At 45.3% G+C, this 1,087,066-nt stretch overlaps 44 protein-coding genes and 2 long non-coding RNA genes across 91 annotated transcripts; 22 read left to right on the top strand and 24 right to left on the bottom strand.

The window, feature by feature from the left end:
- Positions 1 to 415: 415 nt before the first annotated feature.
- LOC133497587 (gastrula zinc finger protein XlCGF57.1-like) lies at positions 416 to 3,038 on the bottom strand. The gene is made up of 2 exons (XM_061813616.1): positions 2,613 to 3,038; positions 416 to 2,056 (listed from the first exon to the last, which is right to left on the bottom strand). Exons 1-2 carry the CDS (start codon positions 2,731 to 2,733, stop codon positions 732 to 734), a joined length of 1,446 nt encoding a protein of 481 aa, XP_061669600.1. The 5' UTR covers positions 2,734 to 3,038; the 3' UTR covers positions 416 to 731.
- Positions 3,039 to 5,431: 2,393 nt separating this feature from the next.
- LOC133497570 (gastrula zinc finger protein XlCGF57.1-like) lies at positions 5,432 to 12,102 on the bottom strand. Of its 2 annotated transcripts, none has more exons than XM_061813580.1 (3): positions 11,702 to 12,102; positions 10,768 to 11,049; positions 5,432 to 6,860 (listed from the first exon to the last, which is right to left on the bottom strand). In XM_061813580.1, exons 1-3 carry the CDS (start codon positions 11,877 to 11,879, stop codon positions 5,728 to 5,730), a joined length of 1,593 nt encoding a protein of 530 aa, XP_061669564.1. In that variant the 5' UTR covers positions 11,880 to 12,102; the 3' UTR covers positions 5,432 to 5,727. The 2 variants fall into 2 exon arrangements, with proteins under 2 accessions (XP_061669564.1, XP_061669565.1); XM_061813581.1 differs by lacking the exon at positions 5,432 to 6,860 and adding an exon at positions 8,876 to 9,096.
- Positions 12,103 to 14,585: 2,483 nt separating this feature from the next.
- On the bottom strand, positions 14,586 to 17,388 carry LOC133497605 (zinc finger protein OZF-like). Its single transcript, XM_061813646.1, has 3 exons — positions 17,065 to 17,388; positions 15,833 to 16,114; positions 14,586 to 15,532 (listed from the first exon to the last, which is right to left on the bottom strand). Exons 1-3 carry the CDS (start codon positions 17,138 to 17,140, stop codon positions 14,592 to 14,594), a joined length of 1,299 nt encoding a protein of 432 aa, XP_061669630.1. The 5' UTR covers positions 17,141 to 17,388; the 3' UTR covers positions 14,586 to 14,591.
- Positions 17,389 to 18,572: 1,184 nt separating this feature from the next.
- Positions 18,573 to 31,611, top strand: LOC133497598 (tryptophan 5-hydroxylase 1-like). Its single transcript, XM_061813638.1, has 14 exons — positions 18,573 to 18,781; positions 20,941 to 21,095; positions 22,187 to 22,500; positions 24,074 to 24,196; positions 24,255 to 24,474; positions 26,146 to 26,243; positions 26,332 to 26,399; positions 26,470 to 26,666; positions 27,453 to 27,515; positions 27,616 to 27,688; positions 28,377 to 28,503; positions 28,575 to 28,670; positions 29,347 to 29,480; positions 30,731 to 31,611. Exons 4-14 carry the CDS (start codon positions 24,074 to 24,076, stop codon positions 30,903 to 30,905), a joined length of 1,374 nt encoding a protein of 457 aa, XP_061669622.1. The 5' UTR covers positions 18,573 to 18,781; positions 20,941 to 21,095; positions 22,187 to 22,500; the 3' UTR covers positions 30,906 to 31,611.
- A 1,619-nt stretch (positions 31,612 to 33,230) lies between these two features.
- Positions 33,231 to 58,225, top strand: LOC133497659 (CD81 antigen-like). Its single transcript, XM_061813730.1, has 8 exons — positions 33,231 to 33,400; positions 40,832 to 40,946; positions 53,376 to 53,473; positions 53,563 to 53,637; positions 55,126 to 55,248; positions 55,332 to 55,430; positions 55,706 to 55,789; positions 55,878 to 58,225. Exons 1-8 carry the CDS (start codon positions 33,335 to 33,337, stop codon positions 55,938 to 55,940), a joined length of 723 nt encoding a protein of 240 aa, XP_061669714.1. The 5' UTR covers positions 33,231 to 33,334; the 3' UTR covers positions 55,941 to 58,225.
- Positions 58,226 to 63,705: 5,480 nt separating this feature from the next.
- LOC133497660 (plakophilin-3-like) lies at positions 63,706 to 94,509 on the top strand. The gene is made up of 13 exons (XM_061813731.1): positions 63,706 to 64,041; positions 73,100 to 73,176; positions 75,099 to 75,670; positions 77,499 to 77,622; positions 77,704 to 77,908; positions 79,610 to 79,769; positions 79,863 to 79,971; positions 80,053 to 80,217; positions 81,619 to 81,804; positions 82,898 to 83,051; positions 84,104 to 84,299; positions 85,159 to 85,246; positions 90,946 to 94,509. The coding sequence occupies exons 1-13, from the start codon at positions 63,831 to 63,833 to the stop codon at positions 90,985 to 90,987; spliced, it is 2,289 nt and encodes a 762-aa protein (XP_061669715.1). The 5' UTR covers positions 63,706 to 63,830; the 3' UTR covers positions 90,988 to 94,509.
- Positions 94,510 to 94,614: 105 nt separating this feature from the next.
- mtfmt (mitochondrial methionyl-tRNA formyltransferase) lies at positions 94,615 to 100,915 on the bottom strand. Of its 4 annotated transcripts, none has more exons than XM_061813664.1 (10): positions 100,847 to 100,915; positions 100,526 to 100,764; positions 99,581 to 99,778; positions 98,302 to 98,424; positions 97,420 to 97,522; positions 97,219 to 97,297; positions 97,044 to 97,135; positions 95,749 to 95,827; positions 95,598 to 95,674; positions 94,615 to 95,523 (listed from the first exon to the last, which is right to left on the bottom strand). In XM_061813664.1, exons 2-10 carry the CDS (start codon positions 100,735 to 100,737, stop codon positions 95,311 to 95,313), a joined length of 1,176 nt encoding a protein of 391 aa, XP_061669648.1. In that variant the 5' UTR covers positions 100,738 to 100,764; positions 100,847 to 100,915; the 3' UTR covers positions 94,615 to 95,310. The 4 variants fall into 4 exon arrangements, with proteins under 4 accessions (XP_061669648.1, XP_061669649.1, XP_061669647.1 ...); XM_061813665.1 differs by having other exon boundaries at positions 94,615 to 95,195; positions 95,280 to 95,523; positions 100,526 to 100,891; XM_061813663.1 differs by having other exon boundaries at positions 100,526 to 100,891.
- Positions 100,916 to 101,133: 218 nt separating this feature from the next.
- si:cabz01068815.1 (solute carrier family 51 subunit beta) lies at positions 101,134 to 105,029 on the bottom strand. Its single transcript, XM_061813686.1, has 6 exons — positions 104,973 to 105,029; positions 104,097 to 104,141; positions 103,242 to 103,613; positions 102,460 to 102,579; positions 102,220 to 102,310; positions 101,134 to 101,830 (listed from the first exon to the last, which is right to left on the bottom strand). Exons 1-6 carry the CDS (start codon positions 104,983 to 104,985, stop codon positions 101,485 to 101,487), a joined length of 987 nt encoding a protein of 328 aa, XP_061669670.1. The 5' UTR covers positions 104,986 to 105,029; the 3' UTR covers positions 101,134 to 101,484.
- A 1,388-nt stretch (positions 105,030 to 106,417) lies between these two features.
- On the bottom strand, positions 106,418 to 110,433 carry c3h16orf87 (chromosome 3 C16orf87 homolog). 2 transcript variants are annotated; one of them, XM_061813728.1, is made up of 4 exons: positions 110,111 to 110,433; positions 108,737 to 108,836; positions 106,724 to 106,918; positions 106,418 to 106,651 (listed from the first exon to the last, which is right to left on the bottom strand). In XM_061813728.1, exons 1-4 carry the CDS (start codon positions 110,174 to 110,176, stop codon positions 106,533 to 106,535), a joined length of 480 nt encoding a protein of 159 aa, XP_061669712.1. In that variant the 5' UTR covers positions 110,177 to 110,433; the 3' UTR covers positions 106,418 to 106,532. The 2 variants fall into 2 exon arrangements, with proteins under 2 accessions (XP_061669712.1, XP_061669713.1); XM_061813729.1 differs by lacking the exon at positions 110,111 to 110,433 and adding an exon at positions 109,841 to 109,968.
- A 347-nt stretch (positions 110,434 to 110,780) lies between these two features.
- Positions 110,781 to 130,930, bottom strand: vps35 (VPS35 retromer complex component). Its single transcript, XM_061813526.1, has 17 exons — positions 130,778 to 130,930; positions 128,022 to 128,120; positions 127,781 to 127,877; positions 126,811 to 126,934; positions 125,648 to 125,830; positions 124,435 to 124,654; positions 122,604 to 122,687; positions 122,406 to 122,515; positions 121,474 to 121,570; positions 120,872 to 121,020; positions 119,789 to 119,996; positions 119,212 to 119,367; positions 119,023 to 119,145; positions 117,742 to 117,921; positions 117,219 to 117,458; positions 115,555 to 115,698; positions 110,781 to 113,749 (listed from the first exon to the last, which is right to left on the bottom strand). Exons 1-17 carry the CDS (start codon positions 130,841 to 130,843, stop codon positions 113,570 to 113,572), a joined length of 2,460 nt encoding a protein of 819 aa, XP_061669510.1. The 5' UTR covers positions 130,844 to 130,930; the 3' UTR covers positions 110,781 to 113,569.
- A 2,395-nt stretch (positions 130,931 to 133,325) lies between these two features.
- Positions 133,326 to 151,387, top strand: celf1 (cugbp, Elav-like family member 1). Of its 2 annotated transcripts, none has more exons than XM_061813595.1 (13): positions 133,326 to 133,532; positions 138,561 to 138,748; positions 139,333 to 139,415; positions 139,789 to 139,837; positions 139,953 to 140,087; positions 141,720 to 141,799; positions 142,920 to 143,081; positions 143,152 to 143,221; positions 144,168 to 144,287; positions 147,769 to 147,882; positions 148,106 to 148,294; positions 148,425 to 148,613; positions 150,436 to 151,387. In XM_061813595.1, the coding sequence occupies exons 2-13, from the start codon at positions 138,571 to 138,573 to the stop codon at positions 150,561 to 150,563; spliced, it is 1,497 nt and encodes a 498-aa protein (XP_061669579.1). In that variant the 5' UTR covers positions 133,326 to 133,532; positions 138,561 to 138,570; the 3' UTR covers positions 150,564 to 151,387. The 2 variants fall into 2 exon arrangements, with proteins under 2 accessions (XP_061669579.1, XP_061669580.1); XM_061813596.1 differs by having other exon boundaries at positions 133,330 to 133,532; positions 148,470 to 148,613.
- Positions 151,388 to 159,754: 8,367 nt separating this feature from the next.
- Positions 159,755 to 168,953, top strand: LOC133497648 (chymotrypsin A-like). Its single transcript, XM_061813701.1, has 8 exons — positions 159,755 to 159,778; positions 165,817 to 165,925; positions 166,020 to 166,123; positions 166,226 to 166,305; positions 167,739 to 167,817; positions 167,898 to 168,078; positions 168,173 to 168,306; positions 168,762 to 168,953. Exons 1-8 carry the CDS (start codon positions 159,770 to 159,772, stop codon positions 168,921 to 168,923), a joined length of 858 nt encoding a protein of 285 aa, XP_061669685.1. The 5' UTR covers positions 159,755 to 159,769; the 3' UTR covers positions 168,924 to 168,953.
- A 755-nt stretch (positions 168,954 to 169,708) lies between these two features.
- agrp (agouti related neuropeptide) lies at positions 169,709 to 172,141 on the bottom strand. The gene is made up of 3 exons (XM_061813732.1): positions 171,906 to 172,141; positions 171,038 to 171,138; positions 169,709 to 170,161 (listed from the first exon to the last, which is right to left on the bottom strand). Exons 1-3 carry the CDS (start codon positions 172,012 to 172,014, stop codon positions 169,985 to 169,987), a joined length of 387 nt encoding a protein of 128 aa, XP_061669716.1. The 5' UTR covers positions 172,015 to 172,141; the 3' UTR covers positions 169,709 to 169,984.
- A 2,929-nt stretch (positions 172,142 to 175,070) lies between these two features.
- Positions 175,071 to 179,428, top strand: LOC133497652 (uncharacterized). Its single transcript, XM_061813709.1, has 3 exons — positions 175,071 to 175,703; positions 176,037 to 176,288; positions 178,955 to 179,428. Exons 1-3 carry the CDS (start codon positions 175,589 to 175,591, stop codon positions 179,392 to 179,394), a joined length of 807 nt encoding a protein of 268 aa, XP_061669693.1. The 5' UTR covers positions 175,071 to 175,588; the 3' UTR covers positions 179,395 to 179,428.
- Positions 179,429 to 179,966: 538 nt separating this feature from the next.
- On the bottom strand, positions 179,967 to 182,032 carry LOC133497630 (gastrula zinc finger protein XlCGF17.1-like). Its single transcript, XM_061813676.1, has 2 exons — positions 181,595 to 182,032; positions 179,967 to 180,901 (listed from the first exon to the last, which is right to left on the bottom strand). Exons 1-2 carry the CDS (start codon positions 181,713 to 181,715, stop codon positions 179,970 to 179,972), a joined length of 1,053 nt encoding a protein of 350 aa, XP_061669660.1. The 5' UTR covers positions 181,716 to 182,032; the 3' UTR covers positions 179,967 to 179,969.
- Positions 182,033 to 182,799: 767 nt separating this feature from the next.
- LOC133497483 (gastrula zinc finger protein XlCGF17.1-like) lies at positions 182,800 to 187,476 on the bottom strand. The gene is made up of 4 exons (XM_061813378.1): positions 187,436 to 187,476; positions 187,023 to 187,074; positions 186,624 to 186,705; positions 182,800 to 185,156 (listed from the first exon to the last, which is right to left on the bottom strand). The coding sequence occupies exons 1-4, from the start codon at positions 187,474 to 187,476 to the stop codon at positions 184,195 to 184,197; spliced, it is 1,137 nt and encodes a 378-aa protein (XP_061669362.1). The 3' UTR covers positions 182,800 to 184,194.
- A 76-nt stretch (positions 187,477 to 187,552) lies between these two features.
- LOC133497641 (zinc finger protein 287-like) lies at positions 187,553 to 202,942 on the top strand. 4 transcript variants are annotated; one of them, XM_061813690.1, is made up of 4 exons: positions 187,553 to 187,920; positions 188,714 to 188,941; positions 197,753 to 198,122; positions 198,890 to 200,282. In XM_061813690.1, the coding sequence occupies exons 3-4, from the start codon at positions 198,032 to 198,034 to the stop codon at positions 199,744 to 199,746; spliced, it is 948 nt and encodes a 315-aa protein (XP_061669674.1). In that variant the 5' UTR covers positions 187,553 to 187,920; positions 188,714 to 188,941; positions 197,753 to 198,031; the 3' UTR covers positions 199,747 to 200,282. The 4 variants fall into 4 exon arrangements, 3 of the variants coding, with proteins under 3 accessions (XP_061669674.1, XP_061669676.1, XP_061669675.1); XR_009794074.1 differs by lacking the exon at positions 198,890 to 200,282 and adding an exon at positions 202,883 to 202,942 and having other exon boundaries at positions 187,576 to 187,920; XM_061813692.1 differs by lacking the exons at positions 197,753 to 198,122; positions 198,890 to 200,282 and adding an exon at positions 190,791 to 190,813 and having other exon boundaries at positions 187,577 to 187,920.
- On the bottom strand, positions 190,995 to 197,678 carry LOC133497550 (zinc finger protein OZF-like). 2 transcript variants are annotated; one of them, XM_061813536.1, is made up of 3 exons: positions 197,006 to 197,675; positions 195,686 to 195,988; positions 190,995 to 192,776 (listed from the first exon to the last, which is right to left on the bottom strand). In XM_061813536.1, the coding sequence occupies exons 1-3, from the start codon at positions 197,121 to 197,123 to the stop codon at positions 191,038 to 191,040; spliced, it is 2,160 nt and encodes a 719-aa protein (XP_061669520.1). In that variant the 5' UTR covers positions 197,124 to 197,675; the 3' UTR covers positions 190,995 to 191,037. The 2 variants fall into 2 exon arrangements, with proteins under 2 accessions (XP_061669520.1, XP_061669522.1); XM_061813538.1 differs by lacking the exon at positions 190,995 to 192,776 and having other exon boundaries at positions 192,818 to 195,988; positions 197,006 to 197,678.
- On the bottom strand, positions 200,333 to 204,161 carry LOC133497599 (zinc finger protein OZF-like). Its single transcript, XM_061813639.1, has 2 exons — positions 203,709 to 204,161; positions 200,333 to 202,765 (listed from the first exon to the last, which is right to left on the bottom strand). The coding sequence occupies exons 1-2, from the start codon at positions 203,830 to 203,832 to the stop codon at positions 201,519 to 201,521; spliced, it is 1,371 nt and encodes a 456-aa protein (XP_061669623.1). The 5' UTR covers positions 203,833 to 204,161; the 3' UTR covers positions 200,333 to 201,518.
- A 256-nt stretch (positions 204,162 to 204,417) lies between these two features.
- Positions 204,418 to 206,474, top strand: LOC133497640 (gastrula zinc finger protein XlCGF7.1-like). The gene is made up of 2 exons (XM_061813688.1): positions 204,418 to 204,653; positions 205,452 to 206,474. The coding sequence occupies exons 1-2, from the start codon at positions 204,563 to 204,565 to the stop codon at positions 206,339 to 206,341; spliced, it is 981 nt and encodes a 326-aa protein (XP_061669672.1). The 5' UTR covers positions 204,418 to 204,562; the 3' UTR covers positions 206,342 to 206,474.
- A 1,895-nt stretch (positions 206,475 to 208,369) lies between these two features.
- On the top strand, positions 208,370 to 211,734 carry LOC133497594 (zinc finger protein OZF-like). 2 transcript variants are annotated; one of them, XM_061813632.1, is made up of 3 exons: positions 208,370 to 208,750; positions 210,150 to 210,419; positions 211,336 to 211,430. In XM_061813632.1, exons 1-3 carry the CDS (start codon positions 208,630 to 208,632, stop codon positions 211,344 to 211,346), a joined length of 402 nt encoding a protein of 133 aa, XP_061669616.1. In that variant the 5' UTR covers positions 208,370 to 208,629; the 3' UTR covers positions 211,347 to 211,430. The 2 variants fall into 2 exon arrangements, with proteins under 2 accessions (XP_061669616.1, XP_061669615.1); XM_061813631.1 differs by having other exon boundaries at positions 210,150 to 211,734.
- A 1,174-nt stretch (positions 211,735 to 212,908) lies between these two features.
- LOC133497633 (gastrula zinc finger protein XlCGF52.1-like) lies at positions 212,909 to 217,189 on the top strand. Its single transcript, XM_061813679.1, has 2 exons — positions 212,909 to 213,261; positions 214,767 to 217,189. Exon 2 carries the CDS (start codon positions 214,814 to 214,816, stop codon positions 215,840 to 215,842), a length of 1,029 nt encoding a protein of 342 aa, XP_061669663.1. The 5' UTR covers positions 212,909 to 213,261; positions 214,767 to 214,813; the 3' UTR covers positions 215,843 to 217,189.
- A 4,427-nt stretch (positions 217,190 to 221,616) lies between these two features.
- LOC133497533 (mucin-17-like) lies at positions 221,617 to 241,260 on the top strand. Of its 2 annotated transcripts, XM_061813483.1 has the most exons (5): positions 221,617 to 221,971; positions 232,824 to 232,981; positions 236,002 to 236,044; positions 236,172 to 238,507; positions 238,593 to 241,260. In XM_061813483.1, exons 1-5 carry the CDS (start codon positions 221,731 to 221,733, stop codon positions 240,600 to 240,602), a joined length of 4,788 nt encoding a protein of 1,595 aa, XP_061669467.1. In that variant the 5' UTR covers positions 221,617 to 221,730; the 3' UTR covers positions 240,603 to 241,260. The 2 variants fall into 2 exon arrangements, with proteins under 2 accessions (XP_061669467.1, XP_061669468.1); XM_061813484.1 differs by lacking the exons at positions 221,617 to 221,971; positions 232,824 to 232,981 and adding an exon at positions 233,555 to 233,836.
- A 2,057-nt stretch (positions 241,261 to 243,317) lies between these two features.
- LOC133497617 (oocyte zinc finger protein XlCOF20-like) lies at positions 243,318 to 246,574 on the bottom strand. Its single transcript, XM_061813660.1, has 2 exons — positions 246,152 to 246,574; positions 243,318 to 244,549 (listed from the first exon to the last, which is right to left on the bottom strand). Exons 1-2 carry the CDS (start codon positions 246,249 to 246,251, stop codon positions 243,441 to 243,443), a joined length of 1,209 nt encoding a protein of 402 aa, XP_061669644.1. The 5' UTR covers positions 246,252 to 246,574; the 3' UTR covers positions 243,318 to 243,440.
- Positions 246,575 to 247,955: 1,381 nt separating this feature from the next.
- Positions 247,956 to 252,177, bottom strand: LOC133497582 (zinc finger protein OZF-like). Of its 3 annotated transcripts, none has more exons than XM_061813610.1 (3): positions 251,785 to 252,175; positions 249,064 to 249,878; positions 247,956 to 248,069 (listed from the first exon to the last, which is right to left on the bottom strand). In XM_061813610.1, the coding sequence occupies exons 1-3, from the start codon at positions 251,900 to 251,902 to the stop codon at positions 248,046 to 248,048; spliced, it is 957 nt and encodes a 318-aa protein (XP_061669594.1). In that variant the 5' UTR covers positions 251,903 to 252,175; the 3' UTR covers positions 247,956 to 248,045. The 3 variants fall into 3 exon arrangements, with proteins under 3 accessions (XP_061669594.1, XP_061669593.1, XP_061669592.1); XM_061813609.1 differs by having other exon boundaries at positions 247,965 to 248,072; positions 251,785 to 252,176; XM_061813608.1 differs by lacking the exon at positions 247,956 to 248,069 and having other exon boundaries at positions 248,215 to 249,878; positions 251,785 to 252,177.
- Positions 252,178 to 253,558: 1,381 nt separating this feature from the next.
- LOC133497552 (gastrula zinc finger protein XlCGF26.1-like) lies at positions 253,559 to 259,813 on the bottom strand. Its single transcript, XM_061813541.1, has 3 exons — positions 259,517 to 259,813; positions 257,298 to 257,600; positions 253,559 to 255,263 (listed from the first exon to the last, which is right to left on the bottom strand). Exons 1-3 carry the CDS (start codon positions 259,701 to 259,703, stop codon positions 253,795 to 253,797), a joined length of 1,959 nt encoding a protein of 652 aa, XP_061669525.1. The 5' UTR covers positions 259,704 to 259,813; the 3' UTR covers positions 253,559 to 253,794.
- Positions 259,814 to 259,960: 147 nt separating this feature from the next.
- LOC133497574 (zinc finger protein OZF-like) lies at positions 259,961 to 264,690 on the top strand. Of its 2 annotated transcripts, XM_061813593.1 has the most exons (3): positions 259,961 to 261,075; positions 262,813 to 263,331; positions 264,437 to 264,690. In XM_061813593.1, exons 1-3 carry the CDS (start codon positions 260,931 to 260,933, stop codon positions 264,493 to 264,495), a joined length of 723 nt encoding a protein of 240 aa, XP_061669577.1. In that variant the 5' UTR covers positions 259,961 to 260,930; the 3' UTR covers positions 264,496 to 264,690. The 2 variants fall into 2 exon arrangements, with proteins under 2 accessions (XP_061669577.1, XP_061669576.1); XM_061813592.1 differs by lacking the exon at positions 264,437 to 264,690 and having other exon boundaries at positions 262,813 to 264,424.
- A 2,837-nt stretch (positions 264,691 to 267,527) lies between these two features.
- Positions 267,528 to 270,977, bottom strand: LOC133497609 (oocyte zinc finger protein XlCOF6.1-like). Its single transcript, XM_061813652.1, has 2 exons — positions 270,269 to 270,977; positions 267,528 to 268,711 (listed from the first exon to the last, which is right to left on the bottom strand). The coding sequence occupies exons 1-2, from the start codon at positions 270,363 to 270,365 to the stop codon at positions 267,555 to 267,557; spliced, it is 1,254 nt and encodes a 417-aa protein (XP_061669636.1). The 5' UTR covers positions 270,366 to 270,977; the 3' UTR covers positions 267,528 to 267,554.
- A 2,915-nt stretch (positions 270,978 to 273,892) lies between these two features.
- On the top strand, positions 273,893 to 297,299 carry tdrd12 (tudor domain containing 12). 5 transcript variants are annotated; one of them, XM_061813508.1, is made up of 35 exons: positions 273,893 to 274,271; positions 274,796 to 274,960; positions 275,057 to 275,169; positions 275,969 to 276,085; positions 276,154 to 276,209; positions 276,275 to 276,360; positions 277,847 to 278,048; positions 278,124 to 278,176; positions 278,263 to 278,336; positions 278,397 to 278,462; positions 278,533 to 278,581; positions 278,662 to 278,735; positions 280,347 to 280,409; positions 280,590 to 280,653; positions 280,769 to 280,876; positions 282,374 to 282,556; positions 282,633 to 282,774; positions 284,416 to 284,543; positions 285,418 to 285,609; positions 285,679 to 285,808; positions 287,140 to 287,256; positions 287,653 to 287,792; positions 287,874 to 288,091; positions 288,923 to 289,001; positions 289,470 to 289,651; positions 290,720 to 290,927; positions 291,160 to 291,252; positions 291,322 to 291,458; positions 292,645 to 292,821; positions 292,900 to 292,961; positions 293,064 to 293,130; positions 294,218 to 294,331; positions 295,518 to 295,671; positions 295,745 to 295,805; positions 295,914 to 297,299. In XM_061813508.1, exons 1-35 carry the CDS (start codon positions 274,248 to 274,250, stop codon positions 295,994 to 295,996), a joined length of 3,981 nt encoding a protein of 1,326 aa, XP_061669492.1. In that variant the 5' UTR covers positions 273,893 to 274,247; the 3' UTR covers positions 295,997 to 297,299. The 5 variants fall into 5 exon arrangements, with proteins under 5 accessions (XP_061669492.1, XP_061669491.1, XP_061669490.1 ...); XM_061813507.1 differs by having other exon boundaries at positions 275,033 to 275,169; positions 285,418 to 285,600; XM_061813506.1 differs by having other exon boundaries at positions 275,033 to 275,169; positions 292,903 to 292,961; positions 295,914 to 297,298.
- Positions 297,300 to 297,899: 600 nt separating this feature from the next.
- On the bottom strand, positions 297,900 to 305,354 carry LOC133497545 (uncharacterized). Its single transcript, XM_061813527.1, has 14 exons — positions 305,214 to 305,354; positions 305,017 to 305,139; positions 304,154 to 304,273; positions 304,021 to 304,083; positions 303,821 to 303,940; positions 302,989 to 303,102; positions 302,689 to 302,858; positions 301,681 to 302,353; positions 300,238 to 300,380; positions 299,682 to 299,742; positions 299,030 to 299,244; positions 298,711 to 298,897; positions 298,526 to 298,621; positions 297,900 to 298,327 (listed from the first exon to the last, which is right to left on the bottom strand). Exons 1-14 carry the CDS (start codon positions 305,331 to 305,333, stop codon positions 298,166 to 298,168), a joined length of 2,367 nt encoding a protein of 788 aa, XP_061669511.1. The 5' UTR covers positions 305,334 to 305,354; the 3' UTR covers positions 297,900 to 298,165.
- A 129-nt stretch (positions 305,355 to 305,483) lies between these two features.
- On the bottom strand, positions 305,484 to 332,229 carry spg11 (SPG11 vesicle trafficking associated, spatacsin). 3 transcript variants are annotated; one of them, XM_061813480.1, is made up of 40 exons: positions 331,849 to 332,212; positions 330,459 to 330,634; positions 328,009 to 328,236; positions 327,408 to 327,609; positions 326,697 to 326,834; positions 326,173 to 326,555; positions 324,655 to 324,800; positions 324,482 to 324,578; positions 322,492 to 322,647; positions 322,248 to 322,417; positions 321,773 to 321,949; positions 321,628 to 321,699; positions 321,149 to 321,276; positions 320,902 to 321,086; positions 320,505 to 320,700; positions 318,941 to 319,138; positions 318,234 to 318,340; positions 317,041 to 317,186; positions 315,663 to 315,827; positions 314,971 to 315,037; positions 314,728 to 314,890; positions 314,438 to 314,646; positions 314,266 to 314,374; positions 314,037 to 314,196; positions 313,740 to 313,961; positions 313,452 to 313,658; positions 312,758 to 312,865; positions 312,305 to 312,470; positions 312,009 to 312,223; positions 311,015 to 311,756; positions 309,504 to 309,652; positions 309,117 to 309,318; positions 308,903 to 309,037; positions 308,702 to 308,835; positions 308,364 to 308,483; positions 308,074 to 308,242; positions 307,210 to 307,289; positions 306,967 to 307,122; positions 306,748 to 306,899; positions 305,484 to 306,030 (listed from the first exon to the last, which is right to left on the bottom strand). In XM_061813480.1, the coding sequence occupies exons 1-40, from the start codon at positions 332,052 to 332,054 to the stop codon at positions 305,853 to 305,855; spliced, it is 7,119 nt and encodes a 2,372-aa protein (XP_061669464.1). In that variant the 5' UTR covers positions 332,055 to 332,212; the 3' UTR covers positions 305,484 to 305,852. The 3 variants fall into 3 exon arrangements, with proteins under 3 accessions (XP_061669464.1, XP_061669465.1, XP_061669466.1); XM_061813481.1 differs by having other exon boundaries at positions 307,210 to 307,286; XM_061813482.1 differs by lacking the exons at positions 305,484 to 306,030; positions 306,748 to 306,899; positions 306,967 to 307,122; ... (3 more) ...; positions 308,702 to 308,835; positions 308,903 to 309,037 and having other exon boundaries at positions 309,181 to 309,318; positions 309,452 to 309,652; positions 331,849 to 332,229.
- Positions 332,230 to 332,605: 376 nt separating this feature from the next.
- Positions 332,606 to 336,811, top strand: ciao2a (cytosolic iron-sulfur assembly component 2A). 2 transcript variants are annotated; one of them, XM_061813727.1, is made up of 5 exons: positions 332,714 to 333,023; positions 333,704 to 333,868; positions 333,959 to 334,008; positions 335,035 to 335,080; positions 336,291 to 336,811. In XM_061813727.1, exons 1-5 carry the CDS (start codon positions 332,996 to 332,998, stop codon positions 336,389 to 336,391), a joined length of 390 nt encoding a protein of 129 aa, XP_061669711.1. In that variant the 5' UTR covers positions 332,714 to 332,995; the 3' UTR covers positions 336,392 to 336,811. The 2 variants fall into 2 exon arrangements, with proteins under 2 accessions (XP_061669709.1, XP_061669711.1); XM_061813725.1 differs by having other exon boundaries at positions 332,606 to 333,023; positions 333,704 to 334,008.
- Positions 336,812 to 337,992: 1,181 nt separating this feature from the next.
- Positions 337,993 to 341,717, top strand: LOC133497568 (gastrula zinc finger protein XlCGF57.1-like). 2 transcript variants are annotated; one of them, XM_061813575.1, is made up of 2 exons: positions 337,993 to 338,921; positions 340,023 to 341,717. In XM_061813575.1, the coding sequence occupies exons 1-2, from the start codon at positions 338,813 to 338,815 to the stop codon at positions 341,540 to 341,542; spliced, it is 1,629 nt and encodes a 542-aa protein (XP_061669559.1). In that variant the 5' UTR covers positions 337,993 to 338,812; the 3' UTR covers positions 341,543 to 341,717. The 2 variants fall into 2 exon arrangements, with proteins under 2 accessions (XP_061669559.1, XP_061669562.1); XM_061813578.1 differs by having other exon boundaries at positions 338,005 to 338,921; positions 340,047 to 341,708.
- A 1,463-nt stretch (positions 341,718 to 343,180) lies between these two features.
- On the bottom strand, positions 343,181 to 347,263 carry LOC133497639 (oocyte zinc finger protein XlCOF19-like). Its single transcript, XM_061813687.1, has 2 exons — positions 347,129 to 347,263; positions 343,181 to 346,042 (listed from the first exon to the last, which is right to left on the bottom strand). The coding sequence occupies exons 1-2, from the start codon at positions 347,250 to 347,252 to the stop codon at positions 345,180 to 345,182; spliced, it is 987 nt and encodes a 328-aa protein (XP_061669671.1). The 5' UTR covers positions 347,253 to 347,263; the 3' UTR covers positions 343,181 to 345,179.
- Positions 347,264 to 347,296: 33 nt separating this feature from the next.
- Positions 347,297 to 351,319, top strand: LOC133497564 (gastrula zinc finger protein XlCGF57.1-like). 3 transcript variants are annotated; one of them, XM_061813565.1, is made up of 3 exons: positions 347,297 to 347,555; positions 349,464 to 349,622; positions 349,714 to 351,319. In XM_061813565.1, the coding sequence occupies exons 1-3, from the start codon at positions 347,297 to 347,299 to the stop codon at positions 350,967 to 350,969; spliced, it is 1,674 nt and encodes a 557-aa protein (XP_061669549.1). In that variant the 3' UTR covers positions 350,970 to 351,319. The 3 variants fall into 3 exon arrangements, with proteins under 3 accessions (XP_061669549.1, XP_061669552.1, XP_061669550.1); XM_061813568.1 differs by lacking the exon at positions 347,297 to 347,555 and adding an exon at positions 348,347 to 348,756 and having other exon boundaries at positions 349,467 to 349,622; XM_061813566.1 differs by lacking the exon at positions 347,297 to 347,555 and adding an exon at positions 348,347 to 348,756.
- A 2,218-nt stretch (positions 351,320 to 353,537) lies between these two features.
- LOC133497585 (gastrula zinc finger protein XlCGF57.1-like) lies at positions 353,538 to 363,957 on the top strand. 2 transcript variants are annotated; one of them, XM_061813613.1, is made up of 4 exons: positions 353,538 to 354,144; positions 359,611 to 359,748; positions 359,845 to 360,072; positions 362,961 to 363,957. In XM_061813613.1, the coding sequence occupies exons 1-4, from the start codon at positions 354,027 to 354,029 to the stop codon at positions 363,734 to 363,736; spliced, it is 1,260 nt and encodes a 419-aa protein (XP_061669597.1). In that variant the 5' UTR covers positions 353,538 to 354,026; the 3' UTR covers positions 363,737 to 363,957. The 2 variants fall into 2 exon arrangements, with proteins under 2 accessions (XP_061669597.1, XP_061669596.1); XM_061813612.1 differs by lacking the exon at positions 362,961 to 363,957 and having other exon boundaries at positions 353,545 to 354,144; positions 359,845 to 361,951.
- A 2,011-nt stretch (positions 363,958 to 365,968) lies between these two features.
- LOC133497618 (oocyte zinc finger protein XlCOF6.1-like) lies at positions 365,969 to 369,031 on the top strand. Its single transcript, XM_061813661.1, has 2 exons — positions 365,969 to 366,388; positions 367,783 to 369,031. Exons 1-2 carry the CDS (start codon positions 366,268 to 366,270, stop codon positions 368,853 to 368,855), a joined length of 1,194 nt encoding a protein of 397 aa, XP_061669645.1. The 5' UTR covers positions 365,969 to 366,267; the 3' UTR covers positions 368,856 to 369,031.
- A 4,149-nt stretch (positions 369,032 to 373,180) lies between these two features.
- LOC133497540 (AP-2 complex subunit alpha-2-like) lies at positions 373,181 to 396,701 on the top strand. 2 transcript variants are annotated; one of them, XM_061813512.1, is made up of 23 exons: positions 373,181 to 373,586; positions 374,821 to 374,889; positions 375,211 to 375,353; positions 377,273 to 377,466; positions 378,340 to 378,469; positions 379,739 to 379,840; positions 379,924 to 380,032; positions 380,935 to 381,085; positions 381,234 to 381,402; positions 381,955 to 382,092; positions 384,472 to 384,654; positions 384,734 to 384,831; positions 386,760 to 386,991; positions 388,845 to 389,015; positions 389,104 to 389,190; positions 391,472 to 391,644; positions 391,895 to 391,977; positions 392,436 to 392,527; positions 393,573 to 393,694; positions 394,367 to 394,483; positions 394,572 to 394,641; positions 394,729 to 394,863; positions 394,938 to 396,701. In XM_061813512.1, exons 1-23 carry the CDS (start codon positions 373,520 to 373,522, stop codon positions 395,013 to 395,015), a joined length of 2,913 nt encoding a protein of 970 aa, XP_061669496.1. In that variant the 5' UTR covers positions 373,181 to 373,519; the 3' UTR covers positions 395,016 to 396,701. The 2 variants fall into 2 exon arrangements, with proteins under 2 accessions (XP_061669496.1, XP_061669495.1); XM_061813511.1 differs by lacking the exon at positions 389,104 to 389,190 and having other exon boundaries at positions 373,183 to 373,586.
- A 138-nt stretch (positions 396,702 to 396,839) lies between these two features.
- On the bottom strand, positions 396,840 to 402,654 carry LOC133497654 (protein C19orf12 homolog). Of its 6 annotated transcripts, none has more exons than XM_061813711.1 (4): positions 402,514 to 402,654; positions 401,875 to 401,941; positions 399,978 to 400,193; positions 396,840 to 397,963 (listed from the first exon to the last, which is right to left on the bottom strand). In XM_061813711.1, exons 1-4 carry the CDS (start codon positions 402,652 to 402,654, stop codon positions 397,698 to 397,700), a joined length of 690 nt encoding a protein of 229 aa, XP_061669695.1. In that variant the 3' UTR covers positions 396,840 to 397,697. The 6 variants fall into 6 exon arrangements, with proteins under 6 accessions (XP_061669695.1, XP_061669698.1, XP_061669697.1 ...); XM_061813714.1 differs by lacking the exon at positions 402,514 to 402,654 and adding an exon at positions 400,621 to 400,769 and having other exon boundaries at positions 401,875 to 402,485; XM_061813713.1 differs by lacking the exon at positions 402,514 to 402,654 and adding an exon at positions 402,057 to 402,074.
- On the top strand, positions 402,584 to 405,221 carry si:ch211-260e23.9 (uncharacterized protein LOC555795 homolog). Its single transcript, XM_061813724.1, has 4 exons — positions 402,584 to 402,722; positions 404,006 to 404,147; positions 404,221 to 404,380; positions 404,903 to 405,221. The coding sequence occupies exons 2-4, from the start codon at positions 404,018 to 404,020 to the stop codon at positions 405,129 to 405,131; spliced, it is 519 nt and encodes a 172-aa protein (XP_061669708.1). The 5' UTR covers positions 402,584 to 402,722; positions 404,006 to 404,017; the 3' UTR covers positions 405,132 to 405,221.
- A 1,344-nt stretch (positions 405,222 to 406,565) lies between these two features.
- Positions 406,566 to 809,351, bottom strand: znf536 (zinc finger protein 536). Of its 11 annotated transcripts, none has more exons than XM_061813494.1 (12): positions 809,142 to 809,351; positions 769,540 to 769,925; positions 749,473 to 749,541; positions 733,545 to 733,614; positions 632,706 to 632,788; positions 625,962 to 626,049; positions 612,555 to 612,609; positions 565,255 to 565,337; positions 529,974 to 532,276; positions 472,792 to 472,962; positions 458,774 to 460,405; positions 406,566 to 410,759 (listed from the first exon to the last, which is right to left on the bottom strand). In XM_061813494.1, exons 6-12 carry the CDS (start codon positions 626,027 to 626,029, stop codon positions 410,635 to 410,637), a joined length of 4,437 nt encoding a protein of 1,478 aa, XP_061669478.1. In that variant the 5' UTR covers positions 626,030 to 626,049; positions 632,706 to 632,788; positions 733,545 to 733,614; positions 749,473 to 749,541; positions 769,540 to 769,925; positions 809,142 to 809,351; the 3' UTR covers positions 406,566 to 410,634. The 11 variants fall into 11 exon arrangements, with proteins under 11 accessions (XP_061669478.1, XP_061669479.1, XP_061669477.1 ...); XM_061813495.1 differs by lacking the exon at positions 769,540 to 769,925 and adding an exon at positions 759,127 to 759,217; XM_061813493.1 differs by lacking the exon at positions 769,540 to 769,925.
- A 1,988-nt stretch (positions 809,352 to 811,339) lies between these two features.
- Positions 811,340 to 821,127, bottom strand: ccne1 (cyclin E1). Of its 2 annotated transcripts, none has more exons than XM_061813627.1 (12): positions 820,491 to 820,677; positions 820,241 to 820,291; positions 819,945 to 820,038; positions 819,727 to 819,792; positions 817,070 to 817,251; positions 816,737 to 816,872; positions 815,542 to 815,688; positions 815,374 to 815,469; positions 815,171 to 815,305; positions 813,213 to 813,324; positions 812,981 to 813,138; positions 811,340 to 812,086 (listed from the first exon to the last, which is right to left on the bottom strand). In XM_061813627.1, the coding sequence occupies exons 1-12, from the start codon at positions 820,541 to 820,543 to the stop codon at positions 811,898 to 811,900; spliced, it is 1,419 nt and encodes a 472-aa protein (XP_061669611.1). In that variant the 5' UTR covers positions 820,544 to 820,677; the 3' UTR covers positions 811,340 to 811,897. The 2 variants fall into 2 exon arrangements, with proteins under 2 accessions (XP_061669611.1, XP_061669612.1); XM_061813628.1 differs by lacking the exon at positions 820,491 to 820,677 and adding an exon at positions 820,706 to 821,127 and having other exon boundaries at positions 811,344 to 812,086.
- zgc:162297 (uncharacterized protein LOC555865 homolog) lies at positions 819,980 to 826,171 on the top strand. 3 transcript variants are annotated; one of them, XM_061813706.1, is made up of 6 exons: positions 819,980 to 820,106; positions 822,220 to 822,302; positions 822,748 to 822,928; positions 823,470 to 823,620; positions 825,310 to 825,437; positions 825,506 to 826,171. In XM_061813706.1, the coding sequence occupies exons 2-6, from the start codon at positions 822,237 to 822,239 to the stop codon at positions 825,706 to 825,708; spliced, it is 729 nt and encodes a 242-aa protein (XP_061669690.1). In that variant the 5' UTR covers positions 819,980 to 820,106; positions 822,220 to 822,236; the 3' UTR covers positions 825,709 to 826,171. The 3 variants fall into 3 exon arrangements, with proteins under 3 accessions (XP_061669690.1, XP_061669689.1, XP_061669692.1); XM_061813705.1 differs by lacking the exon at positions 819,980 to 820,106 and adding an exon at positions 821,193 to 822,111; XM_061813708.1 differs by lacking the exon at positions 819,980 to 820,106 and adding an exon at positions 821,274 to 822,111 and having other exon boundaries at positions 822,748 to 822,840.
- A 71,865-nt stretch (positions 826,172 to 898,036) lies between these two features.
- LOC133497664 (uncharacterized) lies at positions 898,037 to 931,634 on the bottom strand. Its single transcript, XR_009794079.1, has 2 exons — positions 931,206 to 931,634; positions 898,037 to 898,302 (listed from the first exon to the last, which is right to left on the bottom strand). It is a non-coding gene; the product is annotated as an uncharacterized LOC133497664 (long non-coding RNA).
- Positions 931,635 to 934,434: 2,800 nt separating this feature from the next.
- Positions 934,435 to 977,674, bottom strand: tshz3b (teashirt zinc finger homeobox 3b). The gene is made up of 2 exons (XM_061813510.1): positions 977,498 to 977,674; positions 934,435 to 938,234 (listed from the first exon to the last, which is right to left on the bottom strand). Exons 1-2 carry the CDS (start codon positions 977,535 to 977,537, stop codon positions 934,714 to 934,716), a joined length of 3,561 nt encoding a protein of 1,186 aa, XP_061669494.1. The 5' UTR covers positions 977,538 to 977,674; the 3' UTR covers positions 934,435 to 934,713.
- An 82,173-nt stretch (positions 977,675 to 1,059,847) lies between these two features.
- On the top strand, positions 1,059,848 to 1,066,336 carry LOC133497667 (uncharacterized). The gene is made up of 3 exons (XR_009794082.1): positions 1,059,848 to 1,060,025; positions 1,065,620 to 1,065,706; positions 1,065,797 to 1,066,336. It is a non-coding gene; the product is annotated as an uncharacterized LOC133497667 (long non-coding RNA).
- The last annotated feature ends 20,730 nt before the right edge of the window (positions 1,066,337 to 1,087,066 follow it).

The following is a 1,087,066-nucleotide window of genomic DNA, read 5'->3' as shown; positions in this document are numbered from 1 at the left end:
TGATATTTTATGTTGAAACCTGAGTTTCAAATATTTACAACATTGTTAATCTTTATCCTATTTTGAAAAGGGTTATATGATTGAAAAGTTTGATTACCACTGAAACTGGAACCATAATAATCATGAACTGGTAAACTTATAGCCATTGATGGTGTAGTGGAACACACACGCCCGACTTGGGTGCGGGCAGCGTGGGATCGATATCCGCTCATTGATCGAGTCGATATCTGCCCTGCGATTGGCTGGCAACCAGTTCAGGGTGTACCCCGCCTCCGACCCGTTGACTGCTGGGATAAGCTCCAGCACTCACCCGCGACCCTTGTGAGGATAGGCGGTTAAGAAAATGGTCGGGTGGAAGAAAACGGCTGGTAAGCTTATAATAATTACAACAAAGGCAAGGTTGACAAAGCAATGGTCTGGATGGCAGTCACGTGACATGGTTTAATTAGGCACACAAATATGCACGCATAGATTAAAGAGAATAAACACTCCATAATTTGTTAAAATGGATTGTCAGGAATGAATACAGCACAGCAAAGAGGTCGACAATGACCACGCCAGCCTCCGCTGCTCTTCTCACCGGCACACTCGCGAATCTTCACATCGACCCTTTTAGGACACACACTCCACCTCAGCAGTGTGCGTCGCTGCGTGTGCTGTCAAAAAGCGTCGTCGAGTGAACGTTTGGCCGCAAACTGAGCACGCGTAGGATTTTTCCCCGCTGTGTATTCTTACGTGACTTTTAAATTTGCCTTTCTAGTGAATGTCTGATCGCAAACTGAGCAGGCAAAAGGTTTTTCCCCAGTGTGTGTTCTTGCGTGTCTTCTTAACTTTCCCTTATCAATGAAACCTTTGTCACAAACTGAGCAGACAAATTCTTTTTCTACCGCGTGTATTCTTGTATGCTTTTTTAAATTGCCCTTCAGAACAAATCTTTTTCCACAAAATGAGCAGACGAAAGGTTTTTCTCCGGTGTGTGTTCTTGTGTGAGTTGTCAAAGACCATCTTTGAATGAATTTTTTACCACAAACTAAGCAGCCAAAAGGTTTATCGCCAGTATGTAATTTTGTGTGATTTTTCAAACGTGTCTTGCAGGCGAAACTTTTATCACAAACTGAGCAGACAAAAGGTTGTTCTCCTGTGTGTCTCCTCATATGCCCTTTTAAACGTGCCTTTACAGAGAACCTTCCACCACAAACTGAGCAGACGAAAGGTTTTTCTCCCGTGTGTTTCCTCATGTGCTCATTTAAACGTGCGTTTACAGAGAACCTTCCACCGCAAACAGAGCAGACGAAACGTTTTTCTCCTGTGTGTTTCCTCATGTGCTCTTTTAAACGTGCCTTGACAGAGAACATTTCACCGCAAACTGAGCAGACACAAGGTTTTTCTCCAGTGTGTGTTGTTGTGTGCATTTTTAAATGTGCCTTTCGAGAGAATTTTTTCCCACAAACTAAGCAGTCAAAAGGTTTTTCTCCAGCGTGTGTTACTGTATGTCTCTTTAAATTTCCCTTTGTGGAGAATATTTTACCACAAACTGAACAGACGTTTTTTTTTTTCTTAGCATGTGTTTTTGCATTTGACTTTTGACTGAATGTTTGACCACGAATTAAGCAAGGAAAAGGTTTTTCTCCAGTGTGTGTTCTCGTATGCGCCTTCAATGCAGAATTGTTGGAAAAAGTTTTGCCACAGTGACAACATTGAACACGTTTGCTGTCCGTGTGGCTTGTTGTTACACTTGTCGGGTGTTTCTCGTCACCATTAGCCCGATCGTTAACATCATCACCGTCGTCGTAATCGGGGTCAGAAGAGTGCGATGTTATGTCGTCGCTATCTGAAAGAGGAGCGAAGAGGCCGTCTGCTTGGGATCCTCCCCAGCGGTCTCCGTCGCATTCGCCGTCATCTTCTTCATTCTTCACGATGACCCCAGTTAAATGAACCTTGAGGATTTCATGCTCCTGCTCTTCTTCTTTAAAATGTGGTGTCTCTGGCTCCTCCTTTTTGATGAAGGGGGGCTCTGGCTCCTGCTGCTCAGGGCGAAGATCTCCTTCCCTGTCGCCTGCAAGAGACAGACACACAAAAAGTAGTTTTTGGGCGTACCAATAGAGGGAGCCCGAGTCTCATCGATGGTAAACGGCGTTGTTCAGTACAGTACCACACTTTTTGAGAATACATCCATTTTCTTAGCCGCGTATCCTCACAAGGGTCGCGGGGAGCGCTGGAGCCTATCCCAGCTGTCAACGGGCAGGAGGCGGGGAACACCCTGAACTGGTTGCCAGCCGATCGCAGGGCACACAGAGACAAACAATCACACCTATGGGCAATTTAGAGTGTCCAATTCATGTTGCATGTTTTGGGGAAGTGGGAAGAAACCGGAGTGCCCGGAGAAAACCCGCCCAGGCACGGGGAGAACATGCAAACTCCACACTGGCGGGTCCCATAGTAAAATAAGTAAAATACTGTAATATCTCGGACCGTTAATAGAGGGCGCCTGGTGATAGTTACTAGTTCAAATATATGTCAGTGATTAATGATCAACAAGGGGAAAAAAATGGAATTATTGTCAAGAAATGAAAGCAGTGCGTAAATAAAAGTGAGAGTAAAAGTGAGCAGACCTGTTCTGTGTAACACAACCGGAGGCCTCGGAACAGCGTCCAGGACTTGAGGTTGTTGCTCGTCCTCCGCTTTGGTTCCGCAAAGTTCCTCCTCGTACCTTGCTAAGCTTCTTGCGCACATTCTCTCGCGATAATCTCATCACTTTACACTCACAGCCGATGTGGTCTCCTTGTTAGCTCGCAAGCTAGGCTAGCGCCAGAAGATTCAAAGTGCGACTAAACGAGTTTGTCCTGACGCAACATTGAAGAAAACAATCTTGTAGTAAAGTAAAGTACTGCAGAAATACACATAAGTATTGCATTGCCGCTACGGTACGTTCTGGTACTAGTTCAGAAAGAGCAAATTAGTGAAGTGAACCGGCCACAGAACACAACAGCCCCAGCCGGAGGAGTACGGCAAGCCCTGTTGGACAAAAGAGGGCTTGCTGCGTTTAATTTCGCTTTTTAAGTGTGCATCGTTAGATCAACAAATAAACGCAAGGTGGTCGACATACCTTTCAAACTGCATTTATTGAAGACGCAACTGACAGCACATCTACGGAAATAAATTAGTGCCACCAGGATTTGCATTTTGTTGTCACTTTTCAATGTTAACAACTGAACCAGTTACGCTTTCTGAGTGTGTGACGTCACGTGACTAAGAAAGCTTATCTGCGATTGGCTGGCTGTTCGGTTCTGACCCGAAGTCACCCTGCCTGGTGGCACGGATGGTGAATTTCAGACAGTGAATTGTAGCAACTATTGAAAATGTGATCACTTTACATTACGAATTCAAATCCTGTTTTCTGTGGCATTTCAAATTCAAATCCCGGTGTTACTAATTTACTTCCATACACATCAGGCACAGACCGACTGCTAAGCTAACTGGCATGCACACTTCATAGGACTCAGAACAGGTCACAAAGGCCGCAGTATTGTGACAACCCCCACCGAGTGGCTTCATCGGAATTTTCCGTTTTCACAAACACATATGAACGCAAACTGTGTCGAAACCAAAGTTCAAACGAAAATGTCAGGTTTGAACCCAACCGCTGGACTAAATATGCAAATGAAGGTTTAATTGACCCCTCCGTCCAGGGCACTTAACCACGCCTCCTGAAGTGACGTCACGCCACGTGCGGCTGACGTAAGACAAACAGTAAAAATGGCAAATACAATACAATACAATCCATGCTTCTGATTTCATTCAAATCAACGATATATTATAGATTCTAAATACAATATATTCTGAACTGAGAGAGACGCCATGCTTCTGATTTCATTCAATCGTTCACACGTAGCGGTGTTATGCTAGCGGAGAACGTCTCATTCATTTATACGAGACGTGTATTAAAAATCAAATTTAGGGCATATCTTCGCGCAAACACCGTCTGGTTAAGATTCTGGCCGCGAGCCAGGAAGAAATCAATACGTTTGTGCAGTCCGATCATCGCTCAACAAAGAATAAGTGTGTCAATCGTTCACACGGAGCAATGTTATGCTAGGGAAGAACTTTGAATTCATTTATACGAGACATGTATTGAAAATCAAATATAGGGCATACCTTGGTGCAAACATATGTGTTCCGGTTGATATTAGATGGATTTAGTTGATGATGCGGTCTTTGATCCATCGAAGGCATTTTTCGTACTGGGTCTTGGGTTTTGGAAAGGGTACGAATGGAACTCCACCAAGTAGCCTTTCAGGATACCTGACGTCACTATTACAAAGTCCACCTCTTTACCATATTTTTTTGTTAAAGAACCCAAATACGCGATAAAACGCTAACTAAACCTATACTGGACCATGCAATGTTGTCTGAGAAAATGGCGGGAGCAAAAAGGGGCTTTGGTTTATGCAGATCTCCGGCCTCTGATTGGTCAGTGACGCGGATTGCGCAATATCGACGGAGGGGTCAATTGGCTGACTGGCTGCAGCTCCAACACCAGTTCTGAGTCAGCCTTAGCGTTGTGCCCCTTTTATTTCTTTCTCAGGTCAAAAGGTTCCAAATTCAAATGGTGAAACGTATGACAATACCAACGCAAAGACGAATACTAAATTAAACATTTCTTCAAAGCTGCAGCATTGTCCTCATAAACCTGTTATAGATCAGCAGGGCATCTGATTTATAGCATATTTATGGTGTTGAGGAGTATCTGCTTTGAACTCAGCAAAGGGGGCCCATCACCCCTCCAGGTGTCGCTGGGTCACACTCCGGGTTGCAAAGAGAATGACTTGGGCACGGATGATGGAAACAAATGTGTGATAAAATAATCATTCTAACAGAAAACTATGATTCGCAGCTCTCATTTCAATTTTGGGTTGTGCAAACAAAGATAAATGGCAACACACCCATGCAGTACTCGGCCACTCAATTAGGAATTTCATGATGACTGACCAATGACGATAATATTACCAGTAATGCATTGGCCTCACAGTTCTGAGGACCCGGGTTTGATCCCGATCCCAGTCCCACCTGTGTGGAGTTTGGATCTTCTCCCCGTGCTTGCGTGGGTGTTCTCCGGGTACTCCGGTTTCCTCCCACATCCCAAAAACATGCGACATTAATTTGACATTCTAAAATTGCCCCGAGGTGTGATTATGAGTGCAACTGTTTGTCCCGATGTGCCCTGCGATTGCCTGGCAACCAGTTCAAGGTGTGCCCCGCATCCTGCCTGTTGACAGCTGGGACAGGCTCTGGCACTCCCCGCGAACCTCGTGAGGATAAGTGGCAAACGAATACGGATGGATGGATGATCATTATGCCAAGTTTTGAGGTGTGATATTTTATGTTGAAACTGAGTTTCAAATTTTCACAACATTCGTAGTCTTTACCCTGTTTTGTTTATTTTAGTTTGCATTATTGAAAAGCTTGACAACCATAGAAACTGGAAACATATAATTATGATAAACTGGTGAACTTATAATAATTATACAAAGGTTTACAAATCAATGGTCTAGATGGCAGTCACATGACATGGTTTAATCCAGCACACAAATATGCATCAAAGAGGCCTTTTTAGGTCATGTCAAGACCGAGACAATCTTTTGTTCGAATTTTCGGACACTGGCTGAATTGTTTGTAAATTTGCTGCTCTTCTGACCGGCACACTTGTGAATCTTCACATCGACCTGTTTAGGCCACACACTGCACGTCAGCAGTGTGCGTCGCTGCGTGTGCTGTCAAACAGCGTCGTCGAGTGAACGTTTGACCGCAAACTGAGCATGCAAAAGGTTTTTCCCCGGTGTGTATCCTTATGTGACTTTTTAAATTAGTCTTTCTGGTGAATGTTTGACCACAAACTGAGCAGGCAAAAGGTTTTTCTCCAGTGTGTGTTCTTGCGTGTCTTTTTAAGCTTCCCTTATCAGTGAATCTTTTGTCACAAACTGAGCAGACAAAATGTTTTTCTACCGCGTGTGTTCTTGTGTGACTTGTTAAATCGCCCTTCTGAATAAATCTTTTGCCACAAAATGAGCAGACGAAAGGTTTTTCTCCAGTGTGTGTTCTTGTATGTGCTGTTAAAGACCATCTTTGAATGAATTTTTTACCACAAACTAAGCAGGCAAAAGGTTTGTCGCCGGTATGTAGTTTTGTGTGATTTTTCAAATGTGCCTTTCTGGAGAAACTTTTATCACAAACTGAGCAGGCGAAAGGTTTTTCTCCTGTGTGTGTCCTTGTGTGCTCTTTTAAATGTGACTTTATAGAGAATCTTTCACCGCAAAATGGGCAGGCATAAGGTTTTTCTCCCGTGTGTGTAACTGTATGTCTCGTTAAATGTGACTGTGTAGAGAATCTTTTACCACAAACTGAGCAGACACAAGGTTTTTCTCCAGTATGTGTTCTTGTGTGTATTTTTAAATGTGCCTTTCTAGAGAACCTTTTGCCGCAAACTGAGCAAGCAAAAGGTCTTTCTCCAGTGTGGGTTCTCGTGTGTTCTTTCAACATTGCCTTTTTGTCAAATGATTTATCACAATCGGAGCAGTGGAAGCATTTGTTGTCACCTTTGGTGTGTTCATCGTCATCATCATCATCGTCGTCGTCACCTTCCTCATAATCAGAAGAGTGGGATGTTGCAATGTCACTATCTGAGAGCGGAGCCGAGAGGCCGTCTGCTCGGGATGCCTCCCAGCGGTCTCCTTCGTCGTCTCCATCCTTCAAAGTGACGCCAGCCAATGGAAACTCGCTGATGTCATCCTGCCGCTCTTCGTCTTTCACGTGTGGCGTCTGCAGTTCTTGCTTCTCAAGATGGGGATCTTCTTCACTGACATCTGCAGGACACAAGAAAGTCAAACTTCAAGACTGGTTTTTGGTCAAGTTTACTAAGGGTGGAACAAAAAAAAAATTATCTGAGTTGGAAAGTCCTTTTTGATTTAACAGATGCCAGTGCTTTGGTACACGGTTTATAAATAGACTGTTTTCGAGCATGTGACTACATCCGGGGCACCTGGCCATGTCGGATGGGTTCACTCGACTGATGCGCCGTTCACTCTGTGGTTTTGCATACAGATCGGGGTGACACAAATGTTGGTACGACTGTTAAAACCGACGCATGACGGCTTAAAAGACTTCGGAAAGGTATCGGGGCTCATAAGATGTTGTTTCAAGAAACCGTCACGACGAGAAGTGTGCTTTGATAGACAATATCCACCCGCGTGCCTCGGAGAAACACAAATGGAGCAAGAATTTCCAACCGCGGGCGTCGGTGACCTATCCAGACATCGTCAACTATCTCCTCTTCTCGACAAGCGCCCGACGACTAAAGAATTACAAAGGTCTGGAGGCCGACCACCAATTCACCGCACCTCTTTCTCCCCTTCCACGGCTACATTTCTAACTCCACTGAAGAAACAGCTAGCGGATGCGGTAACCCGCTTTTGCAAACTCATTATAACGTATGCCCTTGGCCCCAAAGAATACTTCTCCTTCACAGAACTTAGTTATTTGCTCAGTAGGCGTGAAATTCTAAAAGGTATCCAAGACTTACAAAGAACAAAATGCTCCGAGCAAACGCTGACATTGCCGATAGATCGGCTGCGCTAATACGAGACAGCCTCAGTTGTCGCCGTTTGGTTGCTAACTGCTCCGTTTTATCGGACTGGTTCTTGATCACAGCTTGCAGTCGAAAGAAAGAAGCTTTCGTTTGAGCAACCAATAACATAGCAGTGCGCCCCCATTCATACGCCTTTCTGATATGATTCCTGCTTGGTTACGGTTTGTTTACACGAATTCACCTAACCAAGATGGCGACCGCGTTATCAACCTGAAGGTGTGTGACGTCAGTCGAAAACAGTCCAGTAAGTTTCTTTCGGCTTGACCCGTTAGGGGTCACCAGAGAGTAACATCTCAGATGAACACACATCAGTTTTTATGCCGGATCCCCTTCCTGACCCTAACCGACCCCTGGTTTACGGAACCAATGCTCTAACCACTGAGCTATGGGGCCACAATCGAAAATATCTCAATATAGCTTGAACGGGGCCATGGCCCAAATCTTACAAGACTTATTCCGGTTCCGTCGGAGAGCGCCGTGCTGAGAGTTTGTGTGAAAAATGTCAGGACTTTGCTGGTCTCCTTGCGCCTGCGCATCTTTCCCAACCACATCCCTAAAACGTGCGCGCTACGACTCTAAGATTGCCCGCAGTTCCCGTGACGTAGAAAACAAGAGAGCGTAAGACGTGAACAAACCTGCTGTGCGCTTGCAAAGTTCCTCCTCGAGCTCTTCTTCTTTTACACGCCCTGCACACATTTTCACGCGATAATCGACGTGCTTCACACACATTTGATCTCCGTTTAGCGACGCGTTGCTCATAAAGGCGTCCCTTTGCTAGCAAGCTAAGCTATCGGGAGAAATTTCCAGAGCACCGAAACTGGTTTAAGCGCATACGGAGAGAAAGTCACAATGGACGTCCCGTGTCAACGTTCCTGCACATTCTGTATTGAAACGAGCGCAAATATCACAGCTGAATCGCAACGTAGCCCAAAACTTTCATTTCCGGTTCCCTGAAACTAACTTCTGGTTCAGCGACACCAAACATGGCGCACGACTGACATCTAGCGGTCAAAATTCAGACGTCACCGCATTCCGCTTCTTGATTACCGATTATGATAACATCACGAAATTAGAATTGGAAGCGACGGCCAGGGAAATCTTAACCATCACGGCGATTCACAGAGACATCCGACAATGTGTTATTTAGGAATGCAAAACAGGGAAATTCTACTGGAGGGCCAAATACAAACGCAGACAAAAATGACATTAATATATATATATATTGAACTCATAACTGTTTTAGTCGATATGTATGAAAAAAAAAATCGATAGAGAAGCATTTATGCATGAAAGATGGTTTTGCTCATCGTGGGTTTTTTCATGGAGAGGAGGGCTGTTAACCCCAAATTTAAAAAAATGTGACATTTCGACATCAGTTATGGGACAGGGACGCCCCCTCACGACACGTTCGGGCCTGCCAGGTCGGACGGCCATCGGAGACAGATCAGAAGTCTCTAAAAATGACACATATGGAAATACGGTATGATAAACATGAAGTCAGACAAAGCCTAAACGTTGGACTTTGTCATCTTTGCTAGCTTTTGGAGACATTTTGTGTCAAACAGAAGACACTGAGCGAGATTTCAAGTTTTGAGTGGTGCTTTGTCCCTGGGCCGGACAGAATTGCTTTGACCTATTCTGATAAATCCTGAACAGAAACAGATGGTGAACCGATAAACCTAAAATAATTGCAGACAGCACAGGGCTCAGGTTTACAGATGGCGGTCAGGTGACATGTGGGTTACAACAAGAAGTTGACAATGAACATACAGTGCACGCCATGATTTATTACAACAAATAGTCACAGATAAATATAGCACAGCAAAGAGGTATTAGAAAGCCGTGCCAAAACCGAGGTTGACTAAATTGTTCATAAACCAAGGGTTAGCTGCATAGGGATGAGCGAGCCAGAGTCGACCCAAGACAGTCTCAGTTTCTTCAGAAGCTTCCCACCAGTACACTTGGGACACGTGACGCTTAACATAAAATCCTCAAACGAACACGCCGGCCTCACCAGTGTGTCGGCTTATGTTTGGTCAAAGCGCCTTTCTGAGTGAATCTTTTCCCGCAAACAGAGCAGGAAAACGGTTTCTCACCTGTGTGCGTTCTCGTGTGCGTCATCAACGAGCTTCTTTGTGTGAAAGTTTGACCGCAAACCGAGCAGGCAAAAGGTTTTTCTCCCGTGTGCGTCTTCATGTGTCTCGTTAAATGCGACTTTGAAGATAATCTTTGATCGCAAACGGAGCATGCAAAAGGTTTTTCTCCCGTGTGTATTCTTGTGTGACTTTTTAAATGTGCCTTTCTAGTGAACGTTTGACTACAAACCGAGCAGGCGAAAGGTTTATCTCCAGTGTGTGTCCTTGTGTGTCTTTTCAAGCTTCCCTTATCTGTGAATCTTTTATCACAAACTAAACAAGGAAAAGGTTTTTCACCAGTGTGTGTTCTCGTGTGTATTGTTAAATATTTCTTTGAAGAGAATCTTTTGCCACAAACTGCGCAGACAAAATGATTTTCTAGCGTGTGTATTCTTGTATGACTTGTTAAATCTCCCTTCTGAATAAATCTTTTGCCGCACACTGAGCATGCAAAAGGGTATTCTTCAGCATGTTTTCTTGTGTGTGGGGGCAAAGACCACCTTTGACTGAATCTTTTACCGCACACTAAGCAAGCGAATGGTTTTTCCCCCGTGTGCGTTTTTGTGTGATTTTTTAAATGTGCCTTCCTCGAGAATGTTTTACTGCAAACTGAGCAGACAAAAGGTCTTTCTCCGGTGTGCGTTCTTGTGTGCTCTGTTAAATGTGACTTTGAAGGAAAACTCCTATCACAAATTGAGCAGCCAAAAGGTTTTTCTCTAGTGTGTATTTTTGTGTGGCTTCTTAAATGTGACTTGGTGGGGAATCTTTTACTGCAAACTGAGCAAACGAAAGGTTTTTCTTCTGTGTGCGATCGAATATGGATTGTGAAATCTCTAATTTGAGTGAATCTTTGGTGACAAATTGAGCAGGCAAAAGGTTTTTCTCCAGTATGTGTCCTGGTGTGTTCTTTCAACACGGAGTTGCTGTCAAACGTTTTGTCACAATCAGAACACCGGAAGCATTTGTCGTCGGCGTGACGTGTCGTTTCACCTTTGAACTGTTCTTGACCACGGCCGTCACGGTCACCCTCGGAAGAGCGCGACGCCGCGACGTCGCTGCCCGAGAGCCGAGGCGAGAGGCCGTCTGCTCGGGATGCTCCACAGCCGCCTCCTTCGTCGTCTTCATCCTTCAAAGTGACGCCGGCCGACGGAAACTCGCCGACGTCGCCGTCCTGCTCCTCGTCTTTCACACGTGGCGTGTCTGGCTCCTCCTCCTCCTTCTTGATGGGCGGGGCCTCCCACTCCTCAGGATGGAAATCTTCTTCTCTGACGTCTTGCAGGACACATGAAGACAAACGTGTTATGAAAAAGAGCCGCTTCTATGAATACATACTTGAAAAGTTGGAAAGGTTAAGGGAGCATCATCTATCCATCCATCCATTTCCGAGCCGCTTACCCTCACGAGGGTTACAAGAGTGCTGGACCCTATCCCAGATTTCATCGAGGCGGAGGTGGGGTATACCCTGAACTATCCACCCATCCATTTTCTTTTGCCACTTATCCTCACAAGGATTGCGGGGAGTCAACGGGCAGGAGGCGGGGTACACCTTGAACTGGTTGCGAGCCAATCGCAGGGCACCATCACACCTACGGGCAATTTTAGAGTGTCCAATTAATGTTGCATGTTTTGGGATGTGGGAGGAAACCAGAGTGCCCGGAGAAAAGCCACAACAGCACGGGGAGATCATGCAAACTCCACGCAGGCGGGGTCGGGGTTTGAACCCCAGTCCTCAGAACTGTGAGGCCAACGATCTAACCAGTTGCTCCACGTGCCTCCGTCTCCATTATCCGATCCTTACAAACTAGGATTTGTTTTTATTAACGTAAAAGCTCCTCTGACCAGTGAGACTATTTGGACAAAAGGCCATTGTGACATTCGGAGTGACGTTGCAGTGTCAAGTATTTGGCAAAAAAAGTGAAGAAACCTGCTACGTGTTGAGGCTGCTTGCAACGCGCGTCTGGTGGTTGACGTTGCGGCTCCTTCTCCTCTTTTACTCCACAAAGTTGCTCCCCGTCCTCTTCTTCTTCTTTTACACGTCTTCCGCACATTTCCTCACAACGATCGCCGCGCTGTACACTCACAGCCGATCTGCACAAAGGCATCTCTCTGCCAGCGGCTAACAAGCTAAGCTAAAATCAGATGTCTTGTCCAAAGATTTGGGTGCACTGTGACCATTTTCCAAGCGCACGAAGATTCCACTAATGACGTTTGCGTGAAAAAAAACTAACGACGGACGGCCTGCACTGGTATGAATAAAAATGCAAACGCGACGTAGTCCGATTGTTTTTTGTTTCCTGTTCCTTTCAACTGACTTCCGCTCTTTGAATTCCGCTTCCGGGGCACGACCGCCTCCTTGCGGTCATCACGGAACACAGGACATATTAATCGATAATCGCACAGTGATGGAAACTCATGAAATTAGTCTGACGGACGGATGAACTCGAGACATCAGAAACGACTTAAAGAAGAAAATAAACAACATGCCTGAAATCAAATTTGCATCCATCCAATCCATTTTCTTTGCCGCTTATCCTCACGAGGGTCACGGGGAGTGCTGGAGCCTTTCCCAGCTGTCAACGGGGAGGAGGCCCGGTACGCCCTGAACTGGTCGCCAGCCAATCGGAGGGAACATAGAAACAAACAGTCACACTCACAATCCCACCTTGGAGCAATTTAGAGTGGCAACACGGAGAAAACCCACACAGGCACGGGGAGAACATGCAAACTCCACGCGGGCGGATCCGGGATCGAACCAGGGACCTCAGAACTGTGAGGCCAACGCTTTCCAGCTGAACCACTGTGCCGCGACTTTACTTTAAGGTTACTTGTAATTTTTCCTAAATTGAATCTCCAATCCCCAATCCCCAAAAGTGGTACATTCCTGTTCCTTTAGCAGTTCTGCGATGAATTTGGACTCTGATTCTACCATTGACGTCACACCGAGATATAAGGGGCGTGTCCATTTTGACCTTAAGAAAAGGGGAGGTTCCAAAGATAATTTGTGACTGTATTACCAACTGCTATGAAATTGATTGTTTGGGCAAAAAATATATAAAATCAACTTGTTCATGAAATATTCACCATGCACAGTGTACAGTTTTTGCAAATTGTTTTTTATGAATTTCCCCTTTTTGATTTATTGCGACTGATATTTTTCAATTTACTGGCAGATTGGTTACCAATATTTATTTCATAATTTCAGTACTTGTGAGACGTGATTCTGACTGGTACCCCCCCAACCCCCATTTTTATTTCAAACTCAAATCCATTACAAGGGTTATTGTACCTTCTGCCTGCATCTAAGGGAAGACTATTTCATTGCTCTGTTTGTCAGTGCACAATTCATTGCTGGAATAGATGAACAAAGATGTATTTGTGAATAATATTCCCGTTGGTTTCCTGATTTAAAAAAAAAACAAGAAAAATAACTACAAATATGACATTGGCCAACTGGTTGGCTCGTCCACCTCCAGAGGTCGTGGGTTCAAATCTCGGCTCCAGCCTCCCTGTGTCAATTTTGCATGTTTTTGTGGTGGCTGTGCGTTTTTTTCCCCCTTTCACAGCTCAGACACGTACAAATTTGAAGATTTGAAATTCCAAATATGAGTGTTAATGTGAGTGCCTTTGGTTGTTTGTCTCCATGTTCCTTGTGATTGGCTGGTGACCGGTTGATGGTATGAAGGTGAAAAGTGAAAACTAAAAACACAATTGACCCCTCCGTAGAAATTGCGCAATCTGCGTCACTGACCAATCAGAGGCCAGAGATCTGCATAATCTCAGACTCAGATTTCAGACAACGCTGGATGGTCCAGTATAGCTTCTGTTGGCGTTTTATCGCGTATTTAAAACGGACTGTGTTACCACGAAGGTATGCCCTATATTTGATTTTCAATACATACTCATATAAATGAATGAGCAGTTCTTCGCTTGCATAACATAGCTACGTGTGAATGATTGTCACACTTGATCTGTGTTGAGCGATATTTTGCGATGATCTGACTGCACAAACGTGTCCCATTGTTCGCGGCTACCGAGCAAAGCTAAACCGGACTAGCGAGTCCTAAAAGCCTTCGACGTACACCGAGACTCCAAGACTGAAGGAAGGATGTTTGAGGACACTAAAGTAGTGATTGTCGTACTCGGTCGGGACTTGCGTAGGTTCGGCACTAATTCAAGAATAATTATTGAGGGGAGCGCGTGACGTTACGCAAAGAAAACGAGAGAAACAACTCGCAAATCAAGCCTCGCCTTCTTTTCCTTCATACGGCGGTTCACAAACGGCTATACAGATTCTGCACACAAGTGTGATAGGTAACACGAAAATAGGAAACTGTCAATGACGAATTCGTCTTTGGGTTATAATATATTATATTATGTGGCTTCTCGGTCTTCCTCTGACTCCGGAAAGATCTCGCGCTAGTATCAATGGTTTCTCCGTCGATATGCATGTAAATACCATTGAAATACCCCTCGCTGAAATACTTGAAGCGCTGCTGTCTGCTCTTCAACGATATTTCACTATTCCCTAAGAATGCTAATGAGAAATCAGATGGTAAATCGGACAATTTCGCTCTCGACTTTTCTTCCTGCGACGCCATTTTGTCTAATGTTTGTCTGAGGTTAGCAACAGTGGGGTGACGTCACTTCAGGAGGCGTGGTTAAGTGCCCTGTACGGAGGGGTCAATTGTGTCTTGTAAAAATCACCTGTAAAATAATTTCTTACGTCTTACATTTTCCTTTCGTGAGGCTCGTGCTGAAGAAGACGCCAAGGATTACCAACACAGCTGGGATTTCTTGACTTTCTTTGATTTAATTCATTGATGGCTGCCCTTCACACCCGCACACTTGTGTCTCTTCACCTCACGCTTTTCATGGAATCGTTTCTCGCACACGATGCAGCTGAACGGTTTCTCCCCGGTGTGTGTTCTGGTGTGTATTGTCAAAGAGCATCTTCGAGTGAAGCCTTTCCCACAAACTGAGCAGCAAAAAGGTTTTTCTCCGGTGTGTGTGCTTGTGTGTGCTACCAATTTAGAACGTTCACTGAAACTTAAGTTGCACACCGAGCAGGCAAAAGTTTTCTCCCCCGTGTGGGTTTTTGTGTGTGTAGTCAAAGTGCGTCTTTGAGTGAACCTTTTACCGCATTCTGAGCATGCAAAAGGTTTCTCTCCAGTGTGTGTTCTTTTGTGCGATATTAATTGTCCTTTTGCAGAGAATCTATTACTGCAAACTGAGCAAGTAAATGGTTTTTCACCAGTGTGTGTTCGCGTGTGCGTCTGTAAATGTCCCTTTTGAGTGAATCGCTTTCCACAAACTGAGCAGGCAAAAGGTTTCTCTCCTGTGTGCGTTCTCGAGTGCACTTTTAGATGTTTCTTTACAGAAAAGGTTTTACCGCAATCGGAGCAAACAAAAGGTTTTTCCCCAGTGTGTGTCCTTCCGTGTGCTTTTAAGGATGACTTGTGAAAATAAGTCTTGTCACGCTGAGAACGTTCCAGATGTTCGTTGTCAGCGTCACATGCCATTTTGTGTCCGTTATCGTCATGAGAGGCGTGCGGTGTTATGTTGCCGCAGTCTGACAGTGGAGCTAAGAGGCTTTGTCCTCCACTTTGGTCTTCGTCACCTTCTTCTTCATCATCATCTTCACACTTCACAATGACGGTCAAGGGAAACATGTTGCTATCGAGCTGCTCCTCTTCCTCTTCGACGTGGAGGGAGTTCGGCTCCCGCCGCACGGGGCGACGATCTTTTTCACAGACGTCTGCAGGACGCAAGACGACAAACAGTCAAGACTCCCGTTGTAAATTTGATGACGTGTGCCATTGCTTATGAATATTTCTGGGAACGTCTATCGGGAAGATGGATAATCATGAAGTCTGAGAACCACATTTATGTTTACTTCAAAGACACGTGAGCAGTTCAGAGAGTGGAAGCACAAATCGGCAACTTTTAGGATGCTGAACAACTGCTGTTTTCCTTGTACATGAAAAAAAACAAACAAACGAAGACTAATCAATCGTTCCTGTGATACATTTGTCGTCAACGTGACGTGTCATTTCACCTTTGAACTGTTCTTGACCACGGCCGTCACGGTCACCCTCGGAAGAGCGCGACGCCGCGACGTCGCTGCCCGAGAGCCGAGGCGAGAGGCCGTCTGCTCGGGATGCTCCACAGCCGCCTCCTTCGTCGTCTTCATCCTTCAAAGTGACGCCGGCCGACGGAAACTCGCCGACGTCGCCGTCCTGCTCCTCGTCTTTCACACGTGGCGTGTCTGGCTCCTCCTCCTCCTTTTTGATGGGCGGGGCCTCCCACTTCTCAGGATGAAAATCTTCTTCTCTGACGTCTTGCAGGACACACGAAGACAAACGTGTTATGAAAAAGAGCCGCTTCGATGAATACATACTTGAAAAGTTGGAAAAGTTAAGGGAGCATCGTCTATCCATCCATCCATTTTCTGAGTCGCTTATTCTCACGAGGGTTGCGAGAAGTGCTGGAGCCCATCCCAGCTGTCATCGGGCAGGAGGCGGGTTACACCCTGAACCAGTCGCCAGCCAATCGCAGGGCACAGAGAGACAGACAAAATCCGCACTCACAATCACACCCAGGGGCGATTTAGAGTCTCCAGTGAATGGATGTTTTTGGCATGTGGGCCCGGGCCACACAGGCGGGGTCTGGGTTTGAACCCTGGTCCACAGAAGCGTGAGGCCAATGTTTGACAGCTGCGCCACTGTGCCACTACTAAACATTTGCATTTAATATTTAAGAACTGTTTGTTGGTGAACAATAAGTATTGCTGATTGATATGATTTTTTGTTTTTTGTTTTTTTTACGATTATGAGGAATGCATTTTGTTGTTTTGTTCTGTATGTGCGTGCTTTTTCTTTCACCATTTTCAAGCGCATAGTTAATGTTCAAACTGTACATAATATTACAGTGGCTTAAAATATTACAGGTCCACTTTTATTTTTATCAACACTCCTGCCGACTGCATTTTTATGTTGGCCATTTTGGTGGTACTTGGAGGGCTACGTTGTCGTTGTTTTGGGTGGTCCTCGGTGGTCTGTGTACTTTGGTCTGTGCCCTTTAGGGTATGCATTAATTACGATTATACACAGAAAATGAAGACAAATTCATCTTCTAGCTGGTGATGGAACTTACTGACGCACGCTTGCAAAAGACTGCATGTTTATTTGTCAAGTTTGTTTTCTCATTTTTTTTTTTATTTGTTTTCTTATTTGAGGTCTCACAGGGACACGCGCGAACGTCGCGAGTGAACCACACGAGCGTTCTGACCTTGTGGCTTCTTGTCGTCGCGCGGCCGGCAAACTTCCTCCTCGTACTCTTCTTCTTTCACAGGCCGCGCGCGCATTTCCCCACGATAATCACAACATTCTGTCGTCTGTCACGCTTGGCCCCCTGCTGAGCGAAGACACGGACGTCTCTTTGTTAGCAAGCTACGCTACGCTAAGCTAGCTGGAGAACGAAAGCCGAGACGAGTTTATCGATTTATGTCAGGACGTTTTGCTGCAGTAAAGTAGCGCGATGGACGCTTCGGTCCCAATTTCCCCCAAAAAATTCCTTCCTCTGTGAAGCCAAGACTCGAACGTTCCACTGAAGCGGAAGTTGTGCGACGCCAAATTGTGTCACTTCCCGTGGCTATGGAACGTTCGCGCTTCCGCCATATTGGATGTGTCATGTGTGCGTTTGAACTAACAAAGTAAATGCACGTTGCCTCATCATGCCACACTAAGTGTATTTATGTCTTTGATTTAACCTAAATCTAATCTGACCTTTAACCTAGATCAGATTCTGTTTTGCAATACCGATCTGTCAGCCGAGTGCTTCAAGCTCATTTCAGCCGTTCACATTCTTGTTTTTGCATATCCACGTGGTGTAGCCTACTACATTACATGACATAGAACTCCATGCGAACATGTCTTTGTTGTACTGTACTGTATGTCTACACTTATAGGAAGTGCTCCATAATGACAGCTGCCAACCCAGAAAACTCGGGTGAATTTCAGCAGTGGAGGGTCAGTCACACCACCACGGCCATTCACCGGAGGAATACATTTTCATCTCAGTAGAGATCCATGTATGAATAGAATATACAAACATACCCACAAGGATCTTGTCCCAGATCTCGGACGCGCAAAGATTAGCAGGGGTGGATAAAGTATGAATCTTTGGACGCATGGTTTTGTGCTGTAGTAACTCAAAGTAAGCAAGAATACAACTCAAAGTGGCAGTTTGCAACGAGGAGGGGTAAAAGCTCCAAATGGCCGTAGAATTCCTTTGAAGTAGACCTTCGGGTTGTTTTGAAGTAGAGGAGGGGAGTCTGTCTAGGTTACTTTCTAAGCTCAGACTTTAATTCTCATCAGCTACTGCGATGCATTTGCTAAAATAGAACACAATATCAAGTGGCGGAAGCAAACATTGGCGGTCAGTAAGGTTGCACTCGTGTGACGTCGTGGCGTTCAATTTCTTCGGGAAGCCGACAAAGCTCGAACAATCCTATTTGTGCTCCAAACGCAACACGCGACCACCGTTGATCAATTGACCCCTCCGTAGAAATTGCGTCATCCGTGTCGCTGACCAATCAGAGGCCACAGATCGGCATAAACCACGCCCCTTTTTGGGACCCGCAGTTCCCTCAGACAACGTTGTATGGTCCAGTATAGCTTTTGTTAGCGTTTTATCGCGTAGTTGGGTTCTTTAACAATAGATATGGTTAAGAGGTGAAGTCACGGACTTTATAATAGTGACGAAAGGTATCCTGAAAGGCTAGTTGGTGGAGTTCAATTCGTACCCTTTCCAAAACCGAAGACCCAGTACGAAAAATGCCTTCGATGGATCAAACTTTGTGGAAGACTGCATCATCAACTGAATCCATCTAAAATCAACCGGAACAGAAGACCGACTACGAAAAATGTCTTTGATGGATCAAACTTTGAGGAAGACCGCATGATCAACTGAATCCATCAACCGGAACAGATATGTTTGCACGAAGGTAAGAGCCCTATATTTGATTTTAAATACATACGTATCGTATAAATGAATGAGCAGTTCTTCGCTTGCATAACATAGCTACGTGTGAATGATTGTCACACTTGATCTGTGTTGAGCGATATTTTGCGATGATCTGACTGCACAAACGTGTCTCTGTTGGCGGCTACCGAGCAAAGCTAAACCGGACTAGCGAGTCCTAAAAGCCTTCGACGTGCACCGAGACACCAAGACTGAAGGAAGGATGTTTGAGGACACTAAAGTAGTGATTGTCGTACTCGGTCGGGACTTTCGTAGGTTCGGCACTAATTCAAGAATAATTATTGAGGGGAGCGCGTAACGTTACGCAAAGAAAACGAGAGAAACAACTCGTAAATCAAGCCTCGCCGCCTTCTATTCCTTCATACGGTGGTTCACAAACGGCTATACAGATACAGATTCTGCACACAAGTGTGATAGGTAACACGAAAATAGGAAACTGTCAATGACGAATTCGTCTTTGGGTTATAATATATTATATTATGTGGCTTCTCGGTCTTCCTCTGACTCCGGAAAGATCTCGCGCTAATATCAATGGTTTCTCCGTCGATATGCATGTAAATACCATTGAAATGCCCCTCGCTGAAATACTTGAAGCCCTGCTGTCTGCTTTTCAACGATATTTCACTGTTAGCTAAGAATGCGAGTGAGAAATCAGCCGGTAAATCGGACAGTTTCGCTCTATTCTTTTCTTGCTGCGCCGCCCTTTTTGCTAATTGTTTGTCTGACGTCAGCGCACGTGGCGTGACGTCACTTCAGGAGGCCTGGTTAAGTGCCCTGTCCATATCAATTCATGTCAATTGAGCGGACGCCACGTGATCGTGTGCTGACGTCACATTTTGTCAGGTGCACCCGAATGACGTCATTGGTGCATCCTCGGACCATCACAAGATGTGAACACTAGAGGGAGCCAAGCACAAAAGCTGATTTTCGTCCCACCTCTGAGTTATAATTCGATAGCAAACAGCCAATGCAATCTACCCTGTGTAACTTTTCATTGGTTGCGTTTTAAGCACTTGGGGCAAAAATTTGGAAGGAGGGAAATCAAATTTGCATATAAAATAATAATTTTTTTAAAAAGTCTTCTGTGCACAAAACTTCCACAGGTGGTGTGAAACTAGTGTCACACCTTTTGAGTGATTTTAAAGAAGCGAACGTAAGTAACGCTCGGCAGCCGCCGTGGCTGTTTGCCCTCATTTGAAGATCCCAGCTGGCGTTCAAAACCCGAAATTCTTTTCGAAATATGTGGCCGTTACTCTTAATCCAATTATGCAACAGCAAATTATATTGGACATATCGCTGGCCTCATATGTCCCAAAAAAAAAAAGCGGGGTGTATTTCAAGTTTTCACGAGGGGGTGACAGGAAAAACAAAAACCGGCCAAACGACAGCTCGTATCTCAAATAAAGAACAGATTTCCTTTGGTCTGGACCGATGCACGGGGGGGGGCACTCATCGTCGGCGCGGCGGGCACGCCGTCCGCCAGGTTTCCTGGCACAACGCAAACGCAATCAAGCCAGCGGGCGGGCCTCAATTAGCGTGCGCGTAATCACATGAGCGTGAAGCAGACTTGTCCGCGTTCGGCCTGATTGATGCTTCCTGTCGCTCGGCTAACTGTCGGCGTCATGGCGGCGAGGCCGACATTCGCGCCCATGACCTTTGTTTTCGCCGCCACCTACAGCCCGCCAACATCTCCGAAACTGTTTGGGTGCAGTTTTACTTCTCTCACACACCTTGAAGTTGCTATGATGATGATGATGACGATGATGATGATGATGATGATGATGAAAGCACACCTCGAGTTGGTCTCTGGAAATGGGAGACTTTTAGGATTGTTGGGGACAAACTAATTACAGTGACAAAGTGAACTATGTTTGTGATTGTAATTCAATAAATTAGCCAGAGAACATCCATCCATCCATCCATTTTTTTAGCTGCTTATCCTCACAAGGGTGGCGGGGAGTGCCGGAGCCTATCCCAACTGTCAGCGGGCAGGAGGCGGGATACACCATGAACTGGTCGCCAGCCAATCGCAGGGCACATCGAGACAAACAACCGCACTCATGACCACACCTAGGGGCAATTTAGAGTGTCAAATTCATGTTGCGTGTTTTTGAAATGTAGGAGAAAACCGGAGCGCCCATCAGGAGAAACCCACGCAGGCACGGGGAGAACACGCAAAGTACAGTGAGGGAGGGCCGGGATTGAACCTAGGTCCTCAGAACTGTGAGGCCAACGCTTTCCATCCACCCTGAACCGATGTCAGCATTCATACTACGGTAAGTCGGCACCTTCAAAGAAGTACTTTACGTTACTTCAATGCACAGAAAAGCAACACGTACAAATGTAGCGCACGATAACAACGCTCAGGCTTACATTTTCTCTTCTGTGTTGGATCAAAAACTATTTTGAAGTCCAGCTCAATTATCTTCATCTCGTGCTTTCGTAAAAAAAAAAAAAAACCAAAAAAAAAAAAAAACACAAGTACACTTATTAAATACACCTTTAAAGACATTGTAAACATAAAAAAAAAAAATGGTTTCAAGTATGAAATATCTCCAAAACACGGCGTGTGCCTTTAAGAGGCGGGGCCTGGCAAGTGACGTCGGCAAGTCCACACTTTCCCTCAGGCGAAGGGCATTACTGTAAGTGGACTGTTGGCACTTATCGCACAAATGCAATTGTGCAATTAGAACAAATCATCGTGTGCATGCCGGAGGAAGCCAAACAGTCCGAAAATTGTTTCCAAAACAAAACTTTGGACCCACGAGACGCTTTTCAGGTACCGCTTGACGAAGAAGGTACCCGAAGTCCAGCTTTTTTCCAAATTGCACAGCCTCGTAAACTACTTGATGGGTAATCAAGAACTGAAGCGCTCTTGCTGCCAAAAAAGTGAGGCCGCACATATTGTTGGATGGTTGGAAAGATGAATAAATGGCTGATTATATGGGAATATGGATGGATGGATGGATGGATGAATGGATGGATGTGAAAAGGGCTTTTGGGCTCCCGGAGTTAGTTTTTTTCCTTTCTTCGCCCTGTATGACTCGGCCCAAGATTAAAAAAAAAATCGAAACATCTTTGTGGATTTTGTTCTACATCACAGGTGTCAAACTCAAGGCCCGGGGGCGGGATCCTGTCTGGTACATGATTTCATGTGGCCCCCAAAGCCAAATCTAGAGTGTCAATTTCCATGGTTCTTGTAAAATCTGTACCAAAATTTCAAAATGTCATAAATCAGAAATGATCAATTTGAGATATTACAAGCAAATGTGAAAAGTTGAAAAACACATTCCCCTTGATTTGTGATTCCAAAACTAGTTCAATTGGTGATGTAAATATGATGTGACTGAATTTTTTTGTCCCACAGTCCTAATGGCCCTCTGAGGGAAACCGGAACAACAACGTGGCCCGCGATAAAAACGAGTTTGACACCCCTGTTCGAGATGAATCTGCAAGATGGATGGATGACTGCAGCTCGTGAAGTCATAATGATGGCGCGCACGCACCCACGCGCGCGCACGCGCTTCCGTCGGGCTCAAGAGTCGAGCGGCGTTCGTCAGAAGTGTCGCTCGTCATTCTCAAGCCGATCGGCCAGACGCGAGGGAGTCGAGCCGGCGGATTTCCAGAACCGAACTCCAAACGACTGAGATCAAGAACCAGCTCAAGAGTAGCAACAAAACAGTAAGTAGCACATAGGACACTTTTGGGGGGCTTGTTTGAGAAAAGGAGCCATCCATTTTCTTTGCCGCTTATCCTCACGAGGCTCGCAGGAAATGCCGCAGCCTATCCCAGCTGTCAACGGGCAGGAGGCGGGGTGCACCCTGAACTGGTCGCCGGCCAATCCCAGGGCACATGGAGACAAACGGTCGCTCTCGCAATGAAAAGGAGCCACTGAAATACAAATATTGTTTTTGTCTGCTCATTCGTGGACGGTACACAAATAAACATTTTAATAGAAGTGCGAAAAATAATTTTTACTCCAGCCACAATTTCCACGGTTGAGTCTCCGAGCCCAAGAACAGCCTCGCTGTGTCCCAGTGGAAAGAAAAGTCCAAATGGATGGAGATCTCCAGACATATGGACGACCGGTTCGAGCGTCTGCCTCACAGTTGTGAGGTCTGAGGTTCAAATCCCAGTTCGCATGTTCTCCCCATGCCTGCGTGGCTTTTCCTCCCACTTCCCAAAAAACACGCATTGAATGGAGACTCGAAATTGCCCTTTCGGTGTGATTGTGAGTGCAAATGGTTGTCTGTTTCTGTGTGCCCTGCGATTGGCTGGCGACCAGTCGAGGGCGTGTCCCGCCTCTCGCCCGAGGATGGCTGGAAGGGGCTCCGGCACGCCCACGGCCCGCATGAGGAGAAGATGAACATGAACGTATTTAATTCATGTAAATTCACACTGCTTAAAACAGTTAAGTTAGTTCGGACCGACTTGTTTGCATTTCACATTTAATCTCTATGTTGAAAAATGATCACGCACTTGTAAAAGCATCATCATCATCATCATCGTCATCAAACATGAATGAATATCGATTCTGCTTATTCATCTAGAAAGTTCTATTAGTTGGCTCCGTTCATGTTGCACTTTGAATTTTCTTTTTTTTTCCACTTTGTGAGTGATGTTCACAACCTGACTACAAGATATGCCAATCGGTATGTCAACTGGAGAGCAAAATATGTATTTGGATACTGTTTATATGAGCGATTGATTGAGTCTTTCGGTTTATCCCGGTAGGGGTCGCCAGATTGTGTCATCTCAGATGAAACGCTCATATTTGTTTGGCACAGTTTTGACGCCGGATGCCCTTCCTGACGCGACCAATATTCAAAATTCATCCGAAATTGAAGCCAGTCAGCTTCGCGCACATACACTCACTTGTGATTTTCATTTGTTGAACTTATTGATATGTTTGTGAATCCGTTTCATCTGGGATTTTTGCCTGTACATTTTGTCCGGGTTTCGTGATCTCCCCTTTAAGATCTCTCACTGACTGCAACACATGCGATTGTATTGTTTTTGTTTAAAGGAAATATATATATATATATATATATGTATATACACAAACACTTTCATGTGTTTCAAATTTTGCAGATAGAATTTGACGGAATCGACAACTTTTGTCTTGAAAATTCAGTGTTTGGACACACACGCACATGCCAAGCCAGAAAATAATGACCAACTAGACAATTTATCTGAATGGGTTTGTGTATAATTTGAACAATACGCGTGTATTTGTTGACGTTCATCCCCGCAGATGGACACCACCCGAAACATCACCAACAGGCCAGCAGAGGGCGCCAGACAGGCCGGAGCCACCATCCTCTTCTCCCTCAAGAACGAAGTGGGCGGTCTGGTCAAGGCTCTCAGGACTTTCCAGGTAAGGCCACCATGCCAAACGTCGCAAATAAACTTGAGCCTCAAGCGTGCGCCCGCAGGAAAAACACGTCAACCTGGTTCACATCGAGTCCCGCAAGTCCAGGCGCAGGAATTCCGACTTTGAGATCTTCGTGGACTGCGACAGCGATCACCATCAGCTCAGAGAGTTGACGCAGCTTCTGGCCCAGCACGCCAACGTGGTCGAGATAACATCGCAGAGCCACTCCGGGAGCGACGCAGCCGCCGCCGCCGCCGCCACCGCCGTGCAGGCAGCTGACGGTAGGCTTCGTTATCTCCATTATTAAGGAATCTGTACTTGAATTCAAGTACCGAGTTGAACCTCTGTTATCGCATGCCTCAGTTTTTCAGCGAGTCGGTTTTCAAAAGGTCTGATTTTGTCCCATTTTTGATACATCAGCTCAGTTTTCATACAGTACAACAAAAAGTTTGACGGAGTCATTCTTTTGTCGGAATTGATCCTCATTCGTCCAAAGTGTTTTGGAAGTAAACGCTTCAACTGACAGCAAAGTGTATTCCACACTGCTGAACAACTCAAGGCGATAACAAGCCTCCCGGTCTGCTCGACAACACATGAGCACCCTTAGTGTAACGCACAAATAAGAGCTTCGAAATTAAAACAAGGTGTATAAGAATCATTTTAATACACTTCCTTTAGCCATGCGGTAGCATATTTAGCAGTCGCAGCGAAAAAACAACGTTTTGGTTTTGGCCAACTGGGTTTTAGTCACATTTTTTTGGTAAGGATTCATCGCGAAAACTGAGGTTCTACTGGATTTCTTTTTCTGACGTCCTCGTTCCCAAATACAGGGAGTCCTCGGGTTAAGAGGCTCTCGACCGAAGACGTTTCAACTTTACAACGGCCGTCCCCCGTCCGCCACTTTGTCCGGCTAATGCTTGTCCGTGTTTGTTCGCCGGGAGTATCTTTGCATTTTTCTCCCTCCTTTTTCGACATTATGGCCCAACGAAGAAAGCTATGTCTCTTTAGCGATGCTTCTGCAGCCAAAAGAAATCCATTACCACAGAAAACGAAGCTCAAGATCATTAAAAGACTGGAGGAAGGAGAGACACCAGCAACCGCCAAGGCTTCAGTCGGTCGACCGTGGTGACAATTATTAAAGACAAAGCCCGTATTTCAGTGTAGATGAAGGGTTCCGTTCCTTTGTTGGGTACAAAGATCACAAAACGAGATTCTTTGATACTTGTCGACATGGAGAGGATCGAGGACCAGGTTCCTTGGCGATAGCTAAGGACAGCCTCCCCTTCTTCTTCTCCATCCACCTCTCAACAGTGTTGCTAAGTACGTCATCTTGTTTACTTCACTGTATTTGCTTTTCATACAAAGTATTTTGACACAAATTCTGACTTTAATGGTGGAATCCGACATAAGTCGAAATTCGAGTCAAGACGCTACTGTAGGAACTGATCTCAGTCGTAGACCGAGGACTCGTGTACATTGAGGACATTTATTGAGAAAGACAAAAACTACTGACGTTTTTGCTACAATTGTAGTTAGTTTTTAGTGGGCCTTGTAAAAGTCAAAAGTACCAGTAGTACATTACTTATCGTTTGTTGAAAACCCGTTTGGTTTGTGTTTTATGTTTTTTCCATTTTAGTTTTGCTTATTTCATTCTTTCTTGTTTACTCTCTTAAGCATGAGACAACCTGAAAACTCGTTTTCAAAACAACGTATTCCTGGACGGACCCAACGTTGCTGCTCAGTCAGCATGAAAGACGATTTAGGGTCGGCAAAAGCCAAAGTTTCCCTTTAGGAAAATGGAAAATGGAAATTTTGAAACGTTCCCCCGAGGCTGGGATGCGTTTTGAAATTTTTGAAAAACATTACAGACGACATAAGATAAGCGCACCTGGCTTACATGTTGTAAACATGAGACTTTTTTTTTTTTTTTTTAAATGCCACGCTTGTTCCAGAAGAGTGGGGCGTTCCCTGGTTCCCCAAGAAGATTTCGGATCTGGACCTATGCAACCAAGTTCTGATGTACGGCTCCGACCTGGACGCCGACCATCCGGTTTGTCCCCGGCAAAAAAAAAACAATGGAGTTGTAAAAACAGAAAATGAATCGATATGAATAAAAATCCTTCTCTCTGAATTTTTAGGGCTTTAAAGACAACGTTTACCGCAAGAGAAGAAATTACTTCATCGATTTGGCCCGGAGCTACAAACAGTAAGTCGGACCCTGATTGATATGCAATCTCCACCGGGGTTCCTAATAATTTGGAGCAACTGAACGGCAGCGGTGACCCGATCCCCCGCGCGGACTACACGCCCGAGGAGGTCCAGACCTGGGCTCGGGTCTTCCGGGAGCTCAACAAACTTTACCCCAGCCACGCCTGCAAGGAGTTCCTCACAAACCTGCCCCTGCTGGCCAAACATTGCCACTACAAGGAGGACAACATCCCCCAGCTAGAAGACGTCTCGCGCTTCCTCAAAGGTCCCGAAGCCGAACCGGCCCGAAATTCAGCCGCGGTCGCAAAAACCGAAAGACGATTTGCAGCCTATGACACAGTTTTGTAAACATCAACGAAGCCAACACACTTTTTTGTAGAGCTAAAAATAATTTTGGAGTCTTAAGCGAAACTAACTTTTTTTTTTAAACGTGCACATTTCCGCGAACATCAACAACCATTTAGTCTCCCCCAAAAATCCAACATACATATTTTGCGTGGAAAAAAAAAATCAAAGCCATTGTAAGACTTTCAAGCGAATGCAATGGAGGCGTTTGTGTAGAAATCAAAGACAAGTTTTTCATAAAGCGAGCTAACGTTTCAGCAGTTCTTGAGGTAAACGGCAAAAATACAAACATCAAAGATAATCTCGTTTTTCACAAAGATTTCCCGGGAACATTAAACGCGGTTTTAGACGTCTGCTTTTTTGGGACGATCAAGAACAATTGACAAAAGTTTTTTTTTTTTTTTTTTTTGTAGACATAAGTGATCATTTATGCTACGGGCAACGCTAACTGGCGTGTTTTTGTCAACATCAAAGAAATTTTGAGGAAGCGCACATAAATGAATGACGCTTCAGCCTCCTATGCATTTAAGGCATATCCACATCCATTTTCCAAGCCGCTTATCCTCACAAGGGTCGCGAAAATTACGCCCCGAACTGGTCGCCAGTAAGACGTGTCGGAACAAAACGCGTCAGTCACATCAGCGTGGGCAGCGTGTTTTTTGTTGTTGTCAACTTCAAGACACACGTGTTGATTTTGTCTTGGTAGAGCGCTCGGGCTTCAGCATCCGTCCGGTGTCGGGTTACTTGTCCCCACGAGACTTCCTGGCAGGTTGGTTCTTCCCCGTGACGTTTTTTTTTTTTCTCAAATGCGCGTCTTCTGCCTTACTTTATTTAGTATTTTTTTGACTTTGCAACAAAATTGTTGGCAGGTTTGGCCTTCCGAGTGTTCCACTGCACTCAATACGTCCGACATAGCTCGGACCCGTTCTACACGCCGGAACCGTGAGTCCTCACACTCAAAATATTGTCAGTGGCTTTGATGAGAACAAAAAGGGAAGTCCTTGTTCATGAAATCTTCTTTAAACCTTTGCAAAAATTCTAATAAACTAAATTAGTTTTGTTGAGGGAGCACAGTGGACGAGGTTGCGGGTGCAAATCCCCGCCCCGCCCGTGTGGAGTTTGCTTGTTCTCCCCGTGCCCGGGTGGCTTTTCAGAAATATGAATGCTAGAGTGAATGTGAGTGTGTTTCCTTCAATGTGCTCAGTCGAGGGTGTCCCTCGCTTCTCCCCTAAAGACAGCCCGGATAGGCTGCAGCACTCGACCCACGTGAGGATAAGCGGCTTAGATAATGTATGCATGTATGGGTTTGTAAATAATCGGTTATCGTACATGTTCACAAACACTTGAATGGTCCATCCATGGATCCATCCCTTTTCTGAGCAGCTTATCCTCACAGGGGTCGTGCGAGTGCTGGAGCCTGGGCCTGTAAAACACAACTTTATTCTACTTAAATTACCCCCCCCCCCAAAAAAAAAAAAACTATTCCAAAAACTCAACGTTTTCTTTTTTTCCCTCTGTTGTTGTCGGATTATTTTTAGCAAAACATCTGTGAAAGACTAAATTGTCTATGAAGTGCAAAAGATGGTTTTTTTTTATTTTTTTTTCTGCCGGGGGGGGGGGGGGCTTTCAGGGACACGTGCCACGAACTGCTGGGCCACGTCCCCCTGCTGGCCGAGCCCGGTTTCGCGCAGTTCTCGCAGGAGATCGGCCTGGCGTCGCTCGGAGCCGACGACGACGCCGTGCGCAAACTGGCCACGGTAAACCCACGCGCTCCACGGCGCACGCACGCGCGTCTCTCCAACATTTGAACGCGGCGTTTGCGTTTCAGTGCTACTTCTTCACGGTGGAGTTCGGACTTTGTAAGCAGGACGGAAAACTTCGGGCTTACGGGGCAGGACTGCTCTCCTCCGTGGGCGAGCTCAAGGTACGAACGACACCTTATCGATGATGATGATGATGATAATGATGTCCCATTTTTTCCATCACGTCATCCTTTCTGTTTACGAGTCAAATCTAATGTTTTTATTCTTTAAAATCACAAGTTTAAAAAAGATTACATTTTGAAAATTAGATTATTTTTACTTCACTCCATTTTATTTTTAATTGAAATAGTATCGCTTAAATCCTTTTATGTTAATTTTTTAAAAATAATTTTCCATTTTCCAATAGTTTGTTTGCTTTGTTTTTAGTAGTATTTTTTCATCGTAAATAAGAAACTGTTCTTCAATGCCTTAGCAATGTTTTGTGTTCCTTTTTTTTTTTAAAGTATTTTTTTTATTTCATTGTACTTCTCTGTCTTCAGTTTCGTGGACGTGTACCTAATGTTTTGTCCGCCGAGCGCGTATCACTCAATCGAGACTGGCCTTGTACGTGATGACCAAAAAAAAAAACAATTTTTGTCAAATAAACTGTGGCAAACGCAAAGTTTTTTTGAAAATGTGGCTGCAGTCGATGTTCCATGTGCACTACAGCTGCCCGCTATTGGCAAGAAGCAAAAGTGCACGTATGGAGCCTTTTTTTTTTTGGTGTTTTTTATTTGACTTCCGTTTTTTTTTTTGTTGTTGTTTTTTTTTTGGGGGGGGGGGTTTCCGGCGGTCCAGCACGCATTGTCCGGCGAGGCGAAGACCTTGCCGTTCGAGCCTCGGGTGGCGTGCGACGAGGTTTGCGTCATCACGGCCTTCCAAAATGTTTACTTTGTGGCCGACACATTCGACGGCGCCAAGAACAAAATGAGGTCAGTGGGAAACTAGCAGCTACTTCTCATATCATACCCCCACTCCCCCCCCCCCGTCATATTTTGGTGAGGGGAAGTAGGATGCTTTATTTTGAATTGTTTTTTCCAAGATTCACAAGGTATTTTTCTTCATTATATTTTGAACTATTTCAAGATCATGTAGTTTTGATTTTGCAAAATTGCTTCTTTTTCATGGAAAATATCAGTTTTTAAAAATGGCACGTTACATACATTTGGGGCAGGGTTTGCATCTATTTTATTTGTGCAAGTCCAACTCAATCAATGCGTTTGCAGCCAAAGTAACGTGAGTACATTCAGTGGCTGAAATTCATTCACATCAGTCCAACTCAAATTACTATAATTAGTCTCAAATAAATAATTTTAGCACTTAATTCCACGCTTTTGAATAGTAGCTGTCCAAAGATGATTTTTACGGAATTATTATTATTTTTTTTTAGAATCTTATCACGCGACAGACATGCTGTCAAGTGTCGGTTCATTAGCAAAATTTTCTTCAAAAGAACAAATATTTTTAGTGGAAGTAATGAACTGAATTCACTGTTGGAGACAATCATTTTTCAAAGTAAAACATTTGACACTGGAAAAACGTAATACAACAGAATTCATACAAATTGGTCATTCCGTCTGTGCAACCCAGCAACAAATGCCTCCCTGACCGGTACCGGTCCGCAGACCAGGGGTTGGGGATCACTGGTCTAGGCCATTAGCTAAATGTGGCATAGCTAGTTATCCCATAATGCCTTTCCAAATACGCTGAAGGTCCTCGTGGTCTTTTAGGATAGGTAATATGTAAAAAAAAAAAAAACAATAATAATCAGTACTACCCAGGGAAAGAAATTACAGTTGCGGTTATTTCCCCAGCTGCGCCGCTACAACTTGTCGAAAGTCGCCAAATTCAGAGCGCGGGAGAGAACTGAACATCTCCAATGGGCGGTCCTAATTCAAATTTCAAATCAAACAAATTTGTTTTGAGTTCATAAACGCAAAACTATGACTTTAGTTAAACAGAGAGGACGTGCACTCGCAAATAGATTTGTTTTAGAAATTTGAATTTTTTTAATTTTTGATTTTTTTTTAATCGTGTAAAGTCACGCCACTTTTTTTTTTGTTGTTGTTGTGGGAAAAATAGCAATTTATTCTTGTAAGTTTTTCTCAAAGAAATACTCCGGCCAGAGTGGAGGATTTTTTTTTTCCCGCCAACGCCTCGTGGACTTTGTTTGCCGGCGCAGGGACTTCGCCAAAGGCGTGCGGCGGCCGTTCTCGCTGCGCTACAACGCGTACACGCAGAGCGTGGACGTGCTGAAGGACAGCGGCAGCATCCGAACGTTGGTGGAAGATCTTCGCCACGAGCTCCACATCGTGGAGGACGCCCTCAACAGGCTCAGCGCCGCCGCCGCCGTGTGATGTGTGGCCGCGCTATGCTAATGCTAGGCTAGCGGATGTACGAAACCTGGGAAAAAAAATATAACTTTACTGCTCTAATGGTTATGATGTTTGAAAAATGGTTAAAAACCTTACAGTAAGATTACAACTTTCTGAATTTTTTCTCTTCAAAATACTTTTTTTTTTTTGCACCAGACTTTGTGGCTTGGAAAATATTCTTTCTAAATCAAGAAATTGCAAAACTTTGGATCGTGAGAGTGCGACTTTTAAAAATTCACATTGATTCCAATAATTTTTCTTGGAAAAAAAAAGTAAACATTGTATTCTTGTAAGTTTTTTTTTTTGGGGGGGGGAAACCTTTTTCAAAACAGTAAACCTTGAACTGGAAAGGTTATGACACTGTACTAGTAAAAATTCAAATAAAAAATGAAAAAAATTAAATCCCCCCCTAAAAAAATACAACTTGATACAGGATACTACAATTATGACACCCCCCCTAAAAAAAAAAATTTAAGAGAATACAACAGTTTTATGGGTGTTTTCCTGAAAAAAATAAATGTAATTTCTCTTCCCTGAAATCTGACCTTGATTGCCTGATGCTATGCTAACAGGCTAAGCTAACACTGTGCTCAATGTGATGATGCGTTTTGTCATTTATTGTCCAAACGTAACTGTTGTCACACATATAACATAAAACAAATACGAAATAAACGTTTAATGATGCAAATGCAATTATTTTAGTTGCTGTGCGAAAAGTGGCCATTGAGTTTTTGCTCGTTTAAAGACGAAGAGTTGATTTGTGTCTGACTGAATCCTCACATTGACGTTTACCCTACAAAAAAATGAAAGAAATGTACTTGCAGAAGATTGAGGACTTTTCTCTTTTTTTTAAAAAAAAGCTGCCTTTCTTGTAAGATGAAGGCAGCTTTCCTAAAAAAAATCATTTCAACATGATGGATTTTTTTAAATTTAAATAGCCTTAATCTCAAAAGTTTTATTTTCTTTAAAAAAAATCAAATGATATTCTTGAAAGTGTTTTATTTTCTTAAAAAGAATCTAATTTATTCTTGAAAGATTTTAGTTTTTTTTCCCTCCAAGAATATGTCTGCAATCTTTTAAGACATTTTATTCTTGGAAGATCACGTCTTTTTATGCTAATGTTACTGTTTTATAATGTTCAAAACCCAAGTTTATCATCATCCATCCATTTTCGTTTGCCGCTTATCCTCGCAAGGGTCGCGGGTGAGTGCTGGAGCCTATCCAAGCTGTCAACGGGCAGGAGGCAGGGGTACACCCTGAATTGGTCGTCAGCCAATCGCAGGGCACATCGAAACAAACAGCCGCACTCAAAAGCACACCTTGGGGCAATTTAGAGTGTTCAATTAATGTTGCATGTTTTTGGGATGCGGGAGGAAACCCAGAGAAAACCCACACAGGCACGGGGAGAACATGGAAACTCCATTCAGGCGGGTTCGGGATTGAACCCTGGCCCTCAGAATTGTGAGGCAGATGCTCTAACCAGTTGTCCAACATGTCAACAGCACAAGTAGACCAATATAACTATAAGTAATCAAGTATTAATATTCAAGTAGTGAAACGGCAAAGTAAACATTTAGATGATACATGGGCCAAAGTAATGTTTTGCTGTAACATGTAGTGTATTTGAGCTGAACTACTAGTAATAGTGTTTGAGTGTTTTTTTTTTTATTATTTAAAATTGACAAATGTATTTCGCCGTCTTGCTGCATCTTTGCCTAATATTTTGAAGGTCATCGGCGGCCGTTGCTTTGAATGTTGCTTCGCGTTTGCGTAACAAAGGATAAAGCGGGCAAAAAATGCTTTAATATTGCTCAAAAGAGCAGCGAAGACAAATGAGACGAAACTGCCAGCGCCCCAGTGCATGCTGGGATTTGTAGTATCGGCTGTGTGCGCCAGTTTCATCAAGCTGGGAGTTTGGAAACATGAAAAATACTCATTTAATAAACACCACAGCTCAACCCAAGAACATTTATAACATCAGAAGTGGCATAAAAAAAACGAACCCTTGTACACAAAGAAGTAAAAATGTCGATATTTTTGAGTAGACCTTGACGGGTTGGTAGTGCATTCTGGGAATTGTAGTATCAATGCGTCGCGCTCTTTTTGACCGATCCGGGCCCCGAACACATCCACAAGGTCCGGGCGGCCTCGTGAGTGGCACGGAAAACGCACGAACGTGTTTTGACTCCGGCAAAACGTCGACACTTGCGCCTAAAATGTACCGGAAGCTCACTCGGAGGGGCGTGTCTGGAAAAAAAGAGGGCTTGGATTGGCGGGAGGGTCGTTCGGCGGAAGGGGCGGAGCTCGTCCGCTTCCACTCACTTGGGTGTTGTCTGCGTCCACTTGGAGTTTGGAGCCGTTATCTTCGCAGTCGTCGTCGTACGCGTAGCAAATCTCTTCCGTTAGTCAGCATGGGCGTCGAAGGCTGCACCAAATTTATCAAGTACCTGCTCTTCTTCTTGAACTTCTTCTTCTGGGTCAGCCACCATTTTACTGTCTTTGTTGTCGTTGCTGCTTTTTAAGGGCTTCATTGTGCGTTACGTGCGTGCGGTCGACAAACACGCGAAGGCGCCGGCAAGCGCGTGGACGTCAAACGCGGACACGGAAAGCGATACGAGCCCTTTAAAGAAGGAAAAAAAAAACAAATGATGAAATCTGGACTGTGATCTGCAATTCTTCATTGATTGATTGATTAGGAGCGCGTGAAATCACGCGTGGGCTTGACGCCGACGAGGTCTGTGAGCTCTTCGAATTTGGTCTCAAGCAGCATTTTGCGTGGAACATGGCGACCATTCGGAATCATTCGCGCCCGCGTGCGTGGAGATGGGGGGGGGGGGGGTGTGTGGGAGCGTGAGTGTTTTTGTGTGTCTCGAGGGGATTGTGTGCTTTGCTGCGTGTAAGGGAAGGAGGGAGGGAAGGTGTGTGTTTTGGTTTGTGTGAAACTTAAGTGTTGACCATCGGTTTCCACGAGACTGGCCAAGTGTGTGTGTGTGGTGCGCTGTAACAGTTCTCGGGATCGGACCATCTTCGTCCCACCAAAATGCGACAAAATTAATTTGGAGATGTCGTCATAAAGGTCTGGACACGCCCACGACCACCATGTTTGCCGTCGGAGTCTCAAGTCATTTTTTTTGCAGTCTTCCAGCGCCATTTTGCACATGGGCGACGATTCACGGGGCCATTTATTGATTGATTGATCAATTTGCGTGGCGTTGTTGTTGACTCCTCCTTGCAGTGACGGGTTTGTGTGGGAGTTGTGTTGTCATGGGAGCCCACGCGCACACGCCGAGAAAGGCTGTTGTAAAACTCCCCAGTTTGGTCGTCACTGGGATATTTTTTTTTTTTGTGGCTTTCCCACTGAGTCACCGCTCTGATTCCTTCTTTCCACGCAGTGTACTTTGTGTGTATGTTGGGGGTGCGTATCCTAGCATCCTTGCGCTGCCGTCATCAGCCTACCGCAAGAAGCAACACATCAATAACATCAATGACAATATTATTAATGATAACACGAGTCCCAAGGCCGCTTAAGGACTCTTTTCTTTTGTCGGCCAGTTCGTATGCGCGTTGGAAACCAAACCGCACAGGGTCGCCTTGGCCTTAACCTCTGCGGCCGCGAGCGTTTTTTTTATGCCGACCGCGAGTGCGGCGATCCTCCTCCGGGGTCGACAGGCCGACCTACAAAAAAACCATCACGAACTTGGAAAAGGCCTGCACCCGTGACGGGGCAAACAAAACCCGCCTTGTGTCTTTTGGGCAACTGGCAAAAATTCCCCCAGTTGAGCACTTTTGGAATATAAATTACAATTTCATAATACTTCGCTTTGCAATTCTGGCTTTATTCATGTTTTTTTTTCTGGGGGAAAGAATGCATCAATGATCGATTGGATTTTCGCTATTTGTCGTCCTATTCTCGCCCTGCCAGCGCTGGAACCACAAAATAAGTTATTTGAATTTTTTTTGAATCATTTATTTATAAGTAATCGATACATTAACAACAATTTTTTTTTTACATCACAAAGTTACCATTTACAAATATTTAATAGGATAAACATAAAAGGAGTATCTTGGAAATAACAAATTTAATGAAAATGAAACACACGACAACCTGCATCTGACATCTTTATTAGTGATCAATCATAATCGCTGTTTGAAAAGTCATTGCCTCACAACTGCGCTGCGTTGTCTCACAATAAAGATCGCAAGCGTCAGCGGGTTCCAACGTTTCCTGCTAAATGAAAAAGAATAAGCCCGTCGACCGGCATACGGATGGCCGTCACGTGTTCATACGCGTCCGTCTAACAACTAGAAAGAACCTTTGTTTACAAGCGACAGACGGCGCCGCGGCCTTTTACCCGTAATGGCCGCGCGTCCCGTCGCCGCTTCCGGCGAGAAGGCTGCTTTTAGCTACTTATCTCCTGGTCGCTCCTCACTGTTGTTGCTCCATTTTGAGCATCGCCGAGGCAACACATTCCTGGAGAGCAACTCGCCGCGTTTGCATTTGGAAGCAATTTCCCCGCCATTACGGGCAAACTTGGGACGCGGCAAATCTGGAACAGATGACTTCCGTCGTAAAAGCTTCAAGGGTTCAAGTTCCGTTGGAGACGAGTTCGCTTTTCGCTCTTTGTGCGCTTCATTTAAAAATCAACTCACAATTCTTTCTTACAAGTTTTTATTGTAAAATAATAAGCCGACAAAGGTGCATCACCTCATTTTTAGCATATCGCTGTTCCTTACAGACTGTTCGTTGATTCCAAAACAGTTGCCCCTATTTTAACTGTAAGTCGGCCATGTTGTTTGTTATTTTTGACTAATAATTCATCACCCAGCCCAGAGTTTATTTCAAGATTTACCTCTGACTTTGATGCCGTTTTTGCTTTTATGACATTAAACTAGCTGCGGTCAAAGGTGCTTTTAACAGCAAAATATTTGTATTTCCAGATCTATAACTAAGAATAACACCAAGAACGTTGACTCGGCGCACATCAGCAACTTTTTGCCATTTATTTTGAGCCGCGCCAAGCTAGGTCGGATCCTCTTCCTTGATGAACATATACGTCCGTGGCAGTAAACGCTTGTATTCTAAATGACCGATAAGAATGTCCGTGGCAGGGAATGAGTTAATAGCAATTATAATGACTGTTGAACTTTCAAAACAAAAAAAAATGTCCAAGAAATAGCAAAAACACAGCATGTCATCCTGCGATGGCCGCCCAGCTGACATTTCACGTGATGCCATGCTTGATCTGAAAAATGGATCAATTTTAAACGGCTAATTTGAGTTTATTTGACGGGATGGTTTTTTTTTTTTAAACAATATTTTTAGCATCTTCCATAGTTCATGGTAAGTTTTCCAACTCGTTGTTATGCATAAGAAGGCAGAGGAATTAAAAAAAAAAAAAACTTCAAAGCCAAAACCAGAAAAATAATCTGATATTTTAGTTCAATGCCCGAGCGCCAAGCTCTGTCTTTTACTTGGGACAGACCAGCCACTAGTTTTAAGGTTTTACACTGGGGTCCAAAACCATAAAAACTCCTTCCACACCTGAAGTGTAAATGTTAATAAAAAAAAAAAAGTGCTACTTTGTAATTGTATATTATATATACATTTTTTTTAAACGCCTCTAGTGGCCAGGTGTTGAGAATTAGCGCTGGTGCTAACATGCGTTAGCCATGCATCTGGTTAGTCCAATGAGAGTCAGACCTGGCCCCCGGACATTTAAGTTTAGCACCTGTCGTGCAGCTTCTGAGTCGTCCCGGTCATTGTAAGTCGAAATGAATGAATCAGACAAGTGGACTCATGATTTGTTGGATTTTCTTTATTGTTGTTTTCTGAAAACTAATCAGCCAATTATGCTGTTCAAATAAAAACATGCAAAATGTGCTGATGGAGAAGGGCCCGTGATAGTACTGAATACTTCCAATACGTTCTATACAATATCACATGTATGAACTCTTGGACAACTGCGATGTAGCGTTGGTAGGGCTGCGGTGATCAAATATTTTAGTGTTCGTGCATCCTACCAAAATTTCTACCGAATAATCGGGTGTTTGGATGAATTATATTTTTGCCTAGTTAAAGAGCAGCTATGAACTTAATACATTTTATGACAGACTTGGCCACTCGAGCATTTTCGTTTTTTTAAAAACGAATCCCTTCACAGACTATACTCAAAATGTCTCCACTTGCAGATACGATGCTAGTGCATAAGCTACTTGTCTCACACACAAACACACATTTAAACGAGTGAGCAAAACTAACCCTTGATAAGGAAACACCTTATCATAACAAAATCATGCTATACAGTTGTACACATAAGTTAACTTGTTGCATTGTACAAATTAGCCACAATCTCAATAGTATTCATAACTTAATTTGTCGTGTATAATGCGCCCCGTGTATAATATGCACCTCCGAAGTTGACTTTAAAATTCTTGAAACCCCTTCTTCCTATGTATAGTGCCGTTTTACAAAATTTGTACCCATATATTCAAAACATGAAGTATTTTCTGTATTTTGTTAGATTTTTCATTTCATTTTTTTTTAATTATTGATTCCCCCACTTCGGGAATTTAGTCTTATTTTGCGCCCCTCGAAAGAATCGAAGATTTTGTGGCGGCTTCAGTCGACAATTCCAAAGATTGGGATTGTCTTGCGTTAACGGAGAAGACGATACATGGATCATACATGTTTCAAAAGCACTCGAAAAATGCCTAAAGAGCAAAGTGTTATTTTACGAGGCTGATGGTCGTTTAACTTGCTGACGCCCCCCCCCCACCCCACGCCCTCTCGCCCCCCTCACACCCTTCCTACTTCATAACAAGTGAGCCCACTTTAGAGCTTTTAGCGTTATTAGCTTCTACCAAAGCTCCTAAATCACCGCCAGACGGACACTGAGAGGGAGGTGCCACGCGTAGTAGGGGAGGGGGGGGGCCTCCCCATGAGTTGGGGGGAGTCTTATGGGAACACAAGGGGCCTCGCCCCATCCCCCCCTCCCCCGCTCTTCCGCCAACATGCCCCGCATTCTGTCCCCCCCCCCCCCCAACTCTCCTGAAATAGACCCCAACTTGGTCACGTTTCAACACGACACTCTGCGGTCGGCCAATGGGACGTGTCGATTCCGATTGGTCGAGCTCACGCCCCGAATGGTGTTTTCCCGTCTTACGGCGCGCTTTGACTGCGAGGTTAGCCTCCCCCCCCCCCCGCCGCTCTGCGGAATGCGCGGGCAACAGATGGCGGACCGATCAACACGTATTCCACAAGCTTCCTCATCTTTGCAGCGCTTTGGCGTACAAATTGCAAAATAAAAGTTCTGGAATAAAAAGATGAAGAGTAGCATAGACGAGGCCTTTTATTAGTCCCGCTGTGGGGGAAATCCCAACTTTTTCTGCTGTAAAGTAGGAGCACGCAAGAACAATAAAACAAGAAGAATTCAAATTAAATGTGAAATGAAACTCAGCAAAATAGTCTGAAATGTTGTATGAGGTTTAGTAAAGTACAATATATCCATGTATCAAGAAATAATCTGTATACAAATGGAATATGAACAGAAGCAATAATATTTTTGCTTTATTGTATGTAGCATGAAAGAGCCACATGTATCCATCAATAGTTAATTCCGCTTCCATGTAGAAAAATGTGTCTAAAATACATTTTTTGGTGTATGCTGCATTTATGAAATCATTTTTATTTATAAAAGAAAGGTCAATTTAAAAAGAGCTGTTTTTTTTTTTTTTCCTCTCCTAATTTCATCAAGAAATGATTTGGCCCGTCTGGCTGTTGAGAAAACAAAAACGCGGCGCTTGCGCACAAAAGTTTGCCCACCGCATCTTTAGCTTGAGGCCTCTTTTTCTGGAAAATGTTGCTCAGCCTCCAAAGTGTATATAAATATACTCTCTAAATAAATCCCAAAAGTTTACGAGGCTGCAAGCATGTTTACATGCGGAGCTTCTTGCAGAGCCCGGCGACGCCCATCTGCCGAGTTGAGTTGGCCGCCACGGTCGCCAGGCAGCGACCGTCGTCCGCTCGGGAACGACGGCGGCTCGCCGAGACGGTGCGTCGCCACGGCGACGGCAGGCGCAGACTTGTCGAGCGGGACGTCGGCGCTCCCGCGCATCACGACTTGTTTGTGTGCATGATGAATAAATTGACTCGGTCTGACTCGGCTGCGGGGTCCAGAGGGCCACAGTCTTGCACGACGGTGGCGCTTTCGCTTTTTTGTCATTTGAATTTGTTGCATCCACTTGCATCTCAAATCCTCTTTCCCCGTTGAAATGCACGGAGATAACCTTAATCCGTTCAAGCCGCCCCAAAATTCAGAACGAGATGAAAGCATACAGTAATAACTCAATAGAAGGCGAAAAATTCAAGAGTTTGTGCATCATGATTTCTTGCCATCATTCAATGGTCATGGCGCTTCTCCATCTGCTGTGTGCATTTTGGCCACGGGAGGATGGGGGGTGGGGGCAATCTCCTCGTGCATGTCTATGAAACTCGTGGGTTTGAGGGTGGAGCTCTGAGGTCGACTGACTCGGGTCAAATAGTGGAGCGCAGAGTCCAAAGCAAACATGGCGAAGCAGCATTTAGCTGTTAAGCTGCACACAAATGGAAGAAGTTGCCAACAGAGGTGAGGTCAGCCCCAAGTGGGAATTTTTTGAAATCCAGGTTGAAAACTCTTCATTTTTGTCATGCTTTTTAGAATATATCCACTTTTTGATCATATTACTTGCACTGTATGCAAGTTTAATTTTTTTTTTTTTATATTTTGTCTTTTTTTGTTGTTTTTATCCCGTTTTAAAAGTGTTATCTATTTGTTTTCAAATGCCTTTAGTCACATTGAGTTACCTCGTGTATGAAACGCGCTATACAAATAAATTTGCTTGGCTTTGGAGCATGAAGACCACAACGCTACAGAATTTTTTCTCTTGTTTTCCGGAGACGATAAACAATTTACGCCTGTATTATCATTTAACCCTCCACCATTTGCAGGGAATACGGACCGGTAAAAAAAACACGCATAATTGATGGCCACTACTGCTAAGAGCTAGAGGAAGACCAAAGAGAAGGTTGATGGATGTTGTGAGGGAAGACATGACATGTGTGGGTGTTCCAGAGGAAGAAGCACGAGATGGGCTTAGATGGAAATAAATGACACGCTGCGGCGACCCCTAATCGGGACAAGCCGAAAAGAAAAGAAGAATTAATGGCCTCTACAATTGCATTCAATCTAAAAAGTAAAAGAATTGAAAGAATAGGGGGAAGTCCGCTTTGCAGACGTCCGCTTACGGTATTATCAATGCTAAGTCTGTGAACCCCTCTATAGCATTTCACATTATGTATTAGCATTAAGCTAGCCGACGTTCCGAGGACACAAAGTGATATGGTTTGTTTAAATACCTTGTGTGGTTCCTGGTTTATATTTCCAGTAAACGTCTGAATGGCAATAAACAACAGTTGCCTATATTTTATTCCCGCTTTGTTGTCAAGTTTGGCCCAGAAGCTCACTTGTTTGTTGAGCGATGGCTCGTAACTTGAGAAACTTTGGTTCCAATACTTAGACAGTGTCACTTTTGTACCGCTGTGGTTCACATGGTCCGGTCCCCGGAGACCTTTTTCTGTCCGGGTGCATTTCCAATAAACAGAAGAATACTTAAAACTAAAAATAAGCAGTGGGAGTATTTCGAAGGCGGGACAAGCACTGCATCACAAAGGCTGTGCAGCTGAACAGAAAATGTTTATTAATTAAAAAAAAAAATGGAGAACTTGTAAATCGGAGCACTCGTAAGTCAATAAAAAATAAAAATACCGTTCAAGTGTTCCAGTAAGGATGATGATGATGATGATGATGATGATGAGGACAATGGCTGACAACTTTCCCGTTTTATTTTTATTTATTTTTTTGCATTTTCAGCTGGTGGGATGCGTGATTCTGGGCGTGGCCCTGTGGCTCCGACACGAGCCTCAGACCAGCAGCCTGCTGGAGATCAACTTTGAAGGACAGCAGGCGCCCAGCACCTTCTACATCAGTACGTGCTTCCTCTTTCTTGCGTTCAGCCGCCGCTGCCGAGATTTCCGCTAGTCGGCGACGGCCGTCGGACGTTCCCGACGCGCAACGTTCGTGCGGACCAATTCTGATTCGCTCATGGAGATACGAGGTTAAAAAAAAAAAAAAAAAGTCAAAACAATTGTAATTACTTTTTTTTCCCCATTTCATTTAAAATAAATGTAGTTATTATAATCAATAAACATATTACTTGATTAACCCTCTCTGGACCAAATACAATTTTGCAGAGAGAAAAATCCGATACTTTCAGAAAATGATACTCTGGACTTAAACCTGTTGCAAATTTGCAACCCCTGCCCAGAAAGGGTTTTAATAATAAATTCATGTGATTGTTTATTTTGTTTTTATTTAGGGTAAATTAAATATATATTTGGCCAAAACTAATTTAGGATTCACCCTTTTTTTAATAAACAGCCATTATAATGTAAAAAAAATATGTTAAATCCAAATCGACTCGCAAAGTTATGGTCTAGGTAGTTTCCTTTCATATTTTTAAAAACTTTACAGAAACTTAGATTACTCAATAAAAATATTGTCATCAAATTCAGGGAAAAAATGGCTAGATACCTGTTACTAATATTGTATTTTAATTTAATAATTCCATGATAATTTTTCCTGAATGTATTTTTAATAATGAGCATAATCTACATTTTTATATAGCTTTTATGTTTTTATTTTCATATTTACATTGAATCACATAAATTACTGAATGAGGTAAAATGAACATTCCATGATCATTTTTCCTGAATTTATTATTAATAATAAATATAATCTACATATTTATATAGCTTTTATGTTTTTATTTTAATATTTATATTGAATCACACAAATTACTGAATGAGGTAAAATGAACATTCCATGATCATTTTTCCTGAATTTATTGAGAATAATCTACATTTTTATATAGCTTTTTTTTATTTTCATATTTATATTGAATCACATACATTACTGAATGAGGTCAAATGAACATTCCATGATCATTTTTCCTGAATTTATTGAGAATAATCTACATTTTTATATAGCTTTTATGTTTTTATTTTCATATTTACATTGAATCACATAAATTACTGAATGAGGTCAAATGAACATTCCATGATCATTTTTCCTGAATTTATTATTGAGTAGAATCTACATTTTTGTATAGCTGTTATGTTTTTATTTTAATATTTATATTGAATCACATAAATTATTGAATGAGGTCAAATGAACATTCCATGATCATTTTTCCTGAATTTATTGAGAACAATCTACATTTTTATATAGCTTTTATGTTTTTATTTTATTTACATTGAATCACACAAATTACTGAATGAGGTCAAATGAACATTCCATGATCATTTTTTCTGAATTTATTGAGTATAATCTACATTTTTATATAGCTTTTATTTTTTTATTTTAACATTTACATTGAATCACATAAATTACTGAATGAGGTAAATTGAACAACAAATAACGTGCATTTTAATTCATAAAATATTGGGAAAAAAACAAATGAATGCAAGCAATATTTTACTTTTATTTAATAGTTGTAGCTCAGTTTTTAGTTTCCTGCCTTGTCTACACGCCGTGTCGTAAAGCAAAAGAAGTTCGAAGCGACGCCGTACACGACGTTGTGGGCTTCAAGTAGCTTTTAGCTGCCGTTGAGTACACGTAAATTGACATTAACTATTAATGGCCGCGATAAGTGGACGGCATCTCTCGCGGTCTTGTTGATGGAGACCAATGTGGCGTCCATTATCGACAAATTCATATGAAAGGTGAGCATTTACCACGTTGAAAGATGGGACGTCATAAATCATGCACAAACTGTACATTTGTCTCCCGCGATATCGTATTAAACATCCTGCGTGGAATTGCTGATCATGCCGATAACGCAAATGGGGCCCGACCGACTAATCGGGCGGAGGATTTCGTTGCCCGACGTGAGGCTTTTTCAAACTGGCAAAAATCCATATCTATTTTGGGTTCAGATTATTTATTTTTTCCCGTTATATACTTAAGGAAAAATGGATTGTAAAACAGTCGATTGCTGAATTGCTGCCTGTATTTCAAATGTTTATTGTCCCCATTAAAGGAGCAAAAATAATTGTATTCAGTTTATCAGTAGTATATATTATACATATATGTGCGTTCATCTGAGATGACACGCTGTGGCGACCCCGAAAGGGACAAGCCGAAAGATACTTACTTTATATATTATACATGCATATATTTTTTTTGCAATTAATCTGCATCAGGTAATTAATTGCTAATCAAGCTGTTAACGCTCATCCCCAAAACACTTGATGAGCATGACACTTTGATTTTGACAGAATGCCTTTTTGTGTTCGTGCCGATTGGACCAAGACGCTCTGTAACTTCCATGAACAACCCAGGCTAAAAAAAAACGGCATACGAAGCTTATCTCTCAGTTAAGATGGATCACTTGGGCATACTTCCTTGGCACCAATGACCGTTAAAAAGAGAGGGAGGAATTGAGTGAGCACAGTTGCACATTTACAAATACTCCAGTCAAAGGCTGATTTGTCCAAAATGCATCCAAAAAATGACCGATGTTTCGAGGATCGGACGTTCTGGTGCCGTTTTCAGTTTGTAAACCGGCACTCGAACCCGGCCAGCGTTGTCAAAAGTGCTCGGGAATTCGGAGGTCACCGTCCCGAGAAGCCGCGTCAGCGCCAGCTGGACAAACAAAAAAGCGTTTTGCGGTTTCTCGGCGGTCTTTGGTCCTTGCCTCTCGTATTTATTATTTTTTTGCAGAGTTTTTGGTCTTCCGTACTTTCGGTTGTGCGCATGTGTCCGATTAGGCGCTATTTGTCTGGGCAGAAGAGAGTAGGGAAAAAAAACTTGAACATGAATATTTGAGCAGATTTGGCGTCCAAATTGTGACATTTTCGGATTAGCAGTCTTGAGTTTGTTTTAATTTCGTGAAACTCGAGGTGGTCTCCACCATTTTGTGCAATTAGGTGTGAACATGTGAATGGACTGTTCCAATGAGGCTCCAGCCTAACGGACCAATCAAGTGTGAGCCTCCATATGATTGGATAACAGCGTTGGTACCACACATATCACCAGAAATGGACATTGACCCCAAAACAAAAACCTGTATTCCAATACAAGGACCTCTACCACAGATTCAGGAGTTTTATCCAAGTACTAGGACCTGTACTTCAGACGTAGGAACTGTTTTTTCCCCCGAGAACTATAGCCTTTACCTCAGACCTTGGACCTTTATTCCTGAACTACTCTTTTATCCTAGAACAAAGACTTTCAGTCGATTACTTGGAACTTTATCCTAGACCTAGTACTTTTACACCAGCACTGATATTCACCCCAGACTTATGACGCCTTTAGTACTGGAACATCTTTATCCTAGAATGGGGACATTCACCCCCAAACTTAAACCAGGACTGGGACCTTTACCCCCAGGGACTCTATCCTTGAACCAAGACTTTTTTTTCGGAGGGGAGTTGTGCATTTGTGGTGAGAGTTGGGGTTCTGGGGTAATTCATCAGGACAATAAAGATCTTGTAGCGGTAATAAAATTGCGCCCACTAAAAAAGACGCGTCTGGACATGCTCACAACCTCTCAGCAGGCGCTAGTAATATTTTTTCACAGAGGATGGAGAATATGTGCAACATGGTCCGAACGACGGCTCGTCTTCGTTCGCCTCTGAAAAAACTCCCAAGTCAAGGCACGACTGTATTTACAGTATATACACAATCATAAACCTTTTGGATGACAGTCATCCCTGGAGAATTTTTTTTGCCTTTGCGTCAGAGCTTGGTCAGAACTAGGCGTAGCGACGCCCTCTTTTCCAGCCCTGACCCCTCCCAAGCTGTTGTGCAAAAAAATGTTTTGACGACGCTTTGTCACGGCCTCGTGAGCTCTGACGACGCAGCTCGTCTTGTGACGGGCGTGAGTTGTCGCATTAGCGTGGACGGCTCGACGGTAAATGAGCAAAGGCGGAAAGAAACTTTTTTTTTTTTTTTTGAGGGGGTTGGGGCGTCGTTATGTGATGGACGCTCCTCTGTGATGTCGTCCAGCCGAGCCGAGGAGAGGAGAGAAGGCCTTGTTGGTGTCGGAAAAAATTCCTCAGTGGCCCCACCCCCCCTCCTCCTCCTCCTGTGTGAAAGTTTTCCCTCCCTCTTTCGTTCCACTCTGGCCCCTTTTTTTCTGTTCCCCATCTGCTGGTGGTTAGCATGCGAGTCACGCTGTCTCGCGTCTGTCTTTTTTTTTCCTCCCCCATTTCCACTTCCCTTCCCTCCCCCAAACCTTCACCCAAACCCCCCCCCCCCTCCTCCTCCTCATGCTCCTCCCCGAGCCTGCCGCCTGGAAATTAGCACCACGGAAGCTCTTCAAATCTGCACCCCCTGAGCGCGCGATCCAGGTGATGGACGGCTCCTAACTCCCTGGTGAACACTTGATGAGTCACGAGGTCCTCTTGGGTGGGTTTGTCCCATTTCCCGCGCACAGCTGCCACTTTGAGGGTTCTCACTAACCACTCGGTGGAAATTGCTCATGGGATCGGCGCGTTTCTGTGCCACAATTGTCAAGGATGCAAAAGGCCAGATTTGGGGGGAGGAAAAAAACCCAACATTGCGTATAATTTGAGACAGTCTGCAGGGTTTTGAAAGTATGAAGGCCCTGATCTTAAGAGGGTTGCGCAACTCAAATTTGTGTAATGTTGTTGTGCGACGCGTACGTTGTTCAATGCGCCCACAGCCGCCATTTCCGGCAGCTGAGTGAGAACGCAAAGTGCGTTTAGGGACACGGCGTAAATGCGAGTGAATCTGTTCTTCTTTGGTTCTTTTTCACTACAGTTGGTAATTATCAAAATCCATCTATCCATCTATTATCTACCGCTTCTCCCGGTCAGGTCGCGGGGGAAGTAGCTTCAGCAGGGATGCCCAGACTTCCCTTTCCCCAGCCACTTCTTCCAGCTCTTCCGGGGGGGATCCCGAGGCGTTCCCGAGCCACCCGAGAGACCGAGTCTCTCCGGCGTGTCCTGGGTCGTCCTCGGGGTCTCCTTCCGGTGGGACATGCCCGGAACACCTCACCAGGAAGGCGTGCGGGAGGCATCTGAATCGGATGCCCCAGCCACCTTATCTGGTTCCTCTCAATGAGGAGGAGTTCAAGTATCTTGTGGTCTTGTTCACGAGTGAGGGAAGAATGGAGCGGGAGATCGACCAACGGATCGGTGCAGCGTCTGCAGTGATGCGGACGTTGTATCGGTCTGTTGTGGTAAAGAGGGAACTAAGTCGAAAGGCGAAGCTCTCAATTTACCAGTCGATCTATGATCCTACTCTTACCTATGGGCATGAGCTGTGGGTCATGACCGAAAAAACAAGACCCCAGATACAAGCGGCCGGAATGAGTTTCCTCCGCAGGGTGTCCGGACTCTCTCCCTTAGAGAACAGGTGAGAAGCTTGGTCGTCCGGGAGGGGCTCAGTGTCGAGCCGCTGTTCCTCCACTTGGGGAAGGATCTCATCCCCGACCTGTAGATTGCACGCCACCTTTTTTTCCAACTGAGGACCATAGCCTCGGATTTTCAGGTGCTGAGTCTCATCCCAGCCGCTTCACTAATGTGAGAGCTGGAGATCACGGCTTGATGAAGCCAACAGAACCGCGTCATCTGCAAAGAGCAGAGATGCGATGCTGAGGTCACCAAACCGGACACCCACTACGCCTCGGCTGCGCCTGGAAATTCTGTCCATAAAAGTTATGAACAAAATCAGTGACAAAGGGCAGCCTTGGCGGAGTCCAACTCTCACCGGAAACGAGTCCCGACTTATTGCCGGCAATGCAGACCAAACTCTGACAGCGGTCGTACAGGGACCGAACAGCTCGTATCACAGGGTTGGGTACCCCATCCTCCCGAAGAACCCCCCACAGGACCTCCCGCCTTCTCCAAGTCCACAAAACACATGTAGACTGGTTGGGCGAACTGCCATGCACCCTCGAGGTTCCTGCCGAGGGTGTAGAGCTCGTCCACTGTTCTACGGCGAGGACGAAAACCACATTGCTCCTCTCGAATCTGAGATTCGACATCCCCATGAAGAATAGCTTATCCATGTCCTTTCATCGTCATTCCTGCCATACTGGTGCATGTTTTTTTTTTTGTTGTTTTTTTTTTTTTGCACATTATTGAGAGAAATACTGTTTTTGTTTCAATTCATCATTTTAAATAAGGCCATTCAAGAAACGTGTTTCTCGTGTTTTTGAGATTGTCGGGTGAAAGCTTCATCTGGCGACGAGCGTGAATTGAATGGGTGGCGACAATGGGGAATTGAAATTCCCGGATTTGGACGGGCGTAGCCTGTCAGCAGCATATCGAGGAAACCCAAAAAAAGACATATGACCTAGTTAATTTTTTTTTAACATGAACTTAGTTCAAAATTTTGAATACTGAACTAGTTAATTTTTGGAACAGTGAACTACACCTTCAAATAGTTTGCGTAGAAAATGAACTTCCCCAACTCTCCCTGTCACCTCATCTGCTGTCGCAAGATTGTCAGGAATTGTATATTATTCGCTAAAATGCGGTCATTCACTTTGTTTTCCGTCTATCGAACAAGTTTACCGTCAAGGCTTTTAGGCGCTGTGGCAAAACGATTGCTGGGTTCCGACCCGGCCGCTCCCGAGTGCCGGGACGTGTCTCCGGGGAACGTGGTGGGAGGACGTTAGCCTGCCATTTGAACGCGTCGCGGCTAGCCACCCCCGCCGCTCTGGCGCGAGCCACGGTGCCAATTAGCAAAACCAAAACAAAATCAGTCCAAAAAAAAAAGTGGAACCAGAGCAGAAGCGGCAAAAGCACTCACTCATTTCCTTAATTAGTTGGGCTAAAAGTGGAACTACCGACTTATTAGTACTGAAGGAAAAGTAGAAATGAGTTTTTAGTGTATTGGATGCTATCTGTTTTCAAATGCAATGAGTAAAAGCAAAACGTCCTCCGAAAAATACTCAAGTACAGACACTCCAAAAAAAAAAAACATTCTGCTTGAACACGCTAATTAAGTGGCAGAGAGGGGAATCGTCCCTGGAATCTTCCGTCATCTTTTTTCCGCTAACGTCAACTCAAGACTTTCTGCTGAGTATTTCTTAAGAATGTGGAAACGGAGTGGCAAAAAAAAAAAACATCCAGGAATGATGACCAAAGCTAAAATGTGAACTTTTCAACATCTATTTTCAAAATATAGCGAGTGACATCCGAGGAAACGGGAAGTAGCAGATGCGAGGAGGCCTTCCATTGTCCCGTAACAATAGCTGGCTAATTGTGGCTAGCTCGACACATCTGGAGTTCCGATTAAGTGGGGACTCGGCTGAGGGGATGAACGTCACAATACATTGTAGACCTCGCGTTAGCACCCCCAACACATAGCAGCTAATTTTATTTTTGTCTATGACTCATTTTATAGCGCCATTATTAGCAGAACTAGCTACACTGTGCCGCACTCAAGACTTTTCCTGTGATGAAAATATTCCACCGGTTTGACTTCAAAACGGGTTAGCCTAACGCTAACCCATAAAAAGCAAAAGTTGTTGCGACGGTGAAGATGAGACCTAATATTTGTTTTGTTCTTGGATTTTTTTGTGGGGCGTGGGGTGGATTCCGACTGTCGTAGGCCAACATAGACCAAACTGCCACCATTTTGGGAGTTGCCGCTTAGCTGTTCATCAAGGAAGAGCTAGCTGAGCTAGATAGGCTACGTTCCAGACTGTTTGGAGGTCGGAAATGTTCCACAGTTTTGATCTCAAATCGTTTTGTGAATATTTTTGTTGATGAAAATCCAGTCAACATGTTTCATATCATTCTTCAGCTCAGTAGAAAACGGCAAAATTAGCTACTAGATGCTAGTATCGCATTCAAAAAGGTTCACCTCAGAAATATTCCACTTGATCGGTCGAAGTTTTTCGATTTCGTAGACTGTCCTCGTCTACGACTAGACTGGTGACACATTTCCAACAGCCACCATCTTTGGCGCCAGCGGGCTAAACAGACCTAGCGCAATTAGTTGTGCCGGATAACAAAGTGTGTGTCGCTAGCGAAGGACAATGGACAAATGGGCTGAAGTCGACTTGATTTTATCCTGGCGATCTGGTTTGCCAAGCGAGTTCTGGCCTCGGCTGAGCGGTTCTCGCGATACGCAAGGCGCTCGCGCCGTCGCCTCCCGTAGTCGCCCATTTGATAACGAACGGCCTCTTTCCGTAGCGAGGTAGGCGGGCAGCTGCGCGCGTAATGGCGGGGGAGCACCGGCCGGCAGATTAAATCAAGACGGACAGGAAAGGACGCTTAAGGAAAATGGAATTATGGCATCCAGGGAGGGCTGGATGTGAAAGATGGCAGCGGGGCTTTCGGCCAAGGGATCGATTTCCGAATGAGCATTAGCGCGAGTGGCTCTGCGGGCAGAGTGGGGATGCTGGCCCGCAATTCAATTAGGCCTGACAAGCACGACTAACGATGAGGAAGAGGAGGAGGAGGATGATGGCCCGGCCTCCGCCTCTGGCTGCAGTGACATCATCGCTTGTCTCCGGATGAAAGAGAACATGGCCGCCTTGTTGTCATCCACCGTGGACTCTCAATAAATTAGCCGGCCCGCCGTGGGCTCGAGATGGCCGCTTTGGACCAAAATGGCCGACTTCCTGATCGAGTTTAAGCGCGGATCCTCTTTGGATGGACGTGCACCAGAGAGCTTGTTTCTAAATGTTCTATTTGGTTTGGCAAAACTGTTTCCTTTTCGCGGCGAGGCGTCGCTCCAAATTGAACAGCGCGCTTCACCCGCGTTAGTTGGCCGACACTGCTCAGGAGCGTGGTCGTCTCCCAAGCTGAAGGTTGTTGGTCCGAGCCCCGCTTGCTTCCTGAGGCTGCATTTTGCCCTCCATAGTTCATCAAAGTGCAGAATAATCACTACAATTTCCCCAAAACGGCTTCTTCACTCGTGAATTTTTAAGCGGGGGACCTTGAGACCTTTTTAACTCAGCAATTCAAATTTGCTTCAAACCAAAATGGCTGACTTCCTGTTGAGTTCTGGCCGTAGGTCCTCTAGCCTTTTCTCCAGCCCATTTGGTGTCGCTCATCGCGTCGGGGCCTCAGTATTCAAAACTCTCTCCGGGAAGCGTTAGTGAGTGAGGTTTGGATGGGGTTACATGATTTTTAGATCTGGGGCATGTTGAGGTGCTCCATTGATTGTAGAAATAATCGGTTATTATTATGGACTGTATTTCCTTCCTTGATTAGATGCTTCTTGCCTGATTTTTTTTTATTTTTTGCCGTTGGCTTCTTCCACCAATAATAAACGGCAGCGTTCCAACATCCTGCGTGGGACATTCACCTTCATTCCAGAACATCTCGTCTTCCCGGGTCGGGTTTGGTCTACTGTCAGAAAATTGGTAGCACTTGCGATGCTAACAGTGACTTGCCGAGGCTTCAGAGCGCGTGCCGAGTGATGAATGAGCGTTCTCGTGCACCTACGTCATAAAATCACGTGACTTTTGCTTACGTCGCCATGTTGCCCGTCAAGCTAAGTATCGCTCAATGCTAAGTCGCTCAAAGACGCCACGTAAATATGTCTTGTAGCACGACGCCCAGAGTCTTGTCCGATACTCTCAGACATTTAGAAGGTGAAAATAAATGAACGTACCTGCAAAAAATAGATGAACTCGGCATAGAGGACCCGTATTTAATGCCGAAGTTTTTGCCGATAAGAAATTGGACTGTTAATTCGCTTCCGCTTGTCTTGGACAACAGGATATACGTATGGATCTGGTGAGTAAGTCGTCGAGATTTACACGGAAATTTTGAAAGCTTATAAAGCTCTGGACGCATACAAATACTTTGTTGCTGGATCTGTTCTCAATCAGGAATTAATAAATAAATAGTGACTGTTTTGACGGCTCGTGAACGCGGAGGCGTATTCGGCTACACGTTAACCTTTGCCAGAATCTATCGATCTTTTCAGATTTCTATTCAATACAAATATCAATATTTCAAAAAATGACCCCTGGTTTTACACAAACTCTCATTCATTAACTATGATTGGAAAAAAAGGAAGAGGACTGAGTTGTCTCCACGGAACGTACACGGAAGCGATTGCGGCCACACTTAACCTCCGTAAACCTCTGTGGCTTTTTTTTTTTTTTTACACACATTTCAAATGATCCAATTTGGGATTATAAATACTTTTTGGTAATTTCTGAGATTGAGAATAATTCCTACCTGAAATGAAGCAATCGCTCCACAGGCACGTGTGTATTTTGGTCGGGCACCGTCCATCACGTTTAATTGCCGAAATCCATCGATATTTTCGGCTCTTTTCAGCTGGCATTATATCGAATGATCTCTTTGGAAATCCGTCTCGTCTTTTGTGACAACCAACAGCGCAACAGGTCTCGGTATTTTAAATACTCTCCTCCGGTTCAACGTCTCTCACAATGTCGAGCAGCTCTTTTTGACGGGCAATATGGCGCCGCGAAAACGGTGACGTCACGTGCACGGAGCTCTTTTGAGAAATGATTCCTTTGGGGGAGGCCCTGCAAACGATGACGCCTGAAGCTTTGTTTCCCGGCTGCGCTGCGTGACTCGTCCGGGAAGTGGTTCAGAATTCGGTGCGACCTCTGATGACAATCTAAACCCTTTGGGCTCCGATATTAAAATGGGACTTTCGTGGAAATTCGCAGTCATTTGAGAGTCCGGGTAGTGTCGGGATAGTTTGGAACGTTGAGAGACGAGATACAAATCGATAAAATCTCCCTTGCATGCATCGTCGGTGCCATTTTCCGAGCTCCACGAGCGCTTTCGCTGTCCTCTGCCTGCATAATGACCCCCGGGCGCGATTACAACGAAAGCAAATGCAGTTTGGGCAGATAGATGCGAATTCGTGCCAATGGTGCGGCGGCGGTGAAGCGGGCACACGCAAATTCGCCTCCTTCGCCCAAACACTCGAAGCCGGGATGAGGTGGACTTGTCCAGAAAGTAATGTTGACGACATCTCGGGCAGAAAAAGCCCCGCCCCGTCCCGAGTTTATCGCGATGATGAAGCACCTTTTTTTTTTTTTTTTTATCGTGCATAAATTATTTGTTTACCAAATTTTTTGTAATACACAGTCATTCCCAAGAGTCAAAAAAGATGTCAGCTGTAATTACACACATGGCCAGAAGGAGGTGTCGTGTGCACATGAGGCTTCAAGAAATGAAGCCTTGCTTGAACCAATCCAACCATCCAAGCCGCTTATCCTCACAGGGGTTGTGAGAGCGCAGGAGCCTATCCCCGTTAACTTGGGGCAATAGGCGGACCCCTTCCTGAACTGGACGCCAGTCAATCGCCCCATCACTGAGCCGGAATCGACCCCACGCTGCTCACACCCAAAATGAGGCCTCATCTCTCCATCACTATGGACAAAAATAGCAAAAGCTAGGAAATGAATTTATCGTGGCCTGGGATTTTTTTTCTCTAATGCTGCACTTTTCACTTGTATTGTGTTCAATGAGAGAGGAAGAAAGGAGGGAAAAAGAGAGAGAAAATGACTTCCTGTGAGCATAACCGAGCCATGACTCACGGCTGCTAACTAAATTAGCGCTAAGCCCTCTGGCGGCCCGAAGCAATCGTTACATCTTTCACTTTGAAGTTACTTTGTGTGCAAAGCATTTTTATTCGGATGGCTTGCATTTATGCACACATTGTATATGTAATACTCATTACAAGAATACTTTTTTTCACATTCATTTTTATTCTTGAATTTTTCAGCTTTTTAGTTTTCATTTTGTTGGCTGATTTGATATTCTACATTTGTTGTAACTTCTTTTCATTGTTTTTAACCCATTTATAGGCAGGGTGGCATTTTTTTTTGTTTGTTTTTTTTTTTTTTGCCTTATTGAGATAAAAGTCTCCTAACGGGCCACAATCAAGGAAATAACACTTCTTTTTCGTTTATAGTTCAGTTATATGATAACTTTACTAATTCATAATCTCGTCCCAAAAATGGGACGCTGCCCGTGGGACAAAAAACAGAATCAGATTAAAACAATTAAATATTTTGATAGACTGAAGGATAACATGCGTGAAAATCATGATGTCCCAAAAATGGGACGCTGACCATGGATGGGTTAATATTCTTAAATTAATTTATTAAATTTTTTTCGTTCATTTCAGTTTGGCATTTTTACATGTATTTTAAATGAAATGATTTACAATTTCAATCTATTTTTAGTCTGCATTTTCAGAAGTTCAAATGTCTGTTCTTACAGTATTTTTTTGTCCATTTCAATTTGTATGATCAGGATTTTTTCTTTTTTTTTTTCCCCATCTTCCATCCATGTTTTTCTTTATTTTATTTAATTTTTTTTGCCATTGGCGCCCAGTCTCCGAATTTCTCACGCAAACGTGTGTTCGCTAGGCGTGCACATCCTGATCGCGGTGGGCGCGGTGATCATGGTGGTGGGCTTCCTGGGATGCTACGGCGCCATCCAGGAGTCGCAATGCCTGCTGGGAACGGTCAGTCGCTCGCCTCCGCGGACGTCGCCGCTCAACCCGATCGGGCCGCACGCGTTCACGTGCGGGCTTCTTCTGCTCTTTCCCTTCAGTTCTTCGCCTGCCTCGTCATCCTGTTTGCCTGCGAAGTGGCCGCCGGAATCTGGGGCTTCATGCACAAGGACACCGTAAGACGAACCCGAACAATTACACCTTTTCAGTGACTTGGTAGAGGAACAAATGAAAGATGGATGGGAGGAAAGAAATTATCAACAGGGATGGGGGGGAGGAAAGAATGACAAGGGGAGGAATGAGAGGAAGAGGAAAGAAGAAAGGAAGGATGCAAGGGAAACGTGACGGAAGGAAGGTAATAAGGATATGGGAAGAATGAGACGGGCTAATGAATGAATGAAAGGAAGGAAGGATGGAGGGGAAAAAGGAAGCCTTGAGATGGATTAAGGAAGGCTGTAAGGAAAGAAGGGAAGGAAAGGAGGCGGGACAAATGAATGGAAGAACGTAAAGGCTCAGTCACACCATGACGTTCTAGTCAACGTTCTCTGAACATTTCAATTGTTCTATTTTTCAACGTTCTCAAAAGCGGATGACACATCTGGCGTGTGATTAACGCGTGTCTAACGCACGAGAAGCGCGTAACAGCGACCAAATAAGATACCCCTAAAAACCATTAGCGTGTGCTAACGTGTCACTGTGGCGCGACGAGCGATTTGTCAACGTTAGACGAGCGTATTGACCGTGTGACTAAACGGGTGAATAACGACAGAATAGCGTTTTGCCGGCGTGTCACGAAAACGTTGGAAATTTCATACTCACTTCAGTCGTTCTCGTGAACAGTCAGCGTCGTGCCGCCTAGACGAAAAAAAGGTGGCGTGCGGACTTCGGCGACTAGCGCTGCAAGCAAGAATGCAAACGGACGTTCGGGAAACGCACGAATGACGCGTAATGGACGCCAAAGGACGTTCGTTTGACTTTAGTTACACGCCGTGTGCGCTACGGGATTGTTCAGCGGTCGTCGCCAGGTCGCCAGTGAGTCGTTCACTGCAAAGCAACCGATTAAGTAACAACCAAGTAACGCTACAGTAACGACTGACCAACGATAGCCAAACGCGTGCGACGCTCGGCGAACGTTACTAAAACGTTCCACGGACGTTCTTGAACGTTCTCCAGTGTTTGAAATGAAACGTTGATGAACGCTGGTCTCGGTGAGAACTTTTGTGCATGTTCAAAAGTTTTTTTTCCGGACCGGCGTTCTCCGCCGATTCCCAGCGATCGTTGACGTTGACTAGCGTTCAAACAACGCTGTTCTGGGGCTATCCCGGCGACCGCGGACGACTACCGACGTTTCCTCAAACGCTGACCAGAACGTCGTGGTGTGACGGGGCCATAAGGAAGGTTGAAGGAATGACGGCGAAAGGAAGACTTTCCTGTGGATGAAGGCAAGGAAAACTACTTGGCGGTTCTCCAGTAGCTCAAGTCAGTCCCTCGCCGGGGCCTGCGAACCTGCTCCGGGAAGCGGACTTTGCGAGCCACCCGACACGAGAAACTCGCATTCCACTTTGGGAATTTGTTCGGAAGTGTGCTCGTTTGTCCGTTTTTGCCGTCGCGTTCCTTGTTGCCGTTTTTCCCGGGGGTTTGTAACGCGGGCGACTGCGCTCCAGGTTACCAAGGAGATGATCAACTATTACGACTCCATCTACGACAAAGCCATGACGCAGAGCCTCAACGTCGACACGGAGAAGAAGAAGGCGGCGGCCTCCGTGCTCAAAGTCTTCCACGAGACGGTACGCCGGCCCGCTTCTCGACCGCTGAGAATTTGAGGACTTAAGGCCGGGACAATGTTGACTTGTTTTGTTGGTTTGCATAGCTGAGCTGCTGCGGCAAGGGTCAAGGCACGTCCATCCTAACGCAAATCACGGACGCGGTGGGCATCACCGAACTTTGTCCCAGCTCCGGAACTTCCTATGTAAGTCCGCAAACTTTTCCATCATTATAGTTGTTGGTCGCCGCACGAATTGTGGACATGTCAACTTTTTCCCAGGTCGTAGTTTGGACACCTCTGTCATATAGAGTATTTTTTAAAAGTATTATTTTTGATTTGTTGTATTTTATCCATTTTATTTATTGTACTTTTTTTCATGGAACTTTCTAATCAATTTTTTTTTGTTTAATTAGATTCATGACAGATCTTATATTTTACAAAATTTTATGTTTTGTTAATTTTTTTTTTTTTTTTTCCAGAACTGCCACACCCGCATCAGTGAGCTGTTCTCCGACAAGATCTACCTGATCGGCATCATCGCCCTGGCGGTCGCCGTCATCATGGTGAGCCGGGAGCGCGGTCGCCGTTAACGACAAGGTCCCGAAGGTTTTATCTTGACGCCCTCGCCGTGTTTTTGTGTGCTTGGCGCAGATCTTCGAGATGATCTTCAGCATGGTTCTGTGCTGCGGCATCCGCAACAGTCCCGTCTACTAGGAGCTCCCGGCGTCTTTCCTCTGAGCAAGAAGCGTATTTAGCTTGCTGGATTCCCGCACGCCGGCGTTTCGGCGCCGCCAGTCTTTTATTCCCCATGCTGGAGATCCCCCCCGCCCCCCTCCCACAAACCCCCGTCCCACATGTAGATACACAACGGTATAGCCTCCTTTTTAAAAACCTGTGCGCCCTCCTCTGGCATTTTGGGTACATTTTTTTTTTTTTTCAATTATTTTCATTTGATTATCATTTTGGTAAATGTTTAAAGTTGTTTACTCTTCCGCAACATTTACACTCTTTCTGGCACATTTTGCTCCCTCTGCACCCCAATAATGTACTTCCACCAAACATGCTGGAGAATATTAAATGATACACCCCCACCCCTAAAAAAAAAAAAAAAAAAACTGCATTCTGCCCAAAAAAAAATTCCCAAACATTTAACATTTATCTGTTTAACTCGTTAACTTTCAGTTTTAGAACTTATTCGCTGATTTTTCCCAAGCCACAAAAATCATTTTCTGTGGCGATATGAGCACTGAATCTAGGAAAAAGAGGAGAATGTCGTCTTTCACCAGAAAAAAAAATATTTTTTGTTCCTTCCTGAGAAACTGTAGAACACGTGTTGAGGAAAGAATGTTTTTCAAGAGAAATATGATGCTAATTTTTTTGTTTGTCTATTTTTAGGGCGTCTCAAACTATGCAGCCACAAAAGCAAGACCAAGAAAGGATTTTGAATGGCAAAATAATCAATTATTTACTGATATACAACTAAAAAATATGACGTGAGCGCCGCTGACGCGCCACATTGTTTCCCATGATCGCGACGGCCACTTTTGACGACCTTCCTGACACATACCGTACTAAATCGTCGAGAGATCTAGTGTGCCTAAACTTTTCTGACGTCCTACCTGTTGACATTTTTCCCCCTCATAATCGATGTGACAGCTGAGATTCATCATTCTCCATCTGAAAAGCGATTCTGAACTCAATCCAAAGTGACGAAACAGCACCATCTAGCGGCAGGTGTATCTCATCTACACTTACATGGAAGGTTGAATTTTGCAGGTTTAAAAACTTGTTACTGGTAAAAACTGACAAACTTCCCCTACAGTCAATAAGTTAAATTCATCTTTTACGATCTGAAATTGTGTCTACCCCCCTCCTCCTCCCCCACCGCCCCAAAAATCACGTCCGTTATCTGCAAATTATTATTTTGCATGTATAATTTTTTTTTTCGCCACAAAGGTCTCCAAAGGGCACATTTGAGGAGGGCACACTGGTTGTTAATATGTACCCCCCCCCCACCCCACCTCCCCAAACTGTTTGATGTATAAACTGTGTGTAAATATATATATATAGATATATTAACAGTGCTTTTTGAGCGCATGGATATATCCTTCACTGCCAGACGATGGCGCTCTTACGTCACGGTCCTTGCTTGCAGTCCCACGTTTTTTTTGGGGGGGGGGGAACCGGAACCGGAACCAAAAGTCTGGATGCTGTCCGCCGCTCGTTCGCATGCTGACGTCCGTTCAAAAGACAAAAAAAAAAAATCAAAAACGGTATGCTGAAAAATTGGTCCAAGTCTCAGGCACGGGTGTCCAAATACATTTTTCACTTTTAAAATGACTAATTCTCATGTTACCTGCATTTATGAAGGATTCCCAAAATAATTGATTTTTTTTTTTAAACTTCCCAAAACGTGACTGAGCTTCAGCAACGTGGTCAAACAGAAATGGCAAAATGTTTGGTTAAAAACATTAACATTTAACTTTGTCAATAATTATAAAAAACTTTCATAATGAAGTCTCGAAATATTTTCCTTTTTTTTTTTTTTATTGACCTGTGCCGTTTTTAAAATTAAATAGTAAAGACCATGAGCGGGGAAAAAATCGTAATGTTCTGAGAATTTTGTGCTTGGACGATAACACACGTAGCCTGGCTTCCCTAATATTAGTATTTTGTGCAAAAGTGGCAAAATGTTTGTTCGTGACGCGTTACGCGCCTTTAAGAGGATTACATAAACGAGTTCAAATGTTGATTTTTACATTTTATGCAACACAGAAGTAGTAAGATGTTTGTTTGCGACATTTTTCAAAGCAGTAGAATATTACAAAGGAGAAAAAAAGTCATAATCATACCAGATTTTTGTTTTGTCAATAACATTTTTTGTACGTGTTGAAAGGAAAACAAGTCATCATTTTGAGAAGATTTTTGATTTAATAGTAACACAAATCATGATCATGTTTAATGAACAAAAGTCATTAAAAAATAATCTGTTCATAACATTTCAAACAAATCATTTTCATATCAAGAAACGTGAAGTGCTGATTTTTTTTTTTTTTGCATACCTGGTGTGTATCTTAAAGAAAAGTGGCAAAATGATTTTTAAAGAAAATTAAAAAACCATGTTACGAAAATGAAATGATTAGCCAGGAATCCAAAACATGTCATGTGCCGATTATTTCTAGCCCATAATGTATTTATTTTTTTTTTTATATGATAGACCAGGGATGTCAAATTGTACATGCGGTTTTCTTCAAAGGGCTGTTATGGCTGTGAAACGCTAAAAATATTTAACCACCTCATCATATTTACGCATTAAATTTCTGAACTAGTTTTGGAATCAAATCAAGGGGAATGTTTTTTTCAAAAATGCTTGTAATATCTCAATATGATAGGACAATTTGGAATTTTGGTACAGATTTGAACGGAAAAAATCATGGAAGTTGATACACATGCTTTGCCTCTGCGGGCCACATAAAATCACGCGGCGGGCCGGAGCTGGCCCCCGGGCCTTGAGTTTGACACCAGTGTTATATGGATGGAGGGGGGAAAGTTGTAGGATTATTTATTTCTTTTAACAATTTTTTTTTAAATGCGTGTTTAAAAATCTGTACAACAAAAGTCAATTATTACACTGAGGAAAAAAAAAGTTGAGTTTTAAAAATGTTCAATGCCGCAGGAATAATATTTTTTTTTATTGTTGAATTTTAAGCGCTTAGGCCACTAATCGTGTTTACCAAAAGTCTCCAAATGTTTATGCACGTGATTCAGGATTAATGAAGGATCGAAGAAAGATCAAAAGTTCCGCTAACAAAAGGGGAATGTGCGTTTTTTTTTAAAAATCTATAAATATTAACTGCTACGCTCCATTTGCATGCATAATAACCGCAGTTTGGACGCCCCTGCCCGGTCTCGTCGTTCCCGTTCTACTTGCGTCGTGAACATTTTGGCGCTCGTTTGTCGTCGTCGTCGCAAAGTGTTAGCTTTGCGCTCGACGCCATCGTCGCTTACGCGTCGTCCCATTCGCGGAGATCAACCTTAACGAGCCATCGACCAATCAGACGTCGCGTCCTCTTCGGTGTTTTCTTCTCGTCGTATTTACACTCAAAAGTACTAATTAGCAGGTGCCTCGTTTGTCTGGTACGTCCCCGAGGGGGCGGAGCTGCGGGGCGGGGCCGTGCCTTGCGCGGGACGTTGCTGCACTCTGATTGGGTGCCGGCGGCCCGAAGGCCCCTCCCACAGCCACCCGCTCCGGGTGACTTGTTTGCCCGAATATAAAAGGGATTAAATGTATTTTACAAAAACACTTGCGTTTGGGTGGTTATTTTATGAAACCTTCATTTTCGATGACATGTTTGGTGTAAAATGGTCGCCACATACTTCCTGTCATCGTCAGACAGGTGATGAAAAATTGAAAATCTAGTAAATAACATTGTTTTATAATGTGTGAGTTGTGTCTTTATGTGGAAACGTATCTATACTGACATTCCTGTAATCGTGGTATTCACTGGTCCCTCCCCAAAGCTGAATGGGTCAATCGTTCTAAAGGAGTTCACCAAGGCTCAATCTCAAGGCCCATACTAATCTTGCTCACTATCACTCGTAGTCTGGCTAGAGACAATTTTCATTTTTATCCAGATGATTGTATACATTATTATGCGAGTCCCTTCATTCGAGAAGCTCTTTACAACTTGGATATAATGTGGGTTGAAAATTATTTGCACATGTATTATTTTTTAATTAGGTTGAACACAACTCTGTGTGTCATGGGAAGTGAGTTTTGAAAGTCCAGTCCAGTACAGGACCAAGGCTAGCCGATCCTTGACACAAATCATTGCTCTATTCATCTACGGTACAAGGCTGTTGAAGGAATGCTGCCATCTTAGGTTAGCTCTCTACTCAAAGATCACTGAGCAGTTTCAGACGACAAGAGGTGATCCAAGTCCTAAGTGCTGAATCGGGGGAGGTGGGGATGCTTTCTCGTGGCGCTTCCACTTTCCTGGAATAGCCTTCAAACACAGGTGAAAGAATTTATCGCTGTCATGAGCAAGACTTGGCCACTGCCAAGAGGGGCGTGGCCACGCCACTTGCTCCGGGCAGACATTGGGACTGTAGACAGGCATTTAAGTTGGAGTTTTTGTCACTGGCATTTGCCAGTTCGTTGCCTTGTGTTAGTGAGTTGCATTCACTGCCTGTGGGACTCTGCTCCGCGTGTAAGTTAGAGTAACCCTAGTCACAGCGATTCTGTGCCCTTTTGTTTGATCCTGTCCTGGTGAGTTGTTAGTTTGCCCCAAAGTCATCGCACCTTGCTGCATGTCATTTGGATCCCGCCTAGCCTAGCGTTTCTGTTCCTTTGCCTTTTTGGACTGCTACACCGTGTATAACCCAGTTTCCAGAATAAACCACATTGAACATTATACCTCCGCCTCGGAGTCCTGCATTTGGGTCCGCCCCCGTAACCGGAGGTTGGTGACAATCTCCTTGCCTCTTAAAGCTCTCGTTAGCTATTTTTTAATACAGATTTTCTTGGAAAGTGTTGCACATGTTTTAGTTACCTTATTTCAAATATGTTCTTAAAGTCCACGTAAAGTGAAAATCGTCGTAAAATGATCTCCACCGCAGTCATCTCAGACTGAAAGCGTGAATGATTAAATGCAAGAATTAATTTCTGTTTGTCTCTTCTATAAAATGACATTTGTGTGATCCCATATTTGCAGTGTAAAAATCATCTTTTGACAAAAGAAGATAATTTAGAGCGTCCTTGGACGCTTAAAAGAGACATTATCAATAACATCTATTTTTAATGGTTGAGATGCGAGTTTTAGGAACAATTTGTTTACGCAGGTTCCTGATGACGTCTTTACGTCGTAGTTACAATAAATGCCACCGGGGGGCGTCCTAATCGAACAAATGGACTTCAAATGTGGGCGGTGCCAACGCGCACGCACGTGCGTGTGTGTTTATACCCGGTCTATATTTTCCGAAATTTGGTTTGTGAAAATGTCCTTTTTTAATTCAATTATTCATTTCAAAATGGGGTCATTGTTTTCGACACAGAACAATCAAAATGCCAAATGTTTTATTTGAGTGAAACTCAGTTTGTTGATTTGCGAATTAAAAATGTTTGTAAAATGAAGAAGTAGACAGCTGCAATTATTTTTCCACATTTAAACCCGAGTAAATAATTAGTATATTTATTTTACAGCACATAAAAATACTTTTGCATGTACAATTGTTTGTAAATAATTGTAAACATATTTTCAAACCTTTTTTTTTACATGTACAGTTTTTAAAAGTAATTAATTTTGAATAGAATAAATAAGTACCATTTTATATAGCTGAATTTATGGTTTGTTAAATGCCTGAATAATTTTAAATACAAAAATGTTAAATCATTTAAATTTTTTTAATTTTCTTAAATAGGCTCATTTTATTTCCAAACATTTTGCATTTCATTTTTTTTTAATAAATGAGGAATCGAGTTACATGAATTATACGAAGAAAAACACAACTGTAAATTCATTTTTTTCATATTACTGTAAACGTCAAATGTGGTCTAACGCTTCCCCACTGTCGAGGTCAGACGGGGCTCATAAATGAAAATCGTAAATCATCGGAAGCGGACGAGGGTGTGATGGATGCGCCGCAATGGGAAAATGTGCAGGCGGCAGGTGCTGCTGAAAGCACGCGCAATGAAATCCAGGTGGGATTTGGGAGTCCACGTGGAGGGCCAGAACGCCAGGAACGCTTTGAAGTCCTTCGCGCCGCAAAACGAAAACATGCAGCAAAGACGGTTCAACGCAATGCAAAAAGAACAAAAAAATTATTTTTTTTTTTTTTCACTCCGGTGGACATTGTGCCGCTCCTTCTTGCGTGTGCGCCTCGGCCACCTGGGGGCAGTATAATGTGGAAATGGAGACGGTCAGAGCGCTTCACTAAACTGCAGTAATAATATTATTCTTTAGCCTTCTTTTCAGAGGATAAAGAATATGTTACTGTGAGCCAAGGTTGGTGCTAACCCACTTTGAATGGATTATACTTCATTATAGTTAATACAGCACGCCTTTTATTTTTACATACCACTTGCTGCCTTGATTTTTATTAACGATTTCTTACGTAATCTATATGTTTTGGTTTTACTCAAGAAAGCATTTTGTGGAATTCTATTTCCTTTTAGTTGAGTAATTTTACTGTAAAGTAAAAGTAGCCTTACTTGAGTCTAAGCTTTGGCTACTTGCACTCTGTGTGACGACAGTGTCTGTCTACATGTGTGGCTTTACCATTTGTGTTCAAACATTTATTTATAACACAGCCACGGGGATGCTATTTGATAGCCTGTCAAAGGCATTTCCCATTGTGTGTTAGCATTGAGCTTAAGATAACTGAAGGTTTGACTGACTTTCCACTTTTTTTGTCTCCTTGGTGTGCTCGCATCTGCCTCAAAATCCGCGGAATGCTTCGGAATTTCCAGATAATCCCGTCGGCCGGTCGGCATCCCGGCATGAGGGATGATTCGCGGAAGCGGGCGAGGAGGTGGAGCCAAAGAAAAAAAATAAACACAACACACTTAACACAAAAAAGATTTTAAAGTGGGTGTGGACATGACTGTGTGTGTGTGTGTGTGTGTGCGCGCGCCACATTCCGAGCTACACGTTTGCCAAGGTCACGACCTTTTTACTGTTACTACGAACAGGCGTAATGGGAAACTAATGAGGGAGTACAGCACACTACACTACAGTCATGGTATACTGTTTCAAAGTAATCACCACTGTAATACAGTACACTAGAGTACGTGACACCACAGAAAAGTACACTAAATTACAAAAAAAAATGTATACAACGCAACACGGTTCTACACAACTCAAAAATAAACGCACTGCTGTGCAGTACACAAGCGGATACGACACTCCACAAAAGTAAACAACACTACACTATTGTACACTACATCCATCCACTTATCCTCACAAGGGTCGCTCGAGTGTAGCCAATCACAGCTAAGTTTGGGCAGGAGGCGGGGCACACGCTCATCTGCAAACATTGTACAGTCCACAAAATTACAAATTACTACACAAAAGTACGCTGATGAAATTACATGCCAGGACACAGAAGTATCCACATATCCACATAAAATGATTTTTATATTACAGTACATGGCATTAAACACAAAAGTGCATGACAATCCATGACAACACGGTGCAAGTACACCGAAGTACACGACACTACACAAAAGTACACTCCACTGTATAAAAGGACAGGACAGTGCACACTATATTCCAGTGCACGACAATACACCAAATGACACAAAGTACCCAAGTATAGAAGAATACGTCCTCAAATGTATTTGTCTGAATTTGTGGTAGCGCGTTGTCCCAGATCCTGCTTGTATTCGTGGACTTCGTTTGCGATCTCCATTGCAGTCAGTCAGCAGGTTCGACGACTGCCCCCAGGGGCTCCGGCCCCAGCCCCGCCCCCCTCCCGGCTCCTCTTAGCGGACAGAGGACCGACGGACTCCTCCCTTCCTCGCTCAGTCCGCGAGTGAGAGCCGCCGCAGGCGATTCGTCTTCTCCCTCCCGCCCGGAACTCGTCGCTCTCCCGTCGGGTGGCAAGATGAGCGTGGCCGTGGCCGACGGCTGCTTCCTGTCCGCCCTGCAGCCCAACTCGTCCCGCACCGCCTACGTGGTGCCCTCGGACGTCCGGTGCTCGGACGCCGGGGCCAAGGCGCGCAGGGTCCAGGAGCAGGTTCGTCTCCGCTTGGCCGAGAAGAAGTCGCCGTCGCTGGGGAGGCTGAACGACGTGGACGCGTCGCTCGGACCGGCAGGTGACTGCTGATTTTTATTATTTTTATTTTATTTTATTTTTTAACTTCCTTTGTGCACATTTCAACTTCACGTTGACCTTGCCTTGCACGTTTAATCCGGGTCAGGAAAACTTTTACAAAATAAGGCTATCGTAAAATGGTGGAACAGTGGTGCAGCTGTGGTACACTGGCCTCACAGTTCCCAGGACTGGGGTTCAAATCCCGGCTACCCCTGTGTGCAGTTTGTATATTCTCCCTGGTCTCCGGTTTCCTCCCTCGTCCCAAAAACATGCATTCATTGGAGACTTACATTGCTCCTAGTTGTGATTGCGAGTGCGCAGTTCATGTCTAAGTGTCCTGCGATTGGCTGGCAACCAGTTCAGGGCGTACCCCGCCTCCTGCCCGACGATAGCTGGGATTGGCTCGAGCGCTCCCGCGGCCCTAGTGAGGATAAGCGGCTCAGAAAATGCACAGAGGCACGGAAATCGTAAAACAACCGCACCAGGGAGGCGTCCGCGAGGCCCCCAGGCACCCAAACTGGCTCTTCTCAATGCGGAGGAGCAGCGGCTCGACACTGAGCCCCTCCCTGATGACCGAGCTTCTCACCTGATCTTGACACCCTGCGGCGGAAACTCATTCCGGCCGCTTGTATCCGGGATTTTGAGCGTAGCAACGTAGAGCGACTGGTTCTTGAGCACCACGGGCCGATACTAAATCCGCAGCACTGCAGACGCTGCGCCGATCCGCCTGTCGATCTCCGGTTCCATTCTTCCCTCACTCGTGAACAAGACCGGGGCCCGAGATACTTGAACTCCTCCATTTGGGGGCAGGATCTCATTCCCGACCAGGCCTTATCGATGGAGGCGTGGAATGCGGTCCGCTGGGATCCTCCTGATAAAGTTCACTTAAACGTTATTGTATATATAACGAGCCACTTAATAACTTTCAAGTTATGTCTATGTTCCATACTCGTTACAATAACTTGCAACTTTAGCCCGACAGGTATTTATGGAAAATTTTTGAATTACATTATAAAATGCAATCAAACAGTAAAAAGAAAAAAATCTTAATCTTAATGCATAATAAAGTAAATAATTACACACCATAAATAGCCTTACTATGAAAGTGTAGCCTTGCGCTTGTGCTATTTAACATGGCAATGATTTTTTAAAATTGGATCATTTTTTGTTGCATAAACTTTCGCATTGTTTGTTAGATTTAAATTACTTTTAAAAAAGAATGGAATATAACTTGAAAAGAGAACCAACGATCGATACATCAATCAGATAATTGACTGTGATGAGCAAAGCGATGCTACATTATCCCTGCTTGTGCTGAATTCATAAATTGACATTTTGTCGTTATAAAAAGAGTTTGTTTCATTTGAATGGCCGCAAACATAAAAATAAAGAAAAATTAAGCGAATTAGCCTTTAGCTTATGTTACATAAGGTGCTCATTTATGCGCTGCGACGTGATCGAATGCAAATCATGCATTTTTAAATACAGTAGCCTTAAATATCGGAATTTTGTACTCAGACTCGTGAAAATTTGCTCTGACTGCTTGCTTTGCTTTTTTTTTTTTTTGCGCTTGAGTGTTGTGGTTTGTGTGTTATGTGATTTTTGTGCGGTAGATAAGAGGTTCTTGTCCAAGGACTGAGCTTAAATCAACAACACTGGCGCGCTGATAAGGAATAAATTGGCGTAGTAGTTGACTGGAAAAGTTAGCTTCACATGCTGCTAATTGACATGTTCCCAGTCAAGTCGACATTTTTATTTCACGCAGTGTTGGAATTCACAAAACACAAAATACGTCATATCAGTGCGCCACGGTGGCGCAGCTGGAAAAGCGTTTGATCTCACGGTTGTGAGGTTCCCGGGGTTCAATCCCGGCCCTCCCTGCGTGGAATTTGCTGTGTTCTCCCCGTGCCTGCGTGGGTTTTCTCCGGGTGGGTGCTCCGGTTTCCTCCTACATCCCAATAAACATGCAACATTCACTGGACACTCTAAATTGCCCATAGGTGTGATTGTGAGTGCGGCTGTTGGTCTCTATGTGCTCTGCGTTGGCTGGCAACCAGCTGAGAGTGTACCCGAACCTCCTGCCCGTTGACATCTGGGATAGGCTCCAGCACTCCCTGCGACCCTTGTGAGGATAAGCAGCTCGGAAAATGTTTAAATGGACATAATATCACCCAAACATTTATTTTCTTTATGTACAATACAGAAAAGTTGTTTGCTCTGAAAATATAGACAAATATTTAGCAAACTTAATAATAATAATTAATAAAATAAATATCATAATAAATAATAAACCCCAGATAATGCAAGTCGGTGATTTTGCTGTGTTGAAAATGTGTCTTGTTTTTTACTCATGTCGAAACAATTATGTGACATTACAACATTTTATTGTGCAAATAAATCACAACAAAAACACTTGAAATTGCTCAAATAGGAGGTACTAAAGTCTACACACCCCTATTCTGACAGATACAATAAGAATTGATTTTTATTTTTAAACTCATGCAATGCAACAGGAAAAAAATGTTTTTCAAGAGGGGTAGTTAAAAATAAACAACTGCGATAGGGTGTTAGCACAAGAGTACACACCCTCTTTTAACTGCCGCGGCCTGGCCTAATGATGACGCGGGAGATCATTTCAAATTGTAGTTGACACGTTATGCATCATTTTCATCGTAAGTGTGTCTTATTGACACACGTGTGGCCTGCGTTCGTTTACAATTTGAGAATTTACTGCATTTTTGGAGCGCATTTCCTGATGCCGCAACTGAGAGTCAGACTTGAGTCTGTCCTTTTTTCTTTTGTCACGGCTGCCTCTGGACTCAATTTGCTCACTTTGTGAGGCTGCGTTGGCCCCATTTCCTGTTTTCGTGGTGACTATTATGTGACTGACTTTTTTTTTTTTTTTTTTTTTTTAATTTCGTAAAGGAAACAAAGTTGTGACAGTGGTCTTCCATGAGAGAAGGTCAGTAGCGTTGAGATGATTTCCACTTGTGGGAAAAGGACCGGACGCAGACGTCCTCTGGTGTCGTTTTGCGTGCGATAAGCACGCTCAGGAGATTGTTAGCGCAGAAACATGTCTGCTCGTTAGCACATCTGCTTGTTATCACGCTGCACGTTTGTTCTATTTAGTTGAAATTTGCTGTCTAATACGAAGCTTATTCTGTGTATCACGTTTGCTCACATTTCTTTTAAAAATGAGTGAAGTGTTGCAGAGAAGATGCTCCACCCTTCAGCAAAGACCTCATTTTTCAAAAATCTCATCAACGTGAAAAAACTCATATCATTGCGCAATGTCGATATGTCGTACCACAGCTGTTCCATATCCATCCATTCATTTTCTGAGCCGCTTATCCTCACGGGGGTCGCGGAGGGTCCTGGAGCCAATCCCAGCTGTCAATGGGAAGGAGGCGGGGGCACGCCATGAACTGGTTGCTCGCCGATCGCAGGGCACACGGAGACAGACAACTGCCGCACTCACAATCACACTTATGGGCAATTTAAAGTGTCCAATTGATGCACAGTTTTGGGGTGTGGGAGCAAAACGGAGTGCACGGAAAAACAGCACCCATGCACGGGAAGAAGCAAACTCCACACACGTAGGCCCGGGATTTGATCCCTAGTCCTCACAACTGTGAGCCGGATGGTCTAACCATCCGGCCACTCTCCCACCAATATTCAAACATGTATTCTAATAAAAATGCCACCCTGCAGGTGACGGAAAATAAAAACAAAAAAAAAAAAACAATGAAAGCATTTGAACTCATTCACTGCTCGCTAAGTGTTGAAGAGCATTTTGATTTGTGTTTTGTAACAATGTAAAGACGTTATTGTGTATTAATCCCCAATAGAAAATGTCTTGCTTTCACCCAAAATACCAATTTATGACAAACAAGGAGCAAAAGCAGGTTTTCGCCGCAGAATGTTAGAGGCTTGCATCTCTTTTTTTCCACAATCGCAATGAAACACTTTCTCCTAGCTACTAGTGGCACATACTCTGTTTCCTCCGTCCATATACATACTCTGTTTGAGTGTCAGATTGATAAACGTGTCCAATTTACAACGTGTTGGCATTTCTCTCCCTCATAATCCACGTTGTGATTTGAGATTCACGTCCCAATTTTTGTCTTCTACTGAAAAACTGCTGATGTCAGATCCCAAAAGACACCCGTTGAAAAATTTGACGAATATATTCGTCGGTGGCACTCAACGCTTGGATTCCAGCTGACAAGTTTAAACCTCCACGCCGCTGAATGACAATTTCCGTTTTAAAAAAAAAAAAAAAAAGAAAATGCATAAAATTAATCGCAATCAAATTCCACAGAATGTGAATGGCCACTGATCAAAAACACTTTTGCTAACCCCTGCTTTAGAGGCTAAACCATGTTGCAATTGTCCTCAAAACTTTGTAAAAGGACCATTTGGAGGGGCTGTTTAAGGGGAAAAACAAACAATTTTGATGTGATTTTAAATCTTTATTAGGCTACAGATGGGGAAATTGTTTCAAACTGTTGTTATACCAAAAATCAACGTTGTTACGTTACATTTGACGAGTATTGTTGGTTTTCATGCAACGTGGGTGTAAAGGTGAAGCAAGATGGGGGGGAAGGGGGTCCCGTTGCCACTCACTCCGTGTCACGCTTATCAGTCGCTCTATTTGCGAACGTTGCCCTCAGCCGGCCTGTCAGCTGAGTCGTGACATGAACGTCCAACGTTTCATCCCGGCAGCGCTTGGCGGCTCTCCGGACGAAATGTCGACCCCGTTCGAGGCTGCGATGTCGTCAGGTTGATCGGAGGGCTCTTTGCTAAGGCAAAGGCAGCGGGCCCTGCCCAGTCAAATTGTTGACCGAGTGCCAAAAAATACTCACTTGACTTCGTATCAGCTAGCGTGAGAGATTTCATCTTTGTTTTGCTTTTTTATTGGCTTTTCCCCACAAAGGAAGGGCGCATACATTAGTGCTGGGACTCGCCCTCGAAACCTCAAATCACTTTTCGACCGTGACGAATGACGCTCACCGACTGCTTTTCGCTTCCAAATTATGATTTTTTTTTTTGCCAAAATCTTTCTTTTCTAAGACTTTCTCTGTGCCTAAATGCAGGCTGGCTGCAACATCTGCTTCTACTAAGCCAGCCAGTTAGCTTAGATGCTAGTTAGCGGTAGCTGCTAGCTCTCATCGGTCGTCTGGCACGATGTTTTGAATGAATCTCGCATCAATTTGTCAAGTTGGCATGCCGTGCTCACCTTTTGCCACGAATCCTTTGCGCAGCTCGTCGTTCCGCGGAGATTATCGTCTTAGGGCCGACGGTTCGTCGTCTTCTAATTGGCTACAGAGGCTACTGTAGTGTACTAGCGGGCATACGCAGTGGAGTAAAAATGGCAGTTGACGCAAACAAAGGAAGATGGTGCATGGCATTAGAATGAAATACGGACTTACATTAATTTTCTTTATTCAAGCAAACTCAAGAATGAATCAGAATTGGCACTCACTGGTCAGCTGGTTAGAGCGTCGGTCTCACAATTCTGAGGACCGAGGTTTGAATCCCAGCCCCGCCCGTAGGTGTGATTGCGGGTGCCAATTGTTGGTTGTATTTATTAGACCTGCGATTGGCTAGCAACCAGTCGGGTTTCATCCCAAAAAAAGACGTTGAGCATTTACAACAACCATATTGATATCTTTGCTAGCTTAATGCAAACACAATTCCATAGACAAATAGCATCCGTGTAGTTTATGGTGTTCTAATTTTATAAGCAACGGATATTCGGGCACATGCGACAAAGCACAAGTTAATGTCGCAAAAGTCACAAACGTAGGTCTTTAGCTTTAGCGAAGAACCAATGCGGCTTACCGAGGAGCTGCGGGCGTCTCTATGTGTCCAATTGTCGGCGTTACACTGCCACCAGGTGGCCATGGGGCGCACACCAGAAGGAGCAGCACAATGTCGATTGCACTGAAGCAAAAATTGGCACAGGACTAATTTGTTAGATTGCCCGTAATTGTGTCTTTACTGCATGTTTTTCGAAAGAAGAAAATGATAGTTTGGCGCCTCGTCTGGGATTGGCTCCAGCACGCCCGCGAGCGTCCTGTGGGGATGTTCTACGAAGCATGGCGAGAACTGAAAGGAGCTTTGATGACGTTCACTTATCGCTAACCAATTTCCCCTCTCCCGTAAAAATGAGATATTACACAATAAACATTTATCCATAGACTTTGCGGTGCTAAATTCAGGTGGGAGGCGGGCCCTCACCCCGGAAACAAAGCATTCGCGTTCAGGTGAGCGTGTTTCTTCTTCTTCGCTGATCCCGGCGGACGTTTGCAAGGAAGACGAGCAATGGGAGTTTTGAGAAAGTCCACAATACGCTGCCGGGCGTGGGAGGACGCGCTGAAGATAGACACATGCAACTTTCAAAAAAAAAAGATCATTAGCGGTTTGCGGCCGGAGTGTGCCATAAATCAAGAAGAGCAGACGAGGCGCCTGATTACAAAGTGAGAATCCCAAGTGAGATCTTCGCGGGCTATCAGTATTGTGGTCCTCCCTCCCACTCATTGGCGGCGCTGGCAAAAAAAAAAAAAAAAAAAAACCCGCAAAGGCCACTTGGCTACGCGCACGGAGATCACAAAGTCCTTCCAGTCCGTTGAAGCTGAACAGGAAACATGTCGGCGTTCCCCCGAGGTCGGAGGTCGTCCGCCCCATTAACATTTTTCACTCAAGCTGCGTCTGGATTGCTGTTTACTTTTTCCGACCTGCTGGAAAACGGCCCGATGCTCCTTATCGGCTCTCGGGAGTACTCCTCCTTCCAGAAGCCTGCGGGATTTTTTGGAAGCGCAACGTACACTTTGGACGTATTGGAACGAACCTCGCGACCTGTCAGTCAATCGGTCAAAAAAGGGAATCTTTCTTTTCGTTGTGTGAGTGGAAGACTTTGTGGAAGTTCCTTTTTTTTTTTTGGTTCCCTTTTCACAAAGAAAGCTCTGTGAGAACAACAAACTCTGTCAGTGACTTTCAAAGTCCAACAAGATGCGCCGCAACATCTCAGAAAATGCCTTCCAAGATTTGTCACTTTCTGTGGATATTGCAAATCTTTCGGCTGTTGTCCAAATTTCAACTTTTTACTGAGGGGTCGCGTCAGGAAGGGCATCCGGCGGAAAAACTGTGCCAAACAAATATGAGCGTTCATCTGTGACAAGCCGAAAGAAAAAACGTACTTCCTTTTACTTCTTGTACTGTATGTGTCCTAACTTTTCCAACTAGAAATTTGAAATGACCACTTCCTGGTACTTTTATCGCCACTCCACATTTTCTTCTCTTTCACTTTTTGGGGCTCACCAAATACTTTGAACCCAAAATTTCCGCTGTTGCAGTTTTGCCGATACTTTTGTTGAAATTCCACATCAACACATTTTTTTTGCGTGTCCCAATACATTTGTCCGAAGTCGCCATTTTCATCCATTATCTACCACTTTTCCGGGTCGGGTCGCAGGGAAAGTAGCTTCAGCAGGATACCCAGACTTCCCTTTCCCCAGCCACTTCTTCCAGCTCTACCGGAGGGATCCCGGGGCGTTCCCGAGCCAGCCGAGAGACACAGTCTCTCCAGCGTGTCCTGGGTCGTCCTCGGGGTCTCTTTCCGGCGGGACGTGCCCGGAACACCTCTCCGGGGAGGCATCCGAATCAGATTCCCCAGCCGCCTCGTCTGGCTCCTCTCAATGCGGAGGAGCAGCGGCTCGACACTGAGCCCCTCCCTGATGACCGAGCTTCTCACCCGTTCTCTAAGGGAGAGCCCGGACACCCTGCGGAGGAAACTCATTTCGGCCGCTTGGATCCGGGATCTTGTTCTTTCGGTCACGACCCACAGCCCCTGCCCATAGGTGAGGGTAGGAACCTAGATCGACTGGCAAATTGAGAGCTTCACCTTTCAAATTCAAAATAATTGTATTTTACTAGAAATATTTGGATGTAATGTAGCCAGTGGTGGTGCAGCGCCCTTACGCCCTCTTTTGACCGAACGACTTCAGATTTGTTGCGGTCGACGCGAAGGTAACCACTGATCAGCTAATCGATAACATTGATTGTTTTTTTGTTTTTTTTTCAATCATCTCGCCATGCGTGCTTTCGCTCTCTCGTTCGTCACAATGGTTATTTTGCTCTGGAACTTCGTCCATCCTAGCTGATAGTGTCATGGGGGGTTTGGGGGGAGGGGGGAGGGGTTACGTGAATGAGCCAAATTGTGATGTCAGGGGTGCAAAAGTCCAGTCGCCAACTTGCAAGACACCTGAGTAAATGTGCCCATAAATGAAAAGGTACACACCAAACTGCGGTCTGGCGTGCCGCGGCATGCGACCTTAGTGGGGGCACTGCCGCGGTTGTCTCCCCCCCCCCTCCCCCCTTTGAGGTCGCTACGTCTTAGAGCGATCGACAGATGCGTCGTATTGATTCCGTTGCGTTGTTGAGTCGGTCGGTGCTTTCATTGCAGCCAGAGCATTCCTGCGTTGACATGTGACCCAGCGAGGCTTCAGTTTTGGCCCGCGGCCCGGAGACCCTCCCTTAAACCCCCCTGCTTGCCCCCCCCTACCAGCTCTCCCACCTCCTCCGCCTTCCTTCCGTCCCGCTCGAATGGAGCACGAGAACTGCAAACCTTCCTTTCTGTCGAACTCGCTCACGAGATCTCAGACGGCAGTCTGCTAGGCGACCACCAAAACATTTGGAAGTCCGTCGTGAGTAAAACCTCAAAAAGAGTCTTGAGAAGGCTTGACTGGAAAGGCAGAGGAGGTTTTGAAACCAGAATTTAAACGTCTCGGGAAACTATAGTTGGAAAGAAGCTATTTGAAGCTCATTTTGGCCTTTGCCTGGGTTCTTTCGTCATGACTTTTGGGGGGAATTCAGGTCATCGGCATGAAATTTGTTTGCCACGAGTTGAACTCCAAAAATGCCTGAAGAAGTCCCGTACGAAACGACACCAGAAGTCTGCCATTTTGCTCCGACGTGGCCTTTTTGTAGGTTTCCTGAAAAAAAGCTGTCCAATTGACCACCATGTCGTTCATGTTTGTGTACTTGTGCGTTTCCAGTATGCGAGTACAGCCTCCCCGCCGCGAGAGCCTTCAGCTCCAGATCGATGATCCACACGCCGAGCCGCATCATGGCGGTGAGTACTCGCCGGCGTGCATTATGTCACATTATTATTCCGACCTGACGTCATTGTGACATAACAATAACAGTCCAAATAGTTGAAGCAGCTGCACACGCCCTGCGCGTTGCAGAGAGAGCAAAGAAGACCACTCCTGTGAAAGCCGTCACGGATCCACGTGATTCTTTTTCGGGCCGCTGTTGGGAGCCTCGGAAAAACGTTGGAAGTGTGATTAAAGCGAGAACAATGAAATCGGGGAGGGGGGGGACCTAAACAGGACGTCGACGCGTTGCTTTTCGTTGGCCGGAGCAACAATGCAAAGGCCAGATGTCAGCTTCCTGCCGCTTCACGCCGCTTCCTGTCAAGAAAGGAACAGGGTCAAGGTGGAAAAGCACCTTGTGGGGCTCTTTGGGACCATTCGCAGCCCACCTTCCTTTTTCAAGGCAAAATGGAGCCGAAATGTTTTCGTTTTGAAATGAAAAAAGAAACTTTGCCGTGAGAAAGCAAATGTTTGCGCATAAACAGAGTTATTTCTTCGGACATGTCCAAAAGACTGACTTTATTCCTAAACATGCAAAGATCTTCTGTCCGTTCACGCGTTCAACGTCGCCGACAGCTTCCCTCCAGATTTGCAGAAACGGACGATCGTTGGAGGATACGGATGCGGTCCGCGTCCGTTTTGAAGTCGCCAGCTGTTTTTACCAGCTCATTCTGAATTTGACAAGGGTACCCGCCAACATCCAATCCTGAATCCACGGATCGTAGTGTCCCATTCCAGATTTATCGTCAATATGTCTCCAAGCGGCTTTGAAAGGGAATGAAAGGAGGCGCTTTGATTGGACAGGTTTGAAGTTGGCGACGCCCACACCGGTGGTGACGTCCCGTTTTTTTAAATGCGCCAGAGCTTCATGAGTCCGTGAAATGGCTCAAATCCGTCTTCTCGCAAAGTTATGCCAAGTGGAGGGGCAAATTTGTGAAAATACATTTCCATCCACCTGTGATTGGTTCAGGGTTAATCGCACCTCTCGGCCGATGCTAGTGGACATGTTCGTGACCCTCGTTTGGATAAGCGGTTCGGAAAATGGATGGATGGATGGATTCAGATCGGTCTCTAATTTCGGGACTAGCGCTACTCCAGCCCTGCACTTGAATTTCGGGCCTGCCCTCAGTGCACTGAAAAATGGGCGGCTCCTTTCATTCCCTTTAAAAATTGCACCGTAGTCTGGCATGGTGACATTTCTACAGTAAACATGGAACACAACAGCAGCGATCCGTACGTCACTGAATTATTCAACATTTGCGGCTACGCTTATGATATACAGGAGGAGCTGGTGAAAAATGTAAATATCATATCAATCTTCATATCTATAAGTCGCCTCCTATTATCGGGGAGCAAGCTCACGGCTCCACCGCTCGGCGGAGCTCGCTCGTTAGACTGCGCCATTCCAACCAAAACAACCATCCAAATATTCAACATTATTTACAACCGCGGGTTCAAATCTGTACGGAAGTGTTCCTCCGTCTTCCCGGTCAACCGACACTGCCATTGCTTCATCTGATGAGGATAAATCCGAGAAATCAGCGCTTTGCATAAATAGTGTCCCATGTAATCGAGCGTTTGTTGCGGCACGGTACACGTCACATCCGCGCACGCAAGTCATGTGGCTCGTTAAAATGGCGGCACACCTGAAAATTTGGAATTGTCAAAAAAATCTTCCCAAAAGACTATTAAATGAGAGAGGATTTAACATCACATTATCCAGACAGAATACATTCTACATGACCTATTGGATACATTGTTACTCCAAACCACCGGAATTTTCCTTTAAGATGCGGCACCGCAGTTTTTACGCCGTAGCGCAGCCGCGCCATCCACCAAAATCCAGCCCAATTCCTTGTCCCGTCACATCCGCACATAATGCAAGACGGCGTTTGTCCAGGTACCCACGATGCCCTCCGGCGGCTTCTCGTCTCGCTCGGCGGTGGAGACCTTCTCCAAGGTGCGAGCCAGCGTGGCGCAGAGCAGCTTCCAGACTCACAGCAGCCGCAGCCGCCGCAGCAAGTCCTTGTGCCAGGCCGAGATGCCCGATTGCGAGGCGCCGCCTGCAGACATCGCGATGGCGCCGCTGCCTCCTGGCACCCTGAGGCGCACCCTCAGCGGCACCCTGGCCCAGCAGGGACCGCGTGGCGGCTACTGGGCCGAGGAGGAGATGCCCGTCCACTTCACCTACAAAGGCCCCTCGCACCGCACCATCAGCCGCATCACCAACCGACAGCAGCACGGCGCCACCTACGCCCAGGACGGCTGGGGGGCGAGAGGCGACGGCTGGGGGGTTCACCAGGCGCCGCAGTGGCACGTCCACCGGGGGAGCCACACTTTGGGGTACCGGAACCCCGCCCAGCACGCTGCGAGCATTCAGCGGGCCGCGTCCGTGCGTAGCGTCCGCAGCGTCGGGAAAGGATTGGACGTCTTGGACGGAGCGTCCATTCACAGCAACGACCAACTGGGAGGGTGAGGTCCAGTGGTGTCGCTAGGCCTGTTTCTTAAATAGGGCTCCAGCCCCCGAAATATTTATACGTATTAATCCTAAAGTTTGATTGTCTTAGCCCCCTAAAACTGATGTTTGGCTTCTTTCAAAAATGCCCTCCACATTCATAGCCCGTCAACAAAAACTTTTTGTGAGGGCTAAACTACCCCAAAACACCAAAATCTAGCGACGCCCCTGGTGAGGTCCCACATTTTGCACCAAATATTACATACATCGTTCCGCTTATATTATTCTCTTACAGTGTTTGCATCATGACATCATCACTTTACTTGCATAATTGACTGTTTTATAATTACTATTTTCACAGAACTTTTTCGCTAAACATATCACATTCCACTCATAAATTGGGTTTTTCCTCAGCTCTTCACAACTTCGGGTGATTTTTCATGAAATTCAAATTTTTTTTTCTCACAAGATTGTTTTTTTTTTTTTCTCATAACTTTCTTCTTAAAACTTCAAACTCGTCATAGCTTTTAGCTTTTCATTTTTTACCGTAACTTTGTTTTTACCTACTCTTAACATAATGGCTTTAGTTTCATAACTTTGCATTTTTTTTTAATCATAACTTTATTCTGACACCTTCAAGTCCCTTTGAAGTGAAACAAAGTCTTTCAGATGTGATGCGAAAACCTGCTGGGTTTGAATTATTTTAAAAGATCCCTATAAAAATAGAGTTGTCCCTCTACTTATGAAATTATTTATTAATAAATTGATTGCTATGGAAATCGTTTTGTAACATGATTTTATTCATATGGTAAAAGCGTTTTTTACACGTAAATGCGCGAATCCTTGCCATAAAAATGAAAAACATTAAAAGTACGTAATCCAAACATCCATTTTCTTAGCTGCTTATCCTCACAAGGGTCACGGGGAGTGCTGGAGCCTATCCCAGCTGTCAACAAGCAGGAGGCGAGGTCCACCCTGAATTGGTTTGCCAGCCAATCGCTGGGCACATCGAGACAAACAATCGCACTCAACAATCACACCTACGGGCAATTTTAGTGTCCAATTAATGTTGCATGTTTTTGCGATGTGGGAGGAAACCGGAGTGCCCACCTGGAGAAAACCCACGCATGCACGGGGAGAACACGTAAAGTCCACACAGGCGGGTCCGGGATTCAACCCTGGTCCTCAGAACTGTGAGCCCAACGCTTTACAGCTGTTCCACCGTGCCACCTCACAGTACATAATATAACGAATAATATAAAATTATGTTAATTTACCTTTGGTGTTGGGCAACAGTAACAGCCTCTCCATCTTACGCTTGTACATTTTTATGCGAGAGCTGTGATCACATAGTTACCCTCCGATGGCTGCGATATTTTGCGGTGGGTCTTTTTTCCCCTGTTGTGACAACGGGGCGCTCTAAAGCGGCCACACCAGAGTTGACCCTCAGTCCGCTTGTTGTCAAGTCAGACACACCCGCTCGCTTGTATTTCCCCCCACCTGGCGCTTCTGCTTTCCTGACCGCGACGTAAGTGCACACTCGCGGCTGACAACGAGGCACTCTAGAGCAGGCACACCAGTGCGGCGCACGGCCTGTCCACATGCTAGCTACCAAGTCAGATTTTTTTTTTTTTTTTTTTTTTTTGGGGGGGGTTCGCCTTCTTTTCTCCTTCAGCCTTTTCTCACTGTGGCATGCAACAAATCTGAACTTAGTTTCTGGAGTTTTGCACTTTTTTTGTGTTATTCAGCATTTTGACATAACTTTTTTTCTCATAATAACGTTCTTATCTTTTAAGAAGTCCCGTTTACGTAACGTGTGCCCCTTTTGGATCCGTGTTCTTGTAGAATACAAGGACTGGACATGCACACCGCCGTCAGATATTTGTCCGAACCCGACGCAGCTTTACAGATTCTGGGCGCCGCCTACATTCAACACCAGTGTTACCATAGCAGCGATTCCAAAAAGCAGGTACGGTCCTCCCTTAGCTCCTGACCTGTCCTCGTTTTGCGTCGCAAACTCGTTGAGCGGAGTTCGTCGTGACCCCGGCAGGTCCGCGTCCTCCAAGGCATCCCGGCCCTGGTTCAGCTTTTCTCCAGCGACAACCTGGAGGTGCAGCGCTTCGCCACGGGCGCCACGCGCAACCTCATCTACGAGAGCGCCGACAACAAGGTGGCGCTCATCGACGCCGGCGGGGTGGCGCGCCTCGTCGCCGTCCTGGGGGAACCGGACGAGGAGCTCCGGAAGAACATCACAGGTGGGTGGCGTCGGGGAGGATGTCGCGGATTCTTTTCTGGGAGGTTTACTTGTGAAAAAAGTCTCCTTTGATCTCATGTCGCTGGTGTTGACGTGTTTTAGTACCTTTCGTGGCGATGTACAATTTTCAGATGACTTTATTGGTATTGAATATTTCCAATTCATATCTCGGGATTTTTATCCAGTTGAGTCAACTGCACGGTGGACTCGAGGGCTGAAACGATTGGTCAAATTCTTCCGAATCACTAAAGCGTTGGTTCCAAACCAGTGTGCTATGGAACATAATTATCAAATTTCACTTAATTGGTCAAAATATTATTTATTTACAATCAATCGATTATGTCCCGTGATTGGCTGGCAACCAGTTCAGGGTGTACCCAGCCTCCTCCCTGTCGACAGCTGGGATAGGTTCCAGCACTCCCCATGACCCTTGTGAGAATAAGCGGCTAAGAAAATGGATGGATGGATAATGAAGTAGGTTTGTCCATCTATCCATTTTCGGAGCTGCTTATGCTCATGAGTGTGACGGGAGTGCTGGAGCCTATCCCGGCTGTCAACGGGCAGGAAGCGGGCTCCACCCTGAACAGGTTGCCAGCCAATCGCAGGGCACGTAGAGAGACAGCCAACAGTGGTACTTACAATCACACCTGGGGCCAATTTAGGCTGTCCAATTAATGTTGCATCGTTTTGGGTTGTGGGAGGAAACCGGAGTGCCCACCCGGAGAAAAGCCACACAGGCACGGGGAGAACATGCGAACGCCGCACAGACGATCATCGACTTGTTTATCCACTTTTTGTTAGGTCGTGTGCCGTGAGATTTATTAATTTTAAGATATGTGCCTTGACTCAATTAAGGTTGGGAATCACCGCATCAAAATACGGAGATTTTTACGTAATTGACTATGTAGTGGCAGTGCGGTGGATCAGCTGGTAAAGCGTTGGTCTCACAATTAAGAGGACGCGAGTTCGATCCCGGCCCCGCTTGTGTGGTGTTTGCATGTTCTTCCCGTGCCTGGGTGGGTTTTCTTTGGGCACTCCAGTTTCCTCCCACATTCCACAAACATGCAACATTATTTGGATCCTCTAAATTGCCCCAAGGTGTGGTTGTGAGTGCGGCTGTTTGTCTCGATGTGCCCTGCGATTGGCTGGCAACCAGTTCAGGTTGTTACCCCGCCTCCTGCCCGTTGACAGCTGGGATAGGTTCCAGTACTCTCTGCGACCCTTGTGAGGATAAGTAGCAAAAGAAAATGGATGGATGGATGGATGGATGGACTATATAGTTGTCTGGAGGGCTGAAATGATTAATTTAATACTCCGTATAGAAATATTTATATAGTTTACTATGGCATTCTCTCTAGGGCTGAAAGAGTTAATTAAATATGATTATTATGATTATACTGTAGTGAAAATGTAAGCCCCTGCTACGAATATCCAAAAATGCACCAACAATGGACCCCCCCAAGAGAGATTTGTAATTGTGCACAGATGAAACAGGATGGTGGCGAAGCACTTAAAAATGGGGGAGGGGGGGGGGATCATAAAGCATCAACACCATGCATGTAGAAGGTACACACTAAATGGAGCCACGTTACGAAAATATCTATTCAGGAATATGATAACATGGACGTGCATGAAAACAGCGGCGAACCTGGACAGTAGCGCCGGATGGTCACGCGACGCTAACGCCGCCTCTCGTCCGCAGGCGTGCTGTGGAATCTGTCGTCCAGAGACAACCTGAAGGAGAAGCTGTGCAGGGAAGCTCTGGCCGAGCTGAGCAGCAAAGTGTTGATTCCTCTTTGCGCCAGCATCCCCCTCAGCCCCTCCGAGAAGGACATTTTCAACAACGCCACCGGATGCCTCAGGTGCGCACCCTGCACATTCGCTCGTCACGTCAGCACCGCCGGGGGGTGCTTGCCGTGGTTCCCGTCAACACGTCCCGCGTGGTCGGTGTGCAGGAACCTGAGTTCGGTGAACCAGAGGACGAGAGAGAGGATGCGGGAAACTTCGGGTCTGGTGGACTCGCTGGTGTCTTACATCCAGCAGGACGTCGGCGCTGATGACAAGGTGGCAGAAAACGAAAACCCCTCTGCTGTCCGTCGACCACGTCGCCTTCCTTTTATTCCTGATCTTCTTCTTCTTCCTCAGGGTTTGGAGAACTCCGTGTGCGTGCTGAGGAATCTGTCCTACCAGCTGTACTCGGAGCTGCCGCACTCGGTGCGAGTTCGCCTGGAGGGTCCCGGCAGAGGCTCCGCCCCCAGAGAGACCGAGCCCATCGGGTGCTTCCCCATGTACAGCAGGAAGAACGCCGAGGCGAGTCCTAGCGCACGAGACCGGCCCTCCGTCTGGGTCTGAGGTTTCGCCGCCTCCCGTCTGGTTTTAGATTCCAAAATTAGCGTCGATAGGGCTCAGGTCGTTTGGGTGCGCCGGCCCCGATTACTCGACTACTAAGAACGACAACAATAATACATCACCTGCCTTTGACATTAACCCTCACTCCAAAAAGTTTCCGTTTTCCGGCGAACTTCACGTTTTAAGTCACGTTTCGTCCATTTTGAACCCGTGAGCAAGATTTGAACGTAGCCTCCCGAAACGTGCCCGTTACGCCACACGCTTCCGCTTTTAAGGACCGATCTCGTCCCGCCTCTTCCAGTCCGTTGATCCCCGAGTGTGATCATTAAAGCGTATTCATCCACATCGAGTTGAAAATGGATCTATTGCCTAATGCACCGGTGTCAAACTCAAGGCCCGGGGGTCGGATCCGGCCCGCCAAGTGAAATCTCGAGTTTCCGTTTCTTCCGATTCTTGTAAAAATCCGTACCGAAATTTCAAATTGTCATATAATCATAAATGATCAAGTTGAGATATTACGAGCAATTTTTGTGTTCCCAAACATGGATAGTTGAAAAACACGTTACCCCTGATTTCTGATTCGGATTCTGGTTCATAAATTATGTAAACATGATGAGACGATGAAACATTTTTATTGTTTCACAGTCGAAACGGCCCTGTGAGGAAAACCCGAACTACAACGTGGCCCGCGAGCAAAATGAGTTTTACACCCCTGGGCTAATGCAGAGCTAGCGTAGCTATTAATGCTGGCTTACAGGAGTGCTAGCTCATTCTTTAGTTGATTAGGTATTTAAATAAGGTGTTGCCATTTGTTTGCAACAGGTTATCAAATATAATAGTGGCGAATGCACTGCACAGGCATCATCGTTCTATTTAGCGCCCGCCTAGCGTGACGTTGCGTTCGATGTGGCCCTGCAAAGAAAACGCTCAGAACACTGTCGGAAGATCTCGTTGAGGGCTCACGCTCGACGCTAGAGACACTTGCGGTCTGTTCTCTACGGGAGAGCCGCTTGGCGTCGTGGACTGCCCCGCCTCGGAAACCGGAGACCTGGGCTCAGGTCCGCGGGGAGCGTCGGGTTCCAGGAGAACAAGTGAAGCCGGGACGGGTCCAATTACTCGCGTCAATGGAGTGCGTGGACAAACATCTGAGATAAACGTAAAGACAAACGATTCGAGTCTTCACCGAAGCTAACGTACAGCTTTGGAAAACGGGAGCAATTCGCAACACCTGAAAAACCCACAGGAGATTCAAACCCAGAGCCGCTGAACTACAAGACAGACGTGCTAACCACTAACGTAGCGTCCAACAATTTGTAGCAGCATAACGCTCAGATTGCAACGTGGATGTTTTTGTGCGTGCAGCATCAGTGCAACCAGAGTCTGAACATCCTGTCGGAGGCGTCGCGAGCGCCGCACGGCACCGAGTGGCTGTGGCACCCCCGGGTGGTGGCGCTGTACAAGCGGGTCCTGCACGACGGCGACTCCACTCCCGCCGGCAGGGAGGCGGCCGTCGGGGCGCTGCAGAACCTCACCGCCGGGGACGGCAGGGTAGGGCCCCCCCCCCCCCCCCCCAGGCAAAACGCCAGGCTCGCCGGTCACCACCTGCTGTGGTGCCAACTTGCCACCTTTTTGTGGCGCACGCACGCGACATTCAAACCCTCGACTACGACTTCCCTGGCGCTCGTTCGTGTCTCTAGGGGCTACACGCATGCACAACAAAGGTCTGTTTTTTGATGCGAGGAATCATATTTTCAAAGTATTGTTCCTCATATTCATATCTATTTTTGGAGCATGGTGTGTACATACCTACACAATATTGTGTTTTTTGGCAATGTGACCACTGAACTTAGCATAAGAAAGAGTAGAAAAATAAGTGTTTTGAAACTTTTTACATTCTCTAATACTCAGGAGTAGCTCAAAACTTTTTTTTTCCCCTGGGTTGAAAAGAAACATTTTGACGTGATGCTCATATTTTTAGCTGTTGCACCACCTCAAACTGAAACCAAAACAAGATGGAGAAAGGCCTTTTATGCAACTAAGTTGTGGTGAGTTGAGCGTCAGCCGCTTATTTTTTTTTTACACGTCACTCATCACGTGAACCGCGTCATCTTTTCTCACCATGGCGATGCACACTTCCTGCCACAACACGTAATATTCTGTTGCTATCGTAATTATACGCACATCAGGCGCCCGACCTCCGACGTGCCGGCATCGCTCTGGCTCGTAATCGTCGTGACGGGCCGAGATTCGGCACCTAATCTTCATCTGCAACTCAAAAGCTGTCCTGACCCGGGAACCCCGAGCCGTGCGACGCCGCCATCTTCGGCGATCTGGTGGTCTTTTACAGTCGTTATAATTCCACTGCCAAATTATACGAGACTCTCTTCGGCACTTTTTCCATTGAAAAACGTACTTGAAGAGCCTGTTGGTCGCTGGCATTAAACGCTTGGATTCCGATTGATGAATAGAAGCGTCAATGGCAGTCAATTTAGACAACAGCACGGTTTCAGTCCAGGTCTGCGGTATCCGCTTGGGTTTTGCCACCCGGAAATATCCCCCGCCTGTTGTTGCCAAACACTACCAAATGTTCATTAGCTAGCCGTCGGCTAGCCGTTAACGCGGCGTGTGTCACCCGTTCCAGTGGTCGTCGGTGCTGAGCGCGGTGATCCTGGAGCAGGAGAGGATGTTGCCCACCCTGCTGGACCTGCTGGACACCGACAACGAGGCCGAGCTGCGGGCGCTCACCGCCCTGCTGAGGAACCTGGCCAGACATGCGCCCAACAAGGACCTCATTGGTCAGTCGCTCGCTTCAAGTTAGCGCTCCTTACCTTCTTCTTGACCATTCTCAATATTTCCCTTCCATATTAAATAATTGTACTTGGAGACCTCGGGAAAGTTAGAAAAGTTGAACTCCTGACACTAGTTCCAGATGTCAGCATGAAATTGGGTTTACGTGTGGACCAGCAGAAAGCTCCTAAGAAGCTATGTCTGGATTCCAACTGGAGGACAGCCATTTTGGTTTCAAGATGACATTTTACTACCGGACACGCCCCGTACAAACTTGAAACATACTTTTACCCGTTGGCACGGGATCGGGTGAAGGCGTCTATCGTAACAGGACATGGAGAAAGGTTGCAGGGAACTCGGGACAGAATTCTTTTTTTCTCGTGTTTACTGAACATATACACCAAAAAAAAAAAAAAAAAAAAATTGACGAGAACTTGTGACAAATAGAAAAACAAAACAAAAAAACAGACATACATTTTTAAAATCAAGAAATCTCCAATGTTTACATTTAAAAAGAGTAAACGGTAAAAACTAACATGCTAACAGGTTTGAATTATCCTTTAACCGAGTCCCCTCGGAAAGTTTCACCAAACGATGACAGGAAGCACCAAAAAGTCTCACGGAATCAATCGGGATGGCAGCCATTTTGGTCGATAGCAGCCATTTTAGGCTCCATTTGGTCATCCGCGTCAACTTGACAATTTAGCGCAGACATCAGTTGTTCTGATCGACCTGAAATTGGGTGGACGCGTCTGTTGTAGCGGACACATCAAAAGGTCTCCAGGACGCCGCAAGAAACTCAACCACAAACTGTACATTTTAGTTTGAAGTAGCCATTTAGCTGTGTCCTACCTAGCATGCAGGATGTTAGCCCAGCCACTGTTAGCATGTTCGTATTTCATCCATTGGCTTTTGACCTACTCCCCGTGTTAAAATAGTTTGAAGGTTTCGAGGCTAGCGGCAAGCAGAATCAAGCGAAAATGATAAAAACTAAAATGGAACCCAGCTGTCCCGCTTGTTGAAAATGGAAGCACCGGCGTTCTGCTGTTTGCCCGCGTAGCCAAGAACATGGTGAACGTCCTGGTGTCCAAGCTGCCGGCCGACGGCCACCAGAAGACGCCGTCCAGTGAGGTGGTGGTCAACATCTGCGCCGCCCTCAATCACCTGGTCACCTGCAGCTCCCTGGCAGCCCGCGACATCTCCTACTTCAACGGCCTGCCCAAGCTGGTGGGCATCAAGACGGCCCGCGACAACAGGTGGGCGCCGCCGCCGTTCGGCGCCCGAGGGCAGTCGGCCAAAAGCCGTCGTGTACGAACACGGTGACAAAAACGCATTTCGACAAATCTTACCAAGCAGATTTCGTTTCTTTCTTGTCAACAAACGCAGCGTCATCTGATTCAGCTTCAAATTATAACTTCCGTCAAGCAAAAGTTCTCTTGCAGTACTCGAAGTAGAAACATTTGTCGGAATGAGAAGGAGAAACAAAACGTACTCCACTGATTACAAATTTGTTTGAAAGAATACAAAGAGTCGAAAACCAAGTCACCTTTCATGTAAAGATTCATATTTTAAATGTAATCATATTTAGTTTTGACTCGAAATAAGCAAAATATTCTTAGTCACGTTTGGATTTTTTCAGACATTTAAAATTTTGGTTCCCAATTGAAGTTTAGAGTGAAGCAAGAGAATCAAATGTTCAACCGTAATGTGAAATGCCATAGACGGGCTAGTGGAAATTAGGTTGATTATTATCCTAGTAATTGCAAACCTTCAAATGACTTCTGCTTTCAAAAGTGACTTCAGATATTTGTGTTTAAATACATACTACGTTTGAAGATAATTGCTAAAATCGTGAAATGACTGAGAACTACGTCACACTGATGTGCAGCGATCGTGTGTTTTTCACCGTTTCAGTTTTCCCGGTCGATTTTTCATTCTTTTCTTCTTCTTTTTTTTTTTCTATAGCGGGGTAACACCGTACTGTAATTGTTGCTCACGAATGTTTATTGCCGGGCTTCTCGCTCATGCGACTTTGGAATTTCCTCCTCGTTATCCTCACAGCTTCTCACGCTTTGTCACCGTCTGTGTGTGTTTGTGTGTGTGTGTGTGTGGTAGCTCCGGAGGTCTTAAAGCTTCCAGGGCGGCGTCCACCGTCCTCTGCAACATGTTCCAGTACAGCAAGCTGCACAAAGACTACAAACTGGTGAGCGTTACACTTGGAAATGACGCCTCGGAGCCCGCAGTAGGGCTTCGAGCAAATGTCGGGATTTTCTGAACAGGGTCGGGGTTTTTCCAACTCGAGGTTTTGGGTTTCATACGCCGAATAAGGCTTGAAATTGGAGCTGCATATCTCAATTGTTTTCTATTTGTTTTAAATAAAAAAAAGGTGAAAATACTACCGTATTTTCCGCACTATAAGGCGCACCTAAGAGCCTTTAATTTTCTCAAAAGCTGACAGTGCGCCTTATAATCAGGTGCGCCTTATACATGGATCAAGATTGAGCCTTTAGTGCAGCTCCATCTAATGGATGCATAATGTAACCCCAACCTCTACTGTAGTGTCTATTCTATGCGCCTTATGATGCGGTGCGGCTTATAGTGCGGAAATTACGGTTCTTTAGCTTCCAAGGTAGGGTTTCAAGACCGAGTTAAGGGGTTTAGGGTGAGCGTTTCAAGCCTGGGTCAGGACACAAAGCAAATATTAGGGTTTGAACAAGGTTTCGGCTTTGAAGTCGGGTTTCCGGGCCGGGTTGGGGTTTCAAACAATTCAAAACCGAGGTCAGGGTTTGAAATTCTGGGTTACAGTTTGGAATTAGGTTTTTCCTGCCGGGCTGAGGACGTCGCAGTCGGGTTTTTGGGACGGTCGGGCTCTGCTGAACAACCTCTCTCTCTCTTTTTATTTTTTTAATCTATTTTACTCGGACTGAACATTCGTTGAGTCATTTTATGAATAAATTGTCTTTTATTCCTCTTCTTTTGATTAAAATAACGCGGCCTCGCCTTCAAAACGTTTTTAAACAAGCGCCACACTGCAAACGCTCCAAGAATATTAGAATAGAAAAGCAGAAAATAAGAATATTTGTCTTATTCCGAGTCAAAAATAATCAATAACATTTCAAATCAAGAGTCTCTGCTAGGATAAAGGGCAAAGTTCATAAAACATCGGTGAGGCCGGCCATGATGGACAGATTAGAGATGGTGGCGCTGAAGAGATAACAGGAAGCAGAACTGGAGGTGGCAGAAATGACGATGTTGAGGTTCTCGCTCGGAGTGAGCGGGTCGGATAGGACTAGAAAGGATCTCATTCGAGGGACAGCCAAAGTTGGATGTTTTGGAGATTTGGAGGTTCGAGAGAGCAGACTGTTCGGAGGCGAGAGAGGCTGAGGATGGAGCTGCCAAGCTAAAGAGAAAGAGCAAGAGGAAGACCAAAGAAAAGGTTGATGGATGTTGTGAGGGAGGACATGAGGACAGTGTTAGAGAGGAAGATGCTTAGATTGAAAAAGATGGCACGCTGTGGTGATCCCTAACGGGACAAACCGAAGGGAAAAGAAGATTTCAAATCAACATTTCATTGTTTGAAGACAATCTTCACTTGTTTCAAGCTAATTTCGCCTGAAATAGGTAGAAGAAAAAAAAACCATTTTTTCTGACTACAATGGCAAATTTCTCGACTTGTTCCAAATGCAATTTTGTCGTGTGGAAAAAAAGAATAAACATTTTCTTTGAACATTATTAGTAAAGCCAGGTAGCCGAGCCCGAGGTTCAAAGCAAAGGGAATTTTCTTTTTTCTCGTTGCTCCTTTCTTTTTATTTTTCGTCTTTGCTTCAAATGTTTTCAACAGATTTTCTCTTCTTTTTTTTTGTAATGCTTTTAACCTTGTAAAACCTAATCGAGCTCTTTTGTGAGTGAAGTGCGCGACATAAATCATTTAGTTTTGCTTTAAGTGTAATCACATTAGTTTTGACTCATTTTTTTTTTTTTTTTTTTGCTGACAGCTCACAGAGGAATTTCGATGCTGGGACACGAGAGCAGAATGGGAGGAGGGGGGGCGGCGGGGTCAGGGTCGGTGGGTGGGGGTTGTCTTCTTGGGCACTATCCGTGATTTAGTGGAAATGCTCCAGAATGGAGCTTTGTGTGAGAACCAGAGCGCCGCGGACATCTGGTTGCCGTGGGGATAAAACCCTCCCGGCAACAAAACCGGCCTTTTAGGGTACAGTAAATCCAGCCTTGTGTGTGGCTTTTACCGTTTGGTCCGATATTGTTCTCCTCCAGGTCCAAGAATGTGCTCCTCCGATGAGGCGGGGGGGGGGAAAAAAAAAGCTTTGTTCCGATAAAAAGACAAGACGGGCCTTTTTTTCAACAATTTTTGTTTTTTTTTGGGGGGGGGGGTGGATCCAAACTAGGCGGCACTGCGGAGCAGCTGGTGAAGCGTTGGCCTCACAGTTCTGAAATCCCGGGTTTGATCCCAGACCCGCCTATCTGGACTTTACACGATCTCCCCGCGCTTGCGTGGGTTTTCTCGGGATGGGCCTTCCGGTTTCATCCCGCATCCCAAAAAAACATGCAACATTAATTGGACACTCTAAATTGCCCCAAGGTGTGATTGTGAATGCGACTGTTTGTCTCCATGTCCCCCGCGAGTGGCTGGCGACCAGTCCAGGGTGTACCCCTCCTCCTGCCCGTTGACGGCCGGGATAGGCTCCAGCGCTCCCGACTACCCTCGTGAGGATGGGCGGGAAAGAAAATGGATTTTTGGATTATGTACTTTGAATGTTTTTCATTTTTATGGTGGGGGTTTTGGAAAGGATTAGGGCATTTACATGTAAAAAAAAAAAAAAAAGCGGTTGTAATATACAAAAAAAAATCATGTTACAAAACGATTTCCATAATTAATTTATTAATAATTAATTTCGTAAGTCATAGAGATCTATTGAAATGGACGGATGGATCCAAACTAGATGGTTTTCAAATTGAAGTTGGACCAGGTTTGGGGTGAGCAAACAAGGGGTAGGGTTTCAAGTCAGGAGTAAGGTTTCGGGTTTGAGATTCAACTTTCAAGACAGGGTTACAATTCCAAATTTTGGGGTTTTAAAGTTCAGCTTTCAAGCCAAAGGTTGAGGTTTTGGACAAGGTGCAGATTTTCGAAAGTCAAGGATTCGAGCCTGCGGGACAACAACCCGACACGCTGCGGATCGCGTGTTGCCCGTACAGTAGCTGAACTGTTGCGGAGGCTTTTCAACTTCGGACGGATGTTGTTCTCCTCTCAACTCAAGCGTCCGATCCAAGAATCCTTCCAAAGTGTTTTTTTGTGTCGAGTCGGCACAAAAAGAGGCGGTGCGGTGCCGTCTCAATAAAAATGAGCGACGACTTGCCTGAATGCCGCCCTTCTCCGCACGACACAAAGGGAAAAAGGAACGGAAAGTCCAAAGCAGCTCGCGAGTGCACGCAGCAAAGAAGAGCGGGCCGTCCCCGGCTTGATTGAGTCCAGGCACGCACGGCTGACCCCCTGCCCCTGCCCCCGCCCGCGGCCCACCCCGCCGCTCGCCCACCCCCCTGCAAGGCGGGATCAGGACTGGGCCTCAAGACAAAGAGCAAAACTTTGTCAACAAGGATGGAAAGGATCTGAAGAAGCGAGGAAAAAATTACCGTAACTAAGCGCTTTCGAATGGAGCCCCCTCCCCGCCCAAAAAAATAATTCAAGATTATTTTTTTTCAAATGGGTGCACGGCGAATATTCGCAGAGAAAAATCGCACAAAAAGTCTGGAGACTGACAGCGTACGAACAAGGAGTAGACTTGAAAATGTGGTTCGCGTCCACGTGTGGTTTGTTCACGTGCATGCGTGCCTGCATGAGCGCCCCCCCCACCCCCCCCCACCCCCGTCAGCTCTCCTCCTATTGGTCGACCCCCCTCGGCCGTCGTCCTCCTCCGGGCTTTGTTTTATACATTTTATTTACTTTTTTTTTTTTTTTAATCGTTGTTGACGCAGGAACTGGTTTTTGCTTCTGTCAGGAAATTCCGGGCCGACCTTTTGCTATTTTCAGACGCACGAGCCGCTGCACAAACTTTGTCCAATTTTTCTGTATTGTTGCCGCGTTTATATTATGAAACGTGTATTTGGCTATCTTTAAAAAGAAACATGTCGTCGTTGAGTTTCTCTGCCCCAAAAAATCAGAAGGCTCACTTTGGCGCACGCAAAACCCGAGACCAGGTGAGGCTTTCCGGTTCTGGTTTCAGGCCTCTGTCTGCGTTTTCGCCGAGGTGTGCGGTTTCGAAGACTTCCAAATGATATTTCAGGCCCTTCCGTCTTCTTTCATTTAAACGCCAATCGAGGTTTCAAGGGAAAGGACAATTTCAAAGAAGGGTTTGATGTCTCGGTTCGGTTTCCAAATCCGGTGAAGGTTTGAACATTTAGGGTCAGTCGGGGCTTTCAGTCAAAGGATTTCAAAGCAGGCTTTCAAGCCAGTGGAGGGGCTTTCAACTCTGAATGAAGGTTTTAAATTCAAGTTTCCTGCTAGGTTCAGGAGTTCAAATGTGAATTTCAAGGAAATATTAGGGTCTTGAGACTATGTTTCAAAGTACTGTCAGGGTTTTAAGTTTTTAAACAAAAATGACGCTTTTTATGAGGGTTTCAAGCTACGTTTGGGATTTCAGGCAACAGTTATAAAGAACGGTTTAAGGTTTTTAGGTTTTTTTCGAGAAGGTTTCAAAATGGCCTTTCATTGTAAAAGCGTAACGTTGCTCTTGAGTCAAAGAGGTGGAATGAAAATCGCTGATGACGTCTTTAGGATGACGTCAGCGTTTCTAATCGAGTGTCTAAGTCACAGTTCCCTCTTGCTCCTCTTCCTCCTCCTCCTCCTCCTCACTAGAATGATGAACACTTATCAACTGCAACGTCAGGAATCTGACATCTGACTGTTTGGATCCATGACCTCCCTTGAAGAATTATGGAAAACCCCCCCAGTTTTCTTTTCCCCTCATTATTTCCACCCATTTTCTCCGCACTTAACATGGCCAACAGTGACTATTAATTTTATTTATAAAACAACAAGAATTACATTGTGTATTCGAAGCAACGTAGCCTCCACTAGCTGGATGCTAACACACAATAAGAAACGCCATAGACAGGCTGGTGAAGCTAGCATCGACATTGGCATCGTCTCAAAGCTTTTACCAACTTATATTTGAACGCAAACGACGAAGCAACACTTACTTATAGACAGATATGACAATACTCAAAGGCGTATATGCTTTACCCTCTACAAAGAACGACTAATATTAGTGCAGCTTATATCTATAATTTTGTATCATCCTGTACTTTTGGCCAAAGTGTGTCAACCAGAAGGAGCAGAATAATGTCCATTGACTTGAAGCAATAACAACTAAATTCATTGCAATCTGTTTTATGAAGTTATTACCATGTTTTTATGAATTATTCTAGCTAGCTATTCAGCAAGCTCTTTTTAAATCTATTTATCTTATTATATAACCCGTTAAACAAATACAATCACACGTCGCATGTTTCATCAAACCACCTAGCTAAATGCTAACACATAATGGGAAATTCCATAGTTGGGCAAACAAAAATGGTATTGCGAATATAGTTGAAGTCATAAGAAGTAGTTGTAGTAGTAGTAGTAGTAGTAGTAGAAGTCATCAGTACATCGATTTACGCATTTATTTATTTATTGGGAGGGGGGGCGGGGGGGATTCCCGCTTTGGTGATTTGGTAGCGGGTAATGAGTCAATGACTCAACTCATTTATTTATAATAACTCATTCCCAGCAACCAGATGACTAAAAAAAGAATACTCACACCGACACACACGCACACACAAAAAGCGAACTGTTAGTGCTCTCTCTTGATCCCCAATAAAAATGTTTTTTTTTTTGGTCTCTTTCAGAAAGGATTTGCCCGTCGAGACTTTGCTGACGCCACCATCTGAAAAAGTCGACTACCGTAAACGGAAAGTCAGCTGACCAGCTAACCAGCTAACCGTCCTAACACGGCCGAAACGACAGGAACAGGAAGCGACCGCCCGAGGAGCCGATCAATCTAGTTCCTGGTTTCCATTACGACACTCTCACTATTCACTATACCGTTTTTATTTTTATTTTTTTTTTTTTTGCGACAACTTCTCACGTGACAAAACATCATTCATGCCAGAACACCAGATGGCGATGTTGTACTCGCCTTGTTGGCGGTTTGTGGCCCCCTCGAGGCGCTCGCCAACCTTCTTCGACGTCAATTTCGCTACACGGCGAGCTAGTCTGTCCTTTCCTCACAGGCAAAATCGTGAAACTCGGCCAACACGTTCGGTCAATGTGCCGATTTACGGGGGTCACCATTGTCAGACGTGGCCGCTCGAGAAATACATCTGGACATTGAACAAACGATGCGGGGAGTTGTCGCAAAAGATGAAGTGGAGAACGTCCAACAAAATATTTCATGTCGCCCACTCAACTAGCGACGCACACTCAGTAAACGCCGCAGATGTACTGCATTTACTCAAGATGAAACTGGAACACGTTTAATACGTTTGGGGGTTTCAGGTTTCTTAACTCGTGTTTTGTTAGTCAATGAAAGTCGCTCTTCACAAGAAGGCCAAACTGCAACGCAGATGGCGGCCGTGTTGTGATTTAAAGGGCCACTGACGTGCCTGTAAACATTCTAAAATAGATATTGTAATGAAAAATGGATATAACATTATTCACTTCAACCTCTGTACGAAAAAATAAATATGAGCAGAGAGTGGGTCATTCATACGCAAAGTTGTGGAAGTCTCACTCGACATCCCAGTGGCAGCCATATTGCCTGCTATGTCATCAGCAGACGTCACACTGGGACATTCGCCATTGAAAACACGAAGTGGCAACTGCTATGGGAGAGGAACGACGGGAGATTTTTGGATTTTTTTCTACGCCCCTACTGACACGGAAGCTCTTTTCGAAGAAGAGAACATCTCACGATCGAGTGACGTGACCGGGGCAGTATTACCCTATCGTTCCAACCCATATTTAGATGATATGCGGATCACTTCTAACTAACAGCAGACTCCCAGACAGTATGTATGACAGTACCACCCCCGGCACCGAAGCCGTGACCGGCGGATGCGGCGCCGACGCGCACATCGACACATTTAGCACCCCTGATTTACATTTGCGGATCTTTTGTTACGTTCTGAGAGAAGGATTATGTCCCCATGCACCAACTATGTTTTTTTTTTTTTTTTTAGTAGCTGTATACACACCTACCTGTCATTTGGAACCCACAAAGCTCTCATCCTTTGCAATCCATTTTTCACGGGTCTTTTGGAAACATATGAAGAGTAAATCCATCCTCCCGAGTATTCGAACAATATCCGGCAATACAACGAGCCGCCATTTTGGCTAACACGAAGGAACCAAGAGCAACATTCCAGTAAAACTAGTATAAACACACAAGAACGCCCGAGTGGGTGTCTGCTGATAACGTCACTTCCTGCTTCTTCTCAAAAACAAATCCCTCGAGATGATTTTTATGATGGGAGTTACAAAAAGCCATACATGTCAAAATGATGTTTTGTGGGGAAAAAAAACAGATGGCTGCCTTTTTTTTAATTAAAAACATACTAAAAATCATGCTTTTCATGTCAGTGGCCCTTTAAGGTTTCTGCCATTTTCACTAATGTTTGCGTTGATTACATTTGGTGACTTACGGCCCACCATGTGGTCGCCATTTTACCTGACAGAAAAATAGAGCAACCGTTTTTTTCAATATTATTTTGCATTTTACGGCCCCCTGGGGGCAGCCACCATCACAGTAATGTACATTTTTGTTAAAGAACGTGAAGAAATTTGGCAAGATGGAGATGAAGAAAGTTTTTACAAAAGGTGACCTCCGACAAGTTGTTGATTTTGATATGAATTTGGTGATTTATGATCCACATAAAGGAAATCACCATCGTGTAAATGGCTGTGAGGAAAGTGGTGACGAAGATGATTTCTGGAAGAGGTTTTGATCATTTGGGCGATTGAGGGCCCCCTGGGTGGGTAGTTTGCCGTCCTAACGAACAGAAAAATATAGTCATATTTTTCTTCAATAAACAAAACTGACATTTTTTTACCAGCCGGCAAGATGACATTTAATGTCAATTTGGTGATGTCACCAACGGCGCTAACGTAAACGCCTCACAGGGCAGTCAACGTGCTGAGGATGAGCGACATTTTTACTCAGCATCGAACTGGAACTTGCTTTAATATAATGTTTAAATGGCCCTGTCGTGGTCGTCACCATGGAAACTAACGCAAGCGTGTCATTATCCAATGAGGACTGCTGGGAACTTGGAAATATGGATTACCATTTTGTGAACTCGTCTTTGTGAGACTGATTATAAGTCTATAAAAAAAAAATCACTAACTTTATACTTAATTTGTGTTGAATAATCTTAGCATAATTACTAGTATGTTTACTTTTTTGTGTGATTTCTGGCACGTTCAAACTTTCGGTCATGAAATTTTTTCCAATACTCAGGATTTCCTGAAAGCACTACTCGAGTACTTTGAAGTAGCAAACGGTGAAACACGAAAGCGGCGGCGCGTGACAATGGCGGGACGCCATTTTTCACATTTCTCTGTGACGTGACTGACCTGCTAAAAAAAATTCTATAGAAATCTATGGAATTTGTACAGAACAACTTGTTCTGTTGAACTTGGGCTGTGATATTCTGTAGAATTTCTACAGAACAGAATTTTTTTTCTATAGAAATTCTAAAGGACTTGGGTCCTAAAGTTCTATATTTCTTTGGAAATTCTTTAGAAAATTTTTAGCAGCGTTGTGTGTTGTCAAATCTTGTAAGCCGCAAAAGAACTTTGAGGTGTTTTGAATCGTTTTGAGGAAGTTTGTTTTGGATGAAAGCCTTTGTGGATAATAATAATAAAAAAAAAAAAACATAAACACAAACAACAACAACAAAAGTCTTTCTTGACGACAACGCGGATGCTGACCTGTGGGCGCCACAGATGTCTTTAAGACACGATTGCAACCGAGAAAATATTTTTGAAAAGGTGTCAATCTAAATACATATATATTTTTTTTCAAAACGCAATGATGTGTAGAAATGTGTGATTACAACTTGCTAAGTCTACCAAAGTGAAAAAGACAAAACACAAAAACTGAGAAATGAACAAGCTCGACAGTCACCATACAGAGGATGACACTGATGGTGTAGTGGTACACACTCCTGCCTTTCATGCGGCAAGCATGGGTTCAATTCCCGCTCAGTGATGTTGATATCTGCCTGACGCTAGCTGGGATAGGCTGCAGCTTTCTTGTGAGGATAAGCAGCTTAATTAATGACATGAAATGGCTCTGCGGTGGTGCAAATATCCAAAATAGTCTTCAAAACAGACATGAGATCGCAAGTGGGGGAGAATTCAAAGTCAAATTACAAAAAAAACCCTCCCCTTTTCCCACAAAATGTGTGAAAAAGTATGACAGTCAAGAAATTTTTGTTTTCTTTAAAGGTATGATTACCCATAAAACACTTAAAAAAATAAACATGTGAAAATAAAGTGTGAAAAAGGTTCAAATAAATGGTGGATAGATTTATTTTCATAGGTGAAACAAAAGCCAATCAGTCAACAATTATTCATATTAAAAACTATGAAAGTAAATATGTGCCACCAGGATTTGAATTAAAAATGCCACTGAAAATTCACATTGTTATTTCACAGTGATCACAATTTCAACAGCTGAATTTCAGTTTAACTTTTCAATGTTAACAAATTTGCCACATAAAGCATGAAAAAATTAAAAAGCTATATTTTCAGTCTCTTGAGATTCAGCTGGCTACAATTCAGGCCAGAAGCCAACACCCGGCCAATCCACTTACGCTTTCTTGAGTCATGTGACGTCGCGTACTAAGAAGGTTGAATTATTTTATATGGCGAATTTATTAACATTAAAAAGTTAAACTGAAATACAGCTGTTGAAAATGTGATCACTTTGAAATAATGTGAATTTTTCAGCCTAAAAATTTCAGTGGCATTTTTGGCACATATTTACTTCCACTAAAAAACCCAAATGTGTTCCAAATTGAGTAGAAATGTGACGTGATTGGCGGACATGCACATCTGGCGGCGCCGACGTTGTACCCTTGATGACATCCTGATGCTGGGGGACCATTAAAACGTTACGTGATGCGTTGCCACGGCGACGCACGTCATCAGAAAAGTCGTCCGTCGACTACATCGTTACCTGCGACTTTTAAATACAGTCCAAAATATTGTCAACGTTCCCCGTTCGTCAGGAAGCACCGGGCGTCTTTTTGTGGGCGGACCCGCCGAGCGCCTGGCGAGTCGACGCCGTCCGTCCGTCCCTCCGGCGGGCTGACAAAAGCGGCGGCGTGCGGCCTCGTCTCGCGATGCAAGTAGCCGTTGTAAAAGTCGGCCGCCGTCAGACGCTTCCTCAGGACCACCGCCTTGAACCCCACCCACCCGTCCTGAAAATCCCAAAAGGAGAAGTTCAGCGCATCCGATCATTCAAACGGAGCAAACACGAACGAGCGCCGGCCACCTTGCAGCGGACGGCCAGCGTGTCGGATTCCTTGCGGAAGGTCACCGAGCCCGGCGGCGGCCCCTCCCCCCGCTCGTCTGAAAAGCACAAAAGAAACGGCGATGTCGTGGCGCGCGGACGGGAAGACCACCCACGCAAAGAGACAACTCGCCTGCCGCCGAGATGTGGCACCTCCCCGCAAAGTCCAGCAGTTTGATGCTGGCCCCCATCCACGTGCTCCTCAGGGGAATCTGCGGACACCGCAAAACCTTCTTTCAAAGGCACATTTTAACAATGGAAGGCGGGACGCTTGCGGGAGGGGGCCCGATTGCAAAATAACATATCAAGGGCCATCATAAAAAAAGTAGATTGAGTGGAAAAATAAAAACGTGCCAAACAAAATTCAATTGGAAAATAAGGTGTGATGATTATGGAAAATAAGATTTAAAAAAAAAAAGTGTCATGATTTACAAAAAAAAAAAAATAATAATTCAAAAAAGTGGAGTCTACAAAACTCATTCAAAAAGTGAAAGATTATTTTTCATTGCATCTGTGATAATAAATATATTAATTATTTCAAAGTGGACAAATTAAGTTTTTTTTAAAGAATGTATCATGACACAAACATTGAAATGATACAGGGAATTTTTGGAAAAAAGTGTGATGGTTAAAAAAAGTAAAAAATGTGAACTACAAAATCATTTTTAAAACAGGTGAAAAAATAATTGACAACTATGGGAACAAATTAAAACATAGCCATAAAAAATAAAGGTGGTGATTACAAAAATAAAAAAGGTATCATGACAAAAAGTATAATAAATTGTAGAAAACGTGATTTAAAAAAAAAAAAAATCCAACTTTGAAAGAGATTCAAAAACTCGTTTGAACAAAAAAAAAAAAAAAAAAAAAAAAGTGGTAACATGACCAAAAACATTTTTAAAAAGTGTGACTATGACAAAAGGGTGAGTGAATGGTTAGTTGTGCCCTACAATTGGTCGGCGACCAGTTCAGGGCGTGCTGCCACCTCTCACCCGGCTGGGATGGGCGACAACACGCCCGCCACCCGCATGAACAAGTGGGACAGAAAATGGATGGACGACGACTATGGACAAACCCTAAAAAGATTGGTTTTTTTGTGATAATTATGCTAATTTTTTTAAAACAGTGTTGATTACAGAAAACCAGAAATTGCTAATTACAAAAGATTTTTTTTCAAAAGGTCGTTATGATGATGAAAACCAGTGACTAAGAATTTTTATAAGGTGTGATGACACTGGAAAAAAAATTTGGTGTCAATATCACAGCTTTTCAAAAAGTATAAACCATCAATCAAAAGTTCAATTCAACTTTTTTTAAAATGGTAATTTAAAAACATGAGAAACTTTTTCAGGATTACGTGACAATGAACTTGGGCCGCAAAGGCGAGACGACGACGCCGACGGCCACAAGGTGGCGGCGTCCGCTCACCCGCGACCCGATGGCCCGGTAAAGGCGCTCGATCTGCTCGCACGTCTGCTCGTCCCACAGCAGCCGGCTGGCGGAGGCGCGCATCTTCGGGGCTGTCGGAACAACGGGAAACGTCGGTCCTTCGCCGCGCGACCGGACAGGAAGTAGTTGACCCCGAAAGGGAAGCCGCTCATACCCAAAGTGGCGCCGGCCCGGCTCTGTTCCCGCTTCTCCGCCATCTTCTGAGGCAACGTGCGTAAGGTGTCCAGGAGCTGCTTTGGCAGGAAAGGTGCTGCTTTGAACCACGGGGGGCAATCATGACAAAGCGAGAACCCAAGAAAAAAAAAAAAAAAAAAAAGAGAGCGAGAGGCCCGACAGTACGTTCCGCAAGACCTACCAGCCGAGCCCCTTTGGCGGCGAGGACGTCGGCCAGCTCGTCGGCCGTGCTGCTCTCGGGGACGCGGTGGAGAGTCTGGTTCAGGATGGGACCCGCGTCGAACCTGAAGGCGAGTCGCGCGCTCAGCACCACCAAACGGACCCCACGAGGTACAAATTGTCAGACCAGGATTTGACTTTTAAAAGTTACTAAACATGTATGCAGTCCATCCACTCGTACGTGCGCATAATTATGGGCGGAGTGCAGCTGCAAAACGCTCATAAAAATCAAGAGCTGTGAGCGTGTCGGTGCGCGTGCGTGCTACGCCGCAGTGGTCGGAGAAGGTAAATACACGCGGGATACACAACTATCGACAATTTCTCTCGCGTTTTAACGGCGCTATCAGACACGACATTGGCGCATCGTCGCCCGGGAGGGGTCGGTCACAAATCACCTCTGGAATGGAAACGACGTTCATCGGTTCCCCAAAAAGTACATTTGTCACGCTTTTGACAAGAAGTATCTTGGTTTATTACAAACATGCCGTAGTGACATAATTAAACAGAATTTAAAGCGTTATACAGTTTGTGCGTCATGATAATTCAGTGGGCCTTCTGCCAAAAGTGGCCACCAGGGGGCAATATAGTGTAATACAGAGTCTTCCCCCGCTAAGATTTGATGAGTAAACTTAAAAAGATTGTCACAACTAAGATTCAGGAATACTTGCCAAGTTTTTATGAGAATAAACAATATATGCCGATGATTTTTGTTGTTTTTTTTTCCAGTCCGGATGTTTTGCTATGACTTAACCATATCTAGAGAGTGCGTTACCATAAACAACAGCCGGTACTGGCAGAAAAAGACTTTGACGTCTGTCCCCGGTGAAATGTTCTTCCCGTTTACCTGTGAGGTCGTATCTGCATGATGGTCACGCCCGTCACGGCGTCTCCGTTGAGGATGGTGTGGAAGATGGGGGCGGGGCCACGCCAGCGAGGGAGAAGGCTTGGATGGACGTTCAGGACGCCACTGACGCACAAAAAAAAAAAACGACGTGATGACAAGACAGCATTTTGATGGGGGCGTGTTGCGCCTCGACATTGTTTTTTTTGTTTTTTTTTTTAAACATAAAACACAAATACAGGTTCTCGACCACAAGCCGTTCCAGAAAACGGTTCGAGAAGTGATTTGTTTGAAAACCAAATCGATGTTTACCATTACAATGAATGGAAAAAGAAATAATGCGTTCCGAGCCTAAAAAAATTGGGCTTTTTAAAGCATTTTTTTTTAGCTTTTTCTGATAATAAACTGCATAGTAGACATACAATATATAGTTTGAATACTTTATATTGTAAAATAATTTAAGAAATATATTTAGTTTTTGCTTAAAATGTATGCTTTAGTAGGCTAGGCTGGGAAGGCATTGCCGTATCTGTAGCAACTCAGCCCCCAGTCTTGTAAACTTTTTTTATTAACAAAAGTGCAGAATAAATTTGAACAAGCAAGTTGCCTTTTTTGGAGCCATGATTGGGGGTTAATACGGTAGTCCTCGATAAGAACAAAAACAAAAGTCACTACTGGCACACATCTGTGTACAGAGGGTGAATTATACAGAATAACAAAAGTGCGCTGGTTGCACCGCGCACGTTACGTCATTTCCGGGTTTTTTTCGGGGGGCGGGGGGGTCGAATTGACAATAACAAAGCACGTTGTGGGTGAGTCAGCTGCTTGCGCCACACAAATTATGTTATTTCTGGGTTTTTTCGGGGGCGTGGGAATTCACAACAAAGCTGTCGTGGGTCAACTGGTCTGGCCGCGCACAATATGTTATTTCCGGGTTTTCTCAGGGGAGTTTGAGTAGCGATTTTCGTTCAAAAATAGAAGCAAAAATTTTGAAATTTTTGTTCGAAAACCGATTTTTTTTTTTTTAAAAACGAGGACGTCCAAGAACCGAGGCTTTACTGTATAATGAAACACTGTGCGTTTAAACCTGAAATCAGACCATGTAACGACCCAACTCTACTACTACTTGATGCTAACATATCATCCAAAACGCCATAGACTGCTTCACAGAAATTAGCATTGCTTTCACAGTGAAGTCGATTCCTTGACCTGAGGTTCACCAGTCACACGACCACAAAGTACACAAAATAAACATCCGTCCGCCGCACGCCACCCCACTCACCGTGGAAACTGCTCGATGAGTTTTTGCTGGAGCAAACGGCCGAAAGACACGACCACACCCACATCAAAGCGTCCGCCCACGTCTGCCGGCGGCCATCGGTGCAGCCGGAGGCCTTCGCGCCGGGCGAAGTCGGCCACGGGAAGGTCGTCGCCGAGGGTCACCACCTCCAGCGACGACACTGTGCCGTCCGCGCCGGTCCTACCGCAAACGGCAGTCGGTTGTATTTCACTTTTGGGTACAATACATTTGCACGTGATCTTCAAGAACTTTTATGTGGAACAATTAGTCAGTCTAAACTCTTTTGATAATTGACACTTTTAACGTAAAATTCCTCAATATCAATTTTCTGAGCTGCTTATCCTCATGAGAGTCATGGCAGTGCTGGAGCCTATCCCAGCTGTCAATAATATACATACAATATATTGTATGTATATTATGTTCTTCAAATTTGTTTCTAATTCAAATAAAATCCATTAAAATAAGATCATTTGTAAACATTTACTTTTACCATGGTAATCAATTCTCCATATTTCTGTCATTTAAATGTAAAAATAGCAACTTAGTCATAATTTATGTTTGTGCATTTTCAGCAATTCAATAGAATGTCCAGTTTTTGAGAAAGGACCAAAAATGAAATGTTCGATACTGTGAACGATTAAAAAAATATCTATCTGGGTGACTGAAATATGTGTCAGCTGGAGTGGCAGGTGGCATTCATCGAGAACCTCTTTTTAAAATAAATTCAACAAATGTGATCCTTGACTTGGGATTTTGGAACTGGTTTGACATCCCTTTCTTGTGCATTGGAAACAACAACTGACCTTCTCATGAAACTCAATAAACAGAATTATAGCCTACGATTGTTTTCTTGTTTCAAAACTTATAACTTTAGGTATGTAAACTTCAGCACAACTATATATATGCTCGAAAAACGGTGGTCTTAACCTGTCCCCCGCGAGGACCCTGAGGGACTCCACAGCGAATAGATCCGAGCCGAAGAACAGGAGCCTCCACGGGGGTCCCGACGAGCACGGGCGCCTTTGTGCCCCCTGCGGCTCCCACCTCCGCGCAGCAGCCGCCCAAGCACCGCCGCTGGGCCGGAGGAGGCCGAGGACAGTCAGCGTGGCTCCAGCCGCCCCGCTGCCACCGCTCGGCATCCTCACATCGGCCCTCAAACTGGAATCCTAGCCAGGTTGTCAAAAAAAAAAAAGAAAATGACAACAACCGTGGAGAAAGTTCGACGTTAAGGCAGCAATTAGACGACACCTGAGGGGAACACGGAGGGCGCCATGTTTACAAACACACTTCCGACTTTTGTCTTCTTCGTTGGACGAGTTTAAGTGACTTTTGCGCCCCCTATCGCGAGTTAGTCGCACAGACTCCTCCGACAACCCTCCTCACTGCCTCCATTGACACGGATCCATTAAAATATCTATAACTTTATTGTCCACTTTTACAAAACGAACATTGTTTTTAGGTATTTTATTTTAATTACACCTCTGCACATCCAGTGAGTAGTTTTTTGAAAAAAAATAAATTGTTCTGTGGCGAGATCATCATCGATATCATCATCATCATCATCATCATCACAAGGTTCAAAGGCTTTCAAGCGGGGATGTCAAGCTCGTTTTTTGTTATGGGCCACATCGCAGATTTGATTTCCCTCGGCGGCTGTTTTGAATTTTATATTATATATCATAAAATCATATCCACAAGAAATTTATGATTAACTAGTTGGAAAATCAAAAACGTATATTTAAAAATAACATGTCATTAAGTCCTACATTTCTTTTCCAAACAGGATCGTAACGGAATTTCGTTTCGCTTTCGCAGACCAAAGAAAATGATTTGGCGGGCCGAATCTTGTCCCCGGGCCACCAGTTTGACACCCGTGCTTACAAGTGTCAAGTAGACATCGCCGCCAGTTGTGTTGTGTCTCGTCCATCCTTCATCTCCTCCTCTTCCTCCCCGTCTTCGTCCTCCCGCTGGACTCGCGCCTTCTCCCCCTCGCTCGGCTGGGGCAGCTCGACCTCGGCCTCGACCTCGGCGCGGTCCGGGTCGTCGTTGTACAAGCACGAAGTGTTTCCGTCCTTCCACGTCACCACGATGCTCCCCGCTTTCATGTCGCCGTTGCAGGGCGTCGCCGGCGGCGGCGCGCGAGCGCAGTCGTCGTCGCCTGCCGCCCACGTCCGGTCTTCGCCTTTCTGGGCCGCCGCCGCCGCCTTGTACTTGGCGATCTTCCTCCTGTTCCTGCACAGGCACGGCGGTCAAGTCAGCTCATGAGTCGAGTTGCGACAATGAATTGGATTAAACTCAACTCGTCATTGACGATCAAATTAATCAACTATTTTGATCATCAATTATTCATTTAGACACCATATTTAACTTCAAATTGTCCAAATCCTCTGATTTCAGCCTCTTAAAAGTGACGAGTGTCCGCTTTCTGGAGTCCTCCATTAAAAGCAGACTGATTATCTTTGTTTTTCAAAGATATCCGGATCAGGTCACAAAAACTACCAGTTTAATCTATGCCTTAAAATAAAACAATTCATCAATGAAATAACCTGTCAAATAATTGATTCAAAAATGTTCAACGGCGACAGGCTCGTCCGTTGGCATTAGCATTAGCATTAGCACACCTGCTAGCCATGGCGCCCATTCCCAGCAAGAGGAAGCCCACCAGAAGGCAGACGAAGGCCAAACCCAACAGGGCAAACTTCCACACAGTTGCTGCAACAACAAATTCACAAAATAAAAAATATTAAGGGGACGTCTTAACACTCAATGTAAATATGATGGTGTACGGAAAACATACTTGTTTATAGCAGGAGCAGACTAACAACGACAACAAAGTTCAGCAAGGCAAGTACGGTTCTTACGGTCTTCGGTGCGATAAAACCATCGCAGGTATTCTTTCTGTTGGTCCGTCACGGCCGCTTTCTTCTCGTCGCCGCCTTCCGCCGATGGCCGCTTGTCGTCCGGCGACGCTCGACGCAGCCCTTAAACGAGATCAAAGGCTCAATTGCATTCGTTTAATCAGCCATCCATCTTGTTTCTTCTTCCGTCCATCCATCGTCCATTCATGAGGTCATGCACGCAGACATCGTTACATCATTGGTTCATAAATCCTCCCTCAATCTATACAACTATTCACTGGTGTCAAACCCGAAGCCCGGGGGACACATTTGGCCCGCCATTCATCACTTTACGAGGCCTGTGAAAGCAAATTGTGTGTCAATGTCCATGATTCTTGTTCACTTCCGTGTGAACATTTCCACAATGTCATGTTCTATAAATGTTGAGCTCTTGCAACGGTTTGTTTTGCCCCCTTTGTTACTTCATACATTTTTAATATAATTGACTTCTGGTTTGATATTGACAGTCATCAATTTGTCGACCTTATGTAATAATATGATGAGCTAATGAAACATTGATATGGTTCATCATCCATCCATCCATCCTCCATTTATCACCATTCCATCCATTTATCATCCATCCATTTATCACCATCCATCCATCCATCCATCCATCCATCCATCATCCATCCATCTTCCATTTATCACCATTCCACCCATTCATCCATCCTTCCATTTATCTTCCATTTATCACCATCCATCCATCCATCCATCCATCCATCCATCCATCCACTCATTCGTCTTACTGAAGTTGTCGGGTTTGCAGAGGTTTCCTTCTCCTCCTTCTTCTCCTCCATCGTGCGCGTCAGGTCTGGAGGGCGCAAGTCGCCACCAGTCCACAGGGGGCGCCATTGGCGAACTCCTGGCGATCAGCGTGTCCCTGTCGCACCCCCACTGGAGCTCGGCCCGTGGGTGACACGGCAGCGTGGCGCTGGGCCAGCCCACCGCCAGGCACATGGACGTCAGCTCGGAGGCCAACAGACCACGCCCTTTCCACGCCCACTGCTGGGCCCTGGAGAACGGGCGGCAAGCGCGCAAAACCGGGCTGCCCCTCGGATACCGACGCTCCTCCAAACACTTGTCACTGGAAGGATGGCGCACCAGGAAAGCTCCGCCTCCTGATGACATCGCAGTCACGTTAAGGGCATGTCATAATAACGTAATAAAGATATTGGACCGTATTCTCCGCGGTAGGGGCGGAGCCTGTCCCAGCTAACTTCGGACGAAAGGTGGACTACACCCTCAACTGGTCGCCAGTCAGTCACAGGGCAACATCTACATGCCCATCTGCGTAGCGAATTTGGCAGATTTGAGTTGACGGCAGAACGCGCCCCGCCGGAAAAGACACGTAGGAGAATATGGCCGACGTGCTGACATCGCGCGACAGCATTGTCACACGGTCATGACGTCGTAACGACCTCGTTGTCATCTCACTGGCACGGTGGAGGATGCCGTGATGTCACAGTCATGTTTGAAGTGACATCGTGACATCATGCTCACATCAAGCCGGCGTTCACGATGACGTCGTTGTTTGACGTAACGCGTTGCAAATATTCCGACGACATCGTGAGCTGTTTGAATGCATTTTATTTGATTCGTACCTGAGAGGAAGACGAAGAGAAGCACGCAGCATCCACCAAACATGCCTGAAAGGCAAAAGACGGACATTCATGCATTCGTTTCTGGTACAAATACTGATGTTAGTTAGTGTCCTCGTTTGCGTCACGAGTCGGACGTTCTGACCCAAACGAGCGATGACAACGTCAAACAAACCACGAGCACCCGAAATCGAGCATTTTCTGTGACTGCCAATCTCTTTTCAGGTATTTGAGGCCGGCCAGCCACTCCCGGGAAGGTCGACCGCTGTCCTGTGTTTTCTCCGCGTGAGGTTGATGGCTCTCGCTGTGGTTCTCTGGAATCCTAAAGCTTTAGAAACGGCTTTTGTAACCCTTTGCAGACCGACTGATGTCGATGTCTTCATTTCTCATCTGTTCTGGTTGGTAGCTAGCATAATCCAAAGTCTTTGTGTGAATTCTTGTTCAAACGGAGGTTACTTGAGCAAATTTCCTCGAAAAAAATAACATTTTTTTTTCTTTCATTATTTTAGGATTTCACACACGGTATGGGGAATTTTAGATCTGGAAAAATTGGGCTTTGACGGCATATTGGCAGCACTTTTTCCTTTTGTTTGAAGCCATAAATGTTTTTTTATGTCATTTAATCAGAAAATATCAGTTTCAGTTTGTTCAAATTGAAATAAATATACAAGTAAACGGTATTTACTTTCAGTTTAATATATTGAACAGCAAATGAATGAATGCACGCGGTACATTTGTACCTGCCAGGTCTTCGCTCCAAAAACATTAGTCAGACGCAATCAATATGTCCATTTTTTTTCTTCCGTCGGGCTACAATGGACGTACTATTGGTGGATTTCTAGAAATATTTTTTCAAGTGGCAAAAAAGTGCATACTCACCGAAATGTTGCATCTGCTCTTGTGTGGAGTTGAAAGCAACTGAAAGTTTCTTTTCGGTCGGACTTCACACCGACAAAGTTCAAAGTGTGTGGTTACTGTGTACACGGGCGCTGTGCGCACGCGTTGACACTTAATTTTTTTCCTTTTCCGTCCCTTTGGACTCGCGGCGGCCTCGGCTGCAAGCATTTTTCTTTTTACAGCGGAGGTCAACGACATGACGGTGACGAGGAGGACGCCAAACGCGACTCGAGGCCTGACGTGGATTGGTGACGGGGTGGGGAGGAGGAAGAGAAGATCTGCGTCCGTTCATCCAGGTCCTGGTACTCTGCAAGGCCGCAATCACCCACCTGTCGGACTGTTAAAAACCACATGGAGACCTCTCTCAGTCTTAGAACTGGAGAAGACTTCGGGATTAAAGGTGAAGACAGCAACAGTCCACTTGGCTTGAATCAACCAAGGGGGAGGAGCTAGAAGGAAACTCAGAAATAAGACAAGCATTTCGACATCAAATATTCTTCTTTTTATTTATTCAACTTCAAGAACCTTGTAAGGACTTCCACGTGTGCTTGAACTGCATTTCCACCCAAAGTTCCAGGAACATTTTACTTTCTGGGTTCTTTTCAGTCCCGGAAGTGAAGACCAATGAGGTGCACCCGCCCCAAAGGTTCCAGAACCTCTTCAAAGAACAACCGCTTAATCAGGTCTTATTTTGGAACTCAGAAATTAAACGTAGACAATATTTCCCACAGTACACACAATGGGCCGCAAAAGTTCCTTAGTTACTGCAATGGCACTTGCAACAAGGGGGAGGAGCTGGAAGTCAATGACCAATCGTGAAGAAGACCTGCATTTCGAACAAAAACACTCGGAAATTCTTCTGGGAAATCCGCTTAAGAGAACCTTCCATGTAACATACTGCATTCTCGAGATATTACGGTCGTCTCCCCTGGCGCTGTACCGACGGCCGTTGTCCGAGTCTTACTCGAAAGACACAACCGCCACCCTGAGAGTCTTAGCGATTTTTGGCCATGTCAAAACGATCTTATTTCGAAACATTGTGGCACAACATCTTCGCGATTTTTCAGTTTTCCAGGCCAGACTCATGGAAAAACCACTCAACCCTTGCAAGAGTGACGAATGATCTATTACTGGCAACGGATTGCGACAACTCATCCATACAAATATTATTTGATCTCTTTTGATACCGTGGACCACCCCCCGCCCCCCCAAAAAAAACACACACACAACTTGTAGGCACTCATTAGTAACTGCACTTCCACGTCAGCTGCATTTGCACCTAAAGTTCCAGGAACCTGAGCGCTTGGTGCTCGCGGTTCCTGGAGGCGGAAAGTCCCAACGCGAAATGCTCGTCCGGCATCTTGCTCGTTCCTGGCCCTGCGGAGAGTACTAGCCTCCGTCCTGCCTGAAGTAAAGTTGACACGCAGAAAGTTGTCGTAGTTTATTTCAAAGTACGTCCGAGATCTCTTCACCTCCTCGAGCCAAAGTCCTTGTAAAAAGTCCTCCTGTAACGGCGCCCTCTTGTGTCCCCCTTGCGCACGGCTACAAGATGAGCGTTTGAGCCAGGATCTTGCGGTTGATCTCAGCCAAGGCCACGGAGAACACGAAGGCCCGCTCGTCCGACAGGCCCGCGTACACGTCCACTTCCTTCTCTTGTTTCTCTAAACGCAAAAACACACGTCGGAAATACACAAACAAAGATGTCGTACATGTACACACACTTACACACACACCTTTGTCATCGTCGTGTTTCTTGATTCCAACGGTCTTGGGTCTCCCCCGCCCCCTCCGGATGGGATCCGACTGGCCGTTGGTCCTCGGGTGCTGCCTCCTCCCGTCCCCGCCGTCGCCCCCCCCGTGCGTCAGGCCGCAGTCCAGTCGCTCGCGCCGGATGCGCTCCGTGCGCCGACGCTTGCATTCCAACTTGTCTGCAAACACACACGCGCACAACACAACCTTCGACTTCGGGTCACTTGTCCTTCCCGGAACTTCAAAAAAAAAAAAAAAAAAAAAGGGCCGACTCCCTCCAAAAAGGGTCTTCAATAGTTCCTGTGGTCAAAACCTCAGAAAACTATAATTACTTGCTACTTGTAGTTCTTGGAACTAGAAGAATCCAATCCGATATTATGTCACTGCCGCCAAAAGGTTCCTGAACCTCCTCCTCAAACTACTACTCAGCCAACAAGGACTTCTTTCACCCAGAGCTAAAACTTTGGACTTCCTGCAGTACAAACACCTCGAAGAATTCCTTGAAAAATTCCTAGATCCAGAGCAAATCTTCTGCAGGGGCTTTTCCACCACCCAAACCGGGAACTTTTGACTTCCTGCTTTGTGTTTTTACCGCACTCGTCAGTTCCCAGTGGCTCATGCAAATGAGGCTGACGTTGCTCTTTACTGACATCTAGTGGCTGCCATTTCAAGCTTTCAATATAGTTTCGTATCCATTCATCCATCGATTTTGTTAGCCGCTTATCCTAGCGAGGGTCGCGGAGAGTGCTGGAGCCTATCCCAGCTGTCAACGGGCAGGAGGTGGGCGGGGTACACCCTGAACTGGTCGCCAGCCAATCGCAGGGCACATCGAGACAAACAGCCGCACTCACAATCAAACCTAGGGGCAATTTAGAGTATCCAATTAATCTCGCATGTTTTTGGGATGTGGGAGGAAAGCGGAGTGCCCACCTGGAGGAAACCCACACAGGCACGGGGCCGGGATCGAACCCGGGTCCTCAGAACTGTGAGGCCAACGCTTTACCAGTGGCTCCACCGTGCCGTCTCGTTTCATATCCTGATTTGAATTCCTGTCCACGATTCGTTCCAGTGTTGAGGCCAATTATCCTCACAAGGGTCGCAGGAGGACTGGAGCCTATCCCGGCTATCTCCAGGCAGGAGGCGGGGCATGCCCTGAACTGGTCGCCAGCCAATCGCACGGCACATAGAACAACACAACCTCACCCTCACACTCACACCTAATATCAATTTAGAGTCTGCAATTAATTAACGCGTGTTTTTTGGGATGTGGGAGGAAACCAGAGTTCCTGGAGGAAAGCCACGCAAACGCCACACATGTGGGGCCGGGATTGAACCTGGGTCCTCAGAACGGTGAGGCCAACGCTTTACCAGCTGACGCACCGTGCCGCCTAGTTTCATATCTTGATCTAAATTTCAAATATACCGAACACCTTTAGGCACGGTTGACGACCGGTTAGAGCGTCTGCATCCCAGTTCTGAGGTCCAGGGTTCAAATCCCGCCTGTGTGGAGTTTACGCGGCTTTTCTCCAGGTACTCTAGTTTCCTCCCGCATCCCAAAAACTTACAATATTAATTTGGATACTCTAAATTGCCCCTCGGTGTGGTCGTGAGTGCGTGTGCCCTGCGATTGGCTGGCGACCAGTTCAGGGCGTGCCCCGCCTCCTGCCCGAAGATAGCCCGGGATAGGCTCCAGCACTCTTGTGACCCTTGTGAGGATAATTGGCCTCAACACTGGAACGAATCGTGGACAGGAATTCCTGAAGTCCGAACGCAAAATGTTCCTAGTTTCCGTGTAAAGTTCCTCGTGGCAGCGTACGATCCCGCAGGGAACATTCGAGAAAAGGGGGCAAGCGAGAGAACCGTTTCCACTGAAAGGATCTGGAACTTTAAGCCGGTTGTCTACGCGTCCGACCGTTTTATAAGATGCACTTCGACTCGAATCTTTCATTCGTCGTACAGAATGGCTGCCGTTTCCGTTAGCAACAGGGCCGACTCACCCGCCGAGTTTGCGGACGAGCACTCATTCAGTTTGGCGTTGAGGAGCTTCCTGCTGATGAAGACGTAGCCGCACGGGCACGACTTGCACGCCACGGGAATCTGAAACCGACAGGAAGCACAAGTCCATCACTTCCTGGCACGGCGCACAACGCGTGCATGGAACCGCAAGCGCCGGCGACGCAGCCAGCGTCGAGTCCGACTTTGGAAATAAACTTCTTTTCTTGCGCTGACGTGAAGAAAATCATAAAGAATATTCCCTTTAATAACATTTATTGTACTAATAACTTGTTTATGCTTGTATTTATCCTAGAAATATAAAATATCATGTGAATTACTCCGACTTTGGAAATAAATTTATTTTTTTGCGCTGACGTCAAAGAAAATCATAAAGAATATTTCCTTTAATAACATTTATAGTACCAAAAACATGTTTATGGTTGTATTTATCCTAGAAAGATCACATATCATGTTAATTACTGTACTCAATTTCTTTAAAATTAATATTTTGATTCTCGTGTCGCAAAATAAGGTCATAAAAAAAACTACAAACAGGCCTTACAATGATATGCATACATTAATGATTTACATTAATAAACACAAAGTTAAATGATCTTATCTTTGTCCATTATTTTTTTATTGTATATTTATAAATGAACAAACGGGAATTATTAGTAAAAAAAAATTTAAAACAAGGTAAACAAACAAGAAGCAAATCAAACAACAAAGACAGTGAAAATCAAAACCATAAAAAGTGTAAACAGCATTGAACCCAAATAACTGATAACGAACTCAGTTTTTCATACACGCTTGAAATGGAATCTGACTTATCTGTTCCTCCCCCTTCAGTCTCCATTGTACTTTCAATATTGCAAAATTATTTCATTTTCTTCTCGTACGACTGCCATAATACATTTAGTACAACGACACGTTTTAAACCATAACACATATAGCTAGTGAGTGCGTATATAAATATAATTTCGGGTGGTAAATGTACACGTAACTGTGGAATTTCGGAACATTCTGAAGATATTTGTGTGATTACCCAAAGCCACATTTCGACGACGGAAATAAATAATTTAAAATATCAAAGCTCCATAATTCACCCAGATTAATGGCCACCAAGTGGGTAAAAATGTGACCATTATAAAGGTCTCTACAGACGACGGGGTGGTTGAATTACTCGCAGTGAAAAATGGATTTTCAGTGTTGGTTTTTTTTAGGTGGAATTTGGTGGGGCTCAAGCAAAAAAAAAAAAAAAAAAAAAAAAAAGACGTGTGCATGATACAAGCTCCAACGTATTTCCGCTTCAAACGAGCTAACGCCAAGAATATCAAATTATTACGCACAGGGGAAATTCAAACATTTTTGCTCACCTGTTGGTCGCATTCGGGACAAGATTTCGTAGCCATTTTGACTTTCTTTGTTTTATTTGTCGACATAGTCTGACTGCAACAAGGACAAAAAAAAAAAAAAAAAAAAACAGCTCGCCTCGTTTCGTCAACTCGTCTTCACATGGATGAATACATTATCCCCCCCCGACTCCCCCAAAAAAGGCAGATAAAATACACTAGGCGCGTGTGTTATTAAACACACGCGACGACCGGACCGGCGGCACAAAAGCTATAATTAAAAACAAAAAAAAAAGTAATAATTCAACCACCCCAAGTTGTGCGCATGCGCACACGGAAACCTTGAGCTGCTCTTGTGGCGTTCAGGGACCGTGGGGAAATGAAGGATTTAAAGCTTCTGCATATTTAGGTGAAAGGTTACGCTGATTTGTTATTTTAATCATATCATTGGATTAATTGCTCCAGCGTCGTGCTTAAACGTGTAATAATCATACAAATAAAGCACTTTCTTCATGTTAGGTTGGCCTCCCAGTATACTATCCAACAAAATGACGTCAATGCTTAAATCATGGTTGCAGAGAATCATTTATGCATATTCAAATACACACTTCAAATTCGCAAACAATGGCGATATCTTTACATTTTAAACCATTGTGATACGTGTAATAACAGCCTCTTAACTGTTTTATATTCACTTTGAAAAGTTGTCCGCAGCCTTCATTTCTGAAAAAGACGACAATAAAAGTGAGTTTACACTTTCCTAAAAAGCAAATCGCAGCTTCGGCGCAAACATTTTGCGGGGTTGTCAAGCGTTGCATCGACGTTGTCCTGTTAGCGGTGATGTTGACTTTTTTAAATTTGCACCACGAGGGCCAGACGCACGGCGACCTATGACCTCCTGCTCCTTGTTGCATTACGCTGCAAGCCACCCCTTCTTCCTCCTCGCTTGCCAAGGTGGAGTAGAAATGTAAAAAAAAAAAAAAAAACCCAAATGCATCATGTTTTCCGTACAGACTGGTTAACACATCAGGCTCCCAGTTAAGCGGTTGCAGGTTCGAACCCAGCTTGGCCTGGTTGGGGTTTGCGTGTTCTCCCCGTCCCAGCGTGGCTTTCTCCCCAAATGCCCAGAAGGTTGATTGAAGACCGAAATTATCTTCAGGTTGTTTGGGTATTTGAGCCCCCCCTCCCCACGATGGGGTGAAGACACCCCCGCATCTCTGTTGGGCCGGGCACCAGCACGCCCGCGACCCACGTGCGGAAAAGCAGTACGAACAATGTTTTCGTTCTTTATTGTTCCTAACTTTTGTAAAAGTAGGTCAGGATTTGGCTGGTGACAATTAATAACTGATGAAAATGACTGGCGTTGACCTCAAGCCACAAGTTAAAAAAAAATGAACACTTTGGTCTTCAAAAAGGGTGGAGATGGCTGAACGTTTAAATTCTTTTCATACAAAACTGCCAATTTTGCACTGAGACGTGAGACACTCAATAGATTAACTTCAATAGTTGACTTTATCACTATACTTTTAAAAAAAATGTGTTTGCAAAACTAACAGAAAGCGAGTGGATTTAGGAATGTATCATTTATTTTCTGTTAGCGACAAGCATCATTTTCATTCAGTCCCGACGACTGGCAAGCGCGCGTGCCGCCTCCAACCAAAAACAAAAGACGAGCAGGCAATATCTTCTCGCACACAAAGCGCGTGGATGTCGTTTTTTTTTTTTTTTTTCCGAGGACCCTGAAGGCAGCCCACGGCGGCGGGGTTGTCACGTGATCAGGGGAGGCGTGGCTTACGGGACGCGTGGACATGAGTCGAGCTCGAGACAAACGGGACAAAGTCGATTCCTATGAAAACACCTTGGACCTTTTATTCATATCCTTGAGATCCATGTGCTAGTGCACCGGTTGTCCTCACTAGTAGACTGAGTGCGTCTTATAAGCAACACTTTTTCCCACGCCTAGTCCACACTTGGCATACTAGTACGCAATTAAACTAATGTGTGGCACTAACACGACGAGGCTCAACGAGTAGGGATGTGTCGTGCACTAGTAGCAACGAGATGTTTACTAGCAAAATGTACTTGTGTGACTACTGAGAATAAAGTGCACACTCATAGGTAGGGCTTAAACTATCAAATAGTCAAATGTCCTTTGAAAAGTACTCGTAGGCATATGTCATGCACTAGTAGGCCTCTTGTCAAGGATGTCAAACTATATACTCAAATAGCTTTCCATACAGCTCTTTGAGCATTGATTCCATATCCAGGATACCTAGTTCAGGTTCCATGTACTAGTACACCATTTGTTGTCAATAATAAGACAACATTGGCACACTCGTAGGACTGGATCTTAACCATAAAGCAACATGTATGATGACATCTGCAGGCTACTAGTGAAGTGATACCTGCTAGCTACAAGCATTATTATAGCACATGTCCTATTAGTAGCACCAAGTTGTCGACACACCTCTGACTTACTAGTAAAATGTCCTAATAGTATGCCAAAGTTGTGCTAAATGCACAAATGTTGTCATGAACTACTAGTGTCCATTTTGGGGGCATGAGCCTGGAGTGTACAAGTGGATGACACAAAACATTTAAATAGTAACTAATGTGACAAAAGTGACACTTGCAGTGGAAACATTTTTGCTAGTAAGCATCATTGTACTCATAAATCCGTCGTTTTACTAGTGCTAAATTTTCTTACTACTGTAAAAGTGTAATAGTACATCTTTTCGCACTAGTATAACTACGTTACTAGTGAGGCAATACCGTGCACTAGCTGACATCTGCGTGCTGCTACTAGTGATGTCCTAGATGTTAACTAGTAGAATCTGTATGCAGCTAATGGTGATAACAGCACGCAGTTGTCAACTAGTCTCACTACTAGGATGCAAAAGTCGTTCTAAACCACAAGTGGGGATTTTGGGGCCACTTGCCAACCGAGCGGTGTAACAACTGGAGGACGGTAAATTCCTCAAAAGGGTTAATTGCGTCCAAGTTAGACATCTGCACACCATTAGTTGTCCTCGAGAAATCTTGGTTAGCTAGAATCTTATTATGCAACTAGGTGCACTAGTAACACATAGCTCTCAAGTGGTTTGTCTCACCTACTAGTATTTTAAAGTTTTGCGAACCTACTCGTGCTGTTCTAAACTAGAAATAGAATTTTAAACATCGGGAGGCCACTATTGCATGACAAATGCCTACTTGTCGTAAAACTAGTGTAGGAAAGTAGTTTACTTGTAAAGTTTTTGCACTAGTAGCCCAAAAGTTGCACAAATAGTGGAAAAAGTTTGTACTAGTAAGACACTGTTTCTTCGAGTGCGGCGAATTGGCTTGCTCGTGAGGACAACGAGCGAACTAGTAAATGAATATCGAGGATCCGGAATAAAAGCTCAAAGGGCTTTGCAACGCTGGCCCGAGCCGTCACGGACGAAGCTGAACTGAACTGGAGGGAATCGCCGTCACCGCTGGCGGACTTCAGAGGACGAGCCCCTCGTAGACGGGCCCCCGGGCCTCGGGCGCGTCCCTTTGCAGCCGCAGGTGCTCCAGCGTGTTGTGGAAGTGTTTGTTGATCTGCTCGCTCTCCTCGCTGGCCTCCAGGTTGGGCAGGTCCTCCCGGATCTTCCCCATCAGCTGGTTCAGAACCGGCACGGTCACCTGGACGTCACAACGGCAACGAATGACAAAAAAAAAAAAAAGACAAAACAAAAAATCTCAGATGGAATTGGAACGGAGCCTCGGAGAGCAAGTAGCAGGTACCACGTGTCAACGGCAAGTAGTTAATACCGTGTATCAAGAGCGAGTAGTGAGTACAGTGTATAAACTGAAAGTAGAAGTTAGCATGTATCCATCAAAGTAGAAGGGCAGAAGGTACTACGTGGTAATAGTAAGTGCATTGCGTCAATAAGTAGTAAGTAATGTGTCAAAATTGTCGAGACAATTCATTTTTTTTTTCTTGACTGTCTGCCATGAGAGACTCAACTTTCCCGTTTTAAGTCAATTCCAATTGCCAACATTATTTCCATTTGCTAAATGCCAATAAAGAGCGATTTAAAGTAGACAATCCAGTTATTGCCCCCCAAAAATGATATTACTTTTGAGCACAATTGTATGGCGCCAGGTGGCTATCGTTAAACAAGAACTCAAACTACGTTAAAACAAACGTAAAACTGAAACCAAAACGAACATTGTGGGGCATGAATTGATTATTGTGGGCACGTAAGCAAAAGTGTGCACAATTGAAATGTTCGCTCACTTTTTATTATTTCTGTTTGCTAAATGCCAGAAAATAAGCAAAGTTTTTAATTTTTTTTAAGAGCGATTTAAAATAGACAATCCAGTTATTGCCCCCCCCAAAGCTGGTAATATTTTTGAGCACGACTGTATGGCAGCAGGTGGCTATCATTAAACGAGAACTCAAACAAGGCAAAAACTGAAAGTGGAGCCAAAACTAACATTGTGGGGCATAAATTGATTATTGTGGGGACGTAGGCAAAAGTGTGCACAGTTGAAATGTTGGCTCACTTTTTATTATTTTTGCTAAATGCCAGAAAAGTAAGGGAAGGTTTTTTTTAGAGCGATTTAAAATAGACAATCCAGTTATTGCTCTGCCAAAGCTGCTAATATATTTGAGCGTGACTGTATGGCGCCAGGCGGCACGGTGGACTCAGCTGGTTAAGCGTTGGCCTCACCGTTCTGAGGACCTGGGTTCGATCCCGGCCCCGCCTGTGTGGAGTTTGCATGTGCCAGCGTGGGTTTCCTCCGGGCACTCCGCTTTCCTCCCACATCCCAAAAACATGCAACATGAATTGGACACTCTAAACTGCCCCTAGGTGTGATTGTGAGTGCTGCTGTTTGTCTCGATGTGCGCTGCGCTTGGCTGGCGACCAGTTCAGGGTGTACTCCGCCTCCTGCCTGTTGACAGCTGGGATAGGCTCCAGCACTCCCCGCGACCCTCGTGAGGATAGATAAGCGAAGAAAATGGCCAGGCGGCTATCATTAAACGACAGCTCAAACTACATAAAAACAATTGTAAAAACTGAAGAGCCAAAAGTAATAATGTGGGCCACATAAGCATGAGCGCGCTCACTTTTGCAAAAATCTCATTTCACTTTCTGATTTCCACTCGCTTCCGTTGTCTTTGCTCTCGATTCTGATTTCTGCTCTCACTTTTATTTTCTCCTTGCTGTCATTTCTTCACTAAGCTACGCTCGCTTCCAGTTTTCCCAGGGATGACGTCACCCATTAAGACCCGACTAGACGACCACTATCTACCCGGGTTCAACTATTTCATCGATAGCCACCTGATGCCATAAAACCGTAACACGTGTCAAATCAAAGTGTCAAGAGCAAGCAGCAGGTCCCGTGTGCCGACAAAATGGACGCTCGTTTTAAGAGTGCAGAAAGGGGGGAAATAAAAAAAAAAAAAGCAATGATTTTGGCTTTGTCCGCGATAGTCTTACGGCATCGTTTTCCCTCTCGTAGAAGCAGACGTATCTGTTGAGGATCTCGATGAAGAGCTGCACTTGCAACGACGGGTCCATACACTGGTTGGCGATCTTCAGCGCTTTCTTCAGACACTCCATCACGCGCTTGCCGTCACGGATCTGACACGGCATCAAATAGGACGGCGTCAAATAAATGGCTACCGGGTGACTCGAAGCACGAAGCGAGAGCGAGCAAGGCAAGGCTGGCAAACCTCGAAAAAGAAAAAAAGTACTACTTTCCGAAGAAGCAGTATATAATGTTTCGGACTTTTTTCATTTTTAAAATACAAATATCCCAAGGGATTTTGTCCAAAGTTGAGCAACTAATGTATCTGCGACAGAAGGGGGGGGGGGGGGGGGGTCAAGAGAAAAGGAGTAAAGGGGAAGGAAGGAGGGAATGGAAGGGACAAAAGAAACAGAGGAAGGGAAGATGTGAAGACGGGAAAATAAAATACAGTAATTTCTGGCCTATGAGCTGGAACTTTTTTCCACACGCCTTATGCGGTCATGCGGCCGCAAGGGGGCACTCGAGCGGAAAGTGTAAGAGCGAGACCGATGGAGTATATGTGCTGAGGAATTGACTCTTACCAGTATGTTGTTTTGTTTTTTTTTTAACCGGCCCTGTTTGCGCTCTGCTAGCGTGTTGCTGCCGTGTCTCTGTGATTTTTACCGGTATGTTTTTTTTTTTTTTTTTTTTTTTTTTTAAACTGGCCCTGTTGGCGCCGTGCTAGCGTTATCGTCACACTATCGTGTTGCTGCTGTGTCTCATTGATTTAGCTATGCTTTTTTTTTTTTTTTTTTTTTTTAACCGGCCGTTAGTGCTGTGCTACCGTGTTGCAACTGTGTAGCTGCCGGAGCTGTGTTTTTTTTTTTCCGTTTGTTTTTCAAATCGGAATCTTTTTTTACTACTAGCCATGTTCGTCCTACCGTGTTGTTGCTATGTTAAGCTAAGTTAAGGTATTAAAAGTTTGAAAACTCTGTTTGCCGTCTTTCTTTGTAAATATCTCATGTTTCAATGTGTGTTTCAATGTGCTCACTTGCGCCTTTTACACAGGTGTGACTTATGTATGTACCAAATGGTATTTCCTTTACAAAGGTGCTGGGTGAGGCTTATAACCAGGCGCGCTCTGTAGGTCGGAAATTACAATAGGGGGCAAGTAAACTAACATGGAAGAATGGATACCAAGGAAATGAAGCAATGAGGCAAAGAAGGAAAGAATGATGGAAAATGTAAAAAAGAAGGGAAGAAAGAAAGGAACACATTAAGGAAGAAAGGAAAGATGGAAGAAATGGGAGCAGAAGGCATGAAGGAAATAGGAGAGCAAGGAAGGTTAGAGGGGGGAAGGGAAAGGAAAAAAGAAGAGAAATAAGTGAGAGAGGAAGGAAGGAATAGGGGAGGACAAGAGGAAGGAAAGAATCAAGGAAGAAGGGGAAGAAGAAGGTAAGGAGAAGGTGACAGAACTAAAAGAAGGGAGAAAGGACAAGGGGAAGGAAGGGAAACCAAAGAAAGGAAGGAATGACAGACACAAGCGAGGATGGGAATAAAGAAAGAAAGAGCAAAAGTATAAAAAGGAGGCATAAAAGTTGGCAGAAGGACGGAGGGGAAAAAGCACAAGCGGCCACAGCCGGCACCCGCTTACCTCCTGCTGGTTCTTGTCGGTACTGCGGCCCGACCAGAAGAGGTGGGCGCAGATGCTGACGGCGCGACACTGGTCGGGTTTCTTGAGCAGCTTGGAGGCGGCCAAGGCGCACTGAGTCCTCAGCGGCTCGTGGTTCTCCTCGCCGAAGCACCTGGTGCGCTCGAACGTGCCGATGATCAGCGTGATGGCCGCCAGCTGCGCTTTCGAGTCGCCGATCTCATCCTCGTATAGCGAGAAAGCCTGGGGGTAAGGAACTTGCTGGGTTTGATAAGAAAGTAGTATGGACCATGTGTCAATATCAAGTAGTATGAAGGTTACGAGCTCGCCAAAAACACCATTTATCAATTGCAAGTCGAAGGTGGCTACTGTGTGTTAATGGCAAATGTAAGTCACGTGGCACTACCGAGTAAGCAGCCGCTATGTGCAATGGGGAGTACGAAGAACCACGTGTCAACAGATAGTCGTAAGTACGATGCGTCATCACTGTGGAGTCAACTTCGGGTGTCAATAGCGGCCAGATTACCTGCGACATGAACTCGTAGGCGACGGTCTCGTGGTTCTCGAAGCCGATCTCGCCGGCCGCCAGCGCCCCCTGCAGGAAGAGGCGCAGAGGCAGCTCGGCCAACTCGGCCTTGATGAGCGCGCTGATGGTCTGGTGGGCGAATGAGAAGATCTTCTGACACTTCTTCTCCCATTTGTCATCCTGAAAGAGGCGCAGACAGGAAGTAGAAATAAATACAAATGTGGAAGCTGTAGCGGTACTCCAGTTTCAAGCCGGCATTTGTGTTGGCATTCCACAAGTTCACACACTTCAAGTTATGTCTCTTTCACTCATATGAACAGCCAAGAAGTAGAAGATATTGTAGAAAAATTTAAGGTAGCAGCAGCAGTAGAACGTCGGGAATCGGCCTCACCGGTAACATCGTGTTGTCCTACTAGTACAGTGAATACTCTGTTCTCGGACATCTCCGTTCTCGAACGAAAATTTGGAGATTTTTTGTTCCCTTTTTCGAACGAAAATCAGTACTCGAACTCCTGCGACAAAACCCGGAAGTAACAGAGTACGCGTGGCCCGACCAGCTGACCCACGACGCGCTTTGTTATCGTGCACAATGCAGCCTCTGTACACAGACGTGGGAAATATTGATTTGATTTTCGAACAAACCGGATCTCGAACCGCCTTCTGGAATGGATTGTGGTCGAGAACAGAGGTTGTACTGTATTTCAAAGATGTCCTCACTTACTAGTGCTACACATGGACATTTTGATGTCAGGAGGCTACTAGTACATAACATGCCTACTACTTGAGCCTGGTCATGTAACTAGTGGAGCATAGTACTTGTCAAGGTTTTGCACTAGTAGAGGTAAATTTTCCAAAAGTAAGACAGTTGTTGTAGTGCGCTGAATTAACTTACTAGTGAGGACAAGTGAATGAATATCACGAATATCATTAGCTTTCCAACACTTGCCCAAAGTGTCACGGACGATGCTGAACTTGAAGCAATCATCATTTTTGAAGTTGAAGGCAAACAAAGTAGAAGTAGTCGAGGTCTAAGTATTTGAAGTAGAAGTAGAGGCATAAGTACTTGAAGTAGAAAAAAAAGGGAAGGCAGTGTAGAAGATGTGTAGATGTTGAAAAAGAAATTTTAAAGTAGTAAGTGCCTGCCAATATTAATCTTCAACCAGGTCATTTAATTCTCAGGGCATTGAATCGCTCACAAGTGAATTCAATGCCCTGAGGACAGAAGTAAACGTCACGAGGAGTACGTGAATCCGTGTACGGGAAGTAACAGACGGCGCTTACGAGCGATGCGTTGTCCTTGTATCTGAAGGCCAGCTGGTAGGCAGCAAAGACCAGCGGAGGCAGCGTGTATCGGATCCTTTGGTTTCCCCCCGCGCCGAAGTGTTTGCGGGCCGTGTTCAGGATCTGCACACAAAGCCGACATCCGGACGTCAGCCATGAGAAAAGCGAGAAGGTCGCGGGCGGACCCACCAGGTACTGCTGGTCGGGGTCGTCCGAGCGCAGCAGGTGAATGAAGCGGCCCACGAGGCTCTGCTCCTCGGCGAAGTCCTCGGGGTCCGGGTCGTCCGCCGGCTGGTCGGGCTGGTCCTGGATCAGCGTGGACACCAGGTTCAAGATGGCGTCCACCTGCCGGCCCGCAAGGGAAAGAGAGGAGCTCCGCTTAAAAAGGCAGGCGCGCAGTATCAGAACACTTCCTGTTGCGCCAAACAAGAACTAATATTTTCATTTCTCTTGCCACAAATTTTTTTCAATTTTAAACAAGCAAAAAAACAATATGAATTGAACCTTCATTGGCATAAAAACGAAAAAAAAAAAAAAGACCATTGAAAACTATTTTTTCCTCCTTTGCTTTGCTTTATTTCTGATACCAAACACACCCAACAATATTTATTTTTAATTGAGTTGTGAACGCTGGTTTAATGGTGGAAACTGTCATGAAATTGTTCACCTTGTTGCCTTGCTCTATGAATGGAAACGAATCGATGAAGCGCAGAGTCAACAAGTGGTTTCAGCAGAATTTGGAAAAAGTAAGTCGAGCTGGTCTCACCTGCTCCTGCGCCACAATGGTGGTGTTGTAGTCCAGCGTGTTGCTGAGCACGTAGCAGCTCATGCTCTTGCGGGACTCGTAGTCGAAGTACTCGAAGAGCGGCGGGAAGTGCTTGAGCTGCAGCACCGTCAGGACGTTGTTGTACGTGTCCACCGGGATCTTCAGCAAACGCGTCAGCTCCTTGGACACGGCGCTGCTGGTCGCGATGCTACGGGGGGACACCCAAGGGACACTTGAGAAAATTCATATTTTGAATTGGATGGAAATCAGCCAAGTGGCATACGTACGATTTGGAATTAAGAAGGCAAAACAAGCACAATCGTTATTTCATTAGCCGAATAGCTAAATTGCCAGTCATTTTGGAACATAATTTCTCTCTCTCTCTCTCTTTTTTTTTTTTTTTTTTAACCGAGGTGTCTGGAAATTAAAGTCTGCAAAAAAGTAGGAAATCTGAAACTTTAAAAGTGCTCAAAATGTGTGTGTGTGTGTGTTGTGGGTTTAAAACATCTATCCCAGCTAATTATGGGCAGGATCGGGAAACACCATCAACTGGTTGACAGCCAATCACAATGCGCATATAAACAACCAACCATTCGCACTCGAATTCATACGTGTGGGCAATTTTAAAGCCTTCAATTAATCAACCGTGCATGTTTGCCGGGACAAGAGGACCATGGAAACTACACGGGCGGTTTCAGTTTGAAACAACACCAATGATTAAAGCACACTTTATGCACAAAAATAGATGCATGCATAAAAATTTCATGTTGTAAAATTCCCATTGTTGTGTCAAAGTGATCACATTTTCAATAGGTGTATTTCAGTTTTAACAAATTCGCCATGTAAAAAAATTAAACCTTTAAAATCCAAGTGCAATATTTTCAGTCTCCTGAGATTCAACTGGCAACATTTCGCTGTTTGAAATTCACCGTCTAAATTCAGTGTTAAGAAGCCAGGGTTACTTCAGGTCAGAACCAACACCCAGCCAATCAAGGTACGCTTTCTTAGTCACGTGACTAAGAAAACACTACTGGACTGGCTGGGTTTTAACAAAATCCCAATAGCAGCGAGCGAGTTGCGTACTGTTCCAGGTTGAGCTTGTTGAAGATCTCCACGGTGCTCTCTAGCACTTTGTCCACGTAGTCCACGCGGTCAGGGTAGCACTTCATGGCCAGATTGATGAGAGACACTTGCAGGGAGACCACGTCCTCGGATGGCATGTCCTGGCGCGACTGGAGGAAAAACAACAGCAAAACGTGAGCATGTTTGACCACTAAGAATGCTCAATTCATAAGCAAGTCCAGTTTGGACACATCAATTTAGTTTAACACCAATTTTAATGCCACTTCGCCTGCAGTGTCGTGTTGAAGGAATCGGTCCCGGTCACACAACTACTTTTTTTAATTTTGTGTTTACTTGTGTTGTCTCCGACTAAATTTGTTTGATGGGAAGCATTTAAGTGTGGCAAACATGCAAAAAAAATAAGCAATCAGGAAGGGGGCAAACACTTTCACACGTCAGATAAATCTAACTTTTTTTTATGTAGGTTTTTTTTTTTTTTTTTTTCCCAAAAGGGTGGAAGTACAATACATATGAAGTGGATTTGAATATCTCAAAATAGCGCCAGAGATACACGGTCCGAAAATTTCACCGCACTACATTTGACAATGAAAACTAAAAGCGACCTGGATAACAGTGGCCACTTGCTGCGAGAAGATGTCAAAAAGTTTGATTTCGGCTGGAATCCCGGGTCCATCTTCTCGATGAGCAAACAGCGCCAGTCTGAAAGGAAATACGGGTTACGTTAAGAGCAAGAAGAATTCCCGTTTTAACAGCCAACACTTTATTGTCTGTCTTGTGCTGCAGATCTCTGCGTTTAAATCGCTGCTGCGGCTGTGGTGTTCCATATTTGGGGTGGTGCCCTAAAATACAAGTTTCATTCATTACGTGACCGCGCTAATAACACAACAAATTTGCCATTCAGCGCGCCATTAAATCATTCCGGCCTGCCGCAAAAAACTGCCAAAAAATATTTTAAATGAGAAAAGTAGCACTGTAATATCGTACTATATATACATAGATTACAATAAATAGAATGTGAACTATGGCCGCTTGGCGCAACTATAATAAAAACTTTCAGGTGGCTACACATGAAGACGGCCGAAACAGTCTTCAGTGTTCGTGTTGAAATATCAGTTGCTAAAGGGTTACAACACCGCCAAAGATGCTATTCATGACCTTGCTTACACACTTTCCCAATTATGTGGTGGTATAAGGTAGCGCATTGGAAAATTGCGCTATGTGGTTGTTTTAAATATTGGTTTAATTCATTTTTTTCCCAGTTTGATATTAGACTTCACCTTCTCTTTTGAAGAATTGTTTACTCCTTCCGTCGCCGAAACATGTGCTTGTTGGAAAGTGAGTTGCGTCACCGCCACCACACTACGCTTGTATCTAAAGTTTGCACTCGCAGGTGAAAGCTAAAAAACTAAATCATCTAAAAGATGCCTCCTATCTCCAATAAATGGCAACTCGCGTCACTTGTATTTCAAGGCAGCACCGGATGTGGTACCTACATCACATTTTCCTGGTCTGGAAGATTTCCCTGCGTTTGTACCTGTCAATGAGGGCGATGATGATGTTCTTGACGTTGACGTGCTGGTGAAGCTCAGCGCAGGAGCGCAGGAACGGGTTGAGGGTCTGCAGGTGGAACTCATCTGGGAAAACCTGCCGTGAGCAGAGAAGATGAGCGTAAAGGCTCGAAGGCCGGATTGGGCTCGGGTGACAAGGCGGCGTGGCGGCTCCCTGCATCGACCTGGATGATGCACTCCATCAGGTACTCCTGCGCCAGAGAGTCTCTGCAGTTCACCACCTGCTCCAGCACGCCGGGAAGAACAACCTGTAGAAAGGACAAAAAGTCCAAATCAAGTAGCCAATATACCACCTTGATACTCAAAACTTACTCTCTGAGCCATTCATGAAAACTTGTGTGCTCGTCACAGCTTTTAGACTGCAAAAATATTATATCCACATTTCTTGATCTACTTTTAATTATTCTGTTTACTCTTCTAATATTTGTGTATTTTTCCTGAAATTTTGTATTTGATGTTATTTCTATATCCTAGATTTGTGTCTTGTCTAATATTTCCCCATTTTTTTCTATTTGTGTATTAATTTGCATTATTTAATGCAGTTTTTTGGTCTTAAATCTAGATATCTTTTTGTCTTAACATATTTAGAGTCAAATTTTTATTATTTTCCTTATAAATTTTTCAACACACATGTATGCTTCCATTCTATTATAGTGTCAAATATTTTAGCATTTCATCCAAACTTTTGTCTTTATTCCTAATTACAGTACTGCATTTTTAGATTTGCAGCTTTTAATTAAACTGTGAATCAATTTTATTCTACTCTTTCTTGAAAATATCTATTACTAGACATGATCCTGTGAACTTAAATTTTGAAAACTTTGCTACATCTTTTTAGGAAGCCATGTCAACTTCAATGGTCCAGGGACGAATGCAAACACTTCAAGAAAATGTAACATTTGTTGCTTTCGGAGATTTTTCTTGCCTACTTTGTTTCTCATTTTTTGAGTAACCCTATATTTTATTCACATTTCATATAAGTCAGCAAATGCAATTTTTCATTTCATATTTTTTGGGTGTGTTTAAACATGATCTTGTTAAATGTTAAATAAATAAAATTGTTAAATATTTTACAAACAGCCATCAAAAAAGGAAAAGTACAGTATTATACAAAAATCAAATTCCCTTTTTTTGGGCTTGTAAACAATGCGCAAAATGAGTTCTGTCTCCCTCCCCCAAATGTTTTGTAGGGTTTTTTTGGGACCCAAAATGACCTTTACAGTACAAAGTTATTGTCAATAAATATATTATTTAAAAAAAAAAAAAAAAAAAAAGCTTGAAAATCTTTGAAATGTTTCCATTTGATCCAAACTTACCACACGCGCATATTTGGTTATGACTGACTGGCTGACGTTAGATATTGTCTCGTGAGCCGCAAGGAATTAGTGTGCTTCTTAGTATCGAATCTGTTGCCAAAGGAAGATGGCTTTACGCAAAAAAAAAAAAGAAAGTTTCAACGGCTTGTGTTGTGTATTCCTCAGAATTAACGGTGCAACCATCACACAACGTTATCTCTAGGCACAACCGACAATAGTTACAACCGTCATGACATGGCCGCCACGTCAATGCCCAACATTCAACATGGCCTCCAAGTAGGCGCGGGAGGATCTAATATTTTGGATTCCTGAGACCTGGGAATATGTCAGTCCCGATCTCTGCCTCCATTGCGCAACAACAGCGATAAATACTGAAACTAACATTTAAGTGACAAAATGGAAACTATTTTTGGACTATTAAACTATAACTATACTTTCTATTCTATTCAGTTTTTTAATCTATCCATTTTATCGAGGGTCCACTGTACTTTTACTTTGTTCTTTTTTGGGCAAATATTTTGTTTCTTTTACTGTTGGTATTTTTTTTTTTTTTTGGATTGTATTATTCACCACCATTAGAATTTTTCTCTAAAATGTTTGCATTTCATCTATTTTTGTCTTTTTAAATTTTCATCTATTCAGTACTTTGGAAAAATGCAAAGTTCCCCTGAAAAGCCACCTGCTTGTACTTGTCCACGTTGACGCCCTCCAGCTGGCTGAGACGGACCAGGTTGGTGCCGACCAGGATGCGCAGCTCCTGGCGCTCTTTCTCGCGCTTCTCCCGGTCCCGGCTGTGGCCCTGGTGCTGCATGCGCACCCACAGCTTGTTCATCTCGGCAAAGTTGAGCAGCACAAAGTCGATGGAGTCGTTGATGTCGCCCGTCATCTCCTCGGACCCTCTGGTGGAGCGCAAAAACGTGTTAATAGCGACTACCGTACTGTGGAAAGCCTACCACCGAACACAATCCTCCTCTACAGATTTAGGGAAAAAAAAAAAAAGGGGGTTGTTCCAGGGTTCAAAAGTCACATTATAAAGTCTTTATCTGTCCCGGCAACGTTGGAAGTAACCAGGGTAGCTGCAAGTTTGAGGAAGTCAAATGTAACACTTTTGAGACCAAATTTAAGAGTTCTCTTAAACTAAATATAACATTTGAATGTAAAGAATTTTTTTTTGTGCAACATTTCCTGCTCCCTTTTGAGTGCGCCTTAACCACTAGATGGAAGTATAATAAAACAGTCATGGAAAAGGACCAGTTTCCTCAGTTTTTGTTCATCTTTAATGCCACACAAAACTAAAGGTACATTTGGTAGGATAAATAATGGTAAAAAAATAGCTGAATAGCTTAACTTAAGAGCTACCTTGCTAGTTTCCATAATTTTCTGGATAATAACCAAAACTACTACGACTATAATTAAGCTTCATAATGTCCAATATGAGGGAATTAGACATTTTTTGTTGTGTTCTTCAGGCAATATACACGTGGTGGCACAAGGCATTAAAATGATGGAAAATTGAACAATTGATCTTTTTTTCCTTCTCTATATTTTCGCTTTCCCTGTGCATGCATACAAATAAAACCCTTGGATTTGATGACACACACACACACACACACACACACACACACACACACACACACACAAAAAAGACCATTGTAACTACGCAGAGTATTACTAAACTCAATCCTAGTTTCCTTATAGCCCATCTATGACATTTTGCATTATGTTTTAGCATTGAGCTAGCGGACTTATCAATATCCGATTTGCCAGAACACAACATTTCATAACGGTCTTTGTTTTATACAGTATTTAGTTTAGCAGCAAACTTCAACTAGTAAGTCAAGGTAGCACTGAATAAGAACATTTGGTGTCCGGTTGGGGAGGAAGAGACTTACTCTGTGTGCTCGCCGTCGTCGGGCAGAATGTTCCGGGTGCACTGGAGCAGGTAGTTCCTGAGGAAAAGGCCCCTGAGCGGGTGCTGGACGCCGCGGCACATCTCCACCAAGTCCTTCAGGATGTCCTTGCGAGACTGCGGGAAGGAGCGCACGTACACCACGCCCACCGTGATCAGCAGGTAGCTACAGACAAACACACACACACACACACACACGTGCACAAAACACATGGCTTAGCTCACCGTCCTCATCTTTCACTTGCTAAAACATTTTTAAAAGCCGGATAAAAAGTTTGTATTACGAGACACAAACTAGTCATTTTTTCCCCACATTGTATTTTCCAGATTATATCCAAGTGTTTTGGCTAACCTTTGGTATTTTTGTCCCTTATTTTTTTGTCATTTTCCCATTTTCTTCTGAACCATTATTTTAGTTTCATCTGTTATCTTTTGTCTGTATGATTTTTGTATTTTACCAAGTATTAGATATTATTTTCTCATATTTCCTTTTATTGCCAAATATTCTGCATTATTTGGGGATGATGTAAGTTTTATGCATTTTCTCTACCATCTTGTGGTTTTGCAATATTTATTAACTAAGAGTCTGTTTATTATTTAGCTTTTAGCATTCCCTTTTTTTTTTTTATCTAATACTTTTGTTTTCTTTGTCTAAGACTTTCTATTACTCATTCATCCATTTTCCCTACTGTGTCCACACATGCGGGTCGCAGGAGTGCTGGAGCCTATCCCAGCAACCGTCAGGCAAGAGGGACTCTACACCCTGGACTGGACGCTAGCCAATCACAGGGCACATAGAAGCCATCGTTCGCACTGACATTCACACCTATGGGCAATTTAAAGTCTTCAAATCAACCCACCATGCATGTTTTGGGAACGTGGGAGGAAACCAGACTGCCCGGAGAAATTCAAATATTCATGTTAACATGTAAGTGGTACTTTTTTTTTTTTTTTTTTTTCATTATTTTGCTCAAGTTTTGAGCATTTTGACTTTGGCTCAGTAGTGTAGCTAATATTTTGACTTCTACAGTTCCCAAGAACAAATCTTGGACTCATTTGATTCATCCATATTGTGATAATGCTGCGATTTCCTTTCCTTGCTTGTGTGCTCAAGTCTGATTCGGGTTCACGCACGGCACTACTCACAGCCTGGGAATGATGTTGCCCGCGTACTGGACCAGCTCATACAGGTCGGCCACCTTGCGTCCTTTGGCAAACTCGTCCGTGAGGTACACCTCCAGGTAGTGGAGCTCGTCAGAGATGGCCATGTCTTGGCACGCCAATTGTTAGGGACCGTCAACTGACTGCGTGGATTGCCATAAGGCTTGGCAGGTTGCTATGGCGACCAGGCCACTCTTCGCCTGATTGTGCACCACCATTGACCACCTACAACTACCTTCAGTGCATTGCATTTTTGTCATATTCACAAATGCAGAACTCACCAAGTTGTGGGATTTTGAGTGCATGCTATTTTTTTTTTTTTTTTTTAAATAAACACTTTCTAGCCTGAAATTAATTAAAATCCATTCTGTAATTTCTTGTGCGCGTGCATTTTGTCCCAAAAAATTAATCAAATGTCCTCACAGACCATATTAATTAAAAAAAATAATAAATCCATTCATCCATTACGTTCTGATATTTTCAGATGGGGAGAGGGCATAATTCATGATGTCCACATGAATTTTGGTGAAAACTGTTCGCAGTTTTGTGACATTAAGGATATGTTAAGCTTTTCCTGTTTTGTTAGCGGCCTGTATATGCAGAAGAAAACAAATAAGGACAAATATGAGATATTTTGTGCAGGTATCTTCATATAGGGTGGGAGCATAATCAGAGATGACCACAGAAATCGGAATGACAAAATAAACAATGTTGAGGGAGGATGTTTTACATCGAAATTGGACTGTAATGACGCAACAAAAATACATCAGCGCATAAATGCGACTTAGTGGATTTCATCTTTTGCAAGGGGTTGTCCAGAACCAAACTCCCACGATAAACGAGAGATTATTGTCTGTGACATGAGGAGACAGACTGGAAACCAATCTGTTGTTTGTGGACATGTGCCCTGACCGCCTTGCCCGACGTGAATTCGGCTAACAACTGACGAGGATACAAAGCTCGTAGTAGCTTTTCGGAGACAGCATGGAGGTCCGCAACTCTCCCAACATGTTGGAGGCGTGTTTCAGTGCATCCATCAGCTTGTTCTTGTCCTGCGACACACACACAGACCCAGAAACGACAAGGTGACGCGGAAACTAACACAACATACCCGCTCGTCAATGTGCACGGAAGAAAAGCAAGTCCGATCTCATGAGCTCATGCCACAAAAGGACGACGAGCTGAGATGTTCCTACCAAGCATCGCTTCATCTGGAAGGACTGGACCTTAACGGCCTGCACTGCTTCATCCAGAAGCTTTTCCTGCTCGTCCTGCGGCGACTGCTGTGTGGTCGGCTGCAAAGAATTAAAAAAAAAACAAAACATTACTTTACTATATACTTCTAATAAACTGAATTTGTATATATTCTGTGGTGTAACTGGTCGCTATTTTGCAGCGGCATCAAACTCATTTTTGCTGAGGCCCATTGTATGTCTGATTTCCCTCGGCATGCAGTCACAACACTCTGAAACCATGTAAATACGTAGATGCAGACCTCATACTATTACACACACATTGCATAGTACACTACAAATTGATGGAAAACTATTGTGAATTTAGAAGCCAGTAAAACATTGCTTTTTTTTTTTTTTAAACTATTCGTCAATATATTATAAAAGGGGGATTGGTAACAAATATTGCTTGCAAAATCGATGTTATTTCAAAATGAAGAAAATTTCCACTTTTGGCATTTTAGCAAGGAACATGAAGTTAACATTAGTTTTGTGGGTTATATTAAATGATGAGGCATTCCAGATGTGGCCACCAGGGGTTGAGTTTGACAAGTGCTATATTGGATTTTTTTTTTTTGTATATATGCACAATGAGTGCAACTAGTGATTGTGAACCACGAAAGGCTTGTTGAAAAAAAAAAAAATTCAGTTGAAATGCTTCTGAGAGAAGAGGATACAGCCACATAATGCCACAAAGTCATTTTGCACATTCATGTCAATATATGTCATTTTAACTTGATATTAATGGCATTACAAATGCCTCCCCCAAGGCACTAAAGACCTCCTTAGTGCCGCAATGGATGCTGGGAGGATCTAAATACTGTTTAAAGTGCATTTTTTGTCAATTATTTCACGTCATTCTTTTAGTCGTTTTATTATTTGCTAGTTGTGCTATTCTGTATGGTGTGATAATTTTTAGTTTGGTAGAGTGTGTACAACATCGGCAGTAATGACACAGGCAGTGTGTGGAGCAACCTGTGAAATGCAATTGCCTTGTGAGGGCCATCATATGGTAGCTTACATAAATTTTAAAACACGTGCTGGCATGCATGCTCACAGTACAACCAATGGACCTAAGTGTATTTCGTTGGACAAGTCACACAACAGGTAAGTTTCTTTCGGCTTGTCCCTTTCGGGGTCGCCACAGCGTGTCATCTCAGATGAACGCACATATGTTTGGCACAATTTTTACACCGGATGCCCTTCCTGACGCAACCCTTCTCAGGGAGTGGAGGCCCCAGTGGGATACGAACCCACAACCCCTGGTTTATCAAACCAGTGCTCTAACCACTGAGCAACAGGGCCTCCGGACAAGTCACACAACAACGTTTGCAAATTTTGGAACTCAGTGTGCACATTAAGTGCACCACATTGTAAGACGCCATGTCTAATGTAGCACCATGTTCATTTAGAATAGAAATTAAGACCACTATGATCATGAACATTAAAAAAAAAAAAAAAAAAAATGGAGAGCAAAATCCACAAATATGCAGTGCAGCAAACAGTGAACCGCGAATGGGCAAGGGCACGATCTATTCATTACAGCGCAAATGCCTCCAAGATGTCACTACAGATCACATATTGTTTCTATTGGTGACAGATGATGATTTGGGTGGCTGTCATCAAGTCGGATGACGAGGGTGTCAATGTGGGCAGAAAGGATTACGTAGGGTTACGTCCAAACACTCTGGCCGATCTTCACCAAAATATACGAGTACATTATCATTTAGTCCCACATACACCTCGGCCTGGTTTTTACGATTTTATGTACCAAAAGTAAAGCTCGTTCTTGTGCCACATGATAGAATGAGCACTTACAACCTAACTTACCATGCAAAACCCATAAAAGTCATTCAAAGTTTCAAAATTAAACGAGATGAAAGGGGACGTGTAAAAAGGTGACTCACTTTTACAGGTTTCAAAGAGTCATAACTGCTCAAATTGAACACGGGGAGATGATAAGTACACAGCTGGAAGCATCTTTGAAGGCTTGGTTTCATAATACATGCACCGGCCTGGTGTAAATCAATTTTTGCACCCATTGACATGCGAGGGAGATGTGCAAACCACTTATCACCATGCTGCCAATTTACAAAGTGAACTCAGGTATTGGATTTAATGCCACTACACAAGCTAAAAGTGGATCTCAAATTGTTGTTGTTCGATAGTGTGCCATTTTGATGAACCATGCTGTTATATTTAACAGGTGTTTCCTTGGCTCACTTCCTCCAATCGATGTCGCGCGAAATAGTAATAGTAATATTAATAGAACCAAAATGAATAAGATTGTAAATGTTGTTTGGGCAAACATGGATGTTTGGTGGAAAGCAACTCACAACATTTGACAGAAGCTAAGCTAACAACATCCATCCGGCGTCAAAGTCGACCCCCAAAAGTGGCCCAAATAGCAACAAATTACATTCCGCGCCGCGCATTGCGCGATAATGGATCACGATTGACGCTTTACGGTTCACATTTTGCATTTCAAATGTGTTTGCCTTTAGCTGCTAGTCGCTATTAACCTAGCTTAGCCTAGCCTAGCCTGAATATCTGCACGACGGAAGCGTTTAGGCCACAGCGACGCTGAGGGGAAAACCAAAAAAAGAAAAGAAAACGCATGCCCATCTCTTTGGGTCGAACACGAGCACATACGCGACACAAATACCGAACTGGGAGGCAGGAAAGGGCGAGTGTTGCATTTATCGGGTACGGCGACTTACCATGATCGCAAGATGAGTGTCAGAGCAAGCTGCCCGCCTGTCATGTGACTGTCGAGATACGTTCATGGACTCGACAGAAGCATCCAAGAGTTAAATTGAGGCGTTTACGGACCTACGGCGCCACGGTGTGACGGGAAGGGCGGGCCGTTGTGATCAGAGACCTCCATCCATCCTTTTTCAAAAAAATTATAGATTACACAGCATTTTGGATTGCACCTTTGCTGGCTGATAGTAAGCAGAAATGAAACTTCATCCAAATATAGCTGTCTCAACATAAACACAGCATCTCAAAAATGATCCCACTTGAGGCTGAGGACGTGACAGTACCAGGACTCAAAGCACTGCTTGTTGAACTTTCACCATGGAGAGCTACAATCAGACAGGCAGAGGAGGTATTAAATCGAGAAAAATTACTATTTCAGATGGAACACAGCTAAATTTCGTAGATCGTGCCCACGGTTTCACAATGGAAGAAGCGGCAATAACGTGAGAAATGTATCTCAGCCATGCCTAGAACATATAAAATAATAACAATATCATACACATCAAGGACACAGTGGGGTAGCTGTAACTTGTTGGCCTCACAGTTCTGAGGTCCAGGATTCGATCCCAGCCCCGCCTGTGCGGAGTTTGCATGCTCTCTCCGTGCCTGCGTGGGTTTTCCATGTGCACTTCGATTTCCTCCCACATCTCAAAAACATGCAACCTTAGTTGGACACTCTAAAATTGCCCATAGGTGTGATTGTGAGTGTGGCTGTTTGTCTCGATGTGCCCTGCAATTGACTGGCGACCAGTTCAGGGTGTACCGCGCCTCCTGCCCGTTGACAGCTGAGATAGGCTCCAACACTCCCGTGACCCTTGTGAGGATAGGCGGCAATGAAAATGGAAGGATCGATCGATAATACACATCCTTATTCCTACACAAACGCACTAAAGACTATAAGGACGATCTTGGACGTCAAGAGGCATCGTTGCTGTCCAAATGACTTGTGTCAACCGTTGAGACCTTCAAGTTCCTCATAGGAGAGCTGAAACAGGAGACAAACATCAACTCCAAACTTAAAAGAGCCCAGTACGAGATGTACTTCCTTTGGGTCCAGAGGAAGCACGACCAGCCATGAGACACTTCGACACAGCGGTCATCAAATATGTACTGTGTACCTCCAACACAGTCTGATTTGGGGCTGCCACAAAAAAGGACGGATTCCGACTCCAATAGACAAAAGAATTGCCAGTACCACCCCACCCACCCTTGAGGAATTGGACTTTACTCAAACTAAGACAAGAGCAGGCATAATCCGCTCAGACCCTTCACATCCTGGTCACCAGCTCTTCCGACTCCTTCCCTCTGGTAGGCGCCACCGAGCAACGCAAACCAAAACTAGCAGACATTCCAACAGCTTATTCACTCTTGCAATTAAATTCCTGAACAGATAACGTAGAATTCAACTGCAATATTCTACCTTTAGTTTATTGTCACATTCTGCACACATTTCACATTTCATATTGTCAATTATTATATAATCACTGCAGTCGTCTCACCACGCTGAACGATCTGCACATCTGTTGTCGACCAATACCTGCCCCTCGTACCTGAGTGGCAGCCGCACCATTTGCACAATCGACTGAGGAGTATCTGCAACATTTGCACAATCGACATCGTCACAGATTACTGCACGACGAGTCGCTTTAAACTACATACATTCCGTCGTGGTGCCCTTTGCGCAATGGTCTCTGCACTGGACTATTGCTCTATTAGACACTCCAACTACTCTAAATTCTAGAAGATAATCAATAAAAATAAAAAAATAAAGCGTTCCATCATCGGCAGATTATTAGCAACCTTTCTTGCTCTGTGACTGTTACCACAATGTCTCAATTTACTGTCTGTCTGTTATGGTACTCTACATCTGCGTTGTACATCCGGCTCCAGCTGCTGGGGACAAGTTGTATGTTTTTGACATTCTTGGCGCATAAAGATAATTCTGAAATAATCATTTTGGCTATATCTCAGATAATAATGGAAAGAAATAAATCACAATAAAAAATACATTTATCTGTATAATATAAATACATGTCTGATATGATCATTTTAGCCATATCTCAGATAATAATGGAAAGAAAAAAAATCACAATAAAAAATACATATATCTGTATAATGTAAACACAGTGTAAATCGAAAATGAAACCTCTTCATTCTTGGATAAAAATATTTGTTTTGAAACTAGTTTAATTTTTCTTATTAATCTTAAATTACGAGCTAGTTTGGTTATAATTTTAACGGCATTTTACTTTTGAAAAATGCTGTCTGTAGTAGAAAAACGATGTCAAAACATCTGTCCAGCATGGCGCTTCTCAGTGGACCGCACCACCTGCCACTTAAGAGCAGGGAATATTCCACTCACGCCCGCGTATAAAAAAAAGCTCAAAATTCTAACGATTAAGAAACTTAAGTACATGTTTAAAATAACACACCTTTTAGAAACAATAATAAAAAGAAATTATAGCTACTAAAAGAGCCTGAAGTTTTCGCCGAGCAATTCCCCCCCCCATTGCAGTGGTATTGGGCCGAGCTGGGGCGATGACTGCCATTTTCACTCAGTTGACGGCTAGCAGCCGCAAATCCTCGAGCTGCTTTAACTTCACGATTTGAAAGTGTACAGCACAACACAACAACACATTTGCTGGCCAACGTTGAACACGGCACCCTGGTCTGAGCCAAAAGCAGTCAAATAAAGTGTGGCGTAAAAGACGGGTAAGTTGCTCATTTCAAGTTGAGAAAAGGCTTGTTGGGAGCTAGCTTAGCCTAGCCTAGCCGAGGTGAGCCCGCGGTGGGTGCGCGTGCGCGCGCACCTCTCAGCTGACTGTCAAACTTGCTCGTGCTTGGCCAAAGCTAAAGCTAAAGCTAACGCGACGGCAAGGCGACTGCGATGTACAGTAGCGCGTTTACGTCAAGTGGTTGCTGTGAACACATTTGCTCACTGTTATGAAGTTATGATTTGGTCACTATTTATATCCGAACGAAGGCCGCACGTGATGTCGCCTACTAACGCGGATGTGGTCACTCTTTTCAAAAGTGGAAACTTTATGGCACCCTGGCAGGATAACAGTGGGACATGCAGTTGAGGTTAGGACGCCTCCAAATAGTTTCTGATATCTCCTTCGGGATTAATGACGTATATGTCCCTAAACACAAGTTTCTGGTTCATTGTTGTGGAGTGAAATTGCCCTTTCATGCTGTCATGCTTATCATGAGTGTGTTGTGGGTGTGCTGGAGAGGTACACCCTGAACTGGTCGCCAGCCAATCACATCGCATGTGAAGCTCAAGTACTTCGGATAAACAATGCAGTTTTTTCCCGGTAAGCTTGGAAACCCACACAAGAAGGCAAGAACCTCGGAATTGTGAGACAGACGTGCGAACCACTCAATCACTTTGCTGCCTTATATGAATATTCTATACATTTGTGTTAATCCATTAATAATAATATGAAGGTTGTAAGGGGATGAAGTCACACATTATCATAACCATTAGGTAGTCATGTCGCTACGTTTCAGCTCCAAATTTGTGGACGTGGACGGCCTTTTGCAGGCAGTTTAACGAAGCTTTAGACCATCTAAATTTTTAGACTGTAATGTCACAAAGCTGTCAAGATCTTTTATCACCAAAGTTGCTTGGAAGTGAGACGTCTTGGCTTTCCGGCTTGAGTTGCTGTCCTTGCGACCTGGAAAAAAAAAATGGATGGATGGAATTCCCGTTTCTGAAAACGTTAAAAGTAGATGCACCTTTGACTCATTGTGTCTGTGTAAAGATCCCAGTTGACGTCCCACAACTTCGGACGTCTTTCATTTTGTTTACACACAAACCAACGGGGACTAACAGGCACCCAAATTCACAGCCTCCCCCACATCCATCTCGCTCCCCTTTGGCCGGAACTTGATTGTTGGTCGGCGGTGCAGCTAGTCTGGGGATTACTGGCTGCCTGCGTGGCTGCATTGAGTCCCCCTTTTCATTCCCGCTGCCCACTGGGCCTTATCGCCATCGATCTGACATGCTGTTTATCTGACGCTGCAGCCAGATCTGCTGGCCTAGGAGAAACGCTCACAAAGGCCACGGGTCATCAGCATTTTGATTGTGGCCATCACGCCCTCTGGCCCCCTGTCATCCCGCTAGCATCCCCGCTTCCTCCATCGGCCTTTCTGCAGTCTCCGGTGTCGTCCTCTGCCCGTGTTTCCCCGGCCTCATGTTCTGACCGTGGTCTTCATGTCTGGATCCAGTTGCTGTTTACCTCACAGCAAGCGGCGCGTTCCTTAACTTCTCTCGGGGCTCCTCCTTGTTTGTGTGTAGTGTGGCCGTCTGAGAGCCAGCATGGCGTCTTTTAAATTGGATTTCCTCCCGGAGATGATGGTGGATCATTGCTCTTTGAATTCTAGTCCTGTGTGAGTCGCCTTTCTCACTATTTTTTACACTTTTACTGCTGTAAGTGAGGTGCTTTGGTTGTTTTGTTGGCTATGGTGTTAAAACCAGAAGTTGTTGAAGACATTTCGCTTCACAACCAAGAAAAGAGAGGAAGACTTCTGATTTTAATCATGTAGCTAAACAAAGACCAAACCAGATCATGATCATCCACGAAAGTAGAATGGAGGCAAATGGACTCTTCTTGATTGTTAAAGAGGGTTCACCTTTCATTCCAAATAATTGTTCAGGTTTGGGTAAAAGAGTCCACGTGCCTTTATTCTAATTTATTGGACTACCTTGATCTGGTTTGGTCTTCGGTTTGTCACGTCGTTGCATTCAGTAGTCCTATGCGGAAGTTGAATGGAGGCAACTAGACTCTTCTTGGATGTTGATGACCTTTAATTCAAAAGGCTTCTTTAGTGTAGTACCAGATGTTCTGACTGGAAATGAACTGAAAATAAAATCCACAGCAAGAATTGACCTAACAAGATTTCTAGAAATCAGTTTAGATTCCCATCTAAAACTGATGATGCTTTTTGCATTAAATGAGAAATGTTTTGAGCAGTCAAGAAGAGTCCTGTTGTCTCTGTTAAATAACTAGCTCAATGATTTGCTATATATTTCATTCTCATTTAATTGCAACGAAGAACTTTTGGTCCAAGTTTTGTTTCACTAGCCTATTAAACAACGCCATGAAGTGAGAGTGACAGCAAATAAGCACACTTGAAAAAAAATGGTTGCAGTGGGGGACATTTTGAAAAACTGTTATCCTTGTTTTCATGTCCACTTTTCTAATAGTATTGGCTGCTGTTGTTGTGTCCATAGAAAAGGAATTAGTTAAGTTAGTTTCAATGAAAATTATTAGGTTTCACATTCAGAGCATGTCTTGATCAAATCATCCTTCATCAGGCTGAAAAGAAGATCACATGCTAACTGCTAACATGCTACACTGAAGCTGGAACACCCATTTACTTTTCATTATGATGTTTTGGGATCAAAAGTTAAATCTTGCTCATTTGCTGATTTGATACTCTAAATAAAAAAAAAGTCACCGTTACAACTGTTGCGCTGTCATTGAATAAGATGGCGCCAGATGACCAGATAAAAAGTCGTTCAGTACATGGTTACATGATCTTTGCAAACTGTTCCTCAAAGGTCCCAGCGCCATGAGTGATGTATTAAATGTAAGAATGAGCTGACTAAGCAGTTTAGTTGTTAGGAATGATTCTTTTTTTAACACTTTTACCTTCACGGCTGCGCTGAAGCATTACAGTGAGCAATTTTTAACCAAACAGTGCTACTAAAATGCATCCGACCTAATTGTTTTCACTTGATTACGTCCACAACGTTGACTTTAAATCTGCAGGCGACATAATTGGTCTTGAACTGTTCAGTGACTGTGAAAACCTTTTAAAAGCACTCTTCAAAAAATGTTTTATTATTATTATTATATAATTTTGTCTTTTTTGGTTTTAAAAAAAGAAATGTATTTTTTTCAATTTTCAATGCAATACTAAAGGGCATCAATGATCTGCAAATTTTGGATCTTCACAGTTCAGCCCACAAATAGCAGGAGTCAACTATAATGTGTAGTTCTTGATCTCTGCTTCCCAGGCTATACTGAGGCAAGGCACATATTTTACAGGAGAAAATCTCACAGCACACTCCCAAACAAAAATGTCACCCAAAAAAAAAATAATCATCATCACTTAATAGTGAAAATAAAAGATCTCTTCTCAATGAACTTTCAAGTTTAATTACTTAGTGTGAAATCTGGGCCTGGGTATTTGGGTACTTGTTGAACGCTGTTTTATAAATGGCAACAAATTCGTTATTTTTCCTCCCATCTAGTGGAAGATCATTTAAATTGTTCCTCATTTAATTGCCACTGTACAGTTGAACACTGTGCAAAACCACATTTATCTGAAGTCAAATCAGACTAAACCTCACGATTTAATTTGATCAAATGCCACAATAATGATAGAGGGAATTTCTTAGAGAGTTTTATATTATTTTCATGGAGGTCAAAAGTCTCCTTAGTATCGAGTAGCATTTCCTTTGGACTGCATTATCTGGGTCAACTGCGTCAAACACTGTGGATCACCTTCAACAAGCTTCTGACAGAACTCTGCTGGAATCCTGGCCCATTCCTCCTGACAGAACTGCCTGAAAATGAGTCAGGTTTGTCGGTTGCCTCGCTCGCGCACCCCTTTTCAGATCTGCCTTCAAATCTTCCATGGAATTCAGGTCAGGGCTTTTTGATGGCCATGGCAAGATATTGACTTCGTTATCCTCAAGCCACTTTTGAACCATTTTGGCACTATCCTTTGGGTCATTGTCCATTTCGAAGACCCATTTGCGCCCAATTTTTAGCTTCCTGGCTGGTGTCTTGAGTTGTTGCCTTAATATCTCTTTGTAATGTTCTTTCTTTGGCTCCACTTTAATTTCATCCGACCACAGGGAATGTCTCTGTAAGTTAAGATCTTTGTCCTGGTGTCTTTTTGCAAACTGTACCTTGGCTTTTTTATGTTTCTTTAAGAGCAACGGCTTCATTCTCAGTGAGTGGCCTTTCTGCCCATGTCGGTACAGGACTCGTTTCACTGTTGATAACGACACTTTCTTCCCAGCTTCATCCAGCATCTTCACAAGGTGTTTAGCTTTTGTTCTGGGGTTGATTTGCACACTTCAAAACACGTTCACCTCTGGGACACAGAGCCTGTCTCCTTCCTGAGCGGTATGCTGACTGAACATTCCCATGATGTTTATACTTGTGTATAGTTGTTTGAAAAGATGAACGTGGCTGCTTTAAGCATCTGGAAATTGCACCCAAGGATGAGCCAGACTTGTGGAGCTCCAAAATTCTTTCCCTGATTTCCTGGCCGATTTCTTTTGATTTTCCCAAGGCTTCAAACAATGAAATTGTGCGACCTTAAATACATCCCCAGGTGTGCTGTCAGGTAACTTATGAGGAGCTTCTAAAGCCATGACCTCATCATCTGGGCTTCCCCATGTTCTTTAAGAACATAGTACTTTTTGTGGATGTAAACTTTTCACCTTGAAGAAAATAATGTAAAATTCTGTAAGAAATTCTCTCTCATTATTGTGGCATTTCACGAAATTAAACAATTTTGGTGATCCTGACTGAACTGAAAGAGGAGAGGATTAGTCTGATTTGACTTCGGACGAACAAAAAATGAAACGTGTGTTTGCACACTGTATGTATACTTCTGGCGTCAACTGTACATGGTTGGCATAAAAAAGTAGATGAACAAAGGTATACATACTGTATATAAAACTATTTCTGACAGTCTTGTGTCTCTTTGCAGTGGCAAAAAGATGAACGGGTCCCTGGACCACCCCGACCAACCAGATGTGGATGCCATCAAGATGTTTGTGGGCCAGATCCCACGTTCCTGGTCAGAAGAGCAGCTGCGTGAGCTCTTCGAGCCGTACGGCGCTGTCTATGAAATCAACGTCCTCAGGGACCGCAGCCAGAACCCCCCACAGAGCAAAGGTCAGCCTGGCAAAGAGTGCCAACATTTTCACTCAAGGTCGACTTTCCTGGTGCACAAAAGATTTACACAGAAGTCTGGCCAAGAGAGGCTTCGGAATCTGATACCTTCCTACAAAGTGATCCGTTCTTGGCCAACACTGATAATTGGGGAAACAAGGACTGAAACCCCAAACACCAAAATAAATGATGATACCAATTATTTGTACAATTGGAATTATGGCAATGATTTTGTACTAACCTCTCTATGAAGCTTTGTTTTCATATCAGTTGGATTACAAGTATGTTTCTTGGAAATACAACATATACACAACTCATATATTGTAATGTCGGTGAGTGTAAATCCAATGCTTGATTTCCTAGTATCAATATTATTGATTGATTACCCTTTAAAATGATTCAAATTCATAGATTTTCGCTCGGAAGCTGAACTCGCGTAACACAGACTGATCCATATGGATTTTTCTGAGTGTAAATCAAAACATCGATATAATATAATATTAATTATGGCACTCGTTTATACCCATGGTGTAATTGAGTTGCCGTTTGTTGGAAGAAATGTGTGTGTGTGTGTTGTCTCACGACAGGATGCTGTTTCATCACGTACTACACTCGCAAGTCGGCCTTGGAGGCACAGAACGCTCTTCACAACATGAAGATTCTGCCAGGGGTGAGTGGCGCTCACCTTCTGGAGCCCACCGGTTCCCGTGCCAACAAGAATCCAGCCGCCCTTTTAATGCAGCTCACTCATCTCGACTTTCGCTGTTCGTACGCTGAACCCTTACAACGACTACTGTTCATTCGGTGCAAAATTTAAATTAAAAGGAAAACGTTGATGACTGACTTTAAAGAGAAGCTGAGTGGCAAAACTAAGCTTCACCCAGTATTTAGCAAGAAACTTGAAATATACACACTTAAATTGCTTCAGTGGCCCCCATAAAGTGCTCTGGTGGGCCACATCTGCCTCCCACGCCTTGAGTTTGACAACGGCGCTCTTGAGCGTGTTCACATAAGCACTGACATTGAATTTTTCCCTCCTCCAGATGCACCACCCCATTCAGATGAAGCCGGCTGACAGTGAGAAGAACAACGGTGAGGATTTTGGGGGAGGGGGGGAAATCATGATCTCATTTCAAACTCCGTTCGCCGCTATTTGTTCGTGACTGTCGTAAGTCTCAAATGAGCGTTCATGTTCTGTCCCATGCAGCGGTGGAGGACAGAAAGCTGTTCATCGGCATGATCTCCAAGAAGTGCAATGAGAACGACATGCGCTTGATGTTCTCCCCCTACGGGCAGATCGAGGAGTGTCGGATACTTCGAGGCCCCGATGGACTGAGCCGAGGTGACGACAATGTTCTCGCGCTCCGCGGATAAAACGTGCGACAGACATCACACATCATGGAACGTGGTTGCAACGCATGATGTCGCCACAGTGTTGTTGTAAGGCAGTGGGGACATACTGTCAAGGGGAGAAAAAAAAGGCTCACAATAATGAGATACAATTTCATAAAAAACTAGTATACAGGTAGACAGATTCTTCAAGGCAACCTCTTGCGCAAAGAAGCGGCTGTCAATGTGTCCAGTACTAGAACTCCTAATCAGAATCCGCTTTTATGTAACGACACACAAGGAATTTCTTCTGGCAGTCGGTGCTGCCCTGGTACGACATCATATTGAGTACGGGGAAGAAGAACAAAGAATAGTAAACATTCAATTAAAGGCAAACTCTTCCCTTTAAGAGTCACAGTTGTCCAAAGATAGTCTTCATGGCGTGGTGGAGCCTATCCTGGCTGTCTTCGGGCAGGGGCCAGGTTACAACCTGAAGTGGTTGGCATCTAATCGCAGGGCGGACAGAAACAAACAACTATTCGTGCTCACAATCACACTTAAGGGAAATTTAGAGTCTCCAGTTATTGCATGTTTTTGGGATGTGGGAGGAAACCCGAGTGCCCGGAGAAAAGCCACAGAGGCTTGGGGAGAACAAGCAAACTCCACATAGGAGGCCCCGGGATTTGAACCCCGGTCCTCAGAACTGTGAGGCAGACACTCTAACCAGTCGTTCACCGTGCCACCACGGTGAGATGTTTTTCATTAATCCTCCATGTATGAAAGGAGACAGTATCATATTACGCTTTGTTGTTGTCATATACTGTCATTTCATTGGAAATATTTGATGTTTTCAGTTGAATGGTGTTATTACTTTAATGAGCAAAAATGTTTTACAAATAAACGGAGGACAAAGGTTTTTTCAGGGGGAGGCGTTGCTATCGTTCAACTGCATGTTAGTATTATTTATTATATTATATATAGATTCTGTGTGTAGAATTTTAGACAACAACAAAATGAGCTGATGCTAAATAACTAGCATTAGCACGCGCCCATTTTCGGTCTGAAAACGCAAACTGCCATTCAGCTCACTCACATAATATGTACGTTTATTACACATGTAACCGTGTAATTACAATTACACGTAATTACAAAAAACACATACAGACACTAATCTGTTGTTTTTTGTAATATTTTTTATTGACACAATACCGCGTCTATCTGCAAAAAATGAAGTTTTGCTTCTACCTTTTTCTGAAGTCGGCTTAACCGAGTTATATAACCCCACCCCACCACCACCACCAGTCCTAATGTGCTTTTAATAGTCTTAAAGCCTGCAAAAATAAAATTTTGTTTTCAGAATCACATGACCCTAGTAAGGATAAGCGACGCGGAAGATGAATGAATGAATGTTTTAAGAATGGTTGCTAACCAAACTCTCATCACTTTCGGGAGTCGTGTTGTTTGTTGTCGTTCAACCGGAACGCTGTAACATTGGACCTCCTAAACGCCAATCAAATATTTTGTTCTTCTCACCAGTTTATAAGGCACAAAGTCAACCGCTACTAATACCCGAACTCTGGTGTTTACGTCTGTCCCGGTGTAAGTCCAATTCTGTTGTAGACACATGCGCGTTTATGTCTTTCAGGTTGTGCGTTTGTGACATTCACAGCCCGACAGATGGCCCAGGCTGCCATCAAGTCCATGCACCAGTCCCAGACCATGGAGGTGAACTGCCAACACACACATGCACACACACACTGTAGTACCTGGACTTACAAGTGTCCTGACTTATCAGTTTTTCCAAGTCTTTGCTTGGTTAAATTCCTTCTTTGTACTGCAAGCTAAATTTGGAGTTCAGATAGCGTTTGAGTGAAGTGAAAAAAAAAGAACTATTAAGGTACTGTGATGTTCTCCCATTTGGGAAAAGAGAGCCAGATTGTCAGATTCCAATGCCCAAACAAACCGAGAGTGAAACGCACAAATACAAAATGAAAACACTGGCAAGGAGCTGCTGCACCACAGTCCTACAACCCAGCTGCAGCTCTTGATGACGGATGTACAGAAATTCCACTTTGTACAAGGAAATTATTCCCTCATTCTGTTTATTTACAAGGCCGTGCCGTGCTGTTTTTCCTCAGTCACTTCCACTTTCGAAGATTTTCGTCAAATACAATTTTCAACATGGAATTTTCATTTTCAACCACCTGGAATCAACTCAGGTTATCAGAGAGAGAAATGCCAACAGATTGTGAGCCCGACATATTTAGGCACCATAGTGTCAGAGTTTGTACATGTGGTAGTTGAAAAAAAAAAAAAGAAAAGTAGGTGTAAGTGTGTGTCGTGATTGTGAGAAAAGATGACGGCGTTCATGGAGTGAATTGTGAGGTTAGTATATATATGTAAAAAAACAAACAAAAAAAACCCACTGATGTTCACCTGCGAGGGGTCGGCATCAAACACATTTCGTAGTTGCATATATGGGGATCACTTAGTTAGCAATTAAAAGCCTTTTTTCGTTTTATTAGTGTTTCAAAAGCAAAAAATATTAGTGTCACAATGTCATTGTTCTTGAAATTTATTTTCACAAAAAGCTACATTTCTCCATTTTTTTTTTTTTTTTTTAGTTTGAAACCAGTGTTTTGGGTGAAACCACCCCGTGTCCACCTGCTTATTGCTAATGAACCAAAACAAATTGCAATCTTTTTCCCGTGATCCAATTTCCGATTTGCTGTACAAGTAAATTGATTTTAGGCTCAGCCGCAGAACGAATTCAAGTGCAAAGTCAAGATCCTGCCTTATTTCACTCTGGATCTGTGAGACAGCCCGTCCTTGTGTTGCGTTTTAGGGCTGCTCGTCGCCCATCGTGGTGAAGTTTGCCGACACCCAAAAGGACAAGGAGCAGAAGCGCATGGCACTGCAGCTGCAGCAGCAGATGCAGCAGCTCAGCGCTGCGTCCATGTGGGGAAACCTGACCGGACTGGGAAGTCTGGGGCCGCAGTACCTTGCGGTAAGTGAGAGGTCTCATCGGAGACTTTGCGAGTCGACCGACTGTCGCTGACCCCGTTTGCCGTGTGCAGATTTACTTACAGCTGCTGCAACAGTCAGCCTCGACGGGGAACGCGCTCAGCAACCTGCACCCCGCTTCAGGTACGCGCACACCAGCCTGCAAGTGAGTTTGTGTGAAAGGCTTCAGCTTTTACGTAAATTTCAGTTGTGCTTTTCCATCGCTGATCCGCCAAAATTGTGGGAACGCTTCGTGGAATGAGCTACACAAGCGCCGTCAGAGATCTGATAGTATCTCTGATGATGGAAACTGCAATTGGCTACCCCTAATCTCTATCAGAACAGCAACATGGCACAATGGCAGCTGTAGCGGACTGTGTGAAAGAGGCCGCGTTTCACTCTTAAAATGGAGAAAGTGGCATGAACGTTTGCCGATGCTCTTGAGGGGGGAAAAAAAAAAAAGTTACAATAATGTAAATGAATGTGTATGTGAAATACAGGTGTGTACTGTACTTCACATTAATAGTAAAATAAGGAATTCTCATCCAAAAAATACCATTTATAATTCATATAATTCTACATAACTAACTGCCATCTTTTCATAAAATTTAAATTGTTTTTAATGTATGTGTGAAATTTATTTTCACGGTTGTTTTGTTTTATTTTATTAATAAAGTCAGTCATTTTTCTTGCGTGACTTATAGTTTAAATGTGATTAATTAATAATGTTAAATAAAATAATTGAAGTTTTAAAGGTGTGTTTGATAAAGTTTGTTTTATTTATAGCAAATGAATAAACCAATTTAATGAAATGAATGAATAAAATTGACTTTGCAATTAATTAATTCAATTAATATGTCATTTAATCAATTATACGTAAAAACGACAATTTCATACAACAGGTATCACAGGACACATGAGAGCTTCAAAACACGCTCATTTTTTCCCACATATTTTATTGAAAGTCATGCAGTTTAAGTCTGATAATAATAATAGTGTAAAGGGTGTGATTGATGATGTGTGTGTGTGTGTGTGTGTGTGTGTGTGTGTTGTGTGTGTGTGTGTTTGTTTGTTTGTTTGTTTGTTTTAGGTCTTAATGCCATGCAGAACCTGGCTGCCTTGGCAGCCGCGACCGCCAGCCAGGCCTCAGCCACCGGCTCCAGTGCCATGACTACATCAAGTAGTCCACTAAGTGCACTAACCAGCTCAGGTACAATTTTGGATGCGTGACTCTTTGAAGTATACATGTGCGTCAGACGAAAAGGGGGCGGGTTGCAGATTTCAATACACTTTAGTAGATAGATTCGATGGACAACCGAAGCTCCCGGAAGACTGGACGACGACAGCCAAGGTGATCAGAGAGACAGGCAGGAGAGTACTTGGTGTGTCATCTGGTAGGAAAGGGGAGAAGGAGACTTGGTGGTGGAACCCCAAAATAGAGGGAGTCATACAAGGAAAGAGATTAGCGAAGAAGAAGTGGGATACTGAGAGGACTGAGGAGAGGCGAAAGGAGTACATCGAGATGCGACGTAGGGCAAAGGTAGAGGTGGCGAAGGCTAAAGAAGAGGCACACGAAGACATGTACACCAGGTTGGACACGAAAGAAGGAGAAAAGGATCTCTACAGGTTGGCCAGACAGAGGGATAGAGATGGGAAGGATGTGCAGCAGGTAAGGGTGATTAAGGATAGAGATGGAAATGTGTTGACTGGTGCCGGTAGTGTACTAAATAGATGGAAAGAATACTTTGAGAAGTTGATGAATGAAGAAAATGAGAGAGAAGGAAGAGTTGAAGAGGCAAGAGTGAAGGACCAGGAAGTGGAAATGATTACTAAGGGGGAAGTCAGAAAGGCACTACAAAGGATGAAAAATGGAAAGGCAGTTGGTCCTGATGACATACCGGTAGAGGTATGGAAGCAATTTGGAGAGATGGCTGTGGACTTTTTGACCAACTTATTCAACAGAATACTAGCGGGCGAAAAGATGCCTGAAGAATGGAGGAAAAGTGTTCTAGTTCCCATTTTTAAGAACAAAGGGGATGTTCAGAGCTGTGGGAACTATAGAGGAATAAAGTTGATGAGCCACACAATGAAGTTATGGGAAAGAGTAGTGGAGGCTAGACTCAGGACAGAAGTAAGTATCTGCGAGCAACAGTATGGTTTCATGCCTAGAAAGAGTACCACAGATGCATTATTTGCCTTGAGGATGCTCGTGGAAAAGTACAGAGAAGGTCAGAAGGAGCTACATTGTGTCTTTGTGGATCTAGAGAAAGCCTATGACAGAGTACCAAGAGAGGAACTGTGGTACTGCATGCGTAAGTCTGGTGTGGCAGAGAAGTATGTTAAAATAGTACAGGACATGTATGATGGCAGCAGAACAATGGTGAGGTGTGCCTTAGGTGTGACAGAGGAATTTAAGGTGGAGGTGGGACTGCATCAGGGATCAGCTCTGAGCCCCTTCCTGTTTGCAGTGGTAATGGATAGGCTGACAGATGAGGTTAGACTGGAATCCCCTTGGACCATGATGTTCACAGATGATATTGTCATATGCAGTGAAAGCAGGGAGCATGCAGAGGAACAATTGGAAAGATGGAGACATGCACTGGAAAGGAGAGGAATGAAGATTAGCCGAAGTAAAACAGAATATATGTGCGTGAATGAGAAAAGTGGAGGGGGAAGAGTGAGGCTACAGGGAGAAGAGATAGCGAGGGTGGACGACTTCAAATACTTGGGGTCAACAATACAGAGCAATGGAGAGTGTGGTCAGGAAGTGAAGAAACGGGTCCAAGCAGGTTGGAACAGCTGGCGAAAGGTGTCTGGTGTGTTATGTGACAGAAGAGTCTCTGCTAGGATGAAGGGCAAAGTTTACAAAACAGTGGTGAGGCCGGCCATGATGTACGGATTAGAGACGGTGGCACTGAAGAAACAACAGGAAGCTGAACTGGAGGTGGCAGAAATGAAGATGTTGAGGTTCTCGCTCGGAGTGACCAGGTTGGATAGGATTAGAAATGAGCTCATTAGAGGGACAGCCAAAGCTGGATGTTTTGGAGACAAGATTCGAGAGAGCAGACTTCGATGGTTTGGACATGTTCAGAGGCGAGAGAGTGAGTATATTGGTAGAAGGATGCTGAGGATGGCGCTCCCAGGCAAAAGAGCGAGAGGAAGACCAAAGAGAAGGTTTATGGATGTGGTGAGGGAAGACATGAGGGCAGTTGGGGTTCGAGAGGAAGATGCAGGAGACAGGCTAAGATGGCAAAAGATGACACGCTGTGGCGACCCCTAACGGGACAAGCCGAAAGGAAAAGAAGAAGAAGATTTGAATGGCGGCTCACATCACTAATAGCTGCAGAGAAGCTCCTGAAGCCTAAACTAACAGGTTAGTGCGAGGTTGCAGGGGAGTAAGGTTGCGGGGGGGGGGGGGGTGCTAGCCGGTACATGAGTAATACCTTGTTAATTACACACCTCATGTCTCATATGGGATGTTCTTCCTCGGATGTTGTGGTTTCTTAAAAAAAATGCACCCCCCCCTTCATCTAGATTTATAAACCTGTGACAAAGAGAAAGCAGATTGCGAGTGTCTTGTCTTCCAAATGTGCAGGTGCAGCCAGTGAATAGCTAACAGAATTGAAAATATATTATATACACCAACTACTTATTTGTACTCATTTCCTCTTTTTGTGGCCAGACGTTTCGTCTTTTGACAATCCTGCCAGAAGATGCAACACAGGGTCCACTGGCGTCTGTTAGTCATAAGAGTTCTGTTGAAGCTTGGACTTCACAAATGAGATGGGCAAGACCCCCTTCCGTGGTTACACGTTGAAAAAGTCACTTGACGAATATATGAGTCCGTGGCAGTAAACGCTTAGATTCCAGTTGATGAAATTCAATGTCCACGGCAGTGAGTTAAGAATCAGGCACTCAAATGGTTGATATTCACAAGGGGGTGGGGGGTTTATTTCCAATAAAGGATTCAATATTTTCATTTAGTCTTTCTTTTCATCATTTTCATCTAAGGATTTATCTCAAGTAGGCTTGACTATTGTAACGGTCTTCTGACTGGGCTCCCCAAAAAGCGCTCATTCAGAATGCTGCAGCTCGGGTTCTGACCACAACAAAGAAGTCAGAATATAGAACTCCCAATTCTCAAGTCCTTGCAATGGCTTCGAGTCATCTTTAGAATACATTTTAAAGTTCTGCTTCTGGTCTACAAATCACTAAATGGTTTAACGCCCTGAATACATGAAAAATACTTACGGAATACAAACTCGTTAGATGTCTGAGATCGCCTGACTCAGGTCAAATAGTGGAGCGCTGAGTCCAAGGCAAACACGGTGAAGCAGAATTTAACAAATGGACTCAATTGCCAACAGAGGTGATGCCAGCCCAAGTGGGAACCTTTTTAAATCCAGATTAAAAATGCTTCTTTGTTCTCATGTGTTTTAGAGTACTTCCGCTTTTAATATTTCTTGCACTGTACACTATTTTTAATTGTACTTTTATTTTTAATTATATATATATATATATTTTTTTTTTTTTTTTGTCAGTTTTATATTTTTCCCCCTGTTTTAAAATGGTTTTATTTCTTTGTATTCAAATGCTTTTGATCACGTAAACTTAGTGAAGTTACCTTGCGCGTGAAATGCGCTATACAAATAAATTTGTTTTCCTTTGCTAAAATATTCTTTTTGCTTCAGGTTCCTCCCCCACCTCCAGCAGCACGTCGTCCGTCAACCCCATCGCGTCTCTGGGAACGCTGCAGTCTCTGGCCGCTGGCACCGGAGCCGGCCTCAACATGGGCTCGCTCGCAGGTACTGCATCCCATCATGCATCTGGATGATCTACACAATATCAATTAATAATGTACGGAGACTGGTTAAGGTAGTGTGGATAAAGGGGAAAACAGATTTTTGGGCAATGTTTTTTGTATAGTCACTCTATGTTGGGGATTTTGTGTTATCGCGTGCGGGTCTGGAAATGTCCGGGGGTTCACTTTATGATTGACGAGTTTACCTGGCCCTTTGTGTGGAGCAGGAATGGCGGCTCTGAACGGCGGCCTGGGCTCCGGAGGACTGTCCAACGGCTCTGGCAGCACCATGGAAGCGCTGAGTCAGGCGTACTCTGGAATGCAGCAGTACGCCACCGCCGCCGCGCTGCCGGGCCTCTACAACCAGAGCCTGCTCTCACAACAGAGCGTTTCGGCTGCGGGGAGCCAAAAGGAAGGTGAGCGCTGCGCTTGTGAAAGTAGGCCACGCTTTGATGTTCCTTTTCGATGACAAACCTCGCAGACATGACTTTTGCAGAAAAAAAATATTGAAATTGTTTCTCATGTCATATCTGGTGGTCCCCACAGCCCATTTTTTAGTGTTGGACGCATCAAAAGCTGTTTCCTCTGCAGGTCCAGAAGGCGCCAACTTGTTCATATACCACCTCCCCCAAGAGTTTGGCGACCAAGACCTGCTCCAGATGTTCATGCCCTTTGGCAATGTCATCTCGGCCAAGGTCTTCATTGACAAGCAGACCAACCTCAGCAAGTGTTTTGGTCAGTTCGCATCGGCGTACGTGCAAACATTCAACATGAAAATATAATACATTGGACATTTCATGTGGCGACATGGTGGAGCAGCTGCTAAAAGCGTTGGCCTCACAGTTCTGAGGTCCCGCGTTCAATCCCCGACCCGCCTCTGTGGAGTTTGCATGTTCTCCCTGTGCCTGCGTTGCCCCAAGGTGTGATTCTGAGTGCAACTCTTGTTTGTCTCCATGTGCCCTGCGATTGGCTGGCCACCAGTTCAGGGATTACCCCGCCTCCTGCCCGTTGACAGCTGGGATAGGCTCCAGCACTCCCTGCGACCCTCGTGAGGATAAGCAGAGAAGAAAATGGATGGATGGATGGATGGATGGACATTTCATGTCATGTAAATGTATCATTACAGGTGTAGCTTCATTAGATGTTGGGTGATTATTATGTAACAACAACATATTACAACATATACAGTATGATGTACATATGCTACATTATTAATGTATACATTACATTCCAATTATTATGCAAATGTTTTTTCTCAGATTTTCCCAAATAGTCGATGGCAGTCAACATTATTTTCAAATCTTCGACTGTTAAGCGCATAAGTCAATTTTTTTTCAGTAAAACCTTATTTTTTTTAATTCAAATGCGCTTTTCCAATTGTGCACAACACTTGTTAAATATGCTGCATTAGGTCATCCTTAATGAAATCAAAAGCATTTGAAAATCATTTTCAACTTATTTTCCATTTATAACACTACAAAGACTGTATTTAAAGTTATTGTTTTGTTTTATTTGTTTTTGCAAATATTCTTTCATTTTAATCTGATGCTTGCCTCCCCCATTTCCCTTCACTTTTGCAATGTTTAGAACATTGCATAAATGATTAGGTTAATTGGAAACAGGTGAGTGTCACGATTGGGCTCAGTTGTTCACAAGCGAGGGTGGGGCGATCTTCGGCGCTTTGTCAACAAATGCGTGAGCAAGTAGTCCAACAGTTAGAGCGTTTCTGAAGGTAAAAGGAATTTGAGGATTTTATCATCTGCACCCGATAATATCATCAAAAGATTCCGGGACTTTGGAGAAATCGAACCCAAGACCTTCAATCCCTCAGCCGGCACTGTGTTAAATAATATTGTGTAAAGGATACATCTCAGAAAACAGTTTGCGGCTACATTTACAAATGCAAGTTTAAAAGACTACCATGCAAATCGAAAGCCATCTATCGACAGTGGCCAGAAACACCGCTGGCCGGTTTCTCTGGGCGCGAGCTCATCTCAAGTCAAAGTGGGAAAAGTCTGACGAGTCCGCATTTCTAATACTTTTTTGCAATGATGGACCATCTGGATTGTTGTCATTCTCTTTTTTTCAAGCAATGTACAGCTTCAAGTCTGGTTGTTAAGTGAGTGGCGACCCCTGTTTCCGCACACTGGTCATTTCTCAAATTTGGGCTCGCGAGTCGAAAGAAAAAAAACTGGTTCTATCGATGGCTCGTATCCTGTAACGCTCGTAAGTCGGGTCATTCGTATCTTGAGATATTTGCAAAAACAAAACACAAAAGTTGATCAGTTTGAATGTTAGATATCATGTCTTTGTAGTGTAATCAATCAAGCGTACTGTAGGTTGAAAAGATTCAAATGGATTCAAAAGATTCAAATCATTCCATTCTGCTGTCCATCCATTTTCCGGGCCACTTATCCTCTCACGGGTCGTTGATTCATATTTTATCCAAAGTCCTAACTTCATTGGCATTTGGGGTAAAAGGTAAACAAGTATTGATCCAAGTTTCAGCATGGTTCACAATCCCCATCAGTAACCATCCATCCACGTGTGCCCTCAGGCTTCGTGAGTTACGACAACCCGGTGTCGTCGCAGGCCGCCATCCAGTCCATGAACGGGTTCCAGATCGGCATGAAGCGGCTCAAGGTGCAGCTAAAGCGCTCCAAGAACGACAGCAAGCCGTACTGAACGCGCGGCGGCGGCGGTGCCGACGCCCGCCTCCCGCTCGCTCGCTTAGCGTAGGAGCTGCGCCGGTAAGTGGGGTCGTAAAACTGCGGGTGGGGGGCGCCGCACGCCGGCCCCGTGCTCCCGGACGGACTGGATTCTTCCCGTGTACTCTATTGTGGTTCATGCACTTTGTTTTACCTCTAGCGAGAGCGACAAACTGCTGTGTTTTCTTTTTTTGTTTGCTGTGCTGACTTTGATACCTTGATTGTTACCACGTGTTGCACTTTGACAGCTTGGTGCCCAATTTGTTTTTGTTTTGTTTTTTTTCCCCGGGTAAACGTGCCACATTTTCCTTCACTTTTCTCCACTGGGACAAACATTGAAGTCCGGCCAACATTTTGTTCTCCGTGGCTGTCTTGGGAATCCTTTCCTATCCACCGTACCGTGATTTCGGCCATTTTGTAGTGTTGTTGACAAACGTTATCCCATATTTGCTCCCGGCGATGCATTTTTGAAAAGTAGTGACCTACCGGCGGTCACGAGAAAAGCAATACGCCGATATGGGGAAAAAGATTTCGTGTTTGATTTCAAGACGGGAAAAGTTGACGAGTCGTCGGTACGAAAATGTCTTTAACTCATTCACTGCCAGCTGTTTTCGAAGCATACTTTTATGAGCATATAGCCAGCTATTTGGGCGCTTTCTGAAAGCGTAAAATCTTTATTCACTATTAAAGCGAGTCCGTTTGTAGTTTTTCCATTCTTTAGGAATAAGTAGTAGAACACGTGCCGGTTTCACTCCAAAACACAGGTTTCTCGTCAAAACGTAGAGAAAATCCGCATGATGTTTGTGACACCTCAAACTATTAAACATAAGAGCGAGAAGGGGTTTTGATATCAAAGTAATCATTTATTTACAGTATAAAACTAAGAAACATGCCACGACTGTTTCTGATTCAGTCCAAGTTCAGAGTTTCTATGTAGTGTTCACAATTTTCACTCTCTGGACTTCTATCTTTTCTCACGTTGGCTGCACGCACTTTTTAAGATGTACCGTGACACATAAGCTGTATATATAATGCACACACTGTGAGGTGCCTAAACTTGTCCAGGTTTCTCGCCCTCAAAATCAACGCGGAATGACGAGGTTCATCTTTATCGTCGACTCAAAAACCGCGCCGTTTCTCAAACCCAAAGTCCAAACTGCTGGCATCCGCTCGACGTTGCAGTTATGCAGCAGTCTGAATTTGACAAACAAGCTGGGCGAGACCCTCCTTCACACCTACCCATTGGAAAAACGTAGATGAGATAAACAAATGTTGGAATTCCACTTGACAAATGTTAAACTCCGCAGTAGTGAATGAGTTAAGTGCAGCAGTACTAACGGCAGTATTTGTGAGCTGCCCACGGGCAACTCTCCAATCTTACTCGCTAACTCCCACGTCACCCACTAGTCCAGGCCTCGCCTTTTCAAGGCTCGCACGCTCAAAGTCACAGATGCTACAGTGCGGAACGTGAAGATTGCGACCCCAAGTGGGCAAAAATAATACCTGCACCTCATGTGCACATTTGTCAATGCATTAGATGTTGGGGTTCCCTCCTCCCTGATCAGGACTGCGTCACGTTGGTGTGGTATTGTTGCGTGTTGCGAGTCGTGAATCTTTGCTTTTCGAATCATTTATCATTCCCGACTCCCGGATAATCACCAAGTGGTTTCGTGTGTGGACGTTTTAGTGAAATGTATAGTCCGCTATATAAAAATCGCTTTTATCGATTTATTAGGGGGTGGGAAATGAGTGAATGATTCCCAGCAGAGCGCGACAAACCTTAATGGGGTATATACACACCACTGTTTTTGTAACCGATCATTAGGTGATGACCACCAAATAAACACCCATAAGATGTAGTACCAAGACTGACCTGCGAGAGGCAATGTGTTGCCACAGAGCGTCTAAACAACTGAAAAAGGCAAAGAAGAAAAAAAACAACATTTATAATTGGAGGGCCCTCGTTTTCCCGCCATATCGAGTATGAAAATGACTTTTGACACACGCCACACCGCAGGATCATTACATAGGATTATCTGAAGAGGCCATTGCTGAGTCGGCCTTTACTAATTAATCGGAACAGAGGAATCGGGATAAAAATCGCCCCACGTGTCAATCCCGCTTAAACGATTGTTGGCCTGACCGTTTTCCCAAGCACGCCACATCACAGGATAATCAATCTGTAGCACACTTTAGAGATTTTGCTGAGGAATCAGGTTCGAAATTGTCCCAAATATCGCCGGGTGTGTGGACTGTTTGACAATTGTCGGACCCCGCCGTTTTCCGTGCAGATCGGGGAGTGGAAATGACGCTGAAAAGGCGCCACTGCACAGGATAATCGCTCAGGATCATCTAAAGGGCAACCAGTTATCGGGCCGATGCTGATTAGAATCACAAGGGGGAGGAAAATTATCACATTCAGCCCGATATTCCTTGCGTACGTGGACCGCACTCGATCGAGGATGTGCCAATATAAATATTAAACGGGCTTAACGTTTATGATTTCGGCCAAATTGTCGCCGTGTATGTACTTGGCTTTACCCAACGGTAGAATCGACTCATAATTAATTAGTTACCACTTTATCTTTTATTGATCGTCCTTCATAGTCTCTCACAGGAGGTGTCGCACTGAAAAATGTACAGTATATTCTTGATATATTCATATTTCTAGTCATACATAAGCGTCAAAAAGGAACAATGCAAAAGTGTTCGGAGACAATTTCACAGCCGCAAAGGTCTGCGGCGGAATCTCTCTTCTCTGATTGGAGCGTGGATGTCACGTGACCTGCCGGTGTGCTTCTTTGGAGTTGCGTGTTGTTGCTTTTTGTAAACGTGAGGCAGCGACGTGTATATTGAAGGCTCTGCCTCTTCTATTTTTATATTTCAAAAGAGCAAAAAGGGTTTGTACTTCTCCTGTGTGCTGGGGAACTATTTATTGCCTGAATGATTTATTATCTGCTGTATTTTTCCAAGCGCTCGTGTTGTCCCAACAAGTCGAATGGATCTCCTGGTGCGCTCGCATCCCCCGTCACCTGCGTCACGGTGTGTCCGGCGCCGCCGCGACGTAACACGTTTCAAAGTACTCATAACTCAGTACGCCAAGTTGGTTCATCTCATCGCATAAATGTCTTAATTCGCACACGGGATCACAAGAGGGTTAGGTCAACGCTGAAAAATGTGGTGGGGGGGGTTCAGAATAAGGTCGTATACGATAACAATTGAGAATAATAAAGTAATTTTTATGCTCTTACCTGTTGCTTGTATATTTTAAAAATCCTTATTTTTTTCCTCAAGACAACATTTTTTATAATATAACCCAAAAAAATTACATCTTTGTTCTTACCATATTGCAGTATTTTTTGGGTGGGAAAAATACAACTTTCTCTCAAAAATGCTACTTCATTCTTCTACCATGTTTTTTTTTTTTTAGTCATACTCTATTTTTATTCAGAAGAAAAAATCTCCCTTCAGTCTCATGTTCGTTTTCTCATAATGTTTATTTTTCTTAAAAAATGTGTGTGTTTCTTTCGACTTGTCGCTTTCGGGGTCGCCACAAATGTGAACTTATGGTAATATTGACACGTTCATGATTTTTTTTTCTCGGAAAAATGTGATATATATATATATATATATACACCTCTAAGAGGTATGGTCTCTCTCCAAAAAATGTAACTTTATACTCAGAAATTGCAACTATTGCTATTTTTCTGGAAAAGAATGACCTACCTTCCCTGGAAAAAAAAAATCTAGGAAACTTTGACAACTTTTTTTCTCCTGGAAAATTCTTTTAAATTTTCATTCAAAAATATATATTCAGTAAGTGGAAATTTTGGCTTTTATTTGAAAATGCACTTTTTTTCTTGGACAAATACAATTTTTTCTGAAAACATTTTTCCTTTTAAAAAAAGACTTCAGTCTCGAAAATTTACAAAATTGTTTGTCTTGAAATGTGCAACTTTCGATGGTTGGTTGAATCCCCAACTTTTTTTTTTTTGCCATAAAAAAAAAAAAGAACTAAAAACAACTTTTTCAGGTAATACAAGTTTTTGCCTTGGAAAGATTACAGCTTAATACTCATACGATTATGGCAATATTTTTGCAAGATCAATACTTTATGCTTGGAGCAAAGCAAATTTATTTGTGTAGCGCATTTCTTACACAAAGCAACTCAGTGTAAAGACTTTAGAATTGGAGTTCTACACTCTGACCGCTTTGTTCTGGTCACGACCCGGGCTCCAGCATTCTTAATGAGCTGCAGCCGTTTCATGCTCTTTTTGGAGAGCCCAGTCAGAAGACCATTACAATAGTCAAGTATACTTGAGATAAAAGCATGGATGAGCTTCTCCTGGTCTGCTTGACACATGCAAGCCTTCAGTCTGGGAATGTTCTTCAGATGGTAAAAGGACGTTTCAGGTCGGAATCTATCAGAACACCAAGGTTTCGGACTTGGACTTTGCCTTTTAAAGATAGTGAGTCCAGGTTTTCGGGAACAGCAATGCCAAAAACGATTATCTCAATTTTGTTGAAGGAAACGTTCGGCTCAACCAGTTATCTGCTTTAGTCAGTGGCACAAAACTGCAATTGAACTTTAAACACTGCTCCACAGAACTGCGATGTCGTTCTGGAAAATTTGACCCAATTGTAGCATATACAGGCTGAACAGGAGAGGTTCCAGAATGTACCCTTGAGGGACTCCACATGTCATTGCAATTTGTTGAGATTGAGCTCTTCCAATGGTTACAAAGTAGCTCCTGTCCTCCAGGTCGGACCTGAACCATTTCAGGACTGTTCCATTGGAGTACAATTTTTCTCCACCCCCGATTCAGTACGAATGAACAGGGGGGTTTTGTCGGGGGGGGGGGGGGAGTGGCAGCACCCCCACCCACCGTTGCACAGGGCAGCATTCGGTCCAGAACCGTCTCAAGCAAAATAAAGATGTAACAAGCGCATCCGTACACGAGCAACTGGACGCCATTCAGCTCTTCAACTCTCCACTCTCATTCGCTGACTCCCACGTCATTCAGCAGCCCAAGTCCCGCCTTTTAAAGCCGCATACACACTTTTTTGGGGGGGCTCTTAACCATACCACGTATTTTTTTGTTTTTGTGTTGTGTTTCTGCCTGCCTCGCTAGCGTGTGACGTCGCCGTCCACCGTCGTCCACTCGGTCCTTATCCCGACCCCACGCGCCCCCACCAGGAGGTTTACTTGTAGTTGTTCGCCTTCCTTCATCCCGAGGACCGCTGCCCTTCTTCCCTCAAATGTATTTCATTTTTTTTTTATAGTCTAGCGTGTTCTCAAGAAGCATTTTTGATTTCTCGCCTCTCGCCGGGGCCGTTGTGAGTTGTTGTGCTTTTTTTGTATCTTGACACAGTGTTGTGTTTGAGTACTAGCGTGTGTGCCGGAAATTAGAAGGCGCGCGGAGACCCGAGACGTGGGGGGGGGGGGGGGGGTTGCACTTAATTGTGGCCACTGTAATGATACAGTGTGTGCATAAAATGCTAATTTACTTTTTTTTTGTTTGATAAGCCTTCGTCAAATGAAAATGAATAGTCATATTTTGACATGAATTGATTGAATAGAAAGGAGTGTTAGTTGTAATTGTTTATTCGGATGGATGCAGCTGGGAATTTTCAAATTCGCCTCTTAAAAATGCTCCTTTTTTCCACTGGAAAAATTACAACATTCTTTTTGTAATATTGTAGGCTTTTTTCCCCCCCAGTAGAAAACCAACAACTTACATCTTGTCATATTTCTGCTTTTTCATAAAACAATCCAGCTTTTTTTTTTCCAAAGAGAAGACTTTAGTTCTCTGAAAACTGCGACTTCATCCTTGAAAATGTACCTTTTTGTGAAAAATATTGCTTTATTTTTATAAAAAATGGTTCTATTGATGGTCTATTCATTTCGTCTCATGAACTGAGTTTTAGGAGAGAAAAAAAAAACGTCGCCCTTTTAATCGCACCACTTTATTCTTGTAATGTTCTGACTTTTTCTTTATTTCAAAAAAAACACGGCCTTACTTCTGAAAAAATACATTCTTCTCGTAATACTGCGACTTTTTTTTTACTTTCAATTTGTTATGCTGAAATACAAATGATGGCGCATGTTATGACTATTTTGTGGCCGCAAATGTTTGTTTTATGTGCATGTTATCGTTACATTGTGGCCACAATTGAACCCCCCCCCCCCCCCAAAAAAAAAAAGAACAAGAAAAACAACTTTTTGGGTGGGGGGGTTCAAAGGAGTGCTGATCCTTTTTTTTGTGAGGCGTTTGCAATTGAACGCTCGGCGTCGTGACCGGGCTGACGTTGACGGGGGCTGGGGGGGGGTTCGCCCTCTATTTGAGGTTGCATGTTTTTTCATCTGTACTGAGATTCGTGACAAAAACTGTCAACTGCTTTGTATTCACTTCTGGAAAATGACAAATAAACTGGTGCCAAATGTTTTGATCAAGCGCAATGTTGTGCTCTGGAATATTTAAGGGTCTTTTTTTTGGGGGGGGGTGATGTCAATTACTTCTGGAAACCAATACTGTGTTCCATCCATCCATTTTCTTTGCCGCTTAGCCTCACTGGCAACGGGCAGGAGGGTCTCAATCAGGAATAAATCCCGCATAGTGGCGAGTTGACGGCTCGTGAACGCAGAAGCGTGTTCGACCACACGTTAACCTTTGCCGGAATCCATTGATCTTTTCAGCTAGTATTCAATACAAATACCAATATTTAAATAAATGACCCCTGGTTTTACGCATTCATTAACTATCCATCCATCCATTTTATTCACCGCTTATCCTCACGATGGTCGCGGGAGTCCTGCAGCCTATCCCAGTTGTCAACGGGCAGGAGGCGGGGTCCACCCTTGAACTGAATTCCAGCCAATCGCAGGGCAGATGGAGACAAACAACCGCACTCACAATCACACCTGGGGGGAATTTAGAGTGTCCAATTAATGCATGTTTTTGTGATGTGGGAGGAAATTGGAGTGCCCAGAGAAAAGCCACACAGGCACGGGAAGAACATGTAAACTCCACACAGGCAGGGCCGGGATTGAACCCAGGACCTCAAAATTGTGAGGCCAATGCTCTCCATCTGTTCCACCGTGTCACCCTAGATTTTAACCTCAAAATTGTGTCATGGATTTCCTCACCAAGTTATCAACACTGGGAAATTCATTTGAATGAATTTGCACATTCAATTCACTCAACTCACATATTTCTTCCAAATTCTATGACTTTTTTTTCAGCAAAGTATTATTTTTATGTCATCAGATGTTTTTTTTTTAAATGTTATTTGACATGAAAACCATCTTGATCTTATGTGCTACTTCGACAGCAGTTTAAATTTGTATTATTGATGACTATTTAGCTACATCCCAAATATTTAACTGAGCAGCTATATTTAGATTTGACATTTATATATACACCTTATATTAAAGATTAGATTTAACATTTAGATTCGGAGCTATATTTAAGAATTAGTAATATATGTTAAATATTTAGATGTATTATTGAGATATACCCTATATTTAGCATTTACATTTATTCGTCCATCCATTTTCGGAGCAGCTTATCCTCACAAGACAAACAGCCGCACTCACAATCACACCGAGGAGCAATTTAGAGTGTCCAATTAATGTTGCGTGTTTTTGGGATGCAAGAGGAAAGCGGACTGCCCACCCGAAGAAAACCCACCCAGGTACGGGGGGAACATGCAAATTCCACACAGGGAGGGCCGGGATTGAACCCGGGTCTTCAGAACTGTGAGGCCAACGGTGTAACCAGTTGCCGCCCATTTACAAGTTTATGTTTAGCAATTAGGTGTAATATTTAATATTTGAATGTAGTAATTCTTTAAGTTAACAAATATTGTCCCAAAGGGTGACTCTCAAAAATGGACTTTTTTAAACATTGGTTGAAACATATTTTCGGAGTTATCCACTTTACAAACGGCACCGCGTAGCATACAAGTAACAAGCCTTCCATTTAAAACGGTACAAAAATTCTATTCGTGTTTCAGAACGAAATGCAACTTTGAAATCAATAGAAACGTACACAAATTAAAATACATCAAACTAGTGGATAGTATTTAAATTTCAGTTTTGCGTCTCCTCAGGTTGCGTGCAGTTACATCGTGGTTCCGACAGGTGTCCACAACTGTGTCACCTGGCAGCGTCGACGAAGAAAAAACAGGAAGTAAAACTTCTCGGGCGTAGGTGCAGAGTTAGCATATCTTTTTTCATAGCTCTTATTTTCGCCTTTTTAATCAAAATTCACGCAGCGTTTCAGTCCAGTATCACTGTCGGATTATTTCCACGTGAACATGCCTCGTCTACATCTTGCTTAGCTTGCGAGGAGCAGACAAAAACAGGCGGAAGTTAGCTTCGCATGCTAGCCGGAGCGTCTAGTGTTTGTTGTCGCGCTAAAATGTGTAAAGTGAAAATGCCGAGAGAGTTAGTGAACGAGCGACTGAGTGCGACCGTGGATGACATTTTTGTGGTTCTAGAGAGAGCCATAACTTGAGTGTGAGGGCGAACCTTCCAGGACAAAAGAGGAGAATCGGCGACAACGTCAACGACTGAAACGCTCTCATGGACTCGCACACTGCAGGTTGCTTCTTGTTTTGTCACCTTCGCGAACGACTCGGTCAAAAGAATGAATGTTTTTAGTAAACGCACCGAACCAAATCGGTTTATGAAATTATTTTTTACTTTTGCTTTGACGCCGTGACTCGAGACTCGCCTGAGGGTCTCCCTCTCTCTCGCTCTCTCTCTCACTCACTCTCTCGCTCTCTCTGTGTGAATAGTGTGCACTATTGATTTTTGTTTTTGTGTGTGTGAAAAATGCGCATTATACAAGAGTAATTACAGTCCTAAAAATGTCAGGAAACATCTTCTAGAACAGCTGAATTTATTTGGGGTTCATCAGAGGAATGACTTTGAATGTGAAATGATTTGTTCATTTAAGATGCCTGGTAACCTTAACAATCAATTTTTTTGTTGTTAATGTCACGCGTTTTTTGTTTTCTCCCGTCCTCCAGATGTCAGGGAAGATGATCAACAGCAGCAGAAGTGGCGCGCCGGAGAGTCGCGGGGGTGTGGACCGCTGCCCTCTCACCTCATTAAGGAGGAAGAAGAGGAAGTAGACGTCGGTGAAGAAGGATTCCGTGTTATTCTAAAGAGTGAAGATGAAGAAGGTGAGCATCAAGAGGAGAGAGCCTCGGTCATTCTCTTGTCTCCTCTGCCGTGGTCAGCAGGGACGTGTCACGTCATGATACGCACAAAGAATCGGCTCATGGCACCAAAAACACTTCCTGTTCCAAATCTCCTCAATGCGATAAAATGTTTGATGCCAAATCTAGCGTGGAAAGGGACTCCGGGTGTTACCAGAGTGGTAAAACGTTCAGCTGCTCTGTGTGCGCCAGCAGCTTCCATCTGATGAAGCATCTCATCTGTCACATGATTGGCCACCCTGGGGGAGAAACCCTTTGTCTGGCCGTTCTGCGGGGCTGGGTTCGATCACGTGAGCAGCTTGATACGACACAGGCGTACCCGCACAAGGGAGAAATCTTACATGTTTTCCGTGTATGGGAAGAGATTCTCGCAGGAAGCACATTTAATCACGCACGCCAGGACAGGATCAAAGGAGAGAAAAGTTCTTCGTGCTCTGTCTGCAGCACCAATTTTAGTGATCAATCCGCTCTTGTTCAACACAGATGAACTCACAGCGGGGAGAAACCCTTTGCTTGCTCAATTTGTTGCAGCAAATTCACCCGCAGAGGACATCATTTCATTCATATGAGGACGCACACTGGACAGAAACCATTAGGTTGCCCCATATGTGGGGAAACACTAACCCGCAAGTTTACCTTTGACCACGCATATGAGGACGCACACTGGAGAGAAACCTTTTTCTTGCTCCATATGCGGTATAATGTTCAACTTCAGCTCGGCTCTGGCCCAGCACACGAGGACTCACACTGGAGACAAACCTTTTCCATGCTCTTTATGCTGCGAGAGATTCTCCCAGAAAGGTCACTTGAACATCCACACTAGTGGACGCATACTGGAGAAAAGCTCTTCGGTTGCAGCCCCTGCCACAAGAGGTTCAGGCACAAATACCAGTTGAATAAACACAAGTGTGCCACAAACAACAACAGTAGCAGCCAGTGGAAATATCCCAGAAATGACATTTTGCTGACATTTATTCTTGGTCATTTGTTGTAGATTTAGAGTACGTGTTCTCTATGACGGCGGTTATGTTCTAACCCGACACTAATAAGTCAAAATCTTTGTTAAAGATTATAGAAACTATACAAAGTTTCAGAAATCCCCCCCACCCCCACCCCCACAAAATAATTTAGGTCTTCATGCAAAACAATATAAGCATATTTAAACAGAATAAACAAAACATGTTGTACAAATAGGATAAAAGATGCACCAAATTGTGCAAATATGCATAAATAAAACAAATTACATTTAATTATACTAGGTGGCATGTAATTTAAACAAGCCCAGTTCTAATGACGTTCAGACATTGTGTCAAAAAAAAATACAATTAATTGCAAATCATGTTCAATCTATATTTCACTGAACACACCCCAAAAGCAAAATATTTAATGTTCTAACCGATAGCAGATAATCATTCACTTAAAATGTTATGATTGCAAAACGTTCCGAAAAAGCTGGGACAGTGTCGTGTTGACCACTTTGCTACATCAACTTTTCTTTTAAGAGCATTCAATAAATGTTTGGGGACTGAGGACACTAATTGTTGAAGCTCCGTAGGTGGAATTCTTTCCCATTCTTGCTCGATGTACAGCTTCGGCTGCTCAACGGTCCGGGGTCTCCGTTGTGGTTTTTTTTTTTTTTTTTTTTTTACGCTTCATAATGCGTCACACATTTTCAATGGGCAACAGGTGCGGACTGCGGTCTATTACCTGCACTCTTTTACTATGATGTCATGCTTGTGTAACACGTGCAGAATGTGGTTTGTCTTTCTGATATAAGCGGGGGCATCTATGCAAAACACATTTCTTGATGCCACCACGTTTCTCCAAAACCTGTACAGTGTGTACCTTTCATACATGACATGTAGTGCGTCCGTAATTTCCCAAAATAATTTTAAATGTGGACTCGTCAGACCGCAGAACACTTTTCCACTTGTCATCAGTCCATCTTAAATGAGCTCAGAGAATCCGGCAAAGTTTCTGGGTGTTGTTTTGCTTTACGGATGTTGCGCTGAACAAAATTGACTGACATCGGTTTGTAAACGTTGTTGTGTGACTGCTCCAATAAAGTACAACCCATCACGTGCACATCACATTGTCAGCGTGCTTGAAAGCTACCATATGGTGGCGCTCATGAGACAGTGAAGAACAATTTTTAAGACTTATCAGTGCATCTTGTGGTGGATCAGCTGATAAAGCGTTGGCCTCACAGTTCTGAGGACCCGGGTTCAATCCCGGACCCGCCTGTGTGGAGTTTGCACATTCTCCCCTTGCCTGCGTGGGTTTTCTCCGGGTGGGCACTCCGCTTCCCTCCCGCATCCCAAAAACATGCAACATTAATTGGACACTTAAAATTGCCCATAGGTGTGATTGTGAGTGCAGCTGTTTGTCTCTACGTGCCCTGCGACTGGCTGGCGACCAGTTCAGGGTGTAACCCGGCCTCCTGCCCGTTGACAGCTGGGATAGGCTCCAGCACTCTCTGCGACCCTTGTGAGGATAAGCGATGAAGAAAATGGATGGATGGAAGTGCACCTTATGGTTGTGAAAATATGGCACATATCATACAGAGGCATTTTAATTTTAATACAGCCTCCATTATTTGTGATTTTCAGGATTCGTTGAGTGAGAAAGAATGTAACGTAACCCCCGCAAACACTGAATATATATTCATATATATATATATATATATATATATATATGTATATGAGGGAAGAGAGAGAGAGAGCTATTGTAACAGTCCTGGAAACATGAACATTTTTCCACACTGTACAATAAATTCCGTTTCCTCTACTATTTCAGATCTAGAAATTTATGAAATTAAAATTCCATATTTGGCCACACTCGCGTAGCAACCTCGGTGTGTAGGGTGCGTCTTAAAATTAATGCAGTTGGTGTTTCAGGTGCTGGGAAAAAAGACAGACATGTTAAACATGACCTTTCAACACATGGACACTTTTTTTTTTCTGCACGGCGTCCTTGAACGCAGCAAACATCTCACCATACAGTACATTTCTATCTTACTGTACGTTTGTTTAGGCGGCGCGGTGTTGCAACTGGTTGCAGTGTTGGCCTAGCATTTCTGGGGACCCGGGTTCAAAACCTGGCCCCGCCCGTGTGGAGTTTGCATGTTCTCCCAGTGCCTGCGTGGCTTTTCTCCAAGCACTGCGGTTTCACCCCCGCATCCCAAAAACATACGAAGAGTTTGTTTTCAAAATGAGACATATCCGTTTTTTTTTTCATTTTGAGAAAAGGGCTTGGTATTGAAGTGAAAACAATAAACTCAATTTATGTTTCTAACTATTGGGGGATGGAAAGAGATGCTAAAAAGTAACTAAACACCATACTACAAAAAAATATTGCCTTTAATATTCACCGAGTTTTTTTGATGACAAATTTCATTTTTTCTCCAAAATGAGACATATCCAAACATTCTATTCTTGGCAAAGTGAGACATATCCAAATTTCGACTTCAACCTTCAGGAGCAGCTGCATTTTTTTTTTTTTTTTAAATCAGTTGCTTTTGATAGGCAATCATGAAAACTATTTGCCTTTCAACATTTCAAGCATTTTAAAATAATATTTAAGACCATGACCACCACATTTAGAGAGTTAGATATCAGAATTAAGGGTCAGTCACCAGTCACAATTTTCACAATTAGCTCACTAATGTCAGATGTTGAAAAAGGAGAAGGAGAAAAAATGGGAATTTCTTTTAAAAAGGTGTTTTTCAGTTATTGAGAAACTGTTTGTTTGTTCAGTACGAGGTCTTGGAAAGGCTGAGTTTACATCATTGTAATTTTGTGTATCGGTATGCGATTCTGCAATCCGACATCTGCAGCCATTGTGTCACTCAGATGATTAATTTTGTTTATAAGTTGATGTGAGATCATTAAGAAAGTAAACTGCTTCAAAGCAGTCTACCAAGGTCAATACGGGTTGCGAGGGATACCAGCAGAAAAAAAAATAGGTCGTCGATCTCATACACACGTCTCCGAAATGAAATCGGTTTCAAACTCACACATTCACCGTTTGAAATCTGACTCGTTGAGTCTGCTTTCTTTTGATTTTATTTATAAGCTGTCGCTGTCGGGGGAAAGAACACTGCAGGATAGGATATAAGTCTGTAGTAATAATAACAGTATTCATAATGCTCATAGACAGAAATTGAGTCTACTCCAAGGGTGTTGATTTCCTTTTAATGTCAACTTTTCTCAAGTCATAGCCGATAACTTTCCTTATAAAAAATGGCAAAAAAAAAAAAAAAGATTGCATAGAATTATAAAAATGTATTCCTTCATTAATAATCGTTGGTGAAATATTTTGAACAACAAAATTACTATTCAAGCATTACACAATCATAGACAAAACAGTATGTTTATGACATTCAGATACAATGGTACTTGGATGAGAACTGAAGTATTAAATTGCAATAATTTCATAAAGAATTCAAATTAAATAGGAAAAGCACCCTCACAATGGGACAGCCTGCAAGTAAACCAGCACAATCACTGATTCATTTATTCGATATTATTAAACATTGATAAACAAAATACAAGACTTAGTTCAGCTTGAAAGCAAGAAACACTGTAAAGATAAAATCGACAAATAAAAAAACATGGTAAAATGTATCACGTGGCAAAACAATGAAAAGGTTTGCTACTGACTGTACTGGATATTTTTCAGTGTAAACAAAAACAATCTACAAAGATCAAAAGTCTTTATTTTCTTTCAATTCACGAGTAGAAAAGAAACATTACTGATTCACACATCAGTGGATTCTATTAAAAATAGAATTCATGTAAAAGAAAATCCAAATGTGATAAAAAAGGCAACGATAGGTCAACTTCACAAAGAGAAAAAATGGGGTCTACTATCATAGCAAGCGCTTCTTCTTTTCTGACCCCGTTTCCGCTGGGTTTCTTTTCCTTCCCAGCTTCAGTCTCTCCGGTGTCTCGTACATAAAATCAAACTCGGCATTAGCATCTCTCTCAAACGTGGGCGCAGCCATTTTGGATGATGATGTGGAAGATGCCGGAACTTCCCTCGAGACGAATTCTGATTGGATGCTGCTTGCTTCAGCAGCGCACGCTGATTGAACGAAATTATCTCGCATTTTGCTCTAAATAAGATCTCGATATGTCGCATTTTGAAATAAAACGCGATCTTCCTTGGCTGATATAGAACCATATGTGGCACTTTCAACAAAAATCAGAGTATCCCGATAGCTACCGTTCGGAGCTGGATAATTTGGGCGTGAGTTTCGTAAATCTGAAAAAAAATGCCTATGTCGCGTTTTGAAAACAAACTCTTCAAACGTTAATTAATTGGAGACTCCAAATTGTCCCTAAAAGTGTGATTGTGTCTGCGACTGTTGATCGTCTCAATGTGCAGTGCGATTGGCTGAAAACCAGTTCAGGGTGTACCCCAGCTTCTGCCCGATGATAGCTAAGATAGGCTCCAGCAACCCCCCACCCCCACCCCCACCCGTGTGAGGACAAGCGGCTCAAAAAATGGATGGATTGTGCTTCATTTACCTTAAAAACATCAATAAACCCGCCAGTCAATGATACCATTGACAAAAACCTGCAATAACTCCATTAATAAACCCATTCAAAAATAATAAACCATTAATAAATGTAATGCATCAATCAATAAAATATTAATAAATCCATGAAGAAATAATCAACCATTTGTAATATTCCCCAAAAAACATCAATGACATGAATAATTACATAAAAGCACCAAACCATCAATAAGCCTTTTTTTTTTTTAAATGAAACTACTAAACCATCAATAATCCATCAAAAAATGCATAAATGACGCAATAAATGAATCATTCAACCCACCGATAAACGAATGTGGCATACGATATACGTTCTTTTTTCGTTGGGACTCGGGCGCTTGCTCTTTGCTCAGCTGCAGATTTCCCACAAGTCCATTTGGCCAAACTCTCACGTCCACTGATGGCGGGCCACGCCCCCCCCCTGCCACTCTCATCCAATCAGGCGCGGGCGTGTGCCTATAAAAACTCGGGATTTGTCCGGAGAAGGCATGTTATCGCCATGGCCTTCCTGTGGATCCTCTCGTGCCTCGCCTTTGTCGGTGCCGCTTATGGTGAGTTAGCATTCGCATGCTAGCATTCAGCTAGCTAAAATGACTGATTGATGACATATCTTTTTGGCGATGTCTTATGAACGATTTTGATCAGGTTGCGGCTCTCCCGCCATCCCTCCCGTGATCACGGGATACTCCCGTATCGTCAACGGTGAGGAGGCGGTTCCCCACTCTTGGCCCTGGCAGGTGTCGCTGCAGGTACGCGTACCCACTCCGACGCGGGAATTTTCACTCCGTCCGTCCGTCCGAGAGCCACGCAGGAAGTGATGCGACTGCGACATCCTATGATTTGTGTGTCAGGACTACACTGGTTTCCACTTCTGCGGCGGTTCCCTGATCAACGAGAACTGGGTGGTCACGGCAGCCCACTGCAACGTCAGGTACTGACGCCGTGATGACTTCCGGAGGAGTTTCTTGATGTCATTTGTTTCATGAGTGGATCATCCATCCATCCATCCATTTTCTTCTGCTTACTTGGAGTCGGGTCGCAGCCAGCAAAGCCTGGAAGTGCAAACTTCCCTCTAGGTAGCCACTTCGTCTCCAACTCTCCCAGGAGTTATCTTGAGCCATTCCCAGACAAACTGGGAGACAGAGTCCCTTCAGCGTGTCCCAGATTACCCTGTCCTCCCGGTGGGACGTGTCCAGAAAAACCCTAACCAGACGCCCGACCCACCTCGTCCGGCTCCTCTCAACCTGGAGGAGCAGCAGCTCGATTCCCACAGGTTCAAAAAGACCCGATAGGAATCTTTCTTCAGCTTGATTGCGTCCCTCAACCACCCACGGATTCGGGGGATTGCCACCGACCTCTTCACGGTCATAGACAGCTCCCGTCGCCCACAAGTTGGTCGGTGCAACAACGGAGGCCCAGACTCAACATCCCATCATTTTTCTCACTTCGACAAAGTTCCACCGGCGGTAGACTTGAACCTCCTCCTAACAGGGCACTTCACCTGAAAACTCATAAATTTGGGTCTTCAGGCATCTTCCCCGATCATCCGTGCCAACATACTACTAGGTGGTGATCGGTTGACACTTCAGCACATCTCTTCACCCGAGTATCCAAGACGTGCAACCACAAGTCTGATGACACGACCACAAAGCTGATCATTGAGCTGTGGTCGAGCCGACCGCCTTGTGTCTGAGCACGGTGTTTTTTAAAGAACGATCCGTGACCAGCACTGAAGTTCCATTCAACCGCCCCCTTCCAAGTTACCCTCATTGCACGCATGAGTGTTGAGGTCCCCAGGGAGTCCCCAGCACCTTCCGAGGACTCCAAAAGGGTGGGTACATCAGCACAAACAGTCAGGACCTGTCCGGGGGTGTCTACTTGCGTGAACCCCAACGTACTGGCACTGAACCCAAAGTCGGAAAAGAAGTACAGTGGTGCCTCAAAATATGAGTGAGAGTAGAGAAATAATTAGTAAATATTCTTCAGAAAAAGAGGCTTCAAGCTGTACTTTGTCCCCAACACTCGGAATTTACTTGAAAACTAGCCATGAACCAACAACAGACCCACGAACTGGACACACGGCTTTTGCGCTCTGGGCACGTCGTCAGGGAAAAAACTAAACTCATATCTCAAGGTAGCACTTGGCAGTCATACCTGCTGGAGTATCGCCGAGAACCAAATGACATCATGATGTCACATCAACGAACATCTTGATGTCATTTGCGATCCTGATCCTCATCCAAATGTCCTGCAGCAGGTGTGGCTGTACCTCACCCAGCCAACCAGATGAACGCATTGATGTAGACTTGTTATTGATCACTGATTACGCTGATTAACAATTGGCGTGGGTCTTTGCGGTTGTAGGACTTCCCACCGCGTGGTTCTGGGTGAGCACGACCGCTCATCCACTGAAGAGGACGTCCAGGTCATGAGGGTGGCCAAGGTGAGACTGCCGCGCCGTTAGCGTCGTTAGCATTGGGACGGCTGGTTGTCTTGACGCTGTAATTCCGTCCCGTCCGGCAGGTGTTCAAGCACCCTCGCTACAACGGCTTCACCATCAACAACGACATCCTGCTCATCAAGCTGGCCACCCCCGCCCAGATGAACATGCGCGTGTCGCCCGTCTGCTTGGCCCAAACCGGCGATAACTTCCCCGGAGGCATGAAATGCGTCACCACCGGATGGGGGCTGACCCGCCACAACGGTCAGGAGAGGCCCGCTAATCACCCGCGAAGTGCCCGACCGGCCAGCGGGCCAATAACGCGTGACCCTGACCCGACCCCGTTGTTGTGTTTCAGCCCCCGACACGCCGGCCCTCCTCCAGCAGGCCTCCCTGCCGCTGCTGTCCAATGAGCAGTGCCGTAGATACTGGGGCAACAAGATCAGCAACCTGATGATCTGCGCCGGAGCCTCTGGAGCATCATCCTGCATGGTAGGCGGAACCCCGGATTGAGCCTTCTCCATCTCTAGATTCCCAAACATAGACACGACCGTCCGGCATGGTGGGCAGAACTTCACTTTCGAGTTTCTACGACCAAGTGTTTACAGTCAAATGTCAACTACTACCAAGTGTCTACTCTCAAGTGTGCAGTACCAATTCCTTCGCGACAAGTGTCTAGTACTACCAAGTGTTTCCCGCCAATGCTGTACTACCGAGGGTCTACTTCCAAATGTCCTGTTCCAAGTGTCCAGTGGAAAGTCTCTCCTGTCCACTGCGACCAAGCACTACCCAGTACCACTGCCAAGTCTTAACTAAACAAAGTCCACTACTTAATGTGTACTACCATCAAGTATCTTCTTAGCCTTCACTGATATGGAGTCTACTCTAACAAGTCTTGTATGACTACCGAACTATTCGTTGATCAGTACGCTCTTGTCTTTTTGCAGGGCGATTCCGGCGGTCCCCTGGTCTGCCAGAAGGCGGGCGCCTGGACCCTGGTGGGCATCGTGTCCTGGGGCAGCGGAAATTGCACGCCCAGCATGCCCGGCGTCTACGCTCGTGTCACCGAGCTCCGCGCCTGGTTGGACCAGACCATCGCCTCCAACTGAACGCATCGTGTTCAATAAAACCTTGAAAAACCACAAACCGACTCTCTGAGAATCCTTCACATCATCTTATTTGTGATGTTCTAACAAATAATTTCTGACTCAACATGTTTTATTCACAACCCTGATTTATTATTTTAATGACATCATCTGGATCATATACGACTCTCATACTTTTCATGGTCTTTCCACAACATTCACTCAAAATTTCTTATTTATGATGTCCTAATCTGGTTTCATATCCATCCATCCATTTTCTTAGCCGCTTATCCTCACAAGGGTCCCAGGTCTTGTTTTATATGCTAAATCTTATTTACTTCGATCGTGGTGTTGTATTAGCTATGACAGCTAAGGGACCAAGTCTAATTCATTCTGATTTAGCATCCATTCATTTTTTTTGCAGCTTATCCTCACAAGGGTCGCGGAGCATGCTGGAGCCTATCCCAATTGTCAAAGGGCAGGAGGCAGGGTACACCCTGAACATGTTTCCAGCCAATCACAGGGCACATAGAGACAAACAGCTTCACCCACAATCACACCTATGGGCAATTTAGAGTGTCCAATTAATTGCGTGTTTTTGGGATGTGGGAAGAAACCGGAGTGCCCACCCGGACAAAACTCACCCAAGCACGGGGAGAACATGCAAACTCCACACAGGCGGGTCCGGGATTGAACCCGGGACCTCTGAACTGTGAGGCCAACACTTTCCAGCTGACCAACCGTGCTGCCTCTTATTTACCATGTCTTAAAGTCTCCCTTTTCCTAGTTTCCAGTTTTCAAGTGTGTTTTTCCCCCTAAGAGAAAAAATATATATTTTTACTCAGGGCTGACATTACCTCAGCATGTTAGCATTAGCCGGGGCGACTCATTGTGTATCCTCTCAGCACTGCCCCCTGGTGTCTGGGAGGTTAACATAAAACAAACGAGTAAAGTTGATACTTGAGACAAAAGAGATTACTCCATTTATTTGAAGCACGTCAAGTCCAACATAGATGCAAGAAGAACGTGGAGAAGATGGCAGTGGGCCGATGGCGTGTCAGCTGTTTTGACGTATCAGGGGCACGTCAGGTGCGCTCAGGCGGGCAGGCGTGCCCGACGCGTCGGCAGTAGCAGATGGCGTTGAAGAAGCGGCAGTAGCAGGTGTCGCAGGCGTCGCAGCAGGGCAGCGGGAAGCCCAAACACGACTGCTGGTGACGGATGCAGCGGCGAGGCGAGCGCATGGCGCGGCCGCCGTCGCCGTCGAGGTGCGAGGTCGACCCGGCGACGCCGCCGTCCAAATCCTGGATCCAAACAAAGCAGTGGAAAACACTACGACGACGGATGGAACACTACCGACTGAGGTTTGAATATATTTGTTGACTCATCGATAGAACGACTTTCCACTGCGCGACGGTGCTTGGATCTCGAGGTCGCGTTTTGGAAACGGATACCTCGGCATAATCGACTGGCGTTGGGTCCAAAGAGCACAGGAGAGGCGGTGCGTCCAGCGTGGGGCGATATTAGAATAAAAATGACATGACTGAGCAATGGGGGGGGGAGAAATTTTTTTTTTTTTTTTTTTTTTGCGAAAGGTCATACTTTCTCCAAGAAAAGAAGCAACTCAATAATTGGGCCTCTTTGATCCGAATCGAAGATTAATGAGGTCGTTTCCGCTTAACACGTCCTGCAGACTGAACATGGCCTCCCAGCCAGGTGGCCCATTGGCCAATGGAATAATACCAAACGTGGTTTGGGGCCTGCTCCGAACTTGGAGCAAAAAAAGTTGAGTTTGGCACACCGACATTGGCATTGTGAGTCCATTGGGAGTGAACTGGTGAAGCCAGCTCAGGTGAGAGGCCAAATGTCTTCCAAGTCAAAACAGAACGTTGAGAACCAAATGACCATGACGAATGTTCGAGCACAGTCACGGCTGTCTCCAAGAAAATGCCTTTTGCCCAACATTCTCATGTGAAGTCTTATTTTGTCAAGAAAAAAACATTTTTAAAATGAATGTCTTGTTCGATTAAAGCAAATGTTCCCGTTGCCACTCATAAAAAAAATATTCTTTTACAATCAGAAAATCATATTTTTCCAATATCAATTTTTTTTTACCCTATCTGACATGAAGCCACGCCCACCTGGTCATATGACTCCGCCTCCATAAGAAAGTCCACCGCATCCACCGGCAGGAGGGCGGGGTCACGCACAGCTTCGGGGGCGCGGCTTCTCTCTGCAGGACAAGCCGGAAATGCCATCCGTTCATTACCTGAGCCGCTCATCCTCACAAGCGCCACGGGACTGCTGGAGCCTATCCCAGCCGCGCAAGAGGCGCGGTACACTCTGAACCTGAACTGGTTGCCAGCCAATTGCAGTACAAATGCAAACAAACCCCGGTCCTCAGAACCGTGAGGCAGATGCTCTGACCCGTTTCCTCACCGTGCCGCCATAAATTGAAATCAAAATTTAAAAAAATCAATGGAATCTTGCTGGTTGGCACTTTATACGGTAATACAACATACATACGTCGATCATTTGCACATCATTTGATCAATGATGTAAAGTGGCTGGAGGAAAAAAATAACCAAATTCAAATTGAGCAATTTTTTTTAACGCCACCTTGGTTTTGTTCGGGTAAATGTTTCCCCTGCCGAGAGCTTAAAGAATAATATTCAAAAATGTTTTTAGCCTCTTCACAAAACATGTTGACAGGTTCAACTTTTTTCGGATCCATAATGGCAAAAACATTTTGGCATTAAAATATTAATCGATCAGTTTTTTTCTTAGGAACCATTATGATGGATAACAATGAGAAATCATTCATAATAATTATTATTATACAGCATTATTCATATTATAATTGCATTATCAGCAAGACAAGGGATTTGTTTTCAAAACAACATTCAAGGGGCGGTTTTTTACCGTTATTGATCAAATTACAGGAGAAGAAAAAGACACACAGTACAAGCCGAGATGGAGACTGGCCTAAATGCGACAGGTAGGATTGGGTCTGGTCTCGGTCCAGCCGGAGGTCGCGCGGGTCGTGTCGGACCAGCGCCGACGACAAGGCCAGCAGGCTGAAGAACCAGCAGCGGGCTGCCGCGCCGCGATTGGACATCCTCGCAAGACGCACCAAAAATATATTAATACGATCATAGCAAGAAGAAGAATGCAGTACACGGAAAGTACGACACAAAGACTTTCGACTCGAGGGATAATAAAAAGGGGCAAAGGTTTTCCCAAAAGTTTCCAGGGGAAAAAAAACAATATTTCCAGAATAAAAAAAGTTAGCAAGACAAAATCTTTTTTTTTTTTTTCCAAAAAAGGTCATTGACATATCGCTTTAGCAATTGAAACCAAAGAATGTTATTAAAAAAAAATCTTTAGTCGTTAAAAGATCTTTTAAGACAAGATTAAAGGTCTTTTTTCAAAACACGAGAAGAAGAATTTGGCGCCCATTTGAGGTCAAAGAGCGCAAACTCACCTGAGCTGCGAACGACCTCTTCACCTTTGCCCTCTTCCTCCCAGCTGAGCTGCGAGCGAACTCTTCACCTCCGCTCTCTGCTCGCGTCCGGCGGCCTTTTCAACCTCGCCTCGGGTGTCACGTGACGGCCCGTCGTCGCCGCCGCCGTCCGTTGGCTCACCGGCTACATCGTCATCTTCGTCCTCATCATATCCTCGCTCATGGTTCCTTCCCTTGGCGCCGGTTGCCATGGTCGCCAGGTGACGCAATCCAATCAAACGCTCCATTAGGCGCTGTCCATCATCTAATCACAGCCAATAACGCCAAAATGATCAACAGCAATCTTTTCCCAAATGATTTTCGAATGACAACAATAAACATGTTGTCTGGCAAATTATTGCTCAACAAAGTACGCAGTCTGTGTGTCCAGTGTACTGGTTTACATCAAGTGTACGAGGTTTAAGGCGTGGCGGAGGCGTACCAGATACAGTAAGGCCAAGTGATATAGATTTTTAAATATTTAGTTATTTGGGAGGCAGGTACCAATGGACCATTCCAATGGCGATCTTAAGCTCCGCCCCCTTAGCCATGTCCCACAAGCTTTCAAAATGGCGATTGAAGAGAACACGTGTGAAGTCGATTCTCTATCGCGTATTCCAGATAATATTGCGGTATTTTTTTTTTTTTGCAAAATGCGTCAGACTTGTCCAAGAGAGTTCTACAGAAAGATCTCAACTATTTCACGGAAGGATATGTACACGGAATTAAGATTTTGGATGGATGGACGGACGGCAAGACAATTCAGAGAATGCAAATATAGTAATTGAGAAAAGCCACATTGAGAACGTGCAAAGTCCAGACAGGAAGGCCACAGCCCAGATTTGAAGTCCAGGACTCCGGACTGGGAGGCGCATGCGGCAAAACAGTCAGTTCCCGTTTCAAGAGGTTTTTATATCCGAAAGCCGTACGTAGCCTGTCAAACCAAACGGCGTCTCGTGGTGTTTCGGTGTTACTTCAACAAAAGTATCTCGTCGCCATGGCAGCGAAGCTTTATTGACAAAAAGCCTTTGCTGTTTTTTTTCCTAATTGCGAGAACATTAACTGCGCGTTGCATTGCTTAGCTGCATCCGCTCGTGACATCAGCGCTGCGCTTAACGCTAATTCAACCACGCCGAAGTCAATCTGCGCAGAACGTGTCATCGAGTACAACAACAACAACAACAACAGATATTGTCTTCTTTTTCCTGCCTGACTTCTTTTTTGGGCAAGTACTGCTCCGTCAAAGGAGTTGGCAACCTTAACCACTCAAAGAGCCACTTGGATTTTGGAGCGTCCTCCACTGAAATAGCACAGCAGTCATCCATCCACCTTCCAGCGCTTATCTGAGGTCAGTTCTCATGGGTCAGCAGCTTCAGCAGGGACGGCCGGACTTCCCCTGCCCCAGCCACTTCATCCGTCTCTTCCGGGGGGGGGGCGGGGGAGAGATCCCGAGGCGTTCCCAGGCCACCGGAGAGACGTGGTGTCTCCAGCGTGTCCTGGGTCATCCCCAGGGTCTCCTTCGGGTGGGACGTGCTCGGAATACCTCACCAGGGAGGCGTCCGGATCAGGTGCCCCAGCCACTTCATCTGGCTGCTCTCAATGCGGAGTCATGAAACTGTACATATTGTACGAGTATGTTTGAAAAACTACAAGCTGTTGCATTTGCAGCTTTTTGTATCCTACTAAAAATGTTTGCAGGATTCAGATAAATTAGGTCAACTTTTTTTTTATTAAACGTTTAAATGCAATTAGGAATGCAAGTAAAATATGCAATTTCATTTATTTAGCAACCAATTGGTTTTCTTTTTTTGTAAGATGACCAGTTTTTGAGCAGCAGTGAGTTTAAAACAGGACAGAACTTTGAAAGTCTTCCAAAAATCAAATAGTTTCCTTCCTTCCTTCCTTCCTTGCTTCCCTCCCTCCGATAGTATTTTCAAGCAAAGCTTCACTTGTCAGACATTAAAAAAAAAGTAAGGCTTAATGCCCCATTTGTCAGTCGTCAATGAAAATATCTTTTTTTAAATTGTTCTCATATGTGCATTTAGTCACACAGACAGTTTTACAATTTTCTTTTCAAGTAGTAAAATCACTTTTAGATTAGAGTCAAGTTTTATCACCCCCCCCCAAAAAAAAAAAAACCACACACACACAATACAAACATCCAAAGTACATTTTATTGATTGTTTATTTGGTTGCCTTCAACCAAAGCGGATCTGGGACCCTCATCAAGACAAAAACATCGCTACTAAGTGTGTCTCATTGGTGCTTGGATCCTGAAGCAGGGATTCCCACTTGTGTTCTGGATTGCTACCAAAAAATACCTGAATATATGTTATCAGATTAATATTACATTCACTTCGAGCGAGAAACTGTCCCTCTTCGAGCCAAACATTTCATTCATTGACACTTGTGGGGATCACTGACACGCCTGACTTTGGTGTTGGCAGTGCGGGATCGATTCCCACTCGGTGATGGTATTGATACTTCCCCTGTGACTGACTGGCTACCACCTCAGGGTGCGCCCTGCCACTTGCCCGTGGACAGTTGGGTTGGCTCCAGCACTCTTGCGACCCTTGTGAGGATAAGCAGCTAAGAATGAACGGAAGAATGTACTCTCAAAAACGTCTACTGTGCAGCGGGGGTCTCATTGGTGCAAGAGGCTTCACTTTGCCCACCAGTTAGCGAGCAAAAGCGACGCGAGAGCTTCCGTGTTCCGCTGTCACGTGACAAAAACAAACCGCCCCAATCCACCGCCGTGGAGGGGGTGTTTCAAACCTTTCGGGGCCCACGAGTGGAAGGAAGCAACCGAAAACGACTGAAGGACACGCAAGCGGCCCCGATTCCTATTTGTTTGTCAATGTCTTTATTTGTTAGTGAAAACCCAACGTCCGAGATGATTTCGCAGAAGATGGTGCGACTCTGACAACAACTTCCGCTTCAGATCTACTTCCGGAAATGCGGGAACAAAGCGGGCGCGCATTTCTCTCTTTCTTCACGAATTTGAGCAGAGAAACGTCGACACAGCACGTGGAAAAAGGAAAAGGAAAGCAGCAGCGGGCAAATCTTGACGTCCGGACGTTCAAGCTTCTTGGGCGAGCGGAAGTTTAGCTTAACTTAGCTTAGTTTAGCTTGCTAGGCGCCAACAAAGCAAGCAACACGTCGCGCGGCAGACTCGCGAGTGGGCGTGAAAATGTGTGAAAAAAGCGTGAAGGACGAAGAGTGCGCGGAGGAAATTTGGCGGGCGAAAGCGAACGACCGTCAACGACTTTGCAGGCTGCAACCTGGAAATTCGCTCCGCGGAGAAGGTTTGCTCACCTTTGCACTAAGTCACGTATATGTGCAACTGTTAACTGGATTTTTCTAATTGGGATAAAAGCAGCTGACACACAGCAAAGAGACCTCAAGCAATCCATTTGATTGACTTTCCCCATTTATCTGTAGCACTTTGACATGTGAAGTGCATCACAAATAAAATATATGTGCATGCAGCCAAATTCCTCGTTTGAACATCCTCGGCCGCTAAAGATGATTCAGATGAAAGATATCATAAACGTTGCCAAATGCGTCCCAGTACGCGTCGTCAAAGTCACAAGATGAGACTTGGCAAAACTTGCCATGTGTTTTTCCGTCCTCTGCAGGTCTTCATCCTGAGCAGCAGGTGCCAAATCCTCCCCCCATCAAAGAAGAAGCGGCGTCAGAGCTGCCCGACGTTCAGGAACACGAGGAGGAAATCTGCAAGTTTCCACTGCCTGGTGTCACGGTGAAGAGCGAAGAAGCCAATGGAGACCACCGGGGCGGACCCCAAGCGGAAGGCCTCTTGGCGCCGCTCTCGGAGAGCGACGACATAACGTCGCACTCGTCCGACAACGATGCCGACGAACATTCCACAGGTGATCTGACGTGCCGCACTGACAGAAAATGTGTTCAATGTGCACACTGTGGCCAATCTCAGATTTATTTCTGGAATATTTGTATTCTCCAACACAATCCGTTCCAGAAGGCCGGTTGAAGGCAGGCTCGGCCTTGTCGACGAGGCCTAACCCTGCTGCATGGAAACCTTCCGATGCGCACATCGACACATTTAGCAAGCCTGATTTATGAATTGACCCCTCCGTGGATATTGCGCAATCCCCGTCACTGACCAATCGGAGGCCAGAGATCTGCATAAACCAAAGCCGTTTTTGCTCCCGCCATTTTCTCAGACAACATTGCATGGTCCAGTATAGGTTTAGTTAGCATTTTATCGCGTATTTGGGTTATTTAACAAAAAATATGGTTAAGAGGTGTAGTCACGGACTTTGTAATAGTGATGACAGGTATCCCGAAAGGCTCCTTGGTGGAGTTCCATTCGTACCCTTTCCAAAACCCAAGACCCAGTACGAAAAATGCCTTCGATGGATCAAAGACCGCATCATCAACTAAATCCATCTAATATCAACCGGAACACATATGTTTGCACCAAGGTATGCCCTATATTTGATTTTCAATACATGTCTCGTATAAATGAATTCAAAGTTCTTCCCTAGCATAACACTGCTGCGTGTGAACGATTGACACACTTATTCTTGGTTGAGCGATGATCGGACTGCACAAACGTGTCGCTTTCTTGCTGGCTCGCGGCCGAAGCTTAACCAGACTGTGTTTGCGCGAAGATATGCCCTAAATTTGATTTTTAATACACGTCTCGTATAAATGAATGAGACGTTCTCCGCTAGCATAACATTGCTACGTGTGAATGATTGAATGAAATCAGAAGCATGGCGTCTCTCTCAGTTCAGAATGTATTGTATTGTATTTGCCATTTTCACAAATTGTTTGTCGTACGTCAGCGCACGTGGCGTGACGTCACTCCAGGAGGCGTGGTTAAGTGCCCTGTACGAAGGGGTCAATTACGCCCGCCCCAACTATTGTTTTTTTTTTTTTTTTTTAGTAGCTGTATACACACTTACCTATCATTTGGAAGCCACGAAGGTCTGTCCTTTGCACCCGTGCAATCCATTTTTCACGACGTACCGGGTCTCTTGCAAACTTATGAAGGGTAAATCCTTCCTCCCGAGCGATCAAGCAATGTCCAGCAATGCAACGAGCCGGCATTTCGGCTAACACGAAGGAACAACGAGCTAGCTACCTTCCCGCAGGTAAAACTAATAGAAACAAACGAGTCCACTTGAGGGCGGTCCCGCCACGTACGTCACTTCCTGCTTCTTCTCGGAAACAAATCCCTCGAGAGGATTTTCATGGCGGGAGTTACAAAAAGCTGTATACGTCAAAATCATGGAAAAAAACAGATCGGTCCATTCCAACTGCAGTTTTTTCCATTAATAACATACAAAAAAATCATGCATTTCACGACAGTGGCACTTTAAATTTGTCAAATTTATTGCTCACCGACTGTCTCGACACGACACATCGAAGACAAATCCTTTCTGAAGAAGGAACCGATTTGCTCGTCTGGGAGGTGAAAGCGCCGGAAACCCATTTGGACGGAACTGCAGGCAGACCCCCCCACAGGCAGATGATGTAAAGTCGGCGTGTGAGGAATTGACAAGCTTCCACTGTCAGCTTGAAGGGATTCGGTGCCACGGAGGCTGGCAAAACTGGGAAATCATCAGAATCGTCCTCATGATCAAAAATGTATTCACATAAGTCCGTTTTCAGTCTTTTGACTACAGAAAGATGATGGGCTGTTTTTTTCATAGGACTCCAAATGTTGTTGTCGTTTTGATTTTCGTGTCTTGCGGGCGTTTGCCAATTTGGCAGACCCGTCTGCCCCGGGCCGGGTGCGTCGGCGCATCGAGGACGCGCCCGTGGAGACGCGCTTGGCAGACTGACATTCCGGTGTCAAAGTCGAGGTAATCTCGTGCGAGGGGACCAAATCTGGTTTTGGCGCAAAATGGGTGAATCTGAATCAATGTAGGAATCAATTAATTGGATTCATTTTTGTCATCATACGCAGTGGCTACGGTGGAGGGGGAGGTTGAAATAAACGAACGTGTAAGTCGCCACCGCGCTAATGTTCAGCGCTCCCCGTCACGCACGGTTCGCCGAGTTCTCTGCAACGCGGAGATGTCGCCGTGCAGTACAACTGCGAGAACCCATCCCGAAAGCCTTGCAATGGCTCGCTAATCCGCACAGAATTGACGAGGCAATCCGTTTGATTTACTTTACCGATTGATCTGGAGCACTTTAATACGTAAAGTGCATTACAAATCAAATGTTATTACCATGCAACACTCTTAAATGGAAGGCGAGAACCAGTTTCAGTTGGGATGACGTGTCCTGTGAACGCGCCCAGAGCAGACGTCCCCTTTTTAATTGCAGCAGTATACACGGGTACGTGATTGACCAAAACCGAGTCTGCTGACTTTGTGCATATCACGAAACTGGAGCCCTGAGCCACTGCAGACAGGAGACGTATTAACGTGTCCCACGCACAATGCGGGCGGCGACATCCCAAAAAACGAGCAGGTGATGAACGGGTGAAAAGACGAGTAGCTAATCATAAGTAGCGCACTGATCACGTTAGCGGATGTTTTGTGACCGTGCGATGTGTCAGCTCCTTCCGCAGTGTCCCGAGCTCCGGGGGCCAGGCAGAACGAAGATGACGCGGGGGTCGCCGCGAGTGGCGAAGTGACAGCGGACGGCAGCGGGAATCGACCCCGCCGGCGGCCGGCTGGCCGGAGACCGGTTAGACGGCGGGCGGGCCGGAGGCGGGAAAACGCTCCGTTCCTGGATATCCAGCGAGATGGCTTCGAGATGCTGGAGCAGGAGCTCTGCACGCTCAACAAGCACCTCCGGAGCCTCCAGAGCTTCCAGAGCGGCGTTCTCCCGCTGCTTACGTCCATCGACGGCACGCTCCAACAGATCGCCAACGCCGCGGAGCAGCTGGCCCCGCGCCCGAGCCCGGTCCGGCCCAGGCGGTCTCTGCAAAGGAGACGGGGGCAGGTGGTGGAGAGTGGAAAAGCGGGCGGGGGGAGTAGCGGAACTAATTGCTGATGATTCAACAACCACGTGTTAACTCACCATTCTCGAGACGGGTACGCTGCTGAACTCCCCACGTCACGCCCAAAGGATCAATATTTACATGAACTCTAATAATGGATTCTGCTTGTGAATTATTGCACAATACCCCAAACCTGGAACGTCAAACTCATTTTTGTCACTGCCACATCGTAGTCAGTACTTCCCTCAAAGGGCTGCTGTGACTGTGAACCCATACAAATGGATAATTGCGTCATATAATTACATGCAGTATACACATTGATGAATAACTTACTTTGAACACTTTAAGCATATAGAAACATGAAAAACATATTTAGTTTCAAAGCGGGATTGGTCACATGATACTTGCAACATCTCACTGTTATTACACCAGAATACAAAATTTAATTTGCTTTGGCGGGCCACACAAAACGATTGAGGGGGCTGGCTCTGGCCCCGGCACCACCTGTTTAAAACCTAAAGCAAATTTTAAAAATTCCTCCAAGTTGTTCACTCCAAATATCTCCCTGTGATTCAGAAGTAGGCAACGAGTCACCGATTCCCAACATCGCGTCAGGTTCTCCAGTTGACTATTGACAGCTGCTCGTCCCACGTCCACACTTGTGTTTCTTCAGCTGATCCTTGCGGAAGAATTTTTTACCGCACGCGCCGCAACCGAAAGGTTTGTCTCCGGCATGCGCGAGTGTGTGCGTTGTCAAATTTGTCTTTCTGTTAAACATTTTCCCACAAACCAAGCAACTAAAAGGTTTCTCGCCGGTGTGCGTTCTCGTGTGTCTCGTGACGTTTTTCTTCACGGTGAATCTTTTGCCGCAAATTGAGCAAGCAAATGGTTTCTCGTCCGTGTGCGTTCTCGCGTGTGTTCTTAAATTTACGTTCTGAGTAAATCGCCTACCACAAACTGAACAGGCAAAAGGTTTCTCTCCATCATGCGTTTTTGTGTGCCTTATAAGATTTGCTTTTATCGAAAATCTTTGGCTGCAAACGGAGCAGGTAAACGGTTTATCTCCCGTGTGGATTCTCGTGTGATTTGTCAAATGTATTTTTCGAGAAAATCCTTGGCTGCAAACTGAGCAAACGTAAGGTTTCTCCCCGGTATGCGTTCTTGTATGCACTTTCAATAGTGACTTTTTGCAAAATGTTTTGTCACAGTGAGAACACCGGATGATGAACGTCTTGTTAGTGTGCCACGTGTCGTCATTCGAGTGTCGTTCATCATCACCTTCGTCAGAAGAGTGTGACATCATGTCGCCGCTATCTGAGAGCGGAGCTAAGCGTTGGTTCGATTGGCGTCGTGCGCGGTGGTCTTGATCGTCGTCTTCCCGCTTTAAAATGACACCGGTCAATGGAAACTTGGCGATTGCGTCCTCCTGCTCTTCGTCTTTAACGAAAAGGGGCTCCAGCACTTCCTGTTTAATGCCGGGGGGCCCTGGCGTCTCCTCTTCCTCTTTCAAGTCGGGAGACTCGAGCTCCTGCTCGTGAGGATGAAGATCTTCGCAGGCGTCTGAGGGACACAAGAAGAAAATGCTTTGCTCGGTCAATCTGAAGCTGTGACTTTGATTATGTGTAATATTGTATGTCCACAGTTTTGGCAATGCTTCGATATCATATTTGAATTAAGGGGAACAGCAGTCCAATCAGAGCAGAGCTTTATTTCGATATCAAACTTGAATGACTGAGAAATCCCGGCGGCTCTCTTTAGCCTATCAAACCCAAATTATCTCGCAAACTCAATAAAAGTACAGCAATGGCGATAAACAAAACACAATGTGTGGGACTCTCAATAATCACATTTCTACATCGGCTCCCCTCGGGTGCAGAGTCCCTCAAGGCTCCGCCCTTGGGCCAGTACTATTTTCATTGTATATGCGCCCTCTTCGTCAGGTGTTCAGCCTGAAGACTATTTTACTTTTATTGTACTTTCATTATTTGCTTAAATGTGACCTTATACATTTAATCAACAGATATCGTGTTGTCCATTTGCTAATCAGACGAGGGCGTGTTGTGGAGCGCGGTGGCTGTCCTTGATCTTTGTACGCAGAAAACCGGCTGGTGGCATCCTCCTCTCCCAGGCGTTGCCGTGGAGACGAACGACACCAGATTAAGGAGCGGAAAGTTACCATCCCGGCTCAGGACCAGACTGCGGGGGGCAGCCACTTCTGCTCCGTCTACACACGTGGATGGGAAACGAACAAACCTGCTCGTCGGACCACAGTTTGAGGCCTTAAAACAGCGTCCAGCAGGTGCCGTCGTCGCTCGTTGTCCACTTTCCTTCCACAAAGTTCCTCCTTGCACTTTGCCGTCGTCCTTGCGCACATTTCCGCGCGATGACCTCCGGATTTGATGTTAGCTTGGCTGACAAAGTCAAAATGCGACTCGTCCCTGTTAGCGCGCTAACGAACGAAGCTAAACGTCAACGAGCACCGAGACGAGTTCAACACATTCGAACTCGTTCGGTTTTTTTTGTCCTGTTGAGTGGAGATGGACCCTCTGCGTCGATTCCACATCCAAGCACAAATCCGGAAAGGATGATTTAGTGAAGATCGTTTGCTCGCTAAACAAAACAGCGCGCACACGCTGCAACGCGAGTCGTACGGCAACAGCACTTGGACAATTTTCAGAATTGGCACGCTTGTCGTCATTTGTGATTTTTTTTTTTTTTATTACGGTTTGCTCATATTTCTTACGAAATTACCCCACCGAGTGCTTGAATTGTTCCATTCATCACATTTTCGTGCAACATCAATGGTTTTTTTTTTCATTTGTAAAGCAGAAAAAGTGAAAATAAGTGTTTATTTTATATTCCCTGGGGTTATTCCCATTTTATTTGGCCAGTGATGGTAGATCTATTTCATTAGTAAATCCACAGGTCATAAACTTTTGGAATAGTTTTTACAGTGGTATTTTAATAATGCATCATGGGAAATAAGATGGTAGCTAAACAACACAGCGCGAGTCCTACGGCAACAGCGCTTGGACAATTTTTATCATTGGCACACTTGTCATCATTCGTGTATTATTTGATTTTATTAGGGTTTGCTCATATTTCTTACGAAATTAGCCCCACCAAGTGCTTGAATTCTTCCATTCATCATATTTTCTTGCAACATCAATGTTTTTATCATTTTTAGAGCAGAAAAAATGAAAACAAGTGTTTATTTTATATTCCCTGGGTTTATTTCCATGTTATTTGGCCAGTGATGGTAGATCTATTTCATTAGTAAATCCACATGTCATAAACGTTTTGAATATTTATTATAGTGCTATTTTAATAATGCATCATGAAAAATAAGATGGTGATGGGCCAATGGTCATTATCTGAAAGTTTCATTGGATTATTTGTAGAATTAAAAAAAAGTTAAGGGGATTTTATTATGTAAAAAATTACATTTGTGTCATAGATCTCCTGTTGTTTCTAATGGAAAACAAGAGACGTTACTCAATTCCAAATTTATAAGCTTTATAAGTTAATTCGTAGCCTATCACACTGATTTTGGTGTCAGTGGAAAGTTTATTTCAAGCATTTGCATATCAAAATGATTTGAAAATTTTGCTAATGTACCTACTAATAATTTGTATGTTACGTTACCGTATTCGGGTCGCCTAAAGCTGAGACGTGAAATGAAATCGTCACAATTTAAAGTCAACAGGATGCGATTTAATGCCGTGATGAGGAGATTAATAAAGACATCACGACGACATCTTTAGTCGTCAGCGTCCCACATAAAAACTTTTTGCTGTCATGGCAACAACATTTGAGGGCCACAGTGCACAACAAAGATTTGCGATTTAAAAAAAAAAAACAACAACCCCATATTTCCTGAAAGTGAAGCAAAAAAAAAAAAAAAACACATTTACAAGTCGTTCAGTGCAATATGGAGTAAAATAAAAGTTGATTTGAAGACAGAAAGTGGACGAAGAAGTGGCAAGGTTCAAATAACTCCCAAATTCAAAGCCATCACAGTGACTTAAAGCTAACGTGTATGAGATGGACAATTCTTTATCAAAATTTTCCAGTAACTGAGCATTCTCTTTTTTTTTTTTTTTTTAATGCGAGTTCTCCAGCCCCTCCCACTTACCTTTAATGGATCCTTCATTCATCGTGTTCTATTATTGTTATTCTATGTATGTATAGTGTACGTATGCTACTTTGCTTTTATTTTTCATTCTTCTTGTCTGCTGTCCGCAGCCAGGTGAACATTGCAAATATTTTTACCTTTTAAAGACCCAATAAATAAATAACGAACATGTGACTTCGTGGACAGCTCTTGTTGACGTTTTAAATACAGCCAGTATTTGCTATCTGTAAATAGTTTTCATGACCGAATAAAAAGAAAAAAATTGCGAGCTTACATTGCAAATGTTTAATCGGACACTCTAAATTGCCCATAGGTGTGATTGTGAGTGCGGCTGTTTGTCCGGCAACCAGTCCAGGATGTACCCTGCCTCCTGCCCGTTGATAGTTGGGGGAGGCCCCAGCTCTCCCCGCGACCCTCGTGAGGATAAGCGGCTAAGAAAATGGATGGATGGATTGCAAATGTTTATTTGCGCATGTACAGACAAATTAAACAAAAGAAGACTGAAAACCAGGTTGAGTCATTTCCTTGTCTTGCACTTCCTGTGCCTGGCAAGGTTTTGGTCCCACCCACGTCAACCGCGCCCACTTTCCATTTTTCTTCATTCCAAAACATGATCGTCAACTTTCGCGTATGAATTACGTCAACTATATCCTATAGAGCGATTTGGGGAAAGGACAAAGGAGTCAATGATTCCCAAGGCATCCTCTGCTTCTTGAGTTTATTCCGCATATTTACCGGCGCTCTTCCCGCCGGCGCACTTGTGCCGTTCAAGGTGGTGCTTCTGGAAAAAGCTTTTATCGCAGCATCCGCAGCTGTAGGGTTTCTCTCCGGCGTGCGTTCTCGTGTGCGTCTTTAAATTTGGCTTTTGAGTAAAGATCTTCCCGCAAATTGAGCAGGCAAAAGGTTTCTCCCCCGTGTGTATTCTGGTGTGTATTGTTAGATTTTTCTTCATTGTGAATCTTTTCCCGCAAACAGAGCAGGGAAAGGGTTTCTCACCGGTGTGCGTTCTCGTGTGTCTTGTTAAGTCGACTTTCTGGGTGAATCTTCTCCCACATGTGGAGCAGGCAAAGGGTTTATCTCCAGTGTGTGTCTTGGCGTGTCGTGTTAAATGCGTATTTGTTGAGAATCTTTTGCCGCAAACTGAGCAGGTGTAAGGCTTTTCTCCCGTGTGCGTTCTCGTGTGCAATTTTAAGTATTTGGTGGAAGAGAATCTTTTACCGCAAACTAAGCAGGCAAAAGGTTTTTCACCCGTGTGTGTCCTCGCGTGTCTTGTCAAGTCTCCCTTCTGAATGAACCTTTTCCCACAAACTGAGCAGCAAAAAGTTTTGTCTCCAGTGTGTGTCCTTGTGTGCGCGTCCAACAGCAACTTGTTGTCAAACGTTTTGCCACAGTGAGGACATTTGACACATCTGTTGTCGGTGGGAAATGTCTCATCACCTTTGGAGTGTTGTTGTTGTTCATCATCATCGCGCTCGCCACCATTGGAAGAGTGTGACGTCACGTCGTCGCTATCGGAGAGCGGAGCCGAGAGGTCGTGCGCTTGGGCTCCGTCTTCTTCTTCACTTTTCAAAGTGACGCCAGTCAGTGGAAACTTGCTAATGTCATCTTCCTGCTCTTCGTCTTTGATGAGCGGCGTCTCTGGCTCCCGCTTCTCGGGACGAAGATCTTCTTCACTGACGTCTGCGGGACGCAAGGAGACAAAGTCAAGACTCATCTTGTGACTTTGAAGTTTTGCGCCATATTGCCGATCAAACCGAGCCGCTCTCCACGGAGCTGATTTCTCACAATGCCCGAGACCTGTTGTGCCGTCGGTTGTCACAACAGACGAGACAGATTTTCAAAGAGGCCATTCTATGGAATAGCAGCTGAAAAGAGGAGAAAATATCGATGGATTTCGGCAATTAAACGTGACGGAGGGTGCCCAACTAAAATACACACACACACACCTGTGTCGCATTCGCTTCATTTCAAGTAGGTAGGAATTATTCTCCTCAATCTCAAATTAGAAGAAAGTATTTATAATGCCAAGTTGGCTCATTTGAGAATAATGCATGTTCAAAAAAAAAAAAAAAAAAAACTGTCCCAAAGGTTTACGCAGGTTAAGTGTGGCCGCAATCGCTTCTGTGTACATTCCGTGGAGATGACTCCATTCTCTTTTTTCCCCCAATCATAGTTAATGAATGCAAGTTTGTGTAAAACCAGGGGTCATTTATTTAAATATTGGTATTTGTATTGAATACTAGCGGAAAAGATCGATGGATTCCGGCAAAGGTTAACGTGTGGCCGAACACGCTTCCGCGTTCACGAGCCGTCAAAACCGTCACTATGTGGGATTTATTCTTGATTGAGAAGAGATCCAGCAACAAAGTATTCGTATGCGTCCAGACTCAAACTCTAACCTTCTAAATGTTTAACGGTATCGAACAAAATTCTGGGCGTCGTGCTAAAAGACATATTTTCACTTCGTCTCCAAATGACTTAGCACTGAGCAATGCTTAGCTTGACCGGGAGTATGGCGACGTAAACAAAAGTCACGTGATTCTATGACGTAAGTGCACGAGCTCTATACATGTTTTGGCAATGTTTATGATATCCATTATTGATCCCCAGACTTGTCAACATTGGTGTCAAACGGAAATATTTGGTTTATCACCCACAATGATAACCGATCATAAAATGATTTTGATCAGCATCGGGTTCCACGGAGATTGCAATGGCATACAATGTTATTTTTTGTTTATGACTTGAGAAATTAACCATTCGCCATTCTGACAGTTTTATTGGAAGATCAACATTTATTTAATTGTTCTCTTGTCGCCTGTGATTGCGTTTTCTCACCGCTTTGCACCTCCAAAATATGAATCCTGCAGGACTTCTTCACTTTCACTTTGCAAAACCACTTTAAAACGCTTGATCTTTTTATGTTTTTAATGAACTACCGTGCTGCTTTTTTAAAATTAGAAAAACCGAGAAAATGGTGGCGTCTCTCAGTGGCAATGCGCAAGGCAGCAAGATGAACTGACCGTGGAAACAAAGTTATTCGGGTAAATGTATGCCAGTGGTTTGCATTAGAAAATCGAAATGAACTGAAACAAAATTGTTTCATACAAAAACACGCCAGTTTTCAAATAAGTGAGGTGAACCAACCCGTTCTGTTCAGTTGTTGGCGTTGTCGCTTCTTCTCATCTTTCGTCGCACAAAGCTCCTCATCGGATTCTTCTTCTTTCACCTTTTGTGCAGACATTTGGACAGGAAGCTCCCTCCCACTTTTTAATCTGACAATAATCGTCTTTTCTTTGTTGGTGGCTAGCGAGCCAACAAGCTAACGGCCAGCAACACGAGACGGTCGAAACACGAAATTGACATTGATTGTCTTTTGTTCCACCGAGGTGGAGATGAACCAACTGGGTCGATGATTCATTGGGTTCAAGTTTTAATTCAGAAAGATTAATTTCGTGAAACTCTCGTGGTCGCGTCCACCGAAATAACAAAAACAAAGAAGGAGTAGTACGGCAAGTCACTTGGACAAAAGCCGTGTTTGCTTACCTTGATTTTTGTTTCGTTTCCTTCCTTTGTGTTCAGTCTGCTCACTACTGCTCTTTACAGCTAGTTAGTCTGTAATTATTACTGCAATGCTGTGCAGTCTAAATACCATCCATCCACCAAATTTCTTCACCGCTTATCCTCACGAGGGTCACGGGGAATACTGGAGCCTATCCCAGCTGTCAACGGGCAGGAGGCAGCGTGCACCCTGAACTTGTTGCCAGCCAATCGCAGGGCACATAGAGACAAACATTCGCACTCACAATCACGCCTAGGGGCAATTTAGATTGTCCAATTAATGTTGAATGTTTTTGGAATGTGCCCGGAGAAAACCCACGCAGACACGGTGAGAACATGCAAACTCAACACAGGCGGGTCTGAGATTGAACCCGAGACCAGCTGAGCCACTGCGCCACCCGGAGACAAATTCCTTCTCTGTTTTTGACAGACTCTGCATAAAAACATGTGATTTGGATTTATTGCGGCGATCATTAATACGCTCCATACCAGGAGGTGGCGAAAAAGGTACAAAACAGTAGCTGCCGAGAAGAAAAAGAAGACGCAGACGAAGAAGAAAAAAACACAAAGAAGAGAACGCAGACGAAGAAGAGGACGTAGACGAAGACGAATAATATTAATAATAATAATAATAAGAAGAAGAAGACGCTTTCTGCTAGCGGCGCATCGCCAAGCGGGATCCGTGCGAAAATGTGCAAAGTAGAAGCGATCCGAGCGCTGCTGAACGCGCGGCTGAGTGCGGCCGTCGAAGAAATCTGCCTTGTGCTGCGAAGAACCGTCGCAGAGTACGAGGAGGAACTTTGTCTCGCGAAAAAGGAGAACGAGAGACAACGTCAGCAATTGGACGCCGTTTGCAGGCTGCGGGGAGAACCGCGAACAGCAGGTCGCGACACTTCATAATCTCAAATATTGACAAATTAACTTCTATATGTATTCGATGTCTTGGGGTCATTTTAGTTCATGGAATTCTAGGGCGTCGAAGTAAAAAATCCCGACACTATGTGACGTCACATGTTGCCATAATGAAAAAAATTGTACACTCAAGCTTACAAACTTATCCATCCAGCCATTTCCTGAGCCGCTTATCCTCACAGGGGTCGCGGGAGTGCTGGAGCCTATCCCACCTGTCATCAGCCGTCTTTTGTTTCCCTTGATTTTGTTTCGTTTCCTTCCTTTGTGTTCAGTCTGCTCACTACTGCTTTTTACAGCTCCCTCGTATGTAATTATTACTGCAATGGTGTAAAATCTGAATACCATCCATCCACCCATTTTCTTCACCGCTTATCCTCACGAGGGTCACGGGGAGTGCTGGAGCCTATCGCAGCTGTCAACGGGCAGGAGGCAGGGTACACCCTGGACTCGTTGCCAGCCAATCGCAGGGCACATGGATACAAATGCAGTCACACTCTCAATCACACCTAGGGGCAATTTAGAGTGGCCAATTAATATAGCTTTGGTAGTGCCCGGAGAACAACCCACTCAGGCACACAGGCAGGGCTGGAATTTGAACCCCAGTCATCAAAACTGTGAGGTCGACACTCTACCGGTGCTGAAACACTTCAATCTCTTCTTCTGGGATCAGTGATCATTGTCGAAAACATGCAGAAACAATAAAACAACCAAAAAGTCACAACGTGAGACTCGACTAAGCAAATTTTACCATCTTGTGTCCGCAGGCAAAAGTCGAGATCTTCACGTTGAGCAAGGCGAGGAAGGACCGCAGCCTGCGCACGTTAAACAAGAAGAGCGGGAGGATGAAATCAGCACGTTGCAGTTGGCTGGTGCGATTCTGAAGCGCGAAGACGATGACGGGGACCGCCGCCGAGGATTCCAATCGGAGGGCCGATCGGCTCCGCCGTCGGACACCGACGCCGCGACGTCACGCTCCGCCCACAATGACGACGGTGAGCGCCCACCGAGGGATTTGTCCAATCGGACCGACAAAAAACGAGTGAAATGTTCCCGGTGTGACAAAACATTTGACCGCAAGTCATTGTTGATAAGACACACACGAACGCACACGGGAGAAAAACCCTTCGCTTGCTCGCTTTGCGGCAAAAGGTTCTCCATGACGGGTAATTTAACGATGCACACAAAAACGCACACGGGGGAAAAACCTTTCGCCTGCTCCGTTTGCGGGAAAGGATTCATCCGAAGGCGCTCTTTGACCACGCACGCGCGAACGCACACCGGCGAGAAACCGTTCCGCTGCGGTGCGTGCAATAAAAGCTTCAACGATCAGAGTTGGGTTAAAAGGCACAAGTGCGCCGGTGGCAAGAGCAGCGGGCAATGAAAACTGGACTGAAAAATCACCACGCTGGAATCTGGTTTAAGAACGCTTTGGGTTTGCGGATAGCCTCGGCCCACACTTGCAAACGGACCGTCTGGGCTCTTTCATACGTGACGGAAACAACATTGGCTCTCTGTGCGTTGTCCTTTGCAAGTTGTTCTTATTATTGTCTGTTTTATTTCCTTAACGTCAACGGTGTTGTATTCTATTTATGTTCAACCTTTATGTACTACAGAAATTAATTATAGTTGTGTTTGTCTAAAAAAAAAAAATTTGACTGACTTGTTAAATCACATCAGGATCTTTTGATTGCTTTGCTGATAATTTGACAACTGCGATAAATAAAATGGCAATAAGTCGGCGGCAGCAACTTTAATTCCATTCGACGGCAAAACGGAAGCTCGCTCGCTCGCTCGCTCGCCCCAAACGGAGAAGTGCAGCTCGCCAGGAGTTCGTTCCAGAAACGCCGTCACGGCCTCGCAGAATAATGGACCTTTCCGATGGCGATCTTAAGCTCCGCCCCCTTAGCCATGACCCACAAGCTTCCAAAATGGCGATTGAACAGAACATGTTTGAAGTCGATTCTCTACTGCGTATTCCAGATAATATTGGGGTATGTTTTTATGTTTTTTTCCCCCAAGCGCAACTCAGGACCATTTTCTTCGCAACATTACATTTTCCAAGCGCACGCTACTGGCAACAAGTATTGCATGGCGAGAGGGGCGTGTCAAGCCAGGGATTAAGACAATGCGGCTATCTGATTGGCTATTACTGCGAGTTACTGACACGTCGGAAAGGTCCATTCTTTGTCGGTGAATACAGAACGCAGCAAAGCATCAAACGCGGTACGTCCGTACGGAACTGAACCGTCGTGAAATCCTCATGTGGTCTGTCCGATGTTGGCGTGCGAAAACGTCTGCGTGGAGGACAGCAGAGCTCATGGTGGTTTTCTTTTCAATATCTGTATTGATTGGATGTTTAATCCAAATAACAAGGCACTTACCTTCGCCTTTCATATTTGGCGTTCCCGTTATTACCAACATTGAAATATCAAAAGTCTTTATAAAAACGGCATTTTTTTTTTTTAAACTTATAGCTCCAACCAATCAGTTACATTAACTCTGCTTGAATAAACTGCACTTAAATATTTGAAATGAGAGCACACAAATCTTAAATCGATGGAATAATTTGACACCCTCGATGACACGTCAAATAAATACATAATGGGAAAAAAAAAAAAAAAAAAACCAGCGCATCGTAGCTCGAGTGAATCGGCGTCTTCGATGAGGCCGACGACCGCGGTGCCACCTGTGAACTTCAGGGAGTTTGACGGCCGGATGCCACGAGGTGCAGTCGTTCGTGTAGAGCGAGAAGAGCAGGGGGGAGAGGACGCGACCTTGGGGTGCCCCGGTGCTGATTGAGGTGGCGTCCCCCAGCCTCACCTGCTGTGTCCCGCCCGTCAGGAAGTTGAGACGCCGAGCTGGAGGAGTTCGGGGATGATGGTGTTGAACGCAGAGCTGAAGTCCTCCAACAGGATCCTCGCGCAGGTAAACTCGCTGTCGAGACGCAAGGCATCATCCGCAGACCTGTCACCTTGATATTATTTCATCATCATTCACATTTAGTCGAAGAATGCAGTCAGATCAAAGACAAAATGTTGCTGGTGATGACACTGATAGCAATTTATTGATTCATGCTTAGTGTAAAATCTCAATCTGACGGTCCAACGGGTGTGGAAATATTACAAAGAGCACTCGCGACTCTCACGATCCGATCCAGTGTTGTGTAACATCCATATTTTTTCATATACGCCACGGGTACGGTGGATTCCAAAATGGAATATTTCCGTCTCAGCATCCCGATGACACGCTGGACGTGTTTCCGCACGTTGGCAATGTGCCCATTTTTTTCCACTTCCAACGGGTCGAGCTCGAGCTGGGTTTTTTTGCCTTTCCCGGACGCCCGACTACCAAGCGTGGCGCCGGGGAGCGCCAACGCGTCCTTGATGTCGAAGGTCCCGTCCGCAAGGAAGACGTCTCCGGGGAGGAGGAAATTAAGAAGCCCGCTATGCTCCGTTACATATTTGTCCGGTGTTCTCCCACCCCAGCCCTTACTCACGAAAGAGATGAACCCTTGCGGGGTGATGCTGATCAAATATTTCACCGTATTGTTAGATTTGGAATTGGAGTAGGTCTGGACTCTGGCTTTCAGGTCGTCGGGTATTTCAAGGAACACCTCGAAACAATCGATGATTGAAATACACTTGGAGTAGTTGGCCAGCTTAAAACACGTCGGCATCGATAAATGAACCTGATCCTTGTCGGGCCAGAAAACGAGCGCGGGAACTAACTTGCAGTCCAGCACGTTTATGACTTCCAGGAAAATTTTGGAGAGAATCGACGCGTGCAGCCCGTAGATGAAGCTCAGAACGACGTAGCTCAAGTTAAACCGCAGCCTCAATAGCGTCATCATGAATTGTTGAGACTTGGATAAACTTCGGTCTTTGAGGAACGGTTCCGTTACTTTGAAGACCTCCATGAAGACCGCGTACGAAGAGATTCCCGTACATTGTCGGACATTTTCGTCGCTACCTTTCAAAGACTCGATGTCAAATAAGTACTCGCGTTGAGCGGCTTTCAGTTCAATGTTCTCGGACTGGAGTTGATGACATTCTGTGATCAAAGAGTCAAGAGACCGCGAGGTAATAACCGTCTGCGTTCCCGTTTCCTCCTCGGCGGGAAAAGTGACGACAACGGCCCGCAGATTTCCACGCCAAGCGGCCGCACCTGGCCTCGATCTCCCCCTGGCGCGCTTCCTCCTCTGCAGAGTTGATGGAGCTTTTCCTTTCTTCGAACTTTTGGAACCGGTCTGTGTTCCCGTTTCTTCCTCGGCGGGAAAACCGAATGGATTCTTCTCGGAGGCAACGCCGGCACGCACGTTTCGGAGCGGGGCGGCCGCACCTGGCCTCGATCTCCCCCTCGCGCGCTTCTCCTTCGCATTCTTCCTCCTCTGGAGAGTTGATGGAGCTTTTCTTTTCTTCGAACTTTTGGAACCGGTCTGTGTTCCCGTTTCTTCCTCGGCGGGAAAGCCGAATGGATTCTTCTCGGAGGCAACGCCGGCACGCACGTTTCGAAGCGGAGCGGCCGCGCCTGGCCTCGATCTCCCCCACGCGTGTTTCTCCTTCGTATTCTTCCTCTTCTGGGAAGTTGGTGGAGCTTTTCTTTTCTTAGAACTTTTCAAAGCAGTCCGTGTTCCCGTTTCTTCCTCAGCGGGAAAACTGAACGGAGTCTTCTCGGAGGCAACGCCGGCGCGCACATCTCGAGGCAAAGCGGCTGAATCTTGCCTCGATCTCTCACCTGCACGCCTCTTCTTCGTGTTCTTCCTCCCCTGGAGAGTCGGCGTAGCTTTTCTTTTCTTGGAACTTTTTCTGCGTTCGTCACTCGTCGAGCCTGCCGAATGAAAATGAGCCCCCGTCAGTTTGAAAACAACAGAATTGCTCGTCAAATCCGATCAAAATATTCAAATGAGGCGGCACGGCGGGTCAGCTGGTAAAACGTAGGCCTCAACAGTTCTGAGGTCCCCGGTTCAGTCCACCTGTGTGGAGTTTGCACGTTCTGCCCTGTGCCTGTGTGGCTTTTCTCTGGGTGGGCACTCCGGTTTCCTCCCACATCCCCAAAACATGCAACATGGACACTCTTGTGATCACGGGTGCGACCGTTCTCTGCCTCAGATTGGCCGGCGACCAGTTCGGGGTGTACTTCGCCTCCTGCCCGAAGATAGCTGGGATAGGCTCCGGCGCTCCCCGCGACCCTCGTGAGGATAAGCGGCTAAGAAAATGGATGTATATTCAAACGATCCATACACCAAAAAGTATTTATAATTCCAAGTTGGCTCATTTGAGAACAATGCATATTTAAAAAAAATAATAAACTGTCTGTCTTAGAGAAGTTTACGGAGGCGATGACTCATTTTTTTTGGACAAACGGGATATGATTATATTTCAAAAACAGTAACATAAACCTATGAATACTTCTTGGAATTTTTTTACAGATTTAATAAAACCGGAGCTTCGAGCACTCCAGCTAGATTTGTTTTGTCAGTATTAAAAAAAATAAATAAATAAATCTATATCGGCAATAACTTAGTCCAAAATCATAGCTAGATCTAATACCCTGTCTTGTGCAAGTTATGGATTATAAGATCGAGTATTGCAAGTAGCAACTACTTACCTCTGCCATCACACGATGAGACTTATTTTGTTCAGTTCTACACGACACGACGTCTCTGACCCATCCGGCAACAAAGTATTTGTACGCGTCCAGACTTTTCTACCCTTTCAAACTCTTCCGTGTGAATCTCGACGACTTACTCACCAGATCCGCGTGTCGATCCAGTTGTCCAAGACAAGCGGAAGCGGGTTAACAGTCCAATTTCTTATCGGCGAAAACATCGACTTCGGGAATAAATATCCTCTATGCTAGGTTTCTCTCATTTCCAGGTACTTTTGTTTATTATCACCTTCTAAATGTTTAACAGTATCGGACAAAACTCCGGGCGCTGTGCTACGAGACTTATTTTCGTTTCGTCTCCGACCGACTTAGCATTGATCGGTGCTTTGCTCGATCGGCAATGTGGGCAGTCACGTGACTTCGGTGCACGAGCTCCATCGGGTCACGTAGATACAATAGCGTATCATTCAATGTAATCAAGAGAAACTGGAATTGGCTGAATGATTCCTCTCCTCATAGGTTAGATACAGGCCCAATTAAAATCTGTTCGGAATCAGGTACTTAGTGATGGACCCATTTTTTCAATACAAATACCAATATTTAAATAAATGACCCCTGGTTTTACACAAACTCGCATTCATTCACTATGATGCAGACAGATTATTTTTATTTTTTTTGTTTTTAAATGAGCATTGTTCTCAAATAACTCGACTTGGCGTTATCAATACCTCTTGATAATTTGAGATTGAGAAGAATCTTTCCTACCTGAAATGAAGCGATCGTTACACGGTCGTGTGTATTTTGGTCGGGGGCCATCCGCCACGTTCAATTGCCAAAATCCGTCGATCTTTTCAGCTGGTATTCTATAGAACGTCATCTTTGAAAAACCGTCTCGTCTACTGTGACAACCAACAGAACAAACAGGTCTCGGGCAATTGTGAAAAATCTGCTCCGGTTCAGCGACTCCCGCACCGTAAACAAACGGTGACGTCTCGTGCACGACGTCTACGCAATCGATTGGAGCGTTTGGAGTGAGTCAATGATGACCAAAACAGCCCTGAGTTTCTTCACAGTTTATTTAGCGGAGCACTGCTCGCTCGTCTCACCCGCACACTTGTGTCTTTTCACCTGACACTTCTCGTTGAATCTCTTTCCGCACACATCGCAACTGAACGGTTTCTCACCGGTGTGTGTTCTCGTGTGTCTTGTCAAATGTTTCTTTTGAGTGAATCTCTGGCCACAAATTATGCAGGCAAAAGGCTTTTCGCCGGTATGCGTTCGCGTGTGCAATATTAAACGTTCCTTACGGGAGAATCTCTGGCCGCAAACTGAACAGTCGAACGGCTTCTCACCGCTGTGTGCTTTTGTGTGTCTTGTTAAATGTTTCTTTGCGGAAAATCTTTGGCCGCAATCCGAGCAGGCAAAAGGTTTCTCGCCGGTGTGCGTTCTCGTGTGCGTGGTTAAACTTGACTTGAAACCAAATCGTTTACCGCAAACTAAGCAGACAAAAGGTTTTTCTCCGGTGTGTTTCCTAGTGTGGATTATTAAATCTGATCTCTGGGTGAATGTTTTATTGCAAGCTACACAGGCAAAAGGTTTTTCCCCAGCGTGTGCCCTCGTGTGTTTTGTTACATTTTTCTTTTTGGTGAATCTTTTACCACAAACTAAGCAAGAAAAGGGTTTCTCTCCTGTGTGCGTTCTCGTGTGGGCTGTTAAATTTGCCTTGCAAGAGAATCTTTTGCCACAAACTGAGCAGTCAAAAGGTTTTTCTCCGGTATGCGTTCTTGTGTGTATCATCAAATCGACATTCTGAGTGAATCTTTTACCACAAACTGCGCAGGGAAAAGATTTTTCTCCACTGTGTGTTACTGTGTGTTTCGTCAAAGTTGCCTTTCTTGAGAATCTCTTGCCACAAACTGAGCAGGTAAACGGCTTTTCCCCCGTGTGCGTTCTCGTGTGCGTCGTTAAATTGCTCTTTTTGGAGAAACTTTTGCCACAAACTAAGCAAGCAAAAGGTTTCTCTCCCGTGTGTGTTCTTGTGTGTTTTTTTAACGACGACTTGTTGTGAAAGGTTTTGTCGCAGTGAGAACAATGGATGCGTTTCTTGTCGGTGGGGCACGTCAAATCACCTTTCGAATGTTGCTGTTCATCATCACCGTAGTCCGAAGAGTGTGATGTTAGGTTGTCACTATCTGAAAGTGGAGCCAAGAGTCCGTGCGCCGGTGATCCTCCACAGTGGTCTTCATCGCATTCATCAGTTTCTTCGCTCTTGACAATGACAGTCAACGGAAACTCGATGAGGTCTTCCTCCTCTTCCTCTTTGATGTGAGGAGACTTGAGTTCTTCTTCATTTTCGATAGGAGGAAGATCTGGCTCCTCCTCTTTGACGTGGGACCACTCCGGTTCCCGCCACTCGGGATGAAAATCTTCCGCTGAACACAAGAAGACACAAAATCACGGTTTGCCAAAAGTCGAGCTTTGCTCTGTCCAGTCTTGTGCTGCGATTTTGCCGCTGTGTAATATTCTTTGTTCGTGTTTTGGGCGATCTTCAACATACCGTATCCTTCACTGATCCCCAGAAAGGGAACTCAAGTGCTACAACATTTTACATTATAAACCTTCAAGATAATCATAGTGTTATATACGGTAGTCTACTTGTCTTCTTATACCTCTTAAGGAGGACTTTGGAAATGCATGAATTACTTGTATGCTTTTGAAATACTTGGCGACTGAAGATGATTCTGATTTCATGTGGGGGAAGCGGCGGAGAGCCGCACAATGTATACAAGTAAAGAAATACTAATGCAGGTGATGTTGTGGCTGCCTCGCCCTCTGCTCCTTTATTAGATTCAAGATGCTTATTTGTGGCACTGAGCAATGACATTGTTTGCTAGCCTTCCTTAACTTATACAAAAGAAAAAGGGGGGGGGGAGAAAATTTTTAAATAATAAAAGATGACCACTGAACAAAAGAGTGGGCTAGGCAAAGTCAATACCGACAATTTAAAAATAGGACGTGTATTAATCATAACAGTTTTATGTGCAATGATGTGGACATTTGACGATTCAAGCGTTGCAGGTTGCAGGGACATTGCATAATGAAAAGAAAGATATTGCTCATCCTAATTCAGAGATTGTGACGCCATTTTTTTTTCCCAGGAGGCTGACGGCGTGTGGGTCGAAGTTACATTATTACGACTTTTTTTCAGGGCTGTAACAGATCGATAGCGTTTCCTTTCATTGTAAATTAGAAAATGTGCACTTCATATTTTGTAAGAGCAGGGTTATTTGGGAGGTCGGTCTCGAAACAAGTGTAAACTCGCAAGGCAAGTCATTGCACCATTAAGATATTTGTGCAAATGCGTGTTAGCGGTTAGAACAAAAAACATGATATTGATATACGGGGATATTGCTGATAAAGGAAACTATTGAGTAAAGAAGTGAACAAACCTCGTAACACATCTCGAGGATGCAAATGGGAAATGGCATCCACAAACAGACGGTCGTTCGTTTCTGTCCGATAAATGTGCCCGTCGTACTCATCGTCTTTCATACTTTGTGCACACATTTTTGACACGGCGATGACAACACTTTACGCTCACACACGATCTCGGTTTGGCAGCGCGTCGCGAGTAAAAGCGTCTCTTTGATGCTAGGCTGCTAGCAAGCTAAGCGGCGCCAAACTAAATTCGCTTCGACGCGCACTGAGACGAGATTCGCCGGACGCGAAGCTTTAATGACTGATCTTTTTGTCCAGTCGAATACAGAAAGACGGAGTGTGGAGAGGCATTCGTCCGGATTAAAGAAGAAAATAATGAATGTCTCTTTAGAGGATGCGTGGGTCTTCTTCGTTCTTCTTTTTCTTCGTTGTTCTTCGTCGTCTTCTTCGTTCTTGTTCTTATTCGAGCTTCCGCTTCTTCTTCGTTGTTCTTTTTCGTTCTTGTTCTTATTCGATCTTCTTCGTTCTTGTTATTCGATCTTCTTCCTCGTTTGTTCTTATTCGAGCTTTTCCTTCGTCGTCTTCTTCGTTCTTGTTATTCGATCTTCGTCCACGTTCTTCTTCGTTGTTGTTCTTATTCGCTCTTCTTCCTCGTTCTTCTTCTTCGTCTTTGTTCTTATTAGATCTTCTTCCTCGTTCTTCTTCGTTTTCTTTTTCGTTGTTCTTATTCGATCTTCTTCCTCGTTCTTCTTTCACAGGTAATAAAAACGTCACAGTTTGCGGGCGGTATGCTGTTTGCAACCACGACCGCTAGACGACAGCATTGCCTCGGTCACGGCGTTCCACGACCGGATGATGTGTCGAAGGCAACAGGAAATAAAAAGCAGAACGTCCATCACAACTGCACTTCCATCCAACAATCCAAGTTGGAGTTTATTGTCCTGGTCAACTTGTGTTGAAGCTTCTCGAGTGAGTTTATCTTAATTTAACTCGCTAGCCTCTCACAAAAGAGACCGCAAGGAACGAAGCGTGTAAAAATGTGGCCAAAATGTATGAAAGAAGAAGAAGAGGACCCGGAGGAACTTTGTCAGATGAAAGAGGAGCCCCGAGACGTGTCACACGGAGCAGGTTTGTTCACTTCTTATTCTTGTTTATAACGACTTTCCAGTGCTATAATGACATATTTAGTTATTCTATGTGTTTTAAATACTGCGATTGGGTGGCGACCAGTTGAGGGTGTCCGAAGATAAGGGCTCAGGTACACCCGCGACCCTCCTGAGGACAAGCAGACGGATGCATTGAACGAATGAGTGCCAATAATGTCCACGAGATGGCGCCGCAGTTTTAATCGAGTGGTCATACAAACGCATGCTTGCACAGAGGCAGCAAGCGAGTCCTCCTTGCTTGCAATCCATTGACCAGCAAATATATATTCAGTCATAACTCCCACAGTTGTACTACCCACACTGTGATGAGTGAGTTCAAAAAAAAAAAAGAAGAAAAAATGTTTGTCGCTTGATATGTCACATGCAAAATACTGCCTGATAGTATGTTTTCTTTATCATTTGATCCATTATGCTATACTTAACTATACTCACAAAAAATTAGATCATATCAATGTTTCAAATGATGTGTTGTACTTTTATATAGTCCATCCATACATCCATTTTCTTAGCTGCTTATCCTCACGAGGGTCGCGGGAGTGCTGGAGCCTCTCCCAGCAGTCAACGGGCAGGAGGCGGGGTTCACCCTGAACTGGATGCCAGCCAATCGCAGTCTTTATATATATATATATATATATATATATATATATATATATATAGATAATGTACCTTGCTTTGCCTGTACAGAGTTTGATTTTGCACAACCATGTTTGTTTGAAAACTTGCGTCCAGTAGACGTTAGTGAGGGAGGTCTTCCTGAGCAGCAGGAGCCACAGTGGCACAACATTAAAGAGGAGGGGGAGGAGCCAGACCTTCCTCGCATTAAAGAAGAAGAGCAGGAGTTTCCATTAACTGATGTTGTTATGAAAGGTGAAGATGATAACGATGAAGAAGAAGAAGGTGATGGCGACTCCAGTGGTGGATCACAAGCAGACGGCCTCTTTGCTCCGCTATCACACGACGATGACATAACGTCACGCTCCTCTGACGACGATGAACAAGACTTTAAAGGTGACGGAACATGTCCCCCTGAGAAAGAATATTCTCATGGTGGCAAAACTTTTTACGGCAAATCGTTGTTGAAAGGAGATGAGAGAAGAAGACTCGCTCGCGAAAAAGCGTTTGCTTGTTCAGTTTGCGGTAAAACATTCAACAGAAAGACGACTTTAACGACGCACGCAAGAACACACACGGGAGAAAAACCTTTCGCCTGCTCAGTTTGTGGGAAAACATTTTCTGACAAGACAAATTTCACGACGCACGCGAGACTGCACACCGGGGAGAAACCTTTCGCCTGCTCGCTTTGCGGCCAAAGATTCGCTTCAAAGGCCAATTTAACAGGACACACTAAAACACACACTGGTGAAAAACTTTTTGCCTGTCTAGTTTGTGGCCAAAGATTCTCTTTAAAAAAGAATTTAACAAGACACACAAGAACGCACACGGGAGAGAGACCTTTTGCCTGCTCAGTTTGCGGCAAAGGATTCTCAAGAAATACACATTTAACAAGACATACAAGGACACATGCTGGAAAAACAGGTTTGCCTGCTCAGTTTGTGATCAAAAATACTCAAGAAGGGGAATTTTAAGAAACCACAAGACACACTGCTTGTAGTGTGTGTGATGAAATTTTTTTTTTTTTTTGTAAGGGTGCGTTTAAGAGACACGAATGTGCAGTTGGGATGAGCAGCAGTCAGTGATGTGGTGTAATAAACAAAGGCTGCGTTTGGACTCACAACTCACTTCCTTTTTCTGAATCACTCCAGACAAGTCGGGATTTTATTTCGTGGATTTAACTTGGAGACATTCCGAACGTGAAAGTGCTGAGAGACGGAAAGTTGCTGATCATAATTTAAAAACGAGGAACAATGAACGACAAAAAGCCGCAAAACTTGCAAACAAAATGCAAATCACAGGTGAGTGAGATCAAATTAAAAATAGAGACGTTGGAAAAGGATTGATATTTATCATAGATAAATAAATAGATGAGGAAAGATGAACAAATGTTTGAGAATGAAAGATTTAAGTAAATACATGTAATCTTATTCTCAAATGTGTAACACATAAATACTGTTTACATATTTTAATCATTCTGGTACTCAGATACACATACATTAAAATTCCTGGGATGGGGGGCGGGGTTGTATGTGTGTGTGTGGGGGGGGGGGCTCCTACATTGCGGTTTTTCACATTTCGGCGGGTTCTGGTTCGCATTTAACCGCAAAAAAAAAAAAAAATAAAAAAAAGAGCAATTGGTGCATACTCAAGATGTTTGGCGTTAAGGTCAAATGATGAATATGAGACAAAAGTTCACAATTCCAGCTTTTATGTAATGGTATTTACCTCCAGATGTGCTAAACAACTCGAGGACCTTGTGTTTGAAGCCACCCGCTTTATAAGTGAGCAAAAGTATTGGACCAGATGATTAAATGAACATTCAATGAATTGAATCAGAATCATCATAACAGTGAATTTATTGGGATAACCCTTCCTTGCAATAATTGCATTAAGCCTGGCCTGAGACATCCGTAGGTACTTTACAAATCGTAAATATCAAGTAAAAGGTTTTAAAAACCAACATATACATGCATATTTTATGAACTGCATTTTGATGGAAGATGATGGTTAATATTTATTCAGAAAGCAGAACTTACGATTGCCAGAGGAGGCAGACGATACCTGACAAAAAGACAAGTGTATCATAATACAAAAATATATCTTAAAGAAAACATACATGCAAGATTTTCATGGCTTTTGCATTCGTGGGGCGTCTAACGGTCATAAAATCTGGAGTTTGTTTTCATTTACGCCCAAAGCTAACTGGGATAAGCTCCAGCGCTTCTAGATCGACGGTTTTCGATGACTTTATCGACATTTGTTTGGACGTTATTGAGCCGATAAAAAGATCATATCGATCATGTATAAGAAAAAAATGACAAAAAAAACTGTATATACAGCCGATGAAACCAAATGGTGTACTCTATGTTTAAAACAAAAGGAAAGATGTGGTTCTATCAAAGAGAAAAACACAACCAATACATCTTTTCACAATTTCAAGAATTCCAAAATAAATGAAAAAGATCTTCAGTGGATTTTTCAAAAAACAGCAATGTGTATCTCTTTCGAATCATTGTAGTGAAACTTTCCGTGGGTAGAATCCACGGATTATTTTAAAAGATACCTTTAGTTTTTTATTAGGTCAATATTTTGCAGGAAATACTCGTCGTCGCTTCATTCGGTCAACAAGAAAAAGTCAAGTCAAATTCACTTCAAGCTGAACTTTCCTTTCTCTTGTCCGGAAGGAAGCACTTTTTCGCCTCTCCTTGAACGGATGACATACCGCAACACTGCAACAGAATCGTTACTCTCCAACGTGTGTTTTCGTGTGCCTTGTTAAACGTGAGCTCTGAGTGAATCTTTTCCCGCAAACTGTGCAAGCAAAAGGTTTCTCTCCGGTGTGCGTTCGTGTGTGTTTTGTTAAATGTGAATTGGAAGGGAATCTTTTATCGCAAACTAAGCAGGCAAAGGGTTTTTCTCCAGTGTGCGTTCTTGTATGTATTGTCAAATCTCCGTTCTGAGTGAATTGTTTACCACAAACTAAGCAAATAAAAGGTTTCTCTCCGTCATGTATTCTTGTGTGCCTTGTTAAATTTGTCTTCATGGAGAATCTTTGACCGCAAACTGAGCAAGTAAAAGGCTTCTCTCCGGTGTGTGTTCGTTTGTGCATCGTTAAATGTCCTTGCTCTATGAATCGTCTCGCGCAAACTGAGCAGGAAAAAGGTTTTTCTCCTGTGTGTGTTCTTGTGTGCATTGTTAACATTCTTTTTAAAGAGAAACTTTTACTACAAAGTAAGCAGGCAAAAGGTTTTTCTCCGGTGTGTGTTTTCATATGTCTGGTTAAAGTGTTATTCAAAGAGAATCTTTTAGCACAAACTGTGCATGCGAAAGGTTTTTCTCCCGTGTGTGTTCTTGTGTGCATTGTCAAATCTCTTTTTAAAGAGAATTTTTTACCACACAGAGAGCAGGCAAAAGGTTTTTCTCCAGTGTGCGTTATTGTGTGTATGTTCAAATTTTCCTTGCGTGAGAATGTTTTACCGCAGACCGAGCAGACGAAAGGTTTCTCCCCGGTGTGTGTTTTCGCGTGCTGTGTTAAATTCGTCTTTAAAGAGAATCTTTTGCCGCAAACTAAGCAGGTGAAAGGTTTTTCTCCGGTATGTGATCTCGTATGTGCTTTCAGCGATGACTTGTTATAAAAAGTTTTGTCACAGTGAGAACACCTGACACATTTGTCATCAGCGTCGCATGTCCGATCACCTGTAGAGTATTCATCATCATAGTCATCGTCGTCATCCTCATCATCATAGTCTGAAGAGTGCAGTGTTATGCCGTCGCTATCCGACAGCGGAGCTAAGAGACGCTCTGACTGGGATCCTTCACATAGGCCGCCATCACTGTCTTTGTCGTCTTCCTCACGCTTGACACTGATGCCACTTGATGGAAACTCCGTAATTTCATCCTCTCGCTCTTCATCTTTAATGTGATGCAACTTGAGCGCGTCTTCTTCTTTGATGCCGACGGACTCTGGCTCAGTACGAGCTTCACCAGTGTCTGCAAAAGACGGGGTGGGGGGGAGACAAATATGGTTTGGTCAAGGTAGTCTGTGACTTTGATGTTGTGTATTGTGGCATTTTTTTTTCTTTCTTTCTGTGCGTGCACTTCTTAAAGGTGTGCTGCGAGGCCAGAAGGACTACAAGACGAGTTTCCTCCACAGGGTGTCCGGGCTCTCCCTTTGGGATAGGGTGAGAAGCTCAGTCATCTGGGAGGGGCTCAGGGTGAGGGTTAACCCTAACCCCGCCCACCTCCTGCCCGTAGACACCTGGGATAGGCTCCAGCACTCCTGCGACCCTCATGAGGATAAGCGGCAATGAAAAAGGATGGATGGTCGCAAGAGTGCTGGAGCCTATCCCAGCTGTCAACGGGCAGGAGGTGGGCGGGGTACACCCTGAACTGGTCGCCAGCCAATCGCAGGGCACATTGAGGCAAACAGCTGCACTCAGAATGACATCTTGGGGCAATTTAGAGTGTCCAATTAATGTTGCATGTTTTTTGGGATGTGGGAGGAAACCGGAGTGCCCGGAGGAAACCCACGCAGGCATGGGGGAGAACATGCAAACTCCACTCAGGCGGGTCCGGGATTGAACCTGGGACCTCAGAACTGTGAGGCCAACGCTCTACCAACTGATCCACACCGTAAAGCCCTGGATGGAATTCATATTTTAATTTTTATTCACCACAATCTAATTTTTTTATATCTACGGGAATGCGTTGGCAAAGACTGCATTTGGATCTTGAATGTGGGCATTTGTCGGCCTTACAAATTAGGAAGTAAAGGCTCGATTTTATTCATAAAAACATTGCAGCATTAAACCTGTTTGTAGAAGTTACTTGAGTAAATATGCGCGTGATTATTCTTGTTAGAGGCAGGAGATGAAAACGGGAATGTTTCCCAAAAATGAAAGTATTTACTAAAGAAGCAAAAGTCAGAACAAACCTGCTCTGTGTTGAGGCTTCCTGCAAACAGCCTCCCATAGTTGACGTTGTTGTTGCTCGCGCTTCTCTTTTGCCCCGCAAACGTCCTCCTCGCACTCTTCAGCTTTCGTGCTTTTACTACACATTTTCCCCCCTCGCGCTTATCAAAGCACTTTCCACTCGATCTCTGCTTCGCGATATGTTGCTAAAAAACACAACAAACACGTGTCTCTTTGTTAGCAGCGACGAAGCTAAAACGAAGCTAGCGCGAGAAACGTCCGCACGCAACCAGGCAACTTTTTCCGGTGATAGGAATCTGTAGCAAAATATGTTTTACTCGGGTAAACCGGTGATGGCATCAATGCTTCAGTGGTGCTCAGCAGTGAGTAGGTATAGTAAAAATTACATTAACAAACTGGTGTGGTAAATGAAGAAAAAAAAACAAAACAGTACGGCAACTCCACTTGAACAAAAGACAGTTGTCTCGTCATCCAGCGTGCGCGTGCAAAAAGTATATTTGTCAGGACAAAAAGATATTCAAAAACAAATTCATTTGTGTTTGTTTGCGTTGGGTAAATGTTTTTTGTTATTATAACTCTGGCAAATCACGCGTAATTAAAACTTTGCAGCGAGGTATGCTGTGTGCGGTTTCCACCGCAAGATGGCAGCATTCCCTCCGTCGCGGAGTTCCATGACCGGATGTTGTGCTGACGGGAACAGGAAATAAAAACATTCTGGCCTCAGCCAAGACTCAGGACAACCTGGGTTGGATTTGACTCTCTTGGTCAACTTGTGTTGAAGCTTCTCGAGTGAGTTTATCTTAGTTTAACTCGCTAGCCTCTCACAAAGAGCCCGCAAGGAACGAAGCGTGTAAAAATGTGGGCAAAATGTATGAAAGAAGAAGAAGAGGACCCGGAGGAACTTTGTCGGATGAAAGAGGAGCCCCGAAACGTGTCACACGGAGCAGGTTTGTTCACTTATTCTCACTCGTTTGTTAACCATTTCCCAGTATTATTATGTAATATTTTGTTATTATAATCATTTTAATTGGGTGGCGACCAGTTGAGGGTGGAGAGTGCAGAAAATTGACTTTTTCGTACCGTGTCATGTCCACCGTGCCTCTGGTAATATATTTAACTGATAGTTACAAAGCCCTCTTATGTATTTTCGTTTTAATTCGTGGATTTTATTTTAAAATTTGACACAATAACGGACGGCACAGTGGTTCAGCTGGAAAGCGTAGGCCCCACAGTTCTGAGGACCCGGGTTTGATCCCAGCCCCGCCTGTGTGGAGTTTGCATCTTCTCCCCGTCCCTGCGTGGCTTTTCTCCGGGTTGGCACTGCGCTTTCCTTCCACATCCCCAAAAACATGCAACATTAATTGGACACTTTAAATTGCCCCTAGGCGTGATTGTGAGGGCGGCTGTTTGTCTCCATGTGCCCTGCGATTGGCTGGCAACCAGTTCAGGGTATACCCCGCCTCCTGCCCGTTGACAGCTGGGATAGACTCCAGCACTTTCTGCGACCCATGTGAGGATAAGCAGCAAAGAAAATAGATAGATGGATGGACATAATAATGTACTTGATGTGTGATACTGTATTTAGGGACTGTCTTACATTGTTCAATACTGTTTTCATTATCAGAAAAAAAATGTAGCTTCTTCCTTCTCTTTCTCTCTCTCTCTAATCTTCTATAACTAAAACGCCTTTTCCTGTACAGAGTTTGTCTTTGCACAACCATATTTCTTTGAAAACTTGCGTCCAGGAGACGTTAGTGAGGGAGGTCTTCCTGAGCAGCAGAAGCCACAGTGGCGCCACATTAAAGAGGAGGAGGAGGATCCAGACCCTCCTCGCATTAAAGAAGAAGAGCAGGAGTTTCCGTTGACTGGTGTTGTTCTGAAAAGTGAAGATGATAACGAAGAAGAAGGTGACGGGGACGCCAGTGGTAGATCACAAGCAGACGACCTCTTCGCTCCGGTATCAGACGACGATGACATAACGTCACACTCCTCTGACGGCGATGAACAAGACTTTAAAGGTGATGGAACATGTCACCCCGACAACGAATATTCTCACGGTGGAAAAACTTTTTACGTCAAATCGTTGTTGAACGGAGATGAGAGAACACTCCCCTGCGAAAAAACGTTTGCTTGTTCAGTTTGCGGTAAGACGTTCAACAGAAAGACAACTTTAACAACGCACGCAAGAACGCACACGGGAGAAAAACCTTTCGCCTGCTCAGTTTGTGGGAAAACATTTTCTGACAAGACAAATTTAACGACGCACACGAGAACGCACACCGGGGAGAAACGTTTTGCCTGCTCGGTTTGCGGTCAAAGGTTCTCCTCAAAGACTAATTTAACGGTACACACGAGAACACACACTGGAGAAAAACCTTTTGCCTGTTTAGTTTGCGCTCAACGATTCACTCAGAAGGGAGATTTGAAAATACACCACAGGACGCATACAGGAGAAAAACCTTTTGCCTGCTCCGTGTGTTCAAAAAGCTTTTCTAAAAAGACAAATTTAACGACGCACACCATGATACACACTGGGGAGAAACCGTTCAGCTGCACCGTGTGTAATAAAAGTTTCCATATCAAGTATGAGCTGAAGAGACACAAGTGTGGTGGTGACAAAAGAAGCTCTCAATGAAGTTGCACAATAAAAAGTAGAAACCCAATCTGTGCAGATTGATTATTGATTTATTGATTTCGAGATGTGGCAGAATCTTGGCTAACAAATGACCTGTTTTACGAATAATTCGGTCTATACACTTTTCCAAAAATGATCTTTTGGTCTATTTTTACTTTGCTTTTGCACAAACATGGAAGGATGAATTGTGCATAAACTGTTCGTGTTTCTCATCTGAAGGAGATTCATCCATGATCTGTGATATTTTGATAATCATAAATGTAATTTGAATAGAACTTTTGTGTGGATTCATCTTCCCGAAGCAGGCCCTCCGCGGAGTTTTGCGAAGACTAAAATAACATTTAGTCTTAAAATAGTCATCCAGAGAGCTCCACGGGACTGGCAACAAAGAGCAAGGCCAGCAGTGAGAAGTGAAGCTTCATCTTTGGTTCCAAAATAAAGCACAGAGTACGAACGAGAATTGTGTTCGTCATAAGTCGTACGATACAGCACGTACCAACATCATGACAGTGTCGGCTATTATTTGGCGCAGGCTAGCATCGGGCACACCAGGTGATTGTTGTGTTTTGTTTTTGTTTTTTTTTTGCAGTCTTCGATACGGGACTATGACAAAGTACTTGCCGCTTCTGAAGTCCAGATTCTTTTGTTTGTGTGTGAGATCATCAAAAAATGGAAACATCAGACACAAATAAGTCAAAGTAAACCTTCATTTTTTTACGAAACCCCCCCCCAACAATTCAAATATACCCGACTGACCTTGTGTAAAAAAAAAAAGTAAATGCCAAGCTTGATGATATTCAGACAAGTTTAATCAATAACTGGCGTAAATAATAGAATGTTTAAGAAAATCAAGTCCACAGAATGATCTCAAACTTTTTTCTTTCGGCTTGTCCCGTTAGGGGTTGCCACAGCGTGTCATCTTTTTCCATCCAAACCCATCTCGTGCATCCTCCTCTGTCCTCATGTCCTCCCGCACAACATCCGTCAACCTTTTCTTTGGTCTTCCTCTCGCTCGCTCTCTTCCCTGGTAGTTCCATCCTTACCATCCTGCTACCAATTTCCTCACTCTCTCGCCTCTGAAAACACGAGAAAAGATCAATGGATTTTGGCAATGAAACGTGATGGATCCTGCCCAACCAAATACACACGACTGTGTAACGATCACATCATTTCAGGTAGCAATTATTCTTCTCAATCTCAAATTATGAAGAAGTATTGATAATGCCAAGTTGACTCATTTCAGAATGATGCATATTTAAAAAAAAAAAACTGTCACAGAGAGGTTAACGGAGGTAAGGGTGTGGCAGCAATACGCTTCCGTGTATGGAGGCTAATCCCCCCCCCACCAATGATAGTTAATGAATGCAAGTTTGTGTAAAACCGGGGGCCATTTATTTAAATTTTGGTATTTGTATTGAGAAAACTATGTGGGATTTATTCTTGATTGAGAACAGATCCCGCAACAACGTATTTGTATGTGTCCAGACAAACAAAACATTTGAATGAGGAGATGAAAGTTGAGGGTTTTTTTTGTTTGTTTTTTTTTTTTTGTTTTTTGAAGGCGTATGTATCGTCACGTCTAGCGTAAAAGTAGCGCAGCATTTCATAAAATTGGCATCATAGTCAAACATGGTGGTGGCAGTGTGATGGTCTCGGTTTCAAAAAGTGAGTCAAACCAATGGAGGAAAAAAAAAACTGGAACTCGTTTCCTTTGTCCACTAGAGGTCGTCGAGTCAAGAAAAGTAAAAAAAAAAAACGTTTACAACGCATGCACGATGATGCGTCCACGTAAGCCTCGTAATCTAAACAGTCGTGTATATCATGTCTTCGTCTATTTATTGTGAAACGGACTATATTAATGCTTTCAGATTATAATCTCGTTATCGGGGTTTTATGATTTGCGCTTTTTCCTGAATTCCCCCAAATTAAATTGTAATTAATCCAGTGTGCATCTGTAAGATTGCATTCGTTTAATATTAGCGGGTTCATGTAGTTTGTCCGAGTAGTATTGCCGTACGACTTCCAATGCAACCATACTTCCGCATACATTTTCATTTATTTTTTTACTATTATGAAGCCCAACACGCACAGGAGTATCGAAACTGTACGCCTTTGCTACTTTACTGGACAAAAACACCACGAGGCAAAAATTCGTGTCCGGATAAACTATTCCGTGAACGTTGAATCTCCTCGAGCGAGTTGAGCTGATCTTAGTTTCGCTTGCTAGCTGCTAACCAAGTCGATGCTCACCAGAGATCAAATCTGACTGTAAAGATTGTCGTGTGAAAATGTGCGCCAAAATAGTGAAGGAAGAAGAGTACGAGGAGGAAATTTGGCGGACCAAAGAGAAGGAAAGAAAAGGACGGGACGCTGTTTCCAAGCAGCCTGGAGACGTCTTACACACAGCAGGTTTGTAGACCTGCAGAGGACGTGGGAGTTCACAAATTTTCATAAATGTGAAAATCATTTCTGAAAAATATTCCCATTTGTTGGTTATTTTTTTTCATGGCTGACACTTTTTAAAAAAATTTCTTCCACATTTCCCTGCTAAAAATGTTAAAATTAAAACAATAAAATGAAAAAAATCGATCGAACATTCCTAAATAATTTCTAAAGAACTATAGAACTTTAGGATCCAAGTCTCTGTAGAAATTCTATAGAAAATTACAGCAAAAGTTCTACAGAACAAGTTGTTCCATACAGATTTCTATATATATATATATATTTTTTTAGCAGGGTTAATATATTTTTTTCTACATTTGTAGCATAGTTAACAAATATAATTGGCTATGAGTCTGTGCTCGTAACTCTGATTACTTTTATATCAAATCAGTTTCGATTGAAATTAGAATGGCAGCACGGTGGAGCAGCTGGAAAGCTTTGGCCTCACAGTTCTGAGGTCCCGGGTTCAATCCCGGACCCGCCTGTGTGGAGTTTGCATGTTCGGACTCTCCGGATTCCTCCCACATCCCAAAAACCTGCAACATTAATTGGACACTTTAACTTGCCCCTTGGTGTGATTGTGAGTGTGTCCGTTTGTCTCCATGTGCCCTCCGATTGGCTGGCAACCAGTTCAGGGTGTACCCCAGCACTCCCCGTGACCCTCGTGAGAATAAGCGGCAAAGAAAATCGATGCATCTATCCATCCATTTTCTGAGCCGCTTACCCTGACAAAATGGGCTGCAATAAGTGTACAGGAAACGGGTTCGGGTCCTATTTGGGTTTGAAAGGAGCACCACTGAAAGGCTGAATTTTTCATAAAGAAGGATGTGGCGAGTTTCACCACAATATCCACAACTTTGTCAGCAAATATTCCATTACTGTTATCGGGATTGTTATTACAATTATCAAATAAAATAATAGAATGCAAACAGCTACCCCGAGAACGCGCAATCTCGTCAGATCTCGGAAGCTAAGCAGGTTTGGCCCTGGTTAGTACTTGGATGGGAGACCGCTTGGGGATAACAGGTGCTGTAAGCTTCTCCCCCGGGGCTAAAATGCAGAGGGGTTGCGTCAGGAAGGACATAAAAAGGAAGGACGTAAAAATATGCCCCCCCCCCAAAAAAAAAAAAAAAAAATATGCGTTCATCTGAGATGACATGCTGTGGCGACCCCTAACGGGACAAGCCGATAGGAAAAGAAGAAGAAAAGAATGCATGATAACATTTTCTCTCAGGGCATGAATAAAGGATATCGCAAACATTGTCAATAGAAGTTTAACAATCATAAACAGCCGCAAAATTACAAGATGAGACTTGACTGATCTTGACTTTAGCAAAGCACGTCTTTGACCCGCTGTGTCCTGCAGACGCCGGTCGAGAAGATCTTCGTCCTGCGCACTTCAAAGTTGAAGAGGAGCCTTGGCCTTCTCGCATTAAACGCGAAGAGCAAGAGGACGACATCAGCAAGCTTCCATCGACTGGTGTCATTGTGAAAAGTGAGGAAGGTGATGGAGACCGTCGTGGAGGCGACCAGTCGGACAGCCTCTCAGCTCCACGTTCGGATCGGGATAGCGTAATGTCGCACTCATCTGACAATGACAATAATGATGAGGAGGAGGAGGAGGAAGACTCTAAAGGTGAAGTGGCACATCCCGTTGACAAAAAATGCTTCCAATGTTCTCACTGCGGGAAACGTTTTTCCAACAAGTTCTCATTGAATAGACACACAAAAACTCACACTGGAGAGAAACCTTATGCCTGCTCAGTTTGTGGCAAAAGATTCTCATTAAAAGCAGGTTTAACCACGCACACGAGAAGCAGACACAATGGAGAAAAAACGTTTGCCTGCTTGGTTTGCGGTAAAAGATTCTTTTTAAAGACGGGCTTGACAAGGCACACAAGAACACACACGGGAGAAAAACCTTTCGCTTGCGTAGTTTGCGGTAAAAGATTCTCCCTAAAGGCAAATTTGACAACACACACGAGAAGCAGACACGATGGAGAAAAATCTTTTCCCTGCTTAGTTTGCGGTAAAAGATTCTTTTTAAAGACGGGTTTGACCACGCACACGAGAACACACACCGGGGAGAAACCTTTTATCTGTTCAATTTGTGGTAAAAGATTCCGTCAGAATGGAGATTTAAACACGCATACCAGAACACATACAGGAGAAAAACCTTTTGCCTGCTCAGTGTGTGGTGAAAGATTCTCTTTAAAGGCTAATTTAACGACGCACACAAGAAGACACAATGGAGAAAAACCTTTTGCCTGCTCTGCGTGCGGTAAAAAATTTACTGACAAGGGAGAGTTGATAATACACACGAGAGCCCACACTGGAGTAAAACATTTTGGGTGCTCAGTGTGCGGTAAAAGATTCTCTAAAAATGCAAGTTTAACAATGCACACGAGAACACACACTGGCGACAGACCTTGCACCTGCACAGTGTGCGGCTGGAGTTTCAGCGCGCGTTCAAATTTGACGCAACACATGAAAACACACGCGGGGGAGAAACCCTATTCCTGCGCAGTTTGCGGCAGAGGATTCTCTCGTAGGTCGACTTTGACAACGCACGCGAGGAGACACCCTGAGGAAAGACAAACGTGCATCGCTGAGAAGAGCGGCGCACAGTGAAGTCGCAGGAGAGAAGGAAGACATCGGAGCTGCGTTGCCCATCGCTGACTCGTTCTGGACTCCTAATCCTGATACAGCAGAACCTCGATTTCCGCCTGCCAATAATACTGCGGCGCTTGGGAGAATCACTTTCGCACTTCCAAAACTAACTTCAAACTGGTTCTTTGTGCCCCATTATTTACTTTACTTTTCTGACATATTTGATAATTTGCTCTTAATTAGCCCTCAGAATGCCTCCCAAGAAAATGTCAACTTCGAGCAATATTTTTATCACAATGCCTAATGGTATTAATGTTGATAAAAAGGAAGTCGTGGGTTAACATGAGCGGTGTTCTTTTTATCTGTTTTTTTTTTTATCACCATTCGCGCCGTCCCAATCGCTCAAATCACCAAAACTGTGGCAGATTTTACGTCGGCCATTTCATGCATTGGAAAACTTTTCTTTTTTTAATCTGTTCTGTGGGGAGTTAAATTACACAATGGCGTCGTCAGTGGTTCAAACTATTTAGTTTTCACACGTTTAGCCTCAGGTTCACTTCTGGTTCTGTTTGTGTGATTGTTGATGAAAGTTGCTCTTCAGTTATCGTTGTTTGTGATTGTTCACTTGCAAGTTTAAGAAATATTGTTGTTTAAATTACATTTGAGCGACAAATTTACTGTTTGTTGTCCCGGACTCTTGATAGTTGTGATCATTTTGATCAAAATGCATCACCTACAATGCAAAAAAAAAAAAAAAAAACTGTAAAAAATAATATTTATAGGAAATCATCATTAAAAAGAATCTCTGTTATTGATCGATTCATTTGAAAATGAGTGTAAAAGAGTTCATTGCTTTGACATTATGCCCTCCGAAACCGACAGCAACAAACGAGGACCCGGGTTCAATCCCGGACCCACCTGTGTGGAGTTTGCGTGTTCTCCCCGTGCCTGCGTGGCTTTTCTTCGGGCACTCCGGTTTCCTCCCACATCCCAATAACAGTAATTGTACCCTTTAAATTGCCACTAGGTGTGATTGAGAGTGCGACTTTTGTCTGTCTCCACGTGCCGTGCGATTGGCTGGCGACCAATTCGGGGTGTACCCCCGCCTGCTGCCCAATGACAGCGATCCTTGTGAGGATAAGCGGAAAAGAAAATTAATGGATGGCTAAACCTAGATTAGGATTGGTAACTGTCATCACCCCGCGACCCTCGTGAGCGTAAACGGCAGAGAAAATGGATGGATGGATGGATTGATCAATGCAACTGTCGACATTTATAGATTGGAGTTATTAAACGTCACGATGAAAGTCCAATTTTAGCAAGCAGGTCAAAAAAATGCTATTTGGGTGGTGTGTAATATATGAAACCGTACAAAATTCAAAGGTTAAGACTAAGTCAGGCTTGCGTGGGTTCTCAGGTGTCTGATACGTGTGGCTCAATAAGGTTTGACCCGATTGGCTTTCCGTAGGACATCTGCAGCAAGTTTTTTTTTTTACTCCGCGTAGGTGGGTTTTCTCGAGCCACACACGCCTCACTAAATAAACCAAAATAAAATTCGTGCGGGAGGGTCCCGAAGCCTCGACTTAGTACGCCCATTAGTCCATTACGCAAGTTATCCAACATTCATGAAGTCTCCGTTTCCAGATCAACTCGTGCTAGTTGAAGCCTCTCGAATTAGCACAGCTCAGCTTGCTAGCGGCAGACGACGCGACGCGTTTGTCAGCAAGTCGTCGCTCAGCGGAGATCAAGTGCGAGTTTTCACAAGTCTCGTGGCTCTCCTGTGAAGGGTTAGGAGGGATTTTCTGGAACCAAAGAGGAAAACGAGCGACGAAGTCCGTTCCTGGATCCAGTTTTCAACAAGCAGGCAGGTTTGTTCACTTAATGAACTCACTTGTTTCGTAAATAACTCCTTAATAGTCACGTGTGTCTTTCTGATGGAATCCACGTGACTGGATGGGGTAATTCGCAAAGTTTAAATGTCAAGTGTCATCCCTATAAACATTCTAAAATAGATATTGAAATGGAAAATACATATAAGATTATTCACTTCAATGTCTAAACGAAAAAATAAATATGAGCAAAGTTGCGGAAATCTCATTCGACGTCCAAGTGGTCGCCATTATTGGCTGCATTTACTGCCCGTGACGTCACCCCGGACTGTAGGACATGCCCCTTCTGACACAGAAGCTCTTTTCAAAGAAAATATCTCACAACCGAGTGAAGTGTCAGGGGCAATATTACTCGATTGTTTCGAGCCATATTTAGATGACATGCAGATCACGGCCAAACCACCTCCCCGCTCTATCCACCTCCACGCAGCGGTGATAAACGCCCACTTCCGCTGCGGACATGACCCACCACAGCGACGAGCCACCACAGCCGACAAGGCCGGCGGCAGGCTCAGCCTTGTCAACAAGGCCGCAGCCTAATTTGCTCGGATTTTGGCTAACGCGAAGGAAGAACGAGCTACCTTCCCGGAGGTAAAACTAATAGAAACAAACGAGTCTACGTGAGGGCGGTCCCGCCACGTACGTCACTTCCTGCTTCTTCCCGAAGACAAATCCCTCGAGAGGATTTTCATGTTTTCATTTTCATGTTTTGTGGTGAAAAAACCGCATGGGTCCACGTCGGCTGGCGTTTTTTCATTATACTAAAAATCATGCATTTCATGACAACGGCACTTTAAGCAGCATGAGTGATTACGAGGAGAACAAAATTGCTATTTGCTAGTTGCTAATTGCTAGTTGTGATCATGAAGGCATGTAGGCATGAAAGCTTTGGGCGGATTGAAATTTCCAGAAGATAAAATATAGAGCTCGTGCACCTACGTCATCAATTCACGTCACTGGCTGGAAGTGTCGGTCAAACAAACCATTGTTCGATGCTAAGTCGGTTAGAGACGACGCAAAAATCCGTCCAGAGTTTTGTCCGATACAGTTGAACATTTAGAAGGTCATAACAAACAAAGGGAGGTGGAAAAATGAGAGACTCCGGTTTCTTCCCACATCCCAAAAACATGCAACATTAATTGGAGACTCTAAATTGCCCCAAGGTGTGATTGTGAGTGCGGCTGTTTGTCTCCATATGCCCTGCGATTGACTGGCAACCAGTACAGAGTGTTACCCCGCCTCCTGTCCGTCGACATCTGGGATAGGCTCCAGCACTCCCCGAAACTCTTGTAAGGATAAGCGGCTAATAAAATGGATGGATTTTGTTTTTCTTTTAGTTGCTCTCCCACCTAACGCTTCTCTGCTTGTCGTAAACATTGCCAAAACACAAAACAAAAACAATACCTACATGAAAGTCCCAACATGGTACTGAGAAAAGCTTAATCAAACCAGGTTTTTGTCCTCTTGTGCCCTGCAAACATCAGCGACCATCTTCACACCCCCGAGCAGCGGAAACCGGAGCGCCCGACTAATGGAAAAAGAAGAGGAGCCCCTGCGCCCACTCATTAAAGAGGAAGAACAAGCATGCGACATCACCAAGGTTCAATTGACTTGCTTCATTGTGAAAAGTGAACAAGCTGATGGAGACCCCCGTGGAGGAGTCCAATCAGACGGTCTCTCGGCTCCACTCGCGGAAAGTGACAACTTCGTGGCCCACTCTCGGGACACCGATGATGAGGGCGATATGACATGTCACACGGACACCAAATGCGTGAAATGTTCCGAGTGTGGCAAAACCTTTTACAACAAGTCGTTGTTAAAAATACACACAAGAATACACACTGGAGAAAAACCTTTTCCTTGCTTAGTTTGTGGTAAAAGGTTCTCACGAAAGGAAAATTTGAACATCCACACAAGAACACACACGGGAGAAAAACCTTTTGTCTGTTCGGACTGTGGTAAGACATTTTCTGTGAAGACAAGTTTAACAACGCACGCAAGAACGCACACTGGCGAGAAACCTTTTTCCTGCACTGTTTGTGGGAAAAGATTCGCTCAAAGATGCACTTTGACGGCGCACGCAAGGACACACACTGGGGAAAAACCTTACGCCTGTTCAGTTTGTGATAAAAGATTCTCCAAAAATACAAATTTAACAGCACACAGTAGAACGCACAGCGGTGGGAAACCTTTTGCTTGCTCAGTTTGCGGGAAAAGCTTCTCTTTAAAGACCAACTTAATCATGCACACAAGAACACACACTGGAGAAAAACCTTTTGCCTGTTCAGTTTGTGATAAAAGATTCTCGAGAGAGGGAGGTTTAAGGATACACAAAAGAACACATGCTGGAGAGAAACCTTATGTGTGCTCAGTTTGTGGGAAAAGATTCTCTCGAAAAGGGGCTGTAAGAATACACAAAAGAACACACACTGGTGAGAAACCGTATGTCTGCTCACTGTGCGGCTTCAGTTTTATCAATCCTTCAGGACTAGCTAAACACACAAAAGTACATTCCGGAAACCGTATTCCTGTTCGGCTTGTAGGAAAACATTCTCTGTGAAGCCAAATAAATGTGCACAAGCACACACTGAAAAATTGACCTTTCCGATGGCGACCTCAAGCTCCGCCCCCTTAGCTACGTCCCACAAGCTTTCAAAATGGCGATTGAACATAACATGTTTGAAGTGGATTCTCTATCGCGTATTCCAGATAATATTGGGGTATGTTTTTTTGCCAAATGCGTCAGACTTGTCCAAGAGAGTTCTACAGAAAGGTTCTCAACTATTTCACCCAAGGATATGTACACGGAATTAAGATTATGGACGGAGCGGGACACAATCTCAGAGTTACAGCGAAACGTTGACGATCGGTGCAAAAAAAGTTGGACGCCTCACAAACTTCATATTGAAATCCAACAGGATCAAATAGTGGAAGCGTACTGCGATTGTAAAGCAGGGTGTGTACTTTTTACTTGGAAAGATCAGGAGTAATATCATTGTAGTCTTTACAAGTGAGTGGGTGGATTCATTTGACTTGGCTCGTAATGGAACCCAGTCCTCGGTCTTAAAAGTCCGATGTGATCCTAATAGGCAAATAGACATTTGTCTTGCATGACACGGCGCATTTACGTATCCCTAACCCGACTCTTCGGCATAAAATGTGACACACTTCATTCAGCAGGTCAGTGATATGCTAACAAAGTGAAAGTTGTTCTCCTGCAATGTGTAAAGCACTGATAATAATTCAATCAAACTCCGAGAAGGTACTTCTCCCTCACTTACAGTACTTTCGAACATACGGCTTTGTGTTTGTTGATATTGTCCACATTTAGTTGTACGTCCGGTCTTCCGCAAGCTTGAATCCATCGTAGACTCTTGGTCAACTGGGTTTTAGGCTCTGGAAAATGAATCAACCGGGCCCCTTGAAACCTAGCAGCATCTCCGTCATCAGCATTGCACATTCCCCAAGCGCACCTGAGGACCATTTTCTTCACAACATGAACTTTTCCAAGCGCACACTATTGACAACCAGTATTGCTTGTGGGACAATACGGCGAGAGGGGCGTGTCAAGACAATGCGGCTATCTGATTGGCTATTATCGTACGAGTGATTGACAGGTCGGAAAGGTCCATTATGGCAAAATGTGGTTTTGTAAAGGGAAAATATTACAACAGAACAGTACATTTGAGAAGTGTTATCAAGCCAAAACATTACATATACACAAACCCACCCTGAACCTTATCAATCACCGAGCAGTGGACTTAGAGAGATGTTTTTGTGACATTTTTTCTTTATCTCAATATAAAATATTTGACTTGGCTCAATAAAGGTTGGTCAACACTGATGTAGACAGTGACTGTATTTTTCCTTTTCACTTCCAGGGTCATAATTCACAAAGACGTTTTGCCCTTACAGCTGCGAGGGTCTCAAACAAGCCTACTCAAATGTGTTCACACACTACTGAAAGTGCGGCTGAGAATGTTTCAATCGCGCGTATCAGCGCATTTTGGTCACGCCTGTGCAGTGTGTGCAAGTGTTAGGAAAGTCTCATTTTTGAGGAATCTTTTTATTAATCACCACAGTGCTTTAGGTTAATACAAATGTAAATCAATCTCAAATGCGTGAGGTTTAGGCTTTGTTAGGAGAATATAAGTATGTACACAATTACGCAACAACTATGACAAACAAACAACACAAACATTTCCAGTAGAAATGGATAGAAACTACCATAGTACATGAAAAAAATTACCTATATACTTCTATAAATTTCTCGATTTGGAGTTGATTATTTTTTTGTGCAGCAGACAACACAGCCTCCAAGATATTGTTCCAAAAAAGTGTATTGTTTTCCTTCACTCTATATCTCCTGATTAAGAAGTGCCCATAATTTCTCAATTGGGTTCAGGTCAGATGATGAAGACGCCCATGTCATCACTTTTTCATTTTTCAGGGCTTCACCGGCTCGCCATGCACAGGGATACTTAGTTGCATGTAAAATTGCCCCGTGTAGTCATCGTCTTTCTGAAAGATGCAGACTTCTTCTTTGGACCACTGCCTGAAGAAAGCTTCTTCTAAAAACTGGCGGAATTTTTCGGGAGTTCATTTTGAACCCCGCTTCTTAAAAAAAATACCAGCCTATCGCAATATCCCACCTCCGCTTTGTTGGCATTTGGGCCGAAGTAAAGATTTGTACCCGTCCGCGATCCAGCCAACAGGTCCATCCATTTGGTCCGACAAGACTCGGCAAAACCTCTTCAGATCTTTCTTGCGCGCCGGTCCAGATGCTTCATCTTCTGTGTTTTGTGATCTTTTTTTTTTTTTTTTTTTACATCTTTTCACACCTCAGCCTTGTCTCTGAACAGCAGTCCTATGGGGGCACAAGACTGTCTAATGAGTTGAATCACATTATGACTTGATCCCACCAGTCAAATTTTAAAAATGTGAAAAAAAATTCCGTCTTATTATGGGATGAGTATAAACTACTGCAGTAATCGTTTGAAGAAATATTGGAACCCTGTGGTGATTGAGTAAATTGGCCATTTCAATCTTGGACAGATATAATTCATGTTTTCTTTGTCACGCTGAAGTTTGTTTGTGAGAAAATTTCCAGATTATTGTACTTGAAAATATTACGTTTTCGCTGTTGTAGTAGGAACGCCGTTTTTTGTTTTTTTTTTTGGGTGATATGCAATCTAGTTGCTTAGCATTATACATTTTTCCATAGTAGATCTGTCAGATTCATTGCATATTCCTATGTGAGTTGTTTGATTTGTAACTCTAACACGCTTTATGATTTTTGTTCTTGTTTTTTCTTGTACGAAGAGTACAAAACGATTTTGCCTGTAATTACAGCTTTCCCTGATTCCCAAAGTATGGATGGGAATATAGTTTTGGAATCATACATATTTAGAATATTTTCCCAATCCTTCCTTACAAATAAATCAATCTCTGGATCGTTCAGCAGAGAGGTATTAAAGCGCCAGGTTGGAGAACCTATTGTGTTTGATTCAAGTTTGAGGCAGAGAATTATCCAATTATTATTGGATATATTTTGGAAGTGTTGTTTTGCACAACTGAACTATTTGGGAGAAAGAAGCAAATTCTATCGAAGGAAGAGCAAAGAAAATGTATTTATATAGTGCAGAAGCCCAGCGAAGGATGTAGTTCTTGCGGCTTCTGAGGACGCAAGGCCTGTCACAAGAGCTGAGACAGTTCTACACAGCGGTCATCCAATCAATACTGTGTACCTCCATCACAGTCTGGTTTGGGGCTACCACAAAAAAGGACAACCTGACTGTAAAGGACAATCAAAACCGCTGAACGGATTGTAGGAACCACCCAACCCACCCTTGAAGACTTGCATGCCACTTGAACTGGGACCAGGGCGGGCAGAATCCTTTCGGACCCTCTACATCCCGGCCACCGGCTCTTCCAGCACCTTCTGTCGGGTACGCGCTACCAATCAATACAAATCAAAACTAGCAGGCATTCAAGCTAGTTTCTGCCTTGTGCCGTTGTTGGGACACACCCTCACATCTTGCTGGTCCATAGACTATCGCACAATTTGTCACTTCAAACTGCTCCCTTTGGACAACTGTCATTGCACTGGCAATACAACGATGAACCGGGAACGGGTAAGGGCACTTTGTCCAAGCTTAACATAAAATGGGACTTTGACGCACATTTACAGTAACTGCTCCAAATGCTAGAAGACAAGCGTGACTCTTATAAGGAATAGTTCCTTTTAATTGAATGTCTATTGTACTTCGTTCTTGTTACTTTGTTTGTTCTTCTCAGTACTCGACATAAATGTCGTACCAGGACGGCACCGACTGCTGGACACAAACTCCTTGTGTGTTGTTACCTACTTGGCCATGAAATCTGATTCTGATGTGATTAAAGACATTTAGAAACAAAGAAATAAAACATTTAAAACAGAGGGGGGGGGGGAAGTACAATTAAAACAACATAAAGTGTAAGAAATATCATTTAAAGATGGAAATACTTGTAAAAGCATGAAAGAATAGTTATTAACATGGATTTGATAAACGTTGCATGCACATTGCACACACTCGGGTCCGGTATTCAATTTGGGACCTCAGAACTGTGAGGCCACCGCTTTCCAGCTGAGGCACCGTGCCGCCTTCTTCCAATCAGGTCAAATAATTTAAAACCTGCTCCTAAATTTCCAGTCTTACTACCTTTTCACCTGCTCTCTTGGATGCACAATATATCAACCTTTCTCCTAATCATCATCTCAACCAACTCCAGAGCTTTTCCTGTCATAGTCCCAACATTCAACAACTTGTGGCGACCCCTAACGGCACAAGCCGAAAGGAAAAGAAGAAGAAGAAGAAGTCCCAACATTCAAAGTCCCTACACTGAGTTGTAGGCTCTGTGCATTCCTCTTCTTCTTCTGCCGACGAATCTTCTTTCCTCCTCTTCTTTGTCTTCGATCCACAGTAGCTGAATTTCCACCGACACCCTGCAGGTTAGCGGTGCCGGGGGCGAGTGTTGTTAACCGGGGCCAAAACCGATCTGGTATGGGATTCTTTAGATGAATGCTCATATCCGTTTGGGACAGTTTTACGCCAAATGCCCTTCCTGACGCAACCCTCTACATTTCTCCGGGCTTGGGACCGGCCTACAGATTGCACTGGCTTGTGCACCCATAGGGCACCCAAAAACAGCATTAAATAGCTGGAGCATATCACTTCAATTCTAAAGTTGACTACCAGGAAGTCTTGAATTCTGAAAAGAAATACAAATGGACTATAAACGCAGAGCTTTTCCTGCCATAGTCCCAACATTCAAAGTCGCTACACTCAGTTGTAGGCTCTGTACATTCCTCTTCTTCTTCTGCCGTCGAATCTGCTTTCCTCCTCTTCTTTGTCTTCGATCCACAGTAGCTGAATTTCCACCGATGCCCTGCAGGTTAGCTGTGCCGGGGGCGGGCGTTGTTAACCCGGGCCGTGACTGATTCGGTCTTGTGCCCCCAAAGGGCTGCATTCTTGAGTGAATGGTAAATAATCCAGTTATTTCGAATCAAGGTAAAGTGGATGAATCCTTAAAATCCGAAAGTCACACTTTTTTTTCCACATCTGACCATTTTGTCAGTTAATTCAGCAATTATAATCGACTTTAAAGGAAATTCATCCACATTAACAATTGAATGTATAGTATGGAGCGATCGTCCAAAAACGTTTGCTCATTGTTGATCTTTCACTCGCGTCTTTAAGCAAAGAAATCTACATCAACACAAAATGTTGGTGTTTTGTCTTCCTTTCATAAAGATTTCAAGTTGAAAGACGTTATATTTTTGTGTTGTTATTTTTCTTTTGTTTTATTATTTTTGTTTCTTTTGAGGCCGACCATTTAAGGGACAGTAAGATAGTCAGCAGTCAGCCGGTCTTGCCGTCGCTGCGGTTTTGCACACTAAATATTTTCGGATCCGTGACTTCAAAGCGTGACTCGACTTTTTGTGACTGACTAACTCCAAGTGATCATCTGAAAGCTCCGAAATAAAATCGTAATATGATTTATTCCGTCAGAAAAGTGCTTCACTCAGCGTGCCGTGTGCTGCTGCCCTCCTCAGAGAAACCCCACATACAGGTACACTAAAATAAAATACAATAAAATGCAGTGCTTTTTGTTCGCTCAAACCTGCAACGTTTTATTTTACTTCGGGAAAATCTCGTTAAATTTAAAAGGCGTGGACGACAACGATACAGTTGGAGCTGGTGGTGAAGAAGCGCCACCTGCTGGGCAACAACAAATTGCCGGGTCGGCCCCGACTGTGACGTCAGTCGTTACGTTCGCGCTCGTGGTGGTGGTGACGTGTGTGGCGGCCATGTTGAGGAGGACGGCCATCTCGGCACATTTCGACGAAGCTTCCCGTTGTGAGCGGACGCGTGTTTTGTAACTCGAGCGAAAGGATTGCGGACCACCATGTCGACGGACGATTTCCAAACGAAGTACGCATCCTTTATGGACGGACTGGTTAAGAATACGATCGCGGAGACGACCAAACTTTTCGAAACGTTGGTGGAAGAACTAAAGGCAGATTTGGCGAAGGTAAAGACTGAAAACGAGGCCCTGAAAACAACATGCAGGAAAATGGCGGATGCTATCACCGTTGCGAGCCGCGAGCGGCGCCGCGCGGAGACGCGGGACGGAGCCGTTCAGTGCGGTGAGTTTGGTTGCGTTTCTTTCTCTCGCAAATCTTCTTAAATTCTATATCTCTCGGAATTATGTGAGGTTTAACGGGTGGTGAATGCTCTCCTTCCGAGAAATGGCGGCGTGACGTTATATCCGTTGTGAATAACACAGAATACTCGCTTCCGGTTTGGCGAAGTATGACGGCAAAAACCATTCATTCTTGAGTAAAATAGGCCCTTATGAGGTTTATGAAACATAATTGTATTTTTCTGCTCCAAAAGCTACATACAACACCATGGAGATTGTTGTGTTCTTTTGTGCACAGTCGTTACATCATCCGGACTCAAGTAAAGTAGAAACAGAATCGTTGTAAACAGAAATTCGCAAACTTGAAATCTACTCTTATTTAAAAGAAAAAAGTAGATTTTACACAGAACCCAACCTCAAAAGATTTCTGCTTTGTTTAAGCAACAAATGTTGTTACTAACACAATACATATAGGTTAAATGTTTACTATCTTATGGATGGCCAACAATGCTCTGCAAAAGTATTTGACTCTTCTTGAATTCAGATTCAACTTTTATGTTAATCCATCCATTAACTACCACTTTTCCGAGTCGGGTCGCGGGCGAAGTAGCTTGAGCAGGGATACCCAGATTTCCCTATCCCCAGCCATTTCTTCCAGTTCCTCTGGAAGGACCCCGAGGCGTTCCCAAGCCAGCCGAGAGACATAGTCTCTCCAGAATGTCCTGGGTCATCCCTGGGGTCTCTTTCCGGTGGGACATGCCCGGAACACCTCACCAGGGAGGGATCCAGATGAGATGACCCAGCCGCCTCTTCTGGCTCCTCTCAATGCGGAGGAGCAGCGGCTCGACACTGAGCCCCTCGCGGATGACCGAGCTTCTGACCCTATCTCGAAGGGAGAGCCCGAACACCCTCCAGAGGAAACTCGCTTCGGGCACCTGTATCCGGGATCTTGTTGTTTCGGTCAAGACCCACAGCTCGTGCCCATAGGTGAGGGTAGAGATGTAGATTGATGGACCGATACAAAGTCCGCATCACTGCAGACTCTACCCCAATCCGTCTGTCGATCTCCCGCTCCATTCTTCTCTCACTCGCGAACAAGACCCCAAGATACTTGAACTCCTCCACTTGAGTTCTTGTTCTTTGTTCTGAATGTTGTACCAAGGCAGCACCAACTGCCGGAGAAAAATTCCTTGTGTGTTTTTACACACTTGGCCATCAAAGTGGATTCTAATTGAGGGAAGATCGCACCCCCCAACCCAGAGAGGGGGTTCCATCCTTTTCTGACTGAACAACCACATAATCTTCAATGAGCAGAGATGCAAATATGAGGCCACCATACGGGACACCCCATACACGTCGGGTGCACCTATAAGTTTTGTCCATAAAAGTTATGTACAGAATCTGTGACAAAGGGCAGCCTTGGTAGAGTCCAACTCTCACTGGAAACTTCTTCTTTTCCATTCGGATTGACACAATGTAGCTCCTTCTGGCCTTCTCTGTACTTTTCCTCAAGGCAAATAATGCATCTGTGGAACTCTTTCTAGGCAAGAAACCATACAGTTGCTTGCAGATACTTCCTTCTGTCCTGAGTCTAGCCTCCACTACTCTTTCCCATCACTTCATTGTGTGGCTCATCAATTTTATTCCTCTATAATTCCCACAGCTCTGCAAATCGTATTTGTTCTTAAAATCGGAACTACCACACCTTTCCTCCATTCTTCAGGCATCTTCTGGCCCACTAGTATTCTGTTGAATAAGTTGGTCAAAAACTCCACAGCCATCTCTCCAAATTGCTTCCATACCTCCGTAAGTATCTCATCAGGACCAACTGCCTTTCCATTTATCATCATCATCTTTAGAGCCTTTCTAACTTCCTCCTGACTAATCATTGCCACTTCCTTGCGCTTCACACTTGCCACTTCTCTCAGTATTCTTTCCATCTATTTAGCACATTACTGGCACCAGTCAACACATTTCCATCTCTAACCTTAATCACCCTTACCTGCTGCACATCCTTCCCATCTCTATCCCTCTTGTCTGGCCAACCTGTAGATATCCTTTTCTCCTTCTTTCGTGTTCAACCTGGCGTACGTGTCATCATATGCCTTTTGTTTAGTCTTCCCCACCTCTACCTTTGGCCTACGTCACATCTCAATGTATTCCTTTCGCCTCTCCTAAGTCCTCTCGGTGTCCCACTTCTTCTTCGCTAGCCTCTTTCCTTGTATGACTTCCTGTATTTTGGGGTTCCACCATCGAGTCTCCTTCTTCTCTTTCCTACCAGAAGACACACCAAGTTCTCTCCTGTCTGTCTCTCTGATCACCTTTGCTGTACTAGTCCAGTCTTCCAGGAGCTCCTCCTGTCCATCGAGAGCCTGTCTCACCTCTTTCCGAAAGGCCGCACAACATTGTCCCTTTCTCAGCTTCCACCACATGGTTCTCTGCTCTACCTTTGTCTTCTTAGTCTTCCTTCCCACCACCAGAGTCATCCTACACACCACCATCCTATGCTGTCGAGCATTCCTCTTGTTCTTCTTGCGACGAATCAGCTTTCCTCTTCTTTGTCTTTGACCCACAGTAGCTAAATTTCCAATGGTTAACGGTTCCTTTTGACAGGGGACTCTACCAGCCGTTCTCAGCAGACCCTCAAAATATTTTTGGGCTTGGCACGTTAGATCGGCATCTTCCCCCACCATCGGAGCCACCTCACTACCACGTGGCGATCATTTGACACCTTCGTCCCTCTCTTCACCCGAGTTTCCGAGATATGTGGTCACAAGTCCGATGACATGACCACAGAGTTGGTCATCGAATTGGGACCTTGGGTGTCCTGGTGCCAAGTGCAGAACATGGCGTTTGTTATGGACAATCCATGATGAGCATAGAAGTCCAGTCAAAAACACCACTCAGGTTCTGATCAAGGTGGGGGGCGTTCTTCCCAATCACGCCCCACCGGGTCTCACTGTCATTACCCACGTGGGCAGTGAAGTCCCCCAGCAGAATGAGCCTACAATTTCATCCACCGGGGTGAACCCCAACCTACTTGCGCTGAACCAGTGGGCAATAAGTGCACCCACACCTGCTCGGTGCCTCTCATTGAGAACACCTCTCAAGAGGACTGGTACCAAAAGACCAAGTAGTGCAGAGAGGCCAGTTCGACTACATCTTGTCGTAACTTCTCGACCTCGCACACCAATTCGGGCTCCTTCCCTTCCAGAGAGGTGATATTCCATGAGCTGGTTTGTATAGCCAGGGATCTTTCAAGGAGTGGACAGCCTCTAAATATTACCTCAAGAACAACAGCCAAGATAACAAAGGAACTCGGCACATATCTGAAGAACTGCAGGCCTCCTTTGGCTCAGTTAAGATCAGTGTTTATGACTAAACCATGAAGAAGAGACTGGGCAAAAATGGAATCTATGCCAGAGTTCCAAGGCAAAAACCGCTGCTGGCCAAAAATAACATATTCTTGTCTTGCATCTGAATTATTTCCTCCACTTTTCTGAGAATGTTATATGAACTGATGACACAAAAAGTGAACCTTTTGGAAGATGTGTTTCTTGTTACATTTGGTATAAATGTAGCACAGCATTTTAAAAACAGTAGCACCTTACAAGCAGTCAAACATGATGATGTTAGTGTGATTATCTGGGGGTGCTTTTCACCTTCCGGACCTGGACGGGTTGCTGTTATTGATGGACTTATGAATTCTGGTCTAGAAAATCTTGTAGGAGAATGTTTGGCCATCTGGTTGTGATGTTGAGCTGAAAAAGTTGGGTTTTGCAGGAAGATATTGATCCAAAACACACCAGCAAGTCAACTTCTGAATGGCTTAAAGACACAACAAAATGAGTTTTTGTTGTGGCATGGTCAAATTCCAGACTTGAATCTGATTGAAGTGTTATGGCCTGACCTTATCAAGGCAATTCATCCTCAAACCTTCCAGTGTTGTTGAATTAAAACAATTCAGGAAGGAAGAGTGGGCCGAAATCTCCACAGAGATGTGAAATACTCATAGCCACTTCTAGAAAATGTGTGATTTCAGTTGTTGCTCTTGAGGGTGGCCCAACCAGCCATTACTATGACATTTTCACACAGTGCCAGATAGGTTGGAATTGGCGGAGTCCAACTCTCACTGGAAACTTCTTCTTTTCCTTTCGGCTTGTCCCGTTCAGGGTCGCCACAGCCTGTCATCTTTTTCCATCTAGGCCTATCTGGTACATCTTCCTCTCTAACACACCATTTTCCTCCTGTCTTCCCTCACAACGTCCATCAACCTTCTCTTTGGTCTTCCTTTCGGTCTTTTGCCTGGCAGCTCCATCCTTAGCACCCTTGTACCAATATATTCACTCTCTCACCTCTGGACATGTCCAAACATTCGAAGTCTGCTCTCTCGAACCTTGTCTCCAAAACACCCAACTTTTGCTGTCCCTCTAATGAGCTCATTTCTAATCCTATGTTCGGTGCTTTTCCAGTTGCGAGATTTGTGTCACAGCATAGGCCACTCCTTTTATGGGTTATATTTTTTAATTGTTGAAATATAAAATTCAATCGGCAGTTGTTTACATTCCCTTTGTGGGAATTTTATTTTTTCCATTTTTGCTATCTCATAAAAGTAAACCCCCTTTTCATTCTTATTTTTATGTAATGTGATATTTTTGGGTGGTTTCCAAAGCAAAAGTTTGGTGTGAGAGGAGTTCGGTGGAGAACGACTTCCGAACTCTGGTCCACCATCTGGCGTCTCGACACTGTGTTTCATGGGGCACTGCTAACCTTGACTGGGAATCTTGTGAGTTGGTGGGGAGAATACTTTGAAGACTTCAATTCCACCGGCTCGCCTTCCCATAAAGAACCGGAATCTGGGTTCTCTGAGGCGGGTTCTCCTATCTCTTTCATTGAGGTCACTGAGGTGGATAAAAAGCTCTTCGATGCCAAGTTCCTCAGGGGTGGATGAGGTTTCTCCGGGAGTTCCTACAGGATCTTGATGTTGTGCGGCTGTACTGGTTGACAGACCTCTGCAACACCGCATGGACATTAAGGACAGTGCCTCTGTATGGGTAGACTGACGTGGTCGTTACCCCTTTTTAAGAAGTGGGGGGGATCAGCAGGTGTATCTCGACGATCACACTCCTCAGCCTTCCTGTTAAGGTCTATTCATAGGTGCTGGAGAGGACGGTCCGTCGGAAAGTCGAGTCTCAGATTCAGGTGTGGTTTTCATCTTGGCTGTGGAACAATGGACCAGTTCTATACACTCGGCAGGGTCCTCTGGGATGTATGAGAGTTGACCCAACAAGTCTACATCTATTTTGTGGACTTGGAGACGGTGTTTAACTGTGTACCTCAAGGAGTTCTGATTGGGGGTCCGTCTAGTGTATGGTGTACCAAACCTCCTGAAACAGGCTGTTTGGCAGCTGTCCGGCCGGCACCAGAGTTAGATCCGCATTCCTGGCATTAAGTCTGACTCATTTCCGGTGAAGGTTGGACTCAGCAAAGGCTGCCTTTTGTCACGATTCTGTTATTTCTAGGCAAAGCCGAGGTATAGAGTGTATCCGATTTAGTGGCTTCACTATTGCATCTCTGCTTTTTGCAGATGTGGTTCTGTTAGCTTAAACAAGTCATGATGTCCAATTGTCAATGGAATGCCTCACAGTCAAGTGTGAAGCATCTGGGATGAGAATCACCACCTCCAAATCTGAGACCATGGTCCTTGGTCAGAAAAGGGGACCATGCGCTGGCCAAGTCGGGGATGAGATCCTACCCTAAATGGAGGAGTTCAAGTATCATGGGGTCTTCTTCACGAGTGAGAGAAGAATGGAACAGCAGATCGACAAGCTGATGCAGACTTTGTATCAGTTCATTGTGGTAAAGAAAGAGCTCAGGTGGAGGGCAAAGCTCTCAATTTACCGATCACTCTATTTTCCTACCGACAAGTATGGTCACGAGCTGTAGGTCATCACCCAAAGAACAAGATCCCGATTATAAGCGGCAGAAATTAGTTTCCGCCGGAGGGTGTCCGTGCTCTTCCGGGGAGAGAAGGTGAGAAGATCCATCATCTGGGAGGGGCTTAGAGAAGAGCCACTGCTCCTGCACATGAAGAGGAGCCAGATAAGGTGGCTCTTCATCTGATTCTAATACCTCCCGGACGCCTCCCTGGTGAGGTGTTCTGGGCATGACGCACCGGGAGGCAGCCCGGGATGACTCAGGAAACGCTGGCGGGACTACGTCTCTAGGCTGATCGGTGCAATGTCTTCAGCGATGCAGACTTTTTATCGGTTCTTTGAGGTAAATAAAGAGCTAAGCCGAAGGGAAAAGTTTTCTATCTACTGGTCACTCTATGTTCCTACCCTCAACCATAGTCACGAGCTGTGGGTCGTGACCCAAAGAACAAGAGCATGGTTATAAGCGGTAGAAATTAGTTTCCTCTGGATGGTGTATGGTCTCTCCCGGGGAGAGAAACTGAGGAGCTCGGTCACCAGCGAGGGGCTTAGATTAGAGCTACTGGTCATCTGATTCAGATGCCTCCTGGACCCATCCCCGTTGTGTTGTTCCCGGCACATCCCACCAGAAGGAGGGCCTGGGATGACCCAGGATACACTGGAGAGACTATATCTCTCGGCGGGCCTTGGCATGTGTCGATCGCTGTGGAAAAGCTGGATGAAGTCGTTGGGGAGAGGGAAGTCTGGGTGTCCCTGTTAACCCGACTGCCCCCTAGATCTGACCTCGGATAAGCAGTAGAGGATGGATGAATGAATAATACTGCAGCGCTATTTGCTTGGATAACACTTCTTTTCCTTTTGGCTTTTCACGTGAGGGGTCATCTTTTTCCATCTAAGCCTATCTTGTCCATCTTCCTCTCCAACACCCACTGTCCTCATGTCTTCCCTGACAACATCCATTAATTTTTTTTCTTTGGTCTTCCTCTCAGTCTTTTGCCTGGCAGCTCCATCCTCAGCACCCTTCTACCAATGTACTCACTCTCTCGCCTCTGGACATTTCCAAACCATTGAAGTCTGCCTTTTCTAACCTTGTCTCCAAAACATCCAACTTTGGCTGTCCCTCTAATGAGCTCATATCTAATCCTATCCAACCTGCTCACTCCTAGCAAGAACCTCAACATCTTCATTTCTGCTACCTCCAGTTCTGCTTCCTGTTGTCTCTTCAGTGCCACCGTCTCTAATCCATACATCATGGCCGGTCTCACCACTGGTTTATAAACTTTGTCCTTCATCCGAGCAGAGACTCTTCTGTCAGATAACACAACAGACACCTTCCGCCAGCTGTTCCAACCTGCTTGGACCTGTTTATTCACTTCCTTACCACGCTCACCATTGCTCTGGATTGTTGACCCCAAGTATTTGAAGTCGTCCACCCTCGCTATCTCTTCTCCCTGGAGCCTCATTCATCCCCCTCCACCCTTCTCATTCACGCACATATTGTCTGTTTTACTTCGGCTAATCTTCATTCCTCTCCTTTGCAGTGCATGCCTCCATGTTTCTAATTGTTCCTCCACCTGCTCCCTGCTTTCACTGCATATCACAATATCATTTGCGAACATCATAGTCCAAGGGGATTCCATTCTAACCTCATCTGTCAGGCTATCCATTATCACTGCAAACAGGAAGGGGCTCAGAGCTGATCCGCGATGCAGTCCCACCTCCACCTTAAATTCTTCTGTCACACCTACGGCGCACCTCACAACTGTTCTGCAGCTCTCATACATGTCCTGTACTATTCTAACATATTTCTCCGTCACACCAGACCTTCGGATGCAGTACCAGAGTTCCTCTCTTGATACTCTGTCATAGGCTTTCTCTAGATCCACAAAGACACTATGTAGCTCCTTCTGGGTTTCGCTGTACTTTTCCACTCACATCCTCAGAGCAAATAATGCATCTGTGGTACTTTTTTCTATGCATGAAACCATACTGTTGCTCACAGGTACTTACTTCTGTCCTGAGTCTAGCCTCTACTACTCTTTCCCATAACTTCATTGTGTGGCTCATCAACTTATTCTTCTATAATTCCGACAGCTCTGCACGTCACCTTTGTTCCTAAAAATGGGAACTAATTATTTGCTTGTTTAAAAAATCTGCAGATGCACCTGTGTGAGGTTGTTAGCTGCATAAAGACACCTGTCCACCACATACAATCAGTAAGACTCAAACTTGTAACATGGCCAAGACCAAAGAGCTGTCCAAAGACACCAGAGACAGAATTGTACAACTCCACATGACTGGAAAGGGCCAGGGAGAAATTGTCAAGCTGCTTGGTGAAAAAAGGTCCACTGTTGTAGTAATCACTAGAAAATGGAAGAATTTAAACTTTTTCTTCTTCATTTCCTTTTGGATTGTCCCGGTAGGGGTAGGATGTGAGCTTGAGTTGAAAGACAAATGTTGGAAGGAACTCGACAAAGTAGTCCTGAGCATCCCAGAGAGAGAAAGAGAGAGTTGTGATTGGTGCAGATTTCAATGGACATGTTGGCGAAGGGAACAGCAGTGATTAAGAAGTGATGGGTAAGTACGGTATTCAGCAAAGGAACTTTAAGGGTCAGATGGTGGTAGCCTTTGCAAAAATGTATGGAATTGGCAGTGGTGAACACTCATTTCCAGAAGAGACAGGAACATGGAGTGACCTATAAGAGCAGAGGTAGGAGCACGCAGGGGGATTATATTTAGTGCAGACGATGTAATTTGAAGGAGGTTACTGATTGTAAGGTAGTGGTGGGAGAGAGTGGAGCTCGACAGCATAGGTTAGTGGTGTGAAGGATGACTCTAGTAGCGTGTCGGAAGATTAAGAAGACAAAAGTAGACCACAGAATCAGGTGGTGGAAGTTAAGGAAGGAAGACTGTTGCGTGGCCTTCCGGAAAGAGGTGAGACAGGCTCTAGGTGGACAGAAGGAACTCCTGGAAGACTGGAATACTACCGCCAAGGTAATCAGAGAGGCAGGCAGGTAAGTACTTCGAGTGCCTTCTGGTAGGAAAGGGGAGGAGATTTGGTGGTGGAACCCCAAAATATAGGAAATCATCCAAGGAAAGAGATTAGTGAAGAAGAAATGGGACATGGAGAGGCGGAAGGAATACATTGAGATGCGACGTAGGGCAAAGGTAGAGGTGGCAAAGGCTAAACAAGAGGCATATGACCACATGTACACCAGGTTGGATACGAAAGAGGGAGAAAAGCATCTCTACAGGTTGGCCAGACAGGATGGGGATGGGAAGGATGTGCAGCAAGGTGATTAATCATACCGATGGAAATATGTTGACTGGTGCCAGTAGTGTGCTAAGTAGATGGAAAGACTACTTTTAGAAGTTCATGAATGAAGAAAATGGGAGAGAAGGTAAAGTTGAAGAGGCCAGGAAGTGTGAATGACCAGGATGTGGCAATGATTAGTAAGGGGGAAGTTAGAAAGGTGCTGAACACAATGAAAAATGGAAAGACAGTTGGTCCTGATGACATACCACTGGAGGTATGGAAGCAATTTGGAGAGGTGACTGTGGAGTTTTTGACCAACTTATTCAATAGAATACTAGCAGGAGAGAAGATGTCAGAAGAATGGCAGAAAGGTGTGGTAGTCCCCATTTTTAAGATCAAAGGTGATGTTCAGAGATGTGGAAACTATAGAGAAATAAAAATGATGAGCCTCACAATTTAAGTTATGGGGAAAAGTAGTGGAGGCTAGACTCAGGACAGAACTCAGTATCTGCGAGCAACAGTATGGTTTCATGCCTAGAAAGAGTACGACAGATACCTCGTGGTGTCTCAATGAACCTTAGAAAGGTGAGGAATCAGCCCAGGACTACACGACAGGACTTGGTCAATGACCTGAAAAAAGCTGGGACCACCGTTTCCAAGGTGAGTGCTGGTAATACACTAAGACGTCATGGTTTGAAATCATGCATGGCACAGAAGGTTCCCCTGCTTAAACCAGCACATGTCAAGGCCCGTCTTGAGTTTGGCATTGACCATTTGGATCATACAGAGGAGTCATGAGAGAACGTTTTGTGGTCAGATGAGAACAAAATTGAACTTTCTGGTCATAATTCCACTAACTGTGTTTGGAGGAAGACGAATGATGAGTTCCATCCCAAGAACACTATCTCTACTGTGAAGCATGTGTGTGGTAGCATCAAGCTTTGGGGGTGTTTTCTGCACATGGGACAGGACGACTGCACTGTATTAAGTAGAGGATGACCGCGGCCTTGTATTGTGAGATTTTGCGGAACAACCCCTTTCCCTCAGTTAGAGCTTTGAAGATGGTCGTGGCTGGGTCTTTCAACATGGCAATGACCCGAAGTACACAGCCAGGAAAACCAAGCAGTGGCTCCGTAAGAAGCATATCAAGGTTCTGGGGTGGCCTAGCCTCTCTCCAGACCTAAACCCAATAGAAAATCTTTGGAGGGAGCTGAAACTCCATGTTTCTCGGCGACAGAGCATAAACCTGTCTGATCTACCTAACCCTAACCCCCTGCAGTGTGTACAAACCTGGTGAACAACTACAGGAAACGTTTGACCTCTAATTGCAAACAAATGCTACTGTACCAAATATTAACATTGGGTTTTTCAGGTGTTCAAATACTTATTTGAGGCGGTTTCACACAAATACAGTAAATTGTTAAAATAAACATTCATTGTGATTTCTGGATTTTTCTTTTTAGATTGTCTCTCACAGTGGACACTCACCTACGATGAAAATGTCAGACCCCTCCATGATTTCTAAGTGGGAGAACTTCCAATGTAGCAGGGTGTTCAAATACTTTTCTTCACTGTACTTGTTGGTCTCAGTGATGGAACTGCATTTTGCATAACACTGTATGTGAGAAAATTCAATTCAAAATTTGACCTTGTGAAAACGTTTGCAGACCTTCTTTCTGGCCATCTTTTGGTGATAGAGCAACCAGTTGAACAAGAGAAACAATATAATGAAGATGATATGGTGTACATCCTGCTAAATGACTACGACGCCGACGCTGCGAAAGAAGGACATTCAAACCTGTCAGTTACACTTCCAAATAACGAGGTGCGTATGTCTACTGGTTGCAAAAAGTCTACAACTTGTTGAAATGTTGTTGGTTCTATCTCTACACCACACAAACCATCAGTGAACCCTTGTACAATAGGTAAGGTAAGGCAAGTTAATTTGTTGAGCAAACTTTGTACGTAAGGCATAGTAGTTGACACTTGTATGAAACTGCAAGAAGGCAAATAAAATCATTTAGTAATTGAATTAAAATTGATCAGTGCAGATAAAATATTCTATGATGTGCACGAATAATAAGGAAATAGAACTGTTTCCAGTCTAGATTGGAACCTTGTCAGGGTTGAGGCCTCTTATAATGTCTTTTGGATGACGGTTTAAATTTTAGGAACATAAAACTGAAACACAGTCTCACTGTATTTGGCCTTGATTCTGGGCACCACGAGAAATGTGCTTCCTGAGGATCTCAGATCACAAGGAGGTTCATACGGCTTTTAACATGTCAGAGAAGGACTTTGGTGCTAGGCCGTTGAGACACCTGTACACAAGCAGAACTGTTGAAAGGTCTGTTATCCATCCAATGTATCAAATATGCTAGACTTTTCTTTTTGGTGTCATAGAACTATCCTTGGTTGTGAATTATACCCAAATATAAGAAATTTTGTTCCTGAAAAAACTGTGGGGCCTGATTGAGGAAATCGGCTGTGAAAGCAAATCACAGTTATATGATTACAGTGGCATTCAGCAATGATTTCTGCATATTTGTCCCACTTGCGATCGTTTGCCTCTTTTATCTGGTGCTCCCAGCAGACAGGCAGTTGGAACAGCTCCACATGCTTGGTTGACTCCAGTGGCAAGACTGTCTGGGCGGAGTGAAGCGGTTGCGATGTTAGCTAGGTACTTAACTGTCTTCCAATGTCAGCTTGAAGCTGTCTGTCCTGATTGATGATAAACAGCCGTTTGAAAAGTTGGGCTACTGTTGAGCCTTTCCTCCACCTCTGGGCCTGATCTCGTTCAGATAGACTACCTACGTAAGGGTCTGGTCATGGCGAACAGGGATCACACTCTCATCCCTTTAAGTCTTCAGGTAGAACCTCAGGCCCCAGCCATGCAGATTCCTCAACATGGCGCCTCTGGCGCAGATTTGCAAAAGACACTGTCACACCTCACACCCACCCACCAGTACCACTGACCACGATCACAGGTCTGATTCCCTCTACTTTATTGACCACCACAAAAACAACGTGAGACATATCTTCAAACAACAAAAGCTCAAGGCAGCGGTGGGGTCAGACCTTGTCTCACCATCCTGCCAGTCTTCACAGTAATCTTCAATAGATCTCTGGAACTATGTGAAGTACCACCATCTTTCAAATTCTCCACTGTCATCCAAATTCCCAAGAAATATGCAATCCTGAATGAATACAGGCAAGTCTCCCTGACATCTGTGGTCATGAAGTCCTTTGAAGCCTTGTGCAGGACCACCTTAAGAGCGTGACTGGTCCCCTTTGGTTTACAATGTACTGCACTTCATCCTACAACACCTCGACAGCGTAGGGGCCTACCCAAGGATCCTGTGCATAGACTTGAGCTGTACGTTCAACACCTCAACCCCAAACCCTTCTCGCCTAAGCTTCTCCAGCGCAGTGTCTTGACTGCGTTGCCTCCCACAACAAACTACAGCAACCCTACGAGGACAGACCTTCTCTGCATGACAGAAATCACAAATACAGTTCTTATGAGGGCTCCGCGAGCCATATGTAACCACCAAAAGAGCCAGGTATGGCTCATGAGCCATAGGTTCCTGACCCCTGCTCTAGAGTGTTCAACACCACGTTGTGTTGACCACACCAAAGCTCCAGTCTCGCCACTTCCTGTCGATACGCAGACTTGTCGCTGTCTTTGATGAGGCCAATGACCGCAGTGCCATCAGCGAACTTCAGGAGTTTGACAGCCGGATGCCATGAGGTGCAGTCGTACGTGTGGAGTGAGAAGAGCAGAGGGGAGAGGACACAACCTTGAGGTGCCCCGGTGCTGATAGTGCACATGGATGAGGTGGTGTCCCCCAACTTCACCTGCTGTGTCCTGCCCACCAGGAAGTTGTAGATCCACCGGGAGATGGCAGGCGAGACTCTAAGCTGGAGAAGTTTGGAGGAGAGGAGTTTGGGGGTGATTGCGTTGAACGTAGAGCTCCTGTCTTCAAACAGGATACTCGCGTAGGGCTCTGTGCCGTCGAGGTGTACTTGGATTAAGTGGAGTTTCATGTTGACTGCATCATACGCAGACCTGTTTTCTGGGTGGGCAATTTGCAGGGGGTCCAGCAGGGGACCTGTGACGCTCTTGAGGTGGTCCAGCACAAGGTAAACAACATGACCACAGATGTCAGGATGACAGGCCGATAGTCATTCATACCCAAGACTGTAAATTTTCGGTGGATCGGGATGAAGGTGGAGCGTTTGAAGGAGGATTGTACTGTCAAGAATTCAAGAGATCTTTTGAAGATCTTTGTGAAGACTGGAGGAATTCAGTCCTTACAAATTTTGACACAGGATGGGGAACCAGAGTCTGGGGCTGCAGCTTTACGCTTTTGTTGTTTGAGGATGCGTCTCATGTCTTGTTTGTGGATGGTCAACACAGAAGGCAGAGGTATTGAAGTGGTTGATGGGTGTGGGGTGTCAAACTGTAAAAATGTTTCAGGTCATCGCGTAGACTACTAATGTTCTCAACCATGTGGCAATGTCGTTTCTTATTGGTTCGCGATTGTAATGCATGCCAGACTGATTAGGAGTCATTGGTGCTAATCTGTTTTCCAGCTTTGTTGTATAGTTTCTCTTTGCAATGTTCAATTCTTTACTCAGCTGGTTTCTAGTGCGATTGTATTGTACCCCACTACGGTATGTGACCTCTTAAACTTGGCAGAGTTGCTTGAGTTTGGCAGTGAACCGTTGCCTGTTATTTCATGTGGGAAGTCACGTTGTTGGTACACATCTCGTCACAGAAACTGATTTGTCAAGTTTGTTATAAAAATGTATTTTTTTTTTTTTTGTCTGACTATTTTAAAGGATTCTGTACCGATCAGCTGTGACACAGTGTATGCAGATGGAGGTGAGAGACTTACGCTGACTAAAAATCTTGACATGAATTTTGAAATTACACTTGGAAAAAATGCTTACAACCTCGAGATGTTGCCCGTCTTGAGTCCCTTCGATTACTCACCCTCACTTTTTTCTAGGTCCACCACCAACCTCTGCTCGTGAAAATGGAACAGAAAAACCCACAAACCATCAATGTTCAATTGCAGAGCTCAGAAAAAGCCATTACACGCCAGTGACCACAGTTTACCCCACTTTGGAAGAGAATAACAATTTACACGAGACACCAAATCTGTCGATAGAGCCAACAAATGTTCTTAGCTCACTTACTGCAGCAAGTGATAAGACGCAAAGAGCATTTGCGCCACCATCTTTAGGTGAAACACGAGGTCATGGACAAGTAGAGGAACAGACCGTCAAGCAAACACCGCTGAACATACAACTCGAAGAAAGGATAAAATCTGGCTTGATGGAACACGAGACCAAGTTTGCAACAGAAGAACAAATAAGCAAAAACAGGAAACAAAGAAAACAGCCTTCAGAAAAGGTGAAACACCTACAAAAGACCCCGAAGGAGAAACTCTTGTTACCTTCAGCTGTTGCTGATGTTGCATTAAATGAAGAAGTTAAAAATCCACCTCCGAGTTCATTACCCCAAGCACTGTCAAATCCACCGGAGGTATGTAGTAGTTCTGTCATGCTCCAAGATGCATTGCTACTCGTTGAAGCAATGGATCAGTCAAAGACTCAATCCTTACCACAAGAAAAGCTCACATCCCAAGGCCCGTGTACTCCCTCTGTTACCTTACCTTCTGCGGTGGAGTCTCCATTACCTCCCCCAGCATTGGTATCACAGTTACCACCAACTCCCAAGATATGTGACAAGAGCACGAAAGAGGAGTCAACAAACCAGGCGCCTTCTGTCACCTATACAACCAACTCCAGCAGTTCTCACGCACACATTCCTGTTCCTATAGTGCACCAAAAAAAAACAGATGTTAGTTCTTCTAGCAATACATCGACGTCATTGACTCCTACAGCAGGCAAATCGCTTGAGCAGTGCGCTCCCCATCCTCAAAGTGTATTGGCTGATCCATTAGGGACAACGATTGCCCCAGACCTTCTCCCTAAGAAAATATTTATTTCCGACTCACCGTCGACTCATCCACAAGAGACAGTTGTCCCGCTGTCCCAAAACCAGATCTCAGCTGTTATATCAACAGTTGCTGCTAAAAGCAAAGATGTTACGAGTGACACAGCAATCAACTCAACAGACCAAAGAGCACACCCAACACCGTCCAAAAAAATTAAAATAATCATTCACAGAGCCACGGGTATTTTGGGAAGCCAGCCACAAATGTCCGAGACACTAGTTGAACCTATCAACCAGAATTCAGTGGTACCAGCTGTCACCAGGTCATCGCAACACCCAAACACACGTGCTGAAGTGGCTTCTGATGGAAAGGAGACCCCATTGTCAATTGAGCAGATAACCTCTGTGTCATCATCGCAGCACTGTACCAGGGGTGGTCAAGTGATTTCCCAGGAAAAGGTATCACCATTGAAGCCAGTTGAACAGATAACACCTTTGTCATCGTCGCAGCACCAAAACTCGAGTGCGCAAGGGATTTCCCAGGAGAAGGTAAAACTGTTGCCACCAATTCAACAGACAACTCCTTTGTCAGGGTCACAGCAACCAAACACGGGTGCGGAATTGACTTCCGAGGAAAAGAAAGCACCTTTGCCAAATGATCAGATACCTCCATTGGAATATCTGTCGCAGCAAACGAGCAATTGTGAAAGTTTAGGAGTAACTCCCAGAGAACAAACACCAGCATTGTCAACTGAGAGTATACCGGGAAACCGTTTTCCACTAGTGCCAGTAATCAGACTGAAAAGGCTGCCGTATCCGCCATTGTCCACTGGATCATTTTTGGTTTCACAACTGTCCTCTCATGAAAGGGAATCAGAAGTTGCCCCACCAGACAGCACCTCATCTTTGACCAATCGCCAGGTATCAAAGCCAACAGTCGGGCCAACAGAAGTGACTCCATTAACTGGCAAGTGTTCCGATTTAAAAGAAACTTTAGTTGGTGGAACTACAAATGCCTCCTCAAAATCAGAAAAGGTAGTGCCATGCTCCACTTTGAAAGCGGCACCAACCACTGGTTTGTCACCCGTAACACCTTCCAGTGTGTGTGAACCAATCTTGCAACAATGGAAATGGAAAGCAACAATGGAATTTGAAAAGGCGGCGTTGTCAGATGTATCTGACCAAGAATGTGAATCTTTCACTCCGGATGAGGAAATAATTGATGGCGCAGAGCAGGGTTTAGTTTCCCCGAAAGGCTATTCGGCTCCCACTGTTCAACTAACCCCCATCACAAAGGACTTATCGGCACCTCGTTTACACATGACAAAAACTCAGTTCATTGCGCAGTTGGCAATGTCACCTGTGATTCAAGAATCCCAAAAGGTAACGTAGAAGTTACTGCCTTTTAATCTGATTGATTGGTTGCGTTTTCCTTACGATAAAAAAATGCTGTCTTCTTGTTTTGCAGGTACTAACAAATAAGTCTCCAAATGCCCAGAGTTCGTGTGAAGACAGCAGTAATGACGGCAAAAGAAAGCTGCAGAAAAAAAGTGTTATTGCTCGTCTTGGAATTCACATGAAAAAGCACTCTCGCACGAAAAGAACAAAATCAAAAGCACAGCCGCCTACAGACACAGAATGCACCCCTGAAAGTCCCCAAAAAATGAGGTTAGAGAATGTTAGGACTGCTGAACAAGATTCTACCCTTGAGTCTACTCCTGTTTCCACAAGTATCGCCAGTTCCTTGAGTCCTGAAGGGCAACTAACGGTAGTAAATCTCAAAAATCAACTGAGTACAGAGATCAGTCACCCTGAAAGGAAGAGAACATCTGGGCCGGTTTCTGTTGGTTCCCGAACCCCAGTTGTAAGTTTGTGTAGGCTATCTCTAAAAGATACAAGGGGCAGGTCCTCAATTATGGCCCCACTGCCACACACCGAGATAAACGTCGTGCGTGGAATCTCCGCAAAGTATACGTTGGAATCAGGCAGCCTAAAAAGCCGAGATACTATTGAACGGATTCCAATAAACTTAGAAAAACCCTCTACATCTGTAGATTGTGCAAACAAACCATTTGGATCTCCAGTCTCTCCAAAGTCAAGCTCAGCTAAAACCTGTATTACACTTCCTGCTGTGATTGCAGGAAAGCTGCGCAAGAGTAGAGATGAGGATAGCCCAAACAATGTGAAAGTTGTTCCGGTCTATTTAAGGTTCAATACAACGGAAAATACCAACACCCCCCTGATGGCTAAATCCCCACCTGAGAGTCGTAAAAGGAGTCTCTCTCCCAAGGAAAATGCAAGTGTTAAAAAGAGCCATCCAGACCAGCCTGCACATAAAAAGACTTCTGTCTCTCCTTCTCCGACAAGGACGAAATTAACAAGCCCCCAAAAGTCCCCGTTACCTCTTGTCAGTCAAAAGGATACCAGTTCAATTAAAAATGGTAATTCTCAGTCACTCAGGAATTGCGACTTCTCTCAAGAAGAGAGAACCTCAAAGCGAGAGTCCAGTTTGTCATTAGGGAAAACTGCATTCCCAAGCGCTCTGGTCCCAAAATCGCCTAAAAAGGATGCCAGTTCAAGTAAAACTGAAGAAGGGTCTCTTAAGAAATCTCAAGCCAACCAAATGTGTACTGTTCGAGAAGTGAACATGAAGGGGGAGAGTGCAAAGAAGTTATCGACAGCAGCAACATCTAACGCTGAACCAAAAAATAAACAACCCAAATTGAAGAAAGCAAAGGCGGTAAGTAAGAGTCATTGCGGCAACGAAACTGGAGAAAAATGCACTTCTCCCCGGAGAGTGCGAGTCAGGGCGGCGTCGCAAGGCGAGGGGGCGGCTGCTGTCGGCTCGCCGCAGCCTCGATGCATCAATGGTAAACGGCTGCTCAAGAACCAGTGCAAGGACTGCGGTCGTGTTCTTAGCAGTAGTTGTGCTCTCGAAAGCCACGTCAGTCTCCATACCGGTCACAGGCCGTACAGTTGCACGCTCTGCAGGAAGAGCTTCCCTGACGCCAAAGGTCTCAACAGGCACGGCAGAGTCCATCGCAATGGGAGGAGCCATATCTGCCAGAAGTGTGGGAAGGGATTTGTCTATGGTTTCGGCCTCACCAAACATCTCCAGATGGTGCATGGAAAAATCAAGCCCTTTGTCTGCCAGATCTGCACCAAGGCGTTCTTTACAAAGCGCGACGTGGAGACCCACATACGCAGCCATACAGGGGAGAGACCGTTCCACTGCCACTTGTGTGAAAAAAAGTTTTTCAGGAGTGTCGAACTCAATACACACCTCAGGTGGCATCGTGGGGAGAAAAGACACTGGTGCCCGTATTGCGGGAAAGGATTTTTTGACCAAAACAACCTAAAAAGACACAAGTACATTCATACAGGGGAGAAACCACATTCTTGCCCACATTGCCCTAAACACTTTACACAGTCGGGACACCTGAAAAAACACGTTAAAAATGTGCATAAAGTCCAATAAGAGGCAGCTTGCAATTTTTTTTAACGTTTCTCTCAGTTCGGAGGTTTCATATGATGGGTTTTCTATGAATGTCATTTGTTATTTTTTTAAGTAAGGAATATGTACATAGTTATTGAAACTGTAAAATAAATAATGTGAAATGAGATTTTTCTTCACGTGTTGTAGATTAATGTCTGAAACGTCTCAGCACTGTATGCGGTTGCACGAAAATCAGTAAATTGCACTGAGCGTGCCGAACTAGACAACGTATTCACAAATCAAATCAATAAATCTTTGCCCTTGGGAAGAGAGTTTGTGGTTGACAGTGCTTTTAAAGTTGGTGCTTGCTTTTAGATATTCCGTTATCCGACAGTGGGGGAAAGTCCTAGACGGGCAAAACGACAATATCCGGGTTAAGACTTAAATCGGATCCGACAAACCAGTCGCAAGTCAGATTGCTCGTAAATGTGAGCGCGTACGCAATGGCCGACACGAGGGTTATACGTCTAGGATGCATGATATCAATCTGTTAGATTTTTATGTACTGTACCTCATTTTCACGACAAAACAAAAAGCGCACTTAAACGTCTTGAACGTTTCTCCAAAAAGGAGGGGATGACGTTCAAACTCTGTAACTGACTATGAGCCGAGAAAAAGCGGATGTGTGAGAGGACGGACTGTGTGCTGATGTTTAAAAAAAAAAAAAAAGGCTGGACGGCTCATCGGCCACCAAAACTGAAGTCGCCATCCGCCATCTTGAAACTCCCAAAACAATCAAGCCGAATTTGTGTGTTAATCGCCAGTTTCGAGAAAACATTCCACAGGTAAGTTAGAAAGATTTTCTTTGACACTTGTTAAAGTTCATTTTTTTATTTTCTGATGAACTTCATTCACTTGAACAAAGTTTTGTTCACGGTTGTTGTTGTTCACTGTTTGCCGACAGTTTTTCGCAAGAAAGCGATGTCAAATATTTTCCCAAACTTCATCAGTGGAGAAGCAAGAAAACACATTTTCTATTAAATTGATGATGAATTTCATAGTACAGAACGCTGCAAATTGAATTGGATTTTGAAATGTGAGGAAACAAGTTGAAATTTTCTGTCTGAAGTACGACGTAGAGACAACAAATGAACACACACAAAATGAGCACAACAAATCTTGCATGGCAGAACAGAAAAACCGGGTTTTGAGACACCACATGCAATACGCTGCGTCGTAATGTATTTTTGAACTAAACCGCAAAATCAGGGTGTTGGGGAAGAAACGGATTGCCACAAAGAGAGGAAATGGCAGGATGGACTGTGGCTGTTTCCCTCGACACAACTGTGCATTTGGCAACAGAGACTCTTCACGCTTTGCTTTCGTGACACCGGTATGTATGACACTTTACCAAAAATGATTCGGAATGAACTTCATATCCATCAGACACTAAGTGATTACTTGCTTCTTTCCTTGTGACGATACACAGCCAGGAACCGAGACGCCCAGGATCCACAACTGCGCAAGACACTTTTGGCTCGGACTACTGCGCTCGGGGGGGTGCTACGCTCGTATTGCGTTTACTTAGTTCACTGGTACGGAGGTTGAAACGCAGACGACAAATTTAATCAACAGCCGTATGTTCAAGACGATGAATATTGTTTATATTTGGAATGCAATGACACAATTATTTGAATAATATCTTCCTCTTTTTCTTTCGGCTTGTCCCGTTAGGGGTCCCCGCAGCGTGTCATCTTTTTCCATCGAGGCATATCTCGTGCATCCTCCTCTGTCCGCATGTCTTCCCTCGCGACATCCATCAACCTTCTCCTTGGTCTTCCTCTTGCTGTCTCTTCCTTGGCAGCTCCGTCCTTGTCACCCTTCTACCAATCAACTCACTCTCTCGCCTCTGGACATGTCCAAACCAACAAAGTCTGCTCTCTCGAACCTCCAAATCCCCAAAACGTCCAACTTTGGCTGTCCCTTTAATGAGATCCTATCCAACCTGCTCACACCGAGCCAGAACCTCAACATCTTCATTTCTGCTACCTCCAGTTCTGCTTCCTGTCCACCGTCTCTAAACCGTCCATCATGGCCGGCCTCATCACTGTTTTATACACTTTGCCCTTCATCCTAGCGGAGACGCTTCTGTCACATAGAACACCAGACACCTTCCGCCAACTGTTCCATCCCGCTTGTACCCGTATTGTATTATTTGAATAATATCTATCCATCCATTTTCTTCACCACTTATCCTCATGAGAGTCGTGGGGAATGCTGGAGCCTATCTCTGCTGTGCCCATTATTGTAATTTATCAGGGTGGCAGGGTGGAGGAGCTGTAGAGGGTTGGCCTCCCAGTTCTGTGGATCTGGGTTTTAAGCCGGCCCCACCTGTGTGGAGTTTGCATCTTCTCCCCCTGCCTATGTGGCTTTTCTCTGGGCACGCCAGTTTCCTCCCACATCCCAAAAACATGCAACATTAATTTGACACTTTAAATTGCCCCTAGGTGTGATTGTGAGTGCGGCTGTTTGTCTCTATGTGCCCTGCGATTGGCTAGCAACCAGTTCAGGGTGTACCCCGCCCACCTCCTACCCGTTGACAGCTGGGATAGGCCGCAGCACTCCCCGCGACTCTCGTGAGGATGAGTGGCAAAGAAAACGGATGATGTCATTTATCAAAAGATCAACATTAATATAGAATTCCCGTGTTGCGTGTATGTAAATTTCACTCGCATCACTCGACTGCTGTGATACAATACACAACACCAAGGTTCTCGCATCACAATGATTTTATTGAATTTTTTTTAAGGTCTTGCATCATCCTCGGTGAATTCACCATCATCGTGTGTTCAAGGCGCACATTGACTTTTTCACCTGACCTCAAGGATTCTGTTTCTTTCCAGTCTTTCGAGATTTACTTCTATTTTCACCAGCACACTTGTGTCTCTTAACATGGTCCTTACGAGAGAATATCTTCTCACACACGCTGCAACTGAATGGTTTTTCTCCGGTGTGCGTTCTCGTGTGTGTTCTTAAGCTTCCGCTTACAGAGAATCTTTGACCGCAAAGTAAACAAGCAAAAGGTTTCTCTCCAGTGTGCGTTCTCGTGTGTGTGCTTAAATGTCCTTTGAGACTAAATCTTTTCCCACAAACTGAGCAGACAAAAGGTTTCTCCCCAGTGTGTGTTTGCGTGTGTCTTTTTAAATCTCCCTTCTGAGTGAATCTTTTATCGCACGCAGAGCAGGGAAAAGGTTTTTCCCCGGTGTGTTTTCTCGTGTGAATTATTAAGCTATGGTTCACGGAGAATTTTTGACCGCAGACAAAGCAGGCAAAAGGTTTCTCCCCAGTGTGTGTTCTTTTGTGCGTGGTTAAATGTGTCTTGACAGAGAATCTTTGCCCACAAATTGTGCATATGAAAGGTTTCTCACCTGTGTGCGTTCTGGTGTGCATTATTAAGCTTTCCTTGACAGAGAATTTTTTGCCGCAAACTGAGCAGGTGAAAGGTTTTTCCCCGGTGTGTGTTCTTGTGTGCACTTTCAAATTCCACTTTGAACTAAAGCTTTTAGAACACCGCGAGCATTTTAGATTTTTGTTGCCTGTGTGACGTGCGATATCTCCTTTGGAGCGTTCTCGGTCATCGTCGTGATCATCATCATCACCATCATGAGATTGCGATGTTGTGTCGTCGCCGTCCGACAGTGGCGCAAAGAGGCCGTCTGCTCGCGGTCCTCCGCTGTGTTCGTCATCATCTTCTGCTGTCACGCGTCTATTTGAGCTGCTGCTAGGTGGCTTCGTCCCTTTGTTCTCCTCATTCTGACGACCTTTGTCTTCATCTTTTTCACTTTTCAAATGGTCAAAGGTCAATGGGAACTGGGTGAGATCCTCCTCCTCTTTGGCTTTTATGTGAAAGGACACCGGCTCCTCTTCCTCTTTGATTTGAGGAGTCGCTGGTTCTCGTTGCTCAGGGTGCAAATGTTTTTCACGGATGTCTGCAGGACACAAGAAGCCAAACACAAACAGTTTGAGAAAGTCTCGTCTCATGTTGTGACTTCAACGTTGTGTATTTGTAACGACGACAACAAAAAATAACGGACCTGGAGGGAGGGGGGGGGGTGTTACATGAAGTGCTATGCTAACCGCAGGAAAGTTGCTAGCGTAACAGCATTTTTAGACATCTGTGATTTATAAGAGCACTCGTCTCGTTATTGATCCCGATTGGGTGGACTTACTATCTCCCTATCACCAATCTGAGTACCGAGGAATTGTGTTCTAACATCAGAAGGAGGAAACCGCACATTCTCGATGAAAAATATATATTTTTTTTCATGCAGATTACTGCTTTTCAGGTGGCTCAATGGAGCAGCTGGTAAAGCGTTGGCCTCACAGTTCTGAGGTCCTGGGTTCGATCCACCCGTGTAGAGTTTGCATGCTCTGCCTGTGCCTGCGTGGGTCCTCCCACATCCCAAAAACATCCGACATTAATTGGACACTCAAAATTGCCCATAGGTGTGATTGTGAGTCCGACTGTTTGTCTCCATGTGCCCTGCGATTGGCTGGCGACCAGTTCAGGGTGTACCCCGCCTCCTGCCCTTAAGACAGCTGGGATAGGCTCCAGCACTCCCTGTGAGGATAAGCGGCAAAGAAAACGGTTGCATGGATGGGATTACTGCGTTTCGTGATTGGGGCCGGTTTAAATACAGCAATTTTAAGAAATTGTCGGGGTGTTCAAAGCCAACTGCGAGTAATAAACCCAAATTTCCTTGATTTTTATTTATGGTAACGCAGATTAAAAAAAAAAAAGGTGAAGATGGTGTTATCATGTTTTTCGACCCCGATGTGTCACCGTCAAGATTATCCAATGATATGATGGTACCAGATCTGGCGAGTACGGGAGGTGGGTTTCTGTTGTGCGGGCACTCGGTGTGAGGCCCAGCATTGTCATGACATTTTCATATTAGATGAAATATTTTTTCTCATCCAACTTTCATCTTCACATCTTTATGTCAGCGGTTGGTTCGCTTAAGGCCGTTTTACTCCACCAACATCCCAAACTTTTCGATCTGAATGCGCCAACATTGCACGAATGCTCTTTTGGATTCAGGCCGAAAGTGATGAACTCGCGTCTCGTTTCCAGTCACTCTCGGCACTCATTCTGCAATAAAATCTTGCGTACAGCAAATTAAACTCTGGTGAAAGTACTAAATTAGAAGTACAGATACAAATAAGACGCTGTTAAAAGTAGAAGAACTGATCCGAAGGCTGTTCTTATTTCTTTGCCAACGATATAATATGACCACCAAATAGTGGCAAATGACAGAAGATGAAAGGTTAGAAGCTCGCAGGTTGGCGCAGGACAACACATCACAAATTCTTGCAGTCGACAAAGTCACGAAAATGAGTGGCGACGACGTTTCACGAAATCTTTGCTGTATGTCATCTTGCGTCATTTCGAGCTGCGCTGTCCGTTTTTGAACCCACGACTGACTTGCTTGACTTTTGCCACAGTAACTCGGGAATCGCGTCAAATTTGGACATGTGTTGTCAACTCCAATCCCACGTTTGTAAACTGCTTCTAAAAGAACTGAACAAACCTGCTGCGTCCAACGCGAAGTGACGCGGTCGCTCGTTCTCCTCTTTGGCGCGACAAACGTCTTCCTCGTACTCTTCTGCCTTCACACTTTTTGCGCACATTTTCACACGATCGGGGGAAGGGGGGGGGGGGGCAACACTTTCCTCACACGTGCGGAGATCCGAGGCGTGTTTGCTAGTAGCTAGCAAGCAAAGACAAGCTCGTCCAAATTCGCTTGAGGATCTCCGAGATGCACCGAGCCCAGTTCACGATGTATTGAAGCTCTTTCACTTCAGTCGTGTTGGACTTGCTGTCGAGGCTCAAGAAAGTTCGGCACGAATCCGGGGAGAATACTTTCATGAAGCCAGGCGGGTAGTTACGTGGAAAAAAAAAAAAACAGGCGGAAGTAGACATCCGAGCGAAGTCGTACGGCAATTCCACTTGGACAAAATAAGCGAATTCCGTTTCCACGGGTCCCCAAGGGTCATATCCTAGTGGGCGGGGCCAGTACATCCGGGGACCTCATCGCTAAAAAAACCGACTATTCCCGATTGTTTTGCTAATATTTAGAATTCAATTCATTAAATATTAATATTTATTTGTTGTTATTTTGTTGCAAAGTTGAATCTTCAAATGTGAAACGTCTTGAAAAAGTGGTCCACTATTATGAACGAACGTTTTCAAATACACGTGGAACTTCCAGATCACAGTGGATCTACATGCTGCATGTACTTTTCATAAACCAACTTGCTGTGATCATTTCAAAAATTGTTATTTTGCGCATCCACCTGGGAAGGTTCGACAAACTCAAGCGACTCGTGCAGCATCTGAGAAGCACATCTAGACGCGTCACTCGATCCAACAAAGATGGAACTTTTCAGTTGCAGTTGACCGCCCCTGACAAATACTGTACATAAAATAAAAACACGCACATGTTGTGACATTGCATGTGGGGGGGGGGGGGGACACGAAAGCCTTCCACCAAACCGGCCTCTTTTGAACTGAAGCGGTTGACAGATATTTTCGCAATTCTGTATTCAGTCTCAAAAGTATATCTCCAGCTGACATGGAACTGTATTCCTCTTCATACTGTAAAGGCGGTACAACATTTTGCATGACCTCGGCTTACTTTGCGCTTGAAATTTGACGTCAAATTCTGAATAACAATTTCAGAACGGATATTGTAGTGGTCGTCAGCGCGACCTCCAGTGGACAAAACCAGAAATAACTTGCTTTCAACGAAACGTTAAACTTTAAGAGAAATATCATTAAAAAATAGCAACAACAAAAAAAAAATAGCTGGTATTTCGTTCACGGTGCAAGCCATGAGATACTGCAATTGAAAAGTTTTCGTTTTATTTATTGATTGATTTTTTTACTTGATGCCACAGATTTGCTATAATAATGTGCTCACAAAATGCTTATTTATGGTCACGGCCATTCACAAATATAAAAGAGTGCAAGGGGCCAATTTGAAACCAAAACCTTGGATCACAGTTTTGATTAGTACATGAGATGAGATGAATGATTCCCAAATACTGTGGAAAGTCTCCACACCCACGTTACATAAATGAATACAAAGCAGCGAGCGGCTTTGTTTCGTGCATTAAAATAGCTAGCATGCAAGCTAACAACAATAACCTCATCATCAGGACTGCAATTTGTGGAAATGTTTCCAACTCTTAATTTGAAAGTCGGGCGTCTCCTTACCGGTGGCCCGTTCACAATAGTCGAACCCTCCATCAAGTTCCTTCTGCCTGGCCCCAGACTTCCTTCTCCCCAGCCACTTGGTCCAGTTTTTCTGGGGGGGGGGGGGGGGGGGGGGAGGGGAATCCGAGGTGTTCCCCGGGCCAGTTGGCGGCGGGGTCCTGGGTTGTCCCCAGCGTCTCCTCCCGGTGGGATGTGCCCGGAACACCTCAAGCAGAATGAAGGAGGGTTTGCTGCTTTTTTTAAAAATAAAAAATAAAATAAAATGTAATAGCATCATTTACATTTAAATCAACAGTCACACACATGCACAATCAACAATGTATGTAATTTTTAATCTAGCGATAATACAAGTTTACTCCACACGATAGACTGTATTATAATTTTCATCCAGTGTGGATGAGAAAATGCAAAATAAATTGGAACGTGAGCTGCCAATTCTTGTCTTCACAAGTCTTGAAAGATGGACATTGCACACTAGCCAAAGACTGACATTCATGCGACATGTTGAGTGTATGTAAACATGTGGAATCACTCAAATATTGTTGCCTTCCATGGATACAGAACACAGCACCGTGGTTCTTCTGGGCATTGATGGATTTATTGATTTAACGTCAGCCTCCTTTTTACCAGGATCAGAATAGCAACAGCAACACGGCAAGTCATTTTTTTCCCAATCTACTTAAAGCTTCATTAAATGCCGCCATTCTCCACAACACACTTGTGCCTCTTAACATGATGCTTACTAGAAAATCTTCTGTCGCACACACTGCAACTGAATGGTTTCTCCCCCGTGTGCGTTCTTGCGTGTCGAGTTAAATTTGCCTTCATAGAAAATTTTTGACCACAAACTTGGCAGGCAAAAGGTTTCTCCCCAGTGTGCGTTCTGGTGTGCGTTGTTAAATTTGTTTTCGCACTGAATCGTTGGCCGCAAATTGAGCATGCAAAAGCCTTCTCTCTGGAGTGGATCACTGTGTGTGTTACTAAATCTCCTTTCAAAGTGAAACTTTGACCACAAACTGAGCAGGAAAAAGGGTTTTCTCTCGTGTGTATTTGTGTGTGTGTGACTAAAGTTGTCTTTGCAGTGAATCTTTCATTACAAACTAAGCAAGCAAAAGGTTTCTCTCCGGTGTGTGTCCTTGTGTGTCTCATCAAATCTGTCTTTAAAATGAATCGTTTCTCACAAACTGAACAGACAAAAGGTTTCTCTCCGGTGTGCCTTCTTACATGGGTTGTTAAATTTTTCTTCAAAGTGAATCTTTTCTCACAAATTGAGCACGCAAAAGGCTTCTCTCCAGTGTGTGTTTTTGCGTGCGATGTCAAGTTTTTCTTCAAGGCAAATCTTTTCTCGCAAATTGCGCAGGCGAAAGGTTTCTCCCCGGTGTGTGTTCTTGCGTGTTTTCTCAAGTTTCCCGTTTGAGAAAATCTTTGGTCACAAATTGAGCAGGCATATGGTTTCTCCCCGGTGTGAGTCCTTGTGTGCGTTTTCAAGTCCCTCTTCAACGTGAATCGTTTCCCGCAAACTGCGCAGGGAAAAGGTTTCTCTCCGGTATGGATTCGCATGTGTAATCTCAAACCGCCCTTTGAAGTAAAACTTTTTCCACAAAGAGAACATTCCCGTCGTGCGTTGTCCGTGTGACTCGACCTTTCACTTTTAGCATGACCATCATCATCATGATCATGAGAGTGCGACGTCATGTCGTCGCTATCTGATAGCGGCGCTAAGACGCTGTCCGATCTTGAGCTGCTAGTTGGATTCTCCGCCCCTCTGCTCTCTTCACTTTGACCTTTGTCTTCATCTTCTTCTGTCTTACATGGAACAAAGGTCACTGGAAACTGGACGAGGTTCCGCCCCTCTTCCTCGGTCTCTTGGTCCTCCTCTTTGATGTGGACGGTCTCTGGCTCCTGTCCATCTTCGTCTTTAAGGTGCGGGGGATCTGGCTGCACTTCCACGACAAAGTAGGGGGGCTCCTCTTCATCTTCGTCCTTTATGTGCACTGATTCTGGTTGCTGTCGCTCAGGATGAAGATCTTCACGCACGTCTGCGGGGCACAAGAAGACAAACACACATTTGGTTTGGTCAAGTCAAGTCTCCTTCTGGCATGTTGAGGATTACAGTATTTTTTTTTTATGTAGATATATGTTGACTGGGTGGATCTGCTGGTGAAGCGTTGGCCTCAGTTCTGAGGACCTGGGTTCGATCCTGGCCCCGTGCCTGTGTGGGTTTTCTCCAGGCACTGCGCTTTCCTCCCACATCCCAAAAACATACAACATGAATTGGACACTCTAAATTGCCCCTCGGTGTGATTGTGAGTGCGGCTGTTTGTCCTGCGGTTGGCTGGCGACCAGTTCAGGGTGCACCCCGCCTCCTGCCCGTTGACAGCTGGGATAGGCTCCAGCACTCCCCGCGACCCTCGTGAGGATAAGCGGCAAAAAAAAATTGATGGATGCATATTCAATCAAATCTTCCTGTTACCCCATCTATTGCAGTTTTTGTTTTGTTTTTCATGTTTTAAGTGGGAAATATAGATAAAAATCCATCCATTTTCTTCTCACGAGGGTCGCGGGTGTGCTGGCGATCCGAGCTGACATCAGAAGAGAGGCGGGCGCACCACAAACGTGTCGCCAGCCAATCGCGGGGCGCAATCAACCTGTCACACCATTGGACAATTTCAAGTCTTCCATTGACCTTAGCGTGCATGATTTTGGAATGTGGGAGGGAACCCGAGTACCCCGACGAAAAGACAACATGCAAAACTAACACAGCAAGGCCAGAGCCCAGATTTGAACTGGCAACCTCTGAACTGTGAGGTGGATGTGCTAACCAGTTGACCACAAATGATTATAACATCATAAAAGGGAATCCACTTGCATTAGAAAGAAAGCCGAAGGCCGCCAAAGAGCAGATGAAAGACAAAAAAAATATCTAAGAAATTCTCTCTCTCTCTCATGATTCTGATATTTAACAAAATTAAATAATGTGGATGATCGCGAGTGAGTTGAACCAGGAGAGGTTTAATCTGATTTGTCTTCAGACAGCGCGACAAAATTTGAAAAGTGTGTTTTTAGACAGGGTATGAAAACTTCTGGCTTCAGGTGTCGCGGTCAAATTATGAAAATGATATCATTTACATTGTCTGAATGCAGCATCAGACCACCTGAAATGTATTTGTCAATGTTACACAATAAATATAAAAATGATTGCAAAATTGGGAAATGATCAATGTGATCACTAAGCTTTGAATTACAAATGTGAAATGACTTGGTAGCTAAGTTTTCATTAACTGCAAAATAAAGTTAAAAAAAAAAAAGAGTAATTTTTTGAAATGATTGCTATTTCTACAAAGCCTGCATTTTATTCATATATGTCAGCGCGTCCTTTGAACTGTTTCTAATTGTTTTATGCGATGTCCTCCAGACCAAGTGTGCAACAACTATATCAATACAGTAAATAAATGTCATGAGGTATGCAATGTTTTTCATATTTGGCTATTTCAATATTTACTGAATTATTTCAACATTTACATTCTTCAATGATTAGCTTCACATATTGACACAATGTTTCAAATAGTCATGTGTTTATTTCAACATTTATTGAATATTTTCAGCATTTCTGTATAAATTTCAACAAGAATGCTGATTTGACTTCAATATTTATGTGCTTCAATATTATTATAATTATTGGGTTTTTTTGCAGTTCCGATCATATCATTGATCATCTTGATCACGTCTAGTTCTCGAAGGCTCTCATCTGGCCTTTTACAGGGGAAAATACAATCCAATCAAATAAAATTAGCCTAAAATAACAATGAGGAAAAATCGGCCAAAAGGGTTTTGGGACGCCACCGGGCGGTCTGCCGACTTCCTTCACGTCTGAGAGACGCGATCACGACCACCTCTGCAACCTTGTTAGTGAATAACCAAGCGAAAGTTCAAAAGTCACCAAACCTGCTGTGGGGGGCGTGACAAAGGCAGCGTCCCCTCGTGGAGCTCGTCGCGCCTTCTCGTCTTTTGTTCCACAAATTTCCTCCGCGTCCTCTTCTTCTTTCACGCGTTTCGCGCACATTTTCACGCCCACGCAAGCTCGGCGATGTGACTCTTCGCTAGCAAGCAAAACAAAAGCGATCCGGACGCGCTCTGAGGAAATCTGAAGAGTTCGGTCGTGATGTTTCGGTGCAAAAAAAAAAAAAAGAAGAGAGACGTGGACGCCCTTCGTCCGCACTTGGGTCCACTCTCATCCGCGCACCGACCACAGCGTCATCAAGCACGCCAAAATCCAGCAGGTTAGGAGCAGATGTCTTAATTTCCTGGTCCCTTCAACACAACATCCGGTCTTGGAAAGCCACGCCCGAGGCGACACTGCCATCTGGCGACAGTAAGCGCACACACACGCTACAAACACGCAACTTTTATTTTAGTACCTTTGTTTGTTTCTTAGTGGATTTGCATATTAGCTGAATATTTAGATAGAGCTTTTCACATTTTGCGTGCACTGCATCTTGATTTATTCATCCATACATCCATCCGTTTTTGCCGCTTATCCTCACGAAGGTCACGGGGAGCGCTTGCGCCTTTCCCAGCTGTCATCGGGCAGGAGGCGGGGTACACCCTGGAGTGGTTGCCAGCTCTTCGCAGGGCACATCGAGACAGACAAGTCGCACTTACAATCACACCTAGGGGCAATTTTCATCCATCCATTTTCTTAGCCGCTTATGCTCACGAGGGTCGCAGGAGTGCTGGAGCCTTTCACAGCTGCACATCGAGACAGACAACAGTCGCACTCACAATCACACCCAGGGGCAATTTCGAGTGTCCAGTAAATGTCGCATGTTTTTGGGATGCTGGAGGAAAGCGGAGGGCCCACCTGGAGAAAAGCCACGCAGGCACGCGGAGAACATGCAAAGTCCACACAGGCGGGGCCAGGATTGAACCCGGGACCTTGGAACTGTGAGTCCAACGCTTTACCAGCCGCCCACCTGAGAGGCACGGGGAGAATATGCAACTTTTTGGATTTATACTAAACGTAATTTTTAATATTGATATTTTGATACACTGTACATTTAAGTTTCTAAATATATATTTAACATTTAGATTCATTTAAAATTTTAGTATTTTTGTTTTTTATTTAGATATATACTTACATTTCACACTTAACACATATTTAGAAATATATTTAACATTTAAATATATATTTATTTAGTTTGGGGATTTAATATACTGAATGAACTATACATTTGCCAAATGTTGTGGTGAACATGCAGAAAAATGACTTTTCAATATTCCCAACATACTGAAGCTCCGTGTCAAGCTGCTGCTCCTCTGCAACGAGAGGACGCGGGTGAGGTGGTTCGGGGATTTGGGCAGGACGCCTACCCGGCGAGGTGTCGGTCACGTCCCGCCGGAGGAAGACCCCAGAGAGGACAGGCCAGAGATCTCTCGGCAGGCTCGGGAACACCTCGGGAGAGCTGGATCGAGTGAGCGGGGAGAGCAAAGTCCAGGCGTCACTGCTAACGCCAGATCCGATCTCGGATGAGCGGAAGAAAATAAATGGGAGCTACATCATCATCATGGATTTGAGGATATCGTTCACGTCCATATTCAGTTTCAGATGCGCTTTGTCGGGGTGTCCAAAGCTTCACTGGCACACGTTTCCAAAAAGAGGCCAAAGCACGTTTGCTTGAAGTTGTTTATTTGCTATTACAGTTGAAGAAAAAACATTCCACAAAAAAAAAAAAAATGCAGTTTTTCAGTTGGAGAGAAAGAACCAAAACAACACCCGACAATTATTCTGCAGCTTCAATGAACGCTGGCTGCTCTTCTTACCAGAACACTTGTGTGCCTTGAGACGACTTGATTTGGAAACTTTCACCGCACGCACACGCAACAACTGAATGGTTTCTCACCAGTGTGTCCCATGACATCTGCAGTTATTAGCAAACAGTCTACCACAAAAGATTTCTACGCACTGTGTGATCCTGTGTGTCTTTTCAATTTCCACTTTGTGAGGAATCTTTTACCACAAACTAAGCAGGCAAATGGTTTTTCTCCAGTGTGTGTTCTTGTGTGCATTTTTAATTTCCACTTTGTGAGGAATCTTTTACCACAAACTAAGCAGGCAAAAGGTTTTTCTCCAGTGTGTGTTCTTGTGTGTATTGTTAAATTGACCTTCCAAGGGAAATGTTTGCCGCAAACTAAACAGACAAAAGGTTTCTCCCCGGTGTGTACCCTTGTGTGCGTTGTTAAACTTTTCTTTGCAGAGAAACTTTTACCACAAACTGAGCAGGCAAAAGGTTTTTCTCCGGTGTGTATCCTTGTGTGCTCTTTTAAACTTTTTTTTACAGAGAAACCTTTACCACAAACTAAGCAGGCAAAAGGTTTTTCTCCGGTGTGTATCCTTGTGTGCTCTGTTAAACTTTTCTTTTCACAGAAACTTTTACCACAAACTGAGCAGGCAAAATGTTTTTCTCCGGTGTGAATCCTTGTGTGCTCTGTTAAACTTTTCTTTTCACAGAATCTTTCACCACAAACTGAGCAGGAAAAGGGTTTTTCTCCGGCGTGTGTTCTTATGTGCTTTGTTAATGTTTTCTTTGTCGAGAATTTTTCACCACAATCTGAGCAGGAAAAAGGTTTTTCTCCAGTGTGTGTTCTTGTGTGCACTGTTAAATCTCTCTTCCAAGTGAAATGTTTGCCGCAAATTGAACAGGCAAAACGTTTCTCCCCGGTGTGTATCCTTGTGTGTTTTGTTAAATTTGTCTTTATAGAGAAGCTTTTACCGCAAACTTGGCAGGAAAAAGGTTTTTCTCCGGTGTGTGTTCTTGCGTGTACTTTTAAAGCTCCCTTCCAAGTGAAATGTTTGTCGCAAACTAAACAGGCAAACGGTTTCTCCCCGGTGTGTATCCTAGTGTGCTGTATTAAATTTGCCTTGAGAGAGAACTTTTTCCCACAAACTGAGCAGGCGAAAGGTTTCCCTTTAGCGTGCGTTCTCGTGTGCCTTATTAAATCGTCCTTGACAGAAAATGCTTTTCTGCAAACTGTGCATGTGAAATGTTTTTCTCTCGTGCGTTTTGTCAAATTTGTCTCGTCAATGTCTATTTTACCAGAAACTGAGCGAGAACAACTTTTCTTCCCACCAAGTTGTCTTGTTTGTACTTTCAATGCCGTCGTGTTGTCATTGTGATGCGTCATAACATCGTTAACATTTTTACCATTAATTTCGTCATCATTATTAGAAGCTTGTGGCCTGATGTCATCGTGATCTGAGGACTGGTCTCCTTGCGGTCCTCCCCCGTGCTCTCCGTGACCTTCTGCTTCTGTCACCATGGCAGCAGCCAATGGAAACTTGCTGATTTTACTCTCCTGCTCTTCGTCTTTCATGTGCGGTGTCGCTCGCTCCCGATCCTCAACGGCAAGATTATCTTCAGTGACATCTGCAGGGCACAAGAAGACAAACAAAATAGTTTGCTAAAGTCAAGTTAGGTTCTTTCAAGACTCGTGTGGCGTGTCTTTCGCAATGTCTGATATAATCTAAGATAAGCGTGACCAACACGTTGATGGCGATCGACAGGACGATCTGCACACCCATCATGGTAGATCCTGAGTCATTTTCAAAATAAATTGCAATAATGGTTTATTTAAAAAAAAAAAAAAAGTCACATTTTGATTTATTCTCGTCCTTGTTTTGGATCGCAAAAGGGTCGTACTATGAATCATTATATTATCTTCTAATTCCGTTCAGGTCATTTTGACAAGCACAAAAACGGTTATGCTGCCAACGTGTCTGCAAACTTCACACGTGACGAGTTGTTGTTAAAATGCTGAACTCAGTGGGGGGGGGGGGGGGGGGGTGACGCATCAGTTCCCACAGCAGCATGAAGAGAGCTAGCCGCGAGCATCAGAGGGCTAAAGATGCCAACACAGGAAAGAAATCTAAGACCACGTCGCCTCCAACGAGCTTAGGAACACATGGAAAGGCATCAAGTGGTTCACAAACGACAACACCAGGGCTGAAAAAAATGACCAAAAGCCACTTCCCCTTCCAGATGCCCTCAAGCAGTTCTTTGCCCACTTGGAGGACCCCAGCAACAAGACCTCCAGCACCAGACTCACACCGCCACCTGGTGACATGCGATGAAGAACCCGCAAAGCTGCCTATCCTGACAGATTCCCAGGGCGAGCACTGAAAGACTGTGCCCAGCAGCTGGCAAAGGTGCTAACAGATCATTTTTAAGACCTGGCTCCAACTAGCGTCCGTCTGGTTCAACCGTCCGAAAATCTGCCTTCATCCTTGCACCCAAGAGCGCCAAAGTGACGGGTATGAAATAACCATCGGCCAGCAGCCCCTCACGTTGAGAGTCTGGAAGTCAAGATCATGGTACTGATCAAAAACTACATCGACGCCTCTTTGGGACCTCACCAGTCCACGTCCAGAAAGAACTCTGATGCCGTCTCATTGCCCAAAAGCTCTTCTCTTCTTGTATTTCACCTCTGCTTTCATCACTACCCTACCGCAAAACCTGAACATCTACGGCCGGCGTCCATCACTGGGGAACCGCGTCCTGAACTACCTGAGAAGCAGAGCACAAACGGTCAGGCTCCACAACACAGTCTCCTCCTCCGTCACCCTCAGCACTAGTACCCCAGGGCAGCATCCTGAGCCCCCTCCAGTTCACACCACTGAGCTCCGACCGCTCAGCGCGTTCCCGAGCTGCCGTACGGCAAAGATTGCAGATTACACTCCAAAAAGAACGAGTCTGAATACAGAGAGGAGCTAGAACATCTGGTGGGCTGGTACAAATATAACAATATTTTCATCAATGTAAAGATGACCATCGGAGGAGCAACCGTGGAAGTGGTTCAGTCTCCAGCTACCGGTGCCGAGGAGTCCACCTTTCTGAGGACCTCCCCCCGAGATGAAAATCTCTTTGCTCAAGGAAGCGCACAGACGTCCCTACTGCCACCGGAAACTATGATGCGCTGAACTGGGTTGCGGTGTCTTGAGGAGCTCCAGATCTGTAGCGATTCTATTAAAAAAAAAAAAAAAAAAAGCCAAAGCGGAATCTCGGTCGTCCTATTTTGCCGTGGTGGCTCAAAACTACGCGGGTGGATCCTTTCAGGATGTTTATAAAGCTACTAAACGGAGATGAAAATGAACCACAATATCAAATTCATTTGATCAAAATTTTGGAAATTTCACCGCTGCAAAAAATTACATATATTAGCATGCAATGAGGACAGGATTCCTTTGAATTTGAGAATATTTCACCACAAACTAAGCAGGAAAAAGCTTTTTTCTCATGTAGCTATTTTGAAATCTCCTTTCCAAGAGAATCTTTTCTCACCAACTGAGCAGACAAAAATTTTTTCTACCCGCTCGCGTGTCTTCGCCGAAACAGGTTTTGTCCCAACATTTCCCGCATTTGTTATTTTGATGTGACAGCGCAACACCGCCAACGCGTCCTCACCGACAGACGGCGGCGCCGCGAGGCCGCCCGCTTGAGATGGTCCACGGGCGCCTCCGTCACCTTCTTCACTCTTCACGGGAATGTCGGTGACGTCGTCCTGCTCCTCTTTTTTGATTTGTGGGGTCTGTGGCTGCTCTTTGTCCTTTATTGGCAGGCGCTTGGCCTCCTGCTCTTCTTTTTTCATTCGTGGGGTCTCGGGCTGCTCTTTGTCTTTTATCAGTGGGGGTTTGGCCTCCTCTTCCTCTTTGACGGGTGGCGTCGCCGCCCCCTGATGCACGAGGCCGACACCTTCTTCACCGGCTTCTGCAGGGCAACGAGAAGACAAACGGACCGTTTAGTAAAGTCAACTTTTGTTCAGTCAAGTGTCGTGTTGTGACTTGTAATCGACGGTTTTTAGCAATGCCATTGCCACGGACTTAAATTTACATCTGCAAACACCCCATCGTTTAATGCCACGGACGTAAAATTGTGTATTATCCGTTTTTTTTCTTTAAATTTACATTTGTGATGAAGGGCTTGGTGCAACTCCTCGGGAAGTATCGAGGCTTTGGGAATGGTTTCAGTGTGATAAATCGACATTAAATGGCAGGAACTTTAACCGCACGTCGAGCAAGCCCACCTTCCGTACCCGATATCCTGCGATACCTCATCTGACGAGGTGGTATGAGAAAGGAGTGCGGTGGTGAGAATTTGGAGAAATACCAGCAGCTGACGCTACAACAGAGTTTTTTTTTTTTTTTTTTACAACAACAACAACAAAAAAAAGATGATTAAGTCGCATTATCATCTCTTCCAGAAAAGAAACCGAAGACGTCACGTGAGCGACCGCAGGGAACGCGGGCGCGCCACGACCACGTGCGTCGGGACAATTCCGCGGACTTCAAAGATCAGAGAGCTTGAGCCGGTTTGTCCATCGGGATCGTCTTGAGAGAAGCAGACCGTCATCCCGTGAGCTCACAGAACGTCGCGAAAGGGGTAAAAACTCGCTAACCTCAAAGTTAACGACATTGTCCAAATTGTCATAATGTGCATGAAAAGGAACAACTACGATAATTCTGCATGTTTACGAATCCCGTATCCTGTGGTGTGTGCAATATATTTCGCAAGACGGGTGAAAAAAAATAAAAAAATTCTCTACTTCACACTGCAGCAATGTTTCTTTTGATGCTATGTTTTTTTTTAATATCATTTTTTTTTGTCATTTTGTCAGAAAGTGCAACTGCATCAAGCGGGGTCGTTGATCTCTGGAGATTGCTTTCACATATAGCATACCAAAAAAAAAAGACTTAAAAAGGGTCAATGTGAACGCACAAAGTTCGTGTATGAGTACCTTCAAAATTCCGTCAAAACAGTGAAAAATGGCTAGCATACGACTCTCCCAATTTCAGAAAGATTAAATGAGTTATGATGATAAAAGACAAGGTTAACCAACGAGTCGATTGCGATCGACATGCACATCACTGGCGGCGCGGTGGATCAGGGTTCGATCCCGGCCCCGCCGTTGTGGGGTTTGCATGTTCTTCCCGTGCCTGCGTGGGGTTTTCTCCGGGCACTCCGATTTCCTACCACATCCCAAAAGACACGCAACATTAATTGGAGACTCTAAATTGCCCCGTCGGTGTGAATGTGAGTGCGACGGGTCGTATGTCTCCATGTGCCCTGTGATTGGCTGGCAAACAGTTCAGGGTGTACCCTGCCTCCTGCCCGGTGACAACTGGGACCCTCGTGAGGATAAGCGGCTAAGAAAATGGATGGACGTACATCTGCATGCCCGTCGTGGGAGCTCGTGAGTAACTTTCAAAATAAAACCAAGCCTTACTTTAAAGAAAAGACGAAAAAAGTGTGATTTCATCTGGGGTTACTGTTCATTTGTACTAATTGACTAACGGGTCATTGTACACATTTATTTTAATTATTACAACATTTTGCACAAGTGGAGGAGTTCAAGTATCTTGGGGTCTTGTTCAAATATAAATTGCAAAAACAAATTTTACTCGCGGTGTTTTTCGGATGAGGATAACAAGAGGCCGGTGGCCAACAAAATGGCGATCATGCCCATGATGCAACGCGGCGGGGACCCCCTTTCCAAGCATTTTCCCGCCAAACAGAAGCGTTGGTTCAGCTACTTTTCATTTCTATTGTAGCCTGACCCAAATAATTTTTTGATGAGACCAAAATACGCTAATTGTGAAAGAATCGACTGCGAGAAGTGCACAAACCTGCACGGTCGAGCACAAGGCGAGGATGGCCCGAGAAGACGCTCAGGAGACGCCGGTTCTCCTCCCTGGCCCGAGCGAGTTCCTCGTCGTACTCCGCGACGGTTCTCTCCAACACCACAAAGATTTCCTCCACGGCCGCATTCAGCCGCTCGGTCACCAAAGTTCGCAACATTCGGATTTGAGACATTGCTGTAATCTCAACCCTGGTGCAAACACAATACAAACGTTTGGAAGCGGCGCGTCCACGAAATGGAAGTGGGGTGGCGGAGGCGGAAGTGATGACATAAATACGCGCCGCTCCAACATAATCATTGTAGTAATAATAATAATAGGATAAAGTTATGGGAAAGAGGAGCGAGGGCTGTTCCCAGGACGCAAGCGTGTAATTCGAGAAACGGCAGATGCATTATTTGATGGATGTTTATGGAAAGTAGATTGAAAGGCAGAAGCACTGAGGGTTAGCGTTGACGGCAAAAAGATCATTAGCGCCATCTACTGTTCGGGAGTGTGCCTCTGCCATACAATGATATGCAACGCCACAGTTCCAAATAAGGAACAAAAAGTATTTTGGCTGAATGTTTTTTTTGGGGGGGAGGGGGGGGGTCGTAGATACGTTTTACAACACACAAAATATCATTCCATCACTGCTTGAGAATCCTTAAAAAGAAAAAAAAAATAATCGTCATCATTACCATTTTCTTAGCCGCTTATCCTCACAAAGTCGCGGGAGTGCTGGAGCCCATCCCAACAGGTAGGAGGCAGGGTGCGCCCTGAACAGGTTGCCAGCCAATCACACCTAGGAGCAATTTAGGGTGTTGCATGTTTTTAGGATGCGGGAGGAAACCGGAGTGCCCGGAGAAAATCCACGCAGGCACGGGGAGAACACGCAAACTCCAAACTGCCGGGTCTGGGATTGACCCGAGACCTCAGAACTGTGAGCCCAACGCTTTCTATCGGATCTACCGTGCCGCCCAATTCCTAATACCAAGTAATTTAATTTATATCGACGTTAAACACGTTCAAAATAATCTCTGAATAAAGCGGAAAGTTCGTGTGTTACAACACAGAACAGTCAGGGCGCGCAGAGAATCCTGGGAAAGAGCCATGGTGTGTCCAAGTGGAGTTGCCGTAGAAATCCTACTTGTGCATTTTTTTTAATTTTTTTTTTTTACATGTGGCCGTACGCGTTCGAGTAAACAATAGTTCCACAGTTAGAACTGAACACACCGAAGCCTCGACACGGTTGGGTCATCACGACTTGACGGGGCAAAAAAAAAAAATCTCCTTGCTTGGATTAACGCGTTTCGATGCACGTCCAAACCTCGCGAGCTAACCTAGCTTAGCCTCGCTAGCCGCCGTCAAAGAAGAGACGAATTTGCGGGGAAGATCGTCGATCACGAGCGACCGAGTGCGGATGGAAACAAAAGGTTCTGATTATCGGGCGGGGATGTGTGCGAGGGAGACGGCACAATACGCGGAGGAACTTTCCGGATCGAAAGGGAAGGAGCCAATGATGGACGCTGCTCTCCAACAGTCTGCGTTTGTGTTCCGCGGAGCAGGTTTGTTCACTTGCCATCTACTCACCATTTTTTTTTTTCCAGAGGTGGTGCCTCGCTGCATACACAAGCATCTAAATACATTACAATAGTCCCAAAAGTGATTTCACAATCTGCTGGAGTTCAATTCAAAAAGTGAAACTCTGAGAAATTCGCTACACCCCCCCCCACCCCCGAGAGAAATTAATTTCACTATTATTTTTATTTACATTGATGCATGATTTTGATCATTGTATCTCACATCAAACAAAAACATAAAATTTACCATCTCCAGAAACTACAACGTTTGTCTTACAGAAAAATTCTAGTAGTTATGGAAATAATGTTTTTCATGTAGAAAATGGGAGGTTATTTGATATCTGAAAATTATTTCATGTATTCCATTATTCTATTGAATGTGTCAGTGCTGAAATGCTAATTGTCTCCCATATTCAAATTAATTGAGTTGTAGGTAAGTGTTTACTTGCAGTAGCGGCTGCTAAACAAGGCCCGCTTGAAAACAGATCACACGAAATAATAAAATGAAAATTATGTCTATATTATGTTTATGTATTGTTATTTTCGCTAGATAATATACTGTTAATAACGACTAAAAATGATTCGTTTTTCTGGCGGCTGTCGCGATCGAGACGCAATTTCCGGTTTACTTCCGGTCGTTCCACTCCGGTGAAACTTGTGACATGCGCATTGGGTCCGAGTCTCATATCAAGTTTCATGTTTTCACATGTCGCCATTCGTGGTCCTCCCCTTTTGCATGTATGTACAGTAGATTTTTTTCCCCCGCTGTAGTAAATTAATATTCCGTGCTTTGCTGCGCTTGCGCCATCTAGTGGTGATGATGAGTACTGCATCTTAAGCAGAACAATTCACAGAAATTATTTTCTTCCATGAGGTGGTATAAAATCGTGATTGTTCTGCAAAGTTACTCACAGGTCGGGTTGGTAGAGCGAGTCGACGAGTGACCGATGGGTCGGCGGTTCGAATTCCAGCCAAGACTGTCCGCTATTGAAGTGTCCTTGGGCAAGACACTCGGTCGCCAATGTAAATAAGAAAACGGGACCGAATTACCTCACCTGGTTAAACAAAGGAATTTATTGATTCTAATCCAGACCAATATGAGATAAAACATTGTCAAAATACAGAGATATGAGATTGTAGCCAATACATCTCATATAATGTCAATATTTATAAGTCCAAGTTGAAAACTATTCTTTTTTTCCCTCCCTCGTGCTCATAATCGAACATTTTCCGTTTTCAAATCACGTTTTCTGCACTGTACATTTTGAGTCGTTCAATATCTTTGTTTTGAAATTTCTTTCAGCTTTTCTCTTTTTTTAATGTAATTTCTTCATTGCATTTTAATCATATATCATTGAGTTACTTTGTTTGAAATGTGTTGTGAATAAATTTTCCTTGCCTTGTTTTATGAGACTTTTGGCTTGTTTCTATTTTTTAAAAGTAGTTTATTCTCTCTTACGATGTCACTATATCTATATTTTAGAGAACAATGTTTGTTTTTACTCAATACATGTTATTTTTTTTGCTGGGCCGGAACATGGGGTTGACATTTCAGTCCATCTCAAGTCGGGAAAATTGACTTCATACTTTGAGTAACAAGCTCGGTCTCAGAACCAAATAAGTTCGTCAGTGGAGTTACCAACGAAAAACAAACCCAAATTCACAGCGTTGAGTTTTGTCTTTAACAAACCAAGCGTGTGTTTGTGTTCTTCTGTCCTGCAGACATTTGTGAGGAGCTTCATTCTGAGCGGGAGGAACCCGAGTGCGCCCACATTAAAGAGGAAGAGGACGAAGAGCACCCGTACATTATCGTGGAAGTCCAACCCGAGCCGAGTCAGATTAAAGAGGAAGAGGAAGAAGAACTCGACTACAGTCAGGAGGAAGACGATCCAGAGATGTTCCACATTAAAGAAGAGGATGGGCTCATCATGTTGCCGTTGACCTTTGTGCCTTTCAAGGGTGAAGTTGAGGGCAAGGGTGATCGTAGGGGGAGCAGGGGGGCGGAGCCTCCAAGCAGCAGCTCCAGTCAAGACGTGACCACAGAAGGCGACGAAGACAACGGCGCAGGATCTCAAGAAGACGGCCTCTTAGCGCCGCTTTCAGATAGTGACGACATAACATCGCACTCCCACGACGACGACGACGACGATGACGATTATGAGGATGATAATGACAATGATGATGATGAAGATGATTATGAGGACGACGACGATGATGATGATGATTATCAACACTCAAAAGGTGACATGACATTTCTCACTAACAAAAAACACTGGCAATGTTCTCAATGCGACAAAACGTTAAGTTCCAAGAGGGTTTTGAAAGAACACATGAGAATACACACTGGAGAGAAACCCTTTGCCTGCTCAGTTTGTGGGCAACGATTCTCTTTTCGGGAAAACTTGAGAATTCACACAAGAACGCACACAAAGGAGAAACCTTTTGTCTGCTCAGTTTGCGGCAAAAGATTTACTCAAAAGACAAATTTAACAAAGCACACAAGAACCCACACAGAGGAGAAACCTTTTGCCTGCTTGGTTTGCGGTAAAAGATTTACTCAAAAGACAAATTTATCAACACACTCAAGAGCGCACACTGGAGAAAAACCTTTTGCCTGCTCAGTTTGTGATCAGAGATTCTCTGTCAGGGGAAACTTAAGAAGACACACGAGAACACATACTGGAGAGAAACCTTTCGTCTGTTCGGTTTGCGGCCAAAGATTCTCAACAAAGCCGAATTTAACCAGACACACAAGAACGCACACTGAAGAAAAACCTTTTGCCTGCTCATTTTGCGACGAACGATTCAATTTACAGAAAAAATTAATTACACACACCAGATTGCACAGCGGACAAAAAACCTTCGCCTGCTCAGTTTGTGGTAAAAGATTCTCTGTGAGGGGAAATTTAAGAAGACACGCCAGAACGCACACCGGCGAGAAACCTTTTGCGTGTTCAGTTTGTGGTCAAAAAATTTCTTCCAAGGCAAATTTAACCACGCACACAAGAAAACACACCGGGGAGAAGCCATTCAGTTGCAATGTGTGCGCCAAAAGATTCTTCAGCAAGGCTTACGTCAAGAGACACAAGTGTGCCGGGGAGAACAGCAGCGATCAATAAAGCTACGAATGGACTGAACAAACGGAGAAGTGTGTTTGTGATGCTGAATCGAGTGCAACATTCATGTAAAGATGTTCAATCAATAAATTCATCAGTGACAGAAGAACCGTGGTGTGGTGTACTCCATCCACCGCAGTGAGAGTGACTGCATTCGTTCGGGAGTATCTAAAACCGATTTATTGGTAATTGTGCTCATCTCCAACACCCCCCCCCACCATCACCAACAGCAGAGAAAGAAAACTTACGCAGGCCCCGGCCCGGATTCAACCCCGGATCTGAACTGTGAGGCTGAGTGTCAACAAGTCGTTCACCGTGCAGTCGGTCCGAAGACGTCTGGAGGGTACTTCAGGACGGAGAGCGGGCACGCGCGCATAGACTCCAGGTGGCGCTCAAGCGTTTGCCCCTTTTTTCCCCTGGTGCCACATTTTCTGTACAATATTGTTTTTTTTCATCCATAAATATTTGAATGAAAAAGTAAACAACAACAAAAATGTTTGGAAATGCTTTTGAGGTTAATCTGGGGCACCACAAAAGGCGGCGCTTGTGTGATCACTACAATAAAATATAATATCAGGATTTTGATGGGAATTGCATTAATCTCAACACCCCTGCATTTACTAAAAGACTTGCAACCAGACATGCAACTACACAATCTCAGTTGTTCATTATTTTACTTCCCCAATCTTCGTTTTTTTTTTTTTTTTTTTCCTTGTTCAGAGCTCTTATTAGGCCACCACTCAGTTTTTCCCAGGACCAGGTGACTGACTGGCCCAGTCCTCAACCCCCAAACTGGAGGACCAGTTTGGTTTGTTCTGTTTTCTTTCCCTTACACAAACTTCGAGCCCCTGATATTCCCCAGCGGCCCCGCATGCAGTACTAACCAGGCCCGAGCATGCTTAGGTACCAAAATCAGTTTTTTTTCAAAGTATTATGGCTGTTCGCGGTCTTCCTTGATCTAAAATATGGTATTTCTTTTTTTTTTCATTTCACGTTCTAAATGAAAAAGGTTTCAGATGATCTTGCTTTTGGATACCACAAAACCCTGGCATTTGACATGGGGTGTTTAGACTTTTTCTATCTACTCTCACTTCTCATCTCCTTAATGTTAATAATTGTATTGTGCTGATTTTGAAATAACGTGACACATAATCCATACTTTAAGTTTTTCGCGGTGACCTGCTCATAACGCAAATCATTCACATCTCAAATTGACTTTTTCTGTTGAAATGAATGGAAAAGCCATTCATCTGTTCCAGCCCCCTTTTAAAATTAATAAGATAAATACATGGGTGGCACAGTGGTGCAATTGGTTAGAGCGTTGGCCTCACAGTCCTGAGAACCGGGGATTCAAATCCTGGCCCCGCCTGTGTGCGGTTTGCATGTTCACCCCGTGCCTGCGTGGGACGCTGAGGAGGAATTTACCTGCAAATATTTCCGTAGCAATAGCTAAGCACAGCCTCCCTTCGTTCTTCGTCATCCACCTCTTGCAGTAATGGTGAGTACAACATCTTATATCTTTTATTTTAATGTATTTGAGTTTTTTATACAAAGCATTTTGACGTAAATTTTGACTTTAAGGGTAAAATCCACCTTACGCGGAAATTCTGGTTACGTCGCCGGCGTAGGAACGGATCTTGTTCGTAGATGGAGGACTTCCTGTATAGAGCTCGCGCACGTGACGTCGCCATTTTCACAGCGCCATATTGCCGGTCAAACAGAGCTGCTCGACATTGTGGGAGACAATGAACTGGGGGAGAATATTTACTTTACCCGTGACCTGTTGTCCTGTTTGTTGCCATTGATTTATTTAAATATTTGAATAGTAGCAGAAAAGATCGATGGATTCCGGCAAAAGTTAACACGTGACCGAACGCGCTTCCGTGTTAACGAGCCGTCAACCCGTCACTATGTGGGATTTATTCCTGATTGAGAATCGATCCAGCAACAAAGTACTCATATGCGTCCAGACTTTTAGATGCTTTCAAATTTTTGCGTGTAAATCTCGACGACTTACTCACCAGATCCACGTGTGGATCCAGTTGTCCAAGACAGGCGGAAGCAAATTAAGAGTCCAATTTCTTATCGGCGAAAACATAGACTTCGGCATTAAATAAGTGTCCAGTATGCCGAGTTTATCTAATTTTTCCATGTACTGTCGTTTCTTTTCACCTTCCAAATGCCTGACGGTATCGGACAAGACTCTGGACGTGGTGCTACAAGACATATTTTCTTGTCGTCTCCAACCGATTTAGCATTGAGCGATGCTTAGCTTGACCGGCAATATGGCGACGTGAGCAAAAGTCACGTGATTTTATGACGTAGCTGCACGAGCTCTATACCAAAGGAGGTTGAACTACAGTATACATTTTGAGAAAACGTACTTTTTAAGCCTGGCAAAATGATTTGATAGATTTTTTTAAAAATTCTTTTGTGTAAATTTGAAATAAGCCTGAGGCCAAAAGTCTTTTTTTTTTAAATACATATATATCCAGCTGGTACAATTCATTCGGCCATCAGCATGGTTGATGCCAACTCCGGCGTGTTCTTTTTAGTCATCTTGAATAGCGTCATACGTGACTATGAGTCTTTTTGATTATTAAAGAATGAAAACGTAACCCAAAACAATATCCTATCAACTTAGGGCTGGGCGATAACACACGAAAGATGCTTACTGTATCTCAAAATAACTTTTGCTTGAAATTACCAATGGGACCAAAACAAGCAAGAACGCAAGCAAAAATAAAAAAATAATCGGTGAAGCTGAAGCTATGGGAGCCCGTCAGGATCTCAAATTGGAAGGCATACTGCTACACGGACGTCAGTGTCGTAAAGCGAGTTTTGGAGGAGGTTGGCGCGAGTCGCATCGTACAACTTCTAGGATCAATCAAGTTTTTTGTGAGCACACACGTGGTCTCTGCGTGCTATCGAAGATAATAGTAAAGATGAAGCTTCCCTTCTCGTTCCTGACCGCTGGTCCTGTGTCACCCATGTTAAATGTCTCTTTCTGGGTTTTATGGGAAAAAGCGTGTTACAAATTTGATTTATTATTATTATTACCATCATTAAACTAGTGCAGACATGGAGAGGTGATGTTTTTCACAGTGGAGGAGAAAAAAAAATCACAACTGATCCTGACATGTCTGTGCTAAAACCTTTTGGGGAGCAAAAATAAGTGTCAAAACTGGTGCATTTTTTTTTTTCTTCACAAACATGTAATCTACAGAGCGATTTCTTGACAAATTAGGTCATTTGTAAACCAAGTGTTCGGCGTGTAGTGATTGGGGAGTAGAAAATGAGTCAAAGAAGAGCAACACAGCCTCGATTTCTTCGGTTTATTGTACAGCTTCACTGAGCGTTGCCCCTCTGAGCGGCGCACTTGTGTCTCTTCAGCTCGTACTTGACGTGGAATCTTTTATGACACCCGGCGCAGCGGAACGGTTTCTCACCGGTGTGTCTTCTCGTGTGCGCCGTCAACGAGCGTCGTTGAGTGAACCCTTTCCCGCAAAAGGAGCAGGCGAAAGGTATCTCCCCGGTGTGTGTTCTTGTGTGTGTCGTCAGTTGTCCCTGCGCCGCAAACTTTTGACCGCAAACCGAGCAGGCGAAAGGTTTTTCCCCCGAGTGTGTTCTTGTATGTCGCGTCAAATCTCCCTTCTGAGTGAATCTTTTCCCGCAAATTGAGCAGGCAAAAGGTTTATCTCCGGTGTGTGTTCTCGTGTGTATTCTTAAATCCACATTTTGAGTGAATCTTTTGCCACAAACTGAGCAGGCGAAAGGCCTTTCCCCCGTGTGTGTTCTCGTGTGCCGCGTTAAATTTGTCTTGACCGAGAACCTTTTCCCGCAAACCGAGCAAACAAACGGTTTATCTCCGGTGTGTGTTCTCGTGTGTTTTGTCAAATGTGTCTTTGTAGAGAACCTTTGACCGCAAACCGAACACACAAAAGGCTTTTCTCCAGTGTGTGTTCTTGTGTGTGTTTTTAAATCTACATTCTGAATAAATCGCTTCCCGCAAACTGAGCAGACGAAGGGTTTTTCCCCGGTGTGCGTCACCGTGTGCCTCGTTAAAGTTGCCTTTCGAGAGAATCTCTTGCCGCAAACTGAGCAGACAAAAGGTTTTTCTCGAGCGTGTGTTCTTTCATGCGCGTTCAACAGTGACTTCTTGTCAAATGTTTTGTCACAGTGAGCACACCGGACACATTTGTCGTCGGTGTGGCCTCTCAAATCACTTCGAGAGCGTTCGTCATCGTCCTCATGAGAAGAGTGCGACGTTCTGCTGTCGCTGTCTGAGAGTGGAGCCGAAAGGCCGTCCGATTGGGACCCTCCGCAGCGGTCGCCATCACGCGATGGAAACTTGGTGATGTCGTCCTCCGGCGCTTCTTCTTTAATGTAAGGCGACTTGGGCTCCCCTTCCTCACTCATACGATGAACCGTTGACTCTTCTTCCTCTCCTTTAAAGCAGGATGACTGCAGCTCATCCTCAGGATGAAGATTCTCTTCGCTAACATCTGCAGCACACAAGAAGACAAAAGTGGTTTACTCAAATAAGCTTTGCATTGGGACTCTGGTGTTGATTATTAGTGTTTATTTGTGTTTTGGCAATGTTTAATGTATTTTTAATTTTGTATTTTATTGACTTATTCACTCATTTTTGTCGCGGGCCACATTGTGGTTCTGGTTTTTCCCTCAGAGGCCCGTTATGACTGTGAAACCATAAAAATGTTTAATCGCCTCATCACGTGGCTGGGTTGCACGTGACGGCACGCTTGTTCATCCGCGTACTTGACCGCCATTGTTGCAGACTAGCAGTCAGCTGTCCATCGTCGTCAACGCCAGATTTTTGTTGCGTCTACGGATGTGGAAATCGCGGAAACAGAGACATCGGGAAGCGATTTTTCCGTGTTCCAAAGATTAGACTGCATGAGGGAGAAGATTTAATGGAGTTATCGAAAAACGGCAACAAAAGTGGCTTGCAAATATACGACGTGCAGATCTGAACGAAGCTCGAGAACACGAGGCAAATGATTCTGATCATTTTGTAAGCGTGTGTATTTCTAGTGTCCGGATATTCTACTTCAGGGAAGTCCTTCAGATCCTTTGAAAGTACTTCGTCGTGGAGAGTATATGGATCATAATCTTCACAGAGTTTAATCTTCTGTACGTATTCTAGCTTTGGCGACATCATCGAGTGAATTAAAGTAGGCAGAAAACATCCGCCGCTCACACGCGCGGGTCTGTGGACGTTGCCATGGTGATCTCGTCCGCAACTTGTCTGTAGAAATGGCGGCGATTCGATTGAGGGTGCATTTTTAAAACGTGATTGCAACCCAAGGATTTACACACAAAATGGATTAACTGAATTTGGAATCAGAAACCAGGGGTGGTAGGTTTGGTAACACAAAAATGCTTACAATATCTTAACATTACCATTTATGGTCATTTGAAATTTCGGTACATCTTTTCACAAGAATCATGAAAGTTGACACATTTGATTTGCCTTCGCGGGCCAGGTAAAATCATGCGGCGGGGCGGATCTGGTCCCCCCGGGCCTTGAGTTTGACACCTGTGCGCTGGAAGGGAAAGTCACTGGTTACAGCAGCAGAAAATGATATACAACGTTATGAAAAGTATCAACAAAATAAACAACTTGAGAGGATTTTCCAAATTTACAAAGCGCATCACGTTGAAAAGAAAGTGCTACAAGAGTCCAGGTCAAGTCGACACAGAAGGTGTAAAACAATAATTAAACTTATCACACAAGTGTAGTTTTCATATTGCTTTTTTTGTTTTGCATCTTTTTCTTATCTAGTAGAGGTTTATTTTTCGGGATTAAAACGTATTTAAAATGGTGTTGTTTTGCAGCGGCTGGAACAAATGAATGGGTCTTGATTTTAACACCATTTTGTTGCTCTTGAATTCAACTCGTCCTTAAAGGTACAATTAAGATAATTTGTGTAAATGTACTTCGGTGATTTTGACCGAAACCACGAAATGATCACAGGAATGTTGTCAAATGAATGAAACTAGTATGGAAATAAGTGAGACTTGTCGAAAAGTGAACAAACCTCCTCTTTTGAACACAACTCGAGGCTGCTCCAAACCAGCGTCCAGCATTTGGCGTTGACGATGAATATCATTTTCTTTCTTCCTTTTTGAAAACATCGTCGCGAGATGAGCACGACACTTTACACTCACACTTGATCTCCCTCCTCGGGTACACTTTCTTTGTTAGCCGCTAGCAAGCTAAACTAAACTAGCTTGGGAGGGTTTTAAGTGCACTGGGACGGGTTTATCCGGGCATGAGGGGGGATCAAATGTTTTTTTTTTTTAGCATATTAAAGCAGCGATGGGAGGAGTGCGTGGAGGCGAGAGTGTCCCTTCGATGCTCATTCGGGAAGATTAATCCGTTAAACTCGCGTGGGCGCGTCACGCGAAAACCGCTGCTGATGTCATCCCCCCCGTGTGCAGTTGACAGACTACCCCAGAGAAACGACCATGTAGAAACGCCTCTTTTGAGCTCAGTGCCTGTATCGATGCCACACTCGGGAGGTAAAACGTCTTCAGCGCATTCGGTGTGTGGACGGCAAGAAAACCAAAAGAGCAACGATGCCGTACATTATGCTACACACTATGCTGTCGCACAGTTATGACAACGGAACTGGAAACGGAAAAAAACTTTCATTTTTTTAAATTTCAAATTTCATGTATTGATAGCAGACGCTTTGATGTTGGCAAAAAGTACAGTTAATGAAAATCAGTTGGGAATTGAGCAAATTGCAGCGTAATAGCAATGATCGAACATTGCCTTTAATGGAATTACCGACCTTTCCAACATGGCCGCTACACAGGCACGTTAGTTAGTTATCTCTTAATATCCATGGACGCAAAACCGAGATTGAGAATGACGACACTGGCGCCCCGGCCCCTCACTCAGAAGGGACATCCCAACAATCCAATATTGTATTGTTTTTAGTTTTTGTAAATATTTTCAGCAATTGTCTTCAAACATATTAAATTTATTTAACAATAATTTTAAACAAAAGGATATGAAGTGCACTTTAATTGACCCCTCCGTACAGGGCACTCAACCGCGCCTCCTGAAGTGCGCTGACGTAAGACAAACAATTCGTAAAATATGGCAAATACAATACAATACATTCTGAACTGAGACAGACTCCATGCTTCTGATTTCATTCAAATCAACGATATATTATAGATTCTAAATACAATAAATTCTTAACTGAGAGAGACGCCATGCTTCTGATTTCATTCAATCGTTCACACGGGGCAATGTTATGCTAGCGGAGAACGTCTCATTCATTTGTCAGATTTATACGTATTAAAAATCAAATTTAGGGCATATCTTCGTGCAAACACAGTCTGGTTAAGCTTCGGTCGCGAGCCAGCACGAAATCAATATGTTTGTGCAGTTCGATCATCGCTAAATATCGCTCAACAAAGAATAAGTGTGTCAATCGTTCACACGTAGCGGTGTTATGCTAGCGGAGAACGTCTCATTCATTTATACGAGACGTGTATTAAAAATTAAATTTAGGGCATATCTTCGTGCAAACAGAGCCTGGTTAAGCTTCGGCCGCGAGCCAGCAAGAAATCAATACGTTTGTGCAGTCCGATCATTGCTAAATATCGCTCAACAAAGAATAAGTATGGCAATCGTTCACACGTAGCAGTGTTATGCTAGCGAAGAACTTCGAATTCATTTATACGAGACATGTATTGAAAATCAAATATAGGGCATACCTTCGTGCAAACATATGTGTTCCGGTTGATATTAGATGGATTTAGTTGATGATGCGGTCTTCCACAAAGTTTGATCCATCGAAGGCATTTTTCGTACTGGGTCTTCGGTTTTGGAAAGGGTACGAATGGAACTCCACCAAGTAGCCTTTCAGGATACCTGTCGTCACTATTACAAAGTCCACCTCTTTACCATATTTTTTGTTAAATAACCCAAATACGCGATAAAATGCTAACTAAACCTATACTGGACCATGCAATGTTGTCTGAGAAAATGGCGGGAGCAAAAACGGGCTTTGGTTTATGCAGATCTCTGGCCTCTGATTGGTCAGTGACGCGGATTGCGCAATATCCACGGAGGGCTCAATTCTTTCTGGATGACTACTGGTTACGTATTACCTTGATTTCTTGCCCAGGGACACAACCATGACATGTGCTCAGGCGGGGCGGGGGGGGGGGGGTGGGTGGCTCTCTGGTTTTTAGTACCTTACACCGCCCACACACACATGCAAATCTCGTAAAGCCTTCATGTCCCAATTAAGACCGTCACCAATTGTCGCCAAAATTCAATTGGACATTGCAACGCATTGCAGCTAAATCCTCTGAAAATATTCCAACTATTGGCCCAATATTTTGGATTTTATTGATGCTGTGCGTGTCACTTTTACTCAAATGATTGTCTATGGGGAGGGAAACGTTTTGGTTCGTAAAATCGTAAACACCGGGGCAATTTTTATGATAGTTTGAGAGGTGTAAGTGGGCCTAAATTGAGATTTCCACATAGATTTTGGTGACAACTGGTTGCAATTTTTAAGAGATCCATGTGGATACTTACACTATATGTATTGTAATGCTGTGTCCAGGCCGAGTGCTCAGTTGGGGAGAGAGATTGGCTGCATCAAACCATTTTTAAGGCAAAGAGGGTTGATGTGTTTTAGTACTGCTGAGTTTTACATGCTTCTGGGTTGTTTGAAAATGACAGACTGATTTTTTTTTTTTATTTTTATTTTTTAATCTTTCAAAATTGAGGGGGTGCCGGGCTTGGATCGGCTAGAATCGCCTCTGCCCATAAAACACATACTGTCCAAACTTTGTGATCATTTCACTTAACAAAAGAAGGTCATGGAATGCAATACTGCAAACACACTAACCTACACATTTCTTCTATTGCCAACGTTAGGTGTCAATGACCATCTCGTAAATGTAAAGCCAAGACATGTGGTCAAAGACAAACAGCCGCTGGTTTATTTTCTATTGACAACCACTAACGACCGGAGTATAAATCCATCCGTTATCTGAACAGGTTATCCTCACAAGGGTCACGGGAGTGCTGGAGCCTATCACAGCGGTCTTCGAGCAGGAGGCGGGGCACACCCTTAACTGGTGGCCAACCGATCCCAGATATCTCCCGAGAGCTGGTTAAAACATACTGATGCTTGTAAAATTCTCAATATTCACCACAAGCAAAATCGTAAAAGAAATCAAGTCTTCTGTGTGCAATTTTGTCAGGTAAAAATGTGAAAACAGATACACTTAGTGTGTAATTGACAAATTCATTTTCACTCTTGACATACTTTCAGCGTGTTTTCACTTCTTTTAGTTTAATAACTGAGTTAAATCCGACCAAAGAGAAGGTTGATGGATGTTGTGAGGGAGGACATGAGGGCAGTTGGTGTTAAGAGAGGAACATGCAGGAGATAAACCTACATGGAAAAAGATGACGCGTTGTGGCGACCCGAACGGTACAAAACCAAAGGAAAAGAAGAAGAATTGAGTAGAATCAGTAATACAGAACTACTTTCAACATAATCTCTGATTTTATTTTTGATTTTTTTACGCATGTATGTGACCGCGCCGGCGACTGCGTTTCCAAACAAAGTCACGTGAACATTCAGCGTAGCCCCAGACAGCGCCCCTAGTGGTCAAATGAACATTTACACTTCAGCAACTACGGAGGCAGGTGTGCCTTTTCGCTCCATCGGAACTGCTTCGGTCCTTCGGCATTCTCCTATATTTCGACCAGAAAAAAAGAGCTAACTATAGTTACCTAGCTAGCCACGTACAAGCAGTAAAATTTCCACCGCGTCCAGTTGGCTTATTTTAAGTTTCTCTTTTCTAACGGGGCTAACGGCTAATGCTAGCATTTTAACGAGCGGCCATTTTGCCAAGTTGTGCGTCGTCGTTTGCCCTCAGGATAACTTCGCATTTGTGTCGTCGTTAAATAACGCTTCGCTTTAGTCCCCGCGCAATTTTAAGATCAAGCGAGCGTCTGCGAGGCGAAAGACGATGTCCAAATTGCTGAACTTTAAGGTAAGCTTGAAATTCGTGAACTGGAGCCAAATCAACTTTGCTAGACTTCCACGCATCATCGATGCAATTAGGAATAAGTGAGTGATCGTAATTTGCATTTATATTGTTTAATTGCTCGTAACCTGCTATTGAATGAACGATTCACACCATTCAGCTCATTTTGGTTAAAGTAGTATTTTTTTGTTTTTTTTAATTGGCAAGTGTAATAATTTCCCTTGGAGCTCGGGTGTCCAAACCTTTTCCTCTGGGGTCTGCATACCAGAAGAAAAAGAAAGAAAAGTCTTCAGGAGTTACTTTGACATTCATTTTAATTTACAGAAGGCACTAAAACTGATTAATCTCTGCAGGAAAAAAATGAGTAATGTATGCACACACATATGTTATTGAGTTATTTTTTAATCTATTCAATATTGAGTGGGCGTGGAAGCAGAATATGTCTCCTCTATGTATGCCGCGGGCCGCTTTAATTGTAGAAGGATTAAGTTTGTAAAATAATTAAACATCCCCCGTTTCCAACGTTGCAGGTGATGGACCCGTCATGTATGTGGGCACGGCTGGATGGTCCCGTCGGGACGGAGACGCTTGACAAGCAGCACTACGACGAGCTTTTCAAACGCATGAATGTTTTCTACGACGACGTCTCCGGCGACGCGTGCACGGCGATGCCCGCCTCACTAGTCGTGGGACAGGTTAGCTTCGCTTGTCCGGCGCTATCACGTGGATGTGTGTGTTTTCTGAGGACCCGTGCGTGCCGGCCTCAGGTGTGTGCGGTGTACTGGTCCCAGATGAAGACGTGGTGCCGTGCCTGGCTGGAGTCCATCATCTCAGACTCGGATGCGTCCTATGCTTGCTGTTACCTGGTGGACCACGGAGAACCGCTGGTTGTCCTCTTCAACAAGTAAGCGCGTCCTGCACGGAATGTGCACGTGTTCTCTGCTTGCCACGTGCGTCAACGCTTTTTGTTTCTCACTCGTCGGTCACAACCGATTCCTTGGATTGAACAACATGCATATTTTAAGACGCATTTTTTTTTTTTGTGTTTGTACAATCATACAAACTAATGTTAAATGGGACGGCACTGTGGATCAGCTGGTAAAAGGGTTGGCTTCACAGTTCTGAGGACCCGGGTTCGATCCCGGCCCCGCCTGTGTGGAGTTTGCAAGTTCTCCCCGTGCCTGCGTGGGTTCTCTCCGGGTTTCCTCCCACATTGCAAAAACATGCAACATAAATTGCCACTGGGTGTGATTGTGGGTGTGGCTGTTTGTCTTGATGTGCCAACCGCTTCAGGGTGTACCTGCCTGTCGACAGCTGGGATAGGCTCCAGCACTCCCAGCGACCCTTGTGAGAATAAGCGGCTAAGAAAATGGATGGATGTTAAATGGCTCAATACTGGATTGGGTTTTAGCAAGTGTACCTCACAGTTCTCGGCTGCGTGGCTGAAATCCCAGCTTCGGGCTTCCTGTATCGAGTACTTTACTTTTTTATAGGTGTGCTAACATGTTAGCTTCATTGAACACGGCAGTCAAAAATCACCCATACCTACAAGTGGGAACGTCGAATAAGACACCCACAAAATTGATCATCGGACTGTGACTGTGCCAAGTGCATATGTGCCACATGAAATTATTAAAGACAACGTTGAGGGTCCGAAAGTGCTAGCCGATGTGTCTAACGTTATGTTGTCGTCTCCTTTTGAGAATCCAATGTGTCGAGCAGGAGTTCCTCCAGCTGCCATTCATGATGCGGAGGTTCCACCTGGCGAGGGTCAAGCCGCTGACGCTGCAAGTGTCTGTTTCCGAGAAGGCCAAGCTCGCGTAAGAGCCCTCGACGTCACTAACTCAACGTTCCCGCCGGCCTGTGACGGGCGTGTTTTTGTCTGCAGGCCGTCCAGCCACTGGGACAGCTCGGCCACGTCTTACTTGTACCACCTTTTCAAAAGTGAGCCACGTGACACGTGAGTGCTTGTCGGTGTTTGTCACTCACACGTTCTTCTCGTGTCAAAGCGTCGAGTCAGGTGGAGGCCGTGGTCCTGCAGGATGAGTCCCAGTCCGCCGCCATCGAGCTCTACATAAGTGTCAACGGTGTCAAGGTCACTTAACATTAATGGAAACATTCATTGCCTTCCAGTAGAGGGCTCCACGTCAAATCAAACTCCTTTAAAGCAGACATTTTATACTTCTATGCTCCCCATCCCTTAAAAAGGAAGAGTTCTCAGTCCCAAATGGGCTTGTTTTAGGGGTGGGGTGGGCAGAGAGATTCCATTGCGTTGTATTCCATGCAGCGTTTCATCACCTAGACTAGGGTTGGGCATCAAGAATCGATTAGAACCGGGACTCACGTTCTGGTTCTCCCGGAATCGTTCAAATAAAAAAATGTTGGTTTACAATTTCGATGCGTCAGTCTGCCCACTCCAAAGAAGAATTGGCGAAAAACAACAAAGAAGAACGTGCATGAATTGCGCGCTGGTGGCGGCGGTGAAAAGAAAATATGTCTTCATTTTGTTCAAATTAATGACCAGTGATTATATTGTGGTGAAGAGATTTTCACGATGTCGCGAGTGTCTTGACGCGCTCCGAGCGTCAGCCTGAGTTGAACAATAAAATACGTCGATGCCAACACTGAGACTAACAAAGTAAGCTGCACTTTTGCACTGATGTTTTTTCTGTTTATTTTACTCTTCAAACCAATGTAAACACCGAAGACAGAAAAAAAGCTAAACATTGAGCTAAAATTGCTCCGTTGGAGCTTTAAATCAAAAACTGGAATTGGAATCGGTCAAATTGAAACGATGCCCAATCCTAACCAAGATACAAACACAGTTGTCAATTATTGTAGCTAGCGGCACGGTGGGGCAGCTGGTAAAGTGTTGGCCTCACAGTTCTGAGGTCCCGGGTTCAGTCCTGGCCCCGCCTGTGTGGAGTTTGCATGTTCTCCCCCGTGCCTGGGTGGGTTTCCTCCAGGCACTCCGGTTTCCTCCCACATTCCACAAACATGCAACATTGATTGGACACTCTAAAATTGCCCCTCGGTGTGATTGTGAGTGCTGCTGTTATCTGTCTTCATGTGCCACGTGATGGGCTGGCGACCAGTTCAGGGTGTTATTGACAGCTGGGATAGGCTCCAGCTCTCCCCGCGACCCTCGTGAGATAAGCGGTGAAGATAATAGATTGATGGAATTATTGTAGCTAGGGCTGTGGTGCACAAGATGGCCAACCACAAGTGAGTAATTGACACCCGTTGGCCCCCCAAAAGCCAAATGATTACTAACAGTTCCTTGGCACCCAGGAACTACAGAGTAACATAATTGTTTTGTTGCACAGAAACAGTGAATGTTTATTTTTTTTCTTTTTTTTTTTTTTTTTTTTTTTTTTATTATCTGATTTAGGACCATTTGGCATTCCAGAATCAGAAAATCACATCTTTTCTCTTGTTCAGGGTCAAGTTGTCATGCCAAGTTAGTTTATTAATCAGATGTTACAAACTTTACTTTCTGTAACTTGTAAGGCGAATATTACTTAGTCATTGTTCAAAACGTTCAATTAGTATGTAATGATTGTACAACTTATTCTTTTCAGATTTGTGTGAATGATGAGCTGGTGGCCAAGAGGTTTGCAATTTACAGCCAAGACGTGTCCGACAGCAGCAAGCTGGAGCAGCTCAATATTCAGCATTTTAGGTTTCCGCGCCGCGGCCTCAAAGCACCTCCCTGGAAGCCGCCAGCACGGACCGCGTCCGCTCCGGTGTCACGAACACAAGTGGAAACTTCGTCCACTCCAGGTAAAAACATGTTTCTCTTTTTTTTCTGGAGTGATCTATGGAATGATGGGCATTCATCCGTCATGTGACCCTCAGTGATTCAGCATGCGGGACTGCGACCATGCGATCGAATGCCAGCGACCTCTCAGGTCAGTCTTTTTAAGTGCGTTCGTCCCACTGAGGCATGATTTTCCACAGAGGTCGTGCTTTATTCTTGGTCACTATTTTTGGTCAGAGCCCTGAGTGTGAGGGAGGCATCAGTTCAAAGGTCACAGACGGACACGTGTTAACGGGAAACCACTCACAGAGGTGAAAGTGCATCACAAAAAAGAAAAACAAAAAACATGTGACATCATGGTATTGTTTCAGTGACTTATTAGAGGATTCCGATGCCTCCCTGGCCACCGCGTTCAATTCCCACCTCGCTTTGTTCAGGTGAGTTGTGAAATGACGCTGCCATCTGATTGGCTGACAGCAGTTGACCCTGTGGCTGATGTCCCCACAGGTTCATGAGGTTCCTCAATCCCGAATGCACCGTTGAGGCCGAGACAAGTGTGAGTTCCGTCTGATGCGTTTTGAAAAGTCACGCGACGAGAGAGAGACCAACCGTTGTGGTCGTATGTGAACGTTACAGGCGAGTCGACCCGAGGAGCTGACCCAATGTTCGCCTCCACATTCTTCCAGCTCGTCCAGCACAGGACAGGAAGTGTAAGCTCCCAGTTTGATACCAGCAGTTATAAAACATCTAAAAGATCAGTGCAAGAGCTCTCGATTGGAGGTTCTCCAATCTTGGGTCTGCGGAACCCTGAGGGATTAGTTGTTTGTGGGTCCACGAGATAATTGGCAGGAAAACTATTATGTCGTGTAATTTTTAAAGAACTCCATAGATACTGTGCATTAATGGACAGGCACAATACAAAACTGAACCAGTTTTCCTCCTTCTTATAGTTTTTGGGCTTTTAAAACATTATGTAACTTTCTGTCACTCCCCCTGGACTGGAATTCTGCATTACAACATCCACTGCTTCGATTGCGTGCTTGAAATTCAACGGGTAAATAAAAGAGGTGGAAAGAAACTGTCAGTAATTCAATATCCAGACTACATTAATGTTCTGTAACTGCTGAGGTGCTGTAGTAGCTTTTGTTAAAGTAGAGACTCACACATTTGCAGGCTTAAAGCAACCGGACTTTAAATAGCTGTTGCGTGTCCCTCGTGCTATTTAAATACATTAAGTACAGATCTATTGTTTTGCAACTATTTATATTTATTGTACATGTGGATAAAGCAAATTTATTTGTATAGTGCATTTCATGCACGAGGTAACTCAATGTGCTTTCCATGATTAAAGGCATTTGAAAACAAAGAGATAAAACATTTAAAACGGGATAAAAACAATAAAAATGACAAAATACTAAATAAAAAAGACAGTTAAAACCGCATACAGTGCAAGTAATATGATCAAAAAGTGGATGTGTTCTAAAAAGCATGAGAAAAAAAGAAGAGTTTTCAACCTGGATTTAAAAACATTCACACTTGGGGCTGACCACACCTCAGTGGGCAACTTATTGCATTTTTTTTGCAGCATAATAGCTAAATGCTGCTTCAACATGTTTGCTTTGGACTGTGCGCTCCTCTATTTGACCTGAGTCAGTCTCAGAACTCTACTGGGTTTGGATTCCGGAAGCATTTCTTTCAGGTATTCAGGAGCTAAATCATTTAGTGATTAATAGACCAGAAGCAGAACTTTAAAATCTATTCTAAAGCTGACTGGAAGCCAGTACAAGGACTTTAGGATTGGAGTTATATGATCTGAAGAAAAGATAAGATAAGAAAAAGTGACCAACTTAATTGTATGTGGGGAGTACATACACAGCGCACCGGCTGTTCGGATAAGTGAGCCTCTTTTCAAATATCATTGCACTCCTACGTCCTGTTTCGGCAGGAACCCGCTTCTTCCTTAACCACCGATTTTTTTATTTATTTATTTTTTTTTTTAATGGTTACATGCATTTGGTTAGATTTAATACAATATATGAGATATGCTGCGTCCAACGCCTTTGCAAGCGCGTCATTCAGGGCGTCCAATAACATCCAGTTGCTCAATGTGTACGTGTGGGGGGAGCAGGTGTTGACGAATAGGTAGTCAGATTTAATTGAAGTTAGGGCCATAAGGGTTGTGTCGTGGTCCGTGTACAAAATTCCCCCCTGTAAGGGTTCCCTGGACCTTCAAAGTTTGACAACGCTCTCTAAGATGCAAATGGAACAATGCAGCCTGTGAAACCTGAGACTCAAGTTGATTGTTAAATGTTGCATTTCAGCGGGCCGGCTCCCGAACAATCGGATGCGATGAAGCTGGAAGACGACAAGTGGGCTCGCACAAGGTGTTTGTACGCAGCGGAATCGACCATGCATATTGAAATCTTAAGCGTAAAAAGCCTCATTTGAAATAGTTGTCTGACTGTCACAGCGCCACGTTGCTCTGTGACATTAGAAGCAAGTCGCATCACAGATGCCAGATTTGATTTAACCTAAATCAGTTCTTTTTTCATTGCCACTCGTAGACTTTTGGAGTGGCTGAATCCAAAGTCTCTGAAATTTCATTCAGATGATGATGAATGTGATCCGGTAGGTTTGCTTTTTTTTACTGGGTCCTGATAGCTGGCTCAAGTCCATGTGACTTGACCTTGTTGAGTGGAAGGATCATCAGGATACAAAGTTGAGGATGTGATTTTGTGGACAGGTCCTTCCCATAAATCCGAAGATATGTGACATTCTGGTTCACTCGAGCCTCCCGACGGAGCCATTTTCAAGCCTGGATGACGCCCCCATCACTGACAACTTCCGCAGGGTACGCAATGATTAATTCACGCTCTCTCCGCCATAACGAGATCAAAATTCATGACGGCGTCTCACATTGTGAAACGCCGGAATATTAGCAGAGATGATGGATAAATTTGATTTTGTCACAAAGGAGGCGGAGGGTAGGACCCAGATGCGGGGAGCAGAGTGCGGATTTTAGGATGGTTTATTGCCAGGCCGAGGTCATACACGGGAAGGTGGTCCAACAGGGCGACGGTACAAAAATTACAAAGCAAAAAGCTTGCTCCAAAAACATAAAACTGTCAAAAATCAGACATGGCAAATTATGAAAACATCACTTGAATTGATATGGCTCAGTAACGCTACGACATGGGATGAGGCAGTTACGTTGCCTGATGCTCGTGAACACACGTGCGTATACGCACAATCGTGTGGCGTGAAAAACGAGGCTTAAATACACAACGTGATCAAGGTGTAACCAGTTGCAGCGGCGTGCACGAGGAAGGGGCACACGGCCACGGCTGTCAAACACCCGACTGAACTCCGTGCTTACGCGAATGCGCGCGTGACGTGATGTTCAAACGTTAGGGTTGGTGGAAATTTTTAGGGTCGGTGAAAAAAATCAAACCGCAAGCTTTTTTTTTTTTTTTTTTAATTTTTTTAAATACGCCTAGCGCGAGATGAATATTGGGAGCAACCGAGAGACTGAAATGTTGTGTGACGGAGATTTTCTGAGCCTCTTCAACTCTGATACTGAAGACAACGACTTTAGTGATTTCAGTGAACAGGACAAGGATTAAAAAAAACAAAAAAAACCCCAACTTTTTTGCGACGTTTTACTGCCATGTTACAAACACTGTTTGGAAACAAGACATGTAAATAAATATTTACAAAGTCTGTGTGAATATCTAATTTCACAACGTACATATGGTAGAAATCCGTAGTGTATGGTCAGAGGCAGCTCGTGGGTGGGGAAAAACCAAATGCTACAGAAAGTGGGTGCAGCTTATTATCTGTTGCTTATTGTCTGGTAAATATGGTATAAAGTGTTTTTTTTCTGAAATGCTGTGAGGTGCAACAAAATGGGCTCAAAACCCCCGTCTTGGTGCTTGGTGGTTACATCTTGACTGAGAGAAAACTACAAACATTTTGTGTATTTCATTTTATTTATTCATTTTTTTACTATTTGCGGCAAGGGTTGTTCCCTATCAGCTGTGAAGAATTATTTCTTACCGAATATCAGTGATTTTTATTTATTTATTTTTAATTTTTTTTAGAGCGGTACTAGTGTCACAAGTGATGGAGCCTCGTCCTTGTAGTACTGTACATGAAAGAATAACCACTTAAGCACACCAGCGTTGTATTTAACTTTTTAGTAAAATACATCCATCTTCTGTACCACTAGTTTTGTTCCTGTTTGCATATAAATAAATCTCAGTTGAATCATGAAGTTCTGTTTCAACCGAATTCTATGACCCGAATACATGTTCGGCGTGTACACTTTTTGTTTCTCCATTTTGTCTAGATGTTGCAGAGGAAGCAGTTCTGCCCGTCTCCTGTGGACCTTGTGGCCTGGCCCGCCGTGGCTCGAGGAAACAACACCGTTGTCATTTCGCCCACCGCTGACCAGCCTCACGGCTACTTGGCCCCCTTCCTCAGTCATATGCTGCTCAGCACCATCTTCACCATCTCCTCATCCAGAGTGGGAGTGAGCGCACTATTGCCAACGTCACACATTGCATCACAAAGAACGACTGAAGCGAGCGTTGTGTGTGCACTCGCAGCCGTTAGCAGTGGTGCTGTGTCCCGGCTGGGAGAAGGTCCACCTGCTGTGCGACCTTCTTAAGGAGGGCCAGGTTTCCCGGAGCCTCAACCCGGCCGGTGTGCTGAATGGCGGTGCCAAAGACGTCAATATTCCTAAAGACTGTAAGTTCCTAGAATGTGACTTTAGTAAACTGCAGCGGTTCTCAAAGTGGGGCCATACTGTAACTTGTGGCTCTGCAAAATAATTCTTCATAAATTGATGTCATCTTAAAAAGCGCAAACCTCCATATGCGTCCCGAAGCGCTCAAAAAAACGTGCACGCAAATCAGCCGCCTTTATGCAAAATTTGCTGTTTTTAACTGAAAATAGCACAGTTAGGTGACTACAGATTTGTATCTGATTTTTTTTTTTTCATAATTATTTTTCCTTGGGGATTGGTGGTCATAGACAGTTTCACCACCATTCACACACAAATGGAATTGTGAATATTATAAGTGCATTGGCCTAATTTTCCGCCTGTACGCTGGGGACCTCCTTTAGATATGCCACAGAAGTTAATAAGACCAGAAAAAACACGGTTCTGCTAAGACATATCGGTACTTTTACTCTATTACATTGATCTAATTCTTGCTTGCTACCTATTACCAATTATTGCTTATTTATGAACTATTTTGTGCGTCACACACACACAGAGCATCATGAGAATTTTAGTTTGTATTTTTTTTTAATATGCATGCTGTGGTTAAAAAAAAGTACTTGAGTAAATATTTTACTGTACTTTTTACTTATACTACCATAATTTCCTGACTATAAGCCACAACTTTTGTCAAACGCTTTCAACCGCGCGGCTTATGCAACGATGCGGTACATTTATGCATTTTTTTCTAACAGTCACCGGGGGCGCTCAAGCGGAAAAGGTAAGAGTGAGACAGGTGGAATATATGTGTCGAGGAAGACGCAAGTTTAATGTAACGTCGCCCTTTGTGCATGAGTAAAATGCAAGAAGAAATGCATACGACACAGCTTTCAAGGTAAAAGCAATCGAGCTGGCCGAGAAAGAAGGAAACAGAGCTGCTGCACGTAAACCTGGCATAAATGAATCGATGGTGAGACGCTCGAAACGGCAGCGGGAAGAACTGGCGCAATGGAAACAGACAAAAAAAACTTTCAGATGTAATAAAAGCAGGTGGCCTGAACTTCTTTGTAAATATCTCATCTTTCAATGTGGCCTAATGCGGCTTATAGACAGGTGCGGCTCATGTACTTTTTTCCTTTAAGAATGTACTAGGTGAGGCTTATAATCAGGTGCGGCTTATAGTCCAGAAAAGATGGTATGTAATTTTTTTTTTTTTTTTTTAACTTGAGTTCAATTATCGTCAAGTAACAGTACTCTTACTTGAGTACACTGTTCGGGTATTCTGCTCACGTCTGGAGTGGACGTCCTCTATTACTACTCTCGCCTTTACGCAACATTTTTACCGTTAGGATGTTTATGTGATCGAGCCTCATCCCCACAAGCACCCGCTCATCATCGCCATTTTGTAGGCCGATTGCGTTGTTGGCTTTGACTTCAATAGTATACTTGCACAAATGACCTTAATACCAGCTTTTGAAAGGATACTACAGCAAAAATCTAAAAATAAAAGCAGTGGAATGAAAACTGAAAAACAATTTTCAATACTTTTGTATGTATTTTTATGAAGTGAAAATATTGGGATCCGATCTGCCCTGTCGTCCACGCCTACCGTGTTGTGGACTCCGTGCAGTGTGACTAAATGACTAAACTGACCTTTTGTTTTGCAGGCCTGCTGTTGGTGACGACTCCCTTCAGTCTTGTGCGTCTGCTGTCACGTCACTGCTTCCTGTTCCTGCGTTTACGCCACCTTGTGCTCGATGAAGCCGACCAGCTCTTTGCGTTGGCTCCAGACCAGGTGATGTCTTTGTCACGTGAGTTCTTACCTGAAGATGGGAAATTATGAGCATTTCCATCATTATCATCACTCAGGAAGATATGCAGCGTAATCAAGAGGCAGAGAAGGTCTGAAATTAATAACCATCCAAAGTGCTTGTTCCTACTCATTGTTGTCGCGGGCCACATTTTACTTACGGTTCCCCTCGGAGGGCCATTATGACTGTGAAACCATAAAAATCTTTAACCGCCTCATCATATTTACACATGAAATTTTATGAACTCGTTTTGGAATCAGAAATCGAGAGTGATACGTTTTTCAGCTGTTGTTGTTTGGTAACACAAAAATGCTTATAATATCTCAACGTTATCATTTGTGATATGACCATTTGACATTTTGGTGCAGATTTGAACAAAAATCATGAATTTTGATCCACATGATTTGCCTTCGCGGGCCACATAAAGTCACGCGGCGGGCCAGATGTGGCCCACGGGCCTTGAGTTTGGCACCTGTGGAGTAGCGGGCCTCTGAGTATTGCTAAATTGTGCTCCTGCGTGTATATGAAAGTAGCAATTGTTTGAGGCTTTCTAAATACTGTAACAACTGTTAATTTCTGTTAGCCCGTCTATGGGACTTTGCATTATATGTAATTACTTTCATTTAGACTAAAAAATATGGTCTTTGCCTCTCACTTGGAGAATAGTGCAAACAAAGGCGGCCTAGGCAATACTGTAATGTGTTTTCATAAGTTTAAATGTAAGTTTAAAACTTCAAAATGCATGCAGCATCTATGGTCCGTACTGTACTAAAGTTTAATCAGGAATTGAAAGTAATGCTGTTTGGAATTTAACCAAGGTTATTGTTCCACCGCATCATCGCTTCGTCCCCTTGTCAGATGGAGACCATCTTGCAGCATTTTCAGAAGGTCATCTCCCGCCAGGAAATGTCGTCGTGCCCGCAGCAGCTGGTCGCTTCGGCCAAGCGGTGGACGGCTCAAATGGAGGCTCTGATTGCCAATCACATGCCCGACGCTTGCACGGTCATCGCAGCTCCCGAAGAAGCGGCCCTCTATGGAAACGTGCAGCAGGTCGCCGCTGGGGAAACTTCTCCTGGTCTTTCGGAACGACGAGGACCATGTCTCGATGTCTTATCGCAGGTTGTCCTCATGACCTTGGAGAGCAGCAAGATCGCCACGCTGTTGAGCGTGATGGACTTCTGCCCTGATGTGGGCCAGAAGACCGTCATCATCTGCAACACCGCTGCAGAGGTTGAAGATGTCCACAAGGGGAGTTGCAGCCATGAATCCGTCTCGCGAATTGCTTTTATCGATAATTGGAGTTTGTCGGAAGCATTTTATTTTTCAAATTGCCCGTGATCCCTCCCGGTGTTGGTGTTAGCCTCTCGACCAAAACGTGGTGGCGCAACTGATTAGAGTGTTGGCTTTACAGTTTTGAGGACCGGAGTTTAAATCCCGACTCTGCCAATGTGGAATTTGCATGTTCTCCCTGTGCCTGCGTGGATTTTCTCCGGTTTCTGTATTGATTGGAGATTCTAAATTGCCCCTAGGTGCCATTGGGAGTTCGACTGTTACAGTATCTATCTCCGTGTTCCCTCTGATTGGCTGGCAACCAGTTGAAGGTGTACACCCCCCGCCCCACTGGGATAGGCGTGACCCTTGTGAGGATAAGCGGCTAAGAAAATGGATTGATGGATGAATTCAGAAAAAAAAATCTTTCAGATTGCATTGTACCTACTGAACGTTTATTGTAAAACGTTATGTACACACACATTTTAAAATACATTTTAGTTGTTTTTGCAAGACTGACAATCTGCAACGATTGAATCAAGGCTACTGGGTTGTTCTTTTTTTGTTGATGACGTTCCAGCTGTAGTATAAAATCCTTCTGTCTAGTCCTTCAAAACTAATCCCAACTAACCAACTCAAACCCCCGAGAATCTGCACGGACGATTACATGACACCGAAACCGCAATGAGAAAGTTCTCACTGTTATCATACTGTCCAAACCTGATATCAAGTATGACAAAAAAAACGATCCTAGAGGAAGGCAAACGTGGATTCAATGTTGGTAAACATTGTCAAAGGCATTGTGCTCATATATACAATAGAAAAGCAGTAAATTATTCACATTGGAAACTTTAAACGTTTATTTGTTTCTGGTTTTATCGCACATATACTCTATACTAATAATTCCCAGCCTTTATTTAGCCAAAGCACATATATTGGAAAAATCTCACTAACATTAACAAACAAAAAAGTCACAAAAAGTGGATACACTTGTTCATTACAGCAAACTCTTTCTGACATCAAATAGAGCATTTATTTGTTCTGCATCTTTATAGGCCACTGCCAGAGATGGATCCACAAAGATATGTTATTTGTTGAAAATAATATTTTGATCAATTAAGGTTTCCCGCAGCACACCGGGAGAGTTCTCACGGCACACTGGTTGGAAATAACTGCATTGTACGAAAAATTATTTCAAAGCTCGCTTGCGATCAAAAGCAGCAGCACAAATCTCAGAGGAGAAACATCTTTTTGTATATATAATTGAAATCAGATTTTTACCAAACGAGTGTTTTCTTGTCTCCCACCAGGCTGTGAGCAGTAAATCGGGTTTCTGTATGAAGACTCACGAGGGTTTAACGCACACCGTTGACTTTGTGCTGCAGCAGTGGGCCAAATGCATCAGACCCGGCACGAACGTCATTCTGGGTGAAACATTTGCATCGCCCCACTCTCACGTTACTCCTCAGGATCTGGATCAGAATAATTGTCAACCCCTTGGAAAATTGGCTTGGATATAAGGGAAGCAATATGTCTCAACAAAACAATCGTTAGAAATTATACACGCGCGGATATTCAGTCTGCATTTCAGAAGTCAGCTTCAAATTATCCACAAAAGTGCCTGGAAATAAATCGCAGGAGTTAATGGGAAAAAAAAAAAAAATCTATTTTAAAGGTGTGCCCTGCGATTGGCCATTTTTAGCCTCAACCGTGTAGAATCAACTTCCACCGTCTGGTAGTAATTAACATATTACTACGAAAATCAACAAAGATGCTCACATGAAACCGTATGAAAAATGTTTGCTTTATTTTTGTGTCTTTTAGTCATCACCAATGAGTGCCTGAGCTGTTTAGGGCTGACAGACGCTACCTGTGTGGTCCATTTTGCCTTCCCAAGTTCACCCAAAACGTTTGGAAGCCGACTCTTCTGCATGAGTAGCCACTTCCGAAATCTCTCAGAGCCTGTAAGACCAGGACCTGGTCTTGTACATCTGGAATGGATGTGACACTAACACGATCTCTTTTTTTTAACATTTTTGTCCCAGAGCTCAACGGCGAGAGTTTCTCAAGTCTGCAAGTCCTTGCTGCTGGTCTCTGAGAGAAACGCGCGGCACGTCGTCGGCCTGGTCCGCTACCTGAAACGAAGCCGTGCTCCGCTACCCGCGGAGCTGCTGGCTTTCGCAGAAGCGGCCCGCGAGGTCCAAGAGGAGGACAAGACTGACCGGCCCTTCTGTCACTACCTGAAAAGTTTTGGAGTGTGCAGGTGTGTAGCCAGCAGACAACATATGAAGATAATACAGATTTTTTTTTTTTTTGAGACAAACATTTGATTTACAAACCATCAAGCAAAGAGGAAACCCTCGATATGATCCAGTCTTAACTGGAAAGGGAGAAAATTAACCATAAATACATCATATAAAAACGTGTATAGACTCACTCTCTCTCTCTCTCTCTCTCTCTCTCTCTCTCTCTCTCTCGTTCTCTCTCTCTCTCTGTCTCTCTCTCTCTCTCTCTCCCTCTCAGATCCAGAGGTGTTTCTTTTTTGTCAGGTTAGACCATATAAAAACTTGTAAAGGACTAGTTTTACCCCTCCGACACGATTTAAGTCCTGTAAACAATCCTTACTAGTATAGTCTCTCTCTCTCTCTCTCTCTCTCCTCTCTCTCTCTCTCTCTCAGATCCGGAAGTGTTTCTTCTTTGTCAGGTTAGACTATATAAAAACTTGTATAGACTAGTTTTACCCCACTGACACGATTTAAGTCATGTAAACAATCCTTAGTAGTATAGTCTCTCTCTCTCTCTCTCTCTCTCTCTCTCTCTCCTCTCTCTCTCTCTCTCTCTCTCTCTCTCTCTCACCCAAAACGGAAGGTCAGGTTTGTGAGATCACGTGTTACCCCATGAGATTGGAAGCAGAGCATCATCTTTGTGTGTCAGTTTTCATGAATAATCTTTGTGACAGATTTGAGAAAAATATTTGAAAATTTCTCATGCGCCAGGCTTTAATCCACCTGTAGGGTTCACGTTCAAATTTCTTCCGCAAGTCGGATATTCCTTTCCTATTTTGAGCGGGGGGTGTGTGTGTTTTGCTGTGCAGGTTCAGCAGGTGTCCGGACCGTCACAGGCTCGTTTCTCAGCTGGATCAATCCAATCTTCCTGCTTCTGGATTCATAGAGGTCAAGTTGCCACAATGATATTTACCAGAGACTGGGACTGCAGTCACTGTGGCCAAATTTTGATGACTTGACTTGATGAGACTGTAAAGGGGATGGAAAGTAAAAATTGTTTTAGGCAAGAATATTTTATATGTGCCCCCACTAGTCTAATCGCAGTATGCCAATTTAGACTTAAACAGATTTTCACCTATTCCAAAATGGGGCCATGTTGGGCAGCCTTTTCCTTTGCCGTCAACTGACACACAATATAGACTCTCCAAAACGTCAACAACGACCCTGGCTAAACACAGCTCCTCTCTGACACATATTTCAATGTAATCCCTCGACACAATTCCACCTACACTATTATCCGGGGCATTGGCACCATCTTGTTAGTATCCCGGTGTAGCCGAAAGTACAAGAATGCACCATAAATGCTGCTGACTTAGGACTGATGTAGCTGGTGCAATAATCCTGACCTTTGTGCAGGTGTTGCCTCTCTACGTCAAGACGGCCTCAGTCTTCTGTGGTCGGATAGTCCGGGAGGAGGATGGCGTGTTTGACCGCATGATGGCTGACATGACGTCTTACTATGCCGACTGCCAGCCGCTCTCTGAGGAGCTACGAGAAGGAGGCTTGTATGCTGTGCAGGAAGACCAAGACTTCCACAGGTGTTGTACTCTTCACAGTACAGGGAACCCACATTTATTGAGTGTGTGTGTGTGTGTGTGTGTGACTCCGCCAAGGCTGCCCTTTGTCACGGATTTTATTCATAACTGCAGATGATGTGGTTCTGTTGGCTTCATCAAGCCGTGATCTCCAGGTCTCACTGGAGCGATTCGCAGCCGAGTGCGAAGCGGCTGGGAAGAGAATCAGCACCTCCGAATCAGAGACTATGGTCCTCAGTCGGAAAAGGGTGGCGTGCCCTCTCCGGGTCGGGGATGAGATCCTTCCCCAAGTGGAGGAGTTCACGAGTGAGGGATCGGTGCAGCGTCTGCAGCGATGCGGACTTTGTATCGGTCTGTTGTGGTTAAGAGGGAGCTCAGTCGAAATGCGAAGCTTTCAATTTATCAGTCGATCTATGTTCCGACCCACACTAATGAGCATGAGCTGTGGATTGTGACCGAAAGAACAAGATCCCTGATACAAGCGGGCGAAATGAGTTTCCTCCACAGGGTGTCCGGGCTCTCCCTTAGAGAACGGGTGAGAATCTCGGTCATCCGGGAGGGGGTCAGTGTCGACCTGCTGCTCGTCCGAATTGAGAGGAGCCAAATGAGGTGGCTGGGGCATCTGATTGGGATGCGTCCCGGACGCCTTCCTGGTGAGGTGTTTCGGGCACGTCCCACCGGAAAGAGACTCCGAGGACGACCCGGGACACGCTGGAGAGACTATGTCTCTCGGCTGGCTCGGGATCCCCCCGGGAGAGCTGGAAGAAGTGGCTGGGGAAAGGGAAGTCTGGGTATCCCTGCTGAAGCTACTTCCCCCGAGACCCGACCCGGAAAAGTGGTAGATAATGGATAGATGGATATACTGCCTGTCTTCCAGTCCAGTGTGGGAAGATAAGTAATGCCATAAACAAAATGACACATATTAGCTTCAATTCAATGGACATTGTGCTGCTCGCTTTGGTGTGTGCAGGTTGGCCGCGCAGGGGCGGTAATCAGCAATCTCGTGGCCGTTTACAATTTTGGACTTGTCCTCGTTATTCTAAAGCATAGCCCCTCCTCCTCCCCCTGCAGGGTGAAGGTCATAACTGTCCCCGATGCCAAAGACCGCCCATTTTTCGGCGTCCTTGTTCGCTTCATTGATGTCGGAAAAGAGAAAGAAGTCAACTCCTGCCAGATCCTGCGGCTGCCGGACGAGTTCCGCACTGTGCCCGGCCAGGCTGTAGAGATGATTGTGTGCCAGGTGAAGCCCGGCGACGCCGAGGCCGACTGGCATCCAAAGGTGGGCCGATGCCGTCGTGGTTTTTTTTGCTCCCGACTCCTCCCGTTGTGATCCATCTCGCTGTTTGCTGACACTGTTCGGGGGGGGGGACAATTTGTTCAAGAATAAGCCAACATTTATGAGCAGATGATCATCCGCTCAAAAAAAAAAAAAAATCAGTTGTCAGCATGCTAGTTGGACGCAAAATGTGACAGAACTGAAAAGGGTTTGACACGCGTATGTGAACCTTTAGGTGACCCGAGCCGTCAGCCAGAAGATTGTCGGTGTCAGGCACAGAGCCAGAGCCGCCCACAGTCTGGGAAACGCGGTCTTCCTGGATATTATGGTATGTTGTGACTGACTAGACGGAACTGTGACACATTTTAAAATCTTTTGATCGATGCGCTTCTCGGAGGTTCGGGAGACTCGGGTGCCCGGCATGAAGACGGTAATCAGCGAGTACAACGTACCGGCGCTCATTCTGAACACGGGCATGGCCGAGCGAAACCCGGGCCACCTGGACCAGCTGAAGGCGCTCAGTCTCACTCGCGGGTAAGGAATGTCAGGATACATCAGCCTCCTGGACTACTCTGGGACATCACATTTTTTTGTCATTATAATGCATGCATCCATTTACTATAGCGCTTATCCTCATTAGCGTCGTGGGTGCGTTGGATACAACCTGAACAATTCACCTGCCAATAACTGCACATATAGATGAACAACCATCCACCTCCACGCCTATGAACAATTTTCTCTTCGTTAAATAGAGGGGCGGCACGGTGGATCAGCTGGGACGCGCTGGCCTCACAGTCCTGAGGACCCGGGTTCAATCCCAGCCCTCCCTCTGTGGAGTTTGCATGTTCTCTTTGTGCCTGCGTGGGTTTTCTCCGGGCACTCCAGTTTCCTCCCACATCACAAAAACATCTCACATCAATTGGGCACTCTAAATTGCCCCTAGGTGTGATTGTGTGTGCGGCTGTTTGTCTCCAGCACTCCCGCAACCCCTGTGGGGATAAGCGGCTAAGAAAATGGATGGATAAATCTAAGAGGCAGGTTTATGGAATGTCGCTGGAAGCCAAAGTACAGTGATGCCTCGGTTCTCGACCACAATTCGCTCCAGAAAACGCTTCGAGAAGTGATTCGTTCGAAAACCGAATCGACGTTTCCCATTACAATGAATGTAAAAAGAAATAACGCGTTGCAAGCTTTAAAAAATTGGCTTTTAGAAGCATTTTTTAGCTTTTCCTGATAATAAATTGCATAGTAGAAATGCGTGTATAGTTTAATACCTTATATAATAAAATCATTTAAGAAATATATTTAGTGTTTGCTTAGAATTTGTGCTTTTGTACTAGAATAGTCTAGACTGCTGGGAGTGCATTGTCGTATCTGTCGCGACTCGGCCCCAGCCTTGTAAACTTTTTTTTTTTTTATCAACAAAAGTGCAGAATAACTAAATAAGCAACTTGCCTTGTTAGGAGTACCGATTTTCGTTCGAAAACAGAACCAAAAAAAAAAAAAAAATCTCTTCATTCGAAAACAGATTTGTTTTAAAACAAGGGTTGTTTGAGAACCGAGGCTTTACTGTATGCAGAGAAAATCCACTTGAGAACATGCAAACTTCACACAGGAATCCCACTCGAGCTCAGGGAGTGCCTTGCTCAAGCGGCACCACGATAGCCATTAAGCAGACTAGCGACAACCGGTTCTGACTTTATATTTGTGTCCCCTGCAGGAATCGAACCAGCGACCCTCCGGTGGAGCCAGAGTCCTTACAGATTAGCAATTTATCCACCATCCGAAACAAAGCAGTGGAAGGAGTCAAGGAGCTTGAAGTACCAGAACATCAAGCACTTCCTCTTCGTCAGGAAGCAGACGAAAAGACAAACATCCAAAGTTCTTCCCATATCAGGTTGCGTCAACACCGCGGGAAATATATGACCACGAGTTTATTGTTCAAAAAGAAAGTAACAGACTTTTTTTGACTTAGCAGCGGAACTGAAATCAACCAGACAACGAACCAGCCTCCGCATCTAAACATCTTCGAAGATGGTAAAAAGTCACACGTTGTTGACTTAGCGGATGTCACGGCAAGCTAGGCTAGCCCTCAGGTAGCAGAAATAGCGGCTTGACGTTCATTTGCGGTGTGTTCAGGTGATCCCGCCGGTGATGACCGAAACGACGAGGTGCTCGTCGCGTGCCGCGCAGACGTGACAAAGAAGTATGCTAGTAATTATGACAAAGATAAATGGACGCCGGTACGGTGGTTCTCAAACTGCGGTCACGGCACAACTGGCGGGTGTAACTCGGCGGGGCTTCGGAAAACAATTTGCAATTAATTGTCATTTTTAAAAAAAAAAAAAAGGTGTACCTACAAGTAGTCAGACAAAAATATCTCATCCTCTATTTTTGTTTACGTTACAAGCTGATGATAAAATCCATTTTACTTCTGAAGTACAAATACTTAAGTACGAACAGTAATTACTACGGATGCGCCGAAAATGTGTACTTTTCATTTTATTGTCGGCAAAACAAAGTTGACTTCTCTGGATAAAGATTGGAGGGGCCGCCAACAACATGGTGGCGTGTTCTGGGGGGGTCTCAGTTTCGCTCTTAATATGTTATGACAGTCCATCAAAATATGGCTTAACAAGGGCTACGTGCTAATAAAACAATAACGATATGTATCGCGAAAATTGCTCTTTGTTGATGAACATTTGATAACCGGCCAGTCGATTTGGGCAGATTGCGTTTGTACATCTTTTATTAGTAAGGTTAGCATACCTGTCAACCTCGGCAGATTGCTCCGCTTATTCATGATTGCAATTCCCCTTATTTAAGCGATAATAAACCTCACAAACAGAACGCGGCGTATATTTGCTCAAAGCAAGACGTAGAGTAAAAACAAAGATAATTTGTGTAAACAAGTTATTTTATATACCAAATAACACAAACAATTCTTTCAGATCTTACCAAAAAAAACGTACTTTTTTTTTTTCCTGTACAAAAGTTGTTATACGGCGTACACGATTTGAAATGATCAAAAAATGCATAAAATATGGGAAAAACATGTAAGTTGACAGGTATGGGTTAGTACCGAGTTTTGCCGTGTAGTTTTACAAAAAAGTGGCATTGGAAGTTCTTTGTGTTTAAATTTTCTCATTTTTGCGTTACGGTTTGGCCCAATCATCACTAGTAATTACACTTATGAAACCATTTTGGATTTAGCGGATAAGTTTGACAACCGCTGTGTAAGAATTTTTACTTGTTAATGTGTAATAACCTTGTCAAACGCCGCTGTTGGTCAGTCTGCACCCTCAGGTCCGCTGGTACCAGACGTCCACGTCGTTGAGCGTCACGCTGAAGCTGAGGGACCCGCAGGGTCAGCGCTGCGACTTCCACCCCGACCGGGCGGTCTACAGGTCTGTCGGGACGGCCCCGCGCGTCGATAGCGGGCCTCGCTCGGCCGTCGGGGGCGACGTCGGTGGCCACTGGAGCCTTTTGGCCAGAGCTCTGTACACTGGAGGCAGTGGCTACATGTTTAGCACGGCTCACTTTGTCTGAAAAAGAGGGTTGGGGGGGTGGGGGGCTTACGCTATCATCGTGCTTGTGTTTTCAAATCAATTTACACTTGACTCCTCAAAACCTGTTTGTCTTTTGTGCTACAGCGGCACATTTGCTAACAAGTGCGCCACTTTGGTTTTTCCAGTCCTGAACTTTGCTTGGTTAATGTGTGTATGTACTCTATATGTGTGTGCAGCGTTAGCCTCGCAGTTCTGAGGTTTCCTCCCACATCTCAAAAACATGCAACATGAATTGGGCGCTCTAAATTGCCCCAAGGTGCGATTGTGAGTGTGATTGGTTGTTTGTCTCTTTGTGCCCTGCGATTGGCTGGCGACCAGTTCAGGGTGTACCTCGCCTCCTGCCCGTTGACAGCTGGGATAGGCTCCGGCACTCCCCGCGACCCTCGTGAGGATAAGCGGCAAAGAAAATGGATGGATGTGTGTGTGTGTGCCCTTGGCCCTGCGCGGTTCACTGTTCGTAGCACCGCATATTCTGGGATTTTGGTCTCCCAAGTTTTTTTTTGTTTTGTTTTTTATTTTTAATTTACCATATTTGCACGTCAAATGTACTTTAGCTGATTCAAATGTGGGCTAAATATTAAAAAAAATGAGGACCTGTTGAAAACTTTGCTGTTATTCTGTTGTATGGATGTCTACAGGGAGATACCGTTTCATTGCACCTTCTGCCATGTAGTGCAAGTCGCAACACATCACTGGCATAGTTGGGGAAAAAAATGATTTTTTTGTTATATTTTAAATTGACCACATCCTTGCAACAGGCTGTCGAGGTGCCATCCATTTTGTGAATGTTTGTCATTTTTAGTTTGTCTTGATTGTCAACATTTTTTCCCTCAAACTTGTAATAAAACCTTGATTGACTCGATTAACATCACGATTATGACTGTATTTTTCATTCATGACTGCTTGTTCCCTGTGCTAATATGTAGAACTTGAATCATGAAAATGATGTCGATGTTCAAAGTGAAAACGGGACTGCTTAACAGCGAGCGGCGTACGCGCTAATCGTTGACTTCTGTGTGTTCAGCGGAAGCGTGGACGGCCGCCGCTACAGAGCAGATCTGGATCTCTACGCGGGCGTGTTGGCCGAGCGCTGCCGCTGGGAGCTCAAGTGCGGCGAGCCCGTCCTGGCGCTGGTCAAACGGGAGTGCGGCTACTGGCCCGCGCTTCTCAGGAGCAAGGTGCGGATCGGTTTCAACCCCCGGCGTTCCCGTCAAAGCCACGCGTTGAGCCCGTTGTGTTTTGTCCCCGCAGAACAAATTTGTGAGTTACGACGTGGACCACCTGGAGGAGGAAGACGACGTTTCGACTCATAGTAAGAACATCACAAGCGCTTTTTAGCGGGCCTGGGCGATGGATGAAGTACTTCTTGGATGTGTCCCGGGCGACCTCGGCAGACGTGACACTGCTCTGTTTTTTTTAGGTGTCGCGTTTCTGGGCGACACGGGAGAAGAATTCCATTTTGTCGACACAGACAGCAGCACCGACAGCGACTCCGCGTGCTGAGTTTTATGCTGCAAGGAGACCTCCACCAAACCTTTTGGTGACCGCGCTCGTGTCACAACAAGACGTTTTCATTCCAGACGTCCTCCAAAAGGCACCAAAGCCGGAAGAAACAAAATATGGACCGGGACGCAACATGGGCGCCATGTTTTAACCCGGCACTCCTTTTTGTTGTAGTCCAGCAACAGTGGACGGTTTTCAAGCACGAATGTCCTTTTTAAGGTCATGCCACAGCATTTCAATCGGATTCAAGTCCAGACTTTAACTCTGCCACTCCATAATTCCCCGGCCGCCCCCACCGAGCCACTCAGAAGTTGGCTTGCTTTTGCGTTTTGGATCAAGTTCGCTTCAACAGTGGACCGAACATTCTCCTTCAGCATTTTCTGGTAATGAACAGAATTCACTGTTTCATCAGTCGCACTAAGTCGTCCAGGCCCTGAAAGCGAAAAGCGGCCCCAGACCATCAAACTACCACCACCGTGCTTGAATGTTGGTAAGATGCTGCGAGACACACGCACACACACACACACACACTTTTCAAAAATGTTCGACTTTCATCTGGTCAGTCCATAGAATATTCCTGAAAAAGTCTTGGGAAAAATGTTCCCTTGCCCTCTAAGTCTTTTTTTTTTGGTGTTGTTGGTTGGCCACTCCCGGGAAAAATTCAGGATTTAACAAGACGGTGAGCTTATTTTTTTTTTTCCACACTAGGCCTAGAAGATTACAATATTTTTTTGTTCCTGAATATTTCAAAGCTGCACCGGTATTGGTTATCTTTGTCCAATATTTACAATTTGTTTGGTCATCGTAAGATTGAAGTGGATGAACTGCACTATGAAAAAAAGAATTTGAGAAGGGAGCAAAGACTTTTTTTTTTTTTTTTTTTCCACAGGACTGCACATTGACTAAAACAATCCGCGAGTTGAGTGTGTGTGCGTCAGTTCTGGCTGGAGTAGCCAGTTTATGGATGTATGTGTTTCTTGTTCTTTTTGTTAGTGTTTGTTCAATAAAGTGATTGAAAGTGCACCGGCAGCTGTGTAAAATTGAAATTGTTTTCTTGGAAGATAATTTGTGCTATTTCCTTCCATATTGAATCATGGGCCGAGCATATTAATTTAACCGTGTAGACGTATCCAAAATATTATTCGTCCATATTGCATGCAAATTCAGTTGAGTTTATTTGTAGTGAAAACAATGTGCTTCAGTTTTTGATATATTCAAAACTAGCAAGTTTGATCACGTAATCCATCTTTGCATTCATTGTAATTGCTTGGATAAAACTTCACATTAAACGTTTTTGCTGCAATAAATTTGCGCCGTTAGCTGGTGTACTTTGCAATCTCGAATGTGCTTTTGCGGTATGCTTTCCTTTTTTAAATATGTCTCGATGCCAAGTTTCAGACGTTGCCTTTTGCGCACGATTCCCTCGTGGCTTGGCGCCTGCGAAAAAATGATCACTGCGAACATTCGAGCCCAAGATTTTCCTTTTTTTTGTAGAATCGAATTATATGTACCCGAGTATAGCTAGCTTCTTGACGTGATTAGCGGCGTTTTCTTTGTTTTGAACACAACTGTTGGAGTAGCAGCTATAAAGTTCAACATGTATGTCATGGCGGGTGGCACTGCGGTTCAGCTGGAAAGTGTTGGCCTCGCAGTTCTGAGGTACCGGGTTCAATCCCAGTGGGATGGTCTGCGTGCTCCCGGTGCTGAAAAGTCTCCTTGTGATTAATGCGCAGGCGTTACTTAGACCAGACAACGGGGAGAATATTTGCCACGTGTATTTTAAACAGCCGGGACATCAAATGTTTCTCCTTAATTAAGCTATTTTGCCAAAAGCCTCCCACACAAACAAACACTGTGAACAAATGCTTTCATATTCATGCATTTATTGCTACATAATCAGAATTTGGAAAACGTCATTATTGGTGCACGTCATCTGCGCTGCGCACGTCGACAAGTTGATGACATCGTGAGTCCTTTCTACCGTTTGACGTTTAAAAACCAACACTATTATCCATTTAAATAAATAGTAATAGTAATGTAACATACACTTAAATGTAGTCCAAAAAGTAACAGCAAGAAGAAGCGAAACCCGCAACCTTTTGGTGGCCATCTCGACTGAAGCGTGCGAACGGATACGCCGGCCGGCCGGCCAGCCGCTCGCTCGCTCGCTCATCCTGTGGCTTGTTTGGCAGTCTTGTTGCCTTTGGCCGGGGAGAAGTTCTTGCCGGCTTTTCCCAGCGCCACGTGACGGACGGACGAGCCGAACTGGAGCGTGCTGAGCGTTTCCGACGCGTCCTCGGCGTCCGGACTCACGTTGATGAACACGCAGCACTGGAGGGGCGGCAATCGCAAAGGCCGGCATCAGAACGTGGAAAACTGAGGAACGGCGGCACGGACTCCGATCGCAAGGAGTCCCAACGCTCGGGCTGAGTGACTCGGCAAAATGTTATCAACGACGCCGTTTGTGACGAGAAGGAAGTCAGGACCCCGCCGCGGGATCAAACGTGGACATTTGGCGTCGAGGCTGACCTTGGCGTCGCCGCTGAGGCTCGGCTGCAGAAGGTGAGTCAGCTTGCAGTTCCTGAAGGGCACGTGGAGGGCGTTGCACTTGAGCGCCGCAAACACCTAAAACAAAGACGGGAAGCGTTGAGCCGGCGCGAGACAGACGTCGTCGGAGGCGTGACCCGTGACCTCGTCGGGCCCGCCGCGCCGACCTGTCCCAGCGCTGTCAGCGACTTGTTGATGGCGGCGGCCTCCACCAGGCGCGGGCCCTCCGCCTCCGTGCGGGAGATGCGCTCGGAGCCGGCCAGGTCGGCCAAGGTCAGCGTGCCCCGCCTGCTCTCTCCCGACAGCGAGTCGCGGCCGCACACCTCCAGCGCCACCAGCAGGTGAGAGCGAGAACTGAACGCAAAAACACAAACAAGCCTTCCAAGACGTGCTTCACCAGTTTTATTTACTAGGTATCGATGAGTACTCCAATTTAGCTACTTGTACTAGGTCCTAAAAAAATATATATTTAAGCGTCAACGCCACCTGTGTATATTCATCTTGGTGGCGGCCATCTTCCTGTTCTTCTCGCCCGTCTCCACGACGCCGACGATGTCGTCCTCGGTCCGGACCTCCACGTGGGTCAGGCCCGGCACGGACACGGACTTACCCTGCACGCGGAGGTCCAGGGCGGACGACGCGCCGGGACTTTTCGCCAGCAGGTCGTTGAGCGTGTCGTTGTAAATCTCCAACATCGAAACCTAAAAAGGAAAACAATTCCGACTTTCAAGGACGACAAACTCCAAATTTGCAGTTTGATGCTCGAGAATTACCGTAACATCGGAGTGAAGTTCCGTTAGCCTGTCGATGATGTTTTGCATTTGATGTTAGCGTTATGCTAGCTGACTTTTGTTAGCTCCAATAATATTGACTGGTTGAACATTTTGATGTTTAAAATGTCAACGTTTAATGCGCTCTCTCCCGTGATCCTCGTGAGGATAAGCGGCTCACAAAAATGAATGAATGGAACGATATTTAAAACTCGTAGAAGGGTAACAACTAGCACAGCCACGATCGGCATCCATCTATCTATCTATGTATGATGATGATGTATAATTTAACAGTTTTTCTTTTATATTTTTAATTTTTCATATGTTAGAAATAATTAAATTACAAGAGTGTTTCGGTGTGTTGGTACCTTGAGAACGTAGGACACGTTTTCTTTGAGTGAACAGACACGGAGGAGTTCCCGTATGGACCTGCAGGGGGCAGCACAAACCACAGTAACGGCGTGAATAAACGGAAACTCGTCCGTCAGTCACAGTCGCTACACCTGATTGACAGACTCCACAAAAAAAAAAAAAAAAAAATTGTAAAAATCTAAATCCAAACAAAATACATTGTCATGGGCCACACACTAGTTTGGGTTTCCCTTCAAGGACTATTGATAACTGTGAAACCAAACACTTGATGTATAATGGCCTCATTTTACTATTACACGCAGAATACATACAAGTCACCCAAAAATGCTTGCAATTTCTCACCGTTATCAAAAGTGAAAAGAATTTGCAGTTTGTGTCAGATTTTTAGCAAAAAAACATGACACACACATGATTTGCTTTTGGGGGGGTGGGAGTCTAAAATAATAGGGTGGCCCACACCAGGCCCCCGGGCCTCGAGTTTGACACCTGTTCTGCCCAGACCAAGCCCACGGGACAAGTGCGGGCGCCGTCTGACGTGAAGCAAACGCGCACCTGATGTTGACTCCGGGCTGCTCTTTGGTGCCCATCATGGTGAAAGTCTTTCCCGAGCCCGTCTGCCCGTACGCCAGGATGCAAACGTTGTAGCCGTCCGCGCACGAAGTGATGAGCGGTGCGCTTCCCGCGAAAACCTCTTCCTGCGAGAGAACAATTACAGGTTGTCACAGTCATTGTCGTCTGTAACAGGTGGTTTGGATAGAGGGAGGAGGGCGAGAGCCACTGCTGCTCTTTCCATTCGTCTATGAAACAAATTGTAAGTAAATGTACGAAAAACAAGCGCATCCTTAGCACACACGCCTGCTGACAGCTTCAACTGACGCTGTGACTGAATACCACAGAAGAAGAAGAAGCTAAAGTCAGGAAACTCTGGCCCAATAGTACATCCGCATGTTCCACGATCGGGACCAGCTTTTAAAGGCATACACACAAACTCAGCCACCTTTTATGATGGCGTACAATGTGCGGACGGCGACCCCAAGAGGACAGAAATCAGACCTGCACCTCACATGCATACCCTGTTTGTCGGTGAGGGTTTTTCTCCAGGTCCTCCGTTTTCCTCCCACATTACAAACACATGCACAGGAAGTGTATTGAAGACTAAATTGTCTGTTGGTTTGAATGTGAGTGCAAATGGTTGTCGATACACGCGCTACGATTGGCTGGTGAGCAGATCAGGGTGTGCCCCGGCTCTCGCCTGAAATCAGATCAGACAGGCGCCAGCGAACCCGCGATACTAGTGAGGATAAGCAGTACGAGAAATTGATGTGTGGACAATAAGATACTTGGTCATTTTCATGGTGGTCTGGAATGTAGAACAATAATAATGACTGTAGTTCCACGACAGTTTTCCAAAAGTTCCGGGCACTTCAGGCCTAATTCACTAAAACGCCAACGAGCGGGCGCGAAATTGTGTGTCCACTCAAGTTGTCTCCAGTGTACTAGTGGTGGAGAAAAAAGGTTTTGCATTTTAAGTATGATAGTTGTGGTAGTTATCACAAGGGAACATTTGGGAGAGCACTGCAGGCACGAAATGAACATTGAAGTGATGGAATTGGAAGTGTAATTAGAAAGAAAGACGTGACTGGGTTGTGCAACAACAACAAAATCCTTTGCTGTGATCATTTGGGGAAGTGAGCAAGAGCATGCAAGGCATGTTTTCTTGTTCAGCTACACATCCTCCGAGGCATTGCGTCTCAAACTAGGGACAGGAAACCCAAAGAAAGTGCTCTGTGAGAGGCCATCAGCAGTTTATACAGTGCCCTCAACTGGAAATGTAGAGATGATGCAGGGCTATGTCATAGGTTCTATTTTTGTGACCTGCTAGTGGTTGACCCTTGGATGATAATTCAGATGCTTCAAAATTGCATTGCTGAACAGACCTCAATGCCGCCGTCATTTTCGTTTCCTGCATTTCAACAATGTGTACACGGGTGGTACCTGTGTGCTGGTGGGCGCGTAGACCCTGTCGAAGAAGAACCTCTTCCTGGTGTTCTTGTGTATTAGCGTGACTTCCTGCTGGTCGTACTGCTCCAGACACGGGGAGGATCCTCTTCCGGTGACGTTCCGGCACCTGCAGAAGACTCTGATGTTCCCCTGCAGTTCTAGCAGCTTGTTGTACAAAGTGCGTCTCTCCAGCGCCTCCTTCTGGTAGAGCGAGCGCAGCGTGTGAGCCTCGTCGCCCGCCCGTTGCTGAGCCTCGGCCGTCTTCTTCAGGACGGCCGCCGTCTGGCTCAGGACGTTCCTCAAGTCGCGCAGCGTCAGGAGGACCCAAGACCTCAGCTGTTTGGCAAACACTTTGAGTTCTCGGGCCAGTACGCCGGCCTGGCGCAGGCGATCCGGATTTACGGCGGACTCGGAAGCCGCGGCGCTCCCGGCGCGCGCCGCCGCCGGCATCTGCCGACTCTGCAGAGAGCGGATCTTCTCCCGGGCCTCCTGCCGGTCGGCCTCCAGCTCGGCCGTCTTGCGGTTGAGGTTCTGCACGATGTCGCCCAGATGGCGGGCGTCCCAGACCAGGAGTTCGTTCCTGTGGAGATGGTCGTCCGCCTCTTTCTGTTTGGACTCAAGCTGCTGCCTCAAATCCTCGATCACACGGTCGCGCTCCAGGAGAGCTCTGGAGGGGCAAAACAAGAATCAGGATCTTCTTCCTCATCATCCTGACTGGTGGACTTTTGGGTATCTGAGCTTTACTTGAGGTATTATTTTTATGACTCTTTTATCCCCCAGATTAGAAAACAAACAAACAGGCCAGCTACCTTTTTCACATCCGCACAGATAAACACCATTTTATACCTAAATAAAATAAAAATGGGAACATCAACAGTGACACGAATAATTCAGCAAGATTTTCCTCTTCTGCGGCCATTTGTAAGAAAACGGCTTAAGGTTGTTGGCTAACGGTACTAGCATAGCATGTCATAGCTAGCACGAGCAGACTTTGTGGCTCACCTGAATGAAGTGAGGTCACCACTAGCACTAGCACTAGCATTAGCATTAGCATGGAGTAGCGTCTCCCCGAACATCGTCAGGTAGGAGGAGATGACCTCCTCGGTGTCGTAGTTGCAAAGTCGGAGCGCTGCAGTGATTTCCATCCGGTCCAGAAGGCCTGGCAGGACGGACTGGGATCACAAAACCACAATCACGATCACTGCTTTGGGAAGTGGAATTTTAAAACAGATCATGAAATAAAGAACGTTTAGGGAAAAAAAATGAACACAAGTATTTCAGATTTCGGTTGTTTCTCCTTGCCGTGACTCTCTGGACTCTGCTCTGCACAAAGTCCACGTTCATCTCCCATTGGAGGGGCAGCAGCAGCCAAACGCCCGATTGAGGATCCCAGAACCGGCACACGTTCAGCTTCTCCTGGGAAACATCGCACGCACGCAGTCAGAACAAGGGAGACGAGCACGGACCCTCAAAGGCCTCTGTGGCTCCCCGTGACCCCTGGAGCTATATTTTCCTTGAGGTCCCCCGAGAGGAACCAAAGTATGGCTCACGCAAACACTTTCGACGAAAACACGCGTTGGGTTCCCCTCGGCCGGTCCCGGGCCCCCTCTGGAGCTTCAGAACATACGGTGAAGACTCGAACGACAACCGAGAGGACAGATTTTGAACGACGTTGCTTGGAAAACTAAACAATGAAGGGTTAACAACGGAATCGGTGCGTTTAGAACGTGGCGACGGAGGAGGAGGAACGTCGAGAGAAGCCGGCTCCGCTTCTTCTGGCGTTGACGTCTGCTTTTTTTCTTGCAACTCCGCAGCTAACGAACGGCGAGTCCGATTTGCGCTTTAACAGTGTTGACGCCGTAGTCAACCAAGCGAAGATGAATTTCATTTGTGAGAAAAGTTGCCTCTCTCCAACTTTTCTCTTGTTTTGCACCTGACTTCCACTTCTTCTTTCCATTCTCTTCATATTTTACATTCTGTGTTCCGTTATTTATATTCCCTTGTTTTTTTGGTCTTAAGCCCTCGTTTGTTCTTTATGCTAGCCAAAGTTATGTGACCCAATGGTTCTACAGAACTTGATTCCGTTGGTGCCGGATTCAAACATGTGACCTCGGCGCGCCCCGGCGGAGGTCACCTCAAACATGTACGTCATCACGTTCCCCTTGCCCGGGATGAAGACGCTGCCCGTGCGGTCGTCCTCGGCCGCCGCCGCCACCGCCGGCACGCTGGCGACCGCGGCGGGCCGGGCGGAGACCTGAGGGGGAGGACGTTCAAAGAGCAGACGGGACGGACGATTGGTCAGAAGGCAGGAAGCGAGGTGGCGATGAGACGCACCTCCTGGTTGGGGCTGAGGAAGCGTCCCAGGTGGAGCCATTCCTCGGGAAAAGGTTGCAGCTTCTGCTCGGGGAGGGAGAGATTACGCGTGAGCACGCCGACGGTGCGCTGCCGCGTTCCGTTTTGTCGCTACCTGCGCCTCGTCCACGTAGACCCTGTTGCCGTGGTGTTCAAAGCAGCTGTACAAAGTTCCGTTGTTGTGAAGAAAACTCTCAAAGTTCACAGATACTTCCTCCCCCTCTCCGGTCGCTTCCTGTTTGGAACACACGATGGCGATGCCGTGACACTCTGCATCTTACCTTTGAGCATGTAGCACCCGAAGTTGGAGCATTAAAACAAGTAACCTTGTAGCATGTACAGCAGGGGTGGCCGGACTTTTTTTACCCCAAGATCTACTTTTCAAGTCTGCGTCTGTGCTTTCATCCTGGATCGTGCGTGCTAAGGTGGAATTTGAAAATGATACACCATCTGATCCTGCACTTTCTACTTTGGCTTCGGACCAGACCTTTCCCACTCGGACAAGAGAAAATCTCGTCCAGTTTAAACGCTTTTTCTTCGATGATTCACATACTCAGACAGTCATTGGATCTTAAAACAACAGCATTCTCCATTAATATCAAAAGTAAACATAAGCTGCATGTCTAGCTCGTCTTTGCTCTACGTTGCCCAGACTGTGTTGCTAACTAAAGTTAGCGGTGGTGGACGCTGTCATTAGGGCTGCGTAAGTAATTATGAGTGTATGTCTTTAAGAGTGTGGGGGGGGGGAAGGGGGGTGGTAAGGTAAACTAGTAAAAAGAGCGGTCCTTGTTAGAGAAAGTTCCGTGTGCTGCCTAAAAGAAACCAGCGGCCCGAGTTTGTAATCTCCTAGCAACATGCCACAAGGATACCATTTAATGCTGCGTTCACACCAGATGCGTTTTTGGGCCATAGGGTTATGCGGCGCCACTAAGCGGATGTGTGTTTCGTGGCCGGAAAGTCCAAATCAAACCGGCTCACGGTCACGGTCGGACTGATGACACTTGACGCTGCCCGGTCTTCCACATCGTCCTCGGTTTCTTCGGCGAGAGACCGGTCGCTGGTGACAGACGAGACGTCCGCAGCGTGATGTCCGTCATCCGCCTGTGAACAAAAGCGGACAGCAAATCTCACCACCATCTTGATGACATCACTTCCAGTACTCAAACATCTTCTACCTGCAAAGTTTCTCCACTCGGGACTGGAAGGACGGGGGTCCGGGTCAGACCGGTCTGCACGTCGTCCGCCGGGCCCAGACGGGTTCCCTCGTTGGCGGCGGCGGACGCTCCGCTTCCCATCACCGCACGCAAGAAATGCACACAGACTTTGACAGGAAGTTGATGAGAGGTGAGAAGAAGAAGAAGAAACCCAACACGTCGGACACCCGAGATGATGATGAGGTTCTCGCACGCTTCAACGCGCCCGAAGAAGAAAACGACACCCGACCGTGGAGTGACTCAACGCTTTCTGCCTTGTGGAAATTTATTTAAGAGACAAATAAAATCTGTTGAGCAATATTACACGTATTGTGTGATGTCATAGGCTATGACATCATAGACAGACAGTCTTGATCAGTGTGTTGAATGCCATCATAATGTATAATGCCATTAATGTACAATCCCGTACTCTGATATCGTTATCAGGGACTATGATGTCAGTGTCATGGACCGCTACAAAATTGGAGTAAGGAAGAAAAAAAATGTTATTGAAAAGAATTGGGGGGGAAAAAAAGGTGAATCCGCAGGTAACAAAATGTAAATATGTATACGAGTTCATAGTACGAGATCCGAGTGTCCGTTCGTGTAACGTTTGGGGCGTCAGTGGGCGCCAATGGCGTCGTTGAGGTAGCTGGAGGCGGCGGCGTCCTGCAGCAGCGCCTGCGTGACGTCGTCCAGCTGTCGCTGGTACGCCAGGCGGTAGCGCAGGTAAATGTCGTCGCAATACGTCAGCAGGCGGCGCACGTTTGCGCTCGCGCCGCAGGGGGCGCCGTCCAGCCTGAAATGCAAAAGTCAAGTCAGAAACGGTGAACCTCCTTCGAGTCCAGTGGGGGGGGTCGGGGCGGGGGCCAGGGATCCCAGTTTGAAAAACACTCTTTTAATCGCAATTTCACCTCATTTTGGATCCCCCCCCCCCATTTTTATTGTTTGGCTGGAACCAACGGACATTTTTCCGTGGAAAAACCTTATTGAGGCGATTTTCCTGCTCATTCAAGACATTTTTGTAAATTTAAAAAAAAAAAAAAAAAAAAGTCTTTTAATGGTCATAAAATATTGGCGGCGGCACGGTGGGCTCAGCTGGTAAAGTGTTGGCCTCACAGTTCTGCGGACCCGGGTTCGATCCTGGCCCCGCCTGTGTGGAGTTTACATGTTCTGCGTGGATTTTCTCCGGGCACTCCGGTTTCCTCCCACATCCCAAAAACATGCAACATTCATTGGACACGCTAAATTGTCCCAAGGTGTGATTTTGAGTGCGGTTGTTTGTCTCTATGTGGTCTGCGATTGGCTGGCGACCAGTTCAGGGTGTACCCCGCCTCCTGCCCCTTGACAGCTGGGATAGGCTCCAGCACTCCCCTTGTGAGGATAAGTGGCAAAGAAAATGGATGGATGAATAAAATATTGCAATATTTTCGCAATTTGCCGTTCTCTGTCCACTGTGCAGGACCTACAAAAATTTGTTCTGGCGGACTTCGCGTTTGTGCCAACATTGACTTACTTCTTAAAAATGTCCTCAAAGAGGCTCGAGGTCAGTGGGCGGAGTCTCCTCAGCTCATCCAGGTAGGCAAAGTCGGCGTTGAGGACCGTCTTCTGGTAGACCAGCTCCGCCCAGTCCGGACTATAGCCGTACGCCTCCGACAGCACCAACACCTTTAACGTGTGATGTCATCACGTCATGTGACGTCACGTGACAGACATCATGACGGCGGGCACCCACCTGGTAGCACCTGGGCAGCGCCGCGGCGGCGTCCATCATATCGGCGGGCTGCAGGTTGACCAAGCGGAGGGCGGAGCCATGATTGAGGAAGTGCAGCTGAAGCGTGACCAGCTTGGCCAATCGCACGCAGCGACTCGCCTGATGCACGCACGAGTCCTGTCACACACACACAAACATGCGGGCACAGAGTAAACGTGGCCGTCCGGCAGACAGGAAGTTGCCGATGGCGGCAGGGGTGATGACCTTGGTGAAGCTCTCTGCGGCATCCTTGAGCAGGGACAAAACTTTGAGCAGAGAACTTTTGAGCTCCGGCGACGACACTGCTGACGACATCAAGCACGCAAGTCAGCAAACAGGAAGTACATCCCATCTCGCACAGTCCGCATTTGCGCATTTTCTACTTCAGGACTCGGACGACTTCCTGTGATTGACGGAAACCATCAACTCGGCTCTTCACTACCAAATCCTGACGGAGAATGTTTGGCCATCCTTTGGCGATCTCAAGCCGAAGCGCACTCGGCTTCTGCGGCAGGACGACGATCTTGTGAATGGTTTGGAAAATACAAAATGACGGTTTTAGAGCGGCCTAGTCAAAAGTCCGGACTTCCATCCGCACCATGAAAATTTCAAACTGCTCTTTATGATTACTTGGGTTATCCTTGTCTGATGATCCGAAAGTGCAGAAACGATGCCAGAAAATAAGAATATGAGAAGGGGGTAAATACCCTTTTACGGCACTGAATAGTTATGCCTTGAAATACGAGTACACCCCAGTGATTTTTTTCATATACGAGCCGTCATTGGTCCAACTTCTTTTTTGCTTTGACTTGCGAGCGCAAACTTGAGTCAGGAGCGGCGGCAGTAAGCTCAACTCAAGTCAACTCACTTGACAATAAGCAGCAGTTTTAGTAAGTGGCGTCAATCGCAGCTTGTATGTTATTATTATTCTACTAGTTGCAACATGGTTGCCATCTTGGAAAATTTAGCTATGGGCGGCCAGCATCTTTCAAGATGGAGGAAAATCAGTTGAGCTTTTTTTTTTTTTTTGGTGTGGAACAGCCGGCAACAGCGGAGGGAGGCGGGCTACCGCGGGCGTCGACATCTCACCCCAGGCCTGCGACTGGATGATCTTGAGCTGCGTCCTGGCCGCCATCTCGTGGTTCTCGCCGATCTCGCGCCTCATGCTGAAGCACAGCGCCACCATGTTGTGCTTCTCGCTGTCCGCCGGCAGGCATCGCTTGATGTAGTCCAGCAGCGCCGTCTTCAGCCCGGAACTCTGCGCGGGGGGGACATCGGGCGTCAGCCTCGGATGCATGCGAGTGTGTGTGTCTGCGAGTGAGGATGTGTATAAGGGATATACATGCATGAGTGTGTATTAACGCGGTTATTTTGAGCACCTGTCCCCTGTCCATGTCCGTCTTCTTCCTCAGCAGCATCTCAAAGCGATGGTTCTGATGCAACAGGTCGAATACGTACGTCATCTCGTTGTATCTGCCAATTCCCGTCAGCATGCGCACCTGAACGCACCATTGTTTGCTTCAGTTTCTATGGCAACAGCGGACAAGTCCAACATTCGCTGTTTTTCACAGCAGTGGAAGCATCAGACTTCAGTGGTGAGTTCAACATCGACAGCGGCAGTTGGAAATGACAGCTTTCGTGGTGTGTGGAACCACACACAGCACGTGCGCAGGTTTTAAGACACTTAAACAGGACAGGAAGTGAGGTCAGCGCTCACCAAGAGGCCGTAGTGCTCGCCGGGCGCCAAGTAGGCGTGGCTTAAGTGCCTGGCGGCCTGCAGGACTCTGACGATTCCTTCCATGTTACACGTCACGCTGAAGCAGTCGTGGGCCGCGATCAGCAACTCCACAACTACGCGACACGACAACGTGAGTGACCGACACACGAGTCCACGCAATCGCTGCAGTGTGTGTCGTACTGCAGCCGAGGTCCCGCAGCGGCACGCTTTTCAGCTTTTCCAGGACTTTGAGTCCGACCAGGTTCGGATCCTCGCACAGAGTAATCAGCTGGACCAGCGAGTCCCGAGCCTCCGCCGGGCGGAACGCTTGCCTCTCTGAGCACACACATACAGACACAAGACCGCGGAACCGCATGAGCGTCGCAGGGACGTCCATTCCGTTGCGGCCGCGTACCGGTTTGGCGGGCGTGCTGCTCCTGCTTGGCGCGCACCAACGCGGCCGCCACCATCTCGGCCACGGCGTCGGCGGAGAAACTCTGAGCTCGGATGAACATTTGAGCGTTCCGGAAGCCTTCGGGATGATCGCGCAGGAGAAGCTTCTCCAGAACGCGGCCGGGATCCTCGTTGCTCAGCTCGCTGAAGGAACACTGCAGCTCCTGTCCGCATTCGCGCACAAAAATATATCACCACACACACACACACACACAATGAAAAAGACACACATACAGACACAAAAAAATACTTTAAGACAAACATACACACAAAACTGTGTCAAGACTGAAGAGTTACCCATGAGAAAATTTGATTGATTGATTGATTAATAGATGATGCTGACGTCCACCTTGGAGAGCTGGTAGAGGCTGAGGACTTGTTTGCAGTCGTTGTTGCCATGGCGACACTGCTCGGCCATCTTCTGCAAGTGGACGGCGACGTCGTCTTCGGGGAGAGGAGGAAGCAGCACGAAGGACGACAAGCTGCTCACAGACGGCGCTGGCGAGACAAAAACACATTCTGATGACAATGCTAACGTGCTAGCATGGCGATCGAGGCGGATGTGGATAATGGCAAAAGAATTGCAGTTAGCAAGTGAGCCTGGTGCACCTTCACATCTCAAACTCCCCGCGGCCTCCTTATTGGACAATCAACATTTCAACTACTACCCTAATTTCCGGCCTACAAGTTGCCGACTTTTTTCACACTGCGGTGATGCGGTGCTAGCGTTAGCGCGACGCTAGCATTAGCACACCTGGTTAGGAGCCTACCGTGGCTCCTAACCAGGTGCGCTATGAAGGCCGGGAATTACTGTACGTTTGATGGTCATCAACCCATGAAAACTAATGAAAGCATCTTTCAGGTAGTTCAGCTAATGAAAAGTAGTTGCAGATGGTCAACAACTCAGGAAAACGAGTTGGAGGCGATTAAAAAAAATTAAATTAGTCGCAGACATTTGGAAACTGATGAAAACAAGTTATACGTGTTACCAAGTCTTGAATCTAGTTGTATGCAGTTGGAAACTTACGGATAACGTACAAAAACTTGTCGCAGGCAGTCGCCAATTTGTCCAAAGTAGTAAGTTGTGAAAACTAGTTGCATATGGACATTGACTAATAAGAACTAGTTGCAGTTGACATCTAATTACGCACGATTAAGCAAATTAAAACTAGTTGCCGGCGGTCTGCAACTAATAAAAAGTAGTGACAGGCGGTCCACTAATGAAAACTAGTTGGGGATGGTCAGCAATTTGCACAACTGGTGACAGGTGGTAAACAACTAGTTGAAAACTAGTTCGCTTGGAAATGTATACAAAGTAATTATGCGTGTTCAAATCGCTTGAGCTGGTCAACTACTCACGAAAAAAAAACTAGTTGCATATGGTCAATAACTATTGAAAACGAGTTGCAAGTGGCAAAAAATGGATAAAAACTAGTTGCAGATGGTCAGCAACTCAGAATTATTGCCGGTAGTCAAATCATGAAAACTAGTTGCAGGTGGTCAACAACCAATGAAAACTAATTGCAGATGGACATTGACTAATAAGAACTAGTTGCAGTTGACATCTAATTACGCACAATTAAGCAAATTAAAACAAGTTGCGGGCGGTCTGCAACTAATAAAAAGCAGTGACAGGTGGTCAACTAATGAAAACTAGTTGGGGATTGTCAGCAACTCAAGAGAATTATTGCCGGTAGTGAAATCATGAAAACTAGTTGCAGGTGGTCGACAACCAATGAAAACTAGTTGCTGGTGGGAAGGAAGGGATGGAAACTAACAAAAAATTAAATATGACATCTATTTGCAGATGGTAGCCCGATCATGAACACCAGATACAGGTACTGAGAGTATTTTCCTTACAGGCGTGAAGGAGTCTCCTGGGCGGGACTTCGGGATCATCCGGCGTCAGAGGCGTCTGCAGCGTCTGGGGTCCGAGTTCTCCGGACGCCAAGGCTCTGCAGCGCAGAAGCAGCCAGAGGTCAGGATGGTAGAGCGAGAAGTATCGGCAGGCGCGGCTGACTTCGTGGACGCTTCCCGCGTCCAACGCCTCATCCAGCAGTAGCGCCAGTGTCTTCTTCTCCGCCGGCTGCAAGAGCGGATCCACGTCCACGTGTTCCTCGGCCGGACCGGGAAGTCCTTCCGGGCTGAGGAGCGTGTCCGTACGTAGCTCCGGAATGTCACAGAAGGAAAAGTCCTTCATGAAAAGGTCGTACGCGTTGACATCTGGCGGAAGGAGGTTGAAGACGCTATCCGTGCGGATGGCGGCCACTAGGGTGTGCTGTCGTACGCGGCCCACCCAGAGCCTCTTCTCGAGGTCCTGGATCCGCTCCACCGGAACCGGCCGGCGCAGCGACAGCCAGCGGGCGGCCGCGGCGAGCAGCAGGCAGCCTTCCCGCACCGCCAGCAGCTCCGACTGAAAGTCCGAAGCTGTCGACGACTCGGACAGCGCGCGGTCCGCCTGGGACAGGAAAAAGCGGGAAGCCGAATCGGGGTCCACGCGCTCGACCTCGAGCTGGCGGTGGCACTTCCTCCAAAAGCACACGCGACTCTCCGGCCGGGACCACTGACGCTTGGAACGCTGAAGCGCCAGCTCCTGGGCCAGCTTCACGGGCACACAACCGAGGAAGCACGTTTTACAATCAAAACATTGCACACATACACACAGGAAGTAGAAACATTTGCCAGAAAATATGGCGAGATAGGAAATGGAACATGGGTCACACAAGAAGGAGAAACATGTTAAGAAAAGAAGAAGAAATATGAAAGAAAACAAAAATATGACCAGACAGGAAATAGAAAATAATAGGAATAGGAAATAACGAGCAGACAGGAAGTGTACGGACGATGTTGCCACCTGACACATGAGCAGCCGTTGTACAGGAAGTTGCGCCACCGTGGCGACGCTTTGTGCTCGTGCGTAGAATCCTCTCGCCTGCAAAGCGTCGACGGTGGCCTGCAACTCCTCCTGCTGGATGGAGGCCGAATTACATTGCAGCAACCTGGGAGACACGGCCACTCCCGAACCCTGCAGGAGGTCACTCAGCCGACTCAGCTTCCGGAAGTCCGGACCTGGACGCGCGCACACGGTGAAGCCAAAACCTGCTCCCGAGCCTCTTGTGTCGTGTTATGATGTTATGTGTGTCCTCTCACCGTTGTCCTTGTTCATCATGTCCACGTCAGCCAAGACCTGCAGGAGGCGCCGCAGCTCAAAGTGTGAGCGCGCACAGTGACACAGGTGCAAGAGTAAAAACCACGCCTCACTACACAGCCACTGGAGCAGCAGACCGCCGGGGGGCGCTTCGCCGCTGATGCTCAGCTGAACAACGGAGAAAGAGGGAGGAGAAAAAGGAGATGATGAAGACGAGGAGCCACGGAGAGGAGGAATGATGAAGATTAATAGAGAGCGATGGAGATGAAGTGTGAAGAGTGAAAAAGAAAAGATCATGATGAGGAGTGGTGATCAAGTGTGATGAAGAGTCATGAAGATGAGGGGTGACCAGGAGTGATGATGAAGATGGAGAACAATAACGATGAAGATGAGGCAAGCTGCAGCGCTGAGGTGTGTTTTGTGTCTGTGTGTGTGTGTGTGTGTTGTTTACTGACGCTGGTGATGTTCGTATGGAAGTTTTGGAGTTTGACTTTGGCCTTGGTGAAGTTTTTGTGGTCGCAGCACAGCAGGAACATGCTGAGCACGTCCAGCAGGGGGCAGTCCTACCAGCGAGACAACAACAAAAAGCATCAGCAGGAGTTAGCGCCCAAGACGTGGCGCAGAAACAACAAAAATAAAAAAATTCCCCCAAAAACACGACAGAAGCAGCGCAAATGGTGCTTGACACTCAACCTGGAAGAGAAAATTCCTTAAAGAACAATCCATCCAACCATTTTCTTTGCCCCTTATCCTCACTAGGGTCGTGGGGAGTGCTGGATCCTATCCCAGCTGTCAAAGGGGCACACCCTTAACTGGTTGCCAGCCAATCGCAGGGCACATTGAGACAAATAGCCACACTCACAATCACACCTTTGGGCAATTTAGTGTCCAATTAATGGTGCATGTTTTTGGAACGAGGGAGGAAACCGGAGTGCCCGGAGAACGTGCAAACTCCACACAGGTGGGGCCGGGATCGAACCCGGGTCCTCAGAACTGTGAGGCCAACGCTTTTACCAGCTGAACCGCCGTGCTGCCTTAAAGAACAATATAAATTAAAAAAAAAAAGAACATTTGGTAATATTTTTAAACTGCCTTTTCATACACACACACATACGCGCGTAAAAAAAAAAAAACAGCAGTGGTGTTTACTCTCATGAAGAGTCGGAACCCCCGCAGGAGGGTTTGGGCCCCCGGCAGGCCCCGGCCCAGGAGGCTCCTCCAGATGATTGACAGGTGGTGCAGGCCCCACTGATGGGGCTCAGCGGGTGCCGACAGGCGGGCGGTGAGTTCCCGGGCGCTGACGTTGTCGATGACGGTGAGAAGCCACACGCAGAGGCACGGCACGAGCGCAGCTTCCTGTCGATCGACACGCCCGCGCTAAGTGATCTGGCGCATGCTAGCGGTTTTAGCTTTGACGGTGGGCGGAGATCAGGTCACCTGCACACAGGCAGCAAGCACGGCCAATGAGGGGCTGCGATGCGTCAACGCCTCCTGCAGCAGGTAACTGCTAGGCTCCGCCTCCTCCTGACTCCGCAGCAACAACTGGAAGAGGCCCCGGGGGGACGCCGGCGCCCCCGAGGAGTAGAACGGCAGCTCGCCGAACGCCACGTGAAGGTGGTCCTGGAGGGTGGGGCTAAACTGAGACACCAGAGAGCCAACCTGTACAGGAAGTAGAAACAGGGTAAGCCAGGAAGTGGAATGGCACAGGAAGTAGAAACGCGGTGGTCACGCCACCTGCTGTGCCGTGAAGTGATGAAGCTGCACGAACAGCAGGAAATTGAGGAAGTGTCCGTCGCGCGCACAGTGGGCGGGATAAACGCCGCTGAGCGGAAGTCCGTGAAGACGACAAAACTCCACCGGCAACGACCAGTCCTGAGCCGCCTCCCACGAACATCTGACCACACAAAAGAAACACCACCGCGATGATGACGACGTGACAAACGACAATGACGAAGATGCTCACCTGTTGACATCTTTGACTTCCAGGCTGTCAATCACAGCAGCTTCCAGGTAGCCAATCAGCTCCTCAGCTGCTCCCGGCTCCGCCTCCACCAGCTCGACCCCTTTGGACACTTGACGACACGGCGTGCGTTTTTACCAGCTACTTTGCGAGCGAGCGTGATCGGCGCGTTTACCCAGTGTGTGCAAAGTGTGTGTGTGTCCACAGTGCGCTCGCTTGACTTTCCAGTGCGTCCAGACGGCCTTGATGACCTTGACGTCCACTCGGATTTGGTGGCTGCTGAGGCCGAGAAGCTCACAGAAGCAAACTGCGGCCGACACCGCCGACGGCGAGTTGAAACTCTGCACGGCCAAAACGTGCACCCGCCGCCGGGCCTGCTGCAGACTAATACGCACGCAACACAAACGCACAAGCTCGAAACCTGATCTCGGCAGCGGCTTTGAGCGCGCGCGGTTCGCGCCTCACGTGTGGCCGACGCGGCGGCAGCCGATCAGCTGCTGGAGCACGAAGGTGGCAAAGGCGACGGCCGGACGGCCGTGTCGCAGGTAGTACAGGAAGTCCAGCCGCTCCACCAGCGCGAAGGCGTCCACCAGGTGCGGGCTGGAGAAGTGAGGTAGCTCCGTCGTTTCTACGGCAACACGGAACACGCAAATTCAGCCGGCCGTCCCCCGATCGGGGGAGGGGGTGGCGGTGTGCCAGTCGACCTACCGGAGGAGTTCAGAGAGTTGGCCGCCTGCCAGCCGAACAGTCGGCAAGGGTCCAGAGGATGCAGTCCCTGCAGCCACCACATGGAGGCAACATTTTTGAATGATTATCACTCCAATATACAAAGGGAAATTCTGAAAGAAATATATGAAATTGGGGCTGCACAGACATTGCCCAATGTAAATGTGTTTCAACTGCAAGCACAAACTACTGGCACATCATTTTGAAATCAATTCTCTCTGTCGTGGATTTCCATTAATATTCCACGAGATAAAAAAAGGACTTCACTCGATTGGCCAAAGTGACAATTTGTGGCCAAAAAAAAAGGAATACAGAAAAAATGGGAATTAGAATTAGGTTTGATGTCTTTCCCAGGAACACGAGCTTCTTCCCAGAAGATCATCCCTTGCACTGAACTCACAGTAAAGCCAACATTTTAATCCATCGATCAATTTTCTTTGCTGCTCATCCTCACGAGGGTCGCGGGGAATGCTGGGAGTTTTTGCACTCTTCGTTTCCTTCACCAGAAACAGCAATTTGGGATGTCCTGTTCCTCTAGACAACCTGCTCCCTGCATTTGCTTTCTCAAGAGTCCGGGAATTCTACCTTTGTTATTTTTTGTGAATTCAAATTTTGAGCACATGACCCCGATTTTGTGGCCACATTTTTGTCTTGTCTTTGTTCTCCTGGCCCACCTGCAGGAGGTGGTACACGGACACATCTGCGAAGGGGCCGGGCCCTCGCGGTCCTGCCGGGAACAGCGCCGCCTTCAGTTTGGGGTACGCCGTCAGCGCCATCTTCATCAGCTGAGGGTCCACTGAGCACTCCGCCAGGGAACGGTTCTCACCCTGGACCACCGCCTGCCAAACAGCGAGCAGACCACAGCTCTGTCAAAGGGGTACAAGGTCAGGGTGTATGAGGAATAAAGTAGAACCTCGGTTCTCGACCGCAATCTGTTCCGGAAGGCGGTTCGAGAAGTGATTTGTTGGAAAATCGAGTTGATATTTCCCATTACAATGAATGGAAAAATAAACAATGCGTTCCAAGCCTAAAAAAATTAGGCTTTTTGTTTAAAATATTTTTTAGATTTTAGAAATACATGCAAAGTTGAAATACTTCATATAATAAAATAATTTAAGAAATGTATTAATTTCTTTTGCTTAAAATCTATGCTTTAGTAGTAGAGTAGGATAGGCTGGGAGTACATTGCCGTATCTTTAGAGACTCGAGCCCCAGCCTTGTAAACTTTTTTTATTCACAAAAGTGCTGAATAATTTTAAAGCAGCAATAATGAGGGGGGGGAAGCAAAAATTATTACTTTTTTATTTTTTTTATTTTTTTTACAAAAAGTAACATACAAAAATATTAACTCGTAACTCGAGTTAACAAAATCTTTGAAACAATCCCCAGCTAACTGTTGTTCGTTTTTGAAACTTTTCAACTTCCTCCAAAATCTGTGGCCTCTGCTTGCTCCTTTAGCAACATGACTCGCGTCCTTGCGTTTCAGAATGGTGCTGATCGTCAATTTCGCCGTGCCATACTCCTTCGATAGCTCAGAAAGACGCACACCAGACTCGTATTTGGCTATCAATTCTTTCTTAAAGTTGACAGTTTTACGCACAACCTTCCTTTTTTCAGCACCGGCACCTTTACTACTTCCACTTGTCTTCTTTGGAGCCATGATTGGGGGTTAATAGTTCTAAATAGGAAGAAGAAACAGTCACTACCGGGATACGTCTGAGTACAGAGGCTGCGTTATTGAGAATAACAAAGCGCATCGTGGGTGGGTCAGCTGGTTGCGCCGCATGCGTTATGTTATTTCTGTTTTTTTTTTTTTTTTGCAGTGCGTTCGAATTCACAATAACAAAGAGCGTCGTGGGTCAGTTGGTCGGGCCACGTGCGAAATGTTATTTACGGGTTTGTTCGTAGCGTTCGAGTACCGGATTTTTGTTTGAAATCAGAATTAAAAAAAAAAAAATATATATCTTACAATTTTGGTTCAAAAACGGCGACGAAAGTCATTGCAAAACCTGCGCGTCATAAACTGTCGGGTGTCGTGGGCAGAAAACTGACCCGGTCGATGCCCCCCGGGGCAAACATGATGGTGGCGAGGGCGAGCAGGCTGTGACCCTCCAGAAGAAGAGAACTGAGCGACGGCGGGCTCCCCGGTAGGACGACTTGAGCGCAAGTCAGACTGGCCTGGTAGACCAACGCCGGCTCTGAAGGATACACAGGAAGTAGAAGAAGAGAATAACTGTCATTAGATGCTCATGTGGGGAAAGAGGCGGGTCTTGGGTTTATCATCATACCGTCCACAGCTTTCACAAAAATCTGGTCGACAATAAACGGCCAACAGATTGATCGTTCCACTGACAATGACTGACAAGAAAACGATGGGGGCAAAAAAAAAAAAAAAAGGCATAAAATTCTTTTTTTGGCGAGAGTTGACCTGTCAGGAGTATTTCAGGGAGACGATCTCCATCAACAAAAATTCGACGATCATGAAATTTGCCGCCCTTAACAAACCACTCGTGGGCAGCGTCCCATTTTTGGGACATCATGATTTTCACGCATTATATCCTTCAGTATGTGAAAACATTTACGTGTTTCAATCCGAAGCCATAACTTGGCATCAGGAGAGGCTAACTCATCGGTCAAAGTTAGCACAGAGGTATTTGCCTTTCCTTCCTGACCCAACATGGCTGCCTCGAGTACACGTGGAGCGTTTTACAAGAGAAGAAAGGGAGAAAGGTCAGTATGCAACCAAGTTTGTCTTCAAAATGCTAATACATCAGTATTATTAATGCGTAAGTGTCGTTCTAGAATAAGAATAAATTAAACATATCTTTAGTATGTACCACTTCACAGAACTGATACCGTCTCTGCCCGCGAGAGATTACATCTTTTTTGCCCTTTGTTTTATGCGTTTAACGAAAAAGAAGGATTATTTCCTTGCTTGAGGCCTGTTAGGAGACATTTATCTCAATAAGGCAAAAAAATTGCCACCCTGTAAATATTTGTATAATTGTTTAATGTAAATATTTACTTTGCCAGTCGCTTTATAGTGGGTGCCCCGAAATATTCTGCCTGCTTCTCACAAAAATTAAGTTAAGGCCACCGCAAAAAAAAAAAAAGTTAACCGGAAGCCCTTCTACGTGTATTTAACAACACAAATACTGTATCCCCGCGCAACAAGGTATATGTTGAGTGATATACAATACATCTATGTTTTTTTATGTACTGTATTTAGCTACGCGACGTCCTACCTGTCAGGTTAGTGGTGATCTCTTGCATATTCACGATCATCTCCGACCAAGGCTGCAAGTGAGTCGGGCCGCCGCTGGACAGCGCGGGACAGTTCCTGGGAGTCAACCTGCCCATAGACAACGCGTAAGACTTTGCTCCACAAGATAAATGAAGTGCAGTAGCTACCATGATATTGATAGGGGGGGCTGCAACCAGATGGAGCCACAGACCGGGGGCGAGTCACTTTAACGTGTTTTAAGACCAACTCTGCAGAAATAAAAACAATGAAAAATGTACTTCGCCGTTGTGCCATTTTAATGACTTTTGTTCTTGTAGAGTGAGCGGCGCTTTAAAAAAAGTGCAGGAGAATACTGGAAGTGGAAAATCTCCTTGCATGTTGAGTCCCCCCTCCCCAATTAATATGATATAACTTCAAAGTTCGGCCATCGGTGTAATGTGAAAGGGGCCCATCATGGCCGTTGGGCAGTCGGTGAGATTTACGGATCAGGTGTGTTCCGTACCGTCGCCTGGCTGTCGTCTGTAAGTAACCGAATCAAAACAAGCAATACGATGTTTCACCTTGATGGGGATCTGGACTTACTAGAGCCTCCGCAGATCCAAATTCTGACAAAGAACGGCCACATTTTGGGTTGCTCCCATTTTTTTAACTCGTATCGATGTTTTTTTTCCAGCATGAACTGGAACGTTTAAGCTCTGGCGAGCGCACCTGTAGTGCTCCAGGTAGGTGTAAAGGAGATACTGCAGCTGGCGCTCCAGACACCAACCGATGACCCGCGAATGGAAGTCCAGGGCGAGGTGCCGAGGGACGGGCGGCGGCGTTGACGTCATCAGACCGCCGCCCTGAGCTAGGCGCCACAAAAGTTGATCCAAGTCGGACAGCTCGTCGGGGATGAACACGGCCCGCCTGGGGGGTGGGGTAAATGGCGGCGTGAAAGCAGGAAAACAAGTTGGTCTAAAAGAGGTACAAACCAGTATGAAAGTGATAAAAAAAAAAAAAAAAAGTCAGTGTAAAAGGGGTACAAGTAAGCGTGAAAAGGGAACACGTTAGAGTGGAAGGGGTATACTTATGTATGTCAGTGTGAAAGGCTTACAAGTTAGCAGGAAAGGGCGACAGGTCATTTGAGAATGTTAAGTCAGTGTGAGGGAGGTGCATGTGTAAAAAAAGGTACACGTCAGTCAGCGTAAAATGAGTACAGTACACGTTTACGTGAAAGGGCTAAAACAAAGTGCAAACTGGTTATGTCGAAATGTAAAAGGAGTACATATCAGAGTGAAAGAGGTATACAGTGAGTACTCCGGTTCTCGAACAAATCAGTTTTCGAACGAAAATTGAGATTTTTTTCGCTTCCACGAGAATCGGTACACGAGCGCCCCCGAAAAACCAAAGAAATGACAAAACGCGTGCGGCCAGACCAGCTGACCCACGACGCCTTTGTTATTGTGTATAACGCAGCCTTTGTACGGTAGCTACATTTACCGATTCTTTTATCTTCCTTAACCCCCAAAGAAGTGACACTAGATAAATTCTTTGCAAAAAGAAAAGAAATTCCAGGGGGCGATTCACGCCCGTCGAAGAGATTTGAAAGTTGATAGTTTTGCATTGCTTTTTACTTGTGAACTTTAATAATGCTCTGTTCCATTAGCATTTCTGTTTTGTTTCAAAGATTTCGTTAACTCGAGTTCCAGTTAATGTTTACTTTTTGTAAAACTAAAAAACAAATTTTCTCTGGCCGCCCCCTCATTTTTGCTTGTTTAAAGTTATTCAGCACTTTTGTTATCACAAAAAGTTTACAAGGCAGGGGGCCGAGTTGCTACAAATACAGCAATGCACACCCAGCCTAGCCTACTCTACCACTAAAGCATACACTTCAGGCAACAAATAAATATATTTCCCAAATTATTTTACTATACAAAGTATTTAAACTATAGATGTATTTGTACTATGCAGTTTATGATCAGGAAAAGCTAAAAAAAAAAAGCTTTAAAATCCCAAATCTTTGGGCTTGGAACGGATTATTTCTTTTTCCATTGATTATAATGGGAAATATCGATTCGGTTTTCCAACAAATCACTTCTCGAACCGCTTTCTGGAACGGATTGTGGGTGAGAACCGAGGTTGTACTGTATGTCAATCTGAAAGGGGTACAAAACAGCGGGAAAGTGGTAGTAGCAAAAAAACAAAAGGACTATTCGGCATGTCGGCGTGCAGAAACCACGTAGGAAGTTTTGAACGTTTTTGGCCACATGATGGCGGCGAAAACGCGTCTCACCTGGCGAGCGTGTCCAGGATTTCCTCCCTGAGGAAGCGGCTGCTCAGCGTGCTGCTGTTGACCACTTCCGCCGTCAGCTTCGGCCACCGGGCGGCGCCGGAGGCCTCGCCGCTCTCCGTCCAGGACACCAGGGCGGCGCGGTTGTGGAACGAAGTCATGTGACACCACAGCACCGCACCGTCACACCAGCCCAACTCTAAACGTCACATCACGTTTCAATCCAGACAAAATTGTTGGTACCCCTCAGGTGACGAAAGATAAAAACCACAATGGTGACTTCAATTCAATCTTTTTAAGGGGCATAACCAATTTTTTTTAAATAATTCTGTTGAACCAAAATTCAAAACCACGTTTGATTTTCAGTCATTTACGCCACCATCAATGTTGGCTGTGCTACCGTAATGCTGCTGTCTGGACAACAAGATGGCCGCCCTGCTGCTCCGCTCCCAATTCATCACCCAATCCAGCCTCACTTCCTGCCACAGCCCCGCCTCTTCCTGCTCACTCGTGTTCCGTCCCAGCAATTCGTCCAGGACGTCGGCGCCCCCCGCTGCTTCCTCGTGCAGGACTAGCTGTAGCGGCCTGGACGACGGACAGCTGATGTCGCATCATCCTGGGGACCGCTCAACGGCGGGTATTGTCACCTGCGTCCCGAAGCGGCGTCTGCTTGACGGCGATGCGGTAGAGACGCCAAATTTATCGCCTCCTTGATGAACGCCACGCTGCTCAACTCCTCCTCAGAAAAGTAACGCCGTCTGCGCAGCTCGTCTCCCTGACGAAAGCCCGGAGTAGTCAAAAAGTAAATAAACGGGTAAATAACACCACTGATGAACATGTGACATCATAAACCGCACAGTGTAAAAGGGTCGAGGTCAGCTGAAAAGGGAAAGAAATACACGTCGTTGGTGTGAAAGGGGTTGATGACGGTGTAAATGGGTTCCGTGCCAGTGTGAAACAGTACACGTCTGCCTGAAAACAGTAAAACTCAGTGTGAGAGGGGCCTACGTCAGAGCGATCGGGTACAAGTCATGATAAAAGGCGTGCAAGTCGGTCTGAAACGGGGACGGTATGTCAGCGTGAAAGGGGGTACACGTCAGCACTAGACAGGAAGCAGGCGACTGACCACAAAGTCCCTGAGGTCCCTGTCGTGCGTGTAGATGCAGATGCGATGCAGTTCCTTCTTCACGTTGAAACCCTGTCAACAAAAAAAACACAAAAAAAAACCCGACACGAGTGTTGTTGGACGAGGACCTAAAACAGACGCCCACCATGTTGGTGAGGAGCGTGACGGCCGTCGGCAGGTCTCGTCCCTGCAGACACGAGTAGACCAGGCGGAGACCCGTCGCCCTCAGGGCCGGGAGACGGCCCTCGGGGAGGCCTCGCCGTCTGAACACCGCCTGGGCTCTGGGGATCTGATTGGTCAGGACCGACAGGCGGACCACTTCCTGTAAAAATGTGATAAGTCAGTTTGAAAGGGGGGAAAGTACAGCGGAAAAGTGTGATATGTCAGTGTGAAGGTGCAAATTCAACAATTGAAGCAACGTGATTACATATATATATATATATATATATATATATATATATCCCCCCCCCCCCCCCCCCCAAGATCTACTTTTCAAGCAGCCAGCCTCTCGCAATCGACCAGCGGGCCGGTGGGGGCCGGGCGGGAGTTTGAGGATGCACGCGAGCATCGCCGCGACTGCCGTAAATAGGGGGCCGAAACACGCGCAAAAGAGGCGTCACCTCTGTGCAAAGCCCGTCCCACTCGTCCTTCTCGTCCTCCTCCGCAGATGCTTGCTCTTTGTCGTCTTTGGCGCCCTGTGCAGGCCACGGGTATTTCCTCATGAAGGTCCTAAGCTCCGTCAGGTACTCGTTCAGGATGTCCACGCATCTGCGCACGTCGTCATCCTCATCTGCGCAAAACAAACACACACAATACTCAACGCTAATGTAGCATTGAGCTATTAGCGCACGCCTGCCGTCTTACAGCTCATGTGCGTTAGCATGTAGCGTATCTGCGCGTTGACGAAGCTCAGCGTCACGTTGAGCAGCTGCTCCGAGAACTGGCGGCTCTGCGCGTCGTTGCTCGATTCCCGGATGGCGGCGCACAGCAGATCCAAGGCGGGACATACCGTCTTTATGCCTGTGCGGGGGAAAACGTGCAAAAATTGTACGTAGGACTGAAGAATACTGGAGACCTTTTCATCATGAGTGTACAGTATAGAACTCGTGCACCTATGACATAAAATCCCGTGACTTTTGTTTACCTCGCCATATTGCCGGTCACGCTAAGCCTTGCTCAATGCTAAGTCAGTTGGAGATGAAGCGAAAATATGTCTTATAGCATGACAGCCAGAGTCTTGTCCGATACTGTCAGACACTTAGAAGGTGAAAACAAAAATTAGATAAACTCGGCACAGAGGACCCCTATTTAATGCCGAAGTCGATGTTTTCGCCGATAAGAAATTGGACTGTTAATTCGCTTCCGCTGGTCTTGGACAACTGGATGCACACATGGATCTGGAGAGTAAGTTGTCGAGATTTACACGGAAAAGTTTGAAAGTGTATAAAAGTCTGGACGCATACGAATACTTCGTTGCTGGATCTGTTCCCTTCAGGAATAAATCCAGCATGGTGACAGGTTGACGGCTCGTGAACGCGGAAGCGTGTTCGGCCACATGTTAACCTTGGCCGGAATCCATCAATGTTTTCCCCTAGTATTCAATACAAATACCAATATTTAAATAAATGACCCCTGGTTTTACACAAACTCTCATTCATTAACTATGATTGAAAAAAAAAAAAAAAAAAAAAAAAGAGGACGGAGTCATCTCCACGGAACGTACACGGAAGCGATTGCGGCCACACGTTAACCTACGTAAACCTCTGCAACAGTTTTTTCAATACGCAATGATCTCAAATGAGCCAATTTGGCATTATAAATACTTCTATGTAATTCCTATATGATGTGTGTTGTGGCAACACGTTAAACTTTGGTAAACCTCTCCATGACAGACTTTTTTTTTTTTTTTTTTTTTTTTTTACAAATGTGTATTGTTCTCAAATGAGTCCAATGCGTATTTAAATAAAGAAAATAAACCGCTGGGATAGGCTTCAGCCCCCGTACACGGAAGCGTGTTGTGGCCACACGTTAACCTACGTAAACATCACTTTGCCCGACTGTTAGTTTTCTTTTTTTAAATACGCATTGAACTCGTTTGAGAACAATGCATATTTAAAAAAAAAAATTAAAAAGTCTGTTGGGGAGAGATTTACCGAAGTTTAACGTGTGGCCACAACATGCTTCCGTGTACGTTGGAGACGACTCCCTGTCTGTTTTTTTTTTTCTTCAATGTATTGTTCTCAAATGAGCCAACTTGGCATTATAAATACTTCTTGGGAATTTGAGATTGACAGGAATAATTCCTGCTTGAAATGAAGCGATCATTACACAGGCGTGTGTGTATTTTCGTTGGGCACCTTCCATCACGTTTAATTTCCGAAATCCATCGATATTTTTTGGTCTTTTCAGCTGGTATTCCGTAGAATGAACTCTTTGAATATCTGTCTCGTCTGTTGTGAACACCAACAGCACAACAGGTGTCGGGTATTGTGAATATTCTCCGCTGGTTCAAAGTCTCCCACAATGTCGAGCAACTCTGTTTGACCGGCAATATGGCGCCGTGAAAATGGTTACGTCACGTGCACGAGCTCTGTAGGTACAATAAGTGCTAGGGTATTTCTGGGTGGCGGGAAAGTGATTGATTAACACTGATCTCAACTGTCTGAAATCATGAAAAAAATGTATTGTCTCATGTAGCGCTGTCAGATATAGCCCAATATGCTAAAAGTTTTTTTTTTTTTTCCCCTATTTTCTACCCAAACAAAAAAAATAATCAAGCAACAAATAAGTGGAATGGACGTCGTAAATTAGCATATTAGTCAAAAAGCTGTAAAGAAAAACATTTGGATCCTACGTTCTGTGAAGCTGGTGTTGCTGGGCGCCTTCAGAAGATCTTCTTTGCTCTTCAGGTAGAAGTCCACCGTGTCCAGCTGCCGGTTCTTAACTCCTGCCTGCACGGCGACAGCGACGCACAAAAAAAATGGACGACGCTGGCGCCGCCACGCCGACGCGGGCGCCGCCTCCTACCTTCAGCGAGTGGATGGGGATGGAGCAGCGCCCCCAATTGTTGAGGTGACAAAGCGCGTCCACGGTGGCCGCGCTGCCAAACATCATCAAGCTGCTCAGGAGGTCCTGCTGCGACACCGAGAACAGAACCTGGAACATCCCCGTCTCTGCGCAGAACATCGGAGAGGCGGCAAGCAGAAATTACAAATATTTTTCTTAAACATAATTGAAGCCCTTTTTTGCATTTATTGCATAGTCTTAATAAGCGGCTCACGTTCCATTAACTAGTACAGTTTTTCCTCACTAGTAAGACACCAAGATCGACTTTTCAAGCAGCCAGCCTCTCACGAGCTACCAACGACAGGGAGTGGGGATGGGGGGGGGGGATGATGATGATGATGCCGATGATGATGCTTCCAAACCGTTTTAAGGTTAATGTTATGTTGCCTCCTATATTTAAAATACAGAATTAGCTTTTTGTGTACTGTATCGTCTGTGCTTTCATCCTGGATCAGGCTGTGCCAAAGTGGAATTTTATAATGACACACCATCTCATCCTGCGCATTCTACTATGGCTTCGGACCAGACCTTTCCCACTCGGAAAAGAGAAAATCTCGTCCAGTTTAACAACTTTTTCTTCGATTATTCACATATTCCGACAGTCATTACATCTTAAAAACAACAGCATTTCTTTTTTAACTCTCTTCGTCTAGGTCGTTTTTGCTCTACGTTGCCCGGACAGTGTTGATAACTCAAGCAGCGGCGGTGGACACTGTCAGTATAAAACAGTACTGTACTGTAACATTTGTAATTATGAGTGTACGTCTTTAAGAGAGGAGGTGGGGGTGGGGGGATGTAAGGTAAACTAGGAAAAAGAGAGTGTGGCGGAGCAGCGGTCGTCAGAGAAAGTTCTGTGTGCTGCCTAAAAGAAACCAGCGGCTTCTTCTTTTCATTTTTTTACAGTACGTATGTGAATTGTGCCATTGGATGTAACAACCAGTCATCCCTCACTCATTGAATCACATTGCAAAATGCCACAAACTGAATAGCTGGAAGATATACTTTCATTCCATATACTTGAATTGGATTTATTTATTTTTTTGCACGCAACGCAGAATATCCGCAAAGAGATTGCATCAGCGGTGCACAATTGCGCACGCGTGCAGTTTAGAGGGAACAATGGCTAAGGTCTTTTTTTTTTTTTTGGCACGCCGTCCCGCGATCACCCAAGACTGCTTCGACCAGTCGATCGCGATTGACGGATTGAGCACCCCTGTGCTAAACTGTGCCCTCGTTGACATGTGTTTGCTATAGTGAAGCGCTACAGACATTAACTAGAAGAATACTACAGTAGTCCTACATTAGTGCAGTTTTGCCTTCCTACAGCAGTGACATGTAATTCTACTAGTTGGCCAAATTTGCCCCCGTTTAATGATTTTCTTGTCATTAGTCAGACAATCAGCACACTAGTAGAACGATGAGGCCACACTAGTAGAAGGATGGAGAATAAATGCTCAACGGGACTTCCCACAAACTCACTCTTGAGAAGCACAGCGTGATGTTTCTGCCCACACAATTCCACCACTGCCGCCGCCCTTTCTGCCCCCGCCCGGTGGTAGCTCACGTTGCCGGACCCCAAGTCCCACAGGACGGCGGTGGTCTGCGTGTTTGCGAGTGGCGCCAACACCAACATGGCGGAGAAGTCGCAGACGGACAGCAGGGACGGGACGGACGACTCCGGGACGGCCAAGGCGACGGCGGCTCCCCCGGGAGGGATTCGGGGGCGAGACAGGGGTGCGGCCGGGAGGGACTCGTGGCCCGGGAGCGACGAGGACCAGGAAGTGGTGACCGGTCGGAGCGCCGACCACGAGGAGGACTTCTGGGCCGCGTTAAACATGGACGTCAGGCGAGACCCCCAAGACCTGCAAAAGAGGGACAAACTATGCGTCCATTTTTCCGTCGCGTTTGCCCTCGTGGCGGTCACGATTGCGAGGCGGGACAACTAACCACGAGGGCACCGTACTGCCCTACCGAGCTAAAGAAAATAAATCTGAGCAGTTCACCGGTCGGCATTGAAGTCGCGTCCCAACGCGGCCAAGCTGCAGTTGGCGCTCGTCAAGTTGTCCTCGTCCGTCGGTCGCTGGGGTCTCAGGGGCGGGCGGGCGGGCGTGGCCTGACACAGCAGGTGCTCTGGGTTCTTCCTGGAAGAATTTTAACGACAATGACGGTGAGGATTATTACTGATGAATTAGTCATTCATTACTCATGATCGGCTAAACTACATAGAACAGATCTACAATCATTGATACTGTAAATCATGAACAATACATAAAAAGTACACAAATCAAGAAAAAATGCTGTGAAAAAGGTATAATCAATTCAAAAATATAGGCTATAAGAATGAAGACATAAATCCCATGAAAAGAAAAAAAAATATATATATATAATTTTGATTTTAAATACTGTAAATCATAAATAATGAGAATAATATAAAGCTATAACAAAATTACCTATTTTGAAAAGATACAATGAATATTAAAAAAATATATGACTATAAATATTCAAATATTAATTCATCAACTATGATGAAAAAAATTACGACAAAATTGAAAACATTGTATCTGTTAAAACTAGTTAATGACTTAATAATTTAAAACATGTACAGTGTATGTGACATAATATTAAATAATGGTAAAAACATTTTTTTAAATCATAAAAAAGATGAGAAAAAAGAAGAACAATATCATGATAATGATGATGTTAATAAACAATACCTGAAGTAGTGGTCAAGGTCAATGGCGGCGACGGCATTGTCGCGCGCCACGACGACGGCCGTGCTCACGTCGGCCGACACCTCCAGGAGGCGCAAGCGCGACCACGACGCGCCGGCCTCCCTCTCCTCTGCCGGGCCACCGCAAAGGTAGGCGGGAACGTCCACGAAGGCCAGCAGGACGCCGTCCGTGACGTCGTAGATGGCTGAACACCCAGTTAAGTAGATTCAACACCAATCTGCTCATTTTGTCGCTTTTTCGACGAACAGTCATTGAGGGGCTCAGATAAAATCGCTGACTTCTTTTGTAAATCAGCTCCTCTGTTTGCATCCAATTCATCGTACGAGACACCCTTGCTATTAATCTTGTTCACGAACAATTTTCATCTAGTATACACATTCGGCAAAACAGGTTACAGCACAAGGGACCGTGACGTAGCACTCGCAAACGTCTACGATCTCTTTTTTTTGTCTAAACACTAGATGTCACCGCAGATGCACCGAAGGGGAAAATATCCGATTTTTTTCGCTTTGTTTATGTATCCAAAACAGGGGTTAACTGTACAGTCATCGCCCTGGCAACGATGCCTACCCAATGAGGATACAGACGAGTCCGCTCTCGCTGAGGCTGAAGGCGAAGTGTTGTCGCACGCAGCAGTGCACGGCGGCTGCGGCGCCGCCGTCCGCCGGGCTCAGATCGCAGCAGCTCAGCGTCCGTGCGGCTTCCTGCCCGGGTGACCACTCGAGCCGCAGCAGCCGCTCGCCGTCCAGCAACACTTGGCACTGACCCGACGCGAATGACAGCACCCGCGCCGCCCGCGGGGCGCACACACCTACGGACGAGATCGTCACATGTGAAGTGCTAAGACGGCTGCACCTCCACCTCGCAGCATTGGCAAAATTTCAGACGAGAGTTGCAACAATTAATCCACCTTGAAGTTGCCCAAATCCTGCAAATTTCACCCTCTCAACATTAATCACAAATTTATCTTATTGTCCATTAAAGGGGAATAATTGTTTTTTGTGTGTTCAATCAAAATAAGACATTTTCCATCCATCCATTTTTTCAGCCGCTTATCCTCACGAGGGTCGCAGGGAGTGGCTGGAGCCTCTCCCAGCTGTCAACGGGCAGGAGGCGGGGCACACCCTGAACTGGTTGCCAGCCAATCGCAGGGCACATGGAGACAAAATTCGAATTAATGTTGCATGTTTTGGGCATGTGGGAGGAAACCGGAGTGCCCACCCGGAAAAAACCCATGCAGGGACGGTGAGAACATCCAAACTCCACACAGGCGGGGCCGGCATTGAACCCGTGTCCTCAGAACTGTGAGGCCAACGCTTTACCAGCTGAGACACCGTGCCCCCCAAGACATTTTCAAACATCTGATTTCACATTGGAAAACAACGATATACATTTTTACCTATTTTCTGACATGTTAGGCACCAAACCTGTGACCGAATTATCATAAATTCATGATTTTTGTCAATTGACCCCTCCGTAGAAATTGCGTGATCCACGTCGCTGACCAATCAGAGGCCAGAGATCTGCATAAACCACGCCCCTTGTTGTCGTCCGCCATAACCTCAGACAAAGTCACATGGTTCAGTAGAGCTTTTGTTGGCGTTTTATCGCGTATTTGGGTTCTTTAACAAGAGATATGGTTAAGAGGTGTAGTCACGGACTTTGTAATAGTGACGACAGGTATCCTAAAAGGCTAGTTGGTGGAGTTCCATTCGTACCCTTTCCAAAACCGAAGACCCAGTACGAAAAATGCCTTCGATGGATAAAACTTTGAGGAAGACCGCATGATCAACTGAATCCATCAACCGGAACAGATATGTTTGCACGAAGGTATGCCCTATATTTGATTTTCAATACAAACGTATCGTATAAATGAATTCAAAGTTCTTCGCTTGCATAACATAGCTACGTGTGAATGATTGTCACACTTGATCTGTGTTGAGCGATATTTTGCGATGATCGGACTGCACAAACGTGTCTCTGTTCGGCGGCTACCGAGCAAAGCTAAACCGGACTAGCGAGTCCTTAAAGCCTTCGACGTGCACCGAGACACCAAGACTGAAGGAAGGATGTTTGAGGACACTAAAGTAGTGATTGTCGTACTCGGTCGGGACTTGCGTAGGTTCGGCACTAATTCAAGAATAATTATTGAGGGGAGCGCGTGATGTTACGCAAAGAAAACGAGAGAAACAACTCGTAAATCAAGCCTTCCTTCTTCTTTTCCTTCATACGGCGGTTCACAAACGGCTATACAGATTCTGCACACAAGTGTGATAGGTAACACGAAAATAGGAAACTGTCAATGACGAATTCGTCTTTGGGTTATAATATATTATATTATGTGGCTTCTCGGTCTTCCTCTGACTCCGGAAAGATCTCGCGCTAGTATCAATGGTTTCTCCGTCGATATGCATGTAAATACCATTGAAATACCCCTCGCTGAAATACTTGAAGCGCTGCTGTCTGCTCTTCAACGATATTTCACTATTCCCTAAGAATGCTAATGAGAAATCAGATGGTAAATCGGACAATTTCGCTCTAGTCTTTTCTTCCTGCGCCGCCATTTTTGCTAATTGTTTGTCTGAGGTTACACACGTGGGGTGACGTAACTTCAGGAGGTCTGGTTAAGTGCCCTGTACGGAGGGGTCAATTGAAATAATTTTTCCAGAAAGAGAGGGAAACTTTTGATTGCTACTTTGCAGATTTTCAACCATCGCTTCTGGAACATAACCAATGATGAACGAGGGACTACTGTACTTGTTTTTTTTTTTCACTTTTCAATGCAAAAGAAAAGATAGGCTCCAAGAAAAAAAAAAGAATCTGCGATAAGATGACTTTGTGATACCCAAACACGAATATGTGGGGGTTCAGTGTACACCGCTGAAACTGTAATGACCTCATAAATATGTAGTGACCATAGATACACATCAAAATAATCACTTATCAACAATTCAAGAGACGGACGGCCTTCGGGAGCGTAACTTGTCGATAATTGATGTGGTGGACCGGACTGGACCGGCACGGAGTACTCACCCTCATCCTGCAGGAGGCGCTGCACAGGGCACTCGCCAGCTGGGCGAACTGAGAGCGACGTTCCACTCCGGGCGTCCACCTCCAACATCATCAGCTGGCAATTGGAACCCACAGCCAGCAGGCGCTTGGTTCCGCCTCCTCCAGCCCGAGCGATCACAGACTCCTCCCAGGTAAAGCTACGAGAAGAAATAGCCATCTATCCATTTTCTGAGCCGCTTATCCTCACAAGGGTCGCGGGCGAGCCGGCGCTTATCCCAGCTATCTTCAGGGAGGAGGCGGGGTCCACCCTGAAGTGGTTGTCAGCCAATCACAGAGCACATGGAGAGGGCATTACCAATCACACTTTTAGGGCCAATTTAGAGTCTCCGTGTCCATGAATGCATGTTTTTGGGATGCGGGAGGAAAGCGGTGTGCCCGGAGAAAAGCCACGCAGGCACGGGGAGAACGTGCAAACTCCACACAGCCAGGGCCAGGATTCGAACCCCGGTCCTCGGAACTGTGAGGCAGACGCTCTAAATCAGTCACGTGCCTCCCAGGAAGAGACAACGCACTTCTGATAATTGATGTCAAATATCCTGTCGGTTACAAGAGTACCACTATTTTATGATTTTTAAAGAACGTATGTAAAAATAAATGAAATAAAAACAAATAAGTGCACATGTGGAAGAATAGTGACGCGACTGGTTATGAGTGTTGGCCTCACAGGTCTGTGGACTGGGGTTCAAATCCCGGCCCCGCTTATGTGGAGCTTGCATGTTCTCCATGTGCCTGGGTGGCTTTTCTCCGGGTGCTTCGCTTTCCTCCCCCAAAACATGCATGGTAGGTTAATGGAAGGCTCTTAAATTCCCCGTAGTTGTGTGTGTGTGAGACTGAATGGTTGTTTGCGTCCATGTGCCCTGCGGTCGGCTGGCAACCTGTTCAGGGTGTACCCCATTCCCTGCCCAAAGATAGCTGGGATTGGCTCCACCGCTCCCAGTTGGGAACCTCACATCAGACGGCCCATAATGGATAGGTTTCCAATTCCGCCATCTTGTGTGTCGTAGAGGTCAAAGAACACAGGTGATAGTTTTTTTTCTATCGTTAATTTATCCGATTGGTCTCAGGGTGGTGGTGACACACAAGATGGCGGAATTGGACACCTTGGCATACCTGACCTGAAGGGATCCAAACAAAAATTTAGTAGCAGTTGTTTAAAGAATTAGAATTACACCAACATCTAGTCTAATTTCCGTTAGCCTGTGTCAACCATTTCAGATTGCATGTTAACATTTCGCAAGCGGATTTGGCTCTCTGTTGCGAGCCAGAGTGAGCAAAGGGTTAACCCTAACTTTTGCAGGAATACCTTTGTGCAAGTTTCAGTGCGTTTGAATAATAATTGAAGCGCACTCACTCCTGGTAGAGTCCGTCCAGCAGAACCGGAGCAGCCTCCTCCTCGGCCGGGTCCCACAACACCAGCGTCCCGTCGAGCTCCAGGCAGCCGAGCCAAGTGCCGCCGGGGGCCAGTTGAGCCTTGACCACGTCGGCGACCTCGCGCCAGTGCCGCTTGCCCGGCAGAAGAACCACCTCTAGGGCGGACGCCAAGGAGGTCTCTGCCATCTGGTCCCCAGGAGGAGGTTTCCTTCTACTTGGTGGACAACACCCCGAAACTCACGAGAAACCGTCGAGTGGTGCCGCAAACGGGAGACATGCTCACGTCTGCTTTGTGGTAAACAACCGCTCGGGACGACCGGTCACGTGATACGTCCAGACGTCAGATGACTGCGTCTGACCAATGACAGGTCAAGCAAGGGAGACCCACTCAATCAAAAGACGATGTCGGTTTTATCTTTTATTTATATTGTACGATTATGCGAAAGGCACTCCATTATTTGCAGCGTGCCTCGATTAAGTGGTTTCATATAAAAATTGGTAAAATACTATAAGCGTCCAAAGACCTCGTGTCTGTACGAATACAGTTTCGTAAAATGGCTTTTCGTCACAATATATGTATGCATATTTTGATCGTATCCATAAAAAATATCAATACTGCGAGTTGTGGGTTAGTCACGTTAGTAAACAAAATAAGACCATTCTCAGTATTTTCTTGGTGATAATTTGGTATAAAATCCTAATAAAAGGCTTTTATTTAGTGGGATTAAAATTCGTGGCAACTAACACACACGAAAAAAATTCTTAAAAAAGAACAACAATGTGAGAGCCACTAAGAGGAAGCGTGTGGAAACATTTGAACCGTCTGAAATGTCGACAACAGACTTTTTGTTCCGCTTCCACCCGGCACGACCGATCGGTCATTGATTGCTTTTGCCGAAAAGAAAATGTCTGCCTGCGTCGCTCTCTGTAGCTGATCTGAGAACAGTTAATTTAGGTAAAAAAAGAGAACTGCTTCCGTGCTTGAGCAAAGTCACTTTTTTGTCACTGTTTTGTTTTTGGGTGTATGTTTGTTTCTACCCGTTATCTGGGACCCCCACACGCGGTTTTTGTCAACCGCCACCTCGGGCCACACTTTTGACGCCAGGAATGTTCCGAGGAGCACAAGAATGGAAGAGAAAGCCTTAGAAGTTTACGGTGGGTGATTCGGGAAAAGTGCTCGTTTGAACAACAGCCGCCGGGGTGACAAATGACATGAATAAATATAAAGTCGTTATCAGTTTAAGTTTGCTGTGATAGGATCTCGTTTTTTTTGTGTGTGTGCTCTGCTGCGTTTAATTAAGTTGAATGACGAGAACGGGTGTTAAAGTGGACGTTTGTTAGTCAATGTTTGTGTGTGACGATTATAATCCCGAAGTAATCAAATTAACCTGCCGAATTATTTAACCAAAGGTAATCCAATCAAAGTAGTGCTTTCTGAGTTACTTAAACGTGCACATTTCTTGACATCGAAATACACTATTACCTTGACTTACAAGTTACCCAATTATTTATTTGAGTTACGACCAGTTTTGTCGCGATTGTTTTGTGTTCTAAGATAAAATTTGAGTTACAAGCAAGCTTCAGGTGTGCCTTTTCTTGAATGGCACAGCATAATATTAATTACACCGTGAAAAACCGTTTATTTCTTTCTACTGTGTTTTATTTTTTTATACACTACAGTACTAGTTTCCTTCATTAAAAAAAAAAAGATCTGATATGTAACCAAGTAATGCGTTTACTCTCGGAACACGTTTAATATGTTCATGGTCCCGCCGCCGTATGAGCAGCACGAGGACGATCGTGAACGTGACCCGATCGTGTTTTTCCCGCGACAGATGTGATCCGATCCATCCGAGACCCGGAGAAGCCCAACACCCTGGAGGAGCTGGACGTGGTGACGGAGAAGTGCGTAGAGGTCCAGGAGCTGGGCCACGACGAGTACCTCATCATCATCAAGTTCTCGCCGACCGTCCCGCACTGCTCCCTGGCCACCCTCATCGGTCGCCTGCTCGCTCGCTTGGTTCTGGCCACCGTCCGCTTCCGCCTCATCCTGACTATTTTTTGTGTGTTTCTTGTGCTTGTTCGTGCAGGTTTGTGTTTACAAGTCAAGCTGCAAAGATGTCTGCCCTTCAAACACAAAGTGAGTGCGACTGCATGAGGAAACAACAAGTCGATAAACGCGATGTTGACAATGTTGGAATCACTCCCACTTATTAGCGGCATCACATATCGGTGGGTTGCCATTATTTTTAAACCGTGTTCTGTTATTTGCTGAAAAACTCAAGCTAGTTGCTGCTTTTGTTCCCCTGCCAAAGAATTCAATGGGCAGACGTTGTAAGTTGTTACTTTAGTGCCATCTTATGGCCTCTTGGTGCCAATATGCTGAAAAGTTGAGCCGCTGCCTTTCGACAAAAGTAGTGCTTTGCCACCGTCTTGTGGCATCGACAGGCAATTAACCTTTTCTGTGTGTGGGGATGGGGGGGGGGGTCAGTTACCCGCAGATTAGACTATCAGACAAAATTTTGTTCTCCAAACAAAATATACCAAAGCGCCGACACGGTCTGTGCTCATTCGCATCAAGACAAGAAGCCCTGACACGCCTCTCAAAATGGAGGACGCATTCCTCGCTGAGGGGACGTGAGCGAGGAAAAAAAAAAAAGTCTATATGCAGCAATCTTCTACTCTATTTTTTTAAATCATAGTTAAAACACCATACTATATTTTGCAAAAATTATAGTGTGATGCAAAAAAAATACTCAAACATATGCTAACTTATACAGTGAACGATATGAAATGAAATAGTTTTTTATCGGTTGAAAACATCACATCACAGATGGACATAAAGTGCAAAAAGTTTTGGAAAATGCACTCCTCTTAAAACAAGTATCCTGTTATTATAAATAATGTATTTGCTCCGTGTGAAAGAAATTTCCAAGCATAGGTTACGATTGTTAATCCATTATGCGCATCATGACTGAGTGATCAGTGCCCTTATCACTACAAAATTGATTTCAAGTGAGCCCCACGCATCCACTTCATTAAAAAAAAAAAAAAAAAAACTTACACAGCGACCAAGCGAGTGATGAGTGGAGTGATTCTAAAAACAATCGCTACCGTGTCCATTTATTCGTCCGTCCGTCTCACGGCAAAATGTATTTCTCGTCAGTTGGAGATTTACATCAGCGAGGGAACTCACTCCACCGAAGAGGACAGTAAGTCGCTTTACGTCTTTTAATTACACGTCTTGCGTGTTGTTTGCGTATGACTCTAACTTGCCAACCCTGACTCAAACCCTGTTGTCAATTCATTTTCAATGACATTCATTCAAAACAAAGTGTATTCTATTTATTCAATGAATGTTGTTTTAATATACAAAATAAATTATGCTTATACATGAACACATATTGATATAACTTACTTGAAATAAACGTTTACATTATATTGATAGCAAAATGTTTTACAAAAATAACAGTGTAAACTGTATCATGTGGATTTATTTGGACGAACTACATGTTACTAGTTAGGATAAGCTGTGCACTACTACTTGACATCTGCGTGCTACCACACAATTTCGCGTCACAAAACGTAGAGTTTGGGAGTATCGAATCACATGTAACATTTGCAATTTAATCACAAAATGTATAATTGTATTATTATTATTATTACAATATTTAGAGTATATGTAATAATACATTACATGACTGGGAGAAATGTTGAATTAAATTACAGTTGCGTTAGGAAATTTCCATTGATTTAAAATTGTTACGTCGAAATAGTCCCAAAACCTCTGACTTGTTTCATTTCACTTCCGCCTTCTAATTCCGACGCTTGTGATTGGCTCTCTTGGGTCATGTGCCATTCTGCCATTGTTTCAAACTGGACACTTCTCTCAAAATGACCTCACAGCGCCACCTTGTGGTACAACCTATTAATTCGTCAGAGATTTTTAAATGATTCACAGCACTTTCTAACACGCACATCCATCCATTTTCGTAGCTGCTTATCCTCACAAGGGTCGCAGGGAGTGCTGAAGCCTATCCCAGCTATCAACGGGGAGAAAGCGGGGTACGCCCTGAACTGGTTGCCAGCCAATCGCAGGGCACGTCGAGACAAACAGCCGCACTCACAATCACACCTTGGGGCAATTAATGTTGCATGTTTTGGGCATGTGGGAGGAAACCGGAGCGCTTGGAGAAAACCCACGCAGGCACGTAAAAACATGCAAACTATCTTAAACTCTTCTGGAAAGACTTCCCACAAGGTTCAGAAAGTCATGAAGGAAGTGTGCAAGGATGGGCAAAAATTCCCATAATCTTGCTCCTTCCAGATACAAAGAGTCGTCATATTTGTTTGACTAGCGTGAGTGTGTGTGTGTGTGTGTGTGTGTGCGCCTTTGTGACGTTTTTGCGCGTTCCTTTTCAGTCAACAAGCAGATCAACGACAAGGAACGCGTGGCCGCCGCCATGGAGAATCCCAACCTCCGAGAAATCGTGGAGCAGTGCGTCGTCGAACCTGACGACTGACGCGAGGCCCCGTGCGGGTGCGTTGAAGTGTGTGGAGGCGATTGTGTGTTTGCGCTCTCCGGGTATGAATGCGGTTGTGTGTGGAGAATTGTGGAATTGAGTGTGCGCTAGTGTGAGGCTGTGTATGTATAGATTTCAGATGTGTGTCTAGATGTGTGAATTAGTTTATGAAGATGTGTTTTCTGGTATGTGTGTGTGTTTACCGCACTGAACCATGCGCAGCAGCCATCTTGGCCCAGGTTCCCATAATTCCTTGCTGTCACAGGCGTCGGATTGCTATTCTGTTGTCCTTCATGGACATAAAAGTTTAATTTACTTTTTCATGGTGACGCACGCGCGCAGTCACGCGCCGATGCAAATGTGCTGTTTGTGTGTTGACTTGGTGTCAAGAAAGTTGAATTAAAAGTACTGTCAAAAGCGTCTCACTAATATTTGTGATGACTTCAAGTACAGTTTGCAATTTTAAAATGGACTTTGTCCGTCATGGCGGCATCGTGGATCAGCTGGTAAAGCGTCGTCCTCACGGTTCTGAGGACCCGGGTTCGATCCCGCCTGCGTGGAGTTTGCATGTTCTCCCCGTGACTGCGTGGGCAGTTTGGTTTCCTCCCACATCCCCGAAAAACATGCAACATTAATTGGACAATCTAAAATGCCCCTAAGTGTGATTGTGAGTGCGACTGTTTGTCTCCATGTGCCCTGCGATTGGCTGGCGAGCAGTTCAGGGTGTACCCCGCCTCCTGCCCGTTGACTCCCGTGACCCTCGTGAGGATAAGCAGCTAAGAAAATTGATGGATGGACTTTTTGTCATTTCATTTAAAAGTGTCTGTATGACCTGTCAGTGGATTATTCTGAAGAAAAAAAAAAAAAAAAGGTCTTTGGTGACAATGATAGCCAGCCCGAGACTGTACAGACAAGAGACGTGATGGAATAGTTTGTCATTTGCTGCCGCGCACCGTTCCACCCACGCAACGTCGCACACAGGGCGTATTATTGCACAGACGTACACCGGCATCACTGTAATCAAATCCATGTGTCGATTAGCGTGCGTGCAATCGCGTGAAGGCAAGCAGACCTTGACGATCTTCAGTTTGCCTACGTTAACTGCCGCCGTCCCTCATAGTTGAAATGACATTTTTCATTTACAGTGAATGATTTGGCATTATCGTCATCAAGGGTAGCATAACGCTCACGTCCACGTTTAGCTTTGGATATCCTTTGGCAACCTGAGAGATATTTCATGTTTCTCCAACAAGGTGTGTGAATGCCAAGAGACCAACAACCACACTCATAATATTTGTAAACATCGGAGCGAGGTGACATAAATCATATAATTAACACACACACGCAAAGTTTGTTCCCCTCTCACTTACTTCAAATGAGAATACCCAAATCTGTATAATTTATGCACTTGAACAAATTTCTGGTCTAAAGAAATGAAAAGACGATCTCAGTTTGGTACACATAATGCCACCAATCACTACAAATTATTAGCAAAATTTCAAGAATACAAGTACTCCCTAGAATGCATACCTGGACCTCTTCAAAAATGATTTTTTTGTGTTTGAAAAAGTATACGTAATAATTCTGGAAACAATGCTTCCAAGTGGAACAGGCAAGACCCACACAATAAATTCACAAAACTCCACTTGCAAAATAGCAAAATGTGGAAATGGAAACTGTTGGGTAACGTGTTGCTTGTAAACCACGTGACGCCAATTTAACCAATGACTGTACAGCTGTACAGTTTTGTTTTGTTTTGCGTTAAAGTTCATTTCTCTCCCCCTTTGTTTTCGGGTCAACGTTATTTATAAACAGAATATACAATCAAAGCTGTTTTTTTTTCTAGAATTAGAGCGCAATAATGACGTCAACAAAAGTACATTTTACATCGTAACAAGCCACAAAGAACCAAAAGAAGAAAAGACGGGGAATTTATAGAACTATATTTATGTAAAACTAGATCACATATATAGTTGAGTTTACAATACTACAGATAAATAGGGACGAGAAATACATTTTAAAACGTTAACTGGACCCTGGTTTCTTGAGCAGGAATGTGAAATCACAATTCTTAAATTTTCGATTTACGCCGTAGAGTCGCACAAAGACTTCCTGGACACAACCGACGTTTGTCCAAGTGGAGTTGCCGTACTACACGCTGCTAACCTAAACACACGGGCTTCATAAAATTCTTCCCAAATGAGTGCGATGTGAAGCATCGGAAGGCAACGGCCATCACTCCGTTGCTGGACTAAAACATCAAAAATCCAATTTATATTTCGTTATCTCGATGCACGGCGAACTTTCTCGCGCACAGCTAGCTTAACTTAGCTAGCTAGCCGCTAAGAAAGAGACGCGTTCGTGAGCAACGCGATTCCTTCACCACGTGGGAGTACAACACGTTTGCAGTATCGTGCGAAAATGGGTACAAGAGAGACAGCGGAGTGCAAGGAGGAACTTTCTGGAACAAAGGAGGAGACGGAGACACAACTTGTACAAGTGGACGCGGTGTTCAAACCGCCTGGAGCAGGTTTGTTCACGTTTCTCACTTCTTCCTCTCACTTGCTTAATACTTTCTTTCGACTTTATAGAGATGAGAATAAGTCAATTATATGCAAACGCACAAGTATTTATTGGGGGGGACGGCTGGTTGACCGCAGTGCTTCCTAAAAAAAAAAAAAAAAAACGCAGAAGTACCTCAAAGCTCTATCCTCGGGCCTCTCCTCTTCTCTCTTCATCCACATGGGTCCGCCCTACAAAATGTATCTTTATATTAATGCGCGTGCCTAAATTTACATGCTGCTGAAACGAGAGAATGCCAAACGTCTCATTCTACAGATGAGCATATTTTCCCTAAGAATGAATGACATGAAGGCGTTTTCTACAGGGAATTGGGGAACAAATCTGTTGGCATGGATACAAGTCCCGGTGAGGACGTGCTGAAGGAAGCAAAAATTTTTTGTAATTTATTGTCGCCCATCCTAAAGTGCTCTCGAACACAATAAATGGCTTGGTAGACTTCGCTGTGCTTGCGGCAGTTTTATACAATAATAATCGTGTGCGGGCGGCTCAGCTGGTAAAGCGTTGGCCTCACAGTTCTGAGGACCCGGGTTCCAATCCCGGTCTCGCCTGTGTGGCGTTTGTTCTCCCCGTGCCTGCTTGGCTTTTCTCTGGGTGGGCACTCCGTTTTCTTCCCACATTCTAAAAACGTGCAACATTAATTGGAGACACTAAATTGCCCCAAGGTGTGATTGTGAGTGCAGCTTTTGTCTCGAATGTGCCCTGCGATTGGCTGGCAACCAGTTCAGGGTGTACCCCGCCTCCTGCCCGTTGACAGCTGGGATATGCTCCGGCACTCCCCGCGACCCTCGTGAGGATAAGCAGCAAACAAATTGGATGGATGGATAATAATATGCCGTCGTGTATGATCTGAGAAGGGCCAAAAGCAATTTCTTCTGTTTTAATAATTATATTTTTACTGTAGACTACTATTTCTTTTGAAGCATCTACCTTTTTTTTAAAAAAAATTACGAGTAATTTGAGTTACAAGCTTGGCCGCAGAATAAATAAACTCACAAGTCAAGGTACAAGCAATAATACACAAACATGACACATGACTTTATCCAAGCAGATGTGTTTTTGTGTTCTGGTGCAGACGTCAGTCAAGATCGTCGTCCTAAGCAGCCGGAGTCAGCGTCTCCTCTCATTAAAAAGGAGGAGGAGAAGGAAGAGGACGAAGGGTTCTTTTGTGTTAAAGTGGAAGATGAGGATGAGGAGCACCTCATTAAAGAGGAAGAGCTACCCCAGCCACCTGACATTAAAGAAGAAAAGGAAGATGCGCTTATCAATTTGCCATTGATGGGTGTCCCATTCGATGGTGAGAATGATGAAGGTCAAGGTCAGGAGACCAAAGGGGCGGAGCCTCCAAGCAGCACCAACAGTCAACACAACAGGTCAAGTTGTCATGCGTTGTCAAGGCAACACGTGACGACAGAAGGCGATCAAGGATCACAAGCAGGAAGCCTCTTAGCGGCGCTGTCGGATAGTGACGACATAACGTCACGCTCTCACGACGATGAGAGTGATGAACCCTCTCGAGGTGATCTCGCATGCCACGCCGACAACAAACGCTGGGAATGTTCTCAGTGTGGCAAAACTTTTAGTTCAAAGGGAAATTTGAAAGGACACGCGAGGACGCACACAGGAGAGAAACCTTTTTCCTGCTCTATTTGCGGCAAAAGCTTTTCGAAAAAGGCACACTTGAAGCCGCACGCAAGGACGCACACTGGGGAGAAACCGTACGTCTGCCCCGTTTGCGATAAAGGCTTCTCCGTAAAGATAAGTTTAATGAGACACGCGAGAACGCACGTGGGCGAGAAAACATTTGCGTGCTCAATTTGTGGGAAAAGATTCTTTGAAAAGGCACACATGGAACAACATGCGAGAATACACACTGGGGAGAAGCCTTTTGCCTGCTTAGTTTGTGGGAAAAGGTACATTGGGAAGGGAAGTTTAAGAAAACATGCAATCACGCACGTTGGAGAAAAACCTTTTGCCTGCTCAGTTTGCGGTAAAAAATTCATTGAGAAGCGAAGCTTAAAAAACCACGCAAGAACCCACACTGGCGAGAAACCGTTTACCTGCTCAGTTTGCGATAAAAGCTTCTCTATAAAGGAAAGTTTAAGAAGGCACACGAGAAAACATACAGGGGAGAAACCTTTTCCCTGTTCAGTTTGCGGCAAAAGATTCTCTTTAAGAGGGAACCTGCGAACACACTTAAGAACGCACACCGGAGAGAAACCTTTTAGCTGTCCAATATGTTGTAAAAGATTCTCTTTACGGGGAAATTTACAAACGCACTTGGGAACGCACAAGAAACCGTTTGCGTGCTCAGTTTGTGGGCAAACGTTCGCTTTCAAGACAGATCTGATAACGCATGCAAGAGCACACGCAGGAGAGAAACCTTTTCCCTGTTTGCTTTGTGGGAAAAGATTCTCTATGAAGTCAAATTTAGCAAGGCATTCAAGGACACACACTGGGAAGAAACCATTCAGCTGTAACGTCTGTGCGAAAAGATTTTCCAGCATGAATTATGTTAAGAAACACAAGTGTTCTAGCGAGAAGAGCGGCGATCAATTAATTGTTAATTAGATGAAGGAAAAGCCTGAATAAAATCAAATACTTGACACTTGTCGTGTTTATTTGCGTTGTATCTTGTAATTCTTGTCTTGATTTGTTTGTGGGACGTGAATTGAAGACTCTAAGTTGCCTAAAACCTTGAACGTGAGTGCGACTAACACTTGTTTGTTTCCACATGCCCTGCGATTAGCCGGCGACCAATTCAGGGCGTGCCCCGCCTCTCGCCAGAATATAGCCGTGAAGCCCTACAGGAAATGGATGGACGATCAACTCTGGAGAAACGAAGGCCTTAAGCGCTTGAGCGCTTTAAATTTTGTCTCATGATGTCGTTTCTAATTGACCCCTCCGTGGATATTGCGCAATCCGGATCACTGACCAATCAGAGGCCAGAGATCTGCATAAACCAAAGCCCGTTTTTGCTCCCGCCATTTTCTCAGACAACATTGCATGGTCCAGTATAGGTTTAGTTAGCATTTTATCGCGTATTTGGGTTATTTAACAAAAAAATATAGTTAAGAGGTGTAGTCACGGACTTTGTAATAGTGACGACAGGTATCCTGAAAGGCTAGTTGGTGGAGTTCCATTCGTACCCTTTCCAAAACCGAAGACCCAGTACGAAAAATGCCTTCGATGGATCAAAGACCGCATCATCAACTAAATCCATCTAATATCAACCGGAACACATATGTTTGCACCAAGGTATGCCCTATATTTGATTTTCAATACATGTCTCGTATAAATGAATGAGACGTTCTCCGCTAGCATAACATTGCTACGTGTGAACGATTGAATGAAATCAGAAGCATGGCGTCTCTCTCAGTTCAGAATGTATTGTATTGTATTTGCCATTTTTACTGTTTGTCTTACGTCAGCCGCACGTGGCGTGACGTCACTTCAGGAGGCGTGGTTAAGTGCCCTGGACGCAGGGGTCAATTGGGAATGTTGATCTGCAGACGACTGAGGGAGGATGAATCCTTCGCCATCAGGCCACCGCCACTGGGACCTGCGCCAACTTCCGCAAACGGTGACTGGACCCCGAGAGACCCTCAACGTTCTCCCTCAGATGAGATCTCCGTTTCAACACTTGATGTAAATTTGGCAAAATCTGTTCATGTTTAGGCGGCACAGTGGATCAGCTGGAAAGTGTTGGCTTCACAGTTTTGAGGTCCAGGGTTCAATCCCGGGACCTGCTTGTGTGGAGTTTACATGTTCTCCCCGTGCCTGCGTGGGTTTCCTCCGGGTGGGCACTCCGGTTTCCTCCCCACATCCCCAAACACATCATCAATTGGACACTCTAAATTGCCCCTAGGTGTGATTCTGAGTACGGCTGTTGTCTGTCTCCATGTGCCCTGCGATTCGCAGCTGCGATATGCTCCAGCACTCCCCGCGACCCTTGTGAGGATAAGCGGCTAGGAAAATGGATGGATGTTCAACTGCAGACATGCCTGCACACCTGGTCGACATCACCAGTGCAATACACAGAATTCCTAATTACAACAATCGCAGTACAGTATGCTTGACAGTGGCGGTCCTAGCCGAATGGTGCCCTTTGCAAGAACCCCCCGGCCCCCCGTAATCGCCCCACCCAAACACACGCCAATTAAAACACTCCAGAGTGTATATTATCTTTTTATTTGACATATAGTGATGTTAAACAAATGAGGATTACAGCAACAGTGAAGAATATTTAGAATCGGGGCAACATACAGGAAAAAAAACCCCCACAAATATCCAACAAATTTGATATTGCCCAAATCAAATAACACTTCCAAGAACGTCACCGGAACAATTTCATACCCGGCATGATGACAGTTACACGTCTAGATTGTTTCCCAGGTGCAAATGAATATTTACGATCACCGATTTCAAGATGACGGCCACCTTCCCCCTTTCAGGGTTGAAATGACGCGATGAAACGACGTCAACGCGAAAGAATGAACGGATGAATCTCCCCTCGGAGCCGCGGCTGCTTTGTTTGGCCGATCAATCAACGGCAAACAGGAAGTGAACAACGAGAAAGACTCCACAGCACAAGTCCAAATCACGTGAGCAAATATTTGTGTTTTTGTTCATGTACTGCAGTTGTTGTCTATTGTTCTCCTTCAGCTGCGCAAACTTCATTTTTTTTGTAGCATCACGATAGCATTTTGGTTCCGTTATCATTACTGCTAATCAAGCCCATTTCTTGTCGATACTCGTCGATTTGAAATCATATAAATGGGTTTGTTTGCAGTAATTGACCCCTCCGTAGAAATTGCGTGGGCCCCGTCGCTGACCAATCAGAGGCCAGAGATGTGCCTAAACCACGCCCCTTGTTGTCGTCCGCCATAACCTCAGACAAAGTCACGTGGTTCAGTAGAGCTTTTGTTGGCGTTTTATTTATTGTATTTGGGTTCTTTAACAAGAGATATGGTTAAGAGGTGTAGTCACGGACGTTGTAATAGTGACGACAGGTATCCCGAAAGGCTAGTTGGTTGAGTTGAATTCGTAGCCTTTCCAAAACCGAAGACCCAGTACGAAAAATGCCTTCGATGGATAAAACTTTGAGGAAGACCGCATGATCAACTGAATCCATCAACCGGAACAGATATGTTTGCACGAAGGTAAGAGCCCTATATTTGATTTTAAATACATACGTATCGTATAAATGAATGAGCAGTTCTTCGCTTGCATAACATAGCTACGTGTGAATGATTGTCACACTTGATCTGTGTTGAGCGATATTTTGCGATGATCTGACTGCACAAACGTGTCCCATTGTTCGCGGCTACCGAGCAAAGCTAAACCGGACTAGCGAGTCCTAAAAGCCTTCGACGTACACCGAGATTCCAAGACTGAAGGAAGGATGTTTGAGGACACTAAACTAGTGATTGTCGTACTCGGTCGGGACTTGCGTAGGTTCGGCACTAATTCAAGAATAATTATTGAGGGGAGCGCGTGACGTTACGCAAAGAAAACGAGAGAAACAACTCGCAAATCAAGCCTCGCCTTCTTTTCCTTCATACGGCGGTTCACAAACGGCTATACAGATTCTGCACACAAGTGTGATAGGTAACACGAAAATAGGAAACTGTCAATGACGAATTCGTCTTTGGGTTATAATATATTATATTATGTGGCTTCTCGGTCTTCCTCTGACTCCGGAAAGATCTCGCGCTAGTATCAATGGTTTCTCCGTCGATATGCATGTAAATACCATTGAAATACCCCTCGCTGAAATACTTGAAGCGCTGCTGTCTGCTCTTCAACGATATTTCACTATTCGCTAAGAATGCTAATGAGAAATCAGATGGTAAATCGGACAATTTCGCTCTAGTCTTTTCTTCCTGCGCTGCCATTTTTGCTAATTGTTTGTCTGAGGTTACACACGTGGGGTGACGTAACTTCAGGAGGCCTGGTTAAGTGCCCTGTACGGAGGGGTCAATTCTTCAATGTATTCAACTTTAGACAGAAGATAATGCGCAGCATACCCGGTATGCAATCGACAGCTGTGATGAATCCTCAAAATATGTCAAGAGACCAAAAAGTTTCACGCAGTTTTTGCGCCCCTGACAAGATTTTAGCGTGGCCAAGTTTTTTTTTTTCTGCAGTTTCATTGATTGTGGCACACTTGCCTCTCTTAAGCTCACGCTTGACATGAACTCTTTGATCAAACGCCGCAACGCAGCTGTTTCTCTAGAGCATGCGTACTTGCGTGCGCTGCTAAATTTGTTTTTCTGTTGAATGTTTTCCCGCAAACTGAACAAGCAAAGGGTTTCTCGCCGGTGTGCGTTCGCGTGTGCCGCGTTAAATTTGTCTTTTGAGTGAAGCTCAGACCGCAAACGGAGCAGGCAAAAGGTTTTTCCCCGGTGTGCGTTCTGGTGTGCGTTGTTAAAATTGTAGTTCTGGAGAATCGCTGGCCGCAAACTGAGCAAGCAAAAGGTTTCACCCCAGTGTGCGTCCGCGTGTGTATTTTCAAATCTTCCTTCGTAGAGAATCGTTTACCGCAAACCAAGCAGCCAAAAGGTTTCTCGCCGTTGTGTCTCCTTTTGTGCCTCGTCAAGTTTGTCTTTATGGAGAATCCTTTGCCGCAAACGGAGCAGACAAAAGGTTTTTCTCCGGTGTGCGTCCGTATGTGTCTTTTCAAATTTGACTTGTTGTAAAACGTTTTGTCACACTGAGAACATTTCACGCGCTTGCTGTCGGTGTGACAGGCCGTGTCAGCTTTCGAGAGTTCATCGTCGTCGTCGTCATCGTCCTCTTCAGTGTCAAGCGTTTGTGACATTCCGTCATCGCTATCTGATAATGGCGCTAAGAGGCCGTCGTCTCCGCGTTGGTCTCCGTCAGCGTCTTCTCCTTCGTCATCTTCACTCTTCACGATGACAGTCAGTGGAAAGTTGCTGATATCCACTTCCTGCTCTTCCTCCTTCACGTCAGGGGCCTCGGACTCCTCGACCTCATTGGTGGAAGTGGGATCCGGCTCCTCCACTTTAATGTGACCCGGTTCTAAGGAAGGAAGATCTTCCCTGACGTCTGCTGGACACAAGAAGGCAAAAACACGACCTTTGCTCAGCCAAGTCTCATCTTGCGACTTTGCTGTTGTTTATTATTGTTGCATATTTTTCCATATATTGCTTTTTTTTTTATTATTATTGACCGGCACAGTGGATCAACTGATAAAAGCGTTGGCCTCACAGGTCTGAGGTCCGGGGTTCAAGTTTGCATGTTCTCCCCGTACCTACGTGGGTTTTCTCCGGGCACTCCGGTTTCCTCCCACATCCCAAAAATATGCGACATTAATTGGACACTCTCAAATTGCCCCTAGATGTGATTGTGAGTGCGATTGGTTGTTTTGTCTCGATGTGCCCTGCGATTAGCCAGCAACCAGTTCAGGGTGTGCCCCCCCCCCTGTCTGTTGACAGCTAGGATAGGCTCCGGCACTCCTCGCGACCCTCGTGAGGATAAGCGGCACAGAAAATGGATGGAATTTGTGGAGGGAGGGGTTGAGAAGAGGACTGGTTTGGGATTAAACGTGGCGGCCTTACGTCATACGTTACGTTAAATTGCGTCATCGACGAGCGGTTGTCCTACTTCTGTCGAGCGTCAAACTTTTTGTCATGGGCCACATTGTAGTTACGGCCGTTATGACTGCAAAGCCATGAAAATCTTTCATATTTATACACAAAATTTATGAACTAGTTTTGTAATCAGAAATCGAGCGTGATGGGTTTTCCAACTATTGTTCATGTTTAGTCTCACAAAAACGCTTGCAATAGCTCACCTTTATCATTTCAGATATGACAATTTGAAATTGTGCTACAGATTATCACAAAAATCATGGAAGTTGATATCCATGTTTTTGCCTTCGCGGGCCACATAAAATCATGCAGTGGGCCGGATCTGGCCTCCGGGCCTTAGGTTTGATCAAATGAGACGCGGCCTATATCGATTTAAAAAAAAAAAAAAAAAAAAAACGCTGGCGGGGAGTTTTAAGAGTTCAGATCTTTCTGATTCAAACGTTTTCAATTGCGACCCCGCCAGCAGATCCTCCCGAGCATGAAACTAAGAAAACTCAACACAGGAAGAATCTTTTGTAATACATGAAAGTAATTCCCTAACCTCGGATGTGTGTGCCATCTGGAGGCTCCTCGAAAACGGCGGCCAGGAATCCACTTTGTGGCTCCTTCTCCTCTTTTGGCCCCCAAAGTTCGTCCTCGTACTCCGCTGTGGGATTTGCGCACATTTTTGTTTTCACGCGACAATCACAAGCCGCGACGCTCACAAGCGATGTTGTCCGTTTTGTTAGCAAGCTTAGCTAAGCTAGCTGCAAATGATTCACGCATCGGGACGAGTTTCTCCGGACACGGAGATCTGATTACGGCGCTTGAGTCCAGTTTTGAGTCGAGACTTGAGGGTGTTGAGGTGCGGAGTCCAAAGCGGAGCGCGAGGCGTGACCCCAGCTTGTTTTCACGCTTCTGGGGAGCTTACAGACAAGGAAACACTTCCGGGTCGCCAGCAGCGAAAGAGGAAGTGCTCACTGAGAAAGGTTGGTTGATATTATTGTTCACATTTGCTTTAGGAATGTAAAATATACTAGTTCAATTGCCATTGGATAAAATACAAATACAGAAAATTAATCAGTTACATTAAAAATAATGAGATATAAAACACATCATTCCGTGGAGTTAATATTGCCTGACTTCATTTCCAAAAATGCAAAACTGTGTTTTTTGGATGAGGGGACCGACATTTATGAATACACCCAATGGTATAGTGAGATTAATAATTTAGGAATTTTTTTTTGCACGCATGTGCATAGTTGATGAAGCCAAACAATAGATGGGCAGAGTATAAAATAAATCACAAATATTTTTAGGGGATCCTTCACAAAAACAACAAATCGAATCAATTTCTTTTATGAACCGATGTATAAATATTTTAAATTGAATTATTTCAAAACGATCCTTCTTTCACTTGACTGTTAGAACAATCAATAAAAAATTTTATCCAGTCGAGATTATCAACAAGATTATTCCACTAATAAGATACATGTGGATTTTTGAAATTATGTGTGTAAATTGTAAAGTGTCACAGTTAGCAACGTAGCTATTTTTTGTTTAGATCTGTAGAGGTGGCCGCTCCATAAAAATTGTCAATTCATTCCATTTTAGCAAGAATACCGAGGTGTAAAGTATACGTACATTGTAAATAGACGTATCATGAGCAGAGACAAAAAACGGTTCGTAGGAGATTCGTTTCGGTCGGCATTTTGCCCAATCTCTTAATCACAAATAACGAAACGAGACGGCCCAGTATTTTGTCTCAGTGGAGCCACCGTACGACTCATGTGCTCGCTCCACGTGACCAAGCGCGCTCACCGCAGTCGTTTCCCTGAATTTAGCTTTCACGTTCTAAACTCGACGCGGGACCCCCCACCGCAAGATTATCCGACTAAAACTTCACATTTTTTTGTGTCATCCGTGTCGGGAACAAAATCTCGTCGCGGCGGTGAATGTTTGAAGCTTCTCGCGCGAGTTTCGCTTCGCGTAGCCGGCTAGCCGCTAACAAACAGACGCGCGTGTCACCTGGCGATGATCCTTTGAAAATGGCTGATCAAAGTTGGAAAGAAGAAGAGTACGAGGAGGAACTTTGCGGGACGAAAGTGGAGACAAATCCACAAAGTCAAGCGCTGCTGGACGCTGTTTGCGAGCTACGAGCTCGACGTGATGTTGCCTTCCACGGCGCAGGTTGCTCACTCCTTGCTTTTCTTCTTGCTTAGTTCCCGTTTCGGCTCATAAACAGTGTGACGTACAAGGAACATAGATCACTTTTGGCTGGTTCACATACGAGTTTCGGTCGTTGCGAGACCAAGCACGTAACTCAAATCCCAAACACGTGAAGTGAAAAGTGTATTTGTTGAGCGACAAGGAATCGGTCCTCAGTTAACGTGCAGTATTGTGCTTGTGCCACTGTGAGGCGCTCGTTCGTCTGTTCTGGGACGCATGTCTGAGTCGTCTTTGTTCCTTTTTTCTGCCTCTTCATCTTCAATGCTTTAGTTCATGATGTTGTAGCCGGCCGGATACAAGCGGGCGAAATGAGTTTCCTCCGCAGGGTGTCCGGGCTCTCCCTTTGAGAACGGGTGAGAAGCTCGGTCATCAGGGAGGGGCTCAATGTCGAGCCGCTGCTCCTCTGCATTGAGAGGAGCAGCATGAGGTGGCTGCTGGGGCATCTGATCGGGACGCCTCCCCGGGGAGGTGTTCCGGGCACGTCCCACCGGAAAGAGACCCCGAGGACGACCCAGGACACGCCGGAGAGACTACGTCTCTCGGTTGGCTTGGGAACTCCTCGGGATCCCTCCTGCAGATCAATCGAAATGATCATTGGCAAAAATGTGTATGAACAACAAATACACAACACCAAAGTCAGCGTTTGTCTTCTCGTCTTGTTGGTGAAGAAGGTCTTGGCCGTGACCAGCAGGGGCGAAGCGCCGGGGTGGAGCAGCAGAAGAGCGAGCCTCCTCACGTGAAAGAGGAAGAGGCCGACGTCACTCAGTTCCCGGTGACGGCGGCCGTCGTCAAGAGCGAAGACGCGGCGGCCGTTTCTTCATCCCAAAGTGAGGAGCGGCGTCAAAATCGCAACGTGAGACTCAGCCGGGCAAAACCCGACACGAGCGAAATGCGCGTTTGTCTTCTTGTGGCCTGCAGACGTCGGTGAAGGTCTTCATCCTGAGCATCGGGATCCGGAGGCTGCAGGCTTCAAAGAAGAGGCCCAAGAGGATGATATCGCAAAGTTTCCATCGACTGGTGTCGAAGGATCCCAATCCAACGGCCTCCTCGCTCCGCTGTCAGATAGTGACGACGTAACGTCCCACTCTCCTGAAGACGACGATGATGACAAACACGCTGACGGTCTTTCGACACGTCACACTTGCAACAAACTTGTAAAATGTTCTCAATGTGACAAAAGTTTTTACAAGTCGTCGCTGAAAAGACACAAAAGAACCCACACTGGAGAAAAACCTTTTGCTTGCTCAGTTTGCGGGAAAAGATTCTCTATAAAAACAAATTTAACAAGGCACACAAAAACCCACACTGGAGAAAAACCCTTTTCCTGCTCAGTTTGTGGCAAACGATTCTCTTTGAAAACTAATTTGACAACGCACACAAGGACACACACTGGGGAGAAACCTTTTGCTTGCTTGATTTGCGGTAAAAGATTCTCCATAAAGACAAATTTAACAATGCACCTGAGAACTCATGCTGGAGAGAAGCCATTTGCATGTTCATTGTGCACTAAAAGATTCACTCAAAAGGAGCATTTAATAGTGCACACTAGAACACACACTGGGGAGAAACCATTCGTCTGCTCAATTTGCAGCCTAAGTTTCAGTGAAGGTTCAACATTAGTTCAACACATGCGGACGCACACTGGGGAGAAACCCTATTCCTGCTCAGTCTGCGGTAAAAGATTCTCTACTAAAACCAATTTAACAACGCACACGAGGATACACAGTGGTCAGGATTATTTTTCCTGCAAGGTTTGTGGTAAACGATTCATCCAGGAGGGAAATTTCATTGCACATACAAAGTCACACACTGGGGAGGGACACAGTTCCTGCCTAGTTTGTGGTAAAAGATTCTCTAAAAGTACAAGTTTGACGAGACACGCAAGAACACACACCGGTGAGAAACCTTTTGAGTGTTCCGCGTGTGGCAAAACATTCTCTAGAAAAGCGCATTTAAGAACACACACGAGAACACACACTGGGGAGAAACCCTTTCCCTGCTCATTTTGCGGGAAAAGATTCTCCCTAAAGACAAATTTAACCATTCACACAAGGAGGCACACTGGTGAGAAACCTTTCAGTTGTAGTGGGTGTGATAAAAGATTCGCTCATAAGTGTCAGGTCACGAAACACAAGTGCGCTGGCGGCCGGGGCAACAATCAAAGAATAAATTGAAGAAGCTGACGCTATGCTCACAAATAATTGCCACATTATGTACGATATCGATTTCACTAAAACTCTCAATTTCACAAAGTGACGTCTGTTTGCAATCTTTGCCTCAATTTCGACTCCTTAATCGCTATTTTGAAATGTTATGCACTGTAGTGGTCTGGACTTGAGTCATCAGTCAGATAAAATATGAGAACATGTTTTATACGTGTACGCATGCAAGCATTAAGATAACGGACTTTTGTTATACAAGAAATGTTTTGGATGATTATTATGGCGATTAAATATACAACCATGAGCTTTCTTTTTATTACTGTACGTGTCAGTAGCCGTAAACCTCAAGTGGAAGGGCCAAACTGCTTGAAGCAAGCACACTTTGCATCTAATTGGAGAACGCTGAAAGTGGGATAGTAAGAACAGGCACTAATGAATACTTAAAAAACATCGCGATAAATTTGAACGTTATCAAGTAATTATTGTCAAAATGGTCTCTACATTGGCGGCACGGTGGATCAGATGGAAAAGCGTTGGCCTCACAGTTCAGAGGTGCCTGGTTCAATCCCGGACCAGCCTGTGTGGGGTTTGCATGTTCTCCCTGTGCTTGGGTGGGTTTTCTCCGGGTGGGTACTCTGGTTTCTTCCCACAACCCAAGGTGTGATTGTTGGGTGTGGCTGTTTGTCTCAATGTGCCCTGCGATTGGCTGGCAACCAGTTCAGGGTGTACCCGCCCACCTCCTGCCCCTACATAGCCGGGATAGGCTCCAGCACTCCCGCGACCCTCGTGAGGATAAGCGGCAAAGAAAATGAATGGATGGTCTCTGCATTGTGACAATCTCCAGTGTTATGTTAGTGCAGGACGTTAAGTGACTGTTGCAATAAAATGTTCATTTCTGATATTGAAAACCACTTTTACAAATCAGGGTTGGTAAGCTGAACCTGAAAAAAAGGGCGATGCGCTAACCCTGTGACATCGCGAGCAAAATGGCTGGCGGGTTCTTTTCGTGGTTGTCCCCCCCAAAAAAATAAGAATAAAAAAGGGAGATGAAAAAAGAAACTATCAGTCAATTGACCCCTCCGTGGATATTGCGCAATCCGCGTCACTGACCAATCGGAGGCCAGAGATCTGCATAAACCAAAGCCCGTTTTTGCTCCCGCCATTTTCTCAGACAACATTCCATGGTCCAGTATAGGTTTAGTTAGCGTTTTATGGTGTATTTGGGTTCTTTAACAAGAGATATGGTTAAGAGGTGTAGTCACGGACTTTGTAATAGTGACGACAGGTATCCCGAAAGGCTAGTTGGTGGAGTTCCATTCGTACCCTTTCCAAAACCCAAGACCCAGTACGAAAAATGCCTTCGATGGATCAAAGACCGCATCATCAACTAAATCCATCTAATATCAACCGGAACACATATGTTTGCACCAAGGTATGCCCTATATTTGATTTTCAATACATGTCTTGTATAAATGAATTCAAAGTTCTTCGGTAGCATAACATTGCTACTTGTGAACGATTGACACACTTATTCTTTGTTGAGCGATATTTAGCGATGATCGGACTGCACAAACGTATCGATTTCTTGCTGGCTCGCGGCCGAAGCTTAACCAGACTGTGTTTGCACGAAGATATCCCCTAAATTTGATTTTTAATACGCATCTCGTATAAATGAATGAGACGTTCTCCGCTAGCATAACATTGCAACGTGTGAACGATTGAATGAAATCAGAAGCATGGATTGTATTGTATTGTATTTGCCATTTTTACGGTTTGTCTTACGTCAGCGCACGTGGCGTGACGTCACTTCAGGAGGCGTGGTTAAGTGCCCTGTAGGAGGGGTCAATTAAACTGAATGTGCCGATCATACATTCATACCTGAAGATGTGTACAAATGTGCTTTTAACTGTACTTTTCAGCACATTCTGGTCGTGATTAATTTAACTTTACAGAAAATATAAAATCACATAAAGTGTATCTTTAAATTAAAAATAATTTGGGTGAGGCGGCACGGTGTCGCAGCTGTAAAGCGTTGGCCTCACAGTTCTGAGGTCCCGGGTTCGATCCCGGCCCCGCCTGCGTGGAGTTGGCATGTTGTACCTGTCCCTGCGTGGGTTTCCTCGGGGTGGGCACTCCGCTTTCCTCCCACATCCCAAAAACATGCGAAATGAATCTGACACTCTAAATTGCCCATAGGTGTGATTGTGAGTGCGATTGGTCGTTTGTCTCCATGTGCACTGCGATTGGCTGGCAACCAGTTCAGGGTGTACCCCGCCTCCTGCCCGTTGACGGCTGGGATAGGCTCCAGTACTCCATGCGACCCTTGTGAGGATAAGCGGTTAAGAAAATGGATGCATGGATGGATGGATAAATTGCCCCGAGGTGTGATGATTGTGAGTGTGGCTGTTTGTCTCAACCTTGTCATCAGAAAATGAATGAATGGATGGATGAATGGATGGATGAATGGATGGATGGATGGATGGATGACTTTGGAAGGAGGAAGGGATGAGTGATGCCTCCTAAATGAAATATGACCGTTAGGCGGCAGTGTTATCCCAGGAGTAATTTTTAAGACTTTGATTTAAATGTCACTGAAACACAGTGCTACCCACTGCGTGATCAAATATAAATATGTAACAGATATTGCTATACATATTGAAGTCGTTATTTCATGAAGAAGTGAAATACATGCGGGCGTCTTTGAAATGCCGGCCGCAGTCTGGATTGGGGAAGAAACGTAGTTTGTCCGAGTGGATTTGCCGTACTTCGCTCTGCGCAAGGATTTTCATGTAGCTTCACTTGCTGCATAAATAATTGTGAATAATTTAGTACTGAACGAGTTGACGGCTGGATATAGTTCACCCAGTAATTCTTCACTGCAGAAAACGTCATTTAATCAAATATTCGTTTCCGGTTAGACTCGTCACGTTGCACGTTGAAGCGTCTCCAGCTAGCTTAGCTTAGCTTATGCTCTTGCTAGCCGCCGCTACCTAACAAAGAGACGCTTTTGTTGACCGTAGCAAGAAGTCGCCGCGCAGAGATTAACTTTGAGTGTTTCCATTGTGAAAAATGTGCGCAAATATTGCCAAAGAAGAATACGGGGAGAACGTTTGCGGCGCACAAGAGAAGGAGCGACCACGTCGACTGCTGGACGCTGTTTACAGGCCTCGAGGGCTCCACGGAGCAGGTTGGAACACATTTCTCCCCTTCACTTGTCTGATAATTTGTTCCCAAAGAGTGACATTCAGCCAAATATGCGCAAGGCAGAAGTCATAATTCGCCTGACTGGTCGATGACGTCACATTCCCAAAAAACGTGGTAGAAAGCAACAAAAAGAACAAATACGGCATACGAATATTACAGCCGGTCTGTTTATGTGTTGCACATATCTGCCATTCAGTTTTGACCCATCCAAAAGAAAAACATTCGCGATATCTGTGACGTAGCAACATCCTTGCATTTATCAATTTTAGATGTGTGAGGTCATTTCTCCGAGGGCCAGTGACGTCACTTCTCCGTTCATATTTATGAGCTCTTTCATGACAGAACTCATTTGCAGATCTGTGACGAAATTGCAAATATGTCCAGCTTTCTGTATCTATATTATTCTACATTTGCATTTGAAATCAGGTTTTAAGGAAGCAAAATGCCAATGTCTGTAAGTGTGAATATGACTCGGCCTCCAAGTGTCGAGATCTTAAACTGGAGTTCCCGATCTTCGCAGTTCCGCTGGAGGTACCCGTCGCTGTAATTCACGTTTTCCAGCCGCACAGCAGATAAACGTATCTGTAACAATGCACACAAAATGGATGTTTCCAATTCCGCCATCTTGTGTGTCAGAGAGGTCATGGAACACATGTGATAGCTGAAGTGTGAATTTAATGTATTCGATTGGTCTGAGGGTGGCGGTGACACACAAGATGGCGTAATCGGAAACCCGTCCGCACTCGGACGGCAGCAGTGACGTCGTTCGTTTCAGGCGGAAAGACGTTGCCGATATCTTTAAATAACAGTTTTGACCCGGCAAAACAGAGTTAAACATATTTCGGTATTGTGTGTAGGTTTTTTCTCTCTCTCGTATTTGGCCTCAATACTTTGTTTCAACCCGCGAGGATGACGACACGACTTAGAAATGAAATTTCGATTAGCGGATGAACAATTTCCCTTCTGAGAAGTGATATGAAGAAATTATTGACGAAATGATTCAGGGAAGCAAGATTTTCCCCATCCGTTACCTTCAATACTTTTTCCACCTCTCTCATTGGTGAAACCTATATTTTATATTCTATATTATATTTTTTTAACTTATATTTTATGATTTTCCAAGTTGTGATTTGACTATTTTTCACTCGATAATCTTGGGTGGTTACTTTTGACTTCTTGCTGCAATCCTTCCTCCAGTCAGATGTGATTTCCTGAATATTAAGATCAAAATTTCAGCCGTGAAATGCGGTTGAACGCGACAGAACTGTGGTGCAGTGTGTTGGGTTTAGCAAATATTTTGGATTATTCATCTATCCAATTTATTTTAGGCCCGGAACGCATTATTTCTTTTTCCATTCATTGTAATGGGGAAACATCGATTCGGTTTTCAAACAACTCACTTCTTGAACCGTTTTCTGGAACTGGATTGCGGTCGAGAACCGAGGCATCACTCGACTTGCTCCCGTCGTACACTTTTCCAAATAAAAAAAAGGCAGCGTGCGCTTGTCACGGGATCTTTTGACGCTTCCATATGAGTTTTCTCGTACAATTCACACATTTAACAAAATAAAATTCAATATGCCATCCATCCATTTTTTTTTTAGCTGCTTATCCTTACAAGGGTCACGGGGAATACTGTAGCCTATCCCAGCTGTCAACGGGCAGGAGGGAGGGTACACCCTGAACCCGTCGCCAGCCAATCGCCGGGCACATGGAGACAAACAGCCGCAGTCATAATCACACCTACGGGCAATTTTGTATGTTTTTTGGAGTGCCCACCCCCAAAAAAAACCTGCAGGGATGGTGAGAACATGCAAACTCCACATTGAACCCGGGACCTCAGAACTGTGAGGCCGACACTTTCCAGCTGCGCCACCATGCCACCTTTCGTATTATTATTATTTTGTAAGAATACTTACTGTAACTATACACGTAATTTCATACAAGTCATGGATGGATGAAAAAGCAAAGCGTAGGGAGTCTCAGTCGTGGACGGCCGCTTGCAACAACCTCACAAATGTCCACGATCTCCCCTTTTATTTCCTACCGGTTCCCTCATTGTTTTATTCTCGTAAATGTTTTCCCGCGGCCCACCAAATGAGTCGATTCCCGGAGTGTGACCTTTTCTTGCCGATCTTTGCACCGCACATCACCGGAATCGGTCCTCAGCGACACGTGAGAGTCGGTTCTCCACTTTGAGAAAGTGCCTCTCGGACCAAAAGCCCAGAGAATGAAAGGCCGCAGAGTCTCGGTTCAGCTTCCGTTCGCGGGATGCGTCGCGAGCCGGGCGAGTGCAAGCAAGGACGCCGTTGGCAGCCCGTCACGTCCAGGAAAAATGCCCAGGATGCCCATTCGACTCGTCCACCATCCACGCGATACGCAATAGTGCATCAACGCGTGCGCTGGGGACCTGCTTTGGAGTCGCAAGAGAGTCCAAGAAGACCCAGAAAAAAATAAACGGTACTTTCACTGCTCGCTACTTTTTTTCTTTAGCGATTATTGCTTATCAACTATTTAGTGCACGAAAATATGACTTTGACATCCGCACGTCGGTGCTGTTTATGGCAACCAGTTTAAGCGCTAGTGCCGTTTAACTGTAGTTCACCATTCAATCGACAGAATAAGGTCACATGACCTCACATAATATCTCCTATTGGGCTTCCCGGGCATAGGTATTAACCCTGGATAAACCGGGCCGGATGATCGTCCTCGTGCCGACGTGGCAGCCATGTTGGGAAGGTCATCGTTAACGTGAAGGCAACGGCGTGCTACTCGTGTTTACGTTTAGACGAGTACTTAGTACCAAGTAGCGGTATATTTGTCGTGCACTACCTACCCAAATGTGGATATTTCAGCCCACTTGTAACTTGAGAAAAGAATTTGTAGTAAAAAATAAAAAATACATTTTTTTTTTTTTTTTTTTTATTTTTCGGGCGGCATGGTGGATCAGGTGGTAAAGTGTTGGCCTCACAGTTCTGAGGTTTTGTGTTCAATCCCAGACCCGCCTGTGTGGAGTTCGCATGATCTCCCCGTGTCTGCGTGGGTTTTCTCTGGGTGGGCTCTCCGGTTTCCTCCCACGTTCCAAAAACATGCAACAGTAATTGGTGACTCTAAATTGCCCCAAGGTGTGATTGTTGGGTGGTGGCTGTTTGTCTCGATGTGCCCTGTGATTCGCTGACAACCAGTTGAGGGTGTACCCCGCCCACCTCCTGCCCCAAGATAGCTGGGATAGGCTACAGCACTCCCACGACCCCCGTGAGGATAAGCTGCAAAGAAAATAGATGGATGAATGGATATTTGATTGATCTTCAAATCTGGTTAGTATTTCCTCAGTACTTGAGTAATTATTTCACTCGGTACTTTTTCCTCTTGCTTTTAAGTCTTTGGAGGATTTGACATGATGGAAATTTCTCAAAAATGATGAGATGACAAAAAGTTGGACCGATTTTTTTTTTTTTTAAGGAGGCGACATTGGCGGAGAACCGAAAATTCACAGTGGCGCGCGTCTGCCTCTGCCGTGATCATTTTACAGAAGAATTCTCTTTTTTTTAAACTGGAATATTAGAAGACTTTGCGACGATTAGGGCAGAGCCAAAAGTCTCCCGTCTGGCTGTCATGAGACGGCGTTCTGTCCCTGCCGATGAGCGCGACTCGTCTTGTGTGCTCATTTCACGATTCTCGTTGACGGAATATTAGAAGACTTTGCGACGATTAGGGCAGAGCCAAAAGTCTCCCGTCTGGCTGTCATGAGACGGCGTTCTGTCCCTGCCGATGAGCGCGACTCGTCTTGTGTGCTCATTTCACGATTCTCGTTGACGGTGATGATTTCACGTCTCGCTCGCTTTTTCAAAGTGTGCGTTGCCGCCGTTTTCAGACTGCGTGTCGCGTATAATCTGCCGCGGTAGGGATGGATTGCCGGCAAAATTTCGGGAAACGTGCTCGCAGGTTTTCCCTCGCTCAAGTCTCAAATTGTGACTTTTAAAAAATACTACAAAGTCAATGTCAAGATTTGATTCTGAATGCATTGTACCTGTTTGACGATCAATGCTGAAAATGTGCCGCGAATGAAGCCATCATCTGTTTTTCAGATTTTTTAAAATTTTTTATTTTTTGCTGCCGCCATGTGGACTAACACGCAAAATTCCCGGCATCCATTTTTTTTTTTCCATGTGCCGTTTATGAATCGCACTTCCCCAAACAGCGAGGTTGCTTTATACGCGTCGTAAACTGCGACCCGGATTCCTCAACGCACTTCCCGGCCTAAGGGCAATTTGTCCCATCACGGGGACCCGGCATTCGGTAGAATATACTTTAAGCAAATACTTTTTTGCATATTAAACATGCAGATATGTAGGCGTAAGAAAGATGTCAGTAATGTCCATTTATTTATTTTTTTTTTTAGGTTTCAGCGGACGCTCCCACAGAATTTGAGCATGGAGACGACGACTCGACTTGACATTTTGAAAAGGTTCTTCGAGGTTTTATTTGATTATTATTATTATTCAAATTTGGCAGTTTTGTTAACAACACTTCCCCTTCGTGGTATATACAGGACACATTTATTTTTCCCTTACATGAACTTGAATGGTTGGAACAGTGGATCAGCTGTAAAGCTTTGGCCTCACAGTTCTGAGGTCCCGGGTTCAATTCCAGACCCGCCTGTGTGGAATTTGCATGTTCTCCACGTCCCTGCGTGGGTTTCTTCCGGGCACTCCGGTTTCCTCCCACATCCCAAAAACTCGCAAAATTAATTGGACACTCTAAAATTGCCCCGTCGGTGTGATTGTGAATGCGGCTGTTTGTCTCCATGTGCCCTGCGATTGGCTGGCGACCAGTTCAGGGTGGACCCCGCCTCCTGCCCGTTGACAGCTGGGATAGGCTCCCTAAGTGAGGATAAGCAGCTAAAAAAATGGATGGATGGCATATTTTGTTAAATGTGTGAATTGTACAATAAAACTCACATGGAAGCGTCAAAAGATCCCGTGACAAGCGCACTCTGCCTTTTTTTTATTTGGAAAAGTGTACGACGGGAGCAAGTAGAGCGATGCCTCGGTTCTCGACCGCAATCCCGTTCCAGAAAACGGTTCAAGAAGTGAGTTGTTTGAAAACCGAATCGATGTTTCCCCATTACAATGAATGGAAAAAGAAATAATGCGTTCCGGGCCCAAAAAAAAATTGGATGGATGGATAATACAAAATATTTGCTGAGCCCACTCCCTGCGACCCTTGTGAGGATAAGCGACTTAAAACATGGATGGAGGAACTTGACTGTCCTGCACTAAAGTGGGAGAATACAGCAGTTTTTTTGGTTCACCGTGCAATAACAATGAAGATTTTAACTATAAATGGAGCACATGTGAAAAGATTCTGTTTTCTTCTCCAGATGACTATTTTGTTATAACTTTACCAAAACGTGCGTTTTTCTTGTTGTCCTCTACGTACGTCACAGAAGAAGATCATCACCCTGAGCGTCGGGAGCCCCCGGACGCCCCACACGTGAAAGAGGAAGAGCAGGAAGCCGAAATCACGGCGTTTACATTCACCGGCGTCGCTACGAAGAGTGAAGATGATGGCGAGCGAGGTCGAGGTCGGCTTCATCCCCCGTCAAAGTCAAACACGAGCGTCGACTGAGCAAAGCTTGACGTTACCAAACGGTGTGCGTGTGTCCTCTTGTGTCCCGCAGACGCCCGTGAAGACGATCTTCGCCTTGAGCAGCAGGAGCCGCCGCGTGCTCACGTGAAAGAAGACGAGCTGGAGGATGTTCCGACTCAGTTTCCCTTGACGGTCATCGTGAAGAGTGAAGATAGTGATGAAGACCACTACGGAGGATTCCATTCAGAAAGCCTCTCAGTCGGTGACCACAGCGTGGGACGCTATCCTGACACTGACTTTGGTGACGAACACTCCAAAGGTGATGTGCCTTGTCACACTGACAGCAAACACTTGAAATGTTCTCAGTGTGACGGAACGTTTTACAACACGTCGACGCTGAAAAGACACACAAGAACCCACACGGGAGAAAAACCCTTTGCCTGCTCAGTTTGTGACAAAAGGTTCACGCAAAAAGGACATTTAATAGCACACACGCGAACGCACACTGGAGAGAAACCGTTTGCCTGCTCAGTATGTGGTAAAGGGTTTTCTAGAAAAGGAGATTTAAGTATACACACAAGAACACACACGGGTGAGAAACCCTTTGCCTGCTCAGTTTGTGGTACAAGATTCAGACAGAAGGGAGATTTAATTGCACACTCAAGAACCCACACAGGGGAGAAACCCTTTGCCTGCTCATTTTGCGGCACAAGATTTACCCAGAAAGGACATTTAATAGCACACACAAAAACGCACACTGGAGAGAAAACATTTGCTTGTTCATTTTGTGGTTCAAGATTTACACAGAAGGGAGATTTAAGAATACACATAAGAACACACACTGGGGAAAAACCTTTTGCTTGCTCAGTTTGCAGCCTAAGCTTTAGTGTCCGTTCAACATTAATTCAACACATGAGGACGCACACTGGTGAGAAACCCTTTTCCTGCTCAGTTTGTAGTAAAAGTTTCTCTAAAAAGACCAACTTAACCGCACATACTAGAACACATGCCGGAGAGAAACCGTTTGGCTGCACACTTTGCGGGAAAGGTTTCACTCAGAAAGGACATTTAATGGCCCACACAAGAACACACACCGGGGAAAAAACGTTTGCTTGCTCAGTTTGTGACAAAAGATACACTCAGAAGGAACATTTAACAACACACATACGAACGCACACTGGCGAGAAACCGTTCAGTTGCAGTGTGTGTGACAAAAGATTCCATGTTAAACGTCAGGTTAAGAGACACAAGTGCGCTGGTGTCAGAGCTGTGGTCAATAATGCTACAGAATAAACTCAAGAAATTGAAGTTGTGTTGGGTATTGTTCCCAAAAACCTCACCAAGACTTTTGGGCAGTGGGCTACGTATGTAATTGACTCATCAAATGAACTTCGGGAGCATTGTTTTGATGGTTGTCAAACTGTGTATACAATTCACAGTAAGAAGAACTACTTTTCTTGATTCTATTTTCTTTATCTCTTTTTATTCAAGACCAATGGTGATCACACGTGTATGGATTTCAAAATCCTCACAAATCCTCTATAACGTATATCATCATACTTGTACAGTACATATCAAATATAAACAACCTGAAGATGTTTTTTTGAATGAACTCGGGGAAAGTTGCATTTGAAATTGAAGCCGCTGTTTGAACTCCAAACTTCACGACTTTGTCAATGTAAATTGCTGAAAGGATGAACTGATATCTGTGTGGATGTACAGCAGCACGTTGAATTTTAAGATTCAAATTCCTCCCTATTGTTAGCGCGCGTTGCTGTCAGACAGACGAGGCCCAGCCCGCGCGACAAAAGCGAAGCGAGATTCCCGAGCAGTCAGTTGCTTGCGTGATGCCGTGGGCAGTAACGCTGTTGAGCTTGTTTTCAAAAAGCAGAAAAAAAAAAACCCCAAAATTGCGAGAACTGTCCGTCCGTTGGAAGACGGGAAGGCCTCCGTGTGTCTTTTTGCAAAACATTTCCACATGCTTCAATATTTAGAGGCCAGTAAATTAGCCGTCAGCTTTGTGCGAGGAGTGAGATACGTCAGAACGACGAGAATGTCGTGTTCTTTGACAGAAGAAAGTGCAAATATCTCAAACAACCTTTTGAAAATGCGTTTCTGGGCTCGACCGAGGTTACCAATCGAGCTCTGTCGCGCGTTTGTACTCGCGCCTTGTAAATAAAGTTGTCTTTGTTCGACGAGCTTGTGTCAGTGGAGTCTTCCTTCAACGTCGACACCTGATCATTTTCTGTCCCGGGAAGGAAAAGCTTCTGATCCACCACAAGCCAGAATGTTGCTCGTGCTCACTGGTGGAAATACAAAGACCGAGAAGTCACGTGATGTGCTCGAAGTTGAGAAGCTGCGTCTCCAAATTTGTACTGAAGCATTTGTTGAGCATCCACGCAGCACTGTGCTTAATGTCGATGTCTACTCCACCGTCGTGCGTTTTCTTCGAAAGCTCCAAGGCACACGGAACAACCACAAAGTAGCAAGTAAACGTCTGTTTCAATCACACCAACGAATGTTGTGTGCGTGGGTGTACCGGACGTGGATGTGTCATAGCGACCAATGAAAAGGAAATGTTTGTACACAACTGCAGGAAGTGAGTTTTCAACCATGTTTGGACTGACTTCTTTGACACTGCGGACCAGCAGATTCTTTTTGTCTTCTCTGGGGAACTGGATGGCCATTCTGGGTCGTGCTTTTAAGTGCTTTAGTGCCAAATGTCTGCTTGAGTCCCTGCAATGCTCGTTTGGAGTGCCCCAAGGTTCCATTCTTGGGCTCTCCTCGTTTCCCTTTAACTATTTCCCCTTGGGTCCATCCCCTGAAGGAACGGCATCAACTTTGCTTTCATGATGATGTCAGCCCAATATTAACGGGTGAGAGTACGTGAGAAGTGCTCCCGCACGTGACGTCACCATTTTCACGGCGCCGTATTGCCGGTCAAACAGAGCTGCTCGACATTGCGGGGGGGCATTGAACCGGAGGAGAATATTTAGAATGCCTGAGACCTGTTGTGCTGTTGGTTGTCACAACAGACGAGACAGATATTCAAGGAGATCATTCTAAAGCATACCAGGTGAAAAGATCGATGGATTTCGGCAATTAAACGGGGTGGATGGTTCCCAACCAAATACATCCTCAACATGCCAGAAGGAGACTTGACTTGACCAAAAAGCAAACATGTGTTTGTCTTCTTGTGCCCCGCAGACGTGCGTGAAGATCTTCATCCTGAGCGACGGCAACCAGAATCAGTGCACATAAAGGAGAAAGATGAGGATGAGCACCCCTACATTGTCGTGGAAGTGCAACCAGATCTCCCGCACCTTAAAGACGAAGATGAACAGGAAACAAAGACCGTCCACATCAAAGAGGAGGACCAGGAGTTTCTCTCCATTAAGGAGGAAGAGGGGCATCACCTCATCAAGTTTCCAGTGACCTTTGTTCCTCGTAAGAGTAAAGAAGATGAAGACAAAGGTCAAAGTGACGAGAGCAGAAGGGCGGAGCATCCAACTAGCAGCCCAAGATCGGACAGCGTCTTAGCACCGCTATCAGATAGCGACGACATGACGTCGCACTCTCATGATCGTGATGATGATGATTATGTTAAAAGGGAAATGTCGAGTCACACGGACAACGCACGACGGGAATGTTCTCTTTGTGGAAAAACTTTTACTTCAAAGGGCGGTTTGAGATTACACATGAGAATCCATACCGGAGAGAAACCTTTTCCCTGCGAAGTTTGCGGGAAACGATTCACGGCGAAGAGAGACTTGAAAACACACACGAGGACTCACACCGGGGAGAAACCATTTGCCTGCTCAGTTTGTGAGCAAAGGTTTTCTTTGAAGGCAAATTTAACCAGGCACACAAGAACGCACACGGGGGAGAAACCATTCGGTTGCAGCGTGTGTGACAGAAGATTTTCGAGTATGCATCATGTGAAGAGACACAAGTGTCTTGTGGAGAATAGCAGTTTTAGATAGATTGGGGAAAAAATTCATCTGCTGCCTTGCTGTTGTGTACATCTGATCCTGAAAGAAGGAGGCGGAGTTTAACATAAAGAAAGAGAATGCAAAGAAATAAACTGGTTTTGCAAAGTGTCATTATTGTAAAATCATAAAAAGAGTCACAACAAATGCACTTCCGAAGTGACATCTTTGAATCGATAGACATGAGTATCTTTAAATTGAGGTGAGTTGATCATCTCTTGAACTGGACTTGTGACAAATTATAATAAAATTATCAATATCGCAAAGTGGAGTAAGAAATATGTACACTTCCAAATATTTGCACTTGAATTGTAGATCTCGGTTATATTGAACCCCATCCGCACAAATGATAAAACTCAAGTGACCTCATTTGTCCAAAGCGAAATAATGTTGCAGAATTTTGAAATGACTTTCGTGGATATGAAGAATGACGTTACAGATATTGCTAAAGTTCTTTCTGACTTGGTGACATTAATTAAAGATAAACACATATCCTGTCTCGCTATGCCATGCTCACTAGTAGTCTGATTTCAGCCTTCCTGACTGAAAAGTCTCAGAATTTTGCAACACTGTAGTCACAAATCACATTAAAAATAGTAATATTGGTTAAAAAAAAATGGCTAACATTTGCTGAAACAAGTGTGTGTGTGTGAAAGAAGTGGACATTTTTTTTTTAATCGTGATTTGTGACTATAGTGTTGGAAAATTCCGAGACTTTTCAGTCAGGGAGGTTGAAATCAGGCTATTAGTGAGCAATACTTAGAAGGGCGAGGGAAATACATATCAAATAGCTTTTTAAAAAAAAAGGCTTTATGGAATAATGAAATGTTTTTCAGGACAGCTTTTGTGGCAGAAACGGGCACGAATTTTTGAGCGAGAAAGTTCCTCCTCGTACTCTTCTTTTTTCACACGTTTTGCACACATATTCATCTCGTAATCACAATATTTTACACTCACATTTTGATCACTGCTTAGGTAGCTGTTGCTAACAAACGCATCTGTGTGCAAAGCGAGCTGGAGAAGCTCCACTGAAGCGAGTTTATCCAGACGCGAAAATTGAACGAGTGATGTTTAGTCCAATACAAAGTAGTGGTAGGGCGTGTGTGCCGAGACTTCAATACAATGAGCATTATTTCGGGAAGAAATAATAATTAAAAAAAAACCTTACACGAAAGTAGAGCAGTAAAGCTTGTACGGCAAGTCTACTTGGACAAACTGCAGCGGCGTTGCGCGTTGCGCATGCCTGGAAAGGTCGAGGCATCATCTCTGTAGCTGCCATAAGTGTCAGTAAAATACTCACGATAATTATTTCGTTAATAATTATTTGAATTAAAGAGTGGATTGAAGTAAAGAACAAGTTATGGCATTGAGAGAAAATATTCCGTTTTATTAGCCCATGTTTATGTAGCGGAACCTTGTTCATCAATGTTGTTGGTGTCCGGACGCTTATTTTGGGGACACTTCCTGTCCAAACTATTTCAGTGACAAAGATTCGACGACGATTTACTGAGAAACAGAGAAGCAAGAAGAATAACTCCATTTGGTCAGAAGGTCAGTGAGGTGTGATTATTGCTTGTGTTTTTTTTTCATTTATTTGTGTAGCATGAATTTTTTTTAAAAAGAGTGAAATACAGCAACTTGTCCGGTGTGACTGAACTTTAGTTATAATCCCCCTAAATATTCGACGTTCAGTGCACAATCTGCATGATCGTATCGGTCGGTCTTGGACCACATCAGATAGTCTACATAACCTCCCAGAATTTTTCGCGAGGGTTCGAACATCGTAAATGAAGTAAACTATCAAAAAAAAGAAAAAAAAAAAAAAAACACCCGTCATTACCATTCCGCGAGTACAAACAACTGCTTCGTACGTATAAAATCATTTTTTTCGTGTGGACAAAATACTACTTTGTGCTCACCAAATATCCCCACATGGCTTGTCTGGGGCTGCTAAAGAGAACGAAACAAATAAAAAAATGAAGACGGTGTCTACAGTCTTGTTGCCCAAGTTCAGGTTTTGGTAAAAATTTGTTCGTCCTTCCCTCCCGACGACAGCTGGGATTGGCTCCAGCACTGCCGCGACCCTCGTGACCTTAAGCGGCTCAGAAAATGGATGAGTGCATGGGTAAAATAGTTTTTGGTGGTTATTTATTTGCTACAAATCACGTCATCCCGACTGGATAATCCGAACGGAGTTTGTCCAAGTGGTGTTGCCGTATAAATTCGGCTGCATTGTCGGGCTTGTGGTTTGTTGTATAAACACACGCGCTTCACTTCGTAAAACATCCCGAATTTATATTTAAAAAAATGACGACTCCACGCAGGGTGCCCATCAAAACTTTACTGGACACAAATCTTCGGATAAACTGGTCTCGATGCGCGTTGAAGTTCTCCAGCTAACTCAGCCTCGCTTAGTTTAGCTTGCTAACCGCTAACCCAGAGACGCATGTTTTGACGCATCGCCGGAACCGGAAGTGAGGATCAAGTTGGAGTGAGCAACGTTTTGCAGTATTTATCCAGAGAAAATGCGTGTGAAGGAAGAAGCGCACGAGGATCATCTTTGTGGAACAAAAGAAGAAAACGATCGCCAGCGCCATCGAGTGGAAGCCGTTTGCAAGCGGCCTCACGTTGTGTTGGGCAGAGCAGGTCGGGGCACTTCTCACGTACTCTCACCCGTTAATTTGTTCATGCGTGTGACCTTTCACGTTACACGTCACAAAATTTTCACCCATGTGGTAATGATGGTGTAGTGGGACACACGCCTCCCTTTGGTGCGGGCAGCGTGGGATCGATTCCCGCTCAGCGATTGTGCAGATATCTACCCTGGGACTGACTGGCGACCAGTTCAGGGTGGAGGCCTCCTTTCCCCCGAAGCTAGCTGGGATAGGCTCCAGCTTTCCTGCAACCCTTTTGAGGATAAGCGGCTTGACGTGACGTGGAAATGTTGGCGTCCTCACGATCTCCGTTCACAAAAGGTCTTCGTTCGATTGTTTCTGTTACATCCAAAATCTCGTTTCTTTTTTCGGGTTAGGATCATTTGAATTCAATTTGATTGTTAAGATGGAACGTGATATTATTTTGAAAAAAACAGTGCAAATTCTTTTTTACTATTTGTTTCTTATTAGTTTTAATTACTGTAACATTTGACATTCTTCCAACATAATAGCACACACGCGAACGCACACTGGAGAGAAACCGTTTGCCTTTACATCCAATGCTCACGAGAGCGCTTCGCAGCAGAGGGCGAAGCGGTCGGGATGAGTATCAGCACCTCGAAATCTGAGACCAGTCGGAAAAGGGTGCCGTGCCCTCTCCGGGTCGGGGATGAGATCCTGCCCCAACTGGAGGAGTTCCAGTATCTTGGGGTCTTGTTCACGAGTGAGGGAAGAATGGAGCGGGAGATCTACAGACGGATCGGCGCACCGTCTGCGGTGATGCGGACTTTGTATCGGTCCGTTGTGGTTAAGAGGGAGCTCAGTCGAAATGCGAAGCTCTCAATTTACCAGTCGATCTACGCTCCTACCCTCACCTATGGGCACGAGCTGTGGGTCGTGACCGAAAGAACAGATCCTGGATACGAGCGGCCGAAATGAGTTTCCTCCGCAGGGTGTCCGGGCTTTCCCTTAGAGAACGGGTGAGAATCTCGGTCATCCGGGAGGGGGTCAGTGTCGACCTGCTGCTCCTCCGCATTGAGAGGAGCCAGACGAGGTGGCCGGGGCATCTGATCTGGATGCCTCCTGGACACCTCCCTGGTGACGTGTTCCGGGCATGTCCCACCGGAAAGAGAGCACGGCGACGACCCAGGACACGCTGGAGAGACTACGTCTCTCGGGTGGGTTGGGAACGCCTCGGCATCCCCCCGGAAGAGCTGGTAGAAGTGGCTGGGGAAAGGGAAGTCTGGGTATCCCTGATGAAGCTACTTCCCCCGCGACCCGACCCAGAAAAGCGGTAGAAAATGGATAGATGGATGTGACATTCCTTTCAGGGTATCAGTAAAGGATCGTTTGTTACCTTAAAGATTACCTTCTTGTGTCTTGCAGACATCAGTGAAGATCTTCGTCCCGAGCAGCAGGAGTCGGTCTCTCCGAACACTAGAAAGGGAAGCGAGCCAGAGCCCCCCCACGTCAAAGGGGAGGAGCTCGAGATCAAAGAAGAAGAGCAGGAGGATGACATCAGCAAGTTTCCGCTGACTGTCGTCGTGAAGAGTGAAGATGGCGACCACGGCGGAGGATCGCAAGCGCACGGCCTCATAGCTCCACTATCAGATAGCGACGCCGTCACGTCACAGTCTTCTGACGATGATGGTGAAAACCCACAAAGTGACGCGACGCGTCGTACTGATAACGAGCACGTGACGTCTTCTCGGCGTGACAAAACCTTTGTTGACAAGTCATCCTTGAAAAGAGACACAAAAACACACGCTAGAGAAAAACGTTTTGGCTGCTCAGTTTGCGGCAAAGGATTCTTTCGAAAGGCACATTTAATAGAACACACAAAAACGCACACCGGGGAAAAACCTTTTACGTGCTCGATTTGCGGTAAAAGATTCTCCCTCAAGGCACGGTTAACGTTGCACACAAGGACGCACACTGGCGAGAAACCTTTTGTCTGCGCCGCTTGCGGGAAAAGGTTTTCTCAAAAGCCAAATTTAACGTCGCACGCCAGAACGCACACTGGAGAAAAACCCTTTGCCTGCTCGGTCTGCGGTAAAAGATACTCCGAAAAGAAAACTTTAACAACGCACACGAGAACACACACGGGGCAAGAACCTTTTGTCTGCTCAATGTGTGGAAAAAGATTCACGCAGAAGATACTTTTAATAGCGCACACAAGAACACACTCGGGAGAAAAACCTTTTCCGTGCTCAGTTTGCGCCAAAAGATTCTCCATGCAGGGACATTTAATGGTACACGCGAGAACGCACACCGGAGAAAAACCTTTTCCCTGCTCTCTTTGCGGGAAAAGATTCACTCAGAATGAACACTTGATAAAACACACGAGAACGCACACTGGTGAGAAGCCGTTCAGCTGCGACGCGTGTGACAAAAGATTCTCGCAGAAGGGGCAGGTGAAGCGCCACAAGTGTGCTCATGAGAAGAGCGCCGCTCAATGAGGCGCTTGCGTGCTCGCTAATCCACGTGGGGGGGGGGGGGGGCAAGATGAAGCATCGCACAGAAAAAAAACAAGACCGAAAGTGAGGGTGATGCTGCATATTCATTTGTTTACCTGTATGTATTTAAAAAAAACCCCAAAAAAACTAGTGTTGCATTTATGAAATCAGTGGAATGCTACAAAGAGAGGTTTTTATTCTTAATTCTGAGAAAGATTTGTTCAAAGCTTACTTTTGAATTAAAAAGTCTCTTTATTAATGGGCCTCCTCATATTCGTGAAGATCACGCTAAACTTAAAGGTCAACTCTCATGAAATGCATAATTTTTACTATGTTATTAATGAAAAAACGGCAGCCAGTATGGACCCACGCGTTTTTTCACCACAAAACATGATTTTGACGTATGCAGCTTTTTGTAACTCCCGCCCTGAAAATCCACTCGAGGGATTTGTTTTCGAGAAGAAGCAGGAAGTGATGTACATGGCAGGACCGCCCTCAGGTGGATTTGTTTGTTTCTATTAGTTTTACCTCCAGGAAGCGAGCTCATTGTTCCTTCGTGTTAGCCAAAATGCCGGCTCGTTGCATTGCTGGACATTGCTCGAACACTCGGGAGGATGGATTCGCTCTTCATACTTGTCCAAAAGGCCCGGTTCGTCGTGAAAAATGGATTGCACGGGTGCAAAGGACGAGAGCTTCGTGGGTTCCAAATGACAGGTAGGTGTGTATACAGCTACTAAAAAAAAAAAATCATAGTTGGGGGGGGGGGGGCGTAATCCGCAAATCAGGGGTGCTAAATGTGTCGATGTCACCCAGGCCGAAGCCGTGATCCGCGGAAACGGCCACAGTGGCTCATCTCCGCCGCGGAGGTGGATTGGCCGTGGTCCGCATATCATCTAAATATGGCTAGAGATATATATAATATTGCCCCGGTCGCTTCACTCGGTTGTGGGATGTTCTCTTCTTCGAAAAGAGCTTCTGTGTCAGAAGGGGTGTGTTCGTGTTTTCAATGGAAAATGACATCACGGACAGAAGATGCTGCCAATATGGCGACCACTTGGATGTCGTCGATTGACACTTTGGCAACTTTGCGCATGGATGACGCGCTCTCCGCTCATATTTATTTTTTAGTATAGACATTGAAGTGAATAATGTTCTATGTATTTTTCATTACAATTTCTATTTTAGAATGTTTATAGGGATGACACTTGACGTTTAAACACTGGGCAACAATTTGAAACAAAATTCTGTTGAGTTTTATTTCTTTGATTTTTTCATGCAGAGTAAATTTTCAATGTTGATTCCAGAATTGCAGTCAAGTCTTTTTTTCCAGGTTTTCCCTCCAGATCAGCACAATACCAGCGACGAGCCGTCGTCAGACTTGCCGAGTGATTACGACTGGACTCGTCTCCAGCGGACTGTCAACTTGTTTACGCGGTCACATTTCGGCCCGTGAGTTGAGAGTTGTGTCCGCCTCCCAGTAACTCACCAATATTTACGAAAACAAAGCTAGCATAGTAGCAATGCAGAGGATTTGTGCTGGCTTTTCTCCTAACCTTGTAACTTTGCGCATACCATTGCTAAATTCAATTTCATTTTATATTGGGTTTTTTTTTTTTCATTTTCAAAGCTTGTAACTCTTCCGTCTTACCATTTTCTTCCCATCCATCCATTATCTTTGCCGCTTATTCTCATGAAGGTCTTGAAGTGCTGGAATCAATCCCAGCTATGTAGGGGCAGGAGGTGGGCGGGGTACACCCTGAACTGGTCGCCACTCAATCGCAGGGCACATGGAGACACACAGCCGCACTCACAATCACACCTTGGGGCAATTTAGAGTATCCAATGAATGTTGCATGTTTTTGGGATGTGGGAGGAAAGCGGAGTGCCGAGAGAAAACCCACGCAGGCACAGGGAGAACATGCAAACTCCACACAGGCGGGTCCGGGATTGAATCCGGGACCTGAGAACTGTGAGGCCAACGCTTTAGAAGCTGTGACGCCCCATTTTATTTCCATATTTCTTTTGTTGCCCCTTTGTTCAAAAACTTGACGACGAATATCAGCTTTGCACAACGCAGCTGTCCGACCTAGCTGGAGAAAAATGGTGTTCGCAGCGTTATCCACCCGCAACCGACTAAAATTGGCGTCCGCTTTTGTTTTTCGACGTGTGACGCGTGCAGTCACCTGGCAACCTCAATGGAAAAAAATGCCCATTTCGCTTTAAAATGTCAAATTCATATTTTGCAAAATGACATCCAACTGGGCGGGACGATGGATCAGCTGGTCAAGCGTTGGCCTCGCATTTCTGTTCAATCCCGGCCCCGCCTGTGTGGAGTTTGGATGTTCTCCCCATGTCTGCGTGGGTTTTCTCTCGGCACTGCGGTTTCCTCCCACATCCCAAAAACACGCAACACTCTAATTGCTCAAAAGTGTGATTACAAGTGCGACTGTTGTGTGTCTCCATGTGCCCTGCGATTGGCCAGCAACCAGTTCAGGGTGTGCCCCGCCTCCTGCCCGTCGACAGCTGGGATAGGCTCCAGCACTCCCGTGACCCTTGTGAGGATAAGCGGCAAAGAAAGTGGATGGACGGACAATTGCCCTCTGTCAGACTACTGCAATCAAATCTCATTTTTTTTTTTTTACCATCTTTGGGCTGTATCTTGTCAACTCAAATACGACTTGTTGCCACGGCGAAGACAATGCAAGTGGATGGCGGCAACTGCGTTATAAGAAGAAAATGGGGGTAACAAAACTATGTGGGTGGTAACCGGTACTCGGGACAGGAGAGGAGATTCGTGCTCGCAAGCAACCAACAAATTGTTACCTAGCCTAAATTAGCGTTAGCGGTCGTGGTTGTCATGGTCGTGATATTAATGATGGTTTTAATTTAGTGCTCTGGCCTCTTGGACGCTAAATTTCACTGGATGCGGTCCATGAACTCCAGTCAGTTTGACACCCATTCAAAACCATAAAAAAGAAGGATGAATCAATAATCAATAGAATAGATCAGATTCAACAGTGCTGGCATTGTTAGGTTGATTTGTACCGAAGGGCTTGACTTGACACATGGGTTTCAACCCCCCTAACGTTATCTTGGACTGCATTTCTATTTTGAAATGAAAGCCAGGTCATAAATTGAGCTGCATGACAATCTGAAAATGTGCATTGATCTGGGTAATAGTGGCATGCTGTTTATCATTATCATACTCAAAGTATAAATCAATTTCAGTCACAAGAACCCCCCCCAAAAGATTATTATATATTTAATGACAAATATGGCCGTCTCAAATGCCAGGTGGAAGAGACCAGCTATCTATCCATTTCCCGTACTGCTTGTTCACACGCGGGTGTCGGGCGTGCTGGAGCCCATCCCAGCGGGACACGCCCCTAACCGGGCGCCAGTCAATCGCTGCAATAGGGTAAAAAGGGCATTCTGGGCATTTCCAATCTAAATAATCTGACATGCACAATAAAATGCCCACCAACATCGAAGATTGCAAAAAATAGATTCAATTCAAATACAAGAAAAAAAATGAATTTGGACTTTTATGTTCCAGCAAGTTACATAATTTTGTGAAAAAAATGCTCTTTTTATTTTTTTAATGAAGACTTGGTGTTCTTTATTAGGCAGTAAGAAATCTGAGTTCTCTTCCCACTTGAACTCTGATGCCCCACAAACATGCACCAGATTCCGGGTCAGACCGGATACTTTTGCAGGATTGGGATTGTATCGTCTAATTCGCAAATTCCATATTTGTCTTAATTGGTCCTCTAATTCTGACTATTTTGCACATGTCACCTGACCTTTTGTATGTGCACATTTTTGTACTCTATAACGGTGCTCTTAAACTCAATTCACCTCGGGGGCCGCTGTGAACACATTCTAGCGGTGGGTGGGTCGCAGCCTCGGCACATATGCACACAATTTAAATGAGAAATAAAAAAGAAACAATGTCTTTTTAGTTTATTTTATCCTTTTTTTTAAGCACAAAATAAGATAAGCAAGGAAGCTGGTGTAAACCGTAAAAGTGCCATTTATATAAAACTTCAGGGCCGCAATATCATTTAATTTTCATAGTAAGGTGGGTGCCGCAAAATGTCATCTTGGGGGCCGCAATTGGCCCGCGGCCTGTGAGTTTGAGACCCCTGCTCGATAATATAGTTTGTTTTTATATTGATGGTATTATTATTTTGTAGCACAACAGGCCCCTGAGTACCATAAATGCAATCCTCTGTATGTGTTATGCTTATTTAAGAATATTTCAATGTTGGGGGGTAAGTATTTTTTTTTTTTTTTTAAAGGGGGTGCACAGTACACAGTACTTGGTTTAAATCCGGATACGAGAAAGGACGTTACAAGAGTCGTCGGACTGTGTAGGCGCCATCTTGGGTGCCAAAAACTGTTGCATAAACTTGGCTCGAGGCAATTTGGCTTAAACGCAGCGGAACGCGGCCCGAGCGAGGGGGCGCGTATCTCGGTACGGATCGCGGCCCGGTGCGCTTCCTGTCTATCCGGCTGCTCGCGGGGGACGCTCAAGCCGCCCGCTGTCGCTCGCTGGCCGGCCAAAGTACAGCGCGGAAAGCCGGCGTCTCCTGCCCGGCGGGTGGGAGCGAGTGCGCGGACCAGGGGGCCAGAACGTGCGGCCTGAGCGGGCCGCCGACGACGGCATGCCGGCGGTGTCGAAAGGGGACGGAATGCGCGGCCTGGCCGTGTTCATCTCCGACATCAGGAACTGTAAGTTGAGCAAGCCAAAGTTAGCCGCCGCCATAAGACTTGACGACTTGTGGAGTCGCTTCTGGACGCCACCGAGTGATTTCCGTCGCTTCCCGGCGTGTGAACGCTCCGAAGCGGCCGGTTTGAAGCGCAAATTCCCGACTTTTTGACAGCTAGCCGGTCAGCTAACTAGCCGCTACTTGCTAGCTGCTAACGTCACGGCGAAGGGCGTGACCGCCGCACACTTTTCACACAAATGTCACACTTCGAAGTCCAGGGAAGTCATTCAAAACAAACGAAAAAAAAAAAAAAAAGGGGGTTACATAGCAACTTCTTCTTCGATTGGGACTCACTTGTCACTAGTTAATCGATTCAACCGATACTTGCTAACTTCAAGATGATCGCTTCGAGTCGAACCCGGTTGAAGTACTAAATGTACGAACAACTGTCATAAAATAAACAGTTACAACTGTAAAATCATCAATCAATCAATATTAAATCATCGCTTATTATATTATCATCGTATATTATTATTATTATTATATAATATAAATCAAATATTTTCTCAACAGATAATGTGAAAACGAGTGCTTCCTCCTGGGAAAGGATTTCTGTTGTCAACGATTAATCGGCAACTAATTCATTTGAAATGATTGAGAAATAAGTCATTTCAGAAATAGTTGCAGCCCTTTTTTTGCGTTATCATAGTGCATAATAAATTCACATTTTAAAAATGATCAAAAAAGAAAGATCCCGACTAACTGGAAATATTGGATGATCATATCCAGGTCGACAGATGTGTGTGTTCATTCATGCCAAGTTAATTTTTTCGATGTGGTTCAAACGGAATTTGATCTTTGATGTTGTAATTTCCATCCATCCATTTTCTTAGCCGCTTATCCTCACAAGGGTCGTAGGGAGTGCTGGAGCCTATCCCACCTGTCAAAGGGCAGGAGGCGGGGTACACCCTGGACTGGTCACCAGCCAATCGCAGGGCACAACGAGACAAACAGTCACACTCACGATCACACCTAGGGGCAATTTAATGTGTCAAATTAATGTTGCATGTTTTTGGGACGTGGGAGGAAACCAGAGTGCCTGGAGAAAACCCACGCAGGCACAGGGAGAACATGCAAACCCCACACTGGCGGAGCTGGGATTGAACCCGGGACCTCAGAACTGTGAATCCAATGCTTTCCAGGTGCCCCACCGTGCCGACATATTGAAATTTCTCATTTTGTATTATTTATTTCAGGTAAAAGTAAAGAGGCGGAGATAAAGAGGATCAACAAGGAACTGGCCAACATCCGATCAAAATTTAAAGGTGAGTGGACATGATAAGTGTCAAAGTCCAAAGTCCACCACAGTGGACCCCCGTGAAGAGCGACGTTGGTAAGTTTTCAAACCCACTCAGATCAATTCAAAATCTGCGATTTAGACCTTATTTAAAAAAAAACAAAAACAAAAAAAACCTCATTTCTCAAAACGAGAGGCAGTGTGAACTTGGTTCAAGCTGTTTGACAGTTGAAGTTTATGGAAAACTGACACTTAAAGAAAATTAAAAAGCATTTTTTTTTTGGTCATACTTACATCAGGAACACAAACAATATATGACGGCGGTGTTGTTTTTAACGTGCGCGCACAGGCGACAAGGCTCTCGATGGCTACAGCAAGAAAAAGTACGTGTGCAAGCTGCTCTTCATCTTCCTTCTTGGCCACGATATCGACTTTGGACACATGGAGGCCGTCAACCTGCTCAGCTCCAACAAGTACACCGAGAAACAAATTGTAAGCCCGCGTCCACTTAAGACCTACCCGGTCGAAATAGTCCACATTTCACCCAGACGTTGATTTGCTGTTTTTTTTTTTTTTTTTTTTTTTTTTAATTTCCAATAATATCGATCCGTTTTGGAGCCGTTGTTTGATAACTAATGGACTTTGGGACAACCGTTTTCATCGTCCCCACGTCCAGATCAAATTTACTGCATAGCCGCTTTGGAAAAAACAAATAAAGTGGCAGGATGAGCTCATATTTTACATTTTATCATTGTTGTCAGAGGGAATCCCCTCCAAAATGGCAACCTTTCACACATCGACGCTAGTCGTCTATAGCATTTTAGATTGCATATTAGCATTAAGCTAGCTGACGTTTCTTAGGCGGTTGTGTAGTTGTTCCAAATACTTAATGTGTGTGCTCGGATTTTGGGAAAAAAAAAAAAAAATCGCAATTCAGTTGACTTTGATCAAAGTGGCAGTCAACTGTTAGAAAGTGTGCCACACACGTCAAGACACGTCAACTTTACAGCTTTTTCAATTGAGCCCATACGTAAAAAAATGTTTTTGTGTTCTTACTACTTTTGTGGTGCGTGTTGTACTGGAGATGAGTAACACAACACAAGCACATCTGTCGTTGTATTCGCTCACTGTCTGATCTCAACGAAACCAAATTTAATCAGGGCAAAATGAGACAAACGGTGGAAAAATATGAAAGTGAGGCGCAAACGCTTTCACCGTCAAACTCAGCTTGAAAGATTTCATTTAAAATGTCCTGGCGGTGACTTTACAAGCGCGTATGCGCCCGCACCCCACCGCACTCGCAAATCTGCACAGTCGAGCGCGAAAAATCACGCGTGTAAAATTTGTTACGGGTAGACAGACGTCGCTTATTTTGTGTCGTCTTGACCAATGTTCCCTCTAAGCTGCCCCACGGCGCACTTGTCGCGCACTCTCGGTGCACATGAAAACCGATCCAGCGCAGTGAACCACAGTCTGACATCTTTTTTTTTTTTTTTTTTTTTTTTTAGTAGCACAGGGTCTCTGCTGCTCAGCCTACTTGTACTTCCAAGTTTACCTGACACCGTCCCCCTCCGCTCTTAAGGGGGTACACTCAAAATCACAAACAACACACACCCGCAACTTCATATCTGCGGGCATGACTGACCACGCCCGTACAGTTTTCAAATGTGAGTGACTGTTGCCTTGTTCAATGAGCTCGTTTTCGCGAGTGAATGACGGTTTTCCCACGCGGCGAAGTTCTTCCGGGACGTGCGATAAGATTTGGTTTCGGCCTTGAGGTTATGCAATCAGACGGGTTTGGAGAGCAACAAATGTGAACTTTGCGGGTTCCGGTGAAGCAGATGATTTAGAAAACGACAAGATAATCGTAGCCGCTTTGAATGATGCAGAAATTCCGTTCTTGTGAATCGCGATGCAACAATACATCAGTTTTTCAATTATGTAATTCCACAACAATTTTCATAATCATCCATCCATTCATTTTCTTAGCCACTTATCCTCATGAGGGTCGCGGGGAGTGCTGGAGCCTATCCCAGCTGCCAATGGGCAGGAGGCGGTGTACACCCCGAACTGATCACCAGCCAATCGCAGGGCACATCGAGACAAACAGTCACACTCACGATCTCACCTAGGGGCAATTTAGAGTGTCCAATTCATGTCGCATGTTTTTGGGATGTAGAAGGAAACTGGAGTGATTACCCAGAGGAAACCCACGCAGGCACGGGGAGAAATTTGGACCTCAGAACTGTGAAGCCAACGCTTTATAGCTGCTCCACCGTGCCGCCTTTGATAATCAATTCAACTTCAAATTGTCCAAACCCTCCGAATTTCCTCCTCTCAACGATAAATGTTGTCCAATTTCTGCAGCGCGTTGAAGGTGTCTTCCCCCCCCCCCCCCGCGTTGCCTTCAGGGTTACCTGTTCATCTCGGTGCTGGTCAACTCCAACAGCGACCTGATCCGCCTCATCAACAACGCCATCAAGAACGACCTGAGCAGCCGCAACCCCACCTTCATGAACCTGGCGCTCCACTGCATCGCCAACGTGGGCAGCCGCGAGATGGCCGAGGCCTTCGCCACCGACATCCCCCGCATCCTGGTGGCCGGGTGCGTGCCTTCGCCGCGCTCGCGTCGCTCCTTCTCAGACACAAACAAACGTTGGCAGCAGGTTATTTCGCACACTTTGAAAAAGAATGTTCCAAAAAATCAATTGGTTGCAGTACTTGGAACACGAATTGTCCCAGTTAATGAAATTTAATTTGCTTCACTCTGGAAAATGATGGAAGGAATTTGGATGAATATGTATTTGGATTTCCTTTTTATCAAATAGGTCACGATTATTTATGTTGAAGCATTTTTTTTTTTTTTAGATTTTTCAATTTTTGAGAACTAAAATTATACGTCTTTTTATGACACTATTATCAGATATTTTTCCAGAGTAAAATGTGAAAAAATTCTGAGAATGACTGAATATTTTTTTTTTTTAAATAATGGAGTTGTTAAAATACGTCTTTCTCCCTCTATTAAGATGATAATTGATAAAATAGCATAACCTCACCTTGGCAAAATACGGCTTTATTCTTTTACGCTCCGTTTACAACTACTTTTTACCCCTTTTACTTTTTATCGCTGCTATTGCACAATTTTTAATTTTTATTATTAATATATATATTTTTTTACAAAGAACAGAATGCAGCCCCTATTTTGAGCAAATAAAGGGGCCTTTTCCAGAAAGGCAGGCTTGCAAGAGTAAATTTGCATTTTTGTTTGTTGAATTATGAAATTTTCTGAAAATTTTGAGTTCAACGTTGCTTTTACAACTTGATAAACAAAGTTTGTCCTCGCAAAATGGTGACTCCCGACAAAGTGTGACTTTGCTCTTGTCGAGACCACAAATGTTTTTCTTGAAAAGTTGTAATGGCATTGTCGTAACATTCCAGCCCAACGCGTGTGACCATAACAAGTTGCCGTTGTGTTTAGGGACACCATGGACAGCGTCAAGCAGAGCGCGGCGCTTTGCCTGCTGCGCCTGAACAAGACGTCGCCCGACCTGGTGTCCATGGGCGAGTGGACGTCCAGGGTGGTCCACCTGCTCAACGACCAGCACCTGGTAACGCAGCCACGTCCACCTGACGGGGGCGAACTTTTGAATCTTGAAGGCTGGGGGGGATTGCTTCTTCCTATTTCCCAAATACGTTTTTATATCGAGATTATAGCTCAAAATGCAACTTGAAATGGATCCCATGTACGTTAGCGTTTAGACGGATAAAGGGCGATACATTTGGTATATCTGATACCGATACCAGTTCCAATACTCGATATATAGAACAGTGGGAGAAAAGGGATAGCCCGATGATTGAAAGTATAAATTGAGATGTCATTTAATATCCTTTTTTTTAAAAAATTATTTTAAACTCGCGATGTCACGCAGCCCCTTTAAATACACCCTCGATAAATATTTCCCATGCACGTTCACCTTCTTACTAAATACAAAAAAAATTGCGTCCGCTTCTGTTTTTCGAGGTGTGGCGCGTGCACTCACCTGGCAACCTGAATTAAAAATGCCCATTTCGCTTTAAAATGTCAAATTCACATTTTGCAAAATGACATCCAAGTGGGCGGCACGGCGGTGGTTCAGCTGTTAAAGCGTTGGCCTCACAGTTCTGAGGACCCGGGTTCGATCCCGGCCCCGCCTGTGTGGAGTTTTCAGGTTCTCCCCGTACCTGCGTGGGTTTTCTCCAGTCACTCCGGTTTTCTTCCACATTCCAAAAAGATGCAACATTAATTGGACACTCTAAATTGCCCATAGGTGTGATTGTGAGTGTGGCTGTTTGCCTCTATGTGCCCTGCGAATGGCTGGCGACCAGTTCAGGGTGTACCCCGCCTCCTGCCCGTCGACAGCACTCCCCGCGACCCTCGTGAGGATAAGCGGCAAAGAAGATGAACGGTACTTAACTGAGGCTTCAGCCTCTGAGGTAAGTATAATACTTGTTGTATACTATGTGTGACAAATGTCCTTATTTGGTCCTGCGAATCGATTCCGGTTTCGGGGAGGCTGCGAGTGGTGGTACCAGGCAGTATAGTGAGAGCATCATTTGTTAATATGAAAATATGTAAATATATTTGGAAAAACGAAACAAACACAATTGGCTCAGGTGCGCTCCCTAGACTATTTTGAAAATTCAGCCCATAAAAAAATTTGGTCAGCAATGCAAATGAATCATCATCGTCTTCACGAGTGGACCCACAAAAACGGCTCATCAAACTGCACGTGCAGAGACATGAAAAAAAAGTCCGGCGTTTTGGTTCAAAGCGGTCATTTTCGGCTCCTTTTGGGCATTTGCGGGTGTTCTGCAAAGACCGACTTGTGTGTTTTCAGGGCGTCGTGACAGCGGCCACCAGCCTCATCAGCAGATTGGCCCAAAAAAGTCCGGACGAGTTCAAAACGTCCGTGTCGCTGGCGGTGGCCCGACTCAGCAGGGTGGGTGTCGCCCGGCAGCTGGCTGAAGGAAAATCTGCTTTTATGTCAAACAAGTATTCCGAAAACCTTTTCTTTTTGGACAGATTGTGACGTCGGCGTCAATCGACCTCCAGGACTACACGTACTACTTTGTGGCGGCGCCGTGGCTCTCCGTTAAACTGCTGAGGCTGCTGCAGTGCTACCCTCCGCCTGGTCCGTATTCTTTCGCTCAGAACATCTCGTGTGCGCGCTCGAGTCCGACCTACACAGATGCGATGTGATCGTTAACGTCGATTGCGTTGTCTGTACTAACATTTAGAATTTCAGGCCACTGGCCTGCAGGTTATTTTAATTTGGTTAATTTTAATTTCTAAACATGTAAAAAGGGATGCATTGCAGCAAATCTGTCTGTCTGTCTGTCTGTCTGTCTGTCTGTCTGTCTGTCTGTCTGTCTGTCTGTCTGTCTCTCTCAGTAGTCAAATTAAAAAAGTGGAACTTGCATTTTACAGATGTAGAAAACCCAAAGGAAAATACTTTTAAGAAATCACACTCATACCTAAACTTGACATTATCAATCGTTTTGATTATTTATTTCATATTCTGATTCTCCAATGGTTTTTGTCAGACTTTACACCGATTTGATTGACCTGTTCGGATCGGCTGATAATTGGCATTTTTTGCTGATCGGTTTTGATGCCATAATTCACTGATCCAATCAATGGCGTCATTGATCAGCTCTGAAAAATACATTTACTCCGCGTCTTGGATTGTATATCGGAATCCAAAAGCAAGAGAGGACTTCGTGTAAGGCTTGGTCGGGTTATGTTCACGTACTTTTAATACGATACGATTCACAAGTAGGCGACAAAATGTTACGTAGACTAGCGAGCTAGTGCTAGCGCTCAAGGTTGTGTGTAAACATGCTGCCGTTGTATTCACCTACAACCATAATGAAACTCCCCCATTTTGTTTTCCAAGTGGGAAATGAATTTACATACAAATTCAATTCTCAAACTATTTTTTCACCTTTTACACACATTAGTTTACAAGTTTTGTTTCACAAGTCCAATTGTCTTTGGTATAGCGGAAATAATTGAGTCCGTCGCCTCCCACAGAGGACGCGGCGCTGCGAAGTCGCTTGACGGAATGTCTGGAGACCATCTTGAACAAAGCCCAGGAGCCTCCCAAGTCCAAGAAGGTTCAGCACTCCAACGCCAAGAACGCCGTTCTCTTTGAAGCCATTTCGCTCATCATCCACCACGACAGGTCCAAGTCTCACCGGCAAAAAACTCAGTAGACAGTTTCTTGGTGTACCGGGTTGTTTTCGAATCAAAAGACCCGCGGCGTCATGCTGTAACGTCCCCTTCCGATGTCGATATTCAAAACGTGTCCGGCGTGGTTGTCGGTCCCGCAGTGAGCCCACCTTGCTGGTGCGAGCGTGCAACCAGCTCGGTCAGTTCCTGCAGCACCGGGAGACCAACCTGCGCTACTTGGCCTTGGAGAGCATGTGCACCCTGGCCAGCTCCGAGTTCTCCCACGAGGCCGTCAAGACGCACATCGACACCGTCATTAACGCCCTCAAGGTGAGCGCGCCCAACCACCCGCCGCTGCTCCGCTTGCAACAATTACGCAAACAAAATTGAAAAAGTGCATCCCTGTTTTTATGTATTTATTTTTCATATTATGAGTTGCAATGATAATAAAATGTTGTCATTTACAGACACTTGGGAAGGGATGAAAAAAGGTTTTTAATTAATTTTTACTAGCGCGTGTGATAGAATGATAATAAAATATTGTAATTTACAGACACTTGGGAAGGGATAAAAAAAGGTTTTTAATAACTTTTTACTAGCATGTGTACAGACAATATACTGAGCAAAGAATCACATTTTTGCTGTTAAATGTACTAACGTGCAAAGATCATACACTACAGCTCTTGAATTAAATTGTTACTAAGCTGGAAATAACATTTTCTATTTCATTTAATATAGCACATTACTAAAAAAAATCTGCATTTTGTAGTTGTTGTATCTTTTTCCAAATGGCGCCTTCCAAAAATCCTGCTCTACACGCGTACATCTTTGTCGGTTGTAGTCCAGTGTTGGATGACGGGTTGCCGCGTGTTTTTGTGGCAGACGGAGCGAGACGTGAGCGTTCGCCAGCGCGCCGTGGACCTTCTCTACGCCATGTGTGACCGCAGCAACGCCAAGCAGATCGTGGCAGAGATGCTGAGCTACCTGGAGAACGCCGACTACTCCATCCGAGAGGAGATCGTATGTCATGCTTGCTTGTTAATATTGCGCTCCGCTCTGCCGTCTTTCTCACTGGGTGACCGTTGCGGGGAGAAAAAGTACCTTCAATCAATCTTTGAGAGCGTAACTTGTGCAGTGTTATCTTTTCAAAGTGCTCTCGAGAGCTCGTGCACCTCCGTCATAAAATCACGTGACTTTTGTTTACATATTGCATTCGTCAATGCTAAGTTGGGTGGAGACGACACGAAAATAAGACTTATAGCACGACCCCCAGAGTCATTTTGGGAGGTTGTAAACAGTTCTTAAAGTTTGTCTACATACCAGCATCGCGTTCATTGTATCTGCACTTTCTATGGCGTTTTCCAAGTATTTCGAGGATCTGTCGGCTGATCTGAAACCCTACTACAGGCAGAAAATCAGTTTATGTGAGGATCTGGACCCGTATAGTCTATCGAAGGCTGATTTTGCGACTGAAAAATGTTGGCCGAGAGTGGAATACCCCGACATTGTGAACAACTTGGTGCTTACAACCAACAGCCTTACAAACCAACAGATGAAGGCCTACAAGTCCTTGGAGGCTTACAAATACTTTGTAAGCGGGTGGATTCAGAGTGTCCTCTGCCAAGCGTTCTCTGAAGAAAAGGTTTTAATCGTTGCCCGAGTAAGTAACTTGTAATCACTCGGGACAGAGTGTGTAACTCGCTGTTGTTGTTGTTGTTTCTGCTTAGCCATTATGGCCTTTACAGGTCCGACAAATTGGACCAATTAGGGAAAAAGATCTGTGACAAAAAAAATATTACACCATCTTTTAAATTTATTTGAAGGAGCATTAAGTAATGTGACAATAATTAAAATGTACAAGGTGTAAATTACTAAGTACTAACAAATTATAACGTGAATGTCTGAATGTAGCCCTAATAGTAATACTATCCCTAATACAACAGTAGCGGCTTTGTATTTGTTCACATTTGCCTTACTCAAATGTCAGCATATAGAAAGCCGCTACTGTTGTATTCGGGCTAGCGTGAATGATTCCCTGGTAGGTGCTACGTGCATACTCGTGTTGTTTTTAATATATGTATACGGTATATTTCCTTCTTAAAAATAATTTGACGTTTACAGACAGCAAACGCACAACGCACATCCATACGTTTGTATCCTAAACTTCAGATGAAAAGCCTGTCACTGGCGGCCGATTTCGATCGGCGGCCGAATTGGATGTACATGTACATGTAGACCTATCAAACACTGTTAGTCTTGTCATATAAAACACAGCAAACAACACATACATGTAAAAATAGCGGTAGGAGGATATGGTCAAAGTGCAATACTAGGCTTAAACTTACCTCTTATGAAGTGATCGCTGCACACACGACTTGAAACTGTGGGACGAGTGAGATCTGCACGCGAGATATCACTGAGCCACTTCGCTTGCCGTTTGCTCGACATTTCTACTGTTTGGGTTCCTTGGTGCGTACTTATTTTCGGAAATCGGAAAAACCGTCTGTTCCCTTCTTTGCTGAACTTGTTATAGCAGCCAATAACACAACACGTGTGCACCATCGTCTCAGAAGTCAAAAAGCGTCTTATGTAATCTAATGTAATCAGCGAAATAAGACCTCCCAATATGGCGGCCAGAAAAAAATCAAAACATCAGCTGCGAGTCACCTATACAAATATATGTATAATATTTAAATAAATGACCCCTGGTTTTACAGAAACTGCTTTCATTATGTATGATTGGGAAAAAAAAAAAAGAGGACCGAATCGTCTCCACGGAACGTACACTGAAGCGATTGCGGCCACACATTAACCTTCAGTGTTAACAGTTTTGTTTTGTTTTTAATACGCATTGTTCTTAAATGAGCCAACTTGGCGTTTTAAATACTTCTTGTTAATTTGAGATCGAGAAGAATAATTCCTACCTGAAATGAAGCGATCGCTAAACAGGCGTGTGTGTATTTTGGTTGGGCACCATCCGTCATGTTTAATTGCCGAAATCCATCGATATTTTCTAGTCTTTTCAGCTGATATTCCATAGCATGATCTCTTTGAATATTTGACAATCAAAAGCACAACAGGTCTCGGGATTGTAAAGATTCTCCTTCGGTTCAATGTCCCCCCACACTGTCGAGCAGCTCTGTTTGACCGGCAATATGGCGCCGTTAAGATGGTGACGTCAAGTGCATGAGCTCTATATCCACCATCTGGCCGGAGGTTTCAAACCCAGATCCACGATTATGCCAATGCAGTGGTTCTTGTCGGGAAAAGGCGACCACTGGAGGTCAACTTTCTTGGTGTCTTGTTTTTAGGTCATAGGTAACATATTTTAACAGGCGTTTGTAGACTTTGAGAAATAAAATTTTCTTCGTGAGTTTCCTCTCCTCATCTCCCCTCCAGGTGCTGAAGGTGGCCATCCTGGCCGAGAAGTACGCGGTGGACTACACCTGGTACGTGGACACCATCCTCAACCTCATCCGCATCGCCGGGGACCACGTGAGCGAGGAGGTGTGGTATCGCGTCATCCAGATCGTCATCAACAGAGACGACGTGCAGGGCTACGCCGCCAAGACCGTCTTTGAGGTGAGCGCCGACGGGACGGCTCGCGCGTCTTCAGACGTGGTCCCGGACTTCCATCTCACAGTCGGCGAATCCCTCGTAGGCTCTGCAGGCGCCCGCCTGCCACGAGAACCTGGTCAAAGTGGGAGGCTACATCCTGGGGGAGTTTGGCAACCTGATTGCTGGAGATCCGCGTTCCAGGTACAAACCATTTTCTCAAACTGTTATTTGAATGTAGTTCTTTCAGAACTGCAAAATGGATCTTCTTACCTCAGTTGCCGTTACGTGCGCTCCGTTACCCGTAAATATACTGGCCCCTGTTCCGTACTAACATTCTGAATTGGCAACTAGCTTGTTGTAGTTAAGTTTAATTGGTTTCACAATTATGACAATATAGCCCCTATAAATGGTTCCTAGTAGAGCCCGTCCAATATGGACTTTTCAGGGAAGACATTATGGAGTAAGGAGGCCGAAATATGAGGTGACAATGAGAACATTTTACTTACTTACTTTAATGAGAACATTAATATACCGTAATTCCCGGTCTACAGAGGGCGCCTGGTTACAAGCCTCACTGAGTACACTTGGTACATACATAATCCCCCACCTGTGTAAAAGCCGCGAGCGCCCACATTGAAACATGAGATATTTACAAAGAAAGATGGTACACAGAAAGAGTTTTCAGTTTTAATACCTTAGCTTACCTTAACCTAGCAACAACGCGGTAGGACGAACAGAGTTGGTAAAGAAATTTAAAAAAAAAAAAAATACTGGGGAAAAAAAAACAACCACGGCAGCTATTCAGTAGCAACATGGTAGCACAGCACTAACAGGGCCAGTTAAAAGAAACATACTGAAATCACTGAGACGCGGCGAGAACACATCAGCAGCAACATGCTAGCACAACGCTGGCGCGGTGCTAACAGGACCGGGTAAAAAAAACCATACCGGTCAAAATCTCTTAGACGCGTCAGTAACACAGCAGCAGCAACATGCTAGCACAACGCTAGCGCAGAGCTAATGCTGGCGCAGCACTAACAGGGCCAGTTAAAAGAAATATACTGAAATCACTGAGACGCGGCGAGAACACATCAGCAGCAACATGCTAGCACAACGCTGGCGCAGCGCTAACAGGACCGGGTAAAAAAAAAAAAAACAAAACCACACCGGTCAAAATCTCTTAGACGCGTTAGTAACACAGCAGCAGCAACATGCTAGCACAACGCTAGCGCAGAGCTAATGCTAGCGCAGCACTAACAGGGCCGGTTAGAACAAAAAATACCGGTAAAAGTCACTTCCTCAGCGCATATATTCCACCGGTCTCACTCTTACCTTTTTCGCCAGTGCCCCCTATGAGGCCGTTAGGAAAAAATGCACAAATTAGCCGCATAAGCCGCAGGGTTGAAAGAGTGTGAAAAAAGTCGGAAATTATGGTACACAAGGTATATGATGTGCATTGTACCCAAATTATGATTTCAGACAAATAAGCAACAACAAAAAAACTATGAAAATCAAAATAAAGATTCAATTATTAACACCGTTAACATAGCTGTAGTCTTACATTAGATGATAGTTGACATGATTATTAACAGTTGCATAAATGCTTCACTTAGAAAAGATAACTTACCCAACTCTAAAATGCTGTAGAATGTTTTCATATTAGATCGTATTGGTCACGGGAGTTGCCTATATTTCTGTTTTGTGTCACAAAGCTAATTTACACAAGTTTAAAACGTACAACAATCGTGCACAAGAGGATAGTGGACATGCCATTGTTAACACTTTCATCCCTAAAATGCAACTGACATGATGTTAAAAGGCTGTCATATATGCGGTAAAAATAATATGGAAAAAAAAAAAAACAACAACAAAATGCTCTCCTTGACTGAAGTGTCACATTTACCATGGATTACAAAAAACTTCTCTCAGGTGCGTGTATGTGAGTGGTGGAGAAGGGTGTGTGCGGCACAGACGCACAATCGGCGCACAGCCAAAGAGTTAATACGTCAATGTCGATTTATCACCGAAATGACGTCATCGGCCTCGTCCCCGGACACAAGAAGTTTACAAAGCCCCGAGGGCGTAAGTCGTCCTTTCTGCTAACTCTTCCGTGTCGTGTTGTCCTTCAGCCCGCTGGTCCAGTTCAACCTGCTGCACTCCAAGTTCCACCTGTGCTCGGTGCCTACGCGGGCGCTGCTGCTGTCCGCCTACATCAAGTTCATCAACCTGTTCCCGGAGGTGAAGGGCACCATCCAGGAGGTTCTGCGCTCGGACAGCCAGCTCCGTAACGCCGACGTGGAGCTGCAGCAGAGGGCCGTGGAGTACCTGAGGCTCAGCTGCATCGCCACCACGGACATTCTGGTGCGTGACCCGGGGAAGTCGGCACGCCTCACGTCTTCCCCTGCCGCTCCTCCACTCCTCCAAATGCAATAGTGCAACAAAACGTGATCAAAAGATGGACAAAAAAAGAACGATATGAAATAGACAATATCCTCAATTGCATGATAAAGCAGTGTTCCCAACCTTAAAGGAGCAAAGGCAAAGATTTCACATGAGAAAAATCTGGCGGGTGGAAATGTAACAAAAAGTAGATACGGTGAGCCCCCGTTTTAAACACTTAATCGTACTGAAGCACAGTTTTCCTTAGCGCAGGTCGTCACTTTCTCGCTGTCGTGCAACTGGTTAACGTCACACCAAAAAAGTAAAGATAATACAGTAAAGCCTCCGTTTTCGAACGCAAATTTTGAGATTTTTTTTTTTTTTTTTTGCTTCTGTTTTTGAACGAAAATTGGTACTCGAACGCCCCCGACAAAACCCGGAAATTACATAATGCGCGTGGCCAGACCAACTGACCTACGACACGCTTTGTTGTGAATTCCCACGCCGCCGAAAAACACGTAAATAACGTAATGCGTGCGGTGCAAGCAGCTGACCCACCCACGGCGCGTTTTGTTATTGTCAATTCGAATGCCCCCCGGAAAAAAAACCCAGAAATGAATTGTGCACTTTTGTTATTCTGTATAACGTAGCCTCATTGTCTCGGTAGTGACTGTTGTTTTTCTTCTGATGGAGGACTACCGTATTAACCCCCGATCATGGCTCCAAAGAAGGCAAGTTGTTTGTTGAAAGTTATTCTGCACTTTTGTTGATTTTAAAAAAAAAAAAAAAAAAAAAAAAAAAGTTTACAAGGCTGTGGCCCAAGTCGCTACAGGTACGGCAATGCGCTCCCAGCCTAGCCTATTCTAGTACTAAAGCATACAATTTAAGCAAAAAATAAATATATCCCTTAAATTATTTTTGTTATATAAAGTATTTAAACTATACATATATTTCAACTATGGAGTTTATTATCAGGAAAAGCTAAAAAAAATAATGCTTTAAAAAGCCCACTTTTTTTAGGCTTGGAACGCATTATTTCTTTTTTCATTCATTGTAATGGGAAACATCGATTCGGTTTTCGAACAAATCACTTCTCGAACGGTTTTCTAGAATGGATTGTTGTCGAGAACCGAGGCATCACTGTACTTGCTCCCATCGTACACTTCTTCTTCTTCAAAAAAAGGGCAGAGTGCGCTTGTCACAGGATCTTTTGACACTGCTGTCAACGGGCAGGAAGCAGGGTACACCCTGAACTGGTCGCCAGCCAATCGGAAGGCACATCGAGACACACAGCCGCACTCACAATCACACCGACTGGGCAATTTAGAGTGTCCAATTAATGTTGTAGCCACCTGGAGAAAAGCCACACAGGCACGGGTAGAACATGCAAACTCCACACAGGGAAGGCCGGGATTGAACCCGGGTCCTCAGAACTGTGGGGCCAACCCCTTCCAGCTGCTCCACCGTGCCGCCACAATTCAATATTGTTCATTTAAACAGCAAAATGTTCCACTGAAATTCTGCTCGCTATAAATGCTAACAAATTGTTCGAAACGCCATAAACTGGTGAACAAAAAGTAGCACAGAGGTTACATAATTACAAATCTTCAGACAACCGCTGCTTTTAACACAAGCGGTGTTGCACTACACACAAATGAATCATACAACTGTACTCATATCTGTGCTGTGGGGCATTTGCCTGTGTACTGATAAAGGCCATACAAAATATGGCTTTAAAATCTGATTTAGTCTGATTTTAGTCTAATCTGATGGAGGTTTGGAGTTAAGCGAAAAACTTTTAAAAAGCTGTTTATTAACCCCCCCCCACCCTCCAGGCCACCGTCTTGGAAGAAATGCCTCCTTTTCCCGAGAGGGAGTCTTCCATCCTGGCTAAGTTGAAGAAGAAGAAGGGACCCGGCAACCTGCCCGGCATCGACGACACGCGGCGCAACGTGAACGGCGCTCCGGAACCCAACGGCGGCGAGAAGAGCGACGCCGCTGCCACGGTAACGCCGCACTGGACGCGCTGGCCGCGCTTGTGTCGGCACGCTGACTTTCACTTCTTCTTTTCCTGCTTTTTCCTCCCTCCATCAGTCCTCTCCTTCACTGATGATGGCGCCTCTCGCCAACAGGCCCCGTCCCGCCCACTCTGTTCCCATCCGTCTCTCTGCTGGCGCGATGGTACATCCCGACTGTAGTTTTTCTCACTGGCACGAATTCAAATGCAGCTGCATGACCAAATGAGAAACATAAACATAAGAATGACGTGTGCCTAATGTTGTGGCCTGTGATTGCATATAATCTCAGGCTTAATAATGTTTATAGTGTTGTGAGTTGCTGAAATATTGAACTATTCATTTCTTTGTAGCATATCTTCACATTAGTGCTGTTGTGAATTTGACGTAACGGCAGCTTCCTCTTCCAGTATTTCCACTTCCTGTGGCTAACATGACAATAGAGCTTGTGCACCTACGACATAAACTCACGTGACTTTTGTTTACGTCGCCATGTTGCCGGTCAAGCTAAGCATTTCTCAATGCTAAGTCGGTTGGAGACGACACGGAACTATATCTTGTAGCACGACGCCCAGAGTCTTGTCCGATACCGTCAGACGTTTAGAAGGTGAAAATAAACGACGGTACGTAGAAAAATGAGATAAACTCGGCATAGAGGACGCGTGTTTAATGCCGAAGTCGATGTTTTCGCCGATAAAAAATTGGACTGTTAATTCGCTTCCGCTTGTCTTGGACAACTGGATCTACACACGGATCTGGTGAGTAAATCATCGAGATTTACACGAAAAAGTTTGAAAGCGTAGAAAAGTCTGGACGCATACGAATACTTCGTTGCTGGATCTGTTCCCTTCAGGAATAAATCCAACATGGTGACAGGTTGACGGCTCGTGAACGCGGAAGCGTGTTCGGCCACATGTTAACCTTGGCCGGAATCCATCAATGTTTTCACCTAGTATTCAATACAAATATCAATATTTCAAAAAATGACCCCTGGTTTTACACAAACTCACATTCATTAACAATGATTGGACGGAAAAAAAAAAAAAAAAAAAAAAAGAGGACGGCGACTCCGCCATGGAGCTTACATGGAAGCAATTGCGGTCACACTTAACCTCCGTAAACCTCTTATTTTTTTTAATACGCATTCTTCTCAAATGAGCCAACTTGGCATTATAAATACTTTTTGGTAATTTGAGATTGAGAAGAATAATTCCTACCTGAAATGAAGCGATCGCTACACAGGCGTGTGTATTTGGCCGGGCACCATCCATCATGTTTAATTGCCGAAATCCATCGATATTTTCTGGCCTTTTCAGCTGGTATTCCGTGGAATGATCTTTTTGAATATCTGTCTTGTCTGTTGTGACAAACAACGGCACAGCAGGTGTCGGGTATTGTAAATATTCTCCTCCGGTTCAATGTCGAGCAGCTCTGTTTGACAGGCAATATGGCGGCGTGAAAATGGTGACGTCACGTGCACGAGCTCTACGGCATTGATTGAATTTCTTTTTAACACGTGAACTTTTTGTGTTGAAAAAAAAAAAAAAGAATGTTATCGTTAAGTCAAAAGTAACACATCCACTATTTCAGCTTCCTTTTGCAAGTGCCACATAGAATACGTGAACTCTTTATGTTTAAAAAAAAAAAAAAATGTTGGTTTTGTTCCTGCCTCCTGAAGCCAGTCACAATGCTGCGAGTTGAATTTCATCTTTGCAAAGCGCGCATCGAACTTTCTCTCTTTCTACTTCATTTCATTAGTTTTTCTTAACATGTAAGAATCAGTCCGTGCTCGATAGATTAAAAAAAAGTTTCTGAATGTACACACAAACTGACAAAAAGTCAGCAAAAACGGCATTATGGGATGTCTCAAGATAATCGATCCTGTGGTGTGGGGTGAACCGTCTTTCCTCCCAGAAATATTCAGAAACGTCGATTTACAATATTCACGACGGCCTTATATGTTGCTGTACTTGCATTAAAAAATATTTTCACGCAACAATTTATGAATTTGCCGCACGCCGAAAATCAAACACTACCCAAGAAACGACAAATAATTTCTCTCCGGAGAGAGGGAATTTTTCATTTTGGGCGCTATTTCGGCGGCAACGTTGACTCCCTCCAGCCACTTCGCTATTTAGTCCACAATTTTGTGAATAGCGAGCGGTTATCAACACAACCATTGTGATTTGTTTGTGGTGGCTCACTGACACTCCCAAAAAATGTTTGATATATATATTTGAAAAAAAAAAAACCTTACCTTGCTTGCACCCAAGCTAATGGTGCTTTTTTTCATCATTGTTAATCATTTTCTAGTTTATCAACTGAGGTTTGCACGACACGACGTAAACTCTGCATGAATGTTGTTTGTGAGAAACCCCCCCCCCAAAAAAAAAAAAAAATAGTCCGTTTTCTTTTGCGATTGATTTTGTCTCACACATCCCACCCAGAACTCGGCGCCTCCCCTCAACGACCTGCTCAACCTGAACTCGCCCGCCGCCGCCGCCGCCACCGCCGCCAACTCCGGTCTGCTGGTGGACGTCTTCTCGGACGCCACGCCGGAGCCCGCCTCTGCCTTCGCCTCCCCGCCTGCGCCCGACGTCTCTGACGAGAGTTTCAGCAGGTTTGTCCCACCAAAAACCAAAACAAGTTCTTTGACTGTTGTTTTAGCCACGCCCCCAAAATCCAGTAAAGCTGAGAACTCCACAATTTGGTCGTACATATTTTGTAGTCTTGACATGTTTTCAGCGTTTATCTTAAAACTCGAATCACGTGTCGTGTCGTCGAAATGTACTTTGTATTGACAATTTCTGGAGGTTACCAAAGCGCCGTCACGTGTTGTAGTTTACGTATTTTGACTTGTGTTTATGCAGGTTTGTGTGTAAGAACAACGGTGTCCTCTACGAGAATCAACTTTTGCAGATTGGCCTGAAGTCCGAGTACCGGCAGAACCTGGGTGAGAAGCTTTCGTTCCTCTGAGATCCTGACCAATGGACTCTTGTGCAATATGCAAACGGAAGTGTGTACTGGTGCTAGTAGTTGTGTTTGCAGTAGTCGTGAATGCAAAGTTCCTTTTACTCCCTGGTAAGACAATTTGGCGCACTAGTAGATCAACTTAGATTGTGTTACTAGTACATTTCTTTCCACTGTCCTCTGCCAGTTACTAGTGAGCCAAAATTGTGTGCTCATAGTTTTGCTTCATTAGCAACGTGTAATTATTCTTCTCGTTCTACAATAGTGCAACCCTGCCAAGGTGGAAGGTGGTATTGTAAGAAAATATTACTAGTTAGACATAGTTATGGTACTGGTGTGCTGGATTGTCCATGTCCGAGTAAGGACGAAGAGCGTACTAGTACACGGAATGAATGGTGCTTTTGTTTTTTTTTTTTTTTTGTTTTCAATGCGGTCCTTCAGGTCGCATGTACGTGTTCTTTGGCAACAAGACGTCCAGCCAGTTTGTCGGCTTCTCCTCGTCTGTGGCCAGTGACGACACACTCAAAGCTCATATCCTATCGCAAGTTTCTTTTTTCTTTTTTTTTTTTTTCATTATTTTTGAATTAATGTGATTTTCCCAAATGAAGGCCTTTGTAGCACATAAAAATGACGTTATCCTCAAAAGATGGAAAAAGAATGTTTACATTTTGTTAAGTGAGTTAAGAATATTGTTTCCTACGATATTGAGCATTTATGGCTTACTTGGTATTTGTGGTTATTAGTGAAGGCTGAAATATGTTTAAAATAGCCTGCCACACAGATCTGTTACATCTGGTACATTATCTACATTTTTTTTAAATGAATAAACCAGAATTAAAAAAAAAAATTGTTAGAGGATAGATATTCTCCTATTTTAGTTGGTTTGGAAAAATTATTTTATGAATAATGGGTGAAAAAAAATTGTAATCTAATTAATTCATTTGAGTAAAATGTTCGGCGTATGAAATTTCAATTTTAATTTAATCCGACCGGCATCCTGATTGCAATTTAAATGCACACATGAAAAATGCCTTTAAAAGCTGATACGGACGTCCACGCCGTCACTTACTGCACGACTGAGCCGACTTTCTGTCTGATACCAGCTGAGGCGTGGCTGTTTTCTTTTTTTTTAATTTTTACTTATATTTTGACGTGCGAGTCAAAATTTGAGATTAAGAGCTGTTGATGTCGTCAGAAAATGCATCTCAGTTCAAACTAAATGTAAAAACAATAGCTGTTATGTATTTAAATCACTTTGTGTCTGCTAGCTTTTAGTTGTTGTTGTTGTTGTAGTTGGACTGCTGAGTAGCATTAATAGTTGCGATATTATAATATTATAACCCTTTGAGAGTAAAATTTTGAGCACAGGTATATATTATCAACGCTTTCCCCCCCAAAAAAAACAAATAAATGTGAGTCAGTTATGAACTGTGATATGCATCCGTCTGTCTTATACTGCCCCCTGGTGGTTGAGGCACGTACACCACGTGAAGCACAGTAGGTCTGTACTTCATTGTACTCCATGTACGGTGTCGTCCATTGTGGAGGAGGGTTCTTTCTTTAATTGCAAGTCCACATGTGAACGTCCACGCCAAAGCGGTGGATCCCGTGATCGAGGGCGGCGCTCAGGTTCAGCAAGTCCTCAACATCGAATGCGTGTCGGAGTTCAGCGACACGCCTCTGCTCAACATCCAGTTCAGGTTGGCACGTTTTTTTCCACCGCACATGCCGAAATGATCAGTTCTGTCCAAATTTCATATGACAACCCTATTCCTGAGTGGATTAAATTCATCCCCCCCCCGAATAATATTCCACACACAATTACAGCGATATGTTAATTCTATATAAGCATTGCCAGTCACACTTTGCCATGCTCTCAATGCCTCGCACATTATTACCATTTTACCCATAAATTTGCAATTTCTCCTCATTGCTCATTTTAATTATTAAAGGGGGAAAAAGGCGTAAAACTGACTTTGTTTTCTAAAAATATAACTCGAAATAACATTTTTAAACAAAGGATTGCATTTTTTTTCATCACCAATGTTTTGCATTTTCCAAATATATTTTGGGGATTTTTTTTCCCCTCGTAAAATAATGGGTATCAGAAATTTTCGAGTCTTTATTTATGTATTTTTTTAAATTTATTTTTATTTCTTTCATCTCTGTGATTAAACTTTCACATTTTTTTATATCATAATGTATTCTTCAAAAAGTTAAATTCTTAAATTCAGACTTGGCTAGAAAAAGAAAATGCTTATAAATGTATGATACGGCAGGGCTACGAAAAGATGAAGCACAACAGAGCGGACGTTCACGGTACACGAGATGGACAGATGAATGTTTTTATGTGCGTGTGTACGCCCGCGCAGGTACGGCGGCGCACCGCAGACCCTCTCCATCAAGCTCCCCGTGATGCTCAACAAGTTCTTCCAACCGACGCCGATGACGTCGCAAGACTTCTTCCAGCGCTGGAAGCAGCTCGGCCTGTGAGCCCCGACGCCGAGAACCCCCCCCCCCCCCCCCCAAAAGAGCCAAATCGTCCGGAACACGTTTGCTTACTTTTCTCTCTCCCAGTCCTCAGCAGGAAGTCCAGAAGATCTTCAAGTCCAAACACCCGATGGACACTGAAGTGACCAAGGCCAAGGTCGGCTTTCAACAGATATCCCGAAAATATATGATCGACGTTGACAAATTCTTTTTTCTCGTTTTCGTCATTTTTCTTGTTGATTAGATTTCAGGCTTTGGCGTGGCCCTGCTGGAGGGCGTGGATCCCAACGACGCAAACTTTGTCGGCGCCGGCGTGATTCACACCAAAACCTCTCAGGTGGGATGTCTTCTCAGGCTGGAGCCCAACACGCAAGCGCAGGTAACCCACACACAAACACACGCGTTATCGTATTGCATAACAACGTACGTGTACGTGTCTCTCTGTCTCATCAGATGTACCGTTTGACTCTGCGGACCAGCCGTGACAGCGTGTCTCAAAGACTTTGCGATCTGCTCTCAGATCAATTCTAGAATCCTTCTTTATACAGTGTCAAGTTTTTTTTCTAAATGATTTTTGGCACATCCAGTGAGCACCACTGTAAAGTATTCAAACCCCTCCACATTTTCTACATTTTGCTGTACTACAGACTTATCCTCCATAAGTATTCACACCCCTTGCCGATTTCCACTGACCGTCCTTGAGATGCTTCTACGAGTCCATCAGTTGGTTGAACGTCCTTTGGATTGGCACGCGGCTGTCTTCCGTTTTTAAGTTCTCACAGTTGGCAGAGCAGAAACCAAGCGATGAAGTCTAAGGAACTGTCTGCAGACCTCTGAGACGGGATTGTGCCAAGGCAGGAATTTCAGCAGGCTGAAGAGCACCGTGGTCTCCGTTATTCGGAAATGGAAGAAGTTTGGAACCGCCTTCCCATATCTGGCCGTCCGACCGAGCCGAGTAACCGGGGAAGAAAGGCCTCGGACAGAGAGGTGAATAAGAACCCTACGGTCACTTGGGCGCAGATCCAGTATTTCCTTGCGTGGATAGCAGAACCATCCAGAAGGGCAGCCGTTGCTAACGCAAACCACCAATCAGGACTTTATAGAAGGAAGAAGAAGGAAGTCGGCTAAATAGAAGGCACCTTAAGGATCCTCAGACCTGCAGGAACAAAATTCTGTGGTCTGATCAGACCGAAATAGAGCAAAGGCTAATAGCATCAGGAGAGGAAGAGGCACTGAGCATCGTTTTTATACTGGAGGAACTGGACGACTCATCCGCATAACTGCCAAATCGAGAGAAATTCTTCAAGAGAACAGAGTCCTGTGGAACTCAGACCAGCGCCTTGATCCACCTTCCACACAGCTTAGATGACAACGGCTTCAGGAGGAGGACAGATCTTGGTCTTAAATCCAGTCGGCAAACCTCTGGAAGGACCTAAAAATGGCTGTCCGCCGACGCTGCCCGTCTAACCTGACGGACCTTGAGAGGGTCTGCAGAGAAGAATGGGAGAAAATACCCCAAAACGGGTGCGCCAAGTTCGGAGAGACACCCGAGAAGATGGGAGGGAGGCTGTGATTGCTGCCAAAGGTGCGTCAACAAAATATTCAGCTAAGGGTGTGAACACTTATGGAACTCTGATGATGTTCAAAAGACAAATGAGTAATTATTACAAATTGCTCACATTTTCAAAACATTTTTACGACCGTCTGAAATGCTCTAAAAACAAACGAGACGCCTATCTCCTTTGCAATAACTGGAGAAGGAAAATGTGGAAAAAGTGAAGGGGTGTGTACACTTTCGAGTGGCAGTTGTAGCTTCACTGCCATTGACTTGCCATCACTGGGCTGAGCACACGATTAAAGAGATTTTTCTTTTTGTTTTGAATAAGGATCTTGACACCTTGTCCCCATTTTGCACGCGAGTTTGATGTTACCATGGTGACGGTGCTTTAACATCGTCTGCTTTGTAGCCACGTTGTTGTTGTTTGCGGCCTTTTTAAGCGACACCCTTCGTACTGGAGCTTCCCGACGGTGCCTTTCCCGTGAAACACAAGCACACTGCCTCACTCCTTCTACCTGAATGCATTTCACATGCTAGACACTCGAGTTTTCTATTTTCTAACACTCCTCACTGCCTTAAGAGTGCTTTTGTCTCAAAATAAAGCGTTCTCCTCTTAAAGGGCCACGTGTCCTTTTTACGAGGGGTTAAACGATAGCAAATGTCATTTTTGAAGTTTCACGTCATTTATCTACAGTATTGTTACCAGACGAAAACAAAAAAATTCAATCACCTGAAAAGTTTCACATTTGTAAGTTCGGTATGATGTTATAACGTGATAAGGTTCACATGGTAACTTGATAAATTGCATGTTGAAATGTGATTAATTTCACGTTTTAACATGCTAAATTCAGTATCACGCTATAACATGAGTGGATGTAGTAAAGTTCATGTTCAAATGTGAAACATTTCTTATGTTTATGTAATGTTTCGCATCATTAGATTATTTTTTTTTTTTTAAACCCTGACACTTTAATGAATGATACAATGTGATGAGCATGACTTCCATATTGGAAAACAAAAACTGAATTTGTTTTGGTGCAGTACTATGAAGGTACAGATTTTTTTTTTTTTTTTCTTTTCAAAATCTTGTAAATTAGCTACTAGCTCCGTAACAATGCTGCTCTTGTATAATACTTTAAAAAAAGATGAAAAAAGAAGAAATTGTACGTTTAAAGGTCTCCGGCAATGACCCGACCTGAACTGGAAGCGATTCGCTTTTTGTTTAGCTAAATGCCAAAGTCCAACTTTTGTTTATTTGTGATGACTAATCATGTTAAAAAGAAAACTGATTACGTTAAAACAAGATATTTATCTTGTTTTTTTTCCTGGTGTGGCAAGATTACCTTGCATACATTGTGGTTTCGGTGATTTATCCGTTCCTGAAAGTTCCTAAAACCAAATTGCGCAAAAAAAAAAGCCAAAGCAATAGTTCCCATCGGAAACAATGTGAAGCCAATGAATCCATCCCAGACACCCACGTGTTACCTTAAAACACATTCATAGATAATAGCTATAGTAATCCAAATGTTTTCTTAAATTGACATACTGTACACATAAACAAGCAGAGATTATTCAAAAGTGAAAAGATCCATCAAAACTCGAGGCCGCTTTCCACAAAATCGTTGCAATTTGCTCCGAGTTGCGGTCGGGAAGGGTCAGTCTCTGTAGCGCACCTCGGCTCGGAGCTCCTTGGTGACGTAGTTGAGCAGGGCGGCGACCACCTGCTGCTGCAACGTGGCGTTGCCCATCACCAAGGCCACCAGCTGGGCCGCGTCCGTCCAGTCCAGACCCCGCAGGACCGCGCTCACGTCCTCGTACAGTTTGCGCTGCTGCGCCGGCGGGAGCTCGGCCAGGATCTGAGGGAGGGGACGGAACTGACCGCTGGACAGCCAACCGGCCAGCATGCTGCCCATGACGCCCCCTGCAGGACAGAAAGGGGAACATCCAGACGAGTCACTTGAGAGCCACACCCGTAACTTTCCTTATGTTTTTTTTTTTTTCTTGCATCCTTACACTCATCCTTCACTAAAATCTACCCTCCTGCCTTCCTTCTTTTCGGACCTCCCTCCTGACTTCCTTAACCTCTGACCCACCGGCGCCCCCTGGCCAATGAGCAGCTTCTCTTTGGATCACGAAGTCATTGGCAGACACTTGCCGTCAAGGCGGTTATTTGTCTGTTCGGACTGTCCAGCTGCCGCAAATAACCCCCCCCCCCCCCCCCCCCCCCGCAGGCTGAAAATAGTCCGGACAAGAGTACAGCCCGTTCCAGTTCCAGGCACATCTCGCTTTCACCGGCCTCATTTAGCACAGTTAGCTTTCCGACCGGCTCGTGTTGTGTTGTCAATAGAAAAATCTACCTTAAATGTGCTGCTTCTTTTCCTTTCGGCTTGTCCCGTTAGGGGTCGCCACAGCGTGTAAGCCTATCTCGTCCATCTTCCTCTCTTAACACCCACTGTCTTCGTCTCCTCCCTCAGAACATCCACCAACTTTCTCTTTGGTCTTCCTCCCGTTCTCTCTTCCCTGGTAGCTCCATCCTTACCATTCTGCTACCAAATTCCTCACTCTCTCGCCTCCGGACATGTCCAAACCATCAAAGTCTGCTCTCGATCGAACCTTGTCTCCAAAACCTCCAACTCTGGCTGTCCCTCTAATGAGCTCGTTTCTAACCCTATCCAACCTGCTCACACCGAGCCAGAACCTCAACATCTTCATTTCTGCCGCCTCCAGTTCTGCTTCCTGTCGTTTCTTCAGTGCCACCGTCTCTAATCCGAACAGGGCAGAGACTCTTCTGTCACATAGAACACCAGACACCTTCCGCCAGCTGTTCCAACCTGCTTAGACCTGTTTCTCCACTTCCTTACCACACTCACCCTTGCTCTGGATTGTTGACCTGAAGTACTTGAAGTCGTCCACCCTTGCTATCTCTTCTCCTTGGAGCTTCACTCTTCCTCCTCCACATATATTCTGTTTTACTGAGGCTAATGTTCATTCTTCTCCTTTCCAGTGCGTAACCTCCATCTTTCTAACTGGTCCTCCGCCTGTTCCCTGCTTTCACTGCATATCCCAATATCATCTGCGAACACCAAAGTCCGAGGGGATTCCAGTCTAACCTCAACTGCCAGCCTATCCATTACTACCGCAAACAGGAAGGGGCTCAGCGCGGATCCCTGATGCAGTCCCACCTGCACCTTAAATTCTTCTGACACACCTACGGCACATCTCACCGCCGTTCTGCCGCCCTCATACATGTCCCGTACTATTCTAAACATATTTCTCCGCCACGCCAGACCTCCGCATGCAGTACCAGAGTTCCTCTCTTGGTACTCTGTCACAGACTTTCTCTCGGTCTACAAAGACACAATGTAGCTCCTCCTGACCTTCTTTTTACTTTTCCACGAGCATTCTCGAGGCAAATAATGCATCTGTGGTACTCTTTCTCGGCATGAAAGCATACCGTTGCTCGCAGATACTTCCTTCTGTCCCGAGTCTAGCCCCCACTACCCTTTCCCATAACTTCATTGTGTGGCTCATCATCTTTATGCCGCTATAGTTCCCACAGCTCTGAACCTTTGTTCTTAAAAATGGGGACTAGCACACTTTTCCTCCATTCTTCCGGCATCTTCTCTCCCGCTAGTATTCTATTGAATAAGTTGGTCAAAAACTCGCACAGCCACCCCTCTAAATTGCTTCCATACCTCCACCGCTATGTCATCGGGACCAACTGTCTTTCCATTTGTCATTCTGTTCAGTGCCTTTCTAACTTCCCCCTTACTAATCATTGCCACTTCCTGGAACTCCAAATGTGCTAAGTCATCATAAGTACTTACTTCACGTCACTTCAAGCGCATCTTGAGCCTGTGCTAAGATTCAAAACCTCCTCCAGCCATGCTTGACATCCTTTGCGATTATTGGACAGAACGCGTTGGGGTTCTTACCGACAGCGACGCCGGCCGGGCCGCCCAACAGGCCTCCGACGAAGGCGCTGCCGCCCGCCATCATGGCGCCCTTGGCCGAGCTTTTGACCGCCACCCTGATGTGCTCGTGGGCCGAGATGTCGCGGCACAGACGCATGATGTCGTCCACCCTGGGCGCCATCTTGCTAACGTGGAATGGACTTTGGGAAACGCGTCTGTTGTTAGGGTTGCGCGATACTGGGGGAAGACAAAAAAAAAAAAATGGTCCTTCAAGTTCGGGGTAATACCCATGCATCCATCCATTTTCTTTGCCGCTTATCCTCACGAGGGAGTGCTGGAGCATATCCCAGCTGTCAACGGGGTACATCCTGAACTGGTCGCCAACCAATCGCAGGGCACATAGAGACAAACGGCCGCACTCAGAATCACACCTCAGGGCAATTTAGAGTGTCCAACAAATGTTGCGTGTTTTGGGGATGTGGGAGGAAACCGGAGTGCCCGGAGAAAACCCAAGCAGGTACGAGGAGAACATGCAAACTCGACGCAGGCGGGGCTGGGGATTGAACCTGAGTCCTCAAAACTGTGAGGCCACCGCTTTACCGCCCAAGTTGAAATAATTTCTCAAAATATCCATTCATTCGTTTTCCAAGCTGCTTCTCCTCACAAGGGTCACGGTCGTGCAGAAGTCTCTCTCGGGTCGAAAGGCGGACTACGCCCTGAACTGGTCGCCGGTCAGTTGCAGGGCACAGATCGACACCGTCACTGAGCGGGAATCGATCCCACGCTGCCTGCGCCAAAGTCAGTGACTCCTTCCTTTAAAAAAAATCATTTCTTTTTCATTTTATCGGCCTAATTATACTGCAGTGTGTACTGTGTAGCCATTAGCACATTCTTAACGCGACTTCCCCCCCCCATGTTACTTTTGTGCATTCTATATTCCGGTGCATTTGTTGACGCAATACGTTGTGTCCGGCTTCAGTTTGTCACAGCCGTGGCCTCCAAAGTATTCGTTAATACCACAGCATTGGTGCTACATTTTGTTAGCTTGTCTATGGCATTTTTTTTTTTAATTAAGCTCCTTGTTTTCTGTGGACAAAAGATCTTGCCCTCAAAGCCAGTTTGACACAGCAACATGAAATTTGGTAGGAATAGAAAGAAAAATGAAAAAGCCATGCTCAGAAGACAAATTGTCTGCCTTTTTGTTTACAAATATTTCAACATTTGCAGAGGTCCAAACGTCCTTCAGACACGCTAGTTTGACTCTTGACAGACGAGAACCAAGAAATGAACAACGATCACGCAATTCTATATGGTTTATGCAAGCTAAAATAAAGCTTCAATTAATTAAATTGAATATGTAAGCATATTTCCCGTGTTCCCTCGACAAATTTCCTTTAGTTCCGTGTCAAACCCAAGGCCCAGGGGCCAGATCCGTCCCGACGCTTCATTTTATGCGGCCGGTGAAAGAAAATCATGTGCATGAGCATCCACGATTTTTGCGAAAATTTGTAACAAAATTTCAAAATCTCATAGGAAACAAATGTTGAGATATGGCCCTTTTTTTTTTTGTTTGTTTACCAAACCTCTTTTAACTGTCACTTGAACGATAGTTGTTGAAATAATTATTATCCTTGACTTCTTATTTAGAAAACAATCAACTGTGTGTGTAATTGTAGTAATATGACGGAGTAATTAAAAATGTTATGGTTTCATCGTTATAACATCCCTCTGAGCGGAAAAGGCAACCACGTAGTAACGAAGGACATTGGTTTCGTTTTTGTTTTGTCACTTTCTGCGAACTAAATCATTTTCAGACTAGCTTCCTTGACTAATGTAAGGAAGGAGCGTGTTTTCCCCGATTCCCGATTTAATTTTGACTTACAATGTGTTAAAACAGTCGTTAAGGCACTTTTCTTACCGGTACTCGCGTTGTCAGAATTCCAAAGTTTGTCCGCGTCGTTGGACTCCTGTGAACGACTTCCGGACTACGGTCGAAGAGCCGACAGTTGAGATAAGAACGTAACGTCCCACCCAAAACGAAAGTAAAATTGTTTAATTTAAGGAAAATACACTAACTATAACAACCATTTGACCACTGACCATTTATGACACATTTTCACCAAAAACGGTTCTAAAGACTAGAATGAGTGTGCCATCGTCACGTTTTTTTGAGGACACGCGACCTAATTTTATTTTCGGCGATTGATGACGTAAAAGATCTCGGCCAGAACGATTTGTCGGTTTCCAAAAAAAATAATAATCTAATAAGACTACTATGAATAATCAACATTAATGTCCATTTTTCAATCAAAACAGTAAAAAAGACAAAAAGTGAAACTTTCTGCACGAGCACGCGAGACGTTGGGGCCAAAAAACAAAGACGAGATACGCGTGGCGGCCATGTTGGGAAGGTCGACGTGCCTACTAAAGGAAATGAATGAATGAAATTCATGCCGTAATTTGCTAATTACTACTTCTAACAAAATATGAATGACCACTTTGAGTATACATTTGATCAAAACAAGTTCCAAATATTTTGAAAACGTTGAGAAAATACTCTGCCTGTGGGACGCCAGAGGTTCCGGTGACGCATATTGGTGACGCCTCTTTTGGGCGGCTCTTGATGACGTAGACGTGACAAGGAGAACGGACCGTCTGGGTAAACAACAAGCTCGCGATCAAAACAAATCCGCAACATCAAATCAGCGCGACGACCCTAAAGAACAAAAAGAATAAGAAGAACAAGATATTTTTGCAGTATCTCAGGTGAGTTGAAAACACGCGCGTCGTCTTGGAGGAGAAATGCAACAACTTTCTTTTTTAAAATCTCCCTGGAACCTTCTTTGTCTTTGTCCATGGCCGTGACGTCACATCAGCGTTAGTTGCCCGAACAAAGTGAAGCCGAGGGCTCAAAAAATGTCACATAAAATATGTGCAAGTCTTGACTAAATCTTTGGTCCTAAAGTTCCAAGATTTATGCAAGTTCCAGTCAAAAGTCATACATCTGCTCAGACACGCAATGTCGTTCTTGAACGTTATGACTTTTTTTGAAAAAATGTAATTTCGAAAAAAAACCCCGAATCTCAAGACAGTCTCTCTTTGCTTCAAAAGCTTTAACCAAAGTATTTAAGTCATTTTTTGTCCAGTAGTTTGCTAAATGCCTTTACTATATGTGATGACGTCACGAAATGCTGTGCTTTTGCCTTAGAAAGTTGTTTTTTTTTCGTCATTTGAAGGCAAAGTTATGCGATCATGTCTCCTTAAAAAAAACACATTTAAGTCACTGAGACGTCATCCGTAAAAAAAGCCAAACTCCTGGCAAGTGTAATGTGCGCAGATGGCCACAAGAGGGAGACAGCAGCCAGCTTCAGAATCAGAATGAAAATCCATCTTTATTTTGCCAAATCCTCTACATAAAAAAACACGCGAGGAATTTGTCTGCGGTCGTTGGAGTTGAGTTTTTTTTAGGATAATTTCTCAACTGATTTTCATGAGTTTACTTTGCCAATGCTAACTTGTGCCACTTGTGCTATGAATCAAACCTAAAATCCATAAATAAGAAAAAAACTCTACAGTTTTGCGATTTTAAAAAAGCACGGTTGAATTTTATCATCATTTAGAGTAATAATGTGGCAATGTAGAAAATGAATGAAAACCAAAATTTATATTGAGTGATATGTTGACTGATTATTTTTTAAATATGTTCGGTTGCAACTTGGGGACATTTAAAGAGACCGCAAGGCCCCAAAACAAGTTTCTTGCTATAGGAAAAAATAAAACCCAAAACATTTTACAGGTATTTTGTGTTCTTCCGAGGCGGACGACCTCAATCTGTTATGTTTTTATTTGCATTTGATTTATTTTCGGGAAATACTGTGATAAGGGGACGGAAAAGACAAACGTAGTTCTTTTGACTTTGCCCTTCAATTGTGATCAAAACGTAGCGGACCGCGAAATAAATCATGGAGTCGATTTCATGTTCATTCATAATCAACTCGCAAGTCAATTTTTTGGGGGGTATTTGTAACGTTTGCGTTGCGGTTGCACAGGTTGCCGCGACGATGTTCGGTAAACTCATTTCTCAGCTGTTCGGCGGCGGCGGCGCCGAGGACGAATGCGAGGAGGGCGGAGACGCCGCGGAGCGAGCGCTGGAGTGGGAAGACGGCGGCTGGGTCGTCGTCAGTCTGCCAGGTGAGCGTCGCCACGCGGCCCGATAGAATATGAGCGAGGGAGGCACTCGGGGGTCTTGTGTGGGATGCGGCAGGCGCCGGGCCCCTCCTGACCCAAGAGGGGGCGGACCCCCCGGAGGATCCTCTGACCCCGCGTCCCGACGCCGCCGTCTACCGGGCGAGACGCCGGATGAGCGGAGGAGCCGACGAGGAGGATGAAGGTTCTGATGAAGATGAGCAAAACGCTTCTTCCAGGTGACTGGCAGGGGAGGGACAATAATGCTTGCTCGTCTTGAAAAAGCAGACTTCCAACAAATTATGAAAAAAAAAAAAATTCTTGTGGGGAAAACAGTCAAAATGTGGCTTTTCTTTGGAAAAAAAATGAAGCTAAAATTTTGTCATTGAAATATTTAAAAAATTCAAAATGTGATGTATTTTTTTTCTTGAAAAGACGAATAATCTCTTAATTAATTTCTTTCTTGAAAAAAGGTTGAAAAAATTAGTTTTCATCACCAAAAAAATAGTCATATTTTTATCTCTAGAGGAGGAGGATGCGCAAGTGTTATCGATCAAATCGGGTAAAAATAAAATGTATGAATAAGATGATCTACAAAGGGATGCTGGCGTCCGTGGCCCCGCTAACTTGTGCGGACCCGGCCGGGTCTTGAAATGGTACCGAGCAAGTCTGAAGTCGAACCAATGGGGGGGAAAGACCCCAAAGGTGTACGTTCAAAAGGTCACGGGGTCAATTCCTGTTGTTTCGGTGCGTCCTTGCAGGCCTGTCACGTCGTCGTCTCCTCGGGCGGCGCCGCGGCGTCGCCTGTCGTGGCGGCTGGCGGCGTGGGGGGTCCTGCTGCCCGCCGACGGCCTCCCGACGCCGACGGCCGAGCGCAAGAAGCTGAGCCGCGGCGCCCTGCTCAGGCAAAACCTGACGGCGAAGACTCGGCGCTCGCCGCCGGCCGAACGCCGCGTCAAGCAGCCCAACCGACGGCAGTACAACTACTGAACGGGGGCCGCACGTGACGAGGACGCCGACGAGGACCGGGACCGGGGGGGTCCGCAACTTGTTTTGGACACTTTGTCAAATGTAGAGAAAGTTTCCCGTGACTTTTGGCTCTTCCTCACACGTTTGATGTGTAAATACACACTTTTTTTTATTTATAAAATGTACAAAAAAAAAGGCAAATAAATCTCATTTCTTAACTGAAATGTTATTTTTTTTGGGTGCTATGTTGAAGGAAATCTTGTCTCATCCAGTTATTTATCTGCTATAGGCACTGGCACAAAATTTCATTTAAATTATTGTCATATGGAGCCCTTGCTACGTAGAACTGCGTGTCATCTGCGTTAAAAGAAGTTCTGGTAAATTTGACCCAATACAGACTGAACAGGAGCAGTCCAAGAAGTCACCCGCAAAAACTTGAAAGCTATTTTAAATTCCTAAAAAGAGAAAATTGAATCACGAAACATAACTTGATATTTCAACTTAAGCGTGGATGTATATTATTTTTGTATGAAAATTATTTGCAGCGTTAGAGCTCATTGTAGTATATGAATATTTTTAAATCACCATTTTTAAAAATCAAGAGCAACATATTTTCACTTGGATGAATTGAGATTTTTGTGTGCAAGCAAATAATAAAAAAAAAGTTACAAAATATAATTTTCAAAAATCTTTTTTATCAAGTTAGTGTGGATGAATTAACACTAGTACACTTTTTGTTAAACTAAATTAATTTTAAAGCTTTAGAGGGCAGATTTTTTTTGCAATAGTTATGAAATCAAGAAACCTGAAACATTTTGAATTTTCAAAGGTCATGATTTTTTTTTTAAATTGACAATTTATTTCATTAAAAGTTTTTTTTTCAAATCAAGAGCACAATATTATTTCCAATTTGATCTTGAATGACTTTTTTTTTTCCCCATTCAATTTTCAATGTAATAAAAAAATAAAAACAAATGAAAGAAATCTTTCATTTGCATTTAATTTACCCAAGTAGAACTTTATTCCTAAATTCTACAAAATAATTTATTTTATTTTTTTTTTTATCAGGCCACGAAAAAGAAGAACGTACCAGACACCACCGGTCGCTTTTGGACCATTGTGTTTTTTTGTTTTTGTTTGTTTTTTTTTTTAGTTGGAATACATTTTATTTTTCTTATAAGTACAGTTCAGTAGTTACAAAACGAAGCATCTGCCATGAGGATACAGCCCAACAAACACAAGACATCGGGAGAGGACGCGGAATGCTCCTTCGGCGACCGCTCGCCGCCGATCCCTTCGCGCGCTGTCGGAGAGCCTCTCGCCGACGGCGTCGCCGACCAACGGAAATCCAAAGAAAAAGTCAAAGCCACATCGAGTATAGATCCAACTCAAGTCTTGGATGGGAGGAAGAAAACGGCTGGGGTAAGGCGGGGGGGGGGGGGGGGGGAGGGGATTATTATCATTTGTATTATTATTATTATTATTATTATTATATTGGGGGACTGTACACGAGCGCGTTAGAGTCGTTCTTTTCACATAAAAACGAGAAAAAAAAAGACGTAGAAACATTTCACGAAGTCGAGGGGACGCACAAACACACAACCTTCACTTCGGTTAGTTAGCTAGTGTCGCGTTTGGAATCATCATCATCATCATCATCATCATCATCATTATCATCATCAGAATACTATCACAGTGCAAAATACTTCCAAGGAACCAAAACAGTTAAAGAGTCAAATGAAAGGCGGAAAGGCAAAAAAAAAAAAAAAAAAAAAAAAAAAAGCAGAAAATCTCGCTCGCCATGCGGAAGATTTCCAATGTGGCTGAAACGCGTTTTGCGGCGCAGGAGACGATTGTCATCTTTCTTCTTCTTCTTCTTGTTATTTTGACTTTTATTGTGTTTTCTTCATATTCTTCGTCGACGCGCGCCGCTCGCAAAAGGACGTGACGGACGCGATCGCACCAGGCGGTCAAATTTCCCGACGAACCTGAAATGCCCCTTAACCTTGAAACGTTGTCCTCAGTTTGACCTTTTGTTTGGTTCAGAGTGTCAAATTGTTGAATGTTTTTGTTGTTTAAAAACAAAAATTCACAACAGGTGTTTAGTTGACCCTCCCTGCGAACCCTCCCCCAAAAAAGAAAAAAATCCCAATTTTTTTTTCCCTCTTTCAAAGGGCAAATGTCACAATGTCGATTTTATTTTGTGAAAATACTAAAACTTGCCTTTAAAAAAATGTACAAAATCCCTTGAAATAAATATTAGTCAATGACTACATTTGAGAAACCAAAAAAAAAAATTCTCAAAATTATCCATCAGCCTGTAAAATATGCCTTTTTTTCACTACAACAATGTAATTAATTGTTTTTAATGGCAAAGATATACATATTTAAAATTTTATTTTGGGGAAGAAAAGCTTGGAACATTTTTTTGAGAAAAAAAAGATTTTTTTTCTTGTCTTGATTAAGTAAAAAATAATGTTTATAATAATAAATAAAAAATCACTTTTCCCTGTCTTTGAATTTTAATTTTAAAAAATAATTGGAAAGAAACTTGGGTGTTCGGTTTGGCAGTTAAGAAAATTGATGTTTAGCCGCTTATCCTCACAAGGGTCATGGGTGTGCTGGAGTCGGGGGACACCCTGAACTGGTCGCAGGGCACATGGAGACCGACAGCAGTCGCACTCCCAATCACACTTTTGGGGGCAATTTCGAGTGTCCGATGAATGTTGCACGTTTTTCTCTCTGCGTTGTGCAAATTTTGTCTTTATTTTTTTCCGTTTTGTTCCCGCCCTCCCCATCCCTACAAAACCACAAAACATTCAAGAGTTGGACATTCAAAAGCTTCCAGAAGATCAAATGAAGTGTACCCGAAAAGGTTCGAGAGCATTTTAGGTTGCCCCCCAACCCCGGAGCGGAGTCGATCGTGATCCGCACGTTTTTTTTTGTTCGTTTGTTTGCTTTTTGCGGATGTGTGTTCAAAAAAAGCGCGATGAGAGCAAAGCGTCGTACGTCCTGTCGTCTAGCGCAGCAGCTACGCGGCTCATTCCAAGCTAAGGCTATACACAACACGTCGGTCGGCTTTTTCCAGTTTTCTTTGACCCCCCCTCCCTCCCCACGTCGTAAGTAAATACATCCTCGCCCGCCTCGTCTTCGTCACCATCATCATCATCATCATCATCATCATCATCATCAGTAGTATTCAGCAACAGTGCGCGACGACGACGACGGCTGGCAGTATTTATTTTACAAAACCCCTCGTTTTGTCCTTGTTTTTTTTTTTTTGTTCTTTTAATTCTTCCTAAGAAGAACGTCGGCATGATAAACGCCGCCTTTATTTTTTCCTTTTCTTTTACGACACTCCTTGGGAACGTCTTACTAAAATCTCTTTATGTACACTGAGAAAAGACCCCCCCCCCCAAAAAAAAAAAAGAGGGTAGTGGTGGGGGGGTCGGGGCGTTATCCCCCCCTCCCCCCGCCTCCCCCGCGTGGGCCGAGGGCTTCAGTACATGTTGGGGCAGTTGAAGTGCTCCTTGTTGACAATCATCAATAACGTCAGCAGCTGGTTCTTTCCCAAAGTTGAAAAAAAAAAGTGACTGATTATTCGCGAGCGTCAAAACAAACACAAATCCTGCAATCACTTTGACGCTTTGCGCCGCGCTGCCACAAGAGGGCGCCAGAGAATTTTTTTTTTCTGTTCAGTGGGCCAAATATTGACTAACGATTCTTCCACGTGCGGTTTTTTGGAGTGCTTGGCGGGATTTTCTCCGGGCGGGGTCGGCAAACAAGCCGACGCTCGCTTCGACTTCGACTGGCGTAAACGTTCAAATTTCATCTTGAGGAAACACAAACGTGTTGTCGTAAGATGACCGAACAATACGTGTTGTTCCCTTGTTAAAAACAAAAACAAAAATTTATTCAGATAATACACCTAGCACATTTTTCTACTTCCCAAAAAGTCCAATTTTGATTGTTTTTGATGTACTTGCTAAAATACAACTTAGTTTTATCATTTAATTTTTAAGCTTTATCTATTCCTGCAAGATTGCGACTTTTTATCTTGAGAAAATATTTTGGGTGAAAATATCTTTATTTATGAACTTTAGCATCTTGGGAAAAATCCAACTTTATTCTGATAATTTATTGTATTTTGAGAAAATGGGCTAGATTGTTTTATTCCAATGACATTTCGGGCTTCATATCGTCGCTGAGGGGCAGAAAGGCCAAGTATGATAAATTTAATTTTTTTTCCTCACAAAAATCGACACTATCGGTGTGTCCCCACGTCATCTGTTATTTTTAGGTAAAATTAAAACTTGCGAAAATTGATTGAGAACAAAATCTTTGCACACTCAAAATGTACAGAATTTTTTAAAAACCTTATTTTTTGTTTGTAGTGTTATGCAATGTTAATATTTCTTGCCTGTATGGAAAGTCTGGAATTATTAATTTTTTTCTTTTAGAAAATAATGAGTAAAAATAGTGAGGTGAGCTACATTTGAGTAGGCTTGTTTTATGTAACGCTTCAATACTTCACTGCAGAAGGAAGCGCACGGCTCGCGATGCTCAGGAAGCGTCGGCCCACATTTTTTTCCATTAGTCAGCTGATTTTCGTGTTTATTGCATCGCTCATCGCTTGAAGACTTTTGCAAAAGAGTTTGTGAAGATGACGTAAAACGGGTGTTTGCTTTTAAGACGTCAACAGACATCAAACACATGATGGTAAATTAGCAATATTTTGAGCATATGAACATTAGCGCTGATGATTTTGGGGCCTTGACGGTATATTAGCAATGAAAAATTTCAACGGCGCGGCGTTTGGGAACACACGCAAGACGGGGATTTGCTTGATTTCCGGCAAGTTGCGAGAAAAGTTGGAGAAGTTCTGGTTTCCGATAACAAAACACATAAGAACTGAAAAGATCTTCAGGGTTTTGCGGGTCTACATTTTCCTAAAAAACAAAAAACTTTTTCTGTGAACTTGAAACAAACAAACAAAAAAAGTCTTTTTTTTTTTTTTTTGCATTCGAGTCAAACAAAATCACGTTCCAAAATAATAATCAGTCACTTTTCGATTAGCAGTTTTAAAGGGAAAGAACCGACGTCACCCGGATTAATAATCCTCCTCTGGTTGTTGTTTTTTTTTTGTATTTGTTTTTTTTTTGTTTTGTTTTTCGTTTAACGACGCCTGTAAACATCGCTACGTCGTTAACAGTTAGCCGTCTGGCTAACATTGCTAATCTACAGAAGAATACATTCCGGGTACGATATATTTATACGTATAGAAAGTCTTGGTGGTGGAATACGGGAGAGACACTCGAGAAAAAAAAGGAAACAAAAATGTTGTTGTCTGTCCGTCCGGCCGGGGGAACGCCTGAAAGATGACAGGAAGTGCTTGTCGTCACACAGGTAGTTTCAAAACAAAGGTTTTTTTTTTTTTTGTGTTCTAGGTCCGCCTTCCAGAGAATCACTTGATGCTCACGTGTGTCTTTTTCAATAAAGTTTTTCTTCTTCATCATCCGGGCCGTTAGTCTCGCTCGCTCCGGTCGAGGTCGGCCAGCTCGTCGAGGTCGCTGTTGAGGTGGTCCTGGTCCAGGGTGAGGGCGGGGTCGAGGGTCATCGACCGGTCCTCCTCAGACATCCACGCGGGCACTAAGGACCCAACAGAACACAGCGAGGTCAGCAAACATGGCCGCCAATCACGGGAGTCATAAAGGGTTCTAGCCGGGGTTGAGATTTCAAACAAGACTTTGGCTTCCAAATCAGGGTTAGGGTTTTAAAGATCAGGTTTCAGTTGTGGTTTAGGGTTTCAAAGCAGCTTTCGGGCTTTGGCTTTGGGGTGAAGCTTGAAACTGGGCTATGGAAACGCAGCTGAAATTTACTCCGAAGGTTTCAACCCGAAGTCGGGTTTTGACCTAAGCTAACATTGAAGGCCGGGCTTAAGGTTCCGGGGCCAGATTTATGGTTTCACGGCGGGTTTAAAGGGAGCGGTAAGGTTTAAAACTTGGGTTGTGGTTTTTCATAGTCGGGCTTCAAGTCAGGGTTAGGGTTTCAAGTCCGCGTCAGACTCTAGCATATGTAAATAAAGGAAGAAAACACAATCAAAGAAATAATAGAAGAAAGAAAGAAAAGACTTCAGGTCATCATTTTCTAAAAATAGCCAATCGTCCCAAGAAACTGTGGCCTTTAGCATTGTCCGCCAAAGGCCAACCAAAGCACGCGAGCGCGACAACGTTGGTACTGCTCGGTTGCGTTGAAAGCAATTCTGATAAGGACGAGGTGTCACGAGCGCGGAAAATAGGGTAGGACCAAAATGCAGGACTCCGAGGCGTGGACATGGTTTTTGAGGGTGGTTTAATTCCATGCAGAGGTCATACACAGGTAGGCAGTCCACAAGGGCAAAAGCACAAAAACAAGAAATGAGGACAGATAAATACAAGGCCGAAAAAAAGATTTGACTACGGTGGCAGGTTGCGGAACGTGAAGCTCGTAAAGTCACGCAACCAACTGGCAACGAGTGAGAGCACACCCGCAGATTCGGCACCAGTGAGGTGCAGGGCACAAAGACACAAACAACCAATCACGCTCACAATCTCACCTAGGAGCAATTTAGAGTCTTCAGTCAACCTACCGTGCACATTTTTGGAATGTGGGAGGAAACCGGAGTGCCCGGAGAAAAGCCATCGATGTAAAATTTGGAAAATCCCATCCTCAAGTCATCAGATAGAAAATAAATACATTTTTGTGAGGATTACGAAGGGCGCGCCGACGAGCGATTGAAGCCGCAGCGACATCGCACGTGCTTTTACATCCTCACAAAGCGAAAATAAAGACCCGAAAAAGTTTCCCCGGCACGGAAACTCGCGCTAACGAGCTCCAGATTAGCTTCCATATTTGATTTGCACTCTTCATGAAGTGAGCCACCTGGAAGGTTATTTCGCCGCCTCCCCCGAACGACTGCCCTCGGCCGACTTTACACGTTTATCGCAACTTTCCTCACAGTTTTTTTGGCCCACAAATACACAAGAACTAATAAACGCACAATCACGCCGATGGGGGAATTTAGGGTGTCCAATGAGGGGATACGGGAGGAAACCGGAGTGGCCACATAGGCACGGGGGAGAACATGCGAAATCCACAAATGCGGGTTTAGGATTGAACCCGGGACCTCAGAACTGTGAGGCCAATACCCCGTCTCTCGCAAAAACACAAGTTCTGACCAGTGTTCCACCGCAAAGGCGTGTTGTGTATCCACGATGACGTATTCCAGAGGCCTGGGCCCCGTTGGACTCGCCGCCACCAACAGCGCAGAAGTACTGACGGAAGGGGCCGTGGACCCCCTTCCCGTCCTGAAGGAAGGGCCATGTGTCCTGGGTGCCAGGATGGGAGGGCTCAGCTCCCCCTACCGAACCCGAAAACAAAACAAAACTCCTTCTGCTCGAGACTGGCTTCGGGTGCTGAATTGTCCAAAAAATAAAATAAATCAAGAGCACAAGTTCATCTTTGACGGACTGCTGAACAAAAATCCCCATAAAATGGCCGCCACAATCCAAAATGGCCGATTTCCCCGTTCGTTTTACCGAGACTTTTTGGTAGTTCTGCCCGTGATTGGACTTCTGAACTAAAACCCTAAAACTAACCAACGTACTGACACATATGTCCTTCGAGTTTGTTGGTAGCTGAACTAAATGTCAAAGAGGACTTTTGCCTGTGACGGATGACCCAAAATGGTCGCTCGGAAGCAAAAATGGCCGACTTCCCGTCGTGTCTTCTGCGACGTCGCACTAAAGTTCGCGTTGCAAAGCGTCGGAATCCTTCAAACTTGCCTTTATAACCAACATTCAGAAGCATAAACCCGCAAATGTAATTCAGGGAAAAAAAAAAAAAAAAAACAATCGTGCTAAGTCTCAGTAAAAGTTTTGTCTTGCGTAAGAGCAATTTCGGGAGGTACCAAAGCGGGGAATGGCGGCATCAGTGGCGGGCGCAGTCTACTTCCTGGGGTCACACTGAAGGCAAAGACTTATTTTGTTCCTGTCAAAGGTTCAAGCCGCAACCACTTGATGGAACAATCATAAATATGTAAATATGAGTCGAGGAAGTGAGCGCACCGTGCATCGCCGCCCACCCCTGAAAAAAAAAAAACAACAACCGTATTTTTAGATGGTTTTAATGAATACAGGATGTTTATAGACGGGCCCGCCGCTCTCTGTGATTCGCACAAAAGAGGAGAAAAATCCACATTCTCCCTCCTCAGCCCTCAAAGCGCTCGGAGGAGGAAGAACAAGCGGCGGGAAAAAAAGAATTCGTGGCGGCGGCAGGATTGTTGTGCGCCTTCGCCTCCTCTGCTTTTTTTTTTTTTTTTTTTCATTTTTCCCCCCCGCCTCGCGTCCTATTAGACGAACACGCCCTGCAGTGGTGGAGGGCGCACATCAAAAGTCAATTTGTGTGCTCGTCGTGTTTATTAAAGTGGCAGAAAATAACCTAAAAAGATAAATCCAAACTTGTATTTTTTTTTTTTTTTTTTAGACAGGGTGCACGGCAGGAACAAAATGGGAAAGATTCCTTGTCGGAATTTAGGAGCGACGTTATCGCGTGTGTACATTTCTGATGGCAGCGGGCGCAAATAACTTTGTCGGAGTTGGACAAACTCTTTCGGGTAAGTTGGCCTTTGAACGACTTTTGGAAATGATCAAAATGTAAAAAAAAACTAAACTAAAATAAAATAAAATAAAGGGACGCCTTCCCGCATCTTTGGCGCAAGACATTTTTGACAGCCGACCGCATTTCACGACGCTCGGTGAATTTTACCAGCGGTCCAAATTTGGTTCTGGCGGAGAACAAACAGAATAACAACCTTTGGCAAAAATCTCCAGGAAAAATTTGTCAATATCATCATTCAATTCTTATTATTTTTTGCGTGACAAAATCTGACATTTGAATTACATCTATTGAATTTAAAAAGCGCATACACATACATGTACGTTCGCTGCGTTCGTCTTTTTGAGACGTCTACGGAGAACACGAACGCTCGGCGACAAGTTGTCGAATTGTGCACGCTGAAGCACGGATGGGGATGATTCAGACCGGCCAGAAGTTGACAAAATATAATCACAAGGAGACTTTTTCAGACCGCCACGTTGTGAGGCCCAACGTTCTACAGCTGCGCCATCATGTTGCCGTCACTCCAATCAGTTTCCTAAAACGTTTCGTCCACCAAATTGTTCACTTCTTTTTCATAAAACAATTGAAGCGCTTTCTCATGTGATTATTGAGCCATCCTGGATGTTCACGTTCACCGAAGCACAGCACGCGTTGGTGTTGTTGCGTATTTTGAAGTAGTCAAGGCGGTGAGATAAAAAAAACAAACAAACCCCAAAACAGCGCGCTAAGCTAGCAAGCACGTGCGCGTGTGTTGGGTCGTCCCCCGAACGCCCCCTGCTGCCCGCCCACCGCCACTGCCCGCTAGACTTGCTCCGAATTTGCCAGTTCCGCGGCAAGACGAGCGACTTTCCGGCTCTTTCCGCCGGCGGCTTCCCGAGACTTTTGTTTCGCCGACGTCGTTGCGACAGACGCCCCCCCCCACGAATTTTGCGCCCTCGAGTTCAAGCGGAATCTTCCAAACATTCCACGGGCGCCGCCGAGGCAAATTATTGGAATTTGAGGAGTTTGTGAGTGTGGGAAAGCCCTCCAAAAAATGTATTTGGCCCCGAGGATAATAACAATGAAGAAAGGGAGCAACGTCAAGCCTTTAATGAGAGTCCGCTGCTTTTTTTTTGTAAAATAAAATAAGCGAGCGAGTGAAGTGCACGTTTGTTCTCGTCGGTGGTGCGCGGCGCCTCTCAAACTATTTCTGAGGCTGAAAGATTGGCGCGCAGATAAAAGCTCCGCTGAGCAATTTAAGCCCAAACACTGCCGATGCTACAATCTGTCTTGTGTGCCTGATAGCGCTTTCCTCCGCTCGCCTCTCCAAATTACTTTCTTTCATATCTAATTATATTTGCTAATGATCTTATAAGAGAATAATGGAATGTGCTTGATCTATTACCTTTTTTTTTTTTTTTTCCTGCAGTGCATAAATACAATGCGGCTGGAAATGACTGCCGCAGACGGGAAGAAATGTTTTTTTTTTTTCTTCTTCTTCTCTCTTTCTTCTTCCTCCTTAATGTTTTTGATGAGAAGGGAAAATGGAGCTGGGAGCGGCGAGGTCGTTAATGGCGACGGGCGGCGAGGTCATCGCTCGCGCGCCGGCCAGATGCCGCCGCCGGGAGGCGCTCCAACGAGCCGCTCGGATAAAATACGCTTCAGCTGGCCAAAAACGGCAGGTTTCTTTTACACATCTATCCATCCACATAGCTGCTTATCCTCACAAGGGCCGCCGGAGCCTCGCCTTGACATATGAGTTGAAATCATTTCGTGACACGCTTGTAAGTCAAAATGCCGCAAGCGTCTTTCCCCTTTGAAATGAAAAGAAATATCATTAATCTTTTCCAGCTTGCCATAAAACACTGCTAATAGGAACAACGGCGCTCCAACACTACTGCACTTTATGAAAACATACAGTAATAACACATTTGAAAAGAAGGTATTAATACTTGAATTGGATTCGTTGTGCTGCTGTTGCTTATTAAACTGCAGTCACAAACGAACAGTCGCCACTCGTCTCGCTGACTCAATACGAAGTTATCGTATTATTATTATTAATTGCAGAGGATCACAAATATGTCCATTGATTGTATCTTCTCCTTCTTTTCCTTTCGGCTTGTCCCGTCAGGGGCCGTCACAGCTTGTCATTTGTCACATTTGTTTGGCACAGTTTTTTTCTATTTATTGTATCTACATTTTGTTATTTTTTTCCCAAACCTAACTTGCATCTTTAAGTGATCAGCTTTCATTTTTTTTAAATTTTGCTTTGAAAGCACGTTTACCATTTAAAAATCAATCCAGTTTTTCAACCCCCGTTTTTTTGCAGTGACACAAAAAGGTTGAAGGTTTGCATCCCAAATGAGTCTTCTTAAGCCTTCCCCCCCCCCCCAAAAAAAAAAAAACGTCATCCGGGATGCGTCACGGCCATGACCGACACGCCGGCGTCGGAGCGCTCACGGACGGAAACGGCGTTCGATCTGCTTTTGATCTCCTAATCGTTGGTGTAAAAATGCTAATTAGTGCCCTCGCAATCCTCCCACAGAGACGGAAGGGGAAGGTGCGGGGGGGGGGGGGGAGACCACATGGTAGTCACACGTACGCGCCGGACTGCTTACGAGTTCTCGTCGGGGGCAAATGTGGGCAAACTCGCATTCGAACCGGCGCAAAATTTGGGAGTCTTCGGTCAAGCTGTCATTTTGGAAAAGCCCGTACATTGCTGCTCATCCATACCACAACTGTATACTATATTGTATATAGGAATTGAAATTCTTGTTCAAATCAGCCAGATTAATCAAATTGTTTAGCGCACTGGTGTCAAACTCAAGGCCCCGGGGCCAGATCTGGCCCACTGTGTGATTTTATGTGGCCCGCGGAGGCAAATCACATGTATCAGCTTCCATGATTTTTTTTTTGTTTTGTTCAAATCTGTAACAAAATTTCAAGTTGTCAGATCATAAATAATAACATTGAGATCCATCCATCCATTTTCTTTGCCGCTAATCCTCACGAGGGTCGAGGGGAGTGCTGGAGCCTATCCCAGCTCTCAATGGGCAGGAGGCGGGATACACCCTAAACTGGTTGCCAGCCAATCGGCAAACAGTCACACTCGCAATCACACCTACGGGCAATTTAGAGTGATAACATTGAGAAATCGCAGACATTTTTGTGTAAACAAACAACAATAGTTGGGAAAAAAAAACATTACTCTTGATTTCTAGTTCCAAAACTAGTTTAGAAATTTCACGTGCAAATATGATGATGCGGTTAAAGATTTTTTTTTTTTTTTTTTTTTTAATGGTTTCACAGCCATAACGGCCCCTTGAGGGAAACCGTAAGTACAAATGTTGCTTGCCACAAAAATGAGTTTGACACCCCTGGACTAGAGTATGAGGCACAATGTACAGATCCTTACACAGAGCAGTTTATTCATTTTTTTAAAAATAATTTCCTTTTAACCCTTTAGTCTTTTATAGCACCGCAGGTTTGAGAAAAATGCCATTCCAGGTATGTTATATGTCAAGTATGTATAACATATCTGACAATAAAGTTACTTCAGCTTGAAAAAAAAAAAAAAAAACGCCTGGATTTGAACCCCAACAACTGCGAGGCAGGCATGCTAACCGCTAGCCAACCACACCGTCAATATGCAAGACACGTCGCATACACACACCCAAAAATAAAACAAGTATAATGCAAAGAGAAGGAAGACGTTTTGATGGCGTTTTTGCCGCCGCACTTGCCGTCCTCGTCGTCGTGATTCTTCGGCGCTGACATAATCCCGATTGATTCGTTCAGCAGATAAAAAGTGGTCCACTTTTGCCCTTTTACTGGCGGCGTGGGGGCGCGTAACATAATACGGCCTTTTATTCGTCAACAATGTCACATAATGGCGCAGGAATGCGCAGGCGGAAAGGCCACGGCTTGAAATGGCGGCGACGGCGCTCCGGTGGAAAAGAGAAGAAGCGCCTCATTAAGGAGAACGCCGATGCCGTCGCCGCCGCACGCTAACAAGGCCAAAAACTTATTTTCTTTAACGACAACCTCGCTTTCACCCCTCTAATGAACCCCCACCCCCCACCCTCTCAAAGCAGGAAGTCAAGCGTTTGTGTCTGGCGGGACAGGAAGTGGCCCATCGGCGTGTTCCCGTACGATTTGCGGACGTTTACATCTTACGGTCAAAAACAACATCCGTCGCATTGTCAAAGGACACCGGGCCAGTTCAAAGGTGGCAAATGCAGTTTCACATTTATTTTGGGAGGAAAAAAAGAGGAAAAAAAATCACCTTAGTGTTCCAAAAAGAATAAAATTTCACAACTACATTTACTCCAGGCATCCACCATAGACGAAATTGTTTAGAGTTTTATGAAAATGTGTGCAAGTGACAGCAGCAAAGGGGCTTCAAGTTTTTTGACGTCAATGAAAAATGATTTATTGGCTGACTTGAAGATGAAATTGTTTTACCCTTTTGATATCCTCCAGATTTGTACAACAGTACATGTTATTCAATGATGACCAAAAAAAAAAAATCGTTTATGTATTTGAAAGTGTGATGAAGACGCCAAATGCTTTTGATGTTTGTGAGCTGTGAGTTACATTTTCAAGTTCTTCAAAAAAAAAATGAAGTTTTCTGATGACAGCAAAATTGTCTTTTGGTCTTTGGAGTTGACAAAAATGGACGCGTACACGCTAAACGTGAAGCTTTACATAAGACTCAAAATTGCCTTTGTTGTTCGCCAAAGCATGTACGCTCATTTTTAAAAACGGATTCCGTGACATGTTTTTGATTTTAAACCGTTAAAAATTTGCTGAATTGTCTGCTTATGCTTGTAGTAAATACATTTTTTAAGGTCTAAATTGACATTCGGTGAAGGTTACACGTTTGAGACAAGGCTCAACTCAATGAACAAACACCAGGGGGCGCCCTCTCCTCACCAAGGCGCTCGGAATTGTCACCAGCTACGTGCATCAAATGTACTGGACCGGAAATTGTGAACATTTTACGACAGCGGATGGAAATATGTAAATCAGTAGGCGGAGCTCAGCAGCAACTAGCCCAACACTTTTTAGGCCGCGACGCATCTCATACGGGGCACAGCCCGTTGGCCCGCTGAACTCCAGAACAGAAAGTGCGAGTGAAAACTTTCGAGTGGGTGTGAACAACAACAAAAGAGATCCCAGCAGATCACAGCAAGGCAACGTTGCGCACACACAAAGCGAGCTCGTGCCGGTGGCTCCTTGGCGTCCGGCAGCGAGTTCGACCTCCGACGAGGTCTCGCCACAACTTGAGCGCGCTAATCAACCGCACGCACGCGTGCACGCCCGCCGGCGCTTGCCGCTCACTTTGCACCTTTTCTCACTCTTGAATGCATCTGAGAGGAAAGTTCCGGTCTCCTCTGCACACTCCAAACTCGAAAAGTCTCCGACATGACCGGAGGAAATCCTTCATTAGGATCATGACACAGAATTGGAGCTAAACGGTTTGTTGAAGAAGGGAAAAATCACGTTTTAATCGTACTCATCGGTACAATGGACCTTTCCGACCTGTCAAGCACTCGTACGATAACAGCCAATCAGATAGCCGCGTTGTCCCACTAGCAATGCTGGTGGCGGTCAGTAGCGTGCGCCTGGAAAAGTTCGTCTTCCAAAGAAAACAGTCCTGAGATGCGCTTGGGGAACGTGCAGTTCTGATGAAAGATATCCTGCTAGGTTGATTCATTTTCCAAAGCCTAAAACACAGTCGACGAAGTGTCTACGATGGATTAAGGCTCGCGGAAGAGCGCACGTACAACTAAATGTGGATAATATCAACAACCACAAGGGTGTATATTGGAAGGTAAGTGAGGGAGAAGTTCGATTGAATTATGATCAGTGCAGGAGAACAACTTTCACTTTGTTAGCGTATCACGGACACGCGTAATGAAGTGTGTCATGTTTTAATGCCCAAGAGTCGGGTTCGCGAGACGTAAATGCGCGCGTCATGCAAGAGAAATGTCTATTTGCCTATTTGGATCACATCGGACTTTTACAGGGATGAAAGTGGACTTTCCTGAAAATTCCTGAAATCACAAATGCGAGCACCGAAGGTGTGAAGTCCTGCTCGAGGGGCCTGAAAATTTTTTGAAAAAATGGACGGCTGTGGTGCATTCAAGAACTAGTTGACACAAAACGCTCGACGTTCAATGATTAATCTGCCTTTTGTGCGCACACGTGCACCCTTTGTGGCTTCCGCTCTCGCCGAAATTTCGGAATCTCGCGAGGTCGTGAGAATGGGAGGCGAGGGGCGCTACTGCCGCTCGTGTTAGCGCCTCAACATGGCTACGCCCGAACTCAAACGCGTGTTCGCTCAAATGTCGTCACCTAATATTCGGACTCATTTTAGGCAATTTTTCCTCAATTTTCCGGAGGAATTTTCATGAGAATTTGGAATTCCGGGAAAATGCGGAGGACTTTCATCACTGCGTTTAAGACAGAGCACTCGGTACGATTACGAGCCAAGTCCAAAGAATACACCAACTCACTTCTAAAGACTTTGCAAGTCAAAAAATACTCACCCTGCTTTACACGCGCAGTACGATTCCACTATTTTATCCTGTTGAAGTTTATGAGGCGTCAAACTTTTTTGCATCGATCGCCAACGTTTCGCTGTAACTCTGACGCTGCGTCCTGCTCCGTCCAAAATCTTAATTCCGTGTACATATCCTAGCGTGAAATAGTTGAGACCTCCCTGTGGAACTCTCTTGGACAAGTCGGACGCATTTGGCAAAAATTCATACCGCAATATCATCCGGAATACGCGTTAGAGAATCGACTTCGGTCGCCATTTTGGAAGCTTGTGGGACATGGTGAAGGGGGCGGAGCTTAAGGTCCATCGTACCAGGTGTTACGGTACGGAAAAGTAAAAGCACGTACGACAAGCTCTGACTTTACATTGGATTTGATGTGGGGAAAAAAAAAAAAAAAAAAAATGCAAACTTGAGGTTTGCTAAAGACAAAAGTGTCCCGAATGTTCTTTAAAGACTTCAAATGATATTTGATTTTTCCAAAATGGAGGACATTAGACGTGTTGACCACCTTCCATGCTGAAGGAAATTGAACGTCACAAAGATTTGACGAAGAAATTGCTTTGATGCTGATGAAAAATTGCCTCATGCCAACCAAAACAAACTTCTTTCAAAGTTTAAATTTTGTTTTTAGATGATCAATTTAATGAATTGTCATTTGCATTACATTTGAATTGTTTCAGAAAAATAAACAGGTTACAAATGTGCATAAATGAAGTTAGTCGAAGGCGACAGAATTGTCTTTGAGGGTTACAAAAACTCGGCTTATCAAACATTTATTCCGTCCGCAAAAACACGTTAGCTTCGGGATCTCATTTTGATATAAAAGATCTGCGCTCGGAAGTACGAGAGCGGAACGCAAGCGAGGTCACGCGAGCGCCGAACTCAACAAACTTGCCGCCAATCCACCAGTTTGTTCTCCTTTTTACTAAATGAGAATTGATAAAGAGATCAAAAATGTAAAGCGGTACCAAAAAATGGAAATGGAAAAATTGGATCTATTCCCAGTCCCCAGTTTGGAGTGTCAAAAAAACAAAACTTTTTTTTTTCCACTTTTTCGGTCAGAAGCCGGAGTTTTAGTCGGAACCGACCCGCGTTCTCCTGCTGATTACTGAAGAACAGAAAGAGCAACTTTCTCTTTCTTCGGGTCGGTTTGGTTCTTCTAGCGCCACAGGAGACAAGTTCCGGAAATTGCTGGAAAACGGCTGCCAAGGCGGGAACTCGGCTTCAAAGAAAATGGCTGGCAGTGCGCGAGCTAAAAAAAAAAAAAAAAAAAAAAAAAAAGCACCCGCGGCACGACGGCAGCCTTTGCGCCTTCCGTCAGAATTCCGAGGACGCAAAACGGGAACCTGACGCGGCTTCGTCGAAACGTGATCGCGATGGGGCGCTCGCTCAGTCGGATCCCGTCAAGGGTCCTGAGCCCGGCCCGAAGTCGCCGTCTCGGTTCCGAAACCGGACCTCGCCGTCCTGCCGCCCGAAACGTCGCCAGGGGAAGCTCCCGAAAATGTCGGCTTCTTCCTGCTCGCTCTTCATTTAAAAGAAAACAAGAAAATTCCCGACTCAGCAGACTCGCTGGTGAACTCTGCAGCTTCACTTTCACCTGCTTTTGTTTTGTTTTTTCCCTCCTCCTTTCTTTGTGTTTTCTTTCCGCTTCCAGGACATTCTTCTCACGCTTTTTGTTGTTCCGGGCGCACTCGGCGGGCGTTTTTTGGCTTTCATTCAGACAAATCCCGCTTGTGCAAAAATGCCGGCGAGCTCCAGACCTCCGCCGCGGGAGTCGGGAACTCGCCGGCGTGGGGACGACACCCGCTTTGCACTTTGTCAGCGCCGATCAAACGCTTCGTCAATAAAGTTGAATTACAATTCCAGGTGGCTCGTTTTACCGTCGGCTATTGCTGCTCGAGTATTCGGCGGAAGCTTGAAAATGGAAACTTTCCAAGACAAAAATGCCGTGACGGTTAATTCAAGACTAAATTATCGCTGACGTTTACCAAAAATATACACGCTAAACGTGTAAATCATGTGAAGCTTTACTGAAGACTCCAAACTGCCTTGGTTGCATGTACGCTCATTTTTAAAAATGGATTCCATGACATGTTTTTGATTTTAAACCATTAAAAAAAACGCTAAATTGTCTGCTTATGAAGTTCTTCTTCTTCAAAAAAAAGAAGTTTTCTGTTGACAGCAAAATTGTCTTTTGGTCTTTTTGGAGTTGACAAAAATGGACGCGTACACGCTAAACGTGTAAATAATGTGAAGCCTTACTGGAGACTCAAAATTGCCTTTGTTGGGTGCCAAAGCATGTATGCTCATTTTTAAAAATGGATTCCATGACGTTTTTGATTTTAAACCATTAAAAAAATGCTAAATTGTCTGCTTAACCCTAACCTATTTTTAAAGGTCAACTCAATCAAACAAACAGCAGGGGGCGCCCCTCTCCTCACCAAGGCGCTCGACTTGTCACCAGCTACGTCCATCAAATGTACTGGACCGGAAATTGTGAACGTTTTACGATAGCGGATGTAAATATGTAAATCAGTAGGCGGAGCTAAGCAGCAACTAGCACAACGCTTTTTAGGCCGCGAATGCAAGACTAAATTGTCGCTGACGTTTACAAAAAAATACACAAACGGTGCCAAGAAACTATGTTGAAGTGGACTGAGGAGCATCTTGTGATAATGCATGAAGTCATGCAATATGTATCTTCAACATTACTGGCAGATTTTGGCCTGGTTCCCGATCACCCGCTGCGTTTTTTAACGTTTTCAAAATCATTTCACGAATAACGTCGCCTCGTTCGTTCCTCACAAAATGTATTTAAGCGTCCAAAGCTTTCTGGACCGGATCCAGATGACTCATTTGAAAGAAAAGTAGTGCAAATGGAACCTTCCAAATCCAATTCCAGACACTTAACGATGTTTCGTTGATAGAATACATTAGAAAAAACATTTTTTTATCATTGGCGAGTGGGAATGAGACAAAGTTGGAGTGCATCTCTTGAGTTTGTCCGACTGAGAATAATCAAAACAATAGGAAAAAAATATCAAAACTAAACTAAATGAAGGCGGCACGTTGGATCAGCTGGTACAGCGTTGGCCTCACAGTTCTGAGGTCCCGGGTTCAAACCCGGACCCGCCTGTGTGGCTTTTCTCCAGGCACTCCGGTTTCCTCCCACATCCCAAAAACATGCAACATTAATTGGACACTCTAAATTGCCCCAAGGTGTGATTGTGAGTGCGTCCGTTTGTCTCCATGTGCGCTGCGATTGGCCGGCAACCAGTTCAGGGCGTACCCCGCCTCCTGCCCTTTGACGGCCGGCGCCCTCCGCGACTCTTGCGAGGATAAGCGGCAAAGAAAATGAATGGATGGATGGATACTAAATGATGGAACGCGTCGTTTTCTCGGTGAGGTCGTAATTCCACATTTTCAGTGGAAACTGCAACTCGCTTTCTTTCTTGATACCTGCGACCAATCGCAATTAAAAAAAGGATCTTTGCGACCCAGAACAGTTTACCGCCGCCCCCGCTCTCGATTAAAAACCTCGAGCACCTTGCCCGCGCCCTGCCAAAACGAGAAGAACGGGGTGGATGAGGGTCCGGTGGGGGGTGTCGGCCCGGAGGGGCCGAGCCGGCCGAGCTACACGACGAGGCGGGAAAGCGTTAAAAGGCGCTGGGAGGTGCTGGCACGCCATTTCAAAAGAAAGGCAGGAAGCGGGCGGCCATGCCAAGGCTGGCGTCGCTTTTAAGACAAGAAGAAGAAGGACCCAACACCACAACCCCCCCGCCGACTGCCTCCTTCATCACGAGCTCCTCCCTACTCGCAACAAGCAAAGACGATGGCGGCGATGCGATTATGTAAATGGGAACAGGATTTCCCGCCGTCGGCGCTCTGACCCGTTCGCCTGGCAAATCTTCCGTTTAAGCGCGATCCCCCCACCCGGGTGGGCGGGGCCCGGGGGGAGCGCGCCCCTTCTTACTCAACAGGATAATTAGGATCGCGCAAACCTTTCCAAGATCACACAAGACCCCCCACCCCCAAGTGGTGCGCAGCCCGAACGCTTTTTATTGGCTTTTTCCGATCCTCGCTGCGATAAATGACAACCACGGCGGGCCAATCGCGAAAACTTTTATCGTTCTGATCAAGCTTTGGTCCCAAAGTGGAAGACGAGAGGCCCGTCCTGAAGTGCGCTTTCCCTCGTTTATCAGTCCAACAGCGGGCCAGCCGACATACCGCAAAGATTGACGGAGGCCTCGCAAAGTAAGTCGGGCCTTATTTGGCCGCGGTGCCGGCGCACCTGCGAAAAACCGAGAGACTTGCCAGATGTCTGGAATCGGACCACCGATGCGCTGAACTTTTTTTTTTTTTTTTCCTTCTTCCTAATCTCTTCTTCCTGAAAACCGAGACCACGCTGAACAGGATCCAACTCGGGAAAGTGACGACGTGGATGAAATCAAAATCCTCGCAGTTGGCCAAAGGCCCAAATCAGAAGACGACCACAATCGGCTCGTTGCGCCAAACCGCTTTTGCGGGTACGACGGCGCTGAATTTGGATCACCGCGTACAGATTGCGGCAAAACAACGTTCTCGGTATTGTTTGTGTTGCTTTTGGAATCAAAGGAAACATCTTTTGTGAAGCTCATAGTGGACTGATTACGTGCGCGACGACGAATCCGCACAACGGGACCGCAAAGCCGAAGAAAGGAAGCCGTCGTGTTTTCGGAACCCAATTCTGTAAATAGTCCACACAAGAAACCGTCCAAATTTGATGGTTTCTGGGCGACACGGTGGATCAGCTGGAAAGCGTTGGCTTCACAGTTTTGAGGTCCCGGGATCGATCCCTGCCCTCCCTGTGTGGAGTCCCCTTTCCTGGGTAGGTTTTCTCCGGGTGGGCACTCCGGTTTCCTCCCACATCCCAAAAACGTGCAACGTTAATCGGACGCTCTAAATTGCCCGTAGGTGTGAACACGAGAGCGATCGGTTGTTTGTCTGTACGTGCTCTGCGGTTGGATTTTTTTGGGTGGAACCAACGGCCGTTTTTCTGTGGGAAAACCACATTGAGGCGATTTTCCTGCTCATTCAAGACATTTCGTCCGTTAAAAAAAAAAAGTGCTCAATGCAGTTTTAATGGGCATAAAATATTGGCGGCGGCACGGTGGCTCAGCTGGTAAAGCGTTGGAATCACGGTTCTGCGGACCCAGGTTCGATCCTGGCCCCACCTGTGTGGCGTTTACATCTTCTCCCAGTGCCCGCGTGGCTTTTCTCCGGGTGGGCACTCCGGCTTCCTCCCACATCCCAAAAACACGCAACATTAATTGGACGGTCTAAATTGCCCGTAGGTGTAAACACGAGTGTGATCGGTTGTTTGTTTCTACGTGCCCTGCGATTGGCTGGCGACCAGTTCAGCGTGTACCCCGCCTCCTGCCCGTTGACAGCTGACAGATAGGCTCCAGCACTCCCCGCGACCCTCGTGAGGATAAGCGGCTAAGAAAATGGATGTACGGATGCCATTGAACTTGAAAACAGTCGACGACAAAATGTCAAAAATGGAGTTAGCCCACTCGACTGAAATGAATTTTGGATCTTAAATGGACTCCTGTCATTTTTTTTAGGTTAATCGCAACACATTTCCCCCCTCCCAAAATTTTATGTTTTAAAATAAATTAAATGTGAAGATGAATTAAATTGAATTAGAAGCGAATGAGTACACAAGTTTATTATTTTATCTGAAGCTGTCATTCAATTTTTATGCCTTTAATAAAACTAAGCAGTATTCATGTTGTACCCAAATGAAAGAATCCCAGACAAAATATTATAATAGTAAATTTAGAAGCCAATAATGCAATTATTCCGTCTGGTGGATTAAAAAAGTTGACAAAGGATACAAAGTCTAATGTTGTAAGTGAAGAAGGAAAAACAACATGTACAATTTATGTAATTCAATTTGGGGAGATTATTGAAAGAATATTTTGGATTGGAAAGCAGAAACTTCCCGCCCTCGGGACGGGAATCGCGCAAGCCGAGGAACGACTTTGCCAAACGACCCGGAAGAACTCGCGCCGCCTGGCTCGCACTTGCGTTTCCCACAATGCACTTTGCCTCGCGCCTTTTTGATCCCGGCGCAAGCCAAACAAAGTCCGGCGCGGGGGGGTGGGGCCCCGCCTCCCTCCTCCTTCTTCTTCGTCTTGGCCTCCGGGCTGGATTTTCTTCCAACTATTTGTTTACACGCGCGTGTCAAACATCGGCGGGCGGTCACGGCGACGTTTTGGACGCGAGCGAGCGCCGGACGGACGTAAACACGAGACGGAAGGGGAAAGGGAAAGGTGTTGAGTGGAAGTAGCGAGCGGAGACAGACGTGAACTCGCGGAATTCTGAAGGCGCAAAAACAACAACAACAAAAAAAAAACAAACAAAAAGTGGGTGCACAAAGGTTGCGACGTTTAGAAAGTTCAAGAAAGATTGCTCAAGGACATGCTTGGTTTTGATCAAAATTTGACGCTAGAAGTCGAGAAATTGCTTCTCACGCGTTGTTGCCGACTTTCCACTCGCATTTCCGTCCGCGTGGAGCCGCGAAATGTCGGCCAGCGAGGCGACGCGGTCGTTGGCGCGAGAGTACGAAAAGACACTAGTTGCGGAAAAAGCCGAGCGAACGGCCCGGCTTGCCGGCGGCAACTGCAGCGCCGACGAACAAGGGCAGCGGCCCGACGTGAGGCTCCAATGGCCGAACAGCAACTGTGCACTCTCGACAACTGTATTCGCTATCAAACGAATCCATATTTTTGGGATATGGGAGGAAACCGGAGTGGCCACCCTGAGGAAACCCACGCAGGCACGGGGAGAACATGCAAACTCCACACAAGCGGGTCCGGGATTGAACCCCGGGACCTCAAACCTGTGAGGTCGACGCGTTCCAGCTGCGCCACCGTGCCGTCTGCAGTATTTCACCATAAACAAAAATATTAAGCAGAAGAGTGACTTTGATGTTCATACTTTTTTGTTTTGGTGACGTGCACAAAAGGGTCAAAATTGAGAAATGCGTCTTGCCGACTTTTTTCCGTGTTATTCACCACTCACTTCAGGAAGTGCCTTGCCTTTTCTCAGGAGTCCGACACATGACAGTCATATTTATATAGTACATATCCTGTACATACTGTACATAGAATGAAAACTTGCCCAACTTCCAGCACGTTGACTTTTCTGTCCCTCATAATCGTATTTCCCACCTCATCGTGATCTTCTCCCCAAAAACTGTGCTGACATCAAATCCAAAGCGAGGCAAGGGATCTCTTCATCGTTATCGCGGTTTACAAACGTGAATTTCACAGACGAGCGGGGCGAGGGCCTCTTCCGTACTTGACCGAAACGCTCGGACTTCGCTTGACGAGTTCAAAAGCTGACGGCGGCGAACGAACGGGGTTAGCGAGTTTTTTTGACGCGACCCTCGAAGATGATACCAAAAAAAAAAAAATCGTGAATAAAGCGGAAAAAGAAGGAAAGGGGCTTAAGTGCGAGATCGATCGCGACATCAGATTAAGAGAAGAAACACAACAATCCTCTCGTTGGACTTTTTGAAGCGCTAAGTAAGAGCAACCTCTTCCTGAACTCCCATTTTAGCCGCCGCGATCCATAACGTTTTCCTTTTGTTCCCGTCTTACTTTTATTTGCGTTTTTTTTTTTTTTCCTTTCCTTCCCAAGGCCGTCCAAGTTCAGTCATGAGAACGGCGCGCGGTAAACGACGGGAAAAGCGTACCTGGATTAGCGGCCATTGACAAAATAACCTTGGTGATGGACGCCGGATCGTCCGGGCTTCAAAAGCTTCTCCGAAGAGATTAGCCCGACTTGTTATCGGCGTCGGGGAAAATGTGTTTAAAGTCCCATTGATTTATTGAGAGATTCCCCAATAGTGGCGGCGCTGCCGTGTCATGTGAACGCGCGCTTCAAATAAATTACACCGCCTGACGCCGCTTTAAGAGAAGAAAAAAAAAAAAAAAAAAAAACAAGAGAAGAAGAAGAATACGCTTCATTCAACAATCCAACAAGGCTGCTTTGTTATTCCTCGGGGAGAAAAAGAGGCCGAGAGACATGATAACTCAATGAGAGAGAGAGAGGACAGATATCATTAACGACATTACCTTCAAAATGGAATTAGTTGCACATCTCTCATACCCACTCATCTATTTTCTCATCCGCTCATCCTCACGAGGGTCGCGGGAGCGCCGGAGCCCGTCCCAGCCGTCATCGGGCAGCAGGCAAGGCGCGCCCGGAACCGGTTGCCGGCCGATCGCAAGACAGACAAGAGACGCGGAGGCTCCAGTGAATGTTGCATGTTTTGGGGATGTGGGAGGAAAACGGAGGGCCCACCCGGAGAAAAGCCACACAGGCACGGGGGAGAACATGCAAACTCCACGCAGGCGGGGCCCGGGATTTGAACACCGGTGCTGGGGACCGCGAGGCCAACGCTCTACAGCTGTCCCTCCCACCGTGCCGCCCATCTCTCATACGCCCTGAAATTTGTAGACGACAGATGACGTGAGGAATATTTGCCGCAAATACAAGACGACGGAGGATCTACGGGTGTGAATCCCGAACACTTAGCCGAGGGAAATGAGCCAATTGCGCGTCACGGCTCTGCAAATTATGCACTTATGTTTATTATGCTCCTCTACGGATGCCGGCGATGTATCGTGACAACAAGATCATCCAGCTGCTCTTCCGCCAGTTGCAAGAATGGAAGTTAACTCACTTTTGTCAATAACCTCGGAGGAGACGATCATCATTACAGGTTATGTCATTTTTGGGGACATTTTTGTCCCATTTAGATTCATCCATCCGTCCACGAAGGTCGCGGGAGTTTCTGGAGCCTATCCCTGCTGTCAACGGGCAGGAGGCGGGGCACGCCCTGAACTGGTTTCCAGCCAATCACAGGGCACATGGGCACAAACAGGGAGTAAACCCGGAGAAAACCCACACAGGCACGGGGAGAACATACAAACTCCACACGGGCGGGTCCGGGATTGAACCTCGGACCTCGGAACTGTGAGGCCAATGCTTTTCCAGCTGATCCATCGTGCCGCCAATGTAGAGACCATTTTGACAATATTTACTTGATTTGATAACTTTATTTGATAATTTTTATCGCAATGTTTTCTAAGTACTCCTTTGTGCCTGTTCTTCCGATCCCACTTTCATAATTCTCCAATTAGAGGCGAAGTGTGCTTGCTTCAAGCCGTTTGGCCCTCCCACTTGACGTCTTCTGCAACCGACACATACGGTAATAAAAAGAAAGTTCATCGTTGTATAATGTAATGTTCATTTAATAATTGTGTAATTTTAGTGCCACGGGCGGGGCCGCGGAACGTCACGACAGGCTGGCGCCTCCAGATGGCGCTCGGCCGTCACTCGCGGGAGGCGGGGGGGTGTTAATTCCAGACAATAAAAACCTTCGTTTGTGCAGAAATCATTTGTGACGTCTCTCGCGCCGTAATGAAGCGTGCGCCATCTCGCCGCCTCCTAATTGGACCGGTCGGACGAGTCCATTACGCGGTTAACAGACAGCGACCGATCCTTTCTGGTCAGTTGAGGCTCACTTAGCCGCGGCCTGCCGCTGGACAAATTGTCCCGGCCACATCCTCCTCTTCCTCCTCCTCATCATCATCCTCATCCTCATCACTCTTCCTCTTCCACCTGGCCACTCGAATTCCTTCCGGCTTTCTTCCGACTTTGACAAAAATCTGATGAACAATCGGCCAGCGATCGTGGCGTCAAAATCATTTTCTGGGGCCGGGGCCAAACGCCAGTAAAAATCATAATCTTATCGCACGCACATGACGTGAAAATTGCTCCAAGATACACGTTTTATATAACAAGCAGCTGTTTAAGATGAAACGCAAATGAATTGGACTTAAAGGTTTAACCCTTTCATGGGCATGGTGGCAATTTTTTTGACGTATATGATATGATATTATCGTATATGATAACTTGAGGCAGCCACGTTGGGTCAGGAAGGAAAGGGGAAATAACTCCGAGCTTACTTTGACCGATGAGTTATCCTCTCCTGATACCAAATTATGGCTTCACATTACAACACGTAAATATTTTGATATACTGAAGGATATAATGCGAGAGAATGATGATGTCCCAAAAATGGGACGCTGCCAACTGGAAGCGTGCGCAATTTGCACCTACTGCTATTTCGCACTTTCGATACTCGGAACACCAACCACAACTTTCTTTCGGTTTGTCCCGTCAGGGAGATGAGATGAACGCTCGTATTTGTTTGGCACAGTTTCTCACGCCGGATGCCCTTCCTGACGCGACCCCTCTTTGGGGAGTGGAGGCCCCCAACGAGAAACGAACTCACGACCCCTGGTTTAGCAAACCGATGCGCTAACCACTGAGCTACGGGGCCCCCATTGGGGATAGACACCAGGAAAACACCCCAAAAACAACAAAGTGATGTTTTGACATACGAGCGCTACAACTTGCAGTTTTTTTTCGAGTTTGACTGATTTGTTGTGGTTTACTGTCAAACTAAACATCAAACAAAGAGAATTGCATTGCATCACATTACATCGCTTTGGCTTTGGAAAATCAGCTGAAACTCAATTCATTTTTTTTTTCCCCCAGCTAAGATCGTTAGAGCCGCACGGCAGCCGACGGTTTCCAACGTCGACCCGCCGGTTTGCTCGCACATCCCGAAAAGATTCCACGCGAGGTCGACTGAAGACTTGAAGAAATTGCCCTTAGCAGTGAATACGAGTGCGAATGTTTGTTTGTTTCCATTACATATAATTGCCCCGAGGTGTGATTGTGAGCGTGACTCTTTGTCTGCATGTGCCCTGCGATTGGCTGGCAACCGGTTTGGGGCGCGTACCCTGCCTCCGGCCCGAAGATAGCTGCGATTGACTCCAGCACTCCCACGACCCGGGTGAGGATAAGCAGCTAAGAAAATATATGGATTTTCAGATTCGGTTTCAACTTGAAAAAAAAAAAAAAAAAAACCATGACCTATGACCTGAAGTAACCCCGCCTTCTTAACACTGAATTTCGACGGTGAATTTCAGACGGCGAACTGTAGCCAGTTAAATCTCAGGAGACGGAAAATATTGCGTATTAATTTTTTTTCTATAACATTGAAAAGTTTAACTGAAATACAGCTCTTGAAAATGTGATCACGTTGAAATCATGCGAATTTTCCAACATCACATTTTCAGTGGCATATTTCATTCAAATCCCGGCGGCACGCGTTTACCTCCACACTTTTTGCTCCTCGTACTTGCCACTACTTTCCCCTCAATCGAATCCCATCCCTGCAAATATGTTACTTTACACATCAATGAAGTGTTTTTGTTCGCATGCACCAAAAAAATTCAACCGGCATGTATCTTGACAACACGCACACGCACATATGTGAGAGATTAGCAGCAATGCCGCATCACACTGTGTCGTGTACTCGGAGCAACACTGATTAGCGCAAGAAACATTCCACCTTTTCAACCCGGCTTGGCGCACTCGCGTGTGTGTGCGTCTACGTGCATGTGTGTGTGTGTGTGTGTGCACGTGTGCGCGCGTGTGCGTGCGCGCCTTCGGAAGTGATGGTTTGACATGTGACAAGCCGGCGTTGCTGACAGCATTCACGCCAAAAGGGAGGGGAGGGTGTGTGTGTGTGTGTGTGTGCACGTGCTTTAATGCAACACACACTCACACACACACACACACACACACACACACAATTTCCAATCACATATTCATCGCCCCCATTTGATTCCCCCTCTTGTCCCCCCCCATCCCACCCCGCCATCCTCCAGCACAGTGTGTCAATAATGCTACCAGCTGTTCCACCATCGCACTGTGTGTGTGTGTGCGTGTGTGTGAGAGGCAGAGAAGAAGAAGAAGAAAAAGAAGGAGAGGAGGAGGTGGGCGGGGCCTCGCTCACACAACTCTCGCCATCCAGGATACACGGCGGACATCCACGCGAAAAGGTAATCGCGGAGTCTGAGCCGCAAAAGGACGCGCAGGCGTTTTCATTCCGAAAGGTTTCGCGCAATATAAGAGGGACGAGGCCTCGTCACGCGCTGCGAAAAGAGAAAAATGAAAATATGTCGTCGTGTGGCGACCTGCGACACGCGAGCAAAAATAAATACGACTGAATTGATGTCAAACATGAGACACACACGCACGGATAAAATTGAACAAATGCAATGGGAAGCTTAAAGCAAACGCACAACCATTTATGAAATTATTTTGAAGAAGAATATTGATAAAGTGCTTGCACTGCAGTACATTTATTAATGCCCTCCTGGAAACAATCAAGGCTTTCATTTCATAATTTGTACACATTTTGTTTTTCCCGTACGACCGTTCTTGTCAAAGAGTGACATTTTTTTCCTGATATTAGTAGAAAAATGACGACCCAAAAAATTATTTTAGCACTGTCGAATACAAGTTATTTGTTTTTTTACATCAGCATATAAAAGTGAAATATTTTTAAATTTGGAACTCGAAATAAGGATGATCGCTTCTTTTGTGGTAGAATCATCAAATAAAATATCATATACAATATAAATATAAATATATATAAATATACAATGCAAATGTCTTCAAAGACAGGATTAATTGTTAATACATTCAAATATTGCATTGTAATGAGGCTGAGTGATCATAATCAAAAATCATTTTAAATTGTAGACAGATGTATTCGTTATTGTTGCACTTGAGAGGAATTTGTAATTACATGACTCATTTTTACTTTTGAAATCATGATTTCTATAATCATAACAGTCATCAACCGTTTTCCATTTCGACTTTTACTTTAACAACTGAAAGCGATTGTACGATATCAACACCTGTCAAGCTGCTAAATATTAAATACAAACTCGACGTAAAACGGTTTCAAGTGAACGTTGTGGAACCGTTCAAAAAAAACAAACAAAAGCAAAAAATGTTTGGTGTCCGGCGACAGCCTCGGCTGTCAATCATATCTGGTGTGACACCCCCCCCACCCCCAACTTTACATCTTTGACGGAAGCGTTTGTGATTTTCATCTTTCCTGACAAACTTGTCGTAAGCGCTAAAGTGCTGACTGGAGGTTAATGGGAGGCCATTTTTTGTGCCAGTAAACATTTAACATGAATGACTTAATTCTTCTTTTGCTTCCTGCTCCAGATTATATTCGCTGATTACAAGAGAATAATACCAAAAAAAAAAAAAAAAAAAAGTGCCACATTTTAGCAGCTTTGCGGAGCACATGTTTGGGATTTATGCACGAGAAACGTTTCCAGTTATTTCTTACGTGTGAAAATCGTTTCCAGCAGGGCTTGTTTCTCTTTATTTTTTTTTTTAAATTTACATTTTTTTTAAACTCTCTCTTTCTGCTCGTACTTTTTTTCAGAGATCACAGGCCGCGCGTTCACGTCCATATTGAATAATAACGACGACGAGTGCACATGTGCGGCAAAGTCTTGGACCACCCTGAGAGTTGTTGTTGTAGAAATGTCACGACCGCACGCAATTACTTCAGAATCTCCAGAAAAATAAACGGCAAAGATCTCAACCCCCACCAACAGTTTACATCAACTTTTATAGACGTTAAACACAATTATGACATTATGGAAGTCGAAATTATGTCCCAAAGTGTCATCAATCCTCGTCGTGATGGTTTTTCGTCTCGGATCGGATTTCCCGGGGCTCCAAAATGCGCGTTTGAACCCGACTGTTTGGATTTTAAAGTCCCGCATTTTGAAGGTCAGACCGTGGACGGGATGCAGAGCACACCGGGACGGTTATAAATCGGAGTTGATCACGAAAACCTGGATTCTGGACTATGCCTGGCCCTCTGTAGAACTCCATTCATCCATTTTCTTTGCCGCTTATCCTCACAAGGGTCACAGGGAGTGCTGGAGCCCATCCAGGCAGGAGGCGGGGCGCACCCTGAACTGGTCGCCAGGCAACCGCAGGGCACATAGAGACAAACTAGAGTTGCATTCACGATCACACCTCGGGACAATTTAGTGTCCAATTAATGTTGCACGTTTTTGGAATGTGGGAGGAAAGTGCCCACCCGGAGAAAAACCCACGCAGGCACGGCGAGAACGTGCGCACTCCACACAGGCGGGGCCGGGATTGAACTCGGGCCCTCAGAACTGCTGCTGAGCCACCGTGCCGAGAACTTTCGTGACAATCGAGGTCCCCGTACAGGACAGTCCAACTCAAAAACTGCATACAATGAAAAAAATAAAAATAAAAAAATCATCAAGCAATTGTTGCGGTACGATAATCGACCTGATGCAAAAAGCCGGTTGCAAAAATTCAGATGGGGGGTGGGGTGGACGACAACCAAACTGCTAACATGCAACCATGACGACGTGAAGCGAAATGACATCGACGTGACGAATGAAACCTTCAAATAGGAAAGTGAGGCGGCACTCGCGCTGATGTAACGTCCCGCCAATAGCGAGCTGCTACGCGGCACGCTAACGCTCCGCGCTAACGAGCCGCGCGCGCCTCCGCCGGGAATCCGCGTCAGCGTGTCAGTCGCGATTAAGCGAGGTCAATTTAAGGAAGTCGAGTACTTTTTACTCCTTCATTCCTGACACGATCATCGCCGTCATCGCCGTCGCCGTCCTTGCCGCCGACAGCCTCTGTCGCTGGCGTTGACGGGGGACGAAGAGGACGGATGAAATATTTCATCCTCCGGCGTACGAAGGTTTTCCGCCGGGGCCCGGCCGATGCCGTGATTGGGGCTGACGGACGGACGGGGGCCGGCGGTTTTGAAGTGGCTTTGAAAAGCAGATTAGGCGGCGGAAGTCCAAGACGAGACGGACGGGACCGACAAAAGCAGTCAGGACTGGCGGTGGAGTTTGTTTGAAGTTGACGCGTCGCGCCCCCCCTCCCCTCGCCCCCTTCTTTTCATGCCACGCAACAAAGCCCCCCCCGCCTCCATTAGCGCCTCAGCCGCTGCCTCAGCCGCTGCCTCCTGCACTTTCCACCCCTTCCTTCCCGCTTCACCAGCGTTTTTCTCCAACTTGCCTTCAGTCTTCCCAGAGCCAACGTCACTTCTACTTCCTGTTTCCCGCTTTCATCCCCCGCAGACCTCCCCCCGGCGTCGTCGCCGTCATCGGCAGACATTTTAGGCATCCGCCGACTCGCAATCAGCGTGCGACATTGACGAACGAACCGGACGCTTCCCGAACGGTAACGGCGACGGGATGGATGCAAGAAGTTCTTTTCCTCCACCCAGTGCCGCCTTTTTGTAATCTTATCACACCTCGCTCGGCATTGAATGTCACTGGCCTAACACAGTGGCGTTTTGAGATACGAGTGACTTGTGTTTTTTTTAGATTTGACTTGAGAGTACACATAAGGATATATTATACATAAAGAAGATCTCATATTTTCCGTAAGTGGCAGTAATAGAAAAAGCATATATGCCCGTGATCATTTTTACATGGTTTGTCTGCATGTGATGCTGCACCATTTGTGTTCAAATCCACTGCCCAAAAGTGGCTCACCGTGAGCCCGTTTGCCATCTTGTGTTAGCATGAAGCTAACGGCCGTTATGCTCTTCTTTGAAACACAAAACACGTCATCGGCTGTTCGTTTAGTTTGACGGTAAACCTCAGCCGGGGAGTGGCAAGAAGCAGCTCGACGATTCTTTTGTGAAGAACATTTGTTGCGCGACGGGAGGTGGTTGCTAAAAGCGCTCGTATCGGGTCAAAACGAGAAAAACAAAGCCCAAAATTTGGAACGAAATTGACATTGGGTCACTCGTATGAGGGATGAAAGTCATTTGAATACATTTGAATATTACCCAGTTTATTCTGGAAAAGACCTTTGTTCTATTATGATTAATTATTCTAAAAAAACGACAGTATTTTCTCTCCAAAAATATGTAAATAAATTGACCCTTGCAATAATTTGAGCTGTCTGTGCCGCCGGTGGGTGTCGGTCCCCACGTCGGACCCCCAAATCCTCTTCGACGAGGCCGACCGAGGAGGTTTCCTCAAAAAGAAGAGCGCGGGTCTTCCGACAGATGGCTTTTCCTGGAGAACCCGATCGCCACGCGAGCGTCTCGCGCATAAACACTCTGCGCTCGAGTGGGCCTCGGAATTCACGGGTATCGCTTTACGCGGCGCATTAACGGGGGGAGCCCCAGCTGGTGGCGGCGTGCTCTTAAGAGCCCCGTGATCGAGTTACGCCGCCTCTTTTACCGCAAACTTATTAAATGCGGGAAACCACATTATTTTTTTTTATTTTTTTTTTTCCCGGAGTGTACGTGTAATTATTGTCACACACCTGTGACTCCCCGCCATCCATGGCAGCCATGATGAGGAGGGATGATGGGTGAGTGGGGGGCGGGGGGGTATGATGATGATGATGATGGGTGGTGTTGGGGGTTGGGTGGGGGGCTGGATGTCTTCAGGAGCAGCGGGGGTCCTCGTTTCAGGAACGAGGGAGGAAAACAAGTGCGCTCGTTAATCAGACGCTTTCTGTCACCGCCGACTTCGTCATTCACGCCCACCCGATGACATCATACGTGAGGCCATCACCGGGCATGAAGAACAGAAACGACAAACGTCAAAAGTCCGTTGTAAAAAACACACAACAAAAAAAATAACACTCAGAGAACTGAGGAATATATATTACTTAATTGTGGAAAATTACCAGGAAAATTGGACTGATGTCTTCTCACCAGAAAAGAAAAAAAAACATTTTTCTAGGCAAGAATTGGTATTTTCCACCGCGAAAGTAAGAAATAAAAATGAGCCAAGCAATTACGTGACCGGGCTAATGAGCGACGGAATTACTGCGATTCTTACTTGAAGCTTAATTCGTTCCCGAGTCACGCAGAAATAAAAATCTCAACAATTTGGGATATTTTTTTCCCCCCCATAAACAATGCACAAAGCGAGGGAAATGCTCTTTTGATATCAAATGATTTTTGCCTTGATTTAAGATACGTAACCTTGCTTGGATTTGAATGTTTGCGCAGTACTTCCTGGTGCATGTGATAGACCAAAGATTTTGGCAGCTCACGCATACAAAAGCGTCGACGAGAAGCCATCTTGGGAGTGTGTCATCGTGTCATCGTTGTTTACCTTGGACAAAAGTTGTCGCCCCGTGCCTCCATATTAGTTTGCCAAGTAAGACGATATTATCTGCGCGAGCTCGCTATCAGGACAGATCGCCGTGCCCCAAGAACTCTGAGTCAGCGTACGCCTCCGAGGCGAGGCTGTCGTTTGGCATGTGCGACATTTAGCGGTTCTTCGGCGCCGCTCAGGGACACGGGAAAGGGTCGCGAGAAGCCGTGAATCAAACGTGCGGCTCGTCCGCTGGGCCCCTACGCGGATAAAACGCCGCGTCTAGTCCTCGCCGATGGATTTATAGCCACCCAAACAGGAAGTCAATTCTTCCTCTGAACCCCTGACCGCAATGGCCGAGCCGGGCGGTCTTTTGGTCGCAGGTCCGCAAGTGAGGTCTGTCGATCGACATCCAAAAACACATTTAACTGATTCTGGGCCTTGTACTTTTGATGTTAAGGACGACACAGCTGAATCTAACCTAGAACTCGAGAATTTAAAATCTTCATGAGCACTTTGACACCAGAAACCCCCCCAAGGACCAAGCAGTTTAAAGTAGTGGGAGTCGGAGATTGGATGCCCACTTCTGACACCAAACCGTCATCCAACTCCGAGAGAGGAAGTCCGGCGTCTGCATGCCTTGCCTCGTTATGAATCGCTTTCCCGAACCAATGAAGACCACATCAAAAGAATTCAGGAAGATCTCCATTTAGAACCGCAGAGCAATTTTACCCAAAACCTGGATTGATCCAGAAGTCTAATGTAATCTGGTTTACACCGGAGTTGTGGCTATGACTCCCACTTTTGGCACCAAATTGGAATTCTGTGGGGGGACCCTGAGAAATTTGAGAAAAGAAACCCCAACAACATCAGGTACGGTTAGGACCGGGATGGGAAGCTAGTTGGGAATATTTATACGCCCAAAGTGCAAGCTGGTTCGACACCAAACTGCAGTTGTGTTGCGCGTACAGTGGGATAAAAGCGTAAAGTAATTTGAGACGACGATTGAAAGAGGTCCACAAAGGAAGTGAACTCTTGTGATGACCGAACCTCAGAACTGTGTGAACCGCTAAACACAAAGTCCATGGTCCTATGCACTGGAATTGTGGATTTGAAGCCTACTTCGAATACCAAAGATTCCCCGACACCGACTCTTCTAAGCAACACTTAACCCGACGCAAATTCCACTTCTGACATCCGAAAACACGTTGAACTGATTCAGGGCCTTGTACTTTTGATGTTAAGCACAACACAGCTGAACCTGAGACCTCGAACTTGAGAATTTAAGACTTCCATGAGCACTTTGAAACCAGAAACCCCCCCAAGGACCAAGCACTTGGGGGGGGGAGTTGGAACCCACATTGGAAGCCCACTTCTGACACCAAACCGTCACACAACTCCAAGAGAGGAAGTCTGTCGTCTGCATGCCTTGCCTCGTTATGAATCGCTATTCAGGAAAATCTCCATTTAGGGAGTCGCTCGAACCGCAGAGCAATTTTACCCGAAACCCGGATTGATCCAGAAGTCTAATGTAATCCGGTTTACATTGGAGTTGTGGCTATGTCTCCCACTTCTGGCACCAAATTAGAATTCTGCTGGTAGAGATTGGAAGGGGTCCACACAGGTAGTGAACTCTTGTAATGACCGAACCTCAGAACTGTATGAACCGCTAAACACAAAGTCCATGGTCTTCTGTACTGGAATTGTGGATTTGAAGCCCACTTCGGACACCAAAGATTCTCCGACACCGACTCTTGTAAGGTTGTTGTTGGAATCCCACTTCTGACTCCAAATGAGGCTCTTCACACCCGCATCGGCACTTCTGAAATGCGGTCGATTCCCGGTCAATGCGATAAAAACTGATCACATCATTTTTGGGGCGGGGGCCTCTTCTCCCCTTTGTCATCAAAATATTGATAAAGTAACACATTTTTATCTTGCAATTGTAAATTATAAATCCCAACATGTACTGAGGTTTCCAAAGTGTCCTTGAACGTGGCACTTTGCTTATGTAAAATGTCCAACAGGACTCAATGCAATCTCCCCTCAGGTATTAAAAAAAAAAAAAAAAAAAAAAAAGGCAGCGACGCGAGCGCTCGAGCGAGCGCGCCGCCTTATTATGTCTGTGATGTTTTAATAGAAAGCAGATGGCTTCAGACGCGTTGCCGCACGCCGCCGGTGATCTTTAATATTTTAGAGTGGTCTTTGCTGTAAATATGGCAGCAGCTGTTTCCCCGCACGCTGTAAATTTACAGCATTTCTGTTTTCTTTTTTTTATTTCTCTTTGACTCCGCATGAGCGGCAGCGATTGGATTTGGTGTAAATTACAAAAAGGAATATGGGAAAGTGACGGGGGGGGGGCAGGAGGTGCCGGGACGTGTGACTTCCCGCCACTCGCCCGACCGCCGACTCTTCCCTTGTTTTGGCGCGGCGTCGCGTGGAGGTGATATTCAAAATGTAAAGTGATATTAAAGTAACGAGCTGACGGAGGCGCGGGAGATAAATGCAATTATTCGCGCGCGCGCGCCGAGGCCGCAGGTTGCCTTTTAATGTCAGCTGTCTGCCGGATGAAGGTGATTGGCATCAGTTTGTGTTTTGGCATTTAAAAAGCGCCGCGCTCAAATATATTTGAAATGCAAATACAGATGCCGGACGCGGCGAGAGCAAATTATTTATTCAGCTGTTTGTTTCATTAGGGCGCAAAGGCCCTCTTGAAAGCGCTTCCTTTCTTTGTTATTATTCTTCGGCCAAACGAATCAACATTTTGACGGATTGCCCAAACTCCCCGAATTGTCCGCATTGCGCGGGTGTGTTCGTTGGCACCGTCGCGCGCTGCAAAAAGGTTTGGAAAATTCAGCCCCAAAAGACAAACGTCGCCGAGGGAAATGAAATTTGGTGGGCGCAACTACGGAGAGGAGACCCACAAAAAAAAAGTCTCAAAAATGAACAGGAAGTCTGCCATTTGGGTTGGAAGCTGACATTTTCGGTTCCTCTGGGTCCTTCAAATCTTTTGAAAGTTCAGCCTTTGAAGACACTTTAACTTAGCAACATAACATTTGGAGGTCACGTTTACCATGAGCGGACCCACAAAAATGTCTCGCTGTACCATGTCCGGAAAGAGTCCATTTGTTGGTGTCAAGCAAACGTTTTTAGGGGTTCGTCAGACAAACTAGCCGCGGGGATTTTGTCCAATTGAATTTAAAGCACGCTAAATTGTAAAGAACTCCAGATTTCGTTATTGACTGTGAGCTAAGACGACGTGAAACCGCAGACTTCAGTCCTGACTCAGCTCCAGCGTGAATTCAGCCTCGGAAGCCATTTGAACTTAGCGAGATGACATTTGCTAGAAATGTTCATCATGAGGCGTCTCGAGCGACCACGCCTTAAAAGGCACGAAAGTCTGCCACGTTGTGTCAATTTGGGGGGTTCAAGGGTTTCAAGAGGTTTTTTTTTTTTTTCGAATTCAGCTCCTGAAGGTGGTTTACGTCAGGACCACGATATTTGGGTGCCGTGTCTATCGTGTTTTTGTCCATCACGAAAAAGACCAAAAAATCATTGGCATTGACGTTTGAGGCAGACACGTTAGCGGCAATTGGTCCGTTTCCGGCGGCTGTCAAAGTCCACCAGATTTTGGAGCGGTGGAGTGGTACACGCGCCTGACTTTGGTGCGGGCGGCGCGGGATCGATTCCTGCTCGTCGATATGCAGCCCTCGGCTGACTGCCGACCACTTCTTTCACTTAACGTTAGCCGGGATAGGCTCCGGCACTCCCTCGTGAGGATAAGCGGCTTGGAAAACGGAAAATTGCCGCCCGGAGTCTTGGAGGCAGCTCCGTACAAGCAATAACGCGGAGGCCCTTGAAAAAGTGAACACTCGCACTCAATCTCGCGTCTGGGGCACCTCCCAAATTCTGCGTGTGCCGCGGGCACGGGGGTCCGCTCGAAGCTTTAATTTATTCATCTGTGTCATTTTTATTCGGTGAAATATGACCAAAAAAAAAAAAAAAATACGACAACCAAAAACTCCACTTTGTGCCCTTATTGTCCGTCTCGGGTTCTTTACGTGCGCCGCCTTTCATGTTGAGTCAACAACGTTCAAATCTGGCCCGTCCACTCTCAGCTGAGCACATAAAGAACATGAATTTCCATATTCGCGTGTTATGATTCTTATTAGGCTCAGTGCCGGGCAAACACTCTCTTTAAACAAACAAGCCGGCGCGAATGCGTGTTTATCCCGCGTAAATATTAGCCCGGATCGAGTAAGAGATGCCGTAAGCGGAGACGACGTACAGTCGTAGAAAAGCCGGCGATCACCATCACCTCGCACTTTTCACGGCTTCCATTTTTTCCACACTTCCATAATCTGCTTGTTTCAAGCCTCGCCGGCTCGTGTTCCATTTCCGCCCCCCCCCCCCCCTCAACAAGACAACACGGATAGAAAATATGATTTTCTCTCGCTCGCGGTCCCCCCCCCGCTCGCTCCATCTCTCTTACGCTACAGTTATTTAAAAGTCAATAGCCATTCATCTTCTTTAGAAGGCACTCTTTCTCATATTGATATTCGGATATGATCCACCCCCCCCCCCCAAAAAAAAAAAAAAAAAAAACCGCCAAGTCCGATACTGCAACCTTGGCATTCCAACCCAATAAGACTATTTTGGTATTTTTGCTGCAAGAGGATCTATAGCGTCAAATACTTCATTTTAAAGTGCGCTCAGGTTACAAATAACTGCTTCAGTCCATCCATCCATTTTCTGAGCTGCTTATCCTCACAAGGGTCACAGGAGTGCAGGAACTCATCCCAGCTGTCGCCAGGCAGGAGGAGGCAGGGTACACCCTGAACTGGTCGCCAGTTGCACTCAAAATCTCACCTCGGGGCAATTTACCGAAGTGCCCACCCGGAGAAAACCCACGCAGGCACAGGGGGAACATGCAAACTCCACACGGGCGGGGCCGGGATCGAACCCTGGTCGTCAGAGCTGTGAGGCTTTCCAGTTGCACCACCGTGCCGCCTCCACTCATCTATCAATTCAGTCGGCTATCTTGGGACAAGTTATTTCTATTTACAGTGTTTCCAATGAATAAAATGAAAAATGTAAAAAAAAAAAAAAAAAAGCATGCGGATTAAAATAGGAGCAATAAAAACGTGACGCATTCCGATACCGATGAAAATGGTTAAATTATGGATAGTTTGATGAGTATGGATGTTCAAACGTGAACAAAAAACACCACACCCCCACATCTCACCCAAAAAACAAAAATAAAAGAACAATGAAAGCGCCTCCGACCTCCTTAGGGAAGGTAAACAATCCTCAAAGTTCAAATTCTTGCTGTGGCACCTTTGCGAACTTTGTTGTGTTGCAGATAACGACATAAACAACACAAAACAACCAAAAAAGAGAGAAACGTGTTAATTTAGCAGCCTGCGAGCGAGTCGTCTCGCTGCCGCCGAGTCTTCGGGTGAGCTGGTGGCACTTTGCAACACACCTTCTGTCTAATAAACACGACTTTCTATTCCCTGGGTGCCCAACCTGACGCGCCCTCGCCGAAAACGGCCTCCCGCGGCCACGACCTGCGCCGGGACGCTAACGAAGACGTCGACTCACCGTAACGTCATTACGTCCAATTGCTGAGCTGAACGAAGCGCACATCAGTGGCAAAACAATCAGGCGCTTGAAAACCGCCGTAATTAAAGCCGCCGACGGCGGCGGCGGAGAATTTTGTTCTCCCAAAAATGAAGCGACACTTTGAAAGCAACAGACTGAAGTGCTGCCCGAGTACTTTTGCCCACAAAAGCTAACGGTACATTTTGTAAGCAGAAAAGAATCACTGAGCTCGTGTGAGCGGACTCACATCCTCCAAACTGTGAGGCGCATCTGCTAACCACTCAACCACCGTGCTGCCTATTTCTTTCTTTTTTTTTTTTTTTTTTTTTTTTTACCAACGTTACGATTTAATCACGACGTGGCTCTGCGGTACGCTACAAAACGAGATCTTGGACAAACACGAGGAAGGCCGGGAGAGGGCGGGAGGGGGGTGGGGGGCCGGCGTTCGGGGGAGGTGAGGAGGAAGGGAAGGGAGGAGGGCGGCGGGGGGGGGGGCGCTGAGAAATAAAAGCGTCTCCCATCTGATGAGCAGCTTGTCCATAATACTCCTCGCGCATCTGCTGCCAAGTCTGCTGCCTGATACAGAAACAGCATGCACACGTTTCTGGACAACATTTGTGTTCACACGCACACATGCTCAAAAGTGACGTTACATTACAGAGCTGGAAGTGAATAAAGACAGAGAGGGAAAGAGAGAGAGAGAGAGAGAGAGAGAGAGAGAGAGAGAGAGAGGGGAAAAAAGAAGGATGCGGCCAACAACAAGAGGACAGATGATACGGCCATCTTGAGGTCGTTTGTCATGTGTCGGTCCGTGTTGACCTTGCAACAAACGCCGCCCCGTGCGCTGATATCATCTTTTATGATGAAGAAGGAGGTGGAGGTGGGTGAGGATGAAGAAGAGAGTGTTGTTCTTCCCGTTTATTTCTTTTTTTTTTCCCTACCACAACGTCTTCCATTTGTGCGCCGCCGCTTTAAGACTCCCAGTCACGGAATTGCAACGATGAGTCCGCGTGTCGTGCTGATCGGGTGACGGGACGACAGGAGAGGCGTGGCCAAAAACGGAAAGATGGAGGGATGAAAGACGGAGGAGCGGGTCAGGCCAAAAAACTGCGACGGAAGATGGGAGGATGGGAATTCTTGGGGAGAGGAGAGTCCCGACAGATGGAGAATAGAATTGATCGAGGGTGGGGATTGATGGAGGGATGGAAAAGACGGGTTGGAGAAGTGATGAAGGGAGGGAGTAATTAGTGTGAGAGATGGGGTGATTTAGGGTGGGAGTGAAGGAGAGATGGAAGGCAAGGGTGGGGAGGAGTGCCGACGGAGAGAGGTGGAGTGGCCGAAAGAGGGACAGATGCGGATGAAGTGATGAAAAATGAAGTGATGCGTGATAGATGGGAATGAGAGAGGGAGATGGTGGCTGGATGGATGGATGAAGGAAGTGTGAGTGGAGGAGTGATCAGGGAATTGAAGTTGAACAGACGCATTGGGGGAAACGAGAGATGAGAGGCAAGAACGGAGTGATGGATGGCAAAGTGATAGAGGGTGAAAACGGAGTGATGGCCGACGGAGTGACAGGCGACTGAGTGACGGGTTATGCCGGGACGGAAGATGGAGGGATGTGACGGATGATGAAGAGATCGAGGATGGAGGGACAAAGTGGAGGGAGGAGATTTATCGGTACAGGACGGAACGTTGGGGTTGATAAAAGTGATAGAAGGTGGGCACAAATAGTGAAGGATGGGAGAAAATGGAGTGATGAAAGATGACAAGTGATGGAAGATAAGATTGATGGGGTGAGAAATCGTTACATATGGTAGAAAATGGAGTGATGAACGGCTGATGAAGTGAGAAAAGATGGAGAGACGTCGGGAGGGCGACAGAAGATGGAAAGATAAACTGACGGAGTGATGATCATAAAGTGGTAAAATACCGTAATGACGGCGTAATACACGGCGGAATGACAGAAGACGGATAAAGAAGATGGAGTGATGGTGATAAAGTGGCAGAAGATGGAGAGATGCAGTGATGGATGGTACAAAATGGAGTGAAGATGGTGACGGTCGTCTTTACTGTCACGTTACAAAAAACGTGTCCGAGCCGTTGTTTAGCATCTTTGTGCAGTTAGCTCGTTTGTTAGCATTAGCAGCCCCCCCCAAAAAAAAAAAAAAAACATCAGTTGGCATAAAAAAAAAGTGTTTAATGGGGAACGCTTCTTTTTTTGGGAATGAGCGGGGATGAGGTTTCACATTAAAGGAGATTTATCTTAAAGTACGCGTCTAATCCCCCGTTTTTAATCCCGGAATCCCGGCACCCTCCCTCCTCTCGCCGTCAACAGTCGGAACGTCGCCCCCGTCGCTCCCTCCCTCAACGCACGGCGCACCGCCGTTCCAGCCGAGGCCTCGCGAGGGACGTGCGATATTTCCGATTTTACCGGCATTCCCGACTCGGTTTTGGGACGGAGCCACGATGCCGCCGTCGCGAGAGGAGCGCGACACTCCGGCGCAAGGGGGAAACTTCGTCTGACTTCGTGACGTTCTAATCCCGCGAGGACCGGCAACCTCGCAAGAAAAGCAGGTTCGACGACGGGAATGGCGGCGCCGGAGCCGGAGCCAGAATCGCTCCGCAAGCTGCTCGGGCGAGGAAGCATATGGCCGCACGACCACCGTGGCCCACTTCATGAATATTTCATTCCCAGCGAAAAAGGCGCACATTCATTCCAGAATGTCTTTCCGAGACGCCGCGATGACAACGCTCCGGAATCAAAGGGCCCGTCAGCGGGGGGGGGGGGGGGGGGGGGGGGGGGTGTGTTCCGGTTGGGGACAAAGAGGTGCAGTGTTGCGTGGGACGCTTACTGTACCTCTCATAATTCCCATGAAAGCATATCTCTCTTAAAACGGCCGATTCATGTTACTGCGAACACGCCGCGGAGGTCCTTCCCATCCGGGAAATTCTAATCCCGCCCGTAATGACCGGCAATCTGCCGGCCTTTTGTGCGCTTTCTAACGACGGCCACATTAATTTTTTTTCGCTAATGATGTAAAGCGTCACAAAGCGAGCTTTTGTGCGCCGGGGTCGGCTGTTGCCCGCCGAAAACGAGGTTATATGTGATTATTAATCTGATTAAAGTGGATTGCCGGAGAGCTGCCTGCTGTTTAACGAGGCTTCGGCCTTCCAAAAAAAAAATAAAAATTCAATCAAAAGCGGCCATTGTTTTAGCGAAATCCACGATGTCCTTTCGAAAGATGAGTTTCCTCCCCCCTCGCATCCTTCCTGCAGGGTAACCTGGCTAATCCTGATTAAAAAAAATGACCCACAATCCACCGATGATCCATTTTTATATTGCTTTTAAATTTCAAGTCAACCTGCGCGAGTGAAGCGTCCGCCGCAGGCCGGTTAGCAATCGGCGTTCATTTGAGCGCACGTCGGAGTCGCCGCTGTTACTCGTCGGTCCCCTAGGTGGCGGTAGCTTGCTTTCAAAACCTCGCCGGTTGTCAAAATGCAAACAACACAGAAATACCCTCGACTTTTACCGCTTGTGACAGGAAGTCAAAGCTAATGAACTTCCAGTAAAGACGTTTGAGTTGTTGCTGTTCCACTTGGGCCCTGTAGTTGGCCATAACGCCCCCCCCCAAACAGTTTCAAACAGTTGCCAAAACGCGAACAACAAAGCCGCAAGATCTTGATGCGCGGACCGATCTAAAAAAAAAAAAAAAAAAAATGGCCCATACACATCGAGCGGTATGTCGATTGGTTGTAGCCAGTTGGCCGCCATCTTGGTACTCCCAAAACGTGTGGAGGACTCGGTTGACAGCATGGGTCACCAACGCAGTGCCCGCGGGCGAACAACTGACCATATAAGGTATGTTCTAAAAATACCACAGGCCACAAATTGTTACGATTATTTGTGCTTCAAGTTCTGAATCTGACTTGAATTAAAAATTTGAAAATACCTGTAATGTCATTTACTGCAATAAATCAAAACAAAAGTATTTGATGTACGTGCAATTAACTGGTCACGTAACCCTTCGTACGATCGGTGCTCGCGAAGTAGCCCTCAGTTGCTGAGCCCTGGTTTACAGGTTGGATTATGGCAGGGGTTTTTGGCATGTAGAATTAAAACCGGTCGCGTGAGCTTGACATTTTTTCAGTTATGGTAACATGACGGATTTTTAATTGGACTTGGTAAGCCCAAAAAAGGCGAAGTGCAAAGGAAAGACATAGAACACCGTGACTAGCAAGAAACCTTGCATATTAGCTCGGGCCGGATTTTCGTGACATGTTAACTTTTCCCAAAATACGCCATGAAGCACGATCACAACAAAGCAAAAAAACTAAGCATTTTTTGTCATAAAAACATGAAATTTGAAGTCAATCAGTTCGATATATTTTTGGAAATAAGGACTCGCAATGGGAAAATACGCATTGTTCATTTGTTATCTCTGCGACAGAAAATTTGCACTTGTTTCCTCGCATTTAAAAATCAAATTCAATTTGCAGAATTCTGTATTATGACATTCATCAAAAAAATTTCACAGAAAATGTGTTTTCTTGCTTAGCCACTGATGAAGTTTGGGAAAATATTGAAATGGCTTTTTCGCGAAAAACCGTCGGCCAATAAAGGTGAAGCAGAGACTGACAACCGTAAACGAAAACTTTGTTCAAGTGAATTCAGCTCATCAGAAACTAAAAAAAAAAAAAAACAACTTTACAAACAAATTTTAACAGTGTCAAACTAAATCTTTCTAATTTACGTGTGGAATTATTTTCTCACAGCCACAAAAAGGTCGGCACGTTTGTTTTGGGAGTATCAAGATGGCGGATGGCGACTTCCGTTTCGGTGGCCAATGAGCCATCCAAGTATTTTTTTTTTTTTTTTTTAGATCAGCGGCTGCACGCGTATGATGTCGAATCAGGGGCGCTTCAACACACGCATGGTCTGCTCACGCCTTCTTTGTCTCGAAAGCGATTGTCACTCGCCAGGATGTCGTCAACGTCGACTCGATGACATCACTGAGCGGACTTCGATGGGGGCCCGGTCATTGCGCGACTGATCGGGAGCTGCCACTCGCCGAAGCTTGAAATAGCTTTTAGAAAAAAATAACGGGATTGGAATGGGTTGTAAATTGGCTATCTTAAAACAAATGAAACCGTCGTTAAAAAGACGCACTTGTTCGGATTCTGTCGTTGGGATTTTGCGGCACACTGGCGTTTACATTTTTTGTCAGTGCTAATGTTATTATTAACGTGTTTGTGTGCATGCTTGCTATTCCTGTTTTATTCCCTGCTGGTTTGCACAATTCCGCTGCAATCCCAAACCTTCCGCGCTGCTCTGCAACTTTTGTTTATTTGACTTATTTATTTGCGCCTCGGCGGCGTCGGATGTCGGAATCAAACGCGCCGATTGAGCAAGTGGTCGTGATAACGCTCGGCGAAGTCGACTTATTTGTCCTTAATTGCCACGGAACGCTTCAAAGCGTGTATACCGGTGTATGTTTTTCCTGTTTGCATCAACGCCGTCGCACGCCGCCATTGATGTGGAATAACACGGGAAATAAAAGTTGACATAGTTTCTTGGTTTTCACACCCCCACCCAACCACCTCCTGTTCCCTCTGCCGTGCGCTGTGTAGTTTTTTTTTCCCATATATCGGTGCTTTTTTTTTTTTTTTTTTTTCCCTTGAAGTGGCGTCGTCGGCGTCTCATTACGCGTAAGTGTCGTTATTACGCCCGACGCTCGGCGGCTGCCTCGCGAGCGTCGCTCTCCGCGCGTCGAGCCGGCTTCGCGAGTACGACTCCTCCGGGGGCGCCTTCCTCCTCACATCTCGCGGGGGTGGGGGGCGGGCGGGGCGCCGCCTGGGGACGGGGGGAAGGCGGCATCCTTAAGAGGACGGCGTCAAAGTGAACAAAGTCTCCGGGAGCCGGCGAAGAAACGAAACAAACAGCAAACTAACGAGACGGCAAGCAGAAGATCATGTCAGATATATCGGGTTGGAAGGCCAATTTAGGAGCCGTTTCTTCGTGTTTGCCAGCATCCCACGCCGTACGCGTACGCATAAAAGAAGTGCACGTACGCAATCTAATCTGGAGCTCCCCGCGAAGCTCCCACGCTATCTCTTCCCGTCCCCCCACCTTGCGGAATGATGAATAGAATAATTGTCGCGGAACTTCGCCGTCCTCGCCGGCGTAACCGGAGCCGGGCTTTCCGAGGTAACGCCGTGTGGCCGTTGTCACCGCGGAGCTTTTTCAAAACCGGCCCCGAGATGAAAGCCGGCAACGGGCAAATAATCGGCGAGGGGAATCTCCGCTGCGACTGCGCCGTTTTATCCTGATGTCAAGCGCGGCAGGGGATCGCATCGCGGCTTCCAGACGGCTTAATCTCTCCGCCGTCCTCCCTCCCTTTCCCCCCCAAACCCGCCCGGCGAAGAGCAGACAAGAGACGCCGAGTGCGGGAAGTTCCCACCGGGGGACGGAGGGTCTACCGTACCGACCGGGGGCTCCGGATACGCACCTCTCGCCCCTTCGCGCGGACGCCGGTCAAACTCCGGTGAAAGTCGTAATCGGGTTAAGCTGTTTACGAGACCCTTCGCCAACCCGCAATTGAATTTTCAGCCGGTAAACGGTTTAAGGGGGCGGTCTGCTCCGGCGGCGGACGCAACTTTGACATTCTCGCTGGCGTGACGGGTCGCCGCGTTCATCTCGGTCAGCGAGGCTCAAGACTCCTGACTGGTATAAACATGTCTGGACTTTCTGCAGTTCTTTCTCTCTCCGGTCCTAAAAGACGGAACAATTACAGTTTTGACCCTTAAAGTATATTTTAGGTATCAAGCCAAGACCAAGAATCGCCTTTAACTTCAACTACTTGTCACCTGGAGCACGTTTCTCCGACGCCAAGCCTTGAGACAACAATTCCACCTCAGCAGTCCGTCGAGAGGTGCCAACCGCATTTTTTTCAACTCGGAGCTAAGACTACAGATGCCTTTTAACACCAATTACCCTTCATCTTGGAGCTCAGAGATACGCATTAGCCTTTAAACTCCAACCGCGGAGACACCAACTACCCTTTCACGTCGAGTTTAGACATTAAATGAAAAAAAAAAAAAAAAAAAGAGCGAGTAGATGAGAATCACCATTCAACTGTGAGCCAAGAGACAACTTCAAATACTTTGAACTTTTAACAACCCTCTCACTCGACGCTTGGGCATGACAATTACCCTTTCACTTTTACAGACCTTTAACTCTAAGCTAAGAGACGCCAACTGTGATTTAACTCCGAGCTAGGAAACGCCGACGGGCCTCGGACTAAGTTCAGATTCCAGATGCTCGAGAGACGACGTACGTAACGATGCTAACCTCCAACTCGAACAAACCTTTTTTAGCGCCGAGCTAAAAAACTTTGAGCGAAGACACAAAATGTCAAGTACTATCAGTCTTTTACAAATATTTTATTCCGATTTCAGAGCGCGAGACCTTTCAAGCCAGTCACAAGCTAAGTAATCCACGTTACACCTTATTTCATTTGAATTCAAACATCTTTTAGTCTGAGCTAAGGGATGCTAATCACCCACAATATTAAGAAACCAAATACCGACCCTCGGGACAGCAGATACCCTTAAACGACACATCAACTAGCCTGAGCTTTACTTCAACTTCAGAAGCTGAATACTGAGCTAGCAAACAACTACTTCTTGTGTATAAATAAAATGGCTCTTAATCAACGCGCTAAAATGCACCAAGTACCATTTGACTTCAAGTTAAGACACCAGCGACAATTAGCAATCAGATACCACACTGCACTCCAAACGAAGACGCAAGCTAACCATCAAGTGTCCGACAAACTACGTCAACATAGCAAATACCAAGCTACTACTCTTTCAACATCAATTACACGTTTAACACGGAGTTAGTATTAGCCAATCCTTTAACTTCCATTAAAGACACCAAATACGGACCTAAGAGACCTCAACTACCGCTCTAACTTCAACGATCCGCCGAATCAGAGGCAAGCGACGCCCGTGAGCTTTTACCTTGAAACTCGGAAACATCAACGGCCCGTTTCCCTTTGACTTAAGATGCTGACTACCGCGCTCGTACCCTTTGACATCAACTACCCCTTTCAACTCTGAGCTAAGAGACGCCCATTAGCCTTTAACGCGAGGCTGAGAAAACATCAACGACCCTTTCACTCCGACTTAAGACGCCGCGCGCCGAGCCAGTCGTCGGCAACTACCCTTTAAGTCAAACGCCAAAGCTGAGCGACGGCTGGCTGCTCTTTGTGAGCGTGTCATCGCAAGACAAGCGAGGAGTGACTGAAGCTCGGCGCCAACGAAGCTGACAAAGGGAACAAAGGTTCTCGTAACAAAGGCACTCGAGTGTATAATCATACGCACACTCTACGTGCACTACAAGTAGAGTCTTCGCTCAAACACGGAGAAGAGTGACGCGAGGAAGTAGAGCGCTAACCCGTCTTTAACGCAAACGACCGTGACGGGTCCACCTGGATCTTCGCTACTTCTACAGGATCCTCTAGATCAGTGGACTGAGGACCAAGTACTCCATTAAAAACAAGACGAGCACTTACTCTACGAAACCATTATACATCCCACTACTCTAGGTCATCTTCCAAACTCTCAGAATAGCCCAAATAATTGACAAGAGTGCACAATTTCACAGCTAATCTTCCTGATCGTTACCATTTTTTGTATCGTTAGCTTGTTTTATATGATCAACTTTTCATAAGGCGGCACGGTGGAGCAGCTGGTAAAGCGTCGGCCTCCGAGTTCAATACTGGACCCGCCTGTGTGGAGTTTGCATGTTCTCCTCGAGCCTGCGTGGGTTTTCACACATCCCAAAAGCATGCAACACTCTAAATTGCCCCTAGGTGTGATTGTGAGCGTGGCTGTTTGGCTCTATGTGCCCCTGCGATTGACTGGCAACCAGTTCAGGGTGGACTTTGCCTCCTGCCCGTTGACAGCTGGGATAGGCTCCAGCACTCCCGTGAGCCTTGTGAGGATAGGTGGCGAAGAAAATGGACGGATGACCACCAAATGGTGAAGGGATACGCTCGCTTGACTGGTGAGCTACGCGGGTTCAGTTCCCACTCAGTGACGGCGTCCTCACATGGCGCCCTGTGACTGACTGGCGACCAGTTCAGGGTGTAGTGTGCGTTCTGCCCGAAGTAGGCTGGGACAGGCGCCGGCACTCCCATGACCCTTGTGAGGATAAGAGGCTTGGAAAATAGATGGAGGATGACAAAACAATAAAACTGAATATTCACTCCAAAATGGCTGACCGCTTCACGATTCACACACACAAGTTCTATTTTGTTTTTTTTTGTCCTGAAATGACGAACGCTCATGCAGAATCGTAGCTGTTGCAAACGTTTGATTTTTCCCAGGAGTTTGTTCTCGGAAATAGCCGAGAACTGGAAAATGGGCGCTGTGAGCTAAAATGGCGGACTATCCGCGCACTTCCCTGCACAAGTCGGACGGCGATTTCCGCCATCTCGATCTATAGCGTCGACGTAAACTTTCGGATGTACTTTAATGTGTCGAAAACAATAAGCAGCGCGCAGGTGAGATCTCTGTCAAGCTCATTAGTAAACACGGCGGCGTCTCCAAGCTCCGCCCCTTTCAACCTGTCAGAGTGTGTGAGAGACGGCAAGCACATTCATGGTAATTAACCACCTGATGAGGATGATATTATTGGCAATTACCAGGTTTTGCTTTATCACAAGTTTGAAATGTGTGCACGCGCGTTGGTGTGAATAAAAGAGCGCAGGTGTGTAAAGACAACAGCGGTGATAAAAAAAAAAAAAACAAGTGTGGTGAGAGATTGGAGTCAAGCTGCGAGCGCGCAAGTTGACTGATCGCGCGTGCCGAGATTGATTGCTTCAGTCTGAGAGTTTTTCCCGACGTTGGAGGTTTTTTTTTTTTTTTTTTTTCCCCTTGCCGAGCGCTCCTCGCCGCTGCGGCGTTTTAATTGAGCCGTGAGGTGAAAAGCGAATATTTTTAACGCTTTGTAACCGATTGGTGGTCGGGCAAGAACCCCGACCGGAGGTGCGAATGGCGTCGCATCAAAATTGGAGCCAATTGAACCGAATTTTAACTGGAACAAATCATATCATACCCACCGCGTCATAAATGTAGACTAAACTGACTTGTATGGTATCAAATTCTTGATCACGTTGAATTTCCTAGCCGCTTATCCTTACAAGGCTTGCAGGAGCGCCAGAGGGCAACCCAGCTAGCACCGGGCGAAAGGCGGACGACGAGTCTCCGGGTAGCAATTTTCCGTTTTCCAAGCCGCTTATCCTCACAAGGGAGTGACCGGAGCCTATCCCAGCTAACATTAAGTGAAAGAAGCGGTTGGCAGTCGGTCGCAGGGGACGTATCGACACCGTCACTGAGCGGGAATCGATCCCGCGCCGTCCATACCAAAGTGTGCGCCGTACACCATCAGTAACCGTGGGAACAAACTTGTTTTCAATCATAATTTGAGTGACGTGCATGGTATCAAAATTGTATTTTACAAAAATCACAGAGTGAATCGTATCCCATCGCATCGTAATCATCGTAAATTATATCCAAACCATGACTTTCCAGAATTGCATCAGCAAATTGTGTCGTCATGAAATTGGACTTTGTATCGGTCCGTTGCGGCAAAGACGGCGCTAAGTGCAAAGGCGAAGCTCTCAATTTACCGGTCGATCTACGTTCCTATCCGCACTTATGGGCATGAGCTGTGGGGTCGTGACCGAAAGAACAAGATCCCGGATCCGAGCGGCCGAAATGAGTTTCCTCCGCAGGGCGTCCGGGCTCTCCCTTAGAGAACGGGTTCGAAGTTCCGTCATCAGGGAGGGGCTCGGAGTCGACCAGCCGCTCCTCCGCATTGAGAGGAGCCAGACGAGGTGGCTGGGGCATCTGATTCGGACGCCTCCCCGGTGAGGTGTTCCGGGCACGTCCCACCGGAAAGAGACCCCGAGGACGACCCAGGACACGCTGGAGAGACTCGGTCTCTCGGGTGGCTCGGGAACGCCTCGGGATCCCTCCGGAAGAGCTGGAAGAAGTGGCTGGGGAAAGGGAAGTCTGCCTATCCCTGCTGAAGCTACTTCCCCCGCGACCCCACTCGGAAAAGCGGTAGATAATGGACGGAAAATTGGAGTGAATAGTAGAAATTCAGGTGAATTGTATCAAAACACGATATTTACAGTAGTTCAAGTGAAGCGCATTGTGAGCAAATCAAATCTCATCGCACGAGAATTGGCGTAAATCTTATCGTATCCAAATTGAATTTGAGGTGAACAATATATATGATCACATTTGGAGTCTATTTTCGTGATAAAACCAAAATCAAAACCAAATCACATCAATCGTACCGCACTGTAACTGAAATGAAGCCAATCGGAATCGGGTCATAATCGTACGAAATGTGTCGCTTTGCAGATGGAATCCGATGCAATCGTTTTCTTGCCTCTTAATTGATGTGATATCGCATCAAACATACGAGATTGGTGGAATCCGGATGCAAAAGTTTCTGCGGGAAATTTGACTTCCTCTCTGGTAACGGCCGTCGAAGGCGTGGCACGTCGTCGATTGTTCTTTTTAAATCACGCGGCTCGGCGTGCGCGAACGCTATCGACCGCCATCGATCGCACGTCGCGCGCTGTGCAACAGCCTGGCGCGCCCGAGACTTCTGGGGGCTCGCTGTTAATCACTTTTATTGATAAATGGAATTCCTGGGCCACTTAGGCAGGCGCGCTGTAGTTTAGCGCAGCAGCGCCACGAAGGGGCGGGTAAACGCCGCCACTTTCAAGTACGTAGAACGTGACGCCGACAATGAGGGCCTAAGACCTGATGAATGATTGACGGACTATTTGCATGATGTCCTGCAATCAAATAGCGTCATTTTCGGCCTATTCCGCAAGGGGAGACTCAAGCGTCAAAGGTAAGAGTGAGACCGGTGGAATATATGTGCCGAGGAAGTGACTTTTACCGGTGTTTGTTTTTTAACCGGTCTTAACTATGTTAGCGCTGTGCTAGCGTGTTGCTGCTGTGTTACTCCCGCGTCACCATGATTTTTACCAGTATGTTTGTTTTGTTTGTTTTTTTACCGCCCCTGGTAGCACTGTGCTAGTATTAGCGCTGTGCTAGCAGGTTGCTGCTGTGTTACTGCCACTTCTCAGTGATTTTTACCAGTATGTTTTTTTTTTTTTTTAACTGGCCCTGTTAGTGCTGTGCTAGCGTTAGCACTGTGCTAGCATGTTGCTGGTGTGTTACTGCTGAATCACAGTGATTTTTACTGGTATGTTTTTATTAACCGTTCCTGTTAGCATTGTGCTAGCATGTCGCTGCTGTGTTAGATTCTTACCGATCTGTTTTTTTAAAACCTGCCCTGTTAGCGCTGTGCCTCCCGACAACAGCCGGGATAGGCTCCAAGCACTCCCCGCCACCCTCGTGAGGATAAGCAGCAAAGAAAATGGACGGATGGATAACGCATAACACTTTCACACGTGGCTGAATGCGGGGTGTGCCGACTTTCCTTCATTTCCTTTCACACGGACCTGGCGAGCCGCTAAGTTTTGGGTGCCGACGCAAACATCGCCCGTTCTGTGCCGGTACCGTTTAAAATAGCTGACGGACAGAAAATTGCTTCCAACGTGAGAGAGAAGCGTTTTTAGGTCATTTCCCAGATGTCCGCCCCACCTCCGCCGCATTTACATCAGGTCTCGTTAGGACGAACAACTCCAAATTCGGAGTGCGGCAGCTTAAGGTCAGAAGGCAGAAGAAAAGATGCCGCAAAGGCATTTATTACACGGGCTTATCGACAAAAGGTCAAACATTCCTAATTCCGCCTACGCGCTCGTCGTGGCGCACAGAGGAAAAGCTTGATGAGCTGGAATATAAAACATGTTCAGTGTACAGAACCCGCAGGAATGTGTACATGTTTGCATTATAAGAGCGAGATCCTTGACGACAGACCATCTGTTGTCACTCAAAAAGGTCACGGGATGCTAATTAGCGTGTCATTAATATTCGCCGTAAAGCCGGAGGACTGCCGGCCCGTTCGTGGAGTGAAACAATCTTTTGCGCCATCACATTTGAACAAGTTGAACAAGACAAGTTCATAGTTCTTTTCACCTCCAAGACATTCTTAGCCAGCTCTTCCTTCAAAATAACCCCGACTCCATTTCTCTTCCCAAACCCTGCCCCTAAACTTCGAGCCTTACTACCTTTCCACCAGTATTTCAAACCTTTCTCCTAATCATCATGTCAACCAACTCCTGAGCTTTTCCTGTCATAGTCCCAACATTCAAAGTCCCTACACTCAGTTGTAGGCTCTGTGCGTTCCTCTTTTTCTTCTGACGACGGATCCGCTTTCCTCCTCTTCTTTGTCTCGTCATAGAAGAAGATACGAAATGAGACGTACGATTACTATCGTGCAGTCGCGTCGTCGATGCATTTTTGGATCGAGACTGTATATTTCCCACACGAAATCCACGCGGTGATATTCACTCTTCTTCCATCTGTTGCTGCAATCAAGACAAAATCCCACACGTCCCACTCGGAGCGCGCGAGTTTGCAACTCATGAAATTGCTTTCTGAATACCTGTTTTGTTTTTTAAAGGCTTTTTCGTGGCCAATCCACCAATTGATCATCAAACTTTGATGACACGTGGCGTCCACATTAAAGCGGAGGCAAAAAAAAAAAACCCCACCAAAAAAAAGCGTGTAAGACACCTGCTTGCGACCGCATTACCGCAGCGACAAAAAAAGCGGCCGGCGTTGAGCCGAGAAGATTCAACGGCGTTCAAACGTGACAAAACATGACAGTTTGTGTGGCACCGTGATGTTTTTACGCCCCGCGTTTAAAGCGGCAACTCCAGTTTGCGATGTTTTTCCTCGCTCCCGGCGAGACTTTAAGACGGCGGCCCTAAAGCGCACGAGAGCCCAGTAAAAAGTGTAAAAAAAAAAAAAGAGAGAGACAAAGAGAAAAACGATTTCCTCGCCGGGTCTCGGCTGTAACCCGAGCGCAATCATGAAAGCTGGCAGTTCATTTTTCACAGGGTCATACATCGACCAGTCTTATAAAGTAATGGGCTTCTTCTGGGAGGCGGCTTTATGAACACTAAGATAGTTAGGAGACACGCGGAAGGAGCGCCGGGTCCCGCTCGGATTTGGGCCGGGTTATTCCCTCCTGGCGGCGGCGTGCGAGGGCGGCGGCGGCGCTCCCGGTAATATCCACGCCTAATAAAGATTAATCTGTTGCCGGTCGCCCCGCTGATTACTCCTCAACTTGCTTGAAATAAGACTGAAATCACTTCAGAGACGTTCCCGGGACCTTCTGCGGCGCCTGGAAACTGAATTTACCTTCTGGACACGAGTCTTTAGGACTTTTTTTTTTTTTTTTTCGGATTGAAACATATTTCAAGTCAGAATCTTTGGTTTGCACACTTTGAACATCAGCAAAAACAAAAGAAGAAGGTGTCCCGAGACCAGAATCCGAAAACTCGCCAAAACGGGATACAAAGCGAACCATCTGCCAAAGCGACTCCGGCCGAAACTGATAAAGGGTCAATGGGAGCCTCCTGACATCGGAATATCCCAAACCCTTTTGGAGTTTTCATCTACACAAGCTATTAATACAACAGTAATTAGTAGTTGCGTTAAAAAAACCCACCAGGGGTGAATCACAAATGTCTTCAAATGACAACACTGAACTTCCGATCTGTCTTTAGTCGAACTATTTGTGCTTTTCGGGATCTGGTTTTGCACGACATGCTTCAATTCTTTTTTTTTTTTTTTTTGTCTTCAGGATCTGGTTTTACACTACACGCTTCAATTCATATTTTTTTTTCGTCTCCGTCCCGGCACAAGTTCGACATCCGCCCGGCCAGTGAAAAGAGGCAAAACGACGGGTGACATCGGATATCCTGAGATCGGAATCAGAGGACCCGTCCAAATGGGACGCGTATCGGATATCTGCCGATGTAACTGCACCGTAAACAGATTGGCGCTGCGCTCTCAACGCGGGCCTGACGTCACCGGAATACACCACCGATCAATCATTTCCAGACATCGACACAAACCCAACACAATGGCGCGCACACATGAGAGGACGCTTGTAAATCCAAAACTACAACAAAAGCACAGACGATCTCATCTCATCTCGTGGCTGCGCGTCTTAAGACAACGACATTTTTGCTCCCAGGTGGCAAAATTTGAATATGCGTCACGGCAGCGTGGAGAGAAAATGAACACGCGTGGGATCGGATATCCAAAGATGGGAATCAGACCATTTTCCAAATGCGATATGAAGTCGCTACGCGCAGCGGAAATGGACGGATCGGATGGACCCCGTTAATGAGATCCTGATGTCGTCAGAACACGCAGATTGCTGATCTGTACGTCTATTCATATTTCACCAATATACACAATTAAAAAAAAAAAACAGTTTTTAAACCTTAGCGAGTGTCTGGTCTTCGCTGCGGGCGAACGCGATGACTTTCAGATGCGGGTCTTCGGGACGAGTCTTTGACTGGATTTACGATGCATACTTTAGGTGACGGAATTTTTTGGGGGCTCCCAATCGGAACAATTCGGAAGTGTGTACAGACAAAAAGCACGCGTGAAATCGGATATCTTAAAATAAACATAAGAACGTGCAGCGGAAAGGGACAGATTGGATCGACCCCGCCGGTGCCAGTCCTCAAAATCAATATCAGGCCTCTTACGCAAAAACGCTGATCAGAAAGATCAGATCGAACCGGGAATGCGGTTTTGGACTCACCGGGCGCGTCGGGCCTCTTCACGTTGAAGGCCGACAGGTTGTCGCTTCCGTAGGCTCGGAGCACGGACATCATGTTCATCTGCTGCTCGGGCTTCAGGAGTCCCGGTGGGGCTTCGGGTTGGGCCAGGAGGTTGAGGCCTTGCTGCCAAGGCTTCTCCAGGGACAAGACTTGCTTCTGATTTTGCTGGAAAAGGGGCGACGTCATGGCTGAGGATGAGGCGACCAACGCGTCTTGCAGCTGCTTGTGGTGGTTCTGGACGTGCTCCGGGCCCGGACTTCCTTCTTCGTCTCGGTCCATGTCGTCATCTCGCTCCTCATCCTCTTCGGTGGCCCCCCTCTCCTCCTGCTCCTCGTCGGAGTGATTTTGCCCTCGCTTGGGCGTGGCTGACGGGGTGTCTCCGGTGACGCGGGCCTCCGATTTGACAACCTCGTCATCGGAGACCACCTGCTCCTCGTCGGGTTCTTCGCAGGAGCTCCTCTCACCAACTTGGTCATCCCCAGCCAAAGACGCTCCCCTGAAGGCCTTGCCTGGAAGTTCCAGTCCCTGATCGGCGGCGGCCATGCAGCCTTGGAGACCCTGGGCCGGCCCTCGGGGGGATCCGTCGTACAAGCCACCGAAGCGCCTGTAGAAGTCGCTTTGGAACGGGTTGTAGGGCTGGTCCATGTGGCTGTTCCAGCCCACCTGGCTCCTCTCTCCGTCCCCGTCTTTGTCCGAGAGCAAACTTTTGATGTTAGGAGATTGATGAGTGTTGAGAGGAGCCTCTTCATGTACTTCCTTGCCCATTTCGGCCCTCTGCACCTGGGCCTGACCCAGATGGTTGGCCTGGAGGTGAAGGGCCATGAGCTCCAGCGACGCAGTGGAGAAAGAGCAGAAGAGGCAGCCGTGCCACGCCACGTTGTCATGGATGGTGACAGAGGAGCCGGGGAGAGAGCCGGATCCGGACTCCGGCCGGACAGACACCGACAGATCCAGCGGCTCAAACTGGGAGCCGGGTTTTCCGGGTGTCGGATTCTGCGTGGCCTCGAGTTTCTCATCTTTGTCCTGGTCTGCCAGGGCCGCTCTCTTGGCTCTGGGCTCTCCGTTATCGTGGTAGGACTGGGGTGCTTGGATCTGGACTGGATTCTGGTTGTCCTTCGTGTCTTTCTTCATGGAGCTGAGGACAAAGTTGTCCATGAAAGCCTGCAGGGAGCCTTGGAAGTGAACGCCATTTCCCATCATGCTTTGGTATGCCCGGCTCAGATCAGAGAAGCTCGCGGGACCATCTGCGGAAATCGAGGATGCGGGGCCGTCGCCGGCCTTCATATTCTCGGTCATGGCATCGAAATGGCGATCCCCGCGGTCATTTGCTGCCACGACGCCAGCCGACGCCCACTGATGTGGCAGCAAGGGCCCCGCCCTGAAGTCCAAGTTGGGGGGGATGCTCTTAAAGACGTTGCGCAGAACATCGGGGCGGGCAAAGACGCCGCCGCCCATCGCCTTCCCGTGGTCGTCCTTGTGGTCCGACGAGGGGGCGTGCGGAGGGGCGCCCGAGCCGTTCTGGCGCTCACGGTGGTGGCGCTCCAGGTGGTACTTGAGACTGGCGGACTGGGTGCCGGCGTAGTCGCAATGAGGGCAGCGGTAGGGCTTCTCTCCTGAGGGAAAGAGCGCAAGAGCGAATCATTAACCTGATTATTAGCGGCTGGATATCCAAAAGCTATTTGCCGGAGCAGGAACGCCGACCCGAGGGTCATGTCACCTCCCCGGAGGAGGAAAAGGAGGTCAGAGCGGCAAATGAAACACATTTCATTAACGCTGATAACAAAAGAGGATGTTTCAACAACCTTTTCTCAATCACGTAACCCCTTGGGAATATTTTTTCAGACAGAAAATTCATCAGAACATATCTTCATTTATATTTTGGAGGCTGTTTTTCTCCCGTCTGAACTGAACCTTTCACGCTGAAACCAAACGGCATCGAAATTGTCACTTGGGAAACAACAACATTGAAACAGGAAACGGTATAAACGCGGGACAGCGTCAAGGGCTTTCAACGCAAAAGGGGCGCGGCCAGTGACTGGGCCTTGGGACTTTTTTTCATCAAAAATATGACGTGGTTCTGGTGAGATTACGTATTTTTCCTGTCCAACACAAACAAATTATAGCAGTACTTTTCTTAGTATCTTGGTCTTTTCCTTTCGGCTTGTCCCGTTAGGGGTCGCCCCGGCGTGTCATCTTAGATGAACGCAGATTTGTTTGGCACAGTTTTACGCCGGATGCCCTTCCTGACGCAACCCCTCCGCATTTAGCCGGGGAGAGAAGCTTACGGCACCTGGTATTGCCAAACGGTCTCCCATCCAAGTACTAGCCGGGCCCAAAGCCGCTTCGCTTCCGGGAGCTCAGGGTAGCAATCGTTCTTCGTTTTTACATAAGTCCAGCAGATGGCGCTGGTTGGGTAGTACTCGGGAAAATGTTACCACATATCGTACCAACAGAAAACGGATGGGTGAATAGTTTAGCCTTTCACGTTGTACTTTTTGCTCCTATCGTGTTCGGCATCTCTGAGTAACGCACAGCACACTGCTGTATTTCGGCTCCTTGCGAAGCGCAAACGAACCGACGGAGAAGAAAACAACATCGAGAGACGGAGGCGAAGAACGAAACAGGACGCAAGTCCACGTCGTGAAATCTGCGACCGAAAGCGTCAAAGTCCGGACCGTCGTTGCCGTTTCCCCGTCACGCGGTCATCGCTGCTTTCAACTTTTCATTTTTCCATAATCCTATAACAATAAACAGTCTTATTTTGGTCACAATAATCACGATGTTTCATTTCAAGCCCTCCCCACCCCCCCCCCCTTTTTTTTTTTTTTTTAAAGCATACTGTAGCCCCGTTTGAGGAAGGCTGCTCGAAAAAACAAAAGCGCGGCGGAAGAGCTGATGAAGGCGAGTTTAATACGAGTGTCGACAAGAGCGAGAGTCATAAAGATAAACATCTAACCACCCACTGCCTTGTCAGCGCCGCTCCATTTCATGTGTCTTACTGCTTGCTGTCGGGGGAGGGAGGATGGGGGCCGGGGGCGGGGGTGGAGGCGTCTGAATTTGGGTCGATGCGGCCTTGCCGAGCCAGCCATCGCTCACGCCGGCGTCGTAAAAAATAACAAGTGGCCATATGGCCGCACCGCCGACCGCCATATTTCTATTGAAATCCGACTGGAAAGTTTGCCCCCGCGGGCGCCGATCGGAGCCGGGTGTCCCCGAAAGATGGCCGACGCTACGTTTCAAGCAATTCTGGCAAAGTCATGTCGGCGGGACCTGACATCAGATTTTGATCAATCATTTGACGATTCCGCGATTTTCACCGATTTAAGCAAAATGTGGCGAGAGCAGGACTCGCCAGAAACTCTCAAGGACCTTCGATGTTGGTCAATTTGTGTTGAAGTCGCCATTTGGGACAAATTTTGAGGGGAACCGATTGGAAAGTAAAAAAAAAAAAATCACTAATTTGAATGATTAACAACAAGATTTTCGCCGAGCTTCATTTTGTTTTGGGCCTTTTGTTGAGGTCAGATGAGCGCGACCCGAATGTTCAGATTGCACTCGTATCGGATTCTTACCCAATTTACATCCACGCACGAAAGAGGCACTGTAAAAATGTCAAAATCGGACTTTTATTATTCGCATTGAGGAGAAGAATCAGATGCGTCGCATTGAGCAAAACAATCGGAATTGTGTCAACATAGACAACATTCGGTCGGCGTCTCTGTTGTGTGTGAAATTGTCTCTCGTCGGCCATTGTTTTTGTTTTTTTTCACAGCAGCCTAATTCAAGGGCGAGTCACCGACGACGTCGTGGTCCACTTGCCTGTCTTTGGTTGCAGGCAGCGCGGGTTCAGTTCCCACTCAGGGACGTACGTACACGGAAGCGTGTTGCGGCCACACGTTAAACTTCGGTCAACCTCTCCGTGACAGACCTTTTTTTTAAAATATGCATTGTTCTCAAATGAGTCCAAATATACATATATACAATATATACAAAATAAAGCGTCGGTCAAAGTGATGTTTACGTAGGTTAACGCGTGACCGCAACACGCTTCCATGTATGGAGGAGGAACTTTACAAGTTTGTGTAAAAGCGGGGGTCATTTATTGAAATATTGGTATTTGTATTGAAAAATGGGAGTGGCTCCATCGCTACGTGGGATTGATCCTTGATTGAGAACAGATCCAGCAACGAAGTATTTGTATGCGTCCAGACATTTCTACGCTTTCAAACCCTTCCGTGTAAATCTCGACGACTTACTCGCCGGATCCGCGTCTAGATCCAGTCGGCCAAGACAAGCGGAAGCGGGTGAACGTTCCACTTACCGGCGAAAACATCGACTTCGCCATTAAATATGGGTCCTCTATGCCGAGTGTCTCTCATTTTTCCACGTACCTTCGTAACGATATCGGACAAAACTCCGGGCGTCGTGCTATCAGACGTATTTTCGCGTCGTCGCCAACCGACTTAGCGTTGAGCAATGCTTTGTTTGACCGGCACTTCCGACCTGTGACGTGAAGCGATCACGTAGGTGCACGAGCTCCGTACAGAGTGAACCCCTAAATACATATTTGTGGCTTGGCATTTGGAAACACACTTTTGGGGATATATTTTTTTTTAACCTATCTTCAGACTTAGACCGGCAATATTGTCAGTCACAGGACTTCGTTGGCGTCGGTGTGTCCTGCAGATGACCGGAGACCAGTCCAGGGTATACTTTCATCGGCTCCGGCACTCTCACCTTGTGAGGATAAGCGGCTTGAAAAGCGAATGGCTGGATTTGAGGGGCTCGTAGCGCTCCTCTAGAAGGGAGCGGATCACGATTGCTAAAATTGAAGATTTTTCTTCGAGCCAACCAATGCGAGCGAGCCATCACTCGAGTCGGCGTCATGAAAGTAACACGTGACCGGACGGCGCGCACGACGGGACTCACCGCCACATTTCCGAGCTGCGCGGGCCCAGTTCTCTCGGACCTTCGCCGACGTTTGCGGATCAAAGCCGGCAAACGAGGGGCGAATCTATTGTGACGGCGTATATTTATTTATGCCCCGCATGCATATTCATGCGGCGCGCTCTCGTTGTTAATGCTGGAAGACGACGGCGCCGCTTGCCAGAAGTGGATGTTCCACCGCGGCGATACACATCCTGCAAGCAATTATAAGAGGCTTGGAGTCACCGCCAGATTTAGCTTCATTAAACAATGAACGCAGAGGGGAAAAAATGCAAAGCCTCCCCTCCTTCTTTTTTAAAGAAAAAAGTTCCAAAAAGTGGGATTTGCGCGCGCGCGCGCGCGGGGAGGATTGATGGGGGAATAAAAAGCCAGTGAAGTGCATATTTCTAAACATACAATCATATAATGTTTAGAGTCGACACATGGAAACGCTTGAGAAAGGCAAAAAAAAAAAAACCCCAAAAAACGAGGCATTGTTACGCCAGGCTGCTTTGAATGATTTAAGTCGGGCTGTGTAGTAAATCATGGATATAATTAGCAAATGGCATACTGCTCAAGTCGTTTATCATTATTTAGAGGGCACCATTCCAGAAAAAGACTCCGCAATCTGCAGACCCACTGCCGAGCCGCCGCATAAAAGGCCCACAAACAGCGACTCGATACAATATTGATACGGGCCGGCGGAGAATAGGAACTCGCACAAAGGGAAATGGAGCGCGCCTCCGACTGCAGATAGCGACACGCCGATTTGATCCATTTTCTTTTTACGCCGTCAAAGCCCGGCCCCGGCCCCGGCCCCGGCCCCGGCCCCGGCCCCGGCCCAGTGTATTTAAAGTCGAGAGAGAGAGAGAGAGATGAGCTTTTAACCCAATAAGTGCCGCCGCTGGTGCAGGCTCGCCGCTGATTGAATAAGGAAACGTCCCCCCATGCAAATTACCATCCGCGATTCCTCTAACTGGACAAAATGATATTCCGCCGGCCAAATTAGACGCAAATTAGACTGATGTGATTTTTTTGCACACCCACCCCCCACCCCGCCACCCTCCACTGCGCCCCCCCCCCCCCGCCCCCCTTCTCCTCTTAAAAGCTCGTTAATGCGCGCGGGGGCAAATCAAGACGAATGCGAGCGTATCTGCGTCTAAATATGCCAAATGGAGAGGAAAACATTCGTTATGTTTACGGGAGCCGCCGCGCGTCCTCCAGCTGTCTGTTAAGATGAACGCTTTCACCCGCCGCTCGGCCATTTTTTATTTTTATTTTTTTTTATTATTATTATTTCCGAGCCCATTTGACGCTCTTGAATGGATATCGGGCCAATTTGCCAGGGGAGATGAATGAAAACAACCGGATCTCCATCCGGCAAAAAAAATATTGAAAGATATTGTTGTTAACCTTCCAATTTGTCCGCAAGATGGAGCAACTTTTGCTCGATTCCACCCAAAGCACGCCAGCAACATTTTCTGCAGGGTTCTCGACTCTGAATTCATATGAAAAATATGGATTTATTTAAAAAAAAAAACCCACTTAATTCTTGCCAGATGACAATCTTTTTCAACTTGGTGAGGTTCTGCACCTTCTCTAAATGTGCCTTGAGAAATATTCCGCCGTTATCTGTAAAACTAAAAATGGATTGAACTCCTCCCAATGTTGATTTTTGATATTTCTCCACCAAATTGTGCTGCAAAAAATATGACAAATTTCGTTGCTTTCCGACCCGACTGATGCTGTAAACGACTTCATTGCGTGATCGTTACTGTGACGAGGAAAAAAAAAAAAGAAAGGTGATTGTTCCTGTCCTTTTTTTTGCAGAGGACAAACAATATCGCCAAATTGTCTGTCTACGTGTGTCGCGGCACTGTGTTGTTCACAGAGCCAGAAGATGACCGCGCACGGCGCTTCTCCAGCACGCCATTTATCACGCGGGTAATTAAAGGAGCTCTTCGGGGTTAAGTCTACGTTTCCGCCATTTCTTGGAGGAGCACGCGTAGCCGCGAGGACATCTGTGCCGTCATACGTCGGGGGGGGGTCTGCCGTGACATCTGGGGACTCCACTGTATCCTGCCTTGCAACATTACACACAATTTACAGCTAAAGGTCATTATGTAGCCGTTAATCCACTTTTAATTGATATCAGCGCAAACAGCACATAGCCCCCCCCCCCCCCCACCCCCACCGCTCGACGCTTCGCCAGCCAGCAGGAAATTGATGCTCGGGGAGTTAAAAATAGGACGGGAGAACTTTTTGTTGCACGTTCGGAGATGAAAGGCGACAGCGAGGTTTTGTTTGCCCTGGAAAACATCGCCGATCTTGGCGAACGCATCCCCTCGCCTTGATCACCCGCGTTCAGCGCGCGCCTTTTTATTTAGGATCCGCTTTTTGTTGCTGACACGCAAACCAACAAGCGAGGCAAAACCTGCGTTTGGCCCAACTGCGGTGCACGCAGCACTATTTGACATCTTTTTCTAAGGTGATGGAACTCGTACGTGACGAGGGAAAAAAAATTGTTCCGAACTAAGGGTAGTACTTAAACCAGAAAATGATCAAAAGCTAGGATCTCGGTAAGGAATTGCTCAGTCCGATGTGATCTCGGCTGCCGCGGTGGTTATTCATGCCCGTCAACTGCAATCCAACCATTCAGTGCCACCGACGTGAATACTCGTCATGTGCCCTTTTTCCAGGGTTTTCCAATATCCAGTTTGGAAACCACGGAAAGTTCAAACAGATCCCTGTAGATGGCAGTGTTGCATTGCTTTGGCTTTGAGACGAGCACAGCTTTTGAGTAGAAGATAAAGATTAGGCAGTACATCTCATTTTGTCACCTCGACGATGAGGGAGAGAATGGCCAACATGCTGGAAGTTTGGAAAGTTTAGAGTATGTGTATGTGTATGGAAAAACACAGTACAGTAAACCCTCGTTTATCACGTGGTTAGATTCCAGACAACCCTCACAATAACTGCACTCTACTGTATCTACCTATCTATTATCCAAGCGTCACGAGAAAGCTGGAAGCTATCCCAGCTCGCTTCGGGCGAAACTACACCCTGAACTGGTCACCAGCCAGTCGCAGGGCAGTTATCGACACCATCACTGAGTGGGAATCGATCCGACGGTCCTAGCACTAAGGCAGGCGTGCGAACCACTACACCATCAGTGACTCGTCGTAACCGATCATTTAGTATATTATTGTAGACAATTTCATACGTCCACTTCAATACCAACAGGTCTTACTTTCCAGAGGTGTGGGTATTTTATTTGCCCACTTGAGGTCATCACCCACGCTCAATTCACAGGAAGTTGCCTTTGTGCTCCGCTTGAGTGACATGAACAGCGGCCCACGGGGACGCGGTGTGAATGCCAGGGGTAACCTAATACCGAGTTTAGCGTTGGCACAGTTTCTCACACTGATGATCTCGCCAATGTAGTCAGCTAAAAGCATTACGGCATCCCTGAAATCACTGTGGTGATGTTTTTCACTGTCGTACGGAAGATGGCGAAAATCAAGCTGAGTGTTGCTCTTGACTCGCATTTCTTCCCGTTGTTATTGTGATATATTGCGTTACCACCTTTTCGTTGGTTTGTGTGAATTTAATTCCCAAGTTCTGACCGTCGCTTGCGTTTTAAACGTAAATTTTTCAGCGCAGCCATTTGGTGACTCTCCAAATGTGTGAGTCGAGACGACTCGGTAAGGTTTCATTTTTCCGCCAAGAATAAGTTTGTGTGAGTCAATGTTGACACCGTAGAATCAATCATAGAACTGCAGGCAATAGAGCGAACGATATCGAGGTGTGCAGGTGAGAAACTGCTCTTCACTGGCCGAGAAGAAAATCGCGATGCGCTGAGTCTGCAATCGGTGAACGCGGTATAGCAAAGGGAAAGCGTGTGTATGGCACTTATGAGGATAAGATGAAGCGCTTGAGGGAGCGGGTGAGAAATGGCACGTAAGAAAATTCAACTAAGAAAGCCTCGTTCAAGGCGCGTTTAATACTATGGTAAATAAATGACTCAAAAGCCAACCCTGAGTTTTGTTTTTTGTTATTTTATAATTTGAGGTGTCAAAAAAAAGAGTTCGACTTGACATATTTCTCTTGACGAAAAACTCGGTTACTCGGCCCTTTGGTCAAAAACGCGGGTTTCGGGTAGAACCAACCCATCCTATCTTGCTGATGACTACAGAACCAAATTTTCCTCTAGTCTACTCTTTCCTTCGGTGGGTTTTGCTGCGGTCTTGAAACTAAGCTCAGCCAAAAGAAGTCAATAAATCACGGACAACGTGGATTACAAGGAAATCAATACAAAGCACGGAGCTGAGGACTCAAATCGAAATTGATTTGATTTAATCGTTAATTGTTGATGCTTTACGCCGCACGTCCCCCCCCGCTTCCATCCCCGGTGCGCCGTGAGCCCGCGTGAAACGAAAGGCTAAGCTAAGCTAGCGGCGCAAAGTCGGAGAAGGCGGAGGGAGCGCCGGCAAGGTTAAAGTGAGGTTAAGTGACACGCTCTCACGCCGCCGCCCTGCCTCCAGAAAAGTATTGTCACAGCAGAGGACTTTTCTTTTTTTTTTTTTTTTTTTAATTTTTAATTATTATTCCTTCCCCGCCCCCTACACACAGCTGCTTACTGCTAAATAGCGCCTTGTCCAGAAGGGGACAATCTGGCCCTCTAATTGCTGTCACTGAAGCCGGGATTCATTATGTGACTTTCCCATTAAAATGTGAGCATTAATTTGTATAATGAAATATCACCCACCGCAGTGTGTTCATTAGCTCGCCGCTGTTAGCTACCTCCAAAAAACTCCGCTCCATTCCGCTAATGGATATTTGCCCACTCCCCGTTCGAGATGAAACGACGGGCCGTAACGTTAGCTGCTTGAGCGCTAAATTTGAGCTCACTTCATTTCTTTCAAGCGGCTGTTAGCGCCTCGTTAATCTCTTGCTCAAAGGCCTGGGAAAAAAAAAGAGAGAGAGAGAGAGAGAGAGAGAGAGAGAGAGCGAGCGGGTCTGGATCCGGAACGGCTCCTGGACTGGATCGCCATCGCTGCAATGATTTAAGGCCCCCCGACTCACATGTGCAGAAAAGCTGTGCTGCCCCCCCCCCCCCCCCCATAGAAAAATAAAGAAAAAGGAAAAAGAAAACATCCGACGACGGGCTTTCGTCGCCTTGTCGTACATTAAACTTTAATGGGGGACAAAAATGGGGATGACGTGTAAAACATAAATTGAGATCTGACGGAAGTTAAACGCGGGGCGAGGAAGTTCACAGAATCCAAATGAAGACACGTCTGATGGACTCAATGAGAATATTGGGAGGGTTCAGGTGAGGACTAGAAGGTTAAGGCTAGGACTAAGGTTGGATCAGGGTCAGGATTATTGCGAGGGAGTTCGGGTCATTAACGTGCAAACATTTAGCAGGACTTGTTATGCGGACTGCTTATTGGGTTAGGTTTAGTGGTTAGGGTTAGGATTCGGGGTAGAGGGGAGAGAGAAAAGGATGAGGATTCTGTCTGGATTTAGTACTCAGACAGTTCGGGTCAGAAACATACACGAGCAGTTCTTAACACTCTCAATTTTGGAGTTTTTCTTTTACAGACTGATCAGTCAAAGTCAAATTTAGTTAGGGTTGTGATTAGGGTTAGGGGGAGAGGATTATGGTTAAGGTTAGGGACTTAAGGTCATTAAAATACACAAACAATAACTGATTTTTGTCAGGACTTTGCGTGTTGTTTTTTTTTTTTGACTGGTTCAGTTTCGGGTCAGGTGGCTTGGTTGGGTTTTGTGGCTCATAAACAAAACAAGCGCTGCTCAGTTCTTCAGGACTTGATGCTTAGGTTAAAGGTAATGATCGGCGACTAACAAAATAACATCTTAACGTCACCCGATTTGTCACGAGTCAATTTATTGCAAGGAGGTTTGGTTGTTCGGGTAATCACCACGCGCAAACAAAACAAAGTAGACCAGCAAATACTGAAAAGTGGCACCGATTTCTGCTTTACTCTTTGAGTCTCATAGTGCGGGTTTATGCTTTTCTCATGTTGTAGACTACACCGCGTGCAATTGTTTCTGCTCTGTACACTTAAAGCGGGAGTGCTTTAGGCCTCTTTTTGTAAGAATCGTTTGCAAACTGCCCATTCACACTGCCACCAAAGATCCGCTCGCATTTATCTAAAGAACAAATTTGGCCAAGATTTTGAAAAACTGGCAAGTTTTTTTTTTTTTTTTAAACATTCCCTGTTGTCATAAGGGCAGCACGGTGGATCAGCTGTAAATCCTTGGCCTCACAGTTTTGAGGTCCGGGGATCGATCCCGGCCCAGCCTGCGTGGAGTTTCCATGTTCTCCCTGTGCCTGCGTGGCTTTTCTCTGGGCACTCCGGTTTTCAACCCCCGCCCAAAGAAAACAACGCAACATGAATTGAACGCTCTAAATTGCCCCCAGGTGTGCGACTGTTGTCTGCTTCCATGTGCCCTGTGATTGGCTGGCAACCGGTTCAGGGTGTACCCCGCCTCCTGCCCGTTGACAGCCGGGATAAGCTCCAGCACTCCCACGGGCTTTGTGAGGATAAGCGGCTAAGAAAATGGATGGATGTCGCCACGAGTGTAAAACACTGTTAAAAGTAAAATGCAGAGGAAAAAATGCCGTCCCCTTTTCTCTTCCCCGTCCTGAACCCATTGTCGCTTCTTAATCCTCGAGGGCCGAAACGCGGGAGAGTCCGAGTGGAAATCCTTCACAGCTGAGAAACATCAATGCCGCATTCTTTGCTTGCTCTCGGTCGTCATTTTTTGTGGCGAGTTAAAGAAGAGACCACCCGGGTGGCGTAACCCCTTGCGGTGGCCTCATATTGTAATAACAGACGAGCGCTAACGTCGCACAGTTAGCATGTGTGTATTTGATGAGGTCCCTCGGATTGTGTTCGCTTTGGGTTTCCAACATACGGCCGGGGACGATTTGAAAAAAAAAAACGCTTCCCACCTGCAAATAGCAATAACACGCTGGACTTGCGCATCGTTGCCATGCTAATGTTGTGCAGATATTGAAATCAAGAAAATGTGGTCACAGCGATTCATTGATTTTTACAGTTCAAGTCCCAGCGAGGTGAAAGTAAAAATAAACAAATACATTTGACACACCACAGATTAGTATTGTGAACAAGTGTCAAATATGACAAAGTATACCACAATGGAGGCTTCAATTTGGTGAAAAATCAAGTCATTTTCTCTGCTCTCGAATGCCGCGGGCGTGTCTGCTGAATGCACTGAAAACGTGCCTTGCTCAACTATCAGTCAAATACCTGGAAAATTGGATGCTCTATTTTTCCAACATCTCTCTCAAGCCCACATATCAGAAATACATTTGCAAAATACATCAAATCAAAGCGTCAGGTGGCTGGAATGTGTGCCACCATGTCGTGGTGGGGCTTTTCTGCACCACAACAACGAGGCGCTCGCTACAAGCGGCAGTACTAGAGCAAAGGCACTGTCTAAACGCTGGCGAGAAAGTTGGATTTGTAAAAAAATGTTCCTCCTACTCGTTCTGCAGTCAACGGGTGAATTTTTTCCACTTTTTTTTTTACACTCGCTCTTCCGGCTTTCTCATGGTGATACGCATCTACTCATGGCCAACAACCAGGCACTCTAAAGTGGCCACATGATGCATTTTCGGGGTATAGCCAGCCAGCTCACTGCAGGTCGTAATTGCACCGGATAAACTGCTGGTACAAATGAAGGCCCTCACGTTCTTCGACAGTGTGCGAGGTCCAGATCATTCAAGACTCCAAACTGCATCATGTGACCCTCTTTTAGTCACACCCCCAAGCCTAACAATCTGAAAGGGCAAGAGCTTCACAAGTGAGTACTTCATGGTTCTCAGACTTTGTACAATGTATTTAGAAACAAATCTCAGAATTCACTGCGCAGGATTTTCGAGAACGTTCAAATCGGATTTCAGGAAAAGACGGTTCAAAATCAACCCACATCGGCCCTTTCGCCGTCGCATAAATGCGAACCACCATCCCAGTTTGGGGACAACCGTACAACCGAGCGTCCTCCGATGAGCTACTTGTGGCTTTAACCTGGATCGTCGCCGGTACGTTTGTCGCCCGGCGGAAAGGATTCAACATCACCGGGAACGGCGCCGCGGTCGAGCGCTGAGGGGGGTCGTCTCGCTCGAGCGGGCTGTGAAGTGAAACGGACGAGGCCCGTCGTCGCACGAAGGAGGACCGAGGACAGGCCGCCTTTGTTGTGCCACCAAAGTTATTGAGGGACAGCCAGCGTGAAGGGGAGCGATGTCACCGCGGGACACTGAGGCCTTGTTGGACGGCAAAGACGAGAATAACGACAACTTCGCTGACACACACACACACACACACACACACAGGCGACGACGAGCTAATGAGGTCGCGGTGGACTAACGAGGACTAACGAGAGTGCGCGCAGACATCGCATCGCACGTTTGGGGAACGTGCGATGGCGGAAGCTGAGACCATCTGCGCGCTCGACGCGCCACCCGTCGCACTTCCTGTCGCTCGGAAACGGAGGACGTCGATCGAACGGGGAAACGGGGAAAGCTCCAATGTCCAACTCAAAGAGTCGGGAAAAACGGGACGCGGACGGGGAGCGATTTAGGGAAGAGTACCGCGCGGTATGAGAGACGTGAAGAAGTACAAGAATCATTATTCTATTTAGAGACAACACGAAACAGAGCTGGAAAAATAATCAATCACTTGAATTATAATGTTAATAGTCCATTATTACCACATATAAGTGTGTAAAGTATTTATTTTGTATTTCTAGATAACGGGAATTTGAGCGACACAGGCAAGGACAGTTTAGATGAAAAAAAAAAAAAGAGAATCAAGGGAACTCTGATTATGTTATAAGATTTAAGGCCAGCTAACTCGCTAACCGTCAACAAGTTGAAAGTCGCTAATGTGCGAATATACAACGACTTGACTCAAGGAAATTCGGTGGAGTAATTTAGGACTAAAATGTCCAGACTCTTTATCAGTAATTCCCAACGTTTCCCGATCTGTTCAGCTTCATTGACGGCGGTCCTACTGACCTGTGTGTATACGCAGGTGGACCTTGAGGTGATGCGAAGTGCGGAAGGACTTCCCGCAGTAGGGGCAGTCTTTGGAGGCCGAGCCCAGCGAGCGCTCGCGATGCTGCGACACCGACGGCGGCGCGCCGACCGCCGCCTTGGCCGCCGCTGAAGCCGCCTCCTCCCCGGCATCTGGAGACAAAACGGAGGGTGTCACCGGGAACGTATTGCGCTAACATTCGGAACGTCGTCGTCGTCATCGCGCGATCATCGTCCTCACATCTGGGGGGGGGGGGATAGAAAAAGCTCGTTTGCTGCTGCGAGACTTCAGTGCTGAAACGGCAACATTCACATCACATTTAGCGTCAAATCCCATCGAATACATAGAGACGAGTTACCATATTTCCAGAATATTTCACATTCTACATCCATCCAATGAAGCGTATTCACATTTACGTTGCCTATCCACCTCTAATATACCAATATGACATTGTACCAATTGATTCACATCCAATAAAAGTAAATCCCAAATCGAATCAAGTTGAAACAGCAGATGAGGACATATAATCTACTATATGTCCATGTAATGTACAACATTTGTTGAATATTCAAGGCACCTGTAAAATAGGAACCATTTTTCCCATAGTTGGGAAAATGCCTATCCATTTCGAATCAGTGACAGAATCAGATTCAGAATCAGAATCACAAGGAATTTTTCTCCAGCAGTCGGCGCTGCCCTGCTAAGACATTCAGAACAAAAGAGCATTTCATTATACTTATAGATTCAAATGGAATCATAAAAGTTCGTCCCAGATGAAAACTTAGCGCAAACATGTCAGACCCGCAACATCAGTGATGCTAAGCTACTTGAGAAAATGCAGACAGAAGGTTCGTTTTGCGTCAAGACGGCTAATGGAAAGTTTTCGCTTTCTCCGTTTTTCACCGGAGAGGTAGGAACAATGGCGGCAAACAGAAATAGATTCGCCTGTGTCAGCACGGCAGGATTTTTCTCTCTCGCGCCGCCAGCTGATTGTGACAGCTCGCTGTCACAGATATGACGGGGTGATAACGCATTTGACCGTGCGCGCCTCCCGCCCACCGCCGGGGAAAAAAAACGATGACGCCGGCGCTTTAGTGCGACGCCGCGTCTGTTATCAACGCGATCACCTCCGACGACGCCGCCGTTGACAGCGGCATAATGCGAGGTGAGGGCGAGCGCCGTTACGCCGGCCGCCTCTGATGTGCTGACAGTCGGCGGTGCGCGCCACAAAAAAAAAAAAAAGAGGGTGGGGGGTGGGGGGGGGAGACAAGGCGCGTCGTTCAATTAAAAATACCCACAATGGGCTTGATGGATGGGACGCCGAGCGCGGGTTGAGCATCAAAAGTGTCGTCGACGCGTCACGTGACATGAAAACGTCGTTTGTACCGCTGAGACTAATTGATGGCAATTAATGGCATTTTAATGCGCCGCGAATAATGAACACAAGATGACATTTCACCTGTTGTGGGGGGGGGGGGGGGGGGAGAGAAACAAAAAAACAAACACCACACCTGGTCTGATGGAAAATACTTGAAACAAAGACAAATCCTACTGTCAAGTGGTCACCCAAAGAAAGAAGCAGCAGGTGGTCTCGTCCCCCCATGAAAATTTAACGCACGTCCACCTTTCGCAGTTGTTCTTGCGCAGACTGGACCTCTTTTGCATTTCAATGAAATCAGATCGCAATGTCGCATTTTCACGATTAAAGCTGCAAATACACACGTCGCCACTCGTAGGCAAAGTCACTTGACCGAGGCAGACCGGTTGAGAGAAGGAGCTCCACGACTTCGACGATGATTTTCCACGTCTGGACCCGTGGACTTTGGATCTGTCAGTCGAAAAAAAGATGTTCCGTGAGTTCAGTTGCTCGGATGATAGGCGGAACGCTGGCCCTAGTTTACATTACCATGAAAAGCTCATCCATGCTTTTATCTCAAGTAGACTTGACTATTGTAAGGGTCTTCTGACTGGACTCCCCCAAAAAAAGAGTATTAAACAGCTGCAGCTCGTTCAGAATGCCGCAGCTCGCGTTCTGACCAAAACAAAGCGGTCAGAGCACAGAACTCCAATCCTAAAGTCCTCGCACTGGCTTCCACTCAGCTTTAGAATAGATTTTTAAAGTTCTGCCACTGGTCTATAAATCACGAAATGGTTTAGGTCCTGAATGCATGAAAGAAACGCTCACGGAATGAAAAGCCCGAAGAGTTCTGAGATCGACTGACTCAGGTCAAAAAATGGAGCGCAGAGTCCGAAGCAAACATGGTGAAGGAGCATTTGGCTCTTATGCTAAGTCGCCAACTGAGGTGACGTTAGCCCCAAGTGTCCCCAAGTTATGAATCCAGGTTGAAAACTCTTCTTTTTTGTCATGCTTTTTAGAACATATCCACTTTTTGATCATATTACAGTATGCGGTTTTGTCTTTTTTTGAATATATTTTTTGTCATTTTTATTGTTTTTATGCCGTGTTAAATATTTTATCACTTTGTTTTGAAATGCCTTTAATCAATTTGAGTTACCTGGTGTATGAAATGCGCTATACAAATAAATTTGTTTCGCTTTGAAGACTCAGCTTTGGGAGAATACCGGGGCAAGCCTTGGACCGATCGCCAACCGACCCTAATGCGGTTCGCTAAGTCCACCTGTGGTTCGTTGGTTTTACTGAAAGAAATTGATGACATCACAACACTAATATTAATACATGAAGCTACGGAGAAGACCGAGAAGGCAAAAAGGAAGAACAAGAACGTGAAGTGCTAAAGCGGCGGTCGGCGGAAGGTTAAAAATGACCGTGACAATGATGCTAATTGATGTTAGCCCGTCTGTGACGTTACGCGATATGTTAGCATTAAGCTAGCAAACTCAATGTATGGTTTGGGTCAACATTTTTTGTTTTAATTTTTGAGAGTAAACACTACAAATCTATATTCTCTGTACTCAAAATGTTCCAACAATAGCAGCTCTCGCATAAAAAAAAAAAAAAAAAAAAACGCTGCAGCAAAGTGTAGCACTTATCTTGAAAAAAGAAAAAAAAAATCACTTTTATTCTCCATTTATATATACATTTTTTTTTTATAAATGTTGTTTTTTCCTCTAACTATTGAATAGCAATGAAGCATTAAAGTCCCATCCCAATTTGCCTGTGAAGATTCTGCATTGAATACAAACATTTGCGATGATTCGATAAAAGATGGCCGCCACTAGCGCCGCACAAAAAGAAGACTTTTGTGCGCCCTGTCGCACGCTCGCTCGCAGGTCGAAAGAATGGAAAGAGTCAAGTCAGCAGGTCACAGACAATAAGACGGGACGCCATTCAGCCAAAACGTTTCGAGGCGGCCACAAATGCGAGCGTTTGCGAAGAGGAGGGGGTTCTCTTTTTAAATCATGGAAAAGCGTGCGCGCGCTTTCTCTAAAATGAGCTTTGAACTCTCCAGAGAAAAAGTCGTGATCTTATAAATAAAAAAAAAAAGATTTTAAAAGTCCTCCTGGGAAATTGCCGCACGAGAGAACCTCCTCCTGTGCCTTTCACGCAGAACCAAGCGTGTGGGTGTCAGGTGCAAAACGTCTCGGCTTCTTTTCGGCATTGTAGTATCATATTATTATTATTATTATATCACTATACTGACAATTTGACGGAACAGGACACGAAAACAATAGATAAGACAGGAAAAGACGACAAGACGAGGCATGCGTTGACAACGTGTCCGGATGAGACAGGACGGCGCGGGAAGGGACGGGAAGAAAAAAAACCAACAAGAAGACGGCAAACAGAGGACAGGACAAGGAAGGACAGGACAAGCCTGGACAAGATGAGAAGAAAACGACGAGAAACAAAATCAGGAAAAGGCACGACCGGACGTGACAAGAATTGGCAAGACCAGGTAGGACACAGGACAAGGCGTCGAGGCGGGAAAAGACAGGACAATCACGGACGGGACGAGACAAGACGAGAAAAGAAAAGGGAAGCCGAGGACAGGACAGATGGACAGAAATAGACTCATCCAAATTGAGGCGCGCCATTTCTTTGAAACGGTCGAAAACATTCCATTTCGTGCTCATGAAAACATTGCGACAATACTATACATTGATAAATGACATATTTCACAAGCTAGTATATATCCATCCATCCATTTTCTTTGACGCTTATCCTCACGGCGGTCACTGGGAGTGCTGGAGCCTATCCCAGCTGTCAACAGGCAGGGGACGGGCTACACCCTGAACTGGTCGCCAGACAGTCGCAGGGCACATCGAGACAAACAGCCGCACTCACAATCACACCGACGGGGCAATTTGAGAGTGTCCAACGAAGGTTGCACGTTTTTGCGATGTGGGAGGAAACCGGAGCGCCCACCTGGAGAAAAGCCACACAGGCACCGGGAGAACATGAAAACTCCCCACGGGCTGAGTGGAAGAGCCTTTAACTCAATGTTAAAAGTCAATAAATATGTGAAGGAATTAATTTTTCCATTTAAAAAAGCTTGTAGACGGCGAAATAAAAATATAAATACGCAACGATTTTCCCCTCAAGGAGGAGAACGCGGGGTCGGACCCACGCCCGTCGCCAGCATATTTCCAGCGGTCGCCGCCACACATCTCCACTTCCTCTTTTGGCACGCCGGCGCTCGGCGTTGTAGCAGACACTCGCCCACCTGCCCGGCGCAGATGGAGGCCAAATTAAAAAATCCAAAACATGCCACCAGCCAGGCTGCGCACCCGCGAGCGTCAGCGCCGCCTCTGCGGGAAGATGACGACGTACAATTCGACTTTGACGTACGACATGAACTCGTTCCGTGAAATCAAAATAACTCAAAAGTAGTGCTTAGCCCCATGCTGTGGGATATATAGAATCATCTTGTTGTGACGCCATATTTTATCATCCATCCTTCCATTTTCGTTGCCGCTTATCCTCACGAGGGTCGCGTGGAGTGCTGGAGCCTATCCCAGCTGTCAACGGGCAGGAGGCGGTGCACACCCTGAACTGGTTGCCACCCAATCGCAGGGCACATCGAGACAGACAACAGCCGCACTCACAATCACACCTTGGGGCAATTTGGAGTGTCCAATTAAATGAAAATTAAAATTGTTTTTGGGATGTGGGAGGAAAGCGGAGTGCCCGGAGAAAAGCCACGCAGGCACCGGGGGGGAGAGCATGCAAACATGTGGTGCCGGGATCGAACCCGGGTCCACAGAACTGTGAGGCCAAACGCTTTACCAGCTGATCCGCCGTGCCGCCCATCTTTTATCAAATAATTGCAAATATTTTTATTCATGAAAGAACAATTTCTTCTCGGCATTTACCCATCACGGTGAACAAACACACGCTTGCAGACCAGTTCAGGGTATCGCTGCCTTGCTCAAGGACGCCGCAGCTGTGACCCTGGGGATGGTCCATCCATCCATTTTCTGAGCTGCTTATCCTCATGAGGTTTGTGGAAGTGCCGGAGCCGATCCCAGCTGCCGTCGGCACACCCTGAACTGGTCGCCAGCCAATCGCAGGGCACATGGAGACAAACAACCAATCACACTCACAATCACGCCGACGGGACAATTTAGTGTCCAATTAATGTTGCGTGTTTTGAGGATGTTGGAGGAAAGCGGAGTGCCGTGAGAAAACGGGGAGAACTCGCAAAGCCCAAGCTGGGATTCGAACCTCTGTCCTCGGAACTGTGAGGCCGACGCTCTCCAGCTACTCCACCGCGCCGCCCCGACTTTTACATAAGATGTCCAATTTAATGGTAAACCCCAATAAACGTGCGCGTTGGCCCAGAGGTAGACGCGCGTTTGCATCTTTAATCAGCGGACTGATCCATCTCTTTTAACGTGGCCGCTCCAATTACCGTAAAAGTCACGTCGCTGCACATAACCGCAAATATTGACACTTTATTGCACAACACATTTATGACATTTTGAAGGTCACCTCGTATATTAGGCCTCATCGCTCACATCCAGTCGGTCGGCCGGACCCGGGAATCTTCCGCCGCTATCGATCCGCCCGCTGTTTTTTTTTCCCCGCGTCTATGCAAAGCGTCCGGCCCCCGTCGGAGGCGTTAACGCGCGCCCGCTAAAGGTCGACCGACGTCTGGCTGGGCGCACGTCGCTTTAATCGCGCGCTGCTCAGATAAGACGCGTTTGGACGCCAATTCGAAATGTTGACTGACGGTCTGATTAGCGGCGCGGAAAAGGCGCCAAAGACCGACGAGCGCCAGATCGTATTTGGATGACGGATTTCAAATAACAGTCGACCTGAAACTCCCGTTTTGCTTGCGCGCCAAACTGACCTTTGTTAATATTTTCCAAATGCAAAAATGAAAGGAAAAAAAAAAACGCAAATAGCTTTTGATCGCGTTAGGGGGGAAAGTGATCGGCTTCTGCTGACTTGAGCTACAAACGATGACAAAAATGACTCGTCGAGAGACTTTTCTACTTTCCCGAAAATCCAAATAAATCTAATATTAATTAATTAATCTTCTTTTATTTTTATTTTTCACATTCTGACAGAGTGGCCACTTGGGGGTGGGGGGGTGGGGGGTTGTAATCGAGGACCAGATCTACCCGAGGTTCGAGACTTCTTCAGGACAGTCCAGTCGGTCCTTCAAAGGAGTCAGACTGTGGATTTTGATTCCGAGCTTCATTTACGTCAGGGACCTAAAAAAAATACATCTGCTCACATGAAATATTCATGTTTAATGTCGAAAAACGGCTCGGCGGATCAGCTGGTAAAGCGTTGGCCTCACAGTTCTGATGACCCCGGGTTCAATCCCGGCCGCGTCTGTGTGGAGTGCGCATGTTCTCCCCGTGCCTGCGTGGTTTTTCTCCGGGTGGGCACTCCGCTTTCCTCCCACATCCCAAAAACATTCATTGGACACTAAATTGTCCCTAGGTGTGATTGTGAGTGCGATTGGTTGTTTGGCTCGATGTGCCCCGCGATTGGCCGGCGACCTGTTCAGGCCCGTTGACAGCTGGGATAGGTTACAGCACTCCCGCAACCCTTGTGAGGATAGGCGGCGAAGAAAATGGATGAATGGATTACCACCAAATGACTGGTGGGCCACGTGGGTTCGGTTCCCGCTCAGTGACGGCGTCAATATGTGTCCTGTGACTGACCGGCGACCAGTTCAGGGTGTCGCCCGCCTCCTGCCCGTCGACAGCCGGGATAGGCTCCGGCACCCACGTGAGGATAAGCGGGAAAGAAAATGGATGGATGGATGGATGGATGTTGAAACAACTTGCCAGGACAACGATTTAAATTTACACTAATTAACGTAAAAAAAAAATATCCAGCATTTTATCAAGTTTGTATTAAATTAGAAAATACTTTAACTCCTCCGAATTTTGTGTATTTCAATCACCATGGACGTTTATCTTTATCAACTGGAATCCAACCGTTTACTTCCCCTGAGGAATATATTCATCAAAAAACATTTTATTTGTTTTTGTTTTTACTGCACAGATGTGGAAGATGATCTCACCCGGCTGGTCTATGAATTCAGGTTAGCTAAAAGCTAATTCTGTATTTTAAAAATGGTTTGGGAGTATCGCCCCCCCACCCCATCCCGTCGTCGGTAGCTCGCGAGAGAGAAGCTGGCTGCTTGAAAAGTAGATCTTGGGGTAAAAAAAAAAAAAAAAAAAGTCTGGACACGCCTGATGTATAGTGTCGACAAAATATGTGCTGTGGCAAAAGTATCATCATCATCATCATCCCCTCCTCCCCCAACCATCGTCGGTAGCTCGCGAGAGAGGCCGGCTGCTTGAAAAGTAGATCTTGGGGTAAAAAAAGCGATTAAAAAAAAAAAACAGGGCACGGCTTTTTTTTTTTTTTAATCGCTGAAGTATCACCGAAGCAAAAAAAAAAAAAAAAAGAGCGTCAAAGTCACGTTTCCTTTTCACAAAATGTAAATTTTCTCTGCTTTTTGGTGAGAAACCGGTGTTTGTGGTTTGACTGATGATTATTAAAGAATGGAACAAACGTGGGGGGAGGCGGTTCATAAAAAAATTCCTCTTTTAAGTTTGCGGCTTTAGTTATTATTATTATTTTTATTTAAATCTGTAAAAGAGAAGAAGAGAGGTCTGCTCCAAAAGCAGCTGGGAGTGACCGAGTTAATAAGGCGGGCATATTCAAAAGCGTGACATTTTATAAACAATACCAATAAGGCTCCACAAGTCTCGCATCACATTAATAAGACAGATGTGCAACTTGATTCCGAAATATGCGATACAAAATTATCCCGACCCGAATTGACGTGAGCTGTTGCGACGGTTGATACATTAAGCATACATTTTTTTCTTTTTTTTTTCAATCTTTACCTGCATGGTGTGAAAACACGCTCGTGGAGAATTGGAATGCGTGATTGACATATTTTGAGTACATATTTCATATTGTCGCTTGAAAGTCTGCACGTTCATGCAAATTTGATGGCGGGGTGTCTGACATCTGTTCTCTCAATCGGGCCTAATTCCTAAGCATGTACCCTCGCACCCGCACGCAAAAAAAAAAAAAATATATATATATATATATATATATATCCCAAATACATAAACGGATCTTCAAATGTGACAATCAAAGCGCTTTTATTTCATCAATGTTAAAAATCGCATGAATTTATCATCTGCGATGGCGCCGAAGCTGCGACTGTGCGTGTGTGTGTGTGTGTGTGTGTAAGGCAAAAAAAAAAAAAAGAAAAGAGGAGAGAAAAAGGCATGTTTAATTCAAGTGTATCTGATCTGAGAGCAGCTCCTCTCCCCTCTGCCTTTACTGGTGTCACGGCGGCGTAATGGAACATGCCAGAACAAAGGCTCCCGGATCAGATTGGAGCAGAGTTGAACGGGCCATCTGGGACGCAGGCTGAGTATCAGTCACTCCGCCGGCTGTCGGCTGCACTCCGCGCACACGTCCCCTTCCTTGCGTGTGTGTGTGTGTGTGCGTGCGCCCCCTCCCCCACAATCCCACCCCCACCACAGGGACGCTGGGTCATCCTCCATGACTGACTGACAAATATATAAATTGATAAAGATCTGCCACTGTGCGAGTGTAGCAGCCACACCCAACTCTCATTAATGGGGGTGGGGGGGAGGGGGGGGCGACGACAGCATCGACAACAGCGGCGAAAAGAAAATTAATGAATAAATTAATTCAAAACGAGATGCTCGATACAGTAACGCCAACTTCGTGGCCCAATTTGACCAAGAAATATGAATCGTTACAGGGTATTTTGAATAGGTTCGAGGATACAATTTAATACAACACGTTTTTTTTTGTTTGTTTTGTTTTTGGGGGGGGGGGGGGCGACGACGGCGACGACAGCATCATCAGGTTCGAGGATACAATTGAACACAACACATTTTTGAATTTATTGATTTACACGTGACAGTAACGGACCAAATTGGGACACTTTTCGGAATCTGTCTCATATCTCATGCGAATATATTTAGTGTTGTGTTTCAAAATGTATTTAAACAATGGCAATAGTTCTTCAAATGAACATCACCAAGAATTTTCAGATGATTTTAAATGGGAATAATTCATTCAAAACGAGATGCTCGAAACAGTAATCTTGGCCCAATTTGACCAAGAAATATGAATCGTTACAGCGTATTTTGTATAGGTTCGAGGATACAATTGAACACAACACATTTATGGATTTATTGATTTACACTTGACAGTAACGGATGAAATTGGGACATTTTCCGAAATCTGTTTCATATCTCATGCGAATATATGTATGTAATATATGTGTTATGTTTCAAAATGTATTTTAATAATGGCAATAGTTCTTCAAATGAACATCACCAAGAATTTTCAGATGATTTTAAATGGGAATAATTCATTCAAAACGAGATGCTCGATACAGTAACTCCGACGTCCTGGCCCAATTTGAACAAGAAATATGAATCATGACAGCGTATTTTGTATAGGTTCTTGGATACAATTAAATACAACACATTTATGAATTTATTGATTTACACTTGACAGTAACGGACGAAATTGGGACATTTTCCGGAATCTGTTTCATATGCCGTGTGAATATATTTAGCGTTGTGTTTCAAAATGTATTTAATAAGGGCAATAGTTCTTCAAATGAACATCACCAAGACTTTTGAAATGATTTTCAATAGGAATAATTCATTCAAAACGAGATGCTCGATACAGTAATCTTGGCCCAATTTGACCAAGAAATATGAATCGTTACAGCGTATTTTGTATAGGTTCAAGGATACAATTTAATACAACACATTTATGAATTTATTGATTTACATTTGACAATAACGGATGAAATTGGGACATTTTCCGGAATCTGTTTCATATCTCATGCGAATATATGTATATAATATATGTGTTATGTTTCAAAATGTATTTAAATAATGGCAATAGTTCTTCAAATGAACATAACCAAGATTTTTCAAATGATTTTAAATAGGATTTAGAATCAAATCATGGCTATTTTGAGAAAGTGTTTAATATGTAAAAAAAAGTCATTCTCATGTTCCAAAATATTTTTCATATCACATTCTAGATTGCAATTAAAAAATTACGGTTAATTACGGCGCTATACACGATGTATTTGAAACATTCCAGAGTGCATGGAAATTATGCAATTATCACGTTCCAGAATGTTTTTCCAACGTATTAAAATTGGCCATCATCTACAAATTATTCATATACATTTTCCACGTATAGAAATCACCAGCACACTATTACAATTTTTTTTTTTTTTTTTTTACAGTGTAGCTAATATACGACAATTTATTTAATGCTTTGTTCAAAACTGACTCGCTTTTCAAGATAGTTTAAAAATCACTTAAAAATGAAATTCTTTTCAAATTTGACAGCTCCGGCAGAAGAGTGTGAAGTCGATTGCGCCAATTTTAAAGGGAACGAGAGAAGCCGCTTCGATTGGACGCTCGGCTTGCGACGACGCCCACACGCTAATCAGCCAGATCGGCTCGCAGTTCCACCGGGACTTTTGAAAATCATAAAACGTGTACACAAAAATACATACATTGATGGTTTTTCGTGTTTTTGAGCCTTTTGTCAGTCGTTACTAATGACAACTTTGATTTGACAAATTCCAAAAATGAAATTCTTTTCAAATTTGACAGCTCCGGCAGAAGAGTGTGAAGTCGATTGCGCCAATTTTAAAGGGAACGAGAGAAGCCGCTTCGATTGGACGCTCGGCTTGCGACGACGCCCACACGCTAATCATCCAGATCGGCTCGCAGTTCCACCGGGACTTGTGAAAATCATAAAACGTGTACACAAAAATACATACATTGATGGTTTTTCATGTTTTTGAGCTTCTTTTTCATTTTTGAAAATTTTGACTCCCAATGAGATGCCACTCGTGGATGAAGTTCGGCAGCCACCACAAAAGCAGACAACGATCGCGTTGATGTCGTAACGGCGTCATTCCATTCCCCCATCCCGCCCTTTTGACGGCCACCGGATCGCTTTCAGGAAATCAAAATGTCGTAAAAAAAAAAAAAAAAAAATTAAAAACACGACTAAAACGTCTGCGCGCCTCTCGCCGGTCGGTCCATTATTGTAATGCGTCACGTGACCGGCCCGAAAATTAGGAGGGGCCCGTACGGGGGTGGCTAAAATGTGATGACATCATTCGAGAGGCATTTAAAAAGGCTTTTAAAAATGTGCCCGGCGGGACTCGGAGCAACACAACACCCATCCAGCCTCGCACGTGCACACGCGCTTCTTTTTTGGATCTGGAGCGCTGCCATCTTTGTGAGCGCGCGGTCGGCGCAAGTTAATCAATTTGAGGTTTAGTTACACTGCTGACGCTCGCATTCCGCCCGATCTCCGCGCGCGGAATTTATTAAGCAAACAACAATCATCATTAAACGCCGCCGCGTCAGTTGCACGGCGACTACCCGGCGAGGAAGTCTTCTACGCGGCGCGCCCGCTCCGAAACGCATTTTTAAATATGAAATACTCTTGAATTTGGCCACTGCATGCAAAGTTCCATCCGTCCATTTTCTTTTGCCGCTTATCCTCATGAGGGTCGCGAGGAATTGAACCCACGTAGCCCCCCAGTCAGGCGAGCGTACCATTTCACCATTCGGTGGTCATCCGTCCATCCATTTTCTTCGCCGCCCATCCTCACAAGGGTCGCGGGGAGTGCCGGAGCCTATCCCAGGTGTCAACGGGGCAGGAGCCGGGTTACACCCTGAACTGGTCGCCGCCCAATCGCAGGGCACATTGAGGCAAACAACCAATCGCACTCACAATCACACCTTGGGACAATTTAGAGTGTCCAATGAATGTTGCATGTTTTTGGGATGTGGGAGGAAACCGGAGTGGCGAGAGAAAAGCCACGCAGGCACGGGGAGAACATGCAAACTCCGCACAGGCGGGGCCGGGATCGGACCGGGGGTCAGTCACAGGGCGCATTTGGTGGTAATCCGTCCAATCAATTTTCTTCGCCGCCCATCCTCACAAAGTTGGCGGAGAGTGCTGGAGCCTATCGCAGCTGTCAATGGACAGGAGGCTCGGTACACTCTGAACTGGTCGCCGGCCAATCGCAGGGCACATCGAGACAAACAGCCGCACTCACAATCACACCTATGGGCAATTTAGAGTGTCAAATTAATGTTGTATTTTTTTGGGATGTGGGCGGAAAGCGGAGTGCCCACCCGGAGAAAAACCCACGCAGCAAATTCCACACAGGCGGGGCCGGGATCGAACCCGGGGACCTCAGAACTGTGAGGCCAACGTTTAACCAGCTGCTCCACCGTGCCGCCTTGGATGCAACGTCGCAAAAAGTCAGAAAAGCGTGCATGTGGAAAAAGACGACAATTATTCCAATTCAAGAACTTTTCCAGATATGCAAAGATGCAAATAAAATACATACAACTCAAAAGGGTAATGGAAAAAAAAAAAAGAGTATTTTCCGACGCTTTGCTGTATTTCCTGAAGCGCGGCAAGGTTCAGTTTGTGAACAGAGAAAAATGAAAAGTCGTCAAGTAGTTCCCGGTCAAAAAATGGTCGGTCGAAAACCGACGGCTCTTGTTTCGGCTCCCGATGTGAAGATTTCCTCTCGCGGAGTCGGGTGCAGGCCGGACAGCCACACCAAAATCTCTGAACAACTCCAAAATACTTGCGCACAAGGGTACAAAATAATAAATCAAAACTACATTTCATCCTCAGTTTTTGTGGAGAATCTGTAATCGGATCGAAAGCAGGTTGAGTGCACCCTCGTGGTGTCTTATTTAGTCAAACTGTACACTGCTGTAAAACGTATCACAGTACATGACATTCTTTTATTTTGAATGTCTGACTTCGAACAGGATGTGAAGCCGATACAGCTCCTGAACGTACCCGAGTGTTGCCGAGCGGACCGGGAGGCTTGTTATCGCCTTCAGCGGTCGATAAAAGTTCGCATCATGGCTGTCAGTTGAAACCTTTTTTACACAACGTACGAAATGCTTCGGGCGAGTCCTTCGGGTGGCTGTCGGCAAAATACAGCAACATTTAGACAAAAGAAAATATGGATTTTGTCGTGACGATGTTGTAGAATGTCCCATTTTGCATGGAAATACACATTTGTGTGTACTTGAGATTTGTTCCGAACCGCGTTTCAGCCCGATTTGAGAACGTTGTTGAGTGACGAAGGTCAACGCACGTACTCTACTTACATTTTTGACTGCGATTAAATATGACATGCTCTACAATCGTGATTTCCAACCTTTATAGAGCCAAGGCACATATTTTATAATTGTAAAAAATCCCACGGCACACCAACAAAAGTAAATGTCACCAAAAATGGATCGATTCATTACTGTATGTACTTCCTGCCATCTAATAGAAGAGGACTCACTGGCAATAAAGAGATGAATAAAAGATACATTATTTCTTGGAATCAATGTTTTTTTTTTTGTTTTTTTGTTTTTTTTTAGCAATTACATAAAATTGGATAACTTAGCTCGGCACACTAATGTACCCCCGCTAATGTACACTGTTTGGGAATCACTGCTGTAGAATACACAACATATTCCAGATTAAATTATATTCTACATTTTGATCGCAATATTTCAAGGTAGGACGTTCTTCACCCGATAAAATGATCATGTTGTGGAACAAGGACATGCACGGGAATACGTCGTCGTCAATACGGAATCGTCAACGTGACGCCGTCAATTCGTGTCAAAAGTTCTACAGGAAGTCAGAGTCAAGCTGCAGATGTTTATGATGGTTTTCTTTTTTTTTTTTTTTTTTTTTAAAATCTATATTTTGCCGCTGCGGGGGTCCGGCGGGGGATGTGACAAATCTCGGCGGAATGGCAAGAAGCAGAAGGCAGACGAGAAGAAAGGAAGAGCGAAGTGGAGGAGGAGGAGGAGGAGGAGGGGTGTGGGGTGCGATGGGGGTGGGGGGGGGGGCAAAAGCGCTTCCAAATTTCACACGGCGCCGCCGATTCGCCGCCGCTTCCCGTTTGACCCGGCGAGCCGCAGGACGACAGCCAAGACGAGAACAACAAAAAGAGAAAAAGAAGTGAGCAAATAAACGGAAAGAACGGCGCGTTGTTGTTTTGCGCGAGATGAAAACAGAACGCTCGCGCGGCGGTAAACAGGGGCACCAGATGTTCTTTGATGTTAATAATGGCATTTATTATTAATATTAATTAGACCGCACTCAGCAATACATTTGGGCCATTTCCAAGTCAATTAAGCAAAATGGCATTCGGGAGATGTTGAGACGACATTTTAAGGCAGGTGTTCACCCACCTCCCCCCCCCCCCCCCACACACACACACACACACCACACACACACACACACACACAACCCCATCCCTTAATAAAACATTTTTGCAGCTTGTGAAAAACGACCCATTTTTCGGCACTTTTGATTTATTCTGCCTTTGTTTGCTCTCTTCCCGTTCGGCGCGCTCGCAATCTCCAACAGCGCAGCACCCGCCGCCGTTGCTGCATTTTCATAAACTGTACATTGATTCCACCCGAAAAGTGCGTCGTGACGTTCCAGCAGATACACAGGTCCAAATTCCACTTCGGACACGGTACAGTACATTGGGAAAGTCTACACACCCCCGTTTCAAATGCCACGTTTACGCCAAATAAACTTCTTTCGCCGTTAACCTCGACGACTCAGTGGAATAAAAACAAACCCGTCGGTTTGCAAAAGTGTGCACACCCTCCACCCTCTGTTAAATGGGGATGTAGCTGTGTTCACAATTATGTCCACAACTTCAAGTGCCTCAGCTCAAAAGTTCAGCTGTTCTAATAGGCTCTTCCTGACATTTTCATTCGGCTTTGTGCTCACACTGACTACTACTTGACTAAGGTCCTGGCTCCAGTTGGTTCATCTTGGTCTCATTTTTTTAATACATCACAAAAATTTGGTATTTGGACATTTTATATCGACTGTCGTGTAGTGTACAATGCTATGATGAAGTCCCGGCAAAAAGACACATCCCACGTCAACTCACTTCACAACAATCAGCAGTTTGACGCTCACGGGCAACTATTTTTTTCTTCATTTTTAAAAATTGACATGCATCTGATTTATCATCTGCAACCAAACGACTGCTCCAGCTTACGGAGTCAGCCGGAAATTCTTCTTTGCGTTTTGTGAGGTCGCCGGCGTAACTGAAAAGGTGGAACATTTGCGTGAACTCAACAAAACAAAAAGCGCTCTTCAAGACCACTTCGCGACCATAAATCATAACAACCATGCCCCGTATTATTTACTTATTTATTGGGCTTTCCGGTGTTTTTCCTCCTTGGTGGCGCGCACGAGTACATTAACAACCCGCGTGTTCATTTGTCAGCGATTTGGACACTGCGGGCCGTGCGGCGCGGCGGGAAATTAATGAAGGAGCCTTCGCCTGACGACAAACGCGCACCTGTGCCGCCAAGATGCTAATCACAAACATTTATATTTATTAGCCGCCGCCGCAAATGCGCGCCTGGACCTGCGCAACACGAAGAATATGAAAACACGCAGAGAGATTTAAATGGGCTGATGAAAGAAACTCTGTGAAGTGATTTGAAGGTTGACTTATTTTTACGCTTGTAAGACGAGAAGAGGCACGCGTGAGGCACGAATAACTTCCACTTTCTTGATGAGGATTCGGTTGTTTGCGCCTTGACGGGTAAACTCATCCGGATTGAAGTCGATTTACGGCATTTTCACCAATCTTAATAAAGTACCGAACTCACTAAAAGAAAAAAGGACTCTCTCTTCTTCCACAAAAAAAAAAAAAAGTTTGCTTTTTGAAAAAATAGTAATTAGCTGCAGAATGTGATTTTCTCAGAAAATGAGTTTTTTTTTTTGCGGCAAGAACCGTGACTTTCCTGCTGATGTTTTTGCCTTGATTTGCACCTCAAACTGGAGAATGGAATTGCGACGTTTACATAAAAAAAAAAAAAACATTTTATCCACACACATACAACTAAGAGAGCGACGCTGACTCCTCGTACGGCTCGCGAGGAACGTCGGCGGCGTTCGCTATTCACGCCGTGGTCGTGAGACACACTTTCGATGCGTAGCGAACGCGTGCAACACAGACGCTGCTCCGGTGCCAGGTGTCGAAACTTGTCCGACTTCCAGCGGGTTGGATTTTCTCTGCCTGAGGAGTTTTAATAAGAAAGAAAGAAAGAAAGAAAGAAAAGAAAGAAAGAAGAAAGAAAGAAAGAGAGAAAGAAAAGAGTCGCGCTTGTGCGGGTTGCTCCCACATTCTCCCACAAAACCAAATGCTAATTTATTAAGTAGAAGGAAAGCACTTCTAAATTATACAGTGAAACAAAGACAAATCTGAGGAGGAAAATTATAATAATGTAGCATAATTCCCGGCCTACAGAGCGCACCTGGTTACAAGCCTCACCGAGTACATGTAAAAGCTGCAAGTGCCCACATTGAAACCCACATTCAAACACGAGATATTTACAAAGAAAAACTGTACACAGAAAGATTAACGCCAACGCCGCACTAACACTAGTGCTAACGCTAGCGCCGCACTAAAGCTAACGCTAACAGGGCCAGTTAAAATAAAACTAACCGGTAAATATCCCTGATAAACACCAGTAACACCACAGCGGTAACGCTAGCGCAGCGCTCACAGGGCTGGTAAAAGTCACTTCCTCGGCACATACATTCCACCGGTCTCACTTTTCCGCTCAAGTCCCCCCTTGAGGGCCGTTATAAAAAAAAAAAAAAAATCACAAATTAGCTGCATCGGGTTGAAAACGTGTGGAAACAAGTCGCAGCTTGTTGGCCGGAAATTATAATCTTATCTTCCTTCTCTACATCATTTATAATAACATTATTATAAATAGCAAATACAAAACAAATATCAAAAAGGAAATCGAGAAAAGTAATTATTTTGTCTTTGGCAACATTTTAAAAAGTGATGCACAATCTCAATCAATCAATGCTCGGCTTAAAAACTCCAAAACGAAATGAAAAAAAAAAAAAAATGGAAAAATGTCAAAGTTTGCCCACGTAAAAAAAAAAAAAAAACGCAAATGAATTTTTACTCATTTATCATCATCATCTCACGACAAGTCAGAGATTTCATTTCACCTTTCCCCTCGTCTTCCTTTTTGCTTTTCTATCCCCCCGCACTCCGTCGTCCACCCCAAACAGAAGGCGGACCGACGACGGCGAGGCAGAAGAGGAGCGCTGCCGTAAGTTTCTCCCTGGCACCGACCCACCTTTGTTAGCCCCCCCCCCCCCCCCACCCCGATTTCCGCGCCTTTGCCGAAATGCGGTTTCAGCCTCGAAAACGTCACCCCCGGTCTCTCGACGGGGCCGCAGATGATTTTGCTGCGATGCGAAAGTTAGTGAGACGTCAGCTTCTCCCTGGCGCGTGCGCCCGCAAATGCTTCGACGGGGACAAAAGTGCGGCCAAAACCAATCGCTAATGTCTTTGTCTACACGCGCGCTCTATTCAGCGCGTGTCTGTGTTTTTATTCCACGCGCCGCCGTCTCAGGAAGTTGGAATCCTCACCATTTGCGAAGGAGGACGAGGTGCCTCCTTGTTTCCTTTTCATGGAAGCAGGGAAGGAAAGGGTAAGGCAAGGGGGGAGGACGGGGGGTGGACCCCCAAGCGACCGCAACCGTAAATTGGAAAAGCATCAAAAAAGGTAGAAAAGTGGAAAAGACAAAAAAGGGGTAGAAATATCACACGACACATACAATATTGTACTTCATTAAAATGGACGGTAATTACATCATTAAACAGAACGTAAACAATTGATTCATTCAATTAATTAAAAGGACATCGCAGTGCTACTTTTGGCGCGCACACCCTCGGACACAAGGGGGCGGTGTCACGCCAACATACGGAAAGAGATCCTCCTCCCTCATTAGCACTAAATCCTTTGCAGAGGATAAAGAATATATGCCTTTAGGTACTGTTATACCTTCTGTCTACATGTGTTGCTTCACCTTTTATGATCAAATATCCGTTCCTCAAGGAGCAACAACTTTGACAAATATTAGATTTTATCCGTTAGCCTCTCTATGGGATTTCCAATTATGCGTTAGCATGAAGCTAGTCAAGGCTCTGTGCCATGTAAAAATATATTTAGCTCGACAGAAAAGTTCGCCCGAGAGTCGGAATCGACAGCTTGGAAGGAAACGCGGGAGCAGAAAAATAAAATGAACGCCATTGGAACTGAAAACGGACAAAGGAAGGAAAAAGGCAAAAAAGAAAAAAAAAAAAAAAGAAAAAGTGGAGTGGATGGAAAAAGGGCAAAAGCGTTCAATCCCAGCCTGCCTGCGTGGAGTTTGCGTGCGGCTTTTCTCCGGGTGGGCCCTCCGCTTTCCTCCCACATCACGCAACATTAATTGGACACTCTAAATTGACACTAGGTGTGACTGTGAGTGCGATTGGTTGTTTGCCTCGATGTGCCCTGCGATTGGCCAGCGACAAGTTCAGGGTGTACCCCGCCTCCTGCGCGTTGACAGGTGGGATGGACTCCAGCACTCCCGCACTCTCGTGGGGATAAGCGGCTCAGAAAATAGATGGTGGGAAAAAAGGAAAAGAAATGAAAGAGAAAAAAACGCGACTGGAAACAGAAAAGGATGGAAAGCGGCAAAAGAAACTAAGGGAAATAAAACAGCAACTGCAGAGGGGGGAATGGAATGAACCCGCCGTTGACTTTGTCGGTAAAAAGAGAAGGATGAAAGAAAAGGGATGGAACGAGAGAAAAGAAGCAAAGAAAGGGCAAAAAGGGGAAAAAGGAGATCTTGGAGGGTTACAGGAAAAGACAAAAGAAAATTGAATAAATACAAAAGAATAGCAGAGAAAAAAGAAAAAGAAAGGAAGGGCGGGGAAACACGAGGAAAAGAAAAGGAAGAGCTGGAATTCACAAGAAGGCAAAACAAAGGGAGGGAAAGAAATGGAAGCAAACGAGATATAACAGCAGCATTTTGCAACATTTTGTCATTTTTCACATCGGTGAAGGGATCAAATACGACAACAATGTCGTCGCTTGGCACGCGATGACATCATGGCCAGGCCGCCGCCAGGACGCACTGATTGTCTATTCACTGCGGCGCCGCGTTCAAAATCAACGGCACGCACAATGGGCCAATCAGCGAGCGGCGCCGCCACCTCGTCCCACGGTAACGCCCCCGTTACTAACGCCCGCTAACGACGCCGCTCCTCTATGAACTGGTCCACTGCCTCGGAAAATGAAAATCAAAAAGATTCATCACGCAAAACACAAACATACCAAACGAATACCTCGGTATAGCGCGCGTGTTGATGAGACAACAAAAGGTGCGTTTGCGTTTGAACCCGGCAGGACAAAGCGAGACCCCCGCCGAGGCCGCAGGATCGGACCCCCGACAAAACGGAACGTCGAACCGGCGGCGGTGCTTTATGAGCGACCGGCAAAACATTTGATTCATCCGTCCCGAAACGTGCTTGTGAATAAAAAGCAAAAACAAAACACAGTAAACATGTTGCGTATGAATTATGATGCGGATGGCGAGGAAAGAGTTAAACCCCGCGGGCCCCGTCTTCAGCCTCTGGCCATTGTGCGACACGCGCACACACACACACACACAGTGCCCATTAAAGTGCACGCTCAGTCCCACTCGCATAATTTTAATTTGTTATGAAGGTCATTGACAGCAAGTAATAATCACCATTGGGGATCTAACAATTTGCCATTTCTGAACATGGAGGCGCTGATGACTCAACTATTAATAGACTGCCCCCTTCCTTACCCGCTGCCCACCCGCCGCACACGCAAATGCACGCCGTGTCCTCTTAAATAATTAGAAACCATTAACCTTATTTTATTTTATTTTTTTTTTCCATCTCTCTCATACGCGCGCTCGCCGTCTTAAATAAGCTTGACGCGCCGGTTTCACGTGCAGTTACACTGCACGACCCGCAGGGGGTGCGGGCGAGCATGATTATTAGTTGGCGAGTGAACTTTTTTTTTTTACGGTTAAACAAATGAAGACTTGAAATACAAAAGCAGACAGCTACATTTTTTTTAATTTTTTTTCATAAATGTAGAACCACCCGCCACCCCCCTCCCCCTCCCCCGTCGCCCCCGACCCAACCCCAAATCACACGTTAACGCTAGTTAACGCGCCGAGTAGTCAAACGGACGGCCCGAGGGCCAGAACGGACCCGTTGTGACGGTCTGAACGATCCCGGTGCTGTGATTAATGCGCATATATTTATGTGAACCCCTCCGGCCAGTCTGAAACGTCCCCCGTCCACGCTTCAGCGCGTCCCATTCGACAACTTGCCGTCGAGTGTTCACGTTCGCTGTGGACGTTTCGGAAAGACGGACACAGCGAACGTACATATTTGTGTACATCTTTTTTTTTTTATCAATTTTTGTTTCAAGGTTAGGATATAACGTATGCTGGCTCCCTCTATGTTAGAAGAAGGGGAACTATGAGACCGGGTGATGTCCCGGTAAGCGTAGGCTACGTACCCAGAGTTCCTCTTTTAGTAACGCATCTGCATGCATCAAAAGGAGATTTTTCAGCACGGGGGATCGTTCAGATCGTCACACCGTCGAGGGATTCCGACCGACGTGGTAGAAACGCCGCAAACTCACTGCACCGCTCTGCCATTGGTTGAGTGGGTGTCACCTGGTTTGAGGGCGCCATGTTTTGACCTTTCCCCGAGGAGGGACGCCGCTAACCGCAGCGGCTTTGCTCGGTTTTTGCCATTTCCAAAGCAGTTCTAATTATTTTTCATCCCGTCAGGTCAAGCAGGATGTTGGCATGGATGACTTCTATCATTCTTGAAAGCGAATTTTCACACACACGGTTTGTTCCGCGACGCGAGGCAGTTCCGCTGCTGCGGTTCCTGAGAGAACCAGAAAACTCTTGTAGGGGTCTCACCTCTCCTGAGTTTTATGGGTTGGGTCCCTTATCCGTGTTATCTATGACGTTGTTCTATGTATATTTTACCTGCGTCACGCCATGCTAGCCTCTCGCCCAGCTTCTGTCTACATGTGTTGCTATACCTTTTATGATCAAATATACGTTGCTAAAAGAGTAACAACATTGACAAATATTAGATTTTATGCCATAGCCCCTCGACGGTGTTTCCCGTTATGCGGTAGCATGAAGCTAGTCAAGGCTCTGTGCCACGTAAAAATATTTTTAGCTCGACAGAAAAGTTCCCCTGAGAGTTGGAATAAACGGAGAATCTGAGAGAACCGGAAAACTCATGTAGATTATTGGTTGACACTACGGCCAGTAGGGGTCTCACCTCTCCGTGGTGTTATGGGTTGGGTCCCTTATCTGTGTTATCTATGATGTTGTTCTATGTATATTTACCTGCGTTAGTCCATGCTAGCCTCTCACGGTATTACATGTCCTCGGACTCCAATAAACGTTCATTGCTACAGAAATCTGTGTGATTTCTGACGCTCACACTAGAAGCCAGTAGAATTTACAACCTATGTATTTTTTTTTTGGAAACATAAGACTCATTGTTTCTTGATGCTAGCTAGTAGCTAGTCACTGTCAAGTAGTGGTTGTTTTGGCTCGTTTTAGTTTGTAAAAATGCACTCATGCAAAAAAATGTACGTACGTCTGTGGTAGCTGCGATATCCAAACGACACAATTTGGACTTATCGTTGAAGGTTTTCGCGAATGCCGCAGCCACTTTTTATTTTCAATGACACCCAAAATATGTTTCGCACCGATCTCATGTATCCTATCTTAACGAAGCAAACATATGTTTTATATAAAACCGAGAAGACAATGTTCATTTCGCTTACGCACGCACACACAGCCGCATCTTAAATAACGTCGATGGCGTCCTTTCATGTGTAATTAAAGGACACAACCAGCGGACCGTCGCGTGTTTTTGTGCGCGCAAATGTAAACGAGTTTACAATTTCTGCGACAACAATGGCGAGCTTTCGCGGCCAAAGAAACTCATTTAGCGTCACCCCGAGCAAACAAATAAGTTTCGGGGCTTAAGCTCTTATTTTTATCCCACATTTGTTCCTCTTTTTTTTTTTTAAAGTGATCGTCAGCGTTTGTCGGACGCCTTTATCTGCGGCAGGCTCAACAACTCAAGACTAATTACAAATTAATCTGCGCGCGGATATCTGCGGCGAGAAAAGGCACAAGACACGCGCACAAAAAGCCAAAAGAGACGTCGGGGCCGTAAATTGCCCGCCGCGACGCCCGATCGCGCCGATGGATAATTGATGGTCGGCCCGATAGCGTCACCGGCGCTCGGCTTTTAAAAGCCGCTCATTCCTGGTCGCTCCTCAGGGGGGCGCCATCTACCGTCACACCCGGGCAAGGTCGACTGCATCCTAAGCTGTGTTGTTAGTAAACACCAAAGACAATTTTCCGTTTTAACACAATTTTTGGTAACGTTTATATAAAGTTGTATAAGTTTTTCATTTGAACGACGTATTTTGAAAGACAAATTTTCGTTTTCATAGAACCGAAACCACGTTTTACACAAACATGGATGGCGGTTTTGAGTTTTCAGCGGGTCTCATGCAGGTTCACAGTACACGTCAAAGACAACTTTGAATTTCCACGAACGTATCGTTTGCTTTTCGTTCCATTTTTTTGCGACCGCCAGAGACAATTTTCGAGTGACGTTTTTAGGAAACATCTGTGACCGTTTTGCTGTTTTTCCCAAAGGCTTTTTCACCCGCGTGTTCGTTTAATTTCGGCCAGTGAGAATGTTGGTTATCCAAATTCAGGCTGGAGACGACGAACAGTTTCTTCGAAGCTTTTACTTACAGAATATTGCGGGCACAAATGAGTGACAGACAATAGCTGTAGCAGATCACGAGCGCAAAGATACAGACGACTTACGGCATTCCCACACTATCAGCAGGGTCCGCATCACAAACGTATGAAAGGAAAATAAAGAGCATCACAAACTACCTTCGTCAGAATGACTAAACCAGTTCTGTGCCCTGCCCTGGTCTAAGGTTAACTGATGACTTGCCATGTGTGAGCAAAAGATACGCATCAATAAAGATACACATCAACTCAAAGACAAAGTTCCAATCGTGTTCATTTGCAAACAAAACCACCATAATCGACAATCTGGAACTTTCAAGGGATTTGATACGCTTGACAATCCAAATATTCCTTTTTTACTCCAAAACAAAGACAAGTTTGACTTTTCAGTGAAATTCTCGAGTTAGCACAAGCTAATTCTGAAGTTTCAAGGAAGGTGATATTGATATTGCATCGATATCAAAGACAATTTTGACCATTTCACATTGTTGCCGCTCGATCGAGGCTAAAACGAGCGTATTGGATTTTCTCGTCCCCGCCGGCAATCCCGCGGGTCTCCGGCGAGGCGTTCGGGGTCCGCCGCAGTTACTTGACCTGTAAAGTTAATGGCTCCACCTTCTCAATTGATACTTTAACCCGGTTTGTCTCTTTGCCGTGCGTGCGCGTGTTCTCAGACCACCGCTTAGCTTCCTGCTGGGAAAATCAGCTTTGATTTGCTGCCCGCTAGCCGAGCGATGTCGCTATCCATTACTCACTGTGTCTGTACAGAGTGTGTGTGTGTGTGTGTGTGTGTGTGTGTGTGCGGCCCCCCCCCCCCACACACACACACACACTCACATCCCTCCCACCCTCCCACGCACCCCACTCCACCTCTGGGCACCTTGACGGAGGTTTAACTGCCGGTGGCACGCGGCGGCGGAGGAAATGGATCATTAAACGCCACTAACTGGGGCCAGTCCCCCCCCCCCCCCCCCAACCCCCCACCGCCTCCTTCCTCGGAACCCCCCTCCGGTGGCGCGGATGTGTTTCCAATCAGATAGACTTCACTTACATGAGCGATGGCGAGCCAGCCGGGGGAGCAGCCCACAGCGGACATTAGCGGCGCCGCGCCGCTAATCGCGCCGGCTAACAAGGAGCCCGGGACGGATTCTTTTAGCTTTTACTGCGGAATCTTCTAGCGACGCGCACCTGTTCCAGCCCGGATGGGGCGGCGCTCACGTCATCACATACAAGAAGTGAATTCAAAGAGACAATCCTTCGGAATACAGCGACGCCTCGGTTCTCGACCACAATCCCTTCCGGAAAACGGTTCGAGAAGTGATTTGTTCGAAAACCGAATCGATGTTTCCCATTACAATGAATGGAAAAAGAAATAATGCGTTCCAAGCCTACAAAAAATGAGCTAAACATAATCACAAAACAACCCGGTCGTGCAAAATGCTCAATACTACTCAACTTTACAGATGTGCGTTCTTTGTGTTTTTCTCTCCGTGATTTCAAATCAGAAACATTTCATATCTTTAACCGATAAAAATACGCTCGTTGGATTGTGTGTGCGTGTAGTCATTTGAATCCCTAGCGAATCAGAACCAAGTCTTGCAAATGCGGCCTCTGGACAAAGCGATGCTGGTTTTGTGCGTAGTCATGAAAGAGGCAAGGTCATGTTGCGTACGAGTGGGTGTGTGTGCGGAAACGTTGTTCGAGTGTGTGTGCATGCGTATGGATTTTGTCTCTATTCTTAAACTACAGTTATCCCTCGGTTCTCGACCACAATCCGTTCCGGAAAACGGTACGAGAAGTGATTTGTTCGAAAACCGAATCAATGTTTCCCATTACAATGAATGGAAAAAGAAATAATGCGTTCCAAGCCTACAAACAAAATGGGCTTTTAAAAGCATTTATTTTTAGCTTTTCCTGATAATCAACTGCATAGTAGAAATACGTGTATAGTTTAAATACTTTATATAATAAAATAATTTGAGAAATATATTTATTTTTTGCTTAAAATGTATGCTTTAGTACTAGAGTATGCTAGACTGGGAGTGCATTGCCGTATCTGTAGCTTGTAAGCGTTCGAGTACCGATTTTTGTTTGGAAAAACAGAAGCAAAAAAAAAAAAAAAAATCTCAAAATTTTCATTTGAAAACCAATTTGTTTGAAAACGGGGACGTTCGAGAACCGAGGCTTTACTGTATATATTTAAAAATATTTGAATCGAAGCTAACAGACACGTTAAGGAAAGTATGTACGTGATTAGTTAACATCTTTTCACAATCTTCAGCTTTCCCAAAAATCCATTTACATTTTTGATTGTAAAGTATGCTTTTGTTTCAACACACAAAACACCTTTTCTAAAAAAAAAACCCAAAAAAACACCAAAGGCAATTTTTAGTGGTGAACAAATTGATTTTGTTTCTACTCAAAATAAGAGCCAATTTTTGTCTTTTCAATGATCATGACAACGTTAGTAAAGATCAATGACAATATTGAGATTTGAGCAAAAGCAATGCAAATTTGAAGGAAACATCAAGGGCAGTTTTCGATCTACTTTTTTGAAGTAAACGGTAAACAGGATTTCCTCTGTTTCCACATTCCTGCGCGCGCCGCACACAATTTCAGGCAATTTTGATGACAATTTTCAGATTTTCGATGCGTACATTTGTAGTAACCACCCAAGCCGACGTTTCATTTCCAAGGAACGAGAAAGTGTACATTTTTTCCATTTGAGTTGTCTATGAAAACCTTGAGTCAAATTCATCCTGTTTTTGGAAGTATTAATAGCGATTTACTTTTCTTTGAATCTATTGCAGGCCTCACATTATTAAAACAAGCAAACATCTAAAAAGACTCGTTTTCCCGCATTGGTTTTTTATTTCAAAACAAAGTTGTCGATTTTGCATTTTCATCAGATTTTAAAAATCACCTAAGATGATCCTCATTAAACATGACTTTTCTTTAACATATGAAAAGCAGACTTCTTAACAGACAAAGATGCGAAAATGACATATTTCAATCTCAAATGTATGCAGACAAAAACGATCGCAGAGACTTTGCGGGCCGCGTGACTTTTTCCGTTCGGCCGGAAAAGGGCAGACGTTTGCTACAAAAGCAAATAATTCAAATGTTAGCCCGCAAAGAATCTTCGATTTGTCCTTTAGCCGCCTTGCGGAAGAACACACACGCGCGCACGGCGCGCACGTGCTCGGTCTCGTTTGCGTAAAGATCAAAGACTTTGATGAAGATTTGTAACTTTTCAGAAATAGTAAAGTCGTCATCGAAATAGGACAATTTAAGGCCTGTCGTGACATTTTTTTTTTTTAAATGAAATAATCCCAGTTAGTTGAGCTTTATTCAAATGAACGCACGCTCAAAAGTGTCGAAGGAACCTCGAACCCAAGGGTGGGCAACCTATGGCTGGCGAGCCATAGCTGGCTCTTTGGGTGGTTGCATACGGCTCGCGAAGACCTCATAACCACATACTGTACATGTGATTTCTGTCGTGCAGAGAAGGTTTGTCCCAGTGGGGTTGCCGTAGTTTTTGCGAGCTAGTCGATGTCCCCAGGCGCAGAAGGGTCGAACGCCGATCGGGTCGGAACAACTCATTATGGAAAACGCTTTTGACCAAGGTCACTCAAGGAAAAGAATATGAGGAGTACCGAAGCTTTCAACAAGAACGGACAGCCTTTGTTCTGCTGTGTGTCGAAATTCGCCAAAGCGATCGTACTCGACGTTGCCGATCAACATTTTGTCGACTTCGCATCTGGACAAGACAATCAAAGGAATAAAGGACACGCCTTTGTCGGCAAGGACTGTTCAGTAAGGGTCTCACCTCTCCCAGGTGTTATGGGTTGGGTCCCTTGTCCATCTATCTCTCTTGATCTACGATGTTGTTCTATGTATATTTACCTGCGTCACTTCGTGATAGCCTCTCACTGTGTTACTGTTTACCATCGTACCGTCCTGATGGCAAATCAATCTGAATTATGATCACGATGAACGGATGGACGTCTCAACGCCTGCATGAAGCTTCATCTAACGACGTATGAATCATACTACAAAGCCATCAGCAAAACCAGAAGTCGCATTCGCGGCAAGAAGTACTTTTGTCATCGTTGGTTAGCAATAGCGTAAAAATGTTATTTAAAATCATTCAGAGACTTTATTGTACTCTAAAAGTGTTGAACTGACATAATACAGCTGGATTTAGTTTTGAAAATACTGCACGGCTCTTTTGAAATGCCATTTTCAAATATATATTTGGCCTTTATGGTTCTCTCAGTCGAAAAGGTTCCCGACCCCTGCTCGAACTTTCCCCCCCCCCCTTCAAGATCAACAAACATTTGGAGTCTTCAACTGTTGCCTTCAACGTTCCGGAACCTTCATTTGCATTTTCTTCACCCCCAAATCGAGTTGAGAGTCCGAACAGAGCCCGATTTTCGGACACATGAAAACATTTTCCGCTTCGCTACGTTTTGGACGTCTCTGAAAGTCTTGAAATTTGCCGTTTTGTCAACAAAAGTTCGTTCGACAAGTCTGTGCGACTTGATTCTGATTCTTAAATGGCTCCAACGTGACTTTTCCCTCGGCTTGACAAAAAAAGTCATCGACAAACCTTTCCATTGTCCATTTTTCTTCAACGGACCGAACGGAGATGATTTTTTTTCTTTTTGTTGTTTATTCCCCCCCGGCAGAATAAATGAAGTTTTTTTTGTTTTTGTGTCTTATTAGCGACGGTTCTGCCCACTTGTTGGCCATCCTTCTATCATCTCTGCCTTCTCCTCACTGACGCTTTTGTTCTTTTCCCAGAAAAAGATAAATGAAGGAGGAACGTTTGTTGCACCTGTACGCCCCCCCCCCCGGTCCCCCCCCCCCCCGCCGATAACGGATTTTCATTAACGTGAGAACGTGGGTCCTGAAAGAAAACATAATTGCTTGGCTGTTGTTGTCCTCTCCGCCGCCGCCCTAATTTCCTCCTCGCCTTACTCTTGACTGTTAAGTGATCATTATTTCAACACCGGGGGAGGGGGTGGGGTGGGCTGGGGGTGGGGGGGGGTCCAAGGGTAAAGTATTGACAAAGTGCGGTCACGTTTGTGTACGTGTGTGTTGAAACACTCAAAATAAAAGCAAGGAGACAGCAGGGAGGAGGATGGAGAGGAGGCTAATGGAGAGACAGCGAGGACGCGAGGCGATATGATCAACGGGGAAAAGATGGTCACGACCGCTAATAATTTGACCCCCCCCCCCCCCACAACCCCAAAATGATGGACACGAGTGTGTCAAAGACACATAATGTGGCCCACTTGCCATTTACACAGCATTGCACCTGAAAGGCGGGCCCGGCATAATAGACACTTTCAAATGTCAGCACGCAGAGTAAGTAAGAGAGACGGCTTGACCGGCAGAATCTTAATTAGACTTCCCGGACCGCCGTCTGGCACCTGCACGTGCGCGCTCGCCGCTGCACGGCGGCCTGATAGGAACACGCACAAATGAGCTCATTTGAATGCGCTCGCAAATGTACACCGGGACGTTTTGTGACATGTTGCCGGCGGTGAAAGTCTTTAACTGAACACTTGACGGCTTTTCCCGCAATTACACGCACACACAAAGCACTGTGAGGATAACGTGGCCGATGCCCGCTCCCGTCCAAAAGTGTGACGCAGGCCATTTTCTTTTTGTTTCTCAGATGCGGACTGGAAATATTTGGACTTTGGCTCTTTTCGCTACGTTTCAAGGAGATGGCTACACCGGCATTTGTTCATTTACACGAATTCTGTTCGCAGTCCTCTTGGTCGACGTCAAGGCAAGGTTCACATGTCACGCCACATGGAAGATGGCCCCGAAATTCAATTTTGCTCAAACTTTCATTTTTGTTTTTCATATAATATGTCAGGCCCACCCAATAGGGGAATCGGGACAAACTTCTTCCTTCCCTTTCGGCTTGTCCCGGTCGGGGTCGCCACAGCGTCTCATCTTTTTTTCCATCTTAGCCTGCAACAACTCAAACCGTACAAGATCATCGTCACACCGGAAAGTATTTTCAATTCCTCCAGACGGACAACAACAACAACTAAAAAGTGAAAAGTGAATGAGAAAAATCCCCGACGCATTTTCCCCGCCTTCTTTCTTCTTTTCCTTTCGGCTTGTCCCGTACGGGGTCCCCACAGCGTGTCACCTTTTTCCGTCTAAGCCCCATCTCGTGCATCTTCCTCTCGAACACCCACACTCTCCATGTCCTCCCTCACAACATCCATCAACCTTCTCTTTGGTCTTCCCCTCTCTCGCTCGCTCTCTTCCCTGGTAGCTCCATCCTTACCAATTTCCTCACTCTCTCACCTCTGGCACAGAACCTAAGCACAGAAGTCTGCTCTCTCTCTCTCTCTCTCTCTCTCTCTCTCTCACGTTGTCTCCAAAACATCCTCCAACTTTGGCTCTCCCTCTCATGAGCTCATTTCTAATCCTATCCAAGGTGCTCACTCCGAGCGAGAACCTCAACATCTTCATTTGTGCCGCCTCCAGTTCTGCTTCCTGTCCACCGTCTCTAATCCGCCCATCATGGCCGGCCTCACCACCGTTTTATAAGTTGTATCCCTTCATCCTCACGGGGGAGACTCTTCTGTCACATAGAACACCAGACACCTTTCGCTCGGACCCGTTTCTTCATTTCCTTACCACACTCACCATTGCTCTGGATTGTTGACCCCAAGTATTTGAAGTCATCCACCCTCGCCATCTCTTCTTCCTGTAGCCTCATTCTTCCCCCTCCGCCCCTCTCATTCACGCACATCTATTCTGTTTTACTTCAATCGGGACAATAACGGCGCTAAAAACCTGTAGTCTGATTTAGGCAGAACACAATTTCGTAAACCGTCACTGAATGATTTCCAATGAGTTCATTACTGACTTCACTAAAGCTACTTTACAACGACAGCTTTGATTCTCAAAAACAACAAATGTACACATTTCAGGTGTGCTATGAACAAATCAGCGGTGTTTCGCACCCACTTGTGAATCCTTACGAAAAAAAAAACCAAAACCTGAATCAGAATTTTCCCATTCAAATAAAAAATGCCAAAGAATAAAATACCGCAAAGGTCCTCACACACGTCAGCGTTTTGTGTAAGCACACATTGCTTCCGTGCAAGCGCAGATTGCAAGATCGCCATAATTTTTTTTTTTTTTTTACATCCCAAAACAAACAAAACGTGCGTTTAGCTTCGCTCCGCACGGAAAACATGGAAGCGACACAACGGAAGCTGAAAAGGAGCCGCCGCTGGGCAAAGTTGATGTAAAACAGCGTGAAACTGGAGCAGACCGGTCGCCGGCAGGCGAGCCCGTCGGGCAGCAGCTCGGTCCGGTCCGTGAGGATTTTTAGCACTTATGAGTCCAAAACTGACCCGGGATTCTATGTGGGATCTTGGTTAAGGTAAGCCATTAGAAAACCTTTCCTGTACGGAGAGAAGGCAGCTTAAACACGCCGGTCAAAACGTGCCGGCGTACTTTCTTATCCGCACAATTTTTAAATGACATTTTTGGATTTGTCCGACTATTAAATAAGAAGAGCACGAGAAGTAACAATTTGCGACTGTCACTCCTCACCGTCGATGCGATTAGCGATCGCGCTTTTAAGGGCCGAGTTTGACCACAATATTTGAAAAAAACGACAAAGCAACTTTGATTTTGTCGTATTTTTGTGTGTCGTTTTCATCTTTTATGTCTTGCGCGGGGGCAGAACCGAGAGACTTGGCCGACTTCGATTGGAACCCGTTTTGAGACTCCATCGTTGGTGTTTTTGTCAACACGAAAAATTTTGATGGGATTTTTGAAGCAACGCAAACTATCAAAGACACCTCGGAGTGCTCAGCGAACGCTGGCAGGAGATTGAACTGAAGCCGCCGCACGTGGAACAATTTCCCCGACTCTTTAAATGAACCCAACGAAACAATTTGCTTTGAGGGCCCTTTTACGCCATTGTGCTACCGCAGCTGCACTCTTTATATCCGTCTTCATATCCTGCGCTCGCACACACATTGTCAGGCATTCCAACATCAGTGCAATTAGACCCCCGCAGCCTCCTCATTCAACCTTCATTTCGCGGCTCCAGCTGACCAGCGTCCGGGCGCATCTCGCCGTCGTCGCCGGAACGTTCTGGAGCGCCGCGTATGGGATTTACCTATCTATCTCGCAGCAGACCTGGCTGTTGAGACGCAGCCAGCGCCACATGATTGTGTTAATTAATCTGCCATTGTGCGCGAGGGGAACAGCTGCACGGGCTCTCGCCGCGGCGCTGTCAAAGCAAAACAATGCCGCGTTAAGCTTCCCGCCGCCGCATCTTCCGTTACAAAGGAGCCGGCACAACGGGGCTAAATTCATAAGTCCACAGATCAATTTTTTACCAACACTAATGTCTGACCTTTAAAGTGAAACGGGGCTTTGCCACCCCCCCCCCCCCCCACCTTTTTCTTTTTAAACGGTGTGACATGCTTCATTTAGGATTGAAATATGGTCAGATATGCGATACCTCGGACTGAGTCCAAATCCCCTCCCGGGATCCTGGAAGACAAACGCGGTCATGTGATGCGATGGCGGCGCGGAGGAAGAACATTAGCGCGCAGACCAATCGGAGGCGTCACTCGCTCACGTTTGAAAGAAAACAATAAGCAGGAAAGCAGAAATTCATGCGTCATTGTGGATCTCAACAACCTGACGCTGGATCTCGTTATGTTCACCGCAGGATGAATAAGACATGAGCGCAAAAAAAGAAAACTTAGAATAAGACTAAGATAAGATATGACATGTTTCCGTGTGTCAAACTTTGAAAAGCTTAGATCGGGCGCGATAACTTACATTTAGCGTGTAATTGATATGAAACGAGACAATAAGATGAAGTCGGTGCCGTTAATCGATGTGTGATAAGATTAGATAAGATTACAGTACGATACATTAGATATAAAATAAAATACGATTCTCTCATTGGGTCTCATTATGAGCTGAGACAATATGGAAAAAAAAAAAATACAAGATATGTTGCGATACATGAACTCAACGACTGTGGACGTCTATATCCGTCAGTGGGATCCGACCGTTTACAGGGAGCAAAGCATACATGGAAAAGGGTCTTTCCGGCCCAGCTTGTCATCAAAATTATGGATTGTAACCCGCAGTAATGGCGGCGTGGCATCGCTCTGCATTGGAGTTCAGCACAGATTTTGAGTAGAAGGGAAAGATTAGGCAGTGACTAATTTTGTCATGTTGAATTTATGAAGGAGAAAAGTTGACATCAATTCATGGTGTGAATACCTATCAACTTTTCGGCGCGCCAACTTGTATAAACTACCATAGAAAAAAATCTTTATAGAGAGCAAAAAATCCTTATGACATACCCAAGAAAATCATATGTCAAAATAACCGAGGGGAAAAAAACCCCCGCAAAGTTTTTCAATGATTTTTATTGTAGATCTCCATAATGATAATATCTGAAGTTAATGTCTAATTATCAAAGTCTATTTAGTGGCATTACTGTCTTCAGAATTGTATTAATTTTAATAATTAATTCACAAGTTTGTACAAGACAAGAGGATATGACAATGTGCATTTTGGTCAATATCTTTTTTGAAGAAAAGAAAATCTTATTTCCTAAACATTTGACTTCCTTCTGACCGATCTGTGACACGACGGCAGGTCTCGGCGATGTGGCAGCGGGTGGCTCCGCCCCCCCACTCCAAAGCCCCCCCCCCCCCCCCCCCCGCACCTCCCTGGCGAAAGGCACGGCCTTGGTGCTCGCTTGGCATTTGCCGAGAGATGGTGATGCACCCCGAGAAAGAATTAAAAAAAAAAAAGAAAAGAAAAGAAAAGACGGGAGGCGGGAGGGAACGGGGGTGGGCTAAATCATCAAAATGCCTGGCGCTCGCCGAGGCCTTCTGTCTGCCGGAGACACTCCAAGAGCCTGCTGAGTGCGCGGGAAGACGGGGACTTTGGTCAAAAGTAGGGTGGGCGGCGGAGCGCGAGATGCGCTTGTACGGCGGGACGCGGGGGTCGCGACGTTTTCAAAAGACCAACTGACGTTGGAATGCTCAAGATCATGTACGAGATGAGATATGTTTGGCTGGAGTGCCGTAAATTCGCTAAAGAGAGAGACTACAGTAAATTATCGTGAGATTCGTTACCATACGATGCAGCGCCATAGGTTGGGTAACGACGCAACAACATAACGTTCGATGAAACGAGATACAGCGCGATTAAAGTTTTTGGAGATGGAGTGGAAAATATATTTACAACAAAAGACGTGTCCTCGTCTCTAAACCATCGACGTACAGGAAGAAGCAGAAGAATTAAAAGCTCTTCCACTAGATGGCAGCAGGTGCAATTCAGCTTTTTTTTTAACCCACCGACTAACAAAGCCCAAACTTCCCTTTGACTCGGGAAATCTGTGAGTACGTTAACAAGAGTCCATCAATATTTTAGTATATTTCATTTTTCAGACAGTTTTGTTCAGTTGTTTGGTGTTGGATTTTTCTCATGTAAAATGTGGACCTTGGATTAAAAAGTTGAAAAACTCCAAAAAGATACGCCGAGACGTGTTCAAGTATAATACGGACGTTGCTGTGTTTTTTTTTTTTTTTTTTTTTTTTTAAAAGACGAGCAGAAGCGACCGACGAAAGGCGAGGAGAAGTTGCAATCGGCAGCCGGCGTTCCCGAGCACCGACACTGAATAATAGTGTTGAATTCCAAATGTGGGCAAATGTTCTTTGTGGCACCCGCCCCAAACTTGAGTGACTCCAGAAGAAGGTTTGCAGATGGCGGCGGCGAGGGTGAGGCGACGCCGTCTCCGTCTTCACCTGCCCGGCACGCCAAGTCTGGCCGGCGCGTTTTCCCGCAACGCCGAGCAAGGAGCGCAAAGGACAGAGTTTGACGCCGGACGTGCGTGACAGGTAAGATTGATGCCGTTTACATCGTTCGAGAGGGCGGATCAAATTAAAAGAAGGTCCGGTTGGCTTGTATTTACGTCTGCCTCGCAGTTGGTTCTGGAGTTGGAATCGCTCTTTTTATTTTGTCTCTTCCTCAGACACTCGAGCTTCTTCCCCAAACTCCCAAAAATACGCGGTCTGGGTTCGTTGAAAACTTGGAATCGCCCCGCGACTGACGAGCAATCAGTCCACGGTGTACCCCGTGTGTTCCATACATACACACACACACACACACAGAAAAATGGAGAAATGGATCAACTTTATATTCCTCTGGCCGATTGAGCCTCGTACAAAAATAATGATCATGGAAATAGATCCCATTGACAATGTGCCACGCTCCCGACTGTGAGCAGCTTGCGGCCTCGTGAACGTAATCCAGAAACGTCCTCCAAAAACTTCCCTGATGCAAAACTTTCCTTCATCCTCTCTTTGCCCTTCTCTCCAAGCAAGGAAGAAGAAAGAGCCAACAACCCCCCCCCCCCCCCGACTCCCCAACCCCTCCAAAAAACAACAACCAACAAATCCTGCATTGTCGAGACACAGCAAAACAGGTGGGATTGAGGATCAGGACTTGAGGATTGGATTGACCAAGACATCCTCATCCTCATCCCTGTGTCCAATAGGGAATACCTTCTGTTTGGGGCCCTGCACCGGCCCGATTACACTTCACCTGGCAGCTGTGCCAGGGGAGGTGGCATTTGGACGCCGGCGAAGCTCACGTCTTAAGACCGAGGACGGCGGGCACGAGGAGCACCGCCGGGGACGAGCGCGAGACTCTCCGGGATAAACCTCAGGAGGAAAGGAGATCGCTGGATGGAAGCCCAGAGTTTGACAAAGGCTTTCGCTTATCAGCGAAGAACCTTCATCCGAACGGCCAGCAAGGACACCAGAGCTCATGTTCACGTCTCAATAACTGGCTGGACGTTAGACGGGTTAGAGGAGCTTGAAGTTCACGGAAAAGGCGTCAGAGTCAGCCTCACGAGTGGAAGGCCGGTGAAGGATGTCCATGTAAGTGCAGGAATTTCAAGACCGGGAATTCCGGGAATGACTGCGAGTTCGCTAACATAAACATCGTGCACGCCATCCCTGACCCGTCACCCTTATACGGTACTTGTCGGCCGGAACAAAAACATTCGTCTACGACATTGACAGTCAATCTATCCATCCCTCCATTTTCCAAGCCGCTTATCCTCACAAGAGTTGCAGAAGTGCTGGACCCTATCGCACCCTGCCCACTGACCAACCCCTAACCATAGGCTACATTCAATCTAGCATATCCTAACCGTAAAGCACTAACGCAGTCCTGAACCCCAATATCCTGACCCGTAACCCTTATTTGGTACTTGTCGGCCGGAACAAAAACATTCGTCTTCAACATTTACAATCAATGTATCCATCCCTCCATTTTCCAAGTTGCTTATCCTCACCAGGGTGGCGGAAGTGCTGGACCCTATCCCACCCTGCCCACTTACCAACCCTTAACCGGAGTCTCCTAACCTTAACCGTAGGCTACATTCAAGCTCCCATGTCCTAACCCTAACCACTAACGCAACCCTGAACCCCAATATCCTAACCCTAACCCACACTACCCCAAAAATGACCCACAGAAACCCTTCGTATGAATTGTAAAACCCCCGCTACGCAAGCCTCACGTAGTTTGTTCTGCCTGCATCAGAACCCACCATTTTAAAATGGGCCGTAAATGGGCCTTTTGGCAGGCCGATGCAAGAATCTCACGTGGTCTTGACTGGAAATTAAAAAAAAAAAAAAAAAAAAAACAAAGAAAGAAAAAGTTTATCAAGATGTTTTGTGTCGGCAACGCTACTGGAGACATTCCGGAAGCATTATTTATATAAGGCAAGGTTGCCATAACACATATATTAACACATCTTTCTGTTGCCTTTGCTGACAGCAAACACCTTGGCTAATTTCCTCACGAAACATCCGCCGCCCTCGTCAGCCAATCGGGCGCACCGCACGCTCCCTCGACGCAAAATGAAAGTGAAAGATTTAAAAAAAAAAAAAAAAAAAAAAAAAAAAAACCACCACAAACACACACAAAAGGTGTAAAGCGTCCAAATCGCAATTGCACCGCGTCTTGCAAAACAAACACTTAGCTTTGTCACCGCGTCAACTGAGACAACGAGATTGGCGCCGCGCTGTCTGGACCGGCTCCATCTACGCGTGAGCGGCTTAAGAGCAGATCTGGAGGCGGGAACGCGCAGACTCAGCCCCGCGGATTGAAGATAGTCCGGCAAAAGCACATTCTGCACGCGCCACCTTGCCAGCCGCTTTAAGCCGGCGCTCGTCTGCGCGCGTTGGACTCGTCGCTGGTGTTTAAGTCGCGATAAGCTGGCCGCCGCGCCGCTCGCAACGCCGGCTTTAACATTTGTATTTAATACATCTATCTGGGGAAAACAATGACACATCCTCCGTCCGGCGTCTGCAAATGAATTCAGCTCGGGAGCTAATTAATCCAGAAAGGTTTCATGTCTTAATCCCCAAAGTCAAGGGGGTCATTGTCCTCACAAATGAGGTCAGTGTCACTCCCGGTGGAAATAAAGAGTACAACACGGCGGGATAGCGGGAGGGAGCTCAGATGCGAGATGATCTGCACCAGCGCAGGGAATATCAAGTCCATATTTGACAGGGAAGGATCAGAATTCCAGGAGGACACGTGCAGACATTAAATAAATTCAGCCCCTGTCGCTCGGCGATGGTGTCAGCGAGGGGGGAATTATGTGACCCCACACGTGGACATTATCAATCGGGTGGCTGAAATCCTCCAAATTTCACTGTCGATACGGTGAGTCAGACGCGGGACTTCCAGAACCTTGGCCTTCGTTCGGTAGGGTCACGACCCATCGAGATGGAGGAGGACCCAAATGCAGGACTCCGGAGACGCAGAGGCATTTTGGGAAAAGTGTTTTTTTCGTTCCAAGGTCGGGGATCAGGTAGTCAGTCAAGTGCAGCAGCGGTAGTCAGGACGTCGGGAGTAGAGAGCAGGTCCGCGGGCAGGCAGGAGTCGGTACACGGAAGACCGATCAAAGAAGGCAGGAGTGTCAAAGGACTCGGGCCTACTGGGTCAGTCGGAGAACAGGCGGAGGTCGGTACAGACGGGTTTACGATCAGAGATACGGGAGTCCAGGCATTGGGTATGAGTTTGCGACGATCTGGCGAAGACCAGCCGTCCCCTGGGTCCTATATATACACCGGAGTCAATCGGTCAGCATGAGGGAATCCGCACAGCCCGGGCTGGACCGGCAGAACCATGACCGGTGGTGTGTCTGATCGCTCAGTCGCCAAGTCAACCAACAAACCAACCAACCAACCAATACTCCTAAACACATCTTAAATCTACCCTAGCCAGTTGAACCTAACCAGAACCTTAACCCAACCTAGCTGCAATCTCTTCATCGCCTAATCATACACCAACCTTGTACCACCTTTCACACGTCCACTCAGAAACAAGCAACACCCCTAAAAATCAATCCCTCAAAGCCTTAAACTAAACCCCTAATAAACCTGAAGACCACGCAACCCCTTTCAACCTTCAATTGCTTTGACCCTATGTCGAGATCTTAATACCAACCCAGAACTGCCAAATTTGCCCCTTCCTACTAACTCCTCATCTGAATCTCCTAACTCGAACCCTACACCAACCCTCTTCCTGATCTAATTCTACCCCTAACCTGAACCTGAACGCCTCAGAACCCACCACCAAATGGCCACACAAACACGTTAGGAAAAGCGGGAGGGAAGCTCTGATACGAGCTGATCTGTATTAGCTCAGGGGATATCAAGCCCATATTAGACAAGGGAAAATCTGAATTCCAGGAGGACTTGGAAGAAACCCGGAACAAAACAAGCGGCAGAACGTTCAGCATGTCGCTTGGCAACAGAGTCGGCCCGAGAGGGTGGAGGGCGGGAGCTGGATTTGACAGTATCCAGCACGTGCCCCTTTCAAACCGGGCGGGTAAAAAAAAGGTCCATGGCGTTTGTCAATAGGGAGAGCCGGGCCCTGATGATGCGGTCCGCCGTCTGGTGGAATGACCGACCAAGCCACCTGACGCACACACGTCCGTGCGGCGGCCAAGAGTTTGGCCGGTGGGGAACCAATCGACACCCACTCGGACCGCTCTCGAGAAAGCTTTCCAGGGATCCTTCAAGTCATCCAATCAAGAGGCTAGCCAATCAGAACCCGGCTAACCTGGTAGGTCAGCCAATACCGGGCCAAGATGACACAATCAACAGCTTGCCGCAATCTGCTGCAGTCGCCGAACGGTCGCATGCTGGATGACGCCAGAACCTCACGGATCATCTGTCATTCAAGAAGACGGTCCTCGAACCCTCTTAGCGGCGCACAATTTTACAAAAAAACGGATCCCCACTGAGCGTAACGAGGTGGACCAAGAATATTGTTGAACTACAATCAGTGAAACTTCAGTTTTAAAGGAATCACGTCTCCATATTACATATGATCCAGAGCACAACTGCCGTGTCACGATAAAATGTTACACGCCATCCAATTTCTTTCATTGGTCAGGTAATAATTGATGAAAACAAAAGAAATCGTCCAGCCATTTTCCAAGCTGCTTGTCCTCAGAAGGGGCGCGGGAGTGCTGGAGCTTACCACTTACAGCTAACTTCGGGTCAAAGGCGGACAACACCATGAACTGGTCACCAATCAGTTGCGGGGCACATATCGAAACCATTTTTTTTTGCATTGTTTCTGATTGGTTCATGGGTTTTAAAAGAATATTATTAACGACACATTTTCGGAAAGCCAGTTTAACGGAGCGGGAGATACTGCGGATGGATTTCGTGGCACACGGTCCGTGCTGGTTCTCGTTCACACGGACCTGCCGTTAGGTAAGGGAGGTTAATTAGTGCATGTTAGGTCGATTCTGAAAATTTAGCATTTTGACGCATTTGCCATGCTGCGCGTGGCCCACGAGGAGCTAGCATCAGACAGCAGACTGAAACATGATGGCAGCCGTCTTGTTTGCGCACTCGAACGCTCCGGAGGAAGCTTTTCCACGACTAGCCCCCCCGAGAGGGAACGAGACAACTCGGCTTTGTGCTCTATCTGTTAGCGCCCATGCTACACCTGCTCGTCTAATCCTGGCAGGCCCGGCGCGTCCACCGCCGCCTTATGGCTGGCGGAGCCGCACTCAGTCGCGGGTTTGTCGGCATTACGGCGACACCGGCGCGCAAAGCTCAGGAACAAGTGCGTGAGGGGCGGCGGGGTGGTGGTGGTGGGGGGCACCGCCCCCCCACTCCCCATCCCTCCTCTTCCTCGTTTTCCATTCGGGCAAACGTCAGCAGCGATACGAGGAAGCGCAACGGATTGCGGCGTCGACGGCAAGCGACGCAAGTCCCACAAATCAGCAACCTGCAACGGCGGCTATTAAAAGCGAGGCAGCGGCGGCTGCGGTTTGGGGGGGGGGGCGACGCTAACTTTAATGGCCCTACTGGGTTTTTAATGAGCGCTGCGCCCCAAACAAAACGAGCTAATTAGTGATAGCATCCATATATCACACCCTACACCGTAGATAAGATCTCCACAGCGTTACGCCGCTATATTGCAGTACATCGTTCGCGGCCTTGCACTCGGTTCTGATAGAAGCAACATAGCAAAATGGAAGCAGAATACTGTAAGTATTATTTGTTGTTCCCACGAGCAGAGAGAATATAGTATACGGCTGCGAGTGTTGTTGCGTGCTCGGTTTGTACGGTATGTGTCGTTGCTCTCTATGTGTTAAAGTAGCAGTTATGAGAAGTCTCAAAATTACAGTTACATTTTTTTCAAATTTCAATGGATTTTCACATAACAGGATGCTAGCATTCAGCTAGTGCTCTTTCGTGAGAAAAAAAAAATATGAATTTCTCTATGAATCTCTTCTTTAACAATAAACTTCTAATGGGAGTGACAAAGACAAGCACGAGTTGCCACCATTGTCGTTAGCCTATTAGCTTGATGCCTCACGCGTTGTTTTATTTACTGTCAATTTAAAAAAAAATACATTTCTTTGCTAAAATGTGTTTTTTCTTTTCAAATTGTCTGTGTAGAATTTCTCTGTTATCCAGATCACGGTGATCCACAAAGCTAGAATCGAGAAAACGATATTTTTTGTTGTTGTGTTTTTCTCGTTTTCCAAAAACAGACTCGGGCAATTATGATATTAAGGTGACAATTTGAAGAACTGTGCAAGTCTTCGCTTCCTCAATGTGATGTTTTGACAGTGGAAAAAACGTGAGAACATGTTTTTAAAGCGTGTGGGATGTGTAAAACAATACAAATGATATGATCGATGCGATATCAAAGAAAGCAGGCGGGACGGGCTCATATAAAAATACAATTAAAAATAATTTATTTCATCAAAATGAATTTAAAAAAGTGTCTGTTTTTTGTGGCAAACAAGTTCAGAATTTCAAAATTATTATTATTTTTTTTGATGAAAATAAAGTCAGTTAAAAGAATGAAGTAAAATTTTTTTCCAAGAAAATAAAAAGTCGGAGGATTCTTTGATTTTATTGGTGCACGGCTCCCCGCAAATTAATATTACCCTTTTATGTTAAATGAGACAAAGTAATTTTGCTGACCCCCGCCAAGGCCGTGGCTCGTGAACCGACGGTTTCCGTGGCGGTACCGCACCCTGCACACGTCCTCGATGAGAACATTTTCCCGGGCCGTGCCCCCGCCCGTGAGCTCGGCGATTATGCCGCCGCTGGTTTAAGAGCGGGATAACGATGCAGCCGGCGAACGCGAGCGAGGCTCCAGGCAATAACCCGGCATTTGCGCCAGAGCCGTTACCTGTTGTTTGTCACGCCGCCCCATCGCTATGACCGCGCCGCCGCCGCCGTCGCCCCCTGCCAGCCCCCACTTTATTCCTTGCGCTAAGCCTATTATAAAATCAATAAACAATTGAGCTCCCCCCCCCTCCCCTTCCCCCCCTCCTCACAGTCCTTTGAAATCTTTTTCTCCTCTGTAGATCCTCCGAGGCGACGGGGAAGCATGAAGCCGGTGAAACGGACGGCTTGAGGGTGCGGGAAATGTCAAGTGAAGTGACTTTTGAAGCAAGTTCAGATCCCGTGAGTCACCATAGCAACACGCTGGATTAAAAACCCGCTCGGAAATGCCCGGTAGCCCCGCCCACTGATCGATTGATCGAGTTATCCCGCCAATCAACGTCAGAAGAAAAGTTTAGCCGTCAGATTGTCCGCCCGGGTCGATGGGTGACCTGCTTAAGAGCGATTGAAGCACTTTGTCCCGTTGGAACAATTACATTTACACTTTGGCAAATCTTTACGCTCGTGACCCTGCACGCCATCAGCAGCGCCGGACTGGCAAAGCCTTTCGGACCGCCGCTCGAAGCCGACCATTTTCTGCTTTTTTTTTTTTTCCCAGCAAAGATGATCTGTCTGAACGGCACGGAGGGCCGTGGGCCACCTGATTTCTGACTTCCGAGGCCGGGTGATGCCCGTGCGCCAGCGTGTTCCGCAAATCCAGGACAGCGCTCCCGTCCGTCCTCTTGCTGCCGTACGACCAGTCATTTATTGGTCACGCCAGATGCCGGTGCTGTCATTGCCCAATTTTTAGTCCGGTCGCACATTTTCTGGCTTCTTAGCTGGCGTCGGAGGCATAACAGAGGCAGTACGTGGGGGGCATTCCGTACTGCTGGGGTCGGGGTGCCAAGTGGGGCCAGGGTGTAACGTTCAACACCCGACAATCACGTCTCAGCCCCTGCTGTGTCGAAAGGGCTCAGCAACCTTTTTGAGGCCGAGGCCTACTTCGTGAGCACCGATCGGACGAAGGGCCGCGTGACTTGTTTGCGGCAAGCTTCAGACTCAGTTCATGACACGTACGTCAAATATTTTCGTTTTGATTTATTGCAGTAAATGACATTACAGGTATTTTAAATTTTTAATTCAGTCAGATTCAGAATTTCAAGCACAAATAGTCACAATTTATGGCCTACGGCATTTTTGGCTGCGTGTTCCTGGAATTTCTGGATTGGGGATTTTACGTCAAAGTGGCCCAAAATGTTCTTCTGTACTTTTCTTCAAGGGCGAAAGCCGATTTTGTTTGCGACGCTTTTGACAAGCTTCCCGTTCGGAAACACATGCATGTGTTTTCATCTCTCAAGTTGATGGAGGGATTTTTAATTGTCACATTGTTGAAATGTAATAACCTTCCAGTTGATAAAAATCTGCAAAGAGCGAGCGTGACAGCCGATGTTGAGATGAGGCATCAAACGACGTGACATTAGCAGACTTTTAATTCCCTCTGTCAGGTCAAACTCATATTTCAACAGCGGGGATGACAACGTAAACCTTTTTATTCGCAGGCGAGTTGCAAATGAGAATGTCTGTCGCAGAGCCGAGTACCCGCAACTACTTTTCCCCACGCGCGTCTTCTCCTCATTTCCTCCCTTTGTCTGCCCAAGGACTTCCCTTGGAGAGCCGTCACCGTCGTCGGCATCATCGGGCATCAAACTCGTCGGCTTCATCCTCGGATCGACAAACAAACTTTGTGACAACGTGTCATTCCGTATTTAGTCCAATCGCTGGATAGTTTGGTCATGGAATCATCAGGAAAAATATTTTACCATTTAAAAAAAAAAAACAACAAAATTGTGTACCGCTATACAAAAGCTTTAACGATGATTTCAATATTGATTGTGTTGTGATCATTAGTTTTTACAGAATCTCGTGCTGCTGAATTCCAAGTAATTATGCGATCACCATGATTGGTCATGATGTAGCGCTTCAGCTAGTGGAGAAGTGAACTAGTGCAGAAGTTCGAGAGAGAAGTTATGAACCGGGAAATAAATGAGTTTAGATCAGAGTCAACACTAATTTGATTCTTGATTCTCCGGTCAAGAATCATCCAAAACTAGTCAACAACAAAATCCAGAAGTGAGTCAAGAACCGAATGAAGAACAAAGTCGAGAAAAATGTGGAGGGTCAAGAGTCAGTCGTGGTTTTTCCACTGATTCGAGGCTGTTTCTTGACTTTCGACTGAACTCAAAAACAGTCCAGAGTCAATTGAAAATTGAGTCAAAAACCAGTCAAGCAGACAAGCCAATAAATTAGTCCAGAACCGACTGAAGAACAAAGTCGAGACTAATGTGGAGGGTCAAGAGTCAGTCGTGGTTTTTCCACTGATTCGAGGCTGTTTCTTGACTTTCGACTGAACTCAAAAACAGTCCAGAGTCAATTAAAAATTGAGTCAAAAACCAGTCAAGCAGACAAGCCAATAAATTAGTCCAGAACCGACTGAAGAACAAAGTCGAGACTAATGTGGAGCGTCAAGAGTCAGTCGTGGTTTTTCCACTGATTCGAGGCTGTTTCTTGACTTTCGACTGAACTGAAAAACAGCCCAGAGTCAATCGAAAACTGAATCACAAACCAGCCTAGCAACCAAGTTAATAAATTAGCCCAGAAATGAGTCAAGACCTGGATTTAGAAAAGTCAAGAATAATGTCCAGAAACAGTCAAGAATAAGTTAAAATCAGTTCCTGGTTTTTCCCCAATTTTTTTTCTCAACTTTAAGACAGACTCAAAATGTGGGAATGTGTGTACGTGTTCGTGTATGCGGGGTGGGGGCGCACGTTTACTGTCACTTGACCGAAGACCAACTCGCAACTTCAGAAATGGTTCAGAAACAGCCAGGAAAAGGTTTTCTGACAAGTCAAGGAGTTTGCAAGACCAGAACCACTTCAGCAGTATCAATGAATTTGAAGCGTTATGACATACGAGACCAACTTTACCGTAGGACTGTAGCGGACGGCTCGGATGTACCTAATCTTTGGACCCGCTTGCCGCCGTTGTCGAGCAATCGCGAGCCAGGCAGCCCCTGCGAGAGGAGGGCGGCGATGCGGTCTGAGGTTCTGGGGTCTGCACATTAGCGCTGTTGATGAGATATACGAGTTTGCCATTTGCCCGCGTCTCACACGGCAGCCGTCACCATATGGCTGCCGGGAGATTCCCCCCCCCCCCTTCGCCGCCGCCGACAGCTGGATGCCTGCTAACTGGGGACGGGGGTAGCGGTGGGGGGGGGGGGGGGGGGCGGGGGGGGGGAGTCGCGCTTGGCAGCTGCACGGCTTTGATGCCGGTCGCCCTTTTCGCTCTCTCTCTCTCTCTCTCTCTCTCTCTCACACACTCACATTTCAATGCACACACACACACATGCACTCTCGACTAACTCGCTTCAGGTCGGACGGGAAGCAAAAAAGGCCAGCGAGCGAGCGAGCGTGTGAAAAGTTTTCGTTTAAGTGCGTTAAGCTGATGGGGGAAAAAAAAATGAGGCGGAGCGTCCTAATTGGCACGAAGACGACAATTTTCCCGTCAGCGCGCGCTCACGATGTTCTAGTACGCACTAGCGCAGAATCTGGACTGGATCGCGCTGCGTCCCGGACATAACACGTACAGAGGTAAAAATGTGCCACCAGGATTTGGATTTGAAATGTAAAGTGATCACATTTTCAATAATGTAACTTTTCAACGTGAACAATTCGCTGTCTGAAATTCAACCGGCTACACTTCGTTGTCTGAAATTCACCGTCTGCACCCCCAGGCAGGGTTACTTCAGGTCAGAACCAAACAGCCGGCCAATCCAGTTACTCTTTCTTCGTACGTGACGTCACGTGACTGAGAAAGCGCAACTGCGATTGGCTGGCTGTTCGGTTCTGACCTGAAGTAACCCTGCCTGGTGGCGCCGAAAGCAAAGCAAAGCAAAGCAAAGCAAATTTATTTGCGTAGCGCATTTCATACACGAGGTAACTCAATGTGCTTTACATGATTAAAGGTATTTGAAAATAAATAGATAAAACATTTAAAACGGCATAAAAACAATAAAAATGACAAACAAAACATTAAAAAAAACAAAAGAAAATTAAAACCGCATACAGTGCAATTAGTAGGATCAAAAAGTGGATATATTCTAAAAAGCATTAGCGTAGTAGCTAAATGCTACTTCACCATGTTTGCTTCGGACTCTGCGCTCCACTATTTGACCCGAGTCACTCGATCTGAGACCTCTTCTGGGTTTGGATTCCGTAAGCATCTCTTAATTGTATTCAGGACCTAAATCATTTCAGTGATTTATAGACCAGTAGCAGAACTTTCAAATCTATTCCAAGGCTGACTTGGAAGCCAGTGCGAGGACTTTAGGATTGGAGTTCTGTGCTCTGACCGCTTTGTTTTGTTTTGTTGCAGCATTCTGAAGAGCTGCAGCTGTTTAATACTCTTTTTTGGGGGAGTCCAGTCAGAAGACCCTTACGATAGTCAAGTCAGAAGGTGAATGTTAGACAGCAAATTGTCGCCGGTTGAATTGTTCACATTGAAAAGTTACACTGAAATGCAACTATTGAAAATGTGATCACTTTACATTTCAAATTCAAATCCTGGTGGCCCATTTTCTTCTTTATTTATTACTTATTATTTATTATTATTTATTTATTTATTTACTTCCATAAATGTGGGATTTTTATTATTTAACAAATATATAATGTGCACACAAATCGGTCACTTGTGGCCAGGAAATAAGTAAAATGTGCCCACGGAATATTAATTTGTTTCTGCAAAATAACAAAATTGTGGCTGATAAATACTGTAAAAAAAAAAAAAAGAAACAAAAATTTCAAATTGGGCCCAATTAGCCATTTTCCCTCCACGGTGTCATGTGACTTGTTAGCGTTGGATGGTTTCAGGTGTGAACGGGGAGGGAGGTGTGTTAAATTTGAGGGAGCCTTAAAGTTCGAGACGGCGAAGAAAATAACAATTGCCGCGCGTCATAAAGGTGAGCGAGGCGATAAGGTTGCAAACACGCCCGGCGTGAGCCGCAGTACGACAGCGCGACAATGCCCGGACCAAAGGCCCCCGCGCCGGCGTCAGGTTACTCGTGCCCGGAGGAAGCCGTTTCGAAAGAACCTCAGCAAATGTTAAAAATACAAATTCGCTGAAGTCATCGCGGAACAGCGGTGGAGAGGATTCCGGCGGCAACGTGGAAATTTCCACGCCCCGGGGGGAGGAAAATCATGATGGCCGCACACAAAAATCTTCACTTTTGTTGCCGGCAATTGAAACAAACGCACACAATGACATGTGTGCGACTCATCTTTAGACAATTGACTTTTTTATTGTTTTTTTTTTTGTGGAATAATCCAACAAAAATCACCCCCACACTTCATTGTACTGTTATTTTTCATTTATATTTTGTATCGCGATCCTGAAACTGCACATGTTGATACTGAGTATAGTACAAATATGGTATTGAGAATTTTGAGTCAGCAATTGCGATTAGCACAAAGTGCAGAAAGCCGCTTTGAAAATGGCTGCCACTGTCTTACATTTTCATTTTTCTTTTTTTTTTTTAATGGGACAGTAAACTGTACACTGTTGCATAAACTGACGACATCACGGGTGTCAAACGTGTGGGCCGGGGTGCACATCTGGCCCGGCACAAATCGTCTTCACTTTTAAAAATCTGCAATCTGCAAACATTTTTGTTCCTCCCAAATGAAGTGAATTGACAAATTTTACTGCCTTCTCATTTCAAATAGTTCTCCATCTTTTTGTGTATACGACTCGAACGTTTGCCGAACCCACCGCCGATGTGGCCCCGGGACGACATCGTAGCAAGTACCGTTGCTTCTGAACGGATCGAATAAAATACAAAAAAGCGCGAGGGTGCACACCCGTGTGCGAGATCGCACGAATCACTTTGAGAGTACCAAGTAATAAAAAAAGGAACCCGCCGAGCGGGTTCAACCCCCGCCTGGCAACCTCTCCGGCCTCCCCACCGGCTCTTTCCGAGCTCCCCCCACCCCGTCGCCGCCTGCTGTCGGACGGCGGGAGGGGATGGAGGGAACGGGGGCGAGGAAGAGGAGCGTTTGGCTGGAGCGCAGGGGCGAGCAGCTGGGCACGGCTAACGGGGAATGATAATGACCTCGGAAATGTGGCGCTCGCTCCACAACAATAGCGCGCTCAGCCGCCTGGAAAATTGTGTTCATCAGCGAGGCTCTGCTCACTTACTAATTGACATTGCCAAATATTTTAAGAACAATTGGAATGTGGCAGGAGGGGGGGGGGCGGGGGGGGCGAAGAAAGCTCCGAGATCTTAATCCCTGGACTTAATCCCTCCCTCTCTCTCTCTCTCTCTCTCTCCCCCCCCCCCTGTCGTCTTTGTGATGAGGAGATAGCGGCGAGCGAGCACATTTCTCATGTCACATTTGTCATGTCAGCGCCCTGATGTTGACACAAAAGACTTTTATGTGACCTGTCAAAGGCTCAAGAGGAGGAGGAGGAGGAGGGCGAGGGCGACGAAGAGCGAGAGCGAGAGAGCGATTCCTCAGTGGCGGTGTCACATGTCAGCTCCTCCATTTTTAATGAGGGAAAGGTCAATGCGTGCTCCCACCGCTTCGCCGTCCTCACGCCCAAGTTCCCTCGTTCGTACAAACCGAGCCCCAACGCAGAATTGACCCCAAAGAAGTCACAACGCGCCGAAACATTTCGGCGACAGCCGCCCGCTTTTTTTTTTTGCCTGAGTTTGCGGTCGCGTGTCAGCACCGATCTGAGCCCAAAAATGAATCTTCGCTCTCATTGGCTCACTCCTGCGTCGCTCAAAGTCGCTGATGCTATAGTGTAGAACGGGGGTTGGGCAACCTATGGCTGGCGAGCCATACCTGGCTCTTTTGGTGGTTGCACATGGCCGGCGACAGCCCTCGTAACGACATACAGTACATGTGGTTTCTGTCGCGCAGAGGTTTGCCCTAGCGGGGTTGCCGTAGTTAGGCGTGGGAGGCGACGCAAATGACGTAAAAACAGTTTGGCCTAGTGGGCTGCCGTAGTTTTTGCGTGGTCGTCGATGTCCAGAAGGGCCGAACGCGGATCAGGTCCGAACAACTAATTGTGGAAACGTTTGTGACGGAGGTCCTTCAAAGAAAAAATTTTGAGTACCATCGAAGTTTTCACAGATGGGCAGGACGCCAAAGCGTTCGTACTCGACCTTGCCGATCAACATTTTGCCAAAGACAAGATCATCAAACGGATAAAAGACGCGCCTTTGTCGGCAAGAACTGTTCACCATCGTACCGGCATGATGGAAAACCAAATTGAATTACCGTCACGATGAACGGACGGAAGCCTCAACGCCTGCGTGAAATTTCATCCGACGACGTATGAATCAGACTATGAAGCCGTCAACAAAACCACAAGTTGCATTCGTGGTAAGAAGTACTTTCGTCATCATTGGTTAGCAACTGCGTAACAATGTTCTTTAAAATCATTCAGAGACTTTATTGTACTCTAAAGGTGTTGGTTCGACATAAATGCTCAAATACACTTGTACTTCCTTTTTTAAATATTGCATGGGTCTTTTGAAATGACGTTTTCAAATATTTGGCATTTGTGGCTCTCTCAGTCGAAAATATTCCCAACTCCCGGTCTAGAACGTGAGGATGGCAACCCCTACGTGGACAAAAATAATACCTTGCACCCCACGTGCATATTTTGTACTGGTATCATGCAAAATCTGTTTGATGCAATTACCCAGACAATCAATGGGATAATCTGTCGATTAATTGACGATAAAAAACATGGGCAAATCTCTAGCCCCCGCCCTGAAAAGCACGCGTACGTATGGGAAAGGTCAAAAGTGTGGGGAGGGTAAAAAAAACAAAACAAAACAAAATAAATCTGTGGTCACGTCTTTGTTTTGGTCGCTCAAGGGGGAGTACGAAGGACGACTGCGTTCCAAACATTCCCCAGTGAGCCGAGATATTTCCAAAACAAAAAAATGATCATAAATCATTGCTCATCTATTCGTGTCATCGTGACACCCATTTTTTATTAGTTTGTTTGTTCAGGGCTAAAAAATGGAATTGTTTTGTTGTCAGTACAGCTACAATTGTGTGCCGTATGAAAAGACACTTTTTGCCTTGGATATGAAATCCCACAAAAATTTTCCTGCTGAAGGCCGATTAGGATTTCTAAAATTATTTCCATTTAGTAAAAGCCAGAATAGGGAGCTAAATTTAAAAAATAGATTTATTTATCATGGAAACTACCGTCACGCACCGCAGGGGTGCCAATATTTTTGTTTCTCATCTTGTATTTCACGTTAACATTTTGTCATCACAATTTCTGTCTTTTTCTTTTAAAAAAAATCTTATGTTGTTTTTCATTCCTGAGCCTCTTCTAATCATTCGTCGGCCTTCTCGAAACGAGCCCGTTTCCCGCTTCCTCCTCATTTCAATTCAGACGGCCTGTTTTCTCAGGTGCACGTCGCACATTGCTATGCAAAAAAAGCGAGAGAGGAAAAAAAAAGCGGAAAATGGGGGAAATTCACTTTCGCGCGCCGCACAGGAAAAAGTTGAGCTCATGACAACATGTGAAGGATGCGGATGAAATATGTTGATGAGGTTTGTTTTTGACGGACGTGGACTTTTTCTTGGGACTCAAAACGTGGCCGTTCTCTTTGCACTTTCCTCAAAGATGAGAATATTTCCTTTTAAGTGCGCATTATTGCCGATCTGCGAGCGCCCATGTGGCCTCGACGCTTTCCAACACTCGCGCGACTGCGATGCTAATTTATGTGTCCTCGTTTGTGTGTGGGTGGTTTTCTTTTTTTCCCCCCTCCCAACTTGTCCCTCGCCAAGTGGCTCCGCTTCCCGTGGAAACGTCGGCGTCGTCTTCGCCGAGTCACTTTCGCCCCGCGACGTCGTCGACGAGAGCGACATTAATATGCGAAGCGGCCACCTAGCCTGCTGCTACCCCAAGATAAATATTATGTTTTCATTATAAAAAAAACATAAAACAGATGGAAGGCGTGTGAACGTGTGTTTTTCCCAAATCAACTGGACTCGGGAGAACAAGAAGATTGATTTTTGATGAGTAGATCGATTTTCCGTTGAGCTTCATAGGAAATATATATATATATATATATATATATACGTACGCTGCTAGAAACCCATACAGCATATGACGTGAAAATGAACTGCAAAGTGCAACACATGTGAGCTTGATGACATTTTTGGCGAACGTTAGCAATTTTTAGTTTTTCCACGACCAGGATTTCGGAGGCCGATCACTCATCAGTGAGTTTTAAAAAATGATAATTCTTCACCGATGTCGTGAGCGAGGTCGGACCGCCGCCAGGAGGGGCGTGGCCTGGCTACTGCTCCGGGCGGGGTCACCTCTGACACGTAATCACCGGCCGCAGCTGTTTTCCACGTGGACTCGAATTAGACCGTGAATTTAAGTTTGGAGTTTTGTCACTGGCGTTGCCAGTTTGTTGCCTCGTGTCAGCGTGCTGCGTTCACTGCCAGTTGGATTCTCCACCACTGAGAGCACGTGTAGGGTTGAGCTATCCTCCTCACAGCGATTCTGTGCCATTTGGTTAATCCCGTCCTGTTAAGCTTGTTAGTTTGCCCCCATAGTCATCGGACCTTGCTGAATGTTTTTTTGGATCCTACCTAGCATACAAAATTGTGCCTCTGCCTTGTTTTGGACTGGTTTTTGGTATCGAGCCGCTTCTGAAATAAAACCACGTCTCACATCATGTCCTCGTCTTGGAGTCCTGCATTTGAGTCCTGCATTTGGGCCCCGCACCGTTGAGTCGTGATGATCCGATTACAAGACGGAGCAATGAATCCATTTCAAATGACCTGTTCTTTTACTGTATAGACTTGTGGACTTCATCGCTTAAAAATATATTTACCATAAATAATCTTTCAATTCTTTGCTCGTCGGGATGCGGTGTTTTCGAAATACACGATTTTATTGCTGATTTAGTGCAATTGAGAAAGGGCAAATTCATCTTGTAGTCTGAGCCGCGCATTACGTCTTGTCTCTCCCATGCAGCTGACATTTTTTTTTCTTTAATAACTTTATTAGCAGTCAGATAACAGTTCTACTGAAAAAAAAATGTAAGAATACTAAAAATGAACTTTCTTTTGTATTGAAATGTACTGCGCACGATGGCGACGTTGAGTAAATGTCTTTTGCAGAGCAGAGAAATCGGCGAATCATGACAAAGCCGATCGGCATAAAATGATCACGATCGGCTGATAGCGATCTCCCCGATTAAATCGAAGCATTTTACCAGCACCCCGAAATTTAGTTGCAGCGTTCAACAAATATTTTCACATTTCCAACATTTTACCCTCAACAATATCCAACCTACACACAATCGGGTGAAAATGACAAAACTTGAGCGTAAATAGCCAGAATTTGAGCATCCGTTGAAGAAAAACAAAACGCTAGTTGTCCTGTCACATGATTTCTTAAAGAGACAGTAACCTTTGCACACTTTGGAAATGAATATACATACAAATCCTTTAATTGATCTAATCTTGATTTCGCTTTCATATCTTTGCGTACGGCATCTTTATTTGACCCTTTCTCACGTCATCATATTTGAGCTCGGATCACCTTATCGATCCCCATCCATCGTATCGTCAAATGAGGCGTCCATTTTACCTTGTGTGTTAAATATAAAAAGAAGGAATCCGGAAGCGAGTGTGTGCGCGTTGTTCCGTAGGAAGCCACGTTTTGGCGTCCCGAGTCCCAGCCCCGTCGTCCCGTTCCGACCCATCCCGGCTCGACCAGCCAGCGGGGGACGCTAACGCCATCATTAGGACATAAAACGGGCCGATATAAATGTTTCATTAGGACGAGGCCGGCCGGCGCGGGCTGGCGGGAACGTTTGGCCTCCATCGAGCGCACGCTGTCGGAATTTTACGGGATCTAAAAAGGACTGGCCTCGTTCCCGGCACGGGCAACGTTTACAAAGTGCACACGAGAGAGCGAGAAATGAAACCAAATCAAGAAGAAATGAGTCTTTCTTACAAATAAATACAGTGAAAAAAGACAAGTTGGCCTCTTATCCGCCGGGCGTCAATCAGAGCGACGTTTCATTACAACTTTATTATCAGCCGGCGGAAATACAAGCAGCGTCCTGACCTCCAACACGCACGCACACACATTAACCCTTCCGTAGACAAAAGAGACCCGACAAAAACTTGCACACAAGGCGACAGTTCCAATACAATCCGATGTTTGGTCAAGTGTCGTCACATTTTGCCACAATTGGCACATAAGTGCAAGGGCATATACAGTAAATCTTCGGTTCTCGAACATCCCGGTTTTCCAACGAAAATTTTGAGATTTTTTTTTTTTTGCTTCTGTTTTCAAACGAAAATCGGTATTCGGACGCCCCCGACAAAACCTGGAAATAACATATTGTGAATTCCCACGCCCCCGAAAAAAAAACAGGAACTAACATAATGCGCGCGGCGAAAGCAGTTGACTCACCCACGGTGCGTTTTGTTATTGTCAATTTGAACGCCCCCCCCCTCCGAAAAAAACCCAGAAATGACATAATGCGCGCGACGCAGCCTCTCTAAACGGATGTGTTCCGATAGTGACTTGTTTTTCTTCGTATTACCCCCCAATCATGACTCCAAATAAGGCAAATTGCTTGTTGAAATTATTCTGCGCTTTTGTTAAAAAAAGGTTTACAAGGCTTGTGGCCGAGTCGCTACAGATACGGCTATGCGCTCCCCAGCCTAGCCTACTCTACTACGAAAGCATACATTTGAAGTCAAAACTACATATATTTCTTAAATTATTTTATTATATAAAATATTTAAACTATAAAAGTATTTCTACTATGCAGTTTATGATCAGGAAAAGCTAAAAAAAAATACTTTAAAAAGCCCATTTTTTTTTTGGGGGGCTTGGAACGCATTATTTCTTTTTCCATTCATTGTAATGGGAAACATCAATTTGGTTTTCGAACAAATCACTTCTCGAGCCATTTTCTGGAACGGATTGTGGTCAAGAACCGACGTATCATTGTAGATCAAGAACAGTTTGGAATTTTGAGGGACAAAGTGCACACGCATGCGCACACACAGACACACACAACACTCACACACGAACAACGTTTCTCCGCACACACACTCACTTGTACACAACATGACCTTGCCTCTTTCATGACAACGCACAAAAACAACGCCGCTTTGTCCAGAGGCCGCATTTGCATGACTTGGTTCTGATTTGCTAGGGATTCAAATGACTACACACACACACACACACACACAATCCAATGAGCGTATTTTTATCAGTTATAGATATGAAATGTTTCTGAGTTGAAATCACGGGGAGGAAAAACACAAAGAAGGCACATCTATAAAGTTGAGTAATATTGAGCATTTTGCACGACCGGGTTGCTTTGTTCATCCGATTATGTTTGCGTGACGTGTTTTCCTTTCGGGCGCTCAGAACCGCTAAAGTGTGCGCACGCAGACCCGTCATGCATAGTCATGACGTACTCGCGATCCACTCCACTGGCCTGTTAATGACGTATTAATTACACAGCGACACTCTCCGCGCGCGCGTAACGCCGAATATTCCGCCGCTTTCACAACCTCGGGCGCTGAGTCACATTTCAATTTGCGAGCGCTCGCCTTGTTTGTTTGAGCCCGGCTAAAGACCGCGGGATGAGCGGCTAATCCTTGCCGCCATATTCGCGGCATTGGCGCCGCCGCTTTTACAGACGAAGGCGACGCGTGTCCGTGGGGGGAGGGGGGCTGGGGTTGATTCTACGAGAGGTGGGAGGGGCTTGGGGGGGGGGGGGGGCGCTTGTTAAGGAGACGCGACGCGGCGCGACACGCCGAGCGAGTGTTTTACAAGGTGTGTAACGTGCCCCGGCTCGGTCACCTAGCTAGTGACGGCTGAAAATGATCGACAAGCACACGGGCCAGTTTTTGCACGAGTTTGCCATCGTCTTGTGAACATTTTTCAAAGAGCGAAACTTCCAAAGACTTTTATTGATTGGAAAAATGTCTTCCGGCCGGTCGGTCAACCGTCTTTTTTAAATGTCTTGACCTTCGTTCACACTTGACGTGTTATTGCTGATTACTGTAATTCAACTTTTCAACCATTAGTGGCGAGTTTGAGGGGGATCGAGCGCACGCACCGAGACACTCACACGGATACATACACGCTCACAGGAGGAGCAACACCCCCCCCCCCCCACGCACACACACACACAGACACACACACACACATTTTCTTACCCCCCGTCTTGATGCTTAAAAAACAGGAAATAATGTTTCCGGTCAGAGATGGAATGATGTTAAAATGGCACCGGAGTGCACCTCAAAAGCGGAACTCTGACATCCAAACATCAGTTTAGCGTGATCTTCAGATATGGATTTTCGTTTGTGCATTGAAACATTTTGTCAGGTCTCATAAGAGTCAAGTTGGGGTGGTTGGCAAGATCCCAGCAGCCTCGAATGCAGCGTTAGCTAACGCAAAACGCTTGTCAGACTTAGTCATTGCGCTTGTTACCTCGTTACAGAGTTTTCGCAACATTGGCGTGATTTCTCTAAACAAAAATTAGCCGTGCAAAAGCATCATTAGCTCATGTTAGCACAACTAGCGCTAAAAAGAACACTTGACATAAATCAATGGGATATTTTGCTGTTTGTGTTTGCTAGCTCATTAGCAACAGCTAGCTTGTTTGTAAAATTCACTCTTTTCACAGACAAAATTAGTGAGCACATCGTTGGCTCGTGTTATCGGAAGTATCGCTGACTCGATCATTTGAATATTGTTTTTTTTTTTTTTTACATTTGTGAGCTCATCAGTCGCAAGAATATTAGCAGCAATTCCCTAAGTTATCACAGAATTACAAAACAATAATAATACAATTAAATCCCAAAATAAAACACATTTGTAACATTAGGAGAATCACTTTTTAGCGCACGCTAGCAAAACTCAAATTTACAATGACAAATCAGTTTATGTTAGCTCATTTGCAGCTAAAAAATTAGCCACTTTTTGCCCGTGACGTCATCGTTGAAGACAAATTCTTTGATCCAGTGATGCCAACGTATGAACACTTGTGTGTTTTAATCCAACATTCAAAGATTGCACCGAGGGGGCAGACTTAAGCTCCCTTTGTGCTGAGTGTTTGTTTATTTATATATTTTTTAGCGACGGACGCTAACGCAACGCAAGACGAAGAGTCAAAGCCGGCGCATTAAAATTCAGCAGCTAATTACGTCGGCGACACCCCCAGCCTGTTGAGAAAGTGTTGTGTTTAATAGTCTCTATAAAGAAAATAGCTTTTTATCTCGTGCTCATTTTCATTAATTCCTAATTGGGGTGGGGGGGGGGGCAAGGGTGTGTGTGTGTTATTATTTCTTAGATTAAAATAAACATCGCCCATCCCGTGTACAAACCCATCACACTACACGCGTGTGATAAGGACTTCATGCCTCTGTGAATAAATAAACAATTTCATCTCCACTGGTGGAATTAAGTTGCTTACAGCCTTAAGCTAAGACGGCTCTCATTTATATTTATATTTATATTTATATTTCTCTCCAAAGACTTAAAAGCACACCCCGGCTTTGGCAAATTAACTTCTTTTTTTGACCTGCTTTATATGTATATCTTTAATTAGTGTCTTGTTTAGCTTAAACTGACTGATTATCGCGCAGTCGTGACCTAATTACCGCGCTCGCGTTTCCTCGGCTGCCCCGAGGAGCTCGCCAAAGTTACCTTTAAAAAGTCGCGTAATCGCCCGCGACGAGCCGCGCGTAATCCCGATAAACGTGCGCTTAGACGGACGCCGATACGCGTTAAGCGTTTCAGCTATGGGAAGAATGTGCGGCTTTGACGGCGCTTTTACTGTTTTTCAACGCCGCTGAAGACAAAATGTGCTCGCGCTGACGCAAGTACGCAACCGACGCGAGACTTTCAATCAAGGAAAAACTCTTTGGCTGCTATTCCTGTATCCAACGCTAACAGTAACAGTCACAGTAAAGTCACCAAAGTGGTAACGCTAAACATCAGCGTGATGGCAACCCTATCGCCAACGGTAACGCTAAAGCTAACGCAGCACAACGCTTCGGTTTAGTGGCAAGTTTGTAGCCTTGCTCCAACCCACTGGTTCCCAAAGTCAACCCGGGACCGGACCCCCAGTGAGTCGTTCGAAAAGCTCCCGGACCCCCCAACCTCAACTTTGCCATTCTGGTACAAAGAAATACTCCATTTTAGCGGCTCACGTGCTCTTGCTTTTTATTTTCGCACAATAAATCAAAACGTGGTTGCGCACTGGAAAGGGGCAATTCTCACGTCACGATTAGCTTCCAGACGATTTCGTTTTTTCGTCTTCACATCTAATAAAGTTGAAAACCCCGCCTCACACTTGTACGTAGTAACGAAAGGACAGAAGAAAAAACATTTTTTTTTTCTTCTTTTGTTCAGAAAAATATTTTCTTATTACTCTGTCTCAGACATCGTGTCGCGGACTCCCTGGAAAGACGTTTTTCACCCCCACTTTGGGAACCACTGCTCTAACCGAAGATTTTAAGAGTCAGCGTTTGTGTTTCAGCGGTAGAGTTTTTCCCGTGCCACTGTTTGATTCCTGGACAATACAAATTTATAACGAACAAACCGTGGCTTGGTAGCTACCTTTCGACCTTTCGGTTCTGGCTTTACAATTTGGCAATGAAAATGGTCCCCGTTCGTACAGACTTCCTAAAACCAGTGCCAATGGTCTCGTGTTCACCAGGACACTCGTTTGCGATGTCGTTTGTACAAAAAAAAAAAAAAAGCACGACACTAATTGGTAACCCCAAAATCCCCATCAGTGACAAATCTGTGAGTTTAGAAAGACACTTATGAAAGTCACTTGACTTCCATTGTTGTTCTGTGAAGCACTTGTAAAACAATACGAGCTTTATCTTTAGAATAAAATGCTATTTACGTGGTTCATTCACAGCAAGGAATCTTCTACGGTCACTGGGAAATTCAAACTGTTTGGAGATACCTCTCAGTCTAGTTCACTGGCTAGACACTCAGATCCCGAGACTCTAGAGCTACATTCGGTTCCAGAAGAACAAGAGCCAAATCGCGCATGTTGAGAAAAAGTTCAGCATCTTACCCGAGGAAGGTGAGGAGGGATGCGGGCTGTCATCCTGGACGCTTCCCGTCTGCGAGTGTCCACCTCCGGCTCCGCTCTCCTCGGTCACGTTGGAGGACCCGGGGGTGGTAGAGCGGCTGATGGACTGGGACTCGGGGTCACTGGCAGACCCGCGGCGTTCGTCCACGCCTTGCTGCTGGAGCGCTTCTTCCACGCCGCGCCGGTCCTTGCCATGGATGCGGGAGTGGACAACCATCTGGTGGTAGGTTCTGAAAACCCGGCTGCAGTCGGGGCACTCTGAAGGCTTGTCCTTCAGGTTTGAGAGGCCAAAGTCCATGCCGGGGTTCCCCAAGACAGACAAATTGCCGGGAGTATCGGCACCGGTGTGGTGGGATAGTAAGTCAAAGCCTCTGGAGTCGTCCTTCATGGACATCATGGCGACGCTGGCGGCCTTGGAGCCCTGCAAAGCCTCGGAGAGCTGCTTCTTGGGGCCATCTGCGGAAGCCAGGAGGGCAAAGTCTTGTTTCTCTTTGGAGAAAGAAGCCACGGCACCGGCACCGGCACCGGCCCCGGCCCCGGCCATGTCATCTTCCTGCCCCGGGGTGGCGTGGTGCTGCTGCTGCTGCTGCTGCTGCTCCTTGGGCATGAAGGCCCGGTCCATGGCAATGCCACGAGCCATGATCTGCCACGCTTGGTAGCTGTTGAGGGAATCCATCTCAGCCACCTTGGCGGCGGCCTGCAGACGCTCCATGCAGCTGGACTTGAGCGGCGGGACGAGGTTGAGGCAACCCAAGAGGGAGCGCTTCTCGTTCTCGCCCAGCCCGTGGCTGAGTCCCGCCGCCATGGGGCCCAGGAGCTTCCCGAGCATTTCCTTCTCCTTCATGGCGATCCCGGCCTTCGCCAACATTTGGTGCTGCTCGCTCAGACCCTGCTTGTCCGGGGAAAGGAAGCCTCCCTGAAGGCAGGAGATGTAGCGGGAGTACAAGTTGGCATGGGCCTCCTGAGCCAGGCTGCTCATGCTGTTGACGGAGGCCATGTCCTGTTCGGTGGGCTGCGGCGGCTTGCTCTTGATGGCCAGCTTGTTGAGGTGGACCTTCATGTGGTTCTTGAGGAACCAGGGTTCCTTGAAGCGGCGGCCGCATATTTGGCAGCAGTGCTCAAACGAGTCCTTGTGCTTGCGCATGTGGCCCTTGAGAAACCAGGCCTGGCTGAACACCTGGCCGCACACGTCGCAGCGGAATTCCGTGGCCATCTGCATGCCGCCCCCGGCGCCGGAGCCCTGACCCTGCGTGTTCTCCGCAGTTATGTGGGCCTTCTCCACGTGGCTGATAAGTTCCTCCTCGTGGGCAGCGGCGAACTCACACAGCGTACATTTGTAGGGCTTGTGGAGGATCCGGATGTGGCGGTCCAGCTCTTCGCGCTTCTTGAACTTGCCCTTGCAGAAGGTGCAGCGGAAGCCCGCGGCCGGGTTGACGGACTGCTCGTCCTGGGCGCCGGTCGGCTTGGGCGAGGATGACGGCTGGGAAGCCGTTTCAGGGGCGGCGAGGCCCGGGGGCGGCGGCAGGCCGCAGGCCGAACCGAGCTGCTGCTGGAAGGCGTTGGTGCCGCTGTTGAGGCCGACGTGGGGCTCGCGCGGGGCCGCCTGCGGGAGGCCGCCGCTGCCTCGCATCTGCTTGTCCCGCAAGATGGCTCGTTCCTCCAGCTCGTGGAGCAGACGGTTCTCCTCACGGACTCGGCCCCGGCCTTTCCCCAGGTTGCCCAGCTTGTGGGTGCGCAGGTGGATCTTCAGGTTGCCCTTCTGAGCTGCCCGGTGGTCGCAGTAGGGACACTTGAAGGGCTTCTCGCCCGTGTGGGTGCGCATGTGCAGCGACAGGATGCTGTTAAAGCGGAAGCGCTTCCCGCACAACGGGCACGGGTACTTCCTGTTCTTGCGAGCGTCGTCTTCGATGTCGTTCATCTGGGACATGATTCCCAGGTTCTGGCCGTTGAGGAACTGCTGCAGGTCGACGCGTCCGTTCAGGCCGCTCAGCGCGCCGGCGTCGATGTCGCGGTTGAGCTGGTTGGCCAGCAGCGCCATCTGGCTGCTGATGGGCTGGCTGGCCAGGGCGGCGTGGTGGCTCTTTTCGTCCAGGGGGGCGGCCGCTTTCTCCTCCGGGATCTGCTGCGGGCGGTGCAGGTCCGGGAAGGCGTGGCCCAGCTGGGCCGTGAGCTGGTGGAGCTTCTGGCTGATCGGGTAGCGTCCGTTCAGCACCGCGTTGCTCAGGTGGGCTTCGGCGTCGGCCACCGCCGATGACATACCAAGGCACAAACTAGAGTCGTCCATCCTGGAACGGGAACAACAAAGGGGACAAGAAATCACTTAGAATGCTGCTTTCAAACAAGATCAAGAAAAGCATAATTCGTCCAATTATAACTGCAGGCATACTTCTCCTGCCCTCTGGCATCCGTTTTGGCTCCAATTTAAACGACCACACACGTTTTTTTTCATCTTAAGGGTGAAATTAGGAGCTTAAATCGTAGCGTTGATTTCCTATTGAACTGCGCACCTACTGAAGTATTCAACTGCGTCGGTGGAACACGTTGAGGGATTGCAGAAATGCTGCGTTTCCCACAAAGAAGGGAAAAAAAAAAAAAAAAAAAAAACACGGCAACATTTCGGACCTAATAATCAGTCTTGTCGACACCGAGCTAGCGGCGCTTAATTAGGCTACTTGTGCCCATCCTATCGGAATTGCGCCAATTACGCGCCCTAATGGAACGCGGCGACGCCATTGTGAGACCACAATTAGGACGCCGGCAGTAAATAGCGCTTTAAACAGACGACGACGACGACGACGACGACAACACTGGGACTCGCTATATCTATTTTTATTTCTTTCTGTGCAACACGGGAGAGAGAATTCAAGGAAACGGGAAATTCGTCCTCTCGACAAACTCTGCGGGAATCCTGAAAACGCTGAATTGAAATATCATCTGAAACATTGTCATAGAGTAAGAAATGTCAGACTTGTACAATCTTGGAAAATGGGTGGAGAAATATGCTGGAGCATAGAGCAAATGTGTAAGATATTAACATTTATTTGGCAACGCTGTAATGGAAAATGCGGAATACAGGAAAAAAAGCCTTGAATGAATTGAGCCGTTCGAATGGAAGAAGTTGCGACGTCTGCAATGATGAGGGAACGTTTTGGTGGGAAATGCGCCGTCGTGGTTGGGAAAAGTGGGAATTTTTGGAATATCAAAGAATACGAACTGAACTGAAATACATACGAAATACTCCAAGTTAAAAGTGTTTTAAAATGGCTCAAGCAATGTGGAAAGCGGAGGTAAAGATGTCAAACACCTCTTCCATCCATCCGTCTATTTTCTTAGCCGCTTATCCTCATGAGGGTTGCAGGAGTGCTGGAGCATATCCCAGCTGTCGACCGGCAAGAGGCGGGGTACGCGCTGAACTGGTTGTCAGCCAATCGCAGGGCACTTAGAGACAAACAGCCGCCCTCACTGTCACACCTACGGGCAATTTAACGTGTCCAATTAATGATTTGGGACGTGGGATGAAACCGGAGTTACCCGGAGAAAACCCATGCAGGCACGGAGGAGGACGTAGGCGGCGCTGGGATTGAACCCGGGACCTCAGAACGGTGAGGCCAACGCATTACCAGCTGCCCAAACACCTCTTTATTTTTACATTTTATTTTGAAAAATTCCCAAATTTTGCAAAAGCGTTCACCAGTCGGGTAACGATCCTGCATGAGTTGAACCGTTTATCATTGGGATGGGTTGACAAACGTACAAAGATGAGGCCAATATCTAAAATAAAACGTGTGAATTTATGACAAATACTTCCCAAAAGTGCCTCGCGAGCGGCCGGCGACCAGTCGAGGGCGTAGGTCGCCTCCCGGCCCAGAGCCATCTGGGATTGGCTGCGACAGAATCCCGAAGGAAAAGGGGCCACTCCCAAAAAGGAGCCCAACGGCTCGGAGTCGGGATGGTGGCAAGTGCTAGAAGAGGTTGTGGAAAATGGAAGCGCGAGTTCAATTCCCCAAATCTCTTCTTGCATTTCACTGGGAATTTTGTTGTTGGAAAATGAGGAATGGGAGGAACGCGGAAAATAGTTCAAGATGTTCTGAATGAGCTTCATTTGGATCAGTTCAATGAAGTAGATGTCATAGTAGGACCCCCCCAAAAAAAGGGAGGGGGGGGAGGGAGAAATTTGGAATTTTGTTGGCCCAATGTAGCTGAAAACCTTAAATGCAGATCCGTCTGCTGTCCAGATGGAGAGGTAGAAACGCGTCACGTCAGCGAGCACACGCGCTCCCCACCGGCTGCCGGCGGGGTCAAAGCCGCCCCGACAATAAGCGCACTTTTTGCTTTGCTCGACAAAATATTGTATCATGTCTCATTAAGCTGATTAGCGTCGCTGCCTGGTAACAGCGCCGCCATCATCAAGAAATAAAATAAAAGGCGGAGGCGGCCGCATTGTGTCGGCGAGGCAGCTCCGAGCGGCTCGGACACGACGGCAGAATGTCGCCGTTGTTCTTCGCGGGACGCTTTGTTGCGCCGCGGCGCTCGCCACCCTCCTCGCGCCGTCACCTCAAGCGCTTTTCGCCGTCTCGAATCGTCGCGGCGGTATTTGGGGAAAACGTGGTTGAAAAATCAGCAACAATACCACTACTACACGTTCAAGTAAGAACTAGCGGAAACGTTTCACAGAGTCGGTGCCAATTGCTCACTCACAACATAGAAAGTATGCATGCAAAACGTATTTTTCTTCTTCTTTTTAATTCCGGAAAGTGTTAATCCGAATGCAACGCTCATAAATACACTTTGAAAGATTCCTTTCGACTACGCTGAGCATTTCTCGTGAGTTCCCGCTTCCTAAAAATTAGGCCTCCCGACCACAGATAATCATTTAAACGTGTGAAAAATGTTTTTGTTGTTGATTACGTTCGCTCCTCCTCATCCCGGCTGTCACCTAAAAAATTTCAAACTATTTCACAATTCACTCGAGTTGCATTTGCAGGCTACGGCGAGGCCAAACGGAGTGTCACTCAATTATTTCCGCGCGTATTCGATGATTGATGAGGGCAAGGTGATAATCTTACTGAAATGGTTTTTTGTTTATTTTGGAAATACATTTTTTTTCTGGGGTGGGGGTGAAGCATTTGTAATATTTTATTTTCTATGGCATGAAACCGAAAGCTGCGTCAGATGGGGCCAACACACATTTCTTCCATTTGTGCTTTATCAGATTTGGAGTTCAAACAAAACTTTATTTGATAATAAAAGAGCAGCCATCTTGAATTATGACTATTTTTATATTTGGGGTTGGTGGGGGGCAGAGGGGCATCATGGGAAAATACAATTCGGATGAATCCATTCAAATAAGAAAATGGGCTAAAATATTTGATGGCGTAAAAAGTGTTTCTTCTTTTGGAAAATGTCTTCACGACTGCGTGACTACTCAACATTTGTCTGCTATTAAAAAAAAAAAAAAAAAAGACAAAGACAAAAATTATTGTCGCCCCCCCCCCCCCCGACCGCCCCACCTCCGCAATCCTCGCCGGCTGCTGACAGCTCCGTTTAAAAGTGCGGCAGAAACAATTTGACATCCGACATCACCCCCGTGCCTATTTACTCCGAGAATATTATGACTTCCATAATTCCTCTTATTAGAGAGCATGCGGTATATAAACTTTTTAAAAGTCAACTTTGTGTGCGCGCGTGACAGGCAGCCTCCATCATGCGAGAAATGATTTGAATGAAACGCGCGCAAAAAAAAAAAAAAAGAAAAAAAAAAAACCGCGTCGTCGCCTTCCGGAATCCAAATCTGTGATTTGGAGTCGCCCTGATGAGCTGTTGCTCATTTGAGGAGATAGCGGCCGTGCCCTTTTCTCCAATTTGATGCCCGCCTTTATCTCCGACGTACAACAAAGGCAACATAGACAATGGAATCACGTGGAAATGAACTGACGAATCCACTTTGCGTGCACGCGCGCCCATCTGCGTGTGTGTGTGTGTGTGTGTGTGTGTGTGTCTCAACCGACGTATCCGTGCTGACGAGCGTATGCAAATGAGCGGCATTCATATGCGCCTCTTGCTCCCGACTCATTTTATATTTTTCCTCCTGATTAAAAAGGACATTTCTTATGTGACATCCCCCCCCCCACACACACACACGTGTGCAGACCCCTGCCGACCCCCCCCCCCACCCACCCATCTCCTCCTTTGCTCATATCACACACACACACACACACACACACACACACACACACACACACACACACACACACACACACACACACACAACAATTCAATCTGCGAATGCCCTCTAAAAGACACAGCGCATGTTTAGCAACTCAAATCCTGCAAGAGGGCCTGACAAGAGGACACGGGAACGCGTTTCGTCCCGTCGCGCGACGCTCGTCACTCCCCGGCGCTCATTAAAATCAACAACAATGCAAAAATGCACGCACGCACACACACACTCGTGTTCAGGTGAAGAACAGGTGGCGGGACACGCACGCACGCACACACACACACACACACACGCACAGCATGCACTTTGTATGTGCGCCCGCGTGCGCGCCTCCCACAGTTCAATTCAGTCTTATCAATATTAGCAGGCATCACAAATGCATGAGGGATTTATATGTGCTTCGCTCTAATTGTAACCATATCAATTATTGAAGCAAAGGCAATAGTGGGGATAGCTATTAGAAAGGCTCATTATAAATTCATACGGAAATAAACAGTTTCGGAATATAAAGCCTCTCCGTCGCCGTCAAACTTTGGAGCGGGGGGGGGGTGGGGTGGGGTGGGGTCGATGGGAAAGCTATTAGCGGCGTCTATTTTTTGAAATTTTCGTGTCGCGCGTCGACGTGCGGCCATCGACCGATCGCAAAGCGATAGATCGTTACGGGCTAATGCACGTTCGGCCGCAGCTGCTGCTGCTGGGAAACCAATCAATTTTCATTCGCGTCACGCATATCGCGCCGCGCCGGATGTATGCATCTATGTACCGTTCGGTGGCGTCCTGAAACCAAAATGGACGTCGTTAGCGGACTAACGCCGACGTTTTCCAGTTTCGCTTGTCAACGTCACGCTCGGTCGGGTGTCCAAAAACGTCGTCTCGATCATTTGGGTCCTTCAAAGATGAAAATGTGCCAGGGATTGTTTTCATTTTAGAGACGTCCACAATTCGGTGGACGGGTTGAGCCGAAACATCTCAAGAGAAATGAAGTCAACTTGGCGCTTTCGGGCAGTTTTTTTGGGTGTGGGCTTCTGGTCTCAGAGGCCGTTTCATGTCGCAAAAGGTGAAATCAGGGAGTCACGTCGAACACGAGCAGAACCGGCAGAGAGTCCGAAGACGCCAGGGCCCGGGTATTTTGCTTCAAAGCCGGCATTTGTGGTCCTTCAAAGACCGAAACCCCCCCCCCCCCCCCATTCCCGTCGAGCACTTGTCAACAGGTACTTCCACTCTCAGCTCATCCTCAGTCACAAACCCGCCACGGGGAGTACAGACAAACCTGTGTGTGTGTGTGTGTAGAGTGTGGGCGGGGGGGGGGGGGGCGACCACGGGAGGAAGATCAATGCGGGACAAACGGATTCCCACAGTTCATTGTTCCTCGCCGGCCAAATCCTCTTCCCGAGACGGCCGCCAGCTCAAAGCTTCCCCTCCTGATAAGCATCGCTGCCGCGTGTGCGCGCGGGTCAGCCATAAGCGGCGGCTTCTCCGGCGACCGCAAATCGATGCAAACGACAGACGGGCGGATTTCGTCTCGGAATTTGAAGTCAGCCGGGACGGGCTCCGGAACTCCCGCGTCCCCTTGTGCGCATAAGCGGCTCGGAAAAATTCATCTGTTGTCATACTCGAGCGCCTCCGACTACCCGAGACAAATTTTTGGACAGACTTGGCAAATAAAGATGATTCGGATTTGGATTTTCTAGCAGAATTCTGACCATCGTGCTTGCACTTTATCCATCCATCCATTTTCTTCACTGCTTATCCTCACGAGGGTCGAGGGGAGTGCCGGAGCCTATCCCCAGCTGTCAACGGGCATGAGGCGGGCTACACCCTGAACTGGTCGCCGGCCAATCGCAGGGCACATGGAGACAAACAGCTGCACTCCCAATCACACCTACGGGCAATTTCGAGTGTGCGATGAATGCTGCGTGTTTTTGGGATGCGGGAGGAAAGCGGAGCGCCCACCCGGAGGAAACCCACGCAGGCACGGGGAGAACATGCAAAGTCCGCACAGGCGGAGCCGGGATCGAACCCGGGATCGAACCTCAGAACTGCGAGGCCAACGCTTTACCAGCTGAGTCACCGTGGAGCCCTTAGTACATACCATTTTTTTCCATTTCTATTTCGGAAAAAGAAGTTCCAAAGATGTAAAATTAAAAAAATGTACACCAGCAGGATGTCATGGCCATTCTAGATTCACGAGATTTTGCAAAATGTACACTCCATATTGCAATTCTTCTTCACACATTTTGGGTATTATTAGACCGTCAGTTCTATTTGATAACAACATGACCACAAGAAAGTGTCCAGATTGTCACCACACGCATCATATCATCCGCATTTTTGCACAATTTGTGTCGAAATAAAACAAATGAATCCTATTTGATCACAAAACCAAGTCTCTGTAATTCTCAATTTCATAGTAAGCAAAGCAAATAGATGAGCAAAGAGTTTTGACGTGGCTGACAAATTTCCATAAATTGTCAAAATAAACCTTTTCACTAAACATTTTTTTTCAATATTATTATTTTATTTTTTTAAATGGAGCAACACTTGAGTTTTGGATACTAAACACACAGCATATCATACACCCTTCTCAATTCATAGTGCCACAGTATTTAAATGATTTTTTTTTCCAAATTTGACACGAAATAAACATAATTCAACATATTTTACAGCAAAATTATTACTAAGGCAGCACACAAAGTAATTGATTTCCAAAAATTACTTTTGGTGTGCGTACAAGTTCAAAATATTCAACTAGCAGACTAACATGTACTTCTACGAGAAAGAAAATGTGAAAGAAAGGGATTATGATATGCAACTATTGCCAGAATTTGGGTAAAATTCATTCCAGATTTTTTCGGAGATCATCTGGCAGCCATCAAAAGGGAAGAAGAACCAGAACACAATTCAACGATATTATATAGGAACTACTAATGGTGTGTGGTTGATAATGTCAAGATGTCATTTTTTTTTTTTTTTTTTATGTTGCAGCATCCCAAGTTGAGGCGATTTCAATTTTTTAGCTGTCATTTTTTTCCTCCTTCTTTCCAGGAAGCCGCACATGGAAATCATTTTAACTGGGAAATTGAAAGCAAATGTCGGCGAATGAGAAACATACGTTTTCGCTTTCTTCACGGCCACTTTACATGTTTTCTTAGTCCCCCCCCCCCCCCCCCCGCTTATTCCAACTCACAATGTCGAAGCCAAAATACTCAACGCTGCCTCATTTCTTTTTTTAAAAACTGAAGTATGATTCATGCGGAGCATTTTATGCAAAAATCTTCAAAGTCACGAGTGTCTTGCAGGCTTGTAAACGTCTTCGAGGTCAGGAATACTGAAAGTGTCTTTGACCAATCTTGAACTTCCATCCGTCCGCTTTCTTAGCCGCTCATCCTCACGAGGGTCGCGGGGAGTCAGAGGTGTGGCTTTCGACACTGAAACCAATCACCCTGTTTGCTCCGGCCGCTAGGTCGCCCCAAAAGATGGCTGATATTGGGCCATATCGACGATAAAGCGTCCTTCCATCCGTCCGCTTTCTTAGCCGCTCATCCTCACGAGGGTCGCGGGGAGTCAGAGGTGTGAATTTCGACACTGAAACCAATCACCCTGTTTGCTCCGGCCGCTAGGTCGCCCCAAAAGATGGCTGATATTGGGCCATATCGACGATAAAGCGTCCTTCCATCCGTCCGCTTTCTTAGCCGCTCATCCTCACGAGGGTCGCGGGGAGTCAGAGGTGTGAATTTCGACACTGAAACCAATCACCCTGTTTGCTCCGGCCGCTAGGTCGCCCCAAAAGATGGCTGATATTGGGCCATATCGACGATAAAGCGTCCTTCCGTCCGCTTTCTTAGCCGCTTATCCTCACGCGGGTCGCGGGGAGTCAGAGGTGTGGCTTTCGACACTGAAACCAATCACCCTGTTTGCTCCGGCCGCTAGGTCGCCCCAAAAGATGGCTGATATTGGGCCATATCGACGATAAAGCGTCCTTCCGTCCGCTTTCTTAGCCGCTTATCCTCACGAGGGTCGCGGGGAGTGCTGGAGCCCATTCCCGCGTCCCCTTGTGTGCATGAGCGGCTCGCAAAAATTGATCTGTTGTCATACTCGAGCGCCTCCGACTACCCGAGACAAATTTTTGGACAGACATGGCAAATAAAAATGATTCTGATTTGGATTTTCTCGCAGAATTCTGACCATCATGTTTGCACTTTATCCATCCATCCATCCATCCATCCATTTTCTTCACTGCTTATCCTCACGAGGGTCGCGGGGAGTGCTGGAGCCCATTCAAGCTGTCAACGGGCAGGAGGCGGGGTGCACCCTGAACTGGTCGCCAGACAGTCGCAGGGCACATGGAGACAAACAGCCGCATTCGCAATCACACCTTGGGGCAATTTAGAGTGTCCAATGAATGCTGTGTGGTTCCGGGATGCGGGAGGGAACCGGGGTGCCCACCCGGAGAAAACCCGCACAGGCACGGGGTGAACACGCAAACTCCACGAAGGCGGATCTGGGATTGAACCCGGGACCTAAGAAGTGCGAGGTCAACGCGTTCCAGCTGTTCCACCCATCTTGAACTTATGAATCACAATCATAAATCATCCGTCTCTCTGATGTCTGACATTGCGCAGGGCCTAAATCCTCCAAAACCAGCAAAATGGCCGTCTTGTATTGCTTATCTTTAAAAGCCAACGTCATACATTTGCCACGTTGTTCTTTGTCGGTCTTCCGCGTCTTTGAGGTCGGCCATCTCGTATCTTTTGAAATGATGGGACCTTGACGTCAGCCATCTTGAATGTTTAAATTGTTTGAAAAAAGTCACAAGTGTGATCTCCATCTCATGTCGCATCTTACATATTGTCACTCCAAATCCGTAAAAGCGTACGTGACGTCGGGAATCGCGCATCTTTCGATGATATTTGGAGTTGATGTCATACGTACGAGGCCCAAAAGTAACAATCGGGGCGCGTTAAAAGGAAAAAAACGGAGTCTTTTGTGCGGCCGTTTTCTCTGCGTGTGTCCGGGTTTGTGCGAGAACTCTTCTTCCTGTCAAATCATTCAGAAAACAAGGACACAACAAACACGGCAGCCATTAAGGAGACAATGGCCGCAGTGTGTCCGCGCCGGCTTACGTCAGGGTCGCATGCGAAGGCCGACCGAGTTAACACGCACGGATAAACGTCACCGCAATCGCGGGGGCTGCGTTTTATGGAAATATCACAAATCGTCGCGTCTCCGCTCGCGCCGGCACCGACGCCAAAGATAATGAGGACAAAAAAAAAAAAAAAATGACAAAAAGTACCCGCTTAACGAAGGACATTAACTGACGAATGAACTCATTCGCTGACCGACAAACTCACCGCCGAACTGAAAGCCAAACGATCCCGTGAAAGACCGCAAAAACTAATGAAATAATTGACGGATAAATAAACTGGTGAACTGAGAAACTCACGGTGGGAATTACAAAGTGAAACTAATCAAGTAACCAACGCACTCACGGACAGACAAACTAACCGTCAAATAAACAAACAACAACTCGTGTGAACGAAGAAGCTGACAATGATATTATGGTCAAGCTAAAACAAACGATGAGAAGCAAACCGGCAAACAGAAAACAACCTGACCAGAAAATTGGCTGACAAACTAACCTAACCATCAAACGAAAACACAGAAAAAGTAACAACCGTCGAACTGGCAAACTCGTGGCGGAAATGACAAAGACACAAACTACATAACTGGCAAACGAACCAACGACCAAAAGCAAAGAAAACTCAAGCGTTGAACCAAGACGCCGAAAAACTAAAGAACGGTCCCCAACGCTCGCTAAGTTACAGAGGAGCTAACCAAAACAGGGAATAACTGAGGAACAAAACGGACAAATTCACAGAAAAATAAAAGCCAAAGGCCCAAAAAAACAAAACAAAAGGCATGACTGAACTGACAGGTCACGCTGTTTGCCTCCAGTCCTGTAGGTGGCGCCCGTGCCAGCGGTCATTTTGTCTACCCACCTTTCTGAAATAATCGCGCTCAGGCCGAGCGTCCTTTTGCAGTTGTTGTGACAGGTGCCGCCACGCCAAGGTTCAATTTGCTGCGAGGAGACTTTTAATTGCGGCACAACTAATTAGCGGCACGGCGGCGACGGGCGACGCGTCCGTCAACGTGGCCGCCGCGACGGCGGCGCCTCTCCTTCCTCGCTGGGAGTTTGGGACTTCCTCTCCCGGCGCTTTTATCCGCTAAAACAAACGGCGGCGGCTAATTAGTGGCTCTGCTTACAGGAAGCCAGTCAGGTAATTATTTTGGGGTAATTGAATGATTCTTCAATGTCTAAGCGTCTTCCTCCTCCTCCTCCTCTTCTTCTTCTTCTTCTTCCTTTTTGAGTAGATAAGACACAGGTAGCGAGAGGCTCCATATGCTCTTCAACCACAAAGCAAACTCCATTCTTCAATAGTCAAAAGTCCGTCTTTAATGGCGGCGTCTTCAATCTTCGCGTCTTTGATAAGGCCCACCTCAACTTCCTGCGCACCCTCTGAAGAGTGAACACAGAAGTGGCACACTTCCTCTTTAAGAACGCGTCTCAAAAAAACCTGCTGTGGCTTCTTCCTCGTCCGCTGGTGGCTAACTAACAAACCGAAAACCGTTAGAAAGTCATACTGGTCTAGACTTAACTGACAAAACATGCTAACCTACTAACGGGCAAGCAGGCAGACAGAATGGCGAACTAGTAAACTGACAAACCGTCAGACTCACTAATGACCTGACGGAAAACTACACGAAGAACTAAGAGACGAGCTAATGGATGTTCTAACGGTCGACTGCACAAACGAAGTCGCTAACTGAGAAACTAAGAGTCGAAATCACTGCAGAGCCAAGTGACGGAGTCATGAGCTAGCAAGATGATGATTATCGTCAAACAAACCCGTCATATTTACCAACAAACAAACAAAAGGACTGACAAAGGCCAAATAAAAACAACAAAAAAGCAAAATGCAACCAACCGGCCAATGATTAAGGTCAAAAAATCCTCCCAAAAAATAAGTTGAGTCTTGCCCTCCGTTGCACTAGGTGGCGGTATACCAGGTGTGCTTTTTTTGTACTCGCCCCCACATCCAATTTTTTTTCTGTGTACTCTCCGTGGAATTGCCGTAGGAAACTGGAGAAGCGCCACATCCCCGTCGCTCTTCTTATCCGAAACGCTCCTCTGAGTCGTCTTTGCGGCCTTTCATCCGATAAAAACGTGGCGAGATCATTATCCGCTCGGGCGCAGGAAGTGCGTCGGAGGGGCGTGGTCCCGGCAAAAGACACAAGAGAGCCCCTCGTCCCGACCGCCGCCGATCAGAGCGGACGGCTGGCGGCCGCGCTTAAGATCACACGTCTTGCGCGGAAGCGTTTCCGCGGGGGACGTCGGGAAGAAACGCGCCAGAGCGACGGCGTTTGCCGCTCTGCCAACGTTGGCGCCGTGAAAACGCCAAACGAGAAACGAGGTGAAGCGTTTGCCGGAATCCGACGGCCAAAACGTCTGTTCGCTGTTCAAATCCTGGCGGGGGACGTACGCATTCATTTGTTCGTTCCACTTCCCCTCGGGTGGGTCGCCGGGTGCGAGAGGCAAGTACACCCTCAACTGGTCGCCAGCCAATCACAGGGCACAAAGAAACACAATTCACGCTCATCTACGGGCAATTTAGAGTCCTCAGTTGTCAGTCAGTCCTACGCAGCATGTTTTAGGGATGTGGAAGGGAAGCGGAGTGCCCAGAGAAAACCCCCGCAAGCGAGGGGAGAACACGGGCTAGGGCCGGGATTTCAATCCCAGTCCTCAGAACTGCGGAGCAGACGTGCTCAGCGGTCGCCCACCGTTCCACCCCACTGCTATTCCTCAAGAAAGCAGATTTTAACCCCTAGCAGCGAGCTTTGTGGGACTTGTGGGGATTCTGTTAGCTTAGCCTGTCTCTAGCGTCTCTACTTCACGGCGACACGGCCACAAAAACATGCAGTTTTCACCCCCTTCATGCTGGCAGACGGAGCAGTTTTCTTGGGTGACTCACTAACTGACTAACACGCTGACAAACTAACAGATGACCGAACCGTCAAACTGGGGGGAAAAAAAACAATGGACAAAATGACACGAGCTAACCAATAAAATACCAAACAAAGCAAATTACTGAAAAAGGCACCTTTAGCTGTCACTTTGATGTTTTTCCTCGACCGATTACTAACTGATTTATAATCCAACCAATGGGTTTGATGTCACATTTTTTTTGCTGAATTACCCACACACCACTGCGCACCGCCATTTAACCTCTCTAGCGAACGCGTCGCAGTGTGGAAGCCTCCGCAATGCTCTCGGTTTGCTGTTTTTGTGTTTCACGGGCGTCTCGGGACTCAAGTACACAAGAGAGGACTTGCTAACCATCAGAGAGCCTTCTTCTGACTTTACGACAACTCTCGCCAATTCGCTGAAGCTTTTTCCAGAGTTGCTACGCGGCGCGCTCTTCAAAGCCACGCGACCCGCTACGCAAGTCCGGCCGCGTAAGCGGGGACAACGTCCGGCGCTTCCGACGAAAGACTTTGGACGTTCTGCGGCTCTTGTGCCTCACGGAGACTTGGCTTTGTGGACGATTGCCCGACGTTGCTATCCCGCTACCCGGTCTCGACCTCCATCGTGTCGCCGAGCTAAGCTAACAAGCTTAATCGCTCCTCTTTTCAGAATGCCAACATTACAGTAAAGATCCTTTTTTTTTTTTTTTTAAGTCACTTGAAAGATTCGAGATTTGTTGATTATTTTGTCTTTTTGCCATTGTAATACATTTAAAAAAAAAAATAAACATTTTCCTTTTCTGTTTTACTTCTTGAAAAAAAATTGAATAAATCCCTCTATTAAAAAATATACATATTCCACTGCCTTTCGTTTTCCGTGTTAGCATACATGTAAGTGCCCATATATATATATATATATTTATATTTTTTATAGTTAAGTTGCTGTAGCTAACGAAAATTGCTGCAGTGCGTGCTGAGCTCTGTAACGTCCGCGCGCCATTCCTCGTTGATATAAAAGCATATTCCAGTGCTGTTCGTTTTCCGTGTTAGCATACTCCTTCATAATTTCTGTCACATCGAGTAAAAGATCAAGGGCACAATAAATACTGCGCCTTTGTGACGCAGTCCAAGTCCCGTGACGCGTGTATGCCACGTAGGCTTAGTAGTCAGTCTGGGCTTGATGTGCTGCCGGTCGCGTCTTCAATAAATGCAGTTAGAAACATAACGTCGTCCACCTTGCGTACGTACGAGTAACGGAGCTCGGGGATGGAAAATGGCCGCCGTTCGAGGCATCCCGGCGGGTGACGTCACGTGAAAACAACTCATGACCGATAACCAACCACCAAGGCAAATGAACTGCATCGACAGCAAATATTTCCAACGTCTTCCTGCAGCAAGACCGGCCGGACAAAACGCCGCGTCCTATTTTTGCTAACCAACCCACGCCGAGCGAGAACCGAAAGACGCCGCCATGCTTGGCGGAGGTCAGCGCCGAGCTCATAAACTTGTTCCGAGTTTTTATCTGTAAGCGGCAAACAAGAAGCCGGTTGTGCGCGGCGTCTGGACATTCCTGCGCGGCCGACGCTTTTCATATCTGGCATTTTGTTTCCCGCCCTGCGTGACCTTCGTTATCATCTCACACTTATCTCCCCGCGCCAAGGTTGCGTGCACATTCGATTGCGAAAGTCTCCACCCCCCCGAGCGCATCGACGGCGGCCTTCTGGGAAGACGCCCGCTCGGACTTTTTGACAACCCTACAGCAGGCCGAGAGCCAGGCGACACAAACTCTCACGCACAAATGACTAGCTGGGTGCTAAGCGCTAGTTGACCGCCAGTCACTTGAAGCTGGCCATGTAAACGCTTACAACACACGCACAAACGGGTGGTGGAGCTGAGTGGGGGGAATTTTCAGGTGAACTCCAAACGCTTCGAGGACTACAACTATCCAAAGGGCACAACTTTCCAGACATTAGACACAACGTCTCACGTCACCCTGCCAGTTGCAAGTTACTCTTCTGCGTAGACGGGTGGCGGCACAAGTAACCTTTGAAGCTCTCTAAAACGCTGTTTACAAAAAACATGACCAGTGCGACGTGTCCGACTACTCAATAGAGTTTTTGCTCTCTCGCAAATTTGTGCTGCCGGGCACGAAGCGATCCCACCGCCTAAACGGGTCGACCGAGTGGGACGACGCTTGTGGATCGTGACACCGAAATGCTGACGACAGTATCGCTGGAAAGGGGAACGTTCGCAACATCGGAGACAGCCGAGCTGCCGTTTGAAAGTGATTCCCCGACATAAACGGGTAGCAGACCTTCGAAAGATCTGAAATGTTTGTGAGGTTATGATGACCACTACGCCATTTTTCTCCTGTTTTGAAATGTGGCGACGCCACTTGCAACTGATTCCCCCCGATTAAATCCGCGCCGTTGGTATTGTGGCGGTCTCGTTTCTTGCGGCACGCCGCTGGTTATTTTTTCCAGGCCGATGGGGGGGGGGCGGCTTCTGGAGGGGCACTCGTTCTTGCGCACCTGCGCCAATCCGCAGTCAACCGGGTTTCAAGACCCCGCCGGAGCGACGAGCAGACGCCGGATGATTTGAGCTTTGCGAACGTGTCGTCACCCGGACCGGTTCCGCCTTGTCTCAACCCAAGACCGCCCTCGGTCCTCGTGTAAAGCTTCCTCGACCCGGCCCAGCGAGAAATTAAACGAGGCGTCCGAACGTCTCCCGTTGGCTTTCGGGTCCACGCCTGCCGCTTAAATGGGTCGCGGCACGAAGGCTCTTTCTCGGACCCTGACAGATCCGACGACTACTTTTTTCCGAAGTTTTGTACGGCGGGTCGAGCGCCCCCCCCCCCCCCCCCCGACCCGACGCCTTCGGTGTGCAGTTGCAAACGCGCACGCCCTCATCACCGTCTTTTCTTCAGCCCCCTCCTGCATCTGATTAAGTTAACAATGTGCCGTTATTTGCATGCTGATTTCGCAGGCCCCCCCCCCCCCCCCCCTCCCGGGGCCCCTCCTCAAACAAGCCGGGTAGGATCGGAGTAACGTGATCGCACAGCAGCCAGCCGACACAATGCGCCTCAAAGAGCAGGTGCCCGCCCTCCACCTCCCTCGTCATTCCTCCTCTTCTCGTCTTCACCCCTTTTTCTTCCTCCTCCTCCTCTTCCTCGGCCTGTTTATGAGCCGGTATTATAATCAAATCTTCAGCGAGGGAGGCCTGTCTTTTTTTATTAATTATAGGCCGCGCCTGATGCCGACGCGTCGGGAAGGCATCTTCAAAATAGGTCGACTGCTACACTTTGCTATTCTTATCGCATTTAAATGTCAACACGGTGCAAAGCTCTACAAATTAGTTCAGGCAGGCTTCAACCCCCATTTAACATTTAAGGCGCCGCTTTCAAAGCGCTCGCTCGCGCGCACACAAACACATATATAAGCCATATAAATACAAAATAGAGAGATAGCGCCGCGTCTTTCAAACTTCTCATTTCCACGCAGACGCCGAGCTGCCAACCTTTCCGCCCGACAACAAAAAGAAACAGAAACAATGCATTAGGCGGCATGAATAATACATCGGCAACAAAACATCCCCGCTTTTCGCCGGCTCCGCTTAAATCCGCCGTCCGACTCCGCGGATGCCAAGTGGCTGAGGAGCTTCTTTTTTTTTTTTTTTTTTTTTTCATTTTTCAACCCCTTTTTTGGAAATTTCAGGCCACCGGTTGCAACGACTCCACCGCTTAAACGGGTAGTGGAGTTGTGTGGCTCCTTTTCAGATTCACAAATGCATACATTGATTTGATTTTTTTCTTGAAGCTTTGCGCCGCCAGCCAGTTGCGAGTAATAAACTGCTTAAACGGGTAGCGGAGTGGGAGGTTAGTCGATTGTTTTAAGGGCCTCGTCTTGTCAATTTATGACCGCTACCAGTTCTACAACTCCACCTGCTTGTTGTGCTTCTCACCGGCTGCTGCGACTGGACGGGTAGCGGAGGTGTGAGGCTGTCGGGTGATGAAATTTTCCTGACCGCCAGCTTGTTAATATTTTTCGCTCCTGAAATTTTGCAGCGCCTGTTGCAACGACTCAGCCGCTTAAATGGGTAGCGGAGTGGGAGGTTGGTCGATTGTTTTAAGGGCCTCGTCTTGTCAATTTATGACCGCTACCAGTTCTACAACTCCACCTGCTTGTTGTGTTTCTCACCGGCCGCTGCGACTGGACGGGTAGCGGAGGTGTGAGGCTGTCGGGTGATGAAATTTTCCTGACCGCCAGCTTGTTAATATTTTTCGCTCCTGAAATTTTGCAGCGCCTGTTGCAACGACTCAGCCGCTTAAATGGGTAGCGGAGTGGGAGGTTGGTCGATTGTTTTAGGGGCTTAGTCTTGTCAATTTATGACCGCTACCAGTTCTACAACTCCACCTGCTTGTTGTGTTTCTCACCGGCCGCTGCGACTGGACGGGTAGCGGAGGTGTGAGGCTGTCGGCGGGGCGGGTGTTGAAATTTTCCTGACCGCCAGCTTGTCAATATATTTCGCTATCAAGTGTTTACAAGTATTTCTTGCATAAATGAGTCACTCGTGTCAGAAGAATCTTTTCAGCTGCGAAACGGAGAATTTATGCAGGGAGGTGACGCAGTGCCGCTCGAGCGACGCCCCCGGTGGGCTAGCGGACAAAAGGAAGCCCGGCGACGCTCTCGTCCGACTCGGACGCCTTCGGGAATAGCGACGGAGACGAACGCAAACAAGTCGACGGACGAGTCAACGGTATTATCCCGCGTTGCATTCTCTCCGCTTGAATGGCAAAAATCGGGAAAACGTGAAGACCGCACAAAGGCCGAGTTGGGAAAAGAAACTTTTCTCACGGAAATAGGACAATTATTGTATGTTATGTTATTATCTTAGAAATGAAAAAAAAAAAACCTGTTTATTTTATGAAAAGATACACTCGTGTACCGTCCATTATCCTTTTTCATGAAAACACATTTGCTGACTAAAAATATATTAATATTTTAAAAATATAACATCAACATATCAAAAATTCTTACATTTTTATATTGTTCCAAAAAATGTCTAAATCGAAACACATTTATACAACACGGTAGACAAATAGTAAATAAAGCCAAATAAATATTTCAACATTTCAAGAAACATGAATACTCTAAAATAATAAAAACATTATTTTAATTCTAATCTAAAATAATGAATAATGAAGTCACTGATGGTGTAGTGGTACACAGGGTTTTGGTGCAGGCAGCGTGGGATCGATTCCGGCTCAGTGATGGGTGTCGATATCTGCCCTGCCACTGACTGGCGACCGCTTCAGGGTGTATTTCGCCTCTGGCCTCAACCTATCTGGGACGGGCTCCGGCTCTCCCGTGACCCTCGTGAGGATAAACGGCTTGGATGATGGATGGACGAATAATTATCCTAAACATATATTTGAAACAACATCGCCGTTCTCGAACAAATCATTTTTCAAATGAAACTTTTGAGATTTTTTTCCTTCTGATTTGAAACGAAAATCCGGTACTGAAACCCGGAAATAACATTTTTCCCCTCATTATTGCTCGTTTAAAGTTATTCTGCACTTTTGTTAATAAGAAGAAAAATTTACAAGGCTGCGGGCTGAGTCACGACAGGTACGGCAATGCACTACGTCTAGCCTACTCTACTACTAGAGCATATATTTTAAGCAAATAAATGTATTTCTTAAATTATTTCATTGTATAAAGTATTTAAACTTTACATGCATTTCTACGATACAGTTTATTATCAGGAAAAGCTAAAAAAAATGCTTTTAAAAGCCCATTTTTTTGGAGGCTTGGAACGTATTATTTCTTTTTCCATTCATTGTAATGGGAAATATCGATTCGGATTTTGAACAAATCACTTCTCGAATCGTTTTCCGGAACGGATTGTGGTCGAGAACCAAGGCAGTTTGGACTTTGGAGGGACAAAGTGCACACGCAACACGACCTTGACTCTTTTATGACTACGCACAAAAAAAGCGCCGCTTTGTCCAGAGGCCGCATTTGCAAGACTTGGTTCTGATTTGCGAGGGGTTCAAATGACTGCACACACAATCCAACGGGCGTATTTTTATCGGTTATAGATATGAAATGTTTCTGACTTGAAATCCCGGTGAGAAAAACGCAAAGAACGCACATCTATAAAGTTGAGTAATATTGAGCATTTTGAATGACTGGATTGTTTTGTTCATTCGATTATGTTTGCATGATGTGTTTTCCTTTTGGGGATACATTTTAAGCAAAAAATAAATGTATATCTAAAATTATTTAATTATATAAAGTCTTTAAACGTTACATGTATTTCTACTATGCAGTTTATTATCAGGAAAAGCTGACAAAAATGCTTTAAAAAGCCTATCGTTTTGGCTTGGAATGCATTGTTTCTTTTTCCATTCATTGTAATGGGAAATAGCGATTTGGATTTTGAACAAATCACTTCTTGAACCGCCTTCTGGAACGGATTGTGGTTGAGCGCCGAGGTTGTACCGTACATGAAACTTAAAAAGTCATCAGTTTTGCCTGAAGAAAAATGAATTATTCCAAAGATTCTCATTTTTCTTGCCTCGTACTTTTTTGCCAGTCGGATAGCGGGGATTCCCATCACCCCCCCCCCCCCCACACACACACACTTTAAAAATGGAGAATGCCACCGGGCACACTTGCAACCGTCCCGGCAAGTGAGCCGGCTAACTAGCTTTAGCGACGAGGCCCCTCGCCTCATCTCCGACCTCCGGGCACGACCGTGCTCAACGCGGCGTGACGTGTTACACTTCCTTTAGCGCACGCGGCGCGTTACGCCCGCGGGCCTCCGCTCGCCGTCGAGGGAGTGTGATGAATACGGGGGACGAAAGACAGCCTCCCGTGGAAGACGACGAGGACTGCTTAGTCAGGTCATCGCGGGTCGAATTGGTTAGCGGAGGCGGCGAAAAGCTTCCAGACTGCAGCAAATGCAGCGACGATGCATTCGTGAAAACCGGGACCTTCTGACAACGGCTCGAAAGCAGAATTCCGACCCCCTTCGTGAGGGACGATCAATTGAGCTGACGGCAAACGTTGAGCAAAGGAAAAACCTTATTCCTTACAAACCAGCCGTTTTGATATTTAATCGCAATAAAAATTATTTAAGTGTCATTCATGACATTTGTGCGAAAGAGAATGAAGTCTGTTTTGGAAATGTGCAAGCACTTTACAGCAGGGATCTTGAAAAAGGACGAGAACTGTCCGCGTTGCCAGACATTTGCACGTTGCCTCGCTCGCAGAAACCTGCACTTGCTGGCCCTTAAAGTGCCTCGTTGTAGGCCGTGAGGACCCGCAGGCAGAATCGTTGGAAAAAAAAAAAAAACAAAAAACACTTTTTAATTCTTTTTCCTCCCTTTCTGTTTAGGTTCGACTTGACAAGATGCGTCTGGACCGGGACACTGGGTTGACGGGGCTGCATTAGAGTGCCTCGTTGTCAGCTGGGAGTGGCTAACGTGAGTAATTGTTTTGAATCATGCAAATTTGTCACGGTAGTGAACAACTCAGTTCTCTGTAGTGTGTCAAATTTACTGACTTTTTTGTGTTTTTTCATGTTTACGTTGCAGGGACTTGAAAAAAAAACCTAATTGGGTAAACGGATACACGTTCAAAGCGCTAAAACAAATCAAATCGAAGTTTACCTAAACTTCTCTGAATTCCGCACTTTAGCGGCGAGACGCTTTGAAGACGAGCGAAAGTCGTCTCGCCAAAAGGAAAACAAAAGACGGCGCAAAGGCTCATTAGAGGCGACTGAGACGATTTGGGCAAAACAAAGCCGCCTTCAGCGCCGCGTCACGGAGACGCCGCCGCCGCCGCCGCCGAGACGGGACGAACCGAGAAGAGCGAAGCCACAAACGACTTCCTCCCACTTGCGTCAACATTTTGACGGGTTTGTTGGAAACGCGCAAGAGAGGCAACACAAAATCACAAAATGTATTATTTCATTTCAATAAAAAAAAGAGAAGAACCCAAACATACATTGAAGCTTAGCATTATGTTGTTATATTCTATGTTAACGCCTGTCCAGGTTGTTACTAGTTGCAACAACAAAGAAACGGGAATTGGGAACGTTTCACGTGACTTTCATAAGGTGTGGCAAAAATATGCACGAAAACGCGACAATAGTGCCGACGCATTAGTGCGACATCGCAAATTCAAGCGGGCCCGCGAGTCACTTCTCCGAAAAGAAACAGAAGTCACATTCATAAGTTTGTCCATCTTGTTTTTTTGTTTTTGCTTTTTTAAACTGTAATTCTAATGTTCCTTGTGAGCGACCCAGAAAGGAATTGATGAACAATCAGAAAAATAATTTACTGAACAATTATTGGATTGGGATTGTCTTCAAATACTTGGGGTCAACAATCCAGAGCAATGGAGAGGTGTGGTAAGGGAGCGAAGAAACGGGTCCAAGCGGGGTGGAACAGCTGGCGGAAGGTGTCTGGTGTTTTATGTGACAGAGGAGTCTCCGCCAGGATGACGGGCAAAGTTTATAAAACGGTGGTGAGGGGCGGCCATGATGGACGGATTAGAGACGGGGGACAGGAAGCAGAACTGGAGGCGGCACAAATGAAGATGTTGAGGTTCTCTTCTTGGATAGGATTTAGAAATGAGCTCATTAGAGGGAGAGACAGACAAAGTTGGATGCTTTGGAGACAAGGTTCGATCGAGAGAGCAGACTTCCGTGGTTTGGACGAGAGAGGGAGGAAATTGGTAGGAGGCTGACGAGGATGGAGCTGCCAAGGAAGAGAGACGGTCTTAGATGGAAGAAGATGGATGACACGGTGTGGCGAGCCCCGACGGGACAAGCCGAAAGGAAAAGAAGAAAATTCTCTTTGTCAGTTATTGCTCAATAGAACTCCAAACTAACTTATCTTTTGGGTTATCTTAGGCTAGCTGAGAAGGCCTTAACATCCAAGTGACCAGTTTGAGACATTTCGGTCAGTTTGCGTAAAGTCTTTTGTTCACATCTTCAGTCGATCCCTGGGAACCAGTTTTTAAGTAGATGTCGGGAGCCGTTTCGGGGGGTGTTTGATCTTTGCAAAACACAAAATTACGTTCCAAACCTACCAAAAGAAGGAATAGACGTCACCAGAAAGAAAAAGGTTTGGCCCGAGCTTTTTCAGTTTTTTTTTTTTTTCCCCCAAGTAATCAGCATAAGAAAATTGGTTTTCAGCCACCCCCCCCCCCAAGAAAGGAAAAAAAAAAAAAAAAAACTGACCAAAAAGCTGAGAAAACATTCAAAAATATTTCATATTTTTTACGTTTGTGAGACCTCGGTGAAAAACAAGACCGACGGAGGAGGTTTTGACGGGCAAAACCGCGATCGATTTAGCGCACGGGTGTCAAAAGTCAAGGCCCGGGGGCCGGATCTGGCCCGCCATGTGATTTTACGTGGCCCGCGAAGGCGACTCGTTTGTGTCAACTTCCATGATTCTTGTGAAAATTTCTATGAGAATTTTGAAATTGTCATGCATCATAAATGAGTATTTTTGTGTTCCCACACATGAACAGTACTTGAAAAACACATTAGCCTCGATTTCTGATTCCAAAATTAGTTCGTAAATACGATGAGGCGGTTGCAGAGTCCTAACGTGCCTCTGAGGGGAAACCGTCACGACAACGTGGCCCGCGACAAAAATGAGTTCGACACCCCCTGATTTAGCGCGACGCAAGGAAGAAACGCGTCGTGAGCGACGCCCACTCGCCGCACGGCTCATCTTGGACGTCGGTGGCTCTTCGGCGTATTCTCGCCACGAAGTGCGCCCGCTTTTCTCACAAACGCGACACGCACTGCTACCTACAGTACATTCTATTTATACCATATTCACACAAAAGAAAATCGATGCAACTGGCAGTAAACGATTAGATGAACATTGACATCTACGTTAGAGAATAACTTTCAAATATGTAAAAAAATATGGGCGTGTGTGCGCTATTGTACTTTTTTTCGTGGCTAATCCCACCCAGCAATAAGAGTCCAATCAGGACTCATTCAAGGAAGGCCCCGAAGCGGGTCTGGACCTTCTGACGCAACCATGTGCGGCGCCGGCGCCAATAAGAAGCTTAGCGCTCGTGTACCTGCCGCTACACACGACGCACGTACTCGTGCGCTTGGCTTGCAGCACCGCACGCTTAAAACAAAAGAAAAATGATCAAAAAACGTGGAATTAACCACCTTTGTATTTCTCTCCTAATTACTGCGAAGTCCACGTGGCTAAAAATATTCGCGAAGTCACAAACGGACCCTGAAATCACTCACAATCGCACAGCAGATGACCAGAATGTGAACCCGGCACTACTCAGAAAGTGGGCCAAGGCATATGTCCTTCTGCATATTTTGGGATTCATTTTTATGATAGCACAAAAATGTCATGGAAAAAGAAAAAGAAAGAAAGAAAAAGGAGAAATTCTGAGGCACAGCGAGAGGGAAGAAACAGTTGTGGGGGGGGGGGGGGTGAAAAAAAAACCCAAAATGTATCTTGACGTGAAGGAATGCATGTGATGAATCCAAGTGACGACTTCTAGAAATTATAATAATCATTGTCAGGATGATGATTAAGCCCCCCCCCCCCACCACCCCAAATGCAAGTTTGGCACGCTCCGAAGAGGTGGACCGTGGCCCCCGTGAGGCGGGTCGTCCATACGCTGCCTTGCACAACAGAAATAATGCACAGAAATATGATCGTTGCATGCGAGCTCACGTGCATGGGAGGTTTTGCTTTGACATACAACTTCAACTTCTTTCTGTGACCACGCTCGCGACTCAAAACTCTTCAAATCATCGTTCCCCATTGAAATGAATGGAGACGCTATTAATCGGTGACAACCCCACCCGGATAAAAGTGTTTCAATGAGAAGACTAACACTTCAATATTGTATATTTATACTAAAAAATGCAGAAATGACCAATACAATCAGAGTGTTTTTGTCAGACTTTCTGCTTCATTTCAATGGACAGTGTGCTGCTCCACGGCCACGTTGGACTGTATCATAAAAGAGGCCTCATTCCTGAGTAAGCTGCGCTCATATTAAATCGTTCTTCGCAGACAATAAAGAACAACTTGTATGTTGCATCACTTCAACCGTTTGCGCAAAAACTTCCATTCCTTAAAGTGGAATAACGCCATCAAATAGCTGCTGTTTGTTAGCCAATCTACGGAATTTATGTGTTAGCATTAAGCTAGCGGAGGCCAAATCATTGGTTTGACCACACAGCTGCTTGTTTTGTTTCATTTGACAGGAAACTTCAGCTGGGAATGGTGAGAAAAAGCTCGAGAAAGCTTTTTTTTTTTTTTTTTTTTCCAAAATACTGAACTTATTGCAAATTCCCGGGAAAGCGCCGGCATCTCATATTTTTCTTGGAAACTCAAAAAATGGCGAGAAACGTGTAAATTGGGTCACGGGCGTGTCAAGGTAGCACCGGACAAAGTACGGGCCAGATCAGTCATGTGATTATTGCTTTAACGCGCAAGAATCCAGAGAGTCGTCGAAAGCCGCGCCCTTGCGAAAACCTGGACTACGCTGACGCTTGAAGCGGTCGGACTTGCGAGTGAGAGTTGGTCCTGATTCCCGTTTGTCACCGTTCAAGAGAAAGAGATGACGGCGATAAAGCGCACTGTTCTTGAGCCCGCCTGAGACAATGGCGCAAAATAAAGAACTGAGTCCAAACATGAGAAGTGCGGCTGGATTTGCCCAGCGCGGAACTCATAATTGTCTTTGGGCTCGACGGCGACTAAAAATACGCAGACAATGGCGGCGAGATGAGCCTTGGCAGCGCATGTTTTGTCCTTCAATACTCTTTTTTGTTGTTGTTGTTTTTATCCCGCCTTTGCCGCTCGCGTTCCCACCCCGCTCCGAATAAACGGATATGTGAATTAAACGCCATTGTTTTAAGCAGATCGCCGGCTAAATTTAGGCTCTTGTTCTCCTCCAGCGCGCCGGAATTTTGTTCATTATGTTTGCACTTGGGCTTTATCCTCCATCTTATTCATGCCGGCGTGCGCGTGTGCGTCTGTTGCCTTAAGACACACACTCACACACACACACAGTTCAGCCATGCGTTTTTTTTTTGCAATTAGAAAAGACACAAAAATAATTATTCCGCCGCGCAGTCAAGACGACGTATCCCGGAGTCGATGGTGCACGGATCACGTGTTTAATAAAAAAGGTTAATCAGTTGTTAATCAGAGGATTAATAACTTGCTATTTTCTTTAACAAAAGCATTCATAAATATTTCATGCTTTTTCTTTTTTGTTGTTGAGTTTTGTTTTTTTTTTTTATGCGGGGGCGGGATGAGCGCCCTGGTGTTGCAGGGCACGCTGAGCAATATCCCGACATTAATGTGCGTTAATCACGCTTTGCCGAATATACCCCAATAAATTCAGTCATGTTTATTAATACAAAGCTGGGAGAAAACAATACTCTTTACATTATTCACCCCACTTATTAATAAAGCTCTCGTGAGCAGGACCAGGACAGGGTGGGGGGTGGGGGGGGGGGGGGTTGTGTCCACCCGAGTCCAGGCCGGGAGCAAAAGTTCATTAAGGACTGTAAGTACCCTCCACAATTTATTTTTTTTTTTAATATTTCCAAATTGCCCGGCCAGTTTGTTAATCACGGCAAAACAAATATTGCTTTTGGTGCGCTCCATTTGTTTGAAGCAACACACGCACACAAGTTCCCAAAATACTCCTTCCCGGCTCCCGTGTAATTAAAGAGCGCCTTTAGTGAAAACACGCGGCCCGACTCCAATTAGTTGTGTGGATGTCGCCGGCAAAAAAGGCGCAGCGTGGCGTCGGGTGCTGGGCGCGCCCGGGGGTCTCCCGGAATGGAAGTGGAAGTGCGCGGCGCGAGTGGATGAGTGAACGCTTGATTGGAGGCTTCCGAGGAGCGAGGGAGTCTGCGCCCTGAAACACTTTCGGGGTTTCTTCCTCTGCGAGTTTGTAACTCAAAGAACCCAAAAGGTTTGTTCCGACTGCATTCGAACTAAACGCTCATAACTCATGATACCTGAACCCCAAATTTTAAAGAAATGATCACCCAACATGACCTTAACCCAAGCCATAATCAACTTTAGCCGAACTGCAACCCCAATCCAAGCCTAATCTTGCCCTAAAACCTAAACAAACACAAAAGCTGACACAGGACAACCATCAAACACCAACCCTCACCGAGTCCTAAACCTGATCCAAGATAAACCCACACCTTGAACAACCCTAAACTAACCCAAATGGAACTCTAACGTGGATCCTTTGCTAATCCGAGCCCAACACGAACCTCAATCAACAACAAGGAAAACTCCAAACCGGATCCCAACACAACCATTTTCCCCCCGTCCTACCTGATCATCTGATGGACTTTCTGATCTTGTGACTGCGATTGGGAATTGTGGGTGATCTGAAGTTGCCAATTGGTTTAGTCTATTTCTGTTTCTGGTTAAAGACCTTCAAGGAATACTGGCTTGGCCTCGATTTGAGACGTTGGACGGCGCTGTGATTGATTCTCTGATCTTGCGTTCTCCGCTCGGTGCTGTGGTTGGTTAGGATTTGGCTGTCTGTGAATGGGAATTAATTTCACGCCTCGTGTTTGGGTTTCTGGTTGCTATTTCTCTCTTCTGTGGCTAATGGTTCTGGTCGGGTTTTTGAATGTAATCTTCTGTTTAGCATTCGTACATGTAGATGGAACCCGGTGTTACGTCTCTTGTTGAGACCGTTTGGAGCTCTTGTGAGTCCCGGTTGACTTGTTGAGTTTTATCGGGATACGTCTCGGGGTGCTGGTTTTGACCCAAACCGAGACTGCGTAGGGATCTGCTTCTCTTGTTGAATCTCAGATATGGATTTTCCTCTGGGAACGTCTCCCCCCCCCCCCCCCCCCACTCTCTACAACTAAGTCTTTGTTGGGATTTTTTGTTCAGTTTCTGGTCAATTATTAGTTCTTTGTTTGGATCTTTGGTTTACAATAGAAGAGCGTCCTGTCCGTCCAGTCGCACTTGAAGTGGCACACGTGTCCCACCGCACAATGTGCTCTTTTTCAGACACACTGTTGTAATCCAAACACATCAATGTATACAAACACGCAAAGGAAACCAGAACCAGCGACGGTCCCGATGACCCCAAACGATCGCATGCGAATTCAGCCTGTCCGTCACCGGCGTGCCGGGGGCTGCTCCAGGCACAGACCAACGCCCGGATTGCAAATATTTAAAAGATGACATTTCCTGCGTTTGTGCTGGACATCAGGAGGTGAAGATACAGTGTTCTCCTTTGGAGCCCACCTCCCCCTCCCCCTCCCCCTGCCTTTGTCTTAAGCTTCCAAATTGTGTTTTTATTGAAGGCCAATATGGATCCCGCCGCAAAATGTCATCCGTCAAGCTGTCGATGAATCCGTCTTTTCATTTAATGATCCGCCGGCCGGCCTGATGCGCCTTCCACGCCGCGCCGTACACCTTTAACGGGAATCAATGGCGTGCAAATAACACTCGAGGCGTGCTCGTTTGCGGACGCCATTTGTCCAAACGCTCCCGCCGCACGTGCGAATATTTGATGCGCGAACCCGCCGCCGCGAGAGGCTGAGCGGAGGCGACAGGAGGAAGCGGCGAGGGCCGGGAATGATGAAGGCGGCGGGACAATTAAGCAAAGAGGGGCGAGGAGGCGGCGGGAGGCTTTAAAAAAAGGGAGGCGGGGGCCCGAGAGGCGAGGGACGGACGTCCGCCGCCGCCGCCGCCTCACTTAAAAACTGATTTCGCGATATGATTGAGGGGGAGGGAGGGTGACAGCTCTAAAACACATAACTTTTTACGAAGCGAAAATCAAATATTAAAAATGACAGGCCTTATAAGTGCGGAGAGCGAGCGCGGGTCACGCAGGGAGGGGCGGCGGCGGCGCCCTGTCAGCTACTATCTGTCAGGGCCAATTAGAAACAATCAGGGCCCAGTGAAAGGGAAGGTGATTGTTATTAAGCGCCGGGGCCCGGCGAGCGCCGGCCCAGATGTGGCCGTGCATATCAAAGAACAGGAAGCCGCCGCTTTCATTCAGGAAGCTGGCGGTGGCGAGCGCGGGCCGACGCCACAAAGGAAAGCCGAAGAGGGAAATGGGCTGCGTCGGTCGGGCGGGGGGGGGGGGGTCCCTTGTGCAAACGTTTGGAGAACGGCGGAAGATCACGTCGATGAGGGCGAGAAACAAATCTGCCAGAATTCAAACGAAACAACAAAACGACACAATCAAAGCTGTGAGCAGCGATGAATGACAATCGAACTTTGAGCTGTGAGCACGTTCCGCGGCGCCGACTTTCGGCGCCAATCAATCGTCACCAATCTGTGTCGTGCAAAATGGCTGACATCTTGTTCGCTTTTGGCCGTGGGCCGTGGAGCTGTTTCGTGTTGACTTTAACGATTTAAAAAATGGGCAAAACCACTTTAAAATGATGTTTTGTCGTTCATCTGTCTAGTAGGCTACCCACGATGTGTAAAAAAATTCATGTTGCTGGGTGAAACTGGTTTTCAGGGCCGAGTTCTTGTGGATGATCCCTGGAAACGGTCACTGAAAGGGTTGCTCAAAGCAAAATGGCCGAGCTTCTGTGTCTTTTCGGGACATTTTCTTGTGGGTCTCCCGATGATGGTTACGTCTACCGAATTTCGAGCTGCCGCGTGAAAGGAATTGCAGTGACAGGATTTTCCAGCAGTGCCGCCTCGGATCCCGCACGTGGTCCAAATTTGGCTGCAAATGGAGCAGATTTGCAAGCGTCTGCTTTTGGATAAAACGGCTGCAGAAAGCCTCATTTCACGGTCGGTTAGGTCTGGACGTCTACTGGATACGCCGGTGTTCCGCGGCGGACCCGGTGCCGGTGTGCCGGTCTCACGTTTCTTACTGCGCGAGTTTTCCATCCTTGCCGCTGATTGCGGTGTGCGCATCCTGACCGGCGTGCGGATCGCCTACGCGCAGATGCGATATTAATAGCCGAAAGATCAAGTGACATCATCAATTATTCAGGTGGTGTGTTTGGACGCCTGGCCCGCGTTTGTCCTGTTGAGTTACCGACCTCGGCTACTGAGATGTCGAGTTAAACGCATCGAGGTACGGTGTTAACTCTGGCACAAAAGCCGAACCCGACTTTCTGAAGTCTTAAAACCCGAGTTTGAAACGCTCGCTGAAAACCTTACTTCAATAGCATCACCCTAACTAGGGACCTTAACCCCAGTTTCAAACCGAAATTCAAGGCTAAAGACTTCATTTGGAAGGTAAAACTCTGACCTGGACTTCCACGCCTAACCTGAAAACCCAAACCTAGAAAACACACCCCGAGCTTGAAAACCTTTGTTTAAAACCCTAATCCTAGTTGAAAAATCTCAACATTTCCTTCCAAACCAAAGTCTGAAACGCTACACCTGTTTTTAAACCCTACTTCAAAACATAAACCCAGTCTTTGAAACTCTAACTCTGAGTTGAAACCCTGACCCAGGTTGAACCCCACACTTTGAAACCCTAACCCTTTCTGTTGCAGTTTCAAATACTACCCACGGATTAAAACCCAAAACCCACTTGAAGGGCCTCATCTTGGCTTCAGACCGTAATTTGAAATCCCATTTTGAAACCAGCGCAGGCGCTAATTTGTGTCATCAGGGGTCCGGCAGTCGACCGCGGTGGAAGTGAGCAACACGGCGGTCCGGCGTCGGTGATGGCGGCGGCCTCGCGGAAGGGAAGCGGCGCTACTCGACGGCGTCGACACTTGAGTGACGGCGAGCGGCGGGGGGCCGCCCGCTCAAAGTCGCTTTCGCCCGCGCCATTAAAACTACAAGTCGACATTGACGCTTCCTTTTCTGTCTGACTTTTATCCGCAGTCGTCTTGTGAACTTGAAAGACTTGGCGTCAAACGCTTCCGTTTAAGAGGAGAGGAAAAAAAAAAAAAACCAAAAACCTGACGCTTGTTAAGAGATTTTCTTTTTCATATAGTGCGCGCGGCTCTCGGGGGTGGGCTTTGATTCCTCGCCGGCTTTGTAGCAAGCGCGGGAAGACGGCGAAAAGCTGAGCCTCCGACGGGCGGGAAGGAGCGCGCGGCGCACACCTTCGCCGCCGTGACCGAGGTTCACGCGTGCAAAGCAGAACCTCGCAGACGTTACAGCGCTCGGTCCAGTCCGCAATGGATTGTGGATCGCTTTGTTGCCAAGTTTGCCAGCAACAAAAGTGAATCCACCTCCAAGTGAAACCGTCCAAACTGGGCACTTCATTAGCTGGTGAGTACTTCAAAACCCTCCCTCCGGCTGAGACCGCTGACTTGAATGCTAACCTTTAACCCCTATTTCAAACCATAAACATGGCTTGAAGCCTTAATCCTTGTCTAAAAGCGAATTTTGGTCAACCTAATCCTTGTCTGGAAGTTCAAATCCAAATTTGAAACCGTAACCCTGCATTGGTTTAAAATCCAAATCTTTATTCTTGAATCCTGAACCCCAAACACTAGTTTGAAACCCGAGGTGAAATCCGAAACCCCTTTTAAAACCATAATCCGGTCTAAAACCCTGTCAAGGCTGAACTTGTAACCCACAAATGTAACCCGAAACGTACTCTTTACAACGTTACTTTTAAACCTTTACCTTTGTTTTTAAACCTCAATCCTTGCTCGAAACCCTCATCTGGAACAGCAACTATGCAGTGAAAAAACTTGAAACCCGAACCCCTGGCTTGGAACACCATTTTTAAACATTAATTATCGGTTGAAACCGCAATGCTAGCTTGAAAATATGAAAACTTAAGCACAGCTTGGAACCCTGATACGAAACAGAGCTGGACAGAAAGCAAAACTGTCACCACTAACCCGAGTTCGAAAACCTGATTTGAATTGAAAGCGTGTCATTTTCCTGCCCCTCCAATTTAACGCCTCAACCGCTGGCAACAAAAGTGAGTCGACCCCATGTTGAAAACGTCCACAATTGGTACAACTTTGAATATGAAAACGCAATCGCAACAGCCTTGCGACCGCCTGGCGAGCAGTCCGCGGTGTGCCCCGGGCTCTCGCCCGAATACGCGGGAGCTGGCCCGGGCTCCGGCAAGCCCGTGACCCGCGTGAGGATGAGCGCAACGGATGAAAGTGGATTTGAAATGCGTTCAGATCTCTCAGCCGCCGTCTTAACAAATGAGCCATCACGAAAACGAGATTTTTTTGCACGGGAGAACCGGAAATTCCCACCCGTTCCCGTTCCCGTTCCGGTCCCCATTTTGTCCTTAACGCAGGCAAAAGTTTCCACCGGCTTGGATCATGTGACCTCCCGCGGCGGCGACAAGGTGAGACGGACGGACCGTAAAACCCTCCCCGACCCGCCCGACGCCTATTTTACGATTATTTTATTTTTTTATTTTTTTTCTCCATCTCTCCTCTGCACTATGAATAAATTGCCGCTGTCCGGACATGAAAATGTCAAATACCTAAAATACACCTAGGCTAAATAGCATATTAATTTTTAATGCCTGCTCATCCTATGCTGCTATTCTCATATCAGGCCTGTCTGCCAACAGCTGTTGCGCCCGCCCGCCGCCGCCCGAGCGGAATTTATCATCCATCTCTTTGGACGGTGGGGGGGGGAGGGGGGGGGGGGTCGGCGGGACACATTGTTCCCTGCGTGGGCAACAAGGGAGCCCACCTGACAATTTCCATGCGGCCCGCACTGCAAAAACTGGGATCAAAAAATATGTCACGTCACGCGGAATAGATGAGTTCATTTCAGCTCTGCTTGGCTTCGAACCCGAATTCCGATCCCGGAACTTCCGTACGAGAGCAGGGGATTTAAAACCCGATTTCAAACCGCAACCTCGGACTTGTTGGAAAGCCTCATTTGAGACCGCAACCCTTGTAGGAAAACCCTGATTTGGAAGAAACCCAAACTCTTGTTTGAAACCGAAACCACAAGATTTGGACACCCTCATTTCAAATCTTAACCTTTGCTAATTTATCAAAAATAATTTGAAAGGCGAACTCTTTGCGAGACAACAGCAACCCCTGTATGAATGGCCTAACCCGGGGCTCGAAACCCAAATTCACACTTCAGAACCCTCCACCTAATTTGAGTCCCTTTTCGAGAACCGGTACCGCATGCTCGAAACCCGAATTTGCAATGCACCCGCGCCGGAAAGTGAGCGACTCGCACACGACGGAGGGATTTGAGCCGTTTCACCTGCTTTCCGTGTGCCTTGCCCCCCCACCCCCACCCCCACCCCCTGCTTTTTTCCAATACGAACGTGATTCAATTACACTAATGCCGAACATAAATTGTTCGACAACGCCGCACCGCCGCTCCGGCCCGGCCCGGCCCCCCGCCCGGTGGTGACATTGGCGCACGGAGGCGGCGCGGCGGAATGCCACCCGAGTGTGTTTTTAGGCGACATGTGGCGGATGATTATGGTAGATTATCACAATCCAGATTGTTACAAGTTGTGCGCGCGCTTAAAGACACAACGCCTTTGGGGATAAGTCGAACTGGCGAGTGAGCGATGAACAGTTGGCGCGCCCGCGATGTTCTTTATCGTCACACAGCGACGACGATATACTGTAGTTTTGTAACGGGCTGAAAGGAAAATCCATCATCTCTCATCTTCATCTGTGACTTTACTCAACGACATCCTCAGGCAGGAAGACCCCCGCCGTCACCCCAAAAACGTTTTTTTTTTTTTTTTTTTTTTTAAATGAGCAGAAATTGAAATGAAACGCCGAGCATGATGGGAAAATTTAGATACAAATTTGAAAAAAAAAAAAAAAAAGCAAAAAAGAAAAAGAGACAATAATGGGAAAATTTAGATACAAATTTGGAAAAAGTAAAAAAGAAAAACAGACAGTAAAATTAAATCAATAAAATTAAAAAAACATATTCCACTTTAAAAAAAAATAACTGAAAAGGTTTCATGTATGAATAAATGCATAATATTCAATTGAAAACACATTCAGATCACTTTTTAAAAAATTAATAGAGCCAAAAGTTTAGTATTATAAATTGCTATGAATATGACATACATTAAACTAAAAATTAAATTTTAAAAAATGAAATACTAGTGGAAGCACGGAGGAGAAACTGGTTGGAGCGTTTTGCGGACCGGGGATCAAATCCCGGACCGACCTGAGTGGAGTTTGCACGTTCTGCCCGTGCTTGTGTGGTTTTTCTCCGCTTTCCACCCACGTCCCCAAAACACGCAACATTGATTGGACACTCTAAATTGCCCCTAGGTGAGATTGTGAGTGCGGCTGTTTGTCTCGTTGTGCCTTGCGATTGGCTGGCGACCAGTTCAGGGTGAACCCCGCCTCCTGCCTGTTGTCAGCTGGGATAGGCTCCAGCGCTCCCCGCGTCCAGCATGAGGATAAGCGGCACAGATAATGGATGGATGAAATACTAGTAGAGCTTGAAAAGAGTCAGCGTCACATATGCCAAATATAATTAAAAACAAGGTTTAATTCCAAATCAAATCAAACAAAAAATAAATACAATTCTAATTGATTTTAACATCCATCCATCCATCCATCCATTTACTTAGTTGCTTATCCTCACGAGGGTCGCGGGGAGTGCCGGAGCCTATCCCGGCTGTCAATGGGCAGGAGGCGGGGTACACCCTCAACTGGTCCACCGGCCAAACGCAGGGCACAACGAGACAAACAGCCGCACTCACAATCTCACCTAGGGGCAATTTAGAGTCTCCAATCAATGTTGCGTGTTTTGGGGATGTGGGACGAAACCGGAGTGCCCACCCGGAGAAAAGCCATGCAGGAACGGGGAGAACACGCATGCTCCACACAGGCGGGGCCGGGATAATGCTAATGCATCGTTAGATTGAAAAAAAAAAAAAAAAAAAAATGAAAACATCTGCATTTGGACACTTCAAGTGTCAAATATTTTTTTTGAAACAAGCGACCACACGAATGACTTGAAAATTCATTTGAAAACATGTTTCCCGTACTTTTCTTAGAGCAGCACCACTACGGCGACGTCCGCACGGCAGCTCTGCTTACCTTAGCACGCCAACAGCATACTGGAGTGAACCTCGGTGTTGGATCGAGCCGCCGGTGGCTGGCACTGCTGGCGGGAACGCCACCTAGAGGGAGAGGAAAGGACTACGTCAGCAGAAGAAGAAGGAGCTAACCAACTGTGTGCTGGGAACAAAGAACATTTTTTGTACCATAAAAAAATACAGTTGAAAGTCAGTTTTCTGTGATTTCCTTTCATCTAATATTTCATCCTCGTTTTCAAACATCTGATCAGCGATTGTACAAAAAAAAAAAACAAACACATCATGGCACTCATTTCTCGGAATCGATGGACGTTCATCCAAATTATTTGCAAAGTATTGCAAAAAGTCTCCACAAGCCGACAAAGCGGATTCCACAAAGCGAGGTTTTCACAATTTTAGGCAAATCTGCTCGGCAACAACTGCGTGAAAATTTCCAAGCAAAAGTCTGATCTTCAAAGTAAAACTTGCAAACAAATCTTTAATCAGCCACCAGTTGTGCGAATTCTCCCACTCAAATATGGAATAATATTTTCTGATCTTTAAAGCATTTATTATCAAATTATGGTGGGAAATAAGTATTTGGTTCTGTCCAAACAAGTAAGATTTTGGCTCTCGCAGACCTGGATGTTCTTCTTTAAGATGCTCCTCCGTCCGCTACTTGCTAGCTGAATTCATGGCACCTGTTTGAACTCCGTATCAGTATTGTACTCTGAATCTGAATCTGAATCAGCTTTATTGGCCATGTGTGTAAAAAAAAAAAAAAATTCTCACAGTCGGTGCTGCCCTGCTACGACATTCAGAACAAAGAACAACAAAGCAAGAAGAACAAAGAACAAAGAGACATTTCTGTTTATCGGAAGACGTAAAACCTTCTTCGTTTAGAACAGGTGAGAGATAAGAGTGTGTCAACGTCCCACATCGTCTACAGCTTGTACAGAATCCCTTTAGCCTGCTGGCGGTTCCCGTTATAGTGCAACGACAATCGTGCAAAGGGAGCAGTTTCCGGTGACCAATCGTGCGATGGTCTACAAAACATAATAGTAATATTAATGCTGATTGGACCAGCAGGAAGTGAGTGAGTGTCCTAACATTGCACAAAAAATAGAAAGAAAGAAAATGGTAGAATTTAATGACTTAATTGCCAGAGGGTAAAAAAAAAAAAACAGTTCGAATGCTCGCTAGTTTTAACTTTCACTGATCTGTCGCCTTTTCCGGACGGAAGGAGCTGGAAGAGCTTGGGCCGGGATGTGGAGGATCCAAAAGAACCCTGCTAGCTCTGGACCTGGTTCGCGTTGCGTAAAAATCCTCGAGAGTGGTGGCAACAATCCCTTTAGCAATACTACCAGCGTGCTAGTATTATACTAGCATGCTTTTGTTTTCAAACAGGATGTTCCCCTAACCAGATCAAGTGTGGCCGAGCAGACTGTGAGGCTCGTGATTTCCTTCATTGGTTGATAAAAGCTTTTATTTTGGCGTACGCCCTTTCCTACACTTTTTTACACCGAAAGTTTTGAGCGGCGGCCATTTGACAAAAGAAGGCGCGAAATAAAACTCGGAAAAATGCTCCCGTTCCCCCCTCGCTGTCCAGTAAGAGTCTTTAGCAAAGACAGACGTGATATTAAATCTTCTATATTTCATTCAACATGGCTTTTGGAAATAACGTGACAATTATTCCGTATAAAATGTATTTTTGTTCACGTTTTAGGTTGTCTGGAACACTTTCACTGGATTCAGTTTATTTCCTGTGGGAAATATTCCTTTGGATTTTGTCAAATTCGGCATTCGTCAGATTTTCTGGAACCGATTAACCACTGGACTCCAAAACATCCCTTGGACTCTCGAACGGTTTCAAGATTCCCTCGTGACCCTCCCAAGACCAGCAGTAGCAAATTTTCTGCAGCCAATCCGATCTTCTAATCTTTCAAGCGTCCTCTTCAACGCTGTCACCGCAGTCCGATCAGGAAATAAATGACGCGTCTCGAGATTTTCATCGTTGTGCGCTTTAGGAAAAGTCATCAAATACGCATTTTTATTGCTGTCAAATTTGAGCGGCAACAGTCCAGATGAAATCAGATCCCGCGCCCGGAGGCACGTCCTGGAAATCCATCCCGCTCCGGATGACAAAAGTGAGACCGCCACGCTGAAGCCAAATACTGCACACCGCTCGGGGATCTTTCATTTTCACGCAATCGATAGCCGCTTCTATTTATCGGCGCGCTCGTGCCGGCCGCCACCTCTGGCGAGCCGCGCTTCATCCCCGAGCTTGTTATCCGCGAGGCCCCCGTCCTCCGTTGGTCGGGGGCCTCGCGGATGATGGGGCACATCCCGGACTGCCGACAACATCGCCGGCACGACACTCAAAAAGCGGTGGCATCTCAGTTTGGTACAGACAAAAACGACTAAAGAGAGTTACGGCAGAGGAAGTCTGGAAATTTGTGTCTCAGTGGCCATTTGACAATTTCAGGCAAATTTGTAACAAAGTTGCTGTCACTTGACAACAGGAAATTCACTTTGCTTGGCAAGTCATTCGCGGGGAGACCCACAAAAAAAAAAAAGGCTCCAAAAGACACAAACGGCCTTCCATTTTGGTTTCAGGAAGCCACTTTTGGATATTTTTCTCAGCTGTCTGGCATTTTGAAAATTCAGTCCTAGCCAGTACGCTGAACTTTGGTGGGAATCTCCATCACGAGCAGACCCACGAAAAACTCTCGAGAAAACATGCCCGAAAAGTGACACTTTGGTTCTTGGAGACCATTTTTAGAATCATTTTGTCCATTTGCGGCCGTTTTTCCCAAATACAGCACAAACTCCGCATCCGGTTTCCACCAGACCCGAACGTCCCTCACGAGACGGGCGAGCGAGGCTACGATAAAAGTTTTCGGAACGTCCACAACATCTACTGTTTTATTTTTTGAAAATCCAGCCCGGTAACCCAGTAGCCCAGTTTGATTTAGCACCATGACAAATGTCTATCACGAGGAGAACCCTTAACCCCCCCCCCCCCCCCCCAAGAAAAAGTCTCAAGCAGACAGGAAGTCTTCGAAGCCACCGTTTTAGCCCCAACATGGCCGTGACCAGGTAGATGCGAACGGATTGACTCAGCACGATACATATCCACACACGTATTTTCGACACGACCGCACCGGCACCAACGGTTGAGTCGTCGTCAAAAGCAAAACGCCGGCGAACGGAAGCGGGGTCTCGTAAAGTCGCTAAATGCGCTGGAAATAAGCGAAACACGCGAGCGTAGGAGGCGTTCAGGGCTTCAAAATGACTGTCTGTCTAATCATCTGCACAACAATATTTGCTGTGAGGCGTTCGAAATAGATTAGCGCCGGTCCATCTGTGTCATCATTGATTTATAAGGCATTAAAGCTGCTCGGGGAGGAGATCGGGCTACGTTTTTTTTTTTTTTGTTTTGTTTTTAAAGGGGCTCCTCGTCGCTGTCGGGGGGGGGGGCGAGCCGAGTCCCCTCCCCTTTAACGTGGAAAGGAAGTGGAAATGGGACGGGAAAAAGGGAATCCAAAAATGTTCGGCATCTCTTTTTGTTTGGCGATACAAAAGAGGCTGGTGGGGGGGTGGGGGGGGGGAGTACAGGAGGAAACACACACACACAGGAAGCGAGGGAAAAAAAAACAAGGGCCATGATTAACATATGAATGCTATATGCAAATGGTGGGGAGAGAGCAGATGTTGGTGCATTTAATTGACCTATATGTGAATTGGATCCAAACCTTTCAGTGTGCTTTCTGGGGCCCGCCGAGTGCAGTTTGGACGCTTTGGCGTTCGAGTGGCACTCCGAGCGCCAGCACGCCGCCGCCGCAACCGCCATTTAAACGCCATGCCGCCAGTATAAAATAGATAAATAAACAAAACCCAGAGCAAAAAGTCTCCGCGCAAACTATTTCTGAAATTTCGAGAAAGGAGTTAAAACAAGAAAAGAAAGGAAAAGTCAAAATATGAATAATATTGGACCAAAAAAAAAAAAAAAAGACAAATGATCAAATAGGAATGAAAGGTCAGAAATTATAAAGTCAATTAAATTGCATAATGGGCCAAAATAGTTGGACTGAAAATTGGGGAAAAAAATGGGATAATGGTCACAACAAAGGTAAAATTATTTTTTTTTTTTAAAAAAGGGCCAAATTTGTGAAACAGTTTAAAAATGAAAAACAGACAAACTATTAGTAAATAAATGGGAAACAAAAACTGTGATGGGAAAATCAATCATATTTATAAAAAAAAAAAGATTCCAATATTGATTTTACATTACTTAACAAGTAGAAAAAAAATTCTAGTGGGAATAAAGTGAAAAAATATATAAAAATACTGAAAAAAAATGAGTGAAAGATCGGTAATGGGTGAAAATGATCATCAATAAGCAAGAAAGGAGTAAACAGTCAGAAAATGGGTTGGGGGTTACAACCAACAAATTTTGAAAAAAAAAAATTGCAAAATGAGTGAAAACTTGACAAAAATTGGTGGAAAAATTGTACAAAAATTAAATGATGAAATAAACACACAAACAATTACAATAAAATATATCCGAAAACACCCTTTTGAAAAGCTCCACAATATTTGTTGCTATGTTCGGAAATAAAAATAAACGCTAAACGACGTGATGATCTGTCGTGGTCGGACCGGACAGGAAGCGAGCGTGTGGAAGTGACACCATGGCACGGGTCGGCAATTTCAAACATTTTCACATCTCTCGGTCCTCCTCGCCTTCAACCCTCCGCAACGCACACACGGCCACACGCGCTGGGCAATGTCATTAAATCGTATTAAATTGCCTTTTGTCCGGGGGGCAAGGACCACCCGATATATGATAATACGCGAAGGCCTCGGCGTAGCGGCCGCCGAGCCGAGCCCGTCGCCTCGCCGCCGTCGCGTCGTGCGTGTCAAAGAAGGCGGCGCACGCAGCCAGCCAGCCGCGTGTGCCTCCCTAACAAGTGTGACACACACTAATAGAAACATAGCTCATAAATTACAAGCCGGCTGCAGGGCTGACGTTCGCTGCGCGCCGCAAACGCCGCCAAATTCTGTCAAAGAAACGCCTCAAAAAAGAAGACAAAAAATGGACACATATGCGTGACAAATGATCGAAGAATTATTAAAAAAAAAAAAAAAAGTGGACATTTGGCTGAATATAAAAAGGCTATTTGTAACGATTGATTGAAATTGGCCAGAAAGTCAAAAAAAAATGAAAAAATGGACATCAACATTTAGAAAAAAACAAGTTAAAAATCTCATAAATCAGAAAAAAATGAGCAAAAATTGACAAAAATGGCTTTTTTTTTCAAGATACATTTTCAAAAAACCTGACAAAATCTGTGAAAAATAATGAAAAATTGTGTTTTTATTTATTTTATTTTTATTCAACTTTTAAAAGCGTCATAAAATCAGCATGTATATGTGAATATATCTCCCCCAAAAATGGAAAAGCAGAGTGAAAATGATGGAAACTCTGAGAATAAAATGGGTGAAATTGATCCAAGAGTTGAATTGCTCCAAAAACGAGTGGCGACGGTGTCGAAAGGCGTCTTGAGCGGCGGGCGCATGCGTGGTCCGCAGCACTAATAGAATCGTAGCTCATAAATTACAAGCCTGACATTTTGTGTACGGGACAATTTTCATACGGACGGCGGGGGCGAGCCGCATCAGGCATTAGCATAAAAATTAACACTTAAATGTGGGCTTATTGTCAAGCGCAGCCTGCCGCACAACAATCAATTCCTCTTCGAAATCTGATTAGATGCCATGACGCTTATTATCCCGCTCATGTCCGCCTGCCCCCCTCACACACACACGCACGGCCGCCATTACACGGTCGACGCCGTTTTGTTTACCAGCACGTCAAGAAGGACAGCTCGCTCGCCTTGATTTGCATTGTCAAAAGTGAAATGGCTTAAAAAGCGCGTCCGTGGCATCGCTCACACGCTAATGATGGCCTCTGTTGCCATGGTGACAATCAACCCCCCCCCCCCCCTTACGCAACATCGGGACCGGGCCGCATCCCCATCAAGGACGCGTCAAGTGACCCGAACCCAAAGAGGAGCCGAAGTTGGGGACCAAAAAGGACGGGGGTACTTTCCAGAACCCCCCACAATACTTGAAAAGCCACCATAAAGAGAAACTATAAAAAAAAAAAAAACAACAACAAAAACAACTTTCAAAATGATTATCAATACAATCCGCTATTAATACGGGCACGCGCACACATAGAGGTGTACAAGCCCAAGAAAATGCCACCCATCACTAAAAAAACCAAAACAAAACAAAATGTTGCAAAAAGCTGTCCTACATATTCAAAGGATGTATTTATTTCTATAACGCAATAAACACGGTCAATAAAACTATTATCAGAGGAGGGAAAGAGAAGTTCCAACAGGTATGAAAAAAGTCCACACACCCCTTTTCAAACGGCAGCTTTTTGCCATGAAGAAAAATGAGACCAAAATACCGTAATTCCCGGCGCACCCGATTACAACCCTCACCGAGCACATTTGGAAAGGAAATTTTGGTGCATTTGGCACATACGCCGCAGCTGTGGAAAAGCCGACAGTGCCAACATTGAAACCCGCATTAAAACACGAGATATTTACAAAAACGGTACACAGAAAGAGTTTAACGCTGGCGCTATCACCCCACTAATGCTAGCGCCAATGCTAGCACCACATTAGTGCTATCCGGTTAGCCGAATAAAATGAAACCTACTGGTAAATACCACTGAGACAGGCCAGTAACGCAGCAGCAACACGCTAGCACAGCGCTAACTCTAGCGCAGCGCTAACAGGACCGGTAAAAGTCACTTCCTCGGCACATATATTCCACCGGTCTCACTCTTGAGTTTTCCGCTCGAGTGCTCCCTTGAGGCCGTTTGGAAAAAAATGGACAAATTAGCCGCATCACCGCATAAACCGCAGGGTTGAAACCGTGTGAAAAAAGTCGAGGCTTGTAGGCCGGAAATTACGGTAAGTCATTTAGAAACTCTTTTCCACTTTTAGGTAAACCTATAGCCTGTACCACTCAACTGGAAAAATAAAAGTAAACAAGTGAGATAACAACATTGCAAAAGTGCGCACACCCACTTATAAATGTGTTCAGAATGAAGTAATGGCATTCAAACTCGCGTTAAATGAATGGCCGCCATTTAAAGTGCTTCCGAATAAATTACGTTGGGGGCATATGAACAATAATTCTCCGTGTGTTCCCATTGGCGGCCGCGGTTTGCGCCCTTCCCGAACGGAAAGAAGACGATGATGTCACCCGGAATACATTCGCCTTTTTGGGTTCAACACTCGCGTTTGAGGTGCTCTTAAGCAATGCGCACGGCTCTTAAATCTCTTTTGTGCGCGTAAAGTGAATTTCTCCTCTGGGAGCGACAGTTGAATAAATCCAAAGTCGGCAAATGAGCCTCAAATGTGAGCGTTTCCATCTTTTCCTCGCTTTTATTTATCTTCTGAAGATCTCTTAAAGGCGTCCTCAAGTGGGCCGCCGCCGGCGCGTAAACACCAAAGTTGATCTCCCGGGACCGCCGCCGCCAAGTATTTGTCAATAAATGCTGGGTGGCTCGCTTGCGATATTAAAATACAATACCGTTCCATCTCGTGCGATATGACATGATATGATGCAACGTAAAACGGGCGATTCGGTCGAATACTTTGTGGGATTACGTCAAGTGCGGCGCGGTGGATCAGATGGTAAAGCGTTGGCCTCACAGTTCTGTGGACTCTGTGTTCGATCCCGGTCCCGCCTGTGTGTGTGTGCCTGCGTGGCTTTTCTCCGGGTGGGCCCTCCGCTTTCCTCCCACGTCCCAAAAACATGCAACAATTGCCCCTAGGTGTGATTGTGAGTGCGGCTGTTTGTCTCCATGTGCACTGCGATTGCCTGGCGACCAGTTCAGGGTGTACCTCGCCTCCTGCCTGACAACAGCTGGGATTGGCTCGAGCACTCCCGCCACCCTTGTGAGGATAAGCACAGAAGACAATGGATGGATACTCGAAATTGCCCCTGGGTGTGATTGTGAGTGCGCCCGTTTGTCTTGATGTGCCTTGCGATTGGCTCAAGCACTCATGGCACCCTTGTGAGGACAAGCAGGGAAGAAATGGATGGATACTCTAAATTGCCCCTAGGTGTGATTGTGAGTGCGGCTGTTTGTCTCCATGTGCACTGCGATTGCCTGGCGACCAGTTCAGGGTGTACCTCGCCTCCTGCCTGACAACAGCTGGGATTGGCTCGAGCACTCCCGCCACCCTTGTGAGGATAAGCACAGAAGACAATGGATGGATACTCGAAATTGCCCCTGGGTGTGAATGTGAGTGCGCCCGTTTGTCTTGATGTGCCTTGCGATTGGCTCAAGCACTCATGGCACCCTTGTGAGGACAAGCAGGGAAGAAATGGATGGATACTCTAAATTGCCCCTGGGTGTGATTGTGAGTGCGGCTGTCTGTCTCGATGTGCCCTGCGATTGGCTGGCGACCAATTCCAGGGCTGCCCGTCGACAGCTGGGATAGGCTCCGGCACTCCCCGCGGGCCTTGTGAGGATAAGCAGCAAAGAAAATGGATGGATGTTCTTTTTAAAAATGTATTTTTTTTCCAAAATGTTATTCTAACTTCACTTTCACATGATCCCAACTTTATTCCCTGTCCTACCAATGAGCCTCCATCCATCCATTTTCTTCACCGCTTATCCTCATGAGGGTGGCGGGGAGCGCCGGAGCTTATCCCAGCAGTGATAGGCTCCGGCACTCCCCGCGCCCCTTGTGAGGATAAGCGGCAAAGAAAACGGACGGATGAATGAGTGGACTTCAAAAATAAAAGCTGAGCTGAGGAAAAACGCTGAGAAGGAAGTGAAAGTTGATCAGATTAGCGCTAAAAAAAAGGGTGAACAATAAATGCGAGCACGCTATGAAATGCAAAAAAAAAAAAAACGGCCACAAAACAAGAGAAAGAACAAACAAAAAATTATTTCGGCCAGGGGTTGCAAATTTGCTCCAGGTTTAATATAATTAAAAATTTTAAATCCAGAGTGTTATTTTCTGAAAGTTTGAGATTTTTCTCTCTGCAAAATTTTATTTGGGCCAGAGAGGGTTAAAATGTTATGTTAAAATAATAAAAAAAAAAAAAAGCAAGAATGGAAAATAATATGAGTGAGATTTCTGAGCACTTTAAAACATGAAATTGAATGAAAAATTGTGAAAAATGACAAAAAGAGGGAGACTTCTCTGAAAATGAGTGAAAATTTCTCAGCTAAGGAGTAAAAAAAAAATCGTGGAATTGAAAATTGTTGCCAGACGAGCACAGAAAAGGATAACGCAAGATATGATCTGATGGCAGAAGTATTTGGCTTTGATTGATCAGCCGAGGCCACGTTTTGTTCTCTCTCCTCGCGTAAACACGCGCAAGCGTCCGCGCCGAACTATTTGTCAATAACGCTCGCTCGCTCGCTCGCTCGCTGGGTGGCTGTGCCGACAGCCGCCGCTTGTTTACGCAAAACGGCGCTTTATGGCCTCCAGATGTTCCGGCGATGTATACAAACGGCACCGAAAGACGTTCCGGAAGCTCAACTTGCTCAACTTCCGCTGCAACGAGTTCATCGAGCGGCGGAACAAAATTCAACTCGGAAGTCGAAGATCGCCCGTGCGGAGTTGCCGTCGGATCTTCCGGCGGCGGAAGCGCACCTCAAACGGAGCGGGCAACAAAAGCGTTGTCTCGATGTCGTAAGTGGATCGCTAAAACTATTTCAAGCCCGTGACCCCCCCCCCCCCCGCCTCCTCCTTTCTTATGTTAACACAGCGAAAGCGGCGCTGAGGCCACCCAGCAGCGACTTAACTCAAATAATCCGCACGCACACGAAGGCCGAAGCCCGAGCGGGGTCACCGCCGTGCCTTTAAAGCGTTTTACTTTCAGGCGAGACTTTGAAGAATAATAAACGCGCCGCTTAACGGGGGCCCTTTTCTCTCGCCGTGAAGCGGGAGCGGCGGCGGGAATTATCGGTGGAAAGCAAACACGGGCGTCTTTGTTGACCCGTCTCTCTCTCTCGCCCCCCGACTGCGCTCAGGCCGCATGGCGACGTTTCGGGGTGTTTGCAACAAAAGTGAGCGCACCCCGATGTGAAAACGTCCACAAACACATCGGGAATTTGGATTATGCATCATATTGTACCGCGTCATCGTGTCTTCTCTTACATTGCATCAACCATGTCTTGGTGTGTCACATGCTGCAAAACCTTCACACTTTGTTATTGCATCATATCATATATTATCCATCCATCCATCTTCTTTGCCACTTATCCTCACGAGGGTCGCGCGGAGTGCTGGAGCCTATCCCAGCTGTCACCGGGCAGGAGGGGCGGTACATCGGTTCGCACATGGAGACACACTCACGCACTCACAATCACGCCGAGGGGCAATTCCCATCCATCCATTTCCTTCGCCGCTTATCCTCGCAAGGGTCGCGGGGAGTGCCGGAGCCTATCCCAGCTGTCAACGGGCAGGAGGCAGGGTACACTCCGAACTGGTCGCCAGCCAAACGCAGGGCGCATCAAGACAAACAGCCGCATTCTCAATCACACCTAAGGGCAATTTCCATCCATCCATTCATCCATCCATTTCCTTCGCCGCTTATCCTCACGACGGTCGCGCGGAGTGCTGGAGCCTATCCCAGCTGTCACCGGGCAGGAGGCGGGGTACACTCCGAACTGGTCGCCAGCCAAACGCAGGGCGCATCAAGACAAACAGCCGCATTCTCAATCACACCTAAGGGCAATTTCCATCCATCCATTCATCCATCCATTTTCTTCGCCGCTTATCCTCCCAAGGGTCGCAGGGAGTGTTGGAGCCCATCCCAGCTGTTAACGGGCAGGAGGCGGGGTACACTCCGAACTGGTCGCCAGCCAAACGCAGGGCGCATCAAGACAAACACCCGCATTCACAATCACACCGAGGGGCAATTTCCATCCATCTTCTTTGCCACTTATCCTCACGAGGGTCGCGGGGAGTGCTGGAGCCTATCCCAGCTTTCACCGGGCAGGAGGGGGGGTACACCGGTTCGCAGATGGAGACAAACAGCCGCACTCACAATCACACCGAGGGGCAATTCCCATCCATCCATTTCCTTCGCCGCTTATCCTCACGAGGGTCGCGGGGAGTGCCGGAGCCTATCCCAGCTTTCAACAGGCAGGAGGCGGGGTACACTCTGAACTGGTCGCCAGCCAATCTCAGGACACATCGAGACAGACCTCGGGGAAATTTAGAGTGTCCAATTAATGTTGCATGTTTTTGGGGATGTGGGAGGAAACCGGAATACCGGGAGGAAAGCCACACAGGCCCAAGGAAAGCATGCAAACTCCACACAGGGGGGTCCGGTATTGAACCCGGGACCTCAGAACTGTGAGGCCAACGCTTTACCAACTGACCCACCGTGCCGCCTTGGGGCAATTTAGTGTGTCCAATTAATGTTGCATGTTTTTGGGATGTGGGAGGAAACCGGAGTGACCACCCGGAGGAAACCCACGCAGGCACGGGAAGAACATGCAAATTCCACACATGTGGGGCCGGGATCGAACCCGGGACCTCTGAACCGTGAGGCCAATGCTTTACCAGGTGATAATATATTACTATAATATTAAATTTGCGCACCTTGATGGGCTGGATGGTGATCTGAGCCGCGTCATATCGCATCTTACAAGGTCACGTCATATCACAGCTTGTGCCGTCGCATTTTGATGATATTTTCTCGTATATTTTAAAGGTCAAGTGTCATGCCTAGAAGCGTTCGAAAATAGATATTGTCACGAAAAATACAGATGACATTATTCACTTCGATGTCCACGCGAAAAAATAAATAGGAGCGGAGAGCGTGTCAAAGTCGCGGAGGCCTCACTGGACATATCGTTTTGAGCCGTATTTAGATGATATGCGGATCACTGCCAACTAACAGACTCCAAGACAGTATGGATGAGCCGGCCCGGCCGAAGCCGTGTCCCTCGTGTCACGGCGCTGACGGTCCCCGAGGCGCCACGCGCCTGCCGCAATCCTGCACACGTACGGTCTTGCCTCTGCCAGATCGTTGCTTCACGCCTCCTTCCCGCACTCTCGTAATCCCGTTGCCGATCTCCCGTGTACCGACTCCTGCCTCCCCCGCCTGACGTTCTCGTCACTGCCGCTTCCGTTGACCACCTGATCCCAGACACTGGACCGAATAAAACCTTTTCCCGAAGTGCCTCTGCGTCTCCCGAGTCGCGCATTTGGGTCCAACCCCGTGTTCTGGTCGTGACACGGATTCGGCGGCGGCTCGTCCGAAGCCGCGCTCGGCGCCGACGGGTACATCTACTTATTTATTACCCCTGACTTACGTGCGCGGATCTTTTGTTACATTCTGAGAGGATTAGAATATTTTCTTCTTTTTTTTTTTTTTTGTAGCTGTATACCCCCACGACCTTTGCACCCGCGCAATCCATTTTTCACAACGAACCGGGTCATTTGGAAAAGTATGAAGAGCAAATCCATCCTCCCGAGTGATCGAACAATATCCAGCAATACAACGAGACACAATTTGGGCTAACACGAAGGAATAACGAGCTAACTTCCAGCAGGTAAAAGTAGCAAAACAGATGAGACCACTTGAGGGCGCTACTTCCTGCTTCTTCTGGAAAACAAATCCCTCGTGAGGAATTTCATGGCGGGAGTGACAAAAAGCCACATACGTCGAAATCATGTTGTGTGTTGAAAAAAACGGATGGGTCCATTCCGGCAGCCATTTTTTTCCATTCATAACAACTAATGAAAAATCATGCATTTCATGACAGTGGCACTTTAGCGTCATACAAGATCTTGCCTCATCTACGTCTCTTCCTGTCCTCACCGAACCGCATCGCACCGTGGAATTTTGTCGCGGATCGGATCGCCGGAAACGTCATCGAGTCGACTGTTCCCGTGTCTTCTCATACCTTTCCTTATCATATTTCCTTACAGTACGTCTATTAATCTCAAATGTGGTTTCTCTGGCATGTTTAAGTGCCGTCGGGCCGCTTTGTTTGCTCTCCAAACAGCACATGCGAGGTGGACGCCTTGTTTTTTTTTTTTTTTTTTTTTGTCTCGTTTTTTTTTTCCAAACATCTTTAAATCCCTCGGAATGACTGATTGTGGCAGCGGCGGCGAAGAAAAAGGGGGTCATATTTTATTCTGGTTTATTTTCACGGGCCTTGGTAATTAACGCAGCATGTCCTGTATCTGGCCTGGGGCCTGGAGTTAAACAAGTTTATTGTGAAATGTTTGCGTTCTCAGCGGCGGCGGCGGCGGCGAGGCCGAGGAGCCCACACACGGAATATTATTTCATACTTTAGGGCGGGAGGGGGAAGCGGGGCCGGGGAGGACTTTGGAGCGCTTATTGTTTTTGATTACAATGAGAGTCTTTTTAAAATAGATCGGCGAGGACGTCTGAAGGTGTTTACACAAGCCCCCGATGTTCCAGATTAGCGTTTTGTTTTTTTTTTTTTTGTTGGGTGGGAGCCGGTTTGCAATATGGAGTCGCTAAACGGGCCCCTTTTGAAGGCTAACGCGTACAGCTGCTACTTGGATACTGTTGCATTATGGGACTTTTTTTTTTGTGTGGGGGGGGGGAGGAGTTTGATTCTCTGCGCTTTCATCTAATTTGAGGAGGATGTGACGTGCGCACCGCTACTTGTGAGCACGTTTGCGTCGATAGCGCATGAGAAATGTCGGAAGCAGTGTAACGTTTGTAGCTACAATGTACAAGATGTGAAATTTTTAGCACGGGAAGGGAAGGTGAAACATATCAAGATACGATACGACGAGAAAGGCTACATTACAATAAGGTACCGAGCGATAACATACCGTATGATGTGATTGGACAAAATGAGGTGAGTTAATAAGGTTCACCACGGACGGCATGGCAAGATGAGATACTGTACGATACGGTACACTAACGAAGGGTACGATCTGATATTTTGTGTTACCGTGATCGAATCCGATAAGATGGGGAAAGGTAAGGCAAGATGTGATACTGGAGGATAAGCTGCAACATGATTCGATGGAAATTGATGGGAATGTACAGTAGCTATCGCAAAATAGTATGACGAGAAAAGCAAAGGTATGGAAAGATAAGAAAGATCAAATAACGTCATACGGCGCAAAAAACGATACGGTGCGATATCGTACCGTATGATAACGCAAGCCACGATAAGGCAAGATAATACAAAAGGTAAAGTACCACAAAGTACAGTATGTTGTACTATGTCACATCACGATATGGGAGCATTTGTCACCGTAAGAAAAGACGCGGTACGGTCGTATTTCTACGGTACGTTACCGTATCATGCTACGATATGGTGTGATACATCATATTCTATTGTATCATATCGTGATACACGATAATACAGCATGCTGAAATATGACAGCACAGCAAGATTAGATCAAATGGAATAAAGTATACTATAGTGAGATGAAATACGGTACACCGTAATTCCCGGCCTACAGAGCGCGTCTGGTTATAAGCCTCACCAAGTACATTCGTGAAGGAAATACCGTTTGGTACATAAATACGCCACTGCTGCGTAAAAGCCGCAAGTGCCCACATTGAAACAAAAAAAGACGGTACACGGAGAGTTTAACGGGAACGCGAATGCTAGTGCTAACACTAACGCAAGCACAGCGCTAGCTCTAATGCTAATGCCGCGCTAACGGGGCCAGTTAAAAAAAAAAAACATACCGGTAAAAATCACTGAGACACGGCAGTAACAACAAAAACGCCTTTCAAAATGATTCTCCATACAATATGTACACATACGCTATAAAATCAGGCCGCGCGCACACAAGCCCAACAAAATGGCAGTTATCACAAAAATAACAAGACAAAACAAAACAAAATTGTGCAAAAAGCTGTCCTATACATTTAAAGGATGTATAACGCAATAAACACGGTCAATAAAACTATTATCAGAGGAGGGGAAGAGAAGTTGCAACGGGTATTACAAAAAAAAAATCCACACACCCCTTTTCAAACGGCAGCTTTTTGTCAGCAAGAAAAATGAGACCGAGATACCGGATTTCCCGGCCTACAGAGCGCATCTGGTAACCGAGTACATTTGGAGAGGAAATTTTGGTACATTTGGCACATACGTACGCCGCAGCTGTGGAAAAGCCGACAGTGCCCACATTGAAACACGAGATATTTACAAAGAAAGACGGTACGCAGAGTTTAACGCTAACGCTAATGCTAGCGCTAACAGGGCCGGTTAAAATCAAACTTACCAGTAAATATCACTGAGACAAGCCAGTAAACACAGCAGCAACACGCTAGCACAGCGCTAACAAGGCCGGTAAAAGTCACTTCCTCGGCACATATATTCCACCGGACTCACTCTCTCACCTTTTACGCTCGAGTGCCCCCTTGCGGCCGTTAGAAAAAAAAATGCACAAATTAGCCGCATCACCGCATAAACCGCAGAAAAAAGTCACAACTTATAGGCCGGAAATTACGGTTATATGAATGATAAGATAGAATAGTACGATAAGATATGGTGCAGTGTGGCAAAATATGATTTGGTATATATCATGTTACACATTTTGCATCGATAATTTATGGTTGGTTGCAATACAATAAACATACTTCTGTGTTTGTGACATACCTGCGAAATAGATGATACATCAAGTCTTAAAATAATAACAGGAAACAATAGGACAATATTACTAGATACAGTAAGATAATATGGCGCCATATTATACACGTTTCATAAATTGATAGTATTGGTCATTCGCCACGTGGGTACAATATTTTTTTTTTTTTTCAAATTATCTACCATTTGCTGTATTTGACAATGCAACGTTAATGGCCCCAAAAACTTTTTGTGGCTTCCTGACAGGTTTTGGCTAGACGCTAGCATATGACCTGCATACATTTAGCAATATAAAATGTATACAATGTAATAATAATAATAATAATAATATATAATTTTATTTTTTTGACAGCGCACACACACGCGCGCACTCAACAAGTAGCGAGCGGTCAAGTTGCATCGATCCACTTGACTCAAAGGGCCCAAATCTCGACTGTACCATTTGAACCTTTTCAATATTTAATCACCAACGCACACCCATTTTTTTTCTTTTTTTTTACTACAGATGGCACTTATTCACGTGCGGTGTGCGCGTGACACATAAACGGCGTGAGGCGGCCGTCTTGCGCCCAGACGGCAGCCCGCTTCGACCTTGAGCGACCATATTCATTACATCATTAAGTTACCTCTTCATTAACTTTTCATTGTTTATGAAGAAGAAGAGGGGGAGGCAGGGGTGGGAGAGCGTCGCTCGTCTTTCTGGTGTGTTAGCGTGCTACAGCGCTAAAGGTATTTGTCATCCGTTGGTTTCAAATTTTTATTCCTCAGTTGTTTTGATTCATATGTCGAGTTTTATACAGACCGCTGTTTATGGTCTTAACTACATACAAAGAAGAAATCACAAAATTAACAATACAGCAAGTAAACTGAGGCAGACGCAGAGCTAACGCGGGCAAAAACAAAGTTTAGCGACAGAAACAGCTTAAAACATAGCTAGCTACCGACGGAAGCCACGCTGCTAAATTTAAACAAAGCAAACATGCTGAGTAAAGGCCACCAGAGGACACTTTAAAGGGACATAAGACCCATAAAGCTAACATGCTAACAGATGCTACACTGCGAAGAGTCAGAACATGACGACCACAAGGTTATGGACACACAGTTAACATGAGCAGGAACCTTGCAAAATGACACAAAAAAGATGGTAAAACACTAGCAGCTTAGACATAGCTAACACAGTCTTAGAAACTCCTGAGTGATAGAAAACAGAGGCTAGAAAAAGATACAATGTGCTCACAAATGTCTCAGCACTGCTAACTGACAGGTAACATAACAAAAGATAGCTAGCTACCGACGGAAGCCACGCTGCTAAAGTTAAACAAAGCAAACATGCTAACTAAAGGCCACCAGAGGATACCACAATTTAAAGGGACATAAGACCCATAAAGCTAACATGCTAACAGATGCTACACTGCCAAGAGTCATGACATGCTGAACCACAGCTATGACGACCACAAGATTATGGGAGGACAAACAAACAGTTAACACGAGCAGGATCCTTGCGAAGTGACACAATAAAAATGGTAAAACACTAGCGGCTTAGACATAGCTAACACAATCTTAGAAACTGCTAAGTGATAGAAAACAGAGGCTAGAAAAACATACAACGTGCTCACAAATGCCTCAGCACTGCTAACTGACAGGTAACACAGCAAAAGATAGCTAACGAAGGAGTCCGCGTTGCTAGCAAGCATAAAACAGAGCCTACAACACTGCTACCAGGAAATAGACACTATCGCTATGCTAACTTCCCACTGGATGCAAACAGAAGCTAAAATCTAGGGCTTAGGGTTTAGGGCTACCTACATGGCTAACCAAAATGCTAAGAGCCACATAACAGAGGCTAAAAACCCAAATTAAAATATGCTTCCACAATGCTATTAAACATAACAGCGGTGAAAATTGACATCATGCTAACAAACTGCAAAGGGACAGATAGGCAAAAAGCTAACTGGGAAGGAAAACAGAATAACAAACAGCTAATAGGCTAACAAAGGACCCGTAGACTTTCAAAACAAAGATAGCAGAAGCTAAAATGCAGCTCATACACCAAAAGAGGCCTAACCACAACGTTTCCACAAATGAAAACGAGGCTAACATGCTGCAAAAATAAAATAGCAAATGCAGAGCAAGTTTGATCACATCTCCATTTTTTTTTTTTTTTTTTTTTTTGGGGGGGGGGGGGGGGTTATTTTTATGATGTTTGCGCAGCACTGAGGCTGAGCGGCGAAAGATCACGGAGCAATTAGTGAGCCTGACGCGTTAAGGCGGGGGAACGGGTAGAAAAAAAAAAAAAAGTCTCGAGAGGCCTTAATAAAACAACTTTAAACATGCTGAGCAGGACATTTATGCAAATGTGAAAAAAGGAGGGGGAAAAAATGCAATGTGTAATCAAATTGGGGCAAGGCAGATAAAGCATCTTTTTCCTCCTCCGTGGGTGTTCTTTTCTCTTATTTCGCAAGCGAGAGGGCCGCGAAGAACGCAGGAATTTGCATTTTTTCTGCTTTGCTGCGTCTTGTTTTGTGGACACAAACACACGCGCGCGAGTCGTAAGTGGGCATGACAAACGCCGTTTGTTACATTTCTTTCATTTACGACTTTGTTGGTGAATAAATAAATGAGTGTTTTTCTCCGACATCATGAGTTCGTGGATACTTTAGTTATGTTATTCATGAAAATATTCCAAGTGAACGAGTCAGTCAAACGCGCTCGAGGACTGAGCGGCAAGGGAACGAGGCTAAAGCAAAGCTAATGTGCTAATCGTGGCTACGACACAGCTAACATGGTGGACTCCATCGATGGAGCTCGTGCACGTGACGTCACCATTTTCGCACCGCCATATTGGTGGTCAAAAGAGCTGCTGGACGGTGTGGGGGGGGGGACATCGAACCGCAGCAGGATATTCACAATGCCCCAAACTTGTTGTGCCGTTGTTGTCGACGGATTTCGGCAATTAAACGTGACGGACGGTGCCCGACAAAATCACACCTAGGGGCAATTTAGAGCGGAGAACAATGCATTTTTTTTTTTTTTTTAAACTGAGAGTTTTACCCAAGTTTAATGTGTGGCCGCAACACGCTTCCGTGTATGGAGGACCCAACTTGCTGTCTTTTTTTCCCCCTAATCATAGCTAATGAATGCGAGTTTGTGTAAAACCAGAAGTCGAATGTAGTTGAAATATGGGTATTTGTATTGAAAAAAATCTGAGCGGCTCCATCGCGACGTGGGATTTATTCTTGATTGAGAACAGATCCAGCAATGAAGTATTTGTATCCCTCCAGACTTTTCTACGCTTTCAATCTCGACGACTTAACTCACCAGATCCGTGTGTAGATCCAGTTGTCCAAGACAAGCGCAAGCGGGTTAACGGTTATGGGCGAAAACATCGACTTCGGCAATAAATATGGGTCCTCTATGCCGAGTTGATCTCATTTTTCCACGTACCTTCGTTTATTACCACCTTCAAAATTTTTAACGGCGTCGGACAAAACTCTGGGCGTCGTGCTAGAAGACGTATTCTCGCGTCGTCTCCGACCGACTTAGCTTTGCTACGTGACTTCGGTGACGTAGGTGCACGACCCCTATCCGCTTTCAAGCCGCTTATCCTCACAAAACAACTCAAAACCGAACAGAGCCTGGGGAACTTCAAATGGATAGATAATTGAGGAGAAATGGCAACTAGCATCCTGACAGTGTGTATCACACTGCTTTACACAAGTGAGATTAGCACACAGCTAACGAGGACGTCCACGTAGCGGTATAAAAATGTCGACCCCAACCTGTTCGAATGCCGGCGTTGCTCCGTAGAAATGAGACCGAGGTGAATGATTTCAAACCGTTGACCTATTTTTGAAAGCGGAAGTAAAAAAAAAATAAACAAATAAGGTGGCCACATAAGTGTGCACACCCTCTTATTTCAGTTGAAACTGTTGAACTTCAACTGTTCCAGGAGGCTTTTCACAGCCGTGTGGAGATTTTCTATTCAGCGGCCGCAACACTGCTCACACGAGAAACTGCAAATGCTAAAACACAGCTAACGTGCTAACAGTAGCTTGCACACGCCACTTCCTTTGGACCCGAGCCATCAAAATGGAATTTTTTTTTTTAATCGAGCTTTTGTTTTGCGAGCAGGCGACGCTCACTTCCTGTTCCCCTTAACTCCGTTTTCACGCGTACATTTTGCAAAGGGAGGAACGATGTCAAGCGTGACGACGCGGGCACAGCTGCACGGCCGTCGTCTCGGCAGACGTTTGACAAAAGAGGTGGGCGGAGACCGGGGGACGCCGCGTCACGTGAGCTCCATCGGCGAGGCCGCTTGCTTTATGGAGCCTGGCGCGGGTCAGACCCGTTCTGTCGCCTTCAAATATGGCCGCCACCTGCTCGCCTTGCACACGCGCCCGCACACAGAATGTTTTTGTGGTTCATTGCAACAAAAAGAGAAAAATGTTCACTTCCCACGAAGAGGGGATCATTTCTTACGTGCGTGCTGACGCTGTACTTTGGTCAATTGATTCATTTTTTTTTTTTTTCAATCATTTTTTATTTTTTCAATACATTTTTTCATTCGGCTTTTAATTATACTCTAATTTGGATTTTATTTTATAGTCCCTTTTAATTAATTCAGCTTCTTTATTTTCATTGAAATGTTATCTTTCAGTAATGCAAATTGTTTCATGTTACTTTGTAATGGATTTTCATTGTAATTACACTTGTCATTCATTTAATCATATATACGCATACACATATCCGTCATCTATTCATTTTCTGAGCCGCTGATCCTCACAAAGGTCGCAGGGAGTGCTGGAGCCCATCCCAGCTGTCATCGGGCAGGAGGCTGGGGACACCCTGAACTGGTCGCCAGCCAATCGCGGAGCACGTAAGAACAAACACCCGATCGCACCTATGGGCAATTTAGAGGCTCCAGTGAATGCATTTTTTTTGGGGGGATGTGAGAGAAAACCAGAGAAAACCCAAACAAGCGTGCGGAGAACATGCAAACTCCAGACAGGTGGGGCCGGGATTTGAACCTCGGTCCTCAGAACTGTGAGGCCAATTATAATATAGATTATGACAAATTATTACGGCTGTCTGTATCGAATCTTTGTAAAATCGATTGAATATTGGTTCCACTATTCATTTTTATTTGTATTTTTATTATTTTCTTTATGCCTGACATGCATTTAATTCTCATAAATGAGGGATTTAATTTGTTGCTTGGACTGCGTATGTTGACACCGAGTATTTGTCATAAACTTGGTGTACCAAATTTGAAAAAGCAAAATGTAATCAGCATCGGTGCGTTAGCGATTACCATTTTAGGTATTAAAAAAAAAAAGGCAAACCATAATTCAGCTCACTCATAAGTCAGGTTATACAGGTTGTACATTGCAAATGTAAAATTGTCTTCAAAATAACTTACAGATGCTCCTCTGTCATTTTTTGCCAAAGTTTATCAGTGGCCCAACATTGTTATAAATTTCACATCCATCTATATTTCAAGTAGACTTAGCTGAATTATTTATATAGTATTGTAATCTATGTTTTACTTCATTTTATTCAATTTTTTGTTTTGTTTTTTAATCTACAACGTGTTGTATTCATATTATAATTTTATTATTTTCATTTGGATTTATTTTGAATTGTAATTTTGGATTATTTTACCTTGGATTTATATTTGATTTCATTTTCATTCCATTTTATTTTTGCACGTCGTCTACCAGCAGAATTAAAAAAGAAAAAAAAAAAAAGCCATGTGCGTCGATGCCACACTGCCTTCACATTCCACACGTCTGCACCAAACACGCACACGCCCCCCCCCCCCCCCCGGGTATTATTAATACCTTTGAACATCAAATTTCTCGTGGCTATGAAGGCTGAATTTTCTGGAAAAATACATCCAGTATGCGTGTGGTGGTCAAGTGGAGTTTGTGTGTTGCCTTTTTTTTTTTTTCTTTCTCCTCGCTAATTCCAAGTGAGCGCAAACCCAATCCATTTTTTTCTTTCAGATATAATCAACAGATGTAACTTTTCTTTCTTTCCTCTTTTATGACAATTGGGATTATTCAAATGACCCGCGGCTTTCACTTTTGCAACTCTTTTCTTTTCATGCTTGTATGCGTCCCACTTCAGGGCGAATTGAGCCAGTCCGAGCAGGCTAATAATTTCTTTTGTGTCATTTATAATTGCATAAATGAATAGAGCACATCTTTCAGATGAAGGCTCGTTAAAAATCAAGATTTGGATCCATTTTTGACATAAAGGAGGCCGTCTTTTACGCCATTTTGGAATCTTCCCGCGTTCATCGGCGCAACACTGGGCCAACTCCAGTGAACAAAGATGCCCATCGAAATGTCGTTTCATGAAATATTGGCAAATATGTTATTCGTTTGGACTTAGGCAACTATTAAATTCAATGTTTTATTTTCTCATTCAATTTTTTTTGTTTCTTTCAGACAACCGAGAAGATCGGGATCACCGCGACAAGATGATCCAAGTCCAAAATTGTGATACTTGGCAACATTTGAGGAAAACAAGTCATTTCTGTAAAAAAAAAAAAAAAAAAAAAGTATCCATAAGAAGTAATATATTTAAAAAAAAAAAAAATCAGAGAAAAGATTTTATTTCAGCCACTGCAAAATGACCACCGAGATCGCTTTTAGCCCACTCGAGTTCTCAGTGGTGAACTAAAAATTCGCCCGTACAGTTTTTCGAGATCCACCGTATCATCATCATCATCATCATCATCATCATCCTCCTCATCATTATTGTTATTATCATTCTTCTTCTTCCGATAGTAATGTTTTAATTAGCAATGCAATAAGCATTTGGCACAATCCCTCAGGCGGCGCTTCCTTCCAGCTCCACAAAATCTGCTTTTTCTCCCCCAAAACAATGCGAATGTCATGCTTTCCATCCGCCGCGCGACAGCATGTGCGCGCGCGAGCGAGCGTTCCCCGATGGAGATAAGTCGGAGTGGTTAGGAGGGAACAGATGTCAGCTGGTGTCGGCTGCCAGGAAGACTGAACAAAGCCAATCAACGTCGGCTTCCTGTCCAAACGCGGCGGCGGCGGCGGAGGGAGACCTGAGTCCAAACGCAATTTAACACACGCACGCGCACATATGCGCGCCCGCCACCATCACCAGCCGTGCGGAATCCAAAGATCGCCCGGCGACAAAATGGCGTCCGGAACGCGACGCCGTCAACCGCATTTTTCGTCCGTTGACAAAGATCAGCGAAAAGCTACGGCGGACAGCGATGACTCCCGACGCGTCCATTTCACCACGGTAAAACTTGTCCAAATGCTCAAATATGAAAAAAATGTCATGTTTTTCCCTTTCTATGTCTTTGAGGTTTCCCATAAAAATGTCCGCAAGACGAAAAATTATATATATATATTTTTTTTACAAAATTTTCCAGTAGATTCATTGATTGAATACTTTGATCGATTTGCTTGCCGTTCACGTTCACAAAATTTTCCACTCGGGTTTGTTGGACCGTAAATTTGCTTTGAGCTTGAAAAAAATGTGTGTCGTCATTGATGCTTACAGAAATGTGTTTTTATGTTTTCGGATGGCTGACGTTTAGCAAATGTACACGAAATTAAAGCTTCTACGATGACGTTTCCCAAGATGAAGTGTTATTTATTTTATTTTTTTTTTTTTTACATTCAAGACTAAATAAGATATGCTGTTCACAAAACAAAAGTTTGATATTTGTCTTAACGGTAAGAAAATGTGCGGTTGGTTCATTGGAGATTCACAATTGTCTTTGATGTCTATAAAATATTTTGAATGCTCGGTTTAGAAAGACTAAATTGTCCTTGGTAATTACATAATTTGTGGCAGGTTACATGAAAACTTGAAGCAACGTTAAATTTTTGTTTTTGATAGTTTTACGCTGCTTTGTTGTCGGCCCAAATTGGTGTGGATGCTTACTAAAAAATGTGTAAATCATTGATGTTTACATCCATTCATTTTCTTAGCCGCTTATCCTCACGAGGGTCGCGGAGAATGCCGGTGCTTACCCCAGCTGTCAACAGGCAGGAGGCTGGGTACGCCCTGAACGGGTCGCCAGCCATTCACAGGGCACACGGAGACAAACATCCGCGTGTCCAATTAATGTTGCATGTTTTTGGGATGTGGGAGGAAAGCGGAGTGCCCACCCGGAGAAAAGCCACGCAGGCACGGGGAGAACGTGCAAACTCCACACGGGCGGGGGCGGGATCGAACCCGGGTCCTCAGAACTGTGAGGCCGACGCCGCCTGACTAAAATATGACTAAATTGTTTCTGTCTTGGTTTGCAAAATGTGTGGTCGGTTTCTTGAAAACTAAATTGTCTTTGATGTTCAAAATATGTTTGCTTCTTTCATTAACTGACGTGTAGAAGAGCTCCTTTGTTGCCAAAGACCTCATCTTTGATTTTGAATAAAGTTACGCGCGGCTTGTGAAGGACGAGATTTGCCTGCGATGTGTCGGAAAAATGTCCATCGGGTTTGTTGTCTTTGACCAAAAACGACATTGCGTTGTCCGTTCATCGGGCAATCTCGCTTTTCAAAAAACAAGTACCTTAAGTTCAATGCTGACCCTGAATTCTCTTTGATTTTGAAGAAGAAAAAAAACCCACAATCGTGACGTGAACTACTGTAATTCCCAGCATACAGAGCGCACCTCACCCAGTACATTTGTAAAGGAAATACCGTTTGGTACATACATATGCCGCAGCCGTGGAAAAGCCGCAAGTGCCCACACTGAAACACGAGATATTTACAAAGAAAGACTGTACACGGAGAGTTTAACGCTAGCGCCGCTGCGCTAACGCTATGCTCGTGCCGCCGCGCTAACAGGGCTGGTTAAAAAAAAAAAAAAAACACACAGTGGTAAAAATCACTGAGATACAGCAGTAACAGGGCCGGACTGGTAAAAGTTACTTCCTTGGCACATATATTCCACCGGTCTCACTCTTACCTCTTCCGCTCGCCCTTGCGACCGTTAGGTAAAAATGCACAAATGAGCCGCATCGCCGCATAAGCCTCACGGTTGAAAGCGTGTGAAAAAAGTCGCGGTTTATAGGCCGGAAATGACGGTAATCGACATTGCGCAGGACATCAAACTCCGCGAGAATTCAACCCTGCGCATCTTTCGGTCGTGCGCCCGACTGGGATGACAGTTAAAGAATATCAAATGAGACTCTTTGTCTGTGTCTGTTTTTTTTTTTTTTTTTTTTTGTCCGTTAGGAGGTTTGTGGCTCAAATCCGGCCTCGCCTCGCCTCGCCTCGCCATCCATCAGCGGGCGAAGACGTTTGAGTGCCAAGTAATGACGCGCGACGCCTCGCAGGCGTGTCGACGCCTCGCTAAATAAGATCCATTTAGCCCGGCTGTCGGGGCGACGCCCCCCGACAACGACTTGAACCGTTGGAAATGACGCAAATAGAAATAGTGCACGAAAAAGGCTTCATCAAAGCTTTATGTACTCGACTGAGAAAGCTTGAAGTACCGCTCGTACTCGCGTATACGCGAATATTTAGTGTTAACGTTTAGTCGCGCTTCCATCCGCACATCCGTGCAACAACAAAGCTATCGCGTGTGTAGCGGCGTCACGTATGCAAAAAACAAAAAAAACGAATAAAGCAAGAAAGGAATCAAACAAAAGGGCGAGTTGGGGGCGACGCCGGGCGAGGGGGGCGCGAGGGGGGGGCGAGCTAACAGAGAGACCTTTGATTTCTGCAAATAGACGACGGCGACAACAACAACGCCGTCCTTGTGGGAGGTAATAAACTTTTTTCCACGCCATCACGCCGCACGGAAGATCTCCACACGCCACGGAGAGACCATTTTGTGTGTGTGTGTTACTTCCTGTTGGTTTGTTTACACCGCCATTGTCCCACCACTTTCACAGCAGCCTAGCTATCTAATGATGCATTTAGCGCTAGCATTAAGCGGTGCAGTGAGGGGAGGGAGGGAGGGAGGTGGGGTGAGGTGGGGGGGGGGAGGGGGCCGGGGTTTGTGAGAGGGTCCCATTGACAACCGGTCACAATGGTGGAGGGGGAGACAAAAAAAAAAGTGTGCGTCATCTTCTGGAGAGCGGAGGGACACCCACCCATGAGAAGAAAAGATGGGGGACAATGCTTGCACGCGATACATAAACAATCATTAAAAATGTGAAAATGACGACAAAGAGGCATGGGAGTCGCGCAAACCGGCGCGATGTCGCAGATCATATTTATCCTATTTTGCAGGCAAGCTTCAATTTTAAATATTCCCGATTTCGGCGTAGTACCTCGTCGCGCCACAACATGTGGGGCAGCACTGAGCTTACCGGATGCAAATGAAGCGGAACGAACGGCAAGAGGGAAAAGGTGAGGAAGATAATACAATACGCGTGTCAGCGTTAAGCTAGCGGACTTTCCACTGGATGAAATGAAAGTTAGTTAGTTGAACATTTCGGTGGTATTTGGGTATTTTTTTCTAATTGCATTTAAAATTGGCACCCCCCCCCCCCCCCGCAGGACATTTTTCGCTGGGCGTGGGGCCACTCATTTATTATGACTGGAGAATTCATGAATATGCGGATTGCTCGCGTCTCCCCCTCGCTCGCACTGCGGTCCCGTGGCCACTCCCACCGCACTTTGGTCGTATCACGGCGCTTGTCCTGCATTCTTCCTCTCCTGTCCTTGTCCTGTCCTTCCCTCAAAGGGTGTCGCACGACTGCGCCGTACAACGTTCATATCTAGCGTGTCATTGTTTTAGATTTACATTCCTCATCTTGTTTACAGTTAGAGTTAAGGCTTCCGTTGCCTTCTTTACTCTGGAAACTTTGTTCTGTTCGACTTATCAACTCTGATTCTCAATGAATATCGATTACAACACGAAGAAACCAGAGGAGCGGCTTAAAAACTGTGACACAGGAAAACTGTTCCAGCATGAATGAGTTTACATAATTTAGTGCAGTTGTCACGAACCTCCGGTACGGGGGCGGGGGGCGGAACCAAATGAAGGACTCCGACACGAGGGCATGACGTTAGGCGTACTTTTATCCAAAGGTGAGGTCATACCCGGTGCAAGTAGTCCGAGAAGTCAGAGGCGCAACAACGCTCCAAAAGACATGCAGCAAGGTCTGATGAACTTGGAAACATGAACTAAGACGGGACTAAACTATGGTGGCACAGAATAGCTGTGACGAGGAACGCTCACACTACACTTTCTCTCGGTGGTGGAGAAAGCAACTCACTAACTCAAGGCAACGAACTGGCAAATGCCAGTGACAAAAACCCCAACTGAAATGCCCGTCTAATGACAGTTTTTACGCAGCTTGAAATGATGAGCAGAGCCCTCTACGTGGCCGCGTCGCGTCACTTCGGCACGGAGATCAGCACAGCTTTTGAGTAGAAGATGAAGATGAGCGGGCGATTTCTACTTGTTCCGTCCATTACGAGCCAGGGAAATTCCAACGTGTCGGAAGTCGGACAAGATTCGGAACTTGACACTCAAACAGGGAACGTGCGTATGGATGGGCTGAAGATAGTAAAAGTAAAATTTAAATTTTGTGACGTGATCGTGACAAAAGATGACGCAGGATAGCGAAATGTAAGAAAGCCACACTCGGGTCACGTGGCGCGTTAGCGTAGCCTAAGGAGTATTATTTTTAGTTTTGTCTATAAATGAATTCTTATTAGCCTCCCTTGCATTGCGAAGGTTAAAAAAAAACCACCTTTATCAATTTCAATTCGAAATGATACATTTCAACCTGAAACAGTTGTAAATAGTGGATAGAAATACATATTGCAGTTCCGTCCAGAGAAGGAAAAAAATCTTAATGATGCTTTTTAGCCACCAGCGCCAACGGCCTCTCTCTCTCTCTCTCTCTCTCTCTCTCTCTCTCTCTCTCTCTCCTCTCTCTCTCTCTTTCCGTGCGGTTCGCTACGCCTGTCGGGCGGCTATTAGCGGCGCACTTGAACCGCCGACAACAAAGAGCGGGAGAAAGATGGCCGCCTTAATTGTGCGTCTTTAGTCACGCAAACGTTGAGCCTCGTCGCCGCCGTGGTCGCCGGGGTCGCCCTCCGCGGCTCACAAGGTCAATTTATGATGTCCCCCCCCCACCCCACCCCCCCGGCCTCCTTTTAACACTCACGTAATGAGGACATTTTACACTTTAAATTAATATAGAATAACTGTGTATCATGTACAGCCTGAAATCTTTTACATTTTATTCCTTTAAAAAGTATAGCGGCATAAGTGAACTAGTACATCGAAATGATCATCTTTTCTCTTTTCTTCATTAACCAAAAAACTGTATAATACGCGTATTTAAAAGCGGAATAGTATGTTTCGGTTTGTTAATTATACAATAATTACATTTTGTGCAATTAGTTAATATTTTAAATTTTCATATTTTTTTCAGATTTTGTTATAGATTATTTTTTTTCAATTGCACTGGGTTGTTAAACAGTTGAGAATAGTAAAACTATTTTTAAAATGTATTTTGTATTTTCTTTTCATTTTTTCAATGTATTTTGTGTTTTTTTCATTTTTTTTCAGATTTTGTTATAAATTATTTTTTTCAATTGCACTGGGTTGTTAAACAATTGAGAATTGTAAAACTATATTAAAAGAGTCAAATTTTTTGTTTGTCTTTGTTGAACTTGTTTTTGTTGTAAATGTGTCATGTGTTGTAAATGTTTCATTTTTTCTGATTTTGTTATAAATTATTTCTTGAATTATTTATTTTTAAATTGCTGTGGGTTGTTAGACAATTGAGAAAAGTAAAACTATTTTTAAAATGTATTTTGTATTTTTTTCACTTCAAAAAAATTTTTTTTCAATTGCAATGGGTTGTTAAACAATTGAGAATAGTAAAACCATTTTAAAAGAGTCTAATCTTTGTTTATATTTTGGAACTTGTTTTTGTTGTAAATGTTTCATTTTTTTTCAGATTTTGGTATAATTTATTGATTGAATTATTTTTTTCCATTGCACTGGGTTGTTAAACAATTGAGAATAGTAAAACTATTTTAAAAGAGTCAAATTTTTCGTTTATATTTGTTGAACTTGTTTTTGTTGCAAATGTTTCATTTTCTTCAGATTTTGGTATAGTTTGGTATTTATTGATTGAATTATTTTTTAAATTGCACTGGGTTGTTAAACAACTGAGAATAGTAAAACTATTTTAAAAGAGTCAAATTTTTTGTTTATATTTGTTGAATTTGTGTTTTTATAAATGTTTCTTTTTTCAGATTTTGTTATAATTTATTGATTGAATTTTTTTTTTTCCATTGCACTGGGTTGTTAAACAATTGAGAAAAGTAAAACTATTTTTTTTTAAGTTTGTTTCACTTGTTTTTGCTGTAAACGTGTTTTACACAAAACTCTTTCCGACGATGTCCGAAGAACGCGACGGGAACTTATTTTTTGTCAGCGGAATCCCGACTGAAGTCGCTCGCAGGCTGAACGGGGGGAAAAAAGAAGAAAAAAAAAAAAGAGAACAAGATTTGTGCTCGAATGCATGAAATCCCAAAGAAATATTATTGCAAAGAGCAACTGAGACTGCGTAAAGTTGATGCACAAAGAAAAAGGCGCCGGGCATTGATCGCTGGGGCCCTAAAGCTATTATCATGATCTAATTAGCTTGAACATACGTCTGTGTCACGGCCCGGTACAAGGCCGACTCGTCCCCGATTCCACGCTGTCACTGCCTCGGCCGAGGCTAAATATAGCACGCACGCAGTTTGAGTTTAAAGTATTATTATTATACCTGCAGGAAGTGAGGGCGAAGGTGGACAAAAGTAATTGCGGCCCAAAAGTGGGTCTGGAAAAAAAAGTATCGGGACACGTGCGAGTCGGGGAAAGTCAATCAAACGGGGGATTTTGGACAAAAGTATTGGGACACCGACGAGCGGTGAAACGGGAAACGCCGCGGCGCAAAAGTACGAGGAAAAGGCGGAAAAAAAAAAAAAAAAAGGAAACGTGGAAAGAAAGACGGAAGAAAAATCTAAAGTATTGGGAACCTCCAGGAAGCGTTACAAAAGCTTCCTGCACAAAAGTACGAGGGCGCGTGAAAAGTGGCTGTGGACGGAAAGAAAGAAAGAAAGAAGAAGAAAGAAAAAGAAAGAAAGAAAGAGGAAATCTTAAAGTATTAGGAACGTCCAGGAAGCGTTACAAAAGCTTCCTGCACAAAAGTATTGGGACAGCAACGAGCGGTCAAACGGGAAACACGACGGCGCAAAAGTACGAGGAAAAGGCCAAAAGTGGCTGTGGAAAGAAGAAGAAAGAAAGAAAGAAAGAAAGAACGAAAGAAAGAAGAGGAAATCTTAAAGTATTGGGAGCGTCCAGGAAGCGTTACAAAAGCTTCCTGCACAAAAGTATTGGGACAGCAACGAGCGGTCAAACGGGAAACACGACGGCGCAAAAGTACGAGGAAAAGGCCAAAAGTGGCTGTGGAAAGAAAGAAAGAAAGAAAGAAAGAAAGAAGAAAGAAAGAAAGAAAGAAAAGAAAGAAAGAAAGAAGAGGAAATCTTAAAGTATTGGGAGCGTCCAGGAAGCGTTACAAAGCTTCCTGCACAAAAGTATTGGGACACCACCGAGCACGAGGACGCGTGAAAAATGGCTGTGGACAAAAAGGAAATGTGGAAAGAAAGAAAGAAAGAAGAAACGAAAGAAAGAAAGGGAACGTCCAGGAAGTGTGATAAGGCTTTCTGCACAAAAGTATTGGGACAGCTGAAAAACGCGAGAAACGTGAGCGTTTTGACGCCTCGATGCATATATTACACGTGGCGGCAATTCAAATGCATGAACTCATCCAAGCTGCCGCCGATTCCTTTCGGCATCCTGATCCGAGCGCGTCTCAAGATTTTCCCCTCCGGCGAGCGTCGTCCATTAGCACCGACGCTATATTTAAAACACCTCATTGATTACGGGCGTCTTATCCGGGCTGCCCGCTCGACCGCGTATTATTTCCCAGCATGATTAGCGACGGCGTGCGAGTTGGGGTGGGGGGGGGGGGGGGCGCACGCACACACACACACACAAATTCACCTGCACCATTTGCTGATTTCCTTTTACAGTTGTGATGGCAAATATGATGTCTATTCGCAAGTGTCGAGGGCCGGTGGAAGAAAGCACCCCCCCCCCCCGACCCCTCCCTTCCCCATCCCGCCCTCGTTTGATTGATATGTGAAATCCGTCTCCCTCGGCGGTCGCCGCGAGTACGTGTGAAAGGTGCTCATTGTGGAGTGGAGACCACTTTGTCAGGAAACAATCGAGGAAAGCCTTAAAAAAAAAGCCTCTCATTGTGCCGGAACTTTAATTTTGCGTGTGAGGTCATTTTAATCCTAATGAATTTTCATAGCGGCGGCCGCGACGAGTTCAATGGCCGGCCCCCGAATAGGACGCGGAAGAATGGGAAGCCACCCACGGGCCCCGGCGACGAGGCCGCACTTAACAGCGGGGCCGGGGAGCGCCGTCCCCTTTTGTCCGGCTTAAATGCGCCCCCACAAAGGACGTCGCCCCCGATTGGCGCTTTTTAAACTCGCCGCCGCTCGGGATAAACATCATCGAAACCTCATTGCGTCGACTTTGAGATTTTCAGCTCTCTCGGGCGGACATCAAATGCACTTTGACCTTCGCGGGTGAACCGAACTCGCTGACCGGCGGCACTTTTGACAGGGTCGCGGCTGAGACGTCATCATGCGCGAATGGTGGATTTATGTGCTTAAAAAAAAAAAAAAAAAAAAAATGAGTACTTTCTTCTGTCAGCAGAAAATGAAAATTCTTTTTCGGTCCTTTCAGCAAAAAAAAAAAAAAAAAAAAAAAAAGCAAACTCAGACTCATTTTCAAAGGCGTCGTCGCGCTTTCTTTTTAGCGTTTGCTTTGGTGTAAAACAACAAAAACAAGAGCGAGAAAGTACCTGCGACGGCGAACTGAGCCTTCGCCATCTAGCGTGACGTCTTCTCTGCTCATATCGCACGACGCCGTTGGAGCGTGAGGTCACGTGACCTGTCCGACTCGCGACATTTGTCTCGCTCGCTCATAATCGAGATGACGGGTCGGCGCTCTGAAATCGGAAGCAAGGCCGCCATCTGCAGGGCTCGGCCGGTCACGACGCCGCTTTGCAAAGCCGAATGTGACGCACAAGCTGCGCACTTTGTAATTTTCGCGCATGCTCGGACGACGTTCTCGCAAGCAAAATTCACAGCCGACGTCGGGTGGCCCGACTTTTTCCATCACGTCTTTGGTGACGTGTCCGACGTTTCTCCGTTGCGACCTGCCGATGACACGCGAGTTTGGATCCGGAACGCGTGGCGCCACTTCCCTCGAAGGAATCCACTTCTTGTCGTATTTTCATTTTTTCCTCCCTTTCAGATTATGCATTTTGTTTATTATTCTAAAATAATGACGTAGCAACCCTGTCCCTTTTTTTTCCATGAATTTTCTTAACTATTTCAATTTTATTCTCATAACTTGGGATGGGCGCTACACAAAACGGACAACAGTTCAAAAAATAAACTTGACTTAAAAATATAAAGTTGATGCGGCTGACTTAATTGTTTAAAGGTGTGTTGACACAAGAATATTGGGTAAAGTCAATTTTTATGATCTGCATGCAACAACTTTGGAACTAGCGGCTTAGCTAGCATGGCACCGCTATTTATTTTCCCAAATAGCGCCGCTGATGAGCTGTTTTTGCCGGCGATTCTGCATCGCGACTTGACAAAGTTTCCAGCTTGTCAGTTTGACTTTGCTTGTGGCTCATTAGCATTGTGGCTAAATGCGACGCGCGTCTGGTTTTGGACCGCGGCGGGGTGCTAGCGTCCATAATGCTTATTTATGTAGCACGTAGCCGAGAGCGGCAGGGGGTCCTGGCCGCCGTCCTCCACGAGAGCGTCTTCTTTTTCGTGCCTGATGATTTTTTTCTCCCCCCCCCCCCCCCTCCCTCTGTGCTTCCGATGAAAATAAACTTGTTTGTGATCATGTCCCGAAAATAACGACGTAGGAGACGGCGCGTAGCACTTTTTGGTTAGCCGCCGTTTCTGGTGGCGGGCCAAACAAGAAAGAAAAACGATTTATTTTTTTTTTTTAAAAAAGAGTTTTCTTCACCTGCTTCCCGTTTTCTGGAAGTGTCAGCAGCTTTAATTCTGATCTTTTCAGATCTGTGATTCTTCTCTTCCCGTTGACAGGAAGATTTCAAACCGAAAGAAAGTTATTTTCCCACTTGATTTATGTTTATGAATTGATATTTTTTAAAGTGATTTTAGGCACTTTTGCGCCATTTTATTTTTTAGAATGTGTAATAATATGAATAAGTGTGGTAACTTTTCAATATTTAATTTACTGACTAAGAGAAAAGAAAGAAAGAAAAATGAGAAACATTTAATAAAAATCATTTGAATTTAAAAAACTTAAATCACATTTTTTTAAAATAGCAATCATAATGGAGAAGAATGGCAATTTTGTTTGGGCAGAAAAAAATGTTATTTTCGAAATGAAATTAGTACATTATGTTCTTTTTTTTTAAAAAAAAAAAAAAGCCTTTTTTTTTTTCCAAATATTATTTCAACTTCTCTTTCACATTATCCCAACTTTCTTCCCTGACGTGCCAATGAGCCTGTGTGGAAATTCATAATTACAATGACTTTTAAGAAAGTTATCTTTATTTTTTTTTCTAACATCCTAACTGAATTCATCGTATGACAACGAGGAATGAATGAGCATCGGCAAAAGTGAATTTATGAATTGCTTGTTATTTTTCATCCATCCATTTTCTTTGGGAGTGCCGGAGCCTATCCCAGCTGTCGACAGGCAGGAGGCGGGGTACACCCTGAACCGGTCGCCAGCCAATCACAGGGCACATGGAGACAAACAGCCGCACTCACAATCACACCTACGGGCAATTTGGAGTGTTCAATTAATGTTGCGTGGTTTTCTTTTGGCGGGGGTTGAAAACCGGAGTGCCCAGAGAAAAGCCACGCAGGCACGGGGAGAAGATGCAAACTCCGCACAGGCGGTTCAGGGATCGAACCCGGGACCTCAGAACTGTGAGGCCAACCCTTTACCAGCTGTTCCGCCGTGCCGCCTGTTTTTTTTTTTTTTTCAATAAAATGAAATTAACTGGTGGTGCAGCTGTAGAGAGAACTAGGTTCAAATCCCGGCTCCGCCCGTGTGGCGCTTGCACGTTCTCCCCGCGCCGGCACGGCTTTTCTTCGCTTTCCTCCCAAGTCCCAAAAACGCGCGTTGATTGGGGGCTCTAAATTGCCCATAGGTGTGATCGGTTGTTGGTGTTTCTGTGCCCTGCGATCGGCTGGCGACCAGTTCAGGTTGGACTCCACCTCCTGCCCGATGACAGCCGGGATTAGCTCCAGCACTGCCGGGACCCCTATGAGGATAAGCGGCTCACATGACGGATGGGCGGTTGAAAATGAACTTGAATGGTGCCTTGAAATACGGCAATTTGTTGGGTGACGAAACAAAAAAATAAAATAAATTCCTGATACTGGTTAAAAGTTCTGCTCGCCGTCGAGTGAGCGGCGCCAAGCCACAGTCAAAACTCCCAAAAATTGAAGGCGGGGCTCAATGGCATCTGGAGGCACCGCCGTATATTTCAAATGAATTAAATCATATTCTGGAATTTGTTTCTGCGGTACTTTTGGAATCCGCTCAATATAACGAATCTCGTTCAAAATGGGATTTTTCACGTTTTTCTTCCGTTATTCCCATTTTATTTCCACGACTGCGTGGCGACGTTCCCTTTCGCCGACAGGAAATTCATTTGGTGTTCAAAACAAAAACACCGTTTTGCATTTTTTTTTTTTTTATATATGAAGTAAACGTGAGAATATGATTTCTGCGTCGCGATCCGGTTGGTGCGTCGGCCGCCATTACACCGTGTACCTAATGAAGTGTCCGCCGCATATATTTTAATTAAGGCGACTTCCTGCTCGTTAGCCAAGCATTTGGACTTTTTTATTTGCGCCACTTAGCCGCACTTACGTGACAACTAATTACCGCGCGTGAAATATGGCTTACTTATCTGCAGATTTTTTTTTTGGTGCTTAAAAAATAAATAAATAAATAAAAAAATAGCGACGCTATTAAAGAGTTTTTTTTTTTTTTTTTTATATTTCTTCCTCAAAGTGAAGCCCGTTGTCGCCGAGTATGTAGGTCACATGGCAGCGCGGTGCGACTATTGGACGCGGGCTTAGCTCGCTGTTTGTCGACTATTAAACAATTGTGCCGACTCAGCGCTTCTTTTTCACACAGCTGTGCCACTGAATGGGGGGGGGGGAGAATTCACCTCTCACACACACACACACACACATAGGAAAACACACACTCCATTTCACACGTCTTTGTACAGCAACCTGTTAGCATAAAACATCCATGTTTCCCGTAAAAAGACGGCCGCCGCGACCCGGAGGTAAACTCCCTGACCCGATGAGTCTTTACTCCCCTTTTGCGCTGACTATTGAAGAGCGACTTTTTCCCTTGGGGTTTTTTTTCCTTTGCTAGCTTCTTTGTAGCTATCGGGGTGAAAAAGTTACTGAACTGTTGTTGTGCGTGAAAAACAGAAGATTTTACGGGTCAAGATTTGGAAAAATGCCGATTTTCGCCTTCACAAATATATTGAAACCGGACATAAATGTGCATATTTTGAACATTTTTGTCTATATCTGTTAGACAGAACACGGCAAATGAAACGTGTCACGTTTCCTGCAATCTTGCGCGATGCCGTGTTGCTGCGTAAAACTGCGGCCAGACATCCTACTTCAACGGGTTGTGCGTGAAAAACAGAAGATTTTACGGGTCAAGATTTGGAAAATGCCGATTTTAGCCTTCACAAATATATTAAAACTGGACATAAACGTGCATATTTTGACCATTTTTGTCTAAATCTGTGACAGACAGAACACAGCAAATGAAACGCGTGATGTTTTTGGCAATCTGACTGCGCGATGCCGTGTCTCTGCGTAAAACTGTGGCCAAACACGACATCCTACTTCAACGGGTTTTGCGTGAAAAACAAAAGATTTTACGGGTCAAGATTTGGAAAAATGCCGATTTTAGCCTTCACAAATATTTTAAAACTGGACATTAACGTGCATATTTTGAGCATTTTTGTCTATATTTGTTGAAGAGAGAATATGGCAAATGAAAGGCGTCACGTTTCCTGCAATCTGACTGCGCGATGCCGTGTCTCTGTGTAAAACCGCGGCCAGACACGACATCCTACTTCAACGGGTTGTGCGTGAAAAACAAATGATTTTACGGGTCAGGATTTGGAAAAATGCCGATTTTCGCCTTCACAAAAATAACGAAACCGGACATAAACGTGCATATTTTGAGCATTTTTGTCTATATCTGTTACAAACAGAAGACGGCAAATGAAACGTGCCATGTTTCCTGCAATCTGCGCGATGCCGAGTTGCTGCGTAAAACTGTGGCCAGACACGACATCCTCCTTCAACGGGTTGTGCGTGAAAGGCGGTGGCCAATAAAGCCCCCGTGCACCCCCACCCCACCCCCACCCCATGCTAGTCCTTGCCAAGCGTGCCAGGGGGGCGCACCTGCTCGGATGGCGAGGGTGGCAAAGGACTGCCGCCTTAAAAATAGAAAAAGGATGACGGGGGGGTGGGGACACGTGCGTTTACGTATTGAAGCGTTACCACTCAACCGCGCACCCCCAGCAACGAAGCCCCTTCAACACACGCCCCAAGTAGCAAATGAACCCAGATGGTGATTGATTTTTCAAGTGTTGACATCCCTGCTTGAGAAACATCCCTTGTATGCACACGCACACGCTTTCTTTGTGTCGAACAAGTCAGGCGGGCAAAAATCATACCTTCATCGCCGCCGCCGCCGCCATCATCATCGTCATCATCCTCCATGCGAATGCAAACAGCCGCCATTGATTGACTGAATCGTAAATACACAAACACCTGACTGACACTGATTAAAAGGGACTTTTGTTATTTTCAAGAAAATCACTTTTTCTCCTCGTCGTCGGCGGCGTTAAAATTGTCGGTGTGACCTGACAGCGGGACGAGGAAAATGATCTGCGGGAAATACATAGGTAAATAAAATCGGCTCGCTCTCTGGCCGCGTCGAGCGCCTCCAATTAAATTTGTCAACAAACCGCAGCGCCGGGGGAAGACGACGAGTCCAAGGCAGAAGATGCGAGCGACGATTTGCCGCGCGCTAACCCGTCACCTTGAGCTTCAGGAGCTTCGCTGCGACGCTTTAGGAACAAACGCGTCGCGCAAACACGTCAGGCAGCCGAGAAGATTCAAAAGCCACGCGGAATTCACATCTTTAGGATTATTGATTTAGGGTACATTTCAAAAGCTAAAACCGAAATCGATTATCTCCGTTTTGTTGTTATTTAGTTGAAGGAAAGTTTGGCTCATCCAGTTTTTTAGAACTCTTTGTCATCTGGAGACACTGCTACATCTACAGTAACTGTGTGTCATGTGCAGAGCTACGATAGTCAAAACGAAAATTCTGGAAAATCGAATCCAAGGGTAGCATAAACGGGCTGAACAGGAGGGGTCCGAGGATTGACCCTTGAGGGACCCCATTTGGGATTACCATTTGTTGCTTTGTCAATAACACTAAAAAAGCACTTTAACTATCCGTCAAAACGTTGTGTATAACAGTTTCTATATAGAAAATATTTTGTGGCTCACTCAGGGCCCCGTTAACTCGATTTTTGTCTGAACTACATGATACGCATATGCAAATAATTGGTACATAAATTGCAAGGGGGTGGGTGGAGGTGGCATTCTAAAAACACCCCTGCCAGGACAAAATGTTTTGTCTCCCAAAAACAGACGGCGTGAAGCAAATCAAGAAAATAAATGGCGCTCTCGCGGCGACAAAACAGACAGAAGAGTTGCGTAAAGCTCAATGAGCCGCCGATGAATGAAGAGTGTGACGAATGAAGACAAAGGACAAGATGGCCTTGTTCTTCTTCTTCATCTCCATCCGTCTCCTGGAGGGCACGTTTAAGTGTTAAGGCATTTGGCCATTACGTGGCATTAACCTCATTACCAAACACTCCACGAGCCACCGGCACATCCAATTGATTTACAGCTGCCATTTTGTCGCGCCGCTCTCGATCAATTCTTAAACTCTTCCCCTTTACGGCTGCCGCTTTTTTTTTTTCCTTTCCTCTCCTCCGCTCCCGCTCGTCCTTAACGGCTTTTTAATTCCGAGCCGGCCGCCGTCGCCGCGCCGAAGCGGGAAAGTCCGGAGAGTCCCGGAAAGGGATCGCACGCGAAGGGATGCTAAACGATTCCGGGTTCAGGGTTTCGAAGCCGATCTTCCGATTTCAAGTTGAAAAGTAGGATTTCGGGACAGGCGGAGCGATTACGAGAAGGGTCCGGGTGAGAGTCTGAACGAGGTGGTGGTTTCAAAACTAGCGTACTCGGTGAAAGTGTGAATGTTTCAAGGCGGGGTCGGGTATTCAAGCGAAAATTTGAGTTTCAAAGTCGGGTTTCAAGAACTGATTAGGTTAGCCTTTCAAATCGGGTTTACGGTTTCAAGTTAAAGCTTCAAAATGCAGCACGGCGATGGCTTCAAAGTCAGGTTTCTAAGACCGGGAAAAGGATTTCAAATTGAGGGTTAGGGTTTCAAATTAAAGCTTCAAAATACAGCACGGCGATGGCTTCAAAGTCGGGTTTCTAAGACCGGGATAAGGATTTCAAATTCAGGTTTACGGTTTCAAGTTAAAGCCCCAAACTACGGTACGGTGATGGTTTTAAAGTCAGGTTTCTAAGACCGGGAAAATGATTTCAAATTGAGGGTTAGGGTTTCAAATTAAAGCTTCAAAATACAGCACGGCGATGGCTTCAAAGTCGGGTTTCTAAGACCGGGATAAGGATTTCAAATTCAGGTTTACGGTTTCAAGTTAAAGCCCCAAACTACGGTACGGTGATGGTTTTAAAGTCAGGTTTCTAAGACCGGGAAAATGATTTCAAATTGAGGGTTAGGGTTTCAAATTAAAGCTTCAAAATACAGCACGGCGATGGCTTCAAAGTCGGGTTTCTAAGACCGGGAAAAGGATTTCAAATTCAGGTTTAGGGTTTCAAATCGGGTTTACGGTTTCATGTTAAAGCTTCAAAATGCAGCACGGCGATTGCTTCAAAGTCGTGTTTCTAAGACCGGGAAAAGGATTTCAAATTGAGGGTTAGGGTTTCAAATTAAAGCTTCAAAATACAGTACGGCGATGGCTTCAAAGTCGTGTTTCTAAGACCGGGATAAGGATTTCAAATTCAGGGTTAGGGTTTCAAATCAGGTTTACGGTTTCAAGTTAAAGCTTCAAAATGCAGCACGGCGATGGCTTCAAAGTCGTGTTTCTAAGACCGGGAAAAGGATTTCAAATTGAGGGTTAGGGTTTCAAATTAAAGCTTCAAAATACAGCACGGCGATGGCTTCAAAGTCGGGTTTCTAAGACCGGGAAAAGGATTTCAAATTCAGGGTTAGGGTTTCAAATCGGGTTTACGGTTTCATGTTAAAGCTTCAAAATGCAGCACGGCGATGGCTTCAAAGTCGTGTTTCTAAGACCGGGAAAAGGATTTCAAATTGAGGGTTAGGGTTTCAAATTAAAGCTTCAAAATACAGTACGGCGATGGCTTCAAAGTCGTGTTTCTAAGACCGGGATAAGGATTTCAAATTCAGGGTTAGGGTTTCAAATCAGGTTTACGGTTTCAAGTTAAAGCTTCAAAATGCAGCACGGCGATGGCTTCAAAGTCGGGTTTCTAAGACCGGGAAAAGGATTTCAAATTGAGGGTTAGGGTTTCAAATTAAAGCTTCAAAATACAGCACGGCGATGGCTTCAAAGTCGGGTTTCTAAGACCGGGATAAGGATTTCAAATTCAGGTTTACGGTTTCAAGTTAAAGCCCCAAACTACGGTACGGTGATGGTTTTAAAGTCAGGTTTCTAAGACCGGGAAAATGATTTCAAATTGAGGGTTAGGGTTTCAAATTAAAGCTTCAAAATACAGCACGGCGATGGCTTCAAAGTCGGGTTTCTAAGACCGGGAAAAGGATTTCAAATTCAGGGTTAGGGTTTCAAATCGGGTTTACGGTTTCATGTTAAAGCTTCAAAATGCAGCACGGCGATTGCTTCAAAGTCGTGTTTCTAAGACCGGGAAAAGGATTTCAAATTGAGGGTTAGGGTTTCAAATTAAAGCTTCAAAATACAGTACGGCGATGGCTTCAAAGTCGTGTTTCTAAGACCGGGATAAGGATTTCAAATTCAGGGTTAGGGTTTCAAATCAGGTTTACGGTTTCAAGTTAAAGCTTCAAAATGCAGCACGGCGATGGCTTCAAAGTCGTGTTTCTAAGACCGGGAAAAGGATTTCAAATTGAGGGTTAGGGTTTCAAATTAAAGCTTCAAAATACAGCACGGCGATGGCTTCAAAGTCGGGTTTCTAAGACCGGGATAAGGATTTCAAATTCAGGTTTACGGTTTCAAGTTAAAGCCCCAAACTACGGTACGGTGATGGTTTTAAAGTCAGGTTTCTAAGACCGGGAAAATGATTTCAAATTGAGGGTTAGGGTTTCAAATTAAAGCTTCAAAATACAGCACGGCGATGGCTTCAAAGTCGGGTTTCTAAGACCGGGAAAAGGATTTCAAATTCAGGGTTAGGGTTTCAAATCGGGTTTACGGTTTCATGTTAAAGCTTCAAAATGCAGCACGGCGATTGCTTCAAAGTCGTGTTTCTAAGACCGGGAAAAGGATTTCAAATTGAGGGTTAGGGTTTCAAATTAAAGCTTCAAAATACAGTACGGCGATGGCTTCAAAGTCGTGTTTCTAAGACCGGGATAAGGATTTCAAATTCAGGGTTAGGGTTTCAAATCAGGTTTACGGTTTCAAGTTAAAGCTTCAAAATGCAGCACGGCGATGGCTTCAAAGTCGTGTTTCTAAGACCGGGAAAAGGATTTCAAATTGAGGGTTAGGGTTTCAAATTAAAGCTTCAAAATACAGCACGGCGATGGCTTCAAAGTCGGGTTTCTAAGACCGGGAAAAGGATTTCAAATTCAGGGTTAGGGTTTCAAATCGGGTTTACGGTTTCATGTTAAAGCTTCAAAATGCAGCACGGCGATGGCTTCAAAGTCGTGTTTCTAAGACCGGGAAAAGGATTTCAAATTGAGGGTTAGGGTTTCAAATTAAAGCTTCAAAATACAGTACGGCGATGGCTTCAAAGTCGTGTTTCTAAGACCGGGATAAGGATTTCAAATTCAGGGTTAGGGTTTCAAATCAGGTTTACGGTTTCAAGTTAAAGCTTCAAAATGCAGCACGGCGATGGCTTCAAAGTCGGGTTTCTAAGACCGGGAAAAGGATTTCAATTGAGGGTTAGGGTTTCAAATTAAAGCTTCAAAATACAGCACGGCGATGGCTTCAAAGTCGGGTTTCTAAGACCGGGATAAGGATTTCAAATTCAGGTTTACGGTTTCAAGTTAAAGCCCCAAACTACGGTACGGTGATGGTTTTAAAGTCAGGTTTCTAAGACCGGGAAAATGATTTCAAATTGAGGTTTAGGGTTTCAAATTAAAGCTTCAAAATGCAGCACGGCGATGGCTTCAAAGTCGTGTTTCTAAGACCGGGATAAGGATTTCAAATTCAGGGTTAGGTTTCAAATCAGGTTTACGGTTTCAAGTTAAAGCTTCAAAATGCAGCACGGCGATGGCTTCAAAGTCGTGTTTCTAAGACCGGGAAAAGGATTTCAATTGAGGGTTAGGGTTTCAAATTAAAGCTTCAAAATACAGTACGGCGATGGCTTCAAAGTCGTGTTTCTAAGACCGGGATAAGGATTTCAAATTCAGGGTTAGGTTTCAAATCGGGTTTACGGTTTCATGTTAAAGCTTCAAAATGCAGCACGGCGATGGCTTCAAAGTCGTGTTTCTAAGACCGGGAAAAGGATTTCAAATTGAGGTTAGGGTTTCAAATTAAAGCTTCAAAATACAGTACGGCGATGGCTTCAAAGTCGTGTTTCTAAGACCGGGAAAAGGATTTCAAATTCAGGGTTAGGGTTTCAAATCAGGTTTACGGTTTCAAGTTAAAGCTTCAAAATGCAGCACGGCGATGGCTTCAAAGTCGGGTTTCTAAGACCGGGAAAAGGATTTCAAATTGAGGGTTAGGGTTTCAAATTAAAGCTTCAAAATACAGCACGGCGATGGCTTCAAAGTCGGGTTTCTAAGACCGGGATAAGGATTTCAAATTCAGGTTTACGGTTTCAAGTTAAAGCCCCAAACTACGGTACGGTGATGGTTTTAAAGTCAGGTTTCTAAGACCGGGAAAATGATTTCAAATTGAGGGTTAGGTTTCAAATAAAGCTTCAAAATACAGCACGGCGATGGCTTCAAAGTCGGGTTTCTAAGACCGGGAAAAGGATTTCAAATTCAGGGTTAGGGTTTCAAATCGGGTTTACGGTTTCATGTTAAAGCTTCAAAATGCAGCACGGCGATGGCTTCAAAGTCGTGTTTCTAAGACCGGGAAAAGGATTTCAAATTGAGGGTTAGGGTTTCAAATTAAAGCTTCAAAATACAGTACGGCGATGGCTTCAAAGTCGGGTTTCTAAGACCGGGAAAAGGATTTCAAATTCAGGGTTAGGGTTTCAAATCAGGTTTACGTTTCATCAAGTTAAAGCTTCAAAATGCAGCACGGCGATGGCTTCAAAGTCGTGGTTTCTAAGACCGGGAAAAGGATTTCAAATTGAGGTTAGGTTTCAAATTAAAGCTTCAAAATACAGCACGGCGATGGCTTCAAAGTCGTGTTTCTAAGACCGGGAAAAGGATTTCAAATTGAGGGTTAGGGTTTCAAATTAAAGCTTCAAAATACAGTACGGCGATGGCTTCAAAGTCGGGTTTCTAAGACCGGGAAAAGGATTTCAAATTCAGGGTTAGGTTTCAAATCAGGTTTACGGTTTCAAGTTAAAGCTTCAAAATGCAGCACGGCGATGGCTTCAAAGTCGTGTTTCTAAGACCGGGAAAAGGATTTCAAATTGAGGGTTAGGGTTTCAAATTAAAGCTTCAAAATACAGCACGGCGATGGCTTCAAAGTCGGTTTCTAAGACCGGGAAAAGGATTTCAAATTCAGGGTTAGGGTTTCAAATCGGGTTTACGGTTTCATGTTAAAGCTTCAAAATGCAGCACGGCGATGGCTTCAAAGTCGTGTTTCTAAGACCGGGAAAAGGATTTCAAATTGAGGGTTAGGGTTTCAAATTAAAGCTTCAAAATACAGTACGGCGATGGCTTCAAAGTCGTGTTTCTAAGACCGGGATAAGGATTTCAAATTCAGGGTTAGGGTTTCAAATCAGGTTTACGGTTTCAAGTTAAAGCTTCAAAATGCAGCACGGCGATGGCTTCAAAGTCGTGTTTCTAAGACCGGGAAAAGGATTTCAAATTGAGGGTTAGGGTTTCAAATTAAAGCTTCAAAATACAGCACGGCGATGGCTTCAAAGTCGGGTTTCTAAGACCGGGAAAAGGATTTCAAATTCAGGGTTAGGGTTTCAAATCGGGTTTACGGTTTCATGTTAAAGCTTCAAAATGCAGCACGGCGATGGCTTCAAAGTCGTGTTTCTAAGACCGGGAAAAGGATTTCAAATTGAGGGTTAGGGTTTCAAATTAAAGCTTCAAAATACAGTACGGCGATGGCTTCAAAGTCGTGTTTCTAAGACCGGGATAAGGATTTCAAATTCAGGTTAGGGTTTCAAATCAGGTTTACGGTTTCAAGTTAAAGCTTCAAAATGCAGCACGGCGATGGCTTCAAAGTCGGGTTTCTAAGACCGGGAAAAGATTTCAAATTGAGGGTTAGGGTTTCAAATTAAAGCTTCAAAATACAGCACGGCGATGGCTTCAAAGTCGGGTTTCTAAGACCGGGATAAGGATTTCAAATTCAGGTTTACGGTTTCAAGTTAAAGCCCCAAACTACGGTACGGTGATGGTTTTAAAGTCAGGTTTCTAAGACCGGGAAAATGATTTCAAATTGAGGGTTAGGGTTTCAAATTAAAGCTTCAAAATACAGTACGGCGATGGCTTCAAAGTCGTGTTTCTAAGACCGGGATAAGGATTTCAAATTCAGGGTTAGGGTTTCAAATCAGGTTTACGGTTTCAAGTTAAAGCTTCAAAATGCAGCACGGCGATGGCTTCAAAGTCGTGTTTCTAAGACCGGGAAAAGGATTTCAAATTGAGGGTTAGGGTTTCAAATTAAAGCTTCAAAATACAGTACGGCGATGGCTTCAAAGTCGGGTTTCTAAGACCGGGATAAGGATTTCAAATTCAGGGTTAGGGTTTCAAATCAGGTTTACGGTTTCAAGTTAAAGCTTCAAAATGCAGCACGGCGATGGCTTCAAAGTCGTGTTTCTAAGACCAGGAAAAGGATTTCAAATTGAGGGTTAGGGTTTCAAATTAAAGCTTCAAAATACAGCACGGCGATGGCTTCAAAGTCGGGTTTCTAAGACCGGGAAAAGGATTTCAAATTCAGGGTTAGGGTTTCAAATCAGGTTTACAGTTTCAAGTTAAAGCCCCAAACTACGGTACGGTGATGGTTTTAAAGTCAGGTTTCTAAGACCGGGAAAAGGATTTCAAATTGAGGGTTAGGGTTTCAAAATTGGGATCCGAAGTGGGGTTAGCATTTCATGCCATGGGTACGGTTCCAAAGTAGGGTTCCAAATCGAGATCATAGTGTCAGTCTGCAGTTAATTAAGGTTTCAAGTAGGGCTTCTATCCAAGATTAGGGTTCCAAATTTGGGTGACGAGAACAGTTGGGGTTTCAAAGTTTCTTTTATTTTTAAGACTGGTTGAGGCCTTCAAAGTAAGGTTTCGAGTCAAGATCACACATTGGGGAAGCGTCGCGACAGGAAAGAATGGGGGAAAACTCCCGCTCCGATTGGCCGTCGTCTGACGCTCAATAGGAACGCTTTCAGCACCCCACCCCAGCCGCCCGTCTTCCATCGATCCGATCGCCCGTGTGGACTCGCGTTATCGTCATCGTCGTCATCGTCACTGAGGGATCGGGTGACACCCATCCCCCACCCCACCCCTCTTTCCTCGGCACTTTTCACACGTCAATAAAATACGAAGACTTTATGATTCACGTCCTCCGCGGCGAGCTCGCACCAACTCGACGAGACGCCCGCGAGGTCTGCGCAGTCTGACCCCGAAGGGAAAAAAAAATATTGGAAGCTTGCTACAGTTGGCTTTCAAAGACGGGCAGCGTGTCAAAAAGGGGACACTCGCAAAGTCAGGATTTGGGTTTGGAGACTGGGATTAGGTCAGGTGGGGATGGGTTAGGGTTAGGCCTTCAAAACTGGGTTTTGGTTTCAAACTAGGGTTAGGACTTCCTCGTAAACTTTCAAGTCACAGTTAGGGTTTCAAGACTTTGTTGGGATTTCAAACAAGGGGTAGGGGTTGAAGTCAGGGTTGGGGGTTTGGAGTGGGCTTTCAAGTCAGGAACAGGTTTTCGAGACTGGGTTTGAATCGGATGCAGGTTTCCAGTTAAGGATCAAGATTAGGGTTTCAAAACCGGGTTTTGGTTTCAAACTAGGATCAGGACTTCCTAGTAAACTTTCAAGTCACGGTTAGGGTTTCAAGACAGGGTTCGTGTTACAAGACTTTGTTGGGTTGAAGTTAGGGTTGGGGATTTAAAGTGGGCTTTCAAGTCAGGAATAGCTTTTCAAGGCTGGGTTTGGATCACGTGCGAGTTTCCAGTTAGGGATCAAGAATGGGGCAGGCTGGCTTTCAAGTCAGGATTTGGTTTCAAGACTAATTTAGCTTTTCAAGAAAGTTTGTAACTTTGGTTTCAAATCCTAAATTCTTAACGAGGGGCAACAGCTGAGATGTTTTAAGAGTGGGTCGTAGTTTTAAAGGGTCTCGGACTGGATTTTCAAGACAGCTTTAAGGTTACAAAGTTGCTCTTCAAAGGGAAACAAGGAAACGGGGTTCTAAAAATCAACACGCTATTTCGTGTCCGTAACGCAAACACGGACGCAGAAGGAAGTCCAGCAGAGGCGGCGGCGGTGGCGGCGGCGCTCCGCACGTCAACGCGAGCTGCTCATCCGCAGCCCGGTGAGAAGTTGCCGCGACGACGGCACACGCGCTTTGTGGGTTTTTTTTCCCTCTCTCGGCCGCGTCTGGAACGCCCAGCGAAGGCCCCGCGTTGCGTAAGCGTCTGGACGGCGTCGGCTAATGAGATTAAGCGGGACTTACGCGCCGATACGTTCGCGTTCCGCAGCGCCGAACCTCCAAAGCCGAACGCCGTGAAAAGCGGAACACGTCCCGGTCATTTCATTTCCTTTATTTAATAACAACTGTACTTAATTTCTCTTGGACTTTGTTTCGTGGGCGGCACGGTGGATAAGCTGGTTCTGAGGACCCGGGTTCAAGCTCGGAGCCCCGCCTGTGTGGAGTTTCCACGTTCTCCCCGTGCCTGCGTGGCTTTTCTCCGGGTTCTCCGGTTTCCTCCCACATCCCCAAAACACGCAACATTCATTGGACACTCGAAATTGCCCCTGGGTGTGATCGGGAGTGCGGCCGTTTGTCCCGATGTGCCCTGCGATTGGCTGGAAACCAGATCAGGGTGTGCCCCGCCTCCTGCCCGTTGACAGCTGGGATAGGCTCCGGCACTCCCCGCGACCCTCTTGAGGATAAGCGGCTAAGAAAATCGATAGATGGATGGACTTTGTTTCATTTTTTTCGCAGTTTTGGAGGATTTTATTTGATTTTAGCAGTATATTATACTATATTTTTGCAATTTTACTGACTTTTAAAGTACTTTTACTTTATTGTAGTTTTATTTGATTTTGTAGTAATCTTTATTTTTACATATTTTAGCTATAGTTTGACTCCCCGCAACCCTCGTGGCAATAAGCGGCTAAGAAAATGGATGGCTGGATGGATGGACTTTGTTTCATTTTTTTCAGTTTTACTTTGCTTTTGGGGGATTTTATTTAATTTTAGTAGTAGTTTTATTATAATTTTTGTAATTTGAATTTATTTTAAAGTACTTTTACTTTATTCTGTTTTCATTTTATTTTGTAGTAGTTTTATTTCATTTCTGTAGTAATTTTTTTTATACATATTTTAGCTATCGTTTGACTTTATTTTTGTTGTTTGGCTTTATTTTTTTAGTACTGTACTATTTTGTTTTATTCTAGTCATTGTAATTTTATTTGATTTTAGTCGTAGTTTTATTATATTTTTGTAATTTGAATTTATTTTAAAGTACTTTTACTTTATTCTGGTTTCATTTTATTTTGTAGTAGTTTTATTTCATTTCTGTAGTAATTTTATTTATACATATTTTAGCTATAGTTTGACTTTATTTTAGTCGTCATAATTTTCCCTTTCTTTTGGTTGACATGACTTTGATCTTTCGGTGGTAATTTTGATACAATTTGAACATTTTTTTCAGTTGCGTTAACACGACTTTGTTTCTGCATTTGTCTCCCAGTCAGCGATGCTAAAATATAACTGAAATTATTGCCTGATTTTGCTTTTTCTTTGGCTTTGTGTGCATGGGTGTGAGAGACGGAATCCTCATCAGCTCAACACACACACCTGCCAGTTCATCACCTGAGCCGACCTCTTCACTTCCCCGGAGGGGGGGTTTGGATGAGGGGGGTGGGGGTGGGGGGTCGAGGGGGTGTTTGTGGTCACATGACCCGACTTACCCTGGTTAAGCCGGCCGGGGTCAGCGTCGACTCCTCCAGTACTCGCCGCGGGATCCTACGGCAGAGGGAAAAGCACACACGATGAGAAACTTTCACCAAGAGCCGACAGATTCAAAAAAAAAAAAAAAGTTTCCTCCTAAAGATTTCCTCTTCCGCGACCTCTCAACTCTCCGCCCTCGGCTTCCTCCTTCCGAGCAAATGTGTCACATGACCAAACAACAGGGTAGACCGCACACGTCGGACACTTCATTAGGTACACGGGGCTCACGGAGCTGCGCGGAAATTTCCGTTTGGAGCAACGACGGCGCAAAATATTTGCTGATTTCACAATTTGGGGGGGGGGGCATCAAAAGGTAAAAAGAATATTGACAAAATGCATTTTGTTAGTTACAAAAAGACAAAATCACTCTTTTTTTTAAAAAATACTAGAATATTTCAAAACTGGATTTCTTGTACAAGTGTAAAAAAAAAAACAAACAAAAAAAAAAAAAACAGATGCAGTGCCTCGTTTAATAAGACTCGGAATAAAAAAAAAAAACCGTCCTGAAACTCGCGGAAGCGTCTTCCGGAAGCTTCGTCAACGACGACAGCACGCACACGCACAAACAAAAATAATGTTTTGTTTACTTTGCACAGACAAAAGTATTTGGACACCACTCCAGCTTACTTTTAGTGAACAAAAACACGCAAACACCTCTTTTCAAAAGAACACGAGCGAGGCACGGCGGCGTCGCGCGTGACGATCCGCGCGTGACTCGTGCGTCACTCCTCCGCGTCTTTGATTAGCCCCTCCCCTTTTCCGCCTCGTTCTCCTCACACACACACACACACACACACATGCTGCGATAAGTCAAAAGAAAATTGATGCCCGTGTTGTTGTCGGACCACCTGTTCATCCTGGATACAAGACTTGCGCCCCACCAAGGGTTAACAGTCTTTGTGGGAGGGAGCCAGGATTTCGTGTGTGTGTGTGTGTGTGTGCGAGCGGCGTCTGAAGCGTACCCCAGGGGTGGCAGACTGGCACAGGCCGGAGGGGGAAGAGGAGGTGGCGGGCACAACCTGCTGCTTGACCCCCCCCCCCACCCCCCCACCCCTGGCCCCTCACACACACGGTCCTGTCCATCCTATCTCATGGGGAACACACGGAGGGGCAACTAGGGCGGGGGTCACCAACGCGGCGCCCGCGGGCGCACGGTGGCCCGCCAGGACAATTTAAGGCCCCCCGCGTCGGCATGCTCTAAAGAATACCACAGCTTTAAATTTCCAATCTGACTTGCTTATGTTATTCAAATTGTTAAAATCATGTCACATCATACAAAAAAACTTAAAAGGAAAATATTTTAGGTATGTATAATGAAGCATGACTGAAGTTTGCTGCAAACAAGTCACGTAGCCCTGAGCACAATCAGTTCTCACGAAGAAAAAGATTGATGACCCCTGACCTAGCGGGGTCAAGAAAGTTCACCATCAGAATGACAACATTTAGATGCAATATTCAAATAAATCTTTAAAAGTAGAGCAAATCAACGAGATAGCAACAAATGGACTCTGCTGTACAAAAGAATAAGTCACCAAAGATCATTTGTTTACAAAAACGTGATCAGTCACCGGCTTTGTCGTGTGCTCCTTTTGACACCGTTCAGGACGCTCGGCGTTCCAATACTTTTACTGGGCCAAAGTATTTTCTTCCTGCCAATCTTTTGTCTATAAAGTCTTCCATTACTTTTTGGCGGACAAAGCCTAACCCGCACGTTCGCCGGCTTGCTTTTCCAGGACCGAGGAACTCGGACGCCCCTGCGGTCGGCCTTTTCTTTACAAATGGAAAAAGTCTGCAGTACTTTTGTGCAAGTCCGAGTAAAGTAAGAGGAGAATACTTGCGGTACGACCACAATCTTTTGTCTCCAAAAGAGTCACGGACAGCGGTACTTGCGCACGGCGAGTCTCTCCTACTTGGACCGCGTCCACCGACTTCACGCTAACTTCCTAATCTGAGGCCTGGGGGGGGGGTTGCATCGGGCAGGGCACATCCCCGGCGGGTGGGGTGTCGTGGGCCAGGTGACCTTTGTGTGTCATTGCGTCGCCTCACACCTCGCCCGGCGCGAACGGGAAGGAGCTTAGCGCCTTACACCTGCCACCAAGGGGGGAGCTTGGCTCGAGGGCCGCTCCGTTCGACTCGAGGCGGAAAACACTTTTCGAACAGGTTAAGTGAATTCAAACGCACCCGGCGCGCTGAAAACGGGGGTGTGCTGGATTTTGTTGCGATGCCAGAAAGTGTTCCATAGAGATGAAAGTGGACTTTTGTGAAAATTCCAGAAAAAAGGGGGTAATTTTTGAAAAAAAAAATGGATGGCTGTGGTGCATTCTGGTGATATCTGTGAACAAAATTCAGACAAAAATTGAAATTAAATTAAAAAAAAAAAAAATTGGATAGAAGTTCCCCAAGGGCCAAGCACAGATTTTTTTTCCTTTGCGCTTTCGTACATGCTCCGTACGGTTAAATTGCATTTCCTGTTTCCGGGTGAATACCGGTTTGTTTTTTTGAAGCAGCCTTGTTTGGTTAACAACGTTTACGAAATAAACACGTAAATTAATGTCAAGTCTCGAGAGAATGCGAGGGGAGGGGCCTCAACACGGCTACGCCAGTGAAAGCAAAACCACAAACTCAAACGCATCTTCGTCCAATGCTGTCAACTGATATCCGGATTCATTTTAGGCAATTTTTCCTCGATTTTCCGCAGCAATTTTCATGAAAATTAAAAAATCCGGAAGGACTTTCATCACCGGTCCCCACCCGGGTCAGTTGTCTCTCAAGAACCGCAACTGTAATATTGTTTTGAAACCCTTTTGAAATATGCAAAATATATATGTCCGGCGCATCATACGATATCACGAGAGTCGCAATATCGACAACACACTTTTGAGTTTTCTATTATGACGAAGTCAACAACACCCGGAGGCGGGTTTGCGCGTCACACGGCGACCGCTGGAAAAAGAGCCTTCGGGGCCGCTCACTGAGGTTTGATAAATCAAGCCCACCTTGTTAATATCCAGACCGATCGATACCGGAGCGAGATCTCGAAACACGGCGCATTCCACTTGAAGCGGGGTGGGGTGGGGTAGAAAGGAAAGCTTTTGACACCGGGCCCGCTAAACGAGGTTAGATAAATCAAGCGCACCTGGCTGGCTGAAAAGGGGGTGCGCCTGATTGAGTCTCGGTGGCGGGAAGTGTCTCACCCAGGGCTAGTTGTCAGTGAAGGATCTTCTGTCACGTCCCGTCGCCGCCGCGCTGCAGGCCGACGCGTCGCCGCCATTGTGACGGATGTTTGAGCGTCTCCCGTGCGGCGGCGGGGGGGGGGGGGGGGGGGCGGGCGGCGCACCGGTGACACTCGTCATATTTCAAACGGGACGTCTGAGCGAGAAATGAAGATTGATGCGCCAAAGCCGACGCCCATCCGATACATATATTATCATTTGGGCACGTGCGCGCATGTGCGCACGTGGGCGCCGCGCACGTTATTAGAGGCATGTGATCTCATTGCATTTGATGTGCAAATAAACAGGGAACCGGTCCATCTCCTGGCGCGGCAGACAGACGTGATGGACGAGCGCATTAGCGGCGGGGACAACATTAGATTTGCTCAAAATTATTGATCTTTTGTTTGCCAGCCAAGTCGGCCATAAATAACGGGCGCACGGGAGATGTGACTCATTATCGCCGTGCCAAAAGCCCGACAGACCTCCGTCAAAACACCCCCACCCCCCGCCTCGCTGCCTCCTTTCATCGCCGTCGCTACGAAGCAATTTAGCGAACGCCAGACGCTGTCCCGCCGCTCTTACAAGCGGAAAATTGTCACGCGGGCAAGTCCGAATATCGACGATACCGATATCGCTCGATACGGCAGTGACGACGTCCAGAGACGGAAACCTCGAGGCGAGGTTGGATAAATGAAGCGCACCTGGCACGAAGCGTGTGCACGGGATTGAATCTGGAGGAAGTTCCCATCAAAATATCTGCGACGCTCGATGATACCAGCGCGATTGAGATCCGTTCCTACGGTACCGACTTAAGTCCACTTTCGACTTAAGTCAGATTGCACTATTAAAGTCAGAATTTACATCAAAATACTTTGGATAAACAACAAATACATGGAAATAAACAAGATTATGTACTTAGCATGACTGCTGAGAGGTGGATGGGGAAGAAGAAGAAGAAGAAGAAGAAGAAGAAGGGGAGGCTGCGCTTAGCTATCGCCAAGGAACCCGGTCCTCAGTCCTCAGTCCTCGGTCCTCGGTCCTCAGTTCTCAGTCCTCAGTCCTCTCCATCTCCACAAGTATCAAAGAACCTTGTTTTGCGATTATTGGATCCAAGATATGAACGGAACCCTTCACGTGCGCTAAAATACGGGCGTCGTCTTTAATATTTGTCACCACGGTCGACCGACTGAAGCCTCGCTGGTGTTGGTGTTTCTCCTTCCTCCCATCTTTTTTATGATCTTGAGCTTCGTTGCCACGGTAATGGATTTTATTTGGGCTGCAGAAGCATCGCTAAAAGACACAAATTTTGTTTTTGGGGGGCATAATGTCGAAAAAAGGAGGGTGAAAAATGCAAAGATACAAAGACGGACGAGCATTAGCCAGACAAAATGGCGGACGGGCGACGGGCGTTTGGTCGAGACCGTCAGAAGTCGAGGACTCCCTGGATACATACGCTATCGGAAAAGGTAATATGCAATCACGATATTGATACTTTGTGTCATTTTTTGAAACCATTTTCACAATCTGAAAACTTGACATACAATTTGACAGTATATGTTAGAGATGGCAAAAGATGACACGCTGTGGCGACCCCTAACGGGACAAGCCGAAAGGAAAAGAAGAAGATGTTAGCGTGACGCAATATGGACAACTCTGACGTTACGCCTGACACTTTTTGAAAACTGTTTTAAGAAGATGACAATTTGATGTTAATTCGTGCTAAAAATGTGGCTAATATCCATATGGATCTGGATCGGTGTAATGAGATGCGTTTCTCAAAAAGGAGACAATCGATTTCATCCTTATTTCATCCTCTGTATTATTTTGGTCATCTTCCAAACCTATAAAAAAAAACAAAAACATTTCAAACATGAATCTGGTCACTTATCTGATGGATTATCGATACGGTACCACGCATCACCATATTGATCCTTTTTCCCCCCCTCTTGCGTTTTTTAGCCATTTTGAAAACTCGACACAAGTTAACGTCCCAAAAAATAGCAATCATATGGGGTGCGCTTGATCGGGGTCGGGGGCAAAAAAGAGCGACAGCGTTCCGTCAACACAACACCCCCCCCCCTCCTCCCTCCATCCCTCCGCTTCCTTTCATCTCCGTCACTACAAACCAATTTAATCTGTTTTTAATCCTTTCCTCTCCTCCTCGCTGTCACTATCTGATTTCTTTAAAATTTTAATCCCGCCTTGATAACCCTCTTTCATTACACACCGACGCTCGCATGCCAACATGTCCGAGCTCACGTTTAGTTTTTATTCCGCTTTACCTTTTTGGCGTGCGTGTGTGTGTGCGTGTGTGTGTGTGTGGACGGGGGGGGGGGGGGGGGATCCTTTTATCACACAATGGGTAATTTATATCCATTACCAGCGTTTTCAATCCTTTTCAGCGTGCCTGTCACTGCCTTTGGCACGCGCGTGATTAATGTGATCTAATAATAGTGCGCCATTATATTTCCTTTAGTAAAACATGTGGCAACATCCTATTCGCTGAAGTCAAATTCATTGGGCCCTTAAAATACTTCATCTGCCTTTCGTACACAAGATGGCTGTCAACCCCCCCCCCCCCCCCCCCTCCAACGCACACGTCGATGACGTAGCTTAGCTTGGCTAACGAAGGCGCGCTCGCCTGGCGAGGTGTCGCGCGGCGTTTTTGACATTTTAATTACATTTTGCTCGCCGGCCTTGAGATAGGAGTGACCCGACGTTTTCCACTTGAGATAAGAGTGCTGCGTGGCGGCAGTGAACTGGACCAGCGTCACAATAATTGGAAGGTGGTGCACAATTTATCCCCAAAAGTTTCAAGCGCTTTATTGCCACACCCACTTTCACGTCGTGCAACTTTCTTGATTTAAAAAAATAAAATAAAAACTTTACAAAAATAGTTTTGTTCTGTGTGGGGGTGGAGGACAGAACGGATCGATACCGCTTCCGTTCATTTCAATGAGAAAAGATGATTTGAAATTATATGATGCTGACAGCTCACACAAAGGACTTTGGCATCTTGATATTGTATCATGTATTGCAATATCAATCATTTGTTTACAGGAGACACTTTTTAAAACTGTTTTCACATGCTGAAAATATACAGTACTTTGAAGGATCACTTTTTCAAAAATGGTGGCCAAATATTGATGATATCAGACGGATCGACCGCTCAGATGATAGCGGGTCAGAATTTTAGCATGTAAGCTAATAAAGCGTTCAGAAAAGGTGATTCTTTACCCCAATAGCTTATGTAATAAGGATGCTCATTTACATAAATCAAGTGCACTTCCCCGTTTTTTTAATCTTTACAAATCAAAATTATCTGGATGGTTCTGGCTTTGCATTGTTTTCAAGATGATTGTTTACGATTAAAAGGGATGGGAAACTTTAATAGTCGCCAAAGTTTGCTGAGAATAACACCGCAGTACTTCTTTATGTATCGGGAAAAATACAAAATCAATATCATGAAGTTGATATGGGTCCCACCCAACATATTGTGAGCGATGAACCGTGTTAGCGATAGCAGATGTTTTTTGTTTTGCTGAAAACATTTGCACAATGCTTCGATATTGTCACGACGGTGGCAAGTAGATCCGAAGTAAAACGCCGGCACCGAACACCGGCGTCAAATGTTGCGGGCATTTAAGCAATCGCGCGCATACGTAATGAGGTCCTCATTAGCATATTTGAAGAGCAAAACAATGGCGTTAGCACTCCTGCTTAAATACGTACTGTCACTATCTGAATTATTTGAAACTTCATCCCATCCATCCATCCATTTATCAATTTTCTACCGCTTTTCCGGGTCTGGTCACGGGAGAAGCAGCTTGTAAGGTATGTAAGGTTACCCAGACTTCCCTTTTCCCAGCCACTTCTTCCAGCTCGCCCGGAGGGATCCTGAGGCGTTCCCAGGCCAGCCGAGAGACCGAGTCTCTCCAGCGTGTCCGGGGTCATCCCCGGGACCGCTCGGGAGCCAGGGAGGTGTCCGGGAGGCATCCGAATCAGTTGCCCCAGCAGCCGCCTCCTCTGGCTCCTCTCAATGCGGAGGAGCAGCAGCTCCACACTGAGCCCCCTCCCGGATGACCGAGCTTTTCACCCGTTCTCTAAGGGAGAGCGGAGGAAACTCATTTCAGATGGGCAATGGCCAAAGGTGGGAAAACCTAATCCCATATTGATAATTTGACGATATATATATGCAGGTGAGGGTATTATTATAACATTATGTATATTATATTATGATTATTTGTGGTTTTTGTTTAACAAAAAATGATTTGGTCTGGTATTTTTCTTCATTGGTTATTTCTATTATTATATTATAAATATTATATATTTTTGGTGTTTTTTGTTGAATGAAAACTGATTTTGTCTGACATTTTTCTTCATAGGTTATTATTATATAATATATATTATATATATATTTTTGGTGTTTTTTTGTTTTACGAAAACTGATTTTGTCTGGTATTTTTCTTCATTGGTTATTATTATATTATAAATCTTATATATTTTTTGTGGTTTTGTTTAACGAAAACCGCCTTTGTCTGGTATTTTTCTTCATTAGTTATTATTATTAAATATGATATTATAAGTATTATATTTTTTCTGTTTTTTGTTTAACGAAAACTGATTTTGTCTGGTATTTTTCTTTATTGTTATTATTATATATTATATTATTATAAATGTTTTGTGGTCTCTGTTTAACGAAAACCAATTTTGTCTGGTATTTTTCTTCATTGGTTATTATTATTATTATTATCATATATTTTTTGGTGGTTTTTGTTTAACAAAAACGGATTTTGTCTGGTGCTGGTATTTTTCTTCATTGGTTATTATTATTACAATTATATTATAAATATTATGATTTTTTGTGTGTTTTTTGTTTAACAAAAACCGATTTTGTCTGGTATTTTTATTCATTGGTCATTATTATTATTCTACTTCATTGGCTGCGACAACTTGAGTTTATTACTTGATATCACGACACTGTTGGGTCGGTATGTGGGAAAACAATCCGGCACTCCGACGATAATGCATCTTGAGTGATAACGCCGTTATACATCGTGATTTTTTTGCATCAAACCAGTTTTTTGCAAAACCCGCCCCCACCCCCACCACACCTTGTAAACATTATTCGGTGGGAATTTCTACACCCACCCCCCCCCCCCCCCCGTTAACAGGCAATATTATCTCCATAAAGCTCTGCACGACCGATACTGCATCTTAGCGAGACCGCCGTACAATATGCGGCATTTGCTAATTTTTGTAAGATATTGGACCAGAATGGGACACCTGACTAAATAATAATGTTCTCAATATGGACTGTACACGAATATGTACGTGTAGTCGCGTCCTCATTTGCATATTTAAAGAGCACCGAACCCATTAAAATAATCGCGTAGAGCAGTTTGCGTAAGTCGCCGTAAGTGCAACGTCGATATCTCGTCCTTTTCCCCCCTCGCCGGGAAATCCTCCGGCACGCAGCGCGGCGTTTCCCGTCGCGTGCTGCCGGCGGGATTCCGGAGACGGCGACGTCGCTCGTCTGGCTGGCGCGTCACTTTTTAAACACACATATCAGAGAGGCGGCGGCGGCGGCGGCATTGAAGCGGCGTTCCGTGTCAAAAGGTACAAAACGAAAAGATCACAGGCGAGCGGGATGAATCCTTAAAGGACGTCGCCTCCGATGGGCTGGCGGCGTTTTCAAAGCCTCCGCGGCTGCGTGCCGGCGTTCCTAATCTGGCGGCCTGTCAGTTACTCGTGTTCCCTGGGAAAAAAAAAAGGAAACGTTTTTTTTTTTTTTTCTTCCTTTCCAAAACACGACCAGCGAACGAGTGGAGGAATCAAAGCGGGAATATTAAGCGGCCTGATAAGGAACGCGGAGGCTTTTGTGAGGACGACTCCACGCGCACTCTGACCTCCACGCGTGAGCCGCGATAGCGACGGCGCACCTGCCCCGCGGGCCGAATTATTACGGCGGGGGTCAAAGGTCGAGTGTTATCGCAGAGTGATTGATGGGAGGGATGTGAAATGATGGAAATTGAAGACGGAGTTCATTTTTAATTTAGCATTTTAAGTCGTTTTGATGGAATTTTAATGATCTTTTTGCAAGATTGTCAAATTGCAATTAGTCCGCGAGGCCACTGGGGAATGTTTTGCATTTTTTAATATTACGCCGACGTCAGAAAGGAATTTGGAAGTTGTATGGGATGTTCCTACGTGCAATTTAAGATCTGCAATTGTGGACAAAGTCACTTTCGAATGGAATACTGGCAAGTCCGAAATGAATCCCCCCGCACGGGACAAAAAGCCTCTCATACGCCACAAAAGTAAACGATAAACCCCGATTGCGTCATAATCCACAAAATTGACGCTCATCAGATGCACAAGACGATGTTGGAAGATGGATTTTCAATCCATCCATTTACTGACTCATTATTAGCAGCGGGTGAGCTGGAACTAATCCCGTCAGATTTTGGGGTCTTGCAGGTGGGGTACACCCTTGACTGGTCGCCTGACAATTGAAGTAATCTAGAATTTCGTTCCTGGAAATTCTGCAGATATTAAATCGGGAACTTCTTATCTGGAATTTAGTATGTGAATGTCATTTCTGGAAGGTTGCATCTGGAATTTTACCATTTCATATTTGAAATTTCTGCCTTATTATGTATTTTCGCCTGAACATCACAGCACGCGACTAATTCACGGTACGACTGAAGTTGCACCGTTTTTCTTTTTCCGTGTCGTGTCCATTTCAGGAAGAAATGAGAGGCTCAGCCCAGGAAAGATTGGAAAATTATTTTGCGCAAAAAGGATTCACTTCATATTGCAACGTATGGGAGTGAAGATGTCCAAAAACAAGCCGTAATCCCGGCGAGCCGCCTGCACTAGTGTCCGACACACAACATCCCGAGCGAGGTTCTTCCCTGGCAGGGACCAGATTGCGGGGGCCTGCCAGAACCGGTCGAGCCCCCATGAGGAGTCACAGCCTCCGTTTAGCTTCCTGATCCCGCGCAAACGAGACCCACCCCCACCCCCTCCTGTTAGCGAGCTCGCGGCGTCTGGCAAATGTTCAATTTGCCGCCGTGTCTTTTATATTCCCTCCCGCTGGCGCTCTAACGACGTCGTCCCATGCGAGAGGCCGTTTACGCGCCTCGCGCGGTGCTGCCGATTTGGTTAGCAACAGTTAGGCTTAGGTCTGACTGTACAGTCGATGTACGACTCCACAAGGTTCGGCTTTCATTCGTCCGAGACACTGATTACATACCTGGCTCTGTACAGCAGATTATACGTTCGCTAACCTAACTAACGATTTAGGACGATGTTAGAATCAGAGTCAGTTAAGGCATACGGTTAATAGAGCTCGTGCATGTGACGTCACCATTATCACGGCGCCACATTGGTGGGCAAAAAGAGCTCCTCGACATTAAACCGGAGCAGAACATTCATAATTTTCAAGACTTGTTGTGCTGTTGGTTGTTATAACAGACGAGACGGGTATTTAAAGGGATCATTCTATGGAATAGCAGCTGAGAAGACAAGAATAGAGCGACGGATTTCGGCAATTAAACGTGATGGATGGTGCCCGACCAAATCCACACGACTGTGTAGCGATCGCTTCATTTCAGGTAGGAATTATTCTTCTCAATCTCAAATTCCCAAGAAGTATTCATAATGCCAAGTCGGCTCATTTCAGAACAATGGGTTAGCAACACAAACAAAAACACAGGGAGTCGTCTCCAACATACACGGAAGCGTGTTGCGGCCACACGTTAAACTTCGGTAGACTTTTTTTTTCTTTTTTCTAATATGCATTGTTCTCAAATGAGTCCATTGCGTATTTAAAAAAAGAAAAACTGTCGGTCACAGTGATGTTTACGTAGGTTAACGTGTGGCCGCAATACGCTTCCGTGTACGGGGGGCTGAAGCCTATCCCAGCGGTTTATTTTCTTTTTTACGCTTTCAAACTCTTCCGTGTGAATCTCGACGGCTTACTCACCGTATCCGCGTGTAGAGCCAGTTGTCCGAGACAAGCGCAAGCGGGTTAACAGTCCAATTTCTTAGCGGTGAAAACGGCGACTTCATCGTTAAATATGGGTTCCCTGTGCCAAGTGTCTCTCATTTTTCCACGTACCTTCGTTTATTATCATCATCTAAATGTTTCACGGTGTCGGACAAAACTCTGGGCGTCGTGCTAGAAGACATATTTCCGTGCCGTCTCAAACCGACTTAGCATTGAAGAATGCTTTGCTAGACCGTCAATATGGCCAGTCACGTGACTTTGGTGACGTAGGTGCACGACCTCTACATGGGTTGGAGTGTTGGTTTTTGGGCTGAGGGTTAAGGTTGTGGTTGGCTAAAGCGACATTACACCCGGAGAGCCGTAGTGGGCTTCTTACGATTTATGATGGCTAACTCGATGGGTGCTAGCCTCCTGTCCAATCGTTTTGGTTATGTTTCAAGTTTATGGTTGTTAGGGTTATGATTATAAATTATGTATGGGGTTTGAGCTGGTTAGTGTTGGGCCGACCAGTTATTAACAGTGCTGCTAAAAATCCAAAAACAAAGTCAGGAAAGTCTTAACAGGACAGCGGAAATGTATTTGCGGTTAGTCAGATCCACTTGAGATGGTGGCAGGTGTGAGCCCCCCCATTTGAACGGGATTGGTTGATTGCGACTCGAGCAACGACCCGGTTCCATTTTCTTCGTTTTTTTTTTAACTTCCCCCCTGTTGAAAAAATTCAATTGAGGTTGCAGGTCGCACCAACGCCAGAAAAAAAAAGTGTCTGAAATTTTTTCAATCGGTCTCTCTTTTTTTTTTTTAATACTGTAAAAACAAAAAAACGGCTCTTAAACCGGGAGGTGTGGGACTTTGAATTAACGCGTGTGGCGGACCCCGCATATAGCGCGTTAGCGCTAGCCGGCAAAGCTTCAATTCCCAGCCGTGTCTTTTGTAGCCGGCGCCGCCGCCGCCGTTTCTGTTGCTGCCTTCTTGCCCTAATGACGCCACCCCCCCCCCCCCCCAACCGTCATTGCATTTCCCGTCCTCCCTCCCTCCCTCCCTCCCTCCCACCTTCCTTCTCCGTTGAACAACACGACGCGGTGGAGTCGTTAGGACCCTCTCTTCATTACTTGAAAAAAAGCAATCATTAGACACCAGAGTATATACGTAATTAGAAAATCACTTCCTTTGCAATGGCGGCTAAGTAGTTTACATACTGTAATTACAGGGACAAAATCAATTTTTAATCATTTCACTGATTGGGCTCATCAGCTCAGTAGGAACATTGTATCCTGCTTGTTGTGCCGCCGCCACCGCCGCAACATCTGGGCTAAAACAATTAGCCTTTTGTGGCGCACGCCGCCGTTACCGCCTCGCGCCGGTCTCCAAATGCCGTTTGGACATGCGGGACTCGGGCCTGCCGCCGCTGTCGCGCCAACGTCTATTCGGACAAAAACGTAGCAAAAGTTTTTTCAGGGGAACCACACGCGACATACTCGTTATGACACGGATTCCCACGAGCAGATTGCCGAAGACGTGTTTTGCGAGTGAAATTCGACTTACTCAGACCAACCGATCCGAGGAAGGACATTTTCTCAAGTGGTCTGGACCGTTGAGGACGACTTTGAAATCTGTCGGCGAACTCATCGACCGCCTCGAAACGAAATGCAAACCGCAAGGTAGACACGGAAGAGGGACGCTCCCAATTTATGAAATTCATCTGCGTAAACCACTGCAATAACTAACAGATCCTTGTAGATGGCGCCGTTTGACGTCAGCACAGCTTTTGAGTAGAAGATAAAAGTAGAGGTGAGGATGGGATCTCGCGCTGGGACTCGTACAAGTTGAGCCACCTCTTGCTGAGGGCGAGCGCTCGACCAGATATCTATGGCATGAACATAGATGGCAACAGAAAGTGTCAGAAAGATAACAGCGTGCCCACTGAGTGCTTGACATAGAGTATTTCTTTTCACAAAAAGCTCCTTTTTGCCCCTTGTAGGTGTTTTTCATTGAGCCGATCCACATTCAACTGCTGATGACGAAAGAACGGTCGAAACGGTGCAAACGTCATCGCAGAACATATGATTGTGTGGGTCTCGAAATATGTCAGAATGCTCTAAAATGGCTGACAGGTAATAATCGTGACGACTGCTTCACACCTGCTTTGCTCGTCAAAGTTGTCTTCCTCTGTCCAACCAATCAGAAGAAGGAAAAAGGCTGACATCATCAGGGCCCCGCACTCTCTACCTGTGAGGACCAATGGACCATTCCGACCAGTCAATCACTCGTACAATAATAGCCAATCAGATAGCCGCATTGTCTTGACACGCCCCTCTCGCCGTATTGTCCCACAAGCAATGCCGGTTGTCAGTAGCGTGCGCTTGGAAAAGTTCATGTTACGAAGTAAATGGTCCTCAGGGGAACGTGCAATTCTGATGAAAGAGATCCTGCTAGGTTGATTCATTTTCCAAAGCCTAAAACACAGTTGACGAAGTGTCTACGACTAAAGGTGGACAATATCAACAAACGCAAGGCTGTACGTTCGAAGGTAAGTGAGGGAGAAGGATCTTTCTCGGAGTTGGATTTCATTATTATCAGTGCTTTATACATTGCAGGAGAAGAACTTTCCCTTTGCTGAACGAAGTGTGCCATGTTTTATGCTGAAAAGTCGGGTTCGGGATACGGAAATGCAAGAGAAACGTCTATTTGCCTATTTGGATCACGTCGGACTTTTAAGACAGAGCTCCGGGTTCTGGGTTCCTTTACGAGCCAAGTCAAATGACTCCAATGATATTCTTGTGATCTTCCCGAGTAAAAAGTACTCACCCTGCTTTACATGCGCAGTACGAGTCCACTATTTTATCCCGTTGGATTTCAATACGAAGTTTGTGAGGCGTCAAACTGTTTTGCATCGATCGCCAGCGTTTCGCTGTAACTCTGCCGTTGCGTCCCGCTCCGTCCAAAATCTTCATTCCGTGTACGTGAAATAGCTGAGACCTCTCTGTAGAACTCTCTTGGACAAGTCTGACGCATTTGGCAAAAAACATACCGCAATACGAGAATCGACTTCAAACCTGTTCTGTTCGGTCGCCATTTTGGAAGCTTGTGGCAAGTGTTAGCTAAGGGGGGGGGGGGCGGAGCTCAAGATCGCCGGTCGGTATCAGATTGGGAAAAGAAAGCGTTCCGTTGCTCAAGTAGTTGAAAGAAGGCAACGGAGGAGCTGAAATTTCAAGGGGTACGATTCCCTGCTGCTAAGAAATCCATACATCACAATAAGACGCAAAGAACCAGAGAGGAGGTGGATATAAAAACAACATATTGCTCTTTTCAACACCTCTTGTTGTTTTTTGCTTCTTCTTCTTCTTCTTCTTTTTCAACCAACTGTTTGGAACGAGGCCCTGCAGAGATGCCACCTTGCTTGCCGCGTGCGCTAACGCTTAACACGATAACACACAGCGATAGACCCAAAAAAAATAAACCAACAACCTCACTTCGGATTCTTTTGAAAGAAGAATTGGAAATACAAGTCATCCGTACCTAACTCACTTTGTCACAAGAAACACGACGACACACCACGTGGCGCAAAGTTTGCTACCCGAGGTCGCCGATTAGCCCGATCAGAAACGCGCAATTTTGTTTTTCAATTCGAAACAAACGCAAAAGAAGTTAGGGCGGGTGTGCGCTAAGGACGGATGTGTGTGCGCGCGCACACGCCGTCGTCGGCTAATCAAACGCTTTGTATTCGTGTGCGAAGGCAGCCGATCGATGGGCATTAGCTTCAACTCTCCGGCTCACTTTGAAACCCGGGAAATCACATTTCAAGAAGGGGGGGGGGGGGGGGGCGAGGGTCCGGCGGGCCGGAGGGGGCCAGAAGAAATCGGTTAATGCATTGATCACCGGGGCCTGTATGCAAATCACATTTACGCCGATCGATGGCGTTCATTAACGGCTTCATTTTAGCCCCAGCGTCCGCTATCCTGTTAGCCGCCGCTAACCTCACGGACGATGCCTGTCGCCGTGGCGCCGAGCACGCGCGTAAATTCCAAGAATTCAATTTGACCCCGAGCCGGCCGGCAGTAAAGTACGAGCAGCAAACGTCCCGCGCGCACTACATTTATTTATGACCACTCGCTTTATCAGAAATATATATACATATTTTTTATGTACACAAATCAGTGCATAGTGGAGGACGGTCCAAAGCCTGGAGGAACGCAGAGGGTTGCCTCAGCAAGGGCGTCCGGCTTAAAACTTTGCCAAATAAATATGAGCATTCATTCAAAAGATTTTGTACCGGATCGGTTGTGGGCCGGGTTAATAACGTCTGCGCCTGAAGCATGTGGAAATTAATTTTCTATTATGTACTAACCAGACAAATTTCTGCTACCTGCTAATTCTGGTGGCTATTTGCTAACTATAGAAACCTCTGCTAATTGCTCGTGAGATATGCTAATGTTTGTGCTCAACTTTTCGTCACTGATTGGCTTCCATAGCTATATGAGCTGTTTTTTGTTTGCTCTACGTTCCGTTACGATTCAATATACTGACGTCGGCGAACTAAATAAGCCTCGGCTAGTTGCTGATTTAATGTGCTCGTGTTACGTGCTAGCGTTTACTGCTACTGATGAAAGTTAACTCACACAAGCTGTTGCTAATTGATAAGTAAATGCCGCTTACCGGCTAACAATTGTAACGACGGATGTTAGCATAGTTGATAAGCTTTTGCAATTTGCCGTTTAGATGGCCTAGCGATAAGCTAGCGTCCAGTATTAAGTATTCTCGCTAGAATAGCTAATAATGTGTACTAACTTTTATTGCGACTGACGTACTTTAGCGTGCTTAACCATGCGTATCGTCCATCAATCCATTATCTGAGCTGCTTATCCTCCCACTTGAGAGCAATTTAGAGTCTCCAATTAATGCACGTTTTTTGGGATGTGGGAGAAAATCCACGCAGGTGCGGGAAGAATAAGCTAATTTCACACAGGCGTGGCTGGGATTCGAACTGTGGTCCTCAGAACTGTGCAACATTCACTCACTAGCTGCTGCCTGGTAATCAGGCTAGCAGCGGCGTGCTAACCAGGAGAGTCGGTGAACAATATCCATTTATTGAAATAATTATTGCTCCCAAAATGCTCTTTAGCGCTTTCGCTTTGAAGCGAGCGAGTGTTTTGGATGCTCTGCGTTGGGGGCTTTAGAGGTTTGAGAAGGGGTGGGGTGGCGGTGGTGGTAGTAGTGGGGGCTCGGGGGGTTGGGGGTTGGATCGTCGGGTGGGCCTTGCTCATTTGAAGAGCTTTAGAAATTATACAATTAGTCAGGAATGTAGGCCAGCGGACCCTGGATAACAAGTTCCCTCGCTTGATTTCTAGTTAGCTTCTCTAAACAGGAAGTCAATTCATTTACAGCGAAAGTGGCATTCCCCCCCCCCCCCACACACACACCCCCAGGAGGTGCATCATCCGCAGACTACACCGCGGCGCTAATAGATGACGTGACGGGTCGCTCAGGTCTTCTCTCCCTGAAAGCCTGAAAAGTCCATTATCAATGTAGGCCCTCATCTCTTCCGCCTTTGTTTTGCTGGACTAAATTGGTTGACGACGTCGGGAAAATTGTTTTGTAATTAAGACGTTCCCCGGATATACGCTGCGCACGTTAAGATTCGCACATAGTTTCCGGGCAGGATACGAATCGCTGCAACGTGATTGGCTGTTATAAAAGTTATTTATGGTTCGGTTTAGGGCAAGGTTTAAAGGTTAAAGTCTTGAGGTGGTTTATTCCGGGTTAAGGTTAAGATTCGTGGGAAACGCACTCAAGCCACGTACGCTACTACTTTTCCTGTCCGGAAGCAGGAGGGTCCGCTCTGGCAATTACGCGGCGTGGGGGTGCAACTCCCGGAGCCGGAAATATCGCAGGATGGGGTGTCCTGCTCTGAAACGATGCAGGAATCAAAAACTCGGAACTCTGAGTCTGAACACGCGGGTAGGACTGCGACTTCTGGTTTTCCGCCATCGGACTGACTGGTTCGGTCAAACCTGTTCCAGAGCAAATCGGCCCGCGACCAAAAAAAATGCCCGCTAGCTAAACAAGACCACGCTAGGCTACGCGGCTACAGCAGGAAGCATCGTGTACCATTTTTTTTTTTTTTTTTTTTTGCCATGCTGATTTGCTGTAATCTGCATGTGCTGATTAGGACCGCAAGCACAAAAGCACTTAAATAATTATCCCGCCATGTAAAAAAAAAAAAAATGCTAATAATTATCCTCATTAACTCCCGCCAAGTGTGACACTCGTCCCCCCAAATGAAGGCTGTCAGATGAAGACGTGACGAGACTTCCGCCAGGACGCCAATCACGTCTTATTTATACCCGCCGAGACGCCGCTAACCGCTAACCGAGCCCGGAGATGCTATCGAGGACAGAAGAAAAAAAAAAATGGACCTTTGCCATCTGCCGTGTCCTCAATGCCAAAATGGCGTCCCGATGATGTCATTTTGGTAACGTTCCAATGAATCGGTCGTCGCGTTCACCACAGTGGGCGGGGTCTGTTAAAACGTAACTGAAATTTTTAAATTTTATAGCATTAGCAAAACATCATATGAATTACACATTAAAACATTCCCGTTATTTAAATATGAACTTAACAAATACCACAATTAAAGTATATATTTTTAAATAATTATTTTTGTTTCCTAGTATTTTACACTTTTATACATTTTGAATAATTATGAATCGAATAATATAAATATTTCTAATACTTCTACATTTCTGATGGAAAACGCAATTATTCAAAGCGTATAACTTTGTTGTGGTATAAAATGTGTATTTTTTACACATTCACGACAGTTGAAGTTATTTATGACAACATATATACTGTTAAGTTGACGTCATACAAAATATATTTAGTATTACAATATTTAGAAATGCTTTCTTATGTTTCCTTTAGCAAAGCACATTGCGTTAATGAAATGCGCTATAAAAATAAATGTGTTTTTCTTTGCATTATATTTCCATTATGTGTGTGTTTGGTATTTTTATCATGTATTAAATTCAATTTCAAAAATGATTTTACACAAATATAATTTTTGTACATTATTTTGATGATCATTATTATGAATGGTATACCAAAACTCGCAGTTCTGAGGTCCGGGGTTGAAATCCCGGGCCCCGCCTGTGTGGAGTTTGCATGTTCTCCCCGTGCCTGCGTGGCTTTTCTCTGGGTGGGCCCTCCGCTTTCCTCCCACATCCCCAAAAACATGCAACATTAATCGGACACTCTAAATTGCCCATAGGTGTGATTGTGAGATTGTGAGTGCGGCTGTTTGTCTCCATGTGCCCTGCGATTGGCTGGCGACCAGTTCAGGGTGTACCCCGCCTCCTGGACTAGCTGGGTTAGGCTCCGGCACTCCCGCGACCCTTGTGAGGATAAGCGGCTCGGAAAATGGATGGATGGATGTGAGTTTCCCACAGGGGAAAAAAAAAAAAAAGGGTTTGCATTGATTTGGAATTTAGCACCGATCAATTTTCACAAACTCCCCTGAACCCAGCGCCCAACCCGCTGATGCACCTCTCACGGAACACCCAATGATGTGTAAAATAGTTATAGTTATGACATGACTCATACTAAATTCCTTCATGGACATATGAGATGACTCACAAAAGCAAAATGAATCACAGTTATCACATTGTAAAACACCACAGTCGAGACGCATTACCAACGGCCACAATCACAACAATAATAAGAGTAAAAATACTGTGAAATAAAAAAAAAAATTAGCATTTATTAATGTGTATAATACATTAATAAACACCAGTAGAACTAGAGAAAAAACAGTTTAAATAATTAAAATGCATTTGTGTTACCAAAGTGAACAATAAATGTGCTAACAACACATTTCATATAAATTTTACTTAAAAATGTACATATTTTTTTATGAATATTGTTACGTTATCACTAATACTACTATAATAGCAACGCCCAAAGTATTGCTTGCTGTGCTATTGTTTCTTTGTTAAAGAAATGTATTTATAAATAATAAAAAATATGAGCGGTGGAGCTTGCTAAACAATTGAATGAACTTCAATTTACATTCATAATTTTCATATTCATGCTCGTGAAATCATATCACAATGCTGCACAATTTGATGCAACAAAACCACAACAACAATCCCACAATGCAATGCATGCACTCGCTCACTCAGGAACAACTTTTATGCCACATATTTATATATCTATAATATATTTATATTATAATGCAACGTGTTGTTGCAGGCTGAGTGTTTGAGAAATTGTTTATGCAACAATCAAAATGAAAAGAAAAAGGCCTTCTGACTATGATGATGACAGTTTGTTGATTACACCCGCGCGCGCACACCAAATGGCGGCGAGGGTCCAGCAATAATCATTTGTACATATTTGTGATGTCATCACGCTGGCGGATTGTTTTCCCCGCAGTGGAAGTGACCTCAAAGACACCGGCGCTAACGACACGATACGCTCGTTCGTCATTTCACAACTCAACGTGTTCCGACATAGAACTCGTCATCTCTGAAGGTTCAAAGAAGATCGGCGGAGAATTTTGACATCGAACAAAATCGATGGAGGTTCGATTGTCATGCAACGAGAATCCCTCAAACTGATTCCAAAACCAAAAACCGTTTTGTGGAAAAATAGAGAAAATCACGAGTCCCATAATGTTCAAATAAGATCGTTTGACGAACGTAGAAATGGCAAAGCGACTAATTCATTAGCATTTTTGATAGATCACACAACGACAATCTCTTAGTTTGACATGAAACGTGTATCAGGTAATATGTGAGGATTGTCAAAAGTCGTCCTCCGCCATCTCGTGTCAAATACAAAATGGACGAAATTGATATTCCTCGATGAGGGACATTTTCAAATCGTACCTGCTGACGTACACCGCTCGCTAGCCCGTTAGCTCGTCGGCTCTCGCCACGGGACGGGAAGAAGATGGCCGCTCGACACCAGGCTGCAAGCGACAAGGAAATCACAGTCAAATCCTTTGAAGTCCGTCGAGGAAGCTACGATGCTAACACGGCGTTAACCGATGACGCCTATCAGGCTGTTAGCAAGTTAGCAACACGAGTTGGGATTTCGCATCCGTCCCTGGAGTCAGGTCACGCTTGAAAGTGAAAAGGCGTACGTGCTAACATGATAACACTCGATGTACTGAAGATGCTAAAGATCATTTTTCATGTAAAACACATTCGTAAAATGATAACATATACAATAATGATGGCGGCTTGAGTACAAATAAGCAGACAAATAAGATTTGTGATGGTCATGTGGTCAGAAACAAAAACAGATTCAGAACTTAAAACAAAAACGGATAAAATGCTAACATGCTAACAGTCCATTTGCTAACACAGGACACGTTTTTTAGTTTTAAAGGTTTGAGGCCGACCCATAAGCAATTTTTTTAAATTCCAGACAATCAGTGTTACGTGGTGTGCTAACTAACATACACCAAGTCAAATGTTTGCGAGATTTAAAGTCATTCCCCTTATAAAATTTCTCATTTCACGTACACTTGCGCGTTACTTTTTAATCGATAGATGCAAACAATTTTTGAGTGTAATGACAGTCCTGAAGGAGGAGAACACTTGCAAAATGGAGCAGCTAACTCCCAAAAGTATTATGTGCGCGTGTGTCGGGGTGGTCTCAGGTTACAGTAGCATATGCGCTCGCTGCTCGGGAAACTCTCACACGATGCCTTTGGTGAACAAGGTAGTCGGAGGCCCCTGGGAGCCAATTTAGATTGTGACTTAAGGCAACATGATGGCTTTGTACGTATACGTCTGCGCGAACGTGGTTGCGGGTGGCCCTCGTGCAGACCCTCCACCGCATCTGCCTACCCCCACTTCCCCACGAGAAAGTCGTTAGCGCCACGACTTTTAAGAGAGAGCGCGTGATTGACAGCTGATCCTTGCGTCAAATGGAACAACAACAACGACGCAACGGGGGGAAAAAAACAAAACACAAAAGACAAAGGCGAGACAAAACATTGCGGCTCAGCCTCGGATGTCAACGTGTAAATCATCTACCCGAGATTGCATCGTTTTTAGCTTTTCTGCGGCCCAAATTATGAGCTGAAACGCTAAAAACGTTTAACTCTGTCCATAAATAGCGTGACATGATAACACAATGTATTCTTGTCAGACGCTAGCAAAGCAAGTTTTATGTTATAAAATGCTAACACCCAAATAGTTGATAAGCCCAAACGCGGCTACATCGCACATTACGTCCTCGAGCTGCTATCTGGCTGTACACGCGTGGCACGATTGTGTTTTATGTTCTCAAGTGGCGACCTTGCTATACGTTAGCATCATGAATGCTCTATTATGAGCTGCTACCACGCTATCAGTGTGTATCCTAATACATAGCAGGATAGCGCGTTGCCATCTTGCTATAGGTTACCATAGCAAATGTTCTGTTCTGTTCTGTTCAGTTGGTATGCTAACACGTAGCAAAATCGAACTTTATATGCTCAACTTGCTGCTATCATTTGCTATGCTAACATACAATGGCATAGCACTTTCTATAGTCAAGTTTTCACATGACTCTATGCCAGCATACAAATGCTATGTTACAAAATGCTCAGTGGCTAAAAATAGGTACGCTGGTTGTGCTAGGACGCACGTTAGCATTTGATCTGTTTTTGTTTTAAAGTGAATCTGAACCTAATGCATAATTTAGTGTTATGGGTCTGGCTAGCACTTTATCTCCTCATGTTGCTAACTTGGAATATGTTAGCATCCTAAATGTTATGAATCGCTAACATGCGAGGGGATACTATGCTAATGTGCCGACACGTGAAGGGATAATATGCTCACATTTGAACCCTATTCCATGATTGGTTAATATGCGAGGACAATGACATTTTTCCGTGCCGGTTAAAGTCAAAACTCAGCGCGGCACATCTGCGGCCAATCGGGGCCTCCTTTTTTGGACGGAACAGTCGGCGAGTCGGCCGGCCGGCCCGCCGGCTGGAGTGTGACGGCGGCGTGCGCGGAAGGCAAAGAAGAAGAAGAAGAAAGAGAGAGAAAAAAAAAAAAAAGCTATTTGGAGGCCTTGTCACTTGTGATTAGGAGGCCGCCGTTCATGTTTGTGAGGAGGCTGAGTGCAGATGGCAGAGTGGAAGAAATGGATCACTAATTTTAACAATGATTAATGAACAGAGATGGAAAATGAATTACATCCCAGCGCGCGTGCACACACACACACACACACACACACACACACAGTCAAAAATCCGCTTGCCAGACGCACAACCCCGCTCTGGATTTTACACTGTGTGCACACGTGTCATTGTGTGTTACACTCTGCCCGTGTGTGTATCGCGCTTGCTATGTTTGTGTTTTGATGTGCGCATTTTGCAACTGCATCTTTGCGTAGAATCAACAACACTTGACTGCTCTCGCCTTATTACTTTGCTGCGTGAAACTCGGCTGCCTTTGCGCAATTGTTTCCTGCTGCTTACGTGTGTGAAGGAAAATGCTAGCGTGCTTTTTGTGCATCAGGTTTTGCTTTGAACTCATCTCCCCCACCCCACCCCGCAGTCACTACTCGGATGACGTCTTTTCAGTGAAATAAAGTTTCAATCTTACAAGGCCACGAGCAGATTTCGTTAAGCCTCCTGTCGTGTTGTCGAATAGACCCGCTCTTTAAAAATCCAATCATTTCATCATGTAAATACTGAAGCGTATTGCTGCCACACCCCAAAAAAAAAGGTCACTATCACGTTGTAACGTGATATGTTTCACATTATAATGTGGTTAATTACACGTTATAACATGAATCATTTCTTGTTATAACAATTAATTTTCACATTATAACGTGAAAAGTTTCATGTTATAACATGAAATGAACCACGTTAGAACATGTAACTTATCACATTATAACATGAAACATATGCTAAAATAAGTTCTACGTTATAAACTGAAAAGTTGGCGTCAACTTGTTGCTCACATCCTACCGAGGGGGCACACAGCTGGAAGTGGACTCTCGTTGAGGGTTGCACAAAACATGGATTTGGTGAGCTTTTTACGGAGTCGTGGTGTACCCAGAAGTTTGCCTCTTACGGCTGGAGCAGGAACATGTAGTCATGTCGTAGAACATGGAGAAGAACCGGAAGTAATTGCCTTTTGGGGGGGGGCGGGGTGAAGAGGGGTGAAATTTATTGATTGATTATTTTCTACGTTATGACGTGAAAGGAATCGACGTTATAACATGAAAAGAATCACGTTATAACGTAGAGCATGTCATGTCATAACATGAAAGTTTCACACTATGACATGAAATGAATTACATTGTGTGAAACTTTTCACGTTATAACATGAAAGTTTCACACTATAACATGGAAAGAATTACGTTATAATGTGAAACTTTTCACGTTATAACACGAAATCATTCACATTAAAACGTGTGATTAACAACATTATAACGTTAAACATGTTACACACTGAAAGTTTCACACTATAACATGAAACATATCACGTTGTAACGTGTAATTAACCACATTGTAACAAAGATATGTTACACACTGAAAGTTTCACACTATAACGTGAAATATATCACGTTATAACGCGATCGCTTCCCGTATGTAAATGCCTCAAATGTTCCCATTTTTTTTTCTCCTTTAATTATTCACATTACAATATGTAAATATATATCTTGGGAACATCCTGGCAGGACAAAAGTGACCAACGCCGAGGCCCCGTCTACCCGGCACGCGCGCTCTGCTCCGACGGCGCCGACTCAGATGGCCATGACACGCATCCCCAAAGAGATCCTTTACGGTGAACCGGTTGCCCCGCGGGGCGAGAGCTACGGGACGACCTCGGCGTCGTCGGGAGTGACGCGAAGCCGAAAACGCGGGAGAGCCTGGCGGACGACCGCTCAAAGTGGACTCGGCACCTCGTAACGGCGCAGACGACTCCGACAGACCAGCTGGCATCCTTCGCGTGCCGGCGATGCCAAAGACGCGGAGGTCTTCAACGCCACGGACCACCGACAACTAGGACGTCACCCCGCCATCAACCCCGATCGACGGAGCCCAATGATGACATATCTCTATAATCTTTTCAAACAACAAAACAATGGGTCTAATTAAAGTCTTGTATCATAAAAACAGTGACAGTTTTCTTTAGCTGTGCATTTTAATACATTTTTCTCATGGCTAAAGATGGTCTCAAGTCTGAGGAAAAAAAAAATAACTACAAATTCCGAAACGTTTTCTCGTTTTCTTTTATTACAGTGTACATATTTTCCAATACATCTTTTCTTTTTTTTAGCTTCATGAGCTCAATGAAGTGAATTATTAGTATCTACGGAATTTTTTTTTTCATGTTATTACAGCCGAGCGCCGCGACAACTTTGGTCGGAAACGGGTCGTCGTCGCACAGCTTGCTTCGGTGTCAGAACCTTCCGCACAGAAGGGTGTCACCGATGTGTGTGTGTGTGTTAATGTATATTTTAATGGCCTCTAAGAGAAGCTTCTTCACGCCGCTAAGTGCCAAGCACGACGGCGGCCGACGACTCGTTCATCTGTTCGCCCAACTGTTGTCTACGCGCACACACGCACGCACGCACACACCTCCTCCACACGCACACAATATGTTAGCACATGCACACACCACACACACACACACACACCACACACACACACATATTGAGGAAAGCGACACCTGAATGAGTTTGCGTCTTTCCTTCGCTTCCTCGCTTCCTTTCCTTCCTTCCTCTGTCCTAATTTCACTTTGCAACCAGGCAAAACACCTCCATTTACTTTATGCATTATTTTCGAATCTTTTATTATTCGTTCCTCGTTTTGCTGCCCTTTCTTTCATCACTTCTTCTGAACTTTTCTTGTTTTTTTTTTTAAATCCATTTCATGTTTTCCCTTTTTTTTTTACCTTTCTCAATTTTTTTTTCACTCTTGCATGTTTCCTTCTTCCTCCTGCCCTCCTTTCCCTAATCTTGTCTTCATTCCCCCCCCCCCCCCGCTTCCTTCTTTGGTCCTTTTTCCATTTTCCTTTTTCCTTCTGTCCATCTTTCCAAAATTCCTTGTGTGTTTTTTTTTACACACTTGGCCATTAAAGCTGATTCTGATTGGGGTTTTTTTTTTTTTCGTTTTTTTTTAATCCTGCATCTTTCATCCTTCTTTCCAGGCACCCTCATTACCTCCATTTTCCTTCCATCCATCGATCGGACCATCCATCCATCATTCCTCCAATAATTCCAGCCAAACAAGATGTCTGCTCCGGCGTCTGGCACGTGCTAGCATTAGCTCGGCGGCTAAAGTAAATAAGACGGATGCCGGTTTGTTTGCCCCCCCCCCCCCGTTTGTGGCGTGGTGTAAAATTATATAAGGCTGGCACATGGCTTAAAATTTTGTCGAGCTTTTTGAGAAAATCCCGCTTATGTTTGCCTCTCGGTGCCAAAAAGTTCATCTGGCCTGTAAATTTAAGCAGGGATTACAAATATTCAAATCACAAGCTTACTGTTCAAATAAACATTTGCAGTGGGGAGTGGGAGTGTGTGTTTGGGGGGGGGGGGGGCAGGGAGGCGCTTTGGGGGTTAAAAAAAAAAAAAAAGTTGCAAGGCACACACTTTGTCCATAATTCCTCCTCCGGGCACCGCCCCTTTCCCTCGCCGCTAATAAAAGCAGCACAAAGAGCGTTATGGCAAAGGGGGGTCGGGGGGTGGGGGGTGTAGTGCAAAGGGGGCGGGGGGGGTGTGCGAAAACAAAAGTTGGTCCTCTTCTTGACGCTGCATAAACACACTTGATGAAATATGTCATTAATGTAATTGTAACCACCTCCTCCGCAATTAGCGCAGCCAGGGTGGGCTCGCCGGCCGGGACAATAGGCCACCTTATTATTCAATTGGGGGAGGGGGCGGGGGGGGGGGGTTAAGCCGGTCAGCTGCTCGCCACATGCTAGAAATAACAAGCGGTGAGGTCACACTGGAGCCGGGAAGAAGTACACACGCAAAGACGGAGACGTGATGTCGTCGTGAGGTCATCGCCAGGAGGGGGAGGGGCTCGCCACGCCCGGCTCATCTGGCGACTGTCAATCAAAAATCACTTTCGCCGGCGGGGGAAAAAGTGGATGGCACTTCTTCTGAGGCCAACGTGCGGACAACAAGTCCACAAAATGTATCCACTTAGAGCCGCCGGTGAGGTGATCCATGCTGCGACAACGGGGCGCTCTAAAGTAGGACATTTTTTTTTTTTCCCCCCCACTATCGCTCTTCCATTTTTCCGTGTGACGTGCGCCCACTTCAAGCTGACAACAAGGCACTCTAAGGCAGCTGCTCCCTCCCTCTCTCTCTCTCTCTCTCTGCGCGCCGCAACGGAATGCGCAAAAACTGTTCCCCTCCAAGCCTTTTGGCAAAAACAAAGCGTTCCTTCCGTGACTTTTGGGATCGCAAGCGTTAACGGCGCTTCACTTCTTCTGTGACAGTTCAGAGCGGTGACGTGACTCAAAACATTGTCTGCGGCCTTAATAAAAGCTCTTTATGATGGAACAGATTATTTCTATTTCAGTGATTTCCTTTGGGGGGGTTTGAAAAATCCTGATTGTGCGGAACGCGCGTCAGTTCGAGTCCAGGTGCGGACCACCGGTGTGGGCCGACGCGTCTCCGTGACGGCTTTCGTCATCTCCGGGATTCGAAATAGCCTTCCCCTCTTCCTCTTCCTCTTCTTCTTCTTCTTCTTTCTATTTTTCCGGGCCTTTTTGGACGGGCTGGAGTGGCGCGCGTACATTTGCAAAATTGCAAACAGATGCGAGTCAAGTACCTGCAAATAATCTGCCAAGACCCATTTGAGAATACGCGCCAGCCGTTAAGAGGCCGGTCGGCAGGTCCGGCCGGCCGGACCGGCGAGCCCGCCGCCGCCAGATGGGTTCTGAAACCTTTTTATTCGCCGCCTCACATGCGCGCACGCACCGTCGGAGGCGTGAGTGTTTGTGTGTGTGCGACGACGATATCGGAAGTTTGAGAGGCGAGCAAGGAATGTCACATTTCCTTTTGAATCTTTTCATCTTCCTCGCAGCCGTGTGAGTGTGCAAAATGAGATCCAAAGCTTTTATTGTTTTCTACAGATGATTTTGCGCAAAAAAAAAAAAAGAGCAGAATTAAAAGTATGTTTTTGTTGTTGTTCAGTCGCACTTGACTTTTGGTCTTAAAAGCGACGACAAAGCGTTTGTTTGGTGTGTGTGTGTGTGTGTGTGTGGTTTTCTTTTTTTTGGCGGTTTTGTTTTTTTTTTTGTGCCGCCCAATTAGAGCGCGTTTTAATAGCGAGAGGTGCGCCAAACTTTCATCAATCGCACCAACGCCAAACAGGAAGTGCTTGAACCGGAGGAGGTGGCGTCAACAAACGAAGCCAGACGAGAGACTTTTTAAACATTAAAACAAACAACTCCCCCCCCCCACCCCCGCAACAACAAAAAAAAAAAAAACAAAAAAAAAGTCTCGCAGGCCCTTCAAACAAAACGCCTTCATTTGAATTCTTGTTAATTGTGAGAGTGCAAAAGCATGCGGCACACAACAAACGAGCTTTGTTGTGAGAGGCGGCGGACGACCGAGACGACGACGACGACGACGACGAGGAGGAGGAGGAGGAGGAGGAGGATGAAGAGGAGGGACACCGGCGCGGCGTCGCCCGAGGAGAATTCGAAGGCGTGTGTAATCGGACTCGTGCAGGACCGACCGGTGTTCAAAAACTGGAGGCCAAAACGTTTCATCCTGTCGCATTTTTTAACCACCCAAAAAGAAGACAAAACATCACAATTTTGACTTGGGGGATTTTTCTGATAATATTCTCATAAAAATCTCACAAGTTTGTCTTTTGTCTTGGAATGTCATGAAATATTAATATTAAAATTTGAATCCTTTACTAACATTATTTTTTCCTTTTTGTATGATTGGAACATTACTGCCCTACAGTTCATTTTTTGTGTTTTTCATACTGTTATGATTTTCTTATCATACAATTAGCATTTAAGGTCAACTATGGCATTTTTTTCATAATTTTAGTACTTCACCTCACCAAAAAATTGGATATTTTTCTTGAAATTATCTTGGCTTGGAATATTGGATTTTTTTTTTTTACTTTATTCTCATAAAGTGTCAATTTTAGGGTAAAATGTAATAACTTTAAACTCAAATGGGTTTCAAGTATAAAATATTCTTTTTAAAAACTTTTAACAATCATTATTTGGTCTTCAAAATCACAAAACTTTATTTTCTTAAAATGATGGCTTTCCCTGCTTTGTCCTCATAAAACTTTTTTTTGTAAAAACAGATGGATGGATGGATGGATGGATGGATGGATGGATGGATGGATGGATGGATGGATGATGGATGGATGGATGGATGGATGGATGGATGGATGGATGGATGGATGGATGGATGGATAGATAGATAGATAGATAGATAGATAGATAGATAGATATATAGATAGATAGATATATAGATAGATAGATATATAGATAGATAGATAGATCGATAGATAGATAGATGATAGATAGATAGATAGATAGATAGAACCAATGTCTGAATTTTTCTGTTTTTTTTTACCTTGGAATATTACGAGTCATTAAAAAATTAAGAGTTAAGATTTTTTTTTTTTACAGTAATTTTAAAAAGTAGTATATTTATTGTAGTTCCGTAACATCATTTACAATAATGGAAAAAAAAGAAAAATGCTTAACTTTATATTGACATCAAACTCAAATTTTTCACGATATGACACGTTTCTCACAAAAATGATTTATTTATTTTTTCACGTAAGCTTTGAGTACTTTCTCATGCAATTTATATATGTATATTTCCCCCCTTTTTTCGCATAAGACATTTTTTCTCCCCCTGGTGAAAATGTAATTTTAGTGTTACATGAAAATTATATATTTTCTGATTTGATCTGTTCTGATTTTTTTTTTTTAATGATCATTTTAACTGGTAAAATCAGGTGATTCTGTTCATATTTAAACCCCCCCCCCCCCCAGGAATGTGTCGTTTTAACATTTCAATCTTCTGATACTTTTCTGCTTTTATCAAGATTTCATCCTCACACGCTCCTCCACCTTTGTTTTTTGTGTGTGTGTGTGTGGTCATATTCCAATGTTGTTGATCTCATAAAGGCAGGAGTCCTTTTCTCCTCATAATTGGCTGCTGCACGAGGGCTGAGCTTCGTGCTTGCGCATGACAGATTGCTGATAAAAACTTGAGGAGGCCAGTAAGATGGATACACGCATGCCTCCCCCCCCCCCCCCTTTCGTTCACCCGGGAGAGGCGACCCTGCAACAGGGTGCGCACATCAAGCGCTAACCCTCTAAAATATGAAATAATGTCAAATCCCATCCAGCATCAAAGATATTTTTCCACCGTGTAATAATTTGCGACTTTATTCTGATGAACTACTTTTTTTTTTTTTTTTTTTTACAATGAAGTATGCAGTCTATATTTTTTCCATCAAATTAATATTTTCTACCTTAATACGAGTTTTCTTTCACAGAAATTTAATTTCAGTCAAAATAAATCAGCTTCAAACATTATCATTGTTCTCACGGATTAGTCCATTTTCTGTGAAATTATTTCATTTTTACACTAACATTCTCGTAAAAAAAATACATTCCTATACCTATTAGAGCTTCAAAAATTTGCATTTTTTTTTAATCTGAAAACTATATTATGACTTTCAATCAGATGCAATTATTATCAATGATTATTATTTACAAACGCATTCACAAAAAGTCCCTCCCTCCCAGGGAAAATATGATGCTATTATCCTCATGAAATTCATTAGCAACATAACTAGTATTTTTTTTTTCTTTAAGATTGTTGTGTGGCATGGTCAAAGAAACGTGTGCTACTTTTAGAGTAGAAGAAGAAGGAGGAGGATGCTAATCATCTTCTTAGCATGTTTTATGTAAAGGCCATCTGCTTTGTCGCACTTCAGCACCCAGGCAACCTTTAATAATATAAGTACACACACGTACACACACACACGTACACGTACACACCCCAAAGGGCCCCAAATGCCAGTCACGGCGTTTAACCCCGGCGGCGGCGGCGGCGGCGGCCCGTCCCTTTACACAAAATGTCACAGTTAATTCCCATCAGGACCACCAGCCGCTAAGCTAAGCTCGGCTAAGCTAACTAGCAGTCGCCACTCTGAAGTGGCTTTACAAAGCTTGGATCACAACGTTGCTTTTTACGCTAACGTTACAAGCGTAGCACACTACAAAGCTCATGATAAATCAATTCAAGATTTTTATTTTCATTCTCGTTCTTCTGCACATTTAGCGTTTGACAAACTGACCAGCTAAAGCTAACTAGCCGTACAGATTAGCATTCGGGCTCAAGTTTTATTTTCATTCTTGTTTTTCTGGTGTTTCGTTTGGAACGCCCACGCCCAAAAAAAACAACCAAAAAACCTGACATTCACCATTTGACAAACTAACCAGCGAACGCTATCTAGCAGTACACATTAGCATTCGGGCTCAAGATTTTATTTTCATTCTTGTTTTTCTGGAGTTCTGTTTGGAACGCCCACCCAAAAATAAAAATGAAAAATTTAAAAAACCTGACATTTAGCATTTGACAAACTAACCAGCTAAAGCTAACTAGCAGTACACATTAGCATTCGGGCTAATAGTCTTTAATAGTAATTTAATTTAGTCTTTTAATAGTCTAGTCTTTCATTTGTTGCGTGTTTTCTGTACTTGGAACCAAAAAGCGCTTCTTTAGCGTTTGAAAAACATCGTACTTGCCCAAGCAGCTGACAAAAATTGTAGCCGCCGCTTCGCTGAAACGTTCACATTCCAGCTACAGCTACGGTCGTCCGAGTAGTTGTCTCTGATTTATTATTATTATTTTTTTTTTTTTACAAATACAATTTGGAAGAAGAAGAGACATTAAGCAAAACATTCTACTAGCACAGGAAGCTAAGCTAGTAGTTACTAATTCCCATGAGCATGGAAGCTAAATCGATCTGCATTTAATAAATCTTTCCTTCCGTTTTTAATGATAAACATTTGGAACCGGCACAACCAAAAATGACGGGCAGCATCTTACAAAAACCGTGAGCACGTGCAGCTAACTAGCGTATCCGTTGTAACTAGCCTCACAAATGGCGTCACGACGGTATGTCTCTTGATAATGTTTTTAATTTCATCTTTAAAAACTTGATAACTTCCTAACCCTAACCCAAGACACACAAAATCATTTCATCAAGAATGTACATGAATGTAAAGAAAAAAAGAATTAAAAAATGTTTTAACAGTTTTGTTTGTACAGGGGTAGCTCTACTTACAAATGTTTCTTGTCACGAAAAATTCAGGTTTCAAAATGGCTCTTTGGGAAAAAAAAAAAAACATTTTGTTACGAAGGGAAATTCAGGACACGAAAGGCAAAAATAGCCGCTGCTATTCGCAGCCCCCAAATTCCACCAAACGTAAGTTTGTGTGGCGCGATGGAGCCGCTCTCCCATTGGCTATCGCCGTAGCATCTTCCTGGCATCCCATTGGCTAGGTGCGATGTCAATCTTTACCCTTGATGTTTCCGCTAGCGCGTTCACACGCTTTGTCACATGCTAGCGCACATCAGTAGAGTACAACTTTTTCGTCAGTTTTTTGCAAGTTGATTCATCTTTCTTTGGTGGAGTTTAGTGCATGCGTGCTTCAGTTGTTCATGTTTCGATTTCATCTTTCAAAACTCGCCAGGTAACGCCATATGCGCAACAGATTCGAGCTAACAATAAGTTCAGTCGAGTTAATGCTTTGATTTTCTGGAAACGATCAATTTGGGACTAAAAGTGGACTTCTGGTGCCTTAGAAAAACTCTTCTAGCATTGGCTGCTAACTTAACTTAGTTTGGAGTAGCCGCTTATCCTAATCATTGTAAGCAGCTTTACAAATATGGTGAACTTTGCTAACTTAGCATCTGAGCCAATGCTACGTTTAGCCGAGGCTTTTTTTTTTTTTTTTTTCTTCTTGACTGCCGTCACGCGTAACCTCGAGATGACCCGGAAATGGCTTCGGCAAAGAGCTCTTGAGAGAAGGGTGGGAGGGCAGTTCCTCCGGGGCGGGGGGGGGGGGGGGGGCTATCATGGCTTGGACACACACACACACGTATACGCACACATGTACACACGCGCACCATGGTCACCTTTTCAGTGTCCATCAGGATTGCGAGTGTAATCCTCACCGGATCATCTCGTCAATGCCTCGCCTCTTTCTGTGTAATGGATCCCGTCTCGGAACAACACCCCAAAAACCCCCCCCAAAAAAAAAAAAAAAAAAAAAAAAAAGATCCGAACCTACTTCACCGTCTTGTTCACACGCACACACACGACTACACGCAGCGTTAAGGATGGCAAATTTCCAGCTTTTTCCACTTGTGTGGCTTTGAAATGACTTCATCATATTTGGACAAATTGTGCAATAGCATTTCTGATTAAAAAAAAATAAAAATCCTCAAAATTAATTCATCGCCTTTTAGAAGCGTTTTCGTCATCAGTGGACTTTCATCTCCACGCAACAACATGGAATGCTGCCTCTCGTGTTTCTATTTAGAACAACAAAGTGGCTTTTTGAAGACCTTTGAACGACATATTTAAGCATCAATCATCTTTTTCATTTTTTTTCTGAAAGAAAAATTCTATTCAGGAAATCTAATTTAACTTTTTTTTGTAGACTTCAAAAACTCCCTTAATGCTTCTTCTCTTTTTTTTTTTAACTTGTTCAGACCACTTGACCCATGACCAAAATGTATTTTTACATTTTCTAAATATTAATTCAAGTGAAATGAAACCAACTACGGTGACCTTGTTCTTTTCTTCTTCAGTAAGCTGTATTTTTCAATTTTCCAGTTATGTAGCAAAATATATCAAAGGCAGTGACACAAGCGGCAACAATTATACATTGTAGACTTTGTTTTTATACACGGACCATTGGAAAGTACAAAGCTATAGAAAATAAATTATATATACATATATTTATATATATACACAGACACATACAATAAATGTAAAAAAAAAAAAATCGGAAAATGGAAGAGTGCAGTTTTCCTTCTTTCAATGACATTTTTAAAAAACATTTGAGTTAAATATATTACAAAATGTTTAAAAGTTAAAAATGTTACGCACAATGATTTTTTTTATTTTGGTGTTTGCCAGTAGACACAAAAATTTATTATTATTATTATATACACTGAAGGCATTTTTAACATTAAAAATAAGAAGAGTAAAAAAAGATGGCTTTGTTATTTTCATTTTTTTTTGTTAAAATTATATTTCATTTACAGGCTAGGTTCAATTAATTTAATTAGCAGTGTCACAAGGGACTAAAGGCTAAAAAAAGGTTTTAATTTATGCAGCCATACTGTATGTGTTTTAATTATATTTTTGGTTGGTACTGTTAATTATTAATAAATGACTGCTATTTATTACTATTATTATTTATATTAATTATTTTTTGTGAATATCCAATTTAATTTTTGTTCATTTAAAAGAAAAATAATTGAGTAGCACATTTATTTTCAATAATCCAATCAACAGCTACTCTAATTAAACCCCATTTTATTTTGTGCACTTCTATTTTGAAATATTTATGTACTGTATTTTTGCTTTTTAAAGCATGTAACGCGACGGCGGAGGTCGTAGTGTTTCCCTTCGCCCTCATTAGCGAATAACGACGGCGTCTGATTAAAAGCGTGTTTGGTGTAGAAAAAAGCGAGGCGAAGAAATTTGGGGATTGAGGAGGAGGAGGAGGGGGGGGGGGGGGGTCTTTGTGGTTTACTGAGGGGGAGGGTTGCCGTACCTCCATAATTAAGATCACTTGGCAGATTACCTCCGGCAACAAAAGCGTGCGAGGGGCCGCCTGTGCGCACCAAAATTGGAGGAAAAAAGGATGAGAATGAGGAGGACGAAGAGTGAAGTCCGCACAACACCCGAAAAACAAAGCGCCGACACGCATACTCACGTTAAACCTGGCTAGCACTTTGCAAAAAGTTTTTTTTTTTTTTTGCTTGTTTCAGTCTGAAGAATCGCCAGGAATGACAACGATTCAACATCAGCAAACACAAGAAAAACAAAAACTGAAGTGACGCCAACTAGCTGGAGCGGACAATTTTTTTTCAATTTCAACCTCGTGTTAAAGTGAGGCCCTTCCATTGTTACATTCTGGACTTCAGCGACTGGGCTAACACGGGAAGCTAAGCTAACTAGCAGGTAGCTTTATAAATGTTGCCGGATTTTGATGACTCATGTTGGAATTGCTAATTTACATACGAAACAAAGTTGACATGCTAGCACTCAAATTAAGCTAAAGAGCTTTCAAAATGTTATATGTTTTTTTTTTTTTAAGTAATCCATTTTGGATCGTTATTTACATTACAAGAACAGCAGATAAGTTAGCATTTAAGCAAAGCTAAGTATCGTTTAACAAAAAAAAAAAACTTCACTCATTTATTTTACACGCATTTCAGATGAATTACCATTTGAGAAAAGTTAATCGTTTTCAAACCTGTGCTCCGCAGTGTTTTGGTGGCTAACGTTTTGAATGCTAATTTATGTTACACGCATAGCAGCTCAGCTAACTAGATTGAAAAAGAAGTCTTTTGGTAATTAACGCTTGGTTTATGTTACATGCAGCGCAGCGGTGTTAGCATCGGGTTTAGCTACAGTAACTAGCTTGCATTTGACGTTTAGATTGCTAATTTCCATTACATACAAAATGTTAGCATTAGAGCTAAAGCTATCTTCGTTTGAGACAGCCGTTTCTTTTGTGTTTGTTGTTACTGGAGTTCATTATATGGAACCATGAAGTGGAAATTTAGCATTTTATAAAAACTCTACTATCCGTTCCATAAGCTAAGTAGCAGTAGCCACATAGTTATTAAAACTGGTTGAAAAACAACATTCTTTCTTTCATGAACCACACACAAAACATACACATTAAATTTCGATATCTGGTGAAACAAAATAATGTTTTGAGTTATTATTAAAGATCCATTCATTCATTTTCTTTGCCGCTTATCCTCACGAGGGTCACGGGGCGGGCCGGAGCCTGTCGCAGCTGTCAACGGGCAGGAGGCGGGGGACACCCTGGACTGGTCGCCGGTCAATCGCAGAGCACATCGAGACAAACAGCCGCACTCACAATCACACCTCGGGGCAATTTAGAGTGTCCAATTAATGTTGCATGTTTGTGGGATGCGGGAGGACACCGGAGTGCACACCCGGAGAAAAGCCACACAAGCACGGGGGAGAGGATTTGAACCCCGGACTTGAGAACCGTGAGGCCAACGCTCTGCGGATGCGACACCGCGCCGCCGAAGATGGATCACTGAACGTCTACATAAAGGGTTAAAAGTTTTTTGCGGGGTTAAAACCAGCAGACGTATTTGAGGAAGTCCAGGCGGTCAGAAATAAATAAACAGACACATATTTACCAGGGGGAAAAAAAAAACAAAAAATATCTCCATAAATAAATAAGACAGTTTCCTCGCTGTGAGCGGCCGCTTTTCACGCGAGGCCTTCACAGACGCTCGTGTGTTCGCTTCGTTTTGCCTTCAGGGACCTTTCGTGTTGACTTTCGCATAAACGTCCAACACTAATGTGGAATCAAGCGCACCTTCTCTAGGGACCGTCTCCTTCTCCACCCCCTACCAGCCCCCCCCCCCCCCCCACTTCTTTTTTTTTTTTGGGGGGGGGGGGAGTGGGGGGATATTAAGGCACCGGTTAGCACATGCTAAAGTTCAAAAATGGAGCAGGAATTGGCCAGAAATTGTACTCGAGTAAGAGCACTGCCGTTGCTGACAAGTAAAAAGTAGTCCTCGGCGGCACGGCGGATCAGCATGCAAAGCCTCACAGATCTGAGGACCCGAGTTCGACCCCGGCCCCACCTGTGTGGAGTTTGCACGTTCTCCCCGTGCCTGCGTGGCTTTTTCTCCGGGTGGGCACTCCGCTTTCCTCCCACATCCCAAAAATGTGCAACATTCATTGGACACTCGAAATTGCCCCGTCGGTGTGATTGTGAGTGTCTCGACGTGCCCTGCGATTGGCCGGCGACCAGTTCAGGGTATGCTCTGCCTCCTCCAGTACTCCCTGCGACCCTTGTGAGGATAAGCGGCAAAGAAAATGAGTGGAAGTAAGTATTCAGTAACTGGTGAGTAACATTCGATTTATTTCAACACATGAATGTCAACCAGACATCCATTCATCTATTTTCTCAGCCGCCTATCCTCACGAGGGTCCCGAGAGGATCGGGAGCCTATCCCGGTTGTGATCGGGAGGTGAGGCGGGGTGTGCGCCTTCAACTGGTTGCCAGGGCAAATGTAAACAAACAACCGTTTGCGCTCACAATCACACCGACGGGACGATTAAGAGTTTGGGATGTGGGAGGAAAGCCGAGTGCCCGCCCGGAGAAAAGCCACGGGGGGAAACACGCAAACTTCACACGGGACGGGCCGGGATCTGAACCCCAACCCTAACCTTAACCTTAACCTGGAATCTAACCCCCGAAATGTGAGACGATTTGCTCCAAGAAACAAAGGAAAGTGTCCATTTCTATGTTTCCCCAAAATTTGTCAATCGAAAGAAGAAACGGCCACCGTGAGCCTCAAAAATGGCCGATTTCTCCCGTCTTTCTGGACTTCTTCAGACTTTTTTTTTGTGCATCTACCAAATCTGATCTCACAAAGGAAAAATGACTTAATTGGAAAATAATCACATCACGATAATTAAAAAAAAAAAAAAAAAACAGCTCCCTGGAAATGATCCCTGAAATGTCAATTTAAAACTGAAATGGCAGACTTTTTACTTCTTTTCATACGTGACCTTTGAAATTTAAAAAAAATATATATATATATTCTCATGATTGACCCTTGGCAAGTTTTAAGATGGCGAATGAAGCTGACGTCTGGGGTGGAATTTTCCAAAGAGGACCGAAATTCAACATGAGCCGACCGCGGCTGAGTTATCACTTTGTTGCAGGACTAATATGCAAATATGAAAATTGGAAAACGAGCGACGAATCGTTACGGGTTGACTGCAGAAGCGGCTGACTCGACCGGATTCAGACAAAAGTTTGGGATGTCGGCCCTCTTAAAAAAAAAAAATTCCAAGGTGGACTTGAGACTTGTCGTGACTTGATCCCGCCGCCGCGACAAAAAGTCCCAGCAAAGGGAACGAGCGCCTCGCTGCCACTCGGAGCAAGAATAGAAAAAAAAAGAAGGAGAAGGAGCTGTGAGCGCTTCGGATTGAGTCTTTAATTCACGCCCGTGTGACATTAAAACCCTTCGCTTGACTCGCGCGGCTGCTGACAAATGCGGCGGCGGCGGCGCTTAAACGAGGTGCGCCGCCGCCGCCGCCATTTCGCGCCACTTTTATCAAAGGCAATTTATCAGCGGCGCCGCCGATCTGCGGAAGGCGCGCGTTGAGAGGCGAACCTCCAGATAGCGTTAAATACATCAGCCCTCCTCCTCGCCGCGTCTGCCTTCATCTTCTTCTTTCTGCCATCGCGCATTTGTCTGCTCGCCGGCGGCCATGTTTGACAACAATTAGCCCAGAAGAAGAAGACGAAGAAGAAGAAGAAACACCTCAAGTGCGCTCTTCATTATTCACGCGTCAATTGTTTGCAATTAGTGCGACGAAAGCCGCTAAAGACGCTTCTCGGTGTTTGCGGCCCGAGTGGGCAAAGTACGGCCCGGGGGCTTCAATCCGGTCCAATGAATTTTTAAAAGGCCAAAAATACTGGAGTATTAAACTCCCCCGCCCTCCTTTAAAATGGGATAATTGATACACACTTCTCTATTCTTAAACATCATTATTCTCTTTAAATTAGCGTTATGTATTATGGTAAAATAAATAAATGGTAAAACTCATTAATAAGAAAATAGTAAAAAACATTCATTACATTTTTAATGCATAGTGAATTACTAATTTATTATAGCTTTAGTAAAAAGTAAAAATAGCTGCCAAACTAAAAAAAAATATGGATTACTCAAGAGATTTGTTCATACTGGATAATACATGTATTACACTGAAATTCATCATAAAAATACAAAAAAAATTTTTTTTTTATTTTTTTTTTCATTGATTGTATTAATTTGATGATTTAATGTCTTAACTTGACCCACTAACCCTCAACTAACAAGTCTTGGAATATTCTTTTGCACCTGACTCTCACCCAACATAATAAAAAATATGAAATCAAGACAAAAGGGAACATTTGAATTGATTTGGTCAAATGATTGGTCCATTAATTATAAACTACATTCAAAATTGTGAACAAAATTAACAAATATTACATTGATGTAAAGGGTTGGCCTCACAGTTCCGAGGACTGGGGTTCGAATCCCGGCCCCTCCCGTGCGGAGTTTGCACGTCCCCCACGCCCCCGTGCCTGTGTGGCTTTTCTTCGGGTGGCCACTCGGCTTTCCTCCCACATTCCAAACTCCAATTTGTCTCCGTGTGCCCTGCGATTGGTTGGCGACCATTTGAGGGTGTGCCCCGCCTCCCACTTGAAGACAGCTGGGATTGGCTGCAGCACTCTTGAGGATAAGCGGATCAGAAAATGGATGGATGGATATCCTCACCCTACTATTGACAGGGTTTATCTAGTTACATTTTTTTTCAACAGATTAACATTGAAAAATGTTAATTTCCGTAATCAACACAAACCAAAATTCTTGCATTTTTTTCCGATGGGACACAAAATGGAGGCTGCGCTGCGCTTCGATTGTAAGTCAACAGAAAGAAAGCTGGAGAAAGTGGATGGAGGGATGACGGGAGGAGGAGGGGACGGACGGACGGACGAGAAGTACGCAGCCCCCGTCGGCGCTCACTGGAGCTGCCGGAAGCCGGGCCGAACCGCTAAACGTCACCTGAGATCCGCCGTGACACGCGATCGCTCCCACGGCCTTTGCCGGCTTCGAAGACGCCATCGAGTCGTGTCCGACCGTTGGCAGAAGAATACGTACGATGGCCATAACTATAGTCATAATCATAATAATGGATGTCAGGGCGGATTCAATGGGTGCCCGGTTCAGTAAACTGTTGGGTGAAAAGTTGGCAAATTCCATCAACACTTGACAGGATTGTACGCCGTGAATTCGCCAAAAGAGCTCGAAAATGAAATGATTTGAAAATATGCAATGCGAATCCAAATACGTACGAGAGCTCTTCGTCGGACAATTTGACTGTGAAAACTTCCGAAAATGCCAAGAAACGGTTCCCGAGGTCTCCTGCGTCATCGGAATATTTGAAAGCGGGAATGACTCGGATCGCTCGGAAAGCTGGAAGGAGGAAGAGGAGGAGGAGAGGAGGAGGAGGAGGAAGAGGAGGAGGAGGAGGAGAGGAGGAGGAGGAGAGGAGGAGGAAGAGGAGAGGAGGAGGAGGAGGAGGAGGAGGAGGAAGAGGAGGAGGAGGAAGAGGAGGAGGAGGAGGAGGAGGAAGAGGAGGAGGAGGAGAAGAGGAGGAGGAGGAAGAGGAGGAGGAGGAGGAAGAGGAGGAAGAGGAAGGAGGAGGAAGAGGAGGAGGAAGAGGAGGAGGAGGAGAGGAAGAGGAGGAGGAAGAGGAGAGGAGGAGGAAGAGGAAGAGGAGGAGGAAGAGGAGGAGGAGGAGGAGGAAGAGGAGGAGGAGGAGGAAGAGGAGGAGGAAGAGGAGGAGGAGGAAGGAAGAGGAGGAGCTCTCAATTTGAAACGTTTGTGAATTTGGATTATGGGATAAATTCCTCGATTCCAAGACGTCCTCAACGTTTGACAGGTGTTGAAATTGGTCAAGAATTTTCGAATTTTGGAAATTTTGTCACGCAAACGGCTAATATTTCTAAGTCAGAATCCACTCAGCTATTTTCCAAGATGCTTATGCTCACAAGGGTCGCGGGAGTGCCGGCGCCAATCCCAGCGATCTGCTGAGAAATGCTAATCGTGTGAAATAAGTTAATATTTTCCGGAGATGAATTATTTGACTTTTCTTGAACCATTGAAGTCACGCTCAAACTGTTCCCCGTCCCGCAATCAACAACGGTTCGATTCCCGTCTTACAGTTTGTTATGCTTACTGCACCTCAACAAAATCCAAAATGTTAGCATCTCGTCGTCGTGCGTTGGCCAATCCCAATTTAAGGTTTCGACCTGCGCCAAGTTCTCTTTTTAGGTGGCTTGTTAGCATATTTTCATCATGACAGTGACACAACATGTCGAAAACAATGAAAGCCAACATTTGCTCCAAATATGTACGACATTTTTTGAAATCAGAAAATAGTTCATCATAAGCTACTGAAATCAACGTTTCCTCCAAAAACTTCTGAAGACAATGCAAAGTGTCACAATGGACATTGGAAGACACCGGCGTAGTCCTGTTAGCAAAAGCTAGCTTGCGGTCTGGCTACTGCGATTTCAAAACGACAGAAAGGTGGACCAGAACCATCCAAATACAGGACACCGTTTTTTTTTTTTGTTTTAATGCTAACACAAGTTAACTCAATCAATGGCGTGAACATTTTCATTTGTGAACTGGAACCCAACCGTTCACTGCCATCGACGTACATAGCCGTCAAGAAAGTTTTTCAACCGCTCTGTGAAATTCACCTTTGTAAAAACAAACAAAACAAAAAAAATGCAACGTTGAACACGCAAATCGGACAAGTTGAAGCACGTCGCACGCTAACGGAGTACCCACAAAATACTCGCATGTACGGTACAAACACAGCATGTGTGGGGTTGTTGGCAAAAAGTGTGTAAATGAATTATTTGGGCATTAAAAGAACTTGGGCTGCACGGTGAATCAGCCGGTAAAGCGTTGGCCTCACAGTTCTGAGGACCCGGGTTCGATCCCGGCCCCGCCTGTGTGGACTTTGCATGTTCTCCCCGTGCCTGAGTGGGTTTCCTCCGGGTATTCCGGTTTCCTCCCACATCCCAAAAGGGTGCAACGTGAATTGGACACACTAAATTGCCCCAAGGTGTGATTGGGTGTGCGACTGTAATCTGTCTCGATTGGCCGGCGACCAGTTCAGGGTGTACCCCGCCCGCCTCCTGCCTGTCGACAGCCGGGGTAGGCTCCAGCACTCCCCGTGCCCCTCGTGAGGATAAGCGGCAAAGAAAATGGATGGATGGATGGATGGAAGAACTTGATCAAGTGAAAAACGTATGTCCTGGTGTGAAACTCGCTCTTCTGCACGTTTCTTTCCGTAAATCGTTTGTTTTTTCTGCTTCGGGGTCGCAAGCCTTCGTTTTGTCAACGGCAAATCATCTTCAGAATCAGACACGCGAGGAATTTTTCCTCCGGCCGTCGGTGCCGCTGTTCCGAAGAAGGCAAAAAGCTTGAAGCGAACGGATTTTTTTTTTTTTTTTTTTCCACCCGGTCAAAGAAGAGGCTCCGTTGTTTGGCCGCCTCCATTGGCCTTGAAACCCAGTCCGAATGCTCTAAAACGGCTGGCGATCAATGTGTTAATATACGAATGCCCCCCCCGCGGCCGCCACTTTTAAGCTTCAACCTTGGCAGAGGTCTCCTTTTCGCTTCTTTTCCCGTCCTTTCTAATGCCAGCGTGAACTGTCGCTCCAAACATTTACGATGCTTTCGATTCATTTGGAAAACAGTAGATCGTAAAACGATTCAAATCCGCTTTCTCCGCGTCGCCGTCGGTGTGTGCGGGATTTTTTTTTTTGCGTCGTAACATTTTAACGCAGTGCGCTCGACTCAATCAATTAGCCGAGATGGACTTCGAAGAGAAGAAGCAGCCGCACGGCAGCAACTTTCACGGGAAACGAGCCACCGGTTGAGGGTTTGCCTCCTGCCCGACGACAGCCGGGATGGGCTGCGGCGTTCCCGCGACCCTCGTGAGGATAAGCGGCTCCGAAAACGGACGGGTGAAGCCGGCGCGCCCCCCCCGTCCTCCTCCTCCTCCTCCTCCGTCGGTCCATCCCGAACATAAAAGTGACGGAGAAAAATTCCGATGGAGGCATTGTCAAAGAAAATAGAATTCCACGGGATGAGCGGCGTAACGACTCTCACGCACGGGGACCCCGACGTGCACACACCGAGGCCCAGATGAACGCGCAACCCCCGGGCGGGACAATATCCCGCTATTGTGGTTTTAACCCGCCAGACCTGGCGCGGAATGTAAACGCTTTCACATCACATTTGTAAGCTCCGATGAGCACGCGGCAGCCGCTCGCTTTTGCTTGACTTTTTTTTTTTTTTTTTTCTTTTAAACATGGTCGATGCTCTCAGATGAGGCCGAGAGCGTGTTTCAAATAAAGACTTCGGGGGGCGAAATGTTGCAAATGGAGGAAAAGTCGATTCCATTTTGATGCGTTTCAAGTCAGGCTTCCAGTTTCAAACTGTCTTGAGGAGAAAATCTGGCTTCGAGTTTGTAGGGATTCAAACGAAGGTTTCAAACCGGCGTTCGAGTTTCCAACGAGGACTTTCAAGGCTTTCGCATCGAGATTTTCAGACGGGGCCAAAATGAAGGTGTCAAGCCTTGTTGGGGGTCAAAGGGCGTTCGCTTTTGGAGTTCGGGTTCCGAGCCAGGATCGAAGACTCAAAAGCAGGGGTTCAGATTCGGTTTCCGAGACCAAATTAGGCTCACGGGCGGGTCTTTCAAAATAAGTTTCGAGATCAGGGAAAGGGGCGCCAAATCCTGGTTTCTAGCCTGAAGTATATATAAAAAAAAAAAAAAAAATTGCACCAAATGATGAGTCACTTGAATTTCTCGTGTTTTCCCAAGCTGCATTATTTTTCTTCAATTCATTTTTTGGTTTGCATTTTCAGATTTTTATGAACGCCTTTGTAAACATTTTCCATCGTTCCGTCGGTCAAACTTTCATTAACGACCCAATTATCCAAACGACGAGCCGAGAGGCCGGCGAATACGAACGGCGACGCCGGGCTGTCGCGGGCGCCGTCGGCGAAGCGAGAGGAGGAGGTGGTTGGGGGGCCACGAGGAGAAATGAGAACAGAAAAGACAAGGGAAGGGATGGGAGGAGGACGAAGAAGAATGAGGATGACATCGAGGGGACGTAGGAGGAGAACGAAAAGGAAGGAGGAAGAAGAAGACGGAGGGGGAAAAGTAGCGAGAACGGGAAGCGAGAGGAAGGAGGAGGTGCTCTTCGTCCAACAGGTGCGCCTCCTCCGCCTCGGAGGAGGACAAGCAACGGGAGGAGGCGTAAGGAGCCAAAGGAGGAGAACGTGGGAGAGGAAGACAATGTAGGAGGACGTGAAAGGAGGAGAAACAGGTCGAGGAGGAAGAAGAAGACGGAGGAGGAAGTAGCGAGAACGGGAAGCGAGAGGAAGGAGGAGGTGCTCTTCGTCCAACAGGTGCGCCTCCTCCGCCTCGGAGGAGGACAAGCAACGGGAGGAGGTGTAAGGAGCAAAAGGAGGAGAACGTGGGAGAGGAAGAACAAGGAGGGAAGATGATGAGGAAAGAGAGGAGAGGAACAAGGACGAGGAGCAATTGTGGGAGTGCGCTTCATAAATGAAGGCGCGCCTCCTCCTTCTCCTTTGACAACGATGAGGATGAGGAGCACCTCCTCAACCTCGGACAGACGAGGAAAAAGAGGAGAAGAAAAGCGTTGGAGAACACCAACGAGGATGCGGACGGCCTCCATCTTGCTCGAGCGCGACTCGTTAGCGACTGCCACCTGCGCGACGCCGTCCCAACTGTGCAACGGGCGTGACCCTCGCGCGCACACACATTCACACGCGGGCGCTCTCTCCCGTCGTCGGCGTGTCGACGAACGCCAAACAGCGAGCGGCTTGATTGACGGCCGCTAAGCTGTTGTCTCCGCGAATGACACGGCGGAAAACAGGCACATCAAAGATGGAGGTGGAGTGGAAGTGGGGGGGGGGGGAAAGGGGGGGGCTCTCTCTCTCTCTCTCTCTCTCTCTCTCGACATCCCAAAATCCCAAATGAACTTTCGGAAAAAGAACAACAACAAACAGAAGAAGAAGCCGAGCATACAAAAACATGAACAGCAATTTTGTCCTTTTTTTTTTTTTTAAAACGCACAAACGCGCACACACACACACACACACACACACAAGTTGCACTGGTGTCAAGGCCACGCAACTTTTTGCACACACAAACACACACTCCCACACACCTGCACTGCAAGAAACTTCAAAACACACCTTACCCAACACACACACAATATAACACAAGCCAGTGGCATAACACACCAATAAAAAAAATGTCATAATGCTGCATACAAGTTGTTCATTAATTCAGGCAACAAATGTGACAGGACCCCCCCACACACACACACACACACACACACAAATTGTTTTTGGCATGACAAGTCGAGTGTCTGTTGCAAATGTTTTTTTTTTTTTTTTTTAAATTCAGGCAACAAATGTGACAGGACCCCCCCCCCCCCACACACACACACACACACACACAAATTGTTTTTGGCATGACAAGTCGAGTGTCTGTTGCAAATGTTTTTTTTTTTTTTTTTTTAAATTCAGGCGACAAATGTGAACCCCCCCCCCACACACACACACACACACATTCTCCAGCAATCCAAAATTCTGCACCCCCTTCCCAAAATATTTCAAAACGCTTTCCGGCATGACAATTAAGTCCGTTTGCGTCCAATATTTTTTTTTTTTTTTAACTCCACAGATATCACATTTGACAACCTACCCCCCCCCCCCCAACACACACAGATGCATGCACACTTCAATTCAGGCGTCAAATTTGATGACCCCCATTACGAACGCCCCCCCCCACTTTCTCCATTTCTTGACCCCCCTGCACAAAAAAAAAAATCATCCCGAATCCTGCAACCCCTTGCAAAATAATCCCTCAGCCCCCCCCCCCACGCGTAACAGTCCTCTCACTTTTTCATTCAGGCTTCAATGTGACCCCCCCCCCTCATTAAGGACCCCCCCCCCCCCATTACACATACATGCAACACAGTCCTGCACAAATCAACGTAAAAAAAAATCTGCTGCAATTTTGCTATAATATAACTCGACGGGATATCATCCACAATAAACAAAATGAACGATCCTGAATCCTAAAATGATATTTAAGAAATCATGATTTCATCTTCCGCAACAAGACACATTCAAGTTGTTGACTGTGAGGATGGTTCCGATCCGGCTGGGGGAAAACTTCCCGGCTCTCCGTTCACATGATAAAAATGATAAATTACGCTATAAACTGCATTTTTTTTTTTTTTTTTTAATTCAGGCATCAAGGACCGCCCCCCCCCAAAACCCCCACCCTCATATCACACCCCAGCGCATACAAACACACACACACACACACACACACACACACACACTCCAGAGTGACATATTTATACCGCGAGGAGACATGACGACATCATCATGCATTCTGTGCTTCTTCTTCATCATCATCATCATCATCATCATTAATGTGACACACACTTGTTAAAACGCACACTCACACACACACACACACACACACACACACACACACACACACACACACCACACACACACACACGCGCAGAACGTTCCGCAAGCGTCGGGCCCGTTTTGACACAGAACATTTATTTTCCCCTCACAGGAATATGAAGAACGCCGCCCTTGACTGCACATGATCAATTCTCATTATCGGAATCATTTAGTTATTAAATATGCAGCGTTGGACGATTCCCCCTCGCGCGTTTCCTTTTTCGGTGGAGGTAACATTTGGACGCGAGGTCAGTTTGCCGGGAAGTGACAAGTTGTTGCGTTTACGCGGCGACGGCGTCTTCCCGCTGGTGAACTTCATCATCAAAAATATGATTTCACTGCTTATGTATCGCTGCGCTTGATCCGCGCGTGTGTGTGTGTGACCTGAATTTAGGACACCAACATGCAATACAAAAGTCAAGCAAATATGGACTTTTACTGATTAATACATGTAATTACAAAGCATAAAATACAGCACCAAAGAATTATTACTAATTCGATTTTGTGTGTGTGTGTGTGTGTGTTACGAATTGATCTTAGTCGGAAACCTAAACGATCATCAAACTGTAGCACCGAGTAATTCATAATTTACACGTCGTGTGCTGTGTTCACCAGTGTCAGTGTGCGTGTATAATTGTGTTGCATATTAAACCTGCGTCTAAAAAAAAAAGTACAGCACAAGTATTGTCAGATATTGAGTATTATTGCTAATTTGTGTACTGAGTACTGCGTTTGGTGTGATGACTTGAAGTGCGAGATATGGAACCCCGAGAAGGACTACACTTTTGTCCAAGTAAGAGTATGCGCGCGTCGCGTGTTGAACTTTTGCAAACACGACAAAGTATCCGACACTGAACCGTCACCAGAGCTCAATTCTTGATTATTATTATGACTAATTTACATGCTTAATCGTGTGCGGCAAATTCAAGTGTGCGCGTGTGTGTGCGGGTGAACTCCAGAGTTTGAGGTCACGTCGCTACACGACGGAGGCCACGGCGGCGTGTTGGCGTTGCCGCTGGGGGGGGGGGGGGGGGGACACGGCGGTTGAGAGGGGGGAGGACTGTGATACGTACACACTCGCAAACACACACACACACACACACTCCGAGGTTGGGGTACTAGCAGGAAGTGGCTGTTGTGACAATGACTGTTAATTAAAGCAGCCCCTCCACCTCAATCAGGTCTGGGGTGGGCTTGAGGGTGGGTGGGGGGGGGGGGTCGCGCAAGGGGGCTTCACAAAACAGCGAGGCGAATCGCCGCACGAGCCACTTGTGTGGTGTAAAAAAAACCACGTCGGTGATTGACAGCTCAAAACCTGACTTCCTGTAATTCCAAAGAGTGGGGGGCGGGGGGGGGGGGGGGGGGGGGGCTGGCAGATTAGAAATACACGACGTCCGAAATTGACTTTTAAAATCGGAATTTGACAAAACGGCAACGGCGAGGCCGCGTTGAGAAGCCGAGGTGAACGCAACATGGCTGCCAATCATAATTATCGGCCGACCCCCCCCCGCAGGTGCTAGGCTCAGGTCACATGACCTCGGGGTCAAAGTGCACGCACACACTTGTAATGGGATTACGAGGCCGCCCGCGCGCGTCGGCTCCCCACTCAAAAGTGTCATCGGCAAACGGCGCCATTTACGCTGAAAGGCGTCAAAGTGCACCAAGAGGTGAGGAAGAAGGAAGACCGGGACCGCGAGACCCGAGGGGGGTTCTTCCCTCGACGTTCGGCGAACTTTCTGGCCGGCTCGGAGCCCCCGCCAAAGCTCCCTCGGGGCCGGGCGCCCACCCCTCCCGATCCCCGCAGTGACATCTGCTCCGCGCACACGAGCCCGTGTCGCTTACAAAATGGCAGCTTCGCCTCGGTACTCTTGTGCCCTCTCATCTTTTTTTTTTTTTTTTTTTTTTTGCAACTTTCTGACCGAGAGGACGCAGCGCGGCTCAAGTTCGGCCGTGTAGAAAATTTTTAAAAAAGAAGAAGAAGAAAGAAGAAGAAGAAAGAGCCCACGCACGCACGAGACCCCGCGCGAAGAGAAATCCAGCAGCCCCGTCCGTCCACGCTCTAATTGCTGCGTGATGAATTTCACGGGGATCGCGCACACCTTCGTGGTGCAAAAAAAAAATAAGAAAAGAAAAATGAAACGCATAAATCAATAAAGGCACTCCAAAGAGCTTACCTTTCGGGGAGGGAATTCCTGGCGCGTGCACGCAGACGAGAGAAGCAAAAAAAAAAAAAGTGCGCGTGGGACCTGTTAGAGAGCCTCCACGCTCCGCGCGCGCATCCCGACCTGACGTGGGAATCTTGTCCTTGTGAACCCCCTCCGCTCCCCTCCGCTCGCTCTCTCCACTCCCTCCGTGCGTCCCTCCCTCCCTCTCTTTCTCTCTCCCTCTCTCTATCCTTCCTTCCTCGCTCCGCGTGTCCCGCGGATCGAACCTCCGCGGCACCGGGAATCATCCGCGTGGACGAAACAAGCACCGAGGGGGTGAAAGCAGGGGAAAAAAAAAAAAAAAAAATCCACTTTCTTTTTGGGCCTTCTGAGCTGCTGTTTTTTTTTTCTTTTCTTTTTTTTTGGGCGACTAATCCCCAAATTGTGCAGCGCGCGTGCACGTCCTCTCGCGTTTGATGCTTACACCGCCGCCACGCGAGACGGCAAAATTCCCGTGAAAGACAAAAAACAAACAAACGAAACAACAAGAAAAGTGGAATTTCTTACCCTTGGCTGTCTCGAAGAAGAAAAAAAAGAAGAAGAAGAAGAAGAAGAAGAGGAGTCCGTGGCGTGCGTGCGCGTTACCGTGCGCTTAAACAAGTCCGGAGCGCTCCAGATGACGAGCGTACGTATGCGTGCGCGTGCGCGTCAGCGTGTGTGTGTGTGAGTGTGTACACTGTAACCTTGTGGCATATTTCATGTAAATAAGCCGCCTCGCCGAGAAGCGCGCGCACGTGCGAGCACACACGCTCCTCCCCTCTGACGTCTCCACCTTCTCTCCCATTAATAATTATTAATAATCATCGTCGGAGGCAAATACGACGCGCCTTTTTTTTGTTCGCGCGTGTGATTATTGTGCGGTGCCGCGCCATTTGAAAGCGCGCGCGCGCGCGCGCACTTTCGGAGGCAACTTTTGCTTTTTCTTTCGACCAAAGTGAGACGGTTGCACGTCCCCGCGCACGAGGACGCGCGCAGTTTCCAAGCTCAATAATGCAATTATGCAGACGTGCACGCGCGAGGGCCGCGATGGATGGATGGATGAATGAATGGGGGGCTTTGTGGAGGGATGATATCATGGTGATGATGGTGGGCGCCTCATGACGACCACTCTGTCTCTCTCACTTTTTCTTTTTTTTACGCAAACAACAATATCAATTGTCATAAAAACACGCACACGCACACTCGGGCCGCCGTGTGAATCCGGCGTGCACGCGCACGAGAGTCAAAACGTCGATCGGGTTGCACTCGGAAGTAGACACATAATAGGAGCGAGGAATGGGGGGGGGGGTCATTTTCATAGAAACTCTGTTTCCCCCCCACGATGGAGAAAGGGGAGTGCCCCCCCCCCCGCCCACACCCCCACCACCGCCCACAACAATGACTGGCTGAATGGTCAGTGACACTCGTATAATAGTGGATATGAAAATGAATTATCATAATAATGATAAATGTTTTGCACACTACGTGACCTCACTCTGCTTAAAAGTTTATGAGCAACTCAAAGGGTAAAATCATAATATTGGAATACAAGAGATTAAAACTCCTTTCCTTTTTTTTATTACAAGAAGTGAGATGGCTAATTCTAAACTGTAATGATTGTTTTCCGTGATATCAACAGATTAGCGCCGAAATGAATAAGTGGAAAAAATAATGCCATTCTGCCGTGTTCACTTTTAATGGGTTACTTGATTCAACAATATCTTGGTGCTTTTTCTTTGGCTTTCGGCAAGCAGTCGGTGACGATCGCTGTGCGGTAGCTGTTCCTAATAATCCGGCTAGATAGCCAAATAAAGCAAAAGCAAAAATATACAAAGTACCTGTCCAACGAGCCCGTGAAGCGGCACTGCTCAATCGAGTGTCAAACGATATTCCTTTTAAGGTAATATCTGCGATATTGTCATAGTCGCTCAGAACGCCGCCGAGATGGGCCGGCGTCCCTAATCAAGTGGCCAGTGTGTGATTTGTGTGGAGGTCGGGCAGATTCATTCATTTTTACCCTTTACCCTCCGTGCGTGTACTTTTTACTCGACTTTTAGGGAAAATGACCGAGCCCGAGTGGCGAAAAGGCCAAAAAAATTTCAAGACATGACGGACGAGCCCAACCCCGAAGAAACGCGCCACGCTGAGCTTTTAAATGGGCAGATACGAATTTCCCGGCGATGCTCGGAAATTCTTTTCTTATCCCGCCGGAGCGACAGGAGAGCGAGTGTGAAAGAGGGAGCGTCAAAAAAAGCAGCAGAGTACGTTCTGTGGGGATGATAGTGGGGTGTGTTTTTTTTTTTTTTTTTAGGGCGTGGGGGGGGGGGCATTCTTTGGCCGATTCTCCATGGATGAGCGGCGCCTTCTCGCCTCCTTTTGAAGCGCGATCGGCGATTCTTTGAGCGGATGACAAGTCGCACAAAGCGCCGGCGATGGGAACGAAGTCGGCGTGGAAACGTGACGCGATGCCACCTGATCACAACAACTCATTATTATTATTATGATGAATATTACTGGACAACATTTGGACTTTTCTATCAAGAATCTTGTGTTGTGTGAGCACACAAGCACCAACTCTAACAAAACAAGGAGTTGACTCGACTTCTTTTTTAGCTTTTTCTGTTCTTTGGTAATCAAAAGTAAGACACGGGTGAGCTTCACCAGAAAACCAGCTGGTTTCTGACCAAAAAGCAGAGAAAAAGAGCTTTTTGTGAAGATAAACTCATATTTTCTGGTTTTATGGCGCAAACTATGAAACAAAAACGTCTTTTCACGGGAAAATAATTCTTCCCAGATGCAGTAAACGTGAGTGGCTTTGTTTACACGACGTTGACACTGCCGCCATCTTTGCTCGCACCACACACTTCCGTTTACCAATCGTGACACGTGCTCCGTTTATCTCGCATATTTACATACTCGACGGATGTGTCACATTTCCAACGCGTTGGCATTTCTTTCCCTCAATCAACGTCACGGGCCGAAATTCACTTCAACTCGTTATCTTCCACTCAAAAACTGTGCTGATCTAAAATCCACAGCTACGCAATACTGCCACCTGCAGGGATCTATTCGCCATGACAGTTCCGCCCTGGAAAATCCAAACGGCCCCAGCCGAAGAACGAGTCCCTTACGCATCCGGTTCCGCCCGGCGGTTTACGTACAACACAACCTCTGACGTGCCTGTACACTACAAAAACTCATAGAAAACGTGGAAAAAAAAATGGTAAAAAAAAAAAAATTGGTTGATAGCTGAAGCGCAACACAGGGACGGCAATAAAACCTAAGAAAGTGGAAGCTTGAGATACGAGCTCCGTAGTCTGGCAGGGAACTCACATTTGACATAAAACGGAGAAGAAAAAAAGAAAAGAACAAAAATTTGGCTTCAAGCTGTTTATCTCCACTCGGACTTGTACTTTTCCTTCAAATTTAACAAAGAAAATCAAAAGCAAACCCAGCTTAGACTTTGGAAAGTCCAGTTAGCTTCATGCTAACAAAGCGTTGAGAATCCCATCAAGATGCTAACGGTTAGCATCGACAGTTGCTGTTTTAGACACTCGGGCTATCTGAACACAAATGGTGGAGCGACACACCTAGACAAAGTAACTAGATACTTTATCCTAAAAATGACAATATTACAGCATCCTGACGATTAGTAGAAGTGTTTGTTTGAGTCTTTATGCTTTTATATGCAATATCATACAGTTCTATTTTTCCTTTGTGGGGGTGGAACGGATGGAAGGCATTTCCGTTCATTTCAACGAGGAAAGACGATTTCCTGTCTCGAGTTGCCAGTGTGGTCGTGAAAGAAATTGAACTTGAATCCCGCGGCGCCATCGCCACTTTCACTTCAGTGTCCGTTTGGCTTTTTCTTTGGCTTTCTGCGGATCCCATTTGGAGTTTGAGTTTTGTGGCAAAACTTGTCAAGGGAGACGTTTTGCTTTTGTCTTTGTCCTTTTGCGTGACTCTAGATCGGGAGCATCTATGGCATTTTCGGGAAAAGTCCCGCAAATTTGCAATCGCTTTCTTCATGACGTGCGTGCATTTTCATTTTTCTCTGATTTAATATGGTTACGACTTGGAATTGTAATATTTGCTAACCCTGTGAAGACTCACGAGTGAGTCCAAAAGTTTTCCTCGCTCGGTCCGTCAAGCCCCGGCGTCTTCTTTTGACCGGCCGGCGAAGAAAAAGTCTCCCACGATAATCAGAAGATTTTAATGCAAATCACGAGAATCACAAGCGTGAGTGTCTGCGTGGCCAGAAAAAGAAGAAGAAGAAGAAGACATAAAGTCTAAAAGGAAACAGCTGACTCCAATTGATGAACAATCGTTCCGTACGGGAGGTCTAGACGGTCCGCTTTGGGATTATGATTGGATTACTTACTTTATTTTTATACTGGAATAAGTGAATGCCCACTCACACACACACAAATAAGAATAAGAATAAATCACACACATGCCACAAAGGAAGCTTAATAACTGTTTTCACATTCCAAAATCCAGTTTGATCTTCTCACTTGAAATTCGGCGGGCGCGCACAAACGGACGAGTCTCAACGAGCCGAAACCCAAAACGGGCACCAAATCGGGCCGAAAACGCCCATTTTCGCCCTCAGGTAGTTTTATATCAAAAATATTGTCAAATTCCAAACTCCAATTCCAATGAAAGCGTGCAAAATCTCACGTCAATGATTTTCAAATGCGTTTTAAGATTTCGCTACTTGATGATTTTACAGTTTTTGAGCTTCCGTTTTTGCACGCGGGAAGAGTTTGAAAACGTCACGTAAAACAGCAAAATCTGAAGCACGACACCATCACAAAAGGCTCAAATCTCCAATATCCATCCATCCATCCATCCATCCATCCATCCAGTTTCTACCGGTTTTCCGAGTGGGGTCGCGGGGGAAGTAGCTTCAAGCAGGGATACCCAGACTTCCCTTTCCCCAGCCGCTTCTTCCAGTTTTTCCGGAGGGATCCCGAGGCGTTCCCCAAGCCACCCGAGAGACGTAGTCTCTCCGGCGTGTCCTGGGTCGTCCTCGGGGTCTCTTTCCGGTGGGACGTGCCCGGAACACCTCACCGGGGACGCGTCCGGATCAGATTCCCCAGCCACCTCATCTCGTTACTCTCGATGCGGAGGAGCAACGGCTCGACTCTGAGCCCCTCCCTGATGACCGAGCTTCTCACCTTATCTCTAAGGGAGAGCCTGGACACCCTGCGGAGGAAACTCCCATATAACATGAGAATATTTCAATAGTTCCCTTCCACATTTTTCCCCACTACATATTTGGGAAACGCAAAACATGTAAAAATATCGACTTGGCGCCCTTTTCGTCGCTTCTCGGTCCAAACACTCTACGTTGAAGTGAGTTGAGGATTTTCACACCGCGCTTTGTGGCTATCTCGAGGCACTTTCAGGCCATTGTGACCCTTTTTGGAGGGTGGTGGTGGTGGTGGGGGGGGGGGGGTCAATCAAGGATGTTTTTTTCTAACCTTACACCAGTGTGCTTTAAAAAATAGAAAAGCAATGAAAACATTTAAAATTTTTGCAACAACAGAGTAAATATTGACCCACTTGTTATTAGACGTGGCGTGAATCTTATGATGTGGTTGGCGCAAGCTGCAAGGAGAAGAACTTAGCACTCTTCATTTCCTGTTTCTAGGAAAGACTCCGTGCGTGCTTGTCTATTTTTTAAGATCCGATGATTGGCGGGTGGCGGCCGAGCTGCCGTAGCCTCGAGCGAGGGAAGTAACTTGAAGCAAAGTCCAAATGTTTGCCTTGAGCCCAACTCTGAACTCGGAGAGTGAAGTCGGTTCTCGTTGTTTTAACATTTTGAACGTGTCGGTCACGCGTTATGCGTCAAGTCAGACCAAAAGCTGCTTTGACACTCCTGAAATCGTTTGTGAATCAAACTAACATCGCAAGTCAACTGGGAGATTCTGTTGAAAACATTTTCGGCGGTTTAATATTCCAATTCCAACGTGCAGCTTTTCCTACAACAGTCAAAGGGAAACCTGACAATCCTACAGACTCACAAAAACAATGTAACATTTTTTGTGCAATAATTGCACATTTGAAAGTGTTTCAGACCATCGAAACAAACCGAGAACCGAAAGAAATTTGAACCGCCAACATCGGAATTCCACCCGTCATTTGGTAAAGAAACTTTTTTTTTTTTTTTATTTGTTACATTTTTGTGTCAAGAATTTAAATTTGTTTATGGATTGTTTTCGTTAAGCGTCCTCTGTGTTGATCTAATATAGTTTTTAATTTGCTTTGATAACTGTGAGACTCATGCCAGGCCACTAGTTGGCGCTGTCACTTTCTTAAGAATAACCAGACACACACACACACAATTATCAAATGTTTGTCTCGACAAATAAGTTATTGTTGTTTTTAGTCAATGAAACAGAAGTTGACGATTATGAAAACATCTGAGTTGGAAAACAACGACGCGTATGATTTGTAGGTCATTCTAGCCAAACAAAAATCCAGCTGGAAAAAAAAAAACAAATTCAATTGATCAGAGCAGACAAACCACTAGATAGCGATGTTAGGATGTTCTAAAAAAAAATGTGTATTTTATGTCTATGTTTGCGATTTAAAGCTTCAGAAGGATGTTTTTTTTTTTTTTTTAAATTGAGGTATAAATTAGCATCATAGCGAGAACGTCATTACACAATTGTATCCTTTCAAATATTCATATTTCAAGGTTCCAAACGTCATTTCAAACTAAAAAAAAAATAAAATAAAAATGAGGTTTTATTCAGTTAAATATGAGGCGGTTTCGTCGGCCTGTAAATTTGAGGAAATTTCAAGGTTGTAATAACCATGCCAGGCCACTAGTTGGCAATGTGGAAACCTCTCAAAAATGTAAAATCCCGTCTCTATCAACAAACTCTTCTACAATTAAAAGAAAACAATTTGTATACGTTTAAAGGACAACATCGGATACTTGCCAGGAGTCGCTATGACGCGCGCGCCCGGCTACGAGCTGACAATGTCACCAAAAACATTGATTTTTGATGTTTATTGCAGCAAAGATCCGCGGCGGCGGCGTAGCGGGCGGCCGCCGCCTCGTTCTTCCGACAGAGTCGACTTTCTCGGGCCGGTCTCGGCACCGTCATATTTTACTATTAGCTATCAATTGGTTGCTAATGGCGCTAACAAGGCAGCTAGCTGGCCAGCGACAGCGCGCTAACGGCCTCGCGGGGAGCATTAAGGAGGCCGGCTGATGCTGCGGGCCGCTAACGACCTACAGGCACCGGCTAATGGCGCTAAATGACCTCCTCGGTGGCTATTAGCACATAATTACAACCTGGAGACCCGCGCCGACCTCCGCTGGACGCGCGCGATTATTCCTGCCTTCCTGTGGCCTTTCCGTGCGGCCGCGTCCCGCAGCGGCCGCGTCCCGCGGGATGACGGCGACTCCCCGCTGGCGAGACGGCCGCCGAGATTCATCGACTGCATGCTTAAAAATGTTTTTAAAAAATCCTTTGTGCGAGGAGTTTGTCACCCACATCATACGATAAGAGATGTGACTGTGTCAGCTGAATACTACATACACCATTTTTATAAATTTTTTAGCACTTTTCTCAAGATTTTTACTGTTCCAGCCATAAAATGTGATATTTGATGGGCTCGTTCTTGCTTTTGAAGACTACAAAACATTGAAATCTCTAAGCAAACGCTTTGATCGCTCATTTTGAGGTTCTTAAAAGTCCAAAGTTATTTTTTCAACTTGTACAAAAAGATGTTCTGTTGGTACTGCATATCTATAAATTAATCGATGTAATACGTTCGAGTAGTGACTGACCGCAGAAGACCGCGACATGTTTTTTTTTTTTTTTTGTGGATCGGAATTTTCCTAGGTACCAATTTTTCAAATTGACAAAAAATCCCGGATATATGGAAAACGTTCAAGCTGATTATTAACTTGGTTTTTGAGGACTTTATTTTGTAAATCTGACAAAAAACAAACTTCTAATCGTAAAACAAAAATATTTGTGACTGATATAGTTTCACTGCAAGGCCTGTAGGTGGCAGTCAAGGGCAACACAAAATGGAAAAAAAAAAAAAAAGTTCAATTAAGTTTTCACTATGCAGGAATTTGTCACCAAAACTTCTCTGGCTCACGATGGATAAAGTATTTTGGTTTCACTGTTTTCGACTAATAAACAAACGAAGAAAACAACACAAATGCTCACATTTTAAACACAAAAGTACGTTTTGAATCGCAAGGGATGTTATTTTGTTTTCCGAGAGCGACGCGCAAAGTCAACCTGAAAGCGCAACACCGGAATTCCGAACCCGAGATTTCCCGTCTGGCCGAATGACAAAAGTTAAAAAAAAAACAACAACAAAAAAAAAACCACTATTTGCGTGTCTGCTTGGGTAAAGTTGAACGAGTGGAAGTCACAAAAGACGTCGAGCCGTCTCGCGTAACGCCGCGACAAAAAAGCGGCGCTTTACAACGTTGCAACTCGCACGCCGACGACAACATGCGCAAAGGGCAACATAGTAGCCCAGTGTGTTGCTTTTTATTGGCCGCGAGTCGTCAAGGACGAACGGGCGGGCGCTGGCAAAATGACGCAAGATGCGCAGCGATCACAAACGGTGATGTCATCGGACGACTCAATTGCGGAATTCAAGTCCAAACGGGAGGCGACGCGTTTGTTCCGAGGCGGGATGGCCTGGAAAGAGCGAGGCTGCAAACGGCGAGCGCTTGAGCCGAGGCAGCCCACACTGAACCCCCCACCCAAGAAATATGCCACGCGCTGGAACTTTGGATTTTTGGACCACTTTTGTTTTTTTTTTTTTTGATTCACGGGAAGATTTTCCAGACAAAAAAATACGGCTGTGCTATGCACGCCACCCCCGCCGGCCCCCCTTATCGTGGCAAATCTGCCCGGAACGTTCTGAACCCTTTTCTGGAACAACTCCAAGTTATTGGCACAGATACGTGGATGACAGAAGATGGTCAGGAAGTACAAACCTTCCACGGGGACGCGTGAGGATGTGAAAAACGAGGAGCTGCCGTTTTCGGACTGTGTGAGGTCCACGCTGGAGACGACAGGGGCCTTGACGGAAAAACCAACACACGCTGACCAATTATTAGTTTTTGACCCGCAGCGCCCTCAGAAACACAAACCGACAGCACAGAGCTGATAATGTTCCGAGCGGTCTACAGGTCGCAAAGACGCACCAGGGAGCTCCAGTTGCTAACTTTGTGGAAAGTGCATCCAGGTCCAGTAGCGACGTCGGCAAGGTGGATGAGAAAGAAAAGGGGGACAGAAGCCACAATATTGTCATTCCGGGCGGATCGGGTCAGTCTGACGTTACCCGGACGGGTTCTCAACCAACACAACATTCTGGTAGACTTCGAGCTTGGCAAAGGCCGGACGGTGCGCGTGCAGAAAAGCCAAAAGTGTCTGCACGCGCGAGAGAACGAGAGCGACCCGCCCAGCAAACGCACGGCACACCGCAGACCGGCAAAGTCCTCACGTCGAGACTCGGCTGTCGTCTACCGGCACCTCCAAGTGAACCGAACAACAATTTACAGTCCGCAGGACGGACGAGCTCCATTTAGACACAAGTAGTGCTTTGCTATGATTTTTTTTTTTATTTTGCGGCCAAAGAACTATGTTGAAGTGAGTTGAGAGGATTCATTTAGATAATTGCAGAGCTTTGCTACCATCTTGAGACCATGGAAGTGTGTTGAATTGACTCGGGGAACCTCATTGAGAGAAAAGTAGCGCTTTGCCGAGCCCCACTTGAAAGGCCGGCTTGTCTTACGGCACGCAGCCGGGACGGAGGTGAGAAAAGGAAGCGCGCTAAAACCTCGCCGACTTCACAGAAGAGAGCGCACAACTTTCAAGTACAAGTCAACATTTTTTACATTTATTTGCAACAATTTTGGGTGTCTTTTGGCCAGGGGGGGGGAAAAAAGGGCTTCAGCTCACCTTCACCTCCACTTTTTAGACCGTTAAAACCTTCCAAAAGTTTAAATGTGAACGTATCCTAAGTGACAGAAACCTGAACTCCACGTGGGAAATTCACTACATGGGATTTAAAAAGAAACAAAAATAAACAGGAAACCATTGTAACTGTTTTAATCCTTAATTGAGTGATTCTTTCATACACCACAAGAGGGAGCGCATGTACAACCAAAAATTGAGAATCGCCAAGTTGGATCAAACATTTTGGAACTTGATTGGACGCTCCAAAGTTACTAAATATGTCCACTTTAATAAGCCTGCTAGCACCACTTTTACATGACAGTAGTACCTCGGTTTTCGAACGTCTCCGTTTACGTACAAATCGGTTTTCGGGCGAAAATTTCGAGATTTTTTTTTTTTTTTGCTTTAGTTTTCGAGCGAAAATCGGGATTCAAACGCGCCGACCAGCTGACCCACGGCGATTTGTTATTGTCAATTCGAACGCACCCCTGAAAAAAACAAACGTAACGCGCAACCAGTTGACCGACGCACTCCTCTGCGCGCGGACGTGTCCCGGTACTGACTTCTTGTGACCCCCCCGATTATGACTCCAAAGAAGGCAAGTGGAACTGCTGGTGCTGAAAAAAGGAAAGTGGCGCGCAAAACCGTCGACTTCAAGAAGGATTTGATAGCCGAGTACGAATCTGGTGTGCGTGTTTCTGAGCTATCGAAGAAGTACGGCATGGCGAAATCGACGACGTTTTGAAACATAAAGACGCCCTCAAAGCAAGTCACGTTGCTCAAGGAGCAAGCAGAGGCCACAGATCTTGGAGGAAGTCCAAAAGTTGCTTCTTATTTTCATAAAACGAGAAGCAGTTAGCTGGGGATCGTCTTGGCGAGGAAGGGATTTGCGCCAAAGCGAGAAATCTGGACTCCTCGCCTAGCATACTCAACGACTAAAGGCGAAACATAAACGGATTTCTTAAATGATTTCATTATGTAAAGTGTATTTCTACTATGCAGTTTATTATCAGGAAAAGCTAAAAAAAAAAAATTTCTTATCCCAGACCCACCCGCGTGGCTTTTCTCCGGGTGGGCGCTCCGCTTTCCTCCCGCATCCCAAAAACGTGCAACATTATTTGGACACTCTAAATTGCCCGTAGGTGTGATTGCGAGTGCGGCTGTTTGTCTCGACGTGCCCTGCGACTGGCCGGCGACCAGTTCAGGGTGTACCCCGCCTCCTGCCCGTTGACAACTGGGATAGGCTCCAGCGCTCCCGCGACCCTTGTGAGGATAAGTGGCTGAGAAAATGGATGGAATGGATGGATACTTGGTTTGTGAAAAATTACAAACAAAATGGAAATTGATGCAACAGTACAGTTAAATATTCTAAAATATGCCCTCAAATATTAAACAAATAAACTAGTAGAATAAAAATCAATTAATGAGGTAATGGGGGAAAAAATAAAATTAAAAAAAATTTAAAAGACAGACTAAATCAAATTTTTAAATTACAAATAAGTGAAAAAAAAAAAATATATATATATATATCATAAATAATTCAAATCTGGAATCTAAATCATTTTTAATAGTCAGAATAAAGTAAATTCAATGCCATTTTTTGTGCTATGAGAAAATACCTGGAGCTTGAAGTTGTATGAAAGTCCGTGCACATTGAAAAGAAATGTCTTCTAAATTTGACTCAAAGAGAAACGTATTGTTAACGCCCTTTCCAAATTTGCAGTGTAAAAGTAAATAAGTTTCTTTCGGCTTGTCCCTTTCGGGGTCGCCACAGCGTGTCATCTCAGATGAACGCACTTATATGTTTGGCACAATTTTCACGCCGGATGCCCTTCCCGACGCAACCCTTCTCAGGGTATGATCAGGAAAAGCTAAAAAATAAAACTTTAAAAATATTTTTTTAAGCTCGGAACGCATTATTTCATTTTCCATTCATTGTAATGGGAAAACGCGCTCCGGTTTTCGAACGTTTCACTTTTGAACTGGTCTTCTGGGAGCACCACTGTATTTTTAAAAATGTGAACGCTTGATAGATTACAATTTAAACAAAAAAAAAAAAAACAACAAAATGTATTGTAATTGCAATTTGCCTTGCAGGTTCAACGCGTGTCTATAAAGTTGGACATTCATCCACTGACGCATTTAGACAAGTGAAAAGCGACGACGGAAACCCAAGCGAGACAGAAAGGAGTAATGCGTGGCGACTCGGCGAGCGGCTGATATCAAATTCACAGCGGGCGAGGATTTTATGAGGTGCAAACAAAAGACAACCAAAAAGGGGGGGAAAAGATGACAGGCTAGTAAAAAAAAAAAAAAACATGACAGCAAAAAAAATAATAAAAAAGTACGAAAACAGGAGGGGATGATGAGTGGAGCCACTCAAGGTCGGCGCGCTCGGAAATTGTCGGAACGTTTCCAAGTGGACGCGTCAAGGACGAATTAAAGCTGGTTGTCACTTTAAATCATAGATAGATTAAAAAAAAAAAAAATGGAATAACACGAGAACTGCTCCTTTTTGGTCAAGTGGACGAAAAACGGTTGCAGGCCGTTTCACGCAACGCTTCCTGAATATCGGCGGGTCAAGACACAATTTCACAGCAAAAAATGTTATCGTATGCTTTAGTGGGACTTTTTGGTTGTTAAAATACACAACCCTCCTTGGCCGGTGCCTTGCTCGTAGGTACATGCTGCCGCTCCGCACGCGTTCAAGCTCGCAGCTGAGTCTGCGCGGTGCCATCGACGCTAATTTGAGCCAACGCGTGGGCGCGCTTCGGCGTTCGGACGGGAAATAACGACACTTTGGCCTTCATTTGGAAACGTGTGAGCACGAGTCTGCTTTTCCTTTCTCCAAAGTGAGGTCAGACAATAGTCTAAAAATTTTATAGCATTAAAAAGAGGTGAGAAAAGGGGCTCAAAAATAAAGTGTCTCCGTCTAAATGTTGGATTTTTACCAATCGTGTGACGTACGCTCCCAAGAAACGGCGCTTCACTGTGAGCCACTTTCGCCTTTTCTACTCCAAGTGGTCAAACGGGGGGAGAAGAAGAAGAAAAAGGGAACGAACGAGAGGAAAAGCAGAGAGAAGAGCAAGCGGCCAGATGTGGACAGAGAAGCGTCTCGGACTCAGCGTGAGCCAATTATTATGCGCAAGGCGGCCAAAAATAGTCTCTGGTTAGGATGCTGTCTTGTTGATTTTTTTTTTTTTTTTTTTTTGGGGGGGGGGGGCAGAGTGTGCCAAATGCAGCTGTGGATGTAAACACACACACGCACACATGTAACGTCACACTGACTTATGGACTTGAACATGAAAAAAGCAAAATAAAAAAAAAAAAAAAAAAAGACTAATTTATGATTACGCAAAACAAATGAAGTTGAATTACTTAAGACGGCAGTATGGTGGATCCGCTGGAAAGCGTTGGCCTCACAGTTCTGAGGTCCCGGGTTCAATCCCAGACCGGCGTGTGTGGAGTTTGCATGTTGTCCCCCGTCCCTGGGTGGCTTTTCTCCGGGTGGGCCCTCCGGTTTCCTCCCGCATCCCAAAAACGTGCGACAATTAATTGGAGACTCTAAATTGCGAGTGCGGCTGTTTGTCTCGACGTGCCCTGCGATTGGTCGGCGACCAGTTAAGGGTGTACCCCGCCCCCTGCCCGATGACAGCCGGGATAGGCTCCTTGTGAGGATAAGCGGCTGAGAAAATGGATGGATACTTAACTCGAGAAAAATGACAAACACAATGGAAATTGATGCAACAGTACAGTAAAATATTCTAAAATATGCCCTCAAATATTAAAAAAAATAGAGTAAAATCAATTATAGAAGAAATGAGGAAAAAAAACTATTTTTTTTAAATACTAAAAGATGCCCTCGAATATTAAAAAAATAGAGTAAAAATCAATTATTGAAGAAATGAGGAAAAAAAATTAAATACTAAAAGATGCCCTCAAATATTAAAAAAATAGAGTAAAATCAATTATTGAAGAAATGGAAAAAAAAAACAAATTTAAAAAACTAAATAAAATTAAAAGAAAATACTAAAATGGTTAGGAACTGAAAAAATATATAAAATAACGACCAAAAATGTCAATCTAGAATCCAAGTAATCATTTAATATCAGAACAAAGTGAATTCAGAGCCATTTTTTGTGCATAAACGAAAAATGTTTGGAGCTTCAAATTGTATTAAAGTCTCTGGGCCACAGAAAAGAAATTTGACTCAAAGAGAAACGTATCGTTAACAGCCCTTCCAAATTCCCAAATGGATGACACGTCGGCTCGCTTTGTCCTGACACGTAACTGCATGTTCAAGCTGCCGAAATGTACCCGCCACCGGTGGCCGGAATGCATCCCAGTGACAACGAGGCGCTCGCACCAAAACGGCCATGCCGGTGCGACGGCCTGGTCCACGTGCTGGCTGTCACGCCAGACATCAGAAAAGAAAAACAAAAGAAACATTTTCCCCTCCCTCACTCTTTCCCATTTCTCAGCGTGACATGCACGCACTTGCGGCCGACAATGAGGCGCTCTAAAGCGGAGCCCCGGTCGTTGGATGCGATGTTGGACTTTCAAGAAGTTAAGTCAATAAAAATCTGCTCTACTGTCTTCCTCCGGATGTCGAGCGCACACTCATGGCCGACAACGGGACACTCTAAAGCAGGCACGTCAGCGGTTTTTTTTTCCGAACGGAAGATGCATTTCTCGCTAGCTAGCTAACTGCACGCGGCTTTTGCCCCCAGGATGACCCCTGATGCCAACGACGGTTCTCAACTTTTTATATAGTGGGGGAGGAGGTGGCCCATGCTTAAGGTTGAGGTGCGTCACGCTATCTCGCCACAATTCACCGTGACGTAGTTCTCGGTCTTGAAACACATCTCGTGAACTTAGGAGCAAATTCACTTTGCAACGTGCACATTCTCCACAGAATTGTCTTGAAACTACTACAAATATCCTCAGCGCGCGGACGTCGTCGACCCTTTCGGCGGGCCGCTTGATTTTTGGGACTGGAAATTCATTTGTGCTAATTTCCTGCGCGCGCACACAAAGTCCATGAGGCACAAATGCGAGCGGCGGGAAGCGAGAGAGCGCGAGCCACCGAAATTGAACTCGCACATCATCCATTTTCCGCAGATGGCCGCAGAGCCTCGGACGCACTTAATCAAGGAAAGGGCACACCTCCCGGTCTCCATTCCTTTCTAATGGCATTCCGGCGCTCAAGTAAGATTTACGCATCCCTTAATGTGCCCCGGTCCTCTGCATAAAAGTATATACAAAGGTTAATATTGCAATAATATGTTCCTGGAGGGCATTGTAATCATTATCTCTCTGCTGGTATCAATTAGAAGCACTTTACTGCAGGTAATGACTAAGATTCCGCTACAAAATGACATTATTATTATTATGCTCATCTGTAATTCCGGACTGGATACACAAGACGAGGAAGGCAGGGAGGGACCAAAAAAAAAAAAAAGGGGGGGGGGGGGGTTGTGGGGGGGGGGGGGGAAGAAAAGCACAAGTTCAACAAAAGGTGGCCTTAAAAAGTGAGAACGGGCCAGGAAGGAAACTCGTTGTGTGTGTGCGTGCATTTCAAAGGGGCAAATAATAATAATACACAAATAAAAATGTGCTTCCTCTCATTCATGTGCGTGTCCCACTTTCAAGTCGCAAGTCTAAAGTTGCTCAAGTTTGCGGGCGGTGGGTGACCTCGGCTCATTTTGGCGGCGGCGCTAACAAGCATCACAAAGGTGAATAAATGAGGTATTACAAAAAAAAATTAAATAAAAATAACGGGGAACACCGCACAACGTCGGATTTAATAAGCGCACACAAACGAGCGCGCCGGGCGTCCTTATTTAATTGGCCCTCGCCGACATCCGTCACAGGGTTGCCGTGGTGCTGACCTTTCGACGGGGGGGGGCAATTCATAACCAGGAAGTGGCGTCCGTGCCGTCGAAACATCCCCGCGCGCTAATGTTAGCACGGGGCGCACGTTCCGATCTCCGTTTGGCCGCGACCCGCTGGCTCGTTTTCCTCCATCTTGTCTACTTTGAACGTGTGATTTAAAGGCGGAACGCCGGCTGCAATTTACATTTCAACAGCTGAGTTGATTCCAAAAAAAGATGCGGTTGACATTGAATTTGCATCGTTGCAAAAAAAAAATTCAAATCCCTTTTCTGCTGCTCCTGCACAACTTTTTCTGCGGTGAAATAAAAGAATCGTGCCTTTCCTCCGGTACTTTTGCTGCTTCGATCATGTCAGAAGACACAATTGAGGAAAAATGAGTAAAAATGGTGGACAACGGCCGGCGTTGTGGGGAACTCCGCTCGGCCAGTTTGTCCCAAAAGAGTCTCCGCAGCGTCCGACTTTGGCCTCTCTGTCAAATCCATCAGCAACACGAAGCTTCATTCACAAATTGTGAAATGAACGCGGTTCACCTCATCTCGGTGGGTTTCGGACTCGCGACGGATGAAGTTTGATATTTTGGTTGTTGTGTCTCCATCTTTCAATTGCAAACCTTGCATGCCGCCAACTTCTTGCTTTTCAAAAACGTACATTTTTATGATTTTCCCCTTTTTCCAGATTCAACTCTGCGCGCAAAATTCAAGTCGTAAAACTGGAACCTTGACTCGAATCCCCCCCACCTGCGCTTCGAGTGTTCCATAAGAATAAAAAAAAAAAAAAGCGGAGCCTCCGGAGTGATGAACGTAAAGTTAATTTGTACAAGAGGCCCAGGTTAGCGCGCCTTCCTCCAGGCAAAAAGGCAGGAACGTAAGAGAAATGGAAATCCACCCAAAGGGATTAGATTTTAAATAGATATCAGCCCATATATGAAGGCAAGGCGCCGCGGAGGTGTAATTTGGAGTGCGTAATGAAGGAAGAAAGGCGCTATAGGTTAATCCGATCGAGGGGGACGGCGGGCCCGGGAGCCGCGAGACCGTCTCTCCCCGGCCGCCGAGCTCCGCCGCTCGCCCTCCGAGAGGTAATGAAAGCTGGAGAGGTGAAGGGGAGCGAGCGCCCCGGGAGGCGCTGCGCCACCAAGGGAAAACCTGGAGAAAAGTGGGTCTCCTGCACTAACCTCATTACGCGCAGGAGAAAAGACACTCGAGTGTGTCAACGCAGATACCGATGGCGACGTCATGGGAGATATTTCATCCACGACTTTGCTGATACTCACTTCGTGGACACAGGGATGAGAATGCCAGGTGAGAAAAAAAAAATAAAAGTCTGAAAAGTAGCCGGGGGCCTGGGGGCCGCAGGTCCTCAGCGGGGTGCAGGGGCAGCGCCCCGTTGGGGGCCCGGGGGGGGGGGGGGGGGGGGGGGGCGAAGCTAAGCGATTTGAGCAATTTGTTAGCCCCAAAACCATTCATTTCAACACTGAATTTAACTGTATTTGTGTGTGTGTGTGTGTGTGGGGGGGGGGGGATGTCCCTCGTTTGGTGCTCTACCAGTCCAGCAAAAATTGAAAGATCACTTTCATTTCTTCAATGCTTGAATTATTGTACTTATTTGAAGCACATTACATATAAGAGTTTCACCATTTGCCAAACTTCTCTTTCACTGTTTAATATGGATACACCATTATATTCTCTTTTTGATATGCAGTCAGTTATTCATAGAATTAGTATAGTGTAGTTATAGAAGTTTTTAGCACAATAGGAATAAAAATGACCTTACCACATATGTGCTGCAGGCTGCTTTATCCGTATTTCTCTTCAAGAACGTAATCAATTCAAAGTTTTTAGTATTTCAATGAATAGTTGATATACATTCATTTTGGTCCGATCAGCGGAAAATTCTCATCCCTGGAGACATCACGTGGATGATACGGGCGGTCCCGAGGGTGTACCGATGACTCGGATTGTATTGATGACACCGTATTGAGAAAAAACTGATACTGGCGATACCGATGCAATCCTTGACCACTGACAATAGCGTGCTGATAGTATCAATGACACTGACGATTCGCAGACGAAGAATGTGCGTGATACCGTTGAAAGAGACGATACTGATGACGCTGAGTACCGTAAATCCCGGCCGACAGAGCGCACCTGGTTCTAAGCCTCAGCCAGTACATTTGGAAAGGAAATACCATTTGGTACATACAGCAGCGTAAAAGCCGCAAGTGCCCACATTGAAACCCACATTCAAACATGAGATATTTACAAAGAAAGACGGAACACCAAGAGTTTAATGCTAGCGCCACCGGGTTAATGCTAGTGCCACCGCGCGCTAATGGTAATGCTAGCGCCGCCACGCGCACTAACGCAGGCGCTACTCCGCTAACAGGGCCAGTTCACCAAAAAAAAAAAAAAAAAAAACCTGATAAAAATCACAGAGACACGGCAGTAACACGCTAGTGCAGCGCTAACAGGGAAGGACAGGTAAAAGTCACTTCCTCGGCACATATATTCCACCGGTCTGACTCTTCCCTTTTCAACTCGAGTGGCCATTAGAAAAAAATTACACAAATTAGCCGCATCACCGCATGTACCGCAGGGTTGAAAGCGTGTGGAAAAAAGTCACGGCTCATAGGCCAGAAATGACGCTATATGGATAATACGGCTGATATTTGCCGGAAAACGTCACCGCCGCAAAAGAGCTGAAACTTTTGTTTGTCTTTTGTGTGGTCAGGTGACGCGAGCGCCCTCTCCCCGCGCTGCCGCCGCTGGTTGGGCCTTTTGGGATTGTTAGTCTTAGGAGAGAGATGAAATGCAAACCATCCATGCATCCATCCATCCATCCATTATCTACCGCTTTTCCGGGTCAGTTCGCGCGGGAAGTAGCTTCAGCGGGGATACCCAGACTTCCCTTTGCTCAGCCACTTCTTTCCAGGTCTTCCGGAGGGATCCCGAGGCGTTCCCAACCTTGCCGAGAGACCGTGTCTCTCCAGGGTGTCCCTGGGTCGTCCTCGGGGTCTCTTTCCGGTGGGACGTGCCCGGAACACCTCCCCGGGAAGGCCTTCCGGATCAGATGCCCCAGCCACCTCATCTGGCTCCTCGACACTGAGCCCCTGCCTGATGACCGAGCTTCTCACCCTATTTCTAAGGGAGAGCACGGACACCCTGCGGAGGAAACACATTTGGGCTGCTTGCATCCGGGATCTTGTCCTTTCGGTCACGACCCACAGCTCATGCCCATAGGTGAAGGTAAGAACACGGAAATTCGGACCTTGGCGATCCGATCCCCGACGACAGAAATGCAAAACACGCTAATGAAAATACTTCTAATATGAAATCACATTTACGAGTGACATTACAATGTCTTGAAATTACAAAAGTTAGCGTGTGACTCGCTACCATGGCTGTTAACGAACTGACTAGCTAACTAGCACCGTAAACATGAGTTTGTTTTCATTAGTTTACAAAACCAAGAAGAGCATAGTAGGAGCTACTCATTTTCTGAGACAGAAATACTTTTACTGTTCCATTACAGACCGCTTATCCTCACGGGGGTCACGGGCAAGCTGGAATCATCCCAGCTATTTTCAGGCGGGAGGCGGGGTTACATCCCGAACTAGCCACCAGCCAATCGCAGGCCACATAGACACAAACAGCCATTCAATCTCACATTCACACCTACGGACAATTCAGTCTTCTATTAACCTACTGTGCAATTTTTTGGGGATGTGGGAGGAAACTGGAGTACCTGGGGAAAAGCCACACAGGCACGGGGGAGAACACGCAAACATCACAAAGACGAGCGGGCCTGGGATTTGAACCCCGGTCGTCAGGACTGTGAGGCGCATGTGCTGATCCATCTTCTATCGTGCCTACACTTTCATTTCATTTCGAAAAAGATAAACAGTTAAAAGATACATGAAAAAATAAACTACTTATGTAGCCACGAGCAAGTTCAATCGAGGTTAAAAAAAAAAAAAAAACATTTGAAAATAATACATTTTGTATTTTAGAGGTGTAATTGCCATGCGGTGAAAGCGAGAAATCTCATCTGACGGTTATTATCCAGACGATGCAGATTGCTTCGGTTCGATTCGACCGATTTGGCTTTGTTCTGCCGTGGTCTGGTTTGCCTGGTTTGGTCTCTTCGGGTCGGGGGTTCGGTCGGGTTGCGATAACCTCGCCCGCTGTGACTTTGTAACTGGATCTGTCCTTAGCAAATAAATCAGATCACGATTTGGAGAGTGTGTATTTATTACACCTGAGCGTGCGCTATCGTCCGGAGGGCCCGCAGAGATATCGGCTTACAGCGCCCCCCTCCCCCCGGTTTGAGATAAAGGCTATTTAATATCCCGTGTGTGTGGGGGGGGGGCTAAGTAGCGAGCAGGTAATGCCTTCATCTTTGTCTAAACACACTTTTATGGACTTTAAAGTGCAATGATGGAGCAGGAGAGGGGTCACAGATAAATGTAGCGTAATGGCTCAAAGCGCTAGATTAGCCGTGTATCCTGTCTGCGGATAATGCTTCAAGGATGTTCTTCCTTTAAAAAAAAAAGAAGAAGAAGTGCGTTATCTCCCGACACCCACATTAAATAATGAGCTCCTCTACTTTGCTGTGTCTTTTGTGTCAGTTTTCGTGACGACGGATGGCGGCGAGCGCGGGGGGGAAAAAAAAAAAAAGAAAAATTGTCATCAGGGCGGCCTGTAATGAACGTGCGGCGCTAGCACGCATTAGCGTTAGCCGGCGCGCCGCCTTCCCCGGCGCACGTTACCTTTTGCTCGTTTGCCGTCTAAATGATTACGAGCGTCGGAACGATGGCCACGATCATTTGGATACGAGGAGGAAGGAGGCGAGCCAGCGAGCGCTCGACGGCCGTTTCCAGCGCTTGTTCTCCGACAGACACGAACGCACGAGGAGGAGGAAGAGGAGGGCAACGGGGTTGTTGTCTCGTCTGGGCTGGTCTGGTTTTGTTTGCGTGGATTGGTTTGGGTCAGCTTGGCGTGACTTCCTTGGTTTGGGTTTATTTGAGTTGGGGTTTTTTTCTTCTGGTTTGGATTAGTTTCATTTGTTTGGGTTCGATTGACTGAGCCGGGATGGGTTCGGTCTGTATGAGTTTGGTTCGGACTGAGTGGGGGGAATGGGGTCCGGTTTTATTTGGTCTTTATTTTGGTCTGTACGATTTAGATTAGTTTGATTTATTCGATTTATATGGTTGTTGTTTATGGTTTGTTTAACTTGACTGGTTGAGTTTGGTTTGGTGGTTGGATTTTGTTTGCTCGGATTGGTTTGGTGGTTTTTGATGGGGTTTGCGTGGATACATCTGGTTTGGTTTTTGGTTTGTTTGCATTGGCTTAGTTTTTTGGTTTTGTTTACATGATTTGGGTTGGCGTAATTTGGTTATGAAGGATTCGGCTTGGTCTGCTGTGGTTTTTTGTGATTATCTCGGTTGTTGGGTCTGCCACGTTCGGATGACTTACTGGTTGTTTGGATTGGTTTGGTGGTTTTTGATGGGGTTTGCGTGGATACGTCTGGTTTGGTTTTTGGTTTGTTTGCATTGGCTTAGTTTTTTGGTTTTGTTTACATGATTTGGGTTGGCGTAATTTGGTTATGAAGGATTCGGCTTGGTCTGCTGTGGTTTTTTGTGATTATCTCGGTTGTTGGGTCTGCCATGTTTGGATGACTTACAGGTTGATTGTTTTTTTTTTTTTTTGGATTGGTTGGTTGCTTTTGGTGGGTTCGTTTGGTTTTGGATTGTTGGGATTCCTTTGGTCAGATTGGCTTTGGTTTACCTCGCCTCGTATGAGTTAGCCTGTTTTCCCGGGTAGTTTGATTTCTTCAGGGTTTTTTTTTTTTTTTTTTTTTTTTAAATGATTATTATTATTATTATTATTCGACCTTGACGTGTCTGTTTGGTTCCGGCGCTTTTGTTTACCCCGCTCGGGTTTGCCTTGCTCTCCTCCACGTTACCTTTTGCTTATTTGCCGTCTAAATGATCGCCTGCATCATTTAGCCGTGATGTGACAAAGAAGAAGAGGGGAGGAGGAGGAAAGGGCAGGCGCACTTGAAGGCCATTTAGAGAGCTTCTTCACAGATCAATCAGGTGGCCTCTTCATCCATTACACAGACGAAGAGGAGGAGGAAGAAGAGAATAGCGTTGTTGTCCTAATTATGCGTCGGGCCGATGCATTATTCACACACGCAACATACATCGGCAGGGCCGTGTATGAGTAAAATAATTTATGACAAGATCTCTTCCTCTAAACGTCCTCCTCCTCCTCCTCCTCCTCCTCCCCTTCGCTGTCTGTCCTGCATTTTCATCATTTTCACCCCCCTCAGCACCCTTCTTTAAATCATACTTCAATAAAATGTGCCACCCGTATTCATTTTGCATGAGACTTTCATCGGGGAGGAGAGAAAAAGGAAAAAAAAAAATATTATCCCGAGTGGCAAGACGTGTTTTTACAACCTTCCGCAGACAAGACAGCACAGCGCAAAATGACGACAGACGGAAAAGGTTGAGGCGAGGTTGTTGGTGTCGCGCGACAGCACGATTCAAATGATCGGACGTGGATTTTCGCTCTCGATCATTTTTGCGGGTCGATCGGTTTGGTTTCATGGGTCCGGTCAGGTTGGGTTGGGGTCTGTTTGTTTAGGGTGTGTTTGGTGTTGTGCTTAGATTTGGTCGCGTCTGGATTCACTTTTTGGTGTGGTCGGATTAGATTTGGTTTGCTTTGTGTTTGGTCAGGTCTGAGTTGGTTTTCTGTTTCTGGGTCGGGTCAGGTTGGCCTGCTTGGTTTTGGTTTTTATTTTTTCTGTGGTTTTGGCTTGGTTTGGCTGAATTTGTTTTGGTGTAGTATGACCGGGATGGTCGGCTGGATTGGTGAAGTTTGGGCTGGTTGGTTCGTGTTGGGCCGGGCTTGCTTTCTTTTGTATTTTCTTTCGATTGGTTTTACTTGGTTTGGATCCGTCTCGTTGGATTCATTTGCAACGCTTTGATTAGAACCTCATCATTGTTTTAACTCGAGTTTATTCCATGGGGCGGCGCGGTGGGGCACCTGGAAAGCGTTGGCCTCACAGTTCTGAGGTCCCGGGTTCGATCTCAGAACCACCTGTGTGGAATTTGCACGTTCTCCCGGTCCCTGCGTGGGTTTTCTCTGGGTGGGCACTCCGGTTTCCGCGCGCATCCCAAAAACATGCAACATTAATCGGACACCCGAAATTGCCCCTCGGTGAGATTTTGAGCGCGACTGTTGTTTGTACTCTGCGATTGGCTGGCGACCAGTTCGGGGTGACCGTTGACAGCCGGGACAGGCGCCAGCACTCCCCGCGACCCTCGTGAGGATAAGCGGGAAAAGAAAAGGCCTCATTCACTCAACGATACGGATCTCTTGGAGCATCCAAAAGCTGAAAGTTGTTGGGTCATGTAGCGGCGCGCTCGAGCCCGGCACAACGCTGTCCGCTGATTGGCGCGTTACATAACACGAGTCAGCTCTCTGGCCTCAATGGGACACGAGAGCGGGACACACACAGGAAGAAGGTTTGGGGCGTTGGCCATAGGACAAGTTTTAAAAGACAGGAAGCAGTAATTAGAAGATTTCCTGCCTCACGTTCGCGTGACTCCGGCTCGCTTCTAATTATGAGCACAGTCGGCTTGGCCTCTCGTAACCCGACGCGGACCTCGGGACGGCCTCACTCCGCCAAGCGGACGCGTTTTCCCCGCAAAAGTGCCGCGGCGGAAGTTGCGCTCGTTTCCACGAAGCCGGCCGCCGACGCCGGCGCCAGGTGTGCTGCGGTTGCTTGACGGCGACGACTGCTTTCGACACAACGGGCTACTTTGTGATGGGCCTGCATCCAAACAGTCGGCTGTTATTTTGTTTTGCTGAAAAGAGAGCCAACATCTTTATTGCAAATTCTTTTTGACAGCATTTTAATCTGATAGCCGCTCTTATGAAAAAGCCTCCCTTCGTCTTCACGCGGCTATATTTCATATTTGTCTATTCTTCGAGCTCATTGTCGCTATTTCATTAGCTCGGCTCGAGGACGACGATGAGGGAGGAGGCGCGATGGCGATAGTCACGAACTTTGAACCCTCCTCAGCTGCGCGGCCCGCTCTTGGATCCCGGCGAACGGCGTCCACGCCAAGAGCGTGACGACGGATGCTAATGAGATGCTAATTAGAGGAGCGCTTCCAAAACACCTCGCAAACGTCGGAATATCGACTCAAAATATCGGCGTCATTTTGACGTTCCAATGAAAATAAAATATTAAAACAGTAGACTGAGTGTTCAGTATTTTATCTCTTTGATCAAACGTCTGTTTATTCACCCATCCGTCCACTCTAACATATATATTATTTGGAATTTTGGTTTTAAAAACAGGAAAGAATATACAATCACCCTATCTACTCAAACATATTGCAGTTATTTTTATTTAAATATTTAATAGTTTGGATTTCAATGAAAAATTTATCAAAAAAGTGATTCAATTCAAATTTTTAATTCAGTTGAAATAATGTAAATTAAAGAAAATCATTTAGCTGTTTTTTTATTCAATGTTTAATTAATTAATTATTATTGAAAATGTAAACGGTCAGATGAAACATTCACAATGTTATTTTAAACATGACATTTAAAAATGTCAATCAAAATTAAAAACTAACAACACGTTTAGACTGTTTTTAGTCATTTTTAAATGTTTAACTTTAATTTTAGAAAATATGGGAAAATTTAAATTCACACATTCACAGAAAATTAAAAGAAAATCTAATAAACTATAAATGCAAGAAAATGAGAACATTTATTCATCCTTGACTTGAATTTAAAAAAAATTGAAGTTGAATTAATTTTTTTTTTAAAACAGCACCTGAATATCACACTATTGTTGTTTTTCATTGAAATTTTAAACTTAAAAACTTGGCCACACGACAACAATCAAGGAGTGCAAAACATTCACACTAATGTTGCTGTTTTTTTTTTTTTATTCATTTTTTTCATTTGATTATTTCTATGAGCATTCACCTGTGTCAAAATATTCTTATGATTTTTTTTAATGGGTCAGCTGTGTTCCGCAACGGCTCGTGTCCAAATTTTAGCGCTTTTACTGCGCGAGGTCTTGAGTGATTCATTTTTTTTTTGTCTTTTATTGCGGGCGGCCGGAAGCTCACACCTGTACCGTAATACCAAGCAGGTCACGCGACACCTTGATTTGCTGCGAGGTCGGCAAAGGAGACCCGGACTTGTGAACTCGGTCGAAGACGGGATGGACTTTTCGCGTGCGTTGAGTTGAGCTCATGAAACACGCGAGCCAAGAAGTAGTGTAGTGTTTGTATTTTTGCGGCGCGTACGAGCGTACTGTAGCGTTTTCAGAGTGTCATTTAAAAGCCGGTCTCTGCCAACGCCGCATGAGTCCCATGTCAAGCACGCCGGCAGAAAGAGGGTCAGGGATTAGAAGGCAACATTCCCGGAGACTATCCGAGCTCGTCTGATGCTTTGTTGTCACGGCGCCAGCGCGCCCCCCCCCCCCTCCGGGCCCCCCCCAAAGCGCCGGCGTTTCTTTGATACGTCCTTAAGTACACATCACGGCCCGTCAAATATTCAAACAACATCTGCCTCCAAACATAACGCTAATATTCCCGTCTCGCCGCCTTTGCCGGCGTTGACTTATCAATTCGTAGGAATTCAAATATTCCCAATAAAGTGTAGCAAACAGAGGGGGCGGCGTAAAGCATGAAAAGACATCAGATTTCTCCGCCGCCCGCCGCCCGCCTTGTTTGCCGGTTCACGGACGGCTGCGCGCAAACAGAATGCAAATGCCTCTGATTGGATCAGGTGACGCCAAGGTAATTGTATTTGGAGAAATGTCCGAGATTCTCGCTTTCTCCCCCCCCACTCCACGTCGTCATTATCGGCGGCGGGGGGGTTTCTTTATGAGATCCGTCTTAAACAAAAGCCATCATGGCCCGCTCGGCTTTGTCACATGCATCTTTAATTTCCTTTCAATTAAAAGTAAATACGCGCCTTTAGTTCACCCCCCCCCCCCCGACCCCCCCCGCTGGGAAATCCAAACAAGGCGAGTCAACAGCAGCCGACAGGTGAGGAATATTCATTTCGGCTTGACACGCGTTGATGAGGAGGAGATTCAACAGGCCCGCTATCAAACCACTATTTGTAGCCAAAAAAAAAAAAAAGCGAGCTAAGGCCGAGGAAACCGCGCCTAACTCAAAAGTGTCTCATTAGTCGCCGCCTCCCGTAGCTAACGCCTCTTTTGATCACAGCCGCGTTGTCACGCGGGAACAAGATGATGGCGTCCGCCGCTGACGGCCACTGCTGGGACTCGGTGCGCGTCGTCAGCCTTTGCAGATGTTTACTTTTGCGACTTTCAGCTTGGCTAACTCGGAACAATTAACAACGAGCGCAAAAACTTTTGCCGACTTTCATTTGAGCAATCCAAAATGGGCCTGGGGGCGATTCGTCGCTTTTTATGAATCCGTTTGACTTTACCAGGAATCTCCACCAAGATATACGAAGGAATAAAAGTGTGGGCAAGAGTCTGGGGCGGTTTCAAATATGTTCCTTTCGTCTTGCGTTCCGCTTCCCCTCATGCAGGTTGCGGGTGTGCTGGAGCCAATCCCAGCCATCTCCCGATGAGAGGCCAGAACTGGTCGCCGGCCAGTCGCAGGGCACAGAAGACCGTTCGCCTTTACATTCACACCTACGGGCGATTTAGAGTCTTCAATGAACCTACGCCGCATGATTTTGGAATGTGGGAGGAAATGGAGAAAACCCACACAGACGTGGGGAGAACATGCAACCGGGATTTGAACCCCGGTCCTCAGAACCGTGAGGCTTACCCAGTGGTGCTGCTAATTTCCATCTATCCATTCGCAACACGCGCCGTGCAGAAAAGCCTCCGTCACTTCTGCTAACAACCCAGGCTAAATTAGGCTCCTCCTCCACCACTTCAACATTAATCACGGGAGCATATTTCCTTCACACCAATGACAACTTTCCTATTATGCAGGGCTTCATTTCAAATAACAGGCTTTGGGGGGGAAAAAAATGGAAGATATGAATTCCTAACTGGATTTGTCAGGACCTTTTTTTTAAGTATTTGATTTTTCTGGCTTTTGTAGTTCAAATCGCATACCGGGTGACCAACAGCATAACAGTGCGACAGTAACGTACGCAATTGACCGCATCATTTTTTTTTTCTTTTCCGACCTATTTAAACGATCATTTATTCATATTTCGTCACGAGTATTAGCAGTGAAGCGTTGAACGTCATCTGGTAGAATTTGGTTGCGTCACGAGTAGCACTAGTGGCAAAACCGTCAACTCGTTCCACTCACTAGTAGGAATCGAATAAGGACAGAAATCCAAATCCAAACGAGACGAAGATTTTGCACTTTCCACTTTGATGTCTTTTATTTGATCTTATCGGGAGACTAAAACGGCCATTGGGGAACATAAAAGTAAATAAAGCAGGCGCGTCATAAAAGGGCACAAAGCGTAAAACAGCGGAAGCAGTTAAAAGATCATAAAAGGCTTGCCGGTTAAAAGATTAAATGCTCTTTTTTTTTTTTTTTTTTTTTTTTGGAACGCAATTATAAAATGTTTTGCTTCTTCAAGTCCAGAAGAAACGAGACTGTCAGTACGGAACATGTGATCGCAACAACAAGTTATCGTTACTAAATTGTAATTATTTGCTCTGCTAAGGACGTTGGTGAAAGCGGAGAAAGTTCCCGGAATATATTTGGCGCTTCCCCCCCCCCCAAAATACATAAACAAATGATTCATTGTCGCGGTTACGCTGCGCTAGCTATTTTGCAACTCTGGCATTGATCCTGAAATCGAAACTCATTTTTGGAGGTCAACAACTAATATTTCAATGAAACGTGAAGCCTTTAGCATCAGGGGATTGTTTGCTCTATTGCGTCATGTCAATTTTACACTTACATCGGGATTCGTTGATTTTCTGCAGTTTTTGTTGTCAGATATCAGAAATGTTGGATTTCTGACTTTTTTTTGAACCTTTGTTGTCCTGCTTAAAGGAACAACAGGCATCTCCCTTCTTCATATCGCTTGCATTGATGACACTTTGATTGTTTGTTATGTGGCGGCTTGGTAAAGCGTTGGCCTCACAGTTCTGAGGTCCCGGGTTCAATCCTGGCCCCGCCGGTGTGGCTTTTCTCCGGGCGGGCCCTCCGGTTTCCTCCCACATCCCAAAAACATGCAACGTTAATCGGACCCTCGAAATTGCCCCAAGGTGCGATTGTGAGTGCGTCTGCCCCGCAATTGGCCGGCAACCAGTTCAGGGTGTACCCCGCCTTCCTGCCCGTTGACAGCTGCGATAGGCTCCGGCACTCCCCGCGAACCTTGTGAGGATAGGCGGCGAAGAAAATGGATGGATGGATGGATGGATGGGTGTTTGTTATGTAATTGGAGACTCTAAATTGCCCCCAAAAGTGTGACGATTGAGTACGACTGTTGTCTGTCTCCGTGCGCCCTGCGATTGGCCGGCGACCAGTTCAGGGTGTGCCCCGCTTTCTGACGCTTCTGCGGGAACACTCCACTTTCCTCCCACATCCCAAAAACATGTAACATTAATTGGACAATCTAAATTGCCCCTAGGTGTGATTGTGTGATTGTTTGTCTCAATGTGCCCCCCGATTGGCTGGCAACCAGTTCAGGGTGTGTCCCGCCTCCTGCCCTTTGACAGCTGCGATAGGCTCCGGCACTCTCTGTGAACCTTGTGAGGATAAGCGGCGAAGAAAATGGATGGATGGATGTTTGTTATGTAATTGCAGACTCTAAATTGCCCCCAAAAGTGTGACGCCTGAGTACGGCTGTTGTCTGTCTACGTGTGCCCTGCGATTGGCCGGCGACCAGTTCAGGGTGTGCCAGGCCTCCTGCCTGATGACAGCTGGGATTGGCACCAGCACTCCCGTGAACTTCGTGAGGATAAGCGGCTCAGGATGGATGTTCGTCACGATGTGTTGTACTGCTGGCTAAATTTTGCTCGCGACGAACTTTTGATTTCAGCAGAATTTGAATGTTCCGTTTTTATTGCTCTGAAATGCAACATTTGCGTGTTTGTCGTGGTTTTTTTTCCCTTCAACATGACACGCGGCACTTTATCTTGAAAAATCTGCATCTTAGTTGACGAAATTGAGTCGCTCGGTTCTCGGGGTTGGGCTTATTTGCATTCGCGACACAATTTTTATGACACAATTAAGCAGGCACGGACGGCGTCGCCATTTCTAGCATTTTCCAGCCGTAAGCGAAAGGAGGTTGGGCTTTGTGTTTTTGGCTGACAGCGAGCAGCGTTTAAGTGAACATGAACCCCTTAACATGCTTTAACGGGATTATTTGCCGCGTCGCGCGGCATTGTTTGCTCATTTCACGCGAACGGCGGCGTCTATTTTTGCGAGCGATTTCCTCTGTAGTCTATTTTCCCGACACCTACTTGTGGATATTTCAAACGCACCATTTATTTTCAATAAAAGCCGACCTGCGCCTTGGGAACTGGCGTCCCCAGGCAGCGCGACATAATAGCGCAGCAGAGAAGAAAAGGGGGGGAAAAAAAAAAAAAGTAATTGCTCCAAGCATCCACCAGCGAGCCGTTTTAAAGGCCGACACGAGGCGTGTCTTTTAAGTCTTCTTTTAATTGCTGCCGTCGCTTCCTTTTTCCCGAACGCCGATTTTTCATGTTGCCGTACCGAGGCAGACGCGCGGGAAGGGAGCGATCCGAGCGGATGCGACGGCACGCGGATCAATCGTGTATTTCATTGGCGCTACAAAGACTTGAGCGCTTGATTGTTTAAGCGTTGTGGGAATAAATGGTTCAAAATCCTTGCAAGTACACTTTGGACGGATTGTCTGTACCAATTTGTTTTCCATTTTTACACTACATTTCTTACTTATTTGACACTAGTTCCACTATCAAGCGAAGTAAAAATTCTGTGCGACTCAAAGGTTGCCCGAATCACTTGGAAAAATGTAATTTGTGATTACTCCTGTAGGAGTAACTTCATTTACTGATTACTTGTTGTCAGAGTAGAATATGTGTATTAATTAAGTGTTACTTTTTAGGAGGAACTTCCTAAAGTGTGTGAAAACGACCCGCCCTGACGACTTTTATTTGTGTTGCACACTTATACAGCGAATAGTCGGTTCTTGAACGTCCCTGTTCTTGAAAAAAATTGGGGGTTTTTTTTTTGCTTCTGTTTTCGTATGAATATAACCCTACGCGAACGCCCTGAAAAAAAATACGGAAAGAAGAAACGCAAAAATACGCTTTGTTACGCTTCTGTACGCAGACGTGTCTTCCTGTTGAGGACTATTCAGCCCCAATCACGGCTCCAAAGAAGACACGTGGAAGTGCTGAAAAAAGGAAAGTCGACTTTAAGAAAGAATTGATAGCCGAGTACGAATCCGGTGTGCGTGTTTCTGAGCTATCGTAGGAGTGTTGGCGCGGCGAAATGGACGATCGGCACCATTCTGAAACGCAGCGATGCCCTGAAAGCGAGCAAGCAGAGGCCACACATCTTGAATGAAGTCGAAAAGTTGCTTTGAATTTTCATCAACGAACAACAGTTAGCTGGGGATTGTGTCAAAGATTTCGTTAACTCGAGTTATGAGCTAAAATTTGTTGGGTTTTTTTTTTTTTTTTTAAATTGCTCCCCCCTCCCATCATTATTACTTGTTTAAAGTTATTCTGCACAAAGTTTGTAAGGCTGCTACAGATACGGCAAGGCACTCCCAGCCTCTCCTACTAAAGCATACATTTTAAGACAAAAAAAAAATCTATTTCTGACATTATTTTACTATATAAAGTATTTCAACTATACATGTATTTCTACTATGCAGTTTATCATCAGGAAAAGCGAGGAAAAAAAGTGCTTTAAAAAGCCCAATTTCTTAAACTTGGAACGCATCATTTCTTTTTCTATTCATTGCAATGGGAAACATCGATTCGGTTTTCGAACAAATCACTTCTCGAACTGCCTTCTGGAACGGATTGTGGTGAGGAACTGCGGTTGTGCTGTATTATGCATGTTTAACTCCGGTGTCGTGATCTCTCGAGCACTTCCGTAATGTGACTGAACTACTTACCGACCACGTGAGATGCGAGTGCAATTCTGCAAATCCAGCAAATGAAAGTGATTGGACTTTTCTTGGTCATGCACTTCTTTTTTCCTTCATAGTGACGCACAGAAGTTACGATAATTCATTTTATCATCAGTTTAGAACTAGTAACACTTCATTCAGATGATGAAAAAAAATTTGCTCATAAGAGAGTAATGCACAATTTGCATCAATGGTCCAAGCTATTGAATATTATGTAAGTAGTAACTTTAAAGGGCCACTGTCATGAAATGCATGATTTTTAGTATGTTATTCATGAAAAAACAGCAGCCGACATGGACCCATGCATTTTTTGGCTTTTTGTAACTCCCGCCATGAAAATCCTCGAGGGATTTTTTTTTCCCCCAAGAAGAAGCAGGAAGTGACATACGGGGCAGGAGCGCCCTCAAGTGGACTCGTTTGTTTCTATTAGTTTTACCTCCGGGAAGGTAGCTAGCTCATTTATTCCTTCGTGTTAGCCAAAATGCCGGCTCGTTGCATCGCCGGACATTGCTCGAACACTCGGGAGGACGGATTTACCCTTCAGAAGTTTGCGAGAGACCCGCTTCGTCGTGAAAAACGGATTGGACGGGTGCAGAGGACGAGAGCTTCGTGGGTTCCAAATGACAGGTAGGTGTGTATATAGCGACTAGAAAAAAAAAATAATACTTTGGGGCGGATCACGTAATCCGTCTCTCATAATGTAACAAAAGATCCGCTTACGTATGACAGGGGTGCTAAATGTGTCGATGTACGCGTCGGACGGCTTCCGCGTCGGGCCCGGCTCGGCGCCGTGATAAGCCACCTCGGCGGTGAAAATGAGCCGCACCAGTCGACGAGGCCGGCGGATCGGACAGGGAGGCGGTTTGGCCGTGATGGCATATCATCTGAATATGGCTTGTGTGATGTTCTATTTTAGAATGTTTATAGGGATGACACTTGACCTTTAACGTGCCAAGTATGTGAGATATACAGCATCACTAGTAACTAGTACTATCAACCACCGTGCTAGCCACGGTGACACCTACTTGTAGATATTTCAAACGCGTGATTTACTTTCAACAAAAGCCGACTCCCGAAGCCGAGTCCCAAGGCGGCGCGCAACATAATCGAAAACCAAAGAAGAAGACGACGAGCACGCGCAACGGCTTACAGCATTCGCCGGCGAGCCGTTTTAAAGGCCCGCCGCACGAAGCGCGTCTTTGAGCTCTTCTTTTAATTGCCGTCCCCCCCCCGACTCGCTGACTCACAAATATCGGCGGGATTTTTCACGTCGCTGTAACGACGGCGCGCACACACACGTACACGGCGGGAAGAGAGCGACGCGAGTGACGGCAAACCACTGAGCTGTACTCTAATAACTAAGGAGACTATTCAGCCTTAATTGATATGGCCTTTCTTAGCATGAAAAGAACAATTATTTGCAGCGCCGCATGCTTCTCATGCTCACAGCCAGCAATCAACACAAAGTGCCCTGAGTGGAAACAACACACAACACGCACACATTCCACCTAAGACGGGAATTAAAGAAGCACACTATTAGATTCGCCCTCCAGCAAAAACAATCGGGGATGATAAAAACATAAGCCGGAGTATTAGCAGAGGAATGTATTGGAGGCAAAGGGAAACACTGTTGTTAACATGCTAACCCGCAGACTCTTTACGATAATAAACAATGAGGAGCGTTCAAGAACGACGTTTGGGTGTGTGTGTGTGTGTTGGGTTCCCCCCCCCCACCCAAACGTTTCTCACGGTACAAACAGCGGACAAAGGTTGAAGGGAGCTGCCCTTAAATTTGACGGCGGCCCACATTCCACATTTGAACCACCTAATGTAATACTTTTTTCCATACATACTACACTCGTGCTTTTCAGGAAATAAACATTGAGCCAACCGTAAAGCCAGACTCTTGCAAAAATCTTAAGCTAACCGTAGCTAGCCCAAACCTTAAACCTATCCGCTACACCGCGGGTGTCAAACACTCATCTCGCGGGCCACATTGTTGTTCCGGTTTTCCCTCAGAGGGCCGTTACGACTGAGGAACGAAAATATGTCATCATCTCATCATATTTACATCGATTTATGAACTAGTTATCAAATCAGAAATCAAGGGTGATGTGTTTTTTCAACTATTCCCGTTTGGTAACACCCAAATGTCTGTAATATCTCAACTTTATCATCTGACAATTTGAAATGTTGGTACAGATTCTTACAAGAATCACGGAAATTGACAACTCTAGACGTGGCTTCGCGGGCCACGTAAAATCATGTGGCGGTCCAGATCTGGCCCCCGGGGCCTTGAGTTTGACACCTGTGCGCTACACTAACAGCCAATGCTAACCAAGTCTCGCTTATGGTCAATTTGCTGTGCATGTGGATTTCTTTGAAAAATCAGAACTCATTCTTGTTCGGCCACTTTCAAAGTTGACTTTTTACAGTATTTGGACCGAGCTTTCAGGACCCAGCAAAACGAAAGACTTCAATTTCACCAAAAAAACCCTCTTTCTTGCCTTTTCTGATCTTGAATAATCGGCAGTAGAACGTGGACCAGTTTGACCAAAAGCGACAGTTTCTGACCAAAATGAAGAGGGACGAAAAGTCCGTCATACAAGACACATTAAAAACGTAAAAACAAAACAGACACGAGTAGTCCAGTACATGAAAATGAGCCGCGACAAACTGTTCTTCCCCTCCAGCCACATCTTGCACCACTAATTTGCTTTTTTTAAGAAATGACAACACCCGAAAAAGAGCAACCAGTCACAAACAGACGAAGGTCGATGAAGTGTCAATCATTTGCCATAGTGAGCACACCCCCTCAGCTTCATGCTCGAACTTTGTTGGAATATTATATCCACCTCTGGGGGGGGGGGGGGGGGGGGGGGGACGTATATCAGTTTTTGTCAACAACTGAGGTCACATTCTACTGCTTTTAAAAGTACAAAAAAAATTAACCCAAACCCTCATCCCAGCCAAGACGACTCAAACCCTGAACCTAACCCAAACCGACCCAAACACCAATAAATGACCCTAAATCTGAACCCTCTCCAATTCCAGTCCTAATCTTAACCAGAACTTCAAAGCTAAACCCAACCCTGACCCTTCACCCTAAACAACCGTGACCAGATTGTTTACGCCCCAAAGCCCCGAAGACCCCAAACTGCCGGTCGGATGAAGTGCGACATACAAAATGTCAACACAAGGGATTACTTTTTGGCTTCCGACTGAATGGAAAGTAATAAATGATGGTCATTTAGGCTCAGATCCAGGTGTTCGGCGCTTCGCTATGATTAGGGTGTAACGGTCTGGGTCATAAATTACGGTTTGGATAAGGTTGGTAGCGGGGCTGCGGTTTGGAATCGGGTGAGTCAGCCTTCTGGTTGGGGTAAAAATTCCGACACCGTACGGGTGAACTGATGAAAGTGATCCGGATTTGAATTGTTTGGCCTTGGGAGACGTCTGCCGTGTCTCGGCGAAATATTTCCTCGCTGATTGCGCGGACCAGGACGGCCTTTGCGTCCGGTGACAAATGAAGACGGGCGACGGGCGTAAACTGGTTTGTTTGGCCGGCTTTAAACAAGCCAAGTGCGGGACGTAAACGCGTCGGCTGCCAGAAAAACTTTTTTGCTTACGTGACTCCCAAGCAACACTCGCTCGTCTCGGCTTTAAACCGCAGCCGGACGTGAACTGTTTAAATAAGACGGCGTGAAAAAGCGAGAATGTTTGGCTCGTCGCGGCTCCCCAGGTAATTTGCGCACCCCGGATATTTTTATCCTGTCCAACGTCTTTCAGGCGTGGCGTCGACGCGCATCATCAAACGCCGGCGCGTGATAAATATTCAAAGAAAAGACGCTCGACTCGTGGAATAAATGAGCTTTGTGCGAGCGAGCGCTTTTAACGCAACTTTGGATTTGGATTGACGGTTCGTCTCCCGTTTTTTTGACGTTTGCACTGAAGCTAAGCTAATGGCGGCGCCAACACGAAAGAACGGAAAACGGTTTACGGACAAAGACCGGCTCGGCAATGACCGCAGGAGAAAAAAAAAAAAAAAAAAAGACTTGAGATGCTATTCATAATAAACGAAGTCCCAAACTTGTTCGCAGGATGACTTCAACTCAATAAGCGAAGATATGATATTTGCATATCAGTGTACTTTGGTATCCGTCTCAAAGTGACTTTTTTTCAACGCGGCTGCCACCTTTGTGCGCGTTTGCCTTCAAACGCAAAGAAGAGAAGAATGTAAACCCTTGATGAGATTTTGAACCCAGCGCAATGTTTTAATATTCACACGCGAGCTTTCCTGTAATCTTTCGGCGACGACGACATCTTCTGCTGCTCCTGCCGAGGTGGAAAAAAATAATAATAATGAGAAAAAAATAAAAGCCGGCGCGATGGAACATAAAAGCAATCAGCGTGTGCGATTTAACAACAACCCGAGATCATTAAATACAACACACAAACGTGTATTTAATGTACAGTCGGCGCCGTCTTTAATGTACGACGGCTCAGATAGAAATGAGCGTTTATTGGGGGAGTGGGCCAATCGGTTCTGATGCGTCCGTCCGTGGACGTCGGTCGGTACCTCCTGCAAGCGCAAATGTCGGCGTCGAGCAGTTTGCGGACTCCCCGCTAAGCTCTTGGAGCGCGCCGATCCAGACGGCCGCCGTCTTCTGGAGTCTTGGCGTGTCGCGTGCGCGCGTGCGTGCGTCGCCCGCTTTTGCGTATGCGCCGGCGTGCGCGTTCTTTTCCTTGCTCACAAGCAAACGACACGACTTGCGTATTATTCGCAAGTTCGTTTTACGGCGACGGCGCTAATGTCGACAGCATGTCGTGGCTAAGGGCTAGCGTGGAAACGACAAGCACGCCGTTGTGCTCGATTGCAGGGCTTCTTCAAAGAGGAAGTACTTTTACTATATTTTAGTTTTACACCTTGTGTGTGCGCGTGTGTGTGTTGTGATTATGACTCATGCATTATTCACTGGAAATGAAGTGAAGTGCATTTGCATATTTATATGGATCAGCACCAAAATGTATAATGGATTCTTACTTGGTCTGTGCCAGCTATATTTAGTTTTGTCAAATTCTAATGTGTGATGCGTTATAAATATGATGTATTCATCTGACAACAGTTACAATTTTCCCCACTTAATTTGTATATAAAGGAAATATATGTTTTTAAAAATGCAAACTACAACAAAAGAACATCTGATTCATTAACTAGATAACAGCAATTTTCTTTATTTGTATTGATTTTCCATTCATCTACATGTTACATGTAAAGATAAATGTTGATTTCTGAATATATTTAGAGCTAAAAATATTTTCATGAAAATAACAAAATCATTGTTAAATAATCAAATGTAAATTGAAACTACCCCAACCTTTGATTTTTTTCATTTTTTATTTTAATTATCATTTTATATCATTCTATAATCTACGATGACTTTATAATATTTTTTTTACTTAGGGTAAGTAACAAACACCTTCAAATAAAATACAAATATAACTATTGTATAATGTTAAAATGTCAAATCAAACCAACTTTAATTTGAGTTATTTTGACCGTTTGTGGGCAGCACGGCGGCGCAGCTCTGTTGGCCTCACAGTCCTGAGGACCAGGGTTCGATCCCGGCCCTCCCTGCGTGGGCTTTCTCCGGGTGGCCACTCCGCTTTCCTCCCACATCCCAAAAACGTGCAACATTAATCGGACACTCTAAATTGCCCCGTCGGTGTGATTGGTTGTCTTTCTTCATGCGCCCTGCGATTGGCTTGCGACCAGTTCAGGATGTACCCCGCCTCCTGCCTGTTAACAGCTGGGAAAGGCTCAAGCACTCCCCGTGACCCTTGTGAGGATAAGCGGCTAAGAAAAAAAAATCACCTTTCATTAAAATAACTGAAGAGAGTAAAATATATATGATGAACAAAATTATTTGCCCTCACATGGAAGCATATTTTTATTATTCTTAACTAATATTCTTTTAATTAAAACGGCAGGATTATGTATTTGACCTAGCATAATTCTCTGTTTTTAAGCATCGTGTTGCCTCGTAAAGGCCTTAAATGTATACAAAGAGTAAAAAAAAAAAAAAAAAAAAAAATGTTTTTGCGAGACAAACTACTGGACTGGAATAAACATTGAATGTGAGCTCAGCTGACGATAAAAGCAATTAATTGAAGAATTCGAAACGGCTCAATATCGAGTTTGTTGACTCTTAATAAAAGCTTTTTTTGCTTATTGTCACCCCTTAAACGCAAACTGCTAATCGAGCCGCACGTGACACGCTTTAGTGCAATAAAAGACGGATTAAAAGAGAGAGAGAGAGAGGAGAGAGAGAGAGAGAGAGACATTCAAGCGAAGCGTCAGACGGCTCCCGCGCGCCGCGTCGGCTGTAAAACGCCAAAGACGCCCCGTAGTGTCGTTCCCCCGTCCCGAGGGGGCGACATCACGTGGCGGCAAAGGCATTGTGCCGATGTAAAAATACTACCAGAAGTCACGGAGAAGGCGGCGCTGGCATTAACTATTCAACTCCGCTGACAACAAAAGTGATGACGCCTCCGACGTGAAATAAAGAGGCAGCTTTTAAAAAAAAAAAAAAAAAAAAACCGTGCCGAGAAGGCGACGAGGCGGCAGGTATTGTTCGCGTATAAAGACGGCGCCAAAAAAGGCGAGCGGGGGCAGCCCGTGGCCACGAAAGCGCTTTGGCGCCAGATGACAGGAAAAAGACGCGGAAAGCCCCCCCGGCCGCCGCGTCGGTTCCTCGCTGGTCCTCGTCCGCATCGTTTTTGGCACAACCGCTTCCGCTTGGTCGCTCTTATTTCGTCCGTCTCATTTTGCTCTGGCGTTTTGGCGGTAGCCTTTCATCCCTCTCCTGTAGGTGTGGTTTCGGCGGTCCCCTTTCGTCCTTTGAATTTCGGGTGCGTCCTTTCACCAGACGCCTTTTGGCGAGACCGTTTGGCGCCACTTTGATTCCGGTCTCGTTTCGGCGCAACCGTTTGGTCGATCTTCTTCGGTCGGTCTTGTTTCCTTCTCTTATTTTGGCGCCGGTCCTCGTTTCGTGTTCATCATTTTACTGCTACGCTTTCATCAGTTGAATTTCGTCTGTACCATTTTGACGCTCGCATTTTGTCCATCTCATTTGATGTGTGCTTTGCCCGTTCTTTCGTTTTCTGACTGTAGTTTTTTTTAATTCATCACGACCAGTTGCTCACTTTTGCCGTCATCATTTCGTCGCTGTAGTTTTTGCTGCTATCGTTTCGCGACAATTTTGTCACCCAATTTTGTCACAGCAAACTACGACTGCCCTACTGGGACAAACTGTCACCGCCGCATTTGCGTTACCTACGACACGCGCAGTATGTTGTTATGTTGTGACTCTGCGAGTCATACGCAACCATCAAAAGAGCCAGATATGGCTCGCGAGTCATAGGTGGCCGACCCCTGCCCTAAAGCAACCTAAATCCAGTACACGCACGCACAAAGTACTTTGGCGAGATACGACAGGAAGCAGAGTGACAAACACTTGAAAATATCCTAACATCCCGACGGACGGCGGGGGGGGCCACCGAGGGAGGTGGTTTGAGGGTCTGGTTGCGGATCAGGAACGTTCCAACACGGATCCCTGGGGCTTTCCCGGGATTTGGGCTAAACAAAGTATTCCCGCTAGGAAGACGCGAAGCTAATCCTTTTCAAGCGGACGCCACGGACATGACTTTGCAAACAGGCCCTCGCGTGGGGGTTGTCAGGGGTGTTTGTTACTCAACTGCAGATGGGGAGGGTGGGAAAAAATATTGGGGTTCGAGAGGGGGAGATTCTTCCTACTCGACGAGAAAAAAGCCCAAAAACACAATCATGACTGCACCACTCAAAACAACACTAAAAGTCATCTTTTCAAATAAAACACAAAAATGTATCTTGAAATTCTACATTGTACATCTACGTCTTTCTTGCGACTGTTTTACAGCTGTTTTTTTTATCCACTTCAACCCTTTACTGTTGAGTGCCTCTGAGTGTCAAGACATTTTAAATATAATAATGATTATTTACTATTAATGTATTATTTGTAAAATCATGTCATAATAGAAAAAACACATTTATCTCAAAAATATTTATGACAAAAAATGGTAACGTTATTTAGAAAGTCACAATAAAGGAGAAAATTAAAACCTTAATTTTACAAAAATAGTCAACTACAAGAAAAAAGTAGATTTAATAATAATTAAAAGTGTTACCAGAAAAAAAAAAAAAAAATCACTGGCAGCATATCTGAAACGCGCTTGTAACAAACAGAAGAAGAAAAAAAACACAAAGTGTTGCTCTGACTTTAAAAAATAATCGTACTGATTTATATGTATTATAACACAGAACATTATTTGAAATTTACAATCCAGAAAATTGATTATGACGAGACTAGTGTCATTTAATGGGCAAAAGAAAATGTTGATAAACGTTTTCAAAAGTAAAAGGACGCTTGCAAATCTTATTTTGATACAATGCAAAGATAACCAGTCCGAGTTACTGTCATAAATATAATTGTAAATATTTACTGGTTCGAGCCTGAAGTTTGTAGGATTTGGACATTTTTAAGTGAAACAATTTCTCCAAATGATGAATCGATTTTGAAGAACAATCCATTTATTTGATAACCGATTAGGTGTTGATGAATCGTTTCCCCTCTAAAAAATGTTTTTGAGAACCGAAAAAAAAGTGCAAGTAAGGCGAAGAGCAGCAAAACGACAACTCATTATTCAAAAAAGCAGACAAAAGCCAACACACACACACGAGTGATATCTACGATGTTGTTTTGTCCGTTGACTTTCCTGACGTGACGCGATGGCTGCGCTTTCAATTTGGCAAATGTCCTCCGGCCACTCACGCCTGTCACAACGCGTCCGAATCGCTTCCCAAACATTTGCGCTGATTGCCGCCGCTTTTGGATTCCGTTGTCGTCGTCGCGCGGGCGCCGTCAGGTAGCGGGCGCTGCGCTTAAATGCAGCGAAGCGGCTGTTAGCGATCGCGAGAAGGCGGCTTTTTAAAGGCAAGCTTGTGGAGTGGGAGCTCCAAATTGGGGGTTTTAAGACAGGGAAGCAGTTTCGTCCTCTGGTCAGGACTTGGAAACCAGGATTAAGGTTTCAATTGAGGGTTGCAAACCGGTGTTAGGGCTTGAGGGGAAAGTGTTCCCGAATAAAGCGAGTTCCTACTTGAAATAGCTGAGAGAATCATTGCTGTTGATTGTTGTTGTTGTTGTTGTTAGCACGCGGCTAGCACGCGGAATCCGAGCTTTTCGTAAAGTGGGAAAGACGTTGCGGTATGTGAGAGGGAAGGCGAGCCGAGCTGTGTGCGCGTTTTATGGGGAAACAATGTGACACCGAGTGATCTTCATCTCCTCCTCCGTCGCGGCCTAAATGATGAGCATTAGCGGCCAAATGGCCCTCGCTCCGTATTTAGCCGCTAATTGCTAATTACGACGCTCGGCCAGGCAATCAGCGTCCACACCCCATTCATGTCCTTTTTAAAAATAACCAGCTCTTAACCCTTGACCCCGACCCCATCAGCGACCCATCTCATCGCGCGCGTGCCGAATGGAAGAAGATTTCCCGCCGAGAAGGCGGAATATCCCACCTCCGACGCCATTAGTTCCGTCCCATAAACACCCGGAGCTCACACACACACACACACACACTTTTAGAGTTGGGGATATTTTTTATATTTATACAGGTCATTTAACCATCTCCTTCAAATTTCATACCGTCCTCCATCTGAAGCTCTTCTTTTCCATGCATAATAAGCTCCCATGTTACGCTATTAACATTAAAATATGCAGTCGTCCCATGGGGGGAATCATCATCGAGAATAAAGTCATTTTATCGGGAAGAAAAATGTGAAATAAACACGAAAATGTCCATTTTTACAAGAACACAGTCATAATATGGAAAAAAAAAAGAGAATTATCACAATGAAAGGTGGGGAAAAAATAGGAGAGGAGAATAAAGTCGCACAAGTTTTGTGGAAGTAAACTTGTAAAAAAAAAAAAAAAAAAAAGGAAAAAAAATAATCATGCAAAAACAATTATCCATTTACATGCCTCCAGTCATTCACAACCTTTTGTTATAAACATTTACGTTCTATTTAATTCGGCTATTACTGTATGCTTTTTTTAAAGTCAAATATTATAGGAGAGCTTTAAAAGATTTAATGTTCAAAGATGAAAAAAAATGGGAAAATTCATGTTTGATGAAATAATTTCAATTTTGTTGATGCGGAGTAAAGTCACCTGAATATACTCCACTCTCTAATCACAAAAAAGACCATTTTTTTACAAGAACACAGTCATAATATGAAAAAAAAAATTGAGAATTATCACAATGAAAGTTGGGGGGAAAAAAGGAGGAGAATAAAGTCGCACAAGTTTTGTGGAAGTAAACTTGTAAAAAAAAAAAAAAAAAAAAAGTAAAAAAAATAATCATGCAAAAACAATTATCCATTTACATGGCTCCGCAGTCATTCGCAACCTTTTGTTAATAAATATTTACGTTCTATTTAATTCGGCTATTACTGTATACTTTTTTTCAAGTCAAATATTCTAGAAGAGTTTTAAAAGGTTTAATGTTCAAAGATAAAAAAAAAAATGGAAAAATTCATGTTTGATGAAATAATTTCAATTTTGTTGATGCGGAGTAAAGTCACCTGAATATACTCCACTCTATAAACACAGAAACGCCACAAACGTACATATATGTATAGCAGTCATATTGAATAATAATATCCAGGTAGGGTGGTTATATTTTTCTACAGGTCATTTAAGCATTTGCCATTTTCCATTTGAAGTGTTGCTCTTTTTCCATACATAATAATAACCTTCCACGTTATGATATTAACATTAAAATATGCAGCAACCCCCTTTACTGTTTTCCATCTGCATCATCATCATCATCATCATCATAGGAGGGAAAAAAAAAAGCATCGTTTTCCTGTAGCAGCGTCCCAGCAGCGTATCAGCAATTTTACAGTAATAAGCTTCCATAAATTGTGCATATCGTCCATGAATATTTCATGCGAGGGCCGCTGACCACGCTGCTGATATACACACTCTTCTCTAAAGAGTAAATTAAAGCCTGCGATAAATAAAAGCCCCTCAACACCTTTTACACGCTCGCACGCGAGTCCGTAAAGGAGGGAAAAAAAATAAAATCAAAGGCAGCGCTGCACTTCAAAGGGTTCGATTTTTCGCAGAGGATCAAGAATATACGCCTGTGATTGTTGTGATATTGCCTGTCAACATGCAGCCCTATGGGGGCACAAACCAGTGCAATCTGTAGGCCGGTCCCAAGCCCGGATAAATGCAGAGGGTTGCGTCAGGAAGGGCATCCGGCGTAAAAACTGTGCCAAACAAATATGAGCGTTCATCTAAAGAATCCCATACCGGATCGGTCGTGGCCCGGGTTAACAACGCCCGCCCCCGGCACTGCTAACCTGCAGGGCGTCGGTGGAAATTCAGCTACTGTGGGTCGAAGACAAAGAAGAGGAGGAAACCGGATCCAGCGTCAGAAGAAAAAGAGGAATGCACAGAGCCTACAACTGAGTGTAGGGACTTTGAATGTTGGGACTATGACAGGAAAAGCTCAGGAGTTGGTTGACATGATGATTAGGAGAAAGGTTGATATTCTGTGCATCCAAGAGAGCAGGTGGAAAGGTAGTAAGGCCAGAAGTTTGGGAGCAGGGTTTAAATTATTCTACCACGGAGTAGATGGGAAGAGAAATGGAGTAGGGGTTATTTTAAAGGAAGAGCTGGCTAAGAATGTCTTGGAGGTGAAAAGAGTATCAGATCGAGTGATGAGACTAAAATTTGAAATTGAGGGTGTTATGTATAATGTGGTTAGCGGCTATGCACCACAGGTAGGATGTGACCAAGAGTTGAAAGAGAAATTCTGGAAGGAACTAGATGAAGTAGTTCTGAGCATCCCAGACAGCGAGAGAGTTGTGATTGGTGCAGATTGTAATGGACATATTGGTAAAGGAAACAGGGGCGATGAAGAAGTGATGGGTAAGTACGGCATCCAGGAAAGAAACTTTGAACGGCAGATGGTGGTGGACTTTGCAAAAAGGATGGAGATGGCTGTAGTGAACACTTATTTCCAAAAGAGGGAGGAACATATAGTGACCTACAAGACCGGAGGTAGAACCACGCAGGTGGATTGTATTTTGTGCAGACGATGTAATCTGAAGGAGGTTACTGACTGTAAAGTAGTGGTAGGGGAGAGTGTAGCTCGACAGCATAGGATGGTAGTGTGTAGGATGACTCTGGTGGTGGGTAGGAAGATTAAGAAGACAAAGGAAGAGCAGAGAACCATGTGGTGGAAGCTGAGAAAGGAAGAATGTCGTGCGGCCTTCCGGAAAGAGGTGAGACAGGCTCTCGATGGACAACCGAAGCTCCCGGAAGACTGGACGACGACAGCCAAGGTGATCAGAGAGACAGGCAGGAGAGTACTTGGTGTGTCATCTGGTAGGAAAGGGGAGAAGGAGACTTGGTGGTGGAACCCCAAAATACAGGGAGTCATACAAGGAAAGAGATTAGCGAAGAAGAAGTGGGATACTGAGAGGACTGAGGAGAGGCGAAAGGAGTACATCGAGATGCGACGTAGGGCAAAGGTAGAGGTGGCAAAGGCTAAACAAGAGGCATATGAAGACATGTACACCAGGTTGGACACGAAAGAAGGAGAAAAGGATCTCTACAGGTTGGCCAGACAGAGGGATAGAGATGGGAAGGATGTGCAGCAGGTCAGGGTGATTAAGGATAGAGATGGAAATGTGTTGACTGGTGCCGGTAGTGTGCTAAATAGATGGAAAGAATACTTTGAGAAGTTGATGAATGAAGAAAATGAGAGAGAAGGAAGAGTTGAAGAGGCAAGAGTGAAGGACCAGGAAGTGGAAATGATTACTAAGGGGGAAGTCAGAAAGGCACTACAAAGGATGAAAAATGGAAAGGCAGTTGGTCCTGATGACATACCGGTAGAGGTATGGAAGCAATTTGGAGAGATGGCTGTGGAGTTTTTGACCAACTTATTCAACAGAATACTAGCGGGCGAAAAGATGCCTGAAGAATGGAGGAAAAGTGTTCTAGTTCCCATTTTTAAGAACAAAGGGGATGTTCAGAGCTGTGGGAACTATAGAGGAATAAAGTTGATGAGCCACACAATGAAGTTATGGGAAAGAGTAGTGGAGGCTAGACTCAGGACAGAAGTAAGTATCTGCGAGCAACAGTATGGTTTCATGCCTAGAAAGAGTACCACAGATGCATTATTTGCCTTGAGGATGCTCGTGGAAAAGTACAGAGAAGGTCAGAAGGAGCTACATTGCGTCTTTGTGGATCTAGAGAAAGCCTATGACAGAGTACCAAGAGAGGAACTCTGGTACTGCATGCGCAAGTCCGGTGTGGCAGAGAAGTATGTTAAAATAGTACAGGACATGTATGATGGCAGCAGAACAATGGTGAGGTGTGCCTTAGGTGTGACAGAGGAATTTAAGGTGGAGGTGGGACTGCATCAGGGATCAGCTCTGAGCCCCTTCCTGTTTGCAGTGGTAATGGATAGGCTGACAGATGAGGTTAGACTGGAATCCCCTTGGACCATGATGTTCGCAGATGATATTGTCATATGCAGTGAAAGCAGGGAGCATGCAGAGGAACAATTGGAAAGATGGAGACACGCACTGGAAAGGAGAGGAATGAAGATTAGCCGAAGTAAAACAGAATATATGTGCGTGAATGAGAAAAGTAGAGGGGGAAGAGTGAGGCTACAGGGAGAAGAGATAGCGAGGGTGGACGACTTCAAATACTTGGGGTCAACAATACAGAGCAATGGAGAGTGTGGTCAGGAAGTGAAGAAACGGGTCCAAGCAGGTTGGAACAGCTGGCGAAAGGTGTCTGGTGTGTTAGGTGACAGAAGAGTGTCTGCTAGGATGAAGGGCAAAGTTTACAAAACAGTGGTGAGGCCGGCCATGATGTACGGATTAGAGACGGTGGCACTGAAGAAACAACAGGAAGCTGAACTGGAGGTGGCAGAAATGAAGATGTTGAGGTTCTCGCTCGGAGTGACCAGGTTGGATAGGATTAGAAATGAGCTCATTAGAGGGACAGCCAAAGCTGGATGTTTTGGAGACAAGATTCGAGAGAGCAGACTTCGATGGTTTGGACATGTTCAGAGGCGAGAGAGGCAGGAAGTTGGTGGTCGGGTGCTGAGGATGGAGCTGCCAGGCGAAAGAGCGAGCGAGAGGAAGACCAAAGAGAAGGTTTATGGATGTGGTGAGGGAAGACATGAGGGCAGTTGGGGTGTTGAGAGAGGAAGATGCAGGAGATAGGCTAAGATGGCAAAAGATGACACGCTGTGGCGACCCCTAACGGGACAAGCCGAAAGGAAAAGAAGAAGAAGTAGAAGATGCGCCGAGGGGCTGTTTGTGTTTCAACGTCTGCGTTACGCGCTGTGTTAGCCCATCTATGGCGTTTCCCACCACGCGTTAGCATCAAGCTAGCAGATTTTTCTATTGGTACTGAATGCAAAGTGTGCATTTCAGTATTTATGTTGGCAGTAAGTAATCTTCAAATGTGAGTTGACGGCTCGTAACTTGAAAAACTTCGATGTTGCCTCGCTTGTATCTCAAGGCACTATTGTACTATTGTTGTATCTATGTAGAATCAAGTTACATAAAGTCAACGTACGAGCAGAAAAAGTTGCAGTTACTGAAGAAAAAAAATCTTTCGGGGATAATTTTGGAGGCGGGGTACACACTCAACTGGCTGCCAGTGTATCCAAGTATCACAATATGATTAGGAATATCGTGGGAAAGTACAGAGAAGGTCAGAAGGAGCGACATTGTGTTTTTGTAGACCGACAGAACGCCTATGACAGAGTACCAAGACAGGAACTGTGGTAGTACTGCATGCGCAAGTCTGGTGTGGCGGAGAAATATGTTAGAATATAGTACAGGGCCTGGATGAGGGCAGCAGAACGGCGGTGAGATGTGTCAGAAGAATTTAAGGTGGAGGTGGGACTGCATCAGGGATCCGCGCTGAGCCCCTTCCCGTTTGCCGTAGTAATGGAAAGGCTGACAGATGAGGTTAGACTGGAATCCCCTTGTGTGAGTCATAATATTTTGCTCTCAAAAATCATTTCCAAGAATTAAATCCAAATATTTTACCAGATTTTTTGGGCTGATAAAAGTTTTATTTTGAGGGGGGAGGGGTCCAGATTTTATGAGAACAGTCAAATCAATGTATTCATTTGTAACATTTTACCTTTTTTTTCTGAGTAGATTTTCAATATTACTAGGACAATAACAGAAATACTAGGACTAAGTCATATTTTACTGGAGGAAAATAGTTATTTCATGAGACTAATGTCAGATTATTTTACCGTCAAACATATGGTATTTTATAAAGTGTAAATATTTGACCCCCCCCAAAAATATTTTTTGACAGTCTCTCATAATTATGCAGTCAAAACATGCAATTTTATGAGAACAGTCAAATCAATGTATTCATTTGTAACATTTAACTTTTTTTCCCGAGTAGATTTTCAATATTGCTTGGACAAAAATAGAAATACTTGGACAAAGTCACATTTTACTGGAGGAAAATAGTTATTTTAAGAGAGTAACATCAAATTATTTTACAACCAAACATATGCTATTTTATAAAGTGTAAATATTTGATCTTACTAGGACAAAAATAGAAATACGAGGACAAAGTCATATTTTACCAGAGGAAAATAGTTATTTTATTAAACTAAAGTCAAATTATTTTACCATGACACAAATGCTATTTTATAAAGTGAAAATATTTGACCCCAAAAAAATATTTTTCGACAGTGTCTCAAAATGTTTGCGGTCAAAACATGCAATTTTATGAGAACAGTCAAATCAATGTATTCATTTGTAACATTTTACCTTTTTTCTGAGTAGATTTTCAATCTTACTAGGACAAAAATAGAAATACTAAGAGAAAGAGGAAAATAGTTATTTGATTAAACTTAAGTCAAATTACTTTACCATGAAACAAATGCTATTTTATAAAGTGAAAAAATTTGACCCCCCCCCAAAAAAAATATTTTTTGACAGTGTCTCAAAATTTTGCAGTCAAAACATACAATTTTATGACAACAAAGCGTTATTTTCTATAAAAAATATATATATTTCCAAATTGGAAGTGTAGCGATATTATACGCACGTTATCGTTGAAGAGGTGGCGCGCTATAGAGCTAGCGCGCTGATATTGCTACCGATTGACTTTTTGTCAGCAGCGCGGCGGCAGCACGCAATGAATCAACTTTTGAATTATTGAACTCAATCTTTTTTTTTTTTTTTCCCCCTCTCCTTCACACACAAACACACACGTCAACTCCTGAAATAATTCATCCAGATAAAAGGCCTGTGTACATATACATATATTTATGCGCGCCCATATTCATATGCAGCCGAGGCGAGAGCAGGAGGGAAGGTTAAAACAATTCTATGCCTCTTTGTACACTGAAGCCTAAAATGTGATTTGCACACCTTAATTCGCGCCGCCTGCGACGCTCAGACGGAGAAAGGAAATCAAGTCAAAGAAGAGGCTGTGTAATATTAATGAGAGCTCCTCCTCGCATGCGTTCACTCGTCAGTCAGTCGTCGTCGTTTTCCTCAGATCGGACGGGGGGGAAAAAAACTAAACCAAGCAACAAAAAAAAAAGCACCGCTTTTTCCACCTCGAGTTGTGTCGTCACCACGGGAAACAAATAGCAAAAAATGCAGATTGGAATTCGCGGAAATTGTCCTTGATTGTCGGCGTTGTGCTTTGATGAGCAACTCATCAACAAGTCGTTAGAAAGTCGGCAACGGCGCGCGCCGCAGAAACGCTCGTTTCCAGATAAACGCGAGTGAGCAAACGAGTCGGGAGTCTCGGCAAAGTTTCTGAAGGTTTCCACTCAAAACAATCGTTTCCATTTAATTTGATCGCAACCTGACAAGCAAAATTTGCTCGACAGCACGCAAAATCCCCCACAAGCGATCAATTCAGGGAAAAATCCAATTGATGACTCGCTTACTTTGCGCCATTCAAGCGGCCGCTCTATATTCCATATTTCATGACAAACGTTTTCAGTAACGTCAATACAGATATTGGAGCGATTGGTACATAACTACAGTAACTACAATTTTCTTTCAGCTTGTCCCGTTAGGGGTCGCCACAGCGCGTCATCTCAGATGGACGCTCATATTTGTTCGGCACAGTTTTGACGCCGGATGCCCTTCCTCACGCGACCCCTCTTGGGGAGCGGAGGCCGCAGTGAGAAACGAACCTACGACCCCTGGTTTAGCAAACCTTGAGCTACGAGGCCCCCTTAAATAAGTAACAGTAACTGCTTTTGCAATCCGCCTTTACTTGCCCAAAGTGGACACACCCCGCCCAAGTTTAGCCGTAAAAACGGTGCCAGCAGCAACTCAGAACAAATTAATTGCATCGCCGCTGGGGAAAAAGAAATGGACCATATTACAAAGTTTTTCTTTTATTTCGGCATATTTTATACATTGTCGTTGTTAGATGGAATCCCCTCACCTCCAAATTTACAGCTTTTCGGGAAATTAAAGAACGGGGAAAAAAAACAGACATCCTCCTTGCATTTCCAAACGGCGCCGTGCTCAAGTTGGTGTTGGACTGTACCCTAAATTGCTGTCCTGTATCGTTGCCCCCTCGTAAGAATAACATCTAGGACCCCAGAGTTAATCCAAGATTTGGGAAAAGCCCAAATTTGTTCGGGTGACATTTAGAGTAAAAAGATACAAACAGAGCGGTGAATCAGATACAAGTCATGTCTGAAAAGTGTTGCCAATCATCATCAAAATGTATATGCGCGTCACTGCTCATGGCAGCCTCGCCGTCTCAAAATGTTGGCCAAATATTTGGGATTTTATGGACGCGATGAGCATTTTTCTCCACGTATGTGCAAATGAAGCTCGTTGTCGCAAAATGTCACAATCATCGCTGTCGTCGCTCATCACCCAAAATGTCAGCTAGCTACTGCGAACACATCAACAAACAAGCTAACACTTTCACCGAGTTTTCCCAATCAAAGTTCGACATTCGACGTCGCTTTCTAGCTCGACAGATAAGGGAAACAAGTTAACACGTTTCGGAAACAAGCTAACACCTTTCGGAAACAAAGCTAACACGATTCGGAAAGAAGCTAATACGTTTTGGAAACAAGCTAACACATAAAACACATTGTTGAAGCTTGACTGGAAAAAGAAAAAAAAAAAGGGAAAAACATTATTGTAGTTATTTTACTTCATTACAATTACGTGACTACAAATGAAAAGTCTCCTTGCATTACTAACCTGACTTTATCCGACTAAATGCCGCGAAAGAACTGCGCTAACACTTTTTTACGAGTGTAGCGAGTCCCGAGGAGGAAAGAAAATTGCTTTTGCGCATTTTCTCTGAATACTATATTCTTAAAACATAAAGCGTCCAGGACAAGAACATGACATCACCGTCGTACAGATGAAAAGCATTTCCATGCGACGGAGCCTCACTTATCGACGCATGCCAATATGTCATCTAATATAATAACACGATGGGACCAAATTGGCGTGCCTTTGAAAGCACCGAGTTGAGCGTGGCCCTCACCCACATTTCATATTTGAAATATGATGAGGAAGATATGGGGGTTATCGACAAGCAAAAAACTTTTCCTTCTTTTTTTTTTTTAAATCGCGAGGAGGAACGCACTCTGCACTTGGGAACCTTCACGTCAGATTCCCACCGATGGATAATTGAATCGGAACAAAAGCTGGAAATCACGATTATGACACCAACAATAAGTTTTCATTTTTCTGCTCAAATAAAGACACACTTTAAGGCCATTGTTATTAAACTTAAACTTGGGGGATGAAAACGAAAATGCACAGAATTTGATCAAATGGATCCGTGGTGCGTTGAGGTGTCGCTCACGAGTGAAGGGTGGCGGAGTTTCAACTTCATTGTGTGTGTTGGCACACATCCTCCTGGCAACCCCACACACAGAAGATCACCAAGAGCCTCCTCGAGGCCTTGTCGGAATTATGGCGCAGAAGATCTCCTCTGAGCCGTGTTCCTCTCGCACGTACCGCCGCCATTCCGGGGAATCCTCGGGATGAGGACGAGGGGCGAGGCGCGGTACGAGGCGCCGGGCGCCAAACGCGCATCAAAAAGAGCATTTGCGGGTGCGTCCTGTTCTTCTGCTATGGTCCAATCAGCTTGGCACAAGGAGAGGCGGCGGCGTCAAACTCGGCCAAAGCCGTTTTCTTTTGCAAGGAAAACGGGAAAAGTGGATCGGCAACGGAGAAAAAAAACAAAACAAAAAAAAAGGAGAATTAACTCCGGACGTGTGCGCGTAGGTGGCCGCACAGCAAACCGCCTTCTTAATATTGACATCTCACCTTATCCCATCAAATAAAAAAAAAAAGTGCAACGATGTCAAACCATCGATCATATTGCACACGTCCGGATGTGAAAGGACGAAACGCCGAGCTCATTTGAACGTGCTCGCTAACCAGAACGGCAGCACAGACAAGGCGGCAAGAAAGGCACGTCAAAGTCGGCGTACCGATACTGGACGTTAACCCGACGATCGTCCTGATACACGAGACTCGACTGATACTTTATGGATACGCACCACTGATACTGATAATGTTACACAAGTGATACTGCTGATAGTCTACGGATGCTAACGTTGCCGATGAGGCTCCGTTGATAGCGGTGATTCTTTACCGATATTCCTGCCACTAAGAATGCTCCCCTGTCACCGATGGTGCTCTACTGCAGAAGTGCCTAGACTTTTTAACCCCAAGATCGACTTTTCCAGCAGCCAGCCTCTTGCGAGCTACCGACGACAGGGGGGAGGGGGATGATGATGATGATGATGCTCCCAAACTGTTTTCAGGTTGATGTTATGTTGCCTCCTATATTTAAAATGCAGAATTAGCTGTATTGTCTGTGCTTTCAACCTGGATCAGGCTGTGCCGACGTGGAATTTGAAAATGACACACCATCTCATCCTGCACTTTCTACTTTAGCATCAGACAAGACCTTTCCCACTCGGAAAAAGAGAAAACCTCATCCGGTTTAACCAATTTTTCTTCGATTATTCACATACTCCGACAGTCGTTGGATCTTAAAAACAACGGCATTTATTTTTTTAACTTTCCCCCCCCAAAACAAACAGTACACTCTTCCATAAGCTTAGTATTTGTATGCGCACGTGATTGATTATTAACGCATGACGACGCGAGTCTCTGACAAAAAGATGAAGGAAACGGGCAGTGAAGAAAAGTGATAGCACGCGTTAAACGTATGAATATTTCACACATGTTTTATGAAAATGAGAATGAGGACAAATCCTCCCTAAGCTTTAATTAGGAACGTCATTTAAAAAACACACACACGCGCGTGCGTCGAGTGTAGTCTAGCGTGCAACTTTTAAAGTGTATTAAATGCTGCAATCATATTTAAAAACCTTATAATCTCTCCATATATAATTAGAATTTGATGCGTAATTGAGAGTGTGAGGCGCAGGTCAAGGTGAGTGTTAATTCTCTGCTCGCCACAATGACAAACCTTCCGCTTGGATTCAGGAAAACAGCTAAAGTATTACTTCTGCTATCATTATTATTAATATTATTCAGAAAAAGAGACTTAGAAAACAAAATCTGCTTAAAGGGATTCCCCCCCCCCACCCCCCACGCTTTTGCCCCAAAGGGAAGACCAAAAGAAATTATGTCAAAGCGCTGATGAGCTTTATTAAATTATCTATTAAATCTCGATAGGTCTGAACAGAAATATGTAAATAATCAGCAGTAAAGGTTTGTAATAGTTACCTTTCTATTTGTGTATTAGTGTCCGGAAACAATTCAGGATTCAGCGTTTTGACCAAGGACACGTCGACAGTAGACGGTCGGAGCCTCGGGTCAGCGCATGACCGACCGAGTCAGAACCGCCCCAAAATGCAAAAGTCGAGCGCCAGAATTCAAGCCAGCGGGGAAGCGACGAGAGGCAAGAAACAAAGCGAAGGTTTGGAAAAACGGTGACGTCAGCGAAGCCAGCGGCAGCTATCGCGCGATGATCTCGCCGGGGGTCGAGTGGGTCAAGTGCGCGAGCCGCTCCCGCAAAGAGGTCTGGAACGAGAGCGGCGCTGATGGCGGCGGCGGCGGCCATTAGCGCCACGTTGTTGACGCCCACTTGGCCGCCGTCGGGGTCGGCGCGGGGTCGCCCCCGCAAGACATCCATCCCGAAGATTCGCGCTAGCTAAGTGGGGATAATTGCTCTGGACTTTTTGAAGAATTGAAGGAGCCCTTGTGAACGCTCACGTTCGCAAAACTCGAGTGGACTCGAACACAATCGCACTCGACACTCGTACTCGACATACTACTGATACTGAAAAACCAGCAGCTGATACAGATGACACTACACTCACACTTGGCGTAGTACTGACAGCACACTATCGTACGGATTCTGAAAATAATACTCTACTTAAAGAGATGGATTATGGATACCGATGATAATACTCTTCTGATACCGATATCAAAATTGAAAATAGCCTCCTGATATTTGCATGATACTGATTAAAAGTTCCTGCCACTGACGGTAGAGACGATACTCGATTGATATCTTCAGATTCTCCGAATATTGAAGAAATTTGACTGATTTGTATTTCATTATTTGAAACTGATGATGCTACTGGTGATTCTTGACTAGTACTGCTGATCCTCTAGCAATACTGATTCTTGTACTTTATTGATACTGACTACTAATACGATGAAACTTAACATTTTGAAACTAATCCAAGTGATAACGTGCAGATCAATACCGATGATACTTCACTGAAATGTATGGTACATAGAAAACTCGACTGAACCTGATGATGATGATTCAATACTATTTTATATTTGAGTAATACTGACGATGATCCCGATGATACACCACCGAGTTTCAGGATACATCACTGATATTCTTGACGTTGATCCTCTCGCGATTCCTTCTTTTGATATCCAACTGACATTGACACTGAAGTCATACCGAAAGTCTCGTCAAAAGTCTTGTCAAAGGCAATTCTGGGATTCCATCCCAACAGGCCTTTCCCCTTCCCAGGTCTCATCCCTGGTCTCTCGCCTTCCTTCCCTCCCTCCCCACCAGTCCCCCTCACATGCTGCACAGCTGATAACCGCTCGCCAGGCGGGAAAAGTTGCGGCCAAAAGTTTGAGCGGGAGAATGGCGGCGAGCGTGGAGCTGAACTTTAAGCTGTGGAGGAGCCTTCCCCGGAAGGCAAGCTGGCCTGCCATCTGCGCCGCCGCCGCTTCCGCCATCAACGTCACCCCTGGTAGAACGGGAGAAAATGGGAGAAGGAACCAAAGAGAAGACTTCTCCGCCCGACCGCGGGCTCACCTGAACTCGCGTCGGTGTACCGGTGAAGTGGGGGGAACGGGATCCTGCTTTTCGTGGCCACCGTTTTCCCAGGACCGGCCTTTCCTGGGGAAAACGTGCCAGAGCTTAAAGATCCCAGCCAACGCGTGAACTTTCAATCAGGGATTAGCCGGATTTTCCAGTGTGGCTCTTCTTTCGTGCACTTGGCCGGCGTCGCCTGTGTCGCTGGCAGCCGGAACGTCAATAGAATCTGATCCCACTACCGACGGGACCGCCTGGCTTCCTTCAAAGAAGGCGTCCGGCTCGATCGCAGAGCATCCAATCACAAAAGCGCAACTCCTTCTCATCTTTTCTTGAGGTTCTCCTCACCGGACCACCGAAAAACTCCTTTTTTTTTTAATTTCCAAGGAAGCAAATGTTGCGTCCGCCGTGGTTCCGTCCTATCACGGCGCGTCCGGCCCGATCCGGAGATGTTAATCCGAGCTTACCGGGCTGGCGGCGCTGATAAGAGAGGCGCCGTCGAAACGAGCGCCGCTCCCGCCATGTGGCCCGGGGCCACCGCCCAAGTTGGACGGGGTTCCATCTGCTCCGGGCTGCTTTATGCGCGCAGGGGGACCACCAGACGGGAAGATTTCAACTTCAAAGTTGAAGAGACGACAAAGGCGGGATGCGCCACCCAGCTGAGCGTCCCCGTTTGTGCCGAAATGTCAGCGGAAAAATCCTCGCAAAGTTTGCTAAGTTATCAACCAAGGCCTTACAATTTGAAACATTTCATGTGTCAGGTGACTTCGGGTGTCAGATATTGGAAACCCCGTTGATTGGTCCAGGTGGGCACATTCCAGACCCACCAATGAGCAATGACACGGAGAGACCATAGATGGGAAAAAACTCCCGTTTGATCCCTTGCGTGTGCTTTTCATCATATCAAGCGACACTTTTTTAACAGCTTGCTGAGCAACTGTTCTCACTGCGTCACTGCCAAGAAATGAAACCATGGCATAACGTCACACTGAGAACCGAAAAGAAGACTCGCAGTGCTTCGGATAAGAGGCAAAGCATGTCAGCCTTCCACGTTTGAAATTTACCGTGAAACAAAAGAACCATACTGAGACTCTAAAATGTGTTTTCAATGCAAACAAACAAAGACCATGGGCAGGTGCAAAGATGTTGCGGAAAATAGAAACCTTCAAACCCCTGCGCATCGACAGAAGAAATACAAAGTACACAAGAATACTTTGAGTTACTCAGTATATTCTCTCTGCTCTGTGGAAACGGCGATAAGTGGGACTCAGTCAAGGGGGCGTCGCTGCCGTTTCATTTTGCGGCGTCTCTTTCAGTCGAGCTCTCAGCGCCGCCTACGGCGGTGAAGCACAACGTGGTACGACACTCAAGGTGCAAAACTACATTTGGCCTGGCATTTATACAGCAAAAATTCAAAAAAAAATAAAGATCACATAAATATCTCCAATATAAACGGGAGGCGCAAAATATGAACTCCCAAAACACAGTGAGCCGTACACGCAAACCAAGATCTCCAAAGTACATGAAGATTAAAAAAAATAATAATAAATCTAGTTTTAATAGAGATGCTGTCCAAAAATGATGACAAAATTACACAGTTGGAAGGGAAAGCTATTGTATGTAAAAGTAATCCAATTAAAACAAAAGTCACGATACACTGAGAAGAAATTTGCAAAATTGCAATCAAAACTAAATTTGAAGAGAATCAAGTCGTGAAATTCTGATCCAAAAAAAGTCACAATGAGAACAAACAAAGCCTTCATTTTAAGTCAAGGTTCCGACGTGTGCACGGCGACCAGTTCGGGCCGTCGTTCGCCTTTCGCCCAAAGTCAGCTGGGATAGAAATCCGGCGCTGCCGTGACCCAACCGGGGTCGGTCGCCATTGAAAATGGAGGCATGCTTAATGTTCTGATATTTTTTTTTTTTTTATAAAATGATGTCCAAAAAGTCTGAAAGAATATTCATCCAGTTGTGACAATAATTCCAGAATGTCAACAGAGTCATCAAGTAATTAAAGTACACTGCTACAAAGTTAAAAAAAAAAAACAAAAAACAAAAAAAAACCAACAACAAAAGTTGTAGTAGTATAAGAATGAAATGAAATAAAATGCTAAAAAGTCATCAAAAGTTGCAATGGCAACAAAAATTGATTGTAATAAAATAATTGGAATCTCTCTCTCTCTCTCTAAAAAAAATAATATATATATATATATATATATATATATACGCGCACACACATTCAAGGGAGTAGGAGGAAGTACACCAGCTTATCTAGTCCTTAATGAGCCGCCACGGCCTGCGACGGGCCCGCGATAAAGAGGATACGTTGGGATGGAAGACTGGGGGGGGGGGGGGCGTGGGGGGCGCGTCAGGTTTTGTCACATCTTCAAGAATGCAAATGTTCCGGCCCACGGCGCTCAGGAATGACGACGATGCGGGGAGGAGTCTGAGCGGAATAGAAATCACGCTACAGTGCTTTCTCCGTCTCTCTTTCTTTCCGTCCATTTTCAAAAACACTCATCCTGGTCAGGGTCAGGGGGCGCTGGAGCCCATCCCGGCTGACTGGACCCTGAACCGGGAGTCGGTCAGTTGCGGGACACATCCAGACACAGACAATCATACATAGTCACTGAGTGGGAACTGAACCCTCGCTGCCCGCACTAAAGTCAGGCGAGTGTACCACGACACCATCAGGAAGTAAAGAGACTCCTAAAAAACTGAAAATCAGTCAGTCAGTCAGTCAGTCAGACAATAGTAGGATGACATTTCCAAAAATGGAGACTTTTGCAGGATCCCAGGAGGTTCTCTGGCCTCCCTTCCCTGGACCCTCCCCCTGGCGGGACCTTCTCGGAACACCTCGCAAAGGAAGGCGTCCTAAGCGGATGCCGAGACCACCTCACCTGCTTCCACTCCCTTCATTTGAGCCCATGACAGAGAACTGAACCTCTCATTTTTATTGGTCGCTAAGCACGTTGAAGCCGCTCTCGTATGGCAGTCGACGGCCATTTCGACATGAAAAAAAAAAACAATCCACAGAGTCACCTCGCCTCTCGCAACGCAGCAGTTGGTTGGAATGTCTTCTTATTGCTAAGGGAGAGCCCGGACACCCCGGGGACTGCACAGGAAAAACTCATTTGGGCCACTCGTATCTGTGATCTCGTTACTTCGCTACGACGCTCAGCCGAGGCCGTGAACGTCGCTCGAACGGTAGATGAGCAGCTTCCAGTTTCGGCAGTCAAATGCGGATTCGCTTCTCTCTTCTTCCCTCGCTCGTGGACAACAAGACCCAAAGACACTCCAACTGATTGAGTCGGGGGAGGATCTCGACTCCGAGCCGAAGAGGGCACTTGACCGTTTTTCAACGAGGACCACGGCCTCAGAATTGGCGGTGCCGACACTGCGTTGCGTGCATGGAGCCCGAGATGGACTTTTGGCATCTGCGCAGCTCGGGGCACTTCAACGTCCTGCCCCGCCTCGGTCCTCGCCATTAGACTTTCGACGGACATCGACGGGTAAATGTTTCTCCACCCCAGGCCAGAAATACGTCACCAATTCACAGAACAGAGGGGAACGAAAAACCATCCGTCCGTGCATTTTTGGTACTGCTTATCCTCACTCGGGTCGTAGATGTGCTGGCGGCTATCTCGGCTAACCCTGGGCACCCGAACTTGGTCACCATCTGATTCACATCTGAGGGCAATTTATGCTCCACCATGAACCTGGCACGCGTGTTTTTGAAATGTGGGAGGAATCCGGAATTCTTGGAGGAAACCCACGCGGGCAGAGGAAGAACATCCGAACTCAACAAAGGCGAGGCCGGGATTTGAACCCGGGTCGTCACAACTGTGAGACGGATGCGCTACGCAGTTGGGCACCGTGGCACACTCTTTATCCTATTCCTATCAAAAGAAATATACTCTATATACGAGCCAATGCGTACTAGAGAAAAACAATTCTTGTACATTTTAGCGTAGTTGGCTAATAAATTTGATCCTGCACCTTGCAAATTGTCGACATGCTTACAACTGATGAGCGATGAACGTCCCATTCCAAAGTAACAACATTATTGATGACGAACGCTCGATTGACATTCTATGCTCCAAGTATGACAAAGCGTCTGCTTTTTTGGTGTATTTTGAACATTCCTTGCAAAGCGTCGAGGCGTATACTTCAAGATACGGCCACTGATGCTAATATGTTAGCCCGCGCCGGATGAAAATATGCACTTTCATTTTCTTTAAATGGCGGCTGATGAATGGATGCCAAAGGCCTGCTCGTGTGTGTGTGTGCGGGCGCGTTATTTGTATCATCGCCTCGCATCACTTCCTTAAAGTCTCCATTAATCAATCGCTTTTTATTGCATCAGCGCTAGTAAAAAAGACAAGCTCGCGTGTGTGAGGCGGCGGATTCATTGGACCTTAAAATGTTTTGATGGCTGTGGGAGGGAGGGAGGGAGGAAGAGCGCTCATATTTACATACCAATGTGGCATTCAAACTATTAAATGAATAAAGGTGCTTCAAAACATACCAATACTGTGGCGACAAATCGTACGATTGCTACGACATACCGCCTTAAATAGCGCTAGGTAACTTTACCTTGGAATTTTCACCTGGAACTAGGAACCCGACTAGTAAATAAAGAACTGTACCGTGGAAATTTACCCTTGGAGCAAGGAACTGCACGAAAAGCCTTCACCTGAGAATTAGTAACTCTAACAAAGTATTTTAGTCCAGAACTCGTACCGTAAACTCAAAAAATAAAATAAAAAAGTTGAAAAGAATGTGCGCATTTTTCCAAATATATTTTCAAAAATTTAATTGAGCACATTATATTTAGGTATGGATGAAAAACAAAAAATACAATCGCAAAAAAATGTATACAGAAATATTTCGATATGATACTCGCTGTCTTGTGTTACACATTTATAGACAGTATATTACGGTAATGTGCAGCCCTCACCTGAGCTCCTCGGGGAGCTTGCATTTAACGATCGTTAGCGTAGCATCCTTCTTGCTACTGCACCGAAGATCAGAAACGAGCGCCCGTTGAGTTTGTTTTCACTTAAACTAAGATAACGAATGTCGACCGCAACGGCTAAGTTGTGCAGCTGCTTTGAAAAGAAATGTGTCAACACTCGGGCCGGAAGTTGCGCGGCAGTCCGAAACGATAGCTCGCCTCAGTGGCTTCACGCTCAAACTATGCAAAACGAGCGTCATGGGCACATAAAAAACGGGAGTCCACATACAATTGAAGTGGTCGCTCAATTACGCTCGTAGTTTGAGCTCACGTTGTTTTGCTAGCCACCCGAGGCCACAGTGCGACAGATTGGAGCCCAATGGAGGGGGAAACGCTGCGCAGCGCAACCCAAATTCTTCGGATTCCAAAAAAAAAAAAAAAAGGTTTCCTCACAAACGCCGTGGATGGCACAGAAGGTGACGTGCGGCGGGAGCGAGATGGGATGTTCATGACGCAATGCGAGAAGCACCGGAACTCGACCAAGTCATCGGTCATGAGTTCCACAGCGACGCACCAAAGGTAGCTAATGTGGATCTTCTTCGGATTGGAGATGAGTCAGATCCTTCTTTTTGAAGCCATGGCCGAAGATGTGTAATGTAGTGGATAAACTGCACTACGCACAAATATTTCATGCAAAAAAAAAAAAATGGCTACGTTAAACAGTGTTAAATTGTATTTATTTTTAAGACTGTAATACGTGGTATCAACAGTATAAATAAAATGTTGTGCGATCATTGAGCATTTATTTTAATTGGTAGAGGGATTCTGTTCTGACGATTGACAAGCGTGTCCTGTGACCTGTCCCGAGATTATATTACCGCTACAGCAGCACATCAACAACGATTATTATTAATGATTGTTATACAGGCACTTTTTTGAAAAACAATACAAGTACAAACCTAGCAAAATATTCCTAATGTTCTGAGCGGATGAGTAGCGGCAAATTGGTGGTGCGCATAGTACATTGGTAGAAGGGTTTTCCTGATTTTTTTTTTTTGTTTGTTTTTTTTTTTTGAGGTCAACTTTGGGGGTGCGCAATATACTCGAGAAATTGCGGTCACATTACCTTGATACTTTACTTCACAACCAGCAATTGTATGAAGGCACTTTACCCCAGAACTTGGAACTGTACCAAGGAACCTTACAGATTACTTTGGAACGAGGAACTGTACATAAGAACTCGTATGCAACATTGGGCTAGTTTTTGGCCCAGCTAAAAAAACTAATAATACTAATACTAACAAAATCTCAACAATCGAATCTTAAATCATTCTCAATGTTTGCACGTTTTACACACTTCAAACATTTCATGTTTAGTGAGGAAAAAACAAAAAGGACCAAGTCTAGAACTAGGAAAAGCACATCGGAACTTCCCCCCAGAACTGAACTGATCCTTGGAAGTAGAAATTTTACCTACTACCGATAGACGACGCTAGAACAAGTACAAGTACTCTGAAACTAAAAACTTTACCCCAACTAGGCACAAACTGTACCAATGAACTACACCCTGGATGTGGGAACTTTACAGAGCAACTTTACACCGTAAGAAGGCACCGAGCCTCAAACCTTTACGCCGCAATGAAGAACTTTACTTATTATCCGTTATTGGAGCCAGCAATTCTACCCCTGACCTTTATCAGAGAACCAGAAACTCTCCTTAGTTTAAAAAAAAAAAAAAAAAAAAAAAAAAAAGGACAAGCGTGAGCATATTCATTGGCCCCTAAAATATTTTAATGATCGACGGAGGGAGCATTTGCGTATTTACATAGGAATGTGTCATTAATGGAGGCACGGAAACTATTAAAGGAATACAATGCTAACGGCAACAACCTTGAGAGCGTGATTAAAGGCCTTTGTCGACTCTTAAAGACGCGGCGGCGGCGGCGGTAAAAAACAAAAAAGCCTGATGGATTGCACGGCGGCGGCTATAATTCAGCTGTCATCTCCCATCCTGGCGTGTGACTGTCACATTTACATATTTTATATATAGCGCACGAATGCAGTCGTAATGCAGCCGTAACGCTCTTTGTGTCCTTCAACACTAACGCTAACCTCAATCACCGCATGCTCTTTTTCTTTAATGTGCGCTTTTATTTGTGGACGGCGGGGGCCTTCCGGGTCATGTGGCGTCAACGGAATATTGACTTCTATCAAGATGCAAATGAGCTCAGAAATGTCCTTTTATTGACTTTTTTTTTTTTCCCCCCCCCCGAAATGCTCCCCAAGTCAAAACATCAACACTGACAACCTTCATCGCACTCATTTTATCCGTCACACTCGTTTATATGTGGCAACGGCGACAATACCGCCATCAGTACTATTCATCCATCCGTCCATTTTCTGTACGGTTTAGCGTCACGCCAGTCGCGGGCACGCTGGCGCCTATCCCAGCTATCTTCGGGCAAAAGTCGGGCCACGCCCTGAACTGGTCGCCGGCCGATCGCAGGGCACTTCGAGACAAACAGCCGCACTCACAACGGGGTCCGTACACTTCCAGAGAATCAAAATTCCATCAATTTTCCATGACTTTCCGAGTATTAAATACAAAATTCCATGACTAATATTGGATTGACTGATTGTGGTAGACAGAAATATTTCAGCTATACCATCGTGTATTTTCACTTAAATAATAAGTGCCAAAGCTTATCAAAAGGCGCATCGTGATGACTGTGAAATCTATGGTCATTAAAAATATAAAATATTATATGTTGAACATATTTTCATCCAAGGTTAATGTTATGTTGCCTATATTTAAAATACAGAATTAGCTTTTTATGCACTGTATTGTCTGTGCTTTCATTTTCGATCAGGCTGTACAAAAGGTGGAATTTGAACATTATACACCATCTCATCCTGTACTTTCTACTTTGGCTTCAGACCAGACCTCTTTTACTCAAAAAAAAAAAAAAAAAAAAGAGAAAATCTTATCCAGTTGCACCACTTTTTAGTCTGTTTTTCACATAACCCGACATTGATTAAAGCAACAGCACTTTTTTTTTTTTTTTTTTTAGCAGCATGTCTAAACTCTTTGCTCGACGCTGCCCAGACCGTGTGGGTGGACGCTGTTTGTAATTATGAGTGTACCCCTTTAAGAGCTGAAGGTGAGCGCAGTCAGGTAAACTATCAGGAGACTGTGTGCATCCGTTTTGAAAAAAAAAATTATAAATGAGATTTTTTTTTTTTTAAAAAGCACTGTGGTTCACTGCTGGATTGGTTTTCATGTGCGCTGAGAATGTCTATGGATTTGTACTCGTAGCAAATTTTACACGCGTGATTTTTCGTGCTCGATTGTGCAGATTTGCGAGTGCGATCGCGCCAGTCAATTTTAATTTACCGGACTTTCCAAAGACCTGGAAAAGGTGAACATTTCTTTCCATGATATTCCAGAAATTCCCTGACCCGTACGAACGCTGTCATAATCGCACCTATGGGCAATTTAGAGTCTCCACGTTTTTGGGACGTGGGAGAAAATCGGAGTACCCGGAGAAAACCCACGCAGGCACATTCACGCTCGCAATCACACCTGAGTTGTTAATCAACCTATCAGTGCTATTCGTTCCTACTATTAATACCGGTTGAACTCCTAATTGAAACGCTGTATTTGCACGGTACGCCCAAAGTAACGTTCGCTGTTCGCAGCGCTGCTGCTAATACTAATAGTCAATCCAACGAATACCACCATGACAACTAATAGCACTTTTTATTAGTACTACTACAGCTAGCGCTACTTCAACTAATATGATGGCTCGAATCACTGGTGCTATTCAGTCGTGTGTGTTCGTTGTAAATGCTGGTTGTGTGCGTGCATGAATGAGTAGTTGTGCATGTGAGGTGTGTGATTGTCTATTGGGCTGTGTGTGTGTGTGTGTGTGTGTGTGTGTACTTGAGCCTCAAGTGTCACTTGTTTACCATAGCAACCCAAAGAAATGAGAGCAAGTGATTAACGCTTATTAAGAAGCCACGCTGTCTCTATATTCTTATCATTTGCTGCGTAAACACTCATACGGTACGGAGCCCCCACCCCACCCTCAGAATGCACCGCCCCGCCCCTCTCCACCACCTCACGTCTTCACACATATTGACTGGCGGCGCCCTCAGACCACGTTTACACACGTCCAATCACTTCCGCGGGTGTGATTAATATTCAAACGAGCTGGTCTAACGGTGTCCAAAATGCGGACGGAGGGAAACGTCGCTCCCGGAAGCCCTCGGGGGGTGGCTTTACGCGAGGAAATGCAAGTCAACGGTGGGAAGTGGGACAACGGGCCAGGCGAGGAGGGTGAAGCAGGGGGATCAATGCAACTACTTAGGAGGAGGAGAAGATGCATTAATTGCGTTTGTACAAACTTATACTGTTCAATAGTACTTGTACTAGTCATATGAGTAGGTATTAAAGGATAGAAGGGAAAAAGGAGAGAAAATGGTGGGGGCGGGGGTAGGAAGCGAGGGGAATGTGCGCTCCAGGCCAGCGGGATATGAGCAGGTGCGGGCGGGAAAATGAGCGCCGTAAACAAGGCCCGGCTCCTGCTAATTTATCACTCGTCAATCTGTTTATCCCCGTGTATAGCGCGTCTTATCGTTCCTTTGTTTGCGTGTTTTTTGTTTTTTTTTTAATCTTCCATCTTTCACGCTCGCCGCGGGAAAAATTTTCACGACAAGATGACGGGAAGTCACCGCTAATGTCAGGACATTGATAAAAACTACCGCAATCAAAAAAACAAAACAGAAATATACATAAAATATAGTCTCTATACATAAGTGCGTATCATTTATATTTACTTGGATTTATATATGAGTGAGATTAATTCTCCATGGAAATTGGTGAATATGCAAAGTTGTTCACAAACTGTGATAGAACTTGAAAGGCTAGCAGTGATTTAGAATGCTTGGTTAGTCCCACCAGAAATGTTCTTAATGTTTAAAAAAAAAAAAGTTCATCAGGAATGCTAAAAGTTCTCACCTAGCATGTATTGCTGCTAACCATTGCCTTCAGAAATTGCCTTGAAAATAATGAAAATAATTCAGAGATGTTATTTAAACAAATGTAATTCCTTAGCATGCTAACTAATTGTTAGCATTGTCACTACAAATGTCATACAGGAAAAAAAAAAATCAAAAAAAACAAACTGGGACATTGGATGTTGATGAAAATTGCTATCCTAGCATGCTAACTACCTGCTAGCCATGTCAAAAGAAATGTTTCTCAGGGGGGGGACATTGGAAATTAAGCAAAAATGTAAGTCGAGCATGCTAACGAGCTGCTAGCCATGTACCTCACATAACTGGGCGGCACGGTTGTGCAACTGGTTAGCGTGTCGGCCTCACACTTCTGAGGACTTGGGATGAAATCCTGGCCCCGGCCTGTGTAGAGTTTACATGTCCTCCCCGTGCCTGCGTGGCTTTTCTCCGGGTTGGGCCCCCCCACATCCCAAAAGCATGCATTAACGGAAGACTCTAAATTGCACGTACGTGTGATTGTGCTTTTCTCTAAGTGCCCTGCGATTGGCTGGCAACCAGTTCAGGGTGTACCCTCACCCTCCTGCCCGAAGATAGCTGGGATAGTCTCCAGCAGTCCCACCACCCTTGTGAGGATAAGCGGCTCGGAAAGCGGCTGGATGGAAAATAACTCACGGGGACATTATGAGATAGCAAAATTTGCTAGCTTAGTATGCTAACTAGCTGCGAGTGCTGTTACTACCAAAATCCCACAAAAACGTATTTTTTTCAACAACAAAAAAATAATAAATTGGGGATATTGTGAGCTAGCTAAAAGGAAGCCTAACATGCTAAGTTGCTGCTCGCTATGTCAAGTTCAATTGGTTTGGTAGATGAATACTAATATTCATCTCCATTCAAAAACATCATGAGTGTTGACGACAAGACGGAGGGTACAAAAGCGGATGCAAAGCAACAACATGCTCCACTTTTCTTCCTTCCTGCACATTTGAATTGGTAATGTCAAATCTTTGTTTATGCGCCATCATTGACTAATGACAACCGTGCGCACAACTTATTGACTCATGACCATAATTGTTTAATTATTAATCACTTTAGCGCCGCATTAGCATTTGAAATGCAGCCACGCTTCAACTTTGTCGTGTTTGGTGCCACATGAAAGGTTCGCAAGCGCGAGCATCGGCGGCTAAAACGAGAACATCATCCAAAGTCAGCCGAGACATACAGTAGGACGAAAATAATTGTACTAGCATAGTTATTACAAAGTGACTTTTTGGACATGTCAAAATATATATCCTTCAATATTCATATTTTTCTTTAAAATGGAGTCCTGTACTTCGCATGCTCCTAGCCTAGAATGCTAAGCTACGTCAAGACCTGCTCCTGGTGAATCGGTTTCATCTGAGCTAGGTTGGGAATTAGTCCAAAAAAATAGAAGCTGCACAGGACAACAACTTTCCAGCCATGTCACTAGAAATGTCCCTCATAAAGTAAATACATTTTTGATCAAATAGAAATTCATGGGGAAATTGAGAGTTATCCAAAAGAAACAGATTGGAAACTAGCTTTTATCCATGTTTCATTAAATATCTCTTAGAAATGTTTCTTGATGCAAAATTAAAAAAAAAAAAAAAAAGAAAAACAAACAAACCAATAAATAAATAAAGTGACAATGTAAATTTGCCAAGAGTCTTAATCTAGCATGCTCAATAGCGCATACCCATGTCACTAAAAATTTTAATTCATTGATAAAAATTTTCCTAAACGGGACAAAAAAAAGATTCCCCCCCCCCCCCCCATACACACACAGACTTACAGCGGGGAAAAAATTAACGACATTACTCAAAGATAGTTTTGCTCTTTGTTTTTTCCCTTTTGGGATTTTCTTAATTTCTCTCAAAAACAAAACAAGCTTTGAAACTTTTTCCCCCTCCCGACATTACTAAATAATAGAAATAAATGTTATTTCTGTGGAAATAAAAGAATTGCTCCGGAAAATAAATAAAGAAATGAATACATAAATAAAACAAACAAACTTCTGGAATAAAATCCCAGCTCATCACTGAAGGGGGGAAAAAAACCCAAAAACAAAACTGCAAAACTTTTGAATAATGTCATTGTTATTCACTTTTTCAATAAAAACAACTGGAATGTCCATTTGTGGGAGGGGAGGGGGGTAGATTATAAAACCTCATTGACTTAATTTCTCATGACGTTGCCAGGAGCTAGTTAGCATACTACGCTAGGACTCTTTTAATTAGTATCGTCCTTAAAAAAAGAGAGAGCAAACATTTTTGAGAGATGATAAACGTTACAGAAACTGGAAGGATTTCCAGCGTCTTGGCTAGGAGCTAGGTAGCATGTAGGCTAGCACTTTTGATTAAATCCCCATCTGAATTTAAACTTTTCATTCGAGTAAACATTTTTTGGGTGGGACATTTCTAGCGACTGGGTTAGAAACTTAACTTTTTAGCTAACTCTTGATGTACCACAGCATCTTTCAAATAAAACTGATTTAATGAGTTACACGTCTAGTACCATGTCTAGAATCTTGCTAGCATGCTACGCTAGCATACTAGGCTACTAGCTCTAAATGTATTGTGCTTCTTTCCCAACACCCATGAGGAAAAAAATTATATTTGTTGTCACATTTGCAATGACCTGGCTAAGCCTATTAGCATGCTAGGCTAGCACTTTGAAAAGAAAACAACCTGACAGTGAAGTTTTGTGTGATATTTTATGGGGGGACTTCCCCCGCCGCCCCCCACATTAAACGACCTTTGGAGCGTCTTAACTCTGCGACTTCCTGCTTTAATGTTCCCAGCTCGCCTTTGAAGCGTCACTTGTTTTTTCCCCCGATGTCGACGAGGGCAACAATGCACTCATTCTTCTCACCGTGTCAGCACAATGACGAGCGCCAGCTGAAGGGGGGAAGGGGCGATTTTTTTTTTTTTTTTTTTGGGGGGGGGGGGCTTTTGCACTTCCTCTTTAATGCGCATCATTCATAACGGCGCCACTTAATGGACGGCGTCCGTTTGTTTTTCGTGGCGAGTGGCTTGTCGTCACCGCCGTTTCCTGCCAAGTGAGAAATCGCAGAGGCCAGGTGGGGGGAGGGGGGCGCAGGTGGGGAAGGAGGGCGGATGGGCGGGGTGGCGCAGGTGTTTTCGTCCCGTAACCAATCAGATGATTAATTCAGCAGTTTATTCGCATTCGTTGGCCCCTTTTTCATGCCGAATCCTTGAGATGACCATTGATGACATCCTCTGTCCGCTCCGGATGGCGTCGTTAAAAAAGTGCGCAAATTAGCGACTCGCGTGGGAGAATTCGTGACTCCGATTTGGGCGAATTCCCTGGCAGGGGCCCTGGAATGCGCCCAACATGGCCGTTTCACATCCAAATTGCAAACTTCTTGGGCAATTACAGGCTTTCATGTCCGCCGAAATTCATGTCGCTCCTCGAAACTGGTCTCGGGGTCTGATTTGTTTTCTAACTTTCTAGGTGGTGTGACCAAAGGAATTTTGCCTCAAACTAAAACGGCCCACTTCCTGTTCAATTTCAGGCATAAGTCCCATCCATCCATGCCTCCATTATCTACCTCTTTTCCGGGTCCGTAGCTTCAGCAGGGATAGGCAGACTTCCCTTCCCCGAGCCACTTCTTCCAGCTCTTCCGGAGGGATCCCGAGGCGTTCCCGAGCCACCCGAGAGACATGGTCTCTGCGGCGTGTCCTGGGTCGTCCTCGGTGTCTCTTTCCGGTGGGACGTGCCCGGAACACCTCACCGGGGAGGCGTCCGGATCAGATGCCCCAGCCACCTCATCTGGCTCCTCTCAATGCGGAGGAGCAGAGACGTCCCTGCGGGCTATTATAACAGAAATGCCGTCTCAATTGTGTATTGATTGGTGAAACCTGTCGAAAGGGGCTTATTCCACTGTAACTTGAGCCCGGGAACAAAATGGGCGACTTCCCCTTCAATTTCAAGCGGGGCCTCTTTCCATTCTGCTAAAATTTCAATCGAGTACGTTTCTCAAGGCTTCAACACCCTTTTTCTCCACGTGCGGGTGTGTACGTGTCAAAGTGTGTTACCAAAAGAGCGAGAGAGATGCATCGGTCTTGTCCAAGGAACACCCCCCCATAACTAATGTCCCACACCTGCCTCTCTCTCTCTCTCACACACACACCATTAAGCGGCACAGGTGCACGGGTGTAATGCGGCGAGAGAAAACGATTCAATGTCAACTGAAAGTGGAGTCGAAGATGAAACAGAGACGCACACAACATTGTGGAGCCACTGCGCATTATTCAGTCCACGACTGGAATTTTCAAATATAAAAACTTGTCAAAAACGAGGGCAACAGCGGTCGAAATCCAAAAGAGGCGTCGAATCTATCAAGATTTCACGAAAGACGTAAACACCCATGTATAAAAACGTGCAGATACACTGGCAGTTTATACAAAAATGCATCCTAACTGGTTAGAAACTTCATCATACGACAACACAATGACCCCAAACACAACGAAGGACTTCATCGGGGGGGGGGGGGGGTGTAAGGTCTTAAAGGTCTACTGTCATCCCTATAAACATTCTAAAATAGATATTGAAATGAAAAATACGTGAGATTATTCACTTCAACGTCGACGCGAAAAAATAAATATGAGCGGAGAGCGCGTCATCCAAAGTCACCATATCTGTAAAGTGGGTGTTCTGTCCTGAGTTGTTGAACACGAGATGTCGATAACAAACAATAGCTGGAATTCTGAACATATTTTGATTTGATCATATTCACCTTGTGCTCTGAAACCCAAATACCAAAAAAAAAAAAAACAAATCTTGTGATCTGAAACCCAAATACTTTCCTATACTTTTGGATGGGATGACACACACAGACACACACACACACACACACACACACAGAGGAATAGGGGGCAAAACATTGAACCTTGTGGGATGCCACAGAAACTAATCAAAGAGTTTCTCTGAGACACAAAGAAGGGTTAATAGCCACTTTAACCCTGTTTCAAGATGGAGTAGAAAGAGGAGAGAAGACGGGCTAAAATCTGAGCTCACGAGGAAGTCGCTATCTACTTTTGGTGAAGCAGTTTTGGGACTCTGAATTGTCCTACACAACGTTGTTGGAGTTCAGATGGTCGATCAATTCTTCCAAGACAATTTCTCCAATATTTCAGACTGAATGGAAGGTTAGAATCTTAAAGTCTGCGATTCTCAAGGACATCAGGGTGGAGATTTGGTTTCTCCAGCAGTGATTTGATCAAAGCAGATTTGAACGGCGAGAGGGATCGGCCATGTTGAAAAGATAGTTCCGGCCGGTGGCGATACTGCAGTTCCCCGATAAGATGAATCTGCAAACCTCACAAGTGCGGAATAAAAAAAAATGTAATGCCACCTACTTATCAAACTTGGAATTAAAATCATCATTTCAACCTACTAGTACGCTCACGAATAGGATTAATCACGCGTTTCCATCATCACTGTCATGCTTCTGCATGTTTTTCCCTGTCATTTTTTTACATTTTCCAATGTTTTGGAATGTTATTCCCATTATTATGGGACTTCAGAACATGGAACGTTAGCGTGGCTAAAACATAGCCATCGAGCATTGTTCGGGAATGTGACGCAAGCGGTCGGTCGACTGAGACGTTTGGTTCAGCGACGTACCAGAATCGGAACGCCACAAATGTCTCCCGATTTGCAATCCGACCGTCCTGGTAATTCACCGGAATTTTCCTTCAACGTAGTGGGGAAAAAAAATGTTTGAAATCCCCTCGTTGAGCTTTTCTTGAGCTCTTCCTCTTCGTTTCCAGCCTCCCGCTGAGCAGATTGGCCGTCGTGTCAATCACTCCATTTAACATGTGCTCCTGAAGGCAGCGCACTTGAAGGCATCACGGTCACTGCGCTCCCTGCAGACTCCCACAACAAGCGCGGCAGCAGCCAGAGGTCAGTTGAGCATTGCGGCTGCTCATCCACTCGTACGCTAATACACCCTCTTAACCCCCCCCCCCCCCCTTACCCCCAACGCACACAAATTCACGCCCGATTACCCCCGCAGTGGTCAAAAGGTATGGGAGTGAAGTCCAAACAATGGTTTCCTCCAAGAAAAATGGGCCGGGGGTGTTATTTAGGAGTGAGACAAAGAAATAATCTGGAGAAGATTTGATTATTTTTGTGAATTAAAAAAAAAAAAAAAAAAACAGGGACCAGAAAAAAAATAAATAAATAACCCCCCCCCCCCCCTTTGTGCCGTCCCTTCAGCCGGCGTTTTGTGACAATTGACCTTCTTCAGCGTCATTTACAACATCAGCATCACATCGAGTGTGTGTGTGGTAATGGGGGCTGGGAGCTTGACTCATGGCTCTCATTAGAATCCCCCCCCAACCCCTCAAAAGCATTTTTTTTTTCAATATAAGAAAAATACTGTCGAGTATTCTAGTCTATAAAAATTTACAGCAATACCATCAAATGGAATTGAAAGAAATGAAGCGGGTTTTTTTTTCCCGTAGCTGCCCATTTCCTTTTCGTTAATCCTTGGGGGAAATTGTAGTCATTGTCCTATTTACGCTGATTTAAAAAGTTTCAACACCCTTGTTCAAATACCACAGTTTTTTATGATATTACGGAAAAGAAAAGTCAAAACAGCTACTGGAAATGACCAAAATTACGATTGAAACACACATTTAGAGGCTTGGAAATTCTCTTTTTACCCGTCTAGTTTTTGAAAAATGACATCCCATTCACACCGTGGAAGTTCACTGTAAGATTTTTTTTTTTTTTGGGGGGGGGGGGAAGGGCAGGAAAAGCCTACTGGAACATCTGAACTTTATGTGACGTATTGTTGCTCAGAGAATTAAGAAAGGCAAACAAAAACAGTACTGACAGTGCTGTTTCTATTTTGCGGTTACAAGTTCAAGGAGTTGACGGCTCGAGGGAAAAAGCTGCTCGTCGGTGTTTCGCGGGACCTGCAGCTCCAACGGGTGGCGACCAGGATGGGAAGTCTCCTTAACGGTCTTCGTCGCTCTGAGAGCGGCCGGTGGCGATCTCCTGGGCGCCGGTGAACATCCGGCATCCCGCCACGACGGTCCTGTGGAAAGCCAGCAGCAGCTTAGCTTCCAGAACGTTCTTCCTGAGAGTCGCCGCTAGTTCTGCTAGTTGGTCTTTCTCCTCATGGTTGCCTCTTTCTTTGCTCTCATATTGCCCTCAACTGACTCTCAGTCTTGTACTTGACGCTTATAAGCGTCAAATTTTCTCTCTGCAAACTGTAGTACTCGAATTTGACAAAATGTCAGCCGCTTATTTTTGTTGGTCATTTTGGTACTCAAGATGAAAATCCAGTTGAGCGTTTTTTGTTTTTTTTTTAAACTGTGGATGCGGATTTGGTCAGATGACTTGTCCTTGGCCTGTCGGCCAAGCGGTTTGTGAACGTTGTGCCCTCTTCAACACACCGACAGCTGCTTTCCGATTTTTCACCCTTTCCATGATGGAATCGCCCGATTTTGAAATCTCCACAGTCATGACAGTATTTATACCTTGTAACAAATACTCCAGCATGTGTATTAACTCTGATGTTGCTTGAAAATTGTTCTGCATAAATTATTCTCTCGAAACTTGAGCTCGAGCACCGTGCCGCTTTCTGTTCTTCAAACCTTTCTCCAGAAATTCTACAGAAACATTTTGCTCTATTGAAATTCCATAGAAAGCCACAGCCAAAGTTCTACAGAACAAGTTGTTCTAAACAAATTCTATCGAAAATCTTTGGCAGGGTACTGTGTTCATTTTGTTGACACTCATGGCTGTCATGGTCGATTCTCACGGTGGCACTTCGACTGACTCTCGCTCTCCAGGTGCAGTTTTGACGGATTCTCGTGGTGGTCCTTTTTTCAGTTGGCCTGAATACACTTGTGGTTGACTCAAGGTGGTCCTTTGGTGGATTGTCATGGCTCTTACCTCTTCTGATGAATCAAAACCACGTAGCGACCGGGAAAAAAGCCCCCCACCGCCACGACCACCCTTTTGCCACCTTTATGTCCTTTGACCTTTCTTAAGCATCATTTCGATCATCCCCACATCGTGTCTGTGTGTGAGCGAGCACGCCCTTCATGAGCACGTGCACGGTGGCCCACATTGGGGGGGTGGGGGTACGCGTAAGAAGGGGCGGAGGGCGGTGGTGGGGGGGGGGTCGGAGGAAAATGAGAACCGGCCGATAATGTTTGATTGGATTTTTCCTTTTCAAGGTTTCGGGATCATTACGAGAATTCATTTGAAGTGTTGCCGCAAATGAAACGGCGACTTTAATTATTCCACTTTTCTGTCTCGCACTTCCCGTCATATGCATGCGTGTGTGTGTGTGTGAGAGAGAGAGAGAGAGAGAGAAAAGAGAGAAAGAATGTGTGTGCGGGGTGTGGAGGTTCAAATCATCTTTGAAAATGACACCAGGCAGGATGGAGCCATTTACCCTTATTTGGTCATGTCATCATCCAACTTCCTCTCTCAAACAACCTTCCCCCCCCCCCCTCCGTCGTACACTCAAAGCAAAAAAAAAAAAAAAAACCTTTGAAAATCTTAAATGTCATCTAAAAAAAACGCTGCAAATGTAAAAGCGCTAATGAGACAAACTCACCGTACAAGTGGCAAAGTATGCGATATGTAACAATTTCCATGGAACTAAGGAAGGAAATGCTTTTTAAAACTTCTTCAAAATGATACATCATGTATTGTATCTTGGTTCTCTTCCAATATATGCATTAAAATGGTATCATCATAAGATCGATCAAATATCCCATTTTCCTTTCATGGGTTACTCTGCGATGCCCACCCTACACAGATATCACCATTGATCAACTTTTTTTTTTTTTTTTTTAAATTATTTTAATATACACCATCGTCGTATTGTGATTTTAATCAGTATCGTTATATATCACAAGTGATTTTCTTCTGATAAATTCAATTTTTACAAAACCGTATCATGATACGGTACTTTGTAGCGCTATTATTGCGATGATATTGTACCATGGGTACCTCCGTGGGTCTCGGAAATAACGACTGATACTGTGATATCAATCATCATACAGTCACCATTATTATACAATTGATTAAATATGTCTATTTGTACATGTTGCTGTGATTATCACCCCTAAAAGATAGAACCAGTGTCTGTATTTCACACCGATGATGGCATAAACATCTCTATCATGGTTTTATCATCCGGGATTTTCAATGACTATCAATAGTATCACCGTACAGTAATATTATCAATAAAATCGTATCGCGGGTGCCTTTGTCATTCAAACTCCCAAATCGCTAAAAAGCACATATCGTCTTGCCAATCACACCAGCCGGGGTTGGAGCCGTTCGCCCTAATTTGGACGTGTGCTCGTCCAACTTCCTATCTCAACCCCCCCACCCCCACCCCACCCCCCGGCACACACGCCAGCGCGTCGGCTTCCAAAGCGCAAAAAAAAAAAAAAAAAAAAAAAAAAGTGTTCATTCCAACATTTCCTAAATTGAGCAGGGGAGGCATTAACGTTAATCTGGGCGAGCACATTGTGTTTGGCACGCGCGTGCTCGGGATTATGGATTACTATTAGCTGGATGGAAAGCGTTCATTCATTTCAATGCCTCGCCGCAGCCGTGCTAAAATTAAAAAGAGAACTAATACTTCTTGGACAATCATACTTTTTCTTCTTGTTGGACACCACTTTGCTTTACTTACTCACCCTCTTCCTCCTCCTCCTCATCATCGTCGCTCTTCTCTTCCGAGGAGGCGACAGACGCTCGCTATCAACGCTGCAATCGAAACGAGATTAAAACGTCACTGAGGCCCACTTGTCCACGCGGGAACGCGAGCAGTTTTTTTTTTTTTTTTTTTCAAACAATCAAACGCGTATGAACAGTTTAAGGAGGGGAGGAAAAACAAGAGCCGATTGATTTTGAAAGCAGTCAGAATGAAGAAACGGTTATGGAAGGCACTTGTCGTCGTAGTCCACACGCGCAAAGTCACGTCACCCCCACGGAAAAATCCACAGCTACATTCCGGTGCGTGATACACAAGAGTAACTTGTCGTGTATTATGCGCACCCCCAAAGTTGACCTCAAATTTCTGGAAAGACCTTCTACCAATGGAGAATGTTTTTTGACAATGCATAATTTTGCCATTATAGCATTGTATGCATTTTCTTAGTTTTGCAAACTAATTATTGTGAAGTGAAGCACTTTATTTGAACACTTCAATACTTTCTTTTTAGTGTGGTACCTCTCCTTACGAAATTAATACATTTCGGAAACTTTCTCAAGTCGAAACACATTTTACATGGAAATAGTCTCATCAATTTCTTGGGGCCCAGGGGGAAAACTTGCCCCAAATGCCACACAGGCGGCGCTGGGATTTGAACCCTTGACGTCATCACAGTGAGGCAAGCAGTCCACCACGGTGCGCAAGGCGAAACGTTTCATTTAATTTTAATGGGAATCAAATTAAACTGTCAAGCATTTCAGAAAACCATTATCATTAAACTAAAGCATAATCATAAATAATGATCGTTGTTTTTGCAGTCATCGGTCATATTTAAAAAAAAAAAAAAAATTACAAATTCTGCCATGGTTTGTAAATTTATGAGCACAAGTGTACATATATGCAGTCATACTGGAATGAACGCTTTTCCTAACCTCTAGGTGGCGGTGGCATATTGGAATGAAAGTGTACACCTTTCTCGTAACCTCTGCTGTCAGCATCTTCTTCTTTTTCTTTCGTCTCGTCCCAATAGGGGTCCCAACAGCGTGTCATCTTTTTCCCGTTTAAGCCTATCGCGCCTCTCTCCTCCTCTCTAACACCTCACGTCCTCCCGCAAAACATCCATTGCTGTCAGCATGTATTTATTAAAAATGTGAAATGTTTTGTTTTTCCCCTACACCTATGTATAACACTATTGACTTTTGACAATTTTTTGGAGGGAAAAAATGCATTAACACGCGAGAAATTACGATGACTTTGGCTGGTGACGTGCTTGAAACCAAACTTGGTAAAATCTTGTTCTCCTTGAGACCGACGTCTTCAGAGAATCATTTGTTCAATTTGACATATGTAAACAAGAAGAACGTGAACATGCTATACTGTACGTGGCTTTTAAAAGGCGATTGTTCAACCATGGATGTTGCGTCTGGTTCTTCACTTCTTCAAAAGTGGGTCATGATCTGGCGACAACGGGAAAACGAGGGTCCCGGCCGGGCTTGCAACAGTTTTGAAAATACACAGGAACGGGAAATCCACATCAGAGCATTTCACATCAGCGATCGATTTTCAACAAAATAAGGCGGCTTTTCTACACTCGTACACGGCCAGTTTTGAAAACAGTCTCATTGATTTTGAGCTTTCAAAGAGAGTATAAAAGTGAGGGGAAAAAGAAAGAATGCAAGATCCTTTGCAAGATTTTGAATAGAATAAGACCTAAAGTGGCGGTTAATATCAAAACCAGTACGGTAGTTTCAAAAGGACAAATCAGGCACATCCTGTTTCTTCATGTCATTGGACGCAATTTCACAAATCTCCTATTCAAGATTCCCCTTTGCTGCAAGAAATCTATTCATTTTTCTCCTGAATTCCACAGTCGAGCAAAATCTCTATTGATTTTGAATGAGATCAGACCCGAAACGGCGGCCAGGTGGACAATTTGACACCGCCCGTCGCTTAAAGAGAGAACGGCGGTGATGTTTGAAGGGGATCCGCCGAGAGTTGGCGGCGGCGGCGGCGGCGGCGGGCGTGCGGCAGGTGTTTTATTGACAACAATGAAGCGATGTCATCAGAGGTGACGATGAATACGGGCTGTCTGAGCACGTCGGCCTTGAGTGACTGTTCGCATCATCGGCAGCTGCCTGCTCGCTCGACAATAAAAGTGTCTCCGTTACACACATGTGCGTGTGTCCCAGATAGCATCGCGATGTAGGACAGGTGGACCACATGCTAATTGTGGATTTACCACTTTGTGTGTGTGTGTGTGTGTGTGTGTGTGTGAAGGGGTGGGGGGTGGAAAGATTTGCACAAAAAACAAAGATGAAGTCATCGATAATCTATATTCAATCAATATGCTTAATATTTAGCTCATCAATCTTGTGTTCGTGTGTTACACGTGCTCGGGTATTCATTTGAAACCGGGATGACGTCTTCGCGCAGCTAATGAGCCCAGCTATGCTAAATATGCGTAGTTGTGCTAACCGTTCATGGACTGACCGCCTTAACGCAACGCAAAAACACTAATTCCAATCATATTATTGATTATTAGCATTTTCGCATCATATTCGAAATAACGTAACAACTGTGAAACACCAAAGAACTGTAAAAAAAAATGAATGGGAGAAGGACAGTAATGATGCTAATTGGATGATGGACACAGCACTGCTAGATGCTAAGCTAACACTGAATGCTAAGATGCTTAAATGACAAAATCCTTGGTTAAAATGGTCTCAACTTAAAACGTTTTGCTTGTCCGCCATTTTGTCCCCAGCACCATGTTTCACCGTGTTTCTGCTCAGGCACGTTGCTTTTATATGCGTTTGTACGCCGAGAATATATATATGCTCTTTTTTTTTTTTTTTTTAATACACATTACGGCCCAAAGGAACAAATCTTTTCTTTTTTTGGCAATGCTGGTCCAGCCAAAAGAAAAGCAATTACCATGGAAACGAAGCTTAACATAATAACACCGACGTCAGTAAAGACTTGGGCTTCGGCCGGACAACTGTATCAATTTTTATTAAGCACAAAGCCCCTTTTTCGCGCACGTGAAGGGTTTCGCCTCTCTGAGGGGTACAGTGATCAAGCAGAAACTTTTTTGTGAAGAAAAAAAAAAAATATCAGCCTAATGTTCATTCAGGGAAAAGGCACTACATAATTTTCTAACTTTGAAAGAAAGCCAACGACGCCGAGGAGGAATTTCCCGCTAGCGAGGGCAACCTGCAAACGCTTCCTTAGCAATGCCTAAGCACAGCCTCCGTTCATTCTTCGTCATGCTAAGTACAGCATCTTATTCATTTTTATGTATTTTAGTTCTTGTGCACCCATCCAATTTCGGAGCCGCTTATCCTCACAAGGGTCGCGGGAGCGCTGGAGCCGATCCCAGCTGCCATCGTAAATTTTGACTTCAATGGTGAAATCCGACTTCAGTTTGTCGCCAGCGTGGGAATGGATCTCAATTATAGACCGAGGACTCCCTGTGGTACCCTTCTAACACTCGTTTAGCACTTTCTTCTAGCATTAACTGTAAAATAAAGTTCCACATGACCAATATTAAAACAATAAAAGAACGAAATCGAGTAAAAAGTAAAAGCATATCTTCCTTTTTCCTCTCTACCTGGATCCCCCATCAGTGTTTTGCCTCCCTCGAATTTTTGTCCATCCGAAATGTTGGCCTGTGTCGAGCGCACGCGGCCAGTTAACGTTTCAGTTTCACGCCGACATGCTAGGACGTGGCCTCGCCGTACAGCGAGAACTAATCGATGAAGAGAACCCAAGGAAGTTGTTTAGATTTTTTTTTTTTTTTTTCTTATTGCCACCATTACCACATTAGCACCTAGCGGCGTCAAGCTAAATGATACTCTTCACCGTGGCTCCATTTGCACCTCTTCTTCGTCCACCTCCTCCTCTTCCTCTCGCCTTCCTGCCTTCAATTATTCATTTGATTTAGCTTGCCGCTCGCTCTTTTTTTTTTTTTTATACATTTCATTATGTTGTATGACTTTACAGCCACTGGCTGGAAAATGACAATTATTTTGCTCCAGCAGTCTGCTATTAAGACACACACACACACACACACACACACACACTTGCACAAACACACACAAGCACACTTGACTGGCAGTGTGCGTTTGCGTGTGTGTACATGTGTGCGTCAACAAAGCCCTTTTAAAGCTTAAATGTCATCTTAAAAACACGTCAATTTAAAATGCGCTAATGAGACAAAGTCAGCCACAACATTCGCACACCCACACAAAAAGGTATCACGATACCCGTCGAGCGCGTGCACCTACGTCACCGAAATCACGTGACTGGACATATTGCCGGTCAAACAAAGCCTTGTCCGTTGGTATAGTCCGTTGAGACGAACGAAAATATGTCTTATAGCATGACGCCCAGAGTTTTGTCCGATATTGTTAAACATTTAGAAGCTGATAATAAACGAAGGTACGCGGAAAAATGAAAGACACTTGGCATAGATGACCCATATTTAACGCCGAAGTTGACGTTTTCGCCGATAAGAAATTGGACTGTTAATTCGCTTGCGCTTGTCCCGGATCTACACACGTATCTCGTGAGTAAGTTGCCAAGATTTACACAGAAAAATTTGGATGCATACAAATACTTCGTTGCTATAAATCCGACGTCGTGACGGGTTGACGGCTCGTGAACGCGGAAGCGTATTCAGCTACACGTTAACCTTTGCCGGAATCCATCGATCTTTTCAGATAAGTATTCAATACAAATACCAATATTTAAATAAATGACCCCTGGTTTTACACACACCGCATTCATTAACTATGATTGGGGGAAAAAAAAAAAAAAAAAAAACAGGACAGGGGAGTCGGCTCCTCCGTACACGGAAGCGTATTGCGGCCACACTAATTAATTGCCGAAATCCATCGATCTTTTCTGGTGTTTTCAGCTGGTATTCCATAGAAATATATCTTGGAATATCTGCCTCATCTGTTGTGCCAACCAACAGCACAACAGGGCTCCGGTATTGTAAATATTCTCCTCCGGTTCAATGTCGAGCAGCTCTGTTTGACGGCCGATATGGCGCCGTGAAAATGGCGACGTCTCGTGCACGAGCGCTACACGGAAATGGTCCGACGGTGCAACATACCGCACGTGATTTGCACACGGTAGTGCTTTAAGACTTTTATTTCGACCAGTTTTTGCCACATTTTTGCTTCAATTCAATTCAATGGGTATTGTGCCTCTCCTTGTTGTGCACGCATTGCCCACCTGAGGTCAGCCCTCAGTAAACTGCAGGAATTTGAAATTTTAGTCATTTTTATGAGTGTTGCTATATTTTCTCTCTCCATGTGGTTTTGCACATTAGCCAGTCGAGGTCTTTCGCCCCATGATGTGTTAGCATAATGCTAGCAGACATACCTGTTTGTTAAATACAAAATGTTTATTTCTCTTTGTTTTCATTTATCCATCCATCCATTTCCCGAGTCGCTTATCCTCACAAGGGGCGCGGGTGTGCTGGAGCCGATCGCAGCCATCATCGGGCAGGAGGTGAGCTACACTGAATTCGTCTCCAGTTAACGCACGTATTTTAGGGTTGTGGGAGCAAACCCCGGAGAAAACCCACGCAGGTACGGGCAGAACATGCAAACTCCGCACAGGCGGAGCCAGGATTTGAACCCTGGTACTCACCACTGTGAGGCCAACAGTCTAACCAATTGCTTCACCGTACTGCCCATTTTAATTGAATTGAATTGAATTTTGACAGTAAACTTCAGCTGAAGATGAGTTGAGTTGAGTGCTACCGTGCAGCTTATATAATTTTCATCATTTTGTTGGACATTTGGAGTTGCTTACATACTGTAAAAATGCATTTAAAAAATGATCTGCGAGATATCAGCTGGTTTCCTGGATACACATTCCACATCTGATACTCGTATTGTGAGTAGAGTACAAATACGAGTACGCACGGGCGCGACTGCGGCTATCGCACGAGGACGCAGAGGAGCACAGAGCGTGTTTGTCGGGCGGAGATAGGCCGGCTGGCGGCGGGGGGGTGTAAAAAAAGGCCATCGTCGTCATCATCATCATCCCTTCGCTATCTGCAATATTGATAATCATACTTTTCACATTTGCTCTGCTTTTGTTTGCCTTGCGCGGGCGCCGCCTGTTCCAACACGGCCGGCATGCTAATGAGGACAAACACGGCTGAACATATAAGTTTATCGGGCTAACTTTGGCGCCGTTGTCGCCTTTCCATTAGAGCTTGGCTATCTGACAGGCGGCCGGCCAATCGCGAGGCGGCGTCCTCCCATCCTTTGCGCGCGCACGTCACCGTGTTTGGTTGTCGGCATCTCTCGTCAAATATGGCCAACGGGTTCATATTACCTCACCGCTTTAAAAATTAAAAGTGAACAAAAAATTGTTTTCCCCCCTTTTTTTTTTTTTTTTCTGTTAGATGGTCGCGCAAATTCTTCATTATTTTTGGTTGTACTTATTGTATTTATGATAATAGATTGATATGACGGTTGCTTTGCGTATCTCACTCAGAATTGATGTCGTGACCAATTTATCCGTCACTGCAAAGCAAATATGGTAATATTATAGACAAAACAGTATTGTTACATTGAGTCATTAAATTAATCTACGATTCATACTCCTAATAGATATTACGTATTATACATTGCTTTCCCCCCTATCTATCAATAACAGAACTATGTTGGGATAACTAAAAAACAAAACAGGACAAGCCCCTGCGATGCCCACTCATAAACGACATTATCAATAGTTTTGTTTTAATACTCATTTTACTCTTCGATGCCCACATTAAATGAAATCATCAATAAGTAACATACACTCATCACCGTATCACGATTATGGTGATATCGTAATCAAAATATTGTCAACCCGAGTTCCTTTTCCTTCGCGCTCATAATACATATTGTGATGTATTGCACATGGTTTTATCACAATATACGTTATTCCACCATTTCATGATGTACTATCAATAAAATATCCAATAACTTGGGTTAATAAATTCATTTCAAATTACCGGTTTTAATCGCTCTAATTTTGTATCATAGATCCCCCAGTGTAGAACAATCGCTGTATTGTTATCGAATCGATGTAGTCGCAAAAATAATGACAACGGTGAGTTACTCTTCAAGGGCCACATTAAACATAGATTTCATGGTTGTCACCCATCAGTGCATCATGATACTCTTGAAAAATTGTGTTATTGTTCTGTAATTTCATGAGCAATTCTCACCTTACTGCTTTGTATCATCCACGGTTTACTTCTATTTTTTGGTTCCCGGACTGTATTATGGTTCATCATTCACGCACCTGCTATATCGCAAGTTGTTTGGCAAAAAGCTTTTAGGTTTTTTCATGTAAATTTTTCTTTTTCTTTGAAGTATTGTTATATGCGCTGCGTGTCTTCAAGTGGAAAGTTTGAGAGTTTATAATTAGGGCAACGTCGACGCTAATTTCTGTTAGCTTACCGACTGCATTTCCCTTGAAATGTTAACATCGAGTTTGTTGACTTTCACGTTTCGTTATGGTTTTTTTTCATTTGTTCTGTCAGTTTTACAGAAAACTTCCACCTGGAGTGAAAAAATTCTTGAAGCAAGCACATGAGCGAGAGTCTTCATTTTGTCCCCGAAATGTTCGATATTTGCCCGTTTCTTGACAGCGAAGGTGAACGCGGGCAGAATGAATACACGAAAACGTCTTCTAATAAAAGTTACGTTTGTTGTGATAACTTTAAACGTGTTTAAAGCAGGTGAAAATATAAAAATACAAAATTTAAAACCAATGCTGTGTTTGTCACAGACGATCACAATCTTTGCAGGGGACACGTTCCACACTGACGGAGTTCGCTTTAAATCCAAATCGTGACGTTATGAAGGTCGTTGGTCCTCCGAATTTAGTCAATCACGCCTCAGAGGGGGGGGGGGACCCACCAAGATGCGGTTTTGATCCCGGGAATCCCGTCCGGGCCCCGTCTTGGCGACCCGGGGTTATTTGAAGCAAAGCCTGGCGCACGCCGGGGGAGGGGGTGACAGGCGGCGGGCTTATGCTGAGCCGGGCGTCCCGGCTGGATGGAGACTGTTTGCCGGGGAGGGGCCGCGCGAATCGGGGGGAGCTCAGCGCGGCTGGCACGTCACGATAGCCATCTTAGCCGTGGACAAGAGAAGAAGAGGAAGATGAGGAGGAGGAGGAGGAGGAGGAGGAGGAGGAGGAGGACCCCCCCCCCCCCACCCCACCCCTTCACCCGCCTGGCACTCGAGCGCCCAACACAAGAACTCGCGCGTGTCCGGAGCGGCCAGGCCAGGATCGGTCATGTGTTCGTATTTGCACACGACGCAAAGAAAACAACACAAACCGCCAGCTGGGCCCTGGCAGCCATTAGCATAAGTCCGCTCGCACGTACCCGCGGACTCTTTCTAGCGATGCGCAAAACAGCCACTTCTGTTGTGTTTCACTGCGAAAGTCAAGAACCCATTTTCCTTTCGGCTTGTCCCATCTCGTGCATCCTCCTGTCCTCCCTCACAACATCCATCAAGCTTTTCTTTGGTCTTCCTCTCTCCCGCTCTTTTGCCTGGCAGCTCCGTCCTCGGACTCTCTCGCCTCTGGACATGTCCAAACATTCGAAGTCTGCTCTCTCTAACCTTTTGTCTTCAAAACATCCAACTTTGGCTGTCCCTCCCTCTATTGAGCTCGTTTCTAACCCTATCCGAGCGAGAACCTCAACATCTTCATTTGTGCCGCCTCCACTTCTGGTTCCTGTTTCTTCAGTCTCTGACCCCGTGACCCATCGTGAGGATGAGCGGCTCGAAAAATGGTTGGATGTGTGTGCGTTCCGCATAATTCCTTCTTGTGAAGTGCTCAAAGTTGGATTTGTTCACCGTCCAAAACGTTGTTTTCCATAGGAAATAATGTAAAGGAGATGAATCCATTCCCAACCTCCCAATAGTCAATTCCTATTGATGTACGAACATCTACACATTGTATGTAAACAATAAAAACGGATCAACTTTCAAGCAACTTCAATGTGGATCATTTCAATTTTGGGTGGCAGTGTGACGCCACCAGAGGGACCCAAGAGGGAAGGAGGAAGTCACCCTCTGTGATTTGGTTGGGTAATTGTCCAGTAGCTTCTCCATTTCGTCTCGTATCTGTGGCCTTTGCTTTGTACAGTTCGTCACTCCTTTGGCAACGCGGGCTCCCTTTCATTCCATTTTTATTCAGCTACGCTCGGGGGTTCCGACTCCGACAATTGGACGGAACTCAGGGGCATTTTTTAGTCAAAGTCTCATTTGTGCAACCCCCGACTAGTCCAAATTCCGAGGTTCCACTGTGTGTATTTCTGTCTGTATAATCCATCCAACTTCTTTGCCGCTTATCCTCACGAAGGTCGCCAGGAGTGCTGGTGCCTATCCCAGCTGTCAACGGGCAGGAGGCGGGGTACACCCAGAACTGGTTGCCAGCCAATCGCAGGGCACATCGAAACAAACGGGTGCACTCACAATCACACCTATGGGCAATTTAAAGCAGGGCTCGGCAACCTTTTTTTGAGGCGGAGGGCTACTTCGTGAGCACCGATCGCACGGAGGGCTCCGTCACCCGTTTGTGGAAAAAAAGTTCATTACACGTACATAAAATCTATATTTTTTTTTAATCCTTGTAGTAAATGACATTAAAGGGTATTTTCAAATTTTAATACGTGTAAGCAAGACAAATTGAGAATGTAAAGCACAAATAATAGTAATTTGTGGCCTCTATTATTCATTTTTAGAACATAGCTTGCAGGCGCCTTATATGGTCCCTGCGGGCTACCATTCGCCCGCGGGCACCGCGTCGGTGACCCCTGATTTAGAGTGTCCAATTTATGTTGCACGTTGTTGGAATGCGGGAGGAATGCCCGGCGTGCCCACCCAGAGAAAAGCCACGCAGGCACGGGGAGAACACGCAAACTCCACCCAGGCGGGTCCGGGGTTGAACCCGGGGATCTCAGACCCGTGAGGCCAACGCTTTACCAGCTGATCCACCGTGCCGCCAAATATATAGAGAGATAATATTTCACATTTGTCACATTCAAACACCACAACAACAAAACCACCAGCTGTGCCCTTAGACCCATTAGCATAAGCACACAACTGTATACAAAAGTACACGTGCGTGTGTGTGTGTGTGTGTATAAGCACATTGTGAATGGATTTAATGCGCTAAATGGTGGCAAAACAATAAAATGCAGGCTCCAAATAAATAAAAGCCATTATGCAAATGAGATTAGGCACAAAGTGAATTAGGCGCTAATCAGCGCTTCTATATAATCGTTAGGATGCGACTTTATCCAAACAAAACCGCCAGCGCGACGGTTCGACGCCACTTCCTTAAATCCTCCGGGGGAGGGGGCGGGGGGGGGGGGCGCAATCGGCAGCTGGCGATGTCGTTTTGTTCCCCGAGGATTGGACCGGGATCAAGCATAAAAATACATGTTCGGGATACATTTAATCGTCCCGAACGTCCATTTACATACCGACATATACTGTACAAGCGTGAAGTCGGATTCAAATTGCCGTTGACAAGATAAGTAAACATGTTGTTCATTTTTCCAGTGACAATGTTGACAAACATGCTAACAGGCAAGCAAATCTTGAAGCCTCGCCGCCCCCAAAATAACATTTGAAAAAATGATCATACGTTGCACAAATTTTGTCCAAAATTTAAGCGAAAAATGCGTCCACGTGCATTTTCATTTTTAATTGTGATGTAAACGTCAACATGTTGCAGAGTTGCATGTGGTTATTTGTTTTTTTTTGACTATTAGATGCCTTGAAAGGGCCCCTCATGCTGGAGAGTATTTTTTTTTTTTTTAAGTTTTGGAACTTTAAAATTTCCATTTTGGTTTAAATTTCCAATATTTTTTTTTAAATGAATGAATGTTTACGCTTGCATTTTTTATGGGTTGTATAATTCCTTGCTTGTAATTTATATCAATGTACATTTTTGAAACGCCAAATTTATTTGTCGTTTTGCCATGTATTTTTATTTTTAAAATGTTTTATTGCTATTATTTTGTAAAATCTATAATTTTTTAGGGATTATGGGGCTTTTAAAATTGTTTTTATAATTTTTACTCGTTTGGATTTTCCCACAATTTTTACTTTTCTTTTAAAAACAATGTACATAAAAAGCTTCAGTTTGATGTTTTGTTTTATGAATATTATTTAATTTTATTTATTTTAATTAAGTAATGAGTGGGATTTTATACTTTCATTGCATTTTGGATTTTTTCTTTATAAAATATTTGAATTCATTTCAATTCATAAATGTATTTTTAATCTATAAACTGTTTGAATTTGATATTTTATGAAATGTCTTAATTAATTGTGATTATTATTATTTATTAGAATTTTAATGGCTGGAATGCTTTTCATTCATAGTATGTATTTTTAATATAAAAATGTACAGTATACATTAAAATGCCCACATTTGATTGGCAGCCTCCTTTCATGGTGTCAATGTGTCTTTTTCCATTCATGATTTTCTTCTGGCTTGTGATTGGCTGCAGCGCTTGCCGGACGACATCATTATTCGCCGCCGCCGCCAATAACTAGAAAAAGGCTTGTAGGCATGAGTTGCAGGTGTGACGCAAAAAAAAAAAAAAAAAAAAAAAGTCTGGGTTTGGGGACTCGTTGTCCGGATCCGTCAGGTGGGCGTGGGCCAGATGGCGACCGAAACCGGGCGAAGGGAGCCGTCGTGCGACAGACTCCGTGACGGGAAGCGCTCGATGACAGGCGACAAAAAAAAAAAAAAAAAACACCTCTGTAGAACACGAGCTCCTCCTTTCTTCAATTTTTCCTCTGTAGCATGATATGGAAGTAAATATGTGCCACCAGGATTTGAATTAAAGATGCCACTTAGTCACGTGACTAAGAAAGCAAAACCGGATTGGCCGGCTGTTGGGTGCTGACCTGAAGTAACCCTGCCGCTTTCTTACCACTGAATTCAGACTTTGAATTTCAGACAACGAGTTGAATCTCAGGAGACTGAAAATATTGGGTTTGAATTTTAAAGATTGAATGTTCTTTCAACGGCAAATTTGTTAACACTGAAAAGTTCAACTGAAACAAACCTATTGAAAATCAGATCAGTTTTGAAATAATGTGAATTTTACAACATCAAATTTTCAGTGGCATTTTCAATTCAAATCCTGGTTACTTCCACACATGAAAATTTAAAAACAAACCAAAAATACATAATAATCTGGTAATTTTCTGAATTTAATGTCATAAAATTCTTGCAGCGTACAATTTTATTTCTTGTGATATCAACACTTTACACCTTTAAGTTAGTCGTATTACAACTTTTCTCCTAATATTATTTGACCGTTACAAATGTACACTCACAAAATAAAATGAAAATGATTATAATGTTGGAAAATATTTCTTCCAATATTACAACTTTGGTTAAAATACAACTTTTGTTAATTGACAACTTTTACTTTTTTTTTTTTTTTTTTTTTTAACGAGTTATGGCGGCACGGTGGCGCAGCCGTATTGTGTTGGCCTCACCTAACCCTAACCGGGGTTTAAATCCCGGGCCCGCCTGTGTGGATTTCTCCGGGTGGGCCCTCCGGTTTCCCCCCACATCCCAAAAAAACGCAACATTAAATTGCCCCTAGGTGTGATTCGAAGTGCGCCTGTTTGTCTCCATGTGCCCTGCGATTGGCCGGCGACCAGTTCAGGGCGTACCCCGCCTCCTGCCCATTGACAGGCGGGATAGGCTCCGGCACTCCCCGCGACCCTCCTGAGGATAAGCGGCAAAGAAAACGGGTGGATGAATACGTATATCTAAAGAGAGAAAAGGGGTCGCGGGGGAGGGAAGGTACGAAAAGGCAACAGAGCCGAGGAATCACATAAAAAAAAAAAAAAAAAGAGGAAATATCTTTTGCATAATATTTTAAGTAACTGTTGAGATTTCATTTCACATTGCTAATCCACAAAACAAATATGTGGTGGCATATTTAAAATAGGTGCGGGGGGGCTTCAATTTCCTATTGTGGCGTTTGTGGTGTTTGCTCTTTGTGTGCGTTTGAATTGATTTGCACACTCGGCACACGAGAGCTGAATGCTCCCGCCGAGAAGCCATCTTTTCATATCAGCTGCCATAGATTGATTTTTTTTTTTTTCTTTCTTTCTATTTCTCTCTCTCTCTCTCTCTCTCTCTCTCTCTCTCTCTCTCTCTGCGGCCCGGTGTTAACAAACAAGCTCGGAGCCGCCACGCGCACAAGATGGACGCTCGCGCTGTTTTTATATCTTTGGCCGCTGTCGTTCGAATCGGTTTTACAAGAAAAAAAGAAAAAAAAGTCATAATATGGCGAAAGAAGTGGATCAATTGATGGGAGGAAAATGTTAATAGAGCAGAAAAATCATTGGAGTATCAACTGGGGGGGGGGGGGGGGGGGGGAATGATCTGTATCTGCATCATCTGTGAGAAATGACTATTACAACCGTGCTGATAAAAAAAAAAAAAAAAAAAAAAAATGTACTTTTGGGAGGAAATACACTGACTATGTTTTGTAAAATTGTACATTTTTTTCCAATAATATTCAAACTTATCTGATAAAATAAATGACTCTTTTGCAATGTAAGTAACTTCTTTTAAGGACTAATGTAACTTTTTTATGGTCAAATCTTGACGTTTTTCTGACTCTTTCTGAATGATTTCACATTGACAATTCTACTCTTGTAAAACACTTTTACTCAGTATACACAACTTTTTGTTTTGACATTTTTTTGAACAATAAATTTTGTTTTAAGTTTGTTTTCCTTCACATAATTTGTCTATATTCCCAAGTCAAATTCCATTTTAGTACATTTCTCATAATGTTACAAATATAATCGTAATTCTCCTGCTATTACCTTTTTTTAAGTTTCATTTTTTTTCTTGTCATACATTTTTTTTTCTGAATTTATGACTCCACATAAAATATATTTTTCTGAGCTCATAACTGGCAGCACGGTGGACCAACTGGTTAGAGCAACTGGTTAGCGTGTCTGCCTCGCAGTTCTGAGGTCCAGGGTTCAAATCCAGGCCCCCGCCTGTGTGGAGTTTGCGTGTTCTCCCCGTGCCTGAGTGGCTTTTCTCCGGGTGGGCACTACGCTTTCCTCCCACATCCCAAAAACATGCATTGGAAATTATAAATTGCCCGTAGGTGTGAATTTGAGTGTGAGTGGTTGTTTGGCGATTGGCTAGCGACCAGTCCAGGGTGTATCCCACCGCCTGCCTGAAGTTTGCTGGGATAGGCTCCTACACTCCCGTGACCCACGTGAGGATAAGCGACTAAGAAAAGGAACGGATGGATAGAATATCAACTTTTTTCCCTTTTGAAAATTACTTCCCTTTTTTATTAAATGGCATATTATTATGATATAGTATCATAAACATTACCAGAATATTTGCAGTCAGGTTTAATTATTTTTTGGAAACTACAAGGACAAAAACAACAAAATTACAAGAAAAAACATGTTTTTTAAAGTTGGAATACGCGGGTACTTCCCCCGCCACGTGACCTGACCTGACCCAGAGAAGCGGTAAGAAAATGGGCGGATGGAAGATTCCATTTTTTCCCCCCTGGGAAAACATTAGGAGCTCACTGAATAAAAAGTATTAAAGTACTTTATAATGCCTTTACTATAGCTTGCGTGACATTTTTACATTTTCAAACCATTGCTGCACATTTGATTGGAAGAGATTATTTTTCTTACATCATGGATAATTATTCGCGAGGCAAAATCTCAGGTATTTAAGAGGACTCGCGCAAGCAGGTTGTCATTCCCATGATGCTTTGCTGCGTCAGGAAAGGCAAAGAATGACAATTATCTAAAACACAATTAAAAATGTTCATCTGATTATTCATAATGAGATAAAGCACAAGGAGTCACATTGAGATCACACGCGACTTCCGACGTGTGCGCGAGCGCTCAGCTCAGAACGAAAACTGGCGAACACGGGAAGTGAGGTCAGATTTCAAGTCGACACAAAATGCTTGTTAGCAAAGTCGGTTTGTCGCTCCCACTTGAAAGTGAGACAAACAAAACGCCGCACACTTCAACGTCGAAATGTTTGAGCCAACGCGCTGACAAAAAATTCACCAGCTTGAAGCTGATATCGTATTGGATCACGCAAACTGCCAGAGACTGGCCAACAGATATTAGCATCAGTGTTTTGTTCAGAGCGTACAACAAGACTAAGGAATTTATTTTCTCTTCTCTGGGAAAACGGCCAAGATTTCCGGAGTTGAGTAAGTAAGTGGCCTTCGCTGCCTCTTCTTCTTGCTCTCAAGTCATTCACTACCGTGTTTTACTACCAACAGCAAATGTATTGGTGTGGAAGGGGGTTTGTAGCCCAGCTTGTCTGCGAACTCCACCTTTGCAAACTCCTGTAATGACTAAGAGATGTCTGCAGACGGCGGATTTGAGATCAGCACAGATTTTGAGTAGAGAATCTTAACTTCTTCCATCAATTGTGAAGGAAAAAAAATGCCAAAACATTGCAAGTTAGACACTCCCAACGGAAGATTTACATCGACTCTAGGGTGTCGCCATTCTGAGAATAAGATGACTGAGTGCATGGGGCGAATTGCCAACGCCACGTAGAAAAAAAAAAACATACCGTATTTTCTGCACTTAAAAGACTTTTTGTCAAAAGCCGACGGTGCGCCTTATATATGGATTAAGATCGAGCCTTTAGCGCATCTCCATGTGACGGATGCATAACGTAACCCCAGCCTCTACTGTAGCGTCTATTCTATGCGCCTTATTATGCCGTGCGCCTTATATATGAAAAAAAAAGTTTGAAAATAGGCCATTCATTGGGGGTGCGCCTTATAATGCCGTGCGCCTTGCAGTGGGGAAAAATACGGTACTTACATTCAACTTGAGTCAAGCGGGGAGTCGTCGACGCTCACAAGAGTGGAGCAGATTGCAAGTAACCAAAGGCTGGGAATCGGTGATGGCCGTTGCATTGGAGGGGGAAGAAAAAAAAAAGTCTGGAATTAGTAGGGATAAAAAGCTAATATCATAATATAAAAAGCAAAGCGAAAAAAAAAAAAAAAAAACAATCTCGAAAAAAAACGGGTCAATCCACAGAATATGCCGCTATAAACTATTTGTAAATAAATTTTGCTGTTAGCCACGTTTTAGTTTTCGCTGGAGTGTGAGATGTTACAAAAGCAAAAAATATAGCGTTACATTCACTCTCCTGCTTGACGTTTTCTCCGCTCTTGCATCGGAAATTGGTATTTTGGGTGAAACCAACTCACGTTGTGAACCAGAGAAAAAGCAGCAAGCTTTGCGCTTGTAGCGTGACAGAAGAAACTTGTGTTGGTGAACGACCGGGAAACGTGAAAATACGCAAACTGGGCTGGCAGCGAAACGCGCTCATTTCGCTGCTCATCTTCCAGCAGAGCTCAGCGCCGCCTCGCAGAAAATCTCAAAATCTGGACTGCGTAAAAAAAAAATATATATATAATTAATAAATAAATAACAACAAATACTATCATTTAAACATCTGCCGCACGCCGCAAGGAGTTGACCGTGTCCACGTTTGTTCTCTCGCGATGACGTCGATTATGTACCAGCGTCGGCGCGTGGATGCGGGGAAGCCGACGGGGTTGCTTTGTTTGTCTATTCTTAGCGTTTATTAACGGGCCCACAACACAATCAATTATTCATTAAGCGTACGCGATATAACATTTAAAGCACTTTTTTTGGGTTGTTGTTTTTTTTTTTTTTTTTTTTTTGCGTGAGGTCAGCAGAATTTGCCGCCTATTGCTAATATCTGTATGATCGGGGCCCTGACTCAGCAGCATTTGAATATGCAAGGCTTTTCAGCACGTTTCCAATATCCCCCTTTTGTGCTGACATCAATGGCGGCGCTATTAAAGACACTATTTCATTATTGGCCGCTCGTCTTCCCGCGCGCTTATTATTTACCATCCAGGCGTATATAAAGTGTACGTATACTAAGCAGCGAGCGCTTTAATGAGGCGCTATCTGCCGCGCCAACATGTCTTCCTCCCAATGAGATTGTGAGCCTTTTTCCCGCAGATTTTTATCCGCACGTCGCCGGCGTGTCCATGAAATATGCATTTCATATCTCTTTCATTTCATTAACATAATTTAATTTGTGTTTTGCATTCCACGCATAATACATATTTGATTTACAAAACAAATATTTCCATTAGAAAATGAATTTGGCGGGCGAGCGAAAAGATGTATTGTAAAGAAATAAGAAAAGAGGAATTGTATTATCTTTGACTGGGGCCAAAACGCACAAATACATTTCTTATTTCCCACTCACTGTGTGCGCGTGTGTACGTGTGCGCGCGCACGTGGATATTATGTAAATGTGGCAGCGAAGAAAGCTGGCAGTTTATTGCGGAAAGTTTACAGCCATATCGCAAAGATTGATTTACAACAGCTTGTGTTTACTATGTGCTCTTACAAATACTACGAGCATTATTATCATGATACGCTACGTATGCATTGCTATTATTTCTATTATTACTACAATATAAAGTAGATGTAAAAAATCCCCACACCAGTGTTCAAACGCCAGGTTTTGTGATGTCAAATAAATTTGATTTTTCACAATTGTTACCTGCAATATACAGACACAACCAAAAAGCCAACTACAACATCACAGCTCCGTTGAGGAAATATCAGCATATGCTAATGCTAATAAGCTAAGTTTGCATAACTGGCAAAATACTACTAATTCCGCCAGAAACAAACACAAAAAATATCCTACAAGAACATCTGAGCTCGATTTAGTGTGAACCAGGCGCACTTTAAATGGTGTCAGCAGTGCGCTGATTCACATTTGACAAAACTCTGACAGTCGCCTGCAGTCATGCACACGTCTCGTTTTTTTTTTTTAATTATTATTTCTACTTTCCCTCTTGAAAATATGCCTCCTTTTGTTTTTTTTTTCCCCCACTTGAGTTTTTGAGATGACAGGCGACACGATTGGTGGAAAGAGGATCAGTGCGGTTTCCGTCCTGGGCGTGAAACAGTGAACCAGCTCTCGAACCTCAGCGGGGTCCTCGAGGGTGCATGGGAGCGCGCCCAACCAGTCCACTTCTGTCTTGCGGACCTGCAGAAGGCGGTCGCCCGTGTCCGTTGCCGGGTCTTGTGGGTACCTGACTTCCTGATGCTGGTCATTCACTCGCTTTATGACTTTTTCAGAGACGAGTCCACATTGGCAGCAAGGAGGGTTGGACTCCGCCAATGCTGCCCCTTTGTCACCGATTCTGTTCATAACTTTTATGGACAGAATTTCTAGGCGCAGCCAAGACACTGAAGGAACGGAGTTTGGGGACCTCTGTACAGTATCGTGTCTTTGGTTTTTGCGGATGATGTGGTTCTGATGGCTTCATCAAGCTGTGATCTCATTGTGAACTCATTCAAGCAGTTCACAGCTGAGTGTCAAGTGGCCCCGATGAGAATCAGCAACTCCAAATCTGAGACCATGGTCCTCGGTCGGACAAGGGTGAAGGGGATGAGTCCAAGTATCTCGGGGTCTCTTGTTCAGGAGCGAGGGAAGAGTGTCCCGGGATTTGAAAAGGCGAACCGGCGCAACGTCTGCAGTGATGCAAACTTTTTATTGGTCTCTACCAATGAAGAAGAAGCTGAGCCATAACTCTCGATTTCCAAGTCCAACGACGTGGCTCATGGATACACACGGCACCAAAACATTCCCTCTGCAGGGTGTCCGGACTCTGCCCTAGTCGAGCCGCTGCTCCTCCGCCTCGAGAGAATCCTGATGAGATGGCTCAGGGATCTGTTTCGGATGCCCCCGGACCCGTCCCTGGCAAAGGTCCCACCAGGCATGACCCAGGATACGCCGGAGAGACTTTGGCTCTTAGCTGGCCCGGCAGCGGCTCCGCAGTTGAACAAAGTGGCTGAGGACCCCCAGATAAACGGAAGAAGATACATGGATGGATGGATGTTATTTCTAACGTTTAATCTTTTCTCATAAAATGAGGAAAGAGTCCCTCAGCATGGGACTCTGGCCCCGTTTTAGCGCTTGATTGTTTTTAACTTTGTTTCATGTTTGACTTTCATTTCTGTACTGCACTTTGTCTCAGAAGTGCTTGTTTTTTAACGAGCTCGATCAGCAGAAACTATATTTTTTCTGGCACTATTAGTTTCTTGCAGCGTCCATCCACTTTCCATACCACTTACCCTGACGTGGGTCACAAGTACGGTGGAGCGATTCCAGCTACCTTTTGGGCGAGAGCCGGGGTACACCCTGAATTCGTCAAGGGCCAATCGCAAAAAAATCATTTACACCTACGGGCAATTGAAAGTCTGCAGTCAACCTCAGATCCAGGTCCTCAGAACTGTGAGGCAGACCAGGCGTGAACAATGCCACCTTTTTTTTTTTTTTTTTTTGTAACAATGACACTTTTTTTTTTTTCTCGAGCTAAAATGATTTTTCCACCCCCTTGCAATCCGGCACGCTCCCCATTCCTTGACGGTGCTTTTAATTAAAACACTTCACCTGGCCGGGCGAAAGGCTATCGGGAACGTCAACGATATCGTGCCCGAGGAGACGCAGTCGGAAGCGCGGCGGGCGGATAAGAGCCGGCGCTCCAAAGCCTCTCTGGCGACTTCCTCATATTAATTTGGCTTATCTATCCGTTAAAAGAAATCCAGGTAGAAGTGCGACAGATCCCGGGATTTAATGAGCTCAAAATGTAAAAAGAACGTCAAAACACGTCTCGCTACTTTTCCCCTCTCACGACGGGGAAAGGCGGGAGGGCTCGGGGGTGACGGGAGAAAAGTTGTCGCGGCTGAAAGCCAAACGGCGTTCCCGGCTAACTGGCATTAGCGGGGATTTCTAACGCGTTTGACACGCGGCAGGTGAGCGGGAGAAGAAGCGCGACGAGGAGGAGGAGGAGGAGGAGAAGGAGTGGAGGAGAGGAGCAAGAGGAGGAGGAGGCCTTCACTCACGCTCAGGAAATTCCAACTTTTTAAGCGCTGGTGCTCCTGGTAAGTCGCTGACGCTCGGACGATAACATCGAGCGCAAGACGGTTCGGAACTCTTCACTCCACCAAGGAAAGTGCTGTCGCCTGAGAGGAGGACGGAGTGCCGCAACACTCAAGAGCGGTTCTGGTCTTGACAAGCACATTCTGAGGGTCCTGGTCTTGTCTGCCGGACGGTGGATTTTTTTGTTGAGAGCGGCACTGATGATAAATGTGGCTTCCGCAGCCACAGAGACTTCGTATGTAAAACAAACAAACAAAAAAAAAACTGCGCCGTGCAAATTCTGCGGTCCTCAATTCTCTGAAACCGGCAACTCGAAAGAAAGCGGATCGTCGGTAAGCTAACTTTAACCGCGGTGTTGGTAACACCAGTGGATCAAAAACATTCCTGGAAAGTGCTTTGAAATCCATCTTCCGTCGGTCTATTTTGAAAAAGTATTTTTCTCCTCCTACTTCCGGCTCCTAATTTGCTCCTCCACAACCTCTTCCTCCTTCCTTTCCTGCCGCTCATCTTCTTCTTGCTCGTCCCTCACCGCCACCTTCCATTCCTCCGTCTTCCTCTCCATTCCTCTTTCAAGTGCTCCTCCTCCTCCTCCGCTTCGTTCTCTTCTTCCCTTGCCACCTCCTTCTTTTCCAAATGTCTGTCCTCCGACTTCCCCTTCATCTGCCGTCTCCTCCTTTCCCTCCTTCCTCTCCTCCTCGTCGACTTTCCCTCCTCCGCCCGCTCCTTCTTGCGTTCTTTCTTCCGACTCGATTCCTTTCCCTTTGATTCGCAAACCACAGAAAGCAGCGGGCCGCCATTGTTGCGGCAGTCGCACGAGGGAGGTGACCTTGCTGGCTAATTAACATCGTATTGTGACTTTAATTAGACAGACTAAAGCGGTCGACCTGAGGATGAGGAGGATGAGGCGTTAGAAGGCGCACCTGCTCTGAGGCAAATTGCTCGGCCGCGGGCGTCTGCGGGGAGGCCCGGCCGCGTTCCAAGCGCCATCAAGTAGTTAAAGAAGCTATTTCCGCGTTTCCCGCTTTCCGCTCCAAACAGACTCGCTCGTCGGTCGGCTGGCGTCGGCCCAAGCAAACGACGTCTCCGCGCCCCCCCCCCCCCCCACGATCCTTTTCTTGATGTTTCCATCCCGCTCGTTGCTCCCTCGCCGACGCTCGCTTTTGCTTTATTTGCATGCGCGCCAAAAATAAAAGAACATGTTTGTTGTTCAAAGACACGTGGCGCCTGCCAATCAAACGTTTCAATGAAGGGTGCAATAAGGGACACGACTTTCAAGGAGGATGGATGGACCCACGCGAGGAGGACGAAAGGAGGAGAAAGGGATGAAAGGAGGAGTAAATGATGAGGACGAGGAGGACATGAGAAGCGAAAACGTGGAGGCTTTCCAGGAGGTGCTTCAGGAACAAGAACATGGAGACGACATCAGGAAAATGAATCAATGACGGGGGGCGCAGGGATGAATTGAGGAGGGTCACCCGGTACATGAAGAATAAATGAGGACGGGAGGAAATCAGGTGGGGGGGGGACAAGAGAAGGACGACCGGACCAGTATTCCAGGATCAAGGTCGACTTTTTGAACTATGACCACGTCTTTTGTTTTGGGGTTTTTTGCGTGCATTTTTTGCTCTCAACCTGCGGTCGCTCTAAGACGCAAAGTACACCGACAGCTGGGAGGTCACTTACAAAAAAAAAAAAAAATCCGCTTCGCATAAAAACATGACTTGAACAAGAGAACTTAAATCTTAAATCTGTTGACAAAACATAGGCGGCTTGCAATTTTTGTGTCAGTGTCCCTGAGTCTGAAGATGTCCATGTGGAGGGAGGTTCTGGTCCGAATGGACCGCAGCCTCCTGCCTGAGGGAAAATCTTTGCTGGATGAATGACGTATTTCAACGAAAACCTCGAAATTATGATTGAACTGAAGTCGTCTGTATTTAATAAGGGTAACCGCTCACAAAGTCTGCTGCCACACCAGCTAAGAACCGTGACGGTGTACCAATGGCTGAGATTACACAAGGTCCTCTTCCGCACGGGCGTCGCCGTGCAAGACTGCCAAGCATTTAAAGGGAACCAGAGGAGCCGCTTTGATTGGTGGCTGTAGAACCATCTGCAGTGCTGAAGACCCCTTTTTGTAATACAGCGCATGGATGCCATCTTGCAGAAACTTGCGGTCTAACCTGCCTTTGCTTGATTTACATATCTGTCAACTTTTCGTAGCGCCAACCTGTATAGACTCCCCAAAAAAATCCTTATAGAGAGTAAAAAAAAAAATCCTTAGAACATACCGAAGCAAATTATACGTCAAAATAACGGAGGGAAAAAACACAAAGTTTTTCAATGATTTTTATTGTAGAGCTCCATAATGGTAATATCCCAAGTTAATGTCTAATTATCAAAGTCTATTTGGTGGCATTGCTGTAGTGTGTTCAGAATCCGTATGATTTGCGATAAACGGCCGCATACGTAAGAATCACCACAAAATCCGTATGAACTCCGACTAAACCGGATGAGTTGACGGGGTATGGATTTAACCAGTAAGTCCACAAAAAATACAGCATTTGGCGTTCACCTGCGCGCACCACAAAGCCTGCTCGACACTTTGCTGGGTTAACTATTAGATTAGCATTATTTCATATTTCACCACTGCATTCACTTCTTTTGTGTCGGGCCACTGAAATGTGCAAATGAATAACGAGAACAGATTTGAAGAAATGTGGAAGCTCCCTCTGCTGAATGAAAAAAAAAAAGAAAAAAAAAAGGTTGCACTGAGAATATTTTTTTTAAAAAAAATTAATTTTTGAAGTTGCTGGGAGAGGAATAAAATCTAACCAGGCCTGAGAATTAAGATCCGCGTGACAACTTTTTTGTTTGGTGTGATGAGATGACCAATTTGAAAAATATGAACATTGCTGTCATATTTTCACTTATCAGCAAACATAAGCGTAATGTTCCTGTTATGCAGCCTCTTCTTCTACTACTTCTTTCCACGCCAAATGGACAGATAAACACCCAGACACACGCGTATTGTGATCAATTAGCATCTATCAGCCTCAACGAGGACGCGGACGAGGACGAAGACGAAGACGGGGGATGAGGCGCCGGTGGAGCAAAGCAGTCCACCTCGCACGAGACCACCACGGCCGCCTCATCCGCCGCAATTACGCCGCTTAATTAGGCTTTGAGCGCCGAGCCCGTTTGAAGTGCGCGGAAAGCACAAAAGATGGCGTCAAACGGCGGCGGCCTTAATCCGCCATGTGCCCTTCGCGATAATGCGCGGCAATATGTCGTCGTCTTCCTCCGCACCCTCCTCTTCCTCCCTTAACCCCTCGCCTCCTTTTCACGCCGTCGTCATTTTTCATTCTTTTTTTACATTTGACGCCATCTGGCCGCACGCGTCTTCGGTCGTCGGCCTGATGGATGGCGGGCGCGCTCGGCCGATCTGGACGCTTGTAATTAGCGACCGTGTCAGCTGTCAGACATAGCGCGGGACACTTGATTAGGTACACTTTGCGGCCAGCATATTATGAATGCTGCTCGCGTGTCACGTGACAGCTTCCTGGTTTGTTCAGTTCCGCAGTTGGCTCCAGTCGCGAGCTACGATTACGCCCTCAAAATCTTCCTTTCAGACGGCGTGGCGTGGTTTTGGAGCGCCTCGTTGTAGGCTGTGAGGGGAAGCCCTCCTGGCTCCTCTCAGTGAGGACGTGTCGGAGAGAGATGGAAAGTTCTTTAGACTACACATCGAAGAGGAAAATCTGTCGTTTGTATTTGAAGTAAAGGTTTTGTGACACCAGTCTTGGTCCTCATCCGCGATTATCATCGCACGCTTTGTTTGAATGCATCACTGTTCCAACTACCAGTTGTTTTAAAAGGTTAACAATTACATGAAATGCATGCTCATTTTCATTAGCCTGTCTATGGCATTTGGTGAAGAAGTGAAGAAACGGGTCCAAGCGGGGTGGGAACGGTTGGCGGAAGGTGTCTGGTGTTCTATGTGACAGAAGAGTCTCCGCTAGGATGAAGGGCAAAGTTTAGAAAACAGTGGTGAGGTCGGCCATGATGTACGGATGAGAGACGATGGCTCTGAAGAAACGACAGGAAGCAGAACTGGAGGGCGCAGAGATGAAGATGTTGAGGTTCCCGCTTGGATAGGATTAGAAATGAGCTCATTAGAGGGACAGCCAAAGTTGGATGTTTTGGAGACAAGGTTAGAGAGAGCAGACTGCGATGGTTTGGACATGTTCAGAGGCTGGTAAGGATGGAGCTACCAGGGAAGAGAGGAAGACCAGAGAGAAGGTTTGCGGATGTGGTGAGGGAAGACACGAAGGCAGTTGGGGTTCGAGAGGAAGACGCAGGAGATAGGCTAAGACGGAAAAAGACGACACGCTGCGGCGACCCCCAACGGGACAAGCCGAAAGGAAAAGAAGAAGAATGTATCATCCTTTTTGTTTTACGTGCCCATTTGACAGTAAACTTCATCTGGGAGCGACAACGAGATCTTGAAGAAAGTACAGTTTGAGGCTTCTTTTCCTTTCCTCAAAGTGATGTGATATGTATCTATTTCTGACACTCTTGAGAACAAATAATGAATTTGCGTGTTTTAGGAAGCTAAAGGGAGTTTTAATGAATTTAAATTTGTTTACAGTGTCTCAAAGGGGTAAAGACAGCGCTAAAGCGGGGCAGGGGGTTCACCGTATTCCGCTCCAGCGTAAACAGAAGCGCTTCCCCCTCGGAACGCTTTTTGGACTGACATCCAGCAGAGCAGTTTCCTCGGATGGTCGACTCGTCTTTTGTTCTCCCTCGAGTGGATTTTTTTTTTTCTTCTTCTTTCCTCGGGAGTCAAAGTCAAGTGCGTGTGTAGTAAAGTGTGTGTAAAGTGTGTCAGTGAGGCCTTATCAAATGTTTCCTGTTCGCTCGGCGAAAAGGCAAAAAGAATGAAACGAGAATGAAACATTCTGAGCGTCGGTGATGAGCTGAAACAAAGCGCTGCTCTCTTTTTTTGGGAGGTGGGGGGGGGGGGTGGTCGTCTTCTTTGGTGCGAGCGCCGGCTTTTAAACATCCTTAAATTGTCCATTCGGCGGCCAACTTGCAGACAAAATGTCGGCGGCGTAAAAAAAAAAATAAAAAAAAAGTGCACGCGGCAGATTGAATAAAATAATGCGAGCGGGGGGGACAGATTAGTCATGGAGTTGAGCCCGCGCGCTCTTTGAGGCGTCGCACAATGGCGCCCTCAGAAGTGCACAAAAGGCGACGTTCAATATATCGCGGATGATACATGGTCAGACGTGTAATCTCTCTTTGATTCTCGCCTTGCATTCAGCCGGCAACCTTTTCACGCCCCTGATGAGCTGCGAGGACGCACACACAATACGCTCTTGCAGGGGTGGGAAGTAATAAAGTACAACTACTATGCTCTTACAAGTACTTAAAGTATCCCGTTAATGCTGTGAACACCGGCACTTATTCGATAGTTCGAGGCTTAGAAACATTCAAGGCTCCCGATAAAGACGACGCATACGTTTTAGGCTTACTTTTTGACGGTTATTAATAGATCTTCGCCCACCCCCATTTGGGTCGAAGTCCTATTTGTGCTGTGACGCAAGCGCCGGGTCGGATTTACCCCTGCAATAGTGAAATGGTAAAACAATGAAAAAGAGAGTGAGAAAACCAATAAAAGGAAGGCAAAAATCATTTATTTACAGCTATAAAACTAAGAAACGTGCTGAGAGCGACGCTGACTCAGCGCAAAGCTCAGGTTGGAAGTATGTGGCTTTTTTTTTTTTTTTTTTTTCCCCCCCCACCTGCCGGTCCTCATTTTTCCATGCACAAACAGCTAAAGACAAATCCTGTGCTTATATCAACTTCTTCTTTTCTTTTCAGGGGTCGAAAATGACAAGTACTGTAATTCCTGACCCACAGAGCGCACCTGGTTATACGTACATTCGGAAAGGAAATATTTGGTACACGCATGCGCCGCAGCTGTGTAAAAGTCGCAAGTGCCCACATTGAAACCCAGATTGAAAGAAAGACGGTACACAGAGTTTAACGCTAGCGCTAGTGCTAGCCCCATGCTCTGACCGCTTTGTTCTGGTCAGAACCAGCATTCTGGATGAGCTGCAGCTGTTTAATGCTCTTTTTGGGGCGCCCAGTCAGAAGACCATTACAATAGTCAAGTCTAACTGAGATAAAAGCTTGGATGGAAAAAAAAACATCGGTAAAAAAAATCATGGAGACACGGCAGTAAGACGCTAGCCCGGCGGTAAAAGTCACCTCCTCGGCATATATGATCCACCACTCTCACCCTTACCTTTTCCGCTCGAGTGCCCCCTTGCGGCCGTTAGAAAACAAATGCACAAATTAGCCGCATCACCGCATAAACCGCAGGGTTGAAAGCGTGTAAAAAATGTCGCAGCTTATAGGCAGGTAGGTCACAATTCATTCTGCTTGTGTGCTGGATTGTCTTACTAGTGAGGACAAAGAGCGTGAAGAACTGCTCAAACGGCTTCCGGGCATACCTTTGGCACGAGTCTTCCTCAGTTCTCGATCTTGAATGAAGCCGGCGAACATCTGAGACTGCCCTCATGTCTTCCCTCAAGCCATCTCTCAACCTCCTCACCGTTCCACAAAATTATTGACTCTCTCTGCACTCTGGACGTGTCCAAACCATCCATGTCGGCTCTATCAAACCTTGGCCGTCCCGCTGGTGAGCTCATTTCTAATCCTATTCCTCCAGATGAGGTGGGCTGGGGCATCTGATTTGGATGCCTCCTGGACGGCTCCCTGGTGAGGGTGCTCACTTACCCCCTACGCCCCACCCCCCACTTCTCTCACCTATCTTTGGCTAATCTTTCCAGCGCATGCCTCCACCTTAACTGCTCCTCCACTCCTCCCTGCCTTCACTGCAGACCACAATGTCATCTGTGCACATCAGGGTCCACGGGGATTCCAGTCTAACCTCTTCTGTCAACCTATCCATCACCACCGCACCACAAGAAGGGGCTCAGAGCTGATCCCCGATGCACTCCGACCTTGCCCTTAAACTCATCTGTCACGCCTACAGCACATCTCACTACTGTTCTGCCGCCCTCATTCACGTCCTTTAACTACTGTCACATACACCTCTACCACTGCAGACCTCCGAATGCAGTACCACAGTTCCTCTCTGGGACTCCGTGATTGGTTTTCTCTAGCTCTAGAAAGACACCATGTACTGCAGCTTCTTCTGAACTTCTCTGTCAACACCCTCAAGCCAAATAATGCATCTGGGGTAGTCTTTCTCGGCATGAAACCATACGATTGCTCACAAGTACTTCTCTCCTGAGTCTAGTTCATACTTTCCTTGTATGGCTCATCAACTTTATTCCTCTACGTTTCCCAAAGCACTTTCCACTTTACCTCGTTCCTAAAAATGGGGCCCATCACACTTTTCCTCCATTCCTCAGGCGTCTTCTCACCCACGAGCTTCCCGTTGAACAAACCTCCACAGCCACGTCTCCTGGATGCTTCCACATCTCCACGGGTATATCACTCAAATACGCATACGCGCTTGGAGTGTGACGCACCTAAACATGTCCAACTCCCAACGTGGCATTTTTCTCTCTGCCGACCGACAAACACTTGAATTAAAAGCTGTTGACTCACCGCACGGCTCGAGTTGAATGTCACCGTCTTTTTTTTTTTTTTTTTTTTAATACACGGGGTTCGCAACTCCCTGGATGAACATCATCTTTTCTCACAATGACAAAACAGTTTACTTCCTCTGTTGGAGTGTGAGGTGCCTAAACTTGTCCGACTTCCAACGTGTTGTCATTTTTCTCCTTATTAATTGATGACGAGTTCAAGAGTCACCACCTCATTTTCATGTTCTCCTCAATCTCCTCCCAAATCCAGAAGTGATGCAACACCGTCAGTTCGTCATTACAGTGGTGTACAAACCTGAATTTCACAGATCAGATTGGCGAGAGGCTCTTCCACAAATTCTTCTTCTTCTTTTCCTTTCGGCTTGTCCCGTTAGGGGTCGCCACAGCGTGTCATCTTTTACTATCTAAGCCTCTCTCGTGCATCTTCCTCTCTCAACACCCCAAGTGCCCTCATGTCTCCCCTCACAACATCCATCAATCTTCTCTCTCTCGCTCTTTCGCCTGGCACCTCCATCCTCAGACTCTCTGGTCTCCGGACATGTCCAAACCATCGAAGTCTGCTCTCTCGAGCCTTGTCTCTAAAACATCCAACCTTGGTTGTCCCTCTAATGAGCTCGTTTCTAATCCCATCCAACCGGTTCACACCAAGCGAGAACCTCAACATCTTCATTTGTGCTGCCTCCAGTTCTGCTTCCTGTTGTTTCACCGGAGATTCTTCCGTCACATAGAACACCAGACACCTTCCGCCAACTGTTCCACCCCGCCTGGACCCGTCTCTTCGCTTCCTTACCACACTCTCCGTTGCTCCCTATTGTTGACCCCAAGCATTTGAAGTCATCCACCTACCTGTTGAAAAACGCTGCTGAAAGGTTGGATTCCGGTACAAACAACAGAATACAATAATCCATGGGAGTTCATCTGAAATTTGGGGTGAATCGAAGTCTCTCAACTGCCTTCCGGAAAGCATTCAGACACGGAGAGGCAATTAAAACAGCCAACCACTCCCTTTAGAGCCAACCCCGCCTAGTTCATCTCGCTTGAAGATGTCCCCCTCTTGTGGCTACCACATGGATCCATTCATTCTGAGTTTGGGTTAGTTTCCCAACCACCGTATCAAGAGGTAACACACAAGTGTGTTCATCTTTTTACATATGATCATGTATTTTTATTCTACCACACAACAACAGACTGCTCTACAATTGAAAGAAAATACTGTAAAAGCCCAATATAAATCCTGAAATAGGAAGAAAACTGCAAGTTATTTTATATTATTAATAATACATCCGTCCAGGCGGTACAGTGGCACAGCTGTTAAGTGTTGGCCTCACAGTTCTGAGGTCCGGAGTTCAATCCCGAATCCAGCTGTGTGGAATTTGTGTGTTCACCCCGTGCCTGCGTGGGTTTTCTTCGGGCATTCCTGTTTCCTCCCACATCCCAACAACATGCAACATTTACGAACATTAATTACTCAAAATTGCGCCGAGGTGCGATTGTGAGTGCGACTGTTGTCTGTCTCCATCTGCCCTGTGATTGGCTGGACACCAGTTCAGGATGGGAGCCAATCCCAGCTGTCATTAGGCAGAATTTGAACCCACGTCCTCAGAACTGTGCGGCCAACACTTTGCAGATGTGTCACCTATGAATAATAACAATATAAATGAACAGTTGCATTTCTTTTCCTATGACATGATTCGTATTGGGCTTTTTTCAGCATTTTTACAGCAAGTTGCACGGCAGTCTGTCGTGTTGTAGAAAGAATACATGATCATCTGTAAATACACACTTGCATGTCACCTCCAAACACACACACACACACACATAAACCCACGTTACCTTCAAAGACTCAAGTGATGCTTGGTAAGTGTTCATATTTTCTATTCCCGCTAACGAGAGTCAATGAGCCGCTCGGGCATTCATGAGTCAGTCAGTCGCTTTGCATTCACCGCCAATCACCACACACTCAGGCAGCCTTCCACTACGTTTTTCCTCAAATAGAAGACAATAAAAGGTCACGCCAGACACCGTCATTTGGATATTTGATGACCAAACCATCCCGTTAAATATATTACGCTTGTGTGTGTGTGTGTGTTGTGCGGCTGAAGAGGTGATGAGCTTGTCATAACTTATTATGTCAGTGTGTGTGTGTGTGTGTGTGAGACAAGCTGATAAATGAACTTTCATAACTTGTGATGGATAGACAAGTTGATGGAAACCAATCAAATGCGCTGACAGCAGCAGCTTGCAACTAGTGGCTAGAAGCTAGCTGCTATTGTTACGCTACGAAAACCTGACGCTTGTAAAAATAAGCAAAGAATGTCACGACCGAGTCGAGAATCGTATACCGGCCACATCATTTTACCTTTAAGCCTCAACATGATCGGAAACGCATCAATTTTTGCAAGTGTGTGTAACGTGTGCGTTTACGTACGTACTACATACATACGTCCACTACAAAACATAGTTGGTTGTATAAAGTTCAGAGAAAATTGCCCCTAACACGAATTTGAACTACGGACACGAAGTTGGCTCGAGACGTCTGACGTAACAGGATGGGTAGAAAAAAAAAAAAAAATCAGGGAACCACGCCCCAAACGGAAACAGAAACAGAGAGTTGGCTTTTATAGTTCGAACCTGGGATTTGGGGCAAAAATCCTCTGCCGCATCCCCTGGAAAGTCGGAAAAATTTGGAGCATGGCATCAAAGTTTGATGAACATTTTGAGGATTCTCGAGAATTAAATAAAAAAATCATTGCGTAAATGCGTCCATCTCATGACAATAAACATTCTTCTTCTATCGTAAGAGGTCTAAAAAAAAAAAAAAAAAGTCCGAAATCGAGGAAGTCAATGACTTTGTTTTTCAGGTGACTTCTACGCTCAGAACTTGACCAACGGCAAGGAGGTCGTTGGCCCAAATGAGTCCCAATTGGAAGCATGTACCTGAAATGGATGGACGATGATCAATTACCAACATTTTTTACTTCAGACAAGTAATGTGGGCAGCGCATGAGCAAAGTTTGATCATTTTGAGGATTACTGCAATTTCCATCCATCCGTTTTCTTCACCGCTTATCCTCACGAGGGTCGCGGGGAGTGCTGGAGCCTATCCCAGCTGTCAACGGGCAGGAGGTTGCCAGCCGATCGCAGGGCACATTGAGACAAACATCCGCAGTCGCAATCACACCGACGGGGCAATTTAGAGTCTCCAATTAATGCAGATTTTTGGGATGTGGGCCAGAAGAGGAGTGCCCTGAGAAAAGCCACGCAGGCACAGTGGAGAACATGCAAACTCCACACAGGCGGTTCCGGGATTGAATCCAGGACCTCAGAACTGTGAGGCCAACACTTTTCCAGCTGATCCACCGTGTCGCCGCCTTGCAATTAAAAACAACAACAACAACAACAAAAAAAACACACACGTGGAGCATCCCTCACAAAATTGGGTGCACAAGTCAATCAGAAAAGGACATTAAAAAAAAAAAAACTCCCAATCACAGACGCCCCAAAGTCTTCTCATTGTAGTTGAAAACAGACATTTTGGCGAAATTATCGGGGTCAGACGTTGACAAACTCCTTGAAGAGAATTTGTCCAGACGAGCCCAATTTCATATTAGGTTTCCAAGACAGATTAATGAAGACGTTTTTTGCCGACGTCATGCAATGTGAGCGGAGCGTGACATCAGAATTTGATGAGCCTTTGGAGAATTCTGGACATTTTTGCTTTGCCCCTGACACCAGTTTCACGTAATAACACGAAACTGGGTGGGTAAAGCCGTCTTAACCGGATGGACGAAAAAGTCTCAAGAAGGTATGGCGGAAATTGAACAGCGTCGGGACACGGGCATTCGGTTTTGAAGCAGCCTCAATCGGAAACGGTCATACAGTACCAGACAAGTGGCTGAAGAAGAACTGACGAGCTTTTTTGCTTGCGCCATCTACTGTTAGGGACAGTGGCACACGTCTGACCGTCATTATTATTTAAAACCACAAGAAGTGGTAGCATTTTGGCGTGAAGACGTGATAAGCAAATACATTCCAAATAATAGCTCGCGTTGCATAAAAATGAGTCGGCAATTCTCTGCGGTAATGTGTGCTAAAGAACAATAAAATTCTCGTAGGATGGCAGGAAACAGTAATGAAGACAAATGTCCCGCCGTCGCTTTGAGCAGAGATGAGTGAAGCTCGTTAGTCTGTTTAGCGTTAGCATTAGCCGGTGACCACGTGTGATCAAACGTTAGCCCTTTGCGGTATATAATAACAATAACAAAGATCTAACAGACTTGCTATTCAAACCTTGGACTTTTATTTATTTTGCGTACAGTTTTGAACACCTTGAGCAGTATAGTGGCGGCGGCGCGGCCGCGCCATTATGCAGTGTTATTGTGCAATTCATCACCAATAATAGATTTGTTTATGCCGCCCGGGCCCCGCACCGCCTTCCTCGCGACTCGCCGTAATAGGTGGCGGATAATGACGCTAATGCTAGCCGGCTGCGCTAATAGATGTGCTGGGAGGGATAAAGGCGCCTTGATCAGTCGGTGCGCACCTCCATTGTCTTCAAAGCGCTCTTTAATGGAGGGGAGGCGTCCTGGGAAGCCAAAGGTGTGTGTGGATAAGCGAAAGTAAGCGCGCGCGCACACATGCTAGCTAGCACCCGCGGGTGTATTCCACGTCTGACACTCTCTGGTGTAAACGTGTTGAGTAAATCTGTGTTTTAGTCGTAATGTTCTCTCTTTAAACTCCTCACAGGCGCCACTGGAGACTACTGGAGTGTGTGTGTGTGCGCGCGTGCCTCGGGAAAAAGTACACACACATATTCTAAAAATGTACATATTCATATTAGAGAGAAAAATCCGCTTAATCCCCTGCTAGCTTTGGTGTTTTAATGACCTTGTACAGTAGAGTATGCACGCAGTTTGACAGAAATATTATTTAGCATACTGTGACATACAAGGAATGTTGGAATTCAACCAAAATGTTTGGGGGAAATTTTCATAATTAAAAAGGTGCAAGCGGCAACGAATGGGCCCTCGCACTCCCCTTTTCCACGGCGAAGCCTCAAAATGATCATCCGACTTTGACGCCGATGCCCTGGAACTGCCGCGAATGCCTGCTTCAAAACAGAATTGCTTAATTCCTGTCCAACTTTTTGCGGGTCCTGGTCTTGTGAGACAAGTCCACCCAATTGTGTCCACTGGTCCTGGATCAGTCCTGGAAATCATGGGGTTTGCACGTTTTCTCAGGGCACTCCGCTTTCGGCCCACATCCCATAAATCTGCATTAAATGGAGAGTCTAAATTGCCCCGTCGGTGAGATTGTGAGTGCAAGTTGTTGTCTGTTCCTATGTGCCCTGCGATTGGCTGGCAACCAGTCCAGGGTGTACCCCGCCTCCTGACCGATGACAGCTGGGATAGGCTCCAGCACTCCAACGACCCTTGTGAGGATAAGCGGTTCAGAAAATGGAGGGATGGAGTTCAGGGTGTATCCCGCCTTCTGCCTCGAGCCACCGATAGAGCAATTTTCTAGACACTTGACAAATGCGCGCAATATTCATTCACTATTCAGTCACACGTGGTGGTAAGGTCCAGTCCTTGTTGCCCTGGGGTAGTCTGGCGGGCATGTGGCTGCCATTCTGCGCCTACAGCCACTCCGACCACCGCCAATGTGGGTTAAGTGCCTTGCCCGATAACACCACACATGCTCAGGCAAGGCGATCAACGGGCGATCTTCCGGTTGCAGGGCGTAGACTTGCCCTCCGTTCCAGCCAACATCATGGATGCCGTCCGGTTTTGATTTCAGGGGTAGGTTTTTGCCACTAATCCACGCATCCTGTTTGTTAGCCATGTCCACAGAATTTCACCTCGGTATTTTCTTTACAGTGTAAGCATTCAACCCTGGCCCAGATTTGCCAAAAATGCTGCCTCCCGCAAAACAGGAAATGGCCTCCACACATACTGTACATGGCCTGCACATCATGAACGATCTACAACAGGGGTCACCAACGCGGTGCCCGCGGGCGAATGGTAGCCCGCGAGGACCACATAAGGCGCCCGCGAGGTATGTTCGAAAAATACCATAGGCCACAAATTGTTACCATTATTTGTGCCTTAAATTCTGAATTTGACTGGCTTACGTGAATTAAAATTTTAAAATACCTGTAATGTCATTTACTACAATAAATTAAAATGAAAATATTTGACTGGTCACGCAGCCCTTCATGCGATCGGTGCTCAGGAAGTCGCCCTCAGCCTCAAAAAGGTTGCCGAGCCCTGATCTAAAACATGTGCAATGTCACATGACCAAACCCGGGAAACAGGCTAGCAGACTTCCTATGTATGCTACTCTTAACAAGCATGACTACGGTTTTATGACATATGTATTATTTGAAGCCAAATTTACAACAACAACAAAAAAAATTGTCTTTACGGGCGGTGTCGGACAAAAGTTAAATACATGCATATCATTTAATTATCTCAATATTGTATGATATATGTCAACACGAATGACACGTAAGTGTGAGCTATAAAAAGACAGTTTGGGCTCCAGCAGGATCAGCCAAAATTATGCTAGCGAAACAAATTTTTCAGATTTTTCTCCTACCTTTGATGGAAGAATCCCCCAAATCAAAATGATTTCCCCCAATAAACGTGAAAAGTTATGATGATGAACAAACAACACAAGCTACTTATGGTACAGACTGCGTTTCTCACCCCCCCCCCCCACCCGTTCGATTTACGACGCAATTGCTCCCCCGTCATAAGAGCAAATCAGTTACAGGTTACACGTTCCTGTCATCTTGCATTATCATCTGCTTAACCACATTTCATTTTAGTTTGTTACTTTGTGTTGTGTTTTAGTGCATATTGTTGTTTTTTTTTATGTCTTGGGGTGCGATGTTGTACAATTCGCATTCAAGGCATCAATATATATAGTCAAGATATAGATATGCGCTCCCCGCCCATCTGCGCCGCTTCGCTGTTTAGCTGGGCTAATTTGAATATATTTTTGGGTCAACGGTGCGGCCGCCAGAGACGGCACGAGCGGCGAGCCTTTGACGAACAATTTAATTTTTAATATTCCATTTCATTTAAATGGGCCACCGCTGGAGCGCTTGGATCAACACCAAACACAGGAGGGAGAGGGGAGCAGAGGGGGTGGGCGCAAGTTGGGGGGGGGCGCAAGGGGGAGAAGCGGAATCTTATTATTGTTATTGTGCTGAATTTGACTTCTCATTCTGCTGAAAACCGTCATTTCACATCAGCTTCATAATCAATACATTTGATTACACGACACTGTGAGATTTGTCCGTGACAATTTTATGTAAATTTGACCAAAACAGATTTTTTTTTTTATCCTAGGACTAGTATGTTAGAGTGATGAGTTCATAGTGGTAGCGTGCTGCTAGCATACAGTATATGATAATTTGGTGAGCGTCCAGTACGAAAAAAAACTTGCTAAGTTTTAAAAGCCACTTTTCCCATGGACCCATAGCTATAAAAAACTCATGTTACTCGGCAGCTTTTGTCGTCTTCTTTGGCTATCCTGCCAGAAGACACGCCTAGATAAGACCCGGACGTCTGCATTGCACATTCCTTTGTAATAAATCCGTTTGCCGTGAACTTTTTCTAATCATTGGTCATATCTTCCTCGTTTCGTGAACACGCGTCGGGTCCACCCGTGAACTGCATCATCATTTCTCACAATTATGACACTTTCTACTGCTTACCACCCACTTTCAAATTGTTGCTCCAGCAGTAATTATTTTCGCATACTTTATATATGATAACGTTAAAAAAAAAAAAAACGTTCAAACATTGCCACCTATAAAGCTAAATCAAAGACGGCCGGCCATGTGACGGCTCCAGACTAATATTTCTACTGCAGTATCTCCTGTGACTCGACATGCAAGGTTTTGACATACGAGCCGTCACTTGGTCGAATTTTTGCTGTTTTGCGATCTTGACATTGGAGCACTGTAAAGTAGCAGAAAACCAAATTCAACTCACTAAAGCACCACTGTAACAAACGGTGACCATTTCGTCAAAAAATGAGAGGTTTCACGCCGCTTAAGGTCACTGCCGGTTGAAGTTTATGGTCGAACTAGGCACAAAATAAAAGAATTTACACGCAAGTGCAGCTTTGCCTTCGGAAACCCGCTAGCTTAATGCTAACAAATGTCGGCCAAACGAATGGAAAACCCCATTGATATGCTAACTGTTAGCATTAAAACTTGGGAGTTTTTGCACCGGCTATTTGAACTCATACGGTGAAACAAAAATACATAGAGAAAGATATGGCATTACTCACAGGTATATCATCTCCATTCTCGAAAAAAAAAAAAAAAAAGACATTATACCGCAACTTAATGGGCAGGAAGTCTACTCTTCTTCGTTTGTCTGCATGACTGCAATATGCAGTAGCGCCTTCTGTGGCCAAGGCGGGAACACCAGATGCCACAGAATCGACATTGAATCATGAGTCACAAACTGTTCGATGATTCACATTCTATTGAATTATTGTAATATTCTGTGGTTTGTGGGGGGCGGCACGGAGGCGCAGGTGGTTTGAGCGTTGGCTTCACACTTCTGAGGACTTTGATTCAAATCCCATCCCCACCTGCGTGAAGTTTGCATCTTCTCCCCATGCCTGCGTAGCTTTTCTCCGGGTGAGCACTCCGCTTTCCTCCCACATCCCTGAAAACATGCATGAGTTGCAGATTCTACATGACACGTAGGTGTGATTGTGAGCGAGTCTGTCTCGATGTGCCCTGCGATGGCTGGCGACCAGTCAAGGGTGCAGCCCGCCGCCTGCCCGATGATGGCTGGGATAGGCTCCACCACTCCCGTGACCCTTGTGAGGATAAGCAGCTCAGATTGATGGATGCTTTGTGGGGTACAGTATTTTCCCGCAACAGTTGTCAGGATAATCGGCTTGGATAAGTGGACAGTGTCGCTATTTTATGGAAGTAAATAAGTGGGACCAAGATTTGAATTTGAAATATAAAGTGATCACATTTTCAATAGTTGGATTTCAGTATAACTTTTCAACGTTAACAATTCGCTGATCAAAAATAAGTGTCTGTGCCACAAGCAGGGGTTACCTCAGGTCAAAACCGAACACCCAACCAATCACAAATTTGCTTTCTTCGTCACGTGACGTCACATTCTGTCACCAACCTCCGGTACGGGGGGAGACACAATTGACCCCTCCGTACAGGGCACTTAACCACGCCTCCTGAAGTGACGTCACTCCACGTGCGCTGACGTAGGACAAACAGTAAAAATGGCAAATATAATACATTGTTAGACGTGCAGACGCCAGGCTTCTGATTTCATTCAAATCAACGATATATTATAGATTCTAAATACAATACATTCTGAACTGAGAGAGACGCCATGCTTCTGATTTCATTCAATCGTTCACACGTAGCAACGTTATGCTAGCGGAGAACGTCTCATTCATTTATACGAGACGCGTATTAAAAATCAAATTTAGGGCATATCTTCGTGCAACCACAGTCTGGTTAAGATTCGGCCGCGAGCCAGCAAGAAAGCGACACGTTTGTGCAGTCCGATCATCGCTAAATATCGCTCAACAAAGAATAAGTGTGTCAATCGTTCACAAGTAGCAGTGTTATGCTAGCGAAGAACTTTGAATTCATTTATCCAAGACATGTATTGAAAATCAAATATAGGGCATACCTTGGTGCAAACATATGTGTTCCGGTTGATATTAGATGGATTTAGTTGGTGATGCGGTCTTTGACCCATCGAAGGCATTTTTCGTACTGGGTCTTCGGTTTTGGAAAGGGTACGAATGGAACTCCACCAACTAGCCTTTCGGGATACCTGTCGTCACTATTACAAAGTCCACCTCTTTACCATATTTTTTGTTAAATAACCCAAATACGCGATAAAACGCTAACTAAACCTATACTGGACCATGCAATGTTGTCTGAGAAAATGGCGGGAGCAAAAACGGGCTTTGGTTTATGCAGATCTCTGGCCTCCGATTGGTCAGTGACGCGGATTGCGCAATATCCACGGAGGGGTCAGTTGCAGGACTTCGAGGCAGAGCCATAATGTTCAACGTGATTTATTCCAGAAACTGGGCCATACACGGTGTTGCAGATAAGCAGCTCAGAAATTAGATTGATGGATGCTTTGTGGGGTGCAGTATTTTACAGTTTCACGCCATTATCCAAGCCGCTTATCCTGACGAGTGCTCCGGGAAAGCTGTAGCCTATCCCAGCGAGCTTCGGGCGAAAGGCGGACTACACCCTGTACTGGTCACCAGTCAGTCTCCGGGGACATATCGACGCCATCACCGAGCGGGAATCGATCCCGCGCTGCGTGCGTCCCACTACACCATCAGTGGACTCTATTTTACAGTGTGTGGCATTTTCATCCTTTTCAAAGTGAAAAAAAAAAAACGCTTTGAGACACGAGTGAGAACAAATTTGAACTTGTATCTCAAGGAGCTACTGTATTTGCACGGCGTATTGATTGATGTATTGATTGCGATCGTTAAATTCACGGTGGACGGGTGAATTCCGGGCAATGTAGTGAGCGTCGGCGACACGCGTGACCCTCTAAATCTCATCCCGCAAACACACACAAGTCCATGTCTTAGCTTGACAAGTCGCGCTACATGAGGAGCTTAGATCCACAAACATAAATATCTAATGAGAGTCGTCTCAAGTGTGCCAAGGGACACATTAGTGTGCGTGTGTGTGTGGTGTGTGTGTGTGTGTGTGTTACACATGTGCGTGCAGCTGCAAGTTGCCTGTGCCCCCCCCCCCCCCGCCCCCCCCCTTGCTAATATGCCCCCCAGCCTTGCCTTAACATCCAACATGTCAGCACACCAGGGAGTGTGTGTGCGGCGTGCAAGTCAGCATGATGTCGCGCACTAGGAAATGACATCATAGCAGGGGTTAAACAGCCAAGGTTTACCTTGATTTATAATCCTCAACCCCCCCCCCGTCCCCCCCTCTCCCCCCGTCCCTTTTCCTCACCTCGTGGGGGAAGGTGGGGGGTGGGGTTACCTGCCATTTCCGACTTTTTTTTTTTTTTTTTTTTTTGCTGTTGTTGTTTGACTGACATTTCAAATTCACCCCCCCCCATCTAAATGTCATCTCTGAAAAGTGAGTTAATTTAAATTTGTGCGTTGAACAGTTATAGAGAATGATCAAAAGTATTTGGACACGCCCTTGAGGGATTTCAGTACAACCCGTTTGATCTTTAATTTTTATTAAAAAATATATATATATTTTTCAAGTTGCTGTCGATGTTGACGATAACAAAGAGTCCCTGACGACGTCGTGGCGCACTCGCCTGACGTTGGTGCGGGCAACATGGGTTGAGTGACAGCGTCGATATTTTATGGACGAAAGTATGTGGCACGAGGATTTAAATTTGAAATGTAAATTGATCACATTTTCAATAATTGCATTTCAGTGTAACTCTTCAATGTTAATTCTACAATTCGCCATCTCTGCCACCAGGCAGGGTTACTTCAGGTCAGAACCGAACCACCCGGCCAATCGCAGTTATGCTTTCTTCGTCACATTCTGTCACGAAACCTCCGGTACGGCGGCAGACACAATTGCAGGACTTCGAGGCAGAGCCATAATGTTCAATGTGATTTATTCCGGAAACTGGGTCATACACGGTGTCGCAGATAAGCAGCTCAGAAATGAGATTGATGGATGCTTTGTGGGGTACAGTATTTTACAGTGTCACGCCATTATCCAAGCCGCTTATCCTGACGAGCGCTGCGGGAAAGCTAGAGCCGATCCCACCTAGCTTCGGGAGAAAGGCGGACTACACCCTGAACTGGTCGCCAGAGATATCGACACTATCACTGGGCGGGACGTAAATAAGTGGCACCAGGATTTGAATTTGAAATATAAAGTGATCACAATTTCAATAGTTGTATTTCAGTGTAACTTTTCAATGTTAACGATTCAACCGGCTACAATTCGCCGTCTCTGTCAGCAGGCAGGGTTACTTCAGGTCAGAACCGAACACCCAGCCAATCGCAGTTTCGCTTTCTTAGTCACGTGACGTCACATTCTGTCTGCGGAGTGTCCCACAGGCAGTGACTGCGACTCACTAAAGCAAGGCAACGAACTGGCAAATGCCAGTGACAAAAACTCCAACTTACATGCCTGTCTATTTCCAGTCCGAACGTGAGACAGCCGTGACCGGTGAGAAGTGTCACCGCCCAGAGCAGTGGCCCGGCCACGCCCCTCTCGGCAGTGGCCAACCCTTGCTCAAATCTTGAAGGTTCCATGGGGTTCTTCAATGGACCTGGAGTTTCAGTTCTTTCCATCTCCATCGGGTTTGAGTCAGGTGATTGGCTGGCCCATTCTACCGCCTTTATTTGATTTAATTTTTGAAATCATTTGCTTTGTTTTCTTTCTTTCTTCTTGAAGCTCTCCACAGATGGTCCCTGGTCTCTTGGACGACCCTTCTGATTATTCTTTGCGATCCTCTGTCAGAAATGCTGCGAGGATCAGCTGACGGACGCAAACGTACGGTGCTACCAAGAGGCTGGATTTCCGTTTTGATTCTTGATTTGCACGAGATCTACGCTAACAATGGTTTGTTGCCGTGTGGATTCGGCCTGCTTATTATGGGATGTGCTTTTGACACAGGGCAAGTTGGTACTCCAGTTAAACACAAACATGGCCGCCCGTCTGCTCTTTCCTTCATCCTCCCTTTGTACTTGCCGTCTGTCCTTATCACCTCGCCACTTTTCATTTTTTGTGTGCGTGCTAATTAGACGTCCTCTTCAAATTTGACTCGCGAGGAGCCTCTTCAATGCGTCCTTTGTCCGACTCGGGTGTGTATGTGTGTCACAAAATACAGTCGGAGAATTCCAGACCGTTTTATGGGCGACGTGACGAATTTGGACTTGAGCTTGAGCAGTTTGCCTTCGGGCGATGAAATGAAAACACACACACATACTTTCAACTTCTCACTCGCAGATCATTTTCAGGCATTCAATGGAAATATTTGGAGGTTTTTTGGTCATTTTACTCCTTCACTGTCGGCCATTTTAGAGCAGTTTTTGATTCGATTTTTCAATACACGGAATATTGTACGGCATTCCTTGACAATGCGGCACGGTGGAGCGGCTGGAAAGCGTTGGCCCCGCAGTTCTAAGGTCCCGGGTTCAATCCCGGACCCAGCGAGCTCGACTTTGCGGTGAAAAGGTCCATCCCGAACGGCTCTTCCTCCAATTTTCCGTCGGTACCTTGACCCACCGCTGCCCCAAATGGGGCAGTTACGGTACTGTGATGCCCTGGCCCGCGGGCAAGGAGAGCCGCTCGCATGGCGCACACGCGAACACACTACGTAATTATTTGAAATGCTTTGAATGTGGTCAGGGTGGAATAACCGGTCTTTACAGCTGGGAGGACCGCGGTTCTGATCCTGGTCCGCCTGTGTGGCATTTGCATGTTCTCCCTGTGCCTGTGTGGCTTTTCTCCGGGTGGGCACTACAATTTCCTCCCACAATTCCCAAAACACGCAACATTCATCGGACACTCGAAATTGCCCCTAGGTGTGATTGCGATTGTCTCCAGGTGCCCTGCGATTGGCTGGCGACCAGTTCAGATTGTAACCCGCCTCCTGCCCGTTGACAGCCGGGATAGGCTCCAGCTCTCCCTGCAACCCTCGTGAGGATAAGCGGCTAAGAAAATGGATGAAGGGATTCCTTGACAATATAAACATGAAGCCTACCGCAAGAAAGTGAAGAATCGTCTTTAAGGAGGAACAAAAAAAGGCTGAATTCCGCAGTAGAACATTGGTCGGTTCCGTGAAAGACGAGCAGTTTCTGACCACAAAGTGCGGCTTCTCTCTCACTTTCCTCCCACATCCCAAAAACGTGTTAATTGAAGACTGGAAACGACCGGCGGCAGGTTCATCACCGAACCGATGGACCGGACGGAAGAGGTCTTCAATTGGCGGGCTGGGCCGACCACGTTCTGAGCCAGCCTCACCGTTGTGCCTCCTTTGATTGCTTTCTCAGCTCAAACGGTCGCAAGGTTACAAATTCACTCAATACAAATGACAAACACGAAAGTAAACATTTCTTCAAAGCTTGAGCGGTGTCCCGATCAACCTGCTCGAGATTTGCAGGGCAACTGATTTCAAGCAAGTTTATGGTGTTCGGGAGTACCGGCTTGAAGTCGGCAGGGGTGGGGCGGCGCCTTTCCAGGTGTCGCTGGGTCACACGGCCCCTCACAAAGGGAATGACTATCCATCCATCCATCCATCCATTTTCTTCACCGGTTATCCTCACGAGGGTCGCGGGGAGCGCTGGAGCCTCTCCTCGCTGCCAACACCCTGAACTGGTCGCCGGCCAATCGCGGGGCACATCGAGACAAACGGGCGCACTCACAATCAGAGCTACGGGCAATTGAGAGGGTCCAATGAATTTTGCATGTTTTTGGGATGTGGGAGGAAACCGGAGTGCCCACCCGGAGGAAACCCACACAGGCACGGGGAGAACATGAAAACTCCACACAGGCGGGTCCGGGATGGAACCCGGGACCTCAGAACTGTGAGGCCAACGCTTTACCAGACGAATCACCGTGCCGCTCGGGCAAGAAAAATGGAAACAAATTCAAATTCAATTCAACAATAATTCCGACAATGTGTGCCACAAACGGCTGTTTGTTTCCATGTGCCCTGTGATTGGCTGACGGCCGGTACAGGGTGTGGCCCAACCCCTGCCCGAAAATAACTGGGATGGGCTCCAGCACTCTCGCGACTCTCGTGGGGATAAGGGGCTCAGATAATGGGTGGATGGATGTTATTAACTCTTACTTTAGTTTGATTTGAAGGTGGCGATAGCCATAGAACAGGAAGTGGCGTTTATTTCCACATTGGTAAGCGCTCCAAGTCTCTTTGTGTGTCCGGACTCCCCAGTACGCCACGCGTCAAGCAACATTTCAAAAACAAAAAACAAAAACCCTAAAACCAAGTGAGTGTGATGAGACTGGCCTCCCAGGCAAACGGTAATAGCGAGCATCGCGTCAAAAAACAAAAAACAAAAACTTCCCAACCAGACAACAAACTTTTCCGCCGATTTGAAACAAACTCGGACGTGACGAGATAAGATGGAACGATCCGTGAAGAAAAAGAAGAAGAAAACGCGGGGCCGAGATAAGAGCGCCGAATATTGCGGGTAATAATGCGGGAGTGTTGCGATAACAACGCGGACGATCTCAAGCCCAGGTGCTGCCAAATTAGCTTGGAAATCACACCGCTTTGTTGTTGTTAGCCAGGAGCACTTTTAATATCGCTCCACCTTTCTTCTGCTTCTTGTTTCCGCTCAATTTGAGCGCGGAATTCCCCAAGTGACAAAAAGTAAAACATCGGCGAGGAGCAATTTTGATCTGTTTATTTGCGCCACAATCAAACCATCAAAGCACACAAACCTTTCATCGGTGGCGCAAATCGCAAACTGTTTGCCAGGGAAATTAATTGAACTTCATGAAAAAAATGAAAAACGTGCGAACCGCGGCAGGGTGGAATGCTAATGCTAACAAGCGCGTTAATGTAACGAGCTGCGATGGAGAATAATTCAATTGTTCAAATGATTCGAAATCGTCACAATTTCATTTTGTTACTTTGCATGTCAGTGTAGCGATTTAAGACCTGTACCGCGTAAATTCCGTTGCATCTACGAGAAAATCAATGTATATGAAATATAAAAAGTGATGAATTGGCAGATAATTTTCTTTGGATGTTTGTTAGTTTGTTAGCTCGACGATTTCATGAAAAATCAGATTTTCTTTTTATTCTTTTAAGCTTCCATCCGAGGAGTTATTTACCGCTAGCAACGGGCTAGCAACACTTGCTTCCTTAGCAATACCTGAGCGCATGCACCATCTTATATTTTTTATACTTTAATGTACTTTTTTTTTTAAATATGAAGTACCAACACCCATCCATTTCTGAGCCGCTTATCCTCACGCGAGTCACGGGAATGCTGAAGACAATCCCAGCGCTCATCGGAAATTTCTACTTTCTTACTTAAGTCGAAATCCGAGTTAAGTCGCCGCTGTGGTGAGACCGAGGACTCCCTGAATTCTTGTCCCCTGGAATTTATCTTGAAAACGTAGCCCCTGAAGTCAGCTTCTCGTGGCAACGTGAAACTTGAGTCTACCGTGAGTAGATGCAGAAAATAAATTTTAAAAAAGCAAAATTCTAAAGCGGTCACGACCTTGCCATGTTGCATTTTCGGATCGTCGCGTCCTGCCGCTGGCTGAGCGACTTTGCTGTTCGTGGAGGATGCTGATAAAGCCGGTGTGCATATATATATATATAGATATATATATATATATTATATCATATGACAGGCCACGTTTAATACCAGCACCGACTGCCCTATTCTTGTAAGAGCAAACAGCAGATAGATAAAAATGGATCACATTTTCCTGAGCGCATTTCGGGGGCCCAAGCTAACGCGCCAACCGCTAACAACGCGTCCAAATGGCAATTGCAAAGTCAAATTCATCTCTTTTTTTTTTTTCTTTCTTTCTTTCCTTCTTTTTTTGTGTTCAATTTGCTCTCGTCACGTCTCGCACACAACAACGGCGGCGGCGGCGGCGGTTGATAGCGACGCGGCAATAACAATAAAATGTCATCAATCTGCTTCTGTCACAGCAAGTTTGTACACAGTAATGACATTAGGCCCGCAGTGGCGAGCGCGCCGCGCTCTTAAAGGCGCAGACGCACGCAGTCAAAATAAGACGCATGCATTTTTCTTAAACTTTGATTTTTCAACACATTCGGGACACACCTTTATTCAACATTTATATCAAATATAACAAAAAAAGTGACTTCAACACTTTTATATTTTGCACACGTATTCTGTGTATACACTACTGTACAGATTTTTTTACAGTTATTCTTTTTACAAAACGTTTATCCATCCATTTTCTTTGCCACTTATCCTCATGAGGGTTGGGGGGAGTACTGGAGCTTCGGCCAGGAGGCGGGCTACACCCTGGACTGGTCGCCAGCCAATCGCGGGGCACGTGGAGACAAACAGTCGCACTCACAATCTCACCTAGGGGCAATTTAGAGTGTCCAATTAATGTTGCATGTTTGTGGGATGTGGGAGGAAACCGGAGTGCCCACCCGGAGGAAACCCACCCAGCCACGGGGAGAACACACATGCGGGGCCGGGATTCAACCCGGGACCTCAGAACTGTGAGGCCGACGCTTTACCAGCAGATCCACCGTGCCGCAAAATATTTATCATCTCACAATTGTTGAACAAACTATATCGTTGATTTTTTTTTTTTAAATACGGTGCCACATTTATACTGTATTTATGTCACATATTTATTTAGATATGTATTTTCCAGATTTTTTTGGCCTCATCTCCACACATTACTTCATGCTCATGTCTAAAAATGTTCGTACTCTTATTTGTTTTTGTAACACATTTGTTGAATTAGCATTCATATTAATTTCTATTATTATAGATATATATTTCCACTTTTTGCCTTTTGGCACAGTGATATTTATTTAATATTTTGATGTTCAATAAAAATGTTAATATTTTCAAACTACACAAGCACATATAGTTATTTCACATTTCATATGAAAAGGATAAAATAATAATGTTTTTTCAAACTTTTCAAAAACATTTACTTCATTATCATTTATGCTTACAAAAAAAAAGAACACTTTTACCTTTGGACCAAATATTAATCTCACGTTTCCTCTGAAAAAACATATGCATTGACTTATATTTATTACTTAATTTATACATCTTTTTTTTTTGCTTTTTATTCTGTGACTCACATGCATAACATATTTATTTGGACTTTTAAAAATATTTTTTTAATTGAAAAAAGCTTTTTTAAAATTATATTTTGTACCACATCTATTTATTTTCTGTCTTTTTCTCATCTTTGCACTACAAACTGTACAGTATATACAGCGTAGATGTCGTATGTATCCGTATTTCAATGGACCATTGGGCAAGGCACGTCTGTCCCATTCCATCATTTTGGGAAAAACTTTTTTTTCTATCCACGTTGGCCTTTGCTCCTTTGCTCCATTTCTGCATTTATTTTTTTTTTAATTTAGCTTTGTTCCGCTCTTCTTTTTCCTAAATATGTTTTGTTTTTTTTTTTTCCCCCAGTTGGATACGACGAGATGGTGTCCCTAATGTGAGCGTGCAGTATTTAAGGGTCCACAACGGCGTCGGCGTTATTGTTTTCAACGCGTCGGGCGGTCGAGTCAATCGTACGTGAAGAAAAGCAATAAGGAGATCTTTACGTGGTCGCGAGCGCGCGCCGAACGAAACGAGCACTAAGAGCGCATTAACGCCCGCGCGTGGTCGTCCGTCGCCCCCGCCGTCTTGGTTCTTCCCGCGCGGTCGCTTTCAACGTTTTCCATTACACGGGACTCGATTACCTTCCGTTACATTCCGGTCGAGGTTGCTTTGGATGAAAAACACGCAAACGTGTCCTTTAATCAAACTGGAAGGAGCGACGCCGTTTTCCCAAAGGAAGCCACGGAAAGATAGAAGATAGTCGGCACATGAAATGCTTGAAACAGCATTTAACATGATTTACTCTGACACAAGTGTAAATGTGTGATGATGACCACCGCAAACATTCACGGTTACTCCCGACGGCGGCCATTGTAGAGCGGCCAACGTTGTTTACCTTTCGAAGAGTTGTGAGCGCCAAGGGTGAGGAACTTTGTTTTTTTTTTTTTTTTTTTTACATAACTTAACAGAAAAATAAATAATAGATTGCTTGAAAAAATAAAATCAATAAGTAGTACAACAGTAAAAGTACTTATTTGTCAGAAATGGATGAGCTACTTCTCCGTTCTTCTCCGCTAACGTCGAACTGAAGTTAGCTATATGCTAATTAGCATGATAGCTGTAATATTCAGTTGATCCATTGTGGACACGCTAACCATCGTAGTTGTTTGCAAACAATTTCAGGCCAGCATCATATTAAAATCTTGACGTTGACAACAAGCGATGGGCGGCAACTCGCGTGAACGTATTCTGTACGCTATTGGACGGACTGTACTACATGCAATAGAAGGCACTTTTTTTATGCACGTTTTGCACTTTGCTTGTAGTTTTCAAAAATAATAATAATACAGTTTGGTTGAAACTACTTTTTTCGAAGCACGGTAAAGTGGATCCCCGCTATCCACAGGAGATCGGGAACGGGCTGGACAATACACGGCAAAAAAACCCGGTTCTTTCCGATGGCGACCTTAAGCTCCGCCCCCCTGGCCATGTCCCACAAGGTTCCAAACTCGCGACTGAACAGAACATATTTGAAGTTGATTCTCTATTGCGTATTCAAGATAATATTGCGGTATGTTTTTTGTCCAAGAGAGTTCTACTACTTCTCAACTATTTCACGCAAGGGAATGTACACGGAATTAAGATTTTGGACGGAGCGGGACGCAATGTCAGAGTTACAGCAAAACGTTGGCGATCGATGCATGAATTGGCGCATTTACATATCCCGAACCAGACTCTTCGGCATAAAACATGACATGCTGCTTCATTCAGCAGCTCAGTGATACGCTAACAAAGTGAAAGTTGACTGATAATAATGCAATCAAACGCAGAACATACTTCTCCATCGCTTACCTTCGAACGTACAGCCTTGCGTTTGTTGATATTGTCCACATTTAGTCGTACGCGCGCTCTTCCGCGAGCCTTAATCCATCGTAAACACTTTGTCAACTTTGTTTTAGGCTTTGGAAAAGGAGTCAACCTAGCAGGATATCGTTCATCTGAATTGCACGTTACCCAAGTGAATCTCGGGACCGTTTTCTTTGTAACATGAACTTTTCCAGGCGCACGCTACTGACCACCAGCATCGCTAGTGGGACAATACGGCGAAAGGGGCGTCTCAAGACAATGTGGCTATCTGATTGGCTATTATTGTACGAGTGATTGACAGGTGCGAAAGGTCCATTGCATTGTCCTTTTTTATTTTTTACCCCCACAAATTGAACAAGCGGGGATAAACCGCCATTAGCTATTTTGGGATTTGGGTTCCCCCCCAAAAAAATAAAACTTGAAAAATAAAAAATAATGATCATTTCCCAAAAAATGATGACTGCCGCAGAAAATTTTGGGACGTTTTGAAAAACTCAGTCTGCATCCATGGCAATTACAGACGTCGCGGGCGTGCTGGCACCTATGCTAGCTAACGCCGGGCGAGAGGAGGGGAACACCCCTAAGTGGTCACCAGCAAATCACAGGGCACATAAAATCAAACAATTATTCACACCTGCGGGTAATTTAAAGTCTTCGATCAAGCTACCTTGCGTGTTTTCGGGCTGCGGCAAGGACGGCGAGGGCGCGCGAACTCCGCACGGGCCAGGCCGGGATTTGGACCCGCGTCCTCAGAACTGTGAGGCAGATGTGCCGACCAGCGCGTAAAAATTTTGACACATAAAACGAGGCAAAGCTTAAAGAAAAAGTCGTCGCTGGATGACAAAAAAAAAAAAAAAAATGACTGACGCCAATATCACATATTGTACTTTAAATGAAATGTGTGTGTGTGTCAGTGTGTGTGTATTTACTTACGGATCAGAGCCGACACACACACACACCACCTTCTGTGATCACAAACAATAAAAAGCTCTCGCTGAGTGTGTGTGTGTGTCGCTAAAGGCTAAGCTCATGAACAAGACTCCCTCGCCTCGCCTCGCCCGCCTCGCCCGCCTCGCCTTCCACGAAGTCAAACAATGCACGCGCACACACAAACACGCTAACGGGGGTTGGTTGCCGTGGAAACACTTGAGTCCAGATACTGATGAGCGTGTGTATGTGTACAAAAATCAATGGATCATAAATTAGCAGCGCTGAGTGGCGGCCTTCTGTCGCGCTCGCCAGCGCCACCGTCAGGCCGCGGGAGGAAGCGCGAGGAGAAACCGTATTTATTTATTTATTTTTAAATGATTCTAATTTTTTTTTTTTTTTTTTTTTTTTTGTCGCGTGTTTGTTTTGCTTGGGCTATTTTTGGCAAAGTTATTTCCCCGGCTAAGGCAGGACGCCAGATGACAATAACAATCATTTAAAAACATTAATGGCGTCGGGATGGAAATATGGGAACGTGTTTAAATATTTACAAAGGCCGATTCCCGCGACAGCGTCATCAAAAAACAATTAAATATTCTTCCCGTTTTTTTTTTTCCTCTTCTTTGTTTGTTTTTAAAAGCAAATCATTGCCAGCCTTATAAACACACGCCTAATTGCAAAGTGAGCGGCACACTTTTTATTTTTCATTTTTTATTATTTATTTTGTCTCCGCCTTTGCGAGACGGAAAAAGCAAAACAGAGGAAAAGTGTGGAATGAAGCGGGGGGTTGATAAATAAAGGGGGGAAAAAAAACATAATTTTGAGTATAATTAGGAATATAAAGAAGCTGCTGGCTAAAGATGAGAAGCTAATTGCCTGGCGTTTATTTCTCATCAGCTTTGTTGAACAATCTTATCACGCTCAAATGACTCGGATGCTCGGCAATCTCATCACACGCGGCATTATTTTCATTATCATTTACATTATTATTAACATTTTTATTCACGTCAGTGAGCTCACGGAGGGTGGCGCCGTTTTCCTCGTATTTTATCCGGCAAACCAACAAGTTAGTGTTGTGCCCTTTTTGCTGTCCTCACGGCACGTTGCACGAGCGCAGCGAGGCAGCTAGCCAGCTAATAAAAGAAAAAAAAAAGATATATATAAATGACTATTTGCATTGTATATTTAATACGAAAAACTACAAGTTGCTAACTAATAAAAACATATACGTATGAATTATTAACTGCACTCTACCTTTGGTATGAAAAACTACAAATGGCTAGCTTGTGCGTACACGTTCAACAAGCAGCTAGCGTTAGCTTGGTGAAAACATTTATGAATTTCCTTTCAAATAAAAACACACTCTTGACCCCTGAAGTAGTGTAGGAAGTCGGCCATTTTGTTTTGAAGCCGACAGTTTGGCTCATTTTGCGAATTTAAAGCTGTTTTCGACCACAAACATTTTTTTCAAGATTTTCTTCCATTGTTACCAAATTTAAACCGTTTACACGCGATTTGGCCAACGCTGAATTGAAAAAATGTTAAGTGTTTCTCATCATTTGTGGGCGGATTAAACTTTGATGACTCATCAGAAATGGGAAACTCTAATAACTTGAAAATGTGTCGGCATGTCTCTCTTTAGTTGTCCCACGCAAAACCTTGAAGAGAGCATGCTAGTGAAGAAACGTAAAATATTCCATTGTCCTTTGAAACGTCCATCTAAGAGGTCATCTTTGAGGATTTCTGCGCCCTGGATTTTATTTAATTTATTTTTGATCATATTCCTTGCACTGTGTGCGATTTTAATTGTCTTTTTTTCCCAAACATTTTGTCATTTTGATTGCTTTTAATCCCGTTTGAAATGTTTTATCTCTTTGTTTTCAAATGCCTTTCATCATGTAAAGCACATTGAGTTATCTTGTGTATGAAATGCGCGATACAAATAAATTTGCTTTGCTTTGCTTTGCTTTATTTAATTCACTCTCGGGCGGCACGGTGGATCAGCTGGAAAGTGTTGGCCTCGCAGTTCTAGGGTCCTGGGTTCAATCACGGACCCTCCTGAGTGGAATTTGCATGTTCTCCCCGTGCCTGCGTGGGTTACCTCCCACGTCCCAAAAACATGCAAGATTAATTGGACACTAAAATTGCCCGTAGGTGTGATTGTGAGTGCAACTCCCGTTTGTCCCCATGTGCCCTGCGATTGGCCAGCAACCGGTTCAGGATGTGCCCGGCGACGGGTGGGATAGCCTCCAGCAATTCCCGCGACCCTCGTGAGGATAAGCGGCTCATGGAAGGAGGGCTAATTCACTCTCTGAAGTCAGTCAATCTTAGCGACCAGAACGTCTCCAGAAGCCATGCCTTTGCTTTGAAGCAGGTCTTTATCAGAATCAGAATCATATTTAATGGCCAAGTGTGTCGAACACACAAGGAATTTTGCTCCAGTAGTCGCTTATCCATCCATTATCCGAGCCACTTATCCTCACAAGGGTCGTGGGAGCGAGGAGGCGGGGTCCACCTTAAACCGACTCCCAGCCAATGGCAGGGAATCGGAACGTCAACAACCAACCAGTCGCACTCGCATTCACACCTTCGGCCAGTTTCGACTCTCCAATTGATGCACAATTTGGGGACGTGGGAGGAAGCTGGAGTGCCCGGAGGAGACCATCGACAACGCTAAAATCGAGTTTTGCCATGGCGAAGTTTGATGTTCATGAAAATTAATTCAACCCTAACCCAAAAGGTTGAATCAAACCAAACGTCTTTTGAGCCAAGAAGGCTCAAGCGATTTAGCAACCAACTAAAATGGAAATTGTGCACGCGCAATAACCAACTTCGCTTCCGACAGGTGCGCCGGGGCCCGATTATCGCAGCCCGCCGCTTTTTCTGATGCTGTTGTTGTTGTTGTTGTTTTGAAAGGCTGCTAATTGCAGTAGTTGGGAAGAAAACAGCAGGTCCAAAAAGTAGAACAAAAGTTTGGAAAAAAGCGCCGAAGATGAAGAAAAGTTGTCCCGTCGAAGCTTCCAAGGCGCTTCCGTCAGCTCCTTCGCCGCCACAGCCAGGTCGCGAGACGGCGCCGAACCTCCCCGCCGCATTTCAAAAGATTCGCTCCCCTCTTCCCTCGTTTCGCTTCAAATCACCTTCTAATCATCATTTGCCGCCGCTGCTGACAATCACGCGGCCCTTTCGAAATAAAAGCCCGGGCGGGAAAACATCCGCGCGCGCCTCTCAACTTCCTCTTCAAAGCTTTGAAAAGTCCACGCGGGCTCGCTCATTAGGCGGCGCGCGCCGACCACATAAAGAACAAGAAGAAGAAAGTTCCAGGAGGACGCCAGGCGATGCTGCACCTCGCCCGCCATGCATATTTCACGCCGGAGAATGTGCCGGAATTATTAATCTGTGCTCCTCGTGTGCGTGCTTGCGCGCACTTTCGCTTTCAGCGTTCGTGCTAACAAAGGGCAAGCGCGCGTTTGACCTTCCGAGGCGGTTCTCTAATGGGCCGCTCGTCAAACGCCTGGCCGGGATGATTGACGTGGCGCCGCGTCGTTAGCCCGAGGAGGAGAAGAAGAAGAAGAAGAAGACGCAGCGGACATTTTAACTGGTGTCAGAAGACCACCTTTGACTTCGAAGGTTTCCGCGTCGGACCGGCAGGAAGAGGCGGAGTCACGGGAAAAGAACAACGAGAAACAATAAAGGTGGCGCAGCAGTCACCATTTTCACAAACGACAACTTTGAATGAAGACGACGGCAGACGCCTTCCGCTCTTTTTTTTTTTTTTTGGGCGAGGGCCACGTTTTCGTGTCCATTTCGCTCAGACGGCCGTTTTGACAGTGAGACCGGACCTCATCGTGTTCTTTCATATTGGCCGCAAATTGAGGGATAACGACTTTTAAAATCAAAAGGATAATAGTTGCCTCAACCATTGATTTGGTTACCATAAATTGGTAGCAGAATTATGGTTCATTACATATGACAAGTTTGAATTTTGGTTCAGATTTTAGCGAGAAACATGGAAGTTGAGGCGCATGATTTCCTTTTCTGGGCCACATAAAATGATGGCCGGGGGACATATCTGGCCCCAGGGCCTTGAGTTTGACACCTATGGCCCACAGAAATGAGAGGGAAAGATTCGCCTTTAAAAAAAAAATAAAACAAGAACAGATGTACAGTAAAAAAAAAAAAAAAAACTAAAAAAAAGAGGCAATACAAAACTGAAATTTCAGATTAACGGGGGGGGGGGAATAAATAGCAAAGCAAAATGGCGGCGTCAGAATTAACAAAGCAAAGGAGTCAAATAAATGTTAAAGAATTAAATTGGAGGGTAAATGACGTAAAAAAAATACGATGAGGATGTTACAGAATATGCACACACAAACATGGCGATGGTGTAAAAGTCAGCATTGTGTACAAAATATTGTGATGTTACAGTTTAAAAAAAAAAAAAAAGTCATAAAATTGGTGATGGTGGACGGAGGACGAGCAGGAAGGAGACCAGAGTACGCAAAAGAGGAAGATGGACGAAGGCGAAGGTGAGACGGGAAAAATGAGGAAAAGAAAGAAAGAGAGAAAAAGAAAGAAAAGATGAAATCTGTAAATCTGAGCTGCTTATCCTCACGGGGGAATCCCAACTATCATCGGGAAGAAGCTAGGGCACACCCTGAACTGGTCGCCAGCCAATCGCAGGGCACGTGAAGAAAGACAACCGTCGCACTCACAATCACACTTTTAGGGGCAATTTGGAGTCTTCAATGAATGCAGGCACGTTTTTGGGGATGTGGGAGGAAAGTGGGGTGCCCACCCGGAGAAAAGCCACGCGGGCACGGGGAGAACATGTAAATGCCACACAGGCGGTCCAGGATTTGAACCGTGGACCCCATAGCTGTAAAGGCAGACGCTCAGACGAGTTGTTCCACCCTGACCAACATTCACGTAGTGAGCACGTGTTCGCGCTCGGGCAACTGCGGCTCTCCTTGCCCACGGGCCAGGGCATCACAGTACCGTAACTGCTCCATTTGGAGCAATTGCGGGTCGAGGTACCGACGGACTTGTCATTTGAAAATTGGAGGAAGAACCGTTCGGGATGAACCTTTTCACCGCAAAGTCATGCGCCTGTTGGTTACAAAGCGGCGCGTCTTTACCTCCTCAAAGTAGAGGAACAAAAGGCGAGCGCGCCCCCTTCAGACGGCGAGAGGCGGCGCCCGTCCGCCGCGCCAACCCTCGGCGTCGGTGCCAAGCGGCACAGATGCAAACTCCCGCCTGACTGCGGCGTTGCCAAGGCGTCGCTCGCGAAGCCTCCACACCAGCTGGAGACGCGGACACCGGGCCAACGCCTCCATTTCCCCGGTAACCGCACACACACGCTCGTCCGAAGGGCTCCGTTATAGCGCGCCGCCGACGCCCGCCTTAGCCCGAGCGACGACACGTCACCAACGGCGGCCGGGTCCACGTTCCGCCCAAGTTCGGTTTCAGCGGCAGGCACCGCAGAGAACCACAGTGGCCCAGTTCCAAGTTAGTCACTTGGAAGTTAAGAGGACAAACGAACATCCGCCTGAATTGTGGTTGAAATCCACGTTTTAATTCCAATTTTGCAATTGCATGAGGGGGCCACGGTCGTACCAAGTTAGGTTCAGAAGAACACTCCAAAAAATTTCATTTGTCACCGCTTGTGAATCTGGATCGAGTGATTGGACCATTATGCTGAACGTAGAAAAAATAAATAAATAAATAAATAAATCACCTTTCAGACAACCCTGATACTGACCAGGAACCATCCTAGAAAAATCGATAACGGATAAAAAGGTTTGGACCCGGACGGACAAAATCTCAACACCGAAAAGCGATTCTCGTCTTTCAAGCAACAATCGATGATACTGACCTCGATCCAACCAATGAAATTGAAGACGATCCAAGTCCAAAGTGATTTTATTGGACAAAATGCACAAATCCATTTTCACATTAGCGATTTTGGTTTTTGGTTTTCAATCCCCTTCGAGTGGGAGTGACAAATGCCAAACGGGCCACATTTCCTCAAATGATACGATACGGTAATCTCTTACGTATTACTAGTTGGAACAAGCGGAATACAATTTGAAAAAAGTGCATTGGATTAAGTTTAAATGTGTGAAAAACGGCGGCGCGATGGATCTGCTGGAAAGCGTCTGCCTCACAGTTCTGAGGTCCCGGGTTCAATCCCGGCCCTGCCTGCGTGGACTTTGCATGCTTTTCTCCTGGTGGGCACATCCCCAAAACACGCAACATTGATTGGACACTCTAAATTGCCCATAGGTGTGATTGTGTTTGTAATCGTTGTGCCCTGCGATTGCCTGGCGACCGGTTCAGGGCGTAGCTCGTCTCCTGCCCATTGTCAGCTGGGATGGGCTCCAGCACTCCCCGCGGCCCTTGTGAGGATAAGCAGCCAAGAAAATGGATAGATGTGTCAAAAGCGTGAGGGAGGGGTAAAAAAATATTTGGAAAAACTTTGCAATTTGATGATTTCTCACAGATTTGTATCTAATCGTAGGCGGTCGGCGGCAAACGGGGGAGGGGGCCGCGTGATTTTCCGTTCGCTGCGGATTGCAATTTATTAAGTACACACGGAAATACGCGCGTCGCTGTTTTGCGGTCGAGGAGGACGGAGGAAGGAATCTTCTGGAAGGTGATCAGTGGCTGAGCTTTCACCTCAGGCGCTTCAGTCCTTTGTGGCAGTGAAAAGCACTGGGGGGGGGGGGCTCAAACCAAACACCCCCCGTGGTGCGTAGAAGGTGCGGCTATGTTGTTGGGAAGCCGCTTTGATGTGCGAGGCCGGAGGACCTTTTGGACCGCAAACGTTTGCGCGTGCCCGTGAAGGCGGCCAATCGGAGACGACTGGAAGTTGTCAAGATGCAACCCCCACCCCCCCCCAAAAAAAAAAAAAAGAAAAGAAAAGAAATCCCCGTCAATATTCATCCACTGGGTCGTTATGACTATTAAGATTCAGAACTTGATCATTTCATCACATGACGGTTTTCCCCCACACTGCTCTTGCAAAAACGTTGTATTGAATAACTTCACAATAATACATTTGTAATGCAACGAGGAAATAACTTTTGGAGTTAAAGGTGACATGATTGCAGGTCGGGGGGACTTTGCTTCTAAAAATATAAATACGTTAAGATTTTAAATGTAAAGATGAAATCCGGATGAGAAAAGACAATGAGGTCAAAAGTTTTGGAAAATAAGAGCAAAAAGCTTACAAAAAATATACAGTAAATAGGACAATTTTAGGAACATAAAATAGTAGAATTGTGACAAAAGGGGGGGGGGTCCATGAAGAAAGATGTAATCAGAAAAATTTCACGTCATCAAAAAACTGCAGACTGAATTGGAATATTGTCTGAAAACTAGCATCTGTACTTCAGTTTTAAGGGAACAAAAATAATTAAGAAAAACGTGTAATATGATTTTTCAGTTCTAACAAATGTTATGACCAAAAAATGGATGGGATAAATGTCTTAATTAACTTAATTTCTCGATTAAAATGGTAATACAGTATTAAAAGGGGAAAAAAGTCATTATTGGATTGGAATAAAGTTGTAATATTTTCTTTTTTTTTCCCTACCAACTTTTGCACTTTTGCTAATCTGATCTCTTTTTTTTTTTTTTTTTTTTTCCCCCAGCAAGGGCGTCAATGTTAATGTGCGCAAATCATATTTGCACACACTTTGCCCACTTAAAGCCTCTTTTAGGCCCCAGACAGCTAAAAGCATCCTTCCAACATCATTTTTTTTCTCCCCCCCCCCACACACACACTTTGGTCCCCATTTCCTCAAATGACCGCGATGATGTCATTTCCTCCTTAATGTGGGAAGGCCGGGACGATTGACAAAAAGAGCCCAGAAAATTGCAGCCGAACAAATCGGGAGAAGCGACGTCCCGCGACGAGACGACGACGCAAAACGCACTGCCGACACGGCAAAGGACTTCGTCGTGGGTTAAAAACCGGAAGGGCTTCTTGGAAGGCCGAGTCCTTCACCGGACCTGAACCCAATAGGGCAGAGGTGTCAAACTCATTTTTGGTGCGGGCCACATTGTAGTAGTTCTCGTTTCCCTCAGAAATTATGATCATGACTGTGAAACCATCAAAATGTTTAATCGCACAAAATGTTTGAAATAGTTTTGCAATCGGAACAGAATGGCAAAGTGTTTTTCAACCATTTTTCACGTTATGCTCATTTTTGTGTAACCAAACATCTAAATGTGATCATTTAGAACAGATTGTGACAAAAATCACGGAAGTTGATTTGCCATCACAGGCCACATAAAATCGTGTGACGGGCCAGATCTGCCCCCCCCGGGCCTTGAGTTTGACACCTGTGCAACGGGGCATGCGTTTGACCTCCTGAAGGGAGAAAACCGCAGAAAGAAACGAGAACTGAAAGGGGCTGCACTAAAAGTTTTTCAAATGAGGCCGACGGGTCGCAGGCTCCATGCAGTTTTTGCAAGTAAGGGGACGCCGGCAAATATTCAGTTTTGCTCACCTGCAAAGTCAAACAAAAAGTGCTCCCGAACTTTTCTTTCAATTTCCTTCTTTCTGTTGTTGTTTGTGTGTGCATTTTTATTCTTCAGTCTCCTTTTCTGCTTTTATTATGATGCGGGTCTTTTGTGATGCAGTTTCCTTTCAGGCTTTGAAGTTATTACGACGCAGATCTTTTGCGACGCGGAATTCCGGAACGTTCCGAGGAGTGCCTGTGAAAGGACGAGAAAGACCGTCAACGGGGCTTCTTCACACCGCACCGCTGCTCGGGACAAAGTGCACGGACGCTTTCTGCCTTTCGTCTCCCAAACATTCGCTCACTCGGAATCGTCTTCTTTTTCTTTCGGCTTGTCCCGTTAGGGGTCGCCACAGTGCGTCATCTTTTTCCATCCAAGCCCCATCTCGTGCATCTTCCTTCTCTAACACCCGACTGTCCTCACGTCCTCCCTCACAACATCCATCAACCTTTTCTTTGGTCTTCCTGTCGCTCTCTCTTCCTCGACAGCTCCGTCCTCGTCACCCTCCAACCAATTTCCTCCCTCTTTCCCACCTTTGAACATGTCCAAACCATTGAAGTCTGCTCCCTCGACGTTTGTCTCCAAAACATCCAACTTTGGCTGTCCTTTAATGATCTCGTTTCTAATCCTGTCCAACTTGTTCACTCCATTCGAGAACCTCAGCATCTTCGTTTCCCCTACCTCCAGTTCTGCTTCCTGTCGTTTCTTCAGTGCCGCCGTCTCTAATCCGAACAGGGCAGAGACTCTTCTGTCACGTAGAACACCAGACACCTTCCGCCAACTCTTCTTCACTTCCTTACCGCACTCTCCATTGCTCTGTATCGTTGACCCCAAGTATTTGAAGTCATCCGCCCTCGCCATCTCTTCTCCCTGTAGCCTCACTCTTCCCCCTCCATCCCTCGCATTCGTACACATAAATTCCGTTTTACTTTGGCTAATCTTCATTCCTCTCCTTTCCAGTGCGTACCTCCATCTTCCTAACCTGCTCCCTGCTTTCACAATATCATCTGCGGACATCATGGTCCGAGGGGATTCCACTCGAACCTCATCTGCCAGCCTATCCATTAGTACCGCTAACAGGAAGGGGCTCAGCGCGGATCCCTGATGCAGTCCCACACCTACGGCGCATCTCGCCGCCGTTCTGCTGCCCTCATACATGTCCCGTACTATTCTAACATATTTCTCCGCCACGCCAGACTTGCGCATGCAGTACCACAGCTCCTCTCCTTGGTACTCTGTCACAGGTTTTCTCCAGATCCACTTCTGACCTGTTCTGTACTTTTCCACGAGCATTCTCGAGGCAAATAATGCATGTGTGGTACTCTTTTCTAGGCATGAAAGCGTACCGTCGCTCGCAGATACTTCTGTCCCGAGTCTCGCCTCCACTACGCTTTCCCACAACTTCATTGTGTGGCTCATTATCGCATGCTTGGAATATTCGCTGGATTGAACATTTTAGAACAATTTGGGAACATTGGTTCCACGTTGGTGACTATTCGCCGCTTGGCTCGACTACTTTGTCTTTGAACTTCATTTTGCTGGTTTGAGCAAACGGGACGTTGGTCTAAATTCACACGTAACGCCATCGGAATCCCAAACGTCTTCCCGACGAGACAAAAAGAAACTTTCATAACCGACCTCGCCATTCCAATACGTTTGGACGGGACTGTTACTTTGGTGCTGCTGGGTTTAAATTTTCCCAAACGAAAAACCAAAAAAAAAAAAGATGACTGTGATTCGATTTATTTGGCCGAATAAAAAGAAATAAAACTTGCAAAAGTGATGACAAAGCCATTGGGAGAGTTCAGATGTGCAATACAAACAGACACTTTTGGATGGGTCTAATTCCTGCATTACCTGTGAAGTGTCTTCACATGCAGATGTGTGTGTGCGTGTGCGCGTGTGCGTGCTTGACTCGAGCCAGCACCTCCGCAACACGTGCCAGATCATTAGGCACCCGCTTGAAAGTCGCCTGCAGCAGCTGAGCCGCCGACTGAACCGCAGCCCGACGGCGACGGCAAAACGGGACCACGCGCACGCGCACGCGCACGCTTGCCGCGATTCCGTACTTGATGATGATGACGAGGATGATGATGTGACGGCAGCCGACGCATCGGCAACATGAAAGTGCAAACACTTTCATCATGTTTCACCAAGAACAACAGAAAAAACGGACGGACGAGCCCGGCCTGATGGAACACACAAACGGATCTTGAACAAGCACACCATCACTCATCTGATCCCCCCCCCCCACCCGCCTCTTCTCCATCCATCATCATCTTCCTCATCCTTGTTGACGCATTTGCATTCTTCTTGATGAGGTTTTTGGTGTCAAGAGTGAATGACGTGTGCCAATCCAGTATTTAGACGGCAGCGTTTTCCTTCATCCTCGTGTTGCTTTCGCAGTGTGTGCGTGTGCGTGTGCGCGTCAGCAGCATTTTGGAGGAAGAGGATGTTTGGTCTGCGTCGCGGGAGTCTAAAAATAAAGCGCAAGCGTTCACTTCCAGGAGGTGAAAGGACGGCCGCCTGCAAACACTGGCGTACGGACTTTGGGGTGGGGGTGGGGGCGGGGGCGGGTTAAAGCATCCAAATAAAAATCTATCGAGCGGAACAATGGCGTTATAAAAACTTACAGAGGTCGTTGAACAATACGCGAGGAAGAGACGGCGTCAATACATCTGGGAACGACGATGGCCTTGGCGCGCCATCAAAGCGCCGGACGCCTCTCGGCATTGTCGCCGTGTTCGCGCCCTTGTCTCGCACGCGCGCTCACGTGCACGCAAACACGCTCATGCACACGCTCCGAACGCGGACGAAAGCGACGGCGCACAAGCTCCACTTGCGCCAAAAAACAAAAAAAAAAAAAAAAAGAGAAAACAAGGCACGCTAGCACGAGCGCGCAAGCTCGCGCGAGTAACGTGCACACAAACATGTAAACACGCGCACACATATCCACGAATACGCGCACACAAAAGATGGAAATAAAACAATGGAAACAACGCATTGGTGAGTGCGTTGGGCTCCCAGTTCTGGGGGGTTTGGGGTTCAAATCCCGGCCCCGCCTGTGTGGACTTTGCATGTCCTCCCCCCGTCCCTGCGTGGCTTTTCTCCGGGTGGGCACATCCCAAAAACATCGGCGAGTCTAAATTGTCCCGTCGTCGGTGTGATTGGTTGTTTTTCTGCATGTGTCCTGCCATTGGCTGGCAGTCAGGTCAGGGTGTGGTGTACCCCGGGGTGGGGGTTCTGTTATGAGCAAGACTTGGCCGCGACAGGCATTGAAGTCGGAGTTTTCGTCACTGGCGTTTGCCAGTTCGTTGCCTTGCATTAGTGAGTTGCATTCACTGCCTGTGGGACTCTCCGCTTCTACGCCCAAGTTAGAGTAACCCTAGTCACAGCGATTCTGTGCCCTTTCATTTGATCCCGTCTTGTTGACTTTGTTAGTTTGCCCCAGAGTCATCGGACCTTGCGCCTCCCCTAGCGTTTCTGTGCCTCTGCCTTGCCTGACTGCTACACCGTGTATGACCCAGTTTCCGGAATAAACCACATTGAACATTATGCCTCTGCCTCGAAGTCCTGCAATTGGGTCCGCCCCCGTACCGGAGGTTTCTTGACAATGAACTGCAAAATCTAAAAATAGTATTAATAAGCACTGGGAACGTGAGAACGATAACCATATAACTATACCACCACTACTAGTACAACTGCTACTACTTTTAATCATAATAATACAGTGAGAATGGAGAATGGATAATTTCAGAATCATCTTCATTTGCCAAGTATGTTCAAAAACAAGAAATTTGTCTTGTCGAAGCTGCTCTAGTACGACAAGGGACACACTGAAGACTTTTGAGAACTCAAAAGCTACAAACAAAGTCACTGAGCGATAAAATGTTACCAGTAATATGGTAAAAAAAAAAAAAATGTTTTGATAATTGTGATGTTGACGTTATACTGTACATAGAAGTGACCAAGTCTAAAAATGTAAAGACAGCACGCGTAGGACAGTGGCAGCGATAAAGTATAAAAAAAAAAAAGTACTGGTCCCGATTCATAATGATATAATAATAATTAAGCAGTAAACACAGCAGACGGTGGGGAGGGGGGGGGGCGCGACGTGGCGAGGACGCGGCAATAAAAGTGCAGATTTATGACCAATGTTTCCCGCTGCTTCCAAATTAATTATTGATCCATCAAAAAAATGCAGAGCGGCAATATCAGCGCCGTTGCGCGCATCCAATCACTTTGAACGCAACTGTTCATTACGCACGTATTGACAACTAACATCGGGGGGGGGGGGGGGCGGGACCAGTCTGCCATTTTGTAGATCGTGTACAAGATGGCAGCACTTCAAAAATGATCATAAAGCATCAACACTTTTGCAGCTAGCGTGTACACAATCAGGTCACATAGAAAACTGCAAACAAAGCATCTGCACATGAAAAAGGTTTGCAAATATGAAATCGTTTTGCAGAAAAGATTGAGCTTTTTTTTCCCCAGAAGCGTACAAATGTTTTGAAAATACAGAACTACTAACTTTTTTGCAAATAGAAAACTTTTTAATATACTTTGTTTTTTTTCTTAAATGTGATTTTAAAAACATCTGACAATTTGTAGAAAATTTAAAACTTTTTTTTTTAATTTACATTTTTAAGCATACAATTTCGCTGTTCAAACGTACATTTCTTTCGTACATACAAAACCTTTTCAGAAATCCTTTTCCAAATATCCAATTTTTGAGAAATTAGAATGACAAAAAACATCATACATTGATGGAATATTATTTGATTCGATTAAAAAAATTGCACTTAGCATTTATACAACCATGAAGCGGTTACATAAACAACTACATGCAGGAGTTAAATAATTCCACATTGAGCAATTTTTCTTTAAATGCGAACTAGCATGTTAGCACTAGCTAACGTGACATCACACAATGGCCACGCAAACAAGCAAATTATTTTATATATAAAATTATTTGAGATACGTGAACGATAGCGATGGCGCTCACAATCGTTCCCTCAACGCCGACTCACTTTCCGTCACTTGTAGCGGACTTTTTTAAAGAGTGTCGCGCCGTACACCCAAAAAGAAGATCCCAATATGGTGATTGGAGAACGAGTGAGTTGAAGCATGCTCGCCCTGCGGGACACCGTTTGAACACTTGTAAAAATGCAGGTGGTGGACAGGAAATACACGAAAAGGTCAAGGAAAAAAAAAACCAAAACATTTGGACACGTTTTAAGATATTCACAGGCAGCGTTTGGGGTGGCGCGCATGGGAGGCGGTAAATATTTGCCGACTGCCGGGGAAAATTCCGAGCGCGCCGGGACGCTTTTTTGAATACAGACGCGCGCGTCGGGAGGCGGCTAAGTGATTGCTAATTAGCACGTTTAGTCAAATGATTAGAATGAGCGCCGAGGAGGACGAGCGCCCGCGGATGCGTTCCGCATTCCCGATCATCCCATCTGCATTTCCTCCGTCCGGCGAGTGAGGAGGCGGAGCCTAAGGGTGATTGACGGCCAGACGCAACCAATCGCGATGCCCGCACTGACCACACCTGACAAGTCACAAGTTTTTTGTTTTTTTTTTTTTTTTTGCTTTTACGAAATTACTTAGTTACTAAATATATTTTTTCTTTTTTTTTGCACATATGTAAAAATATTTTTGGAGAGAAGTGTTCAAGATTTATTTTCAAAAATAAACTTTTGGGAAATGTACTTTTTTTTTAAAAGCGTACAAAATACTGTAGTAAGAAATACTGTAAACTACGTCTGTAAAAAAAATATACTCAACATTTAGCCAAAAATATAATTTCTTTTTAAAATACATATTTTTTTTTCAGAAAACAAGCTGGGTAGGAATGTATGACTTTTTGGGATAGAACCTAGAACAGTTTTTAGATTTTTTTTTTTTCCATGGAAATATAAAACTTGCGTCTAGTAAAGAGAAGATTTTTTTTTCCATCAATAAAGATGACTTTTCCAAAAGTACAGTTTATTACTTTTGAAAAGATATGAGCTTTTCAGAATTATAAAAATTTACATATATACAACTTTTTTTATTAATACATCTATACAATATATACAAATAATCCCGCCAAAAATGTGGAAAATACTTTGTGGATTACTGGACGCAAAAATATACTTTTTCTTGAAAATGTAAATTTTTTTGGTGGCTATAACTTTCCAAAACATAAAAATATATATATATATATATTATATATATATATATATATATTATATATATATATATATGTAAAAAAATAATTTAAAATATATGTATATATTTTACATTTTATTTATTTATTTTTTTGAAGGAGAAGAAACATGACTTTTGTTTGCTGATATACTGGATGGCCTTTTTTTTTTTTTTCCCTTCTTATAAATGTGGCTTTCTTCCTGAAAGTAAAGTTTTTGGAAGTACAGGATACTTTTCTTGAAAGGATACTTTTTGATTTGCGGACTGGGGCTACATGAGAGTCAGCAGAGTTTGCGAGCGTGTTTTGGCCGAGCAGCTTTCCGGCCTTCCCATCGTACTCCCCGTGGCCGGGGCAACCCCCTCAGAACGCCGAACCCGACCCGCTAAGCCCGCCTTCATTTAACCTCGCCGCCGCCGCCGCCGCTAATTTGCCACCCGCAGGATGACTGGGCCGACGACCTCGTGTAACTTTTCCGAAAGGAGGATGTGAAACGTCTGCCGACGGATTACTTGGACGAGAAAGGAGCAGGAGGAGGAACGGGAGCGAGAAGAATTGCAGGAAAAACTGAAGGGAAGGAGGAAAAACCCCTCAAAAGGAAACGTGATGACGATGTTATCCTCAAGGCAGGACACGACCACCACGGTGTGTGTGCTGCGCATGTCGAAGTGCAAGTCAGTTGCGAAGACGCCCGCAGGTCAAGGGAAAAAAAAAAAAAAAAAAAAAAAAGTCGTCATTTGTTTGCGTCGCCCGTCTTGACGCAACATCTGGACATGTAATGACTTTGTCCTAAGGACACGCTCGCATCCGATGGGCGAGCACTCCATCACGCCCGGGCGACGTCCTACTTTTGCGGACACGCGCAGAAGCGAGGCCTCGACGCGTTATCTCCTCTTTTGGCGCCGACGACACCAAAATGTTTTCCCGCTTAGGAAGAAGATTTACAACGGAAACACGACAGATTTACTTTCTTCATCATCGTCGCCGTGTTTGGCCTCGGCGGAGGTCGACGCCGGACTTAAACGCAACTGCGGGTGGATGAAAAGTCCCGACGAAAATGCGCATTTCGGCCCGCGTTGTAACAACAAAGTTATTACAGTATTGCTCGGACAGCGTTTTGAATCGAGCAGCGTCGACAATTTCACCGAGCGCTCAAACAATAAACTCATCAATACGGCAATAAAATAAGAAAATAAATTAGGATACGAGCCTCATAGGGGGAACCGCTTCGATGCAATCAATGACGCAAATGATTTCGTTTCTTTTTTTTTTTTTTTTCTCAAATTCACAACACTTTTCTGTAATCAATTCTGCAGAAGAATGCAAAGTCAATGAAGTCGTTGACTTGCACTTTTCAGGCGTTTGTCTTGTGAGCCACATGAAGAAATCTTAAATTAATATCCTGTATTCTATATCAGCATAATTTACCTTTATAATCACTTGAAGTCATAATTTTGTCAGTGTATTGTTACTTACTCATTTGTACTCTTACAAAGTCCTTTTCTAATTAATTACCCACTGAATAAAGACACCATTAAGATAAGTTACAATAAAAAAATATTAGTATTATATTATTATACAGTGTATATTATTATGTAATATATATATTATAGAAAATATTCTATGAATATAATATTATTAAAAATATTTTTAAAAATCTGTTATATACGTCAACTATGAGAGGTGGCATTGTTTTTTCATTTATAATAATTATTTCCAATTTATTTGTTACTTTTTAATCGCAGGGCAAATTGTATTTTGCATGGATTAAAGGTCATCAAATGTTTGAAAAACCCGTCCATTATCCGAGCCGCTTATCCTCAACAGTGTCGCGGGAGTGCAAATGTTAAATTCGCAAAAAAAAAAAAAAAAAAAATTCCATAACTATTTGTATCAATTTAGGAATAAGAATTGAAGAAGGAAAATATTTGGAAAAGTACTAACTTTTTCCTCATAAAGGACTTAAAAAAAAAAAAAAAAATCATTTTCCAAATCGTGCAATAGTCTCAATTTTCGAGTGCACCGCCGACGTGCCGAAGCGGCTCGAGGTGGGCGGCACAAATGAAGCAAACGCGTGGTTGATGTGTGCAAACCCCCCCCCAACGCGATCAAACTCGTGCGAAGTGAACTTTGACCTTTCGTTGTCTTTTAGCATTTCCATTCCAGCGGACGTGAAGTGCACGACATCTTTCATAAAGAAATGAAAGACCGGAGCGACGCTTGGACTTGGACCGCCATTGCGCGAAAGGTTTTGTTTTTCTTTCCTTCCGGGCAACGACTATGTTGGATGACGACGATGCGGTTTTTGGCGTATCTGCCGTCCGAGTTGGGCTATCCGTCGAGGTTCTGTTGCGACGTCGCCGTGAAGGCGGCCCGCGGGTGTCTGCTGCTGCGACGTGGCCGTAAGTGAAATTCGGAGAAAGCGACGAGCGCTTTCGTTGGCGTGCCGGCGCATCAGAATTCTACAATACGACGTACGGGACCGTTTTTCGTGAACGCTGCTCGGACCTGGCCCGCTTTTGCACTCACCGCGGTTTGTTGTTCTTCTCAGGCGAGCAAGACGAAACTAACTCATTTGAGAAATGATTTGATGAATGTTTGAACTTTTAGACCGTCATTGCACTAAATATGATTATTATTTTTTTGATCCTGGTGTTTCTTTCCGTTCAAGCAACCAAGTTGAAACCAGTTCAACGATCAAGTTGACGGACTGAAACTTTGAACTTTCTAATCCTGTTTTTTTTTTTTCCTTCGGGGCAACAAAGGTGACGCTGACCTTTGGACTTATGAAACGGAAGATGATGACACTCGTTCAGTTATGGACGAAAGCGCAAGCAATATGATAGGTAAAGTACATCCATAGCCAAATAAATATTCAAAACATATTTGGCTCATCAAGCATCCAGAAGACGCAATCATTGTCATAAATATAAACGAGAATTTATTGCGACGGCCGTCAAACTCTGGATGGCTCTCCTGCAAAAGGACAAGCGTGGAGTGAGCCCACTCTCGTTGTGAAAGTCTTAACACCCCCCCCCCCAAAAAAAAAAAAAAAAAAAAATGTTTGTGTCGCGTTCCGGCTGACTGCAAAGCGGTTTTGAAGGGTTCATCGAAACGCTCGCACGCATTGGCCGTGTTTATTTCTTCTTCATCTGCGTGGGTCCAAACGCGAGCGCCTCCATCTCGCCATCTTTCCTCCCTCCCTCCCTCCCTCGCTCGCTCGCTATCTCTCCGCTCGCCCAATCACACGGCAGTCAGTCCCTCTCAATAAAACAAATTAACTGATTAGACGTTTTAATCTCACTTGTCTTTGACCTTGTAGAATATATTAGTGTCTGAAAGCGGGCGGGCAGGCAGCAGCTTTGCGGGAATTGAACTCGTTTTTTTTTTTTTTTATTTCTTTTATTACAATTTTAATTTTTTTTTTTTTTTATTAATTGGAGTACAGAGAGGGCCGGCTGACGCGTTGAGGAGGGTCAAAACACGGCCGGGAAAACTTTTGAATTTGAGGCCAGCTCGTTCAGAGATAAACAGCAAACCAAATGACAATCATAACTATACTATACTATGCATATGTGTTTAATATTGAATATTTCAAAAGCAAATACTGATTCTTGGTCATTCCTACTGGAGTGTTTATGATTGACAATTAAATTAAAATTCCATTTTACTCTTTTATTTTATGTGAAATAGTTTATCTTGATTCTAAAAAAAACTTGAATAATTTAGTTTCACCTTTTCTTTGACAAAATATATGCTGTATGGACGTTAATTAATTGAAAAATTAAATACTAATTCATTCTCATTTGAATTTTTTTATTGAGCAAAATTATTCAAAATATATTTTCTTTTCAGAATAATTTGTACGAAATATAAAAAAGTTCCTGTTGATATCTCATCCATTCTCAGATATGTTACGATTTAGATTTTTTTAAAGTCCAAGTTAAATGAAATCCTAATAGTTTCAATTGAGAGAAATGTATAATCTTTGGGGGAAATAATTTACATCAACAAATCATAACACATTGTTAAGTTTTATGAGTCACAATTACTTCAACTAAACAAAACATTTCATTGGGGGAAAAAAGTATGACAGTTTATTTTAATAGCATAATAATTTATTTATTTTAGTAATAATTACGAACCTAATTGTTTCTCAAATAATTACAATAAAAATTACATACTCATTCACAATTTTTGAATGAATATATAATGTTTGTTGTTTCAGTAATTGAGACAAAGGAAAGAAAAAATACTTAAATTTTAAAGAAAGAACCATTTAATATTGCAAGAAACATGAAATTGCTCCTTTGGCTTGTTACTTTCACCAAATCATCATTAGAGTAAAAATCCGCCGCCCGTTTCCCATCAATGGATTTGTCCAAGCGGGGGAGCCGGTTGCCACGGTGACGGCCAGCCCTTAAGTCATATACTGTATGTCAATATCATTATTTATGTTTGATCGCGCAAAGGTCAGACGCGGACGGCCTAATAAGTCCGTCAGCCCTTTGACTGCTTTCACAACTGCTATTTTTTATTTTTTTGGGTCATTTTTCGGTGTTGTTTTGAGTCATTGCTGCGTCGCCCACCATAAAAAAGCTTTACGACGGATACCACAAGATGGCGGCAAAACACTTTTTCTATTAGACAAGATTATGGCCTGATTAAATGAAACGCCTCCCCTCACTTCGACATAGTTTCTTGGCACCAAGATGCCCCAAGATACAGATAGTATATGTTCTTTATCCTCTGCAAGGAATGACCAATATTAGCGCAACCTACCGAATCACACTTACTAAGCTAACCATAATGATCATAAACTGTTTCATTTTTTTTTTTTTTTTACATTCAAGGTTATTACTTGTACTTATGTGGGAGTGCAATTTTCTTATTGCAAATCTTTTCTTTTCCTTTTTTTGCGGGAGACTGGAACCGATTAATAGGATTACCATTTATTTCTATGGGGAAAGATGATTTGAGATTTCAGTGTTTTGAGCAATGACGGCAGTCACCATCCTAACTCACTAATAATATTAAACACGTGAAAACATATCACATATTGAAGCTAAAAGATGTAAAATTACAAATATATGATACTTTTTCAATCCATTTAAAACTAATTTTAATTGGTAAAATAAAAATAGTATTTCTTTAGTAATTTACCACAAGTCTGAGGTTATTTAAGAATAAAAAAAAAAAAAAAAAAAAAAAAGCGGAAAACCGTGTTGTGTCGGCAGAGTATAAAAAGACCCGCAATGGATTCCCCCCAAATTCACTTAAAGGAAGATTTCCTGCAATGAAGACACAAAAAAACCCCAAAACAAGACAAATAAAAAATGGCCAAGGAGGTCACACGGTTGAAAGTTCAAGCAGGAAGTTTTGAATGTGAACTTTTATGAATCATCTTTAGCTTCGTTTGGACTGACTGGCTCTTTTTTTGCTCCTCTCCCCGCCCGGTTTCCATTTTCCTTCCACTTGTCCCTGCAGGCCTTCGTGTGGTAAACAAGGGCTAATAGCACCCCCTGCTGCTCTTCACATGACACTGCAGCGTCTCTCCCGGCCCTTGCCTCGCGTTTAACGTTTCTTCAACATCCTACAAGTGCGCCTAATCGCATTACAGGTGACAACAAATTGCCGGTAATTTTTTTAAAAAAAATTTTACGACCCCCCCCCCCCCCCCCATACTTTGTGGCGATATCTGCCGGTTGTACAGCTCAACACCGAGGCGAGAAAAGACACTTTTTGAACGCGTGTCCGTTAAGGAGGCGCAAAGTGCCGTCTGACAATAGCGAGCGTCGGCCGTGCGTCCGTCAGCGCGCCGACAACGAGCCACTCGGAGTATGGCGCCCCCTCTCGACGGGGGCGGCTCAAAGCGAGTGGAAAAACGAGGCCCTCCACCACGCGACGCCCCAACGTTGATACGCGCTGATGTCACCACTTTATTCCACTTCCAGTCAACGCCGACAATGACGCACGCAACCATCGCTTTCAAACCTTTCAAAATATTGACAATAATGTACAACGATATCAACCTTTCATCCCACGAGTCAGAAGTAATATTTTGGCACACTTCTAACAGATACTGATAGTGATTAATAACGATTTTGATACAAATTGATACCCTTTGCGCTCCCCAATTCAGAAGTTTCATCCCATTCTGAATCGATACAGATAACAATTTACGCCCATAATTGTGATTATGACGTACTGTACGGTGACATTTGATATTTTGTCCCAAATCCAGTTGATACCCAAAACATTGTCATATACGATATGTCAAAATCAATAACGACAATATTTCAATTCCTAATCAATATGGGTAATGATATGATAATGTGGCAAAATCTATCAAATGCTCCCATCCCTAATCAATACTTATCAATGTTTTTGCCCCACTCCTTATCAGCAAATTTTGCCCCACCCCAACTGATCCATTGATATTCTATCCAATTACTAATCAATAAAGTGACAACTGCAAAAACGATATTTTATGCGACCTTTTTAAAGAATAAAAACGCCGTCGATATCCATATTTTGCCCTGCCCCGAGTCGATATTGATTGACACGGCGAAAAGAGGACGCTTGATAAAGGACACACACGCGCACGCGCACACGCACACACGCACGCACTCCGAAACGATGAGAGACTTTGTCAAAGTTGAACTTGAGCCTTTTGTCTTTGCGAGAATATCAAATATTCATCGGGCATAATCATCAGCGGGGAATAAATCGGATTGAATTATTAATAGCGTGTGTATTCAAGGCATCTCTTGTAAATATTTCCTGACACTTGCCACTCTGAGGAAGACGTACGCGACCAATCCCGGCTTGACTAACTCAAACATTCATGTCATAACCTACATTTCACACAGAAAACGACTACTTATTATTCTTATGATATTCATGATTATTACACGGTAACGTCTCACCTCCCGCTCGACGCTCTGGTGCTAAAACACAGAGAGGAGAACTCGCAACCTAGATAGGAAGAAGGTAGTAGCACAGCACTCGTAAAGCTGGTAGTTTAGCAGTAGCTAGTAGCGTACTGCATTATGAAAACATAATTGCCAACTCACCAACACGATTGAACTAGTAGCATAACTCTCGTACTGCTGGGGGCAAAACAAACCTCACCACAGAACACACTAGAAAGTTGAACAAGCTAGCAGCACATCGCAAGTGATGCTAGTTGAAAAGCAGCACCTAGTAGCATAGGGCTAGTATCACAGAAGATACAAGCAAAGACAACTTTATCATTAAGCTAGTACTATGAGCTAGGGGCATCATACTAGTCGATCGTTTCTGGTGGCATAACAGCAACTGATAGCGTAGAAGTAGCACAGCAAAAAAACTCGCAAGTTTTGAGCTAGCCGCAAAGAACTATTAGGCCTGTCAGTGCTAGCAAGTTCAAGGATGACGAACAGCAAAAATGTGAAAAGACGTTAAGCGCTGATTAAATGTCGTTGTGCCTGCCTTTCCCAGCAAAACTGATCAATAAGTCACTAACGCCATCTGGAGACATATTTACATCGGGGGTGGGGGTGGGGGTGGGGCCTTCATCTCCCACAAAACAGAATTAGAACTAAAGCGGCAGATTTTAGCACCGCTAGCACGATCATGCTAACAACGTTCAGGTCACATTTAGCATGACGATCACATGATACAGGAACACGGTTGCCACGGCAGCCATTTTGTGCAATGTAGAACATCATGGATGTTGGGGGGGGGGGAGCTGGCGGGGGCGGGGGTGGGGGTCACAGCAGTTGTCCGTCCTCACCAACACGTGTGTGTGTGTGTGTGTGTGTTATGAGGGCCCGGGGGGGGCTGACAGTCAGGCGATGATCCAAGACATCATTAAGCACGGCGCTCAATTGCCATCTCCAGCGCCATGGCAACAGGCTGAGTGGGGGAGAGCACATCAAAACAAAAAGAGGGGGGGGGGGGGGGGCTCAACGATCGCCGCTGATCGATGGATGGGAGGAGGGAGGGGCAACGTTTAGGATTTTGATTTTTTTTTTTTAATGCCACCACGAATGTCTATGGACACTATCAAAAGAAAATTATAATTTTATACATTTTTTCCCGAGAGAAAACATTGTCGTCATCTATTAAATACTCGACTTGTTAGACCGAACCAAATTTGAATCATGATTGGAATCTTAAACAATGCTGGGAATTTGTAAGGATTTTATGAGACTTCTTCACTAATCTTGAAACCTCAAGATAATAAACTAGCAAATATGAAAGAAACAGCAGGTATCCAAAATCATAATTCCGCAAGGGCAAAGTGTCACTTCAAGACAGAAAAAGTTACATTGAGCAAAAACAAAAAAAAAAAAACACAATCTGAAAAGAATTTAAAGTCATTCGGGCAGGAATTTTAATCAAAAATAATTTTTTTTAAAAAGTCAATTTTCAGACAAAAGCTTAAAATTAGTCTTCATGAAAAACATCGGGGGGAAAAAATGTTGGCTCAAAACAAAACCCTTGAAAATCCATGATTTAATCTCTCATAATCTGATCTCAGAAAATTAGTCATCAAAAAAACATCATATTTAACAGAAAAAAAAGTCAGTTATGGACCCCCTAAAGGTGATATGGGGGGGGGGAGCGCGCTTGTTTGGCTTTCTCATTATAACATGAAACCCAAATGAGAAAAGGTTCTTGTTACAATGAGAACATTTCTCGTTAGAATGTGAAACATTTTTTTTTTTAACGTTGCAATGAGAAAGTTTCCGAGTTTCTCATTGAGACGAGAAAACTTCTCATTTGCATGACAAAGTCCACCCGCGAGGGGGTCGCTTCCTGCGCTGGGGCAGCCGAGAGGAAGCCAGCGGAAGAGGACTTTGCTCTCTTTCCTCAAAACAAGGAAGATTCCGGATAGTGTCAGCGACCAATCAAAGACCACGTACAAAAGTCAACATTTGAATCGCACGATTAGAGCAGAATAAAATATAAAATAGCTGAGTTGCGTAGGTGTCAATAAAATATCACTCACAGGAAAACACACAAGTAGATGTTTGACATTCAAGTGAGAAACTAGAAATTTGTCCATTTAGGGGCTCCGTAGAGGTCAGTCTTGCTTTGAGGAACTAAAGAACAAAAATAAAAAAAATAAATAAATCTGATAAAACGGGCCTAAACTCACAAGAACAATGTCTGACTTAAATATATATATATATATAAAAATAAAAAAAACAACTTTACTAGGGGAAAAAAAAGGTAATCAAGGAAAAAGTCATTTTCTCAAGTATAAAAAAGAAACAAAAAGGCATTTATCGGGAAATAAATCATAATCGCACAAGAAAGTTGGAGGGAAAAAAGTTGTCTACTAAGAATTATATTTGGCAAATAAAAAGCCAAAACATTTCCAGTTCAAGCGGCATATTCGTCTCCCCCCCTTCACGCAGGAAAGTTTGCCGTCAGCACCGCTAGCCTCACTTGACAAAGAAGGTTCCGGATGTCGCAACAAAAGGAGACCCGGACGCACTCCCCCCCCCCCCCGGCGGCTAATCGATGCCTCGAAAGCAGTTTTGTCGGGAAATCTTTGCCCGGCGGAAAGCGGCGGCGCCGGCGGCGGCTCGTCGAGGCGAAGGAGGCCCGACGACGCGAGCGCCACTTCAGCGTCAAAAAGGATTACAACGGGCTGCCTTTTATCTCGGCAAACACGCTCGCTCGCTCGCTCGCGCTTTCTTGACGCGCCGCCACAATCCGCGGCGGCTAAATCGCAAAAGCAAAAAAAAGCAACAACAACAACAACAAAAAAAAAGTCAAAACAGGAATTCCGTAAATGGCATCCCAATCCCGAAAGATCCAATCTGCAAGGCAAAATCTTTGCTTGTCAAAACACACACACACGAGCGCACACCTTTTGTCACCACCTTTAAGTGCACACACACACCTCGAGTGTGTGCAAAAGCACAACACAAAAGACAAACACAATCGCGTTCCCCCCCCCCCAAAAAGACGCAAGCTAGCGCTAAGTAATAAGAATGAAGACTTGAAGGAGACAGCGGAGTCAGCATCGAGATCCCCCCCCCCCAAAAAAAAAAAATAAAATAAAAGAAGAATACAAGTAGAAAAACATCCAGGTGGGGATGGGAGAGGGGGGGAAATATGAATCTCCGTCATCAAAACTCATTCAAAATGAATAAAACAAGAAGAAGCTTGCATTTTGCAGAGAGAAATGTCATCAAAATAATAATGATGATTTCAGGAGCGTCCCCAATTTTTTTGCCAATGTGGGGTTTGATGCGGAAAAGTCATCAGAGCTGGCAAAAAAAAAAAAAAAAAAATACAAGATTCTTATGAGAATATCACAGGAATCCCGTGAGAAAAAACATCAGAATCCAGAAGTGGGAAGAGGAGACAAATATTGGACACAGGGAAGTATACTGCTCAGAAAAGTAGTCCTCCATAGAAGTACTTGAGTAACTGAGTAAATGTTCACTTTAAAATGGAGTTTTTTTCAGCAGGTAAAATTTTGCATTCAAAGAGGAATAATCTTATGATAGCAAAGATGAAAACTTGCAACATTTCTTGAGAAAGAGGAAAAAAAAAAAGTCTTAATCCCACAAGCATAAAGATGGAATTTTACAGAATTGAGAAATCCCACGCGGCGGACGTACAAAATAAAAACTCATCTCCTAAAAAATAAATCCATCTTTATTCTTGTAAGATTGATTTCATTTGAAATAAGTGCAACTATGAAGAAATGAAGTCATTTATTTAAAAAGACAAGTTTAGGAGACGAATGTCAGAATATCTTATTTTTTCCATTTTAATCTAAAAAAATGCTCGACTGGAAAGAGGAGGACACTGCTCGTCGTCAAAACCCTGGCAAAATAAATTCAGTGTAATAATAATAAAAAAAAAATATTGGTGACATTTGGTCAGGTTTAGAGGTCAGAATGATTGGTTGCACCTCTTTTTTTTTGTCCCATAAATGACATCCCCCCCCCCAACCCCCCCCAAGCACGAAGTCACGAAATCCACCGCCGCTGTCAAGACGAGCCACAATCATGAAACGATCCCGATCGGTACGCTCAAAAATACGCGAGAAACTCGAGCCAGAAAGCACAACGCTCGCCTTGGACGCTAGCGGAAGACCGTGTGAGCCGGCCAATACCAAAAAAAAAAAAAAGTAAAAAGTTTCTTTCGGCTTGTCCCTTTCGGGGTCGCCACAGCGTGCACGAAATCACTAAGGAAGCAGAGAAGATCAATGATTATTAAATGATTTGGATTCCTATTATTGACTCACTTCAACAATTGTTTGGTAATTCATCAACTTGAAGGAATTTTTGAATGACTTAAGTGAAGGAATGAAAAATGTGGAACCATTTTTTTCCATGTCTGCAGCGCATTTTGCGGCCACAAGAGGGAGGCAGAGTTACTCTCCGGCAGCCATTTTTTTTTTCATTTCCATCATAATTTCAGGCTTTAAGTGTCTGATAGATGGCAGAAAAAAAAAAAAATAGCGGACATTATATAACCAGTTTGACACAAATATTATTTCCATTTTTTGTAACCAATCCCCCTGACTATTCAAGTTTTTTTTTTTTTTCTGATCCACTTTTCCCAACAAACCCCCCGCTTACACACGTTTACACATTTCATAAAGGCAATTAAAAAAGGAGCCTAAATTCTTTACAGTTTTTTTTTTTGGTGACAGTAATCTATTCCAGTTTGTGAATAGTTGTACGTGCAGCCCCTCCAAATGTCTTTTGTTTGAAGCCGCTTTCTTTTCAAGCCAATCACATTTCATATTTGGTGGCCGAACCCTAACTTTAAATAACTGCGTCAAATAAAAATATTCCACTTTTGATCTGAAACACTAACTTCTTCAGTACACAACAAAAAGGAATTGACTTTGCCTTTGTAAAAAATTTGGAGCAGACCCCACTTAAGAAGAAACGCTTTCAAGATTTTAATAATATTTTAAGGTTAAAGGTCTAAACCAGAGGACCTATATGTTGTTTATATATCACACAAACGTAGCTAATTTTTCATTAAAAAAATATTGAAAAAAGATGCCCAACACAACAGAAATGAAATAAATTAGCGCCAAAGCGCACTTTTTATTTGTAACCCGAATGCCTCCGATGTCGGTTTCAAACCGGGTCGCTGTTGAAGCCGCTGCCGTGCGACGTCACGCAAAGACAACCCAAGTAAACAAAATGGCTTCCAACACAGACAATCATAGTCGAGTGGGATCTCGAGGCGATAAGACAGCCAAAACACAGACCGGTCGGTCGGTGCCGCAAGAAATCTACGGACACCTCGTTGACGAAATTATCTCATACAAACACGTTTAAACGTCTGACGCTGCTTGCACACAACACTGAGTCATTATTGGTTGTTGTTGTTGTTGCACTAGCGACTGAGTCGGCGTAAAACAAAAATCCAAACCTTCTGCGTTTAAAGATTTAGCCCGTAATTTGAAATAATGCAGCTGACACTTGAGAGCACACACCGCCGTAGTCAGATTTCAGCAAGACCTCGGCGTCAACACTACACTAACTTTATACAGCGTCCAAATTTCGTCACCTCCTAACATCGCATGACAATCGAACACATAGGTACTTACTCGCTAGCGAAGCCAAGCGAACGCTGCACCGGGTTTTCAATGCCGTCCTCCGTGAGACACTTGGAACGTATTACTGTCCACTTTGATTTGTAAGTCCAACACGCCCGCTTTGTCTTGACAAACCTTGTCCATAACCCGCCTGTCCGTTCATCTTTCGGCCATTCACGGAAGCGCACTCACTCCGTCAACCTTTGACGCACAACAGCCGTGTGCAACACACTTACTCATTGTCGTTGCTAGCTTTTTCACTCTATGGCTAAATGGTGTCTAGGCGTGACGTCACATTCCGGAGAGTACCGGAACTTGCCGAATCTAAGTAACAAAATCTTGAGACGGATTTTGATGCTAATTTATTTCATTTCTGTTGTGTTGAGAAATTTTTAAATAATTTTTTAAAATGAAATTCACGGCTAAATGGTATCTTGGTGTGACATCACAACTTGCCAAATCTAAGTAACATTTCGAACAAAATCTTGAGACTGACTTTGACGCTAATTAATTTCATTTCTGTTGTGTTGAGAAATTTTTAAATAGTTTTTTAATGAAATTCACGGCTAAATGGTATCTTGGTGTGACATCACAACTTGCCAAATCTAAGTAACATTTCGAACAAAACCTTGAGACTGACTTTGATGCAAATTTATTTCATTTCTGTTTATGTTGAGAAATTTTTAAAGTTTTTTTAAATGAAAATCACGTAAAATTCATGGGTAAATGGTATCTAGGTGTGACATCACAACTTGCCAAATCTAAGTAACATTTCGAACAAAATCTTGAGACTGACTTTGACGCTAATTAATTTCATTTCTGTTTATGTTGAGAAATTTTTAAACAGTTTTTTAATGAAATTCACGGCTAAATGGTATCTTGGTGTGACATCACAACTTGCCAAATCTAAGTAACATTTCGAACAAAATCTTGAGACTGACTTTGATGCAAATTATTTCATTTCTGTTTATGTTGAGAAATTTTTTAATTTTTTTTAAAATGAAAATCACGTAAAATTCATGGGTAAATGGTATCTAGGTGTGACATCACAACTTCCCAAATCTAAGTAACATTTCGAACAAAATCTTGAGACTGACTTTGACGCTAATTAATTTCATTTCTGTTGTGTTGAGAAATTTTTAAATAGTTTTTTAATGAAATTCACGGCTAAATGGTATCGAGGTGTGACATCACAACTTGCCAAATCTAAGTAACATTTTGAACAAAACCTTGAGACTGACTTTGATGCTAATTTATTTCATTTCTGTTTATGTTGAGAAATTTTTAAATTTTTTTTAAATGAAAATCACGTAAAATTCATGGGTAAATGGTATCTAGGTGTGACATCACAACTTGCCAAATCTAAGTAACATTTCGAACAAAATCTTGAGACTGACTTTGACGCTAATTAATTTCATTTCTGTTTATGTTGAGAAATTTTTAAACAGTTTTTTAATGAAATTCACGGCTAAATGGTATCTTGGTGTGACATCACAACTTGCCAAATCTAAGTAACATTTCGAACAAAATCTTGAGACTGACTTTGATGCAAATTTATTTCATTTCTGTTTATGTTGAGAAATTTTTTAATTTTTTTTAAAATGAAAATCACGTAAAATTCATGGGTAAATGGTATCTAGGTGTGACATCACAACTTCCCAAATCTAAGTAACATTTCGAACAAAATCTTGAGACTGACTTTGACGCTAATTAATTTCATTTCTGTTGTGTTGAGAAATTTTTAAATAGTTTTTTAATGAAATTCACGGCTAAATGGTATCGAGGTGTGACATCACAACTTGCCAAATCTAAGTAACATTTTGAACAAAACCTTGAGACTGACTTTGATGCTAATTTATTTCATTTCTGTTTATGTTGAGAAATTTTTAAATTTTTTTTAAATGAAAATCACGTAAAATTCATGGGTAAATGGTATCTAGGTGTGACATCACAACTTGCCAAATCTAAGTAACATTTCGAACAAAACCTTGAGACTGACTTTGACGCTAATTAATTTCATTTCTGTTGTGTTGAGAAATTTTTAAACAGTTTTTTAATGAAATTCACGGCTAAATGGTATCTAGGTGTGACATCACAACTTGCCAAAGCTACATTTGTATGCTAGACAAAGCAAATACATTTCCTCTAAAGTCGCATTTGGGAGTCTGCAACCGATGTGGAGTCTGTGCCATTCTAAAAAACGTTCCAAACGTCAGACGAGCATCTTGACAAACATCTTTAATGAAAAATATGTAGCAGCATTTATTTGTATTTAAAAAGTCACACAAGACATTTTGGGGGTGGTTGTTAGCTTTCAGGGTGGGGACCTTTTAAAGTCTTTGTTAAATACAGGCAATGTACACTACTTGCTCACAAAACCAGAGAGTTCAAAGGTGGGGGTCTCCCCCTGCCCCCCTTTCCCGACTTTTGTGAGTAGTGTAGTTGAGCTTCTCAAGCTCGGGCTCACTCGGATTCCTTCGCCGAGTCAACTGTCACGCTCGCTCTCTCTCACACACACATTGATGCAAAGCCCGCCGGCCGTGTAGCAGCAAGGAGTCTCTCGAGACTCCAGGATCAGTCCGTGGACTCTCCAATTTTTGTTTTTTTTTAAGAAAATTTAAAAAAAAAAAAAAAAAAAAGACACTTATCTTAAATTAAAAAAATGTCCTGAATTGGCATGAAAAAAAAAAATTCCTTAAAAATGATAAATTCCAGCAGGGGGAAGAAAAAAAAAAAAAAAAAAAAAAAAAAAAAAAAGGGTTCTGATTCTACAGGGTTTGCGTCCATTCGGCCGCGCACACCCTGGCTCGCACTTGCGGCTCGGCGGGGGGCGCCGCGTCCCCTTCGTCGTCGTCGTCGGCCTTCTCGCTGCTCAGAGGCGGCGTGAGGACGCCGTACGGCACCCGGCAGTCGCGGTGGCGCTCCAGGTCCGAGTCCGGGTAGGACGACGCCTTCTCCTGAGCCGGAACATGACACAGGGCGCGTCAACGAGGCCCCCCACGGAGACGCGCCATGGAAGACTTTTTATTTTATTTTATTTTGTTAAATAAAAACGTATCGCCCCGTCCGGCTTTTTTCTGTACATTTACGGTAATTTCCGGCCTACAAGCCGCTACTTTCTTCACATGCTTTCATCCCCGCGGTTTATGCCGTTCATTTGTGCATTTTTTCCACAACGGCTGCAAGGGGGAACTTGAGCAGAAAAGGTAAGAATGAGACCGGTGGAACATATGTGCCGAGGAAGTGACTTTTACCGGCCCTGTTATCGCTGCGCTAGCGTCTTGCTGCTGTGTTACTGACGTGTCTCAGTGATATCTACCGGTAAGTTTTATTTTAACCAGCTCTAGTAGCGTTAGCATCAGCGCTATCTTTAGTGCGGCGCTAGCGTTTAACTCCGTGTACCGTCTTTGTAAATATTTGATGTTTGAATGTGGTTTCAATGTGGGCACTTGCTGCTTTTACACGTTTGCGGCATATGTATGTACCAAATGGTATTTCCTTTACAAATGTACTTGGTGAGGCTAATAACTAGGTGCGCTCTGTAGGCCAGGAATTATGGTAATAATCAACTGCTTATACTTAGTGTATATATGTAGTTTTCAGATGTTATAAATTGAAAATTGTTCCTGACTGTTGCTGCTTTTCATGTGTGCGTAAAGATTCTGGTGTTGATTTGATAAATATGCAAATAAATGGGACTCAACCCTGCTGACAATTCTTGGGGCTGTTACTGTACAGTTATTATTTTGAGTGTATTAAACTGCTTATATCTCAACTACTTAATGTTTTTCACATTAAGCAGTGTCGCCGCCGACGTTCTGGCAGTCGCGGGAGCGCGGCGCTGGACTTACCATCCACGTCAGGTAGGGGGCGTGCGTCTGGATGTTATGCATGTCCTCGGCAGCCACTCCCGCAAACGTCTTCACGGGCGAGCCGCCCGACTCGCGCAGCGCCACGGCGAACGGCACCATCCACCGCACGCACTCCTCCAGCTCCGCCCGCTTCAACGCTGCGCAGACAAAATGGCCGGCGTTGACGAGCTAGCGTGGATGGGGTGGGGGGTGCGAAGGTCACTAAACGTACCCGACACGTTCTCCACGAGCTCCAAAGATGAGAAGTGGAAGAGGGCCGAAGCGGCCAGGACGCCGTTGGAGAACTCCAGGCAGCGCATGTCGAGCATGCACACGTCCAGAAGCTGCAAAGACACAAAAAAAAAAAAAACAAACAAACCGTAAACACTACATCGAGACGTATTGCCCACGACAATCAACCCCATCCTTCCCTTTGACCCTCCTTTTCATTTCCTCCAAATTTTGACATTTTTGCATCTAACACGCCCGTCACCTTGTTTCCTCCGTTAAGCCCCTCCCACCTCCTTAAGGGAAAAAAAAAAAAAAAAAAAACAAAACAAAAACAAATTGGACTGCCACATTTTTTTTAAATCTGAGCTTTTAATTTTAATCCGTAGCCGAGGCCGCTGATAGGTTGGCTCGCCCGACAAAAATTCACAAAATTCCAGACATTTCCAGACCTTCTAAAACACAGGTGTCAAACTCTAGGCCGGCGGGCCAGATCCGGCCCGCCATATGGTTTTATGCGGCCCGCAAAGGCAAATCATGCGTGTCAACTTCCAGGATTTTTGTTAAAATTTCAAATTGCCATGTCATGAATGACAACTTTGAGATATCGCAAACATTTTTGTGTTACCAAACATGAACAATAGTTGAAAAAAACATTTACCTTGATTTCCGATTCCAAAACTAGCTCATCAATTGCATGTGTAAATATAACGAGCCGATTAAAAATTTGGATTGTTCCGCAATCATAACGGCCCTCTGAAGGAAACCGTAACTACAAAGTGGCCCGCGGCAAAAATTACTTGGACACCCCTGTTCTAAAAGTACTCAGCTGTCCATTTCCACAATTCTCACAGTTTGACTGAACTTCCGATCAAAACGTCCCACATGGATGAATTTCATTCCCAATCCTCATTTCGAGGGGTGAACTTCCCAGTGTAAATTTCTGGAATGTTAGCGTAAGGAACGCTGTCCCTAAAGCGTGCAAAACTGAATGCTGAAGAAGCGCTACAACCGCAAGAAAAGGTCACGACCACGTGGCGGCTCTCGGGTTTCTCATCTGTGACAGCTGCGGCAAGACACCAGCGGGTCATTCGCGGAACCGACGCCGCCACCGCTAAATGGAACCTCGGCTCAAGTCATCCATCCATCCATTTCCTACATTTCTATTTTGTTGCGATTTTGCAGACGTAGGTTTTTGACGTCAAAGTGGTTTGTTCAGCTGATCTTCCTTGCAGGCCCGAAGTAACTTTTGGAGTACGTTGGACTTGTTCCAGTGGTTTTAATGCGGCATCCTTTTTACTTTTGAGTATTTTTAAGAAGGAATACGACCTTTTAAAGTGCGACAGTGCAATCATCAGTTTTGGCCGAACTGTAAATGTTCACATTTCAACCTACAAGAACTCCACTTTGAGCTTGAGAAATTTTCATCATCTTCCTGTCAAGCCCAAGAGTAAATAAAGAATGTTAATGTCAGGCAAATATTTCTTGTGGCTGAATATGGCTTCATTTCTTTGCATTAATAGTTTCCATCCCATCCATTTTCTTTGCTGCTTGTCCTCACGAGGGTCGCGGGAGTGCTGGAGCCTATCCCAGCTGTCAACGGGCACGAGGCGGGTGGGGTACACCCTGAACTGGTCGCCAGCCAATCGCAGGGCACATAGAGACAAACAGCCGCGCTCACAATCACACCTACGGGCAATTTAGAGTGTCTGGTTCATGTTGCACGTTTTTTGGGATGTGAGAGGAAAGCGGACTGCCCACCAGGAGAAAAGCCACGCAACTCCACACAGGTGGGATCGAACCCGGGACCTCAGAACCGTGAAGCCGACGCTTTCCAGCTGTGCAATCCCACGAAATGCATCACGAGCTGAAAGAACCCTTCTTTACCCCCACCCCCATTTTTGTAAGACTTTGTCGAATCACTGAAATGTGATTTTTTTTTTTTTTTTTTTCTCCCCTGACCTCGGCGATGTGGGCAAAGGTGTCCTGAGGGTATTTGGGGATGAGCGGGCGGTCCGACTCCTTGAGGTAGGCCACCTGCATGTAGACGTTGAGCCAGGACACGGGCGTCTGCGGACTCAAACTCCACTTCAGCTCCTGACGGGGAAAACACAAACAAGATCAGCTGACGCGGCCGCCCGCCGGTCTGGGACCCGCCGACTCGCCTTCATGATGATGATCTCCATGCTGAGGATCTCGTCCTCGGTGCAGGCCTGGTCCGTCACGTAGGCGAACTCGTGCACTTTGGGAGGGTACATCTCCTGCGGGAGCCGAAGGCTCAATACCGTACCACCGAGATCCGCCGTACCACCGCCACCGTTTCCGCCGCGTACCTCGAACTTGGCCGCGATGAAGAGGCAGCTGATGCCGATGAGCTGCAGCATGGACTTGAAGACGTTAGTCTGCGTGGCCATGAAGCGGTCAAAGTAGTCCTGAGCCAGGTGGTACGTCTCGCGGTGCAGCTTGTAGACTTCGCTCACCTGAACGGACGCACGACAAAACGACCTCAGAGACTTTGGACTATTCCAACTGTGTCAAGGTGTACAGTAAACAAAATACTTCATCATAAGGCCTCATCCATATCTCTACTATAAACGCAGATTCTCGGACATTGACTTTTGTTAGCCAAAGTGTGTTGCGAGTATTCATTTTTGGATGTCAGGTAAATTTCAAGTCCATGGACTAGCATGCGCTTTGGCCGTCGTACTAGTAGCATTAGCTCAAGCTCGTGTACTAGCACACTTTGTCCTCACTCGTCAGACAAAGATGGCCTTCTAGTACTACTACAACTACACGTTACTAGTGAGGTAAACCTCTTCACTAGATCTCAAGAACATGGGAACGTTTAAAAATATAACATTTATGCTAATTTGCATTAGCCCCAGCGGCACAGTGGCTCAGCTAGAAAGCGCTGGCCTCACAGTTCTGAGGTCCCGGGTTCAATCCCGGACGCCGCCTGAGCGGAGTTTGCATGTTCTCCCCGTGCCTGCGTGGCTTTTCTCCCACATCCCAAAAATACTCAACATTAATTGGACACTAAATTGCCCCTAGGTGTGATTTGTCTCCGTGTGCCCTGCGATTGGCCGGCAACCAGTTCAGGGTGTACCCCGCCACCTGCCCGTTGACAGCTGGGATAGGCTCCAGCACTACCCTTGTGAGGATAAGCGGCTAAGAAAGTGGATGGATGCATGAACCCATCTAATGAATTTCAAATCATATGTTAGCATTAATATAAAAGACATTTGTTAGCAAATATATGATCTGGGGTTCACGCCACTCTTCTCTTTCACGTGTCAGTTTTACAGTAAACAAAACAGCTTGAAGCACACACGCTGAGCCTCTTTTTGGGAGATCCGAGTCTTCTTTTCATTTCCTCAGTGCGACGTGATGCGATAGTCTTCAATGTGCTGACAATTTGAGAATGACAAATCGCTACGGAATACTAAGTAAAAGAAGTAGTTTTGCTTTATTTCTGCGGGTGTGGAATACGGCGTACAGCCCTGCGACCAACGGGCGGACAGTATTCACCTCCATGAGCCAGTCGAGCAGAATGGCCCTCATCTTGGGCTGAAGGTGAGGATGCTTGTCCATCATGTTGACGTTGCGCACGTACGTCCGGTCTTTGGCCAACATGTTGTTCCACACCGCGTCCTTACATGCCCAACTGAAAGCCAACGCGCGGGTCAAAAAACACGATAACCTGTCGTGGTCATTCGACGTACAAGTCATAGCTGATTTTTTTTGTTTCCATTTTCAAGTTTTTCTATTTATTGCAGCGGTAACGAGTAGAGAGAACCCGCACGACTCAAACTAACTGCACGCGCGTCCGTCGTGAATCCGGGAGACCGCCGGCGTACTGACCATAACGTGGGCAGCGGCGCAGAGCGCACGGGTGTCGCGAAGACGTTTGTCAAGTTGTAGTGAGGGAAGCCGGCGTTGATCAACGTGATCTGCTGCCGACGCGCGTCGTCGTGCTCCAGCGTGGACGTCCACCGCCGAGGACTCGCGTACGCGCAGTCGTCCTCGGACGACGACCACGATGCCTTCACGGAAAAAAAAAAACACGACAAAATGTGAATACTTGAAATGAGAAAAATCGGTTGAGGGAAGCGTCTCGCTGGGATTCTTTGAGGCGGCTGGGAATTCACAAACGTTTGGGACGTCCTGTCAAACAAAACATTTTTACACGGGTGGCAAAAACAGCTAGAAAATTGAACACTTCCTCCCGCCGCCATTTCATGTCTGCGACAGAAGTAAGCGGAAATGCATTTTGTTATTCGGTAAAATTAAATCCCTCGGCTACTAATTTGTCATATATTCAACGATAGTAGATCACAAGTTAGTACAAGGTTGTCATTTTTATTTTTTACTCTCGAACTTCCTTGTGCAATATTTCTGATTGTCTGAAATGCCGACGTTGACGAGTAGGAATTAACCTCAACTTGGACCACTTTATAGTTTCCTGGAACTTAAAAGGTAACAAGTAGAAATTTTACAAAAAAAAAAAAATTGCAATTAAAGGTTTTATGCCAACTAACAATGTTAAAACGGTACTCAAAAACTGAAGTTAAATGTTTTGAGGTAGTAGTTTAATGTTGAAACAAATGTGTTTTTTTTTTTTTTTCAAGTAAACCAAATAAGGGAGGTGGGAAAAATAGATATTTTTAATTTTAATCAACCGGCACGACAGAATGTATTGGGGTACTACAATGTTTATGTTATATGTTGCCATTTAACATAAAATGTGTAAATCGGCGTGTCTACACTCTATCGTGTGTTACGTTATTTGATAAAAGCTCATCTACACATTTTCCCATATCATCAACTACAGTGCTAAACAATGAAAAAAAAAAAAACAATTGCAATGACAACAATTAAGAAGCACGAGAACTTTGTACTGCGACGCGACCCGCAAAAGCAAAACCAAACGACGACGGTTCAACGGCGCGGCAAAAACAACCATCCACAGACAGGCGCGATGGGGCCCAAAATATCACTGAAAGGTTACATCCCGCAGGACATCGTATTCGATTTGAAATGCTATTGTTTGCAGTATTGCAAAATTCACATCTGCTTTGTTTGATTTGTTTCCAGTCATTGAATGGTAAACCTTATATTTGACTGTCATTTGTGCTTTATTTTATCTCCGTCTTAAAAAGTGCTAATATATGGTTTTACTCATTTGTGCTATCTTTAAAAATAAATGTCCAAAATGATACATTTTTGCTCCATACTATAATACATCTATACTCTACTGGGGGTCATAAGGGCTGGTGTCCTACACGCGTTACCTAGTGGCGGACATTAGAGAACCACACTCTTAATGGGTTGTTCTCAGTGACGTCACATTTTTTTGTTCAATTACCCTCACACCACTGCGCGCCGCCATTTAACCTCTCTCCCTAACGCGTACCCAATGTGGAAGTCTACGGAATGCTCTCGGTTACCGTTTGTGTTTTTTGTGCTTTAAAGACCCCCCCCCCCCCCCCGACACGGTACACAAGTCCGCCTGCGTAAGCGGGGACATCGTCCAACGCTTCCGACGAAAGAGTTTGGACGTTCTGCGGGTCTGTGCTTCACGGACGATTGCCCGACGCTGCCTGGCTTCAACCTCCATCGTCCTAATCGTGTGGCCGAGCTAAGCTAACAAGCTTAATCGAGCCTCTTTTCAGAAGGCCAACATTACACTTAAGATCCTTTTTATGTGAGTCACTTGAAAGATTTGAGAATTTTGTGAAATACTCGATTTGTTCATTCTTTAGTTTTTCTGCCATTGTCATCAAGTTTTAAACAAATAATGAACATTTCGCTTTGCTTGTGGTGAACTAATACACAGGTTTTACTATTTGAAAAAAAAATGGAATAAATGGAGTTTGCTTCGATATTAAAAAAAATCTATATTCCACCGCCGTTGGTTTTCCGTGTTAGCATACAGGTAAGTGGTCCTCCTTTGTGATTTCTGTCACATAGAGTAAAAGATGAAGGCCCCAATAAATACTACGCGGTCCCGAGTCCGATGATGTGTGCATGCCGGGTCGCTTGATAGTCAGTCTGGGCTTGATGTGCTGTCGGTCGCGTCTTCAATAAATGCGGTTAGAAAGATCATGTCGTCCAACTTGCGTATGGATGAGTTACGGAGCTCAGGGATCAAAAATGGCAGCCCGACGGGTGACGTCACGTGAAAATAACCCATTGCTTTTTCTTGGAGTAGGAACTCCTGACCGAGCAGCATTTTGATTCAATTCGAAACCTTAAACATCCCCCTCGCATTTAATGATCTTGGAATTGGACTTAAAATCTAAAGCTTTAACGCTTTTATGATGACACTTCGACCCTGCAATGATTTATTCCAAATGACGTAATCCATCGGAAATTTTGTTTGGAATGAGTAAGTCTGCCAAATTTGTGTTTGATTATCAGAAAATTTCGAGTTGATTTGTTGAGTAGAATCTCACAATTTTTTTGGTACTTATGTCCTATTGTGAAGTCCTCCAAGGTGTTCAACGTGGAAGTTTTACCTCACACTCTCGCTGCTTCTTCTTCTTGGTCGTGTCTCCCACGTCCTGGTCCACATCGTGGAGATACTGAAGTCAAATAACTCCACGTTAGTTGGGACATTCCATGCATTTAGTCTCGCTTTGTGTCAGTATCTTTCTAAACCCCCTTCTTCCCCCCCCCCCCCCCAAAAAAAAAAAGACAGACAAATAAGGAGGATTAGCGAGAGGGCTCCACTCACAATGGCAACATCTGCCTTCCTCTTCCTCGGCCTCGTCGACTTCACGTTGGCCGCCCCGGGAGCAGCACACTCGGCTTCTTCTTCAGTTTCTTCCCTGGGGAACGAGTCAAACGGACACGGTCGGCCGTGAAGTTGGCAGCAAAGTACCAGAAGGACGTTCTGGTGAGTTCCACCAAACGAGGACGAGGTGCCTTAGCCGCAAGCTAACTAGCCGAGGAGGCTAAACTCAGTCCCCGAGAAAAAAATAAAAAATAATAATAATAATACCAAAAAAAAAAAAAAAAAAGAGCACTCACCGACTGCCCAGCATTCTCCTCGCAAGGCTGTCTCTCTTCGGGGGAGCAAACCTGAGAGCAAGAAGCACAGTTGAAAGTGACTTTGGAGGAGTTTGAAGAGCCCGAGCGCCCACTCCCAACCCCCACGCTCAGCTGACAAAAGCCCGGCCAGCCTCGTCCTGGCGGGCAGCGCAACGAACGCCGCCAAAAGGGACTCAAAATGTGCTCCCGAAGCTCCGCGGGAGCCCGCAGAAACCCGTCGTCGCCGTACCTGCCGAGTTTGTCCCGGCAACGCGTTCGTTTTCTTTCACAAACTTTCGACATCTGGCTGCATTCATCATGGCCGACACGGTCGCGTCGGCTCAGTTGCGAAAAATAAGAGCAACACGCGCGCCAAAAAAAGCTCGAAAACTATCAGATTAAACCCAGCAATCGATCGATTCGACCTTTATTTGGTGTAAATGTGGCGCAGGTGATCGGATTCACCTCAAGATGCTTGTCTTGAAGTTCACTCGCGGTCAAAGTCGATCATGAACAGGATCAATTCATGGGTGCATCGAAAAGCCGATCACGAACAGGATCAATTCATGGGTGCATCGATCAACTTCGCGGCTTTCGTCGTCTCGGGGGAGCTCGGAGGGTGCGTGGCGGCAGCAGGCCGGCGGCGGGTCGCAATGAGCGGGCAGCTGGCGAGCGGGCGGGCGCGCCTCGGACGCGTCAAGCGGGGAGGAGGCGATTCAACTTGGCGCTCAAAACGTCGTCTCCTCCGCCTCCCGACGGCCTTCTTCCGCCTCGCCGAGTCGCTGGCGCCCCGGCCGCAGAACGACACTTTCGCTCGACGAGGGAGGCGTTGGAAAAGCGCGGCGGGTGTCTCCGAAAGCGGACTTGGCGGTTTATTGTGGGCGCCGGTGGGACGCGTGGAGGCGTGACGGCCGGGTGACAGCTGCGTGGGCGGGGCCTCCGAGGCGGAAGTAGCCGGCACCGCATGGCTAGTCTGTCGGATGTAAACAAAGGGCCGCTCGCTGCACTCGAAGCGCGAATGAAGACGAAAACGACTCCGTTGGGGGTTCAAAGCGCAGCGGAGGCTCTCGGGGAAGGCTGCGGCTCGCTACCGCCTCGGTCGCGATGCTCCTTTGACGACAAACGAGTCAAGTTTGGACGACGTTAGCTCGCGGCTTTTTTTTTTTTTTTTTTCCGCCATGGCGCCCATATCTGATCGCGGGTTGCCAGATAAGCGAGAATCGTCTCCTGTCGGCAGGACTCGTCATTGAGTCCAGTGAAATACTTTTGTTGTTGGCTTTATCAGGTTTTGACCCCAACCTCGCCGTTATTCCGCCTTGGAGCACATTTAGCTACTTTACTTACTGTGGCAACTTTTTACAACTTATGAGAAGTGACAAAAGTGTTAATGCACACATTTTCCTTCTGTACCTGCTTTAGGAAATATTGCCTAGTCAAACTATTGTTTTAATGGCAATTTTGTATGATTTACTCCTCATCACATGACCTATTTTTCAATTTTTCTTTAAATAATACTCTGAATCCAGATCAACGTCAGCGTACAGCATTCATCAACAATTTAGTGGTTGCCAAACAATGTCAGGGAACAGTCCAGGGTGAACCTCACCTCAGGCCCAAAGTCAGCTTGTGTGGACTGCGGCTCACCCGCCGTCCCAATGGTGAAAATGAACAGATGCACCGTATTTTTCCGTGTCAGTTGCATGTCAATAGCTTGCAAGTGGACTTTTGGACAGTCACGTGACAAGTGGCTTACACACCAAAAAAAGTTGTTCTTTGCTCCCTGCGTAAAGTGACAAAAATGAAGTGGTTGGACCTCTTCGGACATCTAAAATGTGTCGTCATTGGAATGATCCACGTAAAAGCTTTGCCTGGTAACATTAATCCATAATATTGCATGACAAACACTCATTAATTTTGTTACAGATTCCTTTTTATTCCCGTGAGACTACGAAATGGAATGAAATTGTTCCGTTCAACAGGCTCTCCACTTGGATGCATGAAAATGTCTCAAATCATCGAAGACGCCTGCAGGGAGGCGAGCGTATATCGCGACGCAGGCCTGGTAAGCAGCGGCACACTCCTTCTTACGAAATGTCCGTCTGTCAACTTGGCATGTGGGGTACCCCGAGGGTCTACTCTTAGTACACTTTTGTTCAACGACTGCTAGCTCAACCTGTTGAACATCACAACTTCTCATCACATTTATAAGCAGTCAGGTGGCAAACCCCATCTTTAGTTGGACGAAAAAGTCTTCAAGGTTTTTGTGACATAAAAACAATTATTTCAAACTTTCTTCTACAATAATTTTAACTCATGTTAAAAAGGGGGTGGCACATACTTGCCACAAATAAAGTTCAGATTTTGTAAGTTGCACTCTAGTATGTATTATGTGCTTTTCATGTTATGCTTTTTCTTTTCATGCATCCTACTTTTATATTGCAATTCCATGTTGAGTTTCACCTTTTGATGCAGTTTTGTTTTCGACCGTCATTCCTTTGCCTCCGCAGGACGGCGTGATGGTGGAGAACATGCACGACGTCCCGTACTCGCCGTCTCCGGGCCCCGAGGTGACCGCCTGCATGACGTCCGTCTGCGCGGCGGTGAGGAACGTCTGTCCGTCCGTCCCCGTTGGGGTCCAGATTCTGTCCGCCGCCAACCGGCAGGCGCTCGCCGTCGCTCTTGCATCAGGTCTCTCGCTCCAGTCCTGGAAAATTTGAACACATTTGGGTCCGTGGTAGTAGTCACTCATTTGGGCTTACGGCTATGCTACCCTGAGAACGTCAGATCTCGGAAGCTAAGCGGTTTTGGCCCTGGCTAGTACTCGGATGGGAGACTGCCTGGGAATACCGGGTGCTGTAAGCTTCTCTCCCCGGCTAAAATGCAGAGGGGTTGCGTCATGAAGGGCGTCCGGCGTAAAACTGTGCCAAACAAATCTGCGTTCATCTGAAATGACACGCTGTGGCGACCCCCAACGGGACAAGCCGAAAGGAAAGGAGAAGAGGTAGTAGTCACTCATTTCACTGCCACTTGGCTCGAATGGGGCAGGTTATTTACGCACATTTTTCATTGGCTTTTCGAGTTAATAAGGGTGTTTCAGTGGCCGCATTTTAAATCAGAAACTGATTAATTCTACGGTTGGATGGTGAATCCCTTTGTGTGGGAAGAAATTTTGCCGGACCATCGAGGTTGTGTGTCTTCATTGTTGTTCTGGTTGTCTTGTCATTGTCAGGCGTCGAATTCATCCGTGCGGAGGGCTTCGTGTTTTCCCACGTAGCCGATGAGGGTTTGGTCCACGCTTGCGCCGGCGAGCTACTGAGGTACCGCAAGAGCGTCGGCGCAGAGGACATCCTCGTTTTCACGGACATCAAGAAGAAACACAGGTAAGTCTTGGTTTTTTTTACGTGGCATTAGGTCTTATATATACAGTCGGGGTCCGTAATTCAGACCTATGGGGGGGGACCAAGGCAGTTGAAACTGTAGGCCGATCCCAAGCGAGGATGAATGCGTCCAGGAAAAGAACTTTGGGAGACAGACGGTGGTGGACTTTGCAAAAATGATGGAAATGGCAGGAGAGAACACTTTTTTCCAGAAGAGGCAGGAACATAGGGTGACCTACAAGAGCAGAGTTGGAAGCATGCAGCTGGATTATATTTTGTGCAGACAATGTCATCTGAAGGAGGTTACTGACTGGATGGTAGTGCTAGGGGAGAGTGGAGCTCGACAGCATAGGATGGTGGTGGGTAGCAAAACTCTGGTGGTGGGTAGGAAGACGAAGAAGACAAAAAGGTAGAGCAAACTGAGAAACGAAGAATGTTGTGCAGCCTTTCGGAAAGAGGTGAGACGGGCTCTTTGTGGACATGAAGGGCTCCCGGAAGACTGGACAACTGCAGCCAAGGTGACCAGCAAGACAGGTAGGAGAGTACTTGGGGTGATTTGTGATGGGAAAGTGGACGAGGAGACTTGACGGTGGCATCTGAAAGTGCAGGGAGAGAGCTTAGCGCAGATGTAGTGGGACACTGAGAGGAGGAAGGAATACGTCGAGTTGCGACGTCAGGCAAAGGTAGAGGTGGCGGAGGCTAAACAAGAGGCACGTGACGACAGGTACGTCAGGTTGACCTCGAAAGGAGGAGAAAAGGGTCTCCACAGGTTGGCCAGACAGAGGGGTAGAGATGGGAAAGATGTGCAGCAGGTAAGGGTGGTCAAGGACAGAGATGGGAATGTCTTGACTGGTGCCACTAGTCTGCCGAATAGAACGAAAGAATACTTTGAGAAGTTGATGAGGGAAGGAAGAGTAGAAGGCGCGGAAGTGGCAATGATGAGTAAGGGGGACGTTAGAAAGGCACTGAACAGAACGAAAAATGGAAAGACAGTTGGTCCTGATGACATACCGGTGGAGGTATTGGAAGCAATTTGGAGAGGTGGGTGTGCAGTTTTTGACCAAATTATTCAACAGAATATGAGCGGACAAGAAGATGCCTAAAGAATGAAGGAAAAGTGTGCTAGTCCCAATTTTCAAGAACAGAGGCGATTTGCAGAGCTGTGGGAACTATAGAGCAATAAAGATGATAAGCCACACAATGAAGTTATAGGAAAGAGTAGTGGAGGCTAGACTCAGGACAGAACGAAGTATCTGCGAGCAACAGTATGCTTTCGCACCTAGAAAGAGCACCACAGATGCATTATTTGCCTTGAGGATCCTCGTGGAAAAGTACAGAGGTCAGGAGGAGCTACATTGTGTCTTTGTAGACCGAGAGAAAGCCTGTGACAGAGTACCAAAAGAGAGGAACTCTGGTACTGCATGCGGAGGTCTGGCGTGGCGGAGAAATATGTTTAGAATAGTACGGGACATGTATGAGGGCGGCAGAACGGCGGTGAGATGTGCCGTAGGTGTGTCAGAAGAATTTAAGGTGCAGGTGGGACTGCATCAGGGATCCGCGCTGAGCCCCTTCCTGTTTGCTGTGGTAATGGATAGGCTGACAGATGAGGTTAGACTGGAATCTATGGAATCTCGTCAATAATGAATAATAAATTAACTAAATAGAAAATGATTTAGCGTGTGTTTGCCACAGTTCCCACGCTCTGACGTCCGACGTGAGCGTGGCGGAGACGGCCCGGGCCGCCGAGTTCTTCCTCTCAGACGGACTCATCCTCACGGGAACTTCCACGGGGGCCCAGGCCGACCCGCAAGAACTCACTGGTACGTTCCTACCGCCTCCATTGTGTCCCCTTCGGGCAAGTTGAGCCGCCGATTGTCGTCCCACGCAGAGGTATCCCGGGCGGTGAGCATCCCGGTTCTGATCGGTTCTGGGGTGACTCACGACAACGTGGATCGCTACTTGGGCGCCAGCGGCGTCATCGTGGGCTCGCACTTTAAGGACGGCGGCGTGTGGAGCGGCGAGCTGAACCCGCGGCGCGTCAGAAACTTCATGACCAAGATGAGACGCCTCAGAGGAAGCGCAGGACCGTGAAATGTTGTCTTATGCCCATAACGGGACAAGCCGAAAGGAAAAGAAGGAGAAGATGCCTTTGTGGAGGACTTGCTTGCTCTCTCCAAATGTAGATTTCCATTTTGTTGTGATTTTGCAGACGCGGGTTTTGACGTCAAAGTGGTTTGTTCAGCTGACTTCCTTGCAGGCCCGAAGTAACTTTTGGAGTACGTTGGTGTAATGCGGCATCCTTTTTACTTTTGCGTATTTTTAAGAAGGAATACGACCTTTTAAAGTGTGACAGTGAGCTAGGTTTCGCCCACTTTTATTTTTAATCTACGTACCGATGATCGCTCGGGTCATCTGCTGCACGTTGTGTCACGCGCAATCATCAGTTTTGGCCCAACTGTAAATGTTCACATTTCAACCTACAAGAACTCCACTTTGAGCTTGAGGAATTTTCATATTTTCGTGTCAAGCCCAAGAGTAAATAAAGAACGTTAATGTCAGGCAAATATTTCTTGTGGCTGAATATGGCTTCATTTCTTTGCATTAATAGTTTCCATCCATTTTCTTTGCCGCTTATCCTCACGAGGGTCGCGGTGAGTGCCGGAGCCTATCCCAGCTGTCAAGGGGCAGGAGGCGGGCGGGGTACACCCTGAACTGGTCGCCAGCCAATCGCAGTGCACATGGAGACAAACAGCCGCACTCACAATCACACCTACGGGCAATTTAGAGTGTCTAATTAATGTTGCATGTTTTGGGGATGTGGGAGGAAAGCGGAGTGCCCACCCGGAGGGAACCCACGCAGGCACGGGGAGAACACAGGCGAGTCCGGGATCGAACCCGGGACCTCAGAACTGTGAGGCCAACGCTTTACCAGCTCCATCGTGCCACCCTGTATTATTGTTTCAGTTAGTGTTATTGTTGGATAATATCTGAATTATCACGTGCCTATTTTTGTCTATTGGATGTTTAAGGTGGTTCATGAATACATTGGAAGTTGCTCACTAGTTACTCAGAACTTTATTTTTCCTCCCCCACTGAATTTTGCTTAAAAAGTTGTAATATTTATACACAGACGCTCTGAAGAGTACATTTCACCAAGGATAATATGATCAACTCACTCACCCTTTGTCACATCAGATGCGATCGTATTTTGGATTCGCTTTTGTGACGTCACAGCCAATCGTCCTCATTTGTGTACTTTTGCAACGTACTTGCCACTCCTTGAGCGAGACGCAGCACTCCCCATTCGTCACTAGATGGCGCCACAGACCAAGCAACAACTGCTTTCCTCATTGAAGTTTTTCTTGATGAATTCGCCTCGAGAGTGCATTCAATATTGTCAACATATTTCAAGAACAACGGGGGGAAAAAAAATAATAATATGCACATTATATTACATACCCACGAAATACATGTTTATCATCCGTTTGTTTTTGTTTAGCAATTTTCACATTATTTTTGTTCTTGTTGGTGACTATCAAATGCATTTATGTAGAAATACACACCAAAGTTGAAAGTACACCAAAATGTTAACAAAATGGGGGGAAAAAAATGCATGCATGTTTCAAAATATTCTCACTATATAATCATTTTCTATTCACAGAGCGATTTATCTATGCAACATATTTTAAGTCTTCTTACGAAATGATTGTAGATGTCAGAAAATAATATTTATGTCAAATTAAACCCTGTGCACGAAAGACAAAAAAAAAAAAAAAAACAACAACAATTTTGCTGTTTTTGTTTAGCTTTTTAGAGCATCACATTTTTGTGTTTATTAAATGTATTTGAGGACGCTTTAAGACTGTTACGAAAACCTGCTGCAATACTTGACCGAGTGCATTGATCAATTTCCTGTGTGTGCGGTAAGGGAGATGGATGGCGTGTGCGCGCGCGCGCGGTGTCCGCTCTAATTGTAAAATATTAGTTACATTAGAGCGAGGCCGTGTGATTAATGGAACTTATTTGGCAGGACGAGGTGGACTCGGGCTCCTTGTGTGCGTGAGCGTCGAGTATCAACAAAGTGTTGATTTTGTGCGTGAGTTAGTGGCAAGCGTTGATTTGTTGTCGCCAGTTGTTTTTTTTTTTTATTGTGAGAATATTTGTAACCTTGGCATTATGTCAACATTAAGACGCAAAAGTCGAATAAAATCTGATGTGGCAGACGACTGGAGGCCTGCTGTGAAACCGCAACCCCCAAAATCGCAACAACCCTCGTTTCAAAACCTCGCCCTGGCTTGCAATCGAGAACTCGGGTTGAAACAAAAACCATTTGAGACTATAAACCTTGACTTGCAGATCAACATGACTTGAAACCCTAATTCGAAATGCCAACTTAAAAAAAAAAAAAAAAACACCCTAATTCTGTCTTGAAACGCTAGTTAGAAACCCTGTGCCTTGCCCGAAACTTCAACCCAGGCGAAGAACACGCGTAAAAATCCTTGAAATCTGTCTGGTGACCCTAAATGGAAATCACAGCTGTTGTTTTGCAAGTCTTAATACTCTCAATTGAAAGCCTCACCCCTGTCTTTCAACCCTCATCCTACTTTGAAACCTTAATCCGGTTATAAAACCCAAATTTTGGACACTGTAGATCACAAAATACTCCAAAACAGGTTGGAAACATGAGTGGAACGGTCCTTAAATGGAAAGGAGCTACTTTGGAACCACTGCAGGTGCTCAATCTCAACAAATGACATATGAGGTCCCTCAAGGATCAGTTCTTGGACCACTCCTTTTCAGCCTGTAAATGTGCGCGACCAGTGGACTTCTGCGTCGTGCAGTTTTAAAGACCACGTCGTGACACGGGGTTCTCCTCGGAGGCAATGTCCTGACACATCTGCGGTGAACAAGGCGAAAGAAATACTTTGTGATATTTGTAGCATCAAGCTAGGACAACGTACATCGGCGGCGGGGGGGGGGGGGGGGGGGGGGCAGTATTTAATACGGGAGGGTGTGTACCCTCGAAGTGTACGTGGGCTTCATTGGAACGTTCCACTCGGGGTTCATATGTCAGGCAACTATTTACAAATTTTGTGTGATTCTAAAACTAAGAAAAAATATAATTTGAACTCTGTTCCATATGCTACCCTTGGGTCAAAATTTCCACAACTTTTTTTTTTGATCGTCATAACTATGCAGATGATACGTTGACGTTATGTGTAGCAGTGTCTCCAGATGACTATCGTTCGTCTGAGGTGCTTTGCTCCTGTCGAAAGCAGATAAATAATTGTATTTTTTATTTTCAAATGTTTTTATTTTTGTACAGTATTTGAATGCTTTTAATCACGGAAACGGCATTCAGTTACCTTCCGTATGAAATGCACTACACAAATAAGTTTGTCTTGTTTTGCCTTCAATACCCTGACCATGTCTTGAAACCCTAATACCGGACTACAACATCCTCGCTTTAAAAAAAAAAAAAAAACACACATATATATATATATATATATATATATTTTTTTTTTAATATATATATATATATTGTTATTTATTTATATTTATTTTATCTTATTTATTTGTGTATATATATATATATATTTTTTTTTTTGGGGGGGCCCTAAACCATTGTTTAAAACCCTAAACTTGGCTCAATACCAGTTGGGATGGTGGAGAAGCTGCAGAGCATTGACCCTCACAGTTCTGAGGACGCGAGTTAAAGTCCTGGTCCTGCCTGTGTGGAGTGCGCGTGTTCTCCCCGTGCCTGCGTGGGTTTTCTTCGGGTGGGCGCTCCGCTTTCCTCCCACATCCCAAAAACATGCATTGGACACCCTAAATTTCCCCGTCGGTGTGATTGTGAGCGTGACGGTTGTCCGTCTCTATGTGCCCTGCGATTCGCTGGCGACCAGTCCCTGCCTCCTGCCCGATGACAGCTGGAATAAGCTCTGGCGCTCCCACGACCCTTGTGAGGATGAGCGGCTCAGAACACAGATGGAAGTATGGATGGATAGGCTCAATACTCCACTTTGAAACCCGGAACTTGGCTCGAAATCCAACTCGGAAACTTTATCAAAACCCCGACCGACTTTGCCTTGCAATCCTTAACTGCGACTCCGTCTTGAAACACTATGCTTGAAACTATTTTGAAACCCTAATATGAAACTATAATCCAGGCTTGATAAACATACTTTGAAACATGAACCGTTATTTAAAACCAGCAGTGGAGAGAAAACAGTAAATAACAAGACGGAGGAGATGACAACCCGAACACTAACCACGTTACTCTCCACATCCAAAGATCCAACCACTCCCTTTGAAGCCAACAACTACCTTGAAATAACTCCCTTGCCGATACGAGCCAATGGTCGAAACCTTAACCTGGACCTGAAACCTTACTTTGACTCCATCTACCTCATGGGTGCACTTTTATCCTCAAACAAGTGCAAAAAGAAGTCCCACTGGGAAAAGATAAAAAGAATAAAAGGAATTTTTTTTCCTGCCACCTTCACGGCATAATTCATCCGGAAAAAAATTTCAAACCGTCCGATTTTCGCGGTTCTGTCGCATTGTCAAGTACATTTTGAAGAGTTCTGATTGGCTAAAACAGAAGGGAGACGCAGCTGATTGGCTAACACTGTGCAACGCATGTGTGCTGAATAACACGGATATGAATTAATAATTAGTGCACAGATGGTTTAGCACGTTTAATTGCTAACACCTTCTGTCTGCGTGTGTGCGTGTGTGTTTTTCCACACTTACACAACATTCCGTAAATAGTCGGAGCATCTCGTTTCTGGAAGAAATTCATTTCTCAAGCTCATTTTTTTTTTTTTTTTTTTTTAATGAAGTGGGGGAGTGGGAGGGGCAGGAAATTTAAGGGGGAAAAAAAAAGTTATTCCACTTTACTCTCACACGCACACGCGTAGGATATACAACAAACACAAGCGTGCACACACAAAGTTAGCGTGTATTTGGCTGGGGTCCAACAGTGTGTTTTTGAGTCATTTGATGCCAACGTCGCCATCTGTTGACGCCTTCCTGTACTTCATTTCCCACGTGTGCAAAGGCACACTTTCAAAAAAAAAACAACTATTTTTAGCTTGCGTAGGCCACATAAACTCAATCTGCATGGCTTGATATTCAATCTTCATCCCTTCAATACAAAACTTGATATGATAAAAGTCGCAAAAAGACACAGAAAATCATCATCAATCGGATTTCACACACAATTTGATTTTTTGCAATGAATTATTTATGTTATTTTTTAGCCAAATCATTATGACGTAATAGTTAGAAAATAGTAGAGAAATATTCCTAAACTATTTCAGTATCCCATATTAAATTCTTCACTGCTTAGTTACACGCATTGCGGGCCGTTTGAGAATTTGGACAAAAATAGTTTCATAACTGCCGCAAATGACTTTGTAAAACGCTGCACTTTTACTCCGTCGAGGACGAAGTATATAATCGTGTGATTATTGTTATATCGTCATTCTACACGTGTTGTTCCACCGTTTGTGTTCAAATATCCATGACTTAAAAGGGTTGTAAAACAAACTATGCGTGCTAACTGTTAGCATGGTTACGGTTCTTTTCAATTGGGTTTCCGATTTCTCTGGGCAAGCGTTTGGTTATTTTAAAGACGCAAGGTGTCATTTTCTTTTGTTTGCCGTGGAGTTTGGTGACAGGTGGACTTGTGCGTTGTGTAGTTCTAAAGACTACGTCGTGTCGTGACGCAGGATTCGTCTCGGAGAAAATCTCCATTTATTTGACACGGATGCCGTGGACGCCGTGAACGAGGCGAAAACAAACACTTTGTAGTTTCTGTAGCATCAAGCTAGGACCTCGACAAGTGTGACAACTAGATTTATCGTCTAAGGGCGAATACTCCTCAGCCATGATGTAACTTAGCAAAGCGTACATCGTCGAAAAGAGGAGGGGCGAAGACGGTCGCGGTGCTTATTACGGGAGGGTGTGTCCCCTTCAAGTGTACGTGGGAGTGCAAGGGTGGTACTCAGGGTTAATATGTCGGGCAACTATTTACAAATTTTGCGTGATTATAAACATAAATACTTTTAAGTCTGTTACATTAAGAGACAAGGTGTAATTTTCTTTTGATTGATGTGTAGTTTGACACTAAACTTCGACTTAAACATCTTGAAGGCTTTTTTTTTTGCAGGGGTGGGGGCTGAATTGTTTACTATTTAGTGGCTTCTAGTCCATATCCGAAGTACCACTACAATGACTCTCAGAACCCGTACATGAAAGATTTACAAAAAGACGTCAAAATCAATTCCAAACAACCGAGGAACGTGTAAATCAATATCGTACTTGGATGTAACGGAATATTTTAACCAAGACCGGGACCCAGACCGACGCCGCGATGGTTTCGCACCTCGTCCGACCGGGCTCTGAGCGCGTTACCCGAGCAGAGAACTGCGCCACCTTCCGCCGGTGTGTGTAAAGACCCGCCTTACGCCCGGATATTTGCCACACAGCATAACTCCAACCTCTCCACGCCAGCACACTTGTCATTCATAAGCCGTCCCCGTTCGCCGAGTTGGGAGGCGGTTACGAGTCAGTCGACGTTTTTCCGAGCTCGGGAAACAATTCAGGTGGTCGGGCGAGAAAATCGTTCCGACGGAATTGGAAATGAGGGAAGTCATCTGTGGCGTGAACGGACCCTCGGAGATGATTTCGGAAAGAAAACGAGCCCGTTAACTTTATGAATCATTTTAGGACAGAGAGTGCGGGAGGCCTCGTATTATAGTGAAAATATTCATAAAACTCAGTTTCAATTACTATAATGCGTTTTAGGTGTTGTGCCCGCCCCCCTCCTCTCAAAAATAAAAAAAACTATAGAAATAAAAATATAACGTCATTTTTTTGCTAGTCACTATAGGGGGTTGATTTACACCAGGAAAAAAATGAACAAAAAAAAAAAAAATACAGATATGTAAGTTCATGTGCCGCTGTGTCAAAATGAATCGCCTGCCCCTGAATGTCGGTTTCTTTTTGCGATAATATTTTTGCATGCTCTTAAATCGTTGGATGGATAATGAAGGCCTTAAGGGTGGGGTGGGGGGGGGGGCGGAGAAATATGAGACTTTGGTTCTGAAATGAGAAGATGAAAGACGGTCGGGTCAAACACAAACAAATGTTCGCCTTCGTCCTTGATAAGCCTTCAGTGTGATCGCTCGCGTGCACACTTGCACACACACACGCACACGTACACACTTCCCTGTGATCTCCATGTAGGGGGAGGGGGAGGGGGGGCTCAGGGGGTTAATTAAGCGGCTCAGATAAGGCCAGACTAATGAAACCAAGACCACTTTCCTTATTTCGGACTTTGCACTTTCTTCTCTAAGGCTCTTGGCCAGGCTCTCACCCGCCGCCAATGTGTCCTGAAACAACAGTAAATAATAATAATAATAATGTACGGGACCAAAAAAGAAAAAAAATATATAACAAGGAAGTTGCAAAAAAATCAGGAGAGCAAAAATCATCAGAAATAGAAATGGACTCGAGAATAACAGCAGGCGCACACCCAGAGAAGTCTCGACAACAGGGGGCAGCACAGCACCAGAATAGGAGATGAGGCAATGTAGACCGGACTCGTGGGTCGTCCGATGACCCCCATAAGAATGCCACGAAGCGGACCCGTGAGCGGTACTTAGTGTCACGAGGTCCACCAGAACCGACCACATACGTGCGGACCGGTTGCTCACTTTTAATACATCATTAGAATAAATAAATCCCTTAATAGAGAGTTGAGTGGTTCACAGTTGAACTTTAATCCCAAACAAAAAATACAATCTGGGGTCTGCTCCAACACTTCCACTAAGTCAACTTTAAACTCCACAAGTCCCCCCCCCCCCACCCCCCACTTCCATCTTTTCCTCCCTCCGCATTTGCGGGTGAATAAAAGCCACGATTGCTTTTCATTCCCAAACAAACAACAGCAGGCGTGGCGCGCTCGTAACGCGCTCGGTCTGCGGCGTAAAACGGGATGAAATCATCCGCCTGTCGGACTTAACGTGATGTAAGAGAGTGTGAAATTGACGGGGGGGGGGGGGGGGAATAGAAGACTTTTATTTGCCCGCCGACCGTCGGGGTTATCTGCACATTCACAAAAGTCCGACGTCGACTGCGGTCGTTCCTCCTTGTCCGAGCGTCGCAAAGCCGAAGCGCGCCAAAGTGTGAGAAAATCCTGACCCGTCGAGATGGTTCCGTTTCATTGGCGACACGTTAAGTACTGAGCCACGGCTAGCCTCGAAGCGCTTCTTATGCTAATGTGATTTGAACGCAACAATATTTACTCATGAAGTCAAACTGAACGCGCAAACCGATCCTGTAGGAGCTAAATTAAGGTCATAACCAAGGTCAACGTGAGGGCCATTTGTCAAATAATCACCCATCCGTTGATTATCCTCACACGGGTTACAGGCGTGCTTGAGCTACGGCTGGGCAAGATGCGGGGTATACCCTGAGCTGGGCCTCCATCTATCCCAGGCACCTCATCTGGATCCTCTCAATGCGGAGGAGCAAGCAGCTCGACACTGAGCCCCTCCCCGATGACCGGGCTTCCCGCCCTATATCGAAGGGAGAGCCCGGACACCCTGTGGAGGAAACTCATTTCGGGTCACTTGTATCCTGGATGGTGTTCTTTCGGTCACGACCCAGAACTCGAGACCAGAAGGGAGATCGACCGGTAAATGGAGAGCTTTGCCTTTTGACTTGGCTTCTTCTTTATCACAACGGACCGATGCAAAGTCCGGATCACTGCAGACGCTGCACCGGTCCGTCTGGCGATCTCCCTTTCCAGTCAAGACCTCAAAATACTTGAACTCGTGCACTTGGAGGAGCCACATGATCATCATCCCCGACCCGCAAAGGCCACGCCACTTTTTTCCGACTGAGGACCGCGGTCTCAGATTTGGAGGCGCTGATTCTCAACCCAACTGCTTCCCACTGGACTGCGAACTGCTCCAACGAGAATTGGCTAGACGAAGCCAACAGAACCGCAGAGATGCCATACTGAGGCCACCAAACTGGACTCTGTTTACGTCTCGCCTGCACCTAAAAATTCAGTTGGGAGCTGTCTGTCTGTCTGTCATGGGTGATCCTACCTGGGGCGTGAAGACCCAGATAACTCAGCTCCGAGGCTCATTGGGACACACAAACCCCTCCACCAAAATCAGGTGACAACCTGCAGGAGTGGAGTTGCTATTTTGTGTAAAATGGCAATAAAAACAAATCATAATGAGGTGCAAATGAATACAAGACAGACAAGATATTTATTGTTAAAATGATGAACAGTATTGCTTTGCAAATATTCTCTCATTTCAATGCTGATGGCCGCAACACATTCCGAAAGAGAGTCCGGACCGGGCCGACAAAAGACCGGGAAAGTTTAGCAATGCTCCAAAAACACTTTGTGAAATATTCCACAGGTGAAGAGACGAGCTGGAAACTGGTGAGCGCCACGATCGGGTAAAAAAAAAAAAAAAAAAAAGGCTCAGATGTTCACGAGCAAGGGCGGGGCGAGGTTCTGCACGGGTAAATCGTCCGGTAGTTTAAGAACAACCTTTCCCAATGTACAATATCAAAGAATTTAGGGATTTCATCATCTCCGTTCTGAAAAACCCCTTCGCGGGAAATGCACAGCCAAAAACTATCACTGAGCGGCCCGTTTTCGATCCCTCAGGTGGCATTGCGTAAAAAAAAAAAAAAAAAAATGGCGCCATTATGTCAAGGGTATTGCCTGAACGTGCAACTCAGGAACACGTTAGTAAACCGTTGCCAGTTAACACACGTCGTCGCCACGACTACAAATGGAAGCTAAAACCCTGCAGTGCAAAGCGAAAGTCGTGGATCAACAACACGCCCGGAAGCTTCTCTAGACCGGAGCTCGTCTGAGATGGACCCATCCAAAGTGGAAAAGTGCACTGCGGACTGATGAGTCCACATCTCAAAATGCTTTCGGAAATCATCCACCTGGTCTCCTTCAGGCCATCGATGAAAAGGACCGCCTGGGTTGTTATGAGCGCAGCAACTGTGAAGGTATTTGTGTCCGTGCAACTTGCACACAAATGCTGAAAGGTACGTGCGGAGCAACAAGTGCTGCCATCCAAGCAACAGCGGCAAGACAATACCAAAGCCCGTTCTACAAGTTACAAAAGTACGGCTGAGTGTTCGTTTAAGCCACATTGGCCTTTCCAACATCCTAACAGAAAGAATGAAAGTCCTCCCCATCACCCACAAAGCCAAAACAAAAGCACCTTAGATGATTTTGATGATGCAAAACCTGCAAATGAAAGTGAAACACCAGAACAAAGCCTCGTTCAGTACACTGAAAACAAGTTACACACGCAGAAATGTACAGTAGCTACCGTAATTTCTGGCGTATTAGCCGCAACATTTTTCACACGCTTTCAACCCTGCGGTTTATGCGGTGATGCGGCCAATTTGTGCGTTTTTTACTAACGGCCGCAATGGGGCACTCGAGCGGAAAAGGTAAGAGTGAGACTGGTGGAATACATGTGCAGAGGAAGTGACTTTTACTGGTATGTTTTTTTTTTTTTTTTAACCAGCCCTGTTAGCGTTGCGCTGTGCTAGTTCCTGTGTCTCGGTGCTTTTTTGTTTTTTTTTTAACTGGCCCTGTTAGCGCCACGCTAGCGGGTTTCTGCTCTGTTACTGCCGCGTCTCAGCGATTTATTTATTTATTCATTTTAACTGGCTGTATTAGTGCTGTGCTACCGTGTTGCTACTGTGTAGCTGCCGCAGCTGTTTTTTTTTTTACCGGTATGTTCCCCCCCACCAGCACTGTTTTTGCTATGTTAAATTTTACCAAGGTATCAAAACTTTGACAACTCATTCTGTGTACCGTCTTTTTTTGTAAATATCTCGTGTTTGAATGTGGGCTCCAACGTGAGCACTTGCGGCTTTTACACAAGTGCGGCTTTTGTGTGTACCAAATGGTATTTCCTTTACAAACGTACTGGGTGAGGCTTATAATCACGCGCGCTCTGTAGGCCGCAAATTACAGTAGATAAAAACGTTATGAACACGTTGTAGTGGGAATTAGCCTCATACATTTTATGAATTGTAATAAAACAGATCATTTTGGAGTTAAAATTGTAACTTATAAGCAGAAATGCTGATTGGTCACCTTTGCATTTGGTGGAGCAAAAAGTCCAATTATTATAGCCATTCCATTTTTTTATCTTCCGCATCCCTTGCAGGCCGACGGATCCCCACTGCAGACGGGAATAAAAGCAAGAAAGGGAGTCAAAACTATTATATTGAAAAAAAAAAAAAGTGTTGCAAGTACGGTCATATATTATGTCACGATGCTATGTTAAAGCTAAGTGCAAAAATGAATTCCTTGTTATTCGTATAATTGTTGATACAACGTTGCAAGAGTGGCCGCAATTGGTGAAGTTATGTCACCCAAAAAGAAGACAAACGATGGATTTTGCACATTCCTAAAAAGAAAATATTTATGATGGGTTCATTGCAAAACATTGGCATATATTGAAAAAGTTCATTGTATTTAGCAGCACGAGTCAAAATGTGAAACTCATATCATACAAAGTCATTAAACAGGAAAATGCCGTCAGACCCATTCTTATCTAATTTTATCCATCCGTTATCCGAGCCGCTTATCCTCACGAGGGTCGCAGGAGCGCTGGAGCCCAAACTAGTTACGGATCTTCGGGCGGGAAGCGGGGTGCACCCTGAACTGGTCGCCAGCCAATCGCAGGGCGCGATTATGTTTCATAATGCAGGGATTACTTTTGTCATATATTTACACTTGTTTGAGGCGCGAAATACATTTTCATGTCACTCTAGATTATTTATCCTCTGCAAAAAAATATATTTTACGCCCCCTGGTGGTAGGAGGGAGCAGAATTCCCTTTGAGTTCTCACGATGCACGACGTTTGAATTCTTTACACGCTTTTTTGTCCGTTTTTATGAAGTACAAAAGTGTCAAATGCAACTTTTCTTATTTGGATTGTTGCGAGACTGGAGGAAAACTTTGGGCGAAAATGCACCTCCGGTGTAAACTTTTAAATGCGCCAGGGAGGAAAAGTTGGAGCAGCAAAGCACGTAAAATGTGCATTTGGGGGGCCTTAAAAAAGAAAAGCAAAAAGAAAAATAAAAGAGAGAGAAATATAAAATAAAAAAAAAAGACGCAAAAAGCGGCACGCGGATGTGAAATGTTGTCCCCAGGATGAGCGCTTTTTACTGTTAATGGAGAAATAGAGTGTGTGGCATATTTAATGGCTTTTTGTTTTTATTGTACGGCGCTGAATAATTAACTGGGAAGCGGCGTGTCACGCAGATTTATCTTTTAATTAAAACAACGTGCGCGCCGCATATTTGAGCGCGCGTCCAAATAAATGCAACACGCCCCGCCCCCCCCACCCCAACTCAAATTTATGTTTTGTTTATCCTGCGCTTAATTATTTGAAAATTATTCACTGTACGGCCACACGCGGTAATAAGCAGTCAGGCTTTATTAATGGACGCGGAATACGCGAGGGATGCCCGCGTTACGCTAAAGCGGGACGCAGACGAAGAAAATGAAAACAGCGAGAAATGTTTTGACTTTCATGAATGGGGATGAGGTTAGAAAAAATGGATTGCTATTTTTGTAGAATCTTTTATAAAACGGCAAGCGTTTACTTTGCAGGAATCAGTAAAGAAGAAGAAGAAGAAGAAGAAGAAAAAAAAAACGCTCCAAAGCCAGGACGATATCCTGCTTTGCTGGGTTTTGTGTAAAAAGGAAAGCCGTGACTGACGGACCAGTTTGGCGGTATCTCTGCGTGAAACTGGCTTCTCAGTTATGGCAGCATTCCACGATGCAGGAATCTGTGTGAAAGAGGCGAGAGAGCAAAGGCAGCACACCGCTAATGTGCCCAGATGGTGGTACCTCTGTGTGAAAGGGGCTGCAGTTCCTACAATATCAAACTTTGGTGAGTTCCGTGTGAAAGGTAAAAGCGGATAAACACCTGAGGTTTTTTTTTTTTTTTTTTTTGTCTTAATTGCACTCATTTTGTGGGATCTCTGTATGAAATAGGCAACAAAGAGGAGGCACTTTCCGAAAGCGCTGGGTTTTGTGTGAGAGGGGTTTTGTTTCTGTAAAGCTCTGTGTGAAAAATGGATGAACAAAAACAGGCTTTACAACACTTTGCAGGATTTCTGCACGAATGAGAACACAAGAATGCCGACTCGGCTTTTCGTGATCTTTGAGCGTAAGAAAATACACACTCGGGTCAGGAACCTGTTTCACTGGGTTCTGTGTGACAGGTGGGATAAAAGAAGATACAGAGACAAGGAGACATCCTTCTTCTCTGGATTCTGTGTGAAACACCGAGGACAATAAATGAAGGCTGTAGTGTGTTTATTGGAATCTCCGTGTGAGAAGAGGTCACAGGACTTTCTCAGTCAGCTACCTTTGAGATGAAAAGGGATACACTGACACTGGGTTTTGTCGGAAAGAACCTCATGGAAAGAATCTAAATCTTGGCTGCGGTATCATTCTGATCCCCCCAAATTTTCAGGATATCTGCATGAAATAGATCACACAGACGCAGCACCATACTGCTTTGCTGGGTTTCTGTGAGGAAAAAAACAGGTGCAATAAGCACCTTCTTGACCAAACTTTCGCAGGATATCTGTGTGAAATACGTCACACAGACACAGCAGCATCTCACATTGGTGCAGTTAATAAATGTCTTCACTGCACTTTGCAGGATCTCTGCGTGATAGAGGCTACAAGTGCGCACAAATGTTCTGTACGAAAGGCAGATGGCTTTGATGGATCTACGGTTTTCTTCGCTAACGTCCCAATTTTTTGTAGCCACAGTGTGAAACAGTCTCCACAGACACAGCAATATCCCACTTGAGTGGATTCTTTGTGGTGTCTCCGTGTGAAAAGATGTGCGTGACGAATCAAGTGTTTGGTAGCGGGCGCGTCTTGATCTCGTGTGATGACGCTAATCCAATCCGGTATGCTAGCTACGCTGCCAGAGGACGACTGTCAGCGCTAACGGCCCAGCTGCCACGCTCGCGTCTCCATTAGCGGACGTCGGTAGGGTCGGACACACGGGAAGAGGAACAGGAAGTCAATCCGAGCTAATGTTAGTGCAGGGGTCGGCAACCTATGGCTCGCGAGTCGTATCTGGCTCTTTTGATGTTGCATATGGCTCGCAGAGCCCTCATCACTACATACTGTACAAAGTCATTTCTCTCACGTAGGCAACGCAAATGAGCCGAGACAGTTTGTCCTCGTGGGCTTGCCGTAGTTCACTGTAGCACTCGATGTCCAACGCAGCAACTAATTGTGCAAACGATCGCGCAAAGAAAAAAAAAAAAGATGGTGAGTTGTACAGTTTTGGGCAAGACTGGACAGCCGCTCACAGATGGAGGAGCATCCCAAAGCGTTCGTGCCTGATGTTGCCAATCAACTTTTTGACAACTCTTCACATAAAGACGAGATAATCAAACGAATAAAAGACGCGCTGTTGTCGGCGAGAACTGTTCACCATCGTACCGGCATGAAATCAAATTAAATTGAATTACGGTCGCGATTAACGGACGGAAGTCTGCATGATGCTTCATCTAACGAGGTATGAAAAAATGTAAAGCCAGCGGCAAAACCAGAAGTCACGTTAATGGTAAAAGTGCTTTTGTCATCATTTGTTAGCAGCATCATAACAACGTTATTGAAGAGAATCCGGAGAGTTATCGTCCTCTAAAAGTGTTGGTTGTACGTAAATGCTCAAATACACCTGGATTTTGTTTTGAAAATATTGCGTGGCTCTTTTGAAATGACATTTTGGCATTCACGGCTCTCTCGGCCTGCGTTAGCGTTAGCATGCCAGTGTTCAATTCCAAAGTTGTCGACGTGAGGCCCGGACGATGTGACAAAAAGTCTCTTTCAACACTTCCCGCTTCCTTTAAGGCCACATTGCGACATTACTAGATTCCGATGGGACACCAAAATATGTGCAACGTGCACTTAACGAACATATGCCGTACGTCAGTGCCTGTAAAAGACTTGATTGCGGTTGACGAATAGAAACGTACACAAAATTTTGGCTTTTACGGGTAAAGTGAACACGTGACGGTGTTTTGTTTTTTTTTTTTTTTTTTTTTGTTCTTTGTTTCCCCCTTCCAAATAAAAGTAGTGGATTGCAGCAGAATGTGATTGTCCTTGGCCACAGAGCGTGAAAAGACAGTTTTTATCCCCCGCCTCCCCGGCATAATTAAACAGGATTCCTGCATTCTTCCATGTCCATTAGGACAGCGCTGGGGAAATGGTCATTATCACCCACAGGAAATAGGACCATAAATATGCTGAGAATGAAAATGTCAATTAGTGGTCAGCATGTTAGAGACGAAGCCGAGCGCGGGGACGACCGTGTAACGACCGCAGTCGAGTATTTATGAACATTTGCTTCTTGTTTGAAACCGCGTCGTCCTGCGGCGACGTATCTCACCGTCAACCATCGACACCTGAGAAATTAAAAATATCGTGTTTCATTCTATACCTTTTTAAAGATTATTTCCCTAAGATTGAAGAGTTTAGGTCGTTGTGTGAGGCTGAGATATTATCATCAGGCATCTGCGTGGACACCTCAACCCGCTCAATTCAAATGTATTCATAAGGCACTTTTGGATAGCGTCGATTTTGGATGTTATCAAGGAGAAAATGACTCAAGCACAACTACAAAAATCAAAAGATATTTTCCAATGAAATCCAAAGTATAAAATAGATTTTGACTAAAGAAATACACAAAATGGGTTAAAGCAGTTGGAAGACAGGACACGTTTTAACTAAATGGCAAAATATGCAAAAAGGTTCAAGATTTTAACCATAATTAGGAAAACTTAGGAAGTGGGTAAAATATTGGACTAAAATCTGGGAATGTGGACAAGTTTTAGGCCAAAAAGTATCACAATTGCTACCAATTTTGGAATGGAACTACATAAAATGAGTCAGACTACAAATATGGAAATTGGGAGAAATATTGGTCCCAACAAAATGGAATTTGACAGCATTTTGGACCAAAAAGCACACAAAAAAATTGGTTGTACTGTGTTTTAGAATGATTTACAAAAATGCACTCAAGAATGGTGTACCTTACAGTCTAAAAACATCAATTAAAATATGTAAATAGAATGTCATAAAATATAGGAGTAATATTTCTCGTTACTTAAATGGACATTGCGCTGTTCCTTTTGGTGTGCACGTCTACGGCCACTTGGGGGCAGTAGAATGCAAACAAAGTTTCATGGAAACTTTCTAAACTCCCCAGTAAACTCCAGTGCGTTCATCAAAGAGGATAAAGTCAACGACATTTACATATTTACATCTCATTGCAAATGCGTCAAATATTCAAAGTTTTAAACATGGCGACTGTTTCAACGTCAGGAGGCATTCTTAAATCTCAGAAAAATTCTTCAAATCTGCCAAGTGACCCTTTAAATGTTGCCAGTCTTCAACAAAATGACAGGACATTTCCAAAATTGTTTTGTTCGTTGCTGAGGATAAACCAAATGATATTTACACATTTACATTGCATCGCAAATGCGTCAAATATTCAAAGTCTATTTCACGTCTGGACGTGGGAGACTTCGGAATGGCGGGTTGAGGTTTCAACTTTCCCTTTTTTGTTGTTGTTTTCGATTTCATGAAGGCCTTCGTTTAGCAAACTCATATCTGTGATTTTTTTTTTCTGCTTTAACGACTCCGCGGACATCCTGCGTTAGAAGAAGAAGAAAATTGCGTTGATGTTTTTATCGGCATATTTGGACCATGAATCAAACGGCGACGGCGGGGAAAGCGGGGACGTGTAAAGTGTATCTGTGTGTGAGAGATCAATCTAAAAGTCCTCAGCAGCAGCCACTTCAGACCCTGGGAGCACTCAGAAAAAAAAAAAGATAAGCAATACACGCCCGCACAGCCATCCCCTCCTCATCCTTTCTTGCTCCCAACAGACGATGAGGGGAAATAAACGTTGCCACACACACACACACACAACACACACACACGAATATAGCGAGCGAGCGAGCCTGGCAATGCCAGAAATGACAGAAATAAAAAAGACGGATTCCCAGCTAAACGTCAATAGGTGGCGGAAGGGAGGGGCGAGCTTGCGGGGGCGGGGGGTGTATACGTTGTATTAAAAGTGCATTTGGAATTCTTCGCAGCGCTCCACTTCATTCCGGAACGTCTGGGTCTCGCCCCCCTAAAAGGACACGAGTATAAATCAAGTTTGTGGCTCATGCGCAAAAGCCCAATAAAAATAAATAGATGAGCGCTGGTCACCTCAGAGCCGTTTTGAAAAAAGTGCGCCCCCCCCCCCCCCCCCGCCCCGCCCGCACTGTATCCATAATGATGACTCTGATTGTGTGCAAGGCCGTCCCGCAAGATCAAATGTGAAGCGCAATAAGACGAGCCGATTTATTTGGCATCTGAGGCCGAGAAGCGTGACAAATACGGGCCGGGCGTCCATCCTGAAGGGGGCGCTCCGGAGCTGAACTCGGCTCATACACTGGAACTCAGTGGCGGGCGTCGCGTTCGGTACCGGACTGAATCTACCTGTCAACACCACCACCGTCACGTCGCAGCAATGCTCAAGTTTTTCCACAATCTGTTACCGTAATTTCTCGAGTATAATGCGTCCTGATGTATAATGCGCACCCCAGTTGACTTAAAAAAAAAAAAAAAGAATCAGGAAAACCCTTCTACCAATGTACAATGCGCAGCACCAATTTGCTGCTATCCATATGCTCAAAATATTAGGAATTACCTGTATTTCTATTTTGTGAGGGTTGTACTTTTATTGTTTAGACTTGAATTGTTTTTGAAAAAGTCATCTGTACAGCAATCATAAATAATAATCTTTGTGCTTGTACTGATGCAGCGGTAAATCGAAATTTATGTTTTTTTTTTACCACTCTCTGTACCTGTATACGACTATACAATGTGATTGTATTTTTTTTTTATTTTTCATCCATATCTAAATATAATGTGCTGCGTTGACTTTTTGGAAAAAAAAATGGAATAAAATTGAGCATTATTTTCAAGAAATTACAGCATATTGTTTTGCACTTCCAGGCCACTGTTTTGCAGTTGTAATAATCCACAAAACAAAGCAAAAACCCAAATTGAACAAAAATGTCATTAAAAAGTTAAATACTATCCATCATAGTCATCCTTAGATTGCACGAGACGTTCTACAATCTTCAAAGAATTCCACAAAATCATGCGAGACTTACTCCAATTCTGCTGGAAAACTCCAAAACGATGCAAAATGGACAAAAAGTTGGAAGATTTCAGCACACTGTGTCAGATTTCCAATGATCTTGTGAAAACTCTTCAAATCTTGTCAGGCTTGGACTAAATCTCGCAAAACTTTGCACAATCCAACAAGATAGCAAATCCCAAACGAACTCATCAAATATTGAGACTCACTGCAACAAAGATGCAACACTTCAACTAAATTATGTAAAACATGCCCAAATTCCGCCAGGCTTCCACTAAATCCCACAAAAAAGACAAGTATACATTTCCAGAGACTTGCAATAAACCACGCAAGACTTCCTCTGATCTCGCGAGATGTTCAAATCTCACCGGGGTGAGGATATACCGGGGCGCTACTGCGGTATAGCAGTGGTTGAAAGTTTTAGTTCCCCTGGTTGGACAGTCTATGTGCTGCTTGTAATTAGGGACTTTGTTAAAAAGGTTAGGGGGGGGGGGGGTTTACCTGTTTTGGCGAGCGTTAGCAGTGCTAGCTTGGGGCAGAACGTCAACACCCACAATGATGAAAGAGGCAAACTCACGCGAGGAGGAAAATGGCTAAAAGTTCAAGAACAGCGACCCGAAAAGTGGGCTGAAAAGTCTGCTGAGTTGTGCGACGTCCGTGCGGTATTTTTCATCCACGTAGAAACGAATGCCAGTGTCTTTTGTTTTCCGCGACGGCCGCGCGATTTAGTCTGTCCGGTGAACGTGGAAACTGGCTAGCGCTATAACTCCGTCGGGAATGCGTTTGCACACCCGAGTCTTGGTGAAGAGCAGAGTGGCTGGCGGTACCTCTCAAGTGCTGGTCCTTATCAGGAGATGAAGCTCCTCTATTTTCTTGGGAGGGAGTGTAGCTTCGACGACAGCAGCTTCCATCTACGTCCTTTCCCGCAAAGTCTCATTGAAGTCCCTCGCAGCGTCGTCGCCTCCGCACTCGCTGCTCCCTGTCAGTAACTCCGGGGAAAAATGTCGGCAAATTTGCAAGAGTTGTTGAAAGAAAAGTCCAGGGAAGATTCCACGATGGTTCGCAACTCGTCCCTTGTGTATCTGAGTTCAGAGACAACCAAAAACATAGACAATACTCGGGAGCACCATACCGAGGCGACCAGGCAGGCTGGTCCCAGCTTGGTTTTCATGAAACTATCATCCAACAAATCCTCAAATTTCACCAAAAGCTCACAACTTCCACTAAATCGTGGGAGACTTTTGTGACAAAATGTCAAACAAGTCCCACTAAATCAGACATCCTGAGCTCTGGTGAGAAATCCTCCAATTTTGTCCGGCTTTAGCCGAGTCTCTCAAAATCCTGCAATATTTCACCAAATCCCACACGAACGACTCGAATCTCAGGAGGTTAACCCGGACTACAAATATGGAAATTGGGAGAAATATCGGTCCCAACAAAATGGAATTTGAAAGCATTTTGGACCAAAAATGATGATCCACTCTAGCATCCCAATTAACCCACAAAAAATGATTATAATATGTTTTAGAATGATTTAAAAGAAAAAAAATTTGTACTCAAGAATGGTGTACTTTACAGCGCAAAAACATGAATTACATATTTAATTAGAAAGTAGTAAAATGTAGGAGTAATATTTCTTGCTTCACTTAAATGGACATCGCGCTGTTCCTTCTGGTGTGCACGTCTAAGGCCACTTGGGGGCAGTAGAACACAGACAAAAGAGATTCATGGCAACTTTCTAAACTCCCCAGTAAACTCCAGTACGTTTGTTGCGGAGGATAAAGTAAATGATATTTACACATTTACATTGCATTGCAAATGCGTCAAATATTCAAAGTTTTCCCGAGTAAACATGACGACTATTTCACGTCGGGGGGCATTCTTAAATCTCGGAAAAATTCTTCAAATCTTCCAAGTGACGCTTTAAATATTGCCAGTCTTTCACGATTTCCATAATTGTTTTGTTAAATCCCACAAGACTACACGAACTCACTTAAGACTTCCTCAAATCTCGTGCGACTGCTGCAAAATCGTGCGAGCTTTTCTCATATCAGTCCTCAAATTGGACCTGGCGTCGGTTGAACCTCACGCGAATTTCAGGAAAGAAGAAAAAAAAAAATCTCATGAGATTTGATCAAATCTCACACGACTACCACTAAAACTGTAGCCGACATCCTCAAATCTTCTAAATCATCAGACTACCTGTCAGGATTAAGAGGCCAAAGGATCAACTTTGGAAGTTTATGAACATTTGTTTTGTGTTTAATTATTTCATTATGATGCCACCTTCTGGCACGGTGTGGTCATTACACACAGCTGAGAAGTTGGAAAGAAAAAGGTGTAAAAGTTGAGACAAAGGCGAGCGCCGGGGGTTCGACCCCCCCCCCCCCACTTCCGTGTGTCTTTTGAAGGGATTTGGAAGGCTTATGAAGCGGCGCAAGTTGATACCCATAATCCCTTGCAGTTTGCATGTCGGAACAAAAGAGGGCTCGGCGGCGCGCTTCTTTACTTGAATAATCTTGCTCAGCCGCCGAGATCGTTGCAGGGAACGAAGCACTTTTCCGCTCGAGCGGGTCGGACAGGGCGCAAGTGAAAGCGGCTGGACTGAAATTCGGGGTAAAATGATGCTCCCGAGTGGTGGACGACACACTTGTGAGCACCGGGGTTCAAATCCCGGGCCCCGCCTGTGTGGAGTTTGCACCTTCCTCCTGGGGCCGCGTGGGTTTTTTCCTGGGTGCTCTGGTTTCCTCCCGCATCCCAGACAAGCGCACTGGAAGTCGAAAACTCCAAATTTCCGTAAACGTGACTGTGAGGGCGAACGGTCGTTTGGTTATAAGTGGCCTGCGATTGGCTGGCTGGCGACGAGGGCAGGGTTTACCCCGCCTCTCGCCCGAAGGCGGGCGGGATAGGCCCCGGCACGCCCGTCGGACACGTGGTACGGAAAATCGATGCGTTCCGTCCATTTCATGCATTCCATCATTTCCATTTTCAAAATTCAGTGATGAAGGTATTACTTTACTTTGTTTTGTTTTGGCCCCACAAAATATGGATTTTTTTTTGTTGAAGTCCCGACAAGAAGATATTTCAAGGTTCACTTAAAGTAAACATGAGGAGAAAAATTCAATTTTTTTAGAGGTTCCTGAAAGAGGAGCGAATTGATAGATTTGACTTTTTTTTTCATTTTTTTTTTAGGTCCTCCAGGGTGGACACCAGACACAAAAGTCGTTTGTTCATTTTAGGCCCCTAAAAGAGGACATTTTGAAGATGAAATTTGGAGAACAAATATATATTTGTAGGTCCCTCGAAAAGGAAATTTTAGTTCCCTAAAAGAGGATCCTGGCGGTTCAAGTATGGATTCCGTTGAGGCCCCCAGAAAGAGGTTTTGAGTCCCTAAAAGACAACAAGCGGCGACCTCATTTTTGAGGTCCCCAAAAACTGATTTTTTTTTCACCAAAACAAATACATATTTTTTATTTCAGGTCCCTCCAGACAGCCTTTTGTGGGTCCCCAAAAAGAATGTCTTTCTTATTTTTTTTTAAGGTCCATAAAAGATCTTTTTTTTTTTTTTTTCCCCAAAATGGGACATTTTTATTTAACGTGCCCATAAGAGGCGACCGGGACTTAAAATATGTATTCATCGTCACGAGGTCCCTTAAACGGTGACGCAAATGGTTAGAGCGTCGGCCTTGCAGTTCTGAGGTTCAAATCCCGTCCCCCCCTCCCCTGTTGTGGAGTTTGCATGTTCTCCCCGTGCCTGCGTGGCTTTTCTCCGGGTGGGCCCTCCGCTTTCCTCCCACATCCCCAAAACGTGCAATAATTAATTGGACACTAAAAATATTCCCCACGTCGGTGTGATCGTGAGTGCGACTGTCGTCTGTCTCCGGGTGGCGACCAGTTCAGGGTCTCCCCCGCCTCCTGCCCGATGACAGCTGGGATAGGCTCCAGCACCCCTCCCGCGACCCTCGTGAGGATAAGCGGCTCAGAAAATGGATGGATAGATAGGCCGCATCAACAAAACATGTTCGGATGGCTCAAACAGGACATTGGGAGTAAAAATATTGATTTTCCATCATTCGCAAAAAAGGTCATTTTTAAAAGATGAAATATTTGTGTTCCCTAAAAGTGGGTAAAACTGCGCAAGTGCAAGCGCAATTTTAACGTGAGGCGAGGGATCACCTCCAAGACGGTCCACTTGTCAAAGTTGCGCCTTCGGGCTGTCGTCACAGCAACGTGCCGGCGATCCTCACGACGCGCCAGACAACCTGCTAGCTGTCAATCAAATGCGGGGAGGGGGGGCGGGGCGGTCACCGTGTGTCCTGAGGCTATTGACGAAGCTGTCATCGAGAGGATGAGACGCGTCCATCATGTCTTCTTTATCGCGAAGGCTTGTCTGCTTCTCACTTATCAGTGTGTGTGTGTGTGTCCCTCCATCAGCCCTCTTCATCAGCATCATCATCCTCACTTGCGCTCGTCAATTGTATTATTGGGAAGTGACAAGTTGACATCGCGCGGACATGGAAAGTCGCTTTGCATCTGCCAGCGAGAGCGACAACGCTGGAAAACGGCTGCGGTGCGGAAGCGGCTCCCGCTGGAGGTGTTGTGGGTCCAACTCTGCGTTGTGTATTTTTTGGATGATGGACACACACACAACTCGGTTTAATCCTCTCTCTGGATTGTAAAGGAGACACTTTCACGGCTGTTCACAGATTTCTCTTGACATCCATTTTTTTTTTCTCCAGCGCTTATCCTCACGAGCGTCGCGGGGGAGTGCTGGAGCCTCTCCCAGCTGTCAACGGGCAGGAGGCGGGGTACACCCCCGGACTGGTCTCAAGCGCTACAGTGAGCTGGATTCCGTTCGCTTTCCTTTTTAATCTACGTACCGACGATCGCTCGGGTCATCCGCTGGACGTTGTGTCACGCGCAATCATCAGTTTTGGCCAAACTGCAAATGTTTACATTTCAACCTACAAGAACTCCACTTTGAGCTTGAGGAATTTTCATATTTTCGTGTCAAGCCCAAGAGTAAATAAAGAATGTTAATGTCAGACAAATATTTCTTGTGGCTGAATATGCCTTCATTTCTATGCATTGTAGTTTCCATCCGTCCGTCCATTTTCTTCAACGCTTATCCTCACGAGGGTCGCGGGGGAGTGCTGGAGCCTCTCCCAGCTGTCAACGGGCAGGAGGCGGGGTACACCCCCGGACTGGTCTCAAGCGCGACAGTGAGCTGGATTCCGTTCACTTTCCTTCTTAATCTACGTACCGACGATCGCTCGGGTCATCCGCTGGACGTTGTGTCACGCGCAATCATCAGTTTTGGCCAAACTGCAAATGTTCACATTTCAACCTACAAGAACTCCACTTTGAGCTTGAGGAATTTTCATATTTTCGTCTCAAGCCCAAGAGTAAATAAAGAATGTTAATGTCAGACAAATATTTCTTGTGGCTGAATATGCCTTCATTTCTATGCATTGTAGTTTCCATCCGTCCGTCCATTTTCTTCAACGCTTATCCTCACGAGGGTCGCGGGGGAGTGCTGGAGCCTCTCCCAGCTGTCAACGGGCAGGAGGCGGGGTACACCCCCGGACTGGTCTCAAGCGCGACAGTGAGCTGGATTCCGTTCACTTTCCTTCTTAATCTACGTACCGACGATCGCTCGGGTCATCCGCTGGACGTTGTGTCACGCGCAATCATCAGTTTTGGCCTAACTGCAAATGTTCACATTTCAACCTACAAGAACTCCACTTTGAGCTTGAGGAATTTTCATATTTTCGTGTCAAGCCCAAGAGTAAATAAAGAATGTTAATGTCAGACAAATATTTCTTGTGGCTGAATATGCCTTCATTTCTATGCATTATAGTTTCCATCCATCCATTTTTCCTACAGCGCTTATCCTCACGAGGGGACCGCTGGAGACTATCCGAGCTGTCGACGGGCAGGAGGCGGGGTACACCCCGAACTGGTCGCCGGCCAATCGCAGGTCACATTGAGACAGACAGTCGCACTCACAATCACACCTTGGGGCAATTTAGCGTCTCCAATTAATGTTGCGTGTTTTTGGGGGGGACGTGGGAGGAAACCCGAGCAGGCACGGGGAGAAGATGCGCACTCCACACAGGCGGGTCTGGGATCGAACCCGGGACCTCAGAACTTCACCAGCTGATCCTCCTCCAGCTAGCGAGTTTATGTTTGAAATGAATGGAACCCATTCCACAGACGACACCCGCTTTGCAAAACGTTTTCAGCCAAGTTATATTCACGTTTTGTCACAAAACAATGAAAATATGTGGAGGAGAAACAAAATGCGAACCTTTCACTAGGAAGTCGTCCCTGCCGCCATACGACAAGTGTGCCTTCAAAATAAAATGTGCGGCCTACTTCCTGTCTCTCTCAGCGCTTCCATTATTTAAATCTAACTGCATTTTCAACGCTTCAATGAACATTTGTAAGCACACAATTCCTTAGAACGTTGAAAAGAATGAAAAATTGACAGGGTTGTCTTTCAAAATAAAAGGCTCTTCCATATCCTGTTCCTAATATAGCAACACAACATCACGCCATTCGATTTACACTGGACAAATGCGGACCAAATCGAGATTGCGCATGAAATATTTATTCTCGCCGACTTCACTTCTGCGTGAAAGATCGAGAACTGAGTAAATTGCGTTGACAATACATATTGTACATATGCACCAAATCTGCATGTAAAATATAAGCCAAAAACCAAACCATCATGTTGACTTCCTCAAGTCGTCTTTGTAGAACATCTTCAACGAGGTGTGAACTGGTTTCACTGATGATGCTTCGAAAGGACGCAAATGTGGACACAATTTGGATTCAAATTGGGAATTGATATTGATTCATGAACATAATTATTTTAATTTGAATTGGGTTCAATGATCTTTGCTGCACTGTATGTGGTTTTAATTAAATTTTTCTTTGTCTTTGTTTTAAATGTTTTCCCCCCTTTGTTTTCAAATGCCTTTAATAAAGCATGTTAAGTTTCCTCGTGTATGAAATGGGCGATAAACATAAAGAGATTTGCTTTGCTTTCACCTAGAATAAAAGAAAATAAATCGATGGTACATGTACACCGGCTTCACACGAAGACGCCCGTCATGTTTACGAGACAAGTTTTGCCCAAATATAGTTAAGAAATGAACCTCTAACATTCACCGGATGAGGCAGCCAATTATTATTGCAGATATGATCCACTTTGGTCCTGAAATGAACGGAAGGTCCGAGCAGTTCGATTCAAGGTTCATTTCCAATCCAGATTCAGTCCGCAGATGCCGAGTGGAAATGGATCAAACGTCTTGACGTAAAGCAGTTCTCGCCTCGCAACCATTTGTGAATTTGATCCAGTTTTTTTTATTTTGGAAGCATTGCCTCCAAAATGCAAAATGGCTCCACCCTGTTTTCATCTTGGGCTTGTTTCTATTGTTTTTATGGGAACATAAAAGGTGGCAAAATCAGCTCATTTGGCTATTTTCCGCCTCTTTAATTATACATCGGGCCATGCGGCGGTGCGCGCACTAAAAAGATGCAAGTCAAAACGCTCATTAAATCTGCATAAGCGACAACATTTAAAGGCAGAGTACACGCACACGCACTGCGTTGGGTCCGCTGAGTGGCTCGCAGATGAAAGGGCATCGTTTGAACCCTCCTTATCGCTTCCGCTAATTGACTTTTAATGAACCCTCTTGATATTTGGACCACCTTTGGAAAAACACCAACTTGTACACCGTGTGTGGACTTAAGTCATCCTAAGGTTAAAAAAAAAAAAAGCACAAAACGTCATAACCACACTATTAATTTGCAAAACCCCAGCAAATGTCCTTTTCTTTGGCTTTTTGTGAAACTTTTACAAACATTGAAAGACTCGAAATCAAATACAAAATAGAAAAACATTTTTCCAGCAGGTTTTTGGGCCTTGAAACTGGAGATAAAGCAACATAAATATTTATAATGCTATTTTAAAATTACATTATATGCAACTGTTTTACAAACATTAGCGGTTTATGTCAAATTACAAAACAATTCAATGTGAAAAATACAAAAAAAAAATGTAGAAATCCGGGATTTGTTTAGGACAGTGAAAATCTGTGAATTGATGATGCTCTTTGATTTTTGCCATGGAAAAAAAAAACACAAGAAAAACATAAATTAGCAGGTGATTGACTAAAATAAAACTAAATTAATGGGAGTTCCCGCAAATAATGCAGACTATGTCAAAAAAAACATCTGTGAACAATTGATGCTGTGTAAAAAAAATGTGAAAAATGAAACACAAAATTAGGCTCCTTTCCAAAAATCAGAAAAAGTGATTTCAGGTATTTTTCGTTTTAAATAAATAGATAAATAATAAGCTAAGGACCTGGCTTAAAAGTTCCCAAAAAATACATGAACCGCAAATATGCCTTGCACAGATATTATATTGAATATTTAAGCAAACATGGTGAATATTTTTTTTACACTTGTAAGACTAAAAATTAAATTAAAAAAAAATCTTAAAATTAAAGTAAGAGAGTTCAGTCGCATTACACGGCTGCCATTGTAGCTATGACTGATCATTCAAGTGGTTAGATTATTTTAACGCTCGTACGATGATGTGGAATCTTCGTGTTTCTTACCTTTCCCGATCAATTGATGAAGTTGAATCGTTCGACGCTGGATCTGTTTTTCTGAACAAACGAGTCAGTCAGAATCAGCGTTCATCTTTGTCGGCGTTCATGTCAATGCCAGATCGACCGCAAACACACACACACACACACACAACACACACACACACACACACACACACACCTCTCGTGGGGTCTCTTTGCTGTCCTCAGTGGCGCCACCTAGCTGCCGCGGAGACTTGACACAGCTCGGCCTCTCAACTTCCCGTCAGTTTGTAGTCACAGAACGTAAAATCAATTTCCAACAGTTTTTCAAACTGGGGGGGGGGGGGGGCAAAAACTGTTTCACTTTTTTTTTTTTGTTCCTGGTGGCCTGGAGCCACTGTGATTTATTATTATTATTATTTATTTTTGAGCTGTAAAAGTGAGCACAGCAGTGATTATTGATTCCTGCAAGGTAAGCCTGTGCGGATTTATAGAAAAACTGTGTACGTGTGTTTGTGTTGGGGGGCTGAAAATAACTTCATCTCCAAAATGGGGGCGCTGCAAAACAAGTTTGGGAGCCGTTGTTTTCAAAGATCCCGCTAAAGTTGACCACGTAAGCCATGCTAAGCATTGTGAGGATGAGGGTGAAATGATTGCAATTGGTGGTTTTTGAGCTTTACGCTCCAAGTTGCAACCCCCCCCCCCAAAAAAAAAAAAAAAAAAAAAAAAAAATCCTGCCTCAAAAGCTAACCCTTAGCCTATAGAGCTTGTGCAGCTACGACATAAAATCACATGACTTTTGTTTACGTCACCATATTGCCGGTCAAGCAAAGCATTGTTCAATGCTAAGTCGGTTGGAGACGACACGGACATACGTCCAGAGTCTTGTCCGATACCGTCAGACATTTAGAAGGTGAAAATAAACAAAGGTACGTGGAAAAATTACATAAGCTCGGCATAGAGGACGCATATTTAATGTCCATGTTGATGTTTTCGCCGATAAGAAATTGGACTGTTAATTTTCTTCCGACAACTGGATCGACACATGTACCTGGTAAGTAAGTCGTCGAGATTCACACGGAAAAGTTTGAAAGCGTAGAAAAGTCCGGACGCATACATAAACTTCATTGCTGGATCTGGATTGATCTTTTCAGATAGTATTCAATACAATTACCAAAATTTAAATAAATGAACCCAGGTTTTACACAAGGTTGCATTCATTCACTATGACTGAAAAAAAAGACGACTGGTTTTCAGTTCGCAAACGCGGAAGCGTATTCGGCTACACGTTAACCTTTGCTGGAATCCATCAATCTTTTCAGCTAGTATTCAATACAAATACCAATATTTAAGTAAATGGCCCCTGGTTTTACACAAGGTTGCATTCATTCACCATGACTGAAAAAAAAGACGACTGGTTTTCAGTTCGCGAACGCGGAAGCGTATTCGGCTACACGTTAACCGTTGCTGGAATCCATCAATCTTTTCAGCTAGTATTCAATACAAATACCAATATTTAAGTAAATGGCCCCTGGTTTTACACAAGGTTGCATTCATTCACCATGACTGAAAAAAAAGACGACTGGTTTTCAGTTCGTGAACGCGGAAGCGTATTCGGCTACACGTTAACCTTTGCTGGAATCCATCAATCTTTTCAGCTAGTATTCAATACAAATACCAATATTTAAGTAAATGGCCCCTGGTTTTACACAAGGTTGCATTCATTCACCATGACTGAAAAAAAAGACGACTGGTTTTCAGTTCGCGAACGCGGAAGCGTATTCGGCTACACGTTAACCTTTGCTGGAATCCATCAATCTTTTCAGCTAGTATTCAATACAAATACCAATATTTAAGTAAATGGCCCCTGGTTTTACACAAGGTTGCATTCATTCACCATGACTGAAAAAAAAGACGACTGGTTTTCAGTTCGCGAACGCGGAAGCGTATTCGGCTACACGTTAACCGTTGCTGGAATCCATCAATCTTTTCAGCTAGTATTCAATACAAATACCAATATTTAAGTAAATGGCCCCTGGTTTTACACAAGGTTGCATTCATTCACTATGACTGAAAAAAAAGACGACTGGTTTTCAGTTCGCGAACGCGGAAGCGTATTTGGCTACACGTTAAGCTTTGGTGGAATCCATCAATCTTTTCAGCTAGTATTCAATACAAATACCAATATTTAAGTAAATGAACCCAGGATTTACACAAACTCGCATTCATTAAAAAAAAAAAAAAAAAAAGGAGGGAGTCGTCTCCACGAACGTACACGGAAGCGACTGCGGCAACACTTAACCTCTGTAAACCTTTGCGACAGATTAATACGCATATTTCATACGCATTGTTCTCAAATGAGTCAACGAGAGATAATAAAATACTTCATGATTTGAGATTAAGAATGATTCGTACCTGAAATGAAGCGATCGCTACACAGGCGTGTGCTTATTTTGCTTGGGCACCATCAATCCTGTTTAATTGCGGAAATCCATCGATCTTTTCTGGTCTTTTCATCTGATATTCCATAGAATGATCTCTTTGAGTATCTGTCTCGTCTGTTGTGACAACCAACAGCACGACGGGTCTCGGGCAATTTGAAAAATCTGCTCTGGTTCAACGGCTCCCGCAGTGCAGGACTGCGAGGTTTGACCGCCAATATGGCGGCGTACAAACTGGTGACGTCACGTGCACGAGCTCCATACCTTAACCCTTCACGAGACCCTGACAATTGTCTTAAAGCCCCGTAAGCCTTGCTTGATGCTGCTATCACCAAAATGATGAGTGTGGGCTTGCGTGTTGGACTGTTACAAGATTAAAGTCTTTCATAACTCGAAGTGTAAAAAAAAATGAGAGTAAAAAACCAAAGGATACACAGTATCGACTTTCGCACCCCCCCTGCCACATGAGCAAAAGTTCATTTTCAAATCAAAACCAGAAGTGACAGTGCAAAGCTGCAGCATATCACAAACAATCAGAAGTGACAGAAAGGCTCAGGAGCGACATGCAAAAGCGACAGCAAAAAAAAAAAAAACTTTGAACCTTGAAACATCGATTGGACATGACAGTCCCATTAGCGGATCGGCTAACTAGCATCATTTGGCTCGCAACGGATCCCAACAGAAGCCGTTTGAGGACACGTCAACTCAGCAATCAGACAAAATCGCCAGCGCGAGCTCGTCTCTACATTTTAAGACACGACTTCCTGTGTCTTGTTGGTCTCTCTCTCTCTCTCTCTCTCTCTCTCTCTCTTCTTGAGACATTTTTTTGTGAGTGTACTCATGATAGACAAGCCAACCAAGTTTCATATCGCTGAGTCAAACGAGTTTCTGCGGCTGGATTCTGAAGAACAAATCCAGAAGCAGATACCAACACGAAGATAGCAATAGTCGCCACCCGTCCATGTCGTCCTCCACCAACAGGCAATTAGAAAAACTAAATTGTTTTGTGGACAAGCAGTGCACACGTGTCTAGTATTTGTAGTCCAGATTTGGGAACAATCAGAAAACAATCTCCAGTTGGACAAGTTGTTCTTTTAAAATGACAACAACTATCTGCCTTCATGTATCTTTTCAGGTACGGCTCGTTCTACCCGCCCCCATGAATCGGATTAGATCTCTCGAAGGACTTCTCTTGTCCGTTTCAAATCCACGTGGCAGACTTTCAGTGGTTTTTTTTTTTTTTTTTCAGTTCACAGCTGTAAAGTTTTGGTCCAGACCCACCAACTGAGAATTACTGTCTAACCTGTACTTTCTCGATTGTTCTTGACAGTTCATTTCAATCCGAGCAATCGTTTTTGTTATCTTTCCAAAAGGAAATAAAGAAAAGTGCCCTGGCTGGCTGTCAAACTTCATTTTGACACGAAGGACATGCGGTCTGGAACTGCAGACCGGGGACTGTGCGCCTCTGACTCAAAAGGCTTTTTCGATTGTACATACACGTTTTGATATTGATACGGCGCTTCCAAGGTTAGCATCTCCAGCTTTATCCTCCCTGGGGTGTTTGTGGTCTCAACCTGCAGGTCCAGGCCTCCTCCACTGATCCAGCAATGACAACATCCACCCCAAAAAGCGCGGATCCTTCCCGATTCTCCCTAGGCGGGCGGCCGCAGACGTGCCCCCAAAAAAGCAGCGTCCCTCGTGGGCCGGTGTCAACATCTAAACATGGCGCTGAAAGGAAGGAAGCAAAGGCAGCTTGATGCAACCAAGTCTTTGGGTTGTTAGACTCCGGTTCTGACACTTCATGTTGCCCTTGTAAGACTGGCACACGGCCCCGGAGGCTCCAGGGGATGACCGATCACCAACATGACAGCCAAGTTCACAAAGAACCCAAAGTGGCCTAAAAAAAAAAAAAAATTAAGAAGTGTTGTCTTGTTTGTTTTAGTAGTCAAAAGAAACTTTGGAGTTCAAAGAGGAGAAGATAAATGTAACGATTTATTGTCAATATGATGCCAAGAGTGACTTGCATTGTTTAAAGCGATATCAAGAAGGACAACAGCAAGGTGAGTTCGGTTTGCGTCACATCAGAATCCCTTTGGAAAGGTACAGTCACAATTCAGATGCTTCCTCAGTCTGAGAACAGTCAGATATAAACCAAGAAGAATAAAACTAAAAAATGTGCTATAAACATCGACTGTGCGTAATAAGCATCAGGTTTAGATGTGACGTTTTTCATGGGTAAAACCGTCTCGTTCAGTGCTCACGAGTGATGGCCGAAGGCAAGGAGCTATTCATGTGAACGGGAGGTTCTGGTGGACTCTTCCGTGAGGGGAGACGGTCAAATGGGACTGCGTCCTGGGTTTTTAGGTTCAGGTAGTCTGACTTGCGCACCCCCGATTTAGACTTTCAGGTTCAGGTGGGTGGATTTAGACTTGGGTTTTAGATTTAAGGTCAGAGGTTATTGTTTGGAGGTGAAGAGGACCAGGGTTTACCAAGAGATCGGATAAGTCTTAAAATTAGAGAATTTGTTTTTTTTTTTTTTTGGGGGGGGGGGGGGATAAAATCAAAATTATAGTTTTTTTTTTTTTTTTTGGTACAATTTTAAATATTCTCTGCCAGGTTGAGGAAATATTGTTATGGTTTATTTTTTTTTTCTTCATGTTTATCATTCATGGTTACACGGAAGGTTAAGGTTGAGGGTGGAATCCTCGAATTATCATGTGAGGTCAGGTTAGGTTTCGGATCAGGGATAGATTTTGTATTTTGTCATCCAAGGATTGGATCTGGATTGTCGGTTCACTATTCAAGGTTTAAGTTTAGGGTTTTGTTTCTTTTCAGGATTAAATTACAGTTATTGTTTAAATTTAGCGTTTGAGTCTTGGGTTTGATGTGGAATTCCTGGATATTTTTCTCCGTCATGTGAGGGTTTCGGTTTTAGGTTTCGGATTGGTTTAAGTTTCGGGGTTACGGTTGGGGTTAAGGTTTTAGACACTAGATTTGAATCACGGAGTTTCTCGTCATAGTACATATCATTTCATAGTTACATAAAGGGTTAGGTTTTAGGGTGAAGTCATGTGAGGGTTTGGGTTTTCGGTTTTTAAGTTTGTGGTGTGGGTTATGGGTAGGGTTGAGAGTTAAGGGTTAGATTTCTTTCATATCAGTGTTAGGATGTGAGTTTTAGGATTGCACAGTTGCTTTTTGGCACGATAATAACTGATGAGGGATGAAACAACCACTTTTCAACAACTTGATAAGCATGCCTTGACAAGAAAGATGAATAAAGGTTCTGGTCGAAGCGTGACCACTGTCGTCGCCATAATGCGAAAGACATCCGCAGAGTCGCGGGCGTCAAGGGACGCCCACTTCCAAACGCCATCCTTCAGTCATTGCCCAAATAATCCGCCGCACATCTTTTTACGGTTGCTATTTTTTCGCTCCTCGGGGTCGGACGGCGCCTCCCAGCTCAATTATCTCCCGGTAGGACGTGCGCTCGCCTCTTTATTCTGGTTTAATATGCAAAGCAGCCTTGTCAAAGCACCCCGCAATTGAGCGGCGACCAATTATTGGCCGTCAGGCGCCGAGAGATGATTATCTCGGTGAGGGACTCGCTTAGGGAAGTGGCGTATTGATTGGCCATCGGGGAGCTAATAACAGGAGGTTATCTACATGTAGCATGAGACTGCCGCACTACTTAATACGACGGGCCTTATCTTGATGGAATATGTCCTTATTGGCCCAGCACAACAGAGGTCAGGCCGATCGCAAAAGCATCAAAGACATTCTGCGTTATTCACTTGCGCGCTCATTCTGGGAATGTATTTGGAGGAAGCTCATTTCGAAATATCTATGCATACAGCTTCTGGACTATTTATCATCGTAGGGGTCCTGAGGATGCAAATGTTGATCCCACATGTGGGAGGACAGTGGAATCGGGGCGAGGGTTCGGTGGGTAGGGCTAAAGGCTAGGATTTAGGGTTAGGGACAGTTTTGTGGATTATGTGTTAGGGTGAATCTATCCCACATGTGTAGTTGGACAAGTGTAACCTCGTCTAGGGTTAGGTGTGGGTTAGGAGGTAAGAGTTAGGTTTAAGTTTTTAAAACTTGAACAAGGCTTACCTGGAATAAAAGAGGAACCAGGGTAAGGGTTTATGATGAGGGATAGGCTAACAGTTTTGGGTTAGGTGTTGTGGTTTGGGTTAAATAATCAGGTTACACATCGATGTTGGTTTTATGGTGTGATTCCGGGGTTAAGGTTAGGGGTTGAGTCTCTGGGGATGGGTTTCGTCACTCTCACATGACGAGGTGGATGTTAACTGGACTTACGGTGGATCTAGGGCAGTGGTTCCCAAAGTCAACCTGGGTCCGGACCCCCAGAGAGTCGTTCAAAAAGCTCCAGGACAAAACCTCAACTTTCGCCAATAATGTAGTGCTGGACACAGCTATGCCATTCTGGTACAAAGAAATACTCAATTTTAGCGGCTCGCGTGCACTTGCTTTTTATTTTTGCGCAATCAATCACGATTACCTTACAGAAAATTTCATTTTTTTCCTCTTCACATCTAATAGGAGTTGAAAACCCCGCCTCACACTTGTACGTAGTAACGAAGGGAACATAGTATTCCACGGCTGATCTGGCGAGTTTTGGGAACAGTTCCAACCCCTCGCACCAAAAGGTGGTGTTTGCTTCTTGTGCCACGCGTCTTCTCTCTCCTTTCTCTCTCTCTTTCTCCGCTAAGCTACCAGCACTCTAGGACTGGGGCGTGGCGCTGCCTGAATCACTCATCTGGGCCGGGCTCGAAACAGGACAGATCGGATGTGAGACATAGCGAAACAGAAGAAAAAACATTTTTTTTGTTCTTTTCGTGTCGCGGACCCCCTGGAAAGACATTTTTCACCCTCTGGGTGTCCGTGCACCCCACTTTGGGAACCACTGATCTAGGGTTTAGGTTGAGTGTCGGGATTTATTGTAAAGTTAAGGTGTTAAGATGTTGGGGTTTATGCTGGTGAGCAGCAGAGGGTATACCCCAACACTTGCTTAATGTGTTTTTTTGGGGGGAGGGGGGGGGGATACTTCATTACTTTTCAGTCAGTTACAGATTAGTTTCAGAAGTACCAACAAGGAATGGAGTAAACCAAAAAAGCGTAGGAAGAAGCTCGTGGTTAGGGTTGAAAACGGGTTGGGTTATTTCCCATGAGTGAAATCATTTCCAAATATGAATTGGGAAGGTGAGCAGTGAAAGTAGCTCAAGAAAGTCTCCATGATAAAATTCGAGGAACTTGAAACAGAGTACAAAAATGGAACATTGGCCGTCCAAACAATAACTTTGACTTTTCCCTCTCTGTCATCATTCATAGACGACCAATAGTATGATATTTATTTCATAGTGCTCTGTATGTTAAGTTATTCTGAACAAAATGCCGTTTTAGATATTTTTAGAGGTTGTCTAAAACGGATGAACTGGATTTACATTATTTTTAATGGAAAATATTGCTTCAGATTTCATACACTTTAGTTTTAGTCAGTAGCCTTAAGTTCCACTGTCCAAGATCAAGGAAAAATTAACTGCGGCCGGATAAAAAAAAAGGACATTCAACTGGGAAAATGCCGTTTTCTAGAAATGTGCAATGTTTGTCAACCCAAACAAACTCGCACTCCCCGCGGCACGGAAGTATCACCCGAGCAGCGGTTCAAGGTTTTCCGTCGCGGGAATCCTCCCGGGAGGCGCGGCGCTCGCTTTGAGCCCCGAAGATTACATTCAGTCCCCTTCGCAGGCGCGCAGTCAGAAGCTCACCGCTCGGAACAGGAAATTGTGTCGCTGTCAGGCTCAACACACGCGCAGAAATGTAAATGCTTCCCCGTGTAACCCGTGCCCGGTCGGGTCCCCTGGGCCCCGCCTGTCCACCCCCCGTCCATCTTGTGTCAAATCGGACGCCTTTAATACAGCGTACGGCTGGGATGGCGTGCGTGGGCGTGTGCGGACTGAGAGTGCACTGCAAGAAAACTAAGCAGGAAAAGACTTTCAATGGAGTTATCAATAATGGGCTGATTGGGAGTTGGCGAAAAAAAGTAATCAATCTCGCTTGAAACCAGCTCCGTGTTTTTGTACCATATCTTTAGTCTCCCGTGAATCTGTGGTGGGAGTTTTCAGAAATAATTCAATCAAACGAGTCTTCACTGAAGTCCTCGATCGCCGACGTCAAGCGAGCGCGTCCTGCGCAGGCGGAGTGACGCGCTCGGCCTTTCGTGGTACTGGAAAAGAGCCTCATTGATCGGATGCGGCGCCCCGTTAAAGCAGCTCATTGTGCACCGATAGAGTCATCATGTCGGTGGCCGCGACGCCTCCGCGTTCCGCGTGAGCCGCTCTGAAAAGGCCCGTCGACGGCGAGGAGGTCGACAAGACGGCCGTCGGTGACTCGCGGCCGGGAATTGGGAGCTGTTTGCTGACCAAAAAAAAAGTTCAGGACATTGTTGCACTGAAATGCACTCGAACCTTCACAAGTGAAGATAATTTGACCTGCTAGGATAATAATCATACTTTTTAATTTAATAGACGAATAAAAGTGCGGCAGAACAGTGGGATGGCTGGTTAGAGCATCTGCCTCACAGTTCTGAGGATTGGGGTTCAAATCCCGGCCCTGGAGTTTGCACGTTCGCCCTGTGCCAGTGTTGGTTTTCTCCGGGCATTCCACTTTCCTCCCACATCCTAAAAAACACGCGCGGAGGTCAAAGATCACAAGAATATCATTGGAGTCATTTGACTTGGCTCGTAAAGGAACCCAGAACCCGGAGCTGACTGGTTGTTTGCCCTGTGATTGGCTGGCGACCAGTTCAGGGTGTACCCCGCCTCCTCCCCGAAGGTACCTGGGATATGACCCTTGTGAGGAGAAGCGGCTCACGTAACGGCCGGACGGAGGAAAGTACATCGGCGACTGCCATGCGACTTATATTCGCGTTCTGGAATCAAACCATTTATTGCCATTAATGAGGATATTCATCGTGTATGTTCGTCTCGCCCAGCTCGTCTGTCAACTTCTGGTTCGTGCAGCACTGTCATGACTAACAGATCCCTGTAGGTGGCGGCTTTGTCTCGCTTTGAATTTGAGATCAGCACAACTTTCGAGTTGTTGGATCAAACAAGGAAGTGAATCTCGGCTCGTCACATTTGATTACGAGGCCGAGAAATGCCAAAACGTCAGAAGCCGGGCAGGTTTATGGACCTCGCGCTCGAACAGATTCTAATTTTTTGGACGGTATAAAGAGAGTGTGTCGTGATCTTGATAATCGATGACAAAGTTCACGTAAGTGAAAAAAGCCGGTGACGTCTAACTGAGGCATACGTCGGCGTCAATCGAGGCCTTTCTTAGTTGGAAATCAGCAGTCGCTGTGATCTGACGGGCAAGTATCCGCCTGGGCGCCGTCGCACTGGCGAATCTGCACAGTCGAGCACGAAAAAAAAAATCACGCGCGTAAAATTAGTTCCGAGTAGAAATACATACTTATTTTGTGTAGTCTTGACCAACGTTCCCTCTAAGCTGCGCCACTGCGCAATTGCGCACTTGTCGCACACTCTCAGCGCACATGAAAAGCGATCCAGCTCAGTGAACCACGGCCTTTTCAGTCTTCACACTAACAACGAGCTGCTGCTCGGCCTAAATGTAAATCCTAGTTTACCTGACACCACCCCCCTCCGCTCTTAAAGAGGAACACTCATAATCACAAACAGAGCACACACCCGCAACTTTATATCTGCGGGCATGACTGTTGGACCACAGTCGCACATTTTTCAAATGTGAGTGACTGAATCAGTCAAATTATTATGGACTTGTTTTTGTTGTGTTACAGTGGGAGGTGTCAGAAAATACAAATTGCGAGCGTCGAAGTCTCTCCTCTGCTTGACATGTTTCTTTTCACAAAAAGCTGCTTTCTCCACTTTCTTTTCTGGTAAAAAAAAAAAAAAAAAAAAAAGTTTACTCTTTCTTTTGGGAAGTTTCTTTCTTAGATTATCACAGAATGCAATTTTATATGGCTGTCTAAATATCAGTGAAAACCTTCTGAAAGGGTTGACACAATGGAGAATTCCGCTTCGAAAACGGTTGGCAGTCAACGAGTTAGTCGATTCTCATTTTGGCCAATTGACAAAAGGGCGTTTCGTGACTCAAAAACTCCCGAGTTCGGCCACCATCGGACGCACCTGCGATGAATAAAGGTCGGAGAGCAGCGTCAGAGATGTTGTAGGTCAGGAGGCGTCGCGGGAAAGGGGAAGGAGGGCCGAGAGACAAAGAAGACGGGAAGGGCAGCGATTTATCAATGCAAAGTTAATAACATCCATTTGAATCTAACTAAAAATCAATATTTCATTACCAAATTGTTAGCCGCGATGAAGAAGGATCGGCCCGGTTGCGAGGAGGCGCCGGCCGATAGTTCGATGGGGAAAGACGGGATGATTCATGGGGCCATCAGGCGAGGGTGGGAGGCGGCGGGGGGGGCGGTCGGGCGGCGAGCGAGCGAGCGAGGGGGTGTCGCGGCGGCCGGGGAAAAACTTGGGAGCGGCTCCCGTGCTCGCCGAACGACCTTGGCGGTGAAGAAAATGAAAGCAACTGTCAAGCGGCGGCGGGTCAGCGTGGGCGTATAAATCATCCCCGAGAGCCAATTTAAGGCGCCTACGTGCGCTTATTAGCCGCCACAATTTGTGACAACGCATGAAGGGAAGTCGCGCCGCGTGTTTGTAAGCCGGCGCCGTATTACTCGCTGACCTTTCGGCAACAAACGTGCGACGGCAGCGCTTTCAAATCCACTCGCAAACTTGTGTGGGTGGGGGGCGTTTTGTCCACAAGTCATCGTCAGCTTGCGTCATCGTAACCTTGACGAAGGCCGTGGTTACTCGCTACGGTGGCCTGGGAGGAACAGCCCTCCCTCGAAGACGCGCATCATCTCTGAAAACTTTTAGATTATTTTTTTTAAATAAGCAAAGACAGTTTTTGAAAAAACAAAACAAAAAAAAAAACAGTCATAACATTTTTGGGATAGTTAAAACACATTCTGTAATTAATTCAAGCAATATTTGTGATTTTTTTTTTTTTCCACATAAAAACAATGAAGAGAATGTTGTTTTCATTGAAAATAGCAGGCTTGTTTCTGTAACACTCAAAATTATTCAAGATCTTTGGCAATCCAAATGTACATGTTTTGGAACAATTAAAGAAAGTTTAACCTTTGTTGATGATCACGTCCATCCATCCATCCATCCATCCATCCATCCATCCATCCGTGTTCTACTGCTTTTCCAGGTCAGGTCGCGGGGGAAGTCGATTCAGCAAGCATACCTTAAGACTTGCCTTTCCCCGGCCACTTCTTCCAGCGCTTCCTGAGGGATCCCGAGGCGTTCCCAGGCCAGCCGAGAGACTCCGCCTCTCCACCGTGTCCTGGGTCGTCCCCGGGGTCTCTTTCCCGTGGGACGTGCCCAGAACGCCTCACCAGGGAGGCGTCCGGGAGGCATCCGGATCCGATGGCCCAGCCACCTCATCTGGCTCCTCTCAACGCGGAGGAGCAGCGGCTCGACACTGAGGCTCGTCCCTAGAGCCGGGGATCGGATCACCGCCCAGCTCACATCGCACCCGACCCCTTTGGCCTCTTTCACAGGTCGTGAGCCAATGGGAAGGGGGGGGGGCTCTTGTTACCCTTTCAGGCTGTGCAGGCCCGGCCACCTGGCACTCGTCTTCGAGCCCCAGCTCCAGGTCTGGCTCCAGAGGGGTGCCCCGGTGAACCGCACCCAAGCAAGGGAAGCCAAGATCCAACTTTTGTACTCGTCTGTTCCCTCACCTGGGACCTTTTTGCCATGGGTGACCCTACCAGGGGCACGAAGCCCCAGACAACTTCGATCCTACGATCATCGGGACGGACAAACCCCTCCACCACGATAAGGTGACGGCTCGAGGTGAGGGGATGATCGTGAGTTTTGTCCAAACTCAGTTGTGCAAGTTTTCATTACTCTGTGTCAATTCACTGGACTTCAACTACCCGACTTTCAATTAAAAAAAAAAAATAGTCATAATAATAATCTGGAAGGATTGGCATGTTGTAAAATTTATGGCATTTTATCAAATAGTCTTTTCAATACAAATGGAAAACCCCGTCAGAAAACAAACTTCAATATTAATATGGCACATCAATCCAATTTCACACGTCAAGTGTCAATAACTTTTAATGACCTTCAGAATTGCAATTTACAACGTATTTCACTTTTGATACATATCGAATGTAGCAAATTGTATTCTGGCAATATTCACATTTCAATTCAAAATTCACATTTTTCAACGTGTCTACGTGACTGCATGCAAATTGTGCCACTTCAATTATAGCAGCCTTAGCAAAGGGGTCTCGCTATTTTTGAGGGAAATTATTATTTTTTAAAAAAGAGAGGAAATGACTATCTGTGTCTTTGGTGTTGAAAAAAAAAAACAACAAAACACAGCACACCGAGAGGCAGCCAGAGAGCGGGTGCGACCGGTCAACAGTCGTGGTGGTTAGCGCCGGTCACCATGGCAACGCAGCTCTCTCAGGGCCCGAGGTGTTTTATACTTCCTGTCGGATAATTAGCCCGCATTTTTTTGCCAGTCGTAATGGCGAAAGCACGAGTGGCCTCTTGAAACGGATCACTCCGGAACGTCTTCGGCCCGTTACGCCAGCTGGAAATAAGCAGACGCGCTGAATATTTATGCCGTAATTGTCTGTTTTCGGCTTTATTTTTGGAACAGGGGTGAAAAGCGCTGTTGTTGTTAATTAAGACAAAGGCATTAATTATTAACGGCGCAAACATGTCAAGCAAGCATAACTAATTATTCGGGCATGTTAACAGTTGTTTTATGTTTGCAGCCGCTGAATTATTTAGGAGGCGCGTTCGGGATTGTTTGAAATGTGCCGTGTTAAGAGGCGGCGAAGATGCCCGTCGTCCCATTGTCTCAGCAAAGGAAAGCGGGAAAAAAAAAAAAATGGAAATCAAGTTTTACAGATGGGGGCCGACGTCAGCGTTAATTGCTCATTACAGGTGAGCGTCGTGGCGGCGAAGAGCCGCTGTTAATTTTACGCACTACAAACTGTCAGCCAGTGAAGGTAAGTGGATGTGACGGCATATAATTTGCGTTGTTATGTCTTAATTGTCACCTGATGTGCACGCAATCTGGAGCCTTGTCAAAAAAGAGAAGGAAAAAAAAGACAGAAAAAGAAAAAGAGTCCAACAAGTCGGATGCCGTGCAATACGGAAGATCTCATACGAGGTTTTAATCGCCGACCGTTTTGTCCGACGTGTGCCATAATGACGGCTCTGCGTAGCGTACGATGCGGGGCCCAAACATTTCCATCGCATATCGAACCGCGAGAAAGAGAATACGACTTCCCGAGTAAAAAAAGTAGGATATTCGGCTACTTTTTGTATTATGGAGGGTGACGAAAACAGATAAATGATACCATTCTCGCTAGGGCAGGCAATGAGATTTCACCTTTTTCCAAATGGGATACGCAAAAAACCCCAACATTTAAAAAAAATGACGAGCCACCAATGACTGCTTGTCAACAGGGGTCACTCGGGCTCCTCCCTGACGTCACCAGATCACCAGACCTCATTTCTAAGGGATGGACTTCAACCCTATTAAAGTGCCTATGTTGCTACAGAGTGTATGGTACAAGTGAGGGCACGTATGTATAGTATACACTGAATGTCCTGAATTTGACGCTGCTAAATACTAAATGCTAAACGGCTAGCGATCGCGAGGTGCATTAGCGTGCTAGCGATTACTATTTTAGGTCATAAAACGCTGACTCCCCTTCCACTTACTCGTACTCATTACCTGACATGTACATTACACATCTAATTCAGTCTGAAAAATTATTCACCGACGCTCATTTGTTATTTCGGGCAAACATTATCATTGGCTCTGTACTGCGTCCGTCTGCAATAAATGTCCGTGTGAAACATGAGTTCCGGCCAAAAATGTTTCTCTGGTCCTGGTGGAACTCTAATGCAGAAATTTTGTATCGCCCTATTTTTAAACTCAATTTAACAGAATTATGTTTTTTGTCCCCCCCCCAACCCTTTTTTTTTTTTTTTTTAAATAGAGTATATGGTCTTATTAAAGAGTACAATTGTTGGTTTGATGTCATGACGTATATCCTGACGCTCGTTGGAAAGCTTGACATTGTGGTGTTTACATAATTCACCTGCGGGACCTCGAGTTGGGTTGTGGGGTTCCGCGGGGACTGTTTTGTTTGTTACACTTCCGGTGTTAGAGGAAGTAGAGAGTTCCCGCCGTTATGCGTTAGTCGGTTTACGTCTGCCATTAAAAAGGAGGTTTGCTCCTGTGTTCGACACTCCGACTCGCTACAACATTGCCCAACAGCTCCACGCCAATGCAAATAAAAGGACAAAGTATGTTACATAAAATTTCAAACTCATGAAATTGAAAAAAAAAAAAAAAAAAACACTGCTGTCGTTGGAAAGAGCTTTGAAAATCCTTTAAAATATTGCTTAAATGATCCCAAGAGCTGAAATAACATCAACGTTATGACCATTTAAAGATCGGGAATATGGTCTGATTATTAACAACAGATAAGAACAAAAAGTTGTGACCTTCCCGGTTAATCGGGATCTTGCAAATGTCACAACTTTTTTTGTTTCTCAACGAATTATCATGAAATTTCACTGATGACGACCGCTCGACTAGAGCATTAGTCAGATCCATCGCGCAGTACAATGAACGACCGGGTTGTCGCGGACCTACAAGTTGGGGCTGATTCTGATTCTGATTCCAACAAAGTATTAGTAAAAAACATGTGGTCTTACAAATAAATAATTTGTACAAACTGACCAAAATAGATGAACAGTGTTAATACAAAGAAGCAACAAACGGTTTTATTTGCAAAATCTTAAGTCAACTCACAAATAAACGAGCCCACACTCTTAACTCACCTTTCAAGAAACAACGAACAATTAAATCAACTCTGCATTTTGCGTAGTCCTAAAACCGGAAGAAATTAGCAAACCGCCTGCATAATCCACGCAAACGAACGACCAAACTAGCAAATTGTGTGAACGGCGTCGTACTCCAAGCCGACAAACTCACGATCCTACGAAGGACTGAAGGGACTAACAATGAGTGTGGTTGTCGTCAAACTACACGCGAACCAAAGCAACACATGAAGTGTGTAGGTGAATCCTACAAACGAGCAAACTACATCATTTGCGTAATCTACTGAATAATGTTCTGTAATGCTTCATCGCAAGCAAAGTCTTCATCCAGCGGTGTTTACTGCTGCCGTCGTCTTGATCCTTTCGTGCGGCTAAATAAGATCATGAAAATACACGGGATGTCACCTGCATGCGCCAATTAAGATATCATTATTATTTTTGTACATGCATCATATTTGACGCTCTTCTCCGATTAGATTTTGTGCTTAATGAAGGTTCCGTCGGAGCGCCAAAAAAAAAAAAGTGCAAATTTCAATTAGCGGAGAGTGGAAACGGCTGTCGCTTTTAATCGCTCTTGTTTCGCGTGGAACATTGTCATGTCTGTCAAGTGTGATGCTTTCCATAAAAGTAATTACACACCAGCCATAACGCCGGCGCGCCATAATCAGCGTCCATATGGTCGGCCGAGGTTTTCATCAACGGCAATAACAAAAAAAAAAAAAAAAAAAAAAAGACTTTATTGCCTTGAAATGCGATTCATCCAGTCCATTAAAAAGGTGGAAATTAAAATAAAAAGAGCATATTAAAAAACATGTGCAGTCTTAAAAGTACGTTAATGACATTTGTAAAAACTCTGACGCAGTATTTCCACAAGTACCAGAAATTCAACTGAAGTTGGAGTGAGTTCTTTGCGGAAAATTTAATATATTGTCAGAAAATAATCAAATGTTAAAAAATAACCTGGATTTATACAGTGTAATTCCTCTGCACTGTAATTTCCCCGTGTTGGTCGTATGCCTTTAAGGGGCGTGGACGAGTGAGTCCACATTAGGAAATGTTGTCATGAGCAAGCGACACGGGGGCGGACTCAAATGCAGGACTCCGAGGCGATGGCATGATATTAAGAGTGGTTTTATTCCAGGAGGAGGTCGAACAAAAAAAGGCAGTCCAAAACAGGTGCAAGGACAAAAACGCTAGGCAACAGGCAAGATCCAAAAATGCGCACAAGCTCCGATGACACTCACATTCTTAAAAAATAGAAGAATTTAATGAGTATATATGTAAATTCTTAAAAATAAAAGCATATCGTATTGTTTTTTTTTTTAACAAATTTAGGCTGACAACTTTTCATTTTAAAGAGCATTCTTTTAAGAATTACATCATTTTTTTCATTTTTTTTTTAGAATTTCAAGAGTCATCTTAACATGGAAAATAGTGGAATTCTTAAAAAAAAACATTCAAATCCAATTCATGAAATGATTTTTAAAAAATGGAAAAAAAATGTCTGAATTTTCATGATTTTTTTCCAGGGAATTTCTTGCCGCACCAATTTCTGAGGAAAGCAGCCAATTTGATTTTTTGTATTTTGTTCATTTTTTTTCAAGAATTCAACCTTTTTCCCCACAATTCATAAAATCATTTTCAGTGTCTGCCTACAAAGGCAAAATACTGAAAGTGGAAGTCCGGTCGTTGAATTAACAATGTATCAGATAGGTCATGTCATATGTACTGTACCTTGAAAATCTGAGGTTAATATGATATCATTTAATAGTGTTTTGAGAAGATTTTTTTTTTATTGGCAATTCCAACAACCTTTAAAATTCAAATGCAATATTTTCAATCTCCTGAGATTCAACCGGCTACAATTCGCATTCTCAAATTCAACCGACTACAATTTGCCGTATAAAATTCACCGTCGAAAACTCTCGGTGAAGCCGTAAAATATTTCAGTATTGAGCAACTGATTTGGAAGTATTCCTCCGTCTTCCCGATCAACCGATACTGCCAATTCTTCATCAGATGAGGATAAATCAGAGAAATCAGCGCTGGCCGCGATTGTTTCCCGACGTTAGCGAGCCTTTGTTTGCGCACGTGATAAGTCATTTCCACGTGACTCGCCAAAATGGCGCCGGCCGTGCGTGAAAATTGGTAATTGCCGATAAAAATCTTCTGAAAAATGATGTCGGATTAACGTCAAATTTTCAAGGTACAGTCCATATGACGTGACCTATCTGATGGTTGTTAATTCAACAACCGGACTTCCACCTTATTAAATACAGTACTGCGAAAATGACAATAACTACCGTACATTTTGTTCTGAATGGAATGCCGACACAAGGCTGAAAGTAAAAGAACTTTTCAGTTTGTTCCGCGATTCAAGCGTGGCGGTGCAGTCCCGATTTATCCGGACGGGTTTGACGGCCATTTCCAGCGCACTGAGGAGCGTGGAGCCCCCCCCGCGTGAAAATGACACAAATTTCTATTCTTCGGTGACAAGAGGCAGCACCCTTCTACTTGACATCATCCGTCAAGATCATCATCGTCATCCGCGAGCGCGTCCAAATGTTATCCCGCGCGCAGCCAATTTGGCGGCGCTGAAAAATTTAGCATCCGCCTAATTCGCACATTTGGCCGCGTTGAAATTTTCATGGGGCCACGTTCCTCGTTTTGGGCCGAAAGGAGGCGAGAGGCAGCCTGCGACGAGCCAAAGGAGCAGCTGTCAATGACGCGCCGCCGTGCAGCCTCGTGACTTTTTTTTTTGCCCAGACCTTGACAGCCACCCGGCAAGGAAGAGTTATTTTTCCCCCCTTCCTCGAGCTGCCGCATGATTAAAAGGCAAATGAGTGACACGCCGCTCCACACCGCAAATCAGCCGGCCGCATTAATATTTCACACGGATGCCAGCCGCGCATCAAAACAAAACGCGTTCGTGGGGCTCTCCGATATCCCGCAGGCCCTGAATGCAACGCGGGCTAGCTGGTTTCTTGGCCACTGGGGGTTGTCTTTCGTACACGCGCGGACAAAAACCATAATTTGGGGGGAAATGATGCAACTGTGTCACCGTGTCGGGGATTAGCCAAGTTTAGCGTAATGAAATTGGCGCGTTGGGATACAAGTGAGTCATTTTTTTCTCGATACAAGCTGCCATTCGGCTGATTTTGTACTTTGACTTGCAAACTACAAACTCTTTATGGTAGCTAGCGCTAAGACTTTGCCAGACATACAGTGTCGAGTGAACAATCCGAAAAACGCTAATGCTAACACATAATGTCAAACAAAACCAAAAAGAAGCAATTTGTACCAGATTTCCATTAAAAAAAGGAAAAACACCACAACCCAAAAGATATATTTTTTAAATAATCTTCATAGCGATTAGCATTACTATTAGCATTAGCAACGCGACCTTTCCAGGACATGCGCTCTTGTTTTCACTCCTTTAACATCGATAATATGAAGACGTGCATTGTTACCATTTTAAAATGTTCACATTTTGACAGTCCAAAATATTATTCAGTTAAAAATAAAAACTATATTCAGTTTTTAGCATTAGCATTACTAATAGCATTGGATTGTTACAATTTTTTTTTTTTTTTTTTTTTTTAACCTGTCCTGTTTGACCATGCAGAATGGAGGATCTGTGTACTACATTTTGATCTTTCAGTATTTTTTCAAGAGGTTCATATCCTGCCTCTCTGGTTATTTGTATGATGATGCATATTTATTGAAAATTGCAGACGGGCAGATTGAAGTTTGATAGGGGAAAGACAGACAAAAGGAGAGGATCAAGAGAAAATACCAGATGGGATACTAGTTGCAAGAAAAAAACAAAATAAAGCATTAAACGACAGCAGACAGAGAAGTAAAATATTGTTTGTTTGTTTTTTTTTGGTCATATTTCCATTTCCTAACCCTAATCAATCAACTGATCTGAAAATACGGAACACTCAAAAGACCTAACCTTTGTTTTCCCACTAACTGTCATGTTTGGAATAGTTGAGCATAGCATTTTTTGCCCCCCTCAAATGATATTATTGCATCAAAGAAAACTTCCTATTTAAATCTGTTTTCAGATGCAGAGTACTCTTTGTTAAACGGCCCCTGAACCGTCGTCAATTTTCCCGACTGGGCTTTAGCAACCGCGCTGGCGAGCGCTGAAGACGAGACCAGCGCATTGTTCTTTTTTCTAGCCTATGTCGGCAGGTTGGTACGAGTCAATCAGCTGATCTGAAATTAACTTGATGGCTCTTGTCGGGCGGGTGAGGTCGGGGGAAGGTAACGACTTAAAAGCCGCCTTTTCGGGACGACCTCAATCGGAAAGCGACATGCAAACGCGGATGATGGCGCCGTAAATTTTCCGGCGGGTGGGGGATGATAGCGGACGGTGATTAAAGTATGAATGTTAAAGAAGGGGGCCGGGCGGGGCGATAATGAGGATGGCAGAGGCGGGTAACCATCGAGCGCGAAGCGACCGGAACTGGCCGGTCGGCGAGGCCACGCCGGGGCTCGGACCGCGGTCGATACGTGTCGTCATTTAACGTCAGCCGCGCCGAAATCCATTGACCGTCCCGGGCTGACCTTCCGCGGCCGCCACGTAATTATAAAGAAGTCCGGTACGAGCGCGCCGGAAAAGGTTACTTCGCCTAGCACGCCGGAGCGGGAAAAGAGCGGCAAATAAATAAATATAGCATATATTAATAATGAATGAGTGGCATTTGGGGCAGGGAGCTGTTTGTGTGTGATTGCATGGCTGCTTTCAAGCATAAAACCTCGGCCGCTCGCTCGCAAAATGTCACAAAAGCTGATTTATGGTCTGTCTTGCCAGTGCATTATTTGAGCTTGACAATCTTAATCATTCACACTTCCCACACGGCGGTGCCCCCCCCCCCCGCCCGCCCGCCCGCTTCGTTCGCTCGCTCGCTCGCTCGGGCGCGCCGCTCACTGTTTGCTCCCGCGACCGCCTTAATGGATTATTGAAATATAAAAATAAGCGGGTGTGAGGGATACCCCCCAACCGCCAACCCCCGGAGCGGTATCAAAATGTCAGGTTTGTACTTACAAGGCGGCGCCGCTCGACGGGGTCAAGGGCTTCAATTACTTGTGTACGGCGACGTGAAAGGTTATGTCGCCCGCTGGCTGTTTACACTGACGCGGCGGGCAGGTAACCGTGGCGCTATGGCACAACAAGCGATATGGAAAGGGAGAAGGCGCCAAAAGTTTTCAACTATCAAACTTATCCAAAACCGAGTCGGTTTTAAGGCAGATTCGCGTCATATACTTCTTGGTGCGACGCGACCCGTTGGGGGCGAAGAACAGTCGGATCCATTTCTGGCACGCAACAAACGACGAGGCTCTCTTCCAGAAGAACACGGTGACAGTTTTTAACTTTAAGCCGAACTGGAAGATGGGTTTGAATCGCTTTCAAGACAGACCACTTCATAGGGAAGCCAGATTTCGAGCTTCTTTCTGGTCTCTCGGATCACTGGGGAAGAACAACGGTAGGATCAATTTCTGGTAACTACAGATCACGTATACAACAAATGATAAGTCTCTCTTTCAGGAAAACATTGTGAAAGTTATTAACGATTAAAGTTTTCCAAAAGATTCTGTGTGGATTAAGCCTGTTTCAGGGCAGGAACGGTTTGTATTCAGATTGTAAACATCTTCGAGTGTCTTCAGTCATTGGGGGATGAACAGCGGTCAGATCAGTTTCCGGTAATCAGACCCGGAAATGGACAGAATTGTTCTTGATACAGACTTAATTCCCAAAGTTCATTTCATAGTTTTCACCAATTTTCACCACGGTGTCCCAAAATAGATTTGTATCGTTTGATGTGAAGCATTGCCATTGTGGCCAGAAACTGATCGGACCGCTGTTCCTCCCCTAATGAGGAACGACGCCCAACAACTTTGGAAATCAGACCCGGAAATGAACAGAATTGTTCTTGAAACAGACCAAAGTTGTCGGGCGTGGTTCGTCATTGGGACCGATGGGTGTCAAATGAATTTATGGCTTGACCGAAACGTGGTCCATGGACACCGTTTACCCACACAGAGCTTGTGCAACATAGATGAGGGACCGGCTTCTAAAGATTCAGCACCAGACCCAGTACCCAACGAGTGCTGCCTACATGTACACGGTTTAATGCTTGAAAGAAGGATGGGTACACATTGGATTCTTATGCAAACGAAAAAGCAAAAAAAAAAAAAAAAAAAAAAACCACGTACCGTACTCACGTCTGGTACTGATTGGGGATGGGGGGATGGGGAATGTGTTACTGTGCCAGATAAAGACAAAATAAAAAATGGGAGGGTATGTAAGGAATCATTTGAAATTATTTACATTAAAAACAGCACCCAGCACTCAAATGTGGTCCATATACGATATTAATGGTATGTTTTAGACTTGAAAACCCCAAATTTGTGTATTTAACTATGGTTACCCTTAAAGTACACATGAACCTGGGATGGTGCACCATAAACCTTCTACCTTACTGAACCAAAAACGAGCACCACAAACCATAAATCCCTTTTAATGTCATAACCTACCGTGTTTGTTTGTTTTTTGTTTTTAAATACAAACTTGCGATTCCGCCGAAAGTGGAAACCTAAAAGTGGACCGACCGGTATGTTTACTCTGTGACAAAATCATACTGATCTTTACTGAAAATAATCAACACAAATGAAATTCTTCTCGACCATCTAAAAAAAACAAAAACTATCTGGTATTATTATGAGTATTGATAGCTGAGTGAGGGCGTGAGTTATGCGTCTCCGCGCACGTTTTCATGCCGGCCCCGACACCACCCCCGGTTCACCAGGACGGCGTTGAAACACAACATTAACGACCCGCTGAGGTCCCCCACCCCCGCAGCCCCCACCCCAGAGTCCTCAGCACCGATAAAGGAGTTGTTGTAAAAGGCCTGAGAGTGATATGAAATGTTCTAAATGTCATTAATTGACACCTTTTTCTGTAGGAGCTGTCGGCGGGGAGACAGAAAGGTCACACCTCGGGAGGGGGGCAGAGAGGTGGTAGATATATATATGATACCATCACCCCCCCCCCCTTCCCCTCCCCGCAACACCACCACCACCACCACCACCAGCCTGCTGAGTTATGGTTGTCGTTAACGTCACGGAATGGATGGAAGGAGTCGCTTCTGAAAGCCTCCATCGATCTGCTTCCTGCTTCCCCGACAATCAAAATGGCCTCAATGCGGCCGAGGGGTTTGGCCGAGTCCGGTCGTGTGACTTCACTCCAGCCAGACGTAATTTGGCCAAAACTTATGAAAGACTCGATCCGACGTGGTTTTCAGAAGACTTGACTCGAAGCACTTCGATGCCCACGATGTGACCATTGCAAAAACAAACAAAAACATTCCGGCGGGGCAGCCATTTGCCAGTTTTAGCACCGCACGTCCAAGGACGTGCTGCAATGAAAAACTGTATCGGATTTATCAGCTTTGAGGCTGCACAGAAAACCGTGTTGGACTGCATTTATTTTTCTCAATTGAACCACAAAAACATGCCACGATTGTCAAGGAAGAAATGGATTGGCGCAGAGAAAAATGGCAAGGAGCGTTCACCCCATTTAGCGCCATACCGACGGATGGCAGCCGGGTCTGACTTACGCTTAAAACCCAGAAATAGATTTTTATGGGAAAGACCACGTGCATTTTTCATTCATGTTCCCGAAGAGCTGCGACTTTGTGACGAGATTCGTCAGCGATTCAGATTTTGAATCGCAGCAAAACCAGCAACTAGTTGCCGCACTGGACGCATCTTATGACCGTTCAATTAGTTTCGAGCACATCACTCGGTGTACGGCAGACCCAACAGGCACGACCACAACATCCAACTCCATCCATCACCAAAACAGGCACCTAAACCTAAACTTTGCAGTAGTGGGTCAAACATTAACTCAGACCCATGTTGATAACGTGTTTGATTGAGAAAACAATGACGTTAGAGCTAATCATGAGAAAATAGTGCGTTAGTTCCGCTAAAAATGGGACCAACATCTAACGAGTAAAAACTGACTTCTTCTTTTGGTTTGTCCCGTGGGGGGGGGGGGGGTCGCCACAGCGGGTCATCTCAGATGAACGCATATTTGTTTTTGGCACAGTTTTATGCCGGGTGCCCTTCCTGACGCAACCCCTCTGCATTTTAGCCAGGGAGAGAAGCATCCAGCACCAGGTATTCCCAGGCACTCCCCCATCCAAGTACTAACCAGGGCCAAACCCGGTTAGCTTCCGAGATCCGACGAGATCGGCCGGTATCAGGGGAGCGTGGCCGTCAGCAACGAGTAAAAAGTGACTACTGCGGAAATGTATTTTGCGAAAATGCAAGATTTTATGACTTGACTGATGACTTGAGCCTTCAGCCAAGATTGAAATCTGGTCGGGACTCAACTGGACGAGTCTGATTTTTGCCACAGTAACTTGGGAAAGATGAAGGTGCAGACTCGAGACTTATTCCTAGCACTGGTGCGCTTTGAGTTTTGGATTGGAGCGGGGACATTTTCATTTGTCATTTCCCCGCGTCCAAAATGTCAGCGCGTGCTCCCAATGCATGCTGGGAAGATGAATGGCACTCCCGCTGGCGTTGGGGATGGAAAAGTTGGAAAGTGGCAGGGTTCTGCTGCGGCGGTGTGATGCACTACCGATCATTGATGACTCTTGCTTGTTATTCAGCTAAACAAACGAGAGGGAACCGATTTAATAAGCTGCTTTTCCTCACAGGCTCGATGTAAACATGTGTACTTCAAGTGTAAGAACAAAACCAAAGGACAACAACAACAACAACAACAAAAAGATGGGCTCGGTTACTTAAAAATGATTTCCAGTCTTCTTTAAGCCACGTACCGGCTTCACGTAAAGACGCATTTTAAATAGACAAGCATAGAAATGAATAAACGCAAACGATTACAAAAACAAATTTCAATTAGATTAATAATAATCGTTCTAATTAGTTAAAATACTGCACAATTGTCTCTTGGACAAACCAGCCGATCTCATTTTGTGTTTTGCAGCAAATTACGCTGTAAAATGCAAGCGGAGTCCAAAATGTTATCGTTCAACTGTGATTTTATGATACTTCAGGATAGACTTTAATCCTGTCTGGTTTTGGGTCAAATATTTCCACACATACAGCTGGAAACGTTAATATAATATCGGCGTGGCAAAGTGTGAAGCAGGCGTCGCAACGTTAGCGCGCCGTGCGGCTGGACACGAGGCCGCTCGACAGAACGCGACAGTCCGGCGACGGCAGCGGACGGGCTGGGCCAAGCCGAAGTCCTCATTCGACGGGCCAAAAAGCCCGTCATTCGGAACTAGTCCACTTCAAGCGTTAAAGGTCACTGCGGAGTAGTAAAGTCCACGTGTCCGCGACTTGACTAATCGACTCAACCCCCACCGTAAATCCAGATGAAGTGATGGCGGTCGAGCGCTGCCGCCCCCCAAAAGCCCAAATCTTAAATTCCAACAGTATTTGATACATCACCGGAGGGAAAGTCCACGGTGGCTCATGCAGGTGCTCATTAAAGTGACCAGAAGATATCAAAGGTTCTGGTAGTGTGATGCTCTAAGCAGTGGTACCGCCGACCCCCCCGCACCCTCCCACCCCCAAGCTTCACTCGGTGACAGGCAGCAGCGGTGGCGGAAAAAGATGGTTAATTTCTGACGGAATATTATGCTACATCACCACTTGGCATTTAAAGTGAAAAATGACTTTCTGCTTGGCCTGCCGCCGTCGCCGTCTCCCCACTTGGGCTCCCCCCCCCCCCCCCGCCCCCCAAGACTTGACGAAGGAGGAGGGCGAGGAGGGAATGACGGCTGCAGATGAGGAAGTCGAAGGAATGGAGATGATTAGAAATGTCTGACATTGGTGAACTACACCTCGTGAGCCGCTCTGATCCGTTGTCAAGCCTCGTTAGCAACTTGCCAACAAGTCGCGATGGTTCTTCGGACTCGAATTTCAACACTTTGTTTTCCCAAATAATCTTGATCTCCTTAATCAGTCGGGAGGCAACACGGTCAACAGCTCAGTTACTACCATCTGTTTTCAAAGAAAGACTTTGCCGTATTGCCAGTTGTTGATCAAGACCTTCAAAATATGGAAGCGTCGGACCTGCCCAAACAAGAGCAGACTCGATCACCGGGGGAAAAAAAAATGTCTTCTAGCTTTATCCATTCTTTCGTAAACAGAGGTAGAGCATAGTTTGGTTTCATCTGACCCAAATAAAGTGGAGAGAACAAAGCTTTTCGAGAAAAGCAGCAGAAAAGTGATTAAAACATTTTTGGTGACACTTAAAATGAAAAAAAAAACCAAGACGAGCAAAAGGCTTTCAGTGACAGTCAGTGAGGAATTTTGAAATTGACAAAAGGTGTTCTTCGGAAAAAATAATGTCTGCATGTTTTGTATTTCTTTGACATTCCTTCAAAAATGTAAAGACGAAAGTTAAAGGTCAAGTGTCATCCCTATAAACGTTCTAAAATAATAATAAAAAATACGTAACATTATTCACTTCAATGTCTATACGAAAGGATAAATGTGAGCGGAGAGCCCGACGTCCATGCGCAAAGTTGCGGAAGCGTCATTCTGCCACATCCAAGTGGTCGCCGTATTGGCTGCGTCCTGTCCGTGATTCGCCAATGAAAACCCGCGGTGGACCCTGCCATGGGAGACGAACACGCCACCTTCTGACACGGAAGCTCTTTCGAACACCACACGACCGAGTGAAGTTACCCGGGCAATATTACACTATTGTTTCGATCCATCTTCAGATGATATGCGATCACGGCCAAACCGCCTCCCCGTCAGATCCACTTCCACGGCGGAGATGAGCCATCACGGCTCATTTTCGGCGCCGAGGTGGCTTATCACGGAGCCGAGCCGGGCCGGGCCGCTTTAGAGGGTTGTTCATAGCCGCCGCCATGAACAACACCCACGAGCCGGGCCGCTTTACTGCGTTGTCGTCGCACGCGGCTGAGTGAGCCTCCGTCCGCGAGCCCGACGCGCACATCGACAAATTTCGTGATTAGAGACCGATTACGTGGTCCGCCCCAAACTATTATTTTTTTTTAGTAGCTGTATACACACCCATCTGTCATTTGGAACCTGGTTCTTCGCACCCGTGGAATCAATTTTTCACAACGAAGCGGGTCTCTTGCAAACTTCTGAAGGGTAAGTCCATCCTCCCGAGTGTTCGAGCAATGTCCGGCGATGCAACGAGCCGGACATTTTGGCTAACACGAAGGAACGACGAGCAAGCTACCTTCCTGGAAGTAAAACTAATAGAAATAAAACGAGCCCACTTGGGGGCGCTTCTGTCCTTTACGTCACTTCCTGCTTCTTCTCGAAAACAAATCCCTCGAGAGGATTTCCATGGCGGGAAAAAAAAATCATGTTTTGTGGTGAAAAAACGCATTGGCCCATATTGGCTGCTGTTTTTTTTTCATTAATAACATACGAAAAGTCATCCATTTCATGACAGTGGCCCTTTAAAAATGAAAATAATGATGGTATATTAATAACCACATTACAGAAAGCAGTATGTCTCAGCACCACTGCGTCCCAACATGGGCCAGGTTTTACAGACTTCATTGGTGCCAATTATTTTTTAAAACTTGTTGAGGCACTTTGAAAGAGTCCAATTTGTGTGATCGGGTGCGACCAGCGCGGATCAATGGAGCTTCTTGGCCCGTGTGTTCCCACCCTTCAAACGTGATTAGCGAGACCGACGACGACTTCGACGTCCGCGTTAATGATGAGCGCGGCCGCCGATCGGAAAGCAATCGGCGGTCGCGTCGGTCACGTGACCTGACGCACGCGCTCATCGCTGATCAGTTTCGCGTTGAATGTTCAATCCGAGCCTCATTTGGCGTTTTGTCTTCTGTCATCCGTCCCCCGGCAATCTTTCATCCGTTTCTCATCTGTCAGCCCTTCATTGATCCATCCATCATCTTGTCATCCTCCTAACCCTGCATCCGATATTTTGATCATTTCATTTCCAATCCCCCATCTTTGATTTTCGTCCATTTAACTTTGATCACCCGCCAGTCGCACATCTGTTTACGCGTCTCCTGACGATCCGAGCGTCATCCGTTCAACTCCATCCTTTCATCCGCATCTTCCCACTCGCGCCATCGTCACTCGTCGATTCACAATTCACCCTTTTATCCATCCGTCCTTCATCAATCCATCGTTGGACATTTTTCATGCGTTGTGCTATTGCTGATCTCACATTTTTCCACCCTTGACCTTTGGTCCATCCATCTACTGACAATCCGTCCTTGTGTACATCCGGCCAACATTTTTTCAATCAATCAATCAATCAATCAATCATCTCAAACATTTCCCATCCCCAATTCTTGTTGAACTTTTTGTGGGTCTTCTGATACCAAACTTGCCGAAATTGCAAATAAATCCACAGGGTGACGACTCATCAAACAGACACCGCTGACACGATCTTGCACAACGGCGAAAACTATCCATCCGCCCATCCATTTTCTTTGCTGCTTTTCCTCACAAGGGTCACGGGGATTGCTGGAGCCTATCTCAGCTGTCAACAGGACACACCCTGAACTGGTCGCCGGCCAATCGCAGGGGACACCGGGACAAACTAGAGTTGCACTCACAATCACACCTCGGGGCAATTTAGAGTTTCTGATTAATGTCGAATGGTTTTGGGACGTGGGAGGAAAGCGGAGTGCCCGGAAAAAAACCCACGCAGGCACGGGGGAGAGCATCCAAACTCCACGCAGGCGGGGCCAAGGTTGAACCCGGGACCTCAGAACTGTAAAGGCCAACCCTTCAGCAGCTGAGCCACCGTGCCATGGCGAAAACTAAATCTTTGGAATTTGGAGCTGGCCGTCGGCACGAGTTCCAAATTCTGAAGCGGTCGGCCAAAATCATCTCAAGGGTGTTCATTTTTTGAAGGACCCCAAGAAATTGCCCCTAAAATGGCCACTTGAAAGCAAAATGGCAGACTTTCTTTGTCTTTTCAGTTTTTTGAGGCTTTTCGTGCTTCTCCTCAAAATGTGCACGTCCGCCAAATTTCATGTTGCTCGGTGAAAAACTGAATTTTACCCCCCGAAAAGTAAATATTCCATAAAATATGCTTGTAAGACGTACGTCCACTTGTTGATGTCGTAAATCCGACACGCTGTCGTTCCGGCGCTTCGCGGACGTGGGCCGCAGCCACGTCGTCACCACGACGACTCATCATGTGGGATTTACGTGGCCGCCCAAGTGGAGCTTGCTCTCCTGCCGCCCGGCCGCGATTTATGTGTCGCTTAATGCGAAGCGACAGCGGCGTCCTTGACTCCTGTCAGCGCTCCGGCCCGACGCCGGGAAATAAAAATACGCCGAGTTGACACCGCCGTAAGCCGCTAATCAGCAGCCGTGCGTCACTCGGACGACTCCGGAACTTTCCTCTGAAGCGAAGTCCTGCGAGTGGAGTTCGAAGTCCAACAACGGGGAGGACCCAAACATCTGTGCGTCATTCAACATTTTCAAACACAGATATGTTTTAATATAGTGAGAATTATGTTCTGAAGACATGTTTCGCAGTACTTAAAAAAAAAACGTAGCCTTCTGGAGAAGGAGAAAGAAGCGAAATTCACGACTCAGCAGGAATTTCACCATCAAGCTAATTGGCAATCACGGAAAAGTTTACGATGTGACGAACGTGATATAAAAAATGTGATGTTAATGGTTGAGCTGGTTGAAATATTCTTCTGATCGTTTATTATCTGTTCTTGGAAATGTAAAAAATGTTTTTTTTTTTTTTTAAATGTCAGCGCCGAAATTGACCTCCGATGCTGAAAGTGATATTTTTCGGTCACAATTCAATCCTCTGCTAATGTTGCATTGAAGTACTTGTAACTCGTCTTTTCAGGGTCGAATCGACGCGCTGCCTTCATGAGTCAGGACAAATCGGTACTCGAGGGCAGAAGTGCATGAAATTTGCCAGAACAATAATTTTGAAATTGATTTTGATTTGAGCGGCGCGGTGGATCAGCTGGTAAAGCGTCGGCTCTCACAGTTCTGAGGACCCGGGTTCGATCCCGGCCCCGCCTGCGTGGAGTTTGCATGTTCTCCCCGTGCTTGCGTGGGTTTTTTTCCGGGCACTCCGCTTTCCTCCCACATCCCAATAACATGCTACATTGATCGGACGCTCTAAAGTTCCCCGTTGGTGTGATTGGGATTGTTTGTCTCCGTGTGCCCTGCGATTGGCTGGCGACCAGTTCAGAGTCTACCGCGGCCTCCTGCCCGTTGACACCTGGGATAGGCTCCAGGACTTCCTGCAACCCTTGTGAGGATAAACGGCTAAGAAAATGGATGGACGCATGGTGAGACGGCATCTCCGGTTCCTCGTACACTTGCGGAACACGTTTGGAACAGAACCGAACGTCTTCAAAACTTTTCGCCGAAAACGCCAGAAGTACAACCAAGATCGTAAATTCCCCCAATCGGTGCAAAATCGACTCGTCGTTTGCATTCTTTTCAGCAAAGCCGTTGAAGCATCAATAAATTAATCACGTGAAAAAAAGGTTTGCGGTGGTTCCGATCTGAGTTTGGTCCCGTTGTTGACCAGAAGGGTTCGAGATCACGTTGACCGAATGGAGAAAATAAATTCCTCTGGCTGCGTTTTTCTCCTAAACATGTGGCAGGTTCTTCCTTTCACAGAAATTGATTTTGTGCTTTCCTCGGAAGTAAAGTAATTTCCCTTCCGGCTCGTCTCAGATGAACGCTCACGATTGTTTGGCAAAGTTTTCACGCCGGATGCCCCGTCCTGACGCGACCCTTCTCGGGGAGCGGAGACCCGACCCCAGCGGAATACCAACTCACCACCGCTGGCTCGCCAAACCGACGCTCTAACCACTGAGCGATGGGGCCCCTAAGAACTGTTATTTCATATTTTTAGTCTGTCAAAAGGATTTTTACACATCCAACGTTGGAGCGAGTGAGACGGCACACGCGACCTTTGTATGCAAATGAGCTCGAGTGTATTCACCAAAAAAAAAAAATCTCCTGTCGTGCACGCATTGGAAGATGATCGACATCATCACGCTTCCGTCTCCCATCTGGGTGGGCGGGTCCACGGAAATTGTCCATCTGCACCGTCGCAGGTGTCGCCCGGGATCGGATTATTGGCCCTTTGTCAACACCCCGGGCGACGTAGGGGTTAGCGTGTCTGCCCCGCAGTCATTAAGATCTGGGTTTGACTGCTGTTTTTCTTCTCCCACATTCCAAAATTGTATCGCCGACTCAATTTTCACGTTTGTGAACCCGTTCCACGCGTTTCGGAGTCACATGTGCCCGACGATGACTCGGAACATAAAATAGTAGCAGCCAGGATTGACATTTTCCTTTTTTTCCCCTCCCCTCCCCTCCCCTCCTATTTTGGCCATGGTTTCGCATCCCGGGCGGCCGCGTGAAATATTTACGGCGTTCACGCGTGGCCGGTGGTGCCATCTGCCCACGTGACTCGCCGCTTTGCCACATCGATTCCGAATCAGAACATGGAGGAAAATCTATCGAATTTGATAGTCAAAGCCGGGGGTGCTCAATGAGTCAATCGAACTCTTTTGTCTTGGTTGATCACGGGATGGTGTGCCAAAAAAAAAAAAACAAAAAAAAAACAAAAAAAAAAAAATTCACAACAATTCACATACGTACTGTAAAATATGAAAAGAGGAAGCCACTGGTTTCTTTTAGGCAGCACACAGAACTCTCTCTAACAGCGACCGCTGCTCAGCCGCACTCTCGTTTTCCTAGTTGACCTTACACCCGCCTCCCATCCCCGCTCTTAAAGACGTACACTCATAATTACAAATGTTACAGTCCTTACGCAGCCCATCAATGTGTTTCATAACGACAGCGTCCACCACCGCTGCTTGAGTTAGCAACGTCGAGCAAAGACGAGCTAGACGTGCTGCGTGTGTTTACTTTTGATATTAATGGAGAAAGTTAAAAAAGGAAATGCTTGTTTGAATGTTTTATGATGCAATGATTGTCGGAGTATGTGAATCATCGAAGAAAAAGTGCTTAAACTGGACAAGATTTTCTCTTTTCGAGTGGGAAATTGCTGGTCTCAAGGCAAAGTAGAAAGTGCAGGATCAGATGGTGAGTCAATTTTAAAATTCCACCTTGGCACGGCCCGATCCAGGATGAAAGCACAGACAATACGGTGCACAAAAAAAGCTAATTATGTATTTTCAATATAGGAGGCAACATAACACCAATTTTAACGGAAACACCCCAACCCACCCCACCCCCGTCGTCTGGCTGCTTGAAACGTAGATCTTGGGGTAAAAATGTTTGAGCACCTCTGCTCCTCTCTAAATCTTGTTTTGTTTTTTTTTTTGGTATCATCAGCAGTTGAATTCCTGTGTTGCAAACGTGCACACTTCAATTGCTACGAACACAAACGGTGAGCGTTAAAAAGGCGTCGCCGACATCGAGTATCGAGTGAGTGGCAGCAACACGAGAGTGCGCGGGCAACGCAACATTGAGCCGTTTTAATCTCATCTGCGAGAATGTCGGCATTCAAGTCTGTCGTCAGCTCTGCGATGCGCGTTTGCGTCTGGTTTTTTTTTTTTTTTGGTGTGTTTTTTTGTGCACGCGTGTCCTGCGGGGCCGCCTCGTTCACGTCGGCCTTCCCGCTTGTGTTCGACAACCTCGTCTTGTTTGTACGCAAACGCGAGCGCTTGTCATTTTTATCCTTTGCCGTACATATTTGTGTGCGCGTGCGTGTATAGCACAAACGTCATTGGGATTCTTTGAAGCGTTGGACAGCTAACATGCACACAAACAGCGGTTATGTGGGTTTTTTTTCTTTTTTTTTTTTTTAATAGAGTGTGCGTGTTTGTTTTTGTGCAAATGTTTTCACCCGATATGTTCAATTACAGTAGATTGTACGCTTTATTAACTCATTTGCAGCTGGTTTGTATTTGGTAACTGGAATCCAAGCATTTACTGTCACCAACGTACATTTTGATCAAGTAGTAGTAGTTTTTTTTGTTGTTTTTTGTTTTTAATAGGTACCCATAGAGCAGGGGTCGTTAACCTTTTAGGCCGAGAGAGCCGTAAATGCCAAAATGTCATTTCAAAAGAGCCATGCAATATTTTCAAAACTAAATCCAGGTGTATTTGAGCATTCATGTAGTTTTTAGAGTAAAATAAGTCTCTGAGTTCTTTGAAATAACATTGTGATGATGTTGCTAACCAATGATGACAAAAGCACTTCTTCCCATTGATGTGACTTCTGGTCTTGCTGATGGCTTTCTAGTCTTTCAGACGCCGTTAGATGAAGCTTCGTGCAGGCGTTGAGACTTCGCATTTGCCATCATGATGGTACGAAACCCCAATGTTAAAGTCAGTTCTTGCCAACAACGGCACGTTTACCTTGTCTTCATGCGAAAACATCAGGCACGAATGCTTTGGCCTCCTCCTCCTCCTCCAACTGGGAATGGCTGCTCAGTCTTGCCGAAAACTGTAGAACTCCCCATCTTTTTTTCTTGAGCGATCGTTTGCACAATTAGTTGTCGCGACCCGCTCCGCGTTGGACCCCTTTGCGCCTGTGCACATAGTCCGCTGCGGTGAACTACGGCAAGCCCACTCGGACAAACCACCTCCGCGTCATTTGCGTTGCCCGCACGACAGAAATCACATGTACGCTGTGCTCTGGGAGCCATATGCAACCATCAAAAGAGCCATGTATGGCTCGCGAGCCATAGGTTGCCGACCCCTGCCATAGAGTCTCACCCACTGATCTTAAAAAAAAAAAAAAAAAAAAAAGACTGGATAGTGCATATACATCGAGCGGTATGTCGATTGGTTGTAGCCAGTTGGCCGCCATCTTGGTACTCCCAAACCGTGCGCTGGACATGGTTTACAAGTTGGATTATGGCGAGGTTTTTCCTCAAAGTTTGGCATGTAGAATTAAAACTGGTCGTGTGAGCTTGACATTTTTTTTTTCAGTTCTGTTAACATGAAGGGATTTTTAATTCCACTTGGTAAGCCAAAACATGCGACGTGCAAAGGGAAGACATAGACCACCGTGACTAGCAAGAAACCTCGCATATTACTTAGGGCCCGATTTCTGCGACATGTTAACTTTCCCCAAAATACGCTGTGAAGCACTATCATCATAACACAGCAAAAAAAAAAAACCTAAGCATTTTTTGTCATAAAAACATTAAATTTGAAGTCAATCAGTTGGATATATTTTTGGAAATAAGGACTCACAATGGGAAAATACATGCTTAACGCATTGTTCGTTGTCTCTGCGACATCCTATTTCAGACAGAAAATGTCAACTTGTTTCCTCGTATCTGAAAATCAAACTCAATTCGCAGAGTTCTGCATTATGAAATTCATCAAAAAATTTCACAGAAAATGCGTTTTCTTGCTTATTGACTGATGAAGTTTGGGAAAATATTGACCAAAAAAAAAAAAAAAACGTCAGCCGAAAAGGTGAAGCAGAGAGTGAACAGTTAGCAACAACAACCAGTAAACAAAACTTTGTTCAAGTAAATTAAGCTAATCAGAAAAAAAAAAAAAAAAAAACCTTTACAAACAAACTTTAACAGTGTCAAAGTAAATCTTTCTAACTTACCTGTGGAATGTTTTCGCAGGGCCACGAAACTGGCGATTAACGCAAGTAATCGCTGCACAGGTCGGCATGGTTGTTTTGGGAGTATCAAGATGGCGGATGGTGACTTCAGTTTGGGTGGCCAATGAGCCATCTGGTCTTTTTTTGTTTTTTGGGTTTTTTTGGATCCGTGGTCTCACCCAGCTTGTCTGTGAAAACGTCACAATAGCCCCCGCCCAATATAAGCGTCACTTTTACGACTAATTACCGTTTGTACTGTAGTATTTGCATGTTGCGCGTCTGCCCAGAAGGGGCGTGGCAAGGCGAGTGACATCAGGCGATGGACTCGGGTTGCGTGAGTGGCGGCCAACGGCAGCCGCACGTGTTCTCATTTTGTACTTGTACGCTTGCCCGTTTGCCTCGCGGAACAAACGGCGGAACGCCGCCGGCCTCGATTGCTCCGATTTGTTCGCGTCGCTTCAACCGAAGCTCATCTAACGCGTCCTCGTCACACAAAGGAAACAAAATCCACCAAAGTCACAAACCCTGTCTAATAAACGGCTTTTAAGTGAGTTTAAAAAAAAAATCGAGTGATGTGTGTTATATCTAGGCAGGCGGTGAATGGCGAGTAATTACCCAGAACCCCCGGCACTCTTTAATGTCGGGGGTCCACCCACACACACACACACACACACACACGTAGACAGCGGCGGTCGTGATGTGCACAGGAAGTGATCTAAACGGGTTTGTCCCAGGGGAGCAGTTTTACGAGACACGAGTAAGATGACGTCTTAGCACGACTACCGGGACCACATGCCGCCGCTAACCCAAAACACATGCTAACGTGTGTCGACACATCCGCCGGTGACATCACACCTCTGTTTTTATGTGGACAAGGAGGTTCAATGTTCAATTAAAAAAAAATAATAATAAAAAAAAGGAGTGACGACATCGCCGTGGAGATGTAACGTGTTGAAAATACTCGCACAACAACGCGGATGAAGTGCACTCGCTAGCAAGATAACGCTAGCGTGATGTCCATTCAGGTCAGTCTGTTGCGCCCGCTGAAAGTTTTAAAGGAAACAAAACAAGAAACAAACTTTGCCGATTGACACGGAAGTGAAAAAGTTTCGTCGTCAAGACTCAACCAAAAGTCAAAGATAGTTGGGGCTCGCACTTACAAGCACTCCTGCTAACTTGTTCCTCGCTGCTTGCAGTGTTAGTTTTCTTGTAATTATATTCGGAAATAGTAACTTAAAAAAAAATATATATATATATATATCTATGTATATGTATTATGCATGCTAGGATGAACATTCGGTTGCGTGCCTCCCAAACAAAACGAGTTTCCCGACGCGCGGTCGACTTCTTAGCCGCGTTTGTGACCGGCGCAAAGCGCCGCTCGCGTTTGTCCTCCGATTTGTTAAGAGTCTTACGGCCGGATAGTTAAAAATAAAATCGAAACAGGCTAAGTCAGGTCTGAAGAATCAAAGGCGAGCGCTGAGAATTTAGCCTTGGGGACACTTTTTAGAATTTTTTTTTTTTGGGGTGTGTGTTTTGCTTTGATCCAGCTTTTTCCCGAGCGCTCTGGAGTAAGCCGTCCAATGCGAAATGTGCGCGCGGCGCTAACGCCACAAAAGGCTTACTTATCTGGGCATTACCTATTAAAGGTTTAAGCCCCCGGCGTCCCCTGATAAACACTTCCTATAAGGCCGCTATCTCCCCGCGGCCTTATCGCGTACTTGAAGGTCCTTCCAGCCGTAATTTGTTTAATTAAAGTGTCATTTTGAGAGGGAAATATGGCCGCCGCGCGCAAAGAAGTTTACCCGCATTTTCATGCGCCCCCCCCCCTTCTTGCTCTTTGTCCGCAGCTTAGATTTAGATTAACTCACTTCTTTTCCATACCGTTTTCTCCTCGTGTTTGCAGCGAGGGAGGAGGGAAAAAAAAAAAAAAAAGGGGGATCAAATCCGAGCACCCCACTCCACCCCTTTCTTTTAAACGACCCCCCCCCCCGCCCCCCACTCGGAGCACATTAGCTGCTATCTTAAAGGAGCCCCGAGAGGATTGGCAGTGCGGCCCCAGGACGCCGCTCGCCTCGTCAGCGCTTTGCCTGATTTCACTGAGATTTCATTAGATGAAAAAAAAAAAAAAAAATCTGTACGATGCATGGAAAAAAAAAAAAATCTGTACGATGCATGAAAAAAAAAAAAAAAAAAAAAAACAAGCGCGGGCACGACGACGGGATAAATAAACGACGACGCGGACTGCAGGCGAACGCGGGAAGGAAAAGCGATGACCCGCCGGACTTCCGCTGAAAGCCTCTCGATAAACCGACAAAACGAATAAAGAGCAAGGTTAATTCGCCCTAGGCTTGGAAAAAAAAAAAAAAACATGAATGGGAAAATATATTTCAAATGTAAACAAAAAAAGTTTATTTTTATATATTGAATAAGTTTCAATCTATTTGTTATTTATTATTGCATTATTTATTCATTCATTTGTCTAGCTCTTTATTCATTCATTTATTTATCTAGCTATTCATTCATTTATCTATGTACATATTTACCCATTTATTTATTTATTTAGCTATTTATTATTATTATTATTATTATTATTTGGTTCTTCATTTGCTGGTTTTAAAGTGAGCCGCCGACTCGAGAAAAACTCGTCGTCAAGCGCTGAGCAAATTGAGCAACACTGCCGGAAACCATGTCGTGTCAATATCCAAGCCGCTTATCCTCACGAGGTTCGCGAGAAAGCTGGAGCCTATCCCAGCTAGCTTCGGGCGAAAGGCGGACTGCACCCTGAACTGGTCGCAGGGCAGAAATCGACACCATCACTGAGCGGGAATCGATCGCACGCTGCCTGCACCAGCAAAGGCAAGCGTGTGCACCGCTACGCCATCAGTGACCTGCCGGAAACCATCAAAACAAAATTAAATGCTGTCAGGGCTACAGAAAGTATTTTCAACTGCGGTCACAATTCAATTCTCTGCTTATGTTGAATTTCGATATTTGTACCTCGGACAAATTGACGCGCTGCCTTCGTGAATCAAGAAAAATTTGTACTCAAGCGCAGAAGCACATGAAATTTGCCAGGACAATAATTTTGAAATTGATTCCGATTTGGGCGGCACGGTGGATCAGCTGGTAAAGCGTTGGCCTCACAGTTCGATTCCGGCCCCGCCTGTGTGGACCTTGGATTTCCTCCCACATCCCCAAAACACGCAACGTGTATTGGAAACTCTAAATTGCCCCAAGGTGTGATCGTGAGTGCGGCTGTTTGTCTCGGTGTGCCCTGCGATTGGCTGGCGGCCAGTTCAGGGTGTACGCCCGCCTCCTGCCCGTTGACAGCTGGGATTGGCTCCAGCACTCTCCGCGACCCTTGCGAGGATAAGCGACTAAGAAAGTGGACGAATGGTTTCTGATTTGTCATTTGTTACAGTCGATACGAATAGCGAATTGGGATTTCGAGGTCGAGTCTGAGCCCTACTCCAGATATACTGTACAATATTTTTTTGGAACCATAAAAACACGGCGCAATTGTCAAGGAAGAAGCGGACTGCCACAAAGAGAGGAAATGTGTGCGAATTAAGAGATATCGTGAGAGGCTGTTGGCAAAAACGAGGCCTAGCGGTTAGCACGTGTGGCTCACAGCTGACGTTGGCAGTTCGAATCCGGGCAGATTTGTCACGTTTTCCTCATCCTTGGGGTTTTTTTTTTTTTTCTCCCGGGGGGTCCGACTTCCTCCCGCATTCCAAACACGGACAGATCTGATGGGCCGAAGGTGTGAATGCGAGTGAAAATGCTCGTTTGTCCCGCTCCGCAATTGGCTAGCGACCAGGCGCAACGACGCACCGATTGCAAAATATTACCGCTCTTATCTTTTACGCTGGCATGCGGGAAGCTGATTAATGTGACTTGGGCTGGGGGTAGGGGGGGGGGGGAGGGGTCAAAAAAAAAAAAAAAAAAAAAAAAAAACAACCCTCTCCAAGTCGTTTGATTTCCTCCTCAAGTTTTGCCGGTCGGCGCTTCCACTTGGACTGCGTCAAACTTTTTCAAAGCGCAACTTGCAATGACCTGAGTTCAGCAGTAAAATTCCGAAAAGGGAAGCAAATCCAAACCAAAGAGCTTTGCATCTGTTTTATTTCGACGGGGTAATTATGGAGTCTCTCTTGGCGTTTGACAAGGCCTCTAATGAGTTCTCCACGGACCTCGCCTTTATTTGCGCGTTTGTTTGTTATTTTTAAACTTGATTAAGTCCCCTTGTATTTATCAAATCAAAGAGGAGGGGAGATGAACGTCTCCGAGTAGGTGCCATCCGACTCTTCGCTAGTTTTGTTTTCTTTGGCTTTTTCTTTGGCTTTTTTTTTTGTGCGCAAAAAAACACACAGAGAAGTGCCATTGTGCGTAAAAAAAAGTAAGAAACAAGAACAGCCGAACTTTAAGGGGCGCTTCGAATGGGCCTTCCCGACCTGTCAATCACTCGTACATTAATAGCCAATCATTGTGTTAACCCCTGGCTTGACACGCCCCCTGCCGCCATATTGTCCCACATTAATGCTGGTTGTCAGTAGCACGCGCTTGGAAAAGTTCATGTTACGAAGGAAATGGTCCTCAGATGCGCTTGGGGAACGTGCAATTCTGATGAAGCATATCCTGCTAGGTTGATTCATTTTCCAAAGTCTAAAACACAGTGACGAAGTGTCTACGATGGATTAAAGCTCGCGGAAGAGCGCGCGTACAACTAAATGTGGACAATATCAACCAACGCAAGGCTGTATGTTCGAAGGTAAGTGAGGGAGAAGTATCTTCTCTGAGTTTGATTGAATTATTATCAGTGCTTTATACATTGCCTGAGAAGAACTTTCACTTTCTTAGCGTATCGCTGACCTGCTGAACGAAGAGTGTCATGTTTTATGCTGAAAAGTCGGGTTCGGGATACGTAAATGCAAGAGAAACGTCTATTTGCCTATTTGGATCACGTCGGACTTTTAAGACAGAGCTCCGGGTTCTGGGTTCCTTTACGAGCCAAGTCAAATGACTCCAATGATATTCTTGTGATCTTCCCGAGTAAAAAATACTCACCCTGCTTTACATGCGCAGTACGATTCTCAACGTCAAACTTTTTTGCACCGATCGCCAACATTTCGCTGTAACTCTGACATTGCGTCCTGCTCCGTCCAGAATCTTAATTCCGTGTACATATCCTAGCGTGAAATGTCTTGGACAAGTCTGACGCATTTGGCAAAAAACATACCGCAATATTATCTGGAATACGCGGTAGAGAATCGACTTCAAACCTGCTCTGGTCGGTCGCCATTTTGGAAGCTTGTGTAACATGGCAACTGTCGCTAAAGGGGGCGGAGCTTAAGATCGCCTTTGGAAAGGACTCTTCTTAAATCAGAATTTGATTGGTTGATTCTGACGATAGCCACACCCCACTTATCTCTGTTTCTTTTAACTTCTTGAAAAAATGTTTTTTCTATCTTTTAATTGGCTTGTGCCGGTTATTGGTCACAATATTGGCGGAAAAAGTTTGAATTTTTTTTTTGCGCTCCCATTTTTTTTTTATCTCACAAAACCTTTTTTTTTGTATGGATTGTATTTCAACACGTGATGATTAACATTAACAGTTGAACTGATGTCATACACGTGTGACAATTAAGAATCTTAAAAAAAAAGTATTTATGATGATAACACTCGGATTCTTCAGATTTTCATGTTTTTCCCAATGGCAATTTTACGGAAAAAGAGGGAAATTGAGTGCTCCTTCCTGAATTTGCAATTTTTTTTTTTTTTTAACGCCGCGCGCGATCTGCGAGCCGACGACGGCGTCCACGCGGGCCCACAATGCATCAGGGTGGGGGGGGGGGGCGACGTTGCGCGCCACCTCGTAGCCGCCGTATCTGCTTCGACGTGACTTTGCGAGCGCTTTAGGAAACAGCAGGCTAAGATTAATGAAATGATTATCATGAGTGATGATGTTACCTATTCCCGCAAAAAAATAAAAATGACTTTGCCGGCGTAATGGTCAAACGGCGGGCACAAGTGACAGAATTATTAAAAGAGGAAGAATTGAGTAATTCCTCCACATTTATCAGTCTGCACATCAGAGTTAATATATATTGTAGATCGCACCTCACTATTCTTCTTCATATTTCCATCCCATTAGGACACCAGCCACTTCATTCACATCCAAGATGGAAGCTAAAAAAAAAAAAAAAAAAGTGGGGGTCGGGGGCGGGTGACGCGCGCTGACCGCAAAATGGGATCTCGCCAGCGCCATCTTTTTCCCCCCGCTGACATGATAAATACCCGCGGCGCGACGTGATGAATGTTTTTATAACGCGCGGCAAACGATAACGCTCCGCTATTCATATTTGGCCGCCGTGTAAAAAGCGGCGAGATAAAGTGCGCCACTCGAGCCGACCCGCTGCTCGAACACGGTGAAGTCAACCTGCCGCCTGATAAATAAACAGATAAATCATGATAAATAGCGCCAAAATAAGCATCTATCGCCGGGCTCACATCTTTATGGCGGGAGAGGCTTTTTCCAGCAACGACGATTACGGAAGCGGCCCCCTTCGGGACCTCGCCGAACTTTTGCCCCCCCCCCCACCCGAAGGCTCCACTTTCCTCCTCCATCGTAGCTCATATTTGACTGCAAGTGGACAAAATCTCTAGCGGGACTTTGTTTTTAAAAGACACCACAATGGCCGTTCCAAAGCAAAATGGAGGGCTTCCCGGGGGGTTTTTTTTTTTATTTTTTATTTTTTGGGTGAGGGCGGGGTCGACTCACGATAGGACACGCCTCCCCAATTTCATATTGCTCACTGAAACTGACTTGAGGGCTGAATTCCACAAACATTTTCCTCTGTTTCCATCCATTCCATTCATCGCTTATCCTCACGCGGGTCGCGGGGAGTGCTGGAGCCTACCCCACCCGGGGGTACACCCTGAAATGGTGACCAGCCAATCACAGGGCACATTGAGACAAACAGCCGCACTCACAATCACACCGACGGGGCAATTTGGAGTCCCCGATGAATTCTCTGTTTCCAAATTGTAAAAGTTTTTTGCAGATTTGCGGTCACTGTGTGGTTTTCTCTTCATTGCGACGCATTCTTGCTTTATTTATTTGACCAACTTTCATGACAAAAGCGTCACAAGACTAAACTGCGAAATGAGGCATGACTGAATACCGAAAATGTTGCTAAATTTCAAAATTGTTGAAGCTGAGGGGGCCAAAAATTTTGGAGGTTTTTGCTCTAGTTTGAGTTACAATTAGGCCTTGACTTTTTTTTTCCTGGGATAAAACGTTTGTTTTTGAGATTATTTGAGATATGACTGCAGTTCAGACTCCCACCGCTAGGTGGCAGTAGCAAATGTTTACATGTAAAGCAAAAGGTCACTACTTCCGGTTTTGTGTTTTTACGGAATTTGAAATCAAGGGGGAAAAAAAATGACTTTTTGGGTGGGGTTTTTTTTCCTTTTGCATTTTCATTCATTTCCATGCGGAAAAGATGATTTGCGACACAAATGCTTTGAGGCGCACTCGTCACTTGCATCTCAAAGCGCCGCCGCACTGGTGCGTTTCTTGTGTGATTTGCAGTCACCGTGCGCATCCAATATTGCGTTCGTCGTCATGACGGGCCAACGTCAGGATTGTATTTTTTTTTTTTTTTTTTTATGGAGTGTGGCGCCTCCACATCTGCGGGGCCGTAATGGGGCGCCGCGGCCCTGGGAGGCAACGCGTCGTCGTCCCCCCCCCCCCCCCACAGCACGCTGAACGGCGGCAGGAAATACGGCCGCCGTGAGAGGCGCTGGCAGATGGCTGACGAGGCATTTTTGCCCATAACGCCCCAGTAAAACTTTAACTCCCGAGATTTAGTGCTAGCGCGCTGCACTTAGCGAGCAGCGGCCGCCGGCTCTTCTTTCCGTTTCTTGTTTTTTTATTTTGGATTTTTTTTCTTCCCTCTCCCGCCCTGAAAAGTCCCAAAGTGATGGTTTTTGCAAGCGCTGCATAAACGTGCTTTACCGACGGCGGCGCTCCGGGATGCAAAGGGTCAGTATCGTTTAGCGCAACGACATTTTTAGAGGACAAATAAAAGCTCACATTTGCGCAAACGTTGTTGTCAGGCCTCATCGATTGCGCGCGTAAAAATTAAATTATTCATCGTGTCATAATATTGACCGATGACGACGCCGGGCCCTCATTTAGGGAACCCGGAGGTCTCCTAGGCAACAACGGCAATTAAGGCTTTTAATTCGGCCCGGCCTGCTGGTAGGTCTCCGTTTGCGCCGGACGTGAAAGTCGTCAGGGTGCTTACGCTCACTTTTGCTTCTAATGTCGGGAAAATAAAAGCCTGACGGGAAAGAATCTTTCCCTTGAATCAAACTGCAACTGTCTTCAAACCTTGCGGTGTCACACGCACGACGGGGTGCTTCCCAAGCTTGTATCCCAAATCTCCAATCGCACGTGAATGGAGGCTTTTCCACTTCTATCTGCTTCCGCCGTGTAACCGACTGAAGGACGTTGCCGTGACCGCAGGAGTCTCGGGGCTTTCCGGAGAGCCCGAAGAGGAAAGTGAGTGGTGGAAAGGGGGTCCGGAAGGAGCCGCCTGGTGCTCCGGAACGACTGGCGGACTTTTGCAACCGTTTGCCAGCCTGGCCTTCGTGTGCGGGTGTTCCCAAGTTTTGCACGCGGAGCTATCGCCCGCTTTTACGGCTCACATCTGCCGGTCGTCACTACCCGCTGCCCGTAAAAGGCCGGTGCCGCGCTCGTAACGCTGCGGCGAGATAAAGAACCGCGCCGCTTGTATCCCGCTTCTGCCGTGTTTTTAATTTACAGTATTGGAGGGGGAAACCCTAAAGCGACGAAATGACGAGTTTCATTCGCTCCTCGACTAAGTTTGCAACTCAATTTACTCCTAATAAAAATGTTCCCCATTCTAATGCAATGAAATACCATTCATCCATTGCAGCCCCCCCACCATTTTTTTCTTCTTGTTTTCTATAAAAAAAAAAAAAAAAAAAAAAAAAAATCACTGTATTTAACATCACATAGAAAGAAACTGTTTTTATAACGTCGCACAGTTGGCTCTTGTTGAAGAGCTCTACTCGTTTTCGACATCCTTGATCATTATTTTCCTTCGCAGTGTGGTTGACTACCATTAAAACGCATCAGTCCAAAAAGAGTTAACTCTTGGACCGCTACTCTCCATTTTTACGGAACCGCCAGTTCTTGCGCCACGAGGTGTTAGCCCACCCGCCCCCCCCCCCAACCTCTACAGTATAGCAGCACAAAATTCCCCAAAACAACCACCCTGGGTGGACTGAGACGACCCCCCCGTGGACACTCCCAACACAGGAATCCCTCGTTTTTCCCAGTAGGTGAAATGCACCAAGTAGCGACCAAATATTTTTTTCAAATATGTATGAACCTCCTCAGACTCTTACTGTCCCCCTAGTCGCTATTATCCTCGACCATATTCTTATAAACACTTTCGATACTTTTAAACAATGCGCAGTAGTACTGTACACTATGTACATTTTGTTCCTTGTAATGTGTTTTAATATAGAAAGTAAGTAAGTTTCTTTTGGCTTGTCCCGTTCAGGGTCGCCTCAACATATTCATATTTGTTTGGCACAGTTTTTACGCGGGATGCCCCTCTTGGGGACTGTCATTTGTTTTAATATTTTGCTCTTTTTTTTGCAGTTTTAATGTTTTAAGGTGGGAATTGTTTATTCTACTCCCCCCAAAATTACAGCATACACTCAAAATCCCACAATATGGGGAATTATCGTCACGGTCGGAGCCGACGAAGGGCGAGAAAAAGCAAGGCGAGGCGAGGCGAGGACCCAAGTGCAGGGAAGCGGGGACGCAAGGCAGGAATTCAAGAATCTAATTGTCAAGAAAAGACAAGTCAAAGCAACAAAGTAGCTCCAAAATAAACCTCAACGACAAACTAGGCAAGACGTGGCAAAGAGGGATCATCTCACGGACACGGACAAACGTGACTTCAACAAGGCAACAAAGCAATGGAGCGACGCCAACTGAAAGAAATCAGGGAGTTAAATTGTCAGCGACAGCGAGAAACACCTGGACAAGACACGAGTGGCTGGAGGGAGCTGATTGGTCGACCAGAGTAAACGTCAACAGGTGGACGCAACTGAGGAATTGAGCACACAACATATGGAACATGGCAAACAAACAAAACCTACCCAAGCAAAATGGAGAACATTATCAATAATATCCATCCATTATCTCGGGTCGCGGCGGAAGTAGCTTCCGCAGGGATACCTTAAGACTTCCCTTTCCCCAGCCACTTCTTCCAGGTCTTCCGGAGGGATCCCGAGCTGTTCCCAAGCCAGCCCGGAGAAAAAGTCTCTCCGGGGTCTCCTGGGTCGTCCTCGGGGTCTCTTTCCGGTGGGACGTGCCCTCAACACCTCACCGGGGAGGCGTCCGGATCAGATGCCCCAGCAGCCACCTCATCTGGCTCCTCTCAATGCGGAGGAGCAGCGGCTTGACACTGAGCCCCTCTCGGATGACCGAGCTTCTCACCCGTTCTCTAAGGGAGAGCCCGGACACTCATTTCGCCTGCTTGTATCAATAATATGAATGTAACAAACAAAAATAAATAAATAAAAATAAAAAAATCGTTCTGCACTGAAACCACAATAAGGAACACTATACAGCTGTCTAAAGACTTAACTCCTTCAACCCTGCAGGCTTGAGTGGGGATTTTCCACGCCTGAGTACTTGTGCCACCCACTACCGCAAATAGTACTCGATCACTCAATGCAACGCGGTGGGCTCTGCACGTCAGTACTTGCATTTGTCATTTCGTGACAATTTAAAAAGTTGAAGGGTTTCGGGGATTCATGTCTTCAAGACATCAGGTGATTTGAAATGCAATCATCTTTCTTCTTTTATGGCAAATATCCATTACGACGTTGTCGTCAGTGTAGCAATGGAAGGAAATAGCACTCTTTCTCAACCCACGGGCAGGAAACAATGAGAACGGCACTGGCCCTCAAATTGAACCCTGTGGAACCCCATAAGAGCACTTAGGACTACCAAGGCTGAATCGTTCAGTTTTGTTTGTGATGGCTCACAACTTCCAAATTTGTAACTTGGGGCACTCGTAAGTCAAAGCGCCACTTAATAGATTCTTATATTGCATCCACGTAGGAGTGAAGAGAATCGGACATTTTCCAGGATTCTGTGACACCATCTTGAAGGTTGCTCCACAAACGAAAACCGGCCTGCGACTCCTCTCAGTCTGCTTGGACGGGATGCCGTCGACCATCAGCGGGACCTTGTTCTCGTCTGCCACCGCGCTGACGGCGCGCCGTGACACCGACGCGTGCTTCTGCTTGATCCCCTGTTGTCATTAGCGCCACGCGAAGGCACGCGGGAAGTTTCCTTGTAAGATCTCGGCTTGCCGGGCGATTCCGATATTTTCCTTGCACTCGTCTCCAGAACGCCACATCGGATCCCTTTTCAAATGAAATCAAGTAGATGTCGGCCAGCTTCAAGCGTTATTTTAATTTTTCCATATACAGGACTTGTACATCATATTTTGCATATCATTTTGTACTCGCACACACGCATGCATGCACCCCCCACACAATAACGCACACATACTGGGGAAAGGAAACAGTCCAGAGCTGTCATCCCGTCACACTGTGCAGGTCCAGCCATGTGTGTAGGCCTTGGTCAGGTGACAAGTCCATGGTCCAGTGAGACGGGTGTCAGAATACACACAGTCGCCCTTCAATGTGTCCACAAACACCTGACGGACGAACGCGCACACACACACACACACACACACACACACACAAAATTACACTTCCGAATCAGAACCAGAATGATCTTTAATGGCCAAGTGTGTAAAAACACACAAGGAATTTTTCCTCCGGCAGTCGGTGCTGCCCTGGTCCGACGTTCGGAACAAAGAACGGCGGCAAGAACAAAGAACAAGAGACATTTCTGTTTACATATATACACGTGTGTGTGTGTGTGTGGATGCTCTCCGAATCTGCAAAAATCCATACAATACTGGACTACACAAAAATACATACGTGCATGTGTTGCCCGCCACATCGTAGCTCAGAGGCCACCAGATGCGGTTGCGGTTACACCCCCGCCTCCCGGTTTTATCGCTCCCGCTCGTTCCCATGCAAGCGAGCCGGCGTAACGAGCCCCGGAGGGTTTTGGCGGGTGTCCAGGAAAGGCGGGCAGGAAGTGTGTGAAAACGCGAAGGCGGAGAGACGACCATTCGAGATTGCCGTGCAAGCCTCTAACGTTCGAATGAGGACTGTAAGGTGGAAAAACGGCCGACACAAAAATGGCGTCCTGGTCAGCCCGATCCAGGAAATGCGGATCTGGTTCAAGATGGAGACTTTTTCAGAATGGTTGTAAAAAAATGGCCGCTCGGGTACTTTCGTGTCATGTGCATGACTGGACTACAGCCAAGAAGGGCGTGGCCTGGCCACCGCTCTGTGCGGTTTCATCTATGACGCCTGTCGCCAGTCACGGCTGTTTCTCATGAGGCACTGTGATTAGACCGTGTCTTTAAGTCCGCATCTAGGGTTATTCCGCCACTGCGCTATTATAGTCCAGTCACGCTTTTGTTATGCTCTTTAGCTGTATCATAGTAGTCGGACATTGTTTCTCGTTTTTTTTTTTTTGGATCCGGCCTTCTTGGACTGTGTTGTCGTGCACAACTTTAGTGAATATTAAAACCCATTGAACATCATGTCCTCGTCTTGGAGTCCTGCATTTGGCTCGACCTAGCGCCGACCTGAATTGAAACCACGACCTGGACGTCATCGTCTCACCAAATTGATGCCAAACGTTTTTCTCTTGAAAAAGTGGAAACGATTCCAACGGATTCTGTGGGCAACGAGGATTATTAAACGGAGTGGATGTGGCAAATTGTTGTACACGGATCGCAAGAGTCCACCGTGCCGTAGCACCTACTTCCAAAAGAAGACACGGGAAACTAGCGGGGTGTCATCAAATATTTTAGGAATGAAGTATTCTACCGATGACGTCATCCATTCATCAGATAAAAATGGATTATGCCTTATTCGAACGCAATTTTTGCACAGTTCGGGTCACCATCCTGATGTTGTATGGTAGAATCTGTCTTTCAACGTGGATGTTTTTGAGGTTTGGGCCTGACGTGGCAAATTTTAACGTCTTAGGTCTGAGTACTTGCCGTCGGCAGCTTGTGTGTAATTTTGCACATGGCGTGTTTTTCTGTTTTTTACCGTTTGTTAAAACAAGCGATCAGAAGCGAACCGACGTCGTGTTTATCCGTGACCACTTCCGAGGGCATTAAAAAAAGTAGCGACGGTAGACGACGTTAAATTAGCTAACGTCGAAGGGTTACTTCCTCTTCCTTTTTGAGTGCGAAATAATCCCAAACTCTGGACATTTTCTTCTCCTTTACGGACGCGTTTCTCCGGACTTATTTCTGCACGCGGTGGTGTGTACGAACGAGACGCCCGTAACAAGTCTGTCTGGAAAAATATTTGATGAATGGTCCCAGCACTACTTTGAATATCTTGCACCAGATATGGACAAGGTTAGTGGTTGAATTGCCTCTGCGTAGTGAAGGCCGACATAATAGCTAGCCTGCTGGCTAACGTAGGCCATCCATTGCTAGCGTCGAAACAGCACATCCGTGCTACCAATTTCATGTCTGCGTCGCCACCACTTTTACTTTGAATCAATGAAATTTGGAAAAAAAAAAAAAAACGAGCAGCGCCCGGCAGGCTTTGCTGAGGTTTCGCACAACTTCGGCGGCCGTCCGCCGAGAATGAGGCACGACGCCGCGTGACGGCAAAGAACGGAGAGATCAGGGAAAAAAAAACAAGGAAAGGAAGAAGTCCGCCTTTTCTTCGAGGGAACGTAAAAGCCACCGTGGGTGACATTCTAGCGCATTCAAGCTGTTTTGTATTTTTGCTCCCCAAAAAGCCCGGCCCGTAAATTTTCGGCGGCGCTCTATTAAGTGCGACTGATCCGCATCCACCTGAGGCCTATAAAGGCGGCGTGAAGGAGTGCACTTCCTCCAAGACGCATCTTCGGATTGTTTTTTTTGCTCCCCTGCCTCCCCTCTGCTTATCACAGCAAAGTGCTTTTAATTTGCCTCTTCGCCCAGACGTCCCGCTTCCCATTTAACGCCGCGTCTCCATTGGCTGGCCAAACCCCGGCGGGGCGGCGTCGGAGCGTCGGCCACCCTCCGCCGGCGCCTTTATGGCCTCCTCTCCGCCGCGCCATCCACCTTTTTATGTCCCGCCCGAGACCGACAGAACGTCTCCTCAGCAGTTCCGCCGCTCGTCCCTCCTCCATCTCGCCGCGCTTAATTCCCCGCTAAGTGCGTTCGGCGCACTCGTTAACTGATTAAGCAGTTTAATTAGGCCGCGCGGCGGAGACGCCGAGGAGTTCCGGGTCGGAAAGCGGGCGAAATGGCCGAGCTGAGACTCGGGGAGCGGAGCTGTGGAAAACAAATGCCGAATGCGCCGCGTATTTCTTGTAGGAGAGTAAAAGACGAGATTTATTTGGCGAGGTCGTCTCCCCAATTTCAACGCCGGAACCATCGAAAAGAGACAGTCCCGACAAACAAGTGTCAAGGAAACATGAAATGAACGCGTTGTCAGCCATTTTCAAGGGAAACGAAAAGAGAATTCACCGGGCGCCAACTACGTTTGAAGCAGGAAGATGAGAGCGAGGCAACGACCGAACCAAGACTCGTCGACCAATCAGTTGACACCTTAGTTTTCTCCAAGGTCTTTGACGGGGGAATAGAGCGAAAATGTTGACGATTTGCTTTGAAAAATCACATTTTCAACATGAAATCGTCACATTTCACTCAGTTTGACCAATTGGCATGAAAGACGATGCGCAAAAGATCTTCCAGACGAACAGGAAGTTTGTCATTTTGCTTCAAAAGCAGCCACTTTTCACATTTCAGGTGGTGGCACTTCGAGTCGAGCTTCCGTCTCCACACGACTGATCCCAAAATTGACTCGAGTCGACTCACCAGATGGCCAAGAACACACTTTTGTCTAAGTGGTGAATGCTGACAACCTTTTTTTGAGTCGGCACAAAGAACAACATTTCCGATCGTCATTTGATCGGAAAGTTTCACTGATGGACGTGGCTCGAACGCTGGCTCTTCTCCGGGTGGGCACTTTGCTTTCCTCCCACTTCCCCAAAACGCGCCTTCATCGGAGACTGCAAATTTGCCCCGTCGGTGTGATTTTCAGCGCGACCGTTGTCCGTCTCTACGTGCCCTGCAATTGGCTGGCGACCAGATCAGGGTGTGCCTCGCCGATGACAGCTGGGATTGCTTCCAGCACTCTCGCAACCCCTGTGAGGATAGGCGGCGCAGAATATGGATGGATGGATGACCGACGTGATCTCTAACGCCACGACGCAAATTTCAATCAGATAAGACAGGCAAGGCAAGAGTTAACTCCGAGCGAGGAAAGGCATTCGCGCCGCCCTCTCGCAGCCGCGACGGGGGTCCGGTGGCACCGTGCCCCCGCCGGCCATTATAGGTGAGACATCCAGCGGGGCGGCGCCAGCTTGGCATCGGACTCCCGCGCGCACGAGCGGCAGGAGGCCAAAGAAGTGCCAACGCCCGCGTGGGGCCTTCTGGGCTCTAATTGAAAGAACGCCGCCCATGCTGAGGGATCCGGCGGCTCGCTCGCCGACACGGCCGCAGCTACGTCTGCACGGCGACTCTCATTTTAGGTGCTTGACTGCACATGTTATAATACGCGACGGGTGCGTTTAGGCAATGCAATTACGTCTACTGAATGCACAAAATGTCTTCTTTTGTTTCAGCACCATTCGGTCAAAGTTTCCCAGAAGATCCCCTGAAAGTCACAGCGGCACAAATGCAGACGTTCGGGTTTCAAGTTCGGGTCAGACAAGAGTTAAGATTTCAAACGAAGCTTCCGAGTCCAGTGTTGGCTCTTGCAAAATAGTCTTACAAGGCCAGCGTTAGCGTTTTGAAGCGATTGCAGACCCTAAAAGTGGTGGTGGTGGTGGTGGTCCTTGTTTCAATCTTTCCTTCCTTACGTCCTCATTTCCTTTCATCCTTGAATAGATGACTCCCTTCCTTATCTCATTGCCGGTTTCTTCCAATAAAGTGACTCCAAAATTGTCTCCACGATGTTTATTTGAACCTCTCAAGGGCAACACAATGCAAACAAAAGACTTTGCTTCCGGGAATGTGCGTGGAGGGTTCACCCAGCGTTGAGGGTCTGACCTCCGACCTTTTAAGCGGGAGCAAGTCCGGGTCGAGAGGATCAACAGCGGGTCACCCGGACGCAAACGTGTTTTAAGGGGCCGCCCGACGGGGTGCGCTCGGCTCGCTCGCCATGACGACGAGAACTCACCGATGAACAATGCAACAAAGTCCTTCTGATGAGCCCAAATTGACGGAATTATTTGTGTCCTAACTTACTTATCATTTCAAATGATTTTACTGAATGATAAAGTACTGCAAGTAGTCTGTAAAAACGACCCGTTTAACGTTCTGTTTCTAAATACATGATGTTTGAAGGGTACTACTGGATATCAATAAACCAATGTTGCTTCATTAATTACTAACAATTAGTTTTAAAAAAAAAAAATGAAAAAAAAATTCCATGGAGGCGGTGGGGCAGCTGGGCTGGGATTCGAACCCTGGTCCTCAGAACCAGCCGGCCGGCCGTCCGATTGTCCAGGCAATTACAATTAATAAAACAAAATAAGAGATTATACTGGGCGGGACGGTTGATCAGATGGTAAAGCGTTGAGCTCACAGTTCTGAGGTCCCGGGTTCAATCCCAGACCGGCGTGTGTGGAGTTTGCATGTTGTCCCCCGTCCCTGCGTGGCTTTTCTCCGGGTGGGCACTCCGGTTTCCTCCCACATTCCAAAAATATGCTACATTAATTGGACACTCTAAATTGCCCCGTCCATGTGACAGTGAGTGCGGCTGTTTGTCTCGACGTGCCCTGCGATTGGCTGGCGACCAGTTCAGGGTGTACACCCGCCTCCTGCCCGTTGACAGCTGGGATAGGCTCAGGCACTCCCCGCTACCCTCGTGAGGATAAGCGGCTAAGAAAATGGATGGATGGATGTTCGACGGTTGGCGGAACCTTCGTCTATAAGTGCAAAATTTCCCGCTAAAACGATTTTGTGGACGCACATGTCAGAGTTCGGCTTCCAAAATGGAGGATTTGGATGAAATGGCGTTGCGAGGACTGATGGGAGGAAAATTTCACACAAAAAAAAAAAAAAAACCCAAAGAAAGCCTGAATAAATCTGGTTTTGTTTAAATTGTGAAAAAAAAAAATAGTTGACATACCATCAAACACATTTAACACTTCAAGATGTGATCCAAAGGCTTATCTACTATCCAGAAAATATTCATAGGTTAAAAAAAAAAAAAAAAAAAAATCACTAAAATCCATCTCAGTGATATCAATTTCGATTTTTAAAATAAATATTGTTGCATGATTAATATGCAGTTAATTGAGCTTAATTCCACACGACGTCCATCTTGGCGCGGCTGCGAACCGATCAAATCTGATGCTACAGACGAGCGAGCGATTATCTAAACGTTGCCACGCGTCAGTTTTGATCGACACCTCGATACCGCGCGAATGGGGGGGAGGGGGGGGCAACCGGGGTTGGCATCTGGGGCGGCAAAGCTCAACGGCGCCCAAACGCAGGCAGACGACAGGCTGAGACATTAACGGCGAGGCCTCCGTCGCTGTCGCGCCGACGGCCGCAAAGCAGCTGCAAATATTAAAACATTTTTCATCCGCGCCGCTCGGGGTTATTGGCACCAGAAATTGTTTTCCTCTCCCGTCTGCTGCAGCCGCCCCCCCGGGACCCCCGGCCCCCCGTTTACCACCACGCAACGTATTGGCAGCTGACGCCAGGCCGTCCGTGAGCGCTTGCCACTCACACGTGCTTTATCGCCTACAAACACACACTTGGTTTCACTCACACAAACGCACACAAATACACACCGCTGTCTGCGTCCCTCTGCCATTTTGCTTGAATCAGCCATTTTGGGCAAATTCCAGTTTTCCCGCGTGTCCATCAAAGCCGGCGCGTGGCGAGGTTTGTTTTCGGCAGCGCATCCGTCCGGTGCTCTTTATCACCTCCACGCACGCACGCGCGCACGCCGCCGTACGTTAATCCGCCGCTCTGTGATGTTTTTCCTGCCATCAGCATAATCAGCTTTTCAATTTGCAGCCGCGCTTTGTGTCGGCCGACGTCGGCGTACGCTTAAAATGCGTCTCGGTCGCGCACGACACTTAAAGCAGCCTCCCGTTTGAGAACCAAAAAAAAAAAAACAAAAAAAAAAACCCACACCTGTCACATGAGACGACCGCTTTACGATTGTATTCGAATGGTTTTGACTGGTCTGCGGACGAGTTTTCTTTAGCGTTTGGTTGAAGGAAAAAAAAAAAAAAAAACCACCGGCGTGGGCCTCAGCGACAGCTTTTGTATCGCAAAGAGTACAAAAGACGAGCGGCCTTCATTTGCATCCGGATGCCGACGTGGCAGCGCTCGACGCTTGGCGTGGAAACGGAAGATATTTGCACGCCGATGTGCTGACGTCACCGAGAAGACCTCCGCCAAGGCCCGACGGCGACGCCCGATTGCGGTCGTCCGCCGTACTCGCTGAGGAAAGACCGCCGCGAGCGCCACAGCGCTGGGAAGTTTTTCAAACTCATTTAAGGCGTCGAATAATTTTAGAATTGATTATTCTACTGAAGAATTAATTGATTTTTGGAGCAATTGAATGAAAAATTATTCAACTTTGACAACAATATATGCATGGTAGGTGAATGTATTACTTTTGTCCACTTGGGGTCACCATCCTCGTGTTTTATACTGAAGTATCTGTAACTTTGACCGTGGCAACCTTTAAAAAGCGGCGCCATGAGTGAAGTCCATTTTTTTTTAGCTGCTTATCCTCACGAGGGCCACGGGGGAGTGCTGGAGCCTATCAACAGGCAGGAGGCGGGGCACACCCTGAAGTGGTCGCCAGCCAATCGCAGGCCACATGGAGACAGACAAACAGTCGCACTCACAATCACACCGACGGGGGAATTTAGGAGGAAACCGGAGTGCCAGGAGGAAACCCATGCAGGCACGGGGAGCTCACACAGACGGGTCCGGGATTCAACCGGGGACCTCAGAACTGTGAGGCCACCGTGCTGCCCGTCAGCAAAGTGTCACAATGAAACCAAATTTTCTTCAGTGGTGCGATTAAAATTTGAAAACCTGCTGTTGGACTAAAGATGATAAATGCTTTTTTTTTTTTTGAACCTAATTTATTAATTAATTGAAAACAATTATATAGATGAATCGATTATTAAAATATTAACATATATTTGGCGACCGATTTTTGAGAAGGTGACAATTTTTGCGTCTAGGGACAAATGAGGGTTGGAAATCAAATGATTTTGAAAAAAAAGTCGCAGAGCCAGGCAGGAAGTGACTTTTCCGCAGGAGCTCACTGCGTTTTTTTTTTTTCCCCCGGTGGCCACCGCAGGACGTATTTGCGTGCGCCGCCGCCGCCACCAAACGGTCTTATTACGGCGCCTCTCCCGCGGCGGGGCCGATAGATCAGCGGGGAAGTCGTCCAAGCGGAGGTCCAACGGCGCTCATTACTCAGCCGCGTCCTCGCCCTTCTTTGTTTTTTTTTTTTTTTTTTTTTTTTTTCCTCATCAGCCAGGCCGACATGGCCACCTTCTGGAATCCTCCGAGGAGCCGCCGGTGCAAGATTGAGCCCAGAAAGGACGCGAGACGTGTTCCGCTCCAGCCTTGCTGAACTCCGATTGACCCGCAAGCCGGTCAAGATGGATGGCGGCCAGTACGAGATCGCGTTCCGCTCATCCCCTCCGGCCAGAACGCTTGTTAGCGCGCCGATCACTCTTTGTTGCAGACCTCGGGCTTATCTTGTCGAGGACCGCTCTGACGAGACTTGGCTCGGATGTCGCAATGTTAGGTGCACCTGTGCTATCGGTCCGGACGAAAGGAATAATGAAAATAATAGCAACAAAATAATAATAATAAAAAACATTTGGGCTGGTGCTCCAGATAATGATGAAATGAAGAGTTTGTTTTCAAAACGAGACATGGGCATTTTTTTCAGATTGACGAAACTCGCGCCAAAATTATCCATTCGGAGCTGGATAATTTTGGCGCGAGTTTCGTAAATCTGAAAAAAAAAAAACAAAAATGCCTATGTCTCGTTTTGAAAACAAACTCTTCAAATGTTTCCTTGCTATCACGCGGTTCCTCGTTCATGGGCATTGATGATTCGCCAACATTTCTCTTTTATTTAACTACTAACATGCATTATATTTTCATTCATGAGGACCGGACTTCAATACTTACACTGCATATATTGGTACCGAAGTGTATGTTATCAACTAAATTAAAACAAAAGTAATGTGAAATAAAATAATTGACAACAAAATCAGCCTTTGCTAAGCGGTTAGCATTTGTGATTAGCATTAGCAGTTACCATTTGAAGTTAAAAAAAAAAGGTTAGGGTTTAGGTTTAAACAAAGAATGTTAAGGAATAACGTGTATTTAATCCCTTTGCAAACTGTCGTATGCATTTGTCGGATGTGTGACTTGAAGGGTCACGGACGAGTTCGCGACATCAGGATTTGCGGGCGGTCCGCTCGGCAAATTAGTCCGCATGTGAGCATCCGGTGGTGTGCTGCGGCCTACAGCAGCTCTTTGAGAGTGTTGTCGTTTTGAACGTGATTGACTCAAAGTGCGTCAGGGACTTTGGCTCTTCTTTAATTACTCCAATTTTCCGCCACTTCCGTCGAGTACCGCTTGATTCTGACAATGAAGCCCTTTTTTTTTTTTAAATTAAGCATCAGTATCTTCAATGCAGTTCTTGCCTCTTTCGGACTACGAAATGAAGGGCAAGCGAGTTCCCAACTACCTGCTGGGTCATGCGAGCCAGTGAGAAGTGTCACATCCCACCAGCTGTCAATCAATCACAGCCCACAACGTCCACGGCAATCTCCGACCGCGCTCACGCTTGAAGGAAACGACCGACGACGGTTCGCTGCTGCGCGCAAACGGAATGCGAAAACACGGCCACGGAAACAAATGCGCACAAGTCACAGCAGGCTGCCGGCGATTGGCGGAACCGATTGGATTAGTGCTGTGCTGGACACGGAAAATCGTTTCTGTCAGAGGCTTTCTTTACAGCAACTGTGATGTGATCATCGCCCGTTTTGTCCTTTGGGAAACAGGCCGAAGAACTAGTCCTAAAATGTAGTTTGGAAATTTCCTTTAGTAATTCAGCGATATTGAGACCACCAGAATCTTGAAGCCCCAACCGGCCAGGGACTATTGTGGAACCTCAGTTTTGTTACTATTTCTAAAATCTGGGATTTATCTGAGACCCTGGCAAAACTTTGACCGTGGTTACCAGGGACCTCTATAATCTCGAGGTCTTTGCCATCTTGACAGGTACTACCGTGTCCATCCAGGTTCGGTCTTGGGACCCCAATTAGTCTAAGGCTTCTATTATTATCTTCTTATTATCTATTTTAACATCATCACCACCACCACAAGATCTCCACAAACCAGGGAGCTCCAATATCCTGAATAATTCACTGTCGGTAGCAGCTCTGTCTTGAGACCTTCACAATCCTTTGGTGTCCTCTAACGCTGAATAAGGAGTTTCCTGGAACTTGAGATATCTTGAAATGAGCCCAACTCATCTGGATTCCGAACCCGAGACCCGAACAACCCGGGGACCTCATCTACCTTGTGTGAGATGGCCACCATTCTGACATCCCCTCAAGACTAGGACCGAAATTCTCATCAAATCCACACCATTCTGAAACCGAAAAAGGGAACTCCATATTTGAAAACAGATTTCAAAATATGTTGAGTACTCTAGTGTTGTAAATTTATGTAACATTTTGTGAAAGAAGAGCCATTTTTACAAGGCTGCTCTACTTACAGTACCACACTGCGTCGGGCACAGCATGAAAGAGAAGTCTTCAGGGACTCCCAGAAACCTGAGACCACCGCTTTTCTGGAAGCTAAAACTAAAACAATTAACCGCTTTCCTTGGATCTAAACTATCTTGAGGACTCAGTACTATCCTGGACCACACAAGTACATTTGTGGGATCTAATCGATTGTGTAAACATCCAGTATCCTAAAAGGCCTCACGCTTTGGGTGTCGACTATGTTGGGATCTCCAAAATCTAAATAACTCCACGAACCTGGGACCTGTACTATCTATAGTGAAACCTCAAACAGGGTTAAGGGTCTGTCTTTCTTGAGACCGCTATTAGTCTGGAGCCTCCGCTGTTTTGAGACGTTCACTATGCCACAATCTCCTCTTAACGCCAGACAACTACTTGTCACAGAGTCTTAACTTCCTGGAAATCATCGGAGTCCTGACAACCCCCAAAAATCCAGGAATTACCGTCTTTAGAGCCCGGGACCACCACAAACGTGGAACTAAAAAAAAAACCACCTGGGACCGAAACATCCAACGTTCTGGCTCTGACCTGTGACCCTGTCTGGTATCAGAGTGGAATTTTCTACGTGATATTTATCAATCCCGATTTTACAAGGTCGAAGTCCAGCAAAAGCATCTGGATGCGTCAGAACTAGTACGAAGAAGTAAGTTCCGCTGCACTAGAGAGCAGGCCGCTGTCGCGCATCTAGCATCCGCTTGCGCAATTCACCTTTGACTCGTGACGCGCTCCAACTTCAGCGCAAGCGCCGCGTGAACCCGAACAACTAGCGCGCATCCGACGTTGACGCCGTAGCGACTCCAAAAACACACCCGAGCGAGCGCTCTCATCCACATTCACCTTCCGGCGCTTCTCCCGTCTCGTCGCTCATCTTCAAATGCCATCGCTCCGGCGCCAACTCAGCTAGCGGCCGCTAAATCCGCAGCCGAGCGTCTCGGCGGAGTTCATCGGCGATTCGGGGAGCCGTATATTCCAATTAGCGGCCGACGTGCCGCCGCAATGGATCGCGTACAGAGGGAGTCACATTCAATTACAGCCGGTGTGTGTCCGCTGTGGATTTGTGTGTTTTTTACCTGTCCTCATGCATAAAGTAAACGCGGCGGCATCTTTCGCGGGCTCCCAGCCAGCGTGTATTTACGTTTATGTGCGCCTTTAATGGCTCCCCATCACGGCAAACATCATTTACATTAAAAACAATGTGCGTGCGACGGCAGCAGCTTGTGAATGATGGTCAGCAAGCTGTCCTACATAACTCCAGCTTAAGGCAAATAAAAACACACACAATATGCTAATGTGCCGCAGAATAAAACAACAAAAACAAACAAAACAATAAGTACCATATTTGTGCCAATACATCATTATATGACTTCCCTTTTGATTTCCCTCCTTTACGCTTGACTTATTATCATGTGAAAATAATCAGGAATTTATTTTTAAAGCCTGTGCGCGCGCTCCGTCGCTATATTCTTTTACATATCACAAATCGTTTGATCTGTTGTTTTTTTTTTTTTTTTAATTATTATTCTTTAAAAAAAAAAATAAAAAAAATGTGCTCCTTGAAGAAAACAAAGGCTCGCATAAATTAGCGGCGAGGATTGCAATTAGACAGTCGCAGTGATTGCAAAGGAATAATTACTGAAGAGAAACAAGGCCAGTAAAAAAAAAAAAATAAATAAAAGAAGTAGACGTATAAATAAAACATCTTTTTTTGGTAGCAATGGAACATAATTATCAATTACAAACGGCACATTGTTTCAGCCGCTTCCTGTTGCGCTGGCAGACAAACGCATAAAGGCGAGAAACGTAATAAGCACGGAAGAGACCACGTACACACGACTGAGACACGGCGGACCGAGCGCGTTTTAACGAGGCAAACCGGAAGGACCTTCTCTCAAAATCATTTTGCGTCTCTTTTTATGGAAGCGGAGAACAAAAAGTAACCGAGAACGGCGTCACAGCAGCCAAAGTACACCAAATATTGTACAATGTGGGATTATTCAGCATATTTGACAGAAACGCCGGAAAAATCGAACAAACGTTGCAATTGGAATCTGCCCCGCGCAAGACGTTCTGTCGCGAGCCAGCGGCACCGGGGCGCACCCAATTGCGGGACTCCCAAGCAAAGGCATAATGTTCAGAGTGGTTTCATTCCCAAATAAGGTCGTACACTGTTTACGCAACCAAGAAGGCAGTGGCACAAATACGCTAGGCTAGAGGCAAGGTCCAAAAACACCAAACGAGGTCCGGTGGCTACGAGGCTAAACTTGGAAACGAGAACAAAAACACGCTGTGATAAAGGATTGCTCTACACCAACTTACCCAAAATAGTGGTTTACAGACTGTGAAACTAAGTCAAACTAAATCTAAGTGGGTGGAAACGTGTTGGAAAGTAACTCGTTTTCGACCTGAGAAATCAAAATGAAAGAGTCAAAATTTATGATTATTGGTACGTAATGCTTGTGTACTTTGGGTTGACGGCAGGGTGGATCAGTTGGTAAAGCGTTGGCCTCACAGTTCAGCGGACCCGGGTTCAAACCCGGTGCCTTTGCGGAGATTGCATGTTTTCTCCGGCCACTCCGGTTTCCTCCCACATCCCAAAAACACGCAACATTCATTTATGCAGCGGTACGCACGCCTGACTGTGGTGCGGACAGCGTGGGTTCGATTCCCGCTCAGTGATGGTGTCGATATCTGCCCCGCGACTGACTGGTGACCAGTTTAGAGTCTCGCCTGCCTTTCGCCCAAAGCTAGCCGGGATGGGCTCCGGCTCTCCCGTGTACCCTCGTGAGGATAATCGGCTTGGATCATGAACGGATTAGGTTTTACAATTTCATATAATGATTAGGGGCAGCAAGATGGGACAAAAGGTCCGCCTCACCGATCCGAGACTCGACAAACCGACTCTTGTCTTACGCTTAACTGATAGTCGACAAAGCGCGGTTAGAAAAATATGAATCATTGATTTAACACCAGATATTGAACATTGTATCCCCCTTTCACGCGTCGCGCAATGACGACTCCGCTTAAGTCGGAGCAACAACAGTCTCTAATTCACCGCGCAAACTTTCCCTGCTCCGATACGCTGATGTGATCTACGCCAAAAGCGCCGTTCGCCCGGACGCCATCAATTGGACATGGATTTTTCTCGCGAGAGAAACAAAACAGCAGAGAAAACGAGGCCGAGGGGGGCTTTACTGACACGGATGGCGGCGGAATATCGCCGATCAATCACAACGTCAGCGCCCGAATCGCCTCCGCTAACAAAGAGGCTGCGGGAATGGGGGTGACAGACAGACAGACAGACAGACGAGTGAATCGTTGGGTAAAACGCAATCTGACTGGTTAAAGAGAGAGTTTTCCAAACTTACCAATCGATGGTATCACGCTAGAGCGATTGCATCGCAGTCGGCATACCTGGACGTCACTGGACATCGCAATCGTTATCGTAACACGAAGCGATGCGGGTATTTAATACTTCCGTCCTAATACTGCACCTTGACAGAACGTAATCGTTCTTTTGCTATTTCGCCCCACCCCTAAATCAGAGTCCGCAAGTCCCACCTCTATTGAGTTTTCCACCGGCAATACGATCCCATCACCATACGCAATCCCGTCGAAATCCGTCAAAAACTGTCCGTCCCTCTTGCGTCTCAATACCATGACACTTGCTAATCACGCACGAATACGGGACGATGGCAGAACACCAAACGGTACGTTGGAAAATGAGCTTTTGTTGCCGAATCTGCAGCGTCGTCACAGTTGGCAAAAAGCGAGCGGCGACATTAACGAGGATGAGTGGAGCGGGTAGCGGCGGGGGGGGGGGGATGGCACACCTGGCGTCTGCCACAGATGGGCACCGCCGCCGCCGCCACCACCACCACCACCATCATCGTCGTCGTCGTCGTCTCCCTTGCCAATCACCGCTTCGCCATCACTCCGCATTGCCGCCCTTCTGTTCCGTCACCCGTGAGGCAACACACACAGTCGGTCGTCATTTCCACGCTCGGCTGGTCTGAGTCGGTCCAGCTGACAAAAAGTAATTACGGGCCATTAGTCAGAGAGCCTCATTTGTTTGTTCGCTCGTCGTTGGCGGCGGATGTTACTGATGAAAATCGCGTCCGAGCTCAGGTTACAAAACCGAACGAGTCGTCCTTGCGGTAGCCGGCAGGTGACCGCAAATATTTTAGATGGTCTTTATCATACGTACATTGTTGTAAGGTCAGGGTTAGGGTCCATGAGGCTGGCATGTGATCTGGAGTCCATTCCAGATGACTTTTGGCTAGAGAAGTGGGCTCCACCCTGGTGGCCGGTTAAATGTCAGCGCACAGATCGACAAACCAACACTTGCACTCTCATTCGCGATAGTTCCCGTTCAGATTTTTACAAAATGGGACGAAGCGCAGCAGCGTTGAATGCAGCTGCAAGGCATCACATCGGTGCCGCTGTTTGAGTTAGCAACAGACAAAATGGATTCCGCAGTGTTAGAACACGATGAGGACGGACAGAACCAATCATGCCGACTTCGTGCTGAGCGGGCTGCAGGGGCAGCGCCCCGTTGGGGGCGAAGCTAAGCGATTTGAGCAATTTGTAAGCCCCAAAACCATTCATTTCAACACTGAATTTAACTGTATTTGTGAGGGGAAAAAAATGTCCCTTGTTTGGTGCTCTACCAGTCCAGCAAAAATTGAAAGATCAGTTTCATTTCTTCAATGCTTGAATTATTGTACTTATTTGAAGCACATTACATATAAGAGTTTCACCATTTGCCAAACTTCTCTTTCACTGTTTAATATGGATACACCATTATATCCTCTTTTTGATATGCAGTCAGTTATTCATAGCATAGTGTAGTTATAGAAGTTTTTAGCACAATAGGAATAAAAATGACCTTACCACATATGTGCTGCAGGCTGCTTTATCCGTATTTCTCTTCAAGAACGTAATCAATTCAAAGTTTTTAGTATTTCAATGAATAGTTCGCTCGATCTTTCGCCATCGTAAAACTTTGAACACGCCGTCGCTCAGTTCCCGCTAAGTCCCACGCGCCATCACCCGGCTAACTAACAAGTTCCACTGCGATTTCGGAGAACCGAGAAGACGTACATGGCAATGGTGAAACTCCATTAACCACTAACACGATTGGATGGTTGTAATCTTCCGCAAACAGGTTTTCATGCAAACATTTACACTACCGAGCAAGTTAGAACGGCATATGATATAGTCGTGCTTGTGCTAGCGCTAAGCTGAACTTGCAGCTCGGAGCCCACCGCCGAGGCAGGCGCACGACACCCCAGATTTGCGCTCATCTCGAGAATGGTCATTTTGGTTTTCGGCGGAAAATTCTCATCCCTGTGATGTACGAGGAGATGTGACTTCTTTTGCGTTTGACCGGGGTCGCCACGGATGACGCGAGGGCTAAACCCTAAATATAAAAGTATTCCAGAGACCGCAAAGGACTTCCTCCCATTGGGGTCTCACCTCATCAAAGCGAAGTGAGGGGGTGGGGGTGGGGACGCTTCCATGCAACGAAAGACAGATGTGACCGCCAAGCTCATATGTTCGGCCAACTTCCCCTCCCCTCCCCTCAGCTCCCCTGCGGCGTGGTGGGCTCGAGTGGGCGTCCGGGTACAACAAGACTCGCCCTCCCCTCGCGCAAAATGAGCTGACCGGAGCTCGAGCGCGCTAACAGCCGTCGCGCGCATGCAGGAACTTCCACATCATCTGCACCAGTAGTCTTACTTGATGTAAAAACTAGAACTAGAATTTTCTTTTCTGGAAGTGCACAACTCGAAAGCGTGACGTGGGTCACCCGTCCCAAGGGCGCACCACCTGTGGGAGGGGCCACGGTGTGCAGTTCCACTTCCGCTGAATATTTTTCATTTTTCCTAATTGTCGTGATTTAGAGGTTACTCTGATCGTTTGTGCGAGTGCGCTAGCCGTGGCGCAAACCATCGGGCGCGCGGGGGCGCGGAGGGTGGGGGTTTACATTTCTTTTCAGCGGCTGCCAATCCATCAGGGCTCAGTTCGGCGCGGCGCGGGGCCGACAGGCAGCGGCGAGAAGAACAAGGCCCGGCAACACAAGAGCGTCGACACGGCCATCACTCAACCCTCCGCAGACGCTGAACTCTACGTGACCTTTTTTTTTTTTTTAAACACACGCCAAAGACACACACAAAGACACACTTTTAAAGAAATAAACACCAGTAACTTTCTAAACGGCCCTTCTTCTCATCCTGTCAAAAAAAAAAAAAAAACAATATCGCGGGAAGGTTTTTCCTCAATCCGATGTCACGAGAAAGACGTCCTTGACGCCAGGTTAGATAGAGTACATTGTCTTGATGAAAATTTCAGTCTTTTGGAAGACCCGACATTGTATTTGGTACTTTAGTCAAAAATGAAATTGCAGTTAGGCTGCCTGAAGTCTTAAAGTGTCTTTGATATTTACAAAAATCGTCGAATGCTCGGCTGCCAATGATTTTTACAAAAAAGCTGCGCTACTATCAGGAGAGGCTAAATTGTCATTGTTTACATAAAATGTACACTACGTTGGTTGAAAACTCAAACGCTGATCTTTGTAGAGCGTCCATCCATTATCCAAGTCACCTAACCTCACAAAAGTCAGGGGAGTGCTGGCTTGGGTGAAAGGTGGGACTAGACCCTGAACGGGTCGCGGGTCAGTCGCTGGGCTGATATCAACGCCGATATCGCTGAGCGGAAATCGATCCAAAGTCAGGTGTGTAGACCACAACACCACCAGTGACAATAAGCAAGAGTTGTTGAAACCCACGTTTTCTTTTGGCTGACAAAAAAACATACACGGGGTTACTCGAAGACTTGCAAACACACCTAAAGGCAATTTAGAGTGCACAATTAGTGCATGGTTTTGGGAGGAAACTGGAGTTCCTGGAGAAAAGCCACACAGGCACAGGCAGAACATGTCAATTCTACACAGGCGGAGCCTGGATTTGAACCCCGGTTCTCTGAACTGTCAGGCCAATGGTTTCAAATCGAGGGTTCGGGTTGGAGTCCCCTAAGCCTAAAATTGAACCTAACCCTAAACCAAAACAGGGGACTCTTGAGGCTCCTTTTAAAAGCATCAACAGTCTCTGCCTTCTGGCAGGGTCTCCCGAAGACGTGCGACGTCGTGGCTGAAGGAAAGGACCCTCCTTCGTGGATTTCTGGAAAACCGAAAAAGCCGGCGCCAGAGAACCTGAAGAGCCGCCGGGGTTTCTTATGATAAAACCATTTCAGATGGCCCAAGACTGTTAAAAAACAAAACAAAACAAAAAAAAATCAAACCTTAACATCGATTCTGAAACACGCGGAGCGAATGCAGTGATCTTGAAACCGGTCTCATGTGCTCCCACCCTCTGGTTTTTGTCAGGACACGAGCACCCGAGTTCTGTAGCAGTTGAAGACTGGAAATGTTTTTGGGAAGAAGATCGCGATCGTCTACGGAGGCCCCGTAGCTCAGTGGTTAGAGCACTGGTTTGGTAAACCAGGGGTTGTGGGTTCGTATCCCACTGGGGCCTCCACTTCCCGAGAAGGGTTGCGTCAGGAAGGGCATCCGGCGTAAAAATTGTGCCAAACATATATATGCGATCATCTGAGATGATACGCTGTGGCGACCCCGAAAGGGACAAGCCGAAAGGAAAACAACAACAACAATCGCGATCGTCTACGAAAGCAAACCAACGTCTGCAGCAGGACCTTCGCGTCAGCCCGAGCGAGAGGAACGGCAATGACGCCGTTTCCTTAACCAATCAGATCTCAAATTCTCCCTCACGGGGCCGGAGGGCGGGTCTTTGATGATGTCACCATTTTCCTTTCCTCTGATTGGCTGCCCGGAGCAAAACCCGTTCCAGCCAAACTGGGCCAGAAAACACAATCAAGATCTCGATTTTATCTTCGATTTGATCGTTTTACATTTTTGTGAGATGCTGCAAGACACCCTGCCGCGGAGGAATGTCCATAACTACATGTAAAGGGATGCAAAATGATGACATATCACTCGTAACACTTTAAAAATAGAAGATATGAGGACATATTATTGAACAAAGACTCATGTTTATTCATCTTTTAAAGCTTGTAACGCGAGTGCGTGTGGGTGTATTCATTAAGACTTTGCGTGTACTTCCATTATTCACACCAAGGGTGTGCGCTGGCTAATCAGATTGAGATCACCAGGTGTGTGCGTGATGCAGATTTCATCTATTACGTCAATTATGAATTAGCACCTCTCTGCCATCAGTCTGCCTGGCTGCTGTCTTCATTAGCCAGCGCACGTACACACGTGTTAGCGGGCCGCTTCGCGTCCTGCTTGGAGTGGGACATGAATCAAAAGGTGACAGACCCCCCCCGAGTCGGTTCACATACACTCGAGCGCTCGTCAAACGTGGCCGCACATCACTTTTACGGCAAAACCGGCGCGGCAAAAGTGCCCAAGGAAAAAGCTCGGCAAAAGCGGTCGTCGCAGCGGAGACGCTCCGGCGGCATATCGCGCACCGGCTCGACTCCAGTGGCAAACTGAACATCGAAAAAAGATTTTAAGACTGAATTGTCGGCGATGTTTGAGAAAATGTAACGCGTACGTGACGTTACTCGAATGCAACAAATATGCTGCACATTAGTTTCGCGGGAGGATTCCATTATATTCATCGAAACCTTGACGAAAACATGTAACCGAGGTTCAGTGAAGACTAAACTATCATCAGAGGTTACAAAAATGTGTAAAGTTTGACAAAATTGTCCGATGTTTACATAACAGGCGTTTTCTGAGCAGAACAAAGAGGAAAAATGTTTCTCAATAGCTGTGACGGAGAACTTGAGGTTCTGGTCTCGGTTTTGGTGATTAGACGGCATCTAGTTCAGCTACGATCGGGATTGCGAACGCCAGTAGAACGATGTCGTAACTTTGCAGATGTAGTGGCCAAAAACGGTTTTTAAAAAAATGCCATATTGTTTCTTCCGCAACTGAAACGTAATTTCTGCAAGGAAGCGAGATCCGGCCGGCCAGCGCCAAGTTCAGTCGTATTATTTGGGCCGCGCCGAGCCCGAGACGCGCCACACAAAATAACCAAAAGCACTTTTGGAGACATCCGATAACAGGCGTGAGCATTTCACGGAAACGATGGTTCCCTTACCGTGTCGTTACCCAGCCTGAGAAAACACGGAACCGAAAGTCCGTTTCCCAGATCTCAGGGCTTACTTTTAATAAAATTCGCCCACGTGTGGAATGTAAAACAAGTTCTGACCGAAATACAACAATCTGTATAAAACGAACCTACATGATTAAAACGCCCAGCTTTGTCTATATAGTGTGATGATTTATTTTTAATGATTAAAACGCCCAGCTTTGTCTAAATAGTGTGGTTTACAAACAGCACCGGTTTCCGCTTCTGCGCTACGCATGCGCAAGGTCGAGTTATTCATATCCGGGTCACTCAAACGCTAGTCAAACATGTCGGTTGCTCAGCGTAAAAGACAAAATGCTTATGCCTGCTAAGGCTTTATTCTGAAGTACATGTAAAAACCGGTTCCCAAGAGCATTATCAATGGGAACCGATTTTACGGTTCCCACCGTGTCCCAGGACAAAAATCAACGGAACCGGAAGATCGGTTACCATACTTGCCGGAATCCTCATGCCTGCGATAATCAAGACTTGATGGCGGCATCAAATTTGTGTACATGCCAAAAATTCAACGACGTATCAGTGAAAATGTAAAATAAACAAAAAGCCAAACCTTCAGAAAGCTACAGGATGCTCCACTTATTTATTATACCGGGACGCATCAGTCGTGCTCCGGGATGGCTGTCGTATCCGCGTGCGTGCAAACGTCTCAGCTCTCGGGCCATTCGAAGATTAAAAAACGGGGCGTTTCGCTGCCGCTCTTAAGAGCTCGTGCTGATTTCACATCGTGGCCAAGTGTTGATGATGTCAGGAAGGCGCAATCGCCATCAGGTCGTCTCACGTAGCCCGCGGCACTGAGTCCGTTACGCCGTTGGGCTCGACATTTGGAGTCTGTCTTCCTCCTCTTCCTGCTCACAGTTTTGAGACAAGGCTCACATTTCGGAAGCGGTTTTTAAGCATGACGCGGGTGTCCCAATAACTTTGCACATTTGTTTTGTTTATAGATTCCGGAGTGTGTCGCACAATGCGACGCTAGCTGCCCGAACTAGCGCTGTGCAAAAAGATGACACATGGTTGCATTTTGGTCATGTTCTGAGCGGCATCAGGTCTTTTTTTTTTTGTCTTTTAAACGTGGATCTGTCCTTTTTTTAGGACAGAATGTTCAACCATAAGCCGACACGCAATTCTTGGAAGAACGAAGGGAAGGTTGACGGTACCCTACTGAGGACGGGAAAACTTGCTGCCGAATGTAATTTAGTTCTCTTAGAAAACCAGAAATTGGTTTAACAACAACAACAAAGAGATAACAGTAAAAGCCTTTGCCTTGTTTGAAGCTCCTCCGAATGTGCGTACATGTATGAGCACTGAAACTTGCTGCCGTGCATTTCGAAGCCACGTTAGCAAGAGCTAACATGTAAGCTAACGCTGGTCATGTTAGTTGCAACATTCGAAAATGGTTGACATGAATAAACTTTTCGTTGAAACTTTCAAGATACATCAAATGAATCATTTAGATTTCATCAAATTTAAGCGCAGATCATCAAAAATATGTAACAAAGTACATTGTAGCCTTCCAAATAATTGTCCCAATCCTGCATTCCGTCCCGTGACTTTTGTCCGTCGGGTCTCTACCGGCGACGTTATTGCACGTGACAGCGTGACAGAAGGTTTCCGTCACGACGCGCGAATGCCATTATAACGTGACAATTAAACAAAAATTCACGTCCACGAGCCGACGGCGTCGCCGTCGCCGTCGGGTCTGATCCGCGTCGACCCAGTCAGCGGCGTTCCGTGTCAACGGCTCGCCTCCGCTCGCCCCCATCATGGCGGCTAATGGGCTTGTCAAGCGAGGTCAGCGCGTTAGCGGCGGCGCGACGGCGGCGGGGGCGGCTAACGAGCTGACACGCAATGTCGGGGCAACGTTTGCGGGGAGCCCCCCGATAAGGGACTTCCTGAGAGATGATGAATTAGCCAACAATTTACATTAATGTTCACTCCGCTTAGCGTCAATTAATTCTAATCACAACAATTGCCGTGGTTAAAACATTTAATGGCATAACTATCTGGTGAAAAAAGAAAAAAAAAAAAGAATAATCACAACAGCAACGCAAGAGCCAGCAAAAACACGGCCGAAGGTAACATAACAATGGTGCCGAAAAACAAGTTCATAATCATTCCATTCGAATCATAGCATAACAATCGTTTCCCAATAATTTTTCTATAATAAGCGTTGCTCGCTTCACTTACGCAGAAGATTTCGCCGCTCCGTGTTTCCATTTTTATCATCCATTTTTTTTTCTTCTCTAAACGTTCATGTTATAACGTTTTGGTTCCACTTTTAGTCGATCGACTTTTGAATTTTTGCGTACCAAACAAGTGCAATGCTGCAAATATGAAAATTATCCAGTCCATTATCATCATTTCAAAACATCCTCTTTTTAGACGGATAGGAACCTTTAAAGGCTATAATATTTCACATTTTACACTTAGTTGTATACCGTCGTACTTTATTTATATTTGCTTCTATTTTTATTATCCAGGTGGCGACTGAAATGAGAATCTCTTCTCTTGGCCGACAGACAAATGAAGAAAGAAATTCCATTTTTATCTTTGCGTTCTTTTTTGATAAGAATCCTAATTCCTTCAAGGTCAAGTGTCATCCCTATAAACATTCTAAAATAGATATTGCAATGAAAAATACATACAACATTATTCACTTCAATGTCTACACGAAAAAAAAAATCTGAGCGCAGAGCGCGTCATCCATGCGCAAAGTTGCGGAAGTCTCATTCGACATCCAAGTGGCCGCCATATTAGCTGCATTTACTGTCCGTGATGTCATTCGCCGTTGAAAACACGCTGTGGCCCCTACTTTAGGACACGCCCCTTCAGACACGGAAGCTCTTTTCAAAGAAGAGAACGTCTCACAACCCGAGTGAAGTGACCGGGGCAATATATCCCTATCGTTCCGAACCATATTTAGATGATATGCGGATCCCGGCCAAACCACCTCCCCGCCCTATCCACCTCCGCGCGGCGGTGATAAACTCCCACTTCCGCGGACATGAGCCACCCCGGCCGACAAGGCCGGCAGCGATCCACAAAGCCTGCGGAGGGCGTCCTTCAGCGGCTGCTGCACTGAACCCATCTGATGCGCACATCGGCGCATTTAGCAACCCCGATTTATGGATTACGCCCACCCAACTACGAAGCCCTCGTCCTTTGCACCCGTGCAATCCATTTTTCACGACGAAGCGGGTCTCTTGCCGACTTCTGAAGGGTAAATCCATCCTCCCGAGTGTTCGAGCAATGTCCGGCGATGCAACGAGCCGCCGTTTTGGCTAACACGAAGGAACGACGAGCTAGCTACCTTCCCCGAGGTTAAAACGAATAGAAACAAGCGAGTCCACTTGAGGGCGGTCCCGCCGTGTACGTCACATCCTGCTTCTCCTCGAGAACAAATCCCTCGAGAGGATTTTCATGGCGGGAGTTACAAAAAGCCGTAAAATCGTGTTTTGTGGCGGAAAGAAAAAAAAAAAAAAAAAAAAACGCATGGGTCCACGCCGGCTGCCGTTTTTTCATTAATAACATAGTAAAAATTATGCATTTCATGACAGTGGCACTTTAACAACAAAAAAGGAGGATGATGATGATGATGATATTTTTGCGGTGGGGGCGGGCATTGACCCCCTTGTTGAAAACTCGCTTCTATCGTTTGTTAATTGTGCCTTTTTTGTGCGTGTTTGATTGTGTGTGTGTGTGTGTGTGACAGTGACGTGCACTGATGTGTGGACTGACAGCCCCCCCCCCCTCGCTGTCTCTCTCTCTCTCTCTCTGTTTCTTTCTCCCTCGCTCTTTTCTCGTCAGCGTTGTCGTGCGTCAGTTTCGGCGGCGTGTCTGTCACTTTGCCGCGCTGGGAGCTGCTCTGAGATCAGCTCACATTAGCCTGAACCACTTTGAGCCATTTGGAGGAAAATCCAAATCAATTTGCGGGCGCTCCCTCCGTCTTTCTTCTGGCCCGGGACTCCGGCGCCGTCCCCTCGGGGACCCGGGCCCGGGCCCGCTCGCCGCTTCCCCTCGTTGACGTTTTTGACACGCAAAGTTAACACGGAAAGGCAAAAAGGGCGACGGGCTCGCTCGGAAGGTTCGGGTGGGCAGCTGTCAATCAGGCCACCCTTTGGGTCACGTTCGAAGCGAGCGGCGTGACGGGCGCGATTGAAAGCCGACGCGCTCAAGCTGGCCCGTGACAACGCGGAAAAGTGGAGAGCGCGTGACCGTGGGCGCGTTTCAGCTAGTCGCAATGACAGCGTTCACACTCGCTCTGACCCAAAAAATTGAAGGGCAACACGAAAAATTTAGGGCCAACGTGGCAAATCAAGAAGAAGGACAAAAGACTCAAGACCCAATGGTGCCATCAACCATTAGTGGTTCATCAAAGGTTCCAGTACCTCAGTACCTGTCACAGTGATCACCCGTCGCCCCGGGTGGTAGTTTTTGGCAACGTCTCTGTCTGGAAACACGATTTGTAACTGCAATGGCCGCAGATCACTTTCAAAGTCCGCACCATCTCTGCCTTTAACGAGTCCAGTACTGGTTCTTGGTTGATCCCTACTACTGCCTGAACTTGATACTTCACGGTCTTGATATTTTGACAGAAACAGATTCATACTAAAAGAAGATGCGACGGTCTTCGCCAAATCAGCGCGTCTCCTGTTTTTCCCGGTGCGACTGCAGCGCTTTGACGCCGATCTTTCCAAGCTGGGAACTCCGTTTGCACAGATGACAGTAGAACACGTGCCGATCTTTTGGATCTCGACGAACCCAGCTCCCAAATTCTTTTTTTTTTTTTTTTTTTTTTCCCAACCCAAGCATCTTGAAAAATGCCCTTCGCCCACGATACAAGTATTCCTACTGGATCGACCAAAGAACTACGCGACGAAGACGAAGCGAAATGAAAACAATGGAATATCAACGACAAAATGGCGACTACAAGAAAAAAAGTTGTGGAACACAGAGTGACTTCCCTTGGCAATTTCCGGCTGTTTTGGACGCCAGATGGATCTCTATTTTTTTTTTTTTTTTTGGGAGAATTTTGGTGGTAGAGGTACTCCCTTTGATTTTTTTTTTTTTAATTTAAGGCCTTTTTAAGGGCTAGACCGGTTTTCTGGGAATTTTAAGGACTTTTAGGGGCTCCTAAATGGACCCTCAGAAATGTAGGGTGTTTTTTTTTTTTAGGGACTTTTAGGGCCGCGTATGAACCCTGAATGAATCGATTAAATCGACGACTCGCTGGTCATCAACGTAAAAAAAAAAAAAAAAAAAAAAAAGACGGTGATCGCTGATTCGTGTAAAATTGTCCAAAACCTCTCAAAAGTAAATATGGAGAAATTTCATGACAGCAAACTGAAGACTTGACAAAAATAAGACAAACACCCGCTTTCACTTTGCAAAACCATCACCGACACCCCCCACCGTGAGAACCAAACCTGCAGACTAACCCGGCAAGCACATCAGGCCAACACAGAGACCCTGGTTTCCGCACCTCACCGTGACGCCGAGGCTTTCGGGAGTGAAGCGTCGGGCCGGCGCGACGCCCCGGGCGGGGTCTGTCCACTGAGTTGCACGGGGGGCCGGGACCTTCCGAGTGGATGGGAAGCGACAGCGTCAAAGACAACTGCCGATCAAACTTCACCCGGCGAAAAAAAATTCCGCAGCGGGAGAAATTGATGGAAGGAGGACGCGGCGCCGCCAAGGCCGCCGACACGGCGCTCGAAAGTGCTCGGCAGGTTTCAAACTTCAAATCGGCATCTGAAGCTAGAGACTGGGTTTCAAGTCCAGGTTAGGGTTTGAAATTAAAAGCACGGTTTCAGGGCAACAACTAGAATAAGGGTTTTAAGTCCACGTCAAGGTTTTAAGTCCAAGTCAAGGGTTCAAAGTAGAAAAAGTCTTCCAAGCCTAAGCTGGGGTTTCAAAACCACAATCAAGGTTTCGAGCCGAGGGCTGCAAAATGGAGATTAACGCAGTGGCGGGCGGTGTATTCTGGACCTGGACCTTGAGTGGAGGCCTACAGGAACTGATCTCATCCACCTCTTCATGCCCCCACGACGACGTTACAAAATAATATACACAACACAATGAAGCCACGGTAACAAAGATTATGGCGGCGTTCGGTATTTCAAGGAAGTACAGGGTCTCAACGGTTGTTATTTTACTAGCGTGTTCTTTTTTTGCTCAAGCAAATGAAAATCCATTTTTGGAACAATCGGCAAATAATCAGTTATTGTTGTCTCAGTGTGACGTCCGTGGCACAACAGGGGACCGAAATCACTGCAAAAAAAAAAAAAAAAAAAGAAATATACTCCAATTGTCACTGTTGGGTAGAAGCTCTCCAAAATGGCAACTTTTAAGGAAATAAAATAACCACATGTGCAAATAGCACAAATATTTTATCAATCGTATGGATGTGAGGCACGTTTTTTTTTTCTCTCTCATGAACGTCTACGGAAAGGAAAGCAATTAATGGTCCATATAAAAATATTGGCCCAAATCTTGTGTCAGGGCGCACAGATCAGTTTTCATTTTTGTAGGCCAGCCACTCGTGGGAATGCAACTTTGTCACTATTCCATCATTTTTCCATTTGACGATAATGCTCCTCACCGTGGTTTGCTGGACTCCTAAAGCTATAGAACTAGCTTTTTTTTTTTAACCCCGACACATGTAAATTATGTGATTTCTCATCGGTTCTTCAATTTAGTCAAGTTCTTTTGGCCGACTTGATTTTGTTGGGACAGATTCGGCAGGTGATCAAGCTTGCGAGTGGCCAGGAAAACTGAACCCCAAAAAAAGTTATTAGCCACATCTAATTTATGATGTAATCGAGCAGGCCATTACTTTCCCATACGTGGCCAGGCAAATTTGAATATTTTGAACAAAAAGATGAAGAAAACTGAAGAATGCAATAAAAAAAAAAAGAAAATCCCAATGAAAGCCTTGACGCTGAGGTCAGCACTTTTAGGAAGCCGGATAGTGTGCCAGGAGACCGGCTCTAACAGACTGATAGCGGGGCTACGTGACACGCTACGTGGCTACGCGATTACGTGACCCGCTATCTGAGCGAGCTGTAATTGGCCACGTCGCGGCGCATCACATTAGCGACACGTAGACGAGGACGAGCGCTCCGAGATGACTGCCTGGACTCGATCCGTCACAGGCCAGACGAGAGCGCAAGAGACAGGACGCCCGGACCCAGAGGAAGAGGATGGAGACGAGGAGGAGGAGGAAGAGGACGTCGTGCGGACGTCCGAGCCCGACAGAGAGAAGTCCGGTTTTGCGTTCAAACGAGGCCGTTGTGAAGTTATCAAGCTTTTGGGTTCAGGTTTATTAAGGTCTCAGTTTCATTTTCGGGATTCAAGCCAACGTCAGGGTTTTCAGGAAAGGTTCAAAGGTCACATTTGGGCTCTCGAACAAGGGTTTCAAAATTGGATTTCAAGCAAGAGTTAGTGTTCCTATCTTGAGGTGGGATTGGGATCCAGTCTCGAAAGTTAGGATTTTACCCTGGCCCGGTTTGGCTTTGACCTTCAGGTTTGGAACACGGCTGGCAGAATTTCATCGGAGCGCCAAGCGCAGTGGGCGGAGCTGGCCTCGTCCAACGACGGCTCGCGGCTGATGACACCATCGCGGGATGTCGCATACGACGCCACCGTCGGTCCAGGTTCTGGCGTCACAGTCTGACGCGGAATGTGACGACGGCAACGTCGTCGTATGACATCACAGCGCGACGCCATTGACGATCTTAGATAATACGACATCGGTATTTGGTTGGCCGAACGTGTACTACCTGCTCAAAGTTTTCATCCTCTGCTAAGCGTCAGATCTTCTCAGCAGGTTTTGTTCTTTTAAAAAGGTGCGCACATCCACGCGGAAACTTCTTGGCTTCGCCTCAAAACCGAGACGTGATTAAAAAGTCTCACCTTCGTCCCCTCGCGCCCCCAAAGTCGTCGTCCTCAGGTCGTTGCCATTTCACACGGGTGTGTGTTTAAATTTAAAAAGCGGAGTGCTGACCTTTCCACAAGTTATATCCAGTCCAATTTAATGAGCGGATTAATGAAGCTCCGATCTCATGTGGGTGTTCGTCTGCCGCGAGGACTTTTGGGTAGGCGGGTAAGCCTTGCGGCTGGAAACTTGCGACCGCCGTTCCCTGTTCCCTGGATTCTGTCGCGTTATTCCCGAGCGCCGGATGGCGCGTTTACAGACGCACGACTTCCCGCACCCCAAAAAGTGAATAACAGCACTGTCATCACGACAGTTTGACAAATATCGCAGAGTTTTCTCGTCGTCGTTTGGCCCGTGTGGTTTGCGCTCATGAACGTTTGACACGTGTGCCGGGTTGCCATCGACGGTGGGTCCGCTAACTGATGACCTGAAATGGGAATTGCCCGCTCCTAACTGGATCTGTCAATTAAAAAAAAAAAACTCCCGAAGAAGAACAACCTTGCTCGGCCTCCCACAATCCTTTGTGCTGTTTTTGCACAGTCCTCATAACGATTTGCTGTGGGAAAGGTTGTCATATTTCATCAGAAGAGGAGGAAGAGAATATTGTGATTGGGGGGTGGTGGTGAGGAGAGCAAGGGGGGGGGTGGGAGCGGTGAAACGCAACCTCAGCACATATTGTAATTTCATTTTGATAAGGCCACGTCGAGAGGGACGCTCCCGCGGAGTCGGCGGCCGTCATTAGCCGCCTTCGCGGCGCTAACGTTAGCGCCGCGAAGGCGGAAGAGCGTCCCCAAATGAGCACAGGTGCGCCGTGCCGGGAGCCGCTGATAATGCGGTTGACGTGTTCGACTGATGCAAAAACAAAAAAACAAAAAAAGGGTGCGCGTTATGTGACGGGGTAGGGCCTCATCTGCGTGCTGGCGCCGTTTCATTAGCGCTAGCTTGCCACTCCGTCCGACAGCAACATGCGAATGACGTGAAGTTCATTAGGTGGCGTGACAAACGTGTGCAACATTGCCGATCATCAGCAAAACTCAAGTCAGGTGAATGTTGCAAAAGGCAAATATGAGCCGCTATCAAATTTGGAAGGGATGACGAGGACGAGCAAAAATATGTCACCGTTTTTCCATGTACAGTTCTAAAATGTATTCGTTTAAAATGTTTTAATAAATAACACAATTTTTTTTCCCCACGGAAAGGCCAGAAAGCAATGGATTATTTTGAAATAAAGCGCTGCTTTGAGATAAGAGCCGTCCTCCAGAATTTTTGCTTTTTCACCAAACTGAGCTCACTTCAATGTCTTCAAACTGTTCGTGGACACTCCCAGTCAAAGTTTATTATCGTCAATCTTAACACAAAACAAATAGAATTGCAAATTGTGTACTTAAAACCAACAAACAGCGTAGCCGTTCTGTCAGCGACGTTAACGCTAATACGAAATGAGCTGTCGCAGCGCTTGGACACTTCAAGCAAAGGACTGAAAACAAAGTGCGGCGACACAACATGACAGAAATCACACTCACCGTTTCTTCATCCTCTGTGTGAAGTGACCAATATTAGTGCTGTACTGATGAGCTGTGAGGAGTCCAGCTCTTACAGGGCCCCAAGGTGGCCACAAGGGGCAGCACAAAGCCCATTCAGCGTGACAAAAACTGTTCCGTTTATCACAGTAATATAACATATTTATCATCAGGGAGGGGCTCAGTGTCGAGCTGCTGCTCCTCCGCATTGAGAGGAGCCAGATGAGGTGGCTGCTGGGGGATCCGATTCGGATGCCTCCGGGACGTCTCCCTGGTGAGGTGTTCCGGGCCTGTCCCACTGAGACGAGACCCCGGAGACGACCAAGGACACGCCGGAGAGACTCGGTCTCTCGGCTGGCTCGGGAAGGCCTCGGGATCCCTCCGGAAAAGCTGGAAGAAGTGGCTGGGGAAAGGGAAGTCTGGGTATCGCCGCTGAAGCCACTTCCCCCGCGAGCAGACCCGGAAAACCAGTAGAAACCGGATGGATGGATGTATTCAGAAAGTACACGCTACTTCGAATCTGTCACGTTCGTAAATGTCTTTTGGTATTGGAGGTTCCGCCTCACTTGACAGCCAAAAACGCATCAAAGTACCGAGCAGCACGCAAAAAAATCCAGGCAGAAAAAGAACAAGAGAAACCGTTAACTGGTCCACAGCTCGGTCGGGTCACGGTCAGGGTTCCGTTTAAGCTTTGGTCCTTTCAAAGAAAATGGTTTGAAAAGCAGATAAATTATGATTTTGTACAAAAACAGGACGTGGAATCCTGACAAAGTAAAATCGAGAAAGGGGACGAGAACGAGCCCCCCCGAATCTTCCGGAATTCTACCTTTCAGCCAACATGGCAAAACGTCGTCGTTGATGTTTTTCGGTGAGGTTATGAAATATGGCAACATTTGCTTTGAATTGGCGTAGCGTCCCACACCATTTCGCGGGTCGTAATGTCGACGTGTTGCGAATAGAACAGTTCCGTCCTGGCCCGGGCAATATTTGCCATGAATTACTTTCATCAATATCCCATCAACTGTGCTTGATTATCATTTTGTTTGTTTTGAAAAGATATTGGCGATCATTTCCAGATTTCCAAAAATGACTGCAGCTTACTGAGCAGCTCTGACCGTTTTTTTTTTGAAGGAAATGTGCAAAATTGTCACTCAATTTCACATTGACGCCTGACGTGGAACGAAAACGCAAAATGCAATTTATGTACGCGTTTTATAGTCATAAGCGCAAGGTGGATGCTTCTCATAGGAATTGTTCGGAGACGAGTCCTTTTGTCCTGTGTGCGTCTTTGTGTGTGCAGGTGAGCCAATCAGGACGCAGAGAAACGGACGCTTCTCGCGTCTTTGTGCAGCGGCTTGTACAGCTCGCCTTTATTTAGTCATGCCGTCTGCTTCCATTGTGGGCGGCTTGTCGTCGCAGCGTCGCACCCGCGCGCGCACCTGCGATAAAGCTATCTGGACGCGCAGTCCTTTTGCGCGACGCATTGTGTCGGTACAAAGGAAAGCGCCGCGTTTCCACGCGTGGCGTCGACGCCCGCGGACCGAGAAGAGGGTTGAGTTGCCGTCATGCTTTTAAAAACTTTTCCATCAGATGAGAAATGTATTTGTCGCCCCCAAATGAATTGATCACTGGGGCAGCGCTGAGCTACATCCATCCATCTACCTATGCGTTTTCTTTGCCGCTTATCCTCACGAGGGTCGCGGGGAGCGCCGGAGCCGATCCCAGCTGCCGACTGGCAGGAGGCGGGGTACACCCTGGACTGGTCGCCAGCCAATCGCAGGGCACATCGAGACAGACAACAGCCGCGCTCACAATCACACCTGGGGGCAATTTAGAGGGTCCAGTTGATGTTGCCTGTTTTTGGGATGCGGGAGGTCACGCCGGTGCGTGCCCACCCGGAGAAAAGCCACGCAGCCACGGGGGGGAACATGCAAACTCCGCACAGGCGGGGCCGGGATTGAACCTGTGACCTCAGGACTGTGCTGCCCGCTGAGCTACATTTAGTTCTTCATTTTTCCTCCGTTTGTTGCCATGTCATTCTCATCTGCCCCGGGCAATTTACAGGAGTTGTGAAGCTCTTCTTGGTTGACGTCTGCATGACTGCGCGACGCTGCCCCCCGGTGGCCAGGTCCACACAGCCGAAGGAGCGGCAATGATTTCGCTATGATGCACAAACTGTTCAATAGCCACATTGTATTTGATAATATTATGAACTGCGTACATGATTTTGTCAAGTAAGACGTAGCAAAACGCGTCTGGAGCCTGAACAGATTAACGCCATTTCCATTCATTTCAATGGGGAAAGATGATTTGAGAAACAAGCGCTTTGAGTCACAAGCACAGTCATGAAAGAATTTATCCTCATATCTCGAGGCGGCGCGATACCACCAACGGTACTTTCTTTGCCCAATCACGTTCCAAATTGGCCCTGGGTGACATCACCATTTCCTGGCCTCCGATTGGCTGACCACTGCGAAACCCGCTAGTGCTGACTTCAATTACCGAAAGACATTTGTGGCAATCTGCACGCACGTAAACACTGAGTAGCACGCATTTCATACTCAGTTTTCAAAATGTTTTTGTCGCATTATTAGTGGCGAGAGACAGAGCACTTGAATCGGGGGCATACATACACACACACGCACACACACACACACATATACATACATACATACATACATACATATATATATATATATATATATATTTTTTTTTTTAGGCTAATGAGATCTTTAAATATGACGGCTGACATTTTCCACTCACTGGGCCACCTTGTTACTGCAAATGAAGTCCTTACGCACAACTGCGCGTACACGCGCGTGTACAGTATGTGCACGGCAGAGAAAGCGTTCACCGTACTTTGTGTCACACGAACTGTACCACTCTCGGTTATAACATTATGCTGTATGTATTAAGTTATCAGCATTATTGTGAATTCACAATGTGCACTGCACTGTATGTATTAACTCAAAACAAATGAAAAAAATTTCATTCATTTTTACTCTCATGTACATTGCTATACATCTCTCTCTCTCTCTCTCTCTCTCTATATATATATATATATATATATATATATATTTTTTTTTTTTTTAATATTTTATAATTGTTTTTGTAATTTTTAATTTTTTTCTGTTCATTTTGTGTGCATTATTTTTTTTTATAAATTTATTTGATTTTTTTTGTTACAGAGTAAAAGTAATCATTTTGGTTTAGGGTATTATTATTATTATCCAAAAATATACACAAGCACATCAATGTTTCAGTAGGCAGAAAATGTTTTCAGTTTTTAGAAACTCCCCCCAAAAATATGAAAGAGTTCACCACAGAAGCAGACATCTCAACTTTTGGTGAATCCAGAAAAAAATGTCCATTTTTAAAATGTGTGATTCCATATGCAGACTTTTTCAAATGAAAAATATTTTTATTGATAACTGAAATTGTTCCTGGTGTGTCTGTTCAGATTGTTGCTTCTTCTCTTCCCCCCCCCCCCACACACACAAAAATCTGATTTTAATTTTCTGTACTTTTGTGTCTGTCTTGGACTTTAAAAAAAATAATAATAATAATAAAATGTGCATGAAATGGTTCTGTCTGTTCTTGTTCATTTAAGCGTGACTGAATGAAAAATAGCCGGAAGGGGTCTGCAAGCATGATCACTAATTTTGATGTGCAAGTTTTATAAATTGTATTATGAATGAAATATATATAGTACATCCAAAATTAAATGCCATTCTTTTTTCAAAATGTGCACAATATGATCGTTCATTATTCAGGCGCAAAAATGTCAAATACAAGTTGAACAAACTACTAAATCGAATTCAGATTTGCATGATGGCCTGCGAGCATGCTTTCATATGGCGTGTATATCATATCCCTTCAAAAAACGTTTTCATTTCTTGTTTTAGTAAATGATTGAAAGGCATGAATTTGACCACAATTATTGACGTCAAGTAAATAATCCAGACATTTTTACAAGTAATTGCTTGTGAAGGCTCACCGTCTGCAACTGGGCTTGCTTGTTGGACATCCGAATGTGCCAGCTATGGAAAAGTTCGGTTTCGTTGGTTCTGGCGTGTTTTTTGTCGTCGTCACGAGTGTCACGAGTGTCACGAGTATCCTGAGCCCACGTGCAAAATGCTTTCCCTTGGCGTGAACTTCCAATGCCTTGAAACCTCTCGATCCGATCCGTCGTCACGAGTATCCTGAGCCCACGTGCAAAATGCTTTCCCGGGTCGATGGATTTTGCGAATGAAGTCGCTGAACAGAGTTAAGAGTGGCGACTTCCTTCTTTCCAACTCTATCGACGACTTCTCGTTCCATCCAATCCCATCGGAACTCATTTTTGACATTTATATCAATTTCTTTCCTCTCGAGCGCCGCCGTCGCGCTGACTTGAAAATGGCCCCATGAGCCGCCTCGTGTACAACAAGCGTTTTCATTGGTCAAGAAGGAACACACTCGACCAATCACATGACGCGTACCTAATCCTCCACCTCGCTTCCAAAACCAGGACCGGAAACAGAACGAGTGTGGATTCTGGCACGGGTTAAAATTGGAAGATTGCAGAAATAATATAGAATATATATTTTTAAATCAATGCAATTTAAAAAGATGGTACTCCGCCTATAAACGGGAAAATCACATGTTTGATATGTAAAAAAATGTATCTATTTTTTTACATATCAGACATGATTTATATATATATATTTTTTTTTTTCTGTTTAATTTGTGTGCATTATTTTTTCAATACATTTATTTGAATTTCTAGTTACAGGGTAAAAGTACTCATTTTAGGCAGAAAATGTTTTCAATTATTAAAAAGTAAAAAAAAAAAAAACATGAAGAATTCGCCACAGAAGCAGGCATCTCAAATTTTGGGGAATAAAGTCAAATTTCTTTTTGAAATGTCTGATTGCATATGAAGATTTTTTGGAAATAAAAAATATTTTTATTTATAACTGGAATTGTTCCTGGTGTTTCTGTCTTATCTGTTATTTTTTTCATACAAAAATCTGCTTTCATTTTTCTGTAATATTGTGTATAGGTCTTTTAAAAAATGACAAATTAAAATATGCATCAAATGGTTCGGCCTGTTCTTGTTCATTTAAAGGAAAAAAATCCACCATAGTTTCACCCCCCCCCAAATATGCATCTTATGTTGAAAATTCGCCTAATATAAAACAAAAAAACTCAATTAATAGCTTTTGTGTGTGTGTGTTCGTTTGTGCGTCGACATTTTGCTGAAAACACAACACACCTCAAGCATTATTGCCCAAAAAAAAACAGGTTCTTTTTTTTTAATGCTGCAGTAGAAAACAAGGTTATCATAATAATAATATTAATAACAACAATATGAATGTTTTCATTGTCAAGTACAACAACATGAGGAGGACAATTTGTGTTTGTGTGTGCTCGTTACATGCTTCGTATTTTACAATTTGTCATTTACAAGTCACGCATCGTGTCAACGCGGCGTAACCATGGTTACCAGTCATATCCCCCAATAAACAGATATAAAGCTGCATTGTGGCCACGTGGCCCACCCGCTCAAAAAGGCTTCATAAATAATAAGATGACAGAAAACCTTCTTCTTTTCCTCATTTTCCCCCAACAGTCATAAAAAGGCTGACCCACAACTTTTAATTCCATTCATAATAATAAAAAAAAAATTTTTTTTGCTACCTTCTCATTTTTTTCATGATTTGATTAAATAACAGACAAAAAAAAGTCTTGTGCAAAACAATGTCATTAAATGTCTTTGCTTACTGCGCACCAGCAGTCATTCTTTTTCTTCTTCTTGTTTTTAAATTAAAAAATATAGAAAGGATGTATAATTTAGACAGGAAACATTAGTTTTTTTTGAATATATATTTACATATTTTACACAGACCTGAAGGGGAAAAAAGGTCCCTGAACAAACACACACGCAATATTTTGTCTTTTAACGACGGAGACAGAAACGTGACACTCGATGTGAAACATCCCAAAAAATAAAATCAACATTTTTTTTGCATTCAAAGAGCAGAAGTCTTCCTTTCTTAAGTGCTTTTTGCTACTCAGAGTACCGAGGCCACACTGAAAAACAAACAAAAAAGAAAAAAAAATATTTTCACTATTTTATGGCAGTAAAACTGACAAAGATGACAAGAACTAGTCAACATTTTCAGTGGAAAAAAATGTCAAAACGGCACCAGACTGAATTTCTTGTTTTTATCATAACACACGAAATAATAATAAAATACATAAAAGTGCAACTTTTTCAGGAGGAAATTTTTTTTTTTTTTCAGATTACATTTATAAGGAACTTGGAATTATTATAAGAGTAAACTTCTGCCTTCATGACTCCAAAGTTGGATTTTCACAAGAATGTATGTGGAATCTTTTTTTTTCACAAGAATAAATCTAATTTCATGAGAGCAAATTCAAAATTATAAAAAAAAAGTCAAAATATTAACAAAATAAAGTACAAACATTTCATACATTTGTAATTGTTGAGAAAAAATATGGAAACAAAAAGAGTACCTTTCTGCCAATTTTTCCCAAAATAAATCTAAAACCCATCCATCCATGCATTTTCATCGCCGCGTATCCTCACAAGGGTCGGCGGGGCGTTCCGGAGCCTATGCCAGCTGAACTGGTCGCCAGCCAATCGCAGGGCACATCGAGACTCGCAGTCACACTTTTGCGGGCAATTTCGAGCGTCCAATGAATGTTGCACGTTCTCCGGGATGTGGGAGGAAAGCGGAGTGCCCACCCGGACAAAAGCCACGCAGGCACGGGCAGAACACGCAAACTCCACGCAGGCGGGTCCGGGATCGAACCCGGGACCTCAGAACTGCGAGGCCAACGCTTGTACCGTGCCGCCTAAGGCAAAACATTTCATTTTTTGAAAAAAGTCTGAATTTTGGAATATTTCAATTTGACAAGATCAAAGCCAAATTAATAAAATAAATGTGAGTCAACAACAATGGGGCGACCTCGATATTCAAATCATGAAAAGCGTTCAAATGAATTTCACAAACAGCCAACAATGAAATTTGAGTTTTCACATGTTGGATTTTTACTCTCAGAATATTCCCACTTTACAACTTTTTTTTTCTCATTTTAGTCTGGTCATTTTTATTCATTTATTTTTTTTTGGGGGGGGGGTGTTTTTCAGTATGGCCGCAATCCTCATACGTACATGACAGCAAATAGCAGAGACGAGGGGGCGGGGGAACCCCCCCCCCAAAACAAATCCAAACGAGAACTCCAGAAGATGTCCATTTTTTTTTTTTTTCTCCGTTGATGCATGCAACTTTTCACACGGCGGTGATGTGGAAATATAAAGCAATTTCATCGACAGAAAATAACACACCGCTTCATTTTTATTTATTTTTTTTTTCCTCGTTTTCTTCAAACCTTCCGGATTCGCATCTCGGGGATCACATCTGGAAGTTTGTGGAACGTTCGACGCCTCCGGCAAAGAAAACGTCGGCCGTCCTTTCACACCGGCGTACTTTGCACTACTGCTTGTCCAGCTCGCAAACGTACATGAGGTGGTCCTCGGGGGACTTCCCGTGAGTCTTGCTGAGGTGGAGCTTGACGGCGTGCTTGCTGGCAAAAGTCCGGTTGCAGAGTTTGCACCGGTGGGCCGTCGCGCCGCAGCCCTCGTCCTCGTCGTTGTTGGGGGACGCCGCCGCCGAATCGGGGGCGGGCAAGGACGAGGGCAGGGCCACGGAAAAGGACGGCAGAGAAGAGGGCGACGGGCGCCCGGACGGGTGCAAGTGGTCCAGCAGTTTGTCGGAGAGTCCTTTGTGGAAGCGTTGCTGGGAGATCTGACCCAGGAGTTGCTCCCCGGAGAGCTTGGCCAGGTCCCGCAGCCGGAAGCCGAGGTGCGCCTCCAGGTGGCTGACGTAAGTGGACGGGGAGCGGATCTGCGAGGCGCAATCGCTGCAGAAGAAGACCGGGTGGCCCGAGTCCAGGTTCTTCAGGAATTTGGTGCCGCCGGTCCTGCGCAGCTGGTACTTGACGTTGGCCAGCCAGTGGGATATGGTGGTCATGGAGAGGCCGGTGAAGCGCGAGATGTGCATTCGCTCCTGCGGGCTCAGGTCCGACATCATGTATTTGCCGTCCGTGGTTTGCCTCAGGCTGGAGGCGAACTGCGCCTGCAGAATGAGGAGGTGCTGGGGGTTCCAGTTGGACTGGCGGCCTTTGCGTTTCTGGGCAGGCGACACATCTTCCGCCTCCTCCTGGGTGGTGCCCTCCACGTCGGAGCGCTCCGACAAGCTGGTGGGCGTGGAAGCCTTCGAGATGGCTTGGCTCTCCGTCAGGTTCCTCAGCATGTCGGAGATGTCGGACAAGGCATTCTCCTTCAGGGGGGACGATGACATGAAGGAGGCCACGGCGGCCGAGGCTTTGGTCACGGCGCCGGTCGGGGAAGGCGACACGTTTTTGTCAGCGTTCTTGCCTTTGGTGAGATCCATAGGCTGGTCGTTGCCACTGAGGTTCGGCTGGTAGAAGTAGCGCCCCAGGTGGTCGTTGCCGGATTTCTTGGCCTGGGCGGGCGGTGTGGAGGCCGCCACCGCCGCTTTTTCAGCCAGGCTGTTGCTCATCTTGAAGAGCATGCTCATGGGATCCAGGGAGGGCAGGGCAGGCTTGGCGGCCTTGCCCAGGTGGGCGTTCATGACCGACTGCAGGGCGCTCAGCGGGTTTACAAAGGGCTGCTCCGGGGGCGGATGGTCAGTGATGATGGCTGTGCTGCCGCAGAGGGTCCCGGGCTGAGGTGAGGCCTCCGCGGACTCCATGCCGTTCTCTGTGGGCTCCTTCGCACTGCTCTGCGGGTTTGGCTCCTTGTGGTTTGTTTGACCGGCCACACTCTCCGGACTTGTGCAGCCTCCCGTTTTGGTGTCCTTGGGGGAGTCTCCTCTGTGGGAGTCGCCCGCCTCGCTGTGACACGGTGACGGCGTGGTTCTCATGGGGGACGACCTCAGCACGCTGCCTGGATCCCTCATCTTCTCCTCAACCTTTGCCACTTTCTCCGTCACTTTCATGACAAGCTCCTCCATGGCGTGGAAGTTGTTCTTGGATATCGGCGATGTTTGGAGGCTGGGAGAAGTCACCAGAGTTTGGTTTTTACCCGTAGGCGAGAGGAGCTCTGCCCCGGGGAACATGTACTTGAGAGGGGAGTTCTTTCCCGAGTTTCCCAGGGAGAGCTTCATTATGTTGGGGAGCTGGTAGGCGGCGTGGATGCTGGGGTAGCCTCCCCAGCTCGGAGCTCCGTTCTGGGCTTTGTTGATGGCCGAGGTCACCGTGTTCTCCAAGGACTTGAGGATGTCCAGGCCTCCTTTGGGACTTGCGTCCAGATCCTCCTCAGTCAGATACGTGTACTTTGAGGAGATGTCAAACTTCTCGTCCGTTTCCTCTTCACCTCCTGACGTCTTGTTTGAGTTGTTGTGGAGAACGGATTCTTTAGTGCACTCCTCCTCCTTCTCCTCTTTTTTGATCTCCACAGCCATGGCGTCGGGGGAAACGCTGGTGGGAGGAGGAACTGGGGCGGGTGGCGGAGAGAAGGCAGTGGCAGCCAGAGGAACCGACTGCACCTTCTCCTCCACGGTCGGCGTCGGTACCGGGCTTGGCGTCTCGAGAATGGGCTTGCCCTTTTTGATTGCTGAGTTGGTGACTTTGATGAAGTGTCCGGTCACCATCATGTGCGCCGTCAGCTCCTGCAGGGTGTCGTGAGAGCTGCCGCACTCCATGCACTTGAGGATCTGCGATTTCCGCGACTCAAACTGCCAGGCGTAGCTGGCGCCATTCTGGTGCCCGTACCGGTTGTTGGGCGTGATGTACGGGTGAGCCGTCCTCTGGAGGAGCTCATTGGCGTCAGCCAGGCAGGCTAGCTTGGGCGTGGCACCTCCATTGGATTCCGGCGAGCTGGGCACGTCCAGCTCCACGGGAGCTCTTTTTCTAGCCGAGATGATCTTCGCTGCCACCGGTGTCACGGGCTCCTTCAGAGGCACTTTTTGGTAGTGTTTGGTCTTAATCATGTGGACGCTTAAATCCTGGAGTGACTCAAAGGAATGCCCGCAGTACATGCACTTCAGAACTTTCTGTGCATCCTCCTTGCCTTCCATCTCCAACAATGACCGCTTCCGAGGTTTGGACCAGCGCCTGGTGCCCTCGCTGTCCACCTCGTGGTTGTCATCCCGGTAGTGTCCGGTCTCGTTCATATGCACCGTTAGCTCCACCAGGGTGTCGTATGCACCGCTGCAGTCCTTGCAGCGGAACTTGCTGGCGCCGGTGAAGATGGATCCGTAAAGTTTCGAGCTCTGGCGGTAGAGCTGCACAGTGCTGAACAGGCTCGGCTCAGCAGAGGCCGTAGACACGGCCACTGCGGGGTGCTGGGTCGTGACCAGTCTGTTTTGGTGGTTCTGTGAGGCCTGCTGGAGGGTTTTGGCGACGGCTGTCTGGTGCCAGTCGTATCCGGCGCTACCGCAGCTGCTGCTGCTGCTGCTACTGCTGCTGTTACTGTGGCTGCGAGGGGGCTTCTCCTGGGGTGGCTGGCTCAGGTTCAGGTTCACGGTGGACCAGTAGGAGTTGGTCAAGAAAGACGTGTAGATGGCCTTCATCTTCTCCAGGCTGTTAGCCACGGAATCGGAGGTGGAAAGAATGGAGCCGGAAAGGACGGCTTCGTCACCTCTCCCCGGTACGGCTGCGTTGTCCGCAGCTGCCGTGGCGGTAGAGGACAGCGACAACACACTGGCGGGGTCTTTAAAAAGAAGAAGGTCCTCCTCCGTTTTAAGCGGGGGGCTCTCAAAGTCGGACATGCCGTCGCTGGATTCGCTCAGGTGAGACTCACTGTCCATCTCCTGGCCGGAGAAGTCGGCGGCGACTGGCGAATCGTGGAACTCGGGCCCGGGCGCCGGTCCGTCATTTGCGTCTCGACACGGGACTTTGGCAGCCGGTTCCTCCGTTTCTTGAGCTGAGTCTTCTCCGTCCGGGTCGTCGTCGAGCAGCGCCGCTTCCTTCTCATCTTCAGGGACGTACGCTGCGGACAAAACAACGAGGGACAATCGTTACAAATGGCGCAAACTCCATAAATCCATTTTCTATGCAGCATATCCTGCTCCGAGGAGCTTGACTCCATCCCACCTAATTTCAGACTAAACCTCTGACGGGCCGCCAGTCAATTTCAGGGCAGGTATAAGGAGACAACGATTCAAACTCACATGACCATCGTTGCGCAGCGGGAACTGAAACCAAGAGCCACACTCATACAATATTCATAACGTTTTGCTTTCTCAGCAAACAACAAGCTGGGATTGAGACTTTTCCCAAGCGGGTCCCTGCTCTCCCGTGACCCTTGTGAGGATGAGCGGCTCAGATAGTGGCGGGAGAGCCCCCGCGCCATTCCTCCCATTTTCTGCATGTGGCCCTCAGTGGAACAGGTTTAACATCAACGGTGACCGACTGAAGTGTCAACTCCGATTCCCCCAAAACAAGATTCCCCTAAAGAAATCTCTGCTACTACTTCCTGTCTACTTCCTGGCAACAAAAAAAAAAAAACAACCCCCCCCCCCCCAAAAAAAAGAAATGTTCCTCCGTTTGTCTTTGTTCTGCACTGTTGAACATTAGCAGCGAGAGAATCAGTGATGGATGGGGGGGGGAGGGACGTGGAGGGGGGGGGGTGTTCAAACATAACTTGCCACCTTCTTCTTCTTCCTCTCAAGGGGCAACAGCTTGAAATTAAAACTAAATTTGAAATTAATGAAGCACGTTGCGGCGGCGGTGCTGGTTTCAGAAGTAATAAATTACTTGTATCAACCTCAGAGACGGCACTTCCTGTCTGTCAATTAATCGGCGGGCCGCCTCTAATGCCTTCTCGAACAGACACTCTCGCCGTTTCAATTAAGCGTGCCTCCTCACTCATTACGCCGCTCAGCCCGTGTCGTAAATAAAAATGAATGCTACGTGCGACAAATCTCCGCCGCCGCGCAAAAAGCCATTTGCTTCAATTACCAGAGATTAGAAAAACTTTGCCGTTATTATTTACAGTTTAGCCGGCGAGTCCGCTTCGGGCTTTCAATTTAGATTCAAATCCCTCCCGTTTAAAGAAGAGCGCCTCGGGAAAAAAATGTGAATCGAGACGAATGGCCGCGCGTCGGTGAACGTGTGAATCCGTCGCAGGGATAAAAGAAGATCGCGCCATGATTTCCCATTTCAAAGTGCGACATTATCTTTTTTTTATATTCACTCGGCAAAGTGAAAGCTTTGCAGCATCGCGCAAGACGTTCTGTCATGAGCACGGGTCGGACCCAAATGCGGGACTCCCAGGCAAAGGCATAATGTTCAGAGTGGTTTTATTCCCAAATAAGGTCCTACACCGTTTAAGCAGTCCAAGAAGGCAGTGGCACAAATACGCTAGGCTAGAGGCAAGGTCCAAAAACACGAAACGAGGTCCGGTGGCTACGAGGCAAAACTTGGAAACAAGAACAAAAACGTGATTTCACTCTGGGGGCACAGGCTCGCCGTGACAAAGGATTGCTCTACACTAACTTGGCCACAATAGTGGTTTACAGACTGTCAAACTAAATCTCAGTGGGTGGGAGAGTGTTTGAATGTAACTAGTTTTCGACCTGAGAAATCTAAATGAACGACTCAAAATGTCCTTTTGTGATTATTGGTACATATTTTAAATGATTGGATTGGCGGCACAGTGGATCAGCTGGTATAGCGTCGACCTCACAGTTCTAAGGAACCTGGGTTCAAATCCCGGCCCTGCCTTTGTGGAGTTTTCATGTTCTCTCTGTGTCTGCGTGGGGTTTCCCCAGGTGGGCACTCCGGTTTTTCCTCCCGCATCCCAAAATCATGCAAGATTATTTGGAAACTATAAATTCCCCCTGCGGCTGTTTGTCTCGACACGCCCTGCGATTGGCTGGCGACCAGTTCAGGGTGTTACCCGCCTCCTGCCCGAAGACATCTGGGATAAGCTCTTGCATTCCGTGTGCCTTGTGAGGATAACCGGTTAAGAAAAAGGGTGGATGGATGGATTGTTATTGGAAATAAAGTAAAGAGGAATACTGTTTGTAAGTACCTGGACTCACTATCTTTCAAAGACAAAGACCAAGTCCGAAACCTTGGTGATCTGATGAATTCCGACGTAACTTTCAACAGTCATGTCAACCAAATGACTAAAAGTGCCTTTTCCCATCTGAAGAACACATCCGGAGTGAAGGCTCGCATGCGTCAAGCAGACCAAGAGAAGCTCGTCCAGGCTTTCATCTCAAGTAGACTTGACTATTGTAAGGGTCTTCGGACTGGACTCCCCAAAAAAGAGCATTAACCATTCCGAATGCTGCAGCTCGCGTTCTGACCTGAACCAAGAGGTCGTCGTACGTTGCGCCTGACTTCAGTTCTCAAGTCTTTACACTGGTCTTTGAATCACGAAAAAGGTTCAGGTTCTGAACGCATGAAAGAAATGCTAATGGAATACGAACCGAGCAGGGCTCAGAGACCGACTGACTCGGGTCAAATAGTGGAGCGCAGACTCATACAGATCTGATGTGTTGAAATTTCAGGAACTCTTTGTCAAAGTCTCCCGCGATTGTGCTGGGTTTTCATGAGACCTTTGGACTCCCTCCTCCCTCCTCCCGATCGCATAGTACGACAGCTCCTCCCGTCTTTCGGTCAACACGTCGCTCCGCCATCTGCCGCGCGAGCGGAGCGACAGATGTTGGCCGCGATGGGCGTGAAGCAGTCGAGGCCAAACGTGGCGACCGATCTGCGCGCACCTGCCGTTGCGAGCGGTCAAAACAGACGCGCGGCACCAATTCAACGACGAGCGTGCGTCATTTGCGGACGCTTGGCGCCCTTGTTTGTAGACAAACAGCTGCTGGGATAACATCCGAACGGCTATCGTGACAGGAGAAATCATCGCAAGCGAGGAGGGCCGAAGGCAAACAACGACACGTTTACATCAAGAATTCCGCATTTTTTTATTCCATCTCAATTATGGATAACCGCCAATCTCCGATTAAAGTCATCGATGAATGAAGCTCTGTCAACGCTTCGGCACGCCGTGATCGTCTCTCTGCGTTTGACTTGGAAGCCAACATGGGCCACGACGGGCCAAATGACGAGAGGATCGATCTGCGATTCGTTTCCGAGCACAGCGGTCACAATGTCGGAATTGGATTGAGATTTATGAAAAAATATTACACCTTCAACTTGGCAGTCACGACCATATCATACAAGACCAAAGTTTAGAGCGCATCCAAGGAAAATAGCAGTACAAGCTAAGACATAATAGAGCAGAAGGGGGTGCAGTATGGAAGAAAAAATTGATTTGAAATATGATGGGACCTTGTGAGATTCAAGACGACTGATCCCAAGATTTTGTTTCTTACCCATAAAATATTACAAAGTAAGCTACTGTTGCGTTCCGTCCCGAGACTCCGACAAGTGTCGCTTCTCCAGAATTCCGGAATTCCCGACCTGTGGAAATTGGAGCGGCTACCCACGCGGAAAGGTTTCAATTTTGAATCAAGACTTCGTCTTACACTCGAACTAGTAGCACGACGCAGGCAGGTGTGCCAATCGCCTCTTGCCCTGCCTCACCCCACTCACGTCCAGATTTTGTCCCGTTTTACTACCTGAATGGGGACCGATGCAACAGTGGACCCTACGGGACAAAACGGGAGATGATGAAACACCATAATAATAATAATAATAATAATACACTTGTATGACTTCAAAATTACCTCGCACAGTTAATAACGGCTTTCGAGGACGTTTTGTCATGGGAAAAAAACATTTCAAAAGGAGGAATTTCGAGAGGAAGCGGACGAGGAGGAGGGTTGCTGGTCTTGGAACCAAGTCAAGTTGGAGGCCGCACAGCCAAAGATGATCCCCCGTGGCTGCCGGCTGGCGTTGGTCTTGTGACTTTCATAACGCCACCGTAACTGTGGGGCAAGCCGCCCCCGCCCTGCGCACAGACCTGGGCCAGGATGCAAGTTGGGCTTTAATTAACAGCAAAGGTGCCACGTCGCGCAAACGATGACGATGGCAACAGGAGGGAGCGTCGGCCGCTCTCGTGTTCTCGTTGCGGCTCGACGCTTTTCACCAAACTTTTTTTCCAAAGTTACTTTGCGGTGGTGTGACCACAACATTTACGGCGGGGACGAGACGCGAAAGCGTGATCGTGTTTATGTAGCAACACGCACACATCGCTCACAGACACAAACAAACATTTTGGCTCATTTGCCACATTCGAATTTCAAAATGGACATCACAAAAGAGATCATTTGTGCCAGGAAAAAAAAAAAAAAAAGCAACATTTGTAAAATCAGGCGACACGGTGGAGCAGCTGTAAAGCGTTGGCCTCACAGTTCTAAGGTCCAGGGATCGATCCCGGCCCCGCCTGTGTGGAGTTTAAATGTTCTGCGTGGCTTTTCTCCAGGCGGGCACTTCAGTTTCCTCCCACATCCCGAAAACACCCAACATTAATCGGAGACTCGAAATTGCCCGTAGGTGTGATTGTCAGTGCGGCTGTTTCTCTCCGTGTGCCCTGCGATTGGCTGGCGACCAGTTCAGGGCGTACCCGCCCGCCTCCTGCCCTTTGACAGCTGGGATAGGCTCCGCCACTCCCCGCGACCCTCGTGAGGATAAGCGGCAAAGAAAATGGATAGATGGATGTAAAACCATTTGTTTTGAAAATTAATCTACATCTATATAATCACTATCTACAGTATATACAGTATAATCTCTTATTTTGTTTTCCTCCATCCATTTTCTTCACCGCTTATCCTCACAAGGGTCGCAGGGAGTGCCGGAGCCTATCCCAGCTGTCAAAGGGCAGGAGGCGGTGCACACCCTGAACTGGTCGCCAGCCAATCGCAGGGCACATCGAGACAAACAGCCGCACTCACAATCCCACCGGGGAGAACATGCAAACCCCACGCAGGCGGGTCCGGGATTGAACCCGGGACCTCAGAACTGTGAGCCCAAAGCTTTACCATCTGACCCACCGTGCCGCCCAGTGCAATCTCTTATTTTCTTTTATTAATTGTAATTTTGTATTGGAATTGCCTGGACAATCGGACGGCCGACTGGTTCTGAGGACCGGGGTTCGAATCCTGGCCACGTGCCTGTGTGGCTTTTCTCCGGGTGGGGGCTCCGCTTTCCTCCCACGTCCCAAAATCAAGCGTTAATCGGAGCCTCCAATTGCTCGTAGGTGTGATTGTGAGTGCGAATGGTTGTTTGTTTCTATGTGCCCTGCGATCCGGACAGGAGAAAAATTGATACAAAATACATAATGTGAATACATAATAAGAATGAAATCATTTTGATAAGCTACCAGGTGACCACTCATAAACGAATAAATAATAAGAGAAACTGGATACAAATTTCGACAAGCGAGTATATAAACAATAATTATTTCATAATTATCTTGACAAGCTAACAGGCTGCAACATTCTAACAGAATTAATGATGGTATAAATCATATTTTTAACAATAGTTTCTACAAGAGAGTAGGTTACAACACCAACAACATACATAAATAATATATATTACACTTATTTAGACTTGCTAAAAGGCCAAATCACACGAACAAATAAGTGAAAATATGACGAGAATAATTTCATCATGACCGGGACCCAACAGTCGGCTTCAACACACCAAAATATGAATAATAGTGTAACTAATAATCCCCTACTTGATGAGATCCTTTCATGATATTTTTTTCCCGCCTCCTCTAAAGCTCGTGTTAATGAACTTCATTGAACAGGAGAATCGATAACGCCTAATCGTTATCGTTTGACAAATTAGTCGCCTACAAGCGTGCGTGTGCGTGTGGGGTCTGGATGGTCTTTACAGGACCATCGCCGTAGCAACGATGTTTTCATCAACACGTCGCGAGTCACGAAGACTGTACAGTGTTGCCCGTTATTGGAGGGCGTTACATTCCTGAAAATCTTGCAAAAATATGAATTTTATAATATATTATTATACTTGGGTATGATATTTTTGCAACCATAAGATGCACTTAAAAGTCTTATATTCTCTCGAAAATGGACATTTGTGCACAATTGTTGTGTGCCTACTGCAACGAAGTACGCTTAGCGGGTATGCAAGCTACCACGTGGTGGCGCTCACGAGGCAGCGAGGAGCGATTGCATTTCGCGTCCGCAAGCAGAAGAAGTTGACGCCGCTCGTGTACGCGCGTCATTGCGGACGGCGTTGCGCTCCCTCACGCTGTCGCGTCACACCGCAGCAAACACAACAGCTAAACTAGCACATAACAAAATATAATTGAAGAAATAATTGACATATTGAGATTTTCCCAGCGTGCTTTGCAGCACTGAGGAGGTCCTGAGTGACACAAAGCATGCTGGGAGGATATCAATAGCGTTTAAAGTGCGTGTTTGGTATTATTTCTTGAGTCGTTTTTCTTTAATTTTGTATACACACACACATTTTTTTTTTTTTTTTTTTAAAAAGCAAGGGTTAGGTCCAATTAGGCAGTGTATATATAATATCTACACACCCAGAACTCTTAATATTAAAATGTCCCAAAAAATGGTGGTAGAGACCCTTTTAAATTCCATGAAAGGGAAATTCCGGCGGTTTGGATTAACGATGTCACGTCATATGTGCCGTACCGTGAAAATTTGACATTAATCCGATATCATTTAATGGTGTTTTGAGAAGATTTTCATCGGCAATTACCAAGGTTCACGGGCGCCGCCATATTGGCGAGTCACACGACCGACGTGGGCGGATGTGACGTAATAGGCGCGGCGCACAAAGGCTCGCCGACGTTGGGAAACGATCGTGGCCGGCGCTAATTTCTCGGATTTATCCTCATCTGATGAAGGAATCGCAGTATCGCTTGATCGGGAAGACGGAGGAATACGTCCGTACAGATTTGAACCCGTGGCTGTAAATAATGTCGAATTTTCGGATGGTTCTTCGGACTGGAATGACGAGGAGTTCGGTTCCGGCGGCCGGTCGCTCGCATCGCTCCATCCGATGAGGTTAAATTCCCAACGTAAGCGAGCCTTTGTTGCCGCGCCTATTACGGCGCATCCGCGCGCGTCGGTCATGTGACTCGCCAAAATGGCGGCGCCCGTGAAAATCCATAGTTGCCGATAAAAATCCTCTCAAAACATTATTACATCACATTGTCAAGGTACAGTACACGTGACATGATTTATTGGATACATCGTTAATCCAAACCACCAAAATTTCCCTTTAAACACAAGTTTAAATGTGATTGGTTAATGCTGACCAACCGCGTCGACAGTTAGAAGAACGGCAATATTTCACTCGGCTTTTCGGCTCAATCGGTGGTGGAAAATGTTTTGAAATTATTCGTAACGCAAAAATGTGGGATGCGAGCAGGGTGCGGAGACTTTTTCTGGCCACTACAAGTACGGTTGTCATGGTAACATCGCGACAACAACAGTGAAGCGTTTTGACACCGAAACATTTCCTCTGCTTCCACACTTGTAAAAAAAAAAAAAAAAAAAAAAAACAGGAAGTAAACGCGTATACACACACACGCGGCAGAGAGGAGTCCCCAGACGGCGGGCGTCGAGATTACCTGGCACGGCGCCGAGATCTGTTTGGACAGCGCTGATCAAAAGATGTCATCCCGCCTCGCGTAAATAAAGTGACGGGACCACTTGAAAGGTCCGTCAGGCGGCCAGCGGAGGCCATTACGATAACGTCCTCCTCCACGCCGACGCTAAAGCGGCGGATATCGCGGCGCAGGCCTTCGCACGCGTTAACACCGACGAGGAAGTCTTGGTCAGGGGTCACGGGACCACTCGGGAAGCCCCCCCTTTTTTTTTTTTAAATCACATTTTCTCATCAAAACAAAACAAAACAAAACGCACACGCGACGAAGTCGATAGCTCAGGCGTGGTGAAATTGAAAATTTTGACAAAATTTGGGGAAAAAATTGCCTCCAAATGCCCACAAAATATCCAAACTTAGAGTAAATAAAAAAGAAATAATAATAATAATAATAAATAAAATCAAAGGACTAAATTGATTGCTTGTTTTGCTTTTTCTCCCTTTAGAGCAAACCTTCATCTATTGATTGGACATTAACAGGACCGTAATTTCCGGCCTACAAGCCGCGACTTTTTTCACACGCCTTCAACCCTGCCGTTTATGCGGTGACGCGGCGCTAGCGTTAGCGCTGTGCTAGCGTTAGCGCATCTGGTTATAAGCCTCAGTACACAGAAAGAGTGCTAACACGAGCTAACGTGAAACTCTATCTGTATGTTGAGGCTTATAACAAGGTGCGCTCTTATGATAGCTAACTTTTATGAAAAAAAAAATGAAGCGTACCTGCAACAACAATTGGCTTTGTGCTCAACATTTATTATTAACATTATACTATTAAGTCTGATATTTTATATTTATAAACCGACTACAAAAATGGATTAATTTCATTTCACTCAGGATGGTTACACTTGCTTTTAAATGCAAGCGAAATGAAGATTGGCGAGCGTACCATAACAGATTTTTGGATAAGAAATTTTCATACATGATGAAATATTGATTTTATTCAAACAGGATTTGTCTGTCATGGCGGAGGTCTGAGGTGGGACTTCATATCCAATAACGCCAACAGATTATCAGTATCTAATTAAAAATGCAGTTATATGCTGATACATACATACAAATGTCGGGAATGGGTGGACAAGTGGATATTGTGAGCAATACATAAAAAAATGCAATGTTGGGAGGACGCGGGGTGCGGGGGGGGCAATAAAGGTTGGGCGCTCTGAGGCAATTTAGAATGCAAAACACAAACCATTAAATTTGCGCATTATCTTTTAATTTAATCTGGAATGATTTATAATCCATCACGCCGGGCCTCCGCCGCATCCAATTATTCTCCGCCGCTTGATTGACAACAAAGGTGATTTATTAAGATCATAAAAAAAAAAAAAAAAAAAAGCTGATGTGCTTGCACACTACACCACACACACACGCAGGTTGGGATCAATAGTGCATCTTTACACATTTCGAGACAATTTTCAGTGTGGAAGGTTACCGCCGTTTGCAAACGCACCCGAAATATGGAACACACACACAAAAAAAGTAAAAACCCTGAAGACTGATCTATTTTCTGAGCTGCTTATCCTCACATGGGCTGCAGGCGTGCTGGAGGCTATCGCACCTGTCAACTGACAAGAGGCGGGGCTCTCCCGTGACCCTTGTGAGGATAAGTGGCTTGGATAATGGATGGATGTATAATATTAAATCAAACTAAACAAATTAAAAAATACCAATCAATGCAACCACAACAAAAAATCAATCCAAACAAAAATACAAATTAATGAAAAATAAAAGGTCAGATTTGGTCGGATAAAACTTAACACAATATCATGAAAAAAATTAAAATAAAATGGGAATCAAAAAAACAATATAAAAAAATAGTAAATGAAGTAAAAAAAAATGGCTAGGCTTTATAGTTTGAGTAAGATGAACACAATCTCACAATCTAAACAAAATCTAATTGAATAACCCCTTTTTTTTATTTTTTAAATTTTTTGGGGGGATTGAATGATTGGGTCCAAATGGCAGCCAAAGTAAAACCCAGTCGGTATGGGGTGATGTAACCCTGGTTGTCACGGTAACAACAAACACAACAACTCGGGAACAACAGTAAACGCCTTTTGTTCCGAAACAAAAATACATGCCCACGTCCATATTTTATATAAAAAAAGAAAAAAAATGTGTACACACCCCAAATGATTGTAGATATTTTCCTCCATGTTTTCAAAGGACAAAAGTAGAAATGTCAGAAAGTAGTTTAGCGCGTGTACAGTTTGCCGAAGAGTCTAAATTTACCGTCGTCGTCGTCAAAAATCCTGGCAAGTGATCGTATTTGGGCCTAATTCCTGATGGCGCGCCAGACGTGTCATCAACGCCGCGCTTTCCTTGCTAATGTTACAGTCAATCACTCCGTGTTAACGGCAAAGGCAGAGGCGAGGGGGCCCCGTAATGGCGGCAGGGGCGGGGGGGCGCACGTACTCCACGTTAGCGTGTTAGCTTCAAGGCTCGCCGCCGTCACGCGACACTCATTTGAAACAAATGTGGCGGAAGATGAAAAGGCGACGTGCAGAATGTTGACCGATTGTTCAAATGTGCTGCACGTGTGTGAAAACATAACACGAGAGCAGACTTTGGGAGAAACGCGGCCCGTCCATAAACGGTCAGCGGAGCCTTCCGTCATCTCTGGTACGACACCCGATAACTCCACAAAGACGTTGCGCTTACAGCATAGAGAAGCCTTTAGCATGTAGCCCGCTTGGCATTTGGCTCTCAATTTACCAGTAGATCTACGTTCCTACCCTTATCTACGGCCGAAAGAATAAAAGCCCGGCGGTTGAAATTAGCGAGAAGCTCGGTCATCCGGGAGGGGCTCAGTGTCGAGCCGCTGCTCCTCCGCATCGAGAGCAGCCAGACGAGGTGGCTGGGGCATCTGATTCGGACGCCTCCCTGGTGAGGTGTTCTGGGTATGTCTTACTGAAAAGAGACCGCGGGGACAACCCAGTCTCTCGGCTGGCTGCGGAACGCCTCGGGATCCCTCCGGAAGAGCTGGAAGAAGTGGCTGGGCAAAGGGAAGTCTGGGTATCCCTGCCGAAGCTACTTCCCCCACAAGCTGACCCGGAGAAGCGGTAGAGAATGGATGGATGGATGGATGGATGGATGGATGGCTCATTTTACAACGCAGGGCAACCGTTCTGAAACATTAGAGGGGGCGCCAAGCCCCTTCAAGAGTTCCAACAGAGTCGACGTATCCCACAATAAATAAACGGAAATAAATGCAAACTAGCAAAAAGATTCTATGGTGTAGAAGAGGATTTCCCCAAAATGTTGAAGCCGCAGACCCTCGAAAGCAAAAAGAATCCCGTTTAGTATGTAGCTGAGTTGGTTTTATGGCATCCAGCGGCCTTTCCCAAACCTTTAGAACAAACAATTGATGGACTCTCATCCTCTGACACAACAAATTGCAAAAAATTAAAAAATAAATCAAAAAAAATATATATATATATAAATCTACTGTACTGTATGTTTAACAAACAGAAAAAGGTACCTGCGACAATTCCAAAAGACGAGGGACCGGCCTGGTGAGTGATGTGGGGGTCGGCAAGCCTCGCCCGGCTCTTAACGCTGACATTTGACCACCGTTTACAATATGTCGGAACCAGCGACGGTCAACTATATGAAAATAGATGTGAAAAGAGGTCGACATTCTGGATATTCTGCCTTTTATGTGAAATTGCTTCTGAAAGTGGAAAAAGGACACCTGCGAAGCGTCCGGGCACTGATTTTATTTCGTCCTCTTTTTTTGAAGCCCGTCATTTGAGTTAGTCGATTAATTGTTGCAAACTGAGTTGATTACGCGGCATGAACATTTGCCAAAAGGCTCGGAAAGCGAAAGGAAAGCCAACTTTGAACGTTTTCTTTGCCTTTTTTTCTACGATTGATTGATTTATTCCTTTTTTTTCCCTACTGCACTCGTTGCGCTCCACGTTGCACACACGACTCAGCAGAGAAGTCGAGTCTGCGTTCCGACTTCAAAGCGAAGCTCGGCTACTTCGACTGCGCTCGGCGCGTTTGTTTATCAGGCGCAGATCAATACACGCGATTACCTTGTTACCATTTGTCGAGTGATGGATTGAGTCGGCGCGTTAACCGGCACCTTTTTATCTCCGCCTGCGTGTTTCGATGAACATGACAGGAACTCCAAAATTGATCTTTCGATAAACATTTTAATTTGTTTTGACAAGTTCCCCCCGTCGGTGGGATTGTGAGCGCGAACGTTGTCCGTCTCCGTGTGCGACCAGTTCAGGGTGTATCCCGCCTCCTGACAGCTGGGATAGGCTCCAGAACGACCCTCGTGAGGATAAGCGGCTCAGAAAGCGGATGGATGGATGACAAATTCTCAGCCAGCTCTTTTCGATGCAGAGTTCGCCATAAAGCCAAATATTTTAGAGCCTTTTGAGTGATCCACAAACAAGAATGTGTTCTGCGACGGGAAGGACCACACCTACCAGAATATCCGTCCATTTTCTTCGCTTATCTATCCTCACGCGGGTCGCGGGAAGTGCTGGAGCCTACCCCAGCTGTCAACGGGCAGCAGGGTGGGCTACTCCCTGAACTGGTCGCCGGTCAATCGCGGGCCACATTGAGACAAACAGCCGCACTCACAATCGCACCTACGGGCAATTTAGAATGACCAATTATTGTTGCGTGTTTTTGGGATGTGGGAGGAAAGCGGAGTGCCCACGTGGAGAAAACAAAGAGAGAAGATGCAAACTCCACACAGGCGGGTCCGGGATTGAACCCGGGACCTCGGAACTGTGAGGCCAACGCTTTACCAACTGGTGTTATTTCGTGATCAGCAGTCGAACATTTGATTTCAACAAAAAACGATTTTTGATAAAGGAGTGAAAAAAAATTTTAGTCAAGAGGAATGTCAAGCAGGCCAGTAACTTTGATGCATTTTTCTTCTTCTTCTTCTTCTTTTTTTTTTTTTTTATAAATCAAACAACAAATTCAAGACTGAGAAAGCGTTTTTGATGGCAAAATCATCACCTAAGAAATCGGCCAAAGCGACGCTAACTAACTTTGAACATCGGCGTCTCTTTTTGCTCTTTTCTCTCCACGAACTGAGCCTGCGTGACTTTTTCATTTGGGATATACGTCACCACGAGGACGCAGAAATCTCATGACATTTTTAAAAAACAAAGAAAAAGCACCACAAAACATGCACAGTGAATCCTTTGACCCACGCGTAAATTCCTACGGGTGAAAAATACTTCTAAATTCTCCTGAATATTTTTCCCGACCTCGACGTTTTTATGCGTCGGCTTCCAGATAAGCGCCAGCACGCTCGGCCGGGAAAACCCGGCACGCCGCAACACAACCGGGACAACAAACGATGGCGATGTAGGAGTGAATGACGTCGGGTCGTCACGGCGGCGGATTTTGCCGACTCTGCGTCACGGCTCGGCGTGACGGACGCGTGGGCGCTTTTGATCGAGTTGCCGCCTTGAATGGTCCCAAGGAAGGCCACGTAGAGAACATAATCCGTCCAGGACGCGACGTAAGGTACACTTTCTCATTTCGATCGCATTCAAAACTTTGAACCCACGTTTGAAACCCGGATTTGAAGCGACAAACCCGTCTTCAAACCTTATTTGGAATTCATTGAAACCTTAACAGACCGTAAAAGCCCAACTTGAAACACTTCTTTGGTACTAATCTGAATTCGAAAAGCTCACGAAATCCTTTGACCTTTAACCTCGGAACGAAACCTTGCTTGGAAACACACAGATCCTGTCTTGAAACCCTCGTTTGAAACCATAACTCGGGCTTGAATCCATAATTTGCAAGCCTAATACTTGTTTGGAACCATAACTCGGGTTTGACAAGCAACAGCCAAGATGGTCTTCAAGCCCCAAGCTAGTCTTGAAACCCGAACTTGCAATCGTAAAATGATCGCAAGTGCAGTTCTAAGCCCTAACCCTGCCTTGAACCCATTTTCGGGAGATCATGATTTGCACACATTATATCCTTCAGTATCTCAAAATATTCACGTGTCTTAATTTGATTCTGATTCTGGTTTTCGGGACGATCTACCAACAAAACCAAAGTACCCATTTTTTGGGACGAAATTACAAATTAGTAAAGTTATCATATAACTTAACCATAAACGAAAAAGAAATGTCATTTCCTTGATTGTGGCCTGTCATCGCAATAAGCCCACGAACGGCTCTGAAACCTTAAACCAGCCTTAAACCCTGAACTTCAACCCTTAACCCATTCATGGGGAGGGTGGCAATTTTTTTTTGCTTTATTGCAATAAAAGTCTCCTAACAGGCCACAATTAAGGAAATAAGGCTTCTTTTTCGTTCATGGTTAAGTTATATGATTACTCGAGGCAGCCACGTTGGGTCAGGAAGGAAAGGGGAAATAACGCCGTGCTCACTTTGACCGATGAGTTAGCCTCTCCTCATACCAAATTATGGCTTCGGATTAAAACACGTAAATATGTGAATATACTGAAGGATGGAATTTGTGAAAATCGCGACGCTGCCCACGAACCTTGTTTGGCTACCAAATCGAAAAAAAACAAGTTACAACAAAAGTAATCATAATGATTTCAGCCTTCACCCGGGAAAGTATAAAGTTGAGCGACAAAAACGGCATTGGTGCGCGGATAAAAGGCTCCGAACTAATTGGGCGACTTTTCTCTCTCCGGGTCGGCCTCGGCGCTTTGATGGAGTGGGGGGTCATCGGCGAACATTCAACGCTTCCCTCTCTTCGTAATGAAGGCGCCGGCGAGTGCAGCTTCTTTTATCGGCGCTGCAGTCATCAACATTTGCAGGTGTCGCACGCGAGAGCTGCGACAAACCCAAACACAACACCGCCCCCCCCCCCCGCTCTCTCTCCCGCCTTAACCCGGCTATCTTTTTTAATTATCTTTCTCCCGCCGTTTGATTAATTATTGGGCTCGCAGGTGAAAAGCGTTGACTGACGGCCCCTCTGTCGCCGTCAAAAGGCAAACAGCTGCCGCCGCCATCGCCTAGCAACCCGCCGCTGATGGATGAGCGCCAGCCGACGGGACCGGACGCCGTAAATCAGCGCATCTGCGCAACCCGGGAGGGGGGTTGGATATATACACGCACGCACGCACGCATGCATGCTCGCCCCCCCCCCCCCCAAAAAAAAAAAAAAAGAAATAATAAAAAACTCCATTTAAATGCTTTGTGCTGAGAATTCGGCGTGTGAATGTAATACCGGAGTGGATGCGGTTCACATCTGCATACAAACAAACACACGGGCAAAAGCCTGAAGGGGGATAATTCATATTCATTCATGTCATCAACATTTTCACACCATCCCGTCATTTAATGTCAAGTTACAATCACTCTGGAATGGTGAAATTCCGCGGTGCAGACATTTTTTGTTAATCAACTCCCAAGAGTGCGAACAGTTCTTGAGCAACAACCAGGCAAAAGTTCACTGCTAGCTTTGTCCACTCTTTCGAAATCAGAACGACAAAATGGGTTGCTCGAATCGCAGATTTGTGTCTAAAAAAAAACACAGAAATGAAAACATATCAAGAAAAACAATGACTTTGACACTAATATATCCATCCATCCATCCACTTTCTTATCCTCACGAGGGTCGCAGAAGTGCTGGAGCCAATTCCAGCTATCAAGAGGCAAGAATGTACCGCGCACACCCTCAACTGGTCGCCAGCCAGTCGCAAGGCACATCGACACAAACGGTCGCACTCACAACCACTCCTATGAGCAATTTAGAGTGTCCGATGAATGTTGCGTGTTTTTGGGATGTGGGAGGGAAGCGGAGTGCCCACCCGGAGAAAAGCCACGCAGGCACGGGGAGAACCTGCAAACTCCACACAAACGGGGCCGGGATTGAACCCCGGTCCTCAGAAATGCGAGGCCGACACTTTACAGCTGCTCCACTGTGCAGCCACACTAATATATATATATCATTATCCGAGCCGCTTATCCTCGCAAGGGTCGCGGCAAAAGCGGGAGCCTATCCCAGCTCGCATCGGGCGAAAGGCAGACTACACCCCGAACTGGTCGCCAGTCAGTCGCAGGTCCGATATGAGTACCGTCACTGAGCGGGAATCGATCCCACGCACCAAAATTCAGGCGTGTGTGTTCCACGACACCGTCAGTGACTTATTACAATGAAACAGTACTGAAATAATAATTTGAATTAAATGTATTACACCTCAGTTAAATCAAAACTGTACCTTAATAAAAGTGTCATTACCCAAGCCACTTATCCTCACGAGGGTTGTAGGAAAGCTGGAGCACCACTGAGCGGGAATTGATCCTGCGCTGCCCGCGACAAAGACAGGCGTGTGTACCACTACGCCATCAGTTATTTTTTTCAAAAAGATGCTCACACCTCAAACTCGAAAGACCCAAAAACAAGACCAACGAAGAATCACGCTCTGAATGACGCCGAATCAGGACTCGGCGCTCGCTGAGCGTCAGCGACGGGTTGTTTGTCGTTCACTCTTGAACTGCGGACATTTTGCCGTTTCCCACCATCAAAATCCATTTTCTGCCCAATTTTTATCTTCCACTCAAATTCAAAGAGATGCAACAGCGCCATCTAGGGGGATCGGTTGTCGAATACTGTGGTTGAAAAGATGAATTTCGCATATAAACTGTGCAGCTCCTGATGTCGTTGACTCGGCCACGCCCCCTAAAGACACCATACAGCACACGCGGTATCTCCATCCATTTTCTTTGCCGCTTATCCTCACAAGGGCCGCTGGGTACATGCAGTCCATACGCTCGATAAAAGTTACGTTCTATTCAAATATCGTCTCTACCTCTACGTACGATTTCCAGACTAAAAATACGAGCCATTAAGAACGAGAGTAAGCAAACTATTTTTGCCATTTTGCAGAAGATTGATTTCAAGTTTAATAGCTGCAATGAAACGTATTTCTTGGTGATTTATATGGCAATAATGACTTCTTGTGGGTACCTGCTTTTACAAAAATGATGCTTTCCAGTGAACGACTTCATCGCAAACAGTTGTCAAATCTTTACATATTTCATGAGAGATGGTAACCTTTACATTCCGATGCACCAGCTAATAACCGCTAAAGCTAAAGCGCTACTTACTTTCAGATTCTTCTGTTAATCTCTTAAAATAACATCATGGGACGCGTGCGACGCCATCTCGGAAATGGCCGCGACCGCACTGCCGCACTGATGAGTCAGGAAAGGTGCTCAACACAATAATGGACGACCTGTCATTTGTCAGAATGGGAACTAAAACTGGATTTGGACTCATATTTATCTGAAAAATATGCCATTTCCTCTCTTCATTTCTGCATATAACTTGAGTCATCGCACTCGAGGGCTCATATTAGGGAAAAGAAGCAAAAAAAGGTTTTATTCATTGCGCTTTTTACACAAAAAGCTTCAACGCGACCGTGTATTGGGGTCACCGAGTGAGAGAAATAAAATCAACCGAGATATGATTTGAAGTCGTCATGACGACAGCTAGTCAACAGGACGTTATTTAAAGTTACCACCATGAGATGTCAAGTTGTCCCGGTGAAACTTGAAGCTAGTTCTGGACGTATCCAGGTTAACGTACAGTCGACGTATTCAAAAAAGAAATACATAAATAAAGCAACCATTGACGAGAGCGTATCCTGTCGCGCCGCGTGATCGTCGACATTATTTGCAAACCGAGACCCTCCTGCCAATGGCCGACTTGAAACCGCATCACGATGACATTCAATAGGATCCCGTCGACTTTCAACCAAGTCTTGGCTTTTTTTTTTTTGGGGGGGGCTTTCACGAGACGACCCGAGCATGCCTTCGGACTTCACAAACGCGTAACTCCTGCAAAACTATGACAGGTGACAAGAGACAAAAATGGACACAAAGTAGGCGAGAATGCAAACACGACCCCGAGAGGAAATCGAGCTGGAGTAAAATCATCAAAACAACGTCAACAAAATCAAAGTCAAAAGAAAGGCTCGACCATATCAACGAGTTTTTAGGCACGGTTTGAACGGGTCCAAGAATCGAGCGGATCTAACGGATTGTGGAAGTTGGTGCCACAGAGCCACCTTTTAATTTGTGCGAAGGGGTTTCTAATTATTTCTTTTTTTTTTTTTTAATCTAAAAAATGTCTATCATGACACATAATTAGAATCGGTTTTTTTTTTTTTTTTAATTCCAATTTCATTTGATTCTTCATTTACTTACAGCATTTCTTCTGATTTCATGAGATCATTTATTTACTTATTCTAGAATTTGATCCATTTTTCCAAGCCGCTGACAACCCAGTCACTGAGCGGGAACTGAACCCACGCTGCCTTGTACCAAAGCCAGCTGAGTGTACCACGACACCATATCTTAATTTTTACAATGATATTAAAAGTAGCGTAACTTCCGGACTTTAAGCCGCGACTTCCGTCACGTGCTATCGATCCTGCAGCTTATGCAATGATGCGGGTCATTTATGCATTTTTATTTCCCAACGGCCACCGGGGGCGCTCCAGCGGAAAAGGGGAGAGTGAGACAGGTGGAATATATGTGTCGAGGAAGACGCGAGTTTAATCTAACTTGCGTGAATAAAATGCATGAACGAATGCGGATGACGCAGCTTTCAAATCGAGCTGGCCGACAAAGAAGGTAACGGAGCTGCTGCACGTAAACTCGACACAGATGAATCGATGGTGAGACGCTGGAAACGGCAGCGGGAAGAACTGGAGCAATGGAAAAAGACGAAAAAAAACCCCAAAAACTTTCAGAGGTAATAAAAGCAGGTGGCCTCAACCGTGTTGCTGCAGTGTTACTGCCGTGTCGCAGTGACTTTTACCGGTACGTTTTTTTAACCCAGCCCTGTTAGTGCTGCATTACTCTCGTATTGTATTTATTTTAGCAATAACTGTCCCTTGATGATTTATCCATTGTTTTTACCCAAGATGTTATTCGATTTTTATTCTGTTTTATTGCAACTTGCACCTCGTGGAGAAGCACTTATCATTTCATTGTATGCACAACATATAATGACGTTAAAAGCTTTCAATTTTGATATTGCTGCTGTGTTACTGCCGCGTGACAGGCACCGTTTGGAAAGAAAAGCTAAGCTATATTATTAAAACTTTCAAAACTCTTTCCGTGTACCGTCTGTCCTTGTAAATATCTCGTGTTTCAATGTGGGCACGTGCGGCTTATGGATGTACATAATGGTTATTCCTTTGAAAATCTACCAGGTGAGGCTTATAATCAGGAGCGGCTTATAGTCCAGAAATTACAGTATACATATATTTTTTTTGCTGCTGTGTTACTGCCGCGTGACAGGCACCGTTTGGAAAGAAAAGCCAAGGTATGTTATTAAAACTTTGAAAACTCTTTCCGTGTACCGTCTGTCCTTGTAAATATCTCGTGTTTCAACGTGGGCACGTGCGGCTTATATGCAGCTGCGGCTTATGTATGTACAAAATGGGTTTTCCTTTAAAAATGTACCGGGTGAGGCTTCTAATCGGGTGGGGCTTATAGTCCAGAAATTACGGTACATATTTTTGTTCCAATTCGTGGAACAGAAAGGTGGTGGTAGAACGAGGATCAAGAAGAGAAGCGATGCAGGCAGGGGGTACGTCATGAAGTGCTTGAAAAAAATGAAATACTTCCAACGCCAAACATTTGTATAAAATCATATCTTTGTGTGTTGGGGGTGGGGTCGCATGTCCTAGAACAGATTGTGTGCTCTGATTTACGGGGTCGCACTTGTACGTCTTTCTCGAGTGCTCAATGGCGTGAGTCGGTCGCACACACATACACACAACTGCGCGCACACATTTTCACCAGATTCGAAAGGAGGCCCTCAAGATGGATTCTCCTCAAAAATAAATATTTAAAAAAAAAAAAAAAGGGTTGATGGATATGAATGCGGCCCTGCCATTCATCACCGCACTATTATTTCGACGGGACGGCCAGAGAGCTGTAACTCGAGCTAGCAAAGTGTGTGTGTGTGTGTGTGCAGGAAGTGCACATCGTCAGGGTCAGGACAAAGGGAGGAAATGAAGCGAGGAGACCGAGAAGAACAAATAAAAGAGAAAATCAGGACGAAAATGGCCGCGTTCCAACACTGGGGACCCCCAAGTAGGCTTTGATGTACACCGTTTCCTCTCCGGTGAGGAGCCTTCAAAGCGCGTCCAGACAAAGGACAATACAAATAAAAATAAACAGCACGCCCGCATCTGTGTTTCTTTACTCAACAGCAGAAAGTAGCGGACAGCGTTTGGAGGGAGGGCGTTTTCCTTTTTTGCATTATTAGTAGAGAGAGAATTGCTGTATTTCCTCAAATGTTGTCCCTCCCTCCATGGCCCAATTCGTCGCGGGTGCCAGCAGCACCGACTGGAAATGGTTCCAATCTGGAGTGCCAAAGCAGAAAGTTCCGGAAACTCCGTTTTGTTTTTTTTTAATGGTGATTGGGTTGCTCCACTGTTCAACGTGCGTCCACGTACAACAATTTTTCTCTCGGATCTTGTTAAAGCGTCCAGCGAGTACGGCGTTTTGCAATGTGCTCAATTGTGTTCCGATGTGACGGTCCGCAGGGGAAATGGACGCCTGCCACTGTTGTAATCCCGCCTTTCCGTCTGCTTCACATCCTCTCACTTTGATGAATGACACGTGTCAGCGTGCGTCAGTGACGGATGACGAAGGGAAAGAACGGAGAGCTTTTGGCCCGCTGGCGTCGCGGTTTGATGCGAAAAAGACAAAATTCTGTCGACGTGGCGAAACGGGGCCCGCTCGTTGTCGCGTCGCTCACTTGAACTTTGAACTGGTAATTCATCAAATGATTTTTTTTTTTTCCCAGGCATTACAGGCGCAACTCTTCTCATAAGAGATTTTATTGAACATGTACGAAGGCTGACGTCACAGATGCTGAGGCCTTTTTTTTTTTTTTTTTTTTTAGGTCCCAGTAAATTACCCTACAACAGAATACATTTCCAGGAGTTTAATAACCCGACAAAAGTTCCTGGTCATGCTTTCAAGATTTTAAGTTCCTGTTGTTACAAGCACACATTGACACAACCCCAAAAACACCACTCCCACTCAACACCCCACCCCCCCCACCACAAAAGCTGCCCTAAACACTCCCAAATACAACTCTTAAAAACTCCAAAAGTCGAAAAAACAAAAATCAAAATTAAACACTTTGAGCCAACCCCAAAAAGGGCGATAAAGAAAAAAAACAAACATACCTACAATGCACCTCTACAAAACCCCAAAGGAAATCCTGCTGCATGCCCCCCCCCCCAAAAAAAACACACTGAACACTTCAAAATGCACCCCTAAACAACCCCAAAAGGACCCCCCGGAGAATCTTTATCGCACCTCTAGACTACCCCGAAGGCGTTCTTTTAAAAGCCATCCCAAACGCACACCTAACACAACCCCAGAAACACCACTCCCACTCCCCACCCCCCACAAAAGCTGCCCTAAACGCTCCCAAATGCAACTCTTTCAACCCCCAAAAGTCGAATAAACAAAAATCAAAACTAAACACTTGTCGACAGCCCCGAGAAGGGCGATAAAGAAAAAAAAACAAACATACCCCTATATTACCTACAATGCACCTACCTCTACAATACCCAAAAGTAAATCCTGCACCCCCGGAAAAAAAAACCCCGCCCAAAACACTTCAAAATGCACCTCTAAACGCACTGCTAAGAAACCCCAAAACTACCTCCCCACAGAATCTTTGCGGCACTTTGAAAAGCCATCCCAAACATTCCCAAACGCACACCGAACACAACCTTCAAATCCAGATTGAGGAACCCCCCCCCCCCCCCCCGCCCCAAAACACTCCCCGAGCACCCCAACACACAATTCCAAAGGCAGTCCGACCCGACCCCAAAAGTCCCTCCTCGCGCACCCCTAAAGACACCCCCGTGCCGAGCCTCATTTCCGAGAGGGCCCGCGGCTAATTAACGCGGCTCCACGGGTGCGTGTCGGGGGCTGAGTAATGTTTTTGATCTTTATGCCTGATAAGCGCATAGCTAATGAGCTTTCAAAGGCGGCGTAGACGGGAGTCGCCGCTCCCCGCAATTATTGACAGATGCCTTTTCCTCCTTTTCCTTCGCTGTGCCATAAATCCTCGCCCGCTAATGAGCTTGAGAAGTGCCACCCTGCCAGTCAGCTAATGAAACTGAGCCCGGGGGGGGGGGGGCGCCGTGTGTGTGCGCGCGTCTTCTGACACATTCACCCCCCCCCCCCCCTTCCTTTTTAACTGCTCACTGCAGATGTTAGCTACGGCTATGCTAGCAAAACCAAGCTGAAACGCTCCTGCGACACGTTTCGCCATCTGGAAATATTTGCCAGAACGGGACCAGGAACCGTGGGCTTGCGTACCACTGGAACAGTACAAAAAGGTCCTCCTGAGGAGAATTGTGGCTCGCAGCGGTGCCTTAATAGACGAGTGACAAAGTCCCTTTAACTTGACGCTAGCAGACAATGCAAAACGCCAAAGATGGGCTACTGAAAAGCATCCGTGAGGATGCGTTACAGGCCTTCGAGCGAGTGTTTTGATTTCCAAGTGCGATCAAAACAAATCAATTATGTTAAGGCAACACACTAACTTTGCGTTGCTAAACATCCATCCATGCTCCTTGCCGCTTATCCTCACGAGGGTCGCGGAGCGTGCCCGAGCTTATCCCAGCTGTCAACGGGCAGGAGGCGGGGTACGCCCTGAACTGGTCGCTAGCCAATCGCAGGGCACATAGAGACAGACAACAGTCGCACTCACAGTCACACCTATGGGCAATTAATGTTGCATGTTTTCGCCCACCCGGAGAAAAGCCACGCAGGCACAAAGAGAGAAGATGCAAACTCCACACAGGCGGGGCCAGGATTGAACCCGGGACCTTACCAGCTGATCCACCGTGCCGCATACTTTCCATTTCATTACTGAGAAGAAGAAGATTACGGATTTCGGGCTCGGTCTCCATACATTTTTTTTTTAACTCCTTTCTTCCCCTTTTGGCCAAATCTACTGTTGCCTCGTTCTTGTATTTTGGTTTTGTTTCTTGTTTTCTTTGTTACAGCAATTACATTTTATGTTGACTTGTTCGGATATGTTCGATAACATTTTTTTTTAAAAAAGTGCATTTTTAAGGTTAGGCTTTGATGTTGGACCAGAAGACCCGGCTGGCTCTGATTCTCCACTTGGATTGGACCCACAGGTTGCGTTCTTTCTGCATCATGTGTTAGCATGAAGCTAGCCGACTTCCGTATGAGACAGTTATGTTGTTTGTTTGAATATGCAATGCACGTTTTACGTTTTATTTGTCAGTAAACTTCACATGGAAGTGGAAATAAGCGATACAAATGAAGATATTTCAAGAAGTGGTCAATATCGACCAAACTGCTGCTTGTTGTGAACTGAGTTGAGTTGAGTTGAGTTGAGTTGACCGCCCCCATGTCGAGCTTGCTTTAAATAAATAAAAGTCATTTATTTAAATACATTTTATCTTTAAATATTTGCTCCGAAGTCAAAGCAAATAATCATCTTGAAAAACTAGCAAGTGGAGTCACTCGCGATACAAGTTAGCAAATATATATTATATATATATATATAATATATTAAAATATCCAAATGAATAAATTTGGTCTATAATCTCTCAGGTATGGAGGAGTACATTTTATAGTCCATTGCAAATTTCGACCCTTCACCCAGCAACTAAAATCTTGCAGTCACCTTTCGGGCCAAACTAGGACTTCGTCGGGCGGTTGCAGAAATCTTTGTAGCGGTAAATTTGTCAATTTAAACTACAAAGTACAAGAACTAATGGTGCCCAGAACCTAAGGTGGAAATTCTCCTCTTCCTCATGGCCCCGTCACACCACGGCGTTCTGGTCGGCGTTCGAGGAAACGTTGCTAGTCGGGATGGCGCCAGAAGAGCGTCGTTTGAACGCTACCGAACGTCAATGATCGTTGGGAATCGGCGGAGAACGCCGGTCCGGGAAAAAAAAAAAGTTTTGAACATGCGCAAAAGTTCTCACCGAGACCAGCGTTCATCGACGTTTTCATTTTACTAAGGTCCGCCGAGCGTCGCACGCGTTTGGCTATCGTTAGGCAGTCGTAACTCGAGCTTAATCGGAGAACGCCGGTCCGGGAAAAAAAAAACATTTTGAACACGCACAAAAGTTCTCACCGAGACCAGCGTTCATCGACGTTTTCATTTTACTAAGGTCCGCCGAGCGTCGCACGCGTTTGGCTATCGTTAGGCAGTCGTAACTCGAGCTTAATCGGAGAACGCCGGTCCGGAAAAAAAAAAACCGTTTTGAACATGCACAAAAGTTCTCACCGAGACCAGCGTTCATCGACGTTTTCATTTTACTAAGGTCCGCCGAGCGTCGCACGCGTTTGGCTATCGTTAGGCTGTCGTAACTCGAGCTTAATCGGAGAACGCCGGTCCGGGAAAAAAAAAAAAAGGTTTGAACATGCGCAAAAGTTCTCACCGAGACCAGCGTTCATCGACATTTTCATTTTTACTAAGGTCCGCCGAGCGTCGCACGCGTTTGGCTATCGTTAGGCAGTCGTAACTCGAGCTTAATCGGAGAACGCCGGTCCGGAAAAAAAAAAAAAAAGGTTTGAACATGCGCAAAAGTTCTCACCGAGACCAGCGTTCATCGACGTTTTCATTTTACTAAGGTCCGCCGAGCGTCGTACGCGTTTGGCTATCGTTAGGCTGTCGTAACTCGAGCTTAATCGGAGAACGTCGGTCCGGAAAAAAAAAAAGTTTTGAACATGCACAAAAGTTCTCACCGAGACCAGCGTTCATCGACGTTTTCATTTTACTAAGGTCCGCCGAGCGTCGCACGCGTTTGGCTATCGTTAGCCAGTCGTAACTCGAGCTTAATCGGAGAACGCCGGTCCGGAAAAAAAAAAAACCGTTTTGAACATGCACAAAAGTTCTCACCGAGACCAGCGTTCATCGACGTTTTCATTTTACTAAGGTCCGCCGAGCGTCGCACGCGTTTGGCTATCGTTAGGCAGTCATAACTCGAGCTTAATCGGAGAACGCCGGTCCAGAAAAAAAAAAAACATTTTGAACATGCGCAAAAGTTCTCACCGAGACCAGCGTTCATCGACGTTTTCATTTTACTAAGGTCCGCCGAGCGTCGCACGCGTTTGGCTATCGTTAGCCAGTCGTAACTCGAGCTTAATCGGAGAACGCCGGTCCGGAAAAAAAAAAAAAAGGTTTGAACATGCGCAAAAGTTCTCACCGAGACCAGCGTTCATCGACGTTTTCATTTTACTAAGGTCCGCCGAGCGTCGCACGCGTTTGGCTATCGTTAGGCAGTCGTAACTCGAGCTTAATCGGAGAACGCCGGTCCGTAAAAAAAAAACCGTTTTGAACATGCACAAAAGTTCTCACCGAGACCAGCGTTCATCGACGTTTTCATTTTACTAAGGTCCGCCGAGCGTCGCACGCGTTTGGCTATCGTTAGGCTGTCGTAACTCGAGCTTAATCGGAGAACGCCGGTCCGGAAAAAAAAAAAAAAGGTTTGAACATGCGCAAAAGTCTCACCGAGACCAGCGTTCATCGACGTTTTCATTTTACTAAGGTCCGCGCGAGCGTCGCACGCGTTTGGCTATCGTTAGGCAGTCGTAACTCGAGCTTAATCGGAGAACGCCGGTCCGGGAAAAAAAAAACATTTTGAACACGCACAAAAGTTCTCACCGAGACCAGCGTTCATCGACGTTTTCATTTTACTAAGGTCCGCCGAGCGTCGCACGCGTTTGGCTATCGTTAGCCAGTCGTAACTCGAGCTTAATCGGAGAACGCCGGTCCGGAAAAAAAAAAAAACATTTTGAACATGCGCAAAAGTTCTCACCGAGACCAGCGTTCATCGACGTTTTCATTTTACTAAGGTCCGCCGAGCGTCGCACGCGTTTGGCTATCGTTAGGCAGTCGTAACTCGAGCTTAATCGGAGAACGCCGGTCCGGGAAAAAAAAAAAAGTTTTGAACATGCGCAAAAGTTCTCACCGAGACCAGCGTTCATCGACGTTTTCATTTTACTAAGGTCCGCCGAGCGTCGCACGCGTTTGGCTATCGTTAGGCAGTCGTAACTCGAGCTTAATCGTTTGCTTTGCGGCGAACGACTCACCGGCGACCTGTCAACGACCGCTGAACGATCCCGTAGCGCACACAGCGTGTAACTAAAGTGACACTCGTGCGTTTCCCGAACATCCATGCAAATGGGGATATAAACCGATGAGTATGAAATTTCCAACCTTTTCATTCCCGTTCCACTGTAAAAATGACACGGCAGCAAAACGCTCTTCTGTCGTTATTCACCCGTTTAGTCAGAGGCTCAACACGCTCGTCTAATCTCGACAAATCGCTCGGCGCGCAACAGCGACACGTTAGCACACGCTAATGGTTTTTAGCGGTATCTTATTTGCTCGCTGTTTACACGTGAATCACACGCCAGATGTGTCAACCTCATTTGGGGATGCTGAAGAATAGAACGATTGAAATGTTCAGAGATGGTTGACCAGAACGTCATGGTGCGACGGGGCCATCGGCCGCCATCGTCGACGAGAGCGTCACTTCCCGGTCGCTTCCACATGCAACACAGCGCCGCCGCCGCCGCTAGCGAGCATCTGAAAGTGATCGCGACGTGAAACGAGGAGGGGGGGGGGGGGGTTTGTCCTGTTTGCGTGCGGGAGGAGGAAGCTGCTGTCGGCTCGAGGAGGATGTCGGCCCGGGGGGAGCTCTGATTACGCCGCGTTCCGTGGCTTTCGTCGCCACACACACACACGTACACTATGCAAACATGCTACAATTATGGATGATAAAAAAAAAAAAAAGGACACACGTCACTAAAGTTAAGACTTATTGTGTTATAAGCTTCTTTTTACACGTGCATGCCAACTCATCATGCTAAAGGTAAATATTGTCTGCACACAAGTTAAATATGCAGTTTTCATTTTGTTTTACAAATAATATTTAGTTGTTGTTTTCACCCCCAACTGGATAAACACCATGAAAACCTTTCATTCAAGGATCAGAACATTGGCCCAGATTTGGGCCACGACAAGCTCAACATCTGCCTCTCACACTTTTTTTTTTTTTTTTTTTTGGGAAAACAATACACACACTTGCATAGATTAGACAGAAATATGTCATGATGTCACTTCCTTGCAAGTCCAAAGCGCCAACACGTGACTGCGTCGTTGTAAACGGGTTTGAGCACGACAGAAATGCAACAGCTGACTTCAACAAATATGGAAGAATTCCCAAGAAGAAAGGAGGACCAAGACCTGAAGCCAGAGGAGACCACGTTCCAAAACAATGATAACCAGCAAGAATATCATCCATATTGTTCTGAGATTTGTTATCACTGTCGTCGTGTGAATTGTGTGTCATTTTTTTGGAAAATAATATTATATCTGTTTTCAAAATCATGTTAAAGCGATTGAAAAAAATAATGGAAAACACGTTTGGTTTACGCCACTCGTCAAACTGAATACTTGTGAATTTTAAGACCACGTCAATAGTAATAATAGGTTAATACACATTTTTAGGATCTCTATTTTAATCAAATTCAAGGCTTAGGCGGCACGGTGGTGGCTCAGCTGGTAAAGCGTTGGCCTCACAGTTCTGAGGTCCCAGGTTCAATCCCTGTGTGGAGTTTGCATGTTCTCCCTCTGCCTGCGTGGGTTTCCTCCGGGTGGGCAGTCCGGTTTCCACGCACATCCCAAAAACATGCGACATTAATTGGACACTCTAAATTGGCCCGAGGTGTGATTGTGATTGCGGCTGTTTGTTTTTAAGGGCGTACCCCACCTCCTGCCCGTTGACAGCTGGGATAGGCTCCGGCACTCCCCGCGACCCTTGCGTGGATAAGCGGCGAAGGAAATGGATGGGTGAAATTCAAGACTTAATAATCATCTTTTTCAGGCCACTTGAATCTAATTTCAACCTTTTTGGGGCCATTACAAAGCAGATTCGATCTTTGTGGGAGCTTTTCAAGCCCACTTTGCTCGAATTCAGGACATGATGAGCGGCTCTGATAATGGGTGGATTTCATAAACACTTCTTGAGAACCTTGTTAAGGCCACTTTAGTCAGATATCATACTTTAAAGGATCTTTTTAATAACCTTTCAATGTCTTTGATCACATTCAGGAGATTCACGTGAATCAGATTCGCGACTTTGCCAGATCTATTCGGAACTTAAGACCGTAGCCAGCGATTTGGCATTGACTTCATCGGTTTCACCGCATAGCGACGTTTAGGTGGCAAGAAAATCCATATTTCGGAATTGTCGCGTCCTCCCTCGCCAACCGTCTCTTCGGGGGGAGGAGAAGCGACGGGTGGTGAGGCGGGCGGGGGGTCTCGTGAGCCAATTTAAGGAATAAGCGCTGATGTGTCAGCTATTGACTGTTGACTGTTGGCTGTTGGCGGCGGCGGTGACGGCGCCGCAGGCCAAAGCGGGAGGCCAAATGACAGCATCAAGCGGCGCCAATAACGCGTAACGAAGGCAGACCAAGGCGCCTCTAATTGACAGCTGTCAACATAATGGGCGCCGCCACGGAAGATTCCACGCAGAGGGGGGCAGGGGGGGAGGGGGCGTGCTTGGAAACCGTCAACCACTTATCCTGAAGGAAGAGCGAGAAGGCAGGAGGGGAAGTGGGGCGAAGGGTTGACACCCGCCGTTCCAAAACAAATCTGGAGAGAGCCACCTTGACTTGTGAGTTTTTCCGCTTACGGATCTTTTTGGTTTACGGCCCGTGCGAAATTCCGACGCTCAAGTGATGAGGGGCGCAGTAATGCCCTCGCCTTTGAGCAAGGCAGCCACGGCCGCAGATGCGCTTGCAAACGCGCAAATACCAAATAAGAAACACTCACAAGCAGCTGCTGTAGGCCACAAGTCACACACCGACGCTCACACTCAGACTGACTGACTGCAGATCCTGGCGTCACTCATGAGACCACGCCCCTCAAAGGCACATATGTGCTCAAAAATACGACAGTGTGTCGGGATTAATTACACTCGGGATGGGCGATTTCTCTTCTATCGTCTGATTAGTTTTAAAAACAATGCAGTGCTATTTTTGTTTTATTAAAATCGGGTGACAAAGAAGTTTAACTTTTTTTTTTTTTTTTTTTTTATGGGAGTCCTGAAATGCATTATTTACATTTCAAATAATTTCCCATTCAATCCATTTATTTCCACCCTTGACATTTTCTTGACCCCAAATTTTTGCACTTGACTATTTGCGGGAATACATATTTTTCAACCTATCCTTCGGTCTTCACTGAAAAACTCCCCGATTTGTGACATTCTGATGTCATTTCATACTCGTTCTGTCATGCTAAGAAGTCACAAGATGGTACCAAAGCTCCAGGTAAAGGGACCGTCGTAATTGGTATTAAAAAAATTACGCTGAAGGGACACATGAATAAAATCAATCGCGAGGCTGTCCCAACCAATCGTGAAGCAAAAGAGTCAAGAAGTGACATAACTCCGCCCAGAAGCAGGATATTGACACGACACAGATTCGGTACTACAGTCGAGAGCGATGTAAAAAAAAAAAAAAATAGTTTCGGACAGACGATAAATTCTTTTAACATAACAAGGCGGGAGGAGGGAGTTTCACACTGCTGTCCTGACTTCACCCTTTTCCACAGATGGCGTCTGGCCTCACTTAAGACTTGAGGGATCCCATTAAAGTGCCGCATCAGTGCCTTTGCAGAAAACCTCCAATTGATCCACCTCTCGCTTTTACACCGATTCCAGTGAGGAGGGAAACTGCCGCAAAGTGTGCGATTTCACGCAGGAATCAGGTCTTGACGCCGACTGGCCGGATCAAGGCGGAAATCTGGTTGTAAGAGACGATCAGGTATTCATCCACCTTTGATACTCGACATAATAAGTAAACACAACACAATAACTGGCAAAGTCCCTGACGAATGGGGCACGTCCAACTCCCGTGACTTCAACCCTGGTAATGACAGCTAAAAAAATGAAAATATCGTCAGCGCAGACAGAACGCGTGGAACGAGTCCGATACGAACTCCGAACCACGAAAACCGAAAATTTCTGGCTTTCTGGCAGCACCGCTGAGACAGAACAGTAACCCAAACAATAGGTGGGGGGGGGGGTGGGCACCCAAAAAAAACCCCATCCACGATAAACTCATGAGACACTTGATTAGGTACACCTACGTAATATGATGGTGAAACGTCACGTGAGAGGGGATCCCTCCACCAAGACCGAACGGAAGCAAACTGTCGTCGTTACCGTCGTCATAGGGAAGGAAAAGTGCCTGCCAGTCTTCACCGAAAAGGTTTCAATCAGATATGACCCCACCCGCCGGATCCTGAACCGCTTCAAAGGACCGCCACACCGGGTATGGTCTTCTTTCGGTGGGAAACAAAAACCGAACTTAGGGAATCCTTCAAAAGCGCCGAGAAGCTACCCAAAAAGTTCCTGGATCGCTGTGAACTACTCCCTTTTTAGAACCAAGATAAACGAACCAAGCACTAAATTTGTGGAACTGTGCTCAGCCCAGAGGTTCTTGGATCGGTCGAAAGTACCGCCCCTCCCTAGATGTTCTTTTGGCTGGAACAAAAGAAGTCAGTGCTTGGTTAAAGCAACTCAAAAGGTCAAATTAATTGCTGGAATAATATTCCCGAGAAGCAGCCATTTTGTTTGGTCGGCTGTCATCATCGGCAGGAAATGACACGGCTACGTCGTTTAGCGACATCACGGCAAGTTGTAAAATACGCAACCGCGGTGCTAGTTAAAGAAAGAAGAAGACGACGGCGCTTTCCAAAGCCTTTTCACTCTCTTAATTAAGACAATAATTATCCCAAGCTGCTTTCAACAAGGTTAATTAGCTTCATTATGTTTACGTGTTTCATTAGCGGCGGCCAACGCGGGGCGCAAATTAAACACCATATTCGCAGAAAAAAAGAGAGAGAGGCCTTAATGTACTTCTACAAGGCACCATTTCAAGACAAACAATGTCTGTGTGTGTGTGTGTGTGTGTTTAAATGGGCCACTGCATCTCCACTCTGATACGAGATGCAATGCTAACGCGCATGCAGCGTGATTAATCTCTCGCTGTTGCGCTTTAGGACACACAACGTGCACACACTCGCGTGCGCACACACGTACACAGATCACGGAAATCAGCTGCTTCACCCCCCCCCCACCCCCCATCCACCCATCTCACGTTCGGACAGAACCAGATCTGTCTGGATGGGAATGCGGTCAACCCTCGCCGGCTTGCGAATGGCCGCTCAGATAGTGGCAAATTTTTAGCTGCAAAATGCAACGTAAAGTACTTTGATGGGCGTGACGTCGTCGCTTACAACAAATTCTAATGACAATGTAACTCATTGTTACTCACCGCCAACTCACCAGCTCACCGTTCGACCGCGACCGTTACTTACTTAACGGCGAAGTCGACTCCGTCAGCGCGACGCTCGCCGACCGCTCAACTAACGGCGTGAATTCGACTCGCGACTAATTTTACAGGCCATGTCGACGTAACACTTTGTTATTCCTGACTTAAGTCGACTGAGGTTATCCGGTGTGACGCACCCCCCGACTAACTGAAGCGAAGTTATAGCAATGTGACTAACTCCTCTGATCCTGACAAAAAAGAACACCATTCCTGACTAACGCGACTCATCACGTCAACCATTCCTGATGATTCTAGTGACGATGTCAACATGAGTTATTTCTGAATAACTGTATCCATCATTTTGGAATTACTCAACTTACTCAACTGACGATAAAGATGCGACAAACTTCTGATTACTTGGATTGACAGTGACACTTTTTAATTACTGAGTAACTCTCACGATAGTGTCAAGGTTGTGTGTAAAAGTGATACGTCCAGACTAGGAAACGAGCTTTGCATGTCTGGGAGAAGCTAAGTTTAGCCAGGTTTGTTAGCGGGAGTTACAAAGAGTCTTTGCAACGTGCAGTCTTTCGCTCTGCTGAGTGGCTATTAAAAACCGAAATCAAATCATCTGTCATTCATGTATTTTCAAGGGGAATGTTTTAGCTGTATAGTGGTTTAGGGTATATCGTTAGGGTTTAAACTCAAAATATGGGCAGTCGTAAACGTTTTTTTAACGGGCCATCTGTTTTTATAATTTTTGCTGGTCACAGTGGGTTCTGTATGAACATACTGTACAGTAGGCGTAGCCTTGCCAGACACAGAAGCTTCAGGAAAAAGAAAATATGGTTGACGTCATCGTTGACATCCAAGGTGGTCTGAGAGAGGCGATTCCAAGATGGTGTGAGATCAAATCCTGTCACCTAATTAGAGAATGTGACAGTGTGCTCGTTTTTCCATGACAGAAACTAATCATCTGCACCCTAACGAAGCTACCGTAACAACTTTTTCTTGCCCAGGTGATTTTCCAAAAATATAATCGAATCATTGGTGAGATTCAAAGAAACGAGGTATCACCGAGGGTTACATATTCAGTTTTCAGGGGTACCTAATTCCTCGTACTTCCAATCAGATATGGCCAGTGCTTCAGACCCATCGCGACGGTTCCCATACCTTTCAAAATAATTTATTTCCCAAAGTTCTCTAATAATCAGCCAAGAACTATATCATGAAAGGTTATCGGAAATGGTCCTTGTGCCAAGTTCAAAATCTTGGCAGTTTGAGTCAGATATGTGGTGTAGCCCACCCTATAAGTTCGAGTACCAACCCCACGGATACGTAATCCTCAGAAATGAATTTAGACAATCGTACTTTTCGTTCTGATGGATAAATAAATTAATTAAAAACTTCCAATCAGGTACGCTCAGCACTTGACACGGAACCCGAAAGGATTGCGAGATCTGGCAATGCAACCATTATAGCAGTCTTCTTTCAACCACAAAAGAAAATCCCTGTCAGTATATTGATTGAAAACTTATTCCAAAAGATCCTCGAGCTGCATTAACGTTGCTGCTTGTCCTTATTGTTCCCGGAACTAAACGGGTGTACTTTAAAAGTTAGCTTGGTTGTAACATTTGAGCGGGAAACTGTACACGAGACCCTCTCAAAGTGTTTTCGGAGTAAGGAGGACAGCACGGCGGGAGATTGCGGATCATCAGATTATTTGATGATAATTTCACGATGTTATCTGTTGTTTAAAATAGTTGTCCCACAGTCACAACACTGATTTCAACAAAACAGGAAGAGAGAAAGTAGCATTAGTGTCACTTCCCGGTCGAGTCACACAATCCCCTTAAACGGGGAACCCGCACACCAATAACTGGGCCGATAACTTGAGCGCAGTTGAACCCTTCTACTCGAAGTCTAGCCTGGTATGAAGTCTCTCAACAGTCAATTTTACTCCCAGATTTGCTTGGAAAATAGTTGGGGCCCAACAACCTGGATATTCATTTAGGTTCTTCCAAATGTTTTCCAGTTCCCAGTAAAGTTCCTTAGTCGTTCCAATTTGATATGCTCAACACTGCGGATCTTAACCCAAAGGGATCTGGTCCTCCTGTTCAACGGAATACCTGAAACTAGTTAATAGATAAGCTAACTGTTAGCCTCACCTCTTCTATTTCTTCTACCACTGCGGCTACGACCACAGCCAGAACGACGACGACAACTCGACTTTGTCTCTTCCTGACCTGCTTCTAAAATCCCGTCCAGGTCGGTGGGTTGTGCGGTATCACAGCGACCACGAGGGCCCGTGGGGGAGTTTTCCGCCAACCTTTAACCTGATTTTCCAGCCCATCTCCGTTGAAACCGCGTGATGGTTGACTGGCTCCATGCTGATCATACACGAAAGCGTTCAAATGTGCAATCAAAGACAATCACCTCACCGTCCTGACCCAACTCCGGCACGCCGCAATCAACCTGTCATCGATCTAGACTTCCTGATGATGTCCCCCCACCGACTGGCAGCTGTGAGACGCAAAGACTTGGACAGTCAAATTTGCATTGTTTTGTGTCACTGTCAAATATTTCAAACAAAAAAAAAAATCAAAACTCTGCACTTTTTTCAAATACAATTCAGAAATAAATGACGGTTTCTACGTGATAACCAAATACACTATTGCATTTTAAAGCACGATGCAATTGTCTATTTTTTTTCCTAATTTATGGAAAAAGACAGCGATCGTGCCAGCCCACATTTCTATTTGCAATGATAATGAGAAGTAAAATGATTGGGTGAGGGTGGGGGCCGGGGGGGGGGGGGGGCAGCATTGAAGTCGTCTCGCTTACTGCGTGGGGCCGTGCGATCATTTGAATTGCCGCAATTCTCTCGGGCAGCGGACCCCAACCTTAGTTTGCGCCGCGGTCACTTCAAAGACATTTTGATGGAAAGTCGTAGCCGCCGCATGGCAAGACAGAGACCCCCCCCCCCCCCCCCGGTGCCTGTGCACACTCAACCGACGTCACCACCCACGAGGGGCCGTTCACTCACAAGATCCGATTGTTCATTTCAATGAGGCGCTCGTAAACGACAACAGTACTCGAATCCCCTCGTGGGTGTTGTGGTTTTATGTTAAGTTTGACAGTAAATGTTAACGAAACACGGCAATAAACATTTTAAAGCGTCTTTATTGGCAAAATTGTATACAGCTACATCCCGTTAAGCGAGTTGACTGATGGCCACCGTACAGCACTCACGTCCCGACTTGTTGCCCGCGAGTCAGAGCACAAAAGTGGCAGAACGACAGCTCTTATCTCGAAAAAAAAAAAAAAAAAAAAAGTCAAGTCACTCGTGTGTCAAGACAGCACTGTGTCGTTTTTTGACATCACAGCAAGAAATTGAATTTTATTTGAGGTGGTTGGGTTCAAAGATCATACTCGCTGCAGTATTCTTGCTTTTATTTCTCCAAATGCGCAACTGATCTTCATCAAGGGTTCAACGTCTCGAGACTCATAATCCATCCGTCTGTCGTGTCCATTAGCCCTAAAACGCTGCCATCAAGCGAGGCCCTCGGCTCTGAGTGCGCGATTGACCATTAGGGCCATTGATGAATGTGGCTGTCAGAGGGCAGACAATTAAATCAAATATGAAACAAAGTCGCCCTGACAGAGCAAACCAGTGTTCCGCCTCACGATTAGCCTAATACTCAATACGAGACCGCGCTCACTTTCTGTGTGTGTGTGTGTCAAGTGTTGCATGCTTGTTTATGTGTAGCGTTAAGTCGCTGCAGCATGCCGTGTGTACATGCACCACTGCGCATATGTAATTACATGTGTTATTGTGTCCGTCTGTGTGCGTGTGTGTGTGCGTGTGCGCGCATGCGTGCGTTTCAGACTACAGTTTGTATGCAACCTTAAAAAAATAATAATAAAATAAATTAAAAGGGAATGTGCTGAGATGGATGAAGGTGGGCAGGGGTGAACGTGAAATATTACAATTCATGCATTAATTATTTTTAATTAATTGGAATGCATGGAAGTCAGCAAAAAAAAAAAATGGCATACAATAATATTAAATAAATCATACAAATACTGTTTTAAAAAGAGAGAATAGCGACAGTGCAGCCCAAATAGACAAGAAGTCTGTTGTTCTTCGTTTTTGTTAGTTTGTTTGCTCTTCTTCTCGGCACTCGACGTGAATGTCGTACCAGGGCGGCACCGACTGCCCGAGACATTAAAATTCTTGGTGTCTTGTTTCATACTGGGCCATTAAAGCCGATTCTGAAGTAAAACTTCAAAGACGCTAATGGACTAGATACAAAAATAAGGAAAATAATAAAAAAGAGACGATAGCACGTGAGATATCATGTAAAGATGCTAAAGAGCGACAGTGTATGCATTGATGCCCCCCCCCTCACACACACACACACACACACCCACCCCCGCCCCCTGGAACATCCCGCTTTGAAAAAAAAAATAAATGAAAAAAGGAGATTACAATTCTGATAGAGGCGGGCTGACCTTGGTTTGGGGATCCTAACGAGTCGAGAAAAAAAAAGATGCTAACACGCAAGATCCAGATCCAACCACGACTGACAAAAACAGACCCCAGCGATCATTGAAAAGCACAACTCTGAAGAATCGGTGCTAGAAAGCGAGAGCGAAATCCTGCCGCACACACAACAACAAAACGTGCTGGCTACTCGGTGGAATATAAGTGAGGAGAAAAAAAAAAAAGAGATGCCAGGGATGAAAATCCCGTCATCTGGAAACATTTGACACGAAAATGAAAACACTTAAAAGAAGGCTGCATTGATGCTAAAGATGCTCGGTGAAGATGGACGATCTTGCCAGCGGGCAAAATTGTCCAGGTGAAGAAAGGAAGTGCCAGGGAGCCACAGATAAAAAAAAAAAGGGGGGGGGGGGAGATTCTAGCGAGCGAGATACAAACGTTTGCGAGGTAACTAATCTGGCAAAAGTGTACGTGAAATTGACAAAATTGAAAGCTAGGACGACCTTGACGTTAGCATGCTAACGAGCGAGGCATGAAAAGAAATTTGCAAAATTGACGCTAGCGACGGAGAAAATCAAAAGCAAGGAAGCATCTGGGAAAAGTAGACATCAAATTCATAAAGTCAAACAACGGCGACCTTGATTTTGGTGTGCTTCCTCGCGAGCGAGACACGACTCGTACTACACCTGAAAGTACGAGTGAGATTATGAATCCTACACCAAGTGGGGGGGGGGGGGGGAATGGCGCGTGTGATCAAAACCAAGATCCAACTTCAAGGGAGAAAAAGACGAGGCACCAAGCAAAAAAGGACCAATAAATGCGGAACTAGTGGAAAAAAAGACGCAAATGCTAGCAAGTGAAATTCAAATTTGACGCCACGTGAGAAGAGAGAGAAACGGTTTGGGAGGATTGTACGTCACCTTGGAAAACAAATAACAATGCGACTTTGTTTTGGGTATTGAATACAAAGTTAAGGAGGAAAAAAGAGACAAAAAATGACTCGGTAATAATCCAATTTGTTTTGAAGACGTAACCTTTCAAGAAAAGAAACGCAATTCGTAGCGTGCGTGTAAATAAGACACGTATGACGACTCCATGTAAGCGTGAAAAAGGCGCCAACCAGTACGAACGGGAGGATTTCCTTCGGGGATCATAAAGTATCAACTCTTGAACTTCTTTGTTGCGCAAAGCTTTACGATAATTAGTCCTATAGCGGTAATGCGTCTTTTACGAGCGCGGACAAGACGTGGCAACGCCAAAGACGACCGATCAATGAGAAAATTAAACGTCTCAGTGAATTCAGCTTCGGTGGGGTGGGGGTGGGGGGGGGTAACGGGATTTTTTGCCATCAACTTTCCAGATGAAGCGGAATAGAATAATCGATGCCGACCCGGCCACCACACTCTGTTAAATCAGACTGGATTCATTTTTTATAGAGAATATCACAAATGAAACGCTGACCCAAACATCGTTTTTTTTTTTATTTTTGTTTTGTTTGTTTTTCCGCTGAATAAAAATGTTGCAAAATGACTCAAAGCATTTGCATAAACTGCAACAAGATTAGGAGGAAAGAGGAGGTGCGAACTTCACGAGCGACTGCGGGAGGCGTGACAACCCCCAGCGTAATCTTGAACTCCGACCTGTGATATTTTAGTCTTACTCGCAACGCCGAGATTTATGCAGCTTACGTTTTGCTCAAAGTTGTACTAAATTGATGCTACGATGAGAAATACATCAAATACAAAAATCACGAGCATATTTATTGATGATGAACCCATTTCGGCTTAGTTTTCCATCTTCAGACAACAATGTTCACAAATGGTCCTGTTTTGACTTTCTTTTTTGGGCTTGAATTTTGCTAAAAAGACTCCAATAAGAGAACGCATTTAGCGCCCATTTTGCACATTTTTTTAAACATTATTTTTACATTTGTGAACAACGACAATTGATTAAGTGAAGCTACTCCAAAACATTTTTAGAAGATTTTTTTTCGGGGGCCTCAACTTGTCAGAATAGGTCAAAAAGTGACATGAACAAAAAGCTTCCATGAAGGCAATTTCATTTAGTGTCAATGAACACATTTAGATCATGTTTAACGTGACGTTCATCTTTTAAGTAAAAAGACATTTTCACGCGATAACATTTTGAGTCGTTGAACCCATTTCTTATACATATGTATATTTTTCAGTTTTTTTTTTACATCTCACATCTGCGGACAACAACATTGACAAACTAGAAGCAATTTGAATGTAATACCTGACTTTGATTTTGTTCAGTTGTCATCAAGTGCGAAGAAAAGGGCTCTTAAAACGAGGCCATTTTTTTTTTCATTTTAAATAAATATCTTTTCATACCTGAAGATAACAACATGCACAAACAAAAGACTATTTTGAATTGAGTCCAAAGTTGTGGGAAAGTGACCCCATCAAATAGATTCTTAAACATAACCACATTTAGAGTTGAGGAAGACATTTTTTTACCATTTTTGCTGGACATCAACAACATTCACGAGCTAGAATATTTTTTTTTGCAACCCAGCCGTCTTCTAACTGCCTGAAAGTGGCGGCGAGCTGAAGCGTAAAAAGGCAGACTGGGCCCCGCACGACCTGGTCAAGTCGCCAGTCAATCACGGGGCACGAGCGGAGGAGACGGGCGACCCTCGACGTCGGACCCCGTCAGGTGAGCGGAACCCTGAACCGTTTGCGACGCCCCCCGAAACATGACGGCTTTTACGGCTGGTCAGCCCGTCTTTCATCTGTTTTTCGTGGCAGACTACATCAGATGAATGACGTTCCTGTAGTTTGGGGCCGTAATTATTGAAACCATAAACAGACGTTTTCAAACTTTTGTGCGGGTGAACCCATTCTGATCTTCTTTTTTAATAATTCACGAGTAAAAGGGTAATTCACTCTATTTTTGCCTTCAATTTAGTCCAAAGTTGACCGCAAGTGACAACTACGAACACAATTTTTCTAAAAACAAGCTCACATTTCATGCCACTGAATCATTTTTTTTTTTTTTTTACATTTGTGGACATCAAAATTGTCCTCATTTCTATCAGTGTGGAAAAGTTGCCTAAAAGTGACACGCTGAACAGAAATGTCCTGGAAACACACACCCCACACATCTATATCGTTTAGGATCTTCCCCCCCCCCCCCCAGCTCCAAAATGCCACTAATCTATAAATAAGACATGGAAGTCAAATAAATGAGATCATCATCTCGTTCCAAGCAAAAAGATACACAGAGGTCATAGGTTAGTGTTGCTCAAGAACATTCCCCAAGTGCTCTCTTCTACTGTATTTGTGATGCAATGTGACGTTTTCATTGCGTTCAAACGTTTCCCAAAGCGACACAATGAACAAAAACGTTCTAAAAAGAGCCGCGTTCACAATCGATTAACCAAATTTGATCGCTTTTTAGAAAACATTTTCCCAAACTGAACCGTTTTACTCTATTTTCAAGGCTTCAATTTAGTCCAAAGTTGTCAAAAAGTGCTCCCAAAACAGGACCACGGCCATCAAATGTGCATGAACGCATTTTCTCCCTTCAATTTTCCGTTGCAAAAATGCCACAAAACAAGAAGGAAGACCTCGTCGCAGCGGATGCAGAAGTCAAACACATCCGAGCGAAGTAAGTTCTACGAAAGGAGGCGTTTTCCCTCCAATATTGCTGAAAAGTAAGTAAATAATGGGCAAGTGTTGGTAGCAGGGCGCGGGGGTGGGGAGGGATGGAGGGGGGGGGGTCGGGTGACACACACCAACACACACGTGCACGAAAAAAAGCAAAGGCAGGAGAACCGGCGAGTACCTGCGGCGCGCCGCGGCGCTTGCTGCTTCCTCCGCGGCATGTCGGCGTGTCTGGCCGCGGGGAAGGCGCTTCCACTGCGGCCCCGCTGAAGCGAGGCTTCCCGCGGGCTGCACTCCCCCCACTTCGTCGGCTCTCCCTCGCTCAGGACTCCCGCATCGATGGAGCGTGTGCGGGTCGACAAATTCAAAAAAAAAAAAAATAAATAAAAATAAAAATAAAAATGAAAAAAAAAAAAAAAAGGCAAAGAGAAAGAGGTTGGCGGAGGAGAGCCGGTGGTAGCGGCGTCCCTTCCTCTCTTCCTTCCCCGGGATTGCTGCGCTCGAGCTCGGGCTCGGCTGGCCAGAGGGTCGCCGCGTCGGTGCCGGGGGAGCGGAGGTGAAACGCTTCCCCTCTTTGGCGGGTGCGTGCACGTCCGTCCGTCCGTCCGGGGGTTGCGCGCGTGATCGCCTGCAACAGGCGCGCTTGAGGGGGGGGGGGGGGGGCACAAGCAAAAGACGGGCGTCAGTCAAAAGTGCGCAAAAAGGGGAGAAAATAAAGAGAAAATGGGGAGAAAAAAGAAAGGCGAGGAGCCTCCTCGACACTTGAACCTCTGCGAGGCTGATGATGGGCGGCACGTAACGCGGCTCTGCCCCCCCCCTTCCCTGTCACTCACCCCCCCCCCCCCCGCCCCGCACACCCACCACACCGCGTTTATCACAACAGACACCACGCGCACGCGCACTTACTTGAACTGAATGGAGCTTTCACGGGGGACAGTGCGCGCGCCCGTGTGCGCTCCTCCAGGTGTTTGAAGCCCCCCCCCCCTTAAAATTTTTTCCAGATGATGATGAGGATGAAGAGGGAGGTTACGTGAGGAACAGGGGGTCCATCAATGTTTTCCCCACACACGTGCACGTGCCTCCCTCTTTTTTTTTTTTTTTTTTTTTGTTGTTAATGCTTTGGAATCGATGAGATGTGCGCTTGATTGGGTCTCCCTGTTAGGAAGGAAGGAAGGAAGCAAGGAAGGAAGGAAGGAAGGAAGGAAGGAGGAGGAGGAGGAGGTGGCACTTTTCTTTGACGGCAATTCTTTCACGTTCTTCTTTTTTGTGGGGCTTGGTCTGGGGTGCTATTTAAATGAGACGCGCGAGCGATAAAAAGTTCTTCATGGGGGGGGTTCTCTCTTTCTTCAATATTCCCACTTTTTTTTTTTTAGGGGGGGGGGGGTTCCCAGCCTGCAGGAAAAAAAGTTCAGGACGGAAGAAGTATAATAATCCGGTCAAGGCGACGGAGAGGTGAGGGGGCGGGGGGCGGGGGGGGGGTGGGGTAAATCCTGAACCTTCTTCTCTCTTCTTTTGTCCTCCTCGCCAGATGCGCAGCGGGACTCGAAGCTCGTCCGCGGGCGCCGCCGGGAGCTGCGGGAATCCGCCCGTGCACGGACGTCGTTTTCCCCGCAGATCTCGCCGCCGGTGTGCGCGCGTCTGCAGCGGTGCGCGCCCTAAGATCCGCCCAAGCATCTGTCCGTCTCTCCATTGGCGCATCCATCATCGGTGTCTCGTGCGCGCGCGTCGACGGGGGACAGTACGATGCCCCCTCCCACCTCGCAGAAATCCCACGTCACACTCGCGCACACGAACGCGTTCAGTTCGCGGCGGTGTGAGTGACACGTCCGCGTGCGCGTTGGCTTGGCACGAGAGAGGGAGAGAGAGAGAGAGCGAGCGTGCACGCGCGCCGAGAACGGACTCAATCGTCAATCAAACGGACAAGTTTCCACTTTTTTTTTTTTTGCAAAGGAAATTACAAATCACAGCGACCGTCTGCAGGTAAAAAAAGAAAAAAAAATCAAAAAAGCATTTATGATCACTTTAATATTTGTATGTAATTTGACCATGTTGTAATATGAAGTATAAATTCAAAATCTTTCACTGATGCAATGCAATCTAATTTGGTCTGAGCTGGACCGTCCACCTGCGCTCAAGGGACGCAATATACTGAATAATTACGCACGATTATTATATTAACTTTTGATCCTTAATGACACGTAAAACTGAGCTCTGTGTGCACGAGTTGTAATCATACATGCACCTAAATTATGTATCTTATTTGATTCCTGTCACTTTTAGTAAACATCCTGCACATCCTCCGTCGAAAAATAAATACAATTAAAGTAGTGTTCCTGACTAGGTACAAAGTTTAAATAAAAATGATAATTGTGGTGAATACAAAGACGTGTTAAAAAAAAAAATGAAATCGATCAAAAACGTATTAGATAAGAGTTATTTAAAATGTCCAAACGTACAGTTAGTTGACTTCTTATTTATGCTGTTCACCATATTGGACGGTAAATGTGATTTATGCAGTGATTCGTTAATATTAAAAACAGAAACAATGAAGGGTCGCAGAGCACATCGTGGCGACTTTAAAGTTGAATTTAACATCATTTCAAAATCCGTGAAACGTGTTTGACCCGATCCTCTACATTGCTCCGAAATCAATTCAACATAAAAAATGTCATAAAATGTCGTTTGGCCCTGTATTGGAGAACTTTACATTTACATATAAAACTCATGGGTGCAAAAAGATTTTACCATTAAATAAATATTTTCACCTTAAAATAATTGCGTGGGGACAAAGTAGGTGAAAAAGTCGGCGTGAGTGTGGAGAGATTTCTTCAAAGAGGAATTGATACAATGCAGATTCCCATTGGGACGTCTTTTACGCACAAGAATCCGCGTCTTTAAATATGAAATATGTCTGTGTGTGTCCCCATTTTCTTTTTGTTTTCTCGGTCGTGTTCCGTGTTGGAAGTTTTGACTCTTCGCTGCAGCGTGAAGTGAAATGTTGTGATTTGTTTTTTTTTTTTTTGTTTTTCCTGCGAGACACTCCAGGGTCGCGCTTCACGCGCCGAGATGAGCGCGAGGGGGCGCGGCTGCAGAGTCCGGAGAGGGGAGCCTGGATCCGGGGAGGACGAGGACGATTGGGGTCAGGGGTGGGGGTGGGGGTGAGGGTGGGGGTGGGTGGAATCAAACCGATTCCACCGAGGAGGGAGGGGCGGATGGGAACAAACACTTCAAGTCGCTTTAAATATCTTCAGTGTAATTACACTTACGTGTGAACATATGTTGTATTGTGACTTAGCTCTAGAGTGAACGCGTGGGAAAAAAAAAAAAAATGTATCGTCATAGATATATAAAGTGAGTGAACGACAGCCCAACTAATTTGCATCCCCGACCTGACTCCCGGCCAGGATCTGGTCTCGGGGGAACGGTTACGTCCAAATCCATTTCCTCCTCCTGTCAACTTTTTTGTTGCTTTTGCTTCCGTGCATGCCGCAATTTTCTGATCTTTGGTTATTGTGGCGGGTACACTTCTATGATTAAAAAAAAAAGAAAGAAAAAAGAATGAAATACATATTTGTGGAGACAATCAGCGAACTGTTCACTGAGCTGATGACTCACTTGTTGTTCCATCAGAATCGATTATTGTCGCTCTAGCAATATTGAGCCGAGGTCAGGAGAGCCCTCGTGGAACGTTTTTGGACGGGTTGGTCGAGCCCATCGTCCAGTGAGCGAAGAAGGGCGACGGCTTCAAAAGCTGCGTCTGGCTGTCCGCTTTTAAAGTGTCCTAAAAGAGGCAAAGCCACTGCATGCTAAATTGCTCCCAGTGGGATCTGCTTTTTCTTTAAAAAAAAAAAAAAAAAAACTTTTCCCAGCTTTTTGGAGGACGTGTGTGTGTGTGTGTGTATGGAAGGCAAAACCTGTGACGAAAATTTTATTTTTAGAAGTTCTACAGAGCTACTCGCGTGCTGACAAAATGTTTTGATTTGAAAATGTGTGGTGGTAAAAATAAGAAAATAAAAAAATCACAACCATCAGATTTCTGAAATGAATCAATCAATAGGAAATATAAATGACTGTGACGTTATTTAAAACAACTTTTTTTTTTTTTACATTTCCACTCATTAATTTTGTGACACTTCAAACTATGTAATAAAAAAGATAAGTGGAAAAGGGCTTTTGTTGACAAAATTACATTTTATTCACGCGTATAAAGAGGCGGGTAGAATGGCCAAATATTCTACACACTTTAGAAAAATATGACTCACGTAAAAGTAAAAAGTAATCTTTTAAATAATTACGTACTTGAGTAAGACTGAGAAAGTACTACTGCAGTACTAACTAATGCATAACGTCCGATATATTTTTGAAATCGGAAGCATGAATGTCAAATTTAAAAAAACCTACAACAACACGAAAGAGCAAATTCAAATATAGCTGCACAATATCACTCGATCTAAAATACAAATGCAATCTTAATGAAATAAAATCTTTGAAAGATAACAAATGAAGGCAGATTCATCTTCAAGACATGATATTGTTTGTACTTGCAAAACAGCATAACGCTGTTGGCTCATCAGGCAGATAAAGACGAAGAAGGCCGCAGTGGATATAAAAAGTCTGCACACCCCTGTTCAAACTTGAACGGGGATCGACTTGCTGTTTAACTTTTTTGCCTCCTTAGCCAGGTCGGCGATACAAAAGTCACGCTCTCTCTTTATCGGTCCTTTACCCGTTTAAATCAAGCGCAATACATTCGGCTGCGCAACGAGGCACTCGCTCCCTCTTCCGTGGTACGCGGCCGTGTTCAAAAGTAACAGATCACATTCAAACTCATATTTAATAGGAGTCCGCACACCACACCTGCACTCTTTTCCATTTCAGAGAGAGAGCAAGAGAGAGAGAAAGAGGACAAGATGCATGTTTTCCAGCTACTTTTTGCCCATAAAATAGTGCTCATGTTGCCACATGCGCAACCAAAACAAGAGTAATAACATTGGCAATTTACCTCAGGGCGTTTTCTCAACTTTAGGAAAAAAAGGGCTGAAATGTCCAAACTTGGGCACTGACAACTATTGTGGAAGTCGTAACTGTTGTTCTCTGTAATCTTTAATGGAAGCAGGAGTCGTGCGCAGCTGCCGTGGCTCACTTTGATTGGACCAACAGACGTGATTATCTTGATTGGCGAAACTCATTTCAAATCTCATCGCTGCAATCACAGCGTATCGGAGCAACGGCGGCCCATGCGGAAGCCCAAAACCACATTCTAAAAATAGATCGCACGCACAATTACTGACAAATGAAAGTAGCAATCAGCATATAGCCTCCCATTAGAGACTTAAAGTACTCTATCTTCCAAATATATATATATATATATATATAGACTGAAGTCAAACTGAGGAGTATGAGTCATCAAAAGTACTCTGGCAAGTAGAATTTATAAAAAAAATGTTCCTAAAGTAAATGTAGCATGTTCCTCGCCATCGCCACCTCTGCCGATATCCAACTAAGAAAGGACTCACCGCATGGCCCGAGTTGAATTCTAAGAATGGTTTTACACAGAGGACAAGATTCACCCTTGTGAAGTCAAACAACTTTTCAAACAATTCCGACATACACCTTCTACGAGCTACCTTCACGTATACGCACATCCGCCGACCGCCGGAGACAAATTCCTTGCGTGCTGTCACGTACTTGGCCGTGAAAGCTGATTCCGATTCCGATTCTGTTGATATCACACAAAACTCAACTTTGCTGAACTTGTCCGACTTCCGACATTCCTTCACCCTCTAAGTCGAGGTGATGAGACGGGATTTCACCGGCTGATCTTAATCTTCGACTCCGAAGCTGTGCTGCTCTCGAATCAAAAGCGACGCCGCGGCGCCATCTGCAAGAGTCTATCCGTCGCTGCGGTGGGCCACTGACAACGGCTGTTGAGCCAATCAATCGTCAGCTCAGTGAGTATCAAGCTCATTATTTTTCAGTAGCCAGTTTCTTCCACATCCATAAAACATGCATTGATTAAATACACCAAATTGCCCATAGGTGTGAATGTCAGTGTGAATGATTGGTCGTTTCAACTGTACGTGCCCTGTGATTGGCTGGCAACCGACCAGTTCAGCGTGTCCTGCCCGAAGACAGCTGGGAAAAGCTCTTCCACTCCTGCGTCCCTTGTGAGGATAAGCAGCTTGGAAATTGGTCGGATGGGTCTTTTTCTTTTTTGTGTGCTTTTTTAATATGGGTGAGAGTTGCACATCTTTAGTGTCGAACCATAATGTGGCGGACTCAGAGCTACCCAACGAGATGCAGTGTAATTAAAGGAGGAGAAGAAGAAGAAGAAGCGGAGAAGGACCCCCCGCTAGGCCTGAGAGTAACGTCGTACTGAATGGTTTGGTTTAACTGTTTGCTGTTAAAATATCAAATGTTTCATCCTCTTTGAATGTAAACGTTGCTGCTCCGCATGTATTAAAAGTAGCAGGAGACGATGGTTCATAATTCTCAAAACATCTACGCTAATTTCCAGTATTTACAAAGAGAACTTCCTTTATGTAGGAAATTGTTTGGTTTAACATTTTGGGGATGACTAATAAAATATTCAAATCTCATTTGTTTGATGTGTCAGGTTGACAGTAAACTAAACCGGGAGGGAGAAATAAACGGCGTGAAGCAAGCGTGCGTGAGTCTTCTTTAACTTTTCTCAGAGTGATGTGATCAGAAAATCTCTCATTGCTTGACAACCGGAGGGGAAAAAAATACTTTTGTCATTATTTTAAGTATCTTTAAATAAGGTTTTAATATTTCTAAAGTGCGGTGAGAGGGGCAAAACAAATATATAAAGTAAAGAATAAATACAGTTTTATCTTGATAGACAGGGGAGTTCACTGTATCCCGTAGGAAGCTAAAACAAAAATAAATAATGCAGAAAACGAGGAAGATAAGACAGAGGAAGGGGTGGGAAAAAAAAAAAAAAACCAAAAAAACAAAACAAAAACAAAAAAAAAACACCGGAGAAGCCGAAGAAGACAAAATGGATACCGCGTCCTCACCACCTCCTGCCGGCGGGGTCGGGAGGGCAAGTGCTGACCAGTCTTGTTTTTTTTTTTTTTCCCCTCCATCTGCTATTACTAGGTCACAGTATACACACACACACACACACACACACACACACACGCACGCAGTCTTGTTGCGGTCAGCGTGGCCACCGGGGAGCGGAGTAATTTAAGCCCTCCTTGATGCAGCCGATTCATCACTGTCCCGTACCCGGCGCCTCAAAATTAAAGCGCGAGCTCCAAAGTTGGAGCGAAGGCAGATAACAATTGGCAGAGGTCAGCGGCGGTCTCCGTTCGGCCGCTTTTATTAGCACGGTTATTAGTGGAGCGAGGGGACGACCGAAGGGGGCGGCTCACCCCGTGGGCTCGCACGGACGATTATCATTTATTTGGGCAGACGGAAAGACACAATAATAATCCGGAGAGATTTGAGCATTTTCCTTCTCTTCCCATCTCCAAAATCTCAATCAATTGTGCTTTGGTACGGGGTGTGCCAAGAGAGCCTTTACCTGACCGACTTGCTGGTAAATGTTACACCTGTTTACTATTTACAATGTACAATTCCTTCATGGATACACATAGCCACAATCTGAGCATGTTCCTCCCTTTCGGGCCAAAGAGGGCAAAGGTGCGCTCATGGGCTGGATCGAAAAGATTATCATGCGGTGTGGGGTGTGTGAAAAAAAAGACTTTTCCTCCCCAATCTGCTCTGAAAACGCTTGGAAAGAATTGAACCTTGCAACTGATCATCAGGCCGATTCTCGTCCGTCTCTAAAAGATGGGACAGAGCCATTACCGTCTTGCGTGTCCAAATCTGACGGTGAGACCGTTGGAGCCGACACTGTTGCCGTTTCAACCTCTTCAGTATTTACAATGGCAAATCCTTGCGTGTGTGGTCAACACCAAGTTGGGCCCTCCGTCGGTGTGAAGCGAAACAGAAAGACAGCCGATCGGGGGCGTCTTCTCATCCTGATTGATTGCCAAGGGATCCAATCAGCAGATTAAGGGACTTGGGTGCATCCCATTTAACTTTGGTTACATTATTTGACATGTTGAGGAAAAAAAAAATTTTTTTTTTTTTTTTTTTTTAAAAAAAAAAAAAAAGGTGGTGTATTCCACTTTTGACATAGGAACATGTTTTAATGTTAAAATTTGTTCAAATGTGACCGAAAACTGCCGATTTCAATCATCTGTGATAGGAAATGGCCGGACCAAACACCTCGGGAGAAAATTTGGAGGTTTTCTTGGTGTTTATACGGTGCTATATGAAGTAAAACATAATTCAAGGCGACCTGTGATAGATGAAATGCATGATCACCGCGTCCAAGTCTATTAAAAAATAATAAAAGAAAAATAAAAGCAACGTTGGAGTGTGTCATTTGTCCAACTCCTGGTGGAGACACCCTGACATGAACTGTCACGTGACTTTAAAAAATTGCTCTGCTTTCAGTTGCATTTTAAAGCGACGACATGCTTGTCATTGTGACGTGTCGGCGCAGTTTGAAGGAGCCCGGAGGCAAGCCACAAGTCTATCGTAAACGCATCAAGAAGACCCGTTGGAAGAGCGCTTCCAAGCTGCGTCCGCACAAGCCGCACCAGAGTGATGCTGATTTGCAGAAAAGACATTGCCAGGCTGACGAGTGCATGCCAACCCAAGAGGGGGCGCTTTAACCCCTTACCGTGAGATCGCGCAGTAATTCGTAAGTAAGTCATCAGTGAAAAGGACATCTCGATCGATGCGAGGCTGTCAAACCTTTGCGCCGCCATCACGACTGACATTCACAGACAATGGTGTTGTCGGCAGTAGACATCAAAAACAAGACTTATTTTTCATGCACACAAAAATAGTAGTATCAAATAAATGCTGTCAAATTATGCGCGGTTTGAACATTAATAATGTATTAATGGTTCGAAACATGCATATAGTAAAAAAAAAAAACAAAAAACCTCAAATTATTCAAAATGAAATGCAAATTTCCGTACTAAAAATTGAATTACAGGTGAACTCTACTTGAGGAAGTCGGAGTACCAGTAGTGGTACGAGCACCGCACTTTGAGCATCCCTACAGATGGCACCACTTGGACTGATTTTTTTGGACATATGGACAACTTTTTCATTAGGTATCCCAAAAGCTCTGAAAAAATGCTATATATATATATATATATATATCTGATAATAATGTGAAAACGATTCTTTGATTCTAAATAGCTCTGTCCTTGTGGAAGTTGATGCGCAGCAAGGTGACAAACATTTTTCATATTCATCGCATTTGACCCGATGACAAATTATTATTTTTTGAATATTAGTGTGTCCAAGGCTTGTCCTTGAATCAGAGTTTCTTCTTCTTTTTTTTTTTTTTTGAAAGTTACGTGGGTCTTGGCCTGGTCAAGTTAAAAGACACGTTCTTGACTGTATAACAGTCGCACAACAACTCAGTTGCTCAAGGATTGAACTTGTCTTCAGATAAAGTTTGTCAGATCAAGAATTTTTTATTGATGAAAAATTAGAAATAGCATTTTATATCATGTTCTACTGATATCAGTTGAAATGAGAAATTTCTGAGTTTGAAATTTGTGTTTTCTATTTTCATTATATGTTTGTGTATTTAATTTTTACTTCACAGTTATGTTATATTAATCCAGTAAATTATTTTAATGTTTTGAGATTCCACCCCTAATCACACCCGCAACTTTATCTGCGGGCATGACTGGTGGACCACACTCGTAAATTTATATCCGCGGGCATGACTGACCACGCCCGGAACTTTATATCTGCAGGCATGACTGACCACACCGGTGGCTTTTTCCAAATGTGAGTGAGTGCTGTGAAACTGTTCCCCACATGCACGTACGTATGAAATACGGGAGATGCTGAACAATTTCAAGATGGCACTCTCCTTCCCCTCATTGCGTAGTAACAGTCTATTGCGTCTAAAGTATGTGACACTCAAAGCATTAGAAAAAGTGAATGAACGGCAGCTTTTGCGAGTTGCAGACACTTTTATTGAGTCATCAACAGCCATCGACCCTAACTCGGAATGGAACATCCGTCAACCTTCTCTTTGGTCTTCCTCTCTCTCGCTCGTCCCTGGTAGCCCCATCCTTGCCACCCTCCTTCCGATTTCCTCCCTCTCTCGCCTCCGGACATGTCCAAACCACCGAAGTCTGCTCTTTCGAACCTCGTCCCCAAAACATCCTCCAACTTTGGTCGTCCCTCTAATGAGCTCATTTCTAATCCTATCCAACCTGCTCACACCGAGCGAGAACCTCAACATCTTCATTTCTGCCACCTCCACTTCTGCTTCCTGGTGTTCTAACCCTGAATTGTAACCGCTCTTAATAATACTGCAACTCAAATTCAAAGCATCCTAAAAGTTGATAACCGCTGTTATTATTTCATCGCATAAAAAAATAAAAAGAAATCTTTTCTTGGAGATGCCCGTGTGAGGATTGGTACAGCGTTTCCACGGCGCGCTGCGCGCGAGTGACTCACTACTTCCTCCTTTGCAGCCGCGCTCCAGTTTGTGTGTATGCGGAAACATGCTGACAGCTGCAGCTCATTACGGCCGCCATTACTGATGGCGACTGCCGGGGGAAATTCCTCCTTGCGCGCAGCAAAGTGCCGCGTGTACCGCACAACAAAGATGCAACATCTGTAACACAAACAGGGAAGAAAACGAAACATTTACAGCGTGAGAAGACCAAATCAAATAAGAACCATCACTCAGCCGTGCACGTAAAGTACGTGCACACGCAGACAAAACAGGAGATGAGGTCACTGAAGTACGCCAAGTTTGTTGCGCTGGCAAAACACTGACGTCTCCCCGGCACACAAACAAACACGCACGCACACGTACTCATGCTAACATTTCCCTTGTGCGGAAAAAGTCGAAATTAGCACCCCGGCGAATTGTGCGCGACACAAAACATCAAATGTCAAAGGTGACGCAACACAACAATAGAAGGACAAAAACAAACAACACAATTGCGCTCTCTCTCACTCTGTCTGTCTATCAGTCTTTCTCTCTCTCTCTTTCACACACACACACACACACACACACGGACAAATCCGGAAATTTTCTCACGTGGACATCACAGAATTGTCCTTCGATAAGAGGCGGCACCACACAAAGATACAAACACACAAGTATTAGAACTGATAACATGTTTTACACGCAAGTGCAGGAAAAGCCAACGAGAACATCTGAACTATATTGCGAGTTAATCAGAGGCACTTTACATGGGGACAGCTGACAATTATTTGATATGATTTTGATTATCGAGCAGTTCTGAACAGCGCCGCACCCCCGTTTATAATTGGGTGTGCACACTTGTGCCACCACATGATCTCAGTTGTTTATTTATACCGGCCACGTTCAACTTTAGACGCCACTTATCCTGGGTCTCATTTTTTCCTTATCGCGCCAAACTTTTGAACAGGGGCGTGTCGACTTTTTATATCCCCTACATAAAGACAAGAACATGGACACACAAATGTGAACACGCTCATCCGAGCATTTTTCTCAATTGAAAATCCCCACAAGTAGAGAAGGGAGGTCAAGAATGGTGCGGCACAAAGATACCAAGAAAAGATCACGCACCCCCGCCCCCCTCCCTCCCTCTAAAACGCACCCACGCACAGCGTAGCGTGTCCAGTTACGTTAATGAGAGGGCCGAGATCCAGACCCGCATGTGCTGGAGCCATTAAGGACGACCTCATAGCCGCGCTGCAATTCGCGACTCCAGATGACTGTAACACATTGGCGACGCGGTTCTGCCAGGTGGTGGTCCGCGGGGGTCTCGGGAGTCGGGATGAGGGACCACCTGGACAACAGGAACAAAACACACACACACGGGCTCCTCCGAGGCATTTTTCCCCAATATGGCGTCCCGGCGCTGCTGGAAAGGACATTTCCCTTTGGGTCACGTGAAACCAGGAAGTCAAACCGAGTCTATCAAATGTCCACGGACACGTGACGTTTGGAGCGCTCATCAAAGGGAGTTGAAGGAGGAAATATGAATGAGCACATGTATGAATGGAGATTTGTTCGTTCGGAGCGCAAATCAAACGACGAATGTCATATTAATTACGCCACAAATTTGATCAATAATGCGACGTCCTCGGATCTCAACCGCTAACTGAGGCAAATTACTCCCTGCTTCCACGCCGACTGTATTACATACATACTGCGGCTGACTGCATATATTTTCCATACTGATGTCTAGCCACCAACTTTTTTTCCCATCACGCTCGTCCTCATTAGGGTGGCGGCTGAGGCGATCCCAAACCTGGACTGGTTTGCCATCAACACGATTTGCAGCTAACTAATTTGATGATGCTTTCAAGTCGCGGAGAAATGACTTGGTGTCATCATTTTACAAGTTCGGATTGTCTGTGAAGGTTTGATGAAGTTGTCAGATTTTTTTAGAATCAATTAGTCTATCGATTGGCGGCACGATTGATCAGCTGGTAGAGCGTTGGCCTCACAGTTCGGAGGTCCCGGGTTCAATCGAGTTTGCATGTCCTCCCCGTGCCTGCGTGGCTTTCCTCCGGGTGGGCACTCCGGTTTCCTCCCACATCTCAAAAAACACGCAACATTAATTAGAAGCAATAAATTGCCTCAAGGTGCGATTGTGAGTGCGGCTGTTTGTCTCGATGTGCCTTGCGATTGGCTGGCGACCAGTCCAGGGTGTACCCCGCCTCCTGCCCATTGACTGCTGGGATTGGCTCCAGCACTCCCGCAACCCTCGTGGGGATAAGCGGCTCAGAAAATGGATGGATAGATAAAAAGTGTGAAGTGTGTCTTTTTTTTTGTCCTTTTTCCCTTCGATTCTTCCTCATAAGGATAAACGGTGAAGAAAATGGATGGATGGATGGATGCATGGATGGTCTATCGATTGTTGCATGGATAATTGACCCCTCCGTGACTATTGCGCAATCCGCGTCACTGACCAATCAGAGGCCAGAGATCTGCATAAACCAAAGCCCGTTTTTGCTCCCGCCATTTTCTCAGACAACATTGCATGGTCCAGTATAGGTTTAGTTAGCGTTTTATCGCGTATTTGGGTTATTTAACAAAAAATATGGTTAAGAGTTGTAGTCACGGACTTTGTAATAGTGACGACAGGTATCCCGAAAGGCTAGTAGGTGGAGTTCCATTCGTACCCTTTCCAAAACCGAAGACCCAGTACGAAAAATGCCTTCGATGGATCAAAGACCGCATCATCAACTAAATCCATCTAATATCAACCAGAACACATATGTTTGCACCAAGGTATGCCCTATATTTGATTTTCAATACATGTCTTGTATAAATGAATTCAAAGTTCTTCGCTAGCATAACATTGCTACGTGCGAACGATTGCCACACTTATTCTTTGTTGAGCGATATTTAGCGATGATCGGACTGCACAAACGTATCGATTTCTTGCTGGCTCGCGGCCGAAGCTTAACCAGACTGTGTTTGCACGAAGATATGCCTTATATTTGATTTTCAATACATGCCCCGTATAAATGAATTCGAAGTTCTTCGCTAGCATAACACGGCTACGTGCGAACGATTGTCACACTTATTCTTTGTTGAGCGATATTTAGCGATGATCGGACTGCACAAACGTATCGATTTCTTGCTGGCTCGCGGCCGAAGCTTAACCAGACTGTGGTTGCGCGAAGATATGCCCTAAGATTGATTTTTAATACGCATCTCGTATAAAAGAATGAGACGTTCTCCGCTAGCATAACATTGCAACGTGTGAACGGTTGAATGAAATCAGAAGCATGGCGTCTCTCTCAGTTCAGAATGTATTGAATTGTATTTGCCATTTTTACTGTTTGTCCTACGTCAGCGCACGTGGCGTGACGTGACGTCACTTCAGGAGGCGTGGCCAAGTGCCCTGTACGCAGGGGTCAATTCTAATAATCAGATAAAAAATTCATTTTCATTCAAATTCATCAGTGATCAGTTATTTTTTTTAAACTTGCTGATCAGTGATCGGCCCCAAAAATCCTAATTGTGTAAGACCCGGGAAAAATGTTGTTATCCAAAGTAAAATGAAATGTTTGTAAATACTTTATTTCAATCAGTCTGCTTTCATGAAGCACCGCTTAAGTCAGGAAATGTTGTGAGACTGAAATCAAAGGATTTGGCTCATTTTAATGTAAATAATAACTCTAAAGAATAATGAATTATCGATGTAATGGTCGATTATCATTTAATTGTTACACCTCGAGCGTGAAGATATCTGAATGTGATTCGAAGAATAAATCGGGGGGGGGGGGCGGCGCAACCGAGGATGGCATGGAGAAGGGCTGTCCATCCATTTTCTTTGCCGCTCATCCTCAAGAGGGTCGCGGAGGCACGGAGAAGGTGTTCTTGACAAATGGAAAAAATGATTAGCCAAACTTGAATTGACTATCATCACAAAAAAAAAAAAAAATCTGCAGTGACTCAAAAGCTGACACACGCACACAGACACACACAGTATTACAGACAAGGGCAGAAAACGGAGGACGGGGCAGGCGAGACGCGAGCCGAGCTGACATCGGCGCAAAAGAGATCACATATGGCGCTCGCCACCCCGAATTACCGCATCGGACCGCCGGTCCGATTTGGGGAGCGCTTGAGCGACGGCCGTGAAAACCAGAAGCGGCGTGACGGCCGGCCGGCGGACGGCGAGCGACGCATCGCCGGTTTAGAGGATGTTTGCCGAGGCTTTTCCCTCTCAAGTGTCACTCTTTCCCCAGAGAGGATCAGGAAGTGTTAAGCTGTGTGTGGATTGAGGATGGGATACATCCTTTTATCTGTTGCGAGGGATGACCAGCAGGATCCCGCCAGGCGAAATCCACTCACTGAAAGGACGGATAAGTCGGTGGACTTTTCTTTCGAGGTGTGGCGCTCGGAGTTGAAAGGTCAAACGCACACGTAGCGAGGTGGAACACAAAGTCCGCTCGCGTGCGCGCTTCGCCCATTTCGAGAGTGGAGGAGAAACGTTTGAAACCACGCTTCGGGTTTCAAACGGCGGTGGTGGCGGTTCCCACTTAAGCGTCGTGCTCTCAAATTAGGAATTCAAGAGAGGTTTAGAATTTCTAATTAGGGTTTCACGGAAAGTTGAGCGTTTCAAGAAAATTGGAGTTTCAAATGCTGGCTGCTTTCAATGAGGGTTTCAAAACGGGGCTTGGGTTCAAGCACACGTTGTGTGAGATATTAAAAGTGATCGAAATGTGAATTTCCTGAGCTAAACTGTATTACAGTTGAATTTACTGGAATATAAAAAGAGTGAGGCGGGACGGTGGGGCAGCTGTACAACGTTGGACACGGGTTGAAACCCCGCCCCCACCTGTGCGGAGTTTGCATGTCCTCCCCGTGCCTGCGTGGCCTTTCTCCGGTTTCCTCCCGCATCCCAAAAACGTGCAACATAAATTGGACACTCTAAATTGCCCCGTCGGTGTGATTGTGGGCGCTACTGTTGTCTGTCTCCGTGTGCCCTGCGACTGGCCGGTGACCAGTTCGGGGCGTAGCCCGCCTCCTGCCCGATGACGGCCGGGATCGGCTCCGGCACTCCCCGCAACCCTCGTGGGGATAAGCGGCTCAGAAAATGGATGGATGGATGGATAAAAAAGTGTGAAGTGTCTCTTTTTTTTTTTTTGTCCTTTTTCCCCTTCTGTTCTTCCCAAAGAGTCACTATTGGTTTTGTGAAAGTGATGAATGATGCAATTTCACATTAAATGAGGCCAAACAGGAAATCAATATTTCCGCCGTTTCACTTTTTTCACTCCCTTCCATGACCGCAAGTTATTTGTTTTTCCTCCGAAATGTGAAATAAGAATGACATCATGTTGTCCAAGACAAACTGGACGTAACTTAAGAGCAACTTTCAGAACCTCAACAAACTTTTATTTGAATTAAAGTATTTATGAATTAACATCAATTTATCAATGGGCAGTCACCTACAAAGTCTGCCATTCATGTGCCTCTAATTTTTTTTTTTTTTTTTTGAAAAGTATTTCGGTCGGAGATACAATTTACGATACATCCTAAAAATGATCGATTGTGAAAAATAATGTCAGCGTGCCTGTTACTACAAGGACGAGAACTTTGCGTTTTGCGTCAAAGTGTTCATTTATGACATATCGTGGCTTTGGCAAAAACTTTTACAGATGCTCAAAACAGTTTGTCCTACGGGGGTTGCCGTAGTCTGCTGTGGCAGTCGACGTCCGCAGGCGCAGAAGGGGCGAACGCGGATCAGGTCGGAACAACTCGTTGTGGAAACGCTTTTGACAAAAGTCGCTCAGAGAAAGAAAGACGAGCACCACTGAAGTTTTCAACAAGAATGGGCAGCCTTTGCGGAGAGGGACGGTTCTGCCGTGTGTCGAAATTCACAGATCGGTGAATACGCCAAAGCATTTGTACTCGACGTTGCCGATAAACATTTTGACAACTTCACATCAAGACAAGACAATCAAACGGATAAAAGACACGCCTTTGTCGGCAAGAACTGTTCACCATCGTACCGGCACGATGCCAAATGAAATTGAATTACGTTCACGGTCAACGCCCGCGTGAAGCTTCATCTGACGACGTATGAATCAAGACAAAAAAGCCATCAGCAAAAGCAGAAGTCGCATTCATGACAAGAAAAGTGCGTCAAGAAGGGCACACGTGCCAGGATCCTGTTGGCGGACTTCAACACCATCATCGGCAACACCCTCACGCATCAGATAGTAACCAAAGACGATGCGCAAAGTTCGAAAAGATGCTCGAGAACATGACAATGGCTTCACGGTCGCACCTCTGCTGTCGGCGAGTTACCGTGACGACCTGCGCTCGACGTGACAAGAGGCGGAGGAGGAGAAGCCGCCCGACGTTGCGGCCGGTGCGTTAAAAGCCAAACCGTGTCTTTTGTTGCTTTTCTTTTTATGTTTTTCGCCGCCGTGTTCCAAATCTCAACAGGGTGTTGACGAGGGGAAATATTATGCAGAATCTCGTCCCGTTCACGTTTGCTTCTTCTTCTTTCCGCCAAGATTTTGCACGCTTATAACACATTTATTGAGATGTAGTATTACATACATACATATATATATATATTATATATATATATGTATATATATATATACACACTTTCAAATACTCACATGCATACACACACTGACACACACATGCTTTCACTCAAACACACACAAACATCCCCCCCGCCACACACACTGTCTCTCTCACACACATGTACACGAACACTCTCTCTTTGACACACACACACACACACGTACACGTCAGCCATCAGTTTGTCTCTTAAATGTACACGTTCGCATTCACACACACACACACATCAGTTATGTGCTTTCAGCTTTTTTTTTTTGGGGTGGGGGTTGACGGTGGTTTCGGGGTAGTTGATGCAGAGCGAGGGTGGCGGCGGGCAAGCTTGACAGGAGGCGAGGAGGAAGTACACAGGAAGTACATTAGTTATCACTCCCGCGTCTTCTCCACCTTTTCACTTCTCATCAACGCCACCTGACGCCGTCACGTCTTCCGTGCTCCACTTTGGCGTCGGGGCCGTCGCCGCAACTCCAGATGACGGCGGGCAAAAGCCGCTCAAGCCTCAAGACGACGGGATGAAATATTTAAATGAAAGGCAGCGTTGGGGAGGAAAGACAAGAGGGGGCCGGGGGGGGGGGGGGGGGGGGGCGGTTGGACGTGGCTCTCAGGAATTGGTTCAGTTGGCCGAAGAGTGACGACGGATGAGTTTAATGATCCGTACGCTGCTACGCCGGATTCAAGGGAGTTCAAAGTCGTTGCTTTGGACGGGTAAAGCGCTAATATGATATCATAGAGTGACATCATCGTTCGATCGACATTTTTCTTCTTGACGTGCGCCTCTTTATTACGCTTTATATTATGCCCTATTCTGGTATTTTTTAGCATATCAACTGTTAACATGTTAGCAATTTCGCTGTTTTCATTGGAAACGTGACTTACATGACTAAAGCGGCGCTTCTCCAGCTGTGGGGGCACGACCCCCTTTGTGTAGAACATGATGAGCAACATTAATACATTTATTCTTGACTGTAAATTGTTCAAGATCCCTTTCTTTTGTACTTTCTTCAATGTTTATGAGTATTAGATTCGATTATCCTTTAAATAGAGCTATATGGAGGTGTACTCGCAGGGGATGCGGGTGGGGTGGGCTGGGGGTCCCAATTGTTTTTTTTCTTCTTCCTGGGGGGTCATAAGAGAGAACAACTCAGAAGGCATGATGCATCCATGAATCCATCCACAGTTTCTTAGCCACTTATCCTCACAAGGGTCGCGGGAGTGCCAACAAACAGGGTACACACTAAACTGGTCGCCAGCCAATCGCAGGGCACATCGAGACAGACAAGAGTCCCCCTCCAATCACACCTTGGGGCAATTTAGAGTGTCCAAAAAAATGTTGGCATGGGAGGAAACTGGAGTTCCCGCAGAAAAGCCACACAGGTACGGGGAGAACATGCAAACTCCACACAGGTGGGGTTGGGATTGAAGCGTCCTCAGAAATGTGAGGCAAATGCTTTTCATCGGTTCTTACCGTGCGGCCCATGATGTATAATCTTTATTAATTTGCCGAATAATTTGTTCACATCACCAGTTAACTTGGTTGCATTTTCACTTACTTTGTCAGAAAACTTTTTGGGTTTTTCAACTGCTTTCGAAACATGTTCGCATCAACTATTAGCATTTCAGTTTCTCTCATTTCTTGCTGGACATGATGTGTAATCCTTACGGTTCTGCCTTAGCGCCGTTTCTTGTATGTTCAAATACACACTGTTGGCATGCTTGCATTTGAATCGTTATCCTTTGCAAATGAGTGTGATTTATAATGCCTACGGAGGTTGTGTCTTAGCTGTATGTTAGCCTACCAATGTTTAGCCTCCTAGCATTTCACTCATTTTCATATACTGTACTATCAGGAACGACGTAAAAGTCTCACCAATCTGCTTTAGTTTGCTATCCGGGTCAATGTTAGCATACCCCCCGTTAGCATGTGAACACTGTCATGAGAAATCGTCCCAATAATCCTTACCAATCTCCCTTGAGAGATTTTTGCACGCAGATGATCTTGCTATACGCTAAAACAGACGTGTTTTTATTGGCTGTGGTATCGATGATGACAATGCCCTGCCCTCTGGCCTTCGCAAAAAGACTTTTTTCTAACCTTCAATTACTACACAGATCTCGTTACTGTGTTATTATCGTTGTTACTTTCTTGGGGTTGAGTACCTTTCCACCTAATTCTGTTGGACAGTTAAGAATCCTAAAACGTGACTTGCAATATTGCCTGTACAGAGGACAATTTTTAAAAGATGACCATGTAATCTACCAACATTATCTCACATGGGAAAAGTTGCGACTGAAGTAAACCAGTGTCGTAGAACGAATGGCGGCGGATTTTGAGGGTTCCTTTGGATTATTAGAAAAGTTGTTGGTTTCCCTGGAGAACACAACATGCGGCCGTTCAGTAGTTAAGCGTTACTTCAAATAAACATGGCGTCTCCCAGCGCTGGCCCCCGGCAAACAAAATGGAAACGGCGAGGGGGATCAGAGGCGTGTGATTGGGCGCAGATGTGCGTCCCGTCTGGGTTTGCTTAAAGGGCCCGCCGCTGCCAGGAACATTCGGCGGGATTCAATAAATAGAGCTGTTAGACGAGAGCCATTTCCTTGTCACCGTGTCAAGGTTTCCCTCAGAGCGGATGTTTCGCATTTTGACTGCTTTCACTCTCACTGCACACAACAGCGATGCGTGTCACGATAGCACGCTCGTCTATTACATTTTACGTAAACTTTACCTTCGATATACACACACGCATTATGATTGTGGTTGTGGGTACTTCTCAAATCAGATAAGCTGCTTAAAAAAGCCACGATAAAAACCTTTGAACGGCTCCTAAGAAAAGATTTTGAGTGGCGTTTTGTCATTCTTAACTGCCAAACAATGTTGGCTGGTTCGTTAGTCAGTCGGTCGGTCGGTAGATCTGTCTGCTTGCATTTAGTTCCGTAGTTTGGTTGCTTAGTCAGTAAGTCCGTCAGTCTGTCACTGAATTAGTTGTGTAGGTAGTTCGCCAGACAATCACTAAGTTGATCAGTCAGTAAATCGGCGGGTCTTGCAGTTACTTCATCAGTACGGTCGGTCGTAACTCAATCAGTCACCGGCGTATTAGTAAGTCAGCCAGTCAGCTTGACGTACGGTGACGACTTCGTGAGTCATGTCAATCGACCTGTCAGTTAGTCAATCCATTAAGTTACCTGGTCAGTCACTCGGTCTTACAAAAATGGACTGTACTGTGATCGTAACGTATTATACGAACAAACGCTTAAACTGGCGCAAAGGTTTGACGTCGTTATATGTATTTCACCGGCATTCCCCATCTTGTTTTACATCATGGCTGCCCTCCCGCTCACCTCCTCCGCCCCCGCCATGCTGAAAGTGATCAAATCATCGTATGGAGAAATCCGGGCCGAGTGGTAAAGGTCACTGTGAGGAGTGCGTAAAAATGGATGAAGCCTAATGATTAGCTCAACCTTTAGCTAATCAATAATCATCTAGCCGGCCTGGTCGGCCATTAACCTCGGCCGCTATTGTGTCCTCTGGCAGCTTTACGGTGGCGCGAATATGAGCTCCAATAGATTCCCGTTATTAAGTCCCTTCAGTTTAGCGTTCATGCTACACTTACAGTGGATATGAAAAACCGCAAAAAACAGAAACAAAGACCTATCAATGTTTTACAAAAGTACCGATAAAATCCACCCGAATTCAACCTGACAAACTGGTGATTCAAACCATTCTAGTCATAGACCGAGTCTGGATCTACATTGTGGGTCCAAGTGGTCAGCTCCCATTCAAAGTGACTGTATATGAATTGGGACAAACCACCCATCCATAGATTTTCTTAGTCGCTTATCCTCACAAGGGTCGCAGGAAGTGCTGAACCCTATCCGAGCTGTCACCGGGCAGGTGGCGGGGTCCACCCCGAACTGGTTGCCAGCCAAACGCAGGGCAGATTGAGTCCAATTAATGTTGCATGTTTTTGGGATGTGGGAGGAAACCGGAGTGACCACCCGGAGAAAAGCCACGCAGGCACCGGAAGAACATGCAAACTCCACACAGGCGGGGTCGGGATTGAACCCGGGGCCTCAGAACTGTGAGGCCTGTGCTTTCCAGCAGATCCACAATGCCGTCCTTGGGACAAACCAATATCGACTTTTTCAGACAGAGGATAAGTACAAGTTGTTACACTTCAGTACTCACCCGTACCAAGTACCAATACTTGATAATAATATCATTAGGGGAAAAAAAAAAAGAAATGTTGTGGTTCCGATTTCCTACATTTCAGAACTAGTGTTGGTAGGTATTTCTTTTATTTTTTTTTTTTACAAAATATTTTTACTCCGTCTCCAGCACATGCCGCCGCCATTTTCTCGTCAGTTCTCGTTCATTCAGGCTCGCTCGTGCATAACGAGCTCAAAATTCATGAAGGCTTGGTCCAAAAAAATGTGAAATAATGTGAAAAATCGGACATGGCGAAACATGAAAAGGTAAGTTGACTTGCTCTGGCCCAGTAACGCTACGATGTGGGTCGAGGCGGTTACGCTAGCTGACGCTCGTGATCTGGCAATAACAATGAATTCAAGGCGCAAACGACGGGCAGCAGCGCGCTCGAAGGGCCACACGGCCACGCCACCGGGCTGAACGCTCCCGGTGATGAAAAGTCTTCTTGTGATTAATGCGCATGCCATGCAGGTATATTTTGTAAACTTCCAGCCAGTCTGAAACGTCCCCGTCCACGCTTCAACATGTGCCATGCGCGTTCATCACAAGGAGACTTTTCAGCACGGGGGGAGCGCTCAGACCGTCACAGCGGAACCCAACTTAACTCTGTGCTCCCGCATGGCTGTGGAGAACAACGCCCCCGACGTATTTATTACATGGTGTAAAAATGTTCGAGTGGCCGGGAATTTTTAGGGTGGGTCGTTTTTTTTCCCCTTCACCTTATGTCTTTGCAATCGTGATTCATTTCAATCACGTTGAAAAACACAAAAATCCAATTTAACTTGAACGTGGCACCAGTTGCACACCTTGCAGTTAAATGCAGCATGCGGCATTTTACCCCCAAAATAAAACCCGGAAGACTTCATGCCGCCATTGACGGCATTCATCCCATCTATGCGTCGACGCTACACTTGCACAGACGTGGCCGATATGTGTAAGATTTGCATCCACTTTTATTGGAGGCCCGATTCCGAACTGTGGGTATCCGACCATGTTTTCTTTTATTTGTATTTTTTTTTTTTTTACCCTACTATGACATTTATCAGGATCGTGACAGTTGAGAGCAAAACCGATTGTGAATACATGGACATATTTGGTTGTAATCATGTTGCGAATATAAAAGTGTGATTTAAAGATTGTCTCCCTCACTACACACACAGGCGCATGTGTGTTGCCATCTTCATCATAGCATCTCCCTCTTTATTGCCTTTAATGACGCCGCCTTCTCCTTTCATTAATTCTTTATCGATTCCTCCCGACGCCGCCTGAATTATTTTCCAATTACAGCGAATAAAACAAAAGAGGATACCGTCTCCGCATAAACGTAAAGACTCGCAGACACGCACGTATACATACAGATGTTTTTGCAAATCTTTTTTCTCTCCCCCCCCCGTCTTTGTTTCTTCTGTCCGACACGGTGAGATGACGGCGCCGAGTGGCGAGGTAAAGGTCAGCAGAGGCACTTTGGACAGGAGTGCGCGTACAGTAATGTAGTGTATGTGTGTGTCTGTGGGGGAGGTGTTAAGAAATCGCAAGGGCCGGTAGGTAGTGGTGGAATCTTTAATGCGGTGTTTGCGGGGGGGGGGGGGGGCATGAATGATGCTCCCAATAGCAGAACGCGTCCGCCGCGCAGCGAGCGCCTCAGAGGTCCATAGCAACGGAGCCCGCGGTTGCCCACAGGTCGCTAATTACTGCAATTATTCACCCTCATATTGCAGACGCGTATCGACTGGCGGGTTTGTCTGACGAGGCACCAACGGGGGAACGTGAACTTGCGCAAATTAAGCGTGATTTTCATGGCGAGGCCGGATAGAGATGGATTTTTTTTTATTTTTTTTTTATTTCATATCTTCACCGATATCTGCTACTTTTCAAGAGTTCTCTGTTGTTCAATTACATATCATTATCTTAAAGGCCGAAGGCACGATTAAGCTTAATTTTTCTTTATATATACAATATTAGACTTTATAGAAAACTGATCGGTTCTGCCGATAATTGGCATTTTGCTGATAAGTTCTGATGTGATAATTCGTCCATCCGCTCCGAGAAAAACATTTATTCCGCGTCGTCGTTGTGCACAGTATAGCTGTATCCAAATATTTGTATATTTTTACATGTGCTTTTTTTCATGTCTTTTGACCTAGTACAGTAAATATCTGAAGGCTAATAAAAGTCATTTTTAAAAAAATGGCACAATGGGAGAAACAAGGCAACACATAACGCACCGATGAGACTAAAAGACAAACTGGATTGAAGAGAAGTTTTCAACACACTTGTCAACATATGCATATCATGTCAAACTGGTTGTTTAAAAGAAATAAAAGAAAATAAAACAATTTTGAAATGTTGTCAAAAAAGTCCAACTGTGGTGTCTGTGTCTTATTATAAAAAGTGGGGCAGAAGTGTCGAAAATCACAAAATCACAAAAGAATGACTTGAACGTCCCCCTTGGATGATCGATATGCACTCTGGACATACAACTACTGGTATTTCAACACAATAATTCACATGTTCATTTCCGAAAACATCCCTTTAAAATTGAGTTTGCTTTTTGTAATTTCCAGCACTTAAGAAATTGCAATTCAATCCCTTTACAAAAAATGTAAACACAATAATTTGCACATTCAAAAACTTCTCGTTTCGATTCCATGTAATATTTATAACCGAAAGGGATATTTAACAACACTGAACCTAGTTGACCCATAATCATCGTGTATATCGTGCTATCTGTGCAGTAGACAGTAGCTCTACTAGTACGTTCATTGTCCCGTTTCTCCTTCCACCAGCCAACATCTGCTACAAGTGATTCCATCCATTTAGAAGTGCCATCAAAAGTGTGCAAGTATATTATATCACCGGCATAAATGACATTATTAATGTGGTAAAACTAAAATAAAACTTCCAGTTGACACATTACAGGATTTCCAGCCGAAAGTAGCTAAATAACAGCATCCAAAAAAAAAAATATATAATAATTTACTTACCCATTTGACTGCTGTTAGCAGAGTAGTTCCCATGGCCACTTACACTAAATGAGGCTAACACTTACAGACATTTAAATTCTGGTAAAGTTTGAGATTTGCGTCTCATCCATTTCATGCCAGCAGGGGACACGGAAGTGGTCAGTATGTGCAAATCATATATTCTCTGTTAATGTGTTGTCATAAGCGAAAAAAATACTACTAAATATAGAAACGTTTTAGCTAGCACAACTAGACACAAATTAAGCGCCACTTCCTGGTCGACCATCGGACCAACCAAAAGCCGTATAGCTGATGACGTCACATATTTGAGGGGACCTCCTCAAATTTGATTGGTTGACAAAAAACTAAAACCTCAAATCGGATCGCATGAATAGGGCGACCAGGAAGCGGGTTTCCGCATTGTTTTTCTTCCGCGGCGACACGAAATGAAGACGCGTGATTGGATGACAGCACAGGAAGTGGCGCACACGCACGCACGCACGCACGCAAGATGGTGAGAGCAAGCAAATCAACAGAACCGAGTAAGTACCGAAGAAAGTGCTTGAATATATTAACCACATTTAATGATTGCCGTTACACCCAAAATTGTCAGCTATTACTTTAATTCACTTTGACAGAATTTCAACACGTTTGGAGATGATGTCTTGTTGTGCTGATATCTTTGCTGATTCATTCAAGCTGTTTGCTTATTTGCCGTCCATTTTGGCTTAAATTGGGGCTCACCAAATGTGCTTTCTTTACCAAACAGAAAGGAATAAACGTCCGTAAAAGATTATTTTCTTCTTAGCATTGTTTTTTTTTTTTTTTTTTTTTTTTGATTTGATTACGTTCAGCCTCATTTGCAAACAACAATGAGAGGAAAGGATGTCTCGGTATTCCATCGTTCCGTGCATAACACGAGCCACGTGCAGCCTGTATGGCGTCCGCTACCACGCCGGTCCTCCGGTGTGAGTTTGTGCATTTTGTGTTTTGCAAGTGCGTATGCGATGCCCTCTCCCATCCCCGTGATATGCGCCGCTCGAATTGTCGGGCCCGGCCCGCGCATTCCTGACCGCGGCTGGCCCGCCAACACCGTGTCACTTTAACAACTGGAAATTATCGCCGCCGCGGAGCTGGCGGCTTGGCGGCGGCTCGGAGAATACAGATACGCGTTTCCTCTCGTAAATCATCGCCTCTCCTCGCGCTGACTGACGTTTTTACCGTGACTGCTTTGAGTCTGCCGCGTCGGACGGTTGTCGGGGCCCCTTTCGCCGTTATTTGACTGCTGTTATTGATCCGGCGGGTTTCCCCCCCATCACGGCTCGCAGACAGCCAAAACGAGGACAGGGGGGTATAAAAGGAGCTCGTGATATACGGGCCTGGATCATGTGGTCTCATCGCATCTGCTCTACAGGCTACAAGTGGCTTCATCTTCTGCTTCTGGATCCGACGAGAACAGGTTTTTTTTTTTGTTTTTTGTTTTTTTACCCCGTTCCATATGTTTCCCACAGATTACGGGTTTTCAGCTTTTAGGCATCAACTGCCAGCTTGGAAATACAGTGGCGCTTACGCGTCGGAGTTGAATTCCTTCCATGGCCGTCTTGTAACTCAAAACATTGAATTCAATGGAAATGCATTCAATCCATTCGAGCCTATCAATGATAGAGCAATTTATTTTTTGCAAAAAAGAAATGGCACCTGAGTCTTTTTTAAAAAAATAATAATAGATTGTAGATAAAAGACAATAACATTTATAAAATTTCAAAAAAGTTCAATTGATTTTAAATAAAAGCTCTTAGTATGCAATGTTTTCTTTTTACAAAAAAGTGTTCTTTGCATAAAATACAAAAACAAAGTATATGAACTATTTGGTGAATTAATTATCATCACATTAAGACTAAACAACATGAGTGTCCGGTTGGGCGAATTCAGTGTTATTCTACTTTTTTTTTTTTTTTTTTTTTTTTGCAGATAACATAGTTCAATCCGCGATTTCCAACTCTCACTTGAACGGCTCGTAGTCTCGCTGGAAAAAGGTGAAGTACCTGCTCCGGATTGAGGAAGTGATCCTGCCCCAAGCGGAGGAACTTGAGTATGTTGAGCTCTTGTTCACATGTGAGGGAAGAATGGAATGGCGCAACGCCTGCAAGTGGCGGTGGGGATTCCGTGTCGGTCTGTCACGCGGACGGATTCGTCAGCCCAACTACGTTCCGACCCGTGGTCCGAAGGAACAATATCGCGGAGAAAAGCGGGCGCAATGAGTTTCAGGGCATCCGGGCTCTCGCTTCGAGAACAAGGGAAAAGCTCGGTCATCGGGGAGGGGCTGAGAGCCGAGCTGCTTCTCCTCCGCATTGAGTGGATCCAGATGAGTTGGCTTTTGGGCGTCTGTTTAGGATCCTTCCTGGACGCCTCCCTGGTGAAGCTTTTCAGAACCCAGGGATGACCCGGGACACGCTGAAAAGTTGGATGAAGTGGCTGGGGAAAGCAAAGTCTTGGCTTCCGTGCTTAAACTGATGCCCCTTATGACTCCATTCTTTCTTTGAGATTCATAATTAAAATTAGATTAGAAATACAACTTTTAAAGATGAGCATTATGGATAAAAAAAAAAAAAACTATAGAAATCTGCAAAGCACAAAACTCACAAGTTTGATGGAAGCTCTTCAAATGTTGCGCTTCCTCTACCAAGAAACCTGAGCGTGCCTCGAAAGCTCCCTCAAGTGTACGCAAACGGTTAACCAAGTCCTGATCGGGCCGCCACGGTCTTCATTCCTCTATCAGCGCGACACATAAAATGATCCCGAGCGCTCAATCGGATGCGGCCTAAGTAGTTCCGCATGGCCCCGCTCGCGGCCTAAGTGTTTCAGCGTGTCCCGACAGAAGTACGCGCCAGCGCCGCCACGGGCCCGCGACCGGGACCTGGACCGGAGCTGCGCCTAACGAGAGGCAGATTGAAAGCCGGCCGTGATTGATTTCCTGCATCTTGATTTCATATCCTGAATTAATCATGGGCACTTGAATAATAGATAAAGGCAAAATACAAATACATGTACTCAAAGCACTCCACGCCGTATCTCGTACTTGTTTGACGTCACGCAGAAATGGATGTGGAAGTCGTCCGGCTGTGTTTGTGCGCGGTGGGCAGGAAATGGACGTTCGTGCGGAAGGACGGCCGCCGCCACGAGACGTGAGAGTGGATCTTCTTTACGCTTGTTTACGTGATGGTGGGCTACAGGTGGGCAACGCGGGTGAGATTTGAAACCCGAGCCTGCCTCATCTGCTTGTTTGCCGCGAGTTCAACGGCTGCCAGAGTGAAACCGGCTCCCGGTTTGAAACCGCAATTTGGGTTCCAAGGCCAGGTTAAGGCCTCGAGCAAAGCCGGGCCTGAATAACGACGTCCACTTTTTCAGAACTAAAGCAATTTCCCTTTTGTGGCGTGGCTCTTGCATCGCTCACACGGTGAGAGTCATCTCGTAAGTGTAAATACATATTTATATGTTCTGTATACATTTATGCGAACACAATTCGGTAAACAACCGCGTGATCTGCATGGGGCTCATTTGTTAGCCGGCGCAATCGCAGCCCGCTTTGCTGCCGTGACATCAGAGGAAATATGAAAGCACTTCCTGCTCATCGGGCGGCGGGGGGAAGAAGGATGAAGCGCCGGCGAGGGCGTCGGCGTCCCCCTTCGATTGGACCGCGCCGCTTTTCTTCCCCTCCGCATTTCCATAAAAGAAGACGCCAAGGTGGCGGATCTTGAAGCCATCAATCAGAAAAGTTGAGATTACCCGTAAAAGGTTGCCGTTCAAGCCCCCCCCCCCCTCCCATGTCTACATTGGCTCCATTTTCCTCCCCTTTACAATTTTATTTTTTTTTTTTTATTAATCTAAGCGCAAAACTCTAGAAAGTATTCATCGCGGCCCACATTTGGCTTCAACCTCTCGGTGGGAGACCTTGAAGGGAAACCGCTTGACAGATGATGCCCGGGTGGCAAAATTCACATGAGCCCCAATGGGACAAAAAGAAAAAAATGCCCCCAATTATTTTTCTTATTGATGTGTGTGTGTGTGTGTGTGTGGTGATCATCTTTGCTAAAAAAAAAAAATGAGTCAAAAAGGCATTTTTAGTCTTCCGTGACCTCAACGTCTTCATAAGAGAAACGATAGCTGAATTATGTCTGCTTTCTCAACATCTAAGAAATGTTCTTTTTTTTTTTTTTTTTTTTTTAACAAATCCAAATCCTGTGTGCATTTCTGAAAATGTTCAGACATGACGACAATTAAGCCTTTCACAAACCAAATGAAAACATTCTTTTAAAATTCAAAGACAATTTGGTCTTCATAAGCTTCACATGATTTATTTATTTTTAAATCAAATCGGATCTGTGTTTCTGGAAACTTCAAAGAGAAATCGTAGCCTTGAGAAAAAGCATCATTTTTGTTTTGTCAACAACGGCATGTTTCAATCAAAATCGACGACCTCTGATTCATTCGTTTGATGAAAAGCGTCACTATTTCTTTTAGCTGAAAGGCAATTGAGTCTTTTTGGAAACATCCGACGATGCAGTCCGTAGTTACCGGAACATGCGCATAACGAGCGACAAGTTTTCCAATTTGTAAATGTCAACATGTGCCTTTCCGCAATGCACCTTGTTGAGAATATTTTACAGTTTTTACGCTTAAATCCGTTATGGAGGAAACATTTTTATTTTTCGGTTATTGGCAACAAATGATCGCACGTTGCTGGAAAAAGACAGAAACGAAGCGGAAGCGGCCGATCAGGGGCGTGACGTAGAACGTCGTGACAACAACGTGGCTCCCGTAGGAATACACTGTCAGAACGCCGATGAATTTTCCGATAATTTGAGCGATGAACGTTGAACATTATTCTGAAGGGTCCCAAAAAGACGGTGAAGAATACGAGCTTTATGAAGGCGTTCAAGGTTATCAATTTGAGCCAGTTAGACAGCACACACGTTGGAATTTAGATGAATTAGCTGCTCACGAAGAAGCCGACACAGCAGTCAGACCCATCGTGGAGGTTGTGCCTTGTGTTGGAAATATTGACTGGTTTAGTTAGTCATAAACTGATAAATAGTAAAGGCTTCGATATTCTTAATGTATATACGAAGTTTTCGGTCTTGTGTTGAAATTCTGCAATCGTCGTGTATTTAGTCATTTTGGTACGCGGCAACTACTTTGCGTGAAAAATGCTGATTATTGCACCAAAACACAGGAGCCGATAACGGAGTCTAAGTTGGTACATTTTCAACAAAAGTAGTACTAATATAATAATATAAAGCTGCTTTCTTTGGGCTTGTCCTGTTCGGGTTTGCCACAGCGTGTCATCTCAGATGAACGCTCATATATGTTTGGCGCAGTTTTCATCATAATCATAATAATAATAAATTATTTTTACGGATTGGTTTTAGCGTACAATCCTTTTTGGCGTGAGCACAAAAGACTCGCAGCTTTTCGTCGTTGCAAAACGGGCCATCCCAGATTTTGTGACGTCAGAGGTCCGCCCGCGAAATGAGTCGTTTTGCAGGCGAGAGAAACTAGGTCGCGGACTTTAAGTCATAAACACTTACATTTTTTGGTAAAAACATCGAACAGGATATGCATTTTATGGGACAGTTGAACTTATATTTTCATCTAGATGAGATCATTTGTGCCTGAAATTACACATTCCATCCACTTTAAACATGAAAGCCAACTCTGTATTCCACAAATCTAACATCAAACTTTTGACAAAGTAAATCTCCTACGTTGAGACACTCGTGAGTCAAGTTATGGCAGATTTTTTTTTTTTTCCTTTTTACGTCGAGTAGGGTTGACGCGCTCGTTTAAAAAAAAAAAAAAAAAAAGTCGTCGTTGCGGCTGTTAATCTCGCAGACAAACACGCCATTAACGTTGAAATCTGCATGCGCCTCATTACTAACGCAGATGCTCTAAAAGCCACACTGGATGGGGCTAAAGTTCATGGGGGGGGGGGGGGGCGACATGCCACTTTAGCTCATTTTCATTATCCCGCCGCCGACTAAAACATCTCACGCATTATGCATTAACAGTTTAAAAGCTCCTCTTGAGCTGCCGTTTCACTTGCATCGAGTCCATCAAAGTGAGTGGGCCAACAATGACAGCTGGGGGGGGTGGCGAACGGGGGGTCGGGGGGGGGCTCTTTGATGGGTGGCCAGTGAGTCTCCAAGAGTGGCCACTCATAATTTTTTTGTGTAAGCAACAAGAACTGCGCACAAACCTCACACACATTTAAGCTAACAACAATGACGTTAAGTTTTTTTTTTTTTTTTTTTTTTTCATTTGCAAACGGAACATTTTTCTAAACATCATGAGGTACTTTTCACCTACCATGAACCTCACATACATGTACTGTATTGGGAAGCATCAAAGACATTTTTTAAATCCAGCAAAAATTCATTTTATCTTCAACGTACTTGAGATGTGCATTTTTTTTTGACATATCTTCAACTAGCCACGCTTGTGAAAGAATATATTTTTTTCCAAACCTTCGTCCTTCCATCCATTTTCTACCGCTTTTCCGGGTCAGGTCGCGGGGGAAGTAGCTTCAGCAGGGATACCCAGACTTCCCTTTCCCCAGCCACTTCTTCCAGCTCTTCCGGAGGGATCCCGAGGCGTTCCCGAGCCACCCGAGAGACCGAGTCTCTCCAGCGTGTCCTGGGTCGTCCTCGTGGTCTCTTTCTTCTGGTGGGACGTGCTCGGAACACCTCACCGGGGAGGCGTCCGGGAGGGATCCAGATCAGATGCCCCAGCAGCCACCTCATCTGGCTCCTCTCTATGCAGAGGAGCAGCAGCTCGACACTGAGCCCCTTCCTGATGACACCCTGCGGAGGAAACTCATTTCGGACGCTTGTATCCGGGATCTCGTTCTTTCGGTCACGACCCACAGCTCGTGCCCGCAGAGGAGCAGCAGCTCGACACTGAGCCCCTCCCTGATGACACCCTGCGGAGGAAACTCATTTCGGACGCTTGTATCCGGGATCTCGTTCTTTCGGTCACGACCCACAGCTCGTGCCCATAGGTGAGGGTAGGAACGTAGAAGGAAGGGTAAATTGAGAGTTTCGACTTTTGACCTAGCTCCCTCTTTACCACAACGGAGCGATAGAAAGTCCGCATCACCGCGGACGCTGCACCGATCCGTCTGTCGATTCTTCCCTAACTCGTGAACAAGACCCCAAGATACTTGGGGACGGATCTCATCCCCGACCCGGAGAGGGCACGCCACCCTTTTCCGACTGAGGACCGTGGTCTCGGATTTGGAGGCGCTGTTAATGTCAAAATTGAAGACTATCTGGGATGTTGAAGGAACCTGAAAGTATTGGTAGTTCCTGCTTTGGAGGCCACTGGTATTGCATTTTTCCGCAAACAAGAAGGATGGCTGAATGCCGGCCCCCGTGGATTGGAACGAGGGGTGAGGGCCGGGGTGTGGTGGTGGGGGGGGGGCGGCTACGCGGCCACATCGCGATCCCCGGCCCTCTCGATATGGATGGCCCTTGGAGGGTTCCATCATTCATAACTGCGCGGCGGCCCGACGGTCCCCGCCGCCGCCGCCGCCGAATTGATCTCGCGAAAGAAGCCGGGCGGCGGTGCGACCGCTTCATTAGTCTCCACGGCAACAAATCACCCGCGCTGCATTGCTGCGCTGCACACTGACCGCGACACGACAATTTGGAGTCCTCAGCGATGCTAACATAAGACATTTCACGGCCTTCTACCAAGCTCATTGCCATCTTTTACATGCTTTATGTACTTTTGTTTATTTGTATTTATTTTTTACATTAATTTTTCCTATGCTTAGGAGAGCCTCTTTAATTTCGTTCTAGTCATATAATGACAATAAATGGCATTCCTTCATGATGTACATATGTGTTTTTGTAAGGCAGTTTATTTATTTCAGTCAACCGAACGTGCTTTTAGAACATCAGAGAATTTCGTCTTCAACAAAGCTAACCGACTTTTTTTTTTTTTTGTTTGTTTTGTTTTTTTGATTTTTTTTTTTGTAAACAACAACAATTTACAGGCTTCAACAAACACCCATGCCTATTCCATTCCTAAACATCAGACCATTTAGCTGTCAGCCAATCTAATCTACATCCATCCATTTTCTTTGCTGCTAATCCTCACGAGGGTCGCAGGGAGTGCCGGAGCCTATCCCAGCTGTCAACGGGCAGGAGGCGGGGTACACCCTGAACTGGTCGCCAGCCAATTGCAGGACACGTAGAGACGAATAGACGCCCTCACAATCACACCTAGGGGCAATTTAGTGTGCCCAATTAATGTTGCATGTTTTGGGGATGTGGGAGGAAACCGGACTGCCAACCCGGAGGAAACCCACGGGCAGGCCTATCCAGGGTAGAAACCAGGACCTCAGAACTGTAAGGCCAATGTTTTACCAGCTGAGCCACCGTGGCACCCTCTAATCTACATATTTTGGAAAACATTTAAGACATTTTTGACTCCTCTGTCCAAGTTACGTATTCGATTTTGGTAAATAAAAACAATTTACGGTCTTCAATGATGTCACGACTTTTCTTTTGTTCAACATTTTGATTTTTGCGAACATCAAAACGATTTACAGTATAGCTTTCGATTAATTTTATATGCGTTTGATTAAATATTGAGGTTAAGCAGCTTGGAAAATGGATGGTCAATCGTGAAGTCTTTAAGGGAGCGAACGTCCGTCCGCGATCTGAGCCGCTCACCCTTGCGAGCTTCGCGAACACGTTTTTTTTTGTTTTTTGAACGAACTGAACGTTGTGCTTTTGCAGAACATTTTAAGACATTTGACTTCCATAAAGTCGACACGCTGGATGTGTTCACGCAAACGTGAAAAGCCGTTTCAAGTCCAAAATGAGCCGCACGTCTTTTAGGAAAAGTTTCTTGTGCGAAAATTCGCACCGCGTTTTCGTGAACCTCAAAGTTAAGGTCATTTTGAATGTGGGAAATAACTTTGGAGTTTAAGAAAACATTTAGAAATTATATTTGCGACTGTCATTGTCATGTCATCGGTAACCTTCTTTTGGCGAACAAAAATAAAGCTAACATTCTTTTTAACTATGGAAATGAAATGGAGATAAACTATGGGAACAATTTGTAAGCAATTTGCCAGTGTGTACACTTTTGGATGCATTTTCATAACTGATGATGATTTTAAATACCTCCAGATAACCTCCATGTTGTAAACAAGTGTATACTATATTTTGGTAAACATTGGTGACAACAACCCATGGATATAATTTTCATTCCAGATAACAATTTTGTGTCCTCGTCGATGCTAATGTAAGTTTTTGGACAATTTAGCGTTCAACAAAGTGAACTTCTGAAGTTTTGCTAATCATCAAAGACAAATTCGAGTCGGACGATCCCAACCAAATTGACGGCGCGACGCCGCTAGCCCCGCCGCCGTTACCCACGATGCATCGCCGCGCTCCGCGCTGACCACACAGCCGACACTTGGCTACCGACCGCACACAAAAAAAGCGCTAAAAAGCCGCAATGACAAACAGGAAGTGACATATTTACGGTGTGGCGCCAGGCTAACCTTTGATTTTATTGTGTTTTATGCCATTTTTGCGCCGCACCTCCACTATAAAAGTGAGTTAAAGCTGCTTTTTATTGCTTGTTTGATCGCCGCGTTATCCCAGTGCCATCTGTCTGCTTCACTGCAGACAAATGCACATTATGACTCACTGCTCACTTTAGCACAAGGCAACTTTACAGCGGATTAATAGCTAATCCTGACATAACGTAGCACCGCGTACTTGCGCTCAACTTTAAACTGCTTCTGCAATTGCAGACGCACGACAACGGAAGTTTCTGGTCGGCGGTGCGGTGCGAATTTGGTACCTGGACCTTCATCGGAGCCTCAACCGACTTTAGCAATATCATCACTATGCGACAATTACTTGAAGCATCGCTACTTTCCAAAAATGAAATGAAACTGCAGCAGATTACACAATAGTTAACTCATCATTTGACAAATGTGTCGCATTTGAAGAAAAAAGATCAGCGATTCTGCCGTAGTGTTGCCTGTTGATTGCGCCAAATGTGTTTTGCTGAACTGAAGTTGGCTGTCACGAGTTTTGCACTGACCAACTGATCTGGGGACAGGAAAATGGTGGAAGAATTTGAAAAGTCACAGACTGATTTTCAATGTAGCTGAAGTTGTATCTAGGCTTGTACGACCAACTGCGAAGCCCCTAGCGCAGATTACGTTGTCATGGCAATTTATAGAGGCGGAAATCTGATTGGCCAAAAAAACAAAAAACAAAAAAAAACAATAACTCATCCCTTCCAACCAATACAGCCAAGAGAAATTCTCCCAAACTAAAAGAATAAATGAGCCTCTTGGAGCAAATGAACTTTGTTTTTCTCTGACAACTTTCACGACCATTTTGAGGATAAGCGTCTTGTACGATGAATAAATATGGTCGACGAACATACCAACAGAAAGAGTCGACTCTTGTCTTTCAACAGAAACAAGTTTGTTTGTTTTCCATTTAGCAATGCGCAGTAAAATGTTCCAGCAAGAAACCGTTTTCTGACAAAGAAGCAGAGAAAATTAACTTTTCGTGAAAAATATGTCAAGCGGAACTGACTTTGTTTGCTAATACACTTCTAGATATAAAACAATAAATATGAGAGAGTGCTTTTGATGACATAGTTATAAATTTCTTGTTATACGACTCGCATCTTTTCTCATGATGCAACGCCAAAGCTTTTTTAAATTGCAGTGCTAAATCTCAAAATCTGTGACGTAACGCTGCCATCTAGAGGGACGTGTTTGTCATTAGAGTGGTTTACAAAGCTGAATTTCACAGACAAGCTCGGCGAGATCCTCTTCCATGGCTACCAGTTGAGAAACATATTTGACAAATGTATACATTGGTGGAAATAAACAGTTGGATTGCAATTGACAAACATAAAGCTCCCTGGCAGTTGAATGAGTTACAAGTTGCGGGACTCGAACCCGCAAGCTAGCCTTTTGTGACTCAAGCTCTCCGCGATCCTCGCGGGATCCTCAAATGCGGTTCCAAAGGGTTGCTGGACTCTGAGCGTCAGGGCTGGCAAAAGCCTGACTTGTTAGCAAGCAGGCGTCCGGGCCGCATATCGAGGCCAACGCGGTCCGCGGGCCGCTCGTCGACCCGTCAGCGGGAAGATGGAGCGCTCGGCGACAAGGCCGAGAGAAACAAAGTGCCCGGGCTCGTCGCTGTGCACAAATCTTGTCAATGGTAATTGATCGGCGCCGGTCAGCCGCACGGGACCCGGGACAAAATCAAGTGGCTTCTCCATAAAACAACGTCCAATATTGATGATGTTTCTGGGGAACGGATGGCCTCGTACCGCGTCGGACTTTTGATGAATGTTTGTTATCGCCGCCTCCTCTCTCCTCCTCGGCCCGCCGCGAGACTTCTCTGCATTTTTATTTCCCGGCAGCCCTCCGCTCTCTGATGTCATAATACGAGAAAACATCAAGCGGGAGATTTGGTTTCCGTGTCCTTTTGCTTTCATACGACGGACGATCGGACAAAATCTCAAACTGACGTCTTTTATGAGCCTCGTCCGCAAGGTTTTGCAAACTTCAGCATGCTCTTAGGAAGATTCAAGTTTAAAAAATATTTATATCGGTTCCTTCCTCCACTGGTTGCGATTGTTCTCGAGCACGAACAACACTTTTTGTGAAGCTACCGTACATTTTTTGAGGAAAAAAATGATTCTGATGTGATATAAAGGCGAGAGAAATATGTGAAAATCACTTCATTTGTTGTTGAAATGAAATTCTTTGCTATTGCCACGAGAGAGAGGAAAAAAAACTTTTTTTTTTATGGAGCCAATACGACAAAATCTCAGCCCACAATGAGCACTAATCAGCCGCCACTGCGTCCAGGACCATAAAACCGCCTCATGTCTGCGACCAACAGAAAGTTTGCGCTTCTCTGCATCCACGATTTAAGTCAAATTTTGGTCATTCCACGTTTGAACCAACAAGACGCTGTCGTAAAAGGCCTTCATGGTGGAAACAAAACATCCTTGTTGCTAGGCTAACACGGCAACGCCAATTCAGTTTTTTTTTTTTTTGTATCTCATCCAAATTGTTACCAGATTGCCACAAGATATCATCAATGGAAAGCATTTTTCATCCGTTTAGAGGTAATATTTAAATCTATCCTTCCCCAAAAAAAAAAAAAAACCAGTTGATTGGTTTTGTACTGGAGTGTCACATTTTCGTTTTCCTGTGATGTGGTATTTTTTTCCCCAAAAAGAAATTACCGTATGTTTTCAATGAAACAAATGTACTTTGAACTTGAAGATACCGTAACACACGCGTGCACAAACACACACACACACTCGTGCATGTATTAATAAAAAATATATGGCCAGAAACGACAAACATGGGGTCTTGTTTGCGTGTCAAATCCCAAAGTGACGGTTTGATGTGTCAACATCTCTCCGTCTTGGTGAAAAACAAACTCTTCTCCTTTTCATTGTCTCTTTAAACTTGTATAGCCCGCAAGATCGCCCCCCCTTCGCCCGCCCCCACCCCGATAGAAACCCCGCAGCCGCCCGACTCCCCCAAAGTGCGCAAAAAGTCGGCGCGCTCCCGATGGATGGCTTTGTGCGTTTGTCAGTCGCCGCTCTCGCTAGGACCACCAAACAACTTGTGACGAATGTTGGAGGGGACAGGACATGTTTTCTCTGATGGGGGCTGGCGGGGAGGTTGGGAGGGGGCGTGGGGGGGGGGATGCACACCCTGATTATGACAAACACACACACACACACACAGTGACAGTTCTCATCTGCCTCATGCAGTGAAACAAATGCATCAGAAGGATCAACATCAATTATTCACTACAGTGGCTGCAGTAAAGTGTGTTTGTGTGTACGTGTAATTGTGTGAGTGTGTGTGTGTGTGGGGGGGGGCGCTCAGGGTAGGGTGGGGCATGGGGGGGCGCGTGGGGAAGGGGGGGGGGCGGCAGCGGTCAAACAAGTCCCTGAAGGTGAGGCCCATTTGGCGAGCGAAGCGGGGCTAAACATCGCGACGGGCGATACAAGCGGAGTCGGGGGGGGGGGGGGGGTCCCGGGGGAATTTGGACTCCAGGAATGTTTGGCGGGTTGCTGACCCAGGTTCAGAAGGAACTGGAGAAAAGGACATTACGTTGGGTCCTTTGTTCTTGGATGTTTTTGTAATTTTTTTTTTTTTTTTGCAGACAGAGCGATTTGTCTTGGATCTTGATGAAAACACGCGCGTCAGTCAGCTTCGTTGATCACGAAAACATCTTCGACATGAATCTAAATTAAAGTCTTCAATTAAGCAACCGTGCACGGTTTTGGGATGTTAGCGGAGCGCCCACCCGGACAAAAGCCACGCGAGCACGGGGAGAAGGTGCATACTCCACACAGGCGGGGCCGGGGTTTGAACCCCGGACTTCAGAACTGTGAGGCGGACGCTCTAATCTGTCTTCATTGTGCCAGCTCATCATAATGTTAGCTGAAGAAAATTGCTGGAGATGGTTATGGTTGGAATAATGCATTTTATTTTGGTTAGGCGAAATTCTCCTTGACGTTTACAAAAAAAAAGTATGTGCTAAGTTCATTGAAAAACAGAACTGTCTTTAATATTTCAAACAAGTTCACGGTTCAAAAAAGATGGCAATTTTTGTTGTTGTTGCAAAAACAGCTAGCTTAGCCTCACAAAATAGATTACATTTACAAAATAACGTACGTTATGAAGCTCATTGACAATTCAATTGCTTTTAGTGTTTACCCCCCCCCCCAAAAAAAAAAAAAAATGTTATTTTTGCTGAATTATACCCTAAAATTACAATAGTTTTTGTTTGTTAACTAGCTGTTCTCTGCTTTATTTTGTCATTGATTTTGGGCACGTGATGCATGTCTGAAAACAAATCCAAATCAACTAATAAGTCACATAGTGATGCGATGGAAGCACTTGTAAGCGTTGTGACCTTTGCTACTTTTCACACCAGACACGACGTGTGTGTGTGTAGTGACGTGGTTGCGTTCGCTCATTTGTTTGGTGCCAAATTTCTGGAGATGGTTACAAAATAATGCATTTTATTTCGGTTAGGTGAAATTGACTTTGTGTTTACAGAAATGCATGTGCTAAATTTGTTGGAAAACAGAATTGTCTTTAATATTTCAAACAAGTTCACGGTTCAAAAAAGATGGCAATTTTTGTTGTTGTTGCAAAAACAGCTAGCTTAGCCTCACAAAATAGATTACATTTACAAAATAACGTACGTTATGAAGCTCATTGACAATTCAATTGCTTTTAGTGTTTACCCCCCCCCCCCCCCAAAAAAAAAAAATGTTATTTTTGCTGAATTATACCCTAAAATTACAATAGTTTTTGTTTGTTAACTGGCTGTTCTCTGCTTTATTTTGTCATTGATTTTGGGCACGTGATGCATGTCTGAAAACAAATCCAAATCAAATAATAAGTCACATAGTGATGCGATGGAACCACTTGTAAGCGTTGTGACCTTTGCTACTTTTCACACCAGACACGACGTGTGTGTGTGTAGTGACGTGGTTGCGTTCGCTCATATATGTGTGTTAGCGCTTTAAGCTGCCAAGGAGAGTGAGAAGAGGCAGCTAATGGACTCCAAAAGGCCGAGTGCTTGTCACACAAACATTTTTGCCGTCACAGCACTTTTATCGCAGGTAACGCACACACGTGTCCCAGAGCAGCCATTTGTCGTCTTTATTTTATTTTATTTATTTTTTTTGTCGGGGACGGACGGGAGCGAAGAACAAAGAGGAAGCGACAGCCTTAGAGGACATTTGTGTTTTCACTCTTGTTGCGGCAAACCTCGTGTGACACACTCGGGGAAACACACACAGGGAAGGGGAAGCTTGGAGTGGGAGTGCCGACGTACTCGGAAGCTTCCGGAAGAGCAGTCGGGGGGGGGGGGGGGACAACCAAATCTGCCTCACAATAAAGAACAGTGAAAAAAAATGTCGATCTTTAATGATGTGTGTGTCTGTGTCCTTCAAAATTAGTCAACATTTTCTCATTTATAAATTATTTATAATTTCAAAAAAAATATCGTGAAAGGTATTAGGACCCCCCCCCCCACCGCACAAACACACAAAAGAAAAAAATATTTGCCAACTCTGCAAAATACACGATACACTAAATACAAAATGAATACAAACTGTAAATATGATATTGTTACAGGTTTACACAATGTGGTGGTATTAAAAAAATAACGGGTGCAGTAATGGTGCAGTATCCTTCCCCAGTATTAAAACAATATTTGGATGAATGAAAGAATGAGGTGGCGAAGTCCAAGGGTGAAGCTCTCAATTTACCAGTCGATCAACGTTCACCTGTGGGCATGAGCTGTGGGTCGTGACCCAAAGAACAAGATCCCGGAATTCAAATGAGTTTCCTCCGCAGGGGGTCTCCGGGCTCTCCCCGAGCGAACGGGTGAGAAGCTCGGTCGTCAGTGTCGAGTCGCTGCTCCTCCGCATTGAGAGGAGCCAGATGAGGTGGCTGCTGGGGCATCTGATCCGGACGCCTCCCCGGTGAGGCGTTCCGGGCGCGTCCCACCGGAAAGAGACGCCGAGGACGACCCAGGACACGGTGGAGAGGCGGAGTCTCTCGGCTGGCACGGGAACGCCTCGGGATCCCTCCGCAAGCGCTGGAAGAAGTGGCTGGGGAAAGGCAAGTCTTAAGGTATGCTTGCGGAATCGACTTCCCCCGCGACCTGAACTGGAAAAACGGCAGAAAATGGACGGATAGATGAAACAATGAAGCGGCTATGGGTTGTGTTCTTTGTTGTCCGGGGTCGGCCCAAACAGAGAACTCTGGGAACGGAGCGGCGCGGGTGGTGGTATGCACGGTGAGCGGTCAGCGACGACAGCGTGGCTCATACGAGTGCCAGATAAACATGAAGAACAATGAAGAGAAATGAGCAGTTTACAAGGAGCTCCGATAACATCGGTGTGTGTGTGTGTGTGTAGCAACAATATCATATATTGCACTATGGGGTTGCTATCAAAACAATCCCAGTAATATCTGCTTTTCCGCCATTTTGAATGCGTCCCACCCGCACCCTCCACCCCACCTGACCCTCTATCACCCCCTCCTGTGCACGGTTGAACTAATTGAGCATGTAAATAAAGTCATTTATCACGCCTGTTGGGGGAAGACGGACGCGTCCAGAGAGGTGACGTTCATTAAATTAGCCCCCCCCCCCCGCCTCTCTCCTTTTTGTTCCCTTAATCGCCACTTGCACTTTATTTTGCTGAGTTTGCACATTGACACACACGCACAGGCGGAGGCGAGGTGGGCGGGCGTGCACGCGCGCGCGCACACACACGCGCGCTCATCATCGAGATTTTTGCATGGAGGACCTCCAGCGCGCATTCATCAAAAATAACGAATGAAATGATCGGTGCGAGGACGCGCTCGACCGCGCAATAAACACACGGCGGCCGTATTCATCATCGGCGCGGTGCTGATGAATTGGTTCGCGGCGGGCGCCTTGGTCACGGCTAACAACATCCCCCGTGACCGCCCATTTATTGAGGACCCCCACGTACGCGCACACGTGACACACACACACACCCCCCCCCCCGCCCCCAACGGTCTCGATGCGCTCGTCTTTCGACACACTTGATCCAAATTGGTCATATTTCTATTTTTCAAAGTTCACGTTGAAATGACTTCATTGCGTTTGATGCACCAATCGGTTCGCGTATTTCGTTAGTTTAGTTAATGTCTATTTCATTTTTTCAATTCTCATGTTGATACAATTACAATGCAAAATACTTTTCATATTGGCTTATGTAATGGCCAGCGATACTGTTTCTATTTTTCAGTATTTTTTCCTAATATTTGTATGCCCAGGATTACTATACAACCAACTTTTGGTGCTTCATTTTTTAAATTTTATTTTATTTAATTATACCTTTGTGTTATGTAATCACTGTTTGACACTGAAAGAATTTTTATTCATACATTTAAGATTTTTTTAAAGTATAAATAAATAGGAAGTATATTGTTTATTTTATATATATTATATTTAAAATTTCATGATAGTTTAAGTTTTAATTTGATATCATTTTAGAAAATATATCGTGTAACGTGCTTTTATTTGAATATTTTTTCATCACATTAATTCTTTTTTTCATTGTTTTCATCGTTCCCTTTCATAATTATGGATGTTTATTTTTTTATCCTGATAGTGCAATTTCATAATAGTTTAAGTTTCATTTGATAAAATTTTAGAAAATATATCATGAAACATATGCCTTTATTTTAATATTTTTTAATCACGTTATATTTTTATTCATTGTCTTCATTGTTCCCTTTCATAATTATGGATGTTTTTTATTTTACCCTTACAGCACAATTTCATGATAGTTTAAGTTTTAATTTGATAAAATTTTAGAAAATATATCATGTAACGTGCCTTTATTTTAATATTTTTTAATCACATTTTTTTTTTTCGTTGTCTTCATTGTTCCCTTTCATAATTATGGATGTTTATTTTTCCTTTATCCTTATAGCGCAATTTCATGATAGTTTAAGTTTTAATTTGATATAATTTTACAAAATATATCATGTAACATGTGCCTTTATTTTAATATTTTTTAATCACAATATGTTTTTTTTCCATTGTCTTCATCGTTCCCCTCCATAATTACTTGCATAGTTCATTTTTATTTTTTTTATCCTTACAGCGCAACTGTTGGTAAAACATCAATAATAAAAAAAAAAAAAAAAATAGCATCTCAATAGTTGGGGAATATATATACACACAGGAACTCACGCAAACGCTTATACGCTCACATGCACATGAGATACTGCAAGTGTGTACTTTGGATAATTTGTGTTGATTATCGCGCTGTAAAAACGGAGAAATTGATCAACTTTATGGCTTAGCTTGGTTCTATTAGTCAGTTTTGGATAAAGTTGGTGAGCCGATCGCTTGGTCGGTAGTTTGTCGAGGTGTGCGCTCACTTGTTGACTTCGTTAGCTGTTTGGCTAGCATCACGTTATCACGTAAAAACACTTTCCAAGATCCGAGTATTGTTTGGTCTGGCGCTACGTTGGCGGCGTGGCCGTTTTTTTCCACGTGCGCGGCTTCGGTGAAATTGATTGAAGAAAATTGTGTGTTGTGATAAACGCGCACAAACGCAGACGCACACACGCGTGTGCAGCGTTTGTGAGTGGTTAGCATCAATCAGACATGACATAGTTGAAGCGAGGCTGGGACACGAGGCCACAAGGCTCGTCTTTATAATGCACACACACCTACGCGCACGTACTAAAGTATGACAATGTGCCGAATGGCCGCTGGCAGTTGGAATAGATGAATAGCAAGCAGCTAGCGTCTCGTCCCGGATCCCTGCGGATCCCCGCCAGCAACCGCGCACGCACGCACGCACGCAGCTTGCACGGAAACGCATTCTGAGGCATAAACGTGCGCCGGTTGTTAGCGCCGAGTGCTTGTTTAGTTTCTTAATTCATTAGCTGCTTTGCAACTTCGTTTGTTGCGTACTTTATTGGTTCAGAACTTTTGTTGGTGAGGCGATTCGCTTGTTGTTTAGATTTCCCCCCCCATCGTCGTGCAGTTAGTCAGGTTGGTTGTTGGTTATTTTGCGTTCGTTTGAAACGGATTTCATTGTTATCGTGACAAGTCGTGATGTGTTGACTTTTGCTTTCTGATTGTTGCGTTTGTCGTTTCAAAACTTGTGCACTTGTGGAGGCGCTTGCGGTCCAGTATTTCTGCCATGAGTTCATTCGTTGTCGAGTTACTTGGCAGAATTACACACTGAGGATAAGCGGCAAAGAAAATGGATGGATGGATGGATGGATTTTTGGGGTGTTTCAAGTTATGCATGAGATCTTACAATGTTATTGCTTATTTTGGAAAAAATCCCCCGTTTATTGCGAGGTTTGACCACAGCCGCAGTAGGTGAAATCTGGAAAGTATTGTAAAGTAAATAAAGTATTCCAGATTCTTATTAATCTTCCCAACATTCCTATTAAACTCTCCTACTCTTATAAACACTTTTTTCGATATAACTTGTAGACACACAGAAATGCGCCGAAGTGTTGTCCACTATTGATTGGTTTGATTCCTTGTAGTCTGTGTTGTATTGAATTTTAAGAGACCATCCCCCCCCCCCTCCCCCCCTTTTATCTTTCACTCTCCTATAAAGGTGTCCATTTGTGATGCGGTTCCGCAAAGTCGGCGTGGGTGTGCAGAACACTTCCAGTATACACACTTGTGTCATGAAAAACTGTCATTTAAAACCCATCTTGTGTTTCGTTTTGTTTTATATCGGTCGATAATTGTACAAAAGGATACGTTTTGCGTGTGTGTACGTGTGAAATTGTTCCGCGGCCTCGGGTGAAGTCAGACTTTTCCGGGCGACCTTGTCGTCGACGCGCTTCCCCGCCGCCTTTATCGCGTCGCATTATTTCTGCCACGTCCTGCGCTTATCGCCGCGCTTTTTCTTCGCCGGCCCGCTCAAGGCCTCAGCGTGAAACCCGAAAACGCTTTTTCCCGATCTGGGGGGGTTCATTTAAAAACGGCGACGACGCTGCCGAGCTGTTTCCGCGTCCCATTTGTCATTCTTTTGATATTCAAGCCGACGTTTTCAAATGTTGTTGCCGTTTTGTCTTCTTTGCTTGAAAATGCCCAGGTTGCCCAACAAGCTTTTATTTATTTTTCACATCTGTGCTTTCTCTTATTTTATTCCCAGTTTATGAATCATTTTCCACAGCCAGGTTTTCCCATGATGAGTTTTTTTTTTTTTTTGTCTCCACGCGCGCCGTGTCGTCAGGTCGTGTGACCCGGTTCCGACGTGTGTTTTCATGATCTTTGATTTTTGCTTATTGATCTCCGGCCTGCGGCACGGTGGCTCAGCCTGTGAAGTGTTGGCCTCACGGTTCTGAGGTCACGGGTTCAATCCCGGACCCCGCCTGTGTGGAGTTTGCAAGTTCTCCCCGTGCCTGCGTGGGTTTCCTCCGGGCGCTCTGGTTTCCTCCCACATCCCAAAAAAACACACAAAATTGCCCGTAGGTGTGATTTTGAGTGTGACTGCTGTCTGTCTTGATGTGCCCCGCGATTGGCTGGCGACCAGTTGAGGGCGTACCCCGCCTCCTGGCCGTTGACAGCTGGGATAGGCTCCGGCACTCCCCGCGACCCTTGTGAGGATAAGCGGGGAAGGAAATGGATGGACCTCCGGTCTCCTTGTTGCGCAAGACGCTTCTTTTTGCCTTATTCTGTGTCTTTGCTCTTTTTTTTTAGTCCCAACATGTTTTGTTATCGTTTGTTCTTGCTTTATTTCTCAATTCCCCCCGCTGAGATCACCTACAATCTGGCGATTTTACAAGCAAATACATAAAGTTAAAAAAAAACAACCTTACATACTGTATACGGGCTCATTATATTAGTGCGGAGCTTCCATTTTTGTCCATCTCCTGGCTCGTCTTCTTTGCTTTCCTCCTCCTCCTCATCCCGGCGGCGGCGGCGGCGGCGCTAGTTTTTTAAGTTCATCCGGCGAGAGCATGTCTTCATTAGCTGCATTAACATTCACAGGCTGTAGTAAATTCTGACAGTGAAAAGGTCCCCGTAACCTTTAGTTGTGCGCAAATTTACTTCCCCAGAAAATTACAGCTGGCACCGTCTTAATTAATGCGGCTCTCTTCCCGCGGACGCCGTCAGCCTGTCAGCGGGCCGAGTAGAAGAGGAAGTGAAATGGAGAAGAAGAAGAAGAAGAAGAAATCAGCATGGGGAAAAAGAATTGGTGGGGGGGGGGTTGACTAAACGGGTGGCGGAACGGGAATGAACGGAAGCTCGCCGCGAGGGTTTGCGTTTGCTAAGTACGTCGAAATCGACGCCGCGGGGTCGCGTTTGAGGGGGAGCGATACATATTTTCTATCTCCCGAGCGTGGATGTCGCGCCGTTCGCGGGCCCTCGGAGGAAGATGGGCAGCTCCGGAAGGAAGCGCAAATACGTCTGCGCGCGTCGCCGTGGCGATGCGGAAACGGGAAAGCAGTCGTCCGGCGCAAACGTGACGTAGAACATCATGTGAAAAACACGTGCCGCCATTTCGACATGTGGCACGACGCGGCTACACAAAAACTGCTGCTACAACCATCCAAAAATAATAACCCGTTTGCTTTTTATGACGTTTTTATATTCACACTTCATTGCGATTTTATTCTACTTGACAGTCATGAAAAAAAAAATCACCATAAGTCTGTCGATTGTGTTTCCAACATGATTGCCTCGAGTTATGTAACATGTACAGTAAATCATGTCGGAACTGTAACATAATTATCACGAATAACAGTAGGCGAGTAAAAAATAGATAATAGACACGACAATACAATAAATACAATAATTACAGTCGATAACTACAATAAGTAGCGTAAGGTGCATACAGTAAACAGCTCAAGTAACACAGTTAGCATAAACATAATAACGCAAGTTTAATCAGTCCGAGTGGTAGTTAGAATATTATTACAGTAAGTATCGTAATCACACCAATAATATAAGCATAAGTAACGAGACCTCGTGCCACAAGTCACAACATGAGAAGCTCGCACATCCAAACAAAATATTTTAATATCTGACCACGCTTATGTAGCACTTTTTATTGCCAAAATTGATTTTTCACTCTGCGATTATATTTATTGTATTGTTATAACATAAAAGGAATCACGTTATAACGTACAGCATATAATGTTATAACGTGATAGCGACGCTTTTTTTTGGGGGGGGGGGGTGTGGCAGCAATACGCTTCCGTAGTATTGCGTATGTCATTAAGGTCGCATAATTAGCATAAGTATCACGTATTACATGTAACATTTTTCAGCGCTAATGCTTTTTCATATTTTACACACAACACAACAAAATATTGCCCGTTTTCTTCAAAACGTTTGGCGGACGCCCAACCTGAGATCTAACCGGCATTTTTCATACCACCAGGGCCGATTGACCCCCCCCCCCCCCACCCAGTCCCCACCCCACCAAGTCCCGATCTCCTCTCGGGATTTGATCGTCTTCCCACGGATGCGTCTCACTCCATCTCGGCTAATTAGCGCGGCCGGCGGCGTCCGCGTTGATGGCCAAATGTCAGCCGCCGCCTCCAGTCGTTTGCTAATTGCCCGAATCAGAGGACCACGGTGCCGTCTGAGGGCATTGGACCCCCCCCACATGGATCTCCAAGTCAAATCGTCCTGGAGAGCACAACATCCTCTGCCAGTGTTCGCAGACGTTGATGCCACTCCAGACTTTTTGATGCTCATTAGCTTCAAAAGTCCGCGGCCTCCAGGAAGTCCAAACTGAGCCGGACTGAGGTCTAGTGCCAGTTTTCGAAGCTGGGCGGGAAAAATCGCTCAGTTTCTGAATTGTTCAGCCTCAAGGGCGAGTCATCAAGTCATGCTGCCAGTTTCCGACCAGACAGAACGAGAGAAACTCCAAGGAAATATTGACACCGTTGCAACGAGGACAAATTTTGCGTTTAAAGGATTACTGGCACGACGTGTGTCTTTTCAGACTTGTTTCCGTGGGAATATTTTGTGCGTCTACTCGCAATAGAAATGTGGACCAATTTTACCAAAGTCAAACTGGCTCCTTGGGATGAATTAAAAAAAAAACCAAAAACATTTGTGTCCCCGCAGCCGAGTCAAGTTTTGGGGCCGACGCATCAGATTTTGCCACCATCTCACAATGACACAATTTCACTTTTTTTTGTTTTGTCAGTTTCACGTCTACTGTCTTTAAAAGATAGGCGGCACGGTGGAACAGCCGGTAAAGCGTTGGCCTCACAGTTCTGAGGTCCCGGGTTCAATCCCGGACCTGCCTATGTGGAGTTTGCATGTTCTCCCAATGCCGGTGTGGGATTTCGTCTGGACACTCCGCTTTCCTCCCACATCCCAAAAACATGCGAGATTAATTGGATACTCTAAATTGCCCCTAGGTGTGATTGTGAGTGCGACTGTTTGTCTCTACGCGCCTTGTGATTGGCTGGCAATCAGTTCAGGGTTTACCCCGCCTCCTGCCCGTTGACAGCTGGGATGGACTCCAGCACTCCTGCGACCCTCGTGAGGATAAGCCGCGAAGAAAATGGATGTTTGGGGTGTTTCAAGTTATGCATAAGATCTTACAATGTTATGGTTCAGGGTGTGCGGGGTACAATCTTGCCCGTTGACAGCTGGGATTGGCTCCAGCACTCCCGCGACCCTCGTGAGGATAAGAGGTGAAGAAGATGGATGGATGGACGTCTGCTGTCTGTCTAGTATCGTTGACTCACATTTGTCAGCAATTGAACAAAATCGCTAGTACAGGTTCGGCTTTGAAGAATCCCGCCATCGGCAAAAGGACTCGAGAAGTTAGAGAAAGTGAAACAAAGTTGCAGTCCAGTCCAAATGCACATCAAAAGCGATAACTGCACGGAAACAAAATCATAAATTTGAAACAACACAATGACAGTCCCAAGTGGTATTAAAAGCCAATCAATAGAACCCGGGAGTGATATGCTCCCTCTTACGTGTTCCAGTTAGGAGGCAAGCGGCAGCATGTTACCATCCCCAAAATGGCCACTTTGAACCAAAATGGCAGACTTCAGACGTGACTTTTTGAAACGTTCTATGATAGGCGTGTCCGGCAAATTTCATGTTGCTGAGTGAAACGGGCTACAGGGGCTGCAATTTCCAAAATATGTCACGGATTAAACTGACAAATGGCCCCAAATGGCGCCCACCAACGCCGTTGTTGATTGTCTGGCGCACGGACCCTCCCGATAACGAGAGTACGTCGCAGCTTTTCCCTCTCAGGTTGGCGCAGGAGCGCGGCCGGCTACTTTTGTCATTTAAGCGTCCGTCAGCGCGAGAGCGGCAAGACGCTGCCAATTAGCGGCGGCGGACATCGCTAACAAGGTGGCGGCGGCCTGGACGAAAAACAAAAAAACAACCCTCTGGCCCTCGTAATGAGAGATCCTAGTTTTGGTCGCCGTCTGACACGGAATATGTTTACTTGACTTTTATTCTTCACCCAAAGCAGGAAAAGTTAGCAAAAAGCTCAGCGGCGTTGAACTTCTTAAAAATCACACCAGGAGCCCCACTCTAGGGGGCGCTCTTTACCTCCATTCAACGCTTCGATTACATACGAGAAGAAGACGAATTAGCAGAATTTTCTGTTTCATGGCGAGTCATCAAACGTTGCCGCCCACTTGCAATAAAAAAAAAAAAAAATGAAAAATGCAAACTTTCGCAGTTTGGCATCTTCCATTTGTTTGGTGAACAATTTTCTAATTTTGGTCCCAATCTAACAAAGTCTTTGAAGTACTCCTGGAAAGATCCACTTGTGTCCAACAAAAAGCACGATTCCGATGAAAATGGCTGACGCCTCCATACTCCTGATCCAACTTCCTGTTTTGCCACTTGAAAATGGCTTCCGGGCCAGAATTTTCACTGCAATTGCTGACAATCCAACAAGTGTGTCGTTTTTTGGAAGGCCCCAAACTGAGCAGAAAAGGCAACGTTCAACTTCTGCCGTTTTTTTTCAGACAGGACACTTTTTTGTGGCTCTACTCGTTATATGATATGATATGATATGATATGCAGATTGCCACCAAATTTCATGTTCCTGAGTCAGACTGGCTTTGGGCCCTGATTTAAAAATAATAACAAAAAAAAATAATATATATATATATATATAAAGGGGACATCACAGAGACAATGAATGTGTTACTGTACAAATCCTCCAATCTTTTTTTTTTTCCAGTGTTGTTTTTAATGGATACTTCCAGCCAAGGCACAAGATTCTAAATCTTTAATGATGAAATTCGTACGATTCGGTCGTGCAAAAAGTTATTAATAGATACACAGACCCAGGTGACCATTCATAAATCTATCTGAATAATTTATGAGGGACTTTGGTCCCAAAAAAAAAAGGGAGAAAATGGGGGGGGGGGGTGTTAGATAGAACCTGAGAAGGTGTGTGCGTCTGTGTGCGTCTGTGTGAGTGTGTGTGGGGGGGGGTGGGGGCGGGGGTGGGGGGGGGGTGGTCTTCGCTGTTAACTCGCTGCCCAATTTGATCAATCGCCAGCCTCCTGCCTCTTCAGTCAGAAAATTACAAATGGGAATCTTCAAATCTGAAGCCGTTTATCATTAAAGCGAGTGTGTGTCATTGTGTTCATATATATATATATAAATGTGCGTGTGTGTGTGTGCATCTTGTATTTCATGTTGTTGTCGTGTTTTTGTTTAAGATGATATCAGTGGTTTTCAAACTTTTTGGGAGACTTGAAACCCGGCCCATGAAAATGTATTGTTTTTCAATTGTGGCCATAAATGGTAATAGCACCTTTGGTGCGGGCGACGTGGGGTCGATTCCCGCTCAGTGATGGCGTCTACGTGGCCTGCGACTGACTGGCGACCGGTTCAGGGTGTGGTCCACCTCTCGCCCGAGGCCATCTGGGATAAGCTTCAGCACTCCCCGCGTGCCTTGTGGGGATAAGCGGTAATCTAGCAATAGCAATCTCAATTGACCGAGTAAACACTAACGATGCATTGAAATACGTTTTGTGCATGTCGGTAAAGACAGAAGTTTATTGAACTTGAACACAATTTACGTGTTTCCCCTAAACTCTGTGGAGAAAAGTCATCCGAGCTACGCGTCAAACCGTGACCACGATAAAGACATGAAATACTTCTGACATATTCACAAAATTCATACATATTCATTCAGCACATGTACTGTATGACACGGCTTATTTTGCTGTCTGCTCTTGTGTGAATATGTGAAAACTGCTGCCTCATCCAGTAGCAAAAATTGGTTAAACATGAGTAAAACGTAGTAAAAACTAATTGAAAAATAATTCAAATGGGAAAAAAGAAAGCCAAAAAAAAGTGAAATATTGAGAAAAAAAAGGGAATGAAAATGATTTCAATGTAAAAATTGTAAAACTACTACATGAGCTTTGTACGGAAGCGTATTACTGCCACCCCCCCCCCCCCCAAAAAAAGAAAACGTCACGTTTCACATCATTATTTGTGAAACTTAGCACATAATGATGTGAAACGCGACCTTTTTTTTGGTGTGGCACTAATAATAATTATGTGAAACTTATCACATAATTATGTGAAATGCGACCTTTTTTTTTTTTTGGTGTCGCAGTAATACGCTTCGGTACAAAGCTCATTTAGTAGTTTTACAATTTTTACATTGAAATCATTTTCATTCCCTTTTTTTTCTCAATATTTCACTTTTTTTTTGGCTTTCTTTTTTCCTATTTTTTTGGGAGGTGTGGCGGTAATACGCTTCTGTCGTTTTGAATTGATGACACTGGTAAAGAAGGAAAATATGTACTACTAAAGAGTAAAAAAAAAAAAATACATAATCCAAATATGGATGTTTTTCTAATTATAATTTGCCTGTACATTTTTTATTTTTTCAAAGCTAAAATTGTTGAAAGTGAGTGAGGAGTGGGGAGAAGTTTGCAAAAAAACTACTGGGAAAATTGAGTCCAAATGGTAAGTGTAAAAGTAAAAAAAAAACATTTGTGACAATAAGTGTAATTTGTAAAAACAAAAAAAAAAATTGCGTGAATTTGAACATTTACAGAAAATGATTTCCTTTTTGTCGTGGAAAACAATGATGCAAGGCTGGAGACTATGGAAACATTGTGTACCTTTGTGCATGTGCGCGCGTTGTGCGTCGACAGCGCACATAGACAAGTGGCGCATAGTGCGAAGTTATTATCTGCTTTGTTGAGCAAAGCATCATTTCCATGAAACGGAGGCTTGTGGTTGAGGTAGGGCACAAGTGGGGGGGGGGGGGGGGGGGGGGGGGGGAGAGATCATTGGCCCTTGGGGTTAGCGTGGAACTTGTAACTCCCCCCCCCCCCCCCCCCACACACACACAGACGCCTCCGCCGGCCTCTCTTGTTGCGACGCAGCCAGTCGATGATGGGACGTTGCAAAGTCCAGCATTAAAGTGTGATAGATGAAGAGCGGGGGGCAGTCATACAAATCAATGAGTGTAGCATCGGTGTCATTAGCCGCCGCCGCTAGCTGCCATAAATCACGCCATGATGGGCTGTCGCGTCGGGGACCGACCCACCTGAGGGGGGCGGGGGGTAGGACAGGGTAGCAGGGGGGCGTGCGGTTCCTGCGTGAAATGATGATGACTCAGTAAATAGCAATTAGCGACTGTGACACCAAAAAAGTGCAAAAGTCTGGTGAATTTTTAGGACGACTTGTTTGCAAAGAAAGAAAGAAAGAATTCCCTCATTTGTACATCATGGAAAACTAAGACAATGACAAATGTGAGATTTGGGGATTTCGTGCGATGTCACATGGATGCTAGCAGTCGTACGCTAATACTCACATTTGAAAAATGCACGGGTGTGGTCAGTCATGCCCGCAGATATAAAGTTGCAGGTGTTTGTTCCGTTTGCAATTATGAGTGTGGCCCTTTAAGAGCGGAGGCGGGAGGTGTCAGGTAAACTAGGAAGTAGAAGTAGGCTGAACAGCAGCTGGTTGTTAGAGACCATGTGCTTCCGTGTTAAAATTTTTTTTTTTTTTTTTTTTTAAAAAAGATGTCAGGCTGTGGTTCACTCACTGCGCCGGATCGGTTTTCACGTGCGCCGAGCGCGTGCGACAAGTGCGCAATTGCGCAGTGGCGCAGCTTCGAGGGAACATTGGTCGCCAAATCGCAGTGACAGCTGCATGTAGCGACTAAAATGGCAAAAATGGACAACGATAGACTAAAATCTACTGTAATAGTACCTAATGGACGGACGAGAATACAGCGTGCTGAATTGGGTCGACCCGAACGGTTTGGTCTGAACTTGCTCAACTAGACCAGAACCTACTTTGATTCCCTGGCGCCTGGTGGAATACACTACACCCTCAAATAATAAAACATACTGGATTAGACTAAATTAGACCGATGATTCGACTTCTCCTTGCTGGACAGGCTATAACGGACTAGGATGAAGTAAAACTAAGAATGGTTTTGAAGCAACATCAAAATTGGAGACTAGAACCGCATTGACTAGACTACAACTCACTGACTCCACCGCAATCTACAGGAGGAGCTACACATTCTTAGAATTGACTAAATCAAACTCAAATGTCTTGAAGCTACGACAGTAGAACAGAACAGAGTACGTCTGAAAAGAAGACTAGACTACAACCAACCTGCCGACTTGACTGCAACGGAACAGAGTCTAAAAACTTACTCGATTTACTTGAAACCACTGGACTTATACTGGAAGGAATACACTGTAACCTGCACAAATTGTCAAAATCTACTACAGTAGACTACAATCTCGTAACATAGGCTAGACCTGATCTACTAGAACCTGCGTGAATCGACTAGAACCCACAAGAATGGAACTTAGCACTGTAGACTGGCTTAGAACCTGCTTTTTTTGGTCGTCGTTTTTCGTTTTTTTACTGTTTTTTGGGGGGGGGGGGACGAGTATGCAGGTGAGTAAAAGAGCCGAGTTGTGGGAAGACGAGGCATTAATCAAGCAGGCGCCTCAATTAATCAAAGGAAGAGCGTCCCCCGTCCCCCATCCCGCGACCCCGCCATCCAAAGCGGGACCCGAGTGTCAATAGCGGCCTCAGCGACGCGGCCAGCCGGAACCAATGAAGGCGACCGCTCAATAGTCAGCGGCGTGACCGTCACGCCGTCCTCCCACACCGACCGTGTCCACGTACGCGGCGCCGATAAATAAGTACTTTGCGCAGCGATACATTCATACACACAATAGGACAGCGACTGAACAAATGTACCCGAAAATACCCAGCAAAACTTTTTTTTTTTTTTTTAAGCGTTCAACGGTTATCTTGACGAACGAATCCCCCGACTTTTCCAGTTATGAGCCGCCGCTTGTCAGCTTAAAAACAAAAAATCTACAATTGAGGATTTGTTTGTTGCATTGTCATCATCATTGCAGTACGTTGTAGTCTAACCTTTTAAGGTCTGTTCTAATTTAGTCGGCACAAGTCTAGTCTAGTCAACAAATTGTGGTCTCATCTATGTCGTTTCTGTTCCGTTCGCGTGAACTCCATCCATTGCAGTTGTAGACCGTTTCATTGGGTTGTCGGCTTTTCTGGTAAGCTCTCATCGTTCCAACAAAGAAAAGTCGAATTAGCACGTTCCGCTCTAATATAATCCATGCATCCATCCATTTTCTAGGCCACTTATCCTCCTCACAAGGGTCGTGGGGACTGCTGTAGCCTATCCCAGCTGTCAACGGGGAGGTGGCGGGCTACCGGTCGCCAGCCAATCGCAAGGCACATCAAGACAAACAGCCGCACTCGCAACCACACCAACAGGGCCATTTTAGAGTGCCCAATTAATTTTGCGAGTTTTTGGGATGTGGGAGGAAAGCGGAGTGCCCACCCGGAGAAAATCCACGCCGGAACCGGGAGAACATGCAAACTCCACCCAGGCGGGGCCGGGATTGAACTCGGGACCTGAGAACTGTGAGGCCAATGCTTTCCAGCTGCTCCACCGTGCCGCCCCTCTAATATAAGAATAATCCAAAAGTTCCGTTGGTCGCGGTCTATTCCAGTAGGTTCTAGACCATTTTTGGAGGTTCTCATCTATCCTAGTAAATTGTAGTTCACCGGTAGGGTCGAGTCTTATCATCAGATTGTTGTCTTATGAACGACTTTCTTGTCAGTTATAGTCCATTCCAGTCAGTGGCAGACTGTCTCATTTATCTAAGTCGGTTCTAGTCACTCCAGTTGGAAGAACACAGTCGGGTTCTTGTAGTCTTGTTGATTTTTTTTTTTTGCTTGATAGTCGTCTTTTCTAGAAGGTAATTGTTCACTCCTGTATCTTGAGAAGGATCGGCGGAATGGAAGATGGATGGACGTATCTCTAGACTTTACCGGTACTGGAGGTCCTGGTCTATTCATGCAGTTCTAGCTAGTCCAGTAGCATCAGATTCGGTCGACATGTTTAAGTGTCACCTGGTAAATTGTGTTCATCTATTACTGTAGAGTCCAGACAGCGCTTGCAGCGTATTGCCAGAGTTTCCAGTTGATGACGGTCAGGTCGAGGACAGTCTGGTGAGCTCTCGTCTATTCCGGCAAGTTTTAGGCACTCCCAAAAATTAGTCTGCAAGTTGTTGTCGGTTGAAGTCGAATTCAAGTAGGTCGTAGGCAAACCTGGCAGGTACTAGTTTATCCTCGTCAATTTTCATCGAGTCAGCGGGTTGGGGTTTAGATCGAGTGGAATCTGTTCCAGTAGATTCGAGGACATTTCCCCTCTCGAATAGACTTCACCCCACGATATGAGATGGTCAGTGTATTTGTTCCAGCGAGACATCCAGAATAAACCCAAACGTTTTGTGTCGTGTTGTAGCGTTTAATAGAAGTAAAAAAGCACGAGAGGGTGAAATGAAAGCAAGCCTCGCTTAGGCGCCGGCTCCGCTTAAAAGGCCGATTTTCTTTCTTTCTTTCTTTGTCTTCGGTGGGAATCAAGTCGACGCTCATTTCCACGCCGGCCCGCGACTAAAAATGTGAGCGCGTCCCGAGGGAGCCACTCTGCATTTCATCTGCAGAAATTAAAAATAATCATCTATTTATGAACAAAGGCTCGACGGGCACAGTTTGTTCTACGATTCCGTGTCGTGTACGCTAGTCAACTAAATCAATTATTTCCTCTCATCTTTTTTTTTTCTTTGGGAAATTAACATCGCGTCTTTTGCTGGTTTCACAACTGACTTTTCAGTTAATTTCTTTTGGTCCTGTAAGTCTCTCTGATGATAAAATCGAGGCAGGATCTCCCTGGTAAATGTAGCCCGGCAGCCATGTTGTTTGTAGACAAGACTACAACTCACTAGAATCTACCCGAATGGTCTCCAACAAATCGAAAGCAATAACAACGAAAGAAAAAAATAACTTTCCGAAATGACACGACAGTTTGCTGACTGGGCTTTCCTACTGGACTATCTAGAACGTCGTAGGATACACTCGAACCAGCGAGAGTTGCCTTGCATCAACTGGATGACACGAGAGTCTACGAGAATGAAATTTGTTATACTTGACTGCTGACTAGACTTGAATGTACAGGAGTGGCTTACGAAAATCATCTATAAATTCCCAAAGCGTGCACGAACCCAATGAATGACGAATGGTCTCCAACCTACTGGACTCACAAAGGGTTAAATCCGAATTGATCGAGTTTTGATTGAACTTGCGCCCATGAGAGTTGATTAGAAAGAATGAGACAAGTCTCGAGTGCCTGAAAACGACATTATGACCTTGGGGACCTCAGCCTAGAGGTTGTTCCGTCGTTTCCATTGGGGTGTGTTCGTGTCTTGTGGTGTCTGTTGTGTTGCGTGAAATTGCTCAACGCTGGCGCTCATTAGGGTGGACGCGCGGCGGCAGGCGGCCGCCTGGGTGTCGAGAACGCGGGGACTTCGCTTGCTCACCCGAGAAAGACCACTAAAGCGCTTCCGTTAAGATCCGGAGTGCTTTTGATGCACACGTTGAGTCTTTTTGACGCTTCACCTCTGACCGCAGCGCAGCCTCCTTCTTCTTTGACCCCTTTCGGCCACGTCGGGTCACGTTCAAAAGCCAAGAACCTCTTCTAACACGCGAACCTTGAAGAGTTAGAAAAGCTCAGGCAGAGTTAAGTTTTCGAACACGAAGACAGCGACACTAGATGTATGATTGGACAACGGAGACATTTCTTCATCAGTCATTTAGCCGACACTTTCACGCGAGCGACATTCAATCGCTTTGACAGCAAAGTCACAAATCCAATCCAGTTGATGAAAGTGAATAAGAAGATAATTTCATGATGATTGCCGTTTGGGCGATACCCAAAGATTCAACAGATGGAAGGTAAAAACACAAGTAGGATGAATCCTGGTCTTTGGTCTGTTCAAAGACCTCAAACTTGGATTCTTTAATCCTCATTTTGTGGTATTCAGATCGCACTGATTCCATGTGGTTGTTCGTAGGAAAAAAAAAACAGGACAATAGATACAAGATCAATTTGATGAAAGGGATTACCAAATTCGGATCATTCTCATCCAGATTAGTTTCATGTTTTTTAAACTAGACCTTGCTAATGCTAATGAAGTAGCTAGATTTGACCAGAACAGACTAGAACCTCCTAGAATGACCAAGTACCTGTTGTTGTAGACGACATCAGATAAAAATTTCTGACCCGACTGGAGTAGCAAGAGTACAGTATATGCTACCAGAATCGGCTAGGATGTACTAGAATAGTCTAGACCAGGGGTGGTCAATGTGTCGATCGCGATCGACCGGGCAATCACACGACGGCGTACCAAAAAAAAAAAAAAAAAAATCATCCATCTCGTGGCTTGATTCAGGTGTGGCAGATGCGTCGATCACACACACACATAAAGGTGCCTTCTAGAAAGATGGCCGACTATTTACGGTCTCTCTTTTGCTTTCTCCACGGCAGTCGCGGTGATCATCCTTTAACAGAATGTCAGAAACTCGAGGTTACCCCATCAAAACGTAGAAGCATCGGCAGACCCGGAACACATTTTTGAGCCTCCGCGACTCCCCGACGGCCCATCAGCAATTTCTTGATCGGTCGGCTTTGAGAAAACCTCGCGAGACTGGAATATGGAGAAAACAACGGGAGAAAATCCAACGTTTCGGGTAAACGAAGCTCGCCGTGCCCGCCAGGGACTTGATGTCAACGAAGCTTTGCGGACTCAACTGCGGACAGAAGACCAACTCGTACGGCAAGGAATTTATCGGGGACGAGGACGTTTCATTCATCACAACCAGGTCACACACACGCATGCACACGTGCACAATAGTAGACGATATCGGCAAGTTTAAAAATGTCTAATGTATTCCCAGGGCTACTTTTGAATATTAATAAAAGCTCAATTATTAATGTTGCCGTCGGCGTGCCAGCGCTACGAGCTTTAATTAGTGTAGTGTACTCGCGCACAATTACACACTCAGCATTGACGGCCATTTGGCTCCGCGGACTTTCTTGTTGTTGTCAACACGCTCATCTTCCTCTTCCTCTTCCTCATCTTCTCGGGCCTCATCAAAAAGGTGATAATGAGACAGATTGAGGCCGCTTTGCAGATGATTAGGAGAAGGACGGCCAAGGGGACCGTGTTTACGCCCAGCCACGAAAATGATATGTGGATCTGGTCCAGTTGGTCGGGGCCTCGGTTAGGTTTGCTTTTTGGATCGCCTCTTCGGAGGAATTATTGCTGTGAGGGAGGAGTAAGTAAATACTCGAGTACTGAGTGAAGGCGGGGAACCAGATCTTTCTGATCAGAGCGTGGACGTCAAGCAGACAAAAGTTCGTGATGTGCAAATTCAGGTCACAAAAATGAATAAAATTGCCGCAAAATAATAAACGTGAAAGCAAATTTAGTTCGCCACAGGAAACTCTAAAAAGGGAAAATGCAACATGCATATACTGTATCATCTGTCTGATGGAAAACCTCTTGATCCAAATATGGTCAAGCTTTGAATTTTTTGACAAAGCGATTAGTTATTGGTGTGTGCTCAAGTAGTCTGTGATTATTTTCAGTCCATATTTTTAACCAATTCAACTCTTCTGTGTTATGTGACAGAAGAGTCTCTGCTGGGATGAAGAAGGGCAAAGTTTATAAAACAGTGGTGAGGCCGGCCATGATGGACGGATTCGAGACGAGAGGTGGCGCTGAAGAAACAACGGGAACCAGAACTGGAGGTGGCAAAATGACGATGTTGAGGTTCTCGCTCGGAGCGAGCGGGTCGGATAGGATGAGAAATGAGCTCATTAGAGGGAGGGACAGACAAAGTTGGAGGTTTTGGAGACGAGGTTCGATCGAGAGAGCAGACTTCCGTGGTTTGGACATGTCCGGAGGCGAGAGGGGGGAGCACGGTAAGGATTAGGGATCGCAACCGGTAACCGAAACCGTAATCGGACTTTCGAAATCGGTTAAAATTTCCAATCATTTCTTCCGGTTCCGGTACTCCACGTTGCGCTATTTTTTCAATATCATTTCCACTTTTTTCAAGGTTCGCTGTTAGAGTAAAGGCGGACATTCAGTTAAATCAAACATGGCATCGAGGAAACGCTCCAAAGTATGGGAGTACTTTACAAGAAGTTGGAGCGCCGGAGAAAGAGGAGTCGGAGTCGGAGTGTCGGACACAGGAACAAAACTTGTTTTATTGGCAGACGCCAAAACACTACTCACGTAACTCTGTGAACTCGTCACTCCGGAAGAGCAACAACAAAAACAGTCCGTGCGGAACCGCGCACCCCAACTCGTGGTCCCGCGGGTGAATTATGTAAACACCGCAATGGTACCGGTTTTAAAACCGGTTAATCGTTTTTTTGCTACAGGTGTTCGGTTAAAACCGGTTCTGAAAGTAAGCGTTTTTTTTTTTTGCGATCCCGAGTAAGGATGGAGCTACCAGGGAAGAGAGCGAGAGAGACGAAGACCAAAGAGAAGATTGATGGATGTTGTGAGGGAAGACATGAGGACGGTCGGGTGTTAGGGAGGAGGATGCACGAGATGGTCTTAGACGGAAAAAGACGACACGCTGTGGCGAACCCTAACGGGACAAGCCGAAAGGAAAAGAAGAAGATTTTCAACCAATTCAAGGCGCTTGAGAATCAACGTATATCCTCTGATTCTGTGGAATCCCTGCAGCAATTTGAGGGTCGGCTTGGGTTTTTTTTTTGGACAATAATGAGTGAAAGTAGTTCATTGAGCTACTTTTGAGCAAGCCGCTTTTGTGAAAATGTCTTTGGTGCAGAATTGGAATGATCGGCCACGAAGGTAAATCACGATGCAGATTCATTTCCACTTGTTACTCCGCTCATCGGGCTCATTTTATTATTTGGCTCTTTGACCTTTGGGGGGGGAGACCACACAAGATAAATAAACAGCCGTTATTTCAATCTTTTTCCTGATAACTGGACAAAAAGTGACAATTCAAAGAGTCGTCAACGGCCTGCAAATCTGCTGCGCTTCAGTCCTTCAAGCGCCGCCTGCAATTTTGGCCTCCTTTCGGCGTGCAGTTGACCGCCGCCGCCGCGGCGAAGGCGCCAAATGAGCGGCGTTACGACGAAGGGATGACGACCTAATAAGAAATTGATGCGACACGCTGACTGAGACGTCCCCACGCCGACGACCGTTCACTTCGCTTCACGCAGACGACCATTCATTTCACGGCTCGCCGGGCCGCTGACGATCAAAGGAAAATCCTCCAAATGAGATCCTGACACCGACAGCGCTCTTCATACGGCGGAAAAATAGATCCGAAAAGACAAGAGGACGCAGGAAGAAGTCTTTGATTTTTCCTCTTGGGTCAGACAAATTGGACAAGTGACAGAATATTGAGCATCTTTCAAAAAAAAAACGTGGAGCCTGAATTTATCCAGAATTAGTCTTCATTTTTTTTTCAAGTCAGACGAAATTACGACACATTTTGCATATATCTGGTTCAGTTTTCATTTTTGAGGGATTCAAATGACTCTACCGGTTTACTGGAGAGGAACCGAGACGAAGCCAAAACAGTGTAAGAAAAAAAAAATGAAATAAAAGTGCTCCATATACAGCAGAGGTGTCAAACGTGGTTTCCCTCAGACAGACACCTTGGGACTTTACGACAAACCATCTACATAAAAAAAAAAAATGGATCATGATTTACATATACAGTAAATGTTAATTTGGAAATTAGAATTCAAGGATAACAGTTTTCTTCACCAATTGTCAAAAAGCGGTTTTAGTATATCAAAAAATATCCTTATTATCTGTTTCCAATGACAATTTGCAGTTTTTGCAGTTCTTCGCAAGAATTGTAGAAGTTTAGACGCAAATTCCCTTCGAGGGCCACGACGTAGTGGGCCACATCTGGCCCTGGGCCTCGGGTTTGACACCTGTAATATTAAGTGAAGGCCTCAATCGGGCTGAACAGGGGGAAGATTATATTCCCTTCCTTTAAACCGATTTGGAAGTCAAATAAAATGTTTAGTCGGGCTCGTCAGGCTCCGTTCTGTCTGTGCCTTGCTCTGCCTTGACGGTCATCAAATCAATCTCAATCTGAATTTATTTTGGAACTTGTATTTTGTTTTATGAAGCTGTTGCTTTAAAAAAAAATGTAAAAACATTTGCAACGACTTTGCCGAATAGACGACCAACGCGATGTTTACTGACAGTAGATGTGCGCCTGTCCACGTGGAGAAAACTGAAGAAACAATGTTGACCTGACGTCTTCCACGGGGGACTGATTTCAATCGGAATAAAAAAAGTCTCCATTCTAAATTTGGGCGTGGCTTTATCCAGATTTCATTTCATTCATGCGCAGTTTCATCAAGAACATTTTTTTGGGTTACATCAAGTTTTGCTTCGATTTCAAGGAGCTCCAACAACCCGTTTGATGACTGCAAAGTTTCAGCCAGATCCTGCGTTCGACCGACTTTATGGCTTTTATTTATTTAAGGAACTCAAATGAATATGTGGACTGCTCATAGCTCTGAATTATTATGGAACTGAATTGACAAGGCGGATGGCCTTATAGCTTTATTTTTGTTTTCTCTTCATCTATAGCTTTGTTCTGACTTGATCCTGTCACGACCCATCGATGCGGGAGAGGACCCAAGTGCAGGACTCCGGAGACGCAGAGGCAGTTTGTGGAAAAGCGTTTATTCGTTCCAAGGTCGGGGTTCAGGCACAGACAGTCAACCGGAGCAGCGGTAACCGGGACGTCAGGTGTAGAAGGCAGGTCAGCGGGCAAGCAGGGATCGGTACACTGGAGATCAGTCGGAGAGAGCAGCAGTCTTACGAGCTTACGGGGTCGGTCGGAGGAAAGGCGGAGGTCGGTACACAAGGGTTCGGGATCAGCAAACGAGGAAGTGCCGGAACGAGGCATGGATGGCAACGATCTGGCAAAGCCGGACCGTCCGCCGGGTCCTATATAGATACTGGGGTTAATCATCAACGATGAGGCGCAGGCGTGCGCCAGGGCTGGTACCGGCAGGACCATGACAGACCCAGGATGACAACATAGCTGGATGTAGAACCTGCATTTATCTTGGTGAAGTGGATTTTTGTTCTTGTTTCTCCAATTTCATGACGGCCGCAAAGCTTCATCTGGAACCTGCATTTATCCAGATTGCGTTCGATGATTTATTTTTTTCTGCATTTCTTTGTTTTTTGCGGGGTTGGTACGGAAATGCCGACGTCGTTTTAGCCCGGACGACCCGGAAGGCTCCTTTGTCCGAAGGCCGCTATGATCTGTGCTGATTTTTCAATTTCCACGGATCGGAACGACTTTGCGGACGACCTCGTAACTTCCCACCCGGCGCCTGCGTTCACCTGTGTTCATTTGGGGTTTTGTGCAAAAACTAGTTACCTTCGACCTCTCCGGGTAACGCCGGACACCCCTCTTCTAGTTGTCCAGCGCGCACTCCCCCCCCCCCCCCAGCGTGTACTCTATATTTATTATCCAGGCTGGCACAGTTGATAGATGGGCCGGCCGCTCAATTACAAGGGCACAACATTGCCTTTCCGAGCCCGTCGCCTGAAAAAACGCGGCGCCTCTCTTTCTCCTCTCATTTTTCCCCGTCCGGGCGGGGAATGATATAGAGGAGCGCTGGGGGGTACTTTTGCTTGTCAAGCGCCAGCTCAGCCACCCCGCCCCCCAACACACACCCCCGCACTCGCGAGATGGAGAAGAGTCCGATGACGGCGGCCGTTTGGGCGGACATCTTGCAAGCCCGATGTTGAGCTATGTTTCCACTGCGCCCCGAGGGGAGTCGAGGGGCGGGGGGGGGGGGGGGGTGTGTCATATAAAATGCTTGTAAATTTGCATTAGGCTCAATCCATCACGATAGGCCTGCTGAGGGAAAGGGGTGGGGTGAGGACGGGGCGGGGGGCTGCGCTGAAGACATGGCTACGTCCAACTCTGACTGATTTCTATTTGAGCGAGTCCAAAAGCGACAATTTGCTAAATTGTCCAATTGTTGAGTGTGGATGAAGAAGAATGAATTTTGCCAAAATGTCAACAATAACACAAAAAAAGATTTCAGAGTTGTGCACGTGATGCCCCCCCCCGAGTATTTCAGCACTTAAGAGCCGTGCATGGAGGAACTGAATGTGAACCATTCCTCCGATAGCAGCCACAGAATGTTCGAAATTGCTTTAAAACTAATGCATAAAAATAACGTTTACATTCAGAAAAACATTTTTTTTTTTTAGGGAGGGGGGCTGGAACAGATTGAATTTCAATTCATTTCAATGGAGAAAAAAAACGTGTACAATACTGTAAGCCTCCATTTTTTTTCTTTTTTTTTTTCAGTTCCTTGGGGCGCACAAACAAGAAGACGGAGGTGACATTAAAACGTTGCCCTCCCGGCCCACACCCAGCTGGGGGGTCTGGCAAAATTGCCAACTCTTCAGAGGTATCGTTATTATATTAATGATGGACTTGCAACAAAGCCAAAGTATCATCCTTGAGTCTCGTTCACGGGACAAGCTCCTACACACAGATGCAACGGTGTCTTCCTCCAAGTGGCCGAGGACAAGTCCATCATAACCAAAAAATGGGCCACGTCTTTTCACCCAAAACTGCACCTTTGTTCATTTCATCTGCTCGCCCCGGCTCAGAACTGCAACTGGCCCGTCTCTCGCGTCCTCCTGATCAGAAGAAAGACGACTTCTTGTCCGTCATTTGTGCAACTTTTCCAGCGAGTTAGGCGATAAACCCAACAGCGACCAATCACCGCAGCGACGCAAACCGAGCGACCGTCGCCAACCAGACTGTCGGGCAAACGCCGCACCGGATGGAAGCAGGAGCTAAAATAGATCACGTTTCAATTAAAGAAGACTTTAAAAAAAGAAATGATGGGGGGGGGGGAATTGCCATGATCTCAGATCTTAATGATGAAAAAAAGGTGGTGGAGGAAGGAAAGAGCCCGAAGCGACCACTTCTGGGGGCAAAAGGGAGAGTGGGGGGGGGGGGTCTTCATTCATCATTATTGTCATGGGGCTTTGGCAAATGATAACAATTTGTCTTCATCGCTATTTTTAGGCGATGAGTCACAATAGGCAATTTTGGCGCCAGATGGGAGAGAGCGACAGCGACTCCGTCTTTGGCGTCCTCCGGGACCGTTTGCTGAATTAGGATTCTCCGCTCATCGTCTTTATCGCGAGCATGCGAATGCAAGTCCACTCATCCTCGTACAGTAGATCGATTTGTTTTGGGGCAATGCCACAAAATCTCTGATGGGAATGACCAATATTTAGCGCACTCGCCAATGGAGCCGGCCTACCACCAATGGACCCCTCCGACTGGCGGTCTTAAGCTCCGCCACCTTAGCTGCACTTGCCGTGTCCCGCAAGCTTCCAAAATTGCACGTTCCCCGAGCGCACCCGAGGACCGTTTTCTTCGTAACATGAACTTTTCCGAGCGCAGGCTACTGGCAACCGGCATTGCTTGTGGGGCAATATGGCGGCAGGGGCGTGGCTATCTGATTGGCTATTACTGGACGAGTGATTGACAGGTCGGAAAGGTCCATTACTTCAGTGATGGCGGATTGTTGTTGTTGACTAAAATTTCACGCTACTCGTTTCCGGGAGCTGAAATTTCAGAATGTTTGCCGGAGTTCAACCAAACTGAATAATTTTGATCCAATACTTTGATTTTTGGCCTTTCACTGGGACTGATCAAAGTCCGCCTAGCAGGGCAACTTCAAATAGGAAATTGAAATGGCAGAAAGTTTTGTAGGTGTACTCATAACGGACACGCCTCCAAGTCAAAATGGTTTGTTTGCAACAGAGATGATTTTTAGCGCTGTTGAGTCCAAAATCAGTCTAGCGCTGCCCACAAAAGCTGAATGAATCCCTTTTTCAATTTCATTTGTCTACTTCTAGTGAGAGCGGCACGGAGGGCGACTGGTTACGGGCACCGGGGTTCAAATCCCGGCCTCGTCTTTGTTTTGCATCTTCTCCCCGTGCCTGTGTGGCTTTTCTCCAGGTGCTCCTGAGATTTGTTGGAAACTCTCATTTGCCTTTAGGTGTGTGTATGTGTGCACTCACGTGACCCTTGTGAGGATAAGTGGCTCAGAAAAATGGATGGTAGGAAGTTTGTTTTTGAAGGTCCCCTGTTATTAGCCCAACTCACCCAGCCATGACTGATTTCTGTAGTGATTGTAGAGAACTGTAGTAATTGTTGTGAAATACGAAAGAATCAAAATGCTAAACGCCAGTTTCAGCGCGACTTTGGGCCTTCTTCCAGGTAGGATAAGGCAAAAATGTTCACCAGTGGCAGGAAACAAAATTCTTCCACACCTGTAATTAGCCCACCTCAACCAGGAACGGCCGATTTCCGACCAAGTGTCCGACTTCCTTGAGACTTTCTCGTGGTTCTACTCCCGCTAGACACGTCAAGCAAATTGCATGCCGCCTAGACGAAAAAAGGTGGGCTGCGGACTTTAGCAACTAGCGCTCCAAGTAAGAACGCAAAGCCTCTTTCACTGGCAATGTCTTTGGAGGAAAAAGAACACGTCCGGGAAGCCACGCAGCACGTGACGCCCCCTGGGGACCCCGCCGATGACGGTCCGACGGTAACAAACGAGAAGTAACAACCAAGTAACGCTCGAGTAACGACTGACTAACGCTCGGCGAACGTTAGTAAAACATTCTGCGGCGTTTAAAATTAAACGTCGATGAACGCTGGTCTCGGCGAGAACTTTTGTGCATGTTCCAAACTTGTTTTTCCGGACCGGCGTTCTCCGCCGATTCCCAGCGATCACTGACGTTCGCTAGCGTTCAAACGAAGCTCTTCCGGCGCTTTCCCGGCGAGCGCGGGCGACTACCAACGTTTCCTCAAACGCTAGAGAACGCTGACCGGAACGTCGTGGTGTGACGGGGCCTTAACCCAAAGACGATGGACCAGATCAGCACGACTTTGGGCGTTCTTCCAGGTAGGATAAGGCAAAAATGTTCACCAGTGGCAGGAAACAAAATTCTTCCACACCTGTAATTAGCCCACCTCAGCCAGGAACGGCCGATTTCCAACAAAGTGTCGGACTTCCTGGAGACTTTTTCGTGGTTCTACTCCCGCTAGACACGTCGAGCAAATTGCGACGTGAAACCGCCTTCGTGGACTGAATTTTCAACATTGACGGAACGCTAACGATCCATTTTTGAAGGGACCACCATGACCTGGAAGTCGCAGTTTTCGACTAAAATGTGAATTTTTCCTGCATTTTTCCAAAAATGGCTTTATGAAACTTTTTTTTTTAAAGATTGACGTGTCTACCAATTTTTTTTTTTTTTTTTTATGTTGCACGCTCAAACTGCTTTCAGGGACGAAATTTTGGTCATGAACCCCCTATCCCTATCAGAAAGGGTGACTTTTTGAGTATGTAGAAGCCGTCAACCCTCAGCGTAACCATAAGTAAGAAACGAAGCAATTTTTCCATAAATAAAATAAATGAAAAGTGCTGCGCTGGACGGTTATGTCACTAAACGAAGATGCATGAGCGAGTCAGAGGTGTATGTTGAAGGTGAAAAATCAGCGATACACCAAAAAGCATAAGTGCTCATATAATTAAGTCTCTGGGGGAGGGGGGGGGGTGATTACTCACAAGTATGAGAGATGACCATAAACAAGCAACTTTGATAGACGGCGGCAAAATGTTGACGAGGGACAAGGAGACATTATTATTCGGCGCCGCGCGTGTTAGGTCACCACGCGATGAAGATAAATAGGCGAGCGGCGGGACACGCGGGGAGGTTGTAATTGACGTCGAGCGCCGACGGCGACCCGGTGACCCGGCCAAATTATTTGCGAGCGCGTCAACCGGGCCGAGGTGGGGAGGGGGCGTAACGCTCGCGAGGGGGCGTCCAAACTCCTCTAATCAACGCTTAATGAAATTGGCTTAGCGCCTCGCCTTTGATGCGTCTCGAGCAAAAGTGCAGTCGCCGGCGGATTTTTTTGGTCACATTTTCCGGGCGGCGATGATGTCATTGGACAAAACGGCAGTTGAAAGCTATAACCCCCAAGTTGTTTTTCTTTTTTTAAATGTATTGATTTCATTTGTACTGCTTTGGTCATATCAAAACTGTTGTAATGCACACTCCACGTCCATAGGGGGCCACAACGCACAGAAAATAAATTAGAAGACGAGGGGAGGGAGGACAACGGTGGAAACTTCCACGACTTGCTGTCATCGGATCGTGCTTTGTTTATGTTCAATTGTTGTGAAATATGAAAGATTGAAAATGCTAAACGCTAACCCGAAGACGGCGGAGCAGTTCAGCACGACGTTGGACGTTCATCCAGGTGGGAAAAGGCAAAAATGTTTGTTCCCAGTGGAAGGAAAGAAAATTGTTCCTCGTTATTTGACCGCAGCAGTTATCGACAAAACGCACAAACGGCATGAATGACGATTTGAGCCTTTTTCTCTCTTGGCCAGTGTTTGAACGTGTCACTTGAAAACAAGATGTCGCACGCGTACCGATTCTTTTGTGTGCTACTCCACCTCGGGAACGCTGATATCCGATTTCCTCGGTAGGGGCGAGGCCCCGACCATCCTTCCGGAATGACACATTCTCTGGATCCCGCCCTCCGTAATTTATGAGCCGTGTCTTCGTCGTCCGCGGCGCCGTGTAGCGAGCTAGCGCCGCCGCCGCTGAAGACGCTATCGATTCGGAGTTGATTAAACGTCCTGCTGCTTTGCGGCAAATTAGCAGGAGTTTAATCAAATCACAATCGATAGCCGCTTAATAAGCAGAGCCCGCACGCATGCACAAAATACCCAAGTGAGTAGAAGAAGTGACTTTCGCCTTATAATAGCCGCAAAACAGAAGGCGTTTGCACGTTAAATAGAGGACGCGTCAGCAATTATACGCACACTTGAAAGACAACCAGACAACAAATACGCACTTTGAGAAAAATGAATCCACTGGAACCAACCCCAACTCTCCATTCATGGAAGTGAAATATCTATTATATCATTTCATATTGGGGTTTGTTTACTTCATCTTTTAAGTGCCAATTGGCAGAGAGAAATCAAACTTTGCTCACTTTTGCAATGAGATCCACCAGTAAAATCCAACCTTCGCAATCATGCTAATAATTCAATTTCTGTTATCATTATGAGAAGTTAATAAAAAAAAAAAATTGTGTATAATCCCACCGGCAATTTTTTTTTTTTATTCTAACACTTTGCTACTCATTTTATAATCATGGATTTTTTTTTTTTTTTTTAAGAATGACAACACTAACAACTGCAATAAATTACAACATCCTGTTTAATATGCCACCATTGGGCTTTCATTGAAATTGTACGAATTAATTTTAAAAATGATCTTGCTAACTGATGTTGAATGTCCTGTGATATGAAAATTACACTTTATTTTCTGCTATTTATGCGCATCACGTTACGTTCCGCTAAGAGAGCTTAACTTAGCCAAAATATGGTTCCATATCTGAAGGGTTTTCTATGTAAAGCTGGTTGGTGTAGTGCAGGGGTCACCAACGCAGTGCCCACCCACGGGCGAATGGTGGCCCGCGAGGACCACATAAGGCGCCCGCGAGGTATGTTCGAAAAATACCATAGGCCACAAAGTGTTACTATTAGTATTTGCGCTTTAAATTCTGAATCTGAGTTGCTTAGGTGAATTCAAATTTTAAAATACCTGTAATGTCATTTACTGCAATAAATTAAAACAAAAATATTTGACGTACGTGTCATGAACCGAGTCTGAAGCTTGCCGCAAACAAGTCGTACGATCGGTGCTCACGAAGTAGGCCTCGGCCTCAAAAAGGTTGCTGAGCCCTGGTGTATTATATATTCCCATCTATGCAATGAATTCATGCTTATAGTTGCATTTACCAAAGAAAATCAAGTCAATAAATCCGTCTTTCACTTCAAGATATGATAGACTTGCTTTCTCGTCTCGGAGCACCGCAGAACCAAACTGTCAGCAAAGTGCGATTGTAATTTCTTCGTTTCCCCTCCTTGCCGACAGTGCAAGTCAACCTCAATCTTTGTCGGGTTAAGAAGACGACGGGATTAAAGGCGCAAAAGTGGCGTCCGTCAGGCTCGTTGACGCCCCGGGGCCTGCCGCTAACGCGCCGTTGTCGCCCATCATCTCCTATCACGTCACGGCCACGAGGCGGCTCGAGGAGACGGACGGCCCGATGAGGACGGGCAGCCGTCACCCGAGCCGACGGCGTCGGGAGGCCGTCAGCCGCCGCCGCCGTCCATCCGGGCTGACGCGGCGCCCCGCTCGGGAGCCGCGAGGACGCATCGCCGCAAAAGTGCGAGACGGACGTGCCGGTGATGGGATCAGATGGAAAATAGAACAAGACAAAAATGCGTGACGCCTGATATCTCACGCCACTTGATCAGATGTGGGAACGACATCTCAACACCAGAAGAATTTCCCGATAAACGTGAATGACGAAATTCACGTTGATTCAAAGTACGCAGCCTTCAGCGATGATTGACGTGACCACAAGACGATGACTCGCCAAAGACTGAGGATTGACTTACGGATCAGGGACTTCCCTTTTTGAGGTTACGCAGAATGGAGGATCTTTATCCCTTTTTTGCCGGAACACTTTTGTCGTGTTCCAGCGGAGTTTTTAAGCTTACCCTGTGGTTTCTCAGTATTATCATGGGAGTTTTACTGACAATAAGATCTGAACAGTCGAACAAAACAAAGTTTCTAGAGATGGGAGAGAAATGAAGACAAAAGACAAAGCACTAATTGTGGACAAAATGAGAAAAGTAAATCATTACGTGTCTTGAATTAGGAACCAAATATGGGTGTTGGATAGGCCGGTGTCGAGGGAAGGACAGGACAAGAGAACAAGCATGCAGGACCAGGACCATGGACTTGTGCTCTCCTTTCAACGCCGTCGTCCACAAACTCCTCCAAGCTTCTTCAGCTCAGCATCTCGCCTGCCATCTGCCACTGGATCGAAAACTTCCTGACGCACAGGACACAGCAGGTGAGGCTGGGGGACACCACCTCATCCACACGCACCATCAGCATCGGGGTACCCCAAGGTTGTGTTCTCTCCCCGCTGCTCTTTTCATTCTACACAAACGACCGCACCAGAACGCACTTGGCTGTCAAACTCCTGAAGTTCACAGATGACATCACAGTCATCGGCCTCAACAAAGATGGCGACGAGGAAGTGGAGAAGCTGGAGATTTGGTGTGGCTGACACAACCACGAGGTGAAGGCATTGAAAACTGTAGAGATGATTGTGGACTTTAGGAGGCATCCTTTACCACAGCTGAACCTCACGCTGTTCAACTGTCTTGCGTCAACCGTCGAGATCTTCAAGTTCTTTGGATTTACAGTCTCAAAGGACCTGAAGTGGGAGACGAACGTCAACGCCATCCTCAAAAAAATCCCACCAAAGGATGTACGAGTTGTGGCGTCTGAGGAAGCACGGCCTACCACAAGTGCTGCTGAGATAGTTCTACAGCGCGCTCCGTCACGGTCTGATTTGGGGCTTCCACAAAAAAGGACAAAGTCCGACTGCAATGCACAATCAAAACTGCTGAACAGATTGTCAGCACCACCCTGCCCACCCTTGAGGAATTGGGACTAGAGTGGGCAGGATCCTCTCTGACCTTCAACATCCCGGCCCTACCAAAACTAGCAGACAACCAACTCAGTCTTATGACAATCAAGTTGGTTACATTTATTCAAGCAAGTTCAGAATCCGAAAGCTGGGCGACTTGAGCCTGGCCGAAGTCAAGTCGTGTGACTCGCCTCCGCCGCCGGGGAACATGGCAGCATCCGTTCCCGTCATTCTGCGTGCTTACAGTGGACGTCGCTTATCCCCCCCCTCCCCCCTTCCCTAATCATCTGATAAGGTGTCGGTCCGCGAGTGGCGCTGACGTGCCGACACCCGAGGGTGACAGGCCCGCTTGGCCTTGAATTAAGGGGTGCCGCTGATACTCTGCAGATAAAGTGACGGCGTCAGAGATGAGGAAAAAGGCCAAGCGGCCCCGGCGGCGACGAGACGAGCCGTCTCCGCGGAGGAGACGAGTCGAGTGATGCCGCCTGTCACTCGGAGCCAAAAAAAAGAAACAAAAAAAAAACATCACGACTGCCGTCGAGCAGCTGGCTGAGGCCACCGGGAAACAACCTGATGTCGCTTTAAAGATCGAAATTTCCCGACGTTGGTTCTGTGTTTGCTGTACCCACAGAGACAAAAATCTGTTAGTATGCGTCCACGATGGCTTTTGTCCGTGTGTGCGTCGTGTGCACGGTTTCAGCCTCTCAAGTTTTGTGGCGCTCGCTGCCTTGGAATAAAAAAGGAGAGCAGAAGCCGAGCGCCAGGTTTGAAAGGATGGAGTCCGTCCGTCCGTCCGTCCGTCCGTCTGTCCGTCCGTCTTCTGAGCCGCTCATCCTCACCGGTGTCGCGGAAGTGCCGGAGCCTATCCCGGCTGCCTCCGTTCCAACGGAATGTGCTGCGGCGGGAACGGAAACTCCGCCAACCGTGATTATTTTCCTCATTTTCATGATCAATCGAAGTCAATGCCGACTGTAATCCCGATTTTGAGATCTTGGGGAAGGCTGACAACAGTGATCAGCACGTTTCACGATTCATTTGTGCAACACTGGGCCAAGGTGGATTATTCGGCCTGAAAACGGAATTGGGCCAATATAGCAAGAAAAAAAAAATAAAATAAAATTCATTGATAAATATATTACACATTCTATTTGTTATAGTCGATACCAACATGTTTTTATTTAACTCAAACGATATTTTTACAATGAGCGTAACATTTCTGTAAAAGCAAGCAACCAAAAGGAGCAATCGTGGTCATATAAATCACCGCGATATCAACCCCCTCCCCAGATGTGATTGTAGCCATAAATCTTGAAATCACTCTCCCGCAGCGTGACAAAAAAACGGAGTTAGGCCACTCCCGTGATAAGTGGCGCCATCAGGCTGCGGATTAAGTCAGGTAAATCCCCATCGAGGGTCCGGGAGGAAAAGGCACGGCCCGCCGAGCGACCGTTTGTCTTGTCATGCAAATGTAACATTTGGCGCCGCGCTCCTCCAACAAAAACTTTTAACGCCTGATGAGCTTCTTTAGGCCTTTCGATATGTTAACATCATTGTGGCATTTTGGAAAAAGGCCACCCCGAGTGAGTATACAGTAAAGGCCACTTTATATTCCCGCGTCACATCACGTGACCTACGCGTTGCCCCCCCCCCCCGCAAAACCTTTGCCGTAGGGCTAAATTCTCGCGATTGGCCCGTTTTAGTCACATGCTGTGACGATGCACTCACGGTTTCTCTCGGCTTCGCGTCGCACCTACGTCGCCCCCTCCTCGATCGATTTTGCAGCGTAATTCAACGTTTGGTCACGTTTGTTCAAGCAGAGACGCTTCCGTGGTCGCCGTTTGTTGTTTTGTTCCTTGTTGTGGAAATGAAAATAACAGCAGCTACCAAAAAGGACCAAAATGTGCTGAGGAAATGCCGTGCTGTGGCGTCTTAGCGAGTACCAGCCGCAGTGACGACTCTGGCTGTAATTCATCCATCTATCTATTATCTGCAGCTTTTCTGGGTCGGGTTCGTGGGGGAAGTAGCTTCAGCAGGGATAACCAGACTTCCCTTTCCCCAGCCACTTCTTCCAGATCTTCCGGAGGGATCCCGAGGCATTCCCAAGGCCAGCTGAGAGACATACTGTAGTCTCTCCAGCGTGTCCTGGGTCGTCCCCGGGGTCTCTTTCCGGTGGGACACCTCACCAGGGATCAGATGCCCCAGCCACCTCATCTGGCTCGACACTGAGCCCCTCTCGGATGAGTTGGTTGAGGGGTTTCGGTACACCGTACTCCCGTAAAACTTCCCACGGGACTCCTCGAGGGACACGGTCGAATGCCTTCTCCGAGTCCACAAAACACATGGAGACTGGTTGTGCAAACTCCCGTGCCCCCTCGAGGATCCTGCCGCCGAGGGTCTAGAGCTGGTCCACTGTTCCGCGGCCAGGACGAAAACCACATTGCTCCTCCTGAATGTGGACAAGATTACAAAACGACCTGATATTCCACCGTACAAATGCTGCGTATTTGCAGCAAGGGCAACGAGGGTTCAAAAGTCACATCTTGGACGAGCTCCCTGCAGACATTTTTCCGCCCCCACGCGAAGCAACTGCTGCAACCCCCCCACCCAGAGGTGACGTTGGTCCTCATGCTGTCAATCCCTTTGCATCGTGTCGCCTTGTTGCGCTTTTTCTATTTCGCCACCTTTAATGAAGCGCGCTGGCCCCTTTAAGTCACTAATGTGACAATGCGATAATGTCCAATGACGGGCGGCCCTCCATCCACCGGCATAAATAAACCATGCCCCCCCCCCCCCCCCCCCCCCATTAGTTGCGGGAGTGTTTATGTGGCAACTTTGCGTGCGAACATGAATGAAACATGAGCACGGCCCCGCCCGCCGAGCGGTGAGCGACGCTAACTACGTGGGAAAAAAAAAAAAAAGCATGAATCATTGATATTAATAATGAGAATTGATCGGCCCGGCGTCCGCTCGGACGTCTCGTTTTGTCTTCCCGCCGACGGCGAGCGAGAAGACACCGAAGAGGCGCACAAATACGCGCGCCACAACGTGCGCGACGGTCACGTCACGTCGGCCCGGAGCACACTTAAGCTTCATGTCACATTTGGGAGGTCGATTTGAGTCACGGCGCGTTCAAACGCACATAAAGACGCACGTAGGTGCACACACTCGCTTCCTGCCGTGCCGGCTTATCCTTCAGCGTTTGACCGTCGTAAAGAGGCTGACAGTCATTCGCTTGTAAATCCTCAGCGGGGAGGGAGCGAGTAAAAGGCCCAATTACTTTTTGATCTTCGGACGGCGCCGGCGGCGCACACGTAAACTCTCACCTTCCGGGACCTTGACCCCGCGCCATTTTTTTGATCTGATTATGGTTTTTTTTTTTCAACCTTACCCCCAACCGTCGTGTGTTTTGCCTCTGCCACGCAATGACTGCAAAAGAATTTTCCAGAACCCAGCAATATGTGCCGTTCCCGACAAATTCTCACATTTCCGACATGATTCCCAAATTAATGCGGCGTATTTCGCGCCTCCCGCGTCAATTTTCAACCGATCGCAACAAATCCGACGTGGAAACGTTCACCTCGTCCATGACGTGTTGGAAACTATTTATCGCGTACCCAAACTTGTGTGTGTTTTTCAGCAATTCAAAATCATTCCAACTTGGGAAGTATTGATGAGTATTCCGACAACTCAAGTGCAAGTTTCTTTCTTTCATGCGATCAAAGAAGAAGAAAACAACAAGTTTGGGCACTGAAGTGGACGGACATGACGCGGCGTTGACATTTCGCCCTCATCACGGCAACGCGATGCCACAAAACGGCAGGAAGGCCGCGCCCTGGCGCCCGATTGGCTGCCGAGGGCTTTTCCGCTTGTAATGTCTTTCGTTGAAAGATTTGTGTGTTTCGTAAGGTAAATAAGTTAGTTATAAATATGGTTATTTCATGGTGCGATGTGTTCTAATGTCTTAGAAGAAAAAGCGTCACTTCTGGACCTGTGAGGATCATTCAGTTGCTATGCGGAGTGAAGCGAGCTACCTGTACTTTGCACAATGGCACACAGTGCACAGTGTAAAGTTTATTTTTCTGTATCTTTCAGTTCCAAATTTGTTAATTCGTTTACCACAAGAGACGTCCATAAAAGCAAGAAAAGAACGCCTTGCGTGCGGAGTTTCTTCATAAGTTCGCTGGCTGCCTAGCTTCACTTCGTAACGTGTCGTGAGGACAGCGCGCTGCTCGTAACGACATGATCGGAGGGACGAGTGGAGCCCCCGTTTTGACCATTCTCAAAAACTTTTCAAGAATGTTTACATTTGGTGGCCGTCCTGAGTGGGAAACCCATAATTTGAGTAGTGCCCCGTCATTCCGACCCCCCCCCCCCAAAAAAAAAAAAAAAAAAAATCAGTTGTGGTGAAGTGGGAGCTAAGCCTCTCAATTTACCAGTCGATCTCTGTTCCTCGCCTCACCGATGATTCACGAAAGAACAGGATCCCGGATTAAAAAATAAAAAAAAAACGGCCCAAATGAGTTTCCTCTGCAGGGTGTCCGGCCTGTCCCTTAGAGGACGGGTGAGAATCTCGGTCATCCGGGAGGGGCTCAGTGTCGAGCCGATGCTCCTCCGCATCGAGAGGAGCCAGGTGAAGTGGCTGGGGCCTCCCGGACGCCTCCCTGGTGAGGTGTTCCAAGCACGTCCCACCGGAAAGAGACCCAGAGGACGACCCGGGAGACCCCGGAGAGACTTTTTCTCGGGGCTGGCTTGGGAACAGCTCGGGATCCCTCCGGAAGACCTGGAAGAAGTGGCTGGGGAAAGGGAAGTCTGGGTATCCCTGCTGAAGCTACTTCCCCCGCGACCCGACCCGGACAACCGGTAGCATAGATGATGGATGGACGGATGGAAAATTCAGACGCGGGAACGCCCAACTTCAAATGCCAACATGAAGTTTTGTCATCATGTAATAGACCAACAAAAAAAAATGTCTCAAGAAGGTATGTTTGAGAAGATACAGGAAGTTCGCCGTTTCTGTTTAAGGTGACCGTTTTTTAAGTCATTTTGGCCATTTCCAGATTTTTCTTTAAAATTTAGCCCCGGAAGCTAGCTTTCCTCATCAGCATATAATTTGGTAGTCTTGTCTCTCAGGTAGGGTTGACCTAAAACAAACTCCCGAGAAACAGATCCAGAAAGTCATCCGTTTTAGTTGGTTGCGGACATTTGAGGGCCATTTTCAGATTTTTGGAAAAAGGCAGTTTAATTCATTTAGCAACATGAAATTTTGTTGGCATGTCAAGAGTGAGTTGAAGTCCAAAAATGGCAGAAGAAGGTAAGTCCCGATGGATAGAAGAAGAGGTTTACGGTCGTTTTTGTCACTGCTTGAAAATTCGACAACTGAAGTCAATTCTTACTTGGAATACACGAAATTTGGTAAGCTTGACTGTGATTGGCTGCCAGCCAGTCCAGGGTGCACCCCGCCTCCTGCCCGAAGATAGCCGGGATAGGCTTCAGTACTGCCGTGCCCCTTGTGAGGATAAGCAATTCAGAAAAGGGATGGATGGATCTTATTGGTAGGCTTGTCGTCGATTTAAAAAAAACTCTGCCATAAATACATCGAAAGTCCGGCGTTTTAGTTCAAAGTGGACATTTTATATCGTTTATTATGATTATTATTGTTTTAATTCAACCTCCAGAGTCACTTTGACGTAGAAGCACGAAATTTGGGAGGCATGTCAATGATGAGCAGACGCGCAAGTCAAAACAGCCGCTTCGCTTCCAAGAGAACATTTTGGCCAGATTTTACATGACTGATGTCATATTTTGAAAATGGAATTCCAATTTTGACTAAATACGCCCATCATGAGTCAAATCTCACGAAAGCAGACGCCTCAATTATTCATCAAAGCTGCCATTTTGGTTTGTACTTGTAAATTTCTGCATTTAAAAAAAAAACAAAACAAATCATTCCCAGAAGTCATTTTGGGGTTTTTAACGTGAAGTTTTGCAAACATATTTCTGATGACCGACCCAACCGCCCCCCCCCAAAAAACGATCTCAAGAAGCCTTGCCTGAGGAGACATTTTCAAACCTCGACCGCCACTCTTGAACAAATGCTCAACGGCGCACGTGAGCCAAAAAGTTGTTTTAACGCCGACAGGCGCCCTCTAATTGGCGCCGACGTGAACGCAAGCCGTGTGACGTTCCCGACGATGCTCGGATGCGTTCCCGTCGAGCGCTGACGCCGCCGCCGCCCGCTGACAGCCGACGCTCAAATGGCCGTCGGCGCCCGGCGCCATCGCTTTGTGGTCCTCAAAGACGAGCCGGCGCCTCGTCGATTCGGCTTTGGAACGCGCGTCGCTTGTCGAGAGCGCGTCCCCCCCCCCCCCCCCCCGCCGCCGTCTCGTTAATTAGAGGCGACGCCTCACAAATTAAGATCATTCATATTGTGTGGCTGCCCCTGACGGAAATATTCACTTACATACTGCTCATTTTCCATGTGCAGATTACTACGTTGAGCCGTGACCCAGACCACGGATATCCTCACAATTGCCCTTATCAACTTTTTTTTGTTGTTACAATCGTTCACTGCGGTCCTCGACCACAGTCCGTTCCAGAAAACGGTCCGAGAAGTGATTTGTTCCAAAACCGAATCGATGTTTCATATTACAATGAATGGAAAAAAAAATAATGCGTTCCAAGCCTAAAAAAATTGGGCTTTTTTTTTTTTTTTAGCTTTTCCTGAAAATAAACTGCCGAGTAGAAATGCATGTATAGTTTAGATTCTTTATATAATATTATAATTGAAGAAATTTTAATATTATGATAATAATATTTATTTTTTGCTTAAAATGTATGCTTTGGTAGTAGAGTAGCCCAGGCTGGTACTGCATTGCCGTACCTGTAGCGACTCACCCCGCAGCCTTAGAAACTTCGTTTTTTAAATGATAAAAGCGCAGAAAAACTTAAAACAAACACTATGGGGGGGGGGGGGCATTTCTTTGGAGCCGTGATTTGGGGTTAATGTGCGATGATGAGAATGAGATCCCGTGACACGTCTGTGTACAGGGGCTGCGGTATACACAATAACAAAAGTGTGCTAATTGCGCTGCACACATTATCTCATTTCTGGGGGGGTTTTCGGAGGGGGGGGGGGGGGTCGTTCGAATGGGCAATACCGAAACGCGCCGTGGGTGGGTCTGCCGCTTGCGCCGCACGCATTGTGCTATTTCCGGGTTTTTTCGGCGGCGTGGGAATTCACAACAAAGCGCATCATGGGTCAGCTGGTCTGGCCGCACGCAATATGTTGTTTCCGGATTTTGCTGGGGGCGTTCGAGTACCAATTTTCGTTTGAAAACAGAAGCAAAAAAAAAAAAAAATCTCCATTTTCGCTCGAAAATGGAGATATTCGAGAACCGAGGCTTTACTGTATACGGTTACACAGTATTCAACAATCAGATGTTTCAACTAGTAGGCATGAAAGACGGTTTTGCCCAATTTATCTGCAAACGTCAGCTTTGTAAATCACGCAACGACAAACTGATCCCTGTAGATGTCGCCATTGCGTCCCTTTAGTTTTCCAGATCAGTGCAACCTTTGAGTCGCAGATGACGGCGAGCCGCTAAGTCGATTTCCGGGGTGAGAAATGGCAAAAAGTTACGAGCTGGACAAGGTACGCGGCACAAAGTGAGTACGCGTTGTGGCGCGGACAAGAAACTTTGTGTCGTGACTGTGAGAAAAGATGAAGCAGTTGACGGAGTGAAAGGAGAACGCCATCAAAAAAGAAAACGCTACCGACGTTCAACTCGAGCTACGCAAAACGCGTGTGCTGAGTCGACGTTCCAAAATCCTACTTCGACTTTGCAAAAGAACAATATTTTTAAATATGTTCATCCTCACAGTTATTTTGGGTCTCTTGAGCAAATTTCAGGGGGCAAAGAATGACGTTGAGGATATTTATTCAGCAGTCAAACTACGCCGGAAGCTCCGCCCACCCATTCGCCGAAACGGTCGTCGGTCGCTCGACTTTGCTCGTCACGAGGCGACGTCTCGACGGCGGGCGCGAGCGTAATTAACGCCGCTCGAAATCAACGTTCGGCGTGGGCGAAAGCGCGCGGGAGGGAGGAAAAAAAAACAACAACGTGGCGGTTGTCGAAAAGTTGAAGGGAATCAAATCAATAATTCACGGGGCTCTTCTCGGCCTCACCTGGCGCTCCGCCGGCGCCTTGGCCCCCCGTTCGGGTTGAATAATTCACAGGAGCGAGCGGGCGGGCGGCAACTCCTAAAAGCCATTATTATGTTCGATAATGACTAATACATGCGGAGGAGACGCCGAGAAGAAGCCCGCTCGTCCGCGCCGGCGCCAGGTGACGCTCATTTGCATATATTTATTAGACGGCCGAAAAGGAAGCCGACCCGTCGTTTTTGGAAGCCGAGGCGTCAACAAGACGTCAACTCGAGATGACGTTGCGCTTGAAAAGTTGAAAAGTGTTTTCTCTTTTTAACACCACCACATTTGATTTGAAACAAAACCAATTTTAAAATGTGAACTTTTTTTGCTTTCATTGAAGAGCTCCCATAAAAATAGGAACAGGGCAAAGTGACCCGAAAGTGGCCACTTGAGTCCAAAATGGCAGACTTCCTGTGTCATTTTTGCTAGGACTTCTTGCGACTTTTTTTTTTTTTTTTTTTTTTTTTTTTTGGGGAAGTCTGCTCAAGAAAGACACGCCTACCGAATTTCCCGCCGCTACATTAAAGATGAATTTTACAAAAAGTTACGGCGGCAGTATCGGAGACGGGGACTCCTCAAACTCGGCTGCCAAGCTCAGAATTTCTCGCAAAATGAAAATTTTTTTGGGGAGGACACCTGGAAAAGAACATAGAAAAAACCCCAAATTGTATTTTCTGCCAAGGCTGACTGGGAATTCACAATAGACATGAAGACCAAATTTCATATTCAAGACTGAAATGGAATACAAAGGTTGAGTACCTGCCCCCTCTCCCCCCAAAAATGAAAAGAAAAGAAAAATAATTTCGACAAAATGAGATGAAAATGTTCTCTTTAAGCTAAATTGTTTGACTTCTGCATTTTTGGGGGGCACGGCGTCTTCATTATGGGCGGGACGCCCAAATTTCGCACTGCTAGCTTGCTCGTGATGCTAGCTTCGGGGGCTAAATTTTACAAATCATATCAAATCCAACGGGACAATGCAAACCAAGACAATCTGGTGGGAGTCAACTTTCTTGCCATGCTCCGCCCTTCAAATTCAAATTTGGCGACGAGGAACTGGACCAGTCAGAACCAGCGTCAGCTAACGCCAACACCTTAAAATGGCCGCTTCAAACCAAAATGTCCGCTCCTTGTGTCCTTTGGGGCAGGCCTTTTTTTTTGCGGGTCGACATTGATTGAACTTCGGTCAAAATTTAACCCTGTGACGTCAAACCAGTTTTTCCAAAACTTCCTGGGGGGGGGGGGGGTGCTGCTACCGAGCCAGTTTTTTTGGGGGGTGGTTGTCATTTTCCACCAGGATGAGCACACGCGGTGGGCTTTGACGTGCGTGAAAGCTCTGGAAAGTCCGATTTATGTGCCTCCACTTGGCGCCTAACAAGTGGGCGCAAATTCTTTAGCATACAAATGACACAATTCATCATGCGCCGCTTTCTGCGAGAATAAACGCACGATTTCCCTCGTGCCGAGCGCGGCCAGTGGATGGAAGGGAGACGGAAGTTGGCCTCCCCCAAGCCCCCAAAACCGAGATGAGGCTAATAAACCCCTGGTGTCAAACACGCTGCCGGTCCATTCTTTGCTTGTTCTGGATTGGAGGGACTGGAGAGGGTCACGGGGGTCGCAAGCACTTTTTTAGTCACGGAGGCGGGACTGAGGTGGGCTGGGGGGTCGGGAGGGGGGGGGGGTAAAAGACCTAATTATATATATATATATATATATATATAAAAAAGAAAAAGAACAACAGAACTCCATTTTATTTATAAAATACTTAAAAAATGCTGCACATAAAACACAAAACAAGAATTACATTTAGCAATAATAAAACAATAATAAAAGTACGTAAATGAATCAAATTAGAGATGTTAAAAAGTGACAAAATGAATTTCCTTTGTCCTTTCCTTGGGAAAATATAAAACAAATATTTGGAAAGAAAGTAAGTGATGGAGGATATTGATTAAAATAAAAAAAATGAATAAAAAACAAAACGGGAGTAAACAAAAAATGAAATGAACAAATTAATAGCATACGGTAGGCGGTATGATGACGCAGCTGAGGCCCTGTGTGGGGGTTTGCATGTTCTCCTCCGTGCCTGCGTTGCGCTCCCCTTAACTCCCAAGCCCCCCCCCCCCCCCCCCAAAAAAAAAAAAAAAAAAAAACATGCAACATTCATTGGAGACTCTAAATTGCCCCGTCGGTGTGATTGGTTGTCTGTCTCGATGTGCCCTGCGATTGGCCGGAAACCAGTTCAGGGTGCACCCCGCCTCCTGCCTGTTGACAGCTGGGATAGGCTCCAGCGCTCCTGCGACCCACATGAGGATAAGCGGCTGAGAAAATGGACGGATGGATTACATATGATAGGGAAAAATTGCGAGTTAGTTAAATTTTATTCGTGAAATGGAAAAAAATGAAAAGAATACAAGTGACAAATTAAAAAAATACAAAAAGAATATGATTGAAATTTTAAAAAATATATATATATTTTTATTTTGAATTCTTTAAAAAAATCAAATATAAAGCAGGGAAATTGCAGTGGAGTGACAAAAAAAGATGAACGTGTTTGTGTGTGTGTGTTTGTGTGTGTGGGGGGAGGGGGGGGTCCAGATTAGGAGTGGAGCTCAGCCGGCACCCAAGGGTCCGTCTGGCCGGCGCTTTCATCGATTTCTGCCCACCGTGCTCTTTGTCAAACATCGCACGGACCCCCGTCACCTTTTAAAAGCACAGAAACAAGCCCTGTGTGTGCGTGAAAGCGCTCTTTGTTTGCTGACGGGGGGGGTCAGAGTTCACTCGGAGACCAAACTCGCCCACGTTCGCTGAGTCCCGGGCATACAACGACGCTACTTGCGGATTTCATGAAACGATAAGGAAAAATTCATAAACAGGCAAAAACATATTGATAAAAAAGCCCTCAAAATTTCAATAAATCATTAAAATTTTACCAAATAAAAGTAAAAAAAAAAAAAAGATAATTCCACAAATAGAGGATATAAAAAAGATGAAAGTAAATATAAAGTGACTTTAAATTAAAATCAAAATTGAAATTTAAAATAAATTTGTAAATTGTAAATTAAATAAAAAATGGGTAAGTAAAAAAATTGAATTGGAACTAAAAAAAATTTATTCAAACTTAAATTTGAAACAAAGCTACACATAAACCAAAATTCAAAATCATAGGGGAGCGTAAATAAAATAAAAATGATGTTCTAGAGTAAAAAATAAAGGGGAAAAATGGAAGTCAAATAAAAATGAGTAGAAAAGTCAATTCATCTCATTTCAAATCAAGAATTAAAAAAGCAATTGAAAAATTTTGGCAAAAATGACAAAAAACACAAAGTGAATGTGAACAAAAAAATGAAAGAAACAATCGGAATCAAAATATAATTGATAAAAAATGAAAAAATAAAAACAATGCAAATGAGTTGTTTTATTCATTCGTCAAATAGGCGCTAACCATGCTATTAGCGTAGCACCAACATGTCGCTGTCGGGTGAACCTGAGCGACCAAAGTCCAATGGGAGCCCATTTTTATTTATTTTTTTTTTTTGGGGGGGGGGGGGGGCAGTTTTTTTTTTTTTTTTAAAGGAGCCACACCCTTGACACGCTGCCTTGCGGTGATTCATTGCCCAATTTGATGCCTCCGCGCTGTTAAATTGCATCAGCGCTGCCAAAAATCCACGCAGGAGATATGAAAAATTAAATGTCATCTCAGCCACGGCGAGAAAGAGAAAAGAACTTTTGGTTTTCCACGCGATGGCGGCTAAATTGGTCTGTGATGGATGGCGGCGCGGGGGGCAGGGGGGGGGCGATTAACCTACTTAACCGCGTCAACGCCGCGCTTCTTTACCTGTCAACAATTATTTTTCCACAAAAATGTGAGCGTTCTGAAGCCACAATCCACTCTCTGACTTTCGAGTTTCCAGCGAGAATGATATTTATTTCCATTTTATTTGATAATTCCCCCCGGAACTTTGGCAGTTGGACGTCACAAAGTCACGGGCGTCTTCCCCTTCTGCTCACCAGGCATACCACCACCCTCACGCTCCATTCCGGCAGTTTCCTGAACCTCTAAGGTTCTTTCGGCGTGTCCCGTTAGGGGTCGACACAGCGTAACATCTCTTTTGTTTGGAACAGTTTTCACACCGGATACCCTTCCTGACACAACCCCCCCCCCCCCCCGGGGAGCGGAGGCCCCAATGGGATGCGAACTCACAACTCCTGGTTTACCAAACCAATGCCCTAACCACTGAGCCATGGGGCCTCTGAAAAATGCGAGAACAGAACTACAACTAAGATTTCTAGTCAGTGCAGTTGTATGATCGTACCAAAGTCCGACGGTTGAGGCCTGCATGGTCGTATTGTAGTTTTTGCTTGGAGTGCCGCCCAGTGGCCAGCGTCGGCGACCGAACTTGGAGATTTGCGCTCCTTGCGAGGGGTCAAGGGTTACAAAGTAAGATGGCCGCCCCGAGCCGGGTCGAGCGTGGGACTCGGGGCAAAACTGCAGCGAGAGCATCAGCGAGTATTTGGAACTTTGCAAAGATCAGCGTGGTCTGTATGCGGTCCCTGACGACGTGTCAACAAGCAACCGGTGAGTGGACGTCTGCGCTTTTGAAATTGCCACAAAGATTCATTTTCAATTTTCTGCCCCAAACGACTGTGACAAACAAAAAACTCGCCTCACTCATACTAAGGTGATGTCGCTTTACAGTTTGTAGCCTCCATCTTTGCAGTCCTTTTTTTTTTTTTTTTAACCAACGGCTCATCGTCAGAACTGTTCCATTTACGAAGCACAAAGCAGACCAAGATATCACCCGATGAGGCGGCGTGCGAACGTTCGGCCGTTGCGGCGTGGCGGCGCCTCGCTCGCTCTCACGCCCTCGTGGTCGGACGCTAATATTTTGGAAGATTTCGTACATTCACTATGTGAAATAATGTATTTGAAATTGTATTTTTTTCATCATGTCTTCTGATAGGTTTTACATATTTTGTTTGAATTTCTCTATTTATTTATTTTAGCGACCCCGAAAGGGACAAGCCGAAAGAAACTCACTTACTTTATATAAAACATATTTTGAGATCTGCTTTGATATTTTTTTCCATATGTAATTTACATTACAGTATTTATTCAATTCATATTAATGAGTTTTATTTTTACATCTGCTTTGCTCTTTTTAGATGTTTGTTTTCCAAAAATTATATATTTTTTTCCACATTGTCTGAGGCGACAAGCGTGTAAATAAAAACAATGTTTTTACAGAGTTGGAGGAGGTACCAAATCGTTAGCGCGCGCAGCGACGCGGGCGTGCGTTTAAATTATTTACCATTACAAACTACAGTTGCGCTTTATGAAAAAAAAAAAATATATATATATGGCTGATGTGAAGGAATTTATTGCCTTGCTTGTTTTTGCATCATTGATTCTCACGGAGGCTGTTGATTTATTTACATGTTTATTTACAAGGCGTGTTTACCACACCAGCCACTTTTAGCAATTAGCTCACAGACGAACGCGTGGTCGGCTAGCGTTCCCTCAGGGGGCAAATCGATGAGCACTTTTGGGAGCATCCGATCCCGGTCTGCCATTTTGCTCCAACATGAAAAATACATGCGGAATTTACACTTCAAAGTCGGCGGCCATTACGTGAGCCATTAGCTCGCCGCGCTCCCAGTGGCCACCTCGTGAATCATTTAGCGGACGCTTAGCGCAACGCTACGGTGCCCCGCGCGTGACACGGCGGAAGAAAAAAAAATATATATATATATATATATTGTGGCCAGAAAATATTAAATAGTCACAGTACAATTGAGTTACTGTGAACGGTGGCGACCTTTATTTTACACTTGAACATATTCATGATATTTTCCATAGTTATCCAATTTATTTCACTTCATTACTGTCAATTATATATATTTTTGGGTGGCATGTAACATTTTTATACATGCTTGATCTTCATGTACAGCATGTGCATTTTTTTTACAATTTGGATTTATTATAACTTGTTGGTTTAAATTCAGTAATATTTTGTTCAATAATTTTGTCAGGATATGTGAAATATCGTGGCCGTAAAAGAATTATCACGTGGACGGAATTTCTTTCAGCAATTTTTTTTTTTTTTAAATTATGAACAGGGGTCAGCTTAAAAGTGAATTTAATTTTAACATTTTAGCATTTAAGTAGTTTAGCGGACGCCTAGCGCAAAGCTACGGTGCCCCGCGCGTGACACAGCGGAGGAAAAAAATAATATATTTATATATTGTGGCCCGAAAATATTAGTCAACGTACAATTGTGTTACTATGAACGGTAGTGACCTTTATTTTACACTTGAACATATTTACAATATTTTCAATACCGTTATCCTATGTATTTCACTTCATTACTGTCAATTATATATATTTTTGTGTGGCATGTAACATTTTTATACATACTTGATCTTCATGTGCAGCATGTGCATATTTTTACAATTTGGATTTATTTTAGCTTGTTGATTTAAATTCAATAATATTATCTGCAATGATTTTGTCAGGATATGTGAAATATTGTGGCCGTAAAAGAATTATCACATGGACGGATATGTTTCAGCAATTTTTTTTTAAATTATGAACAGGGGTGAGCTTAAAAGTGAATTTAATTTTAACATTTTAGCATTTAAGTAGTTTCAATTGTTTTTATATACTGTGTGTGTGTGTGAGCGTATATATAAATTCACATTTTTTTCACACATTATAAATGTCTACAAATTAATATTTGGCAGCCACTATTTTGCAGACACGTTTTATCTCTCTAGTTGCTCCAATGATTTATTATTTTTTTTACTTCCCGTGTCATGTGTTGGGTTCAGCGCAGATCCAATTGAATCCGAGCAAAGAAGAGCAGATTTTTTTTTTTCTTTTTCTTTTTTTTTTTTTTTTTTCCCCCTCAAAGGGCGGCGGGGTGGACAGACGGCGTCCAAACGGCGAGCGGCTACGTTAGCAATTAAAACGTGCAGCAGCTGGCTTTGGACGAGCACATTCATCATGGCGAGCTGCCATAAAGCGGCGCGAGATGGATTTTTTTGATTTTAGCCTTCCAAGAACATACATCAAAATCTAAAAAGCGCCAGGCCCCGTCACCGCCACGTCACCCGAATTATCCATCGAAGAGCCCCGAGACGCCCGGCTACGCTTGTCTCTCGCCCTCAGCGCGGCACGCCGGCTAATCCATAAGCGTCTCGTCAAGATGTTTTCGGCGCAAGGCGCGAAACTTGCTAGCGGCAATTAGCGAACGTTACAGGAAGCGCTCATTGGATGTCGTTTGGAGACATCAGCAGAAGCAAATTCAAAAGTCATAAAATAATTCATGCTTTAGATTAAAAGAAAAAAGAATTAAGATCAAATTTTGTTCATTTTGTTGATGAATTAGGTCATTGTAGAAAATATCAGGATAGTTTCATTAAGTCTTGAAGAGAAAAAACAACCGTTACCTCCGTTACCCCGGAGGGATTGTGAGTATCGTGTATAGTTTTGTGTTGTTTTTTTAATTGGTGTTCGATTTTTGGCAAGCCATGCCATTCTTCGACGATTCTCTTTAGTCACTATTTTTGTCGCTTAGTCTTATTTATTTGTCATCCGCGCAAGACCACTTGTTTGCTAGTTCTTGGCGTGGGACGTTGCTTTGTGCTGTCCCTCTTCAGTTGTCATTGAGTTTTCGAGCTTTTGTTCCTTATCTATACAATCTAGCACGTCCTATATTGTCAGTTAGTCCATTTGATGAACTCACGAACGAGTCGGACATTGGACTAGTAGCTGGTCATCTTACCCGAGAAACTGGGCAGGAACTTACAAACGGAGCAGCTCCGAGAGGTACGGGGTGTTAGCCCATACACTAGATTGGAAAACAAAACGAATCTTCAAATACATTTGAAAAGGCGCATTCAGCCAGTTGAGGGAGGCCAAAATCACAGTCCTGTGCTCCCTCTTACATGCTCCAGTTAAAAGACAACGGGAGCGTTTTAAAGCCACTGGAAACATTTTGAGTGCTGGCTGGCTGGCTCCAAAATAAAGTGCAGCCCATTTCTGTTTCTAAGTGCTGCTTTGTACAAAGAGGTTTCGCCTTTGCTAGCTACCTAAGGTGGGGGAAAAAATGCGCCGATTTGATGATCAAATTTCAAATCCGCAATCACAATTCAGTCAGCGAGGAACGGAGGAAACATGAATTCAAACGATTAAAGGAAATATAGAAATGTTTTTTTTTTTTTCTTGCAGGTGTCTTATTTTGAAAAGACAACCACTTCCGCCCTCGGCCGAATTTTCGCACTTGATTCCGGCGCGTCGGCCACGCGAGCTCGCTCTCGTAAAATGAACCAGAAACAGAGTTTTGCTGGAGTTTCTTTGGAATGGCTAACAGAGAAAAGAGGTGCTAAAATTCACAAAAAAGCTAATCGAGACGCCACTTTAGTTTGGGAAAAGCAGGAATGAGACTTTTTTTAAAGCCGTGCGTGCAATATGTGATGTTGCTTCGACGAAGTGTTGTGGTTTCGCCATCACCAAACACCCCAAACACAAGATGAAGATTCACCTCAAACTCAGGAGGTGAACAAATTGGACAAAAATGACTGAAAATAACAAATGGAGAGAAATAATGAATGTTCCGGAAATATCCCGTCATCTGATGGGCGCGTACTTATGTTCATTCTTTTGACGTTCCATCCAAAAGTGATCACTTTGTGAAAGTCCGAACGCCGTCGCCTTTGTCGCCAATTCCGAACTGGGATGAAATTGGCGGTGTTGCCGGCCGGTCTGTCGGCCTCAAACGTCCGACGGCCGCTTAACGTGGACGCTTTTGTCTCCGTCGTCGTGGCGGCTCCCTCCTCCGCCGCGCTCGCGCCCTCAGTTCTCCAGACATCGCGCGTAATTCCGCCGTCTTCGCCACTTAAGGGCGCATTCAATCATAAAACGCAAATAACGCAACGTGCGTATGAAATTCCCCCACGATGTACTTTCAATTACGTCACCAGGGCGACAATTAAAGTCTGATTTCATGTTCAAAGCATATTACTCCCCATTATTGTGCGCCTCGTATCAATAACGCGTCTTTTGTTTGAATTTTCATTGCGCGCGTGCCCTCACGGCTAATTTGTTTTCCATAATCAAGCTCGTTTAGACGATATGAGAACAAAATCTTTTGCTTTCCCGTGTCATCGCGTGACGTACATCAAAGAGAATGAAAAATTCATTTCACACCATAACCGTGGACGCGCCACTATCTAATGGAGTATTCTGCAAAAAAGCACAAAGTCAGGATACTGCCAGTTGAATTGATTCAAGATGATTTTTTTTTTTTCATTTTCTACCATTGGTGTTATGAATTTTGGTGTTCTTTCGAGAATTTTATGCCATCAGGCCTCTTGTTTGTGCCGTGTAACTACATATTGTAAATTTATTGCCTTGAAAGAGGACCACAGATGCAATATTTGCCTTGAGGATGCTAGTGGAAAAGTACAGAGGAGGTCAGAATGAGCTACATTGTGTCTTTGTGGATATCGAGGGAGGAACTGTGGTACTGCATGCGCAAGTCTGGCGTGGCGGAGAACATAGTACGGGACGTGGATGAGGGCAGCAGAACAGCGGTGAGGTCCGCCGCGGAGGTGGGACTGCATCGGGGATCCGCGCCGAGCCCCTTCCTGTTCGCTGTGGTAATGGAAAGGCTGACAGATGAGGTTAGACCGGAATCCCCTTGGACCATGATGTCCGCAGATGATATTGCGATATGCGGTGAAAGCAGGTGGAGGAACGATTAGAAAGATGGAGGCAAGCACCGGAAAGGAGAGGAATGAAGGTTCGCCGAAGTAAAACAGAGCACATGTGCGTGAATGAGAGGGGCGGAGGGGGAAGAGTGAGGCTCCAGGGAGAAGCGATGCCGAGGGTGGACGACTTCAAATATTTGGGGTCAACGATCCAGAGCAGTGGTGAGTGTGGTAAGGAAGTGAAGAAACGGGTCCAAGCGGAAGGTGTCTGGTGTTCTATGTGACAGAAGAGTCTCCGCTAGGATGAAGGGCAAAGTTCTGAGGCCGGCCATGTTGTATGGATTAGAATTCATGACATTTGTCCAAATACATCACTCAAGTAATACGAATATGAAAGGATTTACAAATACAAGCATATTAAAAGTCCGAAGTGGCAGATGGTTTGTTTGTTTTCGGGAGGCCATCTTGATTTTGGCCAGCAGCGCCCGCCCCCCCTGTTTCAGACGACCGGACACCCGCACGTCTCTGCCGCCAGACTGGAGCTTGGTAAGTGGGCTCAAAGGTAACATGTGGTCATTCAACCAAGCAGCGTGACAGCGGCAGCTAATAAATCACTTGTTCGTCCTTTAATTCCAGGTATCCCCAACCACCGGGGCCTCGGACCGGTGACTAAAGGAAATATAGAAATGATTTTTTCTCGCAGGTGTCTTATTTTGAAAGACAACCACTTCCGCCCTTGCCCAATTTTGGCACTTGACTCTGGCGCGTCGGCAATACAAGCTAGCTCTCGTAAAAACGAACCAGAAACAGAGTTTGCTGGAGTTTCTTCGGAACGGGTAAAAGAGACAACGAAAGAAAGGTGCATTTACGAGAAAATAACTAGATTCCTGGCTGTGCTCCGGCTTCGTCGCCACAAGTAAGCCACAAGCCCCACACGCACTCTTGTGTAGTATCCGGTGACACGTTCGCTAGTGAAGCCATGAAACCATCAAAACTGCGCCGCCACACCGAGACAAAACGCCCAACCTTGAAAGAAAAGCCTTTAGAATCGTACCTCCACTTCCGGAATTAATCTGTTCCGGAAGTCGTTTCATATCATGAATTTTTCGTAAGGCAAAGCGCATTTTACATGCAAATTAGCGTAATCCGTTCCAAGCCCCCACGCCAATATTAGTATTCAAAATACATCACGAAAAGAATCATGCAAATGATGATCATTTACCTTTGGCGTTGAGTGACTGTTCGAAGCCAAGGATGGATGACAAGCAAAAGGCATCATGGGGGATGGAGGGGGGGGGGGGCAAACGTTTGATAGCCGAGAGAAAAACATACGTACAAAAGTGTGCATGCAAACAGCATAATTCCGCTAAAGTTTCTCTAGCACTCCCGCGACCCTTGTGAGGATAAGTGGCAAAGAAAACGAATGGATGGATAATAATAGCTTTTTATTTTTTAGACCACAGAACACAAGTGTTGGTTTTTTTTTTTTTTAATAAGAAGCTAAAAAGCGGACCAGGTCGGGTTCTTAAAATGTGTCTACTTTTATATTCACAGCCAACATCTGATTGGTAGCACAAAAAAAGATATACATATATATATTTTTTTTTTAAGTGTGAAGTTTTAATAATTTATGAGCGTGTGAAAGCTCATCAAGATCACACTCACTTTGCTCGCACATTTCTTTCATGTAACAAAAAAGGGAAAAAAGACGCTTCATGTCCACTCTTAAATTAAAGCCGCCATCAAAAACCCCTCAAGCTTTTTTTTAATCTCCTTTTTTATTCCGTCTCTCCTCGCTGCCCCGTTTAATTGTCCACTTTCCAAAGCCCGACGTCTCGGGGGAGGAGCGCGGTTGGAGGAATTAAGAAGGGAGCCTTGAAAATGGAAAGATATCGGAACAAGTGCGAGGAGTGGTTGAGGGAGAACCAGCGAGATGAGAGAAGATCGGGACGAGTACCGAATAAGGCGGAGGCGGGAAGTACGCCGGATTGAGCTCGATGAAAACCGCTGGGACGCTAGCGCGGGTGGTGGTGGTGGTGGTGGTATGTAAGGTGAGCAGTCGGGCTCGGACTAAAGCTCTAAATCTCCGTTCGTGACAGTCGAACTAGCCCAAAATAAAAACGTTTCATTGTCCAACAGCAGAAAAATCCAATTTGCTTCTTTGAAAAGTAACAAAAGCCACAAGGTCAGTTTTGGAGCGTGGGGGTCGCAGGTTTAGTAAGTCATTTTTATTTTGACAACCGTTTCTCAGCCAAATGCCACTTTTTTTTTTTTTTTTTTTTCCTTCCTAATGGCTTCTTTGAACCAAGATCCCTCGCTGCATCGTGGCTGTGTTGGCGCTTCTGTTCGAGTTTGCATCTTTTCCCTCCGGGTTTGTCCTCACCTCCGCCACCAAGTGCTTGCCAATAGAATGGGCATTTTTTTCCGTCACAGAAATGTTGGAAATTAGTAGCATTTGTGGATGATAATGTATTGTAAAATAGAGAGGAAAAAGCACAATTCCTTCCAAAAATATTGACAGTGCGTGCGAGGATTCCTACTTTGGGAGAATCTCCATATTACGGTGTTATTTATGTCTCGGTATTGCACTTGATTATTAATATTACCCTTGTGTTGAAATTTCGAGCTTGCTGTGGTAGAAAGTGTCGTTGAGGTCGAAGGTTCTTGACTGTGACGTCCTGTGGCGAGGAGAGCGAGAAGTCCGGCGTCGGAGGGTGGGTGGGGTGCCGTTTAATGGATTTCCTGAAGTTCCAGATAAATCACGTCTTCAGGTCCAGGTTGTCGATTTCGGACCGCCGACTCGTCGTCGTCGTCCCCGCTCTGTCCTACGAGGGTGGTGCGGTCGGCAAGTTTGAAGGTTTGGGTTGAACGGGAGAGCAGTCGGAGGGAGCGGAGGTGGGGACTGAGGACGCATCCCTGAGGCGTCCCCGTGCTCGGAGGTGGTTTTTCTTCCCTGTCCTGACATTCCCGGGTTCTGTTGCTGAGCAAGGCCAGCATCCCGCTTCTTGCAGCTTCCCCTGTTTCCTGCCACTCGTCACCACTTCCTCCTGTTCCCGTTTCCTCCCCTCGGATCCAATTTCTTCCCACTTCCTTTCCTCCTCATGGCGCCTCTTCCCACCTTGCGCTTCCTCCTTCCCGCCTCGCTCCACTTCATCAGGCGCACACCCGCATATCTTTCTCCTCCCCTCCACCCATTTGATCCCCCCTTCGTCGACACCCCCCTCGTCCCACCTCATCCCAAACGGCCCCCGTCGCCTCCCGCTTCCTCACCCCCTTGACCGCCCTTCTCCTCCCACTTCCCATTTCATCTCCCGTACGCCGGTTCCTCGCTTCTCTTCATCCCGTTCATTCGCAAACCTCCCGTTTGCAGGGCGGAAAAAAAAAATGTGGGATGAGACGGGAGGGCGTGCGGAGGAGTGCGATGATCCCAATGTCAAATAATTGTTTGAGACACATCGAAGCGATTGAAGCTTGTCCGGTTTGGGAGTGGACAAAGAGGTTCAGTGCGGGTGGGGCGGGGGGGTCGGAAGCTATCTCAGGCTAATATCCCCGTCGTCCGTGTCACTCTGACAGAAAAGGAGGAGTCAGAAGCGGCCGTAACGCCGACACCTAATTAGCGAGCGGCGCACTCGGCTGCTTTTAACGCTAATTGGACCATCTCGGCCTTCATTATAATTGACTTCCTCGCCCAAATTGTGATCATGCAGACAAGCAGAACTGAGCGCGCCCGTTAGTGGCCCACAAAGTGACATCAGTTAATGCTTCATTATAGGCCCCACGTTAAAAAGGCAGACAACGCCGCCGCAACCTTCGGACCGGCGCAAATGAAAAGAGGACCTTTGCTTGATCCACGCAGAGGATTTTGACTGACAGAAATGTGAAAATGCCATGAAAATTACAATATGGAACTATAACGCTCGCTTATTTCGTCCCGTATCGTTTTTTGTCGATGAAAGAAAGCAAATATGATGGATTTGGTGACGACTGTAAATTGCCGTTGTTTCAAAATTGCACGTCATCAACAGATTTATACTTTCTCTTGGAATAAAATGTTTGCTATTGACAAACAAAACAAACAAACAAAAAAAACAAACAGTTGAAAGCACCTTTTTCTTCATGGACGACCAATCACTCGTTAGGTGTACTTAAGATGAAATAGTGACTGACGGCGTAGCGGTACGTAGCGCGGGATCGATTCCCGCTCAGTCATGGCGTTGGTATCCGTCCTGCAACTGAGTGGCGACCGGTCCGGGGCGTGGTAAGCCTTTTGGCCGGAGCTGGCTGGGGTGGGCTCCGGCTCTCCCGCGACCCTTGTGAGGATAAGCGGCTCGGATAATGCGTGGACGGATGGGAGTGAAAAATCTGTTCATGGTTCATTGCAGACTATGCGATCAAATACATAAACAAATATTGAACATCAATTTCGTTGAAGTCCAAGACTTTGAATCAAAGTTTCATTGAAGAAGAATCGATTTTTATGAAAAACGCTGCATACATTTCACACAAAATAGGATTAATTGATGATGAAATTGTCAAATTAGAAAAATGAATTAAAGACAATGGAATGTCATCATTTTTGAAGACTAAATTGACTTTTTTTGTTGAGGAAAATTTGCACTATTGTCATAAACATCTCTCGATGAACTTTGACCAAATATGAGCAGAGCGACGCTTTTATACCACATCATGAGCGTCGCTTTTGAGATTTAAAAAAAAAAAAAAAAAAAAAAGCAACAGCAGGGGGGGGGGGGCGGAGGGGGTTGGGCGACTTCCTCCCCATCGCAAGCGTGACTGTCAGGATTTCCCGCCGACGACCTCGCGGCTGACGGACTCAAACGCGACACGGGAAGGATCTCACCTAAGATGACACTTGACGTGAATTATCATAATCGCACGATTACATGTGTACTTCAGATTTGCTTGCCTGTGACAAGTCGCGCGCACACACGCACACACGGAGTTAACTCGTTGGCTTTGTCGCCGCCTTCGGTCCCTGAAAGTACTTGAGTACAAATACTTTGTCACTTCCATACTTTGTTTTCGGTTCCAAAAACATTTTTTCCCACCAATTTTTTTGTAATGTTTGTAATCACGCTGCGACACTGAAGTATAATAGGAGTTGTCGCTACCGCGCGGCGACCGCGCGAACTGACGTCGGACAGATGTCGTGACGGTCTCCGCCGCCGTCTAGCGACGAAGTTCCTGAAGCTCGCTCGTAAACGCGAGCGCCGGCCCTCCGAGGTCAAGATTGGTCGTCGAACGCGTTGTCGCCGCTTGTGCGAGATCTGAAACAATGAAAGAGTTCGCGTGGTGCCAGTTTGTGCCGTCTTGTTGGTAAAGCACTATGTTGAAGCAAATTGAGGAGTTTCAGTTCGACAAAAAGTAGGGCTTGGCGCTTTCTTGTTGCAAAGCTCGGTTCCTGTCCCTGCATGTACTGTCGTTCTCCATGCTGTACTTTTGTACTACTTGTTAAAGTACAAATGGGCGGCGCGGTGGTTCAGCTGGTAAAGAGTTCTGAGGTGCTGGGTTCAATCCCGGAACCGCCTGTGTGGAGTTTGCATGTTCTCCCCGTGCCTGCGTGGCTTTCCTCCGGGTGGGCACTCCGGTTGGCTGGCGACCAGTTCAGGGTGTACCCCGCCTCCTGCCCGTTGACAGCTGGGATAGGCTCCAGCGCTCCCCGCGACCCTCGTGAGGATAAGCGGCTAAGAAAATGGAAGTAGAAACACTTTTAGCAGTATCTTTTTTTTTTTTTTTTTTTTTGGGTTAGGGTTAGTGACTGACGGTGTAGGCATAAACTCGGCTGACTTTGGCGCCGGGAGCGTCGACGTCGTCTACGCGTGCCCCGCGACTGACCGGCGACCAGTTGAGGGTGTCGAGCGTTTTCGCCCCATGTCAGCTGGGATGGGCTCCAGCGCCCTGCGACCCCGACCGGGAAAAGCAGCGTTGAAAATGGGTGAATATCCAAAGTTTGAGTACTTTTGCGTTTAAAAAAATATATTTATACTTTCACCTCATTTATTTGATTACATTGCACAATTATTTTTTTTTTTTGTTAATTTATTTACTACTTTATTTACTACTACTACTACTACTACTTTTACGAGCAATATTTGAGTGTCGAGTGTGCGTATGTTTGTTACCTACCTACCTCTGATTTAAAAAAGCCAAACAACCTTTTCTACTCGTTACATTTCTGATTTTGTCTTTTTTTAATAGAAGGAAAGCAGTTCAATAAGTAATATTTAATTGATATGCATCTGTGTTTCTATTTAAATACAGAGTGTGAGTTCTTTTGAAACCTCTGATTTAAAAAAAAAAAAAAAACAACAACAATCTACTTTTGTACATAAAGGCATCATGCCATCAAAAGGCAATCCATTATTTACCACCGAGTTTTGTGCATAAGATGTGTCAAAAGGAGTCCGTGACATGATTTCAATTTTGATGTTTTTTTTGTTAGTTTTTTTTTTTACAAAATGCAGAGGAGAGAAGAATCATAATCTGCCGTCAGAGCAAAGCTCACTTCCACACTGAATATTAATGGGAAATTTGGGTTTGAGTCGAATCGAGGGCATCCTGGGCATTTTCAACCCTTGTTATTAGATATAAATATTTGGGTTACTATGACCGATAATGTCTTTTTTTTTTTTTTTTTGTACAGCGTGCGGGTCGCGTCGCCACCTCCGGCCGCGGCTCCGCCGACCCGCTCGCGCGAGCCATCCGGAGGTAATCGCGGGCATCACGTCGGCGCTAAAATGGATCCCAGCCCTCGTCTTCGCCGCACGCCGGCTGGCTCCGACGATGATCCGTCGGTTAAAACCCCCGCCGCCGCCGTCAAAGGCGAAGGCCCGGGCGTCAGTCACGCCGGCGATTACGGCGCTGAGTGGCACCCGACGACTGACACTAAGCGGGCCGGCTCAATGCGCCTCCGTCAGGGCCTGGCAGGTCCCGGTGACGCCGGGGGCCGGGCCGCGTCCCTCACGTGAGGGGATTAGCCCAGCCGGCTGCCATCGCCGAGCCACTCCGGGCTCACTCATGCTCGCGCCCACAAAACATTTGCCATTACTCACACACGCGCCAGGGGAAGTACTAAGCGCGCCGTCTCAAACGTTTCGGGTCCGAGGACCCGCCCCTCGCAATCCGAATGCAGAGGAATGACAGACTCCAACGTCTGTCATTCGTTTTCAAATCCTTCACCCTCACGTCCCTGGCAGGAGGCTTTCATCTTGTATTTATTCCTCCTAAAAAGCTCGCTTGAAACTTTATTTTCCAACCCCGATCCCGAATTTTTGCTTCCATCCTTATTTTCAAGCTCCCAAAGAACCCGTTCAATTCAAAACCCGGTCGGGACTTGAAACCCACTTGAAATCTTAAACCCTGTCTTCAAACCCGAACCCGGACTACGGCGTCACTCCTAGTTTGAAAGTTAGCGCCTACGTTAAAATGTTGCTGTTGACAAAAACTCGTACGTCGGTGTACATGATATTTTGTACACCGTGCATTGATTGCAAATGTCAACGCAATCCCACGCGAACTATGTGAACCACTAGAATGTTCTATTTTTGTCTTCCTATGTCCAAATGTAGTGTGTCCACGCGATCAAGCGTTCGGCAGCAGCTGAGGCTAATCCTACGCTATCGGTAGCATTGAGGTTTGGCTGCTGGAGTGTGCGAGTTGTGTTGTGAAATTCAGTGTTGTAACCTTAAATGGAAACAAACCTTTGATTCGTAGCCTTGCGTTTAAAACTCAAACTTGAAAATCTCAAAGTTTTGCCTCGAAACTCTTAATTTGAAACCCAAATCAGACAATAAGACAGTTAGCGAGTTAGCCAAAAGTGGCCACGGTCTGTTAGCTCCACTTTGTCGTGATTAGTAGCCTACGGATATAAAAAAAAAAAGGAACGAACGTACGAACGCAAGGAAGGAAGGAAGGACGTCTTGTGCCACAGTGAAGACGTGAGAATGGGCGAAATCCTGAACTTGGCCTCAAACTTCAAATTGGAACCCGAACCCCTGGTATGAAACCCCAATCGGGCCCAAAATCCCAATTTGAAACCCTACCTGAGCCACTAAACCATCATTTGTACACAAACCTGGATTGAAAACCACATTTGAAGCCTTAGAAACCTTCTTATCCTGTGTTAGAACCTAAATTTCAAACTCTAACTTCGGTTTCAAAGCCAGTCAAGCCCTAATTTGAAACCATAATCCTGGGTCGACACCCGAACGTGAAGTCCTAAACCCTGACGTGTTGTAACCTTAAATGGAAACAAACCTTTGCTTCGTAGCCTTGCGTTTAAAACTCAAACTTGAAAATCTCAAAGTTTTGCCTCGAAACTCATAATTTGAAACCCAAATCAGACAATAAGACAGTTAGCGAGTTAGCCAAAAGTGGCCACGGTCTGTTAGCTCCACTTTGTCGTGATTAGTAGCCTACGGATATAAAAAAAAAGGAACGAACGTACGAACGCAAGGAAGGAAGGAAGGACGTCTTGTGCCACAGTGAAGACGTGAGACTCTGGGCAAAATCCTGAACTTGGCCTCAAACTTGAAAATCTTGGAGTTTTGTCTCGAAACTCTAATTTGAAACGCAAATCAGCGAATAAGACAGACAGTTAGCGAGTTAGCCCAATCTGTTATCTCCATTTTGTCACGATTACTAGCCGACAGATAAAAAAAAACAACAACAAAACAAACGAACGGAAGGGATGAAGGAAGGAAGGACGTCTTGTGCCGCGGTGAAGACGTGAGACTCTGGGCGCCAAAGCAAGACTGACATCTTTTTACCGCCGTCTCATCCCAAATTCGCTTTGAACACTTTGAAATGTTAACTTCCCTTTTGACGTGGCAAAAAAAAAAAAAAAACAAAGTAAATAAAAGTAAAAGGGAATAGCAATCACTTTAACGCGGACGTCTTGATGTGTCAATCAAGCCGCCAAAGGCGCGTAAATAGCTCATCATGTACATCAGTTATTCATCACAAAGTCACAACTCGGCCGCTTTCGTCCCACCAAATACTGACACGTGTACTTCAAGTACGCGTGCCGAAAGCCTCGTTAAAAATGGATCAAGTCGTATTAATTAGACGCCAAAGGAAGCGAGGGGGGGGGGGCATGATTCGGATAGGCCTGGAAATTGGCGAAAGGCGCGTTTAAAAAAAAAAAAGGTTTTAATAAAAAAGCAAAAAAGGGGGGAGGGGCGGGGGCGGGGGAGGGGGAGGGGGTCTTTGTTCTCGGGCCGCTGTCCTCTTTGTTCATCAAGACTAATTTGCTGGTCGTCCCTGCCATATTTCTCCTTTATTGAATCTTCATTTTCGCGCAGGGGGGAGGGGGGTGCGGAGGGGGTCGGTCGGCCCCTCATTTCAATTGCTAATTGGACGTATTTGAATGTATGCGGCGGGCTCGTACATCAGCGCCCTCGCGACCACGTTGGACATGATTTGCGCTCGACGCTCGGACTCATTTTCATTTTTTTTTAACGATTTATTTGGTGTGATCCAGCCGCAAAAAAAGGATTTGAACAGCAGAGAAAACCAATGTACATATTTGGTACAGTAGCCTTTGGTTGCAATGACAGAGGTCAAACGTTTCCTGTAGTCGTTCACCAGGTTTGCACACACTGCAGGAGGGATTTTGGCCCAGTCCTCCGCACAGATCTTCTCGGGTTTCTGGGCTGTCGCTGGGAAACGCGGAGTTTCAGCTCCCTCCGAAGGTTTTCTATTGGGTTTAGGTGCGGAGACTGGCTAGGCCACGCCAGAACCTTGATATGCTTCTTACGGAGCCACTCCTCGGTTTTCCTGGCTGTGTGCTTCGGGTCGCCGTCATGTTGAAAGACCCAACCATGACCCATCTTCAATGCTCCGACCGAGGGAAAGAGGTTGTTCCCCCGAATCTCGCAATACACGGTGCGGTCGTCCCGTCCCGTGTTCATAAAAACACCCCCGGAGCGTGATGCTACCTCCCGCATGCTTCACAGTAGTGACGGTGTTCTTGGGATGGAAGTCATCATTCGTCTTCCTCCAATCCCCGTTTAGTGGAATTAGTGGAGCAAAAAGTTCCATTTTGGTCTCATCTGACCACAAAACCTTCTCCCATGACTCCTGCGCATCATCCAAATGGTCATTGGCAAACTCAAGACGGGCCTCGACGTGTGCTGGTTTCAGCAGGGGAACCGTCCGTGCCACGCGCGATCTCAAACCGTGACGTCTTCGTGTATTACCAACAGTCACCTTGGAAACGGCGGTCGCGGCTCTTTTCAGGTCATCGACCAAGTCCTGGGCTGATATTCCTCACCTTTGAGGTGACATCTCGCACTGCGATTGAGATTGACCGTCGGGTTCAACGGTGGACCTTTTTTCGCCAATTTCTCCGTAGCCCTTTCCAGCCGTGTGGAGTTGTACAATTTTGTCTCTGGTGTCTTGGGACAGTTCTTTGGTCTCGGCCAAGTTCGAGTCTTACCGATTGTCTGGGTTGGACTGGTGGCTGACGGCCTGGACTTTTAAAGGCGGACTAACAGGTCTTTGAGGGTCAGAATTGTAGCTGATAGACGGGCGTTCAAATGCTTGTTTGCAGCTGAAATCACACAAATAAATCATTAAAAAAAAAAAAAAAAATCACAATTGTGATTTCTGGGTTTTTAGATTATCTCTCTTGCAGTGGACGTGCACCTACCACGAAAATGTCCGTGATTTCTAAGTGGGAGAACTCGCAATATTCCAGGGTGTTCAAATACTTTTTTTCTTCACTGTAAACCCCCAAATGAGGAAATACTGCACAGAGCTTTACTGTGTACATCAGTCCAAAAAAAAAAAAAAAAGAAAAAAAACCTCGTCTCCCCGAGAAACACAATCATAACCAACATAAAATTTCGGGAAAAGAATAAATTCAAACATGTTAAATGAAAAACAAACATACCTAAAATATTTCAAAAAAACAATTCTTAAAGAATGCATTGAACTTGAAGTGTGCTGCGGATTTTCGTTATTTCTAATAATTAGAAGAACGTGACAAAGAAAAGCAGCAATTCAACGGAATTCATCATTTGTATTATTCGGTTGCATCTTCCTTTTCCACCTTCAACATTTAATACGCAGTTTCATCCTTTTACCACCTCCTAGTAAATCGTTTGCTTACTAGGAAATATTATTTGATGTCATTGTAACGCAAACGAAAATAGCGTTAAAAGTACAAGTACAGCATTCTCGTGTGATTTTACTTTGAACGATAGTTCCAAAAATACGGGCAACAATCGGAGTTGATGTACATTATTGACACGACCGCGTGCGCACGTGAAGGCGGTCAGCGCGTTTAATGAGCTGCCGCTCGCGCGTTCACACCTTTAATTGCTTTGCCCGTGCGCGCGTTTGTCGTTTCTGACGAGGCGTCAACATGTTTTGCCGCCTAAATGAGCCAGAAGAACATCTGATGAACCGCAGCAAGCGTGTCAATAAAACCCAAAATAAAACAAACGCGCGACGCCGGAGCTCGCATTCGAACGGCTCAGATGAGAGGGGAAACCTCTTTGAAGACGGTTGCGATCGGGTCGGATCGATGGGAATATTCACAGGCAGCGTTCTTTCTTTTCTTTAGTACAGGTGCTGCTATTTTGTAGAATAATAATAATAATAATGAAAAAGCAGCACCTCTGGCACCACTCTCTTGTCGTGAATTGATTTAATGAAAAAGATGGATGCCGGTCGACCGCCACAGCGACAGCGATTGTGTTGCGGGCGGCCGCCGCGGCGAGAGTGGCGACGGAAGCCTATTAGCCGCGCCGCAATCAAATATCGCTGGCGTCCCGACACGCTCGTTATTTATGCGCGCTAATACGAGTATATTAAAGCGGCTAAACGGGGTTTAGCGCTCCATCACTCCCGGGATGAATCAGACCGCGCATCCATCACGACCCCGGGAACTTCGCCCGCCCGGGGGAACCGCAATCACCAAAGATTGGACCAACGCGTTATTGCCTGGCACGCTCGCCGTTTGCTGTCAAACTAAACATCCAACAAAGGCAATTGTCTCTTTGAAGCAACCGCGCAGCTTTGCCTGATGCTAGCAAACAACAGCGAACACCAGAGGCGGTTAGCATTGGGGTTGAAAACATGGGAAGAATTCATGCGCATTCTAATTACCATGAAAAAAAAAAAAAATGAAAATGAAGAAAAAGTGTGCAGAAGCGGGGAAAATACCTCCAAGAAAAAATTATAATATTATGGGCAGTGCGGCAATTTTTTTTGCCTTATTGAGATAAAAGTCTCTTAACAGGCCACAATCTTGGAAATAACTCATTTTTTCGTTGATGGTTAAGTTATATGGTAACTTTGCTAATTTATAATCTGGTCCCATAAATCTAACTGCTAACTTTGACCGATGAGTTATCCTCTCCTGATACCAAATTATGGCTTCAGATTAAAACAATTAAATATTTTGATATACTGAAGGATATAATGCCTGAAAATTGTGATGTCCCGAAAATGGGACGCTGCCCAAAATGAATTAATCCGCAGATGCTGATCTGCGGAAATCCCTTTTTTTTTCTTTTTTTTTAAACTACATACTGATTTTTGAATTATTTTATCAGAATTGCATACAACGCAGTACTATATCATTGACTAAAATCACGTGATTTAAAAAATGTTTTTTTTTGGGGGGTGGAGGGAGGCGGAACTGATTAATGGCATTTCTGTTCAATTCAATGTCAAAAATTGATTTGATTTTCGAGGAAATTGAGAAAACGACTCGTCAGTCAAGTTCTTTTGTTTTGATTTGTGCTCCCGAAATTTGAAATTTATTAAAAAAAAAAATAAAAAAAAAAAGGATGTGTTGCTTCACCAACTGGGTGTGAAGTCATGAAGCGGCCGTTATGAAGGCAGATTTTTCAACTTATTTTAAGATGACGCGCGTGCGTGTGTTTGGCCATTAACGGCGGCTCCCCGTTCGCCGTGTCAGCCCGTAAAAAGCGCAGATCTATGATGTTTTAATACGCGCTTATAAAAGGAAACCATAAAAATGCAAAATGCAATATCCAGCAGCTGTCACGTTGATAAACAAAGCTGAATATTGATACATCTCTAAATTGGAGGGCGAGGGAAGTGGGGCGGGGGCGCAATAATGTTAACATGAAATTAGGTTGAGCAAACAGAGTGCTCCGCGCCGCCGCCTGTCACCGCGCAGCCGCTCGGCGCTTTCTCAAACGCAATAAAGCATCGCGGCGTCAACTCCAACCAGAGCGGCGAACAACACGCGCGCGTTTGACCGCCGCAATTAGAACATGCGCAATATTTCCAATTGGACACTCGTTTCCCTCCGGGCTGGACCAATTTGGATCTTGAGGACTTACCGGTAGGTACCGAGACCAACAACGCCGCCGCGAAGGATAGTTGGGAATCAAAATGCTTCTGTCGTTATGACGCACATGATGTTGGAGTCAAACTGCCGCAATGCAGCGCCAACTACTGGTGAGGAGGACCGCGTTGGATTTCACTTTTTTTATGTCACTGGTTGATATCTGCATCCTTCGCGTGTATCCAGCAGCTGGTATCAGTTCTCGCCCGTACCAACTCGGAAGACGAGCTAGTGCTGAATTTGGAAGTCCTCCAGTGGCGTGAAGTGCGGTCTCGGCGTTTTGCGTTCTTCCCGCTGTCGACATTTGGCGAAGCTGTTAAGCGAAGCCGTCAGGTGCGCAACGTGCCCCGGCCTCAAACGTCTTCGTGCGCAGCCGACGCCTGATGTCGATTTGTCGGGAGCGCTAACAACGCGCATGCTAACTCCATCCCGCTAACAAGGCACGCACCTTCCAGAGTTAGCGCTTCACGTCTTCGACAAATGGACTCGCCGTCTCTCCCGCGGCGGCGAGTCCGTCGCTCTTATGTTTGAAACGCACCAATCAGGCGCTGTCAGTCATGCATCCCGGCTCGCGGCTGACAGCTTGGCAGGCGCGAAGCGAGAGCGCTTCATTCATTCATTCGTTCCGATGACACGCTGCCGATATCCACGCGCGGCGGAAACGGGCAGGAAGGCGGCCGAGCGAGCAAAATTAAAAAAAAAAAAATCTTCGGCTACAACTACTCGGATCTCGTAGAGCGGAACTTCGGCTTTATAAATTTCATTCATCCGTCTTCGGCAATACTTTTGTCAGAATGAAGCGCACCAACTTACTTCGACATAGTTCCCTGCACCACAATGTCTCCGGATCACGGTCACGCGCTAGTTTTCTCGAAATGAAAACCTTCACCTCACCCCAATGTGGTTCTTTGGCACCATATCTCGAGATGACAACAAAACACTACTGTTGATAAAAAGAAACTCCTCAACTCAGTTTGACATAATTCATTCGTGGCACAAGGTTGAGGTGGTTTTGGAAATGAAACCCCTCAACTTACTCCAACTGAGTTCCTTGGAAATTCTCCACTGAGCTATTAAGGCTCACCCGCACGGGAACCCACACCTGGCAAGATTCTGCCTTCCTGCCACAATATGGGCAGGAAAACCTTCAACTCACTTCAAAATAGTTCCTTGGCACCAAGATACAAACGTAATAGTTTTATAGCTTTTTTTCCCGGAACTGACCTTGTTATTCAAAGCATTGTTAGAACTTGAAGTTGTGTTGCATGCTGATAGTTAGTCTGTGCGAGCATCTTGGGGGTGAGTTGTGGTCGACAACAGCACCTTGCAAGGGTTCCCGTTTTCTATCGGACCTTGTACTGGCCAGTCGTCCGGCTCAGTCAACGGCTGAAAGTGCGTCGGCAACTGTGGGAGCCCTTGCCTACGTGCGAGGGCATTACAGATACCTAACAGTAATTGCTCCGCAAGCGACTGCTCGGACTTTGTAAGACTTTGATTCGGTGGTTCTTAAGTCAAAGCACCAGCGCCCGCGTGACTGCTCAACGCAGGACGCGAGAGCGTTCGATGCCGACGGGGCGCGTCGCGTATCGACGTAGCCGAGGGGGCCAGCGCGGCCGCTTGCTGGGCTTCGAGGGGGGGGGGGGGGGGCCTTCGGGGGATCCCGGACACGCCCGATAATCACAAACACCGAGGCGGATCGAAGGGACTTCACTCAAAACAACAAATGGACTACTCGCTATTTGTTCTTTTAGTACAATTAACGGAAAAACTCCTCGATGGTGAGACTTGGCGGACTTGCGGTCTTGATGTGCCAAAGTTTATCGATTGATTGGCAACTTACCGGCAACTACTTCAACCATCGTTTTGAGCTTGACAACAAATGTTCTCCTTTTTTGCCAAAAGCCTTAATGCAAAAAAAAAAATCAGCTGAATCCAGTCATGGATTCTAAATGTATTTGGAAACGATCCGACTTTTTCCCTCATCCTGGGGTCCGTTTCCCGAGCTCACAAAACTTGCGCTTTCAAGCAAACTTTTCCAAGGGCGAAGATGAACAATTAAAATTCAAACGTGCACCCGATGAAGCGTGCGGCGTACCGGTGAGTTCCACCTCCGCGCAGTCAAAAAGCCGTTTCGGAACCGGCCCAGTCCTTGGCGACGTCCCGCGTTCGTTAACAAAATAAAGCCAATCAACAGCTTCTTGGAAAACGCTGGCACGTAATTGTGTTCCTGTGTTTTTTTGCGCGGCGGCGCTTCAAGTCGACTTTCTGGCCCGGTAATGAGCGGCCGGTCCCAAGCGGGCCAAAGGAGGCTAATTAAGTGGCAATTAAGCAGCTCGGTCTGCCGGGAAAGCAAACGTAGCGTTCGTTAGTCGCCAAGCTTGGCGGAGGAACTCAACTGGGAAGTAACCAAGTACAATTACTCTGTTACTCTGCTCGAGCAGATTTTTTTCTTTTTTTCGTATTTTTCTCACTTCAAGCGGTTTTTAAGTTCATTAGCGTATTGGTCACAAAGTTGTTGGTTTTGTTTTTTGGTGCTGCCGAGTTATCAAAATGGGCGTTTGCATATTTCCGACATGAAGGATTCACACATCCATCCATCCATCCATCCATCCATTTTTCCGGGTCGGGTCGCGGGGGAAGTAGTGTCAGCGGGGATACCCAGACTTCCCTTTCCCCAGCCGCTTCTTCCAGCCCTTCCGGAGCCGAGAGACTCTCCAGCGCGTCCCGGGTCTTCCCCGGGGTCTGTTCTCGGTGGAACAGGCTCGGAACACCAAAACCAGGGAGGCGTCCGGGAGGGATCCCAGTCAGACGCCCCAGCCACCTCGTCTGGCCCCCTCTCGGAGGCGCAGCTGCTCGACTCTGAGCCCCTCCCTGATGACGGAACTTCGAACCCGTTTTCCAAGGGAGAGCCCGGACTCCCTGCGGAGGAAACTCATTTGGGCCGCTTGTATCCGGGATCTTGTTCTTTCGGTCCCGACCCGCAGCTCGGGCCAATTAAGTACAAGAGTAAAAAGAGAAAAAATAAAGAAAAAGAAAAATTCAGTGGCAAACGTTCTGGAAAGTAAATGTGATTTTTCTATTTGTAATCTGAGCAGTTTTTTTTTTACGTGGGAGTATACTACAAACTGTGTACATTTTTCAGTGTGTAGTTTTTTAAAAAATATATATATTTACTCAGTGTTTCTTCTTTAACCAGTATTTTTTTCTTGTGTGTGAATACATGGAAAAAAAAAATGGAAAAAAAAACAAAACCTGGATTTGACTCAGTACTTTTGCCGAATTTCTGTACTACTTCGTAAACACGGGATGTGTGTAATTTTGCCAAAAGGAATTGTGACTTTTCCAAGTACCGACATTGACTCAGTCATTCTACTTTTCTCTTTGATCTCTTTAAAGCACCAGTACTTCTTCTTGGGTACTGAATGCGCGTACATTTTCCACCTGTAGTAACAATACTTTATATTTGACATACTTAAAGAGTGGACTGGGTTACTTGTACTTTTCCCAGTCGCCGAGTTTAGCCGAACTGGATTCTTTTCTTTTCTTTTGTATTCCGGGGGATGAAAGGGCGGACATTGATCTGCGGCGAGATGACGGATGGTCGGCGAGGAGGTCAAACGGGGACGACGATTGCAGGAAGGAACGCGGGCCGAGCCGCTGCGTGAGTTGCATGTTGGCTCCAAAGTGGGATACATACGAGGCCTAACGCCGGCTGACAGGCCGTGTGATGTTTTCCTATCTTTCATTATCAGCCGGCGGGCCGGCCACAGACATTACCCGTTGATGTCCGAGCGGGCCGGCCGGCTGATGGACAGATGGATGGGATGCTTGATGAGCGTCTGGCAGGTGCTTTGTCAGCGCGCCGGGCAATCTAAGGCCCTGAGGGGGGGGGGGGGGCGGAGAAAAGAAAGAAAGCGCTCGGGCTCCTCCGAGGGACACCGCAATCGAATCAAGGCGCCGCTAAACGAGGCGACGCCGGCGCGCTTTGATCACCGCGAACGGCAGCCGGTGTCACTCCAATATCAGCTGCCTCTAATTTAGAAGAATGCCCAAAGAGGAGGTCAATCTCCTCGCTCATATGCGATGACTGATAGATCCAATACCGCCGCAATCAGATAAAACTTTGACAAATGGCCCCGCGCCGGGCCCCGGCCGGGCCGGGGCCGGGGCCGGGCCTCCGCCGCCGCGTCCCCGCGTCCCGTCGCCCCGCCGATGGCGTTGATCAATGGGGGCCGCGGTCCCGACGCGCAGGCGGCCAGACGGCGCCCTCGGTCCGACGTCGGCGTGATGAAACGGCCCTGAGGATATTGCTTTCTCGCCGCCAAAAACAGAAAAACTTGATAACAAAAAAAAAAAAAAAACGAGGCGACGCGTCGGAACACGGCCGATGACCGCGACCTGCCGTGCATTTGAATGCACGCGATTGCGTTAAACGGTCGAGCCCACGTTTGTTGCGGTGGTTGCGTTCCTGCGCCGGGTCAAAAGCTAGCATCAAGCGACAATATCAAAATATACATAAAAGCTAGCATAAAGCCACAATATCAAAATATACATCTACCTTTCCTGCAGGAAGGCAGGAGCCCGGATTCGAACGTACAACCTCTGACGTGGTACACGCATGTGCTAATCGCGTGGCTCCCGGCGTACCACCCACAACAAAAACCAAGCAAAATATTCAAACGTCCTCTAGCTTAACGCTAACATGTAATGCAAAACACCACTGACTGGCTAAAGTAAGTTAGCATCAGTACTCCAGCAGGGGACAAACGTCAACTAATTTCTCTTTAAAATGTGAAAACATTGCAGCACATTCATGATGACGATGTTATAGATTTTCATCATTTACTTTTCCTTCTTTTTTTGTATCCAGATTGGCTGTTGGGAGTCACATGGTTCTAGCAGCTAGCGGCTGTCACAATATTGCATTCATACAACAAACTCCTTCCATTATCCGTCATTTCCTTCTGATTCCTACCAACGTGAAATTATTTCTTGGGATGTCATGTTCCCTTTTTTCCTGTTGTCGTGACAACCCAGATTGATCTAAAAATTTGTTGCCCCCCCCCAACACACCTCTTTCACGTTCCTGCTGCGCGGAGGGTAAACACCGTTATTACCGACGATGTACCTGCGGCAAGAGAAGCCCCCGCCGCCGAAAACGCGCTTATTCATGCATTTATGTATCTCTCCATCTATCGACTTCCTCGTTTGCATGTTGGCGAAGTATAAACAAAAGTAAACAACCTGAATGATATTCTGCTTGCGCGTCTGTTTGTTGGTGAGGTCACGTTTACCGAGAATTGGTGTGCGTGTGTTTGTGGCAAGTTGGCAACGTGTCACAAGTTTAAGCTCCTTAAGTCCACAAAGAGCTTTTAAATTCCACTTGATCTCGTTCTCAACTTTTTTCCCCCGCAAAGTTGCGCCGTCACGTCGGAGCCGCCGGAGACGTTTTGACGCGTCATTAGTCAGGTTTTTAGCACGACTGACAGGAAATCGTTACGTGGAACCGAGCGACGCGCTAATTTTGTCAGATTTGCTTCCATTCTTCGAAGATTTCATTGCCGTTTAAGGTCGGATGCCGAATGCGGTGGCACCTCGACGTACAAGTGGCGCGAAAATTAAGAGTTTTTCAAGTGTGTCACGGAATTTCTTTTCACGTTTGTGTGGGTGTGGTGGATACGCAGACCGTTTTACGGGCTGATTCAAGCGCCCTCTCACGAAAATATGGACATGAATGGAATGTACAATTTCATTTTTTGGGGCTGTAATGCACACTTTCAAATTGCACTTAATATTTAGCAGTATGTGCTCTCGTGTGTTTAAAGTGTGAGAATGATTGACAGCTCCCTTTTGACCAATCAGTGAGCGTCATTTTCGGAACTCCGCCCATGCGGCCCACAACCGCAATTCTTTACCCACAAACAAACAAACGAGCTTGAAGCCTCCGAATTGCGAGTGTATCGTCCTGCTTATACGTGTGTACGTGACATGAAATGGAGACAAGCGCTATCCAGAGAGATTACCGGGAGGCTATTTGGTGCGCTTTCCCGCCCCAGAGCGTAATTTAGATAAACGCAAACGGCGGATTAAGCCTTGCGGCCGACCTCGGCACAAAGCCGTCTGCTCCGAGGTAAGTTCTTCAATTAGTCGGCGTTACGCCTATAAAGGAAGGATCAAGTTCTACCTGAGCCGGGCCAAACTGAAAGCTTCCAGCCGCACTCGGCTCTGCTCTCAAGCGTTCTTAGCCGTGATTAAACAAATCACCCGAAAACAAATATTTTGGTCCTTCATTTACATCTTCAGACCGATAGAGGACACGCATGCCGCCATAATTTATGTCAATTAATTATCCACTATGAACGTAGGTATCATTTCGAATCGACGTGTCTATGTAGCATAAAAATGCAAACTCACCCTATTTGCATGAACAATAGGCATCAAAAATCCAAGCGCATTCGATGTCCAACATTAGTTTATGAGTTTGGTTCTTGCGCATGGCCGTACGGCCAACACGTTGCAGGAACTTTAATTGGGGTTCCCGTTTGGGAAACGTTGACGTTATGAATACATCCCCGTTGAAAGTAATTTAGGCCTTTCTGTGCACTCTTTGTCGATATTTCTGACACCACGGGCACAAAGGAACCAGAAATACTGTCGGGAATTCGCTCTAATCAATGGCTCATAACGTGCTTCGGCCGCATCGCGTCCGCCATTTTGATCAGTCGCTCGGGGTGCATGAGAACAGCGTCTGAGTAGGCGTGGCTTAGGCGAGCCCTGCATGGATCTATCCATTGACTCATCAACTTTGATGCACAACAGCCTGAGGATGCACAAACTTTGTGGCACTTGTTCAAAAAGTATGAACATTTGAAATTTGTTCAAAATTTCAGGGTGAAATTGGGACATATTAAATGAAATTCGATGTATACATTTTTTTGCGGGGTGCAGGGGTTGAGTCCTCGGGTTAAGACGGTCTCGACCTAAGATGTTTTCGACTTTACAACGGCCGTCCCCCGTTTGTCTGGTTAATGCTTGTCTGCGCTTGTATCTTTGTCGACATTATGCCCCCCAAAAACGAAATTTGTGTCTTTTAGCGATGCTTCTGCACCCAAAACAAAATCCATGACCACGGAAACGAAGCTCGAGATCATAAAAAGATTGGAGGAAGGAGAGACACCAAGACCACCAAGGCTTCAGTGACAAAGCTCGTGTTTTAGCGCATGTGAAGGGTTCTGTTCCTGTCGGATCCAATGATCACAAAACAAGGGTCTTTGATACTTGTCGAGTTGGACAGGATTGAGGACCAGGTTGCTTGGCGATAGCTAAGCGCAGCCTCCCCTTCTTCTTCTTCTTCTCCATCCACCTCTCAGCAGTCATGCTAACGACATCAGCTTGTTTCTTACAAACGATAATGGCAGAATCTGACCTCAGTCGAAATTCGAGTTAAGACGCTAGTCTAGGAACGGCTCTCAGTCGTAGACCGAGGACTTGCCGCATTTCAAGTGTGACTCGTAAGATCGGCTGTACAGTCGTTTATTTTTTATTTTTAGCATGAGTAGAAAAGACAATAACTTGCCGAGCGAAAAAAGTGCCAGTCGGCCCGATCAATCACGTCGTTGTTTTTGTACAAGCGTAACATCTGGCCCCGCAGACGTCCTGCTGGACCGCGGCGTGGAAGCGGAGGGGGTGGACTCCAGATTTTGATCTGCACGCGTTCGCAAATGGATGAGAAAAATGATCACGCGCAAACAAACGGAAGTCATCTAGTTCTGCTGTGCCTGTTTCCTTTGTCATAAATAACAACAGGCCACTTGGACTCTGTGTTTGTTGCTAATGATCCCTCAGGCTAGCCGGGCCGGGCTAAGCCTCAAAGCAGCGGACGTGCGTTCTGACCTAATGGGACAATGGAGGAGTCCTTATTTGTGTTTGTGTCGTATTTCGGAAGGAAGGAAGGAAGGAAGGAAAAGGAAAAGGCGTTTTTCTATGTACACATCACCGTAAAGAAATGACTAATGTTTGCTATTCAGTCATACTTCCAAAACTGTTTCACAATCATATGTAGCCCTGTTATACTGGAGTGAAAGTCGAGGCTCCACCTTTTTCGTAACCTCTTGGTGGCGGTGGCATACCGGAATGAAAGTGTTCGGCTTTTCCTTCACCTCTCGATGGTGGCGTACATTTATAAAATGTGGAAATTGTTTTCATTTTTTTCCTAAAACTATGTAGAATGCACACTTTTGACTTGAAAATTTTAGGGGGGGGGGGGAATGTGCATTATACACGAGAAATTATTTTGTCACCAAAGGCCCCTTTTCAACCTTAATTTTGTTATTTTACAGTTTGGGGAGTCCCAAAAAGCGTCAAATATTTGGCTCAAAGTTATTCTTCTGCTTGAAATTTATTTTCATTGAAATTTCGTTTTGGCTACTTTTTTTAGTCAGAAACTGTTCATGGTGTAATTTAATTACCAAAGTACAAAAATTATACAGAAACAAACATTTTTTTATAATTACATAGAGTGCATACTTTTGACTTGAAAATTTTGAGGGGGAAATTGTGCA

This window comes from Syngnathoides biaculeatus, chromosome 3 (assembly GCF_019802595.1).
Source record: "Syngnathoides biaculeatus isolate LvHL_M chromosome 3, ASM1980259v1, whole genome shotgun sequence".
Taxonomy (NCBI): domain Eukaryota; kingdom Metazoa; phylum Chordata; class Actinopteri; order Syngnathiformes; family Syngnathidae; genus Syngnathoides; species Syngnathoides biaculeatus.
This window is presented reverse-complemented; position numbering and strand designations above follow the sequence as displayed.

What these genes read in the sequence shown, in the direction of transcription:
- LOC133497533 (XM_061813483.1), top strand. Translation starts at nt 221,731, where the DNA reads ATGTCGACGGACGATTTCCAAACGAAGTACGCATCCTTTATGGACGGA. An exon ending in GGACGGAGCCGTTCAGTGCG is followed by an intron (nt 221,972 to 232,823) that starts GTGAGTTTGGTT and finishes AAACGTTTGCAG; the next exon opens with ACCTTCTTTCTGGCCATCTT. An exon ending in TTACACTTCCAAATAACGAG is followed by an intron (nt 232,982 to 236,001) that starts GTGCGTATGTCT and finishes ACTATTTTAAAG; the next exon opens with GATTCTGTACCGATCAGCTG.
- LOC133497660 (XM_061813731.1), top strand. Translation starts at nt 63,831, where the DNA reads ATGAGCGTGGCCGTGGCCGACGGCTGCTTCCTGTCCGCCCTGCAGCCC. An exon ending in GCTCCGGAAGAACATCACAG is followed by an intron (nt 77,909 to 79,609) that starts GTGGGTGGCGTC and finishes TCTCGTCCGCAG; the next exon opens with GCGTGCTGTGGAATCTGTCG. An exon ending in GCCCAACAAGGACCTCATTG is followed by an intron (nt 83,052 to 84,103) that starts GTCAGTCGCTCG and finishes TTGCCCGCGTAG; the next exon opens with CCAAGAACATGGTGAACGTC.
- mtfmt (XM_061813664.1), bottom strand. Translation starts at nt 100,737, where the DNA reads ATGCCGAGCGGTGGCAGCGGGGCGGCTGGAGCCACGCTGACTGTCCTC. An exon ending in ATGCAGATACGACCTCACAG is followed by an intron (nt 97,523 to 98,301) that starts GTAAACGGGAAG and finishes ACTCGCCTTCAG; the next exon opens with GTTCGACGCGGGTCCCATCC. An exon ending in CCGGGCCGGCGCCACTTTGG is followed by an intron (nt 97,136 to 97,218) that starts GTATGAGCGGCT and finishes TTGTTCCGACAG; the next exon opens with CCCCGAAGATGCGCGCCTCC.
- LOC133497648 (XM_061813701.1), top strand. An exon ending in CTTTGTCGGTGCCGCTTATG is followed by an intron (nt 165,926 to 166,019) that starts GTGAGTTAGCAT and finishes GATTTTGATCAG; the next exon opens with GTTGCGGCTCTCCCGCCATC. An exon ending in CTGGAGCATCATCCTGCATG is followed by an intron (nt 168,307 to 168,761) that starts GTAGGCGGAACC and finishes GTCTTTTTGCAG; the next exon opens with GGCGATTCCGGCGGTCCCCT.
- LOC133497605 (XM_061813646.1), bottom strand. Translation starts at nt 17,140, where the DNA reads ATGCGCGCGCGGCCTGTGAAAGAAGAAGAGTACGAGGAGGAAGTTTGC. An exon ending in CGACGACAAGAAGCCACAAG is followed by an intron (nt 16,115 to 17,064) that starts GTCAGAACGCTC and finishes GTGTCCTGCAAG; the next exon opens with ACGTCAGAGAAGAAGATTTT. An exon ending in TGGTCAAGAACAGTTCAAAG is followed by an intron (nt 15,533 to 15,832) that starts GTGAAATGACAC and finishes TGCGTCCTGCAG; the next exon opens with ACGTCTGTGAAAAAGATCGT.
- znf536 (XM_061813494.1), bottom strand. Translation starts at nt 626,029, where the DNA reads ATGATGTCAGCCTTTTTCCTTCTTCTGATTGGTTGGACAGAGGAAGAC. An exon ending in CCCCGGCCGGCTTAACCAGG is followed by an intron (nt 565,338 to 612,554) that starts GTAAGTCGGGTC and finishes CTCTCCCTCTAG; the next exon opens with GTGGCGTTCCCGCCAGCAGT. An exon ending in CCACCTGCGTATACACACAG is followed by an intron (nt 460,406 to 472,791) that starts GTCAGTAGGACC and finishes TCTTTCCCTCAG; the next exon opens with GAGAGAAGCCCTACCGCTGC.
- si:cabz01068815.1 (XM_061813686.1), bottom strand. An exon ending in CTGCAAACCCGACAACTTCA is followed by an intron (nt 102,580 to 103,241) that starts GTAAGACGAATG and finishes ATCTCGTTTAAG; the next exon opens with GGCTGCGTCGAGCGTCGCCG. An exon ending in GTTTTATCGCACCGAAGACC is followed by an intron (nt 102,311 to 102,459) that starts GTAAGAACCGTA and finishes TTGTTGTTGCAG; the next exon opens with CAACTGTGTGGAAGTTTGCC.
- celf1 (XM_061813595.1), top strand. Translation starts at nt 138,571, where the DNA reads ATGAACGGGTCCCTGGACCACCCCGACCAACCAGATGTGGATGCCATC. An exon ending in GAACCCCCCACAGAGCAAAG is followed by an intron (nt 138,749 to 139,332) that starts GTCAGCCTGGCA and finishes GTCTCACGACAG; the next exon opens with GATGCTGTTTCATCACGTAC. An exon ending in TGCGGGGAGCCAAAAGGAAG is followed by an intron (nt 148,295 to 148,424) that starts GTGAGCGCTGCG and finishes TGGTCCCCACAG; the next exon opens with CCCATTTTTTAGTGTTGGAC.
- LOC133497639 (XM_061813687.1), bottom strand. Translation starts at nt 347,252, where the DNA reads ATGTGCGCAAATCCCACAGCGGAGTACGAGGACGAACTTTGGGGGCCA. An exon ending in AGATGGCACACACATCCGAG is followed by an intron (nt 346,043 to 347,128) that starts GTTAGGGAATTA and finishes TGTGTCCAGCAG; the next exon opens with ACGTCAGGGAAGATCTTCCT.
- LOC133497618 (XM_061813661.1), top strand. Translation starts at nt 366,268, where the DNA reads ATGCGTGTGAAGGAAGAAGCGCACGAGGATCATCTTTGTGGAACAAAA. An exon ending in CGTTGTGTTGGGCAGAGCAG is followed by an intron (nt 366,389 to 367,782) that starts GTCGGGGCACTT and finishes TGTGTCTTGCAG; the next exon opens with ACATCAGTGAAGATCTTCGT.
- LOC133497654 (XM_061813711.1), bottom strand. Translation starts at nt 402,654, where the DNA reads ATGTTGCGGATTTGTTTTGATCGCGAGCTTGTTGTTTACCCAGACGGT. An exon ending in TCTGGCGTCCCACAGGCAGA is followed by an intron (nt 401,942 to 402,513) that starts GTATTTTCTCAA and finishes CTTCGACCGTAG; the next exon opens with TCCGGAAGTCGTTCACAGGA. An exon ending in CCCGGCCGGCGTCGCTGTCG is followed by an intron (nt 397,964 to 399,977) that starts GTAAGAACCCCA and finishes TCTGTCCTGCAG; the next exon opens with GGGGCGTCATGGGCAGCATG.
- LOC133497552 (XM_061813541.1), bottom strand. Translation starts at nt 259,703, where the DNA reads ATGTCTCAAATCCGAATGTTGCGAACTTTGGTGACCGAGCGGCTGAAT. An exon ending in CCTTGTGCTCGACCGTGCAG is followed by an intron (nt 257,601 to 259,516) that starts GTTTGTGCACTT and finishes GTTGCCCTGCAG; the next exon opens with AAGCCGGTGAAGAAGGTGTC. An exon ending in CGCGGCGCCGCCGTCTGTCG is followed by an intron (nt 255,264 to 257,297) that starts GTGAGGACGCGT and finishes TGTGCCCTGCAG; the next exon opens with ATGTCACTGAAGATAATCTT.
- ccne1 (XM_061813627.1), bottom strand. Translation starts at nt 820,543, where the DNA reads ATGTCGAAAGTTTGTGAAAGAAAACGAACGCGTTGCCGGGACAAACTC. An exon ending in TCATCGCGGCCAAGTTCGAG is followed by an intron (nt 815,470 to 815,541) that starts GTACGCGGCGGA and finishes CGGCTCCCGCAG; the next exon opens with GAGATGTACCCTCCCAAAGT. An exon ending in CCCCCTACCTGACGTGGATG is followed by an intron (nt 812,087 to 812,980) that starts GTAAGTCCAGCG and finishes GTTCCGGCTCAG; the next exon opens with GAGAAGGCGTCGTCCTACCC.
- LOC133497570 (XM_061813580.1), bottom strand. Translation starts at nt 11,879, where the DNA reads ATGCCTTTGTGCAGATCGGCTGTGAGTGTACAGCGCGGCGATCGTTGT. An exon ending in GCAGCCTCAACACGTAGCAG is followed by an intron (nt 11,050 to 11,701) that starts GTTTCTTCACTT and finishes GTGTCCTGCAAG; the next exon opens with ACGTCAGAGAAGAAGATTTC. An exon ending in TGGTCAAGAACAGTTCAAAG is followed by an intron (nt 6,861 to 10,767) that starts GTGAAACGACAC and finishes TGTGTCCTGCAG; the next exon opens with ATGTCAGTGAAGAAGATCCC.
- LOC133497540 (XM_061813512.1), top strand. Translation starts at nt 373,520, where the DNA reads ATGCCGGCGGTGTCGAAAGGGGACGGAATGCGCGGCCTGGCCGTGTTC. An exon ending in TCGCCACCACGGACATTCTG is followed by an intron (nt 386,992 to 388,844) that starts GTGCGTGACCCG and finishes CCCACCCTCCAG; the next exon opens with GCCACCGTCTTGGAAGAAAT. An exon ending in CTGAAGTGACCAAGGCCAAG is followed by an intron (nt 394,642 to 394,728) that starts GTCGGCTTTCAA and finishes CTTGTTGATTAG; the next exon opens with ATTTCAGGCTTTGGCGTGGC.
- vps35 (XM_061813526.1), bottom strand. Translation starts at nt 130,843, where the DNA reads ATGAACGTATCTCGACAGTCACATGACAGGCGGGCAGCTTGCTCTGAC. An exon ending in ACACTCATCTTGCGATCATG is followed by an intron (nt 128,121 to 130,777) that starts GTAAGTCGCCGT and finishes AATTCTTTGCAG; the next exon opens with CCGACCACACAGCAGTCGCC. An exon ending in AACAAGCTCAACCTGGAACA is followed by an intron (nt 119,997 to 120,871) that starts GTACGCAACTCG and finishes GTCCCCCCGTAG; the next exon opens with CATCGCGACCAGCAGCGCCG.
- LOC133497617 (XM_061813660.1), bottom strand. Translation starts at nt 246,251, where the DNA reads ATGTGCGCAAAAAGTGTGAAGGCAGAAGAGTACGAGGAAGACGTTTGT. An exon ending in CTTCGCGTTGGACGCAGCAG is followed by an intron (nt 244,550 to 246,151) that starts GTTTGTTCAGTT and finishes TGTGTCCTGCAG; the next exon opens with ACATCCGTGAAAAACATTTG.
- LOC133497633 (XM_061813679.1), top strand. Translation starts at nt 214,814, where the DNA reads ATGGAAAAAGAAGAGGAGCCCCTGCGCCCACTCATTAAAGAGGAAGAA.
- LOC133497641 (XM_061813690.1), top strand. Translation starts at nt 198,032, where the DNA reads ATGTGGCCAAAATGTATGAAAGAAGAAGAAGAGGACCCGGAGGAACTT. An exon ending in AGACGTGTCACACGGAGCAG is followed by an intron (nt 198,123 to 198,889) that starts GTTTGTTCACTT and finishes ACTTGCGTCCAG; the next exon opens with TAGACGTTAGTGAGGGAGGT.
- LOC133497550 (XM_061813536.1), bottom strand. Translation starts at nt 197,123, where the DNA reads ATGTGTGCACAAAGTATGAAAGACGATGAGTACGACGGGCACATTTAT. An exon ending in TCCTCGAGATGTGTTACGAG is followed by an intron (nt 195,989 to 197,005) that starts GTTTGTTCACTT and finishes TCTTGTGTTCAG; the next exon opens with CGGAAGATTTTCATCCCGAG. An exon ending in TGAACAGCAACATTCGAAAG is followed by an intron (nt 192,777 to 195,685) that starts GTGATTTGACGT and finishes TTCATTCGGCAG; the next exon opens with GCTCGACGAGTGACGAACGC.
- LOC133497652 (XM_061813709.1), top strand. Translation starts at nt 175,589, where the DNA reads ATGTGTGAAAAAAGCGTGAAGGACGAAGAGTGCGCGGAGGAAATTTGG. An exon ending in AAATTCGCTCCGCGGAGAAG is followed by an intron (nt 175,704 to 176,036) that starts GTTTGCTCACCT and finishes CGTCCTCTGCAG; the next exon opens with GTCTTCATCCTGAGCAGCAG. An exon ending in TGCCGACGAACATTCCACAG is followed by an intron (nt 176,289 to 178,954) that starts GTGATCTGACGT and finishes GCGATGTGTCAG; the next exon opens with CTCCTTCCGCAGTGTCCCGA.
- LOC133497609 (XM_061813652.1), bottom strand. Translation starts at nt 270,365, where the DNA reads ATGTTTTCAAAAAGGAAGAAAGAAAATGATATTCATCGTCAACGCCAA. An exon ending in AGTTGTGTTCAAAAGAGGAG is followed by an intron (nt 268,712 to 270,268) that starts GTTTGTTCACTT and finishes TGTGTGCTGCAG; the next exon opens with ATGTTAGCGAAGAGAATCTT.
- LOC133497574 (XM_061813592.1), top strand. Translation starts at nt 260,931, where the DNA reads ATGGAAACAAAAGGTTCTGATTATCGGGCGGGGATGTGTGCGAGGGAG. An exon ending in GTTTGTGTTCCGCGGAGCAG is followed by an intron (nt 261,076 to 262,812) that starts GTTTGTTCACTT and finishes TCTGTCCTGCAG; the next exon opens with ACATTTGTGAGGAGCTTCAT.
- LOC133497564 (XM_061813565.1), top strand. Translation starts at nt 347,297, where the DNA reads ATGTTGTCCGTTTTGTTAGCAAGCTTAGCTAAGCTAGCTGCAAATGAT. An exon ending in GGAAGTGCTCACTGAGAAAG is followed by an intron (nt 347,556 to 349,463) that starts GTTGGTTGATAT and finishes TTGTTGGTGAAG; the next exon opens with AAGGTCTTGGCCGTGACCAG. An exon ending in GGCCGTTTCTTCATCCCAAA is followed by an intron (nt 349,623 to 349,713) that starts GTGAGGAGCGGC and finishes TGTGGCCTGCAG; the next exon opens with ACGTCGGTGAAGGTCTTCAT.
- tshz3b (XM_061813510.1), bottom strand. Translation starts at nt 977,537, where the DNA reads ATGCCGCGGAGGAAGCAGCAAGCGCCGCGGCGCGCCGCAG. An exon ending in AGCGCCGCGGCGCGCCGCAG is followed by an intron (nt 938,235 to 977,497) that starts GTACTCGCCGGT and finishes TTTTGTCCGCAG; the next exon opens with CGTACGTCCCTGAAGATGAG.
- LOC133497568 (XM_061813575.1), top strand. Translation starts at nt 338,813, where the DNA reads ATGGGTACAAGAGAGACAGCGGAGTGCAAGGAGGAACTTTCTGGAACA. An exon ending in GTTCAAACCGCCTGGAGCAG is followed by an intron (nt 338,922 to 340,022) that starts GTTTGTTCACGT and finishes TTATCCAAGCAG; the next exon opens with ATGTGTTTTTGTGTTCTGGT.
- ciao2a (XM_061813725.1), top strand. Translation starts at nt 332,996, where the DNA reads ATGGAAGAGAAAGCCTTAGAAGTTTACG. An exon ending in GTCTGCCCTTCAAACACAAA is followed by an intron (nt 334,009 to 335,034) that starts GTGAGTGCGACT and finishes ATTTCTCGTCAG; the next exon opens with TTGGAGATTTACATCAGCGA. An exon ending in TCACTCCACCGAAGAGGACA is followed by an intron (nt 335,081 to 336,290) that starts GTAAGTCGCTTT and finishes GTTCCTTTTCAG; the next exon opens with TCAACAAGCAGATCAACGAC.
- spg11 (XM_061813480.1), bottom strand. Translation starts at nt 332,054, where the DNA reads ATGGCAGAGACCTCCTTGGCGTCCGCCCTAGAGGTGGTTCTTCTGCCG. An exon ending in CAGCGAGAGCGGACTCGTCT is followed by an intron (nt 327,610 to 328,008) that starts GTATCCTCATTG and finishes CTGGGTGTTCAG; the next exon opens with CCATCTACGACGTCACGGAC. An exon ending in TGCTTGCTGCCTGTGTGCAG is followed by an intron (nt 313,659 to 313,739) that starts GTGACCTGATCT and finishes GTCGATCGACAG; the next exon opens with GAAGCTGCGCTCGTGCCGTG.
- LOC133497483 (XM_061813378.1), bottom strand. Translation starts at nt 187,476, where the DNA reads ATGCAGAGTCTGTCAAAAACAGAGAAGGAATTTGTCTCCGG. An exon ending in GAGAAGGAATTTGTCTCCGG is followed by an intron (nt 187,075 to 187,435) that starts GTGGCGCAGTGG and finishes CTAGCTGTAAAG; the next exon opens with AGCAGTAGTGAGCAGACTGA. An exon ending in CCAACAACTGAACAGAACGG is followed by an intron (nt 185,157 to 186,623) that starts GTTGGTTCACCT and finishes TGCGTCCCGCAG; the next exon opens with ACGTCAGTGAAGAAGATCTT.
- LOC133497585 (XM_061813612.1), top strand. Translation starts at nt 354,027, where the DNA reads ATGTGCGCAAATATTGCCAAAGAAGAATACGGGGAGAACGTTTGCGGC. An exon ending in TCGAGGGCTCCACGGAGCAG is followed by an intron (nt 354,145 to 359,610) that starts GTTGGAACACAT and finishes CGTACGTCACAG; the next exon opens with AAGAAGATCATCACCCTGAG. An exon ending in TGATGGCGAGCGAGGTCGAG is followed by an intron (nt 359,749 to 359,844) that starts GTCGGCTTCATC and finishes TGTGTCCCGCAG; the next exon opens with ACGCCCGTGAAGACGATCTT.
- tdrd12 (XM_061813505.1), top strand. Translation starts at nt 274,248, where the DNA reads ATGTCCAAATTGCTGAACTTTAAG. An exon ending in GGTTGAAGATGTCCACAAGG is followed by an intron (nt 285,809 to 287,139) that starts GGAGTTGCAGCC and finishes TCTCCCACCAGG; the next exon opens with CTGTGAGCAGTAAATCGGGT. An exon ending in CAAAGTTCTTCCCATATCAG is followed by an intron (nt 292,822 to 292,899) that starts GTTGCGTCAACA and finishes TTTTTGACTTAG; the next exon opens with CAGCGGAACTGAAATCAACC.
- LOC133497659 (XM_061813730.1), top strand. Translation starts at nt 33,335, where the DNA reads ATGGGCGTCGAAGGCTGCACCAAATTTATCAAGTACCTGCTCTTCTTC. An exon ending in TCTTGAACTTCTTCTTCTGG is followed by an intron (nt 33,401 to 40,831) that starts GTCAGCCACCAT and finishes TTGCATTTTCAG; the next exon opens with CTGGTGGGATGCGTGATTCT. An exon ending in GCCCAGCACCTTCTACATCA is followed by an intron (nt 40,947 to 53,375) that starts GTACGTGCTTCC and finishes TGTGTTCGCTAG; the next exon opens with GCGTGCACATCCTGATCGCG.
- LOC133497587 (XM_061813616.1), bottom strand. Translation starts at nt 2,733, where the DNA reads ATGTGCGCAAGAAGCTTAGCAAGGTACGAGGAGGAACTTTGCGGAACC. An exon ending in GGTTGTGTTACACAGAACAG is followed by an intron (nt 2,057 to 2,612) that starts GTCTGCTCACTT and finishes TGTCTCTTGCAG; the next exon opens with GCGACAGGGAAGGAGATCTT.
- LOC133497594 (XM_061813631.1), top strand. Translation starts at nt 208,630, where the DNA reads ATGTGCGCCAAAATAGTGAAGGAAGAAGAGTACGAGGAGGAAATTTGG. An exon ending in AGACGTCTTACACACAGCAG is followed by an intron (nt 208,751 to 210,149) that starts GTTTGTAGACCT and finishes TGTGTCCTGCAG; the next exon opens with ACGCCGGTCGAGAAGATCTT.
- LOC133497545 (XM_061813527.1), bottom strand. Translation starts at nt 305,333, where the DNA reads ATGGGAAGCGGAGCGTCCGCCGCCGCCAACGAGGGAACCCGTCTGGGC. An exon ending in TGATGACGTACATGTTTGAG is followed by an intron (nt 303,103 to 303,820) that starts GTGACCTCCGCC and finishes GATGTTTCCCAG; the next exon opens with GAGAAGCTGAACGTGTGCCG. An exon ending in GCAGAGTCCAGAGAGTCACG is followed by an intron (nt 302,859 to 302,988) that starts GCAAGGAGAAAC and finishes TTGTGATCCCAG; the next exon opens with TCCGTCCTGCCAGGCCTTCT.
- agrp (XM_061813732.1), bottom strand. Translation starts at nt 172,014, where the DNA reads ATGTCCAATCGCGGCGCGGCAGCCCGCTGCTGGTTCTTCAGCCTGCTG. An exon ending in CCGGCTGGACCGAGACCAGA is followed by an intron (nt 171,139 to 171,905) that starts CCCAATCCTACC and finishes CATTTCCGGCTT; the next exon opens with GTCCTGCAGAGAGAAGCCGC. An exon ending in AGGCGGAGTCATATGACCAG is followed by an intron (nt 170,162 to 171,037) that starts GTGGGCGTGGCT and finishes ACCTCGCACCTC; the next exon opens with GACGGCGACGGCGGCCGCGC.
- LOC133497599 (XM_061813639.1), bottom strand. Translation starts at nt 203,832, where the DNA reads ATGTGTAGTAAAAGCACGAAAGCTGAAGAGTGCGAGGAGGACGTTTGC. An exon ending in GAAGCCTCAACACAGAGCAG is followed by an intron (nt 202,766 to 203,708) that starts GTTTGTTCTGAC and finishes CGTCTTTTGCAG; the next exon opens with ACACTGGTGAAGCTCGTACT.
- zgc:162297 (XM_061813705.1), top strand. Translation starts at nt 822,039, where the DNA reads ATGAAGTGGTTGGACCTCTTCGGACATCTAAAATGTGTCGTCATTGGA. An exon ending in CGCCGTCGCTCTTGCATCAG is followed by an intron (nt 822,929 to 823,469) that starts GTCTCTCGCTCC and finishes TGTCATTGTCAG; the next exon opens with GCGTCGAATTCATCCGTGCG. An exon ending in CGACCCGCAAGAACTCACTG is followed by an intron (nt 825,438 to 825,505) that starts GTACGTTCCTAC and finishes CGTCCCACGCAG; the next exon opens with AGGTATCCCGGGCGGTGAGC.
- LOC133497582 (XM_061813608.1), bottom strand. Translation starts at nt 251,902, where the DNA reads ATGTGCGCGAAACGCGTGAAAGAAGAAGAGGACGCGGAGGAAATTTGT. An exon ending in TGTCACGCCCCCCACAGCAG is followed by an intron (nt 249,879 to 251,784) that starts GTTTGGTGACTT and finishes TGTGCCCCGCAG; the next exon opens with ACGTGCGTGAAGATCTTCAT.
- LOC133497630 (XM_061813676.1), bottom strand. Translation starts at nt 181,715, where the DNA reads ATGTGCGCAAGGACGACGGCAAAGTGCAAGGAGGAACTTTGTGGAAGG. An exon ending in AACTGTGGTCCGACGAGCAG is followed by an intron (nt 180,902 to 181,594) that starts GTTTGTTCGTTT and finishes TGTGTCCCTCAG; the next exon opens with ACGCCTGCGAAGATCTTCAT.
- c3h16orf87 (XM_061813728.1), bottom strand. Translation starts at nt 110,176, where the DNA reads ATGTCGACAAATAAAACAAAGAAAGTCAAAATGGCTACGAAATCTTGT. An exon ending in GTCCCGAATGCGACCAACAG is followed by an intron (nt 108,837 to 110,110) that starts GTGAGCAAAAAT and finishes TGTCGGTTTCAG; the next exon opens with ATTCCCGTGGCGTGCAAGTC. An exon ending in GAAACACGACGATGACAAAG is followed by an intron (nt 106,652 to 106,723) that starts GTGTGTGTGTAA and finishes TTTTGCGTTTAG; the next exon opens with AGAAACAAGAGAAGGAAGTG.
- LOC133497640 (XM_061813688.1), top strand. Translation starts at nt 204,563, where the DNA reads ATGTGGGCAAAATGTATGAAAGAAGAAGAAGAGGACCCGGAGGAACTT. An exon ending in AAACGTGTCACACGGAGCAG is followed by an intron (nt 204,654 to 205,451) that starts GTTTGTTCACTT and finishes ACTTGCGTCCAG; the next exon opens with GAGACGTTAGTGAGGGAGGT.
- LOC133497598 (XM_061813638.1), top strand. Translation starts at nt 24,074, where the DNA reads ATGGACACCACCCGAAACATCACCAACAGGCCAGCAGAGGGCGCCAGA. An exon ending in CGCCGTGCAGGCAGCTGACG is followed by an intron (nt 24,475 to 26,145) that starts GTAGGCTTCGTT and finishes CGCTTGTTCCAG; the next exon opens with AAGAGTGGGGCGTTCCCTGG. An exon ending in CCGTGCGCAAACTGGCCACG is followed by an intron (nt 28,504 to 28,574) that starts GTAAACCCACGC and finishes TTTGCGTTTCAG; the next exon opens with TGCTACTTCTTCACGGTGGA.
- si:ch211-260e23.9 (XM_061813724.1), top strand. Translation starts at nt 404,018, where the DNA reads ATGTTCGGTAAACTCATTTCTCAGCTGTTCGGCGGCGGCGGCGCCGAG. An exon ending in GGTCGTCGTCAGTCTGCCAG is followed by an intron (nt 404,148 to 404,220) that starts GTGAGCGTCGCC and finishes GGGATGCGGCAG; the next exon opens with GCGCCGGGCCCCTCCTGACC. An exon ending in GAGCAAAACGCTTCTTCCAG is followed by an intron (nt 404,381 to 404,902) that starts GTGACTGGCAGG and finishes GCGTCCTTGCAG; the next exon opens with GCCTGTCACGTCGTCGTCTC.